This window comes from Periophthalmus magnuspinnatus, chromosome 13 (assembly GCF_009829125.3).
Source record: "Periophthalmus magnuspinnatus isolate fPerMag1 chromosome 13, fPerMag1.2.pri, whole genome shotgun sequence".
Classification (NCBI taxonomy): Eukaryota; Metazoa; Chordata; class Actinopteri; order Gobiiformes; family Gobiidae; genus Periophthalmus; species Periophthalmus magnuspinnatus.
This window is the reverse complement of record NC_047138.1, coordinates 17,894,461-19,030,108: the sequence shown is the minus strand read 5'-3', so window position 1 is coordinate 19,030,108 and position 1,135,648 is coordinate 17,894,461. Positions and strand designations below refer to the sequence as shown.

Here is a 1,135,648-nt window from a genome sequence, read left to right as displayed (position 1 = left end):
CGCGTGGTGCGCCAGGCTGGAGGTGGATGTGAGTGAAGGTGTCACTGTCGTCGGCCCAAAAGTTCCGTTGCTTTCTCATCTCGTGTTTATTCGACGTGTTTTTCCAAAAAGCAGCGTAGAAACTTGACTTATACTAATATTGTGAATGGAAATCACAATGTGGAAACTGACCAGCAGGACCACTGGATCCAAACAGGAGAAGCTGCTTTTTTCTCGTCCGAAAGAGAGAGACTGCACTGCGCCTTCCCCTGCGCCTGTCCCGCATCTGTCAGGTTCACCTTTTACACTTTTAAACTTGAAATTAAATGCTTGAATTTTTTTCCCCCAATTAGATTTTTTCCCCCTTTTTTTCAATTTGAAATGGAAATGCATACAGAAGGGATCTTATGCTACTGTTTTTTTGTTTTGTTTTTGTTTTTTTAACACATGTTGTACTTTTAGTCACATTCCTACTTGTGTACTCCTTGGCAATGAAGTCATTATTCATTCTCTGCAAACATATGTCATTTTAGGTTTACATATTTAATAATAATGTTATCTTTCTTACTGATTCAGAGATGCACAAATAACATTTATATTTAACTATTCAACTTTTACAAGCTTAAGATGATTTCAGATTCATGTTTATATATTTGTTTTATATGAGGCCCACCACCACTTTGAGAATGACCAGCTGATGGAGCCCTCAACCTTCCACTCATGTGCTGACCATATACAATCATTTTAAAAATAATAGTTAATTTTATTTCTACAAAATATTACATTATTTGATTGTATTTAGTAATAAAATGTGCAAAAATGACATGCAGTTTCCTTTGTTTTATTTTATTTTAAATAGTTATAAGCTGTAGTAGTTTCTCAGGCATTTACTTTAAAATATGATATTTAACAAATACAAAATGGTAACCAAGTGGCTTTATACGATTTATTTCAGACATAAAGTTTATTTGGTCCATAAATGGAAAAACAACATACAAAGTAAAAGACAGCCACATTAGACATACCATTGATTATTATGGTCAGGGCGGCTCAGGGCCATTATAATGACACTTTCACACAGCTCCAGGAACTGCATCCATTTGTATGTTACATATACATTATATATGAATATTATTCGTACATTCCTCAAAAACACTTGGGTCATAACCTACTCTCATAACAGCTGCCCTGGGCAGACTGACAAAGATGTGGCTGCCTGACAAAGATGTGGCTGCAAACAATCTACAATCGCCACAATAGATCCCACAGGCAAATGTGTGAGGTGTAGTGTCTTGCCAAATGACACAAATGACACTACTGGGGCACTAACTAACGATTATTTTAGTAGTCTACTACATCACTGACTTATGCCTCAGTGATGGTATTTTTGATTAGACAACTAGTCCCATGATTATTTCTATTGTACATTGTGACTTTTTAAATACATCATCAACTAAGTCACGATTAGTCGATTAGCGTCCACTGCCCAGCACACACCCCTAAAGCAGGTGACATGTCAAATGAACAGCAGGTGGAGGCAAAGAGCCTCTTTACACGGTTTAATGTGACACTTAAGACGAGCCATGAAGTCCTCTCGTCTGCCCACTCCAGCACACTGGTTTTGTTTTAGACTATTTCATTGCATAAAGTGACATGTTTATACTCCCACTTTGCCAATGGCAGCTCCAAAACTGACTTTGGACTAATGTGTTTGAGTACCAGCTGTGCAATACAAACATGACAAAACTTTGTAGGCTACTGAATGTGTTAAGAGTCTCAGAAAATTAATCTACACGTTTAAAATATTTTATATCCTTAATAAAATGAGAAAAAAAGCCACATTTCCTGGGCCTAACAGTGTTTGGATGCCTAAAAGTACATGTTTGATGACTTTTCTCCTTGTATACGCTGACAATAGTCACTATTAGGCTCTAGTAGAGCTCAGTGCTCTGTGACCTGCTGCAGGTTTCATGGTTTTGTTTGAACTCACGTAAGTAAACTGACCATAAACATGATATAGACTTTGATAAAAGATATTTTGTCTTAAGTAGTGGTTGTTTTTTGAGTAATAAGGTCATAGGTAATAAGTTAATCCCATAGGGACTAACATTAACAGGGAAACAGTCAAACCTCGCCTCTGGTCCACAGAAAAGTCTGGTAGGTCTCAGAAAAGGCTTGAAGTCCTCAGAGAGGTCTCGTTGTCCGAGTGAGGGGGTGGTCAGTACAAGTCTGGGTGAAAATGTCCTGAAGTTTGGTCTCCTTTCTCAAGAAATCCTCGAATGAAGCTCACAAATGCAGGTTTTTGATCGCAGCCAAAGATTCAAAATTTGTTTTGATGCACTTGGCAACGAGATGCACTTGGCAACAAGAGCGCGCCTACGTCAGAACGCGCGCGTCTTTGGACGTAATCGCCCTGCGTTTGTTTGAGAATATTTTTGCGCCTTAAATAATTGGCAAATGGTTGTGTAATACGGCGTAATTTTATGATTTTATTTCGAAGCGCATTTATTTATTTGTAGAGTTTGTTGGACTTGCATTTTAAATGCGCGCGTTCATTTATAAGCTACTTTCCGCCTTTTACATTGCGCTCAGCGCTTTCAGCACACCTGTGAGACGCCCACAAGTGTTTTATGGCTGGTGGAAGACGAGGGACGTGCCTGCAGAACAAGCCACAGATGAGCCGTGCGCACCGCGGACCAACCCGCACAGACCTGTGGCACTGGAGCACAGAGCCCCGTCAGCCCCGTGGAGCACAGAGCCCCGTCAGCCCCGTGGAGCACAGAGCCCCGTCAGCCCCGTGAGGATCTTGTGGCGTGTTGGAGTTGAGCCTTGAGCGGTTGTTTTTGACCGCGTGGTGCGCCAGGCTGGAGGTGGATGTGAGTGAAGGTGTCACTGTCGTCGACCCAAAAGTTCCGTTGCTTTCTCATCTCGTGTTTATTCGACGTGTTTTTCCAAAAAGCAGCGTAGAAACTTGACTTATACTAATATTGTGAATGGAAATCACAATGTGGAAACTGACCACTGGATCCAAACAGGAGAAGCTGCTTTTTTCTCGTCCGAAAGAGAGAGACTGCACTGCGCCTTCCCCTGCGCCTGTCCCGCATCTGTCAGGTTCACCTTTTACACTTTTAAACTTGAAATTAAATGCTTGAATTTTTTTCCCCAATTAGATTTTTTCCCCCTTTTTTTCAATTTGAAATGGAAATGCATACAGAAGGGATCTTATGCTACTGTTTTTTTGTTTTGTTTTTGTTTTTTAACACATGTTGTACTTTTAGTCACATTCCTGCCTTCCTTGGAAAGGTGCATGTCGTGAGTTTAGCCTTTAGGTACATCTGATCCTACCCTGCCCATGGACCATGCGTGGTTGAGCTAACCCCATGAGACTCTGAGCGAGCAGAGCTGCCACAAAGGAGACAAGGGAATGATAGATAAATTGCAAATCATAAATTATAATGTTTCTGCTTCCAGGGCGGTTCGGAACCATGTTCTAAACCTGCTGCCCGTTCATGACAATAGGACTCGTTCATATCGTTCACATCGTTCATGTTGTATCACGTGACCGCTCTAACAAAGCTTGAACTTAGCTACAGCAGACATAGAGTGTAGCCGAAGCAAATGATTGAAAACACACGGATTTTGAGCTGAGAAAAAGTGTATGATCTGGAAAATAGGTAAAAATTGCCACAAAATTTGACCATTGTGAAATTTGTCAGTCGAACACGAGCAGTTTGTGATTACATTGTGCTCTATGAGAAAAGATCTTTCTGGGCAGGAGGGATTTTTTCGTTGTAGTACCAATGAGTGGCCACTAATCCAATTTAAGACAGCTCTAAGCTAGCAATACTCTATTCAGATACTTTAAAGCCCATGAACTGCGGAACACGCTGATGCGTGACATGCAGTGGTTTACTGCAAACAGACGGAGTTTGCTGCGTGCGTAACAAGCTGAGGCTGGATATAAAGATCCGCGCGTAAAATTATGCGCGCGAGTTGCGTAATTTTACGCAGCAGTTTTGCGTTTTAAACATGACGAAACGGACAAAGCAAAGGAAGTGCGCGACCGAGGACACTGTGGATGTTTGTACAAGTTAAACTAGAGGCATTTCGGACCCGGAGCGGTTCGTGGAACCGAGTGAAGATCTCATGGTGGACTCAGGAGTAGAGGGACCTTATGTTTTGATGGACTGGATGCTGTTCCTGATCGGTAAGCGTGGTTTATTCTGCTATTCACTTAATTGTGGGTCACAACTGTAAGGTATTTTTTTATAACAATGTAATGCTACCCTCAGATGCCTGTAGCCCTACTCACCAAAGACCCCCACCCTGAGAGGGTCGTAAAGCACTCTACAGCACTGGGGCCAAGAAGATAACATCTAGGACCAGGGCCACTTCTTATCTGTGGCCCTGTTCACCAAGGTCTGAGTGCCCCCATCCTGTGAGGGTCATAAAACAATAAGATTGATTGACTTAAAAACGCACATTCAGGGATTTTGCCAAAAAAGGTTTTTAATGTGTAATCACATGCTGCCGAGAGGAAGACCCGCCTCACACACCGGGAGGCCTATAAAAGCTGGAAAGACAAACATCTCAGGAGTCTCTTCCTATCCTTTCCTGAGAGTCCGGTGCTTCATTGTTAACTTTACCTGTGATGAACTCATTAAACCCTTCTGACTTATATTTCAGTCTCTTTCTCCTCTTTGACGCTTGCATCAGAAACGAACATTTCTATCAATTTGGTGACCCCGACGTGATTGGTGTCAAGTGATCTGGAGGACCTTTGGGCATATCGAGGTGAAGTCTGATGACTGAGTCGGTGACAACCAGGGGCCCCAAAATAAGGTAAGCAGAAAACCTTTTTAATAAAATTTCTGCATAGTTTAGTTTATTCTTTATTAGGGTTGTCACTGTCACATGAATCTGTAATTCTTTGTCTTGCAAATTTAGAATATAATTGGGTGGGCTATCTAGTCCAATTTGTTCTTTCACATGTAAAGTTACATGAAGCACATTTACTAACACATAGGGACAGATCAATGAGCCGGTATTAGAAATCCTGGTCCGGGACCAGGTGGCGCTAGGCCCGGTTGAGAGACTGCCAGCAGACCAGGTTCTACTGGAAAGCCAGGGCTGGACCCTGAGGGCGACTAGTTAAATTCTTAATCAAATTACCTCTTGGAATAGAATCTGACGAGAGTCTATTGAACGTAGTCACTGCTAAGAAACGCACGAGCCCTTGTAACCAAGACGGCTGGGACCGTGTTAGGGGGAAAATCCTGGTCCGGGACCAGGTGGCATTAGGCCCGGTCGTCTGACAATAGACTAGGTTCTATTGTTGGCCAGAGTTGGACTCTGAGGGTGTTGAGCGCCCTATGACCAAGACACGGTTGGACCGTGTAAGTGGGGTGTGGAGCCCTGGGTCCGGGACCCACTCAGCTGAGCACGATTGAATAAACCGGTAGGGACAGAACTTCTTCTTCTTCTTTTTGGGTCACTGTGGGTGGCTTGGGTCTCTGACTCCTCATTTTTAGCCTTTATCACATAGAGTATTGGCTGGAGTAGAGACTGCGTAGGCTGCATTTGGGGGTGGAGAAAATAAAGGCAAACAGCCCGGGGTGTAGGAGTGTCGGGTCTTTAAAACTAAAATCACATATCCTGCTAGAACCCCCACCCCGCACAGACGCTACGGCCTCTGCGTAGAAGCCTGGGTGTGATACGGGTTGGTCTAAAGGGATCTCTGTGGTGAAAGGTTTGGATCCATACATTAGGCTTATGTAAACAGGTTTTATTAACATTTTCATTCCCGATTACAGGTGTGTAAAACAGACTTAGTGACAAACAGACTGACTGACTGTGGTGGAAAAGCAGTTGCGGGTTTACTCAATTAGGATTCTGACTATTTGCTCTCAAATAAATTCTAAGTGAATAGTTCCTTTAGGGTGAGTCTTATCTCTCCTGCCTATCATACTCCCTTACTCAGCTATACATCCCCTCCTTTCTTCAACCCTACCCCCACTATCTTCCATCAGCATTTGCCTGTTTCCCTCTCACCTGAAGGTCAAATTGAGAACCTTTTCCACCACTAGACAATGGACGATACAGGGACGAAGTTTACTCCTGCTACGACGAAAGAAGCGTGTACTAATGCCTTAGATATACTTTTGTTTGGGACAGAGGATAGGAAAAAGAAGAAAGAGACAGAAAAGTTTGAGATATGGGTAAAAGACTTGCAAATGAGAGGTTTGATAGGACAGGACACATCTCCAAATCCTAGAAAAGAACAATTGCTGAATATTCAAACGGTTGTCCATGCTGCTTGTGATTTCACTGAAGCTGAATGGGAGCGAAATGGCAAAAAATGTATAGGGGAGTTTAAAAACAGAGTGGATATAGCCAGAAAAAATAAAGCTCTTTGCAATGCATACCTCCCCCACCTAATGAGGGGGGCAGGTTTTAACATAACATACACCACAGTGACGCCACAAATACAAGTGGTGCAATCTAAAACTGAAAGGGAAATGACCTTAGATAAGAAGGGGGAAGATGCATTTCTCCCTCCTCCTTATACTGACCTTTCACCTTATAGCGAGGCCCATAAATTACTAACTCAAGCTACTAATTCACAAACTTGGGCTGTTACACCCCCACTGATAACTAATGACTCTAACACCACGACACTACAATGTCCATTGGTATTAGTTAAAGCAGGATTAGTAGACATAGTAGAAGAACCTACCACAATTGAAGCTATTAAAGTAGTAAACACAATGCTTGATGAAAATACAGAAGCAATCAGTGATGACAGTGCAGCAGGAGCAACATCTATGGCAGGGCAACTGATTGACCCAGATGATGTTAAAACACTGAAATTTGTTAATGTGAAGGGCATTAACACTAAAGGCTCAAGAACTCCTACACCTACTGAATCAATAAGAAAAACAATACAATTTGGAAGTGATGGTAAGCATTCTCAAAGTCTATCTATCTAGTAAATCTAGTAAAATAAAAAACAAAAATAGATAAACCATTGTATGAGACTTCATTTACAACTGATATTAAACCTAAATCTACAAGGCCAAAAGGTTTATATATTAGTGATCTACCAAACACAGGTTATGATAGAGTTCCAACTGACCTTTTGACCCCTCCTACATGGGTCAGGCATGAGAGATCACCATACTCTCAGAATCCTGCACTCCCTGAACAGTTTACTCATCAGAAGTATGCATATAAAAAGAAAGAGCAGTATGTTTTAAACTCATCTGACAGTAATGATTTATTTGAGCATTCACATAAACTTTAGAATATTTTTTGTTTAATTAGATCATGCTGAAATTTAAGTAAACAATTCAAACCATGTCTTTATAATTATTGAAAATTCCTCACTTTAACTTCAGGATATTGTAAATATAGATACAGATTTCTTATGCAAACTGTTCACACATTTTTTGAGGTGAAAATGAACAACTTGTCCATGCAAGTTGGAATAGACTTTAAATAGATTTTAGTTTTGACTGAAGTGGATTTGAGATGGGTCTTTGGCCTGTTGTGTCTGGGTGGGCATGGTCCGAGTGCAGTGGCTCTCTGGGTGCATCGCTCCAGCTCTGAACTGAAAGGTCACATGACCTGGACTGGCTCTGCTGTCTAAACATGGCTGCTGCGTCACTGAGAAACATGAACTGAACTAAAACCAAAGAAAGTCCTGCTGGCTCTGAAACTCGTCTGTGGACTGGGCGCCTCCACTACTGGTCACATGACAAATGAATGAACTGAATCAAAACCTTCAAGTGCTCTGCTGCTCCTCTAAAGGCCCCATAAAACTGTCTCTGCTGCTGCGTTTGGGCTGTGTTTGCCTGGGCACTCATGACTGGAGCCTGTTCTCAGATCCACATAGTCAAATATTTTGTTTTTAACCCAATTACAAAATTTAGAAGTGTATTCATTTAATTGAAACATTTTTGCTCCATTCCTGAAAATAATCATTTACCAATATAACATTATTTAGGCTATTTCTTTTCATTGTACATCAGAGCTGTTGCACTGGGGCTTCTACATAATGCATATGCAACATATTTGAAACGACATTCAGAATGGCCACAGTTAACAAAATTAGAAACAAAAGTTTGGAAATAGTATACTTTACTACTAGCCCCATTAAGAGCACTGATAACTGAGGCAGGACCAACTAACCTTACTGCTCAATTAAACTGGAATATTGAGGCAGAGGAAGCATTTATTTCCTTAAAACAACAAATGGCACATTCATGTGACTTGGCTGTACCAGATTATACCATACCTTTTCACCTAGATGTGTATGAGAAAAATGGAGTTGGCAATGCAATACTTTATCAGAAAAAGGGGGACGGTGTGGCAGGTCAACGTAAAGTGCTGATGTATCATAGTGCTAAATTAGACAATATAGAAAAAGGACATCCACCATGCACGCAACATGTAGCAGCTATATCTATGGCCATAATTAAAACAGCACACATAGTGAAATGTCATCCTCTAATCATACATACACAACATGGAGTAGCAGCCTACTTACAATCAGTAGCTTTTACACTCTCAGAACGACGCACAGAAAAAATCAAACAAATACTAGATCAGCCACATATTGCATTTGAAGGCACAACCATCAATATGGCAAATGATCTAGGGACAGGGACACCGCACAACTGCGCTGACATAGTGCAACTAGACATGACTCTAGTACCAACATTGTATGCAGAACCACTGCAGAACCCACAACTAATGCTGTTTTGTGATGGATGTAGCTATAGAGATAACACAGGGAAAATTAGAACATCATATGCAATAGTGAAAGCTACTGGACAAAAGTTTGAAATCATGGAAGCTAAAGAGATACTTATGCCAGGGGCTTCAGCACAATTTGCAGAAGTAATAGCTTTAACCAGAGCATTGCAATTAGCTAAAGATCAAACAGCAAATATATATTCTGATTCTGCTTATGTAACACATGAAATACACATTGATGCCCCTCATTGGATGCGTAAGGGATTCATAACCAGCACTGGACAACCTATTAAACATCTCAAAGAAATGACTGAATTGATAGAAGCTGTTAAATTCCCATCTGAAGTAGCTGTATTAAAATGCAAGGGCCATGCAGAGAGAACAACACTTATAGCTAGAGGGAATGAAGCAGCAGATGCAGCAGCAAAAAAGGCAGCAGGTTATAAGGGACCTCCAAGTAAAAAGTATGTGTGTGTGCAGATGGATGAAGAGAAAGATTCAGTGAAGTTGACAGAGCAGGATATTATTGACTTACAGACTCACGCAGGACCGTATGAACATAGTGTTTGGACTAATTTAAGGACGAAGAAGGACTTTGGTGCTATCATGACGGACGTTTAGTTGCACCTAACTCTTTCTCAAGATGGGTTGAAGTTACCCCAGTAAGGAGAGAGACAGCTAATTCAGTCATTAAGTGGCTGACAAGAGAATTCGTTCCTAGGTATGGGTTTCCCCGTACCATCAGATCTGATAATGGCACACACTTTTCTAACAAAAATATGACAGCAGTGTGTGAATATTTTGGAATAAAACAACATTTTGGAACAGTCTTTCACCCACAATCCCAGGGCCTGGTTGAAAGAGCAAACCACACATTGAAAAGCTATCTAGCTAAAATCATGAACTCCACCAAAATGACGTGGCTGGATGCCTTGCCATTAGCGCTGATGGCAATGCGATCCACACCACATAAACATCTCAATCTCTCTCCACATGAGATCTTAACTGGGAGAAGGATGGACACTCCTCTCCAACCTGATGTGTGTGTACCTAGAAATGACCAAGATCATGAAATCTCTGACTATTACAAAGCATTAACTAATTTAAGTTTAGTTCTCTCCCAACAGATCCTGAACCTGGAGAACTCCTCTGAGTCAACTTTGGAAGACCCAATCAAACCTGGTGATTGGGTACTGGTGAAAAGTATTAAACCTAATTGGACTGAACCCAAATTTGTAGGTCCTTACAAGGTACTTAACAGTCGCTCAAGGGCTATTAGAATCGAAAAAATTGACAAAGCCCACAAAAGTAAAGTGAGCCACTGGATTCACATTACTCATTGCGTCAGAGCTCAACCTCCTGAACACACTCTGAAACAAATTAGAACTGATTTGGCCGAAATTGATTCTTCTTAATTATGACTGTGGCATTGTATGAGTACTCTCAAAGAGATACTACATTAATTGTAATGCGGATGCTGCATAATTTTTTTGTTTTTTTATTTTATTTTTTTTTTTTTTCCTTTTGCATGTTCCTATGAAATAATCACACAATAACAACACTAACAACTAACCAATAACAGTTTTGGGCTTCACAAAATGTTTATTTCAGCAACAGTAATTTGACTGTTCTCTTGCAGCAGAAGACAACGAATCCAAAGTTGACACATGTATATATAGATATATAAATGTGTCAAAGGGGGGATATTACAAATTTAATTTTAATTTTCAAAACTGGATTGTGTGAAAAAAGGTGTTATCATTTAGAGAATGTTCCATTAACTATAATATTGCTAACCAAGTTGCTGCAGGTTTCGAATCTATTCTTTGTTGGTGGTGTACCATTAATAAAAATGTAGATAGAATTAATTATATTCATTACAATGTTATGTATCAGGCCAATCTAACTAGAGCTGCTTTACTTCTATTACAAGAAGAACTACATGCTAATACGTTAATGACATACCAAAATCGTATTGCTCTAGACATGCTTTTAGCTGAAAAACAAGGTGTATGTTCACTCTTTGGTGACCAGTGTTGTACAATCATACCCAATAACACTGGCCCTGTTGGGCCTCTCCAAGAACTTTTAGATAAAATGAAAGATCACTCAGACCAGATGCTTACTGCCTCTGGAATTAATGATGTAATAGGTGATTGGTTTTCTAATACCTTCGGTAAATGGAAAACTTTATTTCTCTCACTTTCCACTTCACTTAGCATAATTCTAACCATACTGATGGTCTGTGGCTGTTGTTTCATCCCTTTTGCTCGTACTATGGTTGAAAGGTGTGTGACTACAGCTTTTTCTAAAGAAGTTACTGCTGCAAAACAAATGGCACTACTTCCTATTTCTTCTAACACCCCTCCTCCTATGTACATCACAGTTATTTCTGACTCTGAGACTGAGGACATTCAGTGTAAACATGCTGTATAATGTTGTTTTGGGAAATTCATGTTTTTGATTTTGGGTTGGTTTAATAATAGTATAATCATGTACAGTACTGTGGGTATATGTGGTGTCTTCGGACGGTTGCCGGGAGCGGGGCCACAAAATGTCTTTTCCCATTTAAGTCAGAAGGTGAAAAAATGACAAAACTATAATAAATGGGTTTTTAGATTTTGTACCCATAAATCCACGTACTTTAATTTAGCAAAATTATTTTCATTTATTCTACTCATGAATGTGTATGCTTTTGTTATTATCCTTAGTATTATACTTGCTTAATTTTTTAATTTCTTCCATTATTATCATTTGTTGTAAACATTACTTTTTATTTTTTCATAGTTGGGTTCACACCATGTAGCATGGTGTGAAAAGGGGGAATTGTAAGGTATTTTTTTATAACAATGTAATGCTACCCTCAGATGCCTGTAGCCCTACTCACCAAAGACCCCCACCCTGAGAGGGTCGTAAAGCACTCTACAGCACTGGGGCCAAGAAGATAACATCTAGGACCAGGGCCACTTCTTATCTGTGGCCCTGTTCACCAAGGTCTGAGTGCCCCCATCCTGTGAGGGTCATAAAACAATAAGATTGATTGACTTAAAAACGCACATTCAGGGATTTTGCCAAAAAAGGTTTTTAATGTGTAATCACATGCTGCCGAGAGGAAGACCCGCCTCACACACCGGGAGGCCTATAAAAGCTGGAAAGACAAACATCTCAGGACTCTCTTCCTATCCTTTCCTGAGAGTCCGGTGCTTCATTGTTAACTTTACCTGTGATGAACTCATTAAACCCTTCTGACTTATATTTCAGTCTCTTTCTCCTCTTTGACGCTTGCATCAGAAACGAACATTTCTATCACAACCACCACCAATCATCACGCACACACCACTTGGGTGAAGTGTCTTGCCTAAGGACACAATGACAGAAATTGGTCCGAGTGGGACTCGATCCTCCAACCTTCGGGTTGCAGGACCAAAGCTCTAACCACTGAGCCACTGTTGTAGAATGACTGTCTCACTGTACGATCATGGACAGTGTGTTCTTAGTTTCCAGTGTGTGTCTGATTACATTTTGAAGTGTGTGTGTATTTGTTGATTGTTTGCAATGTGTGGTTTGTAAATATATATTTATTTTGACCCATAGTTTTGACTGTATTTTATATACAAATATACATTTTATATTGTGTTTTGATATGATATATAAATGTACAGTAATAGAGCAGCTGGGTGTGCAGATACAGATTCCTCTCAGTGTGAGTTTTCAGTAGAGCCCTCACTGATGTCTGTGTGTTGAAACATTCAAAAGTTATTGCACTTTTTCCAAACGTTCTCCAAATGTCTTCATTCGGATAGGTTTGGAGAGGCCTGGACTTACTCATGATAAAATGATTGTAAAACTCTCATTTTTATAGGTATTGACCTCAAATTTGAAATGTAAGTGGTCAACAATCTTGTCAGTTGACGTATGGTGTATTTTTGTCCCCAGCTACCTACTGCAGCTTTCTACACCTTCATTTTCACAAATTTTTTTTGGCGAGGATGAGAAAATTTTTTTTTAATGTGTGTTCCAAAGTGTATAAATGCTCAGCAGACAAACTTACAGTGATTCTGACACCTGTGGGTAAAACTATAGGGTGTTACCTTTACAAAGACCCCAAACTAGTGCAGTTACTACTGAGGGTTCAATAATGGTGATTATTTTAATTTGGAGAGGTCAGAACAAAGGCAATTTCACCAAAATCACCCGGAATGCTAAGGGGTTAAAAAATATGTAAGCTTATTTTTCTTTAACATTACATAATTGATAACTTTATGAAACATGGTGCAATGTATATTATTTATGTTTTGTTAAATAGGTTTGTCAATGGATAGTGAAAATGGGACACCTTTCCTATGAAATGTAGTGATGTAAGTGTCATCTGGAAATTTAACAATTACTAAGATCAGTAAAGTTAAAGTGCTAAATACTGATATCTGTTTCCCTCCTTGCTCATTGTTGATAATTATTTTGAGAACTCATTAATGTGATCCGTGTCTTGCAACATGATCAGTGTGTTCACATAGATGATTATCATTTATCATTATTAATAATGTATAACTAAAGGCAAACTGAGAAAATGTGTTATTTCAGAAGAGCGTCTCAAACTGGTCGCCCTGCGTATGACTCAGTGCCCATAAAGTAGCTCTCAGGTTAAAAAAGTTTGGTGACCCCTGCCTTAACAGCATATGGCGCCAAATCAAACACAGAAGGAACAGTTTAGAGTCCTACACAAGCTATTAGCCATGTTTTTATTTTTGGACAAACCGCCTCTTATTCAACAGCTGATGCAATAATATGTATGTAGATTCAATAGCGCAAGCATGTTATGTCTTCACATTAAAGTCAGTGTGGCTACAAACTTTAGGCTAATGTTGTCTATTCCGTTTATTCCAAGCACTGCATGTAGGGTAACTAAAGTCACATCCTTCCTGTTTCACCCTCCAGCTTTTATATAATTACTATATTGATCGTCAGCACTGATTTGCCACCTGCTCTTGACTAACGCCAGAGGCCGTGTCCCAATTCGCCAAAATGCCCTTAAATACACCCTTCGAAGTGTGTGTCGAAGGGCATTACGTAACTTCCGGCGCTGTCCCATTTCAGCTCATCTGACGAATGCAGACAAAAATGTGCCCAGTGTTTCCATGGAGATCGACCATAACCGAAGACCGTGTCCCATTTCGCCAAATGCATACCCTTTGAAGTACCAAAAAGGTGTATTCCTCAGTGTAGCTGCCATCTTGCTTAAATGGGACAGGCCTACACCACGGACCGTACTTCCACTGCTGTCTTTGCGCGTACGTTACGCACGTTATTTTTAATTATTTATAATAATTTATTATTTAATAAAAAAAGAGTCAAGGTGTCATCCTTGCATCCGTTTATTTCTGTTTAGATTGAATGAACTAAGGAATTAATGTTTCCGTTTGAATATAAATAGGTAAATATAACGTTCAAAGTTATTTTTTCCCAATTGTAGTTTCTACATAACGTTAACAAAATATACCTAGTTAAAACGTAATAACAGAGACAATATCATTTTTACATTCATAGTCTATAAACCAGAAAACACTGAGTAGCAACGTAACGATTCAGTATTTGGGCAGGTTTAATTTGATCTATGGCTAAGCCACTTTTTAAGCCATAAGATTAATATTTAATCAATAATATTAATAAGATTAATACGTTTGTGGAGCCAATCTCAAGCATAATGAGAAGGTTCTACACGTGTCGATGATAAGTTTATGGGAGATTCACCGTTTTTGAAACAAATTTCCAGAGTTGTATAACCCCCGCCCTCCATTTGAAACTATGACATCATCAGATTGTAGAACAGGACTGTGTAAGCTGTATTTCTCATTCTGACACTTGTGTTTGTTCACAGGTGATATTTGTTTGGACAGATCAGTGCTCCATTCTGAGGCTTCATGAGTTTTCAGTATAAATTAAAACTTTCTCCTGCTTGAGTCTTATTACATGTGACATTATTGTGTGGCAGAGTGGTTAGCAGCGCTCGTGGCTCATATCTAGAATGTGTTTGTGACTCCAGATCAGGATCCTGGCTCAGACCTGGTTCACTGCTCCTGACGGCTTTAATCCAGAGACACTGAAGGAGAGGGCAGATGCAGAGGACACATTTCTTACCTTTGACTTTTACTGGAGCGGTTGTTTAAAGCAGTTAAAGCCTCTTTGAAATCTGAACCTGGGTTATAGGGCAGGGCCATGTCGTATTGGTCATGATAAATCATTGTTTGCTTTGGGGGTGTTATGACATTTGGAATAGATTTGGAAAGACTGCTGCAAACGTCTAACTCTTACCAAGCAGCATGCTAGCACCATTATTGGTCCGGGGCCCAATCTGGAATAAAATGATAAGGACAGAATTTTGTATGGTGCATGGCATCAGGAAAAGCTGTTCACAGGGCACTGTAGGTCCCCCAAAAAGAAGGCTGTTAATGCAGGAGTTGACAGCACACAAAGGTGTGTACTCGGTTCTACTGGGTCTGCAGCTCAGTGGCCGAACTGCAGCTGCCTAGTAGAAACTATATTCATGCGATTATGTAACATTCATAACAGCCATGACACCAAACCTTATCAAGATGGTCACTAATTCTAAAACTCATTTTGAACACATTAAGGCAGTTGCATAATAAATGGTTTAAGGCACAAGATGTTGCCATTCTGCTGCAAGGGTTGGCAGTGGACCTTTGTTCCCCATCAACACAAAGCCCACTGAAGTTACTCCACACAGACATGCCACCTGATACAAGTGGGCAGGCAAATACCAAGCTCTGTGTCAGGGACAGAGCAGAGCTGAGTCCCATTCAGCCAAAACCACCTCAAACATCTCAGCCAGTTTTTATATGCCACTAATGCCACCTCAGACCACAGCACCAGGCAACATCACGCCAATGTTCTCTTCATCTCCACACCACAATCTGAGAGCACTCCTACTAATCCTGCCCAAACACAAGACAAACCACAAAACCGCAAGCACACAAGGATAATCACCTCCCAACAGATGCACCAAGTGCGGAAAACTCCCCACCACATGCAGCTATAGCCAGTTTAAAGGCAGAATTTACTACCCCAACTGGGAGACACTCAATAAGGAGCAGTGGAGCAGCGATTATTATTATTATTATTATTATTATTATTATTATTATTATAATATTTGTATTATGCGGGCGCTTTGAGAATAAAATCGTAACATTTTAACATTAAAGTCATAGTTTTATGAGAATTAATTCACAATTTTATGAGAATAAAGTTGCAGTCAGCGCAAAGATGTAATTTTATCGAGATTTAGGGGACTGCGTAATTCACCACCACGACCAGAGTGCAAAAGAATGGCCTTTATTTGAGTTAAAAGATTACATTAAAACCTACGTACGATAGTAGATCTTTATATTGCTGGCCGTTTAAAAATTAACAACTGTTGAATCATTTACCCAGATATGACACCCATGAGCCTCTGCGCGTAGCTGAGCGCTCCTGGGCAGGACACCGACAGGTGTAGGAGTCTGTGCCTGAGGTGTACCTGGAACATCCACAGATACAGGGTGTGCGCAGTGCTCCAGACCCTGTACTGGGGAACGGAAGACAGTGTGCAATGTCGATCCCGCATAAAGAATTCGGGATCAGGGACTGAAACAAGTTGTCTATAAAATGTGTCTATAAAATAGCTCTAAGTACTAGATAACAACAAAACAAAAAGAAAGAAAAACATTATATAGATATAGATAATATAATATAATATAAATATAAATAAATATAGATAAATTTACAACAAAACATTACTTTAATAACATTGTTTTTTAATCTGTAACAGAAATTATGTAAAATGCATCAGTTTCCCTGAAATTCATAAAAAAATGTTGCTGCACGTAATCCAGCATGACAGAGACCATACCTAATGCTGCAGGAAGTATCAACTCCTCTGCTATTATGTTCCTTTTTTTTTTGTTTTTGCAGTGAGCAATTTGGTACGTCACTTTATATGATGCTAACAGTGCTCGCCGGTTTACTGAAGTAACATTCACAAAGCGGGATTATTGTTGGCACGTTTTTGCTGAAAAAAATCAAGCGGCTTATAAACGTGATTTATATTTGTATTTACTGTATTTGAGAAGGACTGCACTAAACTGTGACCATCTGCACACAGAAACAGGACAGCACAGTGGACATAGAGATTAGGCTACTTCGGTGCGTAAAGCCGGGGCTGCCCAGTGCGCACGGCTCCACAGGCCCGGGGGGGCTGAAGTTATCTACAAGGAGCACATCTTTGAACGGTGAGTGTGCGCAAAGTGCCCATGTTTACAACAGTAGAGAAGCGAAGGTAAACGAAGCGGGGTATGGGACTGGACTGAGACTCCTCCACCTGTTAGTGAAGAGTGGGACTGCACTGAGACTCCTCCACCTGTTAGTGAAGAGTGGGTCTACACTGAGACTCCTCCACCTGTTTAGTGGAGTATGGGACTGCACTGAGACCCCTCCACCTGTATAGTGAAGAGTGGGTTTGCGCTGAGACTCCTCCGCCTGTTTAGTGGAATGTGGGTCTGCGCTGAGACTCCTCCGCCTGTTTAGTGGAGTGTGGGTCTGCGCTGAGACTCCTCCGCCTGTTTAGTGGAGTGTGGGTCTGCGCTGAGACTCCTCCGCCTGTTTAGTGGAGTGTGGGTCTGCGCTGAGACTCCTCCGCCTGTTTAGTGGAGTGTGGGTCTGCGCTGAGACTCCTCCGCCTGTTTAGTGGAGTGTGGGTCTGCGCTGAGACTCCTCCGCCTGTTTAGTGGAGTGTGGGTCTGCGCTGAGACTCCTCCGCCTGTTTAGTGGAGTGTGGGTCTGCGCTGAGACTCCTCCGCCTGTTTAGTGGAGTGTGGGTCTGCGCTGATACTCCTCCGCCTGTTTAGTGGAGTGTGGGTCTGCGCTGAGACTCCTCCGCCTGTTTAGTGGAGTATGGGTCTGCGCTGAGACTCCTCCACCTGTCTGCGTCTCAGACCACAGCCTGTGTTCTGTACAGTGAGCTCCAGGGGGCGCCAGTCTCTGCAGCTTTTTCCAGGAGAAGTCCAGTCACTCCACAGGGACAAAATGTGGCCTACTTCATTCAACAGTTTGTGGCTGATTAAAGGCAGCATACAGCAAAATTGGAAGCAGAGTCAATAGCAGAGTCTAACGATGAGTCTAACGATGAGTCTAACGATGAGTCTAACGATGAGTCTATCGATGAGTCTAACAAATTGAGATTACACCACTGTTTTAAATCCTCTCTTAGAGGGAGTCATGCACTCCTGTATGAAAGAGACCACAGAATAAATGCGGCCTTGACCAAAGTGATAGAAAAGTAGCCGCTATATCTCAGTTTCCTGTGATTACAAGAATATACTGTTATACTGTTGCATGGGAAACAGAACGTTTTGTACCTTTGTGAGAAAGCAAGTAATCTATTATATTTGTATATTGTTCATTAAATGTCAACGTTTTTCGCTACAGTTTTATCCTCATAAAATTCTGACTTTATTCTTATGAAATTATTACTTTATTCTCACAAAATTACGACTTTTTCTGGCTTCGACTTTATTCTCATTAAATTACGACTTTAATGCCGTCGTAGTTTCGTAGTTAAAAATACTACCGCTTTCCATTTTGAGACGCAAATGAAAATCAGTTTAAATTTAAGGGAAAATTAAATATATTTGTTTATTAAACATTAATTAAAACAAACTTGGTCATAAAAAGGATATTTACCTGTTAATCTTGTTCACACTTTAGTTACAGTTAAATGTTTTGGCCTCATCTTAATCCTGCACCAGTCACTTACTACACTAATATCAGATAGAACTGAATAAGCTCATTCTTTAACGTATTAGTGTTTTCATTTATTATCATTTAAAGCTCAGCAATATGATAAAGTCTATTATGATAAATATTTTTATTACTTTTATATTTTTGGATTCAGTTGTATTTTGTCATATTAAAACAAATAAAAATGTCTTTCTTAATTTCATGAACATAAACAACACAGATTTTTAATCAGTTTCATTTCACACAAAAGCCATATTTCCTTCATCCAGAGTCTTGCGTCTGCTCCAAACCTGTTGTTTTTCCTGACAGAGGACTGGCTGTAGACTTCTCCGTTCAAAAGACCCAATCTGATTATTGACCACTAGAAATGACTGAATCTCTGTTTGATTAATTGCACAGCCCTTTTTGGCAGAAAATCACAGGGGGTGGATTTTCTATATTATTGGTGAACTGCTTTGTATATTCATCTCAAGACTTTGCAGCGTTCATTCAAATTAAAATCATTCATAAAAATCACTAATAACACAAGAGCCTTAACTGTTATTTATACTGAGATCTGAAATGGTTCTTGTTGTTTCCACAGCAGTTCACATTTTGAGATATTTTTACACTTCATCATTTCAAGTTCCAAACTTCCCAAAGTATGTTTCTGTTGGATATGTGAACGACCTTCAGATCATTCATTACGACAGTGACACAAAGAAATTGGTCCCCAAACAAGAGTGGATGAACAAACTCACAGAGGAGGACCCTAGGTACTGGGAGAGAAACACTCAGAGGTGTTTGAAGAATGAGCAGGCGGGAAAAGGAAACATAGAAACTGTGAAACGCCGCCTTAATGTGACCGGAGGTTTGTGTCATCTGCACTTTTCAGATTATCATGTATCAACTTTTTATAAATGAAACACATTTAGTCTGAAATATTTATGGACAGTTTCTTTTTTCGTGTAGTGAAAGTAGGAAAAATTTAGTTTTGATGTAAATCTTTTTGTTTGTTTGCAGCACTGGAGTTTTGTTGGTCGGGGATCAGGGCTGTGGTACATTTACTTGTTTTTCATATTCTATTCAGCCAATTTTTGTATATAACCCAAAATCACAACAGCAGTTTCCTCACAGAGCTTCACAAAGTTGTAGATTTAACAGAAACAATAATGAAACCAACTGAAGCTGTAAAATGTGAGGAATTTAACAATTGCAAATGTAAACATTTCACTCCAAAATGCAACTTGTGATTTATAAAAAATGAAATAAATGTCCCTGAAGAAGTTTGTATCCTTTAAAGGATTATCTGAAGCTCTATGGCTGTGAATGGGACAATGAGACTAGTGAAATCAGAGGATATGAGCAACACTCTTTGGATGGAGAAGATTTTATTTCATTGGATTTTGACCCTGAAACTTTTGTCGCTCCAAAACAACAGGCTTTTATCACCAAACTGATATGGGAGAGGGATGGAGAGGCTGTCAGAGTGAAACACTACATCATTCATGAATGTGCTGAGTATATGAAGAAATATGTGTGCCACGGAGAGAGCGCTCTGAACAGGATAGGTAAGAGACATGTAGTTTTAAAACTCTATAACAGATAATGACAAAAACTTTGTTTTTTATGTGTAGCCTATAATTCACGCTGGAGGGAAACAGACAATAACGACTATGGACTATAACGACCAGGGACTCTGTTGTTCTACGACTTCAATGCCCAGGTAAAGACAGTGACACCTGGAGGGGGGTGATTGGGAAGAACGGCCTCCCTGATCTGAACCTGAGTGGGGTTCTGTTGTTGGACTTCTGTGTTAGTCACAATTTGTCCATAATGAACACCATGTTCGAGCACAAGATACCAGGACACCCTAGGTCGGCCTCGAAGAGATTCTGGTAAACTGTCCAGTGCCCCAAGAGGCAAAAGCAGTGCTCCACCAACACTGTTTACAATGCAGGCGGAGAGCTGCTGACCTTAACAGAGGAAGGAATACTTTGAGGATCTCCTCAATCCCACTGTCACGTCTTCCGAGGAGGAAGCAGAGATTGGGTACCCAGAGGCGGACTCATCCATCTCCCTGGCTGAAGTCACTGAGATGGTTGGCAAGCTCCTCGGTGACAAGGCTCCAGGGGTGGATGAGATCCATCCTGAGTACATGTTTCAGGTGGTTTGCGATTGTATGTTTCAGGTGGTTTGCGGTTGTATATTTCAGGTGGTTTGTGGTTGTATGTTTCAGGTGGTTTGAGGTTGAAGGAGGAATTAATTAATGTACTGGTCTAATATATCATATTCTTCCCAGATGCTAGGAATTTTTATTGGCCCTCAGGTCTTCAGTTGAACTGGCCCAATAGATCATAATCAGTACTTTTTACAGCAAATTTGAGCAATCCTACCAATATAACCTAAATAACATCACATTGCATTGTCATACAGACCTAATATTAATATTTCAAGCCTTATTTAAAGTATAGAGTCAAAACTATGTTAAATGCACCCATCTGAATTATCCACTGTATTGACCACTGGCCCTCTGTGTTGAATATTTTTCAAGATATGGCCCTCGTTGAAAAGAGTTTGGGCACCCCTTATTTAGAGTATGAATTCACTTAAAGTAACTAAACTAGACATTTAGGATGCAGACAACGCACATCAGTACCTGTGTCTGTGGTGTTAGCGTGACTCACCTGTGCTGTCCCCTGTCTGTCTCAAAGAAGAACTGCACAGCTCTCATCTCTCCTGTGTTGGCTGCTCTCGCTGTTGTTCTCACTGCTGCTGTCCTTGCTGTGGTCACCTTCATCTTGTACAGGAGATGTAAAGGTAACACAACATTTAGTCATGTGTTTCTCCTTTTGTCCAAACTTCAAACATTAAACTAACATGATTTTTTGTTTTTCTTTCAGCCAAACAGCCCACGCCTCATAAGTAACACTTTTATTTACTATTTACTTTATTTACTTTTATTAATACTGCTACTATTACGGTACTGTGACGATAAGTTAGGAATGTGCAAATCGATTTTAAGTATCGATACTTTCGATACCAGCTGTTCTAATTTATTGTATCGATAAAGTTCTAGAAGAATCAATACTTGTATGAAATTTCATATAAGCCTTTGTGACTCATCATAACACAGTGTTAATGTGATTTCCAAAGTAGATTTGTGTTTTAAACTGTTGTTCAAAGAGTAATCTAGAGGCAGAAGCAGTGCTTCACTGTGTGTAATAAACTGTACTTTTGTGTTGTAGCTCCGAGTGAGCCAGAAGTGCAGGAGTTGAACCCTCAGCCACCGTGAGTCTAACACTTTACTTTGTGTTTATCATCTGCTCCAAACCTGCTCCTTTAAGGGTGAGCTCATACTCGCCCAATCCAACCATGTCCAATCAGAAGCCCCTAAGCCAGACAGGTCAGACAGGTCAGACTCATTTGTCCCTTGATACAATTATATTTGGCACTCGAGATCATATCAAATATGTATTAAAGCTGGCCCGCCGGCCGCCGCGTCAGTACAGCGCATGCACCTATAATAATATGAATCCCAGAATGCTTTGCAAATGTTTTGGCGCTGGCCCCCACCACTTTTGTTGACACTCAGTAGCATCTGCTACCTGTCGCTTCACTCAAATTTAATCCACCCCTTCTGAAAAACATGCAGATCTTGTTGAAATGTTTCAATAAATATTAAATTTGGCCCACGACTTAGTCACAGTTTTTAATTTTGGCCCTCTGTGAATTTGAGTTTGACATCCCTGTCCTAAGGGATTCACACCATTCTGAGGCTTCATGAGTTTTCACAGTTTAATATTAAATTCAAACTTTCTCTTGCTTGAATCTTATCAAATATGACATTATTGTGTGGAAGAGTAGTTAGCAGCGCTCTTGGCTCATATCTAGAATGTGTTTGTGACTCCAGATCAGGATCCTGGCTCAGACCTGGTCCACTGCTCTCAACGGCTTTAACCCAGAGACACTGAAGGAGAGGGCAGATGCAGAGGACACATTTCTTTGACTTTTACTGGAGCGGTTGTTTAAAGCCGTCATTCTGTTTGAAATCTAAACCTGGGTTATAGGGCGCAGCCACGTGTCGGTCATGATAAATCTGTTGCTCTGGGGGTGATAGGAAATTTGGAATAGATTTGGAAAATAGAATTTGATTGCATCAAACTTCTTCCACTTAGGCCCAGAGCATCTTAAACACTGACTGTGGAAGATCTTACTGCATATCTATAACATAAAGAGCGTAAGACAAGTTTCACAGTTAAAGGTGCCGTACCTGATTTTTACTGTTTTAAAAATGTAAAAAACAGAACTAGTTCATTTTAAATGTTTGCAGTGGTCCAAAGTTATTCCTCACTTACTTTATGCATTCAGAGCATCCTAATTATTCACCATGATGAGTTTATAAGCACAACTCTCACCGACCAGAGTGGAGTTTTGTCATTGTAATTATCTGGACCATACAGACTCTAAAACACATATGAAAAGACCTTTTTATACCAAAGACAGAGGTCTTATTAAATCAAAATGTCCAAAAAGAACATTATCCTCACGTATTTAGAAGCTTTCAATCTCCATATTTCAGCCTTTATTTGGCTCATAATATGTTTAAAGTCTCCAATAGAAATGTTTGACTAGTTGACTGCTAAACTAATCGTTAGCTGCAGTCATAGTTTATACCGTTAATGTAAATCATCTCTTTTATATTGTGATCAAATTGTAGTCCCTGCTCTACTGGAGCACCTGTAGGAGACCAAGGACAGATTTATGATTTAACTTTGTTTTTTAAGGCACTAAAGACGTTTATTGATACTTTGCAACTGATGTTATCAACATTCCCTGGGTGTGTGATGCTAACTATAGGCACTGCTCTGTCTGAAGATCTGTTATTCAAGTTAGACTTAAATCTGAGTTTTGTTTTAACACAATCTGACCAAAAAGAGCTGACTTATTAGAACTGCAACAGGCGAGGTGATGTGTGCTGTTAAACAACTCCCTTTAAATTTATATTACAAGGTAGATAGCGTTAGCCAACAGTTTTTTAGTTAGTCTCTCACCTTTTAGTTGAAAATCAAACTCCTAAACAGGACCATGAACGCTCCTGAAAAGGTGTTTAAAGTTTAAATCCATTTTGTATTTTTCTTGAGTTTTCAGACCATTTAAAAACTTACTTTGCGGTGTTTGCTAACTGTTTACTGAATATTCTTCCATAGACATACATGCAGTACACTTCCAGCGTGATGTCACTGTATCTATTGTCAATGCTGTTTTTTTTTTCGTTGTGAAAAAGTATTGATTTTGTTTGTTTATTTAAATATCTGCTGGATCAGTTTGTTTATTCTATTTCATTATGGTTTATTATTGTGCGATTTGTATAAACTTTTGTGAAGGCTCATTTTCTTATTAACTGTAGATGCACAGTTTGAACTCATCTGCACATTTTTGCTTTTCAATAAAATCTAATTGGATGAAAAATATTGTTTCCAAATATCCATGATAAACTTTGGACAGAACGAGACAGGAGCGCCAACTAGTGGTGTACATGTCACTTTATAGTATAGGGCAGGGGTGCTCAGACTTTTTCAGTATGTGAGCTACTTTTAAAATGATCGTGTCTGTAAGATCTACCACCTAATACAAAAATGTTAAACATACATTTATTTGTAAATGTATTATGGATTCTTACATGTACAGTGCATTTTCATGTACCTGCACAACGTCATGAGATAATACTGCACAACACAACTGAACTTCCTACATGTTCATAATTACTTGAATGATGATTACTGCTCTGATGACTTGCACTGAATAGAATCAGTAAGGGATGCATAGTTCGGGCAGTAGCTTCTGACAGCCAGGAGTAAAATTGCATTTTTCGTTTGAAAGCGATAACAGAGCTAATCATGTTGATTACGGTGTTGTCTTTTTTTTATAGCCATAAAAATCACGTTAAACGAAGTATCAGAATTTACTGCATTTTTTAACACAACTACTTCTATTTTACACATCCATCCGCATTTTTTCTTTTACGCATCGAATAAATGACTGGGAAAATCCCCGCAGCACCCGCGCTCTCATTCGTCACCTTCGAGGGACATCAGAGGCAGATTACTGTAATGATGGTAAAATATTTAGATAGCCCCGTGTCTCCGCTTTGAGACACCGTTTGAATTTACATGAGAGCACGACTGGGCACAGAGTTACGCTGCTGGAAAGTCCGCAACTGCGCTCTATCGGCGACGATAGGATCCGACGCTATAGGGTTAAGATAACTCGCGCTTGTTTATCAGATCAGCATGGCGGTTTGGCTTGTGCTTGTTTTCTGCATATGTTGTGTATTCTGCCCAACAAACACTAAAGGGGGGTGTTTTTAAATCGCATTTCTATAGCATAGTAGCCCCCTGAAAGAGAGCACCTGGTCCTTGTCCAGGTGGTCTGAAAATATGTTTTCGGGCACCTTCTATCATCTGTTGCCTCTGGGTGTCACCACTTATGCGTGTGCAGCGCCCATGATGTGACCTAGGGTCAGGTGTAATCTGACTGTTGTCCTGTATATTAGTCATGTGACTGGATGGATGACGGGACGTGATCTACCCAAAATGCCTTCGCGATCGACTGGTAGATCACGATCGACGTAATGAACACCCCTGGTATAGGGATTTATGCACATACTCGCCCAGTGTTATCAACAATTTTTCACTCTAAGATGTATCTACCTGCACGTCTTCATGAAGATGTCAGTGCTTTGCCTGGAATGTTTCATAGTACAGCATTTACCGTTTACTGGGCTCAGTTGGTAGAGTTTGTTCACTGATCCGAACGTTGGTGGTTTGAATCCCACTCTCGAAATAAACCATCATTGGTCATCATTGGTCAAACATCAAATCATTGATTCACCGGTCAGATCCACTGAGCCACAGGTTGGCAGTGTGATTCCAGCTCCCACAGATAAATGCTGTTGTTGTGTCCTTGGGCAAGACACTTTACCCACCTCATCCCCAGTGTCTGGTGTATGAATTTGTGTGAATGTGTGTGTGATGGGTGAGTGGTTCCTTGATGTAAAGTATCGAAACTAGATACTCACTGGGGCAAAAATATCACATAACTGAATCAGACTGGACCTTTCCTGAACAGGTTCACTTTTATCAGAACTAGTGTCAGACACATGGTAGAATATACAAATACTATTATTTTGTGTTAAAAATGACAATATTGTCTAAAAAAGAGCTTTTAAAATTATCATTTGGGGATCAAGATTGGCATCGACTCTATTCTGTAGTATTGAAATCAAGTTTGAAGTGTGGAGAGACGAGTCCACTCACAGTGTGAATATGGTTTTCAAGATGATTTTGAGCCATAAAAACCTCTGTAATTAATGACATCCTATATAGATTAATTTAATGCCTGACCCTGGAATATTCTAGGCAAAGTATTTTTACTCTATGGAGGCAAGCAGAAAAGTTCCATAGTGCTTAACCCCCATGTGTTCTTCCCAGTAGAGTTACATTGAAGTTGTACTGGGGTCAATTTGATGCCAGTTTGTTCTTCTTATTACTCAGGCATAAATTAACTTTTTTTTTCCTTTTTAAAATACATTTTGGCTCTATTTTTAGCCAAACCTTCTTGCTGTGAGGCATGAGTGTTTCCACTCAGCCACCGTGCTGCCTACACACAAAAACAAAACAACAGAAAAAATCAGACAAAACAAGAAAAATCGGCCAGGCGAGGAGGAGGGAGGGGGGCGGAGGAGGGCCAGGCGAGGAGGAGGAAGACCAGGCGAGGAGGAGGAGAGCCGGGCGAGGAGGATGAGAGCCAGGCAAGGAGGAGGGCCAGGCGGGGAGGAGGAGAGGGTCCAGCTGTCATCGGGGCATCTGAAAGAGTTGCACTCCACAGGGGGAGTGGGACAGGGGACAACATGTGAATAGCATTGCTGATGAGAAAATGGGACAAAGCAGAGGATAGTGCTCAGGTTGCCATACTTCCCCCAGCTAGTTATCTCCTACTGCAGCCTATCTTATCCCGGGTTTTAATGTCCCTAACTCCCTCACTATGTAACCTGGTCATAAGCTATACTGAAGAGGAAGGTTTTAAGCCTGGTCTTAAATACAGAGACTGTGGGGGCCTGTTTAACATCAGCAAGGAGTTGATTCCATAGCACAGGAGCTTGGTAACTGAATGCTCTCCCTCCCACTGTACTTTTGGACACTCTAGGAACCACTAATAGTCCTGCATTCTGAGAGCGGAGTGCTCTGTTTGGCTGGTACGGGACAATTGCATCTTGCAGATAGGATGGGGCCATACCGTTTAGGGCTTTGTATGTCAGGAGGAGGACTTTGAATTTGATTCTAAGCTCGACAGGAAGCCAGTGCAGATATTTTAGTACAGGACTGATGTGGTCTCTTCTTTTAGTTCCTGTTAGGACTCTGGCCGCTGCATTTTGGACCAACTGGAGGCCCCTTATAGTACTTTTGGGGCAGGCGGCGAGCAGAGAATTACAGTAATCAAGTCTGGAAGTAACAAATACATGGATGAGTTTTTCAGCATTGTTTTTAGGTAAAATATTTCTAATTTTAGTTATATTTCGCAGGTGAAAGTATGCGGTTTTACAAGCTAGGTTTATATGGGCTGTGAATGAGAGATTTTGATCAAATAGGACTCCAAGATTTTTTACAGTAGGGCTAGAAGCTATACTCACATTGTCGAGTGAGATTATCTGGTCCGACAGAGAATCTCTTTGACCTTTGGGACCAACGACTATGACCTCTGTTTTTTCAGGATTTAACAGCAGGTAATTCAAGGTCATCCAGTCATCAGTGAGCATACTTAAAGGACTGAGGAACGTAGCCATTTTCTAATGACGTATGTATTATGTTATGGATGGAATCTATTATTAGGGGGAGGGCTTCTTTGAGGAGTCTGATTGGAATAGGGTCGAGCATACAGGTTGATGGTTTGGACGACATGATGGCTGAGGTAATCTCCACCTCATCAACAGGAGTAAATTTATCTAATATTGTTAGAGGATCTATGTGAGATATTGGCATTACAGACTGGATTAGCTCAGAGCTGATTTTTGGAATAGCTTTGTTGATTTTGTCTCTAATGGTTGTAATTTTGTAATTGAAGAAGTGAAGAAAGTCATCACAACTAATGTTCGAGGGGATAAGAGACTCATTAGCAGTGTGGGAGTTTGTCAGCCTGGCTACAGTGCTGAACAGAAATCTGGGGTTATTTTTCTTTACTTCTATTAGATTTGAATAGAATTTAGTTCGGGCTTTCCGCAGAGCGGCCTTATAAGTGAGCAGGCAGAGCTTCCATGCCTTCAGAGACTGCTCGGAGCGCGAGCGGCGCCAAAGCTTCTCTAAGCGTCTTACATGTTGTTTGAGTGTCCTAAGCTGTAACATATACCATGGAGCCGGAGGTCTTGGTTTAATGCTTTTCTGTTTTAGCGGAGCTACAACATCGAGAGCAGATTTTAAGGTGAGCATTGTTCTGTCAACCAATTGATCAGTGACAATTAGATTAAAACACATGACATATCTTTTAGTAATGGCTCAATCATTTCTTTAAACCGATTAACCGATTTATCTGATAATGTTCTTTTCATTATAGTTTTTTTCTGTGGGGCTGGATAGTCTTTTAGTATAAATTGAAAGGTAATTAAGAATTGGTCAGAGAGTATAGGGTTTTGAGGAAGGACAATTAGATCATTAATCTCAATACCGTAGGTTAGAACGAGATCTAGAGTGTGATTGTGACAGTGAGTCGGCTTATTCACACTCTGGGTGAAACGATCCCATCCAGGAGCGCGCCAAAAGCATTACTGAGGCAATCACTGCCGTTATCTACATGTATGTTGAAATCTCCAACTATAATAATCCTTTCCCAATTCAAGACTAAACTTGAAATGAAATCAGAAAACTCTGTCAGGAAGTCGGCATATGGACCAGGAGGTCGATAAATTATTATAAATTTAACAGCTTTTTGGTTATCAGTGCGTGTGTGGATCAGTGTGTGTGGATCAGTGTGTGTGGATCAGTGCGTTTGTCTATCAGTGTGTGTGAATCAGTGTGTGTGTGTGGGTCAGTGTGTGTATCATTGCATGTTTGGATCAGTGCGTGTGTGGATCAGTGCATGTATCAGTGCGTGTGTATCATTGTGTGTGTATCAGTGTGTGTATCATTGCGTGTGTGTGTGTGTGTGTATCAGTAAGTGTGTGGATCAGTGTGTGTGTATCAGTGCATGTGTGTGTCAGTGCATGTGTTGATCAGTGTGTGTTTGTATCAGTGTGTGTGGATCAGTTTGTGTCTGTATCACTGTGTGTGGATCAGTGCGTGTGTGGATCAGTGTGTGTGTATCAGTGTGTGGATCAGTGTGTGTGTGGATCAGTGTGTGTGGACCAGTGAGTGTGTGTATCAGTGTGTGTGTGTGTATCAGTGTGTGTGTGTGTGCGTGTGTGGATCAGTGTGTGTGGATCAGTGTGTGTGGATCAGTGTGTGTGGATCAGTGTGTGTGGATCGGCGTGTGTGTGGATCGGTGTGTGTGTGCGTGTGTGTGTGTGCAAGATCTCAGAACCACATCGGGGAACCTAGTGAATGACCTGCAGAGAGCTGGGACCAAAGTAACAAAGGCTACTATCAGTAGCACACTACGCCAACAGGGACTCAAATCCTGTAGAGCCAAACGTGTACCCCTGCTTAAGCCAGTACATGTCCAGGCCCGTCTGAAGTTGCACAACTGGTGGCTAAGAATTTTTTTTTTTTGCCCCACTGTATACATGTTTTAAATATAAAATAAGAAATACTATTTTTGTCAAAAGCATCAGTCATTGTTTAAAGACACAGATACGAAAAAGTATAGTTTTACAAACATTTACAGACAAGATGCAGTTAATTTGTGATCCAAATAAAATGGTTTCAGTTACACCTTGTACATTTGTCTGATGTTGTGGAAAAGTCTTCCTAAAGCCCCATGTTTGTGGTGTTTTCATAGACAATACTTCCACTCCATTATGATGAGGGAATTTTCTAGAGACTGTTTAGACAAGCTGCCCCAGAAAATGCAGACTTCATATGCTCTCCAGTAGAGACATGCGCTTTATATGTTCTCCAATGTTCAGTGTGCAGTGCATGGGCTCCTGTTGTAGGTGCACAAAGAACCATTGGCAGTTGTTTCTTTTCTTTCTTTATCATTTCATACAGTGCTGTTCTCTTCTAATAGACAGTGGTGGCCAACCCAGCTTTCCATAGAAAAGGATGAGTTTCAAATCAAGGTCTCCTGAGAGTGATGTGGGTGTTTTGAAATGTTTCATAACTCTTGGAAGCTAACTATATCCCGTTTCCCAGAAATGGACTTGGGACAAGTATGTCGGGAAATGTTTTGATAAATGAATGTCAAGGTGACCTTTGCGAGAGGAACCAGATGCTAGATTGGGAATTGACTGCTTTGTTCACTAGAATATAGAATTGAACTTGTTGTTTCGGTTTGATTAACGTTTGCTTTTGCATCACTAATATTGGTTTGGTTTGTTGTGATTTACTTCAAGAAGGTTCTGTTAAATTCTATATTTCAGTACTGATTTGTGGTGTTGTCCATTGATTTTATTCTCGTGTAGCCCCAGAAGTGAACTAATATAAAGGAAGGAAAAGTCTCTTAGTCTGATTGTCAAAATAAACTTTGTACATTACCACTGTACGCTTCCTTAGTCTCTTGTTTTGCTTGTTATTTATATTAAAGGGACCTTAAACCTCACCCGGGTTACATCACCTGGCGTGTCATGTTCTTTACTTAGCTCTTGTAAAGTGATGTAACAGCGTTCCTCTGCCTCGTCCTTCATTTTATTTGTCCTCTCCTGTCACCTGCATCCGTCTCCATCTCTCTCTCTGTTTTCTGCTTCCTGTCCTGTGACTCCGTGATCCCGCGACCCCTCTCTTGTGTCCTCTGTTTGTCTTTTAAGAAAACGCTTGTGCAAATACAGCAATTAGTATTGAGTGTTGTTTTAGTTCAGTGTGTTCTCATTTGTCAACTGTTTATTAAACTGTTATTACCAAACTGTTATTCTTACTTAACATCAGCCTGTCCAGGGACTACAGGTGGAAACTAGTATTTATGCTATAACCTGGCACCATACATCTTTCCTGTTTTTTTAAGGTCAATGTAATGTTGTGCACTGTCCCTGTCTAAATAAAAGCACCATTTTTTTGTGTGTAGGCAGCACGGTGGCTGAGTGGCAACACTCATGCCTCACAGCAAGAAGGTTTGGTTTGATCCCCGGGTCGCCCAAGCCTTTCTGTGTGGAGTTTTGCATGTTTCTCCCCATGTCTGGATGGGTTTCCTCCAGGTACTCCGGTTTCCCCCATCAACCAAAACATGAACGCCCTTCGAGACAACTGTTGTGATTTTGGGCGTTACAAAAATAAAATGAATAGAATTGAATTGAATAGCACAGCAGATGCTGTTTTAACATTTCACCTGCTGAATTGTATATCATACTCTTGGGATCTCTAATCCATGCTTCCAAGGCTTTATTAAAAAGTAAGTTTCCCTGTAGACACAGTAGATGTAGGTACTATAGGTACTGTAGGTACCTAAACTGTCCGTGAAGCCAGTGTATGATCAATTAACCTTATTTCAATAATCAACATGGCAAAACACCTCTCATCTTACAATGTGAAATTCAAGCAGCACCATAACTGCACAAACATAAAAAAAACTGCAGAACTGAAGGAAGCCCAAAAGACAGTTCAACATAAAATAAAGTAGGTGCCCATGCGTGAAATGAAACTCTGCTAAGATAAGAACTACAATAAGCAGATGAAAAAGAGCGTAGAAATGTCCTCTTCAGGTCTTCAGGACCTGGGTCACAGAACGTAATACCCGAAACGTGCCACAAGAGCATTTTGTAGCAGAACGGCCAAGTGAAGTGCAGGAAGTTGCTAAGCTCGTTGCTAAGCTCGTTTCCCTCGTTCAACAGACTCAAGTATCAACTCAAAATACATCCCAACTGTATTCATGCCCTAGGCTTGCGCATTGAAGCAAATTTCAGTCAAAATATTTACAAAATCTGCTTTTAATTTATGCTTTTTGAGGACTATCTCAAAAATACTGACTAAATGTGATTAAACCACAGATTGGCAGTGATTCTTTTGCTGTTATTGATGCTTTTTGAAGACTAGATCAACAACACACACCCTCACACTGATTAAACATCAGAAAGGAGACTGGGCTGACAGTGAATATACTTTTTTTTTTTCTTTCATAAAGTCTCGTGTCTGACCTGACCAGCCCAAAGGGACACAGAAGATACACTTTCACAGCCAAGTTTTGCTAAAGTACACCTGTTCTATGGGCTGTACTCTGTAGGCCTGTTCTATGGGCTGTACTCTGACCTATTGTAGACTTCACCACGGAGAAATACAGAGGCAGCAGCTGCAGAAATCTTAGTATCCTGACAACACTAATATTTAGCTTCTTGCAGTGGAGGATCATACAGCTTTGAACAGCAACATTAGAGATGGTAGGGGGAGGTCTTTTGTGGCGAGTGAATCTGGCACATCTGTATAAGACTGTGGAATCCTGGGAATCTGAAGACCTGAGTGCAGCACAGACTGAGTCAGACTTTGGTATTAGAGGAATGTCTCCTGATGCTCCTGATGTTTACATTTGCCAGTTTGCTGTTCTTTTTAGCACAGCTGGGCATGGCTGGAGACAAGAAAACAACACGCCACATGGGAACATGTTCCTTGTATGGAAGACATCTGAAAACTATGGAGGACCAAAGATGACATCATTGGAAATAAATACATTTAAAATGAATAAATGAGTAAAAAAATGTGTCATGTGTGTGTTTTAATGTGTCAATACATTTAATTATTCATATTTATCCATCCACCCTCTTCCGCTTATTCAGTGCCAGGTTGCGGGGCAGCAGTCCAAGTAGGGACTCCCAGACTTCTCTCACCCCAGACACGTCCTCCACCTCCTCTGGTGGGACCCCCAAGGCGTTCCTAGGCCAGCCGAGAGCCATTGTGTCCTGGGTCTTCCCTGGGGCCTCCTCTTGGTAGGACATGCCCAGAACACCTCCCTAGGGAAGGCATCCTGAGCAGATGCCCGAGCAGCTGGCTCCTTTTGACGTGTAGGAGGAGCGGCTCTACTGCAAGCTCCTCCTGTGTGACTGAGCTCCTCACCCTATCTCCCAGCCACTGCGGAGGAAACCCATTCAGCTGCTTGTATCCGCAGTCTTGTCCTTTCGGTCATTACCGAGAGCTCATGACCATAGGTGAGGGTAGGAACGTAGACTGAACGGTAAATCAAGAGATTTGCCTTACGACTCAGCTCCTTCTTCACCATAACGGGCCGATACAGCATCACTGTGGACGCTGCACCAATACGCCTGTCAATCTCATGCTCCATCTTTCCCTCACTCATGAACAAGACACCAAGATACTTGAAAGAGATACTTGACTCATATTTTAATTTTTTATGACTTAGAAATCTTTATTTATAGAGGGGAAGCCAATAAGAGCACTCAGACTCTCATTTTCTTGAGTGCCCTGTTTAAAACACAATACAAACAAAAAACACACAAGACAACAACACAAGTCCATACAAAACATTCAATTTCAATTCAATTCAATCAATTTTATTTTTCACAATGGTCAAAGTTTAGTAAGGCACATACATACACACACGTAGCAACATACACACACGTATCAACATACTCATCTACAATTCTTTACATGTTACATATGGAAGTGTATATCGTTCACCTATTCCCAGTTGACCCTGTGAAAAACATGGAACCCCAAGAAGCTGTAAAGCTTATGTAATGGGGTCCATCACCCTGTGCGAAACACCCATGATGGCTTGGCAAGTTTTTCTTTTCTTTTTACTTTGCCCTACACATATATCTATATATCTACATATCTATATATATATATATATATATATATATATATATATATATATATATATATATATATATATATATATATATATACACACACACACACATATATATACACATACATATATGCACACACATTTTACACCATTTACACTCACACATTAAAACAGGTGTGAGTGTAAATGGCATTCCAATTATTAACCATTGAATTTAATACATTCCGACATTTTTTCTTGTGGTTATTTCCAATGATGTCACTTTTGGTGTTCCACAGAAAATTGTTATGACACTTACATACCACCTTTATCACAGTGGAACGATTCATGTTGAGAAAATGCATGACATCTGTACTAACAGATATTATGGTAAATGGGCTTAAAATATTGCTTCCTTAATAAAAACATACCTGAAGTTATATTAAGCTTCATTTATGTTGGTTTCATTAATCCTCTGTAGAAAGTCCTTTACCTCTGAGGCTCAAAAAACACTCCCAGGATTGTGACATCATAGATAGATCCCTTGTGCAATTGCTGACCAGATAAGAGTGTAGGGTGCACTGGTTTCTTTCTTTTAGACATTATTTTAAGTTCTAAATCATGAAATTCCAAAGGTCCTCAGGTCCATGTGTAAAGGCCAATATAAGTAATGCATAATAATAGTTCTTTAAAGTGAAGGGTTCGAGTCAATCTCATATTTTAAAGAGCTGAATCTTTTTCATTCTCTGTATTATATATGGCTTGTTTTACACAGCAAATGAGCTTTTTGCACCCTGTATAGTATGCTCACCATCGCTCCCCAGTTTGACCCTGTGTTGCAACGGTGAGTGTAGGTGCGGACCAAAGGATGCAGATCTCGGGACAGATTTACAGTGTTTTATTTACAAGGTGCAGGATTCAAAGTCAATAGTAATAGTCACAACTGGGGGCAAGGTGCAGGAGGCAGAGCGGGCGGGCGCAGGACGGGACAAGGTAGGACAGACCAGAACCGGAGCGGAGATAGCCAGAACCGGGACACGACGGGACCAGGAACAGGACCAGGAGAGACCGAGCAGGGATAATCCGCAACAGGTGAGAGCCAAGGCGGAGGACGGGAGACGAGCCGGGAACCCAGACAGGACAGGAGGCGAAGACAAAGGGTGAACTTTACCGGAGCTGGAGTGCAGAGGCAGGAGCTGGAACGAGCGGAAGAACAGGCATCTGAAGAGTGGCAAAAATCCGGTCAGAGGCAAGCAAGCAGGTAACAAAATACAAACACTTAAACTGGAGCATTCACGTTTACACGCGGACGATCTGGCTCCGAGTGTATTCTGCCGAGCCCTCAAATACTCGGCAGCAGGTGACGGTGATTGCGGTGATGCGCTCCAGGTGCGTGCAGGAGGAGTCAGGGACTCCTCCCAGCTCCAGGCAGACAGGTAGTGGAGGGGGAGAGGACACAGGAGGACAGGCAAAACAGGCATCGTGACACCCTGATAATTAAATCAGACCTATTCTGCTTGTGTCTTTCTAATTATAATCTCTGACACCCGAGGATCATTTTTATAATGTTAAATCACAATATTTATCTAAAAAGACTTAATAAAAGAAACAAGCTGACTTCCAAGTCAACCGGACAAAAAGTTGTAGGAATGAAGACATTTTGCTGCTGCTTCTTCAGTTCTCGTCAGATTACTGGTTTACACTGCCTTATAGCTATCTGAAGGGAGGGCCTACCTACACTGAAACTTTAAACAGCTATGTATCTAGAACTGTAGAAGTGGGTGAGCATCGAAATGTCTTTACACCTACAACTTTTTATCCAGTTGACAGATTTAACTTTGGCTTTTACTATGGATCAGACCTGGATGACTGAAGGATTACACAGACAAATACATGCTGCATAATCGGAACAGGGCTTTTATGTTTAAGTATCATGGACCGAGGTCAGAGCACAGACCCAAACCTGGGAGACCCTGGCCTCAATTCCTTTTTCCTCTCCTCTTTTCCTCTCCTCTGCAGCAAAGGTTGTTTTACATTTTAATGTCAGGATTATGCAGTATGTCAAAGTATAACATTTAGCACAGTGAACACCAAACGAACACCTCATTTAAACCAACTCCGTCACATCTCTAGTCTGATACCCTGCATCTGCTCTGACGGTTAGAATCTGTTAAAGTAAATGAGCGGTTTTACACGACTGAGTCACATCTCTGATCTTTCTGCAGCAAAAACACACAAGTCTATTTTTGAAGGATGCAGCAGCATGAATCCAAACTAGCTGTTTACAGCCACACAGAAGAGAGACATGGCTGTTTTCAGTGGAACTTTATTGTATCAAGACAGAACCTTTCATTTAGTTTTTCTGGTAGACCAAAAACTGAGACGGATGACTTAGCTGCAGCCTTGTCAGCAAGACGGATTCTCACAATTTTTGTGAGTTCACAAACTCTTGAGAATTCACCTTGAAAGGCTGAATTGTGTGCATGTGATTCGTCAGTGGTGCAAAACCAATCACAGGGGAGCACTGTGCACCAAACGAACCAAAACAACCATGGTCACGCCAACAGATGTACTTGAGCCTGCTTTAGTAGAAACACAGACTGTTGTGTTTGAGAGAAATGTGCAGAGGCTTTGTGCATTTGGGGACAGGGAAGATATATGTGCTTTTTTCTCAACTGAATTTAACAAAAGGTTGATTTTTCAGCTCGCTCTGCTGTTATGACACTTTGACCAGTCAGAGCAAAGTATGTTTTTAAACTCTCTAATCATTGGTTCTGAACACTTTCACTGAGAGTCGTTCTAGACTGATGTAGAACTCTATTCAGAGGGCTACAGATATTAGTCTGGCGGAGCTAACTTAGCTTAACTTCATTTGTATGCACATTTCAGTTTTACTACTGTCTCTCGTGGACACTTTTTGGATTTATCGAATAAAATAAGTCAGTGGGATGTGTACAAAAGCTGGCACTCATGCCTCTACCAAAAAAATGTTACAGTTCCATCTGAGTCTGTGTGTCCACGACCTTAATCTGCAGATAGATATACATACAGGTGTGTCTCATTTTCAGTATATGTCTCATTCACTCACTGATTCATAATTGGCTGATGGTGCTGGGGTTTAGGTAGTGGCTGTAGAGCTTTTTTTTTCAATGGTGCTGTACTCACTTGTTTTGGACTTCTTTTTAGAAGCCTGGGGACTTGTTTCTTTTGTGAGATCAGGCAGCAGTGAGGGTACGGTTCAGGAGGACCAGAGGAGAGCAGTCTGGGCTCCGGCCTCACTTCAAAGTTGACTATGAAAATGAATGACTTTGTTGCTGTTCAAAGCTCCATTTTACCGTTGTTATGACAAGAGGCTCTTTATAGAATTTATAGAGGCAGGCATCAAAGTTATCTGATTCCATAACATGAAAGCTCTGATGAGTCAAACGCACATACTACTGTTATTGTGGATCATTTTGACCTAGCCTTCATAATACTATAAATAAAGATTTATGCTAAAGAATGCCATAACACTACTCACTGGACTAACATAAAGGAGACACCACCCATGTGAACTGGCACGAGGCCATCGATTTTACATAAGGAAACAGACTGGGTTTATAGATTCAGGCAGAAGTCGGCAGTACTCAGTACATTTACTTTTCTAGCAGCATACTTTTCTTTCTACTTGAGTAATATTATTTTGAAGTAATGTTACTCTTACTTGAGTACACTTTTTGACTACTCTACCACCTAATATATCATGTGATAGTGATGAGCCTGATGGACCACTCATCAAAGAAAAAAAAAAATCAACATCCAAGTACTGGTGTTTGTAATGAAGAGAGCCTCACTAAATCCATAATTAATTCAATTCATTCATTAAAGTTAATTAAAAGCCTAACTTAAAACATTCATTTAACAGTTTCATTATTGTTGATTCACTGATTAAAAGTACTTTGTTTCACTTGAATTTGCCTCTGTACTTACCTCACAGGACACCCAGGTTCACGTGCACAGACAGAGGTTGCAGGAGACTTGCTGATATTAAGTTGATCCAAATTGCCTCGTCAGATGAACATGTCAAACAGCAGCTCTGCAGCGCCCATTCATACAAATAAAATATGAGATCCACATTATGGCATTACACATATTCATCAGTAAATTACAGGTGTTTTACTGCCCAAAAATGAAAAACATGCATCACTATGAATGGGCTCACCTCCCCAAAGATCTGACATGTAATGTGCCTGTCTTCATGGACATGGATACATTTTATTCCATACTGTGGAACATTACAGGCAAATCATTAGCATCTCATGGAGACAAGGAAGTGGCAGACCCTCTTCCAGAAATGTTTCATAGTGCTGTTTCAAAAAGTACTTATCTGCAGGATAAGGGCATAAAACATTTGATTGTGAGCGCTCTAATCTAGCTCTAACTGGGTTTGCGTCTGCACATTTTGAAGTGAAGGTTAAGGCATACTTCTCATAGGGAAATGTATCGTCTACATTTGACCCATCCCTTAAGGTCACAGTCTTCCTGTCAGGAGCTGTGGGCACCACAGTGACCACATCCAGTTACTTGGTCAGAACTACCGTAGCTGGATTTTGACCTGTTGCTTATATTTTGAACAGTAGCATTATTTTTACAAAATGATGTCGACTTTCTGCATGTATCCTGTAGTGACCTGCAGATCGATTTTACAGGAGTGTCGTAGTCCCAATAAAGTCCATATTTGAGTAGAGAGATAAGAGAGTGCTGGTCTTTTGTTGAGGCCTCAGTGACATTCCCGATGCCCTTGTTTGGTATCTGTGTTTATCTTAGCTCTGTTGTCTCAGATAGAAGGTTACACAAGGTACAGCCGTGCTGTAGGTCTGACAGGTGACACTACAAGACAGCCACTCACATGTGGGATTATCAGTGTTTCTCAAACTGTGGTACTCAACCTCCTTCAGGTAGGACTTGCACAGCTCTCCAGTTTGTGAGTTTGACTCATTTAGAGTTAATTTTACCCACTTTTGTCCTCCTTTTGAAAATATCTTGTTTATAACTAGAGTGGGAGTGATGTAGTGCACTTTTAGATCTGGTGGTACTTGGCAAATCTTTTCTTTGGTGGTACTTGGTGTGAAACGTTTGAGATCCAATGGTGTAAAGTTTTATCAAAATAACTATTATTTGCGAGTGAGTGAAGGTGGAGAGCCAGTAGGAAGACCAGATTCTTCAAATGAACCTGACACCTGACACAGACATTGATCAGGTTGTGTTAGACAGATACATGACACTTTATGAATATGCTTCACATTTACACGTCAAATAACAGCAGTGTAGCCCATGTATAGTATATACACTGCTTGGCCAAAAAAAAAAGTCGCCACCTGGATTTAACTAAGCAAATATGTTAAGGTAGCTGCAATTGGTCAGGTCTAGGTTCAGCAACAGTCTGTGCTCAAAGTATGAGGTCAGCTGACTACCTGAATAGTCTGAATGACAAAGTTATTCCATCATCCATCCATCAATTTTCTTCCGCTTATCCGGGGCCGGGTCGCGGGGGCAGTAATCTAAGCAGGGACTCCCAGACTTCCCTCACCCTGGACACGTCCACCAGCTCCTCCGGTGGGACCCCAAGGCGTTCCCAGGCCAGCTGAGAGACATAGTCCATCCAGCGTGTCCTGGGTCTTCCCCGGGCCTCCTCCCGGTGGGACATGCCCAGAACACCTCCCTAGGGAGGCGTCCAGGAGGCATCCTGAGCAGATGCCCGAGCCACCTCAACTGGTTCCTCTCGACGTGTAGGAGCAGCGGCTCTACTCCGAGCTCCTCCCGTGTGACCGAGCTCCTCACCCTATCCCTAAGGGTGCGCCCGGCCACCCTGCGGAGGAAACCCATTTCAGCCGCTTGTATCCGCGACCTTGTCCTTTCGGTCATTACCCAGAGCTCATGACCATAGGTGAGGGTAGGAACGTAGATTGACCAGTAAATCGAGAGCTTCGCTCCACCACCACGACAAGGTGGCAGTTCAAGGGGGAGTATTTCCATCCAGTGTTGCATAAATTTTTCACCAAGATCTTGCATCGACGATGGTAGAGTCTGACCGCTGCACAAAGCCTTCTCCAGCACATCCCAAAGATTCTCAATGGGGTTAAGGTCTGGACTCTGTGGTGGCCAATCCATGTGTGAAAATAATGTCTCATGCTCCCTGAACCACTCTTTCACAATTTGAGCCCGACGAATCCTAGCATTGTCATCTTGGAATATGCCCGTGCCATCAGGGAAGAAAAAAAAAAAATCAATTGATGGAATAACCTGTTCCCGGTGCATGTTGGATCCGCCAGGGCTGCCCTTTGTCACCGGTTCTGTTCATTATATTTATGGACAGAATTTCTAGGCGCAGCCAGGGGCCGGAGGGGATCTGGTTTGGGAACCACAGGATTTCATCTCTGCTGTTTGCAGATGATGTTGTCCTGATGGCTTCTTCGAGCCAGAACCTGCAGCAGGCACTGGGGCAGTTTGCAGCCGAGTTTGAAGCGGCTGGGATGAAAATCAGCACCTCCAAATCCGAGGCCATGGTTCTCGGTTGGGTAAAAGGTGGTTTGCCCTCTCCGGGTGGGTGGAGAGTCCTTGCCTCAAGTGGAGGATTTCAAGTATCTCGGGGTGTTGTTCACGAGTGAGGGACGGATGGAGCGTGAGATTGACAGGCGGATCGGTGCAGCGTCTGCAGTGATGCGGTCGCTGTATCGCTGAGCTGAGTCAGAAGGCAAAACTCTCGATTTACCGGTCAATCTACGTTCCTACCCTCACCTATGGTCATGAGCTTTGGGTAATGACCAAAATGACAAGCGGCCGAAATGAGTTTCCTCCGCAGGGTGGCTCGGCACTCCCTTAGAGATAGGGTGAGGAGCGCAGTCACACGGGAGGAGCTTGGAGTAGAGCTGCTGCTTCTCCACGTCGAGAGGAGCCAGTTGAGGTGGCTCAGGCATCTATTCTGGATGCTTCCTGGACGCCTTCCTAGGGAGGTGTTCCGGGCACTTCCCACTGGTAGGAGGCCCCGGGGAAGACCCAGGACACGCTGGAGGGACTATGTCTCTCGGCTGGCCTGGGAACGCCTGGATGGAAATAAATCTTGTGACATTGCAGAAGCTTACTGAAATAATGCCACAGCGAATGCATGCCATAAGCATAGCTAAAGTTGGTCCAAGAAAAACTTTGTGTGCGACCTTTAGATTTTTAGCTGGCAACTTTTTTTTTTGGCTAGGCAGTGTATTATATAGTCCACTTAATCAGCTCTGGTCAAATGTCCCACACGTAATGGACACAGGAGGTAGGAGGCAGACATGAGGGTCACAGGTATAAAGGAGGCTCACCCGCTAACAGTCCGAGCTGACAATACAAAAATGCATTGACATTCACCACAGGTCTCTAGTACATACTCTGCCCATCTTTCCACAGAACGCAAAAACAACAACACTCTTACTCAGGACTGCAACGATCTGATACTGACATTGAATATCGGCACCAGTAATGAAATAATAATAAATACTGGCTTCCAAATATTGGTTTGGTATATATCATGGTTGGACACATTGATGTAGTTAGCCTCAGAATACTGAATTTTTATTTGTACAAATTTTGTCCAGTTGACAGATTTTTATTTTTTTTTTTCACTATAGATCATACCTGGACAAATGCGGGATTACACAGACATCTTTATATAAAGTCATTCTGTCGTTTCTTGAGAGATAACTAACAGCTGCATAACACATTTGGATCAGTTTTGTCTTATTTAATTTTTGTTTCAAGTAAATAAATGCTGTTTTCAGTCTCTGCAGAATCAGTGTTACAACTTTTAGAGTCTCATTCATTTACTCTAAATGTTGCAATGCTGATCTTTCAGTGGTCCACTGGGCCTGAACTTGCTAACCTTATTCTGCAGTATGTACACCAATCTGAGCACCTCAAGCCAAATCCTATTTTTCAAAACAACCAAATCTTTTTCACCATTTATGTTTTAAACATGTTCAAAACAGAACTAGTTAATTTTAAACAGTTTGAGGTGGTCCAAAGTTATTCCTCACTGACCTTATGCATTCAGAGCATCCTAACTATTCACTACGATGAGTTTATAAGCACTTTTCACAACTTTTAAAGACCAGAGCCATTTTAGCATCATGGGAATTCTAACAACAACTATTATGCTATCACACACTTGCTGATTATTGGACTATAAAATGATTTATAATTAGAACCAGACAGTATACAGCGGACTTTTTCATCTCAAAAGTATTTAACCCGAGTAAACCGAATTTAATTTCAAATCCAGCTCTAAATACTTCCCTTTTGTTTATTTTCCATGGATCTTTTTGGCAGCTTTGGGCTTTTAAAGTATTCTTTGAGTAGCTCTTCTCTGCTCCACTCCTCCTCCCTCCTCTATCCCTCCCTTCCCCCCCATGCTCACTCTTTCCTTGTCCCATCTCCGGCACATTGTGTTTTCTGGAAGCATTCTACATGGTTTACATGCTGACTGTGAGGGTAAACCTACTATGATCAGAACTCTTTGCAACTTGGGACTACTGGGACTTTGACTGAATGGTTGTTCTACCTGTGCGAGTGCCAGTGCTACTGCTGCTGCTTTTGCCTGGAACCTGAGTGTTTGGGTAACACAAAGTTTGTCCAGTCTGCAGGTGAATTCATTCGTGTATGTTTAAAAGTCCTGTAGAAAGATACAAATTTAAATAAAAAATACTTGTCATTTGTAATATTATAAATTTCCATTATATTACTTAAAATCTGATGTTGTGTTAAAGGCCCTGTTCTCAAGTATTTGAGCAAAACTTGTCCCAGTACAGATATATTGTATTGTATGCTCTTGAGGCCTAAATAAGTCCACTGCATGTAATTATAAAGGTTTATTGTCCGATAATCAGGAAGTGCACGATTAGCGTATATATATATATATATATATATATATATATATATTCTCAAATTCTCAAATTGTTTTCCTAATGCATTAATTAAATCTGTAAATTGTTTGGCTGCCAACCTCTGAGCCATAGCTGTCAGTTCCTGCGTTAACTGCTTGCTTGTGTAGTTGCCGTGCTTTGTAGCAAAGTGATGGCTGATATTGTACTCTTTGAAAATTGCAACAGTTTCTTGACATATTAGGCATAAAGCCTTTGATCGGACTTCAGTGAAAAAATATTTTGTTGTCCACTCCGTATTAAACACTCGGCACTCACTATCCACTTTTCTTTTCTTTGATAAGATCATTTTTACAGAAGGGCTGATAACAGAATAAGAGAGTAATACACGCAAACAAGGTTGATATAGATGAAGTGTGCCACCTTTTGGGGAAATGTTGGAATTACAGGGGAGAGGTAAATTGAAAAAGGTTGACTCTTACCTATTTTAATATAATTTGGTCACATTTGGTGTGCTGGATTAATAAACTCAAAGGGCCATGTGTGGCCCCTGGGCCGTAGTTTGCCTACCCCTGTGCTAGACTATGTGCTAGACTATGTGCTAGACTATGTGCTAGACTATGTGCTAGGCGATGTGCTTGGCTATGTCCTAGACTATTTGCTAGGCTATATTCTAGGCTAAGTGTGTGCATCATTCCTCATGTTGGCTTGTTTTGGGATGTTTTGGGATTCCTCTCATTGACAGCCTCAAAGCATCTGTTCTCAGATGCACTATACATTCTATTGAGCATCTCCATGTACAGACAGGCTTGCCACAGGACGGTATTATGTAAAAGCCCTATACTGACTTAGTATAGGTCAGTATACAAATTATACTGACCTATACTAAGTATAGGTCAGTATAATTAGTACTGTAGTAAGAAATACCTCCTCTTATATTAAAGAGGGGGTAATTTACTTCTGTGGCATATTAACTGTAACACATAACATATTTAGATCCCCATATTACCTTTTTATTGTTTTGAAAATGCTATATTCGCCCAAAAGAACATATTAACATCTTTAATAAGTTTCACTTTTGTTTTTGACGTTCCAATTCCCCCCTTCCCATCCTCATTCATTCTATACGTTTTAATGCCTTTAAAAATATGCATTCTGAGTTGGCTCGCTTTTACAGGTCTGACCAGTAACTTGGTCAACCTGGCCTGGTGGTGTCATCTGGTTGTCTCCATGAACATAGATATGTTTGGAACATTCTTAACAGAGAAAGTAGATCCCCTTGGAGGCAAGCATGTGGCAGAACATCACCCAAAAAGTTTCATAGTGAGTGTGGGGAGCATAGACTGTATATATACACTCACCTGAAGGATTATTAGGAGCACCATACTAATACGGTGTTTGACCCCCTTTCGCCTTCAGAACGCCTTCAGAAGTAGCCATCAGAGGATGGGTACATGGTGGTCATGAAGGGATGGACATGGTCAGAAACAATGTTCAGGTAGCCCGTGGCATTTAAACAATGCCCAGCTGGCACTACTGGGATCTAATGTGTGCCAAGAAAACATCCCCCACACCATTACACCACCACCACCAGCCTGCACAGTGGTAACAAGGCATGATGGATCCATGTTCTCATTCTGTTTACGCCAAATTCTGACTCTACCATTTGAATGTCTCAACAGAAATCGAGACTCATCAGACCAGGCAACATTTTTCCAGTCTTCAACTGTCCAATTTTGGTGAGCTCGTGCAAATTGTAGCCTCTTTTTCCTATTTGTACTGGAGATGAGTGGTACCCAGTGGGGTCTTTTGCTGTTGCAGCCCAGCCGCCTCAAGGTTGTGCGTGTTGTGGCTTCACAAATGCTTTGCTGCATTCCTCGGTTGTAACGAGTGGTTATTTCAGTCAACGTTGCTCTTCTATCAGCTTGAATCACTCATTCTCCTCTGACCTCTAGCAACAAGGCATTTTCGCCCACAGGACTGCCGCATAGTGGATGTTTTTCCCTTTTCACGCCATTCTTTGTAAACCCTAGAAATGGTTGTGCGTGAAAATCCCAGTAACTGAGCAGATTGTGAAATACTCAGACCGGCCCGTCTGGCACCAACAACCATGCCACGCTCAAAATTGCTTAAATCACCTTTCGTTCCCATTCTGACATTCAGTTTGGAGTTCAGGAGATTGTCTTGACCAGGATCACACCCCTAAATGCATTGAAGCAACTGCCATGTGATTGGTTGATTAGATAATTGCATTAAGGAGAAATTGAACAGGTGTTCCTAATAATCCTTTAGGTGAGTGTAAATGGACCTAGCTAATCTGCTTTCCAAATAGGAAGAGATCATGGGTGCACTTCTGACTCCACTTCACTTGACACTGAAAAACTGTGGCCCCTCTCTCTGTAACTGCTGCTGTCAGTCTCGGCATTTTGGTCTTAAAATGTTCATATTAATCTGCTCTACATGATTCTCATATTTTTGTTTTGCTATTATGTCCGTAAGTCAACATATAAGCATTGATAACAGACAGATCAGGCCCTTTCTTTCCCCAAGGTTGCTTCTGCCAGTATTAGCCACAGATTTGATTGACAGCATTGCTAAGCATCCACTCCCTGCTAAACTAGTGTTGTGGGCGGCAGGGGCTGCTACGTTCAACAGCTTCGCTCTGGATTGGCTCTTTGGTTGCCATCATACTCGCGGTTGGAATTCCAAATGTCGAACTCGGCTCCAAATTTGCTCCTATAATGCATTCACTTAGTCCACTTCTTCATGCAGTCGATGGTCAGGAGACTCCAGGCTGCAGTGTTCTCACATTCACTGGCAGTTTTCCAAAGGTGTTTTAGAGTGGACTAAAACAGCTTCTTTGTAATTTTGGGCCTGCTGTGTAACTTTCCTGGTGGTGGACTACTACACTTTTTCCATGGTGATGTTTTTGCCTTGCTTAAAACTGCTTGCTTATTCCACAGTATGGCATTAATCTATTTAGGTTTTGTTTTTGTTTTATTTTTAACATTACTGGTGTTTCAGTTGCTCAAAAAAATCCTCCTCTCCACAGATCTGACCCATAACTTGGCCTCGTAGCATCACCTCATTGTCTCAGTGAAGATAAATAGGTTAATGCCATATAGTGGAACATTATAATAAAGCTATAACATCTACCATGGATGGAAGCAGTGCAAGACTAATTCCTTATTGAGGTTTAATCCTTAATGTCCAGGTGCTGATATGTAACTTTTGCTAACATACAGTGCAAGGTGGTAAAGTACTATTGTAACCACAGCTGCCCTGGGACAAACTGAGGGAAATGTCATTGCCACTCACTCACACATCTCATTCATACTAAGCGATGTGGGTGTGGTGTCTTGCATAAGGACACAACTATAGTTTTTCCACTGGCCCCCCGACTGTGGCACCTGGCATTCCCAGTGGTCTCCCATCCCACTAGCCAGGCCCTTGTTTTTAGTATGTTCTTTTGTGACTGTTCCAAATGCCAGACTTCTGCCAGCCTCTGTATCTTTTCACACTGGACAGATGAATAATGACCCACAGCTCGGGCTCAGGGCTCACAGATGGAGCTTTGAACACAATTCAGACACAGGTTCTTCCAGTCAAATGTTACTGACCATTAGAAGGAAAACTAAGACCATTTTTTAGGTTGAGTGTGTTATTCCTACCTTAGAAATGGCATTTTGAAGGTGCACTATGTAACTTTTCACAATATGGCATTATCCTTTCTTGTATTTGTTGTGGAATTTCTAAAAAATCTTAAAGATATAAAAATCAACAGAGAAGTTGTCTTGAATCAAAAGTCTGGTTTATTGAATCAATTGTGCACAATTGTCAAAGAGCTGTGTCCCTAGCAGCTAGTCTCGCCCTCAGCTGAGAAAGAAAATACATACAGAGTATTTATACCATAAAAACAACCTTGCCAGTTTAGTCTAATCAAAGTGGCTGGAGGCCACTAGATGCACAGAAAAGACATAACAACATAACATACATAACATACATAACAACAGACGATATTATGAAGGTTAGGTCGAAGAGATCCATAACAATACAAATTTCCCATGCTAAACAAAACCGTAACAATTCCCCCCTTTTGATTACAATAAATCACATTTATTTTTAATCAACTCAACTTAAATTTTAATTCAAATATCACACATGGAAAACATGTACTCAAAATCATACCCGAATAAACGTTTCAGGAAAAAAAAGGAATAAAGATGATCAAAATAAAATTACAGGAATAACATAACTGTTGTAATCATAAACATAAAAGGAAAAATACAACCTGATTGGTATTGTTGATTTCAATTACACGCATCATTAAATTTTCAGGGTTTTTTTTTTCTTTTCTTTTCTTCTGTTATAATTTTTTTTTTTTTTTTTTTTTTTTTAATATCAAAATGCTCAGCAGCCCACTCCATGCCCAAGCCGTTGCTGGACACGTCCGCGCCGTCAGCCGCCACCCATGACATGAAATGGAACTCACTGAGGTTGAATTCTGCTCATCTGGAGCATAAGCTGTGTAACAAACGAGTTGTCGTCAGAATCAGAAACATAATCAGGATCAGGTGGATACACAACAGCCTCAACATTGTATTGATTTTGGACAAAATGGGAACTCATTATTTGACGCATAGCTTTTAACAGACAGGGGACCACACAGGAGCACAAGATTAGGATTATACCTACAATTATGGCCAGATTGATAAGAACATGCTGCCAGGAAGAAGTCACCCATTGGAGAAAGGAGAAGGAGTCAGAGATGACAGTATCCCCTTCCACTACATCACGAAGTCTTGTCAAATTAGCAATACCTCTTTGAATAGCTCCCCCGTCTTCATCATTAGCAGGAATATAAGTACAACAACTTGAGCCGATAATTGCATACACACCACCCATGCTAGCAGTCAGGTGGTCAAGGACAATACGATTTTGGAGCGCAACAGCTCGCAGACCATGTAATTCAGCTCACTGGGCCTCGAGAATTGAGATTGTGGTATTAACAAATGAGGAGAACCTATAACTGAGAGTCTCCATTCTAAGCATTAATTTTCCTACACCGACTTGGGGAACAAGGAGAGGAGTACTTTCTCCCCTGTCTTCCAGAGTTTGTGGTCATCTGGGACATCAGTACCCCACAATGGATCATGGGGTGCCATTTCAGGTACACTCAGGGCGCGTTTAGTTCTAGGTGCCACATGAGGGAGAGCTGATCCAATATAGGAATGGTCAGCGGGAATTGCTGCAGCACAACGGCCAATCCACCCTTGTGGAAGGCAGTCATACATACGGTAGCCACACAAAAACATATAACCTTCTGAGGGGACAGTGCCTAATACATCAGGAATAGCATAATAGGGTGCACAAAAGCTCCCAGGAGCTGCCTGAGAGACGTTTAACTTGAAGGAGCCGGGCAAATAGGTGCAAGGACTGTATACCACAGAACAGTAAATCAGGGGCAATTTGCCTACGTGAACTGGTTTGCTTTTGACATTAGCAGTGATAAGTTGCTGTTCGGACCGAATTTGGGTATAACACACAAATTTAGAACCAGGCCGAATGTGAACTGGACCGATTTTACATTACATTACATTACTGTGTGTGTTATTTTTATTTTATTTTTTTTTACTTTTCAACACTCAAATTACTTCTTGATTGCACAAAAAAAACCCCAAAAAAACCAAACTGATTTATTCATTTTTGTCCACTATCTGATACGAGGGAACTATCAAGGTCCTGAACAACACATTCCCAATCTGGGAAGCATCCAGATCAAGTTGTACAAAACAAAAATCCCATATTTTACATAGGTCTTTTATGGGCATTGTGCTTGGACTTCTTCATTACCAGTCTATAAACCTCAGCCTGAATCTCAGCCAAAGCCCAGGTCTCTTTAGTGACTTGGACTTCAGCTTCTGCTCAAACCTGACAAACACTCAATCTATCAGACTACTAGCTTTTCACACACAAAAACATGTGATAAGCTTCAGTTACATGGAGTAACTTTGTAAAGAAACTGTACTGTTCAGAGTACTTTTCTAGCAGCTCCTACTTGAGTAATATTTGTACTGAAGTAGCAGTATTCTTACTTGAGTAAAGGTTGTGGTTCCTCTTCCCACTGTGAGTAAGCCTAAAGTGACTTGAGCTTTATGTTGACAATATGAAATGATTTGAACATTTGTGTTTCTTGCAGCTCCTTCAGATATGAAAATACCTAGTTTTGGGCATTATTTAAGCTTGTGTCATGTTACCTTCACTCAAGATTATCAGATGTTACTCTTACTTGAGTAGTACTTGGTACTGACACACTTCATCTTCACAAAGAGCCCATCCATTTGTCTACTCCGAAGGCTTCTTGATAAGGGGAGCGTCAGAGAACTATTTGCTTTTATTCATTTTTGTTTCTTTGCTTCTGTTCCAGGTCTTGCCGGGTCAGGGATTGCCCTGACCTGAGGCTCCATGACTCTCCATGACTCTCCTGCACTCCAAACCCAAACACCTGTGGATTTATCTTCTGAATTATGAAGAATTGTAGAATCAGTAAGGATGGACTTTTTACTTTTGAGTAATTCTGAAGAACATTTGGAACTGTACCACTTGGAACAGGAGTCAGAAGGGGGAGCTTTGGAGCAAGAGGGTGGTGGAGACGATGGAGGAGATACTAAACCAAGGCCTGTGGAGGAATCTACTGTAGACATCACTGAGGAGCAGGATGTTCAGAATCAGGCTCCATCTATGGGACTGTCCCATCTGGTAAGTCTGCTGCAGACACACATTTTAAAGCTGAGGTTTTGGGCTCGAGCAGTCCACCCCAGTTTCTCTTCACCATCTCAATTAAGCTATTCTGAAGCTATGCTCCTTTCCAAAAATTAATGCAATGTTGTGCAACATTTGTGAGAGCTATGGCAGAGGAGGAAGTATATGTTTAAATCTGGACCGCTGAAGTGGAATTTTAAGGTTAGGTTAAGGCATTGTACCTCAGCAGCAGTGAGCACTGCAGTGCCACGGGACCCATCTCTCTGACCTTGTTGCTAGTCTTGGTCAGGACGACCTCAGCAGGAGGATTTGATCTATGGTGCATGTTCTAGATTAATGAGGGAAACTCGAGGAAACCCACCCAGACACAGGGAGTACATGCAAACTCTGCATAGAAAGACCAGGGCAACCCGGGGGTCATATATTGTAAAGTACTACAGACAACTTCCAGAGCCTAAAAACCAACCCAATTTCTTCTAGAGCCTAAAGACCCAATCTCTTCCCTTGTATTTGAGAAAAATGTGTCTGGTTGCAGTACAGATGCATTGTATAAGCAGCTTTTCTGGTCAAATTAAGTCTACTGTGTACTGCGTCCGATAATCAGGAAGTGCACTGTATACCACGATGGCAAAACTCTACTCTACTGTTTTCTGAAAGTTGTGGGGAAAAAAAACAAAAAAACAAACAAGCTGTATGCATAAGGTAGGTGAAGACAAACTTTGGACCAGTCCAAACTGTTTGAATGAACAAGTTCTGTTTCTCATGTTTTTAAGTTAGATCTTACTTGTTCTTTCAGAGTGGACAGATGTCTCTCTTCCCTCCTGGACCTTCTCAGTACAAAAATTTACCACGCATCATCAAGCACAAGCCCAGCCCCATCTCCTTCACTGACTCCTGCCCCCTGCTGGGGGCAGGAGTCAGTGAAGGAGATGGAGCTGGAGGGAGCGTTTGGAGAGGAGGAGTCTGGAGAGGAGGACATTCTCCCTGAATCCTTTCCATCCAGATACATGGAGATAAGCAGGAGGAGCAGGCCCCAAAGGAGAGGAGCTGTGAGTGAGCTAGAAGACTACAGTGTTAAAGAAGTATGATTCAAAATCCACTTTGAGCAGTGTTGAACTATAGTGTTCCTTCAGCAGAGTTTTTCACCGGATCCTCTCTCTTACAATATCCCCAAATTCTAGTGGCCTCTGCTGAAAACTCTAACAGATGACAGTTACTCAGTTATTAAAGCATTCCTCTACCATCCCGAAGGTCGGCGGATTGCTTTCCACCCACAAAATCTCTCATTGTGTCCTTGGGCTAGACACAACAACACACAATGGTTGAAGAGGGGAGCAGATTGGCAGCCTTGCTTCTGTCTGTCTGCCCTAGTGCAGCTATGACTACAATAGGGCGACAGTAGCTTAGTTGGTGTTGGTCCACTGACCTGAAGGTTGGCAGTTCAAATCCCACTCTTAGTGTAAACATTATTGGTAGAGCGGTGAGATCCAATAATCCACAGGTTGGCTGTGCGATTCCAACTCCTAAAGATGAATGTTGTCCTTGGACAAGACCCACCTCGCCCCCAGTGTCTATGTATACTGGTGTATGAATGTGTGTGAGGCTTGAAGGTGGAAAAGTGTTATATAAAAATGTAACCAATGTGACCATAACTTACCACCATCGACTGTGGAGTAAATAATGAATAAGTGTAGTTTGACTCTCCAGACTGTGCTTTTTAAGTTCTAACACATAAAACACTGACCATGAAGAGTCCTTGAGGAGTTCAAAGCCTGTATAATACATAATGGGCCCTTTAACCAGCAGCTGAACTCATCCTAGTCAGTGATTTACTGCTGCACTACAATCATCAGCTCACAGAGGAACCTCCAGTGTTTTTGCAGCCAAAGGGTGAGTGAGGTGATGATGCGCTGCTGTCTGCTGACAGCAAAATAAAAGAGTGTGCTCTACACTCCTGACGAATGGGATTAGGTCAGGGACTATATCGCAACAATACACAGCCATCTTTAAAGCCTGTATCCCAAATTTGGTCCATGTATTTGAGCTAAATGTGTCTTGCCTCAACACAAATTTATTGTATCAGCAGCTCTTGAGGTCTGCATCTAATTGTAAAGCATTTGTAAAGCACAAATTAGCATGCTAGTTGTTGTTAGCCTCACCGTGATGGCAAACTCTGCTCTGGTCTTTGAGAGTTGTGAAAAGCTTTTATAAGCTCATCATGGTAATTTATTAGGATGCTCAGAGTGCATAAGATAAGTGAGGATGAAAAGTTTAATATAAGTTTTGTTATTTTACATTTTTAAGAGAGTAACAATAAGACACACACCCTTTAAACAGGAAATGCACATTCATGTTTTAAATGTCAGAATGAGCAGCTGTCATGGCATTTTCAGTTGTCTCAAACTGACTGATACCAGAAACAAACTTCTTCCTTGATGCTGGTCTAGTGTCCTCTGCTGACATTATGCATACCCAGTTTTCATCACAAAGGCCTGAATGTAAGTTATGCTACAAGAAATAACAAAAGTTTAAAGAAGCTGTATTTGTATTAAATATACATGTGTACTGCAAAAGCAATACAAAGCAATCTCATCCACCCCTGGAGCCTTGCCACCGAGGAACTTGACAACCACCTCAGTGACTTTAGCCAGGGTGATAGAGACTAGGGACCTGGAAGCGGACTCATCTGCTTACACACATTGTGGGATTGAGGAGATCCTCAAAGTATTGCTTCCACTGTCGGACGGTTTGCTGCATCAACAATAGAGGTGGAGAACATGGTCCACTCAGAATCCATGTCCCCAGCCTCACCTGGGATCTGGGAGAAGCTCTCCTGGAGGTGCAAATTGAAGACTCCCCTGACAGAGGGCTCTGCTAGATGTTTCCAACAGACCCTCACTATACATTTGGGCCTGCCAGCTTCCTCCTCTGCCAGCAGATCCAACTCACCACCAGGTGGTAATCAGCCGACAATTCTGCCCATCTCTTCATCCAAGTGTCCCACACACGCGGCCGGAGGTCAGATGTCACAACAACAAAGTCGATCATTGACCTCCAACCTAGGGTGTTGTGGTGCCATGTACACTGATGGACACCCTTGTGCTCAAACATGGTGTTCATTATGGACAAACTGTGAGTAGCACAGAAGTCCAATAACAGAACACCGCTTGGGTTCAGATCAGGGAGGCCGTTCTTCCCAACCACCTCCCTCCAGGTGTCGCTGGTGTTGCCCACTTGGGCATTGAAGTCCCCCAGTAGAACAACAGAATCTCCGGTTGGTGTACTCTCGAGTACCTCTCCCAGAGACTTCAAGAAGGCCGGGTACTCTGCACTGCTGTTCGGCCCGTAAGCCAACACAAAAGGTGCAGGGATGCGACTCTCATTCACCGGGGTGAACTCTATCATGTGGCAGTGTAGCTGGCAATGAGCAAGCCCACACCAGGCTGCCACCTCTCCACGTGGGGAACGCCAGAGAATATAAGACAAATATGTCATGTGTTACAGTTAAAATAAAATAAAAAAAATAAAAAAATCTCTATTTAACATTTTACTTTGTTACATAATGCCATACATCTAGCTTCCTTGATGTCTTCTGTATCATGTTGGGTTTGTTCTACATGTATATCTATGGCGGAATGTTCAGCAGTTACCAAGATAACACAATGTAAACATTAGCAAACACTCAAAAAAGTCCAAAAAAGTTTAGGATCTAAGTCTCAAAACTCAAGAAAAAAATTAAAGAGCACATTTTCAGGAGCCTGTGATCAATCTGTGCATTCATGGTCCTGTTTAGGAGTTTGATTTTCAACAAAAAGGTGAGAATGACTAACTGAAAAAAATGTTGGCTAATGCTTGTGATAGTAATGTTATTAGAGAGGGACTTGTTAAACAGCACGAATCAGCTCACCCGTTGTAGTTCAGCTAAATCAGTTCTGGTCAGTTCTGGCCAGATTGTGTTGAAATGAACCTCAGATTAAAGTCTAAATTGAGTAAAAGAGCTTCAAACAGAGTAGTGTCCCTAGTTAGCCTCACACCCACAGGGAATGTTGATGACTTCAGCTGCAAAGTATCAGTAAAGTAGTAAACATAAGCCACTGAATGAGAGGGTGTGTCCAACCCTTTGCCTGGTCGTGTATAAGTACCATGATGTAACGCAGTGGTAAACATGTCTGAATGCTCTGGGTCTGCGTGAGGTAATACTCTTACATACACTCACACTGGAGCCAAGGCAGAGGAGGGCGTGTCAGGCCAGTACTCAAACTAGGTCTCAGCCAGCTCCAGGGTCCTCAACCTCCTCCTCAACCAGCTCCAGTGTTCTCAACAAGCTTCTCCTCCATCATGTTTTTACAACAACTTCCTGTAATTCTCAACATAATTTAAAACTCTTCTTCACAAATTGCTTCTTGATTGGTGTAAAACTATAATTCATATTTATACCTGGTATTATCTCAAAGCAGAATGAGCCTCACATGACTCTCATTTCCTGTTTCAATGCTGAAATCCAGCTGGTTTAAACCTAAAAGGATTCTAAATCTAAATGGTCATTACCGCAACCCCAGCACCTGCAGCAAAGTGCAAGTGAAATGTGTCCTCTTACTTTTACAGTTGTGGCTATAACTATAATTTTAGTGATAGTCCATTTTCCACTGTAATATTCGAACTATATGACATTAACCAGTCAACAAGTGGCAGCTGCAGTTTTAACCTTGTCCATCGGAGGTCCTCAACTTTTTGTCCAGTCACTGTGCTCTAGCCCATCTTAGCCTCAACTGCTCTTTAAATGTAACACATTACACTGCAGTCTGTTCTTTCTGTGTCCATCCTCTTGACCTCTTTGACTGTAAAATGCTTTTCAGTGTAGTGTAGAGTGTGTGAATAATGCACCAAATTGTAAGGCGACTTTGAGCATCTGGAACAGACTGATGCATTGTTGTTCTTAGTATTAAAAGGCCATGTGACTGCTGCTAATAGAGCTATGCATTTGTTTTGAACTCAGTTTGAGCTCAGAAATTTTCACATCATCTCATTTAAGACCTGCCATAGCCCTAATTCAAACCTTATAAAGTCTAGGTTTAGATCTGCTGGTGCTCCAAAAAACAAATGTTATCTTAAGTCTTGTGGGATAAGTTTGAGAACTTAGAAAGGCAAGAAAAACATTCCTTGTTTCTTGTCGCCCCCATGGCCAGGTAGCGCTTGGCCTTTCGCATGAACTGCCCGGCTCCATTTGTATACTCTGAGGAAATGTACGGCCCCCTCTGTGGGTGGTAACATGTAGAAGCAGGCACAGAGCCCAGCCTTCCCTCTCCGCTCGTTGCTAATCTGCATGTGAAAAGCAGCGCGTCGGCCTCTACAATTTGTCCAATTTGCGCCAATAAAGTTATAGCCGGATCACATCTTGTTGTCCAGCAGATAACATTAACGCATTTATCTAAAGGACTGACTCCATACCAGCGCCGTTGCCATGGAGAGGAGGGGCAAAAACTTGAGAATCAAGGGCCCCAGCAGGATTGTCTTCGGCAGGGAGCAAGAAGTGGGTGACGTCCCTCTGGGAATGTCCTCCACGTTTGGCCCGGATTGTGCGGATGAATGGGAATTCTGTATGGGAAGTCTATGAGAGAGCTGGTGTCATCCCAAACACAGGGTAATTAGTGCTCACCAAAGCTGTCCGTTATTCTTGGATGAATAAAAAACGTTGAAAAGATTGGGTGTGTAAGGGATATAAGATGGTCGTTGATAATGTGGGAAAGACTCTGGAACGTCACACTAGTGCTGTAGAAATGTGACTAGAATGAAAGCTGTGATTAGTTAAAGTTGAAGAGTTGACTTAATCCAATGGTTCCCAAACAGTGGTGCTGGTACCATTGATCGGTATCTGTTCTTTACAACTATGTGTTCTTTATAACTATAGCGTTGCTCATCACATACAGGAAGAATTTAATACAACACACAACAAATATAGAGCAAAAGATGTAACTAAAAATAACCACACTTATTGTCCTTGTCGTCATCCATATCCCTGCCCACGTCCCTCCCCCTGTCCCAGCAGAGGTCATTTTAACCAGTTTGTAGTGGTCTAGTTATTCCTCACTTACTTTATACATTCTGAGAATCCTAATTATGCAATGACTTTGTAAATGCTTTCCACAACTCTCAAACCAGAGCAGAGTTTTGCAGTGACAGTAAAACTAACAGCAATTAGCATGCTAAGGTGCACTTCCTGATTATTATAAGACAAATTTAGCTTAAATGGAAAGAAAAATCAGGTACAGGACCTTTAAATTAGTATAGCAAGTAGATAAGTCTCATTACCACCAAGTGAGTATTGGATTGTGCGGTTTGTTCCATCACAGCTCTATTAGCATGCAAGTGTATGTGTTGCCAGGTCTGTTGGATTTCAGCCTGTGTGGTGCGTAAAGATATGTGCTCTGTCAGGCCTGGTACTGGACACATTCTTGAACCGCATGTGGCACATACTTGGTCATGCTCCTAAACCTCCACAAACCGATTCCCTCTGCTCAAGTGTGAAACGGCACAATCCCACACAAACATATCCTTCAATGAGAAGAGGTTTGCAGTGGTCCAAAGTTATTCCTCACTCACCTTATGTATTCAGAACATCCTAATTATTCACCACAATGAGTTTGTAAGCACTTAACATAACTTTCAGAGGCCAAAGTGAGTGCCGCCAAGGTAATGCTAGCAACAAATATCATGCTAACAGTGCACTTCCTGGTTCATGGATGATGAAATGCTTTAGAAGTAGAAACAGCACGCAACGGTCTAATTGCTGTTTTTACAATATAGCTGTTTGTGTGGAGCAAATCAAATTTTACATTATTACATGAAAACAACTTTGGTTGTTTTGGAGTGATACTGGTTTTGGGGTTGTTACCAAAATGGTAGGCTAAAGTTGTTGCCAAGCTATGAACATGGAGACTTTATGTGTGCCATTTTATCCTACAATGTGTAATGTTTTAGCACTGATAAAAACGATGATAGACTTATCTCAGATAAAAGAAGTAACAGATCTCAGGTAAAAGAAGGGATAGATTTATTTCAGGTAAAAGAAGTGATAGATTTATCTCGGGTCAAAGAAGCGAGGAAGCTCAGTCCTTTGTAGCTCTGATTCCTTGGTGCTGGGACATAGACAGAGTGTTTGGTCCAGTCTGATCTCTCTCATGGTGCCATGTTTTCTAACTCATTCCAGTCAAGTGATGGAGGACAAAAGTGCTCCATTCAGCTGGACACATTCAGGCCGCACAGAGGACCTGTTGTCCTAGACGCACTTCTATAACCGCACGCATTAGGAACGCTCTGCAGCAAGTCCTCACAGCTTCACAGATTCACTGCTCCTGATTTTACCGCCACAGGATAAAGGCACATCTTCAGTGGGATGTTTGGACAGGGTCAGAATCCTCGTCCCCTCACAGACACAGGCTTTTGTTGGGCCTCTCTTTTTAGGTTTCCAGCGCTCAGAGCATCGTGTAGCAGGACGTCCCAAACAGACTCAGAAAGGGGGGTGTGGTCAGTCAGAGAGGAGCAGGAATCGAGTCTAGACTGGTGTCAAGACTGGACCGGTCCCAGCCAATCAGAGCGCAACAGAGCCAGGAGCAGGAGGACGGTAAGGCTTTCCACTCTCAGTAATGGATGTGCAAGTTGTAATGTCATTTAATGAGAGGGTATTATGCATGTTTGAATAATCTAGCGATCTCTCTAATTGTGATTGTGGCAAGCACTGTGATTAGATTTGTGATGTATGTTTTAATAAAAGGATTCTGTCAGACGTGGTAGAGCAGTCAAAAATTGCACTCAAGTAAGAGTGCCCTTACTTCAGGATAATATTACTCAAGTAGAAGTACAAAATAGTGGACCAAGAAATTACTCAAGTAAGATTCAAATGTATTTGGGAAAAGTACTACTCAAGTAAGAGTAACTTAAAGATTAACTGTCAGGACTGTATGGGACTGTATGTAAGCTTTAACTCTAAAGCGTTTTTATCATCCACAAACCAGGAAGCAATGTTGGTCCACTGTTAGCAGTGGTGTAACGCTCCACCCTGCCCTTTGAATGTTGGGAAACACTCTTATAGACTGATTGCAGTGAATAATCAGGATGCTAGGAATGTGTTAGGAAATAAAGCAATACCACTGGACTTCTGAAAACACTTTAAAATTAACTAGTTCAGTTTTCCATATTTTTAAGTCTTTAAGTAAAGATCATTTTGATGATTTTTAAGTAAAAATCATGTACAGCACCTTCGACATTGTGTTCTTCAGAGTAGTCGTGTGCCATAGGGCTTTAAGAGTTGCCCTTGACAATTTACTGACTGTCTTCCTTCACTCTTCACCCCTCTTAAGGTCAGGTCCAATGAAGCTCAGGCCAAAAAATATAGCCTGTTTAAAACTCACATGTTTTTGACAAACCTTTTAAAGTTTGAAATCATGTTATAATGTGAACTCGTTAAAAACATATCAGGAGTTGTCTTCTGTTTTATTCATGAATTTTTAAGGACACTTGTGAAGGATGCCCACAAATTGATTTGACTGAGATTTCACCAGATTACCAGATTTTCCTCCATGTATTTAAGCAAAATGTGTTTTGCCCCAGTACAGCTATATTACACAAGCAGCTCTTGAGGTCAAAATAAGTCTGTTGCGTACTGTCTGCATCTAATCAGGAAGTGCATGTTAGCATGGTAATTTTTGTTAGCTTTAGCATTACTGCAAAATTCTGCTCCGTCATTGCAGAGAATAATTAGGATGCTCGGAATGTGTTCGGAAAATTAGGAATACATTTGGCCTGCTGTTTAAAATGTGAAAGTGTTTTTCATGTTTTTAACATGGTAAGAATCAGGTACAGAGATGTAAGAAATGTTCGTATCTGATGCAAACGTCAAAGAGGACTAAGAGACTGAAATATAAGTCAGAAGGTTTTAATGAGTTCATCACAGGTAAAGTTAACAATGAAGCACCGGACTCTCAGGAAAGGATAGGAAGAGAGTCCTGAGATGTTTGTGTTTCCAGCTTTTATAGGCCTCCCAGTGTGTGAGGCAGGTCTTCTTCTCGGCAACATGTGGTTACACATTAAAAACCTTTTGGCAAAATCCCATAATGTGTGTTTTTAAGTCAATCAATCTCATTGTTTTATGACCCTCACAGGATGGGGGGCACTCAGTCCTTGGTGAACAGGGCTACAGATAGGAAGTGGCCCTGATCATAGATATTTTCTTGGTTCTCAGTGACGCAGCAGCCATGTTTAGACAGTCTTTAGACAACAGCAGAGCAGAGCCAGTCCAGGTCATGTGACCTTTCATTTCAGAGCTGGAGAGATGCACCCAGAGAGCCACTGCGCTCGGACCACAGCCACCCAGACACAACAGGCCAAAGACCCATCCCAAATCCACTTCAGTCAAAACTCAAATCTATTCAAAGTCTATTCCAACTTGCATGGACAAGTTGTTCATTTTCACCTCAAGGAATGTGTAAACAGTTTGCATAAGAAATCTGTATCTATATTTACAATATCCTAAAGTTAAAGTGAGGAATTTTCAGTAATTATAAAGACATGGTTTGAATTGTTTACTTAAATTTCAGCATGATCTAATTAAACAAAAATTCTTCTAAAGTTTATGTGAATGCTCAAATAAATCATTACTGTCAGATGAGTTTAAAACATACTGCTCTTTCTTTTTATATGCATACTTCTGATGAGTAAACTGTTCAGGGAGTGCAGGCTACTGAGAGTATGGTGATCTTTCATGCCTGACTCATGTAGGAGGGGTCAAAAGGTCAGTTGGAACTCTATCATAACCTGTGTTTGGTAGATCACTTAATATGTAAACCTTTTGGCCTTGTAGATTTAGGTTTAACATCAGTTGTAAACGAAGTCTCATACAATGGTTTATCTATTTTTGTTTTTATTTTACTAGAAACCTCTTCTAGTATAGAACTTTGAGAATGCTTATCATCACTTCCAAATTGTATTGTTATTCTTATTGATTCATGCCCTTCACATTAACAAATTTCAGTGTTTTAACATCATCTGGGTCAATCAGTTGCTCTGTCATAGATGTTGCTCCTCCTGCACTGTCATCACTGATTGCTTCCGTATTATCATCAAGCATTGTGTTTACTACTTTAATAGCTTCAATTGTTGTAGGTTCTTCTACTATGTCTACTAATCCTGCTTTAACTAATACCAATGGACATTGTGGTGTTGACTTGGATTCATTAGTTTTTATCAGTGTTGGGGGTGTAACAGCCCAAGTTTGTGAATTAGTAGCTTGAGTTAGTAATTTATGGGCCTCACTATAAGGTGAAAGGTCAGTATAAGGAGGAAGGAGATACGCATCTTCCCCCTTCTTATCTAAGGTAATTTCCCTTTCAGTTTTAGATTGCACCAGTTGTATTTGTGGCGTCACTGTGGTGTATGTTATGTTAAAACCTGCCCCCCTCATTAAGTGGGGGAGGTATGCATTGCAAAGAACTTGGCTATATCTACTCTCTTTTTAAACTCCCCTATACATTTTTTGCCCTTTCGCTCCCATTCAGCTTCAGTGAAATCACAAGCAGCATGGACAACCGTTTGAATATTCAGCAATTGTTCTTTTCTAGGATTTGGAGACGTGTCCTGTCCTATCAAACCTCTCACTTTACGCACATACCACAACTTTTCGTTCACTTTCTTTCTACCCTCTGTCCCAAACAAGAGTATATCTAAGGCATTAGTACACACTTCTTTCGTCGTAACAGGAGTAAACTTTGTCCTCTATCGTCCATTGTCTAGTGGTGGAAAAGGTTCTCAATTTGACCTTCAGGTGAGAGGGACACAGGCAAAGGCTGATGGGAGATAGTGGTCGTAGGGTTGAAAGAAAGGAGGGGGTGTATAGCTGAGAAAGGGAGTATGATAGGCAGGAGAGATAAGACTCACCCTAAAGGAACTATTCACTAGAATTTACTTGAGAGCAAATAGCCAAAATCCTAATTGAGTAAACCCACAACTGCTTTTCCACCATAGTCAGTCAGTCTGTTTGTCACTAAGTCTGTTTTACACACCTGTAATTTGTTCTATTGGGAATGAAAATGTTAATAAAACCTGTTTACATAAGCCTAATGTATGGATCCAAACCTTTCACCACAGAGATCCCTTTAGATCTACCCTTATCACCCATCCTTCTACGCAGAGGCCGAAGCGTCTGTGCGGGGTGGGGGTTCTAGCAGGATGTGTGATTTTAGTTTTAAAGACCCGACACTCCTACACCCCGGGCTTTTTGCCTTTATTTTCTCCACCCCCAAATGCAGCCTACGCAGTCTCTACTCCAGCCAATACTCTATGTGATAAAGGCTAAAAAATAAGGAGTCAGAGACCCAAGCCACCCACAGTGACCCCAAAAAGAAGAAGAAGGAGAAGAAGAAGTTCTGTCCCTACCGGTTTATTCAATAGTGCTCAGCTGAGTGGGTCCCGGACCCAGGGCTCCACACCCCACACATGGTCCAACTGTGTCTTAGTCATAGGGTGTTCCACACCCTCAGAGTCCAACTCTGGCCAACAACAGAACCTAGTCTATTGTCAGTCGACCGGGCCTAATGTCACCTGGTCCCGGACCAGGATTTTCCCCTAACACGGTCCCAGCCGTCTTAGTTATAAGGGCAAGTACATTTCTTAGCAGTGACTATGTTCAATAGACTCTCGTCAGATTCTATTCCAAGAGGTAATTTGATAAAGAATTTAACTAGATGCCCTCAGGGCCCAGCCCTGGCTGTCCAATAGAACCTGGTCTGCTGGCAGTCTCTTAACCGGGCCTAGCACCACCTGGTCTCGGACCAGGATTTCTAATACCGGCTCATTGATCTGTCCCTATGTGTTAGTAAATGTTCTTTATTACAGTTATTATTAATGTTCTGAATTACAGATTCATGTGACAGTGACAACCCTAATAAAGAATAAACTAAACTATGCAGAAATTGTATTAAAAAGGTTTTCTGCTTACCTTATTTTGGGGCCCCTGGTTGTCACAGACACAGTCATCAGACTTCACCTCGATATGCCCAAAGGTCCTCCAGATCACTTCACACCATCACGTCGGGGTCACCAAAGTTGTAAGAAATGTTCGTATCTGATGCAAGCGTCAAAGAGGACTAAGAGACTGAAATATACGTCAGAAGGGTTTAATGAGTTCATCACAGGTAAAGTTAACAATGAAACACCAGACTCTCAGGAAAGGATAGGAAGAGAGTCCTGAGATGTTTGTGTTTCCAGCTTTTATAGGCCTCCCAGTGCGTGTGTGTGAGGCGGGGCTTCCTCTCGGCAACATGTGGTTACACATTAAAAACCTTTTGGCAAAATCCCACAATGTGTGTTTTTAAGTCAATCAATCTCATTGTTTTATGACCCTCACAGGATGGGGGGCACTCAGTCCTTGGTGAACAGGGCTACAGATAGGAAGTGGCCCTGATCATAGATGTTATCTTCTTGGCCCCAGTGCTCGCAGATTGCTTTATGACTTTCTCAGGGTGGGGATCTTTGGTGAATGGGGCTACAGGCATCTGGGGTAGTATTACATTGTTAAAAAAATACCTTACAGAGACTTTAAATATGCTGCAGTGTAGTATTTCAGGCTGTGGTACATATGCTGGAACATTGTGGGCCATAGGGTTTTAAGATTTGACTTTGACAATTTACTGAATGCCTCTCCTCACTCTTCATCCTACTTTTATTGTCACTTCCAGTGGTCCTACTTCGGAGCTGAAAACACTTGTGGAAGAGGCCTCAGTGACCGGAGTGTTGACCACATGTTTATTTATTTTATTTTTTATTTATTTATTTATTTGAAGGACAATGTGCAGATACATTAAAAAGATGGCTGCACCAGATTTAGCAAAATGCTAATTTTCCATCTGTAGTCCTTGTCATGTCATTTGTTAGCACGCTATTGGACAATATTTCTCTCCTTTTCAAACTGTCACTATTTTGGTTTCTTTGTGTCTGTTCTGTGCCATTGTCATGGTGATTAGGCCTTCAGATGATGTCGTGGAAAGTTCCTGGAAAGCTTTCTCCAGGAAAGTGTGGTGTAGAGTCGGCCATTGTTTCTGAATAAATATTTACACTCTGCATTAAGAATCTGGTCCTTCTCAAACCACTCCAGTCTCATAATATATTTAAATGCCCATTCACAAGGTCACAGGCACAAGTCACAAGAATAATAGTTTCAGGGCTGGGCCTATAAAACTCTATGGACAATTTATGAAGGAAATATTCAAACTTAAAATCCACAAATATTGAACATACTGGCTAGTTAAACTTATGGCATGTACCCAATCTTCACTATTTTGTGAAAAACATAACTAATTCATTTTAAACAACTTGCTTTGATCCAAAGTTATTCCTCACTTACCTTATGCATTCTGAACATCCTAATTATTCACCATGATGAGTTTATAATCACTTTTCACAACTCTCAGAGACCAGAGCAGAGTTTTACTATCACGGTAAAGCTAACAGCTAGCATGCTCAAGTGCACTTCCTGATGATCGGACAAGAAAACACTTCATAAATAGATGGAGACAGCACACTGCAGGCATTTTGACCTCAAGAGCTGCTTAGACAATATTTCTGTACTGGAGAAAAACTTGCCTACATAAATGGGAAGCATTAGGTACAGATCATTTAACCATAAGTTTGGCAAATTGTAGAATTTTGACCTGCCTCCGGCTTCATTTTAAACTATATGGGCAGTATATACCGTAAATTTCGGACTACAGAGCGCACCTTGATATAAGCCGCACCAGCTAAATTTGAAGAGAAAATCAATTTTGTACATATATAAGCCGCACCTGAATAAAAGCCGCAGGTTTTCATATTGTAACATGAGACATTTACACAGAAAGACGGTGCACCGACACGCTTTTTTTTAAACTGTGCCTGAAAATTGGCACCAACACGACAACAACACGGGATGAACACATCTGCAGGTTTAGAAAATAAAGCTGCACCAACACGGAAAATCTGCTTTTATTTCCTCTGAAAACTTTTGTCGTCTTTTTACATTGACCAAGTTGGATTCATTGATGTCGAGCTTACGTGCAGTGGCTCTATTTCAGGGGTCGGCAACTCGCGGCTCCGGAGCCGTATGCGCCTCTTTCCGCCTCATACTGCGGCTCTGCGTGGCTTGGGAACTAACACAGACACAGCTCACAGTCCTGCGTAAAGAGCCCTGATTTTCAGACGTTGTGCGCACAGGGGTCAGGAGCAACTTTCGCCCGTCCCTAATGACACACTAATAAGCTCGTCCGTAGATGTATCATGAAAATCCTGCTGGAAATCGCCACAGAAATCTATTTGATGTAGTAGCAAGTATATTATCTGCTCTTGTCTCCGCGGTGACGTATCACGTATAACACATCAGACACGACGCACAAAAGTAGAGCCACAAGCGAGTGAAAATGAGCCAAAACAAAAGTCTTTGGAGATCTTTTTAACAAAGGGGAAAAGGACAACTGAGGAGCCAGAAGAAGAGACTACGACCTCCAAGAAAAAGAAAGATAAATTTAACAGACAATGCCTACTTAAAATCTGGGTTTGTCGCTGCAGGTGACTCTCACGCAGAGTCCGCTCTGCGTAACATACGGGAAAAGCAAATAAGGCAATGAAACCTTCAAAACTGCTTTGGCACATGGAGAATAAGCACCTGGGATTAAACGATACGCTACGAGTTTTTTTGTTGTTGTTTTTTTAAAGAAACTGCGGAGTAGAGTAGACATAATCACATAATCAGCGCGATGCATGATGCAGCGGTTTGGTGAGTTGTATTTTTTTAATGCACTTAAGTTGTTTTTGCCATATTTATCTGCCACGTGTAGAAGGCTTGTCCGTGAAAGTAAAACCTACATTATTCCGTTACATTATTGTTATTATACAGTGTTATCTTCATTTTAGATGTCAAAAAGTATTTGCGGCTCCCAGTGTTTTATTTTATGTGGAAAGTGGGTCCAAATGGCTCTTTGCGTGTTAAAGGCCGACCCCTGCTCTGTTTCCTTTCTGTTTCTTTATCTTAAAAACTGCATCATATCCATTTCATGATGCGCAAAATGATCGTTCAAAATCAAAACTAGTGAATTCTTCAGAGCAGAATCTTTCCCCACGTCTGTCTCACTTTTACGTTTACAGCTAGAGAGCGCCCCCCAGGGGCCGTTATCCAGTAAAATTCCATATATAAGCCGCACTGCTGTAAAAGCCGCAGGGTTCAAAGCGTGGAAAAAAAGTAGCGGCTTATAATCCGAAATTTACGGTAATGTAATGATGTCACATGTGAAGTGAACTTCAAAATGCTGTTACGCAAATGTGTCCTAAGCATTTAGTTTGTCTATCAATTCTCTACAGATATTATATCAGCATGCTAGTGAGGAGCGTCTCAATGGACAGAGAATTAGCCATCACAGCTTTTTCTGAAGCCAAACCTCACTTAGATACAGTGAGATCATGAACAATCTGGACATTTCCAACAAGACACAGTGCTAACTGTAGCTTGGTATGCCTCTTCATTAGTAACATATTTGTGGGTCATAGAGGGATTATTTTGTCTACGCCTCATGTCAAAAGCATTTCTGAAAAACATGGCACCTGCCCTTTGGAGAATCCCATAAGCTGAACATGTCTGAGGCTGAAGTGTGACTGGAGAACAGCTGCAGGCAGGGGAGTCAAGAGGGGGGGAGAAAGGGGTCTGTTGTCCTGGGCCCTAGGGTCTCAAGGGCCCAGAATTGGAATGTCTACCTATTAATTTATATTAGAGGAGGACCCATATGAACCTTCCTGCCCCAGGCCCCCAGATGTCTGCCGACAGGCCTGGATGCATGTCCATATGTCCGTGCATATGCTCAGGCTGGTGGTGACTGGAGAACATCACTTTCTGAGGAACTTTGAAGCAACTGTGACTTTAAAAACATGATGCATCATTTTAAAGGTGTTTGTGTGTGGCAGTGTTTTGTTTTTGTTTTTCTAATTATGACTTGACCAGTGGTGAATATTTATCAAAGTTTTAAATAAGTTAAGTACAAGTGTAATTCAGTGTTCTGGTTCAAGATGATTATCCAATCAGAAAGCAGAATGAGCCTCACATGACTCTCTCATTTAGGTTGCCAGTTTCAATGCTGAAATTCAGTTGGTTTAGACCTTAAAGGACTCTTTCTAAACCCCAACGCCTGCAGCCAATCATGAATCAGTGCTTGTGCAGCCTCTGCAGCTCTGTGAGTGAATTCTGGAGGTTCTTTCACATGAGGCCTGTCCATATACTGAGAATGAGACACATGTGTATGTGTTTCTATCTGTAGGTCAAGGCTCTGGACACAGGCTCAGATGTGATTGTAGTACCTTTTTAAACCTGTAGGATCACAGACTACATACAGCTCCCATGGTTAATAGTGCTCATACTTGTGGTTTGCAGGATATACAAGTCACTATCTGCCTCTTCACACCAATGGAATAGAGCTGAGCTGAAAGTTAACCTGAACAACCCATCAGTTGTTTGATTTCTAGATTTATGTCATAGCAGCGAGCAAATGCCAGAACAAGTTGTACACACAATAAAAAATGTGTCTGAGTGTCCTGACAAGAACTTCATAAATAAAAACATTATTATTGTAACACTGAGTTGAAATCTGTCCAGTGAACAGTGGGAGCTTCACAGAAAATGAGCCAAAAACAGCAACAAAAAAACAAATCCCACCCTGCCTAAGCTTAGTGCACAGTATTAGAAGTTATATTAGGAGTTCTCATAGTACCCGTTAAGTTTGGAGTTTTATGGTAAAGTTCATGTTATTGCAAATGTTATAATTCAGGTGAAAGATACTATACTGAAAAAAGAAGCTGTTTTGGAAACATTCAAAATTAGACTATTGAGTATATAAAAATGATTAAAGAAGTGACAAAAAGGGCTGATTGAAAATAAAAATGAAAGGTGTAACCTGTGCTCTGACACTGTGTGACACATACAAGTATGTCTCATTCTCAGTATATGGACAGACCTCATGTGAAAGAACCTCCAGAATTCACTCACTGAGTTGCAGAGGCTACACTAGCACTGATTCATGATTGGCTGCAGGTGCTGGGGTTCAGGTAGTGACTATTCAGATCAGAGAGAGTCCTTTGATAGAGGCAGAGAAATTATATAATCTTCCATTTATAACATAAATAAATGGAAGATTGTATCAAATAAGTTTCTGTCATTAAGAGTAAATCAGCATTAAATTTGTTATCAGTAAATGCTTTATTTGATTTGAAGGTGGAGGTATGAGTCTAGTTTGAAAATTAAAAATTGTGTGTAGCCCCTCAAACATGAGAGTTGCAGGCATGTTTTTGTACTTTACTGACAGATCATTTTCAAATTTTTATATTGAAAAATAAAAATTTGTCTGCCAATCTGTGCCATCAACCCCTCCCACCACCAGCACTCACTCATACACCACATTCACACTAGGCAATGTCTTACCTAAAGACATCCTGGCACCCCACTGTGGCATCTGGTATTCATATCAGCCACACATCCAAGTCCTGACCTGACACCTATATTCATATCTCATACGCATATGTTTATAACTCATACACATATGTTTATATCTTATACACATCTGTTCATATCTCATACACATATGTCCATATCTCATACACATATGTTCACATCTCATGCACATATGTCCATATTTCATACAGATATGACCATATCTCATACACATATGTTCACATTTTATGCACATATGTTCACATCTCATACACATATGTCCATATCTCATACACATATGTTCACATCTCAAACATATACCACTAAATCTCAAAATTAGATTGAATAAACACAGTCAGGCAACAGGGGTGGGACAAGAGACAATTCCCACAAAACGAGACAGAACACGAGACTGGAGAGACACAGGAATATTTTGAGATCCTTTAAAATGACTGAACTGTGCAGCTCATGATTTTGGTCTCACACATTTTGATTTATTTCATTTAATATTTTAGCTGTCAGTGTAGCTTTCCTTTTTTTAACTAGAGCATACTTCAGTGAGATGTAACGTACAAGAGCTTAACCCTTTTTGTCCAATCATCCCATCAAAACCCAGGCCTTTGAGGTCATACTGGGCACTATCGTCCTACTTTAGAGATTATTAGAGGAGCTGTGTGTAAGATTTAGATTTTGTATACCATAAGCATGGCATATAAGGTAAACATGTTCAAATCAAATGAGCTTTTACTGATTTTACGATTATCCAATCAGAAAGCAGAATGTCTACCTCATGTGGGCTGCCAGTTTCAATGCTGAAATCCAGTTGTTTTAAACTTAAAATGCCTCTCTCTGATCTGAATGGTCACTACCTAAACCCGAGCACCTGGGGCCAATCATGAATCAGCGCTAGTGCAGCCTCTGCAGCTCAGTGAGTGAATTCTGGAGGTTCTTTCACATGAAGCCTGTCCATATACTGAGAATGAGACACACCTGGATGTGTCTCTATCTACAGGTGAAGCTAGACACAGTGTTAGATGTGACTGTGGAACCTTATTTAAACTGTAAGAGGTCAGTGTTCATTTTCTTTAAGGTATATTATTTTCACATGATTTCCTTTCTCCAGCTCAAAGAAGCGCTTGTTTTTGTTTGGTTTCATGTGTGCACAGGGACATGGAAAAAATTAACTAACCTCTGATGAACAGACAGTATTCCCAGTATTTCCTGTGTATTCTATTGAATAATGAAAACTCATCATGTGCTGGTGGACTTTGCTGCCTCTGAGTGGTCAGGGTCATGTCTCTGTCCCATGGAGACATTTGTGGGTCGCGGTGCTTTGGTCTAACTGCTGTTGACAGTAGCTGACAGAGCAGAGAACACACACTGCTGACATACAGACCCCTGTCACCCCTGTCATCCCTGTCACCCCTGTCATCTGTGTATTCTGCTGCTACAGTGAACAGCTCTATTCACCAGGCCGCTCCCTGTAGTGCACATATGCTGCTGTTAGCTCACTCCAGTTTAAAGTATTATTATTAAGGGACGCTAAAGTAATATCTGTGTAGCAAGAAAAGGGATATTACAATAACGTTGAGGTCTTACAAGGTTAGAACTTAAGGCGCTGAGTTTTATTTAAAAAACGTGGAAAAACAGAACTACTTCATTTTAAACAGTTTGCTGTCCAAAGTTATTTCTCACTTACCTTATGCATTCTGAACATCCTAATTATTCACCACAATGAGTTTATGAGCACTTTTCACAACTTTCAGAGGCCTGAGCAGAGTTTTGCAACAACTAGCATGTTAACCACCATGCTTCTGTGCTAAATACTAACCTTAGCGTTCATTCAAAACTATTCTGACATGTGTATTGTGACTTAGCAGCTTGTCAGGTTGTCCCACAGCTTTTAGTTTACTGTTTACTTTTTACTATGGTTTTATGCAGCTTGACAATTTCTAGGTATCTGTACTTTACTTAAGTACAATTGACAGTGGATACTTTTTACTTTTACTACACTACATTTGAGAGGTATCTGTACTTAAACAGGAGTGAGTTAGGGTCAGACACAGAGGGAGACGCTGCTCGGCTCTGAATGTCTCCAACCCTTCTTCACCCCCTGTGTGCTACGTCAGGTTTGATGATTGCCATGTTGCTATTTTAATACATTTTTTCTTTTTATTTCAAAACCACCTGTAATTTACACTCTTGTATGAGCAGGTCTGCATTTGAAGCAGAACATGATAACACCAGATAAGAGGGCGGAAGTAAAAGCCTTTGTCTTTGACCCCATCAAACACACTCTATATATAAATGGACATAGCTAACCTGCCAGCCGTCATATTCCAAATAGGAAGTGTTTCCGGCTCCATCGATTCTGGCTCCATTTCACTTTACATTGAAAAACTGTGGCTCCTCTCTCTGTAACTGCTGCTGTCAGCGTTGTCATTTTGGCTTTAAAATGTTCGTATTAACCTGCTCTACATGATCCTGGGGTTTTTATTTTGTTATTTTGTCTGTAAAAGATTAATAACAAACAAATCAAGCACCTTCGTTCCCCAGGGTCGCTCCCGCTAGCGTTAGCAAATGGTTTGATTGACAGCTTTGCTAAGCGCCCACTCCATGCTAAACCAGAGGTGTGGGAGGGAATGGGTGTTACCTTCAACAGCCTCGCTCTAGATTGGCTCTTTTGTTGCTATCATACCTCGATGAGCTTCATTTGACAGGAGCTGAACGCTATGGGTGACGTCACACTCACTTAGTCCACTTCTTTATACAGTCTATGACACAGACACATGTTAACTGCTCATAGACTCTCACAGCAGGGGTGTGTGTGCATAATTTTTCTTTACTACATAATTCCATATATCTTGTTTCATATATTTGTGTCGTAACGGTGGGTGTAGTGGACCAAAGACGTGCAGGACTCGGGACAGGTTTACAGTGTTTTATTTACAGGTAGTGAAAGTTCAGTCTTAATAGTTCATGTAATACACACACAGGGAGCAGGGAGCGGGAGGTGAACCAGACGGGAGTGGTGCCGAGCAGGGACGGGAAACCAGGACTGAGACGAGGACAGGATCAGGATGAGACCAGAGCAAGCTAGGCAGAGATGTCCAGAGTGGGCACAAAGACAGCCAGGGCCGGAGCACGACGGGACCAGGAACAGGGCCAGGGAAGACCCAGCAGGGATAGTCCAGAGAGCGGGAGACAGGGCCGGAGACAGGAAGCAAGCCGGAGGCCAAGACGGAACAGGAGGAAAGGCAGTGAGGAGTACTGTACCGGAGCTGGAGCGCAGAGGCAGGAGCAGGGACGAGCGAGAGCAGGAATCTGGAAGGTAGCAGAAATCCGGTAAGTAACGGGCGGACAGGCAACACAAATACAAAGCTAGGCTGAGACACAGGCACAGGTCGCTGGTCCGGACGAGTTTAACCTGGGAGATGTGAAAAGAGGGATAGATACGGAGAGATGGAGGTAGCTGTAACTGTATGGCGGATGGGTTGATTATCTTCGTTTCGATTTTGAACGGTCCTAAGAATCGGGGGGAGAGTTTGCGAGAGTCGGTCTTGAGTTGGATGGTTTTGGAAGATAGCCACACCATTTGGCCGGGTTGGTATGCGGGTGCCGGGATGCGGCGCCGATCCACTGCCGCCTTGATGCGTCTGCTCGCCTGGAGGAGCGCCGCCCTGGTCTTCTTCCACACTCTGCGGCAGCGCTGGATGTGATGCTGGACAGAGGGCACTTCCAGATCCCTGTCCTCCACCAGGAACAGTGGAGGTTGGTACCCGAGGGAGGCCTGGACCGGAGACACACCAGTGGAGGCACTCACCAGTGAGTTGTGGGCATATTCGACCCAGGGTAAGAAGGAGCTACAGGTCGTGGGATTGGCGGACACTACGCACCGGAGGGCCGACTCAAGGTCTTGGTTCGCCCGCTCAGTCTGCCCATTTGATTGGGGGTGGAACCTGGAGTTGAGGCTTACCGTGGCCCCCAGACCCTCACAAAAAGCCCGTCACACCTGTGAGGTGAACTGGGTCCCCCGGTCCGAGACGATGTCCATCGGGATCCCATGAAGGCGAAAGACGTGGGCGGTGAGCTGGTCCGCGGTCTCCTTTGCCGTGGGGAGCTTGGGCAGGGCAATGAAGTGGGCGGCCTTAGAAAAGCAGTCCACTACAGTGAGGATTACTGAGTTGCCCTGGGACACGGGAAGGCCGGTGACGAAGTCTACTGCCACGTGGGACCAAGGCCCTTAGGAACTGGAAGGGGAAGCAGAAATCCCGAAGGAGGTGAGTGGGATGCTTTCGCCCGAGCACATACCTGGCAGGCGGCCGTATAGTCTCAGGTGTCTTGGTCCATGGTGGGCCACCAGAAATGCCACTTCAGTAGGGAGAGAGTCCGACTGGCAAGCAAATTTAGAGCAGCGGGCCCACTCGAGTACCTGGGGACGGACAGGGTTAGGCACCAATAATTTGCCAGGCGGGCCATTACCTGGGTCGGGGTCATTGGCTTGGGCTGCCCGAACAACGTCCTCGACTTCCCAATGGACGACCGCTACCACACAGGAGGGGGGAAGGATGGGTTCCGTCCAAACTAAAAATGGAAACTCTGCCCCCTCGAGCCAGTGACGCCACTCTTCCAGGGCCAATTTAACAGCGAGGAGTTCCCGATCCCCCACATCATAATTCGCCTCTGCTGGGGACAGGCGGCGGGAGAAAAAAGCGCAGGGAAAAAGGCGATTGTGAGGGTCAAACCTTTGCGAGAGGACCGCCCCCACCCCTGTGTCCGACGCGTCTACCTCAACTACAAACTGCCGAGACGGGTTGGGCTGGTGGAGGATAGGAGCCAAGGTGAACAGGTGTTTGAGTCTATCAAACGTGGATTGTGCTTCTGGAGACCAATTGAACGGCAACGCGGGCGAGGTCAATTTCGTGAGGGGTGAGACGACTCGACTGAAGTCGCGGATGAACCGTCTATAGAAGTTTGCAAAGCCGATGAATCGTTGGAGCTGCTTGTGGTTGGCAGGAACCGGCCAATCCGTGACTGCCTGGATCTTCTCCGGGTCTGCTTTAACCTGCCCCCGCCCCACTATGAAACCCAGAAAACTGACCTCCTCGGCATGGAATTCACACTTCTCTGCTTTAACGAATAACTTGTTCTCCAGTAGGCGCTGGAGGACCTGGCGGACATGATGACGGTGTTCCTGTGGAGAATTGGAAAAAATCTAAATGTCATCAAGGTATACGAACACAAATCAGTTAAGAAAATCCCACAGCACGTCGTTGATCAGGGCCTGAAATACAGTTGGGGCGTTAGTAAGGCCGAATGGCATGACCAAATACTCGAAATGGCCAAGGGGGGTCTTAAAAGCGGTAAATCGAGTTTGGAGAAGATGGTTGCTCCGTGGAGGGGTGTGAATGCGGAATCCAAGAGAGGAAGTGGGTATTTGTTTTTTTTACGGTGATGTTATTTAGCCCCCTATAGTCAATGCAGGGATGTAATGTCTTGTCTTTTTTGCTACAAAGAAGAACCCCGCACCTACTGGGGAGGAGGATGGGCGGATGATACCAGCAGCCAGTGAGTTCCGTATATATTCCTCCATAGTCTCGTTCGGGTTTGGACAAGTTATACAGGCGGCTAGACGGTAAGGGGGCACCCGGCAAGAGATCAATTGCACAGTCATAGGGCCGGTGTGCAGGCAACGAGAGTTCCCTACTTTTACTAAATACCTCCTGGAGGTCGTGGTACTCCACTGGGACAGATGAGAGGTTCGGGACGTCCGAGGCGGGGCTGGAAGTGGGGTCGACCTTCCCTCCGGGGGACAGGGCCGACTGGAGACACTGGGCATGGCATGTGGGGCTCCAGCCAGACACTTTCCTCCAGACCCAGTCGAAAATCGGATTGTGGGTTTGTAGCCACGAGTAGCCCAGGACCAGCGGCGACGAGGGGGAGGAAAGAACGTGGAAGCGGCGAACCTCGTGGTGATTCCCTGATAAAACAAGTGTGAGGGACTCCGTGACCAGAGTCACACGGGCGAGAAAGCGTCCATCCAGCGCCCGTGCATCGAGGGGATGTTCCAGGGCCTCTAGTTTAATTCCAAACTGCTCCGCAAGCCGCTTGTCAATGAAGTCCTCCTCAGCCCCAGAATCGACGAGAGCAACCACCGATAAGGTATCCGAGTGACGACACAGGGTTGCATTCAACGTGAGTCTATTATTTCCTTCCGAGATGTGAGACTGACCCACCAGTGCTCCCAGTCCTACTGGTGGGCTCCCCCTTTTGGCAGAACCGGGCAGACAGTGATGAAATGTCCACGCTCACCACAGTAGAGACACTCCCCCGCCCGGCGGCAACGCCGACTGCATTCCTCAGCGGACACGCTGGCCCGGCCCAACTGCATAGGCTCCTCCGGAGGCAACGGGAAAACACGTGTCTCTCGCGGGACCAGAGACCGGCGTCTGTGCCTCCGTCGAGTCTGCAACCGGTTATCGATCCAGTGGCCCAGCGAGATGAGAGACTGTAAATCCAGGGGCTCGGCTTGGGAAACCAGTTAATCTTTTAAATGTTCGTTCAGTCCCTTTAAGAAGGCAGCCCGCAGCGCACTGTCCGTCCAGTCTACCTCTGCCGCAAGCGTCCAAAACTCAATGGCGTAATCCGCTACGGGCTGGCGCCCCTGGGCGAGACTTAACAGGCGGGCAGCCGCATCCGCTTGGTAGTGCGAGTGATCGAACACTAGTTTAAAAGCCAACACAAAGTTCTCATAGTTCAAATTGTCCGGGGCCGTGTTAGACAACCGCGCCTCCACCCACTGGAGCGCCCTTCCCCTAAGTACTCTGCAGATGTATCGTATCTTAGCAGCATCAGAGTCAAAACAGGCAGGGCACTGCTGGAACAAAAACGTACACTGGAACAAAAATCCCCGGAATAGTCCAGGCTGACCTGAGTAGGGGTCAGGGTCCGTGCCCCTCGACTCCGGGGAACGTGGCAGCGGCGCAGTTCCGACGGCGGCAGCAGCGGGAGGCGGGGTCGGAGGCGAGCAGAGCCGCGACTTGACCGGTAAGCGGGGACACTTGTTGAATAAGAGTCTGGTTATAGTCCAACAGAGTCCGGAGGGACTGGTCGTGCTGCCCAATAATCACTTCTTGGTGGAAAAAGGCGTGGCGCAGCGCCTGATCCGGTCCCGAGTCTGCTTGGTCCATTTTTTGGCCAGACCGTTCTGTCGTAACGGTGGGTGTAGCGGACCAAAGACGTGCAAGACTCGGGACAGGTTTACAGTGTTTTATTTACAGGTAGTGAAAATTCAGTCTTAACCCGTTACTACCGAGGGTCCCCCAAATGGGGGACTTTGGGAAATGTATTTTTGTTTCGCCATGAGCCAACACATTAATCACGGAAAATATATTAATGTGGCACATCAAATTAAACAGCACCACTAGCGCTACAAGGCTATGTAAACTATTTTCACCGTCCACAAACACAACTCAGATGACACCCAAGAGAACACCTCAAAACCAAATCCTCCAACCTTAGTTTGGCCAAACCACTCGCCGCATTTACGGCTCCACAACAGCCGTACTTCATGCTACCCACACGAACAAAAGCTCAAACGAAAGCAGAGACTCTACCGGTTCCAAAGATATAAGTCCCAGCACTGTACACCAAAGCATCGCGGAGATATAAGCCAGCGCATCAGATCACAAAACATTGCTTTTCAAAACCACATTAGTAAAAATTGTCTTACCTTTGTCGTCTTGCCGTGAAAAGTTTATTCCATTTGTAAATAAAAGCTATTTCCTGTTAGCCACGACTATTGTCCGTCATTTAAAACAGTCCGAGTGGTACAATAGTGATATATAGTTGGTACCGAGCGCTTACAGTAAACCAATGGAGGAGCATGGCACTTTCACGTGGCTTTCTTTTTCCCCTTCTGGTTGGCTGACTGTGTTGTCAATCTTGTATTGCAAGTTATAGCCTTTTTCTATTGGCTTTCACGATTCCAGAGAGGTGTCACTCATGCATATTGACCAATCCGCTGGGGAGTAAAGTCCGCGCGTACAGTAAGCACGCTTGTGTGCGTAACAGCGCCTTTACGCGCAGGACACAGAGCGCACCGGACAAACTTAGATTTGCTTTTTTCACTAAATTCATCTCTAAAAAATCATTCAAATGCTTTATGCGGTCATTTTATTTGTAGGGGAAACATTTATATACACATATATTTATTATAATTATTAATTAATAATTATTAATTTAATACAAAAAAATTCAAAATGCCAAAAAATGTTTTCTTTAGGTCTACTGAACACCATTAGTGATATAAAAATGAAATATATAACTTTTACATGACAGAAATGCAAATGGCACTATGTGTGCCAAATGGTGCCAAATGGTGCCAAAATTGACACCTCGCCTGACATTCCTGTATTAAAATCTCTCTTTTTTTGATCTGCTTCATCTAATCAGTTTCAACCTTTGCAGAGATAATGTTCACATGTTTGGTTTCTATTTTATGAAATAAAAAGGCTATGTTAGCAACATTCCAAAGAGTTATTCATCATAAAACATGTTTTTTTTAGGCGAGGCTAAAAAAATCTAAATTTTTGCTGTGTTTCATCCTAATTTTCTCTTTGTCAGTAACACATACATGGATAAATGACATATCAAATTATTCTGCCCAATGATCCCTTTACAATGGCACAAACATCATTCCACCTTGGGGTTGCTGAAATAGACCAGTTTATAAATGGATATACATTTTTGGAAAATTTGTCTTCAAAATAGGCTTAGGTAGTAACGGGTTAATAGTTCATGTAACACACACACAGGGAGCAGGGGGCGAACCAGACAGGAGTGGTGCCGAGCAGGGATGGGAAACCAGGACCGAGACGAGGACAGGATCAGGATGAGACCAGAGCAAGCCAGGCAGAGATGTCCAGAGCGGGCACGAAGACAGCCAGGGCCGGAGCACAACGGGACCAGGAACAGGGCCAGGGAAGACCCAGCAGGGATAGTCCAGGGAGACAGGGCCGGAGACGGGAAGCAAGCTGGAGGCCAAGACGGAACAGGAGGAAAGGCAGTGAGGAGTACTGTACCGGAGCTGGAGCGCAGAGGCAGGAGCAGGGACTAGCGAGAGCAGGAATCTGGAAGGTAGCAGAAATCCGGTAAGTAACGGGCGGACAGGCAACACAAATACAAAGCTAGGCTGAGGCATATACATTGACACGCGGACGGTCTGGCCCAAGACGGTCCTGGAAACAGGGTGAAGACGAGCAGGAATACGCGGGCGGTCTGGCCCTGAGTGTCTTCTGCCGAGCCCTCATATACTCGGCAGCAGGTGAAGGTAATTGCGCTGATGCGCTCCAGGTGCATGCGGGAGGAGTGAGGAACTCTGCCCAGCTCCAGGCAGACAGGTAGGGGAGGGGGAAGAACACAGGAGGACAGACATTGCAGGCATCATGACAATTTGATGTTGTCTTTGTGAATTGGAAAAGTATAAAATGGTAAATATAAAGACCAAACGTTTGACTTAGTGCAAATGAACGTTAGAACATACACTGCCTGGCAAAAAAAAAGTTGCCACCAAAAAAAAAAGATCACACTCTAATATTTTGTTGGACCGCCTCTAGCTTTGATAATGGCACACATTCGTTGTGGCATTGTTTCGCTAAACCTCTGCTGAAGTTTTCACCAAGATCTTGCATTGATAATGGTAGAGTCTGATCACTGCACAAAGCCTTCTCCAGCACATCCCAAAGATTATCAATGGGATTACTCTGTGGTGGCCAATCCATGTGTAAAAATGATGTCTCATGTTCCCTGAACCACTCTTTCACAATTTAAGCCCGATGAATCCTGGCATTCTCATCTTGGAATATGCCCGTGCAATCAGGGAAGAAAAAAATCCATTGATGGAATAACCTGGTCATTCAGTATATTATATACCTCATTCTTTGAGCACATACTGTTGTTCAACCTAGAGTAATTATCCAATAGAAGGCTTGTACCTATTTGCTTAGTTTAATCCAGGTGGCGACTTTTTTTTGGCCAGGCAGTGTAAATACGAGTCCTGGAGATCACAACCTGAAGAAGCCAGATTGTTGGTTATAAGCATGTGACAAATCAGACAGTTTTCTCTGAGGATTCATTTAAATTGTCTGATGGCTGCTGATGGCATTCATAATACAGATGTCATGAGTGCTGTTTTCACACCAGAAGAACACGAAGTATTAAAATGCTGTTTGTTTGTGCTGACACTTCTCACCCTGGACATAGACTATTTGAGCCACTTCCCTCTGGCAGGAGGCTATGGTCCATTGGGACCAGAACCTCTCGCCATAAGAACAGTTTCTTCCCCTCTGCTGTTTGTCTCATGAACACTTCATAATATCTGCACTAAACTGGACACTTTATAACACCGGTCACTTTAATAAGCCACTTTGCACTGTTGTTCTGATGCTGCTGTTGTATATATTTTTCTCCCTTTAAGTATTGTTTATGTTGCACTTTTTCACCGAAGCAAGTTCCTAGTTTGTGAACTATGTTCACAGACTATGTCAATAAAAGTCTTCTGATTCTGATTCTGAAATTCATTTTTCTATGGAACTGTGTTGGTGATGTGCAACCTCCAGAAAGTCCCATGCTATAGCTTTACCTAACTTGTAATGAAAGGGTCATTTCACTGTTGAGCTCCATCCCTTTGCTGCTTGTTGGTAAAAACAGCCATGCCTTTCATGAGAACAACAATAAATGTCTCAGGGTATGAGCAGAGAGTTGCAGATTATATACATATATGTATATATAAAGATTCAGCCTGCTTCTTTTGGGCTCTGTACTCTGTAATGGTGAGGTATGTACAGTATAATGTAGATTCTAAATTAACTAATCCACTGGTCCCTGGGAGGTTGTAATTCAACAGACAGACATGACCTGTACATCGATTTATAAAGTGAAAGGGGGTGTGGCACAGGCCATTGAAAACAATACAACGCCATCTTGGGTTCACCTTCCACATTTGATCATATATCAGTGCTACCTGTGTTTGTGAAATGCAATTCCACAGTTCACTGCAGGAGTCGATCCACCAGGGTGTTGGTGCAGGGGTCAGGTGATAAGGAGTGCGCATTCTATTGTTTATGCTTTAGTTTGAATGATAACTGACTGACTTTCTTAATAATTTTCTACAACCCTAAGTATTCACCATGATGAGTTTATAAGCACTTTTCACAGCTGTCAGAGGCCAGAGTTTTGTGCATTTGGTTATGCTAACAACAATTAGCATGCTAACGTTCCTGGTTTGCGAACAATAAAAAACAATATAATGAGATGCAGACAGTACACAGCAGTCCCATTTTGACCCAAAGGACAGGGGACCAGTTTTACATAAAACAAACCTATTTAGTTTAAGTTGTCCTATGGAGAGCTTTTTGTTCTGGATTTGTTCTGGATCACCGCTGTGTGCTTCATATTTTAGAGAACAAAAATCCGAATTCTCGCACAGTCAGAATAATGCCATAGGCCAGAGCTAATGTTGTGAAATGAATGTTTAATTTAATAAACTAAAATTAAAACTAAAATAAAATTAAGACTAACATTTTGTCAACTATAGATATTAAAGTATTGGATCTGAATAAATAAAAATTGCCTGTCATAACAGGACTTGGGGAGACTCATCCATGCATTTGTCTCCAGTAGGTCAGACTACTATGACGGCCTGCTTACTGGCCTCTCCAAATGAGCTTTAAGACAGCTGCAGAACATTCAGACACTCCTGCTCAGGTCCTGATTAGAACTAGGAAGTACGAATGCTTAAGTCATGTGCTCAGGTCTCTGCACTGGCTCCTGTGGCTCAGAGAATAGACTTTAAAGCAGCTCTGCTTTAAAGTCTTTTTGGAGATGTCTTTGTACCAAAGTACATCTCCAACATGTTAGAGCCATATGAACCATCTCACACTCTGAGGACTTCAGGGACCAACCTCTTACTGGAACCCAGAGTCAGAACTTCCTGAAGATGTGAGACAGGCCTCTACTTTGACATTTTTTAAATCCAGGCTCCAAATGGTTCTGTTTAGCTGTGCATATTTTTTTATTCTGCCTCTCCACTCTTAATGTAAATTTTATGATGATTATTTATGTTTTCATTTCTTCTTTTGTGATGTTAATGCCTCTCATATTGTGTAGAGCACTTTGAATTACTTTGTGTACCAATTGTGTTATAATTGTGATATAACAGTAATGATGCTATAAATGCAGTTAAAATAGGCTTTCTCAGACTGGTTTCAGTAATTTGCACATGACTCTGCTCTTCAAACACTTTGAGAAGTTCTTCTTTAAACCTATAGGCTGATGTTTCTCTCCATGTCTGGCTCCCCTTTACGTCTAGAACCACCATGTTGCCATTATGTCTTGTTTTATCACCTCTGAGCGTGAAACTGCTTGTAACTATCACTTATAGCCTTCACAGTACTTCTGACACATGATCCAAACGACAGGTGTACCCTGTCTTTGTCTGCTACTCTTCTCTCTTTTAAAGCCCTTATGTAATGCTCCGTTTGCAGTTGGGAGGCAGTTAAAATTGGGCTACGTGCCAGCTCATTGTTGTGGGGAGATGTTTGACCCAGGACGCAGCTGCCAGATGCCATTTTGGGCTCGAGTTGCACTCTCACACGACCCGGGAAAGCGTGGCTGTGCTGAGGCTTGTGTGGTCCGTAGTCCTGCATGACTGCTGGGGTCACACTTTCCAAAAGTCATTCTTAGAAACCAGCGTGGACCACCGAGGAGGGAACAAGTTTGTCAGCACGTCTTTAAAGTCCATTCATGTCCATTTGTCAGGAGTTTTTTTTCCAGTGGTTTGCATGCTGCTGTGGAAAATTTGGCTAAACAGAGCTGCACAAAATAGGAAAAAAATAAAATACAAAAATATATTTAAATATTGCCATCCTGCATCTTCTATTTAAAGGGTCCATATCAGGCTATTATCTGACCTCTGTTCTAATGTTTCCTCATCACAAACATACCTGGAGTTGTGTTTTGTTTCATTCACACATGTTTAACACACCAAGCTTGGATATTTAGACTGAGTTCTTCTCTCAAACACTCTGTTCCACCTTGTGATGTCATGCGGTAAAACAGGAAGTGCTCCACTGGGTTTTTGAACTCCATACACTTTCACTAGAATCATTTGGATGATTTCAGCCCTGGAATTGCAATCTCTATTGAACTAAAGGTAAAAGGAGCTGTTAACTTGAAAACTACCACTTCATGACATCACAAGGTGGGACGGAGCATTTTGAGCTTTGGAGATGTAGACAGACTAATAATAAAGGATTACTCAAACATGTGTGAATGAAACAAAACCCAACTCCACTTATGTTTTTGAGGAGGAAACATTATAACATGGCTTAAAGCTCACAAGAGCCTGTGTAATATAGGACCATTAAGTTAAATAGAATTGTTTATTCAAGTGAAAAATGAAAAATTAAAACTATGCTTTTGTTTCAATAAATGAAACACATTTCAATTTCGGCTCTGCGTAAAATTGCTCTGTTGTATTGTATTGTGTTGTATTGTTATATACTTTGTATTATCAGCTAACACAATATCAAACAAATTAAAGGTATATAAAATAATACTCAATAGAAGTCCTGAAAAAGCGAGAGAAAAACATTTCATCTGGGCTGGATTTTCAAAGTTCAAAATATTTCTCCTCTGGTTTCAAATTTTATTTTATTTATTCTCACTATTGACAGTATCGATGGTGTGGCTCAGTTGACAGCTCTTGATTCTTAACTCAGGCTTGGGTTCATGTCCGGTGTCGGCATGCCATACACATATTGAAGTTATACACTCACCTAAAGGATTATTGGGAACACCTGTTCAATTTCTCCTTAATGCAATTATCTAATTAACCAATCACATGGCAGTTGCTTCAATGCATTTATGGGTGTGGTCCTCGTCAAGACAATCTCCTGAACTCCAAACTGAATGTCAGAATGGGAAAGAAAGGTGATTTAAGCAATTTTGAGCGTGGCATGGTTGTTGGTGCCAGATGAACCGGTCTGAGTATTTCACAATCTGCTCAGTTACTGGGATTTTCATGCACAACCATTTGTAGTGTTTACAAAGAATGGTGTGAAAAGGGAAAAACATCCAGTATGCGGCAGTCCTGTGGGTGAAAATGCCTTGTTGATGCTAGAGGTCAGAGGAGAATGGGCCGAGTGATTCAAGCTGATAGAAGAGAAACGTTGACTGAAATAACCACTCGTTACAACCGAGGAATGCAGCAAAGCATTTGTGAAGCCACAACACGCACAACCTTGAGGCGGATGGGCTACAACAGCAGAAGACCCCACCGGGTACCACTCATCTCCACTACAAATAGGAAAAAGAGGCTACAATTTGCACGAGCTCACCAAAATTGGACAGTTGAAGACTGGAAAAATGTTGCCTGGTCTGATGAGTCTCGATTTCTGTTGAGACATTCAAATGGTAGAGTTAAAATTTGGCGTAAACAGAATGAGAACATGGATCCATCATGCCTTGTTACCACTGTGCAGGCTGGTGGTGTAATGGTGTGGGGGATGTTTTCTTGGCACACTTTAGGTCCCTTAGTACCAACTGGGCATTGTTTAAATGCCACGGGCTACCTGAACATTGTTTCTGACCATGTCCATCCCTTCATGACCACCATGTACCCATCCTCTGATGGCTACTTCCAGCAGGATAATGCACCATGTCATAAAGCTCGAATCATTTCAAATTGGTTTCTTGAACATGACAATGAGTTCACTGTACTACAATGGCCCCCACAGTCACCAGATCTCAACCCGATAGAGCATCTTTGGGATGTGGTGGAATGGGAGCTTTGTGCCCTGGATGTGCATCCCACAAATCTCCATCAACTGCAAGATGCTATCCTATCAATATGGGCCAACATTTCTAAAGAATGCTTTCAGCACCTTGTTGAATCAATGCCACGTAGAATTAAGGCAGTTCTGAAGGCGAAAGGGGGTCAAACATCGTATTAGTATGGTGTTCCTAATAATCCTTCAGGTGAGTGTATATGTTATATATGAAGTTGGGACGCTGTGTAAACTTTAAAAAAAAAACACAGACTACAATGATTTGCAAATCCTTTTCAACCTATATTGAACTGAATAGACTACAAATGCATGATATTTAAGGTTCAAACTGATAAACTTTATTTTTTTTATGCAAATATTCATTAATTTCTTGATTCCTGCAACACTTTCCAATAAAGCTGGGACAGGAGCAACAAAAGAATGGGAAAGTTGAGGAATACTTAAAATACATCTGTTTGGAACATTCCACAAGTGAACAGGTTAATTGGAAACAGGTGAGTGTCATGATTGGGAGGAGCATCCCCGAAGGGCTCAGTCATTCACAAGAAAGGATGGAGCGAGGTTCACCACTTTGTGAACAACTGCGTGAGCAAATTGTCCAACAGTCTAAGAACACTGTTTCTCAACGTACAATTGCAAGGAATTTAGGGATTTCGTCATCTACGGTCCATGATATCATCAAAAAATTCAGAGAATCGGGAGAAATCTCTGCACATAAGCGTCAAGGCCGAAAACCAACATTGAATGTCCGTGACCTTCGATCCCTCAGATGGTGCTGTATTAAAAACAGATATGAATGTGTAAAGAATATTAACACATGGGCTCAGGAACTCTTCAGGGAACCACCGTCAGTTAACACAGTTTGTTGCTACATCTCCAAGTGCAAGTTAAAACTGTTCCATGAAAAACAAAATCCATATATCAACAACACCCAGAAATGCTGCCGGCTTTTCTGGGCCCAAATTCACCTAAGATGGACTGACGCAAAGTGGAAAAGTGTGCTGTAGTCTGACGAGTCCACATTTCACATTGTTTTTGGAAATCATGGACATCATGTCCTGCGGGCCAAAGAGGAAAAGGACCATCTGGATTGTTATCAGCGCAAAGTTCAAAAGCCAGCATCTGTGATGGTATGGGGTGCTGAATGCTGAAAGGTACGTACAGGTTTGGGAGCAACATATGCTGCCATCCAAGCAACATCTTTTTCAGGGATGTCTCCCTGCTTATTTCAGCAAGACAATGCCAAGCCACATTCTGCATGTGTTACTATATATATATATATATATATATATATATATATATATATATACTTTCCAAAGCCTTGACTGTGTATCCACAATCTGTACATGAAACACAAAAATTGGCACAAAGTACAACAAAAAATGTCAAATTATTTTTTCACAATTTCTTCATAAAGTGAAGCCATTATTCAACCCCAAAGAAGTGGTTGTTATCATTTGAAAGGACTTCAAACCATAAGTTAATTAATATGACATGTTTGTGGAGTTTCAACATTTGTGGATCATGAGTTTGGAAATCTCTTTCTCAAGCAGTGAATCTCCCCTAGAGTTATATAGCATTATATAAAATTATATAGAGTTATACAGAGTTGTATAGTGTTATATAGGGTTATATACTGTTATATAGGGTTATATAGAGTTATGTAGGGTTATATAGAGTTATATAGAGTTGTATGATCAAATTCTAGAACGTGAAGTCCACTTCACTTTATATAAAAAAAATGTGCTCAAGTACCCTTTTCCGTGATAATGTCCTCATGTGACATGCGGGAGCTCTGCTTTGAGCCGGGGGGAGACATAAACGTGGGACTTTAAGGTGTGATTCTGGTTGGACTCAGAGCAGGTCTATGCAGGTTTATGCAGAGCAGTGGAGCATGTCCAGAAACATGCTGTCCATATCATTAGAACCACATTGTCCAGAAAGGAAGGCAATCAGCCAGGCCAGTGGAATTCTAGGTAATAAAAGTGCAGGAATGCTGTATTGTTCTCATATGCACTTGGGACGTTTAGAATGCAGACACACTTAAATAATGGTAATAGTATATTCACAGGGAAAATGGGGAAGGTAGTTTTTGGTGACCTGAAAACAGGGTTACCAAAGCACATGATAATGGTGAGCAAATTGGACATTTGAATGAATGTATCAGTTCACTGTGAAACACTGAGTTTTTACATGCCTGATGCCCTCCCTGAAGTTCCCTAAGGATGTAGGTCACTACATTCTTCAGTTTGCACTTATTTGAGGCATGATCCAGATGCCCTTTCTAACATATCTTTTGTTGGATTGGTCAATGTGGCTGAAGTGTCTTGCCCAAGGATACAATGACAGTGTGCACAGCAAGGTTTGAACCAGCAACACCCTGGTTGGTGGGTGAACACTATCAGTCTACTGTGCCAGTGTCCCAAATAAATAAAAGAATGGACAAAATGTATACAAAAGTTGCACTCCAAGTATTGTTTTCATAAGCAGCATAGCACAATTTCACTGTTTAATGTTATGATCATAAATGATCATGAATATATGGAGTAGTAATTAATATAATTTATGTTAAAGTCATTAGTATAAAATTAAGCTAAAAAGAAAATAGTAAAGAATAGAAAAAACTGAAAGTCCCTATGTCTGCTATCCCCCTTGTATTTCAGCAAAATATGTCTTTCCCCAGTACAGATATTGTTTGAACAGATCTGGAGGTCAAAATAAGTCCACTTTGTGCTGTCTGCATCTTATTTTTGTGCAAGAAGTTGTTGTTAGCATTACAGTTGTGAAGAGTACTTATAAACTCATCATGGAGAATAATTAGGATGCTCTGAATGCATAAGGTAAGTGAGGCACTATTGGAATTCCCCTCATGTACAGCTTATGATCTCATATGAATGCAGCTATACATAGACAAGAATACATTTTGTGAGATTTAGCATCATGGAAAGACCACTAGAGACCTTTCCCCTGGATTTTGCCAGTTCCCGAGATTGAACTAAACCAGACCTCCGCACTCTAACTCCATGATGTGTTCATGGCCCGCCTCTCTGTGGGGGAAATAACATCATTCTCTGGTGAAGTGTTTACTTTGTGGACTATTACTCAACCCAGGGGCCGCAGATCCTCAGGAGACCGGCTTGGCTTCCCCTTGGTCCATCTCTTCATATCAACGCTGACAGGACACATAATAAAAAGCTTGGGGAGGGATGTTAGCAACACTCCAGCTGGAGTCTGACCCAGGTTCTGTTCTGGTGCATGTCCCATTGAAGAGGCTAGTCCCAAGAGCATTAACAGATCTGCAGATGTGTTGTAATAATTACTATCAAGAGAAGATACAGTGACACAATTCAAGAAGTCGCAGTTATTTAAAATGTGTTTCATATACAAAGGAACTATTCAGTATGTTTAACTTATTATTGTGAAATGAAGTAGTGATGGGACTTTGGCTCTTTTAGGGGATCTGAAAAGAGCCATTCTAAAGACTAGCTCTTTTACTATGTCTTCATATGACAGAAGCCAATTTGAGAACTTATTTTATCCACAAACTAATCAATGAGAGACAGGACCCAGGTTTAGAGCTATGGCTAAAAATGCTTCAAAATGAGAGTGAGAATGTTTTACCTTAAATAAAATAGTTTCACTACAATAATGATCATTTAAAAAAATAACTGTTTAAGACTTGAAAAATCATGTAGTGTGTGGTGGCCTTTACTCTTACTTCAAATTTTGGTTGGTCTCTGTCTTTATGTAAATAGGAAAAATAATGATGCTGGGGCTGCCTTCAAAGCAGTTGTTAATAGTTCATATTGACTTGCTGTAAATTACAATATAAACCACTCTATAACCGTTTTAAATTTAAATCAACATAAGTTAACCACAGCCCTGAAGTGCCCCATTGCTATTAATTAGCTATTAATACAATGTAATGTTTGTTCAGTTCAGTATTTTGGGTCTTTTTACACATTATACTGCTTATGCTTTCACTTTCGCTAGAACTGAATTACTGCCATATTAAAATTCAAATTAGATTTATGAGTGCACTATATAACTTTTGTAATTTCCATGGAGATTTTTTTGCTTTTTCTGTTGTTTGGGGAAAATATAGCATTTTCAGATCAATAAAAGATAACATGGTGATTTAGATATGTTATGTGTTAGCAATTAGTACCCCATAGAAGTAAAATACTCTTTCTTTAAACTTATCTACATCCATGTAGACAAGCAGGTGACGCCTCTCTACAGATCTGACTTGTTACGTAAAAGGTGACACTGCTCACAATAAGACAACGTTTTTTTTAAAGATCGTTTTGAGAAATGAAAACCCTACCAGCAAAGTTACACAGTGCAATTTTAAGTGCAAGAAAATGTTTTTTATAGACTTCACACAACAAGCAGTCAGACTACACTCTGCATGTAAACCTGGTGAGAGTTATACAAGTCCAAAGATCCCCATTGACCTCAGCACTAATGAGAACATCTACTGCCAATGACTTGAGCAAACCTCCTTCAGTGAGGCCAAATGCTTGGACTGTTAAAGGCTTAAACACTGGTCACTAATGCCTCAATGTGAGCAGAATGTTCCAGAATGTTCTCTGTGAACGCTCCAGTCCTAATGAATGTGTGTCAGCCTTCTATTCCACGTCTTTAAAGAGCAGCTTTTAAAACCTTTGGGAGGGTTTGGACCATACACTGTATAAAGAAGTGGACTAAGTGAGTGTGACGTCACCCATCGGCTTCGGCTCCAGTCAAATGAAGCTAGCAGCTATGGGGTATCATAGCAACCAAAGAGCCAAGCCGGAGCGAGGCTGTTGAAGGTGACACGGGAACGACTTTGGAGAAAGAAGGCGCCTGATTTGTTGGTTATTAATGTTCGCATCTTGATTTATGGACACAATAGTCCAATAAAAAAACACCAGGATCATGTAGGGCGGGTTAATATGAACATTTTAAGACTAAAATGACAAGTCGTTACAGAGTTACAGAGAGGGGCCACAGTTTCTCAGTACTATACATTACAAGTGAATTGGAGCTAGAGTCGATGGAGCAGGAAGTGCGCCCATCACTTCCTATTTAGAATGCAGCGACTAGCAGGTTAGCTATGTCCATTTATATATACAGTCTATGGTTTGAACAAAGCAAGAAGAAATGGGGACAGGACTAAATGAAACTTCTGTTGTGATGCAAGAAATAAAAAAAGTCTATGGGTCCTTATTTGAGCGAGTTACTGCAGTCCTATACTCCACCCAGAGCCCTGGCTCAAAACTAGAGGTGACAGAGCCTTTTCTGTGGCAGCGCCCAGACTATGGAACAACACCCTCTGCCTGTCATATCCTCTCCCTGCTCCCTGGCATTTAACACTAGAGAGGATATCTAGGTGTTTTATTGTTCATTTCCTATGTATCGTGTTATCTGTATATTTGTTAGGCCCGAGCCCGGCCTATTGCTTCCGCAACGATGAGTGCATGGGCTTCGCCACCCACAGGGAGTGCCGGGTCGGCCGAGTGCGAAGCACGGCCTGCGAGGGCCGTTCGATGCCGCTTGCGGCTTTAATTTTTTATTGTTTTTTATTTGAAGCTCTTTGGTCAGCTCAAGTTGTTTTAAATGTGCTATAGAAATAAACTCAACTGACAAATCTGGCCAGAATTGCGATGCCACACCTCCGTACTGTATCTCAGAATGCACCGTGATGTTTTGACTTGGGGGTTCCTTTTTTCTCTCCATGTTGGGCCTTTTTTAGTATGTGTCTGTACTTTCCATAAATTTCTGAGACTGATTGATCTTCACCTTCAGAAGCAAAGTAGGATTGTTCTGCACTGCCTAATCAGAAGCACTACACAAGCCTTTTAGAGTGTTTCACATTGACTTTCTATCCAAGTGGACAAACTGGTCATCTGTCAATATCAACTCTAAAATAGTCCTTTATTTATTTGTGAAAATAACTGACTGCTTTCAGTGATGTCATTGTATACTCATGGTGAAACTCTTAGTGTATGGAGCCCAAAAGTGTCTTTCTAGCTTGTTGTTCTTGTTGTGCTTGTTGTTTTTCTAGCTTGTTTTCTAGCTTGTTCTTTCTAGCTTCCTGATGTATTATTGTTATTATTATTATTATTATTATTATTATTATTATTATTATTATTAATGTATTTATTTATTTATTTTTTATTGGATATACATTAGGGCTGATAAAAGTATGAATATCGCAATATTGGCTGACACAATAATCAATATTGCAACAAACTAAATATATGGCAGTAACATCAAGTTTTATACGTAACACACCAAAGAAAGAAGTACACTGGAAATTAGTGTAGTTTAATGAAATACTTATATAGCCTGGTGAGTTTGAGTTTGGTTCCATTGGTTAGTTTTCTCAATAAGGTTATGTGTTTTCTTGGCTTTTTTATTGTTTAAGTTTTAAATTTGTCTTTATTTTAGTTCTTGATAGAAGTGATTCCAGATGGGCTTTGAGTCACTCCACTTAACCATGCACTTCATTCTATAGTTGCTTCCTCTTTCTATGGACGAACTCCTTATGGACAAAGTGACCTGTCATCTAACCTCTATGTTTAGATTAGAGATTAGAGATTAGATATATGCCATCCATCCATCCATTTTCTTCCGCTTATCCGGGGCCGGGTCGCGGGGGCAGCAGTCTAAGCAGGGACTCCCAGACTTCCCTCACCCCGGACACGTCCTCCAGCTCCTCCGGTGGGACCCCAAGGCGTTCCCAGGCCAGCCGAGAGACATAGTCCCTCCAGCGTGTCCTGGGTCTTCCCCGGGGCCTCCTCCCGGTGGGACATGCCCAGAACACCTCCCTAGGGAGGCGTCCAGGAGGCATCCTGAGCAGATGCCCGAGCCACATCAGCTGGTTCCTCTCAACGTGTAGGAGCAGCGGCTCTACTCCGAGCTCCTCCCGTGTGACCGAGCTCCTCACCCTATCCCTAAGGGTGCGCCCGGCCACTCTGCGGAGGAAGCCCATTTCAGCCGCTTGTATCCGCGATCTTGTCCTTTCGGTCATTACCCAGAGCTCATGACCATAGGTGAGGGTAGGAACATAGATCATCGAATCAAATCGAGAGCTTCGCCTTCCGGCTCAGCTCCTTCTTTACCACAACGGACCGATACAGCGACCGCATCACTGCAGACGCTGCACCGATCCGCCTGTCAATCTCCCGCTCCATCCTTCCCTCACTCATGAACAAGACCCCGAGATACTTGAACTCCTCCACTTGGGGCAGAGACTCACCGCCCACTCGGAGAGAGCAAACCACCTTTTTCTGGTCGAGAACCATGGCCTCGGATTTGGAGGAGCTGATTCTCATCCCAGCCGCTTCACACTCGGCTGCAAACCACCCCAGTGCCTGCTGCAGGTCCTGGCTCGAAGAAGCCATCAGGACAACATCATCTGCAAACAGCAGAGATGAAATCCTGTGGTTCCCAAACCAGGCCCCCTCCGGCCCCTGGCTGCGCCTAGAAATTCTGTCCATAAATATAATGAACAGAACCGGTGACAAAGGGCAGCCCTGGCGGAGCCCAACATGCACCGGGAACAGGTCTGACTTACTGCCAGCAATGCGAACACAGCTCCTGCTCCGGTCATACAGGGACCGGACAGCCCTTAGCAAAGAGCCCCGGACCCCATACTCCCAGAGCACCCCCCAAAGGACACCACGAGGGACACGGTCGAATGCCTTCTCCAGATCCACAAAACACATGTGGACTGGTTGGGCATACTCCCATGAGCCCTCGAGGACCCGATGAAGAGTATAGAGCTGGTCCAGTGTTCCAAGACCAGGACGAAAACCACACTGCTCCTCCTGAATCCAAGGTTCGACTATCGGTCGGATTCTCCTCTCCAGTACCCTGGAATAGACCTTACCGGGAAGGCTGAGGAGTGTGATTCCCCTGTAATTGGAACACACCCTCCGGTCCCCCTTCTTATACAGAGGGACCACCACCCCGGTCTGCCATTCCACAGGCACTGTCCCCGACCGCCACGCGATGTTGCAGAGACGTGTCAGCCAAGACAGCCCCACAACATCCAGAGACTTGAGATACTCAGGACGGATCTCGTCCACCCCCGGAGCCTTGCCACCGAGGAGCTTGCCAACCACCTCAGTGACTTCAGCCAGGGTGATGGACGAGTCCGCCTCTGGGTCCCCAGTTTCTGCTTCCTCCTCGGAAGACGTGACAGTGGGATTGAGGAGATCCTCAAAGTATTCCTTCCACCGCCCGACAACATCCCCAGTCGAGGTCAGCAGCTCTCCACCCCCACTGTAAACAGTGTTGGTGAAGCACTGCTTCCCCCTCCTGAGGCGTCGGACGGTTTGCCAGAATCTCTTTGAGGCCGTCCGATAGTCCTTCTCCATGGCCTCCCCGAACTCCTCCCAACCCCGAGTTTTTGCCTGTTTTGGACTCCTTCTTCAGCTTGACGGCATCCCTTACTTCCGGTGTCCACCACCGGGTTCGGGGATTGCCGCCGCGACAAGCACCACAGACCTTACGACCACAGCTGCGAGCAGCCGCATCGACAATAGAGGTGGAGAACATGGCCCACTCGGAGTCCATGTCTCCAACCTCCCCCGGGATCAAGGAGAAGCTCTCCCGGAGGTGGGAGTTGAAGACCCCCCTGACAGAGGGCTCCGCCAGACGTTCCCAGCAGACCCTCACAATGCGCTTGGGCCTGCCAGGTCTGTCCGGCTTCCTCCTCCGCCAGCGGATCCAACTCACCACCAGGTGGTGATCAGTTGACAACTCAGTCCCTCTCTTCACCCGAGTGTCCAAGACACGCGGTCGGAGGTCAGATGACACGACAACAAAGTCGATCATCGACCTCCGACCTAGAGTGTCCTGGTGCCACGTGCACCGATGGACACCCTTGTGCTCGAACATGGTGTTTGTTATGGACAAGCTGTGACTAGCACAGAAGTCCAATAACAAAACACCGCTCGGGTTCAGATCGGGGAGGCCGTTCCTCCCAATCACGCCCCTCCAAGTGTCACTGTCGTTACCCACATGGGCGTTGAAGTCCCCCAGGAGAACAACGGAGTCCCCGGTTGGTGCACTGTCTAGTACCCCTCCCAGGGACTCCAAGAAGGCCGGGTACTCTACACTGCTGTTTGGCCCGTAGGCCGACACAACAGTGAGAGACCTGTCTCCGACCCGAAGGCGCAGGGACGCGACCCTCTCGTTCACCGGAGTGAACCCCAACACGCAGCGGCTGAGCTGTGGGGCAATGAGCAAGCCCACACCAGCTCGCCGCCGCTCCCCGCGGGCAACGCCAGAGAAATGGAGAGTCCAACCCCTCTCAAGAAGTTGGGTTCCAGAGCCCGAGCTGTGCGTGGAGGTGAGGCCGACTATATCTAGCCGGTAACGCTCAACCTCCCGCACAAGCTCAGGCTCCTTCCCCCCCAGCGAGGTGACGTTCCACGTCCCCAGAGCTGGTCTCCATGTCCGGAGATCCGGTCGTCGAGGTCCCCGCCTTCGATTGCCGCCCGGATCTCTCTGCACCCGCCCCGCATGGCTCCTCCCGCAGGTGGTGGGTCCACGGGAGGACGGCCCCACGTCGTTCCTTCGGGCTGGGCCCGACCGGGCCCCGTTGTGTATTTATATATATATATATATATATATATATATATATATATATATATATATATATATATATATATATATATATATATATATATATATATATATATATGTATGTATATTTAAATTATTATTTAATAATTCATGTTCTTTATTTTTAATATTTAATATGTGTGTTTATATTCATCCATTTATTTAATTTATCTCCATCAGAACCACAAATTAATTCAATAAATAAATTAGTTAATGAATAAGGCAATAATAATAATGACAATAATAGTAGTGACAGCAACAATAGAAACGTGCAATGAAAACAATAACACAACAATAATAGTGGTATACAGCAATAGTGGTGGTATGATTGCAATTATTGTAATAAAGTTTAGATAATGTCGTGTGTGTGTGTGTGTGTGTCTTTGTAGGAATGGGGGTGTGTATAGGAGTGTGCATGGCATTCTCATAATTACTATGTTAATGGTGTTATAATAGTCTATTGGTGGAGTTTATCTTGTTGATATTGATGACTGATTGAAAACAATATTAAAGTGGTTTATGAATGGTGTCCAGGTTTCCATGAAAGACGGCATGTCATCCTCAAAGTATGCTGTCATTTGAGAGGTTGAAATGTGATGGATGAGCGAGTTAGACCAGTAATATATAAGTAATTTAAAGGTGCACTATGTAACTTTTCTGGTGGAGGATTCGCCACTCGCTCATCTCCATGGACATGTCATTGCCTTGGAAAGTTCAGCAGTTTGGCATTAAACTTATCTGTTTTCTTGGAGATAAGCATGTGACACCACCAAACAAGTTATAGGTCAGATCTGTGGAGAGACGAACCTGCTCACAGTAAAATTGCATCTTTTTAAGGTATTTTCTTTAGCAATTAAACATCTGTAATTTAATAAATGAAAGATAGGTAATTTAATGCTATACTGTGGAACATTTTGTTGCTGTTGGTTGTTAAGAATTGACTCTTAGCTTTTTTCCATGTTTTACTTATAGTTGCTTTTGCTTTATTCATGCTTGTTTCAATAATCCTGTGTACAAGGTTGTCTTTTCTCTAGCGCTAAATGGATAGTCGACCCGGTACATTAGCAACTTACTGCCCCCCTACACCTCAGGCCGAACCCTCCGATTATACGTCCTCAGGTGACACCTCAAGCACACCAGGTCATACTTCAGGTCACATCTCCAGTCCTCAAGTCACACCTCAGGCACTTCAGATCACACCTCTGGCTACACCTCTGGTCCTCAGGTCACACCCCAGGCCCCTCAGGCCACACCTCAAGCACTTCAGGTCACACCTCAGGCAACTCCAGTCATACCTCAGGCCACACCTCTGGTCCTCAGGCCACACCTCAAACACTTCAGGTAACATCCTCAGGCACCTCTGGTCAGACCTCAGGCCACACCTCCAGTCTATACATCACACCTTCATTCCTCAGATCACACCTCAGGCACTTCAGGTCACACCTTTGGCACCTCCAGTCATACCTCAGGCCTCTGGTCCTCAGCTCACATCTCAGGCCACACCTCCAGTCTTCAGATCGCACCTCTAGTGCTCAAGTCACACCTCAGGCACCTCAGGTCACACCTCTGGCCCCTCAAGTCAATCCCTCCATCCCTCAGTTCAGGGCCTCTTGATGGTCCCACAGACTGTTTTATGTTATGTAGACAAGCTTTTGTGTCTCTTTTTTATGTCTTATCCATGTTGTATTTTACCATTGTCCTCTGTAAAGAGCTTTGTGACTTTTATGTTTTATCTATAAATAATGTTTTACTTGGTTACTACTCACAAATCTCTCAATTTTCCTCATATAGTCACATAAGAAATACCCAGTAGTGCCCTCCCATAAACCACCATCGACTTCTGTGTTCTGTGGTCAAACATTGTGTTGACACTGCATGCATTGCTCTATTAGCACAGCACTCATGCTGTTTAATGGCTTCATTTATGTATGTTGTCAACTTGAAAATGTCTGATTGGGATGTTTCTAGAGGAACACTTAAGCCACTCTGTTGTCTTGAATTCTGGACTAGACAATTACATTTTCCAGTTGAAGAGGCAAGTTTTCAGTTCTCAAAGTCTTTGGGGCTCAAAAATAATGTATTCAGTCCAAGAATCAAAACCTTTCAATCTGTTACGCAAGGGTGTTGACTGTCCCCCCTCAAATTTAAACAATAGCAGTAAGTTTGCAATCGATGATCCTATTGCACAAAGTTATATTTAAATCCATAAAGACACACTGACTCAGCCTGCTTGCATGATGTCCCACCACAGTTTGACAAGCATTTTGGACGCTACTCCTTGTTGATACCTGATACTGTATATTTCCAAATAGTGCTCTTGAAAATGACAAATACTCAGGATAATCCAACTTGTCTCTGGGTACATTTATATAGCCAGTCAAATCAGATGACTTGAGTAATCAGATTAGCCAAATGAGATCTGATATTCGGTTTGTGTTAACAACTCAAGAGAAATCACATCATCCAAAACATCTGGTGACACATGTTAGTGAATCAGCGTTTTTAGAACCATTATTGGATTTGGAACAGAAAGTGGATTGAATTTTAAAGGAACTCTTTCAATCTTCATCATTTCCTCTTTCATTTTACTTGCTGTAAACCTAAAGTGATTTGAGCTTTATGTTGACAATATGAAATTATTTGAACATGTCACGATGCCTGTTTTGCCTGTCCTCCTGTGTCCTCTCCCCCTCCCCTACCTGTCTGCCTAGAGCTGGGAGGAGTCCCTGACTCCTGCACGCACCTGGAGCGCATCACCGCAATCACCGTCACCTGCTGCCAAGTATTTGAGGGTTCGGCAGAATACACTCGGTGCCAGATCGTCCGCGTGTAAACGTGAATGCTCCAGTTTAAGTCTTTGTATTTTGTTACCTGCTTGCTTGCCTCTGACCGGATTTTTGCCACTCCTCAGATGCCTGTTCTCCCGCTCGTTCCTGCTCCTGCCTCTGCACTCCAGCTCCGGTAAAGTTCACCCCTTGTTTTCGCCTCCTGTCCGCTCCGGTTCTGGTCTGTCCTACCTTGTCCCGTCCTGCGCCCGCCTGCTTTGCCTCCTGTACCTTGCCCCCAGTTGTGACTATTACTATTGACTTTGAATCCCGCACCTTGTAAATAAAACACTGTAAATCTGTCCCGAGATCCTTTGGTCCGCACCTACACCCACCATTACGACAGTACGATCTGGCCCTAAAATGGACCAAGCAGACTCGGGACCGGATCAGGCGCTGCGCCAAGCCTTTTCCCACCACGAAACGATTATTGGGCAGCACGACCAGTCCCTCCAGACCCTGTTGGACCATAACCAGACTCTCGCTCAACAAGTGTCCCAACTCACCGGTCAGCTCAGCTCAGCTCGCCTCCGACTCCGCCTCCCGCTGCTGCTGCCGTCGGTACTGCGCCGCTGCTACGTTCCCCAGAGTCGAGGGGCACACACCCAGACCCCTACTCAGGTCAGCCCGGACTATTCCGTGGATTTATGTTCCAGTGTACGTTCTTGTTCCAGCAGTGCCCTGCCCATTTTGACTCTGACACTGCTAAGATAAGGTACATCTGCGGACTACTTAGGGGAAGAGCGCTCCAGTGGGCTGTCTAATACGGCCCCGGACAATCTGAACTATGAGAACTTTGTGACGGCCTTCAAACTAGTATTCCATCACCCGCACTACCAAGCGGATGCGGCTGCCCGACTGTTCAGTCTCGCCCAGGGTCGCCGGCCCATAGCGGAGTACGCCATCGAGTTTTGGACACTAGCGGCGGAGGTAGACTGGACGGACAGCGCGCTGCGGGCTGCCTTCTTAAAGGGACTGAATGAACTTTTAAAAGATGAATTGGCGTCCGGAGACGAGCCCCCGGACTTACAGTCGCTCATCTCGCTGGCCCACCGGATCGACAACCGGCTGCAGACTCGACGGAGGGAGAGACGCCGGTCGCCGGTTCCGCGAGAGACACGTGTTTGTCCGTTGCCTCAGGAGGAGCCTATGCCACTGGGTCGAACCAGCGTGTCTGCCGAGGAACGCAGTTGGCGTTGTCGCCGGGCGGGGGAGTGTCTCTACTGTGGTGAGCGTGGACATTTCATCGCTGTCTGCCCAGTTCGGCCAAAAGGGGGAGCCCACCAGTAGGACTGGGAGTACTGGTGGGTCAGTCACACATCCCGGATGGAAGTAATAGACTCATGTTAAATGCAACTCTGTGTCTTAACTCGGATACTTTACCGGTGGTTGCTCTCGTCGACTCTGGGGCCGAGGAGGACTTCATTGATAAGTGGCTTGCGGAACAGTTCGGAATTAAACTAGAGGCCCTGGAATGGCCCCTGGATGCGTGGGCGCTGGATGGACGCTCTCTTGCCCACGTGACCCTGGTCACGGAACCCCTCACGCTGGTGGTATCAGGAAATCACCGCGAGGTTCACCGGTTCCACGTTCTCTCCTCCCCCTCTTTGTCGCTGGTCCTGGGCTACCCATGGCTACAGACTCACAACCCGGTTTTTGACTGGGTCAGGAGGAAAGTGTCTGGCTGGAGCCCCACATGCCACGCCCAGTGCCTTCAGTCAGCCCTGTCCCCAGGTGGGCGGGTCGATCCCACTTCCAGCCCCGCCTCGGACGTCCCGAACCTCGCAGCAGTTCCAGTGGAGTACCACGACCTCCAGGAGGTATGTAGTAAGAGTAGGGCACTCTCGTTGCCACCACACTGGCCCTATGACTGTGCAATTGACCTCTTACCGGGTGCCCCCTTACCGTCTAGCCGCCTGTATAACTTGTCCAGACCCGAAGGAGAGACTATGGAGGAATATATACGGAACTCGTTGGCCGCTGGTATCATCCGTCCGTCCTCCTCCCCAGTAGGTGCGGGGTTCTTCTTTGTAGCCAAAAAACAAGACATTACGTCCCTGCATTGATTATAGGGGGCTAAATAACATAATTGTAAAAACAAGTATCCACTTCCTCTCTTAGACTCCGCATTCACACCTCTCCACGGCGCAACCATCTTTTCAAAACTCGACTTACGGAACGCGTACCACCTGGTGCGTATAAGGGAGGGGGACGAATGGAAAACCACTTTTAAGATTCCCCTTGGCCATTTCGAATATTTGGTTATGCCATTCGGCCTTACTAATGCCCCAGCTGTATTTCAGGCCTTGATCAACGACGTGCTGCGGGATTTCCTTAATCAATTTGTGTTTGTCTATCTTGATGACATTTAGATTTTTTCCAAGTTTCCACAGGAACACCGTCATCACGTTCGCCATGCCCTCCAGCGCCTCCTGGAGAATAAGCTATTCGTTAAAGCAGTAAAAAGGGTGAATTCCACGCCGAGGAGGTTAGTTTCCTGGGTTTCGTAGTGGGATGGGGGCAGGTTAAAGCAGATCCGGGGAAGGTCCAGGCAGTCACGGATTGGCCGGCTCCTGCCAACCGCAAACTCTCCCCTCGATTCCTAGGACCATTCAAGATCACTAAAATAATCAACCCATCCGCCATACAGTTACAGCTACCCCCGTCTCTCCGAATCCATCCCTCTTTCCACGTCTCCCAGGTTAAACCGGTCCGGACCAGCGACCTTTGAATCCCACATCTTGTAAATAAAACACTGTAAATCTGTCCCGAGATCTGCATCCTTTGGTCCGCACCTACACCCACCATTACAACAGAACATTTGTTTCTTGCAGCTGATTTAGTCTGGCTCATTTTTGTGTCTCTTTTTGAAAATACCACATTTTGTGACTTGTTTCATGCTTTGTCACATTCACCAAAATTATAAATCAGATGTAAAGTCCTGATAGTTACTCTTTTAGTTACTCTTACATGAGGAGTGCTTTTCACAAATACTTTTTTACTCTTACTTGAGTAACTACTTGACTAATTGTACTTGAGAATTTTTGAATTTCCCCACTGTGGGACTAATAAAGGCTTATCTTATCTTATCTTGAGTGGTATTATTTTGAAGTAACATTACTCTTACTTGTACAATATCTGACTATTCCACACATCTCTCTTTACACGACATTTCAATGAACTCCAGAGATCAGATAATGATCAGATTTTGGATGTGCGTGTAAACAAAGCCATTATTTTTCTGTTGAGTTGGTTTGGACCCAAAACCCTGACCTCGCAATTTCTTCCAATTCTACTTTATGAACAAAGATTGTGAAACGTTTTGAAACCTGCCATGTGCTATACAGAAAAATAGTCAGTTTTGATACAATTAGCTTTGTGTATAGATGGAATAAGTGCAAGATTGGTGACTTACTGCCCTAAATGTATATTCTTTTGGTCATATGCGGACCTATGCAGAGCGCTTGCTAGCATGATGGAAGCTTCAAATATTCCAGTCGGAAAAATGGAAAATGGCTTGTGCTTTCCTCAGAGTAGAGGCTGATTTGAAGAGATGACAGAGGATAGGAAAACCTGGAGGTACTGGAGACCTAGGTTTGTGTACAGAACAATTTGTCAAGGCTGTGAAAACATTTTTTTAACTTTTTATGTAAGCCTTTTTGAAAATCTTTTGCTGCAATTTGACAATTTTTTGCAGCAATTTCGCGAACTATCTGACAGAACAGCGTAATGTTTTTAATAATGCCTCAGAGGGCCCAGTTCTCAGTGAGATCATCGTGTAAAACGCTTCCCACATCTGGTCATGGCCAAGTTTAAATCCAGTTGTTGTGCAAGAGTTTTGAAAGGCTCCAACTCTAATGTTCTGAGCTATCTTCATATTACATTATTTCAAACTGGGATTCTTTCACTTTTTACTGCAAACCAAAGAATTATGAAAAAAACACACCTGAAGAAGGTTCACAACAGCAGAAACATACTAGCAAGAATACTTGTGTTTTGTAATTATGTTATATGTCCAGAGTACAGCATTCAGAACACCTAGAATACTTACACACCAATAGTACTTCGAACTATAATGTAGTATAATTTGTTTTATTTTATTTTTTTTACCCTAAATACACACAGTAAATATACATAGCATGTTCTGTTTTTATTACCAAAACTAGGCAGTTGGCAGTCTATATTTCCAAGTATATGTATGTATATATATATATATATATATATATATATATATATATATATATATATATATATAAATAGACATAGCGGACATGCTCCATTGACTCTACTTCCAATTCACATTACACTGAAAAACTGTAGCCCCTCTCTGTAACTGCTGCTGTCAGGCTTTTCATTTTGGTCTTAAAATGTTTGTATTAACCCACACGATTCTGGTGTTTTTATTACTCAGGATATGAACATTGATAACAGATAAATCAGGTGCCTTCTTTCGCTGAGGTATATTTGGTTTGAGTAACCCTTCTCCTAGTTATAGTTTTTTTTTTTTTTGTTCAGACTTTGTTTAACTTTGGATTGGATCTCATTCTGGTCTGCTTTTGTGCTATTTTTCTAATTTAGATCTGGTTTAGCCTTCATTCATAGCCATGCAACTCCATCTAACAATCAAAAGAAGATTGAAATTCTTGTAGCATTTTTGATTCTTTTAGTTTAGAGAGTGTTTGGTTTTTGGCTCCATCCCACGCTTGGAATTGACATGTGACTTTCAGGGGAGTATCTGGGTATGAGAGCTCAGGTCTGAGTTGTGTAAACAGGTGTGGACCTCTGTGTTGGGATGTCTTGCAGGGAGCATAAGGTTGTGAAGACAGGGAGTTGGAGATTCAGTCAATATGTTTACACCAAGCTCTAGAAAACATAATTATTTTAACAGGATATATAAACTGTCTTTTCTGTAAACCCAAGTCTCTTGGGTTTTGAGACATAGTTATTTCAATGTCTATTACTTGAATCATACAGAATATGACAATTCACTGCTGTATATGGAAGTATTTAGAGTAGAGTGTGAGTGGACAGGGGTGTAGAGCTGGGGGGTAAAGGGTTCTTGATTACCTGGAGCCTTGGACAACTTACCTGACAGACTCTCACAAAGTGCATTTTTCTTATAGAGCGCATGTAGTGTGGGTTTTTTATGGTTTTGTTTATGATTTTATTTATTTGAATCTTCATTAGCGACAACATATACAATGGAAGACATACAGTATAAACATAAATACAGAAGAATACATTATACAGTACAATGTACAGGAGCTAACACAACACATTAATTTAAGGAGCTTTGTTGTTTTATAAATAATTGTAATCACTTTTTAAATTTAAAATAGTTTTAATATTAAAATATTGTTTAATGTTTAGGAACTAGATTCCATTCATATATTCCTCTATATTTGAAAGACTTTTGAATAACATTGGTCGATACTTCTGGTAACATAAATGTATTGCCAGCAGTATGTCTGGTTTCATAATTATGGATTTTGAGTTGTAGTGAAGAAAACACCCCTGAATAATGTGAGCAGTGAGTATAAAAGTATGTCTTGTCCAAATACCCAGTCTCATTTCTGATGCATTCATGTAGCTCTGGTTTAATGATCACAGCGGAGGGGACCCACCAAGATGTTCATACCCAGAGCCCAGAAGTGTGTGCTTACACCCCTGTGAATAGACAAAACTGTAGTATTGAATACTGGATTCACATGGCCTGTTGTCATTATGACCAAGTTTGTCTGAGCAAATATCAAGCTCCATGTGGGGAAGTCACCCACCATAGTTGTGCTGGTTAGCTGAAGCTAGCGCTACATGCTATGTGGTGTTTTTTCATTTGTAAAAATGAGCAAGTTAAAGGGACAGTGGAGACAAGTGGTTCAGTGGTACAGTGGTACAGGTGGACAGTTCTGCAGTGAGTTTGGATTTAGTGTTGGTCACTGAGATCCATCATATTCTACAAACTCAGACAAGCTTGACATCAGTCACAGTCTTTAGTCTTACAACAGTTTGATCAAGTTTAATCTTTGCCTCAACCCACAATTTTGAGCTACGACATAAGATTTTACCCATTTAGGCCCCTATTAGATATACACGACCAGGCAAAAGTCTGGACACACCTTTTCATTTATGGTCCTTTTTTATTTCTATGATTATTTACACTGTGTCCCTCTGCTTTGAACACTGGTTTGGACTGTTATGAAAAAAATACAAATCTAGATGAAAAGTAATCCATCATTTGCTTGCTCAGTTTTTAAATACAGAAAAAAGGTTTATTGTTTGATACAGCAGATACAGACAAGACAGGGCCCAGGTCTGCCCTGGCCACAGACTGCCAGCTTTTCGGCATCTCCCCCAGTCTCCAACCCCGACCCTCTGAGCTCTGACTATTTATGCCAGAATGACAATGCTACCTACATTTCAAAGCAGAGTGACTTTTGTTTCACACCCATAAGATAATGAACTTTTACACTTAGACAGTTAGAACAACAACGAGTTTCCTGTAGGATAGAGACAGAGCCTTCACACATGTTAATGTCTGGTCTGGATCTAACAGACTGACATAGAACAAATGCTTTTAAAGACACAATATGAATATACTTAAATTTCTATCATAGCACTTTTTGTCATTTCTTGACTCTGATACATTTGTGAAGTGAAAACCATTTCAGGAGACTTCATCATGAAGCTCACTGAGAGAAGGACAAGGGTTTGAGCTGTCCACAAAGCAAAGGGAGGATTTCAATAAAAACAAAATTAGCTGAATTATTTAACTCTTTTTTTTTTCTTATTCCATTTATCTTACTTCATATATTTGATGTCTTCTGTGTGAGTATAAAATGTCTGAAGTAGTAAACATAAAGAAAAAATACACTGAAAAAATGGTGTGTCCAAACTTTTGATTAATGGTGTATCTAAAATGTATCCAAATGTATCCAAATCCATGTGCTTGTCCTCTCTGTGTGTGATCGTGTTCTGTTCGGTCAGCTGGGGCAGTTTCCTCAGAGTCCTTCTCTCTCTGGTCTCTGGTCCTCACAGGAGCTGCATTGTTTCTCAGACCACAGCATTGTCCACATGTGTTTTCTAATGCTCCAACCACAGCGGCTCCACTTTCCCACATGCACGTCACAGTCCAGATGTGCAGAGCCAACCTTGGAGAGCACAGAGGAATTCTGATGGTAACTGCACTTCCTGACTCCCTGCATCCAGTTTCTCAATACATACACTTTTTTAAATGAGAGAACTGATTTTGAACAAACAAAATACCAATTTGCATATATTAAAGACAGGGTATAATGCAAAATCAACTTTTTGGAGCTTTCATGTTATACTGTTGTTCCCATGCATGTTTGTGTAATCTAGTAATCTCTCCCAGGCCCTATTTAAACCCTCCTTACAGTTAGCAGTAAGATTCTGTACAAGGCTCCACCCACAAGCCTACGTCACCCATGTTTCCACATGTAAATTCTCCATAAATATACAAAAACATGATATAAAACTAAACACCAACTTGACAAACCTGATGCAGTAGTTTCATTAGTGAGATGCATATTGATTATGTTGTGATTGCACTCTGAAGGGGGAGTGACTTAGCACAGAGAGCAAAGGGAGGGGGGACTCGGAGCGTCAAAAACAAAAGTGAAACTTATAAAACATGTTAATGTGTTGTTTTTGGGAAAATATAGCATTTTTTAACAATAGAGACACGCCTCAGCCAGGTGTGAACTCCTCCTCCGCTGATCAACTGCTCTGCACATCCTCCACTCTTCCACTCATCATCTGCTCCTCTGCTCATTCTCCTCTCATCTACTTTCTTCCACTTATCCTCCACTCCACTTCCTGACCTCCTCTATTCTCTGTTCTTCTTAGTAAACCCATAAATCCCATCTGCTTTTTCCCCTCAGTATCTCCACAGTTGTATCATGAGGTGAGAGTGAAAGTCTCCACACTGATAGAGGCAGGGCGTGCTGGCTGTTGGACACTTACAGCTCAAGTTTACTCTCTAAATCCTGAATATTTCCTCGAGAGACTGAAGTCCAGCTGCAAATACAGTTTTGGCCCGGCTGATGTCCGTTTCTGTTTTTGTTCTCCCAGAAACAAGGAAATGAAAGGTTCTGCCTTGATAGTGACTTTAAAGGGCCTGGACTGATCTGAACCATGAGTCAGGAACGTGTTTTAGCTTGAACTTTTAGCTTGAACTTTTAGCCCCGCCCACTTAGTCCTGTCTGCTGCTGTGACATGACATAGAAACAAGTGTCTGGGATAGTGTCAGGCAGCGGTTTCCTTCTCACATCTCTACTAGATAGACATGAACTGTATATATCAATGGACATAACTAACCTGTTAGCCACCACATTCCAAATAGGAAATGATCATGGGCACGCTTCCAGCTCTATCAACTCCAATTCACTTTACATTGAAAAACTGTGGTCCCTCCCTCTGTAACTGCTGCTGTCAGGCTCATCATTTTGGTCTTAAAATGTTTATATTAACACACTCTACATGATCCTGGACCCCAAGATATGAACATTAATAACAGACAAATCAGGTGCCTTCTTTCCCTGTGGTCGCTCCTCTTAGCATTAGCAACAGTCGACGGGACCTGGATTTCCTGTAGTTGGGACAAACTCTGTAACCACTGCATGGTACCATAGAACCACAGATAAGTGTAAACGATGAACTCTGTTCTGCTCGATAACAGATTTTAGGGAGGTGAGTTTCAAAACAGCACCTGATGTAAGGAGCATTTATGCAAGAACACATTCAAATCAGGTACAGGTCCTTTAAAAACCCTCAGTTTCTCTGTTTGCCTTTGTGTGGATATAAACAGCTCATCTTGGTTCACTGTCAAATATTATACTGATGTAAATGGGGCATCAGTTAAGCTGCTGAGATGTGTTTTGTTTTCTGCTGTTGTGAAGTTTCTGCCAGCCAGCTTGTAGTATTCATCTGAGCATGTTCAACAGGAACAACACTAGATTGTGCTGCACATGTCCATCTGGCCTACTTCAGTCTGCTCCAGGCTGACTCTCATTTCAAGAGCAATATAAGACCAGTGCAATAAAATGATACAGGAGCTCTGTTGTGGAATTTAAGGTAAAGAAAAGTAATAACAGCTCTGTGTAAAACGACAAACCATATCTGACTCACACACAAGAGTCTGTAGTCCTTCTGCTCCTCCCGCTCTGCTCCTGCCTCATCTCCCTTTGCTCTCACTCTACTCCTCCCTATTCTGCTCTTCCCTGCTCTGCTCTTCCCTGCTCTGCTCTTCCCTGCTCTGCTCTTCCCTGCTCTGCTCTTCCCTGCTCTGCTCTTCCCTGCTCTGCTCTTCCCTGCTCTGCTCTTCCCTGCTCTGCTCTTCCCTGCTCTGCTCTTCCCTGCTCTGCTCTTCCCTGCTCTGCTCCTCCCCTCCTCCCTGTTATCTTTCTCCTCCTTGTTCTTTGCTCCTAACTGCTCTGCTCCTCCATGCCTTGCTCCTCCCTGTTTTCTGCTCCTCACTGCTCCTCCCTGGTCTCTGCTCCTCCTCATTCTCTGCTCCTCCCTGTTCTCTGCTCCTCCTTTCTCTCCTCCTCCCTGTTCTCTGCTCTCCCTATGCTCCTCCCTGTCCTTTTCTCCTCTGCTCCTCCCTGCTCGTGGTATTTGTTGTTTATCTAAAGTGAGTCTTGTCTGTAAACAGTGTAAACAGGCACTTCCTGTATATTTCCTGGAGTTCATCTCCTTCTCTGCACAGGCTCACCTTAGGCCCACTGTGATCTATTGGTACTTTGTAGCTGATGTCATCAACATTCTCCGGGGGTGTGATGCTGACTGTAGGCACTACTTTGTCTGAGGCTTGTTAAGATTTTAATCTGAATTTTGTTTTAACACAATTTGACAATAAAAGAACTGAGTTAGTTGGAGTATAAGGTCGTATTCACACTAGCACTGGTTAGTACGCTTTAATCGAACTCTAGTTCTTTTGGCCACAAAGTCCGGTTCGTTTGGTCAGGTGTGAATGCGCAATCGAACTCTGATACGGTCCAAAAAAGCGAACTCTGGTCCGCCAAGCGGACCACAGGCCGCTCCAAAGACAGGAAGCGGATTACATGCAGAGCATTCTGGGTAAATAAAACCAAAACAAACACGGGTGCAAAGCTAGCGGAGCGGAGAAATGGCTCGTGGTCAGACGTGGAGTGAAGAGGAGGTAAAAGCCCTCATAGAAATATGGTCTGACGAAAATATATGTCAGTTACTCGTGACCACGCACAAAAACAACGAGGTTTATAAATTAACAAGTGAAAAAATGAAAGCAGTAGGATTCCCCTGCACTGTAGTGCAGTATCGGACAAAAGAAACAAAAAATGTAACATTTCCCCGCGGAAAAGAAGTTGCGTTGTATTGACCAATAGACGAGCGGCGTTTCTTCTTCATGGTTTTTTGTCTCGTTTCCTTCCATGGTTTTTGGTACAGTGCCACCACATGTGAAGGATTAGACAAGCTTCTCAAAAGGTTTGGTTCGTTTGACAAAAAGCAGTGTGAAAGCAAACTGCTCCAGTTGAAAATGTTAACAATGTTTCAATTTTGGTCCCGAATCGAACCGAGTCTGCTGGACTATTAGGTGTGAAAACGACCTAATAGGTGAACTGATTTGTGCTGTTAAACATGCCCCTTTCAAATAACATTACAGTCACAAGATAGCTAGCATTAGCCAACAGTTTTTCAGTTAGACACTCTCACCTTTTTTTTGAAAATCAAACGGAACCATGAACGCTCAAATTGACCACAGGCTCCTGAAAATGTGCTCTTTAAATCACTTTTGTTTTTTTTTCTTAACGATATTAAAATGTTTTTGACAGTGTGCATTGTGTCACCATAGTAACTGCTGAACATTCCGCCATAGACATACATGTAGAACACCCCCAGCCTGATGCCACCTCAAAAAATCAATAGGCCAGGTCCTGGGGCTGGATTTGGGCCTGTGTCTCACTTTACTTGCTCAAAACAACACTGTCAGCAGATGTCAGGAATGGTAGATTTAGCACATTTTGTATTTATGTTTACAATTGCATATATCATAAGAGTAGGGGGAGTGCTACTGGAGCTGTCTGTAAGTCCTTTCCTACCGGAAGCTAATACAGGAAGATGAACTAGATTTTGTTATATAGCTAAAATGATGCTAATGTAAAACATATTTGTGTCATGTCATGTCTGAGTAATATTGCTGAAGTTCATCTTTTTCATCAAGGGGGGTATTACACTGGGGTATTAACATTCAGTTGCTCCCCATGCTAAGTCATTCCCCGTTCAGAGCGCTATCACAACACAATCAGCGTGCATCCTACTAATGAAACTACTATGCATTGGATCAGGTGAAGTTGTAGTGTACAGTTTTATATCATGTTTTTGTATATTTATCTTACTACTAACTGAATAGGGCCCGGGAGAGATCACTAGATTATTTCCGGTATGTTTTTGACAAGGGAACAACATTATAACATGGTAGAAAGCTCCAAGAAGTTGATTTTGCAGAATATCCTCTCATTAAAAATGAAAGACTCTGTTCCACCAGCTGATGTTAAGAGGTCTCTCCAGTGATTCTATAGTCTTTCACTTTTTTCACTTTTTTGTTAAATTTTCAATTTCTGAATTTCTTTTTATTTTCTTTAAAGTTGACATTGCGACAAATTATTTTTAGCTATAACAGAAACATGACTGTACATTTTGAAAGTGATTGTGATACAGAGCAAAGCTGTGATCTCTAATGTAAACTCCTCTGTGTGGTGAGCGGTTTACCATGCACTACCACAGACCCCGCCCCTCCACAAACCACACCCCCTGGCCCATCACAAGCCCCACCCCCTCCTCCACCATCCCACACAGACCGGCCCATTACATGCTTTGTCCTTCAGAGAGACAATGCTGACGTACGCCTGTCATGGCGACTTTACCTCTGCCCGTGAACTTTGACCCCCAAAAGCCCTCCCCTCCAAACGTGTCCTAGGTACCCCTAAACTGAAGTGACATGCATGTAACATATTCTCAACTCTGCAACATGCATGAATATAGATTTTTGTGAAACAGAATTCTTCTTGTGAAACTGAGCACAGCTGACAGATTTACTCATGGGATTGAGAGCATTTGTATGGCGACATAATTTTGGAACTTTTAACCATGCTTGTGTAAGTAAAACTTCTTGGCCAATTCACTGTCTTGTCCTTTCCCTTCACTTTTATCAAACTAATTCCCTTTTATATAGCACAAAAGGTGAGATTACGATGCTAAAAGTACCATACAGTCTAAAGTTGCACTATGGAACTTTTCTGGTAGAGGGCTGACCATATGTTGTTGTTCCACAGTATAGAATTAAACGTATCTATCCCCGTAGTGATGTCATCAGGCCAATGTACAGGTCAGATCCGCAGAGAGGTGAGCTTGTTGATAATAAGGTATGACGTTTTTGAAGTATGTTTGAACAATAAAAACTCCTGCAATGACACAAACAGATGGATACTTTTAATGCCATACACAGTCAATGCCTCCTCAGCCTCTCGATCTCCTCTTTTAGACCTCCCACAAGAGACTCTATACTTCTTTACACTGCTGTTGTTTCTATCTATTTCTAAGAACCAATGTTTCATCTCATAAATATGCAAAGCCTCTAAACTGACTTGTGTCTGAAGTCTCTCCTGGTTGAATACTAATGAAATGAAACAACTTTTTTCCATTCATAATAAACTAGTGCTGATCTCTTTAAGCGATAACACATATTCAGACATGTGCAGTGTCTAACGCAGAGGTGTGGGCAGTTTTGGTTTAGAACTACAGTGGCTATGGTCCACTCTTGACATAGTCTGGTTTTAGACCCGGTTTAGATCTGATCGTATGCCCAAAGGCAGTGATTAGACTAGCCAAACTACAGTGGGGCAAAAAAGTATTTAGTCAGCCACCAATTGTGCAAGTTCTCCCACTGAAAAAGGTCAGAGATGCCTGTAATTTTCATCATAAGTACACTTCAACTATGAGAGACAAAATGAGAAAAAAAATCCAGAAAATCACATTGTGGGATTTTTAAAGAATTGATTTGCAAATTATGGTGGAAAATAAATATTTGATCAATAACAAAAGTTCATCTCAATACTTTGTTATATACCTGTCGAATCACCGCAGTGGTAGAGCAACTTTAACAACTTTTACCTGAGGGAGAAACACCAGATGACCCGTATTGGTAACCCATTTAAAACCCTTTTACCTCCCAAGGTTGGATCCGGACCAGCTAAGAAAAGTGCAAGAAAGTGTGAAGACTTACCTTACGAAGATTTAGTCCCCGGCGAGTCGATCTGTCAACTACTAAACTTTTGGTCTAGCTAAAAGTAGAGGAGATCAAGTGTTGGGACAGAAATGAGATGTAGTCAGTAAATGCCTTTTTTGTGTGTTTATTGCCAAATGAGGTTCAAAGGGGCTACAAATTGAGGCACGTTCAATATGACGCTGGATTGGCATGAGATTTGAGCCTAAACGTCTCGAGACACGGCCCTCATGTGACTAGAAGATAGGCAATTCAGATGAACCCCCAAGTGGTAAGGTCCCCAGCGGACTACTATTCTACCACCCAGAATCCAACCCTGAGATGGGGTAGCCAGCGCAGACGCTCAAACTAGTCCCACTTTCTAGCCACGCCGTGAGTGGACAGGCGGGTCACGCAACAATACCAGACTTGTCAGAGACTGAACGACCTACCGCCCAGTCGAGGCAACACGGAAGATATCAGTGAGTGAGATACGTATTGTCCCCACATCAAAAAGATCTCCGTGGCTCTTAAAACGAGTACAGCTTATATACAGTTACAAGGGACTTTCCAAATCTCAAGAACCAATCAATTTTTGACTGTCAACATGGCCTGACTACAAAGTACTTCCCCTGACTACAAATATGGGTTTTAGGGGCTTTCCAAGTTTCCAAATATGGTCAGTTCCTGTGCACTGTGAAGTTGCACCTGCGCAGATGTGCCCTGAACTTGTCTTGAACTTAACTGAACTTTTGAACTTGGTTTTATCTTTAATTTAGAACAAATTTGAGCCTTTAATTCAATGTCAGCTATAGCCAGCCTAGTTCACATTGTCAAATATTGATTTTACAATCATCACCTTGTTATTACAAGCACAAGCAAAATTTAAACATAAAAGTTAAATTCATCAAAAAATATTAAAAGGCATTTTGGTTATATGATAATATGCCATTAAATCCTTAACCATCAAATTACTACTTAAATGCATCATTAAATCAAAAGCAAGCTATAAATGCAATATTACGGGTACAATAAGGCAAATTCATAAACTAGCAGAATTAGCACATAAGATTCTTTTGGTCAAACATTCTTTAACAAATTGAGTAGCTTAGGCACCTTGTTCAGTAGCATTATTACTCGCTTTTACCATAGCTGTACTTTAATAATCATAACATCATTAGCAAGTCAAATATAAGAATAAAAACAAAGCTAACCAAATACACATTTAATAAATGAGTCTATATTTAGCAGATTGGTATAAGTAAATCGGTAAATCGGTCTAATTCACTTCATAACTTCAGCATAATATTTTAGTTACCTTAAGCATTATTAGAGCAGTGTGACGTCACGTTCACGCACCCTTTGGCGACCCCTGCTGGGATCCTTCAACAATACCCTTTGTTGGCAATGACAGAGGTCTTTTCTGTAAGTTTTCTGTAATGTACATTCACACCGGAGCATCAAGAACACATTGGACCCCTCTAGTTGGACGCCTTTGCATTTTAGGGCAGAAACCTCCCACGCATGTCATGGACGCTCTGGACGCCAGAGTCCATGACTCTGCTGGAGCATAGTCTCTGACTGGTTGGGGCTGCGCATCAAATGCCAAAAGTGCCTGGATGCTCAAGACGTGCCGCATCAACAGCAGATTCGTGGCACCCTGACACTTGAAGACGCAGTGCAAAAACAGAGGACGCGCATCCACCATAGACTTTGCATGTGAACTTGATGCCCCTGACGCGCCAGTGTGAACTCACCATTATTCTCCACAAGGTTTTCACACACTGTTGCTGGTAGTTTGGTCTATTCCTCCATGCAGATCTACTCTAGAGCAGTGATGTTTTCGGGCTGTCGCTGGGCAACACGGACTTTCTACTCCCTCCAAAGATTTTCTATGGGGTTGAGATCTGGAGACTGGCTAGGGCCCTCCAGGACCTTGAAATGCTCCTTACGAAGTCACTCCATTGGGGCAGTGTGTTTGGGATCATTGTCATGCTGAAAGACCCAGCCACATTTCATCTTCAATGCCCTTGCTGATGGAAGGAGGTTTTCACTCAAAATCTTGTGATACATGGCCCCATTCATTCTTTCCTTTACATGTATCAGCCGTCCTGGTCCCTTTGCAGAAAAACAGCCCCAAAGCATGATGTTTCCACCCCCATACTTCACAGTAGGTATGGTGTTCTTTGGATGAAACTCTGCATTCTTTCTGCTCCAAACACAAGAAGTTGAGTTTTTACCAAAAAGTTATATTTTGGTTTCATCTGACCATATGACATTCTCCCAATTCTCTTCTGGATAATCCAAATGCTCTCAAGCAAACTTCAGACTGGACATGTACTGGCTTAAGCAGGAGGACACGTCTGGCACTGCACTTCAGTTGTTACTTTGGTCCCAGCTCTCTGCAGGTCATTCACTAGGTCCCCCAGTGTGGGCCTAGGATTTTTGGTCACTGTTCTTGTGATCATTTTGACCCCATGGGGTAAGATCTTGCGTGGAGCCCCAGACCGAGGGAGATTATCGGTGCTCTTGTATGTCTTCCATTTTCTAATAACTGCTCCCATAGTTGATTTCTTCACACCAAGCTGCTTACCCATTGCAGATTCACTCTTCCCAGCCTGGTGCAGGTCTACAATTTTGTTTCTGGTGTCCTTTGACAGGTCTTTGGTCTTAGCCATAGTAGAGTTTGGAGTCTCACTGTTTGAGGTTGTGGACAGGTGTCTTTTATACTGAACGAGTCCAAACAGGTGCCATTACTACAGGTAATGAATGGAGGACAGAGGAGCCTCTTAAAGAAGAAGTTACAGGTCTGTGAGAGCCTGAAATCTTGTTTGTAGGTGACCAAATACTTATTTTAACGAGCAATTTACCAGTTAATTCATTAAAAATCCTACAATGTGATTTTCTGGGTTCTTTCCCCCCATTCTGTCATCTCTCATAGTTGAATTGCACTTATGATGAAAATTACAGGCCTCTCTGTAAGTGGGAGAACTTGCACAATTGGTGGCTGACTAAATACTTTTTTGCCCCATTGTATAAGCAGCTCTTCAGGCTGTCTGCATCTTATTTAAAAGTGTTTTATTGTCCAATAATCAGGAAGTGTGCGGTTGACATGCTAGGTGTTGTTAGCAATACTGTGATGGAAAGTATGTGATGGAGTGTTGTGAAAAGCATGCATAAACTTATCTTGGTAAATATTTAGGATGTTCAGAATGCATAAGGCAAGTGAGAATAACTCTGGACCACTGCATCCATCCATCCATCCATCCATCCATCCATTTTTCTTCCGCTTATCCGGGGTCGGGTCGCGGGGGCAGCAGTCTAAGCAGGGACTCCCAGACCACTGCAAACTGCTTAAAATGACCTAGTTCTGTTTTTTATGTTTTTAAAATCAGGTACAGAGCCTTCAAGAACCAGTGCTCTGAAGCAACCAAAATAGTCAAATTTGGATTATCCCCAAAGCCTTTCTCCTCCTCATCTCCTCCAGTCCACACGTGAGCTTGCTGTGGAAAACTACAAGGGAAGGGAACGCCAAGGGAATATATGGTCAGGAAATTGACAGCACATGCCTGGACCCAGCCTTCAGGGGGCGGTGGTGGAGTGGTCGTTATGGATGGGGGGGTTGTTATGGGGGAGAAGAAGGAAAGCCTCGGGAATAGCCACAGTGTTGTGCTTCAGGCTAGCACTGTGACCCAAACACACAGTTATCACGGTCACATCTGGGAATTTCCTTTTTAAGAATTATGGAGCGTAATTCACATAGACAGCAGCCATGGAATGTGGCCGGACCAGCGCAAGTACTACAAGTAACAAGTACAAGTGTTCATTAAGAAGCTGAGAGCAGATGAGGAGTAAATGATTTTGTTGTTTAATATAAAAGTATAAAACTGCAGTGCACATGGCAGGTTTTTATGATATTCTAATTATTCCTTCATTTTCGATGGTAAAATAATCTGCATCTAATTATAAAGTTGTTAAGTGTGATGTCACTTCCAGGTCCAAGGCGTGTGAGCTGAATGAAAATATAGGGACAAAAATCACAAATCTTAAGATAGCCTTAGCGGTGACCGGCAGTTAGTGAGATATACATAGTGGTGATTTAATTTAATATGTAATTATGATATTCTTTACATATATGGTACAACTTGTGGTTACGCATACACTTCTGAAGGCTGTTTGTCTCTTCTTTAAGCTAGAAAAAGCTCGAAATCAGCTGTGAAGTTGCCGATTGGACCCTGTAAGAATGTTCATTTCTGGTGTATGCGTCAAAGTGGACCCGAGTCTGAAACTTTAAGCCTCATTTTCACTAATAAATGCAAAAAAAATTAAGACAAGCCAGAATTAGTTTAGTGTTTATTGTTTATGCTAGCTTTAGCTTTAGCCTCGTCTCACAGCCCCACAACCTTGGAATACTAAATGTCTTTTTGTGATTCACTGAGATCAACCTTAAGACAGGATAATCCAAGTACGATTTTGATTTTTAAAGTTTTTTTTATTAGTTATATTGAGGTGACATTTGCTGTTCATGTAGCAGAGCCCTGGACCTTGAGCAGTTTAATGCAGTGGAAACACTCAGGGTCCGCACCGTCCAGTACCAGCCCTATGGAAATAAGGCTATAAAGTCAGAAGGGTTAAATGAGTTTCGCACAGTGAACAATAAAGCAACAGACTCTACAGAAAGGATGAGAGCGCGTGTGTGTCTGTATCAGTGTGTGTGTGTGTGGGGGGGGGGGGGCATGTGTGTGTGTCGGGGGTGTGTGTGTGTGTGTCAGTGTGCTTGTGTCTGTATCTGTGTGTGTGTCTGTGTCTGTGCATGTGTGTCTGTATCAGTGCATGTGTGTGTGCTTGTATCTGTGTGTGTGTGTGTGTGTGTGTGTGTGTGTGTGTGTGTGTGTGTGTGTGTGTGTGCATAAGCGTGTCTGTGTGCATGTGTCTGTATCAATGTGTGTGTGTGTGTCTGTATCAGTGTGGGGGTGCGTGTGTGTGTGTGTCTGTCTGTATCAGAGAGAGTGTGTGTGTATGTGTGTGTGTGCATGTGTGCCAGTATGTGTGTGTCTGTATCAGTGCATGTGTGTGAAGGAGGCTCTTCTGGTCAACAGAGCGTTATCTTCGTGAGCTCCCATACAACAGCAGGAACTCACAGTCCTGTCCTTGAGTCTGAGTAACAGTGTATTCTATGTATTCTCTGTAACAGTAGTATTAGCACGAGTTTAAAGTAGTGCGCACTGCTAATTGTAAATACTTTAAAAGCCAGTAGTGACATCATCACTTAACAACTCCATAAAGCGTCTGTATCGTAAGACTGGTGTGCTGTTAGCATTACAGTGACAGCAAAACTTGGCTCTGGTCTCTGAGATTCATCGTGGTGAATAATTAGGATGCTCAGAATGCCCTAGGAAACCACTGCAAACAGTTTAAAATTAACTAGTTCTGTTTTTCATATTTTAAAGATTAAATCAATCCTTGCCTTTGCAATAAGGCTAACAACAAGCATGTGAATAGCACATCAGCATGACTTTGTTTGCAGACTATAAAAACACTTTGTAAATAGATATAGGCAGCACACAAAGGTCTCAATTTGACCCTAAGAACTTTAATATATATATGTGGGTCAAACAATTTTACTTTATTGCATGCTTATTCCACCAGATGCCCTTCCTGCTGCAACACTCCATCGGACAGGGAGTACACAGTGGCACTACCCTGATGTGTGGGTTATTAAGCAGTTATTTGCCCACAGTGGCAGAACTCTGGGAACCTGAATGTCCAAGCGTGTCTATAAATGTCCACTTCACAACTGACCTCTGAGGAACTGAGAAACACAAAGACGAAGAATAGAGATATAGATTACATTACAAAGGCATGTACCTTTTTTACTGTCTTAAAAATGTGAAAAAGAGAACTAGTTCATTTTAAACCTCATTTCCATTTCCTCATTTACCATATGCATTCTGAGCATCCTAATTATTCACCAAGATGAGTTTATAAGCACTTTCCACAGCTCTCAGAGACCAGAGAGAATTTTTGCTGTGACGGTAAAGCTATCAACAAATAGCATGCACTTCCTGAAAAATCTGAGGGTTTATTTTTAACATAGTTTGAGTAAGCAAAAATATACAAATATAAACAGTTAAAATATGGATTCAATTGTTTCTGTTGAACAAAATTCAGCTCAAATCCGTATCAAAATTGCTACATGTGAAAGCTTTATTAGATCTCATAATCTATGCAAATACTTTTGCTTTTTATTCTTTAAGTACATTTTTAAACAGATTCTCTAATACTTTTACTTAGTAGATTATTTCATGTGATTCTTGTACATTTATTTTAGGGTTGTGTTGTTTTGGGCACCTAAGCCATTTACACCTCAGCCTTAGCCTTTAGCCTTAGACATGTGGACAGAGGTCAAAGGTCATATAGGGCTCCTCACAGCTGACAGAGAAGGCAGTGTCTGTGTCTGGACTCTCTGTTTGAAGTCTGCATACTCCTGGTGTTATTCTGGTTCTCTTTCTAAGAACCTTGGCCCCCTACTTTTCACAAAGGCGGAACTCTAAATTGGACAAACTAATGTAAAGTTTGGGCCACACTGACTTTATCAAAGAGAAAGTGTAATTTTATAAAGCTAGTCACCTACAAGACAAGTGGTGATGTTTACATGTAATTTTATAAATGTCACATACTAGACGAGTGGTGATGTTTACATGTGATTTTATAAATGTCACGTACTAGATGAATGGTGATGTTTACATGTGAATTTATAAAGGTCACATACTAGACAAGTGCTGGTGTTTAAATGGAATTTTATGAAGGCCACAAACTAGATGGGTGTTGCTTACATGTGTTTGTGTTTTTTAAAGGTCATATAATAGAGTATTCTCCCTCTGACAATAATTTTAACAGTAAATTGTGTTATCATGACATGCCTAGAATTCAGTGATTTCAAAAGCCATCATATTCAATAAAGATCAGTCCTACCATTTTTACTGAAAGTGCATTATTGGCACCTGTGTCTCTGCTTCCTCTTCTTTGGTGTGGACAACAGAGCAAACCATTATTGAGAGGGGGAGGGGTGTGATCCATGACATGTAGATTTGTATTTGTCAAAAAATTACTATTACATTTATTCCAGTTATGTTTAACAGTAAGTACTGCTAAGTAGAATACATGTCAAAGTTCAAATTAAAGTACAAAAATTCTGATCTTCCTGGGCCCTGGCTGTGTCAAACACCCACAGAGATGGGTTATCAAAAGTAATATGAAAAAACAAACAGAAAAAACAGAACTAAAGTGATCATCTGCCAGGTCAGGATTGGCAAATACATTGATCACTCTATAGTGTCAGAATACTTTTGAATGAATGAAGGTTTAGCATCTTAAAATCTGCACTGGTTTAACATTAAACTAACTGAAAATTCTATGTGAACACAATCCTGATTTAACACTTCAGGATCATCATAACAATTTCACTTTTTAAATGCAATAGGCTCTTTGCACAGTAGCATTCTAGCTAGCTCATTGTGTCTCAGAGCTAACAGTCAATTAAATTAAAATGAATTAAAATAAAAACAGTCAATTATTTTAAATGTAAACTACCTCAGTCTGTGGTAGTCTACATATTTTAATATTTATTTAATATGTATTATGCCTCAAAATTGGCATTAGCATTAGCATTGAGACACAAATATGTATCTTTCTTAACACAGAAGTCCTTTGCCCCTTGGTGAAGTATTCATTTTATTTGTGCAGTGTTTAACATGTTGTCAGTGACATCCAGTCCACTGCCTCATCTTTAATATTTATTCATTTTAGCGTGACTCTGCAAAAACCTCATAGAGACAGAACTGGACAGGAAGTAGTGATGCTAACAGTGAGGTTGACGGGAGCTGTTAAAAAATACTGTACTGTAAAATACTGTCTAGTTCTAAAATAAAGACCGCCTAAATGATGACATCCGCTGTTTGAGCATGCCTCTACGCCTCCTTCCCTCTCCCCTAACACCCCTGCCCCTCCTGTCCTCTCCCCTGATGCCCCTACATCTCCTGCCCTCTCCCCTGACGCTCCTGCCCCTCCTGCCCTCTTCAATGACGCTCCTGCCCATCCTGTGCTCTCTCCTGACCCCCCTGCCCTCTCCCCTAACGTGATGAGCAGATCTTGGGTGTCTGACTCAGCATCCCCCTCCTGGAACTCTCGGGTCAAACTTCTTCAGATCACCATCTCAGGCTGAGCTCATCAGAAATGTGCCCCAAAATAGAGCCTCGGAGCCCCCTTCCTTTGAGCCTCTGATCCCCTGGTTCTGGGTACTTTTTAGACCAAGCTGCCTGGGGAAATGTGGTAGAATGTGCTGGTGGAAAGTATTTTGTTACTTTAAAGTATATAATTTTACATTTATTAAAGTTTTGAAATATTTTTACATTCCTTTGCATTTTTTAAAGTCATACTCAAAAGTGTGCTGTGTGTTTAAACCCAGAAATCTGAACACCACCTCGTAACTTTTTTGCCAAAAGTACCTTTTTTCATTTTGGATGTTTTACAAAGAAAAAGATTAGTCTTTATGGTGAGGGAGCTTGCATCTCCACAAACCTGACTCTTATTTGACCTGGAGGAGAGCCTCTTCCTGCATCGTTCCATAGAAATGTTGTTCCTTTGGCTATAATCTTCCACAGTATGGCATTAAACGCATCTATCTCCGTGGAGAATATTCAAAGTACGGTTTTATCTTTCTATGTGTGTAGAATTGTGCAGATGACATGTTATCTCCAAAAAGTTACTGTTTTTAAATGTATGAACAATTTGACAATTTTAATGGCTCTGGTGAAGGTGTGAAAACATCAAGAAAGAAATATTGTGCTTTTTATAATTGCAATATTGACCTAAAATGACTTCCTGTTGAAGACTGCGCACCCATCATTCAAACTGCAATACTATTACAGTATTGTTGGGTCCTCTCTCTACATTTGGAGCATAGAGTACCTAGCTGGAGGACCATTTTAGTTTGAATGGAAAAACCAAAACACTGAAATGAAAACCACATGCAGGTACTGCACAAAATCAAACCTTTGATCCTCCTGCCATGAAGTGACTGTTGCTGTATAACTACTCCACAAAACAAGTAAACACACTTGTTATAAAGCCACACTCTTACATAATAAATGACCGGGGTTATGAATTACAGCCTGTTTGACTTTGTACACAGACTCATGTTGGCCACAAAAGCCAATGGACTGAACTGGCTCTCATTAGACAATGGATTCAGCTTCCAGACAGTCTGAAATTGTCTGTAGATTTGAATAATTTTACTAGAATTTTGAAAAAAGTGCATTTTAGATCAAATGTGTTGACATTAGCCTAGTTAATATGTGCTGTTCTGTATTCACTGCACATAATGCTTTTTTTTGTTTGTTTTTTTTGTTTTTTTTTATGTTGGTGTGGGCTGTAGGAAATATCATGTATTGGACACGTGGACATTTTTATTGCATTTTATTGCTAATGTTAATAGCCTTATTATGTAAATGTGTATTTTTAATGTGTGGTTACCTGCCCAGGGACTGCAGGTGGAAAGTAGCAGTAGCTAAATCTGGTATAAATCATCTTTTCCTTTGTAGGATTAATGAATTTGTACATGGTTCCTGACAATTAAAGAAGAGTGAAAGAAAGAGAGAAAGAAAGAAAGATGTCCTCTTAATTTTTTTGTCTAAAATCTGGAAAAACATATGTCCAGACTTGTCCAGTGTCATCTGAGCAAGGTGGTACTTCAAAGTACTTCAAAAACTGCAGTAAATGGGGATCTGAAGTAGTCTGCAGGCTGTGGTGCATTTAAGGACATATTGTATCTGATGCCATCCTCTTGATTGTCACTTACTATACTTGTGTTAAACTGCACTATGCAGACAGCACTTTCTCGTCTCTATAGAGATGTTATTGCTTTGCCTGGAATTTTCCACAATAGGGCATTTATTACAAAACAAATACCTTGGAAACCATGCATTCTTACTGTGAACGGTGAATCGCTTCTCCACAGATCTAACCTGTACATTGGCCAAGTGACATCACTTGCTAGAGATAAGATGAGTCTAATGGCATACTGTGAAATATTGTCTCCATGGAGAGTAGTAACATTTCCAGATTTTTAAATGGTCGGCTGTGGATCAAGGTTTATTTGTTTATGGATAAACAGATCAGCAAATAATCCAGGCATCATAATAAGGGTTTGGAACTGCTGACCCAAGTTGGGCAGTTTTGGTTTAACTGAATGTAAGTAGCCTCTGTTATTCTGGTTAGCTTGTCATTCATGGTAGTAGACATGTTTATCTACTGAACTTTAACCATGTTATGTTCGTTTATAACCTAAAACAGCGCATTTCCAAGCTCCTCTGCATGGTGTAACTATTTGACGTTTCCCTGCTGCTCGCCTCTTTTCCCACTGTCCCTAAACGCGTCCGTGTGCCGTGGAGCTGTCTGCGTGCGTCTGTCCACACACGCGCTCACCGTCCACGCACACACATCTGCGACTCACCCTCTGCGCTTTTACTACCTAACTTTTTTGCAAATTTTCTGTTTTACCGCTCCACACGAAGGGAATATTGTCAACATGTCCGCGCGTCTGGAGTGGTCACGCTTGGATCCAAAGTGACCCTCTCCGTGCGTAATTTGGAGACCTTGGATTGGTATTTGGTTATGTTCGAGCGCACGGTTTCGCCATGACTTCCAAACGGGACTCGGTTGCTAAACTCAAGCTCCGCCGCTCGTTCAGTGAGCACTTGCGAAGTTCAACCTCCAAAGCCTGGGGTTTAATCTGGAGGAATGTCCGGGAGCGGAGGCTTGCAGGTGAGTGCACGACAGAAGCCCGCTGAAGGGAGTCGCTGACCCGGTTTGAGACGCGCTGAAGTTAGGGGTGAGATGTGGGGAGACGGTGGGGCATTTGAAAGCGTATTGTGTCCATGGCATTTTGAATAGCTGCTTAAAACGTGCTTATAGTGTATTTCGAGTTGGAATGCACCTGCAATCCATCATATTGACGTTAACATGGGGACTAGTTAGGTTTAAGGATTATGTCATTGAGAGCAGTGGTTGACATAACGGATTGCCTTATTTGTCACAGGAGGGCGCTATCCATCAGTGTTTTTCCCCACTACCTTGGAAAACGTTTGATTTCACAATATTGGCTTTGAGTTCATTTTTTATTTGAATGTTTTTGATCACGAAAGTTGAGTGTGATAAATAATTCTTGGTTCGTTGACCTGAGTTAGGTTTGGTCCTGTTCTAGTCCTGGTTTAGTCCTGGTCTTGTCCAGAGGTGGGTAGCAGTGGTGGAATGTAACAAAATAAAAGGAGCAAAGTACAGTACTTAAGTACAAATTTGAGATATCTGTATTTGTCTTAAGTACATTTTAAGTGTATACTTTTCATTTTTACTTCACTATATTTGAGAGTAGGTATCTGTACTTTCTACTCCACAACATTTTTTTAACTGGACTGAACAGTAAAAGTCGTTTTTATTATTGTCTGAGACCTGCTAAAACGCTGAGGGTTTATTTTTAACTCGTTCATAATTTGAACAAACAAAAATATACAAATAAAAACGACTGATTGAATTGTTTCTGTTTAGCACAAATCTTTATCAAAATCACTCATTCACTCATTTGAAGCTTTTTTAATAGATCCTAAAACTACTACTACTACTACTACTACTACTACTACTACTACTACTACTACTAACTACTAATTTACTCTTTAAGTAAAGTTTTACACTTTAATAGCACTTTAATACTTTTACTTTAATAGATTTTTTCATGTGATACTTTTACATGAATATTTTATGTTCTGGTATCTGTACTTTTACTTAAGTAACAAAATTGAGTAGTTCTGCCACTGGTGGGGCATTACTGGTACTGGTTACATTTTCTTAAGCAACTTTTTGAGGAAATTGTACTTTTCAGAGTACTTTTCTGGCTGCATACTTTCACTCCTACTTGAATAATATTTGTATTAAAGTAACAGTACTCTTACATGAGTCAAAGTTGTGGTTCCTCTTCCTACTGTGAGTGACTTGAGCTTTGTGTTGACAATATGAAATAATTTGAACATTTTTGCTGCTCGTTCAGATATGATTTAGTTTGGCTCATTTTTTCTGTCTCTTTCAAATGCCACATTTTGTGACTTATTTCATGTTTTGTCACATTCTCCAAAATTATAAAATCAGATGTAGACCTGGTTTAGTCCTGGTTTAGTCTTGGTTTAGTTCTGGTTTGATCTTGGTTTAGTCTCTGAGATCTCTACTCTGAATGGCTGGTAAGATCCAGTCCACATTCTTAAGTCATGTTACTTAAGGAAATATTAACTGATATGTAAATGCACGGTGACACAATGGGGCTACACACAGTACTGCAGATAGTACTGCAGACAGAACTGCACGCAGTACTACAGACAGTACTCAAGACAGTACTCATTAATGACATGTTCAAAATGCACTCTCAGTCTAACATGCTTACAGGAGCTGTGCAGCCAGGGGGCGCTTTTAATGTTTTTAAAACTGAACTAGAGTCACAGCTGACCCTGCCTTTTGTCCTGTGTTTTTTCTCATAAGAATACATCAGCCTGTGGTGTTATCAGGGACATTTGAACATGTTTACATGTTTACCTTGTATTTGGGGACACAGATCAGTTGTGATTAGGCTGTTTTGAGTTTGACTAGGTCTGCTGCAGCAAACAAAGTCACCACCAGGGTCAGTGTTTCCTGTGTGATATCAGAGTCCAGTATTACTAGTGCTAAGAGCATTTCAAGGCCAAAGTCTGAGTGTGGAGTGGACCAGAGAAGGACACACCGATCCAGCTTCTTCTGTACTGATACTGATGTTGGTATTTTGGCTTTAAGCATCTGCCGATACTTGATATCGATATCATCAATACCAGAGACTGAAAACAGCATTTGTTTACTTTAAACATAAACAGCATAAGGTTAAACATGACCCAAATGTGTTTTTTTCTGTTGTTTATAATTTAAAGTAACTACAGAACAGCTTTGTAAAAATACTAGTTTAATAACACCATGAAAATGTTCAATATCAACACTGATATCCGATGCCAGTATCGTATTGGTGCATCTCTAAACACCCATGCAAGAGACAGTTCATATCCAGTGTTTCCCACTCATACAGGAGACTATGGCACTCCCCACAGTCTAAAATAATCCCCCAGAATCTAAAATAAACTGGACTTTTTTGGCATTAAGGATGGGACCAGATCTCGTGCCTCAAGATCTTGCAAGACAAAATTGCCCACACATGTGGAAAATGAGCTGGTGAGAGTTTGTTTACATTTGAACTGGACAAAAAAGTTCTAAAGAGTTCAACCTCCTTAAGAGCTCCAAAACACAGCGCTATAGTGACAACAAAAGTATGAAATAGAATAAATACAAAATGAGGCCAAAATTGTAAACTGGAGTGGACCATTTATTTATCACAAATCTTGAAAAATCTGGCCTCTTGCCGTTCTCATGGTCTTATCTCGTGTCTCATGTCTCACGTCTTGTGTCTCGTGGTCCCAGTCTTGTGTCTTGTGGTCCCAGTCATGTCTTGTGGTCCCAGTCGTGTGTCTCCTGGTATCAGTTTCGTGTTTCGTGGTCCCATTCTCGTGGGTCGTGGTCCCAGTAGTGTGTATCATGGTCCTAGTCACGTGTCTCGTAGTCCCAGTCTCATGTCTCATGGCCCCTATTTCGTGTCTCGCGCCTTATGTCTCACCCCAACATGGCATCACAGAACAGACTCATTGTGACATTTAAAGCTCACTCCACAAACTGAAGGAGATTATTCAAATAAAAAAAGGCAAGGCAAGGCAAGGCAAGTTTATTTGTATAGCACAATTCGTACACAAGGTAATTCAAAGTGCTTTACAGAATAAGAAAGACATTAAAATCACACAAATCAAACATAAATAATCACAAATAATCATCATAAAATCAACATTAAAAGAGAAGAGTGCAGAATAAAAACCTGTCAGTCATATGCACAGCTAAACAGAACTGTTTTGAGTCTGGATTTAAACATTGTCAAAGTAGAGGCCTGTCTCACATCTTCAGGAAGACTGTTCCAAGTTTTAGCTGCATAAAATTTAAACGCTGATTCCCCATGTTTAGTCCTGACTCTGGGCACCAGCAGGAGGCCGGTCCCTGAAGTCCTCAAATTGCGAGATGGTTCATATGGCACTAACATGTCGGAGATATACTTTGGACTTAGGCCATGGAGAGACTTATACACAAGCAGAGCTGCTTTAAAGTCTATTCTTTGAGCTACAGGAAGCCAGTGCAGAGACCTGAGCACAGGACTTATGTGCTCATACTTCCTGGTTCTAGTCAGGACCCGAGCAGCAGTGTTCTGGATGTACTGCAGCTGTGTTAAGGCTCGTTTGGAGAGGCCAGTGAGCAGGCCGTTACAGTAGTCTAACCTACTGGAGACAAATGCATGGATAAGTCTCTCTAAGTCTGGCTTTGACAGTATACCTTTGATTTTTGCAATGTTTTTTAGATGGTAAAAAGCTGCAGATGTTATTGATTTGATGTGGCTGTTAAAGTTCAAGTCTGAGTCTATTATTACCCCTAGATTTCTAGCCTGATTTGAAGGTTTTAGAGAGAGAGACTGGAGGTGACTGCTGACACTTTCTCTATGTTTCTGTGGGCCAAAGATGATAACTTCAGTCTTGTCTGAGTTTAGCAGAAGAAAGTTGTTTTGCATCCACACACTGATCTGTTGGATGCAGTGGCAGAGTGAATCCACTGGTCCATATTCACCTGCTGCTAGTGAGACATAGATCTGAGTGTCATCTGCATAGTTGTGGTAAGACACATTATTGCTGCGTATTAACTGGCCTAATGGCAGCATGTAGAGATTGAACAGCAGGGGTCCCAGGATTGAACCCTGGGGCACCCCACAGGTCAGGGACATTTTATCTGATATACATTTTCCAATTTCAACAAAGTACTCCCTGTTTTCTAAATAGGACTTGAACCAGTTTAGTGCCGTACCAGAGATGCCCACCCAGTCCTCCAGTCTCTGTAAGAGGATCCCATGATCAACAGTGTCAAAAGCAGCACTCAGATCTAACAGGATCAAGACTGAGACTTTGCCTGCATCAGTGTTCAGGCGGATGTCATTTGTCACCTTGATAAGAGCAGTCTCAGTGCTGTGGTGGGGTCTAAAACCTGATTGGAAAACATCAAAGGAGTTGTTCATTTCAAGGAAGTTAATAAGCTGTTGGTAAACAACTTTTTCAAGGACTTTGCCTAAAAATGGCAGATTTGAGATTGGTCGATAATTGTTCAATATTGTGGCATCAAGACTGCTCTTCTTTAGGAGAGGCTTGATAACCGCAGTTTTCAAAGCACTTGGGAATGTTCCAGATTGAAGTGACATATTAACTATGTGAGTGAGTGGTGACAGCAAACTGTTGAGCACAGACTTTAAAAATTTGGTGGGTAACACATCGAGGCAGCATGTAGATGAACTCAGACTGGTGACAATCTCTTGGACAGTTTTATCAGTTACAGGTGTAAAGTGAGTCAGCTCTAAGTGTCTAGGTGGGTGCTGGGTTGTTATTTGTGTTGTGGAATTTATGGCAAAAAACATTTGTGCCGCTGTAGTCTTAACCAAATCTATGGTAAACTCTGAAGTCTCTAAAGTCCTTATAGACACTCTGTTACTGTTACTTAAATATTTTGTACTCTTTTGTCATGAGGAAATTGCAAAAATAAACTCTAGGTTTTCTCATATAGTATCAGTATTTTAAAATAATTAGATTGCAGGACAGGGGTTAGAGAATGGGGAGTCCTGCATATGCACTCCAGCTCTACCCCTCATGATGTTTTCCTGGTGCTTCACCTCAGACTGAGCACGTGCAGACAGAACACTCGTCTGGTTATAAATACTCCGTCTGTCAGAGTACACGCCATGACCTCACTGCTGTCACAAATACTGCAGTCTGACCCCTCACCCCCTCTCTCTCTTTTTTCTCCACTCTCTCTCTCTTTCCTCTTTCATTCAGTTCCCTCACTCTCTCCTCTTTCTCCCCGTTCCCTCTCTCTCCTCTTTCTCCCTCCTCCATCTCTCTCTCCTCTTTCTTTCTCTTTCTCTCCTCTTTCCCCCTCCCTCTCTCTCCTCTTTCTCTCCCTTCCCTCTCTCTCCTCTTTCTTCCCCTCCATCTCTCTCTTTTCTCTTACCCGTCTCTCCTCTTTCTCTCTCTTTCTCTCCTCTTCTCCCCTTCCCGCCCTCTCTCCTCTTCCTCCCTCCCTCTCTCTCCTCTTTCTCCCCCTCCCTCTCTCTACTCTTTCTTCTCTCCTCCCTCTCTCATTCTCTCTGTCACGTCTTTCTCTCTCCTCTTTCTCTCTCTCCTCTTTCTCCCTTCTTTTCCTCCCCTTCCCTTTCTCTCCCCCATTCCCCCTTTGCAACCATCTCTCTTGTCCCCCTCCTCTCTTCTTCCCCCTGACTCCTCTCTTCCTCCCCTCCTCTCTTCTCTTGCCCTCACTTCTGTCCTTTTCCACTCTTCTTCCTGTGTGTGCAGCTGGTGAAATTGCAGTTGGAGGACACTGGACCAGACCAGAGCATGTCCAGACCTGCTCTGACCACAGCCTCCTGCCCCTCCTCCTCTGTCCATCCTCTGTCTCTCCTCCACCCCTCCTCTGTTCTCTGTTCCTCCTCTGTTCCCCCTCCTCTGTTCCTCCTCCTATGTCTCTCCTCCTATGTCTCTCCTCCTCTATACTTCCTCTGTACCTCCTCCTCTGCCCCTCCTCCTCTGCCCCTCCTCTGTTCCTCTTCCTCTGTTCCCCCTCCTCTGTTCCTCCTCCTCTATACTTTCTCTGTACTTCCTCCTCTGCCCCTCCTCTGTTCCTCCTTCTCTGTTCCCCATCCTCTGTTCCTCCTCCTCTATTCCTCCTCGTCTGTTCCTCCTCCTCTGTCTCTCCTCCTCCAGGTGAAGAAGGTCAGAGCGACCGAAATGTTGTATGGAATAAAATTGCATTAAGAGTGAGACAGTGTGCGGGAGTTTTTCTTTAATTTTTAGACAAGTGCTTCACCTCCTACGCACCTGTCGCCCAGTCGGGTGTGCGGAGTTCACACAGAAAATTTTTTTCAAGATGCCATTTTGTCAGTCTACCCCATTTTCACGTCAGTTGGTACACAGCCACTGTGACATAAGCAGTTCCTTCTCCAATATCTGGTGATACTCGTAGGATTCGGCAACGTCACATAAACATTTTAGTCAGCTCGCACTGGGCACTGCAGCTTTCTAACGTGGAAGTCAGTGTTGAAGTTGTTGAATCTTGTGATTTAAAATGTATAAACTATAACATAATGATCCATGGGTGTCAGAGATTATAATTATAGAGAGACAAGTACAAGTACAATAGGGCTGATTTAAAGGGACTGTACCCGATATTCTAAAATAAGATAGAGTCTTAAGGTCAAAATGAGACCTCTGTGTGCTGTCTGCATTTGATTTTAAAATGGTTTTATTGTCTGAGAATCAGGAAGTTACCAAGGTAGTTGTTGCATGGCAAAACTCTGCTGGTCTCTGAGATTTGTGAAAAACCCTTATAAACTCATCATGGTGAATAATTAGGATGCTCTGAATGCATAAGGTAAGTGAGGAATAACTTTGGCCCACTGCAAACTGTTTAAAATGATCTAGTTCTGTTTTTCATGTAAAAATCAGGTAGAGAGCCTTTAAAAGTGATTTAACAGACAGATTGTAACTGGATAGCTCTGATGCATTCATTTGTCTAGATGAAGAACAAGGAAGAACAAGTATGAATTAACTTTTTCATTCAAACTCAGACAGAAGACGGTTCAACAGGTTTGGCTGCTCTGATTATGAGGTTTGCTGTGGGTTCACTCTAGAGCTGGTTTAGCCCTGGGTTTAGACTTGTTTTAGCCCTAATTTTGTCTTGGTTTAGTCATGATTTAGTCCATGGTCCAGGTTTGGTTGCTGTTAGTGTACCGCTGGTTTAGCCCGGGTTAAATCCTGTTTTACACTCAGTTTATCCCTGGTTTAGTCCTGATGTAGTCCAGGATAAACCCTCGTTTAGCCCTGGCTTAGTCCAAGTTAAGTCCAGGTGTGGTCAAGCAGAGCTTCGCTCAACTTTAGCCCATGTTCACTCTAGATTCAATTTTCTTTTAGTCCAGTTTTATTTCCCATTATTAAAAGGTAACTTTTATGGCAGAGGTGAAGATGGAGATGTTATTACTTTGCCTGGAATGTTCCACTGTATGGCATTAAACGTATCTAACTTGCATGTATTCAGTCACAAAAGAAGATGCTTTTCTCCATGGAGATAGATAAGGCAAGGGAGTGACGTTTTCATGGAGACCCTCAACCAGAAAAGTTACATAAAAGTGCATAATAGGTCTATCAGTTGTTATGGATTAACCAATATAAAAACTGTACATTTATAATAGGGGGACTTTGATATTATTAAGTACCATTGTTAATATCAGACTGAGCTCACACAGCAGCACACAGCCTGCCCTCACGACTGCCTCCATACTGACGAAGCTCTCATATTTTACACTAACCACATTGAAAATTTTCTCTGTCGTCTTGGAAGTGTCTGGATACAACTATCTGTGTTTCTACTTCCTGGTTTACTACTACACCAATCTGAATGACGTTTGTGGGCAGGTGTGGGGATTTTTCCCATCTTAAAAAGGTGAAAAAGAGAAAGAGTTCATTTTAAACAGGATGCAGTGGTCCAAAGTTATTCCTCATTTACCTGATGCATTCAGAGCATCCTAATTGCTTTCAGAGACCACAATGGAGATTTGCCATGACTGTAAAGCTAACAACAACTAACTAACACGATAACCATGCAATTTGTCAGAAAAATGCCTTCCTTTTTTGTCTCTGTATATTTCTGATGGAGTTTTCTGTGTGGACGACAGAGGCAGAGTGATTCTGTTTTACAGCTCACAAAAACTTATGTATTTTTGTACTTTTCTTCTCAACTTTTTTCCATTGAACTGATGTAATACTATGACCAAGTCACACTTAGAAAAACAAGAAAACCTGTCACTTTAATCCACCCACAGAACTCAGTCCCAAAATCTAACTGTGGAGCTCTGAAACAGCAGCAGGCAAGGATGGGGAGGTTAAAAGAGGAAGAGGAGGATGAGGAGAAGGAGGAGGAGAGAGTTTTTGACTGAGTTCTGAATTGCGGTCTTTGTGGCTTTGTGAGTTGACGTGGATTTTGCCGCTCGGGGACAGGAACACTTAGAGCTTGTGTGCGTTTAGGTTCTGTGGTTGGTTATGTCATGTGCAGGGGCCCTGGGCTATGACATTAAGGCTGCAGTGGTGTGGGATAGGCCTGATGAATGGAGATTGGTGGTATATGAAGAAACGTCTTACTGGTAGTGTAGCAATCTGTCAAATAGACTCATGTTTTGCTTCGCTTTGAGTGTGGGTCAAATTTAAAAGTGAAACAACACAAACAAAAGCCAGTGCTCACAGTGCTCTGGGTTGTTGTTGGAAAAGACTTTGGTTTGGTTTGGATATTGTTTGTCTGTGGAATGCAGCCTTATCACAGAGCTGTGTGTGCTCAGCAGATACACTTGTGTCATAGGACAAGTGAGAGTTGAGGAGCATGATGAAACTTTATAGCCAACGTCAGGCTCATTTTTACAGAGCTGTTACAGACGTTTGCTTTTGTCTAACTCTAAAATGGGACAACTCTGAAACTTTAAAAAAATGTCTCTCTCATTACACATTCATTACTAGAAAACATAGATTGAGCTTGAGCCATCAGTGATTTGGAGATTAGACCAATCACAGACCATCATTGCTGTTTGGACAAAGATGAAGATGGCAAAGATGAAGCTTCCAAACTAACCCACACAAACATGGTGACATGGCTGGATGTACATCAAGCTGATGTCTGAGCTTTTGTCTCACTGGATTTAACTAGAGTTTGATTTTTCGGCGTGTTCCACTGTGGTGACACTTCGACCCATCAGATTCAAATATTCATCTGAATATTCTACTTTCTCCAATGGCTTTCTGTTCCAGATTAATGTGTGAACTCACTTCAGAGTGCTGCACAGATTAGTCTGGAGAGAGCCAGGTTAAAACTTCTAGGTGTCAAAGGTCAGATCAGCAGTGGAGGATGTGATGAACATTTAGACATTATTATATAACACATAAATACATTTCACGTGTGTGTCTCTGCCATACACAGGGACCACATCAGTCAGATTCTGTGTGTTTCCTCTGTGGAGCAGAGAGGAGCTGTGACGTTCTGGAGGTGTGATCCAGCCTCTGTACCTCCTGTCTCTACACAAACACCTGCAGGTTGTGCATATATGCTGTTCCCTGATTTCCTGCTGAGCCCGGGAGCCTGCTGAGGACTTCACAGAGGGGGCTGGGGCTTTAACTTTAGCATTCACCAAATAAACAAACCAACAACAGCCTCCTGACCAGCTCTAACTCTGCTCTTTCCTGCAGTAAACATGGCCCCTCACCTCCATGCTCTGGACACAGACAGCCCTGTCCCCTAACCCCCCTCCCCTGTCCCCTCCCACCCCCTCACCCTACCCCTCCGCTCCCACAACACAGGAATGCCTCTGGTATTTATATTTCCCTCCAGAGCCAAGGGGGAAGTCAGGGCCCTTTCACACAAGCACTGTCTCCAGCCCTGCCAGGTGGGCCGTACTGCAGGTCCCGCCCTCCCATTGGCCGATCCCGGGTCACATGGTCCGAAGTGTTGGCACTCCTCCCCCCTCCCTTCCCTTGCACTCCCAGTCCTCTGCGCTGGCTCTGTCTAGACCGTTTGCAAGTCCATGTGAAGTTGTTGTGCGCCGTGTAGGAGAGGTTGGGGAAATTCAAATTGCGTGAGATGTTCAGGGGGATCTCAGAAAATGAGGATTGTTTGGGAGTCCTGAGCGCAGAGAGCCAGGAGATCTACCTCAGAATGGACCATCAGCGGCGGCGGTCCGGGTACAGGCTGGGCAGGATCATAGCCAGACAGCAGCTGCTGCGGAGGATCGCTGGAGGTAGGGCTCTGACACACTGGGCTTTGGCTTCTCACAGTGACAACACTGGAAAAAATCGTATCTATATTCAATGTTGGGAAGAATACTTTGAAAATATATTTTGTTACAGAGTATTGAATACCTTCATTACAATGTATTCTGCTCAGAATACTGTACTCTGAATACTCTGAATAGTTTCACACTGAGTTGCATTATAGTACAGTAAAAATATCTGGCATAGTATTGAAAACTTTTTTTAGGTTATGATGCATTTACTTATCAGGTGATCTGGTTCACTCACAAATACCAGTTTGAAGTATAATCTGAGAACAAAAGTACTACTGTAACTGTATACTACCAAAGATTATTTAGTCCCACACTGTCTGTATCGAGTTATAATGTGTTCCATTATTCATATTCATCTTTCCATCTTGTTGTTTCCATTTATTTACTGTCAGGTTGTAGATTATTTAACTTCCATAACATTTCTAGCTGTTTGTTTTGTTTTTTACCTAATTAAGATGGAAAATTATGAGATAAAGACATTTTGAAATTTGCCAGAACAGTAAAACAAGCTTTGGTTCTATTTCAAGTGAAACTAAGTAAGTACAAAAAGTACAACTGAAATTGTTGAAATTACATGCGATTCATTTTTGTGGTGTAAATTTTGAGCAGATTTGTTCAAAAAATGATCCACCAATTTATTTTCTGCTCACTGGAATTTCACTGAATCTTTATGTTTTGATTTGATTTTGTTGACTTGTTGCCATTTGTAGCTGAAGAAATCAACTTTATTCGTCAAGGAAATACATCCCCAGAAATATAAGACTAGAGTCAGGTTCATTTCCCTCAGACTGAGACAAGCTGAAGCCTTGTTGTTGTTGTTGTCAGTTATTTTAAAGTTGTAGTGTGTAACTTTATGACACTCTGCAGTACAAGTGTAGTATCAGACACTTTTGAATGGACTTTGCTCAAATAGTAAGTTTTCTGCTCAGCTAGGCGTTTTTTACAGTGTTGTGTTGGCGGTCGTGCGTTTGTTGGTGAAGAGAAGATTACAGTGATGAAGGAAAAGAACATTTTGAGTCAGAAAAATGAGCTTAGCTGGATTGACACACAGGTTTCAGTTTTATGTTCAAAGGCGACATTTTGAGGATCTTTCACCATTCAAAACAGAAACTATTTTGTTTTAAATTGTTAATTGCTATGGCAGCGCTCCTAAATTGAGTTCATTGACCTCTGCTCTAACATGATTTCATTATTTGAGATTAAGGCACTGTGCTTGATTTTTACTGTTTTAAAAATGTGAAAAACCGAAATAGTTCATTTTAAACTGTTTGCAGTGGTCCAAAGTTATTCCTCACTTACCTTATGCATTCAGACCATCCTAATTATTCACCATGATGAGTTTATAAGAACTTTTCACAAGTCTCAGAGACCAGAGCAGAGTAATGCTAACAACAGCTATTATGCTACCGTGCACTTCCTGATTATCAGACAATAAAACACTTAATATTTAGATGCAGACAGTACACAGCAGAATAATTTTAACCTCAAGAGCTTCTTTTGCATATATCTGTACTGGGGCAGGACACATTTAGATCCGATCCATATTGGAAATCAGACTGAAGGCCTTCAGTCATCATCTTCTCATTCACTGGATTACATAAATATGCTGCTTCTACTTTTATGTTGTGCTTTTTATAAGGTAATTCTACCACTGCTGAGTCACAATGGCCAAGTCATTTCCTTCAGGATCAAAAGACTGTCTGAGCCTCAAAGACATTTTTAGGTTTGGAAAAAAAAATCTTCCAGAAATACTTTTGTGTAATCTGCAAATAGTGTATGAAAAGAATTACAGATATTACATTTTATGAGGCTGGTTTTGTGGCTGCGGCAGAAATGCAGAAGGACTGACCATTGTGAGCTTTTTCAGACGTGCTGCAGATTTAAGTTAATAGGTCTAAAATGCATTTAAAGGGCCCATATTAGGATATTACCTGATCTTTGTTCTAATGCTATTTCCTCATCACATACATACCGGGAGCTGTGTTTTGTTTCATTCACACATGTTTAACACACAAACCCTGCATATTGACTGCTAACCACTCTGCTACTGTACATGTAATGAAGTTAGATGAATGAAGTGATAATGTTTGTGTATATTTAAATGAGTAGGTAAGTTATCTGTTAAAAATGGATTTTAAAATATAGTGGTTTTGAACCTGCAGTGCTAGTTCCAGTTTCAAATCCCCTCTATGTGATGGCTTAGGTCAGTGGTCCCCAACCACCGGGCCGTGGACCGGTACCGGTCCGTGGATCAATTGGTACCGGGCCACCGGCCGTCCAAGAAATAATTAATTATTTCTGTTGTATTTATTATCTGAGTCTGAACAATCGTTTATTTTGAAAAATCTTTTATTTTGAAAAATTACCGGATTCTCTCAATTACATTTCCATCACTTGAGCGCCGACAACTTAACCCACAAATTAGCAAAATGAGTAAAAAACAGATGTCTTTGGAAAGTTTCTTTTTGAAGGGGAAAAGGCCCAGTGAAAGGACAGAAAAAGAGCCAACTTCCAAGAAAAAGAAAGCTTTTAACACACAATACCAGGAGTTTTACTTGAACTATGGATTTATGGCGACAGGTGATTCCCACAGACCACGCCTGCTCTGCATAATATGCGGCGACCAGCTCTGTAATGAGGCAATGAAGCCTTCAAAACTGCTCCGCCACTTGGAGAGGCCCCCCCCCCCCCCCCCCCCCCATTTACTTTAAAGCACCAGTATGTAACTTCTTAGCTGAAATACACAAAAGGAAAACCATGTGTTTTGTTTTTATTTTGTTTTTTTTATTTTGTTTTTTATTGCATTGAAAATGTAAAAACACAGCTTCCTAACGCCACAAATCTGACTCTTACTTGGCTTGTACATTAAAGGCCCACTGTGTAGCATTTCAGCCAATACTTAAGACTAAAATAAAAAGATTTATTTCAGTCTTAAGTGTTTTTATTGCTTGAAAATACATTGAAAAACATGCATTCTCAGTATGAGCAGGCCCGCCTCTCCACAGATCTGGCTCTGACGGGAATGCCGACTGCTTGTCTCCATGAATATATTGTTGGCTTTAACTTTTCTTTACTCATGGAGACAAACAGCTGTATACACCACCAGAAATGTTACACAGTGGGGCTTTTTCATTTGAACAGTGGCTCAATACCACATTTAAAAAAACATATTGAGCCAAATGAGGTGCTAAACGTAGTTAAAGAAGCTATTTAGCATTCTGAGTGTATCATGCTAACTTAGCACACATGGCTACTCTTTTCCACTCCACACTATGCTAACATGTTAACCATTCTAATGCTAGCTAGCGGCCTGACCTTGCAGAAGTGGGTGCAGAGGACAGTAAATATTGACCCTCCCTAAGAGTTGCTGGTGATAAGTGTCAGGATCCCTTATGTAACAGTCCAGATATAAGTGCCCTGTTCGTCACCTCTGTGTTTACCATTGGAGTCACACTTGTGCTACTTCACACACCCAGCCTGAGTGACCTTTGCCTTTGGGTACTAATACCTGCAGAGCTGAGCTGGGTGCGGGGAGGAAAGGGTGCCAAACAATACACAGATTCAGAAGGTGTGGAGCAATGACCACATTTCAAAACAAGATGGAAAGTGTGAAACTACTGAAGCCTTAACTCTCTCACCAAAACCCTCCCACCAAAATTGTGTTATTAAAGCAATTTGGGTTCTCAGAAGTATCGAAAATCTGACACTAATCGATACAACACTAGATTCTCATTTTTATCGGGTATCGATACTTTGACAGGACAGAAATGAACCTTTCCTGAATATCTTTAGAATGATCTCGAGCTGTATCAGAGCAACTATAAGACCACATAGACTAGTATATGCCCATGGACCACTATGGAACCTACTTGGAACACTGAGGGATTACACAGATATAAGGCCACATGGAAATATAAAAGAAAGTACTACCATTGAATATGGAAAATTACATTATATTGTCTAAAGAAGGAGTGTTTTTATTATCATTGTCTTTTTTCCTTGTAAGCAGCCATATTTGTTTTGATAGAAACAGACCATGCTTGTTTCTGCTTGACTAATCCTCTTGTCAATCACGCCCATCTGAACTTGGGTATTTCAACTGTGACCGGACTCTTAAACTACCTTACTTGGTCCCATATGGAAAATATAGCTTATCTCCAGATCTTGAGCTGGACTTGATCAGTATGAGTTTAGCTAGAGGAGCTGTTGCAAAGCACGTTCAAACTGGGTATAGGAAACATGTCAAGTAGAAAGCTGTCTGCAAAGAATAAACCATTAAAAGATGTAGTATGTGGTATGATGACAGTAATTTAGCTTAAATTTGACTTTTACTACTAATTAAAACACTTTGGCTCATTTAGGGCACACATACAGAACATAACTTGTTGTGGTTGTAGTTTTTTTGGCTTGTCTAGGCCACACACAACATAACTTCTTGTGGTTGTAGTTTAGTTGTTGCTTAGAGAGGAGGTGCTTGTTGACCTGATTTTAGCTGGCATGTGAGATCATAATAGCTGCTCCATGTGTTTGCAGATGTCTACAGTGTCAGGACACCGGGAGTTTGGTCTGATGTGAGCAGAGGGAGGCAGGAGGCAGTGATGATGGAGGCCTTTTGAGGATTGTATATATGTGGGATTCTTAAATGTTTTTGAAGGTGAAAACATTGAGTGGCAGGAACTAGAGCCAGAATGAAAATAATATCCTATCAGCACATGGAGTCGCAAGGTTTAAGCTTTCAAACTCACTATAATCAATCTTCAGAGGAGGGTAGTACTTACAGTGACTTAAGTAAGTTTTTTAAAGAAATAATACTTTTCAGAGTACTTTTCTAGCTGCATACTTGAGTAATATTTGTATTGAAGTAACAGTACTCTTACTTGAGTAAAGGTTCTGGTTCCTCTTCCCACTGTGAGTAAGTCTAAAGTGACTTGAGCTTTGTGGTGACAACAGGAAATTATTTAAACATTTTGTTTCTTGCTTTTTCAGATATGATTTAGTTTGACTCATTTTGTGTCTCTTTGAGAATACCACATATTGTGACTTATTTCATGTTTTGTCCTTCGCATTAGGTTTTTATTTGAACATTTTATTATGAAGAGAACACAGCACATATGTGACTTCACAACTCTCTCATCCAAACACAGGGTCATGAAGAGGAATGTACTGATCAGATTTCGGCTCCCAAATATCGATTCACTTAATATCCTGGTTACATCAGTTGATGTAATAAGACTATGTACAGGTTGTAGTTGGCCCAGAAAGTCTCATAATGTTGAACTGTTATTTTTTTTAAAGTTTTTCTGTCATTACTTGAGAGATGAATAACAGATACATTTAGATCAGTTTTATCTTTTTTATTTTTTTATTTTGTTTAAAGGAAATAAATGATGTTTTCAGTCTTTGTAGATCAGATCAAGCTGGAATCTTGAACTCAGAACTGAAAAAGCTGGATCGGTGCCTCCCTCATTATGAAGTGAGTTTGTTTTAAATTCAAATGATATGATTTGGTTAAAATAAATAAATTCAGGCCAAAATATCAGTAGAGTTTATTGGTTTGTCTGGAACAATTGGCATTGGCAATAAAAAAAAACAAATCGATCAAATTTTAGTCCCGACTGAGAACAGATAAAACATTCAAACAGATAAAACATTCAAACGCCAAACACAGAACTGGCCAAGTCATCTCTTGCTGTTTTGTCTATGATCAAAACTTGTATTGTTAACTTTATTTACCCGGCTCTCTCCCCACAGCCCATTTCTCCATCTTATATTCATATTTTCTAGTATTGCATAACTTGAATGCCGTGTGTGCATGCTTCCCCCGGGTTCACCTGCTCAGAGCCTCACGTACCTGCACAGAGCCCAGATAAGAAGTCCCAGCCCACATTCTAACTATGCACACTATGGTTCAAAAACATGAACCAAACACTTTAGTCATTAGTTTGCATCTGTTATTTATTTAACCTTTTACCTTAAATCTCATTAATATAGACAATAAATAACCCAGTGGTTCAAAGTAAAAGTCTCCATGATAAATCTATGATGTATTAAACGATAAGTTGTCATAGCGATTATCATGACCCGTGCATGCATCACTCTGACATTCCAGCAGCGGCCATGTTGACAGAGCAGTGAAAGTGAGCGAGGGAGGGGGTTGTACAGATGCATTGTTTCAGCAGAATTCCAGGGAAGCCAGTGCAGGGCCTGAGTCATGGTTCCCAATATGATGTTTGTCACCGGAAGCAGTGGGTCCCAGTGAGAACTGTCCAGTCATAGGGTGAAGGCTGTGGACAGGGGAGTGGGGGAGGACGGGATGATGGAGGTACTGTTATGTGGAATAGACCATGAATGTGAAGAATGACTCATTTCAAAATGCATTTTTGTCATAGTGTCAGAAGCAGAGAATTTAAAATATTTTTTTATGCAATATAGTTTAAAAAAAATGGCCCCAGTCCAGATATATTGTAAAAGCAACTCTGATTTAGTGTGAAAATGAGCGGCCCGTGCTGTTTTCATTATCCACAGACTAGGAAGTAATGCTGGTGCACTGTTAGCATGGTAGTTGTATTTATTCAATTACAAGTTTTTTTATTACCAAAAAAAAACAAACTTGAAAAACATTCATTCTTACTAAGTGGGCTTGCTTCTCCACAGATCTGATCTGCACTCAGCTCTTAGTCAGCCTTCTAATCTTGTTGTGAACAATTTTGAAGCTTTGTGCTGAATTGGATCTGTGTCAAATTTCACCACTTTTAAAATCTGTGCTATCCAGTCCACGCAGACTCAGACTTCATAAAGCTGGACACTTACTATCTGCATGTTCCTGAAGACAGTGAAAGAGATCTAGATGTAAATATATCTTCTTCTTCTTGACCTTTAGCAGGAGAATACACATATGCATGGAACAAAGCCAGAGAATGGAACCCTTTAGTCAAAAAATACACTACATAAAAAGCATGTTTTTTTTTTTTTTATTGCACTGAAAATCTCTGAAAAACATTTGTCTGTGTAGGAGTGGGCTCACATCTCCACAGGCCTGATTGGTTTGGCCATAATATTCCACATTATATCATACAACATATGAGGCTCCACATGTGAAGGTCCACACTGTAGTTTTAAAACAAGTTTTAACTTGCATCTTAAACAGGTTTGTGATATTTTCTGTTCCCAGTTGACCCTGAAACTTAGATAAAAATAACTTTTGTCCATTTAAGCTCTAGGACAAGCGCTTTCACTTGTGCTATAAATGAATGTCACAAAGTCCATCGAGCATCTTCTATGAAAGAGTCTATTTGAGTCTGGTACATTGTGAAATTGTTACTTTCTGTTCCGTGTCTAGAAACACAAGTGTTCCTGTCCGATCCAAACCGATCTATAATGAGCTATCCCATACTAAAGGGCACCATGGAGACTCAGCTTCAGCCTCTGTGGAAAACCTGAGAAGCACAGACCTTCTACAGAACAGAGGGCCAGATTCCAAGCCCATCTTCACTCTTTCCACTGAACAGGCCCATAAGGCACACGTGTGATGTCAGAGGAACTGCAGACTAAAACAGGTCTGGACCAGGTCTAAACCAGGTCTAAAACAGGGCTAAACCAGGTCTAAACCAGGTCTAAACCAGGTCTAAACCAGATCTAAACCAGGAGTAAACAAGGACTAAAACAGGACTAAAACACATCTAAATCAGATCTAAACTAGGACCAAGCCAAGTCTAAAACAGGAATAAAACACATTTAAATCAGATTTAAACTAGATCTACACCAGGTCTAAATTAGGAGTAAAACAAAATTTAAAGGAGACCTGAGGATACAATCTGCACTCCTGCTCTAGCCATGGGTTTTATAATGATAAAAAAAATCTAAGACCGTTGCCATAGCAGTAACGATTTAAAATAAAATATTCTTTGATGGGAAAAAGCACTCAAAATGGAAGCTGAAATCCATGAATGCAAAGACGCTACATTTGACGTTTGCATCACAGTCTGCGCATTCTCCCAGTGTGACGTTCTCTTAAAGTCTTAGAATTCAGTGTTGGGCTGAAAAAAGCTTAGAAATAACTTTTGGGGGGCGTCATATTTTTAGTATTGAGTCATGTGCAAAGAATCTGGTCTCCTCTACAGTAGTCTGGTTAAATAGAGATCGACCATCCCACATGAGTCTGAGGTGAAGTACTGGCCTGTTTATGTTGGTTGTCAAAGTAGATGTGAATACAACTTAAAGTGTATGAGTAATGGAGCTCTTATGGCTAAAAAGTGCAATACTTGGTCCCCCCTTGTGACATCATGTGTTTCTCCAGGATGTGCTCTCTTTTTGATCATTTTAAAGCTCAAATTGCATACACTTTGAAATTCTTCTCTTGTGGAAGCCAACAGCTATTTCAGCTAGCCTTATTTCAACTGTTTGTCTTCTGTGATTCAAGTTTTTTTTTTTTTTGTCTGTTTCCACACATAATCTGAAAGTGGAATATGCCGTGCCTGAAGAATGTACAATATTGGCCCTTGCAATTGGTGGACAGAATGTGATGATGTCATGCTCTCAGATGGGACGACACAGGTGCAGAAATCGAGCTTTTTAGCTTTTAACCATTAACACATTCTTGGAGTTGTATTTAGTTTGAATCATGCTGATTTCATTAATCCTCTGTAAAAATTTCTTTGCCTCTGAGACTCTGAAATTATGTAGAATTTTCCCTGGATTGTTGTGTCACAGTTAGAAACCCTGCACAATTTGTAAGTCCATAAACCATCACCAGACTCGTTCAAAGCGTTTCTGCCACAATGAACGTGATGACGTTCATTACAACTGCCAGTAAACCAGTATACAATTCTAGGACATAATTCAAAGACATTTTTAACAGAATTTTACACACAAAGAGATAATCTGGACATTTAAGTGTAATTTGATCCTAGTTTGGTTCAAACCCCTCTGGTGTTTGTGTCCTCTACATGACTCCACAGAGCACAGACCATTAGTCCCCTGTGTTTTATGGAGGGCAGTTGGCTAGCAGCAGGTGGTACACGCCTCAGGGCTAGCTTTAGCTTTAGCTTTAGGTCAATACAAAAGACCAGTGTAGAAACATGAAAAGAGTTATGGCGAACAGTCCATCAGGGTGAGCAGTTTGACCTCAGCCTCAGGAGAAAATCTAACTGCATTCATGACACTGTGGGAACATCATTTCTGGTTATCATGACATTTTGAGTTACCTCTGTTTTAGAGACATGTGGCCTACAGCAGAAGAAGTAGCTACTCTGTTTTGTTAGTTAAGTAAAAGTACAGATAAAGGAGCAAAAAAAAGGACTTAAAAAGCAACTAGTGTAGAAGTATTGAAATACCTGTTTAAAATGTACTTCAAGAGTAAAATAGATTTTGAGAATGGTTAAAGGGCCCATATTACACAAACTTGACTCTTGTGAACTTTAAGTCATGTTACCTCCTCAAAAACATGCCTGGAGTTGTGTTAACCCTTTATTATTAGTCTGTCTACATCTCCAAGGCACAAAACACTCTGTTACAGCTTGTGATGTCATAAAGTGGTAGTTTTCAAGTTAACAGCTACATTTACTTTTAGTTCAGTAGAGAGTGGCATTTCCAGGGCTGAAATTATCCAAATTGTTCTAGTGAAAGTGTAAGGGGTTTAAAAACACAGTGGAGCTCTTCCTGTATTACCACGTGTCATCACAAGGTGGAACAGTTTTTCCAGTTTGAGAGAAGAACTCTGTACAGCTACCAACTACACTCACCTAAAGGATTATTAGGAACACCTGTTCAATTACTCCTTAATGCAATTATCTAATCAACCAATCACATGGCAGTTGCTTCAATGCATTTAGGGGTGTGGCCCTGGTCAAGACAATCTCCTGAACTCCAAACTGAATGTCAGAATGGGAAAGAAAGGTGATTTAAGCAATTTTGAGCGTGGCATGGTTGTTGGTGCCAGACGGGCCGGTCTGAGTATTGCACAATCTGCTCAGTTACTGGGATTTTCACGCACAACCATTTCTAGGGTTTACAAAGAATGGTGTGAAAAGGGAAAAACATCCACTATGCGGCAGTCCTGTGGGCGAAAATGCCTTGTTGATGCTAGAGGTCAGAGGAGAATGGTTCTGTTTAGCTGTGCATATGACTGAAAGTTTTTATTCTGCACTCTTCTCCTTTAATGGTAATTTTATGATGACAAAAGAAACATGGACTGATGGACTTTTATTAGACATAGTAAAGTGACAGGAAAGTATTTGAGAAGTGACAGGAAGGTTTTTTGTAAAGTAATGGGAAAGTTCTTAAACTGAGCAAGACAGTGTTTAAAGAGATTTGGGTGATTATTTATGTTTTGATTTGTGTGTTTTTAATGTCTTTCTTATTCTGTAAAGCACTTACCTTGTGTACGAATTGTGCTATACAAATAAACTTGCCTTGCCTTGCCTTCATGACCACCATGTACCCATCCTCTGATGGCTACTTCCAGCAGGATAATGCACCATGTCATAAAGCTCGAATCATTTCAAATTGGTTTCTTGAACATGACAATGAGTTCACTGTACTACAATGGCCCCCACAGTCACCAGATCTCAACCCGATAAAGCATCTTTGGGATGTGGTGGAACGGGAGCTTCGTACCCTGGATGTGCATCCCACAAATCTCCATCAACTGCAAGATGCTATCCTATCAATATGGGCCAACATTTCTAAAGAATGCTTTCAGCACCTTGTTGAATCAATGCCACGTAGAATTAAGGCAGTTCTGAAGGCGAAAGGGGGTCAAACACCGTATTAGTATGGTGTTCCTAATAATCCTTCAGGTGAGTGTATATAGTACTTTTACTTAAAGTGCTTTTACTTGCAGCACTATATACTGACAAAAACATTGCATATTTTTATTTGTACACCATTCATTTCTGTGTCTATTTTTTAACTTCACTCAAAGCATGAACTCAAAATTGATGCCATCAATACCATCTCAAAGCATGAGGAAAATGCTAGTGTAGTAAAGTACAGACACTCACTCTCAAATGTAGTGAAGTAAAAGTACAAAAGTATCCAGTTACATTTTAAGTACAGATACCTCAACCTTCTACAGTACTTTGACTTTGGTGGTCCTTTCATTTCCATCGTGAGAGCTGAACAATTTGGGAAAAATATCCATCATGTGTGTTTACAATTGGATTTGGGATTTGTGCTTTTAATAAAATAATTCTGTTCAAAGTCACATTTTAAACTTGTCCAGAAGAACTGACAAAAAGACTGAAATATGAACTGACAAACTAACACAAGAATCACGTTTCAGTTTATGACTAGAATGAGTACAGTGTAGTGTGAGGACAGTGTAGAGCAGTGGCGGGCCGTGCATTTCACCCTTTGCCCTTCAGTGACGTCCCACTTACACATCACAACATCTCCTCAGTATAGACTAGTCAAGCAACACTTAAGTTCAGGAGCATTTAAAACCAATAAGCATGCATTGCATTCACAATTAAGACGAGGAAACTAAGTTCACAGATACTGTCAAAAATAAAAAAGTAAAGATGTCAAACAAAATGCCACCAAAATTACACTATGTGAGCTTAAACAAGTCTGTCCAATAAAATTCGCAATGTTGCTGTTTCATATAAGACACCAACCAGACAATAACAAAACAAACTATTCTTTGAAAATAAAGTAAACAAATCATTTGCATTTTTTGACAATAGGCTATACAACAGCAAATAACTGAAAATGTGGTTTAGCTGAAATTCAGCAAACTTAAGTGTAGTTTTAACTGAGGTAACCTCAAAGCGCCACGTTATTATTAACTTTATAAACTCACCTTTTCATTCTGGAGTCTCTCTGTGTGCCTGTGCACTAGACTGCAGGTCCACTCGAGTGTTTTCGAATGTTTTTAAATGCACTATAGCTTATAAGTGCTCAGCTGTCCAACAACAGTACAGTTTACAGCGTTTCTCAGAAGCTGTGAGCCACAGGTACCGTTCATAGTTGCTTATCTGGAAATGACAAATAAACCCTTTTCCTTACTGGGAAAGGTTAGCTAGCGCAGGGGATGGTTAACCTCTTCTCATTATATCTAGCTGTTCGTTAAAGGCCTGTCTTGAAAATGGTGTGGAAAGTATATCTGCAACCAGATCAATCTCTTCTCCTCCTTCGGCCATTATGAGTTAAAAATACAGCAATAGCTGTTGAATCTCCGGCTTTAGTTCAACATTCTGCTAACTGCCACCATTCACATGCATGTCCATTTTGTGTAGGACCTTCTAGCCCTGAAATGCAGACTCGAGATCTGATTGGCTATTGAAACTGATTGTGTCTGTGTCTAGTTACTGTGGACAGGGCCAGCTCTGTTCAATCTGAAGGCCCCAGGAAAATGAAATTTGCTTGACAACACAAGCTAGCTAAAATATAATTGGATAAAAATCTCTACCACTATAAACAACATTGGAAGTCACTCAAAGAAGTGGATATAATATGACATAAACAGAAAAGAGAATAGAAAATATTTTTGTTTACATATTTATGAAAATAAAATAAAGTGACAAGAGTGTAGAGTGAGTAGAGGGGATAGAGTCAGTAGAGTGTAGCGTGAGTAGAGTGACAACAGTCACTAGAGTGAGTATAGTGTAGAGTGAGTACAGTAAGTAGAGTGACTAGAGTGACTACTCTGTAGAGTGAATAGAATGAGTAGAGTGTAGAGTGAGCACAGGGAGTAAAGTGAGTAGAGTGAGTACTTTGAGTAGAATGGGTAGAGTGTAGAGTGAGTAGAGTGAGTCTCCTGGACCCTGCCCTTACATAAGCTCTGTGGGCTGAGTGACTTTCCATTTGGCTCAAGGTTGTGCTATTACCAGCTCTATATAAACCATGGAACATCTGAGTGTGACCACAGCCTCCTGGAAACATCAGACCAAGAATCCCTCAACGGCTTTTTCAAAATGACGTGTTTGTGCTCAGATCTGGGTCATAGTTTTGAGTAAACATTCAGTTCACAGGGTTTAGAACAGAGAATTTTGAAGAAGGTCATACATGTCAGGCAATGTAGTATCTCAAACCATAAGGAAATAGTCTTTAATTCACATGTAGTGTTCTGGAAAGTTCACATACTCACTCTCAAATGTGGTGAAAAGTAAAATGTATCCACAGTAACATTTTGAGTACACATAATCCTTGTACAGTATTTTGAAGTGTGTACTGCGTTACTGCACTTGAAGTTTATAAAGAGGGCAAGCAGATTTAGCAGGATATGAATCATAATGTTGTTTTTATGTAGCCAGTGCACTTTGACACTTGTTAAGGGTTAAATCAGATCTAATTAAAGCCACAGTATGTAACTTTATAGCCAAAAAATGACTAAAATAAAAGCCTGTTTTTTGGTTGTTTTTTTGTTTTGTTTTTTATTGTAGTTTTGCACTGAAAACTATTTGAACTATTTGAAAAAAGCTTATTGTGAGCGGGCTTGCATCTTCACAAACCTGACTCCTTACTCAGACCTTACTTGGTCTGAGAAAGGGCCTTCTCCTGCTTGTTTCCATGGAAATGTTTCTTTTGCTATTGTATTCCACATTATGGCATAAAACATATCTATTTCCATGAATAAAGTTCCAAACTAAACCAGGAACAGGACTAGGACTAGAACTAATCAGATCTTCATCAGAACTAAACCAGGACTAAACCAGAACTAAACCAGGACTAAACAAGGACTAAACCAGGACTAAACCAGGACTAAACCAGGACTAAACCAGGACTAAACTAGAATTAAACCAGGACTAAACTTGGTTGTGTTATGTCTCCACCAAAACATTGACACCAGGACTGAACCCCTATGTTCTCTGCTTGACCTTAGCTTAACCCCTGCCACTTTGACCCCGGGCCAGACTGCCGGCTCCGATGGCTGCTCTGTAGAGGGCATTAGGATAGGAGACAGGGCGACAGGAGGACAGGGGGGTGACAGGGAGACAGGTTGGCAGGGGACAGGGGGGTGACAGGATGACAGGGGGAAGGGGGACAAGGTGACGGGGAGACAGGATGACAGGGAGAAAGAGAGACAGGGGGACAAGGTGACGGGGAGACAGGATGACAGGAGACAGAGGGACAGGGAGACACGGCTGTTATAAAGGAGCAGCTGTGCAGAAGTTAAAATGGCATATTTTATTTGACAGTTGGAGCTAGCGAGCGCAGGTTTACACGTCATAAAGCAGCTGGACTTTCTTTAGAGTCCCAGTTTGTACAAAAGCTTTAAAGAGACTGTAGACCATGTATTTGCTATGAAGAATAACATACAAATTCCCAAATCTGGAAGACTTAAGGGGAGAGTGTTGGGGGAGGAGGGGCCAGGTCTGGAGGACTAAAAGGGAGAATGTTGTGGGAGGAGGGTTGGGGTCTGGAGGTATAAGGAACAATGTGATTAGTCAATTAGTCTAACAGATATCCACAATTCAAACTGTAATCACCTGGCTGTAATCAGTGCAGCCCTGTGTGATGTCACATAGTGCTTGAAACTGCAGTGGCCACTAGAGCCAGGACACAACCATATTTATACATTAATTGACCAGAAAGCTGCAAATATACTAAGTTTGAAAGAAAATTCAGCATCAGCAAGACACATTTGAAAGATACATGCTGTGATTGGAACGTACCATTTTAAAAGTAGGAGAAACTGTGGACTGGCAGGCTACAACATGACTGGAGTGGACAGTATGACTAAAGTATCTTGCCCAGCGACACAATAAAAATGTGCTCTCAGGCTAAGTTTGAACTGGCAATCTCCTGGTGAGTGGGTAGCAAGAAATAGTAGAACCACTTCGCATAGCTACTTAAGTGAATCGTCTTTGTTGCTGGTCTCATGATATTTTTCTTTTCAAAGTACTTTACCACGAACCTTCATTTTGATAGGGAGAAAACAAAGCCCTCACCAGACTGAAGCACCTCTCCAGGCAGAGCACTTGAGCCCTGGGACAGGACGCTTTACTGGGCATAAGGAGGACAGTGTGTGCCCTTTTGTTCCTGAATCTTTCGTGGGACATGCTCTGCTATAGAAGCTTGTATTGTTCTATATTGACAGGCAGTAGTGGTGTAATCCAGGGGCTGTGTTCCTGAGTGCTGGGCTGGCTCCGGGCTGGAGAACGTGGGGGACCTTTGGAGTTTCATGAGGCTGAAGATGGAGGTTTTGTTTGGGTTTTGTCTGGGTTTTGTTTGGGGGAAGAGGGGACCTTTCACTTCTGATAGTAGTACTTGAACATTGGTTGTTTTTCCATACTGTATTACATTTACATACATATTTACATTTACATACTGTATTACATTTATTTGCCCTAGTACTCATGATCCTAAACCAGGCCTAAACTAGGACTAAACCAGGCTAGAGACTAGACTAGAACGAATTAGACCTAAATCAAAACTAAACCAGAACTACACCAGGACTAAATGTCTTAATCAGGACTTAACCAGGGCTAAACCAGAAGTAAACCAGGACTAATCCAGCACTAATCCAGGATTAATCCATCACTAAACCAGGACTAAACTCTGACTAAACCAGGAATACACCAGAACTAAACAGCACTAAACCACCACTAAACCAGGACTAAACCAGGACTACACCTGGACTAAACCAGGACTCAACCAGAGGTAAACCAGGACTAATCCGGTAGTAAACCAGCACTAAACAGCACTAAACCAGGACTAAACCAGGTTTAAACCAGAAGTAAACATGTGTTTAAATGTTATTAAATAGTTTTTATTTGAGTGAAAACCTGAGCCTGTCCACATTTTTTTTGCTAATGGAAATGAATATTTAAAGGAACTGTAGGTAACTCTTACATTTTAAACATGTACCACAGACCCATGTGACCCTGTTTCTCCAGAGCCTTAACCTGCAGATAGAGACACCTACAAGTGTGTCTCATTCTCAGTATATGGAAAGGCATCATGTGAAAGAACCTCCAGAATTCACTCACTGAGCTGCAGAGGCTGCACTAGCACTGATTCATGATTGGTTGCAGGTGCTGGGGTTTAGGTAGAGACCATTCAGATCAGAAAGAGTCCTTTTAGGTTTAAAACAACTGTATTGAGCAGCATTGAAATTGCCAACCCAATTGAGAGAGCCATGTGAGGCTCATTGAAATATTGAATTCCAACAGTGTGAGTACCTCTATAACACTGGCAGCTTTTTTGAATCTTTGGCCACAACCTAAGGAAAGGAAAGACAATAATAATGCTCATTTTGAGTGAGGGCATTGGAAAAAAAATAATTGGAGAAGAATCTGAGAAGTCTCACAGATGTATTTAGCTCAATGAAACAGAGTGATTTGAAGAACTCCAGTTGTATCTCATTTGTCCCTGCTCCTGATAAGCTACATGCAACCAATATATACATAATATCCTGCAATAAAATACTTTGAATTACTTCACTCCACTCATTAGTCAAGTTTCCTACTCTGCTTCCTTCTTTCTTCACTGCCCTTATGAGACCCCCTGACCTGCTCTTGTGTCTATGGGCCAGGTGGGTGTTGTACTGGCAGTTGCTCCTGGCAGTTGCTCCTGGCAGTTGCTTCTGGCCGTTGGTGGTGTTTCCTGATAAAAGGTGCTGTAAATGAATGAGGAATCTGCTAACGAGCCGGGACAAAAATGATAAGGAGAGTGACGTGTACAGTACATGGAGTACTAGTAGAGTAGAGTATTTTTAATGCACAGTTGGCTTGTGGAAAAAGGAACTAGACTATACCAGGACTAAACCTGGAAAATCATGCATTCTTTCTTTGAGCGGATTTGCCTTTCCACAGATCTGACTTGAAAATTGATCTGGTCATCTGTAAGTTTGATGCCACACAACATTCTTGGTAAAGCAATAACATCTCCATGGAGACAAGTACGTTACACTTCCCCTACAAAGGTTACGTAGTGCACCTTTAAATACAGTAACAGTTCTGAATGTTTGATAGTGTATGTGACTATATACTGTGACAGGTGCCATGGGGCAGATTGTACACAGTATGCAGTTACACTTTAACAGAAGAACAGTGGCAAAATCGCACTTGACATTCCATGGTTAGAAACATGCACATAGAGCAGTGTTTAGGCCAATGCTCACTGTGTTAAATCCAGTGAATCTCTCATCCTCTTTTTTTCACATTTTTAAAGCTGCACTATGTAACTTTTCTGGAGGTGGATCGTGATTTTCTCCATAGAGATGACACTGCTTTACCTGGAATGCACACTATTGTATTACATTGATTTTGCTTTCATTCAATTACAGGTGTTTGTATTGGTCAAATATACACTGACAAATGCAATCTAGCTGGGCTCACCTCCTCACAGATCTGACCTGTAATGTGGCCTTGTGGCATCACCTGTGTATGGTTATTTTTTCCTCCCTAAATGTAGAAAGCCATTTTAGTTTTTCAGTTCTATGTAGAAACTGTTTCTGTCACAGTTCAGTTCCTGATGTTGTGTGTCCCTGGATTATGGCCTCGTGATCAAATCTATGCTGCCCTCTTGTGTCCAAAATACATATAACTGCAGAATAAACTGTGGACTACTGTGTAGTAGTAGTACTAGTAGTAGTAGTAGTTGTTGTTGTTGTTGTTGTTGTAGAAAGTATATACAATTAAAACCACAATTTTTAAACTACAAAATACTTTTCAAACAAATATAAAAACAAATTAATGGAAATATACAGTTTGATTTCAACGGAAAATAGATAATTTATTTCTTTTTGTTTAAATTAATGAATGTTTTGCATTAAAAAAAAATAAAAAAATTACTTATTTAGGAAGACCCCTACTTACTTCTGTTTTTAGGGACACCTTTATATATTGTGTGCTAGTTCTGCTACCCCTAATGTCCAGTCCCTAGGCTCTGTTTTGTAATTTGTCTAATGAGTTATATTAGCCCTTTGCTCACAGTAAGAATGCATGTGTTTCATTTTATTTATTTATTGCAAGAAAAAGCACACATGTAGTGGACCCCTATACCAGAAAAGTTACATACTGCACCTTTAAATTATGTGATTATATAAATATATATAAATAAAAATTATATCAAAAGAGTTTTGATGATTGGCCATGAGGATGGGTATCAGCAGCAAAAAGAAGAATACTTTGAGAATCTCTGTAGTGACAGAATACTCTATACTTGCTTTAAAGTGTATTTGTAACATATTATATGACCCGGTCCAATCAAATAGTATTTTTGAATACTTCAAATACTTTTACTTTGAGTTGCATATTAACACAGCAGATAATTCAAACTGCTGTATTTTGTTGCACTCTGGGTATCATACCAAGAGTTAGAGTTGAACTTTTATTGTAACTCTGCTAGTGGGCGGTGTGTTGTGTCTGGAGATGTAATACACTCTTGTCCTGTGTCTCCATCATGAAGGACTCCATCCATCACTGACATGGCTTTGTGTATCTGTTCTGTAGTCTGCATTCTCCAGGCTGCAGAACAGACATGGGCAAACTACGGCCCAGGGGCCACACATGGCCCTTTGGGCTTATTAATCGTGACCAAATTATATTAAAATAGGTAAGGGTAAACCTTGTTCAGAGTTTTTCTGCTGTGTTTATTTCACTGAAATTGAATACATTAATTATTAATTTAATTAGTGCATTTGGAAAACAATTTGTACAATGAGCCTTGCACATTCATGCTTTGCTACATTTTACAGGCCAAATCTCTAATGTAATATATACATATATATATATATATATATATCCTTGTCCCGACCCCTCTGTGAAATTTTAGAACCCATTGTTGCCCGTGTGTCAAAAAATTTGCCCACCCCTGCTGTAGAATGATGTCTCGTACATTTGGATTCTATATTGTATGGATATTAATTTACTATAATGTTTTCTGACTCTCCTAAAACACTGCAGAGTGACGCAATCACAATGAATTTTTATACTGCTATTCATGGCACCCACACTCAGAGCTTCACATTTGGTGGTGCTAAGGTAATATTGTAGCTATAGCTGACCTGGGGCAGACTGACACACACAACACATTCATATTAGACCAGGTGGTTGAAGTATTTTGCCTAAAGACACAGAAACAGTAATAACTATGGTTATTCCACTCTATCCCACTGTGGCACCTGTATTCCTAGTTTACAAACTAGGTCTAACCATCAGAAATTACTTGATCTACATTGAGGGTGTAAGATGCTGCAGGGAAAGCATACGTGGAACAGCATAACCAAGTGGAGTCATAGTGTACAGAAACATCTGTGCATAGTACGGACTGGAGACCCCAAGATCAAAGTCAAACACCTCCAAAAGCAGTGGAGAATGAGCCCAGATCCTGTGGGACTTCAGAAATAGACCGACAAAATCGCGATGGACCAACCGGACATTGTGACCATGGATAAGCAACAGAACAAAGCCATCCAGAAAAGTGCAGTACTAGTATTTTGCAGTAAGAGCAAAGATACTGGAGAACCCTCAAGCTCCCAGGCCTCTGGAGAACCCAAGCTTGGAAAAAAGATGAGACCACCCACAAAGGGTGAAATTTATATGTATATATAATATTTTTTATATATAATATATGTAGCCTATAGCACTTGGACAGACAGGCAGAGTGAATGCAGCATCACTTAAACAGTGCCCTCTTAGTGCAGTGAGGACCCTCTCATTCTGTTTTGTTTTTTGTTTTGTTTTTTTGTTTTTACTACTTTCTACATTTGATATACAAACAGGAGACATAAAATATATGAAGCAAGATATATATAATTATGTAGTCAACTACATACTACCATACTAAATATTTTTAATGTTTTCTATTTAAATGCTCAGTGTCTCCTCCCTTTGCTTTATGGACAGCTGCAAGCTCTTGTGCTTCTTTCAATGAGCTTCATATTGAAGTCTCCTGAAATGGTTTTCACTTCACAGCTGCGCCTCAAGGTCAAGGAATGACAAAAGTGCAAAGCAGGGTTCAAAGCAAAGGCTAAAGAATATTTAAAAAAATCTTAAATCTGGATCAAGTTTGGAGTTATTTTGAGTGTATTTGTTTTGTTTGTACTACATTCATAGATTTGATGCTTCAGTGAGAATCTACAGGGAAATAATTATGGAAATAAAGAACCAAAAATTAAAGTCCAAACCTTTGCCTGGTATGGCACATTTGATTGAAATGGTCCGAAGTCAATGAGAAGTACAGTATTTGAAGTTCATATACGTGACTTGGATGTTATCTTCATACATCCAGCCCTTGTATCACTGCAGGCATCATCACCTCAGCTCTTACATAAGGAGAGATTTGTCCCAAGCTCTGGAACATTTTAATAAAGCACATTACTTCATGTGGAACAAAGAGAAGAGAGTTATGATATCTGGCCTCATATGGGTATTACATCTGCTCTATGTGTTCTTATCATGAGCAGAATCCACAAATGAGAAGTAAGCTTCAGGGAGGTACAGGCTCGTGAAATGAAGAGGAAATCTCACAAGCCAAAGTTGATGTTTTTAAGGCTTTAGAACAGGCTGTGCAAACACTAGAACATGCCTGGGAACATGGGAGCACAGCACCAGTTCCGCACTGGTCTGGGCACGGATCATGAAGTTTAGGCTTACTATATTTTGGTGAATATTGTGAAAAATGTAAATGCATAGTTTTTCTAATTGTGATAACGAGATATAAAAAGTGAGTTTTACAGTGTGCGGTCCACCTTTAGGCCTCCACCCTCAGGCCTCCACCTTCAGGCCTCTACCTTCAGGCTTCACCTTCAGACTCCACCTTCAGGCATCCATCTTCAGACCTCCACCCTCAGGCCTCCACACTCAGGCCTCCACCTTCAGGCCTCCAGCTTCAGGCTCCACCCTCAGGCCTCCAGCTTCAGGCTCCACCTTCAGGCCTCCAGCTTCAGGCTCCACCTTCAGGCCTCCAGCTTCAGGCTCCACCTTCAGGCCTCCACACTCAGGCCTCCAGCTTCAGGCTCCACTTTAGGGCTCCACCTCGAGTCTCCACCTTCAGGCCTTCACCTTCAGGAGTACTTTTTCCACCACTGGTTGTTTGACACTGCTGTGTCCCTTGTACGTGGAAGTAAAAAGGAACGGGAACAGAAATATGTCCCTTATTTCAGGCCCAGCACCGTTAAAGTATCGCTAAGCTAAATATTTGAATGCTAACTTTGAGGAGCTTTGTCATGTCTCTCAGTATTAGCTCAGCACAGTGAGCAGCAGTGTGATATTTCCCTGTGGAAATGTGAACTGCTCATCAATACATCAGAGTAGAGAGGGACAAAGTAAAGAGCTAACACACAGCAGTGCTAACACACACCTAAGATAACAAGCAAAGCAAACTCACACGCAAGCTAACAAACAAAGCTAACTCACACCCAAGCTAACAAACAAAGCTAATTCCATGGATCTCTTAAAATAACTGGATAGGATTTTCTTAGAGTCTGTCTCGAGTTGGATTGTGGCCAGTCATTGGTACCACAATGAAAAAAAATCTCTCCTGCCCAGAAAGGATTTTTCTCATAGAACACAATGCAATCACAAACTGCTCGTGCTCAGCTGACAGGGACTGACAGGGCATCTAGAGCTTTCACAAAGGTCCAGTTTTGTGGCGATTTTGACTTATTTTCAGATCATAAACTTTATCTCAGCTCAAAATCCGTCTATTGTCTTAAAACTATTATTTAGTCGTTAGCTCTGGCTACAATCTATGTCCACTCTAAGTAAGCTCAAGCTCTGATTGGTTCGAGTGGTCATGTGGTAAGACATGAACGAGCGATGTGAGTGAGCCCAACTGTCATGAATGAGCCGGAGGTTTAGAGCATGGTTCAGAAGTTCCTGGAAGCACAAACATTAGCATTTGTAATTTTTTTATTATTCCCTTGCCTCCTTCGTGGACGCTCACTCTCATGGCTCAGTCTCATGGGGGTAGCTCAATTGTGCATGGTCGATGGGCAGGACTGGACGTACCTAGCCGCTAAAGGCTAAACTCACGACATGTGCCACAGAACATGACCCATTGACATCAATGGGCGGCCAGATTTAGTTCCCGAGGCTTGGCTAACTCACATCAAAGCTAACGCCCTGCAATGTTAATGTTTGGATCAGAGTTGCCAAGTCTTCTTCTGTGTGGCAACATGCTCACTGTAACAGATTTGAGCCTTTTTCCAGTTTTCTTTCTGCTAATAAACCCAGTCATGACTGAAATACTACCTGTTAATATAATGGTAAATATGTGATTAAAATGCACTTTAGCTTCTTTTGCACTACACTGGGGGATTTGAACCTGCATCTTGGGCTGTGCTGTAATACGTCTATCTGTGTTCATCAAGGGCAATATTCAGAATTATACATGAGCTTCCAAACCAACAATTTCCGACAAAGTATAGTTGTGTTATTCTGCTGCTGTACATGAGACAGAGGAACTGTGTCATCACAGCTGCTGGCTCTTGTTGGGCTTCCATACATAATCTTTGACCTCATGGACAGGCTGGGGTCAACAACAACACGTCCAGTCCTCCTCACAGACTGTTTACTCTAAGATCAATGCTCTGTGATGGGGTTTGTCTGTCTGCACGAAAAGTAGGACACAACCAGACACAAGTATTTATCTGCTTCAAACTGAATTACGGGGAAAATGGTGAAGTGGCCTATGTTATTAAATCAAATCAGCAGAGATCAAAGATTCTTACAGCTCTTTACAGCACAAACATGGCCAGCCCTCTTCAGTGTCCCAGATAATTCAATTCAATAATCATAATTTTCATCACATCCGGAATAACTTAAACATGAGTGCTGCTAAAACCTATTTCTATGGTTATCACTATTGTTTAACTACTTGGTCTCTTGCCTGCCCCACAACCCTTAAAACCATTGTAAACCTCTATAAAAGAGGCCTAAAAATATTTGATAAAACACCCATTTCTCCCCACCGTTGTCATAGTCTGAAAAAGCATAGACTATTGGACTTTAACAACACGGTCAACCTTAAAAGAACTTACACACCTACACTCACTCACATCACCACAAAGGAGTACATTAAATATAAAGACAATTTAGCAAAGACCACACGTGCCACCATCAGAGGTAACCTGCTGATTCCCCACAGACGGACCTTTGGTCAGAATGTATTATCTGTCCAAGGTGGGAACCTGTGGAATAGTCTCCCGGTAACCCTGAGAGAATGTCCCACATACAGTTCTTTTAAAGCGCAAATGAAAAACTGGATATGGTCAAACCAAACATGCACTCATCTATAGTGGCAATGTGATTTTAACATATTTTGCATGTATGGGCAAATATGAAGGGAGTGGGTATTAAATGTAAATAATGGGGTCTGTGCAATGAATGTAATATGCAATTATGGGAACTGTGAAGTGAGTGGCATGTGCAATATTTTTGGATAGTGCAATAATGGGAACTGTTCAATGAGTGTAATGTGAAATGTGTGGAATGTGGAATGAGTGGAATGTGCAACTATGGGAATTGTGCAATTTTTATTTTGACCACTCTGTGACCCCAGCCCCTGGAAATTAGCCTTTGGCTATAATCTGTTGTGTTTACATTAATGTCTATCATGTCATGTCTGTTCATTTACATGCTTTGTCCCAACCAAATAAACAAATAAATACAATTTAAAAGTACATATTTAAATCACAATCAAACCATGAAAACACAAGTCACATACTTGTCTCCATGGAGATATTATTTACTGAAAATGCTCCACAGTATGGCATTGGCTTTTGCATTAATTTTATTTCATTTCAGGTAGTTTCCATCCATCCATCCATTTTCTTCCACTTATCCGGGGCCGGGTCGCGGGGGCAGCAGTCTAAGCAGGGACTCCCAGACTTCCCTCACCCCGGACACGTCCTCCAGCTCCTCCGGTGGGACCCCAAGGCATTCCCAGGCCAGCCGAGAGACATAGTCCCTCCAGCGTGTCCTGGGTCTTCCCCGGGGCCTCCTCCCGGTGGGACATGCCCAGAACACCTCCCTAGGGAGGCGTCCAGGAGGCATCCTGAGCAGATGCCCGAGCCACCTCAACTGGTTCCTCTCAACGTGTAGGAGCAGCGGCTTTACTCCGAGCTCCTCCCGTGTGACCGAGCTCCTCACCCTATCCCTAAGGGTGCGCCCGGCCACTCTGCGGAGGAAGCCCATTTCAGCCGCTTGTATCCGTGACCTTGTCCTTTCGGTCATTACCAAAGCTCATGACCATAGGTGAGGGTAGGAACGTAGATTGACCGGTAAATCGAGAGCTTCGCCTTCTGGCTCAGCTCCTTCTTTACCACAACGGACCGATACAGCGATCGCATCACTGCAGACGCTGCACCGATCCGCCTGTCAATCTCCCGCTCCATCCTTCCCTCACTCATGAACAAGACCCCGAGATACTTGAACTCCTCCACTTGGGGCAGAGACTCACCACCCACCTGGAGAGAGCAAACCACCTTTTTCTGGTGGAGAACCATGGCCTCGGATTTGGAGGAGCTGATTCTCATCCCAGCCGTTTCACACTCGGCTGCAAACCGCCCCAGTGCCTGCTGCAGGTCCTGGCTCGAAGAAGCCATCAGGACAACATCATCTGCAAACAGCAGAGATGAAATCCTGTGGTTCCCAAACCAGACCTGGTCTGGTGAGGGGTCCGGAGGGGGTCTGGTGAGGGTCTGGTGAGGGGGTCTCTAAAATATCTCTAAAATATCTTGAAAAACATGCTTTGTTATTGTGAGTGGGCTTGCCTCTCCACAGGGATAACCTATGACTTGGCATGGTATTGCCACCTGCTTGTGGCGACCTCAATGGAGGTACTTATGTTTACAGTGTAGAGTATACAGTGTGTCTCAAACTGTGATACACTCCTTCAGGTTGGATTTGGACAAATCTTCAGTTTGTGGGTTTATCTCATTTAGAGTTAATTTTATCCACTTTTCCTGTTTAAAACTACAGTGGAAATGATGTAGTCTACTTAGACATGGAATAGTCCTGTTATAGACATGTTATAAACCTGGTTTAGTCCTAGATTAGACCTGGAATAGTCCTGTTATAGACATGTTATAAACCTGGTTTAGTCCTAGATTAGACCTGGAATAGTCCTGTTATAGACCTGGCTTAGATCTGGTGGTACTCGGAAAGCCAAATCTTTCTTTGATAGTTCTCGGAGTGAAAAGTTTGAGAGCCTCTAGTTTAATGTCATACTCTGGAATATTCGAAGCAAAGCCACAACATCTCCATGGAGACAAGCAGGGGACTCTCTCCCTAGTCCTTTCACAAATCAGTGCTACTTACTGTATTTTACAACTTTTTTCTTCAACTTTTTTCAAATTTGGTGTAAAACTGTTATAAATACATAGGTACTACACTAAATAATGAAACATTTTCATGTTTTCCTCTGAGCATTTTTAGATGTTTGAATCCAAGCCAAATTTGAAACTAATTGCTGCTGGCAGTAGCTGGTAGCAGTAGCTGGTAGCACTAGCTGCTAGCGTTCTGTTGGCGTCTGTCCTCACACGCCCTCTCCGTCTTTCATTCAGGCTAATCGCCTCCGGATAACTCCACTATTCCCATGGACGACCCCTGCTCTCTGGAACAATCCCACTTCAGGCCACTCACTTGTATTAGTGGACATTTTGTTTTGGTGTCTTAGCAACAAGTCCCGCAGGCTAGAACATTTAAAGAGGGTGTAGTGCAAAATGAAGTCTTTCTGTTTTGATGTGGAATAGTTGTACCTAAATACATGTACTGTAAATACATATTCAGAATAATTCTTTTGAGTAACTGTATTTTGGTACAGTAAAGGGTTAGGTTTTACTGTATTGTCTCCATAGGGAAATTTCTCTTCGGCATTTGACCCACTGGGGCATTTTCTCAGGAGTGCCTCAGTGTAGCATTACCTTAGATCAGGGGCGTCAAACACATTTTCACCGAGGGCCACATTAGTAAAAGGGCTGCTCTCAAAGGGCCAGATGTAAAATAAATGTAACGACTTTTTTAACTTGTTAATTAACTGTTTCTCTATTTATTACTTATTCAAGTTACAAATATTGTAAACGCATTTGCCTAGATGTAAAAATATGTAACTGTGTATCTCCTGATAAAATGACATTTTAAGACCATCATACCTTTTTAATTTACCCTGTCGAGGGCAACATAAAATGATGTGGAGGGCCACATTTGGCCTTGAGTTTGACACATGTGCCTTAGATGGAGGATTTGACCTATTGTGCATGTTTTGATTGATGGGGGAAGCTGGAGGAAACCCATGCAGACACAGAGAGAACATGCAAACTTCACCCAAACACAAGGAAAACATGCAAACTCCACCCAGACACAGAAAGAACATGCAAACTCCACACAGACATATAAAGAACATGCAACTCCACACAGACACAGAAAGAACATGCAAATTTCACACAGACACCACACAGACACAGGGAGAGCATGCAAACTGCACACAGACATAGGAGCGAACATGCAAACTCCACACAGATAGAGGTAGAACATGCAAACTCCACACAAACACAGAAAAACATTCAAACTCCACACAGACATATAGAGAACATGCAAACTCCACACAGACATATAGAGACCATGCAACTCCACACAGACACAGAAAGAACATGCAAATTCCACACAGACCCAGGACGAACATGCAAACTCCACACAGACATTGAGAGAACATGCAAACTCCACACAAACACAGAGAAAACATGCAAACAGACACAGATAGAACATGCAAACTCCACACAGACACAGGAAGAACATGCAAACTCCACACAGACATAAGGGAGAACATGCTAAATCCACAGAGACACAGAGAGAACATGTAAACTCCACACACACTCCAGTGTCACTGCATCAGTGTCATAAATGTTTTCTTCTTCTACTGTTACTGTGCAGAGTCAAAGGTGCTTTCCAGCACTAGTTCACACAGGCCTTTACCAGTCATCATGTTTTTAAAGGAGGCAAATATTCCATGTTATAATAAAGGTACATTGTCATTTTTTAGGCCATTGAAGTCAGAGTAACAATAGTGAGGAAGAGAAGGAGGAGGAAGAGGAGGAGGAGGAAGAGAAGGAGAAAGAGGAGGAGGAGGATGTCTTTGGTTGATTCGACACCTGCATCTGTATTATGACTGTGACATGACATCAGGGGCGATGTGAATCACACACACACACAGAGACACACTCACGCGCACACAGCACACACAGACACACACAGCACGCAGAGACTCACAGCACACACACACAGACACACATAGCACACACACAGACACACAAAGCACACACACCAAACACACAGCACACACAGAGAGACACAGAGACACAGCAGAGAAACACAGAACAGACAGAAGACAGAGCAGACAGAGCAAACAGAGATGTTTGTCTGGGCACGCTCCCGTCCTCACCATGACACATGTTTAAGTGGAGGTTGGCGCTGATATCACTGAGTCACACTGGCTTCAAAGAATGCTGTTTACACTGAAGAGAGGAAAGGCCTCAGGGCGATTTTAACCCTGTTCCAAACCAGCCCCCACTGTCCCTCTGAGGCCAGTCATGTCACCATGACCAGCAGTGCTCTAACTATATATACTGTCATATGTAACTCTAACTCTATATACTCTCATATATAACTCTATATACTCTCATATTTACCTCTAACTCTACTGCTACTTTCCACCAGTCCCTGAGCAGGTGAACACACACATTAAAAATACACATTTAATTACAATTACGTTATAAAACAATTCATCATTAACATTAGCAGTTAAATATAATAAAATGTCCCCATGTTTAGTACATGATGTTTCCTACAGCCCACACCAATATAAAAAATCATTATGTGCAGGCTCTGTGATGGGAAATCACTGAATACCAGGTGCCACAGTGGGGCACCAGTGGCTCTAGAGGAAACTGTTGCTGTGTTGTGCTGTTGCATGACACTTCACCCATGTGTCCTAGTAATGTGGTGTGCAGGAGTGCTGGTGGTCAGAAGGGCCGATGGAACAGATAGGCAGCCTTGCCTCTGCCAGTATGCCCCAGGGCGGCTGTGGCTACAATTCTATCTTATCGTCAGAGTGTGGAGTGAATAAATGCTTTTTAAAATGCTCTGGGTGTGGGGAAAGGTGCTAAATAATTAATATAATGAATTAATTTATTAATATTATGTGCTGCTACTGTATATTCACTTCATTATAATAAACCTGCCTAAATCTCAAACCATTTTCACCATTTTCTGTGTCTCCTGTGAGCTGTGTCACTGTCCTTCATCAGAGACTCTGAATGTGTCATGGCTCATGGCTCTTCATCCAACACATTTACCAACTCCATCTGACCCTTGAAGTCATCACACCTCCTCAGTGACATCACTCTTCCTGTTGGCTCCTGACACAGTGTGTGGGTATATTTTGGGCATGAGGCATCAGATGTGGCGTTTTTGGCAGACAGGCTGTGGAGCCTGTGATTCCCCGACCTGTGGTTTTACAGTAAAGCTCACGGATCTGTTAACCCTGCGTCTGCCAGAGTATACTGCTGTGTTAACCCTGCATCTGCCTGAGTGTACTGTTCTCTGTTAACCCCGCGTCCCCCTGAGTATACTGCTCTGTTAACCCTGCGTCTGCCTGAGTATACTGTTCACTGTTCTGGTCCAGGTGTGTGAGAGGGGAGAGAGATGATTGTGTTTAGCTTTGATGCATTGGTCTGCTCTGCCTGATTCACTGCTGTCTCCGTCTAGTCTCAAATTTTATGACAAAAACTCCCAAGTATAGACAAGGTAAGACTATCAAAAGAACTCTGACTCACTTTAAATGATCTAAATACATGTTTAGGTATTTTTGTCGGAAACAATATACACCCATTCATCTTTCACTACCATGGAAGACCTTCACTAGACCTTCAATAGAATCATTTGGTTCATTTCAGTGACATAACTCCATTACCCTGTTCATGAGTCCAGTAAGAGGGGACTTCACATTCTCTGTAGTAGTCATTTTCAATTTATCACAAAACAATGCTCGGAAAGTCCAGCGAAATCATCTCCGAGAAACTCAAATATTCCAGGTTTATTTAAGAGAGCTTTGAGTGGTCATGTGCATACCTTTGTTAATGTTATTAGTGCAGTTAATGTGCGTCACTGTACTAGGCCTCATATCCACTCAAGCTGCAGTTCAGTGGGCTCGTCGGAAAAGGAAACCGACCCACATCTGGAAGTCTACTTACTCATTTATGGACGGGATGAATTGTTACAAAATTGCCCTTCATGGAAACAGCTATTAAAGGAGGTGTATACTGCTTTATAACAACTTTTAAAGGGTCCATATTACACAATGGACTCTTGTGAGTTTTAAGCCATGATATAATGTGTTTACCTTCTCAAAAACATGCCTGGAGTTGTGTTTTATTTAATTCACACATATTTGAGTAACCCATTATTATTAGTCTGTCTACATCTCCAAAGTTCAAAATGCTCTGTTTCACCTTGTGATGTCATGTAGTGGCAGTTTTCAAGTTAACCTGTGTTAGCCTGAAGAGTTTTAGATGTCATCCATGCATGTTTGAGTAATATAGCGATCTCTCCCAGGCCCTATTGAAAATCTCCATAGGGTTAGCAATACAATTCTGTGCAAGGCTCCGCCCACAAGCCAACATCTTCCATGCTCCCACCCAACAATTCTCCATAAATATAAAAACATGATACAAAACTGTACACAGCAATTTGACAAAACTGATGTGTTGTGCAGTAGTTTCATTAGTGGTATGCACAGCAATTGTGTCGTGAAGGCGCTCTGAAGGGGGAGTGACTTAATGCGGAGAGCAAAGGGAGGGGGGACTCAGAGAGTCATAAACAAAAGGGAAACTTCTAAAACATGTTAATACGTTGTTTTTGGCAAATTTAGCTATTTCAAAACAATAAAAGGAAACACAGTGATCTAAATATGTTGTGTTACAGTTAATACCCCAAAGAAGTAAAATACCCCCTTTTTAATAGCCCATAGAAGTAAAATACTCTCATTTAATATTCCATACAAGTAAAACAGCCTCTCTTTAATACCCCTTAAAAGTAAAATACCCTCTCTTTCATTGTAGCCGTCAGATGAAACCAAATAAGGCAAACAGAGCTCGTCAAGATGGTTATCTGTGTGTCCAGCCCACTCAGAGTGACACCATTCACCGGGACTACACTGGAATTCAAATAGTCCTGCTGTTTTATTCATTGAGCTGAACAAAGCCGTACCAGAGAAATGTCAGCCATTATGATAAATCATGGGGTCATGTTTGGATCTGAGATGAGTTTAAGATCATTTCCGGAAAATGGGACACACATTATTATTTATAACTATATCATAATCATATCTTGGATATATAAGTGGACGTAGCTCACCTGCTAGCTACCGGATTCCAAATAGGAAGTGATCATGGGCGCGCTTCCAGCTCCATTGACTCCAATTCACTTTACATTGAAAAAGTGTGGCTCCTCTCTCTGTAACTGTTGCTGTCAGACTTGTCATTTTGGTCTTAAAATGTTCGTGTTAACCCGATCTAGATGATCCTGGGGTTGTTATTTCGCTATTGTGACGGTAAATCAAGATATGCACATTAATTACAGACAAATCAGAGGCTTTCTTTACTGAAGGTCACTCCTGCCAGCATTAGCAACAGATTTGACTCACAGCATTGCAATGCCCCCGCTAACCAGCTAAACCAGCGTTGTGGACAGGAAGGGACGTTACATTCAGCAGCCACACTCTTGATTGGCTCTTTGGTTGCCATGATACTTGTCATCAGAATTCCAAATAACTCGGCTCCAAATTGGCCCCTATAACTGCTGGCAGTTATAGGGGCCAATTTGGAGCCGAGTTATTTGATGAGCTTCATTTGACTGGAGCGGAACGCTATGCATGATGTCACACTCACTTACTCCACTTCTTTATACAGTCTATGGTTATAATAATCACACTTTTGCATTATTTCATTGTAAACACCAATATTTATCTGAAATGCATCAATAACTGAAACCATCTGCCGACCACACGTCTTTTGAACTTTATGAACCATCACAAATAATTACAGAACAGTGGGTGGAGAAAAGGGATAGGTCAAAACAAACATTTTCCAAGCCCAAGTCTCAGGACAGTATTGGATTACTCAAGCATGATTCAATGAAAATACAACTTGGAGTAACTGATGAAGAAACATCGTTATAACATGGCTGATCTGACAGTGAGTACACTACAGCCACTTCTGGACAAAAGGACAAAAGCCTCGACCGTTAAAGGTCAGAATGTTCCATGGTCCATTAGCATGATCTAGGGAGAATATCTCACTGTGAGGTGAGATATGCCTGTACAGGTTAGCTGAGGCTAGCACTACATGCTAGAGGGAATCGGGGATAGATGGTCCTGTTCACGCGGAGCTCTTCTGCTGTTACTGGAGCTCTTGTGTTTACTGCTGATTGTCACAGACGCAGTGAGAGGAGGGCTCACTCTGACCAAGACTACAGAATATCAGACAAGCTGTATCAGTGGCAGCTTGTCTGTGGTTGTTCGACGGCTCTAAGTTTGATCTCTGTCCCACTCTCACTCTGAGGCTGATCCACCATTTTGAGCTAAGACTCAAGATTTTCCCCACTATCAGAAGACAAGTGAACAAAATTATGAAGTGGACTAATTTCCGAACATGTTTGTACAAATCTGAACTACAGGGTCAGACGCTTTTATGCAGAATAACACAGAGAAATGATGGAACTTCGAAAACTGCAGCCTTGTGATTCACTAATTGCTTCCATTCAAATTTTCTTGCAGTCCTAGTCTATTGTATACTACTCCTTTCAGCAGCGCTAGCCTTAGCCTGTGACTCAGTGGATGCAGACTACTAGCGGCTAACGTGATGTCATGGTTTTCCCCGGCTGGTTGGCTCCTCTGCACACCACACTTTTCCACTGAAGCTGTAGAAACATCTGGAGAGGGTGGGCACAATGACTTTAGCACTTGTGCTGTCAGCACAGGTGAAATATGCTAGGCTACAATGATGTGGAGTAAATGCCTCTAGCTAACATGGAGCGGAGATGAATGCACATTGTGGCTTATTTTAGATCACGTTTGTTTTGAATCCTGGGTCACTGGGTCTGGTTAGGTCTAAGTTTAGCCTGGGTTTTGCTTGGAAGTGAACTTTTTATTAGCTGTGGTTCAAACTACTTAGTCCTGGTTTAGCGATTCGGATGAGGTCATTCAGGGTTTAGTCCTGTATAAAAGGGTTGGTTTTAATGATAAAGACGTACTTACTGTCTACCCTACGCATTTTTTAAATTTTCTCCCTGTCACGACCAGATAAATATTGTGACAATGATGGTGAAGTGTCTTGCTCAGGGACACAACAGCAGTATATGATAATAACTTTATCAAGTGTTAAAGGGACTATACCCAATTCGATTTTTTTCCATGTAATAAAGTACATTTAGTTTGGCCCCAGTAGAGATATTTTGTAAAAGCAGCAAACCAGACCAGAAGTGTTTTTAAAAGTCCGTGAACCAGGAAGTAAAGCGGGAAGAACGCTCTGAGTGAGTTTGAGTCACTAAAATAAACTGCTGTTTTTCCCATAAAAGATGCATATGGAGGCTCATGTGACAGTAGTGCAGCTACTGTTTTCTTCTCAGTGTTTGGTTATATTTGTTGAATAAGATTCTACTTGAATGAAAATACTGGACATATTTTTATGACGAGCGTAGGCGATACTGCCCTTTGCCTCTCCCCCTCCCTCCATCCCACACTCTTTCACTCCTTTTCCTCCCTCTCTCATTCTGGATTGGGCACACATGTAAAGCCCTTTTCCTCTCTCCTTCTCTCTCTCCTTCCCTCCCTCCCTCTCTCTCTTCGCCTGCGCTCTCTCTCTCCCTTCCCTTTGACATCTCTCTCTCTCTTTCTCTCTCTCTCTCTCTCTCTCCTTCTCCCACCCCGTCTCCTCCCCTCCCTTCCTCTCTCTCCTTCCCTCCCTCTCTTACTGTGACTGGCTGACTGTCGAGAGAGGCAGAAGTCTTTTAGTGTGGGCTGTGTGGAGAGCAGTAAGAATGTGTCTTGCTGTGGGAAGAAGCCAGATGCCCTGACATGTTCGTGAAGGATTTATGCTCCAGAGGAAACGACACAAGATGAAAATAACTCGTGAGTGAATAGACATAGTGTGCTGTGTAATGATTACAGTATTACTGTGTACTTTTACTATTATGAAATGATTACAGTATTACTGTGTACTTTTACTACTATGAAACAATTACAATATTACTGTGTACTTTTACTACTAAATAATTACAGTATTACTGTGTACTTTTACTACTATGAAATTATTACAGTATTACTGTGTTCTTTTATTATTGCTTTAGCTATATTCCTATGTACAAGCAGGTTTATCCTTGAGTGAGATGTGGTGACTGTTGTGTGTTGTACAACTGTAGAAGTAACTATTGTGTTTGTATGAACTGTTGTATGTTTGTATGTCTGTGGAGGGGATCAGCCTTTATAGAGAGAGGTGGGAAGCCAAAAATGTACTCAAGTAATAGTAACATTACTTTAAAATAATATTACTCAAGGAGAAGTACAAGTAGTGGTCCACGAAATTACTCCAGTAAGAGTAAAAAAGTACTTGTGAAAAGTACTACTCGAGTAATTGTTGGGACGTATCGTCTTTATTGAGCAGTTTAATGCCACACACTCTGGAACATTTCAGGCATAGCAATAATGTCTCCATGGAGCCAAGCTAGTGGCAAGCCCTCTAATAGAGAAGTTCCAGAGTGCTTCATTTGAATAGTCTGTGTAACTAAATACTACTTTTACTTCATTGGTATTTGATAGGGTATTTGGACTGCCACACTTCCTATGCTGGTGCGCTATGGAGTGAAGCAATTCAAATGAGTCTAAAACAACAGTTATTAGCTTTGACTTTGAAATTAGTCTTAGTAAAGGTGTGAAATAAGCATCGGTCTTTACAGGAGTACGTTTGTGTTATCTGTTCTGTTTCCTCATCACAAACATACCTGGATTTGTGGTTTGTTTTATTCACACGTTTATATGTTCCATATATATATATATAGATAGATATATATATATAGATATATAGATATATAGATATATTTATTATTTATTTATTTATTTTTATTATTATTTTTTTCCAAGCCACCATTTTAATAATAAATGTGGAATCGGTATGTTAGCAAAAAATGAAATGGAGATAAATAAATTAAAAGGTAGGAGAAGAGAGAGAGGAAGAGAAAAGAGGAGAAAGTGAATGGGGTGGGGCCTGGTTTATTCTGGGATATACTTGGCTCATCTGTAGTTTTTATCTAGATTTATGTTTAATCCTTTGTTTAATCGTGGCTTTAGTCTGAGTTTACAGCTGCTAAATCCAGAAACCCTTGAGTCTGTACAACTGTAACTGTCACTTTAGAATCTGAATAATAGAAGCAGCTTCATAATAACAAGACAACACATTCATACAGTTTAAACCATTCCTCTGCAGTATTAATAAACTAGTTTTTCAGTTTGAACTTTTGGTAACTTTACTTTTCCACAAAAGAATTTAAAGGAACATGTGTGAGATTATATTAAGCCTAAACTTAAGCAGTATGATGTATATATCTTACATTCAAGACAAATCTACCTTGAAATATATTCTTACTGCGATGTGATATGTTCACCTCTCCACAAATCTGACCTGTAACTGTATCCTTGGATGAGCGGGTGGCAAAAGTTACATCTGTATCACAGTAGTATCCCCACAAAAATGAAAAAAAGAAAATAAAAGAAGAGAAAATAATGCATTGTGTGTTATTCAAATAATAATAATTATTATTTGATAATGATATAATGATATACATAACAGTCCCATAGTGATAATCTCACATTTCACTTGCTCACTGCACCTGCTGGCTCAGCTCTGGTCGCCCTCGTCATCCTCAGGGCGTCATCAGGGCGTCATCAGGGCATCTCAGGGCAATATCGGGGCATCCGCAGGGCGTCCGCAGGGTGTCTTCAGGGTGTCCTCAGGGTGTCCTCATGACATCTCAGTGCGTCCTCAGGGTGTCTCGTATCTCTCCTTTATCTGTCTTATTCTTTATTGTTTATTACATAACTTGTCTATACGATATCACACTTTGTACACCTCTGTATATTGTTAGGCATAGACACGCTTCCCTCTCCTTTGTCAAAGTGAAAGTTGAGCTTTTGGACACTTAAGCTGCAGTTTCTGAAGCGTCCACACACCTATGTCTCTGCCCAGGTCTTTTCATCCGTCTGCGGTATCCTCAGATGGAGGACAGGAGGAGAGAGGACATAATGTCTCGGGATTGTGTTACAGAATGCCAAACACAGAGGAATTCCCAGCTCAAGTTACAGGGATGCGCTGGGACAATGTGGATTGTAAACATGGGATTTAAGAGGGACGTGTTAAAATGAACGTTGCAGACTTTATATCATGTAGGTTTGAGCCGTTTATTAGCCAGTATGGTATGGACAGAATACTATCATACCCATACTCCCATAAACTACTTTTAAAAGAAACTTGAATATTTATATTGGTTTAACTTTGGACAAACTGAAACTGAAATGAAAAGGAGGTATGAAAATATAATCCTGATACTGTCCAAAACATATTTGTATATTAATAGCTAACATAGCTAATATGTGAGTCTGCACTCACAGTGAGCTTGTTTGTCAGCATTAGCATGAGTGCTTCTATTCGCTAAAGTCAGTGCAACTGTTGATGTCAGTGTGAACGCAGCAGTGGCGGCTGCATTCAAGGACACAGACTAATGCTAATATTTGTTCAGTTGGCCGTGTTAGCCCGCACGCTACTTCAAAGTCACTTTTTATCGATCTTTGGCACAGAGAAGATGTTTTCTGGTCAGTGTGAATCAAACTATTCAGGTCAGTAGGAAAGAGAGTGAGACACATCCACTATGAAACAGGAGACAGTGGCAGAGTTGTGAACACAGATGGGACTATTCTGGATCTTATAATGGAACATCCGATCTGGTGAGAGTTATTAGCATGTTTTTGTTGCCAGTGGAATCGATACTGTTTTTGTTAGTTTCTGCAAATTTGATATGCTCTTTTTATTAATTTCTTTCTTACTATCTCAGTCTGGTTCTACAATTATAACTAGCACATTTACAGGCAGTATTTTTTGTACAAAATGAATTCTCTTTTGTGCATTTTTAGTGATGGCTGTGAAGGCACAGGTCAGGTTTTTGTTCTGTTTATGTAATTCTTGTCAGTATTGACACTTCAAATGAATATCTTGTTTTGATACTAGTTTTAGTGTTGTTTAGTAGCAACATCAAACACATTAAGTTTAGTGCTCTAACTCAACAAGCGGGCACCATTTAACAAACATATGAGCCACTGTTTACACAAAAGATTAAGAATAGAGTTTGGGAAGGAACATCGGCCATGTTTGTGGCTGTAGTGCAAAATTATGTTCTGAAGTGAACAAAAGTGAAGTGGAAGAGCCTGACTGCTGAATCACTGCTGTAAATACATGTGCTCTCTGTAGTGTCAGAATACTACTGAATGAACACTAAGGCTAATGTTTAGCATCTTGAAATCTCCACTTTTTTAACATCAGACTTACTGAATATTCTGTGAGGTGTGACGTCACAATCTCTGTATTCATTATATTCCAAAAATCTACATTCTGAATGGAATGTATTTCTACAGCACATTTACAAATAAAGGCATTTCCCAAGTATGGCACAGAGAGGAGAAAAAAGGTAAAATGGGAACACCAGTGTAAAAACAAATAAACCATGATCATTTTAGAGAGATTTTTCTATGCTAGGTTTAAGTATTTTTCCCAACACACACTCTGGTTTACAACATATTAAAAAAGACGATAGTAACTAAGAGCATTTATCCACTGACCCACAGGTTGGGGTGCGATTCCACCTCCCACAGATGAATACTGTTGTTGTGTCATTGGGCAAGACACTTAACCCAACTGGCCCCCAGTGTCTTCGCATCAAGTGGTTCCTTGATGTAAAACGCTTTGAGCCTTGAAGGTGGAAAGCCGCTATATAAAAATGTGCAACCTTCTCCATTCAATCTACTGCATATTGTGTTTACATGATATCAACACATATATAAGGTTACAAGGTCTATACACAAGTCTTTAAAATATGTCCAGGGCCAACGTGTTGCCACATACTTCCAACTAAACCTGTCACTTGCATATGATATTTGACTCTACACCTAGATGCCCGCCCTCTGCTCTCCTGGTCACATTGTCTCTTCCTCTGCTGCGGTTGACATAATGTTCTTTGTGTGTGTTTCAGAGATTGAGGCTAAAGAGGCGTGTGATTGGCTGCGTGCTGCTGGTTTCCCTCAGTACGCACAGCTCTTTGAAGGTAACACACAAACACATACGACAACATGCTTTACACTGATGGATCACCCTGAACATGATGGAGTACGACTCCAGCCACAGCAGTTTAGACTCATTCACTCACACCACATACACAGGGCTCAGAGGGTCTTATACAACTACAGTCTGCACTAGACTAGAGCCACTGCTTCCAGTGCATCCCAGTACATCCCAATACATCCCGTTATACACCAGTACACATTAGTACATCCCAATACATCCCAGTGAACACCAGTACATCCCAGAGGCCACAGTGGGTCAGGGAGTAGAGCACATGTCCACCCAAAGGTCAGGGAATTTAATTATTCTTACGTAGTATGACTGTGCTGTATGAGCGAATGATTGGTGGTGGTCGGAGGGGCCGATAGTGTAGATTCGTGGCCTTGCTTCCATCCCAGGGCAAATGTAGCCTGGAATGTGACTGAGTGTGGAGTGAATGAATAAAGACTACAGTGTAGTGCTTCGAGATACTCTGAGACAGGCCTGTAAAGCACATATCAAGAGTAAAGCTTTATTAAAAACATCTGAGCTCAGATGAGGTCAGCCATTCTCATTTGTAGAAAATGAAAGTTAAGTGGTCACATTGAGAATTAAGTTTGATTTTGACAGAGCTTCTTTCACTGCACTATTACATAACAGGCTCATATGCTCTGTATGGAACATCTTACAGTAGATACCAGTACCTCTCCTCTTTATCCAAACCTCTCCTTATGAAGCCAGTCCAGTCCCCATTCTGATGCTCTGTGGACAGAAGACAAAAGAGGGATTCTGAAGGAGAGAAGTTCTGGAATCTGTTTTTCCCGGAGGTCAGGAATTACAAATGTCAGAGATGATGTATTCTATTCTTGGGCTGAAATGGGGACTCCATGATCCATGTGTGAGGGAACAGTGCAGGGCTTGTGTCACGCGTTCCACTGCTCGTCATGAAAACATTACTGTCACGAATGCAGTGTCTTTGTGGAAATGCTCTAGAAGTTACATAAGACAAGGCCACGCTAAACAACGACGTAATGCTGCCTTCTGTCTGTTTGGATCAGTCACAAACCAGTTTAGCATCATTATACAAGACTGCCGTGGTTTAATTCCAATGTCTTCTAAAAATGTGACTTCTCCTCTTGTATTCCAGATTCCCAGTTCCCCATCGACATCAGGCCTGTGAAGAAAGACCATGACTTTCTGGATAAAGACCTGGTAGAACCTCTCTGCAGGTAACTCTTCGGTTCATTGGAGACTAGTGTACCTGGAGGTGTTGCCATGCGCAGAGTAGAATCAAATCTCACTTAAGTTCATTCACAATCACTCATAATGTTGGAGTGTTTCCGGAACAACTTCTGAACCAGCTGAGGAGGCAAAACACTCATGACTGTGAGAATGACCCACACATGTTAAACCCATGCTGTATAAAAATGTGACCATTCACATATCCACACACCATTATTGCTGTAAATTCGTCACATTTTAATGGGTGTTGTGCTGTGGAATATTTTTAACCCCAAAAAGTGTCCTCCTTCAGAGTGCTATCACAACATAATCAGTGTGCTGTCACTTCCACTATCATGTTTAGTATATTTATGGAGAATTATCGTGTGGGAGCATGGGTGGCATAGACTTGTGAGTGGAGCATTGGACAGAATCTTACTGCTAAGAATAAGAAGGGTTTGAAAAGGACCTGGGAGAGCTCGCTAGATAACTCAAACATGCATGGACCTAAACCTCTAAAACCCTCTTCAGGCATGTTTTGATGAGAGAACAACATGGTAGAGTGTTCAAAAAACTATATTTTGCATAATACCCCTTCTTTAAGCCCATAAAAACAGCTAAATGTCTTGTCTTGTTCACATTATCTGGCCTATTACTCAGTGCCTGTGTGGCAGAGGTCATTGCAATCATCGTGAGGAGTACCTAGATTTGTCTATTTATTTTTTTAAGATTGCTGCAGGAAAAGCACTCATACACAGGGAGAACATGCAAACTCCACAGTGCTAGTCACCCAGACACAGGGAGAACATGCAAACTCTGCAGTAACAGACACCCAGACACAGTAAGAACATGCAAACTCTGAAGTGACAGACATCCAGACAGGCAAACTCCGCAGTGACAGACACCCAGATGCAGTGACAGATACGCAGTCACAGAGAGAACATGCAAACTCCACCGTGACAGACACCCAGACACACGAAAAACATGTAAACTCCCAGTGACAGACACCCAGTCACAGGAAGAACATGCAAACTCCGCAGTGACAGACACCCAGTCGCAGAAAGAACATGCAAACTTTGTAGTGACAGACACTTAGATGCAGTGAGAGACACATGTAGAACATGCAAACTCTGCAGTGACAGACATTCAGACACAGGGGGAACATGCAAACTCCACAGTGACAGACACCCAGATGCAGTGACAGACACCCAGATACAGGGTGAACATGCAAATTCCACAGTGACAGACTCTCAGATGCAGTGACAGACACAGGGAGAACATGCAAACTCTGCAGTGACAGACACCCAGACACAGAGAGAACATGCAAACTCCCCAGTAACAGACACCCAGACACAAAGAGAACATACAAATGCCACAGTGACAGACACCTAGATGCAGTGGCAGACACCCAGTCACAGGGAGAACATGCAAACTTTGCAGTGACAGACACCCAGATACAGGGTGAACATGCAAACTTCGCAGTGCCAGACACCCATACACAGGAAGAGCATGCAAACTCCACAGTGACAGACACCCAGTCACAGAAAGAACATGCAAACTTCGTAGTGACAGACACTCAGATGCAGTGACAGACACAGGGAGAACATGCAAACTCTGCAGTGACAGACACTCAGACACAGGGGGAACATGCAAACTCCTCAGTGACAGACACCCAGATGCAGTGACAGACACCCAGGCACAGGGAGAACATGCAAACTCCACAGTGACAAACACCCAGACACAGAGAGAACATGCAAACTTCGCAGTGCCAGACACCCAGACACAGGGAGAACATGCAAATGCCACAGTGTCAGACACCTAGATGCAGTTACAGATGCCTAGTCACAGGGAGAGCATGCAAACTCTGCAGTGACAGACACCCAGGCACAGGGGGACATGCAAACTCCACAGTGACAGACACCCAGACACAGGGAGAACATGCAAACACTGCAGTGCCAGATACCCAGACACAGGGAGAACATGCAAACACTGCAGTGACAAACTTACATAATGAACACGCCTGGTGCCTCTACAGTGCTTTACAATGTAGTGCCCTCAAGACACTCATCTGCATTCCAAAGTGTCCCAGCAAAAATAGTGCTCCATTAGAAATAGTTCCACCTCCTGGTCCAGCATCTCCATGGAAACACAAGAAGGCTTTTACTGTCCACTACACCAACACAGAGGAGCCCCATTTCTGAATTCTGTGTGTGCGTGTGGGTGTGTGTGTGTGTGTGTGTGGGGGGGGGGGGGGGGGGGGGGGGGGGGGGGTGTACGTGCGTAGTGTGTGTGTCCATAGCAAAAAATAAATCTCTGTTCATTAAAATGGTTAGCATTAGGAATATTATATAGCACTTAGCCATGTTATAACTAATTTAAAACTTACTTCAACTTGTATTTTGCCTGATCCAAGCAAGTTTAAGTAATCCTGTATTGTCCTGCAGTTGATCTTTGAGTGCTCTGAAAATTTCTGTTTTCCTGTACCCCCTATGTCCGCCCATAACTCTGTACCTGCTTGGGTGTAAGGCTTTAAGTGCAATTCTCTTACAGTATGTGCAGAGAATTGCACTGAATGTTCCACAGTCTGACATTAAACATAGCTATATTTATGGAGACAAGTAAGTCATGATAATTCATAGGTCAGAACTGTGGAGAATAAATGTTTACTATTGTATTTTTTAGCACAAACAAATACATTTGGAAATGAAAGAAAAGCAATGGCATCACCATGGAGACAAGAAAGTGTGGCCCCTCCACCTGAAAAGTTCCACCGTACAATTTTAGAAAAAAAACTAAATCCAGTTAGAAATTATTTCAAATCCTGGTGTACAATAGAAAATAGTCATGACTAATGTTTCATAAAGTAAATCAAACCACATTTGAGTTCACACTGATCCCTGAAGAAATAGCCTCCTGTTTTAGCCTGCCAAAGCTCTTCAGGCCTGTGGAATATGCGCCTTTATCCAGTATCACAATCATGGGAACATGTTTTGCTAACCTCTATGCTAACCTCTATGCTAATCAGTGTCTTTTAACAGCACAATGATTTCAAATGAAGAAACAGCTGTTGTCATGTACAGCTCTGTAATCATGCAATCTAAATAGGTCTGTTTGTGCAGTGTGTTTAACTACAGAGTCAGTTCTGTAGAGCTGGGGTCATAGACGTCAAGCATTGTTACTACATTTCAGATGAGCAATATATTTTTACAAGTGATTTGTAATGATGTTTGTGATGTTATGTTCTTCAGGACTGGGAGTGGTTAGGACAGCTGTAGTTTTCAGACGCCATACTTTTACTCCTACTGTCTATGAGAACACTATTTTGTCCTTCTAATTAAGTAATATTATTTTGAAGTAACAGTGAGCCCACCCCTTGTTTTCTATTTCCAGTTCTATATGTTTGTCCTGCTTTCAGTCTGTCCATGTTAGTTTCATGTTTAGTCCTGTTTTAGACTTTAGCCTTGGTTTAGCCATGGCACAGTCCTTACCTGGTTTAGTCAAATGCTTTTTATAACCACTGTTACTGTAATTTCTGCAGTACTGTTATTTTTGTTGCTCATTTTGTGGAGGAAGTCTGACATCTACAGCCTAAATAACCCTAAACTCCTAATCCAACTAATGCACAGATATATAAGATGTCCCTTTAGCGTCAATATTGAGCCAGACTCCAGTCCAGAGCAGCAGAATTACCGCTGTTTATCCCAATTACACTGCATCTGCGTGGGCTAAATGAGTTGCCCATGTGTCCCTGCTGCCTGTTTGTACAACATGTCAAAACATATTCGATAACATGGGATCTTTTGCGTTTCATTGTTCCAGGCGGCTCAACACCCTCAACAAATGTGCTTCCATGAAACTTGATGTCAACCTACCAAAGAAGAAAGTAAGTGAAGTACACCTGGCCCTGAGGAGTAACCAGACTCACTGCAGTTATGAAGTAAACTTATATTCTATTATTTTGTATTAGAGGCATTGCCTGCAGTCATACGCGCAGAGGTGGGTAGATACATTTACTCAAGAAATTATGCTTTTGATAGTATTTTTTTAGCAGCATACTTTCACTCCTACTTGAGTAATATTTGTATTGAAGTACTCTTACTTGAGTAAAGGTTGTGGCTCCTCTTCCCATTGTTAGTAAGTCTAAAGTGACTTGAGCTTCACGTTCAATTCAATTCAATTCATTTTATTTTTGTAACGCCCAAAATCACAACAACAGTTGTCTCGAAGGGCGTTCATGTTTTGGTTGATGGGGAAACCCATCCAGACACCGGGAGAAACATGCAAAACTCCACACAGAAAGGCATGGGCAACCCGGGGATCGAACCAAACCTTCTTGCTGTGAGGCATGAGTGTTGCCACTCAGCCACCGTGCTGCCTACACACAAAAACAGGAAAATCAAACAACAAGAAAAATCAGACAAAACAAGAAAAATCGGCCAGGCGAGGAGGAGGGAGGGGGGCGGAGGAGGGCCAGGCGAGGAGGAGGAAGACCAGGCGAGGAGAAGGAGAGCCGGGTGAGGAGGATGAGAGCCAGGCGAGGAGGAGAGGGAGGCAGGTGGAGGAGGGCCAGGCGGGAGGAGAGGGTCCAGCTGTCATCGGGGCATTTGAAAGAGTTACACTCCACAGGGGGAGTGGGACAGGGGACAACATGTGAATAGCATTGCTGATGAGAAAACAGGACAAAGCAGAGGATAGTGCTCAGGTTGCCATACTTCCCCCAGCTAGTTATCTCCTACTGCAGCCTATCTTATCCCGGGTTTTAATGTCACTCCCTAACTCCCTCACTAAGTATCCTGGTCATAAGCTGAAGAGGAAGGTTTTAAGCCTGGTCTTAAATACAGAGACTGTGGGGGCCTGTTTAACATCAGCAGGGAGTTGATTCCATAGCACAGGAGCTTGGTAACTGAATGCTCTCCCTCCCACTGTACTTTTGGACACTCTAGGAACCACTAATAGTCCTGCATTCTGAGAGATGAGTGCTCTGTTTGGCTGGTATGGGACAATAGCATCTTGCAGATAGGATGGGACCATACCGTTTAGGGTTTTGTATGTCAGGAGGAGGACTTTGAATTTGATTCTAAGCTCGACAGGAAGCCAGTGCAGATATTTTAGTACAGGACTGATGTGGTCTCTTCTTTTAGTTCCTGTTAGGACTCTGGCTGCTGCATTTTGGACCAACTGGAGGCTTCTTATAGTACTTTTGGGGCAGGCGGCAGCAGAGAACTACAGTAATCAAGTCTGGAAGTAACAAATGCATGGATGAGTTTTTCAGCATCGTTTTTAGGTAAAATATTTCTAATTTTAGTTATATTTCGCAGGTGAAAGTATGCGGTTTTAGAAGCTAGGTTTATATGGGCTGTGAATGAGAGATTTTGATCAAATAGGACTCCAAGATTTTTTACAGTAGGGCTAGAAGCTATATTCACATTGTTAAGTGAGATTATCTGGTCCAACAGAGAATCTCTTTGACCTTTGGGACCAACGACAATGACCTCTGTTTTTTCAGGATTTAACCCTTTCGTGCATAGTGGTCACTACAGTGGACAGCTATAGAATTGTTGTTTTCTCCTATATAAGTGAGTCTGAATATCACAGTTGCACATCAGTCACTACAGTGGACGCTTATGTGTCATACAATACACTGCCACCCACTGGTGAAATTTTGCAAGAGTAAAAAAAAAAAATCTCTAAAACAAGATGGCCGACAGAAGAGCAGATGTTCCTTGCAGGGGAGGAATTTCTGTCAATTCCTTCTATTCTATGAGGACATCAAGCAACAACTAAGGAACAATATAATTGTTAAAATATCCAAGATTTGATTTTGTGATTAATCATGTGTCCACGCAATTGGACATCATGCATCGCTAGCTATATTTAGACTACAATTCATAGTATTGCTGTCACTGTTGTTTTTCTTTTTCTTTTTTTAAATTCACCATTTGCAGGAATGTTTTGGATGAAAATTTAATTTATACAATTTTTATACAATTTAATTTATATTATAGCAATAATTTGTGGATATTAGTTCTAGCATGAGAGTAATTATCTTTGTCCTTGTGTTTATGTAGAGGTCAGGTGCAGATCATGCTACCAAAACCTACAGGATAGTCCAGCAAATGCCATCTGACTCAAGTGAAGATGATGTTAGTGGCAGTGATGATGAATGGCTACCAGAGAAAAGAGAATTGGCAAATGGCAGCAGTAGTGAGAGTGAAGTTGAGGATGTGGAAGGAGCAGAGAATGCTGAGGAAGTTCGGGCTGAGGATGCTCAGGATGTCCTACCTGACAGAGCTCAAGAACACAAAAAAGCAGACATGTCTAGAAAACCAAAGATAATGAGTTTGAGGGAGACTTGCCTCCTTTTTAGGAGAGTGGACGGTGAATATTGAGGGAACAAAACCAATAGATTTCTTCATGCATCTATTTCCTGAGGAGCTGATAGATGAAATAGTGCTCAGATCAAGCCTCTATGCATTGCAAAAAGGCAAAGAAAATCTGGCCATTACAAATGGTCAAATGAAACAGTTTCTAGGGATCAGTTTGGTCATGTCATACCTCAGATACCCAAGATCAAGAATGTACTGGTCATCAGAGGAAGGGTTGCATCTTGATTGCAAATGCCATGCCACTGAGCCGATTTGAGCAGATTCTGAGATACATTCACTTTGTTGATAACTTCTCACAGAAGCAGGGAAATACTGATGAGCTATTCAAAATCAGGCCAGTGTTGGATACACTAAAAAGAAATTTCCGTTTAGCTGTGGATCTCAAATAATTCTGTTAACCAATTGATGAACAGATCATTCCATTCAAGGGACTTTTATCTCTGAAGCAGTACATCCCAAAGAAACCCAAACCCTGGGGTGTGAAAGTGTGGGTTAGAGCAGGGAGCTCTGGATACATGCACAGATTTGAAGTGTGTCAGGCTTTGGCTGGGCATGGTGTGACCAGTGGGTTGGGAATGGCTGCAGATGTTGTCATGCACCTTTGTGATAACATACAGCAAAAGAATCACAAGGTGTTTTTTGACAATTTCTTTTGCACCATTCCACTTAAGGCTCAAATATATAAACACAATGTTAGGGAGCATACAACAACATGTTTTATAGTGTTTTCAGTATTTCTTTTTTAATATTTGTTTTCTCAAACACATATTTCATTCATTGTTCAAATGTGCGTTGTCCACCCTAGTGGACACGTGACCAACTCCTTGAAGAATGCATGTTTGAAAAAAAAATAAGATTAATATTTCTTTTGCATGCCTAAAGAGTAATAAAAACACTTTGGGAAAAAATCCTGAAGTAGCCTATCATAATTCATGCATGAAACGGTTAAGAGCAGGTAATTCAAGGACATCCAGGTTTTGATGTCCTTCACACAGGCACTGAGTTTATCTATTTGATCAGTCTGATTTGGTTTCATTGATAAGTACAGCTGAGTGTCATCAGCATAGCAGTGAAAATTAATGCCATGTTTTCTGATAATGTTACCCAATGGTAAATAGGATTGGACCAAGCACAGATCCTTGTGGAACACCACAGGCTACTTTAGAACAGGGAGAGGTGCTCTGGTTTATACTAACAAACTGGTACCTATCTGATAGATAAGATTTAAACCATTTGAGGGCGGTCCCTCTGATTCCAATGTCACATTCTAACCTTTGCAGTAGAATGTTGTGATCAATGGTGTCAAACGCTGCACTGAGGTCCAGTAGGACCAGGACTGAAGCCAGCCCGTTATCAGCAGCTAGTAGTAAATCATTTGTTACTTTAAGCAGTGCAGTCGCTGTGCTGTGGTGAGCTCTGAATCCAGATTGAAATTTTTCAAATATATTATTGTGCTGCAGGTGGCGGCAGAGCTGTTTCATCACCACTCGTTGTAGAATTTTTGAGAGGAAAAGAAGATTAGAGATAGGTCTATAGTTGGCTAGTTCATCAGGATTTAGGTTAGGTTTTTTCAAAAGGGGTTTAATTACAGCATAGGAACGTAGCCATTTTCTAACAACATATTTATTATGTTATAGATGGAATCTATTATTAGGGGGAGGGCTTCTTTGAGGAGTCTGATTGGAATAGGGTCGAGCATGCAGGTTGATGGTTTGGACGACATGATGGCGTAATCTCCACCTCATCAACAGGAGTAAATTTATCTAATATTAGAGGATCTATGTGAGATATTGGTATTACACACTGGATTAGCTCAGAGCTGATTTTTGGAGTAGCTTTCTTGATTTTGTCTCTAATGGTTGTGCTTGTGCACTTGTGCTTTCCACTTAGCAGCAACACTGATATTTGAGATTGTACAAGTCTAGACATTTTTGATAGATATGGATAAATGCTAACTATGCTAATGCTTGAAGCGTTAACTCAAAGGATAATGTAGATCCAATTGCATCACATTCAGTGTTGTTGCTCATTAAGTCTAATTCCTACAGCTGTTTCCTGACAGACATACTTAGGCGTCCTTCCTGTGTCAATGACTAAGGATCAGCCTCAGGGACATGCTGTACAGAGGGGTTCTTATGTCACATAGTCTCATTCAATTCTATATTTCTTTATTGATCCTGCAAATACATAAATAAACAAATAAACAAACATAAGACATAATAATAGAAATAATATAAAAGGCAGAAGATAAGATATTACATTTTGAATTGTTAATTGCTATGGCACCAGTCCAGGAGTATGAGCCAATAAGGAAACAGGTCTATATTGTTCTGCACATTCTGTTTGGGTCTCATCCTAAAGGCTCTTGGTTGATTTCATGTATCTTTATTTGTACAGGATTGTCCCAATGAGAGACCAGACTCTTTTTCATGAGCACCCTGTTCAAATACAGAACAATACAAACAAAGACAAAACACATAACTGCATAGGTCCATTTAAAACATTAAAAACAGGAGCAGGCGTGATTATAAATGTTTATATCAAATTATTAAAGTGCATTAGTGGCACCAGTATAGCCAGTTTTGGATTTCCTTGAAATGCATTCTATTTTTGGGAAGCAAAATAATCAAAAGCTGGTTTTCCTCTTTCAGTTCCAGTGTGGCTAGTTTTTAGACATAGGCAATCATGAGATCTTGGATGAAAAGTTTCCTTATCAAAGTTCATCAAACAACTGATTTCCAGCAGATATCTCAGTCTCTTACCTGTCCTCATTCTCTATTCTGTCTCATAGAAGGAAGACTCTGATGAGGACGACGTCTTTGCCATTAGTGACCGCTGGACCTTTGAGTGGACCAGCCGGAGATGGTCCCGTTTGCAGGACATGGACTCTCTGCTGGGACACCTCCCTGACCCAGGACCCCACCGCGGTGAGGAGCACACTGCCCTTCGCGCCACCACCAGCAAAGAGAGCGTGCTAACCGACCTGAGCGAGCCTGAAATCTCTTCTCTACACAGCGAGAGCAGCGGAGGCAGTGTGCAGAGAGGACGCAGCACTGAAGACTTGGACTCCCCAGCTATGCCCGACCAAACTCTCACAATCACAAATAATCCCAATCACTACGACAACCATGGCAAACCTAATCGGGCTAAAGATTTTCTGCGTCGCATGGAAAAACTTCAACACCGAGGGACTGTACACAGTAGTCGCAAAAACTTGGTAATAAGCGCTCCGGTGCTTACACACGAAGCCCACGCTCTCAAAACGTTGCACTGCGTAGACATTGTAAATGGACACAACGGAAGTAACATTCTGATGAAAAATCTCCCGTCGTCTCAATCTGGCAGCGACGGCAACCATTCTAGCAATAGCACCGTAAGCACACCTAGCTTAAAAGAACGCAAAGCTCACAGGGCCGACCATAAACGCAGCGGTATGTATTTAGAAGACATTGATATTTTCAGGAACGTGTGTACAGTCGCCGAGGAAAATCAAAGGAACGAATTCTGCTCATATGAAGATTTGGTCGTGCACATACCTGAGGACCACAAGCCAGGCACCTTCCCCAAAGCACTGTCTATAGAGAGCTTATCCCCGACCACTGCTGCTCCTATGAACTGGCATCCCACTAGCATGCACCTAGACTCCGAACTCAACACTTTTAAAAAGGAGTCCAGACCTGTTACGCAATGTTGCTCGCGGAGGGGTAGCCGAATTAGCATCTATGACAATGTACCCGGTTCGCATTTGTATGCTAGCACAGGGGATTTGATAGACTTAGAAAAAGAGGACTTGTTCCCGCACTTGGATGATATCTTACTTCACGTGAATGGACTTCAGCAGATAGTGGATCATTGGTCAAAGAACGTGCTGCCAGGAAGCGGAGGAGGAAGCAAAGTGGATGGAGGGTTGAAAGGAGAGAATCTGCAGGCATTGAGTCAGATCACTTTGGATTTTGAAGGACAATCGGTGACAGAGAGCCAGACTACACCCAGTGACGAGGATCGGAATGGGGACAGAGAAGGGGACAGGGACAGGGTATCGCTGGCAGAGATGGAGCTTGCCAAGTTGAGGGAACGGAGGGACTCCGGTGTGGGGGCATCGCTCACAAGGCCAAACCGGTGAGTAAGATGTTAGTTGAGGTTTGGGATGGGGTGACAGCAAAACTGGTCTCTGAAAGTTGTGATTATAGTTATTACAATGTTTATAGAGAAAAGTAGGCCTACTAGTAAACAGCCTATATTACGCTAAAAAAACACTATCAAACCAGGTCTATAAAAGGACTATTCCAGGTCTAATCTAGGTCTAAACCAGGTGTAAACCAGGTTTATAACAGGACTGTTCCAGGTCTAATCTAGGACTAAACCATGTCTATAACAGGATTGCTCCAGGTCTAATCGAGGACTAAACCAGGTCTATTCCTGCTCTAGTCTAGGTCTAAACCAGATCTATTATTCCAGGTTTAATCTAGGACTAAAATAGGTCTAAAAGTGGACTACATCATTTCCACTGTAGTTCTAAACAGAAATGATCCAAAGGAGGACAAAAAGTTGATAAAATGACCTCTAAATGAGACAAACCCTTAAACTGAAGATCTGTACCACCTGAAGGAGCTCGTACCACCAGTGGACATGTACCTCAGTTTGAGAAGCACTGCATTATAATGATAGCCAAAGATATAAAACAGATAAAAATGTGATCTATAATATAAGGAACACAATTCCCTTTAATCTCAGTTTATTGTTTGCATTAGGTTACGCTGGCCCAGTTTTCAGATCTCCAATCGTCTGAGCCACTCCACAGCCTCTCTGCAGATCAGCAACCAGTCTGCAGTCCAACTCAGCCTGCTCCAGAAGTTCTCCCTGCTCCGGCTCACCGCCATCATGGAGAAATACTCTCTGTCCAACAAGCACGGATGGACCAGGTACCTCCTCACTGTTTCTGCCATAAGAAAGCTCACACTACACTATACAAGTGGATGGTTTAGTTCCAGATAGGATTGCAGCGATCTGGTATTGAATATCAGTGCCGATACTGAAAAATGAGCTGGGTCAGATATCATCTTTCAAATGTCGGTTCAGTCGATAGTGGATGCTTTTATGTAATAAGGCTATTTACTGGTCGTAGTTGGCCCAGAAAGTCTCAGAATGTTTGATTTATTTACACAAAGTTGTTCTTTCATTACTTGAAGAATAAAAACAGCTACATACCACATTTAGAGCAGTTCTGTCTCTCACCAAACACAACTTGAGATGGCCAATGAAAAGGAAACAACTATAACATGGTGAAGAGCTGTGAAAAGTCCAGTAGGTCTGATTTAAATGTCTTAACTTTGTGTCCAGTGCTATCCCAAAGTTCATGAAGAGAATGAAGGTCCCAGACTATAAGGACAAGAACGTGTTTGGAGTGCCGCTCATAGTCCACGTGCAGCGCTCAGGACAGCCCCTCCCTCTAGGTCTGCAACAAGCCTTACGCTACCTGAGGAGCCAGTGCCTCGACCAGGTCAGAATACAGGAACAGTCTGTGGGTATTTACAAGTGTGGTGGGATGGATATAAAGATGCTCTGCCAAGCTGCCACAAGACCAAACTTTCAAACTCTATTTCGATACTAAGGCATAGACTCGATACTTGATAGTGATTCCAATACCACGATGATAATAAAAAAATACAACATGCACGTTCATGTGTATATGTTTAAATGTGATAATCATAGATTATGGCTGTTCCCTCAGGTTGGTCTGTTCCGTAAGTCCGGGGTGAAGTCTCGGATCCAGGCTCTGCGTCAGATGAATGAGAGCTCTCCAGACGACGTAAACTATGAGGAGCAGTCTGCCTACGATGTGGCTGATATGGTCAAGCAGTTTTTCAGAGACCTCCCAGAACCTCTGCTCACCAGCAAGCTAGGGGAGACCTTTCTGCATATATACCAATGTGAGTGCAAAAATTACAATAAGAACAAGACCAACTTTTTTTGAGTCTATCACTGCGTTTCAGATGACATCACAACTTTCTATAGACTTATAATATTTAATATTTAATAATGTTGTAATTGTTCAAATGCAAATTTGTGTTGTAACACAGTGAGTTCTTGGCTCTATTCACTAATAGAAATGATCAGGTTGAACATTTGTGAATTTACCTTTTAGATATTTCATGGTAAAATACAAAGTTCTATACAATCTATAAAACTATATCTATAGATCTATAGAGTATGACATCATCACTGATGATGATTAGCTGCCCTCATAGACTGTGTAAAGACTAAGTGAGTGTGACATCACCCATAATGTTTAAATCGAGTCAAATGTAGCTCATAGAGGCTAGCAATTATAGGGGCCAATTTGGAGCCAAGTTCCATATTTGGAATTTGGACAGCGAGTATCATAGTACAGATCATAGAGTATCAACCAAAGAGCCAACCCAGATCTCGGATGCTCAAGGCAAGCGTAGCAATACTGTCAATCAAACATGTTGCTAATGCTAGTAGGAGCAACCTCTGGGAAAGAAGGTGCCTTATATGTCTATTATTAATGTTCATATCTTGATTAACAGACACTATAGTGAAATAAAAACACCAGGATCATGTAGAGCGGGTTAATAGGAACATTTTAAGACCAAAAGACCAAAATGATGAGTGACAGAGTTACAGAGAGAGAGGCCACAGTTTTTCACTGTAAAGTGAATTGGAACTAGAGTCGATGGAGCCGAATCGCATCTATGATCACTTCCTATTTGGAATGTGGCGGCTAGTGAGTTAGCTATACCCACACACATATATATATATATATATATATATATATAGAGAGAGAGAGAGAGAGAGAGAGAGAGACACTCTATGGCTGCCATACATCTGTATTAAAAATGATTGGTCTGTAGAATGGACACATCTTACCATTATGTGAATGAATGAATATGAAACTCAAGAGAAATGGATGTATTGTCTGCAGGGAAGCATCAAAACGTGAAAAATAACCTTATATTATAGATAAATAAATATTTGACTTGATAAAACGTCTCAAGAGTCTGCAGACAGCACAGAAAGGGAGCAGGCTGTGTTAACTCTTTGCTCTCTGTATTTTCAGACGTGCCCAAAGAGCAGCGACTCCAAGCAGTGCAGGCAGCCATTATGCTGATGTCAGACGAGAACCGCGAGGTGCTGCAGACACTGCTGTGCTTCCTCAGTGATGTCACTTCCTCTGTGCAGGAGAACCAGATGACTCCCATGAACATTGCTGTGTGCCTGGCCCCGTCTCTGTTCCACCTCAACATCCTGAAGAAGGACAACCTAGCTCATAAGTGAGGACACGAGAGAGTCTTTTAGCACATGTTGATGAGAGCCATTTTGAACTGAAGACACTTTTGAAATATGTCTCTAATAAATACTAGGAAAGCACCAATCCAGCTTGTTCAGTTCTGAAACTTATTTCGCTACTACAACTTTAAATATATGCCAGATGTAAATACCAGATATCAACCAATACCAAAGCAGAGACTGAAAACATTATTTACTTTATACAAAAATAAAATAAAACAAAACTGATCCAAATGGTTGTGTTATGGAGCTGTTATTTGTCCTCAAATAACAACAGAACAACTTTGTGTAAATAAAAGTTCAAACATTCTGAGACTTTCTGGGCCAAATAATACAAATAATTACATCATTTTATCTGTCCAACCAAGATATTTTGAAGCTGATATTCAATACCAGTATTAGATCGGTGCATCCATAATAAATTCCTAAGCCTATAAATCTTGCTAAAGTCAGAAGTAAAGAGCTGTGAGAGTCCTGACGTTGTCCCTGTGTAAAAGACTCACACAGAGCAGAGACAAACACTCTGCTCTCATTTAGCCTCTGCAAACTGTGCCACATAATATCAACGGGACGTCTGCTAAGTATGGCACCTGTGTATGTTTCAGTGTGTATGCTATATTTATCTCCTGCCTAAATAAAGGATCAAAAACATTTGTTTGAGTTAACCCTGTGCTTCCTGTTTGACCCAGGGCCTTGCAGAAGAAGCACGCCACAGGCCGACCAGACCAGAGGGACCTCAATGAGAACTTAGCAGCCACACAGGGACTGGCCCATATGATCACAGAGTGCAACCGGCTATTTGAGGTATATGGTAACCAAGTACAAGTATTTAAGTACTGTAGTTAAGTACATTTTATAGTGTATACTTTTTACTTTGACTCCACTACATTTTTTAACTGGACTGAAAAGTAGAAAGTACATTTCATATGATTTGAGGGGGTATTTCTACCATGCTTGTGGTAACATTCTGTCTAAAGTTTTCAAGTTCAAGCTTCAGCTTTGAGCAAACTAAAATAATCTGTATCATTTGTAATCAATATAACTACATTTAACACTTCTTCAACATGTGTGAAATACTTTTACTTTTTACCTCTGTATCTGTACTTTTACAAAAAGTAACAAAATTGAGTACTTCTTCCACATCTGTATGTAACAAGTGAATTCACTGTTAGTTTTATTGTTCTGTTGTTTTCATTTGTTCAAGTGGCCCATATGAACACAGACATGCATTTATACATTACTAGGACATGCTTGTAGTAGCATGTCCTATAGTGTATGAGGCATTGGCCAGCAGTTTGTAACATAGATGCCCTCTGACCCAAAAGTTGGTGGTTGGTGATTTGAGTGATTTGTCAACTAGTCAAACAATTTCATTCTAGTTATCTCAAAACACATTTTTAACCAAATAAAAGTTGAAATAGTTTATTCTGTTGGCTTGTGTTTTAAAGTTTATATTGTCCTGATAACAAATACGATTATCAAAATACAATTACGATTAATCACTTGACTAGTCACTGTTATTCTCATGAATCGTTGCAGTTCTGTTTAATCTAAAAGAGCGTAGTGCAGAGGGACAGTGATGGAAGAATACTTTGTGAATGTATTTAGTTTCAGAATACTGAATACCTGCATTAAAATGTATTTTGTAACTTGTTCTGTTACGTGGTCCGATCAGACTACTGTGTTCTGAATACTCTGAATACTTTTAGTTGCATTATGTCATAGTATAACATGAGATAAAATTACAAACTGCTTGATTTTAGTTTTACTGTTTGTTCTGAATTTATGTTAATCACACCTGCCTAACCACAACACCTGCTTTTCTCACTAATACTGTGCAGTTCAAAGCCAAAATTACATTAACAAGTGCCATCATGTATGCCTCTAGATCAGGGGTGTCAAACACATTTTCACCGAGGGCCACATCAGCAAAATGTCTGCTCTCAAAGGGCCAGATGTAAAATAAATCTAACACATTTTTTAACTTGTTAATTAACTGTTTCTGTATTTATTACAAATATTGCATAAGCATTTGCCTAGATGCAAAATATGGCTGTGTAACTGCATATCTCCTGATAAATTGAGATTTTAAAACCATCACCATCACTTTTTAATTTACCCTGTCGAGGGCCACATGAAATGATTTGGAGGGCCACATTTGGCCCGTGGGCCTTGAGTTTGACACATGTGCTCTAAAGTATAAGTCGCATCAGCAAAAAAATGCGTAATAATGAAGAAAAAAACATATATATAAATTGCACTGGACTATAAGTCACATTTTTTAGGGAAATTTATTTAACAAAATCCAAAACCGAGAAAAGACATTTTATCTTTAAAGGCACGTTATAGTAATAACAATAAAATAGAGAACAACAGGCTGAATAGCAGTACAGCATGCTAATGTAACACATTTATATTTATTCAGCTACGTGAAGCATAGACAACAAACTGAATATGTGCCTGGTATGTTAAAATAAGATATTAACAGTTAATCAGATAACGAAAGCATAAAAAAAACAAATCACTTTATCCATTGAATTCTTCATCCTCGGTGTTGATTCTGAACAACTCCCCCAGCTCCCGAAGTAGACGAAGCCTCTGGTTGGCTGTCATACTGGTACACAAGCTTAGAGTGCCCTCGTGCAGTTGTCAGTGTGACCGTAATTACGATGTGAAATTATATAGTTTAATAATTTCGTGTATAAGTCACATCTGAGTATAAGCCTTGGCCAACCTATATAAAAAAGTGCGACTTAAAGTCCAGAAAATACAGAAGTCTAAATTACTATTCAGAGTGTGTATTTTTGGTACATGTGTTCAGTTGCTTCCCCACACTGCATAGGCCTGAGTGCTCTTCTGCAGTAGACCTCTATGTGCTGACTCGTCCCTCTGCCCCTCTCCCAGATCCCTCGCGAGATGGTGGCCCAGTCTCGTAACTCGTACGTGGAGGCGGACATGCACGCTCCCACCATGGAAGAGCTCTGCAGGCAGCAGGAGGAGGACGATGGGACCTACTACACCCACATGGAGAACAGGCTACAGGCCTTCCTCCGAGATGCACGGGACAGGTCCAAGCACTGGGTCTCCTGCACCAGTGCCGACAGTACTGAGCTGCACTACAAGAAGGTGTGGGCTATGGAGAGGAACTAAGGAGAGCTTTTGCCCAGTCCAGACATTCTGTTAATGTTGTACTGAGTGTTATGACTTATAACAGAGTCATAACTCATTAATTTGCAAGTGATGAAGAAATGTAGAATAATATGGATAAAAAGTGACGTGTGGGATTATGAGTATGTTTATATCAGTGGTGCAGTGCAGTGCATGCAGTGAGATGAAAGTCTGTGTGTGATGTGAGTGTGGTGACTAAAACAAAACGCACTAGGTCAAATGCACCGGGTCAAACGCTCAAAAGCACCGTGTCAAAAGCTCAAATGCACTGGGTCAAACACTAAAACCGCAGAAACCTTTGAGTAGTGCAGATGCCCACCCTCCATAGACTTTGAATGTAAACCACTGGTGCCACAGTCTGAATACATGAGATTTAAAAACCCCTCATGTCCTGTGTCCTCAGGTTGGAGATGGGAACGTGCTGCGGCGCTGGAAGGTGTCAGTGGAGGTAGAAGCCCCTCCCTCTGTGGTACTGAACAGGGTGCTGCGAGAGCGCCACCTATGGGACGTGGACCTGCTGCAGTGGAAAGTGTGTGAGACCCTGGACAGACACACGGAGGTGTTCCAGTATTCACTCAACTGTATGCCCCCCCACCCCAGTAGAGACTTTGTACTGTTGCGGTAGGTTCACACTATATACATATGCAGGGTCTACAGCCCTAAGTGCACTTATTGGGTCATTACAATACATATCACAGGGTGGATTTTTCGAATTCTGACTTGGTTTGGTGGGATAGTACCAGTGCTATTTGCTGTTTATCATAGTTTATTAGTAAAATGGCAGTTTGTGAAAAAAGGTGAAACTTTTTAAGTGAAACTTTTTAAGACATTGTTTTCGGCATTAAAACATTATACTTGTATTATTGTGCCAAAATATATATATTCAAATGTTACAGCAGTATTGTTATCCCAATACAAACATAGTTATCGGATATCACAAAAAGAAAAACAAAAATATCCAACTTTTGTTGGTTGTGCCTTTTGTATATTTCTTTAAAAATGGCATATACTGAGAATACTGAGACTTACGCGTATTTCTGATACTGCAGACTGATGACAGACGATGTTGTTTTTGTCTCCAGAACCTGGAGGACTGACCTGCCCCGAGGCGCCTGCTCCCTGGTGTCCGTCTCCATAGAGCGCTGCGCCTCTTTTGGAGGGGTCAGAGCCATCGTCCTAGAGTCTAACTACCTCCTAGAGCCCTGTGGATCCGGCAAGTCCAGACTCACTCACATCTGCAGAGTCGATCTCAAGTAAGACACACACACTGCTCCTGTTATGCTCCTGCCTCCTCCAGTCTGCTCTTCTTTTCTCCTGTCTGCTCCTCTCTTCTCTTGTCTGCTCCTCTGTACTCCTCTCTTTTCCTCCCTGCTTCTGTTTGCTCCTACCTGCTCCTGCCTCCGCCTGTCTGCTCCTCCTGTCTGCTCTTCCCTGCTCCTGCCTCCTCCTGCATAACGTGTATATAATGAGAATGTGTTGTGTTTCAGAGGCAGGACTCCAGAGTGGTACAACAAAGCCTACGGTCACCTGTGTGCTGCAGAGGCCTCACGCATTCGCAACTCCTTCACCCCCCTCATTACCGACGGACCCGAGACAAAGATCTGAGGGAGCACTGACCCTCATGATTTTGCAAACTGGACATAGGACTGCAGCTAGTGTCTCACAAACTGGACAGAGTACTGTACTAACTGATACTATCAATACTAGATACTCATTTGAACAATCAATGGACAAACATTGGACCATTTTTAGAATAATTTTGATCTTAATCAGAATAGGTAACTTATACGATCACATGGTGAAATAGAGGAAGTGCTGTTATTTATTGTTTAAAAAGTAAATTGTGGTATTGAAATGGTATCGAGCCTTTTACATTTTTAAAATTTTAGTATCGTAACAACACTACATACATATATAAGTACTACATCCTTGTATCTTTCGCATACTGGACCTCACTCTCTGACAGAGCCTCATGATCGGTGCTGACCATAATCCTGCCATTCTATTTTCTATTTACTTTATGTTTAATAATAATAATAATAATAATAATAATAATAATAATAATAATAATAATAATAATAATAATGTAATTATATTTGCATAATTCATGAACATACTGTTGTTGTGTCTATGACATTTAAGATGTTAAAGCTTCTGAGAAGCAGATCTGTTTTTAATCTAAATCTATGTTGTGCCAGTGCTACACCTGAGGGTGGTACATTGTGTGTATAACTGTAAATACTGTACATATCTAAAGTATTATTATTATTATATTGAGTTTGTCCAGTTCTTATCTATGGTACATTTATCTGAAGCCAATGGTGCACATTGTAAGCTGGTTTTACTTTGCTTGAGTAGTGCCAGTGCTGTTCTGGATGTGATGACTGACTTATGGTGTAGCTCACACCTGCTTTAGGTACTGGACTCAGAACAGCGGACTGTTTTTCAATAAAACAATCGAAACATTACTTTCAATAGTGTGTTTACTGAGTATGCCATTTCAACTACTGGGCAGACAGCAGCCTCTAATGGTCATAGGTAGAAATTACATGCTGACAACTCCATGTGAGCCTTTCTATTTTTTTCTTAAGATTTAGGAAAAAAAATAAAATCTCAAAGCGGTAAATGTTTTAAACACACTTTAACAGAGCACAGTGTGTCCCATTAAGACTATGGCGCCTCCCCATAATCAAGATTTCTCCCCCATAGTTATTAGTCTAAAAACAAGATTAACAACAACAATAGAACATTCACAATAGCAGATAAAAGTAACTATTGTTCAAAAGAACCGTTTAAAGATTAAATAGAAGCACTACGTCTCATTTTTACTCCAACTATTTTTTTGAAATGTAAATTAATGGCAAATATCAAGCAAAAACATTATTCAAGCTTTTAACACACGTTATCACTATAATTCCTTTATTAAAAATACGTAGACTATGTAATGTCTGCTTAGTTATAACTCATAGTTAACGCGCAAATGAACGAAAGCGCGCACAGCTGAGGCTCACGCTGACGAGCTTAGGTTTCACTTTTGTTTTCTCCTTACGGCAATTAATAACAAAGGCAGCGATACAGAGCACATGCTTTTTGTTTTGATAACTTGACGATTTTACTGTGCGACGACCTGAGCGAAGGAGGATGATTATGGCGCTTTATGCGGCCTCATTTGGCTGCATCTTTACGCACACACGTTCCTCATGGATATACTACACCACATTTACTTGGGAATTACGCTTTTACCAGGACCGAGAAGGAGTTTTTTGGCGGAGTGTGGTTCATATTATGTTTGGTTTCAACTTTACTCACAGACACTGCAGACTGTGACTGAACGTGGATATTATTAAGCACAACACTTTGACTGCGAGACCGTAGAAGTCCCGCACTGGCGACACGGTTTCTTCAACTCTTCTGTTTACCAGTCACTTCTTATTGTATTATGTTGTACTTTTATACACTGCGCTTTGGGCACTTGACACAGATGTTAAAACCCAGTGGCTAAAACGTGAGTGGCGTATTAGTTGGCGCAGACGCAGTTGTGACGTGTAGTGACCTGAGCTGCTGTTCATTCAGTTTGCAGCATTTAATGTTTTATCTCAGAACAGCCCTGTCACATTGAGTGTCCAGAAGAATCTTACGAGTTCAGATATTGTACGTATCAAGCGTGCACTCATTCCCTCTGGTATTGTGTCCTAAATTTCTAAACCAAAACTTATAAACTTACCTGACAGGAGCGTTGGGCAAGTTTTGTAACAGCGGCCCCTCCTTCCTTTTCAGGATCCCGTGCCGACGACATTAAGTTTTATATATTCAGTCTTCAACGTTTATAACATTAGATTTGGCAAACAGAGAATAGTGGCGGACTATGATATCCACAGCTTTTTCTCCATGTTTGGACATAACTGTGAACACGTAACACATTTTATATAAAGTAACAGAGCAGAATAAGAAAACTGACTTTCTGAATGATGCTTACAATGAGGCTTTATTGATATTAGCTAAATAAATGCCAGACACACGTTTTTCTGTCTCTTTGGCGCGAAAAATGGCAACAAACAAACAGTACCCGTGTGTGTCGCTGGAGCAACGGACTAAACCAATGTGTAACGACAGGGAGGGGTGATCGGTTTTTCATTTTCAGATTTATTTAATGACAGTGAACTCTATGGGTACTGTATACATTCTAACATATAAATACGTTTTACCATAATTCGCTATTTTTATAAAGCATTAATGCGGGAGACGGAGACAGTAAGAGGGGAGAGGGGGAGACTAGTCTGCAAAAAGAGGGTCCGGACCCCCGTACCCCGTGATTTCCGCCTATAGCACACACAGGCCGTGTCTCAATTCGCCAAATGCACCTTTTGAAGGGTCCCTTCGAAGTACTCTTCAAAGTGTAGTTTGAAGGTTCAGGTCGAGAATCTGCCCTCCTCAGTGTAGCCGCCATCTTGCTGAAGTGGGACAGGTCTACACCACGGACCGCACTTGTACTGCTGTCTTTGAGCGTATGATACGTACATTACATACATTATTTTTTAAATGATGTATTATTTAATAGAAGAAAAGTCAAGATGTCGTCGTCACAGCCGTTTCTTTTTTTTTTAGATTGAGTATCAATAGGCAATTATAATGTTCAAGGTGATTTTTTTCTCATTTGTAGCTACTTCATAACTTTAAAGGGTTAACAAAATATACCTTGTGAAAACGTAATAACATAGACAGAGGTAAAAATATAATTTTCACATTCATAGTCTATAAACCAGAGAACACTGATTAGTTGTACATAAAGTGGGATATTGCAGTTTAACAATTCGGTATTTTGGCCAGTGTCTACACCACTTTATTAACAGTAGAGGGCACTGTTTCCCTTCTATGCCGTGCCAGTTCTTTCCATATTATTATTGTGAGAGATTTTCTAGCAGTGCAGCGCTACATCAAGCTAGTATCTTGATTTACTAACACGAAGGTAAATGACACGTGCCCACTAGGGGGTGCAGACCTATGGAATGTACTGGAACACATGAAGATTTTGTGCACGTCTCAGGACTCTGTTCTGTCCTTTCCGGAGAGTCCGTTGCTTCATTGTTCACATTACCTGTGTGGATCATTAAACCCTTCTGGCTTTATGTTTCTCTTGGTCTTTGACGCTTACAATAGAAACAAACATTCTTACATTAATTTTATTGCAATAATAATTTCTAATGATAATAATGTCTTCTTATTGTCTAGCAATAACTGCACATTCCTTTATTCCATATAACTCCCCTCCTTTTTAATCATCACACACACACACACAGGCTGTACAGATCTTTATTCAGATTTAACAGTTTCATGTTGCTCTGTTTGTAGATGAGGTAAACCAGTACGAACATTTGAACGTATATTGCGCAGCGGACTCCATTTTCTTCTGTTTCTTGCCTAGTCGTGGTGCATGATGGGATATAGAAGTGCGTGAAGTGTGCACGCATGCACGCTTCCGTTACGTCCGATCTCCATGGAAACGGTGGAAAGGGAAGGGCAGGTTTGTCGGGCGCATTCAGTAGGGTGTGTTGAAATGGGACAGCCCTTGTCGCGCCGGAAATTACGTAACTGCCCTTCGATGCACACTTCGAATGGTGATCCTAAGGCCAGTTTGGCGAATTGGGACACGGCCACACTACTTTAAAATTTAGACTTAACTGTGATGAAGTCCTGAAGTAGGCTAAAACAGGACTAGAAAACATGCCTAAGTGTGAAAAACGCATCCAAAATATGGTCAATATAATGGTCACTAAAGGTGTATAAGGCTCAAATCCATATTTACGTGTGTCATTGCCAAGTGTGTCATTGCCATGGGAACGCATAGTACACTCTATAAATGCAGCACCATGCAGAACTCCCCACTTCTAATTTGAACACTGGTCCATGACATTGAACCTACAAATTCTTAGTTGTTCATCAAGGTTGCTTTAAGAGATTCTACAAGAACTACAACTTTGTAGTTAGCAGTGCAAACTAACAAGTTATGGGTGAATATGTGGGAAAGCTTGGTTAATTATTTTACAGGTGTCCAATTTCATAAGTTTGCAGTGGCAGTTTGGAGAAACAAAATGGTGCCCATTCTAAATTGGAATGTTTACTAAATAGTATTTTATCTCCATGGAGACACCAGGCAGGTTTGTGCTGCACTGAGAATACCACCACACGCTGATTTGAGTGACTCCGCAGTGTGCAGCCTTTCTGTGCAGCTACCCATCTCTCAGAGACTGGAGTCATGTTAGGCCTGATTCACACTGTTGGTCCTCTGTGCCCAGCCCTCACAACAGCTGTCCAAAACCTGAGCAAAATTCAGCAAAGGAACAGCCCAAATCTGTTCATAAAATGAGAATAATGTAGTAATGGTCTAACAATCATACAAAATAAATATAATTAATTTTGCTGCATAGTCTCCAAAAACCCTTTTACTGGTAAAGCGAATACAAAATGCAGGTGTTTATGAAAATGAGATTATATGTAATCTGTCAGTTCACAGAACTGTACAGCAGTTATAGCATGACAGTAGCCTATTATATAACAAGGGATACATGTGCAGCTATGTTTTCACTTTATTACTAAAGAGTTCTCATGGTATTTGTTAATAAGCTGTCAACTTCAGTCTCTCTCTAAAATAAAAATAAATAAATAAATAAAACTTAGAATCACATCAAATCAATAAGATCAGCAAGGTTTTACTTCGCCCAGAGTCAGGAAAAGATTAAAACCGTTAAGCGCCTTGGCCTTTCTAGTTTTCATACACATTAGATTTCCAAAAATGTGCACCTGGAATTGAACAGCTCATTTTGAATTTTAAATGTCATCGAATTTCTCACTTTGAATTTTTTGGTATCTTGGATGTTTGATACTGTTCTGCTCTATAGTGGGCATAGTTTAGGCATTTCGTCCCACTTTAAAGTGGGCCTAAAACTAACAAAGGATCAAATGTAACTTCTGTAAATGTTTACTGTGTTTGGTTTTGTCGGGATGACTTCGGTGCTGGTGTCGTTTCGTTACCCCGTGCCCCTCCTCCTGGGCACCCTGAGGCCCTTATGCATTTGTTTGGTCCTGGAGACACCGGCAAGGTCAGTAGACTTAGTTCAGGAGTGTCCAGACTTTTTGTAAAGAGGGCCAGATTTAGTCTGATCATTCTACCTCCCCCACCCTTGCTCCTTCCTCCCCCCACTTTGGCTACTGCCTCCCCTACTCTCGCCTGTGCCTCCCCCACCCTTGCTTGTCCCTCCCCCACCCGGACTCCTTCCTCCCCCACTCTGACTCCTGCCCCCCCACTCTGACTCCTGCCTCGCCCTCTCCGCATGCTTTTACCTCCACACTTACTCCTGCATCCCCCTACCCTGCCTTACCCACCTTGACTCCTCCACTCCCACCACTTGCTCGTGCCTCCTCCACTATTATTTTTGCCTCTACCACTCCCTGCCTCCCCCATCTGTGCACCTGCTTCCACCTCCCTTGTTTTTACATCACCCACCCTTGCTCCTGCCTCCCCCACTCTGACTCTTGCCTCCCCTTCTCTCCCGCATACCTCCCCCATCGTTGATGCACCCTCCCCCACTCTAGGTTGTGCCTCCCCCACTTGTTCTCCTACCTCCCCCAGTATGACTTCTGCCTTCCCCAGTAGTGCCTCTGCTACTCTGGCTCGTGCATCCCCCACCATGACTCCTTCCTCCCCATCTCTGACTCCTGCCTCCCCCACTCCCCCCGCTCACGACTCCCATGCTTTTACCCCTGCTTCCCCCACCTTTACTCTTGCATCCCCCCACCCCACCTTATCCACCCTGACTGCCCCAATCTTGTTGCGGCCTCCCCCACTCTGGCTCATGCCTCCTCCACCCTTGCTCCTTCCTCCCAATCTCACAGTCGTAACCCCCCTGCGCCTCACACCTGCTTCCACCTCCCTTGCTATGACACCACCCCCTCTTGCTCCTTCCTGCCCCACCCTTTTTTCCTCCCACTCTTTTGCCCCTGCTTCCACCACTCTTACTCCTTCGTCCCCCACTTCCCCCCACGCATGCTTTTGCCTGCCACGCTTTTGCCCTTTTCCCCTACCCTGACTCCTCTCACCCCATCTCTGACTCTTGCCTCCCCCATTCCCCACCATCTCACGCCTCCCACGCTTTTGCCCCTGCTTCCCCAACCCTTACTCTTGCATTCCCTCACCCTGCCTTACCCACCCTGACTCCCCCACTCCCTCTAACCCCCCCACTGGCTCATGCCTCCCCCTGCTATTTTTCTTTCTACTGCTCCCTACTTCCCCATTTGTGCACCTACTTCCACTTTTTTGCCTCTACCGTTCTGGCTCTTGCCTCCCCCACTTTTTCTTGTACCTCCTCCACCCTGACTCCTTCGTCCCCATCTCTGACTCTTGTCCCCCACTCCCCGCACACTTTGTCCCTGCTTCCCCCACCCTTACTCCTGCATCCCCTCTCCCTGACTACCCCCCTGCCTTGCCTCCCACATCCTCATTGTGCCCTCCCCCACTCTGACACATGTCTCCCTGGCCCTTGTCCCCCCCCCTCCCCTCGCTCACTTCCTGGACCTTTAATCTTTCATTCCCCCCACCCCGCCTTACCCACCCTGACTCCCCCACCCCCCACTTGCTCATGCTCCGACCCTTACTCTGGTCTTGTTGCGCCTTCCCCCACTCTGGCTTGTGCCTCTTCCACTTTTTCTCCTACCTCCCCCACCGTGACTCCTTCCTCCCCATCTCTGACTCCTGTCCCCCCCTACCCGCACACTTTTGCCTCTGCTTCCCCCACCCTTACTTCTACATCAACTCACCCTGACTCCCCGATTATTTTTGCCTCTCCCCCTCTCTACCTCCTCCATCTGTGCACCTGCTTCCACCTCCCCTGCTTTTACATCCCCCATCCTTACTCCTTCCTCCCCCACCCTTGTTCCTTGCTCCCCCACCCTGACTCCTTCCTCCTCATCTGTGATTCCCTTCTCCCCTTGCTCGCGCCTCCCATGCTTTTGTCCCTGCTTCCCCCACCCTTACTCCTGCCTCCCGCACTCCCCCTCTGCTCATACCTCCCACGCTTTTACCTCTGCTTCCCTCATCCTTACTCTTGCCTCCCCCTACTCTGCTTTGACTCCCCCAATCTCCCCCACTTGCTCATGCCTTCCCCATTATTATTTTTGCCTCTACCCCTTCTTACCTTCCCCATTTGTGCACCTGCTACTCTGACTCTTGCCTCCCCTACTCTCGCTCGTACCTCTCCCACCCTTGTTGTGCCCTCCCCCACTCTGGCTTGTGCCTCCCCCCTTTTTCTCCTACCTTCCCAGTATGGCACCCTGACTCATTCCTACCCATCTCTGACTCCTGCCTCCACCACTCCCCTTCCCTCACACTTTTGCTCCTGGATTCCGTCACCCTGACTCCCCCACTATTATTTATGCCTCTTTCGCTCCTTACCTCCCCCATCTGTGCATCTGCTTCCACCTCCCTTGCTTTTACATCCCGCGCCCTTGTTCGTTTCTTCCCCACCCCGATTCCTTCCTCCCCCACCTACTCCTGCGTCATCCACCTCCCCCTCTTGCTCATGCCTCCCCTACTTACCTTTTTTTTCCTCTAGCCCTCCCTATTTCCCCATCTGTGCACTTTCTTCTGCCTCCCTTGCTTTTCTTGCTTTTACATTCCCCACCCTGACTCCCCCACTCGCCCCACTTGCTTGTGCCACCCCCACTAATATTTTTGCCTGTACCGCTCCCTACCTCCCCCATCTGTGCACCTGCTTCTACCTCCCTTGTTTTTACATCCTCCACCCTTGCTCCTTCTGCCCCCACCCTGACTCCCTCCTCCCCCATTCTAGCTGCTGCCCCCTCCCTCACTCTTGTTCCTCTCATGCTTTTGCCCTTGCTTTCTCACCCTTGTTGCGTCCTCCTCCACTCTGGCTTGTGCCTCCCCCACTTTTTCTCCTGCCTCCCCCAGAGTGGATCCTGCCTTCCTCAGTACTGCCTCTCCTACTCTCGCTCATGCCTCCCCCACCCTTGCTCCTTTATCCCCCACCCTGACTCCTTCCTCCCCACCCACCCTTACTCCTGCATCCACCCCACCCTGCCTTACCTAAGATGACGCGCATCATCTTGACGTGTGTTTCACTATATGCACTTTAAATTGCACGCACACTTTAATAGCACACAGCACTTTGAACATTTTTTGCACTGTAAAAAAGATAAATTGCACAAAATGATTTAAAAATGTTTATTTAACTTGTCTGCTTTTACCCAGTTTTAGATCTGGAGGCACAGTGGCACTTTAATTGAAGCTGCGTGTCCTGGAGGGGAAAGAGGACAAACTTAAAGTTAACATCTATTTTATTTTTATTAGTGCAATGTTTGTTTGAGAATGTTTTAAGTGCTTGTGTGTGTGTGTGTTGTGTAATTTGTAATGTTTTAGTGAACTAGTGTTTTAAAAATGTAACTTACCACCTCCTGTGTCCTTAATTAATCCAGTACAATTGAGTATATTTGATGTATGAAAAAGTGCACTTCTTTTGTTTAACAAATTACTGATCATGACTGTGTTTAATAGTCTCATAATTTACAATTATATATTGATCAAATTTACTATCTCTGCATGTATAGATATGTATATAACAAATTGTGCAAATGCAGATGTTTTTTGTTTGTTATGCAAATTTTAATTTATTATTTTGGCCTTCATAGGTCTGTTTTTTTTCCTGGACTGAAAAATGAAATATGGACTCTCTCACACCTTGATGGTGACAGTAGGACAAACTAAATTGACTTTCAGATGCACTCATCGTACTTTAGATTTTTTTTCTTGGAACCTATTTATATCATTTGTTTTTGGACTTTGGATCAAAACTTGGGCACTACGTTCACAAACTTTGGCATAAACTAATAATTCAAAGGACCTTGAACTTTTGCAACAACCAACAATACAAATACTCTTTGCTGTATATTTGTCATGATCCTTGTCTGTCCTGACTTTTTTTTGGTCTTTTTTCCCTCCCTTTTCCTGTGTCTGAGCCTGTAGCTGGGCTCCTCCCGTGCACACCTGAAGCTAATCCGCTGGACCTAGGGAGGGTAAGAGGAGCCAGGACCTGACACTCGGCGCCAGATCGTCTGTGTATCTCTGTAGTACTCCCTGCTTGTCTCAGTTCATGTTTTTTTGCATTTTGACTCTGCTAAACTGGGTACTTTTGCTCCTCATCAGATCCCGTTCCCTGGACCCGCTCAGCTGTCCCACCTCTGACCCTGCTCTCCTCTACCGGTACTGTTCATCCTGTCTCTGTCTCTGTTACTCGCGCTCTATCCCTGGGCCACGGCAAACACCCCGCTCCTGACTCAACGTTTGATCTACTGTCATTCTTCATATGCACTATTGTAAATAAACACTGTTAAACCTTCTCCGAGTTCTGTCTTTTTGGTCCCTCCCTTATGACAAGATTACTGTTTGTCTTGTTGATTTTTTATACTTCAATACATTACAGCTTTAAAATTTTAATATTGGTTGTTTGTGTTTTATTCACACCCCAGGCTCAAATAAGAACCAGCTTTCTGATGCTTCCAATAGTAATCGTACTTTACTTACCGTGGCTGTAGTCAAATCCATAACCTACAAGCATTATAGTTACACATGAGCCATACTGGGCAAGTGCAAAAGTGGGGCTAGATGGAGGCTGCCTCCCCCACTCTGGCTCGTGCCTTCCCCACTCTTGCTCCATCCTCCCCTACTCTGACTCCTTCCCCAGTATTGCTCCTGCATGAGCAAGGGTAGGGGAAGCAGGGGCAAGAGCGTGGGAGGCACAAGCGAGAGTGGGGAGGAAGGAGCAAGGTTGGGGAAACAGGAGCACAGCTAGCAGAGGTAGGAGCAGTAGAGGCAAAAACATTAGTGGAGGAGGCAGGCACAAGCGGAGCGGAGGACAGAGACAAGTGCAGCTTGTTGAAGCTGATCACAGACTGTCCTTGTTGGAGAGGCGGGACTGGGGAAGACAGGAGCCATACTGGGGGAAACAAGCAAGAACGGGGGAGGAAGCAGACAGTGTGGTGGAGGAAGGAGCAGTGGTGGGGGAGGCGCAAGCAAGAGTGGGGGAGGCAGCCGCCACATTGGGTAGGGGCTTGAGGAAAAGAGGCAGGAGAGGCAGGACTGGGTTATGGCAGGCACCATACTGGGGGAGGGAGGAGCAAAAGTGGGGGAGGCACAAGCCAAAGTGGGAGAGGCAGGGTGGGGGATGCAGGAGTAAGAGTGTGGGATAACAGAGACAGCATGTAGACCTAACTGTACTTGTTGTGAGTTTAGGAGAATGACAAGAGGAGGAGCGGAGGCAAGGGCAGGGGTAAAAGAAGCAAGGGAGAGAAGGTAGGAGCAGGAATTGGGGAGGTAGGAGCCATATTGGGATAAGCAGCAAGAGTAGGAGAGGCACAAGCTAGCCTGGCTCCTGCCTCCCCAATTCTTGCTCCTGAATCTTTTTCCCCCTGCCACTTCCTCTGCTCCTTCTCCCTCCTCCTCTTGTCCTCCTTCTAAACTAACAACCAGGACAATGCCGAGATCAGCTGGTCTTTGTCCTCCCCCACTTCTGCTCCTGTCTCCCCCACTGATGCATCTGCCTCCTCCACTATGGTTCCTCCTTCCCCACTCTTGCTACTCCTGTCCACACACGTCCAGCCTCAAACTCGGAATCATTAAATAGTATCCATTTAATCTCTTCCATTGTTGGTTTCATTTTAAATCATAAAATCTGTTTTGTCTGGTCTTTAAATTAAAGAAACAGTATGTAGCCTGTGATTAATAAGTGGGTGCAGGTGCTACATTACATGGCCATCATGTCTAGTTTTTGTAAGTGTGAATAAATCAGCATTACAATTGTTATGAGTAAAAGCTGTATTGGATTTGTTCATCTCATATCTGGGGACATGGGTCAAGTTAATGGAATGTTACAAGGGCCACAACTTATCAAAATTACACTATAGTTATAATTAGGCTAAAAAAAACCAAAAACAAACAACACCTTTATTTTCCTGAAGGTTAAAATTGCTTTCCTTGTTAGGGCCCCAGCACGAATGGACGAGGACAGCAGGCAGGAAACAATAATCTATAGACAATTAAATGATATCAAAACTTAGAGTTCAGTGAGCTCTAATTTTGAGTGAAGCTCACGAGAGAAAATATTGAAAGACGGCTCAGTAGCAACACCTCAAAATCGACTTACATTGCACCAATGGCAAGGCAGGGCAAGTTTATTTGTAAAGCACAATTTATACACAAAGTAATTCAAAGTACTTTACAGAATAAGAAAGACATTAAAATCACAATACAACAAATCAAAACAAATAATCACAAATAATCATCATAATCATCATAATGAACAGAACCGCTTTGAACCTGGATTTAAACATTTTTGAAGTAGAGGCCTGTCTCACATCCTAAGGAAGACGGTTCCAGGTTTGGCTGCATAAAACTGAAACACTGATTCTCGATGTTTAGCCCTGACTCTGGGCACCAGTAGGAGGCCAGTCTCTGAAGTCCTCAGAGTGTGAGATGGTTCATATGGCACTAACATGTGGGAGCCACAGGAGCCAGTGCAGAGACCTGAGCATAGGACTTATGTGCTCATACTTGTTCCAGTCAGGACCCGAGCAGCAGCGTTCTGGATGTACTGCAGCTGTCTTAATGCTCATTTGTAGAGGCCAGTGACCAGGCCGTTACAGTAGTCTAACCTACTGGAGGCAAATGCATGGATAAGTCTCTCCAAGTCTGGTTTTGACAGTATACCTTTGATATTTGCAATGTTTTTAGATGGCAAAACACTGCAGATGTTACTGATTTGATGTGGCTCTTAAAGTTCAAGTCTAAGTCCTTTATTACTCCTAGATTTCTAGTCTGACTTGAAGGTTTTAAAGAGACTTGCAGTGACTGATGACACTTTCTCTCTGTTTTTGTGGGCCAAAGACTATGACTTCAGTCTTGTCTCAGTTTAGCTGGAGAAAGTTGTTTTACATCCACACACTTCCTGGCAGAGTGAATCCACTGGTCCATATTCATCTGCTGCCAGTGAGACACACATCTGAATGTCATCTGCATAGTTGTGGTAGGACACATCATTGCTGCACATTAACTGTCCTAATGGCAGCTAAAGATTGAACAACATCTGAGACTTATTTCCAATTTCAACAAAGTACTCCCTATCTTCTAGATAGGACATAAAGCAGTTTAGTGCACAACTAACCTCTCTGTAAGAGGATGCCATGATTGACAGTGTCTAAGGCAGCACTCAGATCTAACAGGATCAAGACTGAGACTTTGCCTGTTCATTATGACAAAACATTTAAATTTTAGTATGGTCAGACCACAGGACATCTCTCTTGCTTTTTTTCTTGGGTTGATATGCACATTTCGGACCAAAACATGTTCATCTCTGGGACACGGAACCTGTCTCCTTCCTGAGCAGTATGATGACTGGCCATTACTATGGTGTTTATACTTGCGTATATATAACATTTCACTACAGCTCTCTACTAAGTTGCATAAGATTATTTAAGTGCACTTTAAATATATAAATAACTAAATGTTACAACAACATAGTTGCATTTATGTTTACCACGACCTGCTGTAGTATTTAAATACTAAAATTCACTATAGAGTGACTTCACTTAAGGCCAATGTTATGACAATGAAACAAAGATTTTGGCCTATTGCTGGATTTCAGACAACATCACAACATTCTGTGGGCCAATAATATTTAATACTGATGTGGGCAGCTTAAATGAATGTTGTCAGAATGCAGATTTGTGTTATAATACAGTGAGTTGTTGGGTCTAGTCACTAATGGGAATGGTCAGGTTCAACATCTATGCATTTACCTTTTGGATATTTCTACTATAATGTAATCAATAGGAAAAACTGGCTCCTGTGTTAGTCCTCTGCACTCCATGTGGTCATCGTACTCCAGAGGTTTTCTGACACTGCAGGTCCTCAGCCCCAGAGTTGAGGGAGGTCTAGAGTGGAGGGAGGTCCAGAGAGGAGGCAGGCTCAGAGTGGAGGGAGGTCCAGAGTGAAGGGAGGCCCAGAGTGGAGGGAGGCCCAGAGTGAAGGGAGGTTTAGAGAAGAGGGAGGTCCAGAGTGGAGGGAGGCCCAGAGAGGAGGCAGGCTCAGAGTGGAGGGAGGTCCAGAGTGAAGGGACGCCCAGAGTGGAGTGAGGTCCAGAGTGGAAGGACTTCCAGAATTTAGGGAGGCCCAGACTGAGACCCAGGGTCAAGTCCGGGGTGGAGGGAAGTCCAAAGTGGAGGGAGGCCCAGACTGAGGCCCAAAATGAGCCCCAGGGTGAGGCCCAGAGTGGGGGACCACTCTGGCCTTACACCATTAAATGAGCTTTATATTAAATTATATCAATAAAAGGCTGCAACTAATGATTATTTTGTACATATACTTCTTGTTTCAGAGAGGGTTTTATAAAAATAGGCGAGTCCAGCTCCTTTGTTCTGGCCCAACTGGGTCGGCATTTTATTTCAACAAGTCACACTCTCGGTTCCCACATTGTCACTCTGCCGGGCGTAAACCCGTAAACATGACTCACAATCGCCCTCTAGTGGCGGGTCTATTGTGTGCAATTCAAACAATATACCATATTGTTACACCTTTTCTCCTTTTGGAAAGCTTTTCTTCAATTATATTTTGTTCATGGCTTTACCGAACATGGAACGTATTACATTTGTAAATAAAGATAACCAACACATATAACATCTGAAACAGTATGCCATTTTAAAGTGGCATGACCCCAAAATTCTAAAACCAACAGTGTTATAACATTTCAAAACTTTTTTTTTTTTTCTTTTCCCCCATAATGAAAGAAGTGCCTGGTTAGGTAACAAAGTCTTTGTAGCGCTGTGGCTTGTGAATAACCCTACCACTTCTGGTTGTCAATGGCACCTCACTGATGGTCTGAGGGGCTGAATAAGGTTGTACCGAGTCTGTTTGGGCATTTTGTGGGACTGCAGTCTCTATGTCGGTAGGCACTGTTTGTGGCACTTTATGAGCACGTCTGAGGTGTCTACGGTTCCTCCTGAGAACTGTGCCTGACTCCAATTCAACCTCATAGGATCTCGAGTCAATAAGGTTTTTCACTGTACCTCGCCTCCATTTGGTGTGGGGCTGAAAAGGCTGTACTCTCACATAATCACCTCCTTTCAGGGGAACGAGATCCCTGGCTGATCGGTTGTAATATGCACACTGACGAAGTTGATTGCTCTGTAGTGCCTGTTCAGCCTGAATCACTGTGGTTTGGAGAAGGCTGGTTTTGACTGGGAGTAATGTCCTTGTGCGGCGGCTCAGCAGTCTCTGTGCTGGGCTGGTGTCCAGTCCTTGTGATGGTGTGTTGCGATGATCTAAGAGTGCAAGGTAGGGGTCTTGTCCAGAGGCTTTCGCTTTTTGTAACAGTCTCTTTGCCATTTTAACTGCAGACTCTGCTTTTCTGTTACTCTGTGAGTACCCTGGAGATGACGTTTTGTGTTCAAATTCCCACAACTGGCTGAATCTTTGGAACGCTTGGGATGAATACTGTGGTGCATTATCAGAAACTACAGTGCTGGGGATGCCATACCTAGCAAAATGTGCCTTTAGTTTCTTTATCACTGTAGTAGATTTCGTGTTTGGCAAAAAGTCTATTTCCCAATAGTTGGAGTAATAGTCAACTGTTACATGGTAATCTTTGTTGTCAAACTGAAATAGGTCAACACCCACTTTGGCCCATGGTCTGCTTGGTATATCATGTGGGTGAAGTGTTTCTTTTTGTTGTCTGTCATCCACTGACCTGCAGATATCACAACGGGCAATGTATGTCTTAATATGGTCGTTCATGCCAATCCAGAAGACGCATTCCCTGGCTCTCCACAGACGTCCTTCTGCACCCAGATGAGAGGAGTGTAGGCATCTGGTGATGTCTTTATGGAGGGAAGCAGGAATAACAACACGCTCTCCTTTAAACACAATGCCATCTTGGTGACTTAGTTCATCTTGAAATGAAAAGTATGGTCTGATTTCAGGTGGTATGACTCTCTTGTCTGAAGGCCATCCCTGCTGCATCATTTTAATAACAGTTTGCAGAGTTTTATCATCTTTTGTAGCTGTTCTAATCTGACTTAGACTGTTTGTTGTGATAGGTAAGTGTTGCACCATATTAACGGTCTCTATTTCAGCTTCCACAGAGCCTTGAGGGGAGCATTCTGGGAGATAGGCTCTGCTTAAAGTGTCTGCCAGTAATATGTCTTTCCCTGGGACATACACCACATCTAGGTCATATTTCTGAATGCGTAGCATCATTCGCTGAAGTCGTTTTGGTGCGCTCAACAGTGGTTTCCGGACTATGGTCTCTAATGGCTTATGGTCAGATTGGACAGTGACTTTACGACCATAGGTGTACTGATGAAACTTTTCTATACTGAAAACCATAGCTAGAAACTCTTTCTCGATATGGGCGTAACCACATTCTGTTTGTGTGAGTGCTCTGCTTGCAAACGCAATAGGCTTACCCTTCTGCATGAGCGCTGCCCCCAGACCTGTGTCTGATGCATCACACTGAACCACCAGATCATCCTCAGGGCTGTAGTACTTCAGGACAGGAGCATCTGCAATAGTCTTTTTGAGTTTCACGAATGCACTCTCATGTTGCTCTGTCCAGTCCCATTCTATGTCTTTGTGTGTCAACTGTCTTAACACTTCACACTGGTCTGAGAGATGTGGGCAAAACTTGGCCAGGTAATTTACCATGCCTAACAGCCTCTGTACTGCATTCACATCTGTAGGCCTCGGCATTTGCTCAATAGCACGAACCTTGTCTGGGTCCATCTTAAGCCCATTTGCCATGAGGCGGTGCCCAATGTAGTTGCACTCACTTTGTCTCAGTTTGAACTTTTCTGGATTCAGTTTAATATTTTTTTGTTTGTATCGTTCCAGAAAAAGTCTCAACTTTGCATTATGGTCTCGAATGGCTGCTTCCTGACTCTCTCCTTGACCTGTGATTAGCACATCATCAGCAATAATGTACAGGCCTGGCAACCCATCCAGCGCTTGGGTTAGTTTTCTCTGGAAAACCTCAGGTGCCGGACCAATCCCCAAGGGCATTCTAAGCCACCTGTACCGCCCAAATGGAGTAGCAAAGGTAGTTAGGTAACTCGACTCCTCAGACAGCTTTACATGCCAGAATCCGCTCTTGACGTCACAAACGGTGAACACCTTAGCCTTAGACATGTCTGGAAGTACATCCTCAATGATTGCTAATGGAAAGTGACTGCATTTGAGAGCCTTGTTCAGTGGTATTGGATCAATGCACACTCTTAGTTTACCACTTTGCTTTTGTACCACCACCATGCTACTGATCCAATCCGTGCTACAGTCAACAGGGGTGATGATACCTCGGCGCTCAAGGTCCTGCTGCTCCTCTTTCAGCGGCTTCATCATGGCGACTGGAACTCGCCTCTTTGGAAGTTGCACTGGCTTCACACTCGTGTCTATTTCCATTTTGTATTCCCCTTCTAGACAACTGTCTCCTGTGAACACATCTGCAAAATCTGTCTTAATTTGCTCAAATGTCCATTGCCCTTTAGTGTCCTCTTCTTTTGTAACAATACTGTCAATAGCCATAAAATTTTCATAGTGCACCTTAATCAGTTTCATAGCCTCACTGGCTCTTTTACCAATCAATGGGACATTGCAATCTTTGTCTACCACTTGGAACTCTAGCTGGTACAGTTTTTGGTTTCTGGGGTTTCTCAGTTTCACTTTACATTTGCCCAATGGCTTTACTTTGCTACCATTGTACATCACTAGCACAGAACTAGTCTCATCCAGTTTTACATCTCTGTTTAACAGATTAACAGGTAACACGTTACATGTAGCTCCGCAATCAATCTGAAATCTGACAATATCTTTGCCTAAGAGCATACCTGAAAACAGTTTGGTGTCTTTTCTTTTTTCAGAGTCTATAGTATTCACATTGTCATTTTGTCCCTCATCTCTAATACACAGAATGTCCTCATACTCACTTTCACATTCCGTTAAATTGTGCACTGTTTTCTTCTTATTTGTTTCAGTGCAGGCTTTACATTTAGCCGCAAAGTGGTTGTTCCTACCGCACTTTTTGCATTTCTTGCTGAATGCTGGACATTTTTGCTTGCTCTTTTCATGCGTCCTGCCGCAGAACTTGCATTCCACTGTGTCGTCTTTGTCCCTCTGCTGATGGCGCGAAGCTCCATGTACGACGTGAACTTCCTCCACTGTTATACCTGCTATGGCTTTGCAGTTCTCCCGGGACAATTCAGCTGCTCTGCAGAGTTGAACGCAAGTGTCCAACGACATGGCTCTCTCTTTTCCTCGTCATCTGCGGCCACAGTTAATCCAACATACAGTTGAAACTCATCCCTCCATGTCTTCCATGCTTTAGACAAGTTGTCGGAGTCTAGACACAACGTCTGTGGAGCCTTCAGTCTGTCCATGCTGCTAGCTTGTTCATGTGCAATGCTAATCTTTGCTAAACAGATTGCACTTTTCACATCGTGCACATTCGGACCATGCGCTCTGGCACATTTGTGTTCAGCTGTATGAATTAGACTTCATTTATCTATTGTTTGAAAGGTGTTGTTTTATTCTTCAGTTTACATTATTGTAGGTAAAAATATAAGATGTGCACCCATTAGTGTCACCTGTGCACATGGGTGAGGTGCGCCCTGGCACATTCCTGTGGAGAGTTACAGATCAGACTTTGTTTATTGTTGATATCTGGCAAAATATACTTCAGACAGCGATAAATGTGCTGCCCAATGATAAACCCAAATGTTATCTTCTGATTGACACCTAATTTGTCAATCAATGTTGGTTATGCGGATCACTGAAGCCCCAAATCACAGAATGTTTACGCTCTCACTGTTGTAAGTATCAACCAATTACTTCTCATTACGCATTACTGATGCTTTACAATAACAGCCAATGAGACAAAACGATGTATAGTTTGGCATGTTTTACTATACACAGGTAGAGTACAGTGTAGAGACGTAGTAGAGACTCCCTTGCATAAATCTTACATCATTGTACATTGTTTTACTGTTTTTGTGTGATTTTGGATATGCATATGATATAATATTACTTCACCCCTTCTTAATTTTGAACTTTCTTGTTACTAGTGTTTGTGTTTTTCCTTAGGCACACGGATGACGATGACCTATCAGATGCACTCATCGGCTATAACCAGGTTTTGCAAAAAACAAAGAAATGGTACAAGACATTTTTGCACCATTTTGTTGTCACTGACTTTGTGAAGGCCTTAATTCTCTATAGAGGAAACTGTAGATCAAAGGGTAAAATCCCTATATGCACCAAAAGGCCTTTAGAGAAACTCTTGTTTTTGTTCTGCACTCTTTGCACTGTTTCTTCTGTTTTAATGGTAATTTTATGATGATTATTTGTGATTATTTATGCTTTGATTTGTGTGATTTTAATGTCTTTCTTATTCTGTAAAGCACTTTGCATTACCTTGTGTACGAATTGTGTTATACAAATAAACTTGCCTTGCCTTGCCTTGCTTTATCTTGGAGCTGGCAGAGGCAGGAGGAATCAGAACACAGCAGGAAGAAGGAAACAGGGAGAAGCCATAATCATGTACAGTGTGTTTTCAGTTTGTGTTTGTTTACGTTTTGAAGTATGTGTGTTTGTTTACTATTTGCAGTGTGTGGAGTTTGTAAATATATATTTCAGTACTTGCTTTCAGTAGTTATATCATTCAAAAGTTATTGCATTTTTTCCAAACGTTCTCCAAATGTCTCCATTTGGATTGTTTTGGAGAGATTTGGATAAATTTGGATACATCAAAAGTCCCTCCACAAAATGCCTGGGTTTATTAATAATAAAATGAGTGTAAAAATTAAATTTTTATAGATCTTGTCCTCAAATTTGAAATGTGAGGTCAACAATATTTTCAGTAAAGATAAATTGTATTTTTGTTCCCAGCTACCTACTGCAGCTTTATGCACCTTCATTTAAAAAAATAAATAAATAAAATAAATAAAAATAATTAGTTGAGGATGAGAAAAATCTTTTTTTTGTGTTCCAAAGTGTATAAATGCTTCCTGGACATACTTACAGTGATTCTGACACCTGCAGGTAAAACTATTGGGTGTTACCTTTACAAAGACCCCAAACTTGTGTATATACTCCTGAGGATTCAATAATGGTTATCATTTTATTTTGGAAAGATCAGAACAAAGGCAATTTCTCCAAAATGACCCAGAATTGTAAGGGGTTAATAAGTTTCAGTACCCTATTTGAGTCTGCATCTCACTTTCAGACTACACCAACTCAGCGCTTCACAAACCCTCAGGCAGAGGGCGACAAAATGGCGCCGGTAACTCTCCAGTCTCCTCTCCTCCGCACACACGCACCGCACACACTCCCAACACCTCCACGACCCGAGCATCCATCCAGCAGAGCGGACACTTCCAAAGCGCACTCGGCTCAGTCAGGTCTCACTTTACACTTTAACCCACTCCAACGAACAATTTTCTCTGGATTTCACCGTATTTTGTGGTTGTAATTTTCCCGTCTTTTCTTCTCCGGACCTTCTATCCTTTTGTTTCCACCCAGGTGCCCGCTCGAGTGACAGGGACGGGCAGGAAGGGAAACGGGCAGCAGCGGGACAGACGGGACCATGCTGCTGGGGACCGTCAACTGAGCAGCGGCAGACTCCCCCAGGTCACACTGGGAAGACCCTCACCATGCCCGGCTGCGGCTCCGAGCTTCTCCCGTCTGGACTCCTCGACCCGGCGGTACCTATCCGGGATATCAGGACCAAGTTCGCGGTGCTCATCCGGCTCATCCAGGTTGGAGAAGTTAGCAACCGAGACATTGTGGAAACAGTCTTCAACCTGGTATGTAAAATATGCTAGTGTAGACAAACTAAAAGGCTGTGTTTTGCATTTTTTATTTTGAATTTTAAACTTGCCAAGACTTACTTTTTTTAATCCTAGTAGGGCTAGATGAGGGAAGGCTCGCATTCACCCTCTGCTATTTTAAAATAAGATTGCCATAAAATTTTTGAAATGTGAGGTGATAGTAAAAATACAATGAACACAGCTCCCAAGGTGTGTTTTAATAATCTCCAACTTTTTTGTCTGCTACTTACTTGTCTCATGGAGATGTTATTGCACTCCCTGGAATATTCCGCAGTATTAGCTAAGTGTTTATTCAATTACAAGTCATTAAAATGGTAAGACTGTAAGTGGGGTCGCCTTTCCACAGATATGACCTGTAACATGGCCTGTTGATGCCTAGATATGTGTAATGTCATACTGTGGCAAATTCTAGGGAACGCAATAATGTGCCCATGGAGACAACAACATGGCAGGCCCTCCATCATGATAAAAGTTCCGTAGTGCTCCTTTAACTCAAGTTGATGTTTTTTGGTTTGTTGTTGAAAGTTCAAACTGATCTTTCCTGTTTCTACTAAAACGTATGAGTGAGTACACATAATTTTGTGCTTTAACCTGTGAAAAAGGGACATATGCCTGAAGATACAAATGATAATATGTCTGACATGATATTTGTTCAATTTGATAATCCCAATAATGACACGAAGGATTAAGCTGTTCAGAGTTTAGTGTTTGTTCAGAGTTTGATTGGCTTGCACTGATGTATCCTACAGTGTAAAGTAGGGTTTGAACTGTTCACCTGTATATTGAGGTTGCAGGGGTGGAAAGTACTCACAGTACTCATTAAGTTTTGGGGTGATCTGATCTAAAATGAAGTAACTAGTAACTATACTTTGAGTAACATTTTTCATATGTACTTTTTACTTTTAAAATGTACTTGCATCATTACTTGAGTAAAAGACCAATTCGTATCTGTCAACTGGGCAAAAAGTTGTACTTGAGTACCTGCAGTACTCTTCCCACCACTGAGATAATGACGTTATAGAACAGTTATAATAAGGCTTGAGGTGAAGTGGTCATCTTCTAACCAAAAAAGGTTCTACTTCAGCTATAGCCAGTTCATACTGCTGCGTTGCCCTTGGGCAAGCCATAGTTGTTGAATAAAAGAGGGTTCACAATGCAGTTATGTGTCGTAGATTGTACAAACATTAAAAGAAAAGGAAATGAGAGGTTTAGAGTCAATCAACTGTCATTGTGTAGTTTATTCTCTCTCAAGAGAAAGAGCAAAGTAGAGAAGAGAGAGAGCATGGGTCTGGGTCTGATACAGGCAGATACACAGGCATGTACAGAGAGGGCATAAGGAACAGAGAAAACAAAGAGAACAGAGAGAATAATTGAGAACACCTTCTCATTTGCAGTGACGATCTGGCCACAAGGCAGCATAAAATGACACAGAATACACTCACAAACACACAATACAACACAGTCATAATGTGAAACAGAGAATCAGAATATAAGACTCTGAAGCATCTGCACATTAAAGATATCAAAGTGTTAAAAGCATGAGCACTGACCCTGTAAAATCCTCTGGGTTGAGTTTCTAAAAGTCAACAGAGGTAGTTTTAAAGTCTGCGGAGTGGTCAAAAGCTGTGCGGGCTTTAGGAATGGCCAGGGTAATGTAGCTTGTAGCTGTTGGAGTGTGCGGCTGGAGTTGTGGATGTTTAGTAGTTGTAGGTCAGACAGGGTTTTATTGATTAAAGACTTGTAAATAAACAATAATCAGTGTGTTTGTCTGTGGGTGGAGAGATTTCAGCAGTGAGTCTGCAGTGATGGAGGTAAACGCTGTACCTGAGAAAGAGGCTGCAGGAGAAATCACATGGAGCTGGTGCAGTAGTGTCTTTAATGCTGATCTAGTTCATATTTGAATCTTCTAGACCAGGGGTCGGGAACTTTTAAGACCCTAAGAGCCATTTGGACCCGGATTCCACGGAAAAGAAAACACTGGGAGCTGCAAATACTTTTTGACATCTAAAATGAAGATAACACTTTATATATATAAAGTGTTATTTTTATTTTTTTTTACCTTCACACTTTGTATAAACAGAAATAGTATTTACAAAATGTCTGCATAAATATTTATTTTACCTGATAAATGGGACTTCTGCTCCTGAACCTCTGCGCACAGCGTCTGCAAATCGGGGCTGCACTTTCATCTTTAGGCAGGACTGTAAGCTGTCGTCTGTGAGGAGTGAGCGGTGTTTGTTTTTAACATAGTTCTGCAAGTGTGGCGCTTATTTTGAGCAATGAAAAATAATAAAATATCATTTTATTTTAATATTTCAAGATCTCAATTTAGTCTTCCAATTTAGAATCTTAATCTTCCAACTTAGAATGACAATTAAAAAAACTAACAAATAAAGACAAATAAAATACAGTTCAATTAAATTCTTATAATTTATTTTCCAAAGCCATGCAGAACCACAGTGTAAGGATGAAGGAGTGTGGCTCCAGAGCTGCAGGTTGCTGACCCCAATTTTAGACATATTTAAAATGTACACTTTAAACAGAGTCTATTATATAAGGACTTGAAAATCAAATCGTAATCTCAAAAAATCATTCAGCCCTGGTTGCCTTTTTGACACTAATCACACTCTCGTTTTTAGTCCCATATTCCATTTTAAATCTGTATTCTGCGTTCTAGTTCCATATTGCATTTTAAAGCTGTGTTCTGCTTTCTTGTTCCTGTTTTCCTGTTATCAGTCAGAGCAGGTGAAAGGAAGGCTCGTGTGCAGTTAATAATGTCAGAGCAGGAGGCTGGAGTTAAGCCCACGGGCCACACTTACAAGGTGAAGCTTTTCTCCTTGGAAAGTGCTATTTCAAAAGGCTCTTATAGGAATCTTATTTTATGTGATAGTCTGGCCTTAGTATCCCATGTACAAGATCAGTGTGATATGGTCCCATGTTTAGTCCTGGTTTAGTCTTGGTTTAATCCTGATTTAGATCTCTGTTCTATCTCACCTATGGTCATGAGCGTTGGGTAATGACCGAAAGGACAAAATAGTGGATGCAATCTTTCAAATGAGTTTCCTCCATAGGGTGGCTGAGCGCTCCGTTAGAGATAAGGTGAGGAGCTCAATCGCATGGGAGGAGCTCATAGTAGAACCGCTACTCCTCCACATGGAGAGGAACAGCTGAGTTGTCTTGGGCATCTGTTCTGGACATCTCTCTGGAGAGGTGTTCCGGGGCCCCGGGGAAGATCAAGGACACACTGGAGGGACTATGTCTTGACTTGCCTGGGAACACTTAGGAAGAGCTGGAGGAGGAATGTCTGTGCATCCCTGCTCAGACTGCTGCCTCTGCGACCCGCCCCCGGATGAAGCAGAAGAAAATGGATGGACATATCATTGCACAGCTCTGTCTGAATTTGAGGAGGCAGTGGAGGAAGTGGTGACCAGACTGTTAATGGACTCTGGAAGCCAGGCTAGAATTCCAGGGACTAAGTTTCTGGTAGTGTTGCAGAACCCCCTTTTATTACTTTTAAAATGGTATTCTTTTATTGGTATATGGCAGTATTCCCAGCAGTACAATATAATATCTTACTTTAGACTTTTTGATAAGCCAGGTCTCATTGTTTGTTTGGGGCTGGCTTGTGCACTGTGTAACAGATGGAACTGGAGTGTTTGGCCTCCTCTCGTTAGTGCGCTGGAGATTAATTACAACCTGTCATGAGACGCAGCAGAGTGCACTTCAGAGCGGGACAAATCGTAGCCCACGGTCTGTTAGCACATCAAGGCTAACATGCTAACCCTTTTTACCCACTTTCAACAGCTTGTTAGCACATCAAGGCTAACATGGTAACGCCTTTCACCCACTTTTGCTGAAGTCAGTACATTTCCTGTGATTTGAGTTGGGCATGATTCATTTTCATTCTTATTTATTGTTTATACAGCAGGGAGGGCCCAATTAGAGTACTAGACTGTGTTAAAATACAGAACAATACAAACAAAAAGAAACAACATAGATTTTGTTTTGAATGTTACAAGAGTTTTGGAGAGATGCCTCAACCTTGGGGAAAGAAGGCAGCTGATTTGTCTGTTATTAATGTTCATATCTTGATTTATGGACACAATAGTGAAATAAAAACACCAGGATTATGTAGAGCGGGTCAATATGAAAATTTTAAGACCAAAATGATGAGTCTAAGACTAGCAGTTAATCCTGGTTTAGTCCTGGTTTAAAGAGAGGGGCCACAGCTTTTTCTTATAGAATGTGAATTGGAGTTGATGGAGCTCTAAGTGCTCATTTAGTAAGTTAGCTATGTCCATTTATATATACATCACTGCAACTCACTGGAACTCTGCACGCTGTTTCTTCAGCTTTTCTGTTTTACCAATAAGATGATACACTGTGCTTTGTTTATGTTAAACATGATGCTTTTTGACACATGTAGGTCTATGTTAACTGTGATGCTGTTTGGAACTGATTTAGAACAGTTTTGGTGCCCAGTCCTAAGACAAGCAGTTGATGAACCTTTCATCTGAAAAGTTATATAGTGCACCTTTAATATTGGTATCAACACTACCATGTATCGGCCACAGCAGCATGACAGATTCTGGACAGCGTCTGAAAAACTCCACATCTACCATCCCTAGTTATCCTTTGATTTGCATTGAAGAGCCCAGAGGGATTCACCGAGGCACTTCACAGGCTGCCTTTGTTCTGAGTGAATACACAACACTGTCTGCACACATTATGGATTAGAATACAAAGATCATAAATATGCGTCTTCCTTAAAAGCTCGTAACGCAGCCTCCAACAAAGCCTTGCAGACAAAATTCTGTATTAATAATGGGAGGAAGTAAAGGAGGCACAACAGTGATAAACATGGCTTATGGAGAGTATATCACCGTAGACAGGAATGAGAAAAAAAGCAAACTTAAAACTACTGAATATGTCAACATATTGTATTTATAATAGAAACAGGGGATATATAAAAAATGATCAGTTTTGACCATATGGGAGGTGAAGCTAAATGATGGCACTTCTCTGTCTGAAGTTCTGTTACTCAACTTGGACTTTAAACTGAGTTTTGTTTAAAGCTGGGCTTAAACTATGATTTTCGGGCTCATTTTGACATGAATTCTAGCTGCACGAAAATTTTAAATGGGGCCAAGTGACACAGTGCGAGTTTTGAATCATTTGTAATGTCTTAAAAGTTCACTTTAACACAATCTGACCATAAGAACTGATTTAGCTGGACCTAGCATTCTGAATGTCCTAATTATTCACGTTGATGAGTTTTGCTAAGAGCATAGCATGCTAACAGTGCACTTCCTGATTATTGGACAATTGGACAAACACTAACTAATTAGATTCAGACACCACGCAAGTGAAGTATTTTGACCTCAAGACCTGCTCATATTATATCTGTACTGCAGCAAGACAAATTTTGCTCATGCGAAAAATTGGGTAGAGGCCGTTTAATGCCAGACTGCATCTCTGAGGTGTTGTACAATAGAGATGTATTTTTCTCCAACTAAAGTGTGGTTTAATACAGACTTCAGTCAGGTGTTAGTGGGAATAATTGAATTGACTAAGCCTCAGATCTTAGCACGTTTGCATTCATTTCTTGTCAAAGTTAATTAAAAGTGCTCCCCTCATGGACAGGCTGATCGGTGCTCTGTAATCAAGATAAGACCTGGGAGTCAGTTTGATCTGATAATCCCACAGGTGAAAGCAGAGATATGATAATACAGCACAGGGTCTAAGTCTAATATCTGTGCAGCTCCTGTTGTGTAGTCAGAGCCAGGATGTGAAACGACTAGTATACATGTCTTACATATACAGACTACCTGCACCATAACCAAAGACTCTAGACGCAAACGCACACACATATAGGCGTGTGTGTGTGTTTGCAACCGTATGGAAACAACACATCTCTATACAGTCTCTATCTCTATATAGCTCTATACAGGTTCAGCACGTCTATCTCTATATAGCTCTATACAGCTTCAGCAGTCTCTATCTCTACACAGCTTTATACAGCTTCAGCACGTCTATCCTTGATCACTGCTCTGTTCACGGAGCTTTTTTCTTCCTGTATGTGTGAAAGGGAAGCAGAGTTAACCCTTTCATTACGGTGAGCAGTATTGTCCAACTAGTATCGATGCATTTCGATATATATATATATATATATATATATATATATATATATATATATATATATATATATATATATATATATATATATATATATATATATATATATATAGTTTTTAATGCACTCAATGGTCTTGCACCTTCTTATCTGTGTGACATTTTGACCCCCACCAACCCAGCAGAGCTCTACAATCTGCTGGAGGCCCCCTGGTCCCGTTCCAATCTCTGACCTGCCTCTGTTTAAGGCCAAACTTAAAACTTCTTTATTTAGAATGTGTTTATATATATATATATATATATATATATATATATATATATATATATATATATATATATATATATATATATATATATATATATATATATATATATATTATTTTTTATTTTTTATTTTTTATTTTTTTTTATTTTTTTTTTTTTTCTATGCACAGGGATTACACAGATATGACTCCACGTGGTAATATATATATATATAAAAAAAAGCACTACCATGTTGAAAATCACATTCTAGAGTGTTTTTTATTAGCATTGTGGTATCAGAATCAGTATTGAGTCTTAGTATTGAAATTGGGTTTTTGATTTTAGTATCATCACAACACAAGTGACAGGCCCATTAACCTCTGAGGACAGTATTAAACTCAGCCATGTTAGGGTTACTGACAAATTCTTTAGCTTCTGTTTCATTTGTTGTTAATGAAAAACAGCAGCTCATGACCGCATTTTGACTGGTGTTGGTGTACTAATTATAGTTTATGTGATTATACTATGGCTAATGACTCAATGGCAGCTTGCCCTGTTCCCTCTGCTCTTTCTTCTTAAGATAATTTTAGATGAAGTCTGCCTGGACTCTGTGTCTGAAGCCCCCTGGGTCTGTGGACTTGGATCAGTCTTGGATTGATGGGAGCTGTGGCCTCTGGGTCTGCCACAGTTCTGCAAATGTCATTTTCCACATTTATTTCCAAACCACTCAGCCCAATATATGTTACCTCTACTACACAGAATTTATATGAGAATTTCTATAGAGTGGACAGGAACAGCGCTGCATGTGTGCCTTTATAAAGCAGAATTAGGCTCTTGTTGCCTATGTCTCTACCTAATGTCCTATATTAGTCAAACCCAACTCTTTTGAACTTTATAAACTTATAAAGTTATAAAGTTTATAAGCTTTTAAAGTTGTTAACTCCTCAAAAACATACCTGGAGTTGTGTTTTGTTTCATTCATACATGCTTGTGAAACTCTTTATTATTAGTCTGTCTACATCTCCAGAGCTCAAAATGCTTTGTTCCACCTTGCAATGTCATGAAGTGGTAGTTTGTTGTTTTTTTTAAGGTTTTTTTTTTACTTAGTTCAGTAAACCTGGGTAATTCTAGGGCTGAAGTTTAAATGATTCCAATGAAGGTGTGTGGAGTTTAAAAACACAGTGGAGCACTTCCTGTATTACCACATGGCATCACAAGGTGGAACAGAGTCTTTTCTGTTTGACAGAAAAACTCAAACTATATAAGTGGGGCATGTGAATGAAACTAACACAACTCCAGGTATGTTTGTGATGAGGAAACCGCATTATAACATAGATCTGAGAATAGCCTGATATGGGCCCTTTAAAACTCATTACAAAGTCAGTTCAGCAAGTTCTTTCTTATTGGTCACTGTGCTTTAAATCAGACCTATTCTGCAAAATTGACTTTTCAGAGCTTTTAACCATGTTACAGTGGTTTCCCCTCAGCATTTACTCAAAGTCATACATTTTTGACCAATCTTTAACCGCTTATTTTCAAGACACCATTTTCCAAATCCATTTTTAGCCATTTTGGTACAAAAAACATACAGAAATCTGCGGCTTGCTAGTGTGATGTGCGGTTATCTATCTTTGTTGTGATGACGTTTATGCCGACGTCAGCTCTCATTGAATACTGCAGTTTTCTAACACAGAAATCAGCTGACTTGTTTCTTTTATTAAGCTGTTGATAATATTACAGTTTAAAATGTGCAAATTATAACACAGTGATCCACAGGTGTCATAGATTATATCTATAGAGCAGACATAAGCACAATATGTCTTCTTTAAAAGGACACAGGCCAGATCACAAAGTCACGCTGATGACCTGGCTGTCCCCCAAAAAACTGTATATTGATTTATTTGAACACTGCCCTGCTCCCCTCGCTCTCTCTTCTCTCCCCCTCGTTCCTCGGGACAAGGCCAGCTCTACACACTCATTTCTATGGAGATGAGTTGCACCCCCATCAGCCAAATGTGATATTACTCACCGCAGTAACCAGTACAGCGATAGACTTGAGAACTCGATAATGACTGACCTGATGTGCAACTGATAACACTGTAATACCCCACACCGCTGTTCTGTCGTGCTCGCCTGTTGTTTGCTACCTATGCATATAAATGAGCCAGTTAACCATGGCATCTTTGTTTAATGCTTCATATATTCTTTTTCATTACAGAGTGCGGCCTTATTAAAAGTGGTTTAGTAAGAAAACTGCTGGTGTTCGGCGGTAAACAGGAGGGCCCAGAGGCAGCCAGCTGTGTAATAACATGCCATCTGATGAATGATGTGATGTTTAAATCTCTCTGTACTTTTTATATCTGTGTTTTAAACTTTAGACTTTGGTTTACATGAAGTTGAGGCACTGTATAGACATGAGTCATACCTATTGAACCAAAACGCTTAAATTATACCTGCATGATGAGGTTGTTTTAAAGCAAAATTTATGCAAAATTGACTTAGCCCCTTCTCATTTGCCTATCGAACTTGTTTTTATAGTGATCCGTGTTTGAGTAATCTTTAATTGCTTATTATCAAGACAGCATTTTGCTGATCAGTCCCCGTTTTCACCAGCCCCACTCTGTATGCTCTGTACTTACTCCGATGACGTGCAGCTATCCATAGGGGGTGTCGACAGCTGTTGTGATGATGTTTACGGCGACGTTAGCTCCCATTGGGCACCACAATTTTCTAATGCAGAAGTCAGCGGACTTGTTTCTTTTATTAAGTTGTTTTAGATGAATATTGTGATTTAAAATTTGCAAATTATAACAATGATTCAAAGGTGTCAGAGATAACTATTGAGAGACACACGCACAATAAGGTTGAATTAAACAGAAGCTTCTTAAGGCTTGAATATTGGTGTCTCCAGTCATGTTACTTTTACATGCTTTTTATCCAAGAAAATGTCTTTCAAAATTTAAAGGTGATATCAAACCTCCAGTTAATCTTTTCATTACATTTAATTCTTCAGCCAACAGAGGGCAAACCTAAGCCAAATATGATTTCTGTGCCGTGCCAGCCACACTCTGTTACTGTTGTATAATACTCCCTACAACAGTTCATGTCTTCAGGTGTACTGATGGTAAATACACCTCTCCTGGGTTAGAACTCCAGCCTGAAGCCTCTTCTCCTAACTGTGGGGCTACAACAATTTATTTTGCCACAGATTTACATAATTCTAAGGTCTAATGATAAATAATAATGCATTTGATTTATAACCAACTTCTTTGTACACTCAAAGATGCTTTACATTATATTATTTATTCACATGAGCTTCATCACTCACACACCTCACAAACCACATTCATATCACACACTGATCCCAGCAAGGATTGTCAAAAATATTGAAAATGAGACACTATTCCATCCTAAACACAAATTTTTTGTTGGTATCGATACTAAAAAAGTCCCAATAACAGAATAAAAATTAACCTTTCCTGAATAGCTTTGGAATGATCTTGAGCTGAATCAGAACTAGGGATGGGACAATATACGATAATGTCGCTAATTGCAATAAAAAAGATCCGTAATTAATCATTCGTGGCATTTTTTAATAATCATGATCATCGTGCATTATTATAAACGCCTTTACGGCACCAGACTGCCTCATGTTTGCAGTTCCAATACAATGTTTAGATGTTAGTTCTGGTGTTTGCCCACAAGGGGGGTCCTGTCATAGCAATGACACTTGTTTGCTTCTGTGCCTATTGGGCAGCACAGTTATCGCTGTCTGAACTATATTTTGCCTGATATCAACAATAAACAAAGTCTGATCCGTAACTCTCCACAGGAACATGCCAGAGTGCACCTCACCCATGCGCACAGATGAGATACTGATGTTTGCACATATTTTTACCTACAATAATGTGCAAACTCTAGAATAAAACAACACCTTTCAATAGGCAAATGAAGTCTAATTCATACAGCTAAAAACAAATGTGCCAGAGAGCATAGTTCGATTGAGCAGTATGTGCACAGAAGCAATACTAATGATTACACACGATATATTTTACCTACAATTATGTCAATAGCAGAATAAACCATACTTACTAATCGAGAACAGCATCCAGTCCATCAAAAAATGAGGTCCTCTACTTCTGAGTCCATTGTTGAATCTTCTTATGCCCGAATTTAACAAAAGAAATGCAAAAATTTGACGGATCAGATTTCACGTTTGGAATACTTTCCTGTAGCAGATTGGACATGGAGGATCTAATTTATTTTGTGGACATAATTTCTTCACTGGATTATATTCTAACAAATGAGGCCAACTTTGTGGGAATGTGTTGATGTTTGACAGAACCAGAGCCCTCAAAGGTAAGTGAAGTCATAATCCAAATTTTTGGCTTTTCTGTAAAAACATCTCTCCTCTCAGCACTGTAGTGATTGCAGGTGAAAATGGTTTGCATATTCAGAAAGACGAGTGCCGTAGCTTTCATTTGATGTGTAGATTGTGTGTGTGACACAGTGTATCTACATTGCTGTAGAGTTGTGAAGTAGGGGAACATTAACAGAGTCATAATTATTGTGATAATATCGTTAAACGCGATTATTTTGGTCACAATAATTGTGAGTCTAAATTTTAATATCGTCCCATCCCTAATCAGAATAAGTATAAGACCACATACTAGTATACACCCATGGACCACTATGGAAGCTACCTGGACCAAAGAGGGTTTACACAGATATAAGGTCACCTGGGAGAATAAACGGAAGTACTGCCATTTAATGTTGAGAATCACAGTATATTGTCTAAAGAAAGAATGTTTTTATTACCATTGTGGTATTGGAATCAGTATTGAGTATCGAGTCCATAGTGTCAAATTTGAGTTTGAAATTTTAGTATTGTGACAACACTAATTCTAGCTGGAATCAAACCTGTGACCTTCGGGTAGGTGGACAAACTGAAACTATCAATAACTATAAATAACACTACAGCGTGTAAAACAAATGTAATATATTTATATGTTAGAATAGAGCTTGATATGCCCCCTTCAAAGTTCAAAGGCATTTTCAGTTGATCTTTTGTGCTGTTGATGTGTCCTTGGGCAAGACACTTCACTCCCCTTGCCTATATGAATTTGAAGGATAATGTGCCATGTACATAAGAGTCATTATGTTGTATGCTCTCCTACCAGCATATTAACTGTCATCTCCTCTGGACACAACAGGCTGTAACCTGTTTAACTGGCCCCAGAGAGAAAAGAGCAGATTTATGATTTAAAATTTTATACGAACTGCCCGACACTTAAGATGTGCTGTGAATACAAACCTGCCCATTATCCCTAACATTTTATTTTATGGAGCCAAAAGAGGCTCATAATCTTTGAAACTGTAATACAAAGGTTTCCTGTTTCCTTCTGTTCCAGGAGGATTGTCCCATGCCTCTATGACGGTTTCTAGAGCTGGACAAATGGGGTTTAAAAACACAGTGAAGCACTTCCCGTATTACCACATAACATCACAAGGTGGAACAAAGTGTTTTCTGTTTGAGAGAAGAATTCAGCCTTAATATGCAGGGTTTATGTGTTAAACATGTGTGAATGAAGCAAAACTCCAGGTATGTTTGTGATGAGGAAATAACATTAGAACAGAGATCACAAAATACAGTAATATAGGCCCTTTAACTTTTGAATACAAATATTATTTTTTCACAGTTCAACATTAAAAATATAAAATATTTCCATGTCTTACTTCCACATGATGGTGTGGAGGAGTCGCCTTGCGCACAGCATCATGGTGCTGTTCGTTTTCAGGGATCATTAATCCTCTTTACACGTTTTAATTAATCTTTTTGTAATTAGTACATGGGAAATAGTTTTTCCTCTTTTCCTCTTGTCGTCTTGTTTGCGCCTTTGCTTCAAAGGAGTCCTGTGAAAATCTAATGGGGTGCTGCTAGGGTTGTCAAAAGTATCGAAAATAAATTGATAACTAACGAGTATCTAAAGTAGATACTCATTTTTCACAGATACTGATACTAAAAAAGTCCCATTGACAGGACAGAAATGAACCTTTCCTGAATATCTTTAGAATGATGTTGAACTGTATCAGAACAAATATAAGACCACCTAGACAACAGTAGCTCAGTTTGTAGTGTTTGTCCACTGATCTGAAGGTTGGCAGTTTGAATCTCGCTTTCGACATAAACATCATTGTTTGAGTGGTCAGATTCCACAGGTTCGTGGTGCGATTCCAGGTCCCACAGTGTATGTGTTACACTTGACACCCCTTGACCCCAGTGTCTGGACACACTGTGTCCAGACACTGGGGTGAGCGGTTCCTTGATGAGCCTTAAAAGGTAGAAAAGAACTATTGACCATTTACCATAGAATACCGTATTTTCCAGACTACACGTCGCTCCGGAGTATAAGTCGAAAAAAAATGCATAATAATGAGGGAAAAAAACATATATAAATTGCACTGGACTATAATTTGCATTTTTGGGGGAAATTGATTTTATAAAATCCAAGACCAAAAGCAGACATTTTATCCTTAAAGGCAAGTTATAATTATAACAATAAAATAGAGAACAACAGGCTGAAGAGCAGTACAGCATGCTAACGTAACACATTTATATTTATTCAGCTACATGAAGCATAGACAACGAACTGAATACATGTTAATATGTTAATATAAGCTATTAACAGTTAATCAGATAACTAAAGCATAAAAAACAAGCTAACAAGTTTACTTTTGATTTCACTCCAAATCACAAAATCCATTGAATTCTTCTGAATTCTTCTGAACTCCGTTAACTCCGAAAGTAGATGAAGCGCCGCTTCCACGTGGCTGTCATACTGTTACACAAGCCTAGAGTGCCCTCGTGCGGTTGTCAGTGTGACAATAACGAAGACGTGAAATTATATATTTTAATAATTTCGCATCTAAGTACAAGTCACACCCCCAAACTATGAAAAAAAGTGTGACTTATAGTTAAAATATGGTACTACCATTAATGTAGAAAATCACATTCTATTGTGTATAGAAAGAGTGTTTTTATTGTCATCATGGTATCAGAATCAGTCTCAAGTCTGTTCCTTAGTATTGACATAGAGTGAAATTTTAGTATTGTGGCAGGACTAGTCTGGTGTACCTGTGGGATCTGGCACTGTTAATTTTTAGAAGTTATTACATTACTTTACTTACTCTGCTTCTGTCTTGTTTGCACATCATGTAGAGTGGATTAATATGAACATTTTAAGACCAAATTTACACGCCTGACACCAGCATTTACAAAGAGAGGGGCGACAATTTTTCGATGTAAAGTGAATTGAAGCCTTAGTCGATGGAACCGTAAGCATGTGCTCATTTGGAACATGGTGGCTAGCAGATTAGCTATGTCCATTTATTATAGAGTCTATGCTATGTACCCAATTCCATGTAATTTTCATGTAGTTGAATAAAATTAGTTTGTCCTAGCACAGATATTATGTAAAAGCAGCTCTTGGGGTTGAAATCAGACCACAGTGTGCTGTTTTATCCTCTGAGAACCGGGAAGTGCACAGTTAGCATCACAGCTGTTGGTAAGATTAGCTCTGACCTCTGAAAGTTATGACAAGTGCTTATTAACTCATTGCAGTGAATAATTAGGATTTTCGGAATCCATTAGGAAAATGAAGAACCACACAGTTTTCAAATGAACTCATTTTTTCTGTCTCTTCTGTTGTCAGGGTGTTTGTTTCTGGTGTAACTGTTAATGAGGATGCTGAATTTGAAATTAAAGGCGTCCTAGCAGCAACATATTCCTATGTGTGTGCAAAATGCCTTCATTCAGCCATCATTAAAATTAGCAATAGTAAGAATATTGAGGTGGACAATACCGACAAAATTTTAAAAATTTTTTAAATCTCTGTAACTGCTGCAGTTAGGCTCGTCATTTTTGTCTTAAAATGTCCGTATTAACACGCTCATGATCCTGGGGTTTTTATTGAGTGTCCACTCCCTGTTAAACCAGCGTGCCAGTAGGAAGGGGTGTTACTTCATCAGCCTTGCTCCTGATTGGCTCTTTGATTGCTATGATACTTGCGGGCAGAATTCTAAATATGGAACTGGACTCCAAATTTGTCGCTATAACTGCTAGCCTCAATAAGCTTCATTTGACTGGAGCCTGAAATGCTGTGGGTGACATCACACTCACTTAGTCCACTTCTTTATAATAATAATAATTGTTATCATCATAAACCGTATAATTACATTACATGACTCTTAGAAATGTGCTAAAATGTGCTGTAAATGTGTTTGTTGGGGTATCACAAAAATGGATGTAAAATGTAATATAAAACACAGAAGTGCAGAACTATTACTATTATATATTATTTTTACACTGTGAGCTAGTTTCACACACATGTTTCCTGTTATGGATTATTTACTCATTACTCAATAAAATTTGCCATAGAAAGTAGTATCCATCCATGTATCTATTGTCTTCTGCTTTATCTGGGAGGCAGCAGTATGAGTAGATGCTCCTCCATTTCCTCCAGGGACGTCCCCAGACATTCCCTCAGGCGCTCCATCTTTTCATCACTCGTGGACCCCACTATATTCAAATTCTGACCTCTTGATGCAGCGAGAGGGCGCTACCTTTTTCCAATGAAGAACCATGGCCTTGGTTTTGGCGGCACTGATTTTCATCCCAATCACTTCTAGGCATGGGACGATATTGAAATTTTGTGTCACAATTATCATGGGCAAAGTAATTGATTAACGATTATGTCAGGTTCATGATTAAAGTTGCTGATAGTTTTAAGATGTTCTGGATATGAATAATTATAATTTTAATATTATGAACCGATTCCATATTTAAGCAACTGTTATAGAATTGTACCTGGTTGTAACTGAAAACTAGGGATGCACCGATATTGTTACTCGTACCGAAAAATAAGCTGGATTGGGTATCGGTTCCCTGATATCGGTTCAACTGATATCGGTTCAACTGATACCCTGGTTGGGCCTTTAATTGGATGTAATAAGAATGGTTTAGAGTCTCTTAATGTTTGAACTTTTTTCACACAAAGGTGGTCAGTCTGTGATGTGAAGGACAAATGACTAAATAAATGTAAGAAGTGAACTGTGTTTTAATTAAACCTGAGCTGTTCTCTGTCCCTGCTCTGATATCGGTTCATATCAGGCATCTACAGATACGTAAAGTCAAAGTATCAAGTATTGGGGGAGTTGCCCGGCGAGCACCGACCATGTAGGACATGCCCGCAGTAGCTCCGCGGGAATGTGACATTTCGACTATATTTTGCACCTTATTATCTCCTAATAACCACCGTTACTTGCAAGTACCCTCCACAATCAACCCGTGTTCAGTCAGCTGAAGGTTTTTTGCTGAATTATGGAAACCCGGGGAAAAACAGAAACTACGAGAGCAGGCCGTGCCAAGCCCCCACTCTCACCTGAGCCAGAAGTCGATTCTGAGCATGACGCTAACGAGCGTCTGCTAACGCGCATGGAGGTAATGATGAAGAATATGCGTGCGAATATTGTCAAAGAGTTTGAACAGGTTGTTTCTGGTGTAGTTAAGAAAGAGATTATGGCTGCTCTTGAGGCTTTGGAATCAAAGATAAGAGCGCAGAGCGACATCATTGGAAGCCTTGAGCAATCTGCTAATGATCATGACAGTCAGCTAACTAGCTTACAAGCTACAGTGAAATCACTTGCGGAGCGAGTTGATTTTCTATTGCAGAAGTGTGAAGATTTAGAGGGACGCTCGAGGCTGAATAATATACGTATTGTGGGTCCAACAGATTTTGTCGCCACATTATTACGAGATCTGCTCAGGCTGGACAACAAACCCGTTTTGGACCGGGCACACCGCACGAGTCGCTCCAAGCCGAAGGATGGAGAGCCGCCTCGCCTCTTCATTGCGCGAATCAACCTGTTTCAGCAATGCAACAAAATTCTATGTAAGGCTGGAGCATCTGCCCCCCTACTCTACCAGGGAAAGAGGGTCTCCGTCTTTCCAGATTTTACTGCCACTGTCTCAAAGAAAAGGTCCGCCTTTGCTAAAGTGAAGAAAGAGCTCCACTCATGTCCAGGTGTTAAGTTTGGACTTTTTTTTCCGGCTGTGCTCCGTGTTACCCTCCCTGGTGGACGAACTCATCGATTCGAGGACCCATTACTTGCTATGGACTTTGTTGAAAGTCAAGTTAAGACTGTGGTGGCCCCGGACACCACCTAAAGTCTGGTTTGATTCTTTCGGCAAGGGGTGACAGGTGCAGCACTATGGGTCTGAAAAGACACTTTCTGTGTTTTCATATACTTGGATTACAAATTGGGTTTATTGTGAATATACTTATTAATAATAATTTTGTTTTTTGTGGTGGTTTAATTATATTTTTAAGTTTCTTTTCTATCCTTCCCTTATTATTGGTTATTATTATTATTATTTTATTTATTTATTTTATTTATTTAATTATTATTGTATATATTATTTTTATTAAAGTAGTTTTAGTATACTTTTAAATTGTTATTGTTGGTAGCATGAGAAAATTATTATTTACCTATTTTCTTTTTTGCTCTTCTATTGTATATTTACAGCTATATTAGATCTTATTTTTACTGGCTTTGGTACTGGTACCCACATGGTCATATGTGTAGAATATCATTTTATTCTGTTTTATAATAATAATAATAATAATAATAATAATAATAATAATAATAATAATAATAATAATAATAATAATAATAATAATTATTATTATTATTATTATTATTATTATTATTATTATTATTATTATTATTATTATTATTTATTTATTTTATTTAATTGTATTTGTCTTTATAATTATTTTATTGTTTTGTTTTACTTATTTAATTTTATGGTGTTTATGTTAAATATTGAACAAGGTGCATTTTTTTCTTTTTGTGTAATATTTCTTCTCTTGTCACAGAGTCAGTTTAAGCTGCCTCCGGTGCCCTTTGAGGGACAGGTTATGGGACATGTGGGGGGATTGGGCATCGCGCACTCCGTTTGGGGGAATGCTTCTGCGATTTGTTCATGTTTTTTTAAGTTGTTCTGTGTGTTTTATAGCCACATCTCCAACCAGCTTTCTTTTATATCACTCTGTCTACAAAATGTCTGGATAAGTCTTTATGATAACCCATGTTTATATACTTAATTGATTTAATATCATGCTGTCTTCAGTAGGAAAGGACCTCCGATTTACCAGTTTTAACTGTAAAGGGCTCAATAATCCCATTAAACATAGTAAAGTACTGCACCACCTACAGTAGCTGGGGCCGGAAATCATCTTTCTACAAGAAACCCATCTTAGGAACCGGGATCATTTGAAGCTGAGGAAGAGCTGGGTGGGCCAAGTCTATCATTCTTCATTTTCCAGCAAGGCTAGAGGTACAGCCATTCTTTTGCACAAATCTGTTTGTTTTGTTTCCCATCAGATAATCTCAGATCCTAATGGCAGGTATGTTATTGTCACTGGTCTGCTTCAGGACCTATATGTTGCATTGGTCAATGTTTATGCACCCAACTGTGACGATGAGTGTTTTTTCAAACGTTTATTTTCCACCCTACCAGATATGTCAGCCTATCATTTAATATTAGGGGGGGACTTTAACTGTTGGCTTGACCCTGTTCTGGATGGTTCTTCAGCAAAACCAGCTGTACCTTCACGGTCTGCAAAAACAATTCAGTCTCTCATGCAAGAATTTGCAGTGTCTGATGCGTGGCGTTTCTTTAATCCCTCAAAACAGGAATATTCATTCTTTTCATCTGTACACAACACATTTACGCGTATCAATTTATTTTTAGTTGATAATCGGTTACTTTCATTTATATCCATGTGTAGATATGATGCCTTCGTTCTTTCTGATCATGCTCCTCTTCTGATGGACATTAAATTTAGCACCTCACTATCTGAACGGCCACTTTGGAGGCTTAATGTACGTTTATTGTCCAATGACAACTTTGTTAATTTTATCTCTGGGCAGATTGACTTTTTTTTTAGCACCAACAGAACTCCAGGGGTGTCTGCTTCCCTTCTCTGGGAATCCCTAAAGGCTTTTATTAGAGGGGAGATCATTTCTTACATACATTATGAGAGTAAATTGTGACGTGAAAAGTTGAGTAACTCAAGACAACAAATCAAGCAATTAGATACACTATTTGCAATTTCATCTAGCCCAAATATGTACAAAGAACGCCTTCTACTCCAAGCGGAATTTGATTCTCTCATGACTCACTGAGCTACTGAACTCCTGCTTCAATCTAATGCCCAGTTTTTTTAACATGGCGATAAGGCCAGTAAATTATTGGCACATCAGATACGACAGGTGTCTTCTTCTCGCCAAATTTCCAAAATTCGAACTACTCAGGGTGTAACTACATCTGATCTCTCACAGATCAACCAAGCTTTTAAAGCATATTATATGTCACTATATGCATCTGAAACTACGCCTACAGATGAAGACATTGACCTTTTTTTACCATTAAATATCCCTACCGTTAATCAGGACACTGCTAATAATCTAGAAAAGTCCATTACCTTACTGGAACTTGGCTCAGCGATACAGTCCCTTCAAGGTGAGAAATGCCCAGGCCCTGATGGGTACCCATCTGAGTTTTATAAAAAGTTTAAAGATAAACTTGTCCCATTGTTACTGGACGTGTATAATGAGTCCTTTGCACAAGATGTTTTACCTCATACACTAAATCAAGTCACCATTTCGCTTCTCCTAAAGAAGGGAAAAGACCCTCTCTGTTGCTCCTCTTATCGCCCTATAAGTTTGCTAAATGTAGACTTTAAACTTTTGTCCAAAATTCTAGCTAGGCGTCTTGAAACATCCTTGTCTGATATTATTAATCCTGATCAAACTGGTTTTATTCAAAATAGACACTCTTTCTCCAATTTAAGGAGACTTTTCAATATAATTTACAACCCTTCCCAGAGTAAATCACAGGAAGCCTTAATTTCCCTGGATGCCGAAAAGGCCTTTGACCGGGTGGAGTGGTCGTACTTGTTTCGCACGCTTAAAAGATTTGGTCTGGGTCATAATTTTTCAGCCTGGATTAAGCTTCTTTACTCTAACCCCTTAGCTTCCGTTAAGACCAATCATTCACATTCTGCATACTTTTCGCTGCATCGCTCCACTAGACAGGGGTGTCCTCTTAGTCCACTGCTCTTTGCTTTGACTATTGAGCCCTTGGTTATCGCTATTCGTACCAACCCAGAAGTCAGAGGCATACATAGGCATGGTCTGGAGGCGAAGGTTTCACTATATGCAGATGATCTGCTTCTATATGTCTCAGATGTAACTACGTCAATACCTGCGGTTTTGCGTCTACTTTCAGTCTTTGGACAGTTATCCGGATGCAAACTTAATTTAAGTAAAAGTGAGCTCTTTTTATTAAACTCTCCACTTAATGCTCCACAAGGGTTACCTTTTAAAATGGTACAGAATAGTTTCTTATATCTCGGAATTCAGATTACGCGCAAACCAGAAGACTTGTTTAAAGCAAACTTCTCTCCCCTGTTGTTGAAAATTAAGGAGGATTTTGAACTATGGTGTTTACATAAATTGTCCTCAGTGGCACGTATTAACTGTGTTAAAATGAATGTCTTGCCTCGCTTCCTGTACTTATTCCAGTGCATTCCCCTTTTTCTGCCCAGCTCTTTCTTCTCTCAAGTAGATTCACTTGTGGCCGGATTTCTTTGGGATAAGAAAGTTTCTCGAATATCTAAGCAGTATCTACAAAGGCCTAAAACACCGGGTGGGATGGCCTTACCAAATTTTAGGTATTATTATTGGGCCTCCAATATAAGACTTTTTAAATATTGGCTTCAACACGAAACAGCTCCCCTACTGGATTGGTTATTTATGGAAAAGAACTCTGTAAAACCAGTGTCCCTTGCTGCATTGTTATATTCACCCATACAATCCCCTATTAAAAAGTACTCAAGGAACCATATTGTTAAAATATCTCTTAAGATTTGGATTCAATTCAGACGTTACTTTGGTTTGCAAATTTATTCACACAATGCCCCTTTAGCAGCTAATCATTTCTACCCTCCTTCTCTTGTTGATAAATCCTTTTTGAATTGGTCAAGTCTTGGAATACGGACTTTTAAGGATTTGTTTGTTGATAAGGTTTTTGCGTCTTTTCAGCAGCTATCTGTAAAATTCTCTCTCCCTAAACAACAGTTTTTCAGATACCTGCAGGTTCGCAGTTTTGTTAATAGCAATTTCCCTTCATTTCCCAACTTACCCGAAGATTCTGCTGTTGATTCTTTGCTTTTACCCACTTCTCCCTTGAAAGGGTCTATTTTGTTAGTCTATAATCAGATATCGGTTATTCGTTCAAATTCTCTTGACTCAGTGAAGGCCCTTTGGGAGGAAGATCTTGGTGAGACTCTGTCTGATGAGACGTGGTCACAAATTTTAACGCGTGTACATAAGTCTTCAATATGTGCTAGGCACAGTCTTATACAGTGCAAACCTGTTCACCGAGTTTATTATACAAAATCACGCTTATCCAAAATATACCCCAATATTTCCCCAACATGTGACCGGTGCCAACAATCAACGGGAAACCTTATTCATACATTTTGGCTATGTCCACGACTCTATGGTTATTGGACCGAAATTTTTTCAATAATCTCAAGTGTTATTGACAAGAAAATTCACCCAAATCCTTTGAGTGCCTTATTTGGGATTTGTGTAGGGCCACCTTCTCTTTTCAACTCCCAGAGGAACTCCCTTGCTTATATGACCCTTCTTGCAAGGAGGGTAATTTTATTGAAATGGAAGTCCCCACAGCCTCCATCATTTATACAGTGGCTCAGGGATATACTCTGTTTTCTTAAACTTGAGAAGATAAGATTGACACTTCACGGCTCCTCTGATAGGTTTGCACAAATATGGTATCCACTGTTCCAAATAGTACAACAAATTAACTTCCCTTCTATTCCTGATTAACCCTTTTTTTCTGGAGGCCCTTTCTTTCTTTCCCCAAATTTATCTATCTATTTATATAATTTCTCATCTCCTATGTCATCTAGGTTCATGGGTTCTCACTTCAGTATGTATATTTATGTATATGCATATGTATGTGTATCTATGGGTGTATGTATGTATGTATGTATGTATATGCATGGTCAGGATGGGTAACTGCATTTTTCTTTTTTGTCATTTGGATGGAGAATGTTAGTGTGGTGTTTTTGTTTTTGCATGTGTATCATTGTGTTATAAAAGGAGATTGTGCAGAATATCTTTTTACTTTCTCACTATTTGTGGTATGTGAATGTACATTGTACAATTTCTGTATAAGCCAAATAAACAGATTTTGAAAAAAAAAAAGTATCGAGTATTGGAAAGCTTGATTGATGCATCCCTACTGAAAACAACAGTGATCTAGAAGACATTCTGGTGATGTAAAAGGACATTATCTCTGTTGGCGATTCTCACGATTCTATAACATGTCCCATGAGCGGTTAACGTCAGCCATTTAATCACGATTTTATTATCTCATCCATTTCACACGTGGCTCAGATGCCCCATTGCATGCTGGTCCTGGCTCGATGAAGCCATTAGGACAACACCATTTGCAGACAACAGAGATGAGATCCTGTGGTCCCCCAATCCCTGACTGCACCTAGAGCTTCACATAACTTTAGAACAATCATTTTGATATCATCATTTTATTATTTTTATTCTAACCCCTTTGTGACCCCAGCCCTTGGGACAACGGATGGAAATTAGCCTTTGGCTATAATCCGATATGTTTATGTTCATTTTGAATTGTGTCTGTTCATTAACATGCATTGTCCCAACCAAGTAAATAAATAAAATAAATACATCGTGGACACAATATTTCTTGGTTTTTTTGCATACAGAACTAGTCTGAAACTGTAGTATATTCTGGATAATTTCTGGATTACCCTCCTACGCCATAATGTAAAAACTGCTTACTTTTCTGTTTACTTTCAGATCTCATTTAGCCATAAACACAATAACAGGCCTGTCTCCTGCGGAGCTCTGTGAGCCTGTGTCTACACTGATAAACGTGTGCATATTTGCCTTTATACAGCAGATACACAGAGAAGCTGCCCACTGGAGCCAGGGCCAGAGGAGGAGCTGCTGAGGCAAAGGGTCTAAGGCTCCAAGGCTGCAATTAGGGATGCACCGATCCAGGTATCAGGTATTGTTGCGGATACTGACAAATTTGCTGGATTTAGCATCTGCTTCCAAATATTTGTTCAGCTGATATCCTGGTCGGATATATAAGCTGAGACTTTCTTGGTTGTAGTAATGTTTTATACAATGTTTTTTCTGTAGTTACCAATTTTGTCTCATTTTATTTTTGTTTTTAAGTAAATAAATGCTGTTTTCAGTCTCTGTTCTGATATTGGTTGATATTGAATATCAGCAGATACTTAAAGCTGTAATATCAGAATCGATCGGTGCATCCCTAACTGTAATATTGAAATAATGTAATGCTGTGACTGTGGATTGCTCAAAAGAACATTTATTTATTTATTTCATTTGAGCAACTAAAATGTACCTTTTTTCAGCAATTAATAGATCACAGTCAGTCATATCAACAGAGATGATCTCCAAAAGCAGGCAGAACTTATAAATGCCTCTCCCCTCTCTGCCCCCTGTCTGCCCCCTCTCACATAACAGACAAAAAGGTGATAGATATTGACATTTCAATAACATCTGTCCGAAGCAGGAAGAGGGCTGCTGCAGAGGGGGTTAGCTCCAAGGACCGTTTAGTGTGGAAGTATGCTGTGGCTCCCCGTGACTGTCCCATTGTAGTGGTAAAAGTGAAGACGGGGTAAAAGCAGAGGCCAGGGAGAGGACAGGAACGTGTGCCACTGGCAGATTTTTAATTCATTTCATTTATTTCAATGAGAACACCAGATCAAAGCTTTTTTTCCATTTCAGTTCTAGTGCGGCTAGTTTTTAGATGGAAACAATCATGAGATCTTGGACTAAAAGTTCAACAAAGTGAGATATTGAGTCTGTCTATCGTTGTAGTCCAGTGGTTCTTAACCTGGGTTCGATCGAACCCTAGGGGTTCGGTGAGTCAGTCTCAGGGGTTCGGCGGAGGTCAAGACACATCCGACTCATGATTAGCGGACTGCGAGCGTCTCCAGACGTTGGCCCAATTCAACAAATGCACCCTTTGATGTGTCTATCGAAGTACCTGCCCAACTTAAATGAGCCATTTAAACGGCATAAAAACATAAAACGACATAAAAACGAAGAAAAGGAACATACTTTGCTGTGAAAATGACATGAGAGTGGCACTTGCCAAGGTGAAGCCACGCGTTTCTGACCTGGTCTTTCAAACGCAACAACATAAGTCACACTGATTTGCAGTAAATATTCATTAGCGCAGGGGTCGGCAACCCGCGGTGTTAGTTCTTTTTTATTGTAGTTTAAATTGGAAGATTATTGTGATCTTGAAATATTAAAATACAATATATTTACAATATATTTTCTTATTTATCGTTGATCAAAATAAGCGTCACACTCGCGGAACAATGTTAAAAACAAACACTGCTCACGCCTCAGACACAGTCCTGCGTAAAGACACAGCCCTGATTTTCAGACGCTGTGCGCACAGGGGTCAGCAGCAGGTGGATCTTCACCGATGTAAAACTGTCGCCCGTCTCTCATGATGCGCTAATAAGCTTGTCCGTAGATGTATAATGAAAATCCTGAGAGGAAATTGCCACAGAAATCTATTTGATGAGGTGACACGCACTGTTCCCTCCAAGCTGCGCCCGTACGCAATTGCGCACTGCTGACACGGTCTCCGCGCACAGAAAATCTGTGCTGAGCACAAAAAAGTCGAACCGGAGTTGAAAATAAAATAAACACACAATTCATTCTGCGCTATTTTTCAGTGTGAGTCAGTGAGTGTGACCGGTGACGAGCTGCTCCGGCCAATTATGTGATTCACATACGTATTTGCGCATCTTATCAACGTCATTGACAGGCGTCCTCATGTCCCGCTCCCAGTGTTTTAGCCGATGTGACCGATGTGGAGTGAAGACTCGCTGATGATTCTAAGAAGTGCTGTTGAACCCCTTAACGTTCCGAAAGCCCGCCCTCGCGCAAAGATCGCGTATGCATTGTTTTGTAGTAGTTTTGCGTATTAAACATGACGAAACGGACAAAAGAAAGGAAGTACGCGAACGAGGACACTGTGGATGTTTGTACAAGTTAAACTAGAGGCATCTCGGACCGCAGCGGTTCATGGAACCGAGTGAAGATCTCATAGTGGACTCGGAAGCAGAGGACCTTATGATTTGATGGACTGGATGCTGTTCCTGATCGGTAAGCGTGGTTTATTCTGCTATTGACTTAATTGTGGGTCAGTTAAGTCAATAGCAGAACATAGAGGGAACATTGTACATAATTTTTTTTTTTTTTTATAATTTCAATGTGGTAGTATTAAAAAAGGTCATATCTTTGTAAAAAGGTATGTATGTAATTTGTTCTGAGTTCATGCATTGTATTGGTTTTATTCTTTGAACACAGTGATGTTAATGCACGATTCATTTTGTGCACCAGTAAAACATACATATGTCCTGAATTTGAAATTTATTTATATATATATATATATATATATATATATATATTTTTTTTTTTTTTTTCTCAATAAACTAGGGTTCGGTGAATGTGCATATGAAACCGGTGGAGTTCAGTACCTCCAACAAGGTTAAGAACCACTGGTTGTAGTCCCATAAATACATTTATAAATACATTTACAAATACATTTATACAGTGTTGTTTACTTCTGATGGATAGCGATGGCCAATCTACTTTTTTATAGAGTGAACAGGGATAGATTTAAAATTCATCACCGGTGTGATTTTTCTGGGTGGGGTCTGTTACCTTTTCAGTTTGCCGATATAATTGGAATTAGAATCAAAATAAGTTTTGTGGCCATTGTCAGTGAACCAAATTTACAAACTAGGAACTAGAGGTGGTAGAGTAGCCAAAAATTTTACTCAAGTAAGAGTAATGTTACTTTAAAATGATAATACTCAACTAGAAGTTCAAAGTATTGGTCTAACAAATTACTTTTTGATATGTTCCACTGTATGGCATTAAACGTACACATCTAGTTTTCATTCAGTTACAGTTTTTATTGCTGAGAGACACCTCTCCACTGATCTGAACTGTAACTTGGCTTGATGGCACCACCTGCTTGTCTGCATGGAGATTATGTATACTGATGAGGAGTCCTTCACTAGCCACAACCATAGACCATAGAAAAACTCACAATGGTCATAGAAATAACTTGAATCTGACAAAAGTAATAATAAATAAAAATTCTATGACATTTAACCAATGAAAATCCGACATTGCTTTTGAAACATGCTTCAACAGAAATATATATATAAAAAAATAAACTCATAAAACAGGTCTGGACAAAAATTATGGTACCCCTTGAAAAGACTGAAAATAATGTGACCAAAGGGACATGTTAATCCAAGGTGTGTCCACTAATTAGCATCACATGTGTCTACAATCTTGTAATCAGTCACTGGGCCTATATATAGGGTTACAGGTCGTCACTGTGCTGTTTGGTGACATGGTGTGTACCACACTCAACATGGACCAGAGGAAGCAAAGAAAAGAGTTGTCTCAGGAGATTAGAAAAAAAATTATAGACAAGAATGTTAAAGGTAAAGGCTATACGACCATCTCTAAGTAGCTTGATGTTCCTGATTCAAGTTATTTCTGTGACCATTGTGAGTTTTTCTTTCATTATCCGATGAGTACCAACAATTTTGTCCATGTGTGTATAAATGGAGATAGCTAACGTGTTAGCCGCCATGCTCCAAATAGGAAGTGATCAAGGGTGCACTTCTGGCTCCATCGACTCTGGCTCCAATTCACTCCAATTCATTCATGCCTGTCTTTCAGTAACTGAGGCCCCTCTGTAACCCCATTAACTGCTAGCTTCGATGAGGTTCATTTGGCTGCAGCTGAACACTATGGGTGATGTCACACTCACTTAGTCCACTTCTTTATACAGACTATGGCCACGACCCTTCTCCGCATGTGAACTCAAGATTCTCTCACTCTCTCTCACTCTCTCACTCACAAACACTCCAGGACTTAAACCAGAGTATTTTTGTTTGGCAACAAAGGTAAATTGGTGATGTTTTGTTCATCCACTTTGGCTGCGAGGTTAGCTGCACATTTCAATATTTAGAGACAGAATTATGTTTACCTCAGAGGTTCTTTGTATTCAGATCTTTCGTGGAGACTAGGACAATACAGTACTCACTTAAAGAAGTAATCTCAGACCAAGGACACGGGCTCCCTCAGAGAACAGCACACTCTCTTTACACTCTCCACTGTCGTCTCCTTACTGCTAAAAGTACACAATGACCTTTTATGATCAAAACAGCACATTTATTACTAGTCTACATTTACACTGATTTATTCTAGTTGAGGGAGCACAATGACTGGACAATGACTTTGTTGAAGTCTTAAGTCTTGAATACAAAATATGGTCAAATCAAACACACACTTGACTGGTCACAATGGTCAGCCAGGGTAAAGGAAGAACACATTAATAATGGCTTTACACTGTGCCAGTTTGTACAATTTTAAGATGTTACAAATGATTCCCAAACTCACACTGTACGAGGCACATGAGCCAGAGAAGGCTGTGGAGACCTTTATGACCTTGTATATCTTTTCATACGTGCGCATTTAAACTCCCAAAACATAGAAGTAACGATTAGCACTGCAGAGGTTTTTGTCACCAAACTGTTCTGTCTCTTGTGTGTGGTGATATGTTCAGAGATACATCAGAGACTCATTGTCCCAGCTCACCTCCTTATCACTCCAGCCCCCGGAGCTCTGTTTACATCTGCAGCTGGACTTTACCTGCACACACTGCTTTTACCTGCTTCAGCAGCACTCGGACCCACGACTCAGCACAGATATATCAAAGTACTGTACTTTACTTAATATAATAATACTTTGTACTTAACTACATTTCTTAAAAAGGCCTCAAGTGCAAAGTACTTTTGTGGAGCAGTTCTCACGCTCACTGCACAGACCTGTACAGTTGTCCTGTTACTATAGACTGTATAAATAAGTGGACATAGCTAACCTACTCCATTTCAATAGGAAGTGATCATGGGCGTGCTTCTGGCATCCATCAGCTCTAATTCACTTTACATTGAAAAACTGTGGCCCCTCTCTCTGTAACTGCTACTGTCAGACTCATCATGTTGGTCTTAAAATGTTCATATTAACCCTCTTTTCATGATCCTGGGGTTTTTATTTCACTATTGTGTCAGTAAATCAAGATATGAACATTAATAACAGACAAATCAGGCGTCTTCTTCCCCCGAGAAGACGCCTGCTAGCATTAACAACATGTTTGATTGACTAAGCGAGATGTTGCGTTACCGTCAGCTGCCTCACTCTGGATTGCCTCTTTGGTCGGAATTCCAAATATGGAACATGGATCCAAATTTACCCCTATAACTAGCCTCGATGAGCTTTGTTTGGATATCACACTAACTTAGTTCATGTCTTTATACAGTCTATGGCTGTTACGGACTACAACAGAGGTTTTGCTCTGTACAGGTTATGGGTGCAATGCCACTAATTTGTTTGCGAGTTTGTTGTAACTAGGGATGGGACAATATTAAATTTTAGTCTCACGATTATCGTGGCCAAAATAATCGCAATTAACGATATTATCGCGATAATTATTAACCTGACCTTATTTTTTGATGGATTGGATGCTGTTCTCGATCGGTAAGCATGGTTTATTCTGCTCTTGACTTAATTGTAGGTAAAATATACCGTGTATAATCGTTAGCTTTGCTTCTGTGCACATAGTGCGCATTCGGACCATGCGCTCTGGCACATTTGTGTTCAGCTGTATGAATTAGACTTAATTTGTCTGTTGTTTAAAAGGTGTTGTTTTATTCTGCAGTTTGCATTATTCTAGGTAAAAATATAAGATGTGCACACATTAGCGTCTCATCTGTGCGCACGGGTGAGGCGCGCACTGGTACGCTCCTGTGGAACATTACGGATCAGACTTTGTTTATTGTTATCTGACAGAATATAGTTCAGACAGAGATAAGCACAGAAGCTACAAGTGTCATTGCTGTGAGTGGGCAAACACCACAAACTAACATCTAAACGTTGTATTGGATCTGGAAACATGAGGCAGTGTGGTGCCGCGTAAAGGTGATTATAATCGTGCGCGATGATCATGATTATAAAAAAATGCCACGAACGATTAATTGCGGATCTTTTATCGCGATTAACGATATTATCGTATATCGTCCCATCCCTAGTTGTAACTTGGCTTTGATTTTAGGGCTCGTTAACAATGTCTGAGCTTTGAGATGACTTAGAGCTTTTTTTATGCAATAGTAAATAGATCAGGTTTAGGCTAGTTGAATTCTTGTTTGCAAAGAACTTGGCCTGTCATGATAACACATTTTGTTCTATATATTGCTGAAGTAAATATAGACGATAAACGATAATATTGAAACCCATTTATGTCACCGACACGATAACTTGAGCAGATTTAAACCACAAAAACTATTCTAAATCTACAATATTATAAACAATCATGAGCTGCAAGAAATAAACAGCAGAATGAAACACTTTAGTCGTTAGTTTTCATCTGTAATCAGTCATAGAAGTGATTTATTCAACCTTTTACAGCTTAAATCTGATCATATAGCCAGCAATAACCAAAAAATCCCCAGTAGTGCAAAGAAAAAGTACACACTATAAATATTAACCCCAAAAAATACTGTTCCATAAATGACTGTAAAATGACTGTAGCTATACCGTATTTTCCGCACTATAAGGCGCATCGGAATATAAGGCGCACCTTCAATGAATGGCCTATTTTAAAACAAATTTCATATATAGGGCGCACCACATTATAAGGCGCATAGAATAGAAACTACTATAGTATCCACGAGATAGAGCGTCAATAAAACAGTCAGATAAGTCAGTCAGTCAAACTTTATCAATAGAATTAAAAAAAAAAAAAAACTTTCACTCACAAAACAAGTTAATACATTCACAATATAGTAACTCTCAAAATAGTGCAAAGCAATAACAAAAACTCAACGTTGTTCAAACGTTAATGTCCATATTCACAATATCTCCCAGCCTTGTTTAGTTGTAAATACGTGAAAGAAACACTAAAGCCTCACTTTTTCAGTTCATTCCTCATTCACGAATCCATTGAATTCTTCCTCTTCAGTGTCTGAGTTGAGCAGTTGGGCGAGCTCATTCAAAGTGCCCGATTCCGTCTCGTCAAAATCGCCATTATCCGTGTCGCTGCTGTTGTCTGGCAGTTCAGTGACAATTCCTCCCTTCGTGAAAGCTCGGACCACAGTTGAGACTGATATATCAGCCCAGGCATCCGCAATCCATTGGCAAATTGTGGCGTATGTCGCCCGGCGCTGTCTCCCCGTCTCCCCGTTATCCCTGTAGCGTCGGATCCTATCGTCGGCGTTAGACTTGCGGTTGCGGACTTTCCAGCAGCGTAACTCCGCAACCAGTCGTGCTCTCATGTAAATTCAAACGCCGTCTCAAAGCGGAGACATGGGGCTATTTAAATATTTTACCATCATTACGGTAATCTGCCTCTGTTGTCCTGAAGGTGTCGAATGAGAGCGCGGGTGCTGCGGGGATTTTCCCAGTCATTTATTCGATGCGTAAAAGAAAAAAATACGGATGGATGTGTAAAATAGAAGTAGTTGTGTGAAAAAATGCACTAAATTCTGATACTTCATTTAACATGATTTTTGTGGCTAAAAAAGAATAAAAGTCTAGGTCTAGGTAAGCTATACTGGCCCATAGTGTGCTCAGTCCTTAAAGGGTTATTACCGCTATTACTTTGGCGACGTCTCCTTACTATGGGTGTCATAATTGACCAATATTGATTCATATATAAGGCGCATCGGATTATAAGGCACACTGTGGGTTTTTGAGAAAATTAAAGGCTTTTAGGTGCACCTTATAGTGTGGAAAATACGGTAATTCTATTTATTCCACAGCCAACCAAAACCCCTGGTAAGCCCAAAGAGACCTGTAATCTGAACAGAAAAAATAAAAGCCTGTCTCAGTGTATTGTATAAGTGCATGGTCCAAAGCCCACACCAGAGAGATGGTAGGTTTGGGTCAGAGCACTTGAACTGTGCTTCAGACAGTTTATCTGAGCTGAAAAATCACTGGAGATAGCAGACCCCCCCCATCTCAGAGACCTTGACAAAAAGAGCAATTTGTCCAGACGCTGCAGTGTATCGAGAGGGAACAGGGTGAGGACAAGTTCGCTCCCTCTCAACATCAAAATGTGGAAGCTATTGGCGACTTTGCACAAAGACGATAAAATAGTCCCTTAAAGTACATATGGTTTGAAAAGCTGCTGTTTTTATATAGAGTTTTCAAAATCATGGCCGTAGCGCATGTCTCTCAAATGTAGAAGATGCCTCGTCTCAAATATTCTTGTGACATTCTTGTTGATTCTGCACAAACCTGTTTCTCAGTTTTGTGTTATTTTTTCTTTCTTACCTTTAGGCCGCCATGTTTGTTTTGATACTTGCCTTTCTCTGATTGGCTAATTGGCCTGTCAATCACGCGCATAGGTAACTGTGGAGACAGATATGTAGGCGATGGTTCCAGACCCAGATGTCTTCAAATGTTCCAACAGTGTGTGGTCTTGGCTGGTCAGGCAAACAAACTTTGGCAAATTCCAAATTTGCCTGGCAAAGTACCTGTATCTTCCCCCTTGACACCAGTGATGGTGAAGAGGAAGAAACTGAGAGTTTGTTGTGACTGATGGTTCTGCTGCTGTGGCAGAGATAGAGAATTATTTTTAAGATGAATCTTTTTAAGATGTATTTTTGGTACATGGTTTAGAGGTGATTTGTTTTAGAGAGGCAGCAGATTGGCTGAGTGACAGGTAACAAGATGCAGGAGGTATGAAAAAAAATATGGGGCCTGTACCTGATGAACCTTGAGTGAAGAATACTAAAACCGTTCTCCCTCAGAAACAACCGTCTGTAGAGTAGTGACAGAGAGAGAGCATGAAGCATATACAGTGAGGGTGGGACTGCACAGTGAGAGCGGGATTGGACAGTGACGGGGGGACTCTTTCCTCTTTTATGGGATACAAGTCTTTTGGATCCGTCCTTTTCAAAGAGCAGTTCAGAAATCTGGCTCTGTTAAAACTTTTTCTTAGATTTCAGATGTTTTTAAACTGGTCCAGACTGAGAGTGGAGTTTACCATTGAAATGATGCAGAATCAAAAACTGCACTACAATAGTCATAAAAAAAAAAACAAAAAAAAACCCCACTGTTATTAAAATGCCTCAAATCTTTCACTCGTGTCACCTCCTCTTCTTGTGTGCTCATGTTTGTGTTGGTTCAGCTCCAATTCACTTTACACTGAAAAACTGTGGTACCTCTCTCTGTAAATAATGCTCTCAGACTTGTCATTTTGGTCATAAAATGTTCGTATACACCTGCTTTACATGATCCCGGTCTTTTTATTTCACTATTGTGTTTGTAAATTGAGATTAGCACCAGGTTTGATTGACAGTGTTGCTAAGCGCCTGCTCTCTGCTAAACCAGCAGTGCGGGCGGGAAGGGGCCTTACCTTCAACAGCCTCGCTCTGGATTGGCTATTTGGTTGCTATGATACTCATGGTCAGAACTTGGCTTCAAATAACTGCTAGCCTTGATGAGCTTAATTTCAAGAAAAAGATTTGGTTCTTTTCACATTAAGGAACCGGTCAAAAGAGCAGACTCATTCATGAATGTCACATGACTAGTGTTGTCTTGTGATTGACAGATAGGACAGTGCACTAGCTCTACACAGAGAGGAGGAGCTGAGTGACATGTATAATGAGAAGCATCTTTCACTAGGACCAGCACATCGATTTGATCTGAGCCCTTTTGTCTGTCAGACCAGAACATACATATTTATACATATACAACAACATTACTTCAGAGCTGGTTTGTCCTTCCAACACACCATCTTCAACTATTTTAAGTATGATTTGAATGCAGGACAATGTTCAAAACATGAATGAATCACTCAGAAAAGATTTACTGTACCTTTTAAGATATACGGCTTACAATGCCTGAATAATGTAGAACTATGTTTTTGTGCCATCGAGATGACCACACTGTGTTTATTCATACTAGTACTATTATACTACTATTCATACTCAAATAAGTGAACTGCATTGTGGAGCTCACACAGATACAGTTGAGTCAGTGCGTTGTTTATGGCATTAATATCTTATCAAATGAAAGTGGAGCTGCACGATTTGGGAAAAAAAATATCTAAGAATTGTGAGTGTGATTAGATCTGCAAAGATTTATGTTTTAATAAAAAGATCGTGTTCAAAGTTCACATTTTAAACATGTCCAGAAGAACTGACAAAAACATTGAAATATGAACTGACACCAGAATCACATTTCAGAACAGAGCACTACAGGGTGAGCAGTTTTTATGCAGAATAAGACAGGAGATTTTGGTGTTTGTGGAGGATGTGATGGCACTTCAAACAACACCGTTGTGATTTTGCTGATTGCATCATTCAAATTGTGATTTCGATTTGCTTGTGATTACTCTTGCATTCAGGGTTATTCAGTGAAACTGAGCTACACTGTTTGGATCAGAGCTGTAATGATTCGTCAACACAATCGACTAAAAATTATAAAGAACTGAACTACTACAGGTGAGTTGATTTGTGCTGTTAAACAAGTCTCTCTCAAATAACATTATAGTCTTAAGCTAGCTAGCATTAGCCAACTGTTTTTCAGTGAGTCACTCTCACCTTTTTGTTGAAAATCCAACTTTTAAACAGGAACATGAACATTCAGATTGATCAGAGGCTCCTGAAAATGTGCTCTAAAAATACTTTTATTTTTCTTGACTTTTTAAAACGTTTTTGTCAGTATCTTGGTAGTGTGTGCCTTAGATGTAGATGTTGAATCCCCCCAGCATGATGTCACTGCAAAGCATCAATACTGTCCTTGTTTTAGTATCGGTATATGGGCCAGATCGGATCCAATGCTTCAGTTTTCTCTCTTTCTGTCTCTCACTGTCTATTCTCTCTGCTTCTCTTTCTTAATCTGTTCTCTCTCAATCTCCCTTTCTCGCCTCTTTCTATGTGCATCTCTCTTACTCCATTTCCACCTCTTGTTTTTTCTCTCTTTTCTCCTCCCTCTCTCTACTTTTCTTTCTCACCTTGTTGGTTCTCTTCCCCTCTCTCTCTGTTAACTCTCCTCTTTCTCGCCGTCCCTGTCTTCTATCCAGATCTGACACTGAAGCAACAAGTATTGATATTAAAAAAAATTCCACTGACAGGTAGCAATGGGACAATATGAAATTTTAGACTCACCATTATCGTGGCCAAAATAATCGCGATTAATGATATTATCGCGATAATTATTACCCTGCTAACGTTCCGACGGCCCGGGCCTACTTTACAACTTTACAGCAATGTACATACACTTCTGCATCACCCACACAAACAATCTACACATCAAATGAAAGCTACAGCGCTTGTCTTTCTGGATATGCAAAATGTTGAAGACGTTTTTACAGAAAAGTCACAAAGTGTGAATCTGGACTTCACTTACCATTGAGCGCTCTGGTTCTGTCAAACATCAACATATTCACACAAAGTTGGTCTCTTTTGTTCCGTAAAGGTCCAGAGAATTTAATCCAGTCAAGAAATTATGTCCACAAAATAAGATCCTCCATGTCCAATCTGCTGCAGGAAAGTACTCCACATATGAAATCTGCTCCGTCACTTCTTTGCCTTTCTTTTGTCGATTTCAGGCATAATAAACTTCTGACAGCGCCAACTTTGTTCCCCAGTGCTAAACACACGTGTTAGCTTGTGATTGACACCAGTGTTGGCCAATAAGGTGGGGGTTGTGGGTTACTGAGACAGCGAATCAGTGCTACAGATGACTGAAAGTTTACGCCCCACTCTTCCCCTTGTAGAATCAACCAATTACATCACACACATTTAGTGACATTTTCCCCTTACAGCCAATGAGCAGCAGGACAGGATGATGTATCACATGCCATGGTTTTCCGTAAACAGACGTACCCGGAAGAAAATGTGTACTCCTCAATGTCATGCTGGCTGTATCTCAATTCGCCCACCTGGCCTTAGAATCACCATTGGAAGGGCGGTTCGAAGGGCAGGGACGTAATTTCCGGCGCGACAAGGGCTGTCCCATTTCAACCCACCCTACTGAATGAGGCAGACAAACCTGCCCTTCCCTTTGCACCGTTTCCACGGAGATCAGACGTAACCGAAGCCTGCATCCGTGCACACTTAACGCACTTCTATATCCCGTCATGCATCGCGCCTACGCAAAAAAGAGAAGAAAATGGAGTCCGTTGCGCAATATACGTTCAAATGTTCATACTGGTTTACCTCATCTTTAACAGAGCAACATGAAACTGTTAAATCTGAATAAAGATCTGTACAGTGTGTTTGATGATTAAAAAGGAGGGGAGTTACATGGAATAAAGGAATGTGCAGTTATTGCTAGACAATAAGAGACATTATTATCATTAGAAAATATTACTGCAATAAGAATAATGTAAGAATGTTCGTTTCTATTGTAAGCGTCAAAGACCAAGAGACTGAAACGTAAAGTCAGAAGGGTTTAATGAATTGCACACAGGTAATGTGAACAATGAAGCAACGGACTCTGAGGAAAGGACAGAAGAGAGTCCTGAGACGTGCACAAAATCTTCATGTGTTCCGGTACATTCCATAGGTCTGCGCCCCTCGTGGGCACGTGTCATTTACTTTCGTGTTAGTAAATCAAGATACTAGCTTGATGTAGCGCTGCACTGCTAGAAAATACCTTATAATAATCAGATGAAAAGAACTGGCACGGCATAGAAGGGAAACAGTGCCCTCTACTGTTATTAAAGTGGTGTAGCCACTGGCCAAAATACCGAACCATTAAACTGCAATATCCTACTTTATGTACAACTAATCAGTGTTCTCTGGTTTATAGACTATGAATGTAGAAATTATATTGTTACCTCTGTCTCTGTTATTACGTTTTCACAAGGTATATTTTGTAAGTTATGAAGTAGCTACAATTGAGTAAAAAAATCACCTCGAACGTTATTTTTGCCTATTGATATTCAATCTAAACAGAAAGAAACGGCTGTGACGATGACATCTTGACTTTTTTTCTATTAAATAATAAATCATTAAAAATAACGTACGTAATGTACGTATCGTACGCTCAAAGACAGCGGTGATCGAGGACACTGTGGATATTTGTACAAGTTAAACTAGAGGCATCTCTGACCTGGAGCGGTTCATGGCAGAGTAAAGATCCCACAGTGGACTCAGGAGTAAAGGACCTTATTTTTCGATGGATTGGATGCTGTTCTCGATCGGTAAGCGTGGTTTATTCTGCTCTTGACTTAATTGTAGGTAAAATATACCGTGTGTAATCGTTAGCTTTGCTTCTGTGCACATAGTGCGCATTTGGACCATGCGCTCTGGCACATTTGTGTTCAGCTGTATGAATTAGACTTAATTTGTCTGTTGTTTAAAAGGTGTTGTTTTATTCTGCAGTTTGCATTATTCTAGGTAAAAATATAAGATGTGCACACATTAGCGTCTCATCTGTGCGCACGGGTGAGGCGCGCACTGGTACGCTCCTGTGGAGCGTTACGGATCAGACTTTGTTTATTGTTGATATCTGACAGAATATAGTTCAGACAGAGATAAGCACAGAAGCTACAAGTGTCATTGCTATGTCAGAGTGGGCAAACACCACAAACTAACATCTAAACGTTGTATTGGAACTGGAAACATGAGGCAGTGTGGTGTCGTAAAGGCGATTATAATCGTGCGCGATGCTCGCGATTATAAAAAAAATGCCACGAACAGTGACCTTTTTATCGCGATTAACGATATTATCGTATATCGTCCCATCCCTATTGACAGGACAGAAATGAATCTTTCCTGAATAGCTTTAGAATGATCTTGAGCTGTATCAAATCCACTCTATTCACTTTACATTGAAAAACTGTCGCCCCTCTCTCTGTAACTGCTGCTGTCAGGCTCGTCATTTTGGGCTTAAAATGTCAGATCTGTTTATTTCAGTGACACATGAAACAAAGGTGTCAGGATTAGGGATGGGACGAGATTAAAATTTAGACTCATGATTATTGTGTGTAAAATAATCGCGATTAACGACATTATCACAATAATTATTAAACTGTTAACGTTCCGACGGCCCGGGCCTACATTACAACTTTACAGCAATGTACATACACTTCTGCATCACCCACAAAAACAATCTACACATCAAATGAAAGCTTGTCTTTCTGCATGTGCATTTTCACCTGCAATCACCACAGTGTTGACAGGAAAAACGTTTTTACAGAAAAGCCAAAAATTTTGATTTGAACTTCACTTAACTTTGAGGGCTCTGGTTCTATAAAACAACATATTCCCACAAAGTTGGTCTCATTCATTCCGTACAGGTCCAGAGAATATAATCCAGTGAAGAAATGATGTCCACCCTACGGGTTAGGTGAGTCAGTCTCAGGGGTTCGGCGGCGTTCAAGACCCAACTCATGATTTGCGGACTGCGAACGTCTCCAGAAGCTGGCTGTGTCCCAATTTGACAAATGCACCTTTTGGTGTGCCTATCGAAGTACCCGCCCGACTTAAATGTGCCGTTCGAATGCAGCAAGTGTTTAAGGGCACTTTGGTGAATTGAGACACAGCATGAGACACGGCCAGAGTGATGCCCCGGCATGGACTGGGAGGATCTCGGTGACAACTGCGCTCTGATTGGACATCTTCGAGGGACCACGGAAACACATTAACATAATGACAGTAACATATTTAAAGAGCCCCATGCCTCTGATTTGACATGAATTTACATAAGAGCACAATTGGTTGTGGAGTGATGGTGTGTGTTAAAATGTTAAAAATAATAAATAGCATAAATACAATAAGTTCATTATTGGAATACATAAGGTTAAAAATTTAAATAATTTCAGTGTGGTAGTATTAAAAAGGTCATGTTTTTGTGAAAAGGTATATATGTAATTTGTTGTGAGTTCATGCATTGTATTGGTTTTATTCTTTGAACACAGTGATGTTAATGCACGGTTCATTTTGTGCACCAGTAAAACATACATGTGTCTTGAATTTGAAAAAAAATCATATTTTATTTTTCAATAAAGAAGGGTTCGGTGAAGGTGCATATGAAACTGGTGGGGTTCAGTACCTCCAACAAGGTTAAGAACCACTGCTCTAGGACATTGAACAAGGCAGAGTCTAACTATGCTCAGTTGGAACGAGAGGCACTGAGCATCATTTTTGGAGTGAGGAAATTCCACCAATATTTGTATGGAAGGAAGTTTACTCTTTTAACAGATCACAGACCCCTGACAACGATCTTGGGACCGCACACAGGAATACCATCACTTGCAGCTTCACGTCTTCAAAGGTGGGCTTTGTTGTTGTCAGCTCACTCATATGACATAAAGTATCGCAAATCTGATTCTCATTGCAACGCAGATGGACTTTCCAGGTTACCACTCCCTGTTACCAAACATGAACCTAACACAGTGGACATTTTCTATTTCAAAAACGTGGAAAAGGCACCAGTTTCAGCTGCCCAAGTGAAAAAGGCGACCAGAAATGACCCTGACCTGTCAGTAGTCATGGACATGGTAATTAAAGGACAATCGAAAGGTGATAGCTCCGCTCTCAAACCTTTTATTGATAGAAGGTGGGAGCTTTCTGTTCAGTCGTTAGAGCAGCTGCATGCAGGTCACAGTGGGATAGTGAAAATGAAGGAAATGGCTAGGAGCTATTTTTGGTGGCCAGGATTAGACAAACAAATAGAAAACATGGCCAAAAGTTGTTCATCTTGTCAAAAGACTGGTAACAACCCACCTGCAGCGCCTCTGCATCCATTGGACTTTCCACAGGACCCTTGGTACCGCATTCACATAGACTTTGCAGGTCCATTTGAGGACCGAATATTCCTGATCGCTGTCGATGCTCACAGCAAGTGACCAGAGGTAGCTATCATGAAATCCACTACATCAGAAAAGACTGTTGAGGAGCTTGGAGAGATGTTTAGCCGTTTTGGGGCTCCTGTTCAGCTCATCTCAGATAACGGTCCCCAACTCGTGTCAAAAGAAATGTCTGATTTTCTGCAAGCAAATGGAGTTCAACACATTAAGTCAGCTCCATACCACCCTGCAACAAACGGGTTAGCAGAGAGGTTTGTGCAGACTCTCAAACATGCACTGAAAGCCTCAAAAGTTGATGTGTCTGTAGAGAGTCGCTATCCTGTATGTGATAGACGACCACCTACAAAGTTAAACTTATAACTTTATAGTGACCAATGTGTTTACTAGTTACTATGTTCTATAGCAGTGGTCGGCAACGTCCGGCCCGCGGGAAAATGTTGGCCCTTTGCCAATTTATTTTGGCCCGCCAGAGGATTTTGGACTTTCTTCCGGCATTGATTCTTTAATACTGTCATGATCCGCTCCGTCTGCTCCACGTTTTTCCTCCTGTCCTGCTCGTTCCCTCCCTCACCTGCCGAGCTGGGCTGAGCTCCTGGCTCCTACTGTGCGCACCTGCAGCTCATCAGCGCGATCACCACCACCTGCTGTGTATAAGAGGAGGCAGGACCAGACACTCAGGGCGAGATCATCTGCGTTTCTACACCCTGTTCAGTGCCGGTTCATCTTCGTTTCATCCTCGTTTCATCCTCATCCCGTTCGGTGCCGGATCGTATGTGCGTCTCCACCCAGCTTGCTGGACCGTCTCAGCTCCAGCGCTCCCGGCTCAGCTCCGACCCTGCTTCCACCCTGCTTCCCAGCCCTGGTACTGTCTGTTTTATCTCTGCATTCCGCGACCCCGGACCCTGGTTAGCACTCTGCGTCCTGCCCTGGTGCTGCCCGCATCGTCATCTCCGCTGCGCTCCACGTTCCACTCCTGGATCCTGGCCCGCCTCACCTCCTGCTCACCGCCGGATCAACCCTCGAAGTGCACCATTTGTCATTTCTTTAATAAATACTGTAAATATTCCCCGAGTCTGCATCCTTTGGTCCGCTACACCCACCGTTACGACAAATACCAAGTTATGTGGGCACTGCTACGGGCATTCCACTGCCCATGATGTGCATGTAACACAACATTAAAAGCAAACAATGAACTGGTGTGTACATACACCTTCACCAGTCAAAATCGTGGCTAACTGTTTTTGGACATCTGGTGAGGCAAGCGTGCAGACTGCGCGCAGCTCAAGGAATGTGCACCCGTTACGCTATAGCCTTCTTGCACTTCTGTGGTTAGTTATTCAAAATTTCCTATTTTATTAAAATAAATCACTTAATCACAAAACTGTCAAAATACTCAGTTTGAAGATTTCTTTTAACCGGGGTGGGGACTTGCTTTTTGTCCGCATGTCAGGTTTTATTGTTCCCGACCTTTGCTCATGTTTGACACAACATAAATCCACTTAGCCATGTCAATTTTAAACATTTTTCATTTACGTTGTGATTTTATCACGATCCTTGCTGCACTTGGCATCATCCAAGTCCTACAGCTCTCCCACAGTCGTGCGTAAAGGTGCAGGTCATTACGGCACCAAATGCGGAGTAAGGAAGCCGTTAGTGCGGTATTACGCACGACTAAAAGCCTGTCGTAGTTTAACCTTCGAGGCAGAGCTAAATCGCAGTGATGGTCACAAGAAGACAGCGTGAGAAAAGAATTTTGATGGAGAGATTTGACGATAAGCAATAATTACGCAGCTTCCTGGTTCAAGTAACCGTCTTAGAAAGATTTTATTCTTGTTTAAATCCGCACATTTTAACCACAAAAGTATTAGTTTCAATTAATATGATGAGACAAAGACCTGAATAAATGAGGTAAAACCTTAAAGTGAAAAGTTTTTCATAGCTCTACCCGATACTGTGCGCCTTTAGTATCCATATTACCATGTTCAACAAAGGCATAATTCTTACCAAAACCATAATAAAAGGAGCAAAAGCTTTTGCCCGAGGATTTTTTAATTGGCTGTTTTAGGTGAGTTAAAATGCATGTAATTCATATTTATGTATTTATAAATATATGTAAGCCAATACCTTTACCATCTGGCCCGCCACCTGTGGGCGCTGAAAAAAATTGGCCCGAAGCCAAGCGAAGTTGCCGACCCCTGTTCTATAGTGTCACAAAAGAAGAAAAAAAAAGTAGACATGTTATCTATGTGCATCTGATTTGTTTATTAATGTTACGATGTAATACAAATGTGTTTGGGGCAATGAATGTTTTAAATCCCTGGTACATCTTATGTAAGGGGGGAGGAGATGTTATATATTTTGACCCTCTCTGGTAACTGTAGTTACGTATTACTAAACGCACAACATTGTATGTATTAATTTAATGCGCTGTTACACCAAGTGCTCCGTGTATGTTCATGCCTGCCACACGAGGTAATAAATTCCGTTGTTCCAAGATTCCTTCTCTTCATTATCTTACCTGAGAAGTAAGGGAAGATATAACACATTTATTGTTTGATAGACTTTCAGTGCTTCATTTTACAAAACACTTTATGACCAGGACATTTTTAATGACCATTTACAAAAAACATAACATAGAAACATGGACTGTATTTGGTAATCTGGTGTCTTGGAAGGACTTGACTCTCAAAGGACTTGGACTTGTGTTTTTTTTCTCTTTTCTCATGTTGTTGTGTTTCACTGTTCCATGTGCTTAAATCTCCTCTCAGGGACAGGCAGGGGGATATGGATTGATTGGACTTGAGACTAGATTTGCGATACAAAACAATGGTTTTGGTTTTTGGCCACAGCAGAGATTGAAATGAATGTGTCCTTATGTGAAGACTAAGGAGTTAAACACTTTAACCAAACAAGCAAGGCCATAAACTGTCAAAAGTTAAGTTAACTTGTAGAGAAAGAACAGTGAGTAGTATCATATTTAGTGAGTCATGGTTTAAAGCCACTCCAAAATTTGTAGCATTGCCACTGATGGGGGGCAGAATTTTAATTAATTGTTTTACCTGATTAGAGAGCTAATGCAAAATAACTGTAATTGGTAAAAAAGCCAGTGGCTTTGGACCAGTGCGTATTGTTCTTGTGTCCTTGAGGGCACATCTTTCTTCATAAATTATACCTTTTTTGCAACACTTAATAAGTCTGGCCATACATGTATTATATGACGTTGGTTTTGTGAAGATGTCATTCTCTTAAATGGTGGCAGGAGCTTACATGATTACACCCAACTTTGAAATATCTGCATTCTATCAATTTTTATTTTAGCTGCCCTCATCTGTGTTATATATTATTGGCCTATACAATGCCATGATGTCGTCTGAAACCAGTGGTGGGAAGTACACACGTGAACAAAATTGTTGGTACCCGTCGGTAAGTGAAAGAAAAACTCACAATGGTAACGGATGGGTAAAAAAAAAAAAAGACTCATGAAACAGGCCTGGACAAAAATTATGGTACCCCTAGAAAAGACTGAAAATAATGTGACCAAAGGGACATGTTAATCCAAGGTGTGTCCACTAATTAGCATCACACGTGTCTACAATCTTGTAATCAGTCGATGGGCCTATATATAGGGTTACAGGTCGTCACTGTGCTGTTTGGTGACACGGCGTGTACCACACTCAACATGGACACTCGTCAAAATTGTATTTATTATTACTTTTGTCAGATTCAGGTTATTTGACCATTGTGAGTTTTTCTTTCATTAACGGATGGGTACCAACAATTTTGTAGCTTGTGGCTCTCGCGCCCTGGCTCTCGTACCTTGGCTCTCGTGGCTCTCGCTCTCGTGGCTCTCGTGCTCTGGCTCTCACACTGTAGCTCTTGTACTCTGGAACTGTACTCTTTGCAGCATTTTGCCTGTGTGCTTGAGATTGTGATTGACACTTACAAGTTGCTCCATCTCACTAGAGTCAGGGGTGGCTCTCTGAAGCCTGTTTGTGAGCTCGCCCTGTGTGTCTGTCTGTGTGTTTGATAGCAAATACAACAGCATGAGATGAATACAAGAACAAGATCAGCCTCCTCTTCCTTAAACACTGATGTCTCCACTGTCAATACTGCTCACTGTAGTACACATTTCACATTCACATTTATTTGTATTAAGGTTGTCAAAACAAAATCAGATACTAATCGATACTAAAGCTACTCATTTTTTGCAAGCATCAATACTATAAAAGTCCCATTCACAGCACAGAAATGAACCTTTCCTGAATAGCTTTAGAATGATTTTGAGCTGTATCAGAAGTATAAGACCACATAAACTAGTATATCCTTGTTTATTTTCCCATGTGGCCTTATATCTGTGTAATCCCTCACTGGTCACGGAACCTACCTGGACCACTGAGGGATTACACAGATATAAGGCCACATGGAAAAATAAAAGAAAGTACTACCATTTAATGTTGAAAATCACAGTAAAGAGTGTGAATATGTTGTTTTGGGTGAATATAACATTTTTAAAACAATAAAAGGTAACATGGTTATCTAAATGTTATGTGTTACAGTTAATACGTCATAGAAGTAAAATACCACCTCTTTAATACCCAATTGAAGCAAATAGCTGGTATTCCTCATACAGCTTTATTTTATCTTTATTGCATAGTCTAGAATAGTCTGGTCCAGTGTAATCCTCTCCTTTTCTGTATACTTCACAAAATGGATGAGAGCTCATTTGTCAGTACTGCAATGGTGCCAGGCATCTGACTGCCCGCAGCACATGTCCAACTATTCACTGTAGACATCTGATTAAGCTAATTATAAAAATGTGCAAAGAAGGCTAATGCTAATGCTAACACTTGATTCTTGTGTAAAAAAAACATTTGAGCATAATAACTCAGCCAAACATCCCATAACAAACCAGAACAAGAGCCACAAATATAAAAACAGAATGTTCATGCAGCTCATTTCATCTCAATGTTTATGAAAGTTAATGAAGTACATGTCCTCTCAGGCTCTCGTTAAAAACACGGCTCATCACTGACTATTAGAAATCACAATATGTTGGTGTTGTGTCCTGTGTGTGCTAACCTGCAGTTCTGTTGTATGAAGAACAGGTGCAAAGGCACAGGAATCGTTCTGTACAGTCGGGTTCAAGGCAGCATACAGCAAAATTCGAAGCAGAATCTAACAAATTAATAATATAATAATATAATTATAATATAATATAATTAATTAATATAATGTAACTGTTATGTCTGAGTTTTCTGTGATTACAAGAAATTATAACAATTATATGGGAAACAGAATGTTTTGTACCTTTTGGAAGTAAGCATTGTATAATATTTGTATATTGTTCACATGTTCTGTGTGTGCTAACCTGTAGTGTTTGTGTTGTGCCCTGTGTGTGCTAACCTGCAGTGTTTGTGTTGTTCCCTGTGTGTGCTAAGCTGAAGTGTATGTGTTGTGCCCTGTGTGTGCTAACCTGCAGTGTTTGTGTTGTGTTCTGAGGATATGTGCTGAGATGAAGCAGTGCTCCAGTCACAAGTTCATTCTGATACAGTGCGGCTATATGAAGAGCACTATGTGAGAGCTAAAGGCCAGACAGAGAAGACTCAACTAACTCATTACAAACATGGAGGGTTGGAGCCAGTGCGTGTATAAAGAAGTGAACTAAGGGAGTTTAACAGGTCGAGGTTAGCAGTTGTAGGGGCAATTTTGGAGCAGAGTTTCATATTTGGAACAACGCTGTCAATCAAACCTGTTGCTAACACTATCAGGAATGACCTCGGGGGAAAGGTCAGGAAGTGCGCCCATGCTCACTTTCTATTTGGAACACGGCAGCTAGCGTGTTAGCATGTCCATTTATATATCCAGTCTATCGCTGGACCATATTCTGGTAAAAATCCAACTGTGATCACATTCCTATGATAATATGCTGGTGTGGTCACATGATCATATTTTAAGTCACTAATTGTCTATTGAATGCAGCTCTACACACACACACAAAAACTTCCCCACCCACTTATCCAGTTTGTCAGGATTTAACCAGTGAAGAAGAAGCAGGTTGCTGTTTTTACCTGTGTTAAATGCAATAGAAACATGTAGTGGTCAGAAATTGATGATGGGTTTGAGATAATTACGTGAATTCAGTCTAGGACTGAGCAATAAGCAGAAACAATCCAAATTCTTAATAAATGCTTTTAAATAAAAAAGTCAAATTTCTTCCTCCAAAGTCTTGTGTCTGCTCCAAACCACACACTTTTTTCTGACAGAATTAGCTGTAAACCTCTAGATTAAAAAGACCAAGCTGATCATTGGAGATAAGAAATATAAAATAGCTAGATAGATAAATAAATACTTTATTAATCCCCAACCAGGGAAATGCACCTGTCCAGCAGCAAAACAGAGACATGACACAAATTGCACACAGGTATAAAATCACAAAGAATACAAAGATAATAAAGTGCACCCGAGCTCAACAAGAGCTGTTATACAGTCTTATAGCAGCAGGAATGGCTGATCTACTGAACCTCTCAGTTCTACAGTGCAGCGAGAGAAGCCTGGTACTGTGGCTGCTTCTCTGAGCTGACACAGTCTCATGCAGCGGGTGTCTGCTGTTGTTGAGGATGGTCTGCATCAGACTCCTCATCCTCTTCTCCACCAGCTCCCCAACAGAGTCCACCCACCCACCCATCACCGGCACACACTTCCTGATTAGCTTATCAAGCCTGTTACGGTCCCGCACAGTAATGCTGTTTCCCCAGCACACCACTCCAAAAAACACAGCACTGGCTACAACAGAATGGTAAAAAGTATGCAGAGACTCATTACAGACATCAAAGGATTTCAGCTTCCTAAGAAAGAAGAGTCTGCTTTGTCCTGTTTTGTAAGCTGCAGTTGTGTGCGCTGACCAGTTCAGTTTGTTGTCAAGATGAACTCCGAGATATTTATAAGACTGGACAACCTCAATGCTCTCACCAGCAATTACAACTGGATGATGGGGAGGGAGTTTCAGTCTACGGAAGTCTAGAATCATCTCCTTTGTCTTAGATGTATTTAGAACAAGACCGTTTCTCTCACTCCAGACTGTGAAGGCAGCAATAATGTCTCTATACTCCATTTTGTTCTCTCCTTTTACACATGCCATCACTGCTGTATCATCTGAATATTTCTGGATGTGACAGGATTCAGACTTATATGTGAAGTCAGCAGTGTATAGAGAAAAGAAAAACGGCGACAGTACTGTCCCCTGCGGGGCCCCAAAGTTTGTCACCACTGTCTCAGAGATATTGCCACCCACCCTGACATACTGTGGACGTTCTGTGAGGTAGTTGTGAATCCAAGTGATTAACATGGGATCCACTCCAATCACCTCCAGCTTTCCTCTCAGAATTTGAGGTTTGATTGTATTGAAGGCACTGGTGAAGTCAAAGAACATGAGTCTAACAGCCACCGTGTGGAACAGAGCAGGGCACAGCAGCAGAGATGGAGCAGCCGTCGGGTGGAGCAGAGCAGGGCACAGCAGCATAGGTGGAACAGCTGCCAGGTGGAGCAGAGCAGGGCACAGCAGAGGTGGAACAACCGCCGAGTGGAGCAGATCCAGACACAGCAACAGAAGTGGAACAGCCTCCGGGTGGAGCAGAGCAGGGCCCAGCAGCAGACATGGAACAGCCACCGGGTAGAGCAGAGCAGGGCACAGCAGCAGAAATGGAACAGCCGATAGCAATAGAGGTGGAACAGCCATCGGGTGGAGCAGAGCAGGGCCCAGCAGCAGAGCTGGAACAGCCGTCGGGTGGAGCAGAGCAGGGCACAGCAGCAGAGGTGGAACAGCCGCCAGGTGGAGCAGAGCAGGGCACAGCAGCAGAGGTGGAGTAGCCGCCAGGTGGAGCAGAGCAGGGCACAGCAGCAGAGGTGGAACAGAGCCGGGCACAGCAGCAGAGCTGGAACAGCCGTCGGGTGGAGCAGAGCAGGGCACAGCAGCAGAGGTGGAACAGCCGCCAGGTGGAGCAGAGCAGGGCACAGCAGCAGAGGTGGAGTAGCCGCCAGGTGGAGCAGAGCAGGGCACAGCAGCAGAGGTGGAACAGAGCCGGGCACAGCAGCAGAGATGGAACAGCTGCCGGGTGGAGCAGAGCAGGGCACAGCAGCAGAAGTTGAACAGCCGCCAGGTGGAGCAGAGCAGGGCCCAGCAGCAGAGGTGGAACAGCCGCCGGGTGGAGCAGAGCAGGGCACAGCAGCAGAAGTGGAACAGCCGCCGGGTGGGGTAGAGCTGGGCACAGCAGCAGAGTTGGAGCAGCTGTCAGATGGAGAAGAGTCGGGGGCTGAGTCAAACCTACTGTAAAAGCGATTAAACTCATTGGCCATATCAGCATTGCCCAGTGTCTCAGCTCTTTTGTGCTTGTAGCCAGTGATGGTCTTCATACCCTTCCACACTTCTCTCGTATTATTAGACCGCAGGTTCCTCTGTAGACCACTTCTGAAGTCCCTTCTGGCCTTCCTTAATCTCTTCTTCAGATCATGTTGCACACTCTTTACCCTATTCCGATCCCCAGATTTAAATGCCTCCATTTTTAAGTTCAAGAGACCCTTAATGTTGCTTGTAATCCATGGTTTATTGTTCGAAAAGCAACGGACTGTTCTCATAGGCGCCACCACATCAGTACAGAAGTTTATATAATCAGTGACTCGATCCACTACCCCATCTATGTCATCATCCGACCCCTGTGCATCAGTAAGTGTTTTCCAGTCTGTGGACTCAAAGCAATCCTGCATAGCGTCGCCAACCTCTGCAGTCCACTTTCGGAGTGATTGACTAGTTGGAGGCAGTTTCATCACACGAGGTTTATAGAGGGGTCTGAGGTAAATCAGGTTGTGATCAGATTTACCCAGAGGCGGCATAGACATTGCACTGTAGGCATTTTTGATGTTGACATAACATAGATCTATAGTATTGTTATGCCTTGTGGGACAGTTGACATACTGCGTGAAACCTGCTAAATGTGAGCTTAAGTCTAAATGAGACCTATTGTGCTTGTGTCCCCCTATAGTTATAATCTCTGATACCTGTGGATTATTATATTATAATTTACACATTTTAAATCTCAATACTCTTCAAAAAGGACTTAATAAAAGAAACAAGTCCTCCGACTTCTGTGTTAGAAAACTGTGGTGCCCAATGGGAGCTGACGTCGCCGTGAACGTCATCACAACAAAATGCCGCATGCTGTCGACGTCCCCCTGCACATCACATTAGCGAGCAGCCCATTTGGTTTCATTTGTACCAAAATGACGCTGTCGAATCCTGTGAGTATCACTGATTAAGAAAATAAAACTGGAGAAGGAACTGAGTACATCACAATGCGTGTGCACTGATGGAGGTGAAAATGGGGGTAGATCGTCAAAATGGCATCTCGAAAATGAAAATAAGAGATTAAAGATTACCGTAAATTTCGGACTATTGAGCACACTTGAATATAGGTTGCTAAATTTTAAAAGAAAGTAAATGTTCTACATTTATAGGCTGCACTTGAATATAGGCTGCAGGTTTTCGTGTTGTAACATATATTTTTTTTATTTTACACATAGAGAAGATATACAGAGTTTTTTTTGGTTTTGTTTTCATTTAAGACCTGCTTTTTTCAAACTGTGCCTGAAAATTGCCATTACTGCACCAACAAACCATCAACATGGGATGAACATCCCTACATGTTTAGAAAATAAAACAGCACCAACACATCTGCTTTTATTTCCCCTGAAAGTTTTTGTCGTCTTTTTACATTGACTAAGTTCTTCTTGCTGCCGCCAAGTTTATGTGCGGTGGCTCTATTTCCTTCTTTGATGGCCAGATCGGTTGCCTTTAACTTAAAAGCTGCATCATATGTTTTCCATGATGAGGGTGTGCTTGATACACAAAATGCTTCAGCGCATAATCTTTGACCACGTCTTACTTTTGCATTTACTGTTAGACAGTAAAAAAAATAGTAAAAGTAAAAAAAATCTATAAATTAGGTGCACCATTGTATTATATAGAGTTCAAAGCGGGGAAAGAGGCTTATAGTCTGAAATTTACTTGTACTCAAACATGAATCACTCCAAATACAACTTTAGAGGCTCAGTGAGAAGAAATGACTAGAACATGGTTAAAAGATCTGAAAAGAACAGTTTGAAGAACAGGTCTGATTTCAGTTTCAATCTCAATGACAATTCATGTCAAATTCATGTTTTCATTTTTCTGCCTCACTGAGATGAACAGGACAGAAGGTTTATCAGCACCAGGTGCTATTCTAAACACGTCACCTCTATAGAAACTCCCATCTAGACAACATCTGCTCATAAATAAGACCTCATAGAAATATAGAGTGCAGAGCTGAAGCTGCAGGTACCTGCATAGGGCCTGCACAGAGACAGAGATAGGCTCCAGCTCACTGAACTGACAACCTTTGCCCCTGGCTGCACCTGCTAGTGCACCTCCAAATTCACCTGCCAATTCACTTGCCAATCTTGATTAGAAACATATTGAACTGACCCAGGGCAGTAGTGCTGTCGTGCTAGTGGGGATTTAGTTTAGATTTTTATGTTTTATTTTTCTGTATTTACTTTTGAAAGGAGCTGTATGTAAGATTTTGATTTTAAATTTCAGAGGCTGGACCTGTCTGTGTCCCCAGAGAAAAGAGGGAGCCACTGTCTGTGTGAATGGTCATGTATGTTCAAATCAAATATAGCTTTTATGGATCTAGTCTAATTCTGATTTATTCTTAATCAGAAACACTGGACATGGTAGACATGCTATTAATGTTATAATTTGTGGTTTTATCTGATCAGAAAGCAGAATGAGCTTCACATGACTCTCATTTGGGTTGTTAGTTTCAATGTTGAAATTCAGTTGGTTTAAACCTAAAAGGACTGAACCATCTTTATCTAAACTTCAGCACCTGCAGCCAATCATGAATCTGGACACATAGGATCATGTGTTTTGAAATATATCCATAAAAATCTGTGTGATTAATGCCATTTTAATTGAGAGTGAGAATCCGTGATTTTTAATAGTCAGCGATGAGCAGTGTTTTTAATGAGTGCCTGAGAGGACATGTACCTCATTAACTTTGAGTTTCATAAACATTGAGATGAAATGAGCTACATGAACATTCTGTTTTTGTCATGATCCGCAATGTCCGCTCCTGGCTTTCCTCCTGTCCTGCTCTTTCCCTCCCTCACCTGCCAGATCTGGGCTGGGCTCCTGGCTCCTCCTGCGCGCACCTGCAGCCCATCAGCGCAATCACCACACCTGCTGTGCATAAGAGGAGCTGGGAGAAGAGACTCAGCGCGAGATCATTGTCGTGTTCACTTCATCCCTGGCATGTCACTTGATTTCTGTGTTTCTGTGTTCCTGTCATGCCTGCGTTCCTGTCGTGCCTGTCGGTTCCTGTCAGTTCCTGTTGGTTCCTGTGTTCGTGTGTTCCTGTGTTCCTGCTCACCTGCTCACCTCCGGATCACCTTCTGTTCGTACTTTGTCCCTTGTCTACAATAAATACTGTAATTCTGCCCCGAGTCTGCATCCCTTGGTCCGCCACACACACCCGTTACGACAGAATGATCTCGCCAACCATGGACCAAGCAGACTCGGGGTTCATCGGACAATACAACCAGCCCACCCTGCTTACCTGTCTGTCTCCGGTTCACGGGCCTGTTCCCCATTTGCTGTCCTGTACCAACCGGTCCACTCCCAACCTGTCCTCTCCTCGCCTGGACCGTTGTAGCTCCGCTGGACACCGTTTCCCGTCCAGGGACCTCCTCGTGTCATCTGAACCTTGCCTGGACCGTGGTAGCTCCACTGGACACCGTTTCCCGTCCAGGGACCTCCTCATGTCATCTGAACCCCGCCTGGACCGTTGTAGCTCCGCTGGACACCGTTTCTCCGTCCAGGGACCTCTTCGTGTCCTCTGCCCCCTCAGTGGGACCCTCGCAGCTCCGCTGGACACAGCTTTCCATCCAGGGACCTCGTTGTGTCGTCCGCCCGTTTCCTGGACCGTTGTTGCCCCACTGGACAGTCTACCGGCCCGTACCAGTGACATTTTTGTCACTGGACCCTCGGGACCCTCCAGGTTCACTTCATCCCTGGCGTGTCACTTGATTCCTGTGTTCCTGTGTTCCTGTCATGCCTGCGTTCCTGTCGTGCCTGTCGGTTCCTGTCGGTTCCTGTTGGTTCCTGTGTTCCTGTGTTCCTGCTCACCTGCTCACCTCCGGATCACCTTCTGTTCGTACTTTGTCCCTGGTCTACAATAAATACTGTAATTCTGCCCCGAGTCTGCATCCCTTGGTCCACTACACACACCCGTTACGACAGTTTTTATATATGTGTATCTCTTGTTCTGGTTTGTTATGGGATGTTTGGTTATTATTAAATGTTTTTACAGAGGAATCATGTTTTAGTATTAGCATTAGCCTCCTTTGCACATTTTAATAATTACCTTAATCAGATGTCTACAGTGAACAGCTGGACATGTACATGGTGGTCAGAGCTGGAGTAAAGACTGCGTGACCTGCAGGGGCTGAGGGGTGAGCAGGGCTCTGCTGAAGGAGAAAACAACACAGTACTGTTTAGGAAAAAGCTGGAGGTTGTAAGGCTCTATTTACACTTACCCCTATACACACGACATCAAAACCACAACTAAACTTGGAACTAAACCCAGACTAAACCTGGAACTACACCAGGACTTTGTCAGAGCTAGAACAGGACCGGCCAGGCCCCACAAGCCCACAAACCTAAGCTTAGTTACAATACTGCTTTATTTCAAAGACAACTGTAGGACTACTGATCGATTATCAAATTTATTATGTATCTGTATGCATCTGACCCCAACTGCACTCACCAGACAACGCCTGCAGGGAGAATTAATGGAAAAACTATTATTTATACAGAAAAAGTACTAGGGAACAATGTATTTATATAAAAAACAGATTAAACTTGTGAATCATGAGTTTAATCTGACTTTTTACCGATAAATACCACATTTTCAGGTCACTCCCTCACTTCTTCTGTCTGCTGCTGTCACATAGAAATCCTCATTATCTAAATAACATTAGATTAATACACATTTTGGTCTAAAGGACTGAAGGCCTAGAGCTATCTTATAAAACTATAAAACTAATTGTGATGTTAGTGTAAAATTGAGCTGTACATTTAGAGCATCAATTATTCCTCCTCACAGTCCCATGATGCTCTGGCCAGTTCCCTGCAGATTTTGCAATACAAAGACAAATGAGAATGCTATGAGAATGTGGCAGGCCCAGCAGAAGTGTGAGAGGTGGGTTAGAGGTGGATTATGGGTAAAGGCTCACACTAATGTTCTCTTCAGGTTCCGTCCCTTTGAAGCACAAGTATTCTCCCTCCTCTAATGCACCACCTGGGCTGCAGCATGACCTGCATTCAAGTTCTGTTGGAAATGGAAGTTACAATCAATGCTGAGTTTTATTCTGTCTTTGAATGAATGAATGAATAAAATAAATAAATAATAACACCATGTCATTACTTTTTCCATCTTTTATTTAAAGAAAAGTAACTGCATAAACTTTACACATGGTACACATGAAATGACTTCCTATTTGACCAGGGTACACCCCAAATGCTGGACTTAAGAAATACAAATACACATTATCAACATTTATTATAAGATAAGAGAAATATTAATGTTTGTGTGATGTTTTTATTCAAAAAGGATTTAATACAATCATCCAACATAATACAACTCTCAACATAGTGTGATTTTCAACATTTAATGGTAGTACTTTCTTTTTCCCATGTGGCCTTATATCTGTGTTATCCCTCAGTTGTCCAGATGGGTTCCATAGTGGTCCATGAGCGTATACTACTCTATGTGGTCTTATACTTGTTCTGATATAGCTCAAGGTCATTCTAAAGCTATTCAGGAAAGGTTCATTTCTGTTCTGTCAATGAGATTTTTTTTAGTATTGATACCTGTGAAAAATGAGTATCTAGTTTCAGTATTACTTTTAGTATCAATTAGTATCTGATTTCAATACTTTTAACAGCTCTACTTGCAACCTGGGCTGATAGTATCTCACAGGTGGCCCATTCCTAGTGTTATTGAAGGATGGGTCAAATGGTGGAATTATAGTGAGAACACAATAATAGTCCTGGAATACTTGAAGTCACAAACAACAGCATGCAGTCAGTGTACAGCTAAAGGCCAGAGTGAGTTTTAGCAGTGAAGCTCTGATGAGGTTCCAGTGGCATGATTACCTCATTAGGCTGTACTACTTTACAATACACCGCTGTTATTTGCATTTTAATGGAACAAATTGCTTGTTATTGAAGCGAGGCACAAATACTTTCTCTCTCCTAGAGAAGGTTGCTCCTCCGGCTCCTAAGATCTACAAATACATGGTCAATTCATATATAAAAGCTGTTTCTGTTTTTTTTTTTTTTGTTTTTTTTGTGCAAACTATAGAGAAAGAGATGCAGACAAAGAAGAGGAGGGGTGATAATGATAATCACATCTCAGAAGAAGTGGACAAAGTGAGTGTGACATCACCCATAGCATTCGGCTGCAGTCAAATGAAGCGCATCGAATCAGTTATAGGGGAGAATTTGGAGCCCAGTTCCATATTTGGATTTCCTGTGCTGGAAAAGTGCTGGATTGAATGGTCTGATGGTGATTGTGCAGAGGAAGAGACCTGCCTCTGTTTCCTATGTAAACATGAAGAGTTCTCTGGTGCAGTGCTACATTTAAAATTCAGAGGAGAACATAAGCCTTTGGGGGAAACAGTGAAAGATTAGAATTAAGGCCTTTCCAAGTGCACATGAGCTGTCCATGGTGTTGAAAAACAACTCCTCTAACTCCCCTGATACTTTAGGTTATGAGAGAGGGTGAGCTGTAGCACCGAGCTGTAGCCATAATCGCTAACTGGAGTGCTAGCAAACAAGGCCAAGTTAAATGGATTTAGATATGATATTTATAGAGATATAGACAGGGTTGGGAAGTAATTGAATACATATACTGAAAATACAAATTCAGAATACTCGTTTTGACTGTATTCTGGTACAGTTACTCATTCTTTTGGTGGTATTCAGAGAAGAGTTACTTTACCAAATTAAAAACAATGTGTGTATATGTGTGTGTGCATGTAGGTGTGTGCGTGTGTGTGATTTGTCTTGTCTAACTGGATATAAGCTCATCCATAACAAACAGAGCAACAACAAAAAAAAGCAGTTTGTAATATTTTTCTCACTAAAATGTAATGTAACTCAGTGTATACAGAGTATTCAGAACACAGTACTCTGACTGGCCCATGTAACAGAATACTTTAAAAAATACATTTTCTGAAGTATTCAGTATTCTGTAACTAAATACATTTTCTGCAGTATTTAGTATTCCGTAACTAAATACATTTTCTGCAGTATTCTTCCATCTCTAGATAAGTAGGCCTGTCATGTCAATCGGAACTATATTTTTGGAGTCAATATTTATCCTGGTACTTTTTCTTTGCAGCAGTGGGACATTTTCGTTTTTTTTTTTTTTTTTTTTTTTTTTTGTGCAATATGATGAGATTTTAGACGTAGAAGTTTGAATAAATAATTTCTATTATCATTATAGGTACAAACTCATGACTTAAGTGTTGCATTCTGCTGTGCCATTATTTCAAATCATGTTCTTTTTAAAAAATATTGTAGATTTAGAATAGTTTTTAATAATTCTGCCTGGTTGGTTTGGTTTCAGTATTATCATTTATCGTCTTTTTACTTCAGCAATACATCACACTTCAAAATTTGTTATGGTGACATTCCTATAGATATAGATGTTGTACCATAGACTGTATATTTAAAAGTACATAGCTAAGGAAGTGATCATGGGTGTGCTTCTGGCTACATTGCTCCAATTCACTTTCTGTTGATAAACTGTGGCCCCTCTCTCTATAACTGCTTATTTCACTATTGTGTCCTTAACTCAAGATATGAACATTAATGACAGACAAATCAGGCGCCTCCTGCATTGCTAAGCTCCCACTCCTTGTGGAAAGAGGTGTTACCTTCAACAGCCTCACTTCTGATTGGCTTTTTGGCTACTATGATACTCGTAGCTGGAATTCCAAATAACTCTCCAAATTGGCTCCTATAATTGCTATCCTCAATGAGCTTCATTTGACTGAAGCCGAATGCTGCGTGATGTCACACTCACTTAGTCCACTTCTTCATACAGTCTGTGAGTATTACATTTTTTTCTGTTCATTTATTCCAAGTGGCCTCAAAATATCAAAATATCCAGTTAAGATTTTTCTGACATGAATTAGATTAGATTTATGTTTATTGTGTGATTCAGTTCAAAGAGAGAAGCATTTAGATAGAGGACAGAACCCCATGTGTTTCAGAACATTGTGTGAAGGTCTAACAACAGGGTTAGCTATTTTTAGACACAATATTTTGTTACTTTTACAGAGAAAATTTTAATCTGTGTAATAAATTGCAATCATTCAAATGCCCTTCTTCCAAGGACACAACAACCAGGCTGCCGTCTGGTTAATGGGCGAAGATTTAACCCACTCTGCCACTTATGTCCATTATATATTATTTTAATTTTTCCTACTCTCTCTCTCTATTACATACTCACTGATCCTTTCCAAGCTCGTGGATGCGGTCTTTAGAATTCCGTTCTTGTCTTTGTGCCTTTGTGCCTTTGTGCTTTTGCCCTCCAATAGAAATAACTCACAGCAGATTGCTCAGTGTCTGCAGATCTTATTTATTTATCTCCAGACTGAGGAGACTGTAGCAGTTGTGACATCGGGCAGAACATCTGAGAGTGTGCTCTTTCAAGAGGAGCCCAAACATTGATTTAAGTTGTTATTGTGAAGGTCTGATGTGCTGTTTACAAGGAACCAATTGCAGACCGCGCGACAATTGGAAACAAGTAATTTTTCAAATCCCTGTGTGACGTTTTAGCGGCTAGTTTACGATTAGCGGAAATGAAAAACACGCAGCTAATGTCAGGGCTGTGAGCGGAAAGCAGAACGTTTTATTCGCATGGATTCATTCAGACGAGATGCTGCAGGGCTGTCTGTGGTCTCACTAAGGACACGAATGAATGGACAACTCATTAATGATTTAAAGCACACTATGTGAAGTGAAAGCCAACTTAAAGCAGACATTTTATGTGAAGTGAAAGTGAACTTATAGCAGGCATACTGAGCTTGTGTGTGCTCTATAGTTATGTTTGACACCCGTGGATCTTCATGCAAATTTTAAATAACAATATTCATCTAAAACAACTTAATAAAAGAAACAAGTCTGCTGACTTCTGCGTTAGAAAACTGTAGTGCCAAATTTAAGCACCTCAGATATGATATTGTTCGATATCACAAAATAAAAAAAATAAAATAAACATTACTAATGTTTGTGTATATTGCAAAGTGCCACATATACAATATAATCTCTGGGGTCTTTCCTCTGCAGCTTTAACATGAGACTATATTCCTTTATGGCTGTTTTCTTTGGGCTTTGATAGATCTGTGTAAATACGTATGCACTATTTGTAGGTTTCAGAGAACATCACAACATTCAATAGTCCAATATTATTTAATACAGATGTGGGCAGATAAAATTTATCTTGTTTAAATTGAGATTTGTGTTGCAATACAGTGAATTCTTGGGTCTAGTCTCTCATAGAAATGATTATGTCCAACATTTGTGAATTTACTTTTAAGATATTTCAAAAGAAAGTACAATGTAATCAATAGGAAAAACTGTTTCTGCCCCATCTGAGAGTATGACATCATCACATTCTAGCATCTGAATAACAGCCAATTCTATGCACTGTTCTATTTATTAACTTTTTGACATACTTGACATTTTAACTTAATGTTTTAGAATTTTAAATAATGTCTATGTTTGGAAAACTTTAAAAACAAGGTCTTAATTTCAAGTTGTCATCACCCTCTGAGGGTGAGGTCATAGTCATGGTTGGTGATAAAAAGACATGTCGTTTTAATACTTTAAATAAAGCTTCCATCTTTAAGACATGCTTAGGCTGAAATGTGCTTGTCCCTCAGTCCTCACAGTCTAGTCCTCATAGCCCTCACAGTCACAGTCCTTATGGCCCTCGCAGTCATCACAGTCCTCACAGTCCTCACAGTCCTCACAGTCCTGTCAGCCCTCACAGTCACAGTCCTCACAGTCCTCTCAGCCCTCACAGTCACAGTCCTCATAGTCCTCACAGTCACAGCCCTCACAGTTTTCACAGTCACAGTCCTCTCAGACCTTACAGTCCTTACAGTCCTCAGTCCTCACAGGCTAGACTAGTATAGAGCTGGTACACCCACATGACTATATTTGACAGGGACACCATATTGGTAGTGGTTAATTATGGGTATTGAATGGCACACTTAGCTTCTATGGGATTTCTCAGCCTCTTCACTGCCAGTGTGGGGTGTGGAGGTGCATGCTGAGATTGCCTGACGATAACTGCAGGAGCTGTATATGCTCATGGACCACTATGGAACCTGCCTGGACTACTGAGGGATTACACAGATATAAGGCCACATGTGAATTTAAAAAAGTACTACCATTTAATGAAAATGGTAGTAATGAAAATTGCATTATATCGTCTAAAGAAAGGGTGTTTTTATTATCATCGTGGTATTGGAATCAGTATTGAGTCTATTTGTTAGTATTGAAATTGATTTTGAAGTTTTTGTATCATGCCAGCACTAGTGCTCACAATAAGGATGCTTACTATTCACTGCATGTTCCACAACAGGAAAAAGAATTGCAGAGATGTACACAAGTGTTTAACCTGGAGAAAGGATCCATTTACTCTACATTTCTTCGTTTGCTTCCAGGGCCTGATTAGATTAGCCTAGCTTGGCGGCTGTGTGTGTGCTCACTCTGCCTTATCCTTTGTGTCTGGTACACTTTATGAAGCTACCTCCATCACCTCACATTGTTGTTTAGTACTCCAATTCTGCAAAGTCCACTCCACAACTTTATGAAATCAATTTGGAACTTGTGCTTGGGGCAGATCCATGTGAAGTGTGCTCTGTCTGCCCTTTGCTTTGTTACAGCGGAGGAGGCCTGATTGGATTACGGACCCTTGGCAGACGGCTCCTGTTTGTTTCACTGGAGAGATCTGGGCTGGCCAGAAGCTTTCCAATCAAACTTCCATTACGCTTGTGTTTTTCATGTGGCTTTCATCTTGTTCACGGTTCTTTGCTTTTTGATAAAACCATGGTGATCATAGTACTGCTAGAATTTTGAAGGTAGTTAATATCTTTTCAATGATTCTGTATCATGTTTGGGCAATTTAAACAATATAAAAATTTTCTTAAATGAGACCTATTGAGCTTGTGTCTCGTGGGGTGTGAATCTTCAAGTCCCTGGAGATTTGAGTCGATTTTGATTATTGGTGTACTGATTTAATTTTAAACAATTCCTGATTCTAAAATGATTCTCGATTCAATTCTGAAGCTATTTTTCAATCCAAAACAAAGAACATTTATTTTACACATTTAATGTTCTCTTTTGTAACAATCTTTATTTAAACTGCACATCCAAACAGAACTGCTCTTAGTACAGTATAGTACAGTACTGACTGACCTGAGTGATGTACTTTCACAGTTTAGCTTTATACTGCCTTTGAGAGGTAACTATGTATGTTCCTTCTTCTGGAAGTTAACACTTTCCCTTGATTGATTAAATCCACCTGTCACTCACCCAGAGGCATACAAATCTGACTGATAGAGAATAGAGCATAGATCTACATTAAAAATATATGCACTGAAGCATCTCCCCGAAATAGCATGTTGTCCCAGGGATCACACACAATTTAATGGCCAATATCATTTAAAGTCTACTTTTTTATAATGTTGAAATCCTCATCTGACACACAGGGCCATTGCAGAACATATTTGTACAGATCTAAACTAGATGGTTAGCATTTTTTGTGCAGAATAAGACAGGAGATATTGTCTGTTACGGTACTTAAAAAACTGCAATCTTTGCGATTTGTCCATGGCATTTCGATTTTGATTAATTTTGCATCCTTATTTCTTTCTTCGCCATTTCTGATCAGTTCACACTATAACCCATGATATGCCTGTAAAAATAACAGAACATGTATAAAACAATGTCATATAGAGGTGTGAGCTGTAGAGGTCACACAGGCTGGGGTCAGGCTGGTATAGAATGAAGGATCCACAGATTCGACTCTGAGGCTCTGTGTGCTGCTTGTGGAGACATTGATGAGTAGATGAGGAGCTTCACGCTCGACTGGCCTGGACTCACTGCTGGAAAATACAGATGTGTGCTGCTGCCTGCGGACAGCTCAAGATGGCTCCTTCTCCCTGTTGCTCCGGGAGTCTTAGTTAAAGGTGTACTGTAACGTTTCTGCCACCTGCTTGTCTCCTCACACCAACTCAAAACAAAGAAATCAGTAGGGATTACAGATGCATCAATTTGATGCTGGCATCAGAAATCAGCGCCAATACTGAGAAATTTGCTGGATCGGATATTGACTTTCAAATATTGGTTCAGTCGATATGCTGGTTCGGTTCAGTGTAGTCAGCTTCAGTGTAGTCAGCTCCTTCTTTGAGACTTCCCTTTCAGAACTGAAGAAGCCACTTGGGCCATACATACACTCACCTGAAGGATTATTAGGAATACCATACTAATACGGTGTTTGACCCCCTTTCACCTTCAGAACTGCCTTAATTCTACGTGGCATTGATTCAACAAGGTGCTGAAAGCATTCTTTAGAAATGTTGGCCCATATTGATAGGATAGCATCTTGCAGTTGATGGAGATTTGTGGGATGCATATCCAGGGTACGAAGCTCCCGTTCCACCACATCCCAAAGATGCTCTATCGGGTTGAGATCTGGTGACTGTGGGGGCCATTGTAGTACAGTGAACTCATTGCCATGTTCAAGAAACCAATTTGAAATGATTCGAGCTTTATGACATGGTGCATTATCCTGCTGGAAGTAGCCATCAGAGGATGGGTACATGGTGGTCATGAAGGGATGGACATGGTCAGAAACAATGTTCAGGTAGCCCGTGGCATTTAAATGATGCCCAATTGGCACTAAGGGACCTAAAGTGTGCCAAGAAAACATCCCCCACACCATAACACCACCACCACCAGCCTGCACAGTGGTAACAAGGCATGATGGATCCATGTTCTCATTCTGTTTACGCCAAATTCTGACTCTACCATTTGAATGTCTCAACAGAAATCAAGACTCATCAGACCAGGCAACATTTTTCCAGTCTTCAACTGTCCAATTTTGGTGAGCTCGTGCAAATTGTAGCCTCTTTTTCCTATTTGTAGTGGAGAAGAGTGATACCCGGTGGGGTCTTCTGCTGTTGTAGCCCATCCTTGTGCGTGTTGTGGCTTCGCAAATGCTTTGCTGCATTCCTCGGTTGTAATGAGTGGTTATTTAAGTCAACGTTGCTCTTCTATCAGCTTGAATCACTCGGCCCATTCTCCTCTGACCTCTAGCATCAACAAGGCATTTTCGCCCACAGGACTGCCGCATACTGGATGTTTTTACCTTTTCACACAATTCTTTGTAAACCCTAGAAATGGTTGTGCGTGAAAATCCCAGTAACTGAGCAGATTGTGAAATACTCAGACCGGCCTGTCTGGCACCAACAACCATGCCACGCTCAAAATTGCTTAAATCACCTTTCTTTCCCATTCTGACATTCAGTTTGGAGTTCAGGAGATTGTCTTGACCAGGACCACACCCCTAAATGCATCGAAGCAACTGCCATGTGATTGGTTGATTAGATAATTGCATTAAGGAGAAATTGAACAGGTGTTCCTAATAATCCTTTAGGTGAGTGTATATGGTGATATTTCATCATGCAATTTAGTATACAGAACACAGTACTCTGATTGGTCCATGTAACAGAATACTTTACAAAATACATCTTAATGCAGTATTCAGTATTCTGTAACTAAATAAAGTATTCTTCCATCAGTCCATGTAGTATACATGTATACACTAGGGAACCTGTCTAGTGGAAGACACACCAACCTGCCTGTCTCTGTGGAGATACTTTTTTTCCTGAAATGTTCCCCAGATATAGACAAACTGTATATATCTCCATGGAAACAGGTCAAGTTACAGGTCAGATCTGTGAAGATGTGACCCCCGCTCACTGTAAGAATGCAAAATGTATACGTTTATGTCATATTGTGGTACATTTCAGGGAAAGCAAAAACATCCATGGAGACAAGCAGGTGACTGACCCTCCGTCTGAGAAGTGACATAGTGCAGCTTTAATAGTGTTGGATGAATAGAAATAGAATGGGTTTATAATATTGTGTTAGAACCATAAGGCTGTGATGAACTGTGATGATTGTGTGTGGTGGACTTATTTGAGTGCACAGCTTATTGTGCTGTTAAAGAATGCATCATCAAACCCTTTTGTTCTGAGTCACTATCAGCAGCTGCTCTCCCAGTTTACTGTGGATCTAAACTGTGAAGTTAGTCCCATTCCACATTCATTAATAGTAGCAGAAGTTGAAAAAGTACTTGAAAATATACTTGAAAAACTACAGCTAATGAACCAAATTTCTACAATAACTGCTAATACAAGTTGAACTATTGCTATTGCTTATTCTGCTATTACCACATTTCTTCTACTATCACTACTATCCATCTACTGTGGGTCTGTAAGGACACAATAACAGCAGTGTAGAACCATCAACCTACCGCCACCCATGTCCTGCCAATACTGCCAAAATATCACTAGAAATGTGACATATTGCTCCTTCTACTAGCAACTGCTCACTATAAATACACTTGTTTTTGTTTGAAGAATACACCAGGAAAAGCCAAACAGTATGAGTGGAAGGAGTTGTTATTAGCTCTAAGGGACTGTGTCGTGAACACAAAGCAGATAAACCCGTCTGCCAAGGGAGCCATTCAAACCAGAGCCGCCACTCTAGATTCTACATTCATTTCATTTTTTCATCACACCCAAAACCATAGATTCTGCTGAGTCAGTTCACCTCCAATTATTCCATTTTCCGGTTTACTTTTCAAATGGGTAGAATTTTATACATCCAGTCTAATTTTAAAGAGGGAGTATTATACAAAATCGAGTTTTATGAGGTTTCTACCATGTTATAACGTTTCCTCATCAAAAACATGCCTGAAGACGTTTTAGATGTCATCTGTGCATGTTTGACTAATCTAGCAATCTCTGCCAGGCTCTATTTGAACCCTCCATATGATTAATAGTAGCTGTCTATCCAATGCTCCGCCCACAAGCTTACGTCGCCCATGCTCCCACATGATAATTCTCCATAAATAAGCAAAAACATGATACAAAACTGTACACAGCAACTTGACAAACCTGATGTGATGTGCAGTAGTTTCAATAGAAGTAGAAGTCATAGTAACATGCCCCTTTTTAATACCCCATAGAAGTAAAACACCCCCTCTTTAATACCCCATAGAAGTAAAATACCCCTCTTTAAATAACTCATATATATGCCTTGTGGCTTTAATTCCCTTTAAATATGCTTTTGGTCAGGTTGAGATCAGTATTTCACATTTTCTTCTTAAAATATATTTTATAAACATCACCTCCATTTCTATTGAGATATTTAGATGTTGCAGCTCCCTCTGTTGTCAGCAATGACAATAAGCAATGGTGAATGCTATGCGAATAGAGCCATGGGTTTTTTGTGAACACATTTTGACTGTAGAATAAGTCCAGTTATGGTTTATTATCTTAAAAACTGTAGGAGGATTACAGATTTTTACCTATGCCTCACAGTCCTGGCAAAATGGCGAACAGAGCATTTTTACTGTTAATACAACCCCAGGTATGTTTTTGACGAGGGGACAACAGTATAACATGGTTAAGAGGGTTAATACATTTTCATCTCCTCACTCTCCCCCTTAAATAAGAAAAAAGAAACATGTGAAGTGAAGTGTACTGGATACATATACAGGAGGCAAAAAGTATTTGAACACCCTGTGATTTTGCAAGTTCTCCCACTTAGAAATCATGGAGGGGTCTGAAATTTTCATTTTAGGTGCATGTCCACTGTGAGAGATATAATCTAAAAAAAATCTGGAAATCACATTGTATGATTTTTTAAAAATAATTTATTTGTATGTTACTGCTGCAAATAAGTATTTGAACACCTGTCTATCAGCTAGAATTCTGACTGTCATGACTGTCAATCTCCCTCGGACTGGGGCTCTATGCAAGATCTCACCTTGTGGGGTCTCAATAATCCTAAGAAAGGTGAGGAATCAACCCAGAACTACACGGGAGGAGCTGGCCAATGACCTGAAAAGAGCTGGGACCACCGTTTCCAAGGTTACTGTTAGTAATACACTAAGAAAAATAATGCATGGCACGGAAGGTTCCCCTGCTTAAACCAGCACATGTCCAGGCCCATCTTAAGTTTGCCAATGACCATTTGGATCATCCATAGGAGTCATGGGAGAAAGTCATGTGGTCAGATGAGACCAAAATAGAACTTTTTGGTCTTAATTCCACTCGCCGTGTTTGGAGGAAGAAGAACGATGAGTACCATCCAAAGAACACCATCCCTACTGTGAAGCGTGGGGGTGGTAGCATCATGCTTTGGGGCTGTTTTTCTGCACATGGGACAGGACGACTGCACTGTATTAAGGAGAGGATGACTGGAACCATGTATTTTGAGATTTTGGGGAACAACTTCCCTCAGTTAGAGCATTGAAGATGGGTCGTGGCTGGGTCTTCCAACATGACAATGACCCGAAGCACACAGCCAGGATAACCAAGGCTCCATAAGAAGCATATCGAGGTTCTGGAGTGGCCTAGCCAGTCTCAGACCTAAACCCAATAGAAAATCTTTGGAGGGAGCTCAAACTCCATGTTTCCCAGTGACATCACAGAAACCTGACTGATCTAGAGAAGATCTGTGTGGAGGAGTGGGCCAAAATCCCTCCTGCAGTGTGTGCAAACCTAGTGAAAAACTACAGGAAATGTTTGACCTCTGTAATTGCAAATTAACAAAGGCTACTGTACCAAGTATTAACATTGATTTTCTCAGGTGTTCAAATACTTATTTGCAGCAGTAACATACAAATAAATTATTTTAAAAAAATCATACAATGTGATTTCCAGATTTTTTTTTTGGATTATGTCTCTCACAGTGGACACCTAAGATGAATATTTCAGAACCCTCCATAATTTCTAAGTGGGAGAACTTGCAAAATCACAGGCTGTTCAAATATTTATTTGCCTCACTGTGTACTCACTTTTTGTGTTCATTAATCTGCTCGAAATAAATAAATACATAATATGAAAAATGAAAGTGTGAGTCAAAAAGTCAATTTTGCATAAAGTATTGATTTAACATGGTCAGTCGCTTCTTGTGTTCCCTGTTATCCTGCTATTCCTGAATGAACTTCGTGTCCATACCTTTTTTCTATTGGCTTTTCTCAACACTGACCAGCAGGTGTCTGTGTATTTTGTCCACTCCAACATGTTTTGAAAGGCCAGTTGTGATTACGCCTGAATGGGTACCATATTGACTTTGCAACAGGAACTTCATCCCACAGTACTACTTAATCTGGGGCAGCATCCAATAAATGATGAGGGATGTCAAAATGAATCCATTTTGAAACGAACATATTAAAGCATTCTACTGAACAAGAACACGGCTGATAACAGTCCTGATGTGGATGCTCTCTGAGGAACCAGGCACAGCATCTGTCTACCAATATTATCCACATATTACTCACATGATGCACTGTTCATTATAGAGTAAAGCTGTCCTGATCTATACATGTGTAACACATTAAGTCTGTAGGGTTTACAGGCCAAAACAGATGTCATTTGAAATGGGAAGTAGAGAGTGGGGCGAGACCTTCTGCTTTGTTGAGACAAGCCCAGTGCCTGGCATACTGAGCCCATGTGAAATGTGTTAGTTATATAATGTTTCCTAATCGAATCCTCACCAAATTCACATATTTCCATATCAGCAGTGCTCAGTGTGGGGGATGCTTTTGCAGTCAGAGAGAGTGAAATGGGACTCTGCAATCAGAGGAGGGTTATCAGCAGAAGTACAGCTGTGATGTATGTTGTGGGATTTCTAGGCAGTTTTTCAGATGCTGTTGAGTGGGTTTGGTCACTGAAACCTGCTTCTAGAACAGTGGTTCTTAAACTGGGTTCGATCGAACCCTAGGGGTTCGATGAGTCAGTCTCAGGGGTTCGGTGGAGGTCAAGACACACATCTGACTCATATGATTAGCGGACTGCGAGCGTCTCCAGACGTTGGCCCAATTCAACAAATGCACCCTTTGATGTGTCTATCGAAGTACCTGCCCAACGTAAATGAGCCATTTAAACGGCATAAAAACATAAAACGACATAAAAACAAAGAAAAGGAACAGACTTTGCTGTGAAAATGACCTGAGAGTGGCACTTGCCAAGGTGAAGCCACGCGTTTCTGACCTGGTCTCTCAAACGCAACAGCAGAAGTCACACTGATTTGCAGTAAATATTCATTAGCGCAGGGGTCGGCAACCCACGGCTCCGGAGCCGCATGCGGCTCTTTCATCCTTATACTGCAGCTCTGCGTGGCTTGGGAAAATAAATTTCAAGTATTTAATTGAAGTGTATTTTATTTGTGTTAGTTCTTTTTTATTGTAGTTTAAATTGGAAGATTATTGTGATCTTGAAATATTAAAATACAATATATTTACAATGTATTTTCTTATTTTTCGTTGATCAAAATAAGCGTCACACTCGCGGAACAATGTTAAAAACAAACACTGCTCACGCCTCACAGACACAGACACAGCTGACAGTCCTGCGTAAAGACACAGCCCTGATTTTCAGACGCTGTGCGCACAGGGGTCAGCAGCAGGTGGATCTTCACCGATGTAAAACTGTCGCCCGTCCCTCTTGACGCGCTAATAAGCTTGTCCGTAGATGTATAATGAAAATCCTGAGAGGAAATCGCCACAGAAATCTATTTGATGTGGTGACACGCACTGTTCCCTCCAAGCTGCGCAATTGCGCACTGCTAACACGGTCTCCGCACACAGAAAATCTGTGCTGAGCACAAAAAAGTCGAACCGGAGTTGAAAATAAAATAAACACACAACAATTCATTCTGCGCTATTTTTCAGTGTGAGTCAGTGAGTGTGACCAGTGACGAGCTGCTCCGGCCAATTATGTGATTCACATACGTATTTGCGCATCTTATCAATGTCATTGACAGGCGTCCTCATGTTCCGCTCCCAGTGTTTTAGCCGATGTGACCGATGTGGTGTGAAGACTCGCTGATGATTCTAAGGCTGTGTCCCAATTCGCCAAATGCACCCTTTGAAGGGTCCCTTCAAAGTACACTTCAAAGTGTAGTTTGAAGGTTCCGGTCGAGAATCTACCCTCCTCAGTGTAGCCGCCATCTTGCTGAAGTGGGACAGGCCTACACCACGGACTGCACTTCCACCACTGTCTTTGAGCGTACGATACGTACATTACGTACGTTATTTTTAATGATTTATTGTTTAATAGAAGAAAAGTCAAGATGTCATCGTCACAGCCATTTCTTTCTGTTTAGATTGAATATGAATAGGCAAATATAACGTTTGAGGTGATTTTTTTCTCAATTGTAGCTACTTCATAACTTAAACAAAATATAACTTGTGAAAGCGTAATAACATAGACAGAGGTAACACTATAATTTTGACATTCATAGTCTATAAACCACAGAACACTGATTAGTTGTACATATAGTGGGATATTGCAGTTTAATCGTTCGGTATTTTGGCCAGTGGCTACACCACTTTAATAACAGTAGAGGGCACTGTTTCCCTTCTATGCCCTGCCAGTTCTTTTCATCTGATTATTATAAGGTATTTTCTAGCAGTGCAGCGCTACATCAAGCTAGTGTCTTGATTTACTAACACGAAAGTAAATGACATGTGCCCACGAGGGGCACAGACGTATGGAATGTACCGGAACACATGAAGATTTTGTGCATGTCTCAGGACTCTATTCTGTCCTTTCCTCAGAGTCCGTTGCTTCATTGTTCACATTACCTTTGTGGAACTCATTAAACCTTCTGACTTTATGTTTCAGTCTCTTGGTCTTTGACGCGTACAATAGAAACAAACATTCTTACATTATTCTTATTGCAGTAATAATTTTTAATGATAATAATGTCTTCTTATTGTCTAGCGATAACTGCACATTCCATTATTCCATGTAACTCCCCTCCTTTTTAATCATCAAACACACTGTACAGATCTTTATTCAGATTTAACAGTTTCATGTCGCACTGATGAGGTAAACCAGTACAAACATTTGAACGTGTATTGCGCAACGGACTCCATTTTCTTCTCTTTTTTGCGCAGCCGCGGTGCATGATGGGATATAGAAGTGCGTGAAGTGTGCACGGATGCACGATTCGGTTACGTCCGATCTCCATGGAAACGGTGCAAAGGGAAGGGCAGGTTTGTCGGCCACATTCAATAGGGTGCGTTGAAATGGGACAGCCCTTGTCGCACCGGAAATTACGTAACTGCCCTTCGATGCACACTTCGAATGGTGATTCTAAGGCCAGTTTGGCGAATTGGGACACGGCCTAAGAAGTGCTGTTGAACCCCTTAACCTTCCGACGGCCCGCCCTCGGGCAAAGATCCGCGTGTAATTGCGTAATTTTACGCATTGTTTTGTAGTAGTTTTGCATATTAAACATGACAAAACGGACAAAAGAAAGGAAGTACGCGACCGAGGACACTGTGGATGTTTGTACAAGTTAAACTAGAGGCATCTCGGATCCGGAGCGGTTCGTGGAACCGAGTGAAGATCTCATGGTGGACTCAGGAGCAGAGGACCTTATGATTTGATGGACTGGATGCTGTTCCTGATCGGTAAGCGTGGTTTATACTGCTATTGACTTAATTGTGGGTCAAATGTGTATTATGTGTAATTATTAGCATTAACCCCCCCGACCACCACCAATCATCACGCACACACCACTTGGGTGAAGTGTCTTGCCTAAGGACACAATGACAGAAGTTGGTCCGAGTGGGACTCGATCCTCCAACCTCTGTCACAGAATGACTGTCACACTCTCACATGTACAGTGTATTATTAGTTTCCGGTGTGTGTTTGTTTACATTTTGAAGTGTGTGTGTTTTTTCACTGTTTGCAGTGTGCGGTTTGTAAATATATATTTATTTTGACCCATACCACTTGTTTTGAATATATTTTATATACAAATACACATTATATATTTTCTTTTGATATGGTATGTAAATGTACAGTAATAGAGCAGCTTGGTGTGCAGATACAGATTCCTCTCAGTGTGTATTGGTCATTGATACTGTCACTAGTTTATGACTTGTAAAAATCAAATGATCGTGTCATATACTGAAAAAGAGTTACCGGACTGTCTCCCAGACCACAGTAGGACAATCTCACTCAGTGCACAGCAAAAGCTTCACACAATGGCTTATACTCATAATACAAGTCAGAGCTTTATCATAAAAATGTTATGTGTGTTTTCAACATTGGAGTTTACAGTTGGCTTGGTTTGCTTGGAAGCTCATGTTTTGCCATAGTTAAAATAAAATATTTATACTTCCAATAGCATTAATATACTACACAGGTCATGAGCAAGATTTTTGTCATTTTCATTGTATAAGTGGCTAAAGCACTTAATTAAAAGTCTTATAACAGAAATGTAAATGTGGTAATTTGATTCTTTTAATAAACCATTTAACTTGGATGGATGCGATGCAGCATGACCACAGTGCGCACGTCTGATGTTGCTCACAGTGGTCCATGGGACCGCTCAGGGAGTTTGTGTGTTTGCTCAGACTTGTGAAAAATAAGAGGGAACATTGTACATAAGGGAAAAAATTTAAATAATTTCAGTGTGGTAGTATTAAAAAAGGTCATGTCTTTGTAAAAAGGTATGTATGTAATTTGTTGTGAGTTCATGCATTATTATTTTGCATTATTGGTTTTATTCTTTGAACACAGTGATGTTAATGTACGATTCATTTTGTGCACCAGTAAAACATACATGTCTTGAATTTGAATTTGAATAAAAATAATTATATATATATATATATATATATATATATATATATATATATATATATATATATATATATATATATATATATATATATATATATAATTATTTTTATTTATTTATTTTTTTCAATAAACTAGGGTTCGGTGAATGTGCATATGAAACCGGTGGGGTTCAGTACCTCCAACAAGGTTAAGAACCACTATTCTAGAAATACTGACCTTAAAACAAAGTACAGGGCTGCAGCAAGAACATGCCACAGCCGCCATGTATCCATGAGGGCTGTGGCCCTTTTATCGTTTAGACGATTAATCGGTCAGGATGAAACAATAACATCAATTATCGTGACAAAAAGGTAAGACAGTAATCGTTTGTGTGACATTTTATATAAGAGAATCGCCAACAGAGATCATGACCATCATTAGGCCTGTCATGATTATCATTGTATCAACTCATTGTTCCGCATATGAAAGATGGAACTATATTTTTTTTGGGGTCAATATTTTTTGTGTTACTTTTTTCTACTTTTACTACTACGAGATATTTTTGGTTATTTTTTGCCTATATAATAAGATTTAAGCTGGAACGGTTTGAATAAACTATGATACTCCTATGATTCATTATAGAAGTTCCATGTTTAAACATGGAACTTATTCATATTCATTCGTAATATTAAAATTATAATTATTCATATCCAGAACATTTTTTTAACTGTCAGCAACTTTAATCATTATTGTGATATAATAATTGCAGTTATTTTGGCTATGATAATCGTGACACCACATTTCCTCACCACATATTGCCCCATGTCTATTAATTGGTCACTAGTGTCACCCAAAAACAGTATTAATCAACTTCCCCCAGCGAGGGATTCAGCAGCACAAGGATTCATTACAAGCGTCACTTCCCCCAGGGCCCTTGTCACAAGCCTTGGACCTGTCTGTGATAGCCCCAGCTGAGGTTTCAGTCCCAGCAGCACCCCCATCACCTCCCCTGCCCACAGACCAGCCCTGGGTCCCTTTTGCTACATCTACTCCCTCTAGGGACTCTTCACTCTCCTTTTCCTCCCCACCTTCACCCTTCCCAACAATCTAGAATGTCTCATTAGCTCAGGAATTAAGATGGCTCCCCGTACCCCTTACAAAACTATGTGTGTTTCACCATCAAAGGCCCCCCACCTATCCCCTCTCGTATTTCACCCAAACTCCCCCTTGCTCTGCCTCCTTGGCCCTCACCTGGTCCCTCACCCACACTCCCCCCTTCCCTGCTTTCCCCCAGTGCTGTTATCACCAAGGGCTAGGACACACAGGGCCTCTGCTGTCTCAGGACATACAGTCATGATGAAGATAATGTCATGCTGAGGCCCTGTGATGGAGCTATATCTGTAGTTACGTAGACTGATTAATATAATGGTTCTTTTTAACAAGAGTCACTTTTATATGTTATTGGGAATGTTAAACAGGCATCTATTGTTCAGCTTGTTTTAGACTAATATCTATGGGGAGAAATTTTGATTATAGGAGGCCTCCATAATCTTCTCTATTAATGAGTGATTTTGTGTTCTGTTAAAGTGTGTTTAAAACAGCTACCACTTTGATATTTGATTTTTGAAAAAAAAATAATAATAAAATAATAGAAAGGCTTATACAGAGTTGTTAGAACATTTAAGTGTTGAATTTGTTTTCATATTTTCATATTGTTGAACAGTATGTTGTAAGGTTGCACATATAGCTTATTTGTAACTAAATCAAACTGTTTACTGAATACTACTGCCCTGAGAATGCTGCAAATGAATTGCCCTCTGGGATCAATAACGTTTTCTGAATCTGAATCTGAATCTTTTTTATTCTTCAAATGGCAAATATTTGCTAGCAGGCTCATCATAATAATATAGCTATTGAAGTTATGATTCTGTATCATTACAACCCCCTTCGAGGGATACTTCTAATTTCCATTGATTTATTGTCCCCCCTTCCCAGACCGACCTGAGAGTTTCGCCCCAGCCCTAACACCACACCCTACACCTTAACAACACTAAACCCTGCTACAAACCTACACACCCTCCAGCACACTCTGCTCCTCCTCCTTCTGCTCCTCCACTCAGCTCCGTGCTCCAGGTTGTGGACCATTGAAGACAGATCCCTCTGTGTCCAGCCCCTACTCTCTAGAACACACTATCTCCACACTAACTGCTGAAACCACTGATCAATGCAAATCATTTCTCAAAACATTTCTGTTTAAACTGGCCCTTAACCCCACCTGAGCACTCCCACGTGTGTGTGGGGGTGTGTGTGTGTGTGTGTGTGTGTGTGGGGGGGGGGGGGGGGGGGGGGGTGGGTGTGGGGGTGGGGGTGTAAGTGTGACTGTGTTCTGTGTGTTATTGTGAAGCACTTTGGGTCTCTTGAAAAGTGCTATATAAATGGAAGGTATTATTATAATTATGATTATTATTACAAGTGTGCATGGTATGTAACATGCACCCACAGTTTAAAAATGTTCCTTCTTCCGTGTATGTTGGTTCCACAGTTGGTTGGTGGTGAGTTCAACCTGGACTCAAACTTCCTCATTCAGGATGTGGAGAGGTTGTGCTGCATGGTGGAACTTCTGGGTCACTGTAACGTCACATGCCAGGCTGAGATCTGGAGCATGTTCACAGAGATCCTCCGAAAGAGTCTGAGGAACCTCCAGATCTGCTCCGAGGTGGGCCTCCTCCGAATGGTGCTGCTCGCCATCAGCTCTGTGGACCGCAAGGTTGCAGGTACAGCTCATTAAAAGACAAGATGATGATGATGATGATGATGATGATGATGATTATGATTATTATTATTATTATTATTATTATTATTATTATTATTGTTGTTGTTGTTGTTGTGAAATAATGAAATATTTGTTTTTTATTTCTTAATTACATCATTATAGGTAACATTAGGGAGGCATCCTGCTCTTTCAGAACAGATACCGATACTTTCAGCATATGCTCGTAACTTACACTTGACCGTTTCATCAAAGCTGATCCTAAAATAACTGATTATTTTCACATAATAACCTGATATTATTTAGGCCCTTTACAGAGTATAGTTTCCATTATACCTCATTGATGCCAGTAGGATGAAGTTAATACTCTATTCAAGAACACCAATTTCCTGTCTTTAATATATAATACTGTCCCAGAGTCCAGTTTTAGTGCTAAACAGTATCAGTTGGTATTGGTGCATCCACACTAAAAGAACTGGATCATTTTATTTGACATAAGCAGTGATTAATATTACATTGACAGTCACGGGTAACTCTGTATATGACCTCGTAAGAAACAGCCCTTTGGAGCTCCTTATTTCTATTGCATTATATCACACTTTTTAGACTTTTTAGCTCAACAATCTTGTCTGTTTATGTCTCTGCCCCCATACTGTGCTGTAGTACTCAGAGCAAACTAAATCCTGTCCATTGATAAGCAGGATTCTCTTCTTCTCATTTGTTGCTGCACAATATAAGCAAACTCTTTGAATCAGACTTATTCTGCAACAAGGACTTTTAAGAGCTTTTATTTTCATAACTGTTCCCCTTCTCACTGAACCTCTGAAATTGTATTTGGAGTGATTCATGTTTGAGTGATCTTTATTCTCTTGTATACAAGACACTATTTTGCCGTTCAACTCCCGTTTTCATGTCCACCGGTAGACGCCCACTGTGACTGGCACTTCCTTCTCCAGTTCTATTTTCTTAATGAGTGATACTCGTAGGATTTAGCAGCATGATGTGCAGCTATCCATAGGTGGTAAAGGGGCAGGGGGGGATCGGCTCCCATCAGATTCTGCTTGTTTTAGATCAATAGTCCATCCATCCATCCATTTTCTTCCGCTTATCCGGGGCCGGGTCGCGGGGGCAGCAGTCTAAGCAGGGACTCCCAGACTTCCCTTACCCCGGACACGTCCTCCAGCTCCTCCGGTGGGACCCCACGGCGTTCCCAGGCCAGCCGAGAGACATAGTCCCTCCAGCGTGTCCTGGGTCTTCCCTGGGGCCTCCTCCCGGTGGGACATGCCCGGAACACCTCCCTAGGGAGGCGTCCAGGAGGCATCCTGAGCAGATGCCCGAGCCACCTCAGCTGGTTCCTCTCAACGTGTAGGAGCAGCGGCTCTACTCCGAGCTCCTCCCGTGTGACCGAGCTCCTCACCCTATCCCTAAGGGTGCGCCCGGCCACTCTGCGGAGGAAACCCATTTCAGCCGCTTGTATCCGCGATCTTGTCCTTTCGGTCATTACCCAAAGCTCATGACCATAGGTGAGGGTAGGAACGTAGATTGACCGGTAAATCGAGAGCTTCGCCTTCCGGCTCAGCTCCTTCTTTACCACAACGGACCGATACAGCGACCGCATCACTGCAGACGCTGCACCGATCCACCTGTCAATCTCCCGCTCCATCCTTCCCTCACTCGTGAACAAGACCCCGAGATACTTGAACTCCTCCACTTGGGGCAGAGACTCACCACCCACCCGGAGAGAGCAAACCACCTTTTTCCGGTCGAGAACCATGGCCTCGGATTTGGAGGAGCTGATTCTCATCCCAGCCGCTTCACACGCGGCTGCAATCCGCCCCAGTGCCTGCTGCAGGTCCTGGCTCGAAGAAGCCATCAGGACAACATCATCTGCAAACAGCAGAGATGAAATCCTGTGGTTCCCAAACCAGGCCCCCTCCGGCCCCTGGCTGCGCCTAGAAATTCTGTCCATAAATATAATGAACAGAACCGGTGACAAAGGGCAGCCCTGGCGGAGTCCAACATGCACCGGGAACAGGTCTGACTTACTGCCGGCAATGCGAACACAGCTCCTGCTCCGGTCATACAGGGACCGGACAGCCCTTAGCAAAGAGCCCCGGACCCCATACTCCCAGAGCACCCCCCAAAGGACACCACGAGGGACACGGACGAATGCCTTCTCCAGATCCACAAAACACATGTGGACTGGTTGGGCAAACTCCCATGAGCCCTCAAGGACCCGATGAAGAGTATAGAGCTGGTCCAGTGTTCCACGACCAGGACGAAAACCACACTGCTCCTCCTGAATCCGAGGTTCGACTATCGGTCGGATTCTCCTCTCCAGTACCCTGGAATAGACCTTACCGGGAAGGCTGAGGAGTGTGATTCCCCTGTAATTGGAACACACCCTCCGGTCCCCCTTCTTATACAGAGGGACCACCACCCCGGTCTGCCATCCCACAGGTACTGTCCCCGACCGCCACGCGATGTTGCAGAGACGTGTCAGCCAAGACAGCCCCACAACATCCAGAGACTTGAGGTACTCAGGACGGATCTCGTCCACCCCCGGAGCCTTGCCACCGAGGAGCTTGCCAACCACCTCAGTGACTTCAGCCAGGGTGATGGACGAGTCCGCCTCTGGGTCCCCAGTTTCTGCTTCCTCCTCGGAAGACGTGACAGTGGGATTGAGGAGATCCTCAAAGTATTCCTTCCACCGCCCGACAACATCCCCAGTCGAGGTCAGCAGCTCTCCACCCGCACTGTAAACAGTGTTGGTGAAGCACTGCTTCCCCCTCCTGAGGCGTCGGACGGTTTGCCAGAATCTCTTTTAGGCCGTCCGATAGTCCTTCTCCATGGCCTCCCCGAACTCCTCCCAACCCCGAGTTTTTGCCTCTGTGACCACCCGAGCCGCGGCACGCTTGGCCCGCCGGTACTCATCAGCTGCCTCAGGAGTCCCACGAGCCAACATGGCTCGATAGGACTCCTTCTTCAGCTTGACGGCATCCCTTACTTCCGGTGTCCACCACCGGGTTCGGGGATTGCCGCCGCGACAAGCACCACAGACAGCTACGAGCAGCCGCATCGCCAATAGAGGTGGAGAACATGGCCCACTCGGAGTCTATGTCTCCAACCTCCCCCGGGATCAGGGAGAAGCTCTCCCGGAGGTGGGAGTTGAAGACCCCTCTGACAGAGGGCTCCGCCAGACGTTCCCAGCAGACCCTCACAATGCGCTTGGGCCTGCCAGGTCTGTCCGGCTTCCTCCTCCGCCAGCGGATCCAACTCACCACCAGGTGGTGATCAGTTGACAGCTCAGCCCCTCTCTTCACCCGAGTGTCCAAGACACGCGGTCGGAGGTCAGATGACACGACAACAAAGTCGATCATCGACCTCCGACCTAGAGTGTCCTGGTGCCACGTGCACCGATGGACACCCTTGTGCTCGAACATGGTGTTTGTTATGGACAAGCTGTGACTAGTACAGAAGTCCAATAACAAAACACCGCTCGTGTTCAGATCGGGGAGGCCGTTCCTCCCAATCACGCCCCTCCAAGTGTCACTGTCGTTACCCACATGGGCGTTGAAGTCCCCCAGGAGAACAACGGAGTCCCTGGTTGGTGCACTGTCTAGTACCCCTCCCAGGGACTCCAAGAAGGCCGGGTACTCTGCACTGCTGTTTGGTCCGTAGGCCGACACAACAGTGAGAGACCTGTCCCCGACCCGAAGGCGCAGGGACGCGACCCTCTTGTTCACCGGAGTGAACCCCAACACGCAGCGGCTGAGCTGTGGGGCAATGAGCAAGCCCACACCAGCTCGCCGCCGCTCCCCGCGAGCAACGCCAGAGAAATGGAGAGTCCAACCCCTCTCAACAAGTTGGGTTCCAGAGCCCGAGCTGTGCGTGGAGGTGAGGCCGACTATATCTAGCCGGTAACACTCAACCTCCCGCACAAGCTCAGGCTCCTTCCCCCCCAGCGAGGTGACGTTCCACGTCCCCAGAGCTAGTCTCCATGTCCGGAGATCCGGTCGTCGAGGTCCCCGCCTTCGACTGCCGCCCGGATCTCTTTGCACCCGCCCCGCATGGCTCCTCCCGTAGGTGGTGGGTCCACGGGAGGATGGCCCCACGTCGTTCCTTCGGGCTGGGCCCGACCGGGCCCCGTGGGGAAAGGCCCGGCCACCAGGCGCTCGCTGGTGAGCACCCACCCCAGGCCTGGCTCCAGGGTGGGGCCCCGGTAACGCCAGTCCGGGCGACGTAACTGGCCTTGATCTTCTTCTTTCCATGGGGGGCTTCTGAACCGCTCTTAGTCAGACCCGTCTCCCAGGACCTGTTTGCCATGGGTGACCCTACCAGGGGCATGAAGCCCCCGACAACATAGCTCCCAGGATCATTCGGGTGCTCAAACCCCTCCACCACATTAAGGTGGCGGTTCGGGGAGGGGTAGATCAATATTGCTATTTAAAATGTTCAAAATATACTATAGTGAAAAGCACAACCATCTTTAAATGGTTATTACAGATGGATGAGTGGTTTACTAATAACAGGAAGTACAGGAACACGGAGATCAAAAATAAATAACACAAGTAGTTTTTTTCTTGTGCCCACAACCTGTCTGAGAGATTGTGCTGATTTCTCTTGTTGCAAAGCTAATTTTGCCTCATTAATGAACAAAAAGATTCCAGGTACATTGAAAGGCGTTACTGGGGTCATAATGATTCAAGTACACGGGCACTAGATTAATCATCATATCCACCCAAGACATTGAGTATTTGAAAGAGCCTGTGTATGTTTCTATAGTAATGTCTCGCTCGTGATGAACTCATAACAATCGAATAATCTTTTGAAGATTCATACTTTGTCACACCCTTTGGTAGAGTTTAGATTCTTCAGATATTCAGGGAATGAACAAGCATTTATAAAAGGCCTAGCCCCACAAAAGGTTTTTAAAAATGCAACTATAGTTTCAATTCAAGTTTATTTCTGTAGCATATTTAAAACAACTCTAGCTGTCCAAAGTGCTTCACATTCCTGATCCAACCTTTATGGCTTAATTGTTTACTTGTAAGCACTCTTTAGGGCGGGGCAGTATGGGAATATGTACTGCCCGTATTCTGTATATATAGGGACATAGCTAACCTGCTAGCCGCCGTGATCCAAACAGGCTCCATCGATTCCAGCACCAGTTCACTTTACATTGAAAAATTGTCATCCTCTCTCAGTAACTGCTGCAGTGAGCCTTGTCATTTTGGTCTTAAAATTTGGTATTAACCCGTTCTACATGATCCTGATATTTTTATTTTGCTATTGTGTCAGTAAATCAAGATATGAACATTAATAAAAGACAAGTCAGCCGCCTTCTTTCCCCGAGGTTGCTCCTGCTAGCATTAGCTATGGGTTTGATTGACAGAGTTGCTAAGTGCTCAATCTGTGCTAAACCAGCGGTATGGGCAAGAAGGGGTGTTACCTTCAACAGCCTGGCTTCAGATTGGCTCTTTGGTTGCTTTGATACTTGTGGTCACAACTCGGCTCTAAATTGGTCCCTATAACTGCTAGCCTTGGTGACCTTCTTTTGACTGGAGCAGAACACTGTGGGTGACATTACACTCATTCAGTCGACTTCTTTATACAGTCTATGGTCATATCGCACAGCCTTAACTGTTCTGCTGTACTTGACAATTTCATATAATACTTATAAAACAGCATAATAACTTGTATTAGCTTTGTTTCAGTTTGCAGAGAGAAAAAAAACCTTGGAACCCACTTGTGGCCCTTGTGGACCTTGGCACCGAATTGCATTATGTTATAGTGACATAGTTTTACAAACAGCTTGATTTTTATTGCACTGTTTGTTGTCATTAATTTATGTCTAACTATAGAAGGAACACGTGCATGCACACACACTGCAAGAACTGTGTTTGCAGTTTTTCTTACTAAAACTGCACTGTTCAAAGCCAAAATTGTGTGGTCAAGTACTGCCATGCATTCTTTTGATTTTAGGAAAGTAACTACTGAATACCACCAAATGAAAGAGTAACCAGAATACAGTTATTCAAAATTAGTATGTATTTTCAGTACATGTGTTCAGTTACTTGTAACACTGTGTAAATATGAGAACCAAGCCATGGGTTTTGAACAGTGATGAGGAAGGGGGCGTGTTCTGGTGAGAGAGGAGTTTTATGCCTCTGAAGCCCCTTCCCTTCTTTCATGCACACAGCAGCTGTAGCCTCCTCTACCACAGAGTTTTCCAGAGCTGTCTCCAGAGCTACAGATCACGTAAGTAAATTGCTTAGACTTTCTAATGTCAGCCCTCATATGCTCATGACACCCATTTTTGACACTAGGCTGGAAAGAAGGGTTAGTTCTCTTTATAAGTTCTTACTTAGGCATGCTACTTAGCATTAGCATGCTCTGAGGCTAGCATGAATAGTGCAGCTAGCTCTGCTGTGTGGAGGCTGTCATTTCCTGATTCGGCCCATTTTGATTCATTTAACACATTAGAATGTGTTAATTATTTGCTCTGTCCTCTATAGTCCCAAGTCTGACTCAGTTTAAATGTACTGAGTCAGACTTGGGACATGACAAAATTGGACTATTTAAAAAATATATTAAACTGCAAATGTGATATTTACATATAAAGACCTATGTCACAAACATTTTTCATCTATGTCATAATGTTGTTTCCTTATCACAAACATACCTGGAGTTGTGTTTGTTTTCATTCAGACATGTTCAACACCAGTGCTGGACAGTATCTAGTTACAAAATAAGGGATTACTGTTATCAAATTATTTTTTTTAGTAATGCAGTAATGTTACTAGTTATGATTGAAAATGTAGTAATTAGATTATAGTTACTTGCCCTAGTAACTTTTAGTTACTTTTGCCTGCCAAAAATGTGCATAATCCACAGAACTGTGTGTTAAACAGTAAAGCTGGTTCATGGAGGACTCAAGCGCCCCCTCCATTTGAAGAAAGGCTGTGTGTGAAGAAAATTAAAGGCCATGTGAAGAATTAGCCATATGTTTTCTTTTTTTAAAGTAACTTGTAGTAATCAGTAATAAAATTACTTGTGAAATAAAGTAATCAGAGTAGTAATTAGATTACTTTTAGAAAGAGTAATCAGTAGTCAGTAATCACTTTTACAAAGTCATCTGACCAACACTGTTTAACACCCAAACCAGTTTAAGCTGAATGCTTCTCTCAAACTGAAAACACTCTGGTCCACCCTGCATTTTGAGCTTTGAGTAATCCTATTAATCCATCTTCATCTCCATTTATGTGTGAATGAAACAGCTCCAGGTATGCTTTTGGGGGAGATTCCAGTCCAACATGACTAAAAGCTCCGATGATCAGAGTTGGGCAGTGTCAAAAGCAGCAGAAGTGTGTCTGTGTATGTAATTAAACATATGGTAATTGTAAACAAATTACCATATGTTTATGTATATACTCTATCAAGTGACGAAATGTGTTATAAATACAAATACGTTTCTACTGCCACTTTAAACCATGTTGTATGGTAAATTTTGCTGCGCGCATTTGCTCTGGACTTTTGTAAATGCCAGTGGATCATTACCTGCTGTTATACCACGCGCAGTGAGAATGCCACTGGCTAACTGTTGTGTGTTAACTCTGCATAACCACAAATACTGTAGTTCCAGCAGCAGTTAAATCGTATTCTATATCAGTGCTCTGCGACTAAACAAATGCTCAACTGCTCTGAGTAGAATGTAGGGACTAGCTTAATTTAAAACACTAAAATAACTACGTAAAGCCCTGGTTTTATAGTAGAGTGAATTAAGACAAAGTTTGATTATATCTATTACATTTGAACCACTCCTCTTTTTTATCTTCTGCAGAGAGCCGAGTTGGTCTCCTGAACCAACACCATGGCTGCTACCCCCATGCACAGCATTGAACCTCTCCAAGCCAGCACCATGTCACCTTCACCTAAGCACTATGAGTGTGACCAGTGTGGAAAGGCCTTGTCTACAGCACACTCCCTTCAAGGGCACATGAGGATCCACACTGGTGAGCGGCCTTACAGCTGTGACCAGTGTGGGAAAGCCTTCAGACAGGAGTCTGGTTTAATAGAGCACCAGAGCATCCACAGTGGACTGAAACCTTTCAAATGTGATCAATGTGGGAAGTGCTTCAGAAACAAGAAGTTAATGACAGATCACCAGCGTCTGCACAATGATGACCGGCCTTACAAATGTGACCAGTGTGATAAGTCTTATAAACAGTCCCAGCATCTATCAGTTCACTACCAAACCCACACAGGAGACAAACTGTTCACCTGTGACTTCTGTCTGAAGATTTTTAAAACTCCACGTGAAATGGCAATGCACAGATGGACTCACACTAGAGAAGAGACCGCCTACAGATGTGACCAGTGTGGCAAGAGCTTTTCTCAGACCAGTGCTTTGAAACGCCACATGAACATCCACACTCGAGATCAAAAGTACACCTGTGAGGAGTGTGGGAAAGCATTTAATGACAAAAGCACGCTCAGGACCCATATGAGAATCCACACTGGAGTGAAGCCTTTTGAGTGTGACCAGTGTGGGAAGAAGTTTAGCATCAAACGCTCACTCCGAAGTCACCAGCAATGTCACAGCCTTTAAAACCTGAAAATACGTCTTTATTCATGTCCAAATTCACAAGGAGGCGACCCCTGACTGTTGGGAGGGTGGCGGGGCCTTTTCAGACTTGTATTGACCTTATTCACTATCCACTTTCTTTGTGGTGGAACTTCGGTTAAGTAGGAATCCCATTCAATTCAATTGAGAATTTGAGAAAAGTTTTGCATTTAAAATCTGATATAAAGTAGTGCTGGTTTGTATAAAATGCTCTATGTTCATGTCTTCCACAAGTTAACACTGCACTGATTCTCTTAGGCTTTAAAACGTCTTTGTGGTTTAAATAGAACTTATTTACCGTCAAGATCAGCAGCCCCATGCAAAATAAGACAACTGCCGAATGACGATGGCAGTGCCCACGAAAACGTCTGGAATAAGTTGAATATTCTAGAGAGGCACATGACCAGCCACAAACTGAGGGCCATATAAATGTGTGCCCAGCAGGTGGAAGTCTTTGAGTCTGCCACTGTTGCCAATGGGACGTGCCTAAAACTAGAGAAAGAATATTAATTTTTTTTTTTTTGGTAAAAAAAAAAGTGTGTTATTTCTATTGTTGATGACCTTTTAACATGCTTGACTACCTTTGCGTTGGCATTTTATGTTTTAGAACTTTAAAAAATGGCTATCTTTTGACAGCAGACTCCTTGTTTCTACTATATTTCTACAATAGTGACAACTGAGGCTGCGTCGGCATCTACTGGATGCAGAGAGAATTACATTTTAAAGTTTTGTTTCTGAGGTCAGAGATAATTTTTGGGCACAGATTTTTTTTCAGCTGGGTCAGCTCAGTTTTGGTCTGCAAGCATTACCTGTTTGAAAATGTCCTGTTTTATCACCAAGAACAAATACCAGGCAGGCCTTTGATTTTCAGTGATGTGTTTGAGTGATATGTTCTTTTGCACACAATAAAACCCACATTGACAATGAAACAGAGACATGCTCATTTTTAGATAAGCTCAGATCTCAGTTAATACTACAGACTTTTGTGTCTTGTATTTAGTTTGCTGTAAAACCTCATATATAGAGAGTTGTGCAGCTTACTGATTTATCTACAATAGAGTCCACTCCACTATTTCTATAGCATATTTCATAAAAGCAATGCAATACAAGGGTAAAATAACATTATCAGGACATAAGAAGGTTTGAATATTACATATGTTTGATTTTATGTTTTGATTATGTTATGATTTTTTGTCTTTTTTCCATTTTTGTTATGTATTATCTATATATTATATATAATAATAGTTTGTCCTAGGCATGTTAGATTAATATAGATTAATCTCCCCAATTTATCTTAACACAGCAATTGTTGAAATTTTAAATATCTTGGCATTTATATTTGAATGTACAGTCCAGCCAGGCTAGCACTTACTATGGGGAGAAAAAAAAGAAAAAAAAAAAAAAACTCTAGGCATTGGGTGTGTTCTGGTGGGGGAGGAGTTCAGTTCCTCAGAGGCCCCTCCCCTCCTCATGCACACAGCAGCAGTAGACAAGCACAAATCCCACAAAACACACAAGACAATTCACAGACCACACATGTGTGACGAGTGTGTTAAGCCCTTTAGAGTGAGCACACAGGTGGATGGCTGTACAGGTGTGGAGAGTGTGGCAAAGGCCTGACCTCATGGAAGAACCTCAAAACGTCCATGATGTTTCACCAACACATAAACAGTGATGAGCTTCTAAACAAGTGTGACCAGTGTGACAAGATCTCAGGTCACTGAGCCCATGCAGGACTCAGGTCACACACCTGCGAGGATGTGCCAAACTGTGGGGAAAACTGGCCAGAAGATGTGGCCATTCTAATTGTTTAATTATGAGGGCCTAAATCCCTTTACTGGAGTACTGAAATCAAAATACACAAAAACACTGAAACAAAAAAATACTTAAACCAATTCTCTGCTGCACATGGTCCAGACACATGTAAGTGTGGCCATGGCTGAGAGCTAGAGCTGTGCACATTGCCTGCTGAGTAATGAGGAAATTAAACTTGATGAAGTGCTTTAAAAAAAATGTGGATTTCAGACACGTTTTGCATTATCTTGTAAAAGAGAAGTTAATCCAATATGAAATCATTGCAGGAGGGCAAACCACCTTTTTTCCGGTCGAGAACCATGGCCTCGGATTTGGAGGAGCTGATTCTCATCCCAGCCACTTCACACTCGGCTGCAAACCGCCCCAGTGCCTGCTGTAGGTCCTGGCTCGATGAAGCCATCAGGACAACATCATCCACAAATAGCAGAGATGAAATCCTGTGGTTCCCGGACCAGACCCCCTCCGACCCCTGGCTGCGCCTAGAAATTCTGTCCATAAATATAATGAACAGAACCGGTGACAAAGGGCAGCCCTGGCGGAGTGCAACATGCACCGGGAACAGGTCTGACTTACTGCCGGCAATGCGAACACAGCTCCTGTTCCGGTCATACAGGGACCGGACAGCCCTTAGCAAAGGGCCCCGGACCCTATACTTCTGGAGCACCCCCAAAGGACACCACGAGGGACACGGTCGAATGCCTTCTCCAGATTCACAAAACACATGTGGACTGGTTGGGCAAACTCCCATGAGCCCTCGAGGACTCGATGGAGAACATAGAGCTGGTCCAGTGTTCCACGACCAGGACGAAAACCACACTGTTCCTCCTGAATCCGAGGTTCGACTATCGGTCAGATTCTCCTCTCCAGTACCCTGGAATAGACCTCACTGGGAAGGCTGAGGAGTGTGAATCCCCTGTAATTGGAACACACCCTCCGGTCCCCCTTCTTATACAGAGGGACCACCACCCCGGTCTGCCATTCCAGTGGTACTGTCCCCGACCGCCACGCGATGTTGCAGAGAGGTGTCAGCCAAGACAGTCCCACAACATCCAGAGACTTGAGGTACTCGGGACGGATCTCGTCGCCACTGAGGAGCTTGCTAACCACCTCGGTGACTTCAGCCAGAGTGATGGACGAGTCCGCCTCCGGGTCCCCAGTCCCTGCTTCCTCCTCGGAAGACATGACAGGGGGATTGAGGAGATCCTCAACGTATTCCTTCCACCGCCCGACAACATCCCCAGTCGAGGTCAGCAGCTCTCCACCCGCACTGTAAACAGTGTTGGTGAAGCACTGCTTCCCCCTCCTGAGACGTCGGACAGTTTGCCAGATTTTCTTTGAGGCCGTCCGATAGTCCTCCTCCATGGCCTCCCCGAACTCCTCCCAACCCCGATTATTATTATTATAAGGCCCGAGCCTGGGACTCTGTCCCGGCGAGGGACTCATTAAAACCGCGTCCGGAGCATGGAAAATGGCAAAAATCAAGTAGTAAACATGCCCCGACATGTTTCAAAACATGTGTGTCAAAAATTAGAACTCAACGAGCCCTAATTGTCACAAAAGACCCCGAGAAAAAATAATGAAAGACAACTCAGTAGCGCCCCCTCAAACTTTGATTTTCATGGGGCCAATGGGAGTCCGACTCGGAAAAAAGTCAACGTAAAAATCAGAAACTCACAGCAAAAAATAGTACATGTCGAGACATGACAAAAATTATATTATGGCCCCGCCCTAAAATCTACAGCCATATTGGATCAAACCCGGGAATGACAAAAGTGCACACCCTCACATTCAGGACATTTTCTGGCACAGTTTTAATCACAAACACTTCAAATTTGGTCAAATCCCACTAAACCCCTGTGTGATTCAAGATTATCAATTACATTTTGATTAGGACTTTGGGTGTGGTCAGGGTGAATTTTCAACAAAATCGCAATTTTTGGAATATTTCAAAAAAAATTTCTCTTTCACACATTTTTTGTTGGGAAAACGCTAATACAGCGCTTACGCACATTTGTGAGCTGAACGCAATGATATGCAAATCAAGTTGCTCTGTCACAAAATGGCTCTCTAGCGCTCTCTTGAAATTTCATTTTCAAAAATTCGTAGAAGACAAGCGCTTTGTCGTGGACGTGTGAAAAAATTCACAGGGGCCTTATTTGTGATGGGGCACAATGTGAGAAAGTCACATGACTGTAGCTGTTATGGTTTAGGAGAAAAATAATGGGTGGAAAAAAATTTCCATTATTATTATTAGGCCCGAGCCTGGGACTCCGTCCCGGCGAGGGACTCATTAAAACCGCGTCCGGAGCATGGAAAATGGCAAAAATGAGCTCTAATTGTCACAAAAGATGGCGAGAAAAAATAATGAAAGACGACTCGTTAGCGCCACCTCAAACTTTGATTTTCATGGGGCCAATGGGAGCCCGACTCGGAAAAAAGTCAACGTAAAAATCTGAAACTCACATCAAAAAATAGTACATGTCGAGACATGACAAAAATGATATTATGGCCCCGCCCTAAAATCTACAGGAAGTCGGCCATATTGGATCAAACCCAGGAATCACAAAAGTGCACACCCTCACAGTCAGGACATTTTCTCGCACAGTTTTCATCACAAACACTTCAAATTTGGCCAAATCCCTCTAAACACATGTGTGATTAAAGATTATCAATTACATTTTGATTATGACTTTGGGTGTGGTCAGGGTGAATTTTCAACAAAATCGCAAATTTTGGAAAATAAAAAAAAAAAATTTCTCTTTCACACATTTTTTGTTGGGAAAACGCTAATACAGCGTTTACGCACATTTGTGAGCTGAACGCAATGATATGCAAGTCAAGGCACTCTCTCACAAAATGGCTCTCTAGCGCCCTCTTCAAATTTCATTTTCAAAAATTCGTAGAACACAATCGAATTGTCGAGGACCTGTGAAAAAATTCACAGGGGCCTTATTTGTGATGGGGCACAATGTGAGAAAGTCACATGACTGTAGCTGTTATGGTTTAGGAGAAAAATAATGGGTGGAAAATGCGTTTCCATTATTATTTTTCGTATTATTTTGGTCGCGACTTTGAATCCACTTTTGACCCCCTGAACGTTAACGAAAAGTCAATTTTATTGGACCCAAAATTCAAGGTCGGTGAAAAATTTATTATTTTGATGTTCAAAAAAATTAATGTATCCAAATGACTCAATAGCGCCACCTCAAATTTTGAAATACATTACGGCAAGAGAAAAATTATATTATGACCCCACCCTAAACCCTACAGGAAGTCGGCCATTGTGGGCGGAACCCCATTTTTTCAAAATTTTACCTCTCACATTTGGATTTTTTGCGCCTTGGATTTTAATTCAAGAAACTTGCAAATTGGTGAATGAACTAGACCCATGTGGGAATATAGGAAACTGTCTTGGGTTTTTCTACATCATACAATGTGGGTGTGGCCAGCCTTCAAAAAAAAAAGCAATATTTTGATGTGTTAAAATGTGCATAACTCACACATGCAGTATCCTATTTCCCGGCATTAATATACATTTTGTTTAAAATCTTGATCTACACGAAATGATATACAATTTACATATGTCAGAATTTTTTTTGCTCCACAGCGCCCCCTTGAACTTTTTAATTGGACAAAAAAAATTACTTTGACGTAAACATTTGGAATTGGTCATGGACATTTGGCTTGGCAAACTGAACAAAAAAGCCAATGAGAACATACCTCTGTCTGCAACTATGTTACCGTGGTAACATAATAAATGTGTCATTGAAATGAATGGGGTTCAGAGTACTGGACTTTGTTGTGGACTAAATAGATGCTCTACACTCATCAAACTATGGCCTAAAATTCAAGATTACCAAAAAATTTGTGTATTTTGATGTTCAAAAAAATTAACGTATCAAAATGACTCAATAGCGCCACCTCAAAATTTGAAATACATTACGGCAATGAGAGACCTTTTTCATCGTAGACAAATGAAATTTGGTACAAACATAGAACATGTCAAGACAAGTAAAAAATTATATTATGACCCCACTCTAAACCCTACAGGAAGTCGGCCATTGTGGGTGGAACCCCATTTTTCCAAAATTTTACCTCTCACATTTGGATTTTTTGCGCCTTGGATTTTCAATCAACAAACTTGAAAATTGGTCAAAATGAACTAGACCCATGTGGGATTAGAGACTACTGTTCCTAATTGTTTTAATTTATAAAATGTGGGTGTGGCCAGCCTGGAATGAAAAAAGCTATATTTTGAACTATTAAATTGCACGTAACTCACACATGCAGTGTCCTATTTCCCGGCATTAATATACATTTTTTTCAAAATGTAGATCTGAACACATACATATACAATTCGTATAGGTCAGACATTATATTGCTCCACAGCGCCCCCTTGAACTTTTGAATTGGACCAAAAAAATTACTTTGACATAAACATTTGAAATTCGACATGGACATTTGGCTTGGCAAACTGAACAAAAAAGCCAATGAGAACATACCTCTATTTTCAAAGGTGTTGCCATGGCAACGTCTAACATTTCTCATTGAAATACATGGGTTTTGGTTAACTGGGATGAAAAATATTTACTGTGTCATAGACCATTGAAAGTTGGTACACATATTCCTCTCATCATACTGAAAAAAAAAAAGCCAATGAAGACATACCTCTATTTCCAACCGTGCAGGCGTGACATTGTCATAAATGGTCCCATTGGAATGAATGGAGTAGTATTACTCAGTCGCTGATTTTGGGGGGAGGGGCGATGTAAGCGGGAACGAAAGGCAGGATATTCACTGTGGCCTTTACCCCGCGGTCACAAGGGGTGGCGAGGGCCTTTATCACTGCTTGCAGTTTTTATTATTATTATTATTATTATTATTATTATTATTATTATTGTGTAGTTTAATTCTGGTTCATCGTTTGCACTTTGGCAGAGCAGTGTTGATAAGCCTTCACAAAAATTAAATATAGCAGTTGTATTATGATTATGATGTATGATTGAGATATTATGTGCAGTCCCAAACTGTGGTGTGTTAATTTCAATATGAAAGAACATGGGTACGAATCCAATACCAATACAACAGAAGCCCAATCATCAAAATATTAAAGACAAAATTCGAATTAAAAAGTCCAGCTATCTGTTTAGTTTTGAAAGTATAAGTTTACATTGACAACATGGTGTGTGTTTGTTACTACTTCCTGTTACTGTTTCCTCAGATATATTGGTGGATTTGTTGGGGGTCCTGGCCAGCTACAGCATCACAGTGAAGGAAGTGAGACTCCTGTTGTGCACCCTGCAGACAGAGGGGGCGCTGTGGGTAAGTGGCCTTGACACTGGAGCTTACACTGTCAAGGGCTCTTGATGCATTAGTCTTATATACCAGTGTTTCCAACCAGGGGTGCACTTACCACAGGGTACCTGGAATTATTTCAGATTTTAAGCCAGGGTGAAACTGAAGTATCTTAATATAAAATGTTGTGTTGTGTTTAATGATGTTTTTTGTAATATGGACATCAAATACATACAACATGTATTAGTAATAATATAATATGAAATAAATAGTTTAATAAGTCTCAAGAATATCCATCATACAACAAGTGATCTGCAGACTAACACTGAATATATGAAAATGTGTGTGTATGAAAATATGAAGTCGAACCTCAGATCCAGGAGCAGTGTGGTTTTTGTCCCAGTCGTGGAATGTTGGACCAGCTCTATACTCTCCATCGGGTGCTCGAGGGCTCATGGGAGTTTGCCCAACCTGTCCACATGTGTTTTGTGGATCTGGAAAAGGCACTTGACCACATCCCTCGTGGTGTCCTTTGGGGGGTCCTCTGGGAGTATGGGGTCCGGGGCTCTTTGCTAAGGGCTGTCCGGTCCCTGTATGACCGGAGCAGTAGCTGTGTTTGCATTGCTAGCAGGAAGTCAGACCTGTTCCCGGTGCATGTTGGACTCCACCAGGGCTGTCCTTTGTCACCGGTTCTGCTTCATTATATTTATGGACAGAATTTCTTGGCGCAGTCAAGGGCCGGAGGGGTCTGGTTCGGGAACCACAGGATTTCATCTCTGCTGTTTGCAGATGATATTGTCCTGATGGCTTCGTTGAGCCAGGACCTGCAACAGGCACTGGGGCGGTTTGCAGCCGAATGTGAAGCGGCTGGGATGAAAATCAGCACTGCCAAATCCGAGGCCATGGTTCTCGTTTGCCCTCTCTGGGTGGGTGGTGAGTCTCTGCCTTAAGTGGAGGAGTTCAAGTATCTCGGGGTCTTGTTCAGGAGTGAGGGACTGATGGCGCGTGAGATTGGCAGGCAGATCGGTGCAGCGTCTGCAGTGATGCGGTCACTGTATCAGTCCGTTGTGGTAAAGAAGGAGCTGAGTCGAAAGGCGAAGCTCTTGATTTACTGGTCAATCTACACTCCTACCCTCACCTATGGTCATGAGCTTTGGGTAATGACCGAAAGCACAAGATCGCGGATACAAGCGGCCGAAATGAGTTTCCTCCGCAAGGTGGCTGGGCACTCCCTTAGAGATAGGATGAGGAGCTCAGTCACACAGAAGGAGCTCGGAGTAGAGCCGCTGCTCCTCCATGTCGAGAGGAACCAGTTGAGGTGGAGGCATCTATTCCGGATGCCTCCTGGACGCCTCCCTAGGGAGGTGTTCCGGGCACATCCCACCGGGAGGAGGCCCCGGGGAAGACCCAGGACACGTTGGAGGGACTATGTCTCTCGGCTGGCCTGGGAACACCTTGGGATCCTCCTGGAATAGCTGGAGGAAGTGTGTGTGGAGAGGGAAGTCCGGGCCCCCCTGCTGAAATTGCTGCCTCCGCGACCCGGCCCCGGATAAAGCGGAAGAAAATGGATGGATGGCTGGTTTTAGATGCACAATGATACAGTGGACTGTTTACTGTCCCTCCCCCGCACACACGGAGCCTAGCAGGCAATCAAAAGAGATGGAGAGGACCCTGGGAAAAATGTACTATACTACAATGCTATTTTCATCTTTTTAGGTGATGTGACAGTGAAACGTGAGCTTAGTGTCCCTGCCCAAAGACCAGATTAATAACACAGAAAGTGCACAAGCACTACTTTTACACTTACAACCAGAGCTGAAACACTAACAAACATAAACCACTGCACTCACTCCTCTTTTCCTCATCATGTAGACTCTAGTGATGTAGTGTGGACCACAATATCATGTAGGCACCAGTGGTGTAGTGTGGACCAGTCTCTGTATCATGCAGACTCCAGTGGTGTAGCATGGAATAGTCCCTCTGTATCAGGGGTGGGCAAACTTTTTGACACATGGGCCAATGTGGGTTCTAAAATTTGACAGAAGGGCCAGGCCAGGATTTATATATATATGTTTATATTACATTAGAGATTTGGGCTGTAACATGTAGCAAAGCATGAATATACATATTTGTTTTCCAAATGCATTAAATTAAGGATAAATGTATTAAATTTCAGTTAAATAAACACAATAGAAAAACTTTGGACAACCTTTACCTATTTTAATATAATTTGGTCACATTCAGCGGGCCGGATTCATAAACCCAAAGGACCGTGTGGGCTCGGGGCCGTAGTTTGCCCATCTCTGCTCTGTATCATGCAGAGTGTGTGTATTGTGTCACCATAGTAACTGCTGAATGTTCTGCTATAGACATACATGTGGAACACCCCAACATGTCAGTGCTGTCTACTCTGATGTTGCCTGTGAGCCCAGCCTCACTGGTTTGGTCATGTTCTTGTGCAGCCCAAACATGCAGAGAAGGTGCTGTCCGTCCTGACCCTGACGGCACACAGACACAGCCCCGACGCCTTCTTCAACTTCCCTGGACACAGCGCTGCGGTAACAACTTACACAAACCAATCAATCGAATACAGTATCACAATATTAGGGACACACTGATCCAGCTTTTTCTGTTCTGATACCGATATTGATACTATGGATTTAAGAATCTGCTGATACTTAATATCAGCCAATACCAGAGACTGAAAACCGCATTTATTTCCTTTATGACATGTTTTAGGCCAACATTGTGCAGTTAATCGTCTTATTACACCAGTTTATAGAACAAAATGGGATATAGACTGAACCGTTATATATACCATTATCCTATTTACCAAAATGTTTGACATCGGCTCAGATATTTGACGCTCATATCGGTGCATCCTTAGACAATATAACATTTTAATGTAGCCACATAACAACATCTCAAATCCCTGATTTTTCTCCAGTACTTACACCATGGCCAAACAGTACAATCCTGAAGTCTCTTTCATTCACAGTACTGGGTTTTAGATGACATTCTCACTATTGTATATTAGACCACTAATACTATAACAATAATGTAATACAAATGAGGGAATTGTAATATAGCAAGTTCTAAGCTCTAGTTACAAGTAGAAATGATCAGTTTCAACATTTGTAAATGTAATATAGACCCTGTAAAATGCTGTGTCATCAGAATAGCAAAAGCCGAAGTTAAATCTGTCAACTGGACAAAAGGTTGTAGGAACAACATTTTGTCACTCCTACAACGTTTTGTCCAGTTGACAGATTTATCTCCGGCTTTTGCTAGGGATCAGACCTGGATGACTGAGGCATTACACAGATGTGTAATCTGAATGTTCAGAATTGAAGTCTTTATAATTAAAAATAATAAACAGATTTGAATTTCTGGGGTTGAAATTTCACTTAGTTCGCTTTACCATTAAAAGTTGAGCTTAAACTGTACATAGACAAAAAGCAGATGTGGTTAAGTATGTAATATATCTATGATTAAAACTCAAATCAATGTGAGGGTCAACATTAAGTATTTGCCCAGTAAAACCTAAAAAATCTGTATTTTTCCTTCATCATAAACGATGAAACACGTAATCTAAAACTCCATAGTAAACGTGATGCTCAGTGCTCTGTATCTCTATTACTGAGTTTCTGTCACATTATGAAATCTCATTATGTTTCATTATGTTCCACTTTTTCCTCCAGTCGTCTCTGTTCTGCAATTTGCAATGTATTTGTTTAAAATATTTAGAATTTTGCTATATTGCTATATTTTTCATTAATTTCTGAATAATATGTTCTACTCTAACCTATTACACTATAATTATTATAATCAAAAAGGTTGCCGGGGCCAGATGAAACCCTGCTGTGTTTAAAGGGTCGATATTCACCAGAGCTCCAGATAAAATGTTTCTGTCTGAGTAAATCCCTCAGTTGTCAAGGTCTAATCCAATTAAATTCTGTAACTGGACAAAAAGTTGATACAAATAGTTTTTAGTTTGGCTGCTCATCTAAGAACCTTCTGCAGTTCTGGTCTGAACTGAAGAAGCCTCTTGGATGAGCACCCAAACGTCTTCACTCTAAAACTTTTGCCCAGTGACAGAACGGAATTTGTTAGTTTACAATCTTTCTGAATATGTGTGTCATATTAATGTTGTATAAACAGCCTGCAGTAAAGAATGAGTGGTTAGGTCATAATTCTGCTAACTGTTCTTCTATAGCTCTCTAGTTACTTTAAACGACCCTCTGACATATTTGTGAAGTTGTGATTAAGACAGCTCTGACCCATTCCTCCTGTTGGTCAGACCTAATGATGCTTATGTGGATTTATGTAACCAATATGAGATACTGATACAGATACTATAGTTTACATGAACCCAAAGGATGATATTGAAGTGTTCATATATGCATATTCATATTCATTTAATTTGAATGTTTGTGTCTTAGGCTGTTGCTTTACCTCCCATTGCCCATTGGCCTTACCAGAGCGGCTTCACATTCAGCTGCTGGTTCAGACTGGACCCTTTGAACAGCAGGAGCACGGACAAGCCATATCTCTACTGGTGAGTTCAAGTCATTTACTGATCTCAAAATACGACAGTTTCATTTGATTTCAATATTAAGGAAAAGGCTTGATACTCAATACGAATTTCGATACAATGATAAAAACTTCTGTTTTTAAACAACAGCATTTACATTCACCTACCCCCTATCCCCACCCACTACTCTGTGCTTACTGCAATTGTTCCAAAAATTCAGACTTCGGATCAAACATGTTGGGTTCAAAAATGTCACAGCCATTTTCTACCATTAAAAAAAAGGAACAATCTGACGCTCTCATTGTGGTTTACAAAGAACAAAATATCAAATCTCGACCCACGGCTGCTCTCTGTGGGTTCAGAATTATGGAAAATTATGACCACTGCCATAGCGAATTGGCATTTAAACTACATAGTTTAAAGAGGTTGGTTTTTTTTTTGTTTTTTTTTACCTCTATTGGGTATTAAAGAGGGTATTTTACTTCTATGCAGTATTAAAAAAGAGTTATTTTATTTCTATAGAATATTAAAGAGGGTATTTTACTTCAATGAGGTATTAAAGAGGGGCTATTTTACATGTATGGTGTATTAAAGAGGGCATATTTTGTTTCTATGGGGTATTAAAGAAGGGGTATTTTACTTCTATGCAATATTAAAGAGGGGGTATTTTACTTCTACGGGGTGTTAAAGAAGGGGGTATTTTACTACTTTGTAAAATACCCCCTTCTATGATCTGTAACACATAACATTTAGATCACCATATTACCTTTGATTGTTTTGAAAATGCTAAATTCGCCAAAAACAATGTATTGCATGATTATGGGCTGAGCCTATACAATCTTGTACTTAACTGTAAGGAGGGTTTGAACAGAGCCTGAGAGTGATAGCCTGTACTGAATATTTTTGACAAAGCAAAGGCTGGCTACTTTAAGGATTTGAATATAAATTGTAATAAAGATACTTAGTAGATGCTTGCTTACTTCATATATTTAATGTCTTCTGTGTGTAAATAAGAAAACATTGAATGAGAGGGTGTGTCTTTTGACTGATAGCGTACATTGTGAGCTAAGGTCATACCCACAGTTTGCTTCATATTGTTGGGCGTATTTGCAGTCAGAGGCGCCCCCTGCAGGGGTCCTGTCTAATGAGCCAGCGTCAGACACACACACATAATCAAACAGACAGCAGGGAGAGGGTAGTTATTTAAAAAGACTCTGGGGAGGCACAATATCAGAACAAATGGAATATTCAGTTACCATAGCGACCAATTCAATTACTATGATGACATGACAACAAGTGAGACACTAATGTAAGACACTCACCTTAAAACAGAATCAGAAAAGGTACACCCTAAAAATACTGGGATATGTTTCCCACCTAGTTGCTGTATTAGGGCTGTTGGGATGTTGGGACACTTTTTGGGTTATTTACACAGTTGTTTTGCTTAACCTAAAAGCTGAGTCAACACGTTGGGGCATAGTTGGGTCATTTCAAATTACACATAATGATGGACATTTTCCTGCCTTTCGTGTGGTCTATCCAGTGGTTTGGGTCAAATTCTCTTAAACAACCCAGCTTAGTATCACTATCTAGTGAAATTTTAGTATTGTGAAAACACTTAGCAGGAAGCACACCAAAGTTCACTTTAATTGGATCTAGTGTTGTGTAGGCAGCACGGTGGCTGAGTGGCAACACTCATGCCTCACAGCAAGAAGGTTTGGTTCAATCCCCAGGTCGCCCAGGCCTTTCTGTGTGGAGTTTTGCATGTTTCTCCCTGTGTCATGATGGGTTTCCTCCGGGTACTCCGGTTTCCCCCATCAACCAAAACATGAACGCCCTTCGAGACAACTGTTGTTGTGATTTTGGGCGTTACAAAAATAAAATGAATTGAATTGAATTGAATTGTTGTCGCGATACTAAAATTTCCAACTCATTTACAACTAAGGAACAGACTTGATTCTTGATACCAATTCAAATACCATGATGCGAATAAAAACACTCTTTCTTTAGACAATATAATGTACTTTTCCAAATTAAATGGTATTACTTTCTTTTATATTGCCATGTGGCCTTATATCTGTGTAATCTCTCAGTGGTCCAGGTAGGTTCCATAGTGGTCCATGGGTGTATACTGGTCTATGTGGTCTTATATTTGTTCTGATACAAATATAAGACCACATAGACTAATATACGCCCATATTAAAACTATTCAGGAAAGGTTAATTTCTGTCCTCTTAAGACTTTTTTAGTATCGATACCTGCGAAATTGAGGATCTAGTTTCAATACTAGACTTAGTATCGATAAGTATCTGATTTTCATCCCCCTAATTGGATCAAGTGTGAACACGCCCTTAGAGCCATACTTCCAGCTGCATTGCCCTGTTATAGCATGTGCAGAAAATATGCCAGTCTCATTCATTTGATTCAGTTGTGTTTGAGAGCCAGACAGAAGCAATGTTTTATTGAAGCAGCCTCATTTAGTGTCTCTCTTAGAGGCGTGTGGTGATTACTGGGGGGATCAATAAACCCAAAATGCTTTAGACTTCTGCCACGCTTGGTCTGGTAGTTTAGAGGGGCTTAAGAGAGGAAATACAGTACAAAGGATTGTGAGAAATATCCAGACAAAAACATGCTTCATCACTGCTAGCTTCATTGAAATCCCAAAGTTCATATATGTGGGTGGTGTGTTGGAAGTCTGACCTCCTTGGGGGTGTCAATAATAAAGAAAGAAAGAAAGAAAGAAAAAGAAAAAAAAGTCCATAAATGGGCGATTGGTTTAAATAAGAAGGACAATGGAGGTTGTTATTAAATCAAACTGTGATTATAAATGGCCTTTTTCCTGGTCAGCCTCTCTATTAGTTATATGTGTTTTATGTTCAATGTAGAGATGCCGAATCATTTTGAAAGCTTTTGACATGCCCCCATTTTGGTTGAGCAATCAATTGGCAGAACATGTCTTTAGTCCAACAAGAATTTCTTGAGTTGAATACATGCCTACATGCCAGCAGTTTGTCTTCATGGAGATGTTATTTCTGTGCCTGAAGTACTCCACAGTATAGCATTAGACTTAATTATCTCCATGGAGACAAGCAGGTGACACCACTGGCCCAAGTTAGAGTCAGATCTGTGGAGAGAATGCATTTTTTTTCAAGGCATTTATGAGCAATAAAAACACACTAACTGAATGCACGTAGAATACTGAATACTGCAGAACAATCTAATCCAACAATAACATCTCTATGGAAGTGAGCACAGAGAAAAGTTCCATAGTGTAGCTTTAAAAATACTTATATATTACAGGTTATCATGTCCAACAAATCGATTATCGCAGCACTGTCATGTCATGAGGTAAGCTATCTTTAAAGTTGATAGTTCTATTACATCTATATGCCTCCCTATCCCCAGCAATACACAGGGCTGTGGGCTTTATGTGGTCTGACAAAGAGGTGCGCTTGTTTTCCATTACGGGCGCGCCAGGCTGTGAGGATGACAGAGCACCTCAGCCTTTGGGAGTGCAGGGCTAGAATGGTGCCATTGGTTTGAAGAATGGGGCAAACGTAGCAGTCTATATACGGTCTAGGAGACGCTTTGTACAGATGAGAGCCCTTTCAGTCTTTATCTGCTGATGTTAGCTTTGTTATACGTGTCTTTTATCTGTAAAGTCAGGAAAGGCCAGGAGGAGAGTCTGCAGGCACCATTTTTAATCTCACATCAGACAGTTTTATAAGATATTACTGCTCGTCTCTATAGAGAACTCACAAACTGATTTTACATTTGGGTTGTTTGGGAGGAGTGTTGAAATGAGGCTTTAAAGTTGCTCTAGCCACAGTCCCAACTTCATTCTTTAATAACTTTAGTTTCATATTCAAAACCTGTTTGATATGTGTGTGGCTGCTTTGAACCTCAAAATCTGAAGCAAAGACATTGTTCTAATTTGCTTTTTTTTTTTTTTAAGAAAGTGTTGCAAAGTACTTTCTCTACAAGTTAATTTTGACAGTATAGAAGTCATTGTTTGACATGATTGTGGTTTCAATCATGAGTCAAATGATTCTATTATATAATCGAGTAACTCTGAGAGCTGTGAGTCATACCCTTTTTAAACCATGCCGGTTCCTTCTCTTCATTTTTGTAAAGAACACTCACGCATGTTACTGAGTACAGACTGATTTGTGTATTAACTCATATATAATGCTTTTTTGGCCCTGCGTTTGCAGCTTCCGCACCAGTGAAGGCGTGGGCTACTCCGCCCACTTCACAGGACAGAACCTGATTGTGACGTCACTCAAGTCCAAAGGCAAAGGCTTCCAGCATTGTGTCCAGTACGATTTCCAGCACAAGAAGGTACTACCTGTTCTGAGCTACCGTTTAATAACTACTTCAGTTATTTTATTTTCTTCGGTCATTTTGCATAATCATGAAGAACTATGTCTGTGTCCGAATGTCCACAATATTATGTACAGGGGGCATTACTTAGGGGTCACACATTTTAGTGCTGTCCAAATGTCTAGTTGGTGAGAAAATAGTGCCCACAATGTACCTTGAAAAGTAGTGGGCATCAGTGGTCACTAAAATGACCCATATAGACCACAATGCATTGCACAAGTTGGAAAAACAACAGTGCAGTGATCTTTAAATGGACACAACATGACTGACTATGATTAAAACGTTGCTGTGTAAACTTGTTAAACTGTTAAAAGAGCAATAATTTCCACATCTCAGATTTGAAAAACTAAATAATCTAGTCCATTTACATGAGATCCAGTTTGACAAAAACTTGTATGGTTATTAAAGTCCATAAAGACTGATGATTATTTCTCGCACAAATCAACTTTTATCAGTGTTTAGACTAGACAGTGTTTAGATGTTTTTCACCGAGATGCCAGGGTCATGTGACTCGAATGCAGTGATGTGCATGTTCGATTTGCTCTGTGAGTGAGGCTCTATAGAATCTACTGAAGAGTGCAGGGCTGTGGAGTGAATGAGGGGTTAGGGGCTGTGCTGGACATTCAGACCCAAACAGTATGTGTAAAAGATCCAACATGCCAAGACCTAAGCAATCAATCCTAAGTGAGTAGATCTGACCTTTCGAAGTGCCGTTCGAATTACCCGCGCGACGAAGGCTAGCTGCCTTCATGCCGAAATGGGAAACAGAGCGTACTTCAACCGCTCTCTGTAGCTTACATTACATCGCTAAAATACTTAGTTTTTTTTTATTTTTTTTATTACTTAATAGAAGAAGAGTCAAGGTGTCATCTTAGAATATCAATAGGCAAATATAAGGTTCAAGGCTATTTTTTCCCATTTGTAGTTATTACATCATTTTAACTAAATATACCTTGTTAAAACAATCTAACAGAGACAGAGGTAACCAATATGATTTTTACATTCATAGTCTATAAACCAGAGAACACAGATTAGTTGTACATAAAGTGGAATATTTGGGCCAGGTTTAATTTGATCTATGGCTAAACCACTTTAATACCAGTAGAGGGTGCTGTTGATCTTGTATGCCATGCCAGTTTACTTAATCTTATTATTCTTATTATTGCAATATTAATTTCTAATGATAATAATGTATTATTATTATTATTATTATTATTGTTGTTGTCTGGGAATAACTGTACTTGTCGCGCCAGAAGTGATAAGAAGAAGTGTAAGCCTTTAAATGCACCATTCGAAGAACACTTTGAACGGTGCATTTGGTGAATTGGGATCCGGCCTTAGTAGCAACCAGGAAATACTTTAGAGAATCAGTGTTATTGGTCAGAATGAGCCTTATTAACACCTCATGTGTTTGAGTCTTCAACTATAAGTCCCGCCCCCAGGAGAGTTAGGCCAACAGGACACAGCATCTGTCCTCCTCAGTCATGCATAATTGATTGCTTAGGCCTTGGCATCTGGGATCTTTACTGCAAATTTTTTCACTGTGATTTTTGGCAGTTGAATTTGAGCCTTGAAAATAAATGCTTTGAATATGTGAGGGAGTAAATCAGCAGCATTTAAAATTCAAAGTCTGATAAAACAAATTCCAAGTCTTCCAAACACTGATCTATTCCCATATCCAACATTATGCAACTGATTTTGTGTTTGGATCAATAAAGCAGCCTCCCCAGAATGTTAAGTGTACTGTGCCTATGGACTCTGCTGTCTCTGCCCCTCTCCTGTCTGCTGCTCAGCTCTATGGACCTATGAGGGAGTTCACTCCAGGCCTTATTCAGCTTTATTACACTTTTATTATAGTAGACATACTTGCTATTCTGATTTTCAAACCTTAAAAAATATATTATCTGTATAGAGTGTATTCCCACCTGTAATACTGCCTCCAGTGTTCTGTGTGCTCCTCAGTGGTACATGGTCAGTGTGGCTCACGTGTACAGCCGCTGGAGAAACAGTGAGGTCCGCTGCTATGTGGACGCACGGCTGGTGTCCTATGGAGACATGGCCTGGCATGTCAACACCAACCACGTAAAGTACTTCATGTTTACTTTTGTGATTTGGTGCAATTATTCAATGAGAACGCAATTATTCAATGAGAACGAATGAGCTCTTCACTTTGAATTGCTAGATCCAACAATGATCCAGTGAGTTTATATATATATATATATATATATATATATATATATATATATATATATATATATATATATATATATATATATATATATATATATATATATATATATATATATATATATATATATACACACACACAGCCCAAGCTTATGGCTAAGCAACTAGTAGCTCATTGTTCCAACATCCACAAACGGCAACTGCTGTCACAACTTGAGATTGACAACGCACAACACAAATGCTAGGGCAAGGGTGAGCCAGGTCAGAGGGGAGTTAACATCAACTCCTCAGTATATACATTTACACAGGTCTGTACTTCTCTGTTCTCAGGTTTTATTTTCTTAAGTGATCTGGCAGAGCTCCATTTTGTCACTACTTCTAAATCCAGTTGATCAGTACAGTATATTGTGATTTCAAGGAATATAATAATGATCCATGGGTGCCGTCAGTACTAACTATCTACCGGACAAAAGTACATTATGTCTTCTAAATTCATCAAAATCTTTCATATGAATCCCCAGCTACACCTTTAGACTGCAGTGTACATAAGATGAGCCCTGTTTGACTGGAGGTTTTCACTGTGTTATCCACATTACATTTGCAGAGAATAATATTTGTGATGTGACACACAGGAGGCTCTGTCACCAAACCCTCTGAGGTCACATATTTCTACAGAATATATTACAAATGTATATTGGCTTTATTGTATGACAGCTTTGTGTGTATTTTTCTACTTGGGAGGCCTGATCATAAACATTCAGGACATCTTTTCTTATCTCTCAAACTTTCCCAAACTTTTGATTACAGTTGTCTGTATTATTATGATAAATTCACATAGTTATATACATAAGTTTGTTGTATACTTTTTTTTGGTGTCTTTTTTAGGTATTTGTTATTCTAAAAACAGTATAACTTGTATTCATGGGAACCTAGGTTGTTTTCTTCTGAACAGACAGAAACGCTCCACTTAAACCCACAATCACATTTCAAATACAGCTGCTAATGTGGGCAGGGCCTGGAATCTGAGTGTGTTTTTGCTATGTTTTGCAGAGTTTTGATAAGTGCTTCCTCGGCTCCTCTGACACAGCGGACACTAGCAGAGCCTTTTGTGGACAGATGGGAGCGGTCTATGTGTTCAGTGAAGCTCTCAACTCTGCACAGATATTTGCTATTCATCAGCTTGGACCTAGTTATAAGGTGGGTGCTCAATACTATTATATATAGAGGCATCTTGTGTGGGATTGATGGGATGGAATCATTGGATTTGGATTCCTGCCCAATCTGGAGCTTTTGTCGTAGTCTGTCTTAAAATTAAGTTCACAAGGTTTAGTCTTAGGTAGAGGACCACAAATAATTGTCCCTGCTTGATCATTAAAGGTGTAATATGTAACTTTTTTGTAGAAGGGTAGGCCATCTGCCATCTCCATGGAGATGTTATTGCTTTGCCTATAATGTTTCTCGATATGGCATAAAATATGATCAATCACTATGGAGACAAGCAGGTAGTGCCACCAGGTCATGTTACATGCCAGATCTGTGGAGAGGCAAATCCACTCCCAGTGAAAAAGCATTTCAAAGTGTTTTTGAGCAATACAAACACCATTAATGAAATACATTTAGATTTTGGTGCGTTTTCATGAGATGGTCTGCTTTAGTCTACTAGAGTTATATTTGACACAGTATGTAGTATTACACTGGCAGTGTTGGGAAGTAACTGAATACTTACCAAAGATACATATTCTGAATAGTAATTTTGAGTAACTCCAATGAGAGATAATGACAGATAAACCCCAATGAGAGATAAACAAATGCAGAACAAACATAAAGCTGTTTTAATCCACTGATGCATCTTTACACTGTAATTCAAATGAAGCTAAAAGTATTGAGAGTATTCAGAACACAGTACTCTGATTGGACCATGTATTAGAATATATTTCAAAATACGTTTTACTCCAGCTTGAACTCTGCTCTTTATAATAATCAAAATTACACCAAATGATAGGATACCCATAGAAAATGAATAGAAACAAGAATGTGGCAGTTAGATACAAAGATGACATTTTGGACTTTTTAGTTACATGTTTGTTGTTATTAAGCTCACCTACACTATTAACAGATGCACGTAAATGGAAAATAACCACTCAGGCGATGCTCTTTGCTCCTGAGAAGTTTAGGTGGGCTTTAGTCTTTTACCCAAAGTCTATTTGCACAGTATATCCCAGGTCTGTGGACTCCTGATATTAGACCACTCATTGAGCTGCAGGCTTAATGTCCCTCTGCTCAGTCCAAATTGAATGTGCCCTCAGCCATGATGTCTAATCGCTTCTGTTTGCCCATCGTCATGACGCCCAAGCCTGTCTGAACGCCCATAATCCTCCTGTCTGTTAGATGGAGTGGTCCATTACAGTCTGCATCTGTTGCTTGTTATTTACGTATACTACTAAAAAAAAAAAAAAAAAAACCTGTGGTGATGTATTTGCAGAGATCCAGAGTACGCACTTCTCCAATGTGAGTCTGGTTACTGTTGAATCAGATGGGCGTGATTGACAGGTGGATTAGCCAATCCGGGTCACACATGGTCAATTCATCTCAAAACAAATATGGCTGCTTATGAGGAAAAATAAAGGAAACAAAATATCACAGGGGACTGAAAAGGATTTCTGAAGAATCAATGAGAGGCACTAAACTCTGTTCATCTGAGGAGAGGGAAATTAGATATTGTTCAAAATGATAGATGACCAATGAGCTCCTTTGTTTCACATGTGTCACTAGAATAAAAAATACAGAGAGAGTGATGTATGTGGAGTCGCATTTTTCTCTGAAGCACAGTAGTACAATGGGGAGAAGATGGAAATAGTCATGTTACTGTTCAACAGAAATGTGCCTTTATGTTCAGCAGAAACATTTACATTCCCTTGTTTGAAAGATTACAACATATGTTCCATTTGTATTTTCCATAAGCTCTTTTTGCAGCATTATCTTAAACAAACCATAACCAATATTCAAATTATGCATATCTTTAAAACAACACAATAATTCAGTATATTACCCGCTTCTACCCTGAGATAATGTAGAGGTGTGGGGGGAGGCTCTACATGTATATATGTGTTTATAGTGTAAGTGTACTCTGTAGTAGGGCCCTAAACTTTGCTCAGTCCACACATTAAAACTGCTGAAACACCTTTTTTTTTAAAATTTGAATAGATTCTTTTTTCAGACTAAAATTTAATCTGTTATAACTGCTAGCCTCGAGCTTCATTTGACTGGAGCCGAACATTATGAGTGACGTCACACTCACCTAGGCCACTTCTTTCTACAGTCTGTGGTTTAAACTGGCCTTTAATCCCTCTTGACCACTCTCATTTTATGTGTGCATGTGTATGTGTGCATGTGTATGTGTGTGTGACTGTATTGCGTATGTTATTCCAAAGCACTATGGGTCTCTTTAAAAGTGATAGATGGAAGGTATTACTATTTATTATTTTTAGGGCTGAAGGATCTATTGTATTGCATTATTCTGACCCCTCTTTGTTCCAGAGCATATTCAAGTATAAATGGGAGAGTGACGTTGTCCTAGCAGAGCACCATAAACAGGTCTTGTATGACGGCCAACTGTCCCGCTCCATCGTCTTCACATACAACGCCCAGGCCACAGACGCCCAGCTGTGTCTGGACTCCTCTCCCCAAGAGAACACTTCCATCTTTGTGCACTCACCACACGCACTCATGCTACAGGTCAGAGAGCTACTTTGATTTACTCACATACACTACCAAAGTCTGCACACACTTTTGACGTATGTCTTTGCTCTTTGTTTTCATGACTGTTTACATTGTAGATTCAGACTGAAGGCATCAAAACTATACATGAATTTATGGAATGTAGTTAATAAATCTGTGTGAAATAACTTGTTTTATATTTTAAATTCTTCTAAACAGACCCATTCGCCATGATCACTGCTTTGTACAAAGGCACAGCTGTGAAGTGAAAACCTTTTTCAGGAGATTCATCATGAAGCTCAGGAACATGCAGGGGCAAGTGCTCATCCAAGAAAGAAAGGGCACTTTTCCATATTGCTTAAAATTAACTTTAAACATAAAATTAAAGAACATCTGAGGAACAGTTACAGAACAATGGGATATAGGACCATTGTTTTAGCCTTATTCTCTCCAAGATTCAAAACAGCAGGATGGAGAGAGAGAGAGAGAGAGAGACAGGGATGGGCAGCGAAACTCTTTCATAGTAAAGTTGAATATGTAAAACAACTTTTACAATCTGTGTCTTCATTGGACAAATATTAAACCTAAAAAAATAGTTGAGCAATAGGACAGTTAAGGCAAAGGGGCCCTACCTCCCTGATGAAGCTCACTGAGAGATGGTCAAGGATTTGCACCTGTTAACAAAGCAAAGGGAAACGTTGAGGAGTCTGAGTCTAAAATATAAAACATTTAACTTAGTTATTTAGCTTTTCATTTATTACTACATAATTCCATATATTGTTTAGTAAACATAAAAATACATTCAATGAGAAGGTGTGTCCAGATTTTTTACTAGTACTTTTGATCCATGTTATAATGGAACACGGAACACTCTGTTCCACCTTGTGATGTCATGTGGTAATACAGGAAGTGCTCCACTGTGTTTTTAAACTCCATACACTTTCACTAGAATCATTTGGATGATTTCAGCCCTGAAATTGCCTAATTGCTCTCTACTGAATTAATGGTAAAAGGTAACTTGAAAAGGGTGGTAGATGAGAGTGACATTCTATCCATGTATTACTCCAAGGCTGAAAGCCAGACATAGATATACATTTCAAGTTGTAATATGTACATTTACAAAGATGTGCATATTCTTTACAGGGCGTGACAGCCACAGTGACACACTCCTTGCACCGCACCCTCCACTCCATCGGGGGGATCCAGGTGCTCCTCCCTCTCTTCGCTCAGCTGAACTCTCTTGGGCCAAACGACGGCCAAAGGGTCAGCAGTGCATGGTAAGAGCTGTGTTTGTTTGGATGTTATTGGTCCTGGTTAAACTAAAGACGCCAATGGGGTCAATAACTCACTAAAACATTACTTCATAAACGTTGAATGTTTACTTACTATACTGAATGTAGAAACCTGACTTTTCATGGCTGCCTGGGGCCTGGAACTAAGCTCAACTGGACTCTAACTAAAGTCAAACTAAAACTCCGCATCAGGTGTCTCTTTGATATCAGAGTGAGACTGTAACAAGATGGTGGAATTTGTTTCCGGCACAGCAAGAATCCTTGGGTTTGAGAACAAGAGGAACAGGTAATATACACTCACCTGAAGGATTATTACGAACACCATACTAATACGGTGTTTGACCCCCTTTCGCCTTCAGAACTGCCTTAATTCTATGTGGCATTGATTCAACAAGGTGCTGAAAGCATTCTTTAGATATGTTGGCCCATATTGATAGGATAGCATCTTGCAGTTGATGGAGATTTGTGGGATGCACATCCAGGGCACAAAGCTCCCATTCCACCACATCCCAAAGATGCTCTATCGGGTTGAGATCTGGTGACTGTGGGGGCCATTGCAGTACAGTGAACTCATTGTCATGTTCAAGAAACCAATTTGAAAAGATTCGAGCTTTATGACATGGTGCATTATCCTGCTGGAAGTAGCCATCAGAGGATGGGTACATGGTGGTCATGAAGGGATGGACATGGTCAGAAACAATGTTCAGGTAGCCCGTGGCATTTAAACGATGCCCAATTGGCACTAAGGGACCTAAAGTGTGCCAAGAAAACATCCCCCACACCATTACACCACCACCACCATCCTGCACAGTGGTAACAAGGCATGATGGATCCATGTTCTCATTCTGTTTACGCCAAATTATGACTCTACCATTTGAATGTCTCAACAGAAATCGAGACTCATCAGACCAGGAAACATTTTTCTAGTCTTCAACTGTCCAATTTTGGTGAGCTCATGCAAATTGTAGCCTCTTTTATCTATTTGTAGTGGAGATGAGTGGTACCCAGTGGGGTCTTCTGCTGTTGTAGCCCATCCGCCTCAAGGTTGTGCGTGTTGTGGCTTCACAAATGCTTTGCTGCATTCCTCGGTTGTAACGAGTGGTTATTTCAGTCAACGTTGCTCTTCTATCAGCTTGAATCATTCGGCCCATTCTCCTCTGACCTCTAGCATCAACAAGGCATTTTCACCCACAGGACTGCCACATACTGGATGTTTTTCCCTTTTCACACCATTCTTTGTAAACCCTAGAAATGGTTGTGCGTGAAAATCCCAGTAACTGAGCAGATTGTGAAATACTCAGACCGGCCCGTCTGGCACCAACAACCATGCCATGCTCAAAATTGCTTAAATCACCTTTCTTTCCCATTCTGACATTCAGTTTGGAGTTCAGGAGATTGTCTTGACCAGGACCACACCCCTAAATGCATCGAAGCAACTGCCATGTGATTGGTTGGTTAGATAATTGCATTAAGGAGAAATTGAACAGGTGTTCCTAATAATCCTTTAGGTGAGTGTACATACACGATACAGCACACAGTAGGCCAGACACAGGTTACATAAGGGATTGGTTGATAGTCCAAATGGCGATGGAAAAATTATGGCCTGTAATGTCCTCTGGAGGGAGCGTGACCAGGCAATCAGCAGTTCTATAGACACTGTGCTACAGTGTGTCCATTGTGTTTGACTGGTGTTTTTTGATGATTTGTTTAAAATGTTCTGGAGTTTGTAAAATGAGTTGTTATAAGTACACACCTAGGAGGCACCTCCTAATCCAGTGGCATAGAGTAATGTCTATGTCCATATGTTTATAAAAACAGCTCGACTGAGTCAATAGTGTTGAAGCAGCCTGAATAATCCTGCTACTGTATATTTCTACGTTCCATGGTCAGTGAGTAAGCTTTAATCAGTAAGTTGACTTTTGGTGATATTTGTGAGCTCACAAGCTCTCCAGAATCTGGCCCAGCTCCTGCTGTTCCAATTTGACCCAACCCACCAGTGGTTCAGACCAATCACAGGACAGCATAGTGGTTTGGGTTGAGCCATAGGTGAAGTGCCCAAATAAACCAAAACAACACAGACAAACGCAAGACTATTTTTTGTGGAAACACTGATTTTATTTTTTAAATCCTGCAGAGAGAAAGGCTTTGTGCATTTGTAGGAGGCAAAATGTCTGTACTTTTCTCTGAACTAGATGCAACAAAAGTTTGATTTCTCAACTTCAGTCAGATGCAAATATTTGTCACCTTTTCCCAAACACTGTTAGCGAGAGCCGACCCGACCTTGGCCTGCACACTCATAGAATTCGGGTTGCATTAAGTAACTAGAGACTGGAGATGTGGAGAGTTTGTATGCACCTGTCTGTTATGACAGAGTCATTAGGCCCCTGTGATGGTTGCTCTCGGGTGGATGCCACTGAAGAGAAGAGTTAATAAGGTTTGTATGGAATCTATTTGATTTACAAAATATAATCAGGGACACACGATACGGTGTCGGATATTGATACAGATAATGAAAATATTGATGGATCGGATATCGGTTCAGTCGATATCACATTTTTGTTTATAAACTGGTGTAATAAGATTATTTATTAACCAATTATGGCCCAAAATATCTATTGAACTTGTATTTTTTCAAAGCTGTTCTGTAGTTTATATGATAAAACAGTTACAAAACACATTTGGGTAATATGCCATTTGTGTTTAAAAAAAAATTAAATCTATTTTCAGTCTCTGGTATCTGGTATGATATTTTTTGCAAGTACATTTGTACATCATTTTTTCAGATGTGATTTGTTTAGTGATGGCAGAATCTGTGTGTTGTAGTGCCTCTCTTCTGTCCCTCCTCTTCGACCTCCTCAGGAGCTCTGTGTCGATGCAGGAGCAGATGTTGGGTGTGAAGGGTTTTCTGGTGATCGGGTATCTGCTGGAGAAGGTGAGATCCAAGGTCCAACAGTTCAACCTCATCTAACACAAATATGATTTATTATGTGCAAATGGCCTCAAATATCCAAGTATTTCCTATTCACACAGCCAGTCAAAAGTTTTTCTTTCTTTGTTTACTGCTTTCTACATTTTATATACACTCAGAAGACATCAAATATTTGAAGTAAGAAAAAGTTAAATAACTACCGGTAAATACAGTATTTTTCGACAAAGTAAAGGGCAAATACTTTGAGGATCTGAATATAAAATTTCTACAATATATAAATTGTAGTTATTTAATTTTTTTCCTTTGCTACATAATTCCATATATTTTACGTAATATATGGAATTATGTAGCATATAATTTCTTCTGTGTGTGTATACAGTGTAGAAAGTAGTAAAAAATAAATAAATAAATTAAATGAATAATTTTTATTTAATAAAAAAGAAATTAATTAAATACTTTTGCCTGGTCGTGCACATTCATAGATTCATACACCATGAACACAGACTCTGGAGACTTTGCAGGTGACGTATCTCCTGTATGTTGTCTGCATTTTTCTGCAGACCAGGTAGTAACGCTGGTGGGATGTTAGCATGCTAACAAAATGTTGTTAGCATTACCATGATGGCAAAACTCTGAGGAATAACTTTGTGCGGCTGCACACTCTAAAATTAACTAATTATATTTGTCTCATTTTTAAAACAGTAAACTGTATCATACACATTTATCTTTAGTGTTTGTACTTTATCTTAAAACACAAAAACATATCTAAAAGAATATAGAACATGCTAGTTCATCTGTCACATTTTTCCTGCTCATCTTATCTGCGGCTCCATCTTTTGTTTGATGTAATATGAATGTGTGAATGGGTCAGTGGTTCCTTGATGTAACGCGTTCTGAGCCTTGAAGGTGGAAAAGTGCTGTATAAAAATGTGATAATTGAAAACCTCATCCAAGAGTTCACACTGACAGTGAAAGACATTTACTGTACAAGAGCACTTTTTAGATAACCTTCATTATTTTGAATTATAAAACATGAACACCAATGCAAGGTATTATAATATTTGACGAAATTCCATTAAAAAACATTTCTTTTCACAGAGGAGCAGTCAGACGACCACAGGGAGCACTTTGGCGCCTGTCCCACTGCACGATCCTCTTATTGTCCCATCTGCTCATCATCTGCTCAGGACAGATGATGAACCAAGTCTGCTGTACCCAGATAGGACAGACAACTGATCATTCTCTTATTCTGGGACAAATATTAATATATTATTTTAGCTCAGTTGGTAGAGTGTTCAGTCACTGATGGGTTAGTGGTTCTAATCCCACTCTCAACATAAACTTCATTGGTATAGTGGTCAGATCCACTGACCCACAGGTTGCTGGTGTGCTTCCAGCCCCCACAGATGAATGCTGTTGTTGTGTTCTTGGTCGCTGTACCGGTCCATTGTGGTAAAGAAGGAGCTGAGCCAGAAGGCAAAGCTCTCCGGTCAATCTACGTTCCTACCCATCTGCTCAGGATGCCTCCTGGACGCCTCCCTAGGGAGGTGTTCCGGGCATGTCCCACCGGGAGGAGGCTCCGGGAAAGACCCAGGACATGCTGGAGGGACTCTCGGCTGGCCTGGGAACGCCTTGGGATCCCACCGGAGGAGCTGGAGGACATGTCTGGGGTAAGGGACATCTTGGACTCCCTGCTTATACTGCTGAACCCGCGACCCGGTTCTGGATAAGCGGAAGAAAATGGAGGGATGAATTTATATGTTCTCCACCTCTATTGCGATGCAGCTGCTCGAATCTGTGTTTGTAAGGTCTACGGTGCTTGTCGTGGCGACAACCCCCGAACCGTCAGGCTGAAGAAGGAGTCCTATCGAGCCTTGTTGGCTCGTGGAACTCCTGAGGCAGCCGACAAGTATCGGTGGGCCAAGCGTGCCAGGGCTTGTGCAGTCACAGAGGAAAAAACTCGGGGTTGGGAGGAGTTCTGGGAGGCCATGGAGGAGGACTATCGGACGGCCTCAAAGAGATTTTGGGACTGTTTACAGTGCGGGCAGAGAGCTGTTGACCTCAACTGGAGGATATCCTCAATCCCACCGTCATGTCTTCCGAATAGGAAGCAGAGATTGGGGACCCGGAGGCGGACTCGTCCATCACCCTGGCTGAAGTCACCGAGGTGGTTGGCAAGCTCCTCAGTGGCAAGGCTCCGGGGTACCTCAAGTCTCTGGATGTTGTGGGGTGGTTTTGGCTGACACATCTCTGCAACATGGCGTGGCAGTTGGGGACAGTGCCTCTGCACTGGCAGACCAGTGTGGTGATCCCTCATTACAAGAAGGGGGACTGGAGGGTGTTTTCAAATTACAGGGGAATCACACTCCTCAGCGTTCCCGGCAAGATCTATTCCAGGGTACTGGAGCCGAGAATCCGGCTGATAGTTGACTCTCATATTCAGAAGGAGCAGTGTGGTTTTCGTTCCGGTCGTGGAACAGTGGACCAGCTCTATACTCTCCATCGGGTCCATGGTCAGGGTTCATGGGAGTTTGCCCAACCAGGTTGCCCTTTGTAATTTCTTGGCGCAGCCAGGGGCCAAAGTGGGGCCAGAGTGGGTCTGGTTTGGGAACCACAGGATTTCATCTCTGCTGTTTGCAGATGATGTTGTCCTGATGGCTGCGTCGAGCCAAGACCTGCAACAGGAACTGGGGCGGTTTGCAGCCGAGTGTGAAGAGGCTGGGATGAGAATCATCTCCTTAAAATCCGAGGGCATGGTTCTTGACCGGAAAAAGGTGGTTTGCCTTCTCTGGGTGAGTGGTGATTCTCTGCCTCAAGTGGAGGAGTTCAAGTATCTCAGGGTCTTGTTCACAAGTGAGGGAAGGATGGAGTGTGAGATTGGCAGGCGGATCGGTGCAGTGTCTGCAGTGATGCTGTCGGTGTATCAGTATGTTGTGATAAAGAAGGAGCTGAGTCGAAAGGCAAAGCTCTCGATTTACCGGTCAATCTACGTTCCTACCCTCACCTATCATCTTGCGCTCTGGTTCATGACCGAAAGGACAAGATCGCGGAGGCCCCAGTGAAGACCCAGTAAACGCTGGAGGGACTCTGTCTCTCGGCTGGCCTGGGAACGCTTTGGGGTCCCACCGGAGGAGCTGGAGCACATGTCTGGGGTGGGAGGAGTCTGGTAGTCCCTGCTTAGACTGCTGCCCCCGCGTGCTGCTGCTAAGTACTGCTACTAAAAGCCCTAACTCCTTGTCTCCTTCTCTCCTTGTCCCCTTGCCTCTCTGCTTCCTGGCCTCCTGGTCTCCTCTATCCCTCATCCCCTTGCCTTCCTGTCTCCCCTTCCACTTATCTCCTTGCCTCCCTTGCCTCCTTGCCTCCCCATCTCCTTGTCTCCTTGCCCCCTTGCCTCTGTGCTTCCTTGTCTCCTCATCTCCTCATCTCCTGCAGTCCTCCCGTGAGCACCTCAGCATTTCCATTCTGGAGTACTTCCTGTCCTTTGCCAAGTACCTGGACACTCTTCCACATGGAGCTGCTCTCCTCAAACAGCTGTGTGACCATATCCTGCTCAACAGCGCCCTCTGGATACACACACCAGCTCAGGTCAGAGAAAATCCGGTAAATCAAATGCACTTGTGTCATTATAGGGCGAGTTACATAACAGCATTATCTTATCTTATCATCACAGGTGAGGGAACAGCGTTAGAACGTCGGAGAAATGCATAATACTCCCCTTTTAAGTTTCATGCTTCACTTTTTCCTTCATTACAGAATTTGAATCACTTTTAAAAGGTCTATGTTTGTTAATGTTGTACCGATACATAGATGTCATGTTGTAGTCTTTGACTTTCACACTGCTTCCAGTTCATTTCTTGCTCTCATTTTGCCAGCTGCTTTTCTACTTCAGAATCCCTCTGTACTTTACATAATGAAGCATGGGCAAAGGGTCTGGGCTCTCACAGGATCAGTGTGCAGTGTGGCAGAGAGCGCAGGATGGGCTGGACTCCCCATGAATAAATAACAGAACCACATAAGTTTAAGTGTCTGTGGAGAGCCCTGAACCCGGAGCAGGATGAGGGACAGTGGGTCTGTGAATCAGCTTTGAAGACGGCTAGTGCTGCTTTTACTGCTGGAGACTGAATGCTGGACAGAGCTGGTATCACTGTTTAATAGTGTACTCTTTACTATTCAACTATTTTTTTGTCTGGATGGCTGTGTACCGAATTTACACAGTTTATTATTTTCAATTTTAAAAGGAACTGTATATAGGCTGTGCTCTTAATGTTCTAAAAAGGTAAACAAATGTGTCTCATTCTCAGTATATGGACAGGCCTCATGTGAAAGAACCTCCAGAATTCACTCACTGAGCTGCAGAGGCTGCACTAGCACTGATTCATGATTGGCTGCAGGTGATGGGGTTTAGGTAGTGACCATTCAGATCATCATCATCGTTATTTTAGGTTTAACCAACTGGAGATTAGCAACTGGCAAACCAATTGAGAGACTCATGTGAGGCTCATTCTATTTTCTGAGAACCAAAACACCAAACATGTTTTTTGAAATTACAAATAAATTAGCATTACAATAATTATGAGTGAAATCTATTTGATTTGAACATTTTTACCTTGTCACTGGGGACACGGTTAGGTTGTGTGACCCATCCAAAACTCAAACACATGATAAGTACATCTGAATATAAGTGTTCTGTTATGACTAAATAGGATGGGGCCTGGTCAGTAATTGGATGGAAGACCTTTAGGAATACCAGGTGACACAGTGGGGCAGCAGGGTTTTGTTGTGTCCTTTGGCAAGACACTTTACTCACCTTGTCCAGTATGAATGTGTGTGTGTGCGTGCGTGTGATGTGTGTCCCCGTGCATGTGTGTGTGCATATGTGTGATGTGTGTGTGCATGCATATGTATTGGTGGACGGTCTGATAGCGCATATTGACAGCCTCACTTCCATCAGTCTGTCCCAGGACACCTGTGGCTACAGTAATAGAGTGTGGAGATTATCACATCAAACATTTCAAACCAGATCCAGTGTCTAATTTTACTTAGACTGGGCTGTTTTTACTATGACTTAATGAAGGTGTCTCACAGCCTTGTTCCTCGCAGTGACCCCAGCCTCTTTCATCCCCGTCATCTCCGCTCATCATGAGTGTACGATGTAATATGCTATAGGCTGCACAGTGAAGCGCTGGTTTAGCATTCTGTTCAGGTCTGTGGTAATTACTTCTGTGGGCTGAACAGAGTAGCAGTTATGGGGTGACTCATGTGGGGTCAGTGGGCACTCCTGCCTGGGGCCAAGGGAACCATCTCCATTAGCTCTGCCCTCTACAGAACATGGCACCATCTGCACCGGCCAGGGATAAAGATTGCTTCTAAGGGGAGCTACTGCACTGCATTCAATAAAGAGTGTTATATGAACGGGCTTGTTAGTGTTTGGCGTTTTAGTGATGCACCCATCCCCCTTTTTCAATTTTGATACAATTTCAATATAACTGCTTACTAAAAATTACAAAACTGCAACGCTTATCCTAATGCCTGAAGCGTCTATATGTTACTCTCAAGTAATGGCATAACAAGTTTGTATAAATAAAAGTTCAAACATTGTAAGACTTTCTGAGCCAACTACAACCAGTAAATAGTCGTATTACATCAGTGTATATGTCCAACCAAGATATTAACTGAACCAATATTTGGAAGCTGATATCTGGTGTAGCTAATTTTTTTTGTATCAGCACCGATATCTGATACCAGTATTGACAGGTATAATAATAATAATAATAATAATAATAATAATAATAATAATGCAATTGCATATTTAGGTTGAGTTCTTTTCTCAAACAGAAAACACTGTGTTCCACCTTGTGATGTCATGTGGTATACAGGAAGTGCCCCACTGTGCTTTTTAAACTTCATACACCGTCACTAGAATCATTTGGTTGATTTCAGCCTTGGAACTGCCAATCTCTACTGGACTAAAGGTAAAAGGAGCTGTCAACTTGAAAACTACCACTTAATGACACCACAAGGTGGAGCACATCTGTACTGTGAGGTGACAGTAGCAGAGTTTTCATCTTCTGATCTGAAGGTTGGTGGTTCAAATCCTGCTCACGGCATAAACATCATTGATAAAGTGGTTAGTCCCACTGACCCACAGGTTGGCAGTTCAGTCCCAGATGAAACAGATGAATGCTGTTGTTGTGTCCTGGGACAAGACAACCCTTTCCTCAGCTTGGTAAAAATTTTGCCCACTGACCCAGGAGTTGATGGTTTGATTCTTCTTACTGGCATTGCATACTTTGTTTATGCAGGTCCGGGTCTACAGGGGGCAGAAGAGTGTAGAACAGCCTCAATTAAAAGTGTTCGCTCTTCATTTCAGGCACCTAAATCCATCCATCCATCCATTTTCTTCCGCTCATCCGGGGCCGGGTCGCGAGGGCAGCAGTCTAAGCAGGGACTCCCAGACTTCCCTCACCCCGGACACGTCCTCCAGCTCCTCCGGTGGGACCCCAAGGCGTTCCCAGGCCAGCCGAGAGACATAGTCCCTCCAACGTGTCCTGGGTCTTCCCCGGGGCCTCCTCCCGGTGGGACATGCCCAGAACACCTCCCTAGGGAGGCGTCCAGGAGGCATCCTGAGCAGATGCCCGAGCCACCTCAGCTGGTTCCTCTCAACGTGTAGGAGCAGCGGCTCTACTCCGAGCTCCTCCCGTGTGACTGAGCTCCTCACCCTATCCCTAAGGGTGCGCCCGGCCATTCTGCGGAGGAAGCCCATTTCAGCCGCTTGTATCCGCGATCTTGTCCTTTCGGTCATTACCCAAAGCTCATGACCATAGGTGAGGGTAGGAACGTAGATTGACCGGTAAATCGAGAGCTTCGCCTTCCGGCTCAGCTCCTTCTTTACCACATCGGACCGATACAGCGACCGCATCACTGCAGACGCTGCACCGATCCGCCTGTCAATCTCACGCTCCATCCTTCCCTCACTCGTGAACAAGACCCCGAGATACTTGAACTCCTCCACTTGGGGCAGAGACTCACCACCCACCCGGAGAGAGCAAACCACCTTTTTCCGGTCGAGAACCATGGCCTCGGATTTGGAGGAGCTGATTCTCATCCCAGCCGCTTCACACTCGGCTGCAAACCGCCCCAGTGCCTGCTGCAGGTCCTGGCTCGAAGAAGCCATCAGGACAACATCATCTGCAAACAGCAGAGATGAAATCCTGTGGTTCCCAAACCAGGCCCCCTCCGGCCCCTGGCTGCGCCTAGAAATTCTGTCCATAAATATAATGAACAGAACCGGTGACAAAGGGCAGCCCTGGCGGAGTCCAACATGCACTGGGAACAGGTCTGACTTACTGCCGGCAATGCGAACACAGCTCCTGCTCCGGTCATACAGGGACCGGACAGCCCTTAGCAAAGAGCCCCGGACCCCATACTCCCAGAGCACCCCCCAAAGGACACCACGAGGGACACGGTCGAATGCCTTCTCCAGATCCACAAAACACATGTGGACTGGTTGAGCATACTCCCATGAGCCCTCGAGGACCCGATGGAGAGTATAGAGCTGGTCCAGTGTTCCACGACCAGGACGAAAACCACACTGCTCCTCCTGGATCCGAGGTTCGACTATCGGTCGGATTCTCCTCTCCAGTACCCTGGAATAGACCTTACCGGGAAGGCTGAGGAGTGTGATTCCCCTGTAATTGGAACACACCCTCCGGTCCCCCTTCTTATACAGAGGGACCACCACCCCGGTCTGCCATTCCACAGGTACTGTCCCCGACCGTCACGCGATGTTGCAGAGACGTGTCAGCCAAGACAGTCCCACAACATCCAGAGACTTGAGGTACTCAGGACGGATCTCGCCTTGCCACCGAGGAGCTTGCCAACCACCTCAGTGACTTCAGCCAGGGTGATGGATGAGTCCGCCTCTGGGTCCCAGAGGCGGACCCAGAGGCGGACTCACGTCTTCCTCCTCGGAAGACGTGACAGTGGGATTGAGGAGATCCTCAAAGTATTCCTTCCATCGCCTGACAACATCCCCAGTCGAAGTCAGCAGCTCTCCACCCGCACTGTAAACAGTGTTGGTGAAGCACTGCTTTCCCCTCCTGAGGCGTCGGACGGTTTGCCAGAATCTCTTTGAGGCCGTCCGATAGTCCTCCTCCATGGCCTCCCCGAACTCCTCCCAACCCCGAGTTTTTGCCTCTGTGACTGCCCGAGCCGCGGCACGCTTGGCCAGCCGGTACTCATCAGCTGCCTCAGGAGTCCCACGAGCCAACAAGGCTCGATAGGACTCCTTCTTCAGCTTGACGGCATCCCTTACTTCCGGTGTCCACCACCGGGTTCGGGGATTGCCGCCGCGACAAGCACCACAGACCTTACGACCACAGCTACGAGCAGCCGCATCGACAATAGAGGTGGAGAACATGGCCCACTCGGAGTCCATGTCTCCAACCTCCCCCGGGATCAAGGAGAAGCTCTCCCGGAGGTGGGAGTTGAAGACCCCCCTGACAGAGGGCTCCGCCAGACGTTCCCAGCAGACCCTCACAATGCGCTTGGGCCTGCCAGGTCTGTCCGGCTTCCTCCTCCGCCAGCGGATCCAACTCACCACCAGGTGGTGATCAGTTGACAGCTCAGCCCCTCTCTTCACCCGAGTGTCCAAGACACGTGGTCGGAGGTCAGATGACACGACAACAAAGTCGATCATCGACCTCCGACCTAGAGTGTCCTGGTGCCATGTGCACCGATGGACACCCTTGTGCTCGAACATGGTGTTTGTTATGGACAAGCTGTGACTAGCACAGAAGTCCAATAACAAAACACCGCTCGGGTTCAGATCGGGGAGGCCGTTCCTCCCAATCACGCCCCTCCAAGTGTCACTGTCGTTACCCACATGGGCGTTGAAGTCCCCCAGGAGAACAACGGAGTCCCCGGTTGGTGCACTGTCTAGTACCCCTCCCAGGGACTCCAAGAAGGCCGGGTACTCTGCACTGCTGTTAGGCCCGTAGGCCGACACAACAGTGAGAGACCTGTCCCCGACCCGAAGGCGCAGGGACGCGACCCTCTCGTTCACCGGAGTGAACCCCAACACACAGCGGCTGAGCTGTGGGGCAATGAGCAAGCCCACACCAGCTCGCCGCCGCTCCCCACGGGCAACGCCAGAGAAATGGAGAGTCCAACCCCTCTCAAGAAGTTGGGTTCCAGAGCCCGAGCTGTGCGTGGAGGTGAGGCCGACTATATCTAGCCGGTAATGCTCAACCTCCCGCACAAGCTCAGGCTCCTTCCCCCCCTGCGAGGTGACATTCCATGTCCCCAGAGCTAGTCTCCATGTCCGGAGATCCGGTCGTCGAGGTCCCCGCCTTCGACTGCTGCCCGGATCTCTCCGCACCCGCCCCTCATGGCTCCTCCCGCAGGTGGTGGGTCCACGGGAGGATGGCCCCACGTCGTTTCTTCGGGCTGGGCCCGACCGGGCCCCGTGGGGAAAGGCCCGGCCACCAGGCGCTCGCTGCCGAGCACCCACCCCAGGCCTGGCTCCAGGGTGGGGCCCCGGTAACGCACCTAAATATGACACTTAATGTTTGCGTATTATCTTTGCTCCCCTTTAAAACTTGAGTGAACCCTCAGTTCACCCTCAGTTCGCCATCAGTTTGGTCTGCACTTGAGCCTGTCTTTGTGCCTGGTGAAGACACATAGCCCACCTATATTGTGTGAAGTTGTTTGTGGTTTTCCCCTCCCTGACCCACCACCTTAACGTGGTGGAGGGGTTTGAGCACCCGAATGATCCTGGGAGCTATGTTGTCGGGGGCGTCATGCCCCTGGTAGGGTCACCCATGGCAAACAGGTCCTTGGAGACGGGTCTGACCGAAGGAACGACGTGGGGCCATCCTCCCGTGGACCCACCACCTGCGGGAGGAGCCATGAGGGGCGGGTGCAGAGAGATCCGGGCGGCAGTCGAAGGCGGGAACCTCGACGACCGGATCTCCGGACATGGAGACTAGCTCTGGGGACATGGAATGTCACCTTGCTGGGGGGGAAGGAGCCTGAGCTTGTGCGGGAGGTTGAGCATTGCCGGCTAGATATAGTCGGCCGCACCTCCATGCACAGCTTGGGCTCTGGAACCCAACTCCTTGAGAGGGGTTGGACTCTCCATTTCTCTGGCGTTGCCCGCGGGAAGTGGCGGCGAGCTGGTGTGGGCTTGCTCATTGCCCCACAGCTCAGCCGCCACGTGTTGGAGTTCACCCCGGTGAACGAGAGGGTCGCGTCCCTGCGCCTTCGGGTCGGGGACAGGTCTCTCACTGTTGTGTCGGCCTACGGGCCAAACAGCAGTGCGGAATACCCGGCCTTCTTGGAGTCCCTGGGAGGGGTACTAGACAGTGCACCAATCGGGGACTCCGTTGTTCTCCTGGGGGACTTCAATGCCCACGTGGGTAATGACAGTGACACTTGGAGTGGCGTGATTGGGAGGAATGGTCTCCCCGATCTGAACCCGAGTGGTGCTTTGTTATTGGAGTTCTGTGCTAGTCACAGTTTGTCCATAACAAACACCATGTTCAAGCACAAGGGTGTCCATCGGTGCACGTAGCACCAGGAAACTCTAGGTCAGAGGTCGATGATCGACTTTGTTGTCGTGTCATCTGATCTCCGGCCACGTGTCTTGGACACTCGGGTGAAGAGAGGGGCTGAACTGTCAACTGATCAGCACCTGGTGGTGAGTTGGATCCGCTGGCGGAGGAGGAAGCCGGACAGACCTGGCAGGCCCAAGCGCATTGTGAGGGTCTGCTGGGAACATCTGGCTGAGCCCTCTGTCAGGGGGGTCTTCAACTCACACCTCCGGGAGAGTTTCTCCCTGATCCCGGGGGAGGCTGGGGACATGGAGTCTGAGAGGGCCATGTTCTCTACCTCTATTGTCGATGCGGCTGCTCGTAGTTGTGGTCGTAAGGTCTGCGGTGCTTGTCGCGGCGGCAATCCCTGAACCCGGTGGTGGACACCGGAAGTAAGGGATGCTGTCAGGCTGAAGAAGGAGTCCTATCGAGCCTTGTTGGCTCGTGGGACTCCTGAGGCAGCTAATGAGTACCGATGGGCCAAGCGGGCCGCGGCTCGGGCAGTCACAGAGGCAAAAACTCGGGGTTGGGAGGAGTTCGGGGAGGCCATGGAGGAGGACTATCGGACAAAGAGATTCTGGCAAACCGTTCGACGCCTCAGGAGGGGGAAGCAGTGCTTCACCAACACTGTTTACAGTGCGGGTGGAGAGCTGCTGACCTCGACGGGATGTTGTCGGTGGTGGAAGGAATACTTTGAGGATCTTCTCAATCCCACTGTCACGTCTTCCGAGGAGGAAGCAGAAACTGGGGACCTGGAGGCGGACTCGTCCATCACCCTGGCTGAAGTCACCGAGGTGGTTGGCAAGCTCCTCGGTGGCAAGGCTCCGGGGGTAGACGAGATCCGTCCTGAGTACCTCAAGTCTCTGGATGTTGTTGGACTGTCTTGGCTGACACGTCTCTGCAACATCGCGTGGTGGTCGGGGACAGTACCTGTTGAATCACAGACCGGGGTGGTGGTCCCTCTGTATAAAAAGGGGGACCGGAGGGTGTGTTCCAATTACAGGGGAATCATACTCCTCAGCCTTCCCGGTAAGGTCTATTCCAGGGTACTGGAGAGGAGAATCCGACTGATAGTCGAACCTCGGATTCAGGAGGAGCAGTGTGGTTTTCGTCCTGGTCGCGGAACACTGGACCAGCTCTATACTCTCCATCGGGTCCTTGAGGGTTCATGGGAGTTTGCCCAATCAGTCCACATGTGTTTTGTGGATCTGGAGAAGGCATTCGACCGTGTCCCTCGTGGTGTCCTTTGGGGGGTGCTCTGGGAGTATGGAGTCCGGGGCTCTTTGCTAAGGGCTTTCTGGTCCCTGTATGACCGGAGCAGGAGCTGTGTTCACATTGCCGGCAGTAAGTCAGACCTGTTCCCAGTGCATGTTGGATCTGCCAGGGCTGCCCTTTGTCACCGGTCCTGTTCATTATATTTATGGACAGATTTTCTAGGTGCAGCCAGGGGCCGGAGGGGGTCTGGTTTGGGAACCACAGGATTTCATCTCTGCTGTTTGCAGATGATGTTGTCCTGATGGCTTCTTCAAGCCAGGCCCTGCAGCAGGCACTGGGGCGGTTTGCAGCCGTGTGTGAAGCGGCTGGGATGAGAATCAGCTCCTCCAAATCTGAGGCCATGGTTCTCGACTGGAAAAAGGTGGTTTGCCCTCTCCGGGTGGGTGGTGAGTCTCTGCCTCAAGTGGAGGAGTTCAAGTATCTCAGGGTCTTGTTCACGAGTGAGGGAAGGATGGAACGTGAGATTGACCGGTGGATCGGTGCAGCGTCTGCAGTGATGCGGTTGCTGTATCGGTCCGTTGTGGTAAAGAAGGAGCTGAGTCCAAAGGCAAATGACCGAAAGGACAAGGTCGCGGATACAAGCGGCTGAAATGGGTTTCCTGCGTAGGTTGGCCAGGCCCACCCTTAGGGATAGGGTGAGGAGCTCGGTCACATGGGAGGAGCTCGGAGTAGAGCCGCTGCTCCTTCACGTCGAGAGGAACCAGTTGAGGTGGCTCGGGCATTTGCTCAGGATGCCTCCTAGATGCCTCCCTAGGGAGGTGTTCTGGGCATGTCCCACCAGGAGGAGGCCCCGGGGAAGACCCAGGACACGCTGAAGGGACTATGTCTCTCGGCTGGCCTGGGAACACCTTGGGGTCCCACCGGAGGAGCTGGAGGACGTGTCCAGGGTGAGGGAAGTCTGAGAGTCCCTGCTTAGACTGCTGCCCACGCGACCTGGCCCCAGATAAGCGGAAGAAAATGGATGGATGGATGTTTGTGGTTTTGGTGGTGATCTGAGTCAGCACACAAGAGTCACTCCCACAGTCTGCCTCAGGGTGACTTTGGCTACAGTTTGCAGAGTGGATAAATGATACTAAAATAATCACAGTAATCGTATTTGTGTTTCCTCCCCAGGTGCAGCAGTCTCTCTACACCTACCTGTCCTCTGAGTTCATGGGCTTCTACTCCCTCTCTAGCTCCATCCGTAGGCTGGGCACGGTACAGCAGCTCATGCATGCTCTCATGTTTTACTACTGGGCCTGTGATCCCACGCTCACCAGCGCCATTACAGCCAAGGGGCTCGGTGAGTTCAGTCACATGATCAGGCCTACACTAAATCAATCTAAACAGACGTCTGGGTACATTTGAGAGGAGTGCTCTGCTAAAGCTGTCACTTTTCTTTCATTAGTGTGATGCACGTCTCTATGGATATGTTATTGCTTTGCTCCAAATGTTCCACAGTATGGCATTATTACATATTGTAGGTATAACATCTCTACATCTTGAGCTAGGTTCATGGAATTAATATCAAGTTTAAATTGGGCTTGGAGTTTAGGCTGTGGTTATCTTTCTTAATAGCATGGAGATGCCCAGAAACGTTACATAAGGGGCTGCATGTACCTCTGTGGTGGAATGTTCTGTAGTTACCATGATGACACAATGATGGAGAAATTGGCAGACACTGTCAAATAAGTTTTAAGATGAAAAAGATGATGAGATGAGATTAGATGAAAACTCAAGAAAAAATAGAAAAGGGCACATTTTCAGGAGCCTGTGATCAGTCCCAGCATCCATGGTCCTGTTAGCTAATGCTAGCTAGCTTGTGACTAATTTTTTAAGAGAGCAAATCATCTCACCTGTTGTAGTTCCAACTAAAGCAGCTTTTCTGGTATTGTGGTAAACCAAGCTCAGATTCAAGTCTAACAAACCTCAGACAGAGCAGCATCACACCCCCAAGGAATGGTGATGACAACAGCTGCAAAGTATCAATTTGCTGTCAAGATTGGCAGCCCCATGCAAAATAACACAACTCCAATGACGATGGTGGCTCTCACAAAAACTTGGAGAATAAGGTGAATACAAGACTTTGTACAGCTGCAGTTACCTGTACCCATCTCTGAACCAATTAATTCTTAAAACTATAAAGGTCAGTTGTAATCTCCTCCTTTCCCAGAGTTTGTGAGGAGCCCAAACTCTGTCAGGTCCCTCTCTAAAATAAATGCCCCTGTGGGAGGTAATTCCACCAGGGCCTCTGCATTCATCAGCAGTGGTGTGGCAGCTCATCTTTGTCTTTGTCCTCCATCACACACATACTCTCAGGCACACACACACATGCTCGCACACACAAGCAGACACACACATGCATGCAGACATACACGTGTTCAATCATACCACTTAGAGGACTGTTTTTGTTTTCAATCTTCTGTTCTTAATACTACATACTTCTGGATTTTAAAACTAGAAGGCACAAGATTTTCAAAGTTTAAAAAAAGCTCACAGCTAAACTAAACTAATATGTCTCCTCTGACATGTTATATCTCATTAGACGATATTCTTAGTCCACTCGTAAACAAATGCAACAGAATTAAAGTCATGCATCACTGAGTCTAAGGGTCCTCACTGCGCAGTGGTCATAACTCTTCACCTTATCTTCCTCTGTCCCACGCCCTCCCTCACGGTACACTTCTGTCTGCTACTACTGCTACTACTACTAGTACTACTGCTACTACTACTACTAGTACTACTGCTGCTGCTACTACTACTACTAGTACTACTGCTACTACTACTGCTACTACTAGTACTACTGCTACCGTTACCATTGCTACTACTACTACTATTACTACTACTACTACTACTACTACTACTACTACTACTACTGTTACTACTACTACTACCACTACTACTACTAATAATAATAAAATAATGCATGTAATTTTTGTGCTTTTTGGACACTACTGTTACCATTTCTGTAGCCACAGCTGAAGAAAGCAAGGCTGCTAATATGACCTGCCTCACTTCTGTCAGTCTACTCAGGGCATTTGGAGTAAGTTACCTTGAGCAAGTTTGTAGAGTGAATGTATGTGTTTCATTAGAGATTCTGTGTGTTCGTACCAAGCTGGTGTAGTAATTAAATAAGGAGAGGTATGTGCACTTATCTCTCCTGAGGTTTGAGAGACTATAAGCAGAGGAACTCCAAGAACTCCGATGAACTAGAGCTAGCACTTTAAATTAGCATTTTTGAATTTACAATTTAAATTTGATTTGCAATTTAAATTTATACAGTGCACTCGTCCAGATGCATTAACTCTAGAGAGGACAGTTCGGAGTCCAGACTCTTAAACTCTAGAGAGGACACTATGGAGTCCAGGTGGTTTGACTCTAGAGAGGACAGTGTGGAGTCCAGGCATGTTAACTCTAGAGAGGACACTGTGGAGTCCAGGCATGTTAACTCTAGAGAGGACACTATGGAGTCCAGGTGGTTTGACTCTAGAGAGGACAGTGTGGAGTCCAGGCATGTTAACTCTAGAGAGGACACTGTGGAGTCCAGGCGTGTTAACTCTAGAGAGGACACTGGAGTCATGATTTGATTTGAACATTTATGCTTCTTGCAGCACTCCTTTAGATATGATTTAGTTTAGTTTAGTTCCAGAGAGACCAATGGCTGATGAGCTCTGCCGATATGTAGGGACGATTTTTATTATTTCCCCAAAATGATCAAATTTAAATTTACTACAAACTCAAATAAAGCTTTATGTATATTATTTAGACAGCTGATCCACCCAAACTAAATATCTCTCTCTGCTCGAGATTTAAGGCCGACAGCTGATATTAAATATTGGCCCGATATATAGGCCAACATATTTATATTTTTCAGTATTGATACCTGTTGAAGTTAAGGTGGGACATGAGGCAGACCACATACTGTATAAAGTGGACTAAGTGAGTGTGACGTAACCCATAGTGTTCAGCTCCAGGCAAATGAAACTCATTCTAGCAGTTATAGGGGTGAATTTGCATCTGAGTTCCACATTTGGAATTCATTGCAACCAAAGAGCCAATCTGGAGCGAAGCTGTTGACGCCCCTTCTTGTACCAACGCTATCAGTCAACGCTAACGCTAGCAGGAGCAACTTTAATCTTCATATCTTGATTTATGAACATAATAGCTAAATGAAACCCCCAGGATCATGTAGAGCAGGTTAATACAAACATTTTAAGACCAAAATAATGAGCCTGACAGCAGCAGTTACAGAGAGAGGGGTGATGGTTTTTCAGTGTAAACTGAATTGGAGTGAATGGAACGGAAAGTGTGCCCAGGATCACTTCCTATTTGGAACAGGCTGGCTAGCAAGTTAGCTATGTCCACTTACGTATATATACAGTCTCTAGGATGGACTCGGGAAATCTAAGCTTATAGATAAAGATAAAGGACAGTAGGTCATAAAAGATTTTCAGTGTGGCTGATATTTGTTAATCATTTGGTACTGTGAGACTGGACATCACAGTATATATTATACATGTACATGTATATATGCACATTTATACTCTCTGTAAGAATGCACTGGAGGAGACCAAATACTTTTGTTCCTTTTTATTCTTCCTGGTCTGCATTTCTTCACTCTGCACCAGGCCAATTACACAGACTGCACCATCACAAAGGGTGCAGCTCATGTGCTGTTTACACCTATATACTGACAGGTCCACAGCTCTTCAGCTCAACAATGGCCCCTCTCTGCTCCAGTACACTTACAGGGCATACAGCAACTGATTCAAAACGTTTTCTTGAACAATGCAAAACACTCGGGTCTTTTTAATACAAAGTCTACAGCCAATTCTCAGTAAAACGTCACAGCATGTGGTTTGGAGCAGAGTTCTAATGTTTTTTGTGTGTCTTAAATGACAAAGTACATTTTTATTTGTTTAAAAAAAAAAAAAAAAAAAAGACAAATAAATTGAAAAAAAAAGTAACAAACCTCTAAGAACGAGTGTTTTCATGATACTAAAATGTTTCTCTATTGCAATACTAAGGAACAGACGTGATACTCTTTCTTTAGACAATAGAATGTGATTTTCAGCATTAAATGGTAGTTCTTTCTTTTACATTCCCATGTGGACTTATATCTGTGTAATCCCTCAGTCGTCCAGGTAGGTTCCATAGTGGTCTATGGACATATACTAGTCTATGTGGTCTTATAGTTGTTCTGATACAGCTCAAGATCATTCGAAAGATATTCAGGAAATGTTCATTGCTGTCCTGTCACTGAGACTTTTTAGTATCAATACCTGCTCTAGTTTCAATATTCATTTTAGTATCAATGGGTATCTGATTTTTGATACACTAATATTTATTGTTAAAAGTCTAGGTCAAGGGGTTGAATTAGCCATTGCTGTTTGGTCTACTTTTGCATGTATATTATCTATACCAGTGGTCCCCAACCACCGGGCCGTGGACCGGTACCGGTCCGTGGATCAATTGGTACCGGGCCACCGGCCGTCCAAGAAATAATTAATTATTTCCGTTGTATTTATTATCTGAGTCTGAACAATCGTTTATTTTGAAGCATTATTCTTGAGCGCCGACAACTTAACCACTGAACGTTCCGACGGCCCGCGGGCGGACCCCTAATCACCACAGTGCTGACAGGAAAGCCGTTTTTACAGAGAAGTCAGAAATGTGGATTTGGACTTCACTTACCATTGAGAGCTCTGGTTCTGTCAAACATAAACATATTCACACAAAGTTGGTCTCATTCGTTCCATAAAGGTCCAGAGAATATAATCCAGTGAAGAAATTATGTAGAGCCTCCATGTCCAATCTGCTGCAGGAAAGTGAAATCTGTTCCGTCACTTCTCTGCATTTCTTTTGTCAGTTTCAGGCATAATAAACTTCTGACAGTGCCAACTTTATTCCTCAGTGCAAAACAAACTTGTTAGCTTGTGATTGACACCAAAGTTGGCCAATAAGGTGGGGGCTGTGGGTTACTGGAGCCGCGGACAGTGAATGAGAGCTACAGATGAGTGGAAGAGTATGCCCCACTGTCCCCCTTGTAGAATCAAGCTCTTACATTACACACGTTTAGTGATGTTTTCCTGTTAAAGCCCATGAACTGCGGAACACGCTGATACATGACATGCAGTGGTTTACTGTAAACAGACGGAGTTTTCTGCCCGCGTAAAAAGACAAGACTGGATATAAAGATAAGCGCATAAAATTACGCGCGCGTATTGCGTAATTTTACGCAGAGGTTTTGCGTTTTAAACATGACGAAAAGGACAAAACAAAGGAAGTACGCGACTGAGGACACTGTGGATGTTTGTACAAGTTAAACTAGAGGCATCTCGGACCCGGAGCGGTTCGTGGAACCGAGTGAAGATCTCATGATGGACTGAGGAGCAGAGGACCTTATGATTTGATGGACTGGATGCTGTTCCTGATCAGTAAGCGTGGTTTATTCTGCTATTAACTTAATTGTGGGTCAAATGTGTATCATGTGTAATCATTAGCATTAGCACCAATCATCACGCACACACCACTTGGGTGAAGAGTCTTGCCTAAGGACACAATGACAGAACTAAGGACACAATGACAGAAAGCTCTAACCACTGAGCCACTGTTGCAGAATGACTGTCTCACTGTACAATCATGTACAGTGTTTTCTTAGTTTACAGTTTGTGTTTGTTTACATTTTGACGTGTGTGTGTGTGTTTGTTGATTGTTTGCAGTGTGTGGTTTGTAAATATATATTTATTTTGACCCATAGCACTTGTTTTGACTGTATTTTATATACAAATATACATTTTATATTGTGTTTTGATATGATATATAAATGTACAGTAATAGAGCAGCTGGGTGTGCAGATACAGATTCCTCTCAGTGTGAGTTTTCAGTAGAGCCTAACTGATGTCTGTGGGTTGAAACATCAAAAGTTATTGCACTTTTTCCAAACGTTCTCCAAATGTCTTCATTCGGATAGGTTTGGAGAGGCCTGGACTTACTCATGATAAAATGATTGTAAAACTCTCATTTTTATAGGTATTGACCTCAAATTTGAAATGTAAGTGGTCAACAATCTTGTCAGTTGAGATATAGTGTATTTTTGGCCCCAGCTCCCTACTGCAGCTTTCTACACCTTCATTTTCACAAAAATGTTTTGACGAGGATGAGATTTTTTTTTTTTAATGTGTGTTCCAAAGTGTATAAATGCTCAGCAGACAAACTTACAGTTATTCTGACACCTGTGGGTAAAACTATGTAAAGATAATACTATATCTTTACAAAGACCCCAAACTAGTGCATTTACTACTGAGGGTTCAATAGTGGTGATGATTTTAATTTGGAGAGGTCAGAACAAAGGCAATTTCAGGCAATAAACCCCTCTCAGCTCATTATTCTCTACTAAAGGCATTATTTACTTGTATAGAATGTATATGTGTATAGTGTATTTGAATAGAATGTGATCAGTTTATGTTTGATGGCATTAATGTGTCTCCTGCCATCTTTTTATTCATATATTTGGGCTTTAAGACGTCACCAGTACTTTCATTTACAAACTACATTTTACAGCAAGTGTCTAGACATTTAAAATGATTTACCTAAATGTTTGCTCTGTCATTCTCCTCTCTTCTGCAGATGGACCCAGACCTACCCAGAAGGAAGTCATGTGTCTGCGGGCATCCATGCTGCTCTTTCTTAAACAGCTCCTCCTAAAGGTCATCACTGGAATACTCCAGAATACTGTCAGGGTTTTGTTTTTGGTCAGCTTTTAACCATAGTCTTACCAAAGTGTAATAAGGGTTTAAATTTAAACTTTCTGGAAAAGAGTAAACAACCTACTTGGATCTAGGGAGATGCCTGCTTTTTTTTTTTGTAATGCTCCACAGTATGGCATTAAACTAATTGGATCAGTGCAAGCTAAATCGGTTTAATGTCACACTGTGGAAAATAGAAAGACAAAGCCATAACATCTCCATGGAGATCAGGAGAATATGTACACAGTGCACCTTTAATGCGTATACATAACTGCAAACGCCCCTTCTGCTGCCCCTTTAAAACTTTTAAGCAACAATTTGCAGGGTAATTTATGAAAAAATAAAGTGCTGCTCTTTTTGTCATGAAGAGATTTTTCAGCAGGTCCTAAAAGGTCTCTACTAAATTTATTATCACTTCTGAGGAAAATTAATCTAGTCTCATATAAATTATGTTTTATTCAAAGCCCAATTGTATTTTTTAAAGAGGGGTATTATGCAAAATCGATGGAGCTTTTTACCATGCTACAACGTTGTTCCTTCATCAAAAACATGCTTTAGATGCCATCGTCACCCATGCTCCCATACAACAATTCAATTTTGGTGAATATAGCATTTTTAAGATAAGAAAAGGTAACATGGTGATTTAAATGTTATGTGGTAGCAGTTAATACCACATAGAAGTAAAATACCCCCTCTGTAATACCAAATAGAAGTCAAATACCCCCTCTTTAATAGCCCATAGAAGTAAAAAAAAAAAACCTTCTTTAATACCCTAGAAGTGTAATAACCCCTCTTTACCTTTTTTGTAAGGTTTCATTCCCTGTTGAATACTTATCTTTGTCTTTTTTCAGGACGGTGGAGTAAAGGAGGACGAGGTGCAGTGCCTTGTGAACTATCTTTTAACGATGCAGGAGGTAGGCCCCAGGTTCAGTCATGGTCCATGTTTGTCTGCCCTCTGTTCACTTCAGGGGAGACTGGAGCCACAGTGATGATAACCCTTGGGTCATTTAGGTTTTCTCAGCTGATAAGCCAAATATGTGTCTCTCCTGGGTCCAATCAAGTTACTATGAGGTTATTCTTGTATTTGGCTGACAATAAAGACAGTGGCAGTTAAAAACAGGACAGAAATATAAGCATGCCTTTCTTTGGGCTGCCTGTATTCTGTGGCATTACACTCACACGACCAGTCAAAAGTTTGGACCATAGTCTGTTTACAAAAATGGATTAAGTGAGTGTGATGTCAGTCACCCACAGAGTTCAGTTCCAGTCAAATGAAGCTCATTGAGACTAGCAGTTATAGAGGCCAGTTTGGTGCCAGTTCCATATTTGGAATTCTGACCGTGAGTATCATAGCAACCAAAGAGCCAATCCGGAGCCAGGCTGTTGAAGGTAATGCCCGTTTCCACCTGCACCACTGGTTTAGGAGGAAGTGGGCGCTTAGCAACGCTGTCAATCAAACCTGTTGCTAATGCTAGCGGGTGTGACCTTGGGGGAAAGAAGGCACCGGATTTGTCTGTTACTAATGTTCATATCTTGATTTACAAACACAATAGTGAAATAAAAATGCCAGGATCATGTAGAGCGGGGTAATGCAAATATTTTAAGACCAAAATGATGAGGCTCACTGCAGCAGTTACAGGGAGGGACAATTGTGAATTGTGACCGTGTTTTGTGAATTGGAGCCAGTTGATGGAGCCAAAAGCGTGCCCATGCTCACTTCCTATATGGAACATAGCGGCTAATAGGTTAGCTATGTCCAGAGATTTATACAGTCTGTGGTTTGGACACCCTTTTTCATTTATGTTTCTTTATTTCAATAGTTACTTCTGAGGGTCTGAGGGACCATGGGCACAGATGGTCACTGTTGGCCCAATTTCTGATGTATACATGTTACAGTATTGTGTAGTATTGATGTATTCCAGTTTGTATTCATATCTGCAGGATGATAATCTGCTGGACGTTCTGCAGATGGTGGTAGCCCTCATGTCAGAGCATCCAGCCTCTATGGTCCCTGCATTTGACCACACACATGGGATCAGGTAAGTGGCATACATTCTTTACACTTACAGGGTTTGTCACTGTCAGCTTTTGAGTGGCTGAAGTTCACTAAATGATCTTGTTTTCTGCAGCCCTTCAGATCATATTTTGTAGTCATCATAAATGTGCTGTTAGTAAATATTTTTGATTCAGATTCAAATGACGCTCAAAAAGTTAAAGGGGCACTTTAACTTTTCTGATGAGTCCATCACCTGCTTCATGGAGATGTGATTGCTGGAATGCTGCACTCTGGGTAATTGAGTAATTTAGTGATTTAGTGATTTCTGTCATTAGCGTATTAAAACACTCTAATGACAGAAAAGGCGTGTGTGTCCTCTTTGATACCTTCATTTAGCCTTTGGAGTGGACGCTGAACTTAAGTAAAATAACTACGGCAAATGCAGCCTGACAACTGCGCTAACACTACAACTGCGCTAACGCGACAACAGCGCTAACACGACAACAGAGCTAACACCATAACAGCGCTAACACTATAATAGCGCAAACACAAACAAATAACACAAACTTTGTTTACTCTGCATAATTATCCATGTGCTCAATTTGAAAGTAAAAGTGCTTAAATCAGCACTCATCATCAGAACCATTATACATCTGACTCTGACACTAGTCTCAAGATCTTATTTATTCTTCTAGATGTTCTTTAGAGACAGACTTTTATTTTTGTACTGTAACAAAATTGAGTAGCTTCTGTCTATTTCTTCACACTCTGTGGTATTGGATTGGTAATTGTATCGGTGAGTACACTAAGGTCCAATACTTGGCCTTGGTATCAGATTAGATAAAAAAAGGTATTGAAGCAACCACTACTTTAAAATGTTATTTATTCAAAGGCTGATATTACACTATTTTCTAACCTGTGTTATAATGTTGTTTCCTCATCAAACATACCTGAGGTTGTATTTTGTTTCATTCACACATGTTTAACACACAAACCACACAAACCCTCCATATTTAGGCTCAGTTCTTCTCCCAAACAGAAAATGCTCTGTTCCACCTTGTAATGTCATATGATAATACAGGAAGTGCTCCACTGTGTATTTCAACTCCATAGACCTTCACTAAAATCATTTTGATGATTTTAACCCGACAGTAGAAGGAATACTTTGAGGATCTTCTCAATCCCACCATCACGTCTTCCGAGGAGGAAGACTAGGGACTCGTCCATCACCCTGGCTGAAGACACTGAGGTGGTTAGCAAGCTCCTCGGTGGCAAGGTCCCGGGGGTGGACGAGTCCCGAATACCTTAAGTCTCTGGATGTTGTGGGGCTGTCTTGGCTGACACGTCTCTGCAACATCGCGTGGCGGTCGGAGACGGTACCACTGGACTGGCAGACCAGGGTGGTGGTCTCTCTGTATAAGAGGGTGTGTTCCAATTACAGAGGAAGAGAGGAATCACACTCCTCCTCCTTCCCGGTAAGGTCTATTCCAGGGTACTGGAGAGGAAAATCCGTCCAATAGTCGAACCTCACATTCAGGAGGAGCAGTGTGGTTTTCGTCCTGGTTGTGGAATACTGGACCAGCTCTATACTCTCCACTGGGTCCTCAAGGGTTCATGGGAGTTTGCCCAACCAGTCCGCATGTGTTTTGTGGATCTGGAGAAGGCATTCAACCGCGTCCCTCATGATGTCATTTGGGGGGTGCTCCGGGAGTATAGGATCCGGGGCTCTTTGCTAAGGGCTGTCCAGTACCTGTATGACCGGAGCAGGAGCTGTGTTCGCATTGCCGACAGTAGGTCAGACCTGTTCCCAGCGCATGTTGGACTCTGCCAGAGCTGCCTTTTGTCACTGGTTCTGTTCATTATATTTATGGACAGAATTTCTAGACGCAGTCAGGGGCTGGAGTGGGTCCGGTTCGGAACCACAAGATGTCATCGCTGCTAATGTTGTCCTAATGGCCTCTTCGAGCCAGGATCTGCAGCAGGCACTGGGGCGGTTTTTAGCCAAGTGTGAAGCGGCTGGGATGAGAATCAGCTCCTCCGAATCCGAGGCCATGGTTCTCGACCGGAAAAAGGTGGCTTGCCCTCTTCAGGTGGGTGGGGAGTTTCTGCCTCAAGTGGAGGAGATCAAGTATCTCGGGGTCTTGTTCAGGAGTGAGGGAAGTCGAAAGGCGAATCGCTTGATTTACCGGTCAATCTACGTTCCTATCCTCACCTATGGTATATCGCTGGGTAATGATCAAAAGGACAAGATCTCGGATACAAGCGGCCAAAATCGGCTTCCTCCGCAGGGTGGGTGGCCGCTCCCTGAGAGATAGCGTGAGGAGCTCGGTCACACAGGAGGAGCTCGGAGTAGAGCCGCTGCTCCTTCACGTTGAGCGGAGCCAGCTGAGGTGGCACGGGCATCTGCTCAGGATGCCTCCTGGATCAATCCCAGGAAGATGTTCCGTGCATGGAGGCCCCGGGGAACACCCAGGACACACTGGAGGGACTATGTCTCTCAGCAGGCCTGGGAACGTCTTAAGATCCCACCGGAGGAGCTGGAGGATCTGTCTACGGTGAGGAAAGTCTAGGAGTCCCTGCTTAACCTGCAACCCGGCTCCGGGTGGAAGAAAATGGATGGATGGATGATTTTAACCCTGGAATTGCTAGTCTCTATTGAACAAAAGGTTAAAGGAGCTACTAAGGAGCCACTTCATGACATTACAAGGTGGAACAGAGCATTTTGAGGTTTGGAGATGTAGACAGACTAATAATAAAGGGTTTCTCAAACATGTGTGAATGTAACAAAACACAGCTTAAGGTATGTTTTTGAGGGGGAAACGGCATCATAACATGGCTTAAAGCTCACAAGAGTCCACGTTGTTTATTATAAGACCTTTAAATCTATGAGAAAAATGAATTGGAAATGTACTTACAGAACCTTGGGGCGGGCGGTCACTGTTGAGCTCCATAGATTTTTGTGCAGTTTTATGATTTCATCATGATTCCTTTAATATGAAACATTATTGTGAAATCTAGTACCCAGAAATTCCCTGGTCACCACTTTCTTACCCTGGTAGTGGGCTGCAGTCATTAGCACATTCATTCAGCCCTAATGTGTCCTGCTCGGGGGTAAAGTGGCTGTTAGCGCAGCATAGATTAGCCTATCACCCCGTATGCTTGTGCCAGTTCTTGTTTGTGATGTGTGTGTGTTTGTGTTTCAGAGTGATCTACAAACTGCTGTCGTCCGAAAGCCAGAACATTCAAGTCCACTCCCTGAAAGCGCTTGGCTATTTCCTGCAGCATTTGGGACACAAGTGAGTAAGGCTGTGATTACATGGAGAGTGAAGGAGAGGAAGGGGTAGAAGTGGTATACAAGAAACAATATTGTGTATTCCATCTCAGTCCTGGCTTCTTTCTGCTGTTTAAGTGCCTAAAATGACACACTTAAGCTTTTAACCGTGGTACAGCTGTCAAAATCAGAACTGGAGTGGTATTTTGTTTCATTCAGTCATGTTTGAGTAATCTGTGTATCCGTGTCTCTGTATTCAGTCTGCCTCCTTTTTAAGATTTGTTTTTGCTATTTTAGAGTAGTGGATCTCAAACTTTTCACCACCTAAGGAAATATTTGGCCTTCCGAGTACCAGTAACACCAGATCTAAACCAGGACTATTTCCAGGTCTAATCTAGTTTTAAATTTGGTCTAAAATAGAACTACATCATCATTTAAGTAGGTCTAAGCACGTACAATCCCAAAAAAAGACAAAAACATAAAAAAATAAAATACTTAATCTGCAGAAGTCCTGGGCTACAGTGGCACATGCTGGGCTTTTGCGTAAATAAGACTACTGTGTACTGTATGCCTCCAATTATAAAGCGTTTTATCCTTGGAGAATCGGGAAGTAAGGCTAGTGTGCTGCGAGTATGCCAGTTGTAGTTACCTTTCCGTGACAGGCTAACGTTGCTCTGATCTGCTGAGTTTACGCGCTTATAAAGAAAGTGAGGAATAACTTTGACCACTTCAAATTGCTTCAGATTCATTCATTCATTAGTAGTTAAAGTACTTGGTATCTAGCAGCATTTCTGTCGCTCTCATCTTTGTATCCATACAGGAGGAAGGCAGAGCTGATGCAGGGCCACAGTCTCTTCACTCTACTGGGGGTCAAGCTCATGGGTCACTCCTGCACTGTCTCCATGATGACCTACAACACGCTCTACGAGGTACAAACTCACTCATTGATATACAGAGACATCCATCCATCTTCTTCCGCTTACCTGGAACTGGGTGATGGGGGCAGCAGTCTAAGCAGGGACTCTCAGACTTCCCTCACCACAGAAACGTCCTCCACCTTGTCCAGTGGGACCCCAAGGCATTCCCAGGCCAGCCGAGAGACATAGTCCCTCAAGCGTGCCCTGGGTCTTCCCTGGGACCTCCTTCCGGTGGGACATGCCCGGAACACTTCCTGAGGGGGGCGTCCAGGGGGCATCCGGAACAGATGCCCGAGCCACCTCAGCTGGCTCCGCTCGACATGGAGGAGCAGCAGCTCTACTCCGAGCTCCTCCCCAGTGACTGAGCTCCTCATCCTATCTCTAAGGGAGCGCCCAGCCACCCTGCGGAGGAAACCCATTTCAGCTGCTTGTGTCCGTGATCTTGTCCTTTTGGTCATTACCCAGAGCTCATGACCATAGGTGAGGGTAGGAACGTAGATTGACCGGTAAATCAAGAGCTTCGCCTTTCGACTCAGCTCCTTCTTTACCACAACAGACAATACAGCGACTGCATCACTTCCGACAATGCACCAATCCGCCTGTCAATATCACGTTCCATCCTTAACTCACTCATGAACAAGACCCCGAGATTTTCGAACTCCTCCACTTTAGGCAGAGACTCCCGACTCACCCGGAGAGGGCAAGCCACCTTTTTCCTGTCGAGAACCATGGCCTCAGATTTGGAGGAGCTGATAATCATCCCAGCCACTTCACACTCGGCTGCAAACCGCCCCAGCGCCTGCTGTAGGTCCTGGCTCGATGAAACCATCAGGACAACACCATCTGCAAACAGCAGAGATGAGATCCTGTGGTTCCCAAACCGGACCCACTCCGGACCCTGGCTGCGCCGAGAAATTATAAAGGGCAGCCCTGGCAGTGTGTAATATGTACCGAGAACAGATCTGACTTACTGCTGGCAATGAGAACACAGCTATATATACGGAACAATTTGGGAATAATATGTAATTTTTCTGATGAGCACTCTGATTCAATTTGGGATTTATCTTTTAATAACAGGATCCTGTTCAAAGTTCACTTTTTAAACTCGTCCTGAAGAATCGACAAGAAGACTGAATTTTGAACTGACAAACTAACATAAGAATCACATTTCAGAACATGTTTGCACAGATCTAAACTGCAAGGTTAACAGCTTATATGAAGACTTGCGTTTTGCCAATAGAGTCCATTTGAACTGTGATTTTGACATCTCTGGCTTTGAAGAACAGTTCTCCTAGAGGGTGGGCTATGGGTCTCGCTTGGCCTGGGAATGCCTTGGGATCTCACTGAAAGAGCTTGAGGAGGTGTGTGTGGAAAGGGAAGTTTGGGCTTCCCTGCTCAGACTGCTGCCTCCATGACCCGGCTCTGGATAAAGCAAAACAAATAAGAATGGATCTCTGATAGCTGATCATTTAGCTGCTCAATCAGTTATCACTGTTGCTTCTTCTACCTCTCCAGATCCTGACTGAGCAGATGTGCACTGAGGTGGTCCACAAACCTCACCCAGACCCGGATTCAACAGTCAAAATTCAGAACCCAAGTGTGATTACTGAATGCAGCATCTTTACAGTTTTATCTGCAGATAAGCGCTGAGATGTTTTTGTGTGTTAGTGATTCTGAAGGTGGTGGCCACTCTGCTGAAAAACGCAGCCCCATGTTCAGAGCTCATGGAAGTCCAGACACTCTTCCTGTCTGATCTGCTCAAACTCCTTAGCAGCAGTCGTGAAAACAGAAGGTGAGGACAGAAGAAAGATGGGACCTTCATCACCAAATCTGACATTTTGAAAAGCTCCTTTATGTGAATAGTACTGGGGACCTTATAAAATAATTCATGGTCTACTAATGATCCTGGGTGTTATGTTGAGCCTTATGAGCCTGGATGTCATTGTTTCTAGATCCATAAAACACAAATCATGTTTATAAATTCAATACTAGACTTTTACCTGAGTTTCCCAGTTAATATATGTGCTGAGACTTTCTATAGTAGTGTTGTCACAATACTAAAGACTCAGGATGAAACTGTTCAGGAAAGATCCAATTTCACTCATTTAAAATTAAAAATAGCCTTTACCTTTTGAGTTGAACCCTGTTTTTTGTCATTTCTTGACCCCTGAGGCACAGCTGTGAAGTGAAGTGTAATTCAGAGTGAAGCTGTTGAAGGTAAAGCCCCCACACCACTGGTTTAGCTGTCAATCAATCTTGTTGCTATTGCTAACAGGAGTGCCTTGGGGAAAGAAGGCGCCTGATTTGTCTGTTATTAATGTTCATATCTTGATTTACAGAGACAATAGTGAAATAAAAACCCTAGGATCATGTAGAGCGGGTTAATGTGAACATTTTAAGACCAAAATGACAAACCTGACAGCAGCAGTTACAGAGAGAAGGGCCAGAGTTTTTCAATGTAAAGTGAGTTACAGCAAGAAGTGAGCATGGGCCGGAAGAGGGCCCATGCTCACTTCCTATTTGGAACACACCAGATAACATGTTAAATATTTCCATATATCTACAGTCTATGCTCCTAACCTCTTAATTTAATTAGTTACCAGGCGTGAATCTTTCTTAATAAACTTTTTTGTTTTTTCATTATGGCGTACGTCTGCTCTTGTTTATTAAGGCAAATTAAGGCTCATATTCTTCTTGGAACCATATGTTTTGTGTTCATTCTTTATATTACATTGTATACTGGCATTCTTTTTTTGAATCAGAGTTGTTTTATTTGTGTACTATATTCATAGATCTTCCTCTTAAACCCATGAGGTGTGAACATAACGCCTAATTGTCACAGCACAACAATAGAGCAGCTGTTGCAGTGTTAGCAGCACATTCTCATACACTGGACACATTGTAAACAGCCCCATCAACATCAGCATCACTCACACAGCGAGCAGCTCTGATTGTGTGTGTATTCAAACTCAGTCAGAGTTTCAAACAGCAGTGAGCAAAGAGAGGTCTTCACAGGCCACATATGTGAAGATGGTGATTATGGGCCTGTGATTACACTTGGACTTTCTTAATAGCAGAGTTTAAAGGTGTCCTAACTGATTTTTACTGTTTTTAAAAACATGAAAAACAGAAATAGGTCAATTTAAAGTTTGCAGAGGTCCAAAGTTACCCCTCACTTATATTGCACATTCAGAGCATCTAAAAGCAGCTTTATGGGTCAACATAAAATCACTGTGTACTGTATGTACTGCATCTAATTATAAAACATTATTATCTGAGAATCAGGAAGTGTGTTGTTAGCATGATGCCAAAACTCCGCTCTGGCGGTGTAAAAGTGTAAAAAGCACATTTAAATAATTTGGATGCTCTGAATGCATAAGGTAAGTGACGAATAACTTTGGACTGCTGCATATGGTTTAAAATTAACTAGTTCTGTTTATCATGTTTTTAAAACAAGTACGGCACCTTTAAAGTGGGTAGCCATTTTAAAGAGACATGTTATTTTAACAATATGTGAATACAGTTTTACACAGGTATTTTTAAAGTTGTTTCCTGGTGTCTTTTTTCATTTGCATGTTTAAGTAATCCTATATGTTTTCCTGTTAAATGCTTGCCTCACATCATTTCAACAAGTGGGTCTGAACAAAGTTGAAATTTTGAAAATGAGAGCAGCTAATTAGCAACACAGTGTGGTGTGCTATAGTTATAATCTAAGACGTCTGTGGATGATTATGTTATAATTTGCACATTTTAAATCACAATATTCATCTAAAAATGACTTAATAAAAGAAACGGAGAGAACGGATTTTGTAACAAAGTAAGCAGTGGCCATGTGATCGGCAATATATGGCGTCTTGAAAATAAGTGATTACTCAAACATGAATCACTCCAAATACAACTTCAGAGGGTCAATGGTGAGAGTAAACAACCGTAGAATCTTTAAAAGCTCTGAAAAGTCGATTTTGCCAAATAGGTCTGATTTATTAAAAACTGAAATGTATTCTGTTTGTTCTGTATTTAAGTTGACAAAAGGATCTCAATATTTTTTAAGTAAAATCTGTGTTTGCCAGGTGCCTCCTTCAGTGCTCCGTGTGGCAGGACTGGATGTTTTCCTTGGGCTTCTTCCAGCCCAGGACCTCAGAGGAGCACAAGATGATGGAGATGGTCTACAGCATCTTCAGGATCCTGCTGTACCATGCTGTCAAACATGAGTGGGGCGGCTGGAGGGTGTGGGTGGACACTCTCTCCATAGCACACGCCAAGGTGGGTCTGGGTCCAGTCCAGTCCCTCCAGGTCCATTATAATGCAGTGTTCTTGGGTGTTTAGCTGAGGCATGGGATCACACAGACTCATATCACCAGTTTGAGGTAAATGTACATGACCAAACAATCGGTTTAGTGGGGTCAAGGCCCTTCACTGTCGCTTGCGGCTGTAACTGGCTCTTATTATGATAGATGCAAGTCTCTTTAGTTTTCATTTCCACTGCAGTTTTTTGTTTTGCAAAAGTTATCTAGTTACGTTTGACCTGATTTAGTGAAACAAACCTTTCAGGCTTGACCACTGGTCTTCTATACATGTCGTCTGGACCAGTTTATCTACCAAATCCAGATGACTGCTATTGACAGGTGGATTAGCCAGTCAGTGAAACACCTAGCTGTCTGTATCAATACAAACATGACTGCTCACATGTAAAAATGAAAGACTGAAAAACATGAAAAACATTGTGAACTTAAAGCTCCTTTATTATCCAAAATTGACTCTTATGAGCTTTAAGCCATGTTATAAAGTTGTTACCTCCTCATAAACATTGGAGTTATGTTTTGTTTCATTCACACATGTTTGAGCAACCCTTTATTATTAGTCTGTCAACCAAAGCTCAAAATGCCCTGGTCTGTAGTATAAATTAACAGCTAGTTTTAGCCTCATTTGAACTGCTTTACTTTTCAAACAGTTTTCAGTTTCAGAGAAGAATTTAGCCTAAATATGCCGGATTTGTGTGTTAAATGTGTGAATGAAACAAAACACAACGCCATGTATGTTTATGATGAGGAAACAACATTATAAGTAGTCACTTTTCTTTGCTGAAGAGGGTTGTCTGAGGACAGGGGCACCTCTGAGCCAGTTTATTTGTGAGTTGTTCCTGCAGAAGGAAGGTCTGAGGACTGGGGGCACTCTGGGACACTTCTCCATGTGCTTGTTTTCTATGAATATTGGTGAATCTGTCTATTATTGACCTGTGTCTGTTTCTGTTGGATTTTCTGACTTTCTGTTGGTTAATCGATGATCTTGTTCTGCTAGTGCAGTATGGGCCCTTAAAGCAGAGTGAATGAGTGCAGTCTGCAGTGTGAGTTTCATTTAGTTTTAAACCATGATGACCTATGAGTCTGCTCTTAGACAGAGAGGAGGGAATGGTGACAAAACTCAGCCTTTGTATGGAATATGCAGAGAACACCAGTTTGGACACCAGGCTAAGACATCATTTTGGTAGATTGGTCAGATCCGCTGACCCACAGATGAATGCTGTAATTGTGTCCTTTGGCAAGACACTTAACCCACCTCGCCCCCAGTGTCTGCGTCATAGACTGTATAAAGAAGTGGGCTAAGTTAGTGTGACGTTAACCATAGCATTCGGCTCTGGTCAAATGAAGATCATGAAGATCATTAAGGTTTATAGGGGCAAACTTGGAGCCGAATTCCATACTTGGAATTCTGACTGCGAATATCATAGTAACCAAAGAGCCAATCTGTTATTAATATTCATATCTTGATTTACTGACGAAATAGCAAAATACAAACCCCAGGATCATCTAGAGCAGTGTTTTTCAACCACTGTGCCGCGGCACACTAGTGTGCCATGAGATATTGTCTGGTGTGCCATAGGAAATTATCCAATTACACCTAACTGGTCTTAAAAATATTTTTTGAAAACAAATTAATTATTATCCACAAATAATGTGCCGTTGTTGATGTCTGCGCTGTCTAGCGACTGGCAGAGTAACCATGTAATACTCTTCCATATCAGTAGGTGGTAGCATGCAGCTAATAAGTAGCTGCTAATTGATTTCAATTTGAGACAAGAGAATAAGTGATACGTGGATGAGTCAGGTGACAGTGGCATTGTGGCTAGCGAGACTATATGGTGAGAGTGATGGAGAAGTTTTTGAAAAGGAAAGATGCTAACTCCGAACCGGACCCTGGGCAAAACTCAGACCCAGATGAAGGCCCAAGTATGAGTGGAGATCAAAAGAAAGCAAAGACGGTTAGCTCAAGCAAAACCTCTGGCGCAAGGCAATACAGCGAAAGCTATATTTCATTTGGATTTACTTTCACTGGAAATCCAATGAAACCGACTCCGTTGTGCTTGGTGTGTGGTGAAAAGTTATCCAACAGTGCTATGGTCCCAAGTAAGCTTAAACGGCATCTTCAAACGAAACACCCTTCACTTCAAAACAAGAATGTGGACTATTTTGTTCGCCTGCGTGAACACACGGAGAAACCACAAAGGTAAACGAGAGAGCCCTTAAAGCTAGCTACCACATTGCTGAACTTGTAGCTAAGTCAAAAAAGGCACACACTGTGGCAGAGACATTAATACTTCCCGCCTGCAAAGCCATTGTAAATGAGATGCTCGGTTCTGAAGCAGCTAAAGAAATAGCCAAAGTTCCTCTCTCAGATAACACAATTTCCAGACGTATTGATGACATGTCTGCAGATATCGAAAGTGGTTTTGGAAAAGATCCGTATCAGTAAGAAATTTGCATTGCAGGTTGATGAGTCTACTGATATTAGTGGGCACACTCAACTCTTAGCCAATGTGCGTTTTGTGGATGGAGACGCAATCAGAGAAAACTTCTTTTTGTGCAAGGCATTACCCGAAAAAACAACAGGAGGTGAAATTTTTCGGGTCACATCAGAGTATCTTAAACAAGGAGGACTTAAGTGAGAAAACTGCACGAGTGTTTGCACTGATGGAGCTGCAGCTATGGTCAGGCGCACCAAAGGCTTTGTAAGCAGAGTGAAGGAAAGAAACCCAGATGCGATTGTTACGCACTGTTTTTTACACCGCGAGGCGCTTGTAGCCAAGACTTTACCAGCAGACCCAGTTCCTGTGTTGGATGATGTTGTGCGCATCATAAACTTTGTAAAGTCGCGACCCGTGAAAAGCCGCATATTTGCGTCCTTGTGTGAGGAAATGGGAGCGGAGCATAAAGCCTTGCTGTTTCATACGGAGGTCCGGTGGTTGTCGTGTGGCAAGGTCTTGGCCCGTGTGTATGAGCTGCGGGAGGAACTTAAAGTGTTTCTGACAAATGAGAGGTCCGATTACACAAAGCTGCTTGCAAGTGATGAGTGGTGTACAAGACTGGCATACCTGGCAGATATTTTTCTTCATCTGAATGAACTGAATACACGAATGCAAGGCCGAAATGAAAACCTGCTTACAAGTACAGATAAAATAAATGGATTCCGATCAAAGGTAAAACTCTGGTAACAACATGTGGAAAATGGCAATCTTGAAATGTTTACATTCACCAAGCAATGGCAAGATGTTAACACTGCTGCATTGTGTGAGATAATAGTTAAACATTTAAAAACTCTTGAGGAGAAGAGCCTTCACTGAATGCCTTGACTGGGTTAGGGACCCATATAGCTCAGCATCAGTTGGTGGAAAGGACATGACTTTACAGGAGCAAGAGGAACTAACTGAACTGAGACAAATCGTGGTTTAAAGCTAAGCTTTGCTGATTTACCTTTGGACAGTTTTTGGTTAGCTACTGCCAAGGAGTTCCCCATTCTGGCAAACAAAGCTATTTTGACATTGCTTCCATTTTCCACGACATATCTGTGTGAGGTGAGCTTTTCAAGCCTGACTGCTATAAAAACTAAAAACAGAGAGACTGAGAGCTGTTGAGCTTCATGTGTGTCTTTCTTCAATTTCTGCCAGGATATCAGCTCTGTGCTCAAAAAAGGTTGAAATACACTGAGGGTTTAATATGAACATTTTAAAACCAAAATAACGAGGCTCACTGCAGCAGTTACAGAGAGAGGGGCCACAGTTTTTCAATGGAAAGTGAATTGGAGCCGGAGTCACATCCATGATCACGTCCTTTGTGGAACACGGTGGCTAGCAGGTTAAATATATATACAGTCTATGGGCTGCCTACACTGGTGGGTGGTTCCTTGTAAAGAGCGTTGAGCCTTGAAACTGAAAAGGCGCTATATTCAAATGTGACCATTTAGCATAATGTTCCCTCTCCAGTAATGGCTCTTGTCTTGACACAGGTGACCTATGAGGCACATAAGGAGTACCTGGACCAAGTATATGAAGTTCACCAGGATGGAGAAGGAGTCGACGTCACAAAGCAGAAGATCTCACAAACCTCAAGCCAACCATCTGGCATCCACACAGCTAACAGTAACATGGACTACAAAGGCACCAGCTTTTTAACCAATGGAAAACCACATCTGCCTCCTATCCAGGAAGTAGGGGGCGGGGTCAAAGTTGTAGTCCAGGAAGTGTTGGTTGATCTTAAAGATGATAAAACAGAAACACAAACCAACAATCTAGACTTACCCACAAGAGTTGAAATGAATGCGCTGTTAGATAATTTTTATTCAGGGGAGCTAAATGCTAATTTCCCTAGCACAGAAGAGCCGAAGATACCAGCACTGATAACTTTAGAAGATGACAAGGATCACGTTACAACTAATTTTATTTTTAAAAATATCAATGACAAAATATTGACTCCTTCCAAGGCTCTGGTAGTGTCCAAAAACGTGCAGACATCTTTGATCCAAATCCGATCTCCACTGCGATCTTTGCCGATTATTCTGGAAAAGGATGAATTTGACTTCCAGGCGACATTTGGGGAAACTGGGGCTGATAAGAACAAGGCTGGGTCTGAGCACACCCAAAGCCCTTGGGACAGGGGTGATGGGAGGGCAGGGTATGAGAGGAGAGCAGGGGGCGGGGATGCAGTAGAAGAGAGAGAGCAGGAGGTGAAGACAAGACAGACCACAGGAAGACAGGTGAGTGACATGAGGGAGTTAAAGCTGCACTGTGCAACTTTTTTAGTTAGTTTTAATCAGAGGTGGTGGTAGCCAAAAAGTAACGTTACATCAAAATAATATTAATAATATATATCTCAAGTAGAAGTACAAAGCAGTTTAAATTATTTAAGTAGAAAGTACATATGAAATGTAGTTCTCAATTTGGAGTAACTTAAAGAGTAACATTTAGGATGTAACATTTATAATTTTGGTGAATGTGTGTGAAAATGAAATGAAACGCAAAATGTGGTATTTTCAATGAGACAAAAATGAGCCAAACTAAATCATATCTAACTGTGACAGTTTACACTACACTTAAACTAATTTTACTACAAAATTTAAACTTTTTCCCCCAGTTTGGTCATTTTTTTTAGATCTAAAATTGTATTTCCTGGTTGGAAATCATGACATCACACTAGGGAAATCCATAACTGTTGCTTAGCAACCATGTAGTACACTGGGCCCTTGCAGTGGCTTGCAAGGGCCCAGTGGGGGCCAACTTTTCTAATGTCTCTCCTCACAGAGATTCTGATTATGATCTAAAATATAACTCTCTACTTCCTGTCATTTTTAGCATTTTTAGGCCTGAGCCCATACAGGGTGTAGGGCCTATTGCTTCCGCAACGATGAGTGCATGGGCTTTGCCCATGCACTCATCGTTGCAGACTGTCTTCATGAAGTTGCGCGTGAAGCGCGCAACTTCGTGGCAGCACCGCACCTTGCACAGACTCCTGTGTCCTAGCAACCCATGCCATAGGCATGGGACATGCATATTTGTTCTTGCTAGCATGGCAGCGTCAACATTGAGTCAATGGGCTTCGCCCATTGACTCAATGTTGACGCACGCAGCGCGAAGCGCTCATGTCCCCAAACACACTCCTGGCATCGAGCCCTATCCAAGGCCCCATGCCGCAGGCATGGGTCATCTTTGTTACTGCTAAAATGAATGGAAGTCAATGGGAGGTCAATGGCGGAATCGAATGTATTCCGCCATCGAATATATTGTTTTTGCTAAAAATATTATTATTTTTATTATTTTTAGGCCTGAGCCCATACAGGGCGTAGGGCCTATTGCTTCCGCAACGATTGTTGCAGACTGTCTTCACGCGCAACTTCGTGGCAGCACCACCCCCTGCACAGACTCCTGTATCCTAGCAACCCATGCCATAGGCATGGGACATGCATATTTGTTCTTGCTAGCATGTCAGCATCAACATTGAGTTTTATAACGACTTATTACCGTCAACGACGTACATAAAATTTGGCACAGTGATTCTTCAGGTCGTCCCCGTCAACAAAGTCCAGGGGGCCAAGTTTGTATTTTGCACGGTGTTGCCATGGCGATGCCTGGAAAACCCATGTTGTTGCATTTTGTGCATCAGCACTTCCAATGTGTTTTGACTTGTTTGGTGACAAGTGCAGCCCAAAGCAGAGGCAAGTGGTGCGTCAGCGCCACCCACAGGGAGTGCCGGGTCGGCCGAGTGCGAAGCATGGCCCGCGAGGGCCGTTCGATGCCGCTTGCAGCTTTAATTTTTATTTCTTCTGCTCTTTGAGCAGGATTTTGACCCCCTGAACATATTCAAAAACTCACCAAATTTTGCCCAAAATTCAGGTCTGCTGAAAATTTTTTTTTTTTATGTGGTGCATCATTGGGCATAAAAAAATGGCGCGACAGCGCCCCCTGCAAAAGTCAAAATACATTGCGTCAATGGGAGACGTCCCGACGTCAACTTTGGCATAGAGCCACGAAATTCAGTACACGCATTCTTCCACTAATGCCAAACAAAAAAGATTATTATGGCCACGCTGACAAACCGGAAGTCAGCCATCTTGGATTGAAAATTCCAAAATGCAAAGTCAGCGTTTTCGCTGACCTCACATTTTAATCAACTCCTCTGAAGGCACTTCACCTGCAGGGCTGAAAATCACTGTACATCATCTAGACAAGTGGGGCATCAAAAGTTATTCAATTCATGATGATCCCTTTTACGGTTTCCGTGCGGCGAAGCCACAAAATTCTATCAGAATTTTTGCAATTTTCAAAAGTCAAAATTTGCTGCTGTTTGTGCATGCAAAGTCCGATTTTGCTCAAATTTGAATCAGTTGTAAAACTTTCGGGCCTAAAGCTACTCATTATGATAGAAATTACATTGGTGCGACAGTGCCCCCTACAGAATATCTAATATATTTGTATGGAGGACCAAAAATTTAGTTTTCCCAAATGTTACCAAATTTGACACAAAATTCCATTGTCTCATCCCAATCAATAAAGTCAATCAGACCTATGTCGTCTTTTGCCATGGACATGCGCCAAACTGCCAATGTTATCCTAATCGGAATCCTCCCAAATTTTACCATTCATCAGAAAAATATTAGTTTCATGGAATAATGTGAAATTTGGCACCATGACTCTTCATGTCATCCTGATCAAAAAAGTCAATGGGAGCCATGTCATATTTTTCACTGGGTTGCCATGGCGATGCGCGAAAGCGCCCATGTTATCCTAATGGGAAAATTTCCAAATTTTCGTACATTTCAAAATCTTATAACGACTTATTCGCTTCATTGAGGAATGTGAAATTTGGCACAGTGATTCTTCAGGTCGTCCCTGTCAAAAAAGTCTGGGGGCCAAGTTTGTATTTTGCACGGTGTTGCCATGGCGATGCCTGGAAAACCCATGTTTTTGCATTTTGTGCATCGGCACTTCCAATGTGTTTTCACTTGTTTGGTGACAAGTGCAGCCCAAAGCTGCAATAAAAAAGGGACTCCCACAGGGAGTGCGGGGGTCAGCCGAGTGTGAAGCACGGCCCGCGAGGGCTGTTCGATGCCGCTTGCGGCTTTAATTTTCTTTTATTTTTTACTTTAATTTTCTTTTACTTTTTTTGATTTGTGTAAAACTATAATTTAAATTTACAACAGGTTTTATCCTTCAGATTAAGTCAAAATGTGAGAATCATCAGACACACTTTAAATCACAATGCACAGATGCTGTAGCTCGTTCTGTCCTGCAGTACTGATGGGTCAACACACTTCCCCACTGTAACATTTGTAATGAAACAAACCTTAGCTTAAGTATTATTGGATTTGATTTTTCTCCAGACTCTGTACAACCATCAGAGTAGCCCATCAAAGGGAGAAACTCACACGTAGCTTGGTTTTTAGGGAACATACATGACCGAGGAGCAGAGGTGCGAGTTCAGCCCGGGACCTCGCACCGCCATGTTCCGTATTCCAGAATTCACCTGGTCCCCCCTGCACCAGAGACTGCTGACAGACCTGCTGTGTGCACTGGAGAGGGACGTGTGTGCCTGGAGGAGGTATGAAAGACTTAGAACAGTGACAAAATCTCATTAAAATAATCAAAAGTATGAATTAAAAGCAGCATTGAAATAATTTCGTTTTTTTTGGACTATTTAAAGAGGGGGTAGTCTGCAAAATTTATTTTTTAGGAGCTTTCTCCCATGTTATAACGTTATTCCCTCATCAAAAATATACCGAAAGAGAAACTTGTTAATACGCTGTTTTGGGCGAATATAGGATTTTCAAAACAATAAAAGGAAATAGGGTGTTACAGTTAACACCCTATAGAAGTAAAATACTCCCTCTTTAAGATACCATAGAAGTAAAATAGCCCCTTTTTAAACTTCTCTGTATCTGTAGAATGCTGATTTACTGCACACAGTATTCAGAAACAGGACCCTCATAGGACTTGTGTTTTACATATTTTTTTTCCTTGTTGTCTTTAGTCATTCGTCGAAATCGGTGATAGAGTTTGTGAACAGCAGTGAGAACCTCATCTTTGTACATAACACGATGCACGTGCTCTGTCAGCTGGTGGACAACCTGATCACATGCTGTGGAGGGATCCTACCTCTGCTCTCTGCTGCTGCTACTCCTGCTGTTGTAAGTCTGTGTACTGCAATGGCAACATCTAGTGGCCCCACACTCTTACTACAAGATCTACATCACTACACCAAGATGAGAGATGCTTCACTGAATCAGTTTTATGCCACCTTGACTGGTTTGGGGAATGTCTAGTCCTGACGTAGACTTGGTATGGTTCTGTTCTAGTCCAGGATAAGTTCCTTGTATAGTCTTAATACTAGTATAGTACTAGAGTACTTTAGTACATACTCTAGTGTGTATGAGCGCACCCTAAATTTATTGCTGCATATTTGAATATTTTTCCTCACTTTTGCAAATCACCTTTAGATTCCAAAGGTTTTTCTGTCCCCATGACTAATTTTGAATGAATGAATTCTACATTTAGTGTGTCTGTCTCCATGGAGATGTTATTGCTTCGCCTGAAATGTTCACAACTGTGGCATTAAATTTAACTTTCTTACATTTATTCAGTTGCAAGTGTTTTTATTGCTTGAAAATATATTGAAAAACATCCATTCCTTCTGTAAGCAAGGTCTTCTCTCCACAGATCTGACCTCTAACTTGGTCTAATTTTGTCTACATGGAGATAGATAAGTTTAATAACACATTGTGGAACATTCCAGGCACAACAATAAGATCTTCATGAAGACAACCATATGACAGACCCTCCTCCAGAAAAGTTACACAGTGCACCTTTAAGATTGTGCTAAAAGCTGTATTATTAACTTTGAGCATTCTGGTCTCTTCCATTTTAGATTCTGTTTGCTTTTTCTTTGGATTCACCTTTTCAAACAGTCAGATACTATACTAGGGCTACTGTTGTTTTTACATTATACATCCCATAATTAGCAAACACATTCAGGAAACAAGTCCTTTATATATTTATTTATTATTCTTTAATTCATTCATGTGTTACCAGGTAGGTCCATTAAGAACACCTTTCCGAGTGTGATGACGTCCTGGCTCTAGTTTTCAAATCACTTAAAAATGTAAAGTCCGGAAAATACAGTAATTCATTTTAAACACTTTATAATGGTTATTCCTCACTTACCTTATGCATTCAGAACATCCTAATTATAACACTTTTCACAACATTCAGAGATGAGTTTTGTCATGTTGGTAAAGCTAACAACTAGCATGCTAATGGTCACTTCCTGCTAAACAGACAATAAAATGCTTTCTAATTAGATGTAAACAGTTTTTCTAGTTTTATTTTCTTAATCGGTGATACTCGTAGGATTCAACAACGTTGCGTAGTCATTTTGGTACAAATGAAAAAAAAAATGGGCTGCTCGCTAGTGTGATGTTTAGCTATCCGTAGGGGGCACCAACAGCATGCGGCGCTTTGTTGTGATGATGTTTACGGTGATGTCAGCTTCCATTGGGCACCACAGCAGACTCGTTTCTTTTATTAAGTCGTTTTAAAAGAATGTGCAAACATAATGATCCACGGGTGTGGATATAGAACACACAAGCACAGTGTTTGTGCTGATGTCCTCTGAACTGTCTCTTTTTGTCCCTTGTTGCTCTTTCCATCATAGTCTCGGTCAGAGCAGAGCCTGGAGCCTGCTCAGGGCCTGGAACCTCCTCAGGGCCTGGAGCCTCCTCAGGGCCTGGAGCCTCCTCAGGGTTTGTTGCCACATGTGGCTCTGTCCCTGCTGTCTCGTCTCCTGGTTGTGGTGGACGTCCTGGTCTTTTCCAGCTCCCTTAACTTCAGTGAGATGGAGGCGGAGAAGAACATGGCTCCTGGAGGACTGCTGCGACAGTGCCTCAGGCTGGGTGAGGAGGACACACATACCCCCCCCCCCCACACACACACACACACACACACACCCCTACACACAGACCAAACTTTCAAACGAGATTACAGCCAGACATCAAAGGTAAAACAATTTTTCATTCTTTTGTGTTTGGTCAATTTGCTCTTTCGACATATAGGCGTTCACATGAAAACAGCAGCACTGCCCAGTCTGCACCTAAAGATGTTTATAATTTCATTTAATAAACCCATACACATCCATAATAACAACAACTGCTCGATAAGATTTCTATGAAAATAAAATGCATAAGGATTCACCAACACTGCATTAAAATGGCCAGGACAAAACCAGGACTGATAAAACCAATAAAGAAGAGAAAATATCTGAATATTTGAAGTCGGGCTGTGGGCCGGGTTAGGTCATTTGGAGGGTCTGGTCTGTGTCACATTTTTATTACTTTCATGTGAGTCATTTACAAAAGAATTTTCAAACTGATTTATCAGCATTTTATAGGTCGTGCTCTTTTCTTGTCTCCATGGAGATGTTATTCATATCTGTTTTGCCTCACTCAATTACAGGTCTTTTTATTGTTCAAAAATATATATATTTTTTTAAATTGACGTGCTACTAGGGCTGGTGGCCTAACCTGCTTGGATACACAAGTCTCCATGGAGTATTCTGGACAAATCAAGATCTCCATGGAGACAAGCAGGTGGGGGACCCTTTCCCTTGTACGTTTTCCCTGGTAAAGATTACATGTTATTTCATACTTCTGTGTAATCCATATCCTGTATATATAAATGCACATAGCTAACTTATCCTCCGTGTTCCAAATAGGAAGTGATCATGGGCCCACTTCTGGCTCCATTGACTAATTCACTTTACATTGAAAATCTGTGGCCCTTCTCTCTGTAACTGCTGTTGTCAGGCTCGTCATTTTGGTCTTAAAATGTTCATATTAACCTGCTTTACATGATCCTGATGTCATTTTGCTATTTTGTCTGTAACTCAAGATATGAATATTAATAACAGACAAATCAGGCGCCTTTTTTCCTGAGGTCGCTTATGTAGTGTTAGTTACAGAAGTATAAGACCACATAGACTAGTATACGCCCATGGACCACTATGGAACCTACCTGGACCACTGAGGGATTACACAGATATAAGGCCACATCGGAATATTAAATAAAGTACTACCATTTAATGTGGAAAATCACATTCTATTGTCTAAAGAAAGTGTTTTTATTATCATCGTGGTATTGGACTCATTACTCATCATGTCTTTTCCTTCTTAAGTCTTTTCCTTAGTATCAAAATGTTAGTATTGTGACAACACTAGTACAATATTTAAAGGCTAAACATATAAGAGAAAAGTAGCTTATTTTGGTTCTGATTAAGATTTGTGTATTAAGTAGAATATTGTAAGTGGAAATGACTTCACATGTAGAATCAATCAGTCTTTATATATCTGCACATAGAACATTTAAAACAGACAGAGGACAAACACAATAACAATAGTAGCCCATATATCTGTAGTCCAAATAACTAGACCCTACAGGGCCCTCCAGAGGTTGGGGGGAACCTGACACTGCTCTGCTCAGGCATTGTTCAAACACTTATCATTTCAAGGTGCTTCATACATTTATATAGAGTATATTAACAGAGTTCTTTATCATGGTGTTCAAAGTAGAACATTATTCTGGCACTGGTTCCTCCAGGGACTCTCAGTAAAAGTGCATTATATGAATTATATGATAGTGGATCTATCTGTACAGTGGCTTGCAAAAGTATTCATCGCCCTGGAACTTTTTCACATATTGTCACATTACACATTTTATGTGAATGAGCAACAAAAAATGGCACACAAGTGTGAAGTGGAAGGAAATATTTTACAAGATTTCCAATTTTTTTTTAAATAAAAAACTTAAAAGTGCAGCGTGTAAAAGTATTCAGCTCCCTTTTTCTTGAATGCAAACAATTGCTTTTAGAAGTTGCCTGATGATTTTGGAAAGATTGAACGTTGACCTAATGACTAAAAAGAGTCCATCTGTGTGTAATCTTGTGCAAATGCAGCTGTGCTGTGAAGGCCACAAAAGTTTGTTAAGAGAGTGTTGGGGAGCAAACAACAAAATGAAGTCAAAGGAGCACACCAGACAGGTCAGAGAAAAAGTTGTGGTGAAGTTTAAAGCAGGGCTTGGATCTAAAAAGATTTCCCAAGTGTTGAACATCTCAAGGAGCACTGTTCAATCCATCATCTGGAAATGGAAAGAGTATGGCACAACTGCAAACCTACCTAGACATGGCCGTCCACCAAAACTTAAAGAATGAACAAGAAGAGCATTCATCAGAGATGCATCCAGGAGGCCCATGCTGACTCTGGAAGAGCTGCAGAGATCTACAGCTCAGGTGGGGGAATCTGTTCACAGGACTATTAGTCATGCACTACACAAATCTGGTCATCATGGAAGAGTGGCAAGAAGAAAGCCATTGTTGGAAACCATCCATAAGAAGTCTCGTTTAGAGTTCGCTAGAAGTCATTTGGAGGACACAGCAAACATGTGGCAGTTGCTCTGGTCTGATGGGACCTGTCAGCTTTTACCTGGTGGAACACCTAAGAATAAAATCCAGAAGGCGCGTGTATAATCCAATCCAGATGTTTATTCCGGCACAGACAGTAATTCACACTGATTCAATACAATCTCCCAAAGATCACCTCTCCTACGTGAGCTCTTATACTGGTATAACATGTAACATCCTCTTAATGATTAACTCAGTATGTCCCGACATAAACAGGTCCCTTTGGTTTACATCAGGTCAGCGCAAACATAGCATGTATACTTAGCTGGTTCTCTGAGTTCAGACATACACATAACAATTCAAAGTTCTTATAGCAAACATACCACAGTGGAGCTCACAGGAGGCAAAACAAGTAATGGCACAATATTCGTAATATGAAGTATATATAAGTAACATTAATCTCACAGACCAAAATCAAACTTTTTGGCCTAAAAAGAAAAAACGCTACATTTCGAGGAAAACTAACACTGCACATCACTCTGAACACACCATCTCCACAGTCAAACACGGTGGTGGCAGCATCATGCTGTGGGGGGGCTTTTCTGCAGCTGTAACAGGGAAACTGAGTTGATGGGAAGATGGATGGGGCTAAATACAGGGCAATCTTGAATGAAAACCTGTTGGATTCTGTAAAAGACTTGAGACTGGGGCGGAGGTTTACCTTCCAGCAGGACAATGATCCTAATCATAAAGCCAAAGCAACAATGGAATGATTTAAAGCAAAACATATTCATGTGTTAGAATGGCCCAGTCAAAGTCTGGACCTAAATCCAACTGAGAATCTGTGGCAAGACCTGAAAACTGCAGTTCTGTCGTGATCCCTGTTTTGCTGTCCTTGTGTTCTCGCTCCCCCCTCCCTCACCTGCCTGTCTCCGGAGCTGGGCGGAGTCCTGACTCCTCCTGCACACACCTGCTTTCCATCAACGCAATCAACACCACCCGCCGTGGATAAAAGGAGTCAGGACCAGACACTCGGCGCCGGAACGTCCGCGTGTTTCACGTGATTATGCTCATGGCTTAGTACTTTGATCCTTTGTTGTACACTCTTGTCTTATTGGAACCTTTTTGCTCTGCTCCAGATCTCCGCCTGAGAACCAGCTCCGGACTCCGCCCTGGTATGGTCTTGTGTCTTACCTTGTCGTGCACCTGTGTCTCTCCGTGCTCACGGACCCGCACCCACGCTCCCCAGCTTCTCTGGATTTATGAACTATGTTATTTCGGACACTATGCTATGAAGCACCCTTGTTCCCCGGCCTAGTGGATTAATGAACTGTGGTTTCTATGAACACTTATTGTGAATAAAAACATTGTTAAAATTTCGTGAGTCTCGCACCTTTGGTCCCTACGCCCCGCTGGTTAAGACAAGTTCACAAACGGTCTCCATCAAATCTGACAGAGCTTGAACTGTTTTGCCAGGAGGAATGGGCAAAAATTTCAGTCCGTAGGTGTGCAAAGCTGGTGGAGACATATCCCAAAAGACTTGCAGCTGTAATTGCAGCAAAAGGCAGTTCCACAAAGTATTGACTTCCCGTTCCACAAAGTATTGAATACTTTTGCACGCTGCACTTTTCAGTTTTGTATTTTTTTTTTTTTTATCTGGAAATTATGTATAATTTTCTTTCTACTTCACACTTATTTACCATTTTTGTTACTTATTCACATAAAATACAAATAAAAAAATATTTAAATTTGTGGTTTTGACTTGACAAAATTTGAAAAATTTCCAGGGGAATTTTGCACGCCACTGTATATCAATACTGACTGGAGAAATAATGCAGTTTGCTTTCATTGCATTTGTTTATGTTTGGTCTCAGATCTTTTAATGTGCTTGGTAATTTACATGCTAATACTTGTCAGGGTTGTTGCGTTAGAGTTAGAGTTTATGTGAGCAGCAACATCCCACTGAGGTTCAGACACTTTTAACAGCGGTTCTTATGATTCATGTCACTCTATAGAGTTAAGTGTGACGTTACTTCCAGGTTCATCAGCTGATAGAAAATATAAACATATGAATTGTTTTCAATTTTTAGTGACAACAAATCTCACATAAAGAAAGCTAACCCATAAACATGAATCTGTGGTTATAACTCACAGAAAGTATCTGTGTAATCCCTTAGTCATCCAGGTCTGATAGCAAAAGAAAATGATAAAATCTGTCAACTAGACAAAATGTTGTAGGAGTGAAGACGTTGTGACCCATTGTATCAGACTCCATCACATACACTGAGGCCAAACATCTGAAGACTAGACCTATTATGGCTAATTAATATATGGAACAATTTGAATAAGATGCATTGGCCTCATTTCCAGACACTTCACCCACGCATTGGTAACGATACGTGGATGACAACTGGACTAAAATCAAAACTCAACATCTGGAACCCTCTACTGAACATATTAATGCTGTGGATCCAAACATCACATGGGAAGAGGCCAAGGAGAACAAATTGGCCTTCTTAGATTGTGCAGTAACTATAGGAGAGGACTGGGGACTCTAGGTAGAAGTCTTCAGTAAACCCACACACAGTGACCAATACCTGCTATTTAATTCACACCATCCATTGCTGCACAAACTCTGAGTTATCCATACGCTTCAACATAGAGCTCAAGTGGTTCCCACAAACACAGGGGAGAAAAGTGAAGGAGGAACAACAGGTGGAGAAAGCCCTCTAGGCTTGTGGATATCCAAAATGGCCCTTCAATAAATGTAAGAGAGCTATAAAACAGGACAACAGGGAATCTGAACTTAGACGGAAGGGTGTAAACATTCCTTACACAGCTGGTGTGTCTGAAAAGCTTCAGAGAAGTTTAGACAGTATGAAATTCCAGTCTATTTCAAACCTACAAACACTTTAAGATAGAAACAGTTTCAAGGACAAAACCCTGACCCATAAACAAAGCAGTGTGGTCTATTCCATTCTGTGTAGTCAAGACTGCAGTGAGCAGAAACTAAACAGCCACTCCATAGGAGAATGTACCAATACCGTTACGAGAGCTCCTGGGGACATTGCCGTACATCTTCATCTCAAAGACGCTAACCACTCCTTTGAAGATACTGAGGTACAGGTCTTAGCCAAAAATGGTTTGAAAGGGGAGTTAACGAGGCAGTTTTTGTTAGGAACAACAATCCATCTTTGAACAGGAATGGGGGCCTTAGCCATCATCTATCCCCCATATACAACTCCATGCTCAGACCCAAAAGCAAACAAAGAAAACAATAGGGCTAGTCAGCATGCTAATAGGTGTGAAATCACTTATTAGGGGATTGAATGACTATGCTAAGTAGGACTCAGGCACAGTGCACACTTGGGGTAGCACAATAGACTTAGCCTACAACCTGTTTTTAGTTTCAGTGTAGCTAGCTCCTCCCTTCAGATAGATATAAGGTTGTGTCCACCAGTAATCTGACCAGAACTGAGGAAGCGGCTTGGATGAGCAGCGAAAAGTCTTCACTCCTACAACGTTTTGTCAGTTGACAGATTTAATTTTTTTCTTTTGCTGTGACAGAAAATGTACGAGGGAGGCTAGGCTAGCTAGTATTAGCGGTGACAGTAGTTAGCGAGATATACACACTGATAATTCTATGTTATGCAAGATTATTACTTATTTACATATTTGATATAGTTTGAGGTTAAACCATATGGCAAGGCAAGTTTATTTGTATAGCACAATTCATACACAAAGTAATTCAAAGTGCTTTACAAAATAAGAAGGACATTAAAATCACACAAATCAAAACATAAATAATCACAAATAATCATCATAAAATTTACATTAAAACAGAAGAGTGCACAATAAAAACCTTTCAGTCATATGCGCATCTTAACAGAACTGTTTTGAGCCTGGATTTAAATATTGTCAAATTTCAGGCCTGTCTGACATCTTCAGGAAGATTTCTTGAGGTTTTAGTCACATAAAACTGAAACGTTGATTCCCCATGTTTAGTCCTGACTCTGGGCAGCAGCAGGAGACTGGTCCCTGAAGTCCTCAGAGTGTGAGATGGTTCATATGGCACTAACATGTCGGAGATGTACTTTGGTGCTAGGCCATGGAGAGACTTATACACAAACCAAGCTGCTGTAAAGTCTATTCTTTGAGCTACAGGAAGCCAGTGCAGAGACATGAGCAAAGAACTTACTGTTCTAGTCAGGACCCGAGCAGCACCATGCTGGATGTACTGCAGCTGTCTTAACGCTCCTTTGGAGAGGCCAGTGAACAGGTCGTTACAGTAGTCTAACCTACTGGAGACAAATGCATGGATACACTGTATATATAAGTGAAGTAGCTAACCTGCTAGCTGTCACGTAGGAAAATAGGAATAGGAAGTGATCAAGTGCGCGCTTCCGGCTTCATCAACTCCAATTCACTTTACATTAGAAAACTATGGCCCCTCTCTCTGTGACTGCTGCTGTCAGGCTCATCATTTTGGTCTTAAAATTTTCCTTAACCCGCTTTACATGATCCTGGCATCTTCATTCCACTATTGTTTTTGTGTGTTCAGTTTCCTGTTTGTTCAGTAAATCAAGATATGAACATTAATAACAGACCAATGAGGCGCCTTCTTTCCCCGAGGTTAGCAACAGGGTTGATTGACTAACCACTCCACTGGTTTAGCAGGGAGTGTAACTAAGGGCCCGCTCCCTGATAAACCAGTGGAGTGGATGGGAAGACGCATTACCTTCAACAGCCTGGCTCCAAATCTGAATTCCAAATATGGAACTCGGCTCCAAATTTGCCCCTATAACTGTTAGCCTCGAATAGCTTCATTTGACTGGAGCCAAATGCTATGGGTGATGCCACACTCACTTAGTCCACTTCTTTATACAGTTAATGGGTTAAACACTTTTGCAAGGTACGTGAACACTATGGAACTTACCTGGCCGACTGAGGGATTATACAGATACAAGGCCACATGGGAATATAAAAGAAAGTACTACCATTTAATGTGGAAAATCACATTCTGTTGTCTAAAGAACGAAGAACAGTATTAAGTCAATTCGTTGGTGCCTAAATCGAGTTTGAAATTTCAGCATTTTGTAATGTTTCATATTTCAAGACAAATGTTTTATTGTTTGCTGTGCGTTTTTGTGTGCTCAGTTTCTTGTGTGTTTTTGTGTGTTCAGTTTCTGTTTGTTCAGTTTGCTGCGTGTTTGTGTGTTCAGTTTGCTGTGGGTTTTTGTGTGCTCAGTTTGCTGTGTGTTTTTGTGTGCTCAGTTTGCTGTGTGTTTTTGTGTGCTCAGTTTGCTGTGTGTTTTTGTGCTCAGTTTGCTGTGTGGCCGTGAGGAAGTGTGTGAACCGCAGCCAGGTTCCACCCCCCAGCACCCAGGACGCAGCACTAAACTCCAGCCAGGTGTGTGCTAACTCGAGAGCTGAGAATCATAGACATATACGGAGCATACAACAGGTTAGACTACACATCTAATGAGCAATATTAGATCTAAAGAGAGGGTATTTGACTTCCATGGGGACATTAAAGAGGGGGTATTTTACTTCTATGGGGTATTAACTGTAACACATAACATATTTAGAGCACCATGTTACCTTTTATTGTTTTGAAAATGCTATATTCGCCCAAGTTTCACTTTTCACAACACAATCAGTGTGCATCCCACTAATGAAACTGCTGCACATCACATCAGGTTTGTCAAGTTGCTGTGTACAGTTTCCTATCATGTTTTTGTATATTTATGGAAAATCGTGATATGGGAGCATGGATGACAGGTAAGCTTGTGGGCGGAGCCTTGTACAGGCTCATACTGTTAACCATAAGGAGGGCTCGAATAGGGCCCAGGAGAGATCACTAAAATAGTTAAACATGCATGGATGACATCTAAAACCTCTTCAGGCATGTTTTTGATGAGGGAACAACATTATAACATGATAGAAAGCTAAAAAAAAAAAAAAAAAAAGGTGATTTTGCATAATACCCCCTCTTTAAAGACCCAACAGTAAACAAAGTGAGCTTGACTTATGAATGCCACACTACAGAACTACTGGGACTGTGTCATGTCTCCTCTTCACTAACACATATAAAAAAACATACAAAATAGATTTGAATCAGAAGAAGCTTTATTGTTATTGTCAGTGAAAATACTTCAGTACATTGACTCACATCCCGAGTTTTACAGTTAAGTGTACTTCACAGACTCCAGGACTCCATGACCTGCATAACCCTGACTCATTCAGTACTTTACATTTTTAGCTTATCTGACCAGAACTGAAGAAGCGGCTTGGCTGAGCAGCGAAACGTCTTCACTACTACAACTTTTTGTCCAGATTACGGATTTTATATTTTTTACCATTTACCATGTTAGAAAGAGCAGCCCACTGAACTGCATGGTCACTACTGGTACATACATTTATCATTTTATAGCGGAATTATTTTGAATATTACTATTATTATTATTATGTAGTATTCAGCATCTTCAAATCTCCACTGGTCCAGGGCCCTTTGGGGGATGCTCCAGAAGTATGGTCCGGTGTCCTTTGATTGACAGGTGGTTTGATGCAGTGTCTGCAGTGATGCAGTCGCTGTATTGAGTATTGTGGAGAAGAAGAAGCTGAGTCCACAGGTGCTGCTCCCACGACCAGGCCCCAAACAAGCGAAAGAAATGGATGGAAATCTCCACTGGTTTAACATTGGACTAAATTAAAGTTTGTTCATGGGTCATCCCAATTCTTGGGAGGGGCTTTAAACCAAATGCTTGGTCCTCTTGCTGCATAACATATATAACTCCATTCTACTTCTGCGGGCCCTGGGTGGGCTCTTGGGGCAGTGGGAGCTGGAGCGCCAAAAACTTTATCAGGGATATAATGAACATATCACCTGCCAGGCTCCTGCCTGAATTCCTGGGGCAGGGAACTCCACGGGCACAGTATCAGGGCATTCGATTCTCTGCATTAACTCCACCAGGTCCTCTATTTGGTGTTTGGCTGTGTGCAGCATCTGACCAGCCACTATTTAATCTGTGGAAGCAAATACGTGTGAGTACAACAAGATCTGTGCTTTACTAAAGAAATGAAGAATACTGAACTTTAGTAAAAACACCAATTTACATTTTAATTTGAGCTTCCGGTCTCTTTGGCGTTGCTGGGTGGATTCAGTGACACACAGACATTAGAAAAACAAACTTAGATTTTACAAAAGAATTAAGGATACTGAACCTTTTTAAAAACAGTGAACGCACTTTTTCCTTTTGTAATCAGAGTGGGAAGGCGAGATGCCCTCCAGAGCTCCTCTGGGGTGCGACTGTCCGCTCTGAGGCTGGAGCCCATCCCTTGCCGGGGTGGAGTCTGTTCTGGACCAGGGGGACTTGGGCTGTTCTGAGGGCTCCATGGGGGCACTGTCCTCAGCTCCACTGGAGTGCGGCTGTCTGCCCTGAAGCTGGACCCCATCCCTCTCCGGGGTGGCTGTCTGCACAGAGGCTGTGCATGTCTGAGCGTCTCTCACATGTCAGTGGTCATTGGGGTAAGGGTGGAGAGCCTTCTAAGCCCATCTTCAACAGCACCTCGTGCTCTCTGCAGGGAGAGCAGATAGTTAGTCCGCCTCTGGACTTAATCCATGTGAGCCTTCTGCTCATTCTGGAATCCAATGCTACTGTGTAGAAAAACAGCAATGATCACTGTCTACTGTTCCAAGTCCTTTTTTCGAGCGTATATTTACAGCTTTGTGCTAAAAAATGTATTAAAAATGAGCTTGTCCTTGCTCCAGTGGCCACTGCCAATTTCAGGTACTATGTGACATCACACAAGGCCAATCCCTTTAGTCTTCGAGACTCTGCCCTTCCTCCTCCCTCACTCTCCCCTTTAGTACCCTAGACCCTGCCCCCGTCTCCCTCATTCTCCCCTTTAGTCCTCCAGATCCTGCCCAGTTTAGAAGCTCTATTTGAAATGTGGTTGTGGGCGGAGTTCAGTTCCACTTTAATGTGCAATGGAGCTCAACAGTGCTGCCCATTTCGCCAAGTCCACTCTGGTTCCAATGAACTCATTTAAAACACAGATTTGTTTAAATGTTTTAACATAACCAAGGCCAAACTAGAAAAATGTGTGTAAAATGTACTAATTTTGTGTTGAATTTTATGAATTGAAAACAAAGGTAGAGGATTCCTTTGTAGAACTCTACTTCCTGTATTTTCAACTTTTGTGAACTTTTCTTCACAAACTGACACTGACCTCAAACTATGGTGAATATTTACCACAGATACTCTCCCACCAAACCGACTCATATGCTCATTTCTGTTTCATGAGGAGGTTAAATAAATGCACTTTTTTTTTACTCATTCAAATAATGTATTATTTTAATGTGACCAAAGGTGTGTAGGGCTCAGTTACATTTACTTGAGTAACTTTTTAAAGAAATTGTAGTTTTCAGAGTACTTTTCAGCATACTTTTACTCCTCCTTGAGTACAATTTATATTGAAGTAACAGTACTCTCACTTGAGTAAAAGTTGAGCTTCCCACTACTTTCTTACTCTTACTTGAGTCATTTCTTGCACCACTACTTGGTACTTCTACTTGTGTAATATTATTTTGAATGATGATGCTAGTCCTGTGTCTATTTCATCTCCAGGTTTCTTCAGAGGCTCTCCCTGGTCACACATCTCCTCTCTGGGACTCAGAGTGCCTCCTGCAGGACGAGGACATAAACCGCCTTCGGGCTGTGGTCTTCAGAGACGTAGTAAGTGTCCACAACAGCAGAACCACCAGCCTCCTCAGCCTCTCCATCCCCTCCTCTTCGTCACCTCTCCCTGGTCTTCTCCTGTAGGACGACAGTAAACAGGCCCAATTCTTGGCCCTGGCTGTGGTCTACTTCCTGTCTGTCCTCATGGTGTCCAAGTACCGGGAAATCCTGGAGCCGCGACGAGAAACGGACAGGAACAGCAGCCAACTGGGGCTCAGCAGACAGGAAGTCAAGTCTCACGCTAACTCAGGTGGACCTAATTCACGAAATAGTCCCCTGATATGTTTATGTTTTCAATATTATTATTATTATTATTATTTAGACTTTGTATTGTTTACCTCGGCATCTTCTCACTTGTCATATTTTTCTATCATGATTTCGCTCCATGCCACATCTGACAGTTATTCACGATCCGGCAAAAGTTTGGACACTCGCATTCAATGTTTTATTTTATTTTTATTTTTTATTTTTTTTACTACTTATAAAAGACGATAACATTAAGATCTGCTAACAAACAGCAGCAATTTTAAATTTAATTAATAAGTGCCAAAAAATAGAAATATACACGACCAGTAAAGAGTTTGGACACGCCCTCTCATTCATTTTTTTTTCTTAATTTTTACTACTTTCTACATTTTATATACAAACAGAAAACATCAAATATATGAAGCAAGATATATTGAATTGAACAAAAAAAAAAAAGTTAAAGAGCTATTAAATGTTTTGAGGGTGGCTACTTTGACGTTTTCAATATAAAATGTTTTTTAAACATTTTATATTGAAAACGTCCAGGTCCTGGCTCGATGGCTTCATCAAGCCAGGACCTGCAGCAGGCACTGTGGTGATTTGCAGCCGAGTGTGAAGCGGCTGGGATGAGAATCAGCTCCTCCAAATCTGAGGCCATGGTTCTCGACCGGAAAAAGGTGGTTTGCCCTCTCCGGGTGGGTGGTGAGTCTCTGCCCCAAGTGGAGGAGTTCAAGTATCTCGGGGTCTTGTTCACGAGTGAGGGAAGGATGGAGCGTGAGATTGACAGGCGGATCGGTGCAGCGTCTGCAGTGATGCGGTCGCTGTATCGGTCCCTTGTGGTGAAGAAGGAGCTGAGCCGGAAGGCGAAGCTCTCGATTTACCGGTCAATCTACGTTCCTACCCTCACCTATGGTCATGAGCTCTGGGTAATGACCAAAAGGACAAGGTCGCGGATACAAGCGGCCGAAATGGGTTTCCTCCGCAGAGTGGCTGGGCGCACTCTTAGGGATAGGGTGAGGAGCTCAGTCACACGGGAGGAGCTCGGAGTAGAGCCGCTGCTCCTACACGTTGAGAGGAGCCAGCTGAGGTGGCTCGGGCATCTGCTCAGGATGCCTCCTGGACGCCTCCCTAGGGAGGTGTTCTGGGCATGTCCCACCGGGAGGAGGCCCCGGGGAAGACCCAGGACACGCTGGAGGGACTATGTCTCTCGGCTGGCCTGGGAACGCCTTGGGATCCCACTGGAGGAGCTGGAGGATGTGTCTGGGGTGAAGGAAGTTTGGGAGTCCCTGCTTAGACTGCTGCCCCCGCGACCCAACCCCCGGAAGAAAATGGATGGATGGATGGATGTTTTTAAAAAATCTTACTTTGATTTGATGTCCAAACTACATTAATTTATACTCCCAACCTATAAAAAAGTCTAACTCTGGGGTTGGAACCTTGGCTACCAATCTGCACTTAGAGTACTTACAGTATTGTATTTTAATATTAAGCTGATGCAAATGTTGATCTAAAACTGAAAAAAAAAAGTTTCATTCGTTTTCTGTTCAAACCTGCAGCACTGACAGACCCCGGCACTGCACAGGAACAACCAGAACATTGCATTTACATATTCGTATATGTATACGTATATGTATACATATGTATATACATATACATACAATATTTTTTAACCATTTGAAGTCTGTAAAAAATGATTCTCTGACCCCTCGATTGCAGTACTGTTTGGGCATAACACATTAATTAGAAGAACATTAGCAATAAACATTTGCGGATTCTGGGCATTTCTAAATTATGAACAAATACAAACAAAATATATTTTACACATAAAATTTGTGTTTTTTTTCTAAAATGTTTTTGTTGCATATTTTGTATTTTACATTGCATCAACTTACATATAATTCCAAAACTGTATTTTATATTCACAGTTTGGCTGTACTCACATTTCACCTCACACTTTTTTTTACACCATTTGTACCATTTATTTCATGTTTTTACAGGATTACTTACAGGATTACTAAAACATACATACATACTAAACGTACTAAAACAAAATGCTGAGCTCATGCCTCAACTTAAATATTGATAAAACATCTTCAAAGTTTTTTGGTTTGGTTATTAGCTCTAAATACTCAATATATCCCCTCTGCCCCCCTCTTCTTCTGTAATTATTCGTCCTATTGCAAACTTCCAATTCTACAAATAAAAATGCAGATTTGGGTTCATAGGAGGACCTTTAAGTGTATGTGTTGTGTTTCACAGCAGCAGAATCATGTTTTTGGTCCAGTGGAGTCAGATGCTATTCTGGTCCTCATGTGTCAGAGCGCATTAGACAGGCAATCCACCAAACCCAGAGCACAGAAAGGGACTATAGAAAAGAGCAACACTGTCCTATTCATAAATGTCACGACACAACAGGGGATTTCTCAAGACAGCGCGTGCAGACAATGCGTGCAGACAGCGCGTGCAGACAGCGCGTGCAGACAGCGCGTGCAGACAGCGCGTGCAGACAGCGCGTGCAGACAGCGCGTGCAGACGGCAACTGCAGACAGTGTGAGCATACAGCGACTACAGACACTGTGTGCAGATGGCAACTGCAGACAGTGTGTGCAGACAGCGACTGTAGACAGTGTGTGCAGACGGCAACTCCAGATGGTGAAAACTGGCTCCAGGCGCGGTTTTAATTAATCCCTCACCGGGATATTGTCCTAAACTTGGACCTAATAATAACAACAACAACACCAACATCAATAGTAATAATAATAATAATAATAATAATAACAACAACAACAACAATAATAATATTAATAATAATAATAATAAATTATATAATGTTATATTGCAACCATTTATTCTGTCATGGACATAACAGTAGGACAAAAGTAAAAGAAGAAGAAAGTATCAGGTCAGAAGATCAGTGTGTTTGTGACAGTCCTTAGGTCTAACTGTTTGGACCTAATGAGTTCATGAGGAGAACTGTAGCATTAAACATTTGCAGATTCTGGACATTTCTAAATTACTAACAAATACAAACACAATATATTTCACATTTTACATTTATATATATATATATATATATATATATATATATATATATATATATATATATATATATATATATATATATATATATATATATATATATATATATATATATATATATATATATATATATATTTTTTTTTTTTGTATTTATATTTTGTTTTGTTTTTTTTTATTAACCTTTTTTTTGCGCTGGCACTATTCATCTAACCTGTTTGAAACAACTACTGTTGTTTTACAGCGTGTGAGAGGGAGCTGCCTGGATCCTCTCAGTCCACCCATCACGTACCCCTCCTCCAGCCCTTGGCCCCTGGGAGCAGAGAGGAGCAGGGGCCCAGACTCCTGAATGGGACAGTGCCTTTATGTGACCTCCTCTCCCCTGTCTCCACCTTCTCCTCTCTTTTCTCCCTCTCCCCCCTCTCCTCCGTGTCCCCCATCTCCTCCCTCTCCTCTCAAGGCCCCCCCCCCTCCTCCTTTGTCTCCAGCGTCAGAGGCCCCAGTGTAAAGGAAATCCTCAGGAGCCTGGTGGCGTCCCCTGTGGACGAAGTGGACACAGGACAAGAGCCTCTGTTCTGTACTGAGCATGCTTCAAAGACTACAGCTTCGTTGCCCATGCAGTTCCACTCATTTGACAGGTGAGAATATAGTAGTGTTTTTGGAATAACATTAGATAAGACAGAACATATTTCTGTCATGATCTATTGATATGAGAATAATTATAAAGAATCAGGAAGTGCACTGTTAGAATGATAGTTATTGTTAACTTTACCTAGTGTCGTAACGGTGGGTGTAGGTGTGGACCAAAGGATGCAGATCTCGGGACAGATTTACAGTGTTTTATTTACAAGGTGTGGGATTCAAAGTCAATAGTAATAGTCACAACTGGGGGCAAGGTGCAGGAGGCAGAGCGGGCGGGCGCAGGACGGGACAAGGTAGGACAGACCAGAACCGGAGCGGGAGCAGAGATAGCCAGAACCGGGACAAGATGGAACCAGGAACAGGACCAGGAGAGACCGAGCAGGAATAATCCAACAGGTGAGAGCCAAGGCGGAGGACGGCAGACGAGCCGGGAACCCAGACAGGAGGCAAAGACAAAGGGTGAACTTTACCGGAGCTGGCGCGCAGAGGCAGGAGCAGAAACAAGCGGGAGAACAGGCATGTTTACACGCGGACGATCTGGCTCCGAGTGTATTCTGCCGAGCCCTCAAATACTCGGCAGCAGGTGACGGTGATTGCGGTGATGCGCTCCAGGTACGGCAGGATTCAGAGTCAGGGACTCCTCCCAGCTCCAGGCAGACAAGTAGGGGAGGGGGAGAGGACACAGGAGGACAGGAAAAACAGGCATCGTGACACCTAGATAGTAAAACTTGGCCCTAGTATTTGAAAATTGTGAAACGTGCTTATAAACTCACTGTGGTGAATAATTAGGATGCTCAGAATGCATAAGGTAAGTGAGGAAGATGAGGCGGGGGGTCTCTGTGAGTGGGGGTCTCTTGGACATGGAGGGGGTCTCTGTGAGTGGGGGACTCTTGGACAAGGTGGGGTTCTCTGTGAGTGGGGGACTCTTGGATGTGGCGGGGGTCTCTGTGGGTGGGGGTCTCTTGGGTGTTGATGACAGATTACCCAGACGCCACACTCTGTCTCCCCGTCGTCCTCAGCCCTCAACCCCCTAATGGAACCTGGCAGCTCCAATCAAACGCCCCGTCCGCCCTAGTCTTTTTGATGGTTTTCGCACAAAATGTCCGCCTCCTGCTCCCACTTTGATTTTGTGTGTCTAATTGTTTGCTCGCTGCGATGAATGAACTGGCATCGCAGACAGCCCCTCAGATTGTGATCCGGGCGAGTCCTGATCAAGACTGACAACATCAAAACAGCAAATGGAGTAGGCTCAAAGTGCAGGGGACAAGGGAGCGTCAGGGAGCTATTGGACCGGAGATTGGGTTGAAATTCAAAAATAGTAGTTATTTCAAGGTGTTTGCACATTTGTCATGTTTAGCCTTGTTGTCATATCAACGGCAAAAGTGTCAGAGCGGATTAATGGAGAGACTTACATACTTATATGAGCTTTTAGTCCTGTTATGAATAAGAAGTTCCCATATCACAATGCTGTTTCCTTAAAGAGGGGGTATTTTACGTCTATAGGGTATTAAAGAGGGGGTATTTTACATCTGTGGGGTATTAAAGAAGGGGTAGTTTACTTCTATGGGGTATTAACTGTAACACATAGCAGATTTAGATCACCATATTGCCTTATTGTTTTGAAAATGCTATATTCACCCAAAATAACATATTAACAACGTTTTATAATAATCAGCATGCCCACTAATGAAACTTCTGCACATCACATCAGGTTTGTGAAGTTGTAATGTATTGTTTTGTATAATTTTTTTGTATATATATGGGGAATTATCATGTGGGAGCATGGGTGACGTAGGCTTGTGGGTGGAGCTCTGACCAGGGATGGATGTTATAAGGGAAGAAAGTTATAACATGGTAGAAAGCTCCAAAAAGTCTATTTTGCAAAATACTAACAATACATATTTTTAAACAGTGCCATTAGCAGAGCAAATTTCTTCCTTCTGCTCCAAACCTCATGTTTTTACTGATGACTGGCTGTAGACTTCGCCATTAAAAAGATCTCAGCTGATCATTAGCAGTTAGAAATGACTGCTATCTATAATCTATAACCCTAATATTGCATAAATCAATTGTATTCTGTGTTACAAATCCATAAAATCCCACATAATAAGGTGCCCTCCCTCTTTTCCTCTCAACTCTCTAAAACCCTTCCTAAATACTAATTGTGTTTTATTAAATTAGCTCTCTGTCTGTGTAGTACAGCTGTGTTAGATTATACCCCTCCTCTCCATAGCACTTGTAAAGGGACTATTTCTTCTGCAGCTCTGGTCCCCCATAGCCCCTCACCACATTGATATTCAAGCCCAGATTAATCCCTGCTTTATCTGCACCACTCAATTAAGACTATTAAGAATTTATGTAAGCTGGTGTGTACATGAGCCCTGAGGATTCAAGAGGATTTATGAGGACTCGTGAGGACTCGTGAAGACTTGTGAAAACTTGTGAGGACTCTTGAGGACCGGGGCTGTGCCTTAATCATACACCAGAGCTGTGTTTGCTCAGTGCTGTGTGGAGAGCACAGGGGGAGAACAGATGTGTATATACTTAGTATTGTGTGTGTGTGTGTGTGTTTGTGTTTGTGTGCGTGCGGGGGTGTGTGTGTATAATCAGTGTGTTGTGAGTGTGTGTGTACTCAGTGTTGTGTGTATACTCTGTTGTGAGTATGTATACTCAGTGTTGTGTGTGTCTGTATACTCAGTCTTGTGTGTGTGTATACTCTCTTGTGTGTGTATACTCAGTGTAGTGAGTGTGTATACTCAGTGTCGTGTGTGTGTGTACTCAGTGTTGTGTGTGTGTATACTCAGTGTTGTGTGTATTTATACTCAGTGTTGTGAGTGTGTATACTCAGTGTTGTGAGTGTGTGTACTCAGTGTTGTGTGTGTATACTGTGTGTGTGTGTATATAGTGCTGTGTGGACTTAGGGGGATACAGATGGCTGTATACACTAATGAGGAATTGTATTAGTACTCTGCAAAGTGTGTGTGTATATTGTGTATGTATATATGTTGAATTACTACCATAAACTGTATATAGAAATGGACGTAGCATTGGGCGCACTTCTGGCTCCATCGACAAGTTGGCTCCAAATCATAAAATGTTTGTATTAACCCGCTCTACACAATCCTGGTATTATTTCGCTATTGTTTCCATAAATCAAGATATGAACATTAATAAAAGGCAAATCAGTCGCCTTCTTTCCCCGAAGTCACTTCCACTAGCGTTAGCAACAAGTTGGACTGACAGTGTTGCTCAGCGCCCACTCCCTGCTAATTCAGTGGTGCGGGCTAAAAGGGGCATTACCTTCAACGATCTCACTACAAATTGGCTTTTTGGTTGCTATGATACTCCCAGTCGGAATTCCAAATATGGAACTTGGCTCCCAATTGGCCCCTATAAATACTAGCCACGATGAGCTTAATTTGACTGGAGCAGAACACTATGGGTGATTGGGTGATGTCACACTCACTTCTCCTCTTTACAGTGTATTGTTACTACTAGTCTATGCAACATGGAACATTCTCCATGGAGATAGATATGTTTTATGCCAGTGGTCCCCAACCTTTTTATCACCGCGGACCGGCCAACGCTTGAAAATTTCACCGCGGACCTATAGTTTTACCCACAGGTGTCAGAATCACTGTAAGTTTGTCTGCTGAGCATTTATACACTTTGGGGCGCAGATTGGCATTAGCTAATGCTAATGATTACACATGATACACATTTGACCCACAATAGCAGAATAAACCACGCTTACCGATCAGGAACAGCATCCAGTCCTTCAAAACATAAGGTCCTCTGCTCCTGACTCCACCATGAGATCTTCACTCGGTTCCATGAACCGCTCCGGGTCCGAGATGCCTCTAGTTTAACTTGTACAAACATCCACAGTGTCCTCGGTCGCGTACTTCCTTTGTTTTGTCCGTTTCGTCATGTTTAAAAAGCAAAAGTGCTGCAAAACAGTGCGTAAAATTACGCAATTATGCGCGCGGGCCATCGGAACGCTAAGTGGTTAAGTTGTCGGCGCTCAAGTGACAGAAATATAACCGAGAGAATCCGGACATTTTTCAAAATAAAAGATTTTTCAAAATAAACGATTGTTCAGACTCAGATAATAAATACAACAGAAATAATTAATTATTTCTTGGATGGCCCGCAGCCCGGTACCAATTGATCCACGGACCGGTACCGGTCCGCGGCCCGGTGGTTGGGGACCACTGTTTTATGCTATACTGTGTTATAATATGCTATAATATAACCAATGGAACAACATTTCCATGAAAACAAGCAGGAGGAGGCCCTACTTCAGCCCAATAAGAGGTCACTCACAGTAAGGAAGGTTTTCCATGCAAAACCAAAATGAAATACGTGATTTTTATTTCGCTAAAAGCTACATACTGTGACTTTAATTACTGCCATTTAACACAAAAAGAGTTTTTTTTTTCCTTCAAAGTCTGAATTATTTTTCAAATCACAGTCTTTCACTGACGGGACTGTGACCTCTCTATTAAAAAGTCCCAAATCAAATCTTTATTGAAATTAACTACACAGCTGTAGACATAATGTTGTGTTGTTGTACAATGCATATGGAAATACGTTGGTGTATGAATGTTTGTGAAAGTGGGACAGATGAAACATTAGCACATTAGCACATTACTAGAATCAACATGGACATGACGTTCATTTACATGCACTGGTCTCAACACATTTAAGAAAAATCATGTACATAATGTAGAGGGAAGCACCGATCCAGCATTCTGATACCAATACCGATTTTATAGATTTAAGTATCTGATTTTATGGATTTAAGTATCCCCAATATCACCTGACTGAAAACAGCATTTATATCCACAAATATAAAAGTAAAACTGATCCAAATGTGTTCAGTAGCTGTTATTAATTTCTCCTGTAACGACAGAACAATTTTGTATAAATAAAAGTTCAAAAATTGTGAGACTTTCTGGGCCGAATACGACCAGTAAAAAGTCTTATTACATGGATTCATATGTCCCGTCTTATAAACTGATGTACCAGGATCAGAGCTGTGCCTCCCTGATTATGTAGGAAATACCAGTGCCAGTCCTATGGTGTTTTTGACAAAGTGTGACCAGTGACCAGTGCGTGTTGTCATGTGTCTGTTTAACTGAAGTGTATGTAAATATCACACAAACATAATGTTGTGCAGCCATGATTAAAACTATATAATAATAACTATAATGATAGATGACTGACCCGTGACTGAGGAGCACAACTACACATGTGCTGTTGTTGTGGTGATGGGACCAGTGCTGTGGACCTGATCTCATGACACAGGCCTGGATTATGTCTCCTCCTCCAGGCTGCTTGCAGAGACACACACACACATACACACACGGAGACACACACATGCACACACACACCCACACAGCACGCACACGCATGCACACACACCCCCCCACACACCCATACACAGACACACACACAGGAGACAGCCTCACACATCTCACACAGCCATAGGCCAAACCCCAACCAGATGACCCTGAGGACTGGAAGTAGCAGTGCGCAGTGCATCATCTGAGCTCAGAACCAATCAGAGGACAGGAGAGGATTGAGGGACTGTGTGTGTGGGGTGTGTGTGTGTGTGCGTGTGTGTGTGTGTGCATGTGTCTGTCGGGGTGTTTGTGTGTGTGTATGTGTGTATGTTTTTCTTTAATTTTAGTAACATTTTCTGTAATACAGATATGTGCTTGTGTGTTATACAGGAGTGTGGTGGTGCCGGTAAAGAGACCCTCCTATGGCACCACCAGTCAGGGCTCTGGCCCTGGCTCTGGTTCTGACGCTGGCTCTGACCCTAGCTCTGTGCCTGGCTCTGGCTCTTCTGACCCTGCCTGCAGGCCTTCTGGTGTGAACACTCCACATCTCTTCTGTGGCTCCTCTGTGTCCAAGAGTATCATCAACACCACAGGTTAGAGTTAGACACAATGAGCTACGGTCTGTTAAACCAGCTGTTTTGTGTTTTTGTGTGCTCTACAGTTCAAATCTCTGACACCCGTGGATCATTGTTATAATTTGCACATTTTAAATCACATTACTCATCTAAAACAACTTAAATAAAATAAACCACTCCGATGACTTCCGTGTTAGAAAACTGCGGTGAACAATGGGAGCTGACGTCTCCTTATATTACTTTATATTTTATTTACATCAGTAACTTTCGTATCATGTAATATTATCATTTGAAAATATAATCAAAATGGCAAAGAAGTCAGCCTGTCACTATAACAAATGATTATTTATTAAGTAAATATAGACAATACACGATAAGATTGAAATTAATTTATCCCACTGACACAATAACTCAAGAGCAGATTTAAACCAGAAAATATTCTAAGTCTACAATATTTTTTAAAAACCTGAGCTGTAATAATAATAATAATAAAAAAAAACCCCAGCAGATTAAAACACTTTAGTTGTTAGTTTGCATCTGTATTGAGTTATTAATTCAATCTTCCACAGCTCAAATCTTTTCATACATACAAAAAACAAAAACAAACATATTCTCCGGTAGTGCAAAGAAAATGTACACACAATAAATTGACCCCATATAAATATAATTCCATCTAACATATACTGAATGATAAGAGGATATAGTGATTATTGTGACATCCCTACAAAGAATTTCAGCTGTCCATTATGAACTCTAGGTGATTTGGATGAGATCGTGTGCACACGGTTTGAGCCAAATGAACGTTTACTGTAGAAAATTGATGTGAATAAAGTGGACTCCATTGTTACAGAGGTATTTACAATATTTGGATAAAATGGCAGATCATTTTTAACAAACAAAAATGCTGATTGAATCATTATTTTGCTCACTCACGCTGCATTCCTCTGCATCTCCACTAGATGGCCCGCTTATCCCTTCTAATCTCTGCTGGTGTTGTATGAGGGCTCTTGTTGTGGGGGTCTGCTCACAGTTTAACAGTGGTGTGTGAAACAGAGCTCTCATTGGTGGACCCTGTGTTGTAGTCCAGATGCATCACTTAGATCATGATGGACTTCTGACTGGACAAACTCCTTAAACTCCTCTTGGGCCTGAATCTGTGTAGAATTATTAAAATACAATCCCTTTTGTTATTATTTGGTAAAACTGGTAAAATGTATATATCAAATTGTTATATTATATACAATTATAATCTCCTACCTAGAATATGGGCAACTGTGAAATATGAAATGACTCTATCTTCTGGTCTCTGTTTTTATGTTTTTTCCTCATCACAAACATGCCTGGAGTTGTGTGAATGACACAAAACATAACACCAGGTATGTTTCTGAGGAGGTAACAGCATTATAATATGGCGCTCACAAGAGTCCATTTTGTGTAATATAGGACCTTAAGGTTTAAGGTTCTGACCACTCACAGAGCACAATGTGTTTTGCTCTTATAAACCTTTACCAAACCCTACAAAATCTTGAACAAAGTGTACAGAAGTTAGAGTAGATGCAAACAACACAGGACTTAAATTCTAATGGGAGGACATTTTTAATAAATTGTATATTGATGGTTTTGGATTATTATTAAAGTAAAATAAATATGTTCCAGGTCCCTCTGTAGCAGCCTCTTCCTGCTCTTCCTCTTCCTCCTCCTCCTCCTCCTCCTCCTCCTCGTCCAGTCTGATGAATGGAGGCTCCTCTCAGACCCTGCGGCCCATCCTGGAGGACAGGTACTTTCAGTCTGGATTTGAGTAGGGACGGGACAATAAACAATAATATTGTTTATCGTGATAAAAAGGGTCGACAATAATCGTTGATGAGACATTTTATATAATCGTGATAATCGCCAACAAAGATAATTGCCATTAAATCACCTGAATGCATGAAATTAACGACTTGTCCACAGGGGAGTCGAAAGGGGTGGAGGGGGCAGGCCCTAAGACCCCAGAGTCTTAGGGTCTTAGGGGCCCAGAATTGGAACCTCTTCTTGTTAAGTTGTATTACAGGGAGGCCATGTGAGACTTATTGCCCCGGGCCCCCAAATTTTAGTCGATGGCCCTGCTTATCCATAATATTCTCTGTTTAAGTTATAATTATTCATATCAATAACAACTTTAATCATTATTGTGATATAATTATTCATCGCAATTATTTTGGCCACAATAATCTTCACACATAATTTCAATATTGTTCCATGCCTAAATTTGAGTTATGTTGACAAGATGAAGCTTCATTATGTGGTATACAAAATTCCTCAGCACAGTATTTGACTTGAAATAAAAAAAGTCCAATAGTGAAATATGTCAGAAAGATTTCAAACAAGAAACTCCTTCATGTAAATCCAAGTAACCAAATCCATTTGGTCCAGTTTTATATGAAGCTTTGAAGCTGATGAGCTAAAGATGCCTCAGTGTTGAGTTTTCTGCTTTTCTTACATAATTCTAATCTACACAGTCTTTGGTTGTGATTTGTATGAAATAATAGTAGACTTTATGAATCCTCAGAGCACAGACCCTTCAGACTGGCACGGCCGTGGTCTCACTGGAGTCATTAGAAAGAAGATGAGTTCACGATAGATCAACACTGGGGCTATTTGATACTGTCTTTAAAAATACATTAAACACAATGAGCCAAAGTTCTTTCATTCAGGCTCCTCCTCTTCCCCAGAGCCATCTCCCCTTCCACTCTTGGCTCTGTGTGAACATCTCTTTCTTCTTTCTTCCTCCTCTCTTTACCTTCTCACTCTCCAGTCTCTTTCCACTCCTCTGTCTCCCCCTTTTTCTCCCTCCTCTTGTTTTCTCTATATACTGTTAGCCCCTTCTACTGCCTGCTTCTCTTCTCTCTCATCACTTTCTCCTCTTTCTTTTTCTCTCTCACTCTTTTCTTTCAACTCTCCTGTCTCCCTCCCTTTCTTTCTCTCTATCCCTCCTCTTTCCACTATCCTGTCTCACCCTCTCTTTTTACTCTGCCCCTTCCTCCCTTTCCCTCACTCTCCTCTCATCACCTCTTCCCTCTCTTCTATCTCTCTGTGAATGGAGGAGAGGTGCTGTTGCCATGGCAGCCGTCAGCAGCCACATCAATAGTTAGTCAGTCTCCACTTCATGATCAAGTTAGCTGTTAGCGTGTGCGGCGCTCGCTGGAGCTTAGCTTACATTGTTAGCTTACAGGCCTTTAGTACAGCACAGCAGTCCGCCCGCAGTCCAATCACAGTGTGGAACATTCCACTCCCATGGAAACACCAGGGAGATGACAGAGCCTGTGTTTGGTTTGATCAAACTGAGAAGGCTGGGGACTCCAGACCTCCAGATCTCCTCAGAGCTAAAGGGGAGTAAGCGATACATAGAAAAATGTATAAAGTCACAATGTGCAGGGTTCCCACACATCCTGCAAATTCTAGAAAATGCTTTCCAAACATGAAAATTTAGAAAAAGGGCCAAGGGTTTGTGTTTAGCCTTGAATATTTCTCCCCCTTTGCTTTGCTGCATTATGGGCAAGAATTAGACTGTTAGAGACATCACAGTCAAAAAGAGCAGTTAAAGCTCAGATGCAGGAAACAACACATTTCTTTACAGACTTTAGGGGGTCATGTATCTGTAGATGCTGTGATTACATAATTAAAAACAACAGTGCGGGACCCTCATTTGTGTTTTGTTGTGGAGATGTGCGGAAGGGTTTGGGTTAGAGAGTCTCATCTATAATAAACCTATAATATCTGTGACATTCTATACTCTATTGTCCTTTGAGCTGAGAGGTAGTGTGATTGAATTTCTCTCTTTAAATTAGATTTGATTTATTACAGTGTTTTTAGTTTCATGATTATTTACAATGCAGGTTCAGACTGAAGGCATCAAAACTATGAATGACACATGTAGTAAACTAAACTCCAATCATGTCTCATGATTCCTCTAAACAGCCTTTACCCATTGCTCTGCTGGATTCAACTAATGAATCTGACAAAAGCAAAGCTGCTTTGAGGAATCTGAAACTAAGATATAAAACATGTTAAAAGTTTTGAAAATATATATCTTTGCTGCATAGTTACATATATAACATATATACTTTATACATGTGTGGTTGTGTGTGTGCGTGTGTGTGTGTGTGTGTGTGTGTGTGTGTGTGTGTACAGTCTGAGTGCTCAGCTGGAGAGGGTGCTACAAAAGGGAGCTCCTCTGCTCAGGGAGATCTTGGTGGACTTTGCTCCGTTCCTGTCGCGCACTCTTCTGGGGAGCCATGGACAGGAGCTGCTCATAGAAGGTACTGCTCTGTCTTTCTCGTACTTTAAAACATGATTTAAACAACATACTTTCACTCTGGTTTAACACAGAATATAAAACAGCTCCTTCTCCGTCAAGATCCTCCATTTCACACAAACGAGCCCTGAAACTAGCTCATGTTTGAATAAATAACTAGCATCAACTCACTATAAACATAAAGTTAAAAGACAGTTATTTTAGTCACTTAAAAGTTGGCGTTGCTGTTGTTGTCACCTGCTGCACATGCTCACTCACTAGAAATATCTGCAGATGTCCGATTCCCATGGATCTCATGAATCTATAACATGAGCTTATTCAGAGCTGTTTGAGCTGCAGGCACGTACACATGCTCAAGCCTCTAAAACAAGCCTCTGGTGGTAAAAGCACATGTAGAGAGTGTGGCATCGTACGACCTCCGTAGCACAGGACACAAGTTAATGAGACGTTTGGAATCGCTGTTGCTGCAGTGTGCTCAGTAAACAGTAGTGTGTACTAAAAGGACATTGTGACTCAAACAGACAGAAGTGAAGGGAAAATGGGATTATTTGAATGTATATTAAAATTATTTAATTATAATTTTGACACATTAATTTTAGATTTTATTGGACAAGCCCCGGAACTTAACAGAAATCTTCAATGTGTTGAAGCACATTAAAAACATGATTTGTAGATATTTTTTCCAGACTGTTTGAGCCCCTCTGTATATAGTATGGTAGTATTCCAGAACAAACCCCCCTTCCCCTGCCCAGTGCATGTAAACAGCAGCCCGTGGCCCGACTCCTGTCTGCTGCTCCGGAGAACACAATGAAGGAGCCTGACAAGTGTGAATGCGTTAGCCTTTCACTCACAGCTGACAACCCAGAGAGGAGGCCACAGACAGGGGCAGAGGCAGGACCGACAGGCCCCTGTACCTGTCTGTCCACCCCTCTGCACACCTGCTTAACCCTGAGTCTGCCCTGACAGGCTCCAAAGACTGCACTGGATAAATATGCCAGATAAACGCTACCATCCTGACCCAAGGCACTAGAACCGTTTAGCAGAGGTTAGCTTGGAGAGGCGAGGAGACAGTACAGACGACAACAGTGACTCCATAAAAAATAAATAAATAAATGTTATAATACATAAAACAGAAATCAGAACAAACATGCTAATAATTATTTAGATACAATATTATTTCCTTCGAATTGGAAACCATGTTGTAATAAAGTGGACCCATCAGGCATTTTTATGGCTTTAATTCCCTTTAAACATGCTTTTGGTCAACTTGGGATTAGTATGTCACATTTTCTAACTTAAAATAATGTCTGAATTTGGAAAACAGGCTTTATAAACTAAATGAACTACACTACACTAACTACACTTCTGTCTATTGCTGGGTACTTAGATGTCAGAGCACCTTCTTCTGTCAGCGTTAGAACAATGACAAAAATGAGCCCATTCAGCTGCTAGGCTAATTCTGCTTACTATTTTTTTTTAGCTGTGAACAGTTTGACCACAGAGATATGGAACTGTTTGAGTGGTTGAACAAGTCAAGACATTATCAATGGGATTATTGAAATAAGTGTGAATGAAGCTAAATATAACTGGAGGTATGTTTTTGCAAGGTTGCACTGCACTTTTCTTCCCCCTGTACTATATTTTGTCCTTGAAAATGTCTCCACACTTTGCTTTACTGTTTATTTGACAGCAGATGAATAGACACTTTTACTCCCACCTGTTAAAGCAGCTGGGTTTAAAAAAAACTTGGATTGGAACCTTAGATTCAGAGCACATCTTTCATTATTAAAACTATAAAAACACCTTTAATTATTAAAACTGTATAAACAGGGAGGTCATATGTTTATAGACGTTGTGATCACATAACTAAAAATGTCCCGGAAAAGTCCTGGAAAATTATGTTAAGCAAAGTGTGGGAACCCTGTTAGTTTTGTCCAAGCTGAACTCATTCGGATGAAGGGTCCCCGGGTGCCCACTGCTCCACTGCTCCCAAAGGCCAGTGGCACTGAGGCATGGGTCAAATGCAGAAAAATTTCCCTTAGCTTAAACTTCCTTTACCTCTTGACCAATCACCTCTTAGTAATCTTCTTTTGCCATCTCAGCCACATCCCTCATTCATCCTTCAACGCATCTCCAACGCAACAGCAGAAACATCAGCCTCCTCGTCCTCTTCACCCTCATCTTCAACATCACCGGGGTCAACCTCCTTCTTCACCTGCGCCTATCAGGTCATTCTTTACAGTATTCATCTGAGCTCATCTTATGCTCGTCAAAAGCACCACTGACCCAGTTTCAAAGTGAGTTTTTGTACAGATTTTGGTTCAGAACTATTCTCTGGCATATTTACACTATCATATGTGCTATAACTAATGAGTTATTTTTATTTATTTTTAATTCATATTTTGCTAAAAAATTGGGCCTTTCAGCCAGCACACATTTTCAGGGATCGAGTTCTGGAATTTCACCATTTGTGAAGAAAATATAGAGCATTTTAAATTTGGGGGGTAGTTATATAGCATTTAGTTATTTTAAATATCTGAAGTGTAAAGATCGTATACAATATGTAACATAAGTCCTTAGAAATTACACTACAGCAAGTAAACAATTAAAGATGGGGTATTACACTTATATGGGGTATTAAAAAGGGGGTATTTGACTTCTATGTTGTATTAAAGACGGGGTATTTTACATCTATGTGGTATTCAAGAAGGGGTATTTTACTTCTATGGGGTATTAACTGTAACACATAACATATTTAGATCACCATGTTCCTTTTATGTTTTTTGAAATGGCTATGCTCGCCCATGGCTATGGTTTTTGATGCTCTCAGTCTCCCCTTCCTTTTTGCTCTCCTCACTAAGTCACTCCCCCTGCAGAGTGCTATCACAACACAATCAGCGTTCATCCCACTAATGAAACTACTGCACATCACATCAGGTCTGTCAAATTGCTGTGTATAGATTTGTATCATGTTTTTGTTTATGGAGAATTGTCCATAAACGCATCATGCATAGGAGCATGCTTGATGTAGGCTTCTGGGCGGAGCCTTGGACAGAATCGTACTGCAAAATAAGGGTTCGAATAGGGCCTGGGAGAGATCGTTGGATTACTCAAACATGCATGAATGACATCTAAAACCTTTTCAGGCATGTTCAACTGTATAACCATACATTTTGTATAATACCCCCTCTTTAAAATACAATTTTATGAAAAGCAAAATAGAAGATTAGTATTTTTTTCTGGATTACTATACACTTTAGTACATTAGCTACATTTTCTTTTTAGTTTTGTGCTAACTTCCTGTATGTGACACCCTAGTCGTCCCTCTCTCTCCGCTGTCTCCCTGCAGCTTGCTCGCTCACACTTGAAACACTGTACTGTGGTGCAAAGGCGTTCCATTTACCAGTAATTACCAGCCATCCATCAGCGGGTCAATGGGCTGAGGTCAAGCCCGCCGTGCCCCCCGTTGTGCCCCCGCCCCCCCTCGGGTCACCTCTCTGACCCCCCTCACCTCTCCTCCACCCCTCCTCCTAACACACTGGTCACTGCAGCCATTATGTACAGCACCCTGGACTTTGCACTCGGAGCGGGTCAGATACACTGCAAAAAGGAAACAGTTATACAGGCTTAAGGCAGCCGTGGAGAAGTGGGATAAGAGTTTGACTTTGAACTAGAGGGTTGAGGGCTGTAAGTTTAATTTCTGCTCAAACATGTGGTGTTGACCCTTCCAGATAGTAATGCTAATGTGGCTGGTTGTGACATCTGGTGTATATGCAAAATAAGTAAGTACCTTTTATTTAAACGTATGTAGTATCCTGCTATTGGTTCTCCTTTTCTGATTGGTTCATTTATTTTTGTAACGCCCAAAATCACAACAACAGTTGTCTCGAAGGGCGTTCATGTTTTGGTTGATGGGGGAAACCGGAGTACCCGGAGGAAACCCATCCAGACACGGGGAGAAACATGAAAAACTCCACACAGAAAGGCCTGGTGACCCGGGGATCGAACCAACCTTCTTGCTGTGAGACATGAGTGATGGCACTCAGTCACCGTGCCGCCAAGACACAAAAAACAAAACAACAGGAAGAATCAGACACAACAAGAAAAATCAGACACAACAGGAAAAATCAGACACAACAGGAAAAATCAGACAACATAAGAAATCGGCCAGGAGACCAGACGAGGAGGAGGAGAGCCGGGCGAGGAGGAGGAGAGCCAGGCAAGGAGGAGGTCCAACTGTCATCGGGGCATCTGAAAGAGATACACTCCACAGGGGGAGTGGGACAGGGGACAACATGTGAATAGCATTGCTGATGAGAAAATAGGGCAAAGTAGAGGATAGTGCTCAGGTTGCCATACTTCCCCCAGCTAGTTACTCCTACTGCAGCTTATCTTATCCCGGGTTTTAATAACCCTAACTCCCTCACTAAGTAACCTGGTCATACGCTATACCGAAGAGGAAGGTTTTAAGCCTGGTCTTAAATACAGAGACTGTGGGGGCCTGTTTAACATCAGCAGGGAGTTGATTCCATAGCACAGGAGCTTGGTAACTGAATGCTCTCCCTCCCACTGTACTTTTGGACACTCTAGGAACCACTAATAGTCCTGCATTCTGAGAGCGGAGTGCTCTGTTTGGCTGGTACGGGACAATAGCATCTTGCAGATAGGATGGGGCCATACCGTTTAGGGCTTTGTATGTCAGGAGGAGGACTTTGAATTTGATTCGACAGGAAGCCAGTGCAGATATTTTAGTACAGGACTGATGTGGTCTCTTCTTTTAGTTCCTGTTAGGACTCTGGCCGCTGCATTTTGGACCAACTGGAGGCTCCTTATAGTACTTTTGGGGCAGGCGGCAAGCAGGGAATTACAGTAATCAAGTCTGGAAGTAACAAATGCATGGATGAGTTTTTCAGCATCGTTTTTAGGTAAAATATTTCTAATTTTAGTTATATTTCGCAGGTGAAAGTATGCGGTTTTACAAGCTAGGTTTATATGGGCTGTGAATGAGAGATTATGATCAAATAGGACTCCAAGATTTTTTACAGTAGGGCTAGAAGCTATATTCACATTGTCGAGTGAGAATATCTGGTCTGACAGAGAATCTCTTTGACCTTTGGGACCAACGACAATGACCTCTGTTTTTTCAGGATTTAAGAGCAGGTAATTCAAGGTCATCCAGGTTTTGATGTCCTTCACACAGGCACTGAGTTTATCTATTTGATCAGTCTGATTTGGTTTCATTGATAAGTACAGCTGAGTGTCATCAGCGTAGCAGTGAAAATTAATGCCATGTTTTCTGATAATGTTACCCAATGGCAACATATACAGAGTAAATAGGATTGGACCAAGCACAGATCCTTGTGGAACACCACAGGCTACTTTAGAACAGGGAGAGGTGCTCTGGTTTATACTAACAAACTGGTACCTATCTGATAGATAGGATTTAAACCATTTGAGGGCGGTCCCTCTGATTCCAATGTCACATTCTAACCTCTGCAGTAGAATGTTGTGATCAATGGTGTCAAACGCTGCACTGAGGTCCAGTAGGACCAGGACTGAAGCCAGCCCGTTATCAGCAGCTAGTAGTAAATCATTTGTTACTTTAAGCAGTGCAGTCTCTGTGCTGTGGTGAGCTCTGAATCCAGATTGAAATTTTTCAAATATATTATTGTCCTGCAGGTGGCGGCAGAGCTGTTTCACCACAACTCGTTCTAGAATTTTTGAGAGGAAGGGAAGATTAGAGATAGGTCTATAGTTGACTAATTCATCAGGATTTAGGTTAGGTTTTTTCAAAAGGGGTTTAATCACAGCATACTTAAAGGACTGAGGAACGTAGCCATTTTCTAACGACATATTTAATATGTTATGGATGGAATCTATTATTAGGGGGAGGGCTTCTTTGAGGAGTCTGATTGGAATAGGGTCGAGCAAACAGGTTGATGGTTTTGACGACATGATGACTGAGGTAATCTCCACCTCATCAACAGGAGTAAATTTGATTGGTTGGTCATGTAAACTACAAAACTGTGTATCTTGGTACACAGAAAAATATTAAGGGTCACGGCAGCGTCACGTCTTTTTGTCCAATCAGGCACATTGTTACTAAGAATTATGGGAAAACTGCCTGACACTATCCCAGGCATCACAGTGGCAGAGAGGACTAAGTGCGTGGGGCTTCAAACTACATGTTCCTGACTCATGGTTAGAAATCAGGTACTGACCCTTTAAGTACATTTTATGTGAGAATCGCCCTCTAACATGTGTGTTGAGTTTGTACACGTCTTGAACAAAGCTTTGACCTCTCCAGCGCCACCCTGTTGTCTGTTGCAGTGTTAGCAGCTAAGCGTCCTGGGACCAGATTGTGGACAGTATGTGATGTGTGACCCCATGTTTACACAGCGGCCCAGGGCTGACCTTTTGTTACAGTACTGAGCGATCGGTCCACGGGTTAGCCCAGCCAGACATAAGAGTCAGATGCTCCGCCGACCCGCCCACCCCTGCACCTGCCCACCCCTCCACCCGCCCCATGTACTGTGGACAAACTGAACACACTGGGTTTGACCATGCTTAAGCCAGAGTGGGGTGTTATGAGGCTAAACGCGGGGCAGGAGGGGGCAGGAGGGGCAGGAGGAGTTCCTGAAGAGGTTTACACTGCAAAAATGAAAACCAACAGCAGGTAAAATGAGTAGAAATTCGAATATTACAATGCATTATTATAATTAATGCTCTGTATGATCCTGGTATTTTTAGTTCACTATTTTGTCCATAAATCAAGATATGAACAGTAATAACGGACAAATCTGGTGCCTTCTTTTCCCGAGGTCGCTCCCACTAGTGTTAGCAACAGGTTTCATTGACAGCATTGCTCTCTTTCTCTGTCTCTTCCTCTCTCACAGTCAGGAGTGAAGGGATGGAAGCAGAGAAGAGAAGAAGCAGAGCCCAGTGTCAGCCATTGTTTCTGCAAATGAGCAAAGAGAAAGAGTAAGAGGAGAGAGAGAGGGAGGGAGGGAAGGAGAGAGAAAGAGACAATGAGACAGAGAGAGAGAGGAGAATTGAGAGAGAGACAAAGATGAGAAGAGAGGTGAGCGAAAGATTTTTTTCAGATCTCTTTTGTATCTGTGTGAGAGAGGGAGGGATGGAGAGAAAGAAGAAAAGAGATAGAAGATGAGTTAGAAAAGGAGTGAGGGAGAGATAGGAGGAGAGAGGGAAAAGAGACAGAGGAGGAGAGTGAGAGAAAGACAGGAGGAGAGAGATGGGGATAGAGAAAGGAAGAGTAGATGAGAAAAGTGGAGTGGATGAGAAAGAGAGGAGGAGAGGGCATAGAGAGAAGAGGTAGAGAGAGAGATAGGGGATAGAGAGAGGAAGAGAAGGTGGAGGAGAGAGACAGAGGAGGAGAAAGAGATGGGGGATAGAGAGAGGAGGCGCGAGAGAGAAGAGGAGCAAGAATTGGGGAATAGAGACAAGAAGAGGAGGAAAAGAGAGCGATAGGGAGAGAGGAGAGAGACAGAGAGGGGGGAGGAGGTGTGAGTGTGTGCTTGTTAACACCATGTCTGTCTCAGCAGATGTAAATTATTGTGTGGAGGTGAAGACAAAACTGGAAGTTGATCTCGGGGATGAAGTACAAGGCTTCATTTGGACTCAGATTCTCCTCATGCTGCAAACGTGAACACGCTTCACCCTTTTGTGCCAAACGTTTCAATAGTTAATTTGATTTTTAATATTCATGGGTGAAAAAATTTCATTTGGCAAACAGTAAATACACATTTGATTTGACACAGAATAAGTGCACATATGTACATGGAGGGAGCATTTCATAACTATCAGCTTGATACGCTTTTCTGAAATAACAAATTTGCTCAGTTTGCCTTTAGTTATACATTGTTAACAATGATAAATGATAATCATCTATATGAAGACACTGCCCCTCCCTGAACCGCCACCTTAACGTGGTGGAGGGGTTTGAGTGCCCGAATGATCCTGGGAGCTATGTTGTCGGGGGCTTCATGCCCCTGGTAGTGTCACCCATGGCAAACAGGTCCAGGGGGACGGGTCAGATGAAGAGTGGTTCAGAAGCCCCTTATGACGAGTGTAAAAACAAGGCCGTTTACGTCGCCCGGACCGGCATTACCGGGGCCCCACCCTGGAGCCAGGCCTGGGGTGGGTGCTCGACAGCGAGCGCCTGGTGGCCGGGCCTTTCCCCACGGGGCCCGAAGGAGTGACGTGGGGCCGTCCTCATGTGGACCCACCACCCGCAAGAGGATCCGTAAGGGGCCGGTGCTTGAAGATCTGGGCTGCAGTCGAAGGCGGGGGCCTCGACGACCGGATCTCTGGACATGGAGACTGGCTCTGGGGACATGGAATGTCACCTCGCTGGGGGGGAAGGAGCCTGAGCTTGTGCGGGAGGTTGAGCGTTACCAACTAGATATAGTCGGCCTCACCTCCACGCACAGTTTGGGCTCTGGAACCCAACTTCTTGAGAGGGGCTGGACTCTCCATTTCTCTGGCGTTGCCCGCGGGGAGAGGCGGCGAGCTGGTGTGGGCTTGCTCATTGCCCCACAGCTCAGCCGCTTCGTGTTGGGGTTCACTCCGGTGAACGAGAGGGTCGCGTCCCTGCGCCTTCGGGTCGGGGACAGGTCTCACTGTTGTGTCGACCTATGGGCCAAACAGCAGTGCAGAGTACCCGGCCTTCTTGGAGTCCCTGGGAGGGGTACTAGACAGTGCACCAACCGGGGACTCCGTTGTTCTCCTGGGGGACTTCAACGCCCATGTGGGTAACGACAGCGACACCTGGAGGTGCATGATTGGGAAGAACGGCCTCCCTGATCTGAACCCAAGCGGTGTTTTGTTATTGGACTCAGTTTGTCCATAACAAACACCATGTTCAAGCACAAGGGTGTCCATCGGTGCACGTGGCACCAGGACACTCTAGGTCGGAGGTCGATGATCGACTTTGTTGTCGTGTCATCTGACCTCCAACCGCGTGTCTTGGACACTCAGGTGAAGAGAGGGGCTGAGCTGTCAACCGATCACCACCTGGTGGTGAGTTGGATCCGCTGGCGAAGGAGGAAGCCAGACAGACCTGGCAGACCCAAGCGTATTGTAAGGGTCTGTTGGGAACGCCTGGCAGAGCCCTCTGTCAGGGGGGTCTTCAACTCACACCTCCGGGAGAACTTCTCCCTGATCCCGGGGGAGGTTGGAGACATGGACTCCGAGTGGGCCATGTTCTCCACCTCTATTGTCAATGCGGCCACTCGTAGCTGTGGTCGTAAGGTCTGTGGTGCTTGTCGCGGCGGCAATCCCCAAACCCGGTGGTGGACCCCGGAAGTAAGGGATGCCGTCAAGCTGAAGAAGGAGTCCTATTGAGCCTTGTTGGCTCGTGGGACTCCTGAGGCAGCCGATTAGTATGGGCGGGCCAAGCATGCCACAGCTCGTGCGGTTGCAGAGGCAAAAACTCGGGGTTGGGAGGAGTTCGGGGAGGCCATGGAGAAGGACTATCGGACGGCCTCAAAGAAATTCTGGCAAACCGTCCGACACCTCAGGAGGGGGAAGTAGTGCTTTACCAACACTGTTTACAGTGCGGGTGGAGAGCTGCTGACCTCGACTGGGGATGTTGTCGGGCGGTGGAAGGAATACTTTGACGATCTCCTCAATCCCCCCGTCATGTCTTCCGAGGAGGAAGCAGAGACTGGGGACCCGGAGGCGGACTCGTCCATCACCCTGGCTGAAGTCATTGAGGTGGTTAGCAAGCTCTTCGGTGGCAAGGCTCCGAGGGTGGACGAGATCTGTCCCGAGTACCTCAAGTCTCTGGATGTTGTGGGACTGTCTTGGCTGACACATCTCTGCAACATCGCGTGGCGGTCAGGGACAGTACCACTGGAGTGGCAGACCGGGGTGGTGGTCCCTCTGTATAAGAAGGGGGACCTGAGACTGTGTTCCAATTACAGGGGAATCACACTCAGCCTTCCCGGTAAGGTCTACTCCAGGGTACTGGAGAGGAGAATCCAACCGATAGTCGAACCTCGGATTCAGGAGGAGCAGTGTGGTTTTCGTCCCGGTCGTGGAGCACTGGACCAGCTTTATACTCTCCATCGGGTCCTCGAGGGTTCATGGGAGTTTGCCCAACCAGTCCACATGTGTTTTGTGGATTTGGAGAAGGCATTCGACCGTGTCCCTCGTGGTGTCCTTTGGGGGGTGCTCCGGGAGTATGGGGTCCGGGGCCCTTTGCTAAGGGCTGTCCAGTCCCTGTATGACCGGAGCAGGAGCTGTGTTCGCATTGCCGGCAGTAAGTCAGACCTGTTCCCGGTGCATGTTGCAAGGGCTGCCCTTTGTCACCGGTTCTGTTCATTATATTTATGGACAGAATTTCTAGGCGCAGCCAGGGGCCGGAGGGGGTCTGGTTCGGGAACCACAGGATTTCATCTCTGCTGTTTGCAGATGATGTTGTCCTGATGGCTTTGTAGCATGTATAATGTTGCAATATGATAATCATATAATAACTACCAATGATAATAATAGTTCAATAAAATAGGCTAGGATCAGAAGATATAGGTCGGCTCGGAGGAAAATTGGGTGCTCAATGAAAACCAAACTCAAATATTGGAGTTGAGCTCAGTTGTAATGTTATTTACAAAAGTGCCATAGACAAACAGACATTATGTACAACAATTTACAAGATGTGTGTGTGATGCAGAACAAAAATGGATCCAATGCATTGAAGGAGTTATTTAGGTTGAGTGCGCAAGCTGAGATTTTCCCCCACGGTTCATAAAAAGAGTTCATAATCCACGTAAGCGCAAAAAGGGTCCATAAATCCACATTGGCGCAAAAAGAGTTCAGATTTGGAGGATCGGTGAACCAGTTGTCGGTCTGTGCAATACTTGCCAAGTCCAGAACACTATCACCAGCAGAGATTGTTGGTGTGCGTGCAAGTGTGTGTGTGGGGAGCGGCTTCAGCGCCTCCTACCGCACTGGCGGATGGGCGCACTCAATATTTGTCCAGGCTTGAGGCCTTCTAGCTCGCCATCCAGTTCTGGAACCCTGGAACCTGGCCTGTACAAAACAGGACCAGCAATAAGTAATATCATAAACCATGTATCACAGCTAAGTTACAAAAAGTAACTGACAGTGCAACAATGTCACAATAAATCATCATAATGATCATAATTCAAATCCATGTACATGTATAAATATTTGTTTCGTCACAGAGTACTCTTTGTATAAAGGTCATATCATTAGCACAATAATTCAAAGTGCATCAAGCTTTAAATAGTAAACATTACTCAATTGTTTCAGTGCTAACATTATGTAGGAAGTGTCAATAATTCTGTGCAATATATATATAATTCTGTGCAATATATATATATATATATATATATATATATATATATTAATGCATTTCAAACAGTACAGAATAAATATATCATTTTAAGAAATAATTGTCTTTATCTTCATAGGACCAAGTGCAGCTAGCGCCAGCACCAGCTGACGGGTCCTTATCTTAATACAAAGGAGTGCTAGCATTAACATGGTAGCTCCAAACCAATAACAAGTCAGCACTCACCAGTTCCACTTAATGCAGTCACTCACAGTGCACCGTCACGCAGCAAGAGGCATCTAGAAAGGTTGGCAGCATAACAGTTACTTAGAGATCGTTTTAAGCCGAGATCAGTGAGTTTTAAAGGGCTAAATGCCTACCTGCAGCAGCTCAACCACTCCCGAGACCCACAACACTCGCGAGCCGTGTCGCAGCGCCATATTTAAAGAGACAGTGCGCACCAAATCTCGCAGTACATGTACGAAGTCTCGTGATATTTGCGACTTAGTCTTGGGGCAAAACCCAAGGCAGAGACGAACCGGGAGCAGAAAAATATGCGGGTTACAGCTTCATCGAGCCAGGATCTGCAGCAGGCACTGGGGCGGTTTGCAGCCGAGTGTGAAGTGGCTGGGATGAGAATCAGCTCCTCTAAATCCGAGGCCATGGTTCTCGACCGGAAAAAGGTGGTTTGCCCTCTCCAGGTGGGTGGTGAGTCTCTGCACCAAGTGGAGGAGTTCAAGTATCTCGGGGTCTTGTTCACGAGTAAGGGAAGGATGGAGCGTGAGATTGACAGGCAGATCGGTGCAGCGTCTGCAGTGATGCGGTCGCTGTATTGGTCCGTTGTGGTGAAGAAGGAGCTGAGCCGGAAGGCGAAGCTCTTGATTTACCGGTCAATCTACGTTCCTACCCTCACCTATGGTCATGAGCTCTGGGTAATGACCGAAAGGACAAGATCGCAGATACAAGCGGCCAAAATGGGTTTCCTCCGCAGAGTGGCTGGGCGCACCCTTAGGGATAGGGTGAGGAGCTCAGTCACACGGGAGGAGCTCGGAGTAGAGCCGCTGCTCTTACACATTGAGAGGAGCCAGCTGAGGTGGCTCGGGCATCTGCTCAGGATGCCTCCCCTAGGGAGGTGTTCTGGGCATGTCCCACCGGGAGGAGGCCCCGGGGAAGACCCAGGACACGCTGGAGGGACTATGTCTCTCGGCTGGCCTAGGAACACCTTGGGATCCCACCGGAGGAGCTGGAGGACGTGTCTGGGGTGAGGGAAGTTTGGGAGTCCCTGCTTAGACTGCTGCCACCGCGACCCGGCCCCGGATAAGCGGAAGAAAATGGATGGATGGAGACACTGATCATGTTAATTATTTCTCACAATTATCAACAATGAGCAAGGTGGGAAACAGATGTCAATATTCAGCACTTTAACTTTTTTAATCTTTATAATTGTTAAATTTTCAGATGATCACTTACATCACTACATCTCATAGGAAAAGTGTCCCATATTCACGAGCCACTGACAAACCTTTTTAACAAAACATGAACTATGTTGCACCATGTTATCAAAAAGTGCACCATGTTATCAAAAAGTTATCAATTATGTAATGTTAAAGAAAAATCTATTTACATATTTTTAAATAAATCTTGGTTGCTTTTCGTCGGTCTTGTGAAAAAAGACTTGTTTATCCAAAACAATAAAAATTTATTTAGCTCAGGCTTTTTCTGCCTGAGCAAAAGGCTTTGCCGTTGCCACAGTCGCCCTGCAGATGAGACACATGCAGGTTTCTTTTACAGTCGTAAAATTTTTTGTGAAAGTGATCTTTTTTTTTTTTCTGCCATGTTTTTGGGGTATGTGGAAACTGTATTCAGTACGCATCTTCACAGTGCTCGCGAGCTGAGCACTGGTTTTGTCACGCACACTATATTAACCTTTGAACTGAGTAGTTCACTATAACTTACCTAAACTTCATGTGTAATGAACATATTCTATATATAAATGCAACGGTGATTACTATTTTTAGAACCGGCCTGTGGGCGACTCCATTAGGTTTTGGGGGTGACCCGCGGGCACCATGTTGGTGACCCTTGCACTAGACTGTTAACACATTTTAAGAAAGTAAAAACTAAAAGTGTCCAGAGAACATTTGGGTACTGCACCTTTAGTGACAGAGAGCTATCCTGTTGGACTTGTGTGTTTGCTTGTGTGTTGCAGGTCTGGTGTGTATGAAGTCCAGCACGTCGGTGGTGGAACTGGTTATGCTCTTATGTTCTCAGGTGAGTTTGGCTCCTCCTCCTTAACAGCGCCCTGTCAAAATATAGAACACAAAAATAAGCCAAATACCTGCATAGGTCATTTTAAAACATTAAAAACAGAGCAGGTGTGAATATAAATGTTTATCACCAGATTATTAAAGTGCATTAGTGGCACCAGTCTATCTAGTTTTACATGTCCTTGAAATGTATTCCATTTTTAGAAGTTCTAGTGCGTTCTAGTTCTAGTTCAGTTCTAGTGCGGCTAGTTTTTAGTAAAAGTTCAACAAATTATGTCTACATGTGTATCTAAAGATCCTTTCAGCCCTGTCCTCGGACAGTTCTATTTTCATATTTAAAATTTCTTTAAACGTCTTGTTTTTCAGATGTTGTTGCTTTGCTAGAATCTTCCACAGTGGTACAATGAACATTTAACTTATCTATCTCCATGGTAACAAGTAGGAAGCATTATCAGTTACAGGTCAGATCTGTGAAGAGCCTAGTCTGCTCACAGCACAACTTCACATATGGTTTAACTACAAAGACACCTGTAATTGAATAAACCTAAGATACAAAGTTTATGGAACATTTCAGACAAGGCAAAAACGTCTGTGTGGTGGGGGCCCCATCACCAAAAAAGTTACATACTGCAGCTTTAAAGAACAACTGTGAAACATGTCTTGGCATGGCTTCTCTTTCTGTAAGTGCTGCTGTCAGACTCGTCATTTTGGGTTAATGTTCGTATTAACCCACTCTACATGATCCTGGGCTTTTAATTTTGCTATTGTGTCTGTAAATCAAGATATGAACATTAGTAACAGACAAATCAGGCACTTTGTTTCTCTAAGATTGCTCCTGCTGGTGTTAGCAACCGGTTTGATTGACAGCTTTGCTAAGTGCCCACTCCCTGCTAAACCAGCTGTGCGGACAGTAAGGGATGTTACCTTCAACAGCCTTGCTCTGGATTGGCTCTTTGGTTGCTGATACTCGCAGTCAGAATTCCTAATATGGAACTCAGCACCAAATTGGCCCCTGTAACTCCTAGCCTTGATGAGCTTTATTGGACTGGAGCCGAGCGCAGTCTGTGGTTTACAGTGATACCCATCTTTAATGTCCTCACAGATCACTGCTCGCTAAACAGACGCTTCTCTGTGGTGACCTCTGGAGCTTCAGAGACATCTCATTAGAAAGACTCAAACACTAGACACAATATTTATAACTAGAATAATCAGATAACACCAGTACTCTGATCATCACAAACACCTGGGGACACGTGTAGGTGAATCAGTGGATTTTTAACAGTTGGATTTCAACAACAAGTACAATGATTTTTAAAATATCTCTTTCAAAATTTAACACGCTCTGTTTCATTTCTCTCTTTGCCTCTTTAGGTTATCCTTTTTACATTATTGTGCTTGTCCAAACCTGCATAGGTGTGAACCCTCAGAAATCAGATTACTCAGATCAGATGGAACTGATATCCATAATCTGATAACTCCAGATTACCAACATTTTATCTTCAAAGTACAGAACAAAGACACTACCATTTCCACCCCACCGCCTCTCCCGCCCCCTGCTGGTTGGACCTGTCTTGCACTTCCTGTCTGGTTGTTGACTAATCACAGGCTCTCTGACCTCTGCTTTGGTGAGGGTCAGACCCCGATGTAGCAGTTAGAGGAGCAGATATTTAACATAGCTGCTGTGGGCCCATCACTCCCAGATACACAGCCCATACGGAACGCATTACCAAGGGCCCTGTCTGCAGAACAGACATATTATTCAAGCTATCTTCAAAAATACACATAAATAGGTCCACTGAGTATGAGTTATGGTGGGTTTGAAGGAGTGGTTTTAGTTGTTCTTGCCTGATTTACTGCAGAAGAGAGCGGTATAGTGCCGTTCAGGGACTTGGTGGATACTGTAGACTCTGTTGACAAAGTTAGGCTGATATGATGGAGGATTAGGGCATGAAAACCAGGCAGAAGCAGATATGGACCAGAAGACCAGAAGGAGTGAAGGATTTGTTCACTCAGATGAGCCACTGTTATGTTTACAGAGTCGGCTCAAGAAAAGACATTGTAGATTAGACAATGAAGCTAAGCTAACCGCTAACGTGGGGTTAAGCTGGATAAAACTGAAAAATTGAGTTTATTCTCAGTGGGTTGTGAAATTAGATACTAATTGCTACTAAAGCTAGTATTGAAACTAGATACTCATTTTTCACAGGTATGAATACAAAAGAAAATCCCATTGACAAAACGGTAATGAACCTTTCTTGAATAGCTTTAGAATGATCTTGAGCTGTATCAGAACAAGTATAGACAAGCCCACATTGACTAGTATATGTCCATGGACCACTATGGAACCTATCTGGACCACTGAGGGATTACACAGAAATAAGGCCACATGGGAATATAACTGCCATTTAATGCTGAAAACCACTTTTTTTGTCTAAAGAAAGAAGGTTTATTATGATTGTGGTATTGGAATCAGTATCGAGTATCGAGTCTATTCCTTGGTAACAGTAACTGTGAGTTCCATTCTATAGTCTACGGAAATGCAGGTATTCACCTTCTTCCTGTGTCCCAAAATTAAAAATTATGTTTTTCTCAACAACCAGTGTGTATATATATATATATATATATATATATATATATATAGTTGTGTGTTTGATTGCATTGACAGCATCTTACAGTCACCTATGTTGTGTCTGAGTTCATCAGAGCAGTACCCCCCTGACCTTTAACCTTTTACATTCTGCATCCTGTCTCTGAATAGATTAATGCACCTAATCTTATTTTCCCAAACGAATCACTGAGATGGTTTTACCGTTTTTCTTCTGCAGTCAGGGCCCATATCCGTGTCCCTGTAAGTGACCGAGAGGCTCGGCTCCTCTGCTTTTTCTACGAGCTTAAACACTCTCCAGAATTCACAGATGTGTTCAACGGGAGATGAAAAGCAGCGCTCTCTTCTTCCTGACAGCTCCAACTGAAAGCCCACAAATGTCTGGATCCCGGGTGGGTTGCAGGAGGAGGAGGAGTGGGTGGAGGTAGGGAGCAGTTAGCCACGCTAGCAGGTTGTCGTAACGGTGGGTGTAGGTGCGGACCAAAGGATGCAGATCTCGGGACAGATTTACAGTGTTTTATTTACAAGGTGTCGGATTCAAAGTCAATAGTAATAGTCACAACTGGGGGCAAGGTGCCGGAGGCAGAGCGGGCAGGCGCAGGACGGGACAAGGTAGGACAGACCAGAACCGGAGCGGGAGCGGAGATAACCAGAACCGGGACAAGACGGGACCAGGAACAGGACCAGGAGAGACCGAGCAGGAATAATCCAACAGGTGAGAGCCAAGGCGGAGGACGGGAGACGAGCCGGGAACCCAGACAGGACAGGAGGCGAAGACAAAGGGTGAACTTTACCGGAGCTGGGGCGCAGAGGCGGGAACAGGAACGAGCGGGAGAACAGGCATCTGAGGAGTGGCAAAAATCCGGTCAGAGGCAAGCAAGCAGGTAAAAAAATACAAAGACTTAAACTGGAGCATTCACGTTTACACGCGGACAATCTGGCTCCGAGTGTATTCTGCCGAGCCCTCAAATACTCGGCAGCAGGTGACGGTGATTGCGGTGATGCGCTCCAGGTGCGTGCAGGAGGAGTCAGGGACTCCTCCCAGCTCCAGGCAGACAGGTAGGGGAGGGGGAGAGGACACAGGAGGACAGGCAAAACAGGCATCGTGACACAGGTAAAACATAGCATGGGGGTTTGGGGAGTCTTAAAACGCGGTGCTTTTCTTCAAATGGATGAAGAGTGATAGCTTAGCCTCCAGCTCCTTTGTGTCACTAACACAAAGCCATTTGGATACGACCCATGTGTTGTTATGTGGAGAAGGTTCCCACGTATACGCAGGTCTGATATAGGGCTGTCAAAAGAATCAAAAGTCAGATATTAATTGATATTAAATATAGTATCAAAACTAGGTACTCATTTGAGCAGGTATCGATACTAAAAAGGTGAACTTTTCCTGAATAGCTTTAGAATGATCTTGAGCTGTATCAGAACAAAGATATAAGTGTATAGACTAGTATATGCCCATGCACCACTATGGAACCTACCTGAACCACTAAGGGATTATACAGACATAAGGCCACATGGAAATATAAAAGAAAGTACTACCATTTAATATTGAAAATCACAGTATACTGTCTTAAGAAAGAGTGTTTGGACTCAAACTTTAACTGATTAAATCCAGTAAGAGAAAAAAACAGACATCTTCCACAATAGCTCAAAGTGTTTCCATCTGCAAGTTTAGTACTGTGAGATCAGCAGTGAAAATAAGCATTTAAAACAATCCTTGACAGAGTTATTACATTCAGCCTTATTGTGCTTGTATGTGCTCTATAGTTTAAATCTCTTGACACCCGTGGATCATTATGTTATAATTTGCACATTTTAAATCCCATATTCATCTAAAACAACTTAATAAAACAAACAAGTCTGCTGAAAGAAAACTGTGGTGTCCAGTGGGAGCTGACCCCGCCCCTCTTCTAATCTCATTCTCACCTTTAGTCCCCCAGTCCCCATCCCTCCTCCTCCCTTACCCTCACCTTTAGTCCTCCAGGTCCCGCTCCCTCCTCCTCCCTCACTCTCCCCTTTAGTCCTCCAGGCCCTGCCCCTCATATCCCCTCACTCGTCCCTTTAGTCCTGCCCAGTTTAGCAGCTCTATTTGAAAAATGGTTGTGGGCGGAGTTTAGATGTCTAGTCCCCCTTTAAAGAACTATATTTGGTGCTTGTAGTGTGGTCTGTTTTTATGTCAAAGCTAATTCACCTCAAATGCCTTTACTTTCTGTTTTTGAACCATAACGTCTCCTGAGACCTGTGAAGTGCTCCTCCGGTGAAGTGCCCTCAGCTGTCAGCACACATCCTTCTCAGATGACAATTTCTGCCCCTGCCAAACCTCCTGCCAAGGCTTCTGCCATTACTGCACCGTTGCTCTTGCCGTTGCTCCTGCTGTTGCTCCTGCCCTAAACTGCACCTGCCGTATTTATCTTAGTCATGTGAGGCCTTCTCCAGAGGGGAGCTGTCCAAATTCAGAACAGCTTACTCAGGCCAGACACTGTACCAGGAGGGGGTAGGCCAATGCACTGCAAAAAGAAAGACTATATAGTATACATGAGTTATTACACTTGATTGAGCTGTTTAAGCTTTTCAGTCACTAGGCAGATTATTCAGCAGGTTTCAACCTTTCAAGATTCAACCTCACAAGAACTGATTTGGGTAGAACTCATGTACATTTACACAGATACATTTATTCAGACACAGTTTTTACTCCTACTTGAGTAATATTTGTATTGAAGTAACAGTACTATTACTTGAGTAAAGCTTGTGGTTCACTGTGAGTAAGTGACTTAAAATTATTTGAAAAATTGTGTTTCCTAGAGCTCCTTCAGGTATAATTTAATTTGGTTCATTTTTGTGTCGGTTTGAAAATACCACATTTTGTGCATTATTTCATGTTTAGTAACTTCAACATATAAATCAGAATAGTTACTCTGTAAGTTACTCTTACTTGAGTAGTAGGCCTACTTTTCCCAAGTACTTTTTTACTCTTACTTGAATAATAATAATAGTAATAGTAATAATATTCGGAAGTAACATTACTCTTACTTTAGTACACTTTTTGGCTTCTCTTCATTTACCCACCTTTGCACATGGAGAAGTGGTAACCATGGGAAACCAAAACCATAAAAATTTTCAGCTACACTATGTATTTAAATTAAATGAGTACAGCACATTTCTATGGACACAGCTCCATAATGTTTTGTTTTTTTTATGTTTATACTGTACCTCATATAACTGATAGATTGTGTTGGGAAGTAACTGAATACATTCTCAAAGTACTCTTCCCATCAGTGGCATTGGGGTTAGGGATATATTTTTGCAGTGTACCAGGAGGGGGGAGAGGGGGGAGGCTGGCAGGCATTTTGAGAGCAGATGCTACACAGTTTGTCAGGACTATCTCTGCCTGAGTATTGCACTCTGAGGTCAAGAGACACAAAAACACACTCCCATACATAATAATGTCACCGTCACATATGCCAGTAGAACAAGGCCCACGTGGAGCGCAAGCTCTAAGTCCTGACAACATCTGAAGAGACACGAGCGCTAACACACAAACAACAGTTATATAGACATGAGAGCTAACAGAAGCAGAAGGTTTATATAGTAATACCAGTTTAATATGGCATGTATGTGAGCTGATGATTTGAAGTGAAAATCTTGTGACTGTCAAAATATTATCATAGATCTGGAATGAAAAGTTCAGACATTTTTCAGTAAATTCAGTGTGCAGTTTTTATTCTTCTGTTATATTAAAAGAAAAATAATATTGGAGAAACTTAACAGCAACTCCATAAGAGAACCCCAGTCTGCTGTCCATCTTCATCTCAAAACCACTAACCGCTAATAGGTGTGAGAGTACCCATTAGGGGCTTGAATGATTATGCTAAGTATGATTCAGGCACAGTTCACACTTAGCGTTGTAGATCTAGCCAACAAACAGAAACTGTAAACAAACAGGTGTGTTACCTTCAGTGCAGCTAGCTCCTCCCTTCAGTGTTTTAGTAATAAATATGCACACACTTCAATACTTTATGAAGATGTGAGTCTGGTCACTGGTGAAGTTCTTATGGGTGTGATTGATGGGTGGCCAATCAGAGACACATATGGTCTGTATCAAAGCTAATATGGCTTCTTACAAGGAAACAAGAAAGCAAAAAAAAAAAAAAAAAAAAAAAAACCTCACAGGGGACTGAAAAACATGGAGGACAAAGAGCTGTGGGTGGATGTCACTGATACTACACAAGTAAAATGTATACTTCACCAGAGGACACTTCTGTGTTTAGAAAGAGAGAAAGCTAACATACATGACCATTCACACAAACAGTATAATAACCCCTATGGTAGAATACCACGTACAAAAGTATTGTGTTTAAATGCAGGGCTGGTTACCATGTGACCTGGGCTGGTTACCATGTGACCTGCCCATGTTGTAAGGCAAGGCAAGGCAAGTTTATTTGTATAGCACAATTCGTACACAAGGTAATTCAAAGTGCTTTACAGAATAAGAAAGACATTAAAATCACACAAATCAAAACATAAATAATCACCCAATCTGCAACTCTCTCATCCACTCGTTTGCACCCTTTAAAAACTCTCTCTTGCACTCTTTAAACACTGCCTTGCTCAGTTTAAGAACTTTCCCATTACTTTACAAAAAAAACAAAACGTAACATGTAAACAAAACTAAATTAGGTTAAGATACACATTATTGTCCTCAGAAGGAAATATTTCCTTTGCATTTGACCCATCCTTCAATACTGCTGGGACAGCACACTGCAGTACTGCACCCTGGGATTCATCTAGAGTCTTGAGTTGGAGGATTTTACCCATTGTGCATGTTTTGGGTTGATGGCGGAAACTGGAAGAAACCCACCCAGACACAGAGAAAACATGCAAACTCCATACAGACTATGACAACCAAACTGTATTGACTGAAACAGATTACTGTCCACCGTTCATAAACAAACTCTAGTATTCTGTCGTGCTTGGGCCCCTTTGCTCTGCTCATACTGTACATCCTAAGACACATTTCCCACAGTCCCCTGCTCCCTCTCTCTCTTTCTCCAACTGCTTTTTAATGACTTCCAGAAAGCGATGTGAGACGAAGAAACCTGGCAACCCCTCCCTCCCTCACTCTGCCATCCCGCCCTCCCCCTCTCTCCCTACGTCCCTCCTCGCCCTCCCCTCCCCCCTCGCTTCCCCTCACTTACCCCTCCCTCATCTATCAGTGGATGGACTCTACAGGAAACTGCAGTATTTAAGAGCCAGGATATAGTTACAAACCACAAATACACGTCCTCTGTGTGTTTACGCATACGCACTTTTTATACAGCGTTTTCTTGAAGGACAGGCGCACTAAACGGGTCGAGTTACCCACTATCATGAGGAGTCTAAATGATAGTTGAAATATGTCGTTCGGAGGGAACTTAATCTGAGCCTCAGTGTAATCCATAGATCTCCATGTCCTGTGGATCAAAGTGCGGTGTTGGCCTGGGTTTTTTGCACATGTGCCGTAGAAAGACACTGGGAGCTTTTGAGTGGTTACAGAAATTCAAATCCTGACCAGGCATGTGTAATAGCAGTTTAAGGATGTGATTAAAGCAACATTCTGGAGCTTTTGTTTTGGTTACTTTGAAATAATATATGCAAATTGTGTTGAGAGTTTCCGTTGAGTGTAATAATTCATTCACAATGTGCTTAGCTGCACGGCCAAAGGGGGCTAGCTGCTTGGCATCGCGTGTACACTGCAGAGGTATGGGGCAGTTTTACTTTTTACTTGTGAGGAATGGTGCAGTTGGTCCAATAATGGCATATCTATAAACATATTTTGAATGAATTCATACGTTTTATTTGTTCCGTTTCAGGAGTGGCAGAATACCATCCAGACGAATGCTGGCCTGGCGTTTGTCGAGCTAATCAGTGAAGGAAGGTATGAGAGCTTCAGTCACCTGTATGTGGGCTACACTTCAGTACTAAGCATGCGCTGACATTCAAATGTGTTATATAAATATTATTTAAGGGTGATATTAATTTACTTTGAATCATCCTCACATTTGGGCTCCTGGATGGTAGAATTGAATGTGCCATTTTGATACTGTTTAGTCTCAATAAACTTTATAAACAATGGACCAGCATTTTTTTGAATCGACTGAAAAGTATAGTGTGAAAGTGACTTCAGCTCATATTGGCTCATATACTGAAGTAAAAATTGTATAATCCACCGAGGGGCTCGTCTGTGGGCCTGAGCCGCACTCTCCAAGACCTCGAAGGCCTCAAAGGCCTCTACAGCCAACCTTCAGGGACAGCACTCCTCAGAGCACACCGGGGGTCAATTGAGGTCTCCAGGGGTCACACATACCTGAAAACTGCATTATGCTCTCACCTATTATTATTATTATTATTATTATTATTATTATTATTATTATTATTATTTTATTTTATTTTATTTTGTTTTACATGTATCTTTATTTGTACCACACTCTGTTTTGTGAGTGCCCTGTTAAAATACAGAACAGTACAAACAAAACCAAGCCAAATCAATTTAAAACATTAAAAACAGAAGCAGGTGTGATTATAAATGTTTATCACCAGATTATTAGTGCTGCAGTGGCACCAGTCTATCCAGTTTTACATGTCCTACAAATTTTATGCATTTTACAAATGCATAAAATTTTTGGTAAACAAAATAACCAAAAGCTTTTTTCCCCATTTCAGTTCTAGATCGGCCAGTTTTTAAATTGAGACAATCATGAGATCTTACAAGTTAAACTAACAAGTGAAATACCTAGTCAGTCTGTCATTGTAGTCCCATAAATACATTTATAAATGCACTTATAAATACATATAGAAATACATTTTATAAATACATTTATACAGCGTTGCTTTCTTCTGACAGATAGCAATGGCCAACCTACTTGTGTACAGATGGGTAGAGTGTACAGTGATGGGTAATATGGCCTATGGCCCAGACTCTGGTCCAGACTGTGGCCTGAGCTAAGCTCTGCCCCCTGCTGGCTCTGGAGCACAAAGCGTCTGATCTGTGTGGTGCTGTCCAAGGTGCTGAGGAGGAGCACGCCCCAAACTGGACACACCCAGTGTCTCTTTGTACGCTGAAATCTGGGCTTTACGGACCATCAGTTGACTGTAACATGGTCAGTGTTGTGAAGTAGCTAAATACATGTAGCAAACACATTTATTCAGAATATTGTTTTCATTTGGTAGTATTCAGACTACAGTTAGTTTCCAAAGATCATAGGAATACCTTTGTATGTTTTGTAACTGCACAATATTAGTACAAAAAATAAAACACATAGTTTTACACTGAAAAATATAATGGAGCTCAAGGTGAAAGTTTTACAAAAAATCATCTTGAAAAATATGCATTTTTGTTGTGAGCCTCTCCACAGATTTGACCTGTAATTAGCTTCCATGGGGTTAGTTAAGTGAAATAAATTTTGTCCCTCGTTAACATTAGGATTGGTAAGTAACAGTTATGGAATTACCTCTAGGTATGTCATATCCATAGACCGCATAAAGAAGCTCCAAATGAAGCTCATTGAGGCTAGTGGTTATAGGGACTAATTTGGAGCAGAATTCTATATTTTGAATTGGAGTATCATAGCAACCAAAGAGCTAATCTGGAAAGTAATGCAACTTCCCACCTGCAATGCTGATTTAGCAGGATCATGTAGAGCAAGTTAATACAAAAATTTAAGACAGAAATGACGAGCCTGACAGCAGCAGTTACAGAGAGAGAGGGGACAGTTTTTCAATGTAAGCTATGTCCATTTATATATACAAGCATGATGTCATATCTCACTGGCTGTTGCTACACCTCAAACGCTCACTCACAGACAGAAGAATGGTGATGTCCTTATATTTAACTATATAAATGTTTATTTCTTGATGTTTGTGTCCTGTATCTGCTCTCCTCACAGTCACATCCTGTATCTGCTCTCCTCACAGTCACATGTAAAAGACAAGGTTTAGAGGCACTAGATGTTCACCAGATCCACCCAAGTGCAGCCGTCTCAACTGAAACTGACGCTCTTTATGATCTAAAATAAAACTCAAAAGGTTTACACGCTGTACATGACTTTAAATGACCCTTTCATTTCATGTAAATATGGTAGATGGGTCGGTAACAGCTGACACGCTCTGGATTATTCATAATTAGCCGGCTAATGCTAATGGCTATTGGGAAACACATAGAGGACTGGCACTGGTGTGTGCAAAAAGAGACAGACGATAGCATGAGCATTGCACTGCGTCTGCTATGTCTGATGCCCACATAAAATCAGGAAGTTAAATTATAAACTTCACAAAAAATAAAATTAAATAAAAGATAGACAAAATACTTTTTGTCAAATCTTGAATCTAATGATGCTAACTGAGTTTTAATGAAATGATTATTCACTTTAATAACTGTCTTTAATTAAAACAATGCTAGACTAATGGTCCATATAATAACATGTAATATAGCTTGGCTGTTTATTACATTCATTAAAGACATAGCAACCTTGTGAGAGTGGGTGGGGCTTGTGGGGGCAGCGGGGTGGATCTGCCAGCTGATTGGTCAGGCTTGGCGGCACTCGGGGTTCATTAGGACAGCGGTGGACACGCTCGGGTGGTCGGGTGATGCTACGGTCAGGTTTAGTGATGCTCTGGTGGCTCTGGACACAGGGGCTGTCCAGGGGGAGGCACACAAAAGGCTTTTGTTGTCATGACCACTGTTCAATTCTGCTCTATTGATTTTTCTAGCAGTTACACTGTAGGATCAAAATAAAATGAAGGTCTTGATGTTTTTCACTGGCTTTGATTTGGTGTCTTGTTAAAAATTATACATTTATTAATAATTTACAATTTTTATAGGTCCCATATCACACTATTTTCTTATTTCTATGTTCTAATGCTTTTTCCTCATCACAAACGTCCCTGGAATTGCGTTTCATTCACACATGTTTAACAAATAAATCCTGCATCTTTAGGCTGAGTTTTTCTCTCAAACTGAAAACACTCCACCTTCCACCTTGTGATGTCATGTGGTAATACAGGAAGTGCTCCACTGTGTTTTTAAACTCCATACACCTTCACTAGAATCATTTGGATGATTTCAGCCCTGGAATTTCCAATCTCTACTGAACTAAAGGTAAAAGGAGCTGTTAATTTCAAAACTACTACTTCATGACATCACAAGGTGGAACAGAGCACTTTGAGCTTTGGAGATGTAGACAGACTAATAATAAAGGGTTACTCAAACATGTGTGAATGAAACAAAACACAACTGCAGGTATGTTTTTAAGGCGCATAACATAAACAACATGGTGACTGTTATCAGTAAAAGCAGAATGGGTCAGAACACTGTACATCCCCTTTAAAGTATTACATACGAAAGAGCCGATCAATTTTCTTCCCGTTTATCTGGGCAGATACATTTCTATAATAAGCCTTTTTCAACCCTTATTTACTTTGATGTTTTTAAACAGTTTTGGCATTCGTTTTTGCCAATGAACAAAATGTAAAACAAGGATCTGTCTGTAATGAATCTGTCCTGTCCTGATTGCATGTTCTCCCTGTGCATAGTGTAGTGTCTGAACCAGCTCCTGTCTCCCCAGGGTGCTGTGCCACGCCATGAAGGACCACATCGTGCAGGTGGCCAATGAAGCAGAGTTCATCCTGAAGAGACAGAGAGCTGAAGATGCTCACAAACATGCCCAGTTTGAAGTGAGAGCCTGGTCCTACAGTAAACATGGAACCTACTCATTTCACTTCACATTTCACATTTAATGAGAGGGTATGACACTCCAAACATAGATCGCCGTGTTTCCTTTTATTGTTATTGTTTTTGATCCTCTGAGTCTCCCCTCCCTTTGCGCTCCATGCTAAGTCACTCCCCCTTCAGAGCGCTATCACAAAACACTCAGCGTGCATCCCACTAATGAAACTACTGCACGTCACATCAGGTTTGTCAAGTTGCTATGTACAGTTTTATCTCGTTTTTGTATATTTATGGAGAATTGTCATGTGGGCGCTTGGGTGACGTAAGCTTGTGGGCGGAGACTTGTACAGAATCTTACCGCTAACCATAAGAGATCGCTAGATTACTCATACATACATGGATGACAGCTAAAACTACTTCATGCATTTATGATGACAGAATGTTATAACATGATAAAAAGCTTCAAAAAATCAATCTTTAAAATTTAAAAGCTCAAACTCTTGCCTACTTTTGCAAAGTTAGATAATTTTAGTGAAGTTTATAATGTTGCTTCCTGGTCAGACACAGGCAGTAAATGAGATATATGTAGAGGTAATTCTATAACTGTTACCTAGCAACCATATTGTAAACAAGGGTCAATGCTCTACATGTACACAATATGTACTATTTAAGAGAAAAATAAGATGAGAGCGCCTATATTACCTTTCTTAAATAGAAGTTTAAACAGTGAGGAGAAACATGTTGTTTACATTGTCCCTACATTTTGGATGGAGTTTTGTGTGCTGATGACACACAGAGACGACATTTTCTGTAACTTTCAACTTTATTCACAAACTGACACTGAACTGATGTAAAACTCCAGTAAATACTAAGCACATGTTCTATCCACAAAACCAAGTCAGATTAAATGAACCTAAAACCCTGCTGTTTGCTCTTTAAACCACATGTAAATGAACAGTCTACATGATAATCTTGTGTAGAAGCACTACTTTAGCTGTGGATCCAACCATGCGCCCAGAGAACAGGCTAAGTGCTAATGAACGCTAAGATCCTATTAGCATAAAGCTCAGTTCTTTGTGTCCCGGTGTGGCCTGCTGGGGATTAGCTGCTAATAATTCCTTCAAAGGAGTCATTACGGCACAGAAAGAGCAGAGCGGGATCCAGATAGACCCTTTATGTGTACGCTGTGGGCTTCAGGTCATTTGCATCGACTGGTGAATTAGCAAAGACAAAATAGGATTCAGATAGAGATTTATTTAATTTTCATTTCTGTATTTTCTTTTGAGATTTCTGCCAGTAATGAAGCTGGTATATCCAATTTTTTAAGTGTTGTCCCTGTTTATCTCCACTCCTCGAAGCGTTCACTACCCCTCTATAATAAAAAAACCCCCGGCTCTACTGTGTCTGCACAGTTCAGCTGAACAGTAAACACAGACACTGGTGTGGAGTACTGCATTGTTGTCATATCAGAATGAAAGAGGGTTTTTTTTGGGTTCTCGATCTCTCGAACTCTCGATCAATGATTATTTAAGTTTTATTTGCCAGTTTTATTTTGAGCTGCAGCATCTGTAAATATTTGATTTAATTTCATTCAGTTTATTTTACATCCATAATAACTGAATATTCTGTTCTCTGGTCCCTGCCCTCCAGCACCAGTTGGTCTTAGCATTCTGCCTTTAGCTTACAGAACTTTACAAAATGAATCTACTGTAATGAGCCAAACACATAATTTGATCAGTATTTTATGAAATATTTAAATGCGTTTAAACTAACGAACAATGAACTTAACAACACTGACAGAGAATATACATGTTCTGAAACATGCATAAAACTTATAACAGATAAAATGGAAAAAAAATATAGAAGCTCATCAGATGTGTTCAGACCAGGTGCCTTTACACACTCGTGCTCCCACCAGTGTGTACTGTCATTGTGTCCTTGGGCAAGACACCTTGACCTCAGTGTCTGTGAATTGAATTGTATGAATTGATGAGGGGTTCCTTAAAGGTAGTGTATGTAAAATTAGTATTTGTAAAAATACAAAGTACAGAATGAGGAAAGACAGACTGAGATTGATCTTATTCTGCTGTGGTTGGCTCAAAGCAGACTTTCAAATACAATTAAACTTCACAAACTGTGGAAGTATAAAATACACAATGGAACTGAGGTACAGGTGGGAGGGTATACACTTTTCTTCTGCCCTTTTGAACTACATTTATTCTTATATTGTGAACATGTAGGAGTGTATGTGTGCTTATGAACATCTATGGAAGAAAACAAAACTAACCTATTAGATCTTTTAGCCTTTACGTGTCATACCTTGCCCCTACTCTGCTCGAACTTGAGTAATTTCTTGTACCACTACATTATTCTTCTCCTTGAGTAATATTACTTTATACAGTACTCTTACTTGAGTACAGTTTTTGGCTACTCTCATCTCTGCCCTCTCATCCATCTTGCTCCCAGCATGCACCTGACATTCTTATCTCCAGAACGCAGCCTCCATCAAACCACTGCCTCATGTACTACCCCTCTGTCACATCCTTGACCCGCTAATATAAACATCGTCATAGCAACAAGGACCAAGGCTAACCTACCACCCCCCCCCCCCCCCCCTCCTCCCCTCTCCTCTTTCTACTTCCCCTTTCTCAGATTGAAAAGCAGATACGACATTTTCACAATTAAGTAGACGTCAACCCAAAACCGCCACTCGGGTTTGAAGTGATAAATAAGGTTTGATATTTGCTGTCCTCCTCCTCCTCTGAGCGTGACGCCGTAAACGCAGTCTGACAGGTCCAGATTAAGTTATCCGGTGTCATGAAAAATAAACCCAAGTATGATCTCTGACAGAATTCAAATTTGAAGCTGGGAAATTAAATTAACTTCCAGCTACTGTTAGTAAATGAGATTGGGACATTAGAGCGAGTCCCGCGGGTGGATCACAGCAGAAATGACTCTTAGCACCTGGAACAGTGAAGACGCGATGGAGGCATATTGGATTTATGAATTAGCCTGGCAGTTCATAAAGTATTCCCAGACAGATTGCGTTCCCGTGGATTCGGTTTCTAGTTAGTTCCCGGCATCCATCTTGGTTTGTAGTGCGAGAAGGTATGGAGAAGGTACTGGCAGCGTGAATGTTTGAAGAGGGGGTATTACATTTCTATGAGGTATTAAAGAGGGGGTATTTTACTTCTATGGGCCTATTAACTGTAGTACATAACATATTTATATCTCCACGTTCCCTTTTATTGTTTTAAAAATGCTATATTCGCCCAAAACAATGTATTAACATGTTTTATAATTTTCACTTTAGTTTTACTTCCCAAGTGCATATGTGTGCACCGGTAATGAAGAAAAAGCTTGGTGGATGAATCTTTTTTGAGAGGTCAAAAGAGACAGATCAGCTCCTTCTGTCGCCCCTCATTTCTGATGAAGTCATAGTGTCTTGCTCTTGGACACAATGGTAGTTTACATTGAACTGCCCAGTTAACGTAAACAACACATTATTCTATGCAGCAGACTGATAATAGCATTATAACTTTGTTACAGGGTATGTAGTCTGTGCTTTACTACCACAGTCCCATGTGACCCTGTGTCCAGAGCCTTAACCTGCAGATAGAGGACATACATCAAATACAACACATGTCGCCCCTCAAATATATATGGATAGGCCTCATGTGTAAGAACCTCTAGAATTCGCTCACTGAGCTGAAGAGGCTGCAATAGCACTGATTCATGATTGGCTGCAGGTGCTGGAGTTTAGTTAGTGACCATTCAGATCAGAGAGAGTCCTTTTAGGTTTAAACCAGCTGGATTTCAGCACTGAAACTGGCAATGAGAGACTCATGTGAGGCTTATTTTGCTTTCTGATTAGATAATTGTCTTGGACCAAAACACTGAATTAAAACAAACATGTCCATGTCCAGTGTTTTGTAATTAAGAATAAATCAACATAATTATCAGTAAAACTATATTTGAATTGAACCTGTTTACCTCATATCCGGGGACACAGAGAGGTCATGTTTATGAAATTTGAAATAAAACATCTCCATACCCTAATTTTAAAAGCACAAAAATACATCTTTAACAGAATATAGACCCAGTCCCCATTGGGCCTGAGATTAAGACCTCCAGCCCAAAGCCCTTTGCCGTATCCTGTTACAAACATCCATCCCTGGGACACGCTCGCCCTTGTTCTTTTACACTGTTTATGGTGGGTTCACCAGTATGACAGTGCCACAATGAGCCTGTCTGATTTAACACCACTGCTAACCTTGACACAATGTACTGGACCTATTTCGTCCACGCTCTAATGCCCCGCTCTCAGGAGGCGGAGTGATTTAAGGCGCGCGTGATGAGGCAGCGAGGATATATGTGAACTGTCTGCTAATATGTGTAGGCACTGGAGTGTGGTGGATGAAGCTGTGATGTTCCACCCAGTGATGGATGTCTCTTTGGAGAATACAGGCCTTTGTAGAGCCACAGAGGTCTTAAGTGCTTAGGCCATTATAAACTGCTATATCACTGCAAGGATAGGGAAAGGAGGGAGAAGTTGTACGATTGGTAGAACAAGGTCATATGTTTAGCAGGCAGGTATAAAAATGGTTTCCTGGGATCCTTACACAAAAATAAAGCACCTTTAAAGGGGTTGTACTGGCATTTTCATGTGCTAATGTTAAAGATATATCGTAAAAGCAGCTCTAACAATGAAACTGAAAATGAAACTGCTGTGTGCTGCCTACATCCAACTATAAAGCTGCTTTATCTTCTGCAAACCACAAAGTAAGGCTGGTGAGCTGTTATTATGCTAGTTGTTTGATTGCCACCTAATGACATCACAAGGGGGTACTGAAGGCTTTGTGCTCTAGACAGGGAGACAGCACGATAGTCCTGAAGTTGCTGCATATTTAGGCTGAGGAAACAATAGAATATGGATAAACTCCAAGTTGATTCAATTAAATATTAAAACACGTTTCTGCACAGAGTGGACCGTTTTGTTGTTTCCACATGAACGCTTATTGCGAAGAGACTAAACTTGAACTGAATGTTATCTATAAGCGGTATTAAAACACTTTTTTTTTTTCCTAAACCAGTCCAGCTGTTCCCAGTACGCTGCAGAGAGGAGAGAGGAGGAGAAGCTACGCCACCATCTTCTGAATGCCGCCCATCAACGCAACCACGTCACAGCTGACCAGCTCAGGCAGAAGATCATCAGCACGCACACCAACCAGCAGGGGGCCTGGGTGACGCCGGCACACAGGTACTACAGTCTTTTGTAGAACTTGTATTATGTTTTCTTTGCATTGTTGTGGCCTTTAAACATGCTCTTGAGTATCTTCTCTTTGTAATTTCATTAAAAATTTAATTAATGATCATGTATACAACCAAATATTAATTCCCAGCTTGGGCACTGCCTATACTAGAGTCTGGTGTAGGGCTCCATCTACTGACATCCAAGGGAACTACCATGAAGAAAAAAAATTAAACTAGCTGATACCTTGCATGCCTTCGCAGTTGTAATGAACGCAATTTGATGACAGAAATACTTTGAGCGAGTCTGTCATTGATTTATGGATTTAAAAATGGGACAGTCTGTCGTAATGGCAGGCTAATTGGACCAAACAATGTGAGACTCAGGAATGAGTTACAGTGTTTATTTACAGGTTGTGAATAATAGTTCAACAAAGTTAATAGTTCAGGTGGGGAACAGGAGACGGGGTGCGGGTCAGGGTTCAGGGTTCAGGGGCGAAGCGGATGGTGCTGCGGAGCTGACAGAGCGGACAGCACCAAAGTGGGAATCCGAGAGCAAGCCGGGGTCCGGGAACGTGGGGTGTAGGAACGGAGACAGGACAACCAGTGACAGAACCAGGAGCAGGTAACGGAGCGGGGTCCAGTGGCGTAGAGTGCAACGAACAAGAGGAGACAAGACTTTACCAGGGTGGAGAGGCGAGGTAGGAGCAGAGCCGGGTGCGTGGGAGCCGGGAGGGTCCAGGGAACCAGATGTGAACACGCGGACGATCTGGCACTGAGTGTCTGGTCCCGACTCCTCTTATTCCCGGCAGGTAGTGGTGATTGCGCTGATCAGCTGCAGGTGCGCCCGGGAGGAGCAAGATGCTCAGCCCAGCTCCGGCTCTGGCAGGAGGGAGAGGGAAGGAACAGGGCCGGAGACAAAACAAGGACAGGAACGGAGTGGATCGTGACACAGTCTCTCTACCTGTGATGCAACAATACTGGGAAAATTCAAACTGTGTATTATCTGAGGATAGTTTTTTATTTCCAAAGGATTAGTGAAACTAGCATGAACAAAGCTAAATACAACTCCAGGTTTGTTTTTCATGAGGAAAGTATTTCACTTTTTAAATTGAAGAAAAGATCACTAATGAACTTTTCACTTTTGTAAAATGATAAAATGTATTTATCTGGGATATATAGTCATTTATTACATCGCATACAACTGTATGTGACACAAACACTAAACCCTAAACCATAAACACTAACTCTTCCTCATGAGTCTTTTCAAAAAGATAAACAACAAACTTAGAATGACACGGGTGCACATGAAATGTGGCACTGCCAAAAAAAATATTGAATATCTGTATAGATGAATCTGGAACAATACTGGCTCGTTCAGCTATTTAAATATTGCCCATCACTAGTTATAACATGGTTAAAAGCTCAAAAAGTCAATTTTGCATTAAGTCCTTTAAAAAGAATGTCACCCGCTTGGAGCAAAGTTACCTGCTCCAAAGTCAAAGCATGATGGGATAGGACCAGTGCTTTATGTCATTTTCACAGGGGGTCAGCAGGAGGGTCAGCAAACACAATTACAGTTGGAGTGGCTTAATCCTCACGGGACGGGTTGATTGGCTGGTATTCGGACAGGCCGGAGCTGGAGGGAGGAGAGAGAGTGACGAGGGAGTGATGGAGGGGGGGGGGGGGGGTATTCGCTGACCCCTGCAGGCACACAGGAGGTGGTACGTGCTAGACCTCCCCACGGGGACTGTGAAAATAACCATAAGCTTTCCAAAGTCCAGCGGTCGAGAGAAAGACGAGGGTCAAGAGGCTGACAGAGCTGTTAGAAGGGTTATAGTGGAACAGTTGAGCTGAGTGTTAGCTAGTTAGCGGAGTTTGAGGAATGTATCAGACAGATGTGAACCCATAGCCTGTATAAAGAAGTGGACTAAGTGACTGTGACGTCATCCACAATGTTCGGCTCCAGTCAAATGAAGCTCATCGAGGCCAGCAGTTATAGGGACCACTTTAGAGTTCCATATGTGGAAGCAGCCAAAGAGCCAATCTGGAGCGAGGCTGTTGAAGGTATCGCCTCTCCTCACCTGCACCGCTTGTTTAGCAGGGAGCGGGTAGGCACTTAGCAACACTGTCAATCAGACCTGTTGCTAACGCTAGTGGGAGCAACCTCAGGGAAAGAAGGTGCCTGATTTGTCTGTTATTAATACTCATATCCTGATAACAGACACAATAGTGAAATAAAAATCACAGGATCATGTAGAGCAAGTTAATACGACCATTTTAAGACCAAAATGATGAGCCTAACAGCAGCAGCTACAGAGAGAGGGGCAATGGTTTTTCAATGTAAAGAGAATTGGAGCCAGAGTCAGTGGAGCCAGAAGCATGCCCATGATCACTTCCTATTTGGAACGTGGTGGCTAGCAGGTTAGCTATGCCCTATTATAGATACAGGCTATGTGTGAACCAGACACTTTTTGCTTAAGCTGTGTATATACTATTTTTACATAATTGTCCATTGTCATGTTTGGTTCACCGAGCAGTATATGTGCAGTATCACATAGACAGATTTCACTCTGACATTACAAACTTACCCATAATAGACTTTTTGAAAAATAAAAATAATAATATTAAAAGTTTGAAAGCTCATCAGCTCTGTGTTAACAACTGACCACAAGACCTGTCATTTTATGTCTGTTTCTGAGACTTTATAAACTCACATGTTTGAATACAATGTGTTTTTTTGTGTTACCACATACGTAGCATTAGCCTCCATCATGCCTATAAACTGTCAAAATGAATGGAAAATGTACTGCTAGAACCTCCAAGACCAAGAGGCGGCAGCCCATATTAATACTACAAATATAATATAATCACATAATGGTTCAAATAACAATGCATTTGTTTTGTATAGCACTTTAGCACTGTACTCTCAGTGGTGGTAAGTCACTTCTGTAGCCACAGCTGCCCCAGAGCATCTATCAGAGCTCACACCACAGACACAGTCCGGCCAGCTGACATGCCTGATGACACAACAACAGTGTGCAGTCATCAGAGCTGGGATTGAACTGCAAACCTGTGTGTTCCTGGAATAACAAGTCCTGGTCTAGTTCCAGTTTTATGTGATGTGTGAATGTAGCCTTTTTGTATTTTTTCTGATCTGACCTTGGCAGTGTTTGCACATTGTTGATAGAAACCAGCGTCCCTTGCTAAAACACTGTGTCGTAACATTATTCTTCATACAGCACATTTAGCACATTCTTTTTGTTTTTCTTTATCTACAGCTCTCTTTCTGTATTTCCTAAAGCTCTGTTTCTGTGTCTGCACAAGCCGTTTCTGGATTAACAACATCACATTATTCCTAATTGTAAAACATTTATTACTGTAGCTCTGCCGCCAGACCTGCATCATGTAATATTTAAACTATACAGTGTAGATGAGGCTTTAAACCTTATGGCCCTCTCTGAAACGCCATTTTAAAACTCACCCATGACAAACCGCACCTCGCGCCAATTCTGGGCTGGCGTTCAAATATTTATAGAGGCACACATTTGCATCGAAACAAAAGGTTATGGAGCAAGCGTGGGTGCATTGTAAATGATACCGCAGGAACTTCCAACAAATTCAAATGTAACGCTAACCTGCTAACGCTAATCTGCTAACGTTAGAAAAATGATGCAATATGCTCCCAGCTCCAGGCGTGCAGCTCTCCACCAGCGCGCAGCCCATTCAATGCTACATTAACTTTCCCATTTATGCACCCCTTGTAAAAAATAATGCCCGGGAGCATAGGGAGGGGAGGGGCTGATATGAGCGAACATGTGTGTGTGGGTGTTTATCACATCGTGGGGACTAAAATCACTCATTCAATAGGCTATGTGCACAATATTCTAGAATCTCTATAGTTTAAAAATGAGCTGGAGGATTGTTAGAAATACATCACAAATTATTGATTATTCATGATTAGTCCCACTTTAAGTATTACACAGGTGTTCATGGTCATGGTGTCAGTAAATGCCTAAACTCTGCCCACAACCAAATTTGAAATAGAAATAGTTCAATTCAATTCAATTTTCAATTCAATTCTTTTATTTTTGTAACGCCCAAAATCACAACAACAGTTGTCTCGAAGATAGTAAATAGTAAAAGCAAAAGTTAAATCTGACAACTGGACAAAACGTTGCAAGAGTGAAGACGTTTCAGAATCAGAATCAGAATCAGAATCCTTTTATTGACACACCAGCTGTGTAAGGAATAGTTACGTCTTTCCTTCTAGGTTCAGATTCCCTGTTGTCCTGTTTTTTAGTTCTCTTAGATCTATTGAAGGCCCATTTTGGATATCCACATATTGTTCGTCCTTCACTTTTCCCTCTGTGTTTGTGGACATCAATTGAACTCTTTGTTTTGGAGTAGGGATAACTCCGAGTTTGTGCTGCAGTGGATGGTGTGAATCAGACAGCAGGTATTGGTCAGTGTGTGTGGGTTTACTGAAGACTTCTACCTGGAGACCCCGGACCTCTCCTGTAGTTACTGCACAATCTAAGAAGTCCACTTTGTTCTCCTTGGCCTCTTCCTGTAAACAATAGCTGTTTACAGTTTCAGCTCATCCCTTCAGAAAGATGCAAGGCAGTGCATCTATCTGACCAGAAAACAATCTGACCAGAACTGAAAACGCGGCTTGTTGACAGATTTAACTTTGACTTTTACTGTGGATCAGACCTGGACAACTGAGGGAAATTCAATGTCATGTCCCCAAGAAGCATGGAAAACCCAACGTGTGTGTGTGTGTATGTGTGTGTGTGTGTATGTGCATGTATATGTGCATGCGTGTGTTTTCCTCACATAATCTTGAATCGCTGTGCTGTGCTTTGGTCTTGGTTCTGGAGACGGGCCAGAATATCTTTATAATTTGGACACTGCACAAACATGGTTATTATTGGAAGGCTTCTTCTGCTGTTGTACCGTGGGCTCTGTCCAGATCCACCCATTAGGGAAGTTAAACATTTAGGCTGGTTATTAGCTTCATTATAATTTTACACTAGAAATATTATAAGATAATAATGTTTAGTATCTTCAAAACCATATTCTAAATCTATGTTGTTGTTTTTTTACCACAGGTAACATTGTCACTGATTAAGTATAAACTCATGACTGAACACAAGTCTGTGAATATATGTTAGACTGTATGTACATATATTTTAGACTGTATGTACATATATGTTAGACTGGGGGCTATGTTTCATTTATAGAGTTAACAAGGTTCATTTCTACGGCTGTGGGCCTTTAGTTGTTTAGTCAAGAATCAATCAATTGACTCTTAACCAATGTTCCCTCTAATTTTTCACGAGTCTGAGCAAACACACAAACTCCCTGAGCGGTCCCATGGACCACTGTGAGCAACATCAGATGTGCACACTTTGGTCATGTTGGCATCTATCCAAGTTAAATGGTTTATTAAAAGAATCAAATTGCCGCATTTACATTTCTGTTATAAGACTTTTAATTAAGTGCTTTAGCCCACTTATACAATGAAAATGACAAAAATCTTGCTCATGACCTGTGTAGTATGTTAATGCTATTGGAATTATACATATTTTATTTTAACTATGGCAAAACATGAGCTTCCAACCAAACTGAGTCTCACCCCCTGCAGGACGCTCTGTCTGCCCTGGAGAGCAGCTTCATTGACAGAGTGATTCACCCTCGCTGTGTGAAGGAGAGGTTTCGCAGGTCTTTCCTTCCTGCTGCTGTCAGACTGTACAATGAACACTGTTAACACTGAACATGTGTCATTCATCCATACCTATGTGCAATACTACTATTAGAGTCTATTTTTAGTTTATTTTTAAGTATATTTTTTAAATTATTTTAAACTATTTATCTATTATCTTGTTTTATTGCATGTACCATTTTCCTTCTGTGCGGTGCAATACTGGAATTTCCCCACTGTGGGACTAATAAAGGCATATCTTATCTTATCTTAAACTAAGCCAACTGTAAACTCCAATGCTGAAAACACACTTAACATTTTTATGATAAAGCTCTGACTTGTATTATGAGTATAAGCCATTGTGTGAAGCTTTTGCTGTGCACTGAGTGAGATTGTCCTACTGTGGTCTGGGAGACAGTCCGTTAACTCTTTTTCAGTATATGACACGATCATTTGATTTTTGCAACTCATAAACTAGTGACAGTATCAATGACCAATATACACTGAGAGGAATCTGTATCTGCACACCAAGCTGCTCTATTACTGTACATTTACATACCATATCAAAAGAAAATATATAATGTGTATTTGTATATAAAATATATTCAAAACGATGGGTACCAATTACGCACACACGCAGCTTAGAGGGAACAGTGCTCTTAACTAAAGACACTAAATGTGTAATAATCATGTAATTTAGATGATGAGGATTTCTTTGAAATAACAGCAGAAAGAAGAAGTGAGAGTATTTACTCACCCTATCTTTGGTATTTATCTGTAAAAAATTAGATTAAATTCATGATAAACAGATTTAATCTGTCTTTATATAAACATTGTTCACGCGTACTTTTATGTATAAATAAAGCTTTTGCATGAACTCCCCCTACAAGTGCGTTCTGATACAGATTTACAGAATAGTTTTGAGAGCTTTGGCCACGCCCTCCTTTTTTAGTCGACTAAGAGTGTTTTTGGATTACAGCCCTGGACTGTTATTGTGGGGTGGTCTGACACTGATGTCCACTATGTGACTTGTAGTAGGATTAAAAATATTGGTATAGGTCAAACAGCAAGGACCACATTTTAAAATGAAGTTGTATAAATTCCTCAAACTTGTGTAAAAACTTACATTCAATATCTAATATTCTGTTTGTGTATGTAGGCTTTTATTTCCAGATAAAATTTAAAAGAAAAAATATCAATTTGATACTTATTTGGATTCAGAATCCTCTAATATAATTGATTAGCATTGATATATTGATATTGTTTTTCTTTCACCATGATCTGTAGTGACCTGTCGTGACCCACAGTGACCTGTAGTGCTGACACATGCAGAAGTCTGATCATGTGCTGTAACACCAAACGGCTCAGGTAAAATTGTGTAATATCAGCTTAAAATGCTTAAAGAGGGTGTGTTATGCAAAATCGACTGGATCTTTCTCCCATGTTATAACATTGTTCCCTCATCAAAAACACCCCTAAGAGGTTTTTTGATATCATCCATGTGTGTTTAAGTAATCTAGTGATCTCTTCCAAGTGCTATTTTAACCCTTTTTAGAGTTAGCAGTACGAGATTGTACAAGGCTTCGCCCACAAGCCTGTCACCCATGCTCCCACACCACAATTCTCTAAAAATATACAAAAACATGATACAAAACTGTACACAACAACTTGACAAACCTGATGTGATGTGCAGTTGTTTCATTAGTGGGATGCACACTGATTGTAATGTGATAGTGCTCTGAAGAGGGAGTGATTTAGCACAGAAAGCAAAGGGAGTGGAGACTCAGAGTGTCAAAGACAAAAGTGAAAACCTGTTAATAGGTTGCTTTGGGTGAATTTAGTATTTTCAAAACAATAAAAGTTAACATATGTTTTGTGTTAGCAGTTAATACCTCATAGAAGTAAAATACCCATTCTTTAATACCTCACAGAAGTGTAGTTTCTTTTTCATGAATATATATTTATTTATGTATTTATCTTCATACAGGGGAACCCAATGAGGGCACTTTGGCTTTTTTCATGGGTGCCCTGTTTAAAATACAATACAAGCAGGAAAAAACAAATAAAAACAAACAAGTATAAACAAACAAAGTATATAAGTTCATATAAAACATTAAAAACAGGAGCAGGTGTGTGTACAAAACTTTGTTACCGGGTTATTAAATTGGGACTGTGTCACCAACGTATTTAGTTTTGCCTTTCCCTGGAGTGCATTCCATTTTGTGAAGCAAAGCAGCCAAAGCTTCTTTCTCATCCCAGTTTTGGTGTGGCTAGTTCTTAGACTTATACAGTCATGTGATCTGGTATTAAATGTTCCAGTATCAGTGATTAACAAGCAGGTGAGATATTCAGGCAGTTATCTATAAGATAGTCCCTTATACATACATTTCATACAGTGCATCACCTGTAATGAAATGAAGGACAGAGTGAAAGGATCCAATGGTTTCAAAGCAGAGGCTGAAATCTGCAGGGACACCACATTCCCATAATCCAGCACGGAGAGGAAGGCTGCTTGCACTATCTCTTCTCTGTAATGTATTGGGATACAATATTTGTTTCTGTAATAAAATGATAATTTAGATTTTAAACTGTAACATAATTCTGAGATATGGTTTTTAAAGGGTAAGTTTTCATCCAGCCAAAATCCGCTCTTTCAATGGATGTACCATTTAGCCTATACAGATTTGTGGCTTACAGGCTACTTAAATGTTTTTTTTTTTTTTTTTTTTTTTTTTATATTTACTTAGTTTTATTTGCTTTCAAAAACAGTTTAAGATTTATGAGGGAATTTTGGATTTCATTCAAATCTTGGCAGTTTCAAATACCCTATAGAAGTGTAGTACCCCCTCTTTATTAACCCCATAGAGGTGTAGTACCCCCTCTTTAATACCCCATATAATTGTAGTGTCCCCTCTTTAATACCCCATAGAGGTGTAATGCCCCATCTTTAATACCCCATACAGGTATACCTCCTCTTTAATACCCCATAGAAGCGTAGTACCTCCTCTTTAAAACCCCATAAAGGTGTAGTACCTACTCTTTAAAACCCCATAGAGGTGTAGTACCTCCTCTTAAATGCCTGTGTGAGGATCAGCTGAGCTCTGTGTTCTCTGTGTTCTCTTGTTGAGTAGGTGGCTGCAGTGGCTGCATCGTACATGCTTGCCTGGTGATGAATGTGCCTTGTATAGACTGTGGCATCACAAAATCAATAGTGCTCAGATTGAAACAGTATAGGCTAGCATCGATCGTTCAGCCGAGTCCAGTCCAGACAGCCCCCCCAGCCCCCTCCCTCCTGCTGTAATGACACACTATCAATTTTCACTTTACACGGATAAATCAAGTTGAAAATTGGATGTCAGACTTCTTTCCAGGAGGGGGTGCTTGCCCCTGCCCCCTCAGACCCCGCACCGTTGACCTTTGACCCCACATGCTGGATTATAAAGTTCAGCCTCGTCTCCAGTCAAAGCACACGTCAAGGCGAAGAGGCAGCGGGCGCTAAATGTCACCGACTCTGTTTAGTTTCATCAGTCTGATAATGAGGAACATGGAGTTTACTACAACATAATGGACTGTTTTATATTAGTACAATACATTAAAGGGTGGGGTGGGGTGTTATTTAAAGTTATGTTATGTTAAAGGGGTTTTTATGTAAAGTTATGTTACATTAAAGAAAAGTATTATGCAAAGTTATAGTACATTAAAGGGGAGTATTAAGTTATGTTTGAGATGAGATTTTGTTATTATGTTCCTTATTTTTGTGAGCTGAGTTGTAGTCAAGGCAACAAGGCCCAGCCCTGCTTAGCTCGGATCAGACTTTGACAAGAAGGTCTGGCCACATTGGTATTGTCTTGCATATGATGATTTAGTGCCCCAAAAATACATTTTCACCTATCCGCTATCCCCACCTACAGCTCTGTACTTATTTTACTTCTTCTTATTTTTGAATGTTTGACATTTTTAATTTGAGGCAACTATGAAGAGTTGGAGGCTATCGTTTCTACAGTTTTTAACAGGAAGCCAATAGACCTTGGTTCTATTATTAGCTATTTTAGACCAATATTACAATTTAAAATGAACAAATGTTATGTTATAGTTTTCAGTACCTGGGGAAAAAACATTTAATATGTCTATGACACTTCTACGTTGGCTTTGGCTCCAATTCACTTTACACTGAAAAACTGTGGCCCCTCCCTCTATAACTGCTGCTGCCAGGCTAGACATTTTGGTCTTAAATGGTTTGTATTAACCCGATCTACATGATCCTGGTATTTTTATTTTGCTATTGTTTCCGTAAATCAAGATATGAATATTAATAGACAAATCAGGCACCTTCTTTCCCAGAGGGTGCTCTCGCTAACGGTAGCAACAGGTTTGATTGACAGCGTTACCAAGTGCCCTCTTCTTTCTAATACAGCAGTGCAGGCTGGATGGGGCATTACCTTCAGCAGCCTCGCTCCAGATTGGCTCTTTGGTTGCTATGATAATTTGAATGCTGATGGAACCGAATGCTGTGGGTGACGTCACACTCACTTACTCCACTTCTTTATAGAGTCTATGATGGCAGATGACATCACCACATTCTACAGGCCAATCACATTTAACACAGACGTGGGCAGCTAGAAAGAATGTTCAAATGCAGATTCTTCTACTAACATATCCAGTTCTGGGTTTCAGGTTCCCGATATATGCAATATTCTGAGCAGTTTCGCCCAAGTGAAACCCATGGATAGATAAGAGGGAGCATTTGTGAATTTACCTTTTTAAATAGTTGTTATACAGCGTAATCAATTGGTAAATCTGGCTCTTGGTCCTTCTGGGAGTATGACATCATCATGCTCTGAAGTCTGAAGCCCATCCATAATCCACCCACACATTTATGGACATTGTGTTGTCTTTCAGGCATTTGGTTTAATGAATAAGTTAAATAAGTTTATAAATGTAAAATGTATTAAGAAGCTAAAATAAGGGTCTGTAATACTGTATAAATGTTTTGCATTATTATTTTATGATTAACTGTAGTTTAGATTAAAAAAAACACATATATATATATTGCGGGACGTTTCCACTTCCAGTTTACCGCACCACTTCCGGTTTCCGGTCTAATGGAAAACGAGAGCGCGTGTCATCTGGCATGGGGCTAGTCACAATCTGTCGCCATCCACCTTGAAACTCGCACATGGCAATGCCGTAAATTGTAAATATGTTAATTGATGTCTAGAGAGTTATATTTTTGTATTATTTAGGAAAAATATGAAGTTTGTTCAAAGATGAATGTACTTTACATTTGTGTCATATGTGGTTCATTCACTAAGAGCATGTTATTGTACCCTTACAGTTTTTACCGTTTGGAGAAGGAAAATAAAGCAACAAAACGTCCCCTGTGGTCCTGGTCCGTCTTCAGTGGTTTATCTTGGTGTCATATTGATGACATTGCAGACATATTTGTAGTGGTCTAAACAGTATGCACCACAAAGCACAATAACAACTAAATTCAGCACTTAAAATAGAACTTTTAGAGTCTGGAAGTGCACTGTTACTCTTAAAGTTTTGAAAAGCACATGTTAAAGCTGAATTTTGTTTCACTGTAGCGCCAAAATGGTCCTGGACTCAATATCTGTACTTTAACATCCCAGAGGAGCAGATCAGGTTAGCCATGAATGAAATGACGTGAATGAAACAAAACTCTTTTAACCTGTGTCCTTTTGTGATGAGAAAAAATCATTTATAAAAGAGTATTTTGCATGACCCATGACCTTTGATAATTAGCCTTTTGCCTATGACTGGCACACTGACAAGGCTCTTCATAATTGCACTGCCTCCTCATTAGCTTTCATTCAGCCTGCGCTAATTGCTGTTACACAACCATGCTTTTGTTCTATGGGGACCCCTGACAGCTGACACAGGGGCGACCACACCACAGCACACCTTCACCACTACAACTTTTTAGAGACTAGTGGTATAGTATGTGTTGAACCTACCAGGCCAAATGAAACAATGAATGATTTTTACTGTTTTAAATAGATGAAAAACTGAACTAGTTCATTTTAGGCAAGGCAAGTTTATTTGTATAGCACAAGTCATACACAAGATAAATGCTTTACAGAAAAAATACATTAAAATCACAATACAATAAATCAAAACATAAATAATCACAAATAATCATCATAAAATTAACATTAAAGGAGAAAAGTCCAGAATAAACACATTTCAGTGTTTCATTTAACATTTCATTTAACATTTCAGTCATATGCACAGCTAAACAGAACTGTTTGGAGCCTGGAATTAAACATTGTCAAAGTAGAGGCCTGTCTCACATCTTCAGGAGGAATGAGATGCACTTGTGTCCTCTATCTGCAGGTTAAAGGTCCTACATTACACAAACTTGACTCTTCTGAGCTTTAAGCCATGTTATAATGCTGTTGCCTCCTCAGAAACATACCTGGCGTTGTTGTTTCATTCACACATGTTTGAGTAACCCTTTATTATTAGTCTGTCTACATCTTCAAAGCTCAAATTGCTCTGTTCCACCTTGTGATGTCATGAATTGGTAGTTTTCAAGTTAATAGCTCCTTTTACCTTTAGTTCAGTAGAGACTGGCATATCGTCTAAACGATTCTAGTGAATGTGCATGGAGTTTAGAAACACACATGACATCACAAGGTCGAACAGAGTGTTTTCAGTTTAAGAGAAGAACTCAGCCTAAGTATGCAAGGTGTGTGTGTAAATGGTTTGTGTGTGTTGTGTGTGAATGAAACAAAACACAGTTCCAGGTATGTTTGTGATGAGGAAACATTAGAACAGAGATCAGCAAATAGTGTAATACAGGCCCTTTAAGGCTCTGGCAGCCCAGGTTCAGATGTGCCTGTAGTACTTTTAAACTGCCAGAGTGCAGGTTACATAGAGCTCCTTTAAGTCTGTTTAGTGAAGATGGAATTTTCAGCTCTTCTAAATGGGCCCCACACCACAGCACACCTTGCCCTCACCTGACGACGCCATCGATCCGACACATTTCTGGTTTATAATTACTCTTTGGGAGCGGGAGCATGGTGGCATGTATTGATCCGTGGTACGGCAGAGGAGAGGAGAGGGAGAGGAGGAAGAGAGGGGAGAGGATGGAGAGAAGGGGGAGCTTTCCCTTGGCTAACACTGAGTTTCATCCCTCACATGTGATGAATAGTAACAGTCAGTATCTGGGTAATAGCTCAGTGATGGAGCGGGAGGATGTTAGGTTGTTGTTAGCAGGAGAATGTTAGCTTGTTGTTAGCGGGAAGATCTTAGCTTGTTGTTAACAGGAAGATGTTAGATTTTTGCTAGTGAGCGGATGTTAGCTTGTTATTAACAGGAGGATGTTAGCTCATTGTTAGCAAGAGGATGTTAGCTTGTTGTTAACGGGAGGATGCTAGCTTGTTGTTAGCGATAGAATGTTAGCTCATTGTTAGTGAGAGGATGTTAGCTTGTTGTTAGCGGGAGGATGTTAGCTCCTTGTTAGCGGGAGGATGTTAGCTTGTTGTTAATGGGAGGATGCTAGCTTATTGTTAGCGGGAGTATGTTAGCTTTTTGCTAGCGGGATGATGTTACCTTGTTGTTAGCGAGAGGATGCTGGCTTGTGCAGGAGTGCTAGCGCCGCTAAAACATGGTGATCCATTCTATTAGCTATAAAACATTTAGCATCCTTTGTTTTTAAAGCTGCCCTTCCTGGTTGGGAAAGACATCTGTTTGTCCGCTCTCTCTTGGTCTCGCTGTCTCTATTTCTTTCTCTCTCTCTTCTCTCTGTTTCCAGCAGCCAGTCATTCCTCTGTACATTCTCTCTCTGCTCCTCTCTCTTCCCTCTCTCCTTCCTCTGTGTGTTTGTCTTTTTCTTTCTTTCGCTCCTCCTCCTTTTCTCTGCTCCTCTTTGTCTCCAGTCGTTCCTCTGGGTGTACTCTGTGTGTTCTCTCTCTCTCCTCTCTCTCTCTCTCTCTCTCTCTTCTCTCCTCTGTCTCTCTCCCTGTCTCTCATCTCCATCTCTGTCTCCTTTCTCTCTCTGCCTCTGCCTCTCCTCTTTCTGTCTCTCCTCTCCCACTCTGCCTCTGTCTCTCCTCTCTCGGTCTCTCCCCCTCCTCTTCCTCTCTATCTCTTCTCTCCCTCTCTGTCTCTTCTCTCCCTCTCTGCCTCTGTCTTTCCTCTCCCTCTCTGCCTCTGTCTCTCCTCTCTCTCTGTCTGTCCCTCTCCTCTCCTTCTCTGTCTTTGTCTCTTCTCTCCCTCTTTGCCTCTGTCTCTCCTCTCCCTCTCTGCCTCTGTCTCTCCTCTCCCTCTCTGTCTCTCCTCTTCCTTTCTGTCTCTGTTTCTCCTCACCGTCTCTCCTCTCCCTCTCTGCCTCTGTCTCTCCTCTCCCTCACTGCCTCTTCTCTCTCTCTGTCTCTCCCTCCCCTCTCGCTCTGTCTCTCCTTTCCCTCTCTGTCTCTGTCTCTCCTCTCCCTCTCTGTCTCTCCTCTCCCTCTCTGCCTCTGTCTCTCCTCTCCCTCTCTGTCTCTCCTCTTCCTCTCTGCCTTTGTCTCTCCTATCTCTCTTCTTCTGCCTCTGTTTCTCCTCTTCCTCTCTGTCTCTCTTCTTTCCTCTGTCTCTGTCTTTTCTCTGTCTCTTTCTCTCACTCTTTCTCTCTCTCTCTCTCTCTTTTTTCTCTCTCTGTCTCGCTTCTCCTCCCTCCTTTCTGTCTAAAGTCATTCCTCTGGGCGTTCTTTTAACCTTGTGCTGATCATCTCTTGAACATGAGTAGCAGAGTCATGTGGAGCTCCTCTGAGGAGATATGGGGCCTGCAGAATCAGGAGGTTCTGCCATATTGATGATAAGTTGATAAGGAAATGATGTTATAACATGGTAGAAAACCAAAAGCAGATTTTACACAATACCAGGTTTTAAATTCACTTTACACAGGTTTGCCTTATGTCATGCAGCTCCCAAACAAACATTCATTGTTCTATGATAGAATGTGAACACTTCTATCCATCAGTCCTAACACTGAACATGTGCTTGTAAATGGGACAAGTTGTAACTGCTTTGAATGCTGTATATGCAGACACATGTGGAGATTTAATGACAGAGATCCCAAACCACAAACCTTAAGTCTCCAACTCTACATCCTATACTCTTTATGTTTGTATGTTTTCTACTGCTGTGCACCAGAAGAAAGTCCCACAGTGCGTCTTTAGTGAGGGCTCTTCAGATGACGCAAACCACTGTGTTCAAAGCAGTTTCCAGAGCACATCACTTCACATGTAGTCTGGGATATTGTATAAACAGCCTGCTTCTGACCAAACATCATGAGGGCATTACTGAGCTGTTTTTATCTGCATCACTGTCCCACTGTTTGACCGCACTGCAAAACAAAGGAAAATGTACAAGTGTGAACACAATATGGAGATGTACTGTGGTGCTAGGTCATGGAGAGACTTGTACACAAGCAGAGCTGCTTTAAAGTCTATTCTCTGAGCCACAGGAGCCTGAGCACAGGACTTATGTGCTCGTACTTCCTGGTTCTAGTCAGGACCCAAGTAGCAGCGTTGTGAGGCTCATTTAGAGAGGCCAGTGAGCAGGCCATTACAGTCTAAATCAGACTTGGAGAGACTTATCCATGCATTTGTCTCTAGTGGGTTAGAAAGTTTAGAAAGGCTGTGATGTCTTTTGGATGTTAAAAAGCTGCAGTTGTTCTTGATTTGATGTGGCTGTTAAAGTTCATTACTCCATCATAAACAGCTGGATATGAGAACACAACATGAGCCAAGATACAAACCACATAGGATTAATATTGCAGTATATTGGTGACAGCTCAGTTTCAGGTGCACAGTGGCCTTTCACAGCTGGATCCACCACCTGCTCATCTCCTTTAATTTAAAGAATGAAATACTGTAAAAAAAAAAAAAAAAAAAAAAAAAAAAAAAAATAAATAAATAAATAATATATATATATATATATATATATATATATATATATATATATATATATATATATATATATATATATATGCAGTATGAACAGACCATGTGAGATCTGTTGCCTTCCTGTTTACACTGAAGATCTATAGTTGATTTGACAGTCGTGCCTCCTTGTGCTCTGCGTGTGATACAAACCAGCGTGTGTTTGCATATGTGTGTGTGTGTGTGTGTGCGTGTCAATGAGCGGTCAGTGCGGATGGTATTAATAAAGATGAGTGTCTGCACATGGGAGGGCTTCGCGGGGTCAGATGGGGTATTATTCGATTATAGAGGCCTGTTCTTCCTCTGACCACTGCACAGAGGAGCCAGGACAATACAGAGGAAGTGTGCTATCAGGGAGCACACGGCTGTCTGAAAAACTGACCAGGGCATCGGCAGCAGAGAGAAGGGCGGAATGTGTTGTCAAGTTGAAATCTGTGTATAACTCAGACAACTCATTTTACATCAACAAAATGAACATAAATAAATGTATCCGTGTAATCCCTCATTCATCCAGGTTTGTCAACTAGTCAAATCGTTGGAGTGAAGATGTTTTGTGAAATCACTCATCAACGATCTATCCAGTTTTTATTTTTCTTTTGGTATAAATAAATGTAATTTTATAAAGATTTCCAGATTTTGTTTTGTCTTGTTTAATCATTTTGGTGTAAATTGTGGGTTAATTGTCCCTGCATTTGTGAGGACATAGAGGGGTTCATTTTTAGAACTCAGCACTACTCCCTGTATAATGAACTCTTTTGAACTTGACAGTGCCCCTCATCGTGACCTTACTCCGTTGTAGTTTGAGTCATGCATGTTTCACTAACGCTGTATTGAGCAGCATTTGAATTTTCAGTGCGCAGAAAATTGTTATTTTCACCTACCCCTTATCCCCACCCACTGCTCTGTACTTACTGCAAATATTTAGTTTTGAATGCAAATTTGAACAGTTAGTGAACCAGTTTTTAGATGGTTAAACAATGGTTAAGTCTTTTTTGCATTATACTTTTTGCATTTTCTCCTTTAACCTGCAGATTCACACTGTCACAAAACATAACAGATGCCCTTCCTGAGTATGTATTGCACCCAGAGTCAAACATCACCTGCAAGATGAGGGGAGACAGCAGCTCAGTTGGTAGAGAGTTTGTTCACTGATCCAAAGGTTGGTGGTTTAAAACCCACTCTCGACATAAAAAAAAAAAAAAACAAGCATTATTGGCATTCATCTGTGCAAGACACTGTGTGAATGGGTGAATGGTTCCTTGATGGTGGAAAAGCTCTATATAAAAATGTGAACTGATTACCATGCAGTAGGTGGGCACATGCTTTTCCGACTGTGCCACTGTTGCTCTATATTTTGGGTTTTGTCAGTATTAATATAAAGACTACAGTGATACCTGACACAGCTGTTTCCTTTTGAATAAACTGTGACACGAATATAAAGACTAATACATCTGTACAGTCATGTGATCAGGCTCTGAACGCTGTAACCACTCTCTCTCTTTCCATCCCTCTCAAATCCTAAAAAAATACAAAAATATGTTTCTCTCTCTGTCTCTTTCTATCTCTCTCTCTCCCTGACTCTCATCCCTTCTTTCCTTTGTATTTTTTTCATTTTAAAACTATTGAATCTCTCTATCTTTCTCCCTCTCTCCCCACCCGTCTCTCTCATATAAAAATCGTATCCTTTCTTTCCTCTCCTCTTTGCTCTTCCTTTATTTGAACGTCTAATATAATCTCCTCTGTCCCTCCCTCTCTCTCTCTCTCTCCTCTCCTCTCCATTTGAAATCCTCCTGTCAGCTCCCCCCCCCTAATTTTTTCCCTCTCCGTCCTTCTCTCTCTCCTCCCGTCATCTCTCTCTCTCTCGTCTCTGCTCCAGTCCCCATAGAGCTGCATGTTACCAGAATAAACCCACAGCATAAAGTCCCTCTCCTCTCTTTTGTTTAAAGACTCAAAAAACCCCAAAAGAAAACAGACAGATTTCACTTAACATCTCTGAATGCTTCTATAAATAATGGGGAATCGTTCTTTCTCTTTCATATGAAACATAAATCCTTTCTTTTTTCTCTCTGTTCATTTGTCAGCGCTCTCTCCTTCTCTGTCTCTCTCTCTCACTCTCTCCATATGAAAGACAGAGGGGAGGGGTGTCTCCTTTTTTCATTTAAAAACCTCCTGTCAGCCCCCCCCCCCACCCTCCTCTATCTTTCCTTCTCTCTCTCTCCCTCTCTCCTTCTCTCTATCATATACAACATCCCATGTATCCTTTCTTTCTTCTCTCTGTTCATTTGAATCCTCTTGTCATCTTCCCTCAGGGGGGCGTGGGTTTGATGGAGAGCCGGGTTAATAAAGACAGTTATGGGACTGTTGGTACAAACACTGTTTAAACTGGTTTGTTAATAATTCATACACAGGTTTAGCTCGACTTATTTAGAGACGTGATGGTCTGGTGTCTCCAGTCTCCCATAATTCACTCCGTCTCTAACACTGTTGATAAATGACTGGAGCCAATGTTTTTATTTGGTGCTGTTGTAAAGATATAGCACAGACAGCTAGACTTCCGCCTCCCCAGACACCTCCCCTACAGCATACAGAGCTGATGCATCTGATTGACAGTGTGTGGAGTGTGCTGTGGATGTGTGTGAGGGTGTGTCTCTGGGGACCTGTCCAGATGCCCTCCCACGGGACATGTCCATAGCAGAGCAGTCCACTCCTCTCCACCTCTCTCACTGTAGTTTATAACAATATAAATTATGTAAAGTTTAAAATCTCTACATGTAAATAATAATTATCATTTTAATTTACTTGATAACATTTTAAATATGAGGGAAATTGATTTACAGGAAGTGCTCCACTGTGTTTTTAAACTCCATACACCTTCACTAGAATAATTTGGATTATTTCAGACCTTGCCAATCTCTACTGAACTAAAGGAAAAAGGAGCTGTTAACTTGAAAACGATGCCATTGTTTCCCATTTCGATATTTGTATTAAATCAGTGTTAATGTCATTTTAAAGGTGCACTGTGTAATCTCTCCACCTGCTTGTCTCTATGGAGATGTTATTGCTTTGCCTGGAATCGTCCATAGTATTTCATGTTTCGCTCTAACATTGAATTCATTATTTTATTTTATATGATATATTTTTATGGCTCAAGTAAAAAACATAAGCGGAGGTCTCCTTTCCACAGATCTGACCCGTAACTTGCCCTGGTGGTGCACCTGCGTGTCTCCATTGAGATAGGTAAGTTTAATGCAATATTATGAAACATTCCAAGCAATAATTTTACCATGGAGACAAGCAGGTGCCAGACCTTCACAAAAAAATGTACGCAGTGCAACTTTAAAACATCAAAAATAACATAATATGGATTTAAATAAGTCAACATTTCACTTCATCAAAAGAAGAACATAAAATGGTGGTGTAGTAGTTGGGACGATCAACTCACAGCCAGAGGGTACCATGTTCAATTTCCAGAATGCATGTAAAATATCTGTATGGAATTTGCACATTTTTCCTGTTTCTGTGGTTTATAGGTACTCTCCTCCAGCTAGTTTCTCCTAACCATCACCAAAACTCAAAGTTTTTTAAATCGTATCAATGTTTTCATATCAAGGATGTTGGAGCATGTTAATATTTTGCAGTAGATGTCATTAACATTTGCTGATATCTCTCTCCTCTCTCCCCATGTGATGCTGTTGTTGTGCTCTTGGGCAGGGCACTTCACTTCACCAATCTCATCTCTCCTTCTCTGTCTCCTTCCTTTGTCTCTCCTCTCTCTCTCTCTCTCTCTCTCTCTCTCTCTCTCTCCTCTGTCTGTCTCTTCTGCATGTTCACAGCAGCATTAATCCTATAATCTGTAATCTGGGTTTCCCCTCTTCACAGCCCCTAATCTCTGGTTTACACTAGCATTTATGTACCTTTTTTCCCCCTCCATCCTCTGGTGTCTTTGCTAAATCTCTGTTTTCCCCTCCTCTCTTTCTCTGGTCTCTTGTTAAATCTCTTTATCTCTCCTTCCTGCCCTCACCTCCTTGTCCTCCTCTCTCTGTTTCTTCCTCTTCCCTCCCTCTTGTATGCTCTCTCTGCCTTTGTCCATCACCCTCTCTCTCTTTCCAGTTCTCTTATCTCCTGCTCTCTCCCTCTCTCCTTTCTCCACTCTCTCTCTTGCGTGCTCTCTCCTTCATCCACTCTCTCGCTCTCCGTCCTCCACATAAGTGAGAGAGATGTGTATGTAACTCCTCTGGTGGAAACGTCTCGTTGTTTTTACCTGATATGTTCCACAGTATACTTAGGCCAAGTTACCAGCTCGCACTGGTTCTCCTCTCACTGTCCCTCCTCTCATTGGTCCTCCTCTCACTGGCCTTCATCTCATTGGTCCTCCTCTCACTAGCCTTCCTCTCTCTGGTCCTCCTCTCACTGGCCCTCCTCTCTCTGGTCCTCCTCTCACTGGCCTTCCTCTCTCTGGTCCTCCTCTCACTGGCCCTCCTCTCTCTGGTCCTCTTGTCACTGGTCCTCCTCTCTTTGGTCCTCCTCTCACTGGCCCTCCTCTCTCTGGTCCTCCTCTCACTGGTCCTCCTCTCACTGGCCCTCTTCTCACTGGTCCTCCTCTCACTGGCTCTCTTCTCTCTGGTCCTCCTCTCACTGGTCCTCCTCTCTCTGGTCCTCTTCTCACTGGTCCTCCTCTCTTTGGTCCTCCTCTCACTGGCCCTCCTCTCTCTGGTCCTCCTCTCACTGGCCCTCCTCTCTCTGGTCCTCCTCTCACTGGCCCTCCTCTCACTGGCCCTCTTCTCTCTGGTCCTCCTCTCACTGGCCCTCCTCTCTCTGGTCCTCCTCTCACTGGCCTTCCTCTCACTGACCCTCCTCTTACTGCTGCACATTCATCTGAGGGTCTTAAAGTGACTGGTCCCCCCTCTCAGGCCCCTCTGTCAGGCCCCTCTCATCACTTACACAGGCCTTACACCACATGCTCTTTTAAATCTCCATAATTCCACCTTATTAATAATGAATAAGAACGCTCTTTTCCTTACTGACTTGTGGGAATCATTTGTATGAATATTTCAACACATTATTTTAATACATCTGTGGAGCGGGGAGAGAGGGGGGGGGGGCATTTTTATTGGCCCCTGCCTCTACCGCCACGGGCCCCTGGCTCTTAAACCCCACGCTGTCTGCTCCGGGTCTCTAGCAGTAGTGATTTACAACACTTGTTAAAAAACATAGTAAAAAAGTAGGCTCGCTGTGCCATTTGTGCTCGTAATGTGATTCTGGGTTTGTAAAATGGGGGCATGTGGAGGATTTATGCGAGAAGGGGCGGCGCTCGCACTCCAGCCCGATGCAGAGGGCTCCACAGGCGGACAGAAATGTGCTGAACATGCCCTGGATTCAGCTCATTATGCCGCTGGTAAAGGGCTGCTACTGTAGTCGGAGTATGGGGTTGGAGAGGGGTCATGGTAGATGTTTTAATGGAGTCTTCAGGTGGATTAGTGGTATAGGTTCAAGATCACTGGATGGTACGTGGTTTGATTGTTGGATTTTGTGGGGTCTTTATGTGTCTGGGTAGGTTTTCTCTAGGTCTTCCTGTTTAACCAACAGGTAGCGCTCACTTTGATCCTGACCCTAACATCTGGAAGAGGTCCAGTGCTACGGTGTGGCTGATTATTGCTGTGGTTCAAATCCACAGCAAACATTGTAATAAAAATGGAATGTATTTTTCATACACAAAATAATAGGACTTTGTTTATGTTACCATGAGGTCTTGATGTTTGTTCCTAAAAAGCTCAAAATAGCTGGAGGCATTTTTGACCAGAAAGCAGCAAAACCTATTTTGAACTGAAACTACCAAAAGAACGACTATGAACAGTTAATAATGCTATTAAAACACTAGATAGCTGGGCACAGGTTATCTCTGTGGCAGAATTGTTCAAATGCCCCTGAAGACATTTTTTACATGAATACAAGTGAAACAGGTGAAATTTGTTTTAACATGTTTAAAAGGCCTATTCATGGGTTTCAACCTATGACAACCCTCCTCCATAGTCATAGCAATTAAGCAATTAAAATGAGAATAGTATCTTTTGAATGGGAAAAAGTCCTGTATGGGTCCTCACAAAGTCCTTCAAATCAGGAAGGAAATGTTTATCTGAAACTCATGAATATTCGTCTGTTTTCTGATCTGTGTTATAATGTTTCTTAATCAAAAACATACTTTGTGTTTTGAGTTGTGTTTTGTGTCATTCACACATGTTTAACACACAAAGCCTGCATATTTAGGCTGAGTTCTTCTCTCAAACAGAAAGCACTGTTCTACTTTGTGATGTCATGTGGTAATACAGGAAGTGCTCCACTGTGTTTTAAACTCCAGACACCTTCACTGGAATCATTTGGAGTTTTTAACTTGAAAATGACTGCTTCCCCAAGGTGGAACTGAGCATTTTCAGCTTTGGAGATGTAGACAGACTAAATAATAAATGATTACTCAAACACGGTGCTCACTTGAGTTCTTTTTCCTCAGCCACATGCAGGACTTCTGGAGGTTGGATTACTGGGAGGACGACCTGAGGAGGAGGAGGAGGTTCATTAGAAACCCCTTTGGCTCCACATACCTGGACATACCCTGTAGGAGCTTGTACGACAATGGTGAGACACTCATGTCATTTACACTGTACTATCTGTTCACATACACCTGTACTGCCCCCGGTGGCAGGGATGGGACAAAAACGGCAATATTGCTTATTGTTTATCATGATACAAAAGGACTCGATACTCAATACTAATAATAGGAAAGGTTCATTTTCATCCTGTCCTTTGGGACTTTTTTAGTATCGATACTTGCCAAAAATGAGGATCTAGTTTTAATACTCATTTTAGTAACAATTAGTATCTGATTTCAATAATTTTGGACAACTCTAAATTACTGTAACTGGATTTATCTATGGGATGGTCACATTGTATGGGTTCATCAACATCTGCAGAAGATGGTTAAGACAGTGAAGAAAACGTATAAACATTAAAGACATTTCTTCTCTTCGCTCTGAAGGCTCAGGGTCCAAAAAAGACAAGACAGACCAGGCCTCTGTTGTGTAACCTGCACTGGCTCCTGTTTCATATCGGGTCAATCCAAAATGTTATTATTGTGTTTAAATGTGTGCACTCTATGGGTACTCTTTATTTGAGGCAGTTACTGCAACCCTATACTATACCCAGAGCCTTGAGGTCAGCTGACCAGCTTCTGCTGGCTGTGCCCAAAGCCAGGCTCAAGACCAGAGGTGACAGAGCCTTTTCAGTGGCAGTGCCCAGACTATGGAACAGCGCCCGCTGCCTGTCAGATCCGGTCAATCTTTAACGCAGTTTAAGACTAGACAGGATATACAGGGGTTTGATTAATCTTTCCCTATGTATCATGTTATCTGTATATGTGTTTTTTTAATTTAAGCCAGCTCACAGGATTCTATCAGATTCGTGCACTTTTCTCAGAGTATGGGCGCCTCCCATCAGGGTACAGAGCTCCTCCCATCAGAGTACAGAGCCCCTCCCATCAGCGTACAGAGCTTCTTCCATCAAAGTACAGAGATCTCAGATTTCAAAGCAGCAATTTCAAACAGAGCTTTGCTCTCAGGTCCATGATTCCATACAGAGATGCACTAAAGCACTTTCACAAGTACTGCTGCACCCTAATTGTCTTTATAATCTCTGTTTTTATGCTGAGGGTGAAAAGGTTAAAGGTTTAAAGGTTATTATGAATTTAGACTCTTTTTCACTTGTGTATTTCAAACGCGGCTTGTCGAGTCTGTTGTGCATTCCTCAGATGTTCAACACTTTGACCAAGGCAAGGCGTGCTATGTTTCCTGTACAGTACAGAATGCGTTCAGCTTGCCAAATTTACTTAAATGTTCAATCACTATCATTGTGACTCTGAAGAGCTCTATGTTTGCAAGTTTTCTCCGAGACAAAACCCACAATGTCGATGAAATGTTCTGCACCAACAAAGACACCTATGAAGGTTTGAACTTTGAGAGTCTTTAAACAAGATAAAAATGTAAGAAAATGTTTATGCCCGTCTGAGTAAAGTGTATAAAGTGTGTGGTGAGGGGTTTTACAGCCTTAAAACATATACAATAATTATAAAAAATAAAGCTGACTTTGCAGATTTTGCCTTTTGCGGCTTATTTTTAGGACGTAACAAACATGATAAACGAGGGACCACTGTATTTGATTTTGATTTCATATTTATTTTTGAAGAATGTGAAACAGACGTTTTATGCAGTCGCACAAAAATAATTATCCACAATTAACATTAACATTTAGTGGATACAAAATTGGCCTCACATTACATCATCTTATATAAACATATAATGTCTCATGGTTTGCTATGCTCAAATAGAATCAATAAAACAACAATTTGAACCAGACACAACCATGTGTTTTGAAATAATAGTTCAGTAATGGTCCTGCTTTGTGAGAACTGTATTTGTAGCATTTTCCATGTGACCCTGCTGTTTTATATAAACCACACTAGCGCCCAAATTAGCATAGCTGCTTTTCATTTGTGCAGCGCTAGTTGTGAAAATCCCAGTACACGATTCCCACACGCCGAGCACTGCCAGTAGAACATTCTATAAAAGCTGTGTGTGGACGTTAGCTTGGATGTTAGCATGTAGCAGAGCACGAGCTAATTGACGTTTTTATGATCAGAGTTATTTATGAGCGCAGTGAACTTAACATGACACGTGCACTTTACCTGGCTGTTTTATGAGCTCTCCGCACATATCCACAGCTAAATGAGCCTTCAGTTTTACTGGGCCTTCTGCTGATTGGCTAGGGCAGCCTCGTATAAGGTTCATAGATGGCTTTAAACGTGTGTCCATTTTGTCTAATGTCATGCAACACCAACTTTAACAGAGAACCAGCTCTTGATATTAACCACCACTGGGCCAGTCCTGGAACAGCCAATGGGAGCATTGGACTTTGCTCAGGGTTTAATTCTGGTCAGTCGTGGATGGTGGTTGAAGACATATTGTGCAAAATTGACTTGTTTCCTTCTCTTTGAGCCTCTGAAATTGTATTTGGACTGATTCATGTTTGTTTAATATTTATTCTCCTGTTTTGAAAACATCATTGCTCCAATCTACAACAGTTTTTGCCTCTACCGGTACACGCCCACGGAGACATACTCACGTTTTATTTTCTTAATCAATGATACATGTAGGGGTCAACCACTTTGCACAGTCATTGTGGTAGCACTAACAAATGTAAAGTTAAGGTTTACTGGTTAAAGGGCAGTGTGATCTCAAAGCAAAGGTATTCAAATGACTCAATCACATTTATATTTTATGTATTATTTGTCCCTGTCAAATAAATAAATGAATAAACATTATAACAGTGACAGGGGCCTGTATGTAACTGTGGCCTATCTCTGTCCCCAGGTACAAGGTAAACTTGTTCAAATCAGGTAACAAGGCTAATACTGATAAAATGGCTAGCTGAGCTTCACGTGACAATTTTGGATTGCAAGTTTCAGTGCTGAAATCCAGCTGGTTTAAACCTAGAAGTATTCTCTCTGATTTGAATGGTCACTACCTGAACCCCACCACCTGCAGCCCTTAGCTAGGGGCCCCGGAGCACCCCATAGGACACCACGAGGGACTCGGTCAAATGCCTTCTCCAGATCCACAAAGCACATGTGGACTGGTTGAACCCTCAAGGACCCGATGGAGAATATATAGTTGGTTCAGTGTTCCGTGACCCGCACGAAAACCACACTGCTCCTGGATCCGAGGTTCGACTATCAGTCTCCTCTCCAGTACCCTAGAATAGAGCTTACCAGGGAGGCTGAGAAGTGTAATTTCCCTGTTGTTGGAACACCCTCTGGCCCCTCTCTTAAACAGAGGGGCCGCCACCCCAGTCTGCATTCCACAGACACTGTCCTCAACCGCCACGCAATGTTATAGAGGTGTGCCAGCCAAGACAGTCCCACAACATCCAGAGACCTAAGATACTCGAGACGGATCTCATTCACCCCTGGATGAGATTGAGGAGCTTTAAACACCTCAGTGACTTCGGCCAGGGTGGATGAGTTCGCCTCCAGGTCCCTAGCCTCTTCTTCCTCATTGGAAGATGTGATGGTGGGATTGAGGAGATCCTTAAATTATTCTTTCCACCCACTCAACCCTGAGTTTTTGTCTCTGCGACCGCACGAGCTGTGGCACGCTTGGCCGGACAGCACCTGTCAGCTGCCTCAGGAGTCCGACAAGCCAACAAGGCCACCACCGGGTGTGGGGATTGCCACCACGACAGGCACAAAAGACCTTCTGACCACAGCTACGAGCAGCCACTAGTAGCTAAATATAGTGGGCTCACCTCGAGGAGGTATGTGTTTTTGAGACAAGATGGCAGCAAGGTGTGGCAGCTTAGCAGGTGCACCTGCCCCTGTTTTCCAAAAAACGCCTAGGAAGACACCTGATTACATTGCTTTGAATGGACACTTTAAAATAAAGCCTTTCTCTCCATGTGCTGCACCTATCTCGTGTTCTGAACTTGATTCTGTATATGGTGGTCATTCTCACCACACCAATGTATGGTAGCTGGCTGGCTTCTTGGGAAGGTTCCATTTTATTCACCCACGTTTTGCACAGAGGAAAGGCGTTTGCCCCGTACACACAGCGCCAGAGCAGACAGAGGATGTTGCAGACACACAACAAAGCTAGCATGATTCTTCTGATGTGGAGACATACACCTAAACCCTGGACCTGTGGATTCACCTGTGATTCTACAGGAACAACCCCAGGTAGACTCCACTTTGTCGACACTATTACATGACGCTCTCCTCTCAGGAATACCTCGAAGGAGAGATAAACAGTTTGATAAAACACAGACAAACATGATCTCGCTACAGCTGCAACCCACAAACGCACTACAGTCTAACATGTCACTGAAACAACAACAGACTAAACTATTTCAAACTGTTAATCACGCCCACATCCTGTGGAATCCTATCAATAAACCGAAAGGAATTTTTGGAGGACACATAAACATAGGGAGCCTAATATCAAAAACTGAACAGTTTGAGCATCTACTAACGGACTCAAACCTGGACTACCTTTGTCTCTTAGAAACGTGGATTTGACCAACAACTCCGTTATCTGTGTTCACTGTTTCTGGATATAAAACATACAGACGCAACAGGGGGAAGGGTAGGGGGAAAGGGGTTTTGATTTAGAAGAACAACATCCAAAGTAAAGAAATTTATCTAAAGAACAATGCATTAGAATGTGTAGGAGTTACAATTACACTATTTTCTGAAATGTCCTTTGTTGTAATTACTATTTACCACCCCCCAAATGTCACAAATACATTTTTATTATTTAAAATGCTTAAAATGTTTGAAGGAAAAGAGGTCCCACTTATGGGCGATTTCAGTATAAATTGGCTCGATAAAGCACGAAAGAAAAAACTCAAAGAAACAATGAAATCATTCCAAATGAGACAAATAATAAATAAATCTACCAATACCAATACGAATAAACCTGAAAGGATAGTCAAAACATATAACTTGGTAACTAGATTGTCAGATCATAACTTTACATTAGTTGCAAGAAAGTTCAATAAAACAAGATTTAGGGAACAACAACAAAATAATAATCATCAAAATGTGTTTTTTATTCCATATAAATCAGCCAATAAATGATAGTATATTTCCCAGTGCATTAAAAACTGGCATCGTAACACCAGTATTTAAGTCAGGAGACAAATGAGAAATCAGTAATTATCAGCCCATAACGATCCTCCCTGCCATCTCTAAAGTTTATGAAAAGGCCGTAGCAGAACAGCTAATAGAACATCTCGAAACCAAAACTTTTAAAAAATCCTTTGTAATTTGGGTTCAGGAAAAAATACTCAACAGAGACAGCTTGTTCCTACTTCCTTGTAGAAATTAAATCAAATATAGACCTAAGAGGGGTGGTAGGAGCGGTCTTTTGCGACCTATAAAAGGCCTTTGATACTGTCTCTCATAGTATCCTGTTAAGGAAACTATCAAATTTTGGACTGTCTAATCAAACAGTTAATTAGATTATATCATAACTGAGTGGCAGGAAACAGTGTGTGTTTGAGTAAATCACACACTGTCCCCCATTAAAGACTGCACCATGGGAGTTCCGCAAGGCTCTATATTAGGGTATCTGCTTTTCAGTATGTACATCGATGATCTCCCCTCAGTGTGCAATATAAATGGCATCATGTGTGCGGACGATACAGTTCTGTTCACTCATGGGAAAAACGCTGTAGAAGTGGCTATGAAATTAACAGGGGAATTGTAAAAGATTGCTGCCTGGCTGCAGAATTCCTGTCTCACATTAAATCTACAAAAGACAGTTAAGACAGCAATGTATTTTACAAACAGGCATAAATATTGTGTTGTACTAGATCAGGGGTCGGCAACCTGCGGCTCCAGAGCCACATGCGGCTCTTTCATCCTTATCCTTAGCTCTGCGTGGCTTGGGAAAATACATTTTAAGTATTTAACTGAAGTGTTTTTTTATTTGTGTTAGTTCTTTTTTATTGTAATTGAAATTGGAAGATTATTGTGATTTTGAAATATATATTTTATAAATAATATATTTTTGTATATTTCGCTGATTAAAATAAGTGTCACACTTGGTGAAAAATGTTAAAAACAAACACTGCTCACGCCTCATAGACACAGCTCACAGTCCTGCATAAAGACACAGCAACGATTTCCAGGCGCTCTGTAGAGGTTCAGGAGCAGGAGGATCTTCTCCGATGTAACTTTCGCCCGTCCCTCATGACGCACTAATAAGCTTGTACGTAGATATATAATGAAAATCCTGAGAGGAAATCACCACAGAAATCTATTTAATATAATGGTGAGTATATTACATCTGTGCTAGATCTGCTGTTGTCCTCTGTGATGACGTATTCACGTATAATGTATCAGACACATTGTCCAAAAGTAGAGTTGTCCACAAGCAAGTGAAAATGAGCAAAAACAAAAGTCTTTGCAGAAGTTGTTTGCAGAGGGGAAAAGGCCAACTAAGGAGTCAGAAGAGGAGCCTACGACCTCCAAGAAAAAGAAAGCTAAATTTAACAGACAATACCAGGAGTCCTACTTAAAATATGGGTTTGTCGCTACAGGTGAGTCTCACGCGCAGAGTCCACTCTGCGTAATGTACGGGAAAAGTGAACGAGACAATGGAACCTTCAGAACTGCTTCGGTACATGGAGACTAAATACCCTGGATTAAAAGATAAGCTTTTACAGTTTTTGGAAAGAAATTGCGGAGCAGACTGGACATAAACACAATGCGGGAGTCATTGTGTCCCATCACTCCTGGATGGGACCATCTCATCGCAAAGGAACAAGTGCAGGGCTCCCACTGATTCAGCAGTATAGTGAGTTGTATTTTTTATGCACTTATCTTATTTTTGCCATATTTATCTGCCATGCGTAGAAGGCTGGTCTGTGAAAATAAAACCTACATTATTCCGGTCCGTGGTGCAAAAAAGGTTTTGGACCCCTGTCATAAGCACACTATAGTTGTTTACACAGAGCGTAAAGGTAAAAAACAAAAAAACAAAACAATATATACAGTGTTATCTTCATTTTAGATGTCAAAAAATATTTGCGGCTCCCAGTGTTTTTTTTGGTTTTTTTTTTGGTTTTTTTTTCATGGAAACCGGGTCCAAATGGCTCTTTGGATGTTAAAGGTTGCCGACCCCTGTACTAGATGTATATACAATATGTTTACAGGTCTTTCATCCATCTACACCAAACTGTTTCTTTCATTTAAATATCAGCCTGTTCAGGGACTACAGGTGGAAATTAGTACTTTTGCTATAACCTGGCACCATACATCTTTCTTGGTTTTTGGGGGGGTTTAAGGTCAATGTAATGTTGTGCACTGTTCCTGTAAAAAAAAAAAAAAGCATACCATACCTCCACACACAGCTTGGTTTCTGGTACCCAACTCCTCGAGAAGGGTTGGACCCTCCACTTTTCTGGTGTTGCTTGCGGGCAGAGACAGCAAGCTCATGTGGGCTTGCTTATAGCCCCACTGCTCAGCTACCTCTCCACATCTAGCCAGTACCTCTCAACCTCCTGCACATCCTCATACATCACAGTACTTGTTGTTTAACTATTGCTTATTGCTTATTAATCCTGGTTATGTAAAAACAAATATATGTATATATGGCAATTTTAGTTCCCTTGGGAGTATAAATGCAAAACATGTGTTATAAAGCTATAGAACATAAACAGCCTGCATGTAGCATTTCAGCCTCTCAAACATTCTCCATTTCATTTCATTATGCTGTTTGCTTTGTGAGAAACCGAAAACTCATCACACACACAAGACACACGTGGAAATAATCAACTGGATTTAATGCAAAGTACTATTTAAATGGAAACGTGTGATTTTAAATGTTTTAGTTCTGGTCCATATTTAAACCACACCATGAAGAAGAAACAGAGCTCTGTCCTTACTCAGCTCAGTGCTGGTTCTGACCTGGAGACAATGAGAGGACACAGAACCTAAAACAGCCTTAAACACTTGGATCAATATTAACCTGACTTCCATTTCATGCTTGCCCGCTCCCAATCAGGCTGAGCCTAGGCCGGGGCAGTGGTAACAGGGCAGGCGGTCACAGTAGGGTGGGGTAGGTCGTGGAAGTGCTGGCTCAGCTGTCAGGAGCTAGTGCTAACAGACAGAGCAGAGTGTAGAGTGAGTTAACCTGGTTCACACATGTCCACTGAACAGAAGATAAGAGCAGCAGGGATTAGGATGGGTAATAATGTCCCCAAGGTCAGGCTGAACTGTTGAGGAATAAAAAGCTACAGATTTGCTCATTAGGGTTATCAAGTGTCGAAAATCAGATACTCATCGATAATAAAACTAGTATCAAAACTAGATACTCATTTGAGCAGGTATCAGTACTAAAGAAGTCCCATTGACAGGACAGAAGTGAACTTTTCCAGAATAGCTTTAGAATGATTTTGAGCTGTAACAGAACATGTGGAAAAACACATTCTATAATTTAAATAAAGAGTGTTTCTATTAGCATTGTGGTTTTGAAATTGGTATTAAGTATCAAGCCTATTTCTTAGTATCGAAATAGAGTTTGAAATTTTTGTATTAGGCCAACACTAGTAATCCCCGTATAAGTGCTTGTCACAACTGTCAGAGGGCAGATCAGAGTTTTGCCTTCATAGTAATGCTAACAACAACTAGCATGATATCGGCACACTCCTTGGTTCAAATAATGGTTTTCCTTTCATTTATTACTGTTTTGTCAGGCTCTCGCTAAACCAATCTCCTCTCAAACCATTCAAATACTCCACAGACTGTATAATAGAAGTGGACTAAGGAAGTAGGACGTCAGCCATAGCGTTCTGCTCCAATCAAATGAAGCTCATCGAGGCTAGCAGCTATAGCGGGAGTTGGGGAAAGCAGGCACCTCATTTGTCTGTTATTAATGTTTATATCTTAATTTACAGACACAATCGTGAAATAAATGCAAAGTATAAAGCTGGTCTAGTGTTCTGTGAATGGGATGAAAACACACGGTTCCTCCTGAATACAAGCTTAGACTGTCCGTCAGATTCTCCTCTCCAGTCTCTGAAACAGACCTTACCGGTGACGCTGAGGAGTGTAATTCCCCTGTGGTTTGTACACACCCTCAAGTCCCCTTTCTTAAACAGAGGGATCACCACCCTGGTCTGCCAGTCCAGCGATACTGTCCCACGATGTGTCAGCCAAGACCCACAACATCCAGAGACTTAAGACACTTACGACGTGTCTCATCTCATCTGGAGTCACCGTGGAGTTTTAACCACCTCGGTGAAGGTGATAGATGAGGTCTCAGTCTTTGCTTCCACCTTCCGCTGTCCAACAACGTCCCCAGTCAAGGTCAGATCTCCTCCCCCGCTTTATAAACAGTCCAGGTCAGAGCTCCGTCCTTTCTCTGTAAACCACGTCAGAGCCCCACCCCACTTTATAAACAGTCCAGGTCAGAGCTCCGCCGTTTCTCTGTAAACCAGGTCAGAGCCCCGTCCCACTTTATAAACAGTCCAGGTCAGAGCTCCGCCCCCGCTCTGTAAACAGTGTTGGTGAGATATTATATAAATGAATCATTGTTTATATACAGCGTTTTTTTTTTTTTTTTTGTCTTTATTTCAGCACATTTGTCTGTTATAGTCTCTGTTCTTGGGTGAAATAGCTCAAATTATTGGCAGTATTTCATAATGAATGTAAAAAATAAAATAAAAAATACAATTAATCAAAGAAATAAAGCTTGAACCAGGATAAAATATTACTGTCTCTTAATTAGCATTTCATCTTAAGCTTCATTTTCAAAAGCAGAAAAAGACGAGTAAGACGTGTCGGAAGTATAAATATCAGCTGTCATGAGCGTTATTTTTATATTTCTGATTATGTAGACTGTTGCCGACGGTTAGACTTCTCGGGGGAGGCTGTCAGAGCTGAAGCAGGCCGCTCACTTCCTGACGACTCTGTTTGATTTTATATTTTATTTATATATTTTCAGTTAGCATGGCCCCTTCACTGCTGTCATTACTGCCTGTCAAACCCATCGCGGCTCACTGTTCTGTATCAGTATGGTAATCATTTGTCAGGGTCATGTTGAAATATATATCTGAGTGTTTTGTTTTTCACTTTGAGAAGTGTAAAATGGCCATGGGAAGCTGTCATACTCAAACCTGATTGATTCAGGCTTATTAATGAGAACAAGTAGCAGTTACAGTGTAAATATGAGGTTCATAGCAAAGATGCTGATCTCCAAAATGTAAAAAAAAAAAATGGATAGAGCAGTGAAAGGACCTGCTAAAGGTGCTCACAGACCTGGTTTTCCTTCATCCACAGTTTAAAGAAGAGGTATTCTGCTAAATCAACTTTTCTGAGCTTTCTACCATGTTATAATGTTCCCTCATCAAAAAAATTAGTAATGTAGCGATCTCCCCTGGTCCGCATTCAATCCCTACTTACAGTATGAGCCTGTACAAGGCTCCTCCCACAAGCCTGTCACCCATGCTCCCACATGAAATTCTCCATAAATATACAAAAACATGGTACAAAACTGTACACAGCAACTTGACAAACCTGATGTGATGTGTAGTAGTTTCATTAGTGGGAGGCATGCAATTTGTGTTGTGATAGTGCTCTGAAGGGGGAGTAACTTAGCGCAGAGAGCAAAAGGAGGGGAGATTCAGAGCATCAAAAACGAAAGTGAAACTTATAAAACATGTTACATGGTGATGTCTTTAAGGTGTGATCTTGAGGGTGGGCAGTGGTGGACTTTGTCTTTGTCTTTTGACTTTGTCAAACCAAGACAATTCCAGTATTGGATCTAGAGATGCACAATCCAGCTTTTCAGTTCCAATACCGATGTCAATACTTTAACTTTAACTTTAAGTAGCGAGAGAGAATGGCTCTTATTTCCTTCAATAGTATAGTTCATTTCTTTCACACAGATCCAATAGTGTTCTGTAACTGTTACTTCTCCTTCACATCAGACTAAAGCTTTGGATAAAAAAAATTTCATACATTATGAGATGCTCTGGGCCAATATCAGCCTGTAAATAGTACATTCAGTTAAAGGCCCAACCAGGATATCACCTGATCCAATAACATGGAACAATACCTGATACAGCTCATTCCTAGCCCTTGTTCTCCTTTTTTTAAAGCACTGGATTATGTATACCCTGCTTTAGTCCGGATTTCTTTTTAGTTTCATTCTGATTTGGACCTGAGTTAGTCCTGGTTTAGTCAAACCCTGTCTTATTTTTAGAATGGGGTCATTATGTGAAATACTTTCTCTCTGTGTAAAGTTCCTGTGTAGTGCGTAGTGTGTTCTGTTGAAATCACTTCTGTCACTTTGGTCGCCATCTTAGGCAGGGCCAAGTTTGTTTTGCCAGAATGAATTTTCACAGGCTCAGGTTTGCCAGCAGCTGTCAGAAACAAAATCTTCAAAAGACGCCAAATGACTTTTTCTTTTTTAAATTTCTACAATATTTATTTTTTTGCTGAAACGAATGCCCAACCCTTGATCCTCCCCAAAGACACTGTTTCCCATTCTAATTAGAACTGAATATTCATGAAATCCAGAACTGTCGGAGCACATTTAGAACAAAACTACAAAGTACCAGTGCCAACACTAGCTGCACAGAAGAACAAAGACCTTCTCCTGTGCACTGGAGCAGAGAGGGCATGCATGGAACCATCTGCCTACACCTTCAGCCCACAAATGTTCATAATAACAACCAAAATTCAACCAGGTAGACTCACTACTGTATACCTTCCATTATCTCCTAAGCCAGTCATATAGTCATGTTAAAGTCGGCCTGAGCACATAAACTCCGCCCATAACCACATTACAAATACAGGTACTAAACTGGGCGGGGCCTGGAGGACTAAAGGGGAGCAGGAGGAAGTGTAGGGTCTGGACATATGAGGAGCAGTGTGATTGGTCTATCCACATTTCAAACTCCGCCCCTACTGCCAGGTGTCTTTTTGACAGTTTTCGAGCTGCAAATTGACCTAGTTTGTACTAAAGTCATAAATGCCTTATACACAGTTTAGTAGCAAAAAAGTTGATTCAGTATTTAGTTCTAGTCTAACTGGATATCAGCATTCAAACACACAACCCAAATGAGAGAGTCATGTGAGGCTCATTTTGCTTTCTGATTGGATAATTGTCTTGTACCAAAACAACAAATTATAACATGAACACCTGTTTTGTAATTAAGAATAACTTGGTATTAGAGTTGTTATCAGTTAAACTATACATGACTTAAACAGGTCGTATTTGGGGAGATAGTTGAGTCACATGAAATTTAAAATAAAAAATGACTTCCATGGACCAGAATCACATTCTTTCCAACAGATGGTTAATATCAGGACAAATATGAAGCCATTGTCTCCTCCTTCTTCCTCCTCCTCTCAGAACGGGGCTAACAGAGTCATGAGCTACAGTAAGCTAGTACGGATCTGCTGTAGTCTGTGTGGAATGTGGATCCTGGGGAGAGCAAAGAGGGGGCGGGACTTATGGACATGTGGAGGCGGGTCTTAGGGCAGACAGACGGACAAACATGGCAGATGGACTTCAAAGATTGGAAGGTTGGAAGTTGGAAGGATATGGAAATGATCACACGGAACATTTATAGTTTTGGCTGTAAAATTGCTCCCAGAAAATGTGCTTTGTTTTGTATTGAGATGTGCTGTGTTTTGTATTTGAGCTGCAGAGACTGAAAGAGGTTCATGAATGTTTCTTCTGAGAAAAGGAGAGAGAAATAAAACCCTTTATTCAGTGAAGGCCACAGGACAAGTTTGGAAGTCTGAAGTGGGGCTGAGGTTAAGGTTTATTCTAGTGAGTGATTTGGGTCGATGAAATCTGGGGGAAACCCACAGAGAAACAGCAAGAACATGCAAACTCCACTTAGATACAGGGAGAAAATGCAAACTCCACTCAGATATAGTGAGAACGTGCAAACTCCACACAGACACAGTGAGAACCTCACACAGACACAGAGAAAACATGTAAACTCCACACAGACACAGGGAGAACATGCAAACTCTAAATAGAAAGGCCTGCATCTCCTCAGAAGTCAAAGCCAGGAGCTTCTTGGTGAGATGAAAGTTTTAGCCACAGTGCTGTCAGAGATCATGTTCTGCATAGTTCCATCTGCTTGTTTTGCCTGTGAGTCAGTCCCTTTTCTTCCTGTTTGATGCAGGAGGCTCTGAAACCGGATCATAGAGCGTCCAATTTTGGGTGTATCTAGTATTTGCAGATCTCTTGGCTCTTCCTGGATCAGCAGCATGTGTTCCTTTAGAACCGTTTTTAAAGTACTGTAAAAGCTTGTAGTCTTGGTGTCAGAGTGTCTACGTTACTTAATAATGTTAACAATATTTTTGTTCACAATAGCAGAAGCCTCTCACCCAGCAGAGCCTGGTCAGACTCAAACACTTGAATTTCTCTGTTTTTGCATTTTAAGCATTGAATAATAAGTTACGATTGATATTTGACATGTTATAATTGAAGATAATGTTGGCCGTATAGTAGATATATCTATAGACCACACCCCCTGCAGTGACATGAGTCAGTTGTATGGGGTAAAGTACAAGCATCATTACAAAAGCAGTACAGTGAATAATGAAACCACAGACTTGGCTTAGGCTTCCTCCTTTCCCCAGAAGTCTTGAACGAGTAAAGTCCAAGGAATACATAGGGAGCAATGGTGTATTGCTTGGAGTTATCTGGTCTACCTACCTTCACCACCATCAGACACAGCCCTCCACCTGTCAATCATCTGCCTGTCAAACCTCAAAGCTAACAGGCTCCACCAACTTCTTGTAAAACTCCTGTACCCATTTTTGTTTTAACCTTTGACTAAAATGTGTCCAGTACAGATATGCTATACCGTCTGCATCTAATTATACTGTTTGTTATTGTACAAGCAACAGGAAGTGTGCGTTACCGTTTTTGTTAGCTTTACCATGACAGTAAACTCTCTCTTGCTCTGCTTGTGTGCTTATAAACTTATCATGGTGAGTAATTAAAATGCTCTGAATGCATAAGGTAAGTGAGGAATAACTTTGGCTCACTGTTTTAAATGAACTAGTTCTGTTTTTCACGTTTTTAGGTACAGAGACTTTGGCTATACTCCAGATATGTAGTCTCAGTCCTACTACTATTATTGCCACTACTACTATTACTACTGGTACTTCTACTACTGCTACCACAGCTACTGCCAATTGGATAAGTGCACAGTAATTAAATCTATCATAACTGTACCTCTGATTCGACTTCTGCCTCCTGTCCTACATTTCCCAGCATGCTTTGGTGTACCCTTCTGTCCTGTTTGGATGAAGCAGGTTGGAGCCCCTACAAGATATGTGATGTAAAGGAGAGAGAAAAAGAGAAGGCGAGAGGACGAGAGTAGGAAGAGAGAGGAAGAGAGAGAACACATGAATAGAGAGGAGCTGAAGGAGAAAGACTAGGAGTAGGCAGAGAGGGGGGAAGAGAACCCTGGAGTAGGCAGAGAGAGAAGGGGAAATAAAGAGAGCTGGAGTAGAGAGAGAGACAGAGTGAGAGAGAGAGAGAGGGAGCAGATGTCAGACAGGTGGAGGCTGTTCAGAACTTCAAACATCTTCATCTTCAGTTCCTGATGCAGTGTGAGACCTGAATATCTTTGCTGTATGGAGTCGTTGTGTGAGGCCTGAATAACTCTGGAGTACGGAGCTGTTGTGTAGTTGTGTCAGAGCAGACTTGGACAGCTTCTCTTCAGACTGTGTTAAAGGTCCCATATTACTTCACACACTCACTCACACTCACACATGCTCAGACGCAACACATCTATGGATCTGTTTTTGAAGCTAAAAAAGCAAAAGGTTTTCAGAAGCTATAAAATGTGTGTTCCATGCATTGCTATTTAAGAGACATTTTTCTCTCAATGCTGTCATTCTACAGACCTGCTTAAACTAATCCAAATGGAAATTCAAAGTTTTAGTTCAAAATGACATATTTCCAACTTTTTCTCATTTAATATGACAACAACAACAACAACATGATAACCTGTATGAGACTCAACAGCCCTGCCCACCTCCAAGTCCACGTCAGTTCTGAAAGTAAATTTTCCATTAATTTTTTCCTATAGAAAAATTCAAATATTAAGAGTTCAAAGCCAACGCAGCGGCTGACCAGCTATGTGCTAACTAATATCCATAGCACACTTATTTTAAGGCCAAAAAGCAAGAATTTGTGAAATGTTTTAATAACTTTGTTTACAAAGTTTCAGAAATTGTTTTAAATAAAAGTATAGGTCTTGCGCTCATTAGAGCTTTCAAACTTTTAATATACAGTACATTTTTTCTCTGAGAAAAATGTTGTGCTTTTTTGCCTCCTGCTCGCCCCTCCTTTCAGCTGCACCCAGGTGGAACCAATTCTCTAATGAGTTTGTTCCCACCAGGAACAAATAAAGAGATGGACTTCTCTCAATTCAAACCATAGCGGTGTTCCAGTCATTGGCTGCACACTTTGACTGCTGCATTTAAAGGGCCCTTACGTCACTTCCGACGCGATAAGGCCTGTCCCATTTCATGCACCCCACAAATGCGGCCGACAAATGTGCCTTGTGTTTCCATGGAGATTGGCCGAAGTGCACATCCAAGAAGACTTCACTCACTTCTATATCCCATCATGCACCACACATCACTTAAGTCAGCAGCTGTCACAGTTGCTAGGCAACATAACATAAGCGACATAACGTAAGCGACGTAAAGTAAGTGATATAATGTAAGCGCAAAGACTCTGCGTAGGCCTGTCCTATTTCGGCATGGCCTTTGTGGCCCGTGGAGGAGATGCAGATGTCGAACTGGGACACAGCTCATACAAAGTGCAAAAACCTCAAACAAATGCACTGGTGAGATAGACGGCCAGTGATGAGGAGGGCGGTGAGAAGGAGAAGGAGGAGGGCGATAAGGAGGAGGAGGGTGATGAGGAGGAGGAGAACGGCGATGATGAGGAGGAGGAGAGCAGTGAGGAGAAGGAGAAAGGTGAGGAGGAGAATGAAGAGGAGGAGGGCAGTGAGGAGGAGGAGGATGAGGGTGATGAGGAGAAGGAGGAGGGCGATGAGGAGGAGGAGGGCGATGAAGAGAAGAAGGGTGGTGAGGAGGGGGAGCAGTGAGGAGGAGAAGGAACAGTAGGAGGGTGGTCAGGAGGAGGAAGAGGAGGAGGACATACATGGTTATCTTTGATGCACTTGTACAAATATAAAAAATATTGTTGAAATGTAGAAATGTGACTTCTGTTCTTAAAAAGTGACACTCTTCATGTGTTTGGTAAATGTTCTGCTAAAATATTTAAAATGCAGGATTATGTAAAAGGATCATTAAAAATATTGCTTTGATTTTGCACTGGTCAAAACAAATGTAAAAAAAATCTCTAGTTAAATAATTCAATACAATTTGGTTCTAAGCACTAAATGAAGACATGAGTGTAAAGTTGAATTCAAACATGCTTACAGCTGTCTCTTGTTTGTTTTGAGTTTTTTAACCTACCCACAATGCAACAGCTACAATAAAAAGCCATAAAAGAAAGCTCAAGTCTGTTCTCGTAGAAAGGTGAAATCTTGAAGTTTTTGTGCTGTAAATAAACTTGGCAAATGTACTTCCATTACGCGGGGTGGGAGGCGCTGTTCTGTTCCATTCATAAATATGATTCTATTCAAAAGGTGCACTGCTCTAATGTAGTGTGTCTCCGTGGAATCTTATTGCGTAGTTCCACAGTAATGGAAATTCATTTGTCTCAATATAGGTGAGCAGGTGACAAGATATTTATTAACCTTGAGTTGGGTAAATAATTACCCCAGGTAAAGCAATAATATCTAAATGGAGAAGAGAAGGTGACGAATATCCACATGAAAAGTTACACAATGTACCTTTAAAGGCCTGTGCTTTTTAATGATCAGATTTTTACTCATGTGCTTCTCCCCAAAAGATTAGGTTTATTTATTATATGTCCATAGGCGTACTCAGGCTCGTCGACAGAAATCTGGGGGGCAAGAAAACCTCACATGGGCCATCCTCTAATAGTAATAAATAGGCACAGCTCCCAATTCTGGACCCCTTAGAACCTGGGGTCCGGGACAACAGAGCCCTTGGTTTCCCCCTGTCGACTCCCCTGTGTTTATATTGTCCGAAGTACATCTACATCAGTCTTCATCTGCATTCAGAGTCCATGGCCTCAGACCTGTTCTGTGTTCATATGAACATCCCCTCACACTGTCCTCTCCCCCTCCCCTCTTATATTGTCCACTCCTTTTCTCCTCTCACACTGTCCTCTCCCCCTCCCCTCTCACACTGTCCTCTCCCCCTCCCCTCTCATATTGTCCACTCCCACTCCCCTCTCATAATGTCCACTCACCCTCTTGTATACTCCCCCTCCCCTCTCATACTGCCTCTCATACTGTACACTCCCCCTCTCCTCTTTAAACTCTCTCACCGTAACACCAACACCATAGCCTCAGGTCAGACTCTGCTTCAGGTCAGATCCTGCCTCAGGTCAGACTTTGCCTCAGGTCAGACCCTGCCTCAGGTCAGACCTTGTCTCGTTACACAAGCAGGACTCCTCTCTTCTTCTGTTGTCTGCACAGGCTTGTACTGTTCCTGCAGTACACACTATTTGTGTTCATATTAATCCTGTTCTGGGCTGGTGTTTCTGTGTGATAGACTCCCTGCTGTTGCTTTAAACAAACATAATCCCAGTGTAAAGTTTACATGTGAGTTTACATGTGTGGTTTGAAAGTGAAGCTGCACCTCCCTCCTGAATGGAACTGTCGGGATTATAAAATAAACGTGACATTACAGATAGTCTATTGTTAAGAAGTCATTTCACTTATAACAAAAAATCTAAAGGTTTCATGTTTTATATAGGAGAGGAATTATAAAAGGAAGTGCATTTATAGAATAGATTTCAGTCATGACCCCATAAAAACATTAGCAAATCCAGAGGCATTCACCATGCAAAATCATATCTGGATACATGGGAACTCTGTAGAATAAAATACAACTAGCACACAGTAGAAGAGCCAGTACAAGCATCATTACAAAAGCAGTACAGTGAATAATGAACCACAGACTTGGCTTAGGCTTCCTCCTTTCCCCAGAAATCCAAGTCTTGAACGAGTAAAGTCCAAGGAATACATAGGGAGCAATGGTGTATTGCTTGGAGTTATCTGGTCTACCTACCTTCACCACCATCAGACACAGCCCTCCACCTGTCAATCATCTGCCTGTCAAACCTCAAAGCTAACAGGCTCCACCAACTTCTTGTAAAACTCCTGTACCCATTTTTTTTTAACCTTTGACTAAAATGTGTCCAGTACAGATATGCTATACTGTCTGCATCTAATTATACTGTTTGTTATTGTACAAGCAACAGGAAGTGTGCGTTACTATGCTAGTTTTTGTTAGCTTTACCATGACAGTAAACTCTCTCTTGCTCTGCTTGTGTGCTTATAAACTCATCATGGTGAGTAATTAAAATGCTCTGAATGCATAAGGTAAGTGAGGAATAACTTTGGCTCACTGTTTAAAATGAACTAGTTCTGTTTTTCATGTTTTTAGGTACAGAGACTTTAATTTTAAGTGGCTATACTCCAGATATGTAGTCTCAATCCTACTACTATTACTGCCACTACTACTATTACTACTGGTACTTCTACTACTGCTACCACAGCTACTGCCAATTGGATAAGTGCACAGTAATTAAATCTATCATAACTGTACCTCTGCTTTGATTTCTGCCTCCTGTCCTACATTTCCCAGCATGCTTTGGTGTACCCTTCTGTCCTGTTTGGATGAAGCAGGTTGGAGCCTGTGAGTTTACATGTGTGGTTTGAAAGTGAAGCTGCACCTCCCTCCTGAAGGAGTGCTCTGGTAACACTGCACCAACAAAATTAAAAATGGAAGATAAATATATCACTTGGGTTTCTCAAAACATTAAATTCCACTGTTTTCTTTCAACTGTTTACATATACACATTCTACTGTTTGAATTCTGTCACCTGCATTTGACCCATTCTTCAGTGTACCCAGGACAACCTGTCAGGTGAACAGCAGTGCAGGCTCTAAGACACAGTAGTACAGAAGTATCAAATGAGGCTAAATAGTTTTCCAGTTGACATTATTATTACAATGGCCCTGTTTTTCTGTAACCAGGCAGTGTAGATGAAGAGTTCTATGGACTAGCCTGATGTGTCCAGACTGAGTTCTGTATTTTTTATTTTTTTTATACAGAGGGATCAGTCTGTCACTCTAGAACAAAACACAATTATCCAATCAGATTTGTTTATTCCAGAGACACATGTGAAATGAAGGAGCTCATTGGTCACCGTCATTTTGAATAAAATCACATTTCCCTGTCTTCAGATGAACAGTTTAGTGCTTAGCGCAAAAATCCTCCATGTTTTTCACCCCCCTGTGATATGTTTTCTTTCTTTTTTCCTTGTGTTCTGGATCCCAGGTGACCTATGGACAGTAAAGTGTGTGATGGGAACTGAGCCTGTGATTCTCTGTCCTCCTCTTAACTGAGTACACCACTGTCGTCCCTATAGTGTGTATTCATAGTAGTATATCTGTGTCTCCTCAGTTCCAGAGAAGGACAAGGTGGTCCAGCTGAGTAACATCATGAGGACCCAGCCTCTGCACAGCCCAGGCCCCGACACAGAGCTGCTCCTGGGGGAAGAAGAGGACGACTATGGCCTGCTCCAGGACAGAGACCTGGACACTGTCGGAGGTAAGGACACATACACAGACATGCACAACCCAAATGTCCCATAATATGTGGCTTTAAAAATCTTGTCTTGTGTTTTTGCTGTGTGAGGTTTAAAAATAAAACCAAGAGATATTTTTGAAATCAGCACAATGTCATCGACTGCACTCTCATCAACATGTGTACTGTGAGGAAGTAGCCTTAAGTCTCTGTGTGTGCGCGTGTATGTGTGTGGGGGTGTGCGTGTGTGTGCGTGCAGCAGGGAGTTAAACCAGGGCACATCTGAGCTCAGAAATCCCCCTCGCAGCACACATGACTGGCCCCGCCTCTCCCTCTCTTCTTCCTCCTCTCACTCGCTTCCTCCTGTCCCTCTCTCCCTTCATTCTCTCTTTTCCCTCCTCTCCTTCTGTTACACCTCCACTCCCTCTCTTCCTCCTCTCCTCTTCTTCTCCTCCCCTCCATCTCTTCCTCCACCTCTCCCTCTCTTCTTCCTCCTCTTCCTCTCCTCCATCCCTCCATCTTTTCTTCCTCCTCCTCTCCCTCTCTTCCTTCTTCTTCTCAATCTTATACACAGATATTTGTGCTTATAAAATTGGCCATGTTAAACTGTGGTACCCTCGTCAAAAACATTCCTGGAGTTGGACTTTGCTTCATTCACTCTAGTTTCATGAATCTATTCATCCAAAGTTGTGTGTCTGCGCCTCAAAAATTCTCTGTTAGTATTTTTCCCAGATTGTGATGTCATAGGTAAAAATCTGACATCTCCAGCTCAGTTTTTAGGTCCATAAACCACCACTGGACACATTTTAGGGTCAAACTATGTTTAGAGCAAACACATGGCTCTGTTAACATAGCATTCACAGGGATAAAGACAATTTCTACTTTTTAATGCTTCAATTCCCAAGGGAGCTCCGACACCAAAATACCTCATTGGAAATAGAAGTGTATTTTATAAAGTGTATTTTCCAAATTCAGACATTATTTCAAGTAGAAAATGTGAAATACTGACCCCAACATATCCAAAAGATTATCTCAGCCCTGAATGTCCAGTCTGAAGGTAAAGGATTTCAAAACTGCCACTTCATGACATCACATGGTGGAGCAGAGCATTTTGAGCTTTGGAGATGTACACAGGCTAATAATAAAGTGTTACTCAAACGTGTGAACATGACAAAACACAACTCCAGGTATGTTTTGAGGAGGTAACATCATTCTAACATAGATTAAAGCTCGCAAGGGTCACTTTTGTGTAATATTGGAGCTTTAAAAACCTCATCAGACTAAATGAGCTCAGTAAAAACTCAAAATCCACATACTAATTCACTTCATCTCATGCAGATTTTTTCTTGGAGGACTTTTTTTTTAAACAATGACTGATGCATGAGCCAATCAGAGCAGACCTCTGTGTGGTGCATTGTGGGTAGTCGTATCCGTGGGGTGCAGTCAGATATGTGTCATCTCGAACATGAGCGACCATAATGAGAGCTCTGGGAGCGGAGCGCTTGTCAACACATGGACCGGGTCACCAAGTCCGGCTCCTTCCAAATCTACTCAAACAATAAACAGTGTTTAGTTCTAGCTCTCGTTCTAACTCTCACTGTAGTCCTAGTTCTAGTTCTAGTTCTAGTTCTTTTCTAGCTCTAGTTCTAGCACTAGCTCTAGTCCTATTCTAGCACTAGCTCTAGTTCTACTCTAGTTCTAGCACTAGCTCTAGCTCTAGTTCTATTCTAGCTCTATTTATAGCACTAGTTCTAATTCTAGCTCTAGTTCTAGCACTAGCTCTAGTTCTAATTCTAGCTCTAGATCTATTCTAGCTCTATTTCTAGCACTAGTTTTATTTCTAGCTCTAGTTCTAGCTCTAGTTCTAGTTCTAATTCTAGCTCTAGTTCTATTCTAGCTCTATTTATAGCACAGTGGTTCTTAACCTGGGTTCGATCGAACCCTAGGGGTTCGGTGAGTCAGTCTCAGGGGTTCGGTGGAGGTCAAAACACGCACCCGACTCATATGATTAGCGGACTGCGAGCGTCTCCAGACGTTGACCCAATTCAACAAATGTACCCTTTGATGTGTCTATCGAAGTACCTGCCCAACTTAAATGAGCCGTTTGAACACTGCTCACGCCTCACAGACCCAGCTCACAGTCCAGGAGCAGGAGGATCAGGATGACGTAACTTTCGCCCGTCCCTCATGACGCGCTAAAAAGCTTGTCTGTAGATGTATAATGAAAATCCTGATAGGAAATCGCCACAGAAATCTATTTGATGTAGTAACAAGTTTATTATATCTGTGATAGATCTGCTCTTGTCTCCGCAATGACGTATCACGTATAACACATCAGACACGTCGCCCAAAAGTAGAGCCACAAGCGAGTGAAAATGAGCCAAAACAAAAGTCTTTGGAGAGTTTTTAACAAAGGGGAAAAGGCCAACTGAGGAGCCAGAAGAGGAGACTACGACCTCCAAGAAAAAGGAAGTTAAATTTAAGAGACAATACCAGGAGTCCTACTTAAATATGGGTTTGTCGCCACAGGTGATTCTCACGTGCAGAGTCCGCTCTGCGTAATATGCGGAAAAAACAAATGAGGCAATGAAACCTTCAAAACTGCTTTGGCACATGGAGACTAAGTACCTGGGATTAAAAGATAAGACTTTAGAGTTTTTGAAAGAAACTGTGGAGTAGACTAGACATAATCACACTGCAGGTGTCATTGTCTCTCATCACTCCTCGATGGGTCCACCTCATCCCAAAGACACAAGCGCATGGCTCCCTCTGAAGCAGCGGTTTGGTGAGTTGTATTTTTTATGCACTTAACTTATTTTTTCCATATTTATCTGCCACGTGTCGAAGGCTTGTCCATGAAAATAAAACCTACATTATTCTGTTGCAATATTATTATAATTATATACTATGTTATCTTCATTTTAGATGTCAAAAAGTATTTGCGGCTCCCAGTGTTTTATTTTCCGTGGAAACTGTGTCCAAATGGGTCTTTGCGTGTTAAAGGTTGTCGACCCTGTATGGAAATTAGGTGATGGGTGTGTGTTAAAATGTTAAAAATAATAAATAGCATAAATACAATAAGTTCATTATTTAAATACATAAGGTTCAAAATTTAAATAATTTCAGTGTCTACCACACTGAATTTATTTAATTATTTAATTAAAAAAGGTCATGTCTTTGTAAAAAGGTATATATGTAATTTGTTGTAAGTTCATGCATTTTATTGGTTTTATTCTTTGAACACAGTGATGTTAATGCACGGTTCATTTTGTGCACCAGCAAAACATACATGTGTCTTGAATAAAAAAATAAAAATAAAAAAAAATAATAATAATAATTATATATATATATATATATATATATATATATATATATATATATATATATATATATATATATATATATATATATATATATATATATATATATATATATATATATATATATATATATTTATTTATTTATTTATTTTTATTTATTTATTTTTTTCAATAAACAAGGGTTCGATGAATGTGCATATGAAACCGGTGGGGTTCAGTACCTCCAACAAGGTTAAGAACCACTGTTATATCACTAGTTCTAATTCCAGCTCTAGCTCTAGTTCTAACTCTAGTTCTAGCTCTAGCTCTAGTTCTATTCTAGCTCTATTTATAGCACTAGTTCTAATTCTAGCTCTAGTTCTAATTCTAGCTCTAGTTCTAACTCTAGTTCTAGCTCTAGCTCTAGTTCTAACTCTAGTTCTAGCTCTAGCTCTAGTTCTATTCTAGCTCTATTTATAGCTCTAGTTCTATTTCTAGCTCTAGTTCTAACTCTAGCTCTAGTTCTACTTTAGCTCTAGCACTAGCTCTAGTTCTAATTCTAGCTCTAGTTCTAGCTGTAGTTCTAGCTCTATCACTAGTTGTAGCTCTAGTTCTAGCTGTAGCTCTTGTTCTAGCTTCAGTTCTAGCTGTAATTGTAGTTCTAGCTCTAACTCTAGTTCTAGCTCTAAATTTTGTGCTGGCTAGCTCTAGTTCTAGTTAGAATGCAGAGAATAGTTCAATAAGATGTTCTCGGCTGTAGTTTGGACTCAAACGAGCAGCTCTTGGGCTCAAGAGCAATTTCAAAATATAGTAGTACTCTGAACAGTTAGCCATATAACTGTGGTTAGTTTCATCATGGGCATATTCTCATTTTTCTAAATAAACTGGGAAGATAAACAACAAACTTCCAAACAAGTAACTGAAATTAAGCTTTTTAAAGCTTAATAAAAAAATAAATACATTAATATATATATATATATATATATAAACATATTGAGTGTAATGTGGAGAGTCCTGCCTTTTAACCTGGTGTGGGTTTGTAGCAATATGTTGGCTGCAGTGAAACAGACCACAGGGTCCTGATGTTTTTTAGCACAGAGACACTTTATGTTTAGACAAAGGAACAAACGTAAGGTCTTTTTGTGAGATTTTTATCATTTTGTTTCTTTCCTAACAAAAATGTTTAGTCTTTCATTCTAAAGACAAACAAAGCAGCTCACAAAATGTATTTTTCAAAAAAGTATCTAAAAAAATTCTCAACATTCCAACTGGCTAAAGGCTGAATGTATTTTTTTATTTATTTTTTTTAAATAAAATTAAATGTTATTTAATTAAAGGTTCACGCATGAGTCTTAAAGCCAAAGTATCCAAACTATTTCTCTCATAATTCATAGTTTTACCCCTAGAAGGTAAACTAGGATTTTGTGAGCGTATCAAACCACCACACACTGAAAGAGTCACTCTATGAGGCTTTGGGAGCTGATCCGAGGATGGTCTGAACATGCAGTTTTGTAGTGTAGTGAACCACAACATATTCACCAAACTTAAGTGTCCCCTGCCTAAGACCCATAATGACAGGGAGAGCCACAGTCCCATCACCTGAATCCCTTCAGTTTTATCTCACTCTTTCCACGATATCAAACTGTTTTAAGATTACAGTGTTGACATCATATGTATGTGTCTCCAACCATCAGCTCATCACATATTAATGTGTTCATTTGAATAAAAGCTTTGGTTCAGTCTGTGTATTGTGGGGTAAGTGTCATTAATTTGATTATTGCAGTGTAAATAGACTAAAGCCACATGGGCCTAATGATGGCAGCACCCAGGGGATTACACCCTATAATCCCATTTACGAGCCCCTCCCCCTCCACCAGCACTGGACTTCTGATAATCCTAATAATATACTGTTACATGGTGAAACTAGTTCTCAGCAGTAAACTGATGTGGGCCATTTTCAGATTTAATCATTCACATTTTGTCAATAAATATCTAGTTTGTAAACCAATGTTTTTAAAGAGGAGGTATTCTGCAAAATCGAAACATCTTTCTCCCATGTTCCAGTGCTGTTCCCTCATCAAAAACATGAAGAGGTTTTAGATGTCATCAATGCATGTTTGAGTTATCTAGAGATCTCTTCTGGGCCCTATTCGAACCCTCCTTAATATTAGCTGTAAGATTCTGTGCAAGGCTCCACCCACAAGCCTACGTCCATAAATATTCAAAAACATGATACAAAACTTTACACAGCAATTTGACAAACCTAATATGATGTGCAGTTGATTCATTAGGGAGAGGGGGCTCAGAGCATCAAAAACAAAAGTGAAATTTATAGAACTTCTTAATACTCTGTTTTTGGGCAAATATATCATTTCCAAAACAGTAAAAGGAAATATATTATGTTAATACCCCCATAGAAGTAAAATACCCCCCTAAAGTTTAATTAATGTTAAATGTATGCAGTGGTCTTAAACAAATGTGCTGATGTGTGTGTTTGTGTGTGTGTGGGGGGTGTGGGGGTGTGTGTGTGTATACACACACACACACTTGAGAAAAGATAAGCCTGTGACACACATTATCACAAATTTAAGTCACATGAAATTAATAAAAACAGCTTTGCAATATTTTTATGTATCATGGCTCTTCTACTGTGTGCTAGTTGTATTTTATTCTACAGAGTTCCCATGTATCCAGATATGATTTCGCATGGTGAATGCCTCTGGATTTGCTAATGTTTTTATGGGGTCATGACTGAAAACTACTCTATAAATGCTCTTCCTTTTATAATTCCTCTCCTATATAAAAACATGAAACCTTTAGATTTTTTGTTATAAGTGAAACGACTTCTTAACAATAGACTATCTGTAATGTCACCTTTATTTTATAATCCCGACAGTTCCATTCCTCATTTCACTGTTACATACGGTATATGGCACAACACTGGACTTCTTAAATGAATAGATTTAAATATAAAGATGAAATAGAGTTCATAATGATTTGTGATAATGATTTGTGCTCGTGGTTTGAGCCAGACTCAGAAACTGTTAATTTTGAAGTAAGCCACAGTGAAAAACTGCGCTTGGTAAAAGTACTATTTAAAGACTGTAGGTTAAAGGCATTCTGTCAATTTTTTTAATGTAAATATATATATATATATATATATATATATATATATATATATATATATATATATATATATATATATATATATATATATATATATATATATATATATATATATATATATATATATATATAAATAAATAAATAAATAAACGGAATAAGGTTCAGTCATATAGAGCTCAAAAGTGACACCTGCTCCACTTCCGGAAGTAAATTCAATTATTAAGACCTGAAAGCTAACCAGCTTCATGCTACTTATTATCCATAATGTTTAAAGTCCAAAATTCTAATTTAAAACATCTGTGGAAAAATCTGTGAAATGCTTTAATAACTTGCTGATTTATAAAGTTCCATAAACAGATTTAAATAAAAGTTCCTCAAAGCTGATCAGCCTTGAGCGTTCACACTTTGAATACACATTTTACACAGAAAAGTCTATGGGAAAAATGAATGTGTAAATGTTCTCCTGGAGCCGGGTGTGGGCGTCTGCGGAGCTCAGCGCGTCCTTAATTAACAACGCACCGACATCATGACGTTTCATTTTATTTACACGTGCACAAAAAATCTGATATCTGATTACCCCAGCGATCAGATTACTGAAATGGTACGTAAACAGGCCTACATCTGACGTAATCGGATTTCTCTCTGCTCCTTCACGTGTGCAGGTTTTAACAATGAAAATGATGAAAAGAAGGGCGAATGAATGAGATAAATATGAAATGGGAAAGAATGAAGATTTAAATAATTATTTTAAAATTCCTTGTACTTTGTCTTCCCCAAAAATCAGATGTAATTATGTGTGATCTGATTATTATCTGATTTATGCTGGTCACGTAAGTCTACACTAACGTCAACTGTTAGTAGACTGCATTATAGACTGCTCCTTTCACTCACTATTCTGCATGTTTTAGCCCCAAAAACGGCATGTCTCGCTTTAAATCCCACTCAGAGTCCCGTGTACATAAAACTAACTACTCTCTATACGCGTAAAAGGACTTATCTAGAACAACATCATGTCCCTATATAGCGCGCGTAACCTCGGCTTCTGATGTCGTCCCAGATACGGAGCGAGAACAGAGCAGCGATAATGGAGACGTGTGGAGAGAAGGAGAGGGAGAGAGAAAGAGCCGGGGAGGGTGCACTGGGAGCGGGGGAGCGAGCCTGACTGTTCCGCCCGAAGCTCCGGTTACACTGTCGGCTGCAAGCGGCCGAGGAACAGCGAGTGGCCCCTGATTAAGATTGATGAGACTTTAAAGTGGCTCTTTGGAGATTCAGCGATCGATAAATATCCCGATTTGGAGAGGTTTTCGCGTAGCGGAGACAAATGGGGCAGTGGAGGAACACGGAGGAGATGTTAGCCGACCAAAGCCGTGTGTTAGAACAATGCGTACAAAGAGGGACTGATACACGTGTGGATTTGCATAATAATAATAATACAAATAAATAAAAAATAACCTATAGGAAAAAGCATTACGCACGACTCTACGCACAGGTTAAATGAAAAAGTAGAATTCTCCTCAATTGTTTATTTGATTTCACTTTGATTTTAATTGGCTTATGAAACACAAGTGAATGATCTATGCATGTAACTGTATGTAGTGTATGTTTCATTTATTTGTATTATGAGCACTACACAGTTAAGAATTTAAGCAGTTTTCAAATTAAACGTTCAAATTTTACGAAAAAACTAAAATGTCGATCATTTCAGTTCCGTTTATACGTCTAAAAATAAAAATAAAATCAGCTCATAAAATGTGTTCACGAGGTTTTGTTTACCATCAGTGTGAGCAAATTGAGGAAAAAAAACCCCAAACATTTGGATGCGTTTGGATAAACGTTCGTACAAGACGCGCGGGTGTTTACGCGCAGGTCTACCATTAGAGTCATGTGTGTTTATTACACGGATAATTCAAAGTGTTAAAGCAGAACATTGGCTGTGTTCCCCACATGATGCAAACATAAGATAGATACACACAATCACACACCCTATATATATATATATATATATATATATATATATATATATATATATATATATATATATATATATATATATATATATACACACACACACACACACACACACACACACACACACACACACGCAGTTATTTTTGGGGGGATACTTTAAGATTTTGAGTTTGTGCTTGTGTATAATTAAATAGTATGATACTTTGAATAGTATTTTGTCGTATTTTTCTTGCGTAGGCAACTTTTTACTGTTACTTGTAATTCAGTACAAATGTAGCCGTTTAAATGTGCATGTACTGGTACAAATACTCTTTCTACCACTGCAGATAAGCGTTAGAGATGCGGTCTATACAAATAATACCCATTGCGCTTTTTACGCGCGGTGTGCACATGGTATTTGCCTGGTACTGCTCCCATAGTCTTGTCTCGTGTTCCTGTGCGCAGGGTCGGTGGTTCTGAGCAGCCCGGCGCAGCTCGTGGCCCCTGCTCTCGTGGCTAACGGCACCGTCTACATCACCTCCACCGAGATCTACTTCGAGGCGGATGAAGATGACCCGGTGTTCCGAGCGGCAGACGCCAAGGTTTGGGACAACCTGTTAGTCTCTGCCATGTTTAAGCCAGAGTGCAAATCAAAATTATAATTATTGTCGATAATACAACTTTAATAATAATAATAATAATAATAATAATAATAATAATAATAATAATAATAATAATAATAATAATAATAAAAATATAAAAATAATTTAAATATTTTACGCATTTGGGAATTTTCTAATAGTGTATCTGGTTGCTTGTTTACGCACGTGTTTTACACACGTGCTTTTACGTATATTGTTGGCCTCAAACGGTAACTACTTATTTGATAATTTTTATTCAAATACGAAGATAAATGCAACAATTTCTCCAGTGAATCGTGCATATGATGTCACATAATACCACGCGAATTTTCCGAAATTACCTCCGCTCTATGTCCTGTCAGCCCACAGAGAAAACATAGAAAATATTTTCCAGATTTTTTTAAGAATTCTTCAAATATTTGTAAAAAAAATAAATCCAGGTAGGGACACAAATATAAAACAGCTGCTTTATTAGCTCTTTAAATTAGATGAAAGACAGAATAAAAAATCAGATCACAGAAGTGAAATCCAGTGTGTTTCAAGTGCACGTTTTCATTTCGAATGGAATAGAGATAGACTATATTTATACGACTCATGAGAGCTTCGGCCTATGGACAACAAAACCACCAGAGTCAGGGCTTAAATAAAGATTCAAGTAAAACCGATGGAATGATGCTGTACGTCACATACGTAAACAGGAGCACTGTGGAACGGAGGTCACGACACACAGCAGGGCACGAGGGCGAGGGCTATTTACAGCTCATGTACACGCGTGGAACCAGCGCTTCAAAACAGGCCAATAATTTAACGTCTCCTATGCGGACTGGGTCAAAGGTGCTCGCTCAAACTGAGGCTAGAAAAGCGTCCGCATCAGGCCAAAACAGATTGAGATGAGGGCAGTTCCGGGTAAGGCCAGGCCGGTCCAGGCCGCTGCCCGCAGTGTGGACTAGAGTTACCTCAGAGTTTCTCCAGGCTCTTGGGGTTGGTCAGAATCTCTCTCGCCAGGCGCCACGTCTGTTTGGCCGCGTTCTCTAGCGCAGAGTGCGGCTTTCCCTGGAACAGGTCTAAGTTAGGCAGGAAATAGTGCGGGCAGCGCCTGCACTGCAAACACGAAATAAGCTGCAATAGAATCCCGTTGAGGCGGTCCCCCAGGCAGTTTTCGTCCCAGTCCGACTCCCTTGGGTGCTTCTCGCACTCGTAGGACACCAGAGTCTTCATGTGGTAGTTGTTGAGCGGCTGTCCGGGCAGCTCTAGATGCCGGTCCCGGAGCGCTTTCAGCACCGATAAACACTTCTTCCTGCAGCCGCCCAGCAGCAGCCTGTTCTCGGCCTCCGCGAACTGGAGCACCCAGGCATCGCTCTCCGCGGAGCTCTGCTTCCCGTTGAGCGAGTAGCACTCTTTGGACAGCAGGTTGAACCCTTCAGCCTTGACCTCGGCCACGCGGTTGGGCCCGGGCCACGGGATGTGAGGCAGCGGCCAGTGCGCCGCGCTCCGGGGCCAGATCCCGGTGCACTTGAAGGCAGGGGTGATCTGGACCACGTACCGGTCTCTGATGCGCAGCTTGACCTCGCTCGTGTCCGCCACCATTTTGACCACGTCTCTGTAGCTGCACTTATCCACGGCCTGCGCCACCAGTGTTTGGAACCGGGAGCGGATCTTCCGCGCAGAGAGGTAACCGGACGCTGTGATGAACTCTACCCAAAGAGACATGCTTCTCTTGCGGCCGTCGCTCAGCTTCAGCACCGCGCAGCCCGGGAGCGAGCCGTCATCCACGAAGTTGAAGACGCCCATCTGGTTGAGATAGAGCACCACCTCGAATTCCGTTGGGGAGATGACCTCCAGCCCCTCGAAGCGGTTGTCCATCTCACTGAGAGAGCTGATGAAGCGCGGCTCCTGCACCTCCACCTCCTTCAGCACGTCCGACACCACCTTGCACACCTCCCGGATGGTTTTGGAGATGGCCGCTTTGCGCGACTGGCATTTCTCGTTGTAGTACTTATTGAGATGGTACACGAGCTTGGCCTGCGCGGCGATCATGTTCGGGCAGAGATCCGGGTTATAGACCGGAGTCTCGCAGTACGCCGTGGGATCCAACGCGGCTGTTTGTACGGGAGCCAATTTTAGAGAAGAAAGAAGACAATTTAGAAAGAAAAACGTCCGCTCCAAAAACGGGCTACAAGTTGTGCTCTGAGCTTGCGTGCCTCGCTCAGATCACTGCATTAAACGCGCCGTGCCGCGGAGCACATCCCTCTCCGGTCAGATATCTGCTCAAAAGTCCATTTCTGTCCAAAATCTGGTGTTTCCTTTGAGTTGGTGCCAGTGTGGAGCGCGTAAAGGCGCACGGAGGAGTGTGGCTCCCGATAGGGCCGGCTGCTGTGTTCACTACACACACTCTGACAGACTTTATGTACGGGAGGGGCTGGAGCCGTGTGGCCAATAGCGCTGCGCTGCGTCATCGCGCTCCACTTTGTCCAAAACAAATCCTTCTCGTTATAGCCCGGTCTGAGCGCAGGTACGAGACTACGGACAGCGCGTGAAGCTGAGGTGTTCCTCCGCAACGGGACCGGGATAAACGCACGAGCTCACCGTTTGTATGGAGCCATGCTGCCGTCTGTGTGTGCACGACCCGGCTACGGTGTGTATGGAGCAGGGCGCGCGCCACAATAGAAAACAAATATAGACTTGGTCCTGTTTTGTTTTAGTTTTCTTGAAAAATACAGATGTAACCGCGGCGAACTCAAACGTAAAAATCCATTTCTTTGGACGTGAAGATGCAGAGATTTTACGCGCGCCGCTTCATGTGTTTGGCCTGTTTTACAAAACTCGTTTTATGGATTTATTTTAATATGCTTTCCTCAAAGGAATATGATGATAAATGTATGTCTTTGGTTTTATACACATGTTGATTACTGTACTATATTTTGTCCTTATATTGAAATGGGTTTATATCCGGGGGAGAGGAAGGCCGTCTTTATCTGTATGCACTTTTACGCACGCTGCGGGGTTGTCTAATAAAGGCACATTTAACATGTAAAATGTGTTGGAGTTTGTAAAAAGACTTTATTCCATTTAGTAAATTGACTGAAGATTGATTTAATTTAATCAAAATAGTCAAATGTTACAATTAATATTGTTCTAACTCTATAACGAGCCTGCTATAATTCTACACATTTTGATAAATAAATGGTTTTGCCAAAACGCCATTTTTACATCATTTGGGTGATTCCAGGTGCCAAATGCTGTAATATGAATGTACAAAAATAATACATTTCAATGTAAATTATTTTAATAAGCTGGAGTAAAACGATCCGCGCGTGCCCTGTGCTTCTCTTCAAGTGCTCTCCTCTCACCGCGGTGCCTCGTGAGTTTGGCTCTTCTGTAGCCCGTATACCGCTCTGTCTCCGGGTCTACTCCGTGGCCTCGCTCAGACCAGGGTCGGCTTTGAAACGCTCTTCCAAAACACGTGCGTCCGATCAGCGCGCGCTGCTTCTGTGCTCACGTGAACCGCGCTGTTGTGACGGGGCACAGGGAGCATCCGAGCGGACGCCCCGGGCCTGAGCAGACACACGGCCTTCTGACGCACGGGTGAGAGTGCACGTGGGCTGAGGCGGGGGGGGGCTGGGGTCAGGTGAGTGCGCGGGGGCGAGGGGGTGCACGTGGTGAGGCGGGTGCACGGCTGTGGAGGTTGCGGAAGGGTCCTGATAGATGGGTGACTCCCGTTATGATCGCAGCCTGTCAGCACCCGCTGCCAAGCCCCATTAAGTCCTCTGTTACCAGGCAGAAGACGCACCGGGTTTTGGTCTCTGGAACCGGGGCTGTTAAAGAAAGACGCAGTCAGATCATACTAAGCACCTATGTACAAAAAAAAAAATAAATAAATAAAAATAAAAATACATTCCGTATAATTTTTATTATTATATTTGACCACATAAACCAAAAGCATTTTGCCCACATGTGATACTGTTGTTGTGTCCTTGAGCAAGACCCTTCACAGATCTGAATACAATGGTGAGGGAATGTGCGTGTGATCCCATGAGGGATTTTAAATTGTGCGTCTTTTGTAAATGTAGAAAACAACAGGAGCCTCTGGAGACTTATTCATAAAGCTATGAACGACCTAAGACCACACTGCTTTTGTCTGGTCCTGATTTTATTTCAGTATGAACTTGATGAAATTATGTCTCAGACTTGGATGAGAGTGGTTCAAACCTATTACCATCTAGTTGGTGAACTGATACTCGACCACTGCCACTATAACCACATATTAATATTCTTCTGTGTATTCTTATGTTGTTTTTATTGCATTGATTCAGTAAACATGGCCCAGCTTGAAATTCAAAGTTTGAACCATTTGCCTTCTGGTTGGTGGGCAGACACTCAACCTACTGCACCATCACCACCTTATAATTATAATTTTCTATTCACTGTAGTTTTTCCTAGACTGTATTCATTCACTAAAAATGGGTAGACTTCTGAACCAGTTATCTTCTGGTTGGTGGGAAGACACTCTACCCAAAATATTAATTTGTCCAAAACTTACACCTAAATTGTTTACCCAATAAAGATGAGCAAACTTGTTTGAGATTTAAACCAGTTACCTTCTAGTTTGTGAGCCAACATTACATTTTTCTGTTTTTGATTCTATGTTTGTATTTTTAGGCTTCCATTCCTTCACGTATCTGTTTTTTCATGCCCACATAAAGCCGGGCTCTTGGTATGTAAAGTCTTTGATGATGTTACCTCTCTCTGCAGGTATAGAGCACCTGATTAGAACCAGGCCTACCCCACTTCCCCTCTCCTCTCCCCCAGCCTGGTGAGCTCCGTCTCTGGGCTCAGCTCTGCGTTTGGGCCCCTCTCACAGTCTGCTGCGTGATAGCGAGGGGGATTTTCATTGCGATTATCACCTCGTAATCCGAAGCATATGTCCAAGCGGGTATTGCAGTAACTCAGCCTCCGTCAGAGCACTGTCTGGACAGTCCACATGTCTTCAGTGTGTTCCTCTGTGTTCACTGTAATGGATATGAGGAGGTTTGCAATGGGAAAAAGAGGGAATTGTTGCTGGAATGCGCGTGGAAGTAGCACTTTGTGAAGGCGTTTTAAAAATCGATCGCTGGAAGAATATTAATATGGGGTGATGGAGGTGCATTGGGTTAAGTTTCTGCCCACTAACCAGAGGTAACTGGTTTGAACTTCTCCCATAAAGGTCCCAGCACTCGGGGACCCAGCTCCAGATCTTGAGCTAGGCTTGGACAGCGCTACCTTAGCTGGAGGATTTGACCTGTGGTGCATGTTTTAGGTTGATGGGGGAAACAGGAGGAAACCCACACAGACACAGGGAGAACATGTAAAGTCCACACAGACATAGAGAGAACATACATACTCCACACAGACACAGGGAGAACACGCAAACTCCACCCAGACACAGGGAGAACACACAAACTCCGCACAGACACAGAGAGAACACGCAAACTCCACCCAGACACAGGGAGAACACACAAATCCCACCCAGACACAGGCAGAACACGCAAACTCCACACAGACAGGGAGAACATGTAAAGTCCACAAAGGCACAGGGAGAACATGTAAACTCCACACAGACACAGGGAGAACATGTAAAGTCCACACAGACACAGGGAGAACATGTAAAGTCCACAAAGGCACAGGGAGAACATGTAAACTCCACACAGACACAGGGAGAACATGTAAAGTCCACACAGACACAGGGAAAACATGCAAACTCCGCACAGACACAGGGAGAACATGCAAAGTCCAGATAGATACAGAAAGAACATGCAAATTCTACACAGAAAGGCTTAGGGGACCCAGGAATCAAACCCAGAACCTTCTTTCTGTGAGGCACCAGTGCTAGTTGCTCATTCTTAATACACATTTGTTCATTTTGAATTGGCTCATATATTATTAAGGCCTTATTAAAAGGTTAGTTTATAAAGTGTTTTTTGCTCTTGTGCCAGTCTAAACATATCTGGGGATGAGATCAAAATGCAAGTAAACCACATGAGCAGGTTTTACAACATTTTATGTCAATGAAGTGCATTGCCCATGGACACAACAGTAGTTCAAATTCAGGTGAGGTATGAACCAGAGACCATAAGTTTGATGGCAAATATTCGCCACGAATGTACTTTAGAACCAAAAGAGTCTCCAAATGGTCCAGAATTCTTGATCTGATCTTTGTGAGCGAGGACACAAACATACTTCTGACTATAAAACTATTTCAAATGGAACCTGGTCCACAAACACATGAATCCATTGTGGAATAGGTTTAGATGAAATTGGATCAATTATATTAAAATATCAAGAGATTAAAAGCAACACTGATCCCTGCATAGCTCAGTGTGGTTATGTTCAAAGTTTAGTTTTATACTTTTATTCAGATTTAAAATCATTCTGAAGGTTTCTGAGTGAACGGGATATTTTATTGAGCGTCTGCCTGGAGTGACTCAACAGTAAATGTATGTTCAAGGTGTTTTGTTGTTGTTGTTTTGTTTATTATTTTTGTGTATGTCAAATTAATTTACTTCTTTGGTGTTCATGTTTCTGTATGTTTTTTAGTATTCAGTATATATTTTAACATTGTTCATATTTTCAAGTAATTGGTTTAGAATTTTTTCAAATTGTTTATGTTTTAACATATTTTTGTGGAGTTGGTTTAGTGCGTGGGCCATGTAGGGGGCAGTGGGCCAGTGCAGGTAGACCAGAATGCACCTGGGTGAGCTGATCGCTATGTTTCAGATGACATCACAACGTTCTACAGGCCAATCATATTTAACACAGATGGGAGCAGCTAAGGAATGCTTGTTCTATGTAAACTTCAGTGATTATTTGAGTTCTGTTTAGACCTCGTCAACAAATCATCATAACATTTTATTTACTAAGTTTAATTCCTACACTAATTCAGAGTTGTTATCATAGCAATGCCTTTTCACATTTTCTCCGCTCACTTTACCCTGGTGATGTTTTAACATATGCACACTGGTAAACCTCTCCAGCCATGTTATCCACGCAGTAGTTAACCTCCTGTGTAACTCCCCAAAACTGTGGCGTGTTCAGGGCCCTGCCAAACAATCCGAACATTCAGGCGTGAGTCATTCAAAGGCCTGAGTGGTGTCACCAAAGGCCTGGATAAGTGCTGCTGACCCTGTACCCTGTGCCCGCCGACAGAGCTCCGGAGCTGTGGAGAAGAATGGGGGAGTGTGGCCGGGTGCTGGGGGCACAAAGGGTCTTCTAACTGAGCAGAGGGGCTGGGGAGGGTGGGGTCAGGCTGCAGAAGGAGCAGGGGAAGTGGAGGTCATCCTGTTGATTTATACCAGCATATGTGGACTGTGTGTAGTAGTAAGAGCAGGGCACATGGGAATAGTAACATACATATCTTGTTCTACTTATCCCAATGATGAGTCACATCTGAGCCTGTGTCCAGAGCTTTAACCTACAGATAGAGATGCATACAAGTGTGTCTCATTCTCAGTATATGGACAGGCCTCATGTGTAAGCCAGCCTCTGCAGCTTCACTCACTGAGCTGGCGAGGCCGGACTAACACTGATTCATGATTGGCTGCAGGTGCTACGTTTAGGTTCAGATCAGAGAGAGGCATTTTAGGTTTGAAACAACTGGATTTCAGCATTGGAACTGGCAACACAAATGAGAGAGTCATGTGAGGCTCATTCTGGTTTCTGATTGGATAATTGTCTTGAACCAAAACTCCAGATTATAACAGAAACAACCATCATGTCCACTGGTTTTGCAATTAAAGACTTCTATGGTGTATTAAAAGGGGGTATTTGACTTCTATGGGTTATTAACTGTAACACACAACATATTTAGATCACCATGTTCCTTTTATTGTTTTGAAAATACAGTACTATATTTGCCAAAACAATACATTAACATGTTTTATAAGTTTCACTTTCATTTTGCTAAGTCACTCCCCCTTCACAGCGCTATCACAACACAATGGCATGCATTGTGCTTTTGTATATTGTTTTTGTATATTTATGGATAATTGTTGTGTGGGAGCATGTGTGACATAGGCTTGTGGGTGGAGCCATGTACAGGTTCATACTGCTAACTGTAAGAACGGTTTGAATAGGGTCCAGGAGAGATCACTAGATTACTCAAACATCCATGGATGGCATAAAATCTTTTCAGATATGTATTTGATGAGGGAATGTTATAATATGGGAGAAAGCTAAAAAAAAAAATATTTATTTTAAAAAGCATTGTGGTACCTTTAAAAATGCTCTCATTTGGCTCCTCATACAAAGGGAGTTTAGCCACTAGCTTGTGGGCTAATGTGCAGATTAGGCAGAGTGCTTGTACGCGCTGACATATTTGGGTTGGATTGGATTAAGTCTGTGACACTTGAGACGTGACGAGGGACGGCCTCATATCCTCATCTCCGGGGATCCGCTGCTGTCATTTCATTTGACACAAAATGAAATTATCATTGGGATTTTTAATAATAAGGGGGCTTTATTATTCCAGGCAATATGGCATCTCTGCTGGGGGCCGCGGTGCCTGGAGGACCCCTGCCGGAGTCTGTCTATTCAATGGGGTCATTTTCAGCTGTTTAATGGAGCCAAGAGCCATGAGTCAGTCCACAGCACCACAGGGGACGCTATATATTATGAGATCAATGCACAAGAGCTACTGGAGATACGCTCAGAGAGGTTTGGGTTTTAATGTTTGTTTCTATTTTAAATACATTGAAAGAGTCTGTTCATCATTTGAATGTGTTCTTTTGAGATAAATGCTCTTTACATCAGGCTATGTTTGGTAAAAGCTGCTGAATAAGAAATATAATACATTCATTTTACACAGTATTTTGTCCTGTAATAACTGATACAGCAGCTCCGCATCTCATCCAATCAGGTGCATTGTTACTAAGAATGGGAAAAAAACTGCCTAACCCTATCCTAAACACATGATTCTGTCAAGGAGCAGTTTAAAGACTGACCCAAGAAAACTACACAGTAGCAGAGATTTGTGAACCAAGGAAATAGCTGCCTGTCACTATCCCAGACTGTAGTTTCTGTGTCATGGTGCAATATCACAGTGGCAAAAGCACAAAGTGGGCGGGGCTCAAAGGTCAAACTAAAACATGTTCCTGACTCATGGATCAGATTAGCAGGGCATGTAAAAGAGCTTATACTGTAGGTGAAAATACACATACTGTGGATGTCACGCCCACCTTACGCCTGGCGCCTGCCTCACGTCCACCTCACACCCACCTCACACCCACCTCACACCCAGCTCACACCCACCTCACACCCACCTCACTCCCGCCTCACACCCACCTCACTCCCGTCTCACACCCACCTCACGCCTGGCTCCTGCCTCGCATCCATGTCACACCCGCCTCACGCCTCACACCTCACACCTCACACCTACCTCACCACTCACACCCGCCTCACGCCCGCTCCGTGCTCGGCTCTTGGCTCCAGCCTCACACCCGCCTCACTCTTGCCTCATGCCCCCCCTTATGCCTGCCTCACGCCTGACAGACTGATCTGCGCAGTTTTCTGAAGTAGGGTATACACATTTATCTGTCTGGAACAGCTCTCTTTGAAAGTTATTGGGAAAACGCGGATCATGACAAATACTTGAATCTGACTGGTCAAAGCATCACAACAGCGGAAAAAGATGAAAAATCTTGAACTTCTGTTAAAGCTACAGTGTGTAACTTTCTGGGGGTGGCACGTCACCTACATGATTCCATAGAAATAGAAAGTGAAAACCATACTTTGGAACATTTTGCATGTTTTTCATTTTTCATTAAATTTTTGGCTGAAAATTGAGGCTTTAAATCCAATTGAGAAAAAAGCACAAACATCTTTCCCTCTGTTATTTCAGCTGAAACAGGCTGAGGTCTGCGGCACCATGTTTGTTTGGGTTCCTTTTTCCTGGGTTCCTAGTTCCTGTTTTAATAAGAATATTTAAGTGTAGTTACTCTGAAGAGGAACAGAATGAATCTCTTGAACTGTTCATTGTTTCTCACACACAGATCTGTGTGCATCAGAATATACACAACTCTGAACACTTTCACTTATATTTTAGTATTTTTAAATGACTTGATCAATTTAGACATATGAAAACAAAAAGTAAGTACAGAAAATTGAGCAATATATTATTATTATTATTATAAATATTCTATTCTTCCTCTAACCTCTTTCGTTTTGACCTCTCTCTCTCCCTCTCTCCCTCTCTCCCTTTCTCTCTCTCTCTGTCAAACTTCATAGCGCACGCTCCGCTAGCCACTGTATCATGTTCCACAGGGCATTAGCATTAGCATCTTTAGCTTCCCCATCCGTCTGCTGTCTATCGTGGTGACGGAGCGCTTAGTGAGAGCGGAGTGCGAGTGATCAGAGATAATTGATTGTTTGGGCAGTACGTGGCCCCTCCCCCATCCCCTCTCCCCTCCCCTCCACAATATGCTGCTGCTGTCACACTCAAGATAAATGACAGGAATCTATTTGCATCCATTTGGCAACAATTCCAGTGGCTCAGTTTATGCAAGGAAAGATCAGGGAATGTTGGAATTGGACAAAAGAGAACGAGTATATTGTGTATTTCCATCTTCAAACTGCGACGGCTCAAATACTTTATTTTAATTACTTTTATGTGAATGACAAAACACTGAGAGACATACTAGTACTGTCACGATACTTCAATTTCAAACTTGATCATACAGGTAATAAAAGCGCTCTTTCTTTAGACAATAGAATGTGATTTTCCACATTAAATGGTAGCACTTTCTATTCCCATGTGCCCTTACATCTGTGTAATCACTCAGTGGTCCAGGTAGGTTCCATAGTGGTCCATGGGTGTATACTAATCTATTTGGTCTTATACTTGTTCTGATACAGCTCAAGATCATTCTAAAGCTATTCAGGAAAGGTTCATTTCTGTCCTGTCAAGGTCTTTTTAGTATCAATACTAGCTTTAAGATTTATTAGGATCTGATTTTCGATACTTTTAACAACCCTACAGCAACAGTGTTTAGTTCATGTTGTTATGGGGGAGAGTTTTAGACTAGGGGAGTATTTTTAATCACACTGTAGAACATTCCAGGTAAAGCCTCTGCCATACATTTGGACTGTACAGAAGAGCAGAGTGAGCTAGCTAGCGGTGCCGTGTTTATTAGCGTCTCTTAGTGCTGACACAAAGTGCTTGTGTTGCATTCTCATGTTCTAGAGCCGCTGTCAGACTGCAGCGTGTTCTACAGGACGATACTACACCACACACAGTCAGATCTTCTCTGAGCTAGAGGCAGTACCCTTTAGTGTACAGGCCCCTCTAGTGTACAAGGGTCTTTAGGGTAGAGGCCCCTTTACTGTACAGGACCCTTTAGTGGGCAGGACCCTTTAGTGTACAGCGCTGCATGCACCCCTTATGGATAGCTGCACATCACACTAGCGAGCAGCCCAGTTTTTTCATTTGTATCAAAATGGCTATACGATGCTGCTAAATCCTACAAGTATCACAGATTAAGAAACACATCACAGTGAGCATGTACCGTTGGAGGTGAAAACAGCAGTAAATTGGCAAAATGGCATCCTGAAAATAAGAGATTAAAGATTCCTCAAACATGAATCACTCCAAATACAACTTTAGGGGCTCAAGGAGAAGAAACTAGCATGTTTCCATGGAGATTTTTATTGCGCTGTTTTCTGTGCGAATATTGTTTCCTTATTACAAACATACCTGGAGTTGTGTTTTGTTTCATTCACTCATGTTCAACACACAAATCCTGCATATTCTTCTCTCAAACTGAAAACACTCTGTTCCACCTTGTGAAGTTGGTCTGTGCAGCATGACCACCAGCTAAAGTCCAGTCCATAGGAAGTGCTCCACTGTGTTTTTAAACTCCATACACCTTCACTGCAATCATTTGGATGATTTCAGCCCTGGAATTGCCAATCTTTACTGAACTAAAGGTAAAAGGAGCTGTTAACTTGAAAACTACCACTATATGACATCACAAGGTTGAGCTTTGGACTTCTAGACCGAGGTTACTCAAACATGTGTGAATGAAACAAAACACAGCTCCAGGCATGTTTTTGAGGAGGTAACATTGTACCATGGCTGATTTATTATGTTACTGAAGGTGTTTTAATTTCGCAAAAGACCTGACCATTCTACTATGATGTGACAGTCCACAGATCTGACCTATAACTTGGCCTGGTTGAATCACCTGCTTGACTCCATGGAGATGGTACATACTCCCCATACTGGGGAGTCATTCTGGATTTCCACGGACAAACTTACACAGTGCACCTTTAACGTGGTCATATTTTACTACCACTACTACCACCATCACCACTACTACTACTACTACTACCACTACTACTACTACTGCTGCTGCTGCTACCACTACTGCTACTAGTACTAGCACTAGCTTTGCAATTAATCTCAATATGTGCACCGTGACCACCAGCTAAAGTCCAGTGGGCGTCGTCATCATCTGCCCACTGACCCCTTAACCCCACCCCAACCCTGCCTGTCCCCACATCCTTCTCCCTATATCGCAAAAAGTAGTACCAATCCAAAAACCCGCATCCAGTCCAATCGAAGAAGCTAAACCACATCCTAGTCCTACAAAATATCTGCCACCAAAGCTAGCAGTGACAAAATTAGCCACTGTTAGATTAAATAAGGACTGAAGGGTTCATAATGGAGGGTGTAGGGATCTGAGGAGCAGGGTGCGGAGTGTCAGCACCAGGCTAATGATGACAAATGTGTCTGTATGCAGATAGCAGTAGCAGTGCTAGCACTAGTGTGCAGCTAAGAGGAACCAGAGAGGAGGGAGAGTACAGGGCCTATAGAAGGAGGGAGGTTACAGGGTCTAGACAAGAGGCTGGGTCTGGGTCTGTGCTTTAATGACCTACAGGGAAGCAAAGGAAGAGATAAACGAGCTGAAGTGGCATCAAGTGGCTGGTCTGATATTCTACATCAGAAAACTCATAAAATTAATATATTTCTGATTTAAGAAGAGTCAAATCTGTGCAAAGATCACTGATACCCAGGATGGGGATCTCTCACCATATTATACCAATATTTTATAAACAGAACAATTATGCAAGATCTGAGAGAATTTGTTTTGTTACTTACAACTTTATTTTTGTGGGCATAAAAATATGTTTCAATACCCACTTAGGCAAATATGGGTTATCAATTACTTCAAGGTTCAAGGAACAACAAGACTTATATCACATATTGATATTGGCTGAGAAAATAAATCCATATCAGATCTTAATGTTATGTAATGCTATGGAAATTGATCCTCCATGTTTTTAAAGTCTATATATAGTCACTCTCACCAAAGTCATTCTGATAGAGTCTCATATGCAACTATTGGTTTTAGCCTCATTTACTCTTCTTATTTCTGCGCCCTCTGCTTTTTCGTATGTTCAAAGTGATTAACCATTTTTACATATTTTGCGTAGAATAGTTTAAGCTAAAGGGCCTTTATGCTTCATGATCAGATATCAGGGCTAGCCTCTTTTTCATTTCAAGCTAGCAAGTAAATCATGCTATTCTGGATGAACATTTCCACAAAAAAAAAAAAAAAAGAAAAAAGATCTTCTCCCAGCTGTGGCAAAATTGTGTTTTTGTTTATTAAACAAGCTGTTATTGTGGAAGTGCCCAAACTTCTTTGGAGGACTGTTTTGCATTAACCAGTCTATAAAATATTTGTGTGCTTTCCTGCTCTGCCCCTTGAGGCCCCAGGTCAGACATAAATCCGATTTCACTTACTGCGACGTACGGTGCGCCCCAAAAAGAGCAGGGAGGCTAGCACGGATGCTAGCAGAGATGCTAGCAGGGAGGGGATCTGGCCACATTTACCCAATTTGTTGCATGAATGGCTTTTGAAAGGGCGCCGTGTGTACAAAGGAGGGGCTGCCTTTGTTTGCGCTCGCCCCATCTGTGTCATCTGGTGGTCCAGGGGAGGGGGCGGAGTCAGGCGGGCCAGGGGGGAGGGGCCAGGGTTTTTATGGACTGGCGGAGTGGTGCGGCGGAGTTCATAAGTTGGAGGAGGCATTGTTCAGAGGCCAGCTGACACGTGTGAATAGGTTAGCCATATTGACACATCATTTACATTAATGAAGCTTCGGCCTATAGGCCCCAGCCTGACGAATGCACTTTTGTGAGTCCAGTTACTTAAAGTGTCTGGACCAGATTTTTACTGTTTTAAAAATGTGAAAAAGAGAACTAGTACATTTTAAACAGTTTAAACAGTTTTGAGTTTATAAGCACTTTTCACAACTCTCAGAGACCAGAACGGAGTTTGCCGTCACAACTAGCATGCTAACACGCACTTCCTCATTAATGGACAAAGAAATGCTTTTTAAGTAGATGCCGACAGGACACAGCAGCCTTATTTTGAACTTGAGAGCTGCTTTTACATTGTCTGTAATTGGGTACAGGGCCTGTCTCCCTGTGTCTGGGCACTCTGCTTTCCCCATCTACCCAAAACTGGGTCAAATGCAGAAAGGTGAAAAAAGTGTACATTAAAAAAAACTGCAGACAATCTGAGTTGTGTGTGATAAAGGTAAACTCACACACTTAAGAGGGTCTGGGGGCGGAGGAGAGCGAGGGTCTGAGTGCAGAGGAGACTGGGGGTCTGAGGGCGGAAGAGAGGGAGGGTCTCAGGGCGAGGGTCTGAGGGTTGAGGAGAGCGAGGGTCTGAGGGCGGAGGAGAGTGAGGGTCTGGGGACGGAGGAGAGTGAGGGTCTGGGGACGGAGGAGAGTGAGGGTCTGAGCAGAGTGAGGGTCTGAGCAGAGTGAGGGTCTTAGGGTGGAGCAGAAAGAGTGTCTGAGGGCAGAGGAGAGCGAGGGTCTGAGGGGGGAGGAGAGTGAGGGTCTGAGGGCGGAGGAGAGCGGGGGTCTAAGGGGGGAGGAGAGTGAGGGTCTGAGGGCAGAGGAGAGCGAGGGTCTGAGAGCAGAGACGAGCGATCTTCTGAGGGTGGAGGAGAGCGAGGGTCTGAGAAGCGCGAGGGTCTAAGGGCAGAGGAGAGCGAGGGTCTGAGGGTGCACCAGTGTCACCCTCTGACACCCTTTGTGTCAGAGCTCTGTGTTCAAAATACAGTCACATACAGAGAGGAAACACCATCCTCCTCTGCACTGTCATCCCTCTCTTCACCCATCCTCTCCCTCCTCATCCCCCACTCCCCCACCTCCTGTCTCCTCACCCCTCCTCACTCTCCTCTCCCTCCTCACCCTCCTCTCCTTCCCTTTCTGCTCACCTCGCCCTTACTTACCCCTCCTCCCCTCACCCCTCTGCCACATGGAAGCCACATTTAGCCACCATTTTCCGCTGCTGTCACGCTCCCCCAGAGTGGAGGGGGGTGGGGGTGGAGGTGAAGGGAGGATGGGAGTCAAAGATGACAGCACAGACATTTTGTCGACTTTCATTAGTTCTGCTGAAGATGAGGCCTGCTCCATATGAGGCTGTGCTGGAGCTGAGGCCCACTCCATATGAGGCTATGCTGGAGCTGAGGCCCACTCCAGACCCCAGCTCATGGCCCAGCTCATGTCCCAGCTCATGTCCCAGCTTGTGTCCCAGCTCATGTCCCAGCTCGTGTCCCAGCTCATGTCCCAGCTCATGAGGACATCTGGGCCACAGTGGGGCTTATTCTCTATGCTAATGACTGTCCCTCAGAGCATGTTATGGTGTGTCTAACTGACCGAGCTGCTCACACATTTACATAGATTTTCAAATATAGCCTGGTATTTTCAGAGCCGCCCTGAGTGTCTGCTGCTGTGATGGATGTGCTCAAATGAATGAGATTAAGTGTGCTGGCTGTCAGTCATGTGCTGGGCATATGTTGTGACAGTATGACTCTGTGCTGCATCCACACGCCCACACCCACAGACCCCTCCGTACCCCGTACGCAAAAACCCCACCTCCACAGACCCTCTATGGAGCTCAATAGTGACCACCCCCTGCGTCCATAAGTACATTACCCATTCATTTCCCACTAGAACAGGGGTGGCTCTCTGCCAATAGGAATGCGGCTCTTTGCCTCGTATAATATTTTCTATATACTGCGGCTCTTTGCATTGTCTCATGTTTTACTTATTTTTTTCTCTCTTAAAACACATTCAAATCCACCAAGGCTTATTAAAACAAATAATAAACAATATATAAAAACTGATTCATCAGCTTTTTTTTTACACTGCGTCTGACACGTGACCGATCGTCATCTGCGCGGGTTATGTCTAATGCCGCGAAAATAAGTAAACATTTCATGCGCGTGCAGACTGATACCCTCGAGTCAAAATGGCAAAATGCAAAACTAAAAGAAAATATGAGGATGAACACAGCTCATTTCTGGAAGAATGGGAAGATGCTTACTTTTTTATTGAACGGGATGGCAAATCACTCTGTTTAATCTGCAATACTACAATATCACATTTCAAGGCTTCAAATCTTCAGCCTCATTTTAGCACTCTCCAGGCTCATATGGACAAGGAATTCCCCAAAGGTTCTGAACTACGCAAGCACAAACTGAGCACCTTGAAAAGCCCGATAAAAAGACAGTCTCAAATGTTTCAGCAATTGAACAAGCATGGAGAAACTGTGACACTTGCATCCTATAAAGTGACGTGGAAGATTGCCCGTGCTAAAAAAAAAAAAAAAAAAAACGTACAACGAAGGAGAGTTTTTAAAACAGTGTTTTGTGGATGTAATTGAAACCTTGGCTCCAGATAATAAAAAAAAAAAAAAATCCCACTGAGATTATCATCCCATCACTCCAATAAGGTAAGAAAATCTGTGATGTAGTTTGGAAACAACACCTGACTTATGCTTGTGTTAATATTTTAATAAGATAAGATAAGATAAGCCTTTATTAGTCCCACAGTGGGGAAATTACAGCATTGCACCGCACAGTTAAGGAACAGAAGGATAATGGTACATGCAATAAAACAAGATAATATATAAATATCAAATATTAAAATAATTTAAAAAATAAACTAAAAATATTCCATCAGTTTACATTATACAGGCCCTACATGTGTTTCTGAAGTGTGTTCAGTAGTTGTGTGTGTCAGAGAGAGACAGAGATGAAGATAAAGAGCAAATGTGTGTGTGTGTGTGGGGGGGTGTGTGTGTGTGTGTGGGGGGGGGTGTGTGTGTGTGTGTGTGTGTGTTTGACAGAGTGAGAAAAAGAGAGAGAGGAAAAGATGCCTGTGTGTATGTGTGTTTGTGTGTGTATGTGTGTATGTGGGGGGTATCTGACCTCTGGGATAGGTGCTGTGTTAACTCTGGCTAAGCTGCATTTGATGTGTGTGTTGAGGGTGGACACTTATCTTGAAATGAACAGAAGTACAATGCTTGCTGTTGTTTTGTAAGGAGAGGAGTGTTTTAAGGGAAATAATATGGTTGTAATTGTGTGTGTGTGTGTGTGTCTGTCTTGGCAGGTCAGTGCATCATGTGGCTCTTTGAGTCTTACGGTTGAAAATTTTGGCTCTTTGTACCTAACTTGTTCGCCACCCCTGCACTAGAAGATGTGAGATAGGCCTCTACTTTGAGAATGTTTGAATCCAGGCTATGCATATGACTGAAAGGTTTTTATTCTGCACTCTTCTCTTTTAATGTTCATTTCATGAGGATTATTTATGTTTTGATTTGTTGTATTGCGATTTTAATGTTTTTCTTATTATGTAAAGCACTTTGAATTACTTTGTGTACCAGTTGTGCTGTACAAATAATCTTGCCTTGCCTAAACTTTACAAAAAATGCACATTGAACGTGTGAAAGCTCAGGACTGATCAGCTCTATGGACACAAGGCTTGTACTTTTATTTAAAATCTGTTTCTGAAACTTAATAAACAGCTGAGTTATTAAAACATGTCATTGAATCTTCCATCCATCCATCCATTTTCTTCCGCTTATCCGGGGCCGGGTCACGGGGGCAGCAGTCTAAGCAGGGACTCCCAAACTTCCCTCACCCCAGACACGTCCTCCAGCACCTCCGGTGGGATCCCAAGGCATTCCCAGGCCAGCCGAGAGACATAGTCCCTCCAGCGTGTCCTGGGTCTTCCCCGGGGCCTCCTCCCGGTGGGACATGCCCAGAACACCTCCCTAGGGAGGCGTCCAGGAGGCATCCTGAGCAGATGCCCGAGCCACCTCAGCTGGCTCCTCTCAATGTGTAGAAGCAGCGGCTCTACTCCGAGCTCCTCCCGTGTGACTGAGCTCCTCACCCTATCCCTAAGGGTGCGCCCAGCCACTCTGCGGAGGAAACCCATTTCAGCCGCTTGTATCCGCGATCTTGTCCTTTTGGTCATTACCCAGAGCTCATGACCATAGGTGAGGGTAGGAACGTAGATTGACCGGTAAATCGAGAGCTTCGCCTTCCGGCTCAGCTCCTTCTTCACCACAACGGACTGATACAGCGACCGCATCACTGTAGATGCTGCACCGATCCGCCTGTCAATCTCACGCTCCATCCTTCCCTCACTCGTGAACAAGACCCCGAGATACTTGAACTCCTCCACTTGGGGCAGAGACTCACCACCCACCCGGAGAGGGCAAACCACCTTTTTCCGGTCGAGAACCATGGCCTCGGATTTGGAGGAGCTGATTCTCATCCCAGCCACTTCACACTCGGCTGCAAACTGCCCCAGTGCCTGCTGCAGGTCCTGGCTCGAAGAAGCCATCAAGACATCATCATCCGCAAACAGCAGAGATGAGATCCTGTGGTTCCCGAACCAGACCCCCTCCGGCCCCTGGCTGTGCCTAGAAATTCTGTCCATTAATATAATGAACAGAACCGGTGACAAAGGGCAGCCCTGGCGAAGTCCAACATGCACTGGGAACAGGTCTGACTTACTGCCGGCAATGCGAACACAGCTCCTGCTCCGGTCATACAGGGACCGGACAGCCCTTAGCAAAGAGCCCCGGACCCCATACTCCCAGAGCACCCCCCAAAGGACACCACGAGGGACACGGTCGAATGCCTTCTCCAGATCCACAAAACACATGTGGACTGGTTCCCATGAACCCTCGAGGACCCGATGGAGAGTATAGAGCTGGTCCAGTGTTCCATGACCGGGACAAAAACCACACTGCTCCTCCTGAATCCAAGGTTCGACTATCGGTCGGATTCTCCTCTCCAGTACCCTGGAGTAGACCTTACCGGGAAGGCTGAGGAGTGTGATTCCCCTGTAATTGGAACACACCCTCCAGTCCCCCTTCTTATACAGAGGGACCGCCACCCCGGTCTGCCACTCCACAGGTACTGTCCCCGACCGCCACGCGATGTTGCAGAGACGTGTCAGCCAAGACAGTCCCACGGCATCCAGAAACTTGAGGCACTCAGGACGGATCTCGTCCACCCCCGGAGCCTTGCCACCGAGGAGCTTGCTAACCACCTCGGTGACTTCAGCCAGGGTGATGGACGAGTCCGCCTCTGAGTCCCCAGTCTGTGCTTCCTCCTCGGAAGACATGACGGGGGGGATTGAGGAGATCCTCAAAGTATTCCTTCCACCGCCCGACAACATCCCCAGTCGAGGTCAGCAGCTCTCCACCCACACTGTAAACAGTGTTGGTGAAGCACTGCTTCCCCCTCCTGAGGTACTGTCGGTTTGCCAGAATTTCTTTGAGGCCGTCTGATGGTCCTCCTCCATGACCTCCCCGAACTCCTCTCAACCCCGAGTTTTTGCCTCTGCAACTGCATGAGCCGCGACACGCTTGGCCCACCTGTACTCATCAGCTTCCTCAGGAGTCCCACGAGCCAACAAGGCTCGATAGGACTCCTTCTTCAGCTTGACGGCATCCCTTACTTCCGGTGTCCACCACCGGGTTCGGGGATTGCCGCCATGACAAGCACCACAGACCTTATGACCACAGCTACGAGCTGCCGCATTGACAATAGAGGTGGAGAACATGGCCCACTCGGAGTCCATGTCTCCAACCTCCCCCGGGATCAGGGAGAAGTTCTCCCGGAGGTGTGAGTTGAAGACCCCTCTGACAGAAGGCTCTGCCAGGCGTTCCCAACAGACCCTTACGATACGCTTGGGTCTGCCAGATCTGTCCGGCTTCCTCCCCCGCCAGCGGATCCAACTCACCACCAGGTGGTGATCGGTTGACAGCTCAGCCCCTCTCTTCACCCGAGTGACCAAGACACGCGGTCAGAGATCAGATGACACGACAACAAAGTCGATCATCGACCTCAGACCTAGAGTGTCCTGGTGCCACGTGCACCGATGGACACCCTTGTGCTCGAACATGGTGTTTGTTATGGACAAACTTTGACTAGCACAGAAGTCCAATAACAAAACACCACTCGGGTTCAGATCAGGGAGGCCGTTCTTCCCAATCACGCCCCTCCAGGTGTCACTGTCGTTACCCACATGGGCATTGAAGTCCCCCAGGAGAACAATGGAGTCCCCAGTCGGTGCACTGTCTAGTACCCCTCCCAGGGGCTCCAAGAAGGCCGGGTACTCTGCACTGCTGTTTGGCCCGTAGGCCGACACAACAGTGAGAGACCTGTCCCCGACCCGAAGGCGCAGGGACGCGACCCTCTCGTTCACCAGAGTGAACCCCAGCACGGCTGAGCTGTGGGGCAATGAGCAAGCCCACACCAGCTCGCCGCCTCTCCCCGCGGGCAACGCCAGAGAAATGGAGAGTCCAGCCCCTCTCAAGAAGTTGGGTTCCAGAGCCCAAACTGTGCGTGGAGGCGAGGCCAACTATATCTAGTCGGTAACGCTCAACCTCCCGCCCAAGCTCCGGCTCCTTCCCCCCCAGCGAGGTGACATTCCATGTCCCCAGAGCCAGTTTCCATGTCCAGAGATCCGGTCGTCCAGGCCCCCACCTTCGACTGCCGCCCAGATCTTCATGCACCGGCCCCTTACGGATCCTCTTGCGGGTGGTGGGTCCACATGAGGACGGCCCCATGTCACTCCTTCGGGGAAAGGCCTGGCTACCAGGCGCTCGCTGTCAAGCACCCACCCCAGGGGCCCCGGTAACGCCGGTCCGGGCGACGTAGCGTGCCTTGATTGTACTCTTTTCATAAGGGGCTTCTGAACCGCTCTTAGTCTGTCCCGTCTCCCTGGACCTGTTTGCCATGGGTGACCCTACCAGGGGCATGAAGCCCCCAACAACATAGCTCGCAGGATCATTCGGGCACTCAAACCCCTCCACCACGTTAAGGTGGCGGTTCAGGGAGGGGTCACTGAATCTTGTGTTTTAAATGTGATTTTTGGACTTAAACTTTATGGATATTAGTTTACCTAGCTGGTTGACCTTGACAATGCCGTTAAACTCTTGATTTTTCCTAATCTAGTCAAGACATTAATCACAATACAACACATGAAAACACAAATAAGAGGCACAATAAAAACCTTTCAGTCGTATGCACAGCTAAACAGAACTGTTTTGAGCCTGGATTTAAACATTGTCAAACTAGAGGCCTGACTCACATCATCAGGAAGACTGTTCCAGATTTTAGCTGCATAAAACTGAAACGCTGATTTCCCATGTTTAGTCCTCACTCTGGGCACCAGCAGGAGGCTGGTTCTTGAAATCATCAGAGTGCAAGATGGTTCATATGGCAGTAACATGTCGGAGATGTACTTTGTTGCAAGGCCATGGAGAGATTGTACACAAGCAGAGCTGATTTAAAGTCTATTCTCTAAGCCACAGGACTGTGCTCGCACTTCCTGGTTCTAGTCAGGATCCGAGCAGAAGCGTTCTGGAGAGAGACTGGAAGGTACTGCTAACACTTTCTCTATGTTTCTGTGGGCCAAAGACACTGAATTCACTCTTGTCTGAGTTTAGCTAGAGAAAGTTGTTTTACATCCTCACACTGATCTGTTAGATGCAGTGAATCCACTGGTCCATATTCACCTGCTGCCAGTGAGACTTATCTGAGTCTTGATCTGAGTGTCATCTGCATAGTTCTGGTAGGACACATTATTACTGCATATTAACTGGCCTTACAGCAGCATGTAGAGATTGAACAACAGGGTCCCAGGATTGACCCCTGGGGCGCCCCACAGGTCAGGGACAGTTTATCTGAGACACATTTTCCAATTTCAACCAAGTACTCCCTGTCTTCTTGAACCAGTTTAGTGCCTTACCAGAGATGCCCTCCCAGTCCTCTAGTCTCTATAAGAGGATCTCATGATCGACAGTGTCAAAAGCAGCACTCAGATCTAACAGGATCAAGACTGAGACTTTGCCTGCATCAGTGTTCAGGCAGATGTCATTTGTCACCTTGATAAGAGGAGTCTCAGTGCTGTGGTGAGGTCCAAAACCTGACTGGAAAACATCAAAGCAATTGTTGATTTGGAGAACTTAATAAGCTGTCGGTTAGCTAATTTATGGATGGAAAACTTACTTCCAAAAGCGGAGCAGGCTGTCACTGCTGAGCCGTAGACCCCTGTATACCCTCTATCCCCGTACCCCAGCCTCCCCGACCCTTCTGCTGACTGGTGCCTGTCAACTCACATCTGAGCCTGGCACAGCGCCCTCTGTGGATCAGTCAGGGATTAAAATTTTTATTCTGTACAGAATAGCAAATATTACACATGCAAACTCCACAGACTGTAGTGTCTTATACTTTCCTGACCTGGCCAGATGTCTGGGAAAAGGCGGGACTGCATGATGAATACTTGAATCTGATTGGCCGAAGCGTCACAACAGCAGAACAAGCCGACAAATCAAACTTTAGTTAAACCCAGTGAGGCAAAAGCAGAGACATGTTCCCTGTCCACAAAAGCACAAAGCTCTTCTTCTCTCTGGACCTTTAGCACAAACTGAATATCTGTCTGTATTTACACTAGAATAGTCTGAAGTACTTTTGGCTGCACCTTTGTCTCCTGCGTGTGTGTATGTGTGCATGAGTGCGTGCATGTGTGTATGTATATGTGTGATGGTGTGTGCCTGTGCGTGTGTGATCTGCCTCTCCTCGTCCCTGCTTGGCCGTCTGTTTACCTGCTTTATAGAACAACACTGACATAGAGGCTGGTGGTTCTGGTTCTCCTCATGTGAGCTCAGATGGACTGAGATGTCTGCTCCTGCTGAGCTTCATCTGCTGTGGGGGCTCATTACGGCTGCTTCTGCCAGGATCAGAGAGAGGAGATGGGACGGGGGAGGAAAGAGAAGAGGTGGGACTGGGGAGGAGAGAGGACGTGGGAATGGGGAGGAAAGAGAGGAGGTGGGACCAAGGTGGTGAGAGGAGGTGGGATGGGGGAAGAGAGAGGAGAGGTTGGACTGGGGAGGAGAGATGATGTGGGATGGGGGAAGAGAGAGAGGAAGTGGGACTGGAGAGGAGAGAGAGGAGGTGAGACGAGAGGAGGGACAAGCGGAGGTGGGATTCAATCTAAGCTGTAGTTTGAGCAGGTGCAGTTATGAAATCTCAAAGGCTGCAGTTATTTTGGTAGAAGTTCCACTTTAAACAAAATATACAATATAATATACTAAATAAATGAAAATAGACTGCCAAACCTGCCGTGGCACGATAGTTGAGTGGTTAGCACTCATGCCTCATAACCAGAAGGTTCTGGGTTGGAATTCCACTGCTGGGCCTTTCTCTGCAGAGTTTTCATGTTCTCCCTGTGTCAGGGTGGATTTCTCTTACACACAATCAGAGAGACGCATAGTCCATTAGCAACTTAGGTTCTTTGTAAAGACAATATAGCAGGACATGTATTTACCTTGCAGATCCAGCCAGACCCAGGCAGACCCAGGCAGACCCAAGCAGGATCTTAGTCATGATAGCTGCTCAACCAGAACATATACTTTATTTTAAAAGCGCACTGTGTAACTCCTCTGGAGGTGGCACGTCACCTGCATTATTCCCTGGAAACAGAAAGTTAAAGCCATACTTCAGAAAGGTCTTCATGGAGATAGATAAGTTTTATGCCTTACTGTGGAAGATAATTGCCAAAGGAACAGCATTTCCATGGAAACAGGCAGGAGGAGGCCATCTTCCAGGGCAACTACGAGTCAGGTTTGTGGAGATGCAAGCCCACTCACAATAAGGATGCATGTTGTTCAGTGCTTCTAACTAAAATGAAAAAAACAAAACAAAACATGCTTTTATTGGAGTCTATTTTTGGCTATAAAGTACTGTGTCTTTAAGTCAATGAAAATACTTTAGTCATAGTTTTAGTTTTGGTCATTCTGAGACTTTTCGGTGAAAATGGGACTTTGACAAAACCTACAACAAATGAAAAGACACAGCAAGAAGAAGAAGAAGAAGAAAAAGAAATGTCAAAAATAATCTCTCTCTCTTCCAGTTCATTTTTAGAGGATAAAAGCCTTCATATTCTATCCTTTTTCACCTCTTATATTGCGCCTTCAGTTCTGCTCGATAAAAGCCACGTGAAAAAGAAGAAATGCTTTTCTCAGCTTCAGTGTGGCAGGTCGAGGCTCTGTGCCGCCTCCTGACATAATTTAACTATGGGGGAAAAGAGAGGAGGAAAAGAGAGGGGAGGAAGAGGAGGCAGAGAGAAAAGGCAGGGGAGACAGAGAGAGGAGGAAGAGATTGGGGAAAGAGGAGGCACAGGAGAGAGGACGAAGAGGAGAAATAGAGAAGAGGAAGAGGAGGCAGAGACAGGAGGTATAGAGAGAAGGAAGAGCAGGCAGAGAGAGGAGGAAGAGGAGGCAGAGAGAAAAGAAAGAGAGAGGAGGCAGAGAGAGGAGGAAGAGGAGGCAGAGAGAGGAGGAAGAGGAGGCAGAGAGAGGAGGAAGAGGAGGCAAAGAGAGAAGGAAGAGGAGGCAGAAAGGAGAAAGAGAGTGCGGAAAGAGAGGGGGAAGAGGAGACTAGAGAGGAGGAAGAGGAGGCAGAGAGAGAAGGAAGAGGAGACAGAGAGAGCAGGAAGAGAGTGGGGAAAGAGGAGGAAGAGGAGAAAGAAAGGACGAAGAGGAGAAATAGAGAAGAGGAAGAGGAAGTAGAGACAGGAGGAAAAGAGAGAAAGGAGAGGAGGCAGATAGAGAAGGAAGAGAGAGGAGGCAGAGAGAGGAGGAAGAGGAGGCAAAGAGAGAAAGAAGAGCAGGCAGAGAGGACGAAGAGAGAGGGGGAAGCAGAGACTAGAGAGGAAGAAGAGGAGGCAGAGGGAGGAGGAAGATAGGGGAGGAAGAGGAGGCAAAGAGAGAAGGAAGAGGAGACAAAGAGAGCAGGAAGAGAGTGGGGAAAGAGGAGAAAGAAAGGGGAGGCAGGGAAAGGAGGAAGAGGAGGCAGAGGAGAAAGAGAAAGGATGAAGAGGAGAAATAGAGAAGAGGAGCTAGAGAGAGGAGAAACAAAGAGAAGGAAGACGAGGCAGAGAGACCAGGAAGAGACAGGAGGAAGAAGAGGCAGAGAGAGGAGGCAGAGGAGGTACAAAGAGGAGGCAGAGAGATGAGCTAGAGGAGGAAGAGAGGAGAAATAGAAAAGACGAAGTGAAGGCAGAGTGAGGAGGAAGAGAGAGAAAGACGAGAGGGGAGGGGGAAGAGGAGGCACTGTGCTGGTGGCTGGGTAATGGATGATTGACTGGAGAGGAGAGGCTGCCGGTGCACGATTTGATGCCTGCCTGGGTGCACCGCGGCTCCCCTTGATCACGTGCCGATGCCCCCCTCTCATCTCCAGCTCCAGTCTGGGGGAAAGCAGCCTCTTAGTTCGTGGGCCTCATTTACACATTTAAGACTTTTTTGTTTGCTTATTTGCAATTCTGTTTGGTGTCAGGCTCTGCTCCAGCTCTGCCAGAGTGAAAAGAGCTTCAGACTGTGAGCTTCAGACTGTGAGCTTCAGACTGTGAGCTTCAGACCGTAAGCTTCAGACTGTAAGCTTCAGACTGTGAACGTCTGTGAGATTCAGACTGTGAGCTTCAGACCGTAAGCTTCAGACTGTGAGCTTCTGTGAGATTCAGATTGTGAGCTTCACACTGTGAGCTTCTGTGAGCTTCAGACTGTGAGCTTCTGTGAGCTTCAAGATTGTGAGCTTCACACTGTGAGCATCTGTGAGCTTCAGACTGTGAGCTTCAGACTGTGAGCTTCTGTGAGCTTCAGACCGTGAGCTTCAGACTGTGAACTTTAGTGACCTTCAGACTGTGAGCTTCAGACTGTGAGCTTCAGACTGTGAGCTTCAGACTGTGAGCTTTGGTGAGCTTCAGACTGTGAGCTTCAAACTGAGTGCTTCAGACTGTGAGCTTCAGACTGTGAGCCTCAGACTGAGTGCTTCAAACTTTGAGCTTCAGACTGTGAGCCTCAGACTTAGTGCTTCAGACTGTAAGCTTCTGTGAGCTTCAGACTGTGAGCTTCAAACTGAGTGCTTCAGACTGTGAGCTTCAGACTGTGAGCTTCAGACTGTGAGCCTCAGACTGAGTGCTTCAAACTTTGAGCTTCAGACTGTGAGCCTCAGACTTAGTGCTTCAGACTGTAAGCTTCTGTGAGCTTCAGACTGTGAGCTTCTGTGAGCTTCAGATTGTGAGCTTCAGACTGAGAGCTTCAAACTGTGAGCTTCAAACTGGCGCAGAGGGGAATGGTTGGATATTAATATTATTTAGGCAGCATTGACAAGTGTGGGGACCCAATAAATAATAACTATTTATTGGGTCTAGATTTTTTTTTTTGGACATGTTTCAGTGTTTTTCACATATAACATATTTTTATTTTAATCAAAAATGTTCCCAGCAATAATGCTAAGAGATGTGATGATATGAGTCTGGGTCTTATATGAGTTAAAATAGGTGAAATACTTGAACCAGTCAGTATTTTGAACCCAGTTAACTACTCGACTTCTGTAGGTGCACTAAATGATTTTGCCATGTATTCGTCTCCATGGTGATGTTGTTGCTGTGTTTAAGGTTCCACAGTATGACATAAAACTTATCTTTCTTGCATTAATTCAAATACAGATGTGCTTAAATACATGTATACATTTTTACTGTGAGATCTCACTAGTCTGGTAGCTACTTGTTTCCATGGAGATAGATATTTTGACTTATTCTAACAGTCATCATTATTCTTTCAGGTCATTTCAATTCTTCTTTTGTGCAGTGTGCAAACTCCCCCCACCTCTTTCTCTCTGTCTTGCTCTCTCCTTCATCCCTCTCTCCCTCCTCCTGTTTCTTACTCTCTTTTCTCTCTTCCTTCCTCCCTCTCTCTCTCCTTCTTCATCTCTCTTTCCCTCCCCATCCCTCTCTCCTGCTCTCCTTCTCTCCTTCCCCCAGCCTCTGTTGCCTCCGTTGTTTTGCCCCCCTCCCATCTCTCTTTCTCTCTTTCCCTCCCCCATCCCTCTCTTCTTCTCTCCATCTCTCTCTTTTTCCCTCTCCCAGCCTCCATTGCCTCCATTGGTCTGTTTTCCCCCCCTCATCCCCCTTTCTCTCTTTGCCTCCGTTGGTGTGCTTGCCCCAGGGTGATGCACTCATTTGTGCTCCTGTAATGGTGTGGAGTAGTACACCTGTCTGCTATTAATTCTCCCCTGCCTGTGCTTCTCTCTTAATGAGATATTATTCTAATTATTGTCATTATGTTATTTTCCACAATGGACGTGATTGATGTCGTTGTTACAGCTCCATTTATTGCTATAATTAGAGTAAATGTTGAGGAATTCCAGCCGCTCTGCTTCTGTTGGTGCATTCATCTGCAGTCGTGGCCTAGTTTAGCCAAGGTTCACTTTACAACGGCTTTATTTCTAATAATCGTAATTTAATAAACATTTAAAAGGAGATATTCTGCAGAGTCGGCTGTTTGGAGCCTTCTCCCATGTAAAAACGCTGTTCCTTCATCAAAAACACGCATGAGAGGTTTTAGATGTCATCCATGCATGTTTGAGTAATCTAGTGATCTCTCCCAGGGTCTATTCAAACCCTCCTTATGTTGGTCCAATGCTTCGCCTAAAAGCCTATATCACGATGCTCCCACACGGCCGTTTTTCCTAAATATGCCAAAACAATACACTACAACTTGGCAAACCTGATGCGATGAGGAGGTGTGTCAATCGCAGGATGCTGATTGTTGTGCTGTGATCGTGCTCTCAAGGGGAGAGTGACTTAGCACACTGGTTGTGTTGTGATAGCGCTCTGAAGGGGGAGTGACTTAGCACACTGGCTGTGTTTGATAGGCTCTGAAGGGGGAGTAAGCGACAAAAGCATAATTTCAATATAGCATTTTCAAAAACATACATAGTAGAAAGACCAGCTCAAGATCTGGAAATGGGTATACAGGTTTAACCCAGAGATACTGAAGGATGGGTCAAATGCAGGTTTAACCCAGAGATACTGAAGAATGGGTCAAATGCAGGTTTAACCCAGAGACACTGAAGGATGAGTCATATGCAGAGGACACATTTGCCTACGGGGACAATAAAGTGCACTTAAACTTAATATTTGAAAGTTTAAGTGCACTTTATTGAAACACTTTGAAACACTTATGAGGTTTAAATCTGGCTAAAAGTACAGGTTGCCAATGAAGTATCTTGTGAAGGTAAATGAGACTTTAGAAGATGACTGGACTTACAACACACAACAAAGCACTTCTGAACTATCACTTGATGACATCACGAGGTGGGATCAAGCCTTTCGAACTAAGAGGAAAATTAAAAAATCTAAAAAACATCTTTAAATCTTGAATAATGTAACCATCCTATTTGGTGGAAGTGGTTAGCACTTTTGTCTCACTTGAGGCCTGCACCATGGCCTTTGTGACGGAGACTTGCAGGTTTTGACTTTAATGTAGAGTTTCAAAGCCACAAAAATACTTCTATCTTTTACATGTTGGACTTTTGAAGCAGCGATCCATCTTGTCTCTACAAACCAAACAGCCTTTTGTCTGTGCTTCCCAATTCCATTTCCCAAAGAAAGAACTCGTATTTTTGAGTGTTTTTGTCACCAGTGAATAGACCGCCCCGACCCTATTTGAATGAATGCGTTTCCCCTCACAATCCAATTAGCGCTTTAACCAGGGTCACGCAAGAGGACTCCACTCTATTTAGGCTGGCTCTTTTAGCTGCTCGGGGGAAGGCGGACTTGGATATGGCCTGGAAAAGCCGCTAACCTGGAGAAAGGGGAGGGTCCCGTACAGCCCGATGAGGAAGCGTCTGGGGAGGGGAACTCTGTGCTGAGCTTGGTATATCAGGTGCTTCCAATTACCTGATCTCCGTTTGACCTGCGACTCCCAGGTTTTGTTTGTGAAGCGGGTTTATCCAGGTGGAAGTGTGGTTTTGGTTGTTAAGACGATATAGTTGTCTAATTGGGACGTATATTAGCATGTAGCCACACCTGGGGAAATATTGTGTGCTGTGGTGAGAAATGGGAATAGGACACATGGGGACAGGGGGAGCACTTGTGTCGTTGGATTTTTCTAAAAACAATAAAATACAGGTGCTAATTATTAACATTGTATTAGCAACATAACCCTGTTCACATGTTCCACCAATCATAATGTTTGACTTCTGATTACCACCAGATCTAAACCCAGAGTTTACCAGGCCTAACAGTGCTGCACAGGTTAACGATCAGGAAAAGCCAGAATGCAATGAGTAATGTCAGAATCTGATCAAAGCTTCACAACAGCGGAACACGATGAAAAATTAAACTTTAGTTAAATCTAGCTGAGACATCTTCCCTGTCCATAGAAGCATTAGGCTCCTCTTCCCTCTGCGTGTTTTTCAAAATTGAAATCGTTTGCATTTCTGCTAAAAAAGGCTGAAGTTCATCTGTCAGGGTCGTGATGTTTGTTTTGGTTCATTTAGCGTTTCACCTTTGGCTCTGCCCAAACCACAATGCTGCCCTGTGATTGGTTTGAACCACTGGTAATACATTAGGGCTAAATGGTCTAAAATGAGACGAAACCACAGATGACCCAAAAGAGGACAAAACATGAATAGATTTGTTTATAAATTATACAAACACTTAAAATGCAGCAGGTCCCCCCTGCTTGAGAAACACTGGGCACTTACCCTATGATTATTATTCACACTTTGTCCATCATTGAATGTTTTAGAAGGTCTTTGAAATTGATCTTGCTCAAACCAGTTGTTGTCTGCAGTAGTCTAATCCCACCATACACCCCAGAGATCCTGCAGTAGTCTAATACCACTGTAGACCCAATTTCCCTGGAGTAGTCTAATCTCTGTATAGGCCCTATAAACCCTATATACCCTGGAGTAGTCTAATCCCGGTATAGGCCCTATAGTCCCTGCAGTAGTCTAATCCTGATATAGATCCTATAGACCCTGCAGTAGCCTAATCCCGGTATAGACCCTATAGGCCCTGCAGTAGTCTAATCCTGATATAGATCCTATAGACCCTGCAGTAGTCTAATCCTGGTATAGATCCTATACGCCCTGCAGTAGTCTAATGCCACTATATACCCTACAGTAGGCTAATTCTGGTACAGACCCTGCAGTGGTCCAATCCCGGTATAGACCCTATAGGCCCTGCAGTAGTCTAATCCCAGTATAGACCCGTGTGGTGGAGGGCCACTGTAGCACCAGCACCTCCACAGCCTGACAGCCGTTTAACTCCACCCGCCCTGCTTCTCAAGTGCCATCATGGGGGCACGCTCCAATCCTGTTAAGGGCCATAATTACTATTCATGCAGCAGCCGCGCGGCTTTGAAGAGCTGTGGAGAGAGAGGGGCCCCGAGCTCAGAGCAACCAAGGGCCCCTGTAAACACTATGAGGCTGTGGGGTGAATGCTATACAAGGCTAATGTTTATGCTAGCAAGACAAATGAGGGGCTTTAATAGAAATGTTTTGGATAAATACTGTAAGTATAGGATGCATGGAAAGAAGTTGAAATGTTATAGTCATTGTTAACTATGTAGTAATAAACACTTGAGGTAAACTGTCATTAAAAACATAGTTTTTTGTGAGCAAGCTGTCTCCACAGATCTGACTTGTACCTTGGCCTTGTAGTGTCACCTGTCTCTATGGATAAAGATTAGTTTAGGTAGATGGTAAACCCTCCTCCAGAAACGTTACAAAGTGGACCTTTAACTGAGAAGAGTTGTTTTTCCTGTTTTAAGTATAAAAGGTCTTGTTCCATTGGGAGTTTTACTTGTCAAGTCTAATTAGTGAAATGAGGATACCATATTTTAAATTCATAATTTTTTTGCTTATCCAGTTTGGTTTCTTTGGGGCGACTAATTGAGCCTAGATGAAAAAATGTAAAGCCAAACCAAAGAGACGAGGCTCGAGTGGGGAACTGAATATTTCCACTTCTTTATTCAAATTCTGTAATTGGATTAGCCCAGATGCACCTCCACTCCCTGAGAATGTGTGAATGTGAGTCCAGCCCTGACAAATGACTAGTACCGTTTAAGACACATGCTCAGAGAAATGTCAAGAGCTGCATCAGGAAGGGCATCTGTTGTAAATGAATGACTATAGAAATGACTAGATGTCATGTGAGCAATTAAGCTTCAGCAGCAGGACAATAGAGAATGACGTTATGAAATGGCCAAAAGGTCATAAATATAAGTGTAAAGCATTTAACCAGGTCTTCTGTGTCACTGGGATCATCTGTTAAACTTTTTCTTTTAAACTTTCTTTAGCAAGATTTTCGACATGCTAACAGAAGCACATACTTGCAATGAACACAACTTGGTGCAAGAAATGCTCAGATATTGATTTCTGGACTTCAAAACAGCACTGGAGACCTCTGGACCTTTACCTGTTATGTCACAAAACTGGGAATTTCAAAATGCTTGTTTTTAAGAGAGTTAGACCAGACTTACTAAGCAAGGATTCATCAAACAAGAGTGAATACAGAAACACTTGATTCCAGGTATGTTTTTGATGAGGAACAAAGGTATAACCTGGTTAAAAGTTCAAGAGTTTTGGGGACCACATTCCACTTCTCTTGGTCCCTCCTTCTCGAAATTCAATCTGGTCAGGAGTAGCTGGAGGATTAGCTTAGTTTGCATGTTTTAGATTAATGAATTTGCAAAAAAAAAACAAATAGAACACAGAAAGAACATGCAAGGCCTGCTAATCAAACCATGAACCTCCTCGATCTAGGGCAACAGCATCTACACCATACCACTACATTTGAGAACCAATCACTGCTAACATCCCACACACATGCTAGCTTCCATGGGCGTAGGATATAATATACATTTATATGACACGTTTAATAAAATGACCATCTTTCTGTGGGAAACAGTGAGTTTAAGCGTAAGTGAAGGCACAGTCACAGGTTTCAAAGGCTCCAGAAGAAAGTAGTGCGTTTCTCCTAATGGCTGTGCACTCATTTGAGTTTTCATAGCTTAATACGATGTGAAAAGCTGCGCAGAAGAAAGGCCCTCACTATTAATTTGATGTGACTTCTTTACAATAAGGCCGGCCCCATTCTCAAACCCGCGCTCTTTCATCAGCACTGGCTAAGTGTTGCGTGGATCCAAGCACATAAGCCTCTTTGGTATTCTGTCTCCATGAGGATCTTCTATAAGGTTATTATGGGACTGTGGCGAAGGCCGAACACAACACAACAGAGTACTGACTAGACTGGTGTGAGTGGGAGACAGACTAGAGTTTAAAAACACACACATGGCTCGGCTCATTTCACCTCTTGGCCAGGAGTTTTACAAATGCTAATCGGGCTAGCGCTCACTCCCTCCTTATAAAAGCCCCCTGTCGTGGTCTTCAGGCCTGTGTATGCTAGGTTAAAGCCGGTGATTAATGCAAACAAATATTAGCCTGATGGTTATTACTAAATGAATTTCCAAAAAAGAGTCGAGTATGATTTCATATGCAGAGGTGATAGAGTAGCCAAAAGCTGTCATTTAAAATAGTACTTAAGCAGAAGTACAAAAAATTACTTGAGTAAAAGTAAAATGTATTTAGGAAAAGTATTACTCATGTAAAAGTAACTTAAACGGTAACTGTCGGGCAGTAACATCTGATTTATAATTTTAGTGAATGTGACAAAACATGAAATAAGTAAAAAAAAAGGGGTATTTTTAAACAGACACAAAAATGAGCCTAGATATTAAATATGAACAAAATCATATCTGAAGGAGCGCTGCAAGAAAGTAAAGTAACTGGGTAAATGTAACTGAGCACTGCCTACCTCTGGTTTTGTGTTTATAAAAGTTTTCAGAGGCAGTGCTGTAAGAACGGGCCTTATCAACAATAACGAGCATTCTTCATTACAGGATTTGGTCCTGGTCTCCAGCGGGTCTCCATATGACCACATATCTACAGATCACACACAAAATCCTCCATGTCTACCTCCACGGGCTGCAGGCGCTTTACATGAAGGAACAATTCCCCCATTCACATGTGTAAACTGAAAGCTAGGGCAAAGTGTCTTGCCTAAAGGCATAACAACAGTTTGTAATGGTGGGATAGAGGTTTTAAACACTAACAGCGACACCACCACTGCCATAAGACTTTAACACAGTTATTATCTATGTAAAACACCTTTTCACACTGTTCACAATAAGTGAGGCTTGATCCTGTTATCTTCTAGTTGAAGGGCAAATGCTTAATCCATTGTCTTCACATTGCTACAAGGTAAAATACAACATCAAATTTATCACACACAGAGAATGCGTGTAGTGAATACATGTACTAAATACATGAAGTGAATATATGTAGTGAATACATATAGTGAATACGTGAAGTGAATATATGTAGTGAATACATGAAGTGAATACACGTGACAAAAACATGTAGTGATTACATGTAGTGATAAATGTAGTGATTACATGTAGTTAATATATGTAGTGAATACATGTAGTGAATATATGTAGTGAATACATGTAGCGAATACATGCAGTGAATAGATGCAGTGTAGTGTCTCTAGTTGTTGCCCTTTTAAGCCTTATTCTGGTACAATTCACATAGTAAATTATAGTGACTTTTTTATTCACATACCCAAGTATCCAAGTATCACAATCTGGATCTGATGGAGGAGGAATACTATAAATCATCATCTGTGTTTATCTTGGCATCTATACATAGTATACCTCAGGCAGTATTGACGTATCAACACTAATAATTATACTGCGTACTGTATAATTATACTGTATAATACTATAACTGTATGACTCTCTGAGATGTGCAGTTGTTGTGTGTGTGTGTTCTCTGGCGGGTCACTGTCACAGGAGTAAACAGCTTGCATTCATACGCTTTAATCCGCTGTAATTAGTCAAATGAGGGCCGGCCTGGAGCTCGCCAGGGGCTCGGGGCCTTGGCACACCCCAGCCCTGGTCCCTCTGGGCTGGGCTGACTCTGCTCTCTGCTGCCCCCATTTGCACCACATCACCATGGAGAGCAGAGCATACCCTTGAAACCTGGAGTAAAATTGTATGTGGTTAAACCTAGGACATTATTTTGAAGCATGGGTCTGTGGTGTCTGTAGGGCGCTTTGGCTGAGCAGTTTTATTTTCTAGAAGTTTTTTTGTCATGCAACCAACAACCAGGTTTAAACAAAGCAAAGATATTCTTACTAAAATGGCTTCCCTTTAAAGGCCCATGTTACATTATTTTCTGATCTTTGTTCTAATATTTCCTCATCACAAACATACCTGGAGTTGTGTTTTGTTTCATTCACACATGTTTCACACAACTCATTTAGCATAATATAGGACCTTTAAACTAATGGTATAACCTTGCCTGGCCAGCCAAGACCACACGCTTTTACAAAACTTACAGACATAATGTCTGGAGCCATGTGATAAGTGAAACACTAAATAGTAAAGGTAAAAGAAGTTACAGATTCAGATTTGAATGTTAATTTCTTTAGATACTAGTGGACTTCCTTAGTGAGCTAGCGTTTCCATAGCTTTGTCGCCTCTCCTGCTTGTCTGCATGGAGACGCTGGAAACATTCCACTTATAAGAAATAGCATTGAAGAGTTTGCGATTGTGTGGACAACAGTGGGGTGTTGTCGTGTTGTTGGAGGTTGGGAGCCTGTCTCCTCTGCGGTGGGGGCTTCTAAAACCTACTCGTTTAGCTAGCCCATTGCCTCAGGCTGCTAGTTTGGCCTGCTTCCAACTTCCTAAGGTGGATCCAACAGATATGCGGATCTAAGTCATTCTATCAGCTCTACACTCATCCTTCATGTGCTACACTCTAAGAGGCTGCATGCTAACTAGCGCTGCTAAGAACCATATAAGGGGCTATAAGACACTTCCTGGTAGCTTCGGATTAGCATTGGTAAAAAGCCTTAAACGAAATAATTACAAGAGGATCACGCCCAAATGATCTCGCACTCTCCGCTATAGCCAGATTAGCATCCTCTCCCAAGCACCCCTCCAGGCTGAGCTGTGCCATCACAAAAGCGCTTCATTAGCATAAATTTACAAGCTAGCAGCCAGTCGATAAGAACCTGTTCCACCTCTGCACCTCAAATGGCTCTCCGCGCTTTCGGCAATGACAGATAATTCCGACGTAATTCCACTCAGCGGTTGTGAAAATGCTGGAGATTCCGGGCGCATCCCGGAGGTGTCACAGCCCATAATCCTCAAACAGTGTCCAGCCACAGCTCTGGGAACGAGGACGCGTGTTTTCCACGTGATAGAGAGCGCATGACAGAGGGAATTATGCGCGGGAGGACAAACGCGTAGCATCTTATTAAGAAACTCGTAGTTTGAAGCTTGGGATGAAGGGAGTAATGGATGGGCTTGCGGTCGCGGGCTGGCAGGGAGGAGCCAGAGGTGTGCAGACAAAGATGAATGGAGGAGAGAGGAGAGAGTGCTCATGGCTTATCAGGAGAACGGCTAAAGACCGAGGGTGACGCTGGTGCTCAATCAGGGCCAAACTGAATTTGGAGAGTTTTAAGACCAAAAGGAAACCTAACACTATAACTCATCTATATGGTGAAAGTGGTGTAGTGGGTTAAGCATTCTGCCCACAACCAGAGGATATGTAGTTTGGACTTTGACTGAGCAACTCTAAACAATTCTAATAATATTCATGAGAGTGATCACCAACTGTCCCACCTGATTAATCTGCCAATTTAATTTGCCTATATTTACGATTAGCTATAGCTTGTGAAGCTCGTCTATTCATAGTATTATTTAAAGGAGCTGTATGTAGCTTGCACTCTTACAAGTCTAAAAAGGTTCTACAGTTCCACCAGAGCCTTGCAAATAACAGTCTCTGCTTGTCATAAATCTTTGTAAAGTCACAGAAGCTGTTATAAAGCCTATGTCCCTGCTCTGGCCTGTATGGAATTATGTGGCAAAAAAGACACATTTACACATTTGCACACCATTTTGTGAGTGTAAAAAGGCAAAGCTCACAGCTTTCCGTAGAAACGATATGGCAACTGCATTGACAAACGTGTGGATTGCGCTGGCATAACCCTATCAGATCAGAGTAGCCTTCTTTGTGAGAATCTCAATCGTTAACCATCATTTATATGATTCCATGGAAATGGAAAAGTTAAAATCATACTTTGGAACATTCTCCACTGAGATGGAAATGTTTAATGCCGTATTTGGAATATTATAGCCAAAGGAACATCATTTCCATGGAAACAAGCCCTTCCTCCAGGCCAGATAAGAGTCTGCTTTGTGGAGATGTGAGCCCACTCATAGTAAGGATGCATACTTTTTAAAGTTAGCCTTTAATTAGACATACAGTACAGTTTTCAGGCACTTTCAGAATGCAGGCCTGGACACACGAGGTGCTGTTTGGACAGAACAAACACCCTGACCATCCGCAGTCACACTGCTCTAAACAAGGCTAACACCATTCAAACTCAAATCATAACTATTGATTTTACCCAATTATGGCTTTTGTACAGTTGACTAACGTACCCAGACTCCCTCCCTCCTCCGTTCCTCCTCCCCTCAGTCCCTCCAGCCCTCCTCCCCTCTGTTCCTCCTCTCCTCTGCCTCTCCATCCCTCCCGTCCCTCCATCCTTCCGTCCCTCCTCCTCTCTGTGCCTCCTCCCCTCTGTCCCACCTTCCCTCTGTTCCTCCTCCCCTCCCTTCCCACCTCCCCTCTGTCCCTTCATCCCTCCTCCCCTCTCTCCCTCTAGCCATCCTCCCCTCAGTTCCTCCTCCCCTCTGTCCCTCCATCCCTCCCATCCCTCCTCCCCTCCCTAGTCCCAATGTTTGGCCCCTCCCTCTCTGTGTGGCAGTGCTTAAACAGATGAAGTCTTCAGCAGTAGCAGACTTGAGCCCTGGTCCGAGCCAAGGAGATTTCAGTCATCTTAAGTCTGACAAGTCCCTGAAAAAGTCCCATTAGAAACCAGCCCTGAAAAGAGCCATGTCAGCCATCACCAGCTTCCTCTCAAGCTCCTTAAGAAGACGAGGCCTATCGGGATGATGTGCCCGTCACTGTCAGGGCATATGTGGGGGTCACACTCAGACCCATCTATCAGACTCAAGGCTAGACACTGCATGTTTTCATATATATATAAAAAATAAAACACACTTGAAAATAAAGAATTTTATGTGTAAAAATGAACAAAATTACACACATGGATATTATTATATGTCGTAACGGTGCAGGTCAGGACCAAAGTATGCGGACTCAGAGCAGGTTGACAGTGTTTATTTACAAGTCTGTGAATCAAAGTCTTAAATAGTTCAAATGACACACACGAGGAACCAGGAAGCAGGAGGCAGGCAGGACGGACGGAGAGCGGGTCGGGAACGGGAAGCCGGGGCTGGAGTGAAGACGGGAGCGGGGACGAGACCAGGACAGACAGGGCCGGCGTAGTCCAAGGAGTGGGACCCAGGGTAAGAAGCAGGCGGGACGCCCGAGACCAAGACAGGCAGTGCGGAGTGAGATGACTGTACCGGAGCGTAGAGGCAGGAGCAGGAGCTGGCGAGGGCAGGAGTCTGGAAAGGTGGCAAAATCCAAAATTAGAACAAGCAGGCGGGTAACAGGAATGCAAAAAACAGAGCTGGAACATTCACGTTTTACACGCGGACGGTCTGGCTCCGAGTGTAGTCTGCCGAGTCTTATACGCCACCACAGGTGAGGGTGATTGCGCTAATGCGCTCCAGGTGCGTGCAGAAGGAGTCAGAGACTCCGCCCAGCTCCAGACAGACAGGTGAGGGAGGGGGAGAGAGTACAGGAGGGCAGCAACAAACAGACATCATGACAATTATATATTACTTTTCCACCTTAAAGGCTCAAAGTGCTTTACATCAAGGAACCACTTACATGTTTATCCAGTGCGAGTACAAATAAACTGTGCCCATGCATGTTTGGGACTTTGGCCCAGTTGGAGCAGGTGAGGCAAAGCATGGCCCAGTTGGAGCAGGTGGGCCAAAGCAAGGCCTGGTTACTCATGTACGTGCACACACACCATTTACATTTAGAGCCTTGTATTGTGCACAGAGAGAATAGAGGAGAAGAGGAAAAAGTGAATGAACTCTGCTCCAAACTCACAGCTCATCCATGCTCAGCTTCAGTCGAGCTGTAGCAAATTCTTCGTCCTCGTTTCCTGTTGTTCGCACTGTTCCACACTGTTGTTTCATCCATGAACTCACAGAGGAGCATCACAGCAGGACTCATATCTGGCTCACTGTTTAAGAGATATTTCATGGCCCTAGATTTATTTTCTCCGCTAAAGTGTTAGCACTGCTGCTTCACATGTAAAAGAACAGCGCCGTGTGATGATGTCATCTGGCCGTGGCTTGGTGTAGTTGTGCAGGTGTGAGTGTGGCTCAGTTTGGTTGTGCAGGTGTGAGTGTGGGACATAGAACTCTACACATCATGCTCGGTTCAAAAGGCCTAGAGTGAGTGCGTACTAAGACTCCCTTACTTGCAGTGTGCATTGGTGTACTAGCTTTGTAATCATAAGTAGCTTTAACATTAGCAACTTCCTACATCTCCCTGCAACTCCCTGCTTTGAGCTCCTATATTTTCTCCTCCTCCTGTCTCTTAAGGCAGAACTGAATATTTCTATGTATTTCTTTAAGACGGCACGGTAGACAGCTCCGCGCGGCCCTCTAATGCGCGTGAAATACCCTCGCTTGACATAAACGTTATTGACAAACTTGGCTGGACACTCGGGGCCATGAAGTGCCAGCGTGCTTTGCATATTCATGTTTTTTATCTGCCGCTGGTGCCACACACTCTGGAGCCGTGTCATCTCGCCACACTCCAGCTCCCAACCAAATGTATAGTGACACTGATTATGCAAATCTCCATCTTGTTTTCACCCCAATACCTGCATTAGGAGCCCGGGACTTTATTGAAGTTGAGATACGGGTTTGGTACAGAGGATGTGGAGCCTTGTGCATTTTCAGCAGGAGGAGACGAGGAGATGAGGCTTTGACGGCAAGGACTTGGTACAAAAATCAGAGCAGCTGGATTAAAGTTCGAAATATTAAAAAAGTGCTGTTTAGGAGAGTTTTGGAGTTGAAAACATGTCTGTGGTGGGTTTAAGGTAAAAGTCGTAAGATTATTTTAAATATGTTCAGATTAACTTAAATCAGGCCTGTTCTGCAAAATTGTCTTTCCAGCACTTTTTACCATGTTATAGCTGTTTCCCCTCAACATTTACACTCTTGAAGTTGTATTTGGAGTGCTTCATGTTTGAGTAATCTTTAATCTGCACATTAATCTCTTAATCTCTTATTTTCAGGATGCCATCCCCCTGTTTTCACCTCCACTGGTACACGCCCACTGTGATGTACACACTTCCTTCTCGAGTTTTATTTTCTTAATTAGGTGATACTCGTAGGATTCTGCAGCGTCGCGTAGTACAAATGAACTTAAACTATTCCAACTTCTTTAGCGATTTCCTGTCCTTTTGCCCTTTGACCCCAAAGAACAGGGTATAGAGCACATGTTATAATGTCCTAATTGAAACTGTCCAAAAGATCACTGATCTTTATAAACTCATCTCCATACATATGTATTTGTAATGTGTTAGTCCCATGTTGTCCTGACAGAGCTTCAGTCCATATGAACACACCACACAGTACGAATCTGGTTATGGAAATGCACATCGCGTTTATGAGGAGATGCATGGTTGGGTTTATTAATACTGCCTGTCTTGGCCAATCAGGAGTTAAATCTGCTGCGGCGTCAGATCTGATTTGGTGAGTTACCGGTGCATTAAGTGGGCTGCATTCTATTTGTGCACATTATTCTATAGGAGTCTAAACACGGGTGTCACCTCCTCATCGTGCCTGTCAGGATGCTCCTCTGATGTTCTGGATCTGGATGCGGCCTGAACTCTGTCAAGTCTAAGAAGAGAATGGAGGAGGGATAAAGAGGAGAGCGGACAGGCTGTTACTCTGCATTATGGCGTTCAAATGTACTATATGATCAGGGACAAAGATGATGTGAAGTAACCATCTAAAGGGCTCATCAGTGTTGGTCAGGATTAGCCAGATATAATGTTGATTCTAGTGCAGTTCATGGTAGATGGCTGCATTTTGTGATGTCCTTGAGCAAGACACATCACCCAGAACATGAGTGGTACGGATTATTTGCACAGAATGGCATCCATCTTGTGTAGTAGTAATAGAAGTAGTAGTAATAGGAGTAGTAGTAAAAGTAATCTGCACTATATGCTGTGAGTGGGTAAGCCATTTCAAACGTTTTTTAAATAGTGCATTTGAGTGTAAACAGTAAAACAAAGTGTTATAACACGTCAGAAAAAAACAAACAAAAAAAAAAACACATGTTCACCATAGAATGTATATTTAAATGGACACAGCTAACCCCTAATGGCTGCATTTCAAACAGGAAGAGCTCATGGGTGCGCTTCCGGCTCCATCAAGTCTCAGGGTCTAAACATGGCTGCCTATTGAAGTCAATGGGCCATGCTCAGTGGTGCAGGTTGTGAGTTTAGCCTTTAGCGGCTAGGTACATCCAGTCCTGCCCTGCCCATGGACCATGCGCAGGTGAGCTAACTCCCATAGACTTTAAGCAACAAGAGCGAGCGGAGGAGGAGAGGGAGTAATAAGTACATTATAAATATGAATGTTTGCGCTTCCAGGAGCTTCTGAACCAAGTTTTAAACCTGCGGCTCATTCACGACAGTTGGGCTCGTTCATATTGTTCACATGCTCATTCATGTCGTACCATGTGACCCCTCGGACCAATCAGAGCGTGAGTGTAGCTAGAGTGCACATAGAGCGTAGCCAAAGGTAATGATTAAAAAAAAAATTTTAATACCAACAGACAGATTTTGAGCTGAGAAAGTTTATGAACTGAAAACTGGTAAAAATTACCACAAAATTCAACCTTTGTGGAAGGGTCATATCATTGTGGGTAAGCCATTTCAAACTAATGTATGGCCACTAATCCAACTCGAAGACAGCACTAAGTAGCAATACCCTATCCAGTCATTTTAATAGATCCATGGGCTCCATCAACTCTGGCTCCAGTTCACTTTACATTGAAAACTGTGGCCCCTTCCAATGTAACTGCTGCTGTAAGCCTCATCATTTTAGTCTTAAAATATCCATATTAACCAGGTCTTCGTGATCCTGGTGTTTTTATTTCACTGTGTCTGTAATTTAAGATATAAACATTAATAAGAGTCAAATTTGACGCCTTCTTTTCTCACGGTCGCTCCCGCTAGCCTTAGCATTAAGTTTGATTGACAGCATTGCTAAGCACCCACACCACTGGTTTAGCAGGGAGGGGGTGTTACCTTCAACCGCCTAGCTCCGGATTGGCTCTGTGGTTGTTATGATACTGATGGTTGGAATTCCAAATTTAGTACTGGGCTCTAAATTGGCCCTTATATCTGCTAGCCTCGATGAGCTTCATGTGACTGGAGCCAAATGCTGTGGGTGATGTCACACTGTCTTAGTCCAGTTCTTTATACAGTCTGTGGTGTTCTCAAGTTTTAAATAATGTATGTTTGGATTAGGTCGCAAAATTTGAACCCTTTTCTACGTGCCGGATGGGTTGGGTTGGATACTAACTCCTCCTTATTTGTCGTGGCTCCTCCCCCCTCACCTGGCCCCTTTAATCACAATTTGAGTATTTTATCTATTCTTATCTTTTCACCTAAAGTGTGTTTTTTTTTTTTTCCCAAACCGCTCTGTTCACGCTGTTGTTGTGCCCTTGGGCAAGACACCACCCACCACCTACCTACACCACTATAATAGAATAGAAGTCGCTCATCTTTGCAGCTCTTTATTATGAGGACAGAAACAAAGACTCCCCTCCCTCTCCTCACACACACACACGACTCACACACACAATCTCTCTCTGCTCCCTCTGGGCCCCTGAGTGTGACAGAGCCAGGGCTGCACCGGGCCCTTGCTGGTGCGGTGATTAGATTGGGGCCGATGTGTCCATCTGGCAGGCCTGTCTGGGTGCTGACGCGCTGACAGGCCGGGGACAGGCAGAGGACACGAACCGCAGACACCTTCATTAAGTGGCATTTTTTACAGCTGGGCCTTCCCAAAAACCCACCCGTCAAATGTCCAGACCTCGAACACATTTGAGGCTTAGATTTTTGTGTTTTTTGTTTTATTTAAAGGGCCCATATTACTCTATTCTCTGATCTCTGTTATAATGTAGTTTCCTCAACACAAACATACCTATTATTAGTCTGTCTATATCTCCAAAGCTCAAAATGCTCTGTTCCACCTTGTGATGTCATGAAGAGGTAGTTTTGAAGTTAACAGCTTTAGTTCAGTGGAGATTGACAATTTCAGGGATTAAATCGATGAAAAGGTGCATGGAGTTTAAAAACACAGTACTTCCTGTAATCTGTGTTTTTCTGTTTTGGAGAAGAACTCAGCATAAATATGTAGGGTTTTTTTTGTGTTAAACATGTGTGAATGAAACAAAACACAACTCCAGGTATGTTTGTGATGAGGAAACAGTATCATATGGGCGCTTTAAATGGTGCTTCTTTAAAATCATGGATGGACTCTTTAGCACCTCCTTTGTCGATAGCTCACTCTTAGTGAGTATAGACTCGTCACATAAGTTCACACATAAGTGTTTGTTGTCTATAAAAATATCTGGAGTCTATACTCTGCTCTTGATGCAATAGACCTGATTTAATATAAAACACCGTGATACAAGAGAGTCAACTTTTTGTCTCATGGCCAAAGCCGACAGAGGACAGTGGCTCAGTTGGTAGAGTCTCCATTGACCCACAGGTTGGCAGTGTGATTCTTTCTTTCTTTTCTTTCTTTTTATATTTATTTCATTCATTAAAAAAAAAATAAATAAAATCAATGCAGCATATCTGCATACAGTATTTCAGCTTTTGTACAATTATAATAGATGAATGAAAGGGCACAGAAAGAAGCAAAAGCTTATAATATCTGCTGATTCCAGCTCCAACAGATGAATGCTGTTGTTGTGTCCTTGGGCAAGACACTTGACCCCCCTCACCCCCAGTGTCTGTGTACTCTGGTATATGAATGTGTGTGTGAACGGCGGAGTGGTTTCTTGATGTAAAGCTCTTAAAGGTGGAAAAGTGCTTTATAGAAATGTGATCTTATTGACCCTTAGTGCAGGTACATGGATAATAAGCCATCAGCAACCATGTGCATGTGTTTACACTGTCCTCGCGTGAGAAGCTTTGAGCTGTGAGCATATTTACACTGCTTTACACTTGGTTGTTCCAGGTTTTTGCTTCGTGCGTTATGTTCAGGTTATCACTTATCAAAAGATGCCTGATTTGTCTGTTATTAATGTTCATATCTTGATTTACAAAAGTTAAATAAAAACCCCAAGATCATGTAGAGCGGGTTAAATACGAACATTTTAAGACCAAAATGATTAGCCTGACAGCAGCAGTTACAGAGAGAGGAGCCACAGTTTGTTTTGTTTTTTTATGTAAAGTGGATTGGAGCAAGAGTCAATGGATCCAGATGTGTGCCCATGATCACTTCCTATTTGGAACGCAGCAGCTAGCAGGTTAGCTATGTCCATTTATATATACAGTCTGTGGTTCTTACATGTACTGAAACTGTCTGTTATGGTTTGCAGGCTTGTTAGAGTCTGGGTCCATCTAAGTTACACGTTGGTACAGTCAGGCTGTTACAGGAGTTTGCAGTTTTTGAGTTCCACAGAGGTTGATACAGAGGTGTTAGCATTAGCTTGTTGAAACATGGGGGTACAGAGATAAACATAGACCTCTCATTATTCTGAAGGTAGTTCATCTTTTCCGTTTGAGTGGTTTGAGGCACTGGTTCAGATCTGTCAGTGTGGACGTATATCACCAGAAGACAACACAATTATGAGTTCAGACAGCAGTGGATCATTACGACACAAACACACTAAGATTTAGAGACATTACGAGAGAGATCACTACTGTTTTATATCAGACCAAAATGATCTGGATTTTTCAACTCATGTATTTGAAAAGTACAAATGGGAAATACCAGCGATGTTTTGTATTCAAATGCATTGAAACTCCAGTGAAATACTTTGACCTCATTGCTCTACTCCAACCTGAACTGATCTAAAAACTCCCTTTATGTGCTGGTAAACCAAAATATATTTTAAATTTGATATTTTGACAGAAAGCATTGTTATGTGATATTGATCTGTCTATCACTATAATTAACACCATTAGCTGTTAGCTTTGGGAGTCCATGTTGAACCCCGTGGTACTGTCACATTACAAGCCAAACCAAGATTCCACCAGAGACGTTCACATGATTGATTTTTTTATATTAAACTGACAAATCCCAACTGAACTCCTGTTAAAACAACTCGGATAAAAAAAAAGACCTGATGCCCTCCCATGACACTTATATGTCCAAGTGTCTCTCCTTTTCATTACTCCTGTATGAACATGTTACCACAGAGTAACACATCACCTCCACACCTCACGCACATCAGCCGTCCCAGAAGTCCTCGGGGCCCGTCGCTATGACAACTGTTTGAGCTCGGGGGGGTATGAGGGGTGCGGAGGTGTCCAGAACAGCCATCACCAGGACGACAGACAACCACCAGCATCAGCTGCTCCTTCACCTCCTCCACCTCCTCCTTCTCACTGTCCACCTCATCCACTCCCTCCTCAACACCTGCAGCACCTCCTCCACCTCCTTTCCTCTTCCTTTACCTCCTCCTCAACACCAGCAGCACCTCCTTCGCCTTCTCGTCATCCTCCTTCTTCTTATCCTCCACCTCCTTCTCAGCACCACCGGCACCTCCTCCACCTCCTCGGCCTTCTTGTCCTCCACCTCCTCCACCTACTTTCCTCTTCCTCCTCTGCCACACCTCCTTTCCTCTTCTACCTCCTCCTCTTGCTCCACCTCCTCCTTCTCCACCTCCTCCTCAGCTTATAATCCAGTTTAATTGGGCTCCAGAGACTTGGGACTGCAGAGCTGAGGTCAGACCACAGCTATTCCACGGAGAAATTAAGGAGGCAGGTTGGGCCAGCACTGCACCCCTCCATCTCTCCTCCTCTCATCCTCTCTCTCCACCTCTCTTTTCTTCATCTCTCCCTTTCTTTGTCTCTCTGTCACATGTACTCTCACTCCTCTATCCCTCCTTTTTTCTGTCCTCCTCCTCTCTCTCTTTTCCTTGTCAGCACTTTAAATGAGCTTTAGCGTCACAGCTAACCCAGGCTAATGTCTTACTCTGGCTCCTGTGTGCCCTCCTCATCTTACCACACACTGCAAAAAAAAGAAGACAGTAGAAGTAGTTCAGTACTGAATACTAGTTTGAAGAAAACACAATAAAATGATTATTTAAAGCCAAATATGAATCAAGATTCAGTAGTTTTCATAAATTAGGATTTAATAACTAACTTAGGATATAATACCTCATAAGAGTCTTATAAGAACCTTTTACTTGTTTCAAAATGTTTCCACACATTCATTCAAATGTGGCCTACCACAGTCAGATCTGTGGAGCACGGCCGGTCAGGACTGGATACCGCTGAACACCTTCACACCTCCTTAGGCAAGACACTTCATCCACTTCATCCAGTATGATTGTGATGTGTGAGTGTTGGTGTTAGTCAGAGGCCCCAATGTTCCAATTTGGCAGGCTCGCTTCTGTCAGTCTGTCCCAGGGCAGCTGTGGCTACAATAGTATCTTACCAACACAGTGTGGCGTAAATGAAGAATGCCCTGTAAAACACTGTGGGGGTCTAAAGGAGAAACTCTGTGGGGGTCTAAAGGAAAAATACTGTGGGGGTCTGAAGGAGCAGAATAAATCTAATGCATAGTATTAGGCCTATTATTTATAAATGATCTGAGAAAAATGACACTAATAATCTGAACCAGTCCTTTGATTAAATCTGTAAAATATTCTACATAATGAAATCAGTGAAATAATTTTAACCAAAAGACTATAATAAACTAATACTTCATGTACTTTACACAAATAAACTAATTATAACTAAGAGTAAATGGAAAATATTTGTGTTCTTCTTCTTTTTTGCAGTGCTTTCTCTCTCTCTCTCTCTCTCTCTCTCTCTCTCTCTCTCTCTCTCTCTCTCTCTCTCTCTCTCTCTCTCTCTCTCTCTCTGTTAGAGCCATGTTATGTCTTCATTCTCACCTCTTACTCTTGAATTTTGGGTGTGATTACGACCCGCGGTGCTGATCAGCTCCTCTGGACAGAACGCTCAGGACCAGAGCAAGGAGAAAGAGGAGGAGGGAGGAAGACAGGGGGAAGGGGGGTGCTGTTCTCACCTGTCAGGAGCCTGTCCGTGTGCCCTGTGTATGTGGGCGCCTGGTTCTTTGGAGCAGAGCAGCTGTAGGCACTAATGATGTCTGCTCTCTCTCCTGTGCGGTGCAGGGGGGACGGGCTGTGTGAGTGTGGCCTCGGGGGGTCGTTCAGGTCATTATGAACCTGATGGACGTTTACACACACTCAGATGTGTTAAACTTAAAGACGCTTATTTTAAATCAGACTTTTAAGAACACATTTACACTTTTTATTGCCTGGGATTCAGAATACACACTTCTTCAATACTGGTCAATGGGTGAGATTGACAGGTGGATAAGCCAATCAGGGACACACAGTCTGCCGTATCAAAACAAATATGGCTGTTTAGAGGGGAAGAAATATCACAGAAAACTGAATCTGCAGAATCAATGAGCGAAGGCGTAAACTCTGTTCATCTAAGCTGGGGGAAATGTGATTTTGTTTGTAAATGAAAGTGACCAGTGAGCTCCTTCAATTCACATGTGCCACTGAAATGAACAAATCTGATTGGACGATGTTTGGTTCTGGCTTGACATGCGACAGAGGGAGTGGGGGCCAGACTGGTACCCATCTGTATAAAAATGTAGAGATATCAGTCTGGATTTGCCAGGCAATCATTTTTACACTATGAGTTCTGAAAATAGACTTTGATATTGGGAGACAAGACACGAGAGACACGAGGTGAGACATGAGACAGGACACAAGATTAGGTCCACGAGGACAAAACAAGACAAGATTTGGACATCATTTATATAAATACATTTTCAGGTCTCATTTCACACTTTGGCCTCTTAGTTTTAGATTTTTTTCTTTTTTCTTTTTTTTTTTTTTTTAACTACAGATTCTAAGGAAATGAACTTGGCCATCTTCAGTAGAGATGTAAAAACATGAACAAAAAATCTGTGTGTGCACAAGCTTGTGGCACGAGATCTTGTTCCATCTCCAGACATTGATTTGTAGCAAACATACTGCTAAAATTAGCACAGAGGCCACAGATACTAATCCAAAGATGTATTTATTTCTAATTAAAAGTGTTTCTGCCTCATTTATCATCATGAATTAAAGGTGCAGTACCTAACTTTTACAGTTTTAAAGCATAAAAAAACAGAATTAGTTCATTTTAAACAGTTTGCAGTGGTCCAAAGTTATTCCTCACTTACCTTATGCATTCAGAGCATCCTAATTATTCACCACAATGAGTTTCTAAGCACTTTTCACAACTTTCAGAAACCAGAGAAGAGTTTTGCCTTCACAGTAAAGCTAAAAACAACTAGCATGCTAACACATTTCATAGAGAATAAAAGTGCATTATAATCAGACGCAGACAGCACACATCTCTCTCATTTTGACCCTAATAATGCTTTCTCGCCACTACTAACGTCAACTAGTGCTAACAGCCCACTTCCTGATTCTTAGACAATGAAAAATGCTTTATTATTAGACTCAGATGTCACAGAGTGTACTCAGTTAGAACCTAAGAGTTGCTTTTGCAATATGTCTGTACTAGAGCTAAACAAATTGCTGTCACACAACCGCTAAGATCAACATGCTAATGGCGCACCTCCTTGTTCATATTCATAATTTTGCTCAGCTGTAAATGTAAATAAATGAGGTAAAGCCTCTTCTACCTCTTTTAGGTTTTTTATTTTGATGTGAGCTGAGAAAGCAAGGCTTCCTGTAGTGAATAATAATTATAAGATGACTCTGGTCAAAGGCACTACCCTGCTGACAGAATTCTATGTGGTTAAATATAATCTCATGTTGTGTTTGCAGGTGCTGTCGTACACTGAGGGCCTCCATGGGAAGTGGATGTTGAGTGAGATCAGAGCAGTGTTCTCCAGACACTACCTCCTGCAGAACACGGCATTGGAGGTCTTCATGGCCAACAGGAGTAAGGCTTTTATACTGAAAACTCTACTCATTATCACAGGAATTAGAACATTAGAACAATGTCATAGCTACTCACTAACATAGTACAGCAAAATCAGGAGTGTATGTTTATCTTGACTTCATTTTATTTATTTAGGGTTTAAAGTGGGACTAAACACCTAAACTCTGCCCACAACTATATTTCAAATAGAGCTGCTTAACTGGGCAGGGTCTGGGGGGCTATAAAAGGGAGAGTGAAGGAAGGGGGGGCGGGCTCTGGGGGACTAAATGGGAGAGTGTGCGTGTGGGGGGGCAGGTGGGGGGGGGGGGGGGGGGGGGAGAGGCGGGGTCTGGAGGACCAAAGGGGAGAATATTTGTATATGTGTGTGGGGGGTCATTTTGTTCTGCATGATCCTGAGGTTTTTATTTCACTTTTCAATCAAGATATAAACATTAATAACAGACCAATGAAGTGCTCGAGGTTGCTGCTGCTAGGGTTAGCTACAAGTTGACTGACATCCTCGTTGCTAAGCACCCACCCTCTGCCAAACTTAGAGTGTGAGTGGGAAGGGGCGTGTACCTTCAACAGCCTTGTTCCTGATTGGCTTGTTGGTTTTCCAAATATGGTCCCTGGCTGCAAATTCGCCCCTATATTTGCAAGCCTTGATGAGCTTCCCTTGGTTGCAGCCAAACACTATGGTTGGCGTCACACTCCCTTAGTCCATTGCTATTATACAGTCTATGGGTTTTAATTAGGGCAGTCCTGTGTGATGTCATGTAGTACTTGAAATTGCAGTGGTCACTGGAGACAGCACACACTTGACTGTGAACACAAAGCTGCAAATGGACTTAGTTTGAACTAAAATGCCAAAACAATGACTAAGAACATTATACAAAACTATTTCAACACAACTATTTTAATAGCAAAAAAAGTAGATTTCATGTTTAGTTCCACTTTAAGTAAAACCATGTTTTTTTTTTTGTATGCTATAGTTTTTAAGTCAAAACATCTTGAAGGATTGTGCCAGATTGTATCATAATTATCACATTAATAAAAGTTATAATATTTGTGTTGCGGTTAATTTTAGTTTTTAAATGACAGTATCTTCTAAAAGTACACCTGGTTTTCTCATAGAAATAAAAAAAATTCGAATCACTGCTGCTGTACATTAAACATATATAACAAATCTATTATTTCCAGCCTCCGTCATGTTCAACTTCCCAGACCAGGCCACGGTGAAGAGGGTTGTGCACAGTCTTCCTCAGGTGGGAGTGGGCACCAGCTTTGGACTGCCCCAGTCCAGGTACCATGCCCACCTCTGTTCACTCTCCTCAGGCAACAGTCACTATGTTTACATGCACAGAGACCTCTGAGTGCACTAAACAATTAAATTCAAATTATCTATACATTAAAAACCTGTCAGAATCTGGTTCCAATCTACAACTGGCCAGGAGCAGAACAGGTACAAACGGGAGGATACGAGGCATTCAGGTGTGTCTAGTAAATTAGCATTAGCACTCAAACAACTATAACTGCTAATAAACATAAGTATCGTACATAAACCTCACTTGTGGCAGAAATAAGCCTCATTTATTTTGAGCATTTTATTTTCAGGCTGGGAACAATGTTGCTCTCCACAGCACAAAGAAACACACTGAAGCTCCAGTAGTTTTACTTTAACAAGCTATTGAAAACAAAACATTTCCTACTCAGCGGTGGAGGGGCTGTTGTTTGTCATTGCTCCTGATCTAAAATGAGTGAGTAAATGTCCAAACACATGTATAATGTTTTCCTGACTGTTTCTTACCCTGTGCAGTTGAATGCCTCTCCTCGCCTGCTCCTAATTTAATTCAGACTGCAGAGCATTGAGCTGTATGTTTAGCCTGGGCTCTGGACAGGCCTGTTAGCTGCTCACACGGGGGGGGGGGGGGGGGGGGGAAGGGGGGGTGGATCAGATCCTCTGTCGAAGAATTAGGCCAGGTCAGTCTGGGTCAGTGCACACCCATGGGCCAGGAGAGCCATTTCACTTCAGTCTGAACTCGTTTACCCAAAACCCAGAGTCTACCTGTTTACATTTCAATTACTCCAGAAATAAGATCAAAATTATATTTTTGGTGTTGCCAACATAAGCAGAGCCACTGAAGGTAAACACAAAATGATCCGTACATTTGCAAGTTATGTCAAATACATCACTATCACTGCTCTAATAGAATGTAATAGGGTCTACGCCAGACAGACTTTTAGCTTTTTTTTTTTTTTATTTCTAGGCGGGTTTCCTTGGCGACACCACGACAGCTCTTCAAATCGTCCAACATGACCCAGCGCTGGCAGAGGAGGGAGATTTCCAACTTCGAATACCTGATGTTCTTGAACACTATATCGGGTAAGCTCCTCTCCTCTGCCCCCTCTCCTCCAGGCTGTCACTCTACCAAACTCAACCTGATCTGTTTTGGCTATCATCGCCAAATGAAACATGCGGAATCCTGAAAGCCTCATAGTTATAGCAGCCTTTGCTTTGCCTATCTGTGTCTATTACTGTCAGCCACGGAAAAGGTGGACTGATTGGTCGAAGCTTCACAACAGCAGAATAAGCTGAAACATCACACTTTAGTGAAATGAAAACTCAGATGTCTTCCCTGTCCACAAAAGTGCTGCTTCCCTCTGAACATTTTTAACAAACCAAGTTTGTCCATGCCATGTTTTTTTTTGGTTGGTTTTGAAGCTTCACCTTTGGCTCCGCCCAAACCACAAGGCTGCTCTATGATTGGTCTGAATTACTGGTTAAACAGCCAATGACAATTGTTTGTGAACTCACAAATATTGTGAGGATTCATCTCTCTGGTCAAGTTAACATCTAGACCCAGTTTAGAACCAATGTTGAGCTGAACACAGCCTTAGACCTGGTTTAGTCCTGGTGTTTCTATCTTACTTTGTATTTAGTTTATTCTGGTTGTAATCCTGATTAAGACCCAGTTTAGACCTGAGTGTTGAGTTAGAAGTGTTTTAGACATTAGTAAGCACTCATTTTTAAGTCCTGGTTAAGTCTTGGGTAAGACTGTTTTCCTAAAAAAACGCACAATTTGACTTTACATTTTTCCTTTAAGCCATGTTTAAGTCCTGGTATTAGACCTGGGATGTTATTTGGTTTGGTCCTGTTTTGAAGTCTTAATGTAGACTCGGTTTGGTTCTATTGTAGTCCTGGTTTGGTCCCAGTCGAGTTCAGGTTTAGTTTCAGTTTAGTCCTAGTTTAGTCCCAATTTAGATTCTTTTTTAATTGAGTTTAGTCCTGTTATAGTCCTTTCTTTGGCCTGGTTTAGACCTGGTGTAGTCCTGAGTTAGTCCTGAGTTATAGCTGCTTTAGACCTTGGTAAACACCCATACTTGAGTCCCACTTAAGTCTTGGGTTAGTCTGGTTTGTTTTTTTTTAGCAATGTTGTTTAGCATCTAGTTTAGTCCTATTATCTGTGACACAGGCAGTACAGTTGAAGTGGGGAGCTAGCATAGTAGCATTCGTCAAAGTTGTAGCGTTTGAAGCTAGCGGCAGACTTTGGCGGGTGGTAATTAGTGCCGGAGCGTGTCTGTACAGTGTAGAGTGTCTCAGATCTCAAAGTGCAGCTAACAGCATAGAGAGGTGTCATCGGCATACTCCCTACCCGGCCTCATGCATATTTATACTGTACTGCTGCCTCATACATTATTGTCAGCTAATTAGATGTAAGGCAGACATAAAAACATGGAGAAAATTCATTAAAACTGGTCCGGTAATGACCTGGGATGACAGGGGTGTCAGGGAGAGCCAGACAGGAGCGTGAGGAGGAGGAGGGAGGAAGAAGAGGGAGGAAGAGTGAAGGAGGAGAGGTGTGAACAGAAAAGTGCGTCTCTAATTAAACAGTATTTCACTGTTATTAACACACTGCCACAGCGCTGAGCACTAGCATGGTAGAACGCAAGTGCACTAGCACACTAGTATACAAGCACACTAGTACATGAGCACTCTAGCACACTAGTGCACTAGTACACTACTACACTAGCACACTAGCACACTAGCATGCCAGCACACCAGCACCCTAGCACAATAGCCGGCCAGCATGCTAGCACACTGGCATGAGAGGGAAGTGAAGAGGGGAGGAACAAGTTTACTTACTTTACATGACATTGACCAATTCAAGTTTATTTTTTATAGCACATTTAAAACAAATTGAGCTGACCAAAGTGCTTCACATAAAAATCAACACAAAACACATATAAAGATCACATGATACATAGGAAAAGAACAATAAAACCCCTCTATATCCTGTCTAGTGTTAAATGTCAGGGAGAAGAAGTGGGTTTTCAGTCTAGTCTCAAACTGCATTAAAGACTGAGAGTATCTGACAGACAGAGGGCACTGTTCCATAGTCTGGGCACTGCCACTAAAAAGGCTCTGTCACCTCTGGTCTTGAGCCAGGCTTTGGGCACAGCCAGCAGGAGCTGGTCAGATGACCTCAGGGCTCTGGGTAGAGCAGTGGTTCTTAACCTTGTTGGAGGTACTGAACCCCACTAGTTTCATATGCACATTCACCGAACCCTTCTTTATTGAAAAATAAAATATGATTTTTTTTCAAATTCAAGACACATGTATGTTTTACTGGTGCACAAAATGAACCGTGCATTAACATCATTGTGTTCAAAGAAAAAAAAACAATACAATGCATGAACTCACAACAAATTACATACATACCTTTTCACAAAGACATGACCTTTTTTAATTCTACCACACTGAAATGATTTTAATTTTAACCTTGTGTACTCCAATAATGAACTTATTGTATTTGTGCTATTTATTTTTAACATTTTAACACACACTGTAGCTCCGCAACCAATTGTGCTCTCATGTAATTGTCATTACGATAATGTGCTTCTGTGGTCCCTCGAAGATGCCCAATCAGAGCGCAGTTGTCACCAGGATCCTCCCAGTCAATGCTGGGGCATCACTCTGGCCATGTCCCATGCCGTGTCTCAATTCACCAAAGTGCCTCCTGTGCCGTTCGAACAGCGCATTTAAATTGGGCGGGTACGTCGATAGGCACATCGAAGGGTGCATTTGTCGAATTGGGACACGGCCGGCTTCTGGAGACACTCGCAGTCCACAAATTATATGAGTCGGGTGCATGTCTTGACCTCCACCGAACCCCTGAGACTGACTCACCGAACCCCTAGGGTTCGATCTAACCCAGGTTAAGAACCACTGGGGTAGAATATAGGGTTGCTGTAACTCCCTCAAATAAAGAGGGATATAGAGTGCCCACATTTAAACACAATCAATACCAAGTAATAACCAGAGGTAATACTCGAGTACAGTGAACCAAACCAAACCAAACCAAAGAGCCAATCCAGAGAAAGGCTGTTGAAGGTAACACCTCTTCCTGCCCACACCGCTGCTTTAGCAGGGAGTGGGCGCTTAGCAACACTGTCAATCAAACCTGTTGCTAACGCTAGTGGGAGCAACCTCAGGGAAAGGAGGTGCTTGGTTTGTCTGGTATTAATGTTCATATCTTCAGTTAGCAAAATAAAAAAACTCAGGATCATGTATAGCGGGTTAATACAAACATTTTAAGACCAAAATGACGAGGGTCACTGCAGCAGTTACAGAGAGAGGGGACATAGTTTTCCAACATAAAGAGTCAATGGAGCCTGAAGTGCACCCATGATCACTTCCTATTTGGAACGCAGTGACTAGCACGTTAGCTATGTCCATTTGTATATACAGTCTATGGTCCAAACTGTGACCACAGAAACAGCTCACCACATCTGAGTGTAACTAAAGAGCAAATGAATAGTGTTCCTGTAAATGTTATTTCAATTATGCAATGTGTAAATTCAAATAGAGTCAAAATGTTGGTTTCAGCTCCTCTTTTGGCAGATCTTGTCCAGGTCCATGGTCAGGGGATCCTACAGTAGCCTGAGGATTAGCCTAAGTGCATGTTCTGCTGTTACCACTCCTCAGACCACATTTCTCTAAGGGTCCTGTCCTAAAAAGCCAGGCTCAAAATTCCTCTGTCACACTAAATCAGAGTTAGCCACACGAGCCTCTGGAATGATTCTTTCCCTTTACAGTTAGTTAAACCAGGCTCATACAGATAAGTCTGACCAGTGAGTGACCCCATGGCTCTGCCAGGGATGTCTGCAGAAGAAACATCCAGTATTACAATCACGTAGTCCCATACATAGTCCCATACATAGTCCCATACATTGTCCCATACATAGTCCCATACATAGTCCCATACATAGTCCCATACATTGTCCTATACATAGTCTCATACATAGTCCCATACATTGTCCTATACATATTCCCATACATTGTCCTATACATAGTCCCGTACATAGTCCCATACATAGTCCCATACATAGTCCCCTACATTGACCCCTATATTGTCCCATAGTCCCATAGTCCCATAATCCCCCTCGGAATGAAATGATCAGCCTGTTTATTGCTGCGAGAACTCTTCCTATTTCTCTGTTAGCTTTGAGTTGTTAGCCACCACGCTGATGCGTAATCATCCCTAACTCCTCCCACTCGCCCCACATCACACAGATTCATTCTTTCTGTGTTCACATATAAAATACACAAGCACAGTGGACTTTATTCAGGTGTATATTCTGTACAGAGTGGGAGAAGAGCCCAGCACCCAGAGATCACCAGGGGGCACTGTTTATAAAGGGCTATAGTTTGGCCGCATGTTTTTGTTTGGTTTTTTTAGATCTAATTTAGCTTCTTGTTTCAGTTATGATTAAACTCTATATATAGTTTAGATATATGGTTTTAGTCTAGGTTTAGAGTTGGTAGACCTGGTTGAGATCAGTGCTTGTTCATATGGTGGCATGGGTGACGTAGGCTTGTGGGCGGAGTCTTGTACAGACTTGAACTGCTAACTGTGAGGAGGTTTTGAATAGGGCCTCGGAGAGATTGCTAAAATACCTCTTCAGCCATGTTTTTGATGAGGAAATAACATTATAACATCGGAGAACACTCAGAAAGAGTCAACCTTATGTTGTAGAAAGTTCCATGTTTTAAGTTTCTTGTAAATATTTGTTTTTGGTTAAATTCTGGTGTTTCTTCACACAATCATAACATAGATTAAACATGAACTGAATGAACAATGCAATGTAAAGCACTTATATAAGCACTATCTACGCCTCCCTCCCTGTGTGTGTGTGCGCGTGCGTGTGTATGTGTTTCATTGACTGTATAAAAAAGTGGACTACATGTGTCACCCATAGCATTCGGCTCCAGTCAAATGAAGCTCATCGAGGCTAGCAGTTATAGGGGCCAATTTCAAGCCAAGTTTCATATTTGGATTCTACCCCACAACACTGGTTTAACAGGGAGTGGGCACTTAGCAACTCTGTCAATCAAACCTGTCGCTAATGCCAACGGGAGCAAGGAGAGAGGTTATAGGTTACATTATCTGTTATCAATGTTCATATCTTGAGTAACGGGAACAATAGTAATTAAAACACCAGGATCATAGAGAGCGGGTTAATACGAACATTTTAAGACCAAAATGACGAGGCTGACAGCAGCAGTTACAGAGGGGGCACAGTTTTTCAATGTAAAGTGAACATGACCCAGAGTCAATGGAGCCAAAACACGCCCATGATCACTTCCTATTTAGAACATGGAAGCTAGCAGGTTATGTCCATTTATATATACAGTCTGTGGTGTGTACAGGGAGAAGCTACAACGACCTGGGCCAGTACCCCGTGTTCCCCTGGGTCCTGTCCAACTATGACTGTCCCCATCTGGACCTCACACTGCCTGGGAACTTCAGAGATCTGTCAAAGGTAATGTTCCTACTTATATCAGGGTATTCAGTGTGTAGTGGACACACATATGTTTGTGGGTTCTTAAGGTTTTCTGGTTAGGATCTTTATGGGGAAAGCAGTTTCAGTGAACACAGAGGTTGTATTACTTAGCGCTGTTTACAATGACAAGGTCTGTGAACTGAATCTTGAATCTTGCAGTTTCTGTTTTGCCGTATTTGATATATCTTAAAATTAGGCCTGAGGATTATATAGACATGTATTCATCACCTGTAACTTGGCCTTGTGGCGTGAGCTGGTTGTCTCCATGGGGATTGACACATTTAAAGGCATACTGTTGAACATTTCAGGTAAAGCATTACATATTTCCATGGAGACAAGCCAGAAAAGTTACATAGATGAGATATTTTACCAAAATAGTCAATTCAACAAGCTTCTCTCACGCATTAGATTTGTAATTGACAAGTCAGACCTCATTAAATTAAGATGTGTTCAAGTTTGAAGAAAGTGCTGTTTGATTTGAGGGTCTCTCATGAACTCTGAGAGAGCGTTTTTAGAATAACCTCTGCTGCCTATGCCACGCTGGGTCCTGCTCTTCTAAATGAACCTGGAGTCAAGGACATGCAGACATGTGGTGATGGAGGTCAGGCTCACATAAAATCTATCTTACATTGTTTTAACCTAACAGATACAGACAAACGAGAATAGCTTTTTGAAACGATGGACTTTAGCATGTAGATTCTGACAGGTACAGACAGTGGAGGTGGTGTTGAAGAGGAGGAGATGGAGAGGTTGAGGAAGCTAATGGGTCTGCTGTGGAATAGAATTGGAGTTCAAACTCTAAATGAAGAGCGTAAAATAGCATGATGTGACCCACATTAGCCTACAGGTATCAGAAGGTCTTCAACTATTACCATATGGGTATCAGAAGGTTGTCAACCATTACTGCAAGGGTATCAGAAGGTCCCCACACATTAGCATACGGGTATCAGAAGGTCCTCCACCGTTAGCATACAGATATCAGAAGGTTCTTCTCTATTAGCATATCTGATTTTTTCTGTCTTAAAAATGTGAAAAGTCTTTATTTATCTTATGCATTCTGAGCATCCTAATTATTCACAGTGATGAGTTTATGAATACTTTTTACAGCTCTCAGAAACCAGAGCGGAGTCTTGCTGCAACGGTAAAGCAACTAAAATCTAGCATGCTAACGCGCACTTCTGATTATCCAATAATAAAATGTTTTATAATTAGAAGCACACAGCACAAAGCTGACTTATTTTGACCTCAAGAGCTGCTTATTCTGTGCGTGTGTGGGTGGGTGTGGGGGTGTGTGCGTGTGGGTGTGTGTGTGCGTGTGTGTATGTGTGTGTGTGGTTGTGTTGTGAGCATGGGCCCTTGTGCACCCTCTGGCCCAAGGGAGACAGTTATGTATTGTAATGTATTCGGTGACATGGCGGCTCCGTGCTGTTTACAGGCCCGAGCTGCCTTCATTAGCATGGGTTCAGAGCCAGGGCCTCCTGACAGTTGTCCTTGGACCCCTGGGGGCCCGTCCGCCCCAAAGTTCACAGATACACTGCACTTTTCGTCTGGATGCCTTTGTGCTGGAACAGATCACAGCACACATAGTCCATTAGAGCAGGTGGGCACAGCTGTACAGACGTTAGGAGAAGTACTGTGTTCAGAGTGAATGTGATGATCTGTCTCAGATAGGACTAGGAGTTAGTATTCCTTTAAAGAGGGGGTATTTTGTAAAAATAGATTTTGACTTTCTACCATGTTGTTGGTGTAATCCTCAGTTGTTCAGGTCTGATCCATAGTAAAAGAAAAAAATTCAAATCTGTCCCTGGAAAGACGTTGCGCTGCTCATCTAAGAGACTTTTTCAGTTTCTCCCATGTTATAATGTTCTCTCATCAAAAATATGCCTGAAGAGGTTTTAGATGCCATTCATGCATGTTTGAGTAATTTAGCGGTCTGTCCTGGGCCATATTCGGTTAGTAGTATGAGCCTGTACAAGGTTCCACCCACAAACAACAACAACAACAACAACAACAACAAAAAACTTTATTTATAAAGTGCTTTTCATACAAGAAAAATGTAACACAAAGTGCTTTACAGTGCATTAAAATCAGTCCCACCCACCGAACCCACCCAACCACCCCACAGCCAAACAACCCAACCCCAACACATCAATAAACACAACCAGACAACCCCCCACCCCAACACACACTCCCACCCCCCACCCCAACACATGTTAAAATACCTTTGGTTTCATTAAAATATGTTTAAGTGCCATAGGCTGGATAAATATGAAACAGATGAGAGAGCGCCACCAGAGGAACCATCTGCACCAGGAGCAGGGTCACCAGCAGCCACAGGACACTAGCCCAGGGCCCAGAGAAGAGATGAGGTCAAGACCAAACCACCAGGGCCCAAGAGTCAGGGCCCACGAGCCACAGCCAACCACAGCTCCCGGTGCAGAGGGCTCCTCAGAGGAAAGACTGGCAAATCTAAAATTATTAAAAACAGTAAAATAACTCAAAGCTAAACAAGTAAGTAAAACATAAGTAAAACATGGATATCAACATAAACGCACTAGCCAGCCTAAATAAGCCTAAATAAATAGAGAAGTAAACTAAAATGATAAATACTAATCAAAAGCTATGCTAAAAAGATGGGTCTTGAGCCTGCTTTTAAAAACCTGAATGTTCTCTGCGGCCCTGAGGTCCTCCGGCAGGCTGTTCCATAGACGGGGGCCATAAAACTGGAAAGAGGCCTCTCCATGAGTGTGTGTCCTGACTTTGGGGATGACTAGGAGCCTGCTGCCGGAGGAGCGCAGGGGCCGCGAGGGTTCATAGGATAAAAGCAGTTATGTAAGATAAGAAGGCCCAAGACCATTAAGACATTTAAAAACCAGTAAAAGAACTTTAAAATCGATCCTGAAACACACAGGGAGCCAATGCAGGGATTCTAAAACCGGTGTAATGTGGTCCCGCCCCCTGGTCTTAGTCAGGACACGTGCTGCTGAATTTTGTAATAATTGTAGACCTGAAATAGCCTTTTTGGGAAGACCAGAGAGCAGGGCATTACAGTAGTCAATACGACTGGTGATAAAAGCATGCATCAGCGTCTCTGTGTTGGCCCGAGAGAGAATGGGACAGACTTTGGCTATGTTTTTTCAAATGGTAAAAAAACAATTTTTGTGATGTTTTTAATGTGTGGAATAAAAGTCAGCTCAGAGTCAAAAATAATGCCCAGGTTTCTTACTTGTGATGATGGATTAAAAGACTATGACTGTAATTTGGGTAAAAGTTTCTCTCTCTGGGCCTCACCCATGCTTCCACACAACAATTCTCTATAAATATACAAAAACATCATACAAAACTGTATATAGCAACTTGACAAACCTGATGTCATGTGCAACAGTTTCATTAGTGGGATGCACGCTGATTGTGTTGTGATAGTGCTGTGAAGGGAGAGTGACTTTGCATGGAGAGCAAAGGGAGGGGGGTCAGTTTCGTTAGAAACTAAAATGAAATTTCTAAAACATGTTAATACGTTATTTGGGGCAAATATAGCATTTTAAACAACAATAAAAGCTAACACAGTGATGTAAATATGTTATGTATTATGAAATAAAGTGGATTGGATGTATTAGCAGTTACCCCATAGAAGTAAAATACCCATTCTTTAAAGGTGTACTATGTAATTTTTCTAACGCAGTAACAGCTCAGTGGAGAACCTCACCACCTTTTGTCATATGTATGTGCTTTGTAAAAGGGTGCAGTGTAATTTGATATCTCACTTTTCACTCTGTCCCATAATCTTAAACTGATTCAAACAGTATTCAGATGGGTGTGATTTGTACTCTCACTCACTTCACTAACTCATTCTGCCTCTGGTGTGGTTTTCTTTGGCTTCATGTTCTTTGTGTCACTCGGCTTACTTGTCAGAAGGAGCTCGGACTGATCTGAACTTTGAATCATGTTGTTCATCTACTAATAAAGGAGTTGCATCATGTCACCCAGATTTTTACCCCCATAATGTGATAAATACCTGCCTACCACATTGAGTCTAAACTGGGACTAACCCTGGACCTAAACCTGCATCAGGACCAAACCAAGTCTACATAATGACTGAACCATGAATGAACATTACCATACTACATATACCTCTGTCCCTTGGTATTGGACATTCACTCCTTCAAAACTTCAGACTTTTATGAATGGACTAACTCATTGTGAACCGCAGCAGAGGCTGATGCCATTTGCATGAGTGTGTGGTTTTTCAGACAGGCCCTGAACGCTTCACCTCTGCTCATGTCTCCCGTCAATCAACTCTCTCATAACAAACTATTCAAACTTTTCAGTCAATTACACCCAATTACAGCACACCCAGTCAAAGCATTCGCCTGCATTGGCCTTATGCAACCACAGCTCTTTCCCACGTCGGGGTGAGTGTGTGTATATATCACACACACAGACTCACATATATATATATATATATATATATATATATATATATATATATATATATATATATATATATATATAAATCTCATCCTCACTCTGAGAGTGTTTTTAGTGTTTTCCTGCTGCCTATGCCGCTAGGTTTCGTTACAGATACAGACAAAGAATAGAATCCGCCCTTCGTGGATGATCTCATCCTTTTTCCATGCTCGGGTCCACTACCAGAAGCCTGGGAGCTTGAGGGTTCTGCAAAGTGTCTTTGCTGTTCCTTGTACTCAACTTTTCTGGACTGAGACATCGGATCTAGATCTGGGTCTTGTTGGTTGGGATAGATTTAGGTCTTGTCTGGTGGGGTAGATCTGGGTCTTGTCTTGTGGTGGGGTGGATCTGGGTCTTATCTAGTGGGATAGATCTGGGTCTTGTCTGGTGGCGGGGTGTATCTGGGTCTTATCTGGTGGGGTAGATCTGGGTCTTGTCTGGTGGGTTAGATCTGGGTCTTGTCGGGGGGGTAGATCTGCCTCTTGTGTTGGTGGGATGGCTCTAGGTCTTGTCTGGTGGGGTAGATCTGGGTCTTGTCTGGTGGTGGGGTGGATCTGGGTCTTATCTGGTGGGGTAGATCTGGGTCTTGCCTGGTGGGGTAGATCTGGGTCTTGTCTGGTGGTGGGGTGGATCTGGGTCTTGTCTGGTGGGGTAGATCTGGGTCTTGTCTGGTGGGGTAGATCTGGGTCTTGTCTGGTGGTGGGGTGTAGCTGGGTCTTATCTGGTGGGGTAGATCTGGGTCTTGTCTGGTGGTGGGGTGGATCTGGGTCTTGTCTGGCGGGGTGGATCTGGGTCTTGTCTGGTGGTGGGGTGGATCTGGGTCTTGTCTGGTGGGGTAGATCTGGGTCTTGTCTGGTGGTGGGGTGGATCTGGGTCTTGTCTGGTGGGGTAGATCTGGGTCTTGTCTGGTGGGGTAGATCTGGGTCTTGTCTGGTGGTGGGGTGGATCCGGGTCTTGTCTGGTGGGGTAGATCTGGGTCTTGTCTGGTGGGGTAGATCTGGGTCTTGTCTGGGGTGGAATAGATCTCTATTGCTCTACTCTTGTTTTGAGTAGTAAGACCTCTCACTGATTCAGTTTAAAATGTTTTAAGCCTTTTTTTTTTTTTAACCAGAGGAGAACAAATACTAAATATGCATGATTAGTTAACAAGGGTGCCAAAAATTCAATACAGATGTTTCCATGGAAATAGAAAGTTAAAACCATACTGCGGTACATTCTCCATAGAGATGGATATGTTTTAGGAGAGGCCTTCCTCCAGGCCAAATAAGAGCCAAGTATGTGGAGCCTCCACACACAGTGAACATACAGAAAAACTAAATATGCAGGGTTTGTGCCTTAAACATGTGTGAATGAAACAAAACACAACTCCAGGTATGTCTGTGATGACCAGAAGATCAGAGAATAGCCTAATATGGGCACTTATAGTCAGTTACAATATAAAGGCTTGTGAACTATTCAAACCGTTCAAATCAAATGAATATTCTCATTCTTGTTGTTCACATTTCTCGTGTGGTATGGACATGACAGACAACATTGTTACAAATGTGGGAACTTCATTAACTTTCACACATAGATTTGTGCCAAAACACGTAGACAGAATAATCCAGAGCCTGGGCCTGGTCAGGACTTGGATGGGAGACTGCTGGTAATACCAGGTGGCACAGTAGGGCGCCAGTGGCAAACCGTTCATTGTGTCCTTAGGCAAGACACTTCACATTCCACATTGCCTAGTATGACAGTGGTGTGTGTGTGAGTGTGTTGGTGGTGCTTGAGGGACTGATGGCATAGATTGGCAGCCTCACTATCGTCAGTCTGCCCCAGGACAGCTGTGGCTACAATAGTATCTTGTGGAGTGTGGAGTGAATGAATAATGCTCTGTAAAGCTCTGTGGGTGTCATGAAAGGTGCTATATACAAAAATCTAATGAAAATGAGCACAAAGTAGGCACCCAGTGAACCATGAAGAGCCATGAGGAGGCATGAGGAGGCGCCCCAGGGTAGACACAGCACATACTTTTGTGTCAGACTCTCACACAACTGTTTAATGACATTCTAATGGTTATTCCTCTGAGTGACAGGTGCTGATAGACAGGGCGACTGGGCTACTGAGCGGTGTGACATAATGGCATGAGAAAACTAATCGTGTTGTGACAGATTAGTTATAAAAGAAGAGATAAGTTTTAATGTTGCAATTCACAGTTTACATTTAGGTGTTAAAGAATGATCCCAGTGCTAGAAGTATCATAAGTATCAGTAAAAGTATTCAAGTAATGAGTAACGTTGGAGGTCAAAGAGGTAGAGGTGCGGTGAGTCCGCGGCTCATTTGAGTAACACTGTGAGAAGACCCAGCTACATGGATCCAGACACATATCCCTCGTGCACAGGCTGAGAGGGCAGGTCAGGGAGCAAATGTTTACAAACTGCCCCATTGTGATCATGTGACCATCTTAAAGTCAAATCCTTCAGTTTAGCACATACACGACAGGCCATGGATCATTTTATTATTAAAACTAAAGCTGGTCTTACACAGTCCTTACAGTACACATCCAATACACACAGAAAAAACCTACTTATGTTTGTAACTTGATTCCATGGAAACACCGTTATAACCTTTTTTCAGTTCAATAAAAACAACCAAAATTTTAAAAAGAGCTTTTATTTTGGTTTATTTTTTGGCTAAAAAGTTGCATACTGTGGCTTTAAATAGAGTAGGTTGGAGTGTTTGTCCACTGATCTGAAGGTTGGTAGTTTGAATCCAGCTCTCAACATAAACATCATTGGTAGAGCATTCAGATCCACTGAGCCACTGCTTGGCGGTGTGACTCCAGCTCCCACAGATGGCATGTCCTTGGGCAAGACACTTAACCCGCAATTTCCAGACACCTGAAGGTGGCATGTTCATCTGTTCAAACAATTATACACAACTATAAACACCATGGGAATGTCCAACCATCATGCCGCTCAGGAAGGAGATGGGTACTGTGTCCCAGAGATGAACATGCTTTGGTCCAAAATGTGCTTATCAACCCGAGAACAATAGCAAAACACCTTGTAAAGATGCTGGCTGAAGCTGGTAAGAGTGTGTCATTATCCACAGTGAAACGAGTACTGTACCAACATGGGCTGAAAGGCCACTCCGTCCGAAAGAAGCCATTCCTCCAAAAGAAAAAAGCCAGATTACAGTTTGCAAATGCACACAGGGACTAGTACCTTTATTTTTGGAGACATGTCCTGTGGTCTGACGAAACTAAAATTGAACTCTTTGGCCATAATGAGCATTGTTACGTTTTACGTGGGAAGCTTGCAAGCCTGACAACACCATCCCAACTGTGAAATACGGGGATGGCAGCAGCATATTGTGGGGTTGTTATGCTGCAGGAGGGACTAGTGCACTTAACAAAATAGATGGCATCATGAGGAAAGAACATTATGTGGAAATACTGAAGCAACATCTCAAGACATCAGCCAGGAAGTTAAAACTTGGGCGTAAATGTGTCTTTCAAAAGCACAATGACCCAAACCATGCTGCCAAACTGGTTACAAAGTGGCTAAAGAATAACAAAGTCAATGTTTTGGAGTGGCCATCACAAAGCTCTGATTTAAATCCTATTGAAAATGTATGAGCAGACCTGAAAAGGCATGTGCAAGGAGGCCTACAAACTTGGCTCAGTTACACCAGTTCTGTGAGGAGAAATGGGCCAAAATTCCTGCCAAGTATTGTGAGAAGCTTGGGAAAGGATATCCAAAACGTTTGACCCAAGTCATACAGTTCAAAGGCAATGGTACCAAATACTAATAAAATATATGTAAACTTCTGTATTTGAGGAAAGTCATGAAAAATTACCCTAAAAATTCTTCTCTCATTCTTCTGGTATTTAGCAAATAGAAATAATTTTGTTAATCCTAAGTGACCTAAAACTGAAAAAGTTTAGTCTGATTTCATGTCAGACAGTGAGGAAAAAAACGTGTCTTTTTATGTAGTTTATATAAATGTCTGGTTTCAACACAGTGTACATACTATCCAAAATAGTCTGTTAATATTGAACATAATCTATCTACTGTGTAACAACCCTCCCCTCTCTCCCTCCTTCTCTCCCCCCTTCCTTTCTCCCTCTCTGGCTCTCCTCTCCTCTCCCCCTCTCTCCCGCTCTCTCCCTCTCCTCCTCCCGCCCTCTTTCTCCCTCTGTCCTTCTCCTCCTCCACCAGGCAAGAGATAGAGGAGTTTATGTGTTGAGTTGTGAGATGGAGATTGCATTAGACCCAAGTGGCGGCGGCATTGTGCGTCCTCTGTGTTTGACGAGCCAAGCAAAAATGAGCTGTACTTCTCCTGACAGAGCACTGTAGCACAGGCCTGTGTAATGTCATTTATTCTTTGCTCTCAAATGTGATGTGCGTCTCTTTGGGAGGAAGCTCACACATAACAAACACAGCCTGGTTCCTCCGTGTGCTAGAGGGTGATGCTGAGTGGAGGCGAAGCCCACTGCTGATGCTCGTCCCTGGGTTAGAGAGCTGGCCTGCCTCCCTGGGTCAGCCTGGTGCGTTTGTCAGAAACAGTTGTCTTCAAGCCAAGGAGGAGGTATAGGTGTTATGAGAATTATATCATTATATCGTCTTATATAAATCTATATGATGATCCAGTGATATACAGACTATACAAATAAGCACATACATGAAAAACAGAACAAGTTCATTTTAGACAGTTTGGTCCAAGGTTATTACCTTATTCATGAGTTTATAAGCGCTTTTTACAACTCTCAGTGGCGTTGTACAACAACTAGCATGCTAACAGACTTCCTGGTTCAGACAATAAAACACTTTTGAATTAGTTTGAGACAGTACACAGCTGACATATTTTAACCTGAAGACCTGCTTATATAACCTATCTGTACTGGGGTAAGACACATTAGGTACAGGCCCTTTAAAGCCATAGTGTGGAACATTCCAGGTCATATGCCCCTAAGAGTTGAGTGTGATGCAAACTTGATTCATTTAACAGTAATAACAAAGACACTCCTTTGCTTTAACAATGGTGTGATTTCCATATAAAATAGAGGCAAATGAACAAAGTGCTTTAAACCAAAGAAGATGGATTCCCCTGGAAACAAGCCCAGTCACAAGTCAGATCTGTGGAGAGGTGAGCTCACTGCCAAAAATAACACCATAAATAAATAAGTGCTTATACGTATAATGCACATGTAGACAACTGGTTTGCCCAAACTAAATTTCAGCCGATATAACGACCACCCGATACTGTATATGGATCAACTGATATATGGACCACCCGATATGTGGATCAAATAATATATGGACCACCTGATTTATGGCTGCTACAATGATTCCATCAGTTGTATCTGTGAAGTAATGGTGTAGCTCCCTCTGTGGCCTGGTTGGTATTGCATGTTTCTGTCGTCACTGTGTAATGATGGGGAGAGTTAAAGCTGTAACAAACATGAGGCAGTGACAGAACACACCTGTGGCATGTTGATGTTGGCTGAATTTTATTCCTGATACCCTGCCTGTCACAACCAAATCTGTGTTGAAGTGTCTTGCCACTGAACACAGCAGTATTCAGCATTCTGGTATGTGGGTGAATACTGTGCTACTGAACTGGAAAATAAAAACATGATTAGAGGCATCGGACCAAACCTTCAATGTATTTACAGGATCTCACCAGAGATACAGGTTTGCCATAAAAGTATTCAAATGAGAAGTATTGCTGTTTCAAATCCTGCTTAAGCTTATACTGTTACAGTAACCCTGGATATAACTACACACACTGCACCCTCTCTTGGGGTAATGTGATTGCTTGCAAAAGGTAGGGCATCTGGTCTAAAAATGACTTTTGTCGATATCAGATGGTTAATTTTCTTCTGTATATTTACTTTGCCATTATCACAGAAATCTCATGGCGGCCCTTGTCTCCTTTAGCCTGGTTCAACCTTTTTCACCTCCCCCGGGACACACCACTGTTCTGTACTTTATCCAGCTTTTTCAGTTCCAATACTGATTTTGATATTATAGCTTTAAGTATCTGCTGGTACACAATATCAACCAATACCAGAGCAGAGACTGAAAATAGCATCATTTATTTCCTTTAATCAAAAATAAAATAAGACAAATCTGATCCAAATGTGCTTTGCAACTGTTACTTCTCTCTGAAATAAGATAAATTCTATAAAACATTGAGCCTTTCGGGGCCTATTATGACCTGTAAATAGTTTTATCTATTTATATGTCCAACCAAGATGTCGACTGAAGCGATATTTGGAAGCTGATATCCGATCCAGCAAAATGTTACCAGTATCAGATCGATACTATTTCTCCCGTTTTATTTTCTCATTGGTGATACTCGTAGGATTCAGCAGCATCGCCTAGTCATTTTAGTACAATTGAAAAATAAATCTGCTATTGCTCATGTGATGTGCTGTTTCCCATCAGAGGTGCCGACAGCTGCACAGCTCTGTGTTGGCCACCGCAGTTTTCTAACACAGAAGTCAGCAGACTTGTTTCTTTTATTAAGTCGTTTTTGATGAATATTGTAATTTCAAATGTCCAAATTCTAACATAATCTGTAACACCCATGGATTATTATAAGTACAGAGCAGACACAAGCACAATATGTCTGCTTTAACCCAGGTCCTGGTGGCGTTGTGGCACTTTTACAGGGTGTGATGGAGCTCTGCGGTCTCCGCGCGCTCAGCCCGGGCCCACCCGTCACACGGAGCCCATTATCAGCCTGTAAATCCACGCACATGCCCGTAAATGTCTGCTCCGCTCAAGCTAACACGCTAACACCAGAGCCGCCGCCATGTTGGATCGTCAAGTGTCTGGGCAAAGCGATATGTTTCATTTAGGATCCGTAAGTGAACCAGTGTGGGCCAGGCTGGTACTGGGTATGTTCATTATACAGTACAGGCAGTGAAGGGGTTAACAAGAAGTCTTTTGAATTTGATATTTTCAGACAAGTATGAAGGAGCAAACATGATATACGTGGAAATAATGGTCATATCTTTGCGGCCCCTGTTGACAGCCTTGGAGCGTAGAATTCTCACAAATAAAACAAAAAATACAAAACCCATCCAGACACGGGGAGAAACATGCAAAACTCCACACAGAAAAGCCTGGGTGACCTGGGGATCGAACCAAGCCTTCTTGCTGTGAGGCATGAGTGTTGCCACTCAGCCACCGTGCTGCCTACACACAAAAACAAACAGGAAAATCAAACAACAGGAAAAATCAGACAAAACAAGAAAAATCAGCCAGGCGAGGGGGGTGGAGGAGGGCCAGGCGAGGAGGAGGAAGACCAGGTGAGGAGAAGGAGAGCCGGCCAGGTGAGGAGGATGAGAGCCAGGCGAGGAGGAGAGGGAGGCAGGTGGAGGAGGGCCAGGCGGGGAGGAGGAGAGGGTCCAGCTGTCATCAGGGCATCTGAAAGAGTTACACTCCACAGGGGGAGTGGGACAGGGGACAACATGTGAATAGCATTGCTGATGAGAAAATAGGACAAAGCAGAGGATAGTGCTCAGGTTGCCATACTTCCCCCAGCTAGTTATCTCCTACTGCAGCTTATCTTTTCCCGGGTTTTAATGTCACTCCGTAACTGCCTCACTAAGTAACCTGGTCATAAGCTATACTGAAGAGGAAGGTTTTAAGCCTGGTCTTAAATACAGAGACTGTGGGGGCCTGTTTAACATCAGCAGGGAGTTGATTCCATAGCACAGGAGCTTGGTAACTGAATGCTCTCCCTCCCACTGTACTTTTGGACACTCTAGGAACCACTAATAGTCCTGCATTCTGAGAGCAGAGTGCTCTGTTTGGCTGGTACGGGACAATAGCATCTTGCAGATAGGATGGGACCATACCGTTTAGGGTTTTGTATGTCAGGAGGAGGACTTTGAATTTGATTCTAAGCTCAACAGGAAGCCAGTGCAGATAGTTTAGTACAGGACTGATGTGGTCTCTTCTTTTAGTTCCTGTTAGGACTCTGGCCGCTGCATTTTGGACCAACTGGAGGCTCCTTATAGTACTTTTGGGGCAGGCGGCGAGCAGAGAACTACAGTAATCAAGTCTGGAAGTAACAAATGCATGGATGAGTTTTTCAGCATCGTTTTTAGGTAAAATATTTCAAATTTTAATTATATTTCACAGGTGAAAGTATGCGGTTTTACAAGCTAGGTTTATATGGGCTGTGAATGAGAGATTTTGATCAAATAGGACTCCAAGATTTTTTACAGTAGGGCTAGAAGCAATACTCACATTGTCGAGTGAGATTATCTGGTGAGAGTATCATACCTTTTAATTTACCCTGTCGAGGGCCACATAAAATGATGTGGAGGGCCACATTTGGCCCGCGGGCCTTGAGTTTTACACATGTGACATAGACTGATACTCATTCTCTGAGTATGGAGTCTATTCCTTAGTATAGAGAAATGTTAGTATCGTGACAACACTTAGTCAAGTGTAGCTTCTTTCTTCTCTGTTTGGGTCTCGCAGGGTGGAGTTTCCTAGCAACATTACATTGACTGAACACAAAAAGTTCAAAATGACCAAGATCTGCCAACTTGACGCTATGCGAATGGAAAACTTCATAATAATTTTTAATATTGTGGGTCTTAGCCTAGGATCAGTGTGGGCTTAGATTTTCTCCGTACTCTCTCAAACTGTATGGCTGATTCCATTGGCATTCACGCCCTCAGTGTCTCAGTATATGAGTCCTCCAGGCTGCAGTAACACCGGGGCTGATGGGAAAGGCAGAGAAAGTGGTTACTTCTGTAATAAATACATAGTTAAAGGCGTTTAGCCCACGAACACATGAAAAGGTCTATAGACATACAGTCCCACTTACGGCTCTGCTGTGGTGGAGTAATGGACCATCTGAGGTTAGTGAGGTAGCCCTTCACTTACAAGGATGTTAAGTAGGAAATAGTGTTAGCATGTCAAACTACTGTTACCATAATGCTAACAAGGGCCAGAGCTTGTCTAATTTACACAATTTTCTTTGACAAATGCATAAAATAAAATGATGAAAGCTTTTTTTTGCTCAATGAATGTTACTTATGAATAAATGATGTTTGCATTTAAAGAGTCAGTTGTGGAAATTATGAGGTGAAGGATTCAAAATATGTTGATATATGCTGATACTAAATATGGTGATGCAGTATCGCCATCATGGTCTGCAGTACCGATATATCACCAAGAGTATTTTTTGGCTTTAAATGACTCTGAGTTTGAACAATGAACTTTTTATTGACATAGTAAATAGATCAGCTCTGTTCTGTAAACTGGACTTGATCTTTAACCATGTTCTAGTCATTTCTTGTCATTGACCCTCCGAAGTTGTAATTTCTTATTTTCATGACACCATTTTGCCGATCTATGCCCGTTTTCACCTGCACCAGTACATGCCCACTGTGACATATGCACTTCCTTCTCCAGTTTTAATCAGTGATACTCACAGGGTTTGGCAGCATTGCGTAGTCATGTTGGTACAAATGAAAAAATGGACTGTCCGTTAGAGTAATGTGCACAGCGACGTCAGCTCCCATTGGGCACTGTAGTTTTCTAATGTGGATGTCAGTGAATTTGTTTCTTTTATTAATTTGTTTTAGATGAATATTGTCATTCAAAATGTGCAAATTATAATGATCCACAGGTGTCAAAGATTATAAATATAGAGACACAAGCACAATAGGGCTGATTTAAGTAATCTATGGCAGACATTGAGTTAAGTTGTTAAGTCATTTGATACATCAGAAGTAATGAGCTACTACAGTGCAGTACTCACATATACAGATCTTAAGTTATCTTTTGTTACTCCCCTCACACTGCCCTGAAACTGAGCTGATGACTCTGATGTGTGTTGATTGCTGGTAACAGGTATCTTGTACTATTAGTATATTGTGCATATTTAAGTTGATGGTGGAAACTGGAGTTGTCAAATTTAAACCCATTCAGAACAAGCAGAACATGCAAACACCACACAATACAAAACAAGGTTCAGGAACTGTTTCAAACTATTCTATTCACTCAGCCCTTCGTTTCATAACAGGTGATATATTTAAAACCTGTCATTGTGCACTCTATGAAAAAGGAGGTTTGCCATTGTGCTATCTGTCAGAAGAGACACAACACTATATATATATATATATATATATATATATATATATATATATATATATATATATATATATATATATATATATATATATATATATATATACACACACACACACACATACATACATACATACATACATACACACACACACACACATACATACATATATATGTATTTCTGTATTTATTTTCAGGGTGCTCATGAAAAGAGTTTTGTCTCTCTCCCTGCAAAAAATAAAGATAAGTGAAGTTTGCTAACATGGCAGTCACGCACACTAAACGTTTCACTGTGCAGGGTAATCTGATGGACGAGCAGGCCGAGCTTTGAGGTCTTGTTGGTGCTTTGTATTCCTTAGCCATCTATCTTGTTCCCTCCCTGCATATCTCCAGTAGCTCTGATGTCCTCCACACTGTTGAGGAACAACCCTGAGGAGATATTTGGGCCTCAGGCAGTGGGCTGAGTGTACAGCAGGTCAGCCAGGGTTAATCTGCCAGGATCAGTAAATGCATTTAACTGGAGACACTCTTATCTGGAGCTCCATTCCCACATGTAGACTGTGTCACACTATAGTCTACTGTAACTTCAGACACAGTTCATGAGATGTGGACGGTCTCTCAGAGCAGATAGATGCATTTGACTTCACAGAGTGAATGTTTTTAACTAGTAATAAACTATAACTTTATTGTTAAATACATACATTGTTCATTGTAAATGACAAAGCTAAATGTCTTTTTCAAGAGTTAGACAAATGGAGCCACTGACTTCTAGTTCAAAAATGCAGAATTGATGGTTACGCCACACAACATTTTTGAACTTTGTGTGTATGACCCAGAGTCAGAATTTCTTGAATAACTGCAAATGAGCAGAGGGCAACGGGCAGGGAAAGGTGCCAGTAATGAAGCTGCTGAGGATAATGCAGAATGATTCAAATTTTTGTTTATATATATTTATTGTGTTTTATTTTCAGCCAATGGGAGCCCTGAACCCCAAGCGTGCAGCCTTCTTCGCTGATCGCTATGACAACTGGAGCGACGAGCAGACCCCTCCTTGTCACTACAGCTCTCACTATTCCTCTGCCAGCTCCGCCCTGCACTGGCTCATACGCACTGTAAGTCCACTGTAAGTCCAGTGATGCCAGCGTGGTTTGTGTCTAGCGTAGCAATCGGACCCAGCTCTAAGCTATAACAACACACCATATTATGTTAAATACAGGGAGATATAATAATATTTAGTTTCACTGTTCTAGAATACATTTTTGTGTAAAGGAGAGTCACCTTCACCTGCTGGAAGTATTTCACTTTTGAATCATGAAGCTTTGCTTCTAACATCCCTGTGATATCTGACGATTATGAACAGTGTGATTGGTCAAACAGGTATCCACATTTTTTGCTGGAGTCCGCCCCTGCAACCTTCTGGCTATAATCAGGGCAGTCCTGTGTGATGTCACATACTCCTTGAACATAGCAAACAACAAAGTTAAATCTGTCAACTGGATAAATCTTGTAGGAGTGAAGACGTTTCGCTGCTCATCCAAGCCACTTCTTCAGTTCTTCAGAACTGAAGAAGCGGCTTGGATGAGCAGCTCCAATCCAGTTGACAGATTTAATTTTGTTGTTTGCTATGAATCAGACTTGGATGACTAAGGGTCTTCACAGAAATACAGCTTGAACAGAAATACAGCGTGAGTGGCCACTGGAGGCAACAACTGCTCAGTTTGTAACAGTTTTGACGTGAAAGCTGCTGACCTCGTTTGGACTAAAGTCGCTGGAAAAGAACGGGGACAGTAGGCAGTACTTTAAAGAACACTATATACAGAGTTTAGCAGCAAAAACAATTGGTTCATTTTTAGTGCCACTGCAAATAGAGACACATACAAGTGTCTCATCCCCAGTATATGGGCCAGCCTCATGTGAATCTCCAGAATTCACTCACTGAGCTGCAGAGGCTGCACTAGCACTGATTCATGATTGGCTGCAGGTGCTGGGGTTTAGGTAGTGACCATTCAGATCAGAGCATTTTAGGTTTAAAAGCAACTGGATTTCTGCATTGAAACTAGAATAAATCAATTGTTATCAGTAAAACCAATGTTTGATTTGAACATGTTTAGCTCATATCTGAGAACACAGATTAGGTCATGTTTATGGAACTTGAATAAAATATTCTACACACCCTACTACTTCTATGGGGTATTAAAGAGGGGGTATTTTACTTCTATGGGGTATTAAAGAGGGGGTATTTTACTTCTATGGGATATTAAAGAGGGTTTATTTTTTTTATTTTTATTTTTTTTACCTCTATTGGGTATTAACTGTAACACATAATATAGTTAGATCACCATGTTGCCTTTTATTGTTTTAAAATGATATGTTCACCAAAAACAACATATTATATAGTTTTCAGTTTTGTTTTTAATGCTCTGGGTCTCCTCTCCCTTTGCTTTCTATGTCAAGTCACGCCCTCTGTCACTATCACAACACAATCAGTGTGCATCCCACTAATGAAACTACCGCACATCACATCAGGTTCGTACAGTTTTATTTTATTTTTTTTTTTATCATGTTTTTGTATATGTATGGAGAATTGTCATGTGAGAACACAGGTGGCGTGGGCTTATGGGCGCAGCATAGACCCCAAGACAGATCGCTAGATTACTCAAATATGCATGGGTGACACCTAAAACCTCTTCAGGCATGTTTTTGATGAGGGAAAAGCATTAGAATATGGTAGAAAGCTCATAAAAGTCAATTTTGCAGAATACCCCCTCTTTAAACAATCCTCAGTTACAATATGGCCCACTGTAATTCACCCCAAATGCCTTTTTTGCATGAGTTCAGACCAGTATGCATCCAGCTCCTCATCTGTCCTTCTGAACGCGCTGATGTCAGTATTGTCAGACTCGATGATGCTGTCTGTTTGAACTCAGACTGTGACATCTCCATCTGATTGGATCTGGGGTCGAACCAATGGATCACCAAAAATACATTTCACAGCCCAGTACCCAGCACGGCACACACGTGGAGCCAAATCAAGACTGGCTGGTAATGATTTACACAGAGCGCGTTGACAGCTACATGTAAGAGGGGAGGAGGGAAGGCAGAAGGAAACGAGGGGGCAGAGGGGGCGGGGCATGTCCATCAGGGTTACTCACCGCTGTCCTCATTTACTCGACACATGTGCTCCATCAGGTCAGAGGGAGCAGGGCATTAAATGGACTCCACTATTGGGTTTAGTTTGTAAGATATAGCTGTAGATTTATGGCAGTGTATTTAATCTGTTTTTAAAGCCACATTATGTAACCTTACATGTTTTTTTTCTCATTTTATTATTTTATATATTTATCTTTATTTATACTGGGGGACCCAATTAGAGCACTTGAGCTCTCTTTTTCATGGGTGCCCTGTTTAAAATACAACACAAACCGAAAAAACAATCAAAACAAATAAGTCCATAAAAACATCAATAACAAGTGCAGGTGTGTGTATAAAAGTTTGTTATCAGATTATTAAATTGCAATTGTGTCACCAACTTGTCCAGTTTTGCTTTTCCTTGGAGCATATTCCATTTTTGTGAAGCAAAATAGCTAGTTTTGCTCAGTTCTGGTGTGGCTCGTCCTTAGCCTTATGCAGTCATGTGATCTGGTGTTAAATGTTCCGGTATCAATAATTAACAAGCAGGTGAGGTATTCTGGCAGTTTTTGAAGTAATCCCTTATAGATAAATTTAATGCAGTGCTGTTCTCTTCTAACAGACAGTGATGGCCAACCCACTTTTTCATATAGCGTACAGTGATGAGTTACAAATCCATCACCTGTAATAAAATGAAGGGCCGAGTGAAATAGTAGATCCAATGGTTTCAAAGCAGAGGCTGAAGTCTGCATATACACCACATCCCCATAATCCAACATGGATAGGAAGGTTGCTTGCACTATTTCTTTTCTGTAACTCATTGGGATACAATATTTCATTGCACTGATAAACAGAAAGAGTCTACTGTACAAATGAGCACAGGGAAAAGACCATTTGAAGTGTGTGCTGTTTCCAGAGCCTATTGTTAACTCAGTTAAAGAGCATTAAATCAGACCTGTTGAGCTTGTGTGTGCTCTTTAGTTATAATCTCTGACACCTGTGGATCATTATGTTATAATTTGCACATTTTAGTAAAGTAGGAAGAGAGTAAGTAAGTAGAAGTAAAACATAGAAATAAAATACCCTCCATTTAATACCCCATAGAAGTAAAATACCCTATGATTGAGATACTGAGGCAGTCTATTGTTGTAGTCCCTTATAAATACATTTGTGCATTGTTTTTTTCTTCTGATAGACACTGATGGCCAATCTACTTTTTCGTACAGTGAACAGTGATGGGTTTCAAATGCATCACCTGTTAAGAAACAGATTATATTTATGTAGATATAATCCACATGTAGATTCTATCTACATTCAATGAGACACAATATTTGTTTTTTAATAAAATGATCATCATGATTTGAAACTGTTACATAATTCAGATATGTTTTTAAAGGGTATGTTTTCATCCAAGATATTTGTAAGTGTTGACTCTTTTATTCGATGGACCATTTAGTGAATGCAAATTTGCATTTTACACATTACTTTTGTTGTATCAATGTTTTTTTTATTGATAATTTAAGATTTTTGAGGACATTTTGGATTTCAATGAAATCTTTGCTGCAGTTTTAAAAGAGCCTGATGTGCAGAGGGCTCACTTGCATGCATCCATCCATCCATCCATTTTCTTCCGCTTATCTGGGGCCGGGTCGCGGGGGCAGCAGTCTAAGCAGGGACTCCCAGACTTCCCTCACCCCGGACACGTCCTCCAGCTCCTCCGGTGGGACCCCAAGGCGTTCCCAGGCCAGCCGAGAGACATAGTCCCTCCAGCGTGTCCTGGGTCTTCCCCGGGGCCTCCTCCCGGTGGGACATGCCCAGAACACCTCCCTAGGGAGGCGTCCAGGAGGCATCCTGAGCAGATGCCCGAGCCACCTCAACTGGTTCCTCTCAACGTGTAGGAGCAGCGGCTCTACTCCGAGCTCCTCCCGTGTGAACGAGCTCCTCGCCCTATCCCTAAGGGTGCGCCCGGCCACTCTGCGGAGGAAGCACATTTCAGCCGCTTGTATCCGCGACCTTGTCCTTTCGGTCATTACCCAGAGCTCATGACCATAGGTGAGGGTAGGAACGTAGATTGACCGGTAAATCGAGAGCTTCGCCTTCCGGCTCAGCTCCTTCTTCACCACAACGGACCGATACAGCGACCGCATCACTGCAGACGTTGCACCGATCCGCCTGTCAATCTCCCGCTCCATCCTTCCCTCACTCGTGAACAAGACCCCGAGATACTTGAACTCCTCCACTTGGGGCAGAGACTCACCACCCACCCGGAGAGAGCAAACCACCTTTTTCCGGTCGAGAACCATGGCCTCGGATTTGGAGGAGCTGATTCTCATCCCAGCTGCTTCACACTCGGCTGCAAACCGCCCCAGTGCCTGTTGCAGGTCCTGGCTCGAAGAAGCCATCAGGACAACATCATCTGCAAACAGCAGAGATGAAATCCTGTGGTTCCCAAACCAGACCCCCTCCGGCCCCTGGCTGCACCTAGAAATTCTGTCCATAAATATAATGAACAGAACCGGTGACAAAGGGCAGCCCTGGCGGAGTCCGACATGCACCGGGAACAGGTCTGACTTACTGCCGGCAATGCGAACACAGCTCCTGCTCTGGTCATACAGGGACCGGACAGCCCGTAGCAAAGAGCCCCGGACCCCATACTCCCAGAGCACCCCCCAAAGGACACCACGAGGGACACGGTCGAATGCCTTCTCCAGATCCACAAAACACATGTGGACTGGTTGGGCAAACTCCCATGAACCCTCGAGGACCCGATGGAGAGTATAGAGCTGGTCCAGTGTTCCACGACCGGGACGAAAACCACACTGCTCCTCCTGAATCCGAGGTTCGACTATCGGTCGGATTCTCCTCTCCAGTACCCTGGAATAGACCTTACTGGGAAGGCTGAGGAGTGTGATTCCCCTATAATTGGAACACACCCTCCGGTCCCCCTTCTTATACAGAGGGACCACCACCCCGGTCTGCCATTCCACAGGTACTGTCCCCGACTGCCAAGCGATGTTGCAGAGACGTGTCAACCAAGACAGCCCCACAACATCCAGAGACTTGAGGTACTCAGGACGGATCTCGTCCACCCCCGGAGCCTTGCCACCGAGGAGCTTGCCAACCACCTCAGTGACTTCAGCCAGGGTGATGGACGAGTCCGCCTCTGGGTCCCCAGTTTCGGCTTCCTCCTCAGAAGACGTGACAGTGGGATTGAGGAGATCCTCAAAGTATTCCTTCCACCGCCCGACAACATCCCCAGTCGAGGTCAGCAGCTCTCCACCCGCACTGCAAACAGTGTTGGTGAAGCACTGCTTCCCCCTCCTGAGGCGTCGGACGGTTTGCCAGAATCTCTTTGAGGCCGTCCGATAGTCCTCCTCCATGGCCTCCCCGAACTCCTCCCAACCCCGAGTTTTTGCCTCTGTGACTGCCCGAGGGCTTCGCCTGACGTTCCCAGCAGACCCTCACAATGCGCTTGGGCCTGCCAGGTCTGTCCGGCTTCCTCCTCTGCCAGCGGATCCAACTCACCACCAGGTGGTGATCAGTTCACAGCTCAGCCCCTCTCTTCACCCGAGTGTCCAAGACACGTGGTCGGAGGTCAGATGACACGACAACAAAGTCGATCATCGACCTCCGACCTAGAGTGTCCTGGTGCCACGTGCACCGATGGACACCCTTGTGCTCGAACATGGTGTTTGTTATGGACAAACTGTGACTAGCACAGAAGTCCAATAACAAAACACCACTCGGGTTCAGATCAGGGAGGCCGTTCCTCCCAATCACGCCCCTCCAAGTGTCACTGTCGTTACCCACATGGGCGTTGAAGTCCCCCAGGAGAACAATGGAGTCCCCGGTTGGTGCACTGTCTCGTAACCCTCCCAGGGACTCCAAGAAGTACTCCGCACTGCTGTTTGGCCCGTAGGCCGACACAACAGTGAGAGACCTGTCCCCGACCCGAAGGCGCAGGGACGCGACCCTCTCGTTCACCGGAGTGAACCCCAACACGCAGCGCCTGAGCTGTGGGGCAATGAGCAAGCCCACACCAGCTCGCTGCCGCTCCCCGCGGGCAACGCCAGAGAAATGGAGAGTCCAACCCCTCTCAAGGAGTTGGGTTCCAGAGCCCAAGCTGTGCGTGGAGGTGAGGCCGACTATATCTAGCCGGTAACGCTCAACCTCCCGCACAAGCTCAGGCTCCTTCCCCCCCGCAGCGAGGTGACATTCCATGTCCCCAGAGCTAGTCTCCATGTCCGGAGATCCGGTCGTCGAGGTCCCCGCCTTCGACTGCCGCCCGGATCTCTATGCACCTGCCCCGCATGGCTCCTCCCGCAGGTGGTGGGTCCACGGGAGGACGGCCCCACGTCATTCCTTCGGGCTGGGCCCGACCGGGCCCGGCCACCAGGCGCTCGCTGCCGAGCACCCACCCCAGGCCTGGCTCCAGGGTGGGGCCCCGGTAACGCCAGTCCGGGCAACGTAACTGGCCTTGTTCTTTATCTCTTCATGGGGGGCTTCTGAACCGCTCTTAGTCAGACCCGTCTCCCAGGACCTGTTTGCCATGCGTGACCCTACCAGGGGCACGAAGCCCCCGACAACATAGCTCCCAGGATCATTCGGGTGCTCAAACCCCTCCACCACGTTAAGGTGGCGGTTCGGGGAGGGGTGCATGCAAAACAGCATAATCTGCATATAAATGTAAGAGGCTTTTTTCTTAAATTACAGCCAGCTCACCAGATAAATCAGTTCTTAATGGTCAGATTGTGTTAAAACAAAGCTCAGATTAAAGCCTAACTTGAGTAACAGAGCTTTAGACAAAGCACTGCTGCCAGTTAGCACCAAAGTATCAATCGCCTTCAGTGTAGCCTACTTTACTGGACACTGATAAACACATTTTGGTCCCACAGTCAGTTTGAAAAAGTGCCAAGTGGAGCCTACTCTATAACGAGATAGTGCTCTTTTGAAAAGTGACTGATTTGGGAGTTATTATTGCAGCTAGCTAGCATTACTTTGAACAGGCGTGATGAACCAGAGGAGCTGACAGCCGTGGAGTGGTTTGTTTCTCTTTGTCCCGCGCTGAGTGACACGTCCGCCCGATCGCTCCGACAAAACTACATTTGAACCAATTATCATTACGGCGCACACTGTACACTCCGGAAGGACGCTAATTAATTTTTCCTCAGGCACAGAAATAATGACCGCGAGGAGTAACAGTGAGCACATGCTGAGACGTCGGCCATTTTGAATCCAGCTGCTCTGTCGACCATTCACAAAGTTTGTTCTGGCTCAGTTTGTTGAAATCTTAAAAGAATTGTTCTAATTAGTTAAAACTGTATTATTAAATTAGAAAATGTATGTGATTTTTTGAGTTGTAAATGAAAACTCAGGCTCTAGTAACTGGCGGATTATCATTACAGTAAGAAATAAATAAATGCAGACTATGTGACTTTTCTAGTGGGGGGTCCGTCTCCTGTTTGTCTTCATGAAGATGTTGTAGCTTTACCATGTTCCACAGTGGACGTAAACAGTGAGAGTAGGCCTACCCCTCAGGAATACGTTTAACTTTCATTATTCCCATATATTTCTGATGGGAAGAAGATAGCTCGCTCTGGGCTAATCACCTATATGCTTACTAAACAACACAGAAAAAAGTTTAAAATGTGTTTTTGAGCTGAAAACAGCTGTGTTATGGACATGAGTTACCACGTAGCTGGTTAGCCTCTGTTGTGTATTTAAACTCTTCATAATAAAAGTTTATGTGGAAAACAAATGGGACATTTACTTCTGGAACAACAGTGGGCTTTGAAGTAGATGGGAGTGTTTTGAGCTGTGTTTGTGTGTCATGTGTTTTGAGCTGTTTGTGTGTTTTCAGCTGGTTTGTGTGTCATATGTTTTGAGCTGTTTGTGTGTTTTGAGCTGTGTTTGTGTGTTATGTGTTTTGAGCTGTCTTTGTGTGTTGTGAGCTGTGTTCGTGTGTTGTGTGTTTTGAGCTGTGCTTGTGTGTCATGTGTTTTGTGCTGTGTTTGTGTGTTGTGTGTTTGGAGCTGTGTTTGTGTGTTTTGAGGTGTGTTTGTGTGTCGTGTGTTTTGAGGTGTGTTTGTGTGTTTTGAGCTGTGTTTGTGTGTCATGTGTTTTGAGCTGTCTTTGTGTGTTGTGAGCTGTGTTTGTGTGTTGTGTGTTTTGAGCTGTGTTTGTGTGTCATGTGTTTTGAGCTGTGTTTGTGTGTCATGCGTTTTGAGCTGTGTTTCTGTGTCATGTGTTTTGAGCTGTGTTTGTGTGTCATGTGTTTTGAGCTGTCTTTGTGTGTTGACAGGAGCCGTTCACCACATTCTTCCTGTCCACTCACGGACACAGATTTCCTCATCCGGATCGGACGTTCTCCGGGATCAGCCGCTCTTGGACACTCTGCCAGAGGGACACTGCAGATGTCAAGGTGCTACAAGTCAGAATGTTGAAAATTCAAGTATGACTTTTTTGAAACTAGATGATAGTAGCACATGATGATGTCAGGAGGTGGGGCTAGGGAGCAACATTAAAACATGAGCACAACATAACAATGTGTAGCAGGCCTACTTTGAGCAATGGAGCACAGCATCCAAGTATCGAAATTTCAATACCGATTCACTACTGATTCAGTATTATTGTTTGGATATTGTTAGTTATGCCAATATGATTTAGACGTGTTTCATAGTTTGTGTGAAACCCCTTCACCAGGAGGCACACTGGATCTGTGTTCTGTTTGTCCTCCAGAGCCTGTGCGACCATAATGTAAAATACAAATATTTATTGAAATGCCTCCCCACATGAGCTTAAACCAGTGTATGTGTCCCTATCGATAAAGAGAATACTCCCAAAGCACTAGCTAGGTCTTGCTCCTAATCTCACTCCTTTTATAACATTTATATAAAAGTTCATCATCATTTTCTGAATATAAAGAAGACAGAATTTTAATTGGTGCTATTTAACTGTAACCTGGCTCCTCAAGTGAGTTCTATACATTATCAATCTGGGACGGCTCTAAGTGAGAGCGATCAGAAAATATAGAAGGTTGCATACTTGAATCTGATTGGTCAAAGCTTCACAACAGCAGAAGAAGGTGAAAATCAGACCTTGGTTAAATCCAGCTGAAAGAAAATCACCTTCCGCAAAAGCAGAATGCTCTTCTTCCCTTTGGACATTTAGCACAAATAAATCATCTGCATTTTCACTAAAATAAGCTGATGTTCATCTGTCGTTGTTGCCATGTTTGTTTTGGTTTGTTTGTGCGCTTCACCTTTGGCTTCCTCACAAACCACATTGCTGCCCTGTGATTGGTCCATCCATTGAACTACACTGCGGAAATATGTTAAAATGGATTCTCGTGAGTCTAAATATCCATCTAATTGTGCAAGAATAATTTAACTCAGAGTCAGAAGTCAAATATCTTCCTCCAAGGTCTTGTCTGTCACTAAAAGGACCTCTCCTAAAAAGAACCAAGCTGATCATTGGAAGTCAGTGTATGTCAATTTCCATCAAAGTTTGATTCATTGCACAGTGCTAATTTTGAATACGTGTTTTGATTTGAGTTTTAAGAGCAAACTACAACCGTTTCTGATTGGCATTACAGAATTACAAGAGTCCATAAAATGTTGCTGCTCATTCCATCATATTTCATTTCAAATTGCTTTTTCTCTCACTGTGCTCTCTGCCCATAAATAAAAAAATATTCCATTAATTATACATGTGTAAGCTCAACAACATGGACTCATAGGAACATACCCCCAGTACTTTAGCTTTAGCCCCGTCTCCAAACTAGCATTTTTAGAAGCAGCAGAGCCATCTCCCCTGTTCACATGTGAGCGGCCATGAAACAAAGGAGCAGACAAAGCCCCTCCTCCGCCTCCTCTCCCGCCTCCTCTCCACCCTCCCGGCACGCTGACCTCAAAGTGTCAGAGAAATCCAACACACCCTGCATCACCGAGTGCTACCCTCCGGCAATTAATAAAGCATTAATGACAAAAGCTATTTCCAGTGTAGCCCTATGTCGGCACAAGCTTTTACCGAGTTACTACGATGATACTGTGCGGTGTTTTGGAGCAACGAGAGGGGACAGGGGCTGTTAACAAATATGAGCAGGTCTGCAGAGCGTGTATGTCCTAATGCATCTGTTTTTACACACAAGACTTAGACTTAATAGTGGAGACATGAGCAGGGCTATGCTAATGTGTTTGGACTTTAAGGGACAAGATGTTATGTGAGGACTCTTTGGGCTGTTTCTGGTGAGCTAGAAAAGTGCAGTGTGCTGTATTCAAGTTCAAACTATTCTGGGTTCATGTGTCATTTTGTAGATATTTTGAGTTTAAAATCCCAGTGTTTCTGGCACCAATGTGACTGCAGCCTATAGACAAGTATACATGCCCCAAATGCATCAAACGCACTGTAATAACTGTAACAGAACACACCATAGGTTCAGACCACTTTAGTATGACAGCTCACGTTTCATTTATTCTATTTATTTTACACTGCATTTTGTGTAACAGTGTAATGTGTAGTCCAGATGTACAGAATGCACTGGGATCACACTTCAAACATGCCAAATAATAATCTATGAAATGTTAAGTTTTGCATACATAATGAGATATGCAGCCATTGCTGTGACATAATGTTGAGAAAGTGTGTCTTGAGTCCCAGCCATAGACTGCATATCTAAATAGCTAACCTGCTAGCTGCCACATTCCAAAAGTGAGCATAGGCGCGCTTATGGCTCCAATTCACTTTGTATTCGAAACTGTGGCCTCTCTCTGTAACTGCTGCTGTCAGGCACATCATTTTGGTCTTAAAATGTTTGTATTAACCCGCTCTACATGATCCTGATATTTTTATTTTGCCTTTGTGTCCGTAAATCAAGATATGAACAAAAAGATCAGGCACCTTCACTCCCACTAGCATTAGCAACAGGTTTGATTGAGGGTGTTGCTAAGCGCCTGCTGGAAGGGGCATTACATTTATCAGTCCCACTCCTGATCTCCTGATCAACTCGGTACAACTTGAGCAACTTGGTTGCTATGATTCTCACAGTCAAAATTCCAAATATGGAACTCCAAATTTCCTATAACCGCTAGCCTCGAAGAGCTTCATTTGACTGGAGCCAAATGCTGTGGGTGACGTCACACCCATATGGTACCATTATTTTTTATACAGGCTATGTCCAGACAGAGCAGAACACAGAGCAGCAAATGAGGCAAGTCTCTACTGGATTCATAGGGGTTTTGTTGACTTTATTTTATTAACCAGACTTAAGAATGATGTCAAACACAAACCTTTGTACCAGTGGTGTCAGATCTCAGTTAAATCCAGCTGTTCAAAGTGGAGTTGGTTGTTGTGAATGTCCAGCCTTGGGATCATACTGATAAAACACTTTACATACATGCAGCAGCCTGCAATAGACCTCTCACCCACCCCAAACCCACTACCAACCCACCCCCTCTCGCTCCTTGCCCCCCTCTTCTTTGCTGTTCTCTCTCTCATACATTCTTCTCTCGTCCTCTCTTCATCTCCTTCCTCCTCCCTCTCTTTCTCCTCCCTTTCCATCTCCACTCTCTTTCTGTCCTCTTCTTTCTCTCTTCACCATCTATACATCTCTCTCTTCCTCTCCTATTCTTTCTACATTCTCTCACCTCTCAACATCTGTCTCTCTCCCACCTCCCCCTCTCTCTTGTCACTCTCTCTCATCCTCTCTCGTGTTTCTGTCCCTTTCCTTCTTCTCCCTCTCCTCTCTCCTCTCCTCTCTCCCTCTGTCCTGTGACAGCAGCTCTCTGCCCTCTCTCTCCTCTTCTCCCTCCCTCTATCCTGTGTCAGTGACTCTCACCTCTCTCCTCTTCTCCCTCTCTCTGTCCTGTGTCAACCGCTCTCTCCTCTCTCTCCTCTTCTCCCTCTCTCTGTCCTGTGTCAACGGCTCTCTCCTCTCTCTCCTCTTCTCCCTCCCTCTGTCCTGTGACAGCAGCTCTCTCTCCTCTCTCTACTCTCCTCCTCTTCTACCTCCCTCTGTCCTGTGACAGCAGCTGACGTACACGTCATATGGGGTGACACGTGGTAGATCGGCTCAGCCCGGCGTGATTGACTTGTTATCCCATTATTCTTCGCTGTTACAAATTTAATGACTGCCACGGGACGCTGCACTGAAACACGAACTGGCACTTTTACCGGCCCGGCACCGAGGAAGTCTTACCGAATAACCAAAAAAATAAATAAATAAACTGATAGAAAATGTACTTGTAGAATGGGGGAAAAAAATGGCATCTTTATATGGAGGTGATATGTGAGAGCTAGCAGAGTGGTGTTAGCGTGTCATGCCTGTTAGCAGGAAGCCATAGCGAACAACCAAAAAAATAAAAATAAAAAAGTGATAGAAAATGTACTTTGATTTGAAATTTGAAGAAAAAGTCGTCTTTATCCCAGGTGAGGTGATGTGTGAGAGCTAGCAGAGTGGTGTTGGCTTGTCATACTAAAGTTGTGGGTTGATGTATGGGGGCATGAAAGCTTAGCCTGTTAGTATGTGTCCCATAGGCAGCATAATGACACACATACGGCAAAGCCTGAGTTGACAGAACAGGCTTCACAGATCTGGGTGTGATGGTGGAGGATCAACATTCTCATGTGCACATGGATCAGTGCAGTTACCCTGTTAGCCAAACATCAGTGGAGACAGACAGAGGTGAACTAGCCCTGTTAGCCAAACATCAGTGCAGACAGAGGTTAGTTAGCACTTTGAGGAGACATAAGATAACATACAATTATTATTGTATAATTTGTTAATTGTAAACTGCAGTATTGAGCTAAAACGACTTAAAGTGCATTTATATATATTTTTTTCTAATTCTGACTTGGTTTGATTGAGTATCTTAGTATCTGTGCTAAATATTTATCATAGCTTTACATCAAGTGTCAGTTTGTAAAAAAATAAAAAATAAAAAAAAAGTAGAAACACAAAGTTAGGAAGTACCAGTGAATTCTAAAACAGAATCCGTCTAGCTCTTTCATCAACTGTTAACAAGTATGGTCCGGGTGGAGTCTGAGTGGTCTCGTGTAACCGCATGTAACCACTCCCACACTGCAGTCTTGTGCGGGTGCAGTCTGAGTGGTTTTACGTAACTACTCCCACACTGCAGTCTGGTCCGGGTGCAGTCTGGACTGGGTGCAGTCTGGTCCGGGTGCATTCTGTATCTCATAAAGTGAGCTGTAGGCGGATAAGGGTAGTTGCTCTGGGCAGGCAGAGGCTGCTGACCCCATTACAGCCGTGACCCCTGTTACATTCACACATGTATCAGCTCTGTGTGGAGAACCAAACTCTTATCCCCCTCTTTTCTCTCACCCCTCTTTCTCTCTCGCTCCCTCTCTCTCTCGCTCACACTCTCACATCCTCTCTATATCACCCCCTCTCTCTCACCACCTCATTGTCTTTTGTTTCATTCACACATGTTTGAGTAACCCTTTATTATTAGTCTACATCTCCAAAGCTCAAAGTGCTCTGTTCCACCTTGTGATGTCATGATGTGGTAGTTTCCAAATGTTTCTAGTGAAGGTGTGTGGAGTTTTAAGACAGTAGGGCACTTTCTGGCTTACCACATGACATCACAAGGTGGAACAAAATGTTTTCAGTTTGAGAGAGGAACTCAGCTTAAATATGCACGATTTGTGTGTTAAACATGTGTGAATGAAACAAAACACAACTCCAGGTATGTTTGCGATGAGGAAACATTAGAACACACATCAGAGAATAGAATATTATAGGCCCTTTAAAGTGCAGTAATAACAGTACTAACACACTTGGTTTGGCTGTTACTTTATAACAGCCAAACCAAGTATTATTATTATTATTATTATTATTATTATTAATAATAATAATAATAATAATAATAATAATAATAATAATAATAATAATAATAATAATAATAATAATAATAACAACAATGATAACAGTAATAACAGACATACACTTGGTTTGTTGTTCTCCAGGAGCTGGTCCCAGAGTTGTTCTACCTGCCGGAGATGTTGGTGAACTGTAATGACTACCCTTTGGGGCTGAGGGAGGGGCGGAACCTGGTGTGTGATGTGGAACTGCCAGCATGGGCCAAGACCCCCGAGGACTTTGTCAGGATTCACCGCATGGTCAGTGCAGAAATATGTAACTCAAATTGAGCCCCCTCCTCTCACTCTCTCTCTAACACCCCTCACCTCTTTCTCTCTCTTTCTGTCTCTCTCTTTCTCACACTCTCTCACACTCTTTCACACTCTCACCTCTTCCCCGCTCCCCCCACTGTCCTTCTCTCCTTATAGTCTCTTACATACTTACATCAGTGCTTCTCAATTATTTTCTATCATGCCCCCCCTATAAAGAAGAACAAATTTCACGCCCCCAAAATTAAATAAAAATCAAATTAAAACAAGTAATTTAGCAATTTGGTACGCCACCTTATATGATGCTCAGTGCTTGCTGGTTTAAGTGACATTTACAAAGCGGGATGATTGTTGTTAATATTCAGCATGTTTACGCTGAAAAAACTCCAGCGTCTTATCAGCGTGACTGAGGTGTAATGAGGTGGCGCCTTAACTTATTTGGCTTCATACTGTCCGCTGCCAACATTTTCAGACACAGCAGACAATGGTCTGTCCTCGTGTCCCACCGGAGTCACGGTGAAGCCAAGTGCTAAATACACTTCATCAGACTTCCTCGTCTTATTTTTCGGGTGACTTTACCTCCGTCTATATCCGCCTTTCTTTTTATCCCTGTTAAAGTGTCTTTTGTTCACTGCCCTGTGTCACGATCTGTTCGTTCTCTCCTACAGTGTCATACGCGGAGTCATACGCGCCCCCCGGCATCTCACCCGCCCCACTATTTGAGAACCACTGACTTACATACTGATAAATCAGATTACAAATCAACAAGCAGATTGATAATGACCTTCTGCTGCTATACTGAATTACAGATGCACTACGTAACTATTAAGTTAAGGTTACCATGGAAATGTTATTGCTCTGCTTAAATGTTCCAGGGTATGGCATTTAACTTATCTATCTTGCTTTGTTTTATTGCTTAAAAAATACCTTGAACAATACTTTTACTCTGCATTCTTTTTATGAGTGGAATCATCTTTCCATAGATCTGACCTGTAATTTGGCCCGGTATTACCACCATTTAATGTGATACTGTGGAGCCATAACATTTCTATAGAGGAAGCAGGCGGTAGACCTCCATCCAAAAAGAGACAGGGTACAATACAAAGGTTTGGCAACACATTTTCTGAAAACTAAAGAAAAAATATAAAATGTATTTAAAGAGCACGTTTTCAAGAGCCTGTGATTAATCCAATCACCCATGATCCTGTTTAGGAGTTTGATTTTCAACAAAAAGGTGTCATGATCCGCACTGTCCGCTCCTGGTTTTCCTCCCGTCCTGCTCCTTCCCTCCCTCACCTGCCAGATCTGGGCTGGGCTCCTGGCTCCTCCTGCGCGCACCTGCAGCCCATCAGCGCAATCACCACACCTGCTGTGCATAAGAGGAGCTGGGAGAAGAGACTCAGCGCGAGATCATTGTCGTGTTCACTTGATTCCTGTGTTCCTGTCATGCCTGTCGGTTCCTGTCGGTCCGTGTGTCCCTGTGTTCCTGCTCACCTCCGGATCACCTTCTGTTCGTACTTTGTCCCTTGTCTACAATAAATACTGTAATTCTGCCCCGAGTCTGCATCCCTCGGTCCACTACACACACCCGTTACGACAGAATGATCTCGCCAACCTTGGACCAAGCAGACTCGGGGTTCATCGGACAATACAACCAGCCTACCCTGCTTACCTGTCCATCTCCGGTTCACGGGCCTGTTCCCCATTTGCTGTCCTGTACCAACCGGTCCACTCCCAACCTGTCCTCTCCTCGCCAGGACCGTTGTAGCTCCGCTGGACACCGTTTCCCGTCCAGGGACCTCCTCGTGTCATCTGAACCTTGCCTGGACCGTGGTAGCTCCGCTGGACACCGTTTCCCGTCCAGGGACCTCCTCATGTCATCTGAACCTCGCCTGGACCGTTGTAGCTCCACTGCACACCGTTTTTCCGTCCAGGGACCTCCTTGTGTCATCTGCCCCTCGTTAGGACAGTCGCAGCTCCGCTGGACATCATTCTCCGTCCAGGGATCTCTTCGTGTCCTCTGCCCCCTCGGTGGGACCCTCGCAGCTCCGCTGGACACAGCTTTCCATCCAGGGACCTCGTTGTGTCGTCCGCCCGTTTTCTGGACCGTTGTTGCCCCACTGGACAGTCTACCGGCCCGCACCAGTGACATTTTTTCCCTCCGTCTGGCTCCCCTCCGCCCACCCGTATCAATTTTTGGGCCACCAGGAGGTGGCCCTTGGGGGGGGGGGGGTACTGTCATGATCCGCACTGTCCGCTCCTGGTTTTCCTCCTGTCCTGCTCCTTCCCTCCCTCACCTGCCAGATCTGGGCTGGGCTCCTGGCTCCTCCTGCGTGCACCTGCAGCCCATCAGCGCAATCACCACACCTGCTGTGCATAAGAGGAGCTGGGAGAAGAGACTCAGCGCGAGATCATTGTCGTGTTCACTTCATCCCTGTCGTGTCACTTGATTCCTGTGTTCCTGTCATGCCTGCGTTCCTGTCGTGCCTGTCGGTTCCTGTTGGTCCCTGTGTTCCTGTGTTCTTGTGTTCCTGTGTTCCTGCTCACCTCCGGATCACCTTCTGTTCGTACTTTGTCCCTTGTCTACAATAAATACTGTAATTCTGCCCCGAGTCTGCATCCCTTGGTCCGCTACACACACCCGTTGCGACAAAAGGTGAGAGTGACTAACTGAAATACTGTTGGTTAATGCTAGCTTGTGACTGTAATGTTATTTGAGAGGGACTTTTTTAACAGCACACCTGTTGAAGTTTAGCTAAGTCAGTTCTTTATGCTCAGATTGTGTTAAAAAAAACAAAAAAAACTTTAAAAAACCCTTCAGATTTAAAGTCTAACTTGAACGACAACTTCAGACAGAGGTGCCTCCAGTTAGCATCACACCCTCAGAAACTGTTGATGACATCAGCTGCAAAGAATCAATAATGACTATACTTAAAAAGCCTTAATAAAACATAAATGAATGAATAAATAACAGTGAGTTTGATTTGATCATGTAAACTGTGTGGTTTCATTATCTGGGTTTGCGTTTCCACATCACCAGCACCATCACTAGCACCATCATCATCACTGCTGCTCTGATCCCTTCCTCCTCTCTGTTAATGATCTTCTTCACACTTCATTAGTACCTCTCTGAAACCCTGTGTGCTCCTCTGAGGTGTCCATTTTGTCTCTGAGCTCAGTAAAAGCAGACCAGGAGAAACCAGGAGAACACGGATGACCTTTTCAGGTCGAGTGACAGAGGCTGCAGGCGGCTGGTCCACTCCAGCTCTCATCCCACACTCTGCTCTGAATCCAGCTCTACTCAAGGTGCTTGGCACATTATAACAAAACTACATTCTTATTAGGGCTGTGTAATAAACCCAACCAAGTATTTAGGACAGACCAAATACAATGTGCCCCCCTTTAAAGGTGCACCTCAGAAATGTTCCACTGTATGGCATTAATCTTAAAAGTCTATGTTTTGGTTTGATGGGGGAAACTCACCCAAGCACAGGGAAAACATGCAAACTCCACACAGAAAGGCCAGAGCGACTCGGCCATCTGTCAATCTGTAACTGACCAGGCGACATTCTGAAACCATGTCCCTGCTCCAAAATTCACTGTTCTTCCATGTTTTCTTTGTCTTGTGTTCCATTGTTTATGATGTGATCTCTCTCTCCCTGCCCCCTTCTCTCCTCTTCCCTCCTGCCTCTGCCTCCCACCTCCATCTTTGCATCTGCCACTTTCAATTTCACTGATATGCCCTGTGGCCACTGCGCTGCTATGGCTCACGCTGTAACGGCGCCCCCTCCCTGTACCGTGGGTAGTGAGGGTTCCTCTTTGCATGGGGAATTATGCAGCAGAAAACGCATTAAGCTCCGTTCCACATATTGGGAATGATAATCAGAGCTGTTCTCTGTGGTTGTGATGTGTTTGACGGCAGGTGATTTGTCAGGCTCTGATTGGTTTACAGTGTGAGCAGAGTGAGAATGGTCTCTGATGGTTTAAGTGGGCAGAGGAATGGCATCTGGGAGGATGCTGCTGTTATAAAAAGAGTGGGCAGCTTGTTTGTATTTCAGAGTTAAACTGGAGCTTTGAGAATAACTGTGTGTATCTGTATCTGTTCAGGCTCGGACATCATAGCCTTGGTCTTGGTCAGTGTGTATGGAAAATAATAGATAGAAATGCAGGCAGAGTGCACACGCAGCACAATGCCTCTGCCAGCACACTGAATACAAAAGCAGCTAAACTGGGCTGATTTTGACTGGTTTAAACTAGGTCTCTACTAGATAAGACTGGTTTTGGACCATAAACTTTGTAAAGAAATGGACTGAGTGAGTGTGACGTCACCCATTAAACCAATCGTGGCTAGCAGTTACAGCGATGAATTTGGAGCCCAGTTCAATATTTGGAAATCCAGTTGCGAGTATCATAGCAACCAAATAGCTAATCTAGAGCAAGGCTGATGAAGGTAACGCTCCTTCCTGACCGCACTGCCAGTTTAGCAGGAAACGAGCACTTGTTTGAATCATAGGCTGTGTATATAAATGAACATGGCTAACCTGCTAGCTGCTGCATTCCAAATAAGAAGTGATCATGGGCAGGCTTCTGGCTCCATTGACTCTGCTCTAATTCACTTTACATTAAAAAAGACACTGTGGCCCCTCTCTCTGTAACTGCTCCTGTGAACCTTGTCATTTTGATTTTAAAATCTTCCTATTAACCCACTCTACATGATCCTGGTGTTTTTATTTCACTATTTTGTCCAACTCAAGATATGAACATTAACAACAAACAAATCAGGCTCCTTCTTTCCCCGAAATCGCTCTCGCTAGTGTTTGCAAAAGGTTTGATTGACAGCATTGCTAAGTGCATGTTCACTGCTAAACCAATGGTGCTTCAACAGCCTTGCTCCGGATTGGCTCTTTGGTTGCTATGATATTCACGGTCGGAGTTGCAAATATGGAACTGGGCTCCAAGTTGGCCTCAGAAACTGCTAGCCTCAATGAGCTTCATTTGGAGCTTGACTCTATGGGTGATGTCACACTCACTTAGTCCACTTCTTTATACAGTACTCACATTTAGAGATGTTTGGTTTTTCTATTTATTGGTTCTTCCAGACCCCAAAAAGCCTGGGTGTCAGGAAGTCATGCCAATCCACTCGGGGGCCATTGTTTTGAGTGGGCACATTTATACTTGCCTCACCAGTGATGGCCCTCTGCTCCACAGGCTCTGGAGAGTGAGTTTGTGTCCTGTCAGCTGCATCAGTGGATAGACCTGATCTGGGGCTACAAGCAGAGAGGACCAGAGGCGGCCCGCGCCCTCAACGTCTTCCCCCACTTCACCTACCAAGGATCTGTGTGTCTACAGAGTATCAGCCACCGCCCAACCAGACAGGTAAAGGACCACAGTAGATAGTGGAAACACAACGGGGTCTTCTTAAACTTCATATTGATTCAAGGTAGCCTGTAACCTATAGCATCCTTACGGATATGCAGTCTGGCTTTAGAACTGGCTATGGGTGTATCTCTGCGACACTTAGGGTTTTAAATGACATCAGTGTCATAGATAAAAAAGAATATTGTGTGGCTGTCTTTGAGGACTTGGCTAAAGCCTTTGATTCAGTAGATCACAACACCCTACTCAGCAGACTTCAGCAGATAGGCTTCTCAGAGAAGTGCCTGGCATGGTTTAGGAGTTACATCTCAGGACGCACTCAGTTGGTGCGAGCTGAGGGGCATCATTCTGACCCCCTAACCCTGACCACAGGGGTTCCTCAAGGGTCCATACTAGGACCAACCCTTTTTAAAATCTACATTAATAACGTAGTTTCTGCTGCTGGTGCCTCCCACATACATTTATACGCTGACGACACCATTCTGTACACATCCAGCCCGTGCCTTAACACAGCCCTCCGCTCTTTACAAAACAGTTTCACCGGTCTCCAACACGCCTTTTCCAACCTTCATTTTTTAAACACAACCAAAACGAAATATATGATTTTCAACCGAAATTTACCTCAGATTCCCTACCACGCCAACATCTCAACCCTAGATGGCACACATCTACAACTAGTAAATTCTTACAAATACTTAGGCATATGGCTTGACAATACACTTTCTTTTGATATGCACATTAACACATTACTTTCCAAAGTCAAATCAAGAATCAGCTTTCTATATCGCAATAAATCCTCATTCACCCATTCCGCAAAACACACCCTTGTCAAAATGACAATTCTCCCTATCTTCGATTACGGTGACATCATCTATAGGTCAGCATCAAAAACTCTTCTCCATAAGCTTGATGTCATTTATTACTCAGCAATCCGTTTTGTCACAGGTGCCCCTTTCACTACCCATCACTGTCATCTGTACTCACAGGTTGACTGGCCATCACTTTACTCCCGCAGATTAATAAATTGGTAAAAATTCATCTATAAAACATTAATTGGTAAAACCCCTCATTATCTTCGCTCACTCATCAATATTTCTAATAACACATATAACTTGCGTTCCAGTAACATTATCACCATGATCACCCCACGAGTCCGTACATCCTTTGGTCAATCATCATTTCAGTTCGCTGCACCCAACGACTGGAACAATCTCCAAAAAACTCTAAAACTTAGTACTATGATACCAATAGCTTCATTCATCAACTCAATAAAATCTATAGTACGTGACCAATATACTTGTTTTTAACTCTATTTTTAAACTCTGCTCACCTATGTGTATATATGTAAATAGTGGAAAATAGTAACTGTCTTAGTGTTGTTGTTTTGTCTTGTCTTTGCCTGTATGGATGTTATTCTGTTGTATGTTGAAATTTCTGCTTCTTGGCCAGGTCGGGTGCGGAGAGATCCGGGTAGCAGTCGAAGGCGGGGACCTCGACGACCGGATCTCCGGACATGGAGACTAGCTCTGGGGACATGGAATGTCACCTCGCTGGGGGGGAAGGAGCCTGAGCTTGTGCGGGAGGTGGAGCGTTACCGGCTAGATATAGTCGGCCTCACCTCCACGCACAGCTTGGGCTCTGGAACCCATCTTCTTGAGAGGGGTTGGACTCTCCATTTCTCTGGCGTTGCCCGCGGGGAGCGGCGGCGAGCTGGTGTGGGCTTGCTCATTGCCCCACAGCTCAGCCGCTGCGTGTTGGGGTTCACTCCGGTGAACGAGAGGGTCGCGTCCCTGCGCCTTCGGGTCGGGGACAGGTCTCTCACTGTTGTGTCGGCCTACGGGCCAAACAGCAGTGCAGAGTACCCGGCCTTCTTGGAGTCCCTGGGAGGGGTACTAGACAGTGCACCAACCGGGGACTCCGTTGTTCTCCTGGGGGACTTCAACGCCCATGTGGGTAACGACAGTGACACTTGGAGGGGCGTGATTGGGAGGAACGGCCTCCCCGATCTGAACCCGAGCGGTGTTTTGTTATTGGACTTCTGTGCTAGTCACAGCTTGTCCATAACAAACACCATGTTCGAGCACAAGGGTGTCCATCGGTGCACATGGCACCAGGACACTCTAGGTCGGAGGTCGATGATCGACTTTGTCGTCGTGTCATCTGACCTCCGACCGCGTGTCTTGGACACTCGGGTGAAGAGAGGGGCTGAGCTGTCAACTGATCACCACCTGGTGGTGAGTTGGATCCGCTGGCGGAGGAGGAAGCCGGACAGACCTGGCAGGCCCAAGCGTATTGTGAGGGTCTGCTGGGAACGTCTGGCGGAGCCCTCTGTCAGGGGGGTCTTCAACTCCCACCTCCGGGAGAGCTTCTCCCTGATCCCGGGGGAGGTTGGAGACATGGACTCCGAGTGGGCCATGTTCTCCACCTCTATTGTTGATGCGGCTGCTCGTAGCTGTGGTCGTAAGGTCTGTGGTGCTTGTCGCGGCGGCAATCCCCGAACCCGGTGGTGGACACCGGAAGTAAGGGATGCCGTCAAGCTGAAGAAGGAGTCCTATCGAGCCTTGTTGGCTCGTGGGACTCCTGAGGCAGCTGATGAGTACCGGCAGGCCAAGCGTGCCGCGGCTCGGGCAGTCACAGAGGCAAAAACTCGGGGTTGGGAGGAGTTCGGGGAGGCCATGGAGGAGGACTATCGGACGGCCTCAAAGAGATTCTGGCAAACCGTCCGACGCCTCAGGAGGGGAAAGCAGTGCTTCACCAACACTGTTTACAGTGCGGGTGGAGAGCTGCTGACCTCGACTGGGGATGTTGTCGGGCGGTGGAAGGAATACTTTGAGGATCTCCTCAATCCCACTGTCACGTCTTCCGAGGAGGAAGCAGAAACTGGGGACCCAGGGGCGGACTCGTCCATCACCCTGGCTGAAGTCACTGAGGTGGTTGGCAAGCTCCTCGGTGGCAAGGCTCCGGGGGTGGATGAGATCCGTCCTGAGTACCTCAAGTCTCTGGATGTTGTGGGACTGTCTTGGCTGACACGTCTCTGCAACATCGCGTGGCGGTCGGGGACAGTACCTGTGGAATGGCAGACCGGGGTGGTGGTCCCTCTGTATAAGAAGGGGGACCGGAGGGTGTGTTCCAATTACAGGGGAATCACACTCCTCAGCCTTCCCGGTAAGGTCTATTCCAGGGTGCTGGAGAGGAGAATCCGACCGATAGTCGAACCTCGGATTCAGGAGGAGCAGTGTGGTTTTCGTCCTGGTCGTGGAACACTGGACCAGCTCTATACTCTCCATCGGGTCCTCGAGGGCTCATGGGAGTATGCCCAACCAGTCCACATGTGTTTTGTGGATCTGGAGAAGGCATTCGACCGTGTCCCTCGTGGTGTCCTTTGGGGGGTGCTCTGGGAGTATGGGGTCCGGGGCTCTTTGCTAAGGGCTGTCCGGTCCCTGTATGACCGGAGCAGGAGCTGTGTTCGCATTGCCGGCAGTAAGTCAGACCTGTTCCCAGTGCATGTTGGACTCCGCCAGGGCTGCCCTTTGTCACCGGTTCTGTTCATTATATTTATGGACAGAATTTCTAGGCGCAGCCAGGGGCCGGAGGGGGCCTGGTTTGGGAACCACAGGATTTCATCTCTGCTGTTTGCAGATGATGTTGTCCTGATGGCTTCTTCGAGCCAGGACCTGCAGCAGGCACTGGGGCGGTTTGCAGCCGAGTGTGAAGCGGCTGGGATGAGAATCAGCTCCTCCAAATCCGAGGCCATGGTTCTCGACCGGAAAAAGGTGGTTTGCTCTCTCCGGGTGGGTGGTGAGTCTCTGCCCCAAGTGGAGGAGTTCAAGTATCTCGGGGTCTTGTTCACGAGTGAGGGAAGGATGGAGCGTGAGATTGACAGGCGGATCGGTGCAGCGTCTGCAGTGATGCGGTCGCTGTATCGGTCCGTTGTGGTAAAGAAGGAGCTGAGCCGGAAGGCGAAGCTCTCGATTTACCGGTCAATCTACGTTCCTACCCTCACCTATGGTCATGAGCTTTGGGTAATGACCGAAAGGACAAGATCGCGGATACAAGCGGCTGAAATGGGCTTCCTCCGCAGAGTGGCCGGGCGCACCCTTAGGGATAGGGTGAGGAGCTCGGTCACACGGGAGGAGCTCGGAGTAGAGCCGCTGCTCCTACACGTTGAGAGGAACCAGCTGAGGTGGCTCGGGCATCTGCTCAGGATGCCTCCTGGACGCCTCCCTAGGGAGGTGTTCTGGGCATGTCCCACCGGGAGGAGGCCCCGGGGAAGACCCAGGACACGCTGGAGGGACTATGTCTCTCGGCTGGCCTGGGAACGCCTTGGGGTCCCACCGGAGGAGCTGGAGGACGTGTCCGGGGTGAGGGAAGTCTGGGAGTCCCTTCTTAGACTGCTGCCCCCGCGACCCGGCCCCGGATAAGCGGAAGAAAATGGATGGATGGATGGCCAGGTCGTCGTTGAAAATGAGAATTGGTTCTCAACCGACGTACCTGGTAAAATAAAGGTAAAATAAATGGTAAGGTTAATGAGTGTGAGATGCCTCAGTGGACCAACTTGTGTGGAAAAAAATGTTTCAATTCAAATGTAAATAAAAAACATATTTTTTTCAATTCAAGTTATTACTTATTCATTTATTCCTGTTCTAATTTTAATCAATGCATTTTCAATTGTATTTTCAATGGCAGAGTTAGCATTAGCTTCCAAACTATGAAAGCCCAGGGCTGTTTTGGCGACCACATGTGAATAACACTAGAGCCTTGAACATAAGCAATTAATGACGAAATTAGCATACATCCTAATTAACATACATGCTAACATTTCTTAAAGCTAATGTTACGCTGGACAAATGTTCACAAAAATATAGTTGGTGACAGTTTGACAGTTTAAAATTAGTTGTATTCCATCGAGCACCACAAACACGAGTGAACTTTAAAAGTGGTTGGTAGTTAGATATTGGACATTACTCGTTGCCAAGGTAACAAACATGTATAACATGTATAACATATATAACACAACTATAACAGTTTGTCTGCACTGTCTGCAGAATGGATGTTTTTATTTGGCTTCTAAATACTCAATTCACTCAATACTCAAGTCTTTTCACTTTACAGAGATGTTACATTAGAGTCTATTTTTAGTTTATTTTTAAGTCTATTTTTTAAATTATTTTAAGCTATTTATCTATTATCTTGTTTTATTGCATGTACCATTTTCCTTCTGTTCTTTAACTGTGCGATGCAACACTGGAATTTCCCCACTGTGAGACTAATAAAGGCATATCTTATCTTATCTTAAATAAAAGGGGTTACGTGTTAATAGTACAGTCCAAACATGGTCTTTGATGGGCTCTGACTGCAGTCACAGCCCATTATCTCCCCATAATAAACCTGTATTTCAAATATACCTTTGTGTCTCATTGTAAAATGAGTTTTTGGTAATCTGGTAGAATTCTCCATTCTTGTTAGCCGCCATGTTTGTTCAGAGTCAGAACATGCACATCTCTGTGACTGCCTATTCTGCCTGCGCATCTTTTGTATGAAAATCACAGCCAGGCTCATTATACAGTAGAGTTATGTTAACCTGCATGTCCAGCCCCCTTCTCCAGGCCTGACGTCCCCTGCTCCAGTCCCCTGCTCCAGTCCCCTGCTCCAGTCCTCTGCTCCAGTCCTCTGATCCAGTCCCCTGCTCCAGTCCCCTGCTCCAGTCCCCTGCTCCAGGCCTGATGGCCCACAGCAGCACTGCTCCAGGCCTGACGCCCCCACTCCAGCCCCCTGGTCCACACCTGACATCCCCACTAAAGGCCTGATGTCCCCACTCCAGCCCACTCCTTCAGGCCTGACGTCCCCACTCCAGCCCCTGCACTAGGCCAGACGTCCCCTGTTCCAGTCCCCTGTTCCAGTCCCCTGTTCCAGTCCCCTGTTCCAGTCCCCTGCTCCAGTCCCCTGCTCCAGGCCTGACGGCCCACAGCAGCCCTGCTCCAGGCCTGACGGCCCACAGCAGCCCTGCTCCAGGCCTGAGGCCCCCACTCCAGCCCCCTGGTCCACACCTGACGTCCCCACTAAAGGCCTGATGTCCCCACTCCAGCCCACTCCTTCAGGCCTGACGTCCCCACTCCAGCTCAGGCCTGACGTCCCCACTCCAGCCCCCTACTCCATACCTGGCGTCCCAACTCCAGGCCTGACATCCCCACAGCAGCCCACTGCTCCAGGCTTGACATCCCCACAGCAGCCAGGTGCTCTAGCCCCCTGCTCCAGGCTTGGTGTCCCCACTCCAGACCTGACATCCCCACAGCAGCCAGGTGCTCTAGCCCCCTGCTCCAGGCTTGGTGTCCCCACTCCAGACCTGACATCCCCACAGCAGCCCACTGCTCCAGGCCTGATTCTAATATAAACACGTTAATCACAGCTGCTCCAGAGTGGGACTTTCACTCCCCTTCACTCCCCTTCCCCGGCGAAGGCAGAGCAGACATATGTGGATTTGTACATTGTTATTTGAACTGATTACAGTATTGTACTGTTTATTTTTGTCGGGGTAAAGCTTGCATATTGAAACCAAAGCTCGGCACACAAGGCCGCTGTACCTGAAGAGTTCAGCCGACCTCTAATTGAAGTGTTCACATGGAAAGTCAAATGAGACTGCTTCACATGCTACACATATAATTATTTTTTATTAAGTTATAGCTTAATATTCTAAAGGGTTCGCAGTAGATTAACAGACACTGGACCTTATGTATTTGTGTACTACTGATCTACTGCTTTTGTCACGATCCTAAAACCTTATTTTTACAGGATGTAATGGTGATAAAATCATATTCTGCGGTGAAAATAGAATGTCATTTTCATCTCTAATACTTATATGAGGTGGTCTTAGTTCTGGTTTAGAGCTAGACCATTCTACTAAAACCATTCAGAAAAGGTGCAGTTTTGTCCTTTTTGTGCATTGTTTCATTCTCGAGACTCATCGTTTTTCATTTTTGATTCTGGGTTCAATCAAGACAACTACATTTAAAATTACAGTGGAGTGAATGAGTAATGTAAAGTTCTTTGGGTGTTTGGAGAGGCCCTATATACATCCAAAGCATTATCTTTGTTTTTTAATATAAATATCAGAGCACCCGTAGGACACTTAGCTGGATACAGGGAAAACATGCACACACACAGAGGTGGAGATGTGGGTATTGAACCTGTGACCTTCTTGTTGTGAGGCAGCAGTATTTACTCAGCCATGTTGAAAATAAAGCAGAGACAGAAATGTCCTCCCTCCCTGTGTGCTGGTGTGAACATAATGTGTGTATTAGATTCTCAGATCAGACTCTGTCATGTGCAGATGAAGTGTTCACTGTCAGAATGAGACAGCGTTTCCTCTGGGCGTGTGCAGACTGGAGCTCTGAGACCAGCTGTCACTCAAACTGTGGGCACCACATTAGAACAGGAGGCACAGTAAAGACTGCAGAACTGACTTTAATATGTGGAAGATTATTTTGTCTATTTTACTCCAATTTAAGAACAAACCAAAAACAAATAGAACCATTTACATGGCCAGTTTAAAAACAGCACTATGAATGTGTGGACTTTATTTAAAGGTACAGTATGTAACTGGAGGTGGCAAGTCATCTGCATGATTGAATGGAAACAGAAAGTTAAAACCATACTTTGGAACATTCTCCATGAAGATAGAGAGGTTCTGTGTCATACTGTGGAATATTATAGCCGAAGGAGCAAAATTTCCATGGAAACAAGCAGGAGGAGACTGTTCTTGAGGCCAATTAGAGTCAGGTATGTGGAGATGCAAACCCGCTCACAGCAAAGATTTTTCAGTGCACATCAAAAATGAGAAAAAGTAATCTTTTTTATTAAAACTTAAAGTTAAAAGTTGCATACTGGGGCTTTACAGAAAACACAGCTTACACTGACGTAGTAAAGTACTACGAAAGTACCGTAAATTTCGGATTATAAGCCGCTACTTTTTTTCCACGCTTTGAACCCTGCGGCTTTTACAGCAGTGCGGCTTATATATGGAATTTTACTGGATAACGGACCCTGGGGGGCGCTCTCTAGCTGTAAACGTAAACGTGAGACAGACGTGGGGAAAGATTCTGCTCTGAAGAATTCACTAGTTTTGATTTTGAACGATCATTTTGCGCATCATGAAATGGATATGATGCAGTTTTTAAGATAAAGAAACAGAAAGGAAACAGAGCAGGGGTCGGCCTTTAACACGCAAAGAGCCATTTGGACCCACTTTCCACATAAAATAAAACACTGGGAGCCGCAAATACTTTTTGACATCTAAAATGAAGATAACACTGTATAATAACAATAATGTAACGGAATAATGTAGGTTTTACTTTCACGGACAAGCCTTCTACACGTGGCAGATAAATATGGCAAAAACAACTTAAGTGCATTAAAAAAATACAACTCACCAAACCGCTGCATCATGCATCGCGCTGATTATGTGATTATGTCTACTCTACTCCGCAGTTTCTTTAAAAAAACAACAACAAAAAAACTCGTAGCGTATCGTTTAATCCCAGGTGCTTATTCTCCATGTGCCAAAGCAGTTTTGAAGGTTTCATTGCCTTATTTGCTTTTCCCGTATGTTACGCAGAGCGGACTCTGTGCGTGAGAGTCACCTGTAGCGACAAACCCAGATTTTAAGTAGGCATTGTCTGTTAAATTTATCTTTCTTTTTCTTGGAGGTCGTAGTCTCCTCTTCTGGCTCCTCAGTTGTCCTTTTCCCCTTTGTTAAAAAGATCTCCAAAGACTTTTGTTTTGGCTCATTTTCACTCGCTTGTGGCTCTACTTTTGTGCGTCGTGTCTGATGTTTTATACGTGATACGTCACCGCGGAGACAAGAGCAGATAATATACTTGCTACTACATCAAATAGATTTCTGTGGCGATTTCCAGCAGGATTTTCATGATACATCTACGGACGAGCTTATTAGTGTGTCATTAGGGACGGGCCAAAGTTGCTCCTGACCCCTGTGCGCACAACGTCTGAAAATCAGGGCTCTTTACGCAGGACTGTGAGCTGTGTCTGTTAGTTCCCAAGCCACGCAGAGCCGCAGTATGAGGCTGAAAGAGGCGCATACGGCTCCGGAGCCGCGAGTTGCCGACCCCTGAAATAGAGCCACTGCACGTAAGCTCGACATCAATGAATCCAACTTGGTCAATGTAAAAAGACGACAAAAGTTTTCAGAGGAAATAAAAGCAGATTTTCCGTGTTGGTGCAGCTTTATTTTCTAAACCTGCAGATGTGTTCATCCCGTGTTGTTGTCGTGTTGGTGCCAATTTTCAGGCACAGTTTAAAAAAAAGCGTGTCGGTGCACCGTCTTTCTGTGTAAATGTCTCATGTTACAATATGAAAACCTGCGGCTTTTATTCAGGTGCGGCTTATATATGTACAAAATTGATTTTCTCTTCAAATTTAGCTGGTGCGGCTTATATCAAGGTGCGCTCTGTAGTCCGAAATTTACGGTAGATGAGCAACATAATGTGCTTCATGACAGGGCCAGCATGTCTTGTCTTGTGCAGCAATACAATATTTCTGAGCTCACTCACGAGAATCTGAGACCTGCTCGCCGTCCTGTGTTTGAGCTTTAATCCACAAGAGGCTGTCAAGCACCTCAGCATTAGGGAAGATGTACGATGTGTCTTGCCCAATGACACAACCGCAGCATACACGGGTCGGAGTTGGGATTATACTGATGGGGTTGGAGTTTGAATTTGACCCTCATTTAAACTATGTAGAGAGGTTTAAGAACTTATTTCAGTCTGTAATCCATGTGATGCCGTAAAGTTTTTACCCCAAAAGCTGCTAAATCAAACGATTTCCTCACACATTGACTACATCCACGTCTCAGTCGTGGGTCACACCACATCAAACCATCAGCGCTCGTCTTAATTAACGCTCCACACATCAGCGTTGCATCAGTCCCCTCAATCCGCCCACATTTCCACCGTACCATGTGACAGGGTTACGGAGAGCGTGTGGAATTAGCTAAAATTCTACTGTCAGCCATCACAAAAACTAAACCTATTGTCGTGGTGAGAAATAAATAATTAAAAACAAAAATGTGTAAATGAAAGTGGAGCTTTGTGATGGCGGTAATTAGATGAAGGCGAGAGGATTTGCATAGTGGTCACTTGATAGATAAAGGCAGGCCCACACTTGACAGTATATAAATGAGTTGTTTTGCAGACAGCAGATGGTGGTTATCACAGGGAGGAGCAGCCAGGATGTGTGCCAGCTGCTGCACCGCGCGGCCCCGGTACCTTCCACTCTGTCAGGCTCTGTCTCAGACTCAGGCTCTGCTCCTGCTCTGTCTCAGACTCAGGCTCTGTCTCTGGCTCTGTCTCAGACTCTATATCAGGCTCTGGCTCTGGCTCTTCTCAGGTTCAGGCTTTGTCTCAGGCTCAAGATCTGTCTCAGGCTTTGTCTCTGTCTCTGTCTTTGTCTCAGGCTCTGCTCTGTCTTGGGCTCTGTCTCAAGCTCTATCTTAGGCTCTAACTCAGGCTCTAGCTCAGGCTCTGCTCAGGCTCTGTCTCTGTCTCAAGCTCTTTTCAGGCTCTGTCTCAGCCTCTGTCTGAGGCACTCTCTCTGGCTCTGTCTCTGGCTCTATCTCAGGCTCTATCTCTAACTCTGGCTCGGTCTCAGGTTCTATCTCAGGCTCTACTCAGGCTCTGTCTCAGGCGCTGTCTCAGGCTCTATCTCAGGCTGTCTCAGGCTCTGTCTCAGGCTCTGTCTCAGGCTCATCTCAGGCGCGGTCTCAGGCTCTGTCTCAGGCTCTGTCTCAGGCGCTGTCTCAGGCTCTCTCAGCCTCTGTCTCAGGCTCTCTCAGGCTCTGTCTCAGGCTCTCTCAGGCTCTCTCAGGCTCTCAGGCTCTTCATCTCCTTCTTCTGGAGCTGGTTGGAGCTTCAGAGAGGACCTTCAACCAGCTCTCCTCTCCCTCTCTCTCCCTTCTCCTCTCTCTCTCCCTCTCCGCTCCCTCCCCTCTTCCCCTCCTCTCCTTTCCCTCCCCTCCCCTCTCCTTCCCCTCTTCTCCCTCCCCTCTAATCTTCCTCCCTCCTCTTCAGAGCAACAGTGGAACTGATAGATTTCTGATTCAGGATGAGAGGTGGAGGAGATGGGGTGACCTCTGTGGTTGATCACACATTGATCTGGTGGAGACACTGTTGAAGTCGATGGCCTTTGGCCAGGTTACTCCAAAGTTCAGGACCATAATAAATGAAAGACCTTTTGGCATCTTCACAACTACACCTATACTTGCGAGTTCGGCTCATTTGGGCTGGTGTGAAAGCACCAGTTTGATTTGGTGCGGCCTGGAGTTGGACAACCATACTAAAACCACCTTCTGGAGGTGCGCTCTGGTTCCAAGTGGACTCAGTGTGGTTCTATTGTGATTTCAGCACTAACCGACCTCGATCTGCCTCAACATGCACTTGCAGTCATCACGTCCCTGAAGTAACTGTTCTCCTGTTCCTCGTCAGTGCCCACTGATGGCCTAGTGTGGAGTGCACAAGCTCGAGATATTTGTAAAATCCAAATGCTAAATCGAAACATTGCTAAAATCTGATGCAGCTTAACTTTTGTTGACATGTAACAGATCAGGCACTTTCCTCTGGCCAATGGCCGAACGTGATTTCTACTTTGATGTTGTTTCCTGCACTATTTGCATTGCAGCGCCACTTCAGGTGAAGGGTATACTCTATTTTCTCTTGTTTTGGTTTGTTTGAGCTGAAGTGTGGTGAGAATGTGATCCGCACCAAATGAAAATTGCAACAATTTCAACTTTTGCCCCCAATTGAACCAGCTCACTGGACTAACAGTAAAAGTGAAAAAAGCCTTATTTTACACAAATTTGTTGTAAAATTGACTTTGATGTCAGATGTCTCTTTTACTTGAAGGGCCCATATTACTTCGTTTTTTGATCTATGTTATAATGTTGTATCCTTATCACAAACATACCTGGAGTTGTGTTTTGTTTCATTCACACATGTTTAACAACAAGAACCTCCAGAATTTAGTCACTGAGCTGCAGAGGCTGCACTAACACTGTTTCATGACTGGCTGCAGGCCCTCTCTGATTCAGATCAGAGAGAGGAATTTTAGGTTTAAATCATAGACCGTATAAAGAAGTGGACAAAGTGAGTGTGACATCACCTGTAGCGTTCGGGACTGACTCAGTCCTGACTCAGTCCTGACTCAGTCCTGACTCAGTCCTGACTCAGTCCTGACTCAGTCCTGACTCAGTCCTGACTCAGTCCTGGTTTAGTTCTGGCTCAGTCCAGGTGACTATCTAATTAGAAAGCAGATTGAGCCTCACATAACTCTCTTTTGGGTTGCCAGTTCCAATGCTAAAATCCAGTTGTTTTAAATCTAAAATGCCTCTCTCTGATCTGAATGTCACTACTGAAACCCCAGCACCTGCAGCCAATCATGAATCAGTGCTAGTGCAGCCTCTGCAGCTCATTGAGTGAATTCTGGAGGTTCAGCTCCTTAATTCGATAACTCCAGACCATATTGTTAGAAGTGCTTCTCTTCCAAAATGTGATATGTACATGCCCACACAGTAGTACATGTAAACTGGAGCTGTCAGTCACAAAGCGCCTCAGGTCAATTCTTCAGATAATGCGGCAAGACCTTATCTCGTACTTATGTAGCGTAGCATGAGACAAACAAGACTGTGCGGTCACACGAGAAACTCCAAACACAAGCTTCAGTTTAACAGAGGCATAAAATGAACCGATGAGTTGTGTGTAATGAGCTGAGATCAACCACAAACTGTCAAAGAACTGGAAGAGCTTCACTGACTCATATGACTTTTGTACAGGTACACTGCAGAAAAGGACACACCCTCTCATTCTCTATATTTTATATACACACAGAAGATATCATATATTAAGTAAGATATATGGAATTAAGTAGCAAAGGAAATAAAATAACTCAACATAATGCTGTTTTATATTTCATATTCAAATCCTCAGAGTATCCTCCCTTTGCTTTCTGGACCTCAAACACTTGTCCTTCTCCCAGTGAGCTTCATGAAGTCCCTGAAATGGTTTTCACTTCAAAGCTGTGCCTCAGGGTCAAGAGCAGTGATCAAAGCAAAGGGTGGATTTCAAATCTAAAACCAGTTTTGAGTTATTTTGAGTTTATTTCTTTTACTACATTCACCTGTGTCATTCATTGTTTTGATACGTCAGTGAGAATCTACAGTGTAAAGAATCATGGAAATAAAGAAACAAAGTGTTTCCAAACATTTGTCAGGTCGAGTACTTTGTGAGTGCATTTGTTTTACCATAGAGCACATTAAAGAGGAGGTACTTGGCAAAATCAACTTTTTAGCTTTCTCCCATGTTCTAAGACAAACATGCCTGAGGAGGTTTTAGATGTCATCCATGCATGTTTGAGTAATCTAGCGATCTCTCCCGGGCCCTATTCCTCCTTATTTGTCCTTATGGTTAGCAGTACAAGCCTGTATGAGGCTCAGCCAACGAGTCATGGATAAGTCTCTCCAAGTCTGGTTTTGACAGTATACCTTTGATTTTTGCAATGTTTTGGTAAAAAGTTGCAGATGTTATTGATTTGATGTGGCTGTTAAAGTTCAAGTCTGAGTCCATTATTACCCCTAGATTTCTAGCCTGACTGGAAGGTTTTAGAGAGAAAGACTTGAGGTGAGTGCTGAAACTATATCTTTGTTTCTGTGGGCCAAAGACAATGACTTAAGCCAATGCCCCATAGAAATAAAATACCCCTCTTTAATACCCCATAGAACTCAAAAAATCCTCTTTAATCATGTATTGTGTATTATATTGTATTGTAGGACCTTGTGAGTCTGAGATTTTTTGCAGTTATCTCTCTGTACTTAACATCTCCCAAACGCCGTATCCCTTTAAGTAGAGGATGTAGTGCAGAGGTCTGACACAGAGAAAGTCTATAGTCCCATATGTGAGTGCTCCCATGCTGCTCACAGGGTCAGAACCAGGCCACACTGTCTGACACCACTGCTCTGCATGACTGACCAGGGGGCGGAGGACTCAAGAGCAAGGGGCGGAGCTGAGAGCAGAGGGTGGGGTCAAAACCACACTCAACTCCGCCTCCTCAACTGTCACTCACAACCTTCACCTGTATCCATCCATGGAGATATTATTGCTTTGTCTGGAATGTTCTGCAGTATGGCAGTAAACCTACCTGTTTTGGATTTTTTTTATTGCTCATAAGTTCCATGAAAAAACATACATTCTTACTATGAGCCTCTCCACTGAGCTGAACTGTAACTTGGTCTGTTGATGTCACCTGCTTAGTTTCATGGAAATAGAAAGGTTTAATACTGTATTCTGGAATACTGTAGGCAAACATTGAAAAATACCTTGAAAAAACATGCATTCTTACTGTGAGTAGGCTTGCCTCTCCACAGATCTGACCTGTAACTTTGCTTCTTCACTTGCTTGTGTAGATGGAAATGGAAAAGTTTAATACCATAGTCTGGAATATTCAAGGTAAATAACACCAGAGATTGTGACAAGCCCATTGTAAAAGGGTGACACGTTTAATCAAGTACTCAGTTACATTTACTTGATTACTTTTCTAGCAGCATACTTTTACTCCTACTTGAGTAATATTTGTATTGCAGTAACAGTACTCTTGCTTGACTAGTACTCCTCTTCCCACTGTGTGTAAGTCTAAAGTGTCTTACTCCTTCAGATATGATTTATTTCGGCTCATTTTTGTGTCTGTTTGAAAATAACACAATTTGTCCATTATTTCATGCTTAGTAACCCTAACATATAAATCAGATGTTATGCCTCGACAGTTACTGTTACTTGAGTAATTTCTTGGACCTTCTACTTGAGAAATATTATTCTGAAGTACCGTTACTCTTACTTGAGTACATTTTTTGGCTACTCTACAACCTCTGATCCAGATTTTTTCATGTACACACTTGATTTGCTGTATTACCCAGTCACCCGTTCACAACCCGATAGCACCCAAGGGATCGGTCTCACCTCCGCTCACATCCGGTGCAGTGCAGACATGTTGGGTGCTTACCCAGGCGTAGGCACCCGTAGCTTGGAGGCTGTTGACGCAGATCAGGTAGAAAGCAGCGCCCGAAGTGACTGCAGCTTATCACAAACTTGTTAAGTGCTTTCGGTTTTTTGACACAGCTCAGACGGGATTAGCGTCCGCGCACCTGTGAAGTATTGACATGTTTTGATCGCCAGCCAGCAGAACATGAGTTTAACCTTCAAAGTCGCTCGCCTTCTCTCCCCCCAGCGTGCCGGTGAAGATTGTCTGCATATGCTAGCTAGAAACAATCAGGTTATGACCCTATTGGGAGAGCTCTGATCAATATTCCTCTGTACATGACTTCAAGGAGACAGACTGTAGTATTTTTGTCTCTTAGAGAATATTTATTGTTAGCATTAACTTCAAATGTGATGTGTTTTGTATTTAGTTTGGATTAGGTATTTTTCGCCCTCTACTGGCAACATTGGGGAGTGAATCCATTTGCAATCAAAATTAGCAGCACGGCTATTCATTCATGTGATACTTTACAGCTGATGTCATCAACATTTCCTGGGGCTGTAGTGCTAACCTGAGGCACTGCTCTGTCTGAGGCCCTGTTAGAGTTTGAATCTGAGCTTTGTTTTAAATCTGACCTGACTTAGCTGAACTCCAACAGGTGAGCTGAATTGTGCCATTAAACAAGTCCCTCTCAAATAACAATACAGTCACTAGCTAGCTAGCATTAGCCAATCGTTATTTTCAGTTAGTCACTCTCACCTTTTTGTGTAATATCAAACTCCTAAACAGGACCATGAACTCTCGGATTGATCACAGGCTCATGAAAATGTGCTGTTTAAATACAGTTTGGATTTTTTTTTTTTTTTTTTTTTTTTTTTTTTTGAGTTTCAGATTCTTGAAACCTTTTTGGCAGTTTGCTAATGTTTGCATTGTGTCACAGTGAAAACAGTTGAACATTCCACCATAGACATATATGCAGAACATCCCCAGTATAATGTCACTGCAAGGAATCAATATTATACCATTAAATAAAGGTTTTGTTGTTATTTAAGAGTCAAAATGATGGGGTATATGGATTATAAAGGTGCACTATGTAACAGTAAGAATGCATGTTTTTGAACATTAAAAACAACTATAATCAAATAAATCAAAGATATAAGTTTAATGCAATACTGTGGTACATTACAGTATTTAGCTCATTGTCAAGTTAATTCAATCATCCCAAACTTTCTACATGCAGAGGGTTAGATGTTCCCCACCAACTAATCAGATGGTAACTGGTACTAATTTTACCGGAGCACTTTTGCTTATTGTGCTCTTTATCAAGACATCCAACCCACATTGCCTCCCCTAGACACTGGCAGATTGAATCAGGAAGGGCATCTGGTGTAAAAGTCTGGCCAACCCTTATACATCTGCTCAAAGAGGAAAAAACTAAGTTCACTGATGTTTGCCACATGGCCACTCTAATCTGCAACTCACGTTTCCTTATTCGAGCGGACGCTGTGACCCCCCTCCCTAAACCTGACCTGTAATCGCCACAATGTCAGACACTCACAACTTGACGGAGTGCGCTGTAAAGACAGAGCCCCCTAACACCTAATGGTTGCCAAATGTGTGCGCAGAACTTTTTTTTTAGAGCTGCGTTGTAGCTGGTGATGTGTGGGACAGGAAGTGACCCAGGGGCGGGAGGTAGGGGAGGGGGGGGGTCTGTCCTAGTTCAGAATCACCTCCAAACGTCCCACGCTGTGGCATGTGCTGAGGAGAGGGGCGGTGTACAGAGGTGGGTAGTACTCAGTTGCATTTAGTCAGTTAGATTTTTTAAAGAGGGGGTATTATGCAAAATCAACAGTTTGGAGCTTTCTCCCATGTTATAATATTATTCCCACATCCAAATTTAGCGTTCCCTAATCAAACACTTTTTACGGTTAGCAGTACGAGTCTGGACAAGGCTTCGCCCACAAGACTACATCACCCATGCTCCCACAGAACCAATTTTGATAAATTATACAAAAACATGATACAAAACTGAACGCAGGAACTTGACAAACCTAATGTGATGTGCAGTAGTTTCATTAGTTGGATGCACGCTGATTGTGTTCTGATAGTGCTCTGAAGGGGGAGTGACTTAGCATGGAGAGGGAAGGGAGACTGAGAGGGTCAAAAATAAAAGTAAAACTTATTAAACCTGTTAATACGTTTTTTGGGGCAAATTTAGTATTTTCAGAACAGTAAAAGCTAACATGGAGATATAAATATGTTATGTATTAGCAGTTAATACCCCATAGAAGTAAAACACCTCCTCTTTAATACCCTATAGAAATAAATAACCTGACTTTAATACCCCATAGAAGTAAAATACCCCCTCTTTAATGAAAATGTACTGCATACTTTTTATCTTGCCCGACTTGTTTGAAGTAACAGTAGTTTTAGTGGAATAAAAGTTTTGGGAGTAAGTCTAAAGTGACTTGAGCTTTATGTTGTCAATATGAAATGATTTGAATGTTTTTGTTTCTTGCAGCTCCTTCAGATATGATTTAGTTTGGCAAATTTTTGTGTCTATCTTTTGGAAATACCAGATAATTGAATTACCATATTCAAAGTGTTGTCCTTGTAATTGTATTGATTTCAAACTATAGATCAGATGTTATGTCCAGACAGTGAAGGTTAAGCTTATGCCTCTGGGGCAAATTGTCGGACGCAGTGCTGGACCCGGGGACCCATCTCCAGATCTTAGTTTAGTCTTGGTCAGGACGACCTAAGCTGGAGGATTTGACCTGTTGTGCATGCTTTGGGTTGATGGGGAAATCAAATTGCCTGGAAACATGCAAGCTTTGTACAGAAAGGCCTGGACAGCTTAGGAGTCGAAACCGCAACCTTTTTTGCTATGAGGCAAGAGTGCAAGCTATTCAGCCATCGTGCAGACTTATGCTGTGCTCAGACAGTAGAGTTTACATAAATCTATGGTGGACCCACATCTAGGCCTGTGTTTCTGCCATACGTTTTCAAGTGTCGGCACGGCAAAAATCTGGCATCAGCGCAGTGTGTCTTGAGCGTTCAGACACCACAGTTGAAAAAGCTGAACTTTTGGCATTTGTGTCAACCAATCATTGCCTACACCAAGTCAACCAATCAGAGCCTATGCACCACTGACGTAGTGACGTCATTATCCGATAGAAGAACGAGAAATAGAAAGACCCTGGAGCCACAAACAACACCTCGGAAAGAATAGAGGAGCGCCTCATTGTTGCTGTTTGCCTGTCCCCAGAACTCTATGTGACCTGGTTTACATCATTCACAAAGAGACCAAAAAAACAAAGATCCAAAGTCACTCGCAGACTGCAACGGGCGCCTTGGACGTGCATCCACAGCGTCTGCCCTCAAATGCAAAGGCATCCAACTAGAGCTGTCCAACTACAGATGTCTTGAGTAATTTCTTTCACTACTATGTTTACTTGAGTAATATTATTGTAAAGTAACGTTAGTGTTACTTGAGTACAATTTTTGGTTACTCTACAGCCTCCAGGTGGTGCGTGCAGGGAGGCAGTGTGCAGAGTGGCGGTGTGCAGAGTGGCGGTGTGCAGAGTGGCGGTGTGGAGAGTGGCGGTGTGGAGAGTGGCGGTGTGCAGAGGGGCGGTGTGGAGAGTGGCAATGTGGAGAGTGGCGGTGTGCAGAGGGGTGGTGTGGAGAGTCACGATATGGAGAGTGGCGAATTGGAGAATAGCGTTGGGCAGAGGGACGATATGGAGAATGGTGGTGTGGAGGGTGGCGGTGTGTGGAGGGTGGTGGTGTGGAGAGGGGTGGTGTGCAGAGGGAGGCGGTGTGCAGAGTGCAGGGGAAAGGCGGCACAGGATGAAGGAGTAAGCTGCTTTGTGCTGGTGGCAGTGACAGACAGCTACAAGCGCCTCTGACTGAGCGACTGGCTGGCTCACATCACTCACTCCCAGGGTCCACTGGCCCACTTTCAATCACATCAGTTGAAGCCTCCAGAGCCAAGTGCAGGAGAGAGGCAGGGACAAGTGCACCTGCCCAGCCTCCCAGCCTGGCCCACCTGCACAGCCCTCCTTGTTTTGGAAGACTGTCACATACAAGCACATCAGTCAAAACCTACTGTATCTGCTGTTTAAAAGATCATAAATATGCATTTGTTTCATCTCACATTTAGAAACTAAATCTTAGTAAGGTTAACTTAAGCTGTATCTGTACAGTCACTGCTGCCCTGGTGCGACTGTCAAAAACATGGCTGCCAATCGGCTACTCTCTGACCTCAACAAAGTCCCCACTTTGACAAACAAACTCATACATACACAGGATACTGCAGGATGCAATGCCATACTGTACTTTGGGTAACTATCAGTTCAGGAGTTTTTAAGAGAGTGAGGTGGTGATTAGATGGCTGTCTGATGCCCTATGGTCTGATCCTTTCAGCATTCAAACAGAAGGAGGGACTGGAGAGCCAGGTAACAATACCCAAACCAACTGGAATGTGGGGCCCGCCATGTTATCCCTGTTGAAATATAAGATATACAACACCATGGGTCACTTTAAAACTGCAGTATTTTATGAAGGCATTTTGAAGCCCATTTACCTGGAAACATTCAAGGGCATTGTCTGAAGTATTCTAATATTGTTTTGTATTCTTACAGTACTCGTTTACTGTCCTTAATCTGCCTGTGTGTGTCTGTCAGTCTTCAGATAGATCCAGGAGAGCTGTTAAAACATCTCTAAAAATAGCACATCTTATGTTTTCTTTTAGCGCTTCATAAGGCCACCATTTGCTCCACTTTCCCTCTCTCCCTCACAGAGCTAACGCTAGCTTCACAGAAATCACCTCATTGTTTTTACCCCTTCACTCTCCGCGTCCCACTGTCCGTATCGCGTGCTCTCATCCTTTGTCTCCAGCAGCTAGGCACCGCTCTGCCGCAGTCCCTGTGCGCCTGCTGCAGCGGTGTCACTCCGGGTTAGCGTCCCCATACCTAGCTAACTCTCCCCCGCACCACCCGAGATGGTTAACTGAAGCATGTTAATAGGAAAAGGCTTGTCCCTTCCATGCTAACACTTGGATGACTCTGCAGGGCCTGGATGGTGAAATGGAACCTCCCCACCTCCTCACACACACACCAGCATACACACAAACATTTTTAGGTTCCCATGGTTCTTGGGGACATTATATTGACTTACATACATTTTTCTGGAGACTAAACCCTAACCTAAAACTATTTTAACCAATATCTGAACTCTACAGTGTGTTCCAGTTGTCCTTGAATAACATATATGACAACTGTAATGCCCTACGATGTCAGAATTTCTACTTGGAAAGTCTGGGGACATTTCGGACCTCACCTGCGCCCTGCATTTCAAAGCCAAACAGTTTAAGTGCACTTCTGTTATTTTCCTTCTGTACTGTTCGTGAACCTGCTCCTGGACTGTAAATGCATTTCTACACTAATTTTAGCCTGTAGCAAATGTGTACATGGAGCAAAAAATCACTCTTACATGTTTCTTTATAAACTGTAAATGTAACACAAATGTGTTTGTAAATGAAGATATAAACATTAATAACAGACAAATCAGGCATCTTCTTTCCCCAAGGTCGCTGTCCCTGGCTTAGCAACAGGTTTGAGTTGACAGCGTCGTTAAGCGCCCGCTCCCTGCTAGACCAGTAATGTGGAGGGATAGGGGTGTTACCTTCAACAGCCTTGCTCCGGATTGGCTCTTTGGTCGCTCTAATACTCGCGGTCAGAATTCCAAATATGGAACTTGGCTCTAATTCAGCCCCTATAACTGCTAGCCTGGATGAGCTTTATTTGACTGGAGCAAAATGCTGTGACGTCATACTCCCTTAGGTCACTTCTTTATACAGACTATGACAGGAATGCAGAAACTCGGAGGTCAGATCTCACTGTGATATTTCCTCTAAGGATGACTGGACCGCTGCATAAAATCCATAGGCTGTTGATGTATTGTATATGTATATGTATATGTATGTAAAGGACTAATTTTGTCCTCATAAAGACTATAGGTCCCCACAAAGTGATGTATACCTGTCCACGCACGCGCGCACATACGCATGCACGCACACACGCACACACACACACACACACACTGGATTTGCTTACATTGTGAAGGAACTGACCCATCGCTTTGAAGGAAATGGGCATTGACAGGGTTGTCCTCTTTCTCTCTCTCTCTATTCCTCACCCTCTCTCTGTCTCTGTTCGTCTCTTTTCCCTCTCTATCTTTGTCTCTCTCTTTCTATCTCTCCCTGCCCCTCTTTCTTTCTTTTTCCCTTCCTCCCTCTCTCTCTCTGTCTCTCCCCCCCCCCTCACTCACTCCCCCTCGCTCTCTCTCTCTCTTTCCCTCCCTCCCCCTCTCTTTCCCTCCCTCTCTCTATATCTCCCTCCTTCCCTCTCTCCCCTCAGGCCACGGAGGCGTACATCCAGAGACTTGGACAGACTCCATCCCAGTTGCTTATCGAGCCACATCCTCCACGCAGCTCCGCCTTGCACCTGGTGAGGCCAGAGAGCATGCTGGGAAATTCACTGTGGTGGGGTACAGTGCACATGTGCAGGTCATATTAATGTGCTTGTTTCATCTTGGTTCATTTCTGGTTTGGTATTGGTCCTGGTTTAGACCTAGTTTAGACCTTGTTTAGACCCGGTTTAATCCTAATTTAGTCCTAATTTAGTCCTGGATTGGTTCTCTCTTTGTTTGCAATGCTAATTTTAGTCTATTTTAAGTCTCTATACCTGATTTTTAAACAGTTTTCAGTGGTCTAAAGTTTCCTCACTGACCTTATCAGCATCCTAATTATTCAATTGAGTTTATAAGCACGTTTCATAACTTTTGGAGACTACAATGGAAAAACTAACAACAACTAGGATGCTAATGTGCACTTTCTGATTATCGGACAGTATAGCTGTACTGGGGCAAGTCAAATACAAGAGAAAAGCTGGCACATTCCCTTTAAGTACATTAAAACACACATGTGTAGTTTATTCTGGTCCACATTTGTTTTTAATCTATATTTTACATATGGGCATGGTGGCATTGATTTCATCATAGATGTTTTTATTGCTCAAAAGTTTCAGTGGGGTCAGCTCTGCACAGATCTGACCTATAACCTGACCTGATGGCAACACTTGCTTGTCTCCATGAAGATAGATGTGTTTATCACCATAATTTGGAACATTAAAGTTCATATTAAAACATTAAAACTCATCTGGAGACAGGTGAAAATGAAATGACGCTTTAGGCTGAAATTATGATATTATGGAACTGTAGAACATGAACGCAGCCTATTCACACACACACAGAGGTCATGCAGACGACATCACAACATTATATCAGTCAATGGAGCATTATGACATTTCCTCCTGTAAAAACACCAAACACTGAATCAGAAATGTGACAGAGCTGCTACAATTTAAAAACAAATATAAAAGTCACAGGTCTGATCCGTAATTAGTTTGTCTCTGTCTCTAAAACAAGAGACTAAAGTCCACAGAATAAAAGCAGAGAATAATGAGACCACAGGGCACTGCAGACACACTTGAATATCCACAGCCATACTGAATAATGAGCTGGATCAGATATCCACTTCAAATTTTGGTTCAGTCATTAAACTGTTTGGACATATACACTGATGTAATGAGACTATTTACAGGTCATACTTGGCCTAGAAAATCTCAGAATGTTTGAACTTTCATTTACACAAAGTACTTGAGAGAGAAGTAACAGCTGCATAACACATTTGGATCAGTTTTGTTTTATTTTATTTTTGTTTAAAGGAAATAAATACCGTTTTCAGTCTTTGCTCTGGTATTGGTTGGTATCTAGTATCGACAGCAGGATCGTGCGTCCGTAAGTTGAAGTGTCCTTTATCTCCTCCCATCATTAGCTAACACGCTAGCTAAGCTCTGCACAGCAACAACAAAGAAACTACTTTCAGTTTTCATTTTGCCATATAGACATAATTTGAGCTAAATCTCTATAGAGAAAAATCAGGCCAATCAAACATATTTTGTGTGTTCAGCCTGTTAGCTCATAGCCTCAGAATGTGGAGAATGTGAAGGGCCATTTTTCTAACACATTTCTAACCTCTATAGTTTATAATATTAACACATTTTAATTCAGAAAGAACACTGATACAAAGATATAAAGGACTTCCAGTTCTTTTGTTTCATATCAGCAGCAGTGTGTGTGCAGGCCTATGCAGAGTTGTGTAAAGTGAACAGCACCCCCTACCGGCTCCTCATGGGTATAGCGTCCCTCTAAGCCACTCTGCTCTAATCCTTGTAATAGCCAGCCTAGACCTCACTATCCATGTGGTTCACCCTGCTCTTACCCGCACACACAAACCCTTTAAGAGTCAAAAGAATCACATTTGTTCAGAGGGAAAAGAACGAGTAGATATTTTTAAAAATGCAATTTATTCATCTCATATAGAGACTAGTGTTTTTGCAGGACAATATTTCACACTCAATTTTAATACTAAGCAACAGACTCCATACTCTATACCGATTACCGATACCACAGTGATAAAAACCCTTTTTCTTTAGACAATATACTGTGTGATGTTCAGCATTAAACCGTAGTACTTTCATTTCTATTCCCATGTGGCCTTATATCTTTGTAATCCCTCCCTGATCCAGGTAGGTTCCATAGTGGTCCATAGGCATATACTAGTCTATGTGGTCTCCTACTTGTTCTGATACAGCTCAAGATCATTCTAAAGGTATTCAGGAGTTAATTTCTGCCTGTGATACTACTTTTGGTATAGATTAGTACCTGATTTTGATACCTTTAACAACCCTAGTGTAGACTCCAAATTTTTAAGGCAGATCTGTGGAGAGGTGACCCCGTTTACAGTACAGTACTGTTAAAAAGACACATGTAATTGAATGAATGCAAGATATACAAGTTTAATATCACACTGTGGAACATTCCAGACAAATAGCAATATCTCTATGGAAACATTGTCCCTTCATCAAAACATGCCTGAAGATGATTTAGATGTCATTCATGCACGTTTGAGTAATCTAGCCATCTAAAAAAACAAAACAAAAAAACACTGTACACAGCAACTTGTGTGATGTGTTATTATAGCGTTTTGAAGGGGGAGTGACTTAGCACCAAGAGCAAAGGGAGGTGGTACCCAGAGCGTCAAAAATGAAAGTGAAGCTTATTAAACATGTTAATGTGTTGTTCTGGGTGAATCTAGCATTTTCAGAACAATAAAATGAAATCTGGTGATCTAAATATGTTATGTGTTATAGTTAATACCCCATAGAACTAAAATATTCCCTTTTTAAAAATTATTCCTCCTCTTTAATGTCCCATATAAGTAAAATACCTCCTCTTTAATATTCCATAGACATAAAATACCCCCTCTTTAATACCCCATAAAAGTAAAATATCCCCTCTTTAATATACCATAGAAGTAAAATACCCTCTATTTAATATCCTATAGAAGTAAAATGCCCCCTCTTTAATACTGCAAATAAGTTAAATACCCCCTCTTTAATATCCCATAGAAGTCCAGTACCTCCTATTTAAGCCAGTTTTATTCTCGAATAGCACATGAACCCTACCAACAAGGCGGTGTATGACAGATCTGTAGGTTTAAGTTTTTCACACTGGTTAAATTTGTGGTATTATTCCTTTGGCGTTTTCATTATCAGACCTGTGCCTTGTCTCCAGAGCCCTCTGATGTTGAAGGACCTGGTCATGGTTCTGAAGTTCCCATCCAACTCTCCAGTCACCCATGTCTCAGCCAACACCCTTCCCCAGCTCAGCACCCCGGCCGTGGTCACCGTCACCTGCAGCCGCCTGGTCGCTCTCAACCGCTGGAACAACACTGTGGGTGAGGCTCGGTACTTTCACAGGGAGCGCACACTCAAGGTTTGGTACATACACAAGCTATGAGTATTTAAAGAGGACATCTGCGTACATAATTAAAACTACATGTGTGTGGGGGTAAAAAATGTTACAACAATAAAAACGCGTACATGAAATCTGATGCTGGCTCTGATGAATGGGAGTATAAAATGAAATCATGATCTAAGTCTTAGCTTTAACTACAAAAAACAAAATGTGTCTATTTTTACCATCATGAAACAGTAGTTAAATCCAACCTGGAGGACTGACTTTGGTCCTTGAGATCAAACTTCCTGTTATGTTATGTACCCATTATGTGTATTGTAGTAGAACACTTTATCAGTGGTGTAACAATAACTCACATATTGAGATCTTGTATGTCAAAACCCTCCTTAACATGTCACAATATATGGAATCATAAGCTTCTGTGCTTAAATGTTTAGTTTTGGTGTGGCATCAGCTAAAAAAAAAAGAAGGAACTACATGGACTATGATCCTTTGCTCCATTTCAGTGCAGAAATTTAACTGTTAAAAGCTCATTTCTGTCTTAATTCATTGGACTGACAGTAACACAGCACCAAATGCTCGGCAAGGCTTTTTAAAAGGAAAAAGTAGTATTTCTTTAAGTCTGTTAGTACAGCCATAATATCTCAATAAAAATCACACAGTGAGAAGAATACTATGACGATGTCATGAGATTTGCATCTGGTCCCTACAGTATGATCACAGTACAATGCCTCCTTGTTTGAAAAGTACATCCATGTAGGGTTGGGCACATACTCACATTTGAAGATGTCTGGAGGTTCAGTCCTGTGTAACGGTCAGTGGTCAGTGTGGGTCTTTTTACTGGAGAGGTCCACAGCCAGTCATCTGTCAGTGAAAACATGTGGTTTGAAGCAGACGTGGGACTGACGGAGGAAGAGGTTTGGTTGTTTTATGTTAAAAGTTACTTACTCAAAATGTTCAGGAAATATTTAAAAAAAATTATTTATTTTTTTGCAAAGAAGAGGGATGAGGGATTTTTTTTTTTTCCATATGGCCAAACTCTACCTCCATGGCAACACAATGTAGTCCTTTAGCTCTATTTGTTGCCAGGTGTGGAGCCTAGAACCGAGGCCTGGGCAGTCATCTCTATCACACTGTTCCCACATATACCCACACGTGTGAACAACATTAGCCAAAGCAAACCGCCTCCACCGTCAGCCTCACCTTGGGGTCAAAAGGTTGCTGCAGTGCTTCCTGGGAAAATAAGGCCCTGGCTGCACTGCATTCAGCTAACACGTCGCCATCTGTCACCATGGGAACAAGCGCTAGCGGCTAACGGACAGCTACAGCACCTGGCTAGGCTACTCTGTCAGAAGACTGCTTTGGTCAAGTTGTGTTGATACTATGGAATAAACTCGATACTCCCATTCGCGCACATCTTTCCTGAATAGGTTTAGAATGATCTCGAGCTGTATCAGAACAAGTATAGACTAGTATACGCCTATGGACCACTATGGAACTCACCTGGACCATATGGGGATATGAAAGAAAGTACTACCGTTTAATGTTGAAAATCACATTCTATTGTGTAAAGAAAGAGTGTTTTTATTATCATGGTATCGGTAATCAGTGTAGGGTATGGAGTTTATTTCTTAGTACTGAAATGAAGTTTGAATTTTGTATCATGAGAACACTAGCTTGTATTACTTGTATTATACTTTGCCATGATACTAAGGCTATGGGACACTCCTGCTATCAAAAGGGAGCCAAAGTCTTCTACTCCCATCAGAATGACAGGAATCCGGCAGCCATATTGAAGGCCTTTAGCTGTTTCCAAAGTGTCTCCAGACCTGCTCTCACATGAGTAAAACATCTTAATTTGGTCTGACACACAGAGCAGAGCCAGATGAGCAGAGCCAGATGAGCAGAGCCAGAAGAGCAGAGCCAGCAGAGCAGATGGGAGAGAGGGCTGAGGCGGGCTGTGGGACAGGACTGTGAGACAGGGCTGAGACAGGCTGAGGCGGGCTGTGGGACAGGGCTGAGGGACAAGGCTGAGGAGAGCTGTGGGACAGGGCTGAGGCGGTCTGAGGAGGGCTGTGGGACAGGGCTGAGGAGGGCTGTGGGACAGGGCTGAGGAGGGCTGAGGGACAAGTCTGTGGAACAGGGCTGAGTAGGGCTGAGGGGCAAGGCTGTGGAACAGGGCTAAGGAGGTCTGTGGGACAGGGCTGAGGCAGGCTGTTGGATGAGGAGGAGAAGGGCTGTGTGACAAGGTTGAAGAGGGCTGTTGGACAGGGCTGAGGAGGGCTGTGTGACAGAGCTGAGGAGGGCTGTGGGACATCCAGCATATGTCCAACGCAGAACTCCAAAGTTACGTTACAGTTATGTTACAGTAGAAACACACACATATACACACATGCGGCGCTTCAGAAGTAAAAGTCCAGACTGTCTGTATTTTTACGCAGAGGGATATCAGTCTGGAGACCTCGAGCCAAGATCGAATACAACCATCCAATCAGATTTGTTAATTTCAGTGACACATGTGAAACACATGTTTTTCAATTCCCTGTGACATTTTTGTCCTTTTTTTTTTTTCTCCGTAAGCAGCAGTATTTGTTTTGATATGGACCATACGTGTCCCTGACTTGCTAATTCATCTGTCAATCACGCCCATCTGAACACCTGTGTCCAGACTCACATCTTCATAATATAATCATAGGAAGTAATTTCAAAACATTTAAACAACAAAACTCATTAATAACAAGAATAACTCTTGGAAAACAACAGTACTTGTATTTATCACTGTGTTTCAGCTGAGTTCAGCAGCTGTGCTCACCAGGTCTAAAAAGAGAGGATAGAGAGAATGAAGTATAGATATACAGTACACTGGACTTTGCAGTTCACATATAATGAGTGGTTTAGTAATATTGCAAGTTCCAATTTTGTACTTTTGACAACCAATGAAATGACTTAATGAATCCCTGAGTTGCAGTTTAAGAACACTGAACAATTGAACCATATCCCATCTCAGTGCTGCCTAACATCCGGATTGGTCTGGTCAGTATTTTCAGGACAGGTAATAGCCCTCAGGACAAAAGTGACCCTTTTATCCTGCAGCTCGGCCATCACAGTCAGCCTCCAAGGGGCGCTATATGAACTCACATTTCCCTCTGCTTATTTTGAGTTTGGTGTTGTGATGAGATAGGCCTTTCAAGCATGTCCACTGAACTGAAGAAGCAGCTTGGATGAACAGCTAAACATCTTCACTCCTACTTTTTGTCCAGTTGACAGATTTTACTTTTGGCTTTTGCCATATTGATTACCATATTATATTCAGTATTTTACACATGTAACTGTAAGAAAATAATGGGGTACAAGTTTTTCGTCAGGGCATAGTTTCATATTCTTTTAGTAAAATATTTTATGTAAAAACGACCAAAAACTGACCATTTTTGAAGATGAAGAGCCAGGTTTACATTTCTTGCTTCATTTTTTGTCATAGTAGATACTAAAAAAATACACATAGGGGATTTGGGATCTTATTTACTACTTGAGTGAGCTAAATCTCATTGAAAAATTTTAATCTTGCCTCATTTTTTGAATTTAACAAATTAGTCTTGGAATTAGATGTAAAAAACAAAAAACAAAAAAAATCTGCACATTTCGACAGAATCTTGTTAAGTACCAGATTGTATAGTTTAGTGCACTATTTTAAGGGCTGATCCTTATGTTACCATATCCCATATAAATCTATGGAGTTAATTAAATTAAATATTCAAACATCTTTTGGTGCAGAGTCTTTTGTTCTTTCCACGTGAAAGCCTATATTCTGAGAGACCAAACAGACCAAAAAACAAAAAACATTAAACAATGTGTTTTGGTGGTAGTGTCTCCCTTAAAAACCAATTACAACAACATATCTGGGTAGTACTTTTACCTCACCTTTATAAATTCATTCCTACATACCCTTGTCCCTTATGTGCAGGTCTGAGAGGAGCTCCTGGATACTCCCTGGAACAGGCCCAACACCTGCCCATAGAGATGGACCCTCTCATTGGTTAGACTTTTTAATGGTGTTGGTATGGTGTGGGTGTGGTGTGTGTGTAGTTTTGAATAAACCCTAATTTATGACTGGAGAGAATTATCCTATAGTGTAGTGTTGGCGTGGTGGTGATGTTGACATGGTGCTGGTGTGGTGTTGGTGTGACATTGGTGTGGTGTTGGCATAGTGGTGGTGTTAGTATGCTGTAGTGTTGGTGTGTGTTGGTATGGTGTTGTTGTAGTGTTGGTATTGTGTTGGTGTGGTGTTGATATAGTTTTGGTATGGTGTTGGTATAATGTTAGTGAGGTGTTGGTGTGGTGTTGGTATGATGTTGATGTGGTGGTGGTATGGCGTTGGTGTGTTGGCATGGTGGTGGTGTTGTGTTGGTATGGTGTAGTGTTGGTATGATGTTGATGTGGTGGTGGTATGGCGTTGGTGTGTTGGCATGGTGGTGGTGTTGTGTTGGTATGGTGTAGTGTTGGTGTCGTGTTGGCTTGGTGTTGTTGCGGTGTTGGTATGGTGTCGGTATTGTGTTGGTGAGGTGTTGGTGTAGTGTTGGTATGATGTTGATGTGGTGGTGGTATGGCGTTGGTGTGTTGGCATGGTGGTGGTGTTGTGTTGGTATGGTGTAGTGTTGGTGTCGTGTTGGCTTGGTGTTGTTGCTGTGTTGGTATGGTGTCGGTATTGTGTTGGTGAGGTGTTGGTGTGGTGTTGGTGTGATGTTGGTATGATGTTTGTGTAGTGTTGGTGTGGTGTTGGTGTGATGTTGGTATGATGTTGATGTAGTGTTGATGTGTTGTTGGTATGGTGTTGGTGAGGTGTTGGTATGATGATGTGGTGTTGGTATGGCGTTGGTGTGTTGGCATGGTGGTGGTGTTGGTATGGTGTAGTGTTGGTGTGGTGTTGGTTTGGTGTTGTTGCGGTGTTGGTATGGTGTTGTTGCTGTGTTGGTGTGGTATTGGTGTGATGTTGGTATTGTGTTGGTGATGTGTTGGTGTGATGTTGGTATGATGTTGGTGTAGTGTTGGTGTGATGTTGGTATGATGTTGGTGTAGTGTTGGTGTGGTGTTGGTATGGTGTTGGTGAGGTGTTGGTATGATGTTGATGTGGTGTTGGTATGGCATTGGTGTGTTGGCATGGTGGTGGTGTGGTGTTGGTATGGTGTAGTGTTGGTGTCGTGTTCGTTTGGTGTTGTTGCGGTGTTGGTATGGTGTTGGTGTGGTGTTGGTGTCGTGTTAGTATGGTGTCGGTATGGTGTTGGTATGGTGTGGTATTGGTGCGGTGTTGGTATTGTGTTGGTGAGGTGTTGGTGTGGTGTTGGTATGATGTTGGTGTAGTGTTGGTGTGGTGTTGGTGTGGTGTTGGTGTGATGTTGGTATGATGTTGGTGTAGTGTTGGTGTGATGTTGGTATGGTGTTGGTGTGGTGTTGGTGTGGTGTTGGTATGGTGTTGGTGAGGTGTTGGTATGATGTTGATGTGGTGTTGGTATGGCGTTGGTGTGTTGGCATGATGGTGGTGTGGTGTTGGTATGGTGTAGTGTTGGTGTCGTGTTGGTTTGGTGTTGTTGTGATGTTGGTATAGTGTTGTTGCTGTGTTGGTATGGTGTTGTTGCTGTGTTGGTATGGTGTTGTTGCTGTGTTGGTATGGTGTTGGTGTGGTGTTGGTATGGTGTTGGTGTCCTGTTGGTATGATGTTGGTGTGGTATTGGTGTGGTGTTGGTATTGTGTTGGTGAGGTGTTGGTATGTTGTTGGTGTGGTGTTGGTGTAATGTTGGTGTAGTGTTGGTATGATGTTGGTGTGGTATTGGTGTGGTGTTGGTATTGTGTTGGTGAGGTGTTGGTATGTTGTTGGTGTGGTGTTGGTGTAATGTTGGTATGATGTTGGTGTAGTGTTGGTGTGATGTTGGTATGATGTTGGTGTAGTGTTGGTGTGGTGTTGGTATGGTGTTGGTGTCGTGTTAGTATGGTGTTGGTATGATATTGGTGTGGTGTTGGTATTGTGTTGTTGAGGTGTTGGTATGTTGTTGGTGTGGTGTTGGTATGATGTTGGTGTAGTGTTGGTGTGGTGTTGGTATGATGTTATTGTGGTGTTGGTGAGGTTTTGGTGTTGGTGTGGTGTTGGTATGATGTTATTGTGGTGTTGGTGTGGTGTTGGTGAGGTTTTGATGTTGGTGTGGTGTTGGTATGTTGTTGGTGAGGTTTTGATGTTGGTTTGGTGTTGGTGTGGTGTTGGCGTGTGTTGGTGTGTTGTTGGTATGATGTTGGTGTGGTGTTGATATGGTGTTGGTGTGGTGTGTGTAGTTTTGAATAAACCCTGATTTATGACTGGAGAGAATTATCCTGAAGTGCTGCTCTAGGATGCAGTTTAGATCAAACTGTACAAATGTACCATATTGATCTCACATTTGAGGTGCCTTCAGGGGTTTCATGTTTGTCTGTTTTTTATCTTTTTATTTATATGATTTACCTCCCTCCATTTTATTTAAATGTTTTCTTTGTGTGAAAAACATTTACAGAACAATAATTGGGCTATTGACAAATACAACAGCAATACCTCTAAACCCACAAAAACCTCCAGTGTGCAGGAGAACTGTAGGATTCACAGATCCTACAATCCAGATGTAACTTGGCCTTGTGGCGTCTCTATGAAAACCGATACATTTAAAGAGAGGGTATTTTCTGGTGGCGGACCCTCCACCAGAAAAGTTACATAGTACACTTTTAACAAAGAAAATCATATACCACCTCTTGTGTTTAACCCTCTTTCTGGGATCGCTTTGAAAATATAATTTTGACACTACCACGATGTAAACAAAAACAATTAGATTTTTGTTTTGGGCAAATATATAAATATACAATATTTGAATATGAAGTATATCGTCTATAATGAAGCTAAGATGTTTTTGTCAGTATGGCCCAGTCCTCCTCTGTATTACTCTGTGGCTGATGTCTCTCTCCTGCACACTTCAGTACAAACATGTCCCTACCCACACCACTCTACGTTAACATCTTCTTCACCTCGTCTTCCCTGTGCGCGCCTTGACACGGGTTTGTCTCTGTGTTTCGCTCCCCTCTTTATTCCTCCCACAGCCAACGATTCGGGAAGCAACAAGCGTCAGATCAGGGAGCCGGTGGACCACAGCGTTCCGATCGGAGCGCAGTGTTTCGTGGTGACAGCTGACAACGGCTACATCCTGGTGTGTGGCTTCCGGGACCGCAGCCTCCGAGTCTACTCCACCGAGACAGGTACGGGTACGAGCGGTGGAGGAGAGGGGGAAAGAGAGAGGGAGATGGAGACAGGGAGAGAGGGGAGGGAGGGGAGGGAGGGAAAGGACGGGGTGACTATGTCATGATGGCATAATGTTGTAATACACAGTTTGCTGATATGTTGAACTGAGCTCTACTGCTGACAGTGTAAACAGATAGATGTGTGGGCTGTTCCACTGTCACCTCAAAGCAAAATTGGGCCACATCAAAGGCCTCTACCACAATACAATCCCCCAAATTAATTAACAAAATACACCATTCTAGTCACATATTAAAGCGGTGGTATTCATTGTTTTCATGTAATAAAGTAAATGTTCTCTTGCCCCAGAACAAATAAAAAAGGTAAAAGTAGCTCTCAGGGTCAAAATGACACCTCTGCATGCTGCCTGCATCTAATAACAAGCGTTTTTAGTGTCTCATAATCAGGAAGTGCACATTAACCTACCACATCAATCTCACTATGAGCTTTTAAATGGTTTCATATAGTAAACTGCATCATTATGTAAGATGCTTTTGTTACACTGTTCCCCATATGATTCACAGCTGTTTGAGCTTCATTAAAGACTATGTTTTGTGTGCAGGTAGGCTAATGCAGGTGTTTTGTCTGAAGATATACTTATTCAGGTTCTGTTTTGAGTGAGAGAAGACTGATACAGATGTTTTATATACAGATAGGCTAATCTGGGGGCTGTTTTATGTACAGGCAGGCTATTTCAGGCGCTGTTTTGTGTACAGATAGGCTATTTCAGGTGCTGTTTTGTGTACAGATAGGCTATTTCAGATGCTGTTTTGTGTACAGATAGGCTTATCCAGGTGTTTTTGTGTGTGTGCAGGTAGAATGGTCCAGGTGTTTTGTGTACAGGTAGGCTGATGCAGATGTTTTGTGTATGGGCAGGCTCATCCAGGTGTTTTGTGCGAAGATAGGCTTACCCAGGTATTTGTGTATGGGTAGGCTGATCCAGGTGTTGTATGTGCAGGTGGTTTTACCCAGGTGTTTTATGTACAGGTAGGCTGGTCCAGGTGGTGTTTGGGCACTGGGACGTGGTATCATGTCTGGCCCGCTCGGAGTCCTACATCGGGGGAGACTGTTACGTCGTGTCAGGGTCCAGGGATGCCACTCTGCTGCTGTGGTACTGGAGCGGGAGACACAACATGATCGGCGATAACCCAACCAACAGTATGTACTACTACCTATTCATTTATATTAGAGGGGAGCCCCTATTTCTGTCGACGCAACTGCTTCTGCTATTGCTGCTACTGCCATTGCAAGCACTACTACTACTAATGCTACCACCACTACTACTGCTACTATTGCTACTACTCAACCACACTACAAACACTGCTGTGATACTGGAACGGGAGGTACATCATTGGAGATAACCTCACCAACAATATGTACTACTACTGCTACTTCTGCTTGTACTACTACTACTACTACTACTACTACTACAACTACTACGACTACTACTACAACTACTACGACTACTACTACTACTACTACTACTACTACTACTACTACTACTACTACTACTACTACTACTACTACTACTACTGCTGCTTCTACTATTGCTGATACTATTACTACTGCTACTATTAACCCACAAACCCACAAACAATTGTACTCTGCTGCTGTGGTACTAGGGCGGGATGTATAACATCATTGCGGATCACCCTGCGAACTGTGTACTATGCCAACTACTACTACAGCTACTACCACCTACTCACAAACATTCTGCTGCTGCGGTACTGGATACTAGTACTACAGACTTACAGTACTTTTACAGTTAATCACACATCATGATCAGAGACAAGCCTAGCTCGAAACATTCACAGAGTGTAGTAGTCCATCAGATACATCAGCTTCAGACCTTAAACTTAGACTGAGATGAGTCCATGGGCCCTGCACCCGCTGCTCTCGACAGGTTGCACCAGTGGAAAGTGTTGAAGAATGGGTCAAATGCAGATGGCGAATATACCTATAAGGACAAATCTACAAATACAATAGGCCAGAGTTTTATTTCTCTTTTGAAGAGAAATATTGTAACTACAGCTGAAAACAAGAAAACTTCATACATCAGTTATCCTTGAGTTTCAAAATTAGGACTGTTGCCATAGCGAATGACAATTTAGAACAAAATATTAGTGTTTTTCATATTATAGAATGTGACGATGTCATACTCCCAGATGGGGACTGTAGTGGTAAGCTACATGATGCTCATTATACAGGAACAAGAGCCAGTTTTTCCCATAGATTACATTGTACTTTGCCATGAAATATTCAAACGGTATATACACAAATGTTGAGCCTGATCATTTCTATCAGTGACTAGACTCAAGAACTCACTGTGTTACAAAGAAAATCTGCATTTTGACAATATCCATTTTATCTGCACCCATCTGTGTTAAATATGATTGGCCTGTAGAATGTGGTGATGTCATGGGGAAAAAGTCATATAAGCGAATATCTGAAGGCCATGACCAGATGACTTCTGTATGTGAACTGTAATGATTTAATTTGTCTTTATTAAAGTATTTTGAACATTCTTTCTTTGATAAAACACATTATTTAATCTGTAAATTAACGTTAGTTGTGAGTAATGCTCAGTCTAATTATACATCTGATTCTATTGAGTCCAGATAAGTCCTGTTCCCACGCTATAGTTTCCAGTGTGCAGTTTGGCACTTCACTTATCAAGGCTCAGTTGTGTAAAGAAATATCAAATGTTTGATCAGGGGAGAGGAAGGCCGATTCTCCCACAGAGCCTGAATAGACAGAGGCAGTACATGTGATGTGTTAGCATGCTAGCATCACTGAGTTGAACCCAGTGTTTCAGCTGCTGATGTCCTGGTGGCCCTGAGTTCATTCCGGGCAGTTTCACTGATTGGATGTTTTCAGAATAATCCATCATGAGCAGCGGTGATTAGGGAAAACAACAAGCAGACTGTACCACACACAGAGGACTGGAAGGGGACGAGGTAAGGAAACATGACAGCAATGTTTACATGGGAGAGGCAACCATTCAGCTGCTTCGGTTCTGTTAAAGAAACTGTATGTAATATTTTGATTTAAAATTCCCCAGATACGAAGTAAACATGTTCAGATCTAATCTAACTTTTGCTGATGACAATTATAATGTTGATTTATTCTTATTTACAAAAACATTGGACATGATGGACAAGTTCAGTGCTGAAATTTAGTATTAAACCTAAAAGGACTGTCTGATCTGAATGGTCACTACCTAAACCCCGGCACCTGCAGCCAATCATGAGTCAGTGCTAGTGCAACCTCTGCAGATCAGTGAGTAAATTGTGGAGGTTCTTTCACATGAGGCCTGTCCATATACTGAGAATGAGACACATGTATGTGTACTCTATCTGCAGGTGAAAGTTCTAGACACAGAGCCTATGACGCAACAATTCTGGGAATATTCAAACTACATTTTTTCACAAGACTCTGAGGCAAATTACATTTTTACAGAGGATTACTGAAACCAGTGTGAACTACGCTAAATACAACTCCAGGTTTGTTTTGGATAAGGGAACTATGGTATAAGGTCAGCTGACCAAGAAACCCTGATACATTTTACCATGTGGCCCGTGTAAATGTGGATTGTTTTAAAGATGACCACTTTACTACCTTAATCATGAGAGTGAGCGAGAGACGATGTGAATGGAGAGGATGGAGAGGGGGAGAGACATTATATGAATGCAGTGGACAGAGAGAGAGAGATGATGTGAATGCAGTGGGCAGTGAGAGACAGAGAGAGAGAGAGAGAGAGAGAGATGATGTGAATGCAGTGGATAGGGAGAGAAAGAGGTGATGTGAAAGAAGTAGAGGGAGAAAGAGAGATGATGTGATTAAATTGGACAGAGAGAGAGAGAGATAATGTGAATTCAGTGAGCAGAGAAAGAGATGATGTGGATGCAGTGTACAATGAGAGAGAGAGAGAGGAAGAGAGAGAGGTGATGATGATGGGAGTGCAGTGGACAGTGAGAGAGAGCGAGAGAGTTTATGCGAATGCAGTGGACAGAGAGACAGAGAGGGAGAGATTGTGTGAATGCAGTGGATAGAGAGAAAGAGAGAGAAAGAAAGAGATGATATGAATGCAGGGGACAGGGGGCGTTGCTTGAGTTTCCTTTTGTCACAGAATAATTAACTTGATTGAAGCTCTGACAGTTCATTAAGAGTTTCAGCTTTGTTGGCTCCAGTTAGCCAGGGCAAGTCGCTGTGGTGTTAAAAACACAATTCCCTGGATATTTCTACAGATACGGTCACAACGAAATCTGACAGAGCTGTTTGTGTTTTTCTAGTTAGGACTTGGTTTGGTCAGAATGTATTTGGTAAATTTTATAAATATTTATCATAGTTGTACATCACTTAATTTTGTGTAAAAAAACAGAAGTATTTGTCAATCATATCAAAACTATTGTATAATTTAGACATGTTTTGGCCCTTATTACATTACGGTTGCTGTTTGTCACATCTGCTGTCCATGTCCAACCAGACAAAACTTGGATAAACTTCACCAAAATTAAAAAGTTATAAAAATCTCTAATCTATTCAGTCAAATCTTAAATATAATCATGTTAACTATGTTTTAGTGAAATGTGTAGTCTAACCTGTCACAGTTTAAAGGTATGCAAGCCCTCCCCCTCCCCCAGGAATTAGTCCCTTTCAAATGTTGTAACTACATTTGATCTCATTTCATTCATACATTCTATTTTTACATTTGTATGTAGATTTCCATGCCCCTTATATTTCGACTCCACCCCCACACGTGTAACCTAATCAACAAATAGATTCTCCCACCACTCCCAAAATCACTTTAAACGTGGAATAATTTAAATGAGAAATGCCATGAAAGAAAATGCAAACCAAAGTTCAAATCTTAGTGAAGTGAAAAGAATATCCAGTCTGCCCCCAACTGTCAGAAGGCAGCAATGGTGATGATTTAAGGACTAATTAATTCAGTTCACTAAACTAATATCAAATCATATCAAGACATTTGAACCAGTGGTAAAGTGTATTTTATGAGCGCTGCCATCAAACCTACTTTTCTCTATATATTCATTTATTTTATTTATTATGTTTTACTTTTGAATGTCTCAGGCCAGATCAAAAATATTCACGGTAGCACGGGATATTGCAGGGAGATTGGATCTTTTGTCAGGCAGGTGAGCTGTTCTCTGCCCCTCTTTCCCCCGGAGGATTTTTCTGACACTTGTGCTGTATCCCTCCCCTCTCCCCCCTCCTCCTCCCCTCTCCCGCTTGCTGCCCTCCCCCGCTTCAGTGTTGGCAGTGACAGGCCGGCTCCGGAGCTGGTCTCCAGGGACCCTTCTCGCTGCAGCGCTCACACCCCAGGCCCTTACACCTGCGTTGGGGACAGGAGAGGGGGAGGAGAGGAGGAGGAGAGGAGTGAGAGAGTGGCAGGAGAAGGGGTGATGAGGGAAGGTGTGACATGTGTCCGAATCATGGAGCGGGATAAGGGCTGTCATTCATAAAGTTTGGACATGGAATTTTCTGAAATCTTGGTATTAGTTTGAAATTAAGTCAATATATCAACTGTTTTTGTTAAAGAGGGGGTATTTTACTTCAATGAGGTATTAACTGTAACACATAACATATTTAGATCACCATGTTTTAAAAATGCTACACTCACCCAGAACAAAGTATTAACATGTTTCACTTTTGTCCCCACCCCCTCCCTTTACTTTCTGTGCTAAGCCACAGATGTCATTTCAAACGAGCTGATCATGACCCACAGACTAGAACACAATATGTCTTCTTAAACACAGGTCAGTTTCAATCCTGAGACCAGACGTTCCTGTTTATAATAATACTAATATTCATTTGTTTGTGGTTGGGCCAGGTGCCAGGACACGCCCCCTCACTGACCCCTCCCCCTGTCGCCATCAATCACGTGAGGTGGCCAATAGGCTCTGGTCCTGGATTTACATGACAATCCCTCGTCACAGCTGCTCTTCGTCATTGTGCTAGTACAAGCTACATTAAAGGAGTCAGATTAGGCTAAATCAGCATATTTCAATTTGGACCAGGACATCATACGTAAATCTACATGTAAATCTACTGAGGTCACTTTACTGAGATTTATTTTGTTTATGCTACACTTGTGTTACATTAGAGTCTATTTTTAGTTTTTTTTAAAGTTTATTTTAAAATTATTTTAAGCTATTATCTATTATCTTGTTTTATTGCATGTTACCATTTTCCTGCTGTTCTTGAACTGTGCGGTGCAATACTGGAATTTGGGACTGATAAAGGCATATCTTATACTGTTTGCGTAAAAAAAAAAAAAACATGAATAGTTTTGATTTAATCTCTGAATCGTGTTAGTAGAAGGTGGGAATTAGAGTAGATATAAAAAAGTAACCCCCTCCCCCGAACCGCCACCTTAACGTGGTGGAGGGGTTTGAGCACCCGAATGATCCTGGGAGCTATGTTGTTGGGGGCTTCATGCCCCTGGTAGGGTCACCCATGGCAAACAGGTCCTGGGAGACAGGTCTGACTAAGAGCGGTTCAGAAGCCCTTCATGAAGAAAAATACATCAAGGCCGTTTACGTCGCATGGACTGGCATTACCGGGGCCCCACCCTGGAGCCAGGCTTGGGGTGGGTGCTCGGCAGCGAGCTCCTGGTGGCCGGGCCTTTCCCCACGGGGCCCGGCCCGAAAGAACGACGTGGGGCCATCCTCCCGTGGACCCACCACCTGCGAGAGGAGCCATGAGGGGCAGGTGCAGAGAGATCTGGGCGGCAGTCGAAGGCGGGGACCTCGACGACCGGATCTCCGGACATGGAGACTAGCTCTGGGGACATGGAATGTCACCTCACTGGGGGGGAAGGAGCCTGAGCTTGTGCGGGAGGTTGAGCGCTACCAGCTAGATATAGTCGGCCTCACCTCCACGCACAGCTTGGGCTCTGGAACCCAACTTCTTGAGAGGGGTTGGACTCTCCATTTCTCTGGCGGCGAGCTGGTGTGGGCTTGCTCATTGCCCCATAGCTCAGCCGCCACATATTGGAGTTCACCCCGGTGAACGAGAGGGTCGCGTCCCTGCACCTTCGGGTCAGGGACAGGTCTCTCACTGTTGTGTCAGCCTACGGGCCAAACAGCAGTGTGGAGTACCCGGCCTTCTTGGAGTCCCTGGGAGCGGTACTAGACAGTGCACCAACCGGGGACTCCGTTGTTCTCCTGGGGGACTTCAACGCCCATGTGGGTAACGACAGTGACACTTGGAGGGGCGTGATTGGGAGGAATGGCCTCCCCGATCTGAACCCGAGTGGTGCTTTGTTATTGGACTTCTGTGCTGGTCACTGATTGTCCATAACAAACACCATGTTCAAGCACAAGGGTGTCCATCGGTGCACGTGGCACCAGGACACTCTAGGTCGGAGGTCGATGATCAACTTTGTTGTCGTGTTATCTGACCTCCGACCGTGTGTCTTGGACACTCGGGTGAAGAAAGGGGCTGAGCTGTCAACTGATCAGCACCTGGTGGTGAGTTGGATCCGCTGGCGGAGGAGGAAGCCGGACAGACCTGGCAGGCCCAAGCGCATCGTGAGGGTCTGCTGGGAACGTCTGGCGGAGCCCTCTGTCAGAGGGGTCTTCAACTCCCACCTCCGGGAGAGCTTCTCCCTGATCCCGGGGGAGGTTGGGGACATGGACTCTGAGTGGGCCATGTTCTCCACCTCTATTGTCAATGCGGCTGCTCGTAGTTGTGGTCGTAAGGTCTGCGGTGCTTGTGGCGGCGGTATTCCCCGAACCCGGTGGTGGACACCGGAAGTAAGGGATGCCGTCAAGCTGAAGAAGGAGTCCTACCGAGCCTTGTTGGCTCGTGGGACTCCTGAGGAAGCTGATGACGCCCTTCGAGACAACTGTTGTTGTGATTTTGGGCGTTACAAAAATAAATGAATTTAATTGAATTGATGAGTACCGGCAGGCCAAGCGTGCCACGGCTCGGGCAGTCACAGAGGCAAAAACTCGGGGTTGGGAGGAGTTCGGGGAGGTCATGGAGGAGGACCATCAGACGGCCTCAAAGAAATTCTGGCAAACCGACAGACACCTCAGGAGGGGGAAGCAGTGCTTCACCAACCCTGTTTACAGTGTGGGTGGAGAGCTGCTGACCTCGACTGGGGATGTTGTTGGGCGGTGGAAGGAATACTTTGAGGATCTCCTCAATCCCCCCGTCATGTCTTCCGAGGAGGAAGCACAGACTGGGGACTCAGAGGCGGACTCGTCCATCACCCTGGCTGAAGTCACTGAGGTGGTAGGCAAGCTCCTCGGTGGCAAGGCTCCGGGGGTAGACGAGATCCGTCCTGAGTACCTCAAGTCTCTGGATGTTGTGGGGCTGTCTTGGCTGACACGTCCCTGCAACATCGCGTGGCGGTCGGGGACAGTACCTGTGGAATGGCAGACCGGGGTGGTGGTCCCTCTGTATAAGAAGGGGGACCGGAGGGTGTGTTCCAATTACAGGGGAATCACACTCCTCAGCCTTCCCGGTAAGGTCTATTCCAGGGTACTGGAGAGGAGAATCCGACCGATAGTCGAACCTCGGATTCAGGAGGAGCAGTGTGGTTTTCGTCCTGGTCGCGGAACACTGGACCAGATCTATACTCTCCATCGGGTCCTTGAGGGTTCTTGGGAGTTTGCGGATCTGGAGAAGGCATTCGACCGTGTCCCTCGTGGTATCCTTTGGGGGGTGATCTGGGAGTATGGGGTCCGGGGCCCTTTGCTAAGGGCTGTCCGGTCTCTGTATGACCGGAGCAGGAGCTGTGTTTGCATTGCTGGCAGTAAGTCAGATCTGTTCCCAGTGCATGTTGGGCTCCGCCAGGGCTGCCCTTTGTCACCGGTTCTGTTCATTATATTTATGGACAGAATTTCTAGGTGCAGCCAGGGGCTTTGGGAACGACAGGATTTCATCTCTGCTGTTTGCAGATGATGTCCTGATGGCTTCATCGAGCCAGGACCCACAGCAGGCACTGGGGCGGTTTGCAGCTGAGTGTGAAGCAGCTGGGATGAGAATCAGCTCCTCCAAATCCGAGGCCATGGTGCTCGACCGGAAAAAGGTGGTTTGCCCTCTCCGGGTGGGTGGTGAGTCTCTGCCCCAAGTGGAGGAGTTCAAGTATTTCGGGGTCTTGTTCACGAGTGAGGGAAGGATGGAGTGTGAGATTGACAGGCAGATTGGTGCAGCGTCTGCAGTGATGCGGTCGCTGTATCGGCCCGTTCTGGTAAAGAAGGAGCTGAGCCCAAAGGCAAAGCTCTCAATTTACCGGTCAATCTACGTTCCTACCCTCACCTATGGTCATGAGCTCTGGGTAATGACCGAAAGGACAAGGTCACAGATACAATCGGCTGAAATGGGTTTCCTCCGTAGGGTGGCCGGGCGCACCCTTAGGGATAGGGTGAGGAGCTCGGTCACACGGGAGTAGAGCCGCTGCTCCTACACGTTGAGAGGAACCAGTTGAGGTGACTCGGGCATCTGGTCAGGATGCCTCCTGGACGGCTCCCTAGGGAGGTGTTCTGGGCATGTCCCACCTGGAGGAGGCCCCGGGGAAGACCCAGGACACGCTGGAGGGACTATGTCTCTCGGCTGGCCTAGGAACGCCTTGGGGTCCCACCAGAGGAGCTGGAGAACGTGTCCGGGGTGAGGGAAGTCTGGGAGTCCCTGATTAGAGTGCTGCCCCTGCGACCCGGCTCCGGATAAGCGGAAGAAAATGGATGGATGGATGGATGGATAAAAAAGTAACATAATTCAAAATGTATGTGTTCCAAGAAATTAGCATTAAACGTATAGTAAAAGTCTATCAGAGTTGGAAAAGGAACCACAACTTTTACCCAAGTGAGAGTATTGTTACACTGTACTATATATTGCTCATGTAAGAGTAAAAGTAAACCAACACCATACCAATCTGATCATTCAATGAAATTAGTTTATTTCGGTAAGGCATGTGAAATACAGGAGCTCATTGGTCACCATCATTTTGAACTAAATGAAATTTCCCTCTCCTCAGATGAATCAGTTTAGTGCTTCTCTCACTGATTCTGCAGAAATCCTCCATGTTTTTCAGTCCCCTGTGATATTTTTTTTCTCATAAACAGCCATATTTGTTTTGATAGAGACAGACCATGTGTGTCTCTGATCAGCTAATCCACCTTTCAGTCATGCTCATCTGAAGTCAGGGAGATTCACCTGTGATCAGACTCACATCTTTGTAAAATATTGGAGGTGTGTTCTGAATCTGGATAAGGAGTAAATGTAACTATACACTTCCAACCTCTAACATTTTGAATGTTTGTTTCAACTCTCTACAAAATAAAGATCATAAGTTTCACCAGATAACTTCTTTAACTCATACATTCACAGATATGTTTATCGGTTAGCATCGTACTAACATTTAGCCACATCATACCTATAAAGCATATAACCCATCTATAATATTATCGGTGCTATCTATGAGGGAACGTGAGACTTGAGACTAGGTTCTTGAGCTCAGTTCTGTTGTTCTCAGGTGGATGGGGGAAAGAGGGAAAACACGCAGACATAGAGATAACTTGCAAACTCCAGCTAATGTCTTGTTAACCTCTGTTCACCTCCTCTACGCACGTTTAAATCTGTTGTGATGTGTTGTGCAGGCGAGTACCCAGTCCCTCGAGCTGCACTGACAGGTCATGACCAGGAGGTGGTGTGTGCGGCGGTGTGCGCAGAGCTGGGTTTGGTCTTCAGTGGAGCTAAAGGTGTCTGCTGTTTCCTTATTTATGCTCTCAATATCTTTATTTACAATGCTCTTTTAAACTGAATTTTTTTTTTATAAAGTGCAGTACTGGATTTTTCGTTTTAAATAGGCTGCAGTGGTCCAGAGTCATTCTCCACCTACCTTATGCATTCATCGTGGTGAATAATTAGGATGCCCAGAATGCATAAGGTAAGTGACAAATTACTTTTGACTGCTGCAGTAGTTCTTTTTTTCACGTTTTTAAGTTTGAAAAAATCAGGTGCAGCTCCTTTAATGCATCCAGTAACATGTGACTCTATATGTTTGGCTTTCCAGAGGGCCCATGCCTGGTCCACACCATCACTGGAGAGCTGCTGCGGGCTCTGGAGGGCCCTGACCACTCCTCGGGGCCCCTTCTCATCTCTGTGTCCTCTGAGGGTCACTGCATCGTCTGCTACAAGCACGGGCACGTCTGCAGCTTCAGCATCAATGGAAAACTGCTGGCACACATGGAAATCCAGGACTCCACTAGGGTATGAACAGGCCCCGGGGTATGAACTGTTCTAATGAAGGAATCCTGTGTGCATGACACAGGCTTTTTATATGACTTTAAACACACATGTAGTATTTAAAGATACAGTGTGTAACTTTCTGGAGGTGGCATGTCACCTGCATGATTCCATACAGAAACTTAAAACAACACTTCTGAACATTCTCCATGGAGATACATTTTATGTCATACTGTGTAAGGTTACAGCCAAAGGAACAGTATTTCCATGGAAACTTTTTCAGAGCAATAAACACAAACTGAAAAAAATATACAATATAATAATAATAATATATAATGTATACAGTGGCTTGCAAAAGTATTCATCCCCCTGGAACTTTATCAAATTTTGTCAAGTCACAACCACAAATTTAAATATTTTTTATTTGCATTTTATGTGAATAAGTAACACAAAATGGTACATAACAAGTAGTAAATAAAACTGGAAAGTGCAGCGTGCAAAATTATTCAGCCCCCCTAAGTCAATACTTTGTAGAATCTTCTTTTGCTGCAAGTCTTTTGGGGTATTTCTCCTCCAGCTTTGCACATCTACAGACTGAAATATTTGCCCATTCTTCCTGGCAAAACAAGTTCAAGTTCTGTCAGATCTGATGGAGACCATTTGTGAACTGCAGTTTTCAGACCTTGCAAAAGATTCTCAATTGGATTTAGGTCTGGACTTTGACTGGGCCATTCTAACACATGTCTCAAGTCTTTTGCAGACTCCAACAGGTTTTCTTCCAAGATTGCCCTGTATTTAGCTCCATCCATCTTCCCATCAGCTCTGACCAGCTTCCCTGTTCCAGCTGCAGAAAAGCACCCCCACAGCATGATGCTGCCACCACCGTATTTGACTGTGGCGATGGTGTGTTCAGAGTGATGTGCAGTGTTAGTTTTCCTCCACATGTAGTGTTTTGCTTTTAGGCCAAAAAGTTCGATTTTGATCTCATCAGACCAGAGCACCTTCTGCCACATGTTTGCTGTGTCCTCCAAATGACTTCTAGTGAACTGTAAACAAGACTTCTTACGGATGGTTTCCAACAATGGCTTTCTTCTTGCCACTCTACAATAGAGATCAGATTTGTGTTGTGCACGACTAATAGTTGTCCTGTGAGCAGATTCCCCCACCTGAGCTGTGGATCTCTGCAGCTCTTCCAGAGTCACCATGGGCCTCCTGGATGCATCTCTGATGAGTGCTCTTCTTGTTCGCTCTTTAAGTTTTGGTGGACGGCCATGCCTAGGTAGGTTTGCAGTTGTGCCATACTCTTTCCATTTCTGGATGATGGATTGAACAGCGCTCCTTGAGATGTTCAACGCTTGGGAAAACCTTTTAGATCCAAACCCTGCTTCAAATGTCACCACAATTTTTTCTCTGACCTGTCTGGTGTGCAGGGGATGATTACTTTTGCAAGCCAGTGTACATATATGACTTGGAACTTGGCCTAGTGGCATTACTTGCTAACTTGGCCTGAAGCTGTCACCTGCTTGTCTCCATGGAGATAGATAGACATTTCATGCCACTGTGGAACATTCCAGGAAAAGCAATAACATTACCATGGAGATAAGAAGGTGGTGGGGCCCAGAAAAGTTACTTACTGCATCTTTAAACCGGGACTTAACTTAAAACAAGACTAAATAAGATTGTCTCTAATAGTGTTGTCACAATGTTGAAATTTCAAACTATTTCGATACCGATTTAGATAACATGATGATAATAAAAACACTCTTTCTTTAGACATGATGATTTTCCACATCAAATGGTAGTACTTTTTTATATTTCCATGTGATCTTGTATCTGTGTAATCTCTCAATGGTCCAGGGAGGTTCCATAGTGGTCCATGGGCGTATACTAGTCTATGTGGTCTTATACTTGGTCTGATACAGTTCAAGAACATTCTAAAGCTATTTAGGAAAGGTTTATTTCTGTCCTGTCAATGTGACTTTTTAAGCATCGATGCCTGCAAAAAATGAGGATCTAGTTACGACATTAGTTTTAGTATCGATTAGTATCTGATTTTTGATACTTTTGATGACCTTGTAGAACAACTCCACACCACATTGAACCACATGTACTCATACCCCAGTTTAAGACACGCCCTGACGCCTGTCCCCTGCCCCATCCAGGCCATGGTCCTCAGCAGTGATGGCTTGTGTCTGCTGACCGGAGGAGACCGGGGGGTGGTGGAGGTGTGGCAGGCGTGGGACCTCTCTCTCCTGTACACCTACCCGGGCTGTGACGCAGGGATTCGGGCTATGGACCTGTCCCATGACCAGAGGTGAGTTTTTCCTTGCCATGAAGGACAGGGGGTGCTTTGGGACAGTTCTCCATTTACTTGTTTCCTGTGACTACTGGTTAAAGCTCCGTACTTGGTTTTTAGTGTCTTAAAAATGTGAAAACAGAAATGGTCCAAAGTTATTCCTCAATTACCTTATGCATTCTGAGAGTCCTAATTATTCACCGCATTGAGTTTTGCTGTGACTTTGAAGATACCAACTAGCATGATAGTGCACCCTTCCTGATTATCTGACAATAAAGCTGTTTATAATTCGAAGCAGACAGAACACAATGGACTTATTTTGACCTCAAAAACGTATACAATATATCTGTACTGGCACATTTTGCTTTAATAAATTGGAAAAACTACAGGCCTTTTATTTTTCTACTTACCCAATTTTACGTTTGATTTTCAGACTCTTTGTTGGTTAAAGCAATAGTTCTGATCTTAGGCTCTACAAAACCAAACTGAACTGAACCTTACACATATTTATTTTTCCACTTATCAACAGAACAAGTCTAAAACAGACCAGACCAAAACAGACCTAGCCCTAAAAACAAACAAAAAAAACACAAAAATAACATATTTAGATCTCCATGTTACCTTTTATTATTTTGAAAATGCAATATTGCCACATATTAAAATGTGTAATTAGTTTCAATTTCATTTCCCCCCTTCCTTTTCTCTCCATACTAAGTCACTCTCCCTTCAGAGCGCTAGCACAACATGATCAATCAATCTACTGCACATCAGGTTTGTGAAGTTGCTGTGTACAGTTTTGTATCATGTTTTTGTAAATTTATGGAGAGTGTTGAAGCATGGGTGACATAGGCATGTGGACAGAATCTCATACAGGTTTGTACTGCTATCCAGCCATTTTAATAGACCCATGATGCTAACACATAATTTTAGTTGTAATGACCGGTCAATGGCAGAAATGCTTAGATTTTGATTTATGGACATAAAAACATCACAGGACACCTTTGGAATTTTACCTGTGATGTCACAATGTGATGTCTGTATAGCTTGTTTTTATGGGGCCTAGAGGGAGCAGACTTACTAAACAAGGATTCGTCAATCAAGCGTGAATAAAACAAAATATCACTCCATGTGTGTTTTTGAGGGGGGACAGTATTATAACATGGCTGAAAGTGACAGTTCTGTGTAATATACGACCTTTAACATTTATACTTCAAACATTTCAGCTCAAGATCTGTGTCAAACTGATGAAAAACCTTATCCATAGTAAACAGCATCAAACACATGTTTCCTCCTGATGAGCTATGTTAGCGGGCATATCTTACACACACACTAAACAAAACTTGTGTGTGTGGCTGTCTGCTGGTCCTGGAGTGTGTGGAGTTTGCGTGGGTTTGTTCAGTGCATCTGTGTGTCTGCAGATATGAGCCTCGGTGCTGTTTGTGTGGGCTGGTTAAAAAGCCCTGTGCTGCCTGCTCTTCACAGCTGTCTGAGACCACTTACAAATGTTCCTGGAGACAAGGCTGTTGCCATAGAGACACAACTGCTTCTTAAGAAAGGTTTTGGGAGAACAGAAATAACAAGCACAAGATCTTTTTGTATGCATGCACTTCCCCTTATAATTGCATGAGTAAAAAGAACCAACTGTTTCAATCATTCCACCATGATACAAAGACAAAAGCAGGTGGTTTAAAGAAGGGGGTATTATGCAAAACCTATTTTTGGAGTGTTATAATGTTGTTCCCTCATCAAAAATATGTAGAGGTTTTAGATGTTTGAGTAATTTAGCAGTCGCTTTTGGGAACTAGTTGAACACTCCTAGCAGTGAGCAGTACGATCCTAGATAAGCAGAAAGCACCATGGAGGAATGATGACTCGGTCAGGGCACAGAAAAGGGAGTGCCGGAGGGCGGGAATGGCACAAGTCAAAGCTTCAGGTTCATTTTGAGATTTACAGAGAAAGATGCACATGTACAACCGCACTTTATGTAGAACAAGGGAGAGGTATTTTTCTGACATTATTGGAAGTTGCAGTAACAACTCTCCTGTTTGCAGCAGTAAACAGATTAACAAACCCCCCAGCTCCGTTGCCGTTTTCATTAAAGTATACTGCAAACTCACTCCACGTCTAATGAGTTTGCAGTATTCTTTAATGACACGGTTCAGGGTATTAAAAATGCCACGACACAAATAACAACCCAGCAATGACCTCTACACTTAGAACTGACTCACTTTGCACTTGTAACTGACAAAACTATCCAATTTACATGCTGCCTCAATGTGTTATCCACAAATTTTCTAAAGTCTGTGCTCAATAGTTTGCTGTCACCACTTGCTTGCATTAACATGTCACTTCAATCATGTCACTTAAATCTGGAGGATTCCCAAGAGCTTTGAAAACTGGTCCAGTCAGGTTTTAGACCCCACCACAGCACTGAGACTGCTCTTATCAAGGTGACAAATGGCATCCGCCTGAACACTGATGCAGGCAAAGTCTCAGTCTTGATCCTGTTAGATCTGAGTGCTGCCTTTGACACTGTGGGATTCTCTTACAGAGACTAGAGGACTGGGTGGGCATCTCTGGAGCGACACTAAACTGGTTCAAGTCCTATCTAGAAAACAGGGAGTACTTCGTTGAAATTGGATGTGTTAACAGTCACCTCTGTCTAAAACCTTCAAATCAGGCTAGAAATCTAGGGGTAATAATCCGTCTATCTAGGGGAACTTTAACAGCCACCTCAAATCAACATCTGCAGCTTGTTAACATCTAAAAAAAGCATTGCAAAAATCAAAAGTATACTGTCAAAGTCAGACTTAGAGAGACTTATCCATGCATTTCTCTCTAGTAGGTTAGACTACAGTAATGGCCTGTTCACTGGCCTTTCGAAATGGGCGTTAAGACAGCTGCAGTACATCCAGAATGCTGCTGCTCGGGTCCTAACTAGAACCAGGAAGTACAAGCACATAGGTCCTGTACTCAGGTCTCTGCACTGGCTTCCTGTAGAATCAGAAACGGCGTGTATCCCACTAACGAAACTACTGCATATCACACTAAGTTTGTCAACAGTACAGTTTTGTATCATGTTTTTGTATATTTATGGGGAATTGGCATGTGGGAGAATGAGTAACATAGGCTTGTGGGCAGAGCCTTGCTCACTCTTACAGCTAACCATAAGGAGGGTTTGAATAGGGCCTGAGAGAGATTGCTAGATTACTCAAACATGCTTGGATGACATCTAAAACCTCTTCAGGTGTGTTTTTGATGAGGGAACAGCTTTGGAAGATGGAAGAAATAAAAAAAAAAAAAGTCCATTTGGCAGAGGACCCCCTCTTTAAACTAAATTAACATTACTCTACACGCATGTCTCTGAATAATACTAGTGTACTCACATGTGGATAAGGCTGCTGCTGTTGGCTTCAGGGCTATGACAGTGACCTCATCATGTAACCCCAGAGGACGGGGGTCACGGGATCAGCGCCTCTAGCTAAAAGAGCCCCTGCCTACAGTCAGATTCTTCATTCACATGGAGAGGAGGATGTATGGACCTGCCCAGAGCAGCGGATGCCACGTACTCAGAGTTCACTGCTAATTCTAAAAACAAACTACATGAAATCATGTTTCTGTTCTTTGTTTTCTCCTGTTTGTGAATTTTGGAATCTGTTATATTTGAGCCTGTGCATGTAGGCTGTGTTCACATATAGGCTGTGTTCATATGTAGGCTGTGTTCACGTGTAGGCTGCATTCATGCATAGGCTGCCTCACATGTGGGCTGCATTGACATGTAGGCTGCGCTCATGTGTCAGCTGCTTTCATGTGTAGGCTGTGTTCATGTGCAGGTTGCATTTACATATAGGCTGCATTCATGCGTAGGCTGCTTCATGTGTAGGCTGCGCTCACGTGTTAGCTGCGTTCATGTGTAGGTTGCGCTCACGTGTTGGCTGTGTTCATGTGTAGGTTGCGTTCATGTGTTAGCTGCGTTCATGTGTAGGTTGCGTTCATGTGTAGGTTGCGTTCACGTGTTGGCTGCGTTCATGTGTAGGTTGCGTTCACGTGTTGGCTGTGTTCATGTGTAGGTTGCGTTCACGTGTTGGCTGTGTTCATGTGTAGGTTGCCTTCACGTGTAGGTTGCGTTCACGTGTTGGCTGCGTTCATGTGTAGGCTGCATCCACGTGTTGGCTGCGTTCAAGGCCTAGAATTTGATTATGTCATAGTTTCAGATGGAGGGTACAGGTCTATGTAACACATTTACTCACAGAGGTGGGTGGTACTCAGTTACATTTACTTGAGTAACTTTTTAAAGAAATTGTACTTTTCTAGCAGCATCCTCTTAATCCTATTTGAGTAATATTTTTATTGAAGTAACAGTACTTTTACTTGGACCACTACCTTGTACTTCTACTTAAGTAATATTTTTGAAGTAATGTTATTCTTACTTAAGTACATTATTTGGCTACTTTACCACATTATAATTACAAACATATTAACCATAAACCTAAACTATAAACAATTGGGATTCTCAATGTTGTGATGTGACGTGAACCCGGCCTATTGTCTGGTATTTTACATAATACACAAAGCCCGTTAGTGTCAGAAATGACACTCTAGTGCCTCGAGTTAACTCTCCAGAAAATGTTGATGACATCAGCTGCAAATTATCAACTAGTTAAGCAGCTCAAATTTCACGAAGATTTTAGTGCTTTGCCTGGAATGTTCCACATTATGGCATTAAACTTATTTATCTCCATGGAGACATGCAGGGCATGCCACGGAGTTGCAGCTCAGATCTGTGGAGAGGCAAGCCCAATCACGGTACAAATACGTGTTTTTCAAGGTAGGCTATATTTTTGTGCTAAAAACAATAGTCATTAAATATTGCAAGATAGATATATTTAATGCCACATTGTGGAACATTTCAGGCAAGAAAATAACAGGAAGAAAGAGAAATGGAGAGGTAGATAGAGAGAGAGTGGAACAATGATGCGATTCAGTTGAGTTATGATTTACAGTAGTGGAGCAGAGGTGAGAGTAACTGCACTCTTTAATATAGTGATTTACTGAAGTACATTTGTGGAGGTCCAGGCTGACTGCGGTTATCCTCTGACCTCTAACCCCTGCATACTGTTGTTGTGTCTTTGGGCAAGACACTGAACACACAGTAGTGTCTGTCCTCCAGTCACTGTGTGCCTGCTGCAGTGCAACACATGATTTTGAGAACAGGAGAAGGGGAATGAAAAACACTGAGAAACATGTAATCAACTTGAATAGAATAAACCAGTGTGACCTTTTTTGCTCAGCAGCAATTTTTATCCAAAATTGACTTTTTAAAAAAAAACTTTTTCCTATGTTATAACATGGTTCCCTCATTAAAAACATGCCTCAAGAGGTTTTAGATGTCATCCATCCATGCTTAAGTATTTTAGCGATCTCTCAGGTCCTATTCAGACCCTCTTTATGGTTAGCTGTACGAGCCTGTACAGGGCTCCACCCACACTCATGCGCCCACACATGAGAATCGACACAACAAAAACATGATACCAAACAATACACTACAACTTTAAATCACATCAGGTTTGTTGTTTAATGTTTGAGATGCACACTGATTGTGTTGTGATAGCACTCTGAAGGGGGAGTGACTTAGCAGGGAGAGAAAAGGGAGGGGAGACCCAGAGCGTCAAAAACGAAACTCAAACTAATTTAACTGTTACATATGTTGTTTTTGGCGTACATAGCATAGCAGCACCAAATGGGTAGTAGTTTGATCCCAGCCCCTACCCTTGTTGTGTCCTTGGGCAAGAGACTTCCCTTCAGTCTAAAGTTTGAATACATGAATGGTTCCTTGATATATACAGTTTTTTATTTTTTTTTAAATGTGCAATGTGGACTGAAAGTGAGGTAATATCAGCAAATACTTGTAGATATTATATTTATAAGCTGGTAGTTAAAGGCGCTCTACCTGATTTTGACTTAAAAACATGAAAAATAGAACTAGTTCATTTTAAACAGTTTGCAGTGGTCCAAAGTTATTCCTCACTTACCTTATGCATTCAGAGATTTACACCAGATATAGTTCAAATCCATGGGAGAAAATGAGGTAAATACCAACGTTTCTACTGATCTTAATGGTCTGTTTCTCTTGCAGGACTCTTATCACTGGAATGGCGTCTGGCAGTATCGTAGCATTCAACATCGACTTCAACCGCTGGCACTTTGAGCACCAGAGCAGATACTGAGACCACCGCTCCAGTGGCCAGCACAGCACCAGAGAGAGATACTGAGACCATCACTCCAGAGGCCAGTAGAACACCAGAGCAGATACTGAGACCATCCGCTCCCGAGGCCAACATAACACCAGAGCAGATACTGAGTCCACTGCTCCAGAGGCCAGCAGAATACCAGAGTAGGTCGGGGAGGGCAGCCCAGAGGAGGAGAGAAGTCCGGCCCCAGCCTCTCACGTGGAGTAGCTGTTATACTGTAACATGTATGTGCATCTCGGACTGCATGTGGACTTTGTTTCTATATTTTATACTCTTTACTTTTTCTATTATTAGTGGTGTAAAGTGTCTGTGTGCTAAGTCTCGTCTCTATTCTCCCTGTTCATATGACTCCTTTCATGATTCTGTGGTGATAAAGTAAAAGGAACTGAATGGAGCCTGTGCTGTGTTATAAACACAGCTGAGACTGGGCCAATCACAGAGCAGCGCTGTGGTCTAGGTGAAGCCAAAGGTGAAGCCCAAACAAACCAAAACCAACATGAAGATGGATCTGGACGTACTTTACATTAAATTTCTTTTCTACATCTGCAGATCTAAATTTTAAAACAATAATAATCTATCTCCCAATTTTCTTCACACATGTGGAGAGTGGTCTGGTCTGATACATCTCTGTTCTGACGTCCTTTTACTTATATGTGAACTGTATAGGTCTGTCACCATCACACATTCTGAGGTGCGATATATTTATGATGAAAATACACTGCCTGGCTCACCAAAAAACAAAGTCACACACTCTAATATTTTGTTGGATCTCCTTTAGCTTTGATTACAGCATGCATTCGCTGTGTCATTGTTTCTCCATGCTACAGTTGGTAAATCCAGGTGGCAACTTTTTTTTTTTTGGCCAGGCAGTGCATAGACAGTAAACAATAATACTGGAACTAATTTACTCTACTGACACCATAATCCTAAAGCCTGATCACCCCCCTCCCAAAGAAAACAAAAACTATTCCATATGTACAGTATGGTGAATGAATGTGAGCTGTAATGAGTCATAGAAGTTATTTATTAAACTCTGCACAGCTCAAATCTTCAAAAAACAATGAAAAGTTCCACTAGTACAAAGTAAAAGTACTATGATAAATATTTACCCCCAAAGATTATAATTGTTCCATCTGAGACATACTGAAGGATAAGTTCATTTAGTGATTATGGTGACAGGCCTGAAACTGTGATATAGAGCCAACTAGAAGTTTGCGTTTTAAACAGTTCATGCATCATCATTATTATTATTATTATTATTATTATTATTATTATTATTATTATTATTATTATTATTATTATTATTATTATTATTATTATTATTATTATTATTATTATTATTATTATTATTATTATTATTATTATTATATAAATATAGATATAGCTAAAAGAGCAAGTAAAATACAAAATAAAATTATTCATAACAGTAGGGAAAATGTGTGAGTATTTGGAGAAAAAATCTCCTTCAGAATGTAGAGACAAAACCTCCATGATGTCAAGAGGCAAAACTGAAAAATACTTATGATGATGTCACCGATTGGTTCATTCAAATTCGATTAATTCAACAATATTCTATGGTAAAGTCCCTGAAATAATCAATAGTCTTATCATGATGTAAAACATATTAACACTTAATTTGAGTTAAACTGGACCAAGCAAGTGAGTTATGCTGCTCTACTGCCATCTGCTGGTGTAAAATATACCACAAGCCATATCCCGTAACTCATACCTCCATCAATCTTTGAAGTCTTAAATTAGCTGTAACTTAAAAAATATGAATAGGATTTTTTTTTATTTTATTTTTTTTTTCAAATATAAAGGTCATAGGTCATAGGTCATACGCTGATCTTATAGATGGCACTTTTATGATTGAGTCTGGTGTTCTTCCTAGAGTTGTCACAATAATAAAATTTCAAACTCGATTCTCAGATTCTCATACCACAATGATAATAAAAGCACTCTTCCTTTAAATCAATCAATCAATCAATTTTCAACATTAAATAGTTATTTCTTTTATATCCCCATGTGGCCTTGTATCTGTGTAATCTCTCAATGGTGCAGGTAGGTTCCATAGTGGTACATGGGCGTATACTAGTCTATGTGATCTTATAGTTGTTCCGATACAGCTCAAATTCATTCTAAAGCAATTCGGGAAAGGTTAATGTCTGTCTTGTCAATGGGACTTTTTAGTATCAATACTTGAGAAAAATTAGTGTTTAGTTTTGATACTAGATTTAGTTTCAATTAGTATCTGATTTTTGACATTTTTGACAAACTTACCGTAGACACATATGCAGCAGGTACACAGTTATTACCAAGACAGCCAGGCCATCGTTCTCTTCTGATTTTATTAAGCTGTTCACAGTCTGCTTTTAAATACAAGTTGTTGAGATTGCAGTGGGCTTGTGTCGTACAGAGTGGAGGAGAAGTCTAAACCCCCATTCACACAGAGATAACAGTAAAATGTTGGGTACAAAATGCCAGAACACTCAGCAGTGACCTTCATTTACACATGTGCCAGTCCCAGAACATATCCGGGTCTGCTCTGTTCACACTTAGAGCTGACTCCACATCATGCACTGGACCACAAACCTGCTGTGTTAAATGAGATCACTGTTTAGCTTGCACATTAGTTTACACACATTAGTTTACACACATTAGTTTACACACCTATGCCCTCCTAAAACAATGGCCTAAGTCCTCTTGTGTCACAGGAGTCAGAGAAAAAATGGCCTAAGTTCTGTTAAAATGGCTCAAGGGACCCAGGCCATTTTGGGGTCATTTTGGAGTCATTTTGTACAGCATTGTCACATGTTGTACGGTTTTCAGTTGGTTCAGTTTTTTGTGTTTCCTGAAAAAATGTGCAGAAATGACTTAGGGTAATTAGGCAATAAAGTCTTGAATGAGTTCAATCGTTTGCATATGGCAACAACACATTTTATTTCTAAAGCACATTAATGTGATCAGCACAGACTCAGTGCGCTCAAACACTTAAATAAAACTATATCAAACACATATAATGAGTCAAAATGCTTGTGCAGGTGTTTTAAGCTTTGTTCTGAAACCTGATAAACTGGAATCAGAACAGATGGTGACAGAAGTCTTGCCGCTGTAGAGTAGATTTTTGAGACAGCAGCAGTCTGAGGTTCGGGGATTTTAATTCTCTTGGGGCTGTATTCTGGGAGCATGTTGGAGATGTAGGTGGGAGCAAGACAGAGATTTGAAAACAGTAAGGATAATTTTTTTATGTATTCTTTTTTTGTCTGGGTCTGTATCAGGGTTATATCTAGGGTCTGGATCAGGGTTGCATCTAGGGAATGGATCAGGTTCACATCTAGGTTCTGTATAAGGGTTACATCTAGGGAATGGATCAGGGTTTCATCTAGGACATGGATCAGGATTACATTTATGGTCTGGATCAGGGTTTCATCTAGGGTATGTGTCAGGGTTACATCTAGGGTCTGGATCAGGGTTATATATAGGGTCTGGATGAGAGTTAGGGTCAGAGTCAGAGTTACATCCAAGTCATGGATCAGGGTTTCATCTAGGCTATGGATCAGGGTTTCATCTAGGGTCTGGATCAGGGTTACTTCTAGGGTATGGATCCAAGTTACATCTAATGTCTGGATCAAGGCTACATCTAGATTCTGAATCAGGACTACATCTAGGGTATGGATTAGGGATATATCTAAGGTCTGGATCAAGGTTACATCTAGGGTATGGATTAGGGTTACATAACAGGCCTTTTATATAACTTGGGTGTGACCACAACAGTTTGTCGGTCCATTAGCATGTTGAGTTAGCTTAAAGAAAAAGACCATATCAGAAAATTGTTTCACTATTTGATTACTACTGTTTCCAACATGGATATTACTGAATCCGATCTAATTACATCTGATAAAAGTTTTATGAACTCAGAGATTAACCCTGTTTTGAAATGGGAAGACAATAAGCAGTGAGAAGCAGGAAAGAGTGAACTGATGTGATTTTTACAGCGTGGTATTCAACTGTACTGCTGGCTCCTAACACCACAATCTTACAGGTATTGAGTGATTAAAAACAGCTGCTCCACCTCTTCTGCAATTCCAGTCAGAAAAAGAGTAACTGGGCAGTAATGCTTCTGTAAGTTCTTTGTTCTCTGGATCATTGAAGCAAAGTCGATATGAAGGTCATAAAATGATTAATCATCATGATAAATCATGTTAAAAGTTTATTTGTGAGTGATCAACATTGAGAACTGCTAGTTTCACATCATTTTGAGGCTTGTGGGGCAGCTTATTATTAGCACTGGATATGTGGATTTATCTGAGAGGCCTGCAGATGACAGCAAAGAGTCAGGGCACAAATTGACAGAGGTGTTGATGAGGGGTGGGGCTTCAGACTTCTGGGAGGAGCCATGGTATATATCATAAGGAGAATATATGGAATGTACTTATTTGTGAGTAGCTCAGTTCACTTTGTGCCGAGCTGCACACCATTGTTTTTGTACAAGCTTGAGTCACTCCAAGGGTTAACATGGAGCAGAGTGGGATGGGGCAGAGTGGGGCAAAGAGGGACAGGGTAGAATGGGATGGGACAGGGTGGGACATTCCAGGTTATCCTGAAAATGCAGTGACTTCCTGTCCATTACTTCATTAGTTCCTACTTGCACCAAAACAGTGAATCGGCTGGACATCGACAAGTGCAGGGATGAGACTAATCAGGTCCAGGGCTTTTCCAACTCCAAGAGACAGTATGTGATTCCACCACAGTCACCCACAGTGACTGAAAGTGAAAGTGAAAGATGAACTAAACACTAAATCAACTTTTTTTCACTACTAAATGTATATGGTGTATATGGTGTTTTAGCAGCTCTATTTGAAATGTGGCTGTGGGCAAAGTTTATAATAAGTAATCTGCTGAGTGTGTGGCACAGCGGACAAAGCGGTGTGATGTGGGATCAGCCCATTGACCTGACCTCTTTCACATAGTAATACACTGCTGCGTCAGTGTAATGAAAATCTATTCACAGGTACGCCCTCCCTGCATGTTTCTGGGAGTTTACCTGAGAAATTGCCGAATCACAAATGTAGGGAAATCAGTTGTGGATTTGTTCACCCTGCTCTGGCTAAATGCATGTAAATCCCCGGGTCAGGTTGTGTACGTAAATGGGGCTTAAAGCCCATATCACACTATTCTCTGATCTCTGTTTTAATGTAGTTTCCTCATCACAAACATACCTGGAGTTGTGTTTTGTTTCTTTCACACATGTTTAACACACAAACCCTGCAACTTTAGGCTGAGTTATCTCTCAAACAGAATACACTCTGTTCCACCTTGTGGTGTCATGTGGTAATATAGGAAGTGCTCCACTATGTTTTCAAGTTTGCTAATTTCAGCTCAGCCCATGCTTACCTGGGATCCAGAACACACACTTCAACACAGTCTCTCCTTTTTCAAAATGGCGTTTGACAGGTGCATCAACCAACCAAGGACAGGCAAGGTCTGTCCATATCAGAAAAATAAAGGAAGAAAATATCACAGGGGGCTGCAAAACATGTGAAGCGCTTAACTCTGTTAATCTGAGGTGAGAGGAATGTGATTTTGTTTGTAAATGATAAGTGACCAATGAGCTCCTTTGTTTCACATGTGTCACTGAAAAAAATGAATATTATTGGATGTTTGATTAGCCTTGAGACCACTGCTGAGGGCGTGAGGGCCAGACCAATATCCCTCTGTATAAAAGTACAGAAAGATATCAGTCTGGACGTGTCAAGTAAGTAAAAGGAGTTGTTAATTTGAAAACTACTGCTTCATGACATCACAAGGTGGAACAAAGCGTTTTGAGCTTTGCAGATGTAGACAGACTAATAATAAAAGGTTACTCAATGAAACAACACACAACATAACACAGGTTTGTTTTTTTGGGGAGGGAACAGCATTATAACTTGGCTTAAAGCTCACAAGTGTCCATTTTGCGTAATATAGGAGCTTTAAAAGGGCGATGCAGGGGAGCGAACGGTCTCTGCGGAACTGGGGGACAGATCCTCAGAGCCCGAGGTCACATCAGTGGGGGACAGTCCTGGTTTGGCCCCAGTTCCACCCCTAGCTCCGGCCCCAGCTCCAGCCTCAGCTCTGGCCCCAGCTCCAGCCCCAGTGCAGTGCGGCAGCAGCAAGTATGATCTCACATCCTCGTCACGTCTTCTGCTGAAAACTGGCTTCTCTTTATCGAGTGCGGTTGTCTGCAGGAAAGAATGATGAGAATAAAGTCCCACTGTGTAACATTTCAGCTAATAAATACGCAACCATTTAAAAGTCTGGGCATTTTCATACCATGTTATACTTCATGTTTATTTTCACGACATATGCTGCGGTCACGTCCGCCTTGGGAATTCGGACAATGTTTTTCCGAGTTGAAAAATGCACATGAACATTTCTGTCTGACTTCCGCACCTGATGTCACCTGACTTCCAATGTTGTCATCTGATGTCAGCTTTTGTCACCTGCTCCATGTAGATGAATGAAAATCGGCTGATTTATCAAACAGATTTGAGCTCTTTGACCAAAAGTGATTACATTCAGGGGTTAACTGTGTGTTATCCAGATCATAAGAGCAACATATCTGCACAAGAAAGACTCAAGACTACAACTGTTTAACATTGGCTAGCTAATGTCTAGCTAAAGTAAACACATAAAATTAGCTAGATAAAGTACACAAATAATGTTAGTTAACTAAAGTAACAAATATGGTTATGTTTAGTTTTGAGAAGGCTACAATAGCAACGATAACTCTCACTGGTTAGCTCTCACGTTGTTCGTGAGCATGCTCAATGTGTTTGTGTTATTGATAGTGTTATCAAAATCCCGACTTTCCGAGATAAAAGCACGTGATGCATGATTTCCCGACATCTCAGAATCCCGAGTTCCCAAGGACCACATGACTGCAGCAATATTTAAATTGTATTTTCTCACTGAAAGCATCAAATGAACACATGTGGGATGTACTAAATGAAAAAATAAACAACAAAAAAACCCTCTCAAAACCTGTTTTAGATTTTTTTAAAAATAGTTTTCAGTACGTATCTAAAATGTAGAAAGTAGTGAACATAAAAACATTGAATGAGATGGTACACTTTAAAGCTCTACTTCCAAGTGAAGCCAGGACATCTCCATGGAAACAAGCACAACACCAAATTACAATAGCAGAGCCAAGCAAGTGGAGAGAGCCAGGTGGGCAGAGAGAGCCAGGTGGGTGGAGAGACCCAAGTAACCGGAGAGAGACAGGTGAGTAACAAAAGATAGGTGAGCGGAGAGAGACAGGTGAGTGGAGAGAGGTGAGCTGAGCAAAGAGAGCCATGTGAGTGAGATAGTTGAGTGGAGCAGAGAGACAGGTGAGCAGAGCAGACAGAGCCAGGTGAGCAGAGAAAGCTAGGTGAGTGGAGAGAGCTAGGTTACAAGGGAGCAAAGAGAGCCAGGTGAGCGGAGCAGAGGGACCCAGACCTTAATGTGATCAGGTTTGTCGTATACACAGCTAAAATGAAAGCACCTGATACTTGGGAGGGCACACGAGACTGTCAGCACATTGCAGGAAAGGAAGCAACAGCTAGGTGGCGCTGTGGTACCTTGTCCAGTACAGTCCTGCGGCCCGGCTGTGGTCCATAGAGCCTGATTTCTGGACCGGGCAGCCCTGGGCGAGGTGGGCAAAGAGACATGAGCTTCAATTTACTCAATTCTACTATTCTATCTTAAAGGAGCACCATGTAACTTTTCTAGTGAAGGGTCTGCTACTTGCTTGGTTCCATGACTCATCTTGCATTATTTCAGTAGAGGTGTTTGTTTATTTAGTTAGTTCAAAATCATGATAAAGATAAGTTTAATGCCATACTGTGGAAAGATTGAAAGCAAAGTAATAACATCTCCATGGAGACAAGACAAGTGGCGTACCGTTCCTCCATCAGAAAAAGTTACATAAAGTAGCTTTAAATCAGGGCAGTCAAAAGGGGGTAAAGGGGTCTGTTGTCCCAGGGTCTTAAGTTCCCAGAATTGGACCTTTTTCTTATTAGTTTATATTGCAGGGGGCCCATGTGAGGTTTCATGCCCAGGGCCCCCAACTCTGTCGATGGGCCTGCTTTGATGGGCCTCTTACTAAGAGTATAAAAAGTGAACCACACAACAGTGCTGACAGCTCCTGCTGAAAGAGAGACCAACCATGCCACGGAAAATGTAACAAAACCAATAGAAAAAACTAAATGCAAAGACAATAATGCATGTTTATGTTCAGGTTCACGTTAATGCTAATGCTAATGCTAATGTAAATGTTCATGTTAACACTAATGCTGTTGCTGTTGTTAATGCCAATGTTAATGTCTATGCTTATGTTTATTTAATGAGTAATCTCTAAAGGAGACTGTGTAGCTTGTGCTCTTACTGGTTATTTTTAAAGGTATTACAATGGCATCTGAACCTGGGTTGCCAGAGGCTTAACCTGCAGTCCTGGGAATCCAGGTAGTAGTACCTTTTTTAAACCAATAAGAGTGCAGGCTGCATATTGTTCCTTTAAAGAGATTTTAACCATGTTTTAGCAGCGTTCCTTCATCATTAGCTTTGTCAAATTCTATTTAGATTCATGCATGTTTGAGTTATCCTGTATTGTCCTAGATTTGAGGCTTGGATGCTTGAATGGAGAAACACCTACTGCTCTGTACTAAGGGTACAACTTAGACACATATGGTTTAAACATGTCATGGACCCATTTGTCTAAAATTAAAAGACACAAATAAAAATCTTCTATGATAAAATTCACCTGTGAAGATCCAGGTCGTATCATTTCTGCTGTTTTGAACACGAAGTCAACTGTTCCATTTGTATTATTAAGCTGTCTTAGATCAATATTGTGGTTTACTAAAAACAAAATGCCAAATAATTATCTACTTATTTTGTAGTACCTCAAAGAAGAACAGTGTGTCCTCTTTAATATTTCTGTAATGACTTGTCAAAGTTGTTCATCTTTGAATACAACCCAGTACTACAGTTCACTGCACGCTGGTTCCATGCTGTGCTCTTACAGATGGGACGCACTGATCCCAGAGTGGTATCGAATAGCAATGCCAATACTGGGACATGTGCTGTATCAGATATCGACTTGCAAAATATCAGATCAGTCAATATCCTGGTTGGACATATAAATTGATGTAATAAGACTATTCATAATGTATGAACTTTTATTTACAGAAAGCTGTTCTGTCGTTACTTGAGAGAAAAATAACAGTTACCATAAATAACACATTTGGATCTTACGGATTCAATTTTTTGTTTAAAGGAAATAAATGCTGTTTTCAGTCTTTGGTATCGGTTCATATCGGAGATCAGCAGATACTTAAATCAATTTTATCGATATCAGAACAGAAAATGCTGGATTGTGCATGCATACTTACAGTGATGACGGACACTCCAGCTGAGGTGTTGTTCACTTTAGCGGCGCTTTGGAAGTGCTTTTTGATTTTTCCAGCTACACACAGAGGTTCACTCCCCGACTGCCCCTCTTCCTGCAAGAACGAGTACACCAGAGCAGTCAGAAGGGGTCAGGTTCTATCATTGTTCTAACATTGTTCTACCAATGTTCTACCAATGTTCTAACACTGTTCCATTAATGTTTTGATACTGATCTACCAATGCTCTAACATTGTTCTATCAATGTTCTACCAATGTTCAAACAATATTCTAACACTGTTCTAACAATAATCTACAAATGGTGTACCCCTATTCTACCAATGTTCTAACACTATGCTATTAACTTTCTATCAATGTTCTAACACTGTTCTAGAAATTTTCTACCGATATTCTAACAATAATCTACAAATGTTTCTAACACTCTTCTATCAATGTTCTAACTATGTTTTATTGATGTTCTACCAATATTCTAACACTGTTCTACCAACGTTCTAACACTGTGCTACTAATGTGCTAACACTGTTCTACCAACATTCTAACACTGTTCTACCAACATTCCAACACTGCCCTATCAACATTCTATCAATGTTCTGACATTGTTCCATCAGTGTTCTATCAGCTTTCCATCAATGATCTAACACTATTCTACCAATGTTCTAAGATATTTTTACCAATGTTCTAACACTGTTCTATGAATATTCTAACACTGTTCTATCAACATTCTAACACTGTTCCATCAGTGTTCTATCAATACTCTATCACTGTTCTATCAATGCTCTAACACTGTTTTAACACTGTTCTATCAACATTCTATAAATGTTATAAAACTGCTCTAATACTGTTCTATAAATTTTCTAGCATTGTTCTAACATTATGGTTATGGTTGGACACATGCTCTCATTTTTCTTTCATTCTTTTTTTTTTGTTTGTTATTTTTACTACTGTCTACATTTTATATGTACACAGAAGAAATCAAATACATGAAGTAAGGTACATGAAATTATATAGTAAAAGGTTAAACAATAATACATATTTCAAAATATTAAATATTTTATATTCCCTTTGCTGTATCTGCAGTAGTTATTTAACTTTTTTTCTTCACTACATAATTCTTACTTCATAAATCTAATGTTTTCTGTTCATATATAAAATGTAGAAAGAAAACACTAATAAAGAAAGAAAACAATAATAAAGAAAAAAAAAACACTGAATGAGAACGTGAGCCCAACCTTCTGTATATTCTGCGCCTGTGTTACATTGGTCTATCACTGTCCTACCCCTGTTCTATCACTCTTCCATAACACACTGTTCTACTACTGTTCTAAGTCTGTTCTGCCATTGTTCTATCAGTGTTCTACCGATATTTTAATGTTCTATAGTACTGCTCTAGTTCTACCGAAGACGAACATGTGGAACTCACTTTGACCCAGGGGTGCTCCAGGACCTGCACAATTGAAAATCTCTCCTCCACCTCCACCTGCAGCATCCCACTGATCAGGTCCTACACACAGGAGTCAAAATATGAAACAACCTATAGGGATGTCAGGATGAACCTATTTTAATAGAAAATACTGATTATGAAATGGATGTCAAGACAGGACAAAATACATATATTTTTAAAACACTGTTTGATTTAGGCTGGCCTGGGAATGTCTTGGGGGCCCCCTGAGGAGCTGGAGGAAGTGTCTGGGGTGAGGAAAGTCTGCTAGTCCCTGTTTAGACTGCTTTCCCCCACGACCCAGCCCCAGATAAGCAGAAGAAGATGGATATTTGATTTAGAGGGGCTGCATTTGGGCCCCACTTTATAAAATTGTTTAAATGTAATTAAGGCACATTAGTTTTGGTCCAGTTGCTCAAACTTCTTTTGTAGATTATTAGAACTGCACAACATTTAGTGAACAAAGCTCTAGTATGTATAAAGAACCATTTGGCTCAGGTAAGTCCTGTTTGGAGAGTGAGGTCAGACCTTGGCTGCAGCAGAGACTCCATCCCAGTGGGGTGAAGAAAACTCAAAGGTTCCACGCTGAATGTGTTCAAATATGTCCTCCTGCTCCGCTCCAGTCCTGTACACACAGACACACACACACCACACACCTGTGAGATTATGCACTGAAGGATGCAGAGGACAAATTTCTCTACAGGGACAATAAAGTGGACCTTACTTTACCTTAATAGAATTCTGACCTGTCCTCAAGTTTCAGCTCAGTTTTAAACCACTGGGATACTAGAGTATCCCAGTGTTCAGTCCTGTACTAAAATATCTGCACTGGCTTCCTGTCGAGCTTAGAATCAAATTCAAAGTCCTCCTCCTGACATACAAAACCCTAAACGGTATGGCCCCATCCTATCTGCAAGATGCTATTGTCCTGTACCAGCCAAACAGAGCACTCCGCTCTCAGAATGCAGGACTATTAGTGGTTCCTAGAGTGTCCAAAAGTACAGTGGGAGGGAGAGCATTCAGTTACCAAGCTCCTGTGCTATGGAATCAACTCCCTGCTGATGTTAAACAGGCCCCCACAGTCTCTGTATTTAAGACCAGGCTTAAAACATTCATCTTCGGTATAGCTTATGACCAGGTTACTTAGTGAGGAAGTTAGGGAGTGACATTAAAACCCAGGACAAGATAGGCTGCAGTAGGAGATAACTAGCTGGGGGAAGTATGGCAACCTGAGCTCTATCCTCTACTTTGTCCTATTTTCTCATCAGCAATGCTATTCACATGTTATCCCCTGTCCCACTCCCCCTGTGGAGCGTAACTCTTTCAGATGCCTCGATGACAGCTGGACCCTCTCCTCCTCCCCGCCTCGCCCTCCTCCTCGCCTGGCTCTCATCCTCCTCGCCCGGCTCTCCTCCTCCTCGCCTGGTCTTCCTCCTCCTCGCCTGGCCGATTTTTCTTGTTTTGTCTGATTTTTCCTGTTGTTTTGTTTTTGTGTGTAGGCAGCACGGTGGCTGAGTGGAAACACTCATGCCTCACAGCAAGAAGGTTTGGTTCAATCCCCGGGTCACCCAGGCCTTTCTGTGTGGAGTTTTGCATGTTTCTACCCGTGTCTGGACGGGTTTCCTCCGGGTACTCCGGTTTCCCCCATCAACCAAAACATGAACGCCCTTCGAGACAACTGTTGTTGTGATTTTGGGCGTTACAAAAATAAATGAATTTAATTTAATTGAATAGAGTGTTATCGCAAAAGAAAATGTTAATTTTGTCCACTGGACAACGTTTTAGAGTGAAGACATTTGGCCAGATCAGCTCTGTAGGGAATAAAGTAAATAGATCTATGAGAGCCAAAAAAAGAACATCAGGGAATCTGAACCTAGAAGGAAAGGTGTAACCAATTCTTACACAACTCCTGTGTCTGAAAAGCTTCAAAGAACTTTCAGACAGTATGAAATTCCGGTCTATTTCCAACCTACAAACACTTTAAGGCAAATACTGGTTCACCCAAAGGACAAAACCCTGACAAAAGTAATGTGGTCTACTCCATTCAGTGTAGTGAAGAGCGCAGTGAGCGTTATACTGGAGAAACTAAACAGCCTCTCCATAAGAGAATGTACTAACACCATTGCGAGAACTCCTCTGGACCCCAGGTTGCTGTACATTTCCATCTCAAAGACACTAACCACTCCTTTGTAGATAGTGAGGTACAGATCTTAGCTAGAGAAAAGAAACGGTTTGAGAGGTGAGTTAAAGAGGCAATTTTTCTTAGGAAAGACAATCCATCTTTGAACAGGGAAAATATCCAGTATGCTAATAGCCATTATGGTAACAGGTGTGACAGCACTTATTAGAGGCCTGAATGAATATGCTAAATATGGCACAGTTCTCACTTAGTGTAGTTCAATAAACCTCGTAGTTAGCTCCTCCCTTTAGACTGATATAAGGCAGTGTCCATTAGTAATCAGACCAGAACTGAAGAAGCCTCTTGGATGAGCAGCCAAATGTCTTCACTCTAAAATGTTTTGTCCGGTGACATAATAGAATTTTTCTTTTGCTATGGATCAGACCTGGACAACTGCGGGATTACACAGATATACACACTTTACAAGAGCCCAAAAGAGCTCCAGGGACCTACCCACGAAATGGAGGGAAGCCACACAGCAGGATGTAGGTGATGACACCAGCCGCCCAGATGTCCACCTTCAGACCATACCTGCACAATCAGTACACAAGCAGCATGTTAAGACATAAAGTGTATACAATTCAAACAGTTGATTCTTTGATAAATAAGTTCAAAGAGCTCTTTTTTTAAATATCAAATGCGGGGCCGACCCATACCCAGTCTCAGCGATGATTTCCGGTGCTACATAAGTGGGAGTACCACAGACGGCATAGAGGGGCCCATTGACCACAGTCGCCAGGCCAAAGTCACCTAACTTCAGTGACTTTGTGCCGTCCAGGTGCTCATAAACCTGTTTTCACACACACAAAACGGTACATGAGTGAATGTCACAGTGGGTTGAACTGTTACAGAGGCGCCCACTCACCAGGAGGTTTTCAGGTTTGATATCCCTGTGCACGATGCTGTGCCCGTGCAGATACTTGATGGCACTAGCGAGGTTGAAGAGCATAGAGCTAGCGTCCCTCTCTGTGTACTTGTTAGAAGATGTGATGGCATCAAACAGATCACCACCCTACAGGAGAAAATTGTTCATTACAGTGTATTGCAGTTGAACCAAACCAGTGATTTGTAATGTCACAGTTATGACAAAATAAACAGCAAAATACCCTGCCAGTAACACATGGTCAGTGGGTTTGCAAGACGACGTTATACTATGGGATCCACTGCTTTACAGAATTAAAGAATTAAATTTTCTATGTATTTGAGCAAAATTTGTCTTGCTCCAGTACAGATTATTGTACAGTAATCAGGAAGTGCATGTCACTTGTCTCTGAGAGCTGTGAAAATCATCATGGTGAATAATTAGGATGCTCAGAATGCATAAGGTAAGTGCCGAATAACTTTGGACCTCTGAAAACTTATTAAAATGAACTAGTTCTGTTTTTCATGTTTTTAAGATGGTAAAAATCTGGTACAGAGACTAAGTTATAAACAACGAAAAACCCTGCCAATAAAACAGGGTCAGTGGATTTACAAGACATGTACGCATCAGTACTGTACAGAATTAAACCTGTGTGTTTGTGGTTGGAGTTCCCCATCACCAATCTGAAGGAAACACTGGCTTTGCTCTACTGTTTGTGGGTCCTTGGGCAAAACACTACACCCACTACACCTATGTATGAACGTGGTGTGTGCGTAATTGGTATGGGGCTGATGGTACAGATTGGCTGCCCTGCTTATCATCTGCGAGTGTGTAAGATTACCTTGATTAACTCCATGACCAGGTACAGGTCAGTCGGTGTGTCCACCTCCTCTATGAGCAGAACGATGTTTGGATGTTTGACTCTGCGCAGGATCGACACCTCATTCTGAATCAAGTGCTCCTATTTCACAAAAACACTTGCATAAATTTTTATTATTAAACTAGTTTTGAGTTAGTTTCACACATTGATTTAATTCAACAGTTTCACATTTTGAAGTGTCCTGAACAAACTTCTGATCCAAAAAAAAGCAAAACTACAACTGACTTTAAGAACAAGGCAGTGGGATGTGATGGTGCTGTAAACAACATGTTCTATTACATTTTATTTGGTAACATTTTAGTAGGTGGTTTTATTTGTATTATTTTATTATTTTCAACCAAAAATGTGTGTCATGACTATAGCCTGTATAAAGAGGTAGACTAAGTGAGTGTGACGTCATGGCATTCGGCTCCACTCAACTGAAGCTCATCGAGGTTAGCAGTTATGGAATTCCGGCTGTGAGTATCATGGCTACTGAAGAGCCAATCCGGAGTGAAGCTGTTAAAGGTAACGCCTCTTCCCACCCGCACCGCTGGTTTAGTACGGATTGAGTGCTTAGCAACACTGTCAATCAAACCAGTTGTTAACGCTAGTGGGAGTGACCTCTGGGAAAGAAGACGCCTGATTTGTTTGTTATTAATGTTCATATCTTGATTTACGGACACAATAGCAAAATAAAAAAAAAAAACAGGATCATGTAGAGGAGGTTAATACAAACACGAGCCTGACAGCAGCAGTTACAGAGAGACAATTTTCCCATGTAGAGTGAAATGGAGCCGATGTCGATGGAGCCGGAGCATGCTCACTTCTTATTTGAAACGTGAGGGCTAGTGTGTTAGCTATGTCCATTTATATATACAGTCTATCGTTATGACTCAAAAAAGGTTGAAAAATGTACTTTGTATGTAATGTAACTTTCAGCACCTGTGTATTTCATATTTACCATGAGGGCTGTTTTCTCATAAAATGCCTAATTATAATAACCCCTATTCAAAGTGAATCTGTGTCCATCCATATGACTCTGTTTGTCAGAAACAAGAAAGAAGAGTAATGTAAAGTCCAAACAAAAGTCTTCGCTCAACAGGGCTGTGTGAGGGGAGTAACAACCCTCAGTACAAAATCCCCCTCCCCCTTTTCCTCTGTGTCCTGCAGCATCACAGTAGCCTCCAGGGGGCGCCTCTCACTAAGCCCCATTCTGTCACTGCTCTGTTGTTTCAGTCAGTGATGAGACGGGGCATTCCCTCTGTGTTTCCTCTGAAACATTTTCTGTCAGATTTGGTGTAGACAGCCTGTTGCATTGGTGTAAAGGTCTCTAGCATTTCAGAGCTAGCTGACTTGCATAGCTAGCTTCATGTAGGGTTGCCATGGATACTGGAAAAACTGCTCAAATAAATCCAATAATCCTTAACTTCTTTGCTTTGAACTGCACACGCTGTACTTGGTTGGTCAAAGTCCTCAGATATTAAGTTAAAAATGCAAGCTAAATATACATAAAAAATGTACAAACTGCTCAGTGTGCTAGGCAGTTAGCCACAAGAGCCAACCACGAACATGATAACTACATTTTCATCAGAGATTGAACACAAGGTTATCCATGCTCACATACCTTGCCTCTGCATTTGTGCTTGCTAATGATCTTGAGCGCGTACTCTCTGGCCGTGGACCTCTCCACACACTCTCGGACCACGGCGAAGTTCCCATCTCCCAAAGTGCGTCCCACTTTGTACCTGTCGGAGATGGAGGGGGGCACGGGTGGATCCTCCATGGGCTCTGCTAGACAGGCAAAACACAAGCTCAGAGTTATGCTAATGAAGGATGTGCGCTCTATCCAATGTACTAGGTTTAAGTGCGTGTGCATTAGTAAGTAGACTTCTAAAACATAAACATACTGATAATATCATCCTAGGGAGAATTCTAGCCAAACATTAAGATGTGTTCATGTGCTCCTCTGGAACTCAGGAAAAAGTTTTTTGAAGTCAGAAGAACAACTCAGGAACTTGGGTGAAATGAGCAGCCCGAACTCCACACCTGTTGTCACCTGATGTCACCTGTCATCACCTGACATGTGAGGATGGAAGAAATTCAACTGTTTTTTCTATTACTTTAACACATTTGAGCTCTTACACTAAATATTACTATATTTAGGAGTTTACTATCAGTTGGTGGTATCATAAAATTAAATTTTCTATGTACACGAAAGACCCAGCACTACTGTGTAAATAATTCAGAGTTAGCTAACAGTCAGTTTTTGAGAGGCTAACAACAACAGCTCTAACCTATTAAACTCTGTTACTGAGCAGGCTCAGTCATTTTGTTGATGATGACATCAAAATCCCAACTTTCTGAGATAAAAGCACATGAAGGAATATTGACATCTCATCTCGGAATCCCGGAACCACATGACCTAGATTAGACACAATTTACATGTAAAGAACAAGTTTTTTTTTTAAATAAAAGTGTTTTCTTTGGCAAATAATAATTCCTGGAGGAGTTTTGGGCCTGTGTAGAACATGGTTGCTAGGTAACAATAGTGTAATGTCATGATTTTCCATAAGGAAGTACAACTTTAAACCTAAAAAATTAAAAAAATATGTTTTAGGCATAATCCTAAATTTAAAAAAAACAGCAAAGGTCCTTAAAGTGGAACATTACTATTTTATATAAACATCATTTATAACATTATATAAACTCAGGGGTGTGAGGGCGTGGCCAGGGAATAGGCCACAGAAAAGCTGAAATAAGTGTTGCAGACCACAGCAGACACACTTTAACAGGTTAAATCCATTAACACCATTAAACGTCCTGTACCTAATTTTTCCCATGTATTTAAGCAAACCTTTGTCCCAAAGATCAAAATAAGTCTGCTGTGTACTATCCTCATCTAATTATAAAGTGTTTTCTTGCCCAAGAGTCAGGAAGTTCGCATTAGCATGGTATTTGTTGGCTTTACCATGTACCTTTCATCTACTGCTGTGGGTGAAAGGTACATGGATATGTGGATGATGTAACACACAGAAAGGAGTCATATTGAGGAGTAGCTGAGGTCACATACACAGATCCTATATATATATTCTATAAACAGAGAACACTAGAGGCTAATTTACTTAATGGCATCCTTAGAGTCAGATGTAAGTGTGGTCAAAGGCCTTGTGAGACTATTACACCGACCTATCTTTGGAACATTATTTCTGTGACTCAATGTTGAGTCTGTGCATGTATTTATTTATTGTCTCATGTATTTGTTCTAAAAGTGCCTTGCCCCAGTACAGGGGCCTCAAGCAGCTCTCAAGGTCAAAATACATCTGCTGCTAGTGTCTGCATCAAATTAAAAAGTGCTTTACTGTTTTATAATCAAGAAGTGCACGTTAGCATGCTAGTTGTTGTTAGCTTTACCATCACAGCAAAACTCAGCTCTGGTGCCTGAGAGTTGTGAAAAGTGCTTATAAACTCATTGTGGTGAATAATTATGATGCATAAGGTAAGAGAGGAATAACTCTGGAACTCTGCAAATAGTTTAAACTGAACTAGTTCTGCTTTTCATGTTTTTAAAACATAAAAACATAAAATCAGGTACAGCAACTTTAAAGCTTCAGCTCTTAGAGACATGAACAGATGAAAACACATAAATGAGGTTCTATAAACATTTTATTGAACTTATAAACCAAAAGAAGATGTCTGTGATGCAAATAAACATGGCATGATGGAACTGTAAACAAGTCTCTCTCTGGTGGTGATGAAGAGGAGGAGGTGTGGAAGCTGAGGAGGCTGATGGTTCTGTTGCTGCGGTGGAGATTAGTCAGAGCAGGGTTGGACCTGAAATGGCAGGAAGGATGAGGGGAGAGAGAGTGCTTTTATATGAACTGTTTGTTTATGAATTAGTTCAGATCAAGCAGAAAAGAGAGAGGAGGAGCTCCTTGTGATCACAGACATAGCCGAGACGAGGATTTGAGACAAGGGTTTGAGACAGGGGTTTGAGACGAGGGATTGAGACAAGGGGTTGTGACGAGGGATTGAAATGAGGGTTTGAGACTAGGGATTGAGACTACAGGCCTTTTAAATATGCTGTATTATAGCCTCATCATGAAATCACTTAATATCAATGAGAATTATTAAATAAACAACAAATACATATCAGTAATAACAAAAGATTTATACAAAATATCTAAACAAAAATACTACAGAAACTATACACTGAGAAAGGATTTGCCTATTTATGAAAAGGTTTGCGTACCTTTATATTCCTGTTTGGACACTACTGAGATCTGGTGTCAACTCAGTACAGGCCTTATATGAACCTGCACATAACACTAACCCTAACATTAACACTAACCCAAACACTAACACTAACCCTAACCATAACACTAACCTTAACACTAACACTAACACTACTTAATACTTACATTAACCCTAACACTAACCCTAATGCCAACCCTAAAACTAAACCTAATACTAAGACTAACACTAACACTCACCCTAACACTAAGACTAACACTAACACCAACCATAACACTAACTTTAACCTTAACACTAGGGTTAATGTTGTTGGATCTATCAGTTCATTTGTTCAAATGACCAAAACTCACCAATATAAGAAATAACACATGTGTTGTGACATCCCTGTATGAGCTTAGGCCTCGTCTGGTCACCCTGCTGTGAAGATCCTGTAGAGATCTTCAGACAGAGAGAGGTGGGCCCATGCATAAGCTTCAGTTTGTACCTTCACTGCTGGGTCCGTCGCCTTCGTCCATGGAGCTGCAGACTTTTGTAGAGGCCAAAGACAAGGACGAGCTGCTGTGCTGAGATCCCTGAGGGACAGAGGTTTGTTAGTTTGTCAGTATAAATTTTAATGTCCTTATTCCATTCTCCATCTGTGAGATAAAAACAATGATTATGTGGGTGATGTAACACACAGCAAGGAGTTGTATTTTTCAGGAGTCGTATTGTTCAGGAGTTTATATCTGATCCTGCCTGTACTGTTTCACAATGAAGTACATGAGTGTAGCCTGACAAATCTGAGACTGTCTATTCTAGCAACAGAGGACAGCAGAAGTCTTTCAGACATGAAATGGGAACAAGTTTGGTCTTTACTGCAATAATTACTTAACAAACAAAACAAAAAAATATGTTAAATGAATACAGAGCAAGTGTATACAGATACACAGAGTGTCCTGTTAAAACCTGTTCACTGAATGTTAGAATGACATTGAAGACAAATGTACTTTTTGCTTGGTCCCTCAGGAAACCACATTTCATTTGTTCTGGTCCTTCACAAATGCATACTGGGAGGATTTAAGCAGATGTATCTTGTCCCATATGGTTCTGTTAGCAATTTGGTATGAACATGTGGCAAAACAGTTCAAACAGAACATTTATGATGAGCCTTCTTCTGTATTTATGACCACAGCAACATATTCACAGAGCTAACCTTCTAACTGTCTCAAACCACAAGCAGAAAAAACATTATATTTATAATTACTTAAACTTAATTACTCATTAAAATGCCACAAGACTGGTTTCATACTGCACATTTTGACAGTAGTAGTTTAAACAGACTCTAAAAACACATATAGCACATTTAAAAGAAGAACATATGCAAAAAAAAACAAAAAAACTGTTAAAACAAGAACAACATCTCTGAGATGCTGTAGCTGATGTTGTTTTGGACTACTCTAACCACAATGCACTTGAGTGCTCACTGGCTCGGCCCTTCAGTCACCATAGTTCAACCTTTATTTGGATAAAATAATCCAATGAAAATGGTCAGTGACAGTCCAAGGTTTAGTTTGTTTCATACATGACAGTTTGGACTGGTCTCTAGAGCTGTGATGTTGATGTGATGTGTTAAAGGTTTTGGCGGTGTCTTCCTACGGGTTGAGGCAGGACAACAGTGCCATCTGCAGTCTGACTTATTCAGGACAGTATCCCAGGTGTGTGAGAGTAAAAAGGCCCCCTCATCCCGGTTTAAAGTCCTGGGATACTGTCCTGAAGAAGTCGGACTGCAGATGGCGCTGTTGTCCTGTCCCCACCAGTCAGGTATGAAAACAAACTAAACCTGCTCTGAAAAAAACAATCTGTTAAAATCACTTATCAGAGACCAGATGACCCTCATGGGATTGGTCACTGGACTGGCCAAAGGACTGTTCATTGGACTGGTCTCTGTGGTTGCTCCTCTGTTGCATAATTAACTTAATGTAATATGAACTGTGGACTAAAAAGTTCTTTCTAACCCTTCTTGCTCAACTTCAGGTACAATGGGGCAAAAAAAAAAAGTATTTAGTATAGTAGTATTTAGTCAGCCACCAATTGTGCAAGTTCTCCCACAAAGATGAGAGAGGCCTGTAATTTTCATAAACTTCAACTATGAGAGACAGAATGGGGGGGATTTTTAATGAATTAACTGGCAAATTCCTTGGTAAAATAAGTATTTGGTCACCTACAAACAAGCAAGATTTCTGGCTCTCACAGACCTGTAACTTCTTCTTTAAGAGGCTCCTCTATCCTCCATTTGTTACCTGTATTAATGGCACCTGTTTGAACTTGTTATCAGTATAAAAGACACCTGTCAAAGGTCAAAGGACTCCAGAAACAAAATTGTAGACCTGCACCAGGCTGGGAAGACTGAATTTGCAATAGGTAAGCAGCTTGGTGTGAAGAAATGAACTGTGAGAGCAATTATTAGAAAATGGAAGACATACAAGGCCACTAATAATTTCCCTCGATCTGAGGCTCCACACAAGATCCCCCCCACCCCGTGAGGTCAAAATGATCATAAGAACAGTGATCGGATCAAAAAACCCAGAATCACACGGGGGGACCTAGTGAATGACCTGCAGAGAGCTGGGACTAAAGTAACAAAGGCTACCATCAGTAAAACACTACGCCACCAGGGACTCAAATCCTGCAGTGCCAGATGTGTCCTCCTGCTTAAACCAGTACATATCCAGGCCCGTCTGAAGTTTGCTAGAGAGCATTTGGATGATCCAGAAGAGGATTGGATTGGGAGAATGGTCAGATGAAACCAAAATAGAACTTTTTGGTAAAAACTCAACTTGTCGTGTTTGGAGGAGAAAGAATGCTGAGTTTCATCCAAAGAACACCATACCTACTGTGAAGCATAGGGGGTGGAAACAGCATCATTTGGGGCTGTTTTTCTACGAAGGGACCAGGAAGGCTGATACATGTAAAGGAAAGAATGAGGGGTCATGTATCGTGAGATTTTTAATGAAAACCTTCTTCCATCAGCAAGGACATTGAAGATGAAACGTGGCTGGGTCTTTCAGCATGACAATGATCCCAAACACACCGCCCGGGCAACGAAGGAGTGGCTTTGTAAGAACCATTTCAATGTCAGGCAGCACGGTGGCTGAGTGGCAACACTCATGCCTCACAGCAAGAAGGTTTGGTTCGATCCCCGGGACGCCCAGGCCTTTCTGTGTGGAGTTTTGCATGTTTCTTCCCATGTCTGGATGGGTTTCCTCTGGGTACTCCGGTTTCCCCCATCAACCAAAACATGAACGCCCTTCGAGACAACTGTTGTTGTGATTTTGGGAATTACAAAAATAAAATGAATTGAATTGAATGTCCTGGACTGGCCTAGCCAGTCTCCAGATCTCAACCCCATAGAAAATCTTTGGAGGGAGTTGAAAATCTGTGTTGCCCAGCAACAAACCCAAAACATCACTGCTCTAAAGGAGATCTGCATGGAGGAATGGGTCAAACTACCAGCAACAGTGTGTGAAAACCTTGTGGGGACTTACAGAAAACGTTTGACCTCTGTCATTGCCAACAAAGGGTATATAACAAAGTATTGAGATGAACTTTTGTTATTGACCAAATACTTATTTTCCACCATAATTTGCAAATAGATTCTTTAAAAATCAGACAATGTGATTCTCTGGATTCTCTGGATCTGGTCTCTCATAGTTGACAAAAATACAGGCCTCTCATCTTTTTAAGTGGGAGAACTTACCCAATTGGTGGCTGACTAAATACTTTTTTGCCCCACTGTATGTTTTTGAGGAGGAAACAACATTGGAACATGGCTCAACACAAGTCAGCTTAGAGTAATATAGGATCTTTCATTAGTGTACAACAGGGTGAAGGAAGCTCTCCTGTGCAGAGGAAAATAACTTCTATGAATAATGATGAAGTGAATGACTTGGTGAGTGTATGTTGTGAATATGTTTAACTCAGTGAGAGCAGTGTTAGTTGTGTTGTGTTACCTGGCGTGGTCTGAGGCTGCCGGGGCTGGTGGGGGAGGGGCTAGGAGACTTTCCAGACCTAGGAGTGGACAGTTGGCTGCCTGCTGTCCCATTGGCTGTAACAACATGGCAGACTTCAGTGTGTGCTATTTAAGGGAGTCTTGTTGGAGACTTGGCAGAAGTAATGTTATCAATGAGTCAGACAATTTGTGGTGTTTTGCTGAAAAAAAACATCTATGTCTTAAAAAGTGAAAAATAGAACTAGCTCATTTTAAGCAGTTTGCAGTGGTCCAGAGTTATTCCTCACTTACCTTATGCATTCTGAGCATCCTAATCAAAAATTGTTGTACCCAATTTTTTCATGTATTTGAGTTTGTATAAGCAGGTCAAAATAATTCCGCTGTGCACTGTCTGCATCTAACTACAAAGTGTTTTATTGTCTGATAATCAGGAAGTGTGCCTTAGCATGTTAGTTGTTGTTATTGTGTACCATTGTGGCAAAACTTCACTCTGGTCTCTCAGAGCTTATAAACTCATCGTGGTGAATAATTAGAATTCTTAGAATGGATAAGGTAAGTGAAGAATGACTTTGGACCACTTCAATCTGTTTAAAATTAACTCAATAATAAAAATTTGGTACAGCGCCATTAAATGCTCAGAATAATGTTTGTTGTTTTTTTTTTGTTTTTTTTTTTTACAAATGCACACCTGACTTGATTGAATAAACAAAAGACTCAAACTGAAAGCAAAATAACCTGTGATAACGTTAGCATTGTGCTGTTACCTGAGCCATGGAAGGAGGGCGACTTGCTCCTCCGGGACCAGCCTTTAGGGGACGCTCTGCCATGTACCGAAGGAAGGCGGCCGTAGGAGGAGGACTTGGACACGCTGCATTCTGAAGACATGAACAGGATTAGAAGAAAACATAATACTATTTGAAAGGCAAGAAGGTTACTTGTATGACAACTGGTACACAAAGTAATTCAAAGTGCTTTACAGAATAAGAAAGGCATTAAAATCACAATACAACAAATCAAAACATAAATAATCATCATAAAATTAACATTAAAAGAGAAGAGGCAGAATGAAAACCTTTCAGTCATATGCACAGCTAAACAGAACCGTTTTGAGCCTGGATTTAAACATTATCAAAGTAGAGGCCTGTCTCACATCTTCAGCTGCATAAAACTGAAACGCTGATTCCCCATATTTAGTCTTGACACTGGGCACCAGCAGGAGGCCCTGCATCAGACAGAGACTGCAGCGCATTGTGCGCTCTGCTGAGAAGGTGATTGGCTGCAGCCTTCCATCTATACAGGACCTGTACGTCTCCAGGACTCGGGGGCGAGCAGGCCGTATAGCAGCTGACACCTCTCACCCTGGACATGGACTATTTGAGCTACTTCCCTCTGGCAGGAGGCTACGGTCCATTGGGACCAGAACCTCTCGCCATAAGAACAGTTTCTTCCCCTCTGCAGTTTGTCTCATGAACACTTTATAATATCTGCACTATACTGGACACTTTATAACACCGGTCACTTTAATAAGCCACTTTGCACTGTTCTGATGCTGCTGTTGTACATATTTTCTCCCTTTAAGTATTTCATTTGATTTTTTTAAGCATATCTTTTTAACTTTGTGCATGCCCTTATTTGTATTTGTATTTGTATTTATTCAGTGTGTTTATGTTGCACTTTTTCACCGTATCAAGTTCCTAGTTTGTGAACTGTGTTCACAGACTATGGCAATAAAAGTCTTCTGATTCTGATTCTGATTCTGATCAGGTCTTCAGGTCCCTGAAGTCCTCAGAGAGTGAGATGGTTCATATGGCTCTAAGATGTGGGAGATGTACTTTGGTGCTAGGTCATGGAGAGACATGTAAACAAAGATAGCTGCTTTAAAGTCTATTCTCTGAGCCACAGGAGCCAGTGCATAGACCTGAGCACAGGACTAGTCCTAGTTCTAGTCAGGACCCGAGCAACAATGTTCTGGATGTACTGCAGCTGTCTTATTGCTCATTTGTAAAGGCCAGTGAGCAGGCCGTTACAGTAGTCTAACCCTTGGAGACAAATGCATGTATAAGTCTCTCCAAGTCCGATTTTAACAGTATACCTTTGATTTTTGCAATGATTTTTAGATGGTAAAAAGTCGCAGAAGTTATTGATTTGATGTGGCTGGGGCAGAAAAAAAACTTTTCTGTAGAAAAGGTTTTTTCTGCACATTTCTTATTTGAGGAGAAGGGTTCAAGACCAAGTCCAGTCCTGAGTCAAATCTCATACAATTCCACTTTTGATCTCTCTTTGAGTCAAGTACAATCTACACCTTTAAAGGCCCACATTACAGTATTCACTGATCTATGTTATAATGTTGTTTCCTCATCTACTGTGTTTCTGAAGTCCATACACTTTCACTAGAATCACTGGGATAATTTCAGCCGTGGAACTGTTAATCTCTACTGGACTAATGGTAAAAGGAGATGTTAACTTAAAAACACTTCATGACATCATAAGGTGGAACACAGCATTTTGAGCTTTGGAGATGGAAGAGGAACACAACTCCAGGTATGTTTTTGATGAGGTAACAACACTCTAACATGACTAAGGCTCATGAGCCATTTTGTGCAGTACAGGAGCTTCAAAACCCCTTTGAGTGAAATACAAACCGTTTTCATCCAGGTTGAAGTCGTCTTGGTATCTGAACTTCTCTGGTCCACAGGCAAAGAATATGTCATCATCTCCAAAGAAATCCTGGAGGCAGGTCACCTGAGGCAGAGGGGGCAGAGTCTTACCATACATGGGTACTTGAATGCATCGGTCTATGAAGACACATACACATGAACCTGTCACGAAATAAAATAAGCATGCCATTATAACTCAGCTCTACACAAAGCATTTGAAAAATGCTCAAAAAGTATTTAAATGTGGAGTAACCTCTTCTGGAGATAATGGGCAGAATCCAAACATGTTGATGTTCTTATATCTCTGGCCTGCAGCCAGAAGTCACTGAGACATCAAGTCCTCAAATAGACATCAGAACAAGAGGAGGAGGGTCCCACCCTGCCCCCTCCTTGGGGTGTCCCATAGGGAGAACCTGCATAGCCATCGCCATAGAAACCAGACAGACTCAGCCAAGGTGTGGTCAGCATCGTCTCACATACAACCAGAAGTCCATGATGTGTAGGCCTACTACATGGCCAAGTCCTAGGGCATAGGACCTTTCTGTATTTAGTTGGCATGTTCTCCTTGTATCTGTGTGGGCTTTCTTCCCATCAACACAAATAATACACAGTAAACCTAAAATGGACGCACACACATGCGCACCCCCACATGCATGCACACACACACACACACGCACACACGCACTTTTACATGCATGCACACGCACACACACAGACACATATACACATGCATACACACACACACACAGTCGCAGCCTCCTGGAGCTTCCTGTATTGATCTGCAGGACTCTATGTGCACATGGTAATGAGTCATTATCAGTGTTAAACACATATGGCCCTATGCAGCTCCCAGGAATAACCCGCATATGTCCAGAGACGATTTCAGGCATAACCTCCATATGTCCAGAGATGACTTCAGAATCATGGAGATAATATTGGCTCTGCAGACAAAAATAGGCTGGCATTTACTTCCTCCAAACAGACAGGTGGAGGTGCTCGCATGAAGCCCTAATCTCCACTTTGAACACGGCAGGTGCACACAGAATGGAGCCAGTCTGAGTTACAGTACAGCACTAAGACTTATTGACTCTTGCTGTTATAGAATGAATCATTTGGCAGTTCTTCTGAGAGCCATGGTTCATATGGGCACGAAAGTAACACATTTAGTTCAAGCTGGGAACATTTAGCCAATAACAAAACAATAACTGTGAAACTACGTTGGCTGCAACTTTTGGTGTTATTTTGAAATACAGAAACTGATCTAGAATAGGGAAAGTATAGAGTTGTATTAAGCCTGAAAAGGCTGAGGTGTTATGGACAAATCTGAAAAAAAAAAAATTTAAAATGTATTTTTTCCAATGTGATTTGGATTTAGGTTTGTTTTTTGTTTTTTTTAATACTCTCGTTTGAAACTTTGAAGAGGCTGAAGTTTAAATGAAACATTGAAAGTTTGATGATCATGATTCTCCACATTATCGTGAATGTGTCTTTTGGAGGTTTGATCAGTTAAAGACATTTACATTTTTCTTTAAAAGTAACAGAAATTATTGTGCCAAAAATGTTCAAATGTCAGAATGATCGCTGTGTTTTAGACGATATCACCGCATTCTACAGGCCAATCATATTTAACACAGATGACATCACCACATTCTACAGGCCAATCACATTCACAACAACAGGCCTCAGATTCAAACAGAAGAAGAGAGTCCAAAATGGAGCAGGAAACTGATAAATATAGAAACAACACAGAATGTCAGTGAGAACATTTATGAGATTTATTTTCAGAGTGTGATCACCGGTAAACAGAGCCAACTGCTGCAGGAGGAAGAGGAGGAAGAGGAGGGATTGTAAGAGGTAAGAGGAAGAGGAGGGAAAGGAGAAAGAGGAGGAGGAGGAAGAGAAGGAAGAGGAGGGAGAGGATGGAGAGGAGGAAGGGGAGGGAGAGGAAGAAGGGAACGAGAAAGAGGAGAAGAAGCAGTCCAGCAATTAAAGAAGAATTAAACAATAAATCCACTGCTTAACTGTGTATATGGTGTTTGAACAGCATCGTCTACTGTTCATAGTCAGTTTTTGACAATTCAATTCGCAGCTTTCTGATTTTCTGCTTAAAAACCTTATAAGTGTATCCTGCCTCCAGTAGCCATTGCAAGTAGTTGGTGACATCACACAGCACTGCCCTGATCACAGCCAGGAGTTTCTGATTATTAACAATTGCTGCAGGAGCGGAGTTTGAAGTGCGGATACCTGTTAGTTCAAGCACACTATTACTTACAGCTCCAGACCACGCCTTTTACTGATGACAATTACACTGCCTGACCCAAAAAAAAGTCACCACCAAAAAAAAAGGTCACACACAATATTTCGTTGGACGGCCTTTAGCTTTGATTACAGCACGGATTTGCTGTGGCATTGTTTGGATAAGCTTCTATAATGTCACAAGTTTTTTTTTTATGCATTAATTTTTCACCAAGATCTTGCACTGATGATAATAGAGTCTGCTGCGCAAAGCCTTCTCCAGCACATCCCAAAGATTCTCAATGGGGTTAAGGTCTGGACTCTGTAGTGGCCAATCCATGTGTGAAAATGATGCCTCATGCTCCCTGAACCACTCTTTGACAATTTGAGCCCGATGAATCCTGGCATTGTCATCTTTGGATATGCCCGTGCCATCAGGGAAGAAAAAATCCATTGATGGAATAACCTGGTCATTCAGTATATTCAGGTAGTCAGCTGATCTCATTCTTTGAGTACAGACTGTTGCTGAACCTAGACCTGACCAACTGCAGCAACTCATATCTATTTGCTTAGTTAAATCCAGGTGGTGACTTTTTTTTGCCAGGCAGTTTATTATACTGATTTATTATTATTTACAAAAACACTGGACATGATGGCCAAGTTGTTTATGTTATAATTTGGTGTTTTGGTTCAATACGATTATCCAATTGGAAAGCAGAATGAGCCTCACATGACTCTCTCAGTTCCAATGTTGAAATCCAGTTGGTTCTAAACCTAAATGCTTCTCTCTGATCTGAATGGTACCTAATGCTACCTAAACCCCAGCACCTGCATCCAATCATGAGTCAGTGCTAGTGCAGCCTCTGCAGCTCAGTGAGTGAATTCTGGGGGTTCTTTCACATGAGGCCTGTCCATATACTGAGAATGAGACATACTTGTATATAGCAATAACTGACAAATGGCATAGTGTGTCTTTAAAGTATTCACATAAGACTCCTGTGGACTAGAGTGAGCACTCGCCTGTTTTGAAGATTATAAAGGTTACTAATTATAACCAAAAGTGCAGTACTGGTGGATAGAGTCCTAGAAACCCACTTCTATGACACATTTAGTGAGTATCCCCTGTGTGTTCAGTCTCAGATCAGGGTACTCCGTCTGCTGTTAGTTTAGGCTCTTGTGAAGAGCTGTGTTTGAGCAAATACCATTACGACATGTTTATCTGAATCCAATCTAATAGTGATGCGTGTAGAACAGCACACAGCCTGATGCTCATAGAAACATCTGTCCCGTTTATTTTCATAGGACAGTGCAACTCGAAGGAGGCTGCTAAGGCTATATGTTTCTTACATGTGCAATAATAATTGTCTCTATCTAACCTTCAGTTTTTGGTTTTGTATAAATCTGCTGGGACAGGACACACAGGGCTCAAACTTGGGACTGTCCAGGGTCAATAGGGACATGTGGTTACCGTATGCCAACTGCTAACGTTCATAATCTGGACAGTGCTACACGTGGAACTGTTTTCTAATGAGGCTTTTGTGTTACTCATGTGTGGTTAACACTAACTCTCTCATTGAAATGCTAAAGTGCAGAGCGATACCAGCCTTTAGAACGTGGGACCTCTGTCGGTATGGGCCTTTAGAATGCAGCATTCTGTTGGTACCAGCCATTAGAATGGAGTGTTCTGTTTACACTGGAGGGGTCTATAGAAGCATTTCTAACTTCACTTACGATAAGGTTAATAGAGGTTAATAATGCTGCTCTTACATATTAATCACTTTGGTTGTTTGGAGTGTTGGGATTTGAAAGCTACCGGATGCTAACACTTAAGCAGCAGAGCTATGAGTAAAAGTGCTGCTCATTTTGGGGTGCCTGAAACTCAGTAGAGCTGTTGAGTTCTGTGTCCTACAGTCATGCTTCTCCGTAAACCAGACTAATCAAAGCTATCAAGGGGGGGGGGGGGGGGGGGGGGGGGAGTGGGGTCTGGAGAACTAAAGGGGAGAGTGAGGGGGTAAGAGGGGCGAGGTGTGGAGGACTAAAGTAGAGAGTGAGGGGAGAGGCATTCAACTGCAATGGGAAAGAAACGGGCCGGAAAACATTAGACATGTGCTTGGAGGTTTACGAGCTCATTTTAGATCAGCAGCAATGACAAACTACAGTTATCGGAGTCTGGGGGACTAAAGGGGAGAGTGAGGAAGGAGGAAGGGAGGGATGTGGAGGACTAAAGGGAAGAGTGAAAGAGGAGGAGCAGGGTCTGGAGGACTAAAGGGGAGAGCGAGGGGGGAGGAGTGGCGGGGTCTGTAGAACTAAAGGGAAGATGGAGGGGGGAGGAGGGGCAGGGTCTGGAAGAGTAAAGGGGAGGATGAGAGAGGAGGAGGGGCGGGGTCTGAAGGACTAAAGGGGAGAGTGATGGAAGAGGAGGGGCGGGTTTAGAGGATTAAAGGGAAGAGAGATGTAGGAAGAGGGGCAGGGCCTGGAGGACTAAAAGAGATAGTGAGAGAAGAGGCATTCAACTGCATTGGGTAAGAAACAGTCAGGAAAACATGTGTTAGGATGTCTACTCGCTTATTTTAGATCAGCAGTGATGACAAACTACAGCCCCTCCACCGCGGATTATTGATGTAATTTGTTTTGGTCTGCTTGTTAAAATGAATCTGAAACTACCAGAGCTTTAGTGTGTTTATTTGAGCAAATAATTTGTGAGTAATGCAGTTCCTAGCCTGTCTGATAATGCCCACCCAGATGATGCTGATCTATGTCAAAGGTGTGGTGGTATGATAGTTTTTATTAGTAATTAAATTAAATTACTAGCCATCCCTGAACACCTCCTATCCTTCTGTTTGCAGCTGGTCTGTTCTCTGACCTGCTGTAGACTAGAACCAGAGTCTGACAGGTTTTTAATGTAAAGATGATTTGAATTCTGTTGTTTAGCAAACTCTGTGCCTTCAGTGTATTTACCATTTTGCCGTCCACCGTGTAGAGCCTTTTGACTGCCCCTGTGTCCAGCTTGATTGCGTCGGTGATGTCGCTCATGACCTGCTCAAAGGAGTGCGCGGTCTTCTTGTTGAGCAGGACCCTCACAGCCTTACGTGGCTTCACCCCGCTCCTCACGATGGTCACCAGCTTGGGCCTGATGAAGTCCCGGCTCTCCCTCAGGTCCCTGGAGCCCGGAGGGGGGGGGTGCGGAGAGGTGGGTCGCACTGAGCCCACAGCCCAGTTTGGGTTCACGTTCTTGGTGTAGTCCAGCTTCTTATAGGGCTCTATGGAGGCACACACGTAGCTCTCTCCTGTATGGGACAAATGATTGTATGATCAGGCCCGTCGACAAAAATTTGGGGACCTGGGTAAAAAGCCTCACTTGGAGCTCTTTCTAATATAAATTAATAGGGCGCAGTTGCGGGTCTGGGGCCCGGGACAACAGACCCCTTTATCCTCCCCGGCGACTCCCCTGATTGTGAGGGCTCATACATGAAGTATTCTCTAATTCTGCTATTAAAGAGCCTGTTCCTGACTTTAAATTCTTCTTGTTGAGATAACTGCACTTTTCATGAGGGTTTGTTTGGTAAAAGCTGCTAAATAAGAATAAAAACTGTAAACTATACTTATTCATTTAGTATAGCATTTTTGTAAGTGTTGTAGATTAGAAGCAGCTGCACTTCGGTCCCACCTTCCACAAACTGCTCCATGCTGGTGATCCTGGAGGTCCCATCGACGGAGTAGATAGTCCTCACTCCCTGAGGCAGGTTAACGTTGTCAGACAAACAGCGGGTGAGGTCGGCCAGCAAAGCCTCCACAGACCTGAACCTCTCCTGGGACACAGCGTACACGATGCCCTTGAAGTAGCGGTCCCCATTGCGGTAGAATCGGATCTTCTTGGCCTTCTTCTCAGAGCTGAGCGCCTGCAGCGTGCGTGTGCGATACAGGCTGCAGAAAGCGCTGTGTGTGGGGCTGGGGAGACCCGTCCCTTTGGAGCCTCTCCTCTGGGCTTTGTCCCGCTCGTCAAAGTGCTCCAGCTCCATGGGGGTGCTCTGCTGTCACTGTCTGAAGAGAGGAAGGGGGCATGACGGAACTGTTAGGAGGATCTCTTTCATTTTAAAGGTCTACACTGAACTTTGTTTTCTATGTTTTAGAAAGTGTTTGTGTCAAAAACATCTGGGATTTGGAGACTCCATTAAGAAGTACTTCATTCAAAGTACTTTGAGCTGCTATGTACATGAGCATACAGGGAGAGGTCATCTGTGACTAAGCAAATTTTTTTAAATACTCAAGTATTCTTTTTGAGGATTTGTAGTTTACTTTAAATATCAATTGATATCAACTGATTCTCTATATTGACAAATACCCAATATCAACCAGTATCAGGACAGAGACTGAAAACATTATTTATTTATTTAAACACAAATCGCTTAAGGTAAAAATGATCCAAATGTGTTTCTCTTGTAAATCTTGTTTGTCATTTAAAGTCACTACTGAATAACTCTGAAAAAATACAAGTTCAATATTATGAGACATTTTGGGCACAATACCGTCCAGTAAATTGTCTTATTACACCAGTTTATAAAACAAAATGGCAGCCGATATCCTAGAACCACCAAAATGTTCATCGTTAACTTGTTATTAGACTGTTATTAACGATGTTAAAGGCCTATTGATGATGTGATCTCACCTCATTCCAGACTGTTAGTAGTCCAAGTCCAACAAATCTGCACTAAAGTCCAAAACAATACTTACTTTCTGTATTCTACTTTTGTAGAATGTACCAGGTTAGTCAAGATGAATATTATTCTGATAATAAGGAATAAACTCAATACTCGATACTGATTCTGATACCACGATGATAATAAAAACACTTATATCTGTGTAATCCCTCAGTGGTCCAGGTAGGCTCTATAGTGGTCCATGGGTGTATACTAGTCTATATACTTATACTTGTTCTGATACAGCTCAAGATCATTCTAAAGCTATTCCGGAAAGGTTCATTTCTGTCCTGTCAGTGGGACTTTTCAGTATCAATACCTGCCAAAAAAAATTGCATCTACTTTCGATACTAAATAATTAAAGTGAGAAGTTGCCTTTGCTGTAGCAACATTAGAGCAGTTCTTCTGTATTGCTGGAGATGCGTTTCTTATTGGTACAAAGGTGTATGTGGAACATGTCTCCTGTGCGTGTAAGAGAGCGGGATGATGTCCCTCCATTCACTTCGTGCAGCGTGTCACACCCATGTTCGTCCATGCGGGACCATCACAGCTCATACTGTTACTGTCGCCTAAATATAAAGCCAGTAACAGACCAGTGATCCAAACCCTCTCATCCCAGTTCAACAATGACAAAGCCCAAACTATGACAGTGCAGAACGAGCCGCAGAACAAAGCGCTATTAGCGTCCTGCGGCACTGCTCCTTACCTCACACGTGAGCCTGGCGCGCGGAGATGCGGCTGGAGTCGTCCCTATGAATTATTTGCGGATGGCTGGACGGAAGCATGCGGGAGGAGGTCCCTTTGTTGGCCGGGCTGAGGTGATCCTGCCGCGGTGTGCACGTGCGGAGAGGACAGGGGTCTGGAGGCAGGGCAGCGGGTGCGATGGGCTGTGGTGGGATGAGGGGCTGGGATATCCTCCTCCGTGCACCCTCCCTCCCCTCTCCTTTTTCAGCACACTGCGGTGATTTACGGCGGACTGACGGACCACGAGCACAAGTCTGTCAGCAGCGCCGCGCGTGCGCGTGCACGTACACACAGGTCAGGGAGCGTGCACTCGCGCACTTCAGGTGTGCGTAAAAAGCCGATTAGACCAATGAGAATGCTTGTGCCGCTTTTTTTTTAATGTGGGATACCTCTTTCTTTACTTAAATGTATTTTTATTATTCATGGTAGTCTAATTGTTTGCTGTGTCCTTGGGCAATACACTTTCTCACCACATGGACAAGAGTGGAGAGTGGCTAAGTACAAATATTCACGTTACTGTAACTGAGTAGATTTTCGAAGTAAATGTAATTTTCTGATTAGATTTTTTAACATTTAATTGTACTTGAGTATAATTGTATTTTTTTATTTATTTGTTTTTTAAGTTAACTCTTTAATAAACTTTAATAACGTGGAATTTGATTTTTATTTTTTTTTAAGATCTATGTCTCACTAGCAGCAGGTGAATACGGACCAGTGGATTCACTCTGCCACTGCATCCAACAGATCAGTGTGTGGATGCAAAACAACTTTCTTCTGCTAAACTCAGACAAGACTGAAGTTATCATCTTTGGCCCACAGAAACATAGAGAAAGTGTCAGCAGTCACCTCCAGTCTCTCTCTCTAAAACCTTCAAATCAGGCTAGAAATCTAGGGGTAATAATGGACTCAGACTTGAACTTTAACAGCCACATCAAATCAATAACATCTGCAGCTTTTTACCACCTAAAAAACATTGCAAAAATCAAAGGTATACTGTCAAAGCCAGACTTAGAGAGACTTATCCATGCATTTGTCTCCAGTAGGTTAGACTACTGTAACGGCCTGCTCACTGGCCGCTCCAAACGAGCCTTAACACAGCTGCAGTACATCCAGAATGCTGCTGCTCGGGTCCTGACTAGAACCAGGAAGTATGAGCACATAAGTCCTGTGCTCAGGTCTCTGCACTGGCTTCCTGTAGCTCAAAGAATAGACTTTAAAGCAGCTCTGCTTGTGTATAGGTCTCTCCATGGCCTAGGTCCAAAGTATATCTCTGACATGTTAGTGCCATATGAACCATCTCGCAATTTGAGGACTTCAGGGATCGGCCTCCTGCTGGTGCCCAGAGTCAGGACTAAACATGGGGAATCAGCGTTTAAGTTTTATGCAGCTAAAACTTGGAACAGTCTTCCTGAAGATGTGAGACAGGCCTCTACTTTGACAATGTTTAAATCCAGACTCAAAACAGTTCTGTTTAGCTGTGCATATGACTGACAGGTTTTTATTCTGCACTCTTCTCTTTTAATGTTAATTTTATGATGATTATTTGTGATTATTTATGTTTTGATTTGTGTGATTTTAATGTCTTTCTTATTCTGTAAAGCACTTTGAATTACCTTGTGTACGAATTGTGCTATACAAATAAACTTGCCTTGCCAAATTCCACACAGAAAGGCCTGAATCATGTGAGGGATGTGTGCTAGCCACTCAGTCATCGTGGGGAAAGCTTGTAATAGACCAAACTCTCTTAACATAAAATATATATATATATATATATATATATATATATATATATATATATATATATATATATATATATATATATATATATATATATAGAGAGAGAGAGAGAGAGAGAGAGAGAGAGAGAGAGAGAGAGAGATAGAGAGAGAGATAGAGATATATAGATATATAGATATATAGATATAGATATCATTAGCTTTAGAATCAGTGTAAACAAAAGCACAAGTCGCTTTAAACAGATTGTATTTGTAGACTGAGGCATGGTTAAAGCAAAGGTCTATAATGTAATAATTATAATAATATAATGAACAGATGTTTTGACATTCAGCAGATGAGCATATTACACTTTATATAAGAAAAGGTTACACTTTACTTTTGGACCAAACTTAAATCAAAAAAGAGTCATGAGACAGAATGAATTCACTGCTTAGAAAATTAAATTAAATCATATTATTTTTCATGAACGATTTACAGGGCAGTAAGAGAGTTATACCGTTTAACTTCACTTGGTTTCATTATCTTTTCAAAATAAGGCACAGAATGCAGTTGTCTCATATTACAATATACAGATGTGTGAAGGCATCACAGTAGGACTTCAGCATCCTACCATAAAGGAAATTCACCCAGGCTTATTATTAGGTCCATATTCAGCAGTTATTAAAATATATATTAAAGTGCATATGACAGATTAGACTGTTCACTTCCTGGTTGGCCAAGAGAAGAATATTGACATGGGTAGAGGTAATTCCATAACTGTTACCTAGTAACCATTAGTATTGTCACGATACTAAAATTTTAAACTCGATTTTGATACTAAGGAATATACTTCATACTCAATATTGATCTTTCTTTTGACAACAGAATGTGATTTTCAACATTAAATGGTAGTACTTTCTTTTATATTCCCATGCAGCCTTATATCTGTGTAATCACTCAGTGGTCCAAGTAGGTTCCATAGTGGTCCATGGGTGTATACTAGTCTATGTGCTCTTATACATGTTCTTATACAGCTCAAGATCATTCGAAAGATATTCAGGAAAGGTTCATTTCTGTCCTCTCAAGGACTTTTTTAGTATCGATACCTGTGAAAAATGAGGAACTCGTGTCAAACCCAGAGGACATACTTGTAATACAGGTCCTCTTTTTACCTTCCCTTAGGATTAAAGTGGCTGTTAATGTCTCTAGAATCTAATCTCTCGAAAAATACACAAGCATAAGAAAATATCAGTCAGCGTATAAATATATAATGTAGACTTATAAATATAGAAACTTCATATTAATAGGTTGTGATCACAGCTGTGGGATTTTGTCATGGAGGGCAGGGGCGTACATGACTATGGGAGATTCAACATTTTGATCATTCCCCATCTTTTGAGACTCTCACAAAAATAGCATTTTAGTTCAGTTAATTTAAACTGACAGAAGACGCTGAACTTGGAGTCAGTTTTTGTTTCATGTGGATAGGTCCAAGAATTACAGAGCTATTAATACAAAACCAGGACTGAACCAGGACTGAACCAGGACTGAACCAGGACTGAACCAGGACTGAACCAGGACTGAACCAGGACTGAACCAGGACTGAACCAGGACTGAACCAGGACTGAACCAGGACTGAACCAGGACTGAACCAGGACTAAACCAGGACTAAACCAGGACTAAACCAGGACTAAACCAGGACTAAATATTCACATTTTCACAGTTAAAGTATATTCTGTGGAATTATTCTGGCACCTGCCCTCCGCCTCAATAAAGGTGTACTGTGGAACCTTTCCGTAGAGACATTACTGCTTTGCCTGAGCTGTTCTACAGACAGTATTAAACATGTCCATCTATGAAGGCAAGACACTTACAGTAAAAAGACATGGTTAATGCTATATTGAGGAACACTGCAGGCAAACCAATGACATTGTTTCCTGGGATCCAGAATAGACACTTCCTGAAGATGTGAGTCTGATCACAGGTGAACGTCCCTGTGGTTAGATGGGTGTGATTGACAGGCAGATTAGCAAATCAGGGAAACACATAATCTGTCTGTATCAAAACAAATATGGCTGCTAACAAGTTCAAAAGAAAAAAAAGGAACAAACATCGCAGATTTCTGGAGAATCAGTGCGCAAACTAAAATGTTGCAAAATGACAGATGACCTATGAGCTCCTTGGTATCAAATGTGTCACTGAAATAAACAAATCTGATTTTTAAGACTGTGTTCGGTTCGAGGCGTAACGGAAGGCGTGGGGACCACACTGATGAACCCTGCACAACAACATAAATTTTTGTGAAATTTGTGAGTTCCCAAATTCACGAGAATCCACCTTGAGATGCTCCACTGTGAGGTTCAAATTCTAACAGCAGCAGGTCTGTGCGGAGCCAGACGCTTCGGTCAATCAGATTCAGGTATTCGTCATAAGGTTCCACCTTCTCCAGATCGTTTTCAGGGAGAACTGATTGATAAATGACTAGAAGTTACTTCAGAGCATCGTACAGATCAGTCTGGTATGAGCCGGGTTAGAGACTGATGTCTCTCTATATAAAAAAAATACAGAGACACATCAGTCTGGACTTGAGAGGCAAACAAACTCAAGCAAATAATGGACACCTCCACTGGAAAAGTTCCACAGTGCAGCTTGAAAGCAGTTTAGATGTTGTCATGTGAACACAACCTATGGTAAGGCATCATGGAGCAGACCAGGGCAATATGGGAGACTATTTCCCTGCTTTCTTCCCCTGGTTTCCTCCCTTGCTGTTGTCTGGTGCCTCCGGCACGTTGTAGTCCTTGAGTATTGCCTTAGCAGTCTCTTTGCTCGTCTTCTTCACCACAGCTTTGACTCCCAGGTTGTCGATGTTGAAAGCGGTGATGCCCACGTTGATGGCCGAGTTGACGGCGTGGTCAGTGGCTTGTCCGGCCTCGGCTCCGTACCTTGATTTAAGTGGAGTTAGATCACAGTGAAAGCGGGAGAAAGAAAGAGAAAAGGAGGAGAATTTAGAGAGGGTATTAATTCTAGAGGGCAAAAGTGAGTTTCCCAAGATGCCATGCGGTTGTGAAGTTTGTTGAGTTGTAAAACATGCAAGAATTCACCAATTATCCTTAGCAGACAGGCTATATGTTTTGCCACTAGTTTGAGGAAATTAGGTCAGATATGCACATTAATAAAACTAGGAAGTAGAGCTGAGCAGCATCAGGATAATGATCCATTATCCGATCTGAACGGGTTTTGTTTTTTTGAGCTGATGCTGATATCCGGTTGATTTCCAACTATGGCCAATAACAGATATTTACTGGTGCTGATATTAAAGCCATAGCATGCAACTTTTTATCCAAAAAATAGACCAAAATAAAGCTTAATTTTGGTTGCAGGGCTTGCATCTCCACAACCTGCTTCTTATTTAGCTTGCAGTAGGCCCTCTTCCTGCTCATATCCATGGAAATGTTCCTTTGGCTATAATATTCCACAATATGGCATAAAGCATCTATCTCCATAAAGAATGTTCTGAAATATGATTTTAACTTTCTATTTCCAATCCCAGAAAGTTACTGTACTGTACCTTTAAGATGTTAAAATCCATAGCCAACAAATTTATGAAGAGCTATAGTAAAGTATAGTATAGTTAACACATTTTTGACTTTTGTAAAAACAATAAGAATATCTATTTATAAGATGTAAACATGCAGCCAAACTTTTAGCCTCTCTTCTGTTTCCACTGCTCCTCATGAGTATGGGCACACACGCTACATCAATATTCAGGAAGTCATCTGATATCACTGAATCCAATACACCACCTGTCCAAATCCAACCTGGGATAATCTGCTGTTTTGGTGACATCAAACATAGAATCAGTGTTTTTCTGTTTAATCTGCCTCCATACTCAAACATGGATACTTTTCCCCACCCATTCCTCCTATTAGTAAGCCTGCATCATGTGTGAGGCCAATTCAAGGTGAATTGTGTACTTTCAAAAGAGGTTTTCTATATTTATGGGGAATTGTGTGGGAACATGGGTGACATAGGTTTTGTGGGCGGAGCCCTGCACAGACTCTTATAGCTAACCATAAGGGTATGAATAGGGCCCAGGAGAGATTGCTAAAATATTGTGAATAATTTTTTTGTTTCTTTCAAAATATTTGTTGCTGTACAGCACATGTGTCAAACTCAAGGCCCGCAGGCCAAATGTTGCCCTCCACATCATTTTATGTGGCCCTCGACAGGGTAAATTAAAAAGGTATGATGGTCTTAAAATGTCATTTTATCAGGAGATGCACAGTTACACAGCCATATTTTTACATCTAGGAAAATGCATATACAACATTTGTAACTTAAATAAGTAATAAATACAGAAATAGTTAATTAACAAGTTTAAAAAGTAGTTAGATTTATTTTACATTTGGCCCTTTGAGAGCAGCCATTTTGCTGATGTGGCCCTCGGTGAAAATGTGTTCGACACCCCTGCTGTACAGTGTTAGATCAACACTTTACATTCTAGCTCATGGTTTTCTTTTATAAAACACATCTGACCACATTTCCTTCTTTGCAGTAGGCGATAACTGGTGTATCTCAGTACACCTGGCTGTTTTCAGCTTGCTTTAACTGGTCTACTGCATAATGTCCTTTGTGATTGTTAACTTTATTATAACCTCTATGTATAAGAAAAGGTGCAGAGCTTACAAAGTGAATTAAGAGTACATTTAAAGATTCCAATAGAACGACATGCATCAGGTTAGCTGTGCCAAGCATTCATTACAAAGAAATAGGGGAATAACTACATGTGTTCTGATTGGGTGAGTCAGGCAAGACATTTTGAAGGCCTCTAAATCTGGAAAGTAAATCAAAAACAAAGATTATTCAAGTGCAAATGTGTGACAGACATCTATGTTGGTTTTGTACAGAGTAGAAGCCAAAGGCACAACAAAACAAACCACAGTGAGGTGGAATTCAACAGGAACTGATTTTAAAGGTAGACTGTGAAAGTTTTCTGACTGAGGGTCAGCCATCTGCTTGTCTCCATGGAGATGTCATTGCCTTACTGCTTTCACAGTATGGCATTAAAGTTGCCATTGCCAATTTCCATTAAAACACCAGGCCAAGCTACAGGTCAGATCTGTGAAAAGTAGAGCTGTATTCTTCTTGGACTACAGCCCTACAGCCTTACAGGATAACAGCCCTTCAACACTACAGGCCTACAGGACTATAGCCCTACAGGACAACAGCACTACAAGCCCTACAGCCCTACAGGACTGCAGGACTACAGCATTACAGCCCCACAGCACTACAGCCCTACAACCCTTCAGATCTACAGCCCTAAGACCCTTCAGAACTACAGCACTACAGGGCTACAGTCCTACAGCCCCACAACCCTACAGGAAAGACACAATCCAGGCAACACAATAACATTTCCACGAGACAAGTAGACAGTGTACCACCAGAAAAGTTACACATTGTATCTTTAATATTGAACCTGAAGGTGCACAGAACACAGCAGTTACTCTCACACCTCTCCAAGCTGAGCAGTACATTTATTACATGCAGTAATACATGTACATTAGTATTAGGAGCAGCAGAGTTGGGTAGTACTCAGTTATATTTACTACTGACAAATGTTTTAATCAAGGATAAGAAAAATTCTAAAAACTACTACTACAGTACTATTACTTGAGTAATATTTGTATTGAAGTAACAGTACTGTTACTTGAGTAAACGCTGTAATTCCTCTTCCCATTGTGAGTAAGTCTAAAGTGAGCTTTATGTCAACAATATGAAATTATTGTTGACATAAACATTTGAACATTTGTGTTTCTTCCAGCTCCTTCAGATATGACTTTGTTTAGCTCATATTTGTGTCTCTTTGAAAATAACATATTTTGTGACTTATTTTATGTTTTGTCCTTCATGTGCACTTTTATAGGTGTTTTGTTATTGGACTTCTGTGCTAGTCAGTTTGTCCATAACAAACACCATGTTCGAGCACAAGGGTGTCCATCGGTGCACGTGGCACCAGGACACTCTAGGTCGGAGGTTGATGATCGACTTTGTTGTCGTGTCATCTGATCTCCGACCGCGTGTCTTGGACACTCGGGTGAAGAGAGGGGCTGAGCTGTCAACCGGTCACCACCTGGTGGTGAGTTGGATCCGCTGGCGGAGGAGGAACCTGGACAGACCTGGCAGACCCAAGCATATCGTAAGGGTTTGTTGGGAACGCCTGGCAGAGCCCTCTGTCAGAGGGGTCTTCAACTCACACCTCCGGGAGAACTTCTCCCTGATCCCGGGGGAGGTTGGAGACATGGACTCCGAGTGGGCCATGTTCTCCACCTCTATTGTCGATGCGGCCGCTCGTAGCTAGGGATGGGACGATATTAACTTTTAGACTCACGATTATCATGGCCAAAATAATCGCGATTAACGATATTATCGCGATAATTATTAACCTGTTAACGTTCCGACGGATACAGATGACTGAAAGTTTACACCCCACTCTTCCCCTTGTAGAATCAACCAATTACATCACACACATTTAGTGATGTTTTGCCCTTACAGCCAATGAGCAGCAGGACAGGATGATGTATCACATGCCATGGTTTTCCGTAAACAGACGTACCTGGAAGAAAATGTGTACTCCTCAATGCCATGCTGTCGAAATGGACCAGTCCTTGTTGCGCCAGAAGTGACGCAAGTGCCCGTCGACGAACACTTAATTTTTTTTAATTAAGGCACTTTGGTGAATTGGGAAACGAGTGGATGCAGAAATGTGTGCATAATGGCGCATTTTATGCTGTTGTTTTGCATTTTAAACATGACGAAACGGACAAGCCAAAGGGAGTATGTGATCGAGGACACTGTGGATGTTTGTACAAGTTAAACTAGAGGCATCACGGACCTGGAGCGGTTCATGGCAAAGAGTAAAGTGGACTCAGGAGTACAGGACCTTATTTTTTGATGGATTGGATGCTGTTCTCGATCGGTAAGCGTGGTTTATTCTGCTCTTGACTTAATTGTAGGTAAAATATACCGTGTGTAATCGTTAGCATTGCTTCTGTGCACATAGTGCGCATTCTGACCATGCGCTCTGGCACATTTGTGTTCAGCTGTATGAATTAGACTTAATTTATCTATTGTTTAAAAGGTGTTGTTTTATTCTGCAGTTTGCATTATTGCAGGTAAAAATCTAAGATGTGCACACATTAGCGTCTCATCTGTGCGCACGGGTGAGGCGCGCACTGGTACGTTCCTGTGGAGAGTTACGGATCAGACTTTGTTTATTGTTGATATCTGACAGAATATAGTTCAGACAGAGATAAGCACAGAAGCTACAAGTGTCATTGCTATGTCAGAGTGGGCAAACACCAGAACTAACATCTGAATGTTAGATTGGAAATGGAAACATGAGGCAGTGTGGTGCCGTACAGGCGATTATAATCGTTGCGCGATGATTGCGATTATAAAAAAATGCCACGAACGATTAATTGCAGACCTTTTTTATCGCGATTAACGATATTATCGTATATCGTCCCATCCCTACTCGTAGCTGTGGTCGTAAGGTCTGCGGTGCTTGTCGCGGTGGCAATCCCCGAACCTGGTGGTGGACACCGGAAGTAAGGGATGCCATCGAGCTGAAGAAGGAGTCCTATCGAGCCTTGTTGGCTCATGGGACTCCTGAGGCAGCCGATGAGTACAGGCAGGCCAAGCATGCCATGGCTCGTGCGATTGCAGAGGCAAAAACTCGGGGTGGGAGGAATTCGGGGAGGCCATGGAGGAGGACTATAAGATGGCCTCAAAGAAATTCTGGCAAACCGTCAGACACCTCAGGAGGGGGAAGCAGTGCTTCACCAACACTGTTTACAGTGCGGATGGAGAGCTGCTGACCTCGACTAGGGATGTTGTCGGGTGGTGGAAGGAATACTTTGAGGATCTCCTCAATCCTCCCGTCATGTCTTCCGAGGAGGAGGCAGAGACTGGGGACTCGGAGGCGGATCACGTCCATCACCCTGGCTGAAGTCACCGACGTGGTTAGCGAGCTCCTCGGTGGCAAGGATCCGTCCAGAGTACCTCAAGTCTCTGGATGTTGTGGGACTGTCTTGGCTGACACGTCTTTGCAACATTGCGTGGCGGTCGGGTACAGTACCACTGGAATGGCAGACCGGGGTGGTGGTCCCTCTGTATAAGAAGGGGGACCGGAGGGTGTGTTCCAATTACAGGGGAATCACACTCCTCAGCCTTCCCGGTAAGTCTACTCAAGGGTACTGGAGAGGAGAATCCGACCGATAGTCGAACCTCGGATTCAGGAGGAGCAGTGTGGTTTTCGTCCTGGTCATGGAACACTGGACCAGCTTTATACTCTCTATCGGGTCCTCGAGGGTTCATGGGAGTATGCCCAACCAGTCCACATGTGTTTTGTGGATCTGGAGAAGGCATTCGACCGTGTCCCTCATGGTGTCCTTTGGGCGGTGCTCTGGGAGTATGGGGTCCGGGGCCCTTTGCTAAGGGCTGTCCGGTCCCGGTCCGGTATGACCGGAGCAGGAGCTGTGTTCGCATTGCCGGCAGTATGTCAGACCTGTTCCCGGTGCATGTTGGACTCCGCCAGGGCTGCTCTTTGTCACCGGTTCTGTTCATTATATTTATGGACAGAATTTCTAGGCGCAGCCAGGGGCCGGGGGGGTCTGGTTCGGGAACCACAGGATCTCATCTCTGCTGTTTGCGGATGATGTTGTCCTGATGGCTTCATCGAGCCAGGACCTGCAGCAGGCACTGGGGCAGTTTGCAGCCGAGTGTGAAGTGGCTGGGATGAGAATCAGCTCCTCCAAATCCGAGGCCATGGTGCTCGACCGGAAAAAGGTGGTTTGCCCTCTCCGGGTGGGTGGTGAGTCTCTGCCCCAAGTGGAGGAGTTCAAGTATGTCAGGGTCTTGTTCACGAGTGAGGGAAGGATGGAGCGTGAGATTGACAGGCAGATCAGTGAGGCGTCTGCAGTGATGCGGTTGCTGTATCGGTCCGTTGTGGTGAAGAAGGAGCTGAGCCGGAAGGCGAAGCTCTCGATTTACCGGTCAATCTACGTTCCTACCCTCACCTATGGTCATGAGCTCTGGGTAATGACGGAAAGGACAAGATCGCGGATACAAGCGGCCGAAATGGGTTTCCTCCGCAGAGTGGCTGGGCGCACCCTTAGGGATAGGGTGAGGAGCTCAGTCACACAGGAGGAGCTCGGAGTAGAGCCGCTGCTCCTACACGTTGAGAGGAGCCAGCTGAGGTGGCTCGGGCATCTGCTCAGGATGCCTCCTGGACGCCTCCCTAGGGAGGTGTTCTGGGCATGTCCCACCGGGAGGAGGCCCCGGGGAAGACCCAGGACACGCTGGAGGGACTATGTCTCTCGGCTGGCCTGGGAACGCCTTGGGATCCCACCGGAGGAGGACGTGTCTGGGGTGAGGGAAGTTTGGGAGTCCCTGCTTAGACTGCTGCCCCCGCGACCCGGCTTCGGATAAGCGGAAGAAAATGGATGGATGGTGCATTTTTATAAATAAATTATAAATCAGATGTTCGTCCCAACAGTTAGTCTGGCCTTACTGATGACTTTTTTACTCTTATTTGTACTTCTATTGAAATAATATTTTGAAGTTCTAGTACTGAACCCACCTGTGAGTCACAGTAACAGAACAGGATTACCATGGCTGTGTTAGTTCATGTTATCTACATGCTCTCATGTTAAAGGCAGATAGATGAGGCGATAGCAGAAATCCAACCAAACATACTTGTGCTTTACAGTGGAGACTGTTTCCGTGGCGACACTTGTTGCAATGTTCTTAGCAGCTACTTCCAAACCGGTCCACATAGTAGCGAAGCCTACAGAGCAAACACAGAAGAGTAGGGTCATGTTGTGCTACATTAAACCCAAGATACAAGTATTCAGATGTGATATTTCAGTACCATTCTCTATATTGGGTTAATTTGTATTATTCTCTTTTCCATTGGAAGACTAGAAAACAGCTGTGTGTGTGATTAACAATAGTAAAATGAATCTGAAATGATTTAATGAAAATTTTATGAAAATATTAAAGAGGGGGTATCCAAACAGTTGATTTTGCATAATACACCTCTTCATAGAGACATTTACCCTGTACTCCACTGGCTGCCACCACCAGAGCTCCATCGATGTTGGAGCGGCCATCTTTGTCTTTCTTCATGGACTCTGGGATGAGTTTTCCTCCGTGTTTCTTCACATGTGGAGCCAACTCTCGGCCCACAAACCCAGTGATCGCACACACTCCATCCACTGCAGCCACATCAACATAAAAATAAAATCAATAAATACACTCAAAAGTCCTGGTTATGGTTACAATAATATGGCCAAAGGTTGTAAAAAAGGAGGACATTTTGTATAATTGTGATAATGATCGTCACCACTGTACCACCTGTACGACCTGTACCACAGCCTGAGGTCTTCTTCCATCACTCCATCACTATAGCTTTCACTTATAACATATATGGAACTGTACTTATATATTTCTAAATACAATTCCATAACAGTTGTTTAAACACAAATTATTCTTAATGTGAATTTATAGTCGTTTTTTTTTTACTTGAAGAGAGCTGTAAGAGTTAGATTTTAAATTTCTTTTAAATTGACTGTCCCAGATGTGAGGTAAACCTGCTTTGACTAATGCTTTATTCTTCATGACAAAAACACTGGACATGGGCAAGTTGTTTATGTAATTCAGTGTTTTGGTTCAAAAGTATTATCCAATCAGAAAGCAGAATGAGCATCACATGACTCTCTCATTTGGGTTGCCACTGCCACTTGCCAGTTGCTGATTCAATGCTGAAATCCAGTTGGTTTAAACTGAAAAGGACTCTCTGATCTGAATGGTCACCTAAATCCCAGCAACTGTAGCCAATCATCAATCAGTGCTAATGCAGCTCAGTGAGTGAATTCTGGAGGTTCTTTCATACGAGGCCTATCCATATACTGAGAATGAGAGACACCTGTATGTGTGCTCTATCTGCAGGTGAAGGCTCCAGACACAGGGTCAGATGTGAGTGTAGTACTGTAAGATCACAGACTACATACAGCTCCTTAGTACAAAACACATATGATTTGAGAATATTAATATCAAGAATTTTAATAATTATCATCATAATACTACCCCATGCCAAGACTTGGTACTACATGTGAGAAGGAGAGAAGCAGTAACCTAGGAACTGGCTGACTTTGACAGCACCCCCTGTAGCCTGTTTCGCCACCTGCAGGCCCTTGGTGACAGTGGGGCTGACGGTGGTGGGTTTGTCCTCTGGAGTGATATGCTCTCTCAGCTTAGATGCCCCCTTGTGGATAGCTTTACCCGTGAACTCTGCTCCTTTCACCAGGCCCCAGCTTAGCCACGAGGCACCTGCAGGCAAACAGAATAACATTCAAAAACATAATATTGATACTTTGCAGTGACATCCCACGTTTAGTTTTTTTTTCTTATACGTCTATGGTGGTATGTTCAACAGTTACGATAGTGACACAATGCACGCATTAACAAACACTGTCAAAAAAGTCTGGGAACTCAAGAAAAATTCAAAAGTGAGTTAAAGAGCACATTTTCAAGAGCCTGTGATCAATCAGAATGTTCATGGTCCTGTTTAGGAGTTTGATTTTTAACAAAAAGGTGAGAATGACTAACTGAGAAAAATGTTGGCTAATGCTTGCTAGCTTGTGACCATAATTTAATGTGTGAGAAACTTGTTTAACAGCACAGATCAGATTACCTATTGTGGTTCCATAAATCAGTTATTTCTGGTCAGATTGTGTTAAGATAAAGCACAGATTAAAGTCTAACTTCAGTAAAAAAGCTTTAGACAGAGCAGTGCCTCTAGTTAGCTGCACCCCAGAGCATGTTGATGACATCAGCTGCAAAGTATCAATAGCTTTTGGCTGTTATTTAAAAAAAATTCCAGGAATAGGCTTGTGACTGAAGTGGACACAACGATTAGATGAGCCTGAACTTGTTCCTTTACAGGTAAATGTTGAGTTAAAACTGGAGAGGGGAAAGTGAGATTAAATATAACAGGCATGCGTATGTACTAATACAGTACTGTACTGCATGTTTATTAGTACATGCAGTACTGTGTTAAACATGCAGTACTGTGTAAGTACATACCGTACTGTATTAGTACATACCGTACTCTAACACAGTATTGCATGTACTAACAGTGTACTGTATGTACAAACACTGTACTGTTATGACATACAGTACTATGTTGTAAAGAGCATTTATTTTCACAGTCTAAATAAAAATAAGGTATAGGCTAGTCATGGGACTTTTGGTTCATTTCCATTCATTTCAAAGAGCCGTTCAAAAGACTCTCTCTTTTTGTATGTATTTATATGACAGAAGCCAATGTGAGAACTCATTTTACCTACAAACTACATGACCAAGGCTCAAATGTGTTTAAAGTGGTTCAAACAGAGTGGGAGAGTCCTTACTCTTAGGAATGAGCCAGAATCTAAATAAAATATTTATTTATTTACAGCGGGGCAAAAAAATATTTAGTCAGTCACCAATGGTGCAAGTTCTCCCAATTAAAAAGATGAGAAAGGCCTGTAATTTTCATCATAAGTGCACTTTAACTATGAGAGACAGAATGGGGGGAAAGAATCCAGGAAATCACATTGCAGGATTTTTAATGAATTAATTGGTAAATTCCCTGGTAAAATAAGTATTTGGTCACCTACAAGCAAGCAAGATTTCTGGCTCTCACACACCTGTAACTTCTTTATGAGGCTCCTCTGTCCTCCACTTCACCTGTATTAATGGCACCTGTTTGAACTTGTCAGCAGTATAAAAGGCACCTGTTCACAACCTTAAACAGTCAGACTCCAAACTCCACTATGGCCAAGACCAAAGGGCTGTCAAAGGACACCAGAAACAAAATTGTAGACCTGCACCAGGCTGGTAAGACTGAATCTGCAATATGTAAGCAGCTTGGTGTGGAGAAATAAACAGTGGGAGCAATTATTAGAAAATTGAAGACATACAAGAGCACTGATAATCTCCCTCGATTTGGGGCTCCACGCAAGATCTCACCCCGTGGGGTCAAAATGACCACAAGAACGGTGACCAAAAATCCCAGAATCACACGGGGGCACCTAGTGAATGACCTGCAGAGAGCTGGGACTAAAGTAACAAAGGCTACCATCAGTAAAATACTACACCGCCAGGGACTCAAATCCCGCAGTGCCAGATGTGTCCTCCTGCTTAAGCCAGTACATGTCCAGGCCCGTCTGAAGTTTACTAGAGAGCATTTGGATGATCCAGAAGAGGACTGGGAGAATGTCATATGGTCAGATGAAACCAAAATAGAACTTTTTGGTAAAACCTCAACTTGTCGTGTTTGGAGGAGAAAGAATGCCGAGTTGCATCCAAAGAACACTATACGTACTGTGAAGCATGTGGATGGAAACATGCTTTGGGGCTGTTTTTCTGCAAAGGGACCAGGACAACTGATTTGTGTAAAGGAAAGAATGAATGGGGCCATGTATCATGAGATTTTCAGTGAAAATCTGGGTCTTCCAGCATGACAATGATCGCAAACACACCGCCCGGGCTTTGTAAGAAGCATTTCAAGGTCCTGGACTGGCCTAGCCAGTCTCCAGATCTCAACCCCATAGAAAATCTTTGGAAGGAGTTGAAAGTCCGTGTTACCCAGCGACAGCCCCAAAACATCATTGGCCCATTCCTCCATGCAGATCTCCTTTAGAGCAAACTACCAGCAACAGTGTGTGAAAACATTGTGGAGACTTACAGAAAATGTTTGACCTCTGTCATTGCCAACAAAGGGTATATAACTTTATATACCCTTTATTGGGTATATTGTTATTGACCAAATACTTATTTTCCACCATATTTTGCAAATAAATTCATTTTAAAAAAACTACAATGTGATTTCCTGGATTCTATCCCCTCATTCTGTCTCTCATAGTGGAAGTGTACCCATGATGAAAATTACAGGCCTCTCTCATCTTTTTAAGTGGGACAACTTGCACCATTGGTGACTGACTAAATACTTTTTTGCCCTACTGTATTATTATTGTAGTGAAACAACTTATTATGATGCCAAATGTGTTTTTTGTGCACAAAGCTTTCACCTATGTCACCTGGTCTGCTCTGTGATGACTCTTGTGTTGGTTTATGGTTAATAAGTGTAAAAATGTATAAAAACTAGAAAGAAAAAAATGTGGTTCTTTTAAAAAATGAGATCAGATTAAGTTTTACATTAAGGAGTCGTTCAAAAGAGATGATTCGTTCACTAGTACAAGCCCTTTAACTCCATTCTCTCGGAGACTTGCCTGTGATGATACCATGCGCCACCTTCTCACTCCACTCTGGCAGTGTCTTGACCTCCTCTCCCTCTCCCTCCTCCTCCTTCTCTTCCTCTGCTGCCCCTGTCTCTGCAGTAACCTGAGGAGCAACCAGCGACACCTTCTGACTCAGGTTAATGGAGTCGGCTGATTCATCTGGAGCCTGCCCAAAAAAGAAAACACAAAATTCACTCAGATATTGTGTGGTCCCAGTATTTGTTGAGGAAATCCTAAGTATCAAAAATCAGATACTAATCGATGCTAAAACTAGCACCAAAACTAGATACTCATTTTTTACAGGTATCGATACTAAAAATGTTCCATTGACAGGACAGAAATGAACCTTTCCTGAATAGCCTTAGAATGTTCTAGAGCTGTATCAGACCACATAGACTAGTATACGCCCATGGACCACTATGAAACCTACCTGGGCCACTGAGGGATTACACAGATATAAGACCACATGGGAATTGAAAAGAAAGTACTATCATTTAATGTTGAAAAAAAAAAAATCTTTAGACAAAAGAATGTGAATTCTTTTGTCTAAAGATTTTTTTTTTTTTTTACGTGGTATCAGAATTGTATCAAGTGTTGAGTCAATTCCTTAGTATCAAAATAAAGTTTGAAATTTTAGTATCGTGACAACAGTACCGCAAATCTCTTCTCCAAAACCACAACTGCTCCTATAGCCACACCTGCAGCAATTTTTTTTCCAAAATCATGTCAACCCAAAAATTCAGCTCCTACTTTGACAGAATATCTTCTCTCATAAGTGTCCAAAGTCCCTGTGCCCTTTGAAAACTCAAACTCTTGCCTACATGCTGACACTGTGTTAGCTCCATCAGGGCAGATCACTGTTCTTGGGCGTTTTCAGCAGGTACACGGAGCCCTGGCATCCGCGTGTGCCAGTGTATCCATCTTCATCAGGGCTCGTGGTGCACTGGAGCTCCGAGTGCGTCCTGACTGGCTCAGATAAGAGCATTAAAGAGCATTCTGAGGCTAACCTGTGCACTGCTCAGCTAATCCTAACAGTGCTGAGCCAAGAACAATAGAAGGGAGGGAGCTCAAAGAAAGTGCACCCTTTGGTAGGACTGCACAGGCTTTGGAGTCTGCATTTCTGAAGTTACACCATCATATTAATAGGTCTGTATTAAAGGAAGGGTATGTAGTTTGTGTGCTAACCTATTTAAAAAGGTACAGTAACTTTCTGGAGGTTGCAAATCACCTGCATGATTCCATGGGCATGGAAAGTTAAAACCTTACATCAGAACATTCTCCATGGAAATAGATATGTTTAGCCAAATTAGCATTTCTGTGGCAACAAATAAGAGTTACAGTTGAAACCAGAAGTTTACATACACCATAAAAAGACAAGCTTTTTTCCCCCCTCACTGTCTGACATGAAATCAGATTCAATTTTTCCTGTTTTAGGTCAATTAGGATCACCAAAATTATTTATATTTGCTAAATTCCAGAATAATGAGATTCTGGCATTTTTTTGAGATTCTGGCTTTTTTTTTTATTAGACAATTGTTCATTACTTTCTTCAAAGTCAAAAGATTAAAGGCTTTGGTACCAAATACTAATGAAATGTATGTAAACAATATGACTTGGATCAAACGTTTTGAATATCCTTTTAGAAGCTTCTCACAATAGTTGGCAGGAATTCTGGCCCATTCCTCTTAACAAAACTGGTATAACTGAGCCAAGTTTGTAGGCCTCCTTGCTCACACATGCCTTTTCAGGTCTGCCCATACATTTTCAATAGGATTAAGATCAGGGCTTTGTGGTGGCCACTCCAAAACATTAATTTGTTATTCTTAAGCAGGGACGTCAAACACATTTTCACCGAGGGCCACATCAGCCAAATGGCTACTCTCAAAGGGCCAGATGTAAAATAAATCTAACTACTTTTTAAACTTGTTAATTAACCATTTCTGCATGTATTACCTATTCAAGTTACAAATGTTGTATATGCATTTTCCTAGATGCAAAAATATGGCTGTGTAACTGTGCATCTCCTGATAAAATTACATTTTAAGACCATCATACCTTCTAATTTACCCTGTCGAGGGCCACATAAAATGATGTGGAGGGCCACATTTGGCCTGCGGGCCTTGAGTTTGACACATGTGTTCTTAAGTCATTTTGTAACCAGTTTGGCAGTATGCTTCAGGTCACTGTCCATTTGGAAGACCCATTTGCGCCAGAATGTTAACTTCCTGGCTGATGTTTTGAGATGTTATTTCAGTATTTCCATATAATATTCTTTCCTCATGATACCATCTATTTTGTGAAGTGCACCCATCCCTCCTGCAAGAAAACAACCCCAAAACATGATGCTGCCACCTCCGTATTTCACAGTTGGGATGGTGTTCTCAGGCTTGCAAGGTTCCCCCTTTTTCTCCAAATGTAACGATGCTCACTGCGGCAAACCAGTTAAATTTTTGTTTTGTCAGACCAGAAATGAAGGTCTTTGTCCCTGTGTGCATTTACAAACTGTAATCTGGATTTTTTACATTTCTTTTGGAGTAATGCTTCATCCTGGCAGAGTATTCTCTCAACCTATGTCATACAATACCTTTCACTGTGGATAATGACACACTCTTACCAGCTTCAGCCAATATCTTCACAGGTCTTCTGTTTTTGTTCTTTGGTTGATTTGGACTATTTTGGACCAAAACATTTTTATCTCTGGGACACAGAAACAGTCTCCTTCCTGAACAGTATGATGGCTGGACATTCCCATGGTCTTTATACTTGCGTATAATTGTTTCAACAGATGAACGTGGCACCTTCAGGAAGTTGCACCCAAGGACGAACCAGACTTGTGCAAGTCCACAATTCTCCTCCTGATATATTGGCTGATTTCTTTTGACTTTCCCATGATGTTACACAAAGAAGCAGTGTGTTTCCAGTGTGCCTTCAAATACATCCACAGGTGTGTCACTAATTAACTCAAATGTTGTCAATAAACCTATCAGCTTCCAAAGACATGACATCATCATCTGGGTTTTCCCAGATAGTTTAAATGCATAGTAAACTTCTGACTTTGAAGAAAGTAATGAAAAATTGTTTTTAAAAATCCATCTCTCATTATTCAGGAATTTAGAAATAATTTTAGTAATTGTAATTGACCTAAAATAGGACAGGTTTAGTTTGATTTCATTTCAGACAGTGAGAAAAAAAGAGTAAATGTGTCTTTTTATATAGTGTATACAAACTTCTGGTTTCAACTGTAGGTTTGTGGAGAGGTAAGCCCGCTCAGAATAAGGAAACATAAGGAAATGTTTTTCCAAGTGTTTTAGTGCAACAAACGCAACCAAAATGATAAAACATACTTTTATTTTAGTCAACTTCTTGTCTAAAAAGTTACATACTGTGGCTTTAAGAAACATATAGGCGTGTCACATCCCGGTATATGAACAGGCCTCATATGAAAGAACCTCCAGAATTCACTCACTGAGCTGCAGAGGCTGTACTAGCACTGATTAACGAATGGCTGCAGGTACTGGGGTTTAGGTAGTTACCATTCAGAGTCTTTTTAAGTTTAAAACAACTTGATTTCAGCATTGAATCTGGCAACCCAAATGAGTGTCATGTGAGGCTCATTCTGCTTTCTGAATGGATAATCATTTTGAACCATACATCAAATTATAACATAAAACAACTTGTCCATAATGTCCAGTATTTTTGTAATTAAGGAGAAATCAGTATTATAATCGTCATCAGTAAAAGCTGTTTTAGAATATGTTTAGGTCACATCTGGGGACACAGAGAGGTCATGTTTATGAAATTTGAAATACAAGTCTGTAATAAATGTTAAGCCATGTTATAATAATGAATCTTCATAAAAAATATTAGCAGTGTTGAATTCATATGAAAAATGTCTTCAAAACAATTAAACTCATCATTTTAATGTATTGTATTATCATTAGAGGGTGCCGTCTACAGATTTGTGTTATACCACTGATAGGCAAAAAAAATAGCAAACAGCAAAAAAGGAGCCGATTCCCCACAGCCTCCTCAAAACATATTGTGCTTGAACTAAATGTAATAAACATGTGTAGTGACTTTGTCATCCATGTTATCAACAAGATTATAGTCAGGAGGCTGTGGGAGTGTCTGCTTATGAAATGTAAAATTCATGAACTGGTCCTTTGTACTGCATTTTAATCCACATCTAGGACTGTCCTGTTCTTTTCAAACACTAGATGGCAGTGTGTAATAGCGATTTTAGTGTGGCTGAGGTCAACGTTTTAAAAGGTCCAGTTAGTAAATTTATTTGAGGCATCAGCATAATTTATGCCTCAACAAATGTACTAGTTATGTTATGACACCTTTATAATGTGGTGTATTCAGGTATAGACCAAATAATGCCAAAAAATATTTTAACAAACTCAAAATAAATGTGTAAAAAGGAATATCATCACACTTTCACAATGTAAACTTAAAACTGACTTTGCTATTTTGAGGTCAGTTTTATGATGCAATACTTGAAACTCAACTCTGATGTTCATGGGCAGTTTATCATGTTTTGGATAGGCTATTAAAATAACATCATTAGGATATTAATCTTACGCAGCACCACCAACTTTTACCGCTAAATGCTTCAAACCCACTTCAGTTAAGTGAGAATCCCAATCTGATATAAAGTAGTGTTGATCTGTGTAAAACGTTCTATGTTCATGTGACCCACAAATCAACACTGCACCAATTCTCTGGAGGCTTTAAAATTGTAGTCGATCGGCCCCTATGCAAAATAATACAACCTGATGAGGATGGCAGTGCGCACGGCAACTTCTGGAATAAGGTGAATATATATCGATATCACTTTTAGTGTAAATTGTTCACTCTTTGTATCAGGCAAAGACCTGGGAGATATTGCCATTGCATTATCTCAAAAATGACATTCAGAGAGTATTTTAAAACTACCATCTGTGCATTTTCTTTACCAGTAGATGGCAATGTTTGCATTTGTGTTAGGGCCCTTGCAGTAGACTAACCTGTACTCGGAGGTCGGTCATCTGAGACAGCAGGTCCTGGAACAGCTCCCTGTCTGCTGCGGGCAGCTCTGAGGACAGCACTACACCCACAAAGTACCCAGGGGCCGGAGCCATCATGTCAGGGAACATGAACACCCCTGAGGTACAGAGCAAGACTGGAGACTGGAGGGACATCAGCGGGTACAGCCACTCACACACCTGGAGACACGGGGGCAACAGATGAGAGATTATGAGGAATTATGGGTAATACTTCAGTTAAGGGACAAATACTAAAGGTGGAGTACCTGATATTACCCATCTTAAAACACATTTCAAATAGAGCTGCTAAACTAGGAAAGGTCTGGAGGCATAAAGAGAGAGTGAGGGGGGAGGAAGGGTGGGGTCTGGAGGACTAAAGGGGAAAGTGAAGGGGGAGGAGGGGCATGGTCTGGATATTAGTGGATATTACAGTGGTCACTGGGGCGGCACACATTTCTGAACAGAAAGCAGCAAAACTGCCAAAAAAAAAGCACTAGGAACAGTAGATAATGCCATTTAAACTCCATACACACAGTTCAGTAGTGGATTTAGTGTCAGATCCACTTTAAAACATGAAAAACAGAACTAGCTCATTTTAAACATTTTGCAGTGGTCTAAAGTTATTCCTCACTTACATTATGCATTCAGAGCATCCTAATTATTCACATTGATGAGTTTATAAGAGCTTTCCACAACTTTCAGATTTATCGTCAGAATTTTGCTAACACACCACTGCAAACAACAACTAGCATGCTACCAGCGGATCAGTGTTACATCCTGGTTTGGATAAAAATGTTAAAGAAAAAAATAGGGTACAGCCCTTTGAAGTAATTTTGTTGATAGATTTTAAGGAATTATGATTTGGGTCAGCAAATGTTTAGAGACGGGTCAAGTGTGAAGCTGAAACCCAGAATTCAACAGTATTCAAGAGGTTTTGACCCTTATGCTGTGTTGTCCATTAGTGTGATTTTTGTCCGAAACAGTGAGAGTGCCTAGAACAGTAAAAGCAATAGTAATAGTAACAGTAATAGTGAAAGGGAGACTCCACACATCATTACACTGAGACTTAAGCCACATTCTGGTTTGGTAGAGACACTTGAGTTTCCACAGGCAAATGTAAAAAGGTTTGTATTTGTTTGGATTTCATATGATTCAAATATGTCACAGAAATAAAGTGAGTGAGTTATGACGCTCGGCCTCTGGGCACTTTGTTTGGTTTGTTTGGTTTGTTTGGTGTGGTTAATGAGGTCACACATTCTCTTGCTCCTCTCTTTCTCTCAGTCTCCCTCTCTTTCTCAGGATTAAGGCAGTTCCAGTGTAAGCAGGTTTACATAATAAATCCTCATGTGAGTGTGATGTCATCCAGATTCAGCAGCACCTGGGGAAGTCCTGCTCAGTGGTCAGGTTTCAGTCACATGACCTCTGTCACTAGAGGCGCATGCTGATGGATTAGCAGTTAGCATTTGTTTAAAGTGTTTGACCTATAAATGTTTATTGATAAATGATTGGGTTTTTACTCTTTACATAAACCAAACTGTACCCTAAAAACACCAATACAACAGAGTGACCTTTCCCACATTAGATTTACATTGACGTGAATTTTTTGAAAAGTTCATGCCAAAACAAACAAAAAAAACTTTTCATAAAAACATCCAATAAAACATTTTAAATCTGCATTATGTGGTTTTCAAATTGCAAAAGGAGGAAGTAGCTCTTTAAAGGCCTTGTACTTGATTTTTTTGTCCATGCATTTTAGCAAAATCTCTCTTGTCTCAGTAGAGATTTACTGTATAAGCAGATCTTGAGGTCAAAATAAGTCTGCTGTGTGCTGTCTACATCTAATTATAAAGCATTTTATTGTCCAGTAGTCAGGATGTGTATGTTAACATGCTAGTTGTCGTTGGCATTACCTTGATGGTAAAACTCCTCTCTGGTCTCTGAGAATTGTGAAAAGCACTTATAAACTCATCGTGGTGAATATTTATGATGTTCAGAATGTTCATAAAATAAGTGGGGAATAACTTTGGACCACTGCAAACTGTTTAAAATGAACTAGTTCTGTTTTCCTTGCTTTTGAAACAGTAAAAATCAGGTCCATTTAAGTAGGGAGTAGTAAAGTGACAAGTACATCTTAGTTATATTTTTAGCTGCTTTTGGCCTGTTGTTTCGGTTGGACGATGTCACAGGCTAAAGACTAAACTCCACGAACAGTGGTCACATGATCTCAAACTGATTACATGATCTCAGTCCATAAGGTAAATAATGGTTTGTTTACTCGATGACTCACTCTCCTGATCTGACTCCTGATCTCGATGATGAGATCAGGAGTCTTCATGAGGTCAAAGGTCACAGGCTGCAGTAAGAGGCCGAGGGACCCGGTCCAACGCGCACGTATAACCAGAACAATATCAGAACAACAATCTGAGGAGAAGGTTCATCGAGTTTATCCATAATCATTATATCTCCTTCTTACATCATGAAACTAGAGGAACTACGTGAACTTAAACTGCAGTTCTAATGTGTATCATGTCTGCAGATCACAGCACTTATTAATTAACAAATTATCCTAACTACCCTGAAGTTTAGGCCTCTACACACACAGTCCCATTAATTTATTTTAAATATTCAACCAACCAAGTTCCATGAAGTTTCAGAATCTCTTTTACAATAGATTCAAGTCAACTCAATAGTGAAGAGAACAAGCAACACAATTAACACATGAGTCACATAATATTAACAATAATAATAATAATTTATTTCATTTTTTTCAGTACACACTCAGTGGTGGTGAGCTACTAGTATAGCCACAGCTGCCCTGGGGCAGACTGACAGGAATGAGGCTGCCAATCTGCACCATCGGCCCCTCTGGCCAGGATTGGGTGATATGGTGATAAAAATCATGATCTCATCCCTGTGAAGAGCTGCCATTGTGACAAAATCATTGGTCAGCCTCCATCATACTCCGAGTGAGTGACAGGTGGATTTAACTAATCACTGTCAAGAGTAAACTTCCAGACACTGAAGACAGATTTTAGTCACCTCTTGTTTACTGTATAAAATGATAAGAAAACATGAACGTGACAGAAGCAGATCATGATTTAGATTTAAAGAAAATAGTGACATGAATGTTTTGGCATATCTCCCACCTTCACACTCACACACCACATTGATACTAGGTAAGGTACGTGAAGTGTCTTGCCTAAAGACACTAGAGCCACTGCTGCCCCACTGTGGCACCTGACATTCCCAGCAGTCTCTATCCAAGTACTAACCAGACCCAGACTTGTTTAAAATCAAAGGTCAGAGGAGACTGGCCTTTGATAAGATGGAACAGCTACAAATAGAGATTATTATGGATGAATGGAAATGCAGTCCTCTTAAAGTAACAGTACTACTCAAAACAAGAGTGACTTATTTCTTGGTGGAGGCGCAAGAACCACTTAGAGAGCCCGAGGGCAGAGGTCACAGGACTCCATATCAACAGAGTGGAGTGTGGGTTTTGTAACTGTGTCTAATACAAGTTAGTGGCCCCTGTTAATTCTTCTTCATGGAATTTAACAGAACAGCCAGTAACAGTGTTGGCAGTAATGACCCAAAACTCTGCAGAATCATGAGACTCCTAATGGGTCAAAGACTCTTGTTAAAAAGTTGTTTTGTAGAACGTGTAACAGATACTAATCTATTGAAAAACAAGAACCTGGCTGCAGGGGCAGAGTTGAATTGTGGATACCTGTTGGACCAATCACAATGTTCCTTATACCTACAGACCATGCCTCTCCTTTCCCCTTACTCTCCTCTTTCATCCTCCAGACCCCGCCCCTCCTACCCCTCATAATCCACCATTTTGATAACCACCACACTCTCACCTGTAAGAATGCTGGCGGTCTATTGGGCATCCTGTCTGATGCCTCGTTGGTGAACTTGACCAATCGGAGGAAGCCTGGGTAGGACGGTGCGCTCACATCTCCCTCTGGTGTCACAAAGAATATCTGCACCCCGTGTGGGATGTACAGCAGCAGCTCCCCATCCTCCCAGGCTACGCTCTGGGGAGAGGGGCTAGAGCACTGACTGTAGAAGTCCTCCCCCACTGCCGACATCTCCCCAGAATCAGTGCCGTATGAGAGGGACAGGTGCCCATCGGCCGCTTGGAGGGAGTAGGCCGGAGGTTGGCCTGCCGGGGCTCTGGGTTGGTTGGTGGGGGAGTGGGGTAGAGCTCCACCTGCAACTGAAAGATGGAAAATCAAAAAAGGTAGGAGTTATTTAGGTAATGTAAGGCTGAGCAATATGTCACCATTGACTCAAAGAAATTTTAGTTTTATAATTATCTAATAGCAAGGCCTACATTTATTTACATGAGTAGTTCCCAAAGTAAGGGTCATGAGGTGGTTTCAGTATTTTACAATAATGGCAATGATTTAATGTGCATTTGCAAATAAAACTATATTTTACTTAAAGAAACAGTATGTAACTTTTCTGACAAAAATAGACTAAAATAATAGTTTTATTTCACATTTTGGTTGTTTATTGCACTATTGATTCATTTGTTTGCCTGTTTCTGCTTTATTGTTGATTTTCTAACTTTCTGTTGGTTAAAACGATTCTCGTGTTCAGCCCTAAGAGGCAATTGCTGTTGTGATTTTGGGCTTTACAAAATAAGTTGAATTGAATTGAAAACCTGCATCCTGCTGTGTAAGGGCTCGCATCTCCACAAACCTGACTCTGATTTGGCCCGAAGGATGGTCTCCAGCTGCTTGTTTCCATGGAAATGCAGTTCTATGGGCTACAATATTTCACAGTATGGCATAAAAAATATCTGTCTCCATGGGAATGAGCCAAAGTATGGTTTTAACTTTCAGTTTCCATGGAATCATGCAGGTGCCTACCTCTAAAGAGTTACATACTGTACCTTTAAATAAGGTCAAATATAGTACTCACATAAACACTCTTAAACCAGTGTAGATGTTTGGCATTCGAAATTATAATTTATATGAAGACTGATCATAAATATGATACTAATCAATCAATAATAAAATAATAAAATTAGCATCAAAACTACACTAAAAAAGTCCCTTTGACAGTGAACCTTTCCTGAATGGCTTTTTAGTATGATCTTGAGCTGTATCAGAACAAGCAAGTAAGACCACATAGACTACTATACACCCATGGACCATTATGGAACCTACCTGGACCCATGAGGGATTACAGATATAAGGCCACACTGGAATAAAAAATAAAGTACTATGATTTAAAGTTGAAAATCACATTAGTTTGTCATAGGGCTGCAGCCTCCAACTAATGATTAATCTATACTACTGATTGTATGATTTATTATTTAGAGTTCACAAAAGGACCATTTGTCCTAGATCACATGTGTCAAACTCAAGGCCATCGAGCCAAATGTGGCCCTCCACATTATTTTATGCAGCCCTCGACAGGGTAAGTTAAAAGTTATGATGGTCTTAAAAAGTCATTTTACCAGGAGATACACAGTTACACAGCCATATTTTTACATCTAGGCAAATGCATATGCAATATTTGTAACTTGAATAAGTAAAAAATACAGAAACAGTGAATTAACAAGTTAAAAAAGTAGTTAGATTTATTTTACATCTGGCCCTTTGAGAGCAGTCATTTGGCTGATGTGGCCCTCGGTGAAAATGTGTTTGACACCCCTGTCCTAGATGATGCTGAAGTGATGCCATATGAGGACATTTTGATTAAAAAAAACAAAAAAAAAACATTTCCACTTGCATGTGTGTGCGTGTGGTTCTGCATGTGTGTCTGATCCAAACTGCATTCACAAGACTATACCTGCAGGGGGAGTTCATGCAAAAACTACTATTTATGCAGAAAAAGGGACTAGGGAACAGTGTATTTATATAAAGACAGATTAAACAGATAAATGTGAATCTTGAATTTAATCTGCCTTTTTACAGATAAACACCAAAAAATACCAAATCTTCAGCTCACTCTCTCACTCCTCCTGTCTGCTGCTGTTCCATAGAAATTTTCATCATATGTAACATAATTATTACACAATTTGGTTTAGCTAAGACTCCATCGACCGATTCATTAACTAAATGACTAAAGGCCTACAGCGCTGACCCCAAGTATCACCAAAGAAAACATTTTACTGTCTGAGTACCATCAGATCTAAACCAGGTCTATAACAGGACTGTTCCAGGTCTAATCTAGGCCTAAACCAGGCCTAAACTACAGACTACACACTGTAGCTCTAAACAGAAATGATCCAAATGAAGACAGAAAATGGATAAAATTAACTCTAAATGAGATAAACCCACAAATTATTCCGTAACTAAAGTAGTTATCCCCATTATCTCCGACTGTGTGGCCTTCTGTTTAAAGCTTCCTGTGTGCGTTTAAAATGTGTGAGGCCACATCTAGTCACAACTGCAATATTTGCCAGAAAATTCAATATTTTCCGAAAGCTCTTCAGCCCTACCTCCACTTGCTCCTCCACGTGCTCCTCCTGCTCCGTTCACCACATTATTGGACTGTGGAGATCTTTCTGGCTCGTCTTTGTTTGAAATGTTCGGGTACAGTCTACCTCCTGGAGCAGGTTCTGGAGTAGTTTCTGGAGTCGTCTCTGTGCTGGTTTCCAGAATGGCTACCCGCGTTGTTATGTTATTTAGCGTTTCCTGCATCTTCTTCTGCATCTCGCGAGCAGACTGCCAGGCGATGCCAGTGCACTCGTCCCCGTTGGAGGGCACGCTGATGGCCCTGAGGAGGTGACGGCGCCCCCTCTGGTAGAGCTCCAGAGCATGGGCCTTGTCCCCAGCCTCATCTGCACTCAGGCCCTGGTTGATGCAATCAAAGGCAGACTTGTAGCCATCCTGGATCACCTGCAGCCGGGCGTTGTCAAAAGCATCTTGTTTAGCTTTCTCCATTCCCCCTGGAATGGCAGAGACAAGTATTCAAATATGTTTAGGTTCACGTGACACAAAGTTCACAAAATATTATAGAATAAAACTGTATAAAATAAGAAAACAGGAGGTCAAAACAACAGTGCACAGCTTGTGTTGAAGTTAAACTAGGTCCATTTGTAGTTTTGTGTTCAAAAACAGTCAAAAGTGTGTGCTGCCTCCAGTGGCCACTGCAGCTTCAAGTACTGTGTGACATTGCACAAGACTGCCCTTACAGCCAGACCCCGCCCCTCCTCCCCCCTCACTCTCACCTTAAGTTCTCCAGACTCCACCTCTCCTCCCCCCCTCACTCCCCCCTTTAGTCCTCCTGACCCTGCCCCTCCCCCCCTCCTACCCTCGCCTTTAGTCCTCCAGGGACTGCTCAGTTTAGCAGCCCTATTTGGAAAGCAGTTAAGGGCGGAGTTTAGGTCCCACTTTAAAAGTTCCTGTACCTGATTTTTCCCTAGTATTTGAGCTAAATATGTCCCAGTAAAGACATATTGTATAAGGAGCTCTTGAGGTCAAAATAAGGTCACTGCAGGCTGTCTGCATCTAACTATAAAGCGGTTTAATATCCAATAATAAGTGTGCATTAGCTTACTAGTTGTCATTAGCATTACTGTGACTCAGCAAACTCCGCTCTGGTCCCTGAGAGTTGTGAAAAGTGCTTGTAAACTCATCGTGGTGAATAATTAGGATGCTCTGAATCCATAAGGAAAGTGAGGAATAACTTTGGACCACTGCAAACTGTGGACCACTCCACACATTTTTAAAATGGTAAAAATAAGTTTTACCTGAGTACTAGTAGTAGTAGTAAAGTAATAGTAATAGTAGTAGTAAAGTAATAGTAAGAGTAATAGAAGTAGTACTTTGGTAGGGAGAGTGCTAAAGATAAAGATACACCGATACCGATAATGATATCGAAAATCGATGAGGCATCCTGATACCATAGCTCCAAAGTAGAAGTTCCAGTTAGCATTCATAATAAGTAGTTAGAAGTACAAGCAGGTGGCAGACCCCATCACCAGAAAAGTTACATAATGCAGCTTTAACTTACCTAATCGACTATGGAGATGTGATTATTTTGCTTCAGAATATGGCATTAATCTTATCTCTGTGCCATTTATTCAATTACAGATGTTTATCTCACTCAAACAGATGCATTTTTACTGTGAGCGGGGCACCTCTCCACAGATCTGACCTGTAACTTGGCCTACTGGTCACTTGTTTCTCTCCATGGAGATTACATATAATGCCATATTGTGAAACATTCCAGGCAAAGTTGACAAAAACATTTTGAGAACGCTTTAACAGAAAAAGCACATAGTGTAAGAAGTGAGCAATATTCAGTTACACTGAGTGACTTTGTTGCCAGAAAAGTACTCTGATAAGGACTACAGTATTTCTTTACAAACTTTTACTCCTACTTGAGTAATATTTTTATAGAAGTAACAGTACTCTTACTTGAATAATAGTTGTGGTTCCTCTTCCCACTGTGAGGAAGTCTAAAGCAGGGGTCATCAACCCTGTGCCCGCGGGCGCCATGTCGCCCCCAAACCCCACATGAGTCGCCCGCAGACCGGTTCTAAAAATAGCACAACTCACTAATGAGCTGCATCTAAAATTTAATTTTATTCTGTTGCTATTTTTTTTAATCACCCTTGCATTTATATAGATTTAAAAATGACAATATCTTAAACATATGTTCATTATACGTGAAGTTTAGATAAGTTAAGGTGAACTTTGACCTACTCACTTCAAAGGTTAGTATTGTGCGCGTGACAAAACCAGTGCTCCGCTCGCGAGCGCTGTGAGGATGCGCTGAATGCAGTTTCTTACTCCAGAACATGGTAGAAAATAAAGAGATCACTTTCACAACGATTTAAGACTGTAAAAGAAACCTGCACGTATCTCATCTGCGGAGCGACTGTGGTGACGGCAAAGCGGCACAATGTGGAGGGACACTTCACTATATCTCACAAAGCTCCACACTAACTCCCCACGGGGCTGCGCACTATGGGCAGAACAAGCCCAGAGCTAAACGCAGCTTTGGGTAAACAACAGGCTTTTTTCACGACACCGGTGAAAAAGTCACACAACGCAACCGAGATTTATTTAAAAATATGTAAGCTTATTTTTCTTTAACATTACATAATTGATAACTTTATGAAACACGGTGCAATGTATATTATTTATGTTTTGTTAAAAAGGTTTGTCAATGGATAGTGAAAATGGGACACTTTTCCTATGAGATGTAGTGATGTAAGTGTCATCTGGAAACTTAACAATTACTAAGATTAGTAAAGTTAAAGTGCTGAATATTGATATCTGTTTCCCTCCTTGCTCATTGTTGATAATTATTTTGAGAAATCATTAATGTGATCAGTGTCTTGCAACGTGATCAGTGTGTTCACATAGATGATTGTCATTTATCATTATTAATAATGTATAACTAAAGGCAAACTGAGAAAATGTGTTATTTCAGAAGAGCGTCTCAAACTGGTAGCCCTTCGTATGACTCAGTGCCCATAAAGTAGCTCTCAGGTTAAAAAAGGTTGGTGACCCCTGTTCTAAAGTGACTTGAGTTTTATGTTGACAATATGAAGTGATTTGAACATTTGTGTTTCTTGCAGCTCCTTCAGATATGATTTAGTTTGGCTAATTTTGTGTCTCTTTGTAAACACCACATTTTGTGGCTTATTTCATGTTTTGTCACATTCAACAAAATTATAAATCGGATGTTACTTCCCGACAGTTACTCTTTGAGTACTTAGTACTCAGTACTCTTTTACTCTTTTTTACTTTTGTTTTTACTCTTACTTGAGTAATATCTTGGACCACTACTTTATACTTCTACTCGAGTAATATTATTTTGCAGTAACGTTAGTAGTAGTGGTAGTAGTACTAGTAGTAGTAGCAGTAAAACAAACAACATCATCAGCGAGTCGTTTTCGTGTAGGCCTTCACTTTAATCGAACTATTATTAGCCTATATAGTACTTTGACTTGCTAACAGGTGGTATAAACTTGTGATCAAACTGTCCAATCATAAAACAAACTAACCCTCATTATTAGTACATGCAAAAACATCAATTTTCCAACTTCTACAATATTTTAACTAATTATAGGAAATTAGCTTCCTGTGCTAACGGTATCTCCAGTACTCACCTGCGCCAGAGAAGGGTCAGGGATGTTAGCCGAGGTAGCGACTTAGCAAATAACTTGAGTCTTTGGTTCAAATGGACTCTGTATCAGTTAAAAGTGCAGATCTTAGGCGGTGACGTTGGCCCCGTGAGCAGTGGGACAGTGAGACAGTGGAACAGTTGTGATGTTGGCAGTGGCTGGTCTAATCATGTGTTTATGTTCGTAATTCACTCACGCCACACAGAGGCGTGGCGAACACCGTGAGCGGAAGTACGTATGGAGATGTCGAGGATTTGCAAAGTAAAATATTCTTTTCGTCAAAATGACTCTTCTTTTTACAGCTACAGTTTTAGCATGGAGATTATGCAAACTAAAGGCCCATAAGGGTCTTAATACACTGCGGACATAAAATGCATGTGATAATTTTTTTTGATAACGCTGACACCTCGTGGTAACTGATATAACTTGTATTAATTTAGTCAAGAAACCAAGTTAATGCCATCCATGATTAATGCATTAAGAAGCTCCACGTTTAAACAAACAGCCAAAAACTGCAAAATATACACCTCATGCATCAGAGAGGAAAAGGTGCTTTAATGGGGCCTACTGCAGGTGGGCTACTAATACTTATGCAAATAATGATAGTTGTAACGACAAAAGACGTGTTTTTTTTGTTTTTGTTTTTTATCTAGACAATTGCATGTGGCAGCAATACACTACGGTGGATAATTATTTTTTCCATCCATCCATCCATTTTCTTCCGCTTATCCGGAGCCGGGTCGCGGGGGCAGCAGTCTAAGCAGGGACTCCCAGACTTCCCTCACCCCAGACACGTCCTCCAGCTCCTCCGGTGGGACCCCAAGGCGTTCCCAGGCCAGCCGAGAGACATAGTCCCTCTAGCGTGTCCTGGGTCTTCCCCGGGGCCTCCTCCCGGTGGGACATGCCCAGAACACCTCCCTGGGGAGGCGTCCAGGAGGCATCCTGAGCAGATGCCCGAGCCACCTCAACTGGTTCCTCTCAACGTGTAGGAGCAGCGGATCTACTCCGAGCTCCTCCTGTGTGACCGAGCTCCTCACCCTATCCCTAAGGGTGCTCCCGGCCACTCTGCGGAGGAAGCCCATTTCGGCCGCTTGTATCCGCGATCTTGTCCTTTCGGTCATTACCCAGAGCTCATGACCATAGGTGAGGGTAGGAACGTAGATTGACCGGTAAATAGAGAGCTTCGCCTTCCGGCTCAGCTCCTTCTTTACCACAATGGACCGATACAGCGACCGCATCACTGCAGACGCTGCACCGATCCGCCTGTCAATCTCCCGCTCCATCCTTCCCTCACTCGTGAACAAGACCCCGAGATACTTGAACTCCTCCACTTGGGGCAGAGACTCACCACCCACCCGGAGAGAGCAAACCACCTTTTTCCGGTCGAGAACCATGGCCTCGGATTTGGAGGAGCTGATTCTCATCCCAGCCACTTCACACACGGCTGCAAACCGCCCCAGTGCCTGCTGCAGGTCCTGGCTCGAAGAAGCCATCAGGACAACATCATCCGCAAACAGCAGAGATGAAATCCTGTGGTTCCCAAACCAGGCCCCCTCCGGCCCCTGGCTGCGCCTAGAAATTCTGTCCATAAATATAATGAACAGAACCGGTGACAAAGGGCAGCCCTGGCGGAGTCCAACATGCACCGGGAACAGGTCTGACTTACTGCCGGCAATGCGAACACAGCTCCTGCTCCAGTCATACAGGGACCGGACAGCCCTTAGCAAAGAGCCCCGGACCCCATACTCCCAGAGCACCCCCCAAAGGGCACCACGAGGGACACGGTCGAATGCCTTCTCCAGATCCACAAAACACATGTGGGCTGGTTGGGCATACTCCCATGAGCCCTCGAGGACCCGATGAAGAGTATAGAGCTAGTCCAGTGTTCCACGACCAGGACGAAAACCACACTGCTCCTCCTGAATCCGAGGTTCGACTATCGGATTCTCCTCTCCAGTACCCTGGAATAGACCTTACCGGAAAGGCTGAGGAGTGTGATTCCCCTGTAATTGGAACACACCCTCCGGTCCCCCTTCTTATACAGAGGGACCACCACCCCGGTCTGCCATTCCACAGGTACTGTCCCCGACCGCCACGCGATGTTGCAGAGACGTGTCAGCCAAGACAGCCCCACAACATCCAGAGACTTGAGGTACTCAGGACGGATCTCGTCCACCCCCGGAGCCTTGCCACCGAGGAGCTTGCCAACCACCTCAGTGACTTCAGCCAGGGTGATGGACGAGTCCGCATCTGGGTCCCCAGTTTCTGCTTACTCCTCGGAAGACGTGACAGTGGGATTGAGGAGATCCTCAAAGTATTCCTTCTACCGCCCGACAACATCCCCAGTCGAGGTCAGCAGCTCTGTATACAGTGTTGGTGAAGCACTGCTTCCCCCTCCTGAGGCGTCGGACGGTTTGCCAGAATCTCTTTGAGGCCTTCCGATAGTCCTTCTCCATGGCCTCTCCGAACTCCTCCCAACCCCGAGTTTTTGCCTCTGTGACCGCCCGAGCCGCGGCACGCTTGGCCCGCCGGTACTCATCAGCTGCCTCAGGAGTCCCACGAGCCAACAAGGCTCGATAGGACTCCTTCTTCAGCTTGACGGCATCCCTTACTTCCGGTGTCCACCACCGGGTTCGGGGATTGCCGCCGCGACAAGCACCACAGACCTTACGACCACAGCTACGAGCAGCCGCATCGACAATAGAGGTGGAGAACATGGCCCACTCGGAGTCCATGTCTCCAACCTCCCCCGGAATCAGGGAGAAGCTCTCCCGGAGGTGGGAGTTGAAGACCCCCCTGACAGAGGGCTCCGCCAGACGTTCCCAGCAGACCCTCACAATGCGCTTGGGTCTGCCAGGTCTGTCCGGCTTCCTCCTCCGCCAGCGGATCCAACTCACCACCAGGTGGTGATCAGTTGACAGCTCAGCCCCTCTCTTCACCCGAGTGTCCAAGACACGCGGTCGGAGGTCAGATGACACGACAACAAAGTCGATCATCGACCTCCGACCTAGAGTGTCCTGGTGCCATGTGCACCGATGGACACCCTTGTGCTCGAACATGGTGTTTGTTATGGACAAGCTGTGACTAGCACAGAAGTCCAATAACAAAACACCGCTCGGGTTCAGATCGGGGAGGCCGTTCCTCCCAATCACGCCCCTCCAAGTGTCACTGTCGTTACCCACATGGGCGTTGAAGTCCCCCAGGAGAACAACGGAGTCCCCGGTTGGTGCACTGTCTAGTACCCCTCCCAGGGACTCCAAGAAGGCCGGGTACTCTGCACTGCTGTTTGGCCCGTAGGCCGACACAACAGTGAGAGACCTGTCCCCGACCCGAAGGCGCAGGGACGCGACCCTCTCGTTCACCGGAGTGAACCCCAACACGCAGCGGCTGAGCTGTGGGGCAATGAGCAAGCCCACACCAGCTCGCCGCCGCTCCCCGCGGGCAACGCCAGAGAAATGGAGAGTCCAACCCCTCTCAAGAAGTTGGGTTCCAGAGCCCGAGCTGTGCGTGGAGGTGAGGCCGACTATATCTAGCCGGTAACGCTCAACCTCCCGCACAAGCTCAGGCTCCTTCCCCCCCAGCGAGGTGACGTTCCACGTCCCCAGAGCTAGTCTCCATGTCCGGAGATCCGGTCGTCGAGGTCCCCGCCTTCGACTGCCGCCCGGATCTCTTTGCATCCGCCCCTAATTAATTTTTGCCTAAATAAAAATCTGAGGGTCTGCCTTGTCATGCTTCCTTTTTAGTTGTTTTTTTAGTTGTTTTTTGTTTGTGTCGTCACACAAAGCAAAAAATAAATAATCACAAATAATTATCATAAAATCAACATTTAAACAGAAGAGTGCAGAACAAAAAAGTTTCAGTCATTTGCACAGCAAGACAGAAATGTTTTTAGCCTGGATTTAAACATGGTCAAAGTAGAGGCTTGTCTCACATCTTCAGGAAGATTGTTCCAGGTTTTAACTGAATAAAACTGAAATGCTGATTCCCCATGTTTAGTCCTGACTCTGGCCACCAGCAGGAGGCCGGTCCCTGAAGTTCTCAGAGTGCGAGATGGTTCATATGGCACTAACATGTCAGAGATGTATTTTGGTGCTAGGCCATGGAGAGACTTGTACACAAGCAGACCTGTTTTAAAGTCTATTCTCTGAGCCACAGGAAGCCAGTGCAGAGACCTGAGCACAGGACTTATGTGCTCGTACTTCCTAGTTCTAGTCAGGACCTGTACAACAGTCTTAACGCTCATTTGGAGAGGCTCGTGAGAAGGCCGTTACAGTAGTCTAACCTACTGGAAACAAATGCATGGATAAGTCTCTCTAAAAAGGGGGGAATCAGAGCACCTTGATGAGAAATGGGCTACTGAAACAAGGCGGAGATGGGTGAGATGCGATGACAGGGCTCTGTTGGAATGCTACTACTCCAGTGACCCGAGTCAGAGGGGTTACATAAACAGGATGTGGGAAAAATGGTTACTTCGAAACCCACAGTCCAAGCTTACAGCTAAGCAATTAGTAGCTCAGTGTTCCAACATCTGCAAATGGCAACTGCTATCACAACTTGAGATTGACGAGGTACACACAAGAAGTACCATCTGAAAATCTCCTAGAAGATGTGAATGCAGCATTGAGAGCAATCCCTACCTTAACCATCACAGAAACCAATGAGCTGATATACACTTCAGCAACGGTGATCCTAGAGATGCTTGGCTATAAGAGCAACCATGGGAACCATGAGAAACAATACCCACCATAGAAATGATGGTTAGAGGCTAAAGTTAACAGAGAGAAGTGAGACAACTGTCAGAGGCCGAGAGAGGTGCGATGAAAAAACAAGTACCAAAGAGGTACAGCCAGTTGCCCATAGCTGAAGCACTGGAAACTGCCAACCAAAGGCTCCAAGCCTTGGCCAGTTGCCTAAAGAGATACACACAAGATAATGAAGCCAGATGAGTAAACCATCTGTTCACAACACAACCGGTGAAAGTGTATGCTCAATGGCAGGGTAATAACACTAGAGCCCCAGCAAGGCTGGAAACCGAACAGTACTGGAATAGTATATGGGAGAAGGAGGCTTTACATGACAGCAATGCACAGTGGCTGGTGGCTCTCAGAGAAGACCACAGCAACCTTCCTGAACAGAATCCAGTTACCATCACAGTGGCAGACATCCAGGAAAGAGTCTTAGGTATGAAAAACTGGACCACACCAGGCCCTGACATGATCCATGCCTACTGGCTTAAGAAGCTCACTGCTCTCCATGAGCGCCTGGCAGCACAAATGATGACTCACCCTGAATGGCTAACTGAAGGGCGTACAATCCAGATCCAGAAGGATCCCTCAAAGGGTACAGTACCATCCAACTACATGGTGGGTTCCATCCCAAATCCCCGGGCTCGGCCTGGGATGGCCTAAACACTATTCTAGGTTCCACCAGGCAGAAACAGTCTAAGATTAACTTGAATGATATTAAATCTGATAAACAATTAGCTCAAGTTTTTAATTCCTTTTACCTTTGATTTGAAACAATGGATTATACTAATGAAATTCTTAAACGGAAAAATGATTTGCTTTGCCCTGGCTCACCACCTTTCAATGAACAGTTAGTGGTCTCTTGCTTTAGACAAACTAATGCAAAGAAAAGTCCAGGCCCAGATAATATTTGCGGCCGCCTGTTGTCCTCTTGTGCGGAACAATTAGGTCCACTCTTCTTTTATATATTTTAGATGTCAATCCACCAGCAGAGGGTGCCAAAGACATGGAAACAAAGCACAATAATTCCTGTGGCCAAAATAAAACACCCCAAGGTTGTACATGATTTTAGACCAGTGGCTTTGACCTCACTAGTTATGAAATCCTTCGAGAGGCTTATGAAAAATGAACTTGTTCCTTTAGTGGAGCACCTGCTTGACCCCCTGCAATTCGCATACAGGGCGGGTCGTGAGGTGGAGGATGCCACAGCAACTCTTTTAAATATGGTCCTTAAACACCTAGAGAGCTCGAAAACGCATGCAAGGCTCCTATTCTTGGACCTCTCCTCAGCTTTTAATACCATCCAGCCACACCTTTTAATTGATAAACTTGTTTCAAATTTGAATTTGGACTTTAACATGGTGGGCTGTATGCTATATGAATCCCTTGAGAGTGAATCCAGGGTTGAAGGTCAAATAAAAAAACTTGAACAGTCACAATTGAAAATGAAGTTTACAGGTTCTATTTAAACTTATTCTCTACAGAATGTTCAGAAGGAGACTGTAATGATTTTTACAGCAATGTTCATCACTTGATTCCACAAATTGATGAAATTTACAGAGAAGTGTGTTACTGGATAACAAACAGAAAATTGCTTGATGCAGCAATTAAGAATAAATTCAGGTACAGATGATCTTACAGTAAATTTTAATAGATGTTTTGGGGACGAAGTGAGAGTGATTTTATTTGAAGCCTTAAATGAGTGTATTAAAAGAAAAGAATTGATGTCACCCATGAAATGGGGATTAATAACTATAATAATAATAATGATTCCAAAACCAGGAAAAGGATAAAAGACAGTTGGATAATCTCAGGCCTGGAACGCTTCTGAACACACATTATAACATTTTTTCAGGTTCAGTAGCAAAGAGACTTAAGGGAGTGTTTCATAACAATATCACACTGTAGATCTTCTTGATTATTCTGATGTTTTAGATGAAAATAAACCAAAACATCAGATTCCTTGATTTTTACGAGGCTTTTGATTCCGTAGAATATTCATTCATTCTAAAACATAGCACAATTTTGGAGACAAATTTAATAATATCATTGGGATGGTCTAATATTTTCAAAACACCGCCCCCTGCTGTTTGAAAGACAATGTAACATATCATTTGGCATCAGAAAATAAAGGATTTGCAGCATCCAGGCGTAATCATCCCTGAGCCTGCTCAGTTCTGCTCAGTTAGCACACACTCGCCTTTCCTTCGTGTAGCTCTCCTTACATCGACATGGGAAACTGTCTGACTGTTGGGCCCAACGAAGCTTTGGTTGTTTCTGGTAGGTGTTTATATTTTACGATGTCATTTAGCTTATCGTTAAACTGGGTGGCGTAGCTCAGAGAATGAGCGTTGCATCTAACAGATGAGATAGCTCCTATGAGACTCGTTTCCTTTGCTTTAATTATATTATGTATCGGATATAAATTGACATTCGCTTTTGTAGACGAGTTTAGGCTCTGTGCAGACTAATGCTAAAACCGCATGACATAAACTGAATGTCAGTTTATCTCAGGGCTGCAGACTGCGTCCAAATGCTTGCATTTTGCTTTTTTGACGTCTGTGCCAGTTTGTGTAATTTATTTTTTTTAATATGTTTTAATCACTCGTACATCTGCAACCAGAATTTTTAGATGGTATCGTGAGATGAATACGTATTGACATAAGTTAAATTATTTTCTCAGTCCGAACTGCTTAGTATTTGCATTAAATGTATTCATTTGAGCAATAACTAGGACGAGGCGCACCGTTCCCTCTCCCCTACGCCTGAAACACACCGCAAGGGCATTTTGTAGCGTAACCACAGACCAGCAGCACAGTGCCGTGCGCAGGAAGTCGCCAGGCTCATTCCACTTGCGCTCCTAGTTAAGCAGATAAGAGTGAGAGCACAGCACACGCCGCGCAGCCGCGCGCCTTGCGTCTCAGCCGAATGCCGCTCGTCTGCTATTCTATTATTGTGCTTTTTACCTCAACAATATATGGAGACCACGCAATTAAACATCAGAGGGAAGACTGGTTCAGATTGGCAGACTCTTTTTTTAACTGGCTATAATCTGCTCTATACTTCACCATAAAGAAACACAGAGACAGAGCTGCTACTCTCCGCTCGCTGTCTGTGTGTCATCACTCCGCGCCTCGCGTGTTCTCGTGCAGTGTATTTCAGGCCCTAGTCCTGGCTCCGCCTCCCCTCTGCTCCCACAGCAGCGGCAGACCCAGGCCACTTAGGCTGCGCAGGCTGGGTTTTTGTACCTTCTACAGCGCTCAGAGCTCTGTGTAGCCTCCGAGGCCCGCCTAGGCCGTGCCGAAACGCGGAGCTGCTCCCTCCTGCAACCGAGACTCGCTGCTAATGCTAACACCAAGCACCGCGCATATTCCGCACATGGATCAGTTAAAAGGATTGCGCACTAGTGATCAAATAGCCGGACCTTGAGCCCAAGATATTATAATACATGTCATCCAAATGCTATGACTAAAAACATATGAGTGACAAGTACTATGGTTAACTTTAAACTGTAACAATTTGGCAATATTTCTGTGATAAATCTGAAATAGCCTTAGTTACCTTAAAGTTTCAACAAAAGGGATGAAATATGCTTTCTTAATGTAGGATTTTAGTATTGACAAGTGAATATATAAAAGGTAAGAGATCCCCCCTTTGGAAAAAAAAAATGTTTTTATTGTACAATTCTTCTGGAAATGCTTTGTCAATAATGTCAATAGTCAAAGATATTCATTGCAAACATAAAACACATTAATAGGTTAGTAACAAACAGTTATATGTTAATATATCCTCAGACTACTTTTTTACTGGCACGTGAATGTGGTCAGGTCGATTACTACAGCTGAATTGCAGTACACTACACACAGTACATTATTTTAGTACTTAAAATTTCTTATTATCAGAAGAGATATCAAATAACTGTCACATCTCTCCATGAATCATTATCTAGTGGTCATCATCAAAAAATTCTATGTTGGTCTTTAAACACGTGTTTTGCCTCACACACTTGAAAATATGAAGATCATATTAAGTCCAAATCTATTTTCTGTAACATTTCTGTAAAATTATCATGTTACACTTTCTCAGTGATAAAGCCGTTTAGGTGTTCTTCAGGTAAGATTAAAAGAAACAAAAATTAATCTGTGTTTGAGACAGCTGTAGATGAAATGTGTTTACTTCTGCAATAAATGAAGTTAACCCTAAACTTTAATGACACATTGTACTATTACAGCACATACGGGACAGCAGCAGGCAGCAAGTGTTGCAGGGTGGCTTGATGTATTGTGCACAATACAGATCATCATCTGTCTGCAAAACAGAGCTCTATTATTCATGGTCTTTAATAGAAATGTATATTATCAAATATGAGTTGTTCATCCAGATTAATAAAATTACAAGCAAACTACAAATAACGTGGGACAACCGTGTGCTGTTAGTATAGTCTGTTAGACAACCATTTTTTAGTCACCCAAAGTGCATCAGGACAGTGTCATTATATCATACATAACAAAATTTCATCAGGTATGAATAATACTTAAACCAGACAAAGACCCAACCCAACCTACCAGCTATAGACCTCTTTCATTACTTAATACAGATTTAAAAATCATTACAAAAGCACTTGCCCTCCAAATAGAAAAAGTTATGCCACTGTTAATTCACCCCGACCAAACAAGATTTATCAAAAATAGAAACTCTTCAGACAACCTTCGTAGATTATTCAACCTCATCAATATCGCTCAACAATCAAATATCAGGACAATCATAACCTCATTAGATGCAGAAAAAGCTTTTGATAAGGTAAACTGGACATTTCTTTTCCACACACTCCATCAATTTGGCTTCGGGGAGTCATTAATCCACTGGATTAAGACACTCTATACCTCACCTAGAGCCACAGTCACAACTAATGGTATCACTTCACCCACGTTCACACTGCACAGGGGCACTAGACAAGGATGCCTGCTCTCTCCCTCGCTGTTTGCCTTATTCATTGAACCGCTCGCAGTAGCAATACGCCAAAATGACAAGGAATATACGTCTCGGACACACATCATAAAATCAGCCTATATGCAGATGATATTCTACTGTACCTACAAACACCACAGCAATCATTACACGAAACTTTCAAAATTATAAATACATTCTCATCCATATCAGACTACACTATCAACTGGAACAAATCAACAATACTCCCTCTCTCAGATGAAAGAGGAAGTTCTGCAGCTCAGGATTCATTCCCTGGTATGCACACAGGTAACATTAAGTATTTAGGCAATAACATTTCCCCCAGGCTGTCAGAGTTGTTCTCACTTAATCATAACCCTCTGCTCAAAACAATAGAAGACGACCTTGGACGATGGACAAACTTACCACTTTCACTAATAGGACGAATAACATCAGTAAAAATGAAAATCCTCCCCAAATTGAACTACCTATTTGCGAACATCCCAGCTACACCTCCGGACAAAAGTTTCAGACACTAGACTCATTAATGATATACTTTTATTGGAAGAACAAAAAAGCAAAAATCAAACTCTCAACATTACAAAAAAACAAAGCACAAGGCGGCCTCGAAGTACCAAATTTCATCCACTATCACTTGGCAAATCAACTACAATATCTAGTCAAGTGGACAGGACAAACATACAATAATAGCACATGGATTTCTTTGGAACAGTCATACTTCAAAAAACTTTCTTTGGCAGACATACCCTCAATGAATACTACTCTGAAAAAACATAACTGCTTCAAGAACACAGTAATTTCAACAACTCTGACCGCCTGGTGGAAAGCTTTAAAATTAACCAATTCTTCCACGGCACCTTGTAAATACACCCCCATCTGGCACAACCCTGACTTTCACATGAATAGTACCCCACTTCACTATTACACATGGGAACAAAAAGGCATCACTCACCTTCACCACTTAATCCACAACAATAAATTCATAACATTTAAACAACTTATGGAACGGTTCGAAATCAACAACAATAATCGCTTTCAATATTTACAAATCAAATCCATTATCCAAAGCAAGATTAATATAACTAATAATACCCTGGATCCTCCTCAACTATTAGAAAACATAAAGAATATCAAGAAACCAAAGAAACTCATTTCCAAACTATACAAACTTATCCATTCAGCCAATTTAATACATACACCACAACTCAAATGGAACACAGATATAGATACACCATCTACATACGAACTCTGGACAGAAATTTGCAAAAATACGTTCTCGATGACATCCAACACTAATCTACAACTTATCCAATACAAAGTTATCCACAGGACACACATCACCCAATACAAGAAATTCAAAATGGGACTAACAGACACAGACCCCTGTTCACAATGCACCATGGGATGACATACCGTCTTTCATGGAAACCTGGACACCATTCATAAACCACTTTGATATTGTTTTCAATCAGTCATCAATATCAACAACATAAACTCCACCATTAGACTATTATAACACCATTAACATAGTAATTATGAGAATGCCACGCACATTCCTATACACACCCCCATTCCTACAAAGACACACACACACACACACACACCCCCCACACCCCCCCCCCCACACACACACACCCCCACACACACACACACACACACACACACACACACACACACACACACACACACACACAACATTATCTAAACTTTATTACAATAATTGCAATCATACCACCACTATTGCGGTATACCACTATTATTGTTGTGTTATCGTTTTCATTGTATGTACACGTTTCTATTGTTGCTGTCACTACTATTATTGTCATTATTATTATTCCCTTATTCATTAACAAATTTATTTATTTATTGAATTAATTTGTGGTTCTGATGGAGATAAATAAATTGATGTATATAAACACACATATAAAATATAAAAAAATAAATAACATGAATTATTAAATAATAATGTGTGTGTGTGTATATATATATATATATATATATATATATATATATATATATATATATATATATAATTATTATTATTAATAATAATAAATTAATTATTAATCAATAATAATAATAATTGACAAATACATAAAAAGATAAGATCTAGCAAGGAATGGGCCCGTTCCTAGGGGGTACTGCCCCTTGAGTGCGGGCTCACCAAAACCTTGCCTCTTTTAATGCATTGTACAGGACACGCACGCACACACATTATACATTTAAATCTAAATAACCAATACCACCATTAGGACCACAAAACTAACATAGAGCAATATTGACCAACCATTGAACACTGAGTATGACAGCAATAATAAAACCTGTTATTGTTATTTTTACTTTTATTATTATTATTAGTATTATTTTATCTCCACCCACACACACACTCACACACATATTTACAAAGAAAACCAAGACAGAATAATGCAGGTACTGTACCCTGTATAAAATTGGTGTTATTTAGCGGATCATTACAAGTCTAGCTTTTTAGGTTTGACAGCTGCTCTTCCTAATCTAGTTCTAACATCAATAGTGGTCACAGGAGTTACACTACATGTTTAAGGTTTCTGCACTAAAAGCAAAGATATTTCCTTTAATGTAAAGGAATCTAATGCATACGATTACACCACACTGTGTAAGATCTCACTTGTTTTGGGGTCAGTTACCTACACTTATTCTGCTGCAGGCAAGTTGCATAGTGGTGCCTGTTGAAGTTTGCCAACATCCTCTTCTCCATTTCCTTTTCCTGCTTGTGACGTGTTTAAAGTTGCGGCAAAGTCAGAGTTTGATAATTTTGAAAACTGTAGTCCATTATCAGAGGAGGACCTCAGGAATGCTCAGATGAGCAAAGAAAGTTTTCAAGTAGGTAATGACATCATTGCATTTAATTCAGACAACAAATCTGGATAGATAGTCCACTGCAAGTTTTTCCTCTCAGCTCACAAAGATCGGTACCCACTTTTTGTCACAGGTGGTCAAAGAATTAAGTTGGCATTTAGCAGGTCATTGTAGTTCTGTCTTTCTTGAATGAGTTTCCTGAATTTGAGCACAATTTCAGTTATTTGTTGGCTCAGCCCAGGCTACTACACACTTTTGGTGAGCTTCTTATTTTACAACACATTGATGTCCTGCGTGCACAATTGTGATTGTGCTCATGAGTTTACCATGGCATGAATTTGTGATTTTTTTTGTCAATTTTTCAGAGAATATGTATGATAACACAAAACACGTTTCTTTTACTCATGGCCAGTCATTGGGTGAAACCATTTATTATCAAACAATTGTGTTTGTATTTTTTAAAATCATAATGACAACAGAAACTACCCAAATGACCCTGATCAAAACTGTACATACCCTGGTGATGTTGGCCTGATAACATGCACAAAGGTTGACACCATCTTTCATCCAGTGCTACACTGACGTTTCAGGTTTCTGAGTCCTGGGGAAAGCAAAGGAATTGTCAAATTGCGGGAAAAGGTAATTGATCTGTATAAAATAGTAAAGGGATATAAAAAGATATCTAACGAATTGAGAATGCCAATCAGCAGTGTTCAAAGTGGAAAATGGGGGATTCTGTTGAAACCAAACCTAGGTCAGGTGGACCAACCAAAAATTTCAGCCATAATTGACAGGAAAATTGTTCGGGATGCAAAGAAAAATCCACAAATAACTTCAGTGGAAATACAGGACTGAAAAAAGTGGTGTGGCCTCCTTATTGAAGAACAATAAGGAGGCACTTGAAAAATGGACAGCATGGTCGAGTCACCAGAAGAAAGTCATTATTACGGAAATACCACAAAGTATTACACTTACAATATGCCAAACAGCACAGAGACAAGCCTCAAAACTTATGGAACAAAGCCATTTGGAGTGATGAGACCAAAATTTAACTTTTTGGTCACAATCATAAAACACTGGCACTGCATATGGAGAGGGCACAACAAGGCCTATGATGAAAGGGACATGATTCCTACTGTAAAACACTGAGATGTATCACTGATGTTATAGGGATGTGTGAGCTTTAAAGTGTGAGCTATTTTTGTAGTTTCTGTTGTCATTAAAAAATTTAAAAAATTAAACACAGTTGTTTGATAATAAATGGCTTCACCCAACCACTAACCATGAGTAAAGGAAAAGTTTTTGTGTTATCATTCATATTGTCTGAAAAATGGCCAAAAAACACACATTCTGCCAGGGTATATAAACTTATGAGCACAACTGTAGTTCTGCTAGTACATCTCTGTGCTTTGCTGATGAGACATAGACCTTCTCTGTTGTGCACTACTATTTTGTGTTTTATTAGTTCATCATGGAGTGTTTTGTAGTTACACTGCTCCGCTAATTCATGCAGGGTAGTTAGGAATGCATCAACCGCCTCATTTTTCCATAATGGACATCTATATTGGACTTTCATGAACTCACATATGAGGCATTTATCCACATCTAAAGTAGGTTGCTGCTTTGAGGAAATGGGACAATGAGTCAAACGAGTGAGTGTTTCTGATCACACAACAGAGCTCAAATCAATCACCTGTGTTCACCGCTGTCAGGTGGGCTCTTTCATGCTATCCACAGGGTTAAGCAGCCATAGAGCCTGTGCTAGCCAGATGGCGTTGTTTTGATCTCACTAGCTTTCTGATGCCTACATATCCATCCATCAGAGCAAATCGGGGTGAATTCGGGCACAAATCTAACTGGGGTGCCAGATTTTCATAATTTAACAACCTTTTCAGTTTAAGATACTTATTTGAGGGACTGTTTTAAATTCCTACCTAAATCACCATATATTATTAAGACATACCTTTTCTGTTTTCATATCTTGTCTTTACATACTGCAGTTGAAATCAGACGTTTACATACAGATACACACATACACATAGGATATACAAAACTGTCAATTAGGATTACTAAAATTATTTCTTTGTTAAAGGCCAGAATAATGATTTTGTACTTTCTTCGAAGTCAGAAGTTTACGTACACTTCATTACTATTCGGTACCATTGCCTTTAAACTGTATGACTTGGGTCAAACACTTTGGATATGCTTCTACAAGCTTCTCACAAGCTGACAGGAATTTTGGCCCATTCCTTCTGACAGAACTGGTAACTGAGCCAAGTTTGTAGGCTGCCTTGCTCACACATGCCTTTTCAGGTCTGTCAATAAATTTTCAATAAGATTGAGATCAGGACTTTGTGATGGCCACTCCAAAACATTGACTTTGTTATTTTTAAGCCACTTTGTAACCAGTTTGGTAGTATGCTTTGGGTAATTGTACATTTGGAAGACCCATTTGCTCCCAACTTTAATTTGTGTTGCTGATGTTGCTTCAGTATTTCAACATATTTTTTTCGTCATGATACCATCTATTTTGTGAAGTGCACCAGTCCCTCTTGCAACAAAACAGCCTCACAATATGATGCTGCCACCACCGTATTTCACAATTGGTTGATGTTCTTAGGCTTGCAAGCTTCTCCATTTTTCCTCCAAACCTAACGGTGCTCAAATGGCCAAACAATTCAATTTTAGATTCATCAGACCACAGGACATATCCCAAAATTAAGGTGTTTATCCCTGATATCTTTGCTGATTTCTTTTGTCTGTCCCATGATGTTGCACAAAGAAGTATGTTTCAGGTGTGCCTTCAAATGCATCCATGCATCCACAGGTGTGTCTCTAATTAACTCAAATGTTGTCATTAAACAATCATTAAATAACACTGGTCAACACTAAATTTATTGTCTAAGATTTTTTTGCTGATTTAGGATAATTTTGATGTCCTGAATCCAAAAATCACATTGGTTTTGCTCAATCAGGTCAACGTTCTGAACTAAGCTACATATTTGTTTTTGGACGATTTTGTTTACATGTATGAGTATTTTCACGTCATATGATGCAAAATTCTGTTATATTTCTCGGTATAAACAAATTCTGAAGATTTTGCATGTGCCAATTTATGACTAATTGTTTTTTTTTTTTATATTGCAAGTGAATGAAATGGCTTCGACTAGAAGATGTTGTAAAAAATAAGCCTGACATATTCTGCTACATCTGCGGTGAATACACCAATGTTCCTAACAGGAATCAAGTCACAAGTTTCATAAAGCGTGCTTACCATGCTTATTTTGGTATGAAACTTGATGACCAAGATGAAGCTTGGGTGCCACACATGGCATGCAAGTCATGCACCGAGTATCTGCGTCAGTGGACTAAAGGCAAGAAGAGTTGTCTGAAGTTTGGAATTCCCATGGTTTGGAGGGAGCCGACATCAATAGCTACTTCTGGGCTATTGATGTGACTGGGATCAACAGAAAGAACCGAAGCAGCCTCAAGTATCCTGACCGTGAATCAGCACGTCGTCCTGTAGCTCACTGTGATGAAATTCCAGTACCTGTCTTTGTAGAAGTTCCTGACATCAGTGACAAAGATTCCTCCAGTGTGGTTTTAATGATGATGCTCCACATCCTTTTTCCCAAAAGGAGCTAAATGTTCAGATTTCCTGAGAATCTGGGATCACTGAGTGATGAGCAGGTGGAGAGATTCCATCAGGACATAAAAGAGATGGAGACCAGGTATCAGGGACGCTGGGATGCAGTCATGATGACTGATTACTGTTGGACTCTGAAGAGAGACATCCCTGCTGCTGAGCATTCAATGGGTTCATAAAAACAGAAGTTCATGTCCTGAATTTTGCACAATGACAACGTAACGTTCCAATTTACATGTACTTACCTTTATCAATTAACATAACGTAACATTTAATTAATACATTCTGTTAGAAAACTATTTTTTTATCTCCTAAAACATTTTTTGGATGAGAAATATTAAAGAAAATCAACTGATAATGTCACAAAATTGTAATCAATTTAGTCAGAAGATCGGATTTTTCAAAATCAAATTAGCATAAAAACCTGACCTGACTGAGAAAAATGGATATCATTTTTGGATTCAGCGGTGCTAAATGGTGCAAATTCAGTTGAAAAAACACAGACAACTTTCAAAAATGTTTTTTTTTTGTAACCCAGTGTAATCATTAAATAATCTTTCTCTCATTATTCTGGGATTTAGCAAATAGAAATAATTTAGGTAATCCTAATTGAAATAAAATAGGAAAAGCTTAGTCTGATTTCATGTCAGACAGTGAGGAAAAAAAGTGTGTCTTTTTATATAATGTATGTAAACGTCTGGTTTCAACTGTATGTTTGCTGCATGCCAACTGCTAGGCTGCCACGTTTAGCATAATAGTGAGTCTTATAGTGATGCTTTTATCATGGCCACACTTTGACCAAATATGTTTTACAGTACCTCTTCTAGAAGCCTGCACTATTAATAAAAAGTGTGCATTACCACCACAAAGAACTATTGTGAATAATTCTTGTTCTTGCACCCCAATTCCCTTCACTTTCTCCAGTGTCTTTTACTTGAACAACTCCTCTCCAAAGACATCCACCTCCTTGATAAACTTTTATCGCAGCTACAAGAATCATGTCAAGAGTTTCCAATTTGTTGCACAGTTTATATGCACAACACTTTCTCCGCACCTAAAGCTGGGCCAACCACTGGAGAACTAAACATCAGCTCATAAGCACCAGTTGTCTGGCAAAATGTGAGAGGAGCCAGAGTACACACTGACAATATTTTGATTTGTAAAACAAACATTTTCAGTTCATTCTGATCAGAGGAGCGAGGGGAAACACACAGCTCCCTTTTTTCTCCCGTTCATTAGGCTTACTGCTGTAAATGTAATGGCGTACTTATTTCCGACAGTAGCCTTAAAGTGCTGCATGTTTTTCCAATTATTACCTGGTTTGGTAGGATAGTACCTGAGGTAAATACTTATCAATAATGATTTTATTTACAATATTTTATTTTTTACATATACATTAGGCCATCTTGCTAATGTATATGTAAAATATTGCACATATACATTGTGATGTATATGTGCAATATTTATAAATATTTATAAAAGAGCTAACCTTAGTCTGTGACCCCAAAGCCACTTGTTAGATCACTTGTATGATGTTCTTTTCCCACAGGGGCCTGTTGTGGTGCTGACGAAAAGACTTATGTTGTTGGAGGCTGGGCCTGGGCTTGGTGGCTCATCTCTGACACCCAAAGGTTATTAACTTTGATAAGATATTTTTCCTTAATAATAATAATAATAATAATAATAATAATAATAATAATAATAATAATAATAATAATAATAATGCATATTGTATTATTTTATTTTATACAATACTTTTACAGTGAAAGGTAAAGTGTTCTAAATATGTTTGTTGTAGGATGACATTGGAGATCATGACTCTCCAACCGCGCTGTGAGGAGGTGGAGACTGCAGAGGGTGTGGCCATCACTGTCACTGGGGTTGCCCAGGTAACTACTGATTTCACGTTCATTTGACAACTTCTGTCCCATGTATGTGCTAGGTATTAAAAAGTCCTGTTTGTGAACACAAAGAAACGGCAAGTTGAAAACATTTTACAGGCTTTATTCAAGTCTTTACAATCAACTTGCAATGCTTAAAGAGTGTTATTAGTGAAACTGCAAAGCATACAAAAGAATAACTAAATGTTTAGACAATAAACTAATTTGACCACTACAGCAAATGAATTATGGTGAGTTGTGGTTGACTGTGAATATTGTATTATTTAGGTGAAAGTCATGACAGACAGGGATCTGCTGGCTGTGGCTTGTGAACAGTTCCTGGGCAAATCTGTGATGGAAATCAAAGCAGTCCTTCTGCACACTTTGGAAGGACACCTGCGATCCATACTTGGTATGAATCTTGTCTTATTAAAGTCAATATGGCCCTGTAAAGCTTGGTCTTCATTGCACGATTATGGCTGTCTGCCACGAAAGTTTCTTGTACATGGTACAAGAAAGACTTGTGTTGTGGCTCAAAAAAGTGGGTCCTAGGTCTCACAAGGAGACAGGGACAAAGACTAAATTTATAACCAGTACTGTTAGCATGATGGCAAATTCTTATGTGGCCTCTGAGAGTTGTGAAATGCAATTATAAATTTGTTTTGGTGAAAAATGATTATGTTAGCAATGCATAAGGTAAGGGAGGAATAACGTTAGATCTTTGCAAACCATTTAAAATAAAGTAGTTGTGTTTTTCACATTTTGAAGCCAGTGAAAATCAGGTATAGTGCTTTAAATTCCTCACACTGTGTAATATGACACCCATAAGCCTTAAAAAACAAAAATATCATCAGGTTGTGGACTCCTTCTGCTTCTTTGGCACCACCATCACCTAGGACCTCAAGTGGAGCCCACCATCAACTCCCTCATCAAGAGGACCCAATAGAAGATGACCTACAGCAGCTGAGGAAAGTCAAGATCTCAGCTCAGATGATGGTATTCTACTCAGCAATTATTGAGTTCATCTTCAACTCCTCCAACATGGTTTGGTACACCAGGGCCTCTGCCTGGGACAGATATAGATTGCAGCGCACTGTGCACTCTGCTGAGAAGGTGATTGGCTACAGCCTCCCATCTCTCCAAGATTCGGGGGTGAGCAGATTGGATCACAGCTGACTTTTCTCACCCTGGACACTTGGACTATTTTTAAGTCCCTCCCCTCGGGCAGGAGGATATGGTCCAATTTACTGAAAGAATATAACGATCCTCTTGTAAGACCAATCTCTTCAATATGTCCTTTAAACCTTTGGTTGGAAAGTAGCTGTGGTAACACCAGATTTTAAATCGGGTGCTAAAACAGACATGGCTAATTATCGGCCAATATGAGTACTTCCTGTTATATCTAAAATAGCTGAGAAGTGGGTGGTCAAACTCCTTATTGCTCATTTAAAACACTCAACCCTCATTACACCCATTACAGGTTGGCTTTCAGACCCATTTCTCCACAGACACTGTGTGCGTTAACAGAAAACATAAAGTGCTTGCTTGATAGGAGTCCCTGTGTTGGGGCTGTCTTCTTAGGCTTGAAGAAAGCCTTTGACTCCTTAAACCATCATATTCTACTTTCCAGATTGACTCAGTTAAACAGTTCTAGTCAACTCCTTCAATGGTTTACATCGTATCTGTCCTGCAGGAAACTATATGTGGTAGTTGATGATGTCAAATCTCAATCCTTGGGCCTGGTAAGTAGGTAAAGTAGGTATGAAATGTAAATGTCTTGAATGAATGTGTGGCTGAATTGACTGTGAAATAAGGGAGATTGTGCAATGAATTTAGTCAGCAATAATTGGAACTGTGTAAGGAGTGTGCAATATTTTATAGTAGGCCCTTTTGTGACTCTAATCCTTTGGAACAATGGATGGAAATTAGCATTTGGCTATAATCCAGTGTGTTTACATTCATGTTGAATCATGTCTGATACCTCTCGCCATAATAACTATGCCATTGGACTCATGAGCACTTTATAACACAACTTACTTCAGTGAGTGCAGTGAATTTTACATTGGAGAAACTAAACAGCTACTCCATAAGAGGATGTACCAACATCGGCGTGAGAGTTCCTCTGGACCCCAGTCCGCCGTACATCTCCATTTCAAAGCCACTAACCACTCCTTTGAAGATAGTGAAGTTCACATCTTAGCCAGAGAAAATAAATGGTTTGAGAGGAGAGTTAAATAAGCTATTTTTTTTAGGAAAGAGAATCCTTCCTTAAACAGGAATGGGGGCCTGAGACATAATATCTGAGCTGATTCAATATGGCACAGTTCAAATTTAGTGTAGTTCAATAGACCTAGCCAACAAACAGAAACTGTAACAAATAGGTGTACACTGTAATAGTTTCAATGTAGTTAGCTCCTCCCTTCAGATAAATATATGGCAGTGTCTACCAGTAATCTGACCAGAACTGAACAAGCGGCTTGGATGAGTAGCAAAACATCTTCACTCTTACAATGATTTGTCCAGTTGACAGATTTAAACTTCATCTTTTGCTTATGGATGGTTGTTTTGTTTTTCCAATGTAATGCTCAGTGCAGTCTTCACAGAAGTGCAGAAGAATGAAGAATGTCGTTTCTTTTGCTATTTTTATCTGCCTTATTTTTAATGCATGCCCCATTTTTCATAGCTTATATTTACTATTATTATTAATCATTGTTTTATGTTGTTGTGAATTCTGTTTGCTGACAATGGCAATAATACTCTATACTGATTCTATACAAGGCTCAGGCCACAAATCTACATAACACATGCTCCTGCATGGCCAATTTTCATAAATATTTTAAAGCAGGATACAAAGCAATACACTACAACTTCACAAATCTGATGTGATGTGCAGTAGTTTCATTATTGGAATGCACACTGATTGTGTTGTGGCAGCGCTCTGAAGGGGGAGCAGGAGCATCAGAAAATAAACTGTAACCAATTAAACATTTTAATATGTAGTTATCGGTGAATATAACATTTTCAAAACAATAAAATGGTAACAAAAGGTAATTTTAGGTGTTTGATGATTAATACCCCATAGAAATGTAAAACCCTTTTTTTAATAATATGTACATTACAGGTACCCTGACAGTAGAGCAGATTTACCAGGACCGTGACAAGTTTGCACAGCTGGTGAGAGAGGTGGCTTCTCCAGATGTGGGCAGGATGGGCATTGACATTTTGAGCTTCACCATAAAGGTAGACACTGAATTTATCATTTTGATACATATCACATATACAAATTATCATAACTGGGCATTGACGAGGGAGAGTTATAATAAGCCTCTTTTCCATGTGCATGGTATGCTTTGGGCAGTCGTGGTGTGTGTTTGGTGGGGCCTCCTCCAACACAGTTCTATCTCGTTTTCTTATAATAATAAATCTAACTTAATCTAACTTTTGTCCAGAGGGATATTACTCAAAAGTGCCTTGACACTGGATTTGATGACCCTATCTGTTGAGCTGCACTATCCATAGAGACTTTTGTTTGAGGTTTTCTATTATTACTGCTCAATGTGTTAAAATTGTCCCTTGGGCACAAATAAAGTGATATTGATTGATGACACACTAACATCTGACATTGCAGCTAGTTAAACCTACCTGGACAACTAAGGGATTACAGACATCGCAATTACAGTTGGACTTTTTGGGGCATAGTCCAGAAAGAATTGTAACACAACTGTGATTGTGTGCAGCTTCCCATAATTCACTGCCAAGCCTATCCAAAAAAAAAGACCCCAATTTTCTATTATCACTGTGCGTCATTGTTAGAAATTCAGTGATAGGTTTTGTCTACTCATAATACTCATTCAGTAAACCTAGTGACTCCATGAATTCATGTTTGAGTCCAAATGTGGGAACAGATGGAAATTGTTTTAGAACTGAGCACTACTTTTCCTTGCAAACTGCCACTGGACTGGTGTTACACTATTATTTATATTTACTACAGGTATGAACTCACCGAATTATGCACTTGAAGGAGTCTAACCTTAAACATAAAATCTGACAATTGGCTAAAGTCTCAGCTACATGTACCTTCTAGTCCTGGTATGTAGAGGTTGCAGTGAGTAGGCCTCATTGGAGTGTGTCTCTCACAGGATGTGTATGACACACTGGATTACCTCAGTTCCCTGGGAAAGACACAGACAGCAGCTGTCCAGCGGGATGCAGACATTGGAGTGGCTGAGGCTGAGAGAGATGCTGGTATACAGGTAAAAGGAGTTGGTGGGAAAAAAGTGATAGGTTATGCATGAATGAAGCTGAAGTCAAACATGCTTTTTTTACTCTGACAGGAGGCAGAATGTAAAAAGGAGATGATGGATGTCAAATTTTTGGCAGACACTAAGATGGCAGACTCAAAACGAGAACTGGAGCTGCAGAAAGCTGCTTTCAACCAAGAAGTTAACACTAAGGTACACCCCAATTGTCACTGTGAGATGCCATCTGTAACCTACCTCACCTCTTTGTTGGCAGAAAGCGGAAGCACAGCTGGCTTATGAGCTGCAGGCAGCCAAAGAGCAGCAGAAGATACGTTTAGAGGAGATTGAAATCCAGGTGGTTCAGAGGAAGAAGCAGATCACTATTGAGGAGAAAGAAATTGATCGCACAGACAAGGAACTCATCGCCACAGTTAAAAGGCCTGCTGAGGCTGAGGCCTACAAGATGCAGCAGCTGGCTGAGGGCCACAAGTGAGGACCATGCACACATTCACACCCAACACAGATCTCACACTGGGCCACAGAGTCAGTGTTTTTGCATAAGATTGAGTAGGGTATAATACAGGCCCAGCAAGGGACCATATCCTATTTTATCTGCTGCATTTGTTTCATGTGGCATTGTCACATACACTTAGTTGGTGGGCAGTTAAATATGAATGCTTATCTCTAAAACCACTTAATAATAAGGTTGAGGTTGCTCTTTTGTTTTGGTAGAATGAAGAAAGTGCTGATTGCTCAGGCAGAGGCAGAGAAGATACGGAAGGTGGGTGAGGCGGAGGCATGCTCCATTGAAGCAGTTGGAAAGGCAGAAGCAGAGAAGATGAGACTGAAGGCTGAGGCATACCAGCAGTACGGAGAGGCAGCCAAGACCGCACTGGTGTTGGAGGCGTTGCCCAAGGTAATGCACATAAACAATAAAAACTAGGGCTGGGCAGAGATTGAAAATGTTAATCGATTAATTTTTTAATGTATCTGGGACCAAGTTGTTTAAAAATGAAGCCCAAATAATATTAAAAATTCCAGCATTAGCCCATTTTTTTATTTTTCTAATACCTACATTGAAATATAGGACTGGAATGTTATTTAAACTTTTGAAGCTGAAACTATGTTTTAGGCAATATCAAAAAGCCTCTATTCCTGTGGCTGTTCTGTGTAGTCTCCTCCTGCTCCTGCAGGTTTAGTCTTGGTTTAGTCCTGATTCAGATCTGGTAATCAGCCCTTCTACTTACTCCTTGCTTAGTCCTGGTTCAGTTCTGATGCAGTCCTAGTTCAAACCAGCTCACTGGTTACGAAACATCTAAGTGAATATCTCTTTTCCAAGTAAACATTTTTGACATGAGTGAGGAAGTCTGCGCAGTGCCACTGATTGATCACTAACATCCGAAACACACTGTAGTGGTCAAGCTGCCTCAGAGCGGTGTTAAGACACAAAGACAGCGAGAGAAGCAGCTGCAGCTGCTGCCTCTGTGTTCTATATGGTCTAGAGCAGGGGTCGGCAACCTTTAACATGCAAAGAGCCATTTGGACCCAGTTTCCACGGAAAATAAACACTGCGAGCCGCAAATACTTTTGACATCTAAAATGAAGACAACACTGTATATGTTGTTTGGTTTTTTTGGCTTTTTTTAACCTGTAGGCTTAGTGTAAACAACTATAGTGTGCTTAGGGTCCCCAACCTTTTTTGCACCACGGACTGGAATAATGTAGGTTTTATTTTCAAAGACCGGCCTTCTACGCGTGGCAGATAAATATGCCAAAAATAAGTTAAGTGGATAAAAAAATACAACTCACCAAACCGCTGCATCAGAGGGAGCCCAGCACTTGTTTCTTTGTGATGAGGTGGACCCATCGAGGAGTGATGAGAGACAATGACACCCGCAGTGTGATTATGTCTAGTCTGCTTCGTAATTTCTTTCAAAAAACTCTAAAGTCTTATCTTTTAATCCCAGGTGCTTAGTCTCCATGTGCCAAAGCAGTTTTGAAGGTTTCATTGCCTCATTTGCTTTTCCCGCATATTACGCAGAGCGTACTCTGCGTGTGAGAGTGAGAAAGTCACCTGTGGCGACAAACCCATATTTTAAGTAGGACTCCTTGTATTGTCTGTTAAATTTAGCTTTCTTTTTCTTGGAGGTTGTAGTCTCCTCTTCTGGCTCCTCAGTTGGTCTTTTCTCCTTTGTTAAAAAGCCCTCCAAAGACTTTTGTTTTGACTCATTTTCACTCGCTTGTGGCTCTACTTTTGGGCAACGTGTCTGATGTGTTATACCTGATACGTCATCGCGGAGGACAAGAACAGATAATATACTTGCCACTACATCATATAGATTTCTGTGGCGATTTCCTATCAGGATTTTCATGATATATCTACGGACAAGCTTATTAGCGCGTCATGAGGGACGGGTGAAAGTTACGTCGCAAAATCTTCCAATTTAAACTACAATAAAAAAGAACTAACACAAATAAAATACACTTTAATTAAATACTGTATTTTCCCAAGCCACGCAGAGCCGCAGTATAAGGCTGAAAGAGCCGCATGTTATATTCTATATAAAAATAGAAAAGGCCTACCAAAGTAAAAGTTAGCTGAATTTGTTTGTCTTCACTGTCTCTGTGGGATCATTAAGACTTGAAAAAAGTCTAGAATCACTGCCAATCCGAGCCAGTCTTCCCTCTGATGTTTAATCAGTGCATGGTGGACGTGTTGTTGATCTAGTCCTCAAAAAGCATCAATAAAAGCAGATCTATGTATTTTGACTGAAAAGGAGCTGCAGTTGCTGACTGAGCAGATTACAGCCAATAGAACAGGTTTACCCAGGCAAACACAAGACTTTATGAAATAGAAAAAAAGTCTAGAATCCCTGCCAATCCAATCCAGTCTATTTGGGTTTATACCGGTGCAAGGACCCCTTACCCCATGGTTCGCTGAGGCAGCTCAGGTACATTTGAATGGCTGTTTTACTAGTTAGACTGAAAGTTAGTGAGCTTAAGTTTCTAGCTTCTTGGACAGTTTAAGCTTCTTGGGCAATGCATCAAGAACACAAGAAGATTATTGTTTTGGGAAAGACGGTGAGAGGACTCAAAATAGTCTATTACTTAGTTCTTACTCTAAAGGACATGACATGCCAGGGTAAAAAGTGGGACATTTTTATAATACATAAAATATATATATCTAAGCGACATATACACAGCATGGTGAGTTAGCTTATTAAAATGTCCGCTTTTGATTGTTGGCTTTTTCTTTTGCAATCAGTCATCAACTAGCCTTCTGTGAATGTTTAGACTACCGCAAGTTGGTCCTGTTATCAAATTAGTAATGTTGATAAACACTGTCACATTTGCTCGACGACTGAATGGCCTGTGAATAAGCCATGCGTATTGTATAGGCAAATTAATATGCACATTTACGTGAATTGTTCGCTAATTATGTATGCTAATGTACGTTGCGTCACCCATCTGCTGAATGTGGTCATAATATAGTGACCATTTTTTTGTGGTGGATACTGCTCAGTTATTCTAGTAGGCTACATTTACACAAGTAATCCTTTTTAAAAAAAAATTGTAATAAGAGTTCTGACACCATACTTTTACTCTTTAGTAAAAGTTGTGGTTGAAGCACTACTTTGCACTTCTATGTGAGTAGCCAATATTACAACTTGAGTTGTAATACAACTTTTGAGTACAACTTTTGGCTTTTGCCCTAGCCACCTCTGCATTTTCTGCATTTTATAATGTAAATATAATCCCACTGTAGCCACAGACCAGGATAAAGTCTAGAATTTCAAAAACCTTTTGGGAGAGGGCCCCCAGGCCACCCATACATGTTGGTCTACTGTTATTGTAGAGTAGTATTGCTGTAGTAGTCGTGACATTCTGGATGTTTTCAGTCTGATGTTGGTCTTGTAAATACAAATACAACTGGTTGAGGCGATGAGAGCATAGTCATAATGTTGTCAAATCTAAATCACTAATACCTGAGCCAGTGTACATCCACTTCCGGGGGCCCAAGAGACAAATTCAGCCTTTTGCTCCATGAAATCTAAGGTTGGTCCTGTTTTGTATTTTGACTGAAAACGGCCTCACTGCTCGAGCCACGGAGGATATTTTGGGTTGTGAACGTCTTCGACTGCGACCCATAATGTGTGGCTTTGGCATGTTGTCTCTACACTCCGATCTACTAAACTAGGCGCACACATGGTTTGAAGCTATACTCCAGCTCCTGTCCCAGAGCTCTACTGAAAATCAGAGCCGAACAGGAATGGAGACAGGAAAGTATTCTAAGAGGTCCCTACATCACTGACCACAGTAACAAATATGGTGCTCCCCAGTGGCACGTACCTGTGGCTACAAGACAAGTAATCAGCAATCCAGAAGACAGTGGAGGAGCTGACACAATTTTGTGATTTATTTGTCTTGTCATTGTTATTAAACAGAATGAAATGGTGGATTAATATTGCCAAATCTTTTGCTGCATTGACAGGCATGACCAGTAATGCCTGTCAGATACCAATGAGTGTCAACATGGAAAATAATCTCTTCCTGTAAACACTTTCACAGATTGCAGCCAAAGTGGCTGCCCCACTGGCTAAGACGAATGATATCGTAATTCTGAGTGGGGACGGCAGCCGTGTGACTGGAGAAGTGAACCGACTGCTGGCTGAGCTGCCTGTGTCAGTCAATGCTCTGACTGGAGTGGACCTGTCAAAGGTATGCACTACTGGACCCCCGAGAGTCCAAATCATGTCCTTGACAGTATGGACTAACATGCTGTTTTTTCCACAGCTGCCACTGTTACAGAACATGAGTTGTCCTCAAGTATGAAACTGCCCCGATCCAGGACATTATCCACACACTGGAACTGTTTTTACACTTGAAAACCTCTGGTGCCTTACTTCCTCCAGTACCAGAACACACTCCTGCATGTGCTGTTTTTCATCTATTTATTAACAAGGTGTCATTTTTGTATCAATTCTATTCATTTTTTATCCAAACATGGTATGTATATGGTCACGTGGTATAGTAGTGACTTGCTCATTTTTAAATATTTGTTAAATTTACTGTAAATGTGTTTGTAGTTAAAATGCCACCGTTATTGCACCGCAGTACTTCACATTGGCCCTGTTTCAAGAGACATGTTTTGTTTGACCTATTTTCAGGGCTAACCTCTGTTTATGTTCAGAGAGTTAGCTGAAATTTTGAACCTTACCTATTCCAGGGCAAATTTGATTCCTCTGTATTTTAACCATTGCAATTTAACCAGTGTCTTCTTACTTTGCCTTACTTTTGCAATATTGAATCATTAACCATAATGTATCATTAATATGGTATGATTAAGTTTCTTGATTAAATAGGACACCTATAAGTGTACATTAATAAATAACCATGGATTATGGTTTAGAACAAGATTCTACACATTAAATCCTCAACAGTAATGTTGAATTAAGATTAAATGTACATTGTGTAAGTTTTCTCGTTGGGTGATTTCCCACCTGCTTATCTCCATGGAGCTATTACTTTGTTTGGATTGCCCCAGAGTAAGGCACTGGACTTTTCCTCTTTTTCTATTCTTCCTCAATTACAGAGTTTTGTATGGTTAGAAAATTAGTTCATCAAAGAAACTATTTATGCAAATTAAATAGTAAATAATAGGACAATGGGTATGGGAAAACATACAATTGCAGTTTTGTAATCAATTCTTGTTAGTAGGCTTATCATTTTTATCATGTTATTATATTTGTGGAGGCTGCAGTTTTAGACAGGGGGGGAGCAAATCTCTGGTTCACGCAAAGGGGGCTTCAGGGAAAGAAAGACTGGGAACCACTGCTTTACAGAAATGTTCTACATGAGCTATTGTATGTTGGCCAGAGCAGCCTTTTGCATGCCTTGTATAGATTTTTCTACACTCTGCACTCTTACATTAATAGTTTAATTACTTGTGAATGGATGTCACCATTCAGGGACCACGTGTGTGCTTTACAGAGGCACTAAATATGCATTTTTACAGAGGCTGTTTTTGCTGTCATTTTATATGTTAGGTTTGACAAAGTGTGTCACTGTCTGACTTTTACTGCACCTTGTAATGTTTGCCCTCCATAAGCATTCAATCAAGTCTCTTGCACTAATAAACAGACATGGAAAGAAAACTGGAAGTCTGGTTTGCTTTGAATCTGATACTGTAAATCAAACAGCTTAGCTTGTAAGTATTCATTAATAATCAGAGGTGATCATAAAATTCATTTGCTCTCCTCTGTGAGCTGAACCATGCTGCAAGAAACACAGACACAGACACACACTTGCTAGGTTTCCATGCTTCAGGGGACATTATATTGTCTTTAATTAAATTACATTCATGCAAGCCATAGTCTGAAGAGATAAGTTACAAATATGGGTTAGAGCAGGAGTGCCAAACTCAAATACATGGAGGGCCACACTAAATATTTATTGAAACATCTGCATGTTTTTCAGAAGCGGTGCATTAAATTTGAGTAAGGCAACAGGTAGCAGATGCCAATGAGTGTCAACAAAAGTGGTGGGGACCGGCATCAACGTATTTGCAAAGTAATCTGGGATTGTAGTATTAGCGGTGCATGCACTATACTGGCACAGCATGATCACGTGGGCCAAATATAATTATATGGAGGGCCAAATCTGGCCCACGAGCCTGAATTTGGCATGTCTGGGTTAGAGGTTTTACAATGTTATCTATGACTTTTTTCACCAATGACATGTGAATATCCAGGCAGTCTGTGGAGAATTAATTTTTACATTAACGTTATTCCATTTTCCGGTTTTAGTTAGGAAAATCATCTGTTGCCTTTTGTCTAGTTGGATTCAGAAGGTCAATGTGGAACAATTTCATCATCCATTCAGTAAAAACCTTCAACATTTGAGCCAGGTGAATGACACACACAACTTACAACAATATTTTTTCTTTTTATCATCATGAATCTCGACTGTTAAACATTCCATTGTTGCATCTATTGAAAGTGACAGATGGGATAACATGCTAAATAATGCAGATTTATGGATGAATAAGGCAACCCCACCTCCCATTTTACTTCATATATCTTAATTCATATTCATCTAGACAAAATTGTATACCAGTGTCTTGGTTTAACCAGGTTTTCGTAACAATGATACTAAAAGGGTGAATGAACTGTTGCAGATACTCTTTGATAGAATTGAAATTACTATACATGCTCCTGCTATTAAAATGTATTATTGACAGTTTCCCCTCAAAGTTTATGTTATTGTTATATTGTTGTTGAGTAGGATAATTACAGTTTGTATCAAAAGTACAGACAAAATTTGTTATCTGGGTCAATCTCAGGTAGATTGAGTGTGTTGGACTCCATGTACTTAAACTTTCCAGTTCCATTTGTTTGTAATGGAGGATTCTCTGCAGCAAGTCCAATTCATTGCTGTTTGATGGTGTAAATGTACAGTATTTGAGAGTCATGTGTTACCTTATTGGTGTCAGTTGTATTTGTCCAGTTCTTTCTTTTTTCCCCCAATACTTTGGCTTCTTCTGGGGTCCCTTTTAGTTTAATAAAAATCTTGCAGTTTGTTACCCAGATGTGTTTGATCTTTTGCTGCTTTTTGAGTTGTCTGGCCTTTTTTGCTATGTCAGCATTTGTGTTTGTTAAGTGTTCATTTGTCTCACACGTCGACTGCCTACTGAGCAAGATGCTGCCAAACCTCTCAGATAGCTTTGTTGAGTACTGCATGACCTGTGGAATCCTAAAAACAAGTACAGATGAGCATACACTCTGCCTGATCTGGCAGAATGGTTGCAGATTAAGTCCCAAACCAAACGGATCTCTAGCTGTGCAGCCTCACTGTTCACCACTGAACCTCACAAGCCCCTTAGAACCAACAGGAGTGCACAGTCAATAGACAAGACTACACCAGTTCTGCTGACACTAAACGCCAAGTCACCAACATCTACCTTGGCTCCTGCTAAAGCCCAAGTCAACACCAAGGCTAAGCCATACTGTTCTCGGTGTGATAACGTGGACCATTATCTCAACTGCTGGAACGAGTTCAAGAAACTCAGCATAAATGAGATGATACAGCGGACTAAGGATGGTAAGAGAGGTTGGAGATGCGGCCGTAACCATGCAGCACTTTAAAGTCTGCATGGATACCCACCTCACCTCAGTGTAAAGTCTGCAAAGACACCCAGCTCACCATTCTTCATGACTCCACCTCTGGTGTTGTCCTCATGGTCAGGCGACCTGTTGCAGTCTGCTACTACCAGAGTCAATGTGCAGGGAGTGCAGTGCTACCCCATCACTCCACCGCACTCCAACACAGAACACAGGCTGGTTAAAGATGCCAAACAAGCTGAAACCTACTGCGCTGAAATGCGCACATTTGAAGAGGCTGGCTATGTGGCTCAGATTACGCCGCAAGAAGCGGACCAGTCCAAAGAGTCGTGTCACACGGTAAGACAAATTGGTAAAGAAAGTCGTCAAATACACGCCCTTGAGTCAAGTTTAGTTTTTGCATGTTTTCATTATTAAGGACTCGAATACCTCGTTCATTAATGAATCCCAAGTAAGTGTAACCTTGTTTCTAAACGTAGATGTAATTTTCTATAAGTAATGTTCAGTTGTACATTTGTTTTCAGATAACCAACTGAGCTTTGTAATGTGGCGTTTGCATAAATCACGTTTATTTAATAATCATATGCAGACATTTTTGTGTCTTTTAATCAGTTGTCCGTATAGTCTTTGTGAATAAACCGATCACTGCCCATGCGTTCGGTGGAGATTCAAAACGTTGTAACTTTTCGGCCGAGCTATTCGTACACAGCTCGTATACAGCACAGAAAGAGCCACAGGCTTTTTGATTAGCTGTCAGGTGAGTCGGGGAAGTTTACAGCCATCCGCGTTGACATGAAGCTGGACAATAAACCAGCCTTCAGGCAACAGTTGTGCTATTTTTACATTATCGTTCATGTTGACAGGTTACCTGTCTTATATCTGCGAAAACACGTGTTAAACTGCCAAATACCCTACACAAACAGACCAGTGCAGAGACAACACTAAGAGACTATTTTGATTTCTGTTATTTATTTGGTGATTAAACAATCTTTAGCTTGTTTCGAAGTACTTTGCTCTAGTAAAGTAAACTTTCAGCCGGGGATGCTGTAATAGATAATGCTACTGCTTGTCAAGTGTCACATCCAGAAGAATATATATATATATCAGGGGCCATCAGTCCCCTGATGTATATATTCTTCCCGAGAACTGGGAAATTATTTTGATTCCAGAGATGAAAATAACCTTTGACCTTGCAACACTGGGACAGTTGTTTTTACACACTTTATACACCAGCTGGTTCTTTTTGTATATACCTGCACAGCATAGTTAAATACAATTCTGTTAGTATTCGCTTTTTTCCCCTGTGCAATTTGCAGGTTACTTTCGCTAACAAAACACAACACAAAAGGATCATCATCTTCATAGTACATGACATCAAGGCAGCAAATGAGGGTTCTGCTGGTATAGCCTTCGGGAACAAGTTCTCTGTGTAGAGGTCTGCAGCAAAACTAAGAAAATACTTGCCCACAATTTCAAGCAAAGACTCACACAGGACTTTTTAAGACTTTTATGTGTTTGTGAAACTATTTTCATCAGACAGGAGGCGTTGCAGTTTACAGTACAGCTGACAGTCTGATATGAAAGAGTACAAAAAAAAAAAAAAAAAAACAGATTCTCAGACTTGCACTTTTGGTCTCTGCATGCTGCTTCTCTCTGTACTCCTGCCTGTTTCTGCCCCTTAACTACTCTGCACTTAATTCATCATAATTTAAACACTTTTTGAGAAATAGCCTCGCACAACAATTACACAGTTGCATAGATTTTTCCTTTTTTTTTTTCTTTTTTTGCTTTTATTGGAATGTCAGCCCTCTTTGGCCCCTCCTCAAACTGTGCAAGAGTGAGGGGCAGAGGCAGAGCAGGCTTCAGAGCTGAGGCAAAACTGTTTTGCTCCTGCTTTCTCAGGTCATCCAGCACCCACCCAGATCACACTATGCATTCAGGATAGAACGTGTCTTAGAGTTGGGCGATATGACATAATATCGTATACCGTGGTATTGAAAAAGCGTTATGTGTCACCATCAATATCGTCTGCACATTCCAGTGGGGATTTTTTTTTTTTTTAAACAAAGTTTCATGTTCAACACGCAGCCAATAAATTACTCCATTAAATATATATTCTAAGGCATTTGACATATTTTAAACCTGTAGTTTGTTGTTGAAGTAGCTTTCTTTTAGTTGAATAAATAACTAGTCCACAAAAGTTGAAAACATAAGCCCCGCTGGCTACAAGAAAAAAATAATACAACTTTTTAACATGTGAACACGTGAGCACTGTGCAGGACGTCACTTGTATGCAGTTGCACTCGGGGCACAATAGATCTGACTTTATCAGCTTGTGCGTCATGGATACACACTCGCTTTGGATGTTACTTTCTTCATGAGCGTGAAGACATAAGAGGAGTCATTTGGACAGGCCAGACAGAAGGAAAACTGCCCAAATATGCAGAACAGTCAAATGTTTTCCTTCACTCAAATCTGTAAATCCACGCGCCTAGACTCGCCTGTGCGTAAAGTGGGCCACTGACAAAACATTACCTACGCTGTATTTGATTTAATTAATATGTATTTAATGTCATTAGAGACTGGAAGTTGAAACCACTACTTTTTTTCCCCCCCAAGTCCAAATACGGGTTCTTTTTAAATCACTTGCGGTTTGATCCTTGGTTTAGACATTAAATGTATGGATTTGCTTCAGGAACATTTCTTGCACGGATGAAAATCACTTAATTTGTTACTATAGATGAGAAATTTATTTTACTCGTAACTGAAAAAAGGCGTATCTGTCCTGCGCTTCTGGCACAAAATATCGTAGGACATCCACATGATCAAATCGTGTATTTAACGTCTTAAATGCAAAGCCCAACAGTCCCGTTAATGAGTCTGGATCATGATGCGTTAGTAATACAGTTGTGCTTTAAAGTACAGTGTTAGCTTGGATGTCTTGTGTGCGTTATCCGTACGGCACCAATGCACGCAGTTTTGTACATCCCATGAAAGAGGAAAGATAGTCGCTTCCTCAATGCATATTTGTGTATTATGTTACACAGTAAAAACTCCAACGTTCTTTACCATCACAGTTTCACACATTTACTCGTAATTTGTAGATTAAAATAGCAAAAAGAGGAAAAAAACAGTGACAGTGGGCAGGAGCAAACAGGTGCCTGAGAGCTGAGGCAAGAAAGACTCCAGCCTTTTTGGTCTATTAATTAAGTATTTTGCATTTAAATCAACAAAACTGACATTCTCCCTTAATAAATGTGTGTCATTTTATTTTTTACACACCCTGTATGTGTCATTTAAGAAAAAAAATCTAAATGTAACTAAGTAAATTTTTAGTAGATTTGGCTTAACTAGATGGACAGGCGATAATACAGTCTATCGTGGTACAATTAGGGGATGGCATGACGATATTAAAAAAACAGATATTGCCCAACTCTAACGTGCTTTTGTTTAACTGGAATCATTGTTTTAAAATGATAATACGGAGCTGAAATCTCCCAGTAAGGAGTCACATGTGATGTTTTATGGATGTGCACTGCCTGCTCATTTCATTTTTCTTTTTTTTTTTTTCTTTTTTTTTTTTTAGAAATATTACTCTACTTTCACTTACAAGATAGCCGCAATCAGTATTTCCCAAGAAGGGGCTGTGTGTCATTTGTTGCACTTAAAGAATAACTATGTACAGCAATGAGCCCTGCCTGGGACCCCATTCCCCTTGCCCCCCCCCCCCCCCCACCAACCTGGAAATCAACAAACACAGAAAAGAACGTCCAGGCATGTCCAGCAACAAAAGGAGTAATGGGCATGGCACATCTGTGCCACACATCTTCATGCTCAATCTCCCGGCAAAAAGGAAAAGTTATGATAAAACAAAAATAACAGCTGTAAGAATTAGATAAGCTTGGACCCTAATCTGTCCCAAACCCATTCTTTGAAAAGGACAGGAAGGATGAAGGAGAACCCTCCTCACTCATACCAACTCATACCACACAGACCCCTCCAACTTCCCCCAACTTTTAAAAAACTGCAACACTGAGCAGAGGCCAAACTGGGATATAGTTCAATCAAAAAGGTCCAATCAGAAAAAAGTTGGAGAAGTGGCCCCCTCGTGCTTTCTCCTAGGGTGCGTTACAGGTCGCTCTCCCCGTACAGAGCTGTGGAGAAGGACATGTAGTCCAGAGCTCCAGGGATGGCATCGGGTCCACTGTATGGAGCCATGCGGGCTATACAGTACTCAGCCTGGTCTGCAGGCAGCTCCCTCCTCAGCTCCTCTGCCGTGATAAAGGGCTGTAATAAACAAACACATTTAGACACTGTGAGGGCTGCCCATTTCTAGAGAGAGATGCGGATAACCTGAGAGAAATTAACATTTGAATAATGAAAGACAGGCAGCCATGTTTAGGGTATTGTGGAGTGCATTAACACACATCAGTTGTTGAGTTTTTGAATTTACCTACTCTAAAATAAGAATAGTTTTATTGTCATGCTCAGTGAACAAAAAGAGACTTTAAAGAATTTGTTCAATGCAACTGTGACTAGTCTTGTCTATAATATATTTATAACTCCTTTTTAGTCTAGAGGAGGCACTATGACTAAGTGCCATGCTAAGAAGTCTGATTCAAGGAATGGGGTAAAATGATTAACATTGGAAAATGTATTTACTTATAAGTTAACATTACAAAACTATTAAATGATTGCCTTAACAATTCCATTGGCTTGTCACATTTACATTTGGCCATATTGATGAGGTATTATAATTCAGAACCAGAGTTATGCTCACCTTATCTCCGGCCAGGATCCTGAAAGAGGCAATGACCTGGTCAGCAGTGTCAGTGTCTGTGGTCTCTCTGGACATGAAGTCAATGAAGGCCTGAAAGGTAACTGCACCACAGTTGTTCGGGTCCACAATCCCCATGATGCGTGCAAACTCGGCATCACCCTAAGAGCAGACAAAGATTAACCTGCAGCCACACAATGGGTTCAGGTGGCCCTCCACCAAGGAAAATAACAGAATGCATCTTAAAATAAGGTGACCAATTCTATACTTTAGGTAATCAGTGTGAATGATGGGCATAAAGGAAGAATTGTGTTTCTTTTCAGAAAAATTCCCTTGAAATCTTTATCATTTCTTTACGTAAACTTCTAGATCAAAACCAAATATTAGCTCTCTCTCCTGTCTGTCTATATTGTAACAAATGTACCTGCTTATGAGTGGAAAAAAGGAAAAAAAAATATGACAGGGGACCAAACTCTGGTCACCCATTAAAAAAAAATAATAATAATAATTAAATTGTCTCAGATTAACAAGAAGTTCCTTTGAGTCACATGAGTCACATAAGTCTGATTATACAGCAATGTTTGTAGTGGCTTAAGGCACGACGGTAGCGGTGACCAGACTAAATTATCTATAATAAATTACATTACAGATTACATTTTAGAGACACATACAGGGGTGGATGCCATTCATCCATTCAAATTTTACAATCAACATCACATCCCTTTGGTATATAGTTTTTGTCATCATTTCTTAAATTACAAAAAATTATCTTGAAGACGTGTTATATCGAAGATATCATTGTAGCCATGATTTGATGCAGGACTGGGCAATATCGCAAGAAAATGTATTTGCCCGCCTTTCAATTAATCTTTTCTACTAAAAGGAGATATATGTATTGTTTTCATTAAGTTTCTTGAAAATTCATAGCACTGCCCTAGTTTGATGGTACCCAGGCCCATTCCTGTAGAATAGCAAACAACACAGCATGAACACAGATATAAGACAGAGGTGTCTGCAGGCTCTGGGCACAAGACTGTCCTTCAACTCGCTACTGAAGAGTAAGATATTTGTGTCATACTTTGCGTACATTGACGGCAGAAGTACAGAAAATCTGTATGAAAAAAATGTATAAAAGCCTACGTAAATCTAGTAAAGTTTGAGATTCTAAATCTGTCACATGAGAGTCCATTGTGGCCCCTTTTAGTGGTCTGAGAAACCAGCAGTGCAAAGGTGCATGTAAAATGGAAAATGGTTATTTACTAGGGGCATTGTAAGCACCATGGGCACCAGTGAAGAGATTGCTGATCAGCTCAGAGATTAAACCTACAACTAATGTGCCTTCAGCCTGCAGACACCAAGCATGCATAAAGCCAGCTGCAGTACCAAGCTGTTTCCAGTGGAAATAAGCAGAGCCCGGAAATCATCTGAGACCATCTGTCCTGAACGCTTCTGCCGGCCACCATAGCAAAAGCCGGTGGATGTCAGATGGAAGGGGGTCAGACAGACGAGTGAAGGAGGTAGGGGGGGTGGGGAGATAAAGCAGAAACAGTTAGCACATACAGAGCTAGCAGGCAGGAGAAGCGCACCCACACACCCACACACCCACACAAAGCAGAACCAGAGCTGCAATCCATGCTGAGAGAGAGCCCCATGTTGCACTACCCTGTGCTTCCCTAATGGCTCCTACCTGCTTGTCGTTCTCCACATCGTAGCCCAGACTGATCAGGCAGGCCTTGAACTCCTCAGCCATCAGTGCCCCACTGTGGTCCTAACGTGGGCCAATAGCCAATGAGAGAGCACCCCATGAAGATGAGGTCAGTGCATCACGTGGTGTGAAGGATGGACCATGCACAGACACACATGGATGAAACATTCAGGATGTTTAGACAACATCACACAACTTTCAAATCATGATATACAAACAATGGGGGCTAGTGAGTAGTTTCCATGGTGATAGTGGGATACAGTGATGAGCCCTTTCCATATTCACGCACAGCACAATGCATAGTACGATACAGCATGATACAGCATGATTAAGCCCTCCCCTGTGTGGTTAACCCACACCTGGCTCTCCTCTTACCTCACTATAAACATTATACATCTCAGCTCAAATAGGGAGGTGAAAAGGTGGCATTTCTGATGCCTTGAATGCAGAATAAAAGGATTACTAAACATGCATGAATGACTCAAAATACTATACTACACCAAGATTATGGGAAAAAAAATTTAATATTGGTAAAAGCCCACAACAATTAGTTTTGCTAATGTCCGATATAAGGCTTTTAAGTCTACTGAACACCATAGCTCTGATGTTGAACCATGTTTAGAGTAATGCTTGTGAATACGGATCAACTGAAATCCATCTGTCTGTATCTTGATAAGTACTGGCTTGGTTGCCGGTCACAGACAGCTCTTGCACACATTACTTTATAATACAGTTGATGGATGATACATGAAAGCTGAAAGCTTACAGTCGCTTAGTCCATCACATAAAGCCCACTCATGCCCAATTGTATCTGCTCTCACACATGCATCCATCACAGGTGTAGTGGGAGCCCTGACCTTGTCAAAGTGGTTGAAGGAAGCGCGGTACTCATGCAGCTGTTCCTGACTGATCCCTTTGGCATCACGCGTCAGAATCTGGTTCTCAATTTCACTGATCGTCCGGGCGATGGTGGTCAAGAGCTGCTCCCAGCTCACCCGCAGATGCTGTAGAGCATGTACTCCATTTACAGAGAGCAATATAACAGTAATCATCGTCCAACTCTGAGTGAAATATATAGTATGACATAATGCATTATTGTAGTGAATGAAATGGACCATACCTCCATGGTGTATTGGGTGTACATGTTATCAAATATCAAGGCCTCCTGTATGAGCTTGTACACTCCCTCCAGCTGATCCATGTTGGGCTTGTACTCTGTGATGCTCTCCTTGTAGTCCCGCACATTTGTCAGCTGGTCCTCCAGAGTGCCATTCATCTCAATAGATATTCTGCCAAGCTCCTGCCATTATTGGGATATCTGACTGGTTAACTTTACATGAAAAATCAGATAACTGAAGCAGATACTAAAACAGCACACACAGGTTCATATACCTTTTATGCCCTCGAGCATAAACTCCCAAATCTGTGATTGACTGCACTGATTTACCTCCATCTTTTGTTTGATCCAGGGGCCCACAATGTTGGCTTGAGAGGCAAACTGGCAGCGCAGTGCATTGTTTGATTGTTGCTTGGACAGCTCCTCTTGCAGAGCGGCATCCCTTTGTGGAACAAGCTGCAGCGTCTGCAAGCAACAGTTACTTTCCAGCACATGCTCTACTCCACTCAGTCCTGTCTTAAATCACTGTTCAACCCTTAAAACATTCCCAATTCCACTTCAAATTCTATCAAGTAAAATTTAATTAAAATATAACTAATGTGACTATACTTGAAATTAAGACAAACCTGTTCCCATTTGCGGTCAATGCTCTCTGGTGTGATGGTGGTGTAGGGGTTAGTTACACTGAACTTGAGGTTGTTGTTTTGGCCAATGTTTTTGACCTGCTCCTGGATGCCCTGGATTGCCTTTCTTTCCGTGTCGGCATCTGGGAGAGTAGACTTGAACTGCTCATGTGCTGCAATCAAGCCCTGCAAGAAAAGGTAGGGAGGGGGGTTGACATGATGGTGTTAAACACTAATTCTAAATGATATCCCTATTAGAAACAATGTAGATTTTACATTTTTGAACAAGGCTCACCTCAATCTCCTCGATGGTGTGAACAATGAACATGTCCAGAAGGTCCTCTGTGGCTGCCACCATCCAGTTGTTGAAGGGTGCAGCCCTCTTAGCATATTCCAAATACATCTCATCTATTGTCTCCAGCTGCTTTTCTGTATTCTAGTCACAAGAAATACAAAGCATAGTACAGTATAAAAAATACAGATTTCTGGATTTTGAAGGGTGCTCTGCGTGAAATGACCATGGCTATATCCATACTTAAATGGATGAAGTATTTCTGACATGAGTGATTTAAAGTGACAGGGTTAGAAAGAGTTCATGAGCCCAATGGCAGAGGGGAAGAAACTTTTTGTGGAAAGAAGGTTCTGATCTGAACAGATCGCAACCTCCTGCCTGAGGGGAGTGACATGACTCCAAGAAGGCGTTAAACACATCTGAAGATGGGAGTCAGCTCATCCGCACAATTTTTCAGGGTGAAGGATAAGACAGCATCCAGGTTGTGGAGTGTCTCAGGAAGATGCTGTCCTTACAGAACTGAATGTACGACTTCATGACTGCTACAGATAGTTTGGATGAGTACATCTCAGTCTATAATGTCCAAACGTATGTGGCTTCTCCACCTTGCTGACCAACTTCTTAGAAGTCTTCACTACAGGTTTGGAGAGCTTCAGCCTCTGTCTGTATCAGGCGGACCATGATATCACAGTAGGCTCCAGTTACTGTGTTGTAACAGAGATCCAGCATGCTTTTCAATCTGGTTGGGCAGTTGACTAGTTGCTAGTTATTATCCTTGGGGACTTTAAGAAAGGAAATCTGAGCCAGGAACTAAGGAGTTTGGAAAGAGCCACTCCACACAGAGAACCTTGGTGGGATGTGAACACCAGTCAGAAGGAATCTGAAAGAAGCGGGTGTGACACTGACCTCCAGGGCTTCCCTGCGGCTTCCAGTAAGGGCCCCCAGCACATCCCACTGCTCACAGATGGTCTGGCAGCGCATGTTCACACTCGGAGAGTCATAGTAGTCCAGGTCACTGCAGAAATATGCATTAGTCTCTACCCTATGCACTGGCCCTGGGGGCCCCGGCACTGGCCCCGGCACTGGTCTCGGCACTTACTTGAGCTCCTGTGCAATAGCAGCAATCTGCTCCACGCGGTCTTGATGTGCTGTCAGCTCACTTTCGAAGGCCTTGTGCCTTCGCAGCAGGGCTTTCACCTCAGACAGGTTGGCATTCTCATATTCTTTCTGGGTAAGCATGGCCTCCTTACCTACATACAGTCATTATTTAGGGGTATTAAATAAGACATTTTATTTAGTCATAAACCATCACATAGATTAATCACAGATCAAACAGCAAAAAAGTGTCCTGTTTACAAACCAGCGGGCTAATGATGAAGGAAAACCAGATATTGATACTTAACATAATGGTTATCAATATCAATGTAACTAGAGAGTGTAGTGTGTTTCTTAGATGGCTCACCAAAATAATGATTACAGACAAAATATTTTTGAAGATGTTTTGGGCTAGATATTAAGCCCATGAATGGATTCTTAGAATCCATTCCAACTTCCCAGCACTCACAGACTGACATAATGTGTAGCACTCCACTCAAAGTGTGCTACACAGATCCTACTGGTTTTGGCCAGGTTAGGCCATTTCCAGCAAGAAGCCCTGTGCGCTGTGGTCTTACCATTAGTCCAGGACTCGTGAATGGCCGCTTTTTGACGAAACTTTTCTGCCAGATGGTCAAGCCTCTCCAGGCGCCGGATCTCATTTAGCAGCCACTCTTCGTATCCTTTTTCCGCCCCCTCTAGAGTCTGCCACGCCCCATTGATATCCTGCTCACACCACAGGGGAGATTTTCAGATGCTGTAGCTTTGACTTGAGTTCATGAGTTCAAATTTGACTTGAGTTTATTTACCAAGAAAACATGTTGTCCATGGAAAGTTTTATATGTGTTAGACCCTGCAACTCCAGAAGGCCTGGAGCATCTGGATGTTCCAGAAAGCCTGGAACATCCTGAGTTCCGTTTATAATTCATGTTTGTCAAACTATACGCCGTTAAAACAAAACGGGGCCAAAATTTGCTCTTTTGCCTGATATCATTTTTGTATCATCCATTATACATCTTAATATGTACATTCTGATAAAGATCTGCATGCTTATTGTGGCAATTCATTATCATCATTATTATAGTCTATGCGTCAGGGTGTGGCAAAAATATTTAATTAACACGGTAAAGGCATTTATTAATACCATTTTCCTGTTAAAAGCATGTGCATTCATGGATTGTAAAGTGATATTTTTATGATAAGCAGCTTGTTAATGTACTTACAAATATATTCTACATGGCATATTAATACACTGTTGGATTATTAGGCATTTATAAGCTGTTCTAACAAAGAATACAATACTAATACTTACTGATAAATTTCTAATTACTGGCTTATGTTTACATGGGTATCAAAAATACGATAACCCAAGAATGGCAGTAGTATTCTGAATTCAAACTCAATTAGTTTGAAAAAAGCGTGCATTTTATCTTTAAAGTGATGGAGGTGGAAAGTCAGCTGCAGGATTTCATGGAATTACAAAATTAAAACCATACTTTTGAAATTTCAGGTTATACTGTGGAATATAATAACCAAAGGAACAACATTTCTATGGAAACAAGTAGGAGGAGGCTCATCCAGGACAAGAAGCACAATAAAAACCTCCACAATGAAAATGTTTTAGTCTGTTTTCAGCTAAAAAAGTAAATACTATGGCTTTAACATTTGTTTTAGCTACTAGATTGCCTCCTCGATGTTTTTTTTTTTTTTTAACACATGCACAGATGCAACGCTCACAAAGAAATCAGGCTTTTTAGCGGTTTACATGCCAGTTCAATAAAAGTACAACTGAAAAGTGCACATGTATGTAAACGTAGCCAGTGATACATACAGACACCATGCGTCCCTCTGAGGGCATGAAGGCCGGCCTGTTGCTCAGACGCAGTTTGGTCTGCAGTGTGTTGAAGCTGATCTCCAGCTGACACTTTTCCTGGACCTGAGGACAAATAGACAATGGTTACATGTTATTGTTACAAATCACACAACTGTGTGTCAAAACACACAGTACAGTTACATTAACACTCAGTACAGCAACATAATTACCCAGTGCTGTCGCATTACTACCCAGTGCTGTCGCATTACCACCCAGTGCAGTCTGCAACAGCCCTGGGTGTCAATGCGACAAATTTCACCTCAATTTCAATAATAGGGACTAGACTCTATGCTCAATACCAATTTGGATACCACAATGATAACAAAAACACTCTTTCTTACAATAGAATGTGATCAACATTAAATGGCAGTACTTTCTTTTCTATTCCCATGTGGCCTTATATCTGTAATCCCTCAGTGGTCCAGGTAGGTTCCATAGTGATCCATGGGCATCTACTAGTCTATGTGGTTTTATACTTGTTCTGATACAGCTCAAGATCATCCTAAAAGTGGTTCGGGATTGGTTTTCCATCCTGTGAATGTGTTTTGTAGTATTGATGAGTATGTATCTCATTTTGCATATGTCCAAGTCACAAGGCAGTCAAGTGGAGTCACCATTTACAGTCCAGCCAATTGGCAGCTGGAGACTTTGGAACGATATCTATAGGACAATATGAGGTCAATTCACTTAAATAAAGTCCATTTTCAGTAAAGGGAGTAGATGTGGATTGATTGGGGCCTTATTTACACCAATTCTTTCTAGAGGGACTGCATGCCAATGTAATGCATGTTGCCCTTAAAAGTTCTTGAACTCAAACTTCCAAACATAAATCATTCCTTCACTCACACCTGCTATAATAGCTTTAATCAATCCAATGCAGAGCATATTTCCCGTTTCTCTCCACTATATTAATTAATTTGCAGCACATTGTGAAAGAAAAGTGTACGAAGAGCACATTGCCATTTCATTTTTCTAATGAAACACCCAAGTAATTTAAAGTTAAAGTCAAAATCAAGTTTCAAGTTTCAAGTTACTAATCGCCAGTCCTAAGTCAAGTCTCTTCGTAACATTTGTTAAGCAAGTCTGACTGGAGTCTTCCACCTTCTCACACTACTGTTACATGTCTGTTACAAAAACAGCAGCAGACCTTGGGTGGTTTGTGCACACGGCGGTAGTCCCTGAAGTCCTCCAGTTTTTGCTGCATCTCAGCCATGGTCTTCTCTGGGTTGCGATTCTCGAGCCAGGGGATGGTGGTACGGATCCATTCCAAAAGCTGTGCGTTAACAGACCAGAGTTTAGTTTCTTATTAACACTCTTTAGAGTGCAGGTTTTCAGGTTAAGACATAAGATAACCATTTGTTCCACTATGGGGAAATTAGACTTTTACTCACATCACTGGCAAGTTTCTCATAGTCCTCCATCAATCGCTCATTGTCTTGATTGACAGCCAGCACTTTGCAAATGCGATTGGCAGCTGTCTCAGCCTATCAGAAACAAGTTTAGTCATTAAGAGATCCCCTCTCCAGGGTACTGCTGTGAGAAAGCCACCTTTGTATTAACTAATTCTTAGTCTGGTAACTTTATGATCACACAACATAAGCATGGACTTTTGACTAACGTTTCACATGGCGCACATGCAGTGTATTAAGTATCATCAGCACATTGTTTTGTGTTGTCAGAAATATAGTAAAAACTGCAAACTCTCAGTTATGTGCGAGCTCATGCTGTCAGGGTTAGTTGGTGGGACACACTCTGATGTGCATGCACCAACTCAGTCTCTAGTTACACATTGTCGCTGTGCAGTAGTCCACATTTCAACTCCTGGATTTGACACTAAACTGCCACTAGAATCAGAAAGGTTGTTTTCAGTTTAAAAATACATTTTCAAAGGTGACCACTCGCATTCAGGATTAACAACAATATTTTATTTCAATAATACAAGTCCTGGTTTAAATCCCCAAACACAAAGATTTACACCAAAGCAAGGAAAGATGGAGTCAAGAAGGAAGTTAGATTTCAGCATCATCATCATTTCAGACCCAGTGAAACTTCAAAATATTCAAAAAAGAATAATGGAATAGGTTGAGTTCATGTGAAATCACAATAGTCTGGAAAGCCTATAGTTGAAACTGAGCTGGAGACAGGTCAGAATTTTATGATGGACTTTGACTTTTAACCGTCAGACTGCAGCTTTGGTGACTTGGTTTATGGTACATATCTCTAAATCATGGGCTTCATGTAAAACTGAAACTGGCACAAATTTCAATGTCTTCTCTGTGAGTATAAATGAGACAATTGTCTTAAGTTTTTATTAGAAAAATCTAAGTCAGAACGTGGTGCTATTATTCAACCCCACAAATGTGACTGATTAATATCAAAGTTTGTGGAGCCAATCCTTGGCAAATGGCAACATGGTTCAACATTTAAAAATCATGTTTGGATATTTCATTCTAAAGCAGTAAATCCTTCACAGTTACAGTCCCATGTGAAATTCTGACAATCATAAATATGCATTTTGACAATATTAATTTTAGCTGCCCCCATCTGTATTGAATATTATTGACCAATAAAATGTTGTGATGTCATCTACAACCCCGCAACCGGTGCTTGTCATATTCTAGAAAGCAATCATGTCAATTTTTTAGGTGCAAAGAGTTAATTTTCCACATGAATTATGTTGTTCTCATAAATATATCTAAGATAAATTCAGAAATGTTGACCCTGATCATTCACCCCAGAACCCACTTTATAAAGCTGCCCTTGTCTGTTTTGAATATTATTGGCCTATAGAAAGTTATGTCATCTGAAACTCAGCAATTGAAAAGTTCTGCCTACTTTCAGTTCCAATGAAATTCAAACTTCATACAAAAAGCATTTTGGCTGGTTGCACCCTGCCCCACAGTTTTGGACAATAATATACTTTACTAGGTTTGTTTCAGCGATTCTTTTAGACAAATTAACTAGGATCCATGTCATTGTGATCAATGCCTAATCTATTAATATTTCACTGAATCAACATAGATTTATGCTATGGAGAAGTGAAATCTTCACTCCCATTTCTGGCCTGAGTTATCAAGGATTTAATTTTAAATACATTTTTTATCATTTTGCGTAAACTAGATTTCACTAGGACAAAACAAAAACATCAAAAATTCCTTCCATGCAAATAATAACTTTGATGAATTGTTTTTAATTAATATTCATATATTCACTTTCAAATTTATCTCAAAATTGAAGATTTGCTCACTCGTTTCCCTGCAGTGCCACATCTTAAGAACTAAAATAAACATGCTTATGACTTAGCACAAAATAAGCTAATGATTTGACTTTGAATGACTTTAATTCTTGAGAGGCTAAGCTTAACTAAAAGTTGACTGTCTTAGTCTGTGGAGCTTGGAAGTTTAACTAAGTCCAAAAGCAAACGTGTGAATCATAAATCAAAATTGGAAAGCAGGCCTGGCTCACCTTCTGAGCACCAGAGAATGCATGATAGAAGCATGACACATAGGTCATAATGGCTTTTTCATCGGGCCGCAGCGTACCCACGATGTCTACAGCCGCAGCAGAGGAAACAGAAAAGAGGTCAGGTTACCAAAGCGGCCCCACACAGATGCACCAGGGCGGGGAGGGGCCCGAGTCACACCCCAGTACACAGCAGGCAATAGGTCAAAAACACACATCACTCAGTATCATTCATCTATTTATGTCATATTTTGTCTTTTTTTTTCTTTCTATGGAGCAGACATTCTGCGTCCTTACTAACTTATTAAGTTCTGCATAAAATGATTATGTCTGATCCTTTGAATATATTGACCCACTTTGTGTGTTTGTGGCCACTCATCTGCAATGTTGTTACTGAGGTAAAAGCAGCACGGAAAAGGAAGCCATGCTTGACAGAGACAGAGTTGGCAGCAGCAGGGCAGTAGGGGCCTGTGGTACCTTCTGCGCTCCAGAGAAGGCATGGTAGAAACTGGACACATAAGTCATGATGGCTTTCTCATCGGGACGGGCAGTGTTGACAATGTCTACAACATGTGGAGGCAGGGTTATGAGAGCTCACACAGGACTCAGCCTGGACTGCTCATGTACAGCATAGACAACAAACACGTGCATAGGCGGGCACACACGCTCACACACACAGGTTTTCAGACTATCTGGATATGATATTGACCAAAATTAATTTTATAACTTTAAAAGGGTCCATATTACGTTATTTTTGGATCTATGTTTTAATGGACTTTCCTCATCAAACACATACCTGGAGTTGTGTTTTGTTTGATTCACATGTTTAACACACAAATCCTGCATATTTAGGCTGCTTTGTTCTCTCAAATTGAAAAGACACTGTTTTCCACCTTCTGATGATGAGGTAATACAGGAAGTCCTCCACTGTATTTTAAAACTTCATACATCTTCACTAGAATCACTTGGATCATTTCAGCCTTAGAATTTCCAGTCTCTACTGAACTAAAGGTAAAAGGTAGCTGTTAACTTGAAAACTAACCATGACATCACAAGTTGAAACAGGGGATTAAGGGTTACTCAAACATGTATGAATGATACAAAACAACTTCAGGTATGTTTTGAGGAGGTAACAATGTTCTAAAATAGTTTAAAGCTTAAAGAGTCAATTCTGCCCAATATAGGACCTTTAACTTTAGTCCCCACAATTTGATAAATATCCGCCCACACACAGGCAAACTTGTGCACCCACATGCATACATTAATACTCCTTATCCTGCCGTGGAACCAGCACAAAGAACATGATGAACCTTCAAATCGATGGGCCCCATGTGACTGAAAATGAAGTTGGTTGAAAGTTCTGAAAGAAACATTGCTACATAGTCGATCCAGAGTAAACATCAGCTTACCCTCTGCATCCAACATCTTTGGGATGTCCAGGTACTTCTCAGCCACATCAAAGGCATTGTTGAGGTTAGTCAAAGGATCATCCTGCAAAAGCCCATACACTGGTTTACAGCAAGAAAGCCTCCATATAATGTTTTAGAGGCAGCACTTTGTATTAGGATCTTTGGTTTAATGCAGTAAATACGAAAAATTACCTTTCGCAGTTTGTCGTAGTCAATGAGCTCAGGTCTGTGCCGGTGGATCAGAGCATTGAATGCGAGGCCATCCTTCCAGCTGTCACACAATTTAATTTAATTTTATTTATTTGGTTGGGACAAAGCATGTTAATGAACAGACATGACATGACAGACATGAACGTAAACACGCCGAAACATTGCTTAAAATAAAAAATCTGAATCAAATGTTAGGTACTTTTAGTATTTGCAAGTAAACAGGCAGACTAAACTCAGAATTCTCAAGTTTAATCTGTCTTTACATAAATACATTGTTTTATAGTACTTTTTCTGCATAAATAATAGTTTTTGCATTAATTTCCGTGCAGGTGTAGTCTTCTGAGAGCAGAGTTTGGATCAGATACGCAATAGTCTTGGGAGTTTTTGTCACTCTTGTCGACTACAGCCCTAGTGGAAAACTCTTAACCACTAACCTGATGTGGAAGTTCTGGACATTGACGTTCTTGTAAGGAGCAGTCTTCCTCTGGCACCACAGAAGCAGCCCCTCTTTGGCCGAGGTCTCTGCAAAGACACATCATAGGAGACTAAAGAAGCAACTCTACTTACAGGGTGTCCATAGTTGGAGAGCATGTATACCTTCCACAGAAATGTCCTGGATGGCAAAACGGAGAATGATGGTCCAGATCATTCCCAGTGTCATCTTGGTATTTCCATCCACAATTTCTGAAGTAAACAAAGACACAAACTCCTCATTGGTCACAACTCTATGAAACATCAATATAACGAACCCACTGTGCTCTCAACTATTTCTATGTATCTAGTCTTCTAAAAAATTTAAAAATTTGACTTTCTGCATCTGTTACAAACAACATTCAATTCCAAAGGTACATTGAGACTGTTGTTGTGTTCTTAGGCAGACTTTTCACCCACGTTGCCTAGAATGAATATAGTGTGCGTATGAATTGGTGGTCGTCAGAGGGGTATTTCAGCGTGTTGGAAGAGGTATTACATTACTGTAAATTGAAGCTCCCTGTAATGACTTTAAAAATGTTGTTCATATGACTACCTTTTAAATCTTTTCCATAGGCCGTTCACCAGAACAAATAAATAAAATGAGTGCATAATAATAATTTTCACCAGAGAATGCACCCATGTTCAGTAAACACAACAATTGATTGTAAAGAATATTGTTCATCACCATCTAATTAAAGGTCTTAAATACTGACTCATGTGAGTGTTTTGCCATGTTATAATGCTGTTACCTCTTCAAAAACATACCTGGTTTTGTTTCATTCACATGTTTGAGTAAGCTTTATTAGGCTTTCTGCATCCTGAAAGCTCAAAATGCTCTGTTCCACCTTGTGCTATCATCAAGAGGTAGCTTTAACATTAACAGCTATTTTAGCCTCAACTGAACTGATTTACTCTGCGATACACTGGAATAACCAGACATTGTTGCCTTTAACTTTTTTTTTTTTTTTTTTACCTTTTATTCAGTTGAGATTGCCACAGGAAGTCTACAATGTCTTCCATCAGTTTCGTGCGGTGAGGTTCATGGCTGGTGATTTACAAACACGTAAACCAGGTGTCGGCAAGTAAATTTCTTTCCCCAGTAAGTGACTTGGGCCAGAATAAAAAAGAAATTTCAAAATAAAAGTTTGGAAGTCTGTATGAAATAGCTCTAATAGTCCATCCATCCATTTTCTTCCGCTTATCCGGGGCCGGGTCGCGGGGGCAGCAGTCTAAGCAGGGACTCCCAGACTTCCCTCACCCCGGACACGTCCTCCAGCTCCTCCGGTGGGACCCCAAGGCGTTCCCAGGCCAGCCGAGAGACATAGTCCCTCCAGCGTGTCCTGGGTCTTCCCCGGGGCCTCCTCCCGGTGGGACATGCCCAGAACACCTCCCTAGGGAGGCGTCCAGGAGGCATCCTGAGCAGATGCCCGAGCCACCTCAGCTGGTTCCTCTCAACGTGTAGGAGCAGCGGCTCTACTCCGAGCTCCTCCCGTGTGACCGAGCTCCTCACCCTATCCCTAAGGGTGCGCCCGGCCACTCTGCGGAGGAAGCCCATTTCAGCCGCTTGTATCCGCGATCTTGTCCTTTCGGTCATTACCCAAAGCTCATGACCATAGGTGAGGGTAGGAACGTAGATTGACCGGTAAATCGAGAGCTTCGCCTTCCGGCTCAGCTCCTTCTTTACCACAACGGACCGATACAGCGACCGCATCACTGCAGACGCTGCACCGATCCGCAGCGTCTGCAGTGATGCTCCTCCCCGAACCGCCACCTTAACGTGGTGGAGGGGTTTGAGCACCCGAATGATCCTGGGAGCTATGTTGTCGGGGGCTTCATGCCCCTGGTAGGGTCACCCATGGCAAACAGGTCCTCGGAGACGGGTCTGACTAAGAGCGGTTCAGAAGCCCTTCATGAATAGAGTTACAACGAGGCCAGTTACGTCGCCCGGACTGGCGTTACCGGGGCCCCACCCTGGAGCCAGGCCTGGGGTGGGTGCTCGGCAGCGAGCGCCTGGTGGCCGGGCCTTTCCCCACGGGGCCCGGTCGGGCCCAGCCCGAAGAAACGACGTGGGGCCGTCCTCCCGTGGACCCACCACCTGCGGGAGGAGCCATGAGGGGCGGGTGCGGAGAGAGGCGGGGACCTCGACGACCGGATCTCCGGACATGGAGACTAGCTCTGGGGACAGCTCTAATAGTATGAAATAAAAAGCAAGCTGGTTTTAGTATCGTTTCGTATCGTTTCTTATCCTTATTCTGGTGTCTCAATTTTCAATGGATTGAAGTCATTAAATTTCTTACTACTCCATACCACTCTGTTTGAAAAGAGCGAGTCTTTCGTCCCATAGTCTGGAGCAAACCCTTTAGCTCCGGTTTTGGTCTTCCTTTACTTATAACCTCCTGCTTCACCTGAAAGTCCAGTTTAGAAACTACTTGAGTTTTAATATGTAATCCTTCATTTTTTCATTTTTTCTTCTTGTCTGGCCTCATGTTTTAAATGAACGGATTGCTAAACTTGACTTGCTAAATTGTAGCTTACTATTCTGCTGCCCCAGGAGTGACAAGAATCCCTGGGCTCACAAGTGCCCCTACCATGAGGCCAGGTGACTACGTGCCTCACCCAGCGCCTTTTCACAGCTGCTTAAAGCAGCAGCTGTCACTGCTGAGCGTACAGCACAGTCAGTATACAGTGAGGCACAAACGGCTGGTGCCTCTCTCGCATGTCTCTTCTCGGTATTTAAAAGATAAAAGTAAAAATTCTGTGATTTTGAATTAAAAAAAGAACTAAAATTGTGAAGTTAAATAGAAAATAACTTTATAGTACAAATCATTGGATTAATACAACAATTTAATTTATTTTTTCATTGTGATGACACGCAAGGCAGGGCCTCACCTGCCTCCCCTGCACGTCACTGTCTGCCATTGTACTGAGGAGTAAATAAGTTTCAACAAGCAAAACAGATGTACTTCAAACTTTGTCAATTCCAGGACTGAGAAGTATTCCCATGATTCCAGTGAAGGAGTATGGAGTTTAAAACACAGTGGTGCACTTCCTATATTACGACTTGACACCACAAGGTGGAACGGAGTTTTCAATTTGAGAAAAGAACACAGCCTAAATGTCCAAGGTTCTGTGTGCTAAATGTGTGAATGAAATAAAACACAACTGCAGGTATGTTTTTAATGAGGTTACAAGATAATTATAAGAGATAAGAAATGTGTGTAATATAGGCCCTTTAATTTGATTTCTCGGATATGTTTTATATGAGCAGACACATGAAGAGTTTCAGTCTGACTGTACACATGTACAGTACAGTGACCTACCCTCCGCTCCAATGGACACCAGCTTGACCCCTTTGCTGGCAATGAAGTCCAAGGCTTTGTTGACATTGCTGACAAAGTGGACTCTCATTTTGCCTCTCTCAGGCTTCGGTAACCGCTCTCCTGTCGAGACAAGAGCTGGAGTGAGGAGCTACAGAGGAGGGGAGTAGGGATCCTTCACAAAGCAACGAGTGGCATGGTGACCATTAGGGATGCAATTTAATCTGAATCAGAAGTGAAAACACAACCTGTCAAAAGTTTGGACACACTTTCATTAATTTTTCTTCTTTATTTTCATGATTATTTACATTGTAAATGTACACGGAAGGTATCAAAACTATGGAACATTGAATGTAGCAACCAAAAACCAAAAAAACTTAAACTTCTTTGATTAAAAAAATGTATAAATAAAACCAGCTACCCTTTGCTTTTAACTGTGGTTTGCACTTTTAGCATTGACCCTGACGCAGCACACCTGTGAAGTGAAAACCGTTTCAGGAGACTTCATCAAGGGTTTCAGCGCTGTCAACAAAGTAAAGAGTGGCTACTGAGGATTTTAAAATGAAATATAACAATATTTACTTGAGCTATTTCAATTTTTTCTTTTACTACACAATTTCATATATCTTGCATCATATATTTCATATCTTCAGTATACATTTACTAACCCGAAGGTCTGAGTCCCGCTCAGACCAATTTCTGTCGTTGTGTCCTTAGGCAAGACACTTCACCCACATTGCCTAGTATGAAAGTGGTTTGTGCGCGAATGATAGGTGGTGGTCGGAGGGGCCGATGGTGCAGATTGGCAGCCTCGCATCCGTCAGTCTGCAGCTGTGGCTACAATAGTAGCTTATCATCACCAAGTGTGGAAATGAATGAATAATGACCATAGTGTAGCGCTCTGAGCGGCTTTGAAAAAGCGCAATACAAGTGTAAGCCATTATTATTATTATTAGATAGTAGTAAACAAAAAAACATTAAATCAGAAGGCATGTCCAAACTTTTGACTGGTCAAGTACGTCCCCACAAACCACTCGGCTTTACTCAATGTTCAATTACCTTACTGTATAGTGTATACAATTATGAATTAGATAATTTACCTTGCACTCATCCTGCTTCAAAAATATAGACAATTGCTGGGTTTCATATGATATCACAACATCTAACAGTTTAAATTCATATTGGTCCAATGCAGATTTTGTGCAACGTTTTTCAGGGTCTAGTCAGTAATAGAAATGACCGAGTTTACCATTTGTGAATTTTTGATATTTTGTACGAAAACACAATGTAATCAATAAGGAAAACTGGCTTCCCCTCCCCATCTGGGATTATGACATCACATTTTAGAACCTGAAAACCACCAGTATGTGGATATGGATTTGTTGATCTATCACATCTATAAGATATCAAGACTTTCCTTTTTAAGTACCACTTTGCTTGGAAGCATCTGATGAGAAGTATTGAGCCTGACTAGTAGACGCTCTATTCTCCGGGACACTGACCTGAGATGACCTCCAGCAGCAGCATGAGCTTTAGGCCATCTCTGAAGTCCTCCTCGATGTTCTCAATCTGCACGCCCATCTTACGTAGGTGGGAGTTGCACCAGGCTGTGAAGGTCTGCAATGGAACCAAAGTATAGAGTCAGCTGTAGATCAGACCAAACAGATACATACTCAGAACAGAACATTCATATTGTAAAATAGAGGTGAGAGATTAATCAGAAAAAATTTGGTAAAAATTACATATAGAAATTCGGGCTATCAAAAGTACCTCAAATCAGATACTAATCCAAACTAAAACTAATATCGAAACTAGACACTCATTTGAGCAGGTATTGATATTAAAGTCACATTCAGAGGACAGAAATGAACCATAGACGAGCATACACCCATGGACCACTATGGAACCTACCTGGACCAGTGAGGGATTACACAGGTATAAGGCAACATGGGAATATAAAATAAAGTACTATTATTTAATGAAATCTATAGCCTTCTTACAATTTAAAGAACCTGCTAACTTTAGCAGCATACATACAGCATACATTTGTGTTGTGCACAAAACAACAGGAGTGCCTCTCTAGGAAAGTCAAAACAAAAAGTCACGGCACAGTGCGCCCTCTGCAGGATTAGCGCCGTCATGACACAGCAGATAGGCAGCTCCCATAACTAGGTAACTCCCAGTTGAGCACTCGAACTCTTTGAAACAGGGATAAAGTAGTATTTGTTATGCACTTTTCTAATTCTGGAAATATGTTCATTTTATATTGGTGAAAATGTAGTTATTGTAACAGCAACTCATGGGACTGCTCCGGGACCCACCAAATGACACCGTGCAAGTTGTTACTACAGCTCTGCAGTTGGAGCAAACTGACTGGCTCAGATTTTAATACTATCTAACTCAGAGTGATTCTCTGTGGGGTTTTGAGCAGAAGCTGTCAGATCTGTGCTGCTTAGTAGGGATGCACCAATCCTGTTTTTTCTCTTATGGTACTGAGGTTGATTAGGCCTGTCACAATCAGCTCAGTATTCATCGTGGGTACATTTACTTTGCAAAGGTGGGGATTTTTTTCATTTTAGTTGTAATACAATAAGATCTGAGTGCTAGAGGGTTGAATAAGTTACTATTATAGCCAATTATTGGTTCATTCTGCGATTTATTTGTTGCAGCTCATGTCTTTTAATGATACTGTATTTAAAAGGTTTTGCTGGAATTACCTTGCTTTATTTTACCCTTAATCAGTGGCATAAAGTAGTTAGAATATTATCATTCATCACAATATTCCCCTGTATCAATATATCGTACTTCAAATTTGTCATGACAGGCCTAGTGCTTTTAAGCTTCTGCAGATACCCAATATCTATTTTCAGTCTGTCCGTAGTAGGGGAGAAACTGAAAATAACTAGCTAACTGTTAATGACCATTTAGGTTAATAGCAGAATCGAGCTGCAACAGGTTAATCAATAAATTGCCACTAATCATTATAGGTCCAAACTTGCCATGAGCTGAGAGAAGAGAGTTAGGGCCCAGACAAAGCAGTAATTACATGAAACTGATTTGTACATTGTTTTTGATGAAATCCCTATATTTTTCTGTAACTATACTCCATCAGTATGTCCTCAAGTGGCTTCAAATTTCATTTGTCTCCGTAAAACTGATAAAAAATATAATTATCACTTTTGCGTTTCAAAATGCATTGATTTATTTATATGACTTAGTGGACAACAGCACATTGAAGCACCAGCACTTATAGCACAGATCTTAACCATTTTGTAAACTAATCTGTTGACATGAAACTGATAAAAAATATAATTATCACTTTTGCGTTTCAAAATGCATTGATTTATTTATATGACTTAGTGGACAACAGCACATTGAAGCACCAGCACTTATAGCACAGATCTTAACCATTTTGTAAACTAATCTGTTGACATGTAGTAGTAAAACATTATGACAAACGCGCCCGCCTCGCTCGGACCATGGACAGGGCACAAAGGAGCCATTCAGCTGTGACAATGGTGGCCGCACTGAGTCGAGCGCCATAACCCAGGCCCGAAAGAGGTCATCCCAAGGCGGAGGGGGGTAGGACAGAAGGGAGTAAGCCTGAGAAAGAGTTGGAGGCTGGAACTAAACCATTTTTCTGACAAGCACTGTGACTATGATTAGATATGTGTTTTAATAATAGGATTTTGTTGAAAGTTCACATTTTTAATCACGTCCAGAAAAAATTGACAAAAAGAAATATGAACTGACAAACTAATACAAAAATCACATATAGAACAGGGTTAGCAATTGATTGATTTATTTTTTATGGCCTAAAAAATATCTCTCCATGGAGAATGTTGTATTTGTTGAAAACAATGTATTAACATGTTTTATCAGTTTTACTTTTGTTTTTGACAGTCTCCCCTCCCTCTGCTCTCCACATTAAGTTACTCTCCCTTCAGAGCAGTATCGCAACACAATCAGCGTGCATCCCACTAATGAAACTACTGCAGATCACATCAGGTTTGACAAGTTACTGTATACACTTTTGTATATTTATAGAGAACTGTTGTGTGTGAGCATGGATATAGGCTTGTAGGCCGAGCATTGCACAGAATCTTACAGCTAACCATAAGGAGAGTTCGAAAAAGTCCCGAGAGATTGCTAAAATACTCAGACAGGCATGCATGGCATCTAAAACCTTTTTAGGCAAGTTTTTGATTAAAGAGAGGGTATTATGTTTTTGTTTTTCTTCCAGCTTTCTACCATATTATAAAGTATTAGGAGCCAGGGACAGCACCAACACATGATCATTGTGCTGTTTGAAAAAGGGCTATAGATGGAGCTAGAGAGAACATGTCTGATGTGAAACATGCTTCTGATTGGATGGTGCAGGGCCTGAGAGGAGAGGAAGTCAGGTCGGTGCTGGGGTTTGCAGGTTTATTTATGCCTCTTCCTGTCTTTGTTTCTTGGGGGTGGAGTGAGGGTCAGATTGCACTGCCACCAGAGTCTCTCTCCCACTGAACATGTCACTGGAAGGACCAGCACAATGCACTTTTCTGCCACATGGACTATCTGGGCTCTTCAGGATCTTCATCAGCTCATCATCTCATACAATTGAGCATGTACACATATAATTCACCTTACAGTAAAATGTTTACCATAATAGTATCTAAAGGTTTCTTCAAAATGTCTTTGCTAGCCTTAATTGGCATTATTATGGCACCATGTAGTTGTGTCGAAGCATATTGGTTACACACTTTATGCAGGCCAGTGTTAAGTAGACATTCTCACTTGTGGCGCTGTAGTATGATGAAGAGCTCCAGAGTGTGACCATTATTGGCGCACATGAATCTAAAATTTTGCCCGGTGCAACTAAAAATTTTCCTTGGGCACCTGGTAGATCCTCATCACATCCATTCTGCTGTGTTCTCTCCCCTGATCTGTAACACACATTAAATACTATAGAATACATTTTAAAAATGGTTTTAATGAACAAGTAAACAAAAAAAGCACTTGCACCTCACCTTTGACCAGATCACTAAAATGAGGCCAATGCACTTGGGGCACGCTCTGGTGCACAGAGCTAAAAATGCACAGCAGAGCTTTTTTAAATCTATCTGTGAGTGAGAAAGTGAGAGTGACTCTTTAAAGAGCAGTATCAGACCTGCAAGTGTGCACTGTGTTTAATTACTTCAATAAGGCTGTCGTTGCGCGAAGTGAAAAAGAATAAATCTAGACAGCAAAAGACATCAAAGATCAACAATTGAAATTACAGTTCACTATAGTAAGTGCAATTTGAAAGATCCTTAAAAGCACAGAACTCTCTCTCTGAAGCCAATATTTATTTCATAGCTTTTAATTTATTAAAATTTATTAAACTTATGGCCTTCAACCCATTCCTTTTAAAGTTAAAGGTAAATTCTTAATGTCATTTTATCAAATAAAACTTTCCATAAATACAACTAGTCATTACCATTATTTCCTTTATTTTTTTCTTTAACAAATGTGTAGTATGTTGTGAACTGGATCTGAATCTGGGTAAAAGTAACTAACCAGGTTATTCATTTAGCCCTTACTGTTGAAGCAATTTAAGGACAATATATTACAATGGCTTAAATAAGCAACAGGCTTTGGTGCATCCAAACAAATTGTTAGTCTAAATTGTAAGATTGAGAACTACATAATCAGGGCTTTGCAGCACATCTTAGTATTTGTAGCATGTTCTTCCAATAAGCAAACCCATCATAACTCCTGCCAACTCAGTCACTATAGTAGTGCCTTTCATTGGTCCACACCAGCAAAGTCAGTGAGTGACACCTCAGGACATGGTGCAGACTGAACAGAAGCTATGCTCCATTGGATCATATATTCCACATTCATACAAGTTTCTTTTGCTCTCTTTGAGCGCAGTTTGAAAACTGGCAAAATAAACATGACTGAACAAATGTATGGTGTGACATGTCTTATGCCAGAGCCCAGAGCCTCCAAATATCTGTGCAGGTTGGTAGCAAAGGCCACTTCCTGTCCTGAGAAGTGCAACACAGGAAGCAGCGGGGGCGGAGGATGTGCATGTTCATTATTCAGGAATGTGCCGCACAAGTCAAGAGTCCAGGACGTCAACCATTTCCCGGCCTGTGCGGTCCCCTACAGCGCTGCTTCACCAGGGCACAGCACCACCCATGGGACCTCACAGGCACAAAACATGTTAGATTTAATCACACGTTTGCAAATGTGATTTTGATTTGCAATATAAATAAACACACACTTCACTTTGCAGTGTACAGTGTAATTCGAGTGGATGAATTGGACTACCTTTCCTTTTCCTAAACTAAAACATGCCCGATGTATTAATTTACTTTCTGTTTTTATCACTACAAACTACACTGTTGGTCTAAAACAGCTTAAAGTAGGCCTGGGCAAAAAATAAATAAATCAATTAAATCAAATCGAATTTTATGTTCAAGTCCACAGGAGCACAGCTTTAGAAGTAATGTGCTCTTCCTTGACTACTTTGAAATCAGTGAGGTCAAAGTAAATGTTGTGAAAGTACAAATCATATTTTTTGCCCCACAACAGCTACAGGTTTAATGAAGCCACAACAATGTTAAGATTACTTAGTTTTATCTCATCCATAAAACCCATTTAACCCATTGGTCATTGGGGGAAATGTGATCACTTCTCAATATAATGATGCTTATATGCTGCAAACTACACATCACATAAACAACATATAATTTTCTGTAGTTTGCAGCACATTTTTAATGTGTATTTTTGGGGTGTTTGAAGTGTCCCATCGTCGTCGTCCCCGAATTCCCCTGGGAAACTCTGGCTCTTTTTTGTATTTGGCAGCATTATATGTTTTTGTATATGATTACAGAGCCTTATTTCAATAAAGGAAAAAAAAAAGAGGGAAACTAACGCTTTTGGGTCGGTTCTCGGATAGTGTATTCTCACAAGGGCTGCAGGGGGAGCTCTGTTGCTGAAGTTACTTAGTTCTGCTTTAATAACAGAAATGGGATCAATAATGACTTCCTGTTCAGTCCAACCCTACAGAACTAAGAAACATTGCCTCTAGTGGGATTTCACCACACCAGGCACTTGTTCTGAAGTTTGCAATTAGAAAAGTGAAAAGGAGATTTTCTGAGCATTCAAAATCAGGACAATCCAGGATTACCTAATCATACATAAATTGCATAACAAACATAAATTTACCACAGAAATGCTCAAAACGAGTTTGTGATGGATTTTGGACTTAAAAAATTTGAGAAGTCCAGATTTCTACCTGTGCCACAACTATCAGAGAAAATGTGAGTAATTTGAGGCTCAGGAGTTCATGCAAGAGTGAAGCAAAATATACCTCCAGATATGTTTGACTGTTGTTGTCTCATCAAAAACATAGTTAAAATCTCAACAAAGACAATTTTGCATAATATATGTTCATTAAAGACGTCCAAGAGCATTGCCCCTTGATGGGACACTGAAATAATAACAGCCATAATAAAAACCATCCCGAGCATGTCAGAAATGCTATAAAAGGTCAAAGCTACAGGATTAGTAGGTGTTAAGAACTTAACTCATGTTTACCCAGCCGTAACTACACTTAAATAAGAGTGTTACTAGTGATTTGCAGATTTTGAATAGATTTTTTTTTAACATTCCCCCACTGACACCTCAAAACCTTTACTGCAAACACACGTCTGCACTTCTCAGCAAAGGTTCACATGTTCAGAAGCACTAGCGACAAAATTAGAAACGTGACTATGGTCGGTTTGAATGAGTTTTAAAAAAGTGTGAAACTACAGAGCGGAAATTATTGACAAAGAAAGAGAAGTGGTTTGGTCCTGTGTGTAAGATGAGCTTCTGCTTTTATTTGAAGGCTCTGTCACCAACCACAAATTTGAAAATGCTAAATACAATAGTTATATGACAGTTGGCACATGCATAAAATGCCTAAGCAAATTTTAATTAAAAAGACACATTTGACTCTGGACTATCATTGCACATGAGCAGCGTCATCAGGATGGAGGCAGTGGAGCAGACTGAGAGCGGAGCAGATTGTGCAGAACGCGGCTCGACTGGAGATTCAGGTCCTTCAACAGCAAAACATCATCCCGCCCATTTCCCACGTTCTTTACCTTATAAGGAAACTCACTTAAAAGCCTAACAAAGTGACAATAGCCCCCCACCCCCCCACCCACCCACCACCACCACCACCACCACTTCCACTTCCACCTCTGTCCGGCTACTGTCCGTTAACACAAAATACACTAACAGGGAGAGACTGGTATTTTGATTATAATTTAAAACATACAAAAAAAAAAAACACTCCAGCTGCCCGTGTTTACTAACACAAGTAATAAAAAGTGAAATAGGTTACTTCAGATAAGTTAAGTTATAATATGCTTTGTTGTCCCAGTAGCCAAATTCAATCCATCCAAGCATACTTCTTGGGCCAGCAGTATGGGACAGACCAGGGGTAGTGTACCCATCTCAAGCTTTGAAGCTACATTGAGAGTACTTAGCTGCAGGATTTTCATGGTGGCCAAGTGGCTAGCACTCATGCCTTACAGCAAGAAAGTTCCAGATTCAATTTCCAGATCACCCAGGCCTTTCTGTGTGGAGCTTACATGTTTCTCCCCATGTCTGGGTGAGTTTCCTCCAGGCACTCCAGTTTCCTCCATCAACAAACATGCACAATAGGCCAAATCCTCCAGCTAAGGTAGTCCTGACAAAACCTAACTCAAGTTGGAGATGGGTCACCGGGTGCGGCACAGTGGCGCCCACTTTTCCTGACAGGTTGCCCCAGGAGTATTAAAGGATGGGTCAAATGCAGAGGATAAACTTCCCTACAGGGACAATAAAGTGTACAAGCCAATAATGACCACTGTATTACCCTGAAAATTTCAAATGGTGCTATATATAAATCCAATGCATGTTATTAATATCAATGTTCATTTTATGGAAGGACTCTGCACATAACCCTCCTGAACACAACACGAATGGTGTCGCACATCTGTTGACAGCCAATCAGAACACAGCAGACCGCATAACCCAGAGGCCGACAGGAGTGGTGGCTTAGCGAAAGTGTGGGGCTTTGTTAAGAGTAATGCAGACGACTAATCCGCTGGAGGCCAGTTTTGATTGGATCAGAGCAGACTGTACGCTGGTACAACTGGACTTCCCTGACCCACATTCAGCGTGGCCATAGGGGGAGGGGCCTTTTCTATGGGGCAGCCCCCATCTTCTGCTGAGCTCTCCACACATCACTACATTTTTAAGAGAAAACTTGTTCAAAGATAAAAATATTAAAATTGCTATACAAAGGATTCCATAGCAACAACAGCAGTAGTATTTGGGGTGTCAGATGGTTTGAGAATTTTGCGTGGGTTTTTCTTGAGCCGATACACCAGTACAAAAAGAGGGCCAAGAGCCTGAGCACAGACTGTAAATATTTGATGGCTTTCAATGGAACCTCACTACTATCACACTTCAACAAGCTGCAGCTGCCTCCAGGACAGCTCACGTGAAGTAAGCCGATACCACCACAGGACACTAGGATATCCACACTTGTTTCAGTATGGGACCTCCAGGAGAAGGCCCAAACTCCCAGACATTCACCTGTCTGTCCAGGTCTGATGAAACTAATCCATCGCTCTGGAAATTTCCTAACCTGATGGGAGTTTAGTTTAAAGCACACCTATTCTGCAAAATCGACATTTCAGAGCTTTTAACCATGTTATACTTGTTTCCCCTCAACATTTATTTACTCGAAGTTGTATTTGGAGTGATTTGAGCATGTTTGAGCAATCTTTAATCACTTATTTTCAAGAAGCCAATCAACCCCCATTTTCACCTCCACAGGCACACGCCCACTCTGTACTTAATTAGTTCTCCAGTTTTATTTTCTTAATTAGAGATGTGCGTAGGATTCAGCCGCGTTGCGTAGTCATTTTGGTACAAATGAAAAAAATTTATCGCTCACCATTATGATGCGCAGCCATCTATCAGAGGTGCCAACAGCTGCACTGCACTTTATTGTGATGATGTTTATGGTGACGTGAGCCCCCATTGTGCACCACAGTCTTCTAACACAGAAGTCAGCCAGCTTGTTTTTTAATTAAATCGTCAATTAATATTGCGATTTCAAATGTCCAAATTATAACAATGATCCACAAGTGTCATAGATTATAACTATATAGCAAACACTAGCACGATAGGTCATCTTTAAAAAAAAATGTCTGAGCATTGAACTCCATTATATTTAAATTTTACATATGGTTTAACCTGCAAAAACAGTTGTAGAACTCTGTAGTTTATGATAGGTTGGTAAAATAGCATCGAATTGTCATCGGTAGTGGAAAAAAGGAATGCTTTTGTCAATACGACACACCTCAATTTAAACTCATATCAGCAAGGAGGCTGTCTGGAGCACAGCATTTACCGTATTTTCCGCACTATAAGGCGCACCTAAAAACCTTTAATTTTCTCAAAAACCCACAGTGCGCCTTATAATCCGATGCGCCTTATATATGGATCAATATTGGTCAATTATGACACCCGTAGTCAGGAGGCGTCGCCGAAGTAATAGCGGTAATAACCCTTTAAGGACTGAGCACACTATGGGCCAGTATAGCTTACCTAGACCTAGACTTTTATTCTTTTTTAGCCATAAAAATCATGTTAAACGAAGTATCAGCATTTGCTGCATTTTTTCCACACAACTACTTCTATTTTACACATCCATCCGTATTTTTTCTTTTACGCGTCGAATAAATGAGTGAAAATCCCCGCAGCCCCGCGCTCTCATTCGTCACCTTCAGGACAACAGAGGCAGATTACCGTAATGACGGTAAAATATTTCGATAGCCCCATGTCTCCGCTTTGAGACGCCGTTTGAATTTACATGAGAGCACGACTGGGCGCGGAGTTACGCTGCTGGAAAGTCCGCAACCATGAGTCTAACGGCAACGACAGGATCCGACGCTATAGGGATAACGGGGAGACGGGGAGACGGGGAGACGGGGAGACAGCGCCGGGCGACATACGCCACAATCTGCCAATGGATCGCGGATGCCTGGGCTGATATGTCAGTCTCAACTGTGGTCCGAGTTTCACGAAGGCAGGAATTGTCACTGAACTGTTAAGACAACAGCAGCGACACGGATAATGGCGATTTTGACGAGACGGAATCGGGCACTTTGAATGAGCTCGCCCAACTGCTCAACTCAGACACTGAAGAGGAAGAACTCCACGGATTCGTGAATGAGGAATGAACTGAAAAAGTGAGGCTTTACGTGTTTCTTTCACGTGTTTACAACTAAACAAGGCTGGGAGATATTGTGAATATGGACATTAACGTTTGAACAACGTTGAGTTATTGTTATTGCGTTGCACTATTTCGAGAGTTACTATATTGTGATGCATTAACTTGTTTTGTGAGTTTGACTGACTTATCTGACTGTTTTGTTGACGTTCCCTTTAGCGCAGCTCCATCTCGTGGATGCGTAACACAACCCCAGCTACTACAGTAGTTTATATTCTATGTGCCTTATAATGCGGTGCGCCCTATATATGAAATTTGTTTTAAAATAGGCCATTCATTGAAGGTGCGCCTTATATTCCGATGTGCCTTATAGTGCGGAAAATAAGGTACCTCAAAGTGTGGCCCTAAGCCAGTAACAGCAAGGTCTTTGCATCTGAAAACAGACTAGACTCACTTGATCACATGCATGCTCTAGCCTGTCTAAAATTAAGGTTGATGAATGGACTGCTAAAAATTGCAGAAAATTGTGGCAGCCAATCAAATGTGCTGGCACAGAGCCTGGTATATGGGCTGTCTACATACACAAGGTGATATGGACAGTGTTGGAGACAGTGGATTGTCCGTCATGCACCATTAATCCCTTACCCCTATTCTCAAGTCCCTGCACTGGCTCCCTGAAAAATGTCAAATTGATTTTAAAGTTGTTAAGAGCTTGAAAAGTAAGCAACACAAACTAGCACCTGACCATTTCTCTGACATTCTCAACTATCCTCCAGAACCCTCCACTTTGGGTTAGGAGCACTTTATTATCTACAATAAGGTTCCTCTCTAGTACAGAAAAAAGGGTACAAGCAATAATTATGGAGCCAAACCCAAATAATGCTTAGGGTTATATAGAAACTTTGTGAGATACCAGATTACCTTCTTCAAGAACTTAAAGCAACATATAAGTAATAGTCATTTGAGTCGTTTCATTAAACTAAACTATGCACTTGCCGAGGGCTGGTTCTGAGTCTCGGTCATTAAGGAAGTTGATAGGGATCTTAGGCTGATCTGTAGAAGTTTAAAGGTTATTATAAACACAGCACTTCTTAAAGGGGTTTTGGTAAAGGTGGGCATTTCCTCTACATAATCTTGCATTTTGCAGATTAAGACGGTCTGTGTTTTTGCTCTAACCTCCTGCGTAAAAATGCTCCGAGCTGTAGCGAGGTAGGCGCCCCTGCTACTGGGAGTGTGGGGGGCAGGATCTGGAGTTCCACCACGCACTCCGAAAGTCATTAAAATGTTTTTGACCAGTGGAAAACAGGACAGTTCACCCCTTACAGCAGAGAGCCCCCTCCCACTGGCCTGAAAGACTATAATGGGCAACCAAAGGAATGTAGCGCTTCTGTGGGTTGCCAATGGCAGCACATAGCAGCCGGTGGGAAGGGGATGCATTCCTTTGGTCTATTGTTCAGTGCTCGTACTGGAGCTCAGCTGAGGGAGCCTTCAGCTGACCCAGGATCAGCTGGCTTGCACTGACAGAGGGAAAGCCCACACTCTGGAGGAGGAACGTCAAGATTACTCAGATCACAATATAATCCTAAAAAACTACAAAAATAACAAATTATGGTAATTGTAGAAGCAAAATTAAATAATGACAATTTAGTGTATGGTCAATAAAAGTAAACTAAATGAAACGTTTTTGTCAGCCATCTGGTAATAGTGTGATTTGGGCTTTAGCTTTGAAAAGGAAATTGATTATGAGACCATCCCTCCAGACAGCAGCTTTACTCCTCCTTAGAATTACCCCCAAAAATATTTACAGGACTTGAAAACTCATGTTCATTTGTGCATAACTTGACACCACTTAAGAGTAAATTAAATGGTAATGGGCAAAACAGTTTCAGCTTCACAAAGAATCCAGCCATTTGTCTGTACTCCAAAGGCTTCAGAAGCAGCTTCAGTTACAAATAGGGTCATTTTAGAGGGGTGGGTGGAGTTATCCTGCATTGTAAGCATTTTTTAACATGCTTTTTGTAACATGTTTGTACAGATCTAAACTACAATGTTAGTAGTGTTTATGCAGAATAAGATTTTTCTTTGTGAAGGAAATTTTGGTACTTCAAACACTGCAGTTTGGATTTGCTAATTGTGTCCATTCATATGGCGATTTTGAATCAATTATCATTAATCTTGCAGCCCTACTTTTCACCTGGTTGTTTATGTTAACTTGACTTTATCAATCAGAAGACTCAATAAGGCTGGTCCCATACTAGTGGAATGATGATTTCAGTTTTTAGGTTAAGACATCAATAATCATGAATAAAAGTAAGTGTGTGTCATGTTAAAATTTGATAAGTGACATCCCTATAGGTCACAATTACTACTTTATCAACTTACTGTTCAACACATGATTAATCGGACAGTATATTACAGGGCTTTATATTTCTTATGTCTACATCATGTGGGGAAATTTTTGTTATTTCATAATACAATAGGACTTGACGTGTTGAGGATTGAATAATTAAAATCTTTGCCTCAGAGATAGTTGCAGGCAGATGTTTTTATGAGTTTAGTGGGGTTGCGCTGCTTTGTGGTTGTGTCACTGGCATTAAGGAAGTTTCAATATTACTGTTTATCGTAATGTTTTACTGCAATATATGGCACGTCAAGCTTTGTTATCACGACAACTTAATCTCTACTCCGGAGTCCACACTTTCCACTATTCCCTCCACTATAGGGAACCAGAACCCTGATGCTTCAATCATTCCCTGTCTAAAGATAAACCTTGAATGAAAATAAAAAATTGGTACAAACACCTATAAAAAGGCGAACTAGTAAGTGAGGCAGCCAGTGATACAGCCTAGGTTGAATAGCTCACTGATTAGGGTGTGAATGAGGGAATGTTTCCTTGCTGTAGAATGATTTTGGTCCAGGGAGGAAGAGAAGCATTGTATACATGTGATCACTGAGCATTGTTTGAGCTGTTTGTTCAGACAACATGGAAACAACAGCAATCCCACAGCTCAGCCTGCCCTGACCATCTCATCTGTTCCAGGACTGAGGAGCAAATGCTACAGATATGTGAATGAGGGTCATAAAGTTAAAGACAGCAGAGGTGGAAAACTATCACACTGTCTTGGAAGACTCAGAGAACAGGGCTGGGAGATGAGAACCTAAACTGGCCATGAATCTGATGCGTCACTAGTACAAAAAGTCTCCATGTTAAATGTTCACTCCCAAAAATTATTGTTTTATCTAACATATATTGAACTATATGTTGATATAGTAATTATAGTGACAGGTCAAGTCCTGCCGCCTTAGGTCTACAGCTGTACCCTCACAGGCAGCAGCAGGAAAGTTGACGGATCAGGGAATGCCATACATGTCTGATGTCCAGGCAAATTTCGAATGGGCTGCTTACTTTTTTAGTATCAATATTTGCTCAAATGAATATCTAGTTTCTATACTAGTTTTAGTATGAATTAGCATCTGGTTTTCAATACTTTTCAACCCTACGACACCCTACAACAGGAGAACATGATGGGACTGGTGGACAAGACAGGAACAGGGCAGGGCATCAGATAGTAGGACATGACAGTAAGATGACATGACAGGAGGACTGCTTTGACTTCTGGGTGCTTACTGCCTTGCCATGAGAAAACTGTGAGAATAACCGTCGTTGGGAATGTGCCACAGCGCTCAGAGGTACAATCACAACAAAGACATGTTCAAACACGTGGGAAGGTTGTTTGCATTCGAGACTCTAGAGAACCCTGCTTTTTGCTCCCACAAAAAGTAAAGTGGAAACTCACCTCATGGAATGTTTGACAGCACAAAACTGTCCCACACTGTCCCACACTGTCCCACACTGTCCCACACTGTCCCACACTGTCCCACACTGTCCCACACTGTCCCACACTGTCTACCCCTATACCTATCCCAGCCCTGCCCTTCTCCCTGTTCCACATTATAACCCCCCCCCCCTTTCCCTCCTGCCCAGCCCTTCTCACACACCAGTGACCACAAGTGGTTAGCTCATTGCACAAGATCTGTTAATGATTGGCAACAAGACTTTCCTTTCAAGAAACTTTGACCCGGCGAGCTCTCAGTACAAATATGCACACACCTACTGCCCTGACTCAGGCACAAGAGCAGGTCACACAAGTATCCCTCTAAGGAAGTTACAGAGCTACTCACTGATAAGGGTGTGATTAAAAAAAGCATATTAAAATTTGTCAGTGTCTATATGGGTGATGTAACTAACTGGTTGCAACTCTGGATACTTTTCTGTAAGGCCTACTTGAAAGTTGACATATTGAGAGGTAGGGTTGTCAAAAGTATTGAAAATCAGAGAACTAGAACTTCACGGTTCAAGGTCACAGGACAGAAATGAACCTTCCCTGGATAGCTTTGGAATGATCTTGAGCTTTATTAGAACAAGTATAAGACCACATAGACTAGTATACACCCATGGACCACTATGGAACATACCTGGACCACTGGACCACACAGATGTAAGGCCACATGGGACTAGAAAAGAAATGACTATGATTTAATGACATTCTATTGTCTAAAGAAAGTGTTTTTATTGGTATTGTGGTATCAGAATCTGAATTGAGTATTGAGTCTATTCCTTCCTATCAGAATTTTATATCGTGACAACACTATTGAGATTTGCCCAGTGATTAGCAGGTTTCCTCATCAGCATGTAAAAAATGCCCAGGACAATGTGTGGCACGCTGTCGAACCAACAACAGGAATGTCAGAAATGTGAGGCTGCAGCACCAAAGCCAGCTGTACAACACGCCCTGCTCCTGGAATACCACCACTACTACTACTACTACTACTACTACTGCTGTATTACTTCACATTAGGTCTACTCCTACAGTACAGAGGTACGAGTAGTGTATGATACTAGGCTAATTCAAAAGAAGAACCAACACACTGGTCCAGGTCGAGCAGGATGAAGTCAAAGATAAAAAAGAAAGGTCCACAGGTCCATAGAATTCTACACAAAATATCTAGACTATCAAACATCCCCAATAACCCCAATGTCAAAGGGAGGATTTGTGCACTAGATAGGAATGCCTTTTGGCACTAGGATTGAATGCCTAATGGCCCATAGGATAGAGGGCAGGAGCTGACTGTAGGCCTGACATCTCTGACGACTGCGACTGATAAGCATTGTGTGCAAAGATATAGCAACATGTTACAAAGTTCGATGCCAACTCAATGCGATGCTCCTAGAGCCAGACAGAGGCCCTTTCTCCACAATCTGAAGTGTGGGCTCTTAAGTATCTGCTGAAGTTCAGGGAATACATAAAAAACTACAATGAGATGTTCAACATGGCTGAGTAACAATCGACTAGACGAGGGGATCTGGAGCGGCATAAAACGGGCCTCCTCCAAACTGGTAAGGCTAGCATTCCTGATAACGCCCAGAGCACTCTCGGCTCTAGCTTTTCCAGGGCCATGGCGGATTTGCAACATTGTGGCGCTCCGCTTCCGCCGCGGAATAGAAGAGAAAGCAAAGGAGAAAGCAGCCAGAGGCTGACATCAGTCCGCCTTTTACGCGCGGCGCACACGTTAGCTAAGGAATCTAGAGAGGGTAGAGGAGAGGAGGCAGGGGTGAGCGGAAAAGTCCAGAGGGAAAATCGAAGCCGAGAGGTTGCAGAAGTCCCCCAGTCCCCAACACCCCTCCCAGGCCAGAGCCCCGGTGCCCGCTTACCTTGCGCTGTTGCCGTTCCCACGCAGGGTCCAGCAGCAGGTCGCGGTCCCAGTCGTTTTCTTGCTCCATGTAGGCATTCTGCGGCCCGCCGGCAGAGTACTGGTTGTTGGCGGCGTGATAATCGACCATGTTAACGAAGGAGGAGAGCACGACACCAAGGAATGAGCTGCAACAATCGAACAGAACGAAAAAGGAAAAACGCAAAGATGCGAGGGGGCGCGGGGGCAGCAGGCCAGGGACAGCTCAGGCTCTCCTGGTCCAGAGGAATGTTTTCTTCGTCCGGCTCCTGCCACAAGAAAAGAGATGTGAACAGTGTGACTGTGGGAGGATCGGCCGCTCCTACAATGTGCAGCTGCTGTCAAGCGCCACGTGCTCCGCCGCAGTCGCGCTTCCGCCCAACCCGCTGCCTCTGGACAATAAGCGCATTCTTCAGAAACATGAGTCTTGCGAGAATCTGTGAGGCCCAGGCGCCAGTTATTTGTGATATACTGATACACAACGTAATGATGTGCCACATTTAAATGAGCAGAGTCTATCATAAACAGAGTTAGGCCAATGTGACACCGTTTGGGTATTTTTCTTTAACTGAACGTGGAAGTTTATTTTGACAGGCTACTTGTGGGAGTTCACCAATCCGTGAGATTGTTTCCGTGATCATTTTTTTTTTTCTGATAAAAAGCTTGTCTCTACGTAGATGTTGGTTAGCCTGGTATGTTCCATAGAATGGCAATAAACTTTTATATTTCCATGGAGAAGGTGAGAGAAGGTGACGCCACCTGGCCAAATTACAAGTCAGATCTGTGGAGAGGTGTGAGCTTCCAGTGAGAATATGCTACATGTTTTTATGATTTTAATGATTAAAACATCTATTACTGAATTAACATATATGTTTAATGCCATACGACAGGCCTATTCACATTCCAAGCAAAGCAAATTCAAGAGAGGAGTAGGTGGCCTCTTGTCTGGCAAATCTAGAATGATATCTCTCTGTATTTTTTTATACACTCTGGTCCTCGGTCCTTCCATCACTTCTCAAGCCAGGACCATGTTTGTGCAGTCACATGTGTTTATTTCAGTGATGCATGTGAAACAGAGGAGCTCATTGGTCACTTATCATTTACAGACAAAATCACATTTCCCTCACCTCAAATTAACAGTTCAGTGCTTTGCTCATAGATTCTGCAATGTTCTTCAGCCCCCTGTGATATTTTTTTCCCTTTTTTCCCCCTCATAAATCATCTTATTGTTTTGATACAAATGGACCATAAAAAAAACAAAAACAAAGTTTATCGGTTTTAAATTAACCAATATGCTGACAACAATTTCACACAAACTAAACACTTTTAGAATTGAAATTGTGATGGTAGGCTGAGATATGATACGCACCATGTTACAGTAGGTGGCTGTGTGCACCTAAACCTTTGGTTGCAACCCAGCATATAACCAAGCCGGAGGAAGAAGAGGGCAGAGTTATATCCCACAGTTCCAAGTTAAGGCCTAAATGTTAATTTTGCATTGTTGGGCTCGGGTCTAGAGCCATACCTTCCAAGTACTCTTAGGAAGCTATTTTGAACCTAAGCTAACTAAAGTAAATATATAGAATCTCTCAACTGAACAAAAAGTTGTAGGAGTGAAGATGTTTTGCTGCTCATCCAAGCCCCTGCTTCAGTTCTGGTCAGATTGCTGGTGGACACTGCCTTATATCTATCTGAAGGGAGGAGCTAACACCTATTGTTTACAGTGTCTGGTTCTAGGTCTGTTGAGCTACACTGAAAATTGCTTCTTTAACTCCCCTCCTCAAACCATTTCTTTTCTCTGGCTAAGATCTATACCTCACTATCTTCGAAGGAGAGGTTAGTGTCTTTGAGATGGAGATGTACGACTCCTCTGGACTGGGAGTGCAGAGGAGCTCTCACGGTGGTGTTGGTACATTCGCTTATGGAGAGGCTGTTTAGTTTCTCCAATGTAACGCTCACTGCACTTTTCACTACACAGAATGGAGTAGACTACATTGCTTTGTGGTTCGGGGCTTTGTCCTTTGGGTGAACCAGTTTCTGTCTTAAAGTGTCTGTAGGTTTGAAATAGACCAGAATCTCATACTATCTGAAAATTCTCTGAAGCTTTTCAGACACAGTAGCTGTGTAAGGAATAGTTACACCTTTCCGTCTAGGTTCAGACTCCCTGTTGTCCTGTTTTTAGCTCTCTTAGATCTATTGAAAACCCATTTTAGACATCCACAAGCCAAGAGGGCTTTCTCCATGTGTTGTCCCTCCTTCACTTTTTGGGAATGTTTGTGGGAACCACTTGAGTCCTATGTTGTAGTATACCGATAACTCCGAGTTTGTGCTGCAATGGATGGTGTGAATCAAACAGCAGGTATTGGTCAGTGTGTGTGGGTTTACTGAAGACTTCTACCTGGAGACCCCGGTCCTCTCCTATAGTTACTGCACAATCTAAGAAGTCCACTTTGTTCTCCTTGGCCTCTTCCTTGAACTGTTTGGGTCCACAGCATTAATATGTACAGTAAAGGGTTTCAGATGTTGAGTTTTGATATTAGTCCAGTTGTCATCATCCACATATCGTTACCAATGCATGGGTGGAGTGTCAAGAAATGAGGCCAATGCATCTTGTGCAAATTGGTTCATATATAAGATAGCCATAATAGGAGAGACTGTGAGTCCCTGGCACAGCTGTGAATTTGCCTGTAGAAGTTTCTTCTGAACTGGAAATGTGTGGTATTTAAACACATTCACATCAGTTGGCAGATTTGGTCAGGTGACATTTTAATTCTCTTATAGCTTAATATCCTGCAGTAGTCTCCCCCTTGCTGCCTCCTACTGATTTAGGGATACAAGTGAAAATAGAGATCACATCAAATAAAATCATTGTCTCATCCAAATCGAACTGGAAATGTTTGACTTTGCTCACAAATTCTGTTGTGTTCTCAACATGGCGCTCCATGCTACTAACCAGAGAATCCAGGATGGTCTTCAGAGTCTGCTACATACAATGGGTCTCCTTCTTTTTGGATTTTTGGAAGGCCATGCAAGGAATGGACTCACCAGGATAGTCTGTAATACAGCTGTTGATCAATGACTTCTTCCTTCTCCGGATTCTGTAAGCAGTTTATGATCTTCTTTTTGTACCCACTAGCGGGGTCTCGTTTCAGTAATTCTTAGGTTGTGGTGTCATTAAGGAGGCTGTTCACCTTAGCCTCGTAATCAGCTGAGTTCAGGATCATCGTGCATCTCTCTTTGTCAGCTGGCAAAACTAACATCAAACATCTCTCACCTCCAACAGGAACAACCAGCTTCCATTTTTCCATATGCAGGCTTATGCACAGCGTGATACAAGTGACATGAGTGTAGTAGAGTGAATTCATTCAGACAAGTGAGAGGGCAGACAGGTGAGAGAGCAGCATAACAACAGATAATTGAGAGGAGGGGGTGATGTCGGACAGGTGAGAGGGAGGAGTGACATCAGAGAGGTGAGAGGGAGAAGTGAGGTCAGAGAGGTGAGAGGGAGGAGTGATGTCAGCAGGTGAGAGGGAGGAGTGATGTCAGATAGGTGAGAGGGAGGAGTGATGTCAGACAGGTCAGATAGGTGAGAGGGAGGAGTGACATCAGCAGGTGAGAGGGAGGAGTGATGTCAGATAGGTGAGAGGGAGGAGTGACGTCAGACATGTGAGAGGGAGGAGTGACGTCAGCAGGTGAGAGGGAGGAGTGATGTCAGATAGGTGAGAGGGAGGAGTGACGTCAGACAGGTGAGAGGGAGGAGTGATGTCAGACAGGTGAGAGGGAGGGGTGACATCAGATAGGTGAGAGGGAGGAGTGACGTCAGGCAGGTGAGAGGGAGGAATGATGTCAGATAGGTGAGAGAGGAGAGAGATCAGACAGGTGAGAGGGAGGAGTGACGTCAGACAGGTGAGAGGGAGGAGTGATGTCAGACAGGTGAGAGGGAGGGGTGACATCAGATAGGTGAGAGGGAGGAGTGACGTCAGGCAGGTGAGAGGGAGGAATGATGTCAGATAGGTGAGAGAGGAGAGAGATCAGACAGGTGAGAGGGAGGAGTGATGTCAGATAGGTGAGAGGGAGGAGTGACGTCAGACAGGTGAGAGGGAGGAGTGACGTCAGACAGGTGAGAGGGAGGAGTGACGTCAGCAGGTGAGAGGGAGGAGTGACGTCAGATAGGTGAGAGGGAGGAGTGACGTCAGGCAGGTGAGAGGGAGGAGTGGTGTCGGACAGGTGAGAGGGAGGAGTGATGTCAGGCAGGTGAGAGGGAGGAGTGGTGTCGGACAGGTGAGAGGGAGGAGTGAGGTCAGACAGGTGAGAGGGAGGAGTGACGTCAGATAGGTGAGAGAGAGGAGGGAGATCAGACAAGTGAGAGGGAGGAGTGATGTCAGATAGGTGAGAGGGAGGAGTGAGATCAGAGGTGAGAGGGAGGAGTGGTGTCAGACAGGTGAGAGGGAGGAGTGACATCATACAGGTGAGAGGGTGAAGCGACATCAGACAGGTGAAAGAGAGGAGTTTCAGCAACAAACATGAAGAAGCATTTCATAAGGACAAGGCAAGGCAAGTTTATTTGTATAGCTCAATTCGTACACAAAGTAATTCAAAGTACTTTACAGAATAAGAAAGTTATTAAAATGACAATACAACAAATCAAAACATAAATAATCATAAATAATCATTATAAAATTAACACTAAAAGAGCAGAGGCAGAATAAAAACTTTTCAGTCATATGCACAGCTAAACAAAACCGTTTGGATTTAAACAGTGTCAAAGTATAGGCCTGTCTCACTTCTTCAGGAAGACTGTTTGAGATTTTAGCTGCAGAAAACTGAAAAGCTGATTAACCATGTAGAGTCCTGCCTCTGGGCACTGGTAGGAAGACAGTTCCTGAAGGCCTCAGAATGTGAGACGATTCATATGGCACTAATATGTTGGAGATCTTCTTTGAATTTGTCTCAGACTTGTTGTGTTGTGATCCTGCGGGATTTAAGCCTGAATGTGGAAGGCAGATATTTACACATAGCAGGCACAAGCAGCAGTGCTCAGAGGCAGGATTGCAAAAATGTCCAACTCGATGGTTTTAATTTGTCCATACTTTTATTTAGTTAGAGATGCGATTCCAGCTCCCACGGATGAATGCTGTCATTGTATCCTTGGACAAGACATTTAACATACGCACACTGGTGTATGAATGTGTGTGTGAATGGGTGAGTGGTTCCTTGATATAAAGTGTTTTGAGTGCCTTTATCTGTTATAAAATATGAATGTATGTTTTTGTACTATTCATACTTATTGATAACTTGGACAGAACTCACTATGAGAGTAGAGTCAAAGAAATATTCAATAATTTAATGGAAAAAAAGGGTTTTTTCCATTTTCCCAAAAGTCCTGAAAAATGACTCAGACCATTATTCAATGAGGATTTGTCTCTATGAAATAATAACCACAAGTGATAGCTATACTTTGGTTATTCTTTGTTTATTATTAAAAAAGATATGCTTTATACATATTTTTTCTCATGTACATATTGTGCCAAACAAATGTAAAACTACAGACATACAAGCACTACTCTACAACTCCTGTGGAAGAGCTTATGTCTCATCCCACACATCCATTTAAACCAGGCGACTCAGTTGTACATCGTCATCTGAAGCCACTGGAACAGGGCACAGTCATATGAGAAACACTTCAGGCATTGCAAAAAGGATTCAGAACCCTGTACACTTTACCTGTCTGTAACTGACTGTGATGGCTCCCATTCCACCCATATCATATGCCTGAAATTTATCTGCCAAAGGACAAAAGAAACACATTTCAGAGTTATGTACAATAGGACTGAAACTTACTATTAGGAAAAATCATACTAAATTTGCTATGGGGTGTAGTGGATGAGTTATTTTAATCTGTGTAACTTTTTAAAAAACTGACACAGATTGGCAGCCTCACTACCATCAATGTGCCCCAGGGCAGTTATGGATACATTAGTAGCTTTCCACCACTGAGTGTGGAGTGAATGAATAATGCACGGTATTGTAAAGCGACTTTGAGCATTTGAAAAAGCAGTATATAACTAACTGACTGACTAATTTTTAGAATTATTATTATAATTATTATCATCGTGTGTTCCTCCCTGTCCCATATTTTTATAATTTTGAACTTCAGACTAATGTACTGATACCAAATTTACTTTTTTTTTTTTTTTTAATTTTAGCTAGTAGGCCGTATTTTAGCAAAAATTTGCATTTTTGGACCTCCAAATGTCCTGTGACTCTTAACTTCCAATCACTGTACTTGACACTATTTGGTCAAATGCCAAGTGGGATTTATCAAAATTTAGTGAAAAACTTTTTTTTTTGACAGAGTTATGTTGCACTATACTATATATATATATATATATATATATATATATATATATATATATATATATATATATATATATATATATATATATATATATATATATATATATATATATAATCCCTTAAATTATCCTTCAGAACAGAATTTAGCATCAAAATTTATGATCTTTGATGAAATTATTGATTGTTCAGAGCCATTTGACTCTGCAGAAGACTAGCTTGTGTTTGGGGCCATGCAAGTTTATGGACAGTGGAACTAGGCTTTGTCTAAAACAGGATCAGGACTAACACAGGGATCAAATATCACTATAAACATGGGACTGCTTTTGAACAACTAAAAACTTCAAACCCATGACCATAGAGCTTCCTTTAGTTGATTAGCTCCATTTGAAAAACAAAGCTCCAAACAGTTCCTCTTAAAGTGACACAAAAGACAACAGCACCTGTATTACACACTTTTTCTTTTACAGGTGTGAACTGTATGATTTTTTCAACATTGATTTTGTTTCCATGTTTCCAAGCAGAACTCGAGTGTTTCTGACCATAATTACACATTCTGAGCCTGTATTTGGCAAAGTCTCACGTGCATCAAACACAAGTCAAAACCGGTCTAAACATAATTTCACCCTAGATTATACATTTTGATCCAAAACTCTGCTCAGAGTAATGTCAGAACAGATTTTCATCAAAAAACATTATTTTTCAAAAACATCTTTTTCATTTGACACGAATTTGGTAAACAATGTGTGTTTCAACATGATGAGTAGATCGTATGAAGGTCAATTTTCAATTTTTACATAAATTCACCCCCCCACACACACATATATTCATGTAAATGATGTCCTGTGAGATGTATATTTCATAAAAGTTTTCAGTCTGGAGTTGAAATAAAGTTGGTATGAAAGGCCGAATATAGAAATGTAAACAGGACTCACTGAATCCCATTGAAATTAATGGGAAAATGGCTGGGCTCATTGGAACTTCAACATCACTTTTTGCTCTCGTTCAAATATCTGACATTTTTCCAAACAGCATCTACACTAAATTTAGACCCCCTCCCACCTTCTAATGCACCAAATATTTTTTTTGTCAGTCATGTAATTTCAGAGTTATAGGGCCTTATAATGTAAAAACAAATCACCTTTTTCACATAATCAAGGCCTATTGGCACTAAATATATAAATGTAAGGTAAATGTGTCATCAGTGCATTAGTCTGAATTCAGGATAAAAACAGAGCCTAAAATGATTTTTTTATTATTATTATTATTATTATTTTTTTTTTTATTATAAGTTATAAGAGAAACAACTTCAATGTAACACTTTGCTCTCAGTCAAAATAATAATGGTAATGATAATAATAGTAATTAAAACTGCAAGCAGTGATAAAGGCCCTCGCCACCCCTTGCGACCGCGAGGTACAAGCCACCGCGGAGATCCTGCCTTTCGTTCCCGCTTTCATCGCTCCTCCCCCCAAAATCAGCAACTGAGTAATACTACTCCATTCATTCCAATGAGAGCATTTATGACATTGTCACGCCTGTACGGTTAGAAATAGAGGTATATCTTTATTGGCTTTTTTGTTCAGTATGATGAGAGGAATATGTGTACCAAATTTCCATGGTCTATGACAAAGTAATAATTTTTCATCCCAGTTAACCAAAACCCATGTATTTCAATGAGAAATGTCAGACGTTGCCATGGCAACACCTTTGAAAATAGAGGTATGGTGTCACTGACATTTTTGTTCAGTATAGGAATAGGGATGTTCATGCCAAATTTCAAATGTTTGTGACAAAGTAATGTTTTTACATGCCATTTAAAATTTTCAAGGGGGCGCTGTGGAACAATGTAGTCTTTGATATGTGTAAATTGCATATCTATTCACTCAGATCAAGATTTTGAACAAAATGTATATTAATGCCGGGAAATAGGACACTGCATGTGTGAGTTATGCTCACTTTAACACGTAAAAATATTGCTTTTTTCTTTGATTGGTGGCCACACCCACATTTTATGATGTAGAAAAATCCAGGACAGTTCCATATAATCCCACATGGGTCTAGTTCATTTTGACCAATTTGCAAGTTTCTTGAATGAAAATCCAAGGCGCAATAAATCCAAATGTGAGAGGTAAAATTTTGGAAAAATGGGGTTCCGCCCACAATGGCAGACTTCCTGTAGGGTTTAGAGTGGGGTCATAATATAATTTTTTACTTGTCTTGAAATGTTCTATGTTTGTACCAAATTTCATTTGTCTACGACGAAAAAGGTCTCTATTTGCCGCAATGTATTTCAAATTTTGAGGTGGCGCTAATGAGTCATTTTGATACGTTAATTTTTTTGAATATCAAAATAATAAATTTTTCACCAACCTTGAATTTTGGGTCCAATAAAATTGACTTTTCGTTAACGTTCAGGGGGTCAAAAGTGGATTCAAAGTCGCGACCAAAATAAGAAGAAGAAGAAGAAGAAGAAGAATAATGGAAACGCATTTTCCACCCATTATTTTTCTCCTAAACCATAACAGCTACAGTCATGTGACTTTCTCACATTGTGCCCCATCACAAATAAGGCCCCTGTGGATTTTTTCACACGTTCACGTCAAAGCGTTTGTCTTCTACGAATTTTTGAAAATGAAATTTGAAGAGGGCGCTAGAGAGCCATTTTGTGAGAGAGTGCCTTGATTTGCATATCATTGCGTTCAGCTCACAAATGTGCATAAACGCTGTATTAGCGTTTTCCCAACAAAAAATGTGTGAAAGATAAATATTTTATTGAAATATTGCAAAAATTGCGATTTTGTTGAAAATTCACCCTGACCACACCCAAAGTCATAATCAAAATGTAATTGTTAATCTTTAATCACACATGAGTTTAGAGGGATTTGGCCAAATTTGAAGTGTTTGTGATGAAAACTGGGCGAGAAAATGTCCTGAATGCGTGGGTGTGCACTTTTGTCGTTCTCGGGTTTGATCCAATATGGCCGACTTCTTGTACACTTTAGGGTGGGGCCATAATATCATTTTTGTCATGTCCCGACATGTACTATTTTTTGATGTGAGTTTCGGATTTTTACGTCGACTTTTTTCCAAGTCGGGCTCCCATTGGCCCCATGAAAATCAAAGTTTGAGGTGGCGCTACTGAGTCGTCTTTCGTTATTTTTTCTCGGGGTCTTTTGTGACAATTAGAGCTCGTCGAGTTCTAATTTTTGACACCACTCACTGCCATGTCGGGGCGTGTTTACTACTTGATTTTTGCCATTTTCCGGGTTTCGGACGCGGTTTTAATGAGTCCCTCGCCGGGACGGAGTCCCAGGCTCGGGCCTAATAACCCGGAAAATGGCAAAAATCAAGTAGTAAACACGCCCCGACATGGCAGTGAGTGGTGTCAAAAATTAGAACTCGACGAGCTCTAATTGTCACAAAAGACCCCGAGAAAAAATAACGAAAGATGACTCGGTAGCGCCACCTCAAACTTTGATTTTCATGGGGCCAATGGGAGCCCGCCTCGGAAAAAAGTCGACGTAAAAATCCGAAACTCACATCAAAAAATAGTACATGTCGGGACATGACAAAAATGATATTATGGCCCCGCCCTAAAATGTACAGGAAGTCGGCCATATTGGATCAAACCCGGGAACGACAAAAGTGCACATCCTCGCATTCAGGACATTTTCTCGCCCAGTTTTCATCATAAACACTTCAAATTTGGCCAAATCCCTCTAAACCCATGTGTGATTAAAGATTAACAATTACATTTTGATTATGACTTTGGGTGTGGTCAGGGTGAATTTTCAACAAAATCGCAATTTTTGCAATATTTCAATAAAATATTTCTCTTTCACACATTTTTTGTTGGGAAAATGCTAATACAGCGTTTATGCACATTTGTGAGCTGAACGCAATGGTATGCAAATCAAGGCACTCTCTCACAAAATGGCTCTCTAGCGCCCTCTTCAAATTTCATTTTCAAAAATTCGTAGAAGACAAGCGATTTGTCGTGGACGTGTGAAAAAATTCACAGGGGCCTTATTTGTGATGGGGCACAATGTGAGAAAGTCACATGACTGTAGCTGTTATGGTTTAGGAGAAAAATAATGGGTGGAAAATGCGTTTCCATTATTCTTCTTCTTCTTCTTCTTCTTATTTTGGTTGCGACTTTGAATCCACTTTTGACCCCCTGAACGTCAACGAAAAGTCAATTTTATTGGATCCAAAATTCAAGGTTGGTGAAAAATTTATTATTTTGATCTTCAAAAAAATTAATGTATGAAAATGACTCAATAGCGCCACCTCAAAATTTGAAATACATTGCGGCAATGAGAGACCTTTTTCATCGTAGACAAATGAAATTTGGTACAAACATAGAACATGTCAAGACAAGTAAAAAATTATATTATGACCTCACCCTAAACCCTACAGGAAGTCGGCCATTGTGGGCGGAACCTCATTTTTTCAAAATTTTACCTCTCACATTTGGATTTTTTGCGCCTTGGATTTTCAGTCAACAAACTTGCAAATTGGTCAAAATGAACTAGACCAATGTGGGATTATCAGCAACTCTTTTGGAATTTTCTAAGTAATAAAATGTGGGTGTGGCCAGCCTGCAAAGAAAAAAGCCATTTTTAAAAGTTTTTCATTGCATGTAACTCACACAGTTAGTGTCCTACATCCCGGCATGAATATACTTTTTTATTCAAAATGTTGATCTGAACACATAGATATACAATTTACACAGGTCAGACTTTATATTTCTCCACAGCGCCCCCTCAAACTTTGATTTTATGGGGCCAATGGGAGCCCGACTCGGAAAAAAGTCAACTTAAAAATCTGAAACTCACATCAAAAAATAGAACATATTGGGACATGACAAAAATGATATTATGGCCCCGCCCTAAAATGTACAGGAAGTCGGCCATATTGGATCAAACCCGGGAACGACAAAAGTGCGCACCCTCACATTCAGGATATTTTCTCGCACAGTTTTCATCACAAACACTTCAAATTTGGCCAAATCCCACTAAACCCATGTGTGATTAAAGATTATCAATTTTACTTTGATTATAACTTTGGGTGTGGTCAGGGTGAATTTTCAACAAAATCGCACATTTATGAATATTTCAATAAAATATTTCTCTTTCACACATTTTTTGTTGGGAAAACGCTAATACAGCGTTTATGCACATTTGTGAGCTGAACACAATGATATGCAAATCAAGGCACTCTCTCACAAAATGGCTCTCTAGCGCCCTCTTCAAATTTCATTTTCAAATATTCGTAGAAGACAAACGCTTTGACGTGGACATGTGAAAAAAAATCACAGGGGCCTTATTTGTGATGGGGCACAATGTGAGAAAGTCACATGACTGTAGCTGTTATGGTTTAGGAGAAAAATAATGGGTGGAAAAAAAATTTCCATTATTATTAGGCCCGAGCCTGGGACTCCGTCCCGGCGAGGGACTCATTAAAACCGCGTCCGAAACCCGGAAAATGGCAAAAATCAAGTAGTAAACACGCCCTGACATGGCAGTGAGTGGTGTCAAAAATTAGAACTCGACGAGCTCTAATTGTCACAAAAGACCCCGAGAAAAAATAACGAAAGATGACTCGGTAGCGCCACCTCAAACTTTGATTTTCATGGGGCCAATGGGAGCCCGACTCGGAAAAAAGTCGACGTAAAAATCCGAAACTCACATCAAAAAATAGAACATGTCGGGACATGACAAAAATGATATTATGGCCCCGCCCTAAAATGTACAGGAAGTCGGCCATATTGGATCAAACCCGTGAACGGCAAAAGTGCACACCCTCGCATTCAGGACATTTTCTCACCCAGTTTTCATCAGAAACACATCAAATTTGGCCAAATCCCACTAAACCCATGTGTGATTAAAGATTAACAATTACATTTTGATTATGACTTTGGGTGTGGTCAGGGTGAATTTTCAACAAAATCGCAATTTTTGCAATATTTCAATAAAATATTTCTCTTTCACACATTTTTTGTTGGGAAAATGCTAATACAGCGTTTATGCACATTTGTGAGCTGAACGCAATGGTATGCAAATCAAGGCACTCTCTCACAAAATGGCTCTCTAGCGCCCTCTTCAAATTTCATTTTCAAAAATTCGTAGAAGACAAGCGATTTGTCGTGGACGTGTGAAAAAATTCACAGGGACGTTATTTGTGATGGGGCACAATGTGAGAAAGTCACATGACTGTAGCTGTTATGGTTTAGGAGAAAAATAATGGGTGGAAAATGCGTTTCCATTATTATTATTCTTATTTTGGTCGCGACTTTGAATCCACTTTTGACCCCCTGAACGTTAACGAAAAGTCAATTTTATTGGACCCAAAATTCAAGATTGGTGAAAAATTAATTATTTTGATGTTCAAAAAAATTAATGTATCAAAATGACTCAATAGCGCCACCTCAACCTGAAATACATTGCGGCAATGAGAAACTTTTTTCATCATAGACAAATTAATTTTGATACAAACATAGAACATGTCACGACAAGAAAAATATTATATTATGACCCCACCCTAAACCCTACAGGAAGTCGGCCATTGTGGGCGGAACCCAATTTTTCAAAAATTTTACCTCTCACATTTGGATTTTTTGCGCCTTGGATTTTCATTCAAGAAACTTGCAATTTGGTCAAAATGAACTACACCCATGTGTATGGAAGCCCGTTTCCGCCATGAAAAAAAAAATAAAAGCCCCACAGAAAGTCGAAATTACGAGTTTTAAACTCGAAATTACGAGTTTTAAACTCGAAATTACGAGTTTTAAACTCGTAATTATGAGTTTAAAACTCGTAATTATGAGTTTAAAACTCGTAATTATGAGTTTAAAACTCGTAATTACGAGTTTAAAACTCGTAATTTCGACTTTTAAAACTACTAATTATGAGTTTAAAACTCGTAATTATGAGTTTTAAAACTACTAATTATGAGTTTAAAACTCGTAATTAGAACTTTTAAAGTCTTAATTGAGCTTGTAGCACACTGCAACTGAGTGTACAGAGCAGAGGAGACAGGAGGAGGACTGTTATGTTTATCACCTACATACTTTTAAAAAATGAATAAATTAAGCTCCAGTAAAGTTTCTGGCGTCTTGAACAAATCAGTGGGCCCTGAGTGCTGTTCTGACCACTCATGAGCTGTGCTCTGTGTCTGTGAGCGCTCGTTTTCCTGGTCTGAGCAGAGTGCCAGCTGGTCACAACCCCGCTGGTTTATTGAGGAAATTATTAAAATACCAAATTCATTTAATCAAAATTGATAAGGTTCACTTTTTGTAAATGTTACATTCCCAAAATTACGAGTTATAAACTCATAATTCATACTTTTAAAAGTCCTAATTACGAGTTTTAAACTCATAATTAGTAGTTTTAAAAGTCGAAATTACGAGTTTTAAACTCGTAATTACGAGTTTTAAACTCATAATTACGAGTTTTAAACTCATAATTAGTAGTTTTAAAAGTCGAAATTACGAGTTTTAAACTCGTAATTACGAGTTTTAAACTCATAATTACGAGTTTTAAACTCATAATTACGAGTTTAAAACTCGTAATTTCGACTTTCTGTGGGGCTTTTATTTTTTTTTTCATGGCGGAAACGGGCTTCCATACATGTGGGATTATAAGCAACTCTTTTGGAATTTTCTAAATTATAAAATGTGGGCGTGGCCAGCCTGCAAAGAAAAAAGACGTTTTTTACAGGTTTTAAATGCGTGTAACTCACACAGTTAGTGTCCTATGTCCCGGCAGGAATATACTTTTTTATTCAAACTGTTGATCTGAACACATAGATATACAATTTACACAGGTCAGACAATAAATTGCTCCACAGCGCCCCCTTGAACTTTTGAATTGGACCAAAAAAATTTACATATGTCAGATTTTTTTCTGCTCCACAGCGCCCCCTTGAACTTTCGAATTGGACCAAAAAAATTACTTTGACGTAAACATCTGAAATTTGGCATGGACATTTGGCTTGGCAAACTGAAGAAAAAAGCCAATACAACATACCTCTATCGGCAACTATGTTACCGTGGTAACATAATAAATGTGTCATTGAAATGAATGGGGTTCAGATTACTGGACTTTGTTGTAGACTAAATAGATGCTCTACACTCACCAAACTATGGCCTAAAATTCAAAATTGGCAAAAAATTTAGAATTCTCATGTGCAAAAAAATTTATGTGTCAAAAAGACTCAATAGCGCCCCCTCAAAATTTGAAATACATTACGGCAATGAGAGACCTTTTGCATCGTAGACAAATGAAATTTGGTACAATCATAGAACATGTCAAGACAAGTAAAAAATTATATTATGACCCCACCCTAAACCCTACAGGAAGTCAGCCATTGTGGGCGGAACCCCATTTTTTCAAAATTTTAACTCTCACATTTGGATTTTTTATGTCGTGGATTTTCATTCAAGAAACTTGCAAAATGGTCACAATTTACTAGACCCATGTGGGATTATAGGGAACTCTTTTGGAATTTATGGAAGCTATAAAATGTGGGTGTGGCCAGCCTGCAAAGAAAAAGTATGTTTTTTGAAGTTTTAAATGGCCCGTAGCTCACACATGCAGTTTCCTATTTTCCGGCATTAATTAACATTTTGTTCAAAATCTTGATCTGAGTGCATAGATATGCAATTTACACGTATCAAATATTACATTGCTCCACAGCGCCCCCTTGAAATTTTTAAAGGGCACGTAAAAAAATTACTTTGTCACGAACATTTGAAATTTGGCATGGACATCCCTACTCTGATAGTGAACAAAAAAGTCAATGACACCATACCTCTATTTTGAAAGGTGCTGCCATGACAACATCTGACATTTCTCATTGAAATACATGGGTTTTGGTCTACAAGGATGAAAAATAATTACTTTTTCATAGACCATTGAAATTTGGAACACATATTCCTCTCATCATACTGAAGAAAAAAGCCAATGAACACATACCTCTATTTCCAACCGTGCAGGCGTGAAAATGTGATAAATGGTGTCATTGGAGTGAATGGAGTAGTATTACTCAGTCGCTGATTTTGGGGGGAGGAGCGATGTAAGCGGGAACGAAAGGCAAGATCTCCACGGTGGCGTGTACTCCGCGGTCGCAAGGGGTGGCGAGGGCCTTTATCACTGCTTGCAGTTTTAATTATAATTATAATTATTATATATACTGACTGTGGCAAAGGCTTCATGGTGACATTGGAGGTTCTTTTTTTTTTACTCTAACTTGAGTTAATATGTGGATCATTATTTTTGCCTTCCACTACATATGTAGTAAGATGTCTATTGTCTAGATGTCTAATATTGCAAAATATCTTGACAAAAAATTGTTAAAAAGCAGAATTCATGCTGATTCAATCCCAAAGCAAGTGTTACAAAAGTAGATTAAAAGCCTGATTCATGCATGGTACATCGTAGGAGTGAAAACTACTCAAAGCTAACTCCAAAGAGCAGAAGGGCTTACGGATCATGCTCTCCAGCTTCATAAGCACAAAGAGGAAGCCTGGGTAACTGATGGTCAGGTCTGGCTCTGTGTACCTGAGACCCACCAGCTGCATCACCATATCATCCACCAAGATACCTGTGCACACAAGGCTGAAGTCAAACATCAAATTGGACAAAACTGACACATTTACTGTGAATTTCCTCCTTTACACATTTTATTCTTCTAGAAATTCTCCAGTCCTCATTTCAAATCAGTTTGATTAGCAGAGGTGGGTAGTGCTCAATTACATTTACTCGGTTACATTTATTTGAGTAACTTTTTAAAGAAATTGTACTTTTCCCATGTAACTTTCTAGCTGCATACTTTTACTCCTACTTCAATAATATTTTTAACAGAGTAACAGTACACCTACTTGAGTAAAAGTTTTGGCCACTCTTTATGTTGACAATATTGAATTAGATGATTTGAATATTTGTGTTTCTTGCAGCGCTCCTTCAGATATAATGTTTTTTTTGGGGGGGGGGGGGGTTCAAATTTTTGTGTCTATCCTTGGAAAACACCAGATTTTGTGCATTAAATAATGTTTGCCTTTCAAAATACTTGACTTCAAGTTATACATCAAATGTTGTCTCTTTATTTACCATATACTTGTTTTGCTATTACTTGAGTAATTCCTTAAAACACTGGTTTGTACTTCTACCCAAGAAATATTTTGAAGTAACATTACTCTTACTTGAGTAAAATGTTTGGCTATTCTACCCACATCTGAAAAATAGTGACCACATATTATATATTTAGTTGGTGTGTTCATTTAATATCATGTTTTGACCTGATTTATGGTTAAAACAGATTGTAGCAATGTTTGTAGTTTTTCCTTTATTCATGAAGGATTTCATCTGAAACCTCAGGTATATTAGCCTTATCAGGGATGAGTTGGCTCCCTCTGCTGGTATGTTAATTGAACACAGGGTAATTCATATTTGAGATAAAAGATGCCTCACCAGCAGCCTTTAGAGCTGGGCCCACCTCCTTGTACTCCAGCCGTTGACTTTTGTTCTTATCAAACACCAAGAAGATGTCCTACACACATACACAAGCAGCTCAAAGTGAGACACAGGCAAGAAGAAAAAGCAGTGTGATTAGGGCTGGGCAATATGGCCATAAAAATTGAATCCTGATGTAATTCCTGTGACAGTGTACTTAAAAAAAAAACATCATATTCACAAAAAAATATTCTTGCATGACCTGATAATTGTAGACACAATATTTAATATAATGAAGCGTGCATTCACATTTCTGAGCTGAATGTAATGACATGCAAATTAGGGCTCTATAGCACCCTCTTCAAATGTTATTTTAAAAAATTCATAAAAGACAATCTATCTGTTGAACTTGTGAAAAAATGTACAGAGACACGCTTCATAATGGGGAACAATGTGGCAAAGCATATCAGATCTGGATGGACTCAATGTAGCATTAGTGTGTTTTGGTGACATGAACATAATCATGTGTGAATTGAACTAATTAAATGGGTCTCCAGCGCACCTGGCACTTATCTTGATTATCTCTTCAAAAGTATGCACAAAAATACTAAGTGTACATGAATCGCAATTAAATTGAAACCATAATTTGGCTCTAAGAAAATTGTTGTACACATTTTTGGCCCAGCCCTAAATGTGGTGCACTATGACTCACTGTCCACCTCCGGATCTTGTCCCACAGAGCCTGGAACTCGGGCCAGTTCAGTTTGGCCATCCCTTGTGTCTGAGGGACAGATCAGGAAAGTTCATGTGTCCTGACCTATGCGACCATGATTGCCATGGTCATGGTTGGATGCTCTTGCAACTGACTAGCTGGCATACTGACCAGTGTTTACATTTTTTATTTTTATGTTACATTTTTAACTTAATATTTGGGGATTTTGACCAAGTCAGAAGTAAAGTTCAAAGTGCTGAACTTACGGCTATTGGACTGTGTGATTTGAGCAGTTTGTTTTTCCTGCATCCATGGCAACCCAGCTTGGAAATAGCTATGCTAGCAAGCTAGCTTTGAAATTCTACAGACTTTTAGCAACAATGCAACAGACATTCTACTCCAAATATGGCACAAGACAGTCCAGAGGAAATGGCCTGTCTCATCGCTGACCAAAGCAAGAGAGTAGAGTGAGACTTAGGAGAGGCTTTCTTGTTGAGTCTCAACAGTTCACACTCTACACTAATGCAGGACCTGATGACATGTTCCCCTACACTGAGACTTTTGTTTGAGCTTTTCTGTTATTATTATATTTTACTGCTCTATGTGCTTAAAATTGCCACTTTGGGACAAATCAAGTGATTTTGATTAGATTCTGTAAGACCCATCAGCAGACCCTCAGCAGCTAAACCCCATCTCCTCATCTCCTAGACCTGATCACGAACCTTTCCTTGAAACAGTAAACTGCACTCTCCATATACCGTCCACCATTAAATTAATCCTATTTTGGTGTTCCAGCATAGCCATTTATTGAATATGCCATATTTTCACTGGTACTAAGAAACCTGCATAAGAATACTTCAAAATATATAGTATAGAATATAAAATAGTGTCCTATTTTTTCATGGAATTTAACACTAATTGCATGTGAACTGCATAATTTAAAAAAGGCATAAAATGAATTAATTCAGTGAACTTTTTTTTAAAAACACTTTGACTTCACCTCCATTTCACATCCAGTTATACGTTTCATTACAAATCAGGTACATGAGTTTGAAGGATACATCCATGAGCACCACCAAGCTCTTACAGTGCTCCAGAGCCAGGTACTTCTCGCTGCCGTTCAAGACTGCCACCGCGCCCAGAGGGAAAATAACACAATTATTACAAGTAAAGGATTTTTTCTCAGCTATTAATGATAGAGTATTTTATAATTGAGGTATAGCAGTGATAAAACATTAAGATGAAAGCAGTACCCCAAAGATCTGTGGGCTTACTGACCTCCTCCTTGAATGGCTTCCTTCAGAAGGTGGTAGAGGTGCAGTGGTTTGCAGAAGCCTGACTGAAAACACAAAACTATGGAATCATGTTCTGTAGACAGTCAGTCACCCATGGCATGTGTGTAATTTAGTTGAGGGCTTCATTCAGTACGGCGGAACCATTTGAAAAAAATATCTTATCGTGAAGTGCCTCCTCCTGATAGCAAACAAATATATACTGCTAAAGAAATGGGTGGCAATGGATCTAAACTACAGTGTTAGCCAGTCTCTAACAAAACACAGTGTCATACTGTGTATTCTTGTTCGTGGGAGACAATTCAAATGGTGATTTAATTAAGAGCCCTTAGTCTTTGCACTCACCTTGTCAGAATACTTCTTAAAGAGACGCTTGGTGGATTCGGGAGAGGGCAGAGCAGCTTGATGTGGAGATGAAGGCTGTGGCATAAGAGGGCACATTTGGAATCAATCCAACTTAAAATGTATATGAAACTTCACTCAGAAGGTGTATATGAACACATGTATTTATACATGCATTCATGTGTCAACATTAGTCCCTTCAATCTGTGATGGACATAAGTATAGCTGGGGTAAGTCCATGTATTTCATAAGTGTTTTGTATGACTCAGATGTTGAATGGCAGGGTTTTTCCTGTTTCTTTTTCTGCTTTCTGTGGTGAAACTACCTCCTTCATTGGGGAGATGTCTTGTGGTGCTGGTGTGTGAGGCGGGCTGAAACACAACAAGGACATCACTCATTCTCTGCTCTTTACCTCTACAATAAATGAAGAATGAAAGCACTGACCTGGTTGATTTGTTCTGCTCAGTCAGCACTCGGAGCAGGAAGTCCCCCTGCTGGTGGGTCTCGGCCGTAGAAGGGATGATGATGTAGCGGCCCGGGGGCAGACTGTCCCGCAGCACCACCTCCCGCCGAGAGGAGTACTGCGGACTGCAGAGGAGTGGGCGAGTAGAGCTCAAGTTGGAAGAGGACAGGTATGTGTTCTGAGGGTGGGCCTGTGGAGGAGCCAATCCATTACCATGACATCTGTCTCATTACACCAACAAACAGACTTAATCCCTACCATGTGCAGATGGAGAGCTGTGGACAGGTTTAACCCTCTGCGTCGCTGGTGCTTCTGCATCAGAGACAGCACAAAGGAGCAAACGGGAGGATCGGAGGAGGGGTCAACCTGTGAAAGCTCTAGCAGGAACTGAGGGTTCTGCCAGAACAAGCCTGAAACACACAAACGTTTACTAACACCATTTACCATTTCACAGGGTAAGGTCATTGCCAGAGAGTAAGGTCATGCTCACAGGGAAAGCTCATTCTCACAGCAAAAGAAAAATATAAAATCTGTCAACTAGACAAAACGCTTCTTCAGTTCTGGTCAAACTGCGGATGGCGACTGCTTTATATCTGCTTAAGGGAGGAGCTAAATACACTGAAACTAAAAACACCTATTGTTTACAGTTTCTGTTTATAGGCTAGGTCTATTGTGCCACCCAAAGTGTACACTGTGCCTGAGTCCTACTTAGCATAGTCATTTAAGCCCCTAATGAGTGATTTGACCCTATTGTTTTGTGTGCTTTGCTTTGGGTCTGAGGATGGAGTTATAGATGGAGGATAGACGAAGTTGCCTTAGACTCTCAGGCTCCCATTCCTGTTCAAGTATCTCACCATCTTCAAAGGAGTGGTTAGTGGCTTTGAGATGGAGATGCACGGCGGACTGGGGTCCAGAGGAACTTTCATGCCGGTGTTGGTACATCCTCTTAATGAGTAGCTGTTTAGTTTCTCCAATGTAACGCTCACTGCACTCTTCACTACACTGAATGGAGTAGACTACATTGCTTTGTTTATGGCTTGGGGTTTTGTCCTTTAGGTGAACCAGTTTTGTCTTAAAGCATTTGTGGGTTTGAAAAAGACAGGAATCTCATACTGTCTGAAAATTCTCTGAAGTTTTTCAGACACACCAGCTGTGTAAGGAATGGTAACACCTTTCCTTCTGGATTCAGATTCCCTGTTGTCCTGTTTTTCAGCTCTCTTAGATCTATTGAAGGCCCACTTTGGATATCCACAAGCCACAGGCTTCCTGAAGACGTCTACCTGGAGTCGCTGGTCCTCTCCTATTGTTACTGCACAATCTAAAACGGCCAGTTTGTTCTCCTTGGCTTCTTCCCGTGTGAACTTGATGTTTGGATCCACAGCATTAATATGTGCAGTAAAAGGCTCCAGATCCTGAGTTTAGATTTTAGTCCAGTTGTCATCCACATATCGATACCAATGTGTGGGTGGAGTCCCTGGAAACGAGGCCAAAGCCTCCTGTTCAAATTGTTCCATGTATAAATTAGCCATAATAGGAGAGACCATGGCACAGCCGTGGATTTGCCTTTAGAAGTTTCCTCTAAACTGGTAATATGTGGTATTAAGACAAATTTCTAGCAGTTTGCAGATTTTGTCCGGTGTCAGTTTTATTCTGTCTTTTAACTTAGTATCCTGCAGTAGCCTCCTTTTTGCTGCCTCCAACGCTACTGAAGTGGGGATACAAGTGAAAAGAGAGGTCACATCAAATGAAACCATGGTCTCATCCGGATCAAACTGGAGATGCTTGATTTTGCTCACAAATTCTGCTGTGTTCTCAATATGGTGCTCCGTGTTGCCCACCAGGGGAGCCAGGATGGTCTTCAGTTGTTTGGCCACATTGTGTGATAGAATCAACAATACATACAATGGGTCTGAGGGGTACTCCTTCTTTGTGGGAGGCCATAGATACAAGGAATGGAATCACCAGGATAGAGTCTATAATACAGCTGTCTATCAGTGTCTTCAAAGGAGTGGTTAGTGGCTTTGAGATGGAGATGTACGGAAAACTGGGGTCTAGAGGAGCTCTCACAAAGGTGTTGGTACATTTTCTTATTTAGTGGCTGTGGTCAACGTAGTGCTCACTGCACTCTTCACTACACTGAATGGAGTAAACCACATTGCTTTGTCGTTCGGGGTTTTGACCTTTGGGTGAACCAGTTTCTGTCCAAAAGTGTTTATAGGTTTGAAGACCGAAATCTCAAACTGTCTGAAAAATTCTTTGAAGCTTTTCAGATACACCAGCAGTGTAAGAAATGGTTACACCTATCCTTCTAGGTTTAGATTCACTGTTGTCCTGTCTTTTAGCTCTCTTACCTTTATTGAAGGCTCACTTTGGATATCCACAAGCGCAGAGGGCTTTCTCCACGTGTTGTTCCTCCTTCACTTTTTCCTCTGTGTTTGTGGGAACCACTCTGTGTTGTAGCGTACGGATAACTCAGAGATTGTGCTGGAGTGGATGGTGTGACTCAGGCACAGTGCATATTTCGGGTGGCACAATAGACCTAGCCTACAAACAGAAACTGTAAACAATAGGTGTTTACAGTTTCAGTGTAGCTCCTCCCTTCAGAAAGATATTTCAATTCAATTCAATTTCAATTCATTTATTTTTGTAATGCCCAAAATCACAACAACAGTTGTCTCGAAGGGCGTTCATGTTTTGGTTGATGGGGGAAACCGGAGTACCCGGAGGAAACCCATCCAGACACGGGGAGAAACATGAAAAACTCCACACAGAAAGGCCTGGCGACCCGGGGATCCAACCAAACCCTCTTGCTGTGAGGCATGAGTGTTGCCACTCAGCCACCGTGCCGCCAACACACAAAAACTATATATCTATATAAGATATAAGGCAGTGTCCACCAGCAATCTGAGCAGAACTGAAGAAGCGGCTTGGATGAGCAGCAAAATGTCTTCACTCCAACAACGTTTTCTCCAGTTGATAGATTCTATTTTTTTCTTTTGCTATGGTTCAGATTTGGAGGACTGAAGGATAACATAGATATCATCCTCACAAGGTAAGGTCATTTTCACAGGGAAATTTCATAACCACAGGCTAAAGTCATACGTGCAGATTAAGGTCATACTCACAGGGTAGAGTCATTCTCACAGGGAAAGGTCATTCTCACAGGCTAAGATCATTCTCAGAGGTTAAGGTCACAGGGTAAGGTCATTCTCATAGGTTAAAGTCACAGGGTAAGGTCATTGTCACAGGATAAACTCATTTTCACAGGCTAAGGCTGACATGGGCAAACTACGGCCCGGGGGCCACACACGGCCCTTTGGGTTTATTAATCCGGCCCACCAAATGTGACCAAATTATATTAAAATAGGTAAGGGTAAACCTTGTTCAGTTTTTCCACTGTGTTTATTTAACTGAAATTTAATAAATGATTTTTTTTTATTGAAGTAATGCATTTGGAAGGTCATTTTCACAGGCTAAGATAATTTTCACAGGGTAAGGTCATGGTCATAGGGTAAGGTCATTTTCAAAGGGTAAGATCATACTCAAGGGCTAAGATCATACTTACAGGCTAAGATCATACTCATAGGCTAAGGTCACAGGTTAAGGACATTCTCACAGAATAGGGTCATTCTCAAAAGGTAATTTCATACTAGCAGACTAAGGCCATACTGGCAGACTATGGTCATAATGGTAGACTATGGTCATACTGACAGCGTAAAGTCATTCTGACAGGGTAAGGTCATACTCACAGGGTAAGGTCATTCTCACATGGTAAGGTCATTCTCACAGGGTAAGGTCATACTCACAGGTCAAGGTCATTCTCACAAATTCATTATCACATAGCAAGTAAATTAAACTATGCACCTGAGTGGGCAGGGCCACCCGCTGAGATATTTGGCACCCAGTTCCCATGGTGCATTACACAGCACCATGGTCTCACACTGGATGCTGACTGGCTGGGAGACTTGGTCAGATGACACACCTCCATTGACTCAAAGTTCTGCCGGAAGTCTGCCACAGACATCCTGATAACACAAGAACAAGATTGAGGAGAATGGGAAACAGCTCACAGCATAGTGTTAGGGTGATGCATTTTGTATTTGCTTTGCCAGTGTAATGTTTTATCTGAGAAAACTACAAAAAATCTAATTCCTCATAAGGACTGAAACAATTACTAACACTTTAGTTTAGACCTAATGTAGACTCTTTTGGTCCAGTTCTAATCCTGGTCTAGTCCTGGTATGGTTCCAGATTACTCCAGATTTTATGTGGTATGTCTGCCAATGTGAACTATATATGAAGATATTTCTCAACTGATTAAAAAAAAAAAAAAGAATGGGTGTGCTCCAAATGAAACTGTGTATACCAACCAGAACTCTCCATCCTCACGGTTGACCCGGCCCAGCCTCTGCTGCTCCTGGGAGCTCACAGTACTCCACTCTGGGCTAGGGGGAAACATATATCAGCACAAGCTCTCTAACCAACAATGAAGACAGGAGAAAGCAAAGACCTGCGGGAGTCACTCCACGGCCCCTCCCACTCTGTGTTGCCCCAGGGGTTCAGCAGTCGCACCAGCTCAACAGGCCCACGAGACGTCATCACCTACACCAGAAGTTGAAACGGTCATTATTTTTAAAAGAATAAAATCATTCATGATCCACAAATATCCACAACATATCCTTGTTTAAGGTTTGGCTCCACAAACTTGCCATATTAATGTTATGAAGGAAGACCAATTCTACCTTAGTTAATTTGTGCTGACAGATAAGATGTTGAACTTTGTTTCATGTGCATAAAACCCAGTAATTACAGAGCTATAAAGCATAAACCAGGTCAACAACTTCATTCTCCAGCTAAATCGTAAACTATAGGCATTATAGAATGTTGTGATTTCACATATTCAGATTTGCTGACCAGGTTTACGGTTAATATCTTTATAATTACTGGGCCAATGACATGAAACAGAAATTGGCATAACATTCAACGTCTTCTCTGCCAGTATAAATAAACAAAAGGAAATTCATGTTGTCACAGCTCAGCTCTGTGGAGCCAATCCCAAACAAATAAGGTTTAACATTTGTGGATTTCTGTTTTGGATATTTTGGATATTTCTGTCAAAAACATTGATTTTGTTGATTTAGTTGAAAAAAATCTAAGGTCTAGTCACTAATATAAAAGATCAGGTTTGACATTTGCTAATTTATTTCAGATATTTTTTTTATGAAAATACACCTGATGTACACCTAATAACTAACTAATACTAATAATCATAGTGTTAGTTTTTAGACAGATATTGAATGCTAGATGTTACAGACAATTAATATGATGCAGATTCTTTTAGAGTTAGTAAATCCTTCAGAGGGAAATCTTCTAACAAAGTCAATAGATGGAACATAGTAGGTTGATTCTAAGAAGCACATTCTAATTTCATTTAGCTGCATACCCAACCTGTGAGTGACTCTTTGTACATTCTGTCATAGCTTGGATTTTGTTCTATTTTAGAAATGTTATTTTGATGAACAGTACAACATTTGGCTACTCTGCTCTGTGATCCCTTTAAACAGGGTCAGTGTGTCTTGTGTCAGCTGTGGTGCAGTGTAAATACTTTTTCCATGGCAGTCACGGAGTAAGCGTGTCGGAACATGATTCCCAGGGGGTTCTTCTGCTCTAAAGGACCCTGCAACAAACACACAAAGAACAGACTGAAGCAGCATGACAGGACAGGCCCTGGCAGGTTTCAGCATCAACCTTAACCACAGATTTTCATATACAGTCCAACCACTCCTGTTTGATGATTACCACTGCACCTGTCAGATAGTTCTACTGCACCTGTCAGATAGTTATACTGTACCTGTTAAATAGTTCCAAACTACCTGGTATCGAAGATCAGTACCGATACTGAAAAAAAATTAGCTGGATCAGGTATCGGTTGCAGGATATCAGATCGATATCCTGGTTGGGTTTTTAATTGAAAGTAATAAGATTATTCACAGGCTGATTCTGTCCTAGAACTTCTGATAATATTAGATCTTTTATTCATACAAAATTGTTCAGTATTATTTATTTGAAGGGTAAATAATTGTCCCATAACACAGTTGGATCTCTTGTGTAATCTGTCAGATTGTTCCACTGCACCTGTCAGATTGTTCCACTGCACCTGTCAGATTGTTCACTGTACCTGACAGTTTGCACAATTGATGAGTGCTCCTTTGGCCAGAAGTGACTGGATGAAGCTGTATAGATCTCTGGGCAGATGACTGATGGTCAATACCTCCGCCACTCCCCCAGTCATGTCTACCATGGCCTCATGTGGAAAGCCCATGTCCAGAGCCCGGTACCCACCTTTAAGCCTGCACACACAGGTACACCAATACTGTAGGAGGAGTTGAACTGCAGACAAAGAGGTGATGTGGCAGGACACTAAGCATGTCAAGATTATTCAGTTAAAATGCTTTTTCTGATATGTAGTAATAAACATATACACACATTGTGATTTTACATTTGGCCTTATCATAAATGGGACATGGGACTATTAACTTCATATTCAAAACTGCAGAGTTGACTGCCTGGCCCCCACATGGTACTTTTTTTTTTTTTTTTTTAATGTCAACACAGCAACAGTTGTGTACTCACTTGGCATAGGCCTTCTCTAGTAACGAGCTCCAGAACTCCTGCCTCTCTGGGGAGCTCAGGTAGATGAGTTTATTGTCCTTTGTGGGCAGCAGGTCATCGACTCGCACCTCCACCCACTCACCATACTGCCAGAACTGACAAAACAGCATCAAACATTCTTGTGATGGTTTGAACAAGGTTGTATGCCGTTCTCCCTCCTCCATCCCCTTACCCCCTACTTTTTAATATGATAGTAGTAGTATTTTTAGATCCGTCTTTTGCTTCAACCACATTGTCTATGTATTAATGTTGTGTGAGAGAGAAGTGATTGGTGGTGGATGGAGGGTCAGACTTTCCCCCTCCACTGTGCTACATGTCCAAACTTGAAATTATAAAATCTTGGATTAGGGCTGCAAGATTAATCACAATCAAATTGAAATCACAATTTGACTGGTTACAATTAGCAAAAAGTAAAGGCTGCAATTTTTCAAGTACCAGGATTTTATCGGCAAAATGGGGCTGGTTATCTTGCGGGTTGGCTGTCACATTTGCAGGAGGTGTTGTGGCATGGTTATCAATCATAAAGCTAAAAATTATTATTATGCCATGTGGGGAAGCTGGCTCTATGCAGTCGAAGTAGGAGACAGACATGCATAAAAAGTGTTTTTTATCAGACAGAAATGTATTTAAAAGATGAAAATAATTTAAGAAAATAACAACAACTGATCATGAGTAACTTAAATTAAATCTACCAAAAAAACCCACGTGCACACAACTACACTGAAGCCCTCCCAAAAACACTGACTGGCTGGCTTGAATACCCTCCTAAGCAGAAAGCACCTCCCGCAGGTATATACCATCTACTTTACAGGTGCTGTAGGTATAACTTTTAGTAGGATCTCCCCGTCAGCTGCATCCTTTGAGGACCTAAGTCCCTTTAACTTAGAGGTGTTTAAAAATAAACTATAAACACTTAAACATTGAAACTAATAACTGATAATAATAATAACTTAACCCAGTTCTACCCTCCACATGGTCTGGCCCACGACCACACCCAAACCTTTAAAAATGTCCCACGTGGGGCATGCCCCCTCTTTGTCTGCACAATGTGGACATTCAGGTAAGAATGGATGCATATGTATTGTAACAGAATTGAATAAATTTAACCAAATAAAATATCTTTAAAGTAACAGGTGTATGTGTGTCATTGCTAAAAGGCTAAACAAAACAAACCTGGGATAGTTATGTTTAGAGTTTAGTTGCATATTGAAAAATTATAGGAAATGAACAAATGTGTGAATATAAAGAAAATTAAGGTGATATTAATGGGACAAAGGCCCACTTTGTCACATGCCCTATCTTTTTTTTTCAAATCGCACAAAAAGCCTGTAGGTTTTGTATTCTGTATGTATGTTTTTCTGTATGTTATGTTATTGATATTTCAAATATCAAGTAAAAAGCCATAGTTTTTGAATCCAGCCATCTTCAAAATTTTCAAGTCGAATATGTTATCCATGTGTTAGCCAGCTCCAGCGTTTTATAAAAAGTCAGTTGGGGTCAGATCAATGGTTGGGGTTGATCGGAAGTTGGTTGTGATTTTGTAGGGGCTTTGACTTTTAACCATTTTTCAGTCAGAGTCAATGGTAAACTTTTTGTTTTGAAAAGATGCCCCAGCTCACTCATCTATTGAAACAAACAAATAAGAGCTTCCAGAAAAAAGAGTGGTGTATATATAGGATTATGTCTCCATCTCAAAGACAATAACCACTCCTTTGAAAATGGTGAGGTTCAGATCTTAGCCAGAGAAAAATGGTTTGAGAGGGGAGTTAAATAAGCATTTTTGTTAGGAAAGACAATACTTCCTTAAAGAGGAATGGGGGCCTGAGACATAATCTCTCACAGCTCTGTGATTCCATTCTCAGACCCAAAGCAACAAAAAGAATAGGGCCATTAAAGGTCGAATAGGTTTCGGTGAAGTTAGCTCCTCCCTTCAGATAGATATAGCAGCGTTCACCAGGAATCTGACCAGAATGAAGAAGCGGCTTGGATGAGCAGCGAAACATCTTCACTACTACAACGATCTGTCCAGTTGACAAATTTAAACATGGTGTAACCTGTTTCAAGTCAAGGCTAGTAAATCTCCCATACTGGTTTGTGAATACAGATGAATATCAGTACTTGAATATCAAGTATGTTTGCGGATAATGGTCCTTGTGCCACCCCAAACCAGTACAAAGCTGGAGCTGGCCAGTCACTCACCTCCTTCCACTATGTTGCTGTTTAAGCCCTCTACATCAACAATATAATGTCACCAAGAGCTTACCCTGAAGCTGAAGCGACCGGTGTAGTGCTGCTGGAAGTCTTGTCCTGGAGGAACCACCTTCTGGAAGAGCTTGTCGTTCACAGACAAAGAGGCGATGGCTGCCAGCAACCAGCAATCATCTGAGGAGCACAATGGAGAGCATTTACAAGAATCAAATGGAGACATAAATAATAGTGAGTACTGTGCTCAGAACAGTCTAGTCTTTGGTTGCTGTGGGCCTGACAGTTACACAACAACAAATGACAAAAATGCAGCTGCATTTTTTACTTTGTTGCAGTTAATTTTGCATAAATACAAATCAATGATTAGCATTTGTGATTAGCATATGACTCTGACTATGACACTGCATTGTGATGCCGTGATACAGTGGTACATGCCTTATTACATTTACAGTGGCTCCGTCAAAGCTATGTAAAATGTACTTATCTGAATGTATTAACCACAAGTCTGTGAAAAAACACCCCTGGTGCATGGTAATCGTGCTGCACTGTTAATATAGTTTAATTTTGAGATTTTAAAACCATAGTTATGTTTGGTGAATTAACTTTATTAAATTAAATTGTAAAAATGGGTATTAATTAGCAAGTAACTGTCATAAGGGACTTTTAAAAGCTATATCCCCAATGTAACTAACCCATAGAAACTTTGGGATGATTCTGATAAAGCACACAGCATACCAGAAATTCTGCCAGCACAGATCTCCTCCCCCTGACGTTGTGTAAAAGAGATGTGCACAACCTTTGTTTGCACAATGTTTGTATACGCCTGGGCTATTATATTCAGGTCTCACATTGTTCACAAGCTGGTGTTATGCCATGAAGTTGTCTCCTATGCATCACTCCCCCTTCTACAGACTATTTCCTGGATAAAATGGATAAAAGGAGAACATAAATGGCATTTAAATGTATTTATAAAGTGAATGTGGCCTTTTCCATATTTTCTTATTAGTTGCATATAGGCTTATATAGCCCTAGTTTATTGCCATCAGCAATTTGCAATAGCTTCTTTTTTCGTTTTTCTGACGTGCAGTGCAGACATATTTAAAGTCACACTCTCATAAGGTCATTGGTGATATGTTTACAATGGCAGCAGTGTACTCACTGAGTTTGCCCTGGCAAATGTCCAGACGAGTCGCTCCGTTGACAATGAACTGAGGAGAAGCGCAGAGCTCCTGAGCAGGACAGAGAGGAGAGAGGACACACGACACGGAGGACATGAGAGAGGCAGGATCAAAGGACCAACAATTCTACAGACTCGACAAAAGCAGACTGTACTGTGGTAGCTGTGATCTAACCGTCAACCTGTCGGTCAGTGGATCTGACAAAGTACTCACTGCCAAACTGGACTGGACAAATTGGGACTGGGTAGATCTCTCTAAGGCTCTGAGTGAAGTATGAACTCTCAGAGCAAGAAGATGACTTTAGGTACAACTTACAGTTACTATCTCTATCTCTTACCTATCTCTTACCGTACAGTTTTATGGTAAGAAATAGCTCTGTCCTGTGACAGAAGACAAGCAGCGACACGCCAATGAAGACGCAAGAAGAGAGACTTTACCCTCGGTCGCTTCCACTTGACTCCGGACTGCATCTCCAGCTCGCCCAGGGGGAAGTGGTGGTCAACAAAGAAGCCGTCCCGTCCCACAGTGTCTGGATCAGCCGCGAGGTCCACTGACACTGCGCTCAGCAGGTCAGCGAGCCATTTTTTGGACTGCGAGCCCAGGAGCTCATCCTGACACACCGAATCGATGTCGTCCTCAGGCGGCGGAGAGCTGTTTGAGGACCGGCTCACAGACTTCCTCACCACAGTCTTGTCGAGGTCTGGCTCCACAGCAGAACTGCTCATAGTGCGGCTTCTTCTTGCGGCTTCTTCTTGCGCACACTGTAATGAGCAGTGCGCAGAGCAAAGCGCGTAAAACCAGAGCCACTCCCGACGCCTCAGGTGTCCTTACCTGGGCGGCCCTTCAAACAGATCCGGGGCGGGTTTACCATTTTGGCTGTTTGACTGTTTATTTATTTGGTTCAATGCAGAAAAATACGGATGGTTTCGTTTAAATACCACACTTACTTGTCATACTCCTAGATGGGGGTCAAGAGCCCCTCCCGTGACTATACCCAAGAGCTCGCGATATCAACTAAATCTGATATAGTGTTTATTTTAGCTGCCCCCATCTGTAATCAGTATTACAGATGCAAAGTATATTAAACTTGCAGTTAGTATGAAGGTAGTTCCTTACCAAACTGGACAAATACTGAGGTTGAATAGATTCAGATTAGCTATAAGGAAGGACACATTATTTGGGTCCCAACATCCTGAGTTAAACTGACTTAAGCTAGGAAGGAAGTACATATCTGGGACAAATGTGGCATGATTATCACTTTGGAATGCATAAACTGTGAATGTGTAAGCTCACACATACAGGAAAGACAAGGAAGTCAGACAGAAATGTTTATTTCAAAAACACAAGATGAAAAAGTGATGATCCAGCGCAGTGTCTGTACAGGCTTCAGGATCACTGGGAGGTTGCCATGATACTGGATACACCTACAACATGCAGTCAGCATTAGAGCCTGAAATCTTCTTCAAGGATTCTTAGTATTATTTCATAAGAGTTTATGCTTTAACAATTGTCCTAAAACAGACTAGTAGTGGGCGGGGACAAAGATCTCCCTCCCCATAGACTTTTCAGCCTACAGTTGAGCTCAATAACAATAGAAAGAGCACCCCCTGGGGGGGTGACTGGAGGGTGACAGGAAGGCAACGGGAGGGTTGAGGTGCACGGCAAAACACTCACTCTCAAAGTCGATCTTCTCCACAATGTTCTTGGGTTTGACGCTCTCCTCCTGGTTGAAAATGAACACCTGTCCGTCCTCATCCTCTGTCCAGCCATACTTGTTCATCCAGGCCTTCACCTGTGTGTCTGAATACCAGAGGATTATTATGATTCTTCAGAGAGTACTTGACTTGAGTATTGTACAGAGGCTGTTTTTACAGGATGCTGGTCTCACCTAGCGGATCTCCCAGCATCTCTGCCAGTAAGCGCCGGTCAATGGTCTGGTATGTAATGCCCACTACGTGGCAGATGACTGCACAGGAGAGTATGTGGGTTAAAGATGAATGTGGCCTCCTTAGGCTGCACAGTACACATACTCACATTTACGAACAGAGTCTTCAAAGCCAGCAATGCCGTCAATTAGCTCCCGGTTCTCCTCCAGACTCGTCTGCACACAAAATCCGGGTCAAACTCCCACAACACATTGTGACAGAAGGTCTTACCCAAAAGGCCTTCCCAAGAAGGCCTTACCCAGAAGGCCTAACCCAAAAGGCCTCACCCAAAAGCTCTGAAAGTGGCAGGTCTCCAGCAGGTTCCCCAGGTACAAGATCTGTCTGATGGGCCGCTCCTCCTGCTGCGACACTGTAGTCAAGGAAATGCACCCCCACTCCACAAGCCAAACATAAAATAGTACATATTGCATACATATTACCAGGGATTAGCCCTGTCTGCGCAGTGACCATGGCAAGGACCCAGCAGCTTTTGTCAGGGAGGGAGCTCTAACAATGGCATCAATCAACACTCAAAGTCAGACAGTGGTAAAAAGTTCCCGGAAAGTTGTATATACGTCACAATATATAAATGGGGAATTTTATCTGTTACAAGAATAATACAAATTAGACCCATATGTAAACCTGCTCAAAACTAAGCAAGACCAGTGTCCCAGCATCTTTTAACCATACTATAAACTACTTAAATTTGAGAGTATTTGACCTGAATCAGTACAGTAGTCCCCAGCAATCTAAGAAATTCTTGAGAATAAAGGCCAAGGCGAGTGTCTTCACAAAGTCTAGTTATTATGAGATTAACTTTTCTGTTCGGAGCACACATCACTGACACTAGAGACATAGGCTTACAGCACACTTGACAGGTTTTAATTCCTGGTTGGACATGGATGGCAGCAAATGTGAGTTGCTGCATTCATGTGGCCCTTAGAAAAACGTTTTCCTGTGTGCATTTTTCAGGAAAAAATGAAATGAAAAAAACACTCGCTCAAATCTGAAAAACAGTTTGGGAATATGGGAAACTGCTGCCAGACTTACACACTTGATATCAGCTGTCATGTGAAAGCGGGCAGCTGATTTGTCAAGGGGGGTATAATGCAAAATCAACATTTTGGAGCTACCATGTTAAAACATTGTTTCCTCATTAAAAACATGCCTGAAGAAGTTTAACAATCTCTCCCAGGCCCTATTGGCACCCCCCCTTACAATTAGCAGTACAGTCCTTTGAAAAGTTCAGCCCACATACCTATGTCACTCATGCACCCTCTCGACAATTTTACATAAATATACAAAACCAAGAGAAAAAAAACAATACACTACAGCAGTGGTCCCCAACCACCGGGCCGTGGACCGGTACCGGTCCGTGGATCAATTGGTACCGGGCCACCGGCCGTCCAAGAAATAATTAATTATTTCCGTTGTATTTATTATCTGAGTCTGAACAATCGTTTATTTTGAAAAATGACCGGATTCTCTCGGTTACATTTCCGTCACTTGAGCGCCGACAACTTAACCGCTTAGCGTTCCGACGGCCCGCGCGCGTATTGCGTAATTTTACGCAGCAGTTTTGCGTTTTAAACATGACGAAACGGACAAAACAAAGGAAGTACGCGACCGAGAACACTGTGGATGTTTGTACAAGTTAAACTAGAGGCATCTCGGACCCGGAGCGGTTCATGGAACCGAGTGAAGATCTCACGGTGGACTCAGGAGCAGAGGACCTTATGTTTTGATGGACTGGATGCTGTTCCTGATCGGTAAGCGTGGTTTATTCTGCTATTGTGTGTCAAATGTGTATCATGTGTAATCATTAGCATTAGCTAATGCCAATCTGCGCCCCAAAGTGTATAAATGCTCAGCAGACAATCTTACAGTGATTCTGACACCTGTGGGTAAAACTATAGGGTGTTACCTTTACAAAGACCCCAAACTTGTGCATTTACTACTGAGGGTTCAATAGTGGTGATTATTTTAATTTGGAGAGGTCAGAACAAAGGCAATTTCACCAAAATAACCCGGAATGCTAAGGGGTTTTTAACCCACAAATTAGCAAAATGAGTTAAAAAAAAAAAAAAACCCGGTCCACGGTAAAATTTTCAAGTGTTGGCCGGTCCGCGGTGATAAATAGGTTGGGAACCACTGCACTACAGCTTCACAAACCTAATGCAATGTGTAGTAGTTTCATTAGCGAGATGCAGGCCAATTATAATGTGATTGCACTCTGAGGGGGGAGTGACTGGATGGAGAGCAAAGGGAAGGGGGACTGACTCAGAGGATCAAAAAAGAAACGTATTAACGAAGAAATGTATTAACCATTTCTATAAATAACTTTTTAAACATTTGAGCTCTTTGGCTAAATGCTACTACATTTAGAAGTTTACTGTTAGTTGTTCATATCAGATTTCCACAAGAAATACCAGACTGGCCTATTGTTTAATTCATTACTGATGTTAACTAAAAATATAACATTAAGCTTGTGAGAAGGGTCACAACAACTGACTGACTGAGTGGTTAGCTCTATTAAATGCCTTATTGAGCGCACTCAGTGATTGTATTATTGGTAAAATAATAAAGCAATACTAATCCACAGCCTGATAGTGAGAGAGCAAAGCACCAAAAGGATACGTGTGTCTGGTCGATCATGCACTTGCACAGGGTGAAGTCTGTGTGGGGAAGGTTGGTCAGAGCTTTCAGCAGGATCTGTGACGTCACTTGGGTCTGGAAGTAGGCAGGGTTAAACTGGTACCTGCAAGCACATGTTTAGTGGACAATTACTAAGATCTACTAATACAATTAATTTGTTGGTAAACATAAGCACTCCATTTATATGTATTATAACTGGATAAGACAATAAGGATTCCTCATTCTTGTTTAAATGGACAAAAACGTCAAAAAAAAGGAATGAGAGGAAATGGTTAAACACTGCCAATAGAGCATTTATATAGGGGTGTCAAGTTATACCGTTAATTGATAATAGTTATCCGGACCACTATTAAAAAAAACTGTAAAAGCAACAAGAAGAATTAAGTCAAATCAATGATGTGCTACAAAAGTAAACTATGATTTCATAAAGCTGCTCACATGCTAGACTAGAGGAATGGTACCTTTTAGACAATGTGAATGGTATTTCAGTGTTGTTTGGCCATGTTATCAATAATCGTAAAACTACGCTCTTCTCTTGAAATCATAGACTGTATATATAAATGTACATAGTGAACCCACTAGCTGCCACGTTCCAATAGGAAGTGACAAGTAAGTGAGCATGGGCGCACATTCGGCTTCATTGAGTCTGGCTCCAATTCACTTTCTATTCCTAAACGTCACCCTTCTATGTATTACTGCTGCAGTCACTCATCATTTTGGTCTTAAAATGTCCGTTTTAACCTGCTCTAAATTATCCTGCTGTTTTTATTTCATTATTTTGTCCCTAAATCAAGATATGAGCATTAATAACAGACAAATCTGGTACCGTCTTTCCCAGAGGTTGTTCCTGCTAGCGGTAATAACAGGAAAGTTTTCCTAAGTGCCTGCTCTCTGCCAAACCAGGACTGCGAGCAGGAACACCCTTGCTCCAGATTGACTCTTTGGTTGCTAAGATAGTGTGAGTACACCGGGAACGGTGAAAACAGGACTTGGTCAGCAATAATGGCATCTTGAAAGCAATTAAAGATTGCTCAAACTTTAAGAGAATAAATGGTGAGAGGAAAAACTATAAAAAGATTAAAAACTCTACTAAGGCGATTTTGCATTATAGGTCTGCTTTAATAACATTATTCAAATTTAGGGTCAACTTGGTGTTTACCCTCAAAAATTTTGTGAATGCTAAAAAACTTTGGATGACTACTCAAGTCAGAGACAGAAATGGGAAGTGAAATAGGAAACCATCCCTCTGATGTGGGAATAGCACAGTTTGCAGTGTGATGAGGCTGCAGAGGGCCGGTACAAAAGCGACAATAGCCCAAACAAAGGGCTGACGTACAGTTTGAGAACAGCCAGATTGGCCTCCAGGTCATAGGCGTTCTCTCGGGCCTGTGTCTCCACATACCGCTCCAGGGTCGCTAGGTTTTCTGGGTTGTACCTACAAATGACACATACAGTAGATTTACATTGTAATATTTATACACAACAAGTCAGATGCAATGGTTCACAGGGTATTGAAAATTTGTATTCAAGTAAAAGTACAGTTAGAAGGATAATAATGTACTCAATTAAAAGTACAAGTAGTAATTCCAACATTGTACTTAAGTAAAAGTAAAAAGTACGCTTTTACATGAAAAAACTACCGGTACTACCTTTTCAACACATTTTTTTAGAAGCAAACTCATGCTTTTATAGAAAACCTGATCATTCAAACAGTGTAAACCTGAATTTTGTTGTTTTAAACCACAATCCATGTATTCAAGCTTGGGCCAATCAGAACAAGACATGCAGTGCTGTTATGGGAGTTTGTCAGTTTAGAAAGAATCCGTGACGAGACAGCCATGGACTGAGACATTTGGAATTTGTGCTGTACTGAAAAATTTCTATGATTTAGAATGCAACTAATTGCAATTACATGGTTAGTATTATACTCAAGTACAAGTAGCCTTCAGGTTTAAAAATCTCCTAAAAAATAAATAAATAAAAATACTACTCCCAAAATCTACTCAATTACAGTAATGTGAGTATTTGTAAATATTTGCTTTCCAGCCCTGCACTTTACAGTAGCATAAATGCAAGTCAGAATAATTTAAGGTATACGCACATCTGGTTCTCAGTTCACAGAATATTTGTATTATAACGTGATGTTGTGAACAGGGATTGTTTATATTGGAAAAGCCAGGTAGCCTAATTACAAAGGCATCAACAATAAACCCAGACACAACATTTAGGATTGCTTTAGGATGTTTAACAGCATATAATGTCACTAGTCTGAACAACCTACTCTACAAAGTTGTCGACATTGGGTGAAGGTAGCATCGCGCCACAATAAATTTATTTACGGACAATTTATAGAAAGATGGTGTATCCCAAACAGACACATTAGCTGCGTGTTAGCTTAGCATTAGCATAACATTAGCCTAGCCCCAGTGCGAGCGGGAAAAGCTCACCTGTCGATGCCTCGCAGCAGTTTCGCCACATTTGCTCTCATTTGCTCAAAAGATGACGCCATTCGATTGTTGTTTTTTTTCCTTTTTTAGTCCGAAAATGTGCCGATTAGCGCCACACGTGTGCTAGCGCATGAGAAGCCGGGTGCATGGGGCGGATAGGCAGCCGAGAAGAGGGAGGAAGGATAAAAGTGACGGACCAAAGCAGACATGTGGGCGCGCCCCCTACTGGCTGCGAGAGAGAACGGCCTGGACCGAAAATGCAGGCAAAACTAATTTAGCATCTGTTTACAAAATTTGTGGATAGATTGACGTCCTCTGACCAACATTTAAAGGTCCTATATTATACAAAAATGACTCTTGTGAGCTTTTAGCCATATTATAATGCTGTTACCTCTTTAAAATCATACACAAGGTTGTCCTTTGTTTCATTCACACGTTTGAGTAACCCTTTATTATTAGTCTGTTTAAGTCTCCAAAGCGCAAAATACTCTGTTCCACCCTGTGACATCATGAAGTGGTTGTGTTAACAGCTATCTTTTACCTTTTGCTTAGTACAGATTAGAAATTACTAGGCTGAAATTATCCAAATGATTCTAATGAAGGTGCATGGAATTTAAAAACACAGCAGAGCACTTCCTGTATTACTACATGACATCACAAGGTGGTGGAGTGTTTTCTGTTTGGGAGAAGAATTCAGCCTAAAAGGATACAACATCATAGCATACATCAGAAAATAGTGTATTGGAATATGTGCCCTTGAGTTCAAGCTGTACATTTTCAAACAAAATTATTTCAAACATCAGGAGAAGTGGAGGACTGGCTAGACATTCAAGTGAAGAATGATCAACCACCTGTTACAAACCAGAGATTGTATAAGCTACAGACAGTGTGTGAGATTTTGGTTCCTATCTGAAAACACAAAGGTCTACAATCAGAGGTGGCTAGAGTGGCCGAAAAATTTTACTCAAGTGAGAGTAACCTTAATTCAAAATAATATTACTCAAAAAAGAAGTACAAAGTACTGGTCCAAGACATTTCTCAAGTAAGCGCTAAGAGTAAAAAAGTATTTGGAAAAACTACTAATCAAGTAAGAGTACCCAAAAGCTGGTATTTTCAAAGGATACAACACAAAAATGAGAAATATTAAATCACATCTGAAGGAGCAGGGCAAGAAACACAAATGTCTGAATCATATTGTTATATTGTCAACATAAAGCCTTTGTCACTTGTGGACTTACTCAGTGGCAACATTTACCAAAACTTTTACTCAAGTAGGAGTACTGTTACTTTAATAACAAAAAAGTTATTTAAGTAGGAGTAAAGTTACTCAAGTAAATGTAAGTGAGAACCACCCACCTCTGTAAATTAGTTAGTAGGCTGCTGAAACAAGTCCTCTGACTCACTTTTAATGCAAACTGTAGCCTACGTTTTCAAACTAAATAACCAACCAGAAGCAACCTCCTGATGTTTTGTCTAGAATGTTTCACTGTATTGCCTTAAAATATGTAGCCTGTGCACTCGTCACCAACATTCCCTGGGGGTGTGAGGCTGGAGAGTCTGCTCTGTCATAACCTCTGTTACTCAAGTTATAAGCAAAAGATAATAGGAATCATGAATCTGGAGCCAGGGATAAGGTTAACGTTGTTTATTTTACACAGGGAAGTCGAAAGAGGGGAACAAAGAGGCCTGTTGTCACGGGCCCCCGTTTTTTCTATATTGATTTATACTAGAGGGGGGCCCATGTGAGGTTTCTTGCCCCGGGTCCTCAAATTTACATTGTCGGGCCTGATTTTACACGTGTAAAAGTTGGTCTTCCCATTAAATGTATTGTCAGAAAAGGTCTGACATATATATTTGCCGATACTGATATTTAACTTTTAAAATCCATAGCAACCTTTAACTTTATCTTAAGTTGAAGTAAAGATCACTAATTAACTTTTTACTTTCATAAAAATAGTAACTAGAAATTATTTGTTACACGTTTGTCTAAAAATAGCCATATAACACTTTTCTATTTCCATTTTTACTTTAGTCTGTACAAAAAGAGCACACAGGGAATGGGTTAGCGTAAAAAAATATCTGTATCAAATATCAGTATTAATAAATGAATGTTGATATTGGCCGATATCAACTTGATGATATCGTATCGGTTGATATCTACATTTGTTACCCAATATCAGTAATGGCCCATACCGTTATTGGTATTGGGTGAACTTCAGAGTACTGTTGTGCTGTTAAACATTGTAAAACAGCACTGATCAAATCAGTGGAGGAGGTTGGAGTGAATTAGGCTGGAATTCATCTGGACCCAGAAGAACTGCTATGGCATCATCACTTACCAACCCTGTCATTAACCCATTGGCTCACAGGACTGCCATGTCTTTCTTGAGACAAATGTCTATGGTGTACATTGCTGTATGCACCTGCTTAACCCCGCCCATAACTCAGACATTTCCACCCACAGGAAACCAGCCCCGGAGCAGAGAGTAATGAGCAGAGAGCAGAAAGCAGAGAGCGCGCAGGGCTGACAAACAGGAAGACAGCCCAGTCTCCACCAGCACTGATTCGAGGATGAGCTGACCGGAGCGGACATGGACCTCCAGCATCGCACTGCCCTCCACATCTCCACCAGGAACCCCCAGGATGACTACCACATCCTTCACAGAGTGGGAGGGGGAACCTACGGAGATGTCTACAAGGTGCGTACCCAATCAAAAGCACTTACTAAAATACTTATCATGTTTTGAGGAGATCTAACTAAACAATTTTTATTTCTACCCAGCAGCAGCTAATGAGCGCAGTTTTTTCAGCTAAATGTAAACTTCCTAATGTCATGATGCTGAAATTTCAAACTCAATGTCGATAGTAAGAAATAGACTCGATACTCAATATCAATTCTGTTACCATGATGAAAAAAAATAATAATAATAATAATTTAGACAGTAGAATTTGATTAACATTAACATTAAATAATAGTAGTTTCTTTTATACTCCAAAGTAGCCTTATATCTATGTAATCTCTCAGTGGTCTAGGTAGGTTCCATAGTGGTACATGGGTGTATACTAGTCTATGTGGTACCTGTTCTGGTACAGCTCAAGATCATTCTTTAACTATGTGAATGTTAATTTTAGTATTGGTACTTGCTCAAATGAGTATCTGGTTTGGATAATAGCTTTAGTATCGATTAGTATCTGATTTTTGATATGACCCTACTTGTAAGACATTTGTGTTACTGGAATGAAAAGGAATGTGTCAGAGATGTGCCTATGTTTGAGGTACAGTAAAACATGTAATTACATTTTGGCATTTTGAGTCTGAAACATTCACAACAAAGGAAATTTGTGTCTGCAACTATGAAAAGACAAATCAGTCCCCTGGTGCCACTGTTCACATATGAACATAGTCACACTAGTTCATAAAAGTAGATATGTTGTTTCACATTTGCTTACATGGGTTATAACATACACAGCACTTCTAGTAAAACAGACTTTATAAATAAGTTAGTACTGTTGAAATTCTTAAAAGTAGCAGAAATATTGAGTGTTAAATAAAGTTAAGTTAAAGAGGCCAAAATATATAGCTACTGTCCTGATACTGGCCTGATTCTGTTAAAGATGAAAGCTAGTGAATGCGATTACCAAGATAATTTCTTTATGGACTTACTGTTAAAGGGCCAATATTAATATAATCTGTTTTCTGATCTATGTCATAATGTTTCCTGGAGTTGTGTTTTGTTTCATTCACACATGTTTAACACACAAACCCCTGTTCTTCTCTCAAATTCTCTGTTCGACCTTGTGATGTCATGTTGTAATACAGGAAGTGCTCCACTGTGTTTTAAACTCCATACACCTTCACTCGAATCATTTGGACGAGTACAGCCCTGGAATTGCCAATCTCTACTAAACAAAAGGTAAAAGGTCACAAGATTGAACAGAGCATTTTGAGCTTTGAAGATGTACACAGACTGATAATAAAGTGTTACTCAAACATGTGCGAATGATGAGGAGGAAACAGCATTATATATAGCTCACAAGAGTCAATTTTATGTATTATAGGACCTTTAAAGCTCCACTATGTAATTTTTCTGGTCAGGTTTGCCACTTTATCTTTTTATTTATCTTAAAATAGTGTGTAAAATAATGACTTTTCTGGCAAACACTGCGATTGTGATTAGATTTGCAATATGATCTGAGAAAAACCTAAAATATGAACTGACAAACTAATACAAGAATCAGACAGAACCTGTATTTATTCTAATGAATACACACTATACTCATTACCGTTTCCAATACCACGATGATAATGCCTTTTGTTAGACAATAGAATGTGATTTTCCACATTAAATAATAGTACTTTTTTTCTATTCCCATGTGGCCTTATATCTGTGTAATCCCTCAGTGGTCCAAGTAGGTTCCATAGTGGTCCATGGGCGTATACTAGTCTATGTGGTCTTATAGTTGTTCTGATACAGCTCGAGATCATTCTAAAAATATTCAGTTAATTTCTGTCATTTCTGTCTTTTTTAGTACCTGCTCAAATGAGTGTCTAGTTTTGATACTAGCTTAATGTCGATTCGAATCTACTTTTTGATTTGACTTTTGACAACCCTAGTTTGTACAGATGTCAAATGGAGGGTTAGCATGTATTATATAGAATAAGACAGGATGTTTTGTTGTTTGTGGGGAAATTATGGTACTTTGGTACTAAAGTTGCAGCCTTTTCGATTTGCTTATCGCAATGATTCAAATTGTGATTTTGATTTGATTGTGATTAATATTGTATTGGGAGTTTTAGATCAATGAGGGGAGCATTCTACAGGCCGGGTCCCAAAGATGTGTAGGGACAGTGATGACACATGGTAGCTCAAGCATTTCAAAGTATAGCCGATAAGTCTCACAGTTGTGCTGGGGAAATATCAGATATTCATGAGCCTCAGCAGAACAGGGCGTCCCCTCTGAGGCTCTGCAGAGAAGGAAGTGGTTGGATCAGAAGTGAAAGTATGTATGGCATAGTGCAACATAAGTTAACTAACAATATATGAGTTTAGGGTTATTTAAAAAAAAATAAAAATAAAGCCTCACTTTGCCTTATAGGGTTGATTACATTTTTTTCTCATATTAATCGATCATCATTTTCAATTTGATTTTGTTTTGTCTTATTAAAAACACCAAACTCTGGCTTTAATATACATTTGCTGAACATAAACAGTACAGAATTTTAATCATTGCCATTTAGCACAAAAGTCTTCCTCCAAAGTAAGTCTTCTGTCCGCTCCAAACTACATGCCTTTTACTGCCAGAGGAATATCTGTAGACCTCTCCATTAAAGTGTTATAATGTTGTTCCTTAGCTGTAAGATTCTGTCCACTACTCAGCCAACAAGCCTACATCACACATGCTCCCACATGACAATTCTCTATAAGTATACAAAAGCATGATGCAAAACTGTACACAACTTCACAAACCTGATGCAATGTACAGTAGTTTCATTAGCGGATTCACGCTGATTGTGTTGTGATACCGCTCTGGAGGGGGAGTGAGCAAAGGGAACAAGAGTAAAACGTAAAAACATGTAAAACATGTTAACACATTACTTTCGGTGAATAAATCACTTTCAAAACAATAAAAGGTAATATGGTGATCTAAATATGTTGTGTGTTACAGTTAATACCCCATAGACCCCCTCGATAAAAAGCGCCAAGCATAAAATTGACAATTACAATTGACAGAATCTCTAAAATTTCTGTGAACATTTCTTTACATTTATTTGATTTGTCAAAATGAATCTGGATTTGAGTAGTACTTTTTATTAGGACATAATTTACTTCTTTACATGCTTATTGTAATATAGTACTTTAGTTTATTAGTTTAAAAGGCACATTTGTATACCAGATTTAGCTAGTACTCTCTTATAGTACTTAATGTTCTTATCTTGCTATATTTACTAAAAAATCATTTTAAAAAACTCAAATAAAGATGGATCTAAATGAAATTCTTTTGCACTGAAATAGCTACTGTTCTTTTGCAGCATAGAGCTGAGTGTACACTAAATAAGAGAGGCTTGCTATGCTTCTGCAGCAGGCTTAGCACGTGTACTATAGGACCGCCCACAGTCACACTCAGTGCTTACAGAGCCCACTCATGCATGCAACACGCCTTTGCACAAAGACTTGTTTCAAGGCAATCAATTCACCACAAGAGCAGCAGAACAGGTGCTACCTAACACATTCATTTATGTGAATCATCTGTGAAGTGTCACTGAGTCTCAAGAAAGGCACTGATGAATACAATTCTTTTTATTTACAGTAACTCCTTAAAGGCACAAGACATAACTTTCTTGAGGTGGCACATCACCTGCATTTCCATGGAAACAAGTAGAAGGAGATTCTTCTCCAGGCCAAATATGAGTCAGGTTTGCGGAGATGCAAGCCTGCTCACAGTAAGGATGCAAGTTTTTCAGTGCTAAAAACTCAACCAAAATGAAAAAAACATGCATTTATTGTACTTTAAATTATACACTGTGGCTTTAAATTAGTCTATTATTGGCTACTCTTTCTTAATCTTTAAGCAGGCCTGATTTAGTCCTGATTTTTAGACCTGGTTTAGACTTGGTCTAGCTGGTATTTGGAACATCTGATACTAGGTCAGAAAAAAAAATAGTCAGATCTATTCAGCGCAAGATAAACATGCACATTTTATCACTTAATATAATTTAAATAATTTCCTCTCATGTGATGTTTGAGTTGTCGGGCTGTAATCGACTAAGCACATGTTCTTTGTCCTGCAGATCCACTTAAAACCTCTCAAAATGATTGCGTATCTCCTTGTATCTGTTTTCACAAGACTACAGCTGCATGGGTGCTCATGCAAAAACTACTATTTGTGCAGAAAAAGTACTACAAAACAATGTATTCATATAAAGGCAGATTAAACTTGTGATCATGAGTTTAATCTGCCTTTTTACATATAAATACCAAAACAGACAAGGACTGCATTTCGGAGCTGGACAGACCTGTTCCAGAGAGACCCAGCACAAAACAGCCCAACCCAACACATTCACACCACTCAGGGAAGCAACAAGTTGGCATGCTGGAGACCGTGTGGTTCTGAGGAATTACTACCACATATTTTGGGCTTGCCCCAAATTAAAATTGTATTGGAGCAAGATCCATGCAAGGTTAAAGTTTTTGGGGTAAGCATGCCATTCAACTTTGAAACTCTGTATTTAGGTAGGGTCTTTCTTTTGGAATGGAGAAGTGATAAAAAGCTGTTGCAAGTCCTCCTGGTGGCAAGTAAAAAGAACATCACTAAAAAATGGCTAAATCCTGCTCCGCCTTCAGTGGATGGCTGTATTGATATAGTATCTGAAATATTTAGGATGGAGAAGCTAACTTACACAATAAACATCTAAAGGAACATTTTTTATTGTATTTGGAACAAGTGGATCAAGTATATCATGCCAATTAGAACTGATTTTTTGGGAAGGTTCCATTTTGGTGAAGAATTATTATTTTATTGTACAATGCATATAGACTGATTGCATTTTGTTTTTCTTGTAAGCTTCTCGGTTCTTGTAAATACTTTTGTTTTTCCTTTTTACTCTTTTAATATACCAAAATGGTATGGGACCAAAGAACATGGCAAGTCTATGAAAAGCACCTTTAAGGGACTTTGAATAATAATAATGCTTATTTCATAGTATATTTGAACAAGAACAATTGTGTCTGTACAACGTGTGTTCTTCCCGAAATAAAATTTAATGAAAAAATTTTTTAGATTGGCCAAAAACAAAGTATTACCTTGGTTTGTTTTTTGTTTTTTTTATGCTCTGAGTCTCCCCTCCCTTTGCCCCCCATGCTAACTCGCTCCGTCCTTCAGAGCGCTATCACAATATCAACATGCATCCCCCCTTAACACTTTGTCAAGTTGCTGTGGACAGTTTTGTATCATATTTTATATATATTTATGAAGAATAGTTGTGTGGGAGCATGGGTGATGTATGCTTGTGGGTGGAGCATCGGAGACTTGGACCGTTAACCACAACAACGGTTTGAATAGGGCCTGGGAAAGATTGCTAGATTACTCAGACATGCATAGATGACATGTAAAACCTCTTCAGGCATGTTTTTGATGAGGAATCAACATTACAAAAATGTGATAAAGCTCAATTTTGCATAATAATCATTCACTTTAACCAACAGTTAGTTAGAAAGTTAAACAGATCAATAGCAGACAAGCAGATTAATCAACATTCACAGGAAACAAGCGCATGCAGAACTGTCCCAGAGCATCTAAGCTGGGACTAAAACAAGACTAAACCTAGACTAAACCAGGACTAAACCAGGATCGACAGGTTGTAGATGTGTCCGGGTCAGATGCAATCTATTTCCAGATAGGGTCTGCAGAGCCAAAGTCCACTCAAGACAAGATGAGAGAACAATAAAAATATTGTACTGGACCATCAGCAGTGAGATTTGGGTAGTTTTATTATCATAAAATAACATTTTTAATATGTGACTTTTAATTATTGACCAATAATAGTACATTATATGTACTATTAACCCTTTTAATGAGACTATTTAAAAATGATATCTCTGTAACAAAATATCCTGCTTCAGAATGTCTTATCATGAAAGGCCTTATGCTCTGTGCCTTGTTTGAGGAGTGTGCTGCTGTAGAGACACCTGCTCTCGGAAAGAAGAAGTGAGACTTGAAGTGTGCGTGCGTGCGTGTGTGTAGGGGTGTGTGTGTGGGGGGGGTGCGGGTGTGTGTGTGTGTGTAGGACTAAAGTTATGGGGACAAATGTCAGGTCTCCACTGGTGGAGCTTTCTACCACGTGATAACACTCCCTCATCAAAAACATGGCGGAAGAGGTGTTAGATGTCATCCTTGCAGGTTTGAGTATTTTAGAGATGCCTCTATTCAAACCCTCCTTATGGTTAGCTGTAAGATTCTCTGCAATGCTCCGAACACGTCTATGTCACTCATGCTCCCACATGACAATTCTCCATAAAGAAGGTTGCTACAAGTACCTGGGAGTCTATGTGAACAATAGGCTGGACTGGAGGGACAATAGTAATGCTGTATAAGAATGGCATGAGTGGACTCTACTTTCAGAGAAAGCTCAGATTTTTCAACATGTGCAGCAAGTTACTGAAGATTTTGTACCAGTCTGTGGTGTCCAGCACCCTGTACTTGGCTGTGGTCTGCTAGAGGAGCAGCACCACCATTGACATGCTGATTGTGTTGTGATAGTACTCTGAAGGGGAAGTAACTTAACGTGGAGAGCAAAGGAGATTCAGAGCATCAAAAACAAAAGTGAAACTTAAAAAATATATTAGTATGTTGTTTTTTGCGAATACAGTATAGCATTTTCAAAACAATAAAAGGTAAATATGCTGTTTAAGCAGTTAATACCCCATAGAAGTAAAGTACCCCCTCTTTAATAACCCATAGTCAAAGTCAAATACCCCCCTCTTTAAACTATGGGTAAATTTAGGTCAAGGTTAGGGTCGAGGTTAAAGGGACAGTATGTATTTTGATTCAAATTTCATAGACATGACTTTCTGTGACTTATCAGATTTGAGGTAAACATGTTCAAAAAATTAAAAGTTATTTTAGCCTCAGTTGTACTTGCTCTCCAATACACTAGAATAACCATAAACTCTGTTCCAGAATATTTTAGTTAAACCCTTTGTTCAGTTGAGATTGCCATAGAAAATCCAACAAAAAGACTTAAACAGTACCTATAGCTTCAAAGTTCCAAGACAATTCCAGGGCTAAAACAAATCTTGCATATTCAGGCTGAGTTCTTCTCTAAAACAGAAAACACTCTATTCTACTTTATGATGTCATGTGGTAATACAGGAAGTGCACCACTGTGTTTTTAAACTCCATACACCTTCACTAGGATCATTTGGATGACTTCAGCTCTGGAATTGCCAATCTCTACAGAACTAAAGTTAAAAGGAGCTGTTAACTTGAAAACTACTGTTTCATGACGTCACACGGTGGAACAGAGCATTTTGAGCTTTAAAGATGTAGACAGACTAATAATAAAGGGTTACTCAAACATGTGTGAATGAAACAAAACAACTCCAGGTATGTTTTTAACAACTCTAACCCTAACATTCTTGTATGGCTAAAAGTTCACAGGAGTAAATATGTTTTTGATGAAGATACAACATTATAACATAAATTAAAAACTGCATAATACAGGCCCTTTAATATGCCAGCCTTTAGAGGTTGACTCATTTTGTTTGTTCAGAGGTCTTTGAGACAAGTGAACATGACCTCCGTCTGACCCTTTGCACCCTCTGCTCACACCACAAACTTCATTTTTCTTTCACAACTCTGGCTGTTTAGCACATTCATTTCCCCCTTCAGACACACAATAGTTAGGTGCTATACTAAGATGGTCCCTTGAGAAAGAAACATGTACCTGAGTGGATCAGCCTTGACATTAAATTATAAATGTCAAATTGCTGAACTGTCAGACAGAACATGTGATTCATTCATTTTTTTTCTGGTTTTCATTTAGGCCCGGAACAAGCAAACTCAAGAGTTCACAGCCCTCAAACGCATCAAGCTGGAGCCAGGTGGGAGTCTTCTCTTCTCTGTAGAAGGGTAATTTCACCAAATCAGGCCTTTGAGTCCCCGAGAAATCACAAATTAACAATACTAATAAAAAATAATATGCTTTTAAAGAAAGGGGAGATAATTCCATAATACAAAATCAGAAAACATACTGCTAAAGCTACAAAGGGTCGGGGTTGGGATGGACTAGTGAGTATTCCATGAAGTCAGACTGAGTTTGTTTGGGCAATCCAGGCTCATCAAATCCTCAGAGCCAACTCTGGCTAGCCATGTTGATTGAACGCACGTCGATTGCTGTAGCAACAAACTGGCAACTAGGCTAACTGTCAAGATCATTTTAGCTTTAAATGTCTAAATAAACACAGCACTCACATACGTGAGATCACTGTTTTAAAAATCACATTATAACACATATAACATATAGTCCCATGTTGCCTGAGACTTTTAATGAGCAGCCATGTGCTCCCACCACAGACAGTCTATGGCTCCCATGTGCTGGACACGTGTGTGGACGTTGCACTCAGCTAAAAGGCACAAATAGCATTTGCCTATAGACATTATTTAATTGAAATGATATTGCACTTCAGTATTTATCATACATTACTACATTATGAAAATAAAAGGCCTAATTACTCTGTGGGATTATATTTAACCATTTACTTTAAACACTAATCAAGTGTTTTAGCATTAATATTTTATGCTGTGGCTGTTGGTGTAAGAAACAGTGGGTTTAATGCTGGTTTGGACTGTGTGCTCCTTTGTCATGTCTGTCTCTCCTCTTCTCCTCGTCTTCCACTTTCTATTAAACCTACATAAGCACTGTGCGCAGACAATTTTCATTACACTGGAAGAGTTCTGTTACAGCTGTACTTTTAAGCACAGAAGGTCAGATTCACACGCAGAAAAAGAAGAAATGAATTATACAGTTTATACTCTGCAATAAGCTGCCAGCCCCCTGTCTGCCCGCAGAGTGAACGGGGGAGGAGGAGCCGTGCCTTTCCTCTCACTCAGAAGGAACTGAAAACTTCTGTGTTACTAAGACTGTACAGTCAGATCATAAAAAAACTCACAACCCCCTGAAAAAGTATTTGCCTCTTACTATTTTCAAAGGATAGGGCACAATAGGTTAAGTTGGTCATGGTTTGTTCAAAGTTCTTGTTGGAAGAAGTACTTTTATTTTGTCTGTAATATGTCTATAGTCCTCTGCTGGGCCAAGGCCAGTCATATAACCCACGTAATTCATAAAATATAACAAAAGATACAATAACAGCGTCTACATGCGTATTTCTCTCATGCACTGTCAAACACAGACACAACAGATTCTTTAGTATTAAATGTACAGGTCAGATACATACTCACTGTATACACACATCACATTAACGTCTATTTACAGGTCTGTATACAGATATGATTGCAACCTACGGCTCATGTGCGAAATTCACTGTTCAAGTTCAGTTGTGTGGACAGAATTGTCCAACAGTCATGATTTAAGTTGATCAGAAAAGGAGCTGAGTGTAGGCAGCTCTCGTTTAGTCTCCGGGATGGTGTTCCAGGTTTGAGAGACTGTTCCTTGATAGAATTATACAGCCACCTCTGAAGCTTGCTCTTGTCCTGCTGTTTAGATTTTTATTTGTTTAGCAAATTCCTGTAGTGGGACAGACCATGTAAAATTTTAGTAGTTTCATCATGTTTTCCCAGCTTAATAGGTTGCGTTTTTTCTAAGTAATACAGTGCTGGTGGATCTTTGGGTTTTTGTCGAGCATTTTAAGGGCTTGTTTATATACCGTTTCAGTTGGTTGTTTTACTTTTTGTTCACTTGAGATTGCCACAGAAAGTCTCCGATATCATCGGGTGCATTGAGAAGTAAAGTACTGAACTGAAGAAGTGGCTTGGGTGAGCAGCAAAACGTCTTCACTTCTACAACATTTTGTCCTCTTGACAGATTTAACTTTGTCTTTTGCTAGAGAAATAAAGTAGTTTCAACAAGGCTGAAAATAGCTGTAGGTTCAAAGATTGGTCATTTCAGTGCTGAAAATTATTAAAATGATTCTAGTAAAAGCACATGGAGTTTTAAAACACAGTGGAGCACATACTGTATTACCACAGCCTAAATAAAAAAAAATTTAAAAACTGCTCAGTGTTCCAGTCAGTCAACCACAAGAGCACCCAATCATGACCATGGCAACCACGGAGTCAACTTTTTACTTATATTTAAGATGCACATTTATTGTGTGACTAAAACAAGAATCAAATGAACTGGACTGTATGTATTTTCTATTCATACTGCAGAAAATGGTTAGAGATTAGCAATCTAATAATTATTATCAGCTTGAGGTGGCCCTTTTACCCCACAACTTGAAGGTTCCTTTACACAAGCAACACTGAAAATTTCAAAGATGGAAAGGATCGATTTTGTGAATTGAAAGTGTTTGGACATCTAGTCTTGACAGGCGCCGTGTGTTTGAATTGCCTTAACCCCCTTGTTTGTCTGTGCAGAGGACGACTTCTCTGTCATCCAACAAGAGATCATGATTGTGAAGAGCTGCAAACACGCTAACATCGTGGCCTACTACGGCAGCTACATACAGTGAGTGCCTCCCTGTCCTCGTGTCTGTGTTTACTCTGAAACTGAGCTCAGGCTTTCCCCACAGAGACAACGAGCTGTGGATCTGTATGGAGTTCTGTGGAGGAGGCTCGCTGCAGGACATCTACCATGGTCAGACACTCATGACACTATTACTATACATGTATAGTGTATGTTTTATTTCAGAATGTCACGCATCACAAAAAATGACCAAAACTACAAGGCACATAAAGGTATAGACTAAATCACTATGGGAAACCTTAAAAAACCTTATAACACTGCAAGCCTGGGTAACATTGGGATGGGAGACCGCTGGGAATACCAGGTGCTAGTGGCTTAGGCAAAACAGTTCACCCACCTTGTTTAGACCTCAGTGTGTCTCCACACTGCTCTACAAACCTGACTGCTTGTCAACATAAAAATGCTGTTGCATTTGCTATAATATTCCATAGTATGGTATAAAACTTGGTTTTAGCTTTTTATTTTCATGGATTCATGCAGGTGATGCAGGTGCAGGTGTGCTTATGACTGTGAGTTGGTTGGACAGGGACAATGTAGTCACAGGAGGTATTCTATGAAACGAGATGTAGTAAAAGCCCAGTTATTGTTACATTTTCTATATTTATAATGCTAGTTTTTTTATTGGAATGTTTTCTTTTTCTGATGTTGTGATTGGCACAGTTCAGTATTAGCATGTAATGTTGTCTTCTTCCAAATTAATCTTCCATAAATCTAATTTAATCTGGTTTGTTTGGGCAATCCAGGTTCATGAAATCCCCAGTTCCATTCCACCAGTGTGGTTAACCAGAGTTGGCTCTGAGTTGCTGTAGTAACAAGCACCCAGGTGCAAACCCGATCGGGACCAGGCTAACTGTCAAGATTATTTTAGCTTTGTCTCTAAAGATGTCTAAAGAGACACTTTTATCAAAGGTGTCAGAATGTGAGCACTCACACCTTTGTCACATAACATGTTTCTGTCTGAAGACAGTTCAGAAATGACTTTTTAGTTTGAGTTTCTCTCACACACTAGAGAGATTTCTCCTCACTCCATCCAGGGACATTTTTAGGGTTCAATAAAACAACTCTATTAAGCACGTGAAAGAGGGACCAGGAGGTTGGGGGATTATTATGAATTAGGCTTCTTTATGGTTCCAAGTACTTGACAGTATGAGGCTTTCAAATAAGTGAAATGTGTTTTTAGCCAGGAAGCTTTTTGCGCTTCACAGTTTATTTATATTTTTTTCACATTTGAGAGTGTTCATATCAGTACCTAACACCCAGCCAACATGCCGGGGGTTGCTGTAGCTGAGCTGTGTTGTCACATAGATCAAGTCTTGTTTCTGGTACTTAGTGAAACAATGCTGTGTTTGTGCAGTAACAGGAGCCTTATTGGAGCCACAGATCGCCTTCATCTGTAGAGAGATGCTCCAGGTACTGACTCGTCACATACCAGCTGCTGTACAGTATCACATTAAAGGAGATATATTATTTATCATACTTTTATGTGCTTTTAACCATGTTATAACAGTCTTCCCTCATAATTAGCTTACTTTTTAGTTATATATTTTGATTGATTCATAGTATACATGCTTGAGTAACCCTTTATTGTCTGGCATTTGAGGCATAAGTGCTCAGAAAATGTCCATTTTCACATACCCCCTATGTCCTCACACAGCCCTGTACTTATTTACCACTATTCAAACCTTTAGTGTTTTTTAGAAATTAAAACAAGTGAATGAAAATGTACTGAAAAAATTGAACGGTCCACTACCCTACAGTTAAATCAGACTTTAGATCTATTTTCCACAAAACTTTAATTGTTAGGCAATTACAAAGATATCCTTTGTTTGTCTTCACATTTCTGATAAATTGCCTATTTTAGACACCATACGATATGGGTTAAATCACAGAGAAAGTCTACCTGGTACAATGCTAGCCTAGTCATTGGTTTTGATAAAAAGCCAATCAGTAGAAATATACCCACCATCCCATCATTACCATGGAAAGAGGCTTGAACTGAACTGTGCTGGTGCTGTGCTCAGGGCCTGGACTACCTGCATGCTCAGAAGAAGATGCACAGAGATATAAAGGTACTCTTCTGCATTCTACCTTCAAGAGAGTTACGTAGAATTGAGTCTTGTGCGCTTTAAGCCATATTAGAATGTTATTACCTCAAAAATATACCTGGAGTTGTGTTTTGTTTTATTCACACATGTTTGAGTAACTCTTTATTATTAATATCGCTACATCTCCAAAGCTTAAAATGTTCTCTTCCGCCTTGTGCTGTCAGAAAGCAGTAGCTTTTAAGTTAACAGCTACTTTTACCTTACGTTCAGTAGAGATTGGCAATTGCAGGGCAGAAATTTTTCAAATTATTCTAGTGAAGGTGTATGGAGTTTAAATACACAGTGGAGCATGTATTATCACATGATATCACATGACATCACAAGGTGGAACAGAGTGTTTTATGTCAGAAGAACACTGCCTAAATTTGCAAGATTTGTGTGTTAAACAAAACACAATTCCAGGTATGTTTGTGATGGGGAAACCACATTATAACAGATAAGTAAATAGCGTAATATGAGCCCTTTCAGTTTTCAGAGTAGATCTGAACTGTGTTTGTGCTGCAGGGAGCCAACGTTCTGCTCAACGACATGGGCCAGGTCAAACTAGGTATGTGATTGTGCAATACCTCACACATTCACATACACACATGCACACACGCACACACACACGCAGCTGTGCCCATAGAGTGCACACATTTATTATTTTATTATGTTCAAACATACTGATTATGTTTAAATAACACTTGGTTCACTCAGGACACTTGACACTGTGTCATATCAAGCATTTGTGGACCTAGGAGTGGGTGGTGTCAAAATATTAATTTCACAATTTTCTCGGAGCCAGATGACAATTTCAGTTCACGATATATATGTAAACATCTATATTTATATTGACTTTTAGGGGAAACTAAAGTCATGTGCTTCTTCTGAATCTTTCTACTTCCCTGCAAGGTTCATACTGCTCATACTGTTTTCTGTTTTGTATTGTATATTTAAGTCTATTCTTTACCTTATTTGTATCCCCTTATTTTTATTTCATCATAGTTTATATTATTATTCTTTGTTTAATGCTGCACCATAACGAAGAGCAAGTTCCTGGTTTGTGAATTCTGTTCACTTACAACTAAAACTCATTCTGATTCTGAATAGGTTAAATACAACACAACTGTAAGGGCGGCTGGGAAAAGTGTCTTTGTTTGAGCATAGAGCTGCGAAATTAGAGATCACAATATGGCAATTTTATCAATATAGCATATTGTAAAAGGAATGGGGTGAACCTGTCGTGTTTCTGTGCAGCTGATTTTGGGATCTCGGCGCAGATCACTGCCACTCTGGCCCGGCGCATGTCCTTCATCGGAACTCCATACTGGTGGGTACTGGCAGCTGGCAAGTGTGGTCCCAGCACCTGCCGTATGCTTTATGTGTGAATATGTCGTGAGATTGAGTGATTGGGAGTCGCATTTTCGACATGCATGTCAAGTTTGTTCAAGAGGGGGTATTATTCAAAATCAACTCTTTGGAGCTTTCTATCACCTTATTCCATTGTTCCCTCATCAAAATCATGTCTGAAGAGGTTTTAGATGTCATCCATTGACATCTAAAACTGATGTTAATGGCTGAGCATCTTTGTCGCACACGCTCATACATGACAATTTTCCATAAATGTACAAAAACATGATACAATACACTACAACTTCACTGTGATGTGTAGTAATTTCATTAGTGGGATCCACACTGATTGTGCTGTGATAGCACTCTGAATGGGGAGTGACTTAGCACTGAAAGCAAAGGGATCTAAATATATGTGTACAGTAGTGTAATATCCCCTCTTTAAGCTAATTGGATATCCAACACAGCTTATACTGTTTTTTATGCATTGCTTATTGGACCGCATTAATCTTTTGTTAACTAGAGTCCAAAGTGTGTTGTAAATGTGCGTTTCCCAGAGCTTGTGATTGTCTGTGTATCAGGATGGCTCCAGAGGTGGCTGCAGTGGAGATTAAAGGAGGATACAATGAGCTGTGTGACATTTGGTCCCTGGGAATCACTGCCATTGAGCTCGCCGAGCTGCAGCCTCCTCTGTTTGACCTGCACCCACTTAGGTACACACCCTCCACACTCGCACACTCACACACACGTACACATGCACACCCATACATACACACACACAAACACATACACCACACACACGCAACTCCACGCACACACACACACACACACCCACACACACAGACCCCTAAGCACCACTCCAGCAAAACTTTGCGTGCTCTGGTTTAACAGTGACACTCACACTAATTACAAAATTAAATGCATTCTTATACAAGATAAAAGTACCTATTTCAATCTAACTTTAATTGTCTATATCACTTGACTGTCTATACATTATTGTTTACGGCTTGATTTTTGCCATTTTTCTCAAAATTGTACAAACACAATAGGTCTCTCTGACTCGCCCTCCCATTTGTGCTTGGACCCTAATAATCTAAACCTCTATTTATTAAACTAGGTTGCTGATCTAATATGGAAGGATTTGCCTCATGGAGACCCAATTTTTGGTCCCCATAAAGCAAAAAGTTTCCAAGTCATTTCAGTCCCCAGTATGTGATGAAGATCAGACACACACACAAATAGCAGATACACTTTGCACCTCCCCTACATAACAAAAGTAATAATAATAATAATAATAAATATTTTTCTAAACACTTGTTCTCATCCCTGGATAACTGTCAGCACACTGTCCTGCAGGGTCCTGTTCCTCATGTCTAAGAGCGGATACCAGCCTCCAAAACTCAAGGACAAATCCAAATGGTAAACACTACACTCTCGTTCTGTCATAATGCAACAGTATTTATTCGATGCATTTTTGCTCAGAATAAGTGAAGACCAGATAACACCATAGCGGTAATGTAGTTCCAGTGTACTGTTCTCTGGTGCTCATTTTTTGACAGTGTTGCCGGTGTGCTGGGGACAACAGATATTTACATTCTCTCTGTGTTCAGGTCTCCTATGTTCTATAACTTTGTGAAGGCCATGTTGGTGAAGAAGCCCAGTAAGAGACCCAGTGCTTCCAAAATGCTCACAGTGAGTAGGGCCCTCATTTTCCACTTGGGTTTACAAGGTGCTTTGAGGACCAATTTTTGGGTTAGATGGTAAAGTAGAATAAAAATATAAGGCTACTAGTGATGGGTGGATATGTAACCCTCAGGTCCCACAGGTCCTACAGCTGTGGGTGCGCTGGATAACAGTCCAAACAGTCCTCCGCCTCACCTAAAACATGTTTTGTAGCTCTGATTAACAAACAAGGGCAGCCACGTGCTAATATACAGTGCAGCATATGTCCATATGCTCCACTGTAGCATTCTGTTACAGTATGGCACAAGATTATTACAGGTGAGTGACACATGTACAGAGCTACTGAGTTTTACTGTCTCTTGTTGGGCAGGTCACATACTGGGTATATGTTGGCAGAACAGATGAGAGGGAAGTGTGGTTAAAATCCCCAGAGATGAGGAAAAGGGCCTGTGGGTGCTATGTTTGGAGGGTGCAAGAGAGTAATACTTCACAAACATTTTCAGTGTCAACATATACAAATTTCTTAGTTGTACTCCAGACAGCTCTAAAGTCTCACTCTGTGGTTTCTCCCAGAACCCATTTGTGACACAGCGTGGTCTGAACCAAGAGCTGACCCTGGAGCTCTTGGATGGTTATCGGCATCCCGAAAAACTGAAAACCTGCATGGTAACTGATGATGACGATATAGAGGTACTTGCTCTATGCCCATAGGACAGCATTGACTTAAACAATTAAACTAATTGTCATTCATTGTTTTTTGAAATGAAGGTGGTCCCTGGCTCTCTAAGGAGGATCCAGTCTCTTTTCAAACACAAGCTAGCAGAGCGGACCAGCTCAGACACACACAGTGAGTGCACGCCACATGAGTCATTTCAGCATTTGTACTAGTAAATAATGCGTAACTCTATATGAATGTGCCTGTCAGTGGACTGCACCTCCACAAAGAGGCTCATCAAACGTGGGTCTGGCCACCGTGCCACGGTAAGACTCTGTACAAAAGAACACTGTAATAGTGTCATTGTGGAAGTGACCAGCATGTCTCTACAGGTGCAGCCTTTAGAGCTGAGCCAATCTAACCAGACATCTGCCAGGTAAATGAGCAGCTCACAGCGCCCACCATGACCAGTGTGCTAATGCCCTCTCTGCACTGTCTGTCTGCAGGACCCAGAACTCGGACTCAGAGGACGACTATGATGACGTTGATGTGTATGAACATACTACACTCTTAAGAATGTGAAGGCATCAGTCAAGTTATTTTATTCCATCTAGAGCTGAAAAGTTGATTTCCTTGACCCATACCCAGCATAGTTCTTCCTGGGCAGGTGTTATGTTTTGCATATGTGCATCAATGATAATGTTGCTGTGTGCTTCTACCCTTTTCAGGCCAACCTTAGAACTGCCCAGATCCCCACAGAACAGCCAAAGCCACACACCTCCACCTTCAGACAGCAGATCTCTGCTCTTTGACACAGCATACACCACTAGACCCCCCCTGCCTCCCAAGGTCCCATACATCTGCTGTGCTCATATTAAAGCTGGGTTCATATTTGGGACTATTCTTTATCTCCCTGTCCTCTGTGCAGAGCAAACTGAGCAGCGGCTCTGAGGACAGCCTGACAGAAGAGCACTCCAGATCTGCTTCCTTCTCCAGCAGGTCGCCCCCGGTCCCCTTGCCTCGCAACATCAACCATTCAGGTTTGAACTTTTCCTCCAGTCGGTAAACACTACAATTATAAACATAATCAAAGGTGCCATTTACTGGTCAATCCAGTCTGTTCAGTGAAATGTATCATTTACATTAATTTCATGTAATAATGACTGACAGGGGGACCAAAGATTCAGAACTTGGGTAACAGTTTAACAATGTTTATTTACAGATTGAAAGATGCAAATGAAGGTAGATGGATCAGACAGTTGAGAGCAGGGTTGTTTGCAGTAGTCCTTGAGCGGATCGTGGGCAGCGGGGTCAGAGAGAAGGTAGCCTGCACCGGTCGAAGTGAACTGGGTCGGAGAGTGTGAGGTTCATACCGGTCGTGGACAGCTGGGTCGGAGGCAGAGGAGCTGAGCGAGTCCAGGGAGCGGGATCTGATGAGGGGCAAAAAACAGTCAACTTAGTAGGAAGTAACAAATGCAAAACATGAGACTGAGCCAAGCAGAGCTGTACCACTGTGGATACGCAGACAATCTAGCACTGAGTGTCAAGTCCTTGGTCCCTTTGTCCTCCACAGGTGCAGCTTGATTAGAGATTAGTTGCAAGTGTGCATGGGAGGAGCCCGAATCTCTGTCCAGCTCCAGGCTCTGACACAGAAGGGAGGGGGAAAACAGCACAAAACACAAAGCAGACTGGGATTTTGACAGTACCGCCTACCTAAGGGACACCTTAGGAGAGATAAGACCCACCAGTGCACCAAAGCCCTGACAGAAGGAACACCACACTTGGACTGTAAATTGCGTTCATCAGTCAGACATAATATCCACCAGAATTCCATGGAGTCGGAAGTTGTTATGTGGTCCGCTGTCTCCTTGGCGGTCGGGAGTTTCAGTAGGGAGACAAAATGGGCTGCTTTAGAGAACCGGTCAACAGTTGTGAGAATGACTGTGTTACCTTAAGACGGGGGAAGGCCAGTTACAACATCCACTGCCACGTGAGACCAAGGGCATTTCGGAACTGGTAGCGGTTGGAGCAGACCGGAAGGTGGCTAGTGGAAGGCTTTGCCCCTGGCACACACCTGGCATGCCAACACATAATCCCTGGTGTTTTTCTCGACCATGGGCCACCATAAGTGACGTCTCAAAAGGGAGAGTGTACGATTGACCCCTGGATGGCAGGCAAACCGCGAGCAGTGGACCCATTCAAGTACCTTGGAGCGGACAGGATTTGAAACAAAGACAGCACCGGGAAGGCCATTATCTGGGTCAAGATGGGTGCGTTGGGCCTCCCGGACCAGATCCTCAATCTCCCAACGAACATAACCACACAGGTAGGGATATGATGGGCTCCGGAGGGGTGGTCGTGTCCTCCAGGGAGAACTGGTGGGAGAGTGCATCCGGCATGATGTTACAGGATCCTGGGAGATAGTCAAGTATGAAGTTGAATCTACTGAAAAATAGTGACCAGCGGGCATGACGGGAATTTAAGCGTTTAGCTGACTGAATCTAAGCTAGGAAAGGATGCCCTGCCTCTTCCAACCAGTGGCGCCACTCTTCCAGGGCAAGCTTGACCACCAACAGTTCTCAATCCCCCACATCATAATTGCTCTCACCTGGTGAACCGGGAAGAGAGAAAAAGGCACAAGGATATAACTGATTATGTGGTTCAAACCTTTGGGAGAGAACTGCCCCAATATCTGTGTCTGAGACATCCACCTCCACAACGAACTGGCAGGAGGGATCAGGCTGACGTAAGATTGGGGCAGAGATGAATCCTCAGTTTCTCAAAGTAAGACTGGGCTTCTGGGGTCCAGCAAACTGTCTGGAGGGAAAGGTGAGTTTAGTGAGGGGAGCAACAACATGGCTAAAGTTTCTGATGAAACGTCTGTAGAAGTTGGCAAACCCAATAAATCTTTGTAGCCATTTCCTGTTGTTGGGCGTAGGTCACTCAGTTTCGGCTTTCACCTGTTCACATCCCACAATAAACCCCAGAAAGCTGACCTTGTCCGTGTGGAACTCATACTTCTCCGCCTTCACATTTAACTTGTTCTCCAGGAGCCTCTGGAGGACCAGGCGCATGTGGTGCTGGTGTTCCTGTGGGGTCTCAGAAAAGATTTGAATATCGTCCAGATACAAACACAAAACGAATGAGAAAATCCCGTAGCCCATCGTTAATTAAAGCTTGGAAGATGGCTGGAGCATTGGTTAACCCGAAGGGTATCACTACGTACCGACACCTTTCCCCTAACCCAGTCAATAGTGGGGTTGTGAGTCACCAGCCAAGGGTGGCAAAGAATGGGTGGCATAGTGGGAGCAGAAATTATGTAGAACAACCTGGTTTCATGGTGATTACCGGACAAGACTAGATATGTGTTACCCTGGTTACCAGCCTCCCATTAAGAGCTAGGGCTGTGAGTGGTTGCTTCAGTGGCTCCAACCCTACCCCAGACTGTTTGGCTACCTGCTGGTCAAGGAAGTCGTCCTCCGCTCCAGAGTCAATGGGGGCCAAGACAGGTGGGGTAACTGCTCGAAAGCACAAGGTAGCGCCGAGCTGAAATCTATTATGTTTCTTCTCTGGGATGTGTTGCTGACCCACCACTACTCCCAGTCCTACTGATGGGCACACTGTTTTGGCCGAACCGGGCAGGTTGCAAGGAAATGCCCATGTCTTCCACAATACAGGCACTCACCAGCCTGGCGGCGTCACAGATGTTCCTCTGCAGTCAGGTGCACTTGACCCAGCTGCATTGGCTACTCTGGTGGGGGTGTAATTGAAGGCAGGTTGACTGGCGGCGGCAGGGCGGGACGGTCCACGACCCAGATTGGCGAACGGTGTCTCTGTCTTTGACGACTCTGTCGACGATTGTCAATACGGTTCGCTAGGGAAATAAAAGATTTTTGGTCAGGTGGGTTGTCTCATGAAACTAGTTTATCCTTTAATTTGTCACTTCCTTTCACAAAGGCAGCCTTTAGTGTGCTGTCAGTCCAATCCACCTCCATCGACTGTGTCCAAAACTCGATGGTATAGTCTGCCACGGTCCTGGAACCTTGAACCAGACTTAATAGGCAGAGTGAGATGTCAGCTTGATATTGTGGGTGATCGAAGACTAGTTTAAACTCTCCCACAAACCCATCAAAAGTCACATGGTCTAGTGTTCGAAAATTTTGCCTCTGCCCACTGGAGTGCTCTCCCCCTCAATCATCCACACATGTACCGTATTTTCGCAGCGTCTGATGTAAAACAGGCTGGACATTGTTGAAACATGGAGGAGCTTTGAAAAAGACCCTGGGTCCAGATCGGTGCCTCTCCATTCCAGAGTGCACTGCGCCGCGGTGGTCCCGGAGATGATGGCAGTGGCCTCAGGAGTTGAAGGCGGGAGAGTGAGCAGAGCGGAGACCTGGCTGGAGAGCTGGGTAACATGCTGGGTCAGAGTGTGGTTACATTCGAGCACTTTGCTCGTGTTGCCCGACCTGGCGCTGAGTGTCAGATCCTTGGTCCCTTTGTCCTCCCTAGTTGCAGCTTGATTAGAGATTAGTTGCAGGTGTGCATGGGAGGAGCCCGAATCTCCGCCCAGCTCCAGGCTCTGACACAGAAGGAAGGGGGAAAACAGGACAAAACACAAAGCAGACTGGGATCTTGACATTTCCTCTTTATGCACAGCAGACCTGGTAGACCCTCGGCCTCCTGAACTGCCTCCCAAAGGACGTCGGCATCATCTTACAGCCAAGGTAACCCCAACTGCAAACTTTGAAGCCAGCGGTGTGACTTTTTGCTTTTACAATACAGTTGATTATTGGGAGAAATGTATTCATTGATGTGTTACTTGTTTTGGGTCAGGGACAAGTGGGGAACTGGTGCTCTTTCAAACAGGGGAAGCTCATTCTTCTGTTGCCTCTATTTACAATTAGGCCTTAACTAATTTTCTTTTTAATTTCTGTAACATTTTTTAACTGTTTAAATTAAAATTACTTTACATTCTGATAAAACCAATTGAACCAATAAAGGTCCCCATCAAAAAGAGATTCATCTCAAGGTTAATTTCTTTTGTACATTATCACTGATCAAATACATACGTTCCAAATTCTAATTCAAGGGACCGGTAAAATAAAAATAAGAAGCCCTAGACCTAATGCATGTACTAAGGCAGTAACTTGGCATTCTATTGGTACATCCCTTTCTGCAGTCTCAGGACAAACTCAAACAGAGTAATCAGGTTTGTTTCAGTAACACATGACATGGTCATTTAGAACAAAATCCAACTCTCCTCACCTCAGATTCAGAGGAACAGTGTTTAGTGCTTCGCTAATGGAGCTTAACGGTGACTCACCCACAACTTTTGAAATTAATTTTTGCCATAGAGTTCTTTGAAAAGCATTGATATTTACTTGTTTCTATTCTGGAAAATGGCTGTGAATGTGTGAAACTAAACCCATCACAGCAGACTTTTCATGTCATTTAATACCTGCATTTACTAAAAGTAACTATTTAATAAATCACACATTCATTCAGAAGAACAGAGGATGCTTAGTTTCCCTGGTCGTCATTGTAAAACACCAAATGTAGAAAAAAAAAGGGCAAACTTTTGTGTAAATAGAAGTACTTTATTTATTTTATTTCAGGATGCTGCTGAGTGCGTTAGCCCTGTCATTAAGAAACGTCCGGTGAGTGAAGCATCACACTCACAACAACAGTGCCACACTCACATCAACAGTACCACACTCACATCAGCAGTACCACACTCACATCAGTAGTACCACACTCACATCAACAGCACCACACTCACACCGACAGCACCACACTCACACCGACAGCACCAAACTCACACCGACAGCACCACACTCACATGGACAGCACCACGCCCGCATGGACAGCACCACGCTCGCATGGACAGCACCACACTCACATGGACAGCACCACACTCACATGGACAGCACCACACTCACATCAACAGTACCACACTCACATCAACAGCACCACGCTCACATCAACAGTACCACACTCACATCAACAGCACCACACTCACAACAGCACCACATTCACATCAACAGCACCACACTCACATCAACAGCACCACGCTCACAACAGCACCACATTCACATCAAAAGCACCACACTCACAACAGTACCACACTCACAACAGCACCACACTCACATCAACAGCACCACATTCACATCAACAGCACCACATTCACATCAACAGCACCACATTCACAACAAAAGCACCACACTCACATCAACAGCACCACACTCACATCAACAGCACCACACTCACATCAACAGCACCACACTCACATCAACAGCACCACGCTCGCAACAGCACCACACTCACATCAACAGCACCACGCTCGCAACAGCACCACACTCACATCAACAGCACCACACTCACATCAACAGCACCACACTCACATCAACAGCACCACATTCACATCAACAGCACCACACTCACATCAACAGCACCACGCTCACAACAGCACCACATTCACATCAAAAGCACCACACTCACAACAGTACCACACTCACAACAGCACCACACTCACATCAACAGCACCACATTCACATCAACAGCACCACATTCACATCAACAGCACCACATTCACAACAAAAGCACCACACTCACATCAACAGCACCACACTCACATCAACAGCACCACACTCACATCAACAGCACCACACTCACATCAACAGCACCACGCTCGCAACAGCACCACACTCACATCAACAGCACCACGCTCGCAACAGCACCACACTCACATCAACAGCACCACACTCACATCAACAGCACCACACTCACATCAACAGCACCACATTCACATCAACAGCACCACACTCACATCAACAGCACCACACTCACATCAACAGCACCACATTCACATCAACAGCACCACACTCACATCAACAGCAGCACACTCACAACAGAACCACACTCACATCAACAGCAGCACACTCACAACAGAACCACATTCACATCAACAGCACCACATTCACATCAACAGCACCACATTCACATCAAAAGCACCACACTCACAACAGCACCACACTCACAACAGCAGCACACTCACAACAGCATCACACTCACAACAGCAGCACACTCACAACAGCAGCACACTCACAACAGCACCACACTCACAACAGCACCACATTCACATCAAAAGCACCACACTCACAACAGCACCACACTCACAACAGCACCACACTCACAACAGCACCACACTCACATCAACAGCACCACAACAGCACTACATTCACATCAAAAGCACCACACTCACATCAACAGCACCACACTCACATCAGCAGCACCACACTCACATCAGTAGTACCACACTCACATCAACAGCACCACACTCACACCGACAGCACCACACTCACACCGACAGCACCACACTCACACGGACAGCACCACACTCACACGGACAGCACCACGCTCGCATGGACAGCACCACACTCACATGGACAGCACCACACTCACATGGACAGCACCACACTCACACCAACAGCACCACACTCACATCAACAGCACCACACTCGCATCAACAGCACCACGCTCACATCAACAGTACCACGCTCACATCAACAGCACCACACTCACAACAGCACCACATTCACATCAACAGCACCACACTCACATCAACAGCACCACGCTCACAACAGCACCACATTCACATCAAAAGCACCACACTCACAACAGTACCACACTCACAACAGCACCACACTCACATCAACAGCACCACATTCACATCAACAGCACCACATTCACATCAACAGCACCACATTCACAACAAAAGCACCACACTCACAACAGCACCACACTCACATCAACAGCACCACACTCACATCAACAGCACCACACTCACATCAACAGCACCACGCTCGCAACAGCACCACGCTCGCAACAGCACCACACTCACATCAACAGCACCACGCTCGCAACAGCACCACACTCACAACAGCACCACACTCACATCAACAGCACCACACTCACATCAACAGCACCACATTCACATCAACAGCACCACACTCACATCAACAGCACCACACTCACAACAGCAGCACACTCACAACAGCACCACACTCACAACAGCACCACATTCACATCAAAAGCACCACACTCACAACAGCACCACACTCACAACAGCACCACACTCACATCAGCACCACACTCACATCAGCACCACACTCACATCAGCACCACCACATTCACATCAACAGCACCACACTCACATCAACAGCACCACACTCACATCAACAGCACCACACTCACATCAACAGCACCACATTCACATCAACAGCACCACACTCACAACAGCACCACACTCACATCAACAGCACCACGCTCACAACAAGAGAGCACCACAGACATGGTACACTACCCTCACAAAGAGCTTTGTCGCGTACTTTATTTGTGCTTCTTGCCCAGATACATTTTAAGAAGGTCTTCCATGGGTGTCCTCTGAAAATTCACTGCTCCAGCACATGGGAGCATCCAGCCAACAAAGGTACGCTTTTGACCCTGGTCCTCTTAGTACCACTCTCTCACTCTCCTCTCCTAACCCTGCTCCTCTGTGTATCCCTCTCTTTCTCTTCTCTCCTAACCCTGCTTCTTTGTGTACCTTCTCTCACTCTCCTCCCCTAAGTCCCCGCTCTGTCTCACGCTCCTCTCCTAACCCTGCTTGCTTGTGTCCCCTGTTTGTTTGACTCTGGTCTCCTCCTCCAGACCAGCACTTGATCCTGGGGGCTGAGGAGGGAATTTATACACTCAACCTGAACAGCACTGAGGCCACCATGGAACTGGTAACTGCCAATACTGATTCCGATAACAAGATGATAAAACATGCTCCTTTTTAGTAACAGATTGTAATTTTCATACACAAAATAATAGAACTTTCTTTGTTACTATGAGTTTTAATACTAGTTCTGATGAAGCTCAAACTGAAAACTGCTCAGTAAATTTTGTGCTGTTAATGTGACTTTTTGGAGTATCAATACTTGATCAAACAAGTATCTAGTTTCAATACGAGTTTTAGCATTGATTATTATGTGTTTTTTGATACTTTTAACTGTACAAGTCATTACTCTTCTAGGCATCATATTCAGCTAATCTTGGATTCATAAATGGAAGGATGGAGTTATGGAGTTATACTGTAGGAGCTAGACTAAAACAAGTGCAAAAACCAATGCAGCTGAGTTTTTGAACTAACCACTGCTCTGTCTCTCTCAGTTGTATCCTGGAAAATGTACTTGGGTCTACCACATCAACAATGTTCTCATGTCGGTGTCAGGTAACACTCACATGGACTTCATATTTATACTTTATACAAACCTTTTGTAGTGCCACTGAAGTGCCTCCATGGGTGGGCTAATATGTGTCACACTCACATAAGATGTCAGAATAAATGTATGATGCAGGTATTGGTTTGTTATCCATTGGCACTGTCGTAACGGGCAGGTTTGGACCCAAAGTGCAGACCAGAGCGAGTTTAAACAGTGTTTATTTACAGGAGGTGAAAATACAGTCTTTAACAGTTCACAAAGCAGGTACAGGAACCGGGGAGCGGAAGACGGGTCAGGCAGGTGCGGTGCAGGGAAGACGGGCAGAACAGGACCAGGACGAGGACCAGGACGGGCACAGTACCGGGACAGGCAGGACAGGCGGAGACCAGAGTGGAGACCAGGCGACAGCCAGGGAGCAGGACAGGACGGAGGACGAGACGAGCAGGAGACGACACCAGGACAGGAACGTAGGAGCTGGAGCTGGGCGAGCAGAGGCAGGGGTCTGGAGAGTAGCAAAAATCCAAATAAGCGCATGCAAAAAGGCAACAGGAATCAAACAAGCTAGAGGCATTCACGTTGTACACGCGGACTGTCTGGCGCCGAGTATAGTCTGCTCAGCTCTCAAATACTCAGCCGCAGGTGGTGCTGATTGCAGATGCACTCCAGGTGCATTATTGAACAGATGAATTGCTTTATACTACAATTACTGCAATAACCTTAAGTTGCTGCCTTTTACGTTTGTGCTGTGTTTTTGTTTTATCCTTTGTTCGGTTGAAATTGCCTCATAAAGCCCAAAATATCTAATGGTGCAAACAGAAACGAGGAACATTCAACAAGGCTCAAACTATAACTGTAGGTTCAACGTTTGGCAAATCCAGGGCTGCAAATTTTAAATTTTTTAAACATAGATCAAAAACTAACGTAATATAGGCTCTTTAAGAGCTGTTCGGCTCTCACTGTCATCATTTCTTGGTTTGAACAATGCAAATACAAGTTTGATGTTTGGTGATGCATTTTTCAGGGAAGTCCTCACAGCTTCACTCACACTCACTCAAAGAGCTATATGAACAGGCACGTCGAGACCAGCGCATACCCACTCACCGCCTGCTTCCCAGGTATCTACCTCAAACCTCTGTCCCCCTGTGTCATGTATGTATTCCCTGTCTCCTGCACATGTCCACCATGTTCTCAATCTGTCGTCTATGTCCTCAACATGACCCCTGGGTCCTCGACTTGTCCTCAACGTGTCCCCCCTGTGTCCTCATTGTATTCCCTATCTTCTGCACATATCCACTATATTCTCAATCTGCCCTTTGTGTCCTGAATATGACCTCTGTGTCCTCAATGTGTCTTCAACATATCCTCAACGTGTCCCCATGTCCCTCTATGCCCTCATTGTATTCTTTGTCTTTCGCAGATGTCCACTATGCTCTCAATCTGTCTCCTATGTCCTCAACATTACTCCTGTATTCTCAACATGTTCTCATCGTGTCCCCATCGTGTCATTGCATTCCCTGTCTCGCTCACATGTCCACTATGTCCTCCATCTGTCCTGTGTTCTCAATATGACCACTGTGTCCTCACAATGCCCCCGTGTCCTTAACAATACCGGTAATCATATCTTCTTTGCTCAATGTGTCCCCATGTCCTATAGTTTCCTTACCATGTCCTCTTTGTGTCCTCAGGAAACTTGCAGTGACCACTAAAATCCCTGATACCAAAGGATGCCGGACATGCTCTGCTGGTAAGACTTTAAGACTCTATGCCTGATTTTTACTGTCTTAAAAGTGTGATAAAAATGAACTACTTAATTTTAAACAATTTGCAGATGTCTAATGTTATTCCTCATTTAGGATGCTCAGAATGCATTGGCTAATTATTCACTGTGATACGTTTATAAGCACTTTTCACAACTCTGAGTTTTGCCATGATGGTAACTCTAACAACAACAAGCATGCTAACATGCACTTCCTGATTATTGGACAATAAAATGCTTATTAATTAGGTGCAAACAGCACACAGCTGTTTTATTTTGATTGCAAGAGCTGCTTATGCTGTATATCTGTACTGGGGCAAGACAAACTTTGCTCAAATATGGGATAAAATTGTCTACAAGGGGACGCATTAAACTTCTATGGGGCATTAATTGCTAATTTACTAACACATAACATATTTATATGTCCACTCAGGGTCTTAGACAAGACATATTTTATATCTAACTGTAAGTAGGGTTAGAATAGTGCCCAGTCCGCAAAATCACTCAAACAAGCACAATCCAGAAAGCCTCTTCAGGCATGTTTTTGATGAGGGAACAACAGTATAACATGGTAGACAGCTCAATTTAGCATAATACCCCCTCTTTAAGGCCATTTGATGATAGACATAACAAACATAATGAGCAAAGTAACGTTAATGAACATAGACAGAGGTGCGTAAAGAAGCCAAATAAGAAAATAACATTAAGTAAAAATAATATATGAATGAAGTAGAAGTACAAAGTAGTGGTCCAAGAAATTATTTCAGTAAGAGTAAAAAGAAGTATTTTGTAAAACTCCAACTCAAGTAAGAGTAGCTTAAAGTGTAACATCTGATTTACAGTTTTAAGTTAATGTAATTTAAAGGATCAAACATTAAATGATGCATAAACTAAATTATTCTGGAGGAATGATGTGAGAAACACAAATGTTCAAATCATTTCATTTTGTCAACATAAAGATTAAGTCACTTTAGACTTACAGTGGGAAGAGGAACCACAACTTTTACTCAAGTAAAATACTTTTACTTTCCTACTACTTTCATAGTAGGAGTAAAAGTATGTTGCTAGAAAAGTACTCTGAAAAGCACAATTTCTTGAATAAATTACTAATATTAATTAGTAGCAAGTAAATGTAACTAAGTAAATGTAACTGAGTACTGCCCACCTCTGTAGTTGTCTGTGTTGATGTTGTCCAAGGAGCAAAAGTGTACTACTGTAGTGTTGTGTACACAGGGAGCCTGCAGAGCGGCGGTGTGTTCCTGTGCTGCGCTCTGGACACCAGTGTGGTGCTGCTGCAGTGGTACGAGCCCATGCACAAGTTTATGCTTGTCAAGGTGAGCTGTGCTTTAATAACTGTCATGATGTCAGTTTCCCTGTCCTCCCGTGCTCTCTCCCCCTCCCCTACCTGTGTGTCTGGAGCTGGGTGGAGTGCCTGACTCCTCCCGCGCACACCTGGGGTGCATCAGCCTAATCACCACCACCTGCTGCTGAGTACAAGAAGGCTTGGCAGTCTACACTCGGTGCCAGACCGTCCGCGTGTAAAACATTCCTGCCTCTACTCGCCCAGCTCCTGCCGCCACGTTCCAGTCCCGGTATCGCTTCCAGCTCGTCTTGTCTCCTGCTCGTCTCGTCTCCTGCTCGTCTCGTCTCCTGCTCGTCTCGTCTCCTGCTCGTCTCGTCTCCTGCTCGTCTCGTCTCCTGTCCGGTCCTGGTCTCTGGTTTGTCACCCGCTCCCCGCTCTGGTCTTCGTCTGATCCGCCTGCCCTGGTACCGCACCTGCTTCTATCCCCGTCCTGGTCCTGTCCTGCCCGCCTCTACCTGCACCGTACCCGCCTGACCCGTCTCCCGCTCCCCGGTTCCTGTACCTGCTCTTGTGACCTGTTTAAAGACTGCATTTTCACCGTTGTAAATAAACACTGTTAAAACTGCTCTGGTCTGCATCCTTTGGTCCTATCCGCACCGTTACGACAGAACGGTCTGGCCACTATGGACCAAGCAGGCTCAGATCCGGACCAGACGCGCCGCCTCACGCACTCTCACCCCGAGGCGGTGCTGGGTCAGCATGAACAATCCATTCGGACTCTATTGGAGCTAAATCAGACATTGTCCCAGCAGGTGGCACAGCTTAACCACCAGGTGGCCGCGCTCCTCGTCACCCCGCCTGCTGCAGCCGGAGCGCCGCCACGCCTCCCGGAGCCGAGAGGCACGGATCCGGAGCCGTATGCTGGACAACCTCACCTCTGTCGCGGATTCCTGTTCCAGTGCGAGTTCATGTTCCAGCAATGCCCTTCTCGTTTCAGCTCGGGGGCCACCAAGATCCGATATATATGTGGATTACTCCGGGGCAGAGCTCTCCAGTGGGCAGAGGCGCGCCTAATGAAGACGTCTGTGGATAGCCTGGATTTTAATGAATTTGTGTCCACGTTTAAGCTGGTGTTTGACCACCCGCACTACCAGGACAATGCTGCCTCCCGGTTATTGACTCTCAGCCAGGGCTCCAGGACGGTAGCGGATTATTCCATTGAATTCTGGACACATGCGGCGGAGCTGGACTGGACGGACAGCGCGCTGCGGGCTGTGTTTGTGCGGGGCCTGAACGAGACTTTGAAAGATGAATTGGTTTCCCGGGACGAACCCCCCGACCTGCGGACCCTCATCTCCCTCACTCACCGTATAGACAACCGCCTACGGGCTCGTCGCCGAGAGAGACGCCGGTCACCGGTCCCGCCGGAGCCACGCGCTGCCCCGCCCCCGCCGGATGAGCCCATGCAACTCGACAGGACCCTTGTGTCGGCCGAGGAGCGTCAACGGAGGCGTCGTCTGGCCGGGGCTTGCCTCTACTGCGGTGAGCGCGGACATTATGTGGTCACTTGCCCAGTTCGGCCAAAAGGGGGGGGCCCACCAGTAGCACTGGGAGTACTGGTGGGCGAGCAACACATCCTGGACTCTTCTAATAGACTGCGGCTCAGCGCCACCCTGTGCGTTCGCACAGAGACCTTATGCGTTTCCGCCCTTATCGACTCCGGGGCTGAGAGGGACTTTATTGATGCCCAAGTCGCGGAGCAGCTCGGGGTCTACCTGGAGCCCCTCGAACGCCCCTTAAATGCCCAGGGGCTCAATGGACGTTTCCTGGGGCACATCACTCACATCACAGAACCTGTCACCGTGATTCTGTCCGGCAACCACCAAGAGAACCGTCAGTTTCATGTCCTGTCCTCCTCCGCTTCTCCTCTGGTCCTTGGTTACCCCTGGCTACGCGCCCACAACCCTGTTTTCGATTGGGCCAGGGGCGGAGTTTCGGGCTGGAGTCCCGATTGCCACGCCAAGTGCCTTCGGTCCGCCCTCCCTCCGGCCGGGAGGTCCGTTCCTGTCGCTGATCCGTCCCCAGACACCCCCAATCTGTCCTCGGTGCCTGCTGAATATCACGACCTGGGGGAGGTTTTTAGCAAGAGCAAGGCCCTCTCTTTACCGCCCCACCGTCCATATGACTGCGCCATTGACCTCCTGCCGGGTGCCCCACTACCATCTAGCAGGCTATATAACCTGTCTAAACCTGAACGCGAGTCAATGGAGGACTATATCCGTGGGTCCCTGGCTGCCGGAATCATCCGCCCGTCCACTTCACCCGTGGGAGCGGGGTTCTTCTTTGTGGCTAAGAAGGACAAATCCCTGCGGCCTTGCATTGATTACCGGGGTCTGAACAATATAACTGTAAAGAATAAATACCCGCTTCCCTTACTGGACTCGGCATTTACGCCCCTCCACGGTGCGACCATCTTCTCAAAGTTGGATTTGCGGAATGCGTACCACCTGGTGCGCATCAGGGAGGGAGACGAATGGAAGACGGCCTTCAAGACACCCCTGGGACATTTCGAATACTTGGTTATGCCCTTCGGTCTCACCAACGCCCCTGCCGTATTCCAAGCCCTCATCAACGATGTGCTCCGTGATTTCCTTAACCGATTCGTCTTTGTTTACTTGGATGACATCTTGATTTTCTCGCGGTCCCCCCAGGAGCATCATCAGCACGTTCGCCAGGTTCTCCAGCGCCTCCTCGAGAATAAACTGTTCGTGAAAGCTGAGAAATGCGAGTTTCACGCAGAGGAGGTCAGCTTTTTGGGCTTCATTGTGGGGCGGGGCCAAGTAAGAGCTGACCCTGAAAAGATCCAGGCTGTCACTGAGTGGCCCGTTCCTACCAGCCGGAGACAGCTCCAGAGATTTATCGGCTTTGCCAATTTTTATAGACGTTTCATCCGGGATTTTAGTAGGGTTATCTCGCCCTTAACTAAACTCACCTCTCCTGCTTTGCCGTTTGCCTGGTCTCCTGAGGCGCAGACAGCCTTCGAGAAGCTTAAGAGACTATTTACCTCCGCTCCCATCCTGCACCAGCCCGACCCTTCACGGCAATTCATCGTGGAGGTCGACGCCTCCGACTCGGGAGTGGGGGCCGTGCTTTCGCAGAGGTTCGACCCCCACAACCGCCTCTGTCCCTGCGCCTTCTTTTCCCGGCGATTGTCCTCGGCCGAGGTCAATTATGACGTGGGGGATCGGGAGCTCCTTGCCGTAAAGCTGGCCTTGGAGGAGTGGCGCCACTGGCTCGAAGGGGCGGAGCAACCATTCATCGTCTGGACCGACCATAAAAACTTGGAGTACATCCAGTCCGCCAGGCGCCTCAATCCCCGTCAAGCTCGTTGGTCCCTCTTCTTCAGCCGCTTCAACTTTCTCCTCACCTACCGCCCCGGATCTCGGAACGTCAAACCCGATGCCCTCTCCCGCCAGTTCGCCCTGGAGGATAGCCCGGTCACCGCAGAAACAATTATTCCCTCCTCGTGTGTGGTGGCCGCGGTCCATTGGGATATCGAGGACACCGTCCGAGAGGCCCAGACCAACGACCCCGACCCAGGTAACGGCCCTCCAGGTAAACTGTTTGTTCCCGATTCTGTCCGGTCTCAGGTGCTCCAGTGGGTCCATGCCTCCCGTTTCGCCTGCCATCCTGGTGCCGGTCGCTCTCTCTCCCTCCTCAGGAGACGCTTCTGGTGGCCCACGATGGACACAGACACCCGGGCTTATGTCGCCGCCTGCCAGGTATGTGCTCGGGCCAAGGCCTCCCACTCACCCCCTTCTGGTCTCTTGCATCCTCTCCCAGTTCCTCGTCGCCCTTGGTCCCACATCGCCTTGGACTTCGTGACGGGCCTTCCCCCTTCCCAGGGGAACACGGTGGTTCTCACCATTGTGGACCGCTTCTCCAAGGCCGCCCATTTCGTTGCCCTGCCTAAGCTCCCCACAGCCAAAGAAACTGCCGACCAGCTGACCAGTCATGTCTTCCGACTCCACGGCATCCCGGTGGACATCGTGTCCGACAGAGGGACCCAATTCACCTCTCAGGTATGGCGGTCTTTCTGCGACGGTTTGGGGGCCACGGTTAGCCTCACGTCCGGGTTCCATCCACAATCTAATGGGCAGACGGAGCGGGCCAACCAAGACCTGGAGTCGGCCCTACGGTGCACAGCCTCCGCCAACCCCGCGACCTGGAGTACTCACCTGCCCTGGATAGAGTATGCTCACAACTCCCTCGTGAGTTCCGCCACTGGTATGTCCCCCTTCGAGGCATCGCTGGGATATCAACCCCCTCTCTTTCCCACGGAGGAGAGGGACCTCGCCGTCCCGTCTGTTCAGCGCCATCTCCAGCGCTGTCGCCGGATCTGGAAGAAGGCCAGGGCGGCCCTTCTTCGGGCTGGAGCGCGCACTAAGGCGACGGCCGATCGCCACCGTGTCCCGGCGCCCGTATACCAACCTGGCCAGATGGTTTGGCTCTCCGCCAAGACGGTCCCGCTGAAGACGGACTCCCGTAAGCTGTCCCCCCGATTCCTGGGACCGTTTAAGATCATGAGGATCATAAATCCATCGGCGGTGCGCCTCCAGTTACCCCCGTCTCTCCGGATTCATCCGACCTTTCACGTCTCCCAGGTTAAACCAGTCCGGACCAGCGACCTGTGCCCTCCGGCCGATCCCCCACCGCCCGCCCGAGTCATTGACGGCCACCCGGCGTTCACCGTCCGCCGCCTGATTGACGTTCGTCGCCGTGGTAGGGGCCTCCAGTACCTCGTCGATTGGGAGGGTTACGGTCCGGAGGAGCGATCCTGGGTGCCCAGGGCACGCATTCTGGACCCCGACATGGTGAGAGACTTCCACCGCGCTCATCCTGACAAGCCTGGGGGTCCACCAGGAGGTGGACCTTAGGGGGGGGGTACTGTCATGATGTCAGTTTCCCTGTCCTCCCGTGCTCTCTCCCCCTCCCCTACCTGTGTGTCTGGAGCTGGGTGGAGTGCCTGACTCCTCCCGCGCACACCTGGGGTGCATCAGCCTAATCACCACCACCTGCTGCTGAGTACAAGAAGGCTTGGCAGTCTACACTCGGTGCCAGACCGTCCGCGTGTAAAACATTCCTGCCTCTACTCGCCCAGCTCCTGCCGCCACGTTCCAGTCCCGGTATCGCTTCCAGCTCGTCTTGTCTCCTGCTCGTCTCGTCTCCTGCTCGTCTCGTCTCCTGCTCGTCTCGTCTCCTGCTCGTCTCGTCTCCTGCTCGTCTCGTCTCCTGTCCGGTCCTGGTCTCTGGTTTGTCACCCGCTCCCCGCTCTGGTCTTCGTCTGATCCGCCTGCCCTGGTACCGCACCTGCTTCTATCCCCGTCCTGGTCCTGTCCTGCCCGCCTCTACCTGCACCGTACCCGCCTGACCCGTCTCCCGCTCCCCGGTTCCTGTACCTGCTCTTGTGACCTGTTTAAAGACTGCATTTTCACCGTTGTAAATAAACACTGTTAAAACTGCTCTGGTCTGCATCCTTTGGTCCTATCCGCACCGTTACGACAATAACTCACTTTGCGAGAAGGCTGACGACTAATGCAAAGGATCTATGATCACACAAGACAGACATTTTTACCGGTGCGCTATCTAGTCTCGTGAAAATAACAAAAAAATTTAATTAAACTCTGTCAACATGACAAAGGTTTAAGTGAAGACGTTTGGCTGCTCATCCAAGCGGCTTTTTCTGTTCTGCTCAGATTGCAGGTGGACACTGCCTTATATATGTCTGAAGGAAGGAGCCAACTCGGCTGAGACTAAAGTCGTTTTCCCACGTAACCATTAGTTGGTTCGACGTAAAAGAGCACTCGCGTCGAGAGCGGTGCTTGGGCCAGTGTGAACGTGACAGTCGCACTCTGAACCGCAGTAAATGGCCGGTCCGAGAGCTTGAAACAGGAGGTCTCAGAGCGGCTCCACTCGCACTCTGGAGCCGGGCGTGTGGCCTGGACGCGGTCGACTCCCGGGCCGACGTGTGCAGTCCGCGGTGCGAGCATAGGCTGTCTATGGGTGCGAGTAGTAGTGCTTGGAATTGGGTAAAAGGCGCTCTGATCACGTATATTTGTATGAATGGGCGCTGCAGAGCTGATGTTTGACACGTTCATCTGACGAGACAGTTTGGATTAGCTTCCTATCAGCAACACGTCTCCTCCTGTCTGTCTGCACAGATGAGCGTGGGTCTGTCTGTCGGTCCTTTTCTCTTTTGTCAGGTGGACAATTGAGTGATTACACAGACATCTTGTGAAAATGTTATTGCTTTTCCTGGAGTGTTTCGCAGTATGTTATAAACTTATATCTTTCATGTATTTGATTACATAGTTTGTCCAGGGTCTACAGTGTTACCTTATTTTATTTCATTTTCTTAGAATATTTTCCTCTAACAAATGATTCAAGCGCATCCCAAACAGTAGCTAAACTATCAGTGGACCCAACATTTGACTCCAGAAAAGACTGAAATATAAACTCACCAGGATGCCAATATTCAGTCCCCATTTACCTATTTTATTATTTGTTTTCGGATTGTAAATATATGTGTAGTTTTACAGTGGCATGATCGGCTAAAGCAGTGACCCTATCTTGCAATCCCCTTAACTGACACTTAAATTAAAAAATGGGAATAAGTTTTGTAGGAGGTTAAGTAAAAAGTATATTCCATCTCCAGAGGGTGGATAAGCCTTTAAATATCTACCAGGCAAATGTCCTTCTTAAGGACATACTTACATTAGTGTTATTCAAGTGGAGGAGTTCAAGTATCTCAGGGTCTTGTTCACGAGTGAGGGAAGGAGGGAGCGTGAGTTTGACAGGCAGATCGTGCAGCTTCTGCAGTGATGCGGTCACTGTATCAGACTGTTTTGGTAAAGAAGGAGCTGAGTCGAAAGGCAAAGCTCTCGATTTACTGGTCTACGTTCCTACCTTCACCTATGGTCATTCACCTTTGGTTAATGACTGAAAGATCAAGGTCATGATACAAGCGGTTGAAATGAGTTGGGCACTCCTTTAGCGGATTTCAGTCATGCGGAAGGAACTGAGTAGAGCTGCTGCTCATCCACAACGAGAGGAGCCAGCTGAGGTAGCTTGGGCACCTGTTCCGGACACCTCCTGGACGATGGAGGGACAATGTGTCTTGGTTGGCCTGGGAACACCTTGAGGTCCCCCCAGAGGAAACCCTGTGACACGGCCCTTGAGAAGTGTAAGAATATGGATGGATGAATGGATCTTCTGTCTATACATTCATCAGACACATAATTGAAATCCACATCTATCAGAACACCAATTGGGTCTGTGGGACTAGCATTAACGTCTGCCAGTCTAGGACAGTCTTCTTGCTCATCCCAGAAACTTCTAAAATGATTAAATAGTGACAGGCTGTCATACTTAGGACAGTCTTGCAAATTGAAAACCAGTTCAATGTATTTTGTGGTGCACTGGAGGTAAAGCGCAGCCATTACCGAGAACTGTCATTGAAGATTGCCAAGTTTATGCCATTTTGTGAAACATTCCTGGAAAAATAACAATAACACATTCAGAGAAAAAAAGTTGTTTTTTTTTCTGCCAAAAAAAGGTTGATTTAATGTTTAATGTAATAGTTGTGAGCCGGTTAAGCTGTGGTCTGGCAGTAAAAGTGTGTGCCCACAGACGTTCGACTTCCCCCTGCCCAGTCCGCTGAGGGTCTTTCAGATGGTCATGGTGCCTCTTCAGGAGTACCCACTGGTGTGCATTGGGGTGTCCCAGGGGCCCAGCCCTCTTTTGCCAGTCTCTGTTCAATACATCAACCTCAACTCCAACACATCCTGGTTCACCAACACAGGCCTGGGTACTACACACACTATGCTCTCTATCTGTACCCTCTCTCTCTTTGTGCTCTCTCTCTTATTGTAAACTCACTCTCATTCTCTCTTTCTGTGCTCTCTCTTGTTCTATACGGACCCCCTCGAGTACAAAATAAAGCTTGATTGATTATATATACACTGTCTGTGTGTGTTCTCTCTCTCTTTCTGTGCTTGCTCTCTCTGTGCTCCCTTTACCTTTCTTTCTCACTGTTCTCACATCCTCACTGTGCTCTCTCGCTAACCCCTCTCCCTCTCACTTTGCTCTCCCACCCTTGCTGTGTTTTCTTTCTTTCTCTCTTTCTCTCCCTTCCACTGTGCTCTCCCACCCTTAATGTGCTCTCTCTGTTTCATTCATCTCTCTGTACTCATCCTTACTGTTCTTTCTCTCACAGCTCTCTCTCATACCCTTACTGTGCTCTTACACACACAGACACACGAACACCTTTATTGTTCTCTCTCTCAGTCTGAGTTTTTGTGCGAGTTTGCTCTCAGATCTTTCGCCCTGCCCCCTCTCCTGAGTCACAAAACAATGTGAGCGAGAGCAGGAATAATCTGATAGTGCTGCGCTCCAGTTGTTTACTAATGAAACGACTGCACATCGCATCAGGTTTGTCAAGTTGCTGTATAAAGTTTAGTATCATGTTTTTGTATACTTATGGAAAATTGTTGCGTGGGAGCATACTTGTGGGTTGAGCATTGCACAAAATCTTACAGCTAACAAATAGTGTCCAGGAAAGATTGCTAAAATACATGTAAAACCTCTTCAAGCATGTTTTTGATGAGAGAACAACCTAATACCCCCTCTTTAATCAAAACCTTAGAACAAGGTACTGACCTTTAATATTACCCTACAGCAAAGTGAAAACTATTACAAAAATAAAATGAGCTCAGAGTAACGTTTTCTCTGTTAAAGATCGAAACTCTGAGGACAAATATCCCCACAGTATTAGTCCCCACATTTCATCAGTCTTAGCTAAAACTTTTAGTCTTTATGTTTGAAGAAATATGTCTTTATTGCAATTGTCATTTTGAGAACATTTGTTCTCAATTACACCTTACCACCTATATGCCAAAAAAGTTTAAAATACGCACTATTTGAACATACCTGGCTCTGAAGGGCAAACTGTAGTGCATTTAGAGTGTCCACTGAAGTGTCTTTTATAAGGCCATTTAAAGTCAATTATTTTAAAATACACTACCAGTCCAAAGTTTGGACACACCATTTCTTCCTTTTCTTTATTTTTACTGCTGTTTAGATTTATATATATATATATATATATATATATATATATATATATATATATATATATATATATATATATATATATATATATATATGTATGTATGTGGAGGACATCAAACATATCAAGTAAGATAGATGGAATTATGTCACAATGAAAAAGTTAAATAACTGTACAAATTTGTGTATTTATTTTATATTCAAATCCTCAAAGAAGCCATTCTTCTGTTGAAAAATGTATTTTATATTTTTTATTTAACTTTTTTCTTTATTACATAAGTCCATACATGTTGCGTCATATATTTGATTTCTTCTGTGTGTATATAAAATTAAGAAAGTAGTAACAAAAAAAATTAAAAAAAAAAAAAAAATGAATGAGAGGGTGTGGTTTGGTTCTGCTTACAATGCTGCATTTCCCCAGGAGCTAGAATACCTCCCCTTTCAAATGGTGCATAACATGTATTTTTGGACAAAGTATACTGTTTTGGTATTTGATTGAATTTGGCTACAACTAAATGCACCAGGCGAGGATGAGTGACTTGAGTGACCACCTATTTTCACAGTATCAAAAGTCAAACACTGTTCACTGCCTAGGTGCTGTGGTGCCTGGGATGGCTGTTTCCATGAAGGAGTGGCCGATTTTTCTACAGGCTTGGCAGAAAGATAGGATACTACTTGACTGGCAACATTTAGAAGACAAATTTACCATAGGCACTATTTTGCACATTTAAAGCTTTACTATTAAATACAAGTGTGTCCATATTAAGGAAGGGGTTTTACAAAATAAACTTTTTTTGAGCTTGCTACCATGTTAAAACATTGTTCCCTCACCAAAAACATGGCTGAAGTGGTTTAAGATGTTATCCATACATGTTTGAGTTATCTAGCGATCTCTCCTTGGCCCTATTTGATCCCTCCATGCTGTTAGCTGTAATATTCTGCACAATTCTCCAGCCACAAGCTCCATCCATACTCCCACACGACAATTGTCCATAAATATACAAAAACATGATACAAAACTGTACACAGCAACTTGACAAATCTGATGCAATGTGCAGTAGTTTCAATGGCGTTTCAACTCAGAACATCAAAAATGAAAGGGAAACTTATTAAACATGTGAATACATTGCGAATATAGCATTTTCAAAACAATATAAGGCAACATGGTGATCTAAATATGTTATGTGTTAGCAATTAATACTCCATAGAAGTAAAATACCCCCTCTTTAAATGCAAAAATATGTAATAAAAACTCCAGTATGTATAGTTTAGGTTTCACTTTCAAATAATTCCAATTGTGATTTTAAAAAATGTTTTCGAGAAGAGCTATTTTGGATCGGGTCAAATGTGATTGTGGGGGATGATGTTGTTGAGCTTGTCTTGTTACTTGTCTAGCACATTTTGAGACAGTGCAGAAGGCACTTTGAGAGAGATGACAGACTGTCCCCACTCAAACCTGGTCCCGTTGTCTTCATTTGGGTGTGAGCTCTTGAGATACTTCTTGACTGGAGACAGAAAAGGAGAGCCCACAGAATGGAGGATGCACTGGAAGAACTGAGACTGAACTTTAACAAAAACAAGCTTGCACATTCACAAACAGTTTCATACTCTGTTGTCTGTCTTTATGCTATCAGTAGCTTTAGCATCACTCATTTCCATGCTAACAATGGTGTGTGTCACAGAGAAGCCGTGTCCTGATGTGGTGCAGGTGAAGCAGATGGACAGCAGCACACTGCTCGTGCTCCTCAACAGTGAGTCCCTTTACTATATTCCATATTCTTATTGCCTATGGTGTCAAAACATGCAGGGAGGGACAATGTTCCTGACAATGTAAGTACTCCTGATGAGCTCTGCACATCCAGGTTTCCTTTAGCTCCTCCTGCTTAGGTCTAAATGTGTTTGGTGCATTTGTGCATTCTGTCCCATGTTAGTGACTTGACACCTCTTTTCAGAGTCAGTTTATATTGTTGGCCTGGAGGGGGAGCTGAAGAGTCAGAGTGGCCTCTCTACAGAAGTAGAGTCAGTGGGTGAGTGTACACTGGTGGACGTACATAGACACACACACACACACACACCCCTACATACACACATACATACACACATACATACTTGCATACATACAAGACCATTGGTGATCTAATGACCTTTGGTGACCATAAAACCTACCCAGAGAACAGACTATCATGGAAAGCCCGATAGCCCACATATATGTGTGTGTGTGTGTGTGTGTATGTGTATATGTGTAGCAGGTGTAAAATGGCCACAGGAGGCAGGGTTCTTTTCAATGAAGTTTAATGTGTCTCCCTTTAAAAACAACAGCAGAGGCACAAATGAGCCACAAAACGAACACTCGGTCTCCCTACAACACAAATAAGATACAGTATTAACACAAAAAAACATTTTTTATAAACAAAAAAAAATTAACTTTACAATGTCAAACTTTATATTACAGAACAATGATAGAACTACGAAAAAATGCTAAAATGCTAGCTCATTTTTTAGGGAGACAGTGGAGTACAACTTACCAGTGCACAGTCCGCACTGCTCTGACAGGGGGACAGAGGCTGTGTCCCAATTCGCCCACCTGGCCTTAGAATCACCATTGGAAGGGCGGTTCGAAGGGCAGTGACGTAATTTCCGGCGCGACAAGGGCTGTCCCATTTCAACCCACCCTACTGAATGCGGCCGACAAACCTGCCCTTCCCTTTGCACCGTTTCCATGGGGATCGGACGTATCCGAAGCCTGCATCCGTGCACACTTCACGCACTTCTATATCCCGTCATGCACCGCGCCTACGCAAAAAAGAGAAGAAAATGGAGTCCGTTGCGCAATATACGTTCAAATGTTCGTACTGGTTTACCTCATCTACAACAGAGCGACATGAAACTGTTAAATCTGAATATAGATCTGTACAGTGTGTTTGATGATTAAAAAGGAGTTACATGGAATAAAGGAATGTGCAGTTATTGCTAGACAATAAGAAGACATTTTTATCATTAAAAATTATTACTGCAATAAGAATAATGTAAGAATGTCCGTTTCTATTGTAAGCGTCAAAGACCAAGAGACTGAAACATAAAGTCAGAAGAGTTTAATGATCCACACAGGTAATGTGAACAATGAAGCAACGGACTCTGAGGAAAGGACAGAAGAGACGTGCACAAAATCTTCATGAGTTCCGGTACATTCCATAGGTCTGCGCCCCTCGTGGGCCCGTGTCATTTACTTTCGTGTTAGTAAATCAAGACACTAGCTTGATGTAGCGCTGCACTGCTAGAAAATACCTTATAATAATCAGATGGAAAGAACTGGCACGGCATAGAAGGGAAACAGTGCCCTCTACTGTTATTAAAGTGGTGTAGCCACTGGCCAAAATACCGAACCATTAAACTGCAATATCCCACTATATGTACAACTAATCAGTGTTCTGTGGTTTATAGACTATGAATGTAAAAATGATATTGTTACCTCTGTCTCTGTTATTACGTTTTCACAAGGTATATTTTGTTTGTTATGTAAGTTATGAAGTAGCTACAATTGAGTAAAAAAAAATCACCTCGAACGTTATATTTGCCTATTGATATTCAATCTAAACAGAAAGAAACGGCTGTGACGACGACATCTTGACTTTTTTTCTATTAAATAATAAATCATTAAAAATAACGTACGTAATGTACGTATCGTACGCTCAAAGACAGCGATGGAAGTGCGGTCCGTGGTGTAGACCTGTCCCACTTCAGCAAGATGGAGACTACACTGTGGAGGGCAGATTCTCCACCGGAACCTTGAAACTACACTTTTGAAGAGTACTTCGTAAGGACCCTTGAAGGGTGCATTTGGCGAATTGAGACACAGTCAGAGACAGCGCGCACATGTGCCACAGGGCGTGCCACACTAATTACGCCCCCTGCGCAACATTTACCAGGTGGAACCCTAATAAAAAACATTTTTTACAAAGTTATGAAAAAGTTAAAATAAAAATATAATAAAATAAAACTAATACTCCTAACAGATTTTGAGAATGTTCATATATAAACAAACAAAAAAACATTTTGCTACATACTCCCCTCTGAACTTCTCAAAACTGTCCCAATAGATTGCAAACTGGAACCAGAGTAACATTCACACCAGCTAACACAGACAATGAATTTGCAACATAAATGTTTTCCTCTACAAAAGGAAAAGCAACACTGAAAAGTTGGCCAGACTAAACAATGTAAGCTCACAATAAGATAGCACCGTATACACAATCTCCTACAGGTAAGTTAGTGGCTGCTACTCTCCATTAAACCTGAGATTCATTAGAAGTTGACATTCACAGTGACTTTGTAACACTTAGGTCACACCCAAAAAAAATACTACTACTCTTTACAAAAATAAAGTCCTAGCAAAATCGGAAATGGCATTGCATGTCTGAGCATTCTTTTGTGTCATGTTTTGTATCAATCTGTTAACTGGCTTCACTAATCTACCAGCCCTAGTTCTGAAAAGACTGACTGTGTCAGGGACTGCTTCTTTGGTTTCTGGCTGGGCACAAGAAGGTTTGAGGACTGGACTGGTAACCCTGTCTTCCACTTCTCGGTGATTACTTTCAGCACCCTGATGATCTTCAGGGTCAGACTCAGTGCATGACTCATTGACTAGATCTGGGGAAGTCTGAGAAGGGCATGAACTCAAAAGGGGATCGTCAAACAACGTTTCTTCCACCCACTCAGCGGTGCGATCAACTGGACTGTGCTCTGAATCAACAAGTGACAGATCCTGACTGACACTGTTCGCATTGCTCTGTTCAGGAGTGGAATTAAAGGAGGACATGGACTCTTGCTCATGGTCAAGCTCAAGTGGCAAGAAGTTGGCTGACAAGAGCAGGTTTCGGTGGACTACTTTCTCTTGTCCAGTTGCCGTGTTTCTGATTCGGTAAGTATGACACTTGGGATCTTTGGACACAACAGTGTACATAGTGGAGCACCACTTATCAGCAAGCTTCCTACGTCCACGCTCACCCTTGTTTGCCAAGAGAACCTGATCACCTTCTTCAATGTCTGCACCTTTCACCTTCAAGTTGTACAAGCGGGCTTGGCGTCGCTGACTATCCTTGACATTGGCTTGGGCTGCAGCAAGGGCCTCTTTGAGAGTGTCTCTTACCTTTTTTACATAGCTGTTGTAGTCAGTGATTTCATTGTCTCTTTCTGCGTTGTGGAACATAACATCGACTGGGAGTCTGGGTATCCGACCGAACATCAGATAAAATGGCGCATAGCCGGTTGACTCATGGGCTGTACAATTATAGGCGAATGTCAATGTCTGGAGCATCTGTGGCCATTTACTCTTATCACGGGGCGGCAAAGCTCTGATCATGTTCCCTAGTGTCCTATTAAACCTTTCGGTCTGCCCATTGCCCATTGGGTGATAAGGCGTGGTCCTTGATTTTTTCACTCCAGATATTTTCAACAGTTCCTGGATGAGCTCACTCTCAAAGTTCGCACCTTGTTCGCGTCCCATAACTGACGGGCAACCTGTTTAGCTGACTGATCGGGGCACTGGAACGCATGGGCCATTTTAGTAAAATGGTCAGTTACCGCTAAAACATCGAGACTTCGGCCTTTCGCATCCTCAGCTGACCAGAAATCAAGACACACTAGCTCTAGGGGGCTCGTGGTTTTTATGCTTTCGAGGGGAGCTCTTCCCTCTGGATCAAGAGTCTTACTCACAATGCAACGTTTGCAGCATCTGACGTATTCACGAGTACTTTGCTCCATATTGATCCAAAAGAAACGCTGCCTGGCCAGGTGTAAGGTGCAGCTTTGGCCTTGGTGCCCAGCATCGTTGTGCACACCATGGAGGACTTGGCCAACTAGGGACAAGGGAGTTACATACTGGTGTCGCTTTCTGCCAGTTGTCAGGTCTTTGCACACCCTGTACAGAATGTTATCAAGCATTTTCAATTTCTCCCACTGCTTGAGGAGCTTCAGGGCTCTTGGAGACAGACTGGACTTTTCTCTCCTTGATGGCCGCCTGCCACGTGTAACAAATGGTATGACTTGACCAATGGTGACGTCATTTCGTTGTGCGTCTTGGAGTTCTTGAACTGAAAACACAGGTAAAGTAGGTTGGCCTGGGGGCAATAGCCTCTCTAAGTCCTGAGCTAGCCAAGAGAACACCCTTTGCTCTGAACTCTGGTCCTCATCTAGCTGACCTGACAGGACTGCTGACACTTCCTCATTATTCAGTGATTCAATGTTCTAAGCACGATATAACACAGAGACAGTTCACTTCTTGATAGTCTGCACTGGCCCTGAACACTTCCTGAACTGTGTCTTCCTTGACTTGCTCAATGCTTACTGCCTGGTATATATTTGATGCTGAAGTTGTATGGCGATAACTTTGCTACCCACCTTTGCTCACACGCATCGAGTTTGGGCTTTGTGAGGATATAGGTCAGAGGGTTATTATCTGTCCAAACAGTGAACGTGTTGCCCTTGAGCCAGTGGCTGAATTTATCGCAGACTGACCATTTTAGTGCCAGAAACTCTAACCGATGGGCTGGATATTTGCTTTGTGCACGTGTGAGAGCTTTACTGGCAAATGCAATGGGCCGAGCTTTTGTTTCTCCATCCTGAACCTGAGATAACACCGCACACAGTCCATCTGTTGAGGCATCGGTGCACAGGATGAATGGCCTACTGAAATCTGGGTGGGCTAGGACAACTGACTCTAGAAGGGCGGTTTTAAGACATTCGAATGACTCTCTATGCTCCTGTTTCCAGTCACTGGCATCCAACTTTTTGAACGCAGCAGCACCTCGCATGTTCCCTTTCCTCCCTTTAGGAGCAGCAGTGAGTGCAAAAAGGGGCTTGGCAATACTGGAGCAATCTTGAATGAACTGCTGGTAGTACATTGTCATGCCCAGGAAGGATTTGATTTTCTTTTGTGAAGGAGTTATACCGTCCTCCATCATTAGATCTGCCTCTGTCATAGAGGTGATGGCTTTGACCTTTTCAGGATCAGTTGAAACTCCATGTCCGTCCACAACATGACCAAGAAACCTAACACTCCTTCTGAGGAGTTGGCATTTTTTCTGAGCTAGTTTTAGGCCATGAGTTCTCAGCCGGCTAAAGACCATTTCCAACCTTTTCAGTGCTTCCGCCTCATCAGGAGCATAAACAAGGACATCATCTAAATAATAGAGAAGTGTCAAAAAGTTCTGGTCCCCAAAAATACTCATCATTAGCCGCATGAAACTCGCAGGACTGTTACACAGGCCTTGCGGGAGCCTATTGAACTCATAAAGGCCCATGGGGGTCGTGAATGCAGTGAACTTCTTGTACTCCTCAGCCATAGCAATGTTATAAAAGCCTGAGGTGAGATCCATTGCACTGAATATGGCACTTCCTCCGAGGGCTGCCAGACAGTCCGCTTGGTGGGGTAACGGATGGGCGTCTTTGATAGTGCGTGCATTTAGCCAGCGGTAGTCTACACAGATTCTCAGATCCCCAGTTTTTTTCCACACAAGGACCAATGGTGATGCCCACTCACTGTTTGATTTGCGGATGATCTCTAGTTCTTCCATTTCTGAGAGGACCTCTCTGAGTTTGTGGTACTGCCCAGGGGGGACTCGGCGGTAAGGGAGTCTAAATGGGCGAGTGTCGGACAGATGGATTCTATGAACAATGTCTTTAGCCGAGCCACAATCGAGTTTGTTTTTTGAAAAGACGTCCTCATACTTTTGAACAAGCTGCAGGAGTTGGCTTTTCCAGTAGGGTGACACCTCACAATTGTCAATGTCCAGATTCTCAAGACCGGCTAAGGTGTCTTGGTGGCCTTGGGAGTGGTCAGTATGCTCACACAACGTTGTCTGATTTCTCATTTCCAATACTTCAACAGCTCCTGTGTCCTCATCTAAATCCTCAACAGCAATGCAGGCGGACACCTCTGCAATCTTTGCATTGCGCCTCAGAGTGACTGGCTTGTTGGAGGTGTCAAGCACTCTGACTGGGATCCACTTGTCACCATGCATGTTGGATACAGTTCTGCACACGATGATATAATTTTTGTATGTGAGACTCTTGGTTGGCTCGACCAGCACAGCACTGCCTTCAGAGAGGGCGTAGTTCAGGGGCAACTTGCTCCACACAAGGTGTTCCTGTCTTGGTTGGAGAGTCACAGCCTTTGTCAGCTTGGCCGTCCCAATAATGTCAGGAATGCTGTCCCCTCTCCACCTGTTAATACCGGACAACATGTTTAGAAACTGCATAATGTCAGGTGACTCTGGTGCCTCAGGTTTGCTTAGAACTTGCCAAAACTGTGTGGACTGTTTGAACTGTTTTAGAAGGTCCCAATGATCATTTGGTCTTTTTGCCCTGGAACGACCAGTACTGGAACCCTAAATTTACAGCCATACACTTCCACCTTTAAATCATAAATGCACTTTGGCTTGACCTTAGCTCCATCACAGCCAACGAGTACAATGTCAGAGCAGGTGTCATTGGACATGGATACTGAGTCAGCGCTGCTTAACATCTGTTCAGCCTCTTCACTTATGGTACATGCCATCGAACCAGTATCAAGTAGGGCTTTGAGGGACACTACATCCTGCACCTGTGCATTGGTATAGAATAGACTGTTAGCTTTGTCAAGCCTAACTGTGTTTTGAAATAACACAACAGTGTCTGGGGGTGAGGCTGTCACACATTCAGAGTAGATGGACTGAGCATCATAGTTAAGTTTGAGGGTTTCTTCTACTTTATCACTCACATTGTCCCCTCCCGCATGTGAGTGCATTAGTTTCCCTGAAACAGCGGTCTTGTTGAGTTGTGGGGGATTTAGTAGTCTTTTCTCTGGTGACCGACCTCTAGACAGCCCAAACACCTTTTCTCTTTCATACAATGTGAACGTGTTGAGTGAGAGTTTTGTCCACAGACACGGCATGGAGATGAGCGGCCAAATGGGGAGGACTGTGCTCTGGCAGCAACTGGTGCAGGCTGACTTGTACGTTCCAGCACTCTCTCCAACATACTTAGCACTCTCTCTAATGCATTTGACTCTGGGACAGCTTGTTCACTCACCTTAACAGGGCTAGTTATCTTGGCTGTGTTTACATTAGTGTACTCTGCGTCATACGTTGGAGGGTCAACATTTGCTACAGCTGTGGCCACATGGCTGCGTGTGCTTTGGGCAAGGCAGCAGGTAACCTTTTAACTTGGTACTCTCTCTGATGTTCATCAATAGCTTCCTGCACTTCGGTGAGTGACCATTTACTGATGGGCTTACATTTGAAAACACAAGCGAGATTAGCATCAGGGCAGTTTCGGATAAACATCATGGCTATTTCTGAGTCCATATTGTCAATTTTACCACCTTGGCACTTTAAATGTCTGTCAGCTACTTCAGCAGCTGTGTTTAACCTGACCCAATAGTCTACTGGTGTTTCTTTGGCTGATGGCTGGGTGGCATAAAAATCAGCTAATGGTAGACAAGAGCCAGGGGTCTCACTAAAGTAGCGTCTCAGAATGCTGTATATTGTCTCTGGAGTTACTGTGGTGTTGCTACTTTTTAGCCCCACTTTGACAATACTTTTTGCCCTGCCAAGGAGATGGTTTAACACTTCCTCTGCTTGCTCACTGAGGGGCAGGTCTTTTTTATGCAAGTACACTTCTACAGTGTCAATCCACTCATGAATGGAGTACTTGTCTGCACCGTCACCACGATACATGGGGGGGTCTTTAACGTCTGGTCTGACAACAAGACTTACTCTGGAGAGGATTTGCATGAGGAGGATTTCCTGGATGGATTTGCATGAGGGGGCTGTGAACTGAAGGGCTGTTGGCTGGATAAGAGATGGCCAGCTATGTTCTCTCCTATCTGACTTGATAATTCACCAATAAGCTCATGTAACTGGTGTGTGGTGTCTTCATTAATGATTGCAGGTGTAGAAAACTGTGGTATGTGCCTAGGGCTAACATCATCTGACCCAAACAGTTTTTTTTGGAATAGACCTCGGAGTTTCACTCATGTATGTAAATAAACCTCTCCCAGCAGGTGATAATACACCATAAGTCTCATTACTTTTATGTACCATAGTTAGAACAAATCAATGAAAAGTACCACAAAACAATGACTGAATCAAAAAACCCTTTGCTACTGGTGAAATAAAACCCTTTTTTGTCGTTACTGAGCTAAGAGGCACTATATTTGACCCACAGTCTTATAACTAGTGACTATACCCTGCCAAACAAAATGCCAACCAACATCATCCGCTTGAAGGCCAGCTTGGACTCCGGGCATCACGAGCACACAGCAGAACCTCGGCGATTAGCAGTGGGTAATCAAGGGATCCGGGTCACGGCACCAGTTTTATGTAGCAGGTGTAAAATGGCCACAGGAGGCAGGGTTCTTTTCAATGAAGTTTAATGTGTCTCCCTTTAAAAACAACAGCAGAGGCACAAATGAGCAACAAAACGAACACTCGGTCTCCCTACAACACAAATAAGATACAGTATTAACACAAAAAACGTTTTTTATAAACAAAAAAATTATTAACTTTACAATGTAAAACTTTATATTACAGAACAATGATAGAACTACGAAAAAAATGCTAAAATGCTAGCTCATTTTTTAGGGAGACAGTGGAGCGCAACTTACCAGTGCACAGTCCGCGCTGCTCTGACAGGGGGACAGAGACAGCGCGCACATGTGCCACAGGGCGTGCCACACTAATTACGGCCCCTGCGCAGCATTTACAAGGTGGAACCCTAATAAAAAACATTTTTTACAAAGTTATGAAAAAGTTAAAATAAAAATATAATAAAATAAACCAATACTCCTAACAGATTTTGAGAATGTTCACATATAAACAAACAAAAAAACATTTTGCTACATATGTATATATATATATATATATATATATATATATATATATATATATATATATATATATATATATATATATATATAGGGGTGGGACTTAATACTTTTCTTCTTCCCACTCCTTTTCGACCTTATATAAGCATTCATTTGTGAAATGTGCTTCAAGTTTACCCAATACATGTGCTCGAAATAAATAAAAATGAAATGAAATACATATATACGATATATACATACACATACAGACATACATACATGCACATGCAGACACACTTGCATACATACACAGATACAGATACAGACAGGCTTAGGGGGGCAGAGCTCACCCAGGCTGACACAAGCCTTTGTGTGCAGTGCATTTGGGGGAGTCTCTGTTGGCAGTCTGGGACCACGGCTGGCAAAGGAGAGGACTGGACCGTGCTGAACTGCTCCAGGAGATCACAGACTACAAGAAGACCTACTGCTTACTACCCTCTGACAGGTACTGCCACACCTCATGCATGTTAGAAAGAGCGTCTGGTGTAGAAGTGTTGACATGGAGTTGAATGAACGTTCTTGTGCTCACAGGATGGTGTTGTTAGAGACTCGGACAGAGGAGCACCTGTCTAATCTCTACCTCCTGGAGGACTCTGAGCGCTTTGTCCTGCTGCCCTGAGCAGACTGACCACACTGACCAGACTGATACCTGGGTCTGCTCCAGTTACAGAAGTTCAGCCGTGATCTGAGGGGCACAGACTGGGAATCTGTGATGTGAAGGCACTGGGTTGTGGATGTGGCTACTTCACTGTCCATCATCACGGGGTCCAATAATTGACTTAATCTCACTGAAGAACAATCTATGCAACTGCAGTGATGAGTGCCTGAGGAACCCTTCAGGAGACTAGTATTTCACACTAGAAGATGTTGTTGTTGGTGGTATTTCCATCATTAATGTGAACTGCTTATTTTGCTTATTTTAGTGTTATAAATATAACATAAATGTTTTTATGGAGATTGAAAATAGGCCAAATAAAACATTATGAAACAAAGTGACTTAATAATTCCATATCCTCATTAGCCTATTGACATGTCATAAGTTAACCAAAGCGTAATTAAATTTAAGATCAATTTATTTATTTGGAGGATAAGCCCCTTGAGACGGGCATCTCGATTTCAAGGGAGGTCCTCAAAATAATAACAAGAAAAACTTTTAACATTGACCGCACTTCGGGGTTACTACGTTTTTATTATTATTATTTTATTATCTTTCTCTAAAACACTGAACACGGGATATTCACAGAAACTCGCAACAGCGTCCAAGGCAGCCTCATTTAAAAGTGTTTGCACCCTCATTTGAGGCAGGTATAATAATGACATTTAATGGAAGATAATTGTCATTACACCCTTTTAAAACTCAGATGCACCCTCAGTCAGTTTGTCCTGAGCCTGCTCGGCACGCAGGATTACGCAGTAACGCAAGTCTACATTACGCACAGTGGCTCTGATGGCTGCGCGGAGGATGCGCGGAAGCTGAGGAGAGGATGCGGACTCCGGTTCATAGAGGCCTCATACCCGGGTTGGTTGGCTTTATACCCGGGTCGGTTGTCTGGCGACAACAAGAGAAAGATGCGCTGTGGCGGAGCGGTTGTGGACGTCAGCCCAGCTGAGCATGCCACTTTGATCTGCTTCTTTCATTTGTTTTTTGATTATTTCCAGGTCAAATCTCGGTTTCCTGTGCGGCTTGTTTGTAGCTGCTAAAAATGGCCGGAGATGGCGGCGGACTGAAGGATATCAATGAGATTAAATCACAGTTCCGAACTAGAGAGGGGTTCTACAAGCTGCTCACCCTCTCAGACTCTCAGCAGAGAGGAGGCCTGCCTCGGGGAGTGTCTGCGGGAACAACGCTGGGGCCAGTGGCGGGGGCCATCCCTGGCGGAGGGGTCGGGCTGCTGCAGGGGCCAGGGACTACCGCGTCCTCTTCAAACGCCGGCGCAAGCTCGTCTCCAGCGGGCTTCCTGCCCCCTGTCAGGGTCTCCATGGTCAAGCTGCAGCCCGAGGACCCCGGTGAGGAGTCCGAGCGGGTGTGCTTCAACATCGGCCGGGAGCTCTACTTCTACACATACACCAATATCAAGAAGGTGAGCCTACGCAAGAGTTAGCCCACAGATATCCCGTTAGCCTAGCGAGCTAGCCCCACATTGTGATGCTATTCCTCTCCGCCGGAGAGCCTGGGGAGCCGGGGAGCCGGGGAGTCGGGGAGTCGCAGAGAGAGGATCAGGATCACCATCACACTGTTTAGCTGGGCCTGTATCCCATGCAAAAGTAGATTAAACTTGAAACCCAAAAGTGAAACCTATGTATAACGCTATGAAATGATTAAAAATAAACAATTAATACAAGTTTTGATGGCCCTCTGACATCCGTAGACTGCAGGCACAATGGATAGTTCCCCTGAAGGGCCACAGTGTATATATATATTTTTTTAACACACGGTGATGCTACATGCTGAAGCAGGGAGGGCCAGGCTTATTATTCTACGACTGACCCTGCCCCTGTCTCTTTGTCTTTGTAGGCTGTAGACCTGAGCAAGCCCATTGACAAGCGCATCTACAAAGGCACACAACCCACCTGCCACGACTTCAACCAGTACTCCGCCAGCGCAGACAGTGTGGCTCTCATCGTGGGCTTCTCTGCGGGACAGGTGCAGTACCTGGACCCCATCAAAAAGGAGACCAGTAAACTCTTCAATGAGGAGGTATGGGTCACATGTTGCTGTCTCAGACTTTACACAGCTTGTTCATATCAGTGTGGACAGTGTATGAGTACCCACCTTTCAAACAAGTGCACAAAGCTTATTCAGTGGTATACACTGATTTTTTTATTATTAGCTTGACACATGATGAATGCTGAACAATTTATGATATGCAGAGGTGGGTAGAGTAATGTTACTTCAAACTAGTATTACTCAAATTGAAGTGCAAAGTAGTGGTTCAAGAAATTGCTTAAGTAAGGGTAAAAAAGTATTTGGGGAAGCTAATTTGAAGTTAATGTAATTTGAAGGCCAAAACATTAAATAATGCACAAAATGTGGTATTTGTTGAAGGATAGACACAAAAATGAGAAAAAACAAATTATATCTGAAGGAGTGCAGCAAGAAACACAAATATTCAAATAATTTCATATTGTCAACATAAAGGTTTTATCACTTGTAGTAACCAAAACTTTTACATTCAAATAGGAGTAAAAGTATGCTGCTAATACAATTTCTTTATAAAGTTACTCAAGTAAATGTAACTGATCCCATTGTGGGGACTGAAATCTTTGTGTCAGTTCTAATATTGAAGGATTTACCTCACATTGAGCCCCCACAAAGCACAAGGTGAAGTCCCTATGTTAAATAAGCTTTAATTTGTTGTAACTAAAACTGTGTAGCTGCGACAAGCACCACATTTGTCACTCATGTGCTTAACAATATTTATACAGAAAGACATAATTCCAGCATGTGGTACAGTTTGAGTTCTTATAGTTTATATCTTGTCTAGTTTACTGAAATTTTAAATCCATAGTATGTAACTTTTGCCAAAAATAGACTGAATTGAAAGGATGTGTTTTTTTTGTCACAAATGTATTTGTTTAACTGAAAAGCTGAGAAAAATGGGTTCTTATTGTGAGTGGGCTTGCATCACCACAAACCTGACTCTTATTTGACTTGAAAGAGGGTCTCTTCCTGTTTGTTTCTGGAAATGTTATTCCTTTGGCTATAAGATCTCGCAGTATGGCATAAAATGTATTTATTTCCATGGAGAATGTTCCGAAGTACGGTTTTAACTTTCTGTGTCCTGGAATCGTGCAGTTAATATTCCACCTCCAGAAACTTGCCTACTAAAGCTTTAACTAAATATCCAAAATTGTGTTTGTATTTTTTGATATCTATGTCAACACAACTGGACGGTATTTGACACATTGCTCGGTTTTTCAGATTTACTATAATTACATGATATTTTTCAACATTTTTACACATTCAATATTTTTTTTTCATATTGTTTCTAAGGTACCATGGTATATGCCAATCATATACAACTTTTACTGATAACTATTATAGAGTTGATTTATTCTTTATTACAAGCACATTGGGGATGATGGATCTGCAGGCTAATGAACTGGCAACCCAGGTTCAGCTGTGACTGTAGTACTGTTTCTAAAATTGAGAGTGCAGGCTACATACAGTTCCTTCAAGGTTTTCCTGCACTTTATAAGCACTTCCTTTAGGTGTTGGTGAGCCCTCTGCTGGCAGCAGTGGGAATAAACACAGGCATAGAAAACTGCTTTCAAGTTTATGTTATAGGATATGTCTCCCTTATTAGGACATTTGGGAGAGATGAAAGAAACAACACATTATACATACATTACTACATTCAATTCATTTATTTTTGTAACACCCAAAATCATAACAACATTTGTCTCGAAGGGCGTTCATGTTTTGGTTGATGGGGGAAACCGGAGTACCCGGAGGAAACCCATCCAGACACGGGGAGAAACATGCAAAACTCCACACAGAAAGGCCTGGGCGACCCGAGGATCGAACCAAACCCTCTTGCTCTGAGGCATGTGTGTTGCCACTCAGCCACCGTGCTGCCTACACACAAAAACAAAACAACAGGAAAAATCAGACAAAACAAGAAAAATCAGCCAGGCGAGGAGGAGGAAGACCAGGCGAGGAGGAGGAGAGCCGGGCGAGGAGGATGAGAGCCAGGCGAGGAGGAGGGCCAGGCGGGGAGGAGAGGGTCCAGCTGTCATCGGGGCATCTTAAAGAGTTACAATCCACAGGGGGAGTGGGACAGGGGACAACATGTGAATAGCATTGCTGATGAGAAAATAGGACAAAGTAGAGGATAGTGCTCAGGTTGCCATACTTCCCCCAGCTAGTTATCTCCTACTGCAGCCTATCTTATCCCGGGTTTTAATGTCCCTAACTCCCTCACTAAGTAACCTGGTCATAAGCTATACTGAAGAGGAAGGTTTTAAGCCTGGTCTTAAATACAGAGACTGTGGGGGCCTGTTTAACATCAGCAGGGAGTTGGTTCCATAGCACAGGAGCTTGGTAACTGAATGCTCTCCCTCCCACTGTACTTTTGGACACTCTAGGAACCACTAATAGTCCTGCATTCTGAGAGCGGAGTGCTCTGTTTGGCTGGTACGGGACAATAGCATCTTGCAGATAGGATGGGGCCATACCGTTTAGGGTTTTGTATGTCAGGAGGAGGACTTTGAATTTGATTCTAAGCTCGACAGGAAGCCAGTGCAGATATTTTAGTACAGGACTGATGTGGTCTCTTCTTTTAGTTCCTGTTAGGACTCTGGCTGCTGCATTTTGGACCAACTGGAGGCTCCTTATAGTACTTTTGGGGCAGGCGGTGAGCAGAGAATTACAGTAATCAAGTCTGGAAGTAACAAATGCATGGATGAGTTTTTCAGCATCGTTTTTAGGTAAAATATTTCTAATTTTAGTTATATTTCACAGGTGAAAGTATGCGGTTTTACAAGCTATGTTTATATGGGCTGTGAATGAGAGATTTTGATCAAATAGGACTCCAAGATTTTTTACAGTAGGGCTAGAAGCTATACTCACATTGTCGAGTGAGATTATCTGGTCCGACAGAGAATCTCTTTGATCTTTGGGACCAACAACAATGACCTCTGTTTTTTCAGGATTTAAGAGCAGGTAATTCAAGGTCATCCAGGTTTTGATGTCCTTCACACAGGCACTGAGTTTATCTATTTGATCAGTCTGATTTGGTTTCATTGATAAGTACAGCTGAGTGTCATCAGCATAGCAGTGAAAATTAATGCCATGTTTTCTGATAATGTTACCCAATGGCAACATATACAGAGTAAATAGGATTGGACCAAGCACAGATCCTTGTGGAACACCACAGGCTACTTTAGAACAGGGAGAGGTGCTCTGGTTTATACTAACAAACTATATATTGTTATATATGTATATTTATATACATTAATTTTAGGAGCCATAGGATTAGTAATAACAATGACACCTTACACTTGTGCTGATAAGTCTTTTGCATGAGTTACTGTGCTGCTATCTGCTCAGTGTCTTCTTCTCTTACAGAGGCTGATAGACAAATCCAAGGTCACCTGTCTCAAGTGGCTTCCGAAGTCTGAAAATCTGTTCCTGGCGTCCCATGCCAGTGGTCACCTGTACCTGTACAATGTGGATCACTCATGTGGCACCACACCGCCCCAGTACTCTCTGCTGAGGCAGGGAGAGGGCTTTGCAGTCTATGCCTGCAAGTCCAAGACCCCACGCAACCCTCTGCTTCGCTGGGCCGTGGGGGAGGGGGGTCTGAACGAGTTCTCCTTCTCCCCTGATGGTGTGCATGTGGCCTGTGTGGGGCAGGACGGCTGCCTGCGCGTCTTCCACTTTGACTCTATGGAGCTGCAGGGGGTGATGAAGAGCTACTTTGGAGGGCTCCTGTGCGTGTCCTGGAGTCCCGATGGAAAGTACTTGGCTACGGGTGGAGAGGATGACCTGGTGACCGTGTGGTCCTTCGCCGAGAGCCGCGTTGTAGCCCGGGGACACGGACATAAGTCCTGGGTTAACGTAGTGGCATTTGACCCCTTTACCACATCCCTGGAGGATGAGGAGCCCATGGAGCTCAGCGGCAGTGAGGAGGACCTGCACCAGGGGACTCCCAACTCATCCACCACGCATTTTGGACGTGTTCGAACAAGCAGCACGCTGTCGCACCTGTCTCGCCACAGCTCCAGAGGAGGGGGCTCAGCGTCCGTCACCTACCGCTTTGGCTCTGTGGGACAGGACACTCAGTTCTGCCTGTGGGACCTCACAGACGACGTACTATACCCACGCCTGCCCCTGTCCCGAGCCTTCACAAACACCTTCGGACCCTCACTGTCCAACTCGGGTAGTGGTGCGGTCAACAGCATCTCCACAGGGGGTGGGGCTGGGGGTGTGGAGGGTCATCACCACCCTCCCAACACCAACCCCCCCACACTGCCCCTACCACGCTCCCTGTCCCGCTCGAACTCTCTGCCCCATCCTGCTGTGGCCAACGCCTCCAAGAGCCAGGGCAGCTCTGAGGGAGGGGTGTGTGGGGGTGGCAGTGGCAGTGGGGCTGGTAACTCCACCCCTTTCAGCATCGGCCGCTTCGCCACACTGTCCCTACAAGAACGCAAGTCCGACAAGTCCAGTGTGGAGAAGGAGCACAAGCGCTACCATAGCCTCGGCAACATCAGCAAGAGCAACGATAAGATCAACGTGGCCCCCAGGAGCCAACGGCTGGATGCGGCCAAGGTCCTGGGTACCACCCTGTGCCCACGCATGCATGAGGTACCCCTGCTTGAACCTCTGGTGTGTAAGAAGATCGCCCACGAGAGGCTGACCGTCCTCGTCTTCATGGACGACTGCATCATCACAGCCTGTCAGGAGGGCCTCATCTGTACATGGGCCCGGCCAGGGAAGATGGTATGTCAAGCACACAGCAGAGGACAAAGGGGACACAGAGGAGACTGGGGAGGGAGAGGAGGCCTGGGGGACAAAGGAGACAGAGGAGGCAGGGGAGACAGAGGACACAGAGGTCACAGAAGAGACAGGAGAGACAGGGGAGACAGAGGAGACATTTATTATTAAGTTTATTATGAAGTTGTTATTAAGTTTATTCAATAAATTAAGTTTATTTAATACATTTGGTCACATACTTAAGGAAAGGTAATGGTATGATGTTGGACAACAGAAATGAAAGAACTTAAAGAACTTGACTGTTGTTTGGACATGGTGTCAGTAATCAGACATAATTCATTACTGACACATAGGGATGTACTGCTATGGCTACAGACCACTTAAGCCTCAAATACAGGGTAATACAGGATTACTCAAACATGCATGAATCAACTGAAATACACATTTAAATAGAAGACTTTATTTGTTGTCATGGGGAAATTGCTGTGCAGCCAATTCACATGGCTGGCTTCACATGCATAACCCATACAAAAACATGCAAACATAGAAAGCAACCTACAACTTAAGAAACTTAAGAGGCTTCAGGAGTCTTATTGCTTGTGGGACAAATGAGACTTAGACCTATTTTTGTGAACAGAAGAGGGCAGAAGTGGCGAGCGGAGGGCAGGAGGACGCACTGACAGCAGAGGGTGTGGTGCGTCACAGAGGGTGTGGTGGGTCACAGTGGAGCTTTTGGGCCTTTGCAGTTGTATAGTATATCTCTTCCAGGCTAGGTAGCTTTAGGCCCAGCAGCTTGGAGGACACAGTCACAGTCTTTCTTAAGCTCTTTTTGAGCTTCTGTGCTGTTCCCAAACCATCCCACATGACAGAACCTTAAAACACTTTCAATAAAACTAGTCTAAAGCATGCATAATATCTTCTGCTCAACCTTGAAGAGGGGATATTATGCAAAATAGACTTTCTTTTTAGCTTTCTGCCATGTTATAATGTCGTTCCCTCATCAAAGCAGTTAATACCCCCATAGAAATACTCCCTCTTTTACCCCTGCTTTAAAACAAATGAGAAAAGTCTTTGCTGTGCTCTGGCCGCGACACTCTCAGACCCGGGGTCCCACTTCAATTTGTGGTCTAAGGTGACACCTAAATATTCTAAAAGATGTTTCTTTTTCCAATAGTCCAACAATAAAATGTGAGACTTTCCTATTTAGGTGTAAGTAAAAGAGTATTATGGATTGTAACATGTTTTTGTTCTCTCTGATTTGCAGAACATGACAGCACAAAATGGGAGCTCTCCGAGTGGGACGGTGGTATAGCTGAGGGACTTTCTAGGACTCCACTGGAACGCCACTGTCCCCTGGGTCCCCTGGGTTTCCTGGGGTGCCTCCCTGCACTGGATAGAGGGCGGATCATTGCACTTGGACATAAACAGACCACATGTGGACTTAGAGCTGATGTCTGTGCTGAGTTAGAATGAGGGCTGCAACAGCCAATTGTAATTCATCAATTGAAATAATCACCACCCATTCAGTCATCAATAACACTAGGTCCTGAGAGAAGAGCTCTTACTAACAACAAGAATAAAACTGTACAAGGAAAATATGTCAGATTTACCTTCTGTCTGTAAACTCTCTTTTAACTGTTCACATTTTTAAAAGGAAAACAATCGTATATTGTTGTACCTTTTTGTTAGCTGATAAGGTTTATAGATATCAAAGTCATGTCACATTTGATCACATTCCACACTTCATCATAAACTACTGTAGCCACGGGCACCCAGGGGCTGCCCAGGAGCTGCCCAGGAGCTGCCCAGGGGTCTGCCCAGGGGCTGTCCAGGGGCTGCCAATCTGCGGCAACATCTTCTAAACCCACCAAGCACTACTTATTCCTTCACTCCGCGAAGAAAAATGGTTGGTTGCAGCCCTGGTTGGTGAGGGATATTTGAAATTTGTGTTTTTGTTTCTGAGAGAGTTTCTCGTGAGGGAGAAGAGACTTAAGCCCCACTCCATCTTATTTATTTGAAAGAACTGTGTAGTAATTTATATTGTAAAGTAACAAAGTAACTAATAAATACTCAAAAGACATGCCACGTATGGAAATGTCATGGAGAAACTGCAGAAAAATGCAGGTGTGTGGGAGCAGTCCTCACTTTGCACATCCAAACCCACAGTCCACAGATGATATACTGGGATCACCATTGGAGGCAGCATTCTTTATTTGCGATGAGACGTTGGACTCTTTGTTGAAATGTTACGGGCTCTCTGGAACACTGCTGGAGACCACAAACTGGAGTCATGGTCTTGGTTGAAATGAATTTGCTTTTGTTTCTTTCAGTGTCCAATTCCAAAACGGCAAATACTGCAACCTCATCATAATAAGGAATACATCTAGAACAGAGGTTCTGCTGAAACACAATAAATGCGCACCCCCTACATGTTGTGTTCAATCCATACACAGTACCATACAGTAACATAGTCATGTAGACCTAATCTCTCCCTCAGGGAGCATGCAGGCCTATACCCTCTGCAGAGAGCATATAGGCCTACTCACTCCCTCAGAGCGTGCAGGTATATACCCTCAAAGAGCATGCAGGCCTACTCACCACCCTCAGAGTATGTAGATCTACTCTCCCTCAGAAAGCATGCAGGCCTAGACCCTCTCTCAGAGAGCATGCAGGCCTACTCACCGCCCTTAGATAAACATGCAGGCCTACGCTCTCTCTCTCAGAAAGCATGCAGAACTACTCACAACCTCAGAGTATATAGGCCTACTCACCCCCTCAGAGCATGTGCTTTGCTCAGGCAGGGGACAGAGCCATAGGCTTACTGTATTTGTACTTGTCAGGCATAAGCTCCCATACGTATGTCACACAGCCAAGACAACATGTAACAACAATATAATCATCATTAAGAGGTCTAGTGCGCAAACAGTTCTCAGGGCTTTACCAGTCAGTCAGTCAGTAAGGGCAAGATAATTCCACAAATGCAACAATCTTTCAATCTTTGTGGGCATAAATTCAGTGATTGGAAATGGAAAGTTGATTCAGCATTAAAACAATGTTACATTTCAATCTGGTGCAAAAATCCCTCAAGGACAGCTGGGAAATCAGCTGTTGAAGTCAGCTGTAACATCTTCAAAACCAGACAGAAGACTCACTACAGGTAACCCATAGAGCAACTGAGCAGGAGAGAAATCGGGTACATCTAGCAAATGTCTATATTATGTTTAGTCATTTTGTAGTAAGTCCTGGGTATACCCTACTAATCTGATGTATTTGTCTAGCAGAAACCTTCCTCGTTGTGCCTTTATCTGCACAAATCCATGAGTGTTCTGAATCAGCTACAAATTTTCTCAGATTTTGCCATATTGTCAATATAAATGACAGTCATCATAATTTTCAAGTCAAGTCAACCTTTAGAGTACAATTCAAATGTTATTAAACAAACCTCCCAATGATAAGAGTATTTTTTTCAAAAATAAAACAAATTATCACACACAACACAGTTTCAAACCATGTTACAGTTGTAAAAAACTGAAAATGGTCCTTTGTTTATTTTTCAATTAGAAGCCTTAATAATAATAATAATGATGGCTTACACTTGTAATGCGCTTTACAGGCTTGTCAAAGCCTCTCAAAGCGCTACACTATAGTCATTATTCATTCATTTCCACACTTGGTGATGGTAAGCTAGTATTGTAGCCACAGCTGCCCTGGGGGCAGACTGACGGAAGCGAGGCTGCCAATCTGCGCCATCGTGCATCGCATCATTCGCGCACACACCACTTTCATACTAGGCAATGTGGGTGAAGTGTCTTGCCTAAGGACACAACGACAGAAATTGGTCCGAGCGGGACTCGATCCTCCGACCAACACTCTAACCACTGAACCTAAAATCTATTTCAATCAACTCAGGCAGTCAGGCAGTATCATCTTTGTTATGTTCAGGACTCAGGAGGCTTGACCACTGATCATTTTAAGAACAGCTTTTATTCTGGTCCACTTACATACCCGAGGTACCACAACTCCCGCTCACTTTATGTACATGCGTAGACTTTAGCATATGACACCACTCTCAACTGTCTGCGCCGTCAACCTTTATTTACATTTCCGTGTCTGTAAATAAACTTTGTTCAAACTTTTTACCCCGAGACTGAATCTTTGGTTTTACTGGTGCTTTTACTGCTCTACCAGATCTTGTTTTGTATGTTAATGCATCAGAGGTACCACGAACAGTCTGTGTATCATGTGCATCAACAGTATGACCAGGTGACCCTGTTTGAAAAGTCTATGAATCACTTGTTTGCATTTGAGTGTCCTGTCCATCTGTTGTGAAGGTTTTCTCCTCTATTTTACATAGGTGTTTCCTGTTCCTCCTGTACATTCTACCATCACGTGTATGAACCACAAATGAATGTGGCTGCTCGTATTTGTGCAGGACAACAGCCGGCTGCCATGACTCTCCTTGTTGCATCCAAACATTCTCTCCATCTTGCAAGTCAGGCAGTATGCTTGTTTGTCTATCAATGTACAGTTTCTGCTTTTGCTTTGTGGATGTGAATGTAGCGGCTCTCTTGGATTACTGTTTCTGTGTTGTCCTCTCTGCTTGTGGATATCCAAAGTGGGCCTTCAATAGATCTAAGAGAGCTAAAAAAAACAGGACAATAGGGAGTCTGAACCTAGAAAGAAAAGTGTTACCATCCCTTACACAGCAGGTGTGTCTGAAAAACTTTAGAGAATTTTCAGACAGTATGAGATTCCTGTCTTTTTCCTTTTCAATCTGAGCATACCTTTGCTGACAGTCAGTGAGTGCTCTTGATCCATACACCACAGGTTGTCCATCAGAACTCACATGCACCGAAAGAGTGACGGTTTATTGATGTCATAGTATTTGAGTGTAGGAGAATTGGTGACAAGCTGTTTTAATCATTCAAAAATATCTTCTTGTTGTTTCTCCGAGTGCCACTCCACATTTCCTTCAAGCAGCTTTCTCAGGGGTACACTGATATCTGACAGGTTTTGTATGAACTTGGCAAGATACTGAATCATACCCGGGAATCTTAACAGTTCTTGTTTGTCCTGAGTCCTGAGGAGGAGGTAGCTGTGTCACTGCTCTCACCTTTCCTTCATCTGGTTTCAAACCATGGTCTGTGAGTATATGTCCAATGTACTTGATCTCATTTGTCCTAATGAAACACTTGTTTTTGTTGTGTTTCAGATTGTATTCTCTTTCTCTGTCCAACAGTTGTTTTAGAATCTGCCCACACCAATTAGTCATTGATAATGTTGACAACACCATCTAAATCCTGAATCATTTGTGCAATGGCCCTCTGGAACACTTCTGGCACCGATGAGATACCAAATGTTAGACGCAAGAACCAGTATCTTCTAATGGGGGTATTGAAAGTACAGCGCTTTGAACATTCCTCATCAAGTTTAATCTGCCAAAATCCTTAATTTGCGTCCAGTACAGAGAAATACTTGGCATTTGGCATGCGAGATACAACTTCTTCAATGGTGAGTAATGGGTAGTGCTCTCGTTTAATAGCTTGCTTTAAATCTTTTGGGTCCATGCAGATCTTTGGTGTGATTACAGTGACCATACTATTGATCCACTCTGTTGGCTCTATCTGCCTTGCTATCACTCCCATTCTCTCCATACACTGTAGTTCCTGAACAACTCTCTCTCTCAGTGCAACTGGTATTTTTCTGCGGGCATGCACCACAGGTGTGACTGTCTGGTCTAGCTGTATGTGGTGCTGACCAGGTAAACACCCCAGTCCATCAAACAGATCATTATACTCTTTCAGAATATTGTGCTCTTTTGGGACTTTATACATTCTTTTCACTAAGCCTAGCTTTGAGTAGGTAGCCCCTCCAAGAATAGTTGAAACATCTTCTTTTCTGTTTTCAAACTCAATCTTGTGATTTTTACACGTCTGCTTCCAAGAGTCTGGTAACATTCTCATCAGTGCAAGACAGCATATACAAGCTAATAATTAATTCCGAGGACATACAAACTGGTCAATAGTAGAAGTAGACCACTAACATACTCTACACACAGACACTGAACTCATGGCTGAGCCACGAAAATCAAACTCTGTGCTAACGACCACAACCCCTGCCAACCTGGGCCAACTCTTCACCTGCCTTGAGGAATAGATTAGAAGTACGGCAGAAGAAGAAGGAAAGTCAGCAAAACCCTCACTGAAATAACGAACTTTATACTCACGTCAGTGACTTCTTGCCCAACGCCGCCACCTTGTGGCCAAAGACGGGAACGAGTTTTGTCTTGTTTGTTTTGAGCTTGTCCTCAAGTCCCAGTGCATGTCCCAGTGAATGATTTTTTTTTTTTTGGCATACATTATATGTCTGACCATACGCAGGGCAGTTTTTCCATGTTTATATCCGCATCTGTTACAGTGTGTTTGTTTTTGTTCGACCTTTCCTGTTTTTGGTGTACTGTTAGTGTATTTTGTCCTGACTGTTCTCAGCTTGTTCACATCTTCAGTTAGCGCTTTGACTTGGCTGGTTGTGATCTCACAGCTTTATCAAATGTCAGATCTGCTTCTGTAACACTCTGCCTCTCACTTGATAATTATGCCACATACTATTCTGTCACGCACCAGTGAATCATGTAGGGCTCCAAATTCAGTCTTTAGTCTTCTTTCATTCTTCATATCAGTGACATATGTATCTATGCTCTCACCTTGTTTTTGTGCTCTGGTGAAAAACATGTGCCGTATGTAAGGCAAGTTTTTTCGTGGCTCACAATAGTCTTGGAACTTCTTTTTCAGCAGAGTGATTTCTTTTTCATCTTCTGTGAAGTGAAACGTGCAGAAAAGTCGCGCATTGCACTTTTCGGCAATGCCGCTAGCTGTGCATAAAAGTTCGAAGCGCTGAATCCAGTATCTCCAATTTTCCGCTAGCTTGCCATGCAAACTCAGGTTCTGAGGCATCTTCCTTTTCCAAGTTGTCTTCTGACACCATGTTATGTTCAGGACTCAGGAGGCTTGACGACTGGTCATTTTAAGAACAGCTTTTATTCTGGTCGGCTTACATATTACCCGCGGTATCACAGCTCCCGCTCACCTTACGTACATGCGTACTTTAATACCTTACAATCTTAACAGGTGTTGTAATATGTCTTGTATACGAAGAATATAGTGCGCTACGCGGAGCGATATATGTAACACTACCTATGCTCTGGACATATATTAAAGTTACCCGGTTCTTCACACTTCAGTCTCCATCCTTCCTAATACAATAATACTTCAATTGGTCAAGTTACATTTTAACATAGGACCTCTTATTTTATAGGAGCTTCATAATTATTGCATCCATTGAACTTGTGAGTTTGTGGAGAGTTTCTGCTTGAATCTCTTTGCAGGATGTCAGAATAGCCTCCCAGAGCTGCTGTTTGGATGTGAACTGCCTCCTGCCCTCATAGATCTTTTGCTTTAGGATGCCCCAAAGGTTCTCAATAGGGTTGAGGACAGGGGAGGATGGGGTGCACAGCATGAGTTTCTCTTGTTTTATGCCAATAGCAGCCAGTTACGCAGAGGTATTCCTTGCAGCCTGAGCTGCATTTTGCTTCGGAAAGCACCGTTCGTGGTCAGTCAGAAACTCCACAAACTTTACAGAGGTCATTTTTACACATTCAGGGACCTAAAGGGACTCACTGTGGTATATTGTGCTTAGCGCTATATCCGCCGCCAGCCAATAGGTGGTGCTTTTGTGTAACAGTTGTCTGTAGAAGTTGGATCGATTACACTGGTCAACACTAAATTTGTCTAAGATGTTTTAGCTGATTTAGGATAATTTTGATGTGTTGAATCCAAAAATCACATTGGTTTTGCTCAATCAGGTCAACGTTCTGAACTAAGCTACTTTTTTTTTTTTTTGACGATTTTGTTTACATGCATGAGTATTTTCACGTCATATGATGCAAAATTCTGTTATATTTCTGGCTATAAACAAATTCTGAAGATTTTGCATGTGCCAACTTATGACTAATTGTTTTTTTTATATATTACAAGTGAATGAAATGGCTTCGACTAGAAGATCTTGCAAAAATAAGCCTGACATATTCTGCTACATCTGCGGTGAATACACTAATGTTCCTAACAGGAATCAAGTCACAAGTTTCATAAAGCGTGCTTACCATGCTTATTTTGGTATGAAACTTGATGACCAAGATGAAGCTTGGGCGCCACACAAGGCATGCAAGTCATGCACCGAGTATCTGCGTCAGTGGACTAAAGGCAAGAAGAGTTGTCTGAAGTTTGGAATTCCCATGGTTTGGAGGGAGCCGACATCAATAGCTACTTCTGGGCTATTGATGTGACTAGGATCAACAGAAATAACCGAAGCAGCCTCAAGTATCCTGACCGTGAATCAGCACGTCGTCCTGTAGCTCACTGTGATGAAATTCCAGTACCTGTCTTTGTAGAAGTTCCTGACATCAGTGACAAAGATTCCTCCAGTGTGGTTTTAATGATGATGCTCCACATCCTTTTTCCCAAAAGGAGCTAAATGTTCAGGTTTCCTGAGAATCTGGGATCACTGAGTGATGAGCAGGTGGAGAGATTCCATCAGGACATAAAAGAGATGGAGACCAGGTATCAGGGACGCTGGGATGCAGTCATGATGGCTGATTACTGTTGGACTCTGAAAAGAGACATCCCTGCTGCTGAGCATTCAAGGGGTTCATAAAAACAGAAGTTCATGTCCTGAATTTTGCACAATGACAACGTAACGTTCCAATTTACATGTACTTACCTTTATCAATTAACATAACGTAACATTTAATTAATACATTCTGTTAGAAAACTATTTTTTTTATCTCCTAAAACATTTTTTGGATGAGAAATATTAAAGAAAATCAACTGATAATGTCACAAAATTGTAATCAATTTAGTCAAAAGATCGGATTTTTCAAAATCAAATTAGCATAAAAACCTGACCTGACTGAGAAAAATGGATATCATTTTTGGATTCAGCGGTGCTAAATGGTCCTAATTCAGCTGAAAAAACACAGACAACTTTCAAAAATGTTTTTTTTTGTAACCCATTGTTATTGAAAAGTGAAGCAATGGACCTGCACTGCGGCCTTGTCTCAGTCGTCTATTACTTATATATGTAACCCACGTTAAAGACTAGAAATAGCATAAAGCCACAACACTGACCAGCTCTCTCCCCATGATTCCAGCCCAAAACATGACTCCGGCACCTTCTTGCTGATGTCGCAGCCTTGTTGGGACATGGTCGCCAACCACCAACCATCTACCACTCCATCCATCTGGACCATCCAGGGTTGCATGGCACTCATCAGTGAAAAAGACTGTTTGAAAATTAGTCTTTGTATTTCTGGGCCCACTGGAGCCGTTTCTGCTGGTGAGCATTGGTTAAGGGTGAAGGTTAGAAGATTTATGCATAACTGCAGGCCTCTGGAGGATCCCACACCTTGATGTTTGCAGAACTCCGGAGGCACCAACAGCTTCAAATCCCAGACAATCCTCATTGTGCCTTTATCTGCAGGAATCCATGAGTGCTCTGAAGCACCTACAAATCTCTTAATAATACGATGATTATGCTTACGTTTTTGTCAAATATCTAAGGTTTTCATACCTTGTCTAAGGCATTCAACTATTTCACGCTTTTCAGCATTAGAGAGATACTTTTTCTTTCCTATATTGCTTGAAAATTGTGATCTGCTTAATATTGTGGAATATCCTTCTTAAGTAGTTTTTCCTTTAATTTGAGTTATCTGGCAAACTAATTTGCAGCGGTGTCTTTATGAAAACAATTATTTAAGTTGTAGACTCACACCTTCACCATGAGTATAAGAATGCAAGCACAAATAATTTGGCAACCCTATAGTTGTACACACAGAGCCTATAGTGTAACAAAAATATTTACTTTGAAAAATTAAGATTTCTTTGTTGATTTTATAAAGATAACAAGCAGGGAATCGAACCCACAACCTTGTAAAAGTAAACCGAACGTGACGTAAGCGCCACAGGCTCAGGCACGATGTTTTCTAATGTAGAAAGTGGTCATCCACATCAAAGCCTGTGGCTGGGTGATCTCAACTCGTAGCTATCGGAGACACGAGTGTCTTTACAGAAACTGGGAATGTACCCATAGTCCACAGCTGTGTACACAGCATGACGCAGCTATCTGCAGTTGACCAAGCTTACAGCTGGCCCGGGCCAGCGCACCGGCAACTACGCAGAGGCAACGCTGCAAATAGGTGAAGGGCTCCGGGCGTGAGAATGTACATAGACAACCGCTCCTACTTTTAGACTCCTACCTCACTACTGTCTGCGCTTGACTCGCTGCAGGGAACGGACACTTTGCACACCGTTATTGTTGTGGACGGACTTTTTTTTTTTTTTTTTTCTTTTACAACATTCACAAGTTTGCTGTGCTTCAGCAGTGTTGGGCATCTTACTTCAAAAATGTAATTAGTTATAGTTACAAGTTACTAGGCAAAGTAACTATGCCGTTACTTATTATGTTAAAACAATAAAAACACAACAGATGTGAACCTTTAACATTTATTCCACTTTAACCGATTGCCACTATATTGTATTTGTTTACAAGTAAATTATAGAATGTATCAAAAATAAAAAAAATATATAAAAAAATGTTATTTGAAGTGCAAATAAATCAACATGTCACGCAATTTCAGACAACTGTACTTCAAATATTTTCTTCATTATAATACTGAAAAAAAATCATTGCAATGTATTGCAAAACTAAGGCATTCAAATGTAAACCATGTAAAATAAGACAAAACCTTTAAGCTTTTCTGGCCACACAGTAATTCTCTGCCCAATATTCAAATATTAATCACTCTCATTTCAACATAAACCGAACTTTACCCAACTCTTTAACATTCACACAATCCCTCTAACACGTATCTATTCCTTTATTTATCTATCCATCCAATCAGCTGTCGATGCACGTGTGGACAGGACATCATTTCCCATCATGCATTAAGCGTTTGTAGTCCATGCAGGCGGCCGCTGGCGGTGGAGAGCTGCTGAGCTCGCCTTGCTCAAAAACTTCCCGTTACCGGCGCACAGGTTATGTCAGCGCAAGTCGGTGGCATCTTGGACACAAAACTAACCGGCATGCACCGCGCACCGATCGACGGCGATAGTATCTGCGCCCGCCTCATCTCAAACAAGCCTTTTATCTCACCCCGAGCCGCGTTGCAGCTCCTCGGCTGAGAGACTCTGATGAAGAGAAGAGTGAACTGAATTAAAAGTAACGCGCCACATTTTATAGTCAGTAACGGTAACGGCGTTAGGACGCTGGGAAAAGTAATTAGTTAGATTACTCCGTTAGTGAAAAAGTAACGCAGTTAGTAACGCCGTTATAATGTAACTCCGTTATTCCCAACACTGTTCAGTAGTAGGGTACGACCGGGACGAGCTCACAGGGATTGGGGTCAAACTTGGGGTGTGCGTTACATCTAATATGAATCAGCGCCGAACATTTCCGCCGGGTGCACAGCCCCAGACCCAGATGCAAACGGAAGTATGCCTCCAGTACCCGGCCTCTATCTTACCACACAAACGGGCAAAAGTGTATAGATCCTCTACTGTAGTTCCTCGTTTTACATATCACATAATTTCATGATAATTTTGTATTCCGTATTAATGCACTTAAATGTATCATTGATACGACAGACTGACAGACATGATTCATCCCTGACAGAGAAATTCAACTGGATTTCCACAAACACATTCAATAAAATAAGTTATTAGAACAACTCAATGATTAAAAACACGACAGAGGCCCATGTCTCTAAAGTCCACGCTATTCATTCAGCAGCCTAATCGCTGCTGAGATAAAAGAGCTCCTGAATCACTGTTCTGCAGCTCAGTGAGAGGAGTTGGTCCTGCTTTTCTGAGCAGCCACAGTCCCATGCAGAGGATGTTGTTCATTGGAGATGATGGCCTGCATCTTCTGCCTAATGAACTTCTCCAACACAGCTCCAACAGACTCCATTCTCTCTCCCAGAAGCGACCCAGCCCTCTGCACTAGTTTGTCCAGTTTTTTCTTGTCTGACAGAAACACCACATAACGGTGGAACATGTACAGCATATCAGCACAGACATAAATTATCTCAGTTTCTGTAGAAAACATAATCGTCTCTTACCTTTTTTTGCACAGATTCTGGATGTTAACAAACCGGTTGAGCTTACCGTCAAGGTGCACACCAAGATATTAATATATGTACACTTGCTCTTTGCTGACACCATCAATGTCCACCAGCTGAAGATGACTGGTGGACTTGGTGAAGGTCACCACCATCTCCTTGGTCTTAGCTATGTTCAGCTGGAGGCAGCTGTTTTTTGTCCACTGCACAAAAGTGTCAGCTCATCAAACATCTGAAAACCTTTTCATAGTCCTAAACAATTTTAATGTCTTCCACGTTTCTGAACAACTTTTTAATAAAACATTTAACTGTTAAAATTTGATCCAGTTTTTGAATATTTTACTTCAATGCTTTTCAAATGCGACCACTTTTCTATTGTTATATATATGGCATCTCGGCGTCGGATTTTGGGAAAGTTAAATGACAGCTAATTGTTTTATTATTGGAGTCGTTTATGTGGTTAGAAAGGGACTCATGTTAATGTTTTATGCGATTGCTTTTCTTACTAGGCTACACAAAGTTATGTAGAGCTTGTTGCATGCTGGAGAAAATAGCCCTAGTCCCTGAAGAATGAAACACTATCACGTGTCCCGACGTGTCCGAGTGACCTCTCACCTTTGGCCTAGATTAGAGGCTCGTCAATATTCACCCAAACTTTGCCCCGTATTTTTTTTTACCATTACTCTAATGTAAGTGCCTTTAATGTTGGTAGTATCATATTATGCACACTCGGGGTGACATCTGTCCATCATTAAAGGCGTGCGTCAGCAGCCCTCGAGCCTCCAAAACAACTATTTCCCATTTTAAGATTTCATAACAGTGTGTGGACGTGCTGCGCTGAGGCCCCTTCATGGCGCAGGACAACCACGTGACAGGAAGAAAAACATAACAACTCCTGTCATGTAGCCTCCGCAGTGCTCGTTTTGGGAACTCTGAGGTCGTTTCAACCACACATGGCTCATCCCTTGCCGTAATCACGCAGTTTCATTCACTCGTAGTAAGGTGCGTAACGGGAGAGCGACATATTATCGAGCCCAAGTGACCGGACGCAGCGTGCGTTGTGGCGCTGTGTGGGCGGGGTTTGTAGCTTCATGTAAACACTCTGACATAGCCACACAATAAACGGGATCTAGACCAGCGCACCGATCTCTGCCATAGAATAAACTCACGACATGGATCCGCCCGTGGCCCCCGCGGCTGTCAAACGGTAAGTGCACGCGGCGTACGGGGGGCTCAGGCACCGGGCTATGTTCTGTCAGGATAAAGCTGTAGTTTTGTCTTAACACAGTTATCTTTCAATGCACGTATACGCGACTCGTTCTGCAGGGTCCTGTCCTGGGCAGCCTGGAAGTGTTAAACAGGTTCCCTTGATTACGAAGTGGGAAAGCCCTGAGTGTAGAAGCGCGTGGGTACAAAACTTTCCAAACGCGCGTGTTTGGATCAATAAAGCAGCCCCACTCACTCTTACTGCGTGGATTGACTCTTTGCCACTCTTTGCTAATACAAGCGCAGCCCTCCTACTGGAGCAGTCTGGGTTGGAAAATTGGAGACTGGGGTAGATCACGTATGGTGGCCGGAGAGTGCTTTAAGAGACGCAGGTCTAGAGGGTGGTACTTTCCGCTGGCACAAGCTTTCTTTCTTTTTTCTTTATTTGTCACGGACCTTGTACACGTTCATTGGAGTTAGATACACTGAGTTCCTAAGTTGTCCGCTTTCAGACTGAAATCTGTCCTTAGTACAAATTGTTGTTGAGTAGGTCGTGTCCTCGAAACACCTCTGCGCTCAGCTTGGTCACGTGATCATACAATAATAACGTCTTCAGGACATACTGTTCTGCGCGGGCATGTGCGCTTTTTGTTCCTTTCACGCTTAACGCGCGAGCTCTTTTTTTTTGATAGGTGGTTCTTTTTCACCCAAGTGCCTTCTGATTTATTATGACCGAATGCCTCTAACTACGGCTTCATATTTTTTTTTTTTTTTTTGGAAAAAAATATTTATTTGATGGAACAAATGGAAATGGAACATTTATTTGATGGAATTTACAAGAGGAATACAACAAAAACTGTTTAAATTGAATTGGACTGTGAGAATTATGAGTTTTTTTTGTTAGGTTTGGTTTTTGTTTTGATGTAGTCCTAATTTATATTTTCCCTAAGTACACAGTCCTCTCTGCAAGTTTTTGATAATTATTATAATGTAGTAACAGATTACAGTGGCTTTACACCAATGATTGCATTGTCCCGTGCCTCTGCTACTGGATTTGAATGTGGCCCACCAAATTACACACTTAGGCCTTAGATCTTGCCCAGGTCCAGGGGATAAAGTGAGAAACGGGGATAAGCAAAAAACTCAACAAGGTACAGCTCATATGTCACTGGCTGTGACACATGACACATGGTCCCCTTGTGTTATGGGCTGTGTTGAGTCCGGGGTATGTGACAGATTAAGTAAGATCAAATCAAACTTTATTTGCATGGCAATTTTCAAACATTTGAAATGCAATAAGTTGTTGCAACAAGATCTAAGAGCTAAAAAACAGGACAGCAGGGAATCTGAACCTAGAAGGAAAGATATAACTATTCCTTACATAGCGAGTGTGTATGAAAAACCTCAGAATTTTCAGACAGTTTCAGATTCTGGCCTATTTCAAACCTACAAACACTTTAAGAAAGAAACTGGTTCACCCAAAGGACAAAACCCCAAGCCATAAACAAAGTAATGTAGTCTACTCGATTCATTGTAGTGAAGAGTGCAGTGAACTGGAGTGAATTGGAGAAACTAAACAGCCACGCCATAAGAAAATGTACCGACACCGGCATGAAAGTTCCTCTGGACCTCAGTCCGCCGTACATCTTCATTTCAAAACCACTAATACTCCTTTGAAGATAGTGAGGTACAGATCTTAGCCAAAGAAAAGAAATGGTTTGGGAGAGGAGTTAAATGAGCTATTTTTGTTAGGAAAGACAAAAATAGGCCCGCATTCCTTAAATAGGAATGCAGGCCTGAGACATAATCTCTCACCAATCTATAATCCCATCCTCAGACCCAAAGCAAACAAACGAGAACCATAGTGTGAGCCAGTAGGGCCATTAAAGGTCGAATAGGGCCATTAAGGCTGAAACTGTAAACAATAGCTGTTTACAGTTTTAGTGTAGTTGGCTCCTCCCTTCAGATAGATATAAATCAGTGTCCACCAGCAATCTGACCAGAACTGAAGAAGCGGTTTTGATGAGCAGCAAAACGTCTTCACTCCTACAGCCTACTCCTACTCCTCCAGTTTGTCCAGTTGACAGATTTAACTTCAGCTTTTGCTATGGATCAGACCTGGACGACTTGGGGATTACACAGACATCTTCAGGAGCAGTTGTGTTTAGGAGCAGTGACATGTTATGTTCAATGATGTGCGTGTCGTGTTCAGGAGCAGTGATGTGCGTGCTGCGTTCAGGAGCAGTGATGTGTGTGTTGTGTTCAAGAGCAGGGACACGTGTTGCGTTCAGGAGCAGTGACGTGTTTGTGTGTGTCTTGTGTTCAGGAGCAGCTCGGAGCAGAGGAAGTTGCGTTCTCGTGATGCTGCCCGGTGTAGACGGAGCCAGGAGACGGAGGTGTTCTACGAGCTGGCCCATGTGCTGCCTCTGCCCCGCCGCGTGTCCACACACCTGGACAAGGCCGCCATCATGAGGGTCACCCTAAGCTACCTGCGACTGCGCCACCTCCTGACTGCTGGTGAGAACTGCACAGCACCAGTGTTGTGATACTTCTACAAAAGTCCTGCACCCATGTGACTGAATTTGACAGAGATGCTATTTTCGCAGTGGTGAATTATCGGTAAGGAATAGTACTGAGTCACTTTTGGAGTTTTTTTTGGACGTTAAATGAAATTGTAGACAATGCTTTATCTTAAAAATCAGACCCGTGCCGGGTAAGAGTAAAGGAGGATTTGTTTTAAGTGTATAGATCGTGCACATTTTGCCTTAACTACAATGCCTGGACATTTGGTTTACTTTTCACCTTCTTATATCATCAAAAAGGATCCTTGGAGATGTCTGTGAGAAATATGCTTTATTATTAAACCCTGTACCTATAACATTTACGGATACTGACAGTTAAAATAATGTGAACTAGATGAAATAGTGAAAACAGGATGCACTCTCACTAATGTGCTGATCTTGTAGCCTATTAGCAGCTAAATCACTCATGTCAATGTAATAAACAGACAAAAACACTGATTTAACTTTAGTTTGTAATTTTATTTTTGACAATCAGCATTTCTAAACAGTCAATTAATGTTAAGCAAATGAACAGTGTTTAGCAAAAAGCATTTGGATCTTTTCTCTTCAGACTACTCTCTCTCAGCCTAATTAATATACTGTAATGTATGGCAATGATAATGACAATACACAAACCTACAGCATTTGAATTGTTATGGGATGATGGTTGAATCATTCAAATAAAACTACATTTAAAAACCTAATATCTATGTAAAAATATATTCATATCTTAATTAATGTGGCTAGTCCATTTAGCTGCAGAAATCCACTCGTAGATCTGATAAAAGGCTAAGGCTTCTTCTACCCATGATAATGTGAACATCACGGTGTGCAACAATAATTTACAATCTCTGAAACTCCAGTTAAGTTTGTTAAATGCAGCTCACGCCCTTATTTTCTATGGGAATTCTCCACTGCGATCACTGTCAGTATAGGGTTTGGAGGTGTATGCTGTAATTGCATGATGGCAGTTGCAGAAGCTCAGAGGGTAGCCCTGTATGACCTGTGCTCTGGTGGTGTAGGAGCAGAGACAGAGCCCAGCCTGGAGGACCCTATGGACCAGTTCTACCCTCAGGTTCTGGGAGGCTTCATCATGGTCCTGAGTGAGGAAGGAGACATCATCTACCTGAGCGAGAGTGTGAGCGCCCACATTGGGATCACACAGGTATTGCAGGGTGGTCTGCTCAAAGGCCAGGTTTGTTCTGCTGCTGTTGACCTGTGCCGACCTGTGACTTGTGCTGCTTGTTCTCCTCCTCAGCTGGAGCTTCTGGGCCAGAATCTATACGAGTTTGTCCACCCATGTGACCAAGAGGAGCTGAGGGACCTGCTGACCACACGCTCCGGTTAGCCACTCTTTCCACAATTCTCAACATATATTAGACCATAAAGTAGAAGAAACATGCACTACCAGTTAAAAGTTAGGAAACACCCTCTCATTCAGTCTTTTTTTTATTTTTTTTTTATTGACTACTTTTTACATTTTGGATACATACAGAAGACATCAAGTAGTTGTATATGGAATGATGTATAATTATGTCGTAAAGAATAAGAGTTAAACAAAGTTAACGTTAAATAAGTGTTTTTCAACAAAGCAGAAGGTGACTACTTTGTCAATTGAAATATAATATTTTTAAAAATATTTTGTAGTTATTTAACTTATTTTCTTTCTACATTTTATATACATACAGAAGACATCAAATATATGAAGCAAGATATATGAAATTATGTAGCAAAGTAGTAAAAATAAAGGGAAAATAAAAACATTGAATAAGATGGTGTATCTAAACATTTGACTGGTAATGTACGTGTTTACAGTGGTCCCTCACTATAATGCGGTTCACTTTTCACGGCCTCGCTGTTGCAGATTTTTTTCATGCAATGTTGCACGCTTTTTTACAGTGTATGAACGCCCTTTGTGTGCTGCGTCCTGATTGGCTAAGGGACTGTAGACCATTGTCAGTCAATCCCCGTGCCATGTCTCCTTTACAGTACAGAATGCATTCAGCTTGCCAAATTTACATAAAAGTTTGATCGCTTGCAGTGTGATTCTGAAGTGCTGTATGTTTGCAGTTTTCTCCCTGACAAAACCCACAATGTCAATGAAGCATTCTGCACTGACAAATTTCAGAAACGCTTCGGACTTAAAAGTGTTTCTCTGCATTGAGAGGCCGCCTCTACGTATACTGCTGGAGCAGAGGCATACGTGAACAACAACTTTAAAGCGAGGAAGGGGATATAATGTATGAAGGTTTGAACTTTGAGAGTGTTTAAAAAAGAAAGAAATGTGAGAAAATGTTAATGCCTGTCTGAGAAAAGTGTATAAAGTGTGTGGTCAGGAGTTTTACAGCTTTAAAACGTATATAATAATTGTAAAAAATAAAGCTGACTACTTCGCGGATTTTGCCTATTGCGGGTTATTTTTAGAACATAACCTCAGCGATAAACGAGGGACTACTGTATGCATCTGAGTATCCGAGTAGTGAGTCCGTGTCTCTTTTTAATGTGTCAGGTGTGAGTAGGAAACAGAGCTCCACTGAGAGGAGCTTCTTCCTGCGTGTCAAGAACACTCTGACCAACAGGGGGCGCATCGTCAACCTCAAATCAGCCACCTGGAAGGTATGTTGCAGGTGTAGAGTATTGATACTTTGCAGTGACATCATACTGGGGATATTCTGCCTGTATGCCTATGGTAGAATATTCTGGAGTTGCTATGGTGACACAATGCAGACTTTAACAAACACTGCCAAAAATGTTTTAAGAAAAAACTCAAGAAAAGATACAAAATAGATTTAAGCAGCACATTTTCAGCAGCCTGTGATCAATGAACATTCATGGTCCTGTTAAGGTGTTTTCAACAAAAGGTGCAAGACTGCCTGAAAAACTGTTGACTAATGTTAATGCTAGCTTGTGACTGTAATTTTATGTGAAAGAGACTGTTTAACAGCACAAAACAGCTTACCTGTTATAGTTCCAGCTAAGTTGTTTTTTTTAATTTATTTTGCACTTATATAATATAACAATAAAAAGGACATAGTATATAAAAAGCAGAAGTAAAAAAACCCAAAAGGGGTTATATTATATTTCTGGTCAGATAGTGTTAAAACAAAGCTCAGATTAAAGATTAATCTCAGTAACAGAGCTTCAGACAGAGCAGAGCCTACAGTTAGCATCACACCCCAAGGGAATGTTGATGACATCAGCTTCAAAGTATCGATAAGGTGCAGTCTCTCAAACCTTTGTCCAACTGTGTGTCTGCTATTTATCCATGTTTAGGTCCTGCACTGCGTCGGACATATGCGCTCAGAAGGGGGCAGTAGAGTTCTGAGCCTCCTATGTGAGCCCCTCCCTCACCCTTCCAGCGTGGAATTTCCCCTGGACTCGTCCACCTTGCTAACCCGGCACAGCATGGACCTGCACTTCACCCACTGCGAGGGACGGTGAGCTAGCCTCTCTCCAGACTCTCCGCATCCTGACCACACCATACTCTACCCACTCCAATCTAGGGTCTTAAAAAGTATTGAAAACCAGATACTAATTTATTTTAAATTGTCATTGTTCGCAGATATCAATACTAAAAAATGTCCCATTCAAAGGACAGAAATGAATCTTTCCAGAATAGCTTTAGAATTATCTTGAGCTGTATCAGAACAAGTATAAGACCACATAGACTAGTATATGACCATGGACCACTATGGAACCTACCTGGGCCACTGAGTGATTACACAGATATAAGGCCACAAGGCATATAAAAGGAAGTAGTACCATTTAATGTTGAAAATCACATTCTATTGTCTAATTAGTGTTTTTACTATCATTGTGGTATCGGAATTGAGTATCAAGTCTATTCCTTAGTATCGAAATTGAGTTTGAAATTTTGGTATTGTGACAACACTATATTCCTATCTGCTCCCATTCTTTGTCCACTCCCATGCCTGTGTTTGCTGTATCCTGCAGGGTGATGGAGCTGCTGGGGTATGAGCCGCACCAACTAATTGGCTGCTCGGCGTACCACTTCTACCATGCGCTAGACTTTGACCACATCAACAGGAGCCTGCAAATATGTAAGTCCAGCCACACTGCAAGGCGAGTGACCCCTGTGTGACCAATCTGTGAACCCTATGTCCTGCCTCCACAGTGCTGTCTAAAGGCCAAGTCCGGACCAGACAATACCGCTTTCTGGCGAATAACGGGGGCTTTGTTTGGGTTGAGACACAGGCTACAGTGCTGTACAGCCGGAGCGGTCATCCAGAAGCCATTGTGTGCCTCAACTTCATCCTCAGGTCTGTTTCACCTCCCTTCCATCTCAGCTCTGATTCCTCTGTTGTATGAACTATGAGCTGACCGCTGACCTCTATGTGTGCAGTGCCATCGAGCAGGCCAATATGGTGCTCTCAATGGAGCAAAGGCATTGTGGGGACTTGAAAGGAGAGCCTCTATCTCCAGCCCCCCAGGAGAACGCAGATGCCACTGAAGAGTCACCAGCAGAGCCCTGCAGCCCCGGGCCCGCCCTCTGCCCAGGTAACATTGACCAGGACACAGCCACATAGATCCTGGTCCTGATGGGAGACAATTGGTTTACAGGCAGCACTGAAGGATGTTCATGTTTTTGTCCCACAGGCCTCACCAAACTGTCGTTTGCCAGTCCAAAACCGGACTGTGAGCCTACAGCCCCCCAGGACCTGTGCAGCCCTGCCCTGAGGCAGCTCCTGTCCCCCATCTTCAACATGTCACCCTCATCGTCCTCCTCGCCCTCACCCGCCCCATCCCCTGAACCCCAGCCCATCACGGTGAGTACAGAGCACTCGCCTGTCCTGCTTTCAGCCTAAAGCCAATCTAACCCTTTGTGCTTCCAGAGCCAGGAGCAACCCATGGACACCAGCGGAGTGGAGCGCTTCTTTGCTGTGTGGCCCGACGCAGAGAAGGACCAAGGGCACACTCTACTGGTGAGCATTTGGAACTGCACTGACACTGCCTATGTGAAAAGCGGAGTGTGGTGTGAGTTAAGGTCTGGCCTCTGTATGCAGCAGATGGACGATATGGACCTGGACATGCTGGCTCCATACATCTCTATGGACGATGACTTCCAGCTCAGCGGCCTCACTGCACCAGAAGAGACTGAGGCCCCAGACCCTTCAGCACTGGGGTTCAGAAGCAGGAAAAGGTGAGCCTGTCTAGAACCAAGCCTTCACTAACAGTGTGTTTGTGTAACTTTGTGTTGTGTTTCAGAGCCCTCAGTGTAGATGCTGAACAGCTCCCAGACAAGAGGCACAAAGGGCCCCTGTCTGTAGAGGACCTACTGGTGAGTGCTGCAACATTCTTCAATCACAAACATGTCAGTTCAACTTCAGTTATTCCTAAGAGTGTCTTGGTTTTGGTGGTCCTTAGGGCTGCCTGGAGGAGAGTAACCAATCAGAGCGTGATTGGAATCAACTGCTCACAGACAAAGACCCAGTGCTTGGAGGAGTCCAAAATGAGCGCACAGGTACAAGCCACTTCCAACAGCGTGATGATGTGATGCTAACTCCAATGCTAACCACTGCTCGTATTCCAGTACTGATGGCAGATTTCTTCCTGAGCCGCCCTCCTGACCTGTCCTCGCCGTTGTCGCCTATGACCTGACCTCTGACCTCGGATCATGTGGCCCAGCAGACTCCAGAACGCACAACAGTCTCCATTTCCCAGTGCATTCTGGGAGGCAGCTAACCTGCACATACAGAGAACAGGATGCCTCCGAGCCCACAAGCCTGGCAAGTGGAGCTACAGATGTGGACAGGGGCATGATACATTTTTATAAGCATGTTTTAACTCACTTTTCTATTTTTTTTCTTTTTTTTAAATCAGTGAATCATATTGTAGACTGTGTTTTGTAACATTTCCACATATATTATACTTCTTTAAACTGTTTGACTATTGTAATGTAGATCTTTAGAGCTTGACCTGGGAGACATCAGTGTATGCCCCCTCACTGCGGTGCTATCTTTGTCATGTGTGTCTGTGCCTTTGAGCTGGACCACTCATTTTACCGAGTATCACAGAAAAAACTAGGTTATTCACTGTACTTATGAAGCCAAATAAAGCTTTTGGGCAGCTTTTTAATGTGTGCTGTTCAGTTGGTGTGAATAAATAACAGAAATTAAACTGATTTTTCAATTTGTCTAAAGCCCAAAACCACAGCAGTTGACACTTCACAGGGTTGGACAAAGGACGAAAGCAGGACTGAACCAGGATAGGCAGGTTGTAGATGTGTCCAGGACTGATGCACATCAATTTGCAGATAGTCAAAGCATGCTATACTTATTAGCATTATCCATATTTTTTTAAATAATTGAGTCATTTGGTATCTGTCTGGTGGTGTTTTTTGGAAGACCATACAGCTAAACGTTTTGGGGCTTGGCTCTATTAAGGTGCGGACAGTGTTTGCCGCAGAGTGGAGAGGTCAGAGTAGAGTGAACTAACTAAATTAACTAAACCAGAGAATAGAGAGTTCCTTAGTTGTCTGTATATTTTTGTAATAATATTCATATTATAGGCTACTTGTTCTTGAAAGCTTATGGAAAATTTAAAATTAAATTACATATTGTGTTGTGTGTGATAAATATGCGCAAAAAGACAACTTGCACAACAAACTTTACAAAATATGTATTTGCAAAAAGTAACATTTGTGAAATTTGTCAAATTTGGGAAATAAAATACATGTTGCCGCTAGTTGCCACAGCTTATTTTCTTATTGCTGCTGATTCTAGCTTCAGCAGCATTCAGGAATGTAGTGATGTAGACATGTAGTGCTCAGTGGGCCGGTCCAGGTTAATCATGTACCACAATCTAAAAGAACCTAGATCAAATGCAGCCGAGCCACTTTGTGCTCCACTTCACAGAAGCAGAAGGCTGCTGCCCTCAGCGGCCCCACAAACCTGTGCAGGTTCACTTGGGGTAGGCCATTCAACATTAGACAACATACGGAGCCCAGCATCTGTTGCAAACTGTCTTTCTGGAGAAGAAACACAGGGGTATAAGGCCGTTTAAAGGAGCTCTAGTGTCTCTTGCACAGGGGTATAGGACCATTTAAAGAAGCTCTAGTGTCACTTGCACAGGAGCACAGGGCCGTTAAAAGGAACTCTAGTGTCATTTGTACAGGGGCATAGGGCCATTTAAAGGAGCTCTAGTGTCATTTGCGGGCATTTAGAGATCTCTAAAAAGCAGTTTGTGCTAACATGTCCACACTGCTTAATATACAGTGCTACACCAAACTGAGCTATCACTGATTGTCCGTCTTATAGGCATGTTCTCTGCTTGTTTAGTGCCACAAACCTCTCCAAAGCTGGGCCCTTGTGTGGACAGCTCAGTATGTATGCATGTATGTGTGTAGGGGTGTGTGTGTGTGGGGGTGTGTGTGTGTGGGTGTGGGTGTGTGGGTGTGGGGGTGTGGGGGTGTGTGTGTATGACATTGGCACACTTGTGTCTCTTCAGACATGCTCAGTGGGTTCTGGTGCTTCTTCAGCACTTTGGAAGTGGACTTTGAAGACTCTAGGGGTTTACACAGGCTGGTGTAATGCTACAGTGCCACCACATGTACAAGCAGACGCATGAGGAGAAAAGCAGCAGGAGACCAGTGTGCAGCTTCATCTCCACTGACAGTGCTTCAAAGGGTTTCACATCTCAACCTAAAACATGATCAGAAAATACCACATACAAAAGTCATCCAACACCTGAACAGGCTGTGCAGTGGGGCCACAGTGAAATGTAATACAGGGATTAAAACAAGTCAAAGTGTTTGAGGAAGTATCGTGCTGGTACAGGAAAAACATGTGACATGAGCCATTCTGAGCCAGTCTAGAATGACTCAACCAACACTGATAAATCCAGCACTAAGACTTACATGCTAAAGTTTGGCCCCACAACGTGGTTAGACCTGCTCTCCAAAACAATTGAATGTACAGTTCATGTTGAAATCTCCAGTGTTTTTCCCGCTGTAGTGTCTGGTATGTCCAACAGTGAGTGAGTTTATTTGGCCACAGTGAAGCTTGAGTCTGGAGCCTCCCACACTCAGTAGTCACTCATGGAAGTGGTGGGGGGCCGTGAGATGAGGCCAGTGTCAAACGTTACATCACATGCTTCATACTGGCAAAAACGTTTATGAAAATACAGGCTAAAAGGGCTCGTGGTTACTTTGCGTTCTTCTCAGTGTTCACATGGGGAGTTTAAACTAAGGTGAAAGATTAAAAGACTCACCATATACGCACATACGCGCGCACACACACATACATACACACACATACATACACACACATACATACACACACATACATACACACACATACGCGTGCACACACACTTTATTGCCAGGTCTGCACACAGGTTTGAGTGGCTCTATGTTGGGAGTGCACAGTTCACTTGATCCGGTTATGTCTCATGAGAGGGACGATGCAGGAGGGGGGGCCAGCTTTTGACAGAAAAGGGTGTTTGAGGAGTTCACTAGCTGTAGCCCTCTGAGCGGGGTCTCGCACCAGCATCCTGTCCAGGAAGCCCTTCAGGAGGGGAGAGACCTGAAGTACAGGAAGATCAGACACATCAGATTACAGTACCATCTCATGAGCAAATTAAGCATTCAATAGCAAAAACAGATTGCTCCGTTTTGAGAAATTTCTTTTTGTTACTTTTGTTGTTGTTTTTTTTAATTCAGTTGGGGGTTTACTGCTATATTTTGATAGCAGTAAAATAGATTTGGCTTTTGGAAATATTACTATACTGAGGGTAAACTGCAAGCCAAGGACTACAGATGGAAATTAGCATTTTGCTAAATCTGGTGCAGCCATCTTTTTAATGTATCTGCACACTGTCCTTCAAATAAATAAATAAAACAAAAAATAAGCATTCAATGACTTTTTCAAATGGCACTTACACACTTGGACAAAATTGTTGGTACCCGTCGGTCAATGGAAGAAAAACTCACAATGGCCACAAAAATAACTTGAATCTCACAGAAGTAATAATAAATAAACATTCTATGAAATACCAATGACAGTCAGTCATTGCTTTTCAACCATGCTTCAACAGAATTATTTAAATAAACTCATGAAACAGGCTCGGACAAAAATGATGGTACCCTTAACTTAATATTTTGTCGCAACCTTTTGAGGCAATCACTGCAATCAAACGATTCCTGTAACTGCCAATGAGACTTCTGCGCCTCTCAGTAGGTATTTTATCCCACTCCTCATGAGCAAACTGCTCCAGTTGTCTCAGGTTTGAAGGGCGCCTTTTCCAGACAGCATGTTTTAGCTCCTTCCAAAGACGCTCAATAGGATTTAGGCCAGGGCTCATAGAAGGCCACTTTAGAACAGTCCAATGTTTTCCTCTTAGCCATTCTTGTGTGTTTTTAGCTGTGTGTTTTGTCCTGTTGCAAGACCCATAACCTGCGACTGAGACCAAGCTTTCTGACACTGGCCAGCACATTTCTCTCTAGAATCCCTTGATAATCTTGAGATTTCATTGTACCCTGCACAGATTCAAGACTCCCTGTGCCAGATGCAGCAAAGCAGCCCCAGAACATAACAGAGCCTCCTGCATGTTTCACAGTAGGGCAGTGTTCTTTTCTTGATATGCTTCATTTTTCCATCTGTGAACATAGAGCTGATGCCCCTTGGCAAAAAGTTCAATTTTTGTCTCATCTGTCCATAAGACATTCTCCCGGAAGCTTTATGGCTCGTCAACATGTAGTTTGGCAAATTCCAATCTGGCTTTTTTATGATTTGTTTTCAACAATGGTGTCCTCCTTGGTCGTCTCTCATTAAGTCCACTTTGGCTCAAATAATGACGGATGGTGCGATCTGACACTGATGTTCCTTGAGCTTGAAGTTCACCTTTAATCTCTTTAGAAGTTTTGCTGGGCTCTTTTGTTTCCATTCATATTATCCGTCTCTTTGATTGGTCATCAATTTTCCTCCTGCGGCCACGTCCAGGGAGGTTGGCTACAGTCCCATGGATCTTAAATTTCTGAATAATATGTGAAACTGTAGTCACAGGAACATCAAACTGCTTGGAGATGGTCTTGCAGCCTTTACCTTTAATATGCTTCTTTCTAATCTCCTGAGACAACTCTTTCCTTTGCTTCCTCTGGTCCATGTTGAGTGTGGTACACACCATGTCACCAAACAGCACAGTGACGTCCTGTAGCCCTATATATAGGCTCGCTGACTGATTACAAGACACCTGTAGACACCTGTGATGTTAATTAGTGGACACACCTTGGATTAACATGTCCCTTTGGTCACATTATTTTCAGTATTTTCTAGGGGTACCATCATTTTTGTCCAGGCCTGTTTCGTGAGTTTATTTAAGTTTAGTTAAGTAATTCTGTTGAAGCATGGTTGAAAAGCAATGTCTGATTTTCAATGGTTAAATTTCATATAATTTTTCTTTATTATTACTTTTTTGTGAGATTCAAGTTATTTCTGTGACCATTCTGAGTTTTTCTTTCATTAACCGAAGGGTACCAACAATTTTGTCCACGTGTGTATTTGTTTTTGCAAATCAACTCTTCACATATTTCTTCATTTCCTTCTTCATCCCTCAATCATCCAGGTAAGTTCCATAGTGGTCCATGGGCGTATACTAATCTATGTGGTCTTATACTTGTTCTGATACAGCTCAAGATCATTCTAAAGCTATTCAGGAAAGGTTTATTTTTGTCCTATGAATGTGACTTTTTTAGTATCAATTCCTGCTCAAATGAGTATCTAGTCTCAATACTAATTTTAGTATAGATTAGTATCTGATTTTGGATACTTTTGTACCCTAGTGTATAATGTGATTGGGGCAGTACAGGGGCGTGTACTTTGTAGCAGAGGTGAGTACCTTGTGCAGGTTCTTGAGTTTCGGGGGAAGGTTGTCTCGGATCATCTTCATGGCTTTCAGGGGCGGCTCATTGAAGTATGGCGGCTCTCCGTCGACCATCTCAATGACCATGATGCCCAAAGACCAGATGTCCACCTGCAATGGGGAGACCAAGTCTCAGAGGTGGGTAGGGCACGAAACAGGGCAGGACATAAAACAGGACAGGACAGGGGACTGGGAAGGACAGGGGACTGGGACAGGACAGGGGACTGGGACAGGACAGGGGACTGGGACAGGACAGGGGACTGGGACAGGACAGGGGACTGGGACAGGACAGGGGACTGGGAAAGTGCAGAGGACGGCAAAGCGCAGGGGACAGCAAAGCGCAGGGGACAGCAAAGCGCAGGGGACAAACAGCCTTGAATGGTGTCCTGAGTTTGGTACCTCAGGGCCGTAGGGCAGTCGTGAGATGAGCTCTGGGGCCATCCAATATGGAGTCCCCACCAGAGACTTCCTCCTCTGCACCTCTTTGGAGACCTGAGCACAGAAGCCGAAGTCTGACAGCTTCACCTGAAACAGACATCTTCACATCAGACACCTTTTTTTAGAGACAAGTTTTCTAGACTTTGTCTAGAATGCTCTGCACTATCTGTCTCTACTGATAGCAGTGATGGGAAGAATACTTTGAAAATCTATTTTGTTGCAGAATACTAAATACCAGAATTAAAATGTATTTATTTATGTAAAAAATGATTGCTTGATTTTTGTTGTAGAGTTTGTTATGCATTAATTTATGTCCAATTAGAGAAGAAAAAAAATAAAAATCACACATGCATGCACTGCTGGAGCTGTGTTTTCTATTTTTCTCACCAATATTGTGCAGTCCAAAGCTAAAAACTACATAATTAAGTACTGCCATGTATACCTTTATATTTAGGAAAGTAATTGTATTCTGAATACCACCAAATGAAAGAGTAACTATACCGGAATACAGTTACTAAAAATGTGCATTCCAAATAGTTTTTTTCGGTAAATGCATTTAGTTATCTCCCAATATTGACTGTCAGCAAACAGTACTGACATGCAATTATCCAACAAAGTACAAGGCAAATAATGGGATGACCTTGTTTGTACTATATAAGGCCTTTATACAGTTTGGTTGTGGCAGAGAGCGGAGGTGCTGTACGTACTCGTCCATCATGGGTCAGTAGGATGGAGTCGCTCTTGATGTCACGGTGGATAACTCCCTGAGTGTGCAGCACAGACAGGGCCTTAAGCACAGACACACATACTGTGGCTATCTGCTCCTCATTCATTCTGTGCACAAAGAGCAATGCAAGGTTTTATTTGTATAAATTCAAAACTCAAATGCATACTTTTCAAAAAATGCTTTTTGCTATGAGTGAATGCATACAGTTGGCCATCAAAAGTCCCAAGCAGCAGCTGAGTGATTTGACCGAAGTATAGGAGTACACATGCTGAAACTTGGGGTTGCCACAACTATCGAAAATCTGATATTAATCAATACTAAAACTAGTATCAAATCTAGATATTCATTTGAATCGGTATCAATACTAAAAAAAAAGTCCCATTCACAGGACAGGAATGAACCTTTCTTGAATAGCTGTAGAATGATCTTGAGCTATATCAGAACAAGTATAAGACCACATAGACTAGTATATGCCCATGGATCACTATGGAAGCTACCTGGACCACTGAGGGATTACAGAGATACAAGACCACATGGTAATATAAAAGAAGGTACAATGAGTTAATGTTGAAAACCACATTCTATTGCCTAAAGAAAGAGTATTTTTATTATCATTGTAATATAGGATTCGAAACAGTGTTATCATGATAAGAAATTTTCAAACTCTAGCTCAAATGCATCCCATATATCCTTTGTGCCAAGAGGCCAATAATGATGCCTGTTGACTGCCCTCTGCTGGCTCACCTGGTGTGTGTCACAATGTCCGTGAGTGCTCCTCCCTCCAGGAACTCCATCACCACCCACAGCTCATCTCCCACCAGGTAGCTGTTGTACATCTCCACCACATTGTCATGGTGATAGTCCCGCATAATGACCACCTGCACACAAAGACACACACTGTATACATGACCAACAGCATATACATGACACATATCAAAGCATCTGGGAGCTCCATCAACAGGAGAGACTAATGCACAAACATACTTCATCATCACTCACCAGGTCCTGTGACAGACTCAGGGATCACAGAACTCATGCAACTATGAACAGGTCATATTATCTATTTTGTAAACCTTAAACCTTTAAATCTTATTAACCTTGCTTAAATACATGGACTAAGCCAGATTACCTTTGGGAGCTGTTGTTTACACAATTTTTTGTCTTAATTTTGATGGTATTTGGTCCTGTAATTAGATAATGAACCACAAACAGAACCTCAAAAATGTAATTGTTTCTGTGCCTTTTTCAATTATTTTTTATTTATTTATTTATTTTCAATTTAAAGATGGGCAATGTAAATATATGAAATTATCAATACAATCATGAATGTTGCTTCGAAGATATGCAAAACTGGAGAATAAAATAACAACAGGACAAGTTCAGGTACAGCATATTTCGCTAATATTGCCCAATAATGTCCGATTATGAATACTGATCTATCAGTTTTTGTCAGTATCATCCACCGCTAATTTCAGTATAGCCACTCCCTGTAAATGACAGATCGCAAATCAGTGTAACTAGTAAACAATACACTGCATGTCACGTGACTTCAAACATGAGCTTCTGAGGCCACAGGTATCATGTGTTATGTCAGTTAGGGCTGGGCGATCTGATCCCTGTGACTATCTACTGATGATTTTGCCAGATTGTGATTCGATGCTTCTCTGTATAATGCCGCTCTATGCTTAAAGACTGACATTTTTCCCCACTCTACCTATTGGTTAGCCTCCGTCATGAACTGATTGTGTGACAGGTGAAGTGTAGAGTGAACGTTCCAAAGAATCACCTAGTAGTTGCAAACTGACGACAGTATGAAGCCACATAGTATGCATTCATTCAGATGAGGATTTTTTTGCCATCAGTATTAATGTTATTGGTCATGAAGGACTATGTGGGTACCGTATTTTCTGCACTATAAGGCGCACCTTATATATGGATCAATATTGGCTAATTATGACTACCGTATAGTAATAGTAATAGCGAGAATAACGGTAAAGAGGAATTCTAGTCCCACACCACTTTTGTGTGTATAAAGACCCCAAAATGGCACATTTCAAGAGACACGCTTATGACGCAGAGTTCAAACTCAAAGCTATCAGTCACGCAGTAGAACATGGGAATAGAGCAGCAGCGAGAGAATTCAACATTAACGAGTCAATGGTACGAAAGTGGAGGAAGCAACAAAATGAGCTGCGTCAAGTAAAAAAGACTAAAAAGAGTTTCCGAGGGAACGAAGCGAGATGGCCACAGTTGGAGGACAAACTCGAACAGTGGGTTGTTGAACAGACAGCAGCAAGTAGAAGCATCTCTACAGTCACTATTCGAATGAAGGCAAGAGCGCTAGCTAGCGACATGAACATCAATGAATTTAGAGGCGGTCCTTCTTGGTGCTTTCGTTTTATGAAAAGACGTAATCTCTCCATCCGCACGCGAACTACCATCTCGCAGCAACTGCCAAAAGATTACCAAGAAAAGCTGTCCCTTTTCCGCGCGTACCACAAAAACAACATCACTGAAAAGAACATGCGGCCAGAGCACATCATCAATATGGACGAGGTCCCACTCACCTTTGATATTCCTGTGAACCGTACTGTGGAGAAAACGGGGACCAGTATGGTGAATATACGCACCACAGGGAATGAGAAGGCATCCTTCACGGTAGTTCTTGCATGCCAGGTTAATGGCCATAAACTTCCACCCATGGTTATTTTCAAAAGGAAGACCTTACCAAAAGAAAAATTTCCAGCCGGCATTGTCATCAAAACTAACCCAAAGGGATGGATGGATCAAGAAAAGATGAGTGAGTGGCTTAGAGAAATTTACGTCAAGAGACCGGGTGGCTTTTTCCACACAGCTCCGTTCCTATTGATCTATGACTCTATGCGCGCCCATATCACTGATGATGTCAAAAAACAGTGAAGCACACTAATTCGGTGCTTGCCGTCATTCCGGGTGGATTGACTAAAGAACTCCAGCCACTAGATATTGGTGTCAACAGGGCGTTCAAATCTAGACTGCGAACTACATGGGAGAAGTGGATGACAGAAGGCGAACACACGTTCACCAAGACGGGGAGACAGCGCCGGGTGACATACACCACAATCTGCAAATGGATTGCGGATGCCTGGGCTGATATATCAGTCTCAACCATGGTCCGCGCGTTCAGGAAGGCAGGAATTGTCAATGAACTGCCAGACAACAGCAGCGACTCGGATGATGGCGATTTTGGTGAGACGGAATCGGGCACTTTGAATGCGCAACTCGCCCAACTCTTCAACTCAGACACTGAAGATGAAGAATTCGATGGATTCGTGACTGAGGAGTGAACTGAAAATGTGACCTTTACGTGTTTCTTTCATTATTTTCGTATTTGTGAAAATGGACACTAATGTTTGAAACACGTTGACTTATTGTTATAGCTTTGCACTATGAGAGTATATTGTTAATGCGTTAACTTGTTTTCTAAGTGAATAAAGTTTTCAGAACTTTTTTTTTTACATTCTATTGATAAAGTTTGACTGACTAACTTATCTGACTGTTTAGTTGACATTTCCTTTAGCGCAGCTCCATCTAGTGGATACATAACACAACCCCAGCTACGACAGTAGTTTCTATTCTACGCACCTTATAATGCGGTGCGCCCTATATATGAAATTTGTTTTAAAATAGGCCATTCATTGAAGGTGCGCCTTATATTCCGATGCGCCTTATAGTGCGGAAAATACGGTATACATAAATTTCTATGACACTAAAATGTATGAGGCAGAAAGCTTCTACAAAATAATATGCATAACTTTTGTGTGAATGCATGGGTGGAAGGGCTGTGAGATGTACCTCATTAAAGAGTAGCTCTCTCCTCTGTTGTTTCCTCAGGTCCATCTTTTTTACTGCTACAAGTTTCCCAGTGGTTTTTACTGTGGCGATGCACACAATGCCTGTGGAACCCTCCCCAATTTTGATATAGTGGTCTAGGTAAGTGCGTGGGTCACCAGGGTCCACCACCATCTGCAGGGCAGCTCTGAACTGCTCATGGGACACCCTCTGGGGCTCTCTCTGTGGGGAGCGGGCTTGGGGAGGGGCCCCAGAGGCCGCAGACTGCACTGGGGGCCTTGGTGCTGGAATGTTGGGATGAGGTGTGTGTGGGTGCTGCTGGGACACCTCTGGGGTCAGAGTGGGGTGGGAGGTGTGGTGAGGGTGGCTTAAAGAGGGCTTAGGTGAAACATTGCTGGGTCCTGTGGGGGGGACGTTGTTGGGGGAACTCTCGTGCTTCCGAACAGGCTGTGAAAGCAAGAAAACACAGTACTTCTGTTATTTTTACACATTAAAATAATTTGACAGTATACATGCAGTCAAACAGTATACATGCAGTCAAATATTTAAATAGCCTTAGGATCAGTTGAACATCAATCAACATCTATAACAATATAAAGGGTGTATAGTCTCACCGGGCCTGTGGGACTGCGGCTGCCCTCGCTGTCTGCACGTGGGTAGGTGTTAAAGGGCCTTGTATTCTGCTGAGCAGTCTTCAGGACACCCTCTGTCACAGGCAGGTTTGGGGTGCGGATGTTGGGGCCGGACAGGGGCCTTTTGTCTCTGGGAGACTGAGGGCTGCCTTCAGGACCAGTGTAGCTGGACTTGGGTCTGTGTTCACTGGGCTGATTCTTACGCGCCATCTGCTCCTGAGAGAATGTGTACAGTCAGTTATAGATACTCAACTCAAAGTATTAGGTTAAAAACCTCATTCGGTCAGAACCTGGTTGTGTTCCCGGTGTTCTCTGTCTCTATGTGGGACAGGCGGGGGCCCAGAGCCTGGTCTGTCTCTGTGGCCCCTGCTAGGCTCTTGTCCCCTGGGTTGCTGCTGAGGACGTCCCTGGACTTTTTCATCTTTGAGAGGCGGGACCGCATGTTCTGGTTTGGCTCGTGGTCCCTCTCTATAAAGAAACAGAGGTCAAGTCACCCATGTGCACCCACCCTCTGCTTAACAGATGCCATTTGTTCCCTGTCTGCTGGATATGAGTGGTACCTATCCCCCGTCTCTTGGATGTGAGTGATACCTGTCCTCTTATCTGCTTGGTTTGGGGGTGGTACCTGTGCTTTATCTGGTTGGCTTGGTAGAGGTACCTGTCCTCTATGTGCATGGTTTGGGGGTGGTACCTGTGTCCTGTCTGCTTGGTTTGGCGGTGGTACCTGTCTCCTGGGTGGGCGTAGTGTCTGTAAAGGTGCTCTCCGTTTTCCTGCTGTCCGGGGAAGTCCCTGCGTGGTTGGATAGGTGGGCTTCCCCGTCTCAGTGAATTGGAGCGTGTTATGGACATTTGGTCAAACTCATCCAGAAGCCATATCAGAGAGCCATCCACACCTATCTTGCTGCCTCGTACTATGGTCTAGATGTGAAACAGTAACTGGTTAGTTTGAAACATTAGTTGGCTTTGAATTCCAAAGTGAGCCAATTATCTTATTTGTCAATCTCTAACATAACAAAGTATAACTCTGAAAGCATTTGAATTTAGGTATGATGGTGGCCAAAGTGGTTTAAAAATACCCTAAATGCATAACATAAAAAGGTATTATATATGTAGTGACTCCAGGAGAGCAGGAGCCTTACTTTGCGTGGCTCCACAGTAGTGATGACTGTTGCATCAATGAAAGGTTTGGGGCGCTTGGCTGTGTCTTCAATGAGGGACTGCCACTGGCGCGGCAGCCCCACAAACTTTTGCTCCTGCTCATCGAAGTCAGTGTGCACACGATGCTCAAAGTTAGATGGAGCAGAGATGTCGATTCGGGTCTTCTTCTTCTTGGAAAACATGCCTGCATTTGATAGCAGCCCAGCATCAGACCTGCAAGGATGACATATACATTAGCCTAGAGGTGGGAGATACACTACCATTCAAAAGCTTGGACACACCTTCTCATTAATTGTGTTTTTTTCTTTATGTTTACTTCATTTTAGATACACACGGAAGACATCATATATACAGTGGCTTGCAAAAGTATTAATCACCCTGGAACATTTTCACATATTGTCACGTCACAACCACAAAATTAAATACATTTTCTTAGCAATTTATGTGAGTGAACAACACAAAATGGCACAAACGTGTGGAGTGGAAGGAAATATTTTACAAGATTTCCACTTTTTTTTTTATATATAAAAAAACTTAAAAGTGCAGCATGCAAAAGTATTCAGGCCCCATTTTCTTGAATGCAACCAATTGCTTTTGGAAGTTGGAAAGATTGAATGTTGATCTAATGACTAAAAAGAGTCTACCTGTGTGTAATCTGGTCTCAATATAAATGCAGCTGTGCTGTGAAGGTCACAGAAGTTTGTCAAGAGAGTGTTGGGAAGCAAACCACAAAATGAAGTCAAAGGAGAACATCAAACAGGTCCGAGAAAAAGTTGTGAAGTTTAAAGCGGGGCTTCGATCTAAAAAGATTTCCAAAGCGGTGAACATCTCAAGAAGCACTGTTGAATCCATCATCCAGAAATTGAGAGAGAGTATGGCACAACTGCAAACCTACCCAGACATGGCCGTCAAACAAAACTTACAGAACAAACAAGAAGAGCACTCATCAGTCGTGCACTACACAAATCTGGTCTTTATGGAAGAGTGGCAATAAAAAAGCCATTGTTGAAAACCATCCATAAGAAGTCTCGTTTACAGTTCGCTAGAAGTCATTTGGAGGACACAGCAAACATGTGACAGAAGGTGCTCTGGTCTGATGAGACCAAAATCAAACTTTTTGGCCTAAAAGCAAAACGCCACGTGTGGAGGAAAACTAACACTGTACATCACTCTGAACATACCATCCCCACAGTCAAACACAGTGGTGGCAGCATCATGCTGTGGGGGTGCTTTTCTGCAGCTGGAACAGGGAAGCTGGTCAGAGTTGATGGGAAGATGGATGGAGCTAAATACAGGGCAATCTTGGAAGAAAACCTGTTTGAGTCCGCAAAAGACTTGAGACTGGGGCGGAGGTTCACATTCCGGTAGGACAACGATCCTAAACATAAAGCCAAAGCAACAATGGAATGGTTTAAAGCAAAACATATTCATGTGTTAGAATGGCCCAGTCAAAGTCCGTACCTAAATCCAATTGAGAATCTGTGGCAAGATCTGAAAACTGCAGTTCACAAACGGTCTCCATCAAATCTGACAGAGCTTGAACTGTTTTGCCAGGAAGAATTTCAGTCTGTAGGTGTGCAAAGCTGGTGGAGACATACCCCAAAAGACTTGCAGCTGTAACTGCAGCAAAAGGCAGTTCCACATACTATTGACTTAGGAGGACTGAATACTTTTACATGCTGCACTTTTCAGTTTGTTTTTTTTATATAGAAATTATGTATAATTTTCTTTCTACTTCACACTTATTTACCATTTTGTGTTACATAGTCATATAAAATGCAAATTAAAAAATTTTGGGTTGTCAGTTGACAAAATTTGAAAAAGTTCCAGGGGGATGAATACTTTTGCAAGCCACTGTATGGTGCAAGATACACAGAATGATGCAGCGAAGAGAACGAAAAAAGCTTATATTTTTTATTTTAGATTCAAATACTAAGACATGTCCTTTGCTTTGACGACAGCCCTGCAAACTCTCGGCCTTCTCTCAATGAGCTTCATGATGAAATCACCTGATTTTACTTCAGGTGTGCCATGTCACGGCTAAGGCATGTCAAGAGTGTCCAAAGCAGTGACCAAAGCAAAGGGTAAAGGATTTTTTTATTTATTTATAGTTATTTAGATTTAATTTCTTACATTCCATATGTGTCATTCTTAGTTTTGATGTCTTCAATGAGAATCTACAATATAAACAATTAAATTAAATACATATGGAAAAGTGTGTCCAAACTTTTGACTGGTAGTGTAGTTGTTACTAAACTTTGGCAAACTCATGCAATACAAGGTAAAAAAATCTTTTGGCTTTACATTTGTGACTTTATGAACAGAATATTTTAATATAATTGTATAAAAAGGGCACCAACAGTACAAGTGAGGTTACATGTAGGGCTGAGCATTTTGGTGCTGATACAAATACCTAGTTTTTGGTACTATATTGCTTTGGCATTTATTTCCTCCTGTATTCCTTCCTGTATTTAATAATCACTATCTTAAACAGAAAGAGAATAATGAAGTTTATAGAAAAACTGTATGTTTTATTCATTTGTGGAGAGTCTGTACAGTTCTACATTAATAAGTAATTCTCAGACCATGAGCCTGTCTGTTCTAACAACATCAGCGATGCTTGGTGGAGAGCCAATATCCCACTAGCATTGTGTCATTATGGATTGTATATTTATTTGTTTTGCTTGTTTTTGTTCTTGTATTGTATTTTAAACAGGACACCCAGGAAAAACGAGAGGTCAGGCACTCTCATTGGGTTCCCCTGTATAAATAAAGATAAAACAAAAAGAAAATAAAAAACATGTTAAAATCCCAAGATCTATAAACGTTAGCAGCTTATTGAGCTTTTCCATAGCTCTTTTTTTTATATTTTGGTTGTTATAGCATGTCCATCTGTGGATTTTGTCACACAGTTACCAATATTGTTAAGTGTTTCATGGTCAATCTCGAGCGCTATCCAAGGATTTCAGGATGATACAAAATTAGGACTCTTGGCATATGAATTAACAAGTTAAAACTAAAAGGTCTTATATTACACAAATAGATTCCTATGAGCTTTAAGCCATGTTATAATCTTGTCACCTCCTTAAAACAAGCCTGAAGTTGTGTTCCGTTTCATTCACACGTTTGTGTAACCCTTTATTATTAGTCTGTCAGGATCTCCAAAGCTCAAAATGCTCTGTTCCCCCTTGTGATGTCATGATGCCGTGGTTTTCACCTTAACAGCTACCTTTTACCCTTAGTTCAGTAGAAATTGGCAATCTAGGGCTGAAATTATCCAAATGATTCTAGTGAAACTGTAAAGAGTTTAAAAACACAGTGGAGGACTTCTTGTATTAATAGATGACATCACAAGTGTCTTTAGTTTGAGAGAAAAACTCAACCTAAATATGCAGAGTTTGTGTGTTAAACATGTGTGCATGAAACAAAAAACTATTTCTGGTATGTTTTGAGAGGGAAACAATATTATAACGTAGATCAGAAAATATCCTAATAAAGGCCATTTAAATGGTAAAAAGTCCTCAAAATGTTGCCAATACCAGGAAACAGCCCCATCAGAGAACAGTTCTCACCACTGTGTCCGCTGTGGCATCTATGGAATGTTTGGCCTACAGTAGCCGACAAGCCAAATACATTAAGCTCACCACGGCTCAGAGTCAATTCAATACAAAGGTGCGATAGGTTTGAGTGTAAGGCAGACAGTGTGTGTACAGGACAAGCCGCACCATAGGCGGGTCATCCACACGCAATCTACCGTACGGTTAAAACTACAACTATTGTTCTGTACCAAATACAAAGTCCCCAAAACAAAACGCATCTATAGTGAGTAGAAGAAATAAAGGCCCACTTAGTAGCTTTGCCCAAGTTGAATTGTGCCGTTTGGATCGGAGCCCGACTGAAGGTCTGTTTCACAACTTTGAGACGTGACATTAAAACACACAACCAGTCGTAGCCCTTTTCCGTTTAAAGAGCAAACTTGACGTTAAGGTATTCGCAATCAAGATCACTGTTAAGTCTGCACACGCCAAACCTGACCAGACCTGAAAAGCGGCTAACTTTAGCCACTTAGCATCTAGTTAAACAGGAATAGAGTCTCGTCACAAGCTAGGTCACAACACTCAAAAGTACCCAAAACTAGAGAGAATATGACGTCTACTTACCCGAAAAACCTCAGGTGAAGTTTAAGCTCCCACCAAGACGTAACGATCCTTCCTTTGTTTCGGGTACGAGAAGCAAGTAAACTTTAACCAAACTGTGTGACATTAGCCCAAGTATTACTTTAGCGACGCCATGTTGAACCAAGTACTACATCCGGGAAACTGCAGCGCAGCACCATGGCAACGGAGCGACAGCACAGCACGCTGGGTTTCCGCACTTTTTGGGGAGGATTGATTTCTATAATAAGAGCATATCCTTCCATGACATTAACTCTACATTACATTCAGGAGAATGATCCTAAAGCTGCAGTGACAATTAGAGGTGGGAGATTTATCTAAAAAGTGGTCATTTTGTGGATATACAAAATTTGAATATCGAGAATATCTTATCGTCTGTAAAGCAGTGTTTAAAAAAATCACAAAAAGAGTGTGATATCTAAAACAAGAAATTGAAAACTGAAATTCTCAACTTGAATGAGCGAAAAATGAATTTGCCTATATTTATCATTTTAATTTTAATTCACTTGTATTTACCAGACTCAGACACCTCAAGTTAACCCGCAAAAGTATTTTTATAAAGTATATTTTGAAATATAATTTTCCATGATTTTCTGTTTTCTGAAGCAAAGGTAGGTCAACTTATCCCACAGTGCCCGGATCAACTTACCCCAAACAACTTAAGTTTGAATTTAAATGTACCTAAACTGTTATTATAGCTTTCTAATTGACCTACAAATATGAGAAGAACAAAATGAAGGACACATGCTTTTCTATGTTTTTCAGTGCAATAAAACATACGTAATGAAAAGACATGGTCTATATTTGGCAAAAAAAAAAAAAAAACTGAACAAAAAAAAAAAACAACATACTATGGCTTTAACTAACAAAATGAACTTCTTTCACCACTGGTTCTAGGGTAGGTTATAGATTTTGGTTAACTTTTAGGGTTTAGAGGGTATTTAACTGCTAACACATAACATATTTAGATCACCATGTTGTGTTGTATTCTTTTGAAAATGTTATATTCCCTGAAAACATCATGTTACCTTGTTTTATAAGTTTCACTTTTGTTTTTGACGCTCTGAGTCCCACGTCACTTTTATTCCCCCATCAGACCACCATCGCAACACAATTAGGGTGCATCCCGCTAATGATACTACTGCACATCACATCAGGGTTATCAGTTTCCTCTGTACAGATTTGTATTATGTTTTTGTATAATGTTTTTGGAGGATTGCCATGTGGCAGCATGGGTGACGTAGGCTTGTGGACTGAGCATTGGACAGAGAACTGCGAGCTGTGAGAGAGATCGCTAAATTACTGAAACATGCATGGATGACATCTAAAACCTCTTCAGGAATGTTTTGATAAGGGAATAACGTTATATCAGAAAGCATAATCTCATGTGCCAATGTGAGGATTATGGATTTACTTTCAAAAATATATAAAACAGGAAATCTTTATTCAAAACTTTGGAAGAAATATGGGAACATAGAGCAGCGGGAATTGTGGTCCTCAATTAGACATGCATGTACATGTTATTACGTTGTTGAGGCATTGTTAAAATGTCATCTGAATACTGAATACTGCACTGAGGTAGGCTACTTAAGGTGCCATTCGTACATTTTTTAGATTATTATTATTTTTTCACCAGTAAATGGCAGATGTGAAACCTGTTTTTCCCTCCCTCCTCATCTGGCTCCTTCCCTCCCCTGGCCTTTGTTCAGGCTCACCTGTGCTCTCTGGTCTTGATCTGTCAGGCCAAAGCTGGCTTTCTAAAATGGATAGCATCTAGTGGTGATGTGTGAAAATAAAACAGGGTCTTTAATGCTGTGGGAAGATCAAGCCTTTAAAAAAATTAAGAAACGTGGGAACAAGGACACTTCTGCGTGAATGGAGCAAAAGGGTGATTAAGAAGAGAGAGAAAACGTTTCCCATCTCTGCTGCCACTATCCCAACCTCAACCCCAACGTGTGGTGCAAGCAAGGACAATATGCATCAATGACAACACAGTGCAAGAAATGCATAGTTTATCAGAACAGAAAACAGTCTGTGGCATCAACGGCCCCAGTGGACAATCAAACAACCAGCTGGTAACGTTTTTTCTTCCAGAGTAATGCAAAAACTAAGATAACCTATTTTTGGAGAGAAGACTCAACAGGTCAAGGAGCATACAAGACAGTGAATATAGAAGGCAATTCTGTAGAAAAGCAAGACAGCTCTCTTTCTTCTGCACTAAGCCATGTCAGATTTGGCCTACAGTACTACTAATGGCTTACTGTGAACAGTGTGGAGGGAGCATGCATTTGCGCACAGCCCTGAGGACTGGAGCCTGGAACGGATGAGTTCAGCTTAGATTTGATTTTAGTGTGGTGCTGCTACCAATGTCTCTGTGTGAGATTAGAAGAGCGTGAGAGAAATGGAAAAAGAAGCCATCCTGAGCAGATCCAGACTCCTCCGAGGAACTGTGTTGGGACAGTCCCGAGTGCATAGTGCGCGCCACTCTCCTCTTTAGTTCCATAATGCCCGAAGAGTGGCCACGCTCCTCTTTAGTTCCGTAATGCCCGAAGAGGACACAGATCCACTGTCAAACAGCGCCAAACTCACTCCTGCTTCTGCGGACACGCGCTCAAGCTGACGCTCGTGCTGTTGTGGTGCGTGCCCGAAGGCTTCCAAAAGAACACGTAATAAATTACCAAGACAAAAGCAGCTACGGACACGCACATGAAATACGCCACGGCCATGGCCACTTTGACCCAGATGCGCGTGGACCTCCGGGCTTGTTTGTCCCGCAGCTCACCGGGGTAACTCGGCCTGCGCCTCATGTCCCCTCCATTGAGCTTGTGCTGCTCCTCGCAGCTGGACGCTTTCATCACGCTCAAGTCTCGGGGCTGCTGGATCCCCTATGGAAGTCTGCAGCGGGACCATAGAGCCCAGAGCGGACCAGAACAGTCCAGAGTTTTGACTTGTCCAGGAACAGTCTCCTATGTCCCGTGGAGGTGCAGCGGAGAGACTGCAGCGGAGAGGAGGCAGGCAACTGTCACTGCGCACCGGACAAGCTCAAACTCCAGCGGCTCCGGCAAGAGCTGCACGGCACGGGACTCTGGCCAAGCAAAACACCATTACACAAGCGCGTCCGTCTCTTTCTTTCAAAATAAACCCACATGAAACGATAATGTTTTTGTTGATATAGCCCAGTTTAAGGCTTATATTGTTGGAAAATGTCCGGCAATAATAATACGCACTTGCATCTTGTGCTGCGTGAAGAGATAGGCGCCTTTCTCTATGGAGTAGCACTCTAACGACCTTCAGTGCCCACAAGGACTCCACGCGTCTCCCTCTGCCGAGTCAGAACCGCGTGCACTTCCTGTCCGTTCCACGTTTGCCCGTTTTGACGCATATTGGCACGAGGAGGGGCCGCGCTCCCCCTTGACTCGGGCAGTTAGAGCAAACGTCTCCCTTTGCAGCTGCGCACAGAGGTTGAAACCTGCGTCTTCCCCAGAACGACTCCTTGAAACCATGTGACAAGCTGCAGAGAGGGTTATGCTCTGAGGAGACCAGTGGAACAAAGACATTCTGATTAAACCAAACCCCAACCAAAGCTTTATTGTGCTTCTTGTACAGTACAGTCCCGAGCAGGGCACCAGAGGTTAGGCTAAAAAACATGATTTACATTATAAAAGTGAACACAAGCAGGAGCCAAACTCAGTGACATGACACAAAGACCACACAAGACATTAAACATTCAGATGAGTTTGAGACAGATGACAGTGCCAGTCTGAGTCAGCACAGGTTTATTTCATTTCACTCACAGACAGCATGGTTAAAAACTTTATGTTCAGATAGAAAAACATGATTCATTTCATCTGCTTTGCATATGGCCTGTGACATTCAGAAGGCAGTGTACAGGAATGGGAGTAAATAAAAACACTGCACATGATTGACAAATTCCACTTCCCCTCGTGAATAAACATATGACAGAATTGCAGCTTAAACTGATAAAAGTCGTGTGAGGGAGGGATCACTCACTGCTCCAAATACATAAGGGTGCAGTACCCCTGTCACCATGGACACACTGGCCCCTGGTTAAGTTTATGCTCAGTGATGCACAGAATTTTCTGTCCAATCACATGACACGATTCATTTGTGTGTCTCTTTAAAAGCAGTCCTGTTTAAAACACAGCATTGGGCGGCGCAGTGGTGTGTTCAGATGAGCCATCACAGCTGCTCCTGAGGTAAGTCTGTAAACACAAAAAGCAGAGGTTCTTGAGATTTTTGAGCACTTCTGTCTCATCTGATTCATCATGCTCAGAATGATAGTCGTTACTCTGGGAATGCAAAAACACTCGATATAATGTTCAATTGCACCATAACAGTACAATGGAGATGGACAGTGACTGACCAGTGCCCATCCCCAGTTTCCGGAAGTACATTTCTGATGTACTTTTCCTAAAGACTTTGAAAGCTCAGTGCAAATCAGCTCTATGGTAACTAATGAAGACAAGACCTATAATTAGAGCCTGACCACAAATGTGCTCGGAGGGCGAGCCAGCGACTTGTCCAACTCACATTTGTGTGAGAGCCCCATTGCATAATTAATTTGTATAATTTTCAGGAAAATCACAACACTCAAGCAGTAGATTTGTGGTATCAAAAATTTGAGTTCACTGAGCTCCAATTTTGAGTGAAGGCGCAGAGAAGAAATACTGAAAGACGGCTCAGTAGCCCCACCTCAAAAATCGATTTATAAAATCACTCATCATAATCTTCTAACATTTCCTCCAACAGTTTTCATCAAGAACACTTCAACCATGCCCCACGTTTTATTTAAAATATGGGACATCTTTGAAGTATAAAAATCCTTTTAACTTTTACAAAAATGGTCTGATTTGGACAGACTCAATGTAGCATTTGTGTGTTTTGATGATCTGGACATAATGATATGTGAATTTAAGTTTCATCTTTAAAAGTGCCTCTCCAGACCGCCGGCAAAGTTAAAATGGGACAGAAACATTTTGCATGTTGTAGACTAATAAAATTTGGTGCACTCACTCTATGTGATTCTGAACCAAAAGCCAATGAAGACCACAGAAGTACACATTTGCATGGTCGCCCTTCAAAAAAAGTCAATGGGAAGTGAAAAAAATTTGTTGTCATAACCCAATGAAATTTGGGACTCTCATTCTTTATGTGACCCTGAGCAAAAAAATTCTACGGGGACCATTTTAAATCAATATATGCAGATGGCTAAAATCTAGACCTCGTAATTTAACAAACTTGTCCAAGGATTTTTATCCAACGGACTCCAAACTGAGGTACCATCATGACATATCTGGGATCAAAAAGTTAAAAGAATTTACATAAGTCTCAGTGTGTGGTCATACTGAGCTCTTTACAAAGCAGCCATTTTGAAAGCATATAACTTATTGTAGCTTTTGCATCTGATTCAGACAAACCCAATGAAGCATCTGTGTATTTTGATGAGCTGGACAAAATGATGCATGGATTAAAATTCAATCTTTAAAAATGGCTCTCCTGCACCCCCTGCTTTTAAAATGGACTGGAAACATTTATCTCCAATTTGACACTGGAAATGTTGAATGATATGTCAAGGCAAGGTTGATATGCAGCTCTCTCGCTGTGGCGTGCCCTGCTGCAGTCACAAACGTTGCGAGGGCTCTTAATCACTGCTTGAAGTTTTCATTTTATTTAAAATCTGTTTCTGAAGCTTTATAAACTGCCGATTTATTTGATAATTTTGCCAAATTTTGCGTTTTAAACATGCTTTTTAGTCTTAAAACAACTGAGTTGTGGATACTAATTAGCACATAGCTGGTTAGCCTCTGCATTACCTTTTTTTATATTTGAGTTTTTCAAAAAAGGAAACTGAATGGAAAATTTACTTTTAGAACCAGAACAGACCGCACTGTGGACGGGCCTGTTGCGCTGTGTCACTTCTCCAGCACCATTTAGCAAAACAGTAGGGTTATGCTTGTGTTCCTTCTGATGTATTCTATATTTTTTTTAACTTAATATTCATAACACAGGCTTTAAAATGCTCTAATGTTTGATTTTTTTTAACTTTGACATTTATAGTGTAACATAATGAAGGTTCATAACAATTTAGGTTTACTGATAATTCACATAAATAAAATAGGAAACGCTTGATTTGCTCTGAGCCTAAACTACTGAAATCCTCGTGTTGTGATGTAATCTGTTATGTATTCTACCAATAATCTCATATCTGTAGTCATATTCAGCTGCATACTCTTTGTTTTGTGTGCACTGTACTTGGACTAAACTCGTAAAGTGGGATTTCTCCACCGGACTTGCCTTCCATGCCATCTCTATAATATACAGTACTAAGCAATAACTCCTTTAATCGATGAGTACACTATTTAGAAAATGTGTTGCTAAGTATTCACTTAGGCCTATTGACACATCTAATATTGTCCTGGCTGTGAATGTTGTCTATAAAAATGTACTCAACCGGCAACTTGGCTTCAGCTGTGCAAAAAACATGTCCTATTACCGGGTTTCAGATGACATCACAACATTTTATATGCCTATCATATTTAATACAGATAGGGGGCAGCTAAAATGCAGACTTTTGTTGTAATACAGTGACTTCTAGGGTCATCACATTCTAGAATCTGAAAACCACCAATAGTTGTGTTCATATGACATCAAGGGCGAGGTGGGGCTCTGAAATCTACAGAGAGTGAGTACGGCAAAGTATCAATAGGCCGCTCTCTTAATCTGAAATTAAGCCATCAAATTCTAGAATGTGAACTCAACCTATCACTGGGTTTCAGATGACCCCACAACATTCTATAGGTGAATAAGATTTAACACAGATGAGGGGCTGTTAAAATACATATATTTTAAAAATGCAGATTTCTATTGTTAAAGCGAGATCTTGGGTCTAGTCACTAATAGAAATTATCAAGTCCAACATTTGTGAATTTCCCTCTTAGATATTTCATAGGAAAGGAAAGTGTAATGAATTGATATCTTGCAGTGACATCACACTTTGGGTGTACTGCATGTATGTCTATGGTGGAATGTTCAGCAGTTACCATCCTGACACAATGCACACATTAGGAAAAACGGTCAAATCAGTTTTAAGAGCCAAGTCTGAAATTCAAGAAAAAATACAAAACTGATTTAAACAGCATATTTTCAGGAGACTGTGATCAATAGGAGAGTTGATGGTCTTGTGTAAGTGTTTGATTTTCAACAAAAAGAGTGAGAGTGTGTTACTAAATGAAAAATGTATGGATAATGCTAGTTAGCTTGTGACTGAATTTGATTTGAGAGGGACTTGTTTAACAGCACAAATTAATTGTTGTAATTCCAACCAAATCAGCTCTTTCTGGTCAGATTGTGTTAAAATAAAGAATAAATAAAAAATAAAAATTAACAAAACCTCAGAAAGAGGTTGCTGGGGATATGATGCTAACTCTAGGCGTTAGCATCATACCCCCAGCAAGCATGAATATGCGAGGCTCATTGTACAAACTGTTTTCAAAATGCATTCATTAAATTAGTAATTCATTTATTAAATTTCAGTTAAATAAACACATTCAAAAACTCATTCCATATTATCAAGTGCCTAAAGTTCAACAACTTGTTGAAAATTACCTATTTTAATATAATTTGGTCATGTTTGGCGGGCCGGATTAATAAACCCAAAGGGCTGTATGTGGCCCCTGGGCTGTAGTCACCAATTTGTGGGACTTTTGTGATCAAGTGACAACACAATAATTAAAAAACAGAAAAAAAAAAAAAAAAAAAGTATCAGCTTTTATGAGAAACAGCAACAGCAGTAGCAGTACAGAGGTGTAGCTGGATGAGCGGGAGCTGGCGTGAGTGGAGCAGGCAGCTCTAAAACAATCAGAGGCGCAGCAAGCCGGTTCACTTCTTGGCTAATCATCATTGACAGGACTCATTTACACTGTGATGAATCTCCGGAATCATACCACCTCCAAAATTAGACCAGTCATGAAATATGACTCGCTACAGTTGTTCACAAGATCTACTTTTGCTTTGTGCATGGGACACAATTTACCAATGTGCCAACTTAGGTCAAATAAGGGCACTGCTTTTTTAGATCTTCCTGGGGAGATGCATAGGTCAGTTGATCAATTCCTCTAGTGGGGGCGATAATGCAGATCCAAGGTTAATCCAAGCATTTTGTCAGTGGAATATCTCGTTTCAGGTCAGGTCTCGAGGGGGTCACTATACCGGTTACAGATGAGGGCGTGGTCTCGGGTAAGGTGGTCCTCGGCAAGTTAGAATGCTGTTTACGTGCATTTTAGAGTGGAATTACTCCACTTTCAGGGCAACTCTCAAACTGTTTACTTGCACTGCCTTTAGCAAGAGAAACTTAACTAGAGGTTTAGGAAAGTATAGCGATTAAATATTTTGGATCCCCAGAAACATAGAGATGGCACTTTTGGGGACATCAGCATGCTTTCCCCACATCCTTAAAGAGAGAGACGAGAGGGGAGGGATGGCGTCTCGGAAGATAGCAAAAATCCGTGGCATATTGGAAAAAGTAAAAGAAATAGAAGGAGAACACAGGGACTAGTCCGTGCAGGCTGTTTTCGCAGTAGTTTTCTATTGCGGCCTCGGTGGGTCAAACTTTAGTGCAAAAGAGGATCTGCAAGTGATTTAGCACCAGGTTCTCCACAAACATGAGGTGCAAGATAGGAGAGGGGCTACCCGTGTTGGCCGTGCCCCAGCCCTGTCACGAACGGCTCTGCTCACCAACCCCCTCGGGCTGGCTATCCTTGACCACTTAAGGATCCACAGCGCTACGGCATCACGTTTAGGGGGGATTCTGACTTAGAGACATTCAGTTATAATCCCACAGATGGTAGCGTCGCCCCATTAGTGGGTGAACAATCCAACACTTTATGTTTAATTATGCTTCACAATGAAGGAAGAGCCGACATCGAAGGATCAAAAAGCAGCGTCGCTATGAACGCTTGGCTGCCACAAGTCAGTTATCCCTGTGGTAACTTTTCTGACACCTCTTGCTTAAAACCCAAAAAGTCAGAAGGATCATGAGGCCCCGCTTTCACGGTCTGTATTCATACTAAAAATCTAGATCAAGCAAGTTTTTGCCCTTCTGCTCCACGGGAGGTTTCTGTCCAGTGTTGATGGCCTTTCTACAACAGATGAGTTTCTTACACACTACAACACACACCTCCACCACATACTCAACACCATAGCCCCACTCAAAACTCGGTCCGCCTCATTCACTCACTCTGCACCCTGGTACACCCCCGCCCTCAGACACCTCAAAACACAAGCAGGAAAACCGGACTCATCATACACAAAGACATGTTCATCTCACACATCCTCCATTACAAACAGTCCATATTCACAGCAAGATCCACTTACTACTCTAATTTAATCAGTTCACATGAAGGTAACTCAAAAACACTATTCTCACTCCTCTCACAGATCACAAAACCGCCGGACTCACTTCCACCTCACCTCTATTCCTCAGAATTCTGCAATAACCTGGCTGCTTTCTTCACCACCAAAATTCAACTGATCCACCAGCAACTCAAACCCACCTGTTTCATCTTCCGTTTTCCCAACGCACCTGCTTTCTTCTTTCACCCTGCCCTCTGTCACCCAAATCTCCACTTTCATTCAGAACTCCAAATCCTCCACCTGTCAACTGGACCCTCTCCCTACTGTCCTCATCATAACCTCCATCCCTGCACTGTCCCCCCTCATAACTGATATCATTCACTCCTCTCTCACCTCCAGTACTGTTCCCTCCACCCTCAAAATTGCTGCCGTCACTCCGATACTCAAAAAACCCGGTTCTGATCCCTCTGACCTCAATAACTTTCGCCCCATTTCAAACCTACCCTTCATTTCCAAACTCCTTGAGAAAACTGTTGCTGCCCACCTCAACACCCATCTAACATCTACGAACAATTTCAATCTGGCTTCCGTCCCCTCCATAGCACTGAAACTGCCCTTCTGAAAATGTCTAACGACCTCCTCCTCTCTGCTGACTCTGGTTCACTCTCCATCCTCCTCCTGCTAGACCTCAGTGCAGCATTTGACACTATTTCACACTCCATCCTCCTCGACAGACTTTCCTCCATTGGTATCTCTGGTACTCTGGTTCCACTCCTACCTCTCAGATCGCTCTCAGTTTATTCAGCTCAAGTCATTCACCTCACACCCCTTCCCTGTCATGTCAGGTGTTCCTCAGGGTTCTGTCCTCGGTCCTCTGTTCTTTTTAATCTATCTTCTCCCCCTTGGTCCATCTTTAGAAAACATCACATTCACTTTCACTGTTACGCGTATGACACCCAGCTCTACATTTCCAGTAAACCCAACTCCACACTTCCACCCTCCTCCCTGATAGACTGCCTCACAGAAATACAAACCTGGTTCACCTCAAACTTCCTCAAACTTAAGGGCAATAAAACAGAACTCCTACTCGTCGGCACCAAATCCACCCTAAGCAAAATAAATCCTTTTTCCATATCCATTGATGGCTCCTCTATCTCCCCCTCCCCTCAGGTAAAGAGTCTGGGTGTCATCCTCGACAGCACACTTTCCTTCACCTCCCATATCAACAACATCACCCGGTCCGCCTACTTCCACTTCAGAAACATCCACCGCCTCCGTCCCTCACTCACCCCACACACCACCGCCATCCTCATCCATAGCCTGGTCACTTCCCGTATAGACTACTGCAACTCTCTTCTGTTTGGATTCCCACAAAAATCACTCCATAAACTCTAACTGGTCCAAAACTCAGCCACCCGCACTATCACATACACACCCTCCCATCACCACATCACACCTGTCCTGCAACAGCTCCACTGGCTCCTCATCACGCACCGTATACACTACAAAATCATACTCCTCACATACAAAGCTCTCCACAACCTGGCCCCTCCATACCTGTCTGACCTCATTCACATTTCCACACCCGCCCGCTCCCTCCGCTCCTCCTCTTCCCTGCACCTCACTGTCCCTCCTGCCCGTCTCGTCACTATGGGGAGCAGAGCCAGCTCTGGAACTCCCTCCCCCATGACCTCCGCAACACACACTCACTCTCACACTTCAAATCTAAACTCAAAACTCATCTGTTTAGAAAGGCCTTCTCACCCTGACCACTCTGACCATAACTGCGCTGTCTTTTAATCTTTAATCTTTGCTTTAATCAATATTTGTTTTTTAATGTATTTTTAATCATTTTACACTGTTTTATTGTCTTGATGTACGGCGACCTTGAGAGCCTTGAAAGGCGCCTAACAAATAAAATGTATTATTATTATTATTATTATTGTCCTTCCTGAGCTCGCCTTAGGACACCTGCATTATGTTTGACAGGTGTACCGCCCCAGTCAAACTCCCCACCTGCCACTGTCCAACATTGTGAGTAGGTTTTTAACCAATCCATCGTTATAACAGTTGGTCCCTCAGTCTGTGGCGCCATTGTCTGGCTGATAAGTGGAATTAGGAGATTGGTATGAATTATGGCTTGTCGTACCAAACCAGGAGGTTTGCTTGTAAACCATACGTAATCAGCACTGTGGCGTGTCTGCTTTTGAACTCTCGGGGTTTGTCAACGGGCACTTAAATTCATGGGGTCCTCTTGTCAAGAAATGAGAGTATGCAGACTCTACAGTCCTTTTGATGTGGCATCCTTTAGTCCATCTGTGAGAAAGTGGGGGTTCTTGCCCGAGTCTCTCTCCTCCCTACACTAGTCTATGTGGTCTTGTACTTGTTCTGGTACGGCTCAAGATCATTCTAAAATTATTCAGGAAAGGTTCATTTCTGTCCTGTGAATGTGACTAGTATTGTTACTTCAAATGTTCTAGTTCTGATACTAGTTTTAGATTTCGATTTTTTGGCAACCCTAGAAAGCGTACAAATTTTGTGATAGTAGTTATGAGGGGATGTGTTGTTTTGATGGCAATATGCTCATATACAAATTATTTGAGAAGTTATTTACAATGTTTTGTCGCTAATAACTCTTAAATGTGCTTTATTGTGAAGAACTGTCAGTGTAATATAAAACTAAATCCTTCTCATCATTTGTATCCACACTATAATCCAAGTTAAATTTCCGAGTTAAAATCAAAATTAATTATCAATTTTTCTCAATGAGTCTCCAATTAACTTTTCCACGCAGCACTTGAGCACTTGGACGAGAGCTCCAGCTGTGAGCCATTGCTTTCTCCATGACACATATGCAGGTTAAATTGGGACGAAACACCTAAATTCCACCCAGAACCACATATCAAATAGAGCTGCTAAACTGGGCATGCCCAGAGGACTAAAGGGGAGAGTGAGGGGAGAGGGGCCTGGAGAACTAAAGGGAGAGTGAGGGAAGAGGGGTCTGGAGGACTAAGGGGAGAGAGAGGGGCCTGGAGGACTAAAGGTGAGAGTGAAGTTAGAAGGTCCTGGAGGACTAAATGGGAGAGTGAGGGGTATAAGTGTGGTTGCACACTTTGAAGTACCGTTTGAAAGGCCCGGCTGATGAAGGGTGCTCCTACGAGTAGCCTTTGTCGACCGCAAAGGCTGACGAAGGCGAGAGTGAGGGGAGAGGGGCCTGGAGGACTAAAGGGGAGAGTGAGGGGAGAGGGGCTTGGGTAATTTTGCAGCTTTCTGGTCAAAAACACCTAAATCTAATTGCTAATAAATTACTTGGAACAGTAGATAATACTATTCAAACACCATATACTCAGTAGTGAAAAAAATAGATTTAGTGTCCAACTTTACAAGTCTTATATTTCACAAAATTGATTCTTGTGAGCTTTGAGCCAAAAACATACCTGGAGTTGTTCTGTTTCATTGTTGACATGTTTGGAAATGTATACAGACTAAAATTTACTCAAAGTTCAAAATGCTCTTTTCCACCTTGTGATATCAGGTAGTGGTAGTTTTCAAGTTAACAGCTACGTTTTACCCTTTGTTCAGTAGGGTAAAACCCTGGAAATTCCAGGGTTGAAATTATCTGAATTATTTTAGTATGACAAAGGTGTTCACTGAGTAGCTGTCGCCTTGGAGATATCGCTCCATATTTGCATAAATTTGACTACAGTTCAACTCGGCTACGCTCAGATCACTTTGATCACGCCTCTTTCCTTTCCACTTCCTCTAGCCTCCTCCCTGCTCCAGCCTGTATAGGAAATAAATAGGAGCTGGTCACTCAAGTCGTTCATGTCACTCTTGGTGTGAGTGTGGTCTAAGTGTGATAAACATGTGTGAATGGAACAAAACACAACTCTAGGTATGTTTGTGATGAGGAAACAACATTATGACATAAATGAGAAAATAGCGTAGTATAGGCCATTTAAGAGCAGCTTTGGTTAGCCATTATCCACCAACCCTGCAGAGATGAAAGATGAAAGCAAGGGACTCAGTGACACTTGTTTGTTGTAAACCTGTTTTGTTCTGTGGCTGCCCTGTGTCACTGTGCATGTGGTCAGGAAGCGGCCATCGGATTCAATTAGCAGTGTGCTAATGGAGCTGCTGGTTTCATGTGGTCAGCTCGTCTGTCTCTGAGGAGGACCCACCCTCAGACTCTCATCATGGTTGTAAACAGTTGTCTTTTGAGTTTAAAAAAAAAACATTTTCAAAATAAGCATAGGCACATAGACTAGTATACGCCCATGGACCACTATGGAACTTACTTGGATGATTGAGAGTTTACACAGATAAGCCCAGATGGTAAAATAAAAGAAAGCACTATCAGTTAATGTTGAAAAGCACATTCCATTGTCTAAAGAAAGTGTATTTATCATCATTGTGGTATTGGCATCGGTACTGCATATCAAGTCTATTTGTTAGTATCGATTTAAAATTTTAGTATCGTGACAACACTAGTTTGCATTAAAGTGATACATTTGTTTGAATGTATATTTAATTGTTTCATTAACCACAAAAGGACAATAAGAAAGATCACTACTTATTATGGGCTCTTGCTCAATTTAATTGTGCACAATTTTTATTTTATTAGTATTATTTATTTATTTTTGACTGCTCCTCATTCTCATTGAAGCCTGTAACATTGGCCTCTGTTAGGGCTGAGGAAGGACACTTGCCCCTAAATGAAGGAGATGACTTCAGAAAATCACTTCCAAGCAGACCCATTTTCCAAAATCCACTTTTCAGAGCTGTTAACCATGTTATAGTCACTTCCTTATCATTTACACTGTCCAAGTTGTATTTGTAGTAATTCATGTATGTTTGAGGAATCTTTAAATTTCTTATTGTCATACTGCCGATCAATCCCCGTTTACATCGCCACTGGTACACACCACAGTGCAGTACTTGCTTCATTCTCCATTTTATATTCTTAATCGGTGACACACATAGGATTCAGCAGCATCGCAGAGTCATTTTGGTGCAAATGGAAAAAAATATTATGCGAAGCTACCCATAAAAGTGGCCAACAGCTAAGTTTACGGCGAAGTCTACTCCCATTGGGCACAGCAGTTATCTAATATCCAAGTCAGTGGACTTGTTTCTTTTATTAAGTAATTTCAGATGAATATTGCAATTTAGAATGTGCAAATAATATAACGATCCATGGATGCACAAATGATTATAATTATAGAGCATACAAAAGCACAATAGGTCTTCTTTAAACTTCATATATCAATAATAATAGTAATGCATTGTACCATAGTGACTGTGACAGAGGCAAATTGTTTAGAAAATAAAAAGTCCTGGTTTTCCTGATTTGAAATTCAGATAATATCAGTCCTAGTTTAATCGTGGTTTCCATGGTTTTGCCCCAGTTGTGACCTAGTTTAGTCCTGATTTAGTACCATTTTTGACCTACTTAGCAGAGGTGGGTAGAGTAGCCAAAAATGTTACTCCAGTAAGAGTAACATTACTTCAGAATAGTATTATTCAAAGAGAAGTGTAATGTAGTAGTAAGAAATTACTCGAGTAAAAAAAGTATTTGCGAAAACTACTACTCAAGTAAGAGTAACTGTAAGAGTAACTGTTGGGACCTAACATCTGATTTATAATTTAAAGTTTATGTAATTTGAAAGGCACAACATTAAATAATGCCCAAAATCTGGTATTTTCAAAGGAGAGACATAAAAATGAGAAATTAAATCATATCTGAAGGAGCAGCTCAAGAAACACAAATCAATTCATATTGTCAATATAAAACTTTCGTCACTTGTAAACAGACTCGCAATGGGAAGCGGAACCAAAACTCAAGTAAGAGTACTGTTAATTCAATAACAATGTTACTTAAGTAGTAGTAACAGTATGCTGCTAGAAAAGTACTCAGAAAAGTACAATTTTCTTTTCTAACTCAAGTAAATGCAACTGAGTACTACCCACCTCTGTAGTTTTGTAGTAATAATGATTGATGAATAAAGTCATGCTGGGCAGAGGCTAGTCATGCAGAGTAAGAGCCCAGTGGGTGTGAGTGGAAAAGGGGCTAGAGAGCTACACCTTACCTAAAGCAGAAGCAGCAGGGTCCACCTGAGAAGCTCCATCTCCTCCATCAGCCTGATCAGGATCTGAGGAGCAGATGACATGACGGTCAGCTTCAAATTCAACAACCTAAAGGAACAGTAATGTGTAGAAGTCTTACCTCTGTGTCCTACAGACGATCCCCCAGAATGTCCTGCAGATTGGGCACTGGGCTGTCCCTCGCACTGTCCACTAGACTCTCCCCCAGATTCTTCTTCTGACTCTCCCCCAGACTCTTCCTCTGACTCTCCGCCAGACCCTTCCTCTGACTCTCCGCCAGACCCTTCCTCTGACTCTCCGCCAGACTCTTCCCCTGAATGTCCCTCAGATTGGGCACTGGGCTGTTCCTCCAGTTGTCTCTCAGACTGTCCCTCAAACTGGGCCCTCGGCTGGCTCTCGGGCTGGCTCTCGGGCTGGCTCTCGGGCTGGCTCTCGGGCTGGCTCTCGGGCTGGCTCTCGGGCTGGCTCTCGGGCTGGCTCTCGGGCTGGCTCTCGGGCTGGCTCTCGGGCTGGCTACTAGATAGTCCACCAGGATGTGCCTCTGATTGTTCTGCAGAATATCTCTCAAACTGTATCCTGGGCTGTCCCTCAGCTCGTCCCTCAGCTCGTCCCTCAGCTCGTCCCTCAGCTCGTCCCTCAGCTCGTCCCTCAGCTCTCCCTAGCTTCTCTGGGTCCCTTTTGGGCTGGGGGCTGGCCTCAGCATTTGGGGGTTTCAGCGGGCTCTCTCCTCCCATACTGCTCCGAGGGGACAGCAGCTCCATCTCCTCACCCCAGTCGGACACGGGTTGGTGGTCCAGGGGACAGAAGGGGCTAAGGGGCTTGGCTGCCTCAGGGGACTCCTGGGGGGTGAGAGGATCCAAGGTGGGAGCCTTGGACCGGGGGGTGCGCTGCTCTTTAGGTGACAGTGAGTGGCGCTCTGTCTTCTTTGGCTCCTCCCCTGGCTCCTCCTCCTCCTCTTCTCCATCACTGGCGTCCTCCCACTGGTCCTCATCATCCTCTGTGGGTTCTTCCCTCTTCGGGGACACAGACTGGAGACAATACAGGTTTTAGTTGAAGTGCGTATGACAGATTTTGATTATTCTTATATAATATACCACAAACTACCACTATCACCAATCAAGAAGCAGTTTGTGAAGAAAAGTTGAAAAATATGTTGAAAATTACAGGAAGCAGCGACTTAATTTTTAGAGAGTTTTTAACATCACATGAGAGAGAATTCTATCAAACAGTTCAGCACAGGAAACACATTGTTCGGATACTTTAACATTATTTCAACAAAATAAAGGTGGTTTCTTTTATGTTATAAATTTGCTCCCTTGCTCCTCGCAGTCCTCCTTCAGAGCCATCACACTACAATTGCCGTGCATCCCACTAATGAAACTGCTGCACATCGCATCAAGTTTTTGAAGTTCTAGTGTACTGTTTTGTATCATGTTTTGTATATTTCTGGAAAATTGTAAGGAGGGATCGAATAGGACCCAGGGGAGATTACTCAACCATGCATGGATGATATCTAAAACCCCTTCAGGCATGTTTTTGATACGGGAAACACATTATAACATGGTAGAAAGCTCCAAAAAGTCAATTTTGTGTACCCTCTCTTTAACGAGTTTGAAGGCACAACAGAGGCTAACCAGCTATGTTGTAACTAATGTCCATAATGCTGTTGTTTTCAGTCCAAAACACATTTAAAACTTATGCTTATTAATCACTTAATGCATTGTCAGTACAACAAATTAAAGGGATTAAGGTAAACTTTACTGTCCCTGTAAGAAAATTTGACCTCTGCATTTGACTCATCCTTCAATGCCACTGGGGCAACCTGGAGCAGTGACAGCCATTATGTCGTGCCCAAGGACCCATCTCCAGTTGATAAAACTCTTGGCTTGTGATTGTTTATGAAATTATTAATGAAAGTAATTTTTATTGATTTTTAGTAAGAAAAAATAAAATGCAAATTGGGAATGATCAATATAATCAATACATTCAAGTTTCTGAAACTTTATAAACCATTAAATTCTTCTAACATTTTGTGGAATTGTAATGCACAGTGCAATTTGTGGAAGTGCAAGTTACCTTTGGCTCCTCAGGGGTCTTGAGCTGCACCTCCTCTGGTTCAATCTTCACCTCCTGCTTTGTCTTGTCCTCCTTTTCCCTTTGCTCTTCCTCCTTCTCTGCTTCCCAGCGGTTGTCATGCATACTGCAATTGAAAACATATGCATTTTAGTACAATGGGTAAACCGATAAATGCTGTTACTGAACCAAATACTAACACTTTTTGAATTCACGTGAAAAATATTTGAATCTACCAATCACTAATCTTTTCATAAAGCTCCTAAACTAAATCAATTTGCAACCAATAACGACATTCATTGATTATCTGAGTAAACAAATAATTGTCACAGTTTTCAGCTATCCTCAAAACTTGCTGTTTAAGATGAGGACTGATCAGGTAGGGTCATCGCATCCTCTGTTCGGGCAGTTTGAGGAGACTAGTAGCCCTCAAGATGAGCAGAAAAGTAGTCCGTCTCTCCTAAACTCTGTTTCTTTTGTTGATGACTATAAGGATTGGCTCCAAATGTGTCTAAAAGTCAACTAACAACAATCATATATTTGGAGTTGAATAATAGAACCATTTTCTACTGTGAAAGCAATTAAATTTTTGTTTATTTATACTGGCAGAGAAGATGTTGAACTTTGTGCCAGTTTTTGTTTCAAGTGGATAGACCCAGAAATGACAGAGATAGTAACCATAAACCAGGTCAACAAATCTGCAATCTAATAGTTAAACAGTAATAGTAAAAGCCAAAGATAAATCTGCCAACTGGACAGAACTGAGCAGTTAAACAGTAATCTGTATTCTGACTCATTTCTCTTTGTTACTCCCCTTTTAGAGCGCTATAACAACACAATCAGCGTGTATCCTGCTAATGAAACTACTGCACATCACATCAGGTTTGTGAAGTTGTAGTGTATAGTTTTGTATCATGTTTGAAAAACTGTCATGCAAGAGCAACGGTTGAAGTAGGCTTGTAGAGGGTTCAAATAGGGCCCAGGAGAGATTGCAAGATTACTCAAACATGCATGTATGACATATAAAACCACTTCATGTATGTTTTTGATGAGGGAACCTGTTTAAGTGTAGTTGTTTTAGAATGTTTTGATATCATGTGAAACCTGTAATTACATTGTATTCACTTTGAAAAAGTCACACACCACTACTATCTGAGATCCATTTGTATCTCCAAGTTTTGAAGTGAAACATTCATAGTTTGGCTCTTTTGTTTGTGTATTTGGATGTACTGCAGTGTGTGCATGAGAAGGTGTGCGCACAAGGAAGGGTGTGCAAGAGGAGGTGTGTGCGCACACAAGAAAGCATGTGCCCACCTGTAGCTGGGTCTGGAGCCCCTGTTTCGGCCACGGCCACGCTCCCCTCTTGGTCCATGGGTCCTGCCCTGGGACAAGAAGTCTCCAAATGTAGGAGCCTTAGGAGGTCGCTTATGGTCATCTAGGAAAATAATGAGACATAATGATTGACTGATGGACCCAGCAAACAAGAAAGAAAGGAATTATAATGGAACAGCACAGAAATTCATGAAAACAAACTGTGTCTTTGGGAGCAACATATGCAGTTGGTGGATCAAGAAAATATAATAAAAGAAAATAAAATGTATGTAAAAATGATTTAACAATCAAAAAATCTGTAAAGAGAAGAGTCAGAATGCTTTGAATGATGAGTATTGAGAAAATTCTAGGAATACTTTAATCATTTCAGATATATAAATGTCATAAAGACTGTAATTGGACTGAACTGACTTACTTTCAGCCAGGTTACATTTATTCAATAGGATAAATGAATAACCAGTTCAAAATGTGTGTGGGAGATGAATAACTTTGAGCTTAACTTTCTTCACTATTCATAATGGGTTAGAGGTAAAAGGTCCCATAGTCATTTAATCATCGATGGAGTCTTAGTCATATTAGCCAGCCTATTATTTTACTGGGATTAGGAAGGATTTATATAGACCACAGCTATGTGTAGACAAAAAATGCATAGAGGGAGTTCACTTTTGAGAGTTACGAAGATGATTAAAGGCCTTGAACCAGATTTTTTCCCCATGTATTTGAGCAAAACTGTTTTGTCCCAGTACAGTCCACTGTGTGCTGCCCGCATCTATTTACAAGCTGTTTTATTGTCCAATAATCAGGAATTATAGGTTAGCATGCTCTGCTCCAGTCTTAAAATGCTTTTCTACTCATTATAGTGATTAATGTGGATGCTCAGGTAAGGTTTGAGAACTTTTATCACCACCAAGCAACAACCCCTTTTTATCAATGAATCAAAGCACAGGACATGTCTTTAGTCGACAAAGAATTTCTTTGTATACTAGATTGTTTAAACATTTTGAAATGAGGAGGACTTCAGGAAAATCCTCTGCTGACTGTGGCTGGTTCCTGGGAGCTTATGTCAGATTGACTCTGCTCCTCGGGGATTAGGTGACCTCTGCCTCAAGGTCCCTCCTCTCCAGGGAAATGACATATTTGCATAAAAGGCTTCATGAAAGAGCTGCTTAGAAGTGCTATGTGCCAACATGTAATTAACCTTCAGATTACCCTCCGTGTGGAGGAGACTTACCTCGGCGGACATTCTGCTCGGTCACTGTGCCCTCTGCACCCACAGCCTGGTCCTCTGTGAACCTACAGCACAGCCAAGAGTCAGACCAAATCCCCATTTTCACTCATGCTCATGATGTCTTCTGTCAAACTGAAAATACGCTGCAATGTCATGTAGTAATACAAGAACTGTTGCACTGTATTTTTAAACGCCATACACATTCACTAGAATCATTTAGATAATTTCAGCCCTGGAATTGCCAATCTCTGTTCAACAAAAAAGTAGAAGGTGGCTATTAACTACTAAAACTACTGCTTCAGTGGAACAGAGCATTTTGAGCTTTGGAGATGTACACAGACTAATAATAAAGGCTTACTCAAACAAGTGTGAATGAAACAAAACACAGTTCCAGGTATGTTTTTGAGAAGGCAACAACATTGTAACATGGCTTAAAGGTCAAAACAATCAATTCTGCGTAATATATAGACCAAGTTTAAATCTTTGCACTCAGTGGTTAGCGTAGCAGTCAGGGACTCAGTGGTTAGCGTAGCAGTCAGCTACTCAGTGGTTAGCGTAGCAGTCAGGGACTCAGTGGTTAGCGTAGCAGTCAGGGACTCAGTGGTTAGCGTAGCAGTCAGGGACTCAGTGGTTAGCGTAGCAGTCAGGGACTCAGTGGTTAGCGTAGCAGTCAGGGACTCAGTGGTTAGCGTAGCAGTCAGGGACTCAGTGGTTAGCGTAGCAGTCAGGGACTCAGTGGTTAGCGTAGCAGTCAGGGACTCAGTGGTTAGCGTAGCAGTCAGGGACTCAGTGGTTAGCGTAGCAGTCAGGGACTCAGTGGTTTGCGTAGTGGTGAGTGCCTCACATGCTGTCGGACTTCTGGGCATCCCACTCGCGTCTCCACTGTCCCGTGGCATTGCGATGTCGTGCCAGCCTCTCTTCATCGATCTGCTCGCGCTCCTTCTTCCAGCGTAGGTACTCGGCACGCTCCCGGCCCGTCATAGACATGGTCATGTCTACAGAGCCTTTGGGTCCAGGGCGTCGGCTCTGGAGAGACACAGTCAACCACCAAGTTTGATAAAAGCCATTTCAGCTCCACTGGAAACATGTTGAATATTGTTGTCCAGGTATGTGATCTGTTAAAGGGGACATTTGTCAAATCTACTTTTTGGACAATTGGCTAAGATTTGTTCTGATGTAACTGAAAATCTACGACTTATTCCTGTGAAATGCCACCATGAAGCAGCAAGGATTATCTGCTGGTGGGTCATGTCCGAAACACCTCCATAGGGAGGCGTCCAGGAGGCATCCCCGAGCCACGTCAGCTAGCTCCTCTTGACGTGTAGGAGCAGCGGCTCTACTCCAAGCTCCTCCTGTGTGACCGAGCTCCTCACCTCCTAAGGGTGCATCCGGCCACCCTGCGGATGAAACCCATTTCGGCCACTTGTATCCATGATCTCATTCTTTCGGTCATTACCCAGAGCTCAGGACCATAGGTGAGGGTAGGAATGTAGACTGGTAAATCGAGAGCTTTGCCTTTCGACTCAGCTCCTTCTTTACCAAAACAGACCAATACAGTGACCGTATCACTGCAGACGCTGCCCCGATCTGCCTGTCAATCTCTCGGTCTATCCTTCCCTCACTCGTGGACAAGACCCCAAGACACTTGAACTCCTCCACTTGAGGCAGGGACTCAACATCCACTCGGAGAGGGAAAACCACCTTTTTCCAGTCGAGAACCATGCCGTCGGATTTGGCGATGCTGATATTCATCCCAGCCACTTCGGCTGCAAACCACCCCAGTGCCTGCTGCAGGTCCTGGCTTGATGAAAGTCATCAGGACAATATCATCTGCAAACAGCAGAAATGAAATCCTGTGGTTCCCAAACCGGACTCACTCCGGCCCCTGGCTGTGCCTAGAAATTCTGTCCATACAAAAAATGAACAGAACTTGACAGAGGGCAGCCCTGGCAGAGTCCAACATGCACTGGGAACAGGTCTGACTTACTGCTAGTGAAGGACGTAAACGTCATTGCTCATAATATCAAAGATTAGACTAAAAGGAGGTTTAGGACTTTCACGCAACACTGCACAAACACACTCCATTCTTGCCCTATCGCATAGAAAAGAACGTACTGTGACAATAGATAGATTGTGTAGCATGTCCTCCCAGGTCAAGCTGTTACAGATAATGCTGCGCCAGTGGGGCGCCTGGAGGGTAGAGGAGTGCCAGAAGGAAGAAGAAGCTGCCCATGCCCAGCTACTGAATATTCATGATTTATGTTTAAATGTGGCATTCAGGGTCAGGCACTCGGATCAAAACGGGACTGCCCCTGAGATCTCCGTGCACGTACTAGGGACAGCATCACGCCTGACTTGTATTAGATTGGATGTATAGAGAACAACAAAACTCGAGTGATTCTACTCTCTGGTCTCCAGTGGTTCTTCTGATCGGATAAAAGGAACATGCTTACAATTTGGTGACCCCCGACATGATCTGATCTTGAGGCCCTGGGGACGGAGACCGACCCTCGAGGATAGGTCCAAGGCGACTGGACGCATTGTGACTTCCCGCCGCGGCAAACTAAAGAGGTAAGGAAGACCTTTCAAAACTTCCATATTGACTACATGTAAATTGAGGAAGTCACCGTGCTGTCTGGTAAATTTAGCAAACTGACCATATTAAAATTGCATTTTAGGGACAGAAGGGTCATGGGGTAACTGGTAAATTACAGGTGTAATATTATCACGGGGTTAAAGTCCCTTACAAAATAAATACATTAAAAAAAAAAAAAAAAAATAATAATAAAAAAAAGGTTAAAGGCCGAGCTTCAGGTTCAAGTCCTGATAGCAATACAGGGTTCGAGTCCCTGGTGAAGGGTTAGAGTCCTTCACGGAAAGGGTTAACGGCCGAGCTTCAGGTTCAAGTCCTGATAGTAATACAGGGTTCGAGTCCCTGGTGAAGGGTTAGAGTCCCTCACGAAAAATATAAAGAAAAATAAATTTAAAAAAAATTAAAATAAATAAAATAAAAAAGAAGAAAAAAATAATAAGCAAAAGAACAAAAACAGAACTATGGATGAAGAGTGTACAGGAGGGTGTAAAGAGTTTGGTGGATGTCCGCAACTAGAGGGCAGCAAGGACTCCCTGGATAGAGAATGGTTAGATATGTGACAAAAAGTGGAGGAGCAAGTGCTGTCACGCATAGAGAAAAGGAAAAGGCCAAAGGAAAAAGAAAGTTTGAATAAAGAATGGATTCACACCCAGGTAACTATGCCAAAAGACATGAGGACAGATCCATGCTGGGGAAATATGTGTAAGTTGTGGATAGGACGAGAGGAGAAAGCACAGTATGTTATGGGGCAGACCACAAAAGAGAGACAAAAGGCAAGTATTGTACTATGACAAAAGAAACATGGACTGACGGACTTTTATTAGACATAGTAAAGTGACAGGAAAGTATTTGAGAAGGGACAGGAAAGTTTTGTAAAGTACTGGGAAAGTTCTTAAACTGTGCAAGACAGTGTTTAAAGAGTGCGTGAGAGAGTTTTTAAAGGGTGCAAACGAGTGGGTGAGAGTTGCAGATTGGAGGCTTGTTAGGACAAGATATTATTATACTAAAATATTGTTATATTGTTGTACTATTAGATTATATCATAATATAATTCAGCCTAAAATATGAGAGATTCATGTAACAACTATCAGTGCTGCTTGTGACTACATTAAAGCTGCAGTTGAGCAGATTTGTAACTATCTCTATCAAGCTAAAGAATGAAATGCGGACGCAGAACACATAAACAGACATAGTTATAAAATACAATCTGAACCCATATTCAAAAAATGTCAAACAAAAGTGTACCGATGATAAATGATGAATAAATACATTTTATCCCATATTGGTGCCTCTGTGAGTGGTTTAAAATGAAGCAATTTACCAAATAATGATACCAGCAATATAATTAAACTTAAGTTTAACCACACCTACATGATACAAGACCAATGGTTAAAGTGCCACAGTTGATGATGCTTTTGTGCAATGCAAAGAAGGAGCAGTATGTTTTAAACTCATCTGACAGTAAAGATTTATTTTAGCATTCAAATAAACTTTAAAAGATTTTGTTTAATTAGATCATGCTGAAATTGAAGTAAATAATTCAAACCATGTCTTTATAATTATTGAAAATTCCTCACTTTAACTTTAGGATATTGTAAATATAGATACGTATTTCTTATGCAAACTGAGGTGAAAATGAACAACTTGTCCATGCAAGTTGGAATAGCCCTTGAATAGATTTTAGTTTTGACTGAAGTGGATTTGGGATGGGTCTTTGGCCTGTTGTGTCTGGGTGGGCGTGGTCTGAGTGCAGTGGCTCTCTGGGTGCATCACTCCAGCTCTGAACTGGAAGGTCACATGACCTGGACTGGCTCTGTTTCTGCTGTTGTCTAAAGACAACGTCACTGAGAAACATTAACTGAACTAAAACCAAAGAAAGTCCTGCTGGCTCTGAAATTCATCTGTGGACTGGGCTCCTCCACTACTGGTCACATGACAAATGAATGAACTGAATCAAAAGCTTCCACAAGTGCTCTGCTGCTCCTCTAAAGGCCTCATAAAACTGTTTCTGCTGCTGTGTTTGGGCTGTGTTTGCCTGGGCACTCATGACTGGAGCCTGTTCTTGGATCCACACAGTCAAATATTTTGTTTTTGACCCAATTTCAAAATTTAGAAGTGTATTCATTTATTTCAAACATTTTTGCTCCATTCCTGAGAACAACCATTTACCAATATAACATTATTTAGGCTGTTTCTTTTCATTGTACATCAGCGCTGTTGCACTGGGGCTTCTACATACTGCAAATGCAACTCATTTGAAATTACATTTAGAATGGCCACAATTAATAAAATTAGAAACCGAAGATTTTAAACTGTATAATTTCCAATGCGAACAAAATATGTAGCTTTATTATGTATGAAACCTGAGACTGCTGGGGTCTGAAAGGCTTTAAATTGTTTGGTGTAAATGTGAGATCTCCGTGCACGTACTAGGGACAGCATCACGCCTGACTTGTATTAGATTGGATGTATAGGGAACAATAAAACTCGAGTGATTCTACTCTCTGGTCTCCAGTGGTTCTTCTGATCGGATAAAAGGAACATGCTTACACTAGCAATGTTAACACAGCTCCTGCTCTGGTCATACAAGGACCGGACAGCCCTTCGCAAAGGGCCCCGGACCCCATACTCCCCGAGCACCCCCAAAGGCCACAAGGCACACAGTCAAATGCCTTCTCCAGATCCACAAAACACATGCAGACTGGTTGGGCAAACTCCCATGAACCCTCGAGGACCCGATGGAGAGTATAGAGCTGGTCCAGTGTTCCACAACAGGGACAAAAACTGAGGTTCGACTATTGGCCGGATTCTTCTCTCTAGTATCCTGGAATAGACTTCATCAAGAAGGCTGAGGAGTGTGATACCCCTGTAACACACCCTCCGGACCCCCTTCTTATACAGAGGGACCACCACCCTGGTCTGCCAGTACAATGGTACTGTCCCCGACCACCACGCGATGTTGTAGAGACATGTCAGCCAAGACAGCCCCACAACATCCAGAGACTTGAGGTGGCCTTGCCACCGAGCAGCTTACCAACCACCTCAGTGACTTCAGCCAGGGTGATGGACGAGTCTGCCTCCATGTCCCCAGTCTCTGCTTCCCCCTGACATAACCGCGGGATGGAGGAGATACTCAAAGTATTCCTTCCACCATCCGACAACATTCCCTGTTGAGGTCAGCAGCTCTCCACCCGCACTGTAAACAGTGTTGGTGAAGCACTGCTTCCCCCGCCTAAGGCGTCAGACTACTACCACAGCTACTACCACAGCTACGAGCAGCCTCATTGGTAATAGAGGCGGAGAACATGGCCCACTCGGAATCCATGTCTCCAACTTCCCCTGGGATTAGGGAGAAGCTCACCCTGAGGTGCAAGTTGAATACCTCCCTAACAGAGGGCTCTGCCAGATGTTCCCAACAGACCCTCACGATACGCTTGGGCCTACCAGGTCTGTCTGGCTTCCTCCTCCGCCAGCGGATCCAACTCACGACCAGGTGGTGATTGGTTGACAGCTCTGCCTCTCTCTTCATCCGAGTGTCCAAGACATGCAGCCGGAGATCAGATGACACGACAACAAAGTCGATCATCAGCCTCCGACCTAGGGTGTCCTTGTGCCACGTGCCCTTATGCTTGAACATGGTGTTTGTTATGGATAAACTGTGGGTAGCACAAGTCCAATAACAAAACACCACTTGGGTTCAGATCAGGGAGGCCATTCTTCCTCTAGATGTCACTGTCACTACCCACATGGGCACTGAAGTCTCAAATGTAGCACGTGTTTCATCCAAATGAATATTGTATTGAATATTGTATATAAGAGGTGCAAGGTCAGCACACAATCACAAAAAAAGAGTGTAAGTTTCTATTTGGTATTTAACATCACATGACTCACTCAGGAAGTGTTATCTAGACAAATGATGATCTGCAAAAAGTAGTACAGATGCACTATATAAGTCTGGAGTGGAGGGTCTGCCACCTGCTTGTCTCCATGGGAATGTTATTGTCTGGAATGTTCCACTGTATGGCATTATAGCCATTTATCTATTCAATTCAACAGGTGTTTTGCTCAAAACTACCTACTACCAACAAACTATAATTAGGTAAAGTATCACCATGGAGAAAAGTAGGTTTCAGACAGTTCACCAGCAAAGTTCCAACCTTAAAGGGCCTATATTTTGCACATTTTTAATCTGTGTCTCTCAAATATACCTAGAGTTTGTTTCATATCATTCACATGTTTAACACAAAAATCCTGCATATTTAGGCTTTGTTCTTCTCTCAAGTGGTTCCCATACAACTTCATTCACATCATTTGTATAATTCGCAGTCCTGGAATTGCAAAACTTTGAAGCTACGGATATTGTTTTAGCCTCATTGAAACTTATTCGCTTCTCTGTGCACTAGAAGATACTGTAGACTTTCTGTGCCAATCTCAATTGAACAAAAGATCAAATGAAAATATTTCTTAAAAAAGGCAACTTGGTTATTCTAGTGTACTGTAGAGTAAATCAGTTTAACGGAGTCTTAGTGTAGCTGTTAAATTTAAATGTAGCAATGTAAATGTACCACTTGATGCAGTGCATGTTGAGCTTTGGAGATATAGATAGCCTAATGATGCTGTGTTACTCAAACATGTGTGCATGAAACGAAACACAACTCTGGGTATGTTTTTGATGACGTAACAAAATTCTAACATGACTAAAAGCTCACATGAGTAAATTGTAATGTAATATTGGACCTTTAACAACCATTTCCAATTCCTCAAAAGGGTTCTATAAGCCGAATCTCTGCTGTCACACAAAGACCACTCACAGTCCACTCTTTTTCCATCTCTGCACCCGTCTTCACATTGTCGAAATCCAGGCCTCCCCAGTTGCGCACGTGTCTCCGGCTGCCCTCCTTGCGGTCAGTGTCAGGGGCGGGGCCCGAGCGCCGCGGGTCATCCAGGAAGTGTCTGCTGGGCTTGTCCCTCTCCTGCTGCACAGGGAGAATAAGCAACAGCCTCTTTGAATATGGAATCCTATTGATATTTTGCTGTCTCATCATGCTGGGGTTGTTCTACATGTATCTCTATGGTAGAATATTCACAGTTACCATGGAGACACAATGCACACGTTAGCAAACACAGCCAAAAGTGTTTTAATATAGTCTGAAAAAAACACATTTTCAGGAGCCTGTGATCACTACAGGCCTTTGTGGTCCTGTTTAGATTTTCAATAAAAAGGTGAGAGAGACTAAAAGTGTTGGCTAACGCTAGCTAGCTGGTGACTGTAATGTTATCTGAGACGGACTTGTTTTAACAGCAGAAACAAGTCCAACTAAGTCAGTTCTTTATGGTCAGATTGTGTTCAAATTAACCTGAGATTAAAGTCTAATTTGAGTAACAAAGCAGACAGAGCAGTGTCTACATTTAGCATCATATCTCCAGGGAATGTTGATGGTATCAGTTGCAAAGTATCAATTTTATTCAGAGAGGAATCGCATGATAAAGAGTAGAAGCCATACCCGCTGTCCTCGTTCATATTCTGCTATCTTCTCCATCTCCTGATTCATTTTCTCGATATTCTGTCTCCTCTTCTCTTCCCACTCCTGAACAGAACAGGTGTGACAGGCGTCAGAGGCTTGTGTTTAGGTTAGAAGATGACATGTCTGTGTTGTGGGACATACCTTGGACCTGCGGTCACTGCCCACTGCTGCATCCCCACCTCTGCCCCTTCTGCCCCCCCGACCACCCCTACGACCCGTTGTCTCGCCGGGCACCTCCTCCCGGGGGCCCCTCTCCTCCCGGGGGCCCCTCTCCTCCCGGGGGCCCCTCTCCTCCCGGGGGCCCCTCTCCTCCCGGGGGGCCCTCTCCTCCCGGGGGGCCCTCTCCTCCCGGGGGGCCCTCTCCTCCCGGGGGCCCCTCTCCTCCCGGGGGCCCCTCTCCTCCCGGGGGCCCCTATCCAGTTGGCCCCCTCCTCTGGGGTTTCGGCCCACGCGACCTGACATTCTCTTGGAGGGGCTCTGCACTTTAGGTCCCTCAGGGTCCTCTGAGGCCCTCTGCAGGCCCCTAGATGTCCACACTTTAGTGTCATTCACCACTCTCTTCTCCTGCACACATCAGCATCCTCTATTAAACACAGCACATATACAAGAGGAGCTATGCCTCCAGTCAATGACCTGCTCATGTGTCAGAGTTTAGGCATTTAGTCTCACTTTAATTCACAAATGAGTGATTTTGCTATACTGTTTGGGCTGGAGCTTGGGTCTGAGCTGGGGCACTAACCTGTGCTGTGGACAAATCCACAGTGACCGTGAAGTTCTCCTTCTCCTGTCTCCTCTTCTCCTGCTCAGGGTCATGGGGGCGGGGCTTACGTGGGGTCGTCACAGCAATCCCCTCCTGTTCAGCTTTTTTCTTATCTTCTTCTATTTCCTGTCCAGTGTGGGCACAGAGCATACATGATTAAAATGATTCTGGTGGTCAGTGTCCAAACTAAGGATTTATTAAATATCGTTTATTAGGGTTGCAAGATTAATCGCAGTCAAATTGACATTGCAGTTTGAACGGCTGTAATTAGTAAATTGCAAACATAAGTTCTTGGATGATCTTGTAGGAGTGAAGACGTTTAGCTGCTCATCCAACTTTTTGTCAAGTTGACAAATTTTATAATTTCCTTTTACTATGAGATCTTCTGTAAACAAAAAATTATCCTTATTTATTAGGTAAAAACTGCCACCCCAGTAGTTCAGACCTCTACATGTTGATTCTTGTATTAGTTTGTAAGTTCAGATTTCAGATTTCAGTCTTCTCTCAAAGGTTAAAAGAGACAAACCAAGTGTATTATTTAAAAAAAAATCTGAAAAAAATCTTTTTTTTACATTTTAATGCAATACCAATATATGATATAATATATATTTTCTTTCAGGGTGGCCGGGCGCACCCTTAGGGATAGGGTGAGGAGCTCGGTCACACAGGAGGAGCTCGGAGTAGAGCCGCTGCTCCTACAAGTCAAGAGGAACCAGTTGAGGTGGCTCGGGCATCAGCTTAGGATGCCTCCTGGACGCCTCCCTAGGGAGGTGTTTTGGGCATGTCCCACCGGGAGGAGGCCCCGGGGAAGACCCAGGACACGCTGGAGGGACTATGTCTCTCGGCTGGCCTGGGAACGCCTTGGGGTCCCACCGGAGGAGCTGGAGGATGTGTCCGGGGTGAGGGAAGTCTGGGAGTCCCTGCTTAGACTGCTCCCCCCGCAACCTGGCCCCGGATAAGCGGAAGAAAATGGATGGATGGATATATTTTCTTTCAGGTATTTTAGTGTCTGTACAGTCCAGATAACAATTACAGTTATAAAAATACTTCCATTATTTTTCACGATTATTCAGGTTAATCGTTACTTGTTTGTTTCTTGTTTGCTAGTTCACGTTTGACCTCTGACCTGGTATCGCCGGACCAGCGCCTGGTTCTTTTTCCGCAGTGCCTCAATCCTGCGGTCGAGCTCGGCATCCTTTTCCTCCTTTGTCTTCAGCTCCATCACTGCAGACTGAGCAGCCACAACAGTACAACATGTATAAGACATGTGCATAGGACAGTGTTGACAGTGTTGACACATCACAATTATGACACATGCACAAGATCGAGATACAGCAAGACTTGGTTTGGGCTGACAGACTCCATCTCCTAAAGGACATGCATGAACGGTCTATGAACTCTTTAGTAATGAAAGTAAAAACAAACATGTATCCGCCTACCTCTAATAGGGTTGGTAAAAATATAGAAAATCAGATACCAAATTGATACTATAACTATTATCGAAACTAGATACCGATTTAAGCAAAATAGGCAGAGTTTAAAAAAAACAATCCATGCATTTGTAATGTCGTGTCTGGATCATTATAATTCTTTGTCTGTGGGGCTGGACCAGAGCTCCCTGCAGCACTTACAGAATGTCCAGAACACTGCAAATAGTCTCCTGACAAAAACTAAAAGACAAGAGCAGATCACACCTGCACTGGCTCCTATTTCATATTGGGTACAATTCAAAATGTTACGTATTGTGTTTAAATGTCTGCACTCTATGGGTGCACTTTATTTGACAGTTACTGCAGCCCTATACTCCACCCTGAGGTCAGCTGACCAGCTCCTGCTGACCGTGCCCATAGCCAGGCTCAAGACCAGACGTGAGAGGTGGCAGCGCCCAGACTATGGAACAGCGCCCTCTGTCCGTCAGATCCTCTACAGTCTTTAACGCGGTTTAGACTGGCATTTAATATTAGGTAGACAGGATATCTTGGTGTTTTATTGTTCTTTTCCTATGTATCGTGTTATCTGTATGTTTGCTTTTTGTTGACCTTTATTTGAAGCACTTTGGTTAGTTGAAATTGTTTTAAATGTGCTATATAGGTGAACTTGAAGTGAATTTTATTGAAAAGTCAGATTCCCAAAAGAGAAATGTCCTGAATAGCTTTAGAATGATCTTGATCTTGATCTATCAACAGTAACTTCTAATAGGCTACATTTTGGCCAACTTTTCAATTGAATTCTGTTCTTCAGTGTAGTTGATAGGGAATATTATATTATATTTCTTACATAATATTTCTTACATTCACAATATTAATTTCCCCAATCCCAGACACACCAAATATGAATGGGGTGACAGGACAGGCATGTGCGGTGTTTTCTGATGTGGTTGAAGCACTCACCATGGCTATCTCTGGGGAAGGCTCCTCCTCCTGCAAAAACATGGAGTTGTGACTAAGATTTCATTTCATCTGAAAATTAATATATATATAATATAACCTATGCATTCTCATACAGCTGAGGACTCAGAGCATGAATGCTTCAGAAAGATACAAAGACTAGTTCTAGATCAGACTGTCTCCAGTCTTATTTCCATCAGAGTGAATTACTAGGAATGGATAGGTGGATTGGACTGGATGCCTTCTCAAGATATGCTTCACTTGGCTCTCTACATTTGATCCATCCTACAAAACTGCTGGGGCAAACTGTCAGGAGCAGTGGAACCATCTCCAGATCTTGTACTTGGTGAGGACTACCTTAGCTGGAGGATTTGACCTACTGTGCATGTGGAGGGAAAGGCAAGGGAGACCAACCTCAATCTCACTCCATCACTGGATATCTCAGAAAGAAAACTACACAGGGAGTTACTGATCTGTGACGTCAGTGGCTCTGAGCCAAACAAAGAAATGCACCTGACGTATGGACCAATTACAAGAGCGCACCAAGTGCCCGTGCATCAGGTAAGAGGATAATAATACTGGGTCTTCTAGTTGCAGATTACCGGAGCAGTCCCCAGCGCACGGGAAAACTTCAGACTGTTGTCACTGAATGCAAGTGAAACATACCACAGAGGTGCGCAGGCAGTCTCTACTCTACCGGTGCCAAGCACCAAACGGGGCGCACAGTGGCCCGAGTTTTTACGCACAGTGCGTTCGGCTTCACCTACCTCTGAATGGTTGTTGTGTGCGAGGAGAAAGCCGGTGGTTTCACGGTTTAAGTCGCCTCTTGTTGATCAGAGTGTCCTCATGATTCGGCTTCCTGTTGGCTCGATACTTCCTGCCGTTTAGAGACAACACACTTTCGTTCTAACAGAGACAGCGCAGAACACTGCGCCTCCTCCGGACAGTCACTGTCTCTGCAGCGTTCAGAGTTGTTTTTTTCTCAGAGAACTTTTTATCAAACTTGTATTCTTTATTGGTCCTATATTACACAAAATTGACTCTTGTTAGCTTTTAGCCATGTATGAAGAATGTTACCTCCTCAAAAACATACCAGAGTTTTGTTTCGTTTCATTCACACATGTTTGAGTAACCCGTAACAACTTTTACCTTTAGTTCATTGGAGAAGAACAATTCCAGAGCTGAAATCATCCAAATGATTCTAGTGAAGGTGTATGGAATTTAAACACGCAGTGAAGCACTTGCAGTATTACCATCATAAGGTGGAATGGTGTTTTCACTTTGACAGAAGACCTCACCTTAAATATGCCGGGTTTGTGTGTTAAACATATGTGAATGAAACAAAACACAATTCCAGGTATGTTTGTGATAAGGAAACAGCATTATAACATAAATCAGAAAAATGCATAATATAGGCCCTTTAATTTACATGTACACACAATACATGTACAGCATACTAACAGACTTGCCTGACTTGAAGTGCCACTGCGGCACTTTTTTTTAAGGAAAAATATAGACATACAAGACCCAGTATGTAACTTTTTTTTGTCAGAAAATACTTGAATAAAGTTTTTTTTTCCCCATTAAGAATGTTTTTTATTGCACCGAAAAACAGAAAAACATGCATTCTTACTCTGAGATGGCTTGCACCTCTGCAAACCTGACTCTTTATTTTGTCTAGATGAGGGCCTCATGCTTGTTTCCATGGAAGTGTTGTTCCATTGGCTATAATATTTCACAGTATGGCATAAAACCCACCTATATCCACAGAGGATGTTCTAAAGTATGGCTTTAGCTCTCCATTTACATGGAATCAAGTGGTTGACTTTCAACCCCCAGAAAGTTATATACTATCATTTCCAATAAAACTAAGCTTTTTCTATTTTGGATATTTTTATGGCACTAAAAAACATAAACAAGTGTTTACTGTGAGCAGGCTTGTTGTTCCTTTGGCTATAATCTTCCACAGAATCGCAGACCATTCAGCTATCACAATGTTCCAATGTATGGCTGTAACTATGCCCATGGAATCATGTAGATCACTCTGTAAAGTTTTCTTTTTTTTCTATGCTAGTGACTTTTTTTTGCAGAAAGGGCAGAGGTGGGAATGCAGCAGTGAGCAATAACCGCAGGTCCAATGTCTGTCCCACAACACAGACATGTGTTGTCTAAATGATAAAATAACAATATAACGATAAGAACAGTCACTCACAGTCGTAACAGTACTGGTGCATGGAGTAATAAAAATGAGACCATGTTTTCTCTGTTGAGACAGCTTTAATTAGAAAAAGTACAAAATGTGATTGTTTTGAGGATTGTGATAAGTAAAGATGCTGAGACTAGTTTGGGCCAAAGTAATCCACCACGCCATTTCCTTTACAGGCATCAAAGAAGAAAAAGTTCCGGTGTGGGGCATCTCTCTGAGACAGGGCCTGAGGAAAGAGCACAGGTCACTAAACGTGTTAAAGAGGGGGTATTTTACTTGGGGTACTATGGGGTATTAACCACTAACACAAAACATATTTTGCTCACCATGTTACCTTTTATTGTTTTGAAAATGCTATGTTCACCCAAAACAGCATATTGTCATGTTTTATAAGCTCTGAGTCTTCCCTCCCTTTGCACAAGAACACACACACCATCACTAATGAAACTACATAGCAACTTGACAAACCTGATATGATATGCAGTAAAGAATCACAGTAGTAAGTTTTTGTAATTGTCATGTGGAAGCACAGATGATGTAAACTTGTGAGTGGAGCATTGCACAGAATCTTACAGCTAACCATTGTTAAATTACTCAAACATTCATGGATGACATCTAAAACATCTTAAGGCATGCTTTTGATGAGGGAACAACATTATAACATGACCACAAAGCCACAGCTGATAGTCAGAAATCAGGTACTACTTAATTCTACCTGGATTGTATTGCTGTGTTTCAGATGACATCACATTATTGCACAGCGAGTTCTTCGGTCTTTTCAATTATGGAAATGATTGGGATTCTGCATGCATGCGTGTATGCATAGGCACATTATAATATATATATATATATATATATATATATATATATATATATATATATATATATATATATATATATATATATATATATATATATATATATATATATATATATATATATATATATATATATATATATATATATATATATATAATACATACATACATATAGTATGCCGAAATGTACACATAAGCAAACATTGACAAAAAAGTTTTAAAAGGCCCTTAAAGGTCCTATATAATGCAAAATTGACTCTTATGTTTTTGATTAAGATTCTTTCATAGCTTAAATCTCATATCTGGAGTTGTGTTATGTTTCATTGAGTAATCCTGCATTATTAGTCTGAGTAATCCTGCATTATTAGTCTGTCTACATGTCTAAAGCTCAAAATGCTCTGCACTTTGTGAAATGATGACCTTTTCTTTAGTAGAGATTGGCAAGTTCAGGACTGAAATAATAGAAATTATTCAAAAGTAAGGCGTTTTGAGTTGAAAAATACAGTGGAGCACTTCCCGTATTACCACACGACATCACAAGGGGAACAGAGAGTTCTTTTTGAGAGTTCTTCTCTCAAACAGACAACAGTCTAATGCAGGTGTGTGTTAAGCATGTGTGAATGAAACAAAACACAACTTCAAGTATGTTTTTGATGAGGAAACAACATAACATAGAAATAACATAGAAAACAGATTAATATAGGCCCTTTAATATCCAGCCTAGACTGTGGCAAATAAAGGTTCTTTTTTTCTTATTCTAAAAGTCCATTTATTGAATCTGTCCTAAATATTACCTTGACCACTTCCTGTCCAAGCACTCCGCCCACCACAGCACACACAGGGGACAACTCAGAGAAGCAGAAGCTGAAACACAAACACAAACCATCAACAAGTGCTGTGGCAGTCCACTCAGGTGATCTCGGAAACATGGAATATCTGCACGCTGATTTGGAAAAACAGGCTTCAACACAAACTCATCTAAGAATTTCAAATGGGAAACTGGTGTGGAAGCATTGAACTCCAAGCCTGGAAATAGAGATTAACCAATGTGGGTTTTTCATAGACGATGCTGATACAGATTGTTTGGAATCAAGAGCAACCGATGGCCGATAAGCTCTGCCAATATTTTTTGGTTGATATGTAGGGCTGATTTTGATATTTTATCCATATTCTGTAGTATAAATTGGCTTCAAACTCACTCAGCACAGCTTTTTTAACCACAAATCTACAGAGCTGTGTAGTCATTTTTTATGCCGTTTTCTCTTTGCTTTTAAGTGTTTAAATACAGCTTTATATGCATTTATTAGGTAGTGAGGCGGCCAAAATAAAATATCGGCCTGTGATGGAGATTTATAACCTTGCACAGCAAGATGAATTCTCGTGATATTTGTGAGTTCAGAAACACATGAGAATCCATTTTGGTGTAATAGGGCCTGACAGGTGGTTGGCGCACCAGTCACAAAGCTGCATAAACGTTTGTGTAGAAGCCAAAGGCGAAGCACTCAAGCAAACCAAAACAAACATGGCGACGTCGACAGACATACTTCTGCCTATTTTAGCATCTATATGGGCTATTTTGTGAAAAACGTGCAGAATATAAACAGTTGCATTTGTGGACAGGGATGATGTCTTTGCTTTTCTCTCAACTGGGTTTAACAAAAGTTAGATTTTTCATCTTGTTCCACTGTTGTGACGCTTTGACCAATCAGATTCAAATAATCATCATGACGTTCTGCTTTTTCGATTGCCTTCAACGAGAGTACTGGTAATCCCAGATTGATAATGTGTAAAACTCGATTCAGAATGACACACATATCGATCTGGCGTGAGCCAGGTTAGAAGATTTAAGACTGATATGCTAAAAAGTGCAAATGTATATGTATGTATGTATGTGTATATATATATATATATATATATATATATATATTGTAATGCCCCCGTAGTCACAGGTAAGAAGCACACACCTTGTTTCTTGCAACGGGTTTATTTAATAAAGTGGTGGCACTCAACCGAGCTGCTGTTCAGCCACAGCTCACGCTAACTCTGCCAAAACCCAGAACAGGACTCGGACCTCCCCTTCAGTCCCTCTTCTCAAAAACACAACACATTGTCCAAAACCCCCACAGCGCCCCCTCCTGATGCAACAGGGATAAAACAAATGCCTTTAATTTTCTCAAAAACCCACAGTGCGCCTTATAATCCGATGCGCCTTATATATGGATCAATATTGGTCAATTATGACACCCGTAGTCAGGAGGCGTCTCCGAAGTAATAGCGGTAATAACCCTTTAAGGACTGAGCCCACTATGGGCCAGTATAGCTTACCTAGACCTACACTTTTATTCTTTTTTAGCCATAAAAATCATGTTAAACGAAGTATCAGAATTTACTGCATTTTTTCACACAACTACTTCTATTTTACACGTCCATCCGTATGTTTTCTTTTACGCATCGAATAAATGACTGGGAAAATCAACGCAGCACCCGCGCTCTCATTCGTCACCTTCGAGGGACAACAGAGGCAGATTACCGTAATGATGGTAAAATATTTAGATAGCCCCATGTCCGTTTGAATTTACATGAGAGCACGACTGGGCGCGGAGTTACGCTGCTGGAAAGTCCGCAACCGCGCTCTATCGGTGACGATAGGACGCTATAGGGATAACGGGGAGACGGGGGAACAGCGCCGGGCGACATACGCCACAATCTGCAAATGGATTGCGGATGCCTGGGCTGATATATCAGTCTCAACTGTGGTCCGAGCTTTCACGAAGGCAGGAATTGTCACTGAACTGCCAGACAACAGCAGCGACACGGATAATGGCGATTTTGACGAGACGGAATCGGGCCCTTTGAATGTCGAGCTCGCCTAACTGTTCAACTCAGACACTGAAGAGGAATTGCCATGAGGAATGAGGAATGAGGAATGAGCTGAAAAAGTGAGCTTTACGTGTTTTTTTTCACGTGTTTACAACTAAACAAGGCTGGGAGATATTGTGAATATGGACATTAACGTTTGAACAACGTTGAGTTATTACGTTTTTTTTTTTTGACTGACTGACTTATCTGACTCTTTTGTTGACATTCCCTTTAGCGCAGCTCCATCTCGTGGATGCAAAACACAACCCCAGATACTACAGTAGTTTATATTCTATGTGCCTTATAATGCGGTGCGCCCTATATATGAAATTTGTTTTAAAAAACAAATTGGGGGGGGGGTTGTGACGTCTGACCTGATGAAATGGTCGCTCAGCAGACTGGGGCTCACACACAGAGACTCCAGGACATCATCTCGAATCTGCCGGAGAGCCTGGCTGTCCTCTTCATACGAGCTTGGCTCAGGGTCACGACCTTTGTCTGTGCGGAACTTCAGCAGCACTGCAGAGACAACAGCAAGGAACAGATCCCTTAGACACAATATTATCAAACACCAGTATATCCAACACGTGACAATTTGCCCCCAATCTATTTTGTACAAAATTAATATTTTTTACATGTAATGACATATTGCCTGCCAATATGTTAATAAACACGGCAACAATGCAAATTGGTTCCATATTAAATTGTTTATTGGTTGAAAAGATTTGATTAGAGCTGGGTCACATTAACCTGGTTCATACCAGACTGATAAGTGTTGCAAATAGTCTGTATTTTCTCTAAAATGGGTTTAAGAATGTCTGTTGGCATTGCCATGTTTGTTTTTGGTTCGCTTGGGCGCTTCGCTTTGACTTCCACCCCAACCACAATGCTGTCACTGGTCCACCAACTTGGGGCCAGGCCCTATCGCACCTGCAGGAGCATGCAAAGATGAAATTTCATGAGTTTGTGAACTCACAAATATCGTGAGAATCCATTCTGCTGTGCAAGGTTAGGACGATAGTATAAAAACATTCATCACAAATTTTTTCCTGTATGACCAACACATATGACTTTCAATATTAATGACATTTCAATAACATAAACAAGATCTGTTTCTCCAAAGTTTATACTTTGCTCAAAAGAATTGGCTGTAGACCTCTCTATTAAACAACCAAAGCTGACTGAGGATTTTAAGTGATTTACTTTAACAGCCTTATATATGATAATTCTATAGGTAGAAATTTCATGTGGCTCTCAGGTAACCCAATTTGGCCCACTGTCTGTTTAGTCTGAGAGCCCTGACTTCCAGGGTTTTCTTGAAGCAAACAGAAGACAAGCTCCTGAGGGCAGAGCAGTGTTGGTTTTACCCTGCAGGAGGAAGTAGTCGACTGGGGTCTTTTTGAGTGAAGCCTTGGCCTGGTCACTGGTCCAGTCCACCTCAAGAGCCTGCTTTAGACTGCAGAACGACGCCATCTACAGGACAAACAGCACCACTTCAATAAGTCACTCTTGTCATCAGTTACATCTTGAAACAGTTCATTTTCTTATTCATTAAAATATCAATTGTATGTTACAAGGTTGTCAAAAATAATGTGAAGATCAGACATCAAAACTAACCAAACCTAAATACTCATTAGAACAGGCATCAATACTAAAAAAGACCCATTCACAGGACAGAAACAAACCTTTCCTGAAATCCTTTAGAATGATCTTGAGCTGTATAAGACCATATAGACTAGTATACGCCCATGGACCACTATGGAACCTCTCACAGTCTAACATGACTAAACTTTTAAAATCAGACTAAACTTTTCTTGTTTCAAGTCAATTAGGGTGACCTAAATTATTTATATTTGCTAAATGTCAGAATAATGAGAGAATAATGTTTTTTTTTTAGACAATTTTTCATTTTTCTTCAAAGTCAGATGTTTACATACATTTCATTAGTATTTAGTACTATTGGCTTTAAACTGTATGACTTGGGTCAAACATTTTGGATATCCTTCCCAAAGCTTGTCACAATAGTTTGCAGGAATTTTGCCCTTTCTTCCTGATAGAGCTGACATAACTGAGCCAAGTTTCTAGGCCACCTTGCTTGCACATGTCCTTTCAGGCCTGCCCATATATATTTTCAATAGGATTGAGATCAGGGGGTTTGTGATGGCCAAAACACTGACTTTGTTAAGCCACTTTCTAACCACTTTCCAGTATGCTTCGCGTCATTGTCCATTTGGAAGACCCATTTGTGCCCAAGCTTTTAACTTCCTGGCTGATGTCTACAGTATTTCCACTTAATATTCTTTCCTCATGATGCAGTCTATTTTGTGAAGTACATCAGTCTCTTCCTCCTGCAGTAAAACAATGCCACAACATGTTGCTGCCACCCCCATATTTCACAGTTGGGATGATGTTCTTAGGCTTGCAAACTTCTCCCTTTTTCCTCCAAACATAACAATGCCCCTTATGGCCAATAAGTTCAATTTTAGTTTCATCAGACCACAGAACATTCTTCTTTTAGAGTAATGGCTTCTTTTTGGCAGAGTGGCCTTTCAGGTCATGTTAGTACAATAAGTTTCACTGTGTATAACAACACACTCTTACCAGCTTCAGTCAGCATCTTCACAAGGTCTTTTGCTTTTGTTCTTGGGTTGATATGCACATTTTGGACCAAAGCACATTCATCTCTGGGACACAGAACCCGTCTCCTTCCTGAGTGGTATGATGGCTGGACATTCCCATGATGTTTTTACTAGTGTATAATTGTTTGAACAGATGAACGTGGCACCTTCAGGCATCTGGAAATTGCACCCAAGGATGAAAAATTCACAATTCTCTTCCTGATGTCTAGGTTGATTTCTTTTGATTTTCCCATGATGTTACACAAAGAAGCAGTGTGTTTCAGGAGTGTTCTTCAAATACATCCACAGGTGTGTCACTAATTAACTCAAATGTTGTCAATAAACCTTCCCAAGACATGACATCATCACCTTTGTTTTCGCAAATTGTTTAAATGCATAGTAATCTTTCTGTATGTAAACTTCTGACTTCGAAGAAAGTAATGACCAATTTAAAAATCCTCTCATTATTCTGGCATTTACCAAATACAAATAATTTTAGTGAACCTAATTGATGTAAAACAGGAAATGTTGAGTCTGATTTCATGTTAGACAGTGAGGAGTCTTTATGTAGTGTATGTAAACTTCTAGTTTCAACTGTACAAGACCACGTGGTTTAAAAAAAAAAAAAAAAAAAAGTACTATGATTTAATGTTGAAAATGAAAAACACTCTTTCTGAAGAAAGAGTGTTTTTATTATGATTGTGGTATCAGAATCAGTATTGAGTATCAAGTCTATTCCTTAGTATAGCAATCGAGTTTGACATTTTTGTATCGTGACAACACTATTATGTTATGTGTATGTACAGTATGCATGGTGGAAGACATTTTGATGATCAATCAACAAATAGAATGTGAAAGAGCACAGATTAGTATTGGGGATCAGTGGCTGTGTATGCAGATTGTACCTTCTTCACCATTGTTGTTTCACTGGGGTCCACCTTGGCCTTTTTGGACTCTGGCCCATCAGCAGACTCCCTTGAAGGCTTCACCACTTTAGGTTTCTCCCTTTGAACACAAAACAATCAGGAGCCACTGTAGTATTACACAGATGCACTTATCCCTGTTCAGTTAACTGTAGCGCTGTTGCACCCTAGAATTTTCTGACACAATCTTGTACCTTTGGATTAGGGTTGTGAGAAAGTACTGAAAATCAGATACTAATTGATACTAAAACTAGTATCGAAATTAGATACTCAACTTGAACAGGTAAAAAAAAAAAAAGTACATTCATAGTACAAAAATTTAAATCTTGCTTGTACCACCACTGCTTGATCCTACGAATGATTATGAAACACCCTCCCACATGAAATCATGTACAAATTATGAAATGTTTACACACCTGACCAAAAAATGTCTTTTAACCAAACAAACCTGTGCAGCGTAAACTGCCTTGAAAGCAGCAACATGAACTTTATATGTGTAAAGTGTGTACATATGTGGTGACTGAGATCGAAAGGGACTACAGTTTTACTTATTAATTAACTGGTTGAATGATTGCATTAATATATATTGTATTTTATTGGCATGTACACACACCATTTATGACATCAACCTATCCAGGGACTGAAAGTGGAAATTAGTAATCTTACTATAACCTAGCACAAACATAATACCTCTTTGTGTAGGTCAATGTTTTTTACAGCATTGTCCCTGATAAATAAACAGATGAACTAAACTAAACCTTTCCTGAATACCTCTGGAATGATCTTGAGCTGTATCAGAATAAGCATAAGACCACATAGACTAGTATACTCCCATGGATCACTATGGAACCTACCTGGACCACTGAAGGATTACACAGATATATGCCCACATAGTAATATAAAACAGTATTACTATTTAATGTTGAAAATCACATTCAACTGTCTAAAGAAAAAGTGTTTTTTTACTTTGTGATGTTGGAATCAGTATTTAGTATTGAGTCAATTTCAAAGAAATGGACTCGATCAAAATAGAGTACAAGTTATTTTTTTCTTTACCCAGTTTGGTGGGCAGTGAGTTAAGTGCTGAATCAATCAGTATTTATATAGAATTGTTTGTTTATTTTTGTGATGTATTGCACTTGACTTGAGTCATTGTCAGTAAAATATTTTTGGGGAAGGATATCAGCCAGAAAAACAAGTCAATTGACATTAAAAGTGAACACAATTTCCAAACTACGAATTTGCCTCAGCGATGCGGTGCAGCAAAAAGAATAAATCATATTGTACATTATAAACTAATTAGATAAAAGCTATGGATAAAAAGATACAGACTGAAATTCAAAATATACTGTATAGACAGAGTAAATGTACAAAACTAGCAGTGCAAGTTGATGAAGTATTGTTGACATGAGCTGTATAAAATTACAGATGTCATAGTGTTTATGAGTCCAACAGCAGAGCAGAAGAATGTGTTTGGGATTTTAGTAAAGGAAATCTGACCAAGCAACTACCCAAACTGGAGAACCTGTCATCACATAAAGTATAAGGACTAAAGTCTGCTCCACTCTCCACAGTATTTGAACCTCATGCATGTCTGCACTCAGCGGGATATAAACAACAGCCAGAATGAAGTGAACTCACGCAGGGATAAAATGGCTTATGGTTTATGAAGAAATATTCCAAAGCAATGGCATGATACAGGATATGGAAGAGTGCTAGTCATACAAGGCCACTCGTTCCTCCCAGGGTAAGAAACATTGTGATTTTCTGAATAAAAGATACGGCAGAGGACATAATGCAGTTACAAGTTGTTAAATCTTATTGTTTGATACTGATTACAGCTCTGCCAGACAACTTGCCATGGGTTCTATAAAAGAGTTATTACATTGCTTCCCCCCACCCCTTAGTCTTGGGGCACTGGCCCAACAGATTTTAACTCCTGGCTCAGGCATGGCTCAGGGAGCCAGGACTGAGCCAGTTGTTCCTGCAGAAAAACGGACTAAGGACAGGGGGTACTCTGGGAAAGTACTCCATTTGCTTGTTTCCAGTGAATGTTGGTTCATCTGACAGTCTGTTAATGATCAATGATTGATTCACTGTTTGATTTATCCACAGAAAGTTATAAAATCAATTATCTTGTTAAGCCATAAGAGTCAACTGCTGTTGTGAATTAGGCTTTACAGAAGTAAATTGACTTGCATTGTAAAAACCTGTACGTTTCACCCTATGTTCTACTAAGAAAACTTGAAACACAAAACAAACTGATAATAAAGACACTAAAGGGAGCAAAAATATTTCATGGCATTCCCTTTTTGCTATACCCGAGTCACAAGGTAAAGTTGTGCTGCCTGGTTATCAGAAAACAGGTGAGGCCAATGTGCACTTCCAGTTTTAGTCAAAATGTGAATTACATGAGGTAGGACACATGCTACTCACTCGACATAGTGGTACTGCGGACCCAGATTGGTGAACATGTATCCATAGTAACCGCATACGTCACCACAGAAGACTTTGATGTTGTTCTGGGAACAGAGCTGGTCCAGGCGCAGCATCAGGTCTCGAGGGCAGCCTGTCAGAATCACCTTTCAGAGCACACTACACGTCAGCCTTCTGCCATTACAACGAGCTACACAGAGTTTCACACACAAATAACAGGGACAAGGACTTTGTCTGAGACAAAGACTGGAGACATATCAGGAGAAAACCATCAAGATTTATTTAAGTTTCCACTCAGATTAAATGTTTTAGCATTTTATTTTTAACCCTAGATTTAAAAGGTAAAAAAGAATTTGATTGTTTAAACTTGACCATCTCCAGTGTACAGTATGCTGTACAGTAAAAACGCATCGATATTGGTATCAGATATCCACTCCAAAAGAACATGCTGGATCAGGTATCAGTGAAATATAATTTTATGTGTTATCACATCAATTTATATGCCCAACCAGGATAAGACTATTTTGCTGGTCTAACTGGCCCAGAAACTCTCATAATGTTTGAACTTTTATCTATACAAATCTTTTCTGTGATTACTTGAGGGGCAAATAACAACTACATTACACAGTTTTGGTTAATACATTTTTTTAAAATAAAAGCAAATAAATACCATTATCAGTCTCTGCAATGGTATCGGTTGATATCAGGTATCGGCAGATCCTTAAATTTAGAGCATTGAAATTAGTATCGGAACTGTCTGCTGCCTTCATCTGTTAAAATGGATGTTGACAAAACAGTAACAGTGAACTGCCCATAGTTGAAGAGGACAATGCATCTGAAAGACTGGCATCCAAATGTAGAATGTAGCCCACACAACCTTAACATGGTTTTCAGAGAGATGGAAAATTGGAAATAGTGAATTCAAAACAAAATGTTATATTTTAGATTTTGCAAAAAAAAAAAAAAATTTTTTTTTTTCTGGCAAGCATTGCAATTACGATTCGATTTGTTATTTATATTTAGGTAACAGGATTCTGTTCAAAGTTCATATTTTGAAGACGTCCAGGAGGATTTAACATGTGAGAGAAGACTAACTGATAAAATAAAAGACTAACTAATACAATACAATACATGTTTGTATAGATCTAAACTACAGGGTTAGCAGCTTTTGATGTAATAAGAGAAGATAATTTTTCGTTTGCGGAGGAAATTACATTACTTAAATAATTGCAATCTTAGTTATGTGCTAATTGCGATCAAATTGCAATTTCGTTTTGCAAATAATCAATACTAGAACTAGTACCAAAACCAGATACTCATTTGAAGAGGTATCAATACAAAAAAGTGACATTCACAGGACAGAATGATCTTGACCACATAGACTAGTGGAGGCCAAGGACAAGGATGGAAGATTATCATTGAAAATCATATCCTATAGTCTAAATAGGGAGTGTTTTTAATGATCATCATGGATCATGGTATCAGAATTGGTACTGAGTATCGAGTCTATTCCTTAGTATCGAAACTGAGTTGGAAATCTTAATACAATTTTATTTATAACAGGTCGGTCCAGTTACATAACCTCTGCTAAACATATATTGTATATCATGAAAATCATCAAAACTCAAGGTCCACTGACCGCATCAAACTGCAGGAAAAAGTCATCGGACTTGTCATGGATGGCTGAGGGGTCTGCGTCCACCTCGACCATAGGGTTGAGGTTCTGGGCTCTCTCCAGAGACGCCTGGGCTCGGTTCTGTCCTTGAGTGCTCACTGGCACCAGGAACTGAGCCCTGCATGACTCCTCTGATACCTGTGGGAAACATACAGTCAAACATTCAAAAGAAAAACTACAAGAACTGGATATGCAACCTTTGTACTAAGCATGTGGCCAGATGGGTAGGGTACCTTTGGTCGACTAAAGAAATTCTTGGTCGACATGTCCTACATATGGATTGGTCGACCAAAAAGCGAGCATGGTAAAATACCTCAAAATTGTTGCGAATCTCTGTATATCTGATCCAAACTGCACTCATAAGACCTGTGCGGGAATTCATGCAAAAACTATTTAACGGTCCTAGATTAAACAAAATTGACTCTTCTGAGCTGTAAGCCATGTCACAATGTTCTTACCTCATCAAAAACTCGAGTTGTGTTTTGTTTCATTCACACATTTGAATAATCCTGCATTATTAGTCTGTCTAGATCTCCAAAGTTCAAAATGCTCAGTTCCACTTTGTGAGGTCATGATGCTGTAGTTTTCAAGTTGACAGCTACCTTTCACATTTAGTTCAGTAGAGATTGGCAATTTCTGGGCTCCAATCATCCAAATGATTCTAGTGAAGGTGTATGGAGTTTAAAAACACAGCGGAGCACTTCCTGTATTACCATGATCCTATCCTGTATTACATGATGTTACCAAGTGTTTTCCATTAGAGAGACGAACTCAGCCAAAATATGCAGAGTTTGTGTGTTAAACATGCGTGAATGAAATCATTATATTGAAGTAAAAGTACTCTTACTTGAGTAAATGTTTTGGTCACTCTTTCCATTGTGAGTAAGTAATAAAGTCGACAAAAGCTTTATCTTGACAATACGAAATTATTTCAGTTCCCGTGTGTAAAAAATGAAAATTTCAGATTCTGTGCAGTAGTCAATGTTTTGTTCTTCTAATTACATTCACTTCAAATTATAAATCAGGTGTTGCGTCTTTACAGCTATTCTTCCAGTTACTCTTAGTTAAGTAGCTTTTTACAAATACCTTTTTACTCTTACTTTTAATTTTTTGGACCACTACTTTGTACTTCTACTTGTGTAATATTATTTTAAACTAGCAAAACTCTTCTTATTTTTTTTGACTTTATGATTTTTGACTACACATATCTGATCCTATTTTCATTAGGACTTAAAACGTTATTTTTTGGTGGGTATCATAATGCATAGGGACGTTATTGAGAATACAGTGCTAGAAATACTGTAAGAAATACTGTAAGAAATAAAAGTACTGTCTAAGATGAGTAGTGACTATGGCTAAGGTTATGAAATGAATGAAAGTCAATGTAACCTCCCCAAATAGCAAATGTTGTGTGTGTAGTGTTAACCTGTTTGTGGTCCAGAAGTGTGACCCCTTTGACCCCAGCCAGAATGAGGTTCTTTGCAATTTCAGCCCCGAGTCCTCCTAAGCCAGCCAGCAGCACACGAGAGGCCCGCAGTCTGGAACACCAGGCACAATTTCACCATGTCAGTATTAACATAAGGAGAAGGATGCAACACCACCTGGGACACTCAAAGTCAAAATTGTTTTGGATTTTGTTCAAATGGAGATGAAAGGGCTGAGTCTGTGTCAAAGCACCTACAGCACAAAGGATAGGCTGAGCAGGACAAGAGACATTTTCTTTAGATGATTTATGTTGCAACTTGTCGGTCATTTATTGCATTTATTTAATGACAGGTCTTTTCACGGCTGTGAAATGCCTTGAAACATGCAATTTACAATGAGTGGTGTTGCTTCTCCACAGACCTTAAACTTGGCCTGGTGGAACTACATGCTTGTCTCTATGGAGGAAAGTTTAGTTTAATACCATTTCTGTGGAACGTTCTAAGCAAAGCAATAACCTCTCCATGTAGACAAACAAGTGGCGGACCCACCACCAGAAAGGTTACTTAGTGTACCTTTAACTGAGGGTCTGAGAATGTGTTTGCATTTTGACTTCCACACATGGACAGATTCACACATCTTGTTGAAAGGTGTAATACTTGATATCGGACACGTTCAACGGAAAAAAGAGCATGATTCAAATAAGGATGAATGGTGGAAAAGTGCAAAGTCGTGTTAAGTGATAGTGATAAACAGTTGTCTAGATTCACGATACGAACGGAGCGGGCTGCACCTCTTCTGCGCCTCCAACCCCCACAGGCGGATCTGCCGGTCGTACTGAGCCGCCTCCTCCTCGCTGATCATCGTCTCTTCCTTTTCGATCATATCAATCATCGCGTATACTTTAATCGTGTTGCACCATTCAACTGTAGACTCTATTCCACGACACCTTTTGAAAACCCTGAGCACTGCGATGGATGAACCGAGCGACCAACGCACTGAATGAATAGTCGCTGGGTAATGACGTCAGACGCTAACAAAAGGCAGTTTCCTGTTATCAGAAGCCATAGATCATTAAAAAAAAAAAGAAAACAGAAAGCCATGGATCATGAATTTATTATAAATCTTATTTTACTTCCATATCAGAAGCCTACGTAAAAGATATTGCTACAAAAAAATGTATGTTCTGATCCTATCAAAGTATCATCCATTGCTGTAAATGTTCTAACCAGTTCCAACCAGACTGAAATGCAACCAGCTGCATTTTAATCCTTTGTCCTCATATTTTAAATTATAATATTGTACAAACCCAAAAATGTAAATTGAAATGGTACATTTTATTTATTTTCCCCACATTTGTTCATCCATCCGCTTACCTAGGGCCGGATTGCGGGGCCAGCAGTCAAGGACTCCCATACTTCCCTTACCCTGGACACTTCTTCCAGCATCTCCGGAGGGAACTCCAAGACATTCCCAGGCCAGCCGGGCGATAATTTCTCCAGCGTGTCCTGGGTCTTCCCCGGGGTCTCCGTCTGGTAGAACATGCCCGGACCACCTCCTGACATTTAAATCAGTGCTAGTGCAGCCTCTGCAGCCAAGTAAGTGAATTTGGAGGTTCTGAGCTTTCACATGAGGCACGGCGTGTCCATATACTGAGAATGAGAAAAAGTTGTATGTGTCCTCTGAAGGTTAAGGCACTGGCAACCCAGGTTCATTTGTGCATTGTGTAACTTTAATACTAGGATTCCACCACATGCTTGTTTCAGTGGAGACGTTGCTTTGCCTGAAATATTCCACAATATGGCATTATAACGTATCAAGCATTATTTTGCATGCATGTTTTATTGGTTAAAAATACATAGAAAAATACGCATTCTTATTCTGAGAGCTGCTTGACCCCCTGTCTCCAAGGGGGTACTTACGCAGGCCCAGTTCTAGCCAGTTGAATTTGGGTGGGTAAACTGAAATTTTAGGTGGGTAGACTGAAATTTTAGGTGGGCAAATATGAAGGTACTTATGCAGATAAGTTTTATCTCATATCATACTCTGAAACCAGTAGATCAACAAAGTTTGCCTCGTATATGCCCATCCAGGTCAGTTGATCTTTAGCTCACTGTTTTGCAAATATGTATTTGATATAAGAAGATTAAAAAGGCATCCTATTCCTTTGAACGACATTTCAATGGGCCTATATGGTTCTCTCATTTTGTGTGCAACTTTCCAATTCTGATAGAGCAATTGCATTGTTGTGTGCCAGCCTCACACTGCCAGCTCAGCCCTTAATTGGCCTACTTCATCAGAACTATAATACTCCCTACAGCAGACGAATTGCCAGACTGGACTGGACTGGACCGGACCGGACAGGACAACACTATCACAGTGTGTTGAGGGGCTGGCTCCTGTCGTGCCTCTTCTTCCAACTCTCGGTCTGCTTCAATTTATTCTATAACATTAATACACAGTTTTCTTTGGGTCAGAAAAACGACCAAACCAAAAACCTTAAACACGATAAAGGTGTTACAGAGCAGTAGGCTTAGGCTTTATAAATTATAACTTAACAAAGGCCGTTCAAACGCTTCTACTCCGCTCTCCTGTCCTCTCTTAGACTCGGATATTTCCGTGGATTTGTGACGTATTCTTCGGCACTGTAGATCCCTCCTCTTCTGTGTCTGAAGAAGAAGGCGGTTCGGCCATTTTAAGTTTGTCAGTCGTCATTACATCGCTACTGTAGGACGGACAACATCAGGACAATTTCACCAAATTTATCTTACAACTGTAGTGGAGCATTGCCTACTATGAACTGAAACGCTTCCTAAAATCCAAAAGTAGATCCTAGTGAAGTGACGCATAAGCCAGTACTAGAGCCGAGTGTCATTTTTGCTACCTCAATGTAGCGTGTGGGAATGGCTGTGGAAAGCATGACTGTTCATCCAAACTCCCCAACCTCCAACCACGAACACAACAGTCTCCTGACTGACGAAAGGTCGAGTAATTCTACACTCAATATCAAATTATTTATTTCTCCTGCTCTTTTACACAAAGCCTGGGTTATTTTTCTTTATTTTTGACAAAGGGATTAAACTCGCCTTTTCTGGAAAACAGGTACAGTGGCCACGGCAACGCCAACTGGGATATATCCTGGACAAAATCATCCCTTCACTTTTATGACGCCAAAACAAATGGTTTATTCAGAGTCAAATAGTGATAAGAGGTTGTGGCCAACGCAATGTGGCCTACTGGATCTGTGGGCCTACTGCTGATGCAAACGAACCTACCGAAAGAAACGCTACTATGTCTATTCTCGACCCATAGTCAGCTGATGTCGACTTCGTGTTGGAATTACGATAAATTAGGACCTGGTGCGAAGAATACGAAGGAGATTTTGGCTTCATAAAGTTAATTGGCAACCCCCGTCCCAGCTAAGCTAAGCTAGCAAAGTTAGCCTTACAGCTAACAGAAATCATTAGCCTACGTTACTTGCAGGCTACAATCATAACTCTTAAAGTTGTGTGCAAAGCGACTTACTGATGAAATAGTAACCCTGTTTTATGAAACAGAATACACTCGTATAGTAAGTTAATACATGTACGGCCTCATGTGAATCTGTTTTTCACCTACGTTAACCCGATTATCGTTAGTTATATGACAATCCATGGGTTTCAGACTGATTAAAAAAAAAGAAAAATCTGGGCCATTGCCATAGGAATTCATTTAAAAGTAAATATTCTATCTTTTAAATGGTGAAGTCCTCAAAATGTTACGCATAACAGGAAACGGAAACCCTTGAATAGACTTATGTCTATGTATACTCAAACAGTTTTATTTATTACATTGGTATTTTATGGGATTATTCTAATCTATACCACAAGCCACTATAAAGTCCACCTACACAGTACCCTTACAAAGCATCTATAAGTATCTAAAGAAGACACGTTCCCTGTCCTATGTTCCCAGTTGGCTTTTTTTTTCTTTTTTTTTATAACCGTGGGCCCACTGACCCCATCCCTTGATCCCCTGACAGTCCCCACACAACAGTATCCTCCTTATAAAGATATACTTGCTAAATGTGAAGAAGCATGTCACAGTAAGTACCCCTCATTGTTATCATGGCCGCTCAGTGTGCCTACAGGCTATACACATTTGCATATCCCAGTGTGAACTTGCTCAAATACACCCTGGAACATTGCCACAGTTTTTAAAAGTTGTTTTCACTGTCCTCTGTACTCCCACCTGGTTAGGCTCACATGTTCAATTGTAGTCTATTACAGAGTTGTACTACAGCTATCAGAATGTCCAGTTCCTTTAATGTACTTAAATTATTCCCATTACAATTAAACACTTGAGGTTTAGTCAACAAGTTAAATCCAATCTTGGTAATTAACACATACTGATAGGTACATATGTAATTAAATTATTATGCACTTGCTTGCCCTCACTGGCTTATGACCTACTTTAACATAACATGATTTTGTCACAGTCCTATCAGCATGACTGAGCAGAGGGGGTGGCAGAGATATATTGCAGATACATGCAAAATGCATAATATCGCAATTGTTTGTGACATATGCAAAATAAGAATATTGAGTGTATTGTCTATAATTTAAAAAAGTCTCAAAGAGACTAAAAAACTGGTGTAATCTGCCAAACAAGAGTATAAAGTTAGATTTCTGTCTGGCCCGTAGTCTTGTTTATTCTTTGTTTATGGAAAATATTATCCAAGTTAAACGTTAGTGTATTAAGATTCAGTTAAAAAGAACCCATCTAGATAGTTCTAAGTCTGATCTGGACATTCGAAAGAGAGGTAGTGTCATTTCCAGTTCATCAGGATGAATCAAAGTTTGTGTGTCAAAGCAGGAGCGGTTTGCTAAGGATTTGTCTCTAAATGCATCCACACACACCACATGAAAACTGGGAGTAAACTGAAATTAAACCTGTAATAAACCAGGACTAACGATACGACTGATCCATATATACATCAGGGCTCAATTCGGTTCTGGTCCAACTATTGCAATACAGTGTTACCACACATATATTTACTCTCAATTGTTGGATCTGTGGTATAGGCCAGAAGATGGTGAGCTGGAGGAGGGTGAGCTGGAAGATGACGGAGCAGAGATGGAGGAAGAGGACACTGGTGCAGCAGGAGCCCGGAGTGGGGACGGGGCAGACGAGGCTAACCCTGGGACTGGGGAGCCTGGAGAGGACAGCAAACGCAGCAGAGACCGCCATCACAGCGGAGAGTCCGAAGATGACAGAGGACATCGACGCAAGAGGAAGAGGAAGAAGGAGCGTGAACGAGAGAAGAGACGCACCAAGAAGAAGCGCAAGTCCAAACACAAAGTGAGTATTACAAACATGCTCCGATACTGTGAGCCAAACATACTCTGATACTGAGCCAAACATGCTCTAATACTGTGACCAATGTTCCCTCAAATTTTTCACGAGTCTGAGCAAACACACAAACTCCCTGAGCGGTCCCATGGACCACTGTGAGCAACATCAAACATGCGGCCTGTGGTCATGCTGCATCGCATCTATCCAAGTTAAATGGTTTATTAAAAGATTCAAATTACCGCAATGACAAAAATCTTGCTCATGACCTGTGTAGTATGTTAATGCTATTGGAAGTATAAATATTTAATTTTAACTATGGCAAAACATGAGCTTCCAACCAAACCAAGCTAACTGTAAACTCCAATGTTGAAAACACACTTAACAATTTTATGATAAAGCTCTGACTTGTATTATGAGTATAAGCCATTGTGTGAAGCTTTTGCTGTGCACTGAGTGAGATTGTCCCACTGTGGTCTGGGAGACAGTCCGGTAACTCTTTTTCAGTATATGACACAATCATTTGATTTTTACAACTCAAACTAGTGACAGTATTCAATGACCAATACACACTGAGAGGAATCTGTATCTGCACACCCAGCTGCTCTATTACTGTACATTTACATATCAAAACACAATATAAAATGTATATTTGTATATAAAATATAGTCAAAACGAGTGGTATGGGTCAAAATAAATACACGCACTGCAAACAGTGAACAAACACACATACTTCAAAATGTAAACAAACACACACTGGAAACTAAGAACACACTGTACATGATTGTACAGTGTGACACTCATTCTGCTCAGTGGTTAGAGGTTGGAGGATCGAGTCCCGCTCGGACCAACTTCGGTCATTGTGCCCTTAGGCAAGACACTTCGCCCAAGTGGTGTGTGTGTGATGATTGGTGGTGGTCGGGGGGCGCAGATTGGCATTAGCTAATGCTAATAATTACACATGATACACATGTGACCCACAATTAAGTCAACAGCAGAATAAACCACGCTTACCGATCAGGAACAGCATCCAGTCCATCAAAACATAAGGTCCTCTGCTCCTGACTCCACCATGAGATCTTCACTCGGTTCCACGAACCGCTCCGGGTCCGAGGTGCCTCTAGTTTAACTTGTACAAACATCCACAGTGTCCTCGGTCACGTACTTCCTTTGTTTTGTCCGTTTCGTCATGTTTAAAACGCAAAACTGCTGCAAAACAGTGCGTAACAGTGCGCCCGAGGGCGGGCCGTCGGAACGTTAAGGGGTTAAACACTTAGCATCATTAGCAAGTTTTCACTCCACGTCGGCCACGTCGGCTAAAACTCTGGGAGCGGGACATGAGGACGCCTGTCAATGACGTTGATAAGCTGCGCAAATACGTATGTGAATCACCTAATTGGCTGGAGCAGCTTGTCACCGGTCACACTCACTGACTCACATTGAAAAATAGCGCAGAATGAATTGTTGTGTGTTTATTTTATTTTCAGTTCCGGTTTGATTTTTTTGTGCGCAGAGACCATGTCAGCAGTGTGCAATTGTGCACGCGCGCAGCTTAGAGGGAACAGTGACTGTGACCAAAACATACTTTTGTACTGTGAGCCAAACATGCTCTGATACAGTGAGAAAAACATGCTATGGTACTGTGAGCCAAACATGCTCTGGTACTATGTGCCAGACATAGACTGTATATATAAATGGACATAGCTAACCTGCTAGTTGTGTTTTTATTTTGCTATTGTGTCCCTAAATCAAGATATGAACATTAATAACAGACAAATCAGGCACCTTCTTTCCCAGAGGTCGCTCCCGCTACCATTAGCAACAGGTTTGCTTGACACCACTGCTAAGCCCCTGCGCCCTGCTAAACCAGCTGTGCGGGCTAGAAAGGGTGTTACTTTTGACAGCCTCGCTCCGAATAGGCTTTTTGGTTGCTATGATATTCACGGTTGGAATTTCAAATATGGAACTTGGCTCCAAATCAGTCCTTATAACTCCTAGCCTCTATGACCTTCAATTGGTTGGAGCTGAGTGCTATGGGTGATGTCACAGTCCCTCAGTCCACTTCTTTATACAGTATATGGTGCCAGAGCATGTGCTGAGCATGAGCTAAACATGTGTGACTTGTTTTCTTTTTTTTTTTGTTTTTTTTATTAAATTGCGATTTAAAATGCCCAAATTTTAATGTAATGATCCATGGGTATCATATATTATAAAACTATAGAGGAGACACAAGCACAATAGGTCTTCTTTAAAGAGTAAACATGTCTACCTTTATAATAAGATCTGAAAAGAATGGAAAAATCCATCTCTTGCCAATTATTGTGTTCTGCCCCAACACTCAAACTTGCCTGTAAGTTTATAGTATAAGATGCGATTGGCTCAGATTGGCATCCACTACAGTACTGGTGTACCTCCAGTGAATGGAGACCAAAGGTAGGGTACTGAATGGTAATACTTACTGTACCACTTATTAGATAGTTAAGCTTGTTAAAAGGAAATCAAAATGTTGTTAATACATTGAAATATAACTGCACTTGTCTGTGGTGCAGCGTCATACCTCTTCCAATGATGAGCACTCAGACTTCAGCGAAGACTCTGACTACAGCCCCAGTGAGAAGAGGAAATACAGGGACTACAGCCCTCCTTATCAGTCGGTAAGGCCACTCTACAAAAGCACATATTCATATGCTTTGTGGTTTTAATAAGTAACATGATATTGTGTCGAAGTCTCATGGCAGTTACAGCAGCTCTAAAAAGAGCTCCTACATGAAGATGGATAAGCCAAACTATGGCGGTTATGATGATTATGATGAAGACAACTATGAGGGAGAGGAGGAGGAGGAGATTCCTGAGGAAGAGTATGATGACTTTACCAAGGAACTGAACCAATACCGAAAGGCCAAGGAGGGTGGGCGCCCTGGCAGAGGTATCAAACATATTACTTAGGATATCCAACATATCATATTACTTTGATAGGGCCAGTAATATAGTATGAAATAATGCATAACCTGGACGGATTTTGAGCTAAAGTCATCCGTCATAACAGTATCCTTATAAAGATACCATGATGTCCACCTGTATCCACTTTAGGTTTAGTTTAGTTTTAGTGGTTTTTTTTGTGTTTATTGTGTTTTTTTGGTGTTGTGTTTGGTGTTGTGGGTTTTTTTTAAACAGACATCATGTGCAAATACATTGGTCTCATTAAAGAAGAGATGCTTTACACCAGATTTTTACACCACACAGTTATGTAAAATTTTATGATTTTGTGCAGGAACCAGAGGCCGTATGCGGAGTCTAAGAGGCCGAGGAGGAATGAGGGGGAGCCGCAGAGGCAGGGGGGGCGGCCGAGGCCGGGGTGGCCGAGGGGGCAAACTGGGAGACGATGAAGGGGATGGTTATGGAGAGGATATGGAGGTAAGGCCAGCCCCTGCTCTCGCTGTTTGTCTTCTCTTGGGATGCCACAATATTTAATGGTTTGGTGGCATAGTGGTTAGTGCTACAGTCTCAAAACGGTCCTGAGTTCAACTCTTGGGCAGTGTGTGGCCTTACTGTTTGAAATTTGCATGTTTTCCCTGTGCCTGTATAGATTTGCTCTGGGTGCTCCTTTTTTCGATACCACTAAAAACATGTACATGTACTTTCCTGGTCAATAAAGAATAAAAATACACATTTTCAGTGATATAGTCATGTTAAAATGCCATGAAAAGCTGATTAAATATCTACTTACAAAATATTCTTGACTTTACTTTTCACAACAGTACACAGAGGAGGACTATGACCATGAGGATGGCTATGATGACTATTCAAAAGAACTGAGTCAATACAAGAAGACCAAAGACCGGGGCCGAGGTATGTCTCTCCCTATTGTCTTCTCTTTAGAAACACATGTCTAATATCTCTACATATTATATTGCTCAAAGCAGTAGAGAATGTTGTGTGTGCGTGCTCTGTTGCAGGAGGTAAAGGTGGGCGTGTCCGTGGCAGGGGCCGGGGCATGCGGGGTATGCTGCGAGGGGGAAAGGGGCGGGGCCGTGGACGAGGCCGAGGAGAGCCGGGACATGATGAGGACCACAGCGGAGACATGGACAATGGGGTACGTTTCTCAGAACACCCTGAATTGCACCAGAGACCTCCACACTGCTTACCTGCATTCTGTTGTCCCACCACATAATAGGATGGTCCTACAGACGGAGGCCGGAGAGGCCACAGTGACAAGCCCATGGACAAGAAGGGAAAGGCCATTTGCAAGTACTACATGGAGGGCAGATGTACATGGGTGAGACTGTTTAGCCTGCTTTTATTACTTCACTCAAATGTATGGTAATCTAGCTCCCGACCTCCCATAACATAATGTGGGAATTAAGGATGCCATATTGGCAGGGAAAAATTGGTGGCAATGAATTCCAGTAAGCCTGCTTTTGGAATTTCTTTGTCATTAATTGAAATCATATACAATTATTTATGTTAAAACTAAACATATTAGACATTAGTGATCCTTACCTAACATTACCTTGCCTGGATTGTGCCTTAAATCTGCAGTCTCTGGACATCTGATTTACTCTTTACCGTCTTATATCATCAAAAAGATGTTAATGAGAAATGGACTTTATTATAAAGCCCTGTACCTATAACACTTATTGATGTAGACAGTTGAACTGTTCATGCTTTCACTATTTTATCAAGATCATTTGATGTGCTCTATTGTGCAGATGTTGTACATATCCCGTACGGTAATGACAAAGGTTAATGTAATAAACACCCCTAAAACATTGGTTTAACAGAAGTGGTTTTATTTTTCTATAATCAACATTGCTAAGAGGTCAGTAATGCAATAATGTGCTTTGTGAAATACATTTGAGATAATTTCTCTCTTCTCTCTCGCACCTAATTATTTTTGAGACAATGGTTAAATGATTCCCCAAAAAAGGCTCTGGCTTTCTTCTACCCTGGATGACGGACAATGCGTACATTCCAGTGTGCAACAATAATCCACAATCTCTGAAACTCTAATAAAGTATTTTAAAGAGGGGTTTTTATGCAAAGCTTTCTATCATGTTATAATGCTGTTACCTCATCAAAAACATGTTTGAAGAGGTTTTAGATGTCATCCATGCATGTTGGGGCATTTTAGCAATCTCCCGGGCTCTTTTCGAACCCTTTTTACAGTTAGCTGTAAGATTCTGTCCAAAGCTCAGACCACAAGCCTAAGTCACACATGCTCCCACACAACAATTTTCCACAAATATACAAAAACATGATACAAAACTGAACACAACAATTTGACAAACCTGATGTGATGTGCAGTAGTTTCATTAGTGGTATGCACACTGATTTTGTTGTGATAGAGCTCTGAAGTTGGAGTGAGGGGAATGTAGCATTTTCAAAACAATAGAACATAACATGTGATCTAAATATGTTATGCGTTAACAGTTCATACCGTCTTTTAAAGAACAGCCAACGTGGTTACTAGAATTCTCTGCCACTATCCCTGACAGTGTGGAGTTTTGTGTTGCTTATCAGGACTACATGATGACATGCTGGAGCTCCATTCATGAAAACCCTTTAAATTAACATTGTGTAATTTTCTATTCCTAGGGGGAGCACTGTAACTTCAGCCATGATATTGAGCTGCCAAAGAAGAAGGAGCTGTGCAAGTTCTACATTACTGGCTTCTGCGCTCGTGCTGACCACTGTCCCTACATGCACGATATCCTTCACTGCTCTAATGTGCTCGGGTCTGTGCTCGTGTCTGTGTTTGTGTCTGTGTTCGTGCTCATGTTTGAGTCAGTGCTTGTGTCTGTGCTCCTGTTTGTGCTTGTGTTTGAGTCTAGATGTTGTGTCTGTGTCTAGGTGTGTCTGTGCTCGTGTTAGTGTCTGTGCCTGTGATTGTGTCTGTGTCTTTGCTCATGTCTGTGCTTGTGTCTGTCCTCATGTCTGTGTCTTGCTTGTGCCTGTGGTCATGTCTGTGCTCGTATCTGTGCTTGTGTCTGTCCTCGTGTCTGTGCTCCTGTCTGTATTTGTGTATATGTTTGTGTCTGTGTCTGTGTTTGTGTTTGTGTCTGTGTTCATATCTGTGTTCGTGTTGGTCCTTGACTCAAAGCCACGTGAATTCCCCTGTAAGCTCTTCCACACTACAGGGCACTGTGTGAACGGGGACGAGTGCATGTTCTCTCATGACAAGCTCAACGATGACACACAGGAGTTGCTCAGCAAGGTACTGGTCCTGTGCACTTACACCACATTACAATGACACAGCCAGATTTTACTGACTTTTTCATGTACATTTGAAACCAGAAGTTTACATACACTATACATACACTATACATACACTCACTGTCTGAAAATGAAACACACTAAACATTTCCTGTTTTATGTCAATTAGGATTATCCAAATTGTCTCTATTTGCTAAATGCCAGAATAATGAGAGGCATTTCATTATTTTATTCAAAGTTAGAAGTTTACATACATTTCATTAGTATTTGGTTTGGGGTTTGTGAAGTGCACCAGTCCCTCCTGCAGCAAAGCAACTCACAACATGATACTACCGGTATGATGGCTGGACATTCCCATGGTAAAAGAAAAATATAGATCTGTCAACTGGACAGAACGTTTTGCTGCTTATTAGGCATGGGACGATATTGAAATTTGGTGTCATGATTATCATGGCCAAAATAATTGCGATTAACGATTAAATCACGATAATTATTAAAGTTGCTGACAGTTTAAAATGATATTGATATGAATAATTATAATTTTTATCTTATGAATACGTTCCATGTTTAAAGAACTGTTTTTGTATGGTACTTTGTTATCAGTGAAAACAACTATGTGAAGCAAAGAATATTCTGGATGAGCATGGCCTCCCTCTAATACAAATTAATTGGAAGAGAGTCTAATTCTGGGCCCCTAAACCCCGGGACAACAGATCTCTTTGTCCCCCCCATCGACTCCCCTGTGGATGCACACGTGGACAAAATTGCTGGTACCCTTCGGTTAATGAAAGAAAAACTCACAATGGTCACAGAAATAACTTGAATCTGACAAAAGTAATAATAAATAAAAAATCTATGAAATTTAACCAATGAAAGTCCGACATTGCTTCAAAAGAATTATAAAAAAACTAAACTCATGAAACAGGCCTGGACAAAAATGATGGTACCCCTAGAAAAGACTGAAAATAATGTGACCAAAGGGACATGTTAATCCAAGGTGTGTCCACTAATTAGCATCACACATTTCTACAATCTTGCAATCAGTCAGTGGGCCTGTATATAGGGCTACAGGTCATCACTGTGCTGTTTGGTGACATGGTGTGTACCACACTCAACATGGACCAGAGGAAGCAAAGCAAAGGGTTGTCTCAGGAGATTAGAAAGAAAGGATGTGAAAAGTAAAGGCATGTTGAAAGTAAAGGCTATAAGACCATCTCCAAGCAGCTTGATGTTCCTGTGACTACAGTTGCACATATTATTCAAAAATTTAAGATCCCTGGACGTGGCCGCAGGAGGAGAATTGATGACAAATCAGAGAGACGGATAATACGAATGGAAATAAAAGAGCCCAGAAAAACTTCTAAAGAGATCAAAGGTGAACTTTAAGTTCAAGGAACATCAGTGTCAGATCGCACCATCCGCCGTTGTTTGAGCCAAAGTGGACTTCATGGGAGACGACCAAGGAGGACACCATTTTTGAAAACAAATCATGAAAAACCCAGATTGGAATTTGCCAAACTACATGTTGACAAGCCACAAAGCTTCTGGGAGAATGTCCTATGGACAGATGAGACAAAAATTGAACTTTTTGCCAAGGCACATCAGCTCTATGTTCACAGATGGAAAAATGAACCATATCAAGAAAAGAACACTGTCCCTACTGTGAAACATGGAGGAGGCTCTGTTATGTTCTGGGGCTGCTTTGCTGCATCTGGCACAGGAAGTCTTGAATCTGTGTAGGGTACAATGAAATCTCAAGACTATCAAGGGATTCTAGAGAAAAATGTGGTGGCCAGTGTCAGAAAGCTTGGTCTCAGTCGCAGGCCATGGGTCTTGCAACAATGACCCAAAACACACAGCTTAAAACACCCAAGAATGGCTAAGAGGAAAACATTGGACTGGTCTAAAGTGGTCTTCTATGAACCCTGACCTAAATCCTATTGAGCATCTTTGGAAGGAGCTGAAACATGCCATCTGGAAAAGGCACCCCTCAAACCTGAGACAACTGGAGCAGTTTGCTCATGAGGAGTGGGACAAAATACCTGCTGCGAGGTGCAGAGGTCTCATTGGCAGTTACAGGAATCGTTTGATTGCAGTGATTGCCTCAAAAGGTTGTGCAACAAAATATTAAGGGTACCATCATTTTTGTCCGGGCCTGTTTCATGAGTGCATTTTTAAGTTAAAGTAGCCCTGTACATATTGTGTATGTTTGGTTCAACATACTGCTGTGAAGCTGCTTTCTCCACAATGAATATCATCAAAAACAAATACTGTTCCAGGCTCACCAATGACCACCTTCACATGTGCTTGAGGATGGCTTTAACAGCATTCAGCCCTAGATTTAGAATGCTTGCAAAGCAACGAAGAGCTTACTTCCCTCAGAAAAAGTAAAATGCTTTGTTAGTTCAAATTATTTATCAATGTTCAGTGTTGTGTAGTTTTTGTAACAAGCACTTTTTAAAATTTTGTTTCACATTCCAGTCAAAAAGCATGTTTTTGTTTTACTTTGAAATAGACATGTAATTTATTTTCATAGTTAAATGCACAACTTAAAACCTGTGTTATCGTTACAGCTGTTAAAATTGGAACTAAAAATAAAACAGAAGCTTCGGACCTTCACTTGTCGATTTTTTTAAAATTCGGACCTCAGTGATATTTTATTTGTGACCCCTGGTATATAAACTTCTGGTTTCAACTGTATTGGTGTATTATTATTAAGTGTAAACCTATTATTTATTTAATTTATTATGGGAAGGTAATTTAACTAAACTCCTAAGTGTGCAAATGCATTTTAAACTAAGGGTAAGGCTTGGGACTTCACTAGACAGTCCTTCCTCACCCAGTTTTGACTTCAGATATGGGGGAATTTTGTGATGTTGTTGGGTTAGTTTTTGGGGCAGTTGTGAGCACATGCTCTCCAGTTGTATTCTACAGTGCCTGGTTTCTGAAATTTGACTGTCCCCGGCCTACAGACCAAAGCCTTAGTGTTCTGTGGTGGCAGTTGAGCAGTTGTGCAATTGTGTTGTGTTCAGATGCTGGCAGAGGATGCGGAGGCTGGAGCAGAGGACGAGAAGGAGGTGGAAGAACTGAAGAAGCAAGGCATCAACCCTCTCCCAAAGCCCCCTCCTGGAGTGGGTCTGCTGCCCACACCACCCCGACCTCTTCCTCTAGAGGCCAGCGCCAGCCCAGACTTCACTGGAGGAGACCTAGGCTCCAACCAACCCCCTGCAGTGGTGCCTCCTCCCAATCCTCAACCAGCCCTTCCTGAAGCAGCTCTATACCAAGGACCGGCTCCCCCCTCTCCTCCCATGGGACCTCCGGCTCATGGGGCTGGAGGAGGTGGCAGTGCAGGGAAGAAGATTCCATCCTTGTTTGAAATTAAAGTTCAACCAACAGGACAGCTTGCACAGAAGCTAGCGGTCCGGTAAGTCCAGTCTAAGCATATTTAAGTGATTAGTGTGCTGTTGTCAATCTGCTATAGACTGAAATAATAATAATATGACATTGTTTTGGGTATATTTCAGGGGCCAGACCCCTGCTGGTGCACAAGGGCAGCCTCCCCAGGGAGCCCCGGGTGCTGCTCCCACACACTTCCCCACACCTGCAGGTGTGCTGCCTCCTGATATACCAGACTTCGGCCCAAGTGGGACACCCATGGGTGGAGGTTATCCAGGAGATCACGGAGGGCCTCCGGGACCCGATCAGGGTGCTGGAAACTATATGAATAGTTTCTTCAATCAGGACGGCACTCAGTCAGAAGGAGCCATACCTGAAGGTGAGTGTATATGGCCCAAATAGTAATGTGGTGTGTTTAGCCCAGGCCTCTAAACAAAAACCTGAACGTCCTCACAGGCGACACATATCAGGGATTCTCTGGAGACACCAGAGCAACACCTCAGTCCAGTATCCCCGATGCAGTCAGCAACAGTGGTCAGGGAGGAGTCACCGTCCCAGATTTTCTGCCGCCAGCCCAGCGTGTGCTGTTCATGAGGATTCAGCAGAAGCAGCATGAGGAAGAGGAGCGTGCTCGCAGGCAGGCTGAAGGAAACCTCCACAAGAGCCGAGAAACAGAGGGTGAGCCAGTAGCATTAGAAACATTTTAGGAAGTCTTCTCAGAATTACTGCCAGGGGCCACCTAAACATAGGATACAATAGCAGTGTTGTGTGAACCATTGCAGTAACAAACACAGGTTGTATTGTGCTTTACCTGGGGGGGTGAAGTTACTTGCCCAAAAACATGGAGTTGTAATCTTAAATCAATAGCCTATATCTACTATAATACTGGTCTAATCTGAGTTAATATGCAGAGCTCCCAATTTATGTGTTTGTTTGTGTGTTGTCATGATGTCTTACCCACATATACTCTACATGTACTGTACTCTGCTCTGTCTCAGGAGACTCGGGGAACTGGTACTCCAGTGAAGAGGAGGATGGTGGGAGCAGTGTTACCTCCATCCTGAAAACCCTTCGTCAGCAAAGCCAAGCCCCTGTAAAGAGCGAGGCCCCACCTAACGACCCCCGCCTGCTGAAGACTTCCACCACAGCTCCTCCCTCTCGCCCCATGGACCCACGATTAGCTCGGGACCCCCGTCTGCTCCGCACTGGAGAGGCACCTCAAGGTTCAGACTGTGCACCCTCAGGCCCCCCTGCTGACCCCCGTCTGGCTAGGTTCTCTTCACCCCAGCAGCCCCTAAACCCAAAGCCAGAGCCCCCTCTGGTGTACAAGCCACCCCCTCTGACAGCGGCAGCAGTGGAGGAGGAGGAGCCTGAGCGCGTGCTTCGTGAAAAGCCTGTGCCCATCCCTCTGGAGCCGCTGCTGGGACTGCAGCTCCGGGATCCTCGGCAACAGTTGCAGCAGTTCAGCCACATTAAGAAAGACACTGTGCTGCCTCTGCCTGCCTTTTCCAAAGCAGTCACCTGGTCCCCCCAGGATCTTCTGCCTTTGCCCCTGCCTAAACAGGACCCCCTGCCCCTACCCCTGGGCATCCCGCCTGCTCCGTCCTTCGATCCGCGCCTGTCCCGCGCCCAGCCAGCACCAGTAGAGCCTTCTCCAGGGTCCTCCGTACCTGATTTACAACTGCTTTCTCGGATCCTCAAAACGGTCAACTCGAGCTCCACCCAAAGCCCCCCATTGCCTTCTGCAACCCCACCACAGGACAAAAAAACGGACCTCCGCTCTGATCCCAGAGTGTCCCGCAAAGGCCCTTTAGATCCCCGGCTGCAGCCACAGAAATCGAGCTTAAAGCAGGTGTTGGATTCAGCAGCATCTGCTTCACCCCCTTCTGGGTCCCAGTCACCCCCCACAACAGCCCCATATGACCCCCGGCTGCTGTCCTCTGGGGGCACAGGCAGAGCAGGCACATCAGTGGCCTTAGGGGGCACAAATGTGTTTGGCAGCATCAGTCTGTACGACCCACGCACTCACAAACCTGACAGCCCTGGAGGGGGGGGCTCCCCTTCTGAGACTCGCTCAGACCCCAAGTCCAAGTCCAAGGAACCTCTGTTCATCCGTAAGTCTGCTTTGGACCTATCTGAACCAGAGAAGAGCTCTGAGCAGGGAACAGACCGCTACAACAGCTACAACCGACCCCGACCTAAGCCCGCCCCGTCTCCCAACCACGGTCCCCAAGGCGGCAGCACCCCAGGGGCCCCGGGTCAGGCCGGGACAGACACTGCAGGAATGCACAGCCTGCCGGTGCCGTCCCTGTTTGGGGTGGTCAAACAGAGTAAGGCAGGAGGTGGGGGCAGTCCCTTTGATGGGGGCAGCCCTGTGGACACAGAGCAGGCCTCCTCAGAGCAGGACAATGCTTCACTCAAAGATGTTTTTAAAGGATTTGACCCCACAGCCTCACCTTTCTGCCAATGACCTCCCTGTCTCAGACTTAACTTGCACTCCTGGAGGGGCACTCCAGTAACACTGGAGCAGACTGACTGGTCAGTGTCAGATTGGATTTTAATGGAACCATTACAAACTGTAGTAAAAAAGGTTTGAGTTCATGTTTCATCACCAGGTTTCTCTTTGCAGCTCTATCAGTGTTCTCTTCTCAGAGTGTACCTATCCCATCTTGCTCAGAGCATGTGGGGGTCCCACCCAGCTTGGCGCATGTGTGGGTCCTACCCCGCTCGGAGCATATGGGGCTCTCAATAAAAGTATCAGTGGATGACAATCCAGACTCCAGGATTATTGGCATGGTGGTGCCTCTGTTGTGTATAGCACACTACAGTCAAACTGCTCTTGTCATCTTTTCGCATTTATTTTTGCCCATTATAAAGGCACACAAGAACACAATACAAAACAATGATGTCCTGCTTCACTGAGTGTGTGGATAGCTCATAAACAGAATGAACTTCTCTGTTCTGACTGCTGACGGATTTTACCCCTGCTCCTTTGCCCCCCTCGGAGGCCCTGTCTGTGGGGTCTGGGGCTTTTGTAGACCAACATGTGTTGAGCCTGAAGTCAAAATGTTTAACTTATTTTTATACTTGTGCATCTCTTACATTTAATGAAGCCTGGAGGTTAAGAGTACCAGGCCAAAGAGACTTATTTTTTTATTTGCAGTGTGTGTATTGGAGGATGAGGCAGGCTCATCCTGGACTGCAGACAAAATGGCGGACAATGTGGTGACTTGTGGCTTTGTTATGGTGCACATGTGTTTTGTGTTTGACTCTGGCTTTGGAGAGACAACGCTGTAAGAAAGACTGTCTATGTTTAAATAAAGGTGGACCATGTTCAACCAGCGACTACGTTGTCACTCATCCTGGACTCATCTCCATGCTCTCTTTCTTAGAAGACAAATGAGCTAGCTAAGGATTTCAGTATGATGTGACTAAAATGTCCACCTCATCTTCTATTCCTGAAATTAGACATGGAAAAATATCCAGTTAAAATATTTCTGACAAGCATTAAAATACTAACTATATATGCATAATAGTTTCTTTAATTGTGTGATTAATTGTAATTTATTGTCAATGTTCAGTCCTCTTCTGCTCAGTGACTGTCAAGATTCATACAGTTTGAATAGGAGGAGATCACTACATTACCCAAACATGCTAGAATGGCATCTAAAAACTCTTCGACCTTGTTTTTGATAAGGGAGCATCTAACATGGTAGAAGGCTCCCAACAGTCAATTTTAAATAATACCCCCACTTTAAGGGTGCATTATGTAACTTTTCTGGTGGAGCATCCGCCACCTACTTGTCTCCATGGATATGTTATTGCTTTGTCTGGGATGTTCCACAATTTGGCATTGGTGTTGTCTATCACTATGGAGATAGGTAAGAAAACAGAAGAGAGGTGACTTCTCTGCACTAAACATTCTTGCTTTTTACGGAATCTCTAATATCCTGATACAAGTTTACCCCACACCTGAAAAGTTAGATAGTGCTGCTTTAACATTTCAGGTCTTTTGTGAGAGTGTGTGTGAGTGCTCATGCATGTGCTTGAGCTTTAATCCTGTTAAGTCCAGAGCTCTCTGCTGCAGTGTATATTTAGCAGGAATCCTCTTACAGGATTCAAACTCCTCATATCTTCCAGGTTTCCTGCCTGCTCTGGGATGCATCACGTTTGTCCAGCTCAACAATGCAGCATTTTCCTGTGACAGAGGATTGTTGCTGTTGCCTGACATGAGCACCTCGTGTGCTGGACTGTGTCATGGTTAAGATAAACAGTTAGGGCCTTCACACCCCAAAGTCTGAGCCAAACTTCAGTCAAATGTTGTTGTTTTGTTTTTGTTTTTTTTTTGGTTTTTTTTGTTTTTGTTCTTTGTTGGGTTTTTTTTTGTTTTTGTTTTTTTTGTTTGTTTTTTTTTGGGGGGGGGGGGGGGGGGGGCGCAACATTCACAGGTCTAAAATCATGTGTATCCTTTGTGTGTGAGCAGCCCACTTCAAGTAACAGGCCTCTCTGAGTAGCCTACCTGTCATGAGTGACTGTGTGCACATAACTGTGATTAAATCCTACTTGGTGAGTGGGCGCCTCTACTGTGAGTGACACTGCAAGAACCTATCTGTGAGCAGAATATCTGAAGCTGCCTGTGAAGTTGAGATTACAGGCAGACAGCCCGTGAGACTGGAGGTAAAAACGTTTTAGGCCCATGTAAAATACGATTGAATTGTTTGTCACTGTTACATCCGAGTTTATTGTGAAAGGCCAAGGCGGACGTGCGGCAGTGCGTAGGCGTAACTTCATAGACTGTCCACTTGGAGTTGGGAGAAGATAGAGCAGACCACACCTCACCCCGGTTTGGGACGGGATAACACGGAACGAAACCATAGGACCAAAGACAGCTGAAGGTATAGTGACCTACTCTGGGGCAATTTATAATTCAATCGCGGGCACTGGGCCCGGGGCAGGTTATTTATCGGTGAACAGCAGAGCGCGCACGCGGTCACGCTCGCACGTGCCCCGCGGTCCACCAGAATTTTCAACTTCGGGTTGGGGGGGTCGGGATGGAGTCAAAACCTCAAAAGCGTGGCCACGTAGAGCAGAAAGACGCTCCTGTGGCTGGAGTGATCCGAGCGTCAACCACAAACTTTATGTCTGTAATCTGGGTCCACAGCGAGGTTATTCCAGCGGACAGGACATGTCCCATAAGGAGTGGTCACTATTCTGTAACTTTGACTAAGTCTGTCACAGCTGGCGCAATAGCCCAATACGAGGTGGAGGTAGGCCTTACAAACCCAAAAGTCTCGTTAAAGTATGTTGCGTAAGTGTTGTTAACATTTGGAGGATGCGCAGGCTGCGTCCTTGCTGGCGCTGGCGTTTCCTTTCTGGAGTCCAGTGTGAGGCTTCAGGAAGCGACCAGCAGCGCTTATGTAACCCCCTCATCCTGCGCACGGAGATGGTTTCTCACACATTGTTTTCTAATAATCAAATGTTTACCACCAAACCTAGAGCGCTCAACCTAATGAGTAAAAAATTAAACACAGTGGTTTCACTTTGGCCTGGGTGGTTGTGGTTGTTGGTGGTGAGGTCTGACCAGCAGCAAACCTGTCTCCAACTCTGCTCCCAAACTGAACTTTTGCTTGTTCAGAAGAATCAGAAAATATAAACACAAGTTAGACAATAAAGTTCTTCAAATTATGGTATTTGCAAAAAAAAAAGAAGAAAAAAAAAAGAAAGAAAAGCGTATTGTCCTTCATATAGAGTAGTAAAACATATTAAGCAGAACCACAGAGAAGTATATTTTAAACTAGTATAATGACATAAAAGAAAGTTTATTTAAAGTCAAATTGTAAAAAAAATAGCCTACACAGCTATAAGACTGCGGCAAGATCAATTTGTAAACTGTGTAGCCTTATGCTTACTATAAAATTGATTTATGTTCATAAAATTCTCTTTAAATGTGGTGACACTGTGGTTTGGACTGTTCCACAAATGGAAAACTTCCGCTTGATTTAGTAGTTCCTACCCCCAGACTTTTACTCTTACTGCAGTCTCTTACCCCAGCTCTCACCCCAGCATCTCTTTTCCCAGCCTCTTCACTCAGTCTCTTACCTCTTACCCCAGCCTCTTACCCCAGCCACTTACCCCAGTCACTTATTTCAGACTCTTACCCTAGCGTTTTACACCAGCCCCCTGCCCCAGCCTTCTACCCACGGCCATTACCCCAGCCTCTTATGCCATTCTCCTTACCATAGTTTCATATCCCAGCCTTTTACCCTATGCTCTTGCCCCTAGGCCCTGTCCTACCCTGTCATGAGTCAGTCAGGAGTCTGCATCATTACTTCTGCAGTACAAGATCACAGAGCAGCACACAGGCCCCTCACATGACCTCATCACACAGAACTACTACTGCACTACTACAGAAGTACTACAGATACTACAGAACTACCACTACTATAGAATGACCACAACTTCTACAGAACTCCTACTGCTATTGCATAAGTACTCCTGCACTACTACATCAGTACTGCTGCACTATTACATCAGTACTACAGAAGTACTACAACTACTACGGAAGTGTTGCAGCTACTACAGAAATACAGCTGCTACTACAGACGTACTGCAGCACTAAGACTACATTGATACAACACTATACTGCAATATAGGCAAGTTTATTTGTATAGCACAATTCGTACACAAGGTAATTCAAAGTGCTTTACAGAATAAGAAAGACATTAAAATCACTCAAATCAAAACATAAATAATCATAAATAATCATCATAAAATTACCATTAAAACAGAAGAGTGCAGAATAAAAACCTTTCAATCATATGCACAGCTAAAGAGAACTGTTTTGAGCCTGGATTTAAACATTGTCAAAGTAGAGGTCTGTCTCACATCTTCAGGAAGATTGTTCCAGGTTTTAGCTGCATAAAACTTAAACGCTGATTCCCCATGTTTAGTTCTGACTCTGGGCACCAGCAGGAGGCCGGTCCCTGAAGTCCTCAGAGTGCGAGAGTGCGAGAGTGTGAGATGGTTGTGAGATGGTTCATATGGCACTAACATGTCAGAGATATACTTTGGACCTAGGCCATGGAGAGACTTATACACAAGCAGAGCTGCTTTAAAGTCTATTCTTTGAGCTACAGGAAGCCAGTGCAGAGACCTGAGCACAGGACTTATGTGCTCATACTTCCTGGTTCTAGTCATGACCTGAGCAGCAGCATTCTGGACGTACTGCAGCTGTCTTAACGCTCGTTTGGAGAGGCCAGTGAGCAGGCCGTTACAGTAGTCTAACCTACTGGAGACAAATACATGGATAAGGCTCTCTAAGTCTGGCTTTGAATATAGCAGTACTACATGTCTTCTTCTGCAGCACTACTGCAGTACCTGTGTGTGACCTGGCCACAGAGGAATGTGCCCTGAGCAGAGCAAGACAGAACCCAAACCCTAAAAGAACCTACCTGTGTGCGTAGGCCCACAGTGTGTAGACACACAGTGCGTAATATTGTGTTGGCCTACAGTGCGTAACAGTGTGTAGGCACACAGTACGTAGCAGTGTGTAGGCACACAGTATGTAGCAGTGTGTAGGCACACAGTACGTAGCAGTGTGTAGGCACACAGTACGTACCAGTGTGTAGGCATACAGTATGTAGCAGTGTGTAGGCACACAGTGCGTAACAGTGTGCAGGTAATAGTGTGTAGCACACAGTGTGTAACAATGTGTAAGCCCACAGTGCGTAACAGTGTGTAACAGTGTGTAGGTAATAGTGTGTAGCACACAGTGTGTAACAATGTGTATGCCCACAGTGTGTAACAATGTGTATGCCCACAGTGTGTAACAGTGTGCAGGTCCACAGTTTGTAGCAGTGTGTACGCACATCATTGAATGGAGCAGCATAACCTTCTTCCAGCGCTGTCATTTATTTTTTGTCAGTGAGAATAGTGTTGTATTCAAGTGTTTTTGGAAAATCCTTTGATGGCGGTTTTCACAGACACTGGTTTGACTTTGTGACCTCTGATCTCTACCTTCCCACAGGTGGGCCGTGTGCAGTGCTGTTCTGGAGGGGAAGGAACTGTGCCGGAGGGGGAGGAGTGAGCTGGCCCTCCTCGCTGCTGGAAAATGCCTGCAAAGACACCCATCTACCTGAAAACTCCCACAGACCGGAGAGGCAGGAAGCTGAAGCTCCGGGATGTCCTGTCTGGGGACATGATCAGCCCGCCTCTGGGCGACGTGAGGCACAGTGCCCATGTGGGGCTACAGGGACTGGGCGACATGTTTGGAGACGTGGCCTTCCTTCAGGGCAACATGGACATGCTTCCCCCTCCCAACGGACATAGGTCCTCCCCTCAGGCTCTCCACCCACATCAGGGCCCCTTTAATTTGAACTCCCAGCCTCTGTGGACAGCCACCTCTCTGCCCTTGCTCATGGCCCAGGAGGACGCGCCGCCTAAACCCCCTCGTCTGCACCTGGACACACCACCTCAGCATGGGCCTTCCTCCTGTCCACACCTGGATGCACCCCCTCACCAAGAGTCCGCCCTCTGTCCACATCTGGACACGCCCCCTCACCAGGGGTCAGCCCTCTGTGGACAAACCAACATCTCCCTATCGCCCACCATACAGCGGTTGGTTCCCTCATCTAACTCATCATCGGAGGACTCCTTGCTGGACACTTGCGGGCCCCTGGGGTTCCCACAGGGCCTCTCACTGGACTCAGATGCTGGTCTCAGTAATGAAGACCTGCGCAGTGATGGCTCCCCTCTGCCGCCACCTATCTCCACCACACTTCCTCACTCGGAATCCATGGCTGCACTGGACTTGGACCTGGGACCCTCCATCTTGGACGACGTACTGAGAATCATGGACAGCTACAGGGGCCCCTCTCCAGCCCCGGGCCCCTGAGATCTGGTCCTGATCACACAAACACCACCATGCCCAGATCGTGTTCAGTGGAGGATGATGTGAAAGTGTTTGGTGGAGGGGAGATGTGTAGCATTGTTACAAAACAATGCAAATAGAGTTTATTTAGTTTCAGTGCACTCTACTTTACATATGACAGAGAATGTACACAGGCTTCATCTATGAGACCAAATATAGTGTATAACACTAATCTGTGAATACTGTGCTCCAGAGTAGAACTCTGGATTACTTCAACTTTGAACCCATGTCAACCACTTATGCCTTTAAAACTACACACATGTATTTTGTATGATGTCAATTAGAAACATTTATTTAACTAGACTATTTTATTTTAAGCTGAAGATTCAAGTGGATACTGAAGATGGATATAAAAGTGCAAGAGCTGCTAAGGAGAGGCACAGAGCTAAGGCCATGTATGCAGTATACAGCAGGATGTAAAACTACATGGGGAGGAGAGTCCCAATGTACATGAGTCAATAAATGTTACAGTATATACTCTATCATCCAGGTGGGAGTCCTTTGGAGCTTCACTCTAGTGTTGTCACAATACAAAAATTTCAAACTCAATTTTGTTGCTAAGGAATATACTCCATAACACAATGATAATTAAAACCAATCTTTCTTTAGACAATAGAATGTGATTTTCAGCATTAGATTGTAGCACTTTCTTTTATATTACCATGTGGTCTCATATCTCTGTAATCCTTCACTTGTCCAGGTAGGTTCCGTAGTGGTCCAACTAACACAACATATTTAGATCACCATGTTACCATTTATTGTTTTGAAAATGCTATATTCACCAAAAATAATGTATTAACATGTAACAAGTTTAACTTGTTTTTGACGCTCTGAGTCCCCTCTCCCTTTGCTCCCTGCGTTAAGTTAGAGCTCTATCACAACACAGTCAACATGCATCCCACTAATGAAACTACTGCACGTTGCATCAGGTTTGTCAAGTTGCTGTGTACAATTTTGTATCATGCATTTGTATATTGGAGAGAGGGTGATGTAGGCTGGTGGGCTGAGCATTGCACAGAATCTAGCTAACCATAAGGAGGGTTCGAATAGGGCCCGGGAGAGATCGCTAAATACTCAAACATGCATGGATGACATCTAAAACCTCTTCAGGCATGTTTTTGATGAGAGAACACCATTATCACATGCTAGAAAGCAAAAAAAAATTAAAAAATCTATTTTGCATAATACCCCTCCTTTAAAAGTATTAGACTGACAAGGCTTGGCTAAACATTACCTCAACCACGTCGCGTACTTCTGGCATGTCCTCGTGTGGGGCAGATAACCTATACTACAATGCCACATTTGAACCACAGCTCAGTGTCTCTCACATGTAGCCTATATAGCCTATAACCTGTTTTCAAAGTATTTTTATAAAGTGATAATATATGTGACCGTTACATATTTGGTTCATCTAACGTCAAGAGATACTTAGTTACATTTTAATGCAGGTATTCAATATTCTGTATTTTACAACATATTCTGATACATGGGAAGTCCTGTATTCTGAATACTTTGAATGCTTTTATATCTTAGTAAAGGTGCAACATAGCATTAAAAACAGCTTTATGTTTATCATATTTTATCATGTTTTTCTTACTAATCGTGTGCAGCTGGAATCCTAAATTGTGTGATCAATTAAACAACAATGATTTAAATGATTTTAGGAAAGTAAATGTCTTCTGAATACCACCAAATGAAAGAGCAACTGCACTAGAATACAGGTATTCAAAATTTGTATTCTGAATATGTATTCTCAGTGTACGCATTCTCATTCTGTTACTTCCCAACACTGCTAACATCCAAAAGTCATTTTCAAGCTGCTTTTGGCCTGGATGAGACAAACAAAACGCAAACTTCCCCTATTTGCTCTATTTCCATCTTTCTTAGCACAGATCTCCTTCTGTCTCATCAATGTTCAGAGTTTTTGGACTTGACCGCTCATTTCTATATAAAGTTGTGTTTTTATTGATCATAACCTTAACATGGAAATTTGTCTACGTAACATTTTTGTATGTACCCACGCTTTATAAATGAAACCTCAACCGGCTGACCCTTACTTCCTTGGACCACTTCTGGACAAATGAGGGCTTACACTGAATCCACCAGGAAAGCAGAGGTGGGTAGTACTCAAATAAATTTTCTAAGTTAAATATACTTGACTAAGTTTTTAAAGAAATTGCACTTTTCAGAGTACTTTTTAAGCAACATACTTTTACTCCTACTTGAGGAATATTTTTATTGAAGTAACAGTACTTTTACTTGAGTAAAAGTTGTGGTTACTCTTTCCACTGTGAGTAAGTCTATAAGTGACAAAAGCTTCATGTTGGGGATATGAAATTATTTGAATGTTTGTGTTTCTTGTAATGTCCTGACAGTTACACAAATTACTCTTACTTGAGTAGTTTCCCAAATACCTTTTAATTTTATTTCTTGGACCGTTACTTTGCACTTGAGTACAATTTTTGGCTACTCACTGTTAAGAGAAAGTTGGGCAGTGTACCTTAAAGATCTTATTTTTCTCAAAAATTGAGCTTTTAGCCATGTTATAATGTTATCTCCTCGAAAACATACCTAGAGTTGTGTTATGTTTCGTTCACACATGTTTTAGTAAACCTTTATTAGTCAGTATCTCTCGTGCTCAAAATGCTGTTTCACCTTGTGATGTCACGAAGCGGAACAGCTTCTTTTACCTTTTGTTCAGTAGATAGTGGCAAATCCAGCGTTGAAATTATCCAAATAATTTTAGTGAACAGTAAAAGCCCAAGTTAAATCTGTCAACTGGACAAAACGTAGGAGTGAAGACGTTTCGCTGCTCATCCAAGCCGCTTCTTCAGTTGTGATCAGATTGCTGGTGGACCCTGTCTTATATCTATCTAAAGGGAGGGGCTAACTACATTGAAACTGCCAACAGCTATTGCTGACAGTTTCAGCCTTAATGGCCTCCATTCAACCTTTAATGACTCTTCTGGCTTGCTCTATTGTACTCTTTGTTTACTTTACGGAATCTCAAACTCTCTGAAACTTCTCTGAAGCTGTGTAAGGAATGGTTATGCCTTTCCTTCCAGGTTCCTGTTTTTTTTTTAGCTCTCTTAGATCTGTTGAAAACCTATTTTGGATATCCACAAGCCGAGAGGGCTTTTTCCACGTGTTGTTCCTCCTTCACCTTTCCCTCTGTGTTTGTGAGCATCACTTGACCTCTTTGTTGTGGGCGACAGTGGCTCAGTGTTGGTCCCCCAACCTGAAGGTCGGAGGATCGAGTCCTGCTCGGACCAAGTTCTGTCATTGTGTCCTTAGGCAAGACACTTCACCCACATTGCCTAGTATGAAAGTGGTGTGTGTGTGTGTGGTGGGGGGTGTGTGAATGATAGGTGGTGGTTGGAGGGGCCGATGGTGCAGCCTCGCTTCTGTCAGTCTCCCCAGGGCAGCTGTGGCTACAATAGTAGCTTACCATCACCAAGTGTGGAAATGAATGAATAATGACTATAGTGTAGCGCTTTGAGAGGCTTTGACAAGCCTGTAAAGCGCATTACAAGTGTAAGCCATTATTATTATTATTATTGTGGAGTAGGGATAACTCAGAGTTTGTGCTGCAGTGGATGGTGTGAATCAAACAGCAGCTATTGGTCAGTGTGTGTGGGCTTCCTGAAGACTTCCACCTGGAGACCCCTGTCCTCTCCTGTAGGTACTGCACAATCTAAGAAGGCCAGTTTGTTCTCCTTGGCCTCTTCCCATGTGAACTTGATGTTTGAATCCACAGCATTAATATGTGCTATAAAGGGTTCCAGATCTTGAATTTTGATTTTAGTCCAGTTGTCATCCACATATCGATACCAGTGCATGGGTGGAGTGCCTGGAAATGAGGCCAAAGCCTCCTGTTCAAATTGTTCCATGGATAAGATAGCCATAATAGGAAAGATCGGTGAGCCCGTGGCACAGCTGTGGATTTGCCTATAGACGTTTCCTCTAAACTGGGAATATGTGGTATTTAAACAAATTTCCAGCAGTTTGCAGATTTGGTCTGGTAACAGTTTAATTCTATCTTTAACTTAATATCCTACAGTAGCCTCCTCTTTGCTGCTTCCACCACTACTGATGTAGGGATACAAGTGAAAGTCACTTGTAGTGAAAGTCAGACTTGGACAACTGAAGGATTACACAGACAGATTCTAGTGAATGTGTATGGAGTTTAAAAACACAGCGGAATGCTTCCTGTAATATCACATGACATCACAAGAGTGGTTTTTTTTTAGGGTTTTTTGAGAGAGGAACTCAACCTGTGTTAAACATGTGTAATGTAGCTAGCCCATTACATGGGCCTATCTTTCAGGTTAGCAAAAAGAAGAACAATACACAAAGAAGTTTAAAATGTTTTATTGATGGAAGTGTTGTGTATCAGCTAATTGATTGTAATTGAATTGTTGGAAATTTTAACTTACCCATGTTGTCTGCCATCTTAGGTATTCCAGCCAAATGAGTCCCTGGGGAGTCTGAGGACCAAGGTTCCGGGGCAGACAACTGTGTGCTAACAAGGAGGGGTGTCAAATATTTTAGATTTCTGTGTATCCAATTTGTGTTCACTGTTAAAACAGATACATTAAATGTAGAGCTTTATTTTATTGGTGTTGGAATAAATGCACTTAGGTCTGCACTGGACCAACTTTCTCAGCTCTGCTCTGTTCCTTATTAAACTGCTAAGGTTGCTATCTGGGCGATTACAACATGTGGATGAAACAAGGCAAGTTTATTTGTATAGCACAATTCATACACAAAGTAATTCAAAGTGCTTTACAGAATAAGAAAGACATTAAAATCACACAAATCAAAACATAATCACAAATAATCATCATAAAATTACCATTAAAACAGAAGAGTGTAGAATAAAAATCTGTCAACCATATGCACAGCTAAACAGAACTGTTTTGAACCTGGATTTAAACATTGCCAAAGTAGAGGCCTGTCTCACATCTTCAGGAAAACTTTTCCAGGTTTTAGTTGCATAAAACTGAAACGCTGATTCCCCATGTTTAGTCCTGACTCTGGGCACAAACAAGAGGCCTGTCCCTGAAGTCCTCAGAGTGTGAGATGGTTCATATGGCACTAACATGTCGGTGATGTACTTTGGTGCTAGGTCATGGAGAGACTTGTACACAAGCAGAGCTGCTTAAAGTCTATTCTTTGAGCTACAGGAAGCCAGTGCAGAGACCTGAGCACAGGACTTATGTGCTCGTACTTCCTGGTTCTAGTCAGGACCCGAGCAGCAGCGTTCTGGACGTACTGCAGCTGTCTTAACGCTCGTTTGGAGAGGCCAGTGAGCAGGCCGTTACAGTAGTCTAACCTACTGGAGACAAATGCATGGATAAGTCTCTCTAAGTCTGGCTTTGACAGTATATCTTCGGAGTTCTGCTTTGTTTTTTAGGTTGTTAAAAGCTGCAAATGTTAATGATTTGATGTGGCTGTTAAAGTTCAAGTCTGAGTCCATCATTACCCCTAGACTTCTAGCCTGATTTGAAGGTTTTAGAGAGAGAGACTGGAGGTCACTGCTGACACTTTCTCTATTTTTCTGTGGGCCAAAGATGATGACTTCTGTCTTATCTGAGTTCAGCTGGAGAAGGTTGTTTTGCATCCACACACTGATCTGTTGGATGCAGTGGCAGAGTGAATCCACTGGTCCATATTCACCTGCTGCCAGTGAGACATAGATCTGAGTGTCATCCTCATAGTTGTGGTAGGACACATTATTGCTGCGTATTAACTGGCCTGACGGCAGCATGTAGAGACTGAACAACAGGGGTCCCAGGATTGACCCCTGGGGCACCCCACATGTCATGGACATTTTATCTGAGACACATTTTCCAATTTTAACAAAATACTCTGTGTTTTCTAGATAGGACTTGAACCAGTTTAGTTCTGTGCCAGAGATGCCCATCCAGTTCTCCAGTCTCTGTAAGAGGATCCCATGATTCTCAATGTCAAAGGCAGCACTCAGATCTAACGGGATCAAGACTGAGCCTTTGCCTGCATCAGTGTTCAGGCGGATGCCATTTGTCACCTTGATAAGAGCAGTGTCAGTGCTGTGGTGGGGTCTAAAACCTGACCAGAAAAGAGGGTATGTATGTCTGATGAGGAAACATTATAACATAGATCAGAAAATTGTTTAATATGGGCAACCCCATATTAAACTATCGGACGGCCTCAAAGAGATTCTGGCAAACCGTCCGACACCTCAGGAGGGGAAAGCAGTGCTTCACCAACACTGTTTACAGTGCGGGTGGAGAGCTGCTGACCTCGACTGGGGATGTTGTCGGGCAGTGGAAGGAATACTTTGAGGATCTCCTCAATCCCACTGTCACGTCTTCCGAGGAGGAAGCAGAAACTGGGGACCCAGAGGCGGACTCGTCCATCACCCTGGCTGAAGTCACTGAGGTGGTTGGCAAGCTCCTCGGTGGCAAGGCTCCGGGGGTGGATGAGATCCGTCCTGAGTACCTCAAGTCTCTGGATGTTGTGGGACTGTCTTGGCTGACACGTCTCTGCAACATCGCGTGGCGGTCGGGGACAGTACCTGTGGAATGGCAGACCGGGTTGGTGGTCCCTCTGTATAAAAAGGGGGACCGGAGGGTGTGTTCCAATTACAGGGGAATCACACTCCTCAGCCTTCCCGGTAAGGTCTATTCCAGGGTGCTGGAGAGGAGAATCCGACCGATAGTCGAACCTCGGATTCAGGAGGAGCAGTGTGGTTTTCGTCCTGGTCGTGGAACACTGGACCAGCTCTATACTCTCCATCGGGTCCTCGAGGGCTCATGGGAGTATGCCCAACCAGTCCACATGTGTTTTGTGGATCTGGAGAAGGCATTCGACCGTGTCCCTCGTGGTGTCCTTTGGGGGGTGCTCTGGGAGTATGGGGTCCGGGGCTCTTTGCTAAGGGCTGTCCGGTCCCTGTATGACCGGAGCAGGAGCTGTGTTCGCATTGCCGGCAGTAAGTCAGACCTGTTCCCGGTGCATGTTGGACTCCGCCAGGGCTGCCCTTTGTCACCGGTTCTGTTCATTATATTTATGGACAGAATTTCTAGGCGCAGCCAGGGGCCGGAGGGGGCCTGGTTTGGGAACCACAGGATTTCATCTCTGCTGTTTGCAGATGATGTTGTCCTGATGGCTTCTTCGAGCCAGGACCTGCAGCAGGCACTGGGGCGGTTTGCAGCCGAGTGTGAAGCGGCTGGGATGAGAATCAGCTCCTCCAAATCCGAGGCCATGGTTCTCGACCGGAAAAAGGTGGTTTGCTCTCTCCGGGTGGGTGGTGAGTCTCTGCCCCCAGTGGAGGAGTTCAAGTATCTCGGGGTCTTGTTCACGAGTGAGGGAAGGATGGAGCGTGAGATTGACAGGCGGATCGGTGCAGCGTCTGCAGTGATGCGGTCGCTGTATCGGTCCGTTGTGGTAAAGAAGACATTTGGAGAACGTTTGGAAAAAGTGCAATAACTTTTGAATGTTTCAACCCACAGACATCAGTTAGGCTCTACTGAAAACTCACACTGAGAGGAATCTGTATCTGCACACCCAGCTGCTCTATTACTGTACATTTATATATCATATCAAAACACAATATAAAATGTATATTTGTATATAAAATATAGTCAAAACAAGTGGTATGGGTCAAAATAAATATATATTTACAAACCACACACTGCAAACAAACACACACACTTCAAAACACACACTGGAAACTGAGAACACACTGTACATGATTGTACAGTGAGACAGTCATTCTGCAACAGTGGCTCAGTGGTTAGAGCTTTGGTCCGCAACCCGAAGGTTGGAGGATCGAGTCCCACTTGGACCAATTTCTGTAATTGTGTCCTTAGTTCTGTCATTGTGTCTTTAGGCAAGACACTTCACCAAGGGGTGTGTGCGTTATGATTGGTGGTGGTCGGGGGGCGCAAATTGGCATTAGCAAATGCTAATGATTACACATGATACACATTTGACCCACAATTAAGTGAATAGCAGAATAAACCACGCTTACCGATCAGGAACAGCATCCAGTCCATCAAAACATAAGGTCCCTCTACTCTTGAGTCCACCATGAGATCTTCACTCGGTTACACGAACCGCTCCGGGTCCGAGATGCCTCTAGTTTAACTTGTGCAAACATCCACAGTGTCCTCGGTCGCGCACTTCCTTTGCTTTGTCCGTTGCGGGCGGGCCGTCGGAACGCTAAGTGGTTAAAAACAACTTTTATATTGTGTATTCATATTTATATATTTATTTAAATGTATTACGATCTCCTTATTCTAAAACAAGGATAAATAAATTAATAGTTTACGACCTTCGGTCAATGTAATACCCATATTGACCATGGAGGGCGCTGGTCACCAACCAATACAGACACCAACAACAGCTGCTTCCGGTGCAACGGATCAGGCAGGTGCTGTTCTCCAAATGCACATTTTTGTCGGTCCAAATAATAATTTGAATATTTTTACCATTACACATGCTATGGCGCTCTAAAAAAGTTAAAGACAATATAAGAAGCAGGAGAAGCAGTGACATTTTGCCCAAGCCCCGAGATGAAGTGAGTGTGTCTGTAAATTCTTATATCTTTATCAAACATTGTGAACGGAGAGGGCAGGGACGCTGTAGTCTCAAAGTAACGTGATGCCTCAAGAGCAGGAAAACATTAAACCCACTATTTAACTGGACTATACAATGGAATATCATAAGCAATAAGCTAAGTCATTAAGTGCTGGGTAAGTCCTGTTTATTTCTTGTTCTGGTTCAGTCCTAGTTTAGTCCTGGTTCGTTTCTGGTTCAGTCCTGGCTTAGTACTAGATCAGTCCTGGTTCAATTCTGGTTCAGTTCTGGGTTAGTACAGAATCAGTCTTGGTTTAGTCCTGTTTCAGTCCTGGTTTCAGTCCTGGTTTAGTTCTGGCTCAGTCCTGTTTCAGTCTCAGTTCTCCATGTTGGTTAGCTGTATGGTGGTGGTAATTGGTGGTTTCTGTGTTCTACAATATTCGTATTACATCTGTATTAAATATTATAGGTCTATCATGTTGCGATTTCATCTGAAACCCAGTAATTTGAGTGCTGAAAGATTCTGGGTGTATAGGCTTTAAAAAACAGGAGGAGCACTTCTGGAGGCTACCGGTTTCAAGTTCATTTGTCACATACAAATGTACAATATGCAGTGTGGAATTCTTATGTACTGTCCAGCATATAAAAAACACAGATTGGTCCATGTTTTTTTCTCCTGGATGAATGAGGGATTACATCAACTTCTAAAACATATACACCTTGAGTGCTCTTATTACCTAGGGATGACCAGATTAGATCACTATATGGTTCAGAGACTGAAAACGGCATTTATTTAAAACACTCTGTTCCACCCTGTGATGTCCTGAAGCGGTAGTTTTCAAGTTAACAGCTACCTTTTACCTTTAGTTCAGTAAAGATTAGCAATTCCAGGGCTGAAAGCATCCAAATAATTCTAGTGAAGGTGTATGGAGTTCAAAAACACAGTGGAGCACTTCCTGTATTACAGCCCTAGGTATGTTTGTGATGAGGAAACAACATTAAAACATAGATCAGAAAATTGTGTAATATGTCAAAGAAATAATAATAATAATAATAATAATAATAATAATAATAATAATGGCTTACACTTGTAATGCGCTTTACAGGCTTGTCAAAGCCTCTCAAAGCGCTACACTATAGTCATTATTCATTCATTTCCACACTTGGTGATGGTAAGCTACTTTTGCTTTTGCCTCCGACCACCACCTATCATTCACACACACACACACACACCACTTTCATACTAGGCAATGTGGGTGAAGTGTCTTGCCTAAGGACACAACAACAGAACTTGGTCCGAGCAGGACTCGATCCTCCAACCTTCGGGGACCAACACTCTAACCACTGAGCCACTGTCGCCCCAAATAGTGTAAAACAAAAACAAAATGAGGCAAAACTGTTATGTATTTATCTCTCAAGTACATAAAGAAGAACTTTGTATGAATAAAAGTTCAAACATGACACCTTCTGGGCCAAGTATGACCAGTAAATAGTCTTATTATATCGAATGATATGTCCAATCAGGATATCAACTGACCCAATATTTGGAATATTTCAATATCAACCCTGGTATCTGTTACTAGTGTCCGATCGGTGCATCCCTACAAAAGGGTGATAAATAGTGCCTGTGTTTTAAGAGACAGTTTCATTAAATAGAATATTATGATATGACAATATTGCCAAAATACAAGATTGATTTTTATCACCATCGTCATCGTCGTCAAACGATGTATTTCACTCATGCATGTTTGAGTGATTCTGCATTGTAGGAAGCAACATGATTAACTGTACCAGCTGAATGCTTTGTGTTCTAGGCTGAACATCGACGGCCTGTTGGTCTACTTCCCGTATGACTACATCTACCCAGAGCAGTTCTCCTACATGCTGGAGCTCAAGAGGACCCTGGACGCCAAAGTCAGTCCACTGGTTTAATAATGAGCCATTAAACAGCGGACCTCAACACTCCTGAATAAGCTAAAGAAGGCAGTATTAGGGCCGGACACTTTGAAACATCTACTGTAGTTTACTCACATAAATGTTTAAAAAATGTATTACACGATTTTCACCAGTTTATAAAAAATACAGTATTTCTTGTGTAAAAACTGCCAAAATTTGACTATATTTTGGACAGATCTGAAAAATGGACATAGGCAGGTTTAAAATATTTGTTTCCTTTTGTTGACGCACTGGATACAAAACAATTTAGGATATTTGGATATCTTATTTAGTATTTGAGTAAACTAAATTAGAAATTGGCCTATTCACCTATTTATTGGAGTTAAAACTATGATAAATCCATCCATCCATTTTCTTTTGCTTATCTTTGGCTGGGTTGTGGGCCAAGGGATGGAAGTTGCAGAAACTACCTCCAGCTCTTCCGGTGGGACCCCAAGGCATTCACAGGCCAGTCAAGAGATATAGTCCCTCCAGCATGTCCTGGGTCTTCTCTGGGGCCTCTTCCTGGTGGGACATGCCCCAAACATCTCCACAGGGATAAATCAGGCTTACAGTTACATATCAACAAATTCTGTATCATCCATGAAAGTCTTGTTGAGTACAAGATTGTAAAGTTTGGTGTATGTAGGGTGTGAGTGGTTAAATAATAAAGCTTCTGTAGTGTGTCCCCTTCAAACCCAACTGTAACCTTTAACCCCTGTGCTGTGATCTGGCATGTTGTCCTTCAGGGTCATGGAGTTTTGGAAATGCCATCAGGAACTGGGAAGACCATCTCCCTCCTTTCTCTAATAGTTGCCTACCAAAGGGTGAGTCAAAACTAATGTTGTTATAATGCTAAAATTTCAAACTTTATTTTGATACCGAGAACTAGACTTCATACGCAATAGTGATTTCTCTCCTGTGAAAGTGAATATGTTTTTTGTAGTAACAATACCTGCTCAAGTCTAGTTTCTATACTAGTTTTAGTATCAGTTAGTATCTGCATTTTTATACTTTTGACACCTCAAGTCTCTTGTACATTTTAGCTCTTTTCACTGACCTAAATACAAGTACTCATCTCTTTTCTCTCCCAAAGGCTTTCCCTCTGGAAGTGACCAAGCTCATCTACTGCTCCAGAACTGTGCCAGAGATCGAGAAGGTAATGACCAGCAGAGAATGCACACATCTTCATCCTTTTCTTTAAAGGGCCCGTATTATGCTATTTTCTGATCAGTGTTATAATAGTGTTTCCTCATCACAAACATACTTGGAGTTGCATTTTGTTTCATTAACACACATTTAAAACACAAATTCTGCATATTTAGGCTGAGGTCTTCTCTCAAACAGAAAATGCTCTATTCCACCTTGTGATGTCATGTTGTAATACTAATAATAATAATGGTGCTCCTTTGTGTTTTTAAACTCCATACACCTTCACTAGAATCATTTAGATGATTTCAACCCTGGAATTGCCAATCTCTACTGAACTACAGGTAAAAGGTAGCTGTTAACTTGAAAACTACCGCTTCATAACATGACATCATGACAGATGTAGGCAGACTAATACTAAAGGTATACTCAAACATGTGTGAATGAAACAAAACACAACTGCAGGTGCACACTCCAACATGGCTAAAAGCTCACGGGAGTCTGTTTTGCATAATATAGGATCTTTAAATGAATGACTTGTGCATTAGTGAAATATTGTGTGCGTAGGTTGTGGAGGAACTGCGGAAGCTGATGGAGTTTTATACCAAACAAACAGGAGAGAGCAATAACTTCTTGGCTCTGGCTCTGTCCTCTAGGAAGAACCTGTGCATCCACCCAGAGGTTAGTTCGGAACTGAACAATGCAAGCAGTGGACTCTGTGGGGCATAGTGGCATTAAAACATGCAACAATTCAGTCAGTTACATTATATAGGGTGTCCATAAAGTCTCTTTACAATTTTAAAATGTAATTACAAAGGCAATTAATAAGATACATTAATTTGATTAGTTCTATTGTACTAAGTAGTTATAAAAGTGTTTAATAACATCACATTTTTGGTGAATTATTGGTCAATTTTTCTCAATTCAATTACTACAAATGTCTGCCTTGACCTTTTGACTGAATATGTGGCAGCACAACTGCAGGACCTTCAACCAACCATGCTTTTCCAGCAAGATGGTACCTCTCCACACTGGGTTCTGCATGCTTGTGAGTTCCTCAATTAAACATTTCCAGACTGTTGGATTGGAAGGTATGGACCAATTCCGTAGCCACCATATTCACTAGATTTCACACCTCTGGATTTCTTTTTATGGGGCTATGTTAAAGATATCAAGATGCAATTGTAACCATAGATTAGGCTATGCTACAGCAAACATGGCAAGAAATAAAGTATCGTCTTGATGTGCTTTGTGCGACTAGTGGTGCCCATATAGAAGTGTATTAAATGTGGTAAAAAAAAAAAAAAACTTTGGAAAGTACTGAGTACAATACAAGTCTGATTAAGCTATCTTATCAATTGCCTTTGTAATACAATTTTTAAATTATAAAGAGACTTTGTGGATACCCTGTAGATCGAGAACATTAAGATGGTTTTCAAGTAGGAATTGAACAAAGGGAGAGACTTTGATGGATGAGTGAAGAATGAAGTAAGTACAGAGTATTGGGCATCTACCGGCGGGGGTGAAAATGGGGATTCAATATAAACAATAACATGATTAAAATCTCTGAAAAGTCTATTTTGCAGAATAGGTCTGTTTTAAGGACAGATTAGCAGGGGGAAGGAGGGATGGTGTGTAGTGAGCAGGAGAGGATGTATGCCATTTGGAACAGTTTTGTGCAAGGCTGGGGAGGGATGCAAATGTGTGAAGGTTAATGTCTATAGAGGTAGTGCTGTGCCTACTCCTGAAATATTGGTATCGATCACTGCGGATCAATACTCGGTCCCAGTATCATGCACATCAATACTGATACCAGTTACTTAGGTTTAACATTTAACACAACAGATTACTAACAGTAACACACTGTTGTTTCACAGATTTAGGGATTTAATGTCCAATCTGCTTTACATTCTTAAAAAAAAAATGGTTTTGTGACTCATCTCTCATAATTCGGTGTAGGACATGTATCTCTGCCCCTTGTGTTTCACCACAGGCTGCACAGTGTACACGCTGCTGCATTATAGAGTAACACAGCAGAGTAACACAGAGTAAATGTCTTTAAGTTATTATTTCAAAGTGAGTAGTCCATTTATGAGCACCGGACAATGACACAACACTGTTGCTAAAAGTAAGAAAATGGGTTGAAGATTGATCTGATTGTTTCTGTGAACAGTAAAGATACAAGATTAAGTTTTACTGCATATACTGTAAAACCAAATCTGTCTAAGACTGTCCAAGGCTGTACATCTGCAGGACAATGAAGATATTCCTGTGACTTTACAGGAGAAGGGAAAACTAAAAGCTCACACATGACAAAATCACACATTTCTAACTCTATAAATAAATGTTGATTGATTGATTGATTGATAGAAGTTTAAATGTGTATTGTTTGTGAATAAAGTAACATGCCCTTTTAGAACTTTAGAGATTTTATCATATTTTAAAATATTGGTTTAATTCTGTAGAATATTAGAATATTAGAATAGAGCCCAAAGCTTTCAGTTGCTACACATACTACCAGTTTAGTGTAAAATGGACTTGGACCCTCTGTTCTAAACTTGTCTCTGATGCCCTACCATGTGTGACTCCAGGTGAGTTCGCTGCGCTTTGGCAAAGAGGTGGATGGGAAATGTCACAGTATGACGGCCTCATACATACGAGCCCAGCGCCATAGCAACCCCAGCCTGCCTGTGTGCCGCTTCTACGAGGTCAGAACTCTGCTCCGTCTCCTGTGCTCTTATGCCTTATGCCTACTTGTGCTTTCTATCTCCTGCTCTCTCTCCTGCTCTCTCTCCTGCTCTCACTCCTGCTCTCACTCCTGCTCTCACTTCTGCTCTCACTCCTACTCTCACCCCTGCTCTCACCCCTGCTCTCACTCCCACTCTCTCCCCTGCTCTTTCTCTCGCTCTCTCTCCTGCTGTGACCCCTGCTGTCTTTCCTGTATGTGTGGGTGTCAGTGGGCTTCTGTGGGTCTGTGGGCATCTGGGTGTGTATGTGGGTGTGTGTGGGTGTCATTGAGTGTCTTTTGGCTGTTGTTTGCTGGTGCAGGAGTTCGATGCTGTGGGTCGCCAGGTCCCTCTGCCCCCGGGCGTCTACAATCTGGACGACCTGAAGGACTATGGACGGAGGAAAGGTTTCTGTCCGTACTACCTGGCACGCTATGCAGTATGTACCGAAACAGCAATTCTCTGTACTCCTATTTCCATAATTACGTTGCAACAAGAATCCTGTCTTTCAGCCACTCAAAATGAATTAACACAGAAAGGTTTAAAATCTGTACTATTAAACTTTATTTAATTCTCTTTCCCTCACTCTTATCCAAGCCTCTAGAACTATGTATGCCTATTGCCCTTTAGGGTTGTCAAAAGTATCAAAAATTAGATACTAATTGACAATAAAACTAGTATTGATACTAAAAAAGTCATATTCACAGGACAAAAATTTACCTTTCCCAAATAGCTTTAGAATGATCTTGAGTTCTATCAAAACAAGTGTAAGACCATATAGACTAGTATACACCCATTGGACCATGATGGATCCTATCTTGAGTGTTTTTTTTATTATCATCGTGGTATTGGAATCAGTATTGTGTATCAAGGCTATTCCTTTGTATTGAAATTGAGTTTGAAATTTTAGTATTGTGACATCACGTGCCTAATTATCATGGGTAAAACAAATCACTGCTACTGGCTTTTTTCTTATGTACCTCAGGACAAATCTCTTGTTGTTACTACAGTCTTCTTGGCTGTATAGGGCGTTTGCTCTGGAGAACCCCATGTTCTGACAACTCTGTATGCTTTCTGTAGATTCTCCATGCCAACATTGTGGTGTACAGCTACCACTACCTTCTGGACCCCAAGATTGCAGACCTGGTGTCCAAGGAGCTGGCCAAGAAATCAGTAGTGGTGTTTGATGAGGCTCATAATATAGGTGAGAATTTGACATTTGTATTTGGTTATAGGGATGCGCTGATATGATACTGGTATTGGATATCTGCGCCAATACTGAAAAATTTGCTGGGTCGGATATCTGCTTCCAAATATCAGTTCAGCTGTTGTAATAAGACTGTTTGCATAATAATCATAATCATATCATAATTGGCCCAGAAAGTCTCATAATGTTTGAAGTTGTTCTGTAGTTACTTGAAAGATAGATAACAGTCCCACATTTTCATCAGTTTGCCTTATTTTATTTTTGTATTAAGGAAATAAATACTGGTTTTCAGTCTGGCACTGGCATTGGTTGATATTAAGTATCGCCAGATGTTTAAAGCCATTGTATTGAAATATGTATTGAAACTGAAAAAGATGGAACCTCCCTATTTGGTTATTTTACATAAGACTTTCACCCCCTGTAGTGTAGAGTAGTGTAGATGCATCAGTGGGTTTCAGATGGGTTATAAGGCTAGAAGTAAAAAAGCAGGGTTCAAATAGAGGGTTCAAATAGGGCACAGGAGTGATTGCTAGATTAGTCAAACATGTATGGATGAGATCTAAACATCTAAAGCCACTTTAGGCATATTTTTGATGAGGTAACAACATTATAATATGGTAGAAAGCTCCCAAAAGTCGATTTTGCAGTCAGAAGACTGTTTGCAAGCTGTGAGCCATCTTCAGAACTGTCACCAGTCATGGTGGTGATGTGCTGTATATCAGCTGTTGTCACTCAGACTGACCACATCCCTGAGGCCCGGCGGTCTCAGACTGACCACGTCCCCTTTGTGGTGTGATAGGAGGAAGGCTCTCTTACAGTTGATGCTAACTGTGCCTCCCTTTCTGATTTCATTTGCCTCCTTAATCCAGTGTTGTTGTTTTTTTCAATAACCCAGTCCAAAAAGTAATGGTAATACATTGTGGACTAGAACTGAGCATATGTGATGGCTCGGAGCAAGAAACTAAACCATGTCAAGAAAGTAGATACATCTCTCTACTTTTTGTGTTTAAAAAAAGAACAAGAATGTTTTTTTCCTATTAGTCAAAAATAAGAAAACAATAAGAATAAGAAAATATAACTTTTTGTCAATAGTGGTTAGTGTGGAAGATAGAGGAGGGATTTGTTTGGAGTATATATTCCCCAGCTTGTCTCAAAAAGATTTTAAGTGCTGCTTGCTAGCTTGATATGCAACTGGGGAGAGGAGGGGCTTACTGCAAGCAGGACTTTGTTGTGATGATGCTAACAGCTACGTACCATAAAGGGGCAGGTGGAAATCCACTCCTAATGCCTCATAATAACTGTCACTGTGTCTCCTCTGGTTCTTGTAGACAACGTGTGTATTGACTCAATGAGTGTGAACATCACCAGGAGGACTCTGGATCGCTGCCAAAACAACGTGGACACACTGCACAACACCATCCAGAAGTATGACTCTCAGCAACTCTCCTCTCTGGCCTGTCCTCCTCTCTGGCCTGACCTCCCCTCTGGCCTGTCCTCCCCTCTGCCCTTCCTTTACATGACACTCCCCTCTGCCCTCCCTCCACATGACACTCCCCTCTTTGGAGTATTTGTACATTGAGCTGATGTCATCAACATTCCCTGGGGATGAGAAGCTAACTGTAGGCATGGTCTGTCTGAGGCTTTGTTAGACTTTAATCTGAGCTTTATTTTAACACAATCTGACCAAAAAGAGCTGACTTAGCTAGAACTATAACAGGTGAGCTGATTTGTGCTGTTAAACAACTCCCTCTCAAATAACATCACAGTCATAAGCTAGCTAGCATTAGTCACTCTCACCTTTTTATTGAAAGTCAAACACCTAAACGGGACTGTGAATGCTCATATTGATCACAGGATCCTGAAAATGTGCTGTTTAAATCCACATTATATTTTCTTTTTATAATCTTAAAACGTGTTTGCTAATGTGTGCATTGAGTCACTATGGTAACTCCTGCACACTCTGCCATAGAAATACATGCAGAACACCCCCAGTGTGATGTCACTGCAAAGTATTAATTGCATAAGACAATTCTGAAAGTGAAGATGGTAAAGGTGCCCTGAGTTATGTGACAAATAAATGAATGCATATCATGTGTGTTCTTTCAGGATAGTATCGAACTTGTCCTGCAGCCGTGAGGTTTTGTTTGAAAATGGAACTTGAATGTTAACATGAGTGTATTGTGCTGTGCTTTCATCTGTGCTCTGTCTGCCAGTATAAAGGAGACTGATGCTGCCCGCCTGAGGGAGGAGTACCGGCGTCTGGTTGAGGGGCTGAAGGAAGCTCATGTGGCTCGAGAGACCGACGTGTACCTGGCCAACCCTGTGTTACCAGACCAGATCCTCAAAGGTGTGCCTCACAATATGCACAGAGCAGAACTGTTTAGGTAGAAATGCTATTTGTCAGTATTTTGGTGCAATATTGTACAGCCCTACTTCAATACAGAGTGTGACTAGTAAAATATATCATGGCATGTACATTCTTGCTGTAATGTAACTCAACATATTGTGTAAAAGAGTACATTTGAATATTGCAATATATCACGTTTTTTTCATATTGTGGAATTTGGTCCAATATGGATTTTTTTTGTTTTTGTTTTGAGCCAATATGGTATCCAATATTTGACTCATAACTGATACTGATATTTTGCTTTTATAATCCATACCGCACATTGTCTTATTAATTATATATTATTTGAATACTTTAATACTAAAATAATAAAAATATAAAACTGAATGTAATTGCTAAACAAATTGCAAACTCTGATTACTGTGAATCTTTCCTGAATAGCTTTAGAATGATCACATGAAGACTACACAGATTCTTATACACCCATGGACCACTATGGAACCTACCTAGATGGAGAAAGTACTTCCATTTAATGTTGAAAATCACATGTGTCAAACTCAAGGCCCGTAGGCCAAATGTGGCCATCGACAGGGTAAATTAAAAGGTATGATGGTCTTAAAATGTCATTTTATCAGGAGATACGCAGTTACACAGTCATATTTTTACATCTAGGAAAATGCATATGCAATATTTGTAACCAAGTAATCAATACAGAAACAGGTAATTAAAAAAGTTTGTTAAAAAAGTAGTTGATGTATTTTACATCTGGCCCTTTGAGGGCAGCCGTTTGCTGATGTGGCCCTTGGTGAAAATGTGTTTGACACTCCTGGTCTAAAGAAAGAGTGGTTTTATTGTCATTGTGGTGTTGGAATCAGTATTGAGTATCAAGTCTATTTCTTAATATCGAAATCGAGACTGAACTTCTAACTCTGGAGGCTTTTCACAATACTTTGAGTTGTACATAATGTATAATAAATGTGTGGCCTGAAATGTAGTACAAATCTTCAGACACACTTACAGTATTTGTTGGTTGCTGTTCCTTGTGTGTAACCTATGTGTGCTGTTGCTGTTCCAGAGGCCGTCCCAGGCACCATCCGCACAGCCGAGCACTTTGTAGGCTTCCTGCGCCGCTTCATGGAATATCTCAAGTCTCGCCTCCGGGTGCAGCATGTGGTGCAGGAGAGCGCCCCCCAGTTCCTCAAGGACATCTACGAGAAGGTGTGCATTGACAGGAAGCCACTCAGGTAGGTCTGCTCAAAGAAAGTGCATGTTCAACTCACTGGGCATGTGCCAAGACCGCACACTTTGACAGTGGGTGTGACTGACAGGCGGATTAACCAATCAGAGAAACACACAGTCCGTTTGTGTCAAAACAAACACGGCAGCTTACAAGTAAACAAGAAAAAAAAAATGACTGAAAAACAGCACAGATTTCAGAGTCAAAAGCACTAAAGTCTGTGTCTGAGATAGGGTTGTCAAAAGAATGAAAAATCTGAAAATAATCATCTAGTTTCAATACTAGCTTTAGTGTTGATTATTTGAGAAGGTATCGATACAAAAAAAATCTCATTCATAGGACAAAACCAAATATTTTCTGAATAGCTTTAAAATGATCTTGAACTGTCTCAGAACACGTGAACCCTCCACCCATGAGAGGATCTGTATGCAGGCCGGTGCAGAGAGATCTGGGCAGCAGTCGAAGGGGCCTCGACGACCGGATCTCCGGACATTGAGACTAGCTCTGGGGACATGGACTGTCACCTCGCTGGGGGGGAAGGAGCCTGAGCTTGTGCAGGAGGTTGAGTGTTACCGACGAGTATAGTCGGCCTCATCTCCATACATAGCTTGGGCTCTGGAAACCAACTCCTTGAGAGGGGCTGGACTTTCCATTTCTCTGGCGTTGCCCGTGGGGAGCAGCGGCGAGCTGGTGTGGGCTTGCTCACTGCTGCCACGTGTTGAAGTTCACCCCGGTGAAGAGAGGGTCGCGTCCCTGCGCCTTGGGGTCGGGGACAGGTCTCTCACTGTTGTGTCATCCTACGGACTGAACAGCAGTGCAGAGTACCCGGCCTTCTTGGAGTCCCTGGGAGGGGTACTAGACAGTGCACCGACCAGGGATTCCGCTGTTCTCCTGGGGGACTTCAGTGCCCGTGTGGGTAACGATAGTGACACCTGGAGGGGCGTGATCGGGAAGAATGGCCTCCCTGATCTGAACCCGAGCGGTGTTTTGTTATTGGACTTCTGTGCTAGCCACAGTTTGTCCATAATGAACACCATGTTCAAGTGCAAGGGTGTCCATTAGTACACGTGGCACCAGGATACCCTAGGTCGGAGGTGGATGAACGTTGTTGTGTTGTTGTGTAATCTGATCTCTGGCCCCGTGTCTTGGACACTTGGGTGAAGAGAGGGGCAGAGCTGTCAACCAATCACCACCTGGTGGTGAGTTAGATCCGCAGGCAGAGGATGAAGATAGGCCTGGCAGGCCTAAGCGCATCGCGAGGGTCTACTGGGAACGTCTGGTGGAGCTCTCTGTCAGGGGGGTCTTCAGATTGGCACTGTTGGAACTGTTTATAACTGAGCTTCATTTGACTGGAGCCGAATGCTATGGATGATGTCACACTCACTTAGTTCACTTCTTCTGTGGTAAACTGTATTATTTTTTTATTGGTCAGGTTTTGTGCAGAGCGTCTGCAGTCTCTCCTCCGCACGCTGGAGATCGCAGATATCGCAGACTTCTCCGCCGTCACCCTCATCTCCAACTTTGCCACATTGGTCAGCACCTACAGCCAAGGTGAGAGGGTGAGGGGTAAGGCTTAGGTGTGAGCGACCTTTATGCGTTCACTGACTGTCCTCTCATTGAAGGATTCACCATCATCATTGAGCCATTTGAAGACAGAACACCGACCATCGCCAATCCAGTGCTGCACTTCAGGTCAGTCCTTCTTCAAATGCTCCACCTCCCTTGCTTCTCCTTGCCCTGGAGTGGCAAGGAGCACCTCCTCCACCCTCATTCCTCCTCCTCCCTCCTGCTGGGCTGTTCTTGGGGTATGATCTGACTAACTGGGCCTCCCTCTGTCCTCAGCTGCATGGACCCTTCCATCGCCATCAAACCAGTGTTCCAGAGGTTCCAATCAGTCATCATCACCTCAGGGGTAAAGCCACATCTTCTCTTTTATATTTAAGGTACATAGGTAAAACTCATGTTACAATCTAAATAAAAGATTTCCAAAAAAGAAACTATAACATGTTGTACAGATATATCTAAATAGCAATTAGTCTAGACTAGGGCTGCACCGATACTGGTATTGAAAATCTGCACTACTGAAAAAGGAGCTGGTTCAGATATTAGTTCCATCATATTGGTATAACCAATATCTTGTTTGGGTCTTTAATTGGTTGTAATAAGACTGTTTACAGGCTAATGATGGCCTAGAACAACTCATAATGTTTGAACCTTTACTCATATGAAGCTGTTCAGTTGTTATTTGACAGATAAATAATTTACACAAGAGATCCAATTGTTTTATGCAGCTGTTAGAATCAGAATCAGAAGACTTTTATTGCCATCGTTTGTGAACACAGTTCACAAACTAGTGCAACTGTTAGCTGTATTTTAAGGAAATAAATTAACTTTTCAGAGCTATTAACTGCATTATAGTTGTTTCATTCTCATTGACCTTCTGAAGTTGTATTTAGAGTGATTCATGCATATTTGAGTAATCTTTATTTTTCCGTATTCAACACGTCTGAGGATTCAGAAAGGGGCTATTTTTGAAACAAGTGCCACTTGCTAGGATGATGTGCAGCTATCCATAGAATTTTATTTATTTATTTTATTTATTTGAAGGACAGTGTGCAGATACATTAAAAAGATGGCTGCACCAGATTTAGCAAAATGCTAATTTCCATCTATAGTCCTTAAAAAAACAACAACATACATATAAAAAGTGCAATACAAAAGACAATAAAGGGGCCGACATTTGTTATGATGGCATTTACGGCGATGTACTGTAAAGGGGCAGGCAGGAATCAGTTCCCATTGTGCTCAGCGGTCTTCTTTCTTTTATTAACCACAGTGTGGTTCCAAATAATAGCAGCCCAACACAAACAGCAGATAAAACACTGTTTGTGGTGAAAATCCTTCAGTCAGTCATCAACTCTTGGAGGAGCAGTTTGTAATCCAAGAAGCAAAACCATTAGAACTGTGGCTCATGTGAAGTCAAGTCCTCAGTGAAAAGTTCCACTGTTCAGACAGAGCTGTGCTGAAGAGGTCCATGTTAGGATCCACATTGAGTATCATTTAACTATTAGTATTACAAAATAATATCTTTTGGTTTGGCAATCCATCAGAAATGTGCTAAAACATGAATGAACTGTAAAATGAAAGCTAAAAGTGCAGAAATATGTGCCTGAGCCAATAAGGGATATGCATGGTCCATCTGTATCAAAACAAATTTATCTGCTTAAGAGTAAAAAATAAAGGAAAAAAATCACATGGGACTGAAAAGCATGGCTGGTTTCTGCAGAATCAATGAGTGAAATCTGAGGTGATGGAAATGTAATTTTATACAAAAATAAATGAAATAAACAAATCTGATTGCACGATCATGTTTGATCAGATATGGGAGGACGTGGGGACCAGACTGATATTCCACCTGTATGAAACACTCAGTCAAAAAGTCAATATGAAATATTCAGAAATATGACCATAAACCTTTATTTGGAAGCTTAAAATAATAAGAAAGAGAAAATTCCAATGTAATCAGATGTAAATGCAGCTTTTAAAAATAGGTTAAAATGTTTTAAAATTCCAATCTTTAACTTCTCCAAAACAATAATTGCAATATTTTTATCCATTTTCTCCATATGCCAACCACCTCTAATTCAAATCTGTGTGTGGACGTCCTCAGACACTGTCTCCTCTGGACATCTATCCTCGCATGTTGGACTTCCAGCCCGTCACCATGGCGTCCTTCACCATGACACTAGCACGGACATGCCTCTGTCCCCTAGTACGTGTGTCTTACTGACCCTCTGATGAATACTCTACATTCTGTTATGGCTGAACTAACGCTATTGGCCATTGTGTATAGATCGTGGGCCGGGGAAATGACCAGGTGGCTCTGAGTTCCAAGTTTGAGACACGAGAAGACTTTGGTATCAATCTTCAATATCTCTTTATTTTACTGTTTTGTTACCAGTTTAAAAATTATTCTCTGAGGTGGGGTTTGTTGTAATCATAAAAAAGGTCAAGCCTCATTTCTCTGTACCTGATTTTTACTGTCTTAAAAATGTAAAAAACAGAACCAGTTAATTTTAAATGGTTTGCAGTGTTCTAAAGTTATTCCTCATTTACCTTATGCATTCAAAGCATCCTAATTATTCACTGAGAGGAGGTTATGAGCACATGTGGCGGTAAAGCTTAGAACATCTAGCATGCTAACACAAACTTCGTGATTGTAGAATAATTTTTTTTTAAAAAGGTTTATAGCTTAATAATTGTACTCAGACAGTACACAATGGACAAGTTTTGACCTCAAGAGCTGCTTATACAATATATCTTTACTGAGAGAAGACAAATTTAGTCCAGAAAATCTGGTACCTTTAAATTGCTGTGAACTTCTTTATTGGATAGAATAGAAATAAAAAATACACAAAAGACTCCTTAAAACAGATGCCCTCAAGTCAGCACAAATAAGCAAGCATGAAAAATACTACTCAAGAGTACTAGTTACAAGTTACTTTTTAATGCATTTTATATCACGCTGAGCTCTGTCCAATCAGAGCAGGCGATGCTGTTACGTGTGCTTGCGGGTTTAGAGAGGAGCAGAGACAGCGGCTAGACAGCAGTGATTTGGGACAGTTGGGACTTGCTGTACTAATGTAACTAACATGGCTCGAATTAGTTTAAAAATCTTCTCAAAAAAGTCCAATTTCCCAAAAATCTACTACTAATTACAGTAACATGAGTATCTGTAATTAGTAACTTTTCACCACTGTAAATAACCTACACTTGAACTATGTACACTGTGTTTCTAGCTTATTCTGCTGGAAACACCATGTCACCATACCTTCAGTGTGTGCCGCCATCTTGTTTTCAAACTTAAAAAGCGCATTTTTGTTTTGCAGCGGTCATTCGCAACTATGGCAACCTGCTGCTGGAGATGTCGGCCATAGTTCCTGATGGCATCGTGGCTTTCTTCACCAGCTACGTGTACATGGAGAACATCGTGGCCTCCTGGTACGAGCAGGTGAGGAACACTAAGGAGCACTGCTGAGACTGCTCCTCTCATACCACTGGGGACAGACTTAAAGGGGCACTATCGACCTTTTCTGAAGAAGGGCCTGTCACCTCCTAGTCTCCATGGAGATTGTATCACTTGGCCTGTAATGTTTCACAGTATGGCATTATAACGGACCTAGTATGCAAAATTGACTTTTTAGAGCATTTAATGATGTTACAGTTGTTTCCCTTTTACACACTCAAATATGTCTTTAGAGTGATTCATGCATGTTTTACCAAGTTTTTTTTGCCTGCATTCAAGGTCTGATCTACCCATTTTTTGCCACCAGTACACACCCACTGCTTTGTACTTTCTTCGTTCTCCAATTTTAATCGGTGATACACATAGGATTCGGCTGTGTCATGTAGCCATATGAATGAGGTATAAATGAAAAAAAATTAGCTACTTGCTAGTGTGATCTGCAGCTATGCATTGGAGGGTTCTTTGTTGTGATGACATTTATGGTGTTAATGGTCAGCTTGGGCACTACAGTTTTTGTTTTTTTTACACGAGAGTCAGAAGACTTGTTTAATTTATTAAGTAATTTTAGATCAATATTGCAATTTAAAATGTCCAAATGATAGAATAATGAATGATTCATGGGTGTCATAAATTATAACTATGTAGCACACAACCACAATGTCTGCTTTAAATGTATAGAGAAAAGGACGCCAAGCCAAGTTTCAAGTCAGATCTATGGAGAGATGACACACTCACAGTAAGAATGTGTGTTTTGAATATATTTTTGAGCAATAAAAATACTTGTAATTAAATAAATACATGTTACATATGTAAGTGTACTGTGGAATATTGCAGGCAAAGCAATAATGTCAATAATAGTGACAGACTCTTCACTGGAAAAGTTACATAGTGCATCTTAAAAATTCTAATCATTTCAGTCGTTAAGTGGTGATAATGTATTGTTCATGTCAAGCGCATCCTGGAGAACATCCAGAGGAACAAGCTGATCTTCATCGAGACACAGGACGCAGCAGAGACCAGCATGGCCCTGGAGAAATATCAGGAGGTGTGCACATGACATGCATTCATTATGTCTAGGTTGGACTACTGTAACACTTTATGTAGGCCAAATCAGAGCTCTCTTTTGCATGTGCAGGAGGCCCAAAATGCTCTTGCTCACACTCCTGTTTTGTCTTCCATACACAGGCTCCCAGTCGCATTTAGAATGCATTTCAAAACTGTATTCATAGTTTTTAAAGGCATTGACTCATTGACTCTTGTGAGATTTCAGCCATGTTTTAATGCTGTTACCTCATCAAAAACATGCCTGGAGTTGTATTTTGGTCATTCACACACATTTGAGTAAAGTGTATATGGCTGTCTATATCTTATTAGTCTGTCTACATCTCCAAAGTTCAAAATGCTCTGTTCCACCTTGTCATGTCATGTAGTGGTAGTTTTTAAGTTAACGGCTACCTTTTGTCCAGTAGAGATCGCCAATTCAAGTGCTGAAATTATCCAAATGATTCTAGTGAAGGTGTACGGAGTTTAACACAGTGGAGCACTTCCTATAGTACCACATGACTTTACAAGATGGAACAGAGTGTTTTCAATTTGAGAGGACTCAGCCTAAATATGCAAGGTTTGTGTGTTAAACATGTGAATGGAACAAAACACAACTTCAGGTATGTTTGTGATTGCAGAAATGGCATTATAACATAGATCGGAAAATAACGTAATAATGGGCCCTTTGAATTGGCTGGCTCCTCAGTACTTGTCCGAGCTGCTGCAGCCTCCCAGAGCCACAAGGTCTGTAGATCAGATCACCTTGACTCTCCCAAGTCCAGTCTCATGTCCAGCTCCAGTTTCCACTGCCACTGTCCTTTGATTTAAAATGTATATTCACCTTGTTTTATACTTTTTTTAAAATTATTTTTACACTTTGGTCAGCTAACAATTTACACACTTTGGTCAGCTAACTTTAAATGTGGTTTATAAATTTGAACATTGACAATGTTTGAGCTGACCCTGTGTGTATGTGTATTTTCAGGCGTGTGAGAACGGCCGAGGAGCCATCCTGCTGTCTGTGGCACGCGGAAAGGTGTCTGAGGGCATTGACTTTGGTAAAGACCACACATTTCTCTTTTGTGACCTCCATGTGCACCTGATGTGTCACATCCACTGTGGCTCAGGTCTTTGAAGTCAGAATCATACAGTTCCTGTAAATCTACAATACTGTCAAATTTCATAAACAACCTAATTGTGCCCCCAGATACATGTCAAATACAGCTTTTACTGATAACAATTATGCTTATTTATTTTTAATGACAAAAACATTGTTATAATTTGGAGTTGTGGTTCTGAAGACGATTATCCAATGAGAAAGCAGAATGAGCCTCACATGAATCTTTGGGTTGTCAGTTTCAATGCTGAAATCCAGTTGGTTTAAACCTAAAAGGACTCTCTCTGATCTGAATGGTCACTACCTAAACCTTGGTTTCTTACTTACGTAACTTTTCTAATGGGGACTCTGCCACCTGCTTATCTCCAAGGAAATGTCATTGTGTTGTTTGGAATGTTCAACAGTATGGCTTTAAATTTGTCCTGTTGTGGGACAAATCCTTGTCCCAGGGAGATAGACAGGTTACAGGTCATACCTGTGGAGAATCAAGCTCACTCACAGTATGAATGCATGTTTAAGGCATTTGTGAAATAACACCACATGTAATTGAAGAAATCCTAGATGTATATGTTTAAAGTGAACATTGAAAGTATAGCCATAACATCTCCCCCCCCCACCAGAAAAGTTATACAGTGCACCTTTTAAAACCCCTGGTATATTCTATATTATTCAGACTGGGTGGTGCACCATTGAAATTTGAAAATGGTAGCATTCAACATCATCCAAACAGCCAAGCACAGTAGCCCAGACTTTTCTTGCAGTGCTCCTTGGTGGTCACTTGGTTTGGTGTCTTTTCTGTATCTGAAACTAAATTAGGTGTTTCACAACTTTGACACTAGCTGCCATTTACATCTGACATAAACTGCTTCCCTGTTTAGTGTGTGAGCAAATGCAGGCTTTGTGTTGGCTCTTTGTCTGAAATAGTGGTCATGAAATATGTGCACACACACTTTTAAGCTTAGACACAACCAGAAATCACCATGCCCCAAGATGTTATTTAGTTGCCTAAATGCAAAGTATAAGAGCTGACTGAACCTTGTGTGCAGTGCACCACTTTGGCCGGGCGGTCCTCATGTTTGGTGTGCCATACGTCTACACTCAGAGCCGCATCTTGAAGGTCAGTGTGCTCTATATACATGTGTACCCATCTGCCCTGTCTGTATACCCATGTATACTGTGTGCTCCATGCTCAGGCTCGCCTGGAGTACCTAAGGGACCACTTCCAGATCCGAGAGAACGACTTCCTGACATTTGACGCCATGAGACATGCGGCGCAGTGCGTGGGCCGCGCTATCCGAGGCAAGACTGACTACGGACTCATGATCTTTGCTGACAAGGTGATCAATATTCTGTTGATTAGTGATTATACCTCTGTCCCTTTATTTGATAACTTTGTGTTACCTTGGACACCTCTGCAGCGATACGCCCGAGCTGACAAGAGGGGCAAGCTCCCACGCTGGATCCAGGAGCACATCAGCGAGGGCAGCCTCAACCTGACAGTGGACGAGACCGTGCAGCTCGCCAAGCACTTTCTCCGACAGATGGCACAACCCTTCAGACAGGTGCTCTCCTCTTTACTCTTACAGGCTCTATACATAGATCAAATACTACTCAGCATGGACCAGTCATGACTCAGGGTGAAGTCCAAACCAGAATAGGCGTGTTTTATATTGTATATATTTGTTTTGTATATCGTTGTGTAATCTTGCGTGTGTTTGTGCGCATGCAGGAGGACCAGCTAGGCCTGTCTCTGCTCACTCTGGAGCAGCTGCAGTCAGAGGAGATGCTGCAGAAGATCACTCAGATGGCCCACCAGAACTGACCTCTGACACCCCTCCACCACCACATACTGTCATCCACAATAAAGACTTTTGTACTATTTATTTTCAAACTCGGTTGCCAAAATCTCTTTTCTAAACACAAATACAAACAAAATACGAAAAGTTGGAAAACACAGTGACACAGTTCTCTTTAGAAAGAAGCCAAACCAGTATAAGCCCCTAAGTTGGTGAAACAGCTCTACTCTCAGATATGGGAGGACTAGCCAAATACTTAACACAACCTAGTAGTTATCAGAATAAAGAATTATTTATAATTTATAAACTTTAAATAATACAGAAATCTGGTTAGACCAATAAATATCAATAAATTAAATCGTATCAGAAGGAGCTGGAAAAACATGGAAAAAGTGATTTCAAGTGGGATGAGTAACAGTTTTTACAAAAAGTAAATGTCAGAGGTAAGTAGAGTAGTCTAAATTGTCCTCAAGTAAGGGTAACATTACTTCAAAATAATTTCACTCAAATACAAATACAAAGTAGTGGTCCAAGAAATTACTCAAGTAAGAGTAATTTAGAGCAACTGTCAGGACATAACATCTGATTTATAATTTGAAGGACAAAGATTAATGCATAAAATCGGGTATTTCCGAAGGATAGATACAAAAATGAGCCAAACTAAATCATATCTGTAGGAGCGGTGCAAGAAACACAAATGTTCAAATAATTTCATATTGTCAACATAAAGCTTTTGTCACTTGTGATTCCTCTTCCCTCTGAATAAGTCTACAACTTTTACTTCAATAAAAAATATTACTCGAGTAACTTTTTAAAGAAGTTGTTGTACCTTTACTCCTACTTAAGTAAATATAACCAGGTACTGCCCCTGTCTAGTATGAATAAAGCCAATTAAAAAGCTTTGCCATCACTGACAGTAACAGTCCAGTGCAAGTGCAAACATGATCCATTTAAAATACAATGTGAAACAGGCAACCCACAGGTCTCATTGATCAGCTCAGTGCATCTACATGAGACCATGGTATTCAAGTGCCTGCTCCATACAAACATGTTAGACTGTGATCTAATTAGTGTGACCATAAAAGGGACAGGAGCTGGCCAGCACAAAACGGGAAAAGGCTATCTGGAAATAATAAATACAAGTAAACTACTAAAATTAGCCAATTGCGCTATGTTCAAGAATACAGGAATAAATGTTTGGAGACCATCCATCTGCTGCTGTGTGCTGGTAACAATTTGGTCAAATTTCAAACCCAGAGAAAGGTAAAACACATCTGTGGTAAAGCCTGTACCACACCTAAAGTCCAGTCCTGGTGCAGGAGTTAGCTGGTCCCACTCTAGGAGCCACGCCTGGGACCCAGGGTTGGCTGGGACCCGGGGTTAGCCGGTCCCCATTTAGGAGCCATGCCTGGGATCCAGAGTTGGCTGGGACCTGGGGTTAGCAGGTCCCACTGTAGGACCAGGGCTGAGATCCGGGATTGGCTGATCCCTCTGTAGCAGCTTGGGACACAGAGTTTGCCGGTCCTACTGTAAGATCAGGGCTGAGACCCAGGGTTAGCTGGTCACACTGTAGGCCCAGGGCTGGGAACCAGGGCTGGGACCCAGGGTTAGCTGGTCCCACTGTAGGACCCTGGGACCCGGGGTTAACTGGTCTCACTGTAGGACCAGGGTTGGGACCCGGGATTAGCTTGTCCCATTGTAGGAGCCTGAGACCCGGGGTCAGCTGGTCCCACTGTAGGAGCCTGGTACCGGGGGTTAGCTGGTCCCACTGTAGGGCCATGGCCTGCTGTTAGCTGATGTTCCACTGTAGGAGCCTGGGACCGGGGGTTAGCTGGTCCCACTGTAGGAGCCTGGGACCGGGGGTTAGCTGGTCCCACTGTAGGAGCCTGGGACCTGGGGTTAGCTGGTCCCACTGTAGGAGCCTGGGACCTGCAGTTAGCTGATGTCCCACTGTAGGAGCCTGGGACTGGGGGTTAGCTAGTCCCACTGTAGGAGCCGCGCCTGATCCCATGTGTGTTGGAGCCCACCATGTCTGCACTACTCCATTGCTTTAGACAAAAGAACAACACTGTTAGATCAGAGGAGGAAATGCACTTAATATTTTTTGCAATTCTTTATGCTTTGTTTTTAAGTATTTTTGGCATAATTAGGTCTATATGAGAACATCTTAGCTGTAGGTGGTCAGATAACTAACATTTATGACATCGCAGATACTAGAACTCACTACTGAAGCGTTTCATTGTGCTAATAACATTTATCATATATCCAACCATTTCTCTAAGCAGTAGTATTAGTATTAGCAGCAGTAGCATTAGTAGTAGTGTTTAGTAAGCCTAAGTACCAATCACAAATTTGAAAGAAACATGCCTGAAGACGTTTTCGACTGGGGCACAGGAGAGATCTCTAAATGACTAAAACATGCATGGATGACATCTAACTCTTATTACAGTTAGCTGTAAGATTTTTTGCAATGCCCCACCCACAAGCCTACATCATCCATGCTCCCACATGACAATTCCCCATAAATATACAAAAACATGATACAAAACTGTACGCAACAATTTGACAAACCTGATGCAATGCACACCGATTGTACTGTGATGGCACTTTGAAAGGGGTGTGACAGCGTGGGGAGCAAAGGGAAGAGGGACTCTTCGCCAAAAACGAAAGTAAAAAGTGCTAATACAATGTTTTCGGCAAATGTAGCATTTTCAGAGCAAAAGGTAACATGGTGATCCAAATATGTTATGTGTTAGAAGTTAATACCCCATTAGTTAAATACCCCTTCTAATAATTTAATAAGAAAACGAGACAATTTAACTGTCTCTGAAGGATTGGCTGTAGACCTCTCCATTAAACAGACCCAAGCTGATCATTGTCTCTCTCTCTATCTCAGTTAAAATGTTATTAATAGCAAAGCCCCACCTTAAGACCATAACAGGAATGGCGTGTGTGTTACCTGCTCCTGGTCCCCGGTCTCCACACTAAGCACATTCAGAGACCTGGCCCTCTTCATCCTGTGGAGAGACACCACATAGTTCATTATTCAAACGAGTGCCCTGGGATAGACTAGTGTTGTCACGATACTAATATTTCAAGCTTGATTTTGATACTAAGGAAAAGACTCATTACTTAATACCAAATGCGATACAACAATAATAATAATAAACATAACTCTTTCTTTAGACAAGAGAATGTGATTTTCAACATTAAATGGTAGTACTTTCTATTAAATTGCAATGTGGCCAGTGTAATCCAGCGAGTCTTCAAGGTAGGTTCCATAATGGTCCATGGGTGTATACTATGTGGTCTTATACTTGTTCTGATACAGCTCAAGATCATTCTAAAGCTATTCAGGAAAGATCCATTTCTGTCATGTGAATGTGACTTTTTAGTATTGATACCTGCTCAAACAAGTATCTAGTTTCGATACTACTTTTAGTATCGATTAGTATCTGATTTCCAGTACTTTTGTTTTGACAACCATAGGACAGACTTGGTCTAGAAACCTGGTCTAGTCTCTTCATTCATATGTTTTATAGGGCAGAGTGATATGACCTGAAAGTTTTTAATCACAAGGTAAAAGACTTTTTTTTTTGGTCATGCACGCGTTAATAATCTTACAATTTCTCCCAGGCCTCCTTTGGTTAGCTGTACGACTCTGCCAAAAACTCAGTCCACACAATTAGTACCCCATATAAGTGTAATTAAGGCTATTTACGGAGGCTTTTATAATACACTGCCTGGCCAAAAAAAAACATCACCAACCAATAAAAGGTCACACGCTCTAATATTTTGTTGGACCGCCTTTAGCTTTGATTACGGTACGGATTTGCTGTGGCATTGTTTTGATAAACTTCTGCAATGTCACAAGATTTATTTCCATCCAGTGCATTAATTTTTCACCAAGATCTTGCATTGATATTGGTAGAGTGTGACCGCTGCACAAAGCCTTCTCCAGCACATCCCAAAGATTCTCAATGGGGTTACGGTCTGGACTCTGTGGTGGACAATCCATGTGTGAAAATTATGTCTCATGCTCCCTGAACCTATACCTAAGTACCTAAGTTGCTATAGGCTTTAACACTAGCATTAACAATCTGTGTGTGTCTTCCCACATCTAAGAGGAAAATAAGCAGCAGTGCATTCACAATTACATCACAATATTACAAATGTCATAGTCTAGATTTTATGCATTTTTACTTTAAAGGGCCCGTATTACACTGTTTTCTGATCTATGTTATAATGTTCTTTCCTCATCAAAAACATACCCAGAGTTGTTTTGTTTCATTCACACATATTTAACACACAAACTCTGCATGTTTTGAACAAACACAAAACTCTCTGTTCCACCTTGTGATGTCATGTGGTAATATGCTCCTTTGTGTTTTTTTAACTCCATTCACCTTCACTGGAATTATCTGTACAATTTCAGCCCTGGAATGGCCAATCTCTACTGAACTAATGGTAAAAGAAGCTGTTAACTTGAAAACTATCACTACATGACATCACAAGGTGGAACAGAGCATTTTGAGCTTTGGAGATATGTTATGTAATATAGGGCCTTTACTCTACTTTAACAAATCTTTCCACACTAAGTGCACGTAGCTCAGGAATAAAGGTTAACGCCTGCTTACCCAGCACTGTGGGGATGTGGCTCCTGATCAGCCCCACCCCTCAGCTTGCGCACCAGTTTTTCACTGCTGCGTCTCAAGGACTCACGCAGTTTAGTAAAGGAGCCGCTGCGCCTCAGTCCCTCTGCTGCGCCCGACCAACTGGGGGGGCCCTCACCTAGGGACACATCACACAGCGCTTTACTCCTAGTGGTTTATCATTTTGACTTTCAATTAGAAAATCCTAAAGGCCTATATGATCTGAATGGTCACTACCTAAACCCCAAAGGATTTAAGGAATTTAAAATCTAAATATTACATGCAGTTCCATTAATGTTCTGAGTTGGCTTTAAGATGAATGTGTGAACAGGATCTTGATTTGATTAATAAAATTGTGTGGTGAAGATGCATTTCTTGTTACTTGTCTCCTCCAGTCCCAGATTCCTCAGATAAGCCACAGGAAATGGGTGAGTCAAGACTAGACTTACTTAGCTTAAGGTGAGTTTTTACAATCAATATAAAATAAGGCTAAGGACTTTTAAATCAAAATCAAATCACTCTTCGCTGTGAGACAATAATAATTATAATACACACGTGGACAAAATTGTTGGTACCCTTCGGTTAATGAAAAAAAAACTGTGGTCACAGAAATAACTTGAATCTGACAAAAGTAATAATAAATAAAAAATCTATGAAACTTAACCATTGAAAGTCAGACATTGTTTTTCAACCATGCTTCAACAGAAATATATATATATATATATATAAACTCACAAAACAGGCCTGGACAAAAATGATGGTACCCCTAGAAAAGACTGAAAATAATGTGACCAAAGGGACATGTTAATCCAAGGTGTGTCCACTATCACATTCACATACACACTGTGTACGCATCACAGTTGTTTACAATCTTGTAATCAGTCAGTGGGCCTATATATAGGGCTACAGATCATCACTGTGCTGTTTGGTGACATGGTGTGTACCACACTCAACATGGACCAGAGGAAGCAAAGGAAAGAGTCGTCTCAGGAGACTAGAAAGAAAATTATAGACAAGCATGTTAAAGGTAAAGGCTACAAGACCATCTCCAAGCAGTTTGATGTTCCTGTGACTACAGTTGCACATATTATTCAGAAATGTAAGATCCATGGGACTGTAGCCAACCTCCCTGGACGTGGCCACAGGAGGAAAATTTGATGACAAATCAAATGGAAGGATAACACAAATGGTAACAAAAGAGCCCAGAAAAACTTCTAAAGAGATTAAAGGTGAACTTCAAGCTCAAGGAACATCAGTGTCAGATCGCACCGTCCGTCGTTGTTTGAGCCAAAGTGGACTTAATGGGAGACGACCAAGGAGGACACCATTGTTGAAATCATAAAAAAGCCAGACTGGAATTTGCCAAACTACATGTTGACAAGCCACAAAGCTTCTGGGAGAATTCCCTATGGACAGATGAGACAAAAATGAAACTTTTGGCCTAAGCACATCAGATCTATGTTCACAGATGGAAAAATGAAGCATATCAAGAAAAGAACACTGTCCCTACTGTGAAACATGCAGGAGGCTCCGTTATGTTCTGGGGCTGCTTTGCTGCATCTGGCACAGGATATCTTGAATCTGTGCAGGGTACAATGAAATCTCAAGACTATCAAGAGATTCTAGAGAGAAATGTGGTGGCTAGTGTCAGAAAGCTTGGTCTCAGTCGCAGGTCATGGGTCTTGTAACGGGACAATGACCCAAAACACACAGCTTAAAACACCCAAGAATGGCTAAGAGGAAAACATTGGACTGTTCTAAAGTGGTCTTCTATGAGCCCTGACCTAAATCCTATTGAGCATCTTTGGAAGGAGATGAAACATGCCGTCTGGAAAAGGCACCCTTCAAACCTGAGACAACTGGAGCAGTTTGCTCATGAGGAGTGGGACAAAATACCTGCTGAGAGGTGCAGAAGTCTCACTGACAGTTACAGGAATCGTTTGATTGCAGTGATTGCCCCAAAAGGTTGTGCAACAAAATATTAAGTTAAGGGTAACATAATTTTTGTCCAGGCCTGTTTCATGAGTTTATTTTTTTAAATAATTCTGTTGAAGCATGGTTGAAAAGCAATGTCTGACTTTCATTGGTTAAATTTCATATAATTTTTATTTATTATTACTTTTGTGAGAGTCAAGTTATTTCTGTGACCATTGTGAGCTTTTCTTTTCATTAATCGAAGGGTACCAACAATTTTGTCCAAGTGTGTATATAACTGTCTCTCTCTCTCTCTCTCGCTCTCTCACACACACACAAAAACACACAAAATGAGTGCACAGACCTTCTACTGTGGAGCCCTCCTTGGTGTGGGCGTGGCTCAAGATCTCTTTGTAAAGCGCCTCAGCCTGGCGGTATTTGCCCTGTTTGAGGTAACACGAGGCCTGCAGCAAACAAAAGCACTTCATGACCACAGACACAATTTACACAAACTACATACACTGACTACCAAACTGACCCTCAAACCAACCCTCACACCGAGCCCCACCCTGACCACCACACTGACAAGACTGACCACCAGACTGATCACCGAACCAACCCTCACACCGACCAGGTTGTTCTTGGTCTTGGCCACGTTGCTGTCGTCGGGCCCCCTCTGGCTCTGGTAGATGTAGAGGGCGCGCTGGTAGTACTGCTCCACCTCAGTGTACTTGCCCTGGTTCTGGCACAGCAGGGCTAGGTTGTTGAGCTGCTTGGCCACGTCTGGATGGTTTGCTCCCAACACCTGAGGACCAGAGCCAGAAGCCATGAGGTGTGAGCCTGAGGATTGCTTATAAACAATGACCTACTTGAGCCTGGGGTGCGCTCTCAGACCAGTGACCCACCTGGGGGCACTCACCTTCTCACGTATCTCCAATGCTCTCTTACACAGTGGCTCAGCTTCTCTGTATTTGCCCCGTTTTCCGTATAGCACGGCCAGGTTGTTGAGTGTGGCTGCCACCTGGACACAGATGCTAGAGTGAGTTTGTGGAGGCATCACAAATCAATAATATTGTGTGTGGCCCTCCTGGTTCTCTGGGCTCAAGTAAAGTCAATTCAAAACTATTACTAAAAGTATAGGTTCAACCATAATATATAATAATAAAAACATTGCATAGATCATGTTGTAAAATAATGGCTTTAATAAAAGCCTTTAACCATTAATTTACTACAAAGAGGTAAAAAAAAGTAGTTAAAAACATTCCAAGCATGTGTTCATTTACGTATTAAAATGTCTTGTAAAGACTCCTTTAATGAACAATTCTGTTTCGTGTGGCTCCGGTGGTCCTCTGGACACCACCGGCACAGGTGAGGCCCTACCGCTGGGTGGTCTGGGCCCAAAGTCTTCTCTCTGATTGCCAGTGCGTCATTCAGAAGGTTCGCGGCTTCCTTGTATTTGTTCTGGTCCCTGGAGAAAAAAGGTCAAAGGTCACATTTACATCAGAAACTCCAGACAGCTTCAGGTGTGGGCTTACAGCGACCCCACTCCTCTGCTTAGCTCTGTTTGGTTCAAGAATTACTAGTGCTGTCAAGCAATCAAAAACATGTATGTATTAATCATGATTAATCACATTGTGTCATGATTTTAATGTAATTATGTAAATGTAGCATACTGTAAAAATGTTGGCATTTAAAGCATTTAATTCATTCATTCATTTTTTTTTTTGCTCAAATTGTATGATCAAATTTTTCACTAATAATACAACATCACTGTACTGCACCGCCATACCACACACATCAGCCATGTCCATGTGAGCACTCCATTGGGTAAATATAACAGCGCTGTACCGTACTGCTCCTATTGTACTGTGCTCCTCGCTCCTCCTGTACGCTATTGCTGTACCGTGCTCCTCGGTCCCTCTATGCTGCACTCCTCCTCCTGTACCACGCTCCTTAGTCCTCCTGTACTGTGCCCCTCCCTCCTGTAACGCACTCCTCCTCCTGCACCACGCTCTTTCTGTTGTCTTTCAGCTTAACATACATATGGATGATTAATGCATCTTTTTTCTCTGATTAATCATACAAGTTTACATGCAAACTGCGATAGCCCTAATAATGACAGATGAGGGCTACTGTAAAGAGAAGCAGCAGACTGCAGAGACCTGTACACCAGAGCCAGGATGTTCAGCATGGTGGCCACGTCTGGGTGGTTGTGTCCAGAGGACTTCTCCAGGTCCTCCAGCGCCTGCTCAGAGGACACCAGAGTCACTCAATTGTGGGACGTGTGTGTGTAGCAGTAGGACGTGTGTGTGGGTGGGTGGAAAGGAGTAGGACATGAGTGGGTGGAGGAGTAGAACATGCAGGTTGTGAATGTCTGACCTGCTTGCAAAGGGGCACAGCCACCTCATAGCGTCCCTGCGAGGCATACTGGATGACCAGGTTGTGCAGGGTGCGCAGGCGGGCCGGGATCTCATAGCCCCCCTGCTGAGCTGCCACCTCTGCACTGCTGGGGCACCTATGGACAGCTGCCAACGGAGCCACAGCATCCACAGACAGAAGAGAGTTTAGTGAGTGCCTCAGACTACTAACAATCCTGACCTCAGCTCTAAAAAAAAATTGTGTACTCTTAGGTGTTCAATGCTGCAGACATCATGATCTGGGAGGGAAGACAAATCAGAGCAGAAAGTCTCACCGTGAGGCTCCTGCTCCTCAGGAAACAGGTCCTCCAGGCTCCCTGCTGTGGAGCACATGCCTCTATCCTCCTGGAACACATGACACACACGTACATCACATGACACCATAGACTATAAAGAAGTGGACTAAGGCACTATGACATCATCCATAGCGTTCAGTTGCAACCAAATTAAATTCATCAAGGCTAGGTGTTATAGTGGGTAATCTGCAACCAGGGACCATAGGCGTGGGTTTTTAGTAACGCTGTCAAGCAAACCTGTTGTCAACACTAGCAGGATGACCTCGGGGAAAACAGGCACTGGACAAAATAGCAAAATAAAACCACCCAGATCATGTATGTTAATACAAACATTTTAAGACCAAAATAAGTGGGTCTGACAGCAGCCCTAGAGGGGCGATGAGTCCGCTCTATAAGCGTGCCAATGCTCACTTCCTATTTGGAACACAGTGGCTAGGAGGTTAGCCATGTCCATTTATATATACAGCCTATGTATGACAAATGCCTCACACACGCTGTGCAGGACAGACAGACTGTGCTATCTCACCAGTGCCTCCTCCTGGTCCTGGTCGTACACTCGGATGGAGGACATAAAGAGCAGGTGACGATTGTGCTCCTCTAGACTGACCACCTCCTGCTCTCTCTCCTGGAGCTTCTGCTGTGCTCCTGCCACCTCGTCCCGCAGCCACTGGTTCTCCTGGCACAGCCTCCGTACCTGTCACAACACACAGCATAACACCTGACACGGGCAGGGCTAGAACCATCAACCTGCTGTTTAGACCTCTGCACCATGGCCACTCCACGTGAAGGATGTTTGGTTTTACTTTTGGCAATATTCATCTTGCTTTCAATTACAACATGTGCATGTGAGTGTTGTGCCAGTATATCTTTATAGTGTGCCTACCCACAGTGGCCTCCTGTGTGTGTGCATCACCTCAAAACCCAAACACTTAAACATACACCTGATTAATGTGCTATAGTCTCACCTGGGTTCTCAGCTTCTGTTTCTCGGCCTCTACAGAATTCAAGTGAGACGACAAGGCCATCACCATCTGAAAACATACAAACAGCCTATTGTTTACATTATGTCAGTGAAGGCATCCCGTTTCACTGGTTAAGCCCTCAGCCGAGTAGAGGGATTGTAATATCCCCATTTTTTCCATTTTCAATTCACTAGTGTCAGTCAAGACTTAATCACCTCCGTTTTAAATAATGGGCAGTTAGAATGTTATGATGTCACATGCTAACATATACAACAGCTAAAGTAGTTCTGACCAAAACTAGCTCAAGGTCTGGACATGGGTCCCTGAGCGCTGTAATGTAGTGCCCACTGCTCTTGACAGGTTGCATTTGACCCATTCTTCAATGCAACTGGGCCAAAGGACAAATTTTCCTACGCAGACAAGGCAAGTTTATTTCGTACGACAGACAGAAAAAGACAGACATTAAAATCAAAATACGACAAATCAAAAGATAATTTTATGGTGATTATTTAACATTAACGGCAAAGAAAAAAAAACTTTCATTCATATGCACAGCTAAACAAAACCGCTTGGAGCCTGGATTTAAACCTTGTCAAAGTTGAGGCTTGTCTCACGTCTTCAGGAAGACTCTTCCAGGTTTTAGCTGCATAAATCTGAAATGCTGATCCCCCATTTTTAGTTGTGATTTTGGGCACCAGCAGGAGACCATACCCTGAAGTCCTCAGAGTGCAAGATGGTTCATATGGCACTAACATGTCAGAGATGTACTTTGGTGCTAGGCCATGGAGAGACTTGTAGATAAACAGAGCTGCTTTAAAATCTATTCTCTGAGCCACAGGAAGCCAGTGCAGAGACCTGAGCACAGGACTTATGTGCTTGTACTTTCTCGTTCTAGTCAGGTCCTGAGCAGCAGCATTTTGGATGTACTGCACCTGTCTTAAGGCTCATTTGGAGAGGCCAGTGAGCAGGCTGTCACAGTAGTCTAACCTACTGGAATCAAATGCATGGATAAGTCTCTCTAAGTCTGGTTTTGACAGTATACCTTTGATTTTTGCCATGTTGTTTAGATGGTAAAAAGCTGCAGATGTTATTGATTTGATATACTTGATGATGTGTTTGATGGACAATAAAGAGTGCCTTGCCCTTAAAGAGGGGGTATTTTGAGCTTTCTACCATGTTATAACATTATTCATTCATCCAAAAGCATGCCTGAAGAGGTTTTAGATGTCATCCATACATGTTTGAGTAATTTAGGGGTCTATTCGAACCCTCCTTGCAATTAGTTTTAAGACTCTGTCCGATGCTCAGCACACAAGCCTACATCATCCAGGCTCCTACATGACATGATACAAATACACTACAACTTGACAAACCTAACTTAACACAGTAGTTCCATTTTATCCCTCCTGCTGTTGGTCATCCCAGATTATGACATAGCACGGAGAGTAAAGTCAAAAATAAAAGTGAACCTTATTAGCATGTTGTTTTTGGTGAATATAGGATTTTGAAAACAGTGAAAGATAACATGGTGGTCTAAATATGTTAGTAGTATGTTATGTGTTAGTAGTTAATACATCATAGAAGTGTAATACCCCCTCTTTAACTGTAACATACTTAACAGGGACAAAACCTTTTCTTATGAGAACTCATCATAACAGGAGCATTAAATTATTTATTTCATACAACAACATTTCAGGATTAAAATTGAAGCCTTGATAACACAGAACAGCAGACACATGCCCTACCTGTGCTTCACTCAACCCTAGCTCGATCCTCTCCAGAGACTGTTGCACCATGTGGCTCTTCTCCTGCTCCACACTGCTGTCCCGGTAAGGTTGGCTCTCCAGGGCCTGCTGGAGGTTCAAAAGCAGGCTGTGGTTCTCCCCTCGGAGCGTCTCCAGCCCTGCAATCACCTGTTGCATGCTGCTCAAGATGTCCTCCGCAGACAGCATGGCTCTGGCTCACCTATGGGAAATGCATTATCAGAGCCGCTACTGCATGGGACAGTAATATATTTATATGCATGTATGTTTATATGACTAGAATTCATAATAAAGATCTTACGTTCAGTTGTCTTGAGTTATATATTATTCTGTGCTTACCATGACTGTGATAGGTTGCTCTTGTGGCTGACTGGCTGGCACACTGAACATTTTTAAACTTTTTTTTATGATACATTTTTTTACTTAATATTTGGGGATTTTGACCAACTAAGAAGTGCAGCTGCACTGCAGCTTGTGCAGTTCAAAGGATGGAAGTTAAAGATTATTGAATTATCTGACTTGAGCAGTTTGTTTTTATGTATCTGTGGTGACCCGCCTTGGCGATAACTATGCTAGCCAGCTAGCTCTAAAATGCTACAGACTTTTCAAAATGCAATGGGCTTTCTACACCAAATATGGCAGAAGATGTTCCAGAGGAACTGGGTCTTAGGCCTGTCACGATAAGAAATTTTGCTCCATCTATCATATGTTGAATGATAAATCAATATAATAATAATCGTAATTGGCCTACAGCCTCCCCCTGGACACTGCTGTGATGCAGCAGGACACAGAGAGAGAGACAGAGGAGAAACACTTTTGTCCTGAGGTCTATTAATCCCTACAAGCTGCCCTGATATTGAATCTGATGACCCTAACCTGTTAAGCGGCACTGAGACTTTTGTTTGAGCTTTCTATTATTATTGTATTTAACTGCTCTATATGCTTAAATTGCCCCTGTGGGACAAATAAAGTGAGTTTGATTTGATTACAATAAGACCACAGAGCAGTTCACCCATACATTATATATTATTCATACTAGATTTAGTTCCCAGGCTTTTCAGTGGCACAGGGAGAGCTCCTTCTCCTGTCTGATTTCTTTAACAGCAAGTAAAGGTTGAATTTCACAGTTAAAGAAATTCCATTTCTATGCTGTACTGAGGGCCCACACTGCAGGTCTTGGCCTATGTTATCAGAGGTATAATACTGCCTAGAGCGGAATCATGGCCAGATGAGACTGGACAACACTATCACAGTGTGTTTAAGGTTCATGCCTCCAGGTGCTGGGTCATGTACTGATGTAAATAAACTTCTGCGTCAGAACTCCAGCCTCATGCCTCTTCTCTTCAGCTCTCAGTTTATTGTAGAACACTTGCTAAATACAATTTTGGTTGGGTGTTGTTTTGGAAAATTAGTCATTTGCATGTGTTTTTCTAAATGCCGGCTCAAGCCAGGGCTAATGATTATGAACAGCATTTACTTTAAATTGTATTTTATTTACAGCATTGAGAGAGCAATAGGCTATAGACTGCCATTCCAACACCAATGCAGAAGGGTGCAAGAGCGTGCAGAAGCACAGAGGAATGTGCAGGAGCGCAGATGAGTGTGGAGAGTTTCAGGTGACAGTGCGTCAGGATTATGGCTTTGTGCTCCTGTGGTTACGGCAGACGCACACCTAGGATCAGGTCACAGACCTGTTCCTAGTCCCAACAATGCTCCCAACTCACCTGTCCTGCGTCCCGGCGCGTAGCTCCGTATGACCCTTAGCGTGTACACGTGCCACAGACATCCACGCTGAGCGGCCCGTCCCGTGGGAGCTACTCGGACACTTGTGGACCACGATCAGGTGCTCCACGATCCGCGGTCACGTCCGACACCAAGGTAAACAACCACCTGCTGCACGCCGTCACTTCCGGTTGTACACACACGATATCCGCTCACGACCTTCATAATAAAAGCCTCAGATCTACTGTGGATGACCCTTTCCCAAGCCAGTCTCTCCTTCCTCTTCCTAGACCCTCACCCTGCTGTCGCTGGTCTGTGGTCTAGGCCGTGTCCCAATTCGCCAAACTGGCCTTAGGATCACGATTGGAAGTGTGCGTCGAAGGGCAGTTATGTAATTTCCGGCGCGACAAGGGCTGTCCCATTCAACCCACCCTACTGAATGCGCCCACAAACCTGCCCTCCCCTTTCCACCGTTTCCATGGAGATCGGACGTGGCCGAAGCATCCGTGCACACTTCACGCACTTCTATATCCCATCATGCACCGCAACTACGCAAAAAAGAGAAGAAAATGGAGTCCACTGCGCAATACACATTCAAATGTTCGTACTGGTTTACCAGTTCAGTAGGGTGGGTTGAAATGGGACAGTCCTTGTCACACCGGAAATTACGTAACTGCCCTTCGAACCGCCCTTCCAATGGTGATTCTAAGGCCAGGTGGGCGAATTGGGACACGGCCTACACTTGCTCTACCCTCTTGTTGACATTTTTATTTTTTTATTTTTTTTTTTTTTTATTAAGAGTAAAGATATACAATATTTGTGGCATAACAGAACAGTTCCACAATTAAAAGTCAGAACAGACAGATTATAATAATGAAGTACAGTACATAAAAAAGATAAATAAATAAATAATAAATACATAATAATAAAATAAATATAAATGAACAGAAAAAAAATTATATATAAAAAAAATTATATATATTATATATACTAGGGGTTATCTATGAGATTTAGATCATCTACTACACTTTTAAGTTTTACAGCATCTTTCTTTTCCATAAAACTTACAGATGAAAAGAAGAGACAAAGTTCTTTATGGAAAGGGAGGAAGGATGGAGTGGTTTTTAAAAACCTACACTTGTGGATAAAGAATTTACCTATAATAAAGATCACATTTAAAATCATTTCACATTTTTTGTCATGTATAAGAATACCAAAGATGATGTCCTTGCTGGTAAAGTCTTTTAAATTTGGAATCCTGGGGAAGAGCCAGTAGTGAATATCGTCCCAAAAGGCTTTAGAAAACATACATTCAAAAAATAAGTGTTCTGTCGATTCAATATTGACATCACAGAAAGAACAACAATTGTCATCCATCCCAAAACGCCGTCTGAGCAGTTCTTTAGACGGGTATGTGCCTGAAAGACTTTTAAAATGGACTTCCTTAGCTTTAGGGGGAATGGGAAGTTTCAAATAGATTGTACGAATTTTCTTCTTTTCCTGAGATGAAAACAATAGTGAGATAGAATTTGGATTTGAAATATAAGAATAAATAGCATCAATAAAGAATTGTCTAATTTTACAATTTGGAAGTTTGATAGTTGAGATATTGAAGCCATTTATCATAAGTTTAGGAAGAGTGGGATATCTACAGTTAGGATTATGAAACAGGAAGGAGACTGTGTTCAAAATATTCTGAGGGATGGCCTTAGTGATTTTAATAAATTCTTTCTTTTCTGTTTGTATGTCATATTTTCTTGAGAATTCATCAAATGACAGAAGATTACCATTGTCATTCAATAAATGCATCAGGGACCAAATACCCTTTTCAAACCATTTTTGTACAAAAAGGGATTTGTTTCTAACGGTAACGAATTGGCAGTTCCACAGGGGCGTGTTATGTGGACTATAGTTGTGCTTATATATTAATCTCCAATATAAAAGGACTTGTTGATGAAAGGAGGACAGCTGAATGGGTAGTTTTTTAACATTGTAGTTACATCTGAGAAGAAATTGTAAGCCTCCTAAGTTTGAAAATATTTTAACAGGAATAATAAACCATAAACTATTTTGATTTTTAAAAAAGGATCTAAGCCAATTTGTTTTCAAAGTGCCATTCAGGCTGTCAAATTCAATCGCTTGCAAACCTCCATCTTCATATTTCTTGATTAAATTGCCTTGTTTGATATAGTGTGTTTTCCGCTTCCAAATGAAATTAAAGTTAATTTGATTAATAGATTTAATCGCTGGTTTAGGGATTCCTATAGAATAGGCAGCCATGTGCAGAAACTGCACATGGCTTTAGAGGTAAGATTTCACATTTGTTTAAATTCAATCTGAGGCCTGAGGCTTTAGAAAAGCATTCAATAAATTGGAGTATTTTAGGAATTTCGTTCAGGTTGTTTAAAAAGATGGTTGTATCATCAGCTAGCTGACAAATAGACAATTCTGTATCTGCAATTGAAAGCTTGCCAAAGTCTGCATTTTTGATTAGTATGGAAAGCATCTCTGCTGCTGCAATAAATAAAAGGGGTGAAATTGGGCACCCTTGTTTTATTCCTTTGTTTATCTGAAATCTCTGAGAGGTCCCATGGGGTAAACAAACAGAGCTACTGGTATCATTATAAAATGTTTCTATAACGTTAATAAATTTACTCCCAAAACCAAACGACTGCAATGCTTGGAACATAAAACTATGCTCAATCATATCAAAGGCCTTGTAAAAATCTAAAAGTAGAATGAAACCTTCGTTGTTAATTAGAAAATCATAGTCTATTAAATCTAGGACAAGGCGTATATTATTATGAATAGAGCGACCTTTTATAAAACCAGATTGAGTTTCAGAAATTATTTGTGTTATGCCTAGTTTCAGTCTGTTTGCAAAAATGTGAGTTAAGAGCTTGTAATCGTTATTTAAGAGGGTTATAGGTCTTAAATTGTCAAGGCGGTTGGGATCTTTACCTGGCTTGGGGATAAGAGTGATCACTCCCTGTTTCATAGTATGAGTGAGGGAGCCATTTTCTAGAACCTCTTTAAGCATTTGGAAGATAAGATCTTTGATGTGATCCCAGAAGAATTTATAAAAGTTACTAGTCAGCCCATCACAACCTGGAGCTTTATCTTTGGACAAACAACTAAGAGCTTTATCCAATTCTTGTATAGTTATTTCTGCTTCACAGACCTGTTTGAAATTATTATCAATTTTGGGGATAAAATCTTTAATAGTTTTGTAAAAGGACTCAGTGTGAGGTTTAGAGTAAGAAGACATGTACAGCTTGAAGATCAGTTGAGGGTCAGTGCAAAGTTGATCATTAATATAAAGACTTTGAATTGCATTCCTTTCTTGTCTTTTTTTTTTCCAAGTTACAGAAATATGCTGTACTTTTTTCACCAAACTCCACCCATTTTGCCCTAGATCTAAGGTATGCTCCTTTGGCTTTTTTAGTGTAAAGATCATCAAGGGAGCACTGAAGAATACTTTTTCGTCGTTTATCGTCATTATCAAAATGAGGTTTAGAGCAAATTTGGTTTAATTCCTTAATAATTTCAGTTTCTTTCTGTTTACATTGTTTAGCTATTAATTTGCTATGCTTAATAGAGATCTGGCGTACTTTGAATTTAAAGAATTCCCACTTATCAATATAAGCCTTAAGATTTTTGTCAGAATATATTGTTTCTAGAAGTTCAATAACGTCCCTGCAGAAGTCTTCATTAGTGAGGAGTGAGGAGTTAAATTTCCAGTAGCCTCTGCTTCTTGTTGACATTAATGGCGGATGGTGTATTAACTCCACCTTCAGGGTTGTTTTATTAGTGCTGTGCAAATCTTCATTAGATACACGCTCAAACAAATGTGGCACGTTCCATTACCATGAAAGTATGGCCCAAAACTGTCGACAATATGAAGTTTTATATTTAATCATTCGTTTTCATATCTAGTGTAGATACAGATCAGCCTCATCTTACATGTTGCCAGTGAGTAAAAAATATCAAATATATTTATCTTGCATCAACTCTATTTTCCAGACACAAATAAATGCACATTTGATCCGATTAACATTTTCTCTTTCATTTATAAGTCACGTCGTTTACAGTTCTTAAATAAACCTATATAAGCATGGAACTAAACTACGTGCGTGTAGCACGTGGAGCACACCTGTTTAGTGGCCACCCGCACCGATGCAGGGCCTTATCAGCCGCTCTCCCTCAGAGTCTGATCATTTCGGACGACACTCCCCTTCTCGGGAACGCGCAAATCCGGTGTTAGGGCATAGGGAAGGGAGCCGTTTGGGAAAGGCCATAACAATCACTACATCTAAAATATAAACTACCGCTAAAACGAATCAACGGGATTTCGAAGGGTTCACGCTGCGGCTTTAGAATATAACATATATCAGGGCTTTGTGCTGCTGCAGGCGCAACCCCACCGCGGGGGGCCTGGATTGAAAAAGTTAGATTTGCTGGTTCCTGGGCTTTTTGCAGCCCCCCATAGGTGTCCATACAACTTCCCTGACTCCTCCAATTCCTCTGTTTTGCCATTAGAGGGCGCTGCAAAGCGGCAGTGTGGAGGATACATGAACGTGTGATAAATGGCTCAGCTGTTCAGCCCAGTGTGGCCTGTACCCTTATAAGGTCCCCCAGGACCATGCTTCACTCGGGACCTCCCTCTCTTTACCTCCCCCATTTTCCCCAGAACTGCTTCTCCCGCATGACCTCCCAATAACTGACATACAAGCTCCTGAAGCCCGTAAACACAATGGGAAAAAGGTAACCAAGGGGAGCTTTGAGGTCCATATGAATCCAGCAAAGTAAAATTTTATGTGAGAAATGAGACTATAACAGTAATGAATGAATGGGTGATGGGGGCACAAGCTCCCACCCACAGACTCGAGGATAGGCTCAAGAGTAGGCCACAGTGTGCCTGACCGAAGAGCTGAACTACTTCTAATAATGTGTAAAATGGCCTGGTGACCCTTACGTGTCTTGACATTAACCAAGGGCCAGATTTGTCTCGACAGATGTTACAGGGACCAGAAGCTAACTTTTCCTGTGCAGACTGTTGCTTTCTCAATAGGCCTTTCATTTGAGATGTTATCAGTGGAAGGCTCCGTTAGATGCACCACCTCTGAATAAATCTTTGAGCATGTGTGTCTCTTTGCTGAGCAGGAAAAAATAAGTCCAGTCTTCCTCTGTGAGCATGTTTAATAATAATAATAATAATAATAATAATAATAATAATAATAATAATAATAATAAATCTCTATGTACAAAGCTGCTTACTCAGCCATATGTTCTTGTCTATGAACAATCTCTGCGTCACTACAGTTATTGTTGCCATACTTCAGCAATGCAAATACAATAATCCAATGCAATATTGCCCAGGAGCTATCAGTTCTGCAGACTGTTCACAATGGTACTGTGAAATGTTTGATATTAATGCTTAACTATGTATACTGCCAGTGCTACTATGCTAAAGCTTAGTTTTGTCCTATCCTCTTTCAGTTGTGGATTGTGACTAGTGTACAATGATCCAGTAGCAGTCGGAGGATGGTGAATGGTCAGTAGCTGTAGCAGTGGCACAAACAGCTGATTCAATGCAATTCAATCAGGACTAGCCTCAGAGCAGTGCGTCCTGCAGCACTAAACATAGACATCCTCTGCGCAGCTCTCTCATCCACAGCCACTACTCCACTTTGGAGGCGCAACTAACTGTAAGCACAATGAAAAAGAGCACTGAGGGTACACTGAACACTAGTGACTCCTCTACAGGGTTCACTGAACACTAGTAACTCCTCCACAGAGACCACTGAACACTAGCGATTCGCATTAGAGGTTGGACAAATAATTGTTTTGAATATGTGCAAAGTGTAATCAGCATTATGTATATTATTTGGCCTACAGGCCAGCACATTTCTGATGGCTGTTATTGTTACTTGGACGATCAGACAAATGTCAAGACTCCCACTAGAGCACTGACCACTGAAGACTGTCTCCTCCACAGGGTCCACTGAACACTAGTATCTCTTACACAAGCCCTGGGGCCTAAATATGGCTGCTCATTGAAATCAATGGGCCGTGCTCAATGGTGCATGTTGCAAGTTTAGCCTTTAGCAGCTAGGTACATCCGGTCCTGCCCTACCCATGGACAGTGGGTAGCGCAGTAGAGCTACCCCCATGATGCTTTGAGCGACGAGAGCAAACGGATCGCCAGAGAGGTTCTGAACGATGTTCCAAATCTGTGACTCATTCAAAACAGTTGGGCTCATTTATGCAGTACCACGTGACCGCTTGAACCAATCAACGAATTGAACACTAGCAACTCCTCCACAGGGTCCACTGAACACTAGTGACTCCACAGAACCCACTCAACACAAGTGACTAATCCATATGGTTCACTGAACACTAGTGACTCCTCCACAGAGTCCACTCAACAGTATTAACTCCTGTAGACCCACTGAACCCCCCATCACCGTCACATCTCGTCTTTCGCATTCCATTTTCTATTTGCAGTGTGTGTAAACTGCTGACACACTTTGTAGCTGGTGTTTAAAATGGCTTTTTCAGATTCAGAGCACAAGTGTCCAGCAGAGAGGTCCTGACCTTTGCCCTGTTCTCCCGCATGGCTCCCTTGGGTGTAAATATAGATCTTCAGTGGAACACTTATGCTGTTGGGGGACTGAAAGCTGGAAAGGCATGCAGAACTTTTCCAGTCCATATCCCTATAAAAAAAATTACAATTAGTTGTTCCACTTGTGCATAAACTTGTAGCTTGCATGTTGAGTTTGTTTCTGGTCTGGTTACAGGCCCCTTTGACAAAAAAATGACATTTAATTAGTGTTTCCTTTCATAATTGCACTTATGCATTCCATTCAGTTTTGTTTGTTTTTTAGTCTGTGCTATACTACTATAGTTCCAGTTATCACTAATTACTTATTGGTATTCATAAGCAACATTAACAAAAACTATGAAAAAATGTATAAGCAAATTAACAAATGGCTACTGTCTCACAAGGGTCTTGTGGGTTTCCACAAACACCAGAGATGATTGGGGCCTGCTAGTGTGGAGCAGGAACTACTTTAAACAAGAACGATCATGTTTCTTAAAGTGTGTACCACCAGTATGGCCTCGGGGTACATGGGACATGAGGTGTGACCCCTGGTCTCTGTTGAAAGCACAGGCCACAGTCTGCACTCAGGAGTTATGTTGTTCCTGGCAGTGCTCAGGTGTGAATGTGCGAACGTGAGGAGCCCTGGATTATTCCCTGTGGATGGTGGTGTGAGGAGGAAATCCTTTCTCCCAAAGATTCTTCTGCTGTGTCCCTGACGCTGTGTGCCAAGCGCCACTGCGGGCCCCAGGAGGAGCTCACGTGATGCAGTTGATAAAAATATGAAGCCCACATGTGTGGCATTGCAGTGGGAATACAAGGCTGACACTTAGATCACACTGTTCCAATGATCACTTCTTACATAACTGTCCTTGGGTGTAAAGGGTGGAGCTTGGAGCAGCTGTGAAGGCTGCCGGGCTCTCTGAACACGGAGATACAGTGACAGACTAAACTGGGATCTGGAGCTCTGCCATACAGACCAAAGCCATGTGAATTCACCAGACCCCCCCCAAGTGTCACTCACACTGGCCTTTGTGCTGCCCAAACACTGGGATATATGCACCAGTGCACAGCTTAGATCAGGACTGGACCTCAGGTCAGTGTGTTCAGTCCCTGTGTCAAAGCTGATCTGATTTATTTTACGAGGCTGAGATTGAAGCCTCTTGCAGGTGGACCAATTTGGAAAGTCCTATGCATGCCTGTTTAGAACAGCACTGAAACAGGATCTACATAAGTGCCTCATGCACTCAAATACAGCCACTCCAAATGTACAACTGCAAAACAACACAACACATCCCAGAAGGCCCCTGCTTCATCACAGCTGTGTAACCTCTACAGGCTCATTATGTCACGTAAAACAGTACAAAGAGGCCTTACATGTTGCCTCTGTGTGATGACACAGGCAATCAGCCTGAATCCTTCATCAGGCTGATTGATAATGAGCATTATGGAGGCTCAGACCTGTCAGAGTGAGTGCTCTTGACTGGAGCAGAAGAGAATGAAAGGGGAGCTGCAGCTGTCGCTGTGTCTCCCTGTGATGTTGGTTGTTGCCTTTTAGAAACTCACTCCAGCACCATAGACCCTCCTTGACCAATCACCATAGGGGTTCCTACACTGAGAGCGCCAATGAAAGCACACATGGGGGTATAAATGCTAAGTGCATGACCTAGCAGAGCTGGGCGACCCTACATTGGGTGGACAGGACTTGATCCCAGGATCTGTTACTTCTTTTCTCCTGAGCAGGTAAAATCAGTCAGGCCAAAAGTGTGTTTTTGTTCAACATTTGGGAGTGGAGATCATATTCAGTGCTTGAGGTTGACTTCCAGCTGAAATGGACTTTTGGATTCCACCGCAAATGTTTCCAATGGAATGTACTGTGGTGCTGCTTTTCTCAGATAGTGGGCAATGGGACTTGGGTGTGTAGGCTCCTGCAGACGGCTCTGAGGAGAGAGGGACAGCTGCTGCTGACGCTAGCAGGACCTGCAGGACATGTGCTCTTACATGAGCCCAGCCTGATTTAGTCTGACCTTTAGCTGGAACAGGTGTCCAAGTATCACTGTTACGCTGCTCTACTCTCAGCACAAGTGTGGCACACTATGTGAAGCTCTTGAGGGCCATGATCACGGCCAATCAGGCCCCAGCAAAGGGCAGACAAGAAGGAAGATGAGAAGCCAAGAGGGAGACTGGATCTGGATACGTGCAGAGAATTATGTGAAGATGTCAAAAATGTATATGACTATTTGACTAGGTTTCCTTAATTAACATGAGACTGTTCATATGCTTGTATGTACATTTGATTGCTGGTCTGTATGTTAAAAATGGCAATGTAATTCATGTAAAGCTCTTGTAATTATTTTATTTTTGTTTTTTGTTTTTCAGGCGGACTAAGAATCGCAGCCATGGCGAAGAACTGTCATAATGACTATAAAATGAAGTTCTCTCTGGATGACGAGTACCCAGACCTGTCCCTGCACAATAACCACATGGCTAAGGTGTGCAGCCTTCATCTAAACTAAATATAAGTGTATATGCATGCATATATGAATTCCCCCTAACCCTCTGGTCACGCCTCAGGTGCTGAACAAGGAGATCTATGGCAAACTGAGGGGCAAGTCCACCCCCAGTGGCTTCACTCTGGATGATGTGATCCAGACTGGAGTGGACAACCCTGGTGAGGCAACACCCACATTCATATGATGTTATTTAAGATGTTCTGCTCAGTGTTGGCACTATATATCTCATCATTATTTACACAATAACAATACCTCTTTGTTCAGGCAGAACAGTTACATAACAAAATATGCCCTCTGTGACCCCCAGGTCACCCCTTCATCATGACTGTGGGTTGCGTCGCTGGTGATGAGGAGTCCTATGAGGTGTTCAAGGACCTGCTGGACCCCGTCATCTCTGACCGTCATGGTGGATACAAACCCACCGACAAGCACAAGACCGACCTCAACTTCGAGAACCTGAAGGCAAGTGTCTGTCCAGAGTGGAGCAGGCCTGTGTTCAGCGGGCCTGTGTTTAGTGGGGCGGTGACCAGGGACGTGCACAGATAGGGCCCAGGTGGTGGTCAAGCACCTGCCCCCTTGTTGACCACGAGGTCCCTTAAGTCAGATTTTTTTAGGCTTAATATTTCCCCCAGCAGTAGACAGCAGATGGGTAAAAGTTGTTTTAAACACTCAAAAGAATGTCACTATCGCTTCGTTCCCCTCTCTCCTGCCTCATACTTGCTCATGTGCACCTGCCTATTGCATCTTAAACTTAACAGCGAAATAAAAGACTGTAGGAACAATTTAAAGTCCATAAAGATGTTCTACATAATTTAAGCATTTAGCCGATTGTTGTTTTCAGACAACTTATTCACAATGTTATGAGCAGAACAGCTGATGCAATGATATGTCAATAGATTCAATAACGCGTCGATGCATGGCGCATCCTCACTTGAATTCTCATAAAAACATCGTAACACTTAAGTCTATGTCTATGTGGATAAAAGTTTTAGCCTTGACTTTGACTGTTCTTTGGAGCGTTTATCTACAGCCCAGTGTGAGACTGCTTCTCAGACAGGAGCTGCACAGGAGCAGGGGCGGAGCACAGGGAGCAAGCTGAGGGCTGGGGGTTCACAGAGAACCAAGTGATCAGTCTTTCTAAAATGGACGTTAATGACAAATATGGCATAAAAGCAGGCCAGGTGTTATAGTCTAATAAACAATTGCATGTTTTTAGTCTTGGAGATGCTACAATAATGAGCTTATATCATATTATTCTGTATCAGACTGCTAAAAAATAGGATTTTTTTCACCTTCATCTTTAAAGAAGCTAAATCATTTTTACTTACTTAAAAAAACATGGATAAGTTCATTTTGAGCTATATGGAAAAGAGGCCTTTTTTCTTGGTTGAGAACCTGCCCCTCAGAATGTCATGTCCCTGCCTGTGACTGACTGTGTGTTGTGTTCAGGGAGGTGATGACTTGGACCCCAACTATGTGCTGTCCAGCCGTGTGCGTACTGGCCGCAGCATCAAGGGCTTCACCCTGCCCCCCCACAACAGCCGTGGAGAGCGCAGAGCCATCGAAAAGCTGTCCATCGAGGGTGAGTCCCACTCTGATTTCATCTGACCTCATTTGACATCATGTGACCTCATATGACCTCATGTGACCTCTATCTCCACAGCGCTGTCCAGCCTGGAGGGAGAGTTCAAGGGCAAGTACTACCCTTTGACTGGCATGACTGACGCCGAGCAGGAGCAGCTCATCGCTGACCACTTCCTGTTTGACAAGCCCGTGTCCCCCCTGCTGACCTGTGCTGGTATGGCCCGTGACTGGCCCGACGGCAGAGGCATCTGGTAAGACAGATTGAGCAGAGCATAAAGACAGCACAGAGCATTTCCTGCTTACTGAAGTCACATGACCCCACTTTGCTGTGAAGGCACAACGACAACAAGACCTTCTTGGTGTGGGTTAATGAGGAGGACCACCTGAGGGTCATCTCCATGCAGAAGGGTGGAAACATGAAGGAGGTGTTCAGACGCTTCTGCGTGGGTCTGCAGAAGGTACTACACATGTGTATCCTTCATTTATTGAAGGCAGAGAACACACATCCACTCATCCTCCTCCCCCTATGTTTGTCCACTTAGATTGAGGAGATCTTCAAGAAGCACAACCACGGCTTCATGTGGAACGAGCATCTGGGATACATCCTGACCTGCCCCTCCAACCTGGGCACAGGCCTGCGTGGAGGTGTGCACGTCAAGCTGCCCAAGCTCAGCACACACGCCAAGTTTGAGGAGATTCTGACCAGACTGCGTCTGCAGAAGCGTGGCACAGGTACCACAACTATAACCACAGAGTGTGTAGAAAGTCTTTTGTCTCCAAAAACTGAAAATAAAAGTCATGTTCAGATAATAGACAACTCTAGCAGAGATAAAGTGTCAGCCATCACTAGCAATACAGGCCTCAGCCAGGGGACTAACCTGCTTTACACAAGCCCCTCCTGATCACATTGTTGTGCACAGGTGGTGTGGACACTGCCTCCGTGGGTGGAGTGTTCGACATCTCCAACGCTGACCGTCTGGGCTCTTCTGAGGTGTACCAGGTGCAGCTTGTGGTGGATGGAGTCAAGCTGATGGTGGAGATGGAGAAGAAACTGGAAAAGGGCGAGTCCATCGATGGCATGATTCCCGCTCAGAAGTAAAGGACTGAGGTTGTTTTGTATGAGGACACAAACAGTAGCCTCGCTGTAAACTTCTCTTCCTGGCTACTGCCTGTTTTCTTCTCAATCACCCTCTCTCTTCCCTTTTTTCTACTCTGTCTTTCCTCTGTGGCCTGATGTTAGTGCCATCCTCTGTAACGTACTGGGATCAATCAAAACACAGTTGAATGGAGACTGTGTCTGCACAACCCAGCAACATACTGGCTGTAAATGTAACTGGACGATTAAAACATGCCCCATGGTACCCACCTCTCTGTGTCTTTAAATACAATTACTGCCCTACTTCCCTGGACCATGGCCATGCATCTCTCTGCACATCTAGCACAGAACAATGATCAAAAGAATGTACTGGATTTATAGACAATGTTGGAAAGTAACTGGGAATACGTATTCAGAATACTGAGTAACTGTTTTCCTTTTGTATTCAGGATACATTTACTTTCTTAAAATCAGAGGAATATATTGTGGCATTTGAACACACAATTTAGGCTTCAAACTGCACAGTGTTTAAGGGAAAAACAGAAAATACCACTGCAAGTGTTTTTCCTTCTCTATATTAGTGATAGGAAATGCAGAACGGTCAAACAAACTGTGCTGTGATTTTACACTATCATTTAAATGCAACTTGATGTAAAAGTATTCTAAGTATTCAGAATACAGCACTCTGATTAGACCGTGTATTACAATATGTAACAAAATACATTTTAATTCAGGTATTCCATATTCTATAACTAAATACATTTTCAAAGTATTCTTCTAAACATATCATAGAGCACATTTCAGGACACCCAAAGCAGTTTACAGTGCATTATTCATTCACTCCATACTCTGTGATGGTAAGCTGCTTCCCTGGGGCAAAGTGAGGGAGTCGAGGTGGCCAATCTGTACCATTAGCACGTCAACCACCACCACTACTTTCACACTAGGCAATGTAGGTGTCTAAGCTATGCAAGTGTCTCACCTAAAATGTTTCCACTAAAGCCACTGCTAACCTTGCCTTTTATCTAGAATACAAATTTCTTCAATACCTTACAGAAATGTGAGTCTTGTCACCAGTTAATCCTCCAAAATTCAGATGGGCATGATTGACAGTTAGATTAGACAATCAGGGACACCCATGGTCTGTCCAATGACTGTGATCTGTATCAAAACAAATGGAGCTCAACTACACCCACTTCACTGATTCCAAAACTACATTTTTTCCCATAGACTTTCCCAAAAAATGATATCAGTTCAATAGTTAATTTACAGTGATAGACTGCAACAATACCGTACAGTGCTCTGCATCACACCAAAACTCGAGCTTATCTTTTATTTATTTCTATGGAAAGCCTAACCTACCATCCATAAATACTGTGCCTCTGGAAGGTATTGATTTCAAACTAATTGTATTGTTGTGACATCTACTGAACGAATATTGCACCAATATTTTACAAAAGGTTCTCGCTAACTTTTAATGTGTTACTCACCGGAGTCAGAAGCAGTGTGTGGTGTGTTCATGGGCTGTTGGAAACAAAGCTTTTTAAGAGAAATGCATTAGGTATCATTTCACCGTAGAAAAGCATTTAAATAACTGAGAACAGACAACATATTGAACAGGTTTTTAATTTGAGTGCCACATGATTCAAAGAGACATGCAGGTCTCAGAGCTTTCTTCAAGCCTGCTACATGGGAGGCCTACCATAGCGAAGACCTACCACAGAAGAAGCCTACCACAGGGCCCCTGGAGGGCCTTAAACTCGGCAGAAACATTCAATTATTGAACAATCTAAAGAAAGAGCCAAATCAAGTCACTCCATATGTATTTCAAGTCAAGTCAGGAGGGTTTCCTTCTGAAGGCTGTCCAGTTACACGAGGGAAGGCTGCCAACGCAGTGGAGTGGGACAGCTCCAATCTTAGGGCCCTAATCTGTGTTCTGTTCACTATGCCTGTGGGATTTTGGGCATGCACACTCATCGGAACTCTGCCCACACCCACTCTGCAACACCCACACTCTACCCACTCACACACTATGCGGCATACACACTGTGTCCACTTACCCACTGTGGGACATCCACACTGTGCCCACTTACCCACTGTGGGACATCCACACTGTGCCCCTCACCCACTGCAACATCCACACTGTACCCACTCACCCACTGTGGGACATCCACAATGTGTCCACTCACACTCTATGTGACATCCACACTGTGCCCACACACCCACTGTGGGATGTCCACACTGTGCCCACTCACCCACTCTGGGACATCCGCACTGGGCCCACTCACCCACTCTGGGACATCCACATTGGGCCCACTCACCCTCTCTGGGACATCCACACTGGGAAGCATGGGGAGCACTCTAACAGTCAGATGCTACACTAGAGGGGCGAAGTGCTGTGCCAAAGAACAGGACTTTGCTGCTCAGGTTGGACTCTTTTGTCTTGGATAATGACACATTTGAAAGAAAGACAGACAAACAGATAGACAGATGCTCCCAAAGAGGATGTGCCCAAACCTCCCTGAGGAAACCCAGAAAATGTTTCTATTTATGTGGTTCTAATGTGCTGTGAAAAAAAAAGAAGCTATTTAGCGTTTGCTGTTAAGTTAAGAAAAAACGCTATGAAAACTCCAGAATCTCTGAGACAACCAGAGAAGGGGAAGTTTGGAGAGCGTTTTACTTCATAAATATGAAGGAAACAGAAATCAAACACTGTTTATTGCTTCTAGTTTTAGATTGTGATTGATCAGAAAAAAAACATCTCAACTTTATATTAGGAAGTGGCCAATTCCTTTGCACTGCCCATGTTAAAATGCGTAGTAAGAAAAAACAAAACATAGCAGATATAAAAACAAATAGAAAAGTGCTCAAGAACAAATCTGCCATTCTTAAATTAAAGACTGAACACAGTGTGTGTGCCCCTCCCCCACAGGCAGCAAATGCACTCCACAATGTCCGATTTTCACATGTCCCGTCTGTAGGTCCTCCAGCAGACAGGGGGGCAGCAGACACATGAGTCTTAGTGAGCCAGAGAGCCAGTGCTGTGGTCAGGCGGTCCCCTGCCCTGGCATACCCCGCCCTGGCACACCCTGCCCTAGGCGCACCCTGGCCTAGGCGTACCTACACCAGGGCCCTCAGAGCTCCAGCTCCTTGGACACTTTGGTGGCAATGTCCCTGAAGGCCAGCTGTGCCCCCCACAGTCTTTTGAAGCGTACACCGCTGCTGCGTCCCGGCCCGCCGGGCAGCTGGCAAACCTCAGCCTCAAAGGCCACCCGGGCCCCCGCAGCCCCGTATGTACAGGACAGGAGGAACGGCCCCGCCACGTGCACCTGACAGCCGCAGGCCTGTGCAGCCTCCCGCAGCGCCAGCACCACCTCTGCAGGGTCCCTCGGGCTCCGCACCTTCACATCCCAGCCACATCGGGGGGTCCGGGGCTCGCTCGCTTTCTGATGCCCAGATACATGGCGACTGATGGAGGGGGGAGGGGCCATGTGATGGAGGGATCATGAGATGGGGAAAAGGAAAGACTTGTTATTTAAGAACCACAGCAGTCAGTTCTACAACAGAGAGGATGCACCCATCCTAATCCTGAGGTCTGTCTGTACAGGACCACCAGCACCTTGCCACAAACAGGAACCACTCTTCAATCTGATCTGGATGATTCATATAATAGGCTGGATATTGGGCTATTATTATGTCATTCTGCATTTATACTGAGAACATGGGTGCATCCCTCCTGCAGCCTAATACAGTCTATGGCACACAGGCCCACAGGGCACACAGGATACACAGGGCACACAGTTACCTGCTGCCTCTAACCTCACTGTCGGAGCGGGCCAGCGCTGCAGAACACAGAGCTCATATCAGCACACTACCCTCTTATGGACGCTCAGTTCAACACATGTGAAATGCTTGGACCATTTGCACAAATGTACTGGACATGTTTATACTAAAGTTAATGCTAAAGCTAATGCCTATGTTTGTACTAAAGCTAATGCAGTGAAAGCACAAGAGCAAACTCACCTTGGGAGCGGAGATCTGCTGATTCTCTCAGGTTCGTCTGTGACCCTCAAGAGGAACACAAGGGACAGTTAGAAGTCTGTGAGTGACACACACAGACGCACACCGACACACACAGACACACACACACAGAACCTACAACGGTCAGTGGATGGAAACGATGGACACAGCGTGGCTCTTCTGCCACAGCGTGGACAGGCTGCTCTGAGGTCCACTACTCCTCATGTTCATGGGACTAGATGAGCTGATGTGCTGCTGACAAAGCAGCATGTTGGTGTGAGTGTCAAACTAAAATGCTTGGGGCTTTCTGATTTGTTTGTGAGAGGCAGGGTTAATTATTAAAGAGCTTGGTCTGGTCAAAGGGTCAGGTGATCAAAAATATGTGAGTGATTTCTCCTGTTTAATCAACACAAATATATATTTTAGTTGAATCATTGCCTGTATTTCTCATAAGTCCACACTCACACCAAAAGCAACAAAAATGCTTCCCTGCACTCATTTCACTCTCATGGTTATCTCCAGTCCTCTATGGGGAGTTAACCACGACCAATGCCTCATATGTGCTTTTCAAAAGGTGTTCACTGAATGGCTGTCACTGTGGTGATTTCACTCCACATTTACATAAATTTGGCTTCAGTTCAACTACGCTCTGGTTGCTTGGGTCATGCTACTCTCCACTCCATTTCCTCTAGTCTCCCCCTGCTCTCCTCTCCTCTTCCTTAAGTCTCCTCTCCACTTTCTCCTGCTCTCCATTTCCTCTAGTCTCCTTTCCACTTCCTCCTCCTCTCTGCTTCCTCTAGTCTCCTCTCCACTTGCTCTAGTCTCCTCCAAATTGAAATTGTGAACTGCCTTCAATTATAATATATAACATATTTATTCAAAAATGTGTTCAACAAAATGATTCAATGAGGATTGCCTGTGCCACCAAAGTCTCTGAATTTTGCCTCTTTTGAGGCCCACAATGATCTCAACAATTTTCATGCCAATTGGACAAAGTTGTGTATTTTACCTGTACTGTAGGGGGCGCTATTGTGTGTAGTGGCCATGTGCTTTATTTAAGTTTTGTTCCTGTTTGGATTCTGCACCCGTGGTAACATTTTGAGCTCTCTCTTGCACTACCTGTGTGTGTCAGACATTTTTCAATGATTTTTTTGGGGGACTTTGCACCCCTGGTGGCCAACCGTTGAAAATGACCCATGGCCATAATGTAATCTTTTGCTTCTTCTTATGCCACCAATTTCGTAGGAATTGTATAATGTTTACATATCACCTCTAAGGTAGGGGGCGCTATAGTGTTCATTTTGATTACAATTAATAGTGCATTCTATTAACACCCTGATGTCACATCTGTGACGTGAATTTGAGCTGTTTAGACCAATGTATGTGCGTGTCAGACATGTTTTAATGATTTTTTTTTTTGAGCCTGTGCGCCCCTGGTGGCCAAGTGTGAAATATGACCTATGCCCGTAATATTATCTTTTTGTACACGTCATGCCCCCAATTGATTCCTCGAATTTCGTAGGAATCTGATAATGTTTACATATCACCTTTAAGGTAGGGGGCGCTATAGTGTTCAGTTTGATTACAATTAAAGTGCATTCTATCAATGCCCTGATGTCACATGTGTGATGTGAATTTGAGCTGTCTAGACCAATGTATGTGCGTGTCAGACATTTTTCAATGCTTTTTTTTGAGTATTTGCGCCTCTGGTGGCCAGCCATGGAAAATGACTCATGGCTATAACGTAATTTTTTGTTTCTTCTGATGCCACCAATTGATTCCCCAAATTTCGTAGGAATTGGATAATGTTTACATGTCACCTCAAAAATAGAGGGCGCTATAGTGTTCATTTTTACTACAATTAATAGTGCATTCTATTAATGCCCTAAGGTCACATCTGTGATGTGAATTTGAGCTGTCTAGACCAATGTATGTGCGTGTCAGACATTTTTTAATGTTTTTTTGGATTCTTTGCGCCCCTGGTGGTGTGAAAAATTACCTATGCCCGTAATATTATTTTTTTGTCCACGTCATGCCCCCAATTTATTCCCCGAATTTCGTACGAATCTGGTAATGTCTGCGTTTCACCCCTATGGTAGGGGGCGCTATAGTGTTAATTTTGATTAAAATTAATATTGCATTCCATTTATGACCCAATCACGCATATGTGATGTGAATGTGAGCTCTGTAGGGCAATGCCTGTGGCCGTGAGAGGACATTGAAAAAACAGGAAACGAAGGTGTATTTCGGCGGCGGCGTATGGGCGTACCGTGTGGAATTCGTGGAAAACGTGGATGTTTTATGAAACCCCATGTGTCTAGATGTAGCATGTGAAATCTGAGCTCATTTGGACCAAAAACCTGGGAGGAGATGCATATTGAAAACATGCAGTGAAAAAATTGGCTAATTTTTTATTCAATATGGCCGACTTCCTGTCCGCCCTAGGGCAGCACTATGATTGGCTTTTTTGCTTGTCTCCATGAGCTCTATCACTGGTGTGAATTTCATCGAGCTAGGGTGAAAAATGCATGTCAGCTCCCAATTCATTTGAAAATTTTGAATTTTCTAGGTGGCGCTGTTGAGACGGTGTCCGTGGGACATTGTCGCGATGCCAATTTTATGAAATTTTTCGCCGAGCCGGTCGATCCTATACCTATATGTGGGACTTTTCGCTCATGTTCTGGGGGTGAAAAATGGGATTGTTTTGGCGGAAAAAAAAGAATAAGAAACCCAGGAAGAGCAATACCCCTTGCCATCACTTGGTGAATGGCGAGGGCTAAATATGGGTTGAAAAATGTATTCAATGAGGTTTATGAATTCAAATGATGGGCTGGCATATGGCACCCCCCCCCCCCCCCCCCCCCCCCCCCCCCCCACACACACACACACACACACACACACTACATTACGGCTAATGCTTCTTTCTAAACATGAACATGAGCAACAGTGTGAGTGGAGCTGCATACAGTGAGAGGCCATGGCAGTGCAGACAGACAGAAGCAGCACAAACACAGCAAAGGAAAACTTACTAACTGGTTTTGTCCCCAGGGGAAGGGTGCAGCCCGACATGGACTTGTTTGAGCTTGGACGTTTAGAAGGGTCAAGAGTGACCCTAGGAAAAGAGAGAAAGAGGAAGAAGAAAACCGGTAAAGAAAGGAGAAGGATGGTCCAGAAGAGGCGGAGCAGATGAACAGAAATGGGAGAGGAGGAGAGCACATGTGTCAGAAGAACACAAGTGAGCAGCCCAGACCAAAGGAACAGACCTGGGTCTACAGTAGCCAACACACCTATAGAGGATATGCAGGTAACATCACAACTGAATTGTTATATTTATATTTTATTTTTATATATAGTGGCAACATTATATGAGCGTCAACAACTAAAAAGTGAAAGAGCTGCTACAGTTTAAAGTCTACAACTGTGCTAAATATTTAGTTTGTACCTGACATGTAAAACAAAACAATCAAGTCAACGTAGTAGTACCAGTGAAAAAATAAACAAGAGGGAAAATGCTGTATCCATTTTGCTGTATAAAGCCAATTTCAATTTAAAAAACAAAACAAAAAAAAGTTTCCTGGACAAACATTAGTCAAGAAAAAGTAAAGAAATACATTTTGTCTGTTGCACTACCCATAGTTCTACCACAGTCAGAATGTTGAAGGACATTTTTCAAATAAATTGATGTCACTGCATAACCCCTATAGTGATGAAGTAAAGGTCAACAACTGTAAAGACGTGTGTATACATCCATGAATAAGGAGATAGACCCAGGTCTGACACAGAGCCAGTCACACAACAGCCCTGAGGCAAGAGTCTGCAGCTTAGCCAGTAGGGGGTGCTGTCAACACCCCTGAATATGGAATGACTTAAAACAGTCTGTCTTTTATAATTAGATGTTTATTGTATTGACTTTTTGCTGTTTGTAATATGTGTGCTAGTCATTCCCCTTACAGATCAATAAGGTTTGCCTAAAGCCTAAAATCCACCAAACAGTTGATCAGTTTAGCTGTGCAGCTCAGCCCCAGGCGATGTGTGAGGATCTCTTCCATGTGTAGCTGTTAGACCTCCTGAGGCTGATGGTTTAGTATTGTTAACATCTGGGAGGGCATCAGCAGCAAACTCTACATGTGAATAAAGCACGTACATATTCAACAGTGACACAGTGGGCTATGGGGTCCAGGCCTTACCTGCGGCTCAGCTTGGAAGTGAGTTTGCTCAACAGGTTTGTGGTGCCTCTGGAGCGGGCGTTGCTTGACAGGCTGGAGTCGTGGGATGGTGTCGGGGAGGAGGGGGGCGCGTGTGTTGGGGGTCTGCGAAGCTGGCCCCCATGGAAGGTGCTCCGGACAGTGGAGCCCCGTGAGAGGCGTGAGGAACTCACCCCAGAGGCCCCTGCTATACTGTGGGTAGAGGGAGATGCGGGGGGCAGGCGGTAGGACCCAGAGCTGGAGGAAACACAAGTGGTCAGTCACAGTAAGTCTACAAAATCTTACGGTGGGTGCAGAAAGTATTCAGACCCCCTTAAATTTTTCACTCTTTGTTATATATATGTTATGTTTGTTATATGTATGTTTGTTATATATGCTAAATCATTTAAGTTCTGTTTTTTCCTCATTAATGTACACACAGCACCCCATTTTGACAAAGAAGCACAGTATTGTTAAAATTTTTGCAGAATTATTAAAAAAGAAAAACTAATATCACAAGGCCATAAGTATTCAGACCCTTTGCTCAGTATTTTGTAGAAGCACATTTTTGAGCTAATACAGCCATTAGTCTTTTTGGGAATGATTCAACAAGTTTTTTCACACCTGGATTTGGGAATCCTTGCAGATCCTCTTCAGTTCTGTCCAGATGGATGTGAACATTGGTGGGCAGATCTCTCCAGAGTTGCTCAATTGGGTTTAAGTCAGGGCTCTGGCTGGGTCATTCAAGAACAGTCATGGAGTTGTCCTGAATCCACTCCTTTGTTATTTTAGCTGTGTGCTTAAGGTCATTGTCTTGTTGGAAGGTCTGAAGTCCTGAGCACTCTGGAGAAGATTTTCATCCAGGATATCCCTGTACTTGGCCGCATTTATCTTTCCTTCAATTGCAACCAGTCGTCCTGTTCTTGCAGCTGAAAAACCACTATGCTTCACTGTTGGGACTGTATTGGACAGGTAATGAGCAGTGCCTGGTTTTCTCCACACATACTGCTTAGAATTAAGGCCAAAAAGTTCTATCTTGGTCTCATCAGACCAGAAAATCTTATTGCTCACCATCTTGGAGTCCTTCAGGTCTTTTTTTAGCAAACTCCATGGAGGCTTTCATGTGTCTTGCACTGAGGAGAGGCTTCCAGCGGGCCACTCTGCCATAAAGCCCCGACTGGTGGAGACCTGCAGTGATGGTTGACTTTGTAGAAGTTTCTCCCATCTCCCGCCTCCATCTCTGGAGCTCAGCCACAGTGATCTTTGGGCTCTTCTCTCTCGATTGCTCAGTTTGGCCGGACGGCCAGCTCTAGGAAGGGTTCTGATTGTCCCAAACATCTTCCATTTAAGGATTATGGAGGCCACTGTGCTCCACTGTGCGGAACCTTAAGTGCATCAGAAATTTTTTTGTAACCATGGCCAGATCTGTGCCTTGCCACAATTCTGTCTCGGAGCTCTTCAGGCAGTTCCTTTGACTTCATAATTCTCATTTACTCTGAAATGCACTGTGAGCTGTAAGGTCTTATATAGACAGGTGTGTGGCCTTCCTACTCAAGTCCAATCAATATAATCAAACACAGGTGGACTCCAATGAAGGTGTAAAACCATCTCAAGGATGATCAGAAGAAATTGACAGCACCCGAGTTAAATATATGAGGGTCACAGCCAAGGGTCTGAATACTTATGGCTGTGTGATATTTCAGTTTTTCTTTTTTAATAAATCCGCAAACATTTCAAAAATGTTGTGTTTCTCTGTCAATATGGGGTGCTGTGTGTACATTAATGAGGAAAAAATGAACTTAAATTAACTTAAATGATTTTAGCAAATGGCTACAATATAACAAAGAGTGAAAAATTTAAGGATACTTTCCATACCCACTGTATGTATAATTATAATGAATGTCTAATGACCCTGACATGACATGCTGGTGAGTGGGCACAGATGTAGACTGGTGCATTAGCAGACTTTGCCTTGGGCCGTGGTTTATAATGCTCCACTAAACACTACAGTGCAACTAGGCCACAGACAGGGACCATGTGACATCCACTACAGCAGTGTGCAGTGTGCAACAGGGCCTGTCAGGGCACTGCTGCATCCTCCTCTTTTACCATAGCTCCACGCTGAGAGCAGCCATCAGGAGAGGAGAAAAGATGAAAGAACATGGATTATCTAAGGCATGGGAAGAAAGAGGAATGGAGGAGAAGATGGTCTTTTTGCTCTTTCAGAAATAAAAGTTCTTTCAGAGCATAAAGACCAACAGAATGGGGCTGGGCAGTGTACCGGAGACAGCTGCTGTCTGCAGGTAGATCATGAAAATGCATTAGCTCTACCACCATGCTGCTAGTAAATGCATGAAACATTAGAGCTCAAGGTTACTTAAACTTAACCCTGGTTCTACCTCTGCCAAAGTACACAGGCTTGGGTTGGGTCTATATGGAGACTATGTTGGGTATGGACAATATGTGCGGAGCTATTCTAAACTCTAGTACTAGAACCACACAACCAGTGTAACATTTGCCAGTTTCCCATGGCTCCAAAGTTTCCAGGCTGCTCACCTGTTCTCCTTCCCATTGTGCAGCAGTGTGTGTCGGTCAGAGCTGGAGCGCTCCGTGCACACATAAGTATTCCTCCGTGTCATGGCACTAGATGGTGCGCTCACCTGCAAAGAGCCACGAGCTACATCAGGGACACACCCAATTGAAAAAACAACCTCATCAAGTGATATCTTATGGTAGGATTAGACACTACTGGCAAAAATCCTTGTCTTAATTTTAACCATTTTAATAATATTCAATCAAATATTTTTGTATTTCATCCAAACTGTCTTAAAAAGTGCCCGTCACATAGCTGACATTTCAAATGTCAAATGTGAAGTGACTGGACTGCAACCACAAACATACTTAGAGTACATTACTTAGATGGGGTATTAACTACTACTAATATTTGGATCAACAAGTTACCTTTTACTGTTTTGAAAACGCTAATGGCCAAAAACAACGAATTGACATGTTTTATAAATTTCACTTTTGTTTTTGGCGATCTGAGTGCCCCCTCCCTTTGCTCTCCAAGCTAAGTCACCTCCACCTTCAAAGTGACATCACAACACAATCAGCATGCATCCCGCTAATGAAACTACTGCACACTGCATCAGGTTTGTAAAGTTGTGTACAGTTTTGCATCTTGTTCATGCACATTTATGGAGAATTGTTGTGCGGGAGCATGGGTGACATAGGCTTGTGAACTGAGCATTACATAGAATCTTACAAACAACCATAAGGAGGGTTAGTATACGGTCCACTATTCGAGATCGCTAAAATACTCAAAACATGCATGAATGACATCTAGAGCTAAAAAAGGACTTAACATAATATCCCTTCTTTAATACTGACATTGTTTTGAAGATATGCCAGGTAGGATGTTCTCTTGTGAAGCATCTATCGCCCACCTCTGTCTGATTGGATGTTCTTCTCTAAGACTCTCTTGGTTTCAATAGAACAGTACCGAAATGTTTCAGAACCTCCCTGGCCATATTTGAATGATGAGTTCATTATCCTACATTTGAACAGACCACAGCAAATTGGTAGTAGAGTGGACCTTACTGGGGTGGAGTTGGCCTCTTTGCGTCGGTCTGGGATCTCGGCCTTGTTGGGGTTGTGTGCAGAGCTGACCATGGGGCTTGGCGGGGTGGGGGTGCCTGTCTTGCGCCCCTCCTTCAGTCCTTCGGTCACTGTGCTGGGACTGCGGCGTGGCTGTGTGGTCCCAGGCAGTGAGGGGCCACCTGAAAGCAGAAGCAGTAGAGCTTGAGAGAAGCAGGAGACTTGGGACACACAAGGAGACATGTGGGGGTGTGGGTCTCACTGAAGTCTGAGTGGCGTCTTTGGCGGTGGTATGTGGAGGCACTGCGCACAGGCTTGTGGCTGGAGGAGGACGTCCCCGAGGAGGAGGAGGAGGAGGAGGGCTTACTGGTCCCATTGGTGATGTTCCGGGCTCGGGCTAAATTCAGGGTGCTACCTGAGCGCAACTCACTGCCCTCCTTCTGTAAGGCAGGATAATATAGACTTAATATACAAAGACAATCAGGAGTGAGTATCACTAATTTCCCATACCTTTTGTTTGATAAATATTTACTGTGTGAAATATACTGCAATTTGAAATAAGTATATATTTTTTTCACAAGGAAGCTCCAACTTGAAGTTGAAATGATATCTTAGTATAGGACTATTACACCGTACATGGAAGGGATTAACATCATCTTAAAAATAACAGACTTATATAACAGGCCACAGGCACAGGGTTTCTGTGAGACTCAGTGTTACAGACTACATGTTCACTCTAAAAAACTTCTAAAAAAGTGATATTGCTGTATGAATAATGTAACTATTGAGCCAAAACCTGCAGAAGACCTGCCTAAGCAGTGCCACAAACTTCCAGTAACCCAGAGGTTTGCAGATATTCTGGTGCTGGCTTTGGAAAGGGTTCTGGCTACCTACCCCTCCCTCTGAGCATTGTAGCCCAGACATGGGGCCTATACATGACCAACCGTTTAAGCGAATGGACCGAGCTCAGTGGCATGTTTTCCGAGATTAGCCTCAGCAGCTGGATACATCCGGTGACTGTGCTGCCCACAGACCATGTGTAGTAGTGTTCTGCTCCCCTGAGAGCGCGCACAAGAAGCGGTTTCACGTATCATGACTGCACTGATCAATCAGCTAGAGTAGAGTAGAGCTGTTTTTAAAATAAGTGAAGATTTTGAGAAATTTTGAGCTGAGAAGGTTGGGTAGTAACCTGACAGGCATGGCCCAGAGGCAGGCTGGGTACTGACCTGACTGGCCCAGAGGCAGACTGGGCTGGGTATTGACCAGATGGGCCAGAGACAGACTGGGTACTGACCTGACCGGCGCGTCCCAGCAGCAGGTAGGTGGCGGTCACCTCATTGTACTTGTGTCCATTCAGAGCCTCTTGGATCTCGTCTCTGCTGAAACCCATCCCCACCATCACATCTGCAGGGCACAAGGCATCATCCCTTCAGTCATGTTTTGTCTGAAGAGTATGGTCATTTTACTTTTAAATCTTGGATCTTACATTTGTCAGGGCCAAAAGGACAGAAGCGCATATATTGTGAATTGACCCATACACACACACTTCTACCTCCAGCTGGGCACTACAGCCACCACTCACACATTCATACAGCAACGCAGTGTTCACTCCACAAACAAGCAGGGCACGTGCAGGCAGGTGTATGCAGGGTAGGTAGGGGAAGTGTTGGCAAGGCAGGGGAAGGCAAGACGGATGGCAGGGCAGGTGTGACTCTCACCGATGCGAGTGGTGTCGCTGAAGTCCTCTGCAGGCTCTGTGTGAGGTCTCAGCTCGTTCCCCTCGTAGCCCACATTTATCCACTTGTCTCTCATGATTTGCTGATCCAAAAGAAACAGAGGTAAAGATTATGAAATCATAAGGCCATCCATAGAGTAAAGCTTCTATCATTACGGTAGGAGGTGATTCCCTTTTCTTTTAGTGCCTATGTCCATATATTTGAATATTTCTCACCAAGATATTTTGGGGTAATGCAGTTCATGCAGTTCAGAGTAACGTTAGCAGTGTTATATGTACAGACCAACCTCCAGTGAGCAGCGCTTGGTGGGGTTGAGCACAAGGAAGCGGCGCAGGATGACTTCACAGTCTGTGGACATGTAGAAAGGCACGCGGTACTTGCCGCGCAGCACGCGCTCTCGCAGCTCCTACAACAGGCATACACACAAACAGCAGGGGGCACTCATGTCAAAGGGGTTACTGCAGCAACTACAATTTTGTGACAATGCCATGAGCATGCATGACTGACCTTGAGGTTCTGTCCATCAAAGGGCAGTGACCCGCTGACCAGCGTGTACAGGATGACTCCCAGGCTCCAGATGTCCACTTCAGGCCCGTCGTACTTCTTTCCCTGGAACAGCTCTGGAGCGGCATAGGGTGGGGAACCACAGAACGTGTCCAGTTTGCTGCCCACGCTGAACTCATTACTGAAGCCAAAGTCTGCAATCTTTATATTAGCGTCTGCATCCAGCAGCAGGTTCTCTGCCTGTAACAGCAAGCCCTTGTGTTCACCTGCCCATACACGCCCCAATGTAGTCACATCAACCATTCATTGTAAATAAAGACGTAATGTGATAAACAGGTTTTACAACTTATTAAATTCCCATGGGAAATTGAGATAAATAAAGAATACTTTCTGGTAGCTAAGGTGGCCCAGGGGGGACTATCTTGACTGGATATGTGCAGTCAGTGTGGGTATTAAGGTTAAGCAGTGTAGGCATTGTTCTCCTAAGTGTGTACCTTCAGGTCCCTGTGGACGATGTTCTTCTGGTGGCAGTAGTGTACCGCAGAGACGATCTGTGGAGAGCACACAGATGAGAGCAGAACAGGACACAGGAGCAGTCTCTGTAGGTCTGTAGTACGGTTGGGCAATTAATCTAATTAATTTGATTAATTTGTGTTTTTGATGATCAAGATTTTGAAAAATAGCAAAAATAATAAAGTCAAGGAGTATTATGAAAGATGTTTACACCTGACTCTTACTTGCAAAGCAGGGTTATAGTGCAATGATAAGAATGAAATGAAAATGTAAAGATTTTCCCCCGTTCCCCTGTTTTACTTTGATTAAAATCGATTAAAATCGTAATAGTCCAATGTGTGCTGCAAAAGAAAAGAAAAGAAAAAAAAAGATTTTATTTTTTACCATATTTCCCAGCCCTAGTCGGTAGGACTGTGCATGGTGTAGTGTAAAATTTTAAACTGGATTTTGATACTAAAAAATCTACTCAGTATTGATTTCAATACGACAATAATACTAATAATGATATAAAATAATTTTACAATATAAATAATGAAAGAGATACGGATAAATAGAAAATAGATATAGATAAATTACCATGTGGTCTTATATCTTTTTTTTAATTTATTTTATTTATTGCAAGACATACAAACATAGTGAGGCAGCTAGCCGAGCAGTACACCATCCGCCCCTTCGGAGCAAACCTCTGACCTGGTCAGGGGTGGGTCTGCTCTCTGCTGGGGGATGGCTTCAAACCTGGCTTGTGGCCTTCCCCGTATATTCAACTAAGCCAATTTGTTGTTGTTTTTTTGGAAATCAGATAAAAACAACAGTATAAATAAATAAAATATTATTCATTAAAATGAATAATGATAGTGATCATAATAATAATAGAAGAAGAAAGAACAAAAAAGAAAGAAAGAAAAAGTAAAAGAAGTAGAAAATAGTATGAGTGTCAAGCTGGTATGTGTTTGATAAATTGATCAGAATAAGAGCAGTGGTTAAAACTGCTTGAAATGGTAATAATGATGGCGAGAGTGTATACCATAATATATTATTAATGGTTAATTATGCTGAAATGAAGAGTCATCTAAGTCATAAAAATATACCAAAAAATAATAAAACAATAGCAATCATCATAATTTAGGATCCACTTTTAACACAGAAAACATGAGAAAAAGTACATATATAACAGAAGAAAAACAAAATACATAATAGTAGTAGTAATAATAATTATAATAAAATAAACAAGAATCTGTAGTTAAGTGAGTTTAGCTGTTTTGCAAAAAGTGTAAGAGGGCATTCCAGTTAGGGGGGATTCTGTTGTGTCGGTAATTGTGAATGATTGTTCTATGGAGATGTATTCTAGACGTAGATTTTTCCATTGACTGAGGGTAATTTTGTCTTTTGACTTGCAGTTGATAAATATTGTTTTCTTGGCTATAGTTGTGGCTAGTAGGAGCAGTTTAGTTTCAGTTGGTTCTACGGTAATATGGGATATGTCTCCTGGTAGGCAGATTGAGGGAGAGTCAGGGATGCAGCAGTCCAAGAGGGTAGAGAGTGATTCTGTCACCTGTCTCTAAAATTGGAACACAGGTGATCAGAACCATAAGGCATGGATGTAGATGTCGATGGGGTTTTGTGTGCAGATGGTGCATTTGTCTGTATTTGAGCTAAATTTTGCAATATGGGCTTGGAATGGGAGGTCACATATTGGGATGCCATCACAAATTGCCTGCTCAATATCGGACCAGATGTTGTCTGATGGGTGAGAGTGAGTCCATTTGAAAATATATTGCAGTTGCATTGCTACTGAGTAATGAAAAAAGTTTGGTGTTCTAAGTCCACCTTGTGATTTAAGTTTTATTTTGCTAGTAGAATTTTGATATTATAGAGTTGAGAGATTGGAACCAGTTTGAAGTTGGATCAGTTGGGATCATGGAGAGGAGATCTAGTTGGACCTAGTGGGACTAGCTCAGGAGAGCAGAGCAGGCTATCGCAAGAGTGAGCACGATGTCACGTTGAAGGGAGATCACAACAAGGAAATACAACTTATCAAGCAAGCTTAAATTACCATAAGATAAGAAAGACTATAAAAACATCTCAACACTAAACTGACACATCACAGCATCCTGACACATAACTACTACAATCAACACCAGCAAAACAAACGCAAGAAAACAGACTCTGCCACAGATATATATTATATATATATATTATCTCAAAATGACTGAGATTCAGGTCAGTTTACTCGATAGCATCAACAACAAACTCGGACCTGCACTTCACAATAAAATTAAGGAGCTGCGTCACAACCTTGATTTCACTCACGATCAAAAGTTTCTCTAGTTCAATCTAATACAGAACTCAAAATGTCAGTTAAATCTCTCAAAGGCAAACTGGACCTGGTCAAACAACATAGCACAGGGGTGTCAAACTCATTTTCACCGAGGGCCACATCAACAAAATGGTTGCTCTCAAAGGGCCAGATGTAACTGTAAGATAAATGTCACTACGTTTTAATCTTGTTAATTAACCCCTTAGCATTCCGGGTGATTTTGGTGAAATTGCCTTTGTTCTGACCTCTCCAAATTAAAATAATCACCATTATTGAACCCTCAGTAGTAACTGCACTAGTTTGGGGTCTTTGTAAAGGTAACACCCTATAGTTTTACCCACAGGCGTCAGAATCACTGTAAGTTTGTCTGCTGAGCATTTATACACTTTGGAACACACATAAAAAAAAAAAAATTGTCATCCTCGCCAAAAAAAAATTGTGAAAATGAAGGTGTAGAAAGCTGCAGTGGGGAGCTGGGGACAAAAATACACCATACCTCAACTGACAAGACTGTTGACCACTTACATTTCAAATTTGAGGTCAATACCTATAAAAATGAGAGTTTTACAATCATTTTATCATGAGTAAGTCCAGGCCTCTCCAAACCTATCCGAATGAAGACATTTGGAGAACGTTTGGAAAAAGTGCAATAACTTTTGAATGTTTCAACCCACAGACATCAACGAGGGCTCTACTGAAAACTCACACTGAGAGGAATCTGTATCTGCACACCCAGCTGCTCTATTACTGTACATTTATATATCATATCAAAACACAATATAAAATGTATATTTGTATATAAAATACAGTCAAAACAAGTGCTATGGGTCAAAATAAATATATATTTACAAACTACACACTACAAACAATCAACAAACACACACACTTCAAAATGTAAACAAACACACACTGGAAACTGAGAACACACTGTACATGATTGTACAGTGAGACAGTCATTCTGCAACAGTGGAGACAGTCATTCTGCAACAGTGGCAACCCGAACCCGAAGGTTGGAGGATCGAGTCCCACTCGGACCAATTTCTGTCATTGTGTCCTTAGTTCTGTCATTGTGTCCTTAGGCAAGACACTTCACCCAAGTGGTGTGTGCGTGATGATTGGTGGTGGTCGGGGGGCGCAGATTGGCATTAGCTAATGCTAATGATTACACATGATACACATTTGACCCACAATTAAGTGAATAGCAGAATAAACCACGCTTACCGATCAGGAACAGCATCCAGTCCATGAAAACATAAGGTCCCTCTACTCCTGAGTCCACCATGAGATCTTCACTCGGTTCCACGAACCGCTCCGGGTCCGAGATGCCTCTAGTTTAACTTGTACAAACATCCACAGTGTCCTCGGTCGCGCACTTCCTTTGTTTTGTCCGTTTCGTCATGTTTAAAACGCAAAACTGCTGCGTAAAATTGCGTAATTTTACGCGCGGATCTTTATATCCAGTCTCATGTTTTTACGCACGCAGCAAACTCCGTCTGTTTACAGTAAACCACTGCATGTCACGCATCAGCGTGTTCCACAGTTCATGGGCTTTAAGAGGAAAACATCACTAAACGTGTGTAATGTAACAGCTTGATTCTACAAGGGGGAGAGTGGGGCGTACTCTTTCAGTCATCTGTAGCTCTCATTCACTGTCCGCGGCTCCAGTAACCCACAGCCCCCACCTTATTGGCCAACTTTGGTGTCAATCACAAGCTAACAAGTTTGTTTTGTGCTGAGGAATAAAGTTGGCGCTGTCAGAAGTGTATTATGCCTGAAACTGACAAAAGAAATGCAGAGAAGTGACGGAACAGATTTCACTTTCCTGCAGCAGATTGGACATGGAGGCTCTAACTTCCTTTGTGGACATAATTTCTTGACTGGATTATATTCTCTGGACCTTTACGAAACGAATGAGACCAACTTTGTGTGAATATGTTGATGTTTGACAGAACCAGAGCACTAAATGGTAAGTGCAGTGCAAATCCACATTTCTGACTTCTCTGTAAAAACGGCTTTCCCGGGCGGGCCGTCGGAACGCTAAGTGGTTTCTAGATTTATTACTTACTCAAGTTACAAATATCGCATATGGATTTGCATAGACATGAAAAAATGTCTGTTTAACTGTGTATCTCCTGATAAACTGACATACTTTATTTTCTTTGTCACGGGCCACATAAAATGACGTGGCGGGCCGCATTTGGCCCACAGGCCTTGAGTTTGACACATGTGACATAGCAGATCATTAAATGAAACCATATTAGACCTGGGCCACGCTGGAGGGACTATGTCTCTCGGCTGGCGCTGGAGGACGTGTCTGGGGTGAGGGAAGTCTTGGAGTCCCTGCTTAGATGGCTACCCCTGCGACCCGGCCGCGGATAAGCAGAAGAAAATGGATGGATGGATATTAGACCTTCAAACTCGGAGCATGCAGGACAACATCATATTCTCCAGAATACAGGAAAACAAAGACGAGGAAACGTTTAAGGAATTCATGAGAGCCCAACTCAAACTTGCACCAGACACAGTTAACAACATAACATTCCTCAGAGTACACCGTATCGGACCCACTTCAAAAAAAGGACCCAGACCCCTAGTGGCCAAGTTTGAGCACTTCAAACACAGGGAACTGGTGAAAAGCAGGGGCAAACAGCTAAAAGGCACTACATGTGGACTAAATGACCAATTCCCCGAGGAAATACAGGAGTGCAGAAAGACACTGTATCCCATATTGAAGAACAGCAGAAAAAACCATAAATGCGCATATCTGGTGGTGGACAAACTATACATTGAGGGACAGTTATACAGAGACTCTTCGTCAACGATATGGCTCTTTTCAAAAGGTACTATACACTGCCCAATAGATGACCCCAACCGCACCACTCTTACCCCCCCAAGAACACATACACACACTCACACACACACACTCAAAACACAACATCATAATTTCACACAGATGACGTTTTCAACCTGAAATGTCTTTGCTTAAATTTGTATCACTGAACATCAGACACACCAATTTAACAGCATTTATTCTGCTGATTTCAACTCAAAGCAAAGAGGACTACCCATTCTCATAAACAAGAAACTCACATGCACTCACAAAACCGCAATTTCAGACCCAGAAGGACGTTTTATAATAGTCAATATCTCAATTAACAATAACTCTATAACAACTGGAAACCTATATGGACCAAACACAGACAACCTGACTTTCTCCCATAACTTCTTCACATCCCTGTCCCTACACTCAAACTGCTCTGTCATTGTTAAAGGTGACTTTAACACTCTTATAAACCCATCAATCGACCTATCCCATAAAAGATCACAATACACTGAAGTATAAACAATATATGAATGAAATGGGCCTAAGCGATAGCTGGCGACATTAAAACCCAACAGCAAGGCAATACTCCTTCTACTCCCCAGTCCATAGGTCCTAATCTTGCATTGCTCATTTCCTTGTTACTAACTCAATAATATCAAACATCACAAATCCCACAATACACCACATTGTTATCAATGATCATGTCCCAATAACATTTATTTGGAATAACTCGAACCCACATAAAACAACAGAACAAAATGAACTGGAACAGAAAATAAATCAACAGGAAACCATAAATGCAAACAACTCCACAGAAAAATACAAGACAAACTAAGGCAGCATAATTACAAGTTCAATCATTTTATTAATAGTAAAACCAAATTTATGATACACAGACTATGACAAGAGCACTTCCACCACAATAATAAATGAGGCAAATATCTAGCTAATCAAATAAAGCGAAATAAAGAAAAAGCTATAATTGTTAGTATTAAGGACTCCGAAGGAAAGCCAACACAGTCACCAGAAGAAATAAACCACATATTCAAGGACTTTTATACATCCCTATACTCATCAGACAAAATAACCGAACAATCAGACATAAATGTCTTTCTAAACAATATTACTCTCAAAGCTCTCACAAGACCAAATAAGCATGCTTGAGGCTCCTATAAACGACAAGGAACTACACACTGCAATCAAATTAATACCCAACAACAAGGCCCCAGGACCTGGTGGCTTTCCTGCTGAGTTCTACAAGCATTTCTGGACCATTCTCTCCATTGTTCCTTTGCCTCATTATTGAAATTAAAGAAACAAACAGATTACCCATACACATGAACAATGCAATAATCTCACTCATCCCAAAACCCAACAAAGATCCAACACTACCCTCAAAGTACTGGCCCATCTCTCTTATCAACGCTGACTTTAAAATCATTTACAAAAGAATTAGCTCATCGAATTGAAAAAGTTATCCTCCATCATACACCCAGATCTAACAGGCTTAATTAAAAACAGACATTCATCAAATAACACCCGCAGACGATTCAATTTAATGCAATATTCAACCACTCAACAAAATCCAACCATAATAGTCCCACTATATGTGGTTTTAGATCTAATCCCTCAGGCATCCAGGTAGGTTCCATAGTAGTCCATGGGCATATACTTTTCCATGGTCTTATACTTGTTCTGATACAGCTCAAGATCATTCTAAAGCTATTCAGTAAAGGTTCATAGTTTTAGTATCAGTTAGTATTTGATTTCTGATACTTTTGACAACCCTAGAATGGCGTGAGTACAGAGACTGACTAACCTGTCTAAACTTGGCTCGAGCCTCCTTCTCCTTCATTCGGCCGTGAGCCACGAGGTAGTCAAACACTTCACCTGCAGCAGCACAACAAACAATACACTGTAGAAACAATCTATATACATGTAGTCTGGCAAAGGGGCGTGTGCAGACAGACAGAGGGGCATGGCCAGACAGAGGGGCATGGCCATACAGAGGGGCATGTGCAGGCAGACAGAGATGCGTATGCAGACAGAAGGGCGTTCGCAGACAGACAGAAGGGCGTTCGCAGACAGACAGAGGGGTGTGCGCAGGCAGACAGAGGGACATGCGCAGACAGACAGAGGGGCATGCGCAGACAGACAGAGGGGCATGCAGACAGACAGAGGTGCGTGTGCAGACAGACAGAGGTGCGTTTGCAGACAGACAGAGGTGCGTGTGCAGACTAGCTCACCTCCGCTGGCGTACTCCATGACCAGGTACAGGGTCTTCTCTGTTTCAATCACCTCAAACAGTTGGACTGTAAAGGAAAAGTGAGAAGTCAGGGATGAGAGATCAGGGGTGAGAGGTCAGGCATCAGCAGGTCAGGGTTGGCCAAACATGTGATACAGCTCACCTATGTTGGGATGGTTCAGAGTCTTCATGATGCGCATCTCCCGGTATAGCTGAGGACAGACAGACAAAATGTATACTTGAGCTTTCTGCTTTGCTATGCTGTTAAGAGATTCCTGATTAGGGCAGGGCCATTCACAGAGTAAGTATTATGACTAGATTTGCAATAATCAGTTGAAAGTGCAAATTTTAAACATGTCTAGGAGCTTGAGATCGACAGATGTGGGGATTTTTCCACAGTCAATGTCGATAAAGTCAATATTTTTGGTACAATATGTAGGCCAGACACATCCACACCCCTGTTTCACAACAAACCTATAAGAGCTGTGTGCATTAGGGCTGGGCGATATGACGATCTGCTATTTTGATGATATCATTCATTCACCATTTGAATTTAAATAATCACAGTGAAGTGTGAAGTGTTTCAGAAAAAGCAGAAGAGTTTAAGGTCATGTAAGGTAAGTAAAGTCAACAGAAAGAGAAAAAGTTTAAATGACTTGAAGTGATAGAATCAAATTGTGATCTGACTCCCAGAAAATTATGATTATGTTTTTTTGCCATATCGCTCTCCCCTACTGTGCAATCATATTTTGTGCATTGCCTATTGTGTAATCATATTTTGTGCAATGCCTACTATGGCAATATTCACGGGCCTATTCTGATGTTTGTTGGCAGATACACTCAAATATTGAACATATCTCCAGACAGACAACATATAGTCTGTTCCACCTGTTCAGACAGACTGGGGTATATACTGCACTGTGGTGTGAGGCAAGAGCAGAGTGCCAAGAGGATTGTATACATACATGGACAACATAGATTGTATACATAAATGGACATAGCTAACCTTCTAGCTGCTGCTTTACAAATAGAACGTGAGCATGGGCACGATTCGGCTCCATCAACACTGGCTCCAATTCACTTTCTACTGAAAAAACATGGCCCCTCTCTCTGCTGTCAGGCTAGTCATGTTGGTCTTAAAATGTATTAACCTGCTCTACATGATCCTGGGGTTTTTATTTTGTTATTTTGTCCCCAAATCAAGATATAAACAATAACATCAACAATCAGGTGCCTTCTTTGATTTGACTGACAGTGCTGCTAAGTGCCCACCCCCTTCCAAATCAGTGGTGCAGGCGGGAAAGGGCGTGCACCTTCAACAAGCTCGCTCCTGATTGACTCATTGGTCACTGTGATACATGCGCTCGGATTTCGAAATATAGAACTGGGCTCCAGATTAGCCACTATAACTGCTAGCCTCCATTGGCTTCATTTGGCTTGAGCCGAACGCTATGGGTGACATCACACTCACTTAGTCCACTTCTTTATACAGTCTATGGGCAGAGTCAGGTGATCTAGTAGACTGCACCTGCATGCCAACAACCAGCTTTTTTTGTTCATCCTTTAATTCAGATTAGAGCAGGACAGGGCAGTCACACCCAGAAGGTATCACCGCATGGACATTGCCTTGGCAACACTCACAACAACATACATACAACAGATCTGGTCAATGACTTATAATGAAGCCAAAGAGATGAATCTATTATAATATTCACGTCTTGAAGAATTTGTTGTCATAATTTCAGGTGGAGGGCATTTTGGGGCTTGAAGTCCTTTAAATTGAAAACATTCATGTGTTTTTGAATTGTTATAATCTTATAACTAATATTATATTTCACTAAAGTTTATGCTACAGAGAATACATAAAGCTTTGAGAACAGGACAGGCCCAGTAATTATATGTTTATAATTTTAGAATGTGTAATGTGAACCCAACCCATTTTGATTCTTTTCATTCATGATGTCCACATTAAACCAGTCATAGAGCAATTTGACAGTATTTTACACCAGATGCCCTTCCTACCCCATTAGCCACACTATTATGACTGTATGTCCAGGAGCATGTGCCCTGCTGAGCTCAAATTAGAAGTATTGTGTATTTGTTTCTAGGTTACCTTCTGTAAGCTAGTGGGATTCAGCTGTGTTTTATCGATGATCTTTATGGCGACCTAGAGAAAAGAGAAAGCAAACGTCACAGCAGAACGTTTTCCAACTTCACATTTTAAACATGTCCAGAAGAATTGACAAAAAAATAGAAATTGACAAACTAATAGAAGAATCATATTTCAGAACATGTTTGTACAGTACAGTTGTCCCTCACTATAAAGTGGTTCACCTTTCGTGGCCTTGCTGTTTCATGGATTATTTTTGTGCAATTTTGTAAATTTTATTTTTACAGCGTATGAATGCACATTGTGTTCTGCGTCCTGATTGGCAAAGAGACTGTAGATCACTGTAGATCAGCATTTAAACAAGAGAGAAATGTGAAAAAATGTTAATGCCTCTCTGAGAAAAGTGTATAAAGTGTGTGGTGAGGGGTTTTACAGCCTTAAAACAATATTATTTTTAGAACATAACCCCCTGGGTGTACTTCAAAAATTGCAGCATTTACAATCCAGTTTTTGTAATTTACAATTGCATCCACTCAAATTGCAAAAGGCTATAGTAGATGATTTTTCTAGATTTGGCTCAGATATAATTCTGCCCGAGAATATATCAACTGAGTAAACTTAAAAGACTAAATTGTTATCTGTAATCAGTCAAAAATATATTTGATTTGAACATGTTTAGATTAAATTTAGGGACAAAGACAGGTCATGTTTATTACATTTAAAAAACAAAATCTTACATCTTGTTCTTTAAATATTCACTAAGTAAATTTTTGGGTCCACAACCATCTACATGGAGGCAAGAAGTACCCCACCAGGGTACTGGTCAGCTCTGTGGTGAAGTGGCTCACAGCATGTTTTTCAAGGTTTTTTTTGGAGTAATAAAACCTCCAGTGAAGACAAGATGCAAGATAAACATAACATATTCTAGAACATTCTGGGCCAGATAAGGCACAATTTTTTGACCCCGTATGGAAATGTGTCCTCTGCATTTGACCCATCCTTCAAAGCCACTGGAGGATTGGATGCCACAGTGTTTTGCCAGGGGACTAGCTCTAGCTAGCAGATTTTAGCTGTAAGATTTGACCTATGGTGTATGGCAGGGGTAGGCAAACTTTCTGACACTCAGGTCATAATGGGTTCTAAAATTTTACAGAGGGGCCAAGCTAGGATATATGTATATATTACAATAGATATTTGGCTTATAACATGTAGCAAAGCATGAATATACAAGGCTCATTGTATAAATTGTTTTCCAAATGCATTAATTAAATTAATAATGAATTTATTACATTTCAGTTAAATAAACAGAGCAGAAAAACTTTGAACAAGGTTTACTTTTACCTATTTTAATATAATTTGGTCACATTCAGCTTGTCGAATCAATAAGCCCAAAGAGCCATGTGTGGCCCCTGGGCCGTAGTTTGCCCACGTCTGGTGTACGGTTTGGTTTGGGTTGATAGAGGAAATCCACCCAGACACAAGGAGAACATGCAAACTCCACACAGCAAGGTCTGCCGACCCAGGGATTGAACACAGATTCTTTTTGCAGTGAGGCATGAGTGCTAGCCACTCAGTCACCATGCTACAAAGCAATAACTTGGAGATAAGCAGGGACCGGACCCTTTACCAGAAAAGTTACATAGTACATAGTAAAACCAGTTTAATATTGAGAAATTAAGTAATTTCACCAAAGGTGGAACTTGATTTATTTGCAGAGCAGAAGGTGGTTACCTCGCGGCCAGTAAGGATGTGGCGGGCCAGTTTGACTTTGGCAAAGTTGCCCTTGCCAATGGTCTTGAGGAGGCGGTAGTTCCCGATGTGGGGCTGCTCATCTGAACACACTGCGATGGAGTTCCGACAGCGGGCCCCCAGTGAGCGACTGGACCAGGCACATGCCTTATCCGACTGGCCCCCGGACAGTGCTACCTGCTGGGCACACAAGAAGGAAAAGACAGGTGTGAGATAACTCTGGGCTGTCATGAAACTATAATCTGAAGTATGTTACTTAATATGCAACTTGTTATAAAGCATTTTATTGTCAGAGAATCAGGACGTGCGCTGTTTGCTGTTAGCATTAACATGATGGCCCCTATACATCGCCACCTACTGGGCACACAGAGAAAAGACAAGTGTGAGATAACTGTGGGCTAGCTCTGTCATAAAACCACAGTTTGAAGTACGATATGTTGCACCTGAAAATACCATGACAAATGATAATATCATTTTACAGTCCTTAATGCCAAGGACTCAGTACCTAAAGGCACTGAAAAGTAAACCCTTTTGAAAATGCACTATACCAGTGGTCCCCAACCACCGGGCCGTGGACCGGTACCGGTCCGTGGATCAATTGGTACCGGGCCACCGGCCGTCCAAGAAATAATTAATTATTTCCGTTGTAATTATTATCTGAGTCTGAACAATCGTTTATTTTGAAAAATCTTATATTTTGAAAAATGACCGGATTCTCTCGGTTACATTTCCGTCACTTGAGCGCCGACAATTTAGCCACTTAGCGTTCCAACGGCCCGCCCGCGACGGCCTTTACGTTACAACTTTACAGCAATGTACGTGTATTTCTGCGTCACCCACACAAACAATCTACACATCAAATGAAAGCTACGGCATTCACCTTTCTGAATATGTAAACCATTTACACCTCTAATCACCACAGTGCTGACAGGAAAGCCATTTTTACAGAGAAGTCAGAAATAGGGATGGGACGATATAAAATTTTAGACTCACGATTATCGTGGCCAAAATAATCACGATTAACGATATTATCGCGATAATTATTAACCTGTAAACGTTCCGACGGCCCAGGCCTACTTTACAACTTTACAGCAATGTGCATACACTTCTGCGTCACCCACACAAACAATCTACACATCAAATGAAAGCTGCAGCGCTCGTCTTTCTGGATATGCAAGCCATTTTCACCTGCAATCACCAGAGCGCTGACAGGAAAGACGTTTTTACAGAAAAGTCACAAAGTGTGAATCTGGACTTCACTTACCATTGAGCACTCTGGTTCTGTCAAACGTCAACATATTCACACAAAGTTGGTCTCATTTGTTCCCTAAAGGTCCAGAGAATATAATCCAGTCAAGAAATTATGTCCACAAAATAAGATCCTCCATGTCCAATCTGCTGCAGGAAAGTACTCCAAATATGAAATCTGCTCCGTCACTTCTTTGCCTTTCTTTTGTCGATTTCAGGCATAATAAACTTCTGACAGCACCAACTTTGTTCCCCAATGCTAAACACATGTGTCAGCTTGTGATTGACACCAGTGTTGGCCAATAAGGTGGGGGTTGTGGGTTACTGAGGCCGCAGACAGCGAATCAGTGCTACAGATGACTGAAAGTTTACGCCCCACTCTTCCCCTTGTAGAATCAACCAATTACATCACACGCGTTTAGTGACGTTTTCCCCTTACAGCCAATGAGCAGCGGGACAGGATGATGTATCACATGCCATGGTTTTCCGCAAACAGACGTACCCGGAAGAAAATGTGTACTCCTCAATGCCATGATGCCGAAATGGACCGGTCCTTGTTGCGCCGGAAGTGACACAAGTGCCCGTCGACGAACACTTAATTTTTTTTAATTAAGGCACTTTGGTGAATTGGGAAACGAATGGATGCAGAAATGTGTGCATAATGGCGCATTTTACACACTGTTGTTTTGCGTTTTAAACATGACGAAACGGACAAAACAAAGGGAGTATGTGATCGAGGACACTGTGGATGTTTGTACAAGTTAAACTAGAGGCATCACGGACCTGGAGCGGTTCATGGCAAAGAGTAAAGATCCCACAGTGGACTCAGGAGTAAAGGACCTTATTTTTTGATGGATTGGATGCTGTTCTCGATCGGTAAGCGTGGTTTATTCTGCTATTGACTTAATTGTAGGTAAAATATACCGTGTATAATCGTTAGCTTTGCTTCACAGTTGCACATAGTGCGCATTCGGACCATGCGCTCTGGCACACTTGTGTTCAGCTGTATGGATTAGACTTTGAACTATATTCTGTCAGATATCAACAATAAACAGACAGAGATAAGCACAGAAGCTACAAGTGTCATTGCTATGTCAGAGTGGGCAAACACCAGAACTAACATCTAAACGTTGTATTGGAACTGGAAACATGAGGCAGTGTGGTGCAATAAAGGTGATTATAATCGTGCGCGATGATCGCGATTATTAAAAAATGCCACGAACGATTAATTGCGGACCTTATTTATCGCGATTAACGATATTATCGTATATCGTCCCATCCCTAGTCAGAAATGTGGATTTGGACTTCACTTACCATTGAGCACTCTGGTTCTGTCAAACATCAACATATTCACACAAAGTTTGTCTCATTCGTTCTGTAAACGTCCAGAGAATATAATCCAGTCAAGAAATTATGTCCACAAAGGAAGTTAGAGCCTCCATGTCCAATCTGCTGCAGGAAAGTGAAATCTGTTCTGTCACTTCTCTGCATTTCTTTTGTCAGTTTCAGGCATAATAAACTTCTGACAGTGCCAACTTTGTTCCTCAGCACAAAACAAACTTGTTAGCTTGTGATTGACACCAAAGTTGGCCAATAAGGTGGGGGCTGTGGGTTACTGGAGCCGCGGACACTGAATGAGAGCTACAGATGACTGAAAGAGTACGCCCCACTCTCCCCCTTGTAGAATCAAGCTGTTACATTACACACGTTTAGTGATGTTTTCCTCTTAAAGCCCATGAACTGCGGAACACGCTGATGCGTGACATGCAGTGGTTTACTGTAAACAGACGGAGTTTGCTGCATGCGTAAAAACACGAGACTGGATATGAAGATCCGCACGTAAAATTAGGCACGCGTATTGCGTAATTTTACGCAGCAGTTTTGCGTTTTTATGTGTGTTCCAAAGTGTATAAATGCTCAGCAGACAAACTTACAGTGATTCTGACACCTGTGGGTAAAACTATAGGGTGTTACCTTTACAAAGACCCCAAACTAGTGCAGTTACTACTGAGGGTTCAATAGTGGTGATTATTTTAATTTGGAGAGGTCAGAACAAAGGTAATTTCACCAAAATGACCCGGAATGCTAAGGGGTTATAAATTAGCAAAATGAGTTAAAAAAAAAAAAAAAAACCCGGTCCACGGTAAAATCATTTTCAAATCAAATTTAAGTGTTGGCCGGTCCGCGGTGATAAAAAGGTTGGGGACCACTCCACTATACTATATTGTAATCTACTTTAAAATGTTTTTTTTTACAAACTTCAGAATGAAATACTTTAATTAGTTAGCATCTATAAAGAGAGTGGAAGGTAATCAACTGTACAGTCTACATCTTAATTCTTTAAGTACTACAAAAAATACATTTCCCCCTTTAGTGCCAAAAAAAGATATGCACAAGAAAAACTGAGTGTCTTTTTGATGATTTCTTGAGAGAAGTTGATAGTGATTATTGTGACTAGCATAGTGTGGGCCATACTCACTAAAAAGAACATTTGATTATTTTGGGGGATTTTTTTACCAGATCAGTAATGTGCAAAAATGTCTTGGTTAACATTCAAGTATTTCATAAAAAGTGAATGCAGAAATAACCCAAACATATTTTGTACTGTTAGTCCAGATAACTGTCCTTATGTATTATTATTTTAGTCTTTTAGTTGTATGGCTGTTTAATAAATTATATGTGCCTGTATGATGGGACAGGCGTGGTCGCTGGATGTTGATTTTGTTTATGCTCTGCAAACCAGACTGAAAAGGGGAACATAGATCTAGACCCCACTTGCTCCTTTCATTCATTTCATAATAGTCATAGTCATTCATAAGAGTTGTAGGCAACAAAAATGTGACTAGAACTTTTTATTTTGTTTAAATAATTTGGTTTTAGTCAACAAAAATATGACATTGATGAAATATTTTTTGTCTGCAAAATACATACCCTTTGAATCTCCATCTTCTCCTAAATCTCTCCTGTTGTGTAGTTTGAATATGACAAACTCATCTCACACACAGTTAATATGGCACAGTGGCTAATGCTTGTGGACTGGTCTGACATGAGGTTTAAAGAAGTGGTGGAACGTAACAAAGTAAAAATAGTAAAGTACTGTACTTGAGTAAAAAATGTAGGTATCTGCACTTTACTTAAGTCAGGTTTTTCTTCACATTTGAGAGCTGGTATCAGTGCTTTCTACTCCAGAACATTTTTGAAGAGGACAGAAAAGTAAAAGTATTTTGACAGTTGTTGCTTGTAATTTGAGCAAACTAGAATATACAAATAAAAACAGTTAGGAAAAAATATGAATTTGATTGTTTCTGTTGAACAAAATTCAGCACAATCTGTATCAAAATCACAGCATTTGAAACTTTATTACATTTCAAACTCTCCGCAGAATACAACATTTTTTACTCTTACATTTTTAAAAGGGTACTTTAATATTTTTACTCAAGTAGGTTTTTCATGTGATATTTCTATTTATGTATTTTCTCTGGTATCTGGATTTTGACTTTTTTACTTTAGTAACAAAATTGAGTACTTCTTCCACCACTGAAAGTAAGTAATCAGAAACTCACTGTTCTTCTCGTGGTGATCCAGTGTGCAGACCTCAGGGTGACAGATGGAGCAGACTGCATAGGATTAACCCAGCACCACTTTGGGCTCTTGAGCTCCTGACTCCCGGGCCTATGTCAGGACTGCGCCATATGAGGAACAGCCAAGTTTCACTAACAGTGCTTATATTTAGGGGAGTTATGTTTGTGTTCCTAATAAGAACTGAATCTGTGTGCCCTTGCCTACATTTTGAGGACACAAAGGTTTAAGTATAAGTTTTATGAACAGGCCATGCCTCATGTGAAAGCTCAGAACCTCCAGACTACACTCACTGAGCTGCAGAGGCTGCACTAGCACTGATTCATGATTGGCTGCGGGTGCTAGGGTTTAGGTAGTGACCATTCAGATCAGAGAGTCCATTTATGTTTATTTTTGCATATTATTACATTATCCTAAATATACATATATATTTTTTATAACAGATACTTTTGCATCAGCCAAAACACATTACTAATTTGTTAATTTTTTTAATTTTTCCAACAACAAACAACAAAATCTCTTACTTATTCTGCAGAACAAACTGCTCACCCTGTAGTTCAGATCCGTACAAACATGTTCTGGAATTTGTCAGTTATTATTTCATGTTTATTTTTTTGTCAAATCCTGTTCTTGGACAAATCCTATTATTAAAAAATAAATTGCAAACCAAATCACAATCAGAAAGCTTCTCAGAAAAATCACAATTACATATTTTTTCCCAAATGCTTCAGCCCTACTGTACAGTGTTCTTATGTGGGTCGGTTGTGCGGTTGTACTGTCCTCTCTCCTCACATGGCCCTGGCTCATGACTGGCCCCAGGCTCCAGGCTCTGTTCTCCCATTCTCTCACACTCACAGCTCTTATGTGAAGTCCTGTAAACTGAGGACTAAAACTGAGGAGAGCAACAACAGTGCTCAGGTTTTGTCCTTGTTTATAGTTAAAGGGAAGGTAAGCAGAAAAATTGAATAAACATAACCCGTGTCCTCAGATATGAGGTAAATATGCTCAAATCAATTACTTTTAACAATTGTAATTCTTATTTATTCTTATAAAAGCTCATATTACACAATTTCCTGATCTATGTTGTAAGGTTTTATCATCAGCTTGTGTTCCGTTTTATTCACATAGGTTCAACACACAAACCCTGCATATTTAAGCTGAGTTCTTCTCTTAAACAGAAAACACTCTGATCCACCTTGTGATGTCATGAGGTAATACAGGAAGTGGTTCACTGTGTTTTTAAACTGCATGCACCTTTACTAGAGTCAATTGGATAATTTCAGCCCTAGTATTGCCAATCTCTACTGAACAAAAGGTAAAAGTAGCTGTTAACTTGAAAACTACTGTTTTTTGACATCACAAGGTGGAACAGTATTCTGAGCATTGGAGATGTAAACAGGCTAATAATAAAGGGTGATTCAAATATGCATGAATGAAACAAAACACACCTGCAGGTATGTTTTTGATGAGGTAACATAATAACATGGCTCAAAAGAGTCAATTTCGCATAATATAGGATCTTTAATTGCAGATATTGTAATTGGCTCTGTGCACAACAATAGCTGTCAAGTTCCAATCAGAAGGGACAGTCGCATGACCATTTCCGGCATAATGTCATGTCTATGAGTTTTTTGCCAAGTTGCACTAAAATCCCTAAATCCTGACAGTCATTGGACCGGCAGCTCCTCACCACAGACTTTTCTCAGACAGGCATTAACATTTTCTCACATTTCTCTGTTGTTTAAACACTCTCTCTCTTCAAACCTTCGTAGATTATATTCCCCTTCCTCAATGATCACTTTAAATTTGTTGTTCACATGCCTCTGCTCCAGTGGTATCCGCAGAGGTGGCCTCTCCGTGCAGAGAAACACTTAAGTCCAAAGCGTTTCTGAAATTTGTCGGTGCAGAATGTTTCAACGACATTGTGGGTTTTGTCGGGGAGAAAACTTGCAAACATACAGCACTTCAGAGTCACACTGCGATCAAACCTTTATGTAAATGGAACCCTAATATATTGTTCTCACCAGTGTCTTGAGGCTGTGGGCGTGGTGGGTTACAGTTGGGCTAAATATGACATATGTTCTTGCTCTCTTCCTTGCTTAAATAGACCAACACAGCGGACACATGTACAGCTCATCTTTATTTAACAACTTAACTCAACTCATCTCATCTCATGCATGCCCTGTGCACGTTCAATCTTGTTACATTTTTATGAGTGTGCTCCTCAAAAGCGCTGTACTGCAACAATATGTAGGAGCCAAGATTATTATGAAGAAAGTAAATAATGTATCCAAAATAATATAATCAATAATATTCATTGTTAATAAAATAAGTATAAAGTAATAAACAAAATACTAATGACGAAAAAAATGTTAATACATAAAATAATATACAGCAAATAAATCAAAGGTTACATAAATTTGGCTGAACACATTCTGTACTGTACAGGAGACACAGCACGGAGACTGATTGAAAATGGTCTACAGTCCCTTAGCCAATCAGGAAGCAGAACACAATGAACGTTTATATGCTGTAGAAAAAAAGCATGCAAAATAGCGAGGGACCACTGTACACCTAAAAATAATTGGGTTGTCCTCGTCCTTACAATACAAACACATTTAATATTCTGTTGTGCACAGAGCAAGTTTATAGTCTTTCTATGATCTGAATCTTCACTGTCTAAACCAGTCAACAGTGCTAGTGCAGCCTCTGAGTGAATTCTGAAGGTTCTTTCCCCAATGTGAGTCCTGTCTTTACTACGACCACTAGACTTATTGTTCAATATATGAAAGCTTGAACAATATATTTTGGGGATCAATATTTATCGTGTGTGCAATTTCTTTCCAATAGTGGGGAGTCCTTTGTTATTTTTATGTACGATTTGAGCTGTGGAGGGTAGAATAAATAACTTCTATGACTAAATAGTGGTTCATTCTGCTAATTATTTGTTGCAGCTCAGGCATTTTGAAACAGACCTATTAATCAAAACAGACTGTTCAGAGCTTTTAACCATGAGAAAGATGGTCTCTCATTTACCCTCTAAAGTTGTATTTGAAGTGATTCACGCACGTTTGAGTAATCTTTAATCCCTTATTTTCAAGATGCCATATTGCCGATCAACCCGTTTCCACCAGTACATGCCCACTGCTCTGTACTAACTTCATTCTCCAAGTGGTATATCAGTGGTATAAAGAAATTTCAATATTATCGTTTATTGTCTAAACTTTCTATATTATCTTTCAAAATTAGTTACCACAAGAATCACAAAAATAAGCATAATTCTCCTCCTTTTGGCTTTAAGCTGCATTCAATTCAATCTTCCTGTTCCTTAAATCAGACAGGACCCTGCCTCTTTTCCCTCTAGGGCAAAAGTCATTGGTTGGCCTTAAGTTGAGTAGAGAAAGATGCCGATGAAGCCAGACTTCAAGTTCTCTGCACACAGCACCAGCAGTGTGGTCTCTGGAAGAACCTGAGTGTGTCAAGTCTGGTCCAGGTTAGGTCTATCACCATAACATTCTGATGTGCGACATTGCTGAAGAAATTAGACGGTAAATGATAATACTGAAACAAATTTGTGCCACTGACGAGTCAACCCTGAAGCATCATACTGATACATTGCAGCTGATATCATTAACATTCCCTGGAGGTGTGCTTCTAACTGAAGGCACTGCTCTGTAAGAAGCTCTTAGACTTTAATCTGAGCTTTGCTTTCACACAATCTGACTAGAAAGAACCGACTTAGCTAGAACTACAACAGGTGAGATCATTTATGCTGTTCCCGCATATAAAATTACACAAGCTAGCTAACATTAGCCAACATGTTTTCATTAAGTCACTCCTGTTTGTTGAACATCAAACATCAGGGCCGTGAACGGTTGTACTGATCACAGCCTCCTGAAAATATACTGTTTAAATCACATGTTTTTTCTTCGGGCTTAAAACTTAAAACTGGCAGTGTTTTCTAATATGTGCATTGTGGCACCAGTGTTAACTGCTGAACATTTCACCATAGAGATACATGTAGATATACCTCTAGCTTGATGTCACTGCAAAGTATCTATTGTTTCATTCTCCTATTTATAGCAGCTCATGTATTGTTACTACTTAGTTAGCTGTAGTTAATATAGATAATGGGTGACAAAAATTATTCGACACTCTACATGTCAAATTTAATAGTAGTACAGAAAAATATCAAAAAGTTGCACACTACTACAAAGAAAAAGTATCCACGATAAATATTGGCCTTCAAAAATGATTGTTCCATCTTTCATATACTGAATGATAAGTTGATACAGGCCTAGGTCCTGGTAGAAAACACTGTATTGGAGCTGATCCAGGATACCTTTTACACTCAGACAAAATGAAACACCAAAAAGAACAACTCTGGGATATTTTAATGTCGTGTCAGTTTGATTCGATAGCTTTAAGTGTCCCCTTAAGGCAGCATTACAAGGTCTAGTGCATGTCTGCAGAAGGGCTCTACCCCTATTGTCCCCCTAATCAAACCTGAGTTAAAGGGACACTCCCCGCAGCGATCAGTGGGGCCCTGGGCCACTGGGTGCTGCAGTGGGGACCTGGGGCACGACTCTCATCTCATAACGCATTTAAGAGTAATTACAGTATTACCTGTAGGTCGTCTCTGTTTTAGACTCTTTCCAATGAATGAGGCCAATAGCGCACAGATTTGTGCTTTTGGTCCACATCTGACAGACATAGATTAGTAAACAGACCTATGTCGGCTATTGTGTTTGGCTAATCGCTCATTTATACATACATAATAGCTTCACTTTGGTCCTACAATTTATTTAACAGGGGAACTACCCATCATATTCTTGATAGGGTCTCCAGCCCGGACTTACCCGGTCCGGGTTCCTCTCATTCCCAAGCAGTGCGGTGCGTAGTGACATCCTTGCCCGGACAACAGTTCCTGTTACTGGGGTGAACTGGTGCCGTTGGGTTAGCCTGGGTACGTCTATGCTGGCTCCGTCCCGGACAAACGCTCTTCACTCGGTCTCCATTGTCACCATTTCGGTGGCCGCTCCGACCTGTCCCACTACCGAGGCGCGACGGGCCCCGGCTCCAGTCCTGACGCGGAACACACCTTCAGCATCGTCTTCGGACTAAACAGTGGGGCGACAGTGGAACTAGCCCGCAGACAGAAGAAGGCACTTACACTTAGCTATCTAACGCCATTGTGGAGGCAGATGTGGTTCCGTCGAAAATAGTATAATCAAGGGAACCAGTAGCACAGTCCACAATGAAATGTATGACTCCCTCAAATGGCAGGGCCTTGGCAAAGCGGTGACTCAACAACAAAGCGACGGATGTGCATCCCCCAACCGCAACAGCAGCAGCAGGCTCCGGGCGGCTCTGCCCCAGGCTCTGCCTCTCTGCTCCGCCTCGTCCGCGTGATCGTGGCGAGAATACGCGGTTAGAACTACTCGGGAGTCTCCGTTGCTTAAGGGTTTTCTATAATGTCGGACACGGCGGCCTCTGACGCTTCCTCCTCAGAGCTCAGAGAAAGAGGAAGGCCGCCGAGGACTGAGACACGGCTGCTGCGCAGGCGCTCAGCCAGTGAGCTTAGCGCATGGATATATTCACGTCTCTCCGCTCCACCGCCCCACGTCCACCCCAAGTCCAGCCCACGGTGCACCCGGGGTCCAAAAACACCATCCAGTTCAAACGGTCTTCCGGCTGTTCATGGCCCCTGTTCCCATCGTAGCGTTCCACAGCGCAGTGTAGAGAATTAAAGGGCCGCGGACACACGCGTGAACACAAATCCCATACAATAAAATATGGGAGATTTGCCTATGTTTAGCGCCCCCCTGCGGACGATTTAGGTTACACCATGTAATGGAGGTTTTGACCTGCACTTGTAGATTTATTGAAATAATGCAATATACATTTGCATATGTCATAGTTCTTTTGTTGGTAGAGGCAGCTTAAGCATTCACGCGCTGTAGGGGCTCTTGTGTGTGTGCCTACTCTACTCATAGAGGTTGACAAAACAATTGTTTATTCCCACATTTAGTAAAGGGGTGATTTACAGACAGCAATAACGCATTTCTTTGTTAACACACGAGTGATCCCTGGTTTCCTCCAACTTTACAGTGTGCTGTACTGTGATGGACATAAAGGTGGCTTTAACTCTGGCTCTGCCCTGCACTCTACTGAGTGAGGGAGCAGCAATGACTGTGCATTATGGAGCATTAGACAGGAGGGTGTGAGTGAGGCCTGGAGCAGAGCACAGGACACATCATTCTGTGGAACATCAATACTGTAATGGACTGGAGTGTAGGACTAGGGTTAGGCACATCCACACACACTGACCCTGTGAGTACACTGCACTTTGGCTTACACAAACATTTGTGCAGAAGATCAAACTCTAGAATGAATGTTTTAATTCTACTGTCCACAGGCTTCTCCATAAGAGCCCTGCATGTCTGGAACACCTTTGTGTTCCAGGTAATGACCAACACTGTCATTGTACCCGTTTTCTAAATGAGTGTGGCCAATAAAAAAGAGCATGTAAGGCATACTTTGGATTGCTTATTCTGTTATACGCATGTGAAAAAAATGTGTACAAAAACTTTGTTTATACACAAAGGCAAAAAAAAAATATTTTGAAAATGTATTTAGTTAGAGAATACTGAATATCTACATTAAAATATATTTTGTAATATGTTCCGATACATGGGCCAATCAGAGTACTGTATTCTGAATACTTGGAATACTTGTACATTGCATTTTAATTATAGAGTAAAAACACAGCATATAATTAAAAACAGCTTTATGTTTGTTTCACTGTTTGTTCTGCAGTTCTTATCACTAATTAGAGAAGGAATAATCACACGAATTCACCACCAGAGTGGTGTCTTCCATTTTTCCCACTGATTATGTGCAGTTTGAAGCCTAAATTGCATGATGAAGTATAGCCATGTATTCCTTTGATTTTACTAAAGTAACTATATTCTGAATTCCACCAACTGGAAGAGTAGTTGTTCCGGAATACAGTTACTCACAATGAGCATTCCGAATACTTATTTTCGGTATGTCTTCAGTTACTTTCCAAGCGTTCCTCAGTGGAGAAGGCCTGGTGGAGGTCACATGCACATATATATATAAATCTCCTCCTCACCCTCTGCGAGTGGTCTCATCCCCTCTTTTTCCATGCTCGGGACCTGCACTTTTCTGGACTGAGATGTCTGATGTTATTCCTGGGATCTGCTGTAGCCACTCCTCCAGTTTGGGGGTCACTGCCCCAAGTGGTGAGATGACCACGGGCATCACTGATACCTTCACCTTCCAGGTCTTCTCCAGCTCTTCTTTGAGCCCCTGGTATTTCTCTAGTTTCCCATGTTACTTCTGGATTGTCTCAGGGGCCTCTTTGCACAACCTACACCTTGGGTCTTGTCTGGTGCGGTAGATCTGGGCCTCTATGGCTCTGGTGCTCAAGGCCTGCTCCTGTGCAGTCAGGATGAGTGCCTATGTGTTGTCCTTCAGTCCAGCTTTCTCCAGCCATTAGTAGGATTTCTTGATATCAGCCACTTCAGTTATGTTTCGGTGGTACATCCCGTGCAGGGGTTTGTCCTCCCATGGTGGTTCCTCCACCACCTCTTCCTCTGCGCTCCACTGTCTGAGACATTCGCTGAGCACATCATCTGTTGAGGCATTGTCCTTGATGTACTTATGGATCTTGGATGTTTCATCCTGGACTGTGGCTGTCACACTCACTAGTTCTCGGCCTCCTTCCTTACGGCTCGCGTACAGTCTCAGGGTGCTGTATCTCCTGCTTTGACCAGCTTATGATTGGTGCTGGGTATCTGATTACTGGCAGGGCGTAGCTGTTTATTGCCTGGGTCTTGTTCTTGCCATTGAGTTGACTCCTTAGGACTTGCGTTATTCGCCTGAGGTATTTGGCCGTGGCTGCTTTCCTTGTTTCCTCTTCAAGGTTGCCATTTGCTTGTGGGATACCAAGGTATTTGTAACTGTCCTCAATGTCTGCTATTGTCCCTTCTGGGAGGGAGACCCCTTCTGTGTGGACTACCTTCAGTCTCTTTGTCCAGCTACACTTCTCAAGCCCGAATGACATTCCAATGTCTGTGCTGTAGATTCTGGTGGTGTGGATCAGTGAGTCAATGTCTCACTCATTCTTAGCGCACAGCTTGATGTCATCCATGTAGAGGAGGTGACTGATGGTAGCCCTCAGTCCTATGCAGAACAGCAGTGGGGACAGTGTGTCTCCTTGGTATATGCCACATTTGATGGTCACTTGTGCAAGTGGCTTGCCATTGGCCTCAAGGGTGGTTTTCCAGAACCTCATTAAGTTTGCAATGAAGGCTTTTAGAGTCCTGTTGATGTTGTACAGCTCCAGGCATTCAGTGATCCATGTGTGTGACATTGAGTCGTAGGCTTTCTTGTAGTCAATCCAGGCAGTGCATAGGTTGCATTCTGCAGTCTCGGCGACTGTTTGGTCTACCAGGAGCTGGTGTTTGGCTCCCCTGGTATCTTTGCCGATGCCCTTCTGCGCTATGCTCATGTATTGATCCATATGCCCACTTATCTTAGCCATGACATGAGCTTCCATATATATATATATATATATATGTATATAGTGTATGTGGAAAAACGTAGCAAAAAGTTAAATGACTAATTTGAATATTTTTTATCTTTTATATGTTATATTCAAATCCTCTGAGTATCCACCCATTGCTTTGTCCTTAGCCGATAGCACTGCACACCCTTGGCCTTCTCTCAGTGAGCTTCAGGTTCTCCTGGAATGGTTTTTATTTCACAGTTGTGCCTTATGAAGGCCAAGAAATACCAAAAGTGCAAACCACAGTTCAATGCAATAAGTATTTTAAATTTAAAAAAATCTAAAACAATATTTGAGTTCTTTTGAGTTTATTTCTGTTTGGTACATTCCATATGTAGCCATTCATAGTTGTGATGCCTTCAGTGAGAATTTACAATGTAAATAATCATGAAAATAGTGAAGAAAAATACATGAAAAAGTGTGTCCAAACTTTTGACTGATAGTGTACTTGTAATCATACACACTTCGCTCGTACTCGCGGTCACACACACTTGTACTTGTGGTCCCTGAGGCTGCGCTGGTAGGAGAAGCTCTTGCCACAGCGATCACACTCGTAGGCTTTGTGCCCGCTGTGGGTGCGCTGATGGGCCTTCAGGGCACAGCTCTGGCTGAAACTGCGCCCACACACGGGGCAGTGGTAGGGCTTCTCTCCACTGTGGGAGCGACAGTGCCTCTGCAGGTTGGATGGGTTACTGAAGCTCTTCCCACAGGTCGGACAGGTGAAGGGGTGGACTCCAGTGTGCACCGCCTGAACACAGGTGGGTAGGACTCAGTTATATTTACTCAGTTACATTCACTTAGGTTACTTTTTGAAGAAATTGTACTTTTTAACAGCATACTTTTACTCTTGCTTAACTAATATTTCTAATTAAGTACCAATACTGAGTAAAAGTTACCCTTCTCACTGTGAGTAAAGCCTCGTACAGAATGGTACAGTGTTAAGTGTTTCCATAGCATAAAGCGATCCGTTCCGCTCCCTTCTAGGGGTCCAAAGGGGACCACCGAAAGTGCTACCTTTCAAAGGTGTCTGGAAAAGCTTGGGACCCATCTTATCTTAACGCAAATATCATGCATCGATAAATGGCTGGCTAGGTCACTTTTGTGAAGCAAAAAAATACGGGAGTATATCACTAAATCAAGCGTCTGGTGAGAAACTATTATTTTTTAACTTTATAACTGTTTTTACCATCTTAATAATTTATGTGAGAAATGTCACATGGGCCGCTACTGGCGTGCAGCTAGTCTTCCAATGACTGCATCTTCCTAGACCTGTGGCATGGCCAAAAGAGTCCTGGGCTTCTTTGGGCGTTCACGTCCTCCGCTATAACAGTTCATACTATTGTCAATCCCATGTACATCATACTCCAGCTAGTAAAGCATACCTGATGTTTCCTGAGGGAGTAGGGATGTGCAAACCTCCGGTCACAGCTCTTACAGGGGAAAGGCAGCTCTCCAGTGTGCAGCGCCTACACAGTCACAGAGAGCAGGTTAGACCATTTCACATCATCGTAGGGCTCAAGTCATCTCATTGGAATCAAATGACAGTTATTTCAATAGTTTAGTTGTCAACGCATGTAGTAGACAAATAATCAGAATCTGGATAATGCACAAACATGCCATGCGTGGAGAGAAGAGGTCTCAGTCTGAGCAAGAGGACCGGTACAATTGCAGGGAGCAGGTCAAAGGTTAGGTACACCACAAGCACTACGGTAAGTACTACAGAGGGTAAGGTTTGCATTTTAGTCTGGACCAGAGAATGGTAAAAAGGGGCAGAACAATGAGCAGAAGGGCATTGCTTAGAGCGACTGTAAGAAAAATTTAAATGTGATGGAACACACAGCCCAAAAGTATGTGTCATATGTCTGCACCAGTATTTATGAAGTTTAACCTCACCTAGCCTCACCTAAACTCACCTAAACTCAAATAACCTCACCTAACCTCGTCTAACCTCACATCACCTAACATCACCTAACATCACCTAACATCACCTAACATCACCTAACATCACCTAACATCACCTACTGGACAACTCGGTCATGGGAGGAAGCAGAGTCTCCTCCACTGGACATGTGGACAGAGACAATGATGGACAATACAGCATGTGAGTGGACATTAGAGGGTGTGGGTGGGTGTAAGAGGGTGTGGGGGAGGGTGAATGTGGTCTTTATGACAGCTTAAATATCTATGTGTTTTTCCATCTACTGTACCTCACCACTCTGGTTATGTTTTTTTTTTTTTTTTGTTATTACAAAAAAGTAGTATTTAAATTATAAGAAACATGCACCGTGTCCCCCAGATAAACCATTTAAACCAATACCTGATGGGCTTTGAGGGAGACCTTATACGAGAACCTGTGCCCACACGTCTGGCAGGAGAAGGGCTTTTCCCCAGTGTGAACAACCTGCACACAAATGCACACACATTAGGTTAAATTCTTTGAAGTGACATTACACTGACTTGCATTAATTTGCTGGAGACTGATCCTAACTTTAAAGTGGGACTAAATGCCAAATACAATTTTTTTATGCACTAAATTGTCAACATGGTGTCTACTGTTCCTAGCCATTTATGGTCATTTGATTGCTTGGTCCAAGATCAGAAAGACATTAGTTCATTTTGCCGTTTACATCTCACTTTTATAACTCCAACAATCTGATAATAATCAGATTTTGATTGTGCACGTAACTGCAGCCACTGAAATAAAACCCACATCTGATTGGATGGCTGTGTTTGAGCCTGGCTCAGGACGCAACAAAGGTAGAAGGGAATAGGCTAATATCCCTCTGTGTAAAAAATACAGAGCAATCATTCAGGACTTGCCAGGCAATACACTTGGACATTTGTGGTTTTAAACAGTCTAAAACTGAGTGTTTGTTTGAATTTGGCTGTAGCCGTTTGATTATTACTTGCCTAGCCTTAAAGGTTCCATATTACGTGATATTAGTCTTGTGAGCTTTAACCCATGCTGTTACCTGATAAAAAATAGCATTGTGTTTTGTTTCATTCACATGCTTGAGTAACCCTTTATTATTACACTGTCTACATCTCTGAAGCTCAAAATGCTCTGTTCGACCTTCTGATTTATGTCAAGTTAACAGCTAACTTTTACCTTTTATTCAGTAGAGATTGGCAATTGTAGGGTTGAAATTATCCAAATGATTCTAGTTAAGGTGTATGGAGTTTAAAAACACAGTTCCTGTATTACCACATGACATCACAAGGTGAAACAGAGCGTCTTCTGTTTGAGAAAACACAACACGCCTAAATATGCAGGCATGTGTTAAACAAAACACCAGAAATGTTGATGAACAAACAAAATTATAACAGATCAGAAAATGGTTTTATATGGGCCCTTTAAAAACCTTAATGTGGTAGAAAAGGTTTCAAAAGTTGTAACTTGACAATATTTTTTAAATAGCTGTTTTATAGAGACTGCAATATCTGAAAACAGTGTAAAGTCCTATCATCTGTAGCAGAGTACATGTGCAGTGTTTTTAAAAACGTGATTAAATGAAAGTCTTAAATGTACAAAAACAGGAGAGTACCTGGTGGGTCTGTAGGGCAGCCTTCTGTAAGAACCTGCGTCCACAGGTGAGGCAGGCGAAGGGCTTCTCTCCCCTATGTCCCCTGATGTGCACCTGGAGGTAGGTGTAGGACTGGAAGGTCTTGTTGCAGATGTGGCAGTGGTTGGGCTGCAGCCTCCTGTGTTTGTGCTGGTGCGTGTGCAACTCAGCCAGGGAGCCTAGAGGCTGCTGACATAGCACACAGGCGCAGGGGAAGTGGTGGGTGTCCAGGTGCTCCTGTAGACTCTCCCTGTTCGCTGTTGTAGTACCACAGGCCACACAAGAGATGGTGCTGTCCCAGGTTTGCGATATCTTCATGTGAGTCTTTGTGTGCATGCGAAGCGAGCTCTTCTGGGAGTAGGCCTTGCCGCAGTAGCACTTAAAGTGTTTGACTCCAGTGTGGCTGTGCTGGTGGTCCTTCAGAGAGCTGGACTGCCAGAGGAGAGTCAAAAGTAATTGTTTACTTTTCAACAATTAACTCGGAACAAAAAAAGGTAAATCTAAATCTCTGGGACACACTCGCAATGCTTAAAGAGCACATGACAGGGTAGGCTACTCATTTCTCTAAGCTCGATGCACAAAGAAAAGCTTCACTTTTATACTCTGACTTTTGGAAACCTGCCCCAATGAGCAAAGATGTCAATAAGCATTCCTTTCCTTGTAGATCTCTTTTTATTTATTTATTTATTTGATAGGGACAGTGCAGTCATGCAGAGTCACAGGCAGAGCATGCAGCACATGCAACGTATCTACAGTTTATAGCTAGTGCTAATTCTCACAAAAAAAAAAAAAGCACAATCTTTAAAACACATATTTACTACAGTGCAGTTTCTTGTTTCACACACATTCAAATACACACGGAATAGTAGTTACAGGTGGGTACAACTTAGGTTTGCTTTTAATCATCTGGTCACTCTGTTACTAATATGCCTCTAAATGTACTTAATGGCGCAAGTGCTAGATTATTAATGCATTTGAATATTAGGTGTACAGTCACATACAGTTAGATTATATTCTCTTACACTGAGTTTGAGTGGCCAGATGAACACTAACCCGCACTTTACCCTCTGGCTCCTCTGCTTCCTCATGGTGATGGAGACAACCCTAACCCAGGCTCAGTCATGCCGCACTCATGCACTGAAGGAGCACTAGCTCACACCCTAAGCATGGGCACCACCTGCCACAGCCAGTTGGGGGCACTTTTTTGCAGACATAACTGGAGTTAAATATATCAAAGAACAACGCATCATGGACAATGACACACTCACTGTCCACAATTAAGCTATCGAAAAAATCCACCCATGACATACTATAGCCTCATGAACAACCACAAACTCATCTGCCAACTCAACACTGAACACATTTTTTCCGTGGTTGCCATGGCCATGGCCATGGTTGGCTGCTCTTTTGGCTAACTGACTGACACATTGAGAAGTTTCAAAACTTTTAAAATTTGCATCTTACATTTGTAAATTAACATTTTGGGATTCTAACCAACTAAGAAATGCAGCATGCAGTTCAAAGGACAGAAATTAAAGACTATCGGGCTGTGCTTTTCCTGTATCCATGGCAACCCTGCTTGGAGCTAACTAAGCTAACCAGCTAACTCTGAAATGCTACAAACTTTGTCCAACAATGCAACAGACATTCTACACCAAATATGGCAGAAGACTTTCCAAAGGAAACACAGGGAATTGCCTATCTCATCACTGACCAAAACAACAGAGCAGAGTGACAGTGAGGATTAGGAGAGGCTTTCCTGCATCTCCAGAGTTCACCCGGCTCCCCCTGGAGGCTGCTGTGATGCTGCAGGACACAGTGGACATAGAGGAGGGACACTTTTGTCCTGAGGTTGTTACTGCTCTGAATAAACAGTATCTTTGTAAGTGGCTGTTCTTAGGCAAGCTGACAGTGTGCCTGGGGCTGTGTGGTCCTATTATAGATTATCATGATCTATACAATAAATAACTTCTCTAAAGCTAAAATAGTAGACTACACTCAGACCCCAGAGCCTGTGGTACCTGGTTGAAGCAGCGGCCGCACACATCACACTTGTAGGGCTTCTCTCCGGTGTGGATCAGTTCGTGGCGGTTGCGGTTGTTGTTGTTGGTGAAGGCTTTGTCACAGTACTGACACTTGTAATTGCGCTGGCCTGTGTGCAGGACCATGTGCCGGGTCATTTGGCATTTGCGGTGGAAGGTCTTGGCGCAGGTGGGGCAGCTGAAGGGCCTCAGAGTGCTGTGAATCCTCTGGTGAGTGGTCAGGCTCTGTTTCTGAGTAAAGCTCTTCCCACAGACATCACAGAGGTGCAGCCGCTCCCCTGACATCACACACATATATAAGACCTTTACAGTGGCAGCTGACAGTGGCTTTAAGCGGCCCATTTTATTTTTGGATCATTTCAATAATGAAATTGTCAATCTCTACAGAACAAAAGGTAAAAGGTAGCTGTTAACTTGAAAACTACAGCTTTATGATATCTTTATCATAAGGTGAAACAGAGTATTTTAAGCTTTGGAGATGTAGACAAACTAATAATGAAGGATTACTCAAAAGTGTGTGAACGAAACAAAATACAACTCAATACTACAATGTTTCTGAAGCAGTAACCACATTCTAACATGGCTTACAGCTCACAAGAATCAATTTGGACCTATATATACACATACATACACATATATACACATATATGCATATACATATATACCAGTGTGCTGGAGTAAATGCACATCCAAAGCCTTCTGTCTGGTGAAGAGCTTCTTGCATACAGTGCAGCTGAGGGTCCCGGGGGGGTCAGGGCCATTGGGCCTCGAAGCCCTATGTCTCCTGGAAGCCTTCATAGGAGCGCCTCTCACTGCAATCTTCACCAGTCTGGTTATATAATCTGTGTCAGCATTAAAAAGCCCCAAAACATCTTCACCCTGAAATAAGATAAGTAATTCAGTGTAATTCATGTGGCTGGGACCATAAAAGTGTATTTATTAATTTATTGAAAAGCAATACGTAGGACTGTGTAACAAACATAAAAGACTACAGTCTGTCACAAGGGCTATGTGCAGTGCAGACCTGCTCATGGTTGCCATAGTCGTGACTGCCTTCGTCAATAGAGCCGTCTTCTTCAGTAGGCTCCTGTTCAGTAGACTCCTCCTGGGGAGTAGGGCCCTCCTCTGCGGTAAGGTCTTCAGTAGGGTCCTTAGTGGGGCCCTCTTTGCTGCCTGTATCTGAAGCAGCAGCCTCCACTTCCTCATCCTCCACTGTGACCCTTTGGACCCTTTCCTGAGAGAGACACAAAATAAGCTTTGCTGTTCTCCAGGTTCCCAAGTAAAAGAAATCTTTGTGATACAGTAGCCACAGGCTCTAAGATAGTCCAAGTTTAAATCGGGAAGAAAGAATGTGGTGCATTAATACGAGAAAACGTCTGAAAAAGTGTTTCTGAAGCTACTTCTGAACAATTGAACAGTTAGTGAGACCTATGAAAAGAAGAAACCGTTTATTAGAAACAGACCCATATACTGAGCACATGTTTCGTAATTTCGCCATTTGGCTATGTGCTCCAGCATAAGCTGATGTATGGTTTGGGCAATATCTATAACAAAAGAAACTTTAGTGCAGTATTAACTATAGTCAGTAAGAAACGTCATTGCACAAACTAATTGCAAACTGATTGCACTGCTCGTATTGGTTTGCCGTGAGACAGGGCTGTGGATGTGCACTAATCACTGCTAAATAAATGTTTTTATGAATACAAGTTTTTTCTGTAGAGCGATGTCCTGTTCCATAACTAAGCTGACAGTAAAAAGGTTTTTGTGTTTTTCCAATTATGACTTAGGTAGGGTAGTATCTGTGGCAAATCTTTATCATAGTTTTGCATCAGTTAAAAGGGCAGTTTGTGGGGAAAAAGTTGAGAAAATTACAAAATACAGGAGGTAGTGGTGAGTTCTATAACAGAATCTCTCATAATAATAAAAAGGCCTTCCTTGTGAATAAATGGGTCCTGGATTTAAATTATAGTATGTAACTTTCAGGAGGTGGAGGGTCAACTGCATGATTGCACAAAATAGAAAGTTAAAATCATACTTTGGAACATTCTCCATAGAGATAGTTTTATGCCATACTGTGGAATATTATAGCTAAAAGAATGTAATGTCCATGGAAGCAAGGAGGAGGCTCTCCTCCAGGCGAAATAAGAGTCAGGTGTGTGGAGATGCAAGCTCGCTCACTGTAATAAAAACTGTAAGATCAAGTTACAATTTACTTAAATAAATCTTATCAATAAGTCTTATCAATGGGCTTCAGAAAAAGTCAAAGTACGGTCACTGCAACCACAAAAGTTTTAAATGACATTTTTAGAGCCCTTGATCCAAACAAGATTATGTAGCACTGTTCTGATTTTATGGAGTCCTCTTGAAGCATCTGAAGCATATTGGATTTGACAATGCTACATTTAATTGATTCCAAAATTATCTTTCAAACCCAACCCAGGCAGTAAATCAAATTTTCTAACTTTAAGCAAAGGAGTGCTCCAAGGCTGAATTTTGGGCCTGCTATTAGTTACAACTTAGTCATTAGAAGTGATTACATTACATTTACAGCAGATGATGCTGTTTTGTATGCAAGTGCTCCCGCAGGCGCTTTTAAAACTGGAATAAGATTTTAATGAAATCTAAAATTCCCTCAAAAATCTTAACTAGTCATGGAATGCAAATAAAACCAAGTATATGATTGTTTTTCTAAAAAAACATTTAAATAAAATGCAAGTTACAAATCTTTCTACATTAAATGGTACATCGATTGAAAGAGTCAACACATAAATATCTTGGGTTTTGGCTTGATGAAAACTTATCCTTTAAAAAACATATCTCGAAATAATGCAACAGTCGAAAATCTAAATTATCGTTTTATTACAGAAACAAATGTTGTATCCCAATAAATTATAGAAAAGAAATAGTGGAAACAACCTTTCTTTCCGAACTGGAATATAGGGATGTGGTGGACATGCAGACTTTCGCTTCTACTTTGAAACTGTTGAATCCACTATTTCACCCTTTCCTTTGTTTTAGTACAGGTGATGGATTTGAGACCCATCATTGTACTCTCTATGAAAAAGTGGAAAGGCCATCACTATCTATTAGAAGAGAACAGCATTGTATGAAGCATTATCCATTAGAGACTACTACAAAAGCTGCCAGAATACCTCACCTGCTTGTTAATCATTTAAACCGGAACATTTAATACCAGATCACATGACTACATAAGGCTAAGAACTAGCTGCACCAAAACATGAGACAGGAAAGAAGGCTTTTAGCTGTTTTGCTTCACAAAAATTAGGAAAAGCAAAAAACTGGATATGCTGGTCACACAACTGCAATTTAGTAATCCGAAAACAAACTTGCACCTGCAATTTGACAAGATATGGGAGAAATGTAAATCTTATATTCTGCTTAGAAGACCAGAATTTGTCTGATCCTGTGACTGTTGGTTATGTGATTATAACTGTACACCCACTTTACTGTTTGAATATTGTTACGTCTCTGTCCCTTTTATGTTTCTAAAGTAAAACTCTAGAAAAATAAAATAAAATAAAAAAACAAGAAACAAAAAAACTTGCACCTGCACCTGTTTAATCTTTTACATGGACTTCTTTGTTTATCTGTTTGTACTGTATTTTAAATTAGGGCACCCATGAAAAAGAGAGACCACATGCTCTCATTGCGTTCCCCTGTATAAGTAAAGAAAGAAAGGAACTGCTAATACATAACATATTTAGATCACCATGTTACCTTTTATTGAAAATGCTATATTTGCTGAAAACAACGTATTAACATGTTTAATAAGTTTCACTTTTGTTTTTGACTCTGAGCTTCCCCTCCTTTTGCTCTCTGCATTAAGTCACTCCCTCTTCACACTATCACAACACAATCAGTGTACCTTTTTGGCTTTCCACCGCTTGAAAAAAGGCATGCGCTTCAGGGCTGTGTCACAGATCATCACCACTGAGAAAGACAGGACACACCATATCAGAATTAAAGTCAGCGGATTTTGAGTAGAATATGCCCATTTAGTAGAGATTAGGTGAATGACATCACAACCTTTGGAACTGTATTAGTGGCAAATGTACATGTGTCAATGGTGAGTTTTTGCCTTTTTTTCAAATAAAATATGTGAAAAAAGTGCCTAACCTCTATTGTGAAAGATCAACATTTCAACTAAATCACAAAGATAAGCGGAGGGAAAAAAGGGATAATCACAACTACTCTGTAATTTGAACAGGTTTTTGCCCTTGTTAACGGTCATGGAATTAACTCTAGGCATTTCACATCTGCTGCATATGTGCGGTGTCTCGTACCTCTGCGTCGCGGCTGTCCCTGGGCAGTGACATGTCTCTCTGCTGCCTCCAACCTCAGCCGCAGCTCCTCCACCTCAGTCACCTGCACCACAACAACCACATTCATTGTCCAAAGTCAAAAACCTTACGTTACTGGCAGATGTGCTAAGAGTTCATGGAGATGCATGGGAAACAATAAACAAATGAGCTGTGGAACAACCTGACAAATTGTTGGCTTGATACTGATATACAATTATCACACATGATATGAATGTTTAGTATTTAGCATCTTGAAATCTTTGTTGGTTTAATATATGATTAACTAAAAATTCTATGACAATGAGGAATAATTAAAACTAGAGATTAGACATTATATTGATTAAAAAGGGATTAAACTGAAAAAAATATAAAAATAAAATATCAAATATGTTTGTGGTCCAAATAGTGTCACCTATTTTCTCTGAATTGTAAAAATGAAAAATACATCCATCTTCTTCCACTTATGTAACCAGGGCCAAGACATGGGGGGCAGCAGTGTATGCACAGACTACCAGAATCCCCTAACCGCAGACACTTCTTCCAGGAGGAACTCAAAGCATTCCCAGTCTAGCCGAGACATAGCTCGTCCAGCATATCCTGGGTCTTCCCGGGGGCGTCCTCTCAGTGGAACGTGCCTGGAACACCTCCCCAGAGAGTCGTCCAGGAAGCATCTGGAGCTGGGAGACACCTCAGCTGGCAGCTCTCGACATGGAGGAGACTACTCCGAGCTTCTCTCATGTGAATGAAATCCACTAAGGGAGTGTCTAACTCATTTTGACCGTGTGTATCATAATTTTGTCCTTTTGGTCATTACCCAAAGCTCATGACCATAGGTGAGAGTAGAAATGTAGAGTGAGCAGTAAATCAAGAGGTTTGCCTTTGGACTCAGCTCCTTCTTTATCACATCAATCCACCATCAGGCTTACACTCCATCCTTCTACCAAAATAAGATACTTTAACTCCTCCATTTGGGACAGGGACTCCCCCGCCCACCGGGGAGGTACCAGGGAACAGGGACCCCGTAACGACCAAAGTTGTGTGGCATGATACAGTCTGTATGCATGGTGATTGGTGGTCAGTAGTGAGCAAACGTTAGGCCTACCTTGGACTGTAGCACGGAGGAGCACTCGTGGAACAGAAGGCAGAGTTTCTCCACTGCGTCCTGTGCCAGAGCGGCCAAGCAGAGGCTGAGGTGGAACACCTGGGCCGCGGACAAAAGCAAACATGAGACCTCACAAAACAAGTTAACTGCGCTCGGCAGCTCAGTTCCGAACATTTACCTTCTGGTCCACGGGCGCGGCTGTGCTCACACAGTCCTCCCGCACGAACGACGCGCTGCCGTCCACCACTTTGGTCACTTCTGAGACCGCCGCGCTTACCATCATCTCCAGGATGGCCGCCACTTGCGCCTCTACCTCCGCCATGGTACCCCTCGCACTCACCGGAGTGCATTCGCCTCTCGAACACTGCTAGGGCAGGGCTAAGCGCAGCCCTTAGTGCGTTGGAGACATAGACTGTATGGTTGTAGACGGGAGAGCCGTTAGTACGTTTAAGTCGTTCGTACACTGGAGACTGGTCATCCGTGAGTGCCTTAGTTTCGTTTCGGTTTGTTTTGCTTCTCGCTCTTCTTCTGCTTTTACCGTACTCTTCCTCTAGGTCTCGGCCGGGCGACAACCGATCATATTATTACTCATTACCGCCCCCTACCGTAGAAGTGTGGCCTGATATATTACACTGGTCAACACTAAATTTATTGTCTAAGATTTTTTTGCTGATTTAGGATAATTTTGATGTGCTGAATCCAAAAATCACATTGGTTTTGCTCAATCAGGTCAACGTTCTGAACTAAGCTACATATTTGTTTTTGGACGATTTTGTTTACATGTATGAGTATTTTCATGTCATATGATGCAAAATTCTGTTGTATTTCTCGCTATAAACAAATTCTGAAGATTTTGCATGTGCCAACTTATGACTAATTGTTTTTTTTTTATATTATAAGTGAATGAAATGGCTTCGACTAGAAGATCTTGCAAAAATAAGCCTGACATATTCTGCTACATCTGCGGTGAATACACCAATGTTCCTAACAGGAATCAAGTCACAAGTTTCATAAAGCGTGCTTACCATGCTTATTTTGGTATTAAACTTGGTGACCAAGATGACGCTTGGGCGCCACACATGGCATGCAAGTCATGCACCGAGTATCTGCGTCAGTGACTAAAGGCAAGAAGAGTTGTCTGAAGTTTGGAATTCCCATGGTGTGGAGGGAGCCGACATCATTAGCTACTTCTGGGCTATTGATGTGACTGGGATCAACAGAAAGAACCGAAGCAGCCTCAAGTATCCTGACCGTGAATCAGCACGTCGTCCTGTAGCTCACTGTGATGAAATTCCAGTACCTGTCTTTGTAGAAGTTCCTGACATCAGTGACAAATATTCCTCCAGTGTGGTTTTAATGATGATGCTCCACATCCTTTTTCCCAAAAGGAGCTAAATGTTCAGGTTTCCTGAGAATCTGGGATCACTGAGTGATGAGCAGGTGGAGAGATTCCATCAGGAGAGATGGAGACCAGGTATCAGGGACGCTGGGATGCAGTCATGATGGCTGATTACTGTTGGACTCTGAAGAGAGACATCCCTGCTGCTGAGCATTCAAGGGGTTCATAAAAACAGAAGTTCATGTAGTGAATTTTGCACAATGATAACGTAACGTTCCAATTTACATGTACTTACCTTTATCAATTAACATAGCGTAACATTTAATTAATACATTCTGTTAGAAAACTATTTTATCTCCTAAAACATTTTTTGGATGAGAAATATTAAAGAAAATCAACTGATAATGTCACAAAATTGTAATCAATTTAGTCAGAAGATCGGATTTGTCAAAATCAAATTAGTATAAAAACCTGACCTGACTGAGAAAAATGGATATCATTTTTGGATTCAGCAGTGCTAAATGGTCCTAATTCAGTTGAAAAAACACAGACAACTTTCAAAAATGTTTTTTTTTGTAACCCAGTGTTATTTTTTTCTCATACAACACAAGCACACTGCCTTTATCCTTTGAACATTTCTATTGCGTCTCAAAAATCATCATCACATCAAGTCACCGCGTGTCAGCTATTAGGCTTATCTAAAGAAAGTAGAACAGTCCTAAATTCAAATTCATGTGGAAAAGTAAATCTACAGCACTATCCTCATTCATCAGTATGATGCAAAAATCTCCAGGCAGCATCAGAAAATGTTTCGCTATATTGCCCTCTACAGGCCAAAAAGAACAACAGACACTCAAAGAGAAAACCATACACAAGACTCATTCATCAAAAAATGATTTATTGCTCAAATAAATTATGGTGACAAAGTTAACTGTGACTCAACCCTTTTGTTGATGGAGATATTTTTATTCTAAACTTAAGTTGTAGATGTAGACAACAGCTGATCAGATGAATGTTCCTTCTAAGGGGAGCTCAGTGAGACAGGTGGGCCCAGAGCCTGGGCTGCTGGAGCCCACAGCTGTGCTTCTTGAGCAGGCGTGAGTCAGAGAAACCCAGGCCACAGCTGGAGCAGGAGTAGGGCTTCTGGCCTGTGTGCACCTGCATATGGAATTGTACATGTGTGAGCTGTCTAAAGCGCGCCCCGCACACCTCACACTCGTACGGTTTGTGTCCTGAGTGGATGAGCAGGTGCTTGCGGTAGTTGGCCTGGACTCTAAAGGCCTTCTCACAGTGCTGGCACTGGTGTGGCTTCTCCCCCGTGTGCTGCAGGCGGTGGCTCTTCAGAGCCTGCTGGTTGATGAAGGTCTTCTCACACAGGTCGCACTGAAACGGCCGCTCACCAGAGTGCAGCCTCAGGTGGTAGTTGTATGTGGCTTTGTAGAAGAAGGTCTTTGGGCACAAGTGACACTTGTACTGCTTCATGTCGGAGTGGACAAGCTGGTGCTTGTGCAAGGCGCTAGTGTTCTCAAAGCTGCGGTGACAGGTGTCACAGCTGAAGGGTGTCACGTCCACTGTGGTCCTGTCCAGGCGCAGGATCACCCGCCGCTGCCCTGCACTGCTCTGACCTCCAGCCTGTCCCCGGCTTCTCACGCCCCCCTGCTGCTCCTTCTCGTGGACCTGCTTCTGGTGTCTCTGGAGCTGGAAGTTGTAGAGAAAAGTGCGCCCGCACAGGTCACACATGAAGGTCTTTGGGGCTCCGTGGATGAGCATGTGGGCCTTGAGCTTGTTCTGGACAAAGCTCTTGCTGCAGATGGGGCACTTGAATGGCCGCTCTCCACTGTGGATGCGCATGTGGCGCTTGAGGTTCTGCTGAAAGGTAAAGCAGGCTCCACAGAGCTCACAGCTGAAGCTCCGGCCACTGTGCACAGACTGGTGCAGCTGAAGAGAGCGCTTCAGTTTGAAGCTCTTGTCACACTGGGAGCAAGTGTAGGGCTGCTCTCTGGAGTGGGTGCTCTCATGGCTCTTGAGGGCAAAGGCGCTCCTAAAACTCTTACCACACTCGGAGCACGGATGGGGCTTGTGGCCGGAGTGCACGGCCACATGGGCACTTAGGTATGACTTGGTCTTGAAGGCTTTTCCACAGGTGGAGCAGGTGAAAGGTCTGGAGTCACTGTGCAGTTGCTGGTGGGTTTTCAAATACACTTTGTTTTTAAACATTTTGTCACAGATGCTGCACTTGAAGGGGCTAGCTTTATTCACACAGTCCTCCAGCAGGTGAACCTCTAAGTGGCTGTGTTGCGTGAAAGTGCGTGTGCAGTGCTCACAGACCAGCGCAGACTGAGGCTCATCACTTCCCCCTGTTGTTTGTGCAGGCTTCTTGTTGCGAACATGGACAGTGGAGTCTGTAGACAAAATGTGTGGATAGATTAGATTTTTTACGCTATAGGAAAGGTTTCACTGTGAGCTTTTAGTTCCAGAGCACTGTACGGTCTGGTGGACCTAGTTTGGGCTGTACTCTTTGCACAGCAGAATAAGGCTGGAGAATGCCTCAAGTGGAAAGATACATTTTGTGTGTGTGTGTGCGTGCGTGCATGTGTATGTATGTGTATATATATATATATATATATATATATATATATATATATATAATTTTTTTCCCCAGCTATTGGACTCTAGATTTTGGCCTCCTTTTTCCTCAGTCTAATCATTACACAGCAGTGTAGACCACTTCTCATCTCATCAATAAGTTTCTTTGAAGTTTACATTAATATTAAAAAAAACTGTTGATGATTACCAGCATTTTGTGGGCTTTGCTTCTCAGAAGCAGTATTCTCTGATGCTTGCTCAGTGGCACTCATCACACAGGCCTTCTCCCGCAGGGTGCCCTGCTCCTCCTCTGGGATGCTCCTCCTTTGGCTCTCCTCTAGGCTCAGTCTGTTCCTTCTCTGGCTCTGCTGCTCTAGGCTCAGTCTTCTCCGCAGGGCTTGAGTCTCACGCCGCAGCAGCTGCACAAAGATGCTGTGGATTTTTCTGGTGGCCTCATGAGCCACCATAGTCACCACTGCTCCCTGTGACACTGGCTGTGAAAAAACAATAGTGTTGAAGTACATTTAGGGCATGACCATGATCAGTCCTGTCCATAGTCCTGTGTTAAAATTATTTTTTAATGATAAATATAGAAAGGTTTTATTCACACATACAAACACATTTGTTTTCATAATATGAAATTTAATCCGTTCCCAAATTTAAGCTAGTCATGGTTGTGTATCATTTTAAATCTGAAAATGCTTAGGTTACAAATAATAGCCCGAGCTATCTTTAATATCCAATAACGTCATGCCAGAAAATGTGCCTATATTTAATCAAATGTAAGCTTTATTTAAACTCATTCAAAATTCAGCTGCTTAGAGAAAGTGCTCACTTCAGAAAAGACATGCCGAGCCACATGGTCGACAGCAAGAGGAGAGATCAGTGTTCCAAGACGCAGAACCTCTGTTGGTCAGTTATCATTCTCCTATAGAGCCATAAGCCTCTGGAACACCCTTCCAATCATTTACAAATTATTAAATGTTTATATGCCTGACCAAACCATGGCTTTTAACCAAACAACCTGTGCACATTAAATTACCTTGTATGAATGAAATATGTATGCAAATAGTGTATATATGCACACAGTGTATAGATCATAGTGTACCCCTTGTTTATATAGTCTATGGTATGGATGTAGTGACTGATAGTGAATGGGACTTGTTTTAATTATTGAGTGGATGAATTGCATTAATATACATTGTATTTTATTGGCATTTATGACATCAACCTATCCAGGGCCCGAACCCGAAGGTGAATATGAGCTATTTTGCTATAACCCGGCACAAACATATGATCTCTTTGTGTAGGTCAATTTTTTATTTTTTTTTAATGTGTATAGTCCCTAATAAATAAATATACTAAACTAACTAAACCCGGCCCTAAAAGTCAAAACATACTGCGAAACTTATTTTTTAGTTTCATATTTATATCATATTTCATATCTAAATAACGTAAATAAACAGTGTGAAAAATAGTCTAGAAATCTAACAGGGCACCATGTCTGGACAAAAAATAATAATAATAAAGAAATGTATATACATTATATATATATATAACCGAAAAATAAATAATTGCAAGGACGTTTGTAAATGAATTTAGAGAACTGGTGCTGCGTGGCTCAGACATGCAAGTCCTGAATAGAGTGGAAAGCCACGCAACTCTTCAGCTAAAGGTTATGACAAACTGGACTAGCCCAGCAGCTAATCCGCCATCTTTGTTAGCCGCTGCTGTCTGTTATCTCCTCTTCTTTGATTCAGCACGACGCCATAGATCATGCATGGATCTATAAAAAGACCGGACATCTGTTGTTAAAGTTGTACACTAAACAGTGGGACTCACCTTTGTGAGAGCTTTTCCAGGTGGACAGAACAGCTGAAGAGCCGTGTTTATGGCAGTGTCTACAACAGCCCTGGTGGCACTGTAAGCCGCGGTCTCCATATCATCTCCCACCACGTTCGAAGGCATTAAAACTACTGATACACGCCTATTTTCAGTGTGTGGGGAGTTGAGCGTCAGACACAACTCTGTGTCTGTGTCTGTGCGTGCGCGCCGCTAACAGGTCCCGAGCTGTTAAGACAAAAGCATAACAAGGCACCGACACCTAAACTTTAAGAAAGGAAAAAACTAACTCTTTATTATCATTAAGGGTGACAATAAAAGTAGTTTCCTAGAGCTGGAAATAGATAATAAAAAGTTATTATTTCGAAGAAAAATATTTGTATTAAACATTAAGTGTATCTCTCTGGGCTTTCAAATAAATCAGGATAAACTTTTTTAAATTTATGGAATCCATACCAGACTCGCCATTAACTCTGTCACTGTGGTGCTGGTGCAGAACATTTAGCAGAACTACTTGTAGAGCAATGTGACTTTATTAGAAACGTAAGGCACAAAACAACACAGGGGCCCTCATTGGCCAAGTTGGGCTGGGTCAGTGCAGAGAAAAGTTCAAACCCATAAGAAGCTGTGGCTGTTCAATATATTGCTCAGCTAAAACAACTCAAATATATTTTTATTACAGCTGAAATTTTAGAGGTTGTACTTCATATCTCCAAAAGCCCCTCCTGAGCTGGAGTGCACCATGCACCCATGTTCACACTGGGAAAGTGTGAAATATTGCTGCATTCATGTGATCTCAGAAACTCTGATACAACTTCATTCATCAGACTTCCAGTTCACAACATAAACTTGGAAAAGGCCTGTGTAACAGCCAGAAGAAACATACATTAAGAGACAGTGATTAGATTATATTAGTTCATCGCAAATATGTAAAAACACTTATTGTTGTGATAGGATAGTTCCTGTGAGGAGATAGTTGTTCCAACACTTCTGTGCCACTTTCCTAATTAAAATTAAAATTTTCCGAGTTGGAGGTTGGATCCTCAGAGTTTCCGAGATCACAACATCTTCCACCTTCGCTTTTGACAAGGCAGAGCCAGTTTTGGCTTGAAAAAGTCTGATAGAAGAGGGCTTTCATCATGAGCCGTGGCAGCTGTGCTTCTTGAGCTGTCGAGAATCAGAGAAGCCCCGTCCACAGGTGGAGCAGGAGTACAGCTTTTGCCCTGTGTGCAGCTGCATGTGGGCCTTTAGCTGGTTGGATTGGTGGAACTTCTTCTCACAGTACATACACTGGAAGGGCTTGTCTCCGCTGTGGATGCGCATGTGTCTGTAGAAGTTGCCGTCAGTGCGGAATGCTTTCCCGCACTGGTCACACTTGTAGGGCTTCTCTCCTGTGTGGATGCGCTCATGCTGTTTTAAGCTGCTGGCTTGGAAGAACCTGTTTCCACACACATCGCACACAAAGGGCTTGTCACCTGTGTGGCTGCGCTGGTGGTAGCTGAACGAGTATTTGTTATGGAAGGACTTATCACACAGTTCACAGGTGAACTCCTTCTGCTCGCTGTGGCCCTTCTCATGCAGTTTGAGCGACCAGGCAGCCGAGAAGCCTCGCAGGCAGATTTTACAGCTGAAGGGTTTCTCCACAGCTCTGTTTCTGCGCTGCAGCCCGGGGGCCTGCAGCCTGTCCGACTCCTCGCGGTTAGCGTGCACAAACTTTTGGTGTGCCCGCAGCCTGCAATTGAACAGGAAAGTCTTTCCACACAGGTCACACATGAAGGGCTTGCTAGCGCCATGGATGAGCATGTGGGACTTGAGCTTGTTGTTGTCAGAGAAGCTCTTGCCACAGTCCTGGCAGCTGAAGGGCTTCTCACCTGTGTGGATGCGGATGTGCCTCTTCAGGTTGTTGTTGAGGCTGAAGCGAGCTCCACAGATGTGGCATGTAAAAGGCTTTTCTCCGGTGTGCACCACGCTGTGGCGCTTTAGGGCAGTGCCAGTGCGATAGGATCGGTTACACACGGAGCAGACGAACGGGCTAATGCCTGTGTGCTTCCTGCGGTGTACTGTCAGGGAGTGGGCGTACTTGAAGCTCTCCTCGCACTCGGAGCACTTGTACTTCTTGGCATTGGTGTGGACCATCTGGTGAAAGCGGAGCGTGTCTTTGCTCTTGAACTCTTTGCCGCAGGTTGCACAGCTGTAGGGCCGATCCTCCGAGTGGACTACCATGTGGCACCGTAGCTGCACAGAGCTCTTGCAGGTCTTATCACAGAGCTGACACTGAAAGGTTAGGGCCTCTTTCTGGTGACGCACCCGATGGTTCTCCAGGGACTGCTCCAGCCTAAAGCTGCGCCCACACTGCTCACAGGTGAAGGCTTTGGGGGGAGTCTGCTGATGGCGGGCCATGTGGTTGTATAGGGACAGCTCCTTCCTGAAGGCTCTCTTACAATGTGGGCAGGGGAAGGGCAGCGGCTCCTTTTCCTCATGACTCTGGGCATGTTTCTCCAGAGCTGCCTCATCTGTAAATGTGCGCTCACATTGCTCACAGGGGAAGGCTTTGAAGTGCACCTTCATGTGCTTGTTCAGGTCTCCTTTCCAGTGAAAACCCATGTTACAGAAGTCACAAAAGTATCGCTTCACAGGTTTCAAGGTTCTGCCCGACACTCGACTGGCCAACACCTCCACAGGGGCTGTGTCCTCCTCCTCTTCCTCAGTGGCATCTGGAACAGACCACAGTTTGTACTCAAGATGTTCCTGCCATTGCTTTATATATACAATAGACATACACACATTTATATCTTTTTGAATTGCCTCCTTTCTTTCTTTTTGATCTCTCAGCAGCCGAGCCATCAAGTACATTCTGTAAAATAATAATAAAACAATAAACAATACAACACAAGATATACAATATTCCAACACAGACAAACCAGATCCTAGCCTACACTACCAGTCAAAAGTTTGGACACACCTTTTCACTTATTTTTCTTTGTTTTCATGACTAGTTGAATGACATATATAGAATGTAGTAAACACACAAACAAACAAAAAAAAAAACTCTGCTTTGATCACTGCTTCGCACCCTTGGAATTTCTTGACTCTGACAAGGCACATCTGTAAAAAGTAAAAAACATTTTTGGGAGACTTTATCATGAAGGTCATTGAGAGAAGGCAAAATTTGCAGCGCTGTCAACAAAGCAAAGGGCAGCTACTCTGAAAATTTGAATATAAAATATTTGTTTTTAATTGTCCTCTGTATGCATCTAAAATGTAGAAAGTACTAAAGTAAAGTAAAACATTGAATGAGAGGATGTGTCCAAACTTTTGGTAGTGACTGGTAGTGTACATCCCATCTCAGACCTCCCCCTCCCCAGCCAATTTCTCAGGCTCACAGTTGTGTCTTTTTGTGCTCATCGTCATTTTCCAAATCAAATTTTCATGAAAACTCTGCCGATGGGTTATGTTGAGATAAGATGTGCAGAATACTGTCACAAAGGAAGTACATTAGGACCAGACCTGATACAAGCCCCAGAGCAAGAGACAATTAAATAAAACATTACATTAAGGTTGTCAAAAGTATCGAAAATCGGATGCTAATTGATACCAAAATTAGTATCAAAACTAGATACCCATTTTAGCAGGTACTGATACCAAAAGTCACATTCACAGGACAGAAATGAACCTATCCTGAGTAGCTTTATAATGACTTTGAGCTGTATCATAACAAGTACAAGACCAGACTATTATATGCCCATGGACCACTATGGAACCTACCTGGACCAGTGAGGGATTACACAGATATACGGCCATATGATATAATATAATATATGTTGAAAATCACATTCTATTGTCCTAAGAATAAGTGTTTTTTATGATCATAGTGGCATCGGTATGGAGTATGGAGTCCATTCCTTAGCATCAAAATCAAATTTGATATTTGAGTATCATGACAACACTACATTACTGTACACTGCAAGACTTTTTGACTCAAACGTGATATGTGCGGCTGAGAGTGTGCTCCCCTCACCGGGCTGTCCGGGCTGTGGGGGGCCTCCAGCACCAGCGGCTCTGCGTCCGTGGATACAAACAGCACTGGAGCCTCTGGGGGGGACATAAACACACATTCTAATGAATGGGCATACAACATTTTAAAATGTGCACAATTTTCTGGTGGTCTGCTTGTCTTCATGGAGATGCCTTTGCTTTGTCTTTGCATGGAATGTTACAGTGAGTCTTTATATTACTTGTTTATATTGCTGTACTGTGGCAGGAAAAGCAAGAACATCTCCATAAAAAGGCAGGTGGCGGACCGACCCTCCACAAGAAAAGTTCCGTAATGCATTTAAAAAGTGAGCCTACAAAGAGAGGTACAAGGTGACTATACTGACCCAGCAGAAAGCCGTCCTGCAGCAGCACGTTTTCGGCATTTTCGCCCAAGCTCTTGAGCACCGTGTCCGTGTGGCCCTCATCCTCGCCTCTGTGTCCCGCTTTAGGCATCCGCTGCAGCGTCCCCTCCAACTGCTGCACACGAGCCCGTAGAGACTCCACCTCCCCGAGCAGCTCGGTGTACACGGCGTGGATGTCCAGCACCAGAGAGCTCTGAATGCTCCGAAAGTGCTGCGTGTGGGCCTCTTGGATGTCCGGTAGCGGCACCTCTCCTCCCCAGGCCTCCCGGCACGCCAGCACCGTAGCCTGGACCGCAGCTTCCACCAGCGTCGCCACTGTGTTCACAAACTTCTGCTCCAAGTTCTGCTCCATGTTCTGCTCCATGTTATTCTCCATGTCCTGTTCCATGTATTGAGAGGTTTAGTGAATGATGCGCGAGTGGTGCGTCGCTCACACTCGCATTTGGAAACACGCAGAGAGGCACACCGGAGGGTTAGCTCGAACTGAACATGTATTCGAACTGAAGTGAAATGGGAGTTTTAAGACTCGGGATCCTTCGGGATTGTGAATTTACCAATAGAGTTGTTCTTCCGCGTCTGATGAAGCCCGCAGTCACCCCTAACCCGGACACGGATCAGCCCTCTTCGCATGGTCACGCCCCCTATCGCCGCGGAGTGTTATTTGAGTTTTGAAACCATGGGCCTCCCTCGTAGACTGTATAAAGAATGATTATATATACAGTAATTATTATATCTGCAGCCTATGGTCCTTCTACTCCCTGTAGGAATAAAGAAGATGGCACTTAACATCTGCCCAGGGACTACAAGTGAAAAATAACCCTCTGGCTAAATCTGGCATATACATATGCATAAAGATGCATTGCCCCTAAAATCAATGAACCAATAAACAATCAATGTTCAATCAATGTTGAGGTTGAAGGTTGAGCACTGATCACTGCAGTGGTGTTATAACGCTTTTTTACAGCTTACAAGTCCCATCAACACATTTACATGTAATTGTGGGTTTTTTTTTAACCTTTTCTCAATAATTTGATAGGTCTTTTAATATAGTGTGTCTTCTTTAGTTTGGGTTCCAGATTAGTCCCTTGCCTCCCTAAGTTAAAATCTACTTTCATTTCACTTTTATTGCATAAATCTATTTTTTAGCTGTAGGGCTACTTGGGCTCCCTCACACAGTAATCCCAGAAAATGGACAGTACAAAGAGCAAAAGCCAAAGGTATTTATTGGTTTGATGGCTGATGTAGGAACAGAACAGGAGGATATCTGAGTCTCTATGTATCCAGAGGACATGTCCCTCATGTCCTCTTCGCTCTGTTTAAGTCCAACATGCAAATCCATTATTGCATTGATCTGGCATTCACACCTAGCTGAGATGCATTACATTTGTTACAAAAATCATACAAAATTGTCAAAGAAAATGTTTTTTCTGTTGGGAACCCTGGCCACTGCCACTACCTGTTTTTCCACTGCCCAGAAGCTACCGGCATGACTCTCTCATGGGTTACACAGCTCTGATTTACGCACTTTGAATACAGACTGTAATGATTCATCGATTAATCAATAATCAACAATTCTGATTATTCAGCTCAATAAAATAAGGCTGTGAGATAAACACTCTGTTTTAGAGGTGTGTCCTCTTGCTCCTCTAGCCAATCAAAAGCCGGGTCCAGGAGTCACGTTTAAAGTGGAACTAAACACTAAATCCACTATTTTCACTACAAAACTGTGTATATGGTGTTTTAATATTATATATTGTTCCTAGTCATTTTTTTGCAACTTCAGTGCAAACTTGGTAAATTTGCAGTTTTCTGATCAAAAATGCCTAAATTTAGGTTTGTGCTGCCTTCAGTGGCCTCTGCAATTTGCAAAGTAGTTGGTGATATCACACAAGACTGCCCTGATTACAGCCAGGTGTTTCTGATTCTAACCACCGAGCTCCAGGGGCTGAGTTTGAAGTGTGGATACCTGTTACACTGTTCCTTATATTTCCAGACCCCACCCCTCCTCCCCCTCACTCTTTTCTTTAGTCCTCCACGTACTACCCAGTTTAGCAGCTGTACTTGAAATGTGGTTGTGGGTGGAGTTTAGTACCACTTTAAGCTGTGATCAGCTTTTGACTACCAATTTTAATTTTGTCTTTTGACTAAAAAGGATTTTAGCCCCAAGTCAAAATACCAAAAGTCCATGAGAAAGTAGAGCTGTGCAGTGCTGAGGGGCCAGTGGAAAAGGCCTGTAATACATTTCATTAAAACAAATGAAAATAGGTGCATATGAGTGAGTGTGTAGTGTGGACATAAGGCAGACTGGGCTTTAGAATGAAGACATTTTGGTCAGAGCTCCATTCCATAGAAAAATAGGAGGAGAGCATTGGGGTGTGACCTCCTCATTGGGTGCAGGTGAAGAGAAACTGGGTGGCTGCACAGTTACACATGCGTTCATGAAGGGTCAAGGGAGCAGCGCTGAGAGGAAGGGGGATGCTTGGAAGACAGGGCAGGGCCATTTCTAGCCAAAACCAGATTATACACAAGACTCCACATCCACCAGGGCCCACCAAAGCTGAATACTAGCCCCATATAATTGTGTTAATTTTCTAGCTATAGATTTAGGTTGCATTCACACCACAGACTGTATAAAGGAGGGAGTGTGACGTCACCCATAGTGTTCGGCTCTAGCCAAATGAAGCTTGTCAAGGCTAGCAGTCATGGGGTGAATTTGGAGCCGAGTTCCACTTTTGGAATTCCAACCGGAAGTATCATAGCATTCAAACAGCCAATCCAGAATGATGTTGAAAGTAACGTTCCTTCCTGCCCCTACCATTGGTTTAGCAGGGCAGAAAGAGGGGCGACTGTTTTTCAATAGAAAGTAAGTTAGACCCAAAATCGATGGAGCTGAAAGAGTGCCCATGCTCACTTCGTATTTGGAACGCTATGGCTAGCAGGTTAGCTATGTCCATTTATATACACAGTCTATGGCTCACACCTAGGATTAAACTCTGAACCAAACCTAGACACAACCTTACCTACCCAGCCAGAGCCACATGCTTTGACAAGGGATTTGCTGTTCAGACTAGACTGGACCTTGACTAAAGCAGGACTAGAACTGAATCAAATCAAAGTCTACATTTAAACTAAACTAGGATCAAACCAGACATTTTTTTCATCAACTGCAGTGCACTTTTGGTACAAGCTAAAACATTTACCTGAATTGTCTGAAATGGCAATCTCTTTCAGTTTGGTGAATAGAGGCACCCCAAACAACCTCTTGCATAGGTCCCCTACATCGCTAGAAACAGCCCTGCTAATTCTAACAGTCAGTTTACAGCAAATGCTAACTCCTTTCTGAAGATCCTGGAGGTCCTGCTGGAACACAGCTTTGGGCATGGGATATGTGGACTTGTGCTTTTAACTACAGGTGAGTGGATTCTGAAATGTTGCTAATCAATCACATGCACATTAAGCTAATCCTCCAGCTAAGGAACTCGCAACCAAGATCGGACAGATATCCCAAAGGACCAAAAACCTTAACCTTAGTTCCCAGAGACACATTTGTAAATCTCTCTCACTGACTATGGCTTCAATCTTCAAAATTAAGTTACTTCTGAAGTAAAAAAAATAACTAAAAAATTGAAAGCAAAAGTGAGATGTTCTGAGGAAAGTGAGAGGTTCTCAGGAGGTGATGGAGGAGAGTGAGGAGTTTTGAGGAGGCAATGGAGGACAGTGAGATGATCTGAAGTGTGTGAGATGTTCTGAGGAGATGAAGGAGGTAAGACATTCTGAAGAGAGTGAGACGTTCTGAGGTGATCGAGGAGGGTGAGATGTTCTGAGGAGAGAGAAGCATTCTGAGGAGGTTATGAAGGAGCATGTTCACGGAGTATGTGCATGTCCATGAGAAGAAGGGTCCCTCTTATAAATTAACAATTAAACTGAAAAAGGAACATGGAGAACTAACTGACTTTTAGGATGCCTGACTAATTGACATTAAGAGGGAAGTATCTAGAGACAGCTCATGTTAGATGTTCCGTGGCTGGATGGAGATGCTTTGCACACATACAGAGAAGGGATATCTGAGGTTAGAAATGCCAAACTAGAAGCCCAGAGGAAGACGCAATACTAAAGAAAAGGTGTGCGTGTGCTTCTGCAAAATGAACATCTGAGGGACTTGATTCAAGTCAAGTTAAGATGTGTCCATATGTTTGCTCCAAATGCATCATGGTCCGACTCCGGACCAATCCTCCAGGAGTCTACCTCCAAGTGTCTTTCAAGTGTCTTCCAGGTGTCCTCAGGTGTCCCCAGGTGTCCCAAGGTGTCCAACTCCAACAAAATAAAAACATGAGACATCTTCATATTCAGAGACACAGATGGACTCAGACACTGCTCATTTCAAACAAAACAAAAGAAAACATTAGGGCTACGCTTGGTTCACTTAACAGTGCTGACAGCTCTCTGGAGCTGTGTTCTCCTGCTCCTTCACCCCCCACTGTCCTCCGTTGTCCTCCACTGTCCACTGCTGTACTCCCCTGTCCTCCGCTGTCCTCCGCTGTCCTCCGCTGTCCTCCCCTGTCCTCCGCTGTCCTTCGCAGTCCATCCAGGACAGAGGAGGCTCTACAATAGCAATAGAACCGTAGGTGAACATTTTTAGCTCACTTTTTCTTGCTGGATTTCTCAGAGCGTTTCGAGTCAGATTTGACAGTTTTCTCAGAGCGCTCGACTCTGTCTTTTTCTTTCTCAGGTCCGCGATCAGACCCCCGTTCAGACCCCCGGTCGGGCCCCTTGTCAGAGCGGTTGTCAGCCTTGCTGCCCTCCCGCCGCGTGCCCTCGTCTGTGGATGAGGTAGTGGGTTGAGGCTGGCCCCATTTGCCAATTTCTTCATGCTCTGAGATACTGGTGGAGATACTGCCCACCCAGGCCTTCAGGTCATCCTGCCATGGAACAGAAGAGTGGTGAAAATCAACTATGCACTGTTTGTAGTCAGTTTGAAAACAGTCTTACCTCGTCTTTTGCATGAAATAGGTACTCACTGCCATCTTTTGTCCTGTAACAAGCCAAAGACATGACTGTAATAATATTTGACAGCAGCAGAATTCCACACAGTGGCACTTAGAGCTTAAATGATCTAATGAATGAGAAAGGCATGTGCATTGTTCCTCCTCTCAAGGTTTTCCTAAAAACATGTGGGCCTCACTTGAGCGTGAAGACGTTCTTCTTCTTCTTGTAGCCGTTGGTGACGTCACATTGGCAGTGGCCCAGGCTGAGGGCAGCCTCATTGTTGTAAGGCGTGCCAGTGCTCTTGGCATCCTTGTAGAAGCCCAGCTCGCCCTTATTGAGCACGCAGTACAGGTTCACCCAGGACCTGCTGTGAGAGGAGAGAGGGCGAGGTCAGGGGGCGAGGCTACCTGTGAGACAACACTCACCTGAACTGAGCAGCCAGGTGCCACAGGCCGTGGCCACAACACCGGAACACCACGACACATACACGGACGGAGACAGAGACAGGCAGGGACAGACGGGACAGACAAGGAGGACAGGGACACCACACTTACCTTAAAGAGGAGCCGAGGGACAATCCGCAGTGTGCACAGGAGAGGACACAACACAGCAGACAATTGGTTAAATCCCATTTGAACAAATCCTCAGGACAGGGCATGCAACGTAGACAAGTCTCTCACACATGGGTATCACTGAGTACTCCCACTCCCTCAGCCCCTGACCCCAGCAGGGGCAGTGAATGATACCCAGGGAACATGCAGTGGGCTGGGACTCCACAAGCAAACAGGGTCTGGAGCCATGTACAGTCCAAGGGTGCATCATGCTCTGGCTATATATAGGCCACATGTTATGCTTTAGCCTGTTTTTGGATACCTGGGCATTGCTTAATGTACATTTTGATCAGATATAGTGCATGGACTGGTGTCTCATAAATTCCTCTAAAACCTTCAGAATTGTGCAAGATGTGGCCATTAGCTTCCAGTGTGATGTATTAGAAGACACACTAATAGACTTTCCATATGGTGATACCTTTATGTTTCTGATATCTGTATGTTACCGACACTATCACATTAGACTGGGACATGGGCAGACAACCTGCTTTACTATGGAGGAGTAGTGTTGCTGACAGAGGAACAGCCAGGCCAATGCACAGTGATGTTACCTTTTTATATACACTCATGTCCACTCAGGTCCCCCAGTCATGTCTCTTAACTCATGTCCACTCAGCCATGTCCACCTAGTCATGTCCACTCAGTTCAGTCCCCTCAGTCTTGTACCTGAGCCACCCTGCACTGTGCTCATTTCCAGAGGAGCAGATGAGCCGGGTCTGATCTGGGGCTATAGACTGCACATGAACCTGGCACAATTGCTCCATGTTAGACTGATGAGCATGCTGCTTTAGGGCTACATCAGGGAAGGAGTCCCTTTTCCAGGCCTTGGGTCATACTGTCAGTATTCCCAATATATTAATAATCTAACAATATTGTTCAAATTAGATTTTCAAATACCAAGTTGTTTAAATACATGATTTTGTATACTACTTATGAAATAACTCTCTGTCGACCCTAAAAGTGCTCTCTACACGTCTGTGTAGAAACATAACAGGACAATATAGTCGTAAAAGACTGGATATCCTAAGTTACACAATCAATGCTACAGAAAGACAGAGACAATATAAGGCTGGCTACTGTGAGGGAGCTGCTCTATGTGAGGGGCAAAAGAGTTAATTCTGATAATAGTTTTGATGTTGATGGTTGTTATTTTGATAAAAATAACAAAACAAGATAAACTTTGTCATAATACAGAGTAAGATCAGTACTGATTCACATGGAGCTGAACTGGACTCATGGTTTCCAGATTGTACTAGCTCTAGATCTATGGCATGGTCAGACGTGCTAATCCTACATGATTCTTTCACTTCATTCTTTTCACAGAAGCAGCGAGCGTAGACAGGTGTGGTGTGATGTAAAGCAGTAGCAGAGTGATGATCTCCCAGATGCCTGGGTCCACATCCAGGTGACCTGCACAGGTTCACACACCAGGGGGCAGTGATGAGCCTGCATTGCTCCACTCACAGCTCCAGGAGTAGCTCTGCATGCATCAGCAGCCTCTGCCCAGGGGAACTCAAATAGTACCAAGTTAGGTGTTCAGAGTGGCTCCGACTGGCCACTCTGGTGAACATACTATTTGACTGGGTTTGCTTTGCAGGCACACGGCCGTCTACATGCAGGACACCCACCTGTTGGTGCTCTTCTTCATGCTCTCAATGTCCAGCTTGCGGAACAAGAAGCCCTCCTGATGGGCTGTGTGTGTAGGAGGCTGGGGTGTGGCGGGGCTCTGAGCCGGAGCAGACCTAGACCTCCTGCTGGGCTCCCCTCCCTCTTTGGGTCTGGGTCGGCGTCGAGGTTTAGGCCTGTCCCGAGCTCGCGGACGTTCCGGTCGGGAAGTTTTCTCAGGGAGACCATTGGGCAGGCGAGGCACCTCCCCCCGGGCCTGGGAACACCGAACACACAAATGTTACCATCAACTTTACCGAACCAGCCCCACACGTCTCAGCACCGTCCTGACCTGAGCTGCTTCTCTCTCCTGGATCTGCTCCACTATCTCAGCCATGGTGGACCTTTTCTCCCTGAACAGAACACAAAGCAGATGTACTAGGGTGTGTGTGGTAGTGTTTCACCAGTACTAGACCTCACACACTTACCCTCCGGCTGAGCGGCGGTCAGACTGCTCCCTGTCCGGCTCACTAGATTCCTGTCGCTCCGGCTTATGCCGGTCTCTCTCTCTGCGCCGGGCCTCATGGCCTCCCAGGCCCTCGTGTTCACTGGACGTCTGCCTCTCCAGAGTGCGCCTGCGCTCCTGTTCTCTCCACACCTCCTGAGGCAGCTCATCTCTGCGGGCTTGGATCAGCTGCTCGCTGGACAGGGGGCGCTCCATCTTGTGTTCTTTATGGTAAGCCTGGGGTTGGGCATGACCTGGGACTTCTGTCCGGGACCCCCGCGGTCCTCTGGTGGGTTCACTGTGCAGCCTTTCCCGACAGGGGTCCTGTAGCACCACTTCAGCCATGATGTTGACATCTCTATCTGGGCCTGACTCCCTCTCGCGCCCTCTCTCACGAGACTTCTCTAGGCGACTGGCCACCAGCAATGGGGTGACAGCATCATCCAGGTGCTTGATCTTAGGCTGTCGTAGGTACTGAGACCTGGGTTCTGGCTCCTCAAGAGCTCGCCCACTTTGAAGAGTGGGCAAAGCTTTTGAAACCTTGTTTCTGACAACACTCCCGCCTTCACGTGCCTGATTGGCTGAAACCAGCATGGCTGCAGTGGCAATGGAAGCAATAGATGATGGAGCTGGCTGGCCCACTCCAGCAGCCACACCCACTACAGCCCCACCCTGCCGGGGGTCAGAGGTGCCACGGTAACCATTCATGACAGGGCTGTAGTTAGGGGCCAGTGAGGTGAGGCGGCGCCCAGCGGGAGAGGGGGGCGAGCTTGGCTCTGTCTGCTCGTAGATGGTCTGTCTCATGACAGGAGATATTGGGGGCTGGCCCGGAGAGTCCTGGGGCTCCAGGAAGACCTTCCGGCCCAGCAGGGGCGTGGGAGGCAGTTTCCCCTGCTCAGCCTTCAATTTCTCTACCTGCACACAGAGCACAGTGAGAGAAAGAAGCTTGTGTTTAGATCTGCACAGAAGAAGCTGTGAGTGAGGCTTACAGAGGTGAGGCGACGCAGAGAGCTAAATCGCTCCTCCCAGCTAGCGGCTGCTTTTCGGAAGGCCTCATGACGCCGGATCAGCTGCTCCACCTCGTCCACACTGGTCCCCAACTCAGAACTGTTCAGCAGGGGCTCCTGTGCAGTGAGCCAAGCCTCTGCCACCACTGCCTCCTGGGCAAACTGGTGCACTTCCAGCACTGTGAAACAAGAAATGTCCATAAAAACTAGAATAACATTGCGGGTTGGAGAGAGGGAGCATGAGGTTACTCACACTGCTGTAGTTCCTCCCAGTGTTTGTCCCACTTCTCTGAGAGCTCATGTTGCTTAGAAAGCACCTTGTCCAGTTTCTCTTTGATCTGAAAACATCATATTTTAAGAATTGTATCCATACCACAGGTGTAGTGAACAGTGGTCTGGTCTCACCTCTGGGGCTGCAGGATTGCGGGCGGCCAGTAGTGTCTTTCCCATCTCCACACACTCCACCATGCTATTTTTGCGGGCCTCGACCTCACTTTTCAGGCTCTGGTGGTAGTTCATGAGGACTTCAACAGAGGACACATCCCTGCAGGTACAAAGCTTTTAGCTCACATACATGTAGGAGACACAGTAAGGCAAGGCTCCATAAAGACAAAGCATAGCAGACAGAGTAGTGCGTGTACCTGGGCTTCTCTCCAGTGCCGATCTGGCAGATGATGGAGTCCATCCACATGAGCTGGTCTCTCACCAGGCTGAAAAAGCGCAGTTTGTCTGCCTCTGTGGTGATGTGCACACGACACTCCTCGCAGCAGCTCAGCAACTCCTTCCAACACATCATCACCTCATGTTCCCGACACGCAATGGCCTCAGCTTTCTCCCCTGCATACACAGCCCGGAGCTGAGCCGCACTCTCCTGCACCTGCCGCACCTGCGGGACGGGTCATCATCTTCATACACATGCTAATAATGCACAAGTAGGAGTTATATTCTTGATCAGCTGAACCACACTGCTGGAGCTGAGCTTTTCACAATAAGGCTGTCCCCCCTTATAGGGGTGTGAATGTGTGTGTGTACCCATGTGACCAGGTGCTGTATGTCCTGCTCAAATGTGTATGTGTGCATCAAGAGTGTGTGTGCATGTATGCATACTTGTATCTGTGCGTGCTTGTCCATGCGTGTGTGTACATGTGTGCGTGCATGTGTGTACCTGTGTGACCAGCAGTTGGATGTCCTGCTCAAACGTGTGCAACAGTCTCTGCAGGGTGCTACTGTTGGTACCCTGTCGCGCCTGGACCTCTGGGAGCCGCCGGTGTTTGTCTGAGATCTGGTTCAGAACCTGCACCGGACGGGGGCAAAGTAAGGAGGATACTAAAAAGGAATCCTTATATGTATGTCATGAAAACTCTTAGGATCTGTCTCCAGAAAATGAATAGAAGTCAAGAAGCGTGTGTGTGTGTGTGTGTACATGCAATTGCGTGTGTGCACCTGTGTATGTGTGTGTGCACATGCTTGTGTGTGCGTCTGACCTCTCTGCAGTCGGAGAAAAACTTGTGCAGCTGATGTGAGGCAGAGAGCATCTGAGCACGCGTCTCCATCAGTTCCAGCAGGTCGGCCCAAGCCTCGTTCACTGCGTCCTTCCACTCTGCGATGGTGGCCGCCTCTGCATGCCCGTAGTCGATCAACTCGTCCACCATCTGGTTCACCGCAGACACGCGCTCCTGCCCAATACTGCCCGTCTCGGAGGCAAAGGCAGTGAACTTCTCCTGCAACACCTGCACAGAGATTAAAGCTTTGGGAAACATGATCACATGTGGACATGTGGAAGAGATGCTGGTGTAAATTATGTGTATCCAGGTCATGCATTTGGCAGTGGCAGTTTGGATATTTTTCCTGGCTAGAAGTTTGATTAAGACTAGAAGTGACAGAAATAAATCATGGTATGATATGTCAACACTGTTGCCATGAACATTAATGTACATAGCCATATCTCACAGTGACGTGCTCGTAGTCCTGGCCCAGCTCCGGGGAACTGGCCACCACCTCCCTCTGAGCAATCCACTGTTCTAGCTCGTCCACCTCACGGTTCAGTTGGTAAAGCCAGTACTGCTGCTCCAAGCGGCTCTTCCTCTCCTCCACCAGGTCCTTTAGAGACACGTAAAGACGGTCCACCTGTGCCTGCCGCTTACTGATGCGCTCACTGCACAAAGAGCACAACACGTCAGGGCACTGGGCCATACACACATCTAAAGCTTTTAAAGTCAGATATTTAGGTTTCATATTTGAGCACATGTATTTGGAATACATAAGTGACTCATCAAAATGAAACTATACTCTCATCCGCTGTTGTTTGGTGTTTACTTGACTTTCATTTCAGTAAGTACATAGAATCCTTGTAAGTGAATATAAGTAGTATGAGGTGGCTGAGTGCGCACCAGTCTGGGTGTCCCATCTCCAACAGCTGTCTGCACTGCTGGGACAGCAGCCCGATGGTCTCAGCATAGTCCTCGATGGTCTGCTCTAGGACCAGGTGCTTCTTGAGCAGCTGCAGGGTGCTGGGCTCATCCTGGACAAAGGGCACAGTCACACATTTGTGGTGACATGTTTATATAGGCTCTATGTGAGCACATGAGAGTGGATAGGTGTCTAAGCTGTGTGTAAGCAGAAAAACACCTTGCCCTTCTCCTCGTTCATCATGTGCAACTCTTGTTCGCTGAGCCAGGCCTCAACCTCGGCCGTGTCGAAGTAGTACTGCTGTGCCTGGTACATGGCGTCCAGCACCAGCTGCCTGCGCTCCGTCTCTGCCCACAGCAGGGTCCAGAACTGGGATAACTGCTCCAGGCCTGCCCTGGCACTGTCTGCCTGGGGGCTCCGCAGAGAGGCGATAACCGCTGCCCGCTCCAACACATCGTCCACTCGGCCACGGTGGCCCTCTAGCTCCCTCTGCAGGGTCTGGAGACACATGACACTTTAGACACCACTTTACATATGTGGCCCACAGGACACTGTGTGCAGTACAGCACCTGGTTCTTCTTCATGAGCTGCTGTACTGCCTGCAGGCTGCCCCCATGCTCCTGAGACATGGCCAGCGGGAGGCGCTCTTGTACCCACAGCTGCAACACACAGATCAGACACATCAAACATATAAAGAGGAAAAATCCTCATGAGCAGCACTATCACAGTATCATGGTCACTGTCAGTCTGTCTAATTCTCCAGTGTGTATGGCACTGCTCAGTTTTCCCACTATTGTGAAACTAATATGTGTTACTGCCTCAGGGGTACACATGTATAAATGAGGTCTGAAGCGTGATGGGATCATGCGACAGGCTCAGATTTAATAGCATTACTCTGGTTAAGATCACTTGAAACATGAATATTTTTGGTGTTTCCTTTCAGCCGCTGCTTTGATTCCTGGCTGCTCTTGTGTACACTGAGATGGAGTGCTACACATAGATTTTTTTATATATGAACATATAACCAGTGTTCCTCTGACAGTGTTGCTAAATAAGGCAGACAGCCTGTGTTACTACTGTGAACTCCAGTAGACTATAACATTGTAGGGCTGTAGATCCTATGTCAATTAGTTGATTAATCTGTCAATGGTGTCTTAGTCAACCAAAATTTGTATTGACTATTTAATTTTGATTTAAAGGAAATATATAGGATAACAGCAGAGGGGAGAAGATATTGAGAGATTTGGCTGAAGAGTTGGAAATGAATCATGAGTTACATATTATGCATCGTTTCCTAGTAATTATTTCTGCATAAATAGTTGTTTTTGCATGAATTCCCATACAGGTGTAGTTTTGTGAGTGCAGTTTGGATCAAACACACAGAGATGCGTAATAGTTTTGAGCATTTTTAGTTTAGTTTACTTTTTAGTTGACTAATCAATCTGCAGGACATATCTTTAGTCAACAAAGCATTTGCTTCGTTGACTACAGCCATATATCACTATGGTGTGTAAAGGGCTTTGGGAGGTCAGGATGAAACTCACAATCTCGTCCTCCAGGTCACGGCCCACTTGGTGTAATTCTTTGGAGGCCAGTAGGAGGCGACGTCTCTCCTTGAGCGGTTGGATGAGGCGCACCATGCGGGCCTCTACAGCTGTCTGCCTCTGCTCCACGCTGCCTTTGGTGTGGCCCTGCTCAGGGAGGGAGCTTGTCTGGCTCTGCAACTGACCAGCCTCTAAGCACCACTGTTCCACCTGGCTCTCCATGCCCTGCCATGGGACACACAGGCCGGGGAACAGCACCAGGGAATGCAGTTAGGATAGAAATAATACATGCATACAAGAACTGGACATTTGGCTAGAGGCTACCAAACATTTTTTAAGCTGCCCTAAAGATACAATTTAAAACTGCAAGAATGTGCAAACTTCAGGAAGGACTGATCCCAATCCCAAACACTTTATGGTAAAGGTATACAACTTTGTTTCTTAAAGGTTGACAAATGAGTGATACTTTTCAAGATGGGAGCATGATTTAAAGTTTTCAAAAAGAAAAAAAGCACACTAAATTTCCAGTTTGCGGTTAGATTTGTGTTATAATTAATTCTATTACACAGTTCCTTGATGAACAACCCATGATCCCGGCCTGCGAACAGGCGGTGCACAGTACTGTACCCTGGTCAGCAGGGGGCAGTGCACCAAAGCCACGCTAAAGAAGCATAAGCAGCATGCTGTGGAGCAGAGCCGAGGAACCCTCTGCCTTCACTGGGAGCGTGGGATGGGTGGACATGAGTGCAGATGACTTTCTAAGAAGCATCAAAACAAGGAAAAATTAAACAGAAATATCACACAAATGAGCTGAAACACTGGAAACAAAATCAGAGCAAAAATAAACAGCACTTCATACATGAATAAATGGTGAAATGGTGATTGTGTATGGCAGCCCAGCAAGGACAAATGTGAGCGCATTCATAGGGTTCTGTTTATAATGTGAAAGGTCATTTACAGCTTTGAAAGTATTACTGTTATATTAGTGAATAAAGCCTTAAACCTTTCTTTGAACAGGCTTGGGATTGAGTAATATTCTTTTAATAATCATCAGACAGGACCCTGTAGCACCGTGTCAGGGACACCTGTCAGGTGTACCTGTCAGGAACACACTGTCAAGAGCACCTGTCAGAAGCACCCTTTCAGGAGCACCTGTCAGGAGCATCCTGTGAGGAGCACTTGTGAGGAACACCCTGTCAGGAGAACCCTGTCACGAGCATCTGTCAGAAGCACCGTTTGAGGCGGAACTGTCAGGAGTAGACTGGCTGTGTACCTGCAGCTTCTTGAGCTGCTTGTTGACACTGGTCAGGTCCTGTCCCTGGTCCACGTAGGAAAGCTGCTCCTCTAGCTGTCCCAAGCGCTGGTCCAAGCTCTCGTAGCTCTGGACCAGGAGCTCGGCCTTGTTGGCCTCAAACAGTTGCCTGGCCCGGGCCTGGGTAGTGCTCTCCAGCTCCTGCCAGCACTCCCTCATCTCCTCCAACTTCCTCTGCACGCCCGCGCTCAGCTCCGGCTTCTCCTGCATCAGCTGCTGGCCTTCCTGCACACAAACACACAACAATCATAAGCCTCAGTTATTCTCATGTTCTATTCATGTTCCATGTCTGAAAGAAATGCACGCACTTTATGCATTTGTGGAGAGAAAGATCTCTGTGCTTTTCTTTAAACCACACTCTGCAAATGTTTGATTTCTGAGTTTGTTCTGCTATTGTGACCCCTCGACTAATCCATGTGAATCCCCAAAAATATGTCAACAACATCCACTTTTGGATCTATATGAATCTACATGTGAAACCAGCCCAATGCAATTACTTTAAGCACCTGCACAGGGTATTGTGACTGTTATAGTCATCCCATAGCGTGTCACTGAATCCTCCTCAGAATAAATGCAACATAAGGCAGGCCCTGACTGACAGGAGGCTGCTGCTGCAGAGGAGTCACTATCGATAGAGTCCCTCAGCCAGAGGCAGTGTCAGAGCTCAGTGTCAGAGCTCAGTGTCAGAGCTCAGTGTCAGAGCCAAACCCGGCCATACCACACCAGACCTGACCAGCTCAGGCAAGCAGGGTCCAAACAGCACACTCTGATAATAAAAGGGAGCAGTGGAGAGGGGGAGGTGACCTTCACACATGAGTGTGGGCCACTCTGAGCTGTTATTGGTGGTCGCCTGGTAACCAGCATCACTGTGGGGCCTAGCTAAGCCCCTCCTCTTTATCACGCTGGTCCTCCAGCAGTTTCCTCACAAGCTTCCATAGAGACACAAGACTCTCCTGAGCCAGAGGGGGCGCTCTCAGCCCAGCTTAGTTCAGTTGGTGTGTACAGGAAGTGGAACGTAGATTTATAGATTTTAGGGCAGTGCATGCTCGGGCTGAGTGACATGGCAAATATTGCTATCAAAATAGTCTACTCTAATTGAGAGATCATGATTTGATTTGTTTAAATTCTAAAGAAATAAATATGGCTTTGAATATTAATTTCATGAACATAAACAAGACTTAATCAGTGGCAATAAACACAAAATAGTCAAATGTCTTTCTCCAAAGTCTGAACTGAGTGGATCCCAACTGCGTGTACATTTTGTGAAGTAAAATTTCTGTTTAGTGACTATCAGTACTAATGTGCATCTACAAGAAATTAGTGTAGAAAATCATTATGTTTTACAATATATATCATATTTTATGCAAAATTTATTCTTGTGAGTGTTTAGACAGTTATAATGTTGTTACCTTATCAAAAACATACCTGGAGTTGTGTTTTATTTTGTTGACACATTTTTGAGTAACCCTTTATTATTAGTCTCTGTACATCTCCAAAGCTCAAAATGCTCCTGAAGATGTAGTTTTCACATTAACAGCTACCCTTTACCTTTTGTTCAATAGAGATTGGTAGTTCCAAATCATTCTAGTGAAGGTGTATGGAGTTCTAAAACACTACACTACACTAGTAGAGCATTTCCTGTATTACCACATGTCATCACAAGGAGGAACAGAGGGTTTTCAGTTTGAGAGAAGTACTCAGCCTAAATATGCAGGATTTATGTCTTAAACATGTGTGAATGAAACAAAACACAACTCCACATATGTGTGATGAGCCCTTTAAAGTTCACCCAACTCCATTTTAGGGATCTCACACAGCAGTAACACTGACCCCTGTCCTGCTGTGCTGTGTTCCTCTGTCCCCCTGTCCCTCAATGGTCTGTTCTCCTGTGTGCGTGTGTGGACTCACCTTCTCGATCTTGTCCAGCCACTCTCGGTTCTGAGCAAGCTCGGCCATGAAGGCTTGCTGCTTCAGCCACTTCTTATGCAGCTTCTGGGTCTCGTCTCTGCTGCTGTCCCTCGCCATCAGCATCTTCTCACACACCCAATCCCCCAGCTGCAAAAAGACAAGAGACATGAAACATGCCCATTCCCCCAGCTGCAAAGAGAGAGTTTTAAGACATGGGAATATCAGCATCTTCTCACACATCCACTCTCACAGCCGCACAAGTAGACATGGGCAGAGACATCAGTAGAGGTTCATCACAGGTCTGGAAATCTAACACTCAACATAAAAGAGATATGGCATATCTATTTCTGCCAAGTATGGTTATGTGTTTGATAGCCATTTTTTTTTCCAATTATAGCTGCACAGTTTTAGTGCTAATACTAAATTACATGCTCCAGAACATAGACCCCCATTTGCACCTATTTGATTCTTTGACCTGTGATCGACTGTCTGAGTGGTTTGGGGGAAAACATGGCTGATTTTTTATTTGATCTCATTTTACATATATTTTCTTTCATTACTCTTTTCCTGTACATACACAATATATGCTTTAAATCTGTGCCAACACAAAAAAATTATCAAATTTCTTACTCTAAAGTCTTCCGTCTGATCCAAACCACATACTTTTACTGATAGCGCCTCTTTCCATGAAAAATGCTAATCACCATTAGAAATGATAAAATCTTGGTTTGATAAAAATTTAATTACTTGCAAAATCCCAACTGCTGCAAAGTGTAGTAAGTGTCCAGTGGAGGGCAACAATTCTCAACACCCTGACCCCTCACCTGCCCCTCATAATTGCTCTCCTTGCCAATTCATAACACAATGGTTTTAAAATAGCACTAGGTAACTTTTCCTGTGGGAGGGTCCATCACCAGCTGGTCTGCATATAATACTACTATGGAATGCTCCACAGTATGGCATACTCCATGGAGACAAGCAAGTGATTCCACCAGGTCAAGTCACAGGTCAGGTCTGTGGAGTGACGACATGTGTCACAGTAAGAATGCAAGTTAGTATTTTAGCAATAAAAACACCAAATTGAGTAATTGAGTAATGCTAGATGGCTATATATATATATATATATATATATATATATATATATATATATATATATATATATATATATATATATATATATATAGAGAGAGAGAGAGAGAGAGAGAGAGAGAGAGAGAGAGAGAGAGAGAGACCCGAGTGAGTTATCACTCGGGTCCAACTGGCTACGTCACTGCTGATTTCTAACTTCTTTTTTAATGGGGGCTTGGATGCTAAATGGAGGCACTGCTATGTCTGAAGCTCTGTTACTCAAGTTTGACTTTAATATGAGCTTTGTTCTAACACAATCTGACCATAAAGCACTAACTTAGCTAAAACTGCAACAGGTGAGCTGATTTGTGCTGTTTAACAAGTCCTTCTACAATAACATTATAGTCACAAGGTAGCTAGCATTAGCCAACAGTTTTTCATTTAGTCACTCTCACCTTTTTGTTGAAAATCAAACACCTAAAGAGGACCATGAATGCTTCTATTGATCACAGGCTCCTGAAAACATGCTGTTTAAATCTATTTTGTTTTTTTTTTTCTTCAGTTTTTCATACAAGCTAAAAACTTATCAGGCAGTGTTTGCTAAAGTCTGCATTGTGTCTCCATGGTAACTGCTGAAGATGTCACCATAAAGATATATGTAGAACATCCTCAGTGTAATGTCACTGTAAAGTATCAATTGTCATACTGTGGAACATTCTGTGCAAAGCAATAACATCTCAATGGAGCCCCCAACAAAGAAGTTACATAGTGCACCTTTAACACACTGTATGACAACATATATGTATAATCCCTCAGTCGTCCAGGTCTGATCCATAACAAAAAAAAAAAATTAAATCTGTCAACTGGACAAAATGTTGTAGGAGTGAAGACGTTTCGCTGCTCATCCAAGCCACTTCTTCAGTTCTGGTCAGATTATTGGTGGACATTGTCTTATATCTACCTGAAGGGAAGTGCTAGCTACACTGGAACTCAAAATACCCATTGTTTACAGTTTCTGTTTATAGGCTAAGTCTATTATACTACCCTAAGTGTGTACTGTGCCTGAGTCCTACTTACTCAGGTACAGTACACAGTCATTCAAGCCCCCAGTGAGTGATTTTACACTTCAGATAGATATAAGGCAGTGTCCACCAGTAATCTGACCAGAACTGAAGAAGCTGCTTAGATAAGCAGCGAAACGTCTTTGCTCCTACAACGTTTTGTCCGGTTGACAGATTTTATTTTTTCTTTTGCTACTGTATGACAACCTAACTGAAATACATTTAAACATGCCTAACCACCACCATAATTCATATCACTTCAGTGATTTTGATGAGCAGTTGGTGCAGTCACAAATTGCACACTTCCAAGTATTCAGAAGACAGCCACATGTAGCAGCAGCATGGCCCTCAAACACTGCTCCCACTCTACCTCCACCCACACATCTACTGCACTGAACTGGACCAAACCATGCAACTGAAGTGGACCAAACCATACTAAACCACGCCAAAGCACATCAAACACCGCGTCTGCAGAGCTCCAGAATCCTCTGCACTGACGCCACAGAATCCAGGTCACATGTTTGCGCAGTGCACTAGCGTTCTACCTGCACCTGCTCCCCGATGGAAGCTAGCGGTGTTCACTAGATATAGCAGACAACATGGCTTCTACTGGCAGCTGAGGGCCACTGCAGACTCCCACGTCCTCCCTGCTCACATGACTGAGGAGATCCAGACAGCGAGATGTAGAGAGCAGGAAAAGTCTATCCAGAATCCAGATCCGTGTGAGAAAGCCTGCTTTTATGGGGCAACAGAAGGGAACAGATCGGATCGAGCCTGCGCCTGTCCACCCTCTCTCTCCTCTCCTGTGTCTTCGCTCTCCTACGCTTCTCCTCTCTCTCTCTCTCTGTCCTCCACCCCTCAGGCTCGGCGAGGGGAGGGGCCAGAGCATGGAAACCAGAACAGCACAAAGATGCTCTGGCCCCTCCCACCACCTTCCAGCACACGCATCCAAGGCCCTGCTCCAGAGCAAGTGAGCAGAGTGCAGGGGGGTTGGGGGTCTGATGGTGGGGGGTTGGGGAACAGGCTAATGCATAATGAGGCTGGGACAGGGGAGTATAAAGAATGGTGTCTGCAACAAATAGTAGTGCCAAATAAAGACATATTTTTGTTGACCAGTTTCATTCACAATTCTCCCATAGCATTTATGTTGATTTCAAACAGTGGCGATGATTGGTACTGCAGACAATCAATTCCAGTACTATTGTGTTATATTTCCCCACATACAGCGCATTATTGGTGTATGAAGTAGTGATGCCACAATGCTAAAATTTTCATGTCTGGGTCCTGTACTATGTTAGAAGTCCAGCCTCGTGCTTCTTCTTCCAGCTCTCAGACTACTTCAATTTGTTCTACAACATGTATAACGAAGTAGCCCTTTAGTAGCCCCCTATTAGAGGGGGTATTATGCAAAATTGACTTTTTGGAGCTTTCCACTGTGTTGTATCCCTCATCAAAAACATGCCGGAAGATGTTTTAGATGTCCGCCATACATGTTTGAGTAATCTACTGACTCCCCCTCAGGCCCTATTCGAACCCTCCTTCTGGTTAGTGGTACATTTCCATAAATATACAAATGCATGATACAAAACAATACCATTTCACAAACCTGATGCGATGTGCATCGGGATGCATGATGATTGTGTTGTGATAGTGGTCTGAAGGGGAAGTGACTTAGCACAGGTAGCAAAATAATACACTGTTTTCAGCAAATATAGCACTTGGAAAAACAGTAAAATATGGTGATCTAAATATGTAAAATGTTAGCAACAAATTTCCCATAGAAGTGAAATATTCCTTTTTTAATAAAAGAGGGAAGTGTGTGCGTTTTTAGGTGAATAACGCGTGTTTCCCTATGTCTCTGGAATCACGAAGAGAGTAAAAATGGGCCAGTGGCATGAAATGTTGGGCATGAAAACCAGCGAGTAGAGATGTATTTTCGTTTAGCACCTGCATGTGTGCATGTATATCCACCTTCTCAGAACATTTCATTCTCCTCCATCACCTCTTCAGAACCTCTTACTCTCTTCCATCACCTCCTCAGAACGTCTTACTCTCCTCCATCACCTCTTCAGAACCTCTTACTCTCCTCCATCACCTCCTTAGAATCTCTCACTCTTCTCTATCATCTCCTCAGAACATCTCACTCTCCTCATCACCTCCTACGAACATCTCACTCTCCTCTATGACCTCAGAGGTAGAACTGAATCTTACCTCATGGCAGTCCTGTAGAAAGCTTTGCAGCTCCCATTGATCATTGAGCCGTTCCAGCCAACACTGAGCCAGTTCTCGGTTCTGAGTGCCCCTGAAAGAACAACCCACATGTTTTAGTATCACATACTTACCTAAACAATTTAACTAGCTGCCAGAGGTGTCTAGCTCACTTCAGTTCCCAGCATGGCTACACAATGAAACATGATGATCGGAAAAGAGAGATCAGACACAGGTGAAAACAAGACAGCAAAAAGCAGATAAAATCATAATTTCTCACTAAATGCTGACTTGATCTTCTGATAAACTACTGTATTCCCAGTTATGGCAATTTATATGCTGAGCCGAGATGTTAGCAAAACAAAGCTGTTTCCCATTTAATCCATGCACAGCACTAACATCAAGATAGAAAATATGATATGTCCAGACAGTGCATAATGCATCCAACATTTGACAAACCCAACGTATTACAAAAAGAGATGTTAAATCTGGCATAGAGGCACAGAGAAGTGAGGGGTGAGGTACACAAAGGTGAGGGTTGAGGTACACACATGTGAAGGACGCACAATTAAGGGACACACAGGTGAGGGGTGAGATACACACAGGTGAGGTACACACAGGTGAGGAATGGGATGCACAGGTGAGAGGTGAGGGACACAGGTGAGGGACACAGAGGTGAAGTGAACCCACGTGAGGCACACACAGGAGAGGAACACACAGGAAAGGGATACACAGGTGAGGGGTGAGGAACACAAAGGTGAAAGACACACAGGTGAGGTAAACACAGGGGAGGGACACACAGGTGAGGGACACACAGGTGAGGGACACACAGATGAGGATCAGACAGGTGAGGTACGCACAGGTGAGGGTTGAGGTACACACAGGTGAGGGTTGAGGTACACACAGGTGAGAGGTGAGGTACACACAGGTGAAGGGGGAGGATCATACAGGTGAGGATGGCTGTGTTTAGCTCAGCACCTATTGGCCAGTGCATCAATGCGCTCCTGGATGCGTTCACTGTAGATGTTGTTCTGGCTGATCAAACTCTCTCCGGCCTCGATCACAGCTTTGATGCGGTGCAAACTGAGCTCCATGGTGTTGGTGAAGTCCTTGTGTTTCTTTATGGCAGCCTCTACTGTCTCTACTGTGGTGGGCAGCTCCACGTGTGCCAATGCTGACTCCTGAACACACAATACACAAAGTTTTCAGGTTTATTTTGAATATAGCAAAAAAAAAAAACTCCATGGAGATGATATTGCTTTGCTGGAATGTTCCATAGTATGGAATTAAACTCCTCTGTTTCCTTAGAGACAATCAACTGACACCACCCGGCCATATTGCAGGTCAGATCTGTGAAGAGGCAAGCTCACTCACAGTAAGAATTTATGCAATCCGCCTGCACACTGATGCTGGCAAAGTCTCGGCCCTGCCTTTGACACTGTCGATCATGGGATCCTCTTACAGAGACTAGAGGACTGGGTGGGCATCTCTGGTACCGCACTAATAACGTGTCCTACCACAATTATGCAGATGACACTCAGATCTATATCTCACTGGCAGCAGGTGAATATGGACCAGTGGATTCATTCTGCTACTGCATCCAACAGATCAGTGTGTGGATGCAAAACAACTTTCTCCAGCTAAGCTCAGACAAGACTGAAGACGTCATTTCTGGCCCTCAGAAACATAGAGAAAGTGTCAGCAGTCACCTCCAGTCTCTCTCTCTAAAACCTTCAAATCAGGCTAGAAATCTAGGGGTAATAATGGATTCAGACCTGAACTTTAACAGCCACATCAAATCAATAACATCTGCAGCTTTTTACCATCTAAAAACATTACAAAAATCAAAGGTATACTGTCAAAACCAAACTTGGAGAGACTTATTCATGCATTTGTCTCCAGTAGGTTAGGCTACTGTAACGGCCTGCTCACTGGCCTCTCCAAACGAGCGTTAAGACAGCTGCAGTACATCTAGAACACTGCTGCTGCCTGTGCTACAGAGAACTGATATTAAAGCAGCTCTGTTTATGTAGTCTCTCCACGGCCTAGCACCAAAGTACATCTCCTACATGTTAGTGCCATATGAACGATCTCACACTGCTCACAGTCAGGATTAAACATGGGGAATCAGCATTTCAGTCTTATGCAGCTAAAACCTGGAACAGCCTTCCTGAAGATGTGAGACAGGCCTCTACTTTGACAATGTTTAAATCCAGGCTCAAAACAGTTCTTTTTAGCTGTGTATATGGCTGAAAGGTTTTTATTCTGTACTTTTTTCCTTTAATGTTAATCTACTGATGATTATTTGTGATTATTTATGTTTTGATTTGTTGTATTGTGATTTTAATGTCTTTTTTATTCTGTAAAGCACTTGTATGAATTGTGCTGTACAAATAAACTTGCCTTGCCTTGCCAATCAAGACAAGCATCTGTAATAAAAATCAATGCAAGACAGATAAGGTTACTGCCATATTGTGGAACATTACAGACAAACAATAATATCTCCATGGTAACAAGAAAATGTCAGAAATGTTACATACAGTAGCTTGCAAAAGTATTCATCCCCCTGGAAATAAAAAAAACCCCCACAAATTTAAATATTTTTAAATTTGCATTTTATTTGAATAAATAACACAAAATGGTACATAAATGTGAGGTAGAAAGAAAATTATACATCATTTCTAGATAAAAAAAACAACAGAAAAACAACAAAAGTAACTGAAAAGTGCAGCATGCAAACGTATTCAGTTCACCTAAGTCAATATTTGGTGGAACCGCCTTTTGCTGCAATTACAGCTACAAGTCTTTTGGGGTATGTCTCCACCAGCTTTGCACACCTACAGTCAGATTTGATGGAGACCGTTTGTGAACTGCAGTTTTCAGGTCTTGCCACAGATTCTCAATTGGATTTAGGTCCACACTTTGACTGGGCTATTCTAACACATGAATATGTTTTGCTTTAAACCATTCCATTGTCGCTTTGGCTTTCTGTTTGGGATCGTTGTCCTGCTGGAAGGTGTACCTCCGCCCCAGTCTCAAGTCTTTTGCAGACTCCAACAGGTTCCAAGATTGCCCTGTATTTAGCTCCATCCAACATCCCATCAACTCTGACCAGCTTCCATGTTCCAGCTGCAGAAAAGCACCTCCATAGCATGATGCAGCCACCACTGTGTTTGAATGTGGAGATGGTGTGTTCAGAGTGATATGCAGGGTTAGTTTTCCTCCACACGTAGCGTTTTGCTTTTAGGCCAAAAAGTTCAATTTTGGTCTCATCAGACCAGAGCAGCTTCTGCCACATGTTTGCTGTGTCCTCCAGATGACTTCTAGCGAACTGTAAACAAGACTTCTTATGGATGATTTTCAACAATGGCTTTCTTCTTGCCACTCTTTCATAAAGACCAGATTTGTGTTGTGCACGACTAATAGTCCTGTGAACAGATTCCCCCACCTGAGCTGTGGATCTCTGCAGCTCTCCCAGAGTCACCATGGGCCTCCTGACTGCATCTCTAATGAGTGCTCTTCTTGTTCGTTCTTTAAGTTTTGGTGGACAGCCATGTCTGGGTAGGTTTGCAGTTGTGCCATACTCTCTCAATTTCTGGATGATGGATTCAACAGTGCTCCTTGAGATGCTCAACACTTGGGAAATCATTTTAGATTCAAGCCCCGCTTTAAACTTCACCACAACCTTTTCTCTGACCTGTCTGGTGTGCTCCTTTGACTTCATTTTGTGGTTTGCTTCCCAACACTCTCTTAACAAACTTCTGTGGCCTTCACAGCACAGCTGCATTTATACTGAGACAAGAGTGCACACAGGTGGACTCATTTTAGCCATAAGGTCAATATTCAGTCTTTCCAAAATCATCAGGCAACTTCTAAAAGCAATTGGTTGCATTCAAGAAAAGGGGGACTGAATACTTTTGCCCGCTGCACTTATAAGTTTTTTATAAAAAAAAAAAAATTGAAATCTTGTAAAATATTTCCTTCCACTGTGCCATTTTGTGTTGCTATTTCACATAAAATGCTAAGAAAATGTATTTCAATTTGTGGTTCTGACGTGACAATATGTTAAAAAGTTCCAGGGAGATGAATACTTTTGCAAGCCACTGTACAAGTGCATCTTTAACAGCAGCAAAAATTCAAATTAAAAAAAGCATAGATGTATCCCTGTGGTCCTAAAAACCATAAAGTGGGATTAGTCCCACATTTCAAATAGAGCTGCTAAACTGGGCAGTACCTGGAGGACTAAAGAAGAGAATGAGGGGGAGGGGGGGCGGGGTCTGGACATATTAGCAACAGTGTGATTGGTCTATAACAGGTATGCGCACTTTTAACTCTGCCCTTGCAGAATGGTCTATGTCAGGGGTGTCCAAACATTCACGTGAAATGGCCCAATTGATCATAATCATTACTTTTTATGGCAAATTTGAGTAATCCTACCAATATAACCTAAATAACATCACGTTGCATTGTCAAACAGACCAAATGTTAATATTTCAAGCCTTATTTAAAGTATGAAGTCAAAAATATGTTAAATGCACCATCTGAATTATCCACTGTATTGACCACTGGCCCTCTGTGTCGAATATTTTTCAAGATATGGCCCTCGGTGGAAAAAGTTTGGGCACCCCTGGTCTATGTAATCCGAAACACCTGGCTATAATCAGGGCAGTCTTTCGTGATGTCACCAACTACTTGAAATTGCGAAGGCTACAGAAGGCAGCACGCGTTTAGAAAACTGAAAATTTAACTAGTTTGCATTAAAGTGGCCAAACTAACTAACTCACTAACTAACCAACTAACTAGGAACAATAGACAATACCGTTTAGAAGTGACAAAAGTGGATTTAGTGTTTAGTTCCACTTGAACCTAAACTTGATGTAGACCCACTTAGGTAGGTTCTTGGCTCTGGTTCCTCCTTACCCCATGCTCCCTCTCCCTCCTCTTCTGCCATGACATACCTGGTTGTTGAGGAAAGACTCAGCCTGTTTGACGTCCCTCAGAAACAAGTGGAAGATGTGAGCCTGCACTAACACGTCACGCCGACTCTCCCACATCTCCAGCAGCTTGTTCCAGCCCACGTCCAGTTTGTGGAGCCATTGCTGCAGTGCGGCCTGAGGCAGAGGGGCCTCTTCCGACTCCAAGAGCTCATTCATGCTCTGGAGCCGCTCATAGTCCTCCTCATACCTAATCAGCACATCAGAAAACACGCATCTTCAGCTTTGTGGTATAAGGGTAAAAAGAGGGAAGCATTGTCTACCCATACGACAGCATTGCATATTTAAACTCCTTAAAGTCATCTTCGCACAGAATTAGTTTTACCAAGGGTCTTCTGATGCTACAGTGCAGGTGCATTATGCTAAAGACAAACTGAATTTAACATGAATTTAAAGGTTCTTGTCTTGTTTCGCTGTTTCTCAGTCCATCATTTCCAGAATAACGCCTGTAAAAACTGACAGTTTACTGACCTTGCTTATCCCGCAAGAATGCACACAAAAAGAAAAGAAAAACTAAAAAATGTGGGGTAATTTCAGTTTTACATACGTCACGGGGTAAAACTAATTCCGTGTGAATAGGGCTTCAGGGGTATTAACTGCTAACACGTAACATATTTAGACCATCATGTTATGAAATTGTTTTGAAAATGCTCCAAGTCCCCCTCTCTTTGCTCCCCCTTCACTATCTTCTTCAGAGCACTATCGCATTACAATTGACATGTATTCCGCTAATTAAACAACTGCACATCACATCAGGTTTGTAGTGTATTGCTTTGTATTGTTTTGTAAGAGGGTTCAAATAGTGCCTGGAAGAAATAATATAGAAATATTATTCAAACATGCATGGATGACATCTAAAACCTCCGCAGGCATGTTTGTGATGAGGGAACAACATTATAACAAGATACAAAGCAAAAAAAGGCTGCAGTTGTACCGTCCGATCTCCTCCTTAAGTGTGGCGTGCTTGTTGATCAGCGTCTCAGCCTCCTGTAGGTCATTGGGCAGCTGTTCAGAAGCTGCTGCCGTCTGGGTCTGGACCAGCCAGCTCAGGAACGAGTCCAGGTCCTACACAGAGATGAAGACATGGGACTATGGGAATTCTCTGCATTTTGTCCGGAGGTGGAGTTTAGCGATATATGTCAATCAAAGCTATGTGCTGTATTTTCCAAGGAAGGAGTTACATTCATAATCAGCAGCTAAATTTGCCTGTTCCTGAAAGAGAAAAAGCAACATTTGTGAGCCTAACCACTAACACAAATTGGCTGTTGTTTGGCACAAGTGCCTTTGAGGAAAAAATGGTGCCACCCTGATGCAACAACGGAAAGTCAAAGAAAATGGATGCTGTATGTGTTTTTGGTATAATTTTAGGTCAAAATTTTCTTTGTCTTGTCAAAAAGTCTGTTTTTTAGACTCGGCAGTACAGGTGAATGCGGAAACATGGTTCAAAAGTGGGTTGCCATGGTTACAATAGAATGCTGAGTTTTTAGGGAGGCCCACGGAGACAGCGATGTGAGCAGAGACATGTGAGACGTCCTCCCTGCGCTCCCAGATCCCAAACAAAGTGACTACCTGGATGAAACTCTGCAGGCGGCTGGCCACCATCAGAGAGTCTTCACAGCCCTGTAGCGTCCTCTTCAGCTCCTCCCACTCCACACTGAGACCATCAAACCCTACCAGAACCTCCATAGCCCGCGCTGGGTGGGCCGTAGCCAGGTGCTCTGCCTCCTCCTGGATACAGTAACACATTTTTCAGTAAACCACACTTCTCGCCTAGTCTGCCATCTGAGAGAATTACCTTTTCAATATCCATAAAACAAAAGAATGTGTATTGGAAAAATTTTGGGACCATTTATAAATGTTAAAGACTTGAACTTTTCTGATGACTTGACACATTTTTAAAGAGGAGGTATTTTACTTCTATGGGGTATAAATTGCTAACACATAACATATTTAGATTGCCTTTTATTGTGTTGAAAGTGCTATATTCAGAGAAAACAACATGTTAACATGTTTTCTATGTTACACTTTTGTTTTTGACGCTCTGAGTCCCCTCTTCCGTTGCCTCAATCGCCACGTGTAACGCTAATTAAAGACTTCAGGTCTGTCAAGTTCTGTACAGTTTTTATCATGCTTTTGCATATTTATGGAGAACAGTCACGTTGCAGTATGGCTAACATAGACTTTTGGGCTGAGCATTGTACAGAATTTCACAGCTAAATGTAAGAAGGGTTTCAATAGGGCCTGGGATATATCACTAAAATACTCAAACATGCATGGATCACATCTAAAACATCTTCAGGCATGTTTTTTGATCAGGGAACAGCATTATACCATAGTAAAAAGCTCAAAAACTAAACTTTGCATAATACCTGCAGTATGCACTATTCATATTTTTCCTTGTAAGATTTTTTTCTGAACTGGAAATATCTGTCAGTGTTGTATTAGCATTAGCATGGAAAAATACACTTCTACACAATACTATGGCTGAGTGCTCATTTTACAGTTTGAATGTGCACTCCTTTAGTGCACAGTGCTGACCTGCAGATGCAGAAGTTTGGGCTCGAGCACAGAGAGAGCGCCCTCCATGGTGGACAGGCGGCGCTGCAGGGCCAAGACCCCTCCAAGGTCACTGCCCACGTACTGCGTGGCATCAATGGCTTTCCTCTTCTCCTGGATGTGCGACTTGATCTCGGCACACTCCAGGAGATAGTTCTGCAGCCGGAGCATAGAGTCCAGCTGGTGCTTCTTATGCTCCACCAGCTCCACAATGCTGTTCCACCTGTGACCAACAGGGGGATTAGCACATTCACTAAGAGTGTCTAAGTATCAAATGGAAACATGTTCCTGCAGGCAACTGCATTAAATGTGTCATTATTTGCTGTTGCTTTTGAAATGGAAACATATGAAACGGCCTCTTCTGTCATGAAGGTCCCAGCATCAGTTGAGCCCATCTGGTCCCACTGAGAGCAGACCTAAAGCCAAGCTTCCCATATCTTACAGCAGGCTTGTACTGTACATCTAATTAGACTGCACACTCTAAACAATGCATTAATATATTTATACAGAATGTTCGATGCTCAGAAGTACTTGTAAAAAAGGCCCTCGTGTGGCCCCTGCGTGCCACAGACTTCGACTCTCTCTCTTCACTTGCCATGCACCTCACTCCACCTAGACTCTCATCCAATCAGAGGATGCCTTGGACTTTCTATTGCACAGAAGTTGGTGGGAGTTGGCTATAAGCAGCGGTGTTTTAGTAGCGCAGACAGTTATTAACCTGCCTTATATTTGTATATCCGCTGTCCTCTGATTCTGTGCATTGTGTGCGCCTTATGCTATTAAGTGTTGTGTGATAAGTGAAAATCAATAGTGCATTATTTCATTGTATTTTATGTGTCTTTGCTGTGCTAAGTGTTAGCTCTGGCCTACTAAAAGTAGGCCTGAGCTAACACTGGCCATTTCTAGCCATTTATGCAAGTAACGCACTGCGTGCATCTTAATTGGTTGTTTCAAAACCACACACATACAGCCTGTACAATTCTTAATAAACATTATCCAATCAAATGACGCATGACAGTGATTCTGACCGATCACTTGCTATGGGTTTTACCTTAGTGGTCCAGCAAATTAATATAGTAAGAACACGTATCTTTCCTCACAAAGTGGTCCTTCGAACCAGATACAGAGCTTGCAGCAGCAGATGTCTTCACCACAGGATAAAGAAGCCAGTGAGCATGTCCGGAGGCCCAGAGCCCTCCCCCTTATACCTGCAGGACTATGACCTGTCAGATATCCCAACTAGAATGGTGTCACCACCCTCCTTCTTCAAAGCTCTGGCAGCTACCAGAGCAAGAGGACTACAGCATCCAGGATTCACACTCAGCATCACAAGTGAGTCAGCTCTGTGCCATGGACAGTCACACACATGGGAATCATCTACTGAGGAATGGTAAAGAGAATGCCGCACTCTGCAGTGAGAGAGAGAAGACACAGGCCCTGTCTACCATCCACCGGGAATTTCCTTCAGGAGAAGGAAACAGTGATACTTCCCCACATGTGGATGGCGTGGAGACTGTGGGCTGGACAGAGGTGGGCTTTCCATGCCATGTTCCAGTGTTGGTTGGAAATGTTTCCTGCCCAGCTCTTGCTGATACGGGATCTACAGCTACATTTGTGAGACCTGATGTTGTTCCAGATGGGACCATCTTAGAACCGACTTCAGTGAAATTAAGGACAGTGACTGGGCAAACGGCTGCTATGAGAGGACGGGGGACTTTTGTCTTCGCTATAGGGGGTGTATTCGTGACCTTCCAGGCCTGGGTGGCTGACGTTAAAGACCCGTGTGTCCTGGGCCTCGACCTCCTCAGGTTTATTGGATGTGTATTGGACCTAGGGGCGAGCATATTGCTTCTCCCAGGCGGGCAGGTTGTTCAGCTTATTTCACCCTACAGCCAAGCTACCCCAGTTGTACCCACCTGTTGCACTTCTGTGCTCTCTGAGACTATCCAGCCTGACCTATCTTCACCATCCTTGTCCAACCCATCGCACCCGCAGGTCTCAGTCTCCTGCCACCAGCAGCTGAATGTACCAGATGACAGAGCAGGGGCCATCAGGGGTATCTGGGAGATGAACTGCCGGGGGTTAGATGAGCCGCAGCAGGCTGAACTGTGGCAGGTCCTGTGGGAATTTAGAGGCTTGTTTGCACTTAATGACAATGAGGTGGGGCTCACACACCTGGTTGAGCACCACACTGACACAGGGGATGCACGACCCATCAAAGTTTGCCCCCGCCGCCTGCCCATGATATGAAAGGAGGCTGCTGATAATGAGGTCTAAGCCATGCTGGGGGCCGGTATAATTGAACCTTCTGATACCTGTGTGGGGTGCCATTCACCATTAGGACAGACCATGCTGCTCTACGCTGGCTAATGTCTTTCAGGGAACTGGAGGGCCAGGTGGCATGTTGGCTGGAGGAGCTGCAGTCCTTTCATTTCGAGATCGTTCCACAAACTGTACCCCTGCTTTGTTAATGCTGGGCAGGGAAATTTGGACTCCAGCGGTGCTGGCCTATGGACAGCCCCCAGGTAACGCAGACGACACTCCGGGACTGGAGTACGCCAGGAAGCTGCAAGACCGACTGGAGTCTGCTCATGCTTTTGCCTGAGACCAGCTGGAGAAAGCTGGTATGAGACAAAAAAGGAACTATGATGTGAGAAGTAAAGGCAAAGACTTTCATGCTGAGGACTTGGTTTGGGTCTACACACCCAAAAGGAAAAAAGGACGCTGCCCTAAACTTGATTGGGATGGCCCATGTCGGGTGTTGGAGCGGGTGGGGGAGGTGGTGTATAGAGTCCAGGTGCCCCCTAGAGGCAGAAAAATAGTCCTCCACTGGGATAGGTTGGCTCCTTATAGAGGAGGGGCCTTCCCTTCATTTGAGCAGCGAGCTTCCCCAGAAAGCAGCCCAGGACATTTGGTTAACCACAGTGACCCTCCCTTTTCTCCTCCTGTCACTTTCAGAACACTGGTCACATCTGAGACTGACTGTGGGTCCGTTCCCCTCAGGCCACGGAGGCCAAGGCGTAGACCCCCTCGTTTTGAGAATTTTATTATGTCCCCTCGTGGGGTAGACAAGTGCCAAACCAAGGGACTCTAGGAGTGCTGTCAAGCCCACTCCCAAAGCATCATTCCTCATGCTCCAGACCAGTGGGAGAGTCTTCCAAAACTCCTCCTCTCAGCCAAGTAGTGAAGAAGTATTGCCCATTCTGTGACAATGATAAGCACTCATTGAATAGCTGTGCAAACTTCAAGTTCTTTAGCACTGCCGAGAAACGCTCCTGAATCAGTGACAGTAAACCTGTGTCCATGCCAGCAGCAGAGGGGGTGCTCTACAGTGGCAAGCCACCTCCGGGCAGCTGCGTCCTCCTCAAAATATGAAAAGTGATCCTGCGTAGCGGTTACCAAGCCCTGGAAACATACGCTGTGCTGGATGATGGTTCAGAATGCACTTTGCTCCTCCACCCAACAGCACAGCAATTGGGACTCCAAGGCCAGGCTGAGGACCTGCCCCTGCGCACAGTCAGACAGTTGCAGGTGCTTCACGGGGTGGCAGTCTCATTCACTATCTAGCCAGCCAGCTCCCCAGCGCAGGTGTACAACATCCAGGGAACCTTCATTGCACCGAAGCTTGAGTTTGGCCAGCTCTCCTATCCCATTAAAAATCTTCAGGCCAAGTACAGCCACTTAAAGAGTCTAACTATCCCTTAATTCAAGGACAGTGTTCCCCTGCTGCTCATTGGCTCAGACCATCCCCACCTGGTGACCGCAGTTGAACCTGTTGTCCTTGGGTCACCTGGGACACCAGCCGCTGTCCAAATCCGTCTCGGATGGGCACTGCAAAGTCCAACTCACAATCTGAAACAGCATGTAACTGCACATCTTCACCTCCTTCAGAGCCCCACCAGCAGACATCTATCTGCAGGTGGCAGAGACTGTGGCAGCTGGATGTCCTTCCACGGTACAGTGAAAAGGCAAGCATGAGATCACGCCAGGACCAGGAGGCCCTTGAATGCCTGGGTATAAACACTGTTCGGGTAGAGGTTGATGGTGTCCGCCGCTATGCCACTCCTCTACTCCGTGTTAAACACTTTCCCAATCTGTCTGCCCCAAAGAATGCTGTACTGCCCCAGTTCAGGAACACAGAAAGGCGGATGGCAAAGGCTCCGAACATAGCTCAAGTCTACAATTTCGAGGTCCAGAGATTTGAAAAAGCAGGTTATTTAGCTAGGCTACCACCAGGCTCAGAGAACACGCCAAGTAGCTGGTACATTCCCCATCATCTTGCCGAGCACAACGGCAAGCACAGCGTGGTTTTAAACTGCTCTTTTCAGTTTCAAGACATGGACCTGAAGAAACTCCTGGTCTCTGGTACAACCCTCAGTTCGTCATTGCTTGCTGTTCTCTTGTGATTTAGAGAACATTGTGTGGCTTTCAGCAGTGACATCAAGGGTATGTTTCACCAGGTTAGGCTCCTTCCAGAAGATCAGCCCCTCCTCTGCTTTCTCTGGAGGAAACTCAGGTGCGACACAGAGTCCACAGTTTACTAGTGAAATGTACTCCCCATCGGCTCCACCTTTAGCGCCTCCTGTGCTACATATGCTCTACAGAGACATATTACAGACCACACTCTACCTGATGCTGCAGTGAGGGACTCGGTGCTGAAACACTTTTACGTGGACAACTGCCTTCACAGTGTGGCCTCAGCCAAATAAGCCAAAGTCATCATCACACAGTTGCAAAAACTCCTAGCTGAGGGCAGCTTTGAGTTACGCCAGTGGGCCAGCACATATCCAGAGACAATACACCACCTTCCTGCTGAAGTGAGATCGGCCACTGCCGAAAAGTGGATTGCCCAAGGTCACCCCGGTCAGAGGAATCCGCCCTGGGCCTTCAGTGGGACTGTTAAGAGGACACCATCCATCCATTTTCTTGCTCTTATCCGGGGCAGCAGTCTAAGCAGGGACTCCCAAACTTCCCTCACCCCAGACATGTTCTCCAGCTCCTCCGGTGGGACCCCAATGCATTCCCAGGCCAGCCGAGAGACATAGTCTCTCCAGTGTGTCCTGGGTTTTCCCCAGGGCCTCCTTCCAGTGGGACATGCCCATAACACCTCGCTAGGGAGGCATCCAGGAGGCATCCAGAACAGATGCCCGAGCCACCTCAGCCGGCTCCTCGAATATGTAGGAGTACCGGCTCTACTCCAAGGTCCTGCCGTGTGACTGAGCTCCTCACCTTATCTCTGAGGGTGCGCCCAGTCACCCTGCAGAGGAAACTTATTTTGGCCGCTTGTATCAGCAATCTTGTCAAGACAAACTCCATCTATAAAGTGTTAGCGAACCAGTATGAACCCTTTGGATTTCTGGTACTCTACACCACCAGAGCTGAAGTTGTCATCCAACGCCTGTGGGGCAGAAAGCATGACTCTACCAGATCAACTACTTGCTGTATGGCGGAAGTGGGAGGACGAGCTGCTGCTGCTGAGAAACATCAAGCTGCCAAGGTGTTGCACCACCCCAGAGACTCTCCCACTAGCCTTTGTGAGATCCACGTGTTCTGCGATGATTCAGAGCAAGCCTATGGCTCTGTAGCATATCTCAGAATGGAGGGCTCCCAAGGTGTGGTAGAAGTGCCCTTCATCACTGCAAGATCCAGTGTTGCCCCTAAAAAGCAGCAGTCAATCTTATGCTGTATGCTGCCCTTACCAGAGCACAGGTGGCCAATCTCCTCAAGACTGAGCTCACACTCCCAATTCCCTGGGTCTCTGGACTGACTCTACCACTGTGCTTACATGACTCCAGAGTGATGTAAATTCAAAGTTGCCTTTGACTTTGTTTAAAAGCTACCATATAGAGGCTTCTATTCAATTTGATTTAATGTCAGTTTTACCAGTTTGTTACTGTTCAATCATTGTTTATTATTGTGAATGATTTCTTGTATTGTGTGTTATTGGTACATTTACATTTATTCATTATTGTTTATATTTTTCTTGTTTCAGAACCACACACATACAGTATGTATGATTCTTAATAAACATTATCCAATCAAGTGAGACATCACAGTGATTCTGACCGATCACCTGCTGTGGGTTCCACCTTAGAGGTCCAGCAAATTAATATAGCGAGGAAACCCATCCTTCCTCACAGTACCTAGAGGTCAGGTGGTCTTGGCAGCCCCGGACCTCCGCAGATGAAGGGTGGCCCCCGTCCAGGAGCTGCTGCACCATCTGGTTCACATCTAGAATCCGCCCCATCAGACTGTTCATCTCCTGGTCCAGGCTCTCAAACCTGCTCACACCGAGGAGGGAGGGCACGAGAAGGTCAGGGGTGATGACAAGTAATTATGAAGTGAGTATGCAAAATACTAAGCCCTGTTGGCACAAAGTGTGAAGTGTGAAGAGGTGAATACCTATGAGCCACCACCTCCACGTCCTCCAACCGCTCGGGGATCTCCATCTTGTCCAGCCATTGCTCTTTCTCATCGATCCACAGCTCACAGGCGTTGACCTCGCTAAACATGCGGTACACAGCCAGAGCATCCAGGAGCCACTGCTGTCGCAGCACGGCCACCTCCACCACCTCAGTGTAGAGCTGCTCCAAGTCACTGACCCGCACCTGCACCTCCTGTACACACACAAGAACACACTGGAGTCAGAGTGACCTCTACATACACACAAGCACACACTAGGGTCAGTGACCTCATACACACACACAAGCACACAGTCGTGTCAAAGTGACATCATACACACACTCTGGGGTCAAACTGAATTTCTCCACATAGGCACACTGGAGCTCGAGTGACCTCCTACACACACTTTGGCATCAGCGTGAACTCTGAGAAACACACTGGAGCCAGATGGACCTCCTACACCAGGGGTGTCAAACACATTTTCACTGAGGGCCACAAAATGGCTGCTCTTAAAGAGACAGATGTAAAATAAATCTAACTATTTTTTTTTTACTTGTTTATGAACTGTTTCTGTATTTATTACTTATTCAAGTTACAAATATTGCATATGCATTTGCCTAGTTGTAAAAATATGGGTGCGTAACTGCGTACCTCCTGATAAAATAACATTTTAACCATCATACCTTTTAATTCATCGTGTCGAGGGCCACATTAAATGATGTAGAGGGCCACATTTGGCCCGCGGGCCTTGAGCTTAACACATGTGTCCTACACACACTGGAGCTAGCCTCACCTCCTGAGCACATGTATTTGGTTTCCATGCTTATTGGGGACATTACATTGACATTATATTAATTTACTGAAGATTGAACGTTAACAATAGTTACTTCTTATGTGGCTCACCTGATGACATGTGTGAAAAAAATATGCTACATTGTGGCCCTTAATTACGATTTCATTCTCCAACATCTAATCTGTACCCATGCTTTAGCCAATTCATTCCCAAACAAAGAACTTAATTCTTAAATTTACTGTAGAAGACAGGTAGAGGGGTGCACTGTGTGTTTGCTGTGTGTACGTTCGGTTGGTTAAGAGCTGAGGGGGCGCCACCAAAACGCCTGTCGTATCTCAGCGTATTTGTTCGCAATAAACTACTAGCAGGTCACAAAACCACAACCCAGGACCCATTCTGGCTCTCACCATGGCCTCAAGGTTTGCCGGGGAAAGCCGCTACATTTTGTCAACAAAAAAAGGCATTGAATGGAAAATCGCCACACCATGCACCTGTGCCACAGATCCAAGGCATCTTGCCCTAATTACTCAGAGAGCAAAGGAGCTACTGCAGCTAAGTGCCATGAAATCCATGCCATTTATTCAGCTGGAGACTGGCCTAGGTCTAGGTCTGTTTATTTATTTATTGAGGACTCTGTTATGCTTACGATTAATCGTGCGTAATGATGATGATTTAATGAATGAATGTTTGCACCCTTGTGAATTGATGGTTGAGCAATTTCTCTGTGAATTATTTGATGTCGATATGTGGATTTCAGGGCCATAATGCATGGCTGAAAGGTGTTGTCTGAAAGGCCACAAAAACTGTTGAAATGTTTGGAATAAAAAATGTACCTCTCAAAGAGTTTTAAATGCTTTGTTTATTGAAGATTTTTTGAATGCGTTTTGGTGGAATTTGCACTATTTAATGTCTCCTTCAGAACATGAAGTTAACCAGATACAACAAGGAACTGTCCACAGTAAAACTGTTGGATCAAACAATGACAGTGTGTTGGACATAATGAGAAGAGAAAAAAGAGAATTTCCCATCTTTGATGATAACCCACTGAAACAACATTCCTTCATTAAAGCTTTTGAAAACGGAGTTGAGCGAAACACAAATAACAGCAGTGACCAACTTTATTTCCTTGAACAGTACACCAAAGGGCATGCATAGGAGCTGATCAGGAGCTGTAAACATCTCAACTCAGACAGAGGATTTGTGAGAGCCAAGGCCCTACTGAGAGAGCACTATGGCAATAAGCAGAAGGTGGCAGCAGCCTACATGGAGATAACTCAGTCATGGCCATTCATAAAAACTGAGGATGTGAAGGCCCTCCAGGCGTACAGTCTCTTCCTGCGTCGTTGCTGCAATGCCATGGAAGATGTGCAATATTTAAATAATCTCGACATGCCCACAAACATGGTAGACATCATCAAAAACTCTCATACAAACTGCAAGATCGCTGGAGGAGCCATGTCTGTGATCTGCAAGAAAAGTACAAGAGAAGAGCAAAGTTCATAGACATCGCCTACTTCGTGGAAAAACGAAGGCAACAACCAAAGCACTGCTCCACCAACTAGAATCATGACCAAGTCCAAACCACACTCACACTACAACTTCAAGGGAACCAGCTTTGTCACGACCATCAATTCTGTGGAGAGAACTGCTCAGCCAGCGAAACACACGGAGCCAGCACCAGTGATGAGTTGCCCCTGCTACACTGGAGGTCACACATTGAATCTATGTGCACGATTGGAAAAAATGGCACACTAGTAGAAAATCGGCTTTCTGAAGGAAAAGAGTGGACAATACTCTGGTTTCCAGTGGGCTTACAGGGGCTGGTGAGCAGGATTGCAAACTTCCTCTTATGCCAGTCCAAGTAAATAGGGACCAATGTCCCAAGAGCTATGGAACCACTGGAAATTATCCGTAGTGCGAATAATGGACTCAATGCAGTAAGGACAGTGCTTGGCTGGATGGTAAATGGACCACTGACAGGAACTGTGAATAGAATGTCCATTGTGATTTTGGATGACCAGTGGCAACAGCAATTTAAGATCGATTTTCCTTAGTCTGCTGTGGAGGAACAAGTAGGTCTCTCCAGAGAGGACCTGAGGTTCATGGATTTGGTTTCAAGGTCAGCCAAACATTGTGATGGTCACTATCAGGTCTACCTCGGAAAAACCCAAATGTCAGAAAGTCCGGGTGCCCCCAGAAGATGCTGACCTGTTGCGATTCCTCTGGTGGCCACAGGGAGACCTGAGTGAGGCGCTATGTGAAGTCAGGAGTAGGGTGCAGTCTTTTGGTGCCACTTCATCCCCAAGTTGTGCCAATTTTGCTCTCCAGAAGTGTGCAGACGATTATGGGCACAAACACAAGGAGACGGTGGAGAAAATGCAGCCCTGCTTCTATGTGGATGACTGTCTGGTGTCAGTTGCAACAGAGGAGGAAGCACTGACATTGTGCCACGAGCTTGTGTCTCCCTGTGCTAGAGGAGGCTTCTGTCTGACTAAGTGGCTCACTAACAGGCTTGCAGTGCTTGAGTCCATCCCAGAAGCCCAACGAGCAAAAGGAGTGAGGCAGTGGAACTTGGAGAGAGAGTTTCTGCCAATTGTGCGAGTGTTGGGTGTGGAGTGGTGCATCTGGTCAGACACACACCACTCACCCGCAGAGTGATCCTGTCCACGGTCAGTTCTATTTATGATTCTCTGGGGATGCTCAGTCCAGTTGTCCTGAAAGCAAAGAAACTGCTGCGAGAGAGAGAGAGAAATGCACATGCTACAGGGTCAGTGGTCCAGAGGGGTCTAACTGTGGAAAGCACTGATGAACCTGAAGTGGCAATAATTCAGTTTTGCCAGAGAAAATGGTTTCCCAAGGAGCTCTTCTGTTTGCAAAAGAGCCAAAACCTCAAGAAAAATAGTCAGCTGTATAAGTTGTGTACAAGGCTGGAAGATGGAATTTTACGTGTGGGCAGCTAAGCAAATCTTCATTGCCCCTTGAGTCAAAGCATCCCCTCATATTGGCAAAAGATCTCCACATTTCTACTCTGTTACTGAGACACAAACATCAAAAAGTGGGACATAGTGGTCGCAACCACATGTTATCAAAGCTCAGAGTAAAATATTGGATAACTGGAGTCAGCACAGCTATAAGTAAATGGTAAATGGTCACATTTTTCTATAGCCACCTTCAAGGCACTCAAAGCGCTTTACAACAAGGAAACACTCACCCATTCACACACACATTCATACATCAGTGTACGCAGACACTGAGGGCGAGGTGGGTTAAGTGTCTTGCCCAAGGACATAACGACAGCATTCATCTGTGTGAGCTAGAATCGCACCGCCAACCCACGGATCAGTGGATCTGACCGCTCAACCAATGATGTTCTTATGTCAAGAGCGGGATTTGAACCACCAACCTTCAGATCAGTGGACAAACACTCTACCAACTGAGCTACTGTCAAAGGAGTGTCCTGTCCAAATGTACTAGCTGTAGGAGGCTTACCGCTGCTACAGTGCACCAGCAAATGGCAGACTTTTCCACAGAAATACTCAAACCGGATGAGCCTCCGTTCACAACAGTTGGAGTTGACTATTTTGGACCCTTTGAAGTGAGGAGCAGGATGAGTACAGTGAAACGCTATGGTGTCATATTTACCTGTTTCGCTCTGAGAGCTATTCACATCAAGGTGGCACCTTCTCTGGATACTGACTCCTTCATAAATGCTCTGAGCCGCTTTATTGCAAGAAGAGGACAGGTCCATGAGCTGCGCTTTGACAATGGGACGAATTTTGTGGGAGCAGAGCATGAGCTAAAAACGGCCATATAGCAGTGTAACCGGGCACAGGTTCATGATGATTTACTCCAAAAGGGGATCAAATGGTCATTCAATCCACATGCTGGATCACACCAGCAGGAGTATTGGAGGACTGTGGGAGAGACTGATCAAATCGGTGAGGAAGGTCTTAAACTCTACCCTTAAAGTTCAAGATCTGGATGAGGAGGGCCTTCATACAGTTCTCTGTGAAGTCGAGGCCATCATAAACAGCCGGCCCATCACCAAAGCATCCACGGATCCAAATGATCTGGAGGCACTAAAACCGAAACATCTGTTACCGCTCCAAGGCCAGTCCTCATTGCCACCTGGAGAATTCCAAGCAGCAGATGTGTAGGCGCAAAGGAGATGGAAACAAGTGCAGTAGATGTCTGATCTTTTCTGGAAGTGCTGGACAAAGGAGTACCTACCTCTGTTAGTGAGAGAGATGGACTGGAGTCCAGAAGAATCTTGTCACAGGCAGTGTTGGGAATAACGGAGTTACATTATAACGGCGTTACTAACTGCGTTACTTTTTCACTAATGGAGTAATTAACTAATTACTTTTCCCAGCGTCCTAACGCCGTTACCGTTACTGACTATAAAATGTGGCGCTACTTTTAATTCAGTTCACTCTTCTCTTCATCAGAGTCTCTCAGCCGAGGAGCTGCAACAATACTGCTGCAATACTATCGCCGTCGATCGGTGCGTGGTGCATGCCGGTTAGTTTTGTGTCCAAGATGCCACCGACTTGCGCTGACATAACCTGTGCGCCGGTAACGGGAAGTTTTTGAGCAAGGCGAGCGCAGCAGCTCTCCACTGCCAGCGGCCGCCTGCATGGACTACAAACGCTTAATGCATGATGGGAAATTATGTCCTATCCACACGTGCATCGACAGCTGATTGGATGGATAGACAGATAAATAAAGGAATAGATACGTGTTAGAGGGATTGTGTGAATCTTTTAATGAATCTTAAAGAGTTGGATAAAGTTCAGTTTATGTTGAAATGAGAGTGATTAATATTTGAATATTGGGCAGAGAATTACAGTGTGTGGCCAGAAAAGCTTAAAGGTTTTGTCTTATTTTACATGGTTTACATTTGAATGCCTTAGTTTTGCAATACATTGCAATGATTTTTTTCAGTATTATAATGAAGAAAATATTTGAAGTACAGTTGTCTGAAATTGCGTGACATGTTGATTTATTTGCACTTCAAATAACTTTTTTAATATATTTTTTATTTTTGATACATTCTATAATTTACTTGTAAACAAATACAATATAGTGGCAATCTGTTAAAGTGAAATAAATGTTAAAGGTTCACATCTGTTTTGTTTTTATTGTTTTAACATAATAAGTAACGGCATAGTTACTTTGCCTAGTAACTAGTTACTTCTCCCAAAAAGTAACTGAGTTACTTTTTGGGAGAAGTAACTTGTAACTATAACTAGTTACATTTTTGAAGTAAGATGCCCAACACTGGTCACAGGAGATCTAGTTGGTTAATGGACAGTACCGCACCCAGAAAGTCATGGATTATGGGACGTGTTTTACAAACCTATCCCGATCGAAAAGGCTTTGTCCGTCAAGGTCGCATCAAGACCAAGACCAGCTACTTGGACAGACCCATATCTAAAGTCTGTCTGTTGCTGGAGTTGGAGGAGGCAGCATATGGATGTTGCTGACCTCCTATAGACTGCCTTTTCTGAACTTTGTTTCCTGGATTATAAATTGGACCATTAAGCAGGTGCAAGTGCACGTATGTGTGAAAAGACAGCACTTGCCTGGGGCACAGGTGTTCAGAGTCAGGGCCGGGGAGCTGTAATTTTTATTGACCCCCAGTTTTACCTCCATTTACTTATGATACCATAGCCTGTTATGTCCATCCATGTGCATTCTCTAAATTTCCACCAAAATGTCGTATCTCAGCGTATTTGTTCGCAATAAACTACCAGTGCGTCACAAAGCCACTCTGGCTCTCACCACAGCCTTTAGGTTTACCGATGGAAGCTGCTACACTTAGAATTACTGAAACCATGTGCAAATCAAGGGTTATCACAGTGTCCTTGTATTTTAAGCCTAGGTTAAGATAAATTCGATTAAAATATCTCTGTCCATTTTCACGAGCTACCGGAACTACCGCTGAAAGTACTGCCGAAAGGACCTAGGTCCTGGCCTGTATCTCTTTTACCTTTGGAGCTACATCATGGGGTCATCCATAAGCGTCATAGGCAGATAGGAGAAAGAGTTTCAGCTGTATATGGGGAATTCAACCATCCTAACCAGCTGCGGGATCAACAGAGAAGTCACGTGACACTAATTGTTTAATAAAAAACTACAACATCAACAAAACTGATTATAATAAGCCTCCACACTTTCCTCTACTGCTTTGATGAGATGAGATGCTGTTGTTGGAAGAAAAACAACAAACCTCACAGACTGCAATAAACCTCACAGAGTGTTGATCTGTGACTGTTTAAACATGAACCACCTCCAACATCTCGATATGTGCCATGAATAGAACAGAATAAATATTCTCCGGACTCACCATCAGCTGCAGCCTCTGCTCTGTCCTCTGTCCCAACAAATACTGTACCAAATCCTGTCCTTTAGTCTGTCTGTGGCAGAGCACAGAGATAATGGGGCTCCATCAGCAGAGTTTATGCAAATTGGCCATGTGGCTTTAAGTTTTGCTTCTATAAACACAATAATTAATAATACAGGCAGTGTAGATATTACAATTTGTTATACATACATTTGTACACATTGACTAAATCATGGTTATGAATGGGCTAAAGCATGAGTATGAATTACATGTTGTGGGAACGAAATTGTAATTTGAGGCCACAATTTACTACCTTTTTATGCAGGCTGGCTCCGTATCTTGTTGTCTAACCTTAACATAACCCAAACCTTAATCTATTTTAACAGAAGTTTAAACCAGGTTGTTGATCAAATAAAGAACTTATGTCATTAGGACAAAGAGTACAGATTTTAGTTCCCACAATGTGATAAATACCCTGCATACCCTGCACACATACCTCCTGCACACATACACTGGATTAAGACTGACCTCCTACAGAAACACGCACACATATATACACACACTGGGGTCAGAGTGACCATGACCTCCTGCACACACACATACACACAGTGGAGTCACAGTGACCTCCTGCACACACACACACACACACACACACACAATGGAGTCACAGTGACCTCCTGCACACACACACACACCCCCACACACACATACAGACACACACACACACACAGTGGGGTCACAATGACCTCCTGCACATACACATAGGTAGAGGGTCAGTTACCTCCTGTTCACGGTACTGCAGGGGCAGCGCCACCATGTGCTTACGAAGGGCCACTACATGCATGCGGTGCTTCTCCACAGCCTCAGTGACTCCTTTGTGCTTTTTCAGCAAAGACTGGGTAGAGTACTCATCATGCCCAAAGTCCTCGCTGGAGACCAGGCGATAGGCGTCTTGCAGCCATGCCACCTGGTCGTCCATCTCAGTGGAGAACTGGAAAAAATTGAGTGCCTCCTGTAGGTGTCCTAGGCGCTGTGCGGCCTGCTCTTCTAGATGTTTCCATTCCTCCTTCACCTCCAGGATGCGCTCCTGGATTCCTACAGCCAGCAGGCTCTTCTCACTCAAGAGCTGCTTGCCCTGCTTCATGGTGCTCTGTCACATGAGAGAATAGCCATTTCAAAGAGGTTATGGAGAACACAAACACACGTCAGACTTTGAGGGATGGAAGAAAGATCTGAAGGTGATCAGAATAGGTGAGCAGCATGTCTGCAGGATAACAGTGCCGTGGTGTAAAGACATGTCATAAAACTTTGTTTGTGAAGTGTATGGTACCATGTCCAATTTACTAACCAGACTACACCAGTGTCAGTGCTGTCTGTGCTGATGTAGGCTGCATACCTGCAGCAGTGAGCGGTGGGCCAGGAGCTCTCCAGCTAGCCCCTTGTGCTTCTGCAGCAGCCGTAACACACTGGTCAGGTCTTTGCCCAAGCCCTGCGTCGCCAGAATGGACGTCTTCTCTTTGATCCAAACTTCAGACTCCTCCAACTCCTACAACACCGACAAGCTCAGATCAAATCCCTGCATCCACTCAAGAGAAGCAGAAACGTTCTGAGGACATCTGAAAGTTGCACCTGAAAAAAGGCCCACAGCATCCGGGACTCCTCCAGATCCTCTCGCTTTTTGGAGGCCAGCAGTTTGAGTTCCTCCAGGCACGAGGAAACATGGCTGACACGGTTACAGATCACCTGAGGGTCACAAGGTTGGTAACCTGAAAGAGCAAAGCATTTAGTTTATGTGGGAGAGAAGACAAATCATCAGTGAGGAGGTCTAAAGCTGCAGGTCTGAACTGTGGACATTATGATGATTGGATCCAGGCTTTCCACTTTATTTGAAATGGCCCATTATGAGCTATTTTTTCATCTCTTTTATAATGTTGTTTCTTAATTAAAAACATACCTGTGTTTTGTTTCATTCATGCATGTTAAACATATAAATCCTGCATATTTAGGCTGAAAAATGTCCATCTTGTGATGCCATGTAGTAATATAGAAAATGTTCCACTGTGTTTCTAAACTCCATACACCTTCACTAGAATCATTTGGATTTACATGTGCAAATGAAACAAAACTACAAACTCAAGGTAAGTTTTTAAAGCTCACAAGAGTCAATTTTGCATAATATAGGACCTTTAAGACCAATGTGACTTATTTTACTTTGCACTGTGGGTCAGTCACTTCAAAACCCTACACTTTCACTTATTTTTTGTTTTTCTATATAAATAAACATGGCATTTCAGTACCCCAGTCTATCTGAGTAACATGAGTGTACTTGAATAGATTTTTCAGCTACTCTACATTTCCCCTGTAAATGAGTGGACAGCCTTGGTCAGAAGGAGGACGGGGGAGGGGGTTACCCTCTATGGTGGTGAATTTGAGCGCAGCGTTGTTGAGCAGCTCCACTCTCTCAGCCTGGATGCTGATGTCCGCCTCCTGGAGACTGTGCTTTTGCAGCAGGTCGTCCACCTCCAGAAGGTGCTTCCCCAGGTCTTTGGACAGCAGCTGCACCTGAAGGATATAGGGGGACACAAGAAGACACAGGAAGACAGGTCTGAGTGCAGGACAGACTCTAAGGGTTCGCTCTAAGCGGAGCAGTGTTGTATTTTTGAAACATCCAGAATACAAACTGAAATATGTTTAAGTGAAAGGTTTTACAATTAGAACTATTGCTATGATAATAGTAAAGTACTGTGAGATGTGGACACTGTTTATCCCTATAATTACTTTGCAGTAGTAAATATGAATGTAGTAGAGTCCAGCTGATAGCTGTACCTGAGTATCCTCCATCCAGTCAATCATGTAGACCATATCTTGGAAGGTTTTCTGCAGAGCCAGGTTCTTCTCCAGCCGGGACCTGCGCCCTGCCACCAACTCCTTGAGCAGGCTCCACTGGCCCAGGATGTTCTCTTTGCGGGCCAGGATGCGACGGATGTCATAGTAATTCTCAGCCTCCATCTCTGCAGACAGCTCCACCACCACGCTGATGCGCTCCTCGTACGAAGCAATGTCTGCCTCAATGGCCTCATGCTTCTTCATAGCAGCCTCCACGGCCGGCAGGTCGTAGCCGAAGTTATCCTGTAGGAAGAATCCAGTTACTCAGAGCTGTGGAGCCCTGTCTGTGAGCCAAACTTGCTGTTTCAGTGCAGGCATTTCAATTATTTTCGCATGTATTTGAGCAAAATTTGTCTTGCCACAGTACAGAGATATTGTGTATCACTAGACCAGTCCCACTTAAAAAAAACAGGATTTTGAGAGTGACAGGAGAAGGGTGTCCCCACGTGGTGCACCTGTGATACCAGACGTTGATTCTCGTTGAGCCAGGCCTGCCTCATGGTGGTCTTGTGGTCAAAGCGCTGGGCCAGCAGCTCCAGCTTCTCCTGACGAATCAGCTCTTTCCTTAGGGCCACGCCTCTTTCATGCTCCGCCTTTTCTAGTCTCTCCCAGGCCTGCACATAGCAACCATCAGATGCTCTCCCAACAGTCAATTTAAAATAACATTACATGTCCAAACCTGCAGAATTCTACGTGTATCATTCAAACATGCATGAATTGCTCTAAATGTAAGTGAGAATGGGTAACTAAGAAGGGAAAGTAACAAACGTTCATAAAAGTTGATTTTGCACAATATATCTCCTTTAAAGTGATTGCTCATTTCACTAAAACAAAACAACGCTGGTCTACCTTACACAATGATCTGATTATTTGAATTTCAATTGGATTGAATTCTGTGTTGCTCCCATTCTATTTCACCACTTCAGCACTAAAAATAAAATAAACTTTTCTTCACACACTGCCAGTTAACTGGTGTAAAACTATGACTATTATGTACAGCGCCAGATATTATTCATCCAATTAAGTAAAAATGTGGAAAAACCTGTTAGATGCAAGTTGTAAGTAAATTTAACTTTACTTAAAATAAAAATAAAAATGATGAATAGTTTGAAATAAACAACTAAAACTCCTTGCCCACCTTGTTGATGTCGGCTAGCAGTCTGCCCTCCTGAGGCACGTAGGGCTTCTGGTTGTTGGCACGCAGTTTGCTCTGGATGGTGAAGAGCAGCACCTCCAGGTTCCCCTTCTCCTGGAACCTGCACACAAGCAGGTTTAACAAAGAACCTGCGCACAAGCACGTTTAACATAGAACCTGCTCACAAGCATGTTTAACATGGAACCTGCACACAAGCACGTTTAACATGGAACCTGCACACAAGCACGTTTAACTGAGATCCTGCACACAAGCATGTTTAACATGGAACCTGCACACAAGCACGTTTAACATGGAACCTGCACACAAGCACTTTTAACTAAGATTCTGCACACAAGTACGTTTAATTGAGATCCTGTGGTCATGACGTGGTATCATGTTACTCTAATGGTGAGGGTGGTAAGAAGCCACCCTCCAGACCAAATAAGAGTAAGGTTTGTGAAGATGCAAGCCGGCTCACAGTAAAGACACATGTTTTTCAGTGCAATAAAAAACATCCATAATGAAAAAACATGCATTTATTTGAGCCATTTGTTGGCAAAAGAAACCCAGAATGTTGCATTATATGGCTTTACTGAGCATGGTGTGCAGAATTGTTATAACCATGTTATAACAATATTCCGCTATTCCCCCTAATAACTGGATTCTGTATTGTCCAGCATTTGAGGCTTGAGAACCTCAAATTAATGTCAATTTTCATTTGACATTCCCTCTTTCTCTCCCATTGTGCTGAATGCATGTGTGATTATTCAAAAACTTCAGAATCCAGGTCATACACATTGGGTTCATATATGTAATGTAGCCACAATAAAAACAAGTAAATGAAAACCTACTGCTTATGGTGCAAAGTCACTATAAAGAGGATCAATGGATCTGTTTCTATTATTAAGCTGTTTTAGGTGTAAAATGTAAAAGAATGACCTATTTATGTTTTACATAATGGTTCTGTAGGTGCAGTGGGTGCAGTGGTTGGCTGGTGTGGTTGGGAGCGGTGCTATGGGTGTGGTATGTGTGGTGGGGTTTTTTTTGGTGGGTTGGTGTGGTGGGTGGGTGGTGTGGGTGCTGTAGGTGTAGTGTGCAGTGGGTGCAGTGGTGGGTTGGCATGATGGGTGGGTGCTGTGAGTGCTGTTTGTGGTGGGTGCAGTGGTTGGTTGGTGTGATGGATAGGAACTGTGGGTGGGTCCTGTGAGTTTTTTCCATGGTGTTAGGTTATCAGAGAAGGACCTACTTGCTGGGCTTCTCCACAGTGCAGTAGCTGGTGAAGGCCTGCAGTTGGTGCTGGACTCCGCTCAGAGAGTTGGCAAACTTCTGGTTACTGATGATGGAGATGGTCTTCTCGATCCAGTCCAACAGCTCAGACGCCAGTGCCTCGTACCGCTGGATGATGTTCTCCGCTTCAATGCATTTGTCAAGCACCTGTTCAGAGCCAGAGCGGAGCAGGCCAATGGAGAAAAGAGACAAAATCTGTGAGAGACATCCTGTAGTCAAAGTATTATAGTACTGCACAATTTTCTGGAGGTGTTATGTCACCTGCATGATTGAATGGAAAGAGAATGTTAAAAACATACTTTGGAATATTCTTAAAGATAGATACATTCTATGCCGTACTGTGTAATATTATAGCCAATGGAACAACATTTCCATGGAAACAAGCAGAAAAAGGCCCTACAGAACAGCTTTACCTGGTCTAAAGAGTGCACAAGCTCTGGACAAATTTAAATTTGACTTTGTGCAGTATTAGTGTAGCAGTACTTTTATTTGAGTACGCAGTGTGGGAATACTGTACCTTGCCAACACGTTTGCCCTCCACGATCAGAGCCTTCATTTTGGAGAAGTAGTGATAGTAGGAGACCACATATGTGATGATGGATTTCTCATCAGGGTTCTCCGTGTTCACATCTGCATGAATCACACACATGATATAACACCTACAATATCATTCGGCTGGGTACTACTGTCCATGAACCAAGCTCAACATCTGTAGAAGCCTACTGGTCCTGACAGGTCTCCCACAGGTTTGAAGGATGGGTCCAATGTAGACTAGGAACAGGGCAACTGTAACAAAAGTATACCTTAGCCATCTCTCACACTCAGCCACTTTGTATCCTCTGATTTGCACCTCTGCTGTCCCATGTACTAACCTTGATTAAAAAAAAAAGTCAACTGGACAAAAAGTTGTAGGATTGAAGACATTTCGCTGCCCAAGCTGCTTCTTCAGTTCTGGTCAGATTGCTGGTGGATATTGCCTTATATTTATCTGAAGGGAGGAGCTAACTATACTGAAACTGGAAACAGTGATACTTAGCATATTCATACAACTCTTAATGAGTATTTTTCACACATATTGGCATCCTGGCTAGCTCTATTGTTCTCTTTGTTCCCTTTGGGTCTGAGGATGGTGTTAGGGTTAGGGTTAGGCTTCAAAGGAGTGGTTAGTGGCTTTTACTGTAGATCAGACCTGGACAACTGAGGGATTACACAGACTTGACAAAGAAATTGCATTTCTGTGCTGTGCCAGCCAGCCCCACACTGCCAGCTCAGTCCTTATGATCTTGGCCTACATCATCAGAGGTATATTACTCCCTACAACAAAAGAATAGCTACCCTGCACTAAACTGGACAATACTATCACAATGTGTTGATAGTTCATGTCTCTGGGTACTGATGTAAATTCTGCGTTGGAACTCCAGCCTCATGTCTCTTCTTACAACTCTCGGACTACTACAGTTTATTCTACCTCATGTCTCTGATTACATCCTCAAGGCCCTGCTCTTTAACCTAGTCCTTCTTCATTCCCCTACAACTGCTGCCCTATGTATGGGTTTCAGATAGTCACTCATATTTAACTCAGAGAATATGACACCATCACATTCTAGAAAAACACCAATTGCTGGGGGTTCTGCATGCATGTCTATGGATGAATGTTCAGTGGTTATCATGGGGACACAATGCACACAGTAGAAAACACTGCCAAAAACTTTTAACATTGTCTGAAAACAAAAACAAAATGCATTTAAACAGTACATTTTCAGAAGCCCGTGGTCAATACGAGCATTCCTGGTCTTGAATAGGTGTTTGATTTGTGTTATTTTCAACAAAAAGTTAAGACAAACTAACTGAAAAACAGTTGGCTAATCAGCTCACCTGATCTTAGTTCCAGATAAGTCAGTACATATACACATATTTTGGTAGCCACCTCCATGCCAAAGAACTAGGAAGTTTAAGGACGTAAGACTCCTCCATTAGTACGCTTTCTTTCTGTATGGCTGACAGTGAAAATGCCTGAGAGGTTCTAGTGTTCTGTTGGAGCGTGGTGACGCCCAGATGATGCTCAGCAATGGTGAAGAGTGGAAAGTAGAGTGGACAGTAGAGAGTGGACAGTGGACAGTACGCAGTGGATAAGAAAGAGTGGACAGTACAGAGTGGACAGAGGTAATGGTCCTACCTTCAGGGTCCAGGAGCTTGGTGAGCCCCAGATGCTGCTCAGCGATGGTGAAGGCTTGCTGCAGGTTATGAGTGGCGTTGGAGCGGGTCAGTTTGTGGAAGTCCATCAGGTCTGGTCTGAACACACAACACATAACTTTAGGGTCTTGCTGATGAGACCAAAGTACCTGACCACTTGCAGAGGCATGTGACCTGCCCAAGTCACCTAAGTTGAGTCTACTTAGGAACAAGCCTGCTTTTCGAGTGCTAAATCCTGGACAAATTCTCCCATTGGAAATCTACTGTATTCATTGTGTGAATATATATATATCTGGTGAGTGCAGCTTCAAACACGGTGACACCACTCTGAGTGTGAGTGTCATACCACAACAAAAGAGTGGACAGTGGACAGCAGACAGTGAGAGTAACCAGTAGACTGGATATGCACCTGTGTCTGTGGATGAGGGCATTGAAGGCCAGTCCATCTCTCCAACATGTGGTGAAGTTCTGGATGTTGACCTCGGGATACCTAGAGCACAAAGGATGGATGGAGTACATCAGACTAGGGTTGTCAAAAGTATTGGAAATGAGATTCTAATCGATACTAAAACTAATATCGGAACTAGATACTCATTTGAGCAGGTATTGATACTGCAAAAAATCATATTAACAGGACAGTTTTGGCTTTAAACAGTTTTAATATGACTTTGAGTTTCATCAGAAGGAATGCTAACATAAAAATAAAATGATGGTATTTGTGGTATCATACTTGGAGTATTAAGTCATTTCCTAACTATCAGACCATAAGAACCATAAAAATCCTGGATAAGAAGAAACCTATTTGTTCACACCACTTTGAGTCATGTAAATATGTTCACTTTTCAAAAATACATCAAATGTACACAATTGTGGATACAAACAATGCTAGGAAGCAACTAAATACAAAACAAATATATGTAACAAAAATACTACAGCTGTAATTGATTGAAGAAATTCTTGAATAAAGACATGTCCTGCGCATCAGTTAGTCAACTGAATGTGATATGGTGTGGTATATGGACGTGTGCGGACATGTGCATGTACGTGTGTGGACATCTGTGTGGACATGTGCATGGACATGTATATGGACATGTGGGTGGACGTGTGGGTGGACATGTGTGTGGACATGTGTGTGGGCATGTGTGGGGACATGTGTGTGTGCATGTGTGTGTACATGTATGAGGACATGTGTGAGGACAGTGGACTGACCCGGCTGTCTTCATTTGGCACCACAGTAGCAGGGCGTCTTTGGCTGAGCGTGTCTCCCTGTTGTCTTCTGTGGCGATGCGGATCACCTGGATCTGAGACACATTGGAACCACATTAAACCTGGACCAAATCAGAACCAGACCTGGACCTGGTGCTGGGTGATATGGTGATAAATATTGAATTGTGATCTCATTCCTGTGACAATATGCTATCTTGATTCAGACATTAGAGTGCAGCTCTATGCTTCAACACAAACAATTTTTTTCATCAACTTTCACCATTTTTTTTGGTCAATCTTGTCAATGCTTTGAGTGAGTAACAGGTGGATTTGACCAATTGCTATGAAGTGTGAAGCAGATGACTTTAGTAACCTCTACAAGACTATAGAAAGATAACTAAACCAGACTTAGGCCTGTCACAATAATTACTATATCCACTTATCTTATCAATATATGAAAGGAATTATATTTTTGGGGATCAATATTTATCGTATGTACTGTACCTTTCTTTGCACTAGTCAGAAAAGTTTTATGATAACTCCTTATTATAGATACAAACTAATCACTAAAGTATTGCACTCATCTATTGATCTATTGCAGTTTGTGTTTTAACCATATTTTAATAGAATCAAATTTGGAGATAATCCTGCTTTAGGGGTATTAATAATTTAGTTTCAGTATTATCGTTTAGAGTCTATATTTAATTGAGCGATATATCATACGTCAAAATGTATCATGTCCTAGATCAGAGCTAATTTGCAACAAGTCTCTCACATATAAAATTACAGTCACAAGCTAGCTAGCTTTATCCAACAGTTTTTCTTCACCTTTTTGTTAAAAATCAAACATCTAAACAGGACCACGAATGCTCATATTTATCACAGGCTCCTGAAAATGTGTTGTATTTTTGCTTGAGTTTTCGGACTATTTTAAACCTTTTTTGACAGTGCTAATGTGTGCATTGTGTCTTCAAGGTAACGGCTGAATATTCCACCATAGAGATACATGTAGGACACCTTCAACGTGATGTCACTACAACATATCAATAGTATATTATACCATTTGCATAATAAATACTCACAATAACTACATAATTTAATGCTGACTCTGAAATACTGATGATCACATGTCCCCTGCACTCGTGAGCCGCACCCTCTCTCCATTTCCATGTTTTGCTGCAGTCCTGGTTCCTTCTGCTGACAGAGCAGCTACCACACAGTACAACTGTAGCACAAACAGAGCACTGCCTCCTCCCTGCCCATTATACTGCCCACTGCCCACTATACTGCCCACAGCCCACTATACTGACAATACTTTTCAGTACAACTGTAGCACAAACAGAGTACTGCCTCTACCCTACCCACTGGCCACTACACTGCCCACTATACTGCCCACTGCACTGTTCACTGTACCGCCCACTGCACTGCCCACTACACTGCTCACTGCCCACAGCCCACTATACTGCTTATACCACTCATTACAACTGTAGCATAAGCAGAGTTCTGCTTCCACCCTACCCACCGCCCGATGCATTGACCATTGTACTGCCCACTGCTCTATCCACTGCACTGATTACTATACTGTCCGCAGCCCACTGCTCTGTCCACTATACTTCCACCTGCCCACTGCACTGCCCACTGTACTGCTCACAGTCCACTGCCCATTGCCCTCTATACTGCCCACAGCCCACTATACCGTCCCCACCCCCATTGCGTCCCCTACCCTATGAAGACAGTGCAGAGTGGACAGTGGACTAAACAATTAATTCTGCAACATGAATAAAATACACACATTGATGATACAGTAAATGTGGTCCAACTTATAGCTGCAAAGTGTTCAAAAAGTAACATTTTGTCACCATCTCTGTCTGAAGAGGACTTATTATCATAGATGCACATACTAAATTTGTGGCGGTGTCTCCTAAAAGTGTTACTCGCTGAATACATGTACCAAAAATATATATTCTGAATACTCATTTTGAGTAGCTTCACCATGTTTTGAATTGCACAGTATTAGTGATAATAAATAAAACCCTGTCTTGCAGTGTGTGCATCAGTGATTTTGTGTCTCTAATTGGACATAAATGAATGCAGAACAAAAAGTGCAACAAAAATAAAGCTGTAAATAAATGTCATGTTTTTTACACTATAATATAATGCACTCAGTGTAAAAGTATTCAAAGTATTCAGATGTCAGAGAATACATCACAAAATACCTTTTAATGTGGGTGTTCAGTATTCTGTAAGTCAATACATTTTCAAAGTATTCTTCCTATAACTAATGATGTAAAATTTGGAGTTGTACTGGAGGACAAATCAAAAGAGTTTACAATGAATAACACCAAATTCTTATTTAATGTTTTTCTCACTATTCCTGGGAGAAGGCACTTTGGCTTTACAAAAATAGTGTTGCACTACTTTTGACCCCTGTAGCACCTTAACAGTATTTATATGGCTTTTGCTTATTTAATTTTTTTCTTAACTGCTTAACTTTTGACATATTGAATATTTTATAAGCCTCACTCAATAACAAAAAATAATAATAACAAAATTTAAGAAAGGTTAGTATCAGGCCCAGTAGGCCTGCTCTGTTCTGGGAGAAAGCTTGCATACTGGGAACAGATGTGAGTCTGACCTGGAAGCGCAGGATGATGGTCCAGATGAGCCCCAGTGTGAGCCTGTGGTTTCCGTCCACAATGTCATGGGAGCCCACATTCTCCAGGTGCACGCGCTGCTCTTTGAGGAACTGCAGGGCTTTGTCCACATTCTCCAGACAGTGGATCCTCATGCGGCCGCGCGTGGGCCTGGGCTGAGGGGCATCCGTAAGATCACACAATAAGAAAATAATAGAATAATCACTACTGTTATCGGGTCAAACCGGACTCTGCTCATAATGTACGGTCAAGCTAGAACACTGTAGCCATAGCATCTAGATGTGTCATGTCTTCTGACATACGCACGGTCCTTCAATATGTCATTCAATATGATACATGACAGAGGTTATTTAAATTTTTCATGTGGAAGCATCATCAAGGCTTGGATACACCATCCCATGTGTGACAATCCTATGTGCTGGATGTTCAAGTCCCCCCGACCATTGTGATTTGTTATAAACTTCTTCTGCATAAGAGATTCAGACTGTCTCCTGCCTTTTCATCTATATTCTATGAACTCATTGCAAAACTTCTACAAACGTTTGTACAGCAATGTTTGTGTTTGATGCAGGGACGTGTGTGTGGACCCGTATGAGGACAAGTAGAGAAATGTTGAGTTTCCATGCTACTTGACAAAACGAACATAAGTGTATGTTGGCATGTTTGTGGACCAGTGTGTGATAACAAAGAATGTGGACACATGGGGCTCACCAGCAGCTCCCCGCTCAGCACCTCCAGCAGCCTGGTCAGCATGTAGCCATCCCGTAGGTCGGTGTACAGGTCGGAGATGCGGCAGGACACGCGGCTCAAGTGAGAGTTGACCCATTTTGTGAAGGTCTTCTTCTGCACTGCATCCCGCTCATCTGTGTGCACACCACACACTCTTTTAAAGGGGCACTATGTAACTTTCTGGTTAAGGAACCCCGCCTGCTTGCCTACATGGAGATGTTATTGCTTGAGCTGGAAATGTTCCACATTCTAGCAATAAAATCTGTCTATCTCCATAGAGAAACAGGTGACCCAACTTACAGCCCAAGTTTCAGATCAGCTCTGTGGTGAGGTGACCCCGCTCACAGTAAGTATTTCAAGGTTTCTTAGAGTAATAAAAACATGGGTAATGAAACTAATGCAAGATAAACAAGTTTAATGCGACATAGTGGAAGATGAAGGTATGTGGACTTTAAAGGACCTGTATTATGCTATTTTCTGGTCTATGTTATAATGATTCCTCATCAAAAGCATAGCTGGAGTTGTGTTTTGTTTCATTCATATGTTTAACACACAAATGATACATATTTAGGCTGAGTTCTTCTCTCAACTGAAAACAGCCTGTTCCACCTTGTGATGTCATGTGGTAATACAGGACGTTCTCCACTGTGTTTGTAAATTCAATGCACTGCAGTTTCATTAGAATCATGAAGATGAAACCTGAGCCCTATAAGAGGAGTTGTGTGCAGTTGTGTTCATGTGATACATACAATGTATCACTTAGATGGAGGACATGCTGGAATTCTATATGAGTAGGATCTGAAGATGTCTTCCACGATAACACTTTTTCTTATTTTCAAATTACCAGCAGAATATGAGAATAGTACATAACAGTAGTAAACAATAATTTAAAGTGGGACTAAACTCTAAATCAACTTATTTTTGCCGTTACATGGCAAATAGCATTAAATAGCATTCTCTACTGTTCTTACTCATTATATGCCTTATTACTTGTTATTAGTTTAATTTGTCAGACCCGGCTACTCTTCACCTCACTCTCTCGTTTAGTCCTCCAGACCCTGCTCCTTTTCACTCTTCCCTTTAGTAAGCCAGAGCCCACCTCTCCTCACGCTCCCCTTTAGTCCTCTAAACCCTGCACCTCCTCCCCTCTTTCTTTCATGGGGTGTAGAATGCCATTTTAAGGCACAAGATTAATATGGTGCATTTGTGGACCTCACTCCTGACAATATTAATGCCTCAACATGCGGATGTTTTGTTCATGGGTTGTTTTTAAAAGGAAATCACTCCATCTGGCATGTTGCCATCCTCAGATTCCACATGTACAGCACATGTGGCTGGTATGATTGCAGTTCGGACTCTCACCTGCCAGAGCCTTGATGCGGGAGCACTCGAAGAGCTTGGAGCTGGTGCACTCCGTTTCCCAGAATGCCGAGGAGAGCGGACGGTTGTTGTTGTGGAGCTGCCGCTGGGCCTCGGCGTTGTCCAGGTCCGGAGACGCATTCGCCATGTCCACTGTCTGCACCCAAGCACAGGGAGAGGTTTAGAGGTGGGTAGTACTTAAAGCCGGGATATTTTACTTCTATGGGGTATTAACTGGTAACAGATAATACATATTTAGATCACTATGTTACCTTTTATTGTTTAAAAAAAATCGATTTTGCATAATACTCATTTAAGTAGGTATATTCTAGTACATTCTTAAAGAAGGCTTTTTGAGGGGTATTTAGTTGTAACATGTGTAAATTATTATGCTATATTCTGTTCATTGTAAATGACAAAACTGACCTCATCATCATTGAGAACTGAGACGCCCCTGCCTCTTCAGGTTGGCATGTCAACACCACAAGAAATGGAGAGTGTTTTTATTCCAATGCCTGAGCAACATTTTACAGTAATTATTAAGGGGTGACACCACAGGCACATTTACCATATTTAAAACAATATAAACAATATAAACTGTTTTCCAAATACATTAACCTCCTAAGACCCGAGCTCTTGCATGACATGCTTTATTAATTTCTCTTTTGTTATTTAGGCTGATTGAGACCTGATAAGTGTAAAAACAAAGAATTATCTTTTTACATTATGTAGTTTCTGAGAAAAGTGATGTAAAACAAATGTCCTCATATGTGAACCTTTTAATGATTTTGATAAAATCTTTGAATAATCATTTGCACAAACTATTTTTAAGTGCCTGGACACAGCAACATTTGTCCTGAATGTAAAAACAAAATGAGAAACAACAATTGTGCCTCTTGGAACAATGTGTCTAATGTGAAGTGCTGCTGACAGAAGCAGGAAGACTTTGCAAAAAACAAAAATTTAAAAAGTATTCTGAACATTCTAAACTCTTATAAAAAACATCTAAATTGAACTTTTTTGCATTGTGGTCTAGACAACCCAAAATGTGTTGTCCACATATGTCCTAGGAGGGTCATTATATTAATAATTAATGTGTTACATTTCAGTTAAATAAACACAGCAGAAAAACTCACATTCAGATTTATCAAGTGCCAAAAGATCAACAACTTGTTGAAAAGGTAAATTGAACCTATTTTAATATAATTTGGTCACATTCAGCGGGCCGGGTTGATAACTCCAAAGGGCCGTATGTAGCCCCCGGGCCGTTGTTTGCCCATGTCTGACCTACACCAAACTTTACAGTCTTGTACTTTTTGTTGCACTGTACATATATATATCAATGTGCTATACATATAGCACATTGAGAGTGCTACCAGATTTTGTGCATTATTTAATATTTTGTCATTTCAATTACATGAACCTTACCAGACCTTACATCCACCTTACACAATTTAACAATGAATATTAAGTGTCCCCATATACCTTTTACATACCTTTACTTTTCACAAATACTTGAGTAAATGTACCATCAATCTGCCCCTGGGCAGCTGTGGCTACAATAGTAGCTTACCACCACCAAGTGTGGAGTGAATGAATAATGCACTGTAAAGTGCTTTGGGTGTCTTGTAAGGCACAATACAAAATTTGTAGTTAGTTAATTAGTTAATTAAATCACCTGAATCGTGTTTTTTTCTTTTGTATTTTTTTCTAGATTAGGCTGGTTTATGCTTATGTTTTTATCAGTTGTGGAATAAGAGAACATTTTACTCCACATTCATCTATGAAATTATAACATTTTATCCTGGCAAGGTCTGTCTGATATTTGACTGTGTATTTTTTTATAGAGACTGATATCAGTCTGATCATCACACATGAGCAAAGCACTAAACTCTGTTAATCTGAGGTAAAAGAAATTTGCTTTTGTTTGTAAATGATAAATGACCAGTGATCTCCTTCACATGCGTCACAAAAAAAACCTAAACTGATTGGACGATCACATTTCGCCGTGCTTGAGACACAGCAGACAGCGTGGGGACCAGACTGATATCAATCTGTAGAGAGAATCTAGAGATATCAGTCAGGATTTGTCACACAAATTTTCCCTCACCTCAAATGAACAGTTTGGTGCTTTGCTCATTGATTCTGCAGAAATCTATCATGTTTTCAGCCCGCTGTGATATTTTTGTCTTTTTTCCTTGTAAGCAGCTATGATTGTTTTGATACAGACAGACCATGTATGTCCCTGATTGGCTAAGCCAGCTGTCAATCAGATTCATTCAAACTCAAGGAGTTTCAGTGATGATCAGACTCACATCGGTCTGGAGAAGTGTGTATTCTGGATCCTAGGCAAAAACATTTATGAAAACTATGACAAGCTGTAACTAATGCAGAATCCATTCACAGTGTGTATCTTAAACCCGCACAGGAGCAGGCATCTGAGAGAAACTGACACTTTTAAACAGAATAAGACTTCACAGAGACACAGGGACATTTAGGACAGGACATTACATTGTCCTGATCAAGCCTAGCTGAAGATCTGGAGTATTGCTCCTGAGGTCAAATGCAGAGGGCATATTTCCCTACGTATTTCCCTGCATAACATATTTAGATCACCATGTTACCTTTTATTGTTTTGAAAATGCTATATTTGACAAAAACAATACATTAACGTGTTTTTTAAGTTTCACCTTTGTTTTTGAAGTTTGTCAAGTTGAGCCTTGCACTGAATCATACAGCTAACTATATGGAGGGTTCGAAATGCCTCTTCAGACATGTTTTTGATGAGGGAACAGCATTATAACATCGCAGAAAGCTCCAGAAATGTATTTTGCACAATACCCCTCTTTAATAGAGAGCTTTGAACAGTTTTGTAAGTTTACTTGTATTGTTTTTCTGGACCTGTGATTGGCATACAAAATATTTACAGGTTAGCTCTATGGTAGAGACAAACCCAGATTGGTCGACGCATCACAATAGCGGAACAAGATGCAAAATCCAGTTAAATCCAGTTGCGCAAAAAGAACAGACATCTTCCCTGTGAACAAATGCACAAAGCTCTTACCTTCTGCACATTTTCATAGACAAAATAGTCTGTATTGATGCTAAAATAAAATGAAGCATGACTGTCGGCATTGCCATGTTTGTTTTGGTTCACCTGAGTGCTTCGCCTTTGGCTTCCGCACAAACCTCAATGCTGCTCTGTGATTGGTCCGCCCCCATGATTAACCTTACAGCGAGGGCATGCCAAGATGGATTCTCGTGTGAAGTTTGTGAAAATGTGAGAATCCATCTGGCTGTGCAAGGTTAACGCGCGCACTTCCCAGTGGTAAATCACATGGAACATGCCCACAAACTGCACACAGATGCTCAACATGCACCAAAGCCCCCTCCTGAGAATCAGAAGCACATCAGTTAAGGCCCTGTCACTGTAATCCTAAACAGAGCCTACATGCTCTGTTATTCCATCAGTCTGGTTAGATGTTAACAGTCTTCAAATGTTCTTTTATTACATCCACAGCCCGTTTGCTGCACCTCTAACCTCAGCATCCTTTCATATATCCATTGTCCATCCTCTGTACCTTATATTCACAGTCCCTCCTCTGTACCTTATACTCACTGTTCCTCCTTGGTACCTTATGTTCACTCTCCCTCCTCGGTACCTTATATTCACTGTCCCTCCTCTGTACCATATATTCAATGTCCCTCCTCTGTAGTACCTTATATTCACTGTCACTCCAATGTACATGTCATCAGGGCTTTGTCACCACATCAGGCAGGAGTTGGATAAGCTTTCTTATAGGTAGTAGCCTATGTTATACTAGGAGTATTTGGGAACTTAAGGCTTTCGTAGCTGAAAGTCTCGCCTCTCACTGCAATCATACTCATACTTAATAATTATAGCCTATATTTAATTTGTCGGTTTATGGGTGAGCCTAGGCCTAGCGCGTGTTGGTCTGGTGCTGTCCCGCCCTCCACAGAACACAGCCGGTTCCCGGGTGTGAGGAGGTCGCTGGTTCTCTGGGCTTTGGTTCAAGTATGATTCACAAATATTATGGGATGCGGAACGTTTTTCTGCTGACTACAGCCTATGCTGTCTTAGGACACGCAGCCCCACTTGGTGCCTCTTTAAAGGGCACCATGTCAGCCGGTGCTCCGTAGCATCAACAGCCTGTACACAGGCCGCTGCCGCTTCGGCTGCACGGAAGGTAGGCCTAAACACCGAGATAATAACCCGATAATGACTTATGCACAAGCCAAATCTCCCCCTGTGAGTTGAGATAAGAAAATACACTGCAGTGCGCCTCGGCACGGTCAGCGCATTGGAACACATCCCCCTGAGCGGACACAGCCTCCACTAGCTCACCTTCAGGTCCCTGCGCTGCGCTCCGGACCCCTCCTCCTCCAGTAAGACGGTGTGGAGTCGGCTTTATTCCAGCGGCTTCTTGCAGCGCTCCTTCCTGCTGGTCAGCCCTCACACTGCTGCAGTTGCCACCTAGGAGCCTCGGGGCGACGTGGACACCGGCCAGCTCGGCGTATTCAGGGCCAGTGTCCGGGCACCAGGACACGGCGGAGGATGCGCTGAGAGCCGCAGTGTAGTGCTCCTCCTCCGCTCTTCTGCCTGGCGCGGCGGTGCTGAGGAGAATTGAGCGTCAGTGCGGCGAGGAGCGAGCGAGGACGCTTCAACACATGACCGCTAGAGGGCACCGTTCTCCCTGAAGAGATCCAACATGAACATGCTTCACTCTTCGTCAATTTTACGCACATAATACTGTAATGCCCCGTACTCACAGGTAATGAACCAGCCGACTTGAGTTCTTTAAGGTGCTTTACTTTAGCAGCTGAAATAAGAGCCAGTGTCACATCCACACCTCCCGGTAAACTGGTAACATTCAGAACTGCGCGTCTAAGTCCTGCTCCTGGAAGTATAGATCCGAGCCCGACCTAATTAGAGCCATGGTCCCGCCTCTCAAATCCAATCTAACTCTCGATTTACAGTGCATGGAACATAGTCGCATACATCACCAGCGCCCCCTCATGACACAATAGAGACATAACAAGTGAACAACAATAAGAAAACAATAGCAAATATGATAATACATTGAATTAAAAAGAAAATTGAAAAAAATAAAAATAAGTAGGCCTATAAAATAGAAAAGAAAATTCACGGTTAAGAATGCCTAACACAGACATTCATATATTTGGGGACTATGCGTCCACATGTGTAGGTGAATGAATGCCCTTTCACTCTTCTCCTTTGAGAACTGTCCACAGAAACAGAGTTACGCAGTTTCGTTTGTTTGTTTTTGTTAGTATTTATTTTGTTTGTTTTGTCTATGACAAAAGCCCATGTGAGAATTCATTTTATTCGCAAACTGATCACAGAGAAATGGCCAGGCGAAGATTTGTTTTAAATGATTCAAACTGAGAGTTGGAATCTGTTTACCCTTTGACTTTATGAAAAAATAAACAAATACAAGTACAATACTACTACTACTACTACTACTACTACTAATAATAATAATAATAATAATAATAATAATAATAATAATAATAATAATAATAATAATAATAATAATAACAACAACAACAACAACAGTTCCAATTGTTCACAAACCGTTCAAAAGAGCCGACTCATTCACGAACATCACATCAAACCAAACACATTCGCCCATTAACCAAAAGTTATACAGTAGTTCTTTGGTAATGCATGTAGCCGTTGTACTTTTCAAAAATGCACACCTGCCTCTGTGCAGCTCTACACTGTGCAGCAGGCTGTATATATGGAGAGTGTAATAGACTGCGTAAAAGACAGGATTTTTTTTTTTGATTTCGCAAATTATAATACATATAGACAATATAGTACAATATGAACACATAAAGCAGACATCCAATTTCAAAAAACAAGTGAAACAGGACGTGAAGAACAAACAGTAACAAAAATCAATACAATAAAACAGATTGGATTGAACTTCGCTGTGATGTCTCATGTTGTTGACTTGGGGAACTCCGTGGAAAGTGGTCCCTTTAAGAGCACGAAAGGAGGGGCCCCAGGGCGCTCTTCCTACCTCGCTTTCACCCTACGCAGCGCACTTACTGTTCAGCCACGCCGTGCGTAACTAGCCAACTTTTGGCCTCGTCTCGTCCCACTTTGACGATGTCGGACACCATTAAAAATGTTGCTATTTTTGGAGCCACAGGTATGACCGGTCTGGCCACGCTGCCGCAGGTGGCCGCTGCAGGTGAGCGCGCTCAGTTTATGCTTATGTATAATTATAAGTGTCATGAGAGTGACAGAACAGTGGTCATGTGATGTGACAAGAGCAGACAGACTCAAAGTGCTGATGTCATGCGTGGCTTTTTGCTGAGTCACGAAAGAGTGGACAGACAGGGCAAAACATGCACGCCTAGAACTGAAATGTTTGTTATTATCTGATTTATGTTATATTGCTATGTGTCATAATGTTGTTTTCTTATCAAAAGCATTCCTGGAGTAATGCTTTGTTTCATTCACACATGTTTAACACACAAATCCTGTATATTAAGGCTGAGTTTTTCTCTCAAGCTGAAAATAATCTGTTCCACCTTGTGATGTCATGTGGTAATACGGAAAGTGCTCCACTGTGTTTTTAAACTCCATACACCTTCACTAGAATCATTTGGATCATTTTTGCCCTGGAATTTCCCATGTCTACTAAACTAAAGGTAAAAAATTTTTGTTTTTTTTTGTTTTTTTACAGCAAATGTGACTGAACGGTACAAGTTCAAGTTCTGTGTATGAAATGTAAAAAAAACTAACTGGGAGGTAGGCAGGGCTAAAATCTAGACAGATAACAGAGACAAACTAATATTATGTATGTTAACAACAGAACACAATATGTAAAACAGTAATGAGAAAATGAAAAAATTAAGTTAAGTTTACAGCAAAACAAATTTTCTTTCATCAACAAAATTACGTTTTTCTGTCAGAGGTATATCTTCCAAAACATTGCTTTGGAAGATATACCTATAGTTTTATAATCTTCATTGCAAACCATTCTGTATAAATATTATTTTTTTAATATTTAATATTTTTTCCCACCCTATTTTCAGCTAATTCAACATATTAATATCAATCAAAATAAAAAAAAATAAAAAAATAAGCGGTTACATTTTTCTGCATATTTCACTTTGTGTATATGATATTTACCCAACAGAGTTTATATATATATATATATATATATATATATATATATATATATATATATATATATATATATATATTTACAGAATATATTTTAGCTTGTAGTTAAGATGATTGAATAATGTAATAATATTATTATAGCTCAAACAGATCATAGTCCAATCTTTCAGGCTATATAAAGTTCCAACTGTTTCCAGAAATGCATTCATAGAATAGATGTTTCAGTATAACAGAAGTTGTATTTTAAAGATACTTAAGTGAATCTGAAGTGAAAGTTGCCAAATTTGTGGGGTATATATTGTGTGTAAATGGTAGCTCTTAACTTGAAAACTACTACGTCATGACATCACAAGGTGGAACAGAGCATTTTGAGCTTTGGAGACGTAGACAGCCTAATAATAAACAGTTATTCAGACATTTGTGAATGAAACAAAACACCAGTTATGTTTTTGAGCAGGTATTGCATTATAACATGACACATAACACTTTTAAGAGTAAATTTTGCTTAATATAGGAATTTGAAAAAGTTTACAAAATCTGCAAACTCTGGAAGTCAGGTCCTTCTTATGTTACTGCTTAGGCTGAAATGCCCCACAGTATGGCATTGAATCAATCTATCTCAGTGGACACTAGTAGGTGATGCCACCAGGCCAAGTTACAGTTCATATATGAAATGATTTGAACATTTGTGTTTCCTGCAGTGCTCCTTCAAATATAATGTTGTTTTTATTTATTTATTTTTTCATTTTTGTGTTTGTAATTTGAAAATACCAGATTTTGTGCATTATTTCATGTTTTGTACTTCAGATTAACCTCAAATTATAAATCAAATGTTACACTTAAACAGTTAATCTTTACGTTACTCTTACTTGAGCAGTACTTTTCCCAAATACTTTTTTACTCTTAGTACTGTCTTGGACTGGTACTTTGTACTTCTACTTGAATAATATTATTTTGAAGTAACGTTACTCTTACTACAATTTTTGGCTACTCTCCCTGCCTTAAAATTAGGCTCCTTTTGAAAGAAGTATGGTTTGATAAAACAATTCATAAAAGTTCAGTTTCTTGAGTTAATTATATAAAGGTAAATTATTATTAAACGTCCGTTGGAGCGTTGTTATCTAGAGCTCACACAGAGGGTGGGACAGTCTGGCCCTGACCACCCACTAATATCTACAGGACTGTTCTGCTGATTCCACTCATAATAAAAGGGTTTTGGCCTGAAAACAGAACAGTGAGTATCCCAGTGTCACTCTGAACTCTGTCAGTAGTAAATGAAGATGGTGCAGTCTCTCAGATGTTAAGTGGAACTAAACACTAAATCAGTTTCTTTTGCCACTTACAGTTTTGTCCAATTGTTTTAGTGCATTTTTGAAACTTAGTTTAGTTTAGAAACTTTAGTTTGATTATTTAAAACAGGTAACATAATTTAGAACATTTGTCATCAGTTCACGCATTTTTTTTCTCAGAACAGAGCACACAGCTCTCGTCCACAAATACATACATGACTGGTGAATTCACATTGGGGTTTTTTTCTGTACAACAGGCCTGTCCTCACATGGTTAAGGATTTTAGCCCAAATTCTGTCACTTTCAATATAGAGATTCAAACAGAACAGCAAAAAACCCAAACAACACACACACAATTTGTGAGCACTTGAAATTTAACAGCAAATGATTTGACACGTGTCAAACAGAGGGAAAGTCTACACTGTGTGTAGTATTTTTCTTATCAAATACCACAAAATCTAGTCTGAAATAGCTAATGTGTACATTTACACTCACCTAAAGGATTATTAGGAACACCTGTTCAATTTCTCCTTAATGCAATAATCTAATCAACCAATCACATGGCAGTTGCTTCAATGCATTTAGGGGTGTGGTCCTGGTCAAGACAATCTCCTGAACTCCAAACTGAATGTCAGAATGGGAAAGAAAGGTGATTTAAGCAATTTTGAGCGTGGCATGGTTGTTGGTGCCAGACAGGCCGATCTGAGTATTTCACAATCAGCTCAGTTACTGGGATTTTCACGCACAACCATGTCTAGGGTTTACAAAGAATGGTGTGAAAAGGGAAAAACATCCAGTATGCGGCAGTCCTGTGGGCGAAAATGCCTTGTTGATGCTAGAGGTCAGAGGAGAATGGGCCGAGTGATTTAAGCTGATAGAAGAGCTGACTGAAATACAACCGAGGAATGCAGCAAAGCATTTGTGAAGCCACAACACGCACAACCTTGAGGCGGATGGGCTACAACAGCAGAAGACCCCACCAGGTACCACTCATCTCCACTACAAATAGGAAAAAGAGGCTACAATTTGCACGAGCTCACCAAAATTGGAGAGTTGAAGACTGGAAAAATGTTGCCTGGTCTGATGAGTCTCGATTTCTGTTGAGACATTCAAATGGTAGAGTCAGAATTTGGCATAAACAGAATGAGAACATGGATCCATCATGCCTTGTTACCACTGTGCAGGGTGGTGGTGGTGGTGTAATGGTGTGGGGGATGTTTTCTTGGCACACTTTAGGTCCCTTAGTGCCAATTGGGCATCGTTTAAATGCCACGGGCTACCTGAACATTGTTTCTGACCATGTCCATCCCTTCATGACCACCATGTACCCATCCTCTGACGGCTACTTCCAGCAGGATAATGCACCATGTCATAAAGCTCGAATCATTTCAAATTGGTTTCTTGAACATGACAATGAGTTCACTGTACTACAATGGCCCCCACAGTCACCAGATCTCAACCTGATAGAGCATCTTTGGGATGTGGTGGAACGGGAGCTTTGTGCCCTGGATGTGCATCTCACAAATCTCCATCAACTGCAAGATGCTATCCTATCAATATGGGCCAACATTTGTAAAGAATGCTTTCAGCACCTTGTTGAATCAATGCCACGTAGAATTAAGGCAGTTCTGAAGGCGAAAGGGGGTCAAACACCGTATTAATATGGGGTTCCTAATAATCCTTCAGGTGAGTGTATTTACAAACACAATACAGGAAAATGGTTTTACACAAAAAGCAAAGCTTTTTCAGCCACAGATTAATTTGTGTGACGTGCGCACCCCACTGGCAGGCTGCACTAAAGAAGTGATGCTGTGTGGTCACTGAGAGCAGGACTAAGGCATCTGAGCTGCACTGTCACCTGAATGAAAGGGCACAAAAAACGCATGCCCAATTTTGTGCTACAGTACTCTTTTGTATCACACATCTCTCTTCTCCTCTCCAAAACTCTCCTGATATTCTGAACAAAACACATCACTTTTTTACCTGAGAGTAAGAGTTTGGTGCTTCAGTTGTTGATTCTGCAGAGTTCCCTGTGTTATTTCCCCCCCCTTTTTTAATGTAAGACTTAGGACTTGGATGATAAAAACTGCTGCTAATACCCACAAAAACAGCCTTTCATATTTGCTGATTTAAAAGTGCAATATATTGCTGAAGTAAATATAGATGATAAACTATAATACTGAAACTCATTTAAGACACTGACACAAAAACCCAAGAGCAGATTTAAAACAGAAAAACTATTTCTAAATCTACAATATTGTAAAAAAAAAAATAAAAAAAAATAAAAACATGAGCTGCTATTAATAAATAACTGAATGAAACACTTTAGTAGTTAGGATATCTGTAATAAGCAATACATTCATATATTGAACGATAAGTAAATAGAGTAAGTCAGTAGAGACTTGTTGCTTGTACCTAAGGTTACAGTGCCACGGTACTTGTGCGAGACCCCTCCCGACTGCCGGAGGACCACAAAGCATCCCGTGTGGTGGTGGGAGACGTGTTGAACAAAGAAGATGTGAAGAAGACTCTGGAGGGACAGGACGCAGTCATCATCATCCTCGGCACCAGGAATGACCTGAGTAAGGCCCTCTCACACACATGCTCGGTTTCCACGCTTGTTGAGGACATTACATTGACTTCCATTCATTTCCTGTAGACTGATCCTATCTGTAAGCATAGTTACTACTTGCCTAACTTTAAAGTGCAGGTGTGACTTCACTTTTCATTAAAATGTTGTTAATGTGATTATATTAAAGGTCCCATATTACACAAAATTGATTCTTGTGAGCTTTGAGCCATGTTAGAACATTGTTACCTTCTTAAAAACGTACCTAGATTTGTTTTTTGTTTCATTCACACGTGTTTGAGTAGTCCTTAATCAAAAGGTCAAAATGCTCTGTTCCACCTTGTAATGTCACAAAGCTGTGTTTTTTCAAGTTAACAGTTACCCTTTACCTTTTTTTCAGTAGCCATTTGCAATTCCAGGGCTGAAATTATCCACATGATTCTAGTGAATGTGTATGGAGTTTAAAAATACAGTGGAGCACTTCCTGTTTTACCACATGACATCACAAGGTGGAGTGTTTTCAGTTTAAGAGAAGAACTCAGCCTAAATATACAGGATTTGGATTTGTCACTGAAACAAAACACAACTCTAGGTATGTTTTTGATGAGGAAACAACAGTATAACATCCAGTAATATGGGCCCTTTAAAAATTGACCAATATTCCTTAGCTTTCTCTATTTCAACAATTTTTGTGAAGTTTATAATTACAGCCTACTGTTGCCACCATAATGTTAACAAGGGCCAAAACCTGTTTAAATTACACAATAGTTATGATTAGAAAAATAATGTAACATGTTAAATAAAGGTTTAAATTGTCAGAAAATTTCCCATACATTTCTGCATAAATTGTCCCTGCATTTTGGATGGAACTGTGTTGATATAGGTAGAGGAATTGTGTTTTAGAACTCACCAGTACTTTTCTTATCAACTTTTTTCCCCACAAACTACCTCTTAACTGATGTGAAACTATAATTAATATTGACCACAGGTACTATCCCACCAAATCAAATTTTAATTAGAAGTGTCATATGCCTTTTAAAGAGGGGGTATTATTCTAAGTCAATTTTTTTTTAGCTTTAGTTTTAACATTGTTCCCTCATCATACCATACCTGAAGAGGATTTAGATGTCATTCATGCATGCTTGAGTATTTAAGCAATCTCTCCCAGGCCTTATGTGAACCCTCCTTACGATTAGTAGTACATATGCCTACATCACCCAGGCTCCTACTCGAGAATTCTCCATAAATATACAAAAACATTATACAAAACTAGACAACTTGACAAACCTGATGCAATGTGCAGTAGTTTTATTTGTGGGATGCACACTGATTGTGTTGTGATAGCGCTCTGAAGGGGGAGTGACTTCTCATGAAGAGCAAAGGGAAGTGAGACTCAAAGTGAAACTTATAAACCATGTTAATACGTTGTTTTCAGCAAATATAGCATTTTCAAAACAATAAAAGGTAACATGGTGATCTAAATATGTTATGTGTTAGCAGTTAGAAGTAAAAGAGGGGGTACCTCTTTGATACCCCAGTGAAGAAAAATACCCTCTCTTTAATCTAATAAAGGATTTCAGTCATAGGGACCTGATTTTACGATACCAGTGTCTCTATGGATGACACTGATGAGGTTCTGCTGTCTCCTCTGCCTTAGGTCCCACCACTGTGATGTCTGAAGGCACTCGCAACATCCTGGAGGTCATGAAGGAGCGTGGGATCCGCAAGGTGGTGGCCTGCATGTCAGGTGACCATCTACATGGGTGCTGTGTCTCTTACATGGGTTCTCTCTTTCTAACTTGCCTCCTCTTTCTTTAACATGGGTTCGGTCTCAAACACAAGTGCTGTATCTTACATGTGTGCTGTCTCTCTTACATGGGTGCTGTCTCTCTTACATGGGTGCTTTTTCTTTTACATGTGTGCTCTTTCTTTAACATGGGTGCTGTTTCTCTTACATGAGTGCTGTGTCTATTTCATGGGGGGCTCTTTCTTTTCTGTTTCATGAATGCTCTCTATAACATGGGTGCTGTGTTCCAGCCTTCCTGTTGTGGGAGCGTTCCAAAGTGCCCCCTCGCCTACTGCCAGTGACAGAGGACCATGACCGCATGTACTCCCTGCTCCAGAGCTCCAGCCTGGACTATGTGGCCGTCATGCCCCCCCACATCGGAGGTCAGTCTCCCCATACCCCCCACCCACTTACACACACACATTGAAGGTCAGTGTCCCCATACCCCTGCACCGATACACACACCTCAGAAGCTAGTGTCCAAATATCCCTCGCCCACATACACACATGTTGAAAGTCAGGGTCCCCATACCTCCTGCACACATACACACACATCGGAGGTCAGTGCACCCTGAGTGCACAGAAAGCCACAAGTGATGTCATGTGGTAATACAGGAAGTGCTCCACTGTGTTTTTAAACTTAACTCTAGAATCATTTGGGTGATTACAGTTCTGGAATTGCCAATCTCTACTGAACTAAAGATAACTGTTAACTTGAAAACTACTGCTTTGTGACATTACAAGGTGGACAGTCTCAACAGAGCATTTTAAGCTTTAGAGATGTAGACAGACTATTAATAAAGAATTATTCAAACGTGTGAATGAAACAAAATTCTAACATGGCTTAAAGCTAACATGGCTTAAAGCTCACAAGAGTCAATTTTGCGTAATATGGGACTGTTAAGTAGATGACATACATTTTCGGCCACAATAACAAGACAAATGTGGGATCTGGGGCCACCCCGTGTGATGTGTCCATGTGCTTGTGTACCTACAGACGATCTCCCCCTGACCGCGAGCTACCAGGCCGCTGAGAAGATGCTCCGGGGACGGGCCATCTCCAAACATGACCTGGGGCACTTCTTTGTTCAGTGTCTGTCCACCTCCTCATGGGACAGCAAGACGGTGGGCGTGTGGGGAGAGTATGCCAAGTGACGCCCCTGGTGCCTGTGGAGGGACAGGACTTTGCTAATGCTACTGTGGAATTATAGGGGAAATATTATGGGAAATTGTCTTTTATCGTCATGTTATCATTTAAAGAAGTACTCAATTTTGTTACTCAAGTAAAAGTACAGATACAGGAGCAATAATGTACTCAAGTAAAAGTATCACATATAAAAATCTACTTAAAGTGGCACTAAACACCTTAACTCATTGACTGGGCTATAACAGGTATCCACATTTTTAAACTCCGCCCCTGCAGCCAGGTGTTTATCAGAAACACCTGGTTGTAACAGGGCAGTCTTTTGTGATGTCACCAACTACCGTACTTGAAATTGTAGAAGCCACTGAAGGAGGCGCAAACTTAGATTTAGGCATTTTTGACCAGAAAGAAATACTCAAATTGGATAGGGGTTCAAAAAAATGACAGTACACAATGCTATTAAAACACCATATGCAAAGTTTTGTAGCGAAAAAGTGGATTTAGTTTAGTTCCATATTTTTGTGTGAAATGTGATGATCTTGTTTTTTTTGGTCAATCAGTTCCTTTCTAGACATTTGTAGACATCTCATAGCCGGGACTTGAACCCAAAGCCTTGAGGCAGGAGGTTACAATGAACATGGTGAAACAACTCAAACCATTCAAAAGTATTTTTTACTTTTCAGTCCAGGTCAAAAATGTAGTGCAAAAAGTACAACTAAATAAATGTAGTTAAGTAAAAGTAAAAAGTGCCCACTGTAAAGGGCCCATATTTACTACCATATACACTATTTTCTGATCTATATTATATTGTTATTTCCTTATCGAAAACAAACATGGAGTTGTGTTTTGTTTCATTCACATGCGTTTAATATACATCTGTATTTAGGCTGAGCTCTTCTCTCAAACAGAAAATACCTTGAGATGTCATGTGTCAATATAGTACTCCACTGTGTTTTTAAACTCCATACACGTTCACTAGAATCAGTTGGATGATTTCAGCCTTGGAATTGCCAATCTCTATTGAACTAAAGATAGATATTAACTTTAACCAGCTTTGGAGATGCAGACCGACTAATAATAGTTACTCAAACATGTGTGAATGAAACAAAACACAAATCCAGGTAAGAACATTATAACATGGCTTAAAGTTCCCAAGAATCTGTTTTGTGTAGTACAGGACCTTTAAGGACAGGTCTTTTATTTTTGTACTTTGTTCCTTTCCAGCACTGCTCCTGTGTGTTTTTAAAGTGCTAGAATCACTGTCCAACAGCTTATGTAAGTGTTCAAATGGACAGTGATTTGCACAACCTGCTAAGAGTGCTTGACCATTGTAGAGAAGTTAGAAAAAATATGTCTTCTTTTACTATGAAGTGCTTTGATTGCTTTAAGAATTGTGTTTTCAGTTGGCATGTATGGTGTGCATGATGTCTTTAAACTGACATTAATGGAAAGTTTTCTTCAAATGACGTTTTCCCAAATAACTGAGACTAAGTGTAATATTTTAAATCATATTGTGATACAGCCTCATCAAAGACCTTTTATACATTTTGTATTAGACAGTTTTATCAATCTATAAGAGCTGAATAAATGCTTTACATCACAAGTCCTGTATTATCTTCTTTCCTTTCACCAAATCTTTTACATCAGCCCCCCCAAAAAACATGAGAAGTGGGTAGAGTAGCCAAAAAATATAGTAAGTGTTACTTCAAAATAATATCACCCAAGTTTGCAGTAGTAGTCTGAGAAATTACTCACAAATTATCACAAAAATGAGGAAAGGAAGGAGCGGTGCAATGAACAAATGTTCAAATAATTTCATATTGTCAACATAAAGCTTTTGTCAATTGTAGACTTAAACTGGGAAGAGGAACCACAGCTTTTACTCAAGTAAGAGTACTGTTACAATGATCAATATATTATTCAAGTAAGAGTACTGTTACACTTGGTTAAAACCTAAAAGTAGTCTCTGATCTCAATGGTCACTACCTTAACCCCAGCACCCGCAGGCAATCAGTGCACTGCAGCCTCTGCAGCTCAGTGAGTGAATTCTCGAGGCTATGAGCTTTCACACGAGACATGGCTCATCTATATACTGAGAATGAGATGTGTCCTCCGTATGCAGGTTTAGGCACTGGCAACCCAGGTTCAAAACACAAAGAGAAACATGAGAACTATTCCTTCTAAGGAGGTGGACCATGACCTGTTGTAATGTGAACAGAAACCACACAGGATTCAAGTATCCCTTTAACACATGACATAAGAAAAGTGTTTATTCCAAAGCACCAGTGACCAGGTGATACATTCAACAACAGTGATAACATTTGTATAAGTGATAAACGATAGTGTCTAGTGATCACACCTCCGGCAGCAGCAGTGAGTGTGCGGGCAGTACTCCAGCGAAAAACTCAGGAGGAGTCCGTTTTTACGGTCTCGAAGTACCCACCATACCCGCCTTTGTGAGGGAGGGGTCTGACCGGCCCTTGAGGATAGTGTTGTAGGAGGGGTGCGGGATGTTGGTGGGGCTGGTGGGACTGGTGGGGCTGGCGGGCTTGTCTCTGGGCTCTGATTGGTTCTTCTCCTGGTTCTCCACGATGGGCCGCTGCTCATCATCCGGACTGACCTCACAGCGCGGCAGCTGCAGGAGCGCGGTCAAACCATGCACGTCAGCCATTTTGTGGACTGCCCGGAGCAACAGGAACATCATCATGAGGCCCAGGAACAGGTACACTGCAAAAGGAGATTAAGGTTGTTCAAAGCATTGAAAATCTGATACTAATCAATACTAAAATGATATTTAACTAGATACTGTTTTGAGCAGTTATCAATACTAAAAAAAAAAAAATCACATTCACAAGACAATGAACCCTTCCAGAATATCTTTAGAATGATCTTGAGCTGTATCAGAACAAGTGCATGACCACATACACTCACCTGAAGGATTATTAGGAACACCATATTAATACAGTGTTTGACCCCCTTTCACCTTCAGAACTGCCTTAATTCTACGTGGCATTGATTCAACAAGGTGCTGAAAGCATTCTTTAGAAATATTGGCCCATATTGATAGGATAGCATCTTGCAGTTGATGGAGATTTGTGGGATGCACATCCAGGGCACGAAGCTCCCGTTCCACCACATCCCAAAGATGCTCTATCGCACGTGTGTCAAACTCAAGGCCCGGGGGCCAAATGCCGCCCACCACGTCATTTTATGTGGCCCGCGAGAAGGTAAATTAAAAGGCATGACTGTCATTTTACAATAAGTCTATACTGCTTTAATGTTTGCACTGACAATAAACTAATGAGATTTTCCCAGCAAGTGGAACTGAGAAATATTTGCAAATAATCATCACAAAATGTTCATGAAGAGGAAAATTGTTGGCATGGAAGGAAGTTTGGAGGAAGAAAGGTGAAGGTGAATACAAGTTTGTGCTTTGAGGAGAAAAAACAGTATGTTTTTTGTGTTATGAGGCGGGGTCGGTACAATCTACGTTGACATTTTGACACCAAACACGGAGCTACGTATGCAAAAGTTAGTCTTCATGAAAAACAACAAATTGTACAATAATTAAAAGGCTGTAAAAAGCCGTATTTGAAGCAGTGCTAAAGGTCTGTGAGCAGGTGTGTCCCGACCAGATACAAACTTTTAAAAATGTCAGTTTATCACAGAAACCGTTATTTAACAAGTTAGAAAGTAATTGCATTTATTGTACATGACATTTGGTTACATTTACTGATATTTACACTGCCGCATAGTTACATCTGGCCCTTGATGGCGGCCATTTTGCTGATGTGGCCCTCGGTGAAAATGAGTTTGACGCCCCTGCTCTATCAGGTTGAGATCTGGTGACTGCGGGGGCCATTGTAGTACAGTGAACTCATTGTCATGTTCAAGAAACCAATTTGAAATGATTCGAGCTTTATGACATGGTGCATTATCCTGCTGGAAGTAGCCATCAGAGGATGGGAACATGGTGGTCATGAAGGGATGGACATGGTCAGAAACAATGTTCAGGTAGCCTGTGGCATTTAAACGATGCCCAATTGGCACTAAGGGACCTAAAGTGTGCCAAGAAAACATCCCCCACACCATTACACCACCACGAGCCTGGACAGTGGTAACAAGGCATGATGGATCCATGTTCTCATTCTGTTTATGCCAAATTCTGACTCTACCTCTTGAATGTCTCAACAGAAATTGAGACTCATCAGACCAGGCAACATTTTTCCAGTCTTCAACTGTCCAATTTTGGTGAGCTCGTGCAAATTGTAGCCTCTTTTTCCTATTTGTAGTGGAGATGAGTGGTACCCGGTGGGGTCTTCTGCTGTTGTAGCTCATCCGCCTCAAGGTTGTGCGTGTTGTGGCTTCACAAATGCTTTGTTGCATTCCTCGGTTGTAATGAGTGGTTATTTAAGTCAACGTTGCTCTTCTATCAGCTTGAATCACTCGGCCCATTCTCCTCTGACCTCTAGCATCAACAAGGCATGCCACGCTCAAAATTGCTTAAATCGCCTTTCTTTCCCATTCTAATATACAGTTTGGAGTTCAGGAGATTGTCTTGACCAGGACCACACCCCTAAATGTATTGAAGCAACTGCCATATGATTGGTTGATTAAATAATTGCATTAAGGAGAAATTGAACAGGTGTTCCTAATAATCCTTTAGGTGAGTGTAGACTAATACATGCCTATGGACCACTATGGAACCAATGGGCATATACTAGTCTATGTGGTCTTATACTTGTTCTGATACCATATCGATACATGCTCAAATGAGTATTTAGTTTCGTTACTAGTTTTGGTATTGATTAGTATCTGATTTTCAATAAATTTGACAAGCCTACTTAGAACAGCTCCACTGCAGAAAGACATAGTTGTTAGACAGCATAGTCTGGCACTGAGACTGTACGCCCAACATTGGCTGGGGTTTGTGTGCGTTACTTATACTTTAAATACTATATACACAATAGGAGAAAATACACTCTTAATGAAGCCCTATCAATAGTTGAAATTACACATCTTTTTTTTTTCCTTTTCAAATTAACATTTAACATCAAATGTAGTGGCCCGTGTTGAGTACCATATGATAAACCCAGTCATTTTTACAACACCGATGAGGCCACTGAACACACTTCCCATCTGACTTCTGATCCACCCCACGTACCCTCCATGGTGACATGTCCCCTTTGACCTAGCCCTTATACCTGCCCACATGCCCATGCGAACATGCCCCTGCGAACATGCCCCTGCGAACATGCCCCTGCGAACATGCCCCCGTGCACCTGCCAATGTATACCAGCCCCTCCGAACAACACACACGCTGTCTTACTTAATGACACGACAGCTTCTACAAGAGCCACTGTTGGGCCACTGTGGCACCTGGTGTTCCCAGAGGTCTCCCATCAAGTACTAACCATGCCTGACCTTGCTTAGCTTCCGAGATAAGACAAGATTGGTTACGCACAAGCAGATATGTTAATAAAAATAGAAAATATTACTCCTATAATAAGTGTTGTGGAATTATAAAAACTAACTGTAGAATGTGAATGAAGAAAAAACAGACCCTGCGCATCACACCAGCCCCCATCTGGCCCACACACCTGTTATCTTACCCTCTGGCCTTCATCATTTTACATCTACAGATCTACAGTGTGCACAACCCCTGACGGCCCTCTCAGACCTGCAGATGCCCACTTTGGAATAAACCACCACCAGCAGAGGGGGCTGTTGTTCCACAAGATGTAAAGCTCTTAGCTGAGGCTGCTTTGTCCTGTTAGGAACGGGTGCCTTGAGTGATCACTAGAGCATTAATCTCCTCACGTGTGCAGCCCAATGGCTCACTTCAGCCAGCTCAGGTCAGTGGAGGTCCAGCTAGAGAAGGACCACAACACTGCTGGAGATATGTACTATTGACCTCAAGAGCTGCTTATACAACATGTCTGTACTGGGGCAAGATACATTTTGCTCAAATACATGGGCCTTTAGCTATATCAGCACAAGTATAAACAAGCTGATCAGCTGATAAAGAACCCATATGCTTTCAAAGAAGACCAAAGAAGGAGGCCATGTAAGGGCCATTTTCACTGTCCCTTCTCTGTACCATATACAGTTGAAACCATAAGTTTACATACACCATTTAAAAAAGACACATTGGTTTGTTTTTTTTTCTTCACTGTCTGACATGAAATCAGACTAAACTTTTACAGTTTTAGGTCACTTAGGCTCACCAAAATTAATTATATTTGCTAAATGCCAGAAAAATGAGAGAAGGATTTTTTAAAGACAATTTTTCATAATTTTCTTCAAAGTCAGAAGTTTACATACATTTCCTTATTATTTGATATCATTGCCTTTAAACTGTATGACTTGAGTCAAATATTTTGGATATTCTTCCACAAACTTGTCAAAACAGCAATTTTGGCCCATTCCTCCTGACAGAACTGGTGTACCTGAGCTAAGTTTAAAGGCCACCTTGCAGTCAGAACTTTGTGATGCCCACTTCAAAACATTAACTTTGTTATCCTTAAGCCACTTTGTAACCAGTTTGGCAGTATGGTTTGGGTCATTGTCCATTTAGAAAACCCATTTGTGGCTAAGCTTTAACTTCCTGGCTGACGTCTTGAGATGTTGCTTCAGTATTTCCACATAATGTTCTTTCCTCATGATACCCTCTATATCAGGAAATGCACCAGTCCCTCCTGCAGCAAAACAACCCCACAAAATCATGCTGCCATCCCCGTATTTCACAGTTGGGATGGTGTTCTCAGACTTGCAAGCTTACCCCTTTTTGCTTTTTTTGAGTAATGGCCTCTTCCTGACAGAGTGGCCTTTTAGCCAATGCTGGTACAGTACTCGTTTCACTGTGGATAATGACACACTCTTACCAGCTTCAACCAGCATCTTCACTAGGTCTTTTGCTTTTGTTCTTGGGTTGATTTGCACATTTCAGACCAAAGCACACTCATCTCTGGGATACAGAACCTGTCTCCTTCCTGAGTGGTATGATGGCTGGACATTCCTATGGTGTTTATACTTGTGTATAATTGTTTGAACAGATGAACATGACACCTGGAAATTGCACCAAAGGATAAACCAAACTTGTGCAAGTCCACAAGTCTCTTCCTCATATATTGGCTGATTTCTTTTGATTTTCCCATGATGTTACACAAAGAAGCAGTGTTTCAGGTGTGCCTTCAAATACATCCACAGATTTGTCTCTAACTCAAAAGTTAGCAATAAACCAGAAACTTGCAAAGACATGACATCATCATCTGGGTTTTCCCAATTGTTTAAAGGCATAGGAATCTTACTGTATGTGAACTTCTGACTTTGAAGAAAGAAATTTAAAAATGGCTTAAAAAAATCCTTCTGTCATTATTCTGGCATTTAGCAAATAGCAATAATTTTGGTAATCCTAAATGACCTAAAACAGGAGAAGTTTAGTTTGATTTAATTTCAGGAAGTGACAAAAAGGTGTATTCATCTTTTTATATAGTATAACTGTCTCCTCTGCCCATGTTCAAATAAAGATGACTCATTGATCCTGGTCAATCTGGACTGGAAACAAGGCTGATGATGTTTGGGAGGAGCACCGTCCAGGCCTGTAGTTGACTGACACTCCTCTCAGTTCTGCCTGGCTCCTGTTTGTGGGTCCTGGTTCTGGGTCCTGGCTGAGTCCAGGTTCTGAGTCAGATGAGGAACTGTGGTTGTTGTGCTGAATTTCACACAGAGCTGCGAGGCCTGGACTGGTCACATGACCACTCACATGACAGGCTGCTGGCACAGACTGTGTGATACAGGATCACAGCAGCAGACACACTGAGCTCCATCAGCATTACATTTTATTATTCTTTATTTAAGCACAAGTCCCACAAGCTGCGAGGCTGCCCAAATTGCAAGAATTACTCCAACGTTCTTTTACCATAATCATTATCAGCTTTTTTTTGTTTTGTTTTTTACATGTTTCAAGATTGGCAAGCTACTTAGAGGTAACAACAGTGGACATAATCCCACCCCCTCAAAACTCTGTAATGGTGACTACTGTAACCACAGCTGCCCTAGGGCAGACTAATGGAAACCTGGCTTCCAATCTGTGCCATCTGCATCTCGGATCTCTACAAATCACATCATACATTCATACACAACCACAACACTGCTTTTAGTTGGGATCAGACATATGAGCTTCTGGTTGTTGTGGGAGAACACTATAGTACTGATTAGTTTGAACCTTTTTTACCCTCCATCATGTAGGTCCTGGTGCAGACTTACCTATCACAGACACCTGATACAAGGACTTGTTCCTCTGGCCAGGCTGCAGTGCTGGGACATAGTCCCCCAGGCCGATGGTGCACAGAGAGATGAAGCAGAAATATACTCCATCCAGGAAGGACCAGGAGCCCTCGAGCCAACTGAAGAGTGCTGCAGGGCCAATGAAGAAGCAGAGCAGCAGCAGCAGGAGCAGAAGCAGCAGATGCAGGGCGCAGGCCGCTCGGGGCGCCACACCCCAGCCATGCAGCACAGCCACAGGCCCCACCACCAGAGGAAAGAGCAGCTTCTGCACACAGGCCGTCAGCACCAGCATGGTGAAGGGCACGCCCAGTAGAGCATACAGGATGGAGAAGCCCTTCCCCAGATCTGACAGGGGGGTGCTGTGGCCGTACCCTATGGACACATGAACAAGATGAGCAGGAGCTCCAGGGACACTATCCATTGTTTGTTATATTTGCATTCATTATAAAAAACAAAACATATACACACGTAACAGGCACATACACTCAATTATCGATTATTCTTTACAATAGGACAACAGACACAACATGCATGAGCTGGGGCGCATACATTTCTTTACCTTCATTTATACTAACACACTCATTGTAAGTAAGTAAATGGGACTGATAAATACTAGATTATAAACATAAATACACAGCATCAGCAGTTTAGTTTTTTATTTTTATGTATTTATTTATTTTTACATTTTAGTATACAAAAGGGATAATTGTGTATATTTCATGTTGTGAATTTCAAGTATACATTTAAATTCATTATATTTTTATTTTATCTGACACCATGTAATCAGTGTGCAAATTAAAATCAGTTAAATATGATGATGATTATTATTATTTTATTTTCTACTATATCAGTATTATATTGTTTTCAAATATCACAGCACTATCTTGCCTGTTTATACTGAGTATCCTGAGTATCCTGTGTATCCTGAGCTTGAGTATCCTGAATATTCTAATTATTCTGAGTATTCTGTGTATCCTGTAAATCTTGAGTATCCTGCATGTCCTGTGTACTCTGTGTATTCCGTGTAATACTACTGTGTCAGTGGTGTTTCTCTGCTCAAGCTTCACACAGATCACTGTTTGAATAACGTGCATTTCTAGCACTGACCAGTGGGACTGGGGCAGAGACACCAGACCTAAACCCACATGTACCCTACACAACACAGTTCAGCCAAACTAGTTTAAGATGAGACTTGGCATAACTGCAATGAAGAGTGTGTGTGGAGCAGAGGTGCCAGAGCAAGTCTCAGGCACGTGTGACAAAAGAGGAGGGGCTCACAGGTCCCAAGAGGCTTCTTTGCGGCTTGTAGGAGACTGACTATAGACCCAGAATTAGGGATAGAGTTTATTAGTTGGCTGATATATCAGATCAATATTTGGATTTTTTTGTTTGTTTTAGTCGATTTGCTGCCCAGAACATACACAAAGCTTTAAATTAACACTTTAATATGAAGAGACAACTGCACTAAATGTGTTACACTGCTCTCTTAAAGGTTTGTGGTTAAAAAGGGCTCTGGGTCAGTCTGTAGTAAATTTAAGAGATAATTTGAGAAAAATAATCAAAGTCGCCACTATATATTGGCCTAAAAATATCACCAGAGTTTATTAGCCATCTGTTGCTTTGTATTCATTCAAAACAATCGGCATCGGCCATGAAAAAAACAAAAAAACCAAAACATATATCAGTCGATCTGAAGTAGGGTGTTGAATCATTTGTGAAGATCCGTGCTGTGTAATAGAACTTATTTAACCCTTTACCATTTGACTGATCGACTGGGCAGCTGATCTGACCTCCTCTGTGCTGTGGTCGCCTTTAGGAGCATGCTCAGCGCTCATCTCTGCAGTGCATGTGAAACGCTTTCAGATAGCTCCTGGTTAAGGGAGCAGGTGGCAGGATTATTCTCATTTTATTAATGGATAACAACTCTTGATTTATTTATATTTTTCTAATTGAGAATAAAAATGGCTTTCAATATCAATTTCATGACCAGATAGATACAGTATTAGGGCTACAATATTTCCTAAAAAAGTCTGACCTCTGCTTCAGATTTCAGTGAATTGCACAGCTCCTCAGGACTGTATCAACATGGCTAAGGTATGTGTATTTGATCATAAATCATAACAAGCATTTAGTGTTTTTTCTCCTTGGGTTCAAACTCCAGTTTGGACACAGGACATAAGCATGTATCCCAGATGCTTCTGAAGAACCTGCGCTTTTTTGTACTTCAGTGTAGTGATTTTTCAAATTAGCTGATGCCACACCATGCAGCAGGGGTGTCCAAACTTTTTTCACAAACTGAAACATAAGGGCTGCATATTGAAACATATTTGAAGCGGAGGGCCACAGACCAGTGTCGATACAGGGAGTCAAATGGTGCATTTAACACAGGTTTGACAGAGCCACTGAACCTTTAATAAAACTTGGAAGATTATTTTTAAGTCTGTGTCACAATGCAATGTGATGTTATACAGGTTATAGATGTAGAATCTCTTCAATTTGTGGTAAAAAGTACTTTCTGATCAATTGGCCCAGTTTAAGAGGAGGCATGAGGGCCAACAAAAACTGGTCTCAGGGCTGCATTTGGCCCCTGGGCCATAGTTTGGACAGCCCTGCCATAGAGACTAACATCAGAGGAGCTCAGCAGGCCCACAGCACGTCTTTTATATGTTATCCTCCTGCTTTGATCACAGTGCTACAGCCTACTGCTTTTAAGTGGGTGCATTGTAGACCTACTCCTGTTCCCACAGTGACCTGTAGGTCTACATGTGCATCTGCACAGTCCAGGCCGTATTTAACTTAAAACTGGACTAAAATTAAACAGTCTTTCGTTGATCATTGTCTTAATAAATAGTGACACTGCCCTCTAAACACACAGCGGGTCTTCCCACAAAGCAGCTCAAGACTGAACACAATCAATTAAAGCATTGAATCATCAGCACATGATTCACACAACCAAACATCACCCTGAAACTGTGTCTGGACCTGGGCCAAAACGGACCATCACCGGACCAGACCAGACCAAAGTCTCGCTTAACCAAAAAACTTGTTTTCAATAAAACGAGCCACTGCCTCCACCCAAAGAGACATCCAGGCTGCGCAGGGGACAGTGCACAAAGTTCTCACTACGTGACGCAGGCTCACCGCTGTGTGTGAGGTGTGTGGATGAGATGTCGCCCGTAGCAGGGGAGCCAGGTGATCCTATAATTCCAAAGATGACCCCTCACCACCCGTATCTGTGTGCACTTACCCACTGTAGTGACCAGGGTATTGGCGTAGAACATGGAGGAGGTCAGGTCCCAGTTGGACGGCTGAGAGGAGTTCTGTAGCACGGACACACCGGAGCGGTGAGCCTGCAGTACCCGCGCTAAGAAGTGGTCTAGGTCTGCGGCGCTGGCGCAGCTGTGGTTGAGGAACTCCTGCTTGAGCGTATCCAGCTCGTGACGCAGCCGCTCCTCCTCAGGCCGCTCAATGGTGGAGAAGACCAGACCCCCGAACAGCAGGTAGATGATGTAGAAGACGACGAACCCGGTCAGCAGCAGCCACGACCTGCCCGCGGAGCGCATGGCTGCTTCACGGACAAACTCCAACCCTGTGCTTCACAGTCTGCTCTCTCAACACCGGGGCGCAGGGGCTGGACTTTGCACCGAGGCCCTCCTCAATAAGTACAAGAGGTGTGTCCTTCTCCTGGTGAAGTTAAAAGCGCTCAGACTCAGCACCCGTAGACTTGAAACAAACTGAAGGGCGTGTAGGACGACTCGGCTGTTGAAGGAAACCTCAGACACAGGTTGGTAGTACGAAGCTCGTGACCACAGAGCACCAGATGTCTGCACTTCTGCTCTGATTTAGCAGATCAGGGTCCAAACAATCACGTGGGCAATAATAGCCCTATCTGTGCACAGGCCTACAGTCTTCAGGCGTGAGGAAACAGTAGTAGGCCTGTTCAGTCTGTCAGCCTCTTTATTTAATAGGCTACTTGGATAGTCTATAGACTTTTCCAGTTCATTGGCAGATGTGTTACTCGGAGGGGCCCCTGATGTCTTCCAGAAGCGATTGGCGCAGTGACTCCTGTGGGAGCGCTCTGAAGTTCCCTGCGCTGCGGGACAATGCTCATCTTTGTCCGGTCCCGAAATCACTTGACTCCTCTCTCCACAGACAAAGACCATGGTGATGTGATACAGGCAGACCCTGCACAAACCTGAACAATTCAGCAACTAATAGGAGTAGAGGTCTATGTTTAAGCTTCCATAGCAGGTTATGGAAACTCCTGGGCGAGCTATTTCCTCTTTTTTTTTTTTTTTTTTTTTTTTTTGATTTAGTAGGCTGCATAAATGTTTTTCACAAGAATTAGGCCTGCTTATGCAAAGGAAAATCGCCAAAGGTTTAATTAATCATCACTCCAACATTTGATAGCGCCCCCTGTAGGCTGCTGGATGGAGCTCGTGGACCTGTTGAATTTGGACCTCATTATTGTGGCCTTTAATTCAAGATAAAATATAGGCAGTAGGTGACATTTATACTCCACAAATTGCATAGCATGAATTATTATTTAAATAAAAATAATATGTGCCACCATAATCTTTACAAAACCTATGGGAAACACTGCTAATAGGTCAATGCTAGCGGCCCAAACGACACGCTTTACGGCACTTTACAAAGACACGTAGGTCTGCAACCGTGTCCCGCACCCGAGTTCAGATGGGCGTGGTTGACAGGCGGATTAACCAACCAGAGAGACGTGCGTACTATGGTCCGTTCAGTCAAAACAAATACGGCGGTTTAAAAAGGAATAAACATTTAAAAAAAATAATAATAACACTGAACTGAAAATAACGCTGATTTATGCAGAATCAACAATCGAAGCACCAAACTCTCAGGTAAAAGAAGTTATGTATTTTGTTCTGAATGACCCGAGCATTTTCAAAAGATGTGTGGAATGCTGTGGTTGGACCATTCCAAGTTAGGACGGGGGAGCTGTATGTTAGGGTGACGGATCAAATGTTGTTTTTTGTCCTGTATCTGTGTGTTATTGGTGTTGTTTTCTGTCCTTTAAAAGCCTAACCAGGGACAGGGGCTGCAAATTAGCCTGTGGCTACAAGCCTTATGTACATGGACATCGGTGACCTATATGGTGGCAATGTTTTCAGTGTACTGTCCCTGTCAAATAAATAAATAAATAAATAATAGGTTAAAATAGGGACACTAGGACATGTCTTTTATGAAAGTGGGACAAATCAGTGGCTTTGGATAAATCTGCTGGGACAGGGGACACAGGGGTCAAAATTAGGACTGTCCCAGTGAAATAGGGATGTCCAGTCACCCTATTTTATGTTCCCAGGTTTGTTAGAATAATTTAAAAAAGGGTATTATGTTCCAACTGGTTCCAGTGCGGCTTTGTTACCACATTTTATGTACATTTTATAATAGTATATAGTATAGTAAAGACCAGAGCAGAGTTTTGCTGTGATGGTAAAGGTAACAATAACTAGTGATAATGCACACAATGGAACAATATATTTTGGGGCTCAATATTTATTGTGTGTACAATTTCTTTCCAATAGTGGTGAGATTTCTCCCTTTTTTGTAATAATGTAAGACTTGAGCCATAGGCGGTAGAATAAAAAAACGTCTGTTGCTGATTATGAGTTCACTCTGCTATTTATTTGTAGCAGCTCAGGCATTTTAATGATACAGTATATTCAAAAATAGGTTTCCTGGGATTATCTTGTTTTATGTCAGTGGCATAAAGTAGTTTCTATATGATATTTTATCATAATATCGCTCTGTAGCAATGTATCATAAAAAAAACAAAACAGATGTGTA

General features: G+C 42.3%; 27 protein-coding genes across 43 annotated transcripts; 12 read left to right on the top strand and 15 right to left on the bottom strand.

Annotated features, from left to right (window-relative positions):
• The first annotated feature begins 117,644 nt into the window (after window positions 1–117,644).
• Window positions 117,645–185,566, top strand: LOC117380209 (stAR-related lipid transfer protein 13-like). Of its 3 annotated transcripts, none has more exons than XM_055225910.1 (14): window positions 117,645–117,908; window positions 165,393–165,464; window positions 166,608–166,689; window positions 170,501–170,564; window positions 175,859–177,186; window positions 177,819–177,989; window positions 178,408–178,567; window positions 178,799–178,997; window positions 180,149–180,362; window positions 181,068–181,182; window positions 183,283–183,504; window positions 183,950–184,167; window positions 184,629–184,799; window positions 185,034–185,566. In XM_055225910.1, the coding sequence occupies exons 1-14, from the start codon at window positions 117,782–117,784 to the stop codon at window positions 185,149–185,151; spliced, it is 3,261 nt and encodes a 1,086-aa protein (XP_055081885.1). In that variant the 5' UTR covers window positions 117,645–117,781; the 3' UTR covers window positions 185,152–185,566. The 3 variants fall into 3 exon arrangements, with proteins under 3 accessions (XP_055081885.1, XP_033832861.2, XP_055081886.1); XM_033976970.2 differs by lacking the exon at window positions 117,645–117,908 and adding an exon at window positions 127,882–128,109; XM_055225911.1 differs by lacking the exon at window positions 117,645–117,908 and adding an exon at window positions 161,102–161,229.
• Window positions 185,567–204,809: 19,243 nt separating this feature from the next.
• LOC117379826 (neurobeachin-like) lies at window positions 204,810–602,954 on the top strand. Its single transcript, XM_055226208.1, is given in 62 exon segments — window positions 204,810–204,822; window positions 204,876–204,932; window positions 205,172–205,455; window positions 276,546–276,777; window positions 292,436–292,536; window positions 294,972–295,067; window positions 296,952–297,067; window positions 301,258–301,384; window positions 303,389–303,508; window positions 304,664–304,810; window positions 307,151–307,348; window positions 308,474–308,607; window positions 311,446–311,554; window positions 314,984–315,136; window positions 324,532–324,700; window positions 331,027–331,106; window positions 331,997–332,059; window positions 333,087–333,184; window positions 336,345–336,437; window positions 337,233–337,341; window positions 338,845–338,926; window positions 338,998–339,121; window positions 341,400–341,592; window positions 345,610–346,356; window positions 349,528–349,694; window positions 350,124–350,277; window positions 351,804–352,041; window positions 359,864–359,949; window positions 360,396–360,444; window positions 363,180–363,277; window positions 363,365–363,530; window positions 366,807–366,929; window positions 367,023–367,200; window positions 372,943–373,151; window positions 374,799–374,904; window positions 377,301–377,428; window positions 390,948–391,009; window positions 399,466–399,530; window positions 403,216–403,324; window positions 408,413–408,579; window positions 430,735–430,859; window positions 450,397–450,543; window positions 452,334–452,344; window positions 459,332–459,493; window positions 507,827–507,944; window positions 509,124–509,226; window positions 510,191–510,306; window positions 515,635–515,747; window positions 531,316–531,456; window positions 539,775–539,894; window positions 545,456–545,608; window positions 550,826–550,993; window positions 572,449–572,538; window positions 574,482–574,488; window positions 575,715–575,891; window positions 579,873–579,944; window positions 583,019–583,174; window positions 584,202–584,372; window positions 593,843–593,944; window positions 594,259–594,455; window positions 596,594–596,745; window positions 602,864–602,954. Coding segments are annotated over 62 exon segments (8,442 nt in total).
• Window positions 282,961–286,325, top strand: LOC129456726 (zinc finger protein 239-like). Its single transcript, XM_055225916.1, has 2 exons — window positions 282,961–283,034; window positions 284,617–286,325. The coding sequence occupies exon 2, from the start codon at window positions 284,647–284,649 to the stop codon at window positions 285,382–285,384; it is 738 nt and encodes a 245-aa protein (XP_055081891.1). The 5' UTR covers window positions 282,961–283,034; window positions 284,617–284,646; the 3' UTR covers window positions 285,385–286,325.
• On the bottom strand, window positions 460,012–461,894 carry LOC117380138 (putative nucleotidyltransferase MAB21L1). The gene has a single exon (XM_033976877.2). It carries the CDS (start codon window positions 461,567–461,569, stop codon window positions 460,490–460,492), a length of 1,080 nt encoding a protein of 359 aa, XP_033832768.1. The 5' UTR covers window positions 461,570–461,894; the 3' UTR covers window positions 460,012–460,489.
• A 5,981-nt stretch (window positions 602,955–608,935) lies between the features above and the next one.
• LOC117380137 (serine/threonine-protein kinase DCLK1-like) lies at window positions 608,936–636,509 on the bottom strand. Its single transcript, XM_055225912.1, has 16 exons — window positions 636,283–636,509; window positions 634,547–634,920; window positions 633,838–634,166; window positions 628,630–628,729; window positions 626,752–626,862; window positions 625,989–626,083; window positions 622,484–622,571; window positions 619,373–619,539; window positions 617,728–617,847; window positions 616,890–617,036; window positions 616,681–616,814; window positions 616,478–616,555; window positions 614,374–614,470; window positions 613,828–613,908; window positions 612,392–612,502; window positions 608,936–609,199 (listed from the first exon to the last, which is right to left on the bottom strand). The coding sequence occupies exons 2-16, from the start codon at window positions 634,896–634,898 to the stop codon at window positions 608,951–608,953; spliced, it is 2,259 nt and encodes a 752-aa protein (XP_055081887.1). The 5' UTR covers window positions 634,899–634,920; window positions 636,283–636,509; the 3' UTR covers window positions 608,936–608,950.
• Window positions 636,510–638,287: 1,778 nt separating this feature from the next.
• Window positions 638,288–667,716, bottom strand: LOC117380450 (spartin-like). Of its 2 annotated transcripts, XM_033977260.2 has the most exons (10): window positions 667,499–667,716; window positions 663,872–664,321; window positions 661,275–661,633; window positions 657,391–657,588; window positions 652,373–652,547; window positions 649,233–649,427; window positions 648,155–648,313; window positions 647,793–647,883; window positions 642,821–642,870; window positions 638,294–640,978 (listed from the first exon to the last, which is right to left on the bottom strand). In XM_033977260.2, the coding sequence occupies exons 2-10, from the start codon at window positions 664,314–664,316 to the stop codon at window positions 640,872–640,874; spliced, it is 1,779 nt and encodes a 592-aa protein (XP_033833151.1). In that variant the 5' UTR covers window positions 664,317–664,321; window positions 667,499–667,716; the 3' UTR covers window positions 638,294–640,871. The 2 variants fall into 2 exon arrangements, with proteins under 2 accessions (XP_033833149.1, XP_033833151.1); XM_033977258.2 differs by lacking the exon at window positions 642,821–642,870 and having other exon boundaries at window positions 638,288–640,978.
• A 6,651-nt stretch (window positions 667,717–674,367) lies between these two features.
• LOC117379825 (flotillin-2) lies at window positions 674,368–695,978 on the top strand. The gene is made up of 11 exons (XM_055225915.1): window positions 674,368–674,538; window positions 685,260–685,341; window positions 685,509–685,599; window positions 685,879–686,002; window positions 688,712–688,830; window positions 689,730–689,843; window positions 689,925–690,044; window positions 690,106–690,320; window positions 690,564–690,747; window positions 694,401–694,550; window positions 694,626–695,978. The coding sequence occupies exons 1-11, from the start codon at window positions 674,490–674,492 to the stop codon at window positions 694,662–694,664; spliced, it is 1,287 nt and encodes a 428-aa protein (XP_055081890.1). The 5' UTR covers window positions 674,368–674,489; the 3' UTR covers window positions 694,665–695,978.
• A 3,465-nt stretch (window positions 695,979–699,443) lies between these two features.
• actn4 (actinin, alpha 4) lies at window positions 699,444–735,596 on the bottom strand. Of its 2 annotated transcripts, none has more exons than XM_033976418.2 (22): window positions 735,270–735,596; window positions 719,808–719,922; window positions 718,309–718,428; window positions 715,112–715,198; window positions 714,949–715,036; window positions 714,497–714,575; window positions 714,305–714,386; window positions 713,373–713,458; window positions 710,825–710,917; window positions 710,581–710,706; window positions 709,392–709,496; window positions 708,139–708,286; window positions 707,565–707,715; window positions 707,372–707,480; window positions 706,469–706,609; window positions 706,177–706,359; window positions 705,881–706,015; window positions 705,554–705,733; window positions 705,291–705,437; window positions 704,416–704,496; window positions 702,732–702,890; window positions 699,444–702,238 (listed from the first exon to the last, which is right to left on the bottom strand). In XM_033976418.2, exons 1-22 carry the CDS (start codon window positions 735,396–735,398, stop codon window positions 702,080–702,082), a joined length of 2,703 nt encoding a protein of 900 aa, XP_033832309.1. In that variant the 5' UTR covers window positions 735,399–735,596; the 3' UTR covers window positions 699,444–702,079. The 2 variants fall into 2 exon arrangements, with proteins under 2 accessions (XP_033832309.1, XP_033832311.1); XM_033976420.2 differs by lacking the exon at window positions 713,373–713,458 and adding an exon at window positions 712,899–712,984 and having other exon boundaries at window positions 735,270–735,590.
• Window positions 735,597–739,827: 4,231 nt separating this feature from the next.
• zgc:85932 (uncharacterized protein LOC405875 homolog) lies at window positions 739,828–765,734 on the bottom strand. Its single transcript, XM_033977037.2, has 20 exons — window positions 765,399–765,734; window positions 764,943–765,012; window positions 763,842–763,960; window positions 761,540–761,673; window positions 761,085–761,256; window positions 760,512–760,583; window positions 759,417–759,508; window positions 759,277–759,351; window positions 758,771–758,931; window positions 755,165–755,316; window positions 754,888–755,096; window positions 754,769–754,814; window positions 754,447–754,521; window positions 754,088–754,148; window positions 753,871–753,935; window positions 752,810–752,878; window positions 752,116–752,194; window positions 751,133–751,249; window positions 741,011–741,069; window positions 739,828–740,937 (listed from the first exon to the last, which is right to left on the bottom strand). Exons 1-20 carry the CDS (start codon window positions 765,684–765,686, stop codon window positions 740,911–740,913), a joined length of 2,142 nt encoding a protein of 713 aa, XP_033832928.1. The 5' UTR covers window positions 765,687–765,734; the 3' UTR covers window positions 739,828–740,910.
• Window positions 765,735–766,275: 541 nt separating this feature from the next.
• Window positions 766,276–772,155, bottom strand: eif3k (eukaryotic translation initiation factor 3, subunit K). Of its 2 annotated transcripts, none has more exons than XM_033976834.2 (8): window positions 771,989–772,155; window positions 770,878–770,976; window positions 769,524–769,644; window positions 767,174–767,251; window positions 766,996–767,062; window positions 766,850–766,927; window positions 766,636–766,761; window positions 766,276–766,385 (listed from the first exon to the last, which is right to left on the bottom strand). In XM_033976834.2, exons 1-8 carry the CDS (start codon window positions 772,048–772,050, stop codon window positions 766,354–766,356), a joined length of 663 nt encoding a protein of 220 aa, XP_033832725.1. In that variant the 5' UTR covers window positions 772,051–772,155; the 3' UTR covers window positions 766,276–766,353. The 2 variants fall into 2 exon arrangements, with proteins under 2 accessions (XP_033832725.1, XP_033832726.1); XM_033976835.2 differs by having other exon boundaries at window positions 767,174–767,248.
• Window positions 772,156–774,479: 2,324 nt separating this feature from the next.
• LOC117380711 (mitogen-activated protein kinase kinase kinase kinase 5-like) lies at window positions 774,480–824,294 on the top strand. 5 transcript variants are annotated; one of them, XM_033977552.2, is made up of 31 exons: window positions 774,480–774,687; window positions 782,532–782,589; window positions 785,084–785,174; window positions 785,239–785,303; window positions 786,547–786,602; window positions 787,214–787,261; window positions 787,802–787,844; window positions 788,534–788,606; window positions 789,208–789,339; window positions 789,983–790,045; window positions 790,237–790,318; window positions 790,883–790,999; window positions 791,078–791,156; window positions 791,235–791,290; window positions 791,357–791,400; window positions 791,471–791,515; window positions 791,693–791,813; window positions 791,893–792,004; window positions 795,624–795,688; window positions 796,580–796,621; window positions 799,374–799,452; window positions 799,671–799,747; window positions 800,175–800,235; window positions 801,249–801,342; window positions 801,913–801,971; window positions 803,217–803,317; window positions 810,976–811,153; window positions 814,092–814,160; window positions 814,362–814,436; window positions 823,628–823,754; window positions 823,841–824,294. In XM_033977552.2, the coding sequence occupies exons 1-31, from the start codon at window positions 774,580–774,582 to the stop codon at window positions 823,926–823,928; spliced, it is 2,508 nt and encodes an 835-aa protein (XP_033833443.1). In that variant the 5' UTR covers window positions 774,480–774,579; the 3' UTR covers window positions 823,929–824,294. The 5 variants fall into 5 exon arrangements, with proteins under 5 accessions (XP_033833443.1, XP_033833442.1, XP_055082212.1 ...); XM_033977551.2 differs by having other exon boundaries at window positions 774,487–774,687; window positions 795,621–795,688; XM_055226237.1 differs by having other exon boundaries at window positions 774,487–774,687; window positions 791,363–791,400; window positions 791,471–791,542; window positions 795,621–795,688; window positions 823,841–824,235.
• Window positions 824,295–824,696: 402 nt separating this feature from the next.
• On the top strand, window positions 824,697–833,168 carry zmp:0000000529 (WD repeat-containing protein 20). Its single transcript, XM_033977575.2, has 4 exons — window positions 824,697–825,390; window positions 825,825–826,007; window positions 829,380–830,753; window positions 832,012–833,168. The coding sequence occupies exons 1-4, from the start codon at window positions 825,013–825,015 to the stop codon at window positions 832,057–832,059; spliced, it is 1,983 nt and encodes a 660-aa protein (XP_033833466.1). The 5' UTR covers window positions 824,697–825,012; the 3' UTR covers window positions 832,060–833,168.
• A 10,665-nt stretch (window positions 833,169–843,833) lies between these two features.
• hif1al (hypoxia inducible factor 1 subunit alpha, like) lies at window positions 843,834–852,821 on the top strand. Of its 2 annotated transcripts, none has more exons than XM_033976502.2 (15): window positions 843,834–844,123; window positions 846,449–846,639; window positions 847,706–847,848; window positions 847,942–848,026; window positions 849,193–849,299; window positions 849,957–850,120; window positions 850,638–850,744; window positions 850,819–850,963; window positions 851,047–851,201; window positions 851,301–851,470; window positions 851,537–851,626; window positions 851,708–851,844; window positions 851,910–851,982; window positions 852,069–852,165; window positions 852,235–852,821. In XM_033976502.2, the coding sequence occupies exons 1-15, from the start codon at window positions 844,089–844,091 to the stop codon at window positions 852,300–852,302; spliced, it is 1,767 nt and encodes a 588-aa protein (XP_033832393.1). In that variant the 5' UTR covers window positions 843,834–844,088; the 3' UTR covers window positions 852,303–852,821. The 2 variants fall into 2 exon arrangements, with proteins under 2 accessions (XP_033832393.1, XP_055082214.1); XM_055226239.1 differs by having other exon boundaries at window positions 843,992–844,123; window positions 851,711–851,844.
• Window positions 852,822–852,904: 83 nt separating this feature from the next.
• Window positions 852,905–868,673, bottom strand: pak4 (p21 protein (Cdc42/Rac)-activated kinase 4). The gene is made up of 11 exons (XM_033976501.2): window positions 868,508–868,673; window positions 864,329–864,560; window positions 863,914–864,107; window positions 863,480–863,657; window positions 863,172–863,405; window positions 862,561–863,004; window positions 859,471–859,604; window positions 858,707–858,833; window positions 857,961–858,086; window positions 857,538–857,672; window positions 852,905–855,226 (listed from the first exon to the last, which is right to left on the bottom strand). Exons 2-11 carry the CDS (start codon window positions 864,527–864,529, stop codon window positions 855,071–855,073), a joined length of 1,929 nt encoding a protein of 642 aa, XP_033832392.1. The 5' UTR covers window positions 864,530–864,560; window positions 868,508–868,673; the 3' UTR covers window positions 852,905–855,070.
• Window positions 868,674–872,203: 3,530 nt separating this feature from the next.
• On the bottom strand, window positions 872,204–900,800 carry ccdc9 (coiled-coil domain containing 9). 2 transcript variants are annotated; one of them, XM_055226152.1, is made up of 14 exons: window positions 900,665–900,800; window positions 899,901–899,930; window positions 898,637–898,741; window positions 897,490–897,636; window positions 896,892–897,314; window positions 896,730–896,813; window positions 896,037–896,198; window positions 889,477–889,658; window positions 888,636–888,697; window positions 887,387–887,507; window positions 886,076–886,199; window positions 884,121–885,027; window positions 883,984–884,046; window positions 872,204–872,745 (listed from the first exon to the last, which is right to left on the bottom strand). In XM_055226152.1, the coding sequence occupies exons 2-14, from the start codon at window positions 899,901–899,903 to the stop codon at window positions 872,723–872,725; spliced, it is 2,406 nt and encodes an 801-aa protein (XP_055082127.1). In that variant the 5' UTR covers window positions 899,904–899,930; window positions 900,665–900,800; the 3' UTR covers window positions 872,204–872,722. The 2 variants fall into 2 exon arrangements, with proteins under 2 accessions (XP_055082127.1, XP_033832432.1); XM_033976541.2 differs by having other exon boundaries at window positions 896,037–896,201; window positions 900,665–900,799.
• A 1,358-nt stretch (window positions 900,801–902,158) lies between these two features.
• On the bottom strand, window positions 902,159–915,860 carry sae1 (SUMO1 activating enzyme subunit 1). Its single transcript, XM_033976785.2, has 9 exons — window positions 915,648–915,860; window positions 914,859–914,970; window positions 913,397–913,570; window positions 911,758–911,903; window positions 909,304–909,403; window positions 907,148–907,253; window positions 906,155–906,299; window positions 903,716–903,785; window positions 902,159–902,329 (listed from the first exon to the last, which is right to left on the bottom strand). The coding sequence occupies exons 1-9, from the start codon at window positions 915,746–915,748 to the stop codon at window positions 902,237–902,239; spliced, it is 1,047 nt and encodes a 348-aa protein (XP_033832676.1). The 5' UTR covers window positions 915,749–915,860; the 3' UTR covers window positions 902,159–902,236.
• Window positions 915,861–917,518: 1,658 nt separating this feature from the next.
• On the top strand, window positions 917,519–933,132 carry zc3h4 (zinc finger CCCH-type containing 4). The gene is made up of 14 exons (XM_055225998.1): window positions 917,519–917,837; window positions 919,918–920,194; window positions 922,735–922,839; window positions 922,913–923,111; window positions 923,457–923,599; window positions 923,944–924,034; window positions 924,142–924,278; window positions 924,360–924,461; window positions 925,781–925,892; window positions 926,290–926,399; window positions 929,431–929,822; window positions 929,923–930,173; window positions 930,251–930,472; window positions 930,793–933,132. Exons 1-14 carry the CDS (start codon window positions 917,758–917,760, stop codon window positions 932,262–932,264), a joined length of 3,693 nt encoding a protein of 1,230 aa, XP_055081973.1. The 5' UTR covers window positions 917,519–917,757; the 3' UTR covers window positions 932,265–933,132.
• A 1,442-nt stretch (window positions 933,133–934,574) lies between these two features.
• Window positions 934,575–940,294, top strand: zgc:154093 (uncharacterized protein LOC777623 homolog). Its single transcript, XM_033977072.2, has 2 exons — window positions 934,575–934,689; window positions 937,821–940,294. The coding sequence occupies exon 2, from the start codon at window positions 937,905–937,907 to the stop codon at window positions 938,685–938,687; it is 783 nt and encodes a 260-aa protein (XP_033832963.1). The 5' UTR covers window positions 934,575–934,689; window positions 937,821–937,904; the 3' UTR covers window positions 938,688–940,294.
• Window positions 940,295–947,123: 6,829 nt separating this feature from the next.
• On the top strand, window positions 947,124–966,930 carry ercc2 (excision repair cross-complementation group 2). The gene is made up of 23 exons (XM_033977071.2): window positions 947,124–947,286; window positions 949,100–949,199; window positions 949,970–950,047; window positions 950,317–950,379; window positions 950,937–951,050; window positions 952,961–953,077; window positions 953,418–953,534; window positions 954,176–954,299; window positions 955,631–955,727; window positions 956,516–956,649; window positions 957,725–957,893; window positions 959,319–959,437; window positions 959,509–959,578; window positions 959,729–959,798; window positions 961,557–961,658; window positions 961,740–961,803; window positions 962,776–962,897; window positions 963,865–963,957; window positions 964,942–965,014; window positions 966,120–966,190; window positions 966,267–966,410; window positions 966,492–966,635; window positions 966,803–966,930. Exons 1-23 carry the CDS (start codon window positions 947,282–947,284, stop codon window positions 966,893–966,895), a joined length of 2,283 nt encoding a protein of 760 aa, XP_033832962.1. The 5' UTR covers window positions 947,124–947,281; the 3' UTR covers window positions 966,896–966,930.
• Window positions 966,931–966,939: 9 nt separating this feature from the next.
• On the bottom strand, window positions 966,940–980,778 carry klc3 (kinesin light chain 3). Its single transcript, XM_033977608.2, has 14 exons — window positions 980,598–980,778; window positions 978,856–979,075; window positions 977,114–977,179; window positions 976,675–976,842; window positions 976,128–976,197; window positions 975,815–975,960; window positions 975,598–975,680; window positions 974,816–974,903; window positions 974,355–974,456; window positions 974,067–974,240; window positions 973,800–973,899; window positions 971,507–971,660; window positions 969,829–969,886; window positions 966,940–968,917 (listed from the first exon to the last, which is right to left on the bottom strand). Exons 2-14 carry the CDS (start codon window positions 979,060–979,062, stop codon window positions 968,843–968,845), a joined length of 1,491 nt encoding a protein of 496 aa, XP_033833499.1. The 5' UTR covers window positions 979,063–979,075; window positions 980,598–980,778; the 3' UTR covers window positions 966,940–968,842.
• Window positions 980,779–988,840: 8,062 nt separating this feature from the next.
• ckmb (creatine kinase, muscle b) lies at window positions 988,841–992,654 on the top strand. Of its 2 annotated transcripts, none has more exons than XM_033976508.2 (9): window positions 988,841–988,939; window positions 989,576–989,688; window positions 989,771–989,867; window positions 990,017–990,171; window positions 991,159–991,291; window positions 991,373–991,544; window positions 991,628–991,751; window positions 991,836–992,025; window positions 992,214–992,654. In XM_033976508.2, the coding sequence occupies exons 2-9, from the start codon at window positions 989,596–989,598 to the stop codon at window positions 992,390–992,392; spliced, it is 1,143 nt and encodes a 380-aa protein (XP_033832399.1). In that variant the 5' UTR covers window positions 988,841–988,939; window positions 989,576–989,595; the 3' UTR covers window positions 992,393–992,654. The 2 variants fall into 2 exon arrangements, with proteins under 2 accessions (XP_033832399.1, XP_055082226.1); XM_055226251.1 differs by having other exon boundaries at window positions 990,017–990,175; window positions 991,163–991,291.
• Window positions 992,655–993,996: 1,342 nt separating this feature from the next.
• Window positions 993,997–1,028,579, bottom strand: mark4b (MAP/microtubule affinity-regulating kinase 4b). 4 transcript variants are annotated; one of them, XM_055226249.1, is made up of 18 exons: window positions 1,027,875–1,028,537; window positions 1,018,171–1,018,368; window positions 1,016,443–1,016,496; window positions 1,014,493–1,014,541; window positions 1,014,331–1,014,396; window positions 1,013,904–1,013,974; window positions 1,006,925–1,006,981; window positions 1,006,434–1,006,670; window positions 1,006,213–1,006,332; window positions 1,005,909–1,006,008; window positions 1,005,485–1,005,594; window positions 1,004,453–1,004,630; window positions 1,004,194–1,004,372; window positions 1,003,150–1,003,253; window positions 1,000,597–1,000,851; window positions 999,439–999,521; window positions 996,413–996,457; window positions 993,997–995,857 (listed from the first exon to the last, which is right to left on the bottom strand). In XM_055226249.1, exons 1-18 carry the CDS (start codon window positions 1,027,920–1,027,922, stop codon window positions 995,793–995,795), a joined length of 2,019 nt encoding a protein of 672 aa, XP_055082224.1. In that variant the 5' UTR covers window positions 1,027,923–1,028,537; the 3' UTR covers window positions 993,997–995,792. The 4 variants fall into 4 exon arrangements, with proteins under 4 accessions (XP_055082224.1, XP_033832397.1, XP_033832396.1 ...); XM_033976506.2 differs by lacking the exon at window positions 999,439–999,521 and having other exon boundaries at window positions 1,018,171–1,018,365; window positions 1,027,875–1,028,579; XM_033976505.2 differs by lacking the exon at window positions 999,439–999,521 and having other exon boundaries at window positions 1,027,875–1,028,571.
• Window positions 1,028,580–1,031,902: 3,323 nt separating this feature from the next.
• LOC117380853 (oocyte zinc finger protein XlCOF6-like) lies at window positions 1,031,903–1,043,188 on the bottom strand. Its single transcript, XM_033977704.2, has 11 exons — window positions 1,042,819–1,043,188; window positions 1,042,641–1,042,739; window positions 1,041,521–1,041,602; window positions 1,041,103–1,041,167; window positions 1,038,241–1,038,450; window positions 1,037,882–1,038,095; window positions 1,037,196–1,037,494; window positions 1,035,157–1,035,606; window positions 1,033,929–1,034,012; window positions 1,032,994–1,033,077; window positions 1,031,903–1,032,359 (listed from the first exon to the last, which is right to left on the bottom strand). The coding sequence occupies exons 1-11, from the start codon at window positions 1,042,960–1,042,962 to the stop codon at window positions 1,032,093–1,032,095; spliced, it is 1,998 nt and encodes a 665-aa protein (XP_033833595.1). The 5' UTR covers window positions 1,042,963–1,043,188; the 3' UTR covers window positions 1,031,903–1,032,092.
• Window positions 1,043,189–1,044,902: 1,714 nt separating this feature from the next.
• On the bottom strand, window positions 1,044,903–1,053,397 carry LOC117379822 (zinc finger protein 729-like). The gene is made up of 7 exons (XM_055226207.1): window positions 1,052,787–1,053,397; window positions 1,052,426–1,052,499; window positions 1,051,192–1,051,261; window positions 1,049,548–1,051,121; window positions 1,048,408–1,048,620; window positions 1,046,774–1,047,059; window positions 1,044,903–1,046,381 (listed from the first exon to the last, which is right to left on the bottom strand). The coding sequence occupies exons 1-7, from the start codon at window positions 1,053,190–1,053,192 to the stop codon at window positions 1,045,012–1,045,014; spliced, it is 3,993 nt and encodes a 1,330-aa protein (XP_055082182.1). The 5' UTR covers window positions 1,053,193–1,053,397; the 3' UTR covers window positions 1,044,903–1,045,011.
• A 3,935-nt stretch (window positions 1,053,398–1,057,332) lies between these two features.
• LOC117380239 (spectrin beta chain, non-erythrocytic 1-like) lies at window positions 1,057,333–1,112,191 on the bottom strand. Of its 2 annotated transcripts, XM_033977008.2 has the most exons (43): window positions 1,111,935–1,112,191; window positions 1,107,572–1,107,725; window positions 1,106,192–1,106,343; window positions 1,105,462–1,105,635; window positions 1,102,830–1,102,921; window positions 1,102,030–1,102,110; window positions 1,101,604–1,101,719; window positions 1,099,945–1,100,057; window positions 1,099,387–1,099,574; window positions 1,098,144–1,098,261; window positions 1,097,461–1,097,619; window positions 1,096,946–1,097,248; window positions 1,096,531–1,096,681; window positions 1,095,749–1,095,885; window positions 1,095,516–1,095,665; window positions 1,094,901–1,095,269; window positions 1,086,981–1,087,195; window positions 1,086,722–1,086,859; window positions 1,080,561–1,080,801; window positions 1,079,592–1,079,750; window positions 1,078,957–1,079,087; window positions 1,077,987–1,078,212; window positions 1,074,007–1,074,209; window positions 1,073,032–1,073,122; window positions 1,068,692–1,068,838; window positions 1,066,745–1,067,008; window positions 1,065,472–1,065,696; window positions 1,064,497–1,064,586; window positions 1,064,147–1,064,425; window positions 1,063,909–1,064,039; window positions 1,063,469–1,063,673; window positions 1,063,003–1,063,248; window positions 1,062,684–1,062,812; window positions 1,062,160–1,062,404; window positions 1,061,924–1,062,062; window positions 1,061,772–1,061,856; window positions 1,061,501–1,061,697; window positions 1,060,495–1,061,426; window positions 1,060,359–1,060,419; window positions 1,060,030–1,060,283; window positions 1,057,987–1,058,157; window positions 1,057,794–1,057,836; window positions 1,057,333–1,057,723 (listed from the first exon to the last, which is right to left on the bottom strand). In XM_033977008.2, exons 2-43 carry the CDS (start codon window positions 1,107,714–1,107,716, stop codon window positions 1,057,445–1,057,447), a joined length of 7,974 nt encoding a protein of 2,657 aa, XP_033832899.1. In that variant the 5' UTR covers window positions 1,107,717–1,107,725; window positions 1,111,935–1,112,191; the 3' UTR covers window positions 1,057,333–1,057,444. The 2 variants fall into 2 exon arrangements, with proteins under 2 accessions (XP_033832899.1, XP_055081763.1); XM_055225788.1 differs by lacking the exons at window positions 1,073,032–1,073,122; window positions 1,074,007–1,074,209; window positions 1,077,987–1,078,212; ... (19 more) ...; window positions 1,107,572–1,107,725; window positions 1,111,935–1,112,191 and adding an exon at window positions 1,071,366–1,071,468.
• A 1,470-nt stretch (window positions 1,112,192–1,113,661) lies between these two features.
• blvrb (biliverdin reductase B) lies at window positions 1,113,662–1,123,140 on the top strand. The gene is made up of 5 exons (XM_033977005.2): window positions 1,113,662–1,113,810; window positions 1,118,461–1,118,622; window positions 1,120,267–1,120,356; window positions 1,120,647–1,120,778; window positions 1,121,393–1,123,140. Exons 1-5 carry the CDS (start codon window positions 1,113,726–1,113,728, stop codon window positions 1,121,548–1,121,550), a joined length of 627 nt encoding a protein of 208 aa, XP_033832896.1. The 5' UTR covers window positions 1,113,662–1,113,725; the 3' UTR covers window positions 1,121,551–1,123,140.
• Window positions 1,123,141–1,123,778: 638 nt separating this feature from the next.
• On the bottom strand, window positions 1,123,779–1,133,494 carry kcnk6 (potassium channel, subfamily K, member 6). The gene is made up of 3 exons (XM_033976539.2): window positions 1,133,076–1,133,494; window positions 1,129,808–1,130,200; window positions 1,123,779–1,124,266 (listed from the first exon to the last, which is right to left on the bottom strand). Exons 1-3 carry the CDS (start codon window positions 1,133,389–1,133,391, stop codon window positions 1,123,962–1,123,964), a joined length of 1,014 nt encoding a protein of 337 aa, XP_033832430.1. The 5' UTR covers window positions 1,133,392–1,133,494; the 3' UTR covers window positions 1,123,779–1,123,961.
• Window positions 1,133,495–1,135,648: the final 2,154 nt, after the last annotated feature.

What these genes read in the sequence shown, in the direction of transcription:
- LOC117380209 (XM_033976970.2), top strand. Translation starts at nt 127,953, where the DNA reads ATGTTCAGGGGGATCTCAGAAAATGAGGATTGTTTGGGAGTCCTGAGC. An exon ending in GCTGCGGAGGATCGCTGGAG is followed by an intron (nt 128,110 to 165,392) that starts GTAGGGCTCTGA and finishes TGTGTGTTTCAG; the next exon opens with AGATTGAGGCTAAAGAGGCG. An exon ending in AGTGCAACCGGCTATTTGAG is followed by an intron (nt 181,183 to 183,282) that starts GTATATGGTAAC and finishes CCCCTCTCCCAG; the next exon opens with ATCCCTCGCGAGATGGTGGC.
- LOC129456726 (XM_055225916.1), top strand. Translation starts at nt 284,647, where the DNA reads ATGGCTGCTACCCCCATGCACAGCATTGAACCTCTCCAAGCCAGCACC.
- LOC117380138 (XM_033976877.2), bottom strand. Translation starts at nt 461,569, where the DNA reads ATGATCGCCGCGCAGGCCAAGCTCGTGTACCATCTCAATAAGTACTAC.
- LOC117380137 (XM_055225912.1), bottom strand. Translation starts at nt 634,898, where the DNA reads ATGGAGCTGGAGCACTTTGACGAGCGGGACAAAGCCCAGAGGAGAGGC. An exon ending in AGCACAAATGCAGAGGCAAG is followed by an intron (nt 617,848 to 619,372) that starts GTATGTGAGCAT and finishes TTTGTGAAATAG; the next exon opens with GAGCACTTGATTCAGAATGA. An exon ending in GAGTCTCTGCTGCAGCCAAG is followed by an intron (nt 613,909 to 614,373) that starts GTCTGACCTCAC and finishes TCCTGTGTGTAG; the next exon opens with GACCTGATCAGTGGGATGCT.
- LOC117380450 (XM_033977258.2), bottom strand. Translation starts at nt 664,316, where the DNA reads ATGGAGAAAGCTAAACAAGATGCTTTTGACAACGCCCGGCTGCAGGTG. An exon ending in ACGTGGAGGAGCAAGTGGAG is followed by an intron (nt 661,634 to 663,871) that starts GTAGGGCTGAAG and finishes TCCATCTTTCAG; the next exon opens with TTGCAGGTGGAGCTCTACCC. An exon ending in GTCTCCACTGTAAAGCACAA is followed by an intron (nt 640,979 to 647,792) that starts GTATGTTTGGTT and finishes ACTTAAATCAAG; the next exon opens with GTACGGAGCCGAGGCCGGAC.
- LOC117379825 (XM_055225915.1), top strand. Translation starts at nt 674,490, where the DNA reads ATGGGAAACTGTCTGACTGTTGGGCCCAACGAAGCTTTGGTTGTTTCT. An exon ending in ACACCTGCGATCCATACTTG is followed by an intron (nt 686,003 to 688,711) that starts GTATGAATCTTG and finishes TGTACATTACAG; the next exon opens with GTACCCTGACAGTAGAGCAG. An exon ending in ACCAAGAAGTTAACACTAAG is followed by an intron (nt 690,045 to 690,105) that starts GTACACCCCAAT and finishes CTTTGTTGGCAG; the next exon opens with AAAGCGGAAGCACAGCTGGC.
- actn4 (XM_033976418.2), bottom strand. Translation starts at nt 735,398, where the DNA reads ATGGTCGATTATCACGCCGCCAACAACCAGTACTCTGCCGGCGGGCCG. An exon ending in ACTACGACAAACTGCGAAAG is followed by an intron (nt 714,387 to 714,496) that starts GTAATTTTTCGT and finishes GGGCTTTTGCAG; the next exon opens with GATGATCCTTTGACTAACCT. An exon ending in GCTATTGCACAGGAGCTCAA is followed by an intron (nt 707,481 to 707,564) that starts GTAAGTGCCGAG and finishes ATATTTCTGCAG; the next exon opens with TGACCTGGACTACTATGACT.
- zgc:85932 (XM_033977037.2), bottom strand. Translation starts at nt 765,686, where the DNA reads ATGAGCAGTTCTGCTGTGGAGCCAGACCTCGACAAGACTGTGGTGAGG. An exon ending in CATTTGCCAGGGCAAACTCA is followed by an intron (nt 763,961 to 764,942) that starts GTGAGTACACTG and finishes TGTGCTCCTCAG; the next exon opens with ATGATTGCTGGTTGCTGGCA. An exon ending in CAGCTCTCCATCTGCACATG is followed by an intron (nt 755,097 to 755,164) that starts GTAGGGATTAAG and finishes GCTCCTCCACAG; the next exon opens with GCCCACCCTCAGAACACATA.
- eif3k (XM_033976834.2), bottom strand. Translation starts at nt 772,050, where the DNA reads ATGGCGTCATCTTTTGAGCAAATGAGAGCAAATGTGGCGAAACTGCTG. An exon ending in GCCACTTTCAGAGCTTTTGG is followed by an intron (nt 767,063 to 767,173) that starts GTGAGGCCTTTT and finishes TTTTGTGTGCAG; the next exon opens with ACGAGTCTGGAGGAGAACCG. An exon ending in GGAGAAGATCGACTTTGAGA is followed by an intron (nt 766,386 to 766,635) that starts GTGAGTGTTTTG and finishes TGCATGTTGTAG; the next exon opens with GTGTATCCAGTATCATGGCA.
- LOC117380711 (XM_055226235.1), top strand. Translation starts at nt 774,580, where the DNA reads ATGGACCTCCAGCATCGCACTGCCCTCCACATCTCCACCAGGAACCCC. An exon ending in TTTGACCTGCACCCACTTAG is followed by an intron (nt 789,340 to 789,982) that starts GTACACACCCTC and finishes ACTGTCCTGCAG; the next exon opens with GGTCCTGTTCCTCATGTCTA. An exon ending in CTGAGGCCACCATGGAACTG is followed by an intron (nt 799,748 to 800,174) that starts GTAACTGCCAAT and finishes TGTCTCTCTCAG; the next exon opens with TTGTATCCTGGAAAATGTAC.
- zmp:0000000529 (XM_033977575.2), top strand. Translation starts at nt 825,013, where the DNA reads ATGGCCGGAGATGGCGGCGGACTGAAGGATATCAATGAGATTAAATCA. An exon ending in GTAAACTCTTCAATGAGGAG is followed by an intron (nt 826,008 to 829,379) that starts GTATGGGTCACA and finishes CTTCTCTTACAG; the next exon opens with AGGCTGATAGACAAATCCAA. An exon ending in GGGCCCGGCCAGGGAAGATG is followed by an intron (nt 830,754 to 832,011) that starts GTATGTCAAGCA and finishes TCTGATTTGCAG; the next exon opens with AACATGACAGCACAAAATGG.
- hif1al (XM_033976502.2), top strand. Translation starts at nt 844,089, where the DNA reads ATGGATCCGCCCGTGGCCCCCGCGGCTGTCAAACG. An exon ending in ACCAAGGGCACACTCTACTG is followed by an intron (nt 851,627 to 851,707) that starts GTGAGCATTTGG and finishes CTCTGTATGCAG; the next exon opens with CAGATGGACGATATGGACCT. An exon ending in AGTCCAAAATGAGCGCACAG is followed by an intron (nt 852,166 to 852,234) that starts GTACAAGCCACT and finishes CTCGTATTCCAG; the next exon opens with TACTGATGGCAGATTTCTTC.
- pak4 (XM_033976501.2), bottom strand. Translation starts at nt 864,529, where the DNA reads ATGTTTTCCAAGAAGAAGAAGACCCGAATCGACATCTCTGCTCCATCT. An exon ending in TACGCCCACCCAGGAGACAG is followed by an intron (nt 863,658 to 863,913) that starts GTACCACCGCCA and finishes GTTTCTTTATAG; the next exon opens with AGAGGGACCACGAGCCAAAC. An exon ending in GACTGCCCTACGGCCCTGAG is followed by an intron (nt 857,673 to 857,960) that starts GTACCAAACTCA and finishes TCCCCATTGCAG; the next exon opens with GTGGACATCTGGTCTTTGGG.
- ccdc9 (XM_033976541.2), bottom strand. An exon ending in TGGATTTGTCCACAGCACAG is followed by an intron (nt 897,315 to 897,489) that starts GTTAGTGCCCCA and finishes TGATGTGTGCAG; the next exon opens with GAGAAGAGAGTGGTGAATGA. An exon ending in AATATGAACGAGGACAGCGG is followed by an intron (nt 896,202 to 896,729) that starts GTATGGCTTCTA and finishes CTCCCTGTGCAG; the next exon opens with CAGGAGAGGGACAAGCCCAG.
- sae1 (XM_033976785.2), bottom strand. Translation starts at nt 915,748, where the DNA reads ATGATTGATATGATCGAAAAGGAAGAGACGATGATCAGCGAGGAGGAG. An exon ending in TTTTCCTGCAGTTTGATGCG is followed by an intron (nt 911,904 to 913,396) that starts GTCAGTGGACCT and finishes GTGCTCTGAAAG; the next exon opens with GTGATTCTGACAGGCTGCCC. An exon ending in CTGAGCGACCATTTCATCAG is followed by an intron (nt 903,786 to 906,154) that starts GTCAGACGTCAC and finishes TTTGTGTTTCAG; the next exon opens with CTTCTGCTTCTCTGAGTTGT.
- zc3h4 (XM_055225998.1), top strand. Translation starts at nt 917,758, where the DNA reads ATGGCTGTGGAAAGCATGACTGTTCATCCAAACTCCCCAACCTCCAAC. An exon ending in TGGAGGGCAGATGTACATGG is followed by an intron (nt 924,462 to 925,780) that starts GTGAGACTGTTT and finishes TTCTATTCCTAG; the next exon opens with GGGGAGCACTGTAACTTCAG. An exon ending in AGAAGGAGCCATACCTGAAG is followed by an intron (nt 930,174 to 930,250) that starts GTGAGTGTATAT and finishes ACGTCCTCACAG; the next exon opens with GCGACACATATCAGGGATTC.
- zgc:154093 (XM_033977072.2), top strand. Translation starts at nt 937,905, where the DNA reads ATGCCTGCAAAGACACCCATCTACCTGAAAACTCCCACAGACCGGAGA.
- ercc2 (XM_033977071.2), top strand. An exon ending in TGAGACACGAGAAGACTTTG is followed by an intron (nt 961,804 to 962,775) that starts GTATCAATCTTC and finishes TTTGTTTTGCAG; the next exon opens with CGGTCATTCGCAACTATGGC. An exon ending in TCATGATCTTTGCTGACAAG is followed by an intron (nt 966,411 to 966,491) that starts GTGATCAATATT and finishes ACACCTCTGCAG; the next exon opens with CGATACGCCCGAGCTGACAA.
- klc3 (XM_033977608.2), bottom strand. Translation starts at nt 979,062, where the DNA reads ATGCTGTCTGCGGAGGACATCTTGAGCAGCATGCAACAGGTGATTGCA. An exon ending in AACAGAAGCTGAGAACCCAG is followed by an intron (nt 976,843 to 977,113) that starts GTGAGACTATAG and finishes GTGTTGTGACAG; the next exon opens with GTACGGAGGCTGTGCCAGGA. An exon ending in TGGGCCCAGACCACCCAGCG is followed by an intron (nt 974,457 to 974,815) that starts GTAGGGCCTCAC and finishes ATCTGTGTCCAG; the next exon opens with GTGGCAGCCACACTCAACAA.
- ckmb (XM_033976508.2), top strand. Translation starts at nt 989,596, where the DNA reads ATGGCGAAGAACTGTCATAATGACTATAAAATGAAGTTCTCTCTGGAT. An exon ending in GACTGGAGTGGACAACCCTG is followed by an intron (nt 989,868 to 990,016) that starts GTGAGGCAACAC and finishes TGTGACCCCCAG; the next exon opens with GTCACCCCTTCATCATGACT. An exon ending in TCTGCAGAAGCGTGGCACAG is followed by an intron (nt 992,026 to 992,213) that starts GTACCACAACTA and finishes TGTTGTGCACAG; the next exon opens with GTGGTGTGGACACTGCCTCC.
- mark4b (XM_033976505.2), bottom strand. Translation starts at nt 1,027,922, where the DNA reads ATGTCACTACGCACCGCACTGCTTGGGAATGAGAGGAACCCGGACCGG. An exon ending in AAGACGCCACTCAGACTTCA is followed by an intron (nt 1,004,373 to 1,004,452) that starts GTGAGACCCACA and finishes TTCTGCTTTCAG; the next exon opens with GTGGCCCCTCACTGCCTGGG. An exon ending in CACAATGGGAAGGAGAACAG is followed by an intron (nt 1,000,852 to 1,003,149) that starts GTGAGCAGCCTG and finishes TGTTTCCTCCAG; the next exon opens with CTCTGGGTCCTACCGCCTGC.
- LOC117380853 (XM_033977704.2), bottom strand. Translation starts at nt 1,042,962, where the DNA reads ATGGCGGAGGTAGAGGCGCAAGTGGCGGCCATCCTGGAGATGATGGTA. An exon ending in CTGCCCTACAGACCCACCAG is followed by an intron (nt 1,034,013 to 1,035,156) that starts GTACTCTCCTGT and finishes ATTTGTGTGCAG; the next exon opens with GTTGTTCACACTGGGGAAAA. An exon ending in ACTCCCTCAGGAAACATCAG is followed by an intron (nt 1,032,360 to 1,032,993) that starts GTATGCTTTACT and finishes ACCTGTGTTCAG; the next exon opens with GCGGTGCACACTGGAGTCCA.
- LOC117379822 (XM_055226207.1), bottom strand. Translation starts at nt 1,053,192, where the DNA reads ATGGAACAGGACATGGAGAATAACATGGAGCAGAACATGGAGCAGAAC. An exon ending in CCCACAGCCCGGACAGCCCG is followed by an intron (nt 1,051,262 to 1,052,425) that starts GTGAGGGGAGCA and finishes ATTATTTTACAG; the next exon opens with AATGTACTTGATGGCTCGGC. An exon ending in CTGGAAAAGCTCTCACAAAG is followed by an intron (nt 1,047,060 to 1,048,407) that starts GTGAGTCCCACT and finishes GTTTTTTCACAG; the next exon opens with CCAGTGTCACAGGGAGCAGT.
- LOC117380239 (XM_033977008.2), bottom strand. Translation starts at nt 1,107,716, where the DNA reads ATGGCGAATGCGTCTCCGGACCTGGACAACGCCGAGGCCCAGCGGCAG. An exon ending in TGCTGTGGGCCTTTTTTCAG is followed by an intron (nt 1,095,666 to 1,095,748) that starts GTGCAACTTTCA and finishes TCGGTGTTGTAG; the next exon opens with GAGTTGGAGGAGTCTGAAGT. An exon ending in TTCTACAGGACTGCCATGAG is followed by an intron (nt 1,068,839 to 1,073,031) that starts GTAAGATTCAGT and finishes GTCTTTTTGCAG; the next exon opens with CTGGGGGATTGGGTGTGTGA.
- blvrb (XM_033977005.2), top strand. Translation starts at nt 1,113,726, where the DNA reads ATGTCGGACACCATTAAAAATGTTGCTATTTTTGGAGCCACAGGTATG. An exon ending in GCCGCAGGTGGCCGCTGCAG is followed by an intron (nt 1,113,811 to 1,118,460) that starts GTGAGCGCGCTC and finishes CTTGTACCTAAG; the next exon opens with GTTACAGTGCCACGGTACTT. An exon ending in CATGCCCCCCCACATCGGAG is followed by an intron (nt 1,120,779 to 1,121,392) that starts GTCAGTCTCCCC and finishes GTGTACCTACAG; the next exon opens with ACGATCTCCCCCTGACCGCG.
- kcnk6 (XM_033976539.2), bottom strand. Translation starts at nt 1,133,391, where the DNA reads ATGCGCTCCGCGGGCAGGTCGTGGCTGCTGCTGACCGGGTTCGTCGTC. An exon ending in TACCCTGGTCACTACAGTGG is followed by an intron (nt 1,130,201 to 1,133,075) that starts GTAAGTGCACAC and finishes ATGTGTCCATAG; the next exon opens with GGTACGGCCACAGCACCCCC. An exon ending in GTATCAGGTGTCTGTGATAG is followed by an intron (nt 1,124,267 to 1,129,807) that starts GTAAGTCTGCAC and finishes CTCCTTTTGCAG; the next exon opens with TGTACCTGTTCCTGGGCCTC.